We start from the raw sequence: 1,091,815 nt of genomic DNA, 5'->3' as shown, positions 1-1,091,815 counted from the left end.
GCAGAGGATTGAGCAGTGAGGCTGAAGGGGCATGTTCTATACACCAAACTGCTTCATTAAGCTAAAGTTCTTCAGGTGACTAAAGTGTCCCTTTAAATATATTAAAACACAATATAGGAAATCTTCATAATCTACTGTGTAAATAGTCAATTTAAATGGTACCTGTCATGCTGTTTATAACACATTCAAGTCTATCTAAACATTCTCCTAGAAAATGTAGATGAGGAGAACCCCCCCCCCCGCCCCAACTATTTAAATATAGATCTTCATCCCAACAGTCAATTATTTTTTCAGTGCAGACCCTATGCCAAAAAATAGACTTAAATTCACAATCCCATAAAAAGTGCTTTACTCATAAAACAAATGTACATATGCTTATACTCCCTTATGTTTTCTAAGATACTTTAAGATGAGTATTTAATTAAAAAAAAAAACATAGTACAGAATATCTCTGTTCAATGTACCCCTTAGTGAATAAACCCCTGCAGAAATCCACTCGTGTAGAGCAGAGCCACCAAGCCCTGCTCTTATATAGTTGTAGAAGGACTAGCCCCCCAACTGGAATGAACGTCTGAATGATAAGTTCAAAAATAAAATGCAGACAAGAAACCAGGAATGTAAAGAATCGTAAAGCAAATGTATATTCCCCACTAAATGTTAAAACAAGGTTCCCACAAAGGAGACACACAAATGTGCATATACACCAAGACAGAGGCTCCAGAAGAGAAGCGGCACAGCTGTAAAGGTCAAGGTCAGCTGAAATTCCGCCTCCTCCCTGCTACTTCATGACCACAGACGTCACATGACCTGTTTGATCAGGGTACTCTTAGCAGCAGTTTGCCCCCTTACCTGGCACCTCGCCGTGCTCAGACTTACTTTTGTGGTAAGCTGGAAGCAACGGGGGTCAACATTCAGCCAATGACTGTATTGACATTTTGCCAGCCTGGAACTCTATTTCCGGGCTCGCTGATGAAAACCTATGACCCTGCCAGAGGTAGAATTATACCTTCAGCAGCAGAGGGCCTAATATCTTTATGTGCAGCATTTCATAGCGATACATTGCACATACAGACTCCAGGCACCATGATCACTTCAAATCACTGAAGTGGTCGCTTGTGCTTGGAGTAACCCTTTAAGCTTTTTTCATGTGATCATGGGCGTAGGAACCGGGGGGGATGGGGGGGACGCATCCCCCCCAGCAAATCATGCGGGAGGGACAGGTAATGGGGAAATCCCCCCCAGCTCCGCCGGCCCCCCTTCTGCTGCAGCCGCCCGAGCATGGGCGTAGGAACCGGGGGGATGGGGGGGACGCATCCCCCCCAGCAAATCATGCGGGGGGGACAGGTAATGGGGAAATGCCCCCCTTCTGCTGCAGCCGCCCGAGCGCTCTGCAGAGAGCCTCAGGCGGCTGCAGCTCTGCCCGGGCTGGTGCGTCCATGAGGGCGCACCGCCCGGGCGCAGCCAGAGGAGAGGGGCTGACAGGAGGGAAGCGCTCAGCGCTCCCTCCTGTCACTCCCTCAATGTAGCGTGGCTGAGCCCTGTATAGTCCGCCGGTACAGGGAGCATCTGTCTCCTGTACCCGGCCGGACTAAAAGGAAGTGAACACTGAGTGTGCACTTCCTGTTAGTCCGCCGGATACAGGAAACAAAAGCTCCCTGTACCCGCGGACAGTACACAGCTCGGCCACGCTACAACACAGGTAGGGGAGGGGGGAAGAAAGAAACAAGGAGGGGGGGATAAAGAAACAGGGAGGGAGGGGGGATAAAGAAACAGGGAGGGAGGGGGGGATAAAGAAACAGGGAGGGAGGGGGGGGATAAAGAAACAGGGAGGGAGGGGGGATAAAGAAACAGGGAGGGAGGGGGGATAAAGAAACAGGGAGGGAGGGGGATAAAGAAACAGGGAGGGGGGGATAAAGAAACGGAGGGGGATAAAGAAACAGGCAGGGAGGGAGGGGGGGATAAAGAAACAGGGAGGGGGGATAAAGAAACAGGGAGGGAGAGGGGGGGAAGAAACAGGGAGTGGGGAGAAAGAAACAGGGAGGGAGGGGGGGAGAAAGAAACAGGGAGGGGGGGGAAAGAAACAGGGAGGGGGGGGAAAGAAACAGGGAGGGGGGGGAGAAAGAAACAGGGAGGGAGGGGGGAGAAAGAAACAGGGAGGGAGGGGGGAGAAAGAAACAGGGAGGGAGGGGAGAAAGAAACAGGGAGGGGGGGATAAAGAAACAGGCAGGGAGGGAGGGGGGGATAAAGAAACAGGGAGGGGGGATAAAGAAACAGGGAGGGAGAGGGGGAAAGAAACAGGGAGGGGGGAGAAAGAAACAGGGAGGGAGGGGGGAGAAAGAAACAGGGAGGGAGGGGGAAAGAAACAGGGAGGGGGGGAAAGAAACAGGGAGGGAGGGGGGAGAAAGAAACAGGGAGGGAGGGGGGAGAAAGAAACAGGGGGGGGGGAAAGAAACAGGGAGGGGGGAGAAAGAAACAGGGAGGGAGAGGGGGGAGAAAGAAACAGGGAGGGGGGAGAAAGAAACAGGGAGGGAGGGGGGAGAAAGAAACAGGGAGGGAGGGGGGAGAAAGAAACAGGGAGGGAGAGGGGGGAGAAAGAAACAGGGAGGGAGGGGGGGAGAAAGAAACAGGGAGGGAGGGGGGAGAAAGAAACAGGGAGGGAGGGGGGAGAAAGAAACAGGGAGGGAGGGGGGAGAAAGAAACAGGGAGGGAGAGGGGGGAGAAAGAAACAGGGAGGGGGAGAAAGAAACAGGGAGGGAGAGGGGGGAGAAAGAAACAGGGAGGGGGGAGAAAGAAACAGGGAGGGAGGGGGGAGAAAGAAACAGGGAGGGGGGGAGAAAGAAACAGGGAGGGAGAGGGGGGAGAAAGAAACAGGGAGGGAGGGGGGGAGAAAGAAACAGGGAGGGAGGGGCGGAGAAAGAAACAGGGAGGGAGTAGGGGGAGAAAGAAACAGGGAGGGAGTAGGGGGGAGAAAGAAACAGGGGGGGAGACAGAAACAGGGAGGGAGCAGGGGGAGAAAGAAACAGGGAGGGAGAGGGGGGAGAAAGAAACAGGGAGGGAGGGGGGAGACAGAAACAGGGAGGGAGCAGGGGGGAGAAAGAAACAGGGAGGGAGAGGGGGGAGAAAGAAACAGGGAGGGAGGGGGGGGAGAAAGAAACAGGGAGGGAGGGGCGGAGAAAGAAACAGGGAGGGAGTAGGGGGAGAAAGAAACAGGGAGGGAGTAGGGGGGAGAAAGAAACAGGGAGGGGGGAGACAGAAACAGGGAGGGAGCAGGGGGAGAAAGAAACAGGGAGGGAGGGGGGGAGAAAGAAAGAAACGGGGGGAGAAAGTGAGTGACAAGGGGGGGACGGAGGGAGAGAGAGGGGGAGAAAGAGTGACAAGGGAGGGGGAGAGAGTGACAAGGGAGGGGGAGAGAGAGTGACAAGGGAGGGGGAGAGAGAGTGACAAGGGAGGGGGAGAGGGAGAGAGAGTGACAAGGGAGGGGGAGAGAGAGTGACAAGGGAGGGGGAGAGAGAGTGACAAGGGAGGGAGGGGAAGAAAGAGAGTGACGAGGGAGAAAGATTGACATCCATCACACACACACACAATCATGCCACCCTTACACACACAGAAACACACAATTCATCCTTACACACACTCAATGCACCCCGTGCACACACACACAATCATGCAATCCTTACACACACAGAAACACACAATGCATTCCTTACACACACTCAATGCACCCCGTACACACACTCAATGCACCCCTTACAGACGCACACACTGCATCCCGTACATACACAGAATCACACCTTGCAGCCCTTACACATACAAACACAGATTCACACAATGCATTCCTTACACACATATCAGGACATCCCCTACACACTCCACCCCCTGTGAACAAACTCATTGGTGGAACGTGAAGGTGGACCCTGGGACCCAGACCTTGAGCTGTGTAAAGGGCCCCCAAAAAATGGAGCTGATTCCCGTTCTCACAGAACATTGATTTTTGGGACCACAGTTACAAACAGCCTCCAGAGAGCCTGTTCTACACCAGACCAGTGGAGCCAGACTGCAGCTAGAGCCCATTATCATCCTCATCTGGTTGTAAGTAGGAAATCTAGCATATTATTCGTGGCACTAATCTCTAATTTACCTCACATTAAAGAAACACTATAGTCCCCAGAAGCACTGCAGCTTAATGTAGTGGTTCTGGTGTCTATAGCCTGTCCCTGCAGACCTTTTAATGTAAACACGGCGGCACTCCAGCACTGGCGTTAGTTAACATGGCAGAAAAATAATTGGAAAGGGTTAGGGGGGCTACTAATAAGGATAGGGGGAGAGGGGTAGGTAGAAAAATAATTGGAAGGGTTTAGGGGGGGGCTACTAATATGGATGGGAGGAGGGGGGAGGTAGAAAAATTATTGGAAGGGGTTAGGGGAGTACTAATATGAATGGAAGAGGTAGGGTGGGTTATAATATGCATGGAAGGGGTTAGGGGGTACTAATATGCATGGAAGTGGTTAGGGGGGTACTAATATGCATGGAAGGGGTAGGGGGTTAAAATGCGTGAAAGGGGTAGGTGGGGTTCTTTTGTGCATGGAAGGGGTATGGGTGGTTCTAATATTCATGGGAAGGGTAGGGGTGGTTCTAATCAGGAGGATCCCGGCGCTGTATACGGGTAAGTAAAACCCCTTCCTTGTAGTGACCCTTTAATGTTATTATTTAATCATTTATATAGCGACTGCAAATTCCGTAGCGCTGTACAATGGGATAAACAACTCCTAGTTTACGGAATAAGAATATACCCGGTGAGTAAAAATGCTATCCCCCCCAGATTTTTTTGGGTTCCTACGCCCATGCATGTGATTCTCTATTTTTTTTTTTTTCCTTGTATTAAAGATTTATCTGATGACATCACAATCCAGTTAAGTCTAGGCATAGCCAGGGCACACATTGCAAATTAAGTGGAGAAATATAAACCCTATTTTATTTCTCCACTCGTTTTCCCCCCGTAGCAAGATAGTGAGGTGTTGACTTCTTTTTTTTTTTTTTTTTTATCCCACAAATACATGTTTCTTAAAAGAGATGAGTAAACTTGATGTTAAAAAACAGGGAAGTGAAATTTTCTCTTTAATGTTTGAGTTTCACTTATAGATACGTTCCTAGCATAAGAAAGAAAAGGTTTTAAACGGATCCATGGCAATATAGAAATTTTATATTTCTTCTTTTAAAATGTCTGAAATGTTGCTCTCTAACGGTAAATTAATAGCTTTTTATGTTTGGTGCGGCAGCAGTTTAAGAATGTACTAATTACATAATTGAATGACTGTTTTTAATTGCAGCTTTGTCAATAAACTTGGATGAAGCATTTCAATTGCAATGTATAATGCTGTCAACAAGATTAAGGTGACACAAATGAATAATTCCACATATGCAAGCACATAACATAATTTTAACATTGCACGTTATATTACCGTAATTGTTTTTAATTACAATAGTTTGAGAATAGCTATTATAAAAGATTAATACGTTTTTGTATATGTACTTTTAAAAAAAAGATTTTTCATAGCCATGATCAGAGGTAACAATTGAGATGGGAAAATATGTAAATATTTTATGTCAAATGCTTCTTCCCTCATAGTTTATCAATACATCTTATAGATATGTGGGTGGAAGTCCTAGTTGCAGATGCGTTTTCAAGAGGCAATTTTGCACCTCTTTATTTACATTTAATTTACTCCATCCTATGTAAGGTTGATCTAAAACCTGCGATTGTTTATCTTGGACATATGTACCAAGTGGTATTACTTTTTTGCTCCCTGTGGATCTTGGTCTTAACATGCTATATTTTGTATGCACAAATTATGCACACATTTTACTTCTGAAGTCTGTTTTACTGGGACACTGAACCATTCACCTGATAAGCACATGTCAAGTGTGGCCTTTGTCACCTCTTATGTTTAGTCTCACTATTAAAATGAATTTCATTACAAATTTTGATATAACAGACTCTTTGGCAGCTTTCAGATAGGCAGCAGAGATACTAAGAGAAAATTAAATTTTCAATGAAAATCTCGGTCCATTTATTCTCTGGGTATCCTGTACCCTCTTCCTTAAACCTTCTAAATCAATTACATTTTTTCAGAAAATGTGGGATCTATAACATTAGTCTCTTCTCCATATAAACTGTTTGAGAAGATTAGGTATAGTAGGAAGATTAAATGTGTTTAAAATGAGCATCATTATGTGTGTGTGTGCTCGTCAAACTCTATGTATATCATTAATAAATATGCCTATGAAATGTGAAAACCTGGACTCCAATACTTCAGTGTCATTTTTCAGAATTAAAAAGCCAAACTTTTTTTTAGCAGAGATCACTTTCAAATTTCCTGTTTTCTCTATTGCTGTTATTCAGACATATACACTCAAATTATCTTGCCCCAAGATTAATTATTCTGCACTATCCGACCCATTATTCTGAGCACACAGAGATTTTCCAAATACTGTGCCCACAGGAGTATCTGGTTCTGTGCCCAATATATGTATTTGATGATGATCGGAAGATTGAACCAATCTGAACGTATTTTCATTATAGAACGTCATGACGTACTTCTTCTATCTGTATTAGACTATTTTTCATGGTGTGGCCCTGGGCCTTTTTTTCTTCCTTATGGTGTTGAAACTCCCTTGGAGAAATCGGGATTACAAAAACACATTAATAAACTAACACAAACTGTTATCCTGTGGCACTGGATCCTACAGTTGTTTTACTCTATTTTGCTCTGTACTTTGGTCCCAAAATGATCATGGAGGCGAGGCAATAATGCTAAAATGTTTCTGGTCTACCATTGCTGGAACCTTCACAGTTTACCTCTCTTCCATGAGTGGGTGCACACAGTTAGGAATATTTATGTAGTGGAAGAGCTGGTGGCATATTCAACAGCATTGTACATTATGGAATAACACGGACTAAGACAATTTGTACGTAAAGTAACCAAAGGTGATTCTGCTACTCTTCTGTCTATATACTGATCATTCACAGCGTTAAAATCACTTACATGTGAAATAAATAACATTGATTACATTGTTAAAATGGCACCTGTCCAGGGGTGGGATATATCAGGCAGCAAGTGAACAGTCTGTTCTTGAATTTCATGTGTTGGAAACAGGGAAAACGGCAAGTGAAAAGTCTGTGACATTGAAAAGAGCCAAATAGTGATTGCTAGACGACTGTCTCCAAAAGTATCACGAGTATCTCCAAAACGGCAAATCTAGTGAGTTGTTTGTGGCATGCAGTGGTTAGTAATTACCAAAAATGGTGCAAGGAAGGACAACAGGTGAACTGGCATCAGAGTCATGGGCCCAAGGCTCATTGATGCACATGAGTTACTGTAGCTCAAAGTGCTGAAAAGTATAATGCTGGCCATGGTAGAGAGGAGTCAGAACACACAATCCATCACAGTTTGCTGCGTCTAGGGCTGTGTAGTTGCGGACTGCTCAGACTGCCCATGATCAGGGCCAGCGCTTGCATATAAGGCCAAATAGGCAGTGGCATAGGGCGCTCTCCAAGAGGGTGACCCACAGAGGCTGTAATACTCATCTGAACCCCCCCATGAGAATAAGCAGAGTGAGTGCCACCTCCCCCTGTGACAGGGCTGCCCTGCCCTCCTCCTGCGAGCTTGGTCTGTAACAGGCTTTAAACACAGCATTCTCTAACGAATGTAACTCCCACAAGACTTAACCCCACACCCTACTTGATCTAACCCCGCCTTCTCCTACCCAAAACCTTTTAACCTTGCCCCCTCCTCCCAAGACCCTACCTGCAGTCTTCATATCCTTTGAAGAGGAAGGCAGAGCTTCCTGATGTTGCTCCCCCTGTCCTGATCCTGCACAGCCTGTGGGAGGGAGCACACACACAGACTGGAAGCATGGCAGCACAGGAGGTACAGGAGTGACTGGGCTAATTCCAGTGCCACCAGCACCAACCAGAGTATGTGAGGGATGGAGGAGGGCAGATTGCTGTATATGTTAGATATTGTGTGTGCAATAGGCTGTGTGTGTATCTGTTAGATATTTTGTGTGCGTGTGTGTGTATCTATTAAGCAGTGTGTGTGTGTGTGTGTGTGTTTATTAGTGTGTTTCTATATGTCTGTTTCTATATGTATTTATTAGTGTGTCTGTATATGTATTTATTGCAGTTTTATAATCTATATATATATATATATATATATATATATATATATATATATATATATATATACCGTATATACTCGAGTATAAGCTGACCCGAATATAAGCCGAGGCCCCTAATTTTACCCCAAAAAACTGGGAAAACTTATTGACTCGAGTATAAGACTAGGGTGGGAAATGCAGCAGCTGCTGGTAAATTTCTAAATAAAATTAGATCCTTAAATTATATTAATTGAATATTTATTTACAGTGTGTGTATATAATGAATGCAGTGTGTGTATGAGAATGCAGTATGTGTGTATGAGAATGCAGTATGTGTGTATGAGAATGCAGTATGTGTGTATGAGAATGCAGTATGTGTGTATGAGAATGCAGTATGTGTGTATGAGAATGCAGAGTGTGTGTATGAGAGTGCAGTGTGTGTGTATGAGAATGCAGTGTGTGTATGAGTGCAGTGTGTGTATGAGTGCAGTGTGTGTATGAGTGCAGTGTGTGTATGAGTGCAGTGTGTATATGAGTGCAGTGTGTATATGAGTGCAGTGTGTATATGAATGCAGTGTGTGTGTATGAGAATGCTGTGTGTATGAGTGCAGTGTGTGTGTGTGTGTATGAATGCTGTGTGTATGAGTGCAGTGTGTGTATGAGAATGCTGTGTGTATGAATGCTGTGTGTATGAGTGCAGTGTGTGTATGAGAATGCTGTGTGTATGAATGCAGTGTGTGTGCATGAATGCAGTGTGTGTATGTGTGTGTGTGTAATGCAGAGTGTGATGCAGAGCCTTGGTGGGGGGTGGGCATTTTTATTTTTTAATTATTATTTTAATATTTTTTTTGTTTCATTAAATTTTTTTATTATTATTATTTTTTATTTTATTATTATTTTTATTTTATTATTTTATTTTAATTTTTTTATTATTATTAATATATATACATTTTTTCGTCCCCCCTCCCTGCTTGCTAGCTGGCCAGGGAGGGGGGCTCTCCTTCCCTGGTGGTCCAGTGGATGGGCACTGTGTAGGAGGGGGCTGTGGGGGCTGCAGAGAGATGTTACTTACCTTTCCTGCAGCTCCTGTCAGCTCTCTCCTCCTCCGCCGGTCCGTTCAGCACCTCGGTCAGCTCCCAGTGTAAATCTCGCGAGAGCCGCGGCTCTCGCGAGATTTACACTGTGAGCTGACAGAAGAGCTGAACGGAACAGCGGAGGAGGAGAGAGCTGACAGGAGCTGCAGGAAAGGTAAGTAACATCTCTCTGCAGCCCCCACAGCCCCCAGTCTGTATTATGGCAATGCAAATTGCCATAATACAGACAACTGACTCGAGTGTAAGCCGAGTTGGGGTTTTTCAGCACAAAAAATGTGCTGAAAAACTCGGCTTATACTCGAGTATATACGATATATATATATATATATATATATACACACACACACTGCCTGGCTGAAGAAAAAAATCGCCAACAAAAAAAAAAGTCACCCTCTAATATTTAGTTGGACCGCATTTGATTACTGCACGCATTCGCTGTGGCATTGTTTCGATAAGCTTCTGCAATGTCACAAGATTTATTTCCGTCCAGTGCTGCATTAATTTTTCACCAAGAGAGTTGGACCACTGCGCAAAGCCTTCTCCAGCACATCCCAAAGATTCTCAATGGGGTTAAGGTCTGGCCAATCCATGTGTGAAAATGATGTCTCATGCTCCCTGAACCACTCTCACAATTTGAGCCTGATGAATCCTGGCATTGCCATCTTAGAATATGACACAACGTGCCATCAGTGAAGAAAAAATCCATTGATGGAATAACCTGGTCATTCAGTATATTCAGGTAGTCAGCTGACTTAATTCTTTGGGCACGTAATGTGGCTGAACCTAGACATAAGCTACTGCAGCAACCCCAGATCATAGCAGTCCCCCACAGGCTTGTACGGTAGGCACTAGGCATGATGGATGCATCACTTAATCTGCCTCTCTTCTTACCTTCTTACCTTGATGCGCCCTTTACTCTGGAAGAGGGTAAATCTGGACTCATCAGACCACATGATCTTCTTCCATTGCTCCAGAGTCCAATCTTTATGCTTCCTAGCAAATTGAAGCCTTTTTTTCTAGATTGGCCTCACTGATTTGTGGTTTTCTTAAGGCTACACAGCTGTTCAGTCCCAATCCCTTGAGTTCCTTTCGCATTGTGCGTGTGGAAATGCTCTTGCTTTCACTATTAAACATAGCCCTGAGTTCTCCTCTTTTTCTATGACTTGATGTCACCAAACATTTAAGTGATTGCTGATCACGATCAATCAGGATTTTTTCCCGACCACATTTCTTCCTCGAAGACGATGGTTCCCCACTATCCTTTCAGTTTGTAATAATGTGTTGGACAGTTCTTAACCCAATTTTAGTAGTTTCTGCAATCTCCTTAGATGTTTTCTCTGCTTGATGCATGCCAATGATTTGACCCTTCTCAAATAGGCGAACATCTTTTCCATGACCACTGGATGTATCTTTCGACATGGTTGTTTAAGAAATGAGAAGCTACTCATTGCATCAGTTGAGGTTAAATAACTTGTTGCCAGCTGAAAGATAATTGCCCATGCAGTAACTATCCAATAGGAGGCGCTTACCTATTTGCTTTGTTAAATCCAGGTGGCAACTTTTTTGGCCAGGCAGTGTGTGTGTGTGTATATATATATAGTGTGTGTGTATATAATCAATGTATGTATTAGGCAATTTGTGAGTATCCGGGAAGGACAGGAATTTTTTTTTTTTTTTTATTCTTTTAGGTCTGACTTGGGGGGAGTTGGTGTATATCCGGGCAGGGGGTGTCTCTCCAGCAGGCATACCGAGATGATGTTAATGGACCTGGCTGCAGTTCACAGGGAGGTGTGAGGAGCGGCAGCATCCAACCACTCTTTACAATGCTCAGGACTCATAGACACCAGGATTTAGAGTGACGTCATAGTCGGTGGCCAACACACTGTAAAGAGCAGAGTGGCATGGGACAGGCTCCTGCTGGTAATCTGTGCTGTGTGTGAGTGTCAGAGAATGTGTACTTTGTGTGTGTATGAATTAGTGTGTTTGTGTATCAGTCAGTGTGCAGTGTTTTTGTATGGGTCAGTGTGTTTGTGTATGGGTCCACTTTGGACAAGTAGATAAAAAAATAAAAAAAAAATACCGATGTATGTATCTATTAAGCAGCTTGTGTGGGTGAGGCAGTGTTTGTATGTATTTGCCAGTGTGTGAGTGTATGTGTTAGGAAGTCTATGTGAGTAAAAGGCAGTTTGTATGTGTTGGTGTATGTATGTACAAGGCACTTTCTGTGTGTGTATGTGTGTTTATATGCATTAGGCGGTTTGGTAAGAGAGAGAGGAACACTCCATACATACAGTATTTCAGATTGCTGAAGTGCTTTATATGTCTGGAGTTTGTAATTTTCTTGACAGTTTATAAAAATGCCGATTTCAAAAGAAATCAAACGTTTTATAATTTGGGCAAAATCGGTTCCCTTTTTAGGAAGATTTTCTTTCACTTCCTTTAGCTCCACAGAGCTTACAGCAGAGGCAGACGTTCTGTAGTAGCGTGCGCCTACCTTCTCCCTTTCTCAATGAGCTGAACTAGAGCTCAATGAGAAACAGAGCTTTGCTATGAGAAACATAGCAAAGCTCTGACCAAGTGTGCATTGGCACAATTATGGATCCAGCACAAAGGCTCCTAAATGAGAAGCCTCTGATTGGAGGGCATGCAGGAAAAAGCATATTTTCTTTGTGGGTATGTTAACTAAAACGTGAAAAAAGTCAATGTAATGCTGCCTTTTGGCATTTAGTCAATACACTTATGACACAATGGAAATCTGAAGAGGGGGCGCAAAATGGATCTTTGCCTAGGGCGGCAGAATTCCTTGCACCGGCCCTGCCCATGATGACCCCTGTCCACTGCCAAAAGCACCTTCAATGGGGACGTAAATGTCCGATCTGGACCATGGAGCACTGAAAAATGGAAGGTTGCTGGTCTGAGGAATCATGTTTTCTTTAAGATCAGGTGATGTCTGGATGTATGTGCGTCATTTACTTGGGGAAGAGTTCAAGGTGTTGCCTTGGCCTCCAAATTCCTCAGATCCCAATGAGACTGAGCAGAGCAACTGTGGGATATGCTGGAACAACAAAGCCAATCCATGGATGCCTCACCATGCAACCTGCAGAACTTAAAGGATCTACTGCTAATGTCTTGATGCCATATACCACAGGGCACATTCAGAAGTCTTGTGGAGTCCATGCCTCGACGCATCAGAGCTGTTTTGGCAGCATGAGGGGGACCTACACCACATTAGGCAGGTGGTGTTGATCACTGTATATCTAATCAGATTATTTTCTAGATTTTGCACATTATTAGCCCAAATATTCTAAAGGTAGCTAATCCATTGACAATATACAACATGTTTTGTTTTTATTTTTTTTAAACTTCTTTTTTGACTTTGTGTTTCCTTCTCTACCTATCCGCACTTCCATCGAAAATAAAAGGCTGTTTATTTTCATTGCGTCTCTTAATGGGTCCTTCTGATACAAAATGATCCTATTGTTACCATAATGTATATTATTTACACATCGCTTATCTTCATTTTTATTTCAATGTTCTGTCCCAAAAGTCATTCCAGTTTTTCTCAGAAATTCTTCAATGTGTACTGGGGCTTTTAAACACATTTTGTCATACTAAATGACTACAAAAACAGGTGAAATGCCTTATTCTCCTTTGTATCTAGTTATTAGATATACCAGGTGCAGTTTCAATGTACACCTGGTTTTAGTAGCCCTCCCTTCTAAAAAAAAAAAATCCTGTAATCCAATTATTGAATTTACAGGATTTTAAAAACAACTTTCATACTTTTTGTTCCAAGAAAAGGCCAGCATGAGCGACTGCAACTCTGTTAATACTTTGCTGTACTTTTTGGTTTTGCGCCTAGCATTTATGTTCTTGCTTAATTGCCTTTCATAGGACAACAGGACCCACACAGTAAATATTACAACCAAACCATACTTTGACATTCTTTTCAAAGCGTGTAATCATCTGCCAACTTTAAAATCTTGTCTAGAAGCAAAATGTGTTTTATGAAGGATTTGTCCTTTCGTTTAAAAAGAAAAAGTAATTTTTGGCAAAATGTTTCTTGATAGTCACCATTGGCTCCAGTACGGAGTACACTTTTAAACCAAAAAAATAAAATAAAATGAAAAGCGTTCCTAAAGTTTAGGCTGGTTGTCCACTCAACCAACAGGTTTAAGCTGTTAAAAGGGTTAATCATTAAAAGGTTACTTTAAGTACCATGACAGCTTCAGTGACTTGAAGTGGTCATGGTGCCTTGAGTCTGTATATGCAGCGTTTCACTACGAAGCGCAGCGCATACAGAGTTTAACCCCTTTGCTGGTGGAGTTGTTAATCCACCTCCTGTAGTTCATTGTGGTGTCATTAGCCAGCACTAGAGTTCCAGACTAGATAATCTAAATTCTCTGCAACTTTCATTTCACAGAATGTCAGTCATTGGTTGCGAGTGCTTAGCCAATGAATGGCGACGGCGCCGGCTTCTACAGCTCTGCAAAAGCAGGAAGTGCATCACTAGACCATCAGAGAACTTCGAAGCCTGGTGGGGACCCTGATAAAACTGCTGCTAAACGGTTTGCCACATTACCAGGGAACTGGGCCAGTGTACGCCTGGCTTCATAACCAGTAATGCAGACTGTAATGGTTATACTGGTTGGAGTAACCCTTCAATGTGCAGATTTCAAGGTAAATTTTAGGATAAAATAGCCAAACTGAAAACATGGCTGTTTTTGAGAATTTTTCCTATTCAGCTATTCAGTTAAAGCCACTTCAGGCACCATAACAACTTCAACAAAATTGAAGCACTCCAGGCTTCTTTTTCTGAATGGGTTAAACCATTTCAGAACGGTTTAACCCAAAAGGTTTCCTCCAATGCCAAATCTCCCTTTCCCCAGCAGCATCTGCCTTCTTCAGTTGAGTTTTATGAAGCGCGGAATGCCGCCGGGCAGCGGCAACGTTGATCAGTAGCGACTCCATTAAGAAAAAAAAGTACATATTTTTATGAATGGGACGTTTTGTTGCATGCTACAAGGTATCTGCCATTAGTGGAAATTCCACAGTCGTCCTCTCTCAGAAATGGGTGTGTAAGGATAGGAATATTTATGTTGAGCTGGTGGGATCCACCAGAGATTGAGATTTACTGAAATTCAACCCTGAGGGAATAACCCTGTGGGGGACTCCTGACTTTGAAACCACAGTTTAGTCCCCGTGATTTTTTTCAGTGGTTGATTTGTGCACAATAGATGTTTTTCTCTTTCTCAAACCTCCTTATCCAGTGCACGGGAGACCCACTTAGCACAGGTATATATATATATATATATATATATATATATATATATATATATATATATATATATATATATACACACAATACAACGTTCCTTGCACTCACGCTCAATTTTCCTTGTACTTTGCCATAAGTCTTGCCGGCTGCCAGTCCTTTTAGGAATATTTGTATAGACAAATTGAAAATGTAGGCTGCACTCACGGTCTTTTGATTTCAATGGTGTTTTATTTCATCAAAAAAGCAGATCAACGTTTCGGTCCTCGCAGGGACCTTCCTCGGGATCAAGTACTAGTTGAGGAAATAGCTAAAATTACAATGAAGGGGGAAGTTATCATCATGGGTGACTTTAATCTTCCTGATGTGAATTGGAAAACAAAAATAGCTGCTTGTGCCAGGAGCACACGTATTCTAAACTCCCTACTGGGATTGTCTCTAAAACAAGTCGTTGAGGAGCCAACTGGTAAAGAGGCCATACTAGATTTAGTGTTAACAAATGGAGATTTGGTATCCGATATTACTGTAGGTGAAAGTTTAGGATCCAGTGTTCATCAGTCAGTGTGGTTTAATTTAAGAACAGTGACACCACACAAAAACAAAAGTTTTAGACTTTAGAAAAACAGACTTTTCTAAAATTAGAATATGTGTAAAGGAGTCGTTATCAGACTGGAGCAATTTAAATGGAGTCCAAGAGAAATGGGATTATTTAAAAGTTTCACTACTGAAGGCAACAGAAAATTGCATTAGGCTTGTCAGTAAAACCAAAAAATTCAAGAAACCACTGTGGTACTCTGCAGATGTGGCCAAAATAGTAAAAAACAAAAAGTTAGCATTTAGTAATTATAAAAAAACCCAGAGTGAAGAAGACAGAATGATCTATAAGATTAGGCAGAAAGAGGCTAAGCAAGTTATAAGAGCTTACAAATCACACACAGAAGAGAAAATAGCACAGTCCGTAAAAAAGGGGGACACAACTTTTTTTAGATACATAAATGAGAAAAGAAAAGTAAAACAAGGATTAGTTAGATTAAAAACAAAAGAAGGAAGGTATGTAGAAGAGGATGAAGGTCTAGCTGACTGCCTCAATTAATATTTTTGTTCGGTATTTACAGATGAAAATGAAGGAAAGGGACCTCAGTTAAGAAAAAGTATAAATGAGTCATTTATTACACGTGAGTTTACAGAGGAAGAGGTTCTATTTCAACTCTCAAAAGTAAAGACAAATAAGTCAATGGGACCTGATGGAATACACCCAAAGCTATTAAAAGAGCTTAGTGGTGTACTAGCAAAACCATTAACAGATTTATTTAACCAATCATTGATAACAGGAGTAGTCCCAGAAGATTGGAAGTTGGCAAATGTTGTGCCCATTCACAAGAAAGGTAATAGGGAGGAGTCGGGCAACTATAGGCCAGCAAGCCTTACTTCAGTAGTGGGAAAAGTGAAGGAAACCATGTTAAAGGATAGGATTGTTGAACATCTAAAAACACATGGATTTCAAGATCAGAGACAACATGGGTTTACTTCAGGGAGATCATGCCAAACTAATCTTATTGATTTTTTTTGATTGGGTAACTAAAATAATAGATCAGGGTGGTGCAGTAGACATTGCTTACCTAGATTTCAGTAAGGCTTTTGACACTGTTGCACATAGAAGGCTTATCAATAAACTGCAATATTTAAGTTTGGATTCCAATATTGTTGAATGGGTAAGGCAGTGGCTGAGTGACAGGCAACAGAGGGTTGTAGTCAATGGAGTATATTCGAAGCTTGGGCTTGTCACCAGTGGGGTACCTCAGGGATCTGTACTTGGACCCATTCTCTTTAATATTTGTATTAGTGATATTGCAGAAGGTCTTGAGGGTAAGGTATGTATTTTTGCTGATGATACTAAGATATGTAACAGGGTTGATGTTCCAGGAGAGATAAGCCAAATGGCTAATGATTTAGGTAAACTAGAACAATGGTCAGAGTTGTGGCAACTGACATTTAATGAGGATAAGTGCAAGATAATGCATCTTGGACGTAAAAGCCCAAGGGCAGAGTACAGAATATTTGATAGAGTCCTAACCTCAACATCTGAGGAAAGGGATTTAGGGGTGATTATTTCTGATGACTTAAAGGTAGGCAGACAATGTAATAGAGCAGAAGGAAATGCTTGAAGAATGCTTGGTTGTATAGGGAGAGGCATTAGCAGTAGAAAGAGAGGGAAGTGCTAATGCCATTGTACAGAACACTGGTGAGACCTCACTTGGAGTATTGTACGCAGTACTGGAGACCGTATCTTCAGAAGGATATTGATACCTTAGAGAGAGTTCAGAGAAGGGCTACTAAACTGGTTCATGGATTGCAGGATAAAACTTACCAGGAAAGGTTAAAGGATCTTAACATGTATAGCTTGGAGGAAAGACGAGACAGGGAGGATATGATAGAAACATTCAAATACATAAAGGGAATCAACACAGTAAAGGAGGAGACTATATTTAAAAGAAGAAAAACTACCACAACAAGAGGACAGTCTTAAATTAGAGGGACAAAGATTTAAAAAATAATATCCGCAAGTATTACTTTACTGAGAGGGTAGTGTATGCATGGAATAGCCTTCCAGCTGAAGTGGTAGAGGTTAACACAGTAAAGGAGTTTAAGCATACGTGGGATAGGCTTAAAGCTATCCAAACTATAAGATAAGGCCAGGGACTAATGAAAGTATTTAGAAAATTGGGCAGACTAGATGGGCCGAATGGTTCTTATCTGCCGTCACATTCTATGTTTCTATGTTTATATATATATATATATATATATATATATATATATATATATATATATATATATATATATACATTTTTTTTTTTTAAATATATATTCATTTAAGTTTAAGAATGGCTCCCTGGGCTAATATGCTATAGAAAGAATGTCTAGCCAAGCTTATGTCATGTATACATATTGTCACAAAAATATTACTCCCCTTCCCCCATTTTGTCTTTGAAATGGTTAAAATTTAAATGAATTAAACTAATCTTTATTCTCCATATGATACAGCTCCAATCTGCCTCATCATTACTCATAGTTACGTACATTCAGATGCTTCTCTTAGAGAAGCATTGAGATACATAGTGCATCCATCCCAATCACAGAGATCCGCCATCTACGCTTCACTACAGCTCACAGCGAGCGAAGCAGGAATCCCTCTCTGCTTTCTGCCTAACACCCGAGAGTGAAACCAGCACTTATTTAAAATTAGCCAGAGGGAACATGGAGTCAACCTCAAGCTGAAGTGCTTTAGGGAACTGTTGTCACAGTAAAGGGACACTCTAAGCACCATAGCCACTACAGCCTACTGTAGTGGTTATGGAACCATGATGACCTCACTACGAGCTGTAGTGCTTTGACTGCCCCTTTAAGCAGATATTCTAGACTCCATCTGATTTTGCAGGACTGTGGTCACTCACTTGCACTCTCTGAATAAGAAATAAATACTACACAAGGTGATTGGCTTCTATGTTGTATACTAAGCAATGTTTCCTGCGTGCACGTACTCCGTAAATGTTGTCATTAACGTCAATCAGCCATACACACATTTCGAAGAGTATGACACTGATTATGACCAGACACGGGATACACTTTAATAGATAATCTTTGCCTAGTTTACAGAGACTCTGAATCTACCAGAATTTCTATAACATAATGCATTCATATATTTTTCCAACTATTTTCCAACTCTCACACATCAATACAATTAAAGGGATGGGCTGATGCATTGACATGTTGCGTGACAGGTACCATAAAATAAATAAGTAAAACATTGTTTGCAACTCTCTTCCTCCTTTAAAGGCAGTCATCTAGCTCCTGAAATAATTATTAGCTAGTGGCTGGGTGATGCCGGCTTCAAATCTTCCTTGGTGGGGATGGGAAGAGACGGCACCCACAGCGTTCTAGCACCATAACCACTGACCGGTACACAAGAGTGTTCCTTCAATTCTTTATTCTATTGATTTGTGTGAACCAAACCAAAACCTGTGATCAAGATGGCAGACTGGGAAAGTTTAGGTTCCAACATAACTATAAAATGTTGCAGTCAAAATGCTGTGCGTTTCTCAAGTGAAACTGACCTTTTCCTGGTTTTATAAGAGCGAATCATCATTACTGCACTGCTCAAGACAATACTTACTGGGTAGGGTATAGAGTCTGTGATATTAAGGAGTTGTTTGCAGAATTTTTGGAAACGCTGGGCTTGCGAGACTCAATGGTATGTCATCGAGGTGCTCTAGATTGTAACCTCTATCAGATTCTTGAAGACAGGAACCCGTTAACCCTAAACGTTATAACCTTAAGTATCTCACACTGTAAACAGTTCTGCTGTAATGTTCTCTCACTGACATTTGATCTAATTTTTGAAGCCTACAATATTTTATCAAATACAGAGCTCGATTGCAATCTATCATTTCATAATTATGCTAATGACAGCCAACGAGCTGTTCACAATATTGGTGCAGAATCTACTCACACAATCCCAATACTTATTAACAACACTTTTGATGTTTTCAGTTCAGTGAAAATGGGCTCTGTACCTTACTGTATAGAGACAACTGTAAGCAATAAAGATCACATTAAAGGGATTAATCTACTAATAATAAGTGAACTATTTTAGGGACATGATTAATCAAGGAACCACCCAATACCTTGAAATTTAGGTAACCTTTTCACATGAACACTGTCACTATAAAACATAGAGAAATCAATAACCTAACAAATACGCTGTTTTATACATTCTGAAAAGAATGTGTACACATATAAATGTCATCTTGGTACACAGAGGTAAAAGCCACACGTCCTGTATTATCATTATCATCATCACCACGTCTTACTATTAATAGTGTTCACACATTTATTAATTCAATACCAAAGCTAGCTGTATTGTGATCAGGCCATTGTTTTTATTGTGAAGCTTAAAAGCAATCTGGAACATCGTATACAGGGAGTGCAGAATTATTAGGCAAATTAGTATTTTGACCACATCATCCTCTTTATGCATGTTGTCTTACTCCAAGCTGTATAGGCTCGAAAGCCTACTACCAATTAAGCATATTAGGTGATGTGCATCTCTGTAATGAGAAGGGGTGTGGTCTAATGACATCAACACCCTATATCAGGTGTGCATAATTATTAGGCAACTTCCTTTCCTTTGGCAAAATGGGTCAAAAGAAGGACTCGACAGGCTCAGAAAAGTCAAAAATAGTGAGATATCTTGCAGAGGGATGCAGCACTCTTAAAATTGCAAAGCTTCTGAAGCGTGATCATCGAACAATCAAGCGTTTCATTCAAAATAATCAACAGGGTCGCAAGAAGTGTGTGGAGAAACCAAGGCGCAAAATAACTGCCCATGAACTGAGAAAAGTCAAGCGTGCAGCTGCCAAGATGCCACTTGCCACCAGTTTGGCCAAATTTCAGAGCTGCAACATCACTGGAGTGCCCAAAAGCACAAGGTGTGCAATACTCAGAGATATGGCCAAGGTAAGAAAGGCTGAAAGACGACCACCACTGAACAAGACACACAAGCTGAAACGTCAAGACTGGGCCAAGAAATATCTCAAGACTGATTTTTCTAAGGTTTTATGGACTGATGAAATGAGAGTGAGGATGGATGGGCCCGTGGCTGGATTGGTAAAGGGCAGAGAGCTCCAGTCCGACTCAGACGCCAGCAAGGTGGAGGTGGAGTACTGGTTTGGGCTGGTATCATCAAAGATAAGCTTGTGGGGCCTTTTCGGGTTGAGGATGGAGTCAAGCTCAACTCCCAGTCCTACTGCCAGTTTCTGGAAGACACCTTCTTCAAGCAGTGGTACAGAAAGAAGTCTGCATCCATCAAGAAAAACATGATTTTCATGCAGGACAATGCTCCATCACACGCGTCCAAGTACTCCACAGCGTGGCTGGCAAGAAAGGGTATAAAAGAAGAAAATCTAATGACATGGCCTCCTTGTTCACCTGATCTGAACCCCATTGAGAACCTGTGGTCCATCATCAAATGTGAGATTTACAAGGAGGGAAAACAGTACACCTCTCTGAACAGTGTCTGGGAGGCTGTGGTTGCTTCTGCACGCAATGTTGATGGTGAACAGATCAAAACACTGACGGAATCCATGGATGGCAGGCTTTTGAGTGTCCTTGCAAAGAAAGGTGGCTATATTGGTCACTGATTTGTTTTTGTTATGTTTTTGAATGTCAGAAATGTATATTTGTGAATGTTGAGATGTTATATTGGTTTCACTGGTAAAAATAAATAATTGAAATGGGTATATATTTGGTTTTTGTTAAGTTGCCTAATAATTATGCACAGTAATAGTCACCTGCACACACAGATATCCCTCTAAAATAGCTATAACTAAAAACAAACTAAAAACTACTTCCAAAAATATTCAGCTTTGATATTAAAGGACCACTCTAGGCACCCAGACCACTTCAGCTTAATGAGGTGGTCTGGGTGCCAGGCCCTTCTAGGGTTAACCCATTTTTTCATAAACATAGCAGTTTCAGAGAAACTGCTATGTTTATGAATGGGTTAAGCCTTCCCCCTATGTCCTCTAGTGGCTGTCTCATTGACAGCCGCTAGAGGCGCTTGCGTGCTTCTCGCTGTGATTTTCACAGTGTGAGCACGCCAGCGTCCATAGGAAAGCATTATGAATGCTCTCCTATGTGACCGGATGAATGCGCGCGCAGCTCTTGCCGCGCGTGCGCATTCAGCCGACGGGGAGGAGAAGAGGAGGATCGGAGGAGGAGAGCAGGAGGAGATCTCTCCGCCCAGCATTGGAAAAAGGTAAGATTTAACCCCTTTCCCCTTTCCAGAGCCGGGCGGGAGGGGGTCCCTTAGGGTGGGGGCACCCTCAGGGCACTCTAGTGCCAGGAAAACGAGTATGCTTTCCTGGCACTAGAGTAGTCCTTTAATGAGTTTTTGGGGTTCATTGAGAACATGGTTGTTGTTCAATAATAAAATTAATCCTCAAAAATACAACTTGCCCAATAATTCTGCACTCCCTGTAAATACAGTAACAATGTTGACAATTTTTAAGTTAATCATCTCTGTTCTATTCCCTTTGACTAAACCAGAAGAATGAATAGTGCAGAATATGCAGACTTTATTCTCCGATCTTTTGACTTTCATTGTAAAAGTTTTTTGCCATCTCCATACTTGAAGAATAAAGCCCTAGTTTTCTAATGTAGAGTGAGAGCCGTGACAAGTGATAAGGTGAAAAATTGTCTTTATAAATTGACATAGCAGAATAAGGAGAACAAATCGTTTCAGCTGCATAACATAAAGGATGTAGAAATTGGCTTCGAAAGAATTGTATGAGTTTTTATATTTTGATGAAACAACGAAGTGCTGTTTTACTATTGTTTTGTTTTGTCAAACACATCTGTTAAGACTACAGCTCCCTGTAATGAACATGCTGCGTGCACCAGTTCTTTTATGTGCAGTATTGGCTTAGCATTTCTTTTCTTTGCCCAAGGTATTTCATTATTTGAAACAAAACATCTGAAATGACAATTTTCAGCATTTTGTACTATTGCTGACTCACTGAGCCTAAATAAAATAAACACATACTTATTATCAAGATTTATTCATCCAGGCAAGACCCTAGACATTTTTTGAGAGTTTTATAGATATTTAACATGGAAGTTGCCGTTTGTTGTTGGCACTGTCTGTGCTGTTGTTGTCAATGGTTTTCAATGTACATAGTCAAAGACCGAGTGATATAGAGTGAGTAAATTGCGGGTTTACTTTGGGGACCTTATGGTCAGATATCATAATGCAGATCCTCCAGCAGTTAAAGGACCACTATATGAACAGCCTTAATGAAGTGGTCTGGGTGTGTTGTGGATCCAAATAATGTTGTTTGTTATATTCAGAGGAAGCCCAAATTATTATTACAAGTGCACTTGGAGAAGCGAGAATTAGACACCAGACACCTGTTGGTATTCAAAATAAGCCTCTGCCGTTTTATTCATCAGCTGGGTTTTTATACATTAAAAAGTAAGTGCTTAAAGGACCACTATAGTGCCAGGAAAACATACTTGTTTTCCTGGCACTATAGTGCCCTGAGGGTGCCCCCACCCTCAGGGTCCCCCTCACGTCAGGCAAGGGAAAAGGGGTAAAACTTACGTTTTTCCAGCACTGGGCGGGGAGATCTCTGCCTCCGATCCTCCTCCGTTCCGCCCCGTCGGCTGAATGCGCACGCGCGGCAAGAGCTGCGCGCGCATTCAGCCGGTCGCATAGGAAAGCATTTACAATGCTTTCCTATGGACGCTTGTGTGCTCTCACTGTGTGATTTTCACAGTGAGAATCACGCAAGCGCCTCTAGCGGCTGTCAATGAGACAGCCACTAGAGGATTTGGGGGAAGGCTTAACCCATTAATAAACATAGCAGTTTCAGAGAAACTGCTATGTTTATAAAAAAAATGGGTTAACCCTAGCTGGACCTGGCACCCAGACCACTTCATGAAGCTGAAGTGGTCTGGGTGCCTAGAGCGGTCCTTTAAGTGCAAATACTCATAGAACAGTAATAGGAAGGGCGTACAGATAAGACGTAGGGATGAACGTCATGTACACATAACAAATAAGTTCCAAGGTAAGAAAGAACATCTCAGGTGGGGGCTCTCTGCTCCCAGAACTAAACACACATGTCTTAAGTGTCGTGTTAAGCATCGAGCATTTCCTTTCCTGAGTCCAAGTTAGCCAATTTTATTATAGGATATCATTATATGACACCTATAAGCTTGAGCCTTGGAATCAAGATAAATTCTATCACAGGTGCCAGGTCCATCTAGGATTAACCCTGCCTGCTGTAAACATAGCAGTTTCAGAGAAACTATGCTTACCTATGGGTTAATCCAGCCTCTATTGGCGGTCTCATTGACAGCCGCTAGAGGCGCTTCCATGCTTCTCACAGTGATTTTCACAGTGAGAAGACGCCCGCGTCCATAGGAAAGCATTGAGAATGGACTGGCTGAATGCGCGCGCGGCTCTTGCAGCGCATGCGCATTCAGCCGATGATGACCGAAGGAGGAGGAGAGTCCCCAGCAGCGAGGGAGGCCGGCGCTGGAGAAAGGTGAGTGTTCAACCCCCTTCCTCCTCCAGCCCGGCGGGAGTGGGACCCTGAGGGTGGGGGCACCCTCAGGGCACTATAGTGTCGGGAAAACGAGTTTGTTTTCCTGGCACTATAGTGGTCCTTTAAAACCAGAAAGGCCGACTGATGTAGCTACAAAAACTACAGTGTTCAAAAGTTTCAACAACAACAAAAAAATCTACTTTAAATTTAACCCTGTGGTATATGAACATTCTAAGAAAAGTCCCACTACAAGTGCTATAGAAGAGACCGGAAGAAAATATAAGCTGAGAAATTAAATTGGGGGTAACACCAGGGCCACACTGGGTTCGTAAATTGGGCAGAAGAGACAAGCATGTATGTGTGTGTCTGTATGTGTGTTAGTGTGTATATGTATGCTAGTGTGTCTGAACATGTGAAGAGTGTCTTCTTTTTTCATTTTAGAGAAGTGCAGATTTCAATTGAAATCGAAACATTTATAAATTAATCTTGTTACACCTCTCTGGCTTTCAAGCAGACAACCGCACCTGTTGCTTCTTGGTTTGGTTAGCTCAGTGGAGCTAACTCCAGAGTCAGGCAATTGCTCAGAACACCAAAGGCTTCTCATTGAGCTGCATTGGCAAGTCTGTGATTGGGCAGTTACAGAATGTCTGGGCGGGGCTAGAAGGGGAGGGCTTGCAAAGGCTGCAGACAAGAGAACTGCAGCTTTTTAAAGCTGTTTTCAGATATACCCCAATGAAAAAAATGTATAATTAAATGCATGTGTGTTTTCATTGGGTATATATCTACTGAACAAAGATTTGGGGGGGGGGGGGGGAGGGGGATTTGACCAGTACAGTGTCACTTTATCTCAGAGGTAAGTTTCCCATACGTGGTGCCCTGTTGTGCTTATATTATCATGTGGCCACTAATAAATTCACTTTCCTACAGCTGGCCAAGCCACTTTTATTGTTTCTCATTTGCATGTCCTCTGTGATTTCTCCTTGTACGGTATGCCTCATTAGTGCAACTAGTGCACGTAATTGGCAAAATATAAACTTAGAAAGCAAAATGTACAGTTTGAAGCCGAATGACTGAAAACAAAATGTGTGATTTTTTTATTTTTATTTTATTCTTCAGAGTAATATAACTCTCTGGAGTTTCCTGGTCAGAATAAGACAAACTATTTTGACTTTAAATAAAAAGCTAGATGAATGTTTCTCTATGCTTTTGTATTATAATACAGTCTTGCTTGCAGGCTCCTATTTCACTTCTGTCACAAAAGCTTGCCTATTATTTTTTTATGTATTGCCAATTTTCTACTATTTCACATTATGTTCCATCTAATAACACATGCAACTATCTCAGTGCCCTTGGCAAGTATCAATTCATTGTGTATGAAAATGTGTTTTGCTCTCCCCACACTGCTCTTGTGGATTATTTTGGCTCTTTTTCATTTTTTTTTAATATGGATATTCCGGGGGAGTGATTGCTGGTCAAAGAGTACAGATCTTTGCTTTCTTTATATAAACAGCCACAATCTAAATATAGAATGTTTAAAAATGACAATCTTTACAGTTTGCTTTTCAAATCCTGCATTAATAAACCCTGATTAGCGTTTGAAAGGGCAATGAAAGCACTCATGCGTAGGTTACTTTAATGTATATAATGTATTAAAAATAAGTGAAATCCAATCAGGAGTGTCATTTTAAAGAAAAACTATAGTACCAGGAAAACAAAGTCCCCGTCCCCCCGTGGTGCAGAAGGGGGTAAAATATCCCCCAATGCTGGTTCAGGCTCTGCCTTTCTCCTCCCCTGCCAGCATCAGCTGGCAGAGAAGACCTAATGCGCATGCGCGGCAATGGTCACGCTCCCATTAGTACAACCCCCCCACAGGAAAGCATGTATAATGCTTTTTTTGTGGGGTTTTATGTAACGCTGGATGTACTCATGCATAGCGTAAGTATGTCCAATGTCCCTCTAATAGCTGTCTACCTAATTACCACTGCATGGCTAAGGAACCTGGGACATGGCACCAAAACCACTTCAATGAGCTGAAGTGGTCTGGGTGCATATAGCATATAGCAGAGCCAATAAAGTGGATGCAGGTCCTCCGTTCTCAGTTGCGTACTCACCTGCTGCAGCGGTCTTGGAAGAGGTTGCGACACACTGGGCTGTAATTTTGCCAGCAAGCTTATCTATAGATTACATTTCAATACATTTTAGAGTTAGGTGGAATGTTTATGAATGGTGAAAATGGGCCCCATACCTTATTTTAAAGAGACAATTTTAAGCGATCAAGATCACTCTAAAGGGATTCATGCACACAATAAGTGAACTTTTTTACCCTTTAATTCCACAGCCAGGTTTCCAATATGCGCAGAATTTACGTTAGTCATCCAGAATGATGCCCCATGGATGTAACTCCACCTCCAGCAACACAAGGGTTAAACTCTGTATGTGCAGTGTTTCATAACGAAACGCTACACATACAGATTTAAGTCAGCAAATCGCCAAAGTGGTCATGGGGTTTGGAGTAAGCATTTAAAGGGCACCCATGCCACTTTACCTCACAGAAGTGGACTGGGTGCATTGACCCTGTCTGTCCCTTTAACCCTGCAATGTAAGAACTTGCACATTCTGACAAACTGCAAGGGTAACTCCACCTCTAGTGGCAGTCTTTCAGACCGCCACTAAAAGTTCTACCGGGCCCCTTACTTCTATCCGACATTGCACATCCTCACATTTTGCATGAGAACGTCTAACATCGTCTATGTTCCCCATAGGAAAGCATTGAATTAATGGTTTCCTATTGGGAAGCTGGAATGTGCATGCACGCTTGCACATTAAGTCCCACCGTCGCCATGATGTATCGGGAGGAGGAGACCTAGCCAGCACTGCGGGAGATCTGTGTTTACATAGTTTGAGATACAATAGTCTAATCTTCGTAAACCTGTAACTCTCAAAGGACTAGTCTCACTTTACTCGTCAGGAAGACTTCACATCGGGATGTATAAAAGATGGATCCCCAGATGTTGTAGAACTACGAGTCCCATGCTGCTTTGCACATCTTTAGAAGTACACAGCATCACGTAAGCTGTAGTTTTAAAACAAGTGGGGATCTACATTTTGGGCATTCCTGCTTTACATTAACGCTCAAATAACTGACTGTAAAACACACACACACCTTGGCCGTACAGTGCTACATTCACACAATTCTCTTTGAATACACACGTTTTATGCTTGATTCCAAGTTCTCTGGTTCAGATATTCATTAAATCATGGAAATGAGCTAGAGATCACACTAAACCTCCTCCCTCCATATATAACGTATGAAACAAGGCCTATTCATGGGAACTTTCTGTTCATAGCCATATCCCAGCTCTCGTCTTCCACTCTCCTCTAGGCTACTGTAGCGGCCTTGTAAACCACCTAAGTAGCTTCATTCCCCCGCTGACTTCCTTCAATCACTTTAATCAGGTATTCGGTTTTTGCTCTTTTCTGAAAACAGTATTTCCTGTAAAATTCTATCTACAGAATTGAAAACATACGTCTTCCCACTGTTTTCAGCAACATTTAGTACCCTTGATCAATAACTGCTGCACAGCATGTTCTTTCCCATAGATATTCCTTACATAGATTTCTCATGTCTCTTTCTTTCTTCTAACCTCATACCAACATTACTATTTATGGCTTTCTGGTATTTTCATCACCAGCCATTCCATGCTTTGTTCATCAGCCCTTCAGACTCCTTTTCATCTTTTTTTTTCCACTTGGCAACCTGATTACTGCATTTGGCTTAAAAGCCACCCTTATGCCGATAGCAATCAAATTTAGATCTTTCACCCTATCCAGAATGTCCTGATGTTGCTCTGCTTTCTTCCGATGAATGTCTCATGGCTACATAAAAACTTAGTATCAAACAGAATAGTTTAGCTTCCATTCACTTTTGCATCAAAAGCAACGTGATTCTATACCAGCAATAGGCAACCTTCATCACTACATCTCTTATAATGCAGGCAAAGTGTCAGGGGAGATGTAGTCCTTAACAGCTAGAGCGCTGAAAATTGCTCAATTTTCACTTGCCAAAATGGCTATATTTATATAAATATATTTTTTCACGGTTCTACCTAAAGAGAGTTGATTGGACATAATAATTAGAGGAAGGGGAATAGTGTAATGTTTTAACATATTTATCTCTCCCCTAAGCAGCTTGTATAGTCTTATTCAACTGCTTAAATGGATACTATAGGCTATAAAGCAACTTTAGCTTAATGAAGCCGTTTTGGTGCATTGATCATGCCCTTGCAGTCTCACTGCTCAATTCTCTGCCATTTATAAGTTAAGTCACTTTTGTTTCTGTTTACGCAGCCCTAGCCACAGCTCAATCAGATCACAGCTTGCTTTACACATTTTTTTTCTCTTGATCTGTAACTTGAACTTTAATTACAGATAGGAGGCTCCTACATGTTCAACAAGGCTATGAACAGTGCAAGAGATATTAAATTCTAAATTAAATAGAATGCGAAGTAAAAGGAAATAAAAAAATTAGATCTCCCTTTACAGATAGTTTTTAAGAAGGCTGTGCAAGTCACATGCAGAGAGGTGTGTCTAGGGCTGCATAAATAAAGTGATTAAACTCTTAAATGGCAGAGAATGGAGAAGTGAGATTCATGGCAGGGTCTATACAATAAAACTGCTTCACTAAGCTAAAGTTCTTTTGGTCCCTATATTGTCCCTTTAAATTCTATTGTATCCAAAATCAAATATTTTTATTCACCTCTTATTGCTTACCATTAAGGGGTAAATTACAATCCTGCATCAGTACTCCATCAATAACGATTTCTGACTTCTGATATCGAGCGAATGTTCTTTTACACTGCATTTGTTTCCCTGCTGTTAATATTGTTAAAGTTAGAAATCTGTATTGACTTCAAAACTGGGCTTAACCCCTTAAGACCGGAGGGCGTACTATTACGTCCTTTTAAAAGCGGCTCTAAATGCCGCCGGACGTAATGGTACGCCCTCCGTTTTTTTGTAACTTACCCGGCGATCCCACGCCGGTGATCGCGGTTGGGGGGACTCCCAGGGAGCCCCCCGCGGCACATCTGCTCTCTTCAGCCCCCCCGGGCCATGTGAGAGTGAGGTCCTTGCGAGGACCTCACAATCACATGGCTGGTATAGCTGGCTGCAGCAATGCCAGCAGGGGGACTAACTGTAATGACAGTTAGTCCCCCTGCTGGATGAAAATCAAATTATATGATCTAAGTATATATATATACACATATACACACACACACACACATACACTGTCTAGGTGTATTTTAATATTAATATATATATAATTATATATATATATTATCAAATTACACGTAGACTGATACTGATACTGATTATATATATATATATATAATTATTGTTATATATATATTTATAAAAAAATAAATAAATATGTAAATACGTAAAAAAATTAAATACAAAAAATAATTAAAAATAAAATATTAAAAAATATATAGATTTGTTTTATTTCGTTCTAACTGTATTGTGATATATATATATATATATTTATATCAAAATACACGTAGAACAAAATAATATAGTAGTATATCTATATGCATAAATATATACGTATATATCACTATATATATACACCTATATATAAATAAAAATATTTTTAAAAAATTATATATATTTACGTATATATATATATATATACATATATTAATTCTACACATATATTTATGTAATAATATTACATAATTAGGTATCCTAATTAATTACAATTAGCGGGACCTGCCTGACAACCCATGCCGAAAGTATAGGGAATTTAATTTGCTAGCACTATATTTAACCCTATAACTTTCCAAGACACCATAAAACCTGTACATGGGGGGTACTGTTTTACTCGGGAGACTTCACTGAACACAAATATTGGTGTTTCAAAACAGTAAAATGTATTACAACGATGATATCGCCAGTAAAAGTGAAGTTTTTTGCATTTTTCACGCACAAACAGCACTTACACGGATGATATTATTGCTGCAATACTTTTTACTGTTTTGAAACACAAATATTTGTGTTCAGCGAAGTCTCCCGAGTACAACAGTACCCCTCATGTACAGGTTTTATGGTGTTTTCAAAAATTACAGCGTCAAATATAAGGCTTGTGTTTCATTTTTTTCACATTAAAATTCGCCAGATTGCTTACGTTGCCTTTATGACCCTATGGTAGCCCAAGAATGAAAATTACTCCTATGATGGCATACTATTTGCAATAGTAGACAACCCAAGGTATTGCAAATGGGGTATGTCCAGTCTTTTTTAGTAGCCACTTAGTCACAAACACTGGCCAAAATTGGCGTTTTTTGCATTTTTCACACACAAAAAAATACTAACGCTAACTTTGGCCAGTGTTTGTGACCAAATGGCTACTAGAAAAGACTGGACATACCCCATTTGCAATACCTTGGGTCATCTACTACTGCAAATGGTATGCCATTATGGGTGTAAATTTATTTCCTGGGCTACTATACAGTCTCAAAGGCAACGTAACCAATCTGGTGAATTTCAATTTCAAATGTAACACGCTATATTTGACCCTGTAACTTCCCAAAACACCATAAAACCTGTACATAGGGGTACTTTTTTACACGTCAGACTTTGCTCAATACAAATATGTGTATTTTATTGCAGTAAAAGCAAACAGTATTATGACATTGACAGTTAAAATGTCATGTAGAACAAAAAAAATCTTATTATTTTTTTTCATATTAAATTATGTTTCATAGCTAAATATTTGATATTAAATGAAAGCCATGTTTCCCCTGAATAAAATGATATATAATTTAATATGAAAGAGGTGAATTACGGTTGGACAGACATATAGCGCAAATGCCAGGTTTTGTTTACATTTTGTTTCGTTCACAACTTGTTCATTTGGCTGCGGTGTTAAGGGGTTAAATACAGTGGTTGTCATTAAACACACCTTGGAAATCAATATTTTGAGATTGCTAGGTTAACACCAAACAGGATGTCGCCATCTTTGATCTAATCTGCATGTTTGACCTTTTCATAATGCATTCATCATGATAATTGGTGACGTTTGTCATTGACCTGTTGTTTTCCAAATGGACATATATGACACATATAGTATGCATGTGTTTCTTTAAGCATATTCATACAGTTGGTTCTTGTTTACATGTGCATTTGTTATACATTTCACTTTATAATTTTGTTGTTACTGTGTTTATTTTGTTTTTTGATTATTGAGAAATCGCAAAAAAAAAAATCATGTGTTGCTTTCACCCTTCATTAACTCAGGGAAGGTGGTTGTGGTGATTTTGTTGTATCTGAATGAGTTGGTGAAATTTCTAAAGGATTCTGACTGTGTAAGCTTTACTTTATAATTAGTCTATCGGACCTTTACACCCAACCGATAATGACAGATACTACAAGGATCAGAATGTTGACATTGGAATCACCTCAACATCATTAATGGCTCATTAGCAACCGTTCGCATGGTGATAATTATCAAACAATAAATTGTAATTTACCCCTGAGTTTTCTGCAATGAAGCTTGCATGCTGCATCTGGCTCCAGCAGAATGTCTTCTGCCTTGGATTGAATGTCCCGATCTGTTACATAGGTTATATAGTTCAGAAACTCCTGTTTGACCAGTGGTTTTTTTGTGTTTTTTTCGCTTCTTTAATTTGTTCTCTCTTTTTTTTTTAAATTCAATGTTCCAATAAACTATTGATATATGACATAAGGACTGCATACTATGCCTTTTTAAAAATGGAAAACAATTGACTCATAAAACAAGTGGGTGAGAATGTTAATGGTTTTAAGTTGAAAAACACACATAACTAATATAATCATTAAAATAACTATAAATATACAGAAATCTATTGTATTACCCATCTATTAACCTGAAAAAAGCAAGAAATGATGTATCTAATGTATGATGTAGAGTATATGTACATTCAGGGGATATCAAGATGGCCAACGGCAGGGTTGCCGTTGGCCATCTTGATATCCCCTGAATGTACATATACTCTACATCATACATTAGATACATCATTTCTTGCTCTTTTCATTTTCTATTTGGGGTTACCCCCCACTTTTGTGTGTATCTAATGTGGCTCGACTAGTTCGCTTCTTTTCAAATTTCCATCTATTAACCTGTTATAAAGTATAATATGCATCTTTGCAGGAAGGAAATTCCCAGAATTAATTGTTGTAGGTACCGTGTTTAAGACTTTAAATACAATAAAAAGTAGAGAAAAAGAAATAAAGGATAGCGCAGAGGAGAAGAAAAGAAAACAGGCTTTGTTAGAGCTAGACAAAAGAAGCTCTGAATAATCCAGGCATGGAATCCAGACAGAATGTCTTCATAGAAGAGCATTTTAGACATGTGCATTCGTTTTCGTACGAATACGATTTCGTCCGAAAATTAGGTTTTTTTTGTGTTCGTTTACTAAAATGTAAACAAAATATAAACAAAACGAAAGGGCAAATGCCGAATGCATTACCATTTTGTTTCGTTCCTTTAAGAGACTCTGTGCTGCAGGGAATTTAGCCCCCACAGCACAGAGAAAATAACACTGCACATGCGCGAAAAAAAAAGAGAGAGTCGGCGGCGCTACCAGCTTCCTCCTTGTAATAACCTCCTTGTAATAATATTCATTCCTACCTCACCCTGCCCCCATTAACAGATATGGGGGTCACTATAACACCCATATTAATAAAAGGGAGGTTAAATCCTGCGGCATGTTGCTTAAATAGCGAGCAGCCAATGGAAGCACCTCTAGTAGCCATCTGAGAAGTGGCCAATGGAGTTATCCCTAGGCTGTTATGTAAACACTGCATTTTCTATGAAAAGACAGTGTTTACAGCAAAAAAGCCTGAAGGGAATGATTATACTCACTAGAACAAATGCAATAAGCTGTAGTTGTTCTGGTGACTATACTGTCCCTTTAAATTTAAACTGGCAGTGATTTGGACTTTTTTCTAATTTTATTTGGTGTATATAGTTTAAATCAATGGATCCTTTTATATATATATTTTTTTAAGCCCTAAAAACCAACCCCCAAGTGTTATCACAAAGCAATGAGGAAATCCTCCCCTCCACACCCCCCCCCCCCAATCTCCTCCTCCTCCCAAATCACATCCAATCATTGCCATCAATGGGGTAATTATACGCAAAAACATGCTGCTTTGTTTAATTTTATTTATTATAGCAACATTTTTCAAGTAGAAAATCGTGTTTTCCTTTCCAATAATCCTTGGTAACCGTATTTAGTAACATTTAAACCATAAATTAATATTGATTGGAGAAAGGAAAAGTAATCAGTGGATTTTATATACATTGGCAATGAAGCTATTGACTACTTGCTAAATAACTTGTTGCAATTCTGAATGAAGACTCAAGGAGGCCACTTTTACCGCTTGCATTATAAAATTTTGCTTTGAGTGTCATTTTTTTCTGAGATGTTGCTTCACGCAAATTAGGTCTGTTCAAATAGCTGCAGTATCAGGGTCAATTTGATTTAAATCAAAACAATATAATAACAATTTAACTCGCTAGTAAGACTTGAATTTAAATTGTGGTTTGTTTTTTGTTTTTATTTTGTAAAAACGAATTCATGCTGGTTGTTGTAATATAATATAATTAAACCCGATGCAGGTTTCATTTTTTAAAATAAGTGTAAAGGGTTACTCAAACCACCATAACCACTTCGTAGAAATGGTTGTGTTGCAAGCGATCTGCATGTGCAGCTTTTCACCTTAAAACACTGCCTGTACAGAGATATTATGAGTTTGTGCCAGTGTGTAATTACATATTTGGCAAACGTGACTTAGACTGCCCTGAACTCTGTTCTTGACTGGTTAATTTAACCTCCTGTGAAAAAAAAAAATGTACCTCGTCTGCGCACACTGCGCATTGGCGAGACTGACTTAATCAGCTTCTCTTACAGGCAGTATGTAGAGCATAGAATAAGCACCACCGATAAAATACACACAGTCCTATCAGCTTGCCTGTTCAGACGGTGTGCGCATGTCTCGGCTCAATCTAATATTCTACCCTCCCTCCTCTATGTCAGCCCGTTCCCCTACCTTGCAGCTTTGAAATATAAATGGTATTGTAAGCGATCCACTCCCTTTAATTTGTATCTGACTGTTTTTTCTATTTTAGCAGAAACTGTACAAATACTTTAATTCTCAAATGCTTTTGAATAAGACTGCACAATACTGTGTTCTGCATTCTATTAAAGTAGAGAATGTTACAATTCCACTAGTGACTTATGTTGCTTTCCAATCATATCTCTTTGGGCATTTTGTATTCCATTTATGTAGTAGGGTTGATTCACAGCTCCAGTACAACTTCATGATCTCTAATGTAATTAGCTGTCAGAGGCTTATACATGCTAATTTATGCTCTTGAGCTAAACCTATATGAATCAATATACACTTTTTAATTATTTGAGACAAATGCAAGACCCGACATTATGTAAGGATAACTAAACTAATTACCGTGCATTTACAATTCCCATTTCTCTTGTCTATATCTGACTTTTCCCACTATGTAATATTATTCATGTTTCAATGCCGTGTTTTTTCATGAAAATAAAATTGTTTTCTAGGGGGAGAAGAGGTTATTCAGAAACCAGATCCTCCCGTTGTGGGGAAAGTGACTCATTACAGCATAGAGCTATACTGGGATATCCACCATGTTTTCGAACACAAAGGCCCTTACAATGAATGGATAAAGTTTTCAATCGAAGAAGAAGATGCCAAAATGTACTCATATGGGACAATTTACTCGTAAGTATTTTGTGTCCAAGAATTTAACAGCATTCAATTTAAATGCTTAGCTTTGGCACTTTTTAATGGCTGCTTCTTCTTCTTATTATTATTATTATTATTAAAGTGGTATTTAATAAGTGGTAACATATTCCACAGGACTGTACAATCGGGGGCAAAAAGACAGTACATTATAGACAAACCAATACAAAAGGAATAGGTATAAATATAAAAATGATTTGCTATTAAAGGGTTACTCCAACCACCATGACCACTTCTGCTTTTAGAGATAGGGAGGTATGGATGGGGGGACAAATATGTAAGGGGTAGGGAGGTATGGATAGGGGGACATAGATGTAAGGGGTAGGGAGGTATGGATGGGGGGACAAATATGTAAGGGTTATGAAGGTGTGGATATGGGGGGATGGATGTAAGGGATAGGGAGGTATGGATATGGGAGGATGGATGTAAGGGATCGGCAGGTATGGATATAAGGATATGGGGCGAGGTATGAATAGGGGGCACATAGATGTAAGGGATAGGGAGGTATGGATATGGGGGGTACAGATGTAAGGGATAAGGAGGTATGGATATGGGGGAGACAGATGTAAGGGGTAGGGAGTTGTGGATGGGGGAGACATGAATGGAAGAGGGAGGGAGATATGGATGGAAGAGGAGGGAGAGACATGGATGGAAGTGGAAAAAACATGGATGGAATGGGGAGAGAAATATGGGGGGAGAGAGATGGAAGGGAGGGAGACACTGGGGGAGAGATATGGAAGGGAGGGAGACACTGGGGGAGAGATATGGAAGGGAGGGAGACACTGGGGGAGAGATATGGAAGGGAGGGAGACACTGGGGGAGAGATATGGAAGGGAGGGAGACACTGGGGGAGAGATATGGAAGGGAGGGAGACACTGGGGAAGAGATATGGAAGGGAGGGAGACACTGGGGGAGAGATATGGAAGGGTGGGAGACACTGGGGGAGAGATATGGAAGGGTGGGAGACATTGGGGGAGAGATATGGAAGGGTGGGAGACATTGGGGGAGATATGGAAAGGTGGGAGACATTGGGGGAGAGGTATGAAAGGGTCTGAGACATTGGGGAGAGATACGGTAGGGAGGGAGACATGAGGGAGAGAGACACATGGATGTGAGAGATATGTAAGGGAGGGAAACTTGGAGGGAGGGAGGGAGACATGGAGGGGAGAGATTTGGAAGGGAGGGAGAGATATGGATGGAATGGGGAGGGAGACATGAATTTCCAACAGAGTAAAACAGAGACATTGCTAGAAGGGGAGTAGAAGCTAGCAGAGCAGAGAGTGCGGCTACCTACCTGTGATGTGCCTGTGTTATGCTTGTGATAAGGTGTGATGTGCCTGTGTTATGCTTATGATAAGGTGTGATGTGCTTGTACTATGCTTGCAATATGGTGACAAGCATTCCTCTGGCACATCACCATCATCACACAAGTATATATATGTGTGTAAATATATATTTATGATTTGAGGCTGATAACAGATTATCATTGGTTGTATATGTACACTAGCAGGTGGGAGGGTTTGCAGGAGTTCTCCTTAGGAACCTCAATTCCTTTTTATCCATTTTTTATGAGTCAGGGAGGATTAGGAAACAAAATATAACGCTAGGTCTGTTTCTTTAGCTTCCCTTTACATGGTGGAGCACATATATAGGAGTCATGTTATGTGGAACATGACTGGGGGTAGGGGCAGGGTGCTGAGACAGCTTCTCGCCAAGAGCGCTAGAGACCCTAGGTATGCCTCTGCCCGGCCGGGGAGCGCTAAGCACACAGGATTTCAAGTAAGTTATATCTTACTTTTACATTTACATTTAACATTATTGGGGAGGATGTTCATAATAATGCCTGGTTTCCATATTACAAGGATGAATAATTTGAGATTTTTGTCATTCTCACGTTTTGGCTTTGGCCTGTACCTGGTGAGTTAAATCCTGTTCCTTCTGTAAAAGTGGACACCTTCGTCTTGTTCTCTTTGTAAGCAGGCTGTTCTCCCTGATCAATGAGAGTATTCAGAAAATCAAAGTCTAGGGATACAAAATGTTTCAATATTGTTTGATGTTCTTTTTATACCACCATAATTGCCAGTCAAGGCTGTCTCTTATTATTTTGTCTATCAGATTACCAGCATCTAAGGGGTTACTTTTGTCATCCACATATTAGTTAAATACTTAGTAAAAAAAAAAAAAAAAACGTGCTTTTCTTTTTTTAATTTTTTTTTTTTTATCTGCTTTTTGCGACCACCTGTCTCTGTCTCTCTCTCACCACCAGTTGTTATTCCTTACATATATAGTATGCATGTGTTGGTTCTACACAGGTGCAGTGTGCTCTTTCACTGCTTCTTGTTATTATTGGTTTATTGGTGACATTTTGAAACTTTATTGTATTATTAATTCCCTGCATACAATTTGACAGTATATCACTATCTATCATACCCGTTTTTGGTTTTGTTTCATTCCTTAAAGGAACACTCCGGCTACCATAACAACTTCATCTGAATGAAGTTGCTATGGTGCCAGGAGGCCTCTGGGTACACTCTTACCCTAAGGGGTAAAACCATTCTCAAATGGTTATCCCCAAACTTTGCCTCCAGCACCAATCTGCAGGTCCCCCATACGGCATCTGAATCTGAGTTACAAGAAGTACAGAGTGCCGCCAGGTAGGAGTGCTGCTGACCCTACAAGCCAATCAGTAGTTCCTCATTCATAGAAAAGGTATGCTATAAAGAGAAGGGGAGAGGGTGGTAAAATTACGGATCATTCACTAGCAAATTCACTGAAGGATGGCTTGCTGCCTATCAATGTGGCCCAGCATGGTTACCCTTGGGCTGAATGCTGTGGTAGCATGTTTAAAGATGTGCTGCACATTGCCCCTATCCTCCCGGTACATGGTGACGGAGCGACTCATGTCACACAAATTCATATGACATTACAAGTCCTGCAATATATGTTGAGTTTATCCCAGTATGGAAGCTGCAGTGGGTTCTCGCACAATACTGCTGATTGCATCATTTATGCCAGTCAATTAGGAGATGTCACCATTTGTAGTTTTAAAAATTCATAGATGCTTTCATTAGCATCCAAACTTGAAGTAATAATAACATTAACTGCGTATTTCTTGGAGTTTTTTGCTAACACAATGGATAGATTAAATGCCATCGTAGCTACTCACCCATGCATTTTGCCTGACTAGTCCACTTTAAGAATGATATTTTAATCTTTTTGATGCTAATGTAGAAGTAAATGACTTCAATATTTTGCTTCTCCTGGATCAGCAGTACTTGAGAATTTTAAACATGATGAACTAATGTCTTCTATTTCCTCAATCTCATTAATTGTATTATTATGTGAACTAAAGTTACTGATTCAGTGCTGGAAAATACATTGTAAATTCCTCCACGTTCCCACTTTCTGCTGTGTAGACTAAGCTTTAGAATATTTTCACTGTATAGCGTCAACAAAAATGCATCATATAATGTATACTTCTATATTTCAACCTCTTGTAATGGATGGCAGTAAAAGGGACATCCGGGAACCGATACAACTTTAATGCATTTGACAGGTTTTGATCTCATTAATATGGGGTATTTTTTTCATGCTCAAATCTTTGTAATTTTTGCATACAAAAAAAAAAAAAAAATTAACAGGGACCTCCTGGCATCATAATAACTTTATTTTAATGAAGTTGGTATGGTGCCTAAATTGTTAATTTATGGATTTAATGGCATTCTTTGACCATAATGTGAAAAAATATAAAAAAAGAAGTAAACAGCTGTGACGGACCAACTGCACCCGACCGTGTACCTCTGTCAATCGCTGCTTCCCAGTACTGGTGAGTACCATAAGCACTGCATTGGAACACCATAACCACTGCAAACCCCACGAACCGCCACAGCTTGGTTGGGGTCTCGCTGTCTCCTGCCCACCCTGGACCTACGACAAGGCTCCAGGTTCCACTGGGTAAACCTCTCTTGCTCTACAGAGTCAAACAGGAACAGCTCTTACAAGAGCTTAGTGATTATACTCAGGGGAGTTTAGTGATTATAGCAATCACAGGAGTGTATGTAGTTCTCCAATCCCCCAAACATGAGCCGAAACTTCATGAAGGTGCAAGATGATCTCTGTTTCGTTTTCCTGAATGGTCGAGGTTGCCACAGCCAAGTTCCCTCTGTCTAGCTCCATCAGTTCACTGATTATGACCCGCCTGGCTTTGTTGCTGGCAGTACCTCCACAGACTCCTAATAATTCTTTTAATGTGCTGCGTTTAAGCTGTGTACCAGACTTCCATTCATTGTACACAAGTGCCCACCTTGCATTCTCAATTCAGGAAAAAGGGATGACATCGCCACTGCCAACCAGTTGTGACGGTCTGTGAAGGTATCACCGTCTTGCATACCCTTTTCCCATAAAATAATACGCCAATGATCCCCCAGTTCCAATATCGCTGGTGTTGCATAATATCCCACACATGAGCCAAAGCTTAATGCTGGGACAAGACTGGTTTAATGGAAACACAGGCATTCAATTTATACAGCACATAACTCCTCCTCTGAGCCAGCGAGATAATTGAGTTTAGATTACATACCAAACTCACTTATCCTCTGGTCAGAAAATTTTCACAACACCGAAATACCCCCAAAATACATGGGAACCCCACAATAATTGCCAGTCAAGGCTGTCTCTTATTATTTTGTCTATCAGATTACCAGCATCTAAGGGGTTACTTTTGTCATCCACATATTAGTTAAATACTTAGTAAAAAAAAAAAAAAAAAACGTGCTTTTCTTGTTTTAATTTTTTTTTTTTTATCTGCTTTTTGCGACCACCTGTCTCTGTCTCTCTCTCACCACCAGTTGTTATTCCTTACATATATAGTATGCATGTGTTGGTTCTACACAGGTGCAGTGTGCTCTTTCACTGCTTCTTGTTATTATTGGTGTATTGGTGACATTTTGAAACTTTATTGTATTATTAATTCCCTGCATACAATTTGACAGTATATCACTATCTATCATACCCGTTTTTGGTTTTGTTTCATTCCTTAAAGGAACACTCCGGCTACCATAACAACTTAATCTGAATGAAGTTGCTATGGTGCCAGGAGGCCTCTGGGTACACTCTTACCCTAAGGGGTAAAACCATTCTCAAATGGTTATCCCCAAACTTTGCCTCCAGCACCAAGAGAAAGAGATACAATTATTTAAGGTAAATTACATCTGTTTGAAAGTGAAACCAGTTTTTTTTTTCATGCAGGCTCTGTCAATCATAGCCAGGGGAGGTGTGGCTAGGGCTGCATAAACAGAAACAAAGTGATTTAACTCCTAAATGACAGTGAATTGAGCAGTGAAATTGCAGGAGAATGATCTATACACTAAAACTGCTTTATTTAGCTAAAGTAATTTAGGTGACTGTAGTGTTCCTTTAACTGATTGCCTGTGTTATATGACTGTTGTGCATAGGGGGCAAGTTGGTGTTTTGGTTCTCTTTGTCTTTGTTATAACTTTCAACACTTATTTTGTTTAAAATGTTGCGAGAAATGTTGTGAAAAGAAAGAGTTTTACATTTATAGTGTTTGTTTTTATAAAAACATAGTTTATGCAGTGATGTGACTGTGTACATAAGAATGCTGGTAAAGTGAGGTTTAATGGGGGATAAGGGTCAGGTTAGGGTTAAGGGGGAGTATGTATAATTTATGTAAAGAAATAAATAAATTGAGTTGAATTATAAAATAAATAATAATGGGCAATATAGGGACAAAAAAAACCCAATTAATTTGAAAATGTAACCTACAGAGTTACTGTGACGCTATAAAACGTATAGAGAGGAGATTAAGTTGTTATGGTGTCTAGAATGTCACTTTAAGCGTGAGCCACATGTAAGGTGTAATTCTAGCTAGAAATCAACCTATTGCCAGTGATTGACTAAGATGAAGACGCTTACTTTCAGGATAGAGGCAGTATGCATCGGGTATTAATTATTTTGAGTATTTTAATATATTATTTTCATGTGTGGTTAAACTACTATGAAAAGGCACAGTCTTAAATGGAGGAACCTGTGTACATTTTAAGACTGTGTATTATTTTGAGAATAATAAACGGTTTGACCAATAATCTGTACATCTGTTTATAAGCAGAGACATTCTTACCTTTCATTATGCAGTGTGACTCTTGGCCTTTTGTGCAGTAATTGTGCATTTTATACAATGTAGATTGGGTAGCAGTTGCATACAAAGCACAGCTGTGGAAGACCAATCTCTGGGTCATAACCTTTATATATTAAATAATGCATTAGACCAAGAAGCTCCTTTCCTTATTAAAGCATTTCATTGCTGCAGCCTTGCAAATTCAAGGTTGGAAAATGCACGTTTAAAAAGGGAGAATATAGAGGGAATTACACTGAAAACATTGGTTTCTGAAATCACAGTTTATAGTAGCACTGTCACAGTCTGGGGACTTTGCAGAATTCGTAAAACCCCCAACAGTAACATCGCTGCTTGGATTCTAGTGTTGGGAGAGTGGGGGAGCAGGTAAAGGTAAGTCTTAGTTACCTGGACCTGTTCCTCATGGGTGCCACCGTCTTCTTCTCCAGTGGGTCCTCTTCAGTTAGCACCAGGAGCTGACGGTACTGCTGTATTCTCGTGCATGATTGAGAGTATAGCATTGAGGTCTATGGAGGATCCTGCTTCAGCACATTCTATAATATTAAAAACCTACCAGGTATACTTTATCTTTATATTATATTATTTATATTATTTTTATAACATTGAAAAACTATGTCTGTAGAAAAGAAAAACTATTTGTATATTGGATCATTTCAAACCCTTACAAGAAACCGGTATTGTTGTATAATGCTAATAAAATCCAATGTTGTATAGACTGGGAGCATGTTAAAGAATGCTATTTGTGATTTTTGTTTTTTTGGACTTTCAGGGATAAAGTCCAAGATGATGATCTGGGCTTTGTAGGTTCACAAGGTCCCACGTTTCATGTGATTTTTGACTCCTTGCAAGCTATGGCCTACAGGACCACTAATCTGACAATGATCTTTTCATAGAATATCAAAAAAATGTAATGTCGGGCCTTATGCAGTAGTTATCCCGCTAGCAGGAAGTGATTTTTCTCTTGCTTTCACTCAAAATAAAATATTGGATCCTTCTCACTATTTTTGGACTTTTTTTTCCAGATTTGGATGGAACTAGAATTTTCCTTGAAGTTTTTTTGGGTGTGTTGAGCTGGCTGCTGCCAACCTTTGTCTGTTTGCCAGGTATTTTGGTGAACCGGGGAAAGCTATATGTGAGTTAGTGGAGTTGCCATAGTTTTGTGGTACTCTTATTAATCCAACATTCTCTTGTATAGGGATCCATTCATAACATACGAAATTGGGAAGTATGAAAGTTGGATGTTTTTGGATGGGGAATGGCCAAAGAACAGCACACAAATTAACTCAAATGCAGAACTATTGATGCGCAGTGAGAGCTGTGCCCAGGAAGGGGTAGTTGTTGGCTTGGTACATATACAAGCTGAACTAATTTTCAGCAATGCAAGCTGGTCAATGAGTGTGCTCTTCCACGCACATGTAAAGGTTCATTCACACTGTGTTTTCTAGGGACATTTTTGGTGGGACACCAGAGCAAAAACAAACAAACCAGGAAAGCCCACATGATTACACCGTGCTACCAGATCTGTGACTCTAGGAAAGTGTTTAATTTGCTGCCCTGCAGTACTCTGAAATCATAGCTATAAAGCATTTTCTCTACTTGTGCAAGATAATACAAAATTAATAAGCTTCTCCCACCCACAAAACTGTTCTTAATTTTAGTGTTGCCATGGAGACCCTCCAACTAGCTGGGCTGCATATAACCCCCTAGGGTAAAACTAAAATTTGCACATAGGATGTATTCACCACTAACTAGAAACACTCTAACCTGCAATCTCCATAACCAGAAAGGGAGCTAGCTACATTTGTTTATATAAAAATAAATACAAAAAGATAAGTCCTGCGCTCACTCCCATCACTCTTGGGTGGCAGCAACGACCACAGTACACATCAGCCCCAATACATACAGTGAATACAAAAGAAAAAGTTACCTGCGCTCTCTCCAAAATAAACATAAAATTACTCGGAAGTTAACAAAAATGAATACTGTGTTTAACCATTTTGACTTCTAAACATGACATTTTGCAATAAAGATAACGGATTAATTTAAAATGTCTTATTTTGTTTCATTAAGCTTGGGGGGGGGGGGGGGAGAGGGGGGAGGGGGAAGAGAGGGAGGGGGGGGGGGGTCTCGCCCCTCTTAGACCACTTTTTATGAGCCTATTCTCCTTTCCCCTCTTCCTAAACCCATGCATTGAAATACTTTATAGAGCACAGAGTTTAAAGTAGACATTGTAACTATTGCAATAAATTGTGTCCTCTGCTTCCATTTCACCTTGATGCATTATTCCAATGTTAGCTACTGGGGAAAAAAAATAAAAAACTATCCTTTTTTTAAACTGCAATAAACCGTTTTGCTCAGTCATCATTTTCTTCATTATTCTATAGTGTGAACTTCAAATGACCCTTCTAAAAACCACACATAATAGAGTCGGTGGTTAAAGGGCTTCACACGATTGGTTATTCTACTTTTGATATACTGCCATGTAAGATCTGTAACCAAACTGACTTTTTTTTTCAGTTTAATTTGGATATAAATTATTTTGTCGTCTGTATTCATCACTGCAGTGCTTCCATATCTAATGTAAATTTAATGTTTTATAACCTGTGTAAGTTATAAAAAGTGAGCACTGGACACTAGGTGGCAGAATTAGATAGTTGGTGTGATTTGTACACATTCTCTCAAGATGGCTTTATTTATAAATCACAGGTTTAAATACTTAAAAAAAAAACAAAAAAAACCTCAAGGGGCATTGTAGGAAAAAAATATTTTTTTGATAAAGCTGCAAACAAGATGCTGATTGGTATTTATTTATTTTTTTGTAGCATATATTGTCACAAGGCTGTTGAATAGTACTTTGAGCGTTGTAAATATTTGATCAGGTTATTCACATTACGCAAACTGCAAGCCTTTAGAATTCAGGTGCATTTTAATTAAAGAATCACTATAGTGTCAGGAAAAGAAAGCGGTTTTCCTGACACTATAGTGCCCTGAGGGTGCCCCCACCCTCAGGGTCCCCCTCCCGTGGCGCTGAAGGGGTCAAAACCCCTTCAGCAGCTTACCTTATTCCAGTGCCGGGCTCCCTCAGCGCAGGTGACCTCTCCTCCCCTGCTGACGTCTGCTCCCTCTGCTGAGTTAAAGGGAGATGCGCAGATGCGCCTCTAGTGGCTGTCCGGAAGACCGCCACTAGAGGCTGGCTTAACCCCAAATGTAAACATAGCAATTTCAAAGAAACTGCTATGTTTGCATCTAAGGGTTAATACCTGAGGGACCATTGAGCTGAAGTGGTTTGGGTGACTATAGTGTCCCTTTTAATAGATATTGTAATGCTTGCCTCTATTTTTGCTTTCCAAGATGCTTTTTATTAAATGATGTTTAACAGCTAATCAATGAACACATGATATAGTAGAAATAATATATATTTTTTCCCCTTTCTTAAGATAATTATGAGCAGGTTTCATATTACTTTTTCATCTTTCTCATCTACCATTTTGCTCTTTCCCACAGGGGATACTCCCGAAAGCATACCGTTGAAGGCCTAGAGCCCAGTTCCCAGTACCGGTTTAGGCTGAAGGTCACAGGATGTGATGGAGAATTTAAATACAGTCCAGTGGTTTCTGTGTCAACTACAAGTAAGAGCCGATAAACATATCTTAAAACTGCATGGCCTGATGAATTTTCTCAAGACTTTATTGCAGGGTGAGAACAGCAGTAAAGATTGTATATACCTTCTTAACCTGTTTAAGGACAAAAGCAATTGTCAAAGTTCTAAACCAAAAACAACACCTAGAATTGTTTTTTTTGTTCCACCATAATTTAAGGGTTTCTCTTTAAATGAACCTCCAACATATTCTATATTGTTTTCTAAAGGGCAGAAAGGATTTTAAAAAAAATAAAAAATTATATCCTATATAAATACCTTACATATTCTTAAGTATGAACATTTTTTTATTAAAAATGGGGGGGAGCAGTTATATTTTTACACACCAAGTGCAACTATAGAAAAAGAACTTAGAATAGATTCACATATCAGTCCTGATCATTAAATGCTTTGTATGTCTAGTATCTACCGTATATACTCGAGTATAAGCCGACCCGAATATAAGCCGAGGCCCCTAATTTTACCCCCAAAAACTGGGAAAACTTATTGAGTTGAGTAAAAGACTAGGGTGGGAAATGCAGCAGCTACTGGTAAATTTCTAAATAAAATTAGATCCTAAAAAAATTACATGAATTGAATATTTATTTACAGTGTGTGTGTATATAATGAGTGCAGTGTGTGTGTATGAGTGCAGTGTGTGTGTATGAGTGCAGTGTGTGTGTATGAGTGCAGTGTGTGTGTATGAGTGCAGTGTGAGTGTGTATGAGTGCAGTGTGAGTGTGTATGAGTGCAGTGTATACAACTGCAGTGTGTGTGTTGCAGAGCCTTGGTGGGGGTGGGCATTTTTATTATTTATTATTTTTAATTATTTGAATACATTTTTGTTAATTTATTATTTTGTTTTATTATTTTTATATTATTATTTTTTTCGTCCCCCCCCTCCCTGCTTGATACATGGCAGGGAGGGGGGCTCTCATTCCCTGGTGGTCGCTACCTGCCTCCACCATAGCCACAGAGCCAAAAGTCTTTTTCAATAGAAAAAATAATAATCTGTTTCATTCCAGTTATTTCTGAGTTACAGTTTCCTTGATATATGAAATCATTCTGTAAAGAGTTAACTATGCTGAAATAGGAGAATGAAATTGTGTGTGATTTTAAAGGACTTAAATAGTGGCTACCTAGTGCTCACAAGCTGATCGTTGCAAGTAAATTCAAATGTTAAATATTTCATTCTAACAAACCATGTATGACATAGAGAATCAAGAGATGGAGAAGCTCTTACCTCTCCTGTCAGCTCCCTCCTCCTCCGCGCCGGCAGGGCCGGATTAAGAGCCCAGTGGGCCTGGTGCTGATAATTATGATGGGCCTAATTACAAAATCTTATTGACCAAAAACACTAAAACAGTCCTACCTCCTAAGCGTCATGTATCTGATGGAGATGATGCTGTAGGGAAACTCATAGGATGCAACTATGAGAAAACACATACCCTTTGCTAATCTCATGCTTTTATTTTTCAAGTAAACCCATACCCCCTAACAGCAGTGTCCAGTAAAGCAGGAAGTCTATGGATGCGGTAAAAGGGTGGGATACTGACACAAATCTCATAACCAGAACGGCCGAAAGGGCAAACATACACAAAAAGGGGGAATGTCTGTGTCCCTATGTCTCCTAGTCCCTTAGTGTTTGTGTCCTCATTTCTCCCAGTGTCCCCATGTCACTAGGGGACATTGGGAGACATTGGGACATTGAGAGACATTGGGACACTGGGAGACATGGGAAAAAGATACTAGGGAACACTGGGAGACCTAGGAAATCTAAGACTCTTGGGGACACTGGGTGACAGACACAAGGGGACACAGGGAGACATGGGGCACTGAGACACTGTGATATATAGGGGACACTGGAGACTTGATAAAAACCTGGGTACAGGTCAAAATGTTGTGGTGTCCATTAAACCTGCTTAAAGCTATCACAGTGAGTGCCTGAGATTTTTTTCTTTTATACTAGGGGACACTGAGACACTACGGGCACAGAGACACTACGGGCACAGAGACACTACGGGCACAGAGACACTACGGGCACAGAGACACTACGGGCACAGAGACACTACGGGCACAGAGACACTACGGGCACAGAGACACTATGGGCAGAGAGACATGGGGCACTGAGAGACATGGGGCACTGAGACACTGATACATAGGGGACACTGATACATAGGGAACATTGGAGACTTGATAAAGACCTGGGTACAAGTCAAAACGTTGCGGTGTCCAATAAACCTGCCTAAATCTATCACAGTGAGTGCCTGAGATTTTTTCTTTTATACTAGGGGACACTGAGACACTAGGAGACACGGGGACACAGAGACATTGGGAGACTAGAGGACTTTGGGAGTCTAGGGAACACTGAGACACTAGGGACACTGGCACACTACAGACACTGAGAGACACCAGGGACACATGGGGATACTGAGATACTAGGGACACTGGCTGGGAGACATGGGGACACTGCCATGTCTCCTATGTCTCAAAGTCGCCCAGTGTCCCCATGTCTCCCTGTGTCTCCATGCCTCTCAGTGTCCCCTAGTGTTTGTATCCCCATGTCTCCCAGTGTCCCTTGGAGTCTGTGTCCTCATGTCTCCCAGTGTCCTGATGTCACTAGGACACTAGGGGACACTTAGAGACATGGGGACACTGGGAGACATGGGGCCACTGAGACACTAGGGACAGTGGCTGGGAGACATGGGGACACAGACTAGGGGCCACTGGGAGACATGGGGCCACTGTGTCCCTAGTGTCTCAGGGTCATGGGCGTCCGAATGGGGGGTAAAGGGAGGTACCCCCCCCCCCCGGATTTTTCAGCTTGTGCTGCTATTTTTCGTCTTAGTGTGAGAATACAGTGCAGTAGGTGGCGCTGTGAATGGAGAAAGGCAGGAAGCTACAGCTTATGCCTGCCTCTCTCTCATGACTGAAACTGCAGGGGAGCAGCACAGAGGCAGCCTACAGAGCAGGTAAGTGAGGGATGGGGGTAAAGTAGAAGGAGCAGGAGGGGTCAGCAAGGAGTAGAAAGGGTCTGCAAGAGGCAGGAGGGGTCAGCAAGGAATAGGAAGGGGCAGCAGGAAGGGGTATGGACGGTCTGCAAGGAGCAGGAGGGGTCACCAAGGAGTAGGAAGGGTCTGCAAGGAGCAAGAGGGGTCAGCAAGGAGTAGAAAGAGGCAGCAAGGAGTAGAAAGAGGCAGCAAGGAGTAGGAAGAGGGAGTAGTAAGGGTCTGCTAGGAGTAGGAAGGGGCAGCAAGGAGAAAGAAGGGGCAGAAAGGAGTAGGAAGGGTCTGTAAAAAGCAGGAAGGGGCAGCAATGAGCAGGAAGGGGCAGCAATGAGCAGGAAGGGGCAGCAATGAGCAGGAAGGGGCAGGAAGAATCAGAAGGGAAACTTTGGACCTTCTCATCTCCCCAGGTAAAAACAAACAATATCAGTGTTAATGTGTTCACTTTTATTTACTGAGTGTCAGGAAACACAGAGGGCCGCTGGGTAGGGGTGCCGCTGATCGGCTAGATGGGTCAGCTAGCACTCTAAGCCAATCAGTAGCTCCCCATTCATAAAAACGTAAAACATTTTTATGAATCGGGAACTAGCGATTGGCTTAGAGTGTCAGCTGACCACTCTAGCCAATCAGCGGCACCCATGCCCAACATCAATCTGCACTTCCTGACACACTGTTTCAGAAGTTGAATACAACTGAGCGACCTGGAGATCTGGAGCTGAAGGAAGCCTTTGGGGGTAAACCATTTGAGAGCGGTTTCACCCCTTCAAAGAAAGAGCACCCAGGGGCCTCCTTGCATCACAGCATTTTCATTTAGATAAAGTTGTTATGGTGACCAGAATGTTCCTGTAATTTGATGAAAGGAACACTATAGTGTCAGGAATACAAACATATATTCCTGACACCATAGTTGTGAAAACGCTATTCATCCTTGCTTTATGTGAAAATGACTATGCTCCTTCCCTTTCATGACACTGTCAAAAAGGGGCCAAGCATGGATGTCATTACAATTATGCCCCCCCTCCCCCCCCCCGGAAAATTCCTGCGGACGTCCATGCTCAGGGTCCCCATGTTCCCCAGTGTCCCAATGTATCAGCGTCCCCATGTCTCGGAGCTGCTGTCTGGACTCTCTGTGCAGAGCTGCTCCCCCGCGGATCAGTGAGTAGAGAGAGGGAGATGCCGTAACTTCTTATCACTGCCTCTCTCCACACAAACAGTGACCCCTACTGGCCGGCGCTGGTATTGCAGAATAATCTATGTTTATACTGAGACAGACATTTGTATTGCCGGTATTACTGCAATACCGGCACCGGCTAGGCAGCCTCAAATACCTGAGAAATACTTCTGAGAAATACCTGGCAACCCTAAGAAATACATGAGAAATACCTGGTAACCCTAAGAGTAGTGTGTAAAAAACCAATGGGCCTATTCCATGGGCCTGGGCCTGGAGCTGCAGCTCCATCAGCCCCTATGTTAATCCGGCCCTGCGCGCCGGTGTCCGGTCAGCTCCCCTGTCAGCTCACACTTTAAGTCTCGCGAGAGCCGCACTATGACCCCGTGGCTCTCGTGAGACTTACACTGGGAGCTGACAGAGGTGCTGAACAGACCGGCGCGGAGGAGAAGGGAGCTGACAGGAGAGGTAAGCGCTCGCTGCCAGCCCCCAGTCTGTATTATGGCAATGTAAATTGCCATAATACAGACATTGACTCGAGTATAAGCCGAGTTGGGGTTTTTCAGCACAAAAAATGTGCTGAAAAACTCGGCTTATACTCGAGTATATACGGTAAATTACTTTGTGGTAGTTAGCAGTAATCCTTTACCATCCCTCCCTAAAACCTTATGCTTGTACTAACTTTAACTGTTTAACTCTACCTCCTCTAACTGACCCTTAACCCCTAAAACAGCGTTGACGCTAACCCAGTATCAACCCTTACCTTACCCTAAACCTAAGGGATTCAATCTGCAAATGGCAGTACTGATAGCAAAATGAATTCCAAGCTAAACCAGAAGAGAGTGGTCTGTGTCCACCATCCACTAACTGTTTGTAGCATGACAGGGAGATCTCCTTCTCTTACTGAAGTGCCAGCATTCCGTCTCTGCTGATTACACTGTGATTGGTGTTGGGCAGCTAGCAAAGCCCAACACTAATCAGAAGGGACAGATGGCCTGTGCGGATCTTTTCAGATCCTGGGGGTCTCCCTTGGACGGAATGCAGACCACTGTAGCTGAGCGCAATCGCTTAGCTGCGGGGATGTGAATGGTTTTAAAGCACTATATTTTAGTGCTACATACAGCTCATTTATCAGTCTGGGGCCATTAAATTTGGCCTAAGCCAACAGAGGAGAGCCCTTTGGTACCTATGTCTACCTGGTATCAGCAATTATTTAACCCTGTTCACAGAAGGTTAGGATATGCGCCATACATCCTAATGTTGTTAAAGCAAAAGCTTTGTAGGAAATTATAGCATGTCCTAACATCAGAAGAGGATCATACCTCCTATGTTTGTCTATTTAGTTAAGACAGAGCAAGCCCAACATATAATAGATACCAGTATTAGAGAAAAGGTCCAGGCACTCCAATGTCTTCAGGCACCTTTATTGGAATGTGAAACACTGCAATGTTTCGACCCAAAATGGGGTCTTTGTCAATGAAGACTTTCAAAACAACAAAACCCTTACAATAATCTACATTTCATCCATGATAAAAGCATATAGAAAACAATTTGTGTAAATAAGTTGTCATGGACCTGTTCTAAATTAAAATTTTAGTTAAATTATCAGTAGGTCATAAAGTTACTTAAAATGCCATTACCTTCTTATCCCCTGGATATACCCCCTAATATGAAAGTGTCCCTCTGTGAACATTTGGAATGTCGGAAGGTATCTAGAACATAACTAATATGTAACCCGGTAATCGATTGAGTAATAACGTTCAAGGAAGAAGTTCAAATGGTATAGGACAGTGATGGTGAACCTTTTTGAGCCCGAGTGCCCAAACCGCAATACATGCCAAATTTTTTTTTCCTTAAAGTGCCAACATGGCAATTAAACCTGAACATTGAGGTTTAAGTTTAGAAAAAACAACTCGTACTGTTGTCCGAACTAATTAACAACTTTTGTTTTAAAAGAACACAATAACAGAGAGTTCAATGATACAAATTTTAAATGATATAAATAGATAAAATTAAGCTTATATTTATTAGTATCTCCAACAAATGCAATACATACACACACAGACTGCTGAATACATACACACAGTCTGCTGAATACACACACACACACACACACACACACACACACTGCTGAAATAGAGACTGATGAATACACATACAGACAGACTGCTCAGTACACACACAGAGACTGCTGAATACATACACACACTGCTGAATACACACACACACTGCTGAATACACACACACACACACACACTGCTGAATACACACACACACACACACACTGCTGAATACACACACACACACAGACTGCTGAATACACACACACACACACACTGCTGAATACACACACACAGACTGCTAAATACACGCACACACACAGACTGCTGAATACACGCACACACACAGACTGCTGAATACACACACATACTGCATTGAGGGGTGTAGTGTATGTGTTTGTGTGAGGGGTGCTGTGTGTGTGTGTTTGTGAGGGTTGCTGTGTGTGAAGGTTGCTGTGTGTGAGGGTTTCTGTGTGTGAGGGTTTCTGTGTGTGAGGGTTGCTGTGTGTGAGGGTTGCTGTGTGTGAGGGGTGTTGTGTGAGGGTTGCTGTGTGTGTGAGGGGTGCTGTGTGTGAGGGGTGGGGGGGTGCTGCTGTGTGGGGTGTTGTGTGTGTGTGTGTGTGTGTGAGGGGTGGTGTGTGTGTGTGTGTGTGTGAGGGGTGCTGTGAGGGGTGGTGTGTGTGTGTGTGTGTGGGGGGTGCTCTGTGAGGTGCTGTGTGTGTGTGAGGTGCTGTGTGTGTGTGAGGGGTGCTGTGAGGGGTGCTGTGGGTGGTGTGTGTGTGAGGGGTGGTGTGTGTGTGTGTGTGAGGGGTGGTGTGTGTGTGAGGGGTGGTGTGTGTGTGTGTGTGTAGGGGTGGTGTGTGTGAGGGGTGCTGTGTGTGTGTGTGAGGGGTGCTGTGTGTGTGTGTGAGGGGTGCTGTGTGTGTGTGTGAGGGGTGCTGTGTGTGTGTGTGAGGGGTGCTGTGTGTGTGTGTGAGGGGTGCTGTGTGTGTGTGTGAGGGGTGCTGTGTGTGTGTGTGAGGGGTGCTGTGTGTGTGTGTGAGGGGTGCTGTGTGTATGTGTGAGGGGTGCTGTGTGTGTGAGGGGTGCTGTGTGTGTGAAGGGTGGTGTGTGTGTGTGAGAGGGTTGCTGTGCTGTGGGGGGGGGTAGGGGTGCTGTGTGTGGGGGGGTAGGGGTGCTGTGTGTGGGGGGGGTAGAGGTGCTGTGTGGGGGGGTAGTGGTGCTGTGTGTGGGAGGGGGAGGGGAGGGATGCTGGGTGTAGGGGAGGGGTGCTGGGTGTGGGGGAGGGTAGGGGTGCTGGGGAGAGGAGGGGTGCTGTGTGGGGGGTAGGGGTACTGTGAGCATGGCGGGTAGGTGTACTGTGTGTGTGGGGGGTAGGGGTGCTGTGTGTGGGGGGTAGGGGTACTGTGTGTATGGGGTTAGGGGTACTGCTGGGGGGTAGGAGTGCTGTGTGTGGGGGGGGTAGGGGTACTGTTGGGGGGGAGGGTTGCTGTGTGTGTGGGGGGTAGGGGTGCTGTGTGTGTGGGGGATAGGGGTACTGTGTGTGTGGGGGGTAGGGGTACTGCTGGGGGAAGGGGTGCTGTGTGTGTGGGGGGTAAGGGTACTGTGTGTGTGGGGGGTAGGGGTACTGCTGGGGGGTAGGGGTGCTGTGTGTGTGAGGGGTAGGGGTACTGCTGGGGGGTAGGGGTGCTGTGTGTGTGGGGATAGGGTGTGGGGGGGGTAAACGTTTAAAAAAAAAAAAAGTATGTTAAATTATCATCTTCTCCCCCCCCCCCTTCTTACCTTTAATGAAGGAGGGGGAGGACACAGTCATCCCTGGTGGTCCTGTGGTGGCAAGTACTGCTTCCGGTTCGGGAGGCAGGGGGAGGGATCTTTGAAGCAGCTCCTCTGTCCTCCTGCGCGATGCTGTGTGTAGTGTTGCCATGGTAACACGCGGCAACACTCCACACAGCTTGCTCGTGGGAGGACAGGGGAGCTGCTTCAAAGATCCCTCCCCTGCCTCCCGAACCGGAAGCAGTGATGGCAAACCTATGGCCGCGTGCCCACAAAAAGGGCCCGGCGTGCCACCTGTGGCACGCGTGCCATAGGTTCGCCATCACTGGTATAGGACATGAGTGTATCAGATCTGATGAGGAAAACCTTTCTAATCATTTTTAATTTTATTATGCTTTATATATTCATCCATGCAACACATATTGGTGCCAGTTTTAATTAATGCTTTGAAGGAAAAAGGATGTTATGTTGTGAGTAGGTTCCACGCTGCCAACTTAGCTCAAGAGGTTAGGTTCCAGGTACCCCTGTGTAAGGCTTCCAGTCAGAGACAAACTGAAGAGCAGGCTACTGAGGTTTCGCTAAGCTTTTGCTGAGATCTCATATGCCCTGTTTTTCCTGTTTCAAACCTCAGACTGCAACAGATTTTAGTGGAAAGAGCTAGCCAGTGCAGATACAAGTATTTGGGATTAAACCACGTGAGCTAAGACGGCGACTGGGTACCTCCACAATCATCAGCTCACCCTTTTGGCCTATCAGTAGCTCCACATTCACATGTATTTATCTTACTCTGTTCTGCCAGATTCAAAACTTTGGGGTTAAACTATTCAATAACGGTAAGCCCACACCCATGGACCTCCTCGCACCATAACAACTTAATTCTGATTTAATTGGTTTGGTGCCTGGAATGTCGCTTTAAAGAAGATAATATGGGTAAAACATTTCAAAATATTTTCATTATATTGGTAGGGAGGTTAAAAAAAAGGTTGACTCCCCCCGCTGTTGCAGAACTAAACCATGTTACATTGCCTAACTCCAAATGGATGAAATTATCATGGAAATTGTAGTTCGATACCAGCTGATGGCTATAAGTTTCGGTCACATCTGTCCAGTTTATTTTCCGTTTATTTATTTTCTTATGCTGCAGTGTATTAATTAATAAAAAATGCATTCTGCATTATGTGAGCTACAAACTAGTTCATTTGTCCTTGACTGATGTAGAACCTGTGATATATGTAGTTTGAGGTTAAACTGTCGGTTTCAGTCCGAGGAACTAAGAATTGCAATTATACCCTCCAATATTTGTGGCTGGGATTTCCATTGTTTGTTTTCAAATTCCAGGTCAAATTTCAGGTCAAGTAAGATATAGAACTTGAAGACGGTAATCTTAAAACTGCCTATGACAAATATTGGCAGCTCATAAAAGAAGCAGGTGTCAGCTGTCATATCATAGAACGATCCCCAATTGTTTTATTAAGGTCCATAAATAAAATAAGAGACATATATCTTGTTGGAGATTAAAAGTCCTTTCAATGTGTAAGATCGTGTTGCTGTGCAGTTATTTTGCATGATTTTACTAGACTTTTTATTTCAGCAGCAAATGGCAACCTGTTTTTATTGCCGTGTGCAACTGGTAGATGAGTTAATTTTCTCAATCGATATAGTACTTTTATAGAGAAGGCACTTTGCTATAGTGCTGTTGAGTATACTGAATGAATGTTTATTAATTGACACCTTGATATGTCAGCTGAAAGAGTATACTGTAGAATCAGAGGTTTGATGATCCTCTACTCTTCATTGATTAATCTTAACTATTTATTTATTTATTTTTAAAATATTTTACCAGGAAGGATACATTGGGATTTTTCTTGTTTTCAAATATGTCCTGGGTCTACAAAACATTGCATTGATACAATAGGGTACAATAAAATACAAACACAATATATACAAAAGTTAACATAGAACAGGTAGGAAATCTATAATCAACCATGACAGGTGCATTATGTTTTGAGATATATAGAGAGGCATCTCTTAAAGGATTTTAGGCCCGGGGAAGATTTGAAAGTGTGCGGGAGGTCGTTTCATAATTGCAGTGCTCTGTAGGAAAAGGAGGATCGTGCCGCTTTCTTTTTGTATTGAGGTAGACTAAATAAAGTGCTGATACTGGATCGGAGGCTATAGGCGGTGGGAGCAGCTGGGGAGAGCATTTTGCTCAGGTAGGGTGGAAGCTTCCCAGAAAAGCTCTTAAACACAAGGTTGGAAAGATGAAGGGTGCGTCTGGATTCCAGCGAAAGCCAGTTGTTTGCGGGGCAGGTGCATATACTACATCTCCATAATCAATGATCGGCATCAGCATTTGCTGTACAATCTTTTCCTTTACTGTAGGGCGTATGCAGGATTTGTTTCTGTACAGGGTACCTAGTTTTGAATAAAGTTTAGATGCAAGTTTTTCCATGTGGAGGCCAAAAGATAGGTTGGGGACTTTGAAAGTATTTGAAAGAGTGTGCTATTTGATTTTGTTTTGATCCATAGATGTGAATTGTGTAATTTAGGTACTGTTCCAAAGATCATTGTGAAAGTTTTGTCAGTGTTTAGGAAGAGTTTGTTTTTTGTGATCCACTTTTCTACCTCTGTGAACTGGTCTTGGAGCACAGCCTCAAGCTGCGGTAGATCAGATTTGCTTGCATAGATTACTGTGTCGTCTGCGTACATGTGTACATTTGAGGATTTGCAGACATTAGGCAGATCATTTATAAATAATGTGCATACTAGGGGGCCGAGAATGGAACCTTGGGGAACACCACACGTGACTGGGAGAGGGAGTCGCTGTCAGAAATGAACACATATTGTGATCGATTCGATACATAAAATTGAAACCAGGTTAGCGGACGATCACCAATACCTGAGTTGTTTAGTTTATGCAGTAGAATGTCATGACATTCTACTATATCAAAGGCCTTTGCAAATTCAAGGAAAATAGCTCCAGTTAGGTCTCTTTGTTCCATGTCAGTTTGGATGTCATTGCAAACTTTTAAGAGGGCAGTTGTAGTTGAGTGATTCGGGCGAAAACCTGATTGATCAGGGGTCAGATAGTTTGATTGTTGGTAATACTCAGTTGCGTATGGACGCATTTTTCTAAGATTTTTGGCAATACTGGGATAGTGTAGCGGTACTTACCTTATCCGGGGGCCGGCCGCGGTCCTCTCTTCAAGCCGCGCGCGGTCCTGCGGCTGCACGAGCCGCGCGCGGCTCATCCGACTCTCCTAACAGGAAGACGGGCAGTGACCGCGAGATGCGGTCACGTGTCCCGCCTGCAGCTAAGAGCGCGCCGCGAGTCTCGGGCGCGCTCTTAAAGAGACAGTGGGAGCCTAAATTGCAAAAAGGCTCCCATTGGCTCCTGTCATGCCAATCACCCCATACACTTACCTGTTGGGGGTGTGGAAGTGACAGGAGCCAATTACATTAGTTTGAAGGCTACTTATACTCACCCTTTTCCCTTAGTTCCTTGCCCTATCGTGGTTTCTGCTACAGTTCCCTTTAGTGCTTGTTGTGTTCAGTTGTGTTTCTCCGTATTTGACCTTGGCTTTGTATTCTGACTTCGTTTTCGCTTTATCCTTGTCTGTACTGTTTGCCGGCTTGCTGATTCCTGTGTACCAGACCCCGGCTAGTTTTCGTTTACGCTGTCTCTTTGTGCCCTTGACCTCGGATCGTTCCTGACTCTGTCTTCTCCTATTACGTCGAGTCCGGCCACTCTAAGGTCCGGTAGACGTATCTCTCCTCTGTGCTGTCTTCTGTTTGGCTGGATCCTGCGTGTAGGGGTATATACTCGTTACATTACGATAGGGCCATGGACCCCGCAGATTTAGCTCAACAGATGGCGTCCCATGAGGCTAGATTTGTAGAGCAGGATCACCGTATGGATCAGATAGCTCAGGCTCTCCAGACGCTCTTAGCTAGAACCATTCCAGCAACCGCACCTAACCCTCCTACACCCCTGCTTCCTGAAGTATCGACTGTGCCTAATGCTACGGCCCATTTAACGCCTCCTCCTAGGTATGGAGGGGATTCTAAGACATGCAGAGGGTTCATTAACCAAATAGAGTTTCATTTTGAGATGTATCCACGTTCATTTCCCACAGAGAGGTCTAAAGTTGGGTTCTTTATGCACCAACTTACCGACAAAGCACTTGAATGGGCAAACCCTATTTGGGAGGCTAATGGACCTATGGTGCATGACTTTCACAGTTTCCTTACAGCTTTTCGCAGAACTTTTGATACTATGAAAAGGTCTAAGAATGCCGCGAGAGCATTAATGAGGGTTAAACAGGGTTCTAGGTCTGTGGCTGATTACGCTATACAGTTTCGTACCCTTGCCTCACAGGTCGATTGGACCAACAATGGGTTAACTACTGCCTTCATGGAAGGCTTATCAGACTCTATATTGGATGAGGTAGCAGCTAAGGAGCTTCCTGTTGCCTTAGAGGACCTTATTGACTACCTCATCAATATAGATAATAGGATTCGTGACAGGCTCTATACCAAGAACAGGAATAGACGTTTTGTTACACCTATTCACCCCAGAGTTAATACACCGGAGAGTGTAAAAGTATCTGAAGAGGAACCCATGCAATTAGGGGTTGCCAAACTCTCTGATAATGAAAAATTACATAGGAGAAGGGAGGGACTCTGCCTATATTGTGGTAGGAGAGACCATATGGTAAAGGAGTGTCCTTTGCTCCCGGAAAACTCTCGCACCTAAGACCTTATAGGGGACTGGCCTTGGGTGTGATTTCTAAGTCTCCTACGTTGCCTCCTAACCGACTGCTTCTCCCTGTTTCTTTACATATGGGAGAGAGTTGTATAGTTGAAAATATATACGCCCTGGTTGACTCTGGGGCAGCAGAGACTTTTATAGACTCTGGTTTTGTAAAGAAAAACAATATTCCCATCAGGGAGAAGGAAATACCCTTGGCCGTTGAGGCCATAGATGGTAGACCATTGATATCTCCAGTTGTTACTCACGAGACTGCACCGCTACACATGTACACAGGGGTTCTACACTATGAAACCATTCGGTTCCAGGTCATCACCTCTCCCTCTTCACAGTTGGTGTTAGGGTATCCATGGTTACGTGCCCACAATCCCATTTTTGACTGGGAGACAGGACAGATAAAATCATGGAGTGAAGCCTGCCACGAGTCATGTACTATTGAAGTCACGCTTGTGAATTCTATTAATGTTCCTACCATTCCTCCTTTGTCTACGGCTATACCCTCTCAGTATTTATCTTTAAAGACTGTCTTTGATAAAAGAGAGGCTGACAAATTACCGCCTCACAGACCCTACGATTGTGCTATTGACTTGTTGCCTGGCACTATACCTCCCAAGGGCAGGGTGTACCCTCTATCGGTTCAAGAAAACCGTGTCATGGAGGAGTACATTAAAGAATCATTAGACAAGGGATTTATTAGGAGATCCTCTTCTCCGGCTGGAGCGGGGTTCTTCTTTGTATCAAAGAAAGAAGGTGATTTAAGACCTTGCATTGATTATAGAGGTCTAAATAAAATCACCATCAAAAATGCTTACCCTATACCATTAATAACAGAATTGTTTGACAGGCTCAAACATGCTACGGTATTCACCAAATTAGATCTTAGAGGAGCATACAATCTGATACGTATAAAAAAGGACCACGAATGGAAGACGGCCTTTAACACTAGGTCAGGTCATTATGAGTATACCGTCATGCCATTTGGGCTTTGCAATGCCCCAGCAGTATTTCAAGAATTTATTAATGATGTCTTAAGGGACTTTATTCACTCATTTGTTATCGTGTACTTGGATGACATTTTAATATATTCTACAGACTTACACACTCATCACAGACATGTTACGACAGTTCTGAAGACCCTTCTTGCTAATGGTCTTTATTGCAAACTAGAAAAATGTCTATTCGACCAATCCGAGGTCCAGTTTTTAGGGTATTTGATTTCCGCTAAGGGTTTTCGGATGGATCCCCAGAAGCTTGCTGCGGTCATAGAATGGCCTCTGCCGCAAGGTCTGAAAGCCATCCAGCGTTTTCTGGGTTTCTCTAATTATTATAGACGTTTTATCAAAGGTTTTTCGTCTATCGTAGCACCTATTACTCGTATGACAAAAAAGGATGGCAATACACGTGCCTGGTCTACCGAGGCACTTCAGGCTTTTGACTTTCTTAAGACTACGTTCGCCTCTGCACCTATTTTACAGCATCCTGTCCCCTCATTGCCATATATACTTGAGGTTGATGCTTCCGATATAGGGGTAGGTGCTGTCTTATCCCAAAGAGAGTCTCCTGACAAGCCATTGCATCCTTGTGGCTTCTTTTCTAAACAAATGTCCAAAGCAGAAAGGAATTATGATGTGGGTAATCGCGAACTCCTTGCTATCATTTTAGCACTCAAAGAATGGAGACATTTGTTAGAGGGCACTAAGGATCCTATCCTCATATTTACGGATCATAAGAACCTATCCTACCTTAGCGAAGCTAAAAGATTGTCTTCAAGGCAGGCTAGGTGGTCACTGTTCTTGTCTCATTTTAATTATATAATCACCTATAGGCCAGGTGATCGGAACACTAAAGCGGACGCTCTGTCCAGACAATTCGAGACTATTGACAAACAGGAGATTGATGTCACTCCTGTCATTCCCCCAGACAGGATAATAGCAACTACTATATTGTCTATTTCCTCGTCCCTCTTGCAGGCCATACAAGCGAAACAAAGCATGGCACCTAGCGAGAGGCCTAATGATAAATTGTTCGTTGACGTTCCCGAGAGACGGGATATTCTGTCACTGTATCACGATACTAAGACTGCTGGACATCCTGGTATTTCCAAAACGGTGTCAGCCGTTTCTCGGTATTTCTGGTGGGATACCTTACGTAAGGATGTTACTGACTATATAAGTGCTTGTACTACTTGTGCATGTATGAAATCCTCTCGTAGAGTTCCTTGTGGGCTGTTGCATCCGTTACCCGTTCCCAAGAGACCTTGGTCTAATCTATCAATGGATTTTATTGTTGAATTAGCCCCTTTGAATGGTAACACAGTCATCCTAATGATAGTAGATCGGTTTTCCAAAATGGCTCACTTTGTGTCTCTTCGCAAGTTGCCCACTTCCAAGGAACTGGCTCTTATCTTCGCTAGAGAAGTGTTTCGATTACATGGTATTCCCTTATCTATTGTATCCGATAGGGGTAGCCAATTTATTTCCAGGTTCTGGAAAGCCTTTTGTTAGGAGATGGGTATTTCTCTCTCATTTTCTTCCGCTTACCATCCCCAGTCTAATGGAGCTGCTGAACGTGCCAACCAGTCTCTGGAGCAGTACCTCCGTTGTTTTGTGTCTCACCATCAGGACAATTGGTCTGACCTGCTTCCTTGGGCTGAATTTGCTCGGAATAACGCCACTCATGATTCTTCCAGCAAAAGCCCTTTTTACGTTGTCTATGGCCAGCATCCCGTGGTTCTTCCGGCTGCATTCTCCTCACAGGGCATGCCAGTTCTGGATGAGCATTTGGCTGGTTTGCGTAATACTTGGGAGCAGGTTCAGCGTTCTTTGGTGGACTCTGCTGCCCGCCAGAAGGCTCAGGCTGACAAGCATCGCAGAGCGGCTCCTTCCTATGTTGTGGGGGACAGGGTTTTGCTTTCCACACGGAATATTCGCCTCCGGGTGCCTTCTATGAAATTGGCTCCCCGCTTCATTGGTCCTTATCGCATTATACATAAGGTTAATCCCGTTTCTTATGCCTTGGGTCTGCCTAAGAATCTGCGTATACCTAATGTATTTCACACCTCGTTGTTGAAGCCTTGCGTACGCAACCGCTATACCCGGCATACTCCCCCTCCCCCTCCTGTCTCTGTGGAGGGTCATGAGGAGTTTGAAGTGTCTGCGGTTATTGACTCTCGTTTCCTTAGGGGTCGGCTTCAGTACTTGGTACATTGGAAGGGTTATGGGCCTGAGGAGCGCAGTTGGATTTCTGCGGATGCTGTTCATGCTCCCCGCCTTGTACGTTCTTTCCATTCGCATTTTCCTGCCAGACCTGGTCCTGCCCGCCCGGAGGGCGTGTCCTCAGGAGGGGGTACTGTAGCGGTACTTACCTTATCCGGGGGCCGGCCGCGGTCCTCTCTTCAAGCCGCGCGCGGTCCTGCGGCTGCACGAGCCGCGCGCGGCTCATCCGACTCTCCTAACAGGAAGACGGGCAGTGACCGCGAGATGCGGTCACGTGTCCCGCCTGCAGCTAAGAGTGCGCCGCGAGTCTCGGGCGCGCTCTTAAAGAGACAGTGGAAGTCTAAATTGCAAAAAGGCTCCCATTGGCTCCTGTCATGCCAATCACCCCATACACTTACCTGTTGGGGGTGTGGAAGTGACAGGAGCCAATCACATTAGTTTGAAGGCTACTTATACTCACCCTTTTCCCTTAGTTCCTTGCCCTATCGTGGTTTCTGCTACAGTTCCCTTTAGTGCTTGTTGTGTTCAGTTGTGTTTCTCCGTATTTGACCTTGGCTTTGTATTCTGACTTCGTTTTTGCTTTATCCTTGTCTGTACTGTTTGCCGGCTTGCTGATTCCTGTGTACCAGACCCCGGCTAGTTTTCGTTTACGCTGTCTCTTTGTGCCCTTGACCTCGGATCGTTCCTGACTCTGTCTTCTCCTATTACGTCGAGTCCGGCCACTCTAAGGTCCGGTAGACGTATCTCTCCTCTGTGCTGTCTTCTGTTTGGCTGGATCCTGCGTGTAGGGGTATATACTCGTTACAGATAGTTAGAAACCAAAGAAGTTTCACCACTTTTATGGATAGGCACTACTCTCGCAGTCTTCCAAAGCTTGGGTATGTATCCAGACACCAATGATTCGTTAATTATGGTTGTGACAGGTTTAGCAATTGCCGGCGCACTGAGCTTCAACAGCATTGCTGGGATTTGATCAGGTCCAGACTGTTTTTTCATTTTTAGATTATGAAGATAATGACATTAATAGGTACAGGTCTAAAATCGAACTTCCCTATATTGGGTCTTTGCAAATTGGGGGCCTATAGTGGGTCCTGACCAACATTTTGTAGTTTCAGGATGTGTCATTTATTAGCTTGGCAATCAGGGTGATGGGGCACCCGACAAAATAATTGTTAAAGGCATTTGCTACATCTAAGGGGAGTTGCAGGTTTTGGTTGTCCACTTTGACAGTGTAGGGTTGGGAGTGGATTGGGGAGTTTGTAACTTATTTATAATTTTCCAAACGTTTCGACGGTTTGAGATGTTATTGTTCAGATTTTCTCAGAAATATTGGGCCATGACCAATTTTGTTTGTTTTGTGCACATATTTTGCCATTGTCTATTTGCACAGTGATCGTTCATAGAGCCAGTACACTTGAACTTTGACCACAATGAATCCCGAAACTGCTACATTTGAGTGAGATCAGCTGTGATCCAATTCATATGTGCCCCTTTTACTCTCACCTTATGCAGCGGGGAATGCAAATTCCAAACTTGTAGGAGTTCGGACTGAAAGAATTCAACTGCACAGTCTAAATCTGAGATTAGGTTTAATCTGTGCCATGGGAGGTTCTTGATGTCATTTAGAAAGTATTCAAGATTAAATTTTTTGAGGACCTAGTGATTTTAACCTTGGGAGAGGATTTAGTAGCCTTTATTTTGTGCACGCAGTACACTAAGCAGTGGTCACTGAACTGTTAGGGAGAACACCTGCCTCCTGGATTCTATCAGGAGAACCAGAAAGAATCCAATCGAGTAGGATAGGGTTCTGGCTTTTAATGTTTGTGAGTTGTGGAGGAGATTAATTGCGTTAGCTGCAAAGTCTTAAACAACGAGCAAGAACTATTCAGCCAATTAATATGAAAATCTCCAAAGACCAACAGTTCATTTTTTGGGTTTTGAGCTATGGTTTCAGTAAGGAGATTGGCTATGTCAGAACTAGCAACAATTCTACTGGTCTTGGATGTTTCTTATAGAGCTTTAGGGATCAGCTGAGCTGGACAGTCAGTCACTGCTTCTTGGTTGACTTTGACAATGCTTCCAGAAAATGTGTCAATAAGAAAAGACACATGAAATGTAAGAATGCTTTTGATGGAGGTTCATTAACAAAATCGTCTCTCAAGGTGGGTGAATGCTTTTGTGTCAACAGCATGTGGTGAATGAAAGTTTGAAATTAATAAATGTAAAGTGTCACTCCAGGCACCCATGCATATTATCATCGGTCTGGAAAAGACTTGGAATAAAGGAATGAAGGTAGGAAGACCACCAGGGATTGTTGTAGAACCTTGGTCCCCAATGGCCAAATTGGGGTCAATCATACTGTAAATCTCCGAGCCACCCTTCCAGATTTGTAGATTTTCTTCTGTATTTAAGTCACGTTTGGTTAGTCCTGAAGGTAGTATATTTATAAATATTGATACAAAAAGACATACCTTACTAGGGCTAGTTGCTTTGTGGGCTTCACATATGTTGTAGCCTTTTCCCTTTCCCTTATATACTATTGTAGTAAGGTATATCTTTTTGTATCAATATTTATAAATAAAACATTTTTGCATCTGTTTGAGTGCGGTATATTTTGCATTATTTGATTTTATGTTTATGGGTTATTAGAGAGGGTGACCTCTACACCAGCACCATCACCCTGTACAGAGTGCCAACATCATACATACTTTCTAAAGGTTGTATACGCTACACACAGAACATTTGGTAGTACAGTTTCAAACTGTATGTATAGGCTGTCCTGGACTTTGTAAATAGCAAATTGGCTACATCTCCACAAAAGTCACTGCTGAAAGAAACCGTTTGGAGATAAGTGTAGCATCCTGGCCTTTCTCTGGGAAGTCGCCTATTCCCTAACACAAGGATCCATCCCCTTGCTAAGGGATATACATTCATTAATATAAATATATTATACAACTGTTTCTGACAGAATTACATGGCTCACTAAATTCCAAATTAACTCCTAATTAATTAAGGGAACACTATAATGTTGAGAAAACGAAGCTGGAATGTTGTGTGCCCCCCTACCCTGGGGCAATGGGAGGGTTAGAAGCAATTTAAAACTCTTACCCGATTCCAGCACTGTAGTTCCTTCCCACTGCTCTGTCTCCGCCACAATATTATTGTGAGGTGGGACTTAATGTGCATGTGCTGCAAGGGCTGTCCACGCATTATGCCTTCTCCATAGGAAAGCATTGAGTCAGTGCTTTCCTATGGGGTTTTGCCAGACGCTAAATGTCCTCAAACAGAGTTAAACTCTGTGAAACAGCCTGAAGCGCCTATAGTGGCTGTCTGGTAGAGAGCCACAAGAGGCAGTCTTAACCTTGAAATGAAAACATTGCAGTTTCTCTAAAACTGCTATGTTTTCACTTGCAGTGTTAAGGGAGAGGGGCACTGCACCCAGACTGCTTCAATGAGATTTAGTGGTCTGGGTGCCTTTAGTGTCTATTTAAATCCTAATTTGCAAAATCAAGTCTGAGCATGCTGGCGCCATTCCGTGTTCCGTGACACCCTTGTCCTCCCCGCCATCCCTTCCTCCTGTGATGCTGGGGTGTGATGTCAAGCAAGGAGAATCAAGCTGCAAAGAGAGCTCTAACTCTGCTGGAGCAGAAGTGAGTTTTAGTGTTTTTTTTTGTTTGGTTAAAAATGTTGTTTTTTTTTTTCAATTTAGGGGGTAATGAACAATCTCAAAAAGGGTTTATTTTAATCAAACCCTGTGCTTTATGAAAAAAATATATTTTTGGTTGGAGTAACCCGTTAACTTTCTATTAGAGATATTCCCTTCTTTTCAAAAGGTATTTTTTCTCTTTAGGGATAGATTTTGCAAGTCTGTTGGATATAGTAGAATAGACTCAGCTAGTGACGGATAATGTGTCTACCAGCGAGGTTACTAAAGGATACATGTGACGTAACCTATATAGATGCTGACTTTAGCAATTTATTAAATCACACGCTTGTTTCACTTGCTATTCTTAAGGGATTTTTATTTGGAAAGCTACATTACAGAACTGTGATAAAGTACATTATACAATTTTAGCCCTAAAAAGTCTATTCGTATTGAGCTTAATCTCACCAATGCAGCACGTAAGCAATCGGATGCCGTTCTTGAAAAGGTATTGTGTCTGAGCTGCTGGGTTTTAAATTCCATCATGTGCGCTATCTAAATCTGCACTAATTCCATTTCATGATTTTTTTTTTTTTCTCTTTTACACTACAAATCTATTTAAGAGCAAGATCTATTAATGCCATTTTAAAAGATGATGTTTCTGAGCTGGGGTGAATGTTTCACAGAACATTTCTATTTTGTGCTGGGAAATCCTACTGAAAATGGCCATTTTTGTCCTTTTGCAGCGATATTCTTTATTTGTATCAAATGGAAGAAAGTGCAGTTTTATGGAATTTTCGATTACTTTCATTTATTTTCACATTTTCATTTTAGTCGTCTACATTCTATGAGGTTTGTATTTGATTTTAGATGCTAAACAAGCATGTGATTGTCCCAGTTTCTTGGCATGAGATAGCAGAATAAAGTGGGTCTGATACTCGATATAGAATTTTTTTTTATTATGTTTTTAACAAGGAGGAATACAATGGGATTTCTCTGGTTACCCGTGGAGAGCACACAGAATACAGTTACAAAAGGATTCACAATATGTAAATGCTTCCAAACCTCTTATTTGGGCTGTGTTGCATATGGCGGGGATGTAGTTTAGAAGGGTTAATTAAAAAGCAACTGTCACGTTCCAGGATTTTTAATGCTATGTTTACATATCTCCTCTATTGAACAAACAAGTATATGTGAGTTGTGAAAAATAAAATTAAATAAATACATTTAAACCTCTTTGTCGTGTAACAGGGTTCCTCCATACTAGATTCCTGTCAATCATAATTATAAGCTCTGTCCTGTGCACTTGGCTGTCAGCGTAGAGAAAGTGTACATAGAAGAGGAGAAATGATGCAATGATTTTATTTCATCTCCTCATGTGATTGGTCTAGCTTTGCCTTAAAGGGGCATTACAGACTTTACAGTCACCAGAACAACTACAGCTTAATGTAGTTGTTCTGGTGAGTATAGTCAGTCCCTGCAGGCTTTTTGCTGTGAACACTGTTAAAACCTTAAAGTAAAGATCCAGGAACCAAAACCACTACAACGCACTGGAGTGGTCATATTTCTACGAATCCCTGTTACCCTCCCATTTTACAATTTTACACTAAGATTAAACTAATTAATTGTTTGACATTTTATTTATTTTTAGGAGAGCCAATGACTGTGGAACATCTTCACCGAGCGATAAATTCGAATGACGAAGCCAAGGTCATCAGTATACTACAAACCGGGTCAGATGTTATCTCTGCTGGAGATTTAAACTCAATTGTTTCTTGAGAACAAGAGACTGTTGTATACAATTATCAGTATTTACTGAATAAGGATGCTTTGCACAGTGCCTTGCCTAGGTCATCTTGTCAGATATTCTAACTTATTTAACTCTACTCGAAGCCTTGAGTGCACATGGCTTGTACATGGCTTTTACTTCCAGTTCACCACCAGATAACCATCATTAGGTCATGGTTGATTAAACATTCTCTGTATTGCTAGTCATTCACTGTAGTGCTGGAGGCTCTCTTTTGACATATGAAATGACAGGAAGTCAGAGCACCCAGTAAAGTTAGTGTTTTGGGTTTTTACCTTCCTGTGTTTCCTTCACAGATGGACAGTACCTTTTTTTAAAAATACAATGAATGTAAAATCACTTAAATGTATTAAAATTTAGGTGACATGGGTTAAAGGAACGCAGTAACGTTAAAAATACACATCTGTATTCCTAACGCTAGAGTGTTCTCTTCTTTATTTAGATTCAGGGCAAAATTGGGAAAAAGGGTTTTATTCACTTTTTAAAAAAAACATTTTTTATTGTCTAGTCATGAGACAGAGTTCCTGCAGTCTATCAATCTGCCTCCCAGAACGTCAGGCAGACGCTTCTACATGTCCAATCTATCCTCCTTGTAGAGTATCGGGAACATCGGGATGAAAAGCACATGAGTGGCAATACTGGAGGTTAGCTGAGTGAATCAAGTTTGACTCTGTTCTCACAGCGGAAGCACCTCTAGCGACTGTCAGGTAGACAGCCACTCTAGGTGTATTTAACCCTGCATTCACTCCCCTTGTGTTCCCTATTATGGGTTAATGAGTTAATGGGGCTTTGGAATTGTGCCCCTCTCTATCTCATTTGGAGAGTTTGTCTTCCGGGCTTGAGGAAGCGAGGGGAATTGTTGGTGTAGGACTCACTTGGGAAGTTTTGCCTTGACCTTTGATTGCCTTTGATTGCCATTGGCGGGCTACTGAAGGACCTCCAGTTGTTTGGAAGTGCTTTGGGATTTGGGATAATGTACTTTTTTGTTGTTGCTTTTAGTCATTGCTGCTGTCCAGGAGTTGAGCACAGGACTTAATTAAGCATAGACATATCTATTGAACAGCAATGCTCTACATCAGGGGTGCCCAACAGGTAGATCCCCAGATGTTGTAGAACTACAACTCCCACGATGCTTCACATGCCTTTTGGAATGCTTTTAGAATGACGAAGCATGATGGCCGTTGTAGTTTTAAAACATCTGGGGATGTAGCTTTTGGGCACCCATGATTTACATTGTATGGTTCAAATTAAAAGACTGCTGCATTCCGATGAAGTGGTCTGGGCGGCCTTTAGTGGCCCTTTTAATAACTTGGTCTTGTTCCCATGTTCTGCTTAGAAATGCCACCTCCGCAATGTTTTCAAAGACAGCTATGAGTTCCATGTGACACTGAGAGATCCATTAACCATGTTCAGCAGTATGTATGATTCAACTGCTGTAGGGGAAAAATTGTTAAAGGGACATTATAGGCACCCAGACCACCTAATCTCAATGAAGTGGTCCATGTGCCATGTCCCTGTCATTTTAACCCTGCAATGTGATACACTACCCCTCTGCAGAAATGGCAATGTTTACATTGCAGGGTTTAAATGCCTGTAATGGCTGTCACTGTGACAGCCACTAGAGGCGCTTTTACCAAATAGCTGAATGAAACTCTGCTGTTTGAAACAGATTATCTCATAGTGACCATATGATTGGCACAGCGTTTTGCAGGGCCGTCTTTAATATTGATTGGACCCTGGGCAAACATTTGCCTGGGCCCCTCAACTCCAACTAAGCAGCAGAACTAATGTATAGAGTGCCCAAAAATATTTTTCAGGCCTTCCCTGTATTGCAAGAGGGAAAAAAAGAGAAATCCCCATCTTTCATATAAGTCAAGCAATGCTATGACAGCTGGGGATCTACAATCCTTGCAGGGTTGTATTTGTGAGCAGTGTTTGTGCATTTGAAGGTAAGCATGTTTTTGTATAGAGTGTATGTGTGCATGTAGGGGTGTATTTGTATGTGCTGTTACCATTGGAATGCAGTGGGGTACTTGTGTGGAGTGTTTGCGTTTAAATGCAGGGGTGTGTGTTTGTCTGTAGTGTTGGCTTTTAAATGCAGGCATGCTTTTGTCTGTAGAGTTGATGTTTTAATATAATTTTAGCGTTTTTTAATACAAGGGGTGTGTTTGCATGTATTGTTTGCATTTGCATGCAGGGGGGTGTTTGGATGTAGTGTTGTCTTTCAAATGCATATGCACATTTGTGTGTAGTATTGGTGGTTCAGCAAAGGGGTTTGTTTATATGTAATGTTTGTGTTTGCATGGGTGTGTTTCCATGTTCTGTTTGATCTGGGATGTATGTACATACATATTAACACATATAAACATACACATTAATACGCAGATACACACATAAACACCTTGACACATACTGGCATATACACACATACACAGATACACACCCTTTGGCACACATATACATGCACTTCGATACACACATCAACATACACACACTGGCACAGTCATACAGAGACACACACACACATCGACACATATGTACACACACTCGGATACACACATGCACAGAGGTACACATGCAGGGGTGTATTTGTGTACAGTGCTAGTGATGGAATGTAGGAGTATTTGTGTGCAGTGTTGGCATTAAAATGCTGGGATGTATGTATTACCACACACTCAGATGGAGACTTACACACCGACACATACATGCACACAGGTAAACATACACACTGACTCACAAGTACACATACACAGGTATACATACACACTGACACACAGCCAGATACACACACACACACACACACACAACTAGATACACACACTTACTGAGACCCATGTACACACACATATATAAGTGTCAATTTACATATTTTAATGTCTGCCCTCTAGCAGCTTCTGGATAGCAACTCCCAACACCCTTGGCCAATATAATGTCTCAACTCTGTTCTTACATAGTTAAAATAAATATTTGTCAATGTTTTATTTATTTAGATTTAATAGGGCACTGTCAGGTTCTTCTAGGATTTGTAAAATGTAGTTATCCCCTGTGTGTTTCATTACAAACACATGGGTGTTAGTAATGTCTGATGAATAAAAACAAAACATATTTAGCCCCCCTCCTGTCTCCTTACCTTTTGGGTACAGTGGGGTGGCTTTCCTGGGGTCCAGTGGGAGCTTGCTGGCCCTGGCTGATGGGAGTCTGCATTCAGCTGCCCCAGTCCCTCTGCTCCACCATGCTTGCATTCTCCTCTGTGTGGTGTGTGCCCCCTCCCCAGCGGCACTGAGAAGGAAGTGATCTGTTCTGACCTCACTTCCTCCCAGCATGCCCGAGAAACAGAGACTCACAGGGCAGTGTGTGCTGGGGCTAGCTGTGAGTATGTAGTCAGCCACCCCCCATATTACAGGGCCCCGGTCCGGAGCAGTATTAAAGGGCTGGGGACCCCTGATTACCTCAGGTGCTGTAGGGGGCCCATGGGGCAGCTGCCTTAGGGACCCAGGAGTAACTGGGCCCGGGGCAGCTGCCCCTTTTGCCCCTCCTTAAAGACGGCCCTGGCGTTTTGCCACACATGCTCAATAGCATCCCAATGTTTTCCTATGGGAAAGCATTGGATTGGCTGAGATCATCAATCTTGATTAAATGAGCCATGGGGCCTGCAGCTTGGACATCTGCCCTGCAAGCTTTACTCCTTACAGGTAGGGGCCTATAACATAAACTGTGAACAGGACATTTTAGCATTGAGAATACATGTTTGTGTATTTAGTTTTCCATTAACTGATAACAGATCTGGGATATGAATGAGTAATAGATTATTTAGGTGTTAAGTGAATTCAATGGATTGGCCACAGTCCTCTCCTCTGTAATCTGGAGATGGAGGGTGGTTGGTGTGAAGGAATAAACCCATCACTTTCGGCTCCTTTCGCGGAATTGAGTCCCTGTTTAATTTTGTTTGTTTATTCGGTTCAGTTCCCGAACAAAGACCACCCCTGAGACCCATTAGAACATGGAACGTTAAGTATCTTGTATGCAAACCGCAACGGAACTAACTAATTGAATGCTCCACTGGATGGCCGCCAGTTCGTGCAAGCGAATGCACGTGGTCGGGACAATTGATGGCAGATATTTTGTCTCCTGAACGCAGGCAGCGGGACTTGGTCGTCGAGTGCCTGGAACTAATTTCGGCCAGCCTTTCCTACAAACACCGGTCACCATGGACCTGCTGCCCATTCCATTTCTACTACATCTACATGAACAGCGTTCGGGAGATATGGACTACCGAATACGGGGAGCATTCTACACTGATCTGTTTTCGTCTAACTTATGCGGCTTTTTTACACAACCCCATGAACAGAGGCCAGCTCTTACCACTATTTCTTCCCTGGAACTATTTTGGGCTTCGACCTTGTGGCAGACCGGTCAAAACATCCCCGCGATGGCGATCCAAAACTACAGATCTGGGTGATTTCTAAGGATCCCGACGCCCTACCCTTACCCGACCTGTTAGGTGACCCTAGAGTGGGGGCCATAGAGTTGGTCCAGCTGGGTGAACGACTGGGACCGCAGGAACGAGTCCAAGCGATCCAATTGCTGGAAGCCAAACTGGCCACCTTCTCCCAGGAGCCAGGATACACACAGGATACACACCTCTAGCGACCCACAAAGTTGACACCCCCCAGGGTCCGGCCCTTTGAGTCAGCCCCCATACCACATTCCGGAGGCAGTCTAGGAAAGAAGGCGGAAAGAGATAGCAGAGATGCTCCGCTTAGGGGTCATTGAGCACTCCAAGAGTCCTTGCGCCTCGCCTGTAGTACTGGTGCCAAAATGGGACGGCATAAACTGTTTTTGCGTAGATTACAGGTGACTCAATGATAAGATGGTCACTGATGCCTATCTGATGCCCCGGGTAGACAAATTGTTGGACCGTATCACTAGGGGACGTTATCTGACCACTATAGACCTTTGCAAATGCTATTGGCAGATACCCCTAGCCGAGGAGGCCATACCGAAATCTGCCTTTGTCACCCAGTTCGGCCTATACCAGTTTAGGGTTATGCCGTTTGGAATGAAAAACTCCTCAGCCACCTTCCAACGGATGATGGATTGCCTCCTAGATGGTCTCCAGGATTATGCCTGTTCATACCTGGGTGACATCGTGATTTATAGCGACACCTGGGAGGCTCACCTAGACCACATAGGGACAGTGTTAGACAGGAATAGAGGAGCTGGCTTAATTTTGAAGCCCGTCAAGTTTCACATTGGTATGGCGGAGGAGCAGTACCTGGGCCATCGTGTAGGATGTGGTAAGCAACGGCCAGAACCCGCTAAGATTGAGGCCGTTGCTAACTGGCCCACTGCCGGTACCAAGATGGCCTTCTTAGGGACAGCCGGCTATTGTAGACGCTTTGTACCAGAGTATTGCGCCATGGCCAAACCCCTGATGGACCTGACTGTGGCGAAACCGACCTCGCCACGTGTCCTTGGAGGGGGCTGCTTGCCCGCCTCTTTCCTTTGGACTATGGACCCGACTTTATGTGAATGTGTTAACCCAGATAGCTATGCCATGGAGCCCATTCGTGTAGTTAAAGATGACGGCTCCATGGCAATTGAACTGTGTGAATAGGATCTGAGCGCTATTTGGTAGTTTTGTGCGCTCAGATCCCAGCTATCTGGGGATATGTGACATGTCTGTGTTTTATGTATAAAATGTGACTTTGTGTATTTTATAGTATTTTAATGCTTTGTGCTCACGATGTGCATAATGGAGTCTTGCCTCTGTCCTGGGAGATAATTGAATTACTTCTCAATTATCTCCAGGATAGAAGACTCTGAAACTGGTCTGGGCCGGAGAGCCATGCTGGCAGGGGGTTTTAAAAGATACTTTACTAACTTTTGAACCCCTGGTCTGATTCATGCCATTTTTTAATATGTTGTTCTCCTGAATGGATTGATTGTGAATATGTAATTTTTATGTGAATGTGATGTATGGTTTTAGAGTTATGAAAGTTGGGTAAAAAGTATGTTTTAAACTGTATGTGTAATTGGATTACCTCTCAGGCTAAGGGGAGGGAATCTGTGGGATGTAACCATTGTGTGATTGGTGTATTGTAAATCCCTCCCTTGCATGGTAGAATCCTTTATAAGACAGTGTGTGAATAAATCTTGAGTTCCTGTTTAACCCTTAAAGTGAAGTGTCGTCTCATTATTGGGGGAGGATTTATTGCATGCTGTTCCAGTTTGACTGCTAGGAGTGCAAACCTATTTGTATGGTTCCTATTCAACTGTCTACAGCATTCAGAGGCTTGAGAGGATTTATATGCTTCTCAGATTCGGTGATTGTGGTGTCTGCCAGAGTGCTTGGAGTCCTCAGGAAACGCTAGGAGCATCCTTTAACAGAGGTACCCAGTCGGGGTGCCAGGCGATCCATTACACTGACTAAGAAGAATTTACGGAGACAGGTCCTGTGGTCTCCGGAAGGGGAGGCTGCTTTCCAATCATTGAAACAAGCCCATGGGAATGCACCTGTTCTGGCTGCCTCAGATCCTAACAAATGCTTTTTCGCCCATACAGACAATTCCATTTTTGGACTGGGGGCAGTTATAAGCCAGGTTGGAGATGATGGAAGGGAGCACTGGGTGGCCTGTCTGAGCCAGAAACTACTTCCCTGCGAGGTCAGCTACGCAGCCAGTGAAAAGAGTGTCTAGCCCTAGTGTGGGCACTGAAGAAACTGACCCCATATCTCTAATGCCGCGCGTTCACACTCATCACTGACCACAATCCCCCAGTTTTGCTTAATCGGGTCGCTAGAGATAATGCCCATCTTCTGAGGTGGAGTCTAGCCCTCCAACCCTTTGACTTCACCATACACTCCCGACCTGGCAAACAGAACCGGACGGACGGGCGGACTATCCCATCAGACCAAGCTGGTGACTTAACTCGTTAAATGTACTATCCGGACAGCCCGAAGTTGACCCGAAAGGGTCCAACCGTGTCTGCCAGAGCTGTGAGCAAGGGGAGAGTAGTGTGACGGAATAAACCCATCACTTTCGGCTCCTTTCGCGGAATTGAGTCCCTGTTTAATTTTGTTTGTTCGGTTCCCGAACAAAGACCACTCCTGAAACCCATTAGAACGTGGAACGTTGAGTATCTTGTACGAAAACCGCAATAGAAGTAATTAATTGAATGCTCCACTGGGTGGCCGCCAGTTCATGCAAGCGAAATCACGTGCTCGGGAAAATGGATGGCGGCCATTTTGTCTCCCAAATGCAGGCAGCAGGAATTAGTCATCGAGTGCCTGGAACTAATTTCGGCAGGCAATCCTGCGAACATCGGTCACCATGGACCTGCTGCCTGTTCCATTTCTACTACATCTACACAAACTGCGTTCGGGAGATATGGACTACCGAATACGGGGAGCATTCGCCACTGATTTCCACCATTTCTTCCCTGGAACTATTTTGGGCTTCGACCTCGTGGCAGACCGGTCAAAATGTCCCTGTGATGTCGATCCAAAACTATCTAATGGATCTGGGTGATTTTTGGATATATTGTTCGGCCAGATCCCAGCTATCCGGGGGATGTGACTTTTGTGGGGTTTTCATGTTTTTTGGGGTTACTTTGGGGTAGTTAAATTTTTTTATGATTTTCTGTCCCTGAGAGATAATGTAATTATAAATGTGTATTCAGATAATTGTCTCTCAGGCACAGAGGGATTTCCCTGTATTTCTGTGTAAGAAACCCCATGTTGGGGGCTTTTGCCTAAAAGGCCGTGTGTGGCCCTGAATAAACCAGTCTTCTCCCAGCATTAAGCCTTGACTCATGTGTGGGGGGTTATGCGACACCTGCGATATTATACCTTGTGGATTATTGCCGTTTATTTTATTGGGAAAAGGGTATCCATGGCGATGAGACTTTGGTAGACCACCACAGTCAGCATGCATCATGGCCCAATGTACAATTTAAACATGCACTCATACTTTACTTTACCCAGCTTAACCTCCAGCTTTGCAAATTGCGCATTGAGCTCTCAAGATACCTGGAAATGACCCAACAAGGGAAACATTTCAGGTTGGAAAGGGTGGGCTAATGAACCAAACAATTTATTAAGAAACAAACCCAAAAAAAAATAATCATCCAGCATAACAAACTGTAACCTAGATATGATTTATATAACAAAGTGCACACCAGAAAGTGCAAAAATAATGATGACTTGATATTACCCTTAAAGGTAATAAGATTGTAAGAAGACTCCTCAAATCTTCTGTATAAACATAGAAAAAATACAATTTAAGAAAGAAAATATATACAATAGTATAGAACTGTAGACTCTATGGTATGCTGGTATTATTGCACTCACAATATATCTTAATTGCAGGCTCATATGGGTTTATTTAGACGATGTAGCCTTTGGTTATTCTCTCTTATCTCCTATGTACATAGGAAAGAGAGGAAGAAATACAAACATAGTGTACCAGTATAAGAATAAAAACACCTTTAATTGAACTTACAGAAAGGATAAAAATGTCTTGCATATCAGAGTATTGTTCTTCCAGAGCCAGAGAGGCAAAAGAAATCCACCCGGAACAGGAACAAGGTGATAGCAGCAAACAATCAAAATAAAAACAATAAAATAGAAAAAAGTCACTATTATTAAGTCACTCTGTAGATTTCCAGGCCCTAGGCGTTTCGTCCTAAGCTAGGACTTCCTCAGGCGCATCTGATAGTGTCGCAGGCTGATCTCCGTCTTCTTTATGTTTAAATACCCATTTACCGCCGTCCCGGACTGCCTACAGCCAATCGGGAACGGCGGCATAATGATATTCACCTGTGTCCAGGTAAATAGAGCTTTGCGCTTCAAGCCTCGATTTCGTGCGCCTCAACCCTCGTTTTCGAGTGATATCTCAGTGACATATTACCAGTTTTCGCTGTGATCGCTTTTGCGATCCGTAAGTTTATGAATTTTGTCCATGAGTCCACTAACGTATTCAGAATCATTATTGATCCAAAATAGTAAAGAGCAATTACCATTCTTATAATAACCTTATTGTAAATAATAGTTATATTAAGTAATGTAATAAACAAAAGTACTGTAAAAGAGAACATAGATATAGGGTCTTAAAAACATTTGTTTAAAAATGAAGAGAGACTAAAATGAATAAGAAAAATTTGCGATAAAGGAAACCAAAAAACGGTGGGAAATTTCCTTTTTGGAAACGTATATTAAAGAGAATTTAATCCCAAGAGGTAATGGTCTAGAACATTCCAAATATGCTACAAAATGGGATTCAGCATTGGAAAAATGCTCAACAATTCTTATGGAATTTATAGAATTTGGGAAAGGTAATCTTAATTAACTAACTAAAGATATGGAGAAACTTGAAAATGGTTTCTCCATTGATACAGAAAGTACAGATTATAAAAGCGAAGAAAACTTCTCTTTGAGAAAGTGAATAAAATAGATGAAAGATTAGCAGAAAAAAAATATATATATATATATATATCCGAGCTAAAACTGATAAGGAAAATAATTTCCATTCAAAAACTAGAACCAAAAAGAAGACCATTCCAAGATTGAATAGTGGTTTTAATTTCACAAAGACAAATAACAAAAATAAGAAAAGACCTTTAAATGCTCCAACTAATAGGACCCATTCAACTCACTCACCACGATCCAATTGGTCATTCAACAAAGAAAACTTCAACGATCTTTTAATCATTTTCCCAATGGCAATCAGTTTGATATAACGAAGGCCAAAACAAGAGAATATAGTCACAAATCTAATTCCAACCAAGACAGTAGTAATGCTTTTTTTATATCAGTACCACAATTTAAAGAAAAAGAAAGAGATAACCCAGTTATTTTCTCCAAAACTACCAAAGCAAAATCTAACAAATCGTGATGAATGCACCTATAAAAAAAACTTAAAATAAATCCCAATTTAAATTTTAATAAAAAGATTTTCTATCCAGATATTTGGAACAAAATATTCTAAATTTTATCTCCAAGTTAAGGGTACTGCCATGGGTACCAAGTTTGCACCAAGTTGTACAAACATTTTTATGGATGGTTGGGAATCACAAGCTATTTGGACCAATAATCCATTTGGCGCAGACTTGGCACTATAGCGAAGGTACATAGATGACATTTTAATAATTTGGAAAGGATTTGTGGATAATTTTAATTATTTTTTCACTTGTATTAACGATAATGACTAGTCTCTGGCATTTACCACACAGATAACTAATAGGAGCATTGCTTTTTTTTTAGATCTTACTATTTTTATTGAGGACTCTGTTATAGAAACCAAGACTTATTTTAAACCCACAGATTCTAATTCATTTATCCATGTAAAAAGTGGACATCATCTAAACTGATTTTCGAAGTGTGCCAAGAAGCCAGTTTACTAGAATTAAGAGGAACTGTACAGATGACAAACATTTATTTAGAACAGACTGCATTTAAAGAAGAAATTAATTGAAAAGGGATATTCTCAGTCCTTTTTCGTTAATAAGATCAAGGTAGTAAGGAATAAGAATAGAAATTAATTTTTAATGGATAAAAAATAATTTACATCTTCTAATGAAAGCTATGATTTCTCTTTCATCACACAGTATAATGCTCAAGCATTCCAAATACAGAAGATCCTTAAAAAACACTGCCCACTTTTATTGGAGGATGAATTTTTAAAAGATAAAATACCTCCTGCACCAAAAATTATAAAAAATAAATAAAAATAAAGCAGAAATCTAAAAAATATTTTAGCTCCAAATACTTTAGTAACCGTGTTCTAAAAATACCCCACAAAAAAGTTTTTGTTTTTTTTTTTAAATAAATGCTGAGGCTGTAATGAGTAGTTTCCTTTACTCTCCATCTTTTATCTAACCAGGAAGCAATCTTCACTTGGCAACACCCTATATAAACAGAAGAAGCCCTATGAGTGGCGAAATGCGTTAAGTTTGTTTGTTCAGCAAACTAAAGTTAATTTTAATACTTAAATTTGCATCAACCTACTGTTTCCTGGTACCAACACTTTGCATCAACCTACTGTTTCCTGGTACCAACACACCAGAGGTGGGGATTATACCACCCATGCTGGTTATACTAGAGCAAGTTCTGCTTTAATAAATGTGAGTACATTACCTTACTTATTTATTTTATTTCTCTACTTGTACTTAAAGGAACACTATAGTCACCTAAATTACTTTAGCTAAATAAAGCAATTTTAGTGTATTGATCATTCCCCTGTAATTTCACTGCTCAATTCACTGTCATTTAGGAGTTAAATCACTGTTTCTGTTTATGCAGCCCTAACCACACCTTCCCTGGCTATGATTGACAGAGCCTGCATGAAAAAAAAACTGGTTTCACTTTCAAACAGATGCAATTTACCTTAAATAATTGTATCTCAATCTCTAAATTGAACTTTAATCACATACAGGAGGCACTTGCAGGGTCTAGCAAACTATTAACATAGCAGGGGATAAGAAAATCTTAATTAAACAGAACTTGCAATAAAGAAAGCCTAAATAGGGCTCTCTTTACAGGAAGTGTTTATGGAAGGATGTGCAAGTCACATGCAGGGAGGTGTGACTAGGGCTCACAAACAAAGGGATTTAACTCCTAAATGGCAGAGGATTGAGCAGTGAGGCTGCAGGGGCATGTTCTATACATCAAAACTGCTTCATTAAGCTAAAGTTGTTCAGGTGACTAAAGTGTCCCTTTAATTCACTATTGGAGTTTGTTTCTAAAATTGCCTCCACATATGCCTTGCACATTGCAGCTTATCTGGGGTAACCAAACCACCACATATACCCTTTAGACGGGAATTGTTCTGTCCATGCGAAATAACAGCAGAGCTCTAAATTAGCTCATGAGAATGTTAGTGGTAGTGACTTTTTATTATCCACTACTTATTTGTCACATTTACTGTATTACGCTATTATCTTTATCTTTATCTTTTTCTTCTGTTCATCTATGTATGTATAATCATTATATCTCCAATTTGGGGCACGGTTTACTTTATTTATTTTATTGTTTTTATTTGGATTGTTTGCTGCTATCACCTTGTTCCTGTTCCGGAGAGGGATTTATTTTGCCTCTCTGACTCTTTCAGAACAATACTCTGATATGCAAGATATTTTTATCCTTTCTGTAAATGCAATATAATAAAAGATTTATTTTTTCTTATATTGGTACACTATGTTTGTATTTCTTCCTCTCTTTCCTATGTACATATGAGATAAGAGAGAATAACCAAAAGGCTATCATGTAAGAAACCCATATGAGCCTGCATTCAAGTTATATCTTGTGAGTGCAATAATACCACCAGCGTACCATAGCGTCTACAGTTCTATTACTATTTTATATATTTTCTTTCCTAGATTGTATATTTTCTATGTTTAAATTGTAACCTAACCTGCGTGTCAGGTGTCTAAAATGTCTGTTTGTTTAATAACTGCTGGTTGGCAACTAGTTTTCACTACTTTTGGCACACGACTCTCATCTGTTGCACTGATTGATGACAATAAAAATCAAGAGCAACTTTAGTATTAGAGGGTTGAATTTTACATGTATCAAATTATGTATGTTTTATTGCAATATACTTTCTTCATTGCAGGCAAGTGAAAGCAGACACTCCAGATAAATTTGGCGTAACCCCCCTAATGGTAGCAGCACAAAAAGGATACCTAAGGTATTTTTTGTTTTTAATAACTTTTACTTCTGTTCCAGTTTAATTCAATGACTATTATGTACATCAGTTGTCATGCTTTGTTGCTTAGCATATTCCGGTCCCAAACTTCAGCACTGATTAAGACCAGGTGAAAAGGTGAAATCCACTAATACGTCTGCGAGGAAGGGATGGGGGAGAGGGAGGATTCTTTAATTGGAGCAGCTGGCTCTTATTACTTTACATTATGAAGCTTTATACAGGAAGGCAGACAGAATTTTATTACAAATGGGCAACGTTCCGACTAGCTGCGTTGCAGTATCACTGACTCAGGAATTGCTTATAGAGAGGGTTGCAGGGTGAGGGGTGAGGGGTGAGGGTCCATGGCCGTACATATGGTAAGCTGCTTCCACTTAGACAGAAATTGAGTCTCGGAGTTCACAGCTCTTCTGAATGACATCATGGAATTTCCAGAGCAGGGAACGATGTAATTGGTAACAGTTGTTAATGTAGCCTAGACCATGAATACACTACTCTTGTGTCGACCAACCGTCACTGGAATAGTTTCACTGCTCGGAGTCCTTGATCCATTTTTGGTTGTACTGAACACTTTGTAATCATTAATATATATATATATATATATATATATATATATATATATATATATATATATATATATATATAATATCCAACGAGGTAGCAGCACTCACGGAGTATAAAAAATCTAATCTTTATTATTTCATGTTAAAAAATAAGATCAACGTTTCAATCCAACAAACAGAACTTTCTTTATGATCCTGAAGAAAGTCCTGTTTGTTGGACTGAAACGTTGATCTTATTTGAGTGCTGCTACCTCGTTGGATATTTTGGATAACCAAGCCCTGGCTTAGCACCCGGCACATAAGGTGGATAATAGCGTGAGTGCAAGAACTTTCCTCTTTTTCTATATATATATATATATATATATATGTATATATAATATATAATATAAAATGTGTGTGTATATATATATATTTTTTTTTTTACATATATATATATATATATATATATATATATATATATATATATAGTTAACACAGATCTGCACACAAGTCATAAAAGCCATAAAAATACGATATTATGCGGATCTGAACATAAGTGAGACTGCGAATTGTGACTATTAAGCAAGTCTCAGTCCTTAGTCTGCAGGGCTAGCCAAAATGGCTACCGAACTGTAGTAAGTTATATAAGCAACTGATCTATTTTTTCTTGACAATAATATCTACTGGTTTTACAATTACAAGTATTTATGTAGCTCCAACATGTTCTGCAGCACTGTACAATAGGTAAACTAAACAAACACTAAACTCCAACAAACTATGATTAACATACTGGTACAGTAGGTGAACAAAGAATCTGTCAATCATTTCATTGTGCACTTTTCATTGGTTGGACATTTTATGTGCAACTAATGTTAAACACACTATTAGACACAGTGGACTAATTACAGCTGAGACAGCCAATGGACGTGCACAGTTCGGTGACTAACAGATAATAAAATGCTAAGTGCTGCAGGAATCTTTACACTTTCAAGTGCAGTGTACAAGGGAGAAAGTGTGGTTACTCCCGATTTAGGTATTTGTGACTCACAGGGTTATTTACTAAACTGTGAATTGTCAAAAATTCTTAATTCTAGAACCACATAACCCAAGGAAAAATGCAAATCGATTAACCCCTTAAGGACCAAACTTCTGGAATAAAAGGGAATCATGACATGTCACACATGTCATGTGTCCTTAAGGGGTTAATGGACTCTCTAGACAAAAAAAATCAAATAGAAAAATTGTATTTTGTAGCTACCTCGCTTTACCTACCCCTAAAAAAAATACAACAAAGAAATCAAAACAAAAACAAAGGAGAGCCCACATGCAAAAATAAATAATTATAAACTAAATTAATATAACGTATAGTAAATAACCCAGATTATAAAAAAAAAAAAAATTAGGATTAGATACCACCCATGTACAGGGTGACCAGATCCACCGTGTCTGGGACACACATCCCATATACATATTGATGGGGAGCATGTGGACAGGGTAGCCCTGTAGTATGTAGAATTTCAAAGATGTGTTAGATTAAACAATTAGGCCATGAAAAATAATGCATTTAAACAATTAGACAATAATGCAGAATATGCATTATACACACTGCAGGGCGTTTCTCATGCATTTCCATAAATATTAGAAACGTACATGTTTCCCTGTAAGCATGGTGGATCTGGTCACCCTGACCATGTAGGTATAGAAGTACTTTTTCGTCAGTTGGAACATGGGGAATAAAAGGAATAGAAATAATGAAGTGTAGTTATTATTATATTCAGATCAAAACCATATATTAGAATGAAAAAGGGAAACAAAATGTAAAAGTGTGCCAAAATGCTAGCGTCCTCACTGGGCCGATACACTTCTGGGCAGGTCCAGATCCACCACTTAAATTGATACAATGTTACTAACAGGACCTCCTCGGAAAGTTACCAAGCCTCGATTAGTCTCGAACAAATCCAAAAACAAAACTCAACGTGTTTTTTTTCCATATACCGTTAGAGTGCGTATAGTCTTAAATTCTTTCCTACTTTAAAAAGGGGGGGTCCGCCAATCCAAAGTCTTCTATGCAAGTGCAACCCATCAAAAGTAACACTTATTGTGTATCATGTAAGGATGTTACTATGTTATCATGCAAGAAAGTTCATACAAAAAGGAAATCCCATTCAGTACAGCTCGTGTGTGTGTCTGTCTGTCTGTCTGTCTGTCTGTCTGTCTGTCTGTCTGTCTGTCTGTCTGTCTTTATTTCCTAATAATTTCCTATTAGGCTTGGGATATTCATTATATTTATCCTCTTGGGGGAAAAAAAGTAGAAATACTTCCTCTGTATGGTAGAGTCTGGAGTGAATTGACGAACGTGCATGTAATGAACAACTAGAGTCATGAAAAAAATCCTTTTAGAAATCTTTCTATCCTAGAAAAAAAAATACATATAAATATACTCTGTTTTAAAGATATAATAATTCTAGTTATACAACTGAGATAGCAAGTGGGATGTAATGGAGTAATCAAAACAGTTTTTAGTTATGGCCTCCTATGTAAATTACCAACTGCGTCAGCTAACCTGTTAAAAAGCAATACATCTTTGCTCGGCCCTATGTTGTGTGAATAGAAACATAGAATGTGACGGCAGATGAGAACCATTTGGCCCATTTAATCTGACAATTTTAAAAATACTTTCATTAGTCCCTGGCCTTATATTATAGTTGGGATAGCCTTATGCCTATCCCACGCATGCTTAAACTCCCTCACTGTGTTAACCTCTACCACTTCAGCTGGAAGGCTATTCCATGTATCCACTACCCTCTCAGTAAAGTAATACTTCCTGAAATTATTTTTAAACCTTTGCCCCTCTAATAAGACTATGTCCTCTTGTTGTTGTACTTTTTCTTCTTTTAAATATAGTCTCCTCCTTTACGGTGTTGTTTCCCTTTATGTATTTCAATGTTTCTATCATATCCCACCAGTCTCATCATTCCTCCAAGCTAGACATGATAGAAATAGTTACATGTTCTTTCTAGGTTAGGATTTTAAGACCGAAAATGTAATGTAAAATCTAAAATAATGTGTTCAAATGTCTGATACAGACTCGTGGAACTGCTCATTGATCACGGTACAGAAATAAATCAGGAAGATGGAAGTGGAAAAAACAGGTATGTAAAAACACTTACTGTTTGGAGCCTAACCCACTTTAAAGGGAAATGGTCACTCCTGGGATTTCTAACATTTTGTTTAACTGTCCCCTGTGTTGAAAAAATATGTTTTTGTATGGACTGAAAAATTGAATTAAATGTAGAAATCCATACCACTGGAACTGATAGACTTCATTGGGGCTCCATGTCAATCATTGTTATAAATCCTGACCTTTTCTGTGACTGCCTTTGCTCCTGTCAATCTGTGCTGAGATCTGGAAGTGGAACGGCCCACATGAACATTCCATTGGTTTCTATGGTGACTGTTCTACCTTTAGTACATTTTCCCCAGAATTGCAAAGTTAAAGGATGACCACTTATTAGAAAACACACCTGTGTCTTGCAGATTCCCCACATTTCAGAATGAAATTATGGACATAAATAACAAAATAAACCGGTTATCTTTACTGGTATGGAAAAAGACTACTTTTTCCAGTCTGTCCATAAGCCCTGCAGTGAGCCCAGAGTCCTGCTTCGCCCTTCCTCTCCCCCACCGCAGCTGATTCGGTACACTGTTCTTTGGAGCCTTATGGACTCTTTACATTGAAAAGGAGACGTAGTGCGTTTTTTTTTTTTTTTTAATTCTTTATTTTTCACGTGCAAAGGGTTACAAACAAGCTTGAAACGCCACGATAGCTGTATCAAGCGCATACAATCGGCATAAAACAGTTACATGGCTTTATATAGATTGCACATTTTATATTTAGTTAATATGAGAATCGTAGATAGTCAAACTCAAGTTATGAAATAGAGGATAAGTTAACTTAGTCCTTGCATTTTTTTTTTTTTTTATATTAAGTCATGCTAAGGGTAGACAAACTGATGAAGCATTTTGGCAAGGTCTAGGTAAGCTCTGACAATCCAACATCATTAGAGGGACTAAAGTAGCTTAAACATGTATCAGGTTGTTGATTATATGTTGAGTAACATGCTAGACAATTTCTAATACCCAATCTGCTCTAGCTAAAGTATGCAAGGTGTGAGTACAGTGTGCTAGACTGGTGAAGTGTACATATACTGATAAGCTACTAAACATGATATGAAACAATAGTGGTAGTGTTGTAATATAGAAAACCCTGCGCTTTGCTAGTATTAGGTACTGCCAGCAAGGGGTATATGTGAAAATGCTTTTAGGTTGCTATATAAAGGTTGTATAGCAGGCTAGTACTCAGAAACTGGTAACACAGGTGGAATGCAAGAGTCCATCGCCTGAAGGTGAGTAGCTTTCTTCATGCTTGGGTTTTTTCCACCCCAGGTTAACCCCCCAGCAGCCAGGCAGAGGCCAGTGTTTTATCGCTGTGGGATCTGCCTGTGAAATATGTGGGCTGCAGAGGGACGGGAGCCAGGGTGCTGCCATGTTAGACACAGTCCAGGCAAGTGGCTTGGTGACAGTCCCCAGGTGGTGTACACCGCAGCTGATTCGGTACACTGTTCTTTGGAGCCTTATGGACTCTTTACATTGAAAAGGAGACGTAGTGCGTTTTTTGTTTTTTTTTAATTCTTTATTTTTCACGTGCAAAGGGTTACAAACAAGCTTGAAACGCCACGATAGCTGTATCAAGCGCATACAATCGGCATAAAACAGTTACATGGCTTTATATAGATTGCACATTTTATATTTAGTTAATATGAGAATCGTAGATAGTCAAACTCAAGTTATGAAATAGAGGATAAGTTAACTTAGTCCTTGCATTTTTTTTTTTTTTTTATATTAAGTCATGCTAAGGGTAGACAAACTGATGAAGCATTTTGGCAAGGTCTAGGTAAGCTCTGACAATCCAACATCATTAGAGGGACTAAAGTAGCTTAAACATGTATCAGGTTGTTGATTATATGTTGAGTAACATGCTAGACAATTTCTAATACCCAATCTGCTCTAGCTAAAGTATGCAAGGTGTGAGTACAGTGTGCTAGACTGGTGAAGTGTACATATACTGATAAGCTACTAAACATGATATGAAACAATAGTGGTAGTGTTGTAATATAGAAAACCCTGCGCTTTGCTAGTATTAGGTACTGCCAGCAAGGGGTATATGTGAAAATGCTTTTAGGTTGCTATATAAAGGTTGTATAGCAGGCTAGTACTCAGAAACTGGTAACACAGGTGGAATGCAAGAGTCCATCGCCTGAAGGTGAGTAGCTTTCTTCATGCTTGGGTTTTTTCCACCCCAGGTTAACCCCCCAGCAGCCAGGCAGAGGCCAGTGTTTTATCGCTGTGGGATCTGCCTGTGAAATATGTGGGCTGCAGAGGGACGGGAGCCAGGGTGCTGCCATGTTAGACACAGTCCAGGCAAGTGGCTTGGTGACAGTCCCCAGGTGGTGTACTTGCGGTTTTTAGTCCTGTGCTTGCCTCTTGTGGGTGCCAGGACCCTGCTGCCGTGTTGGTTGTCGGGTTGGACCTCGCGGTTACGGGCTGTCGGTCCGAGTGCGTCGGTCTCCTCTAGTTTTGTGAGGCTCAGCTTGCAAGACTTCATTGCTGGGTACAGCTCCTTCTGTGAGCTCGCTTGGGTGGTCAGGACTGTGAGGTCCTCGCCGGTCGTGTACCTTGCCGCCAGTCCTGTGTCAGCTTGGTTTCTGGCTGCTCATGCACCGCGTGGTGTGACCCAGAATGGGTCTCAGCAGGTATTTGCCGGTGTCTTCATGGCCCTTGTAGGCTGTTGTGTGGCGAGTGCTCCTTTATTCTCTTTGGCGTGGGTTACTTGCCATGCGGTCTCCGCCATTTTGGTGCGGCCTCCGAGCGTTGGATCTGCACTGTCGCCTCCTGGCACGTTGGTGTGTCCGCACATCGGTGGGCCCAGGGTGGGGACCGGGATCACCCCCGCCGGCCCAGAGGGGGGGGGGACAGGGCCGGACCCCCATAGCCTCATGCAATGTTCCGACCGCCGGTGGGCAGGATAGCGGGATGGCGGCCGTCCATTCCACTCACTGCCCGAGCGCTCCCCATTGCGGGAGACGGAGAGCGTCCCTCCGAGGGACTTGAGCTGTGCTACAAGCCTCTCCTCGGAACCGGGGTGTCTTCTCACACAGGGCTGCCGTGTTCAGTCTTTTGGTAGGTGTTGTTCCATTTTTTAAAAGCGAAAACTGAGAATATTTGCAGGAGCCGTTCAGTTGTGCGACCTGCCAGCATGGCGGTCCGGCCCCGCCCCCACGTAGTGCGTTTTTTATGGTTAATGAGGGACAACCCGCCACCTCTGAAGAAATGTATTTGTCTGTGGGGTGAAGAGTTTCTCTGAATTTTGTGTGTTTAACAAATCGCTGCAAAATATAATCTACCCAGAGGTTAAAGAACATGATCACATGATTTTATTCTGTATTACTTATTTCTAGAGCTTGCTTGTACTGACCAACTAGGTGTAGTTTATGAACTAGTACAGTGATGGCTTACCTTGACACCATAAAGTGTTTCTGGACTACATTTCCCATGATGCTCAGCTAGCTTTTAGACTCTAAAAGCTAGCTGAGCATCATGGGAAATGTAATCCAGAAACAATTTATGGTATCAAGGTTAGCCATCACTGAACTAGTACATCCAAATGTTGACCAGCACTGGCTTGAGTCCGATATTTGTTGTTAGATTGGGACGAAGCAAAAGTCAACTTTGATACTGTTCGCTGATATTACTATTATTGGGAAGACAAGTAATCTTGTTGGTACTTGTGACAAGTCTGTGTTGGAAAATAAATAGCTTTGTAAAATGAAAACTGTGAAAGAACCTTTTTGTCTAGAAAAAATGCATTCTGTTTTTGTGTGAAGCTTGTAGTTTGGAACAGACTGAGTATTTGTATCACAAATGATGTGACATGATCCCTGAGAATGGAGTAAGGGTTGTGGGTTGTCCAAAGATTCTCAAATATATTTTTCACAGGTATCTTCAAATGTCAGGATTTCCTGTATTCAAACTAATAGAGTAAGATGGCCTGACTAATGTATTTTTCATATAATTCAGATTTATTTGTGCTCTCTATTTTTTTTTTTAAATGTTTTTTGTTTTTTTGTTTTAATGATGCCTGTTCTTCTGGACCTATAGAGTTACCTTGAATGCCCACGGTTGAGGAAGACATCCAACTATTCTTTTGAAGTTGATATAGAGGGTTGGATAATTAGATATATACTTACTTTTTAAATTATGTATACAAGAATGGGGTGATTCAGAGCTCATGGACTATACATTCCCTGGACTTTTTTTTTTTATATTTGGGAAGATTTAGTTGTGCCCTGTTTGCCTGCTGAAATCGTGAACTATTGGTATTTCAACATATACCAAGCTGTGCTTTTCTCTTGAAAGGAGCACTCAAAGTGCTTTAACCATCACAGATTAATCTAGTGGTTATGGTGGTAGAAGGCTACGAGTTCCTCTATTTTTCTTATTGAACAGTTTGATTTGGAAAAAAAAAACATTATTCCCCAAATGTCACTCCCTCACTTATTGTGTCATGCATACCTCAAATCCAGAGCACTATTTGTTTTGAGGGGTTATGTATTCGTTTATACGGTTATATTGTCAAACTGTATTATCAATGTTGCTGAAAAGGGAACGGTCTCTGCGGAAAAATCCGGACTCTCGTTGGACCCAAGTAATTCTAAACTGACAGGAATGTGGGGACAGAGCAACAAGGCTATTATCAATATAACCATGACAATAGACAACCCGAATGGACATTTCTCTCTCGCTCTAGAGTTTCATTTATCCTATCTGTGACTGTGGGCAAATGTACATATCCCATAAACCCCTATTGGACAGATTTATGGGATAGGAAAAATCATATAGACCAGAATCCCACATTGATGTGCAAAAAAATTAATAAATCTAATTAAACAATGCTTGCATTCACAGTTCATGTATTTTGTTGCAAAACACCAGCATTTACAGTTTCTGCTATGACCTCTCTCTGATTTAAGGAAGTGATTCAGCCAATCCTGTTCACCTTATGGGCACAGTATTTGGTATCTAAGTGTGGTAGATAATTTGCTTCCTTTCTACTGTAGAAAACTGTTAACTGACCCAGAAAACTAAGTAATGACATCATGAAAATATAGCAGTGTTTTTGCAACATAAAAGGGGAAAACACCCCAGGTTGGGAGGATAGGGCTGGCATAATGGGTTTATGGAGCCAAACAATTGTTATTTTGTTTTTGTTTTTTTACAGTATCTTAAAGGGACACTATATTCACCAAAACAACTTTAGTTTTATGAAGCAGTTTTGGTTTATAGATCATGCCCCTGTGGTCTCACTGCTCAATTATCTACCATTTAGGAGTTAAATCACTTAATGCAGTCCTAGGCACACCTCCCTGCATGTGACTTGCACAGCCTTCCTAAACACTTCCTGTAAAGAGTCATCTAATTTGTATACTTCCTTTATTGATAATTCTGTTTAATTTAAAAAAATCTTATCTCCTACACTGTAAATAGCTTGCTAGACACCGCAGGAGCCTCCTGGATGTAATTAACCCCTTAAGGACACATGACATGTGTGACATGTCATGATTCCCTTTTATTCCAGAAGTTCGGTCCTTAAGGGGTTAAAGTTCAATTTACAGATCAGGAGACAAAAACTTTTAAAGTAAGTTACATCTGATTGATGTAAGAGAGGTGTGACTAGGGCTGCATAAACAGAAACAAAAGTGATTTAACTCCTAAATGGCAGCGAATTGAGCAGTGAAACTTCAGGGGCATGATCTCTACACAAAAACTGTTTCATTAGGCTGCAGTTGTTTGGGTGGCTATAGCTTCCCTGTAAGACTACTAAAAATAAATCACTACTAGCTGTAACCTAATTTATACATTGCACATAATATGTTTGGGTGTCCTTTGTGCCTCTTCAATTAATTGTGTATTTTCCATTGTGATATTTGTGTCTATATGTATATAACTGCATGTGGCTCTGTTTTTTTGGATTGCATTATCATTACTGGGTAAGACACATTACTCTGCACTATCTATTTAGTGCAACGATGAATGTGGTTTGTTGACATAAGCTGGTGTTGCATCAAGATCTCGTCATATTTCTTCCACATCTATTCCCTACAAGGAGCTCAGTAAACAATTGACAAAAATCCCCCTTAGACTAACATCTTTATTTTTTACTCAAGGCGTTTTTTTTCTTTTCTCATTTCCTTGCTGTGTAAAAGCCAATTCTGTTCCACTGTGGATCATCATATACTGTAAAACATTGTTAAACAAAGACCTGCACATCAGTCCAGCCATAAGACTTGCTTTTCCCACAGGAATCACAAATTTGCAGTGATGCTACAACTGCAAGGGATCGTGGGTGAGCATATGCAAATTAGCTCAACTAAGACTCACATTTTTGCCTCATTATTCAATTTTATTTGTATTGACTATCCACTGACTTCATGTGAAAGGGGTTTTCAATCACTTTTTTCCCCACCAACACTTGCTTGGTTTGTACATCTTTATATGTAGCGAAGCATTTTATTTTATTATTTATTTATAAAATATTTTACCAGGAAAGATACATTGAGATTTCTCTCGTTTTCAAGTATGTCCTGTGTCCACAAACATTGCATTGATACATTATGGTACAATAAAATACAAAAACAATATTAATACACAATGTATACAAAATTTTACATATAACAGGTAGGAAATATATAATCAACCACAACACGTGCATTCTGTTTTGAGGTATGTAGAGAGGGATCTCTTAAAGGACTTGGGGAAGATTTTTAATGTGTGCGGGAGGTCGTTCCACAATTGCGGCGCTCTGTAGGAAAAGGAGGATCGTGCTGCTTTCTTTTTGTATTGAGGTAGACTAAATAAAGTGCTGGTAATGGATCAGAGGTTATAGGAGGTGGGAACAGCCGAGGAGAGCATTTTGCTCAGGTAGGACGGGAGTTTCCCAGAAAAGCTCTTAAACACAAGGCTGGAAAGACAGTCAGTTTAGTTCTTTTAGCATGTCACAATGGTGGGTCTTGTAATTACATTGTAGCACAAATTGGCAGAACGAGTTATACGAGTTTATTGATTTGGAATTGCGGAGCAGATGCATATACTACATCCCCATAATCAATGATTGGCATCAGCATTTGCTGTACAATCTTTTCCTTTACTGTAGGGCTTAGGCAGGATTTGTTTCTGTACAGGGCACCTAGTTTTGGATAAAGTTTAGATGAAAGTTTTTCTATTTGAGGCCAAAAGATAGATTGGGGTCTAATAACATACCCAAGTATTTGAAAGAGTAAACTGTGGTCAGTGTGCTATTTGAATTTGTTTTGATGGATAGGTGGGAATTGTGTAATTTGTGTAATTTAGGTACTGTGCCAAAGATCATTGTGACAGGTTTGTCAGTGTTTAGGAAGAGTTTGTTTTTTGCAACCCACTTTTCTACATCTGTAAACTGGTCTTGGAGCACAGCCTCAAGCTGCGGTAGATTGGATTTGCTCGCATAGATTACTGTGTAGTGTGCGTATATGTGTACATTTGAGTATTTGCAGACATTAGGCTTATCATTTATAAAGAATGTAAATAGTAGGGGGCCGAGAATGGAACCTTGGGGAACACCACACGTGACTGAGAGAGGGAGTTGCTGTCAGAAATGGACACATATTGCGAGCGATCCGATACATACGATGGAAACCAGATTAGCGAACAATCACCAATACCTGAGTTTTTGAATTTGTGCAGTAGAATGTCATGGTCTACTGTGTCAAAGGCCTTTGCAAAATCAAGGAAAATAGCTCCTTGTTCCATGCCAGTTTAGATGTCATTGCAAACTTTTAAGAGGGCACTCCACTTTTAATGGAGTGATTCTGTCGAAAGCTCGATTGATCAGGGGTCAGATAGTTAGATTTTTGACAATACCGGGAGCAATGATGTTGGGCGATAGTTAGAAACCAAAGTAGTGTCATCACTTTTATGGATAGGCACTAACTCTCACAGTCTTCCAAAGTTTGGGTATGTATCCAGACACCAAGGATTCGTTAATTAGGGTTGCGACGGGTTTAGCAATTGCCGGCGCACTGAGCTTCATCAGGTCCAGACTGGGTTTTCATTTTTTTGATTATTATGGTGTTTTTTTAATGACACTAATAGGTACAGGTCTAAAAATGGACTTGTCCATTTAGTGGGGCCTGATCCACATTTGTAGTTTCAGGATGCGTGTCATTTATAAGCTTGGCAATCAGGGCAGTGGAGGATCTGACAAAACAATTGTTAAAGGCATTTGCTACATCTAAGGGAAGTTGCAGGATTTGGTTATCCACTTTGACAGGGGAGTGGATTGGGGGAGTTTGTAATTTATTTATGACTTTCCAAAAGTTTCTAGGGTTTGATAGGTTATTGTTCAGATTTTCAGAAATATTGGGCCTTGGCCAATTTTGTTTCTTTTGTGCATATATTTCGCAATTGTCTATATGCACAGTGATCATTCATATAGCCAGTACGCTTGAACTTTGACCACAAAGAATCCCGAAACTGGTACATTTGGATGAGGTCAGCTGTGATCCAGTTCATAAGTGCTCCTTTTACTCTCACCTTACGCAAGGGGCATGCAAATTCCACATTTGTAGGAGTTCAGACTGAAATAATTCAACAGCACAGTCTAGATCTGGGATAATGTTTAATCTGTGCCGTGGGAGGTTCTTGATGTCATTAAGTCCCTCTAGAATGTAAGCTCATGTAGCAGGGCCCTCCACCTTTCTGTTCCTGTACGTCCAGTTGTCTGGTTACAATTACATGTATGTTAGTCCACCCACTGTACAGCACTACGGAATCTGATGGCGCTATATAAATAATAATTAAGAAAGGATTCAAGATTACATTTTTTCAAGGACCTGGTGATTTTAACCTCAGGAGAGGATTTAGTAGACTTTATTTTGCGCACGCAGTACACTAAACAGTGATCACTGAAACTCTTTGGGAAAACACCGGCCTCCTGGATGCTATCAGAAGTGGAGAGAATCCAATCGAGCAGGGTAGGGTTATGGCTTTTAATGTTTATGCGAATTGGGGAGGAGATTAATTGCGTTGGCTGCAAAGTCATAAACAACGAGCAAGAACTATTATTTTTTAGGATTCAGCCAATCAATATTAAAATTTCCAAAGACCAACAGTTCACTTTTTGGGTTTTGAGCTATGGTTTCACTAAGGAGATTGGCTTTGTCAGATCGAGAATGCACTGGGGAGCTATGTGGGCGGAAGATTCCTGCAACAATGATTGATTTACTGCAGGGGATCTCAATTGTGCTAGAAAGGAAATCAAAGGTGGCAGAAGGGCTAAAGTTTTGTAAGGGGGTAAACTTTATGGAATTGTCAGCATAAATAACAGACTATCTATAAATGAGGAAATGAGCATGGGGTGGGTGGGAGGGCAATCAGTCTTCCAGAAGGCTACCTGTTGCAAATGGCCGTGGAACAGCTGATTGAGCTCTGAGTTCCTTGCTGAACTGGGTATGTTTAAAAATCAGACTGTAGGAGAGAGATATATGTTGGGGTCAGATGGGCTAAGAGATGGGGGGATGCATAGATGGATATTTGATTAAAGGTCATTTAAGGAAAAATAAAGGGTAAGATTGAGAATTACAGAGATAAGACAGAGGTATTTAAGTATGGAAATAAAACCATTAAACAATGAACAAGAAAGATATATGGGCCTGAGCTGGTTAAACTAACTAACATGATGGACAAAGACAAAGGTGATAAAATACTTTGCATGCTTAGCACAGGCTGTAGATTTTTTGGTGCGTGACATGTTTGGCATGCCTTCTTGCGATTGTGTGAGTATAAAAGACATGCATGCTACAGAAACTTTTATTCTGCATATTTAATCTTGAAGATCAGGGCAAAATAAAGATGTAAGGCAGTAAAATTAACATTAAACATATCGGCCTGTGATGATGTTATGAACCATTATGTATTATTCAAGACTTTGATTTTATTTGATCCGAGGCTTGGATGCAATATATTTATTTATATATATTTATGGAGGATTCCATCATAGCCAGTCCAGTCTCCTAGTTCATGCAAATGATAATTATTCCCTTTACATTGCAAAAAGAATGTACCGGGCACTAGCAGTAAGACGAGATGGATGCAAGAGCCTATATTCATCTTAACTTTTTTGATGCGTCGCTTTCCGTCTTTTGTTATTTTAGCTCAGCAGCAAAGTAAGAAATACATCATCTGCCTACATCTCCACACAAAAGAAAAACAGATAGAAATAGAACTGGGGTGATTGATTGTTACTGGGTTCTGTGCTGTCTGACAAATGTAAAAGTAGGTAATCAAAGAGAACCTTGAATAAACTCATTTCGGAAAGAGTGAGGGGGTTATCGTAGCATCAAAATATCTTGGCTGTAGACACGATGCAGGACAAACTTTTTAACATTGCCTTTGTCCTCCACAGCCTGATGTTGGCGTGTTTCTCTGGACAACTAGCTGTTGCGCAGTACCTAAGAAAGCAAGGAGCATCTTGGGAAAGTCGGGATAAATGCGGCTCTACAGCCATGCACTGGGCAGCAGACGGAGGTCATCTGGAAGTTATTCAGTGGATGATTAATGATGGCTGTGAGGTATCAAAATCATTTTTCCTTGCCTGCCCACCAAACTATGACTAAATAATTGATTTAGATTGAAATTGACCCCATGTATACATTGCATTAAATAACACATCTAGTCATCCTTGACAGTGTATCATTCTTTAATCACTTATTGTGTGTTTACCTGTTTCATCACCCTGAATTAAACTTGTAGTGATTATACCAATTAGTCTATTTTACATAAAGACTAAATAACAGAAAATAATCTTTGTACCTTTCTTTGGGATTAACATTGATGACTAAACCATTGTTTGTCTATCACAATGGGATGACTATAAGCAGCAACAAAGAGATATGTTTTTTTGTGTTTTATACCTTTTCTGTTGGTTATTCAATTCTATGTTGACTTAATATCCATTCATGTTTGTCAGCATATGCGAGAACTTTTATTCTATGTGAAATGTTCAATAGGAAACAAAATATACATTATTTTAACCTGTTAGTTTTTCTATCGTGCATATGTGAAGGTTTTCAAATGCTCTAAGCTTAATTTAATATTTAAAGGGATACTATAATCCTCTAAACAATTTTAGTTAATTGAAGCAGTTTTTGTGCATAGATCGAGTCACTGAAGTCTCATTGCTAAATGATCTGCTATTTAGGAGTTAAATCACTTTTGTTTCTGTCCATGCAGCACTAGCCACACCTCCATTGGCTATGCCTGACAAGGCAGCATGCATGTAAAAAGGTTTTATTTTGTTAATCAAATGTCAACTTAATTTTTTTTCCCCTGCAAACTTATTTTTATCTCCTGCTCTGTAAATTGAACTTTAATCACACACAGGCCACTCCTGCAAGCTATTAACAGTGCAGAAGATAAAAAAAAATGCTAAATTAAACAGAATTTGCAACAAAGGAAGTGCAAACATTAGATTAGTCTTTACAGGAAGTGTTTAGGAGATCTGAGTTAGTCACATACGGGGAGGTGTGACTAATGCTGCATAAACAAAGTGATTTAATTTTTTTATTTTATTTTTTTTAATTCTTTATTTTTGCGTGCATGTGATTAACAATGTTGTAAACTAAGCCACAACAGCTCAGGTTCTCGTTTTCCAACATACAATTAAAGCATGGCAAATATGTCAATGCACATTTTTAGAAATTATGATGAGTACTTTTCAACAGTAGAATACAGTAGGATTTTCACATGTTTGCTAATCACTAGCTGGAGATGTAAGGTTGCTTTTATACCTAGAGAGTAACAAGGTTAATTATTATGATTATCAAAAGATGTACATGAGATGAGTACAAGACCTTGCTTATGACAGGTATCTGAAGTGTGTAAAAATGATAGGTTTCGCAATTCTGTGCATTATAGTGTGCATGTAATAACAGTGTACCTGCTCTGCCCCAATAGCAGAGTATTCCTGCTTAACAGCTTGGTGATGTTGCGCCTGTGGTAAGTGCCTACAGGTTCCTCTAGAGCGTCGTGTCCGAAGGCTAGTGGGGACTGGGTGGGATTGTATTCCTTGTGCAGGTATACCTGTCTGTAGGAGTGTACATATGCCTGTGTTGTGCTCGCGTGTATTGTTCCCGGTGAGCTCGCCTGAACATAGACTATCAAAACTTAACATCTAATAGAGTAACATCGCTTTGTGTGCCAGGTAATAGAGTGAGATGCTGTGTCCAGCTAGTCAGAGAATATGTGGGTAGCCGCTGGGGTCTGGTGTGAACTGAGTCTACTCTCTCTTCGGTTTGCCCAAATTGTGCGGTTTCTTAGACTTTAGGTAAGCTAGGCTGGATATGCGTTATTCACGGGGCATTTTTGGTTTGCCTAAAATCAAGGAAAAACCTGGAGATAACCCGCTATCAATTAAAAATAAATAAAAATTAAGGTAAGCAATTAATTGCTTGTGCGATGAGCGGTAGTAGAAAAAAAGGAAATATAACATATATGGCCACGACATTATCTGCAGGTAGTTTGTAGGACATTGCAAGTCTTGGCGGTCCGCACAGCGCACATTTCCAAGCAATTGACATGAAATTAACAAGTTAACATAAACATAAAGAAAAGTTTAACAAATATATGCAGGCTACTGGGTCTAACGTGCTTGGAACATCGTTAAGTTTGCCGGCACTGAAGAGTCATAAACCTTAACGGGGCAGGTTTGGGCCAAGTGTATCATAATAGTTGGCGGGATATGGCCAATCGTGCCCTGGGGTGAGTTAGTTCGCCTAGCATCAGAGGGGAGGTGTAAGCCGGTCTCATCGACAAGCGCCGTATGGATAGTTGGTTCGTGCGAGGCCTCACCACCCGAAACTCTGAGATCATAAACATAGTGGGGAGGCGTGAACACTTAGGTTTGTCGGCTGTGTTTTAAGGTATTGTGTGACAGTCTCTGTAATTAAAGTCCCTTACGGTGGGATAAGTCCCAAAAACTCACATAGGCCTTCAGGTTGTAGCAGAGATGGTGGATCTTCCGGCTTGTCCTCTGGGTACAAATTCGACAGCACTGTCATTTTCCCAGCCTGGGGGGTTCGGGAGTTTTCCCTTGGGTGCTGGCTTGGGGTAGTGTAGTCTGAGGGAGGCCGAGCAGCCTCAGGATCGTCGGTGCCTCCTGCATACAATGTAGCTTGTGCGTGTCATCGCCCTTCATTACCAACAGAGTGTGAGCTGGGCCCCAGCGATATTGAACATGTTGCTCCCGTAGGAGTGATGTGAGCTGTCGCAGGGATCTCCTCCAGGCCAACGTTGCCCCCGAAAGGTCCGCATAAAACGTTAAGGACATGCCCTCGAAAGGGTATGTCGGCTGGGCCCTAGCCGCTGTTAGGACTGTGGTTCTGTCCCTCTGGGCTTGAAACTGCAGGATGACATCCCGGGTGGCCGATTCTGGGGCCTTAGCTGATTTTGGGATGCGGAACATGTCGTCCAGCATCACCGCTTTGGCATGCTTTGGAGTGAGCATTACCGTGAGGAGCCTTCTCACAAAATGGGGCAGTTCAGATTCTGTTATAGCGTCTGTTATGCCTCTGATCTTGAGATGCTTCTGCCGACGCTTATCCTCCATCTCAGCATACCGCAGGTCATGCTGCTTAGATAGGTTCCTCAGCTCTCTAACCTCCTGCTGTAAGTCTTTGAGTTGTGTTGCTTGGGTCTGCGTGGAGTGTTCCACAGCCCCTAGTCGTCCATTGAGGCCTGTCAGGGTGTCCCGAATCGAGGCCACCTCTGCCGATATTTTTTTATGGTGGTCCTCCATTAAGGCTCTTATGGCCTCCATGCCCACCGACGTGAGGGCTGCTGCTGGAGGTGGGGGCTGTTGTCGGGTCGGTGGCGACTTGAGGGCGGCCTGAATAAGCTCCCCTTCCGCTTCATCTGATGATTCACTATAAAAATCCGAACAACCCCCATGGAGGGACGCCATGTTAGGAGTTGAGGCTTCTCTGGCCCTCCGCCACAGCGCGCCAATATTCGTGCCCGGGTTGGTTTTTTCAGGCTTCAATTTTTTCGTTTTACGCCCCATCTCGTTGGGGTGAGCAGCTGAGGCTATTCGGGTCGAGTTTTGCCTGTTTTTAAGATTTTTTAGCGGGTTTTTCCCGTTGTCTGGCTCGGAGCTCAGCAAACCTGCGACCATCCGCTACCGTGGTTAGGCCACGCCCCCCAAAGTGATTTAATTTTTAATACTGCTTCATTCAGATAAAATAGTTTTGGTGACTACAGTGTCCCTTTGAGCTAAAGTTGTTTTGGTGACTACAGTGTCCCTTTTAAGTTATATGGATTGCAATCTTCATGCACAGTAAAGTGTCTAAATATTATTGTTTTTCATTTTACAAATCTCTTCCTGTGATTGTTGTAGTGATTATAGTACAAAGGATCTTTTGATGTTTTTTTTTAACCATTTTTATTTATCCATATTGTGGGGCATGTGGGGCATTTTTTGTAATTTTTTGTTGTTGAAATTTTTTAAACAACAGAGATCTCCAGACACCCAAAGCCTGTTGCTGCTCAGATAAAGTGATACAATTAAAAAAACAACATATGTAAAATAGATTCTTTTTAAATTTCTTCCGTAAAACCACGGGATCCTCCATAGACAGAGCCTAGTCATGACTGGGTGCTTGACAAAAGGTAACTCTGCTTTTTTTGTCAAGCGTAGGAAATATACGATGACAAAGTAAGTCCCTAGTTTCAGTATCTCTTTTGACTGGATTGTAGATTTAGTGATATTAGATTCTTAATGATATTAGAATTTAGTGATAAAGATTCTATCTTTCTGAAATATGCATTTTGGAGCGGAGGGTGACAGTGCTGCGAATACCGTATGATCGTGGTGAAAGCCACAAATTCCATATGTACTCAATGGTCCCCAAGACATCCCTAAACAACCCTTGCATAAGTGTTCAACAGAGATGGGATTTTCAAGCTTCAACACAGCTAGGAATCTTTTTGTTTAAGTTACTGTAGGTACTTAAACTTTAACACGTGTTTCTATTTCCTTAGGTTGATGTTAAAGACAATCGATCAGAGTGGACTCCATTAATGAGAGTTTCTGCAATTACTGGAAACACGGACATTGCTCAAATCTTGATTATAACTGGGGCCAATGTCAATGCAAAAGACAAGGATGGAAAGACGCCTTTGATGGTAAGGATCTCATTGTACAGCCTTATGACTCTATTATAGTAATTACCATTACGCAGAGCAATGGTGTGCTTGTTAAATGACCTGTTTAAAGAAGGAGTTTGAATTTAAAATTCATGTTTTGCCTCTACTTCAGTAATGGTTTTTTTTTTTTTTTTTTTTTGACATTCTTTATTTATAAAATTTTTTCAAAATAAGGAGGGAGACAGAAAAAAGAAAGGGGAGGGAGGGGGGGGGGGAAGCACGGTAAAGTTTACATAATACATTACATTTATGGACATCTTGATTGGCTATCTAAAGTCGAAAGCGGTTACCGCAATACCTTTACGGTTAAAACCAAGCCAGCCTGGCCTGTTTGAGTGGCTACGCCAAGTACACCTGCTAAATCTGTAACATCAGAACGATGGACATCAAGCCTGTTTGTACTTTTCCTGAGGGGGTGTAGCCCCGCCAAGTAGCAGGCAAACGGCACGGAAAGCAAGCCGATCTGGGGTAGCAGAGGAGTGTGTACCCAGTTCTGGGTCGGGAGATGGAGGTCATCTGTCCTGGGAGAATACCTGGCTCGTAGAGAGGGCTGGGTTCTATTCGCTGAAAACCGTGTCTTAGGACGGGCACAGGGAAAAGGGGGGTGGAGGGAGGGGGGGGGGGAAAGGGGGGGGGGGGCGGGGGGGGGGGGAAAGGGGGGGGGGCGGGAGGGGGGGGAAAGGAGAGGGGGGGGCAGAGCTGAGTCCGGGGCTATCACCCGGGGATGCGGAACACTACTGCAATTTCAATCGTCTATGTTATATTAATGGCAGAGTAGGCCGGTTAGGCCTGTCCATGGGCTATGTAGGACGTCCATGGAAACCACAGGAGTGCACATTTGTCTGAGCGGTCCTGCAGGGAAGCGGTCAACATTTCCATGTTGTGGATTTCTTCTACCTTGTCCACCCATTGTCTATATGTGGGCACTGCCTGGCTTTTCCAGAGCAGGGGGATGAGACTTTTCGCGGCAGAGAGCAGGTGTATCGTGAGCGTTTTCTTATACCTTTGAACCGACATGGCTGTGTGGTGCAAAAGCATTGGTAGGGGTTGCAGTGGGAGGTCTGGGTCTGCTATTTCGGTGATCTTAGAGTGTATCAGCCGCCAGAACGGGACAATGCGGGGGCAGTTCCACCAGATGTGGAGGGTAGTGCCCGGGGCAGAACCACATCTCCAGCATTCGCCAGAGGAAGTGCCAAACATACGTTGAAGCCTGTCAGGGGTTCTATACCATTGCGTGAGCAGTTTATAGCTCATTTCCTGAAACTTAGAGCTAATAGAGCACTTGTGGGTTAGGATGAAGATTTTGTCCCACTCCTGGGCCGTCAGGTGTGTCCCTGTCTCTTTTTCCCATTTTTCGGTGTATCCTAGAGGGCTTTCGTTACCCAGTGCTTGTAACATAGTGTAGAGATGCGATACGGCATGGTCTAGGTGTTTCCTGTCTGTGCATAGGCGCTCGAAGTCCGTCAATGGTCTGTGTATGTGGTCTAAACCCTGGAGGCTCATGTAATAAGTCTTCACCTGGTGATAACGGAACCTATCCAGTGTAGTCGGACTCTGTGCCGTTGTCACGTCAGTCAGCGGTTTAAGGGCTCTGTCTCCCGTCCATTGTCGTAGATAGATCCAGTCCGTCTGTGCGAAATTTCGAAAAGCCGCGGGGGGAAGGCCTCCTGCTAGTCGCGGGTTGTAAGTTAGGGGCGTGAGTGGGTTCGGGGATGTAGTGAGTCGGTGTGCGTAACGCAGTGTGCACCAAACCTTAAGGGTGGCATCGATAAGTGGGTTGTGCGTCCGGAGTTCCGCGAACGTGAGGGATCCAAGCCACAGCCTGGCTGGGATCGTCCCTCCGGCCTGGCATACCTCCATGGGTACCCAACGTTTGGCCCCAGGGCGTGCATGCCAGTCCACAACCCTTTGTAGATGTGTAGCGCGGTAGTATTGCTGCATGGAGGGCAGCCCGGCACCCCCGGCCGATTTTGGCCTCTCTAATGTGGCTCTACGGATGCGGGAAGCGGAGCGTTTCCAGATGAAATTGCGCATTTCCCTCGTAAGAGTGCGGAAAAACGCTTGGGGGATCGCGACAGGTAGGGCCGCGAATAGGTACAACAGTCTAGGGAGGACATTCATTTTAAGTGCCTGGATGCGGCCAAACCAGGTGAGGTATTGTGGTGTCCAGCGGAGAAGGTCTTTTTGAATGGACGTCAGGAGGGGTGGAAAGTTAGCTGTATACAATTGGGTCAGATCGCGTGTTAGCCAGGTGCCTAGGTATTTTAGTTTGGTAGGCTGCCAGGAAAAGGAGAACAGGCTTTTCAGGCGGTCGGCGAAACCGGTGTCATTAAGCAGTGGCATGGCTTCCGATTTATCAAGGTTGAGCTTGAGATTGGAAACTTGACGGTACTCGCGAAACGCCTGAAGAAGGTTAGGAATGGAGATCAGAGGTTGTTCAATAAAAAACAGCATATCATCCGCGTAGGCGGCCAGTTTGTGTTCCTCTGCTCCCAGCGACACCCCTGTAATGCCCCCATCCTGTCTGACCGCCTCCAGGAATGGTTCTAGAGAGAGGGCAAACAGGAGGGGGGACAGGGGGCAACCCTGGCGAGTGCCGTTACTGATGGGGAATGATTGTGTGAGGGTCCCGTTGACTCTGATTCGCGCTGTCGGTGTCGTGTACAATGCCGCCACCCAGGTGCACATTTGGGGGCCGAATCGAAAGTGTCGGAGGGTGGACGCGAGGTATGTCCAGTCTACTCGATCGAACGCCTTTTCGGCGTCCGTCGAAAGTAGGACAGCCTCTCTCCGCTCAGCTGTAACCGAGTGTATTATATTGAGTGCCCGTATCGTGTCGTCCCTGGCCTCCCTCCCTGCGATGAACCCTACCTGGTCAGGGTGGATCAGGTCCGGGAGAAGTGGGGAGATCCGTCGAGCTAGGGTCTTGGCAAAAAGTTTTAGGTCGCAATTCAACAAAGATATTGGGCGGTAACTCGAACAGTTAGTCGGGTCCTTCCCTGCTTTGGGGATTACCGTGATAGTAGCAGCTAAGGTGTCAGTGGGGAATTGCCCGCCTTCACGAATCGAGTTCAGCCCCAACAAAAGTTTTGGCAGGAGGGTGTCACTGTACGCGCGGAGGTACGCGATCGGTAGCCCGTCAGGACCGGGGGCCCTATGTGGCTTCATGAGTTTCAGTGTGCCTTTGAGTTCCTCAAGTGTTATGGGTTGCTCTAGGGCGTCTGATTGATCTAAGGTGAGTGTCTTGGAGATGTGTTTGGCGAGGTAGTCTGCGACCCTTTTCTGATGAGTTTGAGTGTCTGTCCCAGGCGTGGACTGCGATCGGTTGTACAGGTCTCTGTAGTATGTCTGAAAGGCGTCAAGTATCCCGTCCGGTCGTCTCGTGCTACGTCGGTCGTGTGTGTTCATTTTGTGAATGTGGTGTGCCCTCCTCTTTGCCTGTAACATCTTCGCCAGAAGCCTACCGCTTTTATTGGAATGTTCATAAAAATACCTGGCAGATTTCGTTATAGTGTGCAATAGACCCTGGGAAAGGTGATCTCTAAGTTCTCTCCGTGCAGCTGTCAGTCGTAGGTAGTCGTCGTCATCTAACGTTTGTTTATGCTTGGCTTCTAGGTCAGACACTTTAGTCGTGAGGTCTGTGAGGTGTCTGCGCCGGTCTTTTTTGCGCTGTGTACAGAGGGCGATGTAATGACCCCGTATAACACATTTATGTGCCTCCCAGACCGTCAGGGGGGGGGTGTCGGGTCCCTCGTTCGTGTCAAAGTACTGTGTGATCGTTTGGAGCGTGGATGCACGGACGGCTACGTCGTTCAGTAAGGATACATTGAGTTTCCATTGTCTGTCTCTAGGTTTATGGAGGGGTGAGCTCGTGCGAACCTTAACCGGTGCATGGTCAGAGTGGGTCGTGAGTCCGATATGAGCATCGTGGAGTAGTGAGAGGAATTCCTGAGGCATGAATATATAGTCGATACGACTGTAGTTGCGATGTACATGGGAGAAGTGAGTATAGTCGCGACCGTCAGGATGTGCGGTCCTCCAACAGTCCACTAGGCCTAGGCTGTTCAACGCTCTAGCTGCGGTTCTAAGGCAGTGGGGGGGGATTGTGCTAGACCCGCGAGACGTGTCTCTGAGCGGGTCAAGGGGCATATTTAGATCGCCCGCGACCACCAAAAGGCCCTCCCTGAATTTACCGAGTTTTGTCAGAGTGCGGGAAAGGAAAGTGTGTTGTCCACGGTTGGGGCTATATATGCAGGCAAACGTGTATTTGTGGTCAGCAATAGTCCCCTTAACGAAAAGGAAGCGGCCCTCGGGATCAGGGAGAGTCTCCGTGTGGCTAAAAGGCACAGAATTCGCTATGAGTATCGCTACACCTGCTCTCTTAGACGACTGGTGGTTGGCATAGTAAGCCAGATTATAACGGTTATTTTCAAGTTTGGGCGCGTCAAGGCCCCTGAAGTGCGTCTCCTGCAGGAAAGCCACAGACACTCTCTCCGACCACATACGGCGTAGCAGGTGGGAGCGCTTCTCCGGTTGGTTGAGGCCCCCGGTGTTATTGGACCAAAAAGTGAGCAAGTCTGGTGTAAATTCTGTCCGCACCCCGGGGGAAGGGGGATCCATAGTTGGGGGGGGGGGGGGGTGGGGGGGGGGGGAAGGATCAAAGAGGTAAGGGGGAAAAGGCAACTAATGAACCTAGACCGGTAGGTGGTGTTCAGGAGACTATGAGGGTCTAGAGGGTCTCGCTGAACCCCGGTCCTATGTACAGGGAGAGGTCAGTTGCGGGAGGTGTGGGGAAGTCCGCTCCCGGAGGTTGTCGCGGTGAAGTGTGGGTAGTCAGCACTCGTCATCCTCGGCACCCAACCCGCTATCTGCGGTTAGGTGTCAGGGATGTCACAGGTCGGGGGGGGGGGGGGGGGGGGGGGGACGAGTCTCGAGACATTGTGGTGGGCGGGCCAGGGGCGCCGCCGGCTGGAGGGGGCACACCTATGGCGCAGTCATGTAGGTGGGAGGTGGTGGGGGGGGGGGGGGGGGTCATCCACTTCATGATAGAGGTGAAACACAGCATATACCAAAAAAAGCAATTAAAACCTCCAACAATTACAGTCTACAATAGGATAGAGAGCTAAGCTTAACCCAAGGGGAGTCTCCGGGTTGACGTTGGGGGTGTGGAGGGGATCTGGGAGAGTGGTTTGGAAAAACATTGCAGAAACATAGTAATTTTCGAAATCTGAAACAAGGCTGCAAGCTGACATTGGTGGTTTTAGTTGTGTTCATAAAGATGCTAAGGGCAACCTGTGGGTAATTTAGTAATCACATCGCCTCTTGTAGAGCACTTGCGGGTGCGGTCCAATCCGCTCCGGTCGGACCCCAACAAGAGGCTAAACATGTGCGTGGGGAGTGTCAGGAACCCGGGTGTTACCACTTACACAAGCCATGGCATCTCAGCGTGGCACGTGGACCTGGAGTACCAATGGCTACTCGGTGGGGACATATCCAGAATACACCAATTTTAAGTGTAGAATGTCAGCGTACAGCCTCACCATATTTAACAAATAAAAGAACAAAACGTTGCAGAAACCAAATACGTCTATCAAGCGCCCTGTAGGGAGCGTTAACATGTGGACCATCTAAACCACAGCATTGTCCTAAGTAGCCTGGGCCCATGTGAGGTCCGATTCTGTCTGTGCGGGCAGCACGCAGAATGCGGGTAAGTCCGCGCGGGGCACACAACATGAACTGTATAGTCCGCACTAGGGGGGTCGAGGTCGAAACTTATTGGCCTTCACAATGGCTACGACTGTTAATGGGGGCAGGATAGTGAGTGCAGTGGTAGCGTGCGGAGGGGGGAAAAAGCAACCGCCCAGGTCTGGCTCACGGCATCACGTGGCGAGGGCCCCAAGTAGCAGGCTGTGTGTTATACAGATATTAGCTACACCTGCCCTGGAGGGGGGGGCATATGGCTTCAAGCAGGCAAGGGCGGGAGGGGGCGGTGCACTAAAGGTAGCAAGGGCATTGTAGGGGGAGCAGTGGGTGACTAGGCTGCCTGTTTCCTAATAAAAAATTTTTGTGTAGTCCTAACTAACAGAGTGGAGAGCTGGGAACATGTAAATGCAATTGTAAATACAATAGAAAGATAAAGATGTTACTGTTACCGGGAGCAGGAACCATCACCCGCAGGGGTGTTTAACTTACAGGTTGCAGATATAAGCTCATGCCCACGGAGTTCAGGAATGTACGGCCCAGTCCCCCACCCCACAATGGCAGAAGTAAAGCGGATAGCTGTGCGCGGCCTGCCAAGCATGCAGCACCCCATCCCCTGTGAGTCCCCAAGGTCCATGTTGCTAGGTGAGATTCCCGTCCTCGGTCCGGTCACTGGCGGCCTAGGACTGTGGATCTTGTCCCCCTATATGTCGCAGAGTGGAGTCGTTAGGTGCCGGCAGGAAACAAAAGTCCTCAACTGTTAAGCGGGTGACTGTTTAAAGTAGTGGGCCATGGTCTATGAGGCAGGGGTTCAGTAGGAAAGCGGTAAGGTCTCATTCTTCCGGGCCCTCCGGGCCGCCACGGCGTTGCGGGGGGGGTGCAGCATGGCCCCCTGTGAGGTTCTCTGCTGCCGGGTAAGGTCCAGTGGGGCGAGCAGGCGGGAACTCGAGAATCCAGTTCGGGATATGTACATGCGGCAGTCCAGCAGACTGTAGAAATCGGGGCACATCATTGGGCCAGCGTAGCGTGTGCCAGCGGTTCTCGGTCCTAGCTTGTAGGCTGAACGGGAAACCCCATTTGTAGGGAATCCGTTTTTCGAGCAACATGTTCGTCAGGGGTTTCAGTGCCCGTCGGGCATCCAGCGTGAGAGTCGACAGGTCCTGGAACAGCCAAACTTGGGTTCCCATGTAGGTGATCGTGCGCTGGGCCCTGGCCGCCCTCATTATGGCTTCTTTCTGCGGGAACGAGGAAAGGCAACATATAACGTCTCTGGGTAAGCCGTCTCTCCTGGGGCCCCGTAGAGCTCTGTGGGCACGTTCCAGTGGAATGTCGGCCGGTGGGTCGTCGCCTAGCAGTTGCCTGAAAAGGCCAAGCAATAGATCGTGGGGAGACTCGCCGTCCGCCTCAGGGAGGCCTCTCACCCGTATATTGTTACGGCGGCCTCTGTTGTCCAGGTCTTCGACCTGTCTACGCATTTCAAGCAGGATATTCCCTTGGCGTGTCATCGCCAGGTCCGTGGCCTGCTGGTGGTGCGTTGAGTGGAGGCGGTGTTCCTCCAGGTCGGTCACCCTCTGTTCCAGGACTGTTAAGTCCCTACGCACCCCAGCAATCTCCTCTCGGATGATGGTGCGTAGTTCAGTGATCATGGCAGCTTTATCACCTCTCGTAAGCATGTTCGCCGAGATGAGAGCTAAATCCCTGGACATCTGGGTAAAGGCATCTGCATCTGGTGTTCTCTCCGCGGAACCGGTCGTGCTGCTGGCGCTTGGGGAAGGAGGGGAGGTAGGCGCCATCTTGTCTGCGCCTCGTGTGCCTCCAAGTTGTTGTGGGGTGGACATAAACTCGTCCATAGGACCCAAACGCAGGTTCGTGTGGGGTGTGGGAGGGTGGCGAGGGGTGTTCCGTCTGGGTTTCCCCATGTGGGTCGCGGGTTTTGCTCTGTAATCGGGCTTATGCGGGTTGGGGCCTGGGAGCGAGTGCAGCGTGCGACTTACTCCATGAGCGGTCAAGCCACGCCCCCTCTCAGTAATGGTTTTAAGCTACCCGTACCTTATCTGCAGAATGTCTGCTCTAACAAACTGTTTAACTCTGCAACATTCCTATAAATGGATATCTCTTCTCTCCGTATCCTCTTTCTTTTCATCGGATCGTAACCACTGGTTTTGCAGCATTTATTGCGCTTCGGAATGCATATTATTTCTAAAGTAAAACTACAGGGTTGAATGTATCATTTTCAGAACTTAAAAATAATATGCCTGCCTGCCTTCCTGCTGCAGATAAAAATAGGCTCCTGTAATTTTTTTTTTTCCAATACCAAATATTTTTTTTTTTTTTTTTTTTAATCTTGTCCTTTAATTTTTGTGGTAGGACCATTCCGAAGTTGGAAATTTACATTTTGGGAGGATTGATGGATGTTTTGTAATTTATTATTTAGTGTTTATGTGATACCTGTAAGTTGGAAGACCACCTTTATTTTAGGAAGAGACTTTCTCTGTGGGGTGCCATCCTCTGACAAACTAATGATACATAGAAAGTAACAAAACATTTTTGTTTTTCAACTATTCACCAGCAGGAGATGAAGCATTTTTTATTTTTATTTATGATATTTCAATTATTTATGACCTGCGGATGAATGACATTCTGTTCAGCTTTAGAAATGCTGATTCTAGACATCTGAAATTTCTAGTAAAAAGATTTAAAGCATTATAAAATAAACATAATTCCGAGAAAGCAATATGAACTACAGTTTTATCCAAATAAAAAAAAGAAACATAATAACAAGATTTCAACTTCAATAAACAAATATATAATACGCATCTTATTGTGTCCAGAAATCCAGAATTTAGATGCCGTTGGTGATAAATTTGAGAAATTTTGGTTTTGTTGACTGTTGTCTGCCATTATTGCCAGAAACTACAAACTTTGGCAAAACTCAATTTGACAGAAAATCAGAGGATAACTCCGCCATATATAATGTGCTGTAGTGGTGATGGTGCCTAGTAAGCCCCTTTTGTTTATCAATGGAAATCTAAGCGAAGACATTTTTTTTTTAAATACATTGCTTCTGATTTCTTTTCTATTGATTTGTAGATTGCAGCATTAAATAACCACGAGAACCTTGTTCGTTTACTAATAGAAAACGGAGCCAAATGCGATATAAAAACCGAGGTAATATACAGTACATGGAAATAAATATTATTGTGCAAGCTACAGAACGAGGGTTAACTCTCTTTCTTTCCTTAGTACGGAATAAGCATAATGGACATGGCTAAAGCTTTTAACAGACAGGTAAGGAAAGCATTTTTATACATTTGATTTCTATAATTCTAACATGGCCCATTCCTGATTACCTTTTTTTTTTTCTTCTCCTGTTAGAGCGTGGTAGATATATTAGAGGAGCTGCAGAATGAACATCCTTAGGAACTTGCACGTATCGATCTCCATGCATTGACTAACACAGCGATCCCAGCAACCATGAATTTCTGTTTTGTTACATTATAACTATCGTTTCTTACACTCTCTATCAGGCCTGTCCAACCTGCAGCCCCCCAGATGTTGCTGAACTACAACTCCCATGATTCTTTTAATTAAACAGATAGCCAGGGAATCATGGGAGTTGTAGTTCAGCAACATCTGGGGGGGGGGGGGGGGGGGCACAGGTTGGACAGCCCTGCTCTATATTCTTAATTGACTATTGTTAAGCAGATTAGAAGACACAGGAATTTCAGTTTGTAGTCCAATACTTATTGATTTAGGGAAAACCAATGCCACAATTCCAGTAGCTCCAAATTGAACTTCATCCAAGGTAATGTCCAAACATGCAATTGGACATTACCTTGGATGAAAATCACCCCGCACTTAACTTTATTATGTGTTCTCAAGGCATACTGTGAGAAATTTGCCAATGGACTGAACATCAGTAACCCATTAAATGGACAATAATCACTATTTGTTTTATGATTCGTTTGCATGACGACAGATGTTGTGTAAAGATTTGAAAGCTGTACTAATTTTAATAAATAATAAAATGGAAAAGGCAAGAGTTTGTGCAAATGACAAATGAGTGTCATTGCTAAATCACTACAGAGAATCATGCCAATCTGTAATGGCCTTTTAAACCCTTAGATGTAACAATGGGACCTTTCAAGTGGGCAAAAATATTATGGGTTTATTTTTTTGTTTTTTAAAATTCTTTTATTTTTGCATTTTCAAGAAGTGACTGATTTACAGAAAAAGGGAAGAAGTAGGTTAGTACACTTAGTACATTCATGCACACGGTGTTCATGGTAGGTCGGAGGGTACCCCTTGTGGATCACTGGTTTCAAGCCTGCATTGTCCTAGGTTGTCTGTGGACCTTGCGGTCGGACTGTCTGGCTCCCTATTTGTTAGAGTCGAGGTTGCTGTGGCATGGGGGAAGTTGTCTATTTTGGGGAGGTCATAGTATCTGTGGTCCGGCCAGTGGTCGCTAGTTAGCATGATGGATTTATTTTAAAATGCAATTTGTATTGTTTGTTCTGCGCTCATTATTTATGTTCAAGGAACAGATCCCATAAAGGGTTTATTTATTTTTTCTATTATTTTGTTTTATAACCTAATTATTTTAGAAATGTTTAGTAAATATATTTTGGTCTGGGGCCACCAGCACATTTTCTAGTGAAGGGGTAGATCCCCAGATGTTGTAAAAGCAGATGTTGTAAAAGCATGGAAGCTGTTGTTTTTAACCCCTTAAGGACACACGACGTGTGTGACACGTCATGATTCCCTTTTATTCCAGAAGTTTGGTCCTTAAGGGGTTAAACATCTGGGGATACAGGTTACATAGTTACATAGCTGAAAAGAGACTTGCGCCCATCAAGTTCAGCCTTCCTCACATATGTTTTTTTCTGTTGATCCAAAAGAAGGCAAAAAACCTAGTCTGAAAAAAAAAACCACCCAAAAAACCCAGTCTGAAGAGCTTCCAATTTTGCAACAAACTAGGAAAAAATTCCTTGTTGACCCCAAAATAGCAGTCAGATGTCTCCTTGGATCAAGCAGCTATTACCCCACTAATGAAGGTGTCGACTTTAGATAGCCATTGAGCTTCAAATAATTAAAATGTTCTATGATTGCTGTGATAAAATGTTCTACCACAAGTGTGCAGCTCTAGAGGTTGTGTTCCAGCAAGAAATCTAGGCCTATGAACTCTTGATGCTGTTGAAGTTGCACAGATCATCAAGAAGAGGCTGTTTATCACTTAAATTCATATTTCCATTCAATGGAGAGTGGGTTTCGACATGGATCTGCTGAGCAAGATGAGTTTTGGACACAGGAAATTGGTCACAGGCAGCTTGACTATGCCAACACTTTGACAGAAGTGCCAGCTCAGGAAGCAGGATCAGCTGTCCAGCGGAGGATGGAGATCATGCTGTCCAAGGTACTAATTTACATTGTATACATGCAGTAAATGTTTTTTGTACCGGGGTAATAACTTGATATTGATGTACTAATTTCGGTGTCAACTGATATTTAAAACCATGGCATGCAGACTTCAACAGACATTTATGGTTAGTTATACAGTAACTTGACAGTAAATATTAATATGTTTTATTTTAATACCATGGTTTAATAGCTTTTATGCCTACACTGGTTCTACCAAGCAGCCTTCAAAAAAATAAAAAATAAAATAATTAAAAATCCAAGGAAATGCAATTAATTACAATTAAAAACCAAACTGAATTTTTATGGTTATAGCTCAAATTCTAAAATTCTTAGTCTGTATTTAAAAAAAAATAAAAATAATAATAATTAAAAAAAATCATAAGATAAGGTCTAGGTAGGGAAAGGCGTATAGTAATGGGTGGTGGCAGATGGGGGCAGTTCTTATGGGTGAGACTAGTAAACAAAGTAACATGTAGATTTCCATTGTAATCTACTGGGGACCATCTAGTGAAGGCATAGATCCCAGTTGTTGAGCCGATGCCCAATTTTTGTCACCCTACATCTAACCATGTACAGGGGTTGTGTAAAGCCTAGTAAAAAGGAGTGTAACTAGACCCACTGCTGTTTTGTGGATTCTTGTCAGATATTGGACTATTTCCAGGTCCTATTCAGTTATTTGGGTTCTATATAGATTGTGTTTGGTTCCTTGTCATTGCCAACACTAAGAGCCCTGAGTTTCCTCATTGATTACAGCACCATAGTGCAGCAGTCTATTCCAGGTGAGAGATGACTAAGCAGGTTATTACATGTTCTTTTTCTCTACAGGGTTGAACTATTTATTTCCCTTGTCCCCCTTATATCTTATAGGAAAGCTGTTTTTACTTATCTTTTTTACCCATGCTATGCTGGTCTTGCAATCAATCGTGATGATCTCAGCCAAACTACTGCTTTATCATAGGAAAGCATTGGGATGCTACCACATGGGTGGCAAAATGCCACACTACAGTAATCAGCATCTCCTCATAGAGATGCATTGTATCAGTGCATCTCAATCGGGAGCTTTCAGCGTCTCCATGCAGAGCGTGTATACACTGAATGTTAGTGCTGCACTAGAAGCACGTCTAGTGGCCGTCTGAGTGACTGCCACTAGAGGTGTAACTAGCCAGCAATGTAAACACTGCCTTTTCTTTGAAAATACATTGCTTACATTAACAAGCCTGCAGAGACAGGCTATAGACACCAGAACTGCTACATTAAAGGTACACTATAGTCACCAAAAACCACTTTAGCTTAACAACGTTTTCAAAGGGAGTTAGTCCCCTAGGGGTCCAATGTGGAAGTACATTCCGAGTCAAAGAGTGCTTTAGTTGTGAGCACCTCAGTGCCTCTGTGAGTGAGTGGTGTCCTCCAGGTCCCTGTAGGTTTATGACTTTGGGATGTGTGTCTATCGTCAGCATATCCCTAAATTGCGGGTCTGGTTTCCCCAATAATTTCACTAGAGTTGGTGCCCCTTTGCCACCCAGAATATCCAGGTTATGTGCCAATGGGTATAATGGTGATATGCCTGGGGATATACAATTGTTTAAGGTAAATTACATCTGATTGAAAGTTTTTTTTTTTTTATGTAGGCTGTGTCAATCAGAGCCAGGGGAAGTATGACAAGGGCTGCATCAACAGAAACAAAGTGATTTAACTCCTAAATGGCAGTGAATTGAGAAGTGAAGCCTGAGAAGAATGATCTATACACTAAAACTGCTTCATTAAACTAAAGTTGTTTAGGTGACTATAGTGTCCCTTTAAGCAGTAGTGGTTCTGGTGACTATAGTGTCCCTTTAAGATGGCCTCCATGACAGAAGAAAAAAATAATATTTACTGGCAACTTTTTAAGCTGCTTGAACACCATGTAGTTTGAGTCACTTAATCACGTGTATGCTGTTAACAATTCTATCAGCAGTTTCTGTAGTCCTGGGGAAGGACATTTTGCAGGTATGCTGCGGGGACTAAGGCCAACAATTTCTCCTCCTTAAACAGCTTGCCGTTCTTTGAATTGCGTATTTACCTGTGTGGATAGTTTAATAAATAAAACCTGTTACTATTTCCTGCATCCGTGGGAGTTGCAGCCCTGTAAATATCAGGAATCTGTAAAGATTTGAAGCAGAGTTTGTTTGTTGCTATATTAAGGTTTGTTTCTTTCTCTGGCGCTTTTTGGACATAAAGCTAGCAAGAATGCATGCTCTTCATACTGTACACAGTTGGGGAACAGAGCAGTATTTATGTGCTAAAAATGTAATGTAAGTACACAAAAAATAAGCTGCCTATTTATTTTAGGAGGAGAAAATAAATAGAATTGCTTTGTTTGTTTTTTTTCAAGCGCATATATGTGATGTCTATTGGGATTGTGTTATATCTACGATGATTATGTTTATTGGTATCTCATCCTGTTTTTGTGAATTGACGAAGGTAACATTGTTATATGCAGGCGCTGTAATTCAATTTGGAACGTCCATGCTGGTTTCAGATCATTTGCCGAAAGAAAGGTACATTCATTTAATCTCTGTGACTAAAACATAGTTTTATGCCATTGAGACTGAACTATGACTGTTTATTTAGTGTATTTATGTATAAAACAGAACAGTGAGGTACAGTCATCTAAGCATCATGGTAAACAAAAAAATCTATCATATAAATATTTGATTTGAGTCATTCTACATCAACCATCTTATTGTTAATTTGTATCAAACATTGCTTTTGTTAGATTGTATCTACAATATTTTACTGTACATTTTGTAAGTATCATGTTCATTGTTTCGGAACATAATGCGTCAATATTTATTTTATTAAGATGCCCGTTGTGCAATAAAAGGGATATTCCAAGCACCATAGCAACTAATGTTCATTTTATATGTTATGATGCAAGGATTCACTTTGAAATAACAGCAATTCTCAGGTTATGGGATAACTCTCACAGTTTCTTAGATCTGTAGTGTTATGAGGAGGGTGGGGGAGTGTGTCACTTCTAGCCTTAAAGAAACACCCATCCAATATTATTATTATTATTATTATTATGATATTTATATAGCGCCATCAAATTCTGCAGCGCTTTACAATGGGTGGACGAACAGACATGTAGTTGTAACCAGACAAGTTGGACACACAGGAACAGAGGGGTTGAGGGCCCTGCTCAATGAGCTTACATGCTAGAGGGAGTGGGGTAAAATGACACAAAAAGGTAAGGATAGTCAGGGCCGGCCTTAGGGGTGTGCGAGCTGTGCGGCCGCACAGGGCGCCATGGAGCAGGGGGCGCCGTGCGGCCGCACAGCCGGCCGGGATTTAAAAAAAAAAAAAAATATTTTTTTTTTTTTCAATTTGCAGCGGGGGCGGAGCTTAACGTGCGGCGGGGGCGGAGCTAAAAGCGCCGGAAAACTGATGCAGGGGAAGCAGGAAGGAGTCACCAGGAGCTGCACTGCCTCCACAGGTAACTGTTATTGTCAGGTGAGTGTGACTCTCTGCCTGTGTGTATTACTGTCTGTGTGTGTATGACTGTCTGCCTCTGTGTGTGTATTACTGTCTGTGTGTGTATGACTGTCTGCCTCTGTGTGTCTGTGTATGACTGTCTGCCTCTGTGTGTCTGTGTCTGTGTATGACTGTCTGCCTCTGTGTGACTGTGTATGACTGTCTGCCTCTGTGTGTCTGTGTCTGTGTATGACTGTCTGCCTGTGTGTGTCTGTGTGTATGACTGTCTGCCTGTGTGTGTCTGTGTGTATGACTGTCTGCCTCTGTGTGTGTATTACTGTCTGTGTATGACTGTCTGCCTCTGTGTGTCTGTGTGTATGACTGTCTACCTGCATAGGCGTGCGCACGGGGTGTGCCGGGTGTGCCTGGGCACACCCTAATCCCCACAGCACGCCTATGTATTGAGACCGACAGGGGAGATCTCAGGATCTCCGCTGTCGGCTCATGCAGAGCCGGCGCTATCCGAGCGCCGGCTCTGCTCTCAGCCTCCCTCCCCACCGACCCACAGGCAGGGAGGGAGGCAGGAGAGGACCGGCGGAGCTCTTGCCAGCAGCTCCGCCGGGTTCCTCTCGCGAGATTTGAGCGTTGCTGCAGCAACGCTCAAAAGTTATAGGTAACAAGGGAGGGGGGATATTAACTAAACAGCACCTCACCTCACCTCCACTGGACCACCAGGGAAGGCAGCAGGAACAAGAATCCCCCCTCCCTACATAAGGTAAGAAGGGAGGGGGTATATTGAGTCATGTACCCCCACCTCCACCCCCCACAATCACCCACACACATACAGCACACACACCCACACACACAGCACCTACACACATACAGCACCCTCACACAGCACACACACACATACAGCACCTTCACACATACAGCACCTTCACACATACAGCACCTTCACACATACAGCACTCTCACACAGCACACACACACATACAGCACCTTCACACATACAGCACACACATACAGCACACACACAGCACCTACACACACACAGCACACAAGGACCTACACACATACAGCACCCACACACAGCACCTATACACATGCAGCACCCACACACATACAGCACCCACACACATACAGCACCCACACACATACAGCACCCACACACAGCGCAAACACACACATACAGCACCCACACACACAGCACCTACACACATACAGCACCCTCACACAGCGCACACACACACATACAGCACCCACACACAGCACCTACACACACACAGCACACACACACAGCACCCACACCCACATACAGCACCCACACACATACAGCACACACACACACATACAGCACACACACACACAGCGCCCTTACACGCACACACACACACACACACACACACACAGCAGTGTGTGTGTATAAATAAATATATATATATATATATATACACACACATACATATACACGCGGCGTGTGTTTGTGCTTTAGGGTGCACACCCTAATGCAATAGGCTGCGCACGCCTATGTCTGCCTGTGTGTGTCTGTGTGTATGACTATCTGCGTGTGTGTGTGTGTATGACTGTCTGCCTCTATGTGTGTCTGTGTGTATGACTGTGTGTGTGTCTGTGTGTATTACTGTCTGCCTCTGTGTGTGTCTGTGTGTATTACTGTCTGTATGACTGACTGCCTCTGTGTGTGTCTGTGTGTATTACTGTCTGTGTCTGTGTGTATGACTGACTGTCTGCCTGTGTGTGTCTGTGTGTGTGTGAGACTGTCTGCCTTTGTGTGTCTGTGTGTGTGTGTGTATGACTGTCTGCCTGTGTGTGTGTGTGTATGGCCGTCTGACTCTGTGTGTGTCACATACAACCAATACACGCATATCACACACTTAATACACCCATTACAAATATGACACATAGCATACATATCACACACAGTCATCACACCTACTATCACATACACAGACAACACAAACATTACAGCATACATGGATGACGGGGGTGGGGGGGGGGGGGCGCTGTGAAGATTTTTCGCACAGGGCGTCTAAATGCCTAAGGCCGGCCCTGAGGATAGTATTAGACTAGTGACAGTTGCAGAAGAGGAATCAGTCAGGAGTTAACAGTTGAATTGATACGCTTTTATGAAGAAGTGGGTTTGTAATGATTTTTTGAAGGAGTGGTGACTGGGGGAGTATCTAACGGAGGAGGGAAGCGAGTTCCACAGGAACGGTGCAGCCCTCGAGAAATCTTGAAGGCGAGCATCAGAGGTGGGAGTACGGACAGAAGATAGACGCAAGTCTTCAGCAGATCGTAAGGGCCTAGATGGGACATACTTGTGTATAAGGGAGGATAGATATATGTTTTTGAGCATATTCCAAGGCTTTGTGAGACATGTAGATTTATATAAAGAAAATGCTGCTACCATGCAAGTTTTTATCACCTTGCTTACCTTAATGAATAGCTTGCTAGTGTTTTTAATTGTCCTTAAAGGAACACTATAGTGTGAATAATAAAAATGTATTCCTACTTAAGTCCCCCTTACATTCCTCTGAAAAGTTGTTTAAACTAACCTTTTCTCCGATGCTGTGGTGGTTTGCCTGGCCCGCCTCCATGCCTATAAGAAAGCATTGGGAGAATGCCCTGAATGCCAGTACTGCACACAGATCCTTTCTCTGAAAAGGCAGTATTTACAGTGCTCTGCCTGCACTGACAGGATATAGACACCAGATCAGCTAAATTAAGCTGTAATGGATCTGGTGACTATAGTGTCTCATTAATTGAAGTGTTTCTGTAACATATTCATCCTCACCTTGCGGTATCTGCGCTCAGTGTCCATGCGTCAGTGTACCTGACTCCTGCAACATGTTGATGGCTGCTGCAGATCCACGCCAAATTATAGCCCCACGTCCGCCCACAGTGATGACTACGTCAGGGTGCGTGTGACGTCACGCGGGAAACCCGCACGCACGTTCTGGGGTCAAAGTCCGATTTCGGCCAATCAGATTTGTAAAGGGCTTATTTTAGCTTGGAGGAAAGACGAGACAGGGGGATATGATAGAAACATTTAAATACATAAAGGGAATCAACACCGTAAAGGTGGAGACTATATTTAAAAGAAGAAAAACTACCACAACAAGAGGACGTAGTATTAAATTAGAGGGGCAAAGGTTTAAAAATAATATCCGGAAGTATTACTTTACTGAGAGGGTAGTGGATGCATGGAATAGCCTTCCAGCTGAAGTGGTAGAGGTTAACACAGTAAAGGAGTTTAAGCATGCGTGGGATAGGCATAAGGCTATAACTATAAGATAAGGCCAGGGACTAATGAAAGTATTTAAAAAAATTGGGCAGACTAGATGGGCCGAATGGTTCTTATCTGCCGTCACATTCTATGTTTCTAAACACATTTTTACTTCTCCTTATTGCCCTGTCTTGGTTTCCCTTAGTGGTTGATTTCCCTGTATTCTGGTATCCCTGACTTTTGGCTTTCCCTCATCGTTGTGTCCTGTTCTGACTATTCTTTGGTACGTTAAGTCCGGCCATTCTAAGGCCCGGTAAGACGTTACCTTTTAGTCCTTGGTGTGATACAGTTCTACTTGTTAGATCAATTAGTAATCCTGACAGTTTCATGGCTTTTCCATTAGAATATGAGACAGACTGCATAGGTTATGGAAACTTGTAATCCTTGTATGCATAGACAGGTACAATCCTAGATCTGAGCAGGTGGCAGGCTTATAGCAAAATCATTTTTTGGGATCTGGCAAATTGATAAAAAAAGTTAGTGGAGAGGCAGAGGCAGGAGAGCTTGGTGTAACATTACCAATGGTTACGACTTGCATTTTAATTTAATTTAAAATAAGAGCTGTTTTTACAGATTTTAGACGAGAAAGATTTGATTTTTTTAATTCCACAGTTGCGCAGTGATACCTATTACTTTTTGCAAGTTGGTAAAATAGTAAGTAAACTTCAGAAAGGTAGGTACACCTATAAATTAGCTTACTGCTCAGTTGTGCTTAGAAGAAATGTGGTTATTTACAAGGTGAGTGCTACATCTGATATTATAGTTAAATCCTCTTCATTTGGTGGATATTGTAGTTACACTGGAGAACAGGGTGGCATAATGCATTTTTAAATTGAGATAGCGGATATTATTATTTATATAGCGCCAACAGATTCCGTAGCACAGTACAAAGGGATGGATTTGTAAAGCTAACTCAGGTACTCTATCCCAAAGTTAATTACTTGCAAAGGCTTTTGCTGCACAATTCATTTATTAGAAGATTTTATGTGCAGGTGAATAGATATCACGTCATAAAAAAATGCAGTTTCATATTAACATCATACTAAAAAAAAATGATAGAAAAGCCTTGTTACAATTTATTTTATTTTGTGTGTTGTGTTTTTTTTGTATTTTTTTTTTTACCATTAATATCTACTCTTTTGCCGGCTTGGTCAAAATGGACAACAAAACCAGTGTTGTGTGTCCTCAAATTGTGAGCATCTTCTGAAAAGAGAGTCTTGGTGACTTGTATTACCCATTTCAAGCAAGTGTTCATTCATGCATCAGCTGCAGCAATTTGGAAGAGGTGCCAGGAATAGTCTGGTGAGTACATCTCCTGATCTCCATGTTTGTTGTTTCACTGACAAAATGTGTAAGAGGAAGAGGGGGGCTGTTTACAGGGGACCCATATAGTTTTCAGTTTTCCAAGATTCAATTTGTTTAAGGAAGAGTACAACTAAAAAACATGTCAGTAATATATTACCAACCACCACTGATCCAAAATAAGCAGGACTGACACAGACTGAATCTAGCTCAACTCGTATTCTTGTTGAATGATGACGAAGTGAAACATCATTATCACATACCAAGCAGGAGCTTTGGCGGAAGGGGAATCCTCTGTTTTTGTCACATGATTTAAAAAGCAATTAAGGGGACTAATGTTTTGCTTGAATGGATTTATGTTTTGGTTTTTTTCAAGAAGTATATTGTGTTACGGCAGATTCTTAAAGCAAATAGACAGTGTAAATCTGTTAAGAGTGATAAAAAAAAAAAAACACACACCCGCACATTTCTTTGAAATATAGTTTATTGCTTGCATAGTTTTTTTCATTAGATAAAAAATTTTCTAGAACTTTTTCACCAGTTTGTACGCAGGAAACAGTATGAACTGGGGTGTTCTGCACATCTGCTGGTAGTACAATGTATTTGTCAAGAAATGTCTAGTATATGCATACAAAATAAGGACATAATTCATTCATGGTACATAAAGCAGATACATTTGATTACGTATTTTAATAGCTGTTTGTACTGAGCTTCAAGACTAATGGTATTCCAGCTGTCAGAAATGCGGCATTAAATAAGCATAACAGATCTTTTTTTTTTTTAACATAATAAATATATATATATATATATATAAACCTGTGTGTATTTCCCACTAGCATTCCTGTGCTTGTTCGCAACGGCTAATTATTTCTGGATACAGTACTGATTAGATAATTATAATTTTAGTCTAATAGCTGCCATACCTGCGACTTTGCCGGATATTCCCTGGAGACTCTGGGTTTGACAGCCAATTGCCTGGCCTCTTTTCAGTGCATTGATCCCTGAAAAGAGGAAGGAGAGATCTCAAAGTCTCCAATATCGTTTGGTATGATAAACACGAACTACCACTGTGAGCTAAATAAGAGGCGTACGACTAAGGACTGGCAGTCTTGCTGTTGTGGAATGCAAACTGGGTATTCTAATAAGGTTATAGATCACATCATGCAATATATTGCTCATTGCCATATATTCACTAGCAACTGCGTGGCCTTTATTTTATAATAAATAACATATACATAAAATTCTTGGTAGGAAGGTGTATATTTCAATAATCTCTGCTGTCATAAACCCATTTAACCATTCACAGTTTGATGCCATTATGAGAAGTCATTTGGGGGGGAAAGCCAGAGATGATAATTTTTCCACTATTGACATGTTGACATATTAGATAAAGACATTTAACCGTGTATCAATTTGCAATATATTTCACACAGTATCAACAGTACGTAACGTGAAGCATCTGCTATAAGGTAGTGTATTAAAGAAAAACAAACATGTATTCCTGACACTATAGTCCTGATGTGGCATTTTAGGTGACCGGCCCTGCTCCGATCACGTTGAAAAGGTTATTTTACTCGCCTTTTCTCCTACACCGCACCGGTCTCGCCGTGGCCTGGCTCCGCCTCAATCTTTATAATCTCAGCCAATCTAATGTTTTCACACAGGAAATCATTGGAGGGCTACTGTGCATGTGCAGCATAGAGATGTATTGAATCAGTGCATCTCTATGGTGAGCTTTTACTTGAAAAGGCTTCAGGGACAAGCTATAGACACCAGAACAATTAAGTTGTAGTGGTTCTGGTGACTAAAATGTCAATTTAAGCTGCAGAAATCAATAGTAATTCTATTAAAATGCCGCAGCAAAACAAACGTAAAGGGCAAGTGTGCACTTTTAACCTCAATCTTTTATAAGACAAAATATACTTCGCTACACTGATATTCTTAAGGATGAATCTTGCATGATAGAGGCACCTGAGTAGGCTGATTCACATTGCCTTTTTAACCTGAAATATGTATGTAAAGTAGACACCATAGTTAAAACTGTGGTTCACAAAAGCATACACTGATCAGCCACACCATTTAAATATTGTGTAGGTCCCCCTCTTGCTGCAAAAACAGATCTGATGCGTCGAGTCATAGACTCCACAAGACCTCTGACCATGTCCTGTGGTATCTGTACCAATATATTCTGCAAGTTGGGGCCTTCCCTTAATCAGATTTGATATTCCAGCACATCCCAGAGATACTCAATCGGATTGAGAACTGGTGAATTCGGAGGCCAAGGCAACCCCTTGAATTCATTGTCGTTCCTCAAACCAGACATGAACAATTTGTGTATTATCCTGCTAAAAGAGGTCACTGCCTCTTTCAGCAGGATAATGCACCCTACCACACTGTGAAGGGGTGTACGTGGTGTGCAACAATCTCTAGCTAGGTGGTATGTGTCAAAGTAACATCCACATGAATGCCAGAACCCAAGGTTTCCCAGCAGCATAACACTGCCCCTGCTCGTCTGCCTTCTTCCCATAGTGCATCCAGCTGCCATCTCTTACCCAGGTAAACTATGCACACGCACGCAGCTATCCACCTGATCGAACAGAAAACGTGATTCATCAGACCAGGCAACATTCCTCCATGGTCCAGTTCTGACGTTTACGTCACCACGGTGCTTTTAGTGGTGGACAGGAGACATCCTGGGCACTCTGACCGGTCTGTAGCTTTGGTGCCCCATATGCAGCAACCTGCCATGCACTGTGCGTTCTGACACATTTCTGTCATGGCCAGCATTAAGTTTTTCAGCAATTTCAGCTACAATAGCTCTTTTGTGTGATTGGACCAGACAGGCTAGCCTTCGCTCCCCACTTACATCAATGAGCCTTGGGTGCCCATGAACCTGACGCCGGTTCAACAGTTATCTTTCCTTGCGCCGCTTTTGGTAGGTACTAAGCACTGCACACCTGGAACACCCCACAAGACTTGCTGTTTTGGAGATGCTCTGACTCCGTCATCTAGCTATCGCTATTTGGCCCTTGTCACTCAGATCTTCTCACTTGCTAATTTTTCCTGCTTCCAACACATGAAATTCAAGAACTGACTTTTCACTTGCTGCCTAATATATCACACCCCTTAACAGGTGCCATTTTAACAATAAAATCAATGTTTATCACTTCACCTGTCAGTAGCTTTAATGCTGTGACTGATGAGTGTGTGTGTCCTGAAGCTGCCCGAGATTTAAATTATTCAGTTCAACATTAGCCAAAGCACACTAGAGCGCATTTAGTGACGGGTGGGCCCCCATTTTTGTCATACCACTCAAATTGAGGGACACAAATCAAGGAAATAACACAACACTCCTTGCATCTAAACCACTACGATGAGCTGTAGTGGTTATATTGATTAAAGTGCTCCTTTAAGCCTGTCAAATTCCTTCTTCACATACAGAGGAAACTTTCATATATATATATATATTTCTTATAAACTGAATTTGAAGATAGTATTACAGTTTTGCTTGTGCAGAAAACAAAATAGCTTTTCACATATTTATACTTTTACCGTTTGAAAAGCCATTCATTTTGACTTTCTAAAACACAATGAGCCTCTATTTTGATTCTTGCTTTTCCTAGAATATAGACTAGGTCTCTTTCCTTAGCAGAAGGATGGCAAAGCTACAGTGCCTCAGAGCCAAATCTCATGTAATAACCGTCACGCAATAGGTCTTACCCCCACTTTTCCGGTCCCTCTTCGGTGAGGGAGTTGACCCAGGATAAGTGCCCATGTATGTGTGTTGCTTTCTGACATTTATGGTAAAGTTTAGTTTCTACCCTACTAGTAATGACTCAATCCTACACTTTCTACTACAGGAGCTTACCTGCATTGTACCAAATACGAACGTTTCAGTTGACACTACCCATTGGTACCGTAACGTTGGGATGATAAGTATCCATGTACATATATTATTTTCTACCACTTATAGTATAGTTTAGTCACTATCCTACCGGTAGGGACATAAACCCACGCTTTCTACCACAAGAGCGTACCCGCATTGTTTTAACCACAAATGTTCCGGGTGCTACTTCCCATTGGTATCATGACGATTAAACCCGACAAGTGAAGTGTCAGGTTGTACAGCTAAGCCGTTAATTGGATCCCCCAGGCTAACATAAGCAGAGTTGTACCCCTGACTGAAGTGATACTCCTGAATGCTTCATCACTTCTTTCGGTAATCCTCTAAAGAGATTATGCCTATATATGCCTATTCATAGCAACTATGCTTTTTCCTATTTGTTTAATCCATAATACATATCTCCCGCACGTTAGAAATTTGACTTACATATGGTTATCTGTGTTTTCCTAAGTAATATGCCTTTCTCGTAAGCAACTCTGATATTGCATGCTCACTACGTACGGATTTATATTTCAGAGTAATGCCTTCTTTAGCCTCTGCGTAGGCTCCTATACACTTTCCTTTGCTGGACATACGGAGCCTCTGCGTAGGCAACGGTGCATTAATTGTTTAAACCTGTTTTATGTCTGCTATAAATTTGCATACAAAAAAAACCAACAAAATTAACACAAATCTCGTTTAATTGTTACTTGACCTAAATTTTGCCTTTTATATATTTGAGTTGCCAGAATCACTGCTTAGCAAATAAACCCCAATAACAGAAACAGTATTATTTATTTACTTGTAGTGTGCGGTAACCTATTATGGAGAGTATTCCTCAAAATGCAACTCGGCTGATTCATCGTGCAGTAAATTATGTTAAAAGTTCCAATGACTCCCTTTCTTAAGATCATAGCAGAGTGATTTACCTTAACTTGAGATCATAGCAGAGTGATTTACCTTAAGTACAATCATAGTGCTCTTTTGATGAATATGATGGACACTTAATAATCTCCGTAGTGACCAACTACAGTGCAAATAGTCACTGGAGAGCCCACAACATTAAACTCTACATCTTTGCAATAACACTAACCCTCTTAATAAAAGTTAATAAGCGAACTCTATCAAATGTATTATCGACTAAATAATTCCAGTAATATTTGCTAAAGTGGAAGGGAAGGGTAGTTACGGATTGTATATTTAAAGCTACTAGTTGAGATTGTGCCTTTTGTTTTCTGCTTTTTGAAAAATAGTCAAGTTACAACAAATCTTAATGTAGAATCTGTTGTAATAAAAAAGGTAAAAATGTTTCAAGTGTATTAACAATTATAAAAAAAAAAAAATCCTTTTTACGAACAAAACTCCTCTGGTTAAATATTTTTAATACAATGCACTGCACTGTACTAAATATGAAACATAAATTAATAATTTACAACAACCTGAGGAAACACATTAGAGCACCACACTATCGCATAGCACCAAAGGTCATCGAGCACAGTTCTTCTTTCAAAATATTAGTTTTACATGATAGCAATCTACATTGTGTTGATGTACGTAAACAAACTCAACGTTGAGCTAAAACATAGTGCAAATTTCACCAAAGGATTTGTAACATCTCATTTCAGATGGATCGATTGAGGATGTTGAGGTGGGCACTTGGGTGCTGGTCTGAAATAAACAACAATACATTTGTGTTATTTATAAAGCGAATTCTAAGACTAAGTACCAAAACCACTTTAGCTCAATAAGATGGTTTTGGTGCATTCATCATTGCCTCTGCTGTCTCATTGATAAATAAGCTGCTGTTTACAAGTTATTTCTGCATCCCTAGCCACACCTCCCTGGCTATGACTCACACAGCCTCCCTACACATGTCCTGACAAGAAGTGTTAATTTGGAATCATAATGCAGAGTCAATAATTTCTCCTCTTCTGCCCTCTCAATGGGCTGCTAGTGCATAGCATCCTCCTGTGTGAGATTATATAAAGAAGAAAACAAAAATAATCTCAACTTCACAGGAAGAAAAAAGTTTATTAAATGAGCACTATAGTGCCAGGAAAACACTATAGGGTTATTAAATCCCCCCTCTCTCGTGGCCCCCCTCCCGCTGGGCTGAAGGGGTTAAAACCCTTTCAGCCACTTACCTTAATCCAGCACCAGGCTCCTTCTGTGCTGGTGATCTCTCCTCCCCTGCCGACGTTAGCTCTTGAGTGGAGCCGAATGCACATGTGCAGCCAGAGCCGCGCGCACATTCAAACCGCCCATAGGAAAACATTACTCAATACTTTCCTATGGTGATCTGATGCGATTTTCACACATTTAGAATTGCAGAAGCGGCCTCTAGTGGCTGTCAGGGAGACAGCCAGTAGAGGCTGGATTAACCCTGCAGTGTAAATATAGCAGTTTCTCAGAAACTGCTATGTTTTCAGCTGCAGGGTTAAAACTAGGGGGACCTGTCACCCAGACCACCTCATTGAGCTGAAGTGGTCTGGGTGCCTATAGTGGTCGTTTAACTTAATTGAATAACTTGCAGAAGAGAGAGGACGTCGGAACCTTGGAAAATAATTTAGAAAAACTAATAAGTACATAAATATGTTTTTCCCTAAAATTAGTCAAAGTCTAGGTTAGTGGTCATGCATTATGCAACTCAAAGGGTTAGCTGTAAAGTGCATTGGTATAAGCGTTTTTGAGAAAAACAAACCGTGGTATTCCTAACGTTGTTATACAATATAGTCCACATACCTCACAGGAGTGATTCGATGCTCTGTTCCTTGACGGTCGTACATGGAGCTTAAGGCACTGTCACAGCGGGCATTTTTAATCGAAGGATTCGCTGGCAGTGGTTTCTGTGGCGGGCTTGGTATGTATGATTCCTATAAGCAAAATAAAAAACATAAAAAAGTAATTGAAGCATTTTAAATAAAAATGTGAAGCTAGTGTCTTCCACCCAAATGCTTCGTAAACATTTACAGCTTGAAATGTTTGACCTGTGTCGTTTCACTGTAGCACTTTATGGACCTTGCCTTCACAGGTGAGGAAATCCGGTGATTTAAAAATGATCTGTACAGTGCTAGATAGATTTATGTCACCATAGACAAAACAGAAACAGACCGCTGCTTTCAATTTTGTCATATTTCACGGAACACTAACTTTGCAAGGAGACAGATTAACCAACAGGTAAACTAGAAATCTTCCTTGAACATTTGTTAATATGAGGAGTTTGTGACACGGATAATGGAAAGCAGTACAAAGAAGACCCCCATTGACATAAACTGGGGTTAATGTGTTAGGTCTTTTTAGGCCGATTCTGGAAAGACACTCAAGAGAATATTTAAAGCACCATAATCACTACAAAATACATTTTAGGGACTTTCATGCCAGTAGTGCCTTTGCACCCCCATTGTAAATAGGCAAACTGTTCTAAATTAGTTCTAAAAAACAAACTAACAAACAAAAATCTCAAACACTATGCACTTTCCAAGCAAGAGCTTCTGGCTCTTCTGTAGCCTTAGTGGAGACGGAGAGCAGGACTCCGCAAACCCCAAGTAAAAAGTTAAACCATTATACTCCTGGCACCATAACTATTGCAGCACACTGTAGTTGATATATTGTTTGGAGTGTTCGTTTAATCAAAACGCCTTCGGAAAAATGTTTTAAAAACTGATGTGGCTGTAAATGTTGAGCTCTAGAGCAGAGGTAGGCAACCTGCGGCAAGCAATATATTTTGGACTAAGTCTCCCATAACGCTCTTATGGCCATGATGGTGGAAAAGCATCAAAGGAGATGTTGTCCACAAAATCTGGAGTGTCAAAGGTTACCTGCCCCTGCTCTAGAGTGTCTAGTAAGTATACTCCGATAATTAGAGAATATAGCGCTGACAAGCTAGAAGTAATGGAGCAGAAAGGTAATGATTAACACAATAATATTTATATGTAAAGCTAAATGCAACCAATTTCTCTAACAGCAGTGTTGAATGAGGCCAATTAAATGTTCACTACACAAATAATGGTACTGTTTACTTACAGTGTGTGTGTACATATTCGATAGGAAAACATTTTTTTTTCAATAGAACAAACAGAAAAATGTTCTAGTTCAAGAGAGCAGACTAAACGTGGTTGGTGCACATTGGTCTTTTAAAGACCCCTTGTGTATATTCACTGGAGAAGAGCATCTCACGGGGCAGATCGTGTGCATGCCCTTGGATTTCTGCAGCCTATAGGCCCTATAATGCACTGCTTGGTTCAATTGTTATTTTCATTATATATAAAAACCTGACACATCATCTATAGCCTAAGCATTTTACTGCTTAAAGTGTTGCTCCAAGCATCGTAACCCTAACAGACCACTGTCAGCTGACAAAAGAAAGTAGAGGGGCAGAGCGATTGAATGCCATCTTCCAAAGTTTGGGGTTAAACTGTTTGTTACCTGATCTTTTGACTGTATTGGAATTGTGGGTTAAGTATTTTTTTGTCAGATGACCATCTCTCCTCTCCTGCTTCTGGGGATAATGCTTTCTCTTTTGGCAGTGACTGGTTAAGAGAATCAGCCTACCATGTCCACTCATACCTGGCATGAGTTGTTGGTATGGTTTAGGCAGATTGTAACGCATACTTTGCCACACCTTCAATTGCCCAGTAACCATCATTCAGTATTACATAATTTGAGAATGGTTTAACGCAGTACTATGAGCTGGCCCCAGTGGATTACAGGTACCATCACCACTTTAGTGAGATGAAGCGGCTATGGTATCTAAATTGCGTCTTTAAAGATTGCCTAACCCATGGAGCAAGGGCAAGTCAGGAGACATACTGAAATATAAGTTATATGTATGCATTAAAAATATGACAAAGAACATTTTTTTTTTCAACAAAACAGGACATCTTTCCTTTAATTCCCTTTTGCATGAAATGTAACAAGCATTCATTTTTGGATGAATCCTGGCATTGAAATATATATATAGACACAATAAATGTTGCTTTATGATGCACTGGGATTATAGAACATGTCCACTATTTCAGTTTAAGACCAGCATACCTTAGGATCTATTGTAAAGCAAAATGTTTTGCCTATTTTACACATCTACGAGAGCTTCAATAACATTTATGAGCTTCCTATATCTATGGTGTAGATTTCAAACCAGCTATAAAACAAAGGTTGTATTAAAGAGAACAAAGAGCGTCTGGTAATGCATTTAAACTAGAAGTATGGACTGAAAGGTAAAAATGCTTATTTAATGCCTGGTTAAAACAGTACTGGAATACATGAACAGCTAGCTGTGCTTACATTAAGAAAAAAAATCCCTCTCCATTTCCAAGAGAATTAGAGAAATGTTTGACAACAAACATATTAGGTAGAGACTTTAACCCCTTAGTGACCAGACCCTTTTCCAATTTTCTTACCGTTAAGGTCCAGGGCTATTTTTACATTTCTGCTGTGTTTGTGTTTGGCTGTAACTTTCCTCTTACTCATTTACTGTACCCACACATAGTATATACCGTCTTTCTCGCCATTAAATGCTCTTTCTAAATATACCATTATTTTCATCATATCATAAAATTTTCCAATAAAACAAATGATAAAATATGATGAAAAAATGTAAAAACACACACGTTTTCTTACTTTGACCCCCAAAATCTGTTACGCATCTACAACCGCCAAAAAACACCAGTGCTAAATATTTTCTAAATTTTGTCCTGAGTTTAGAAATACCCAAATACCCAATGTTAACATGTTCTTTGCTTTTTTTTGGAAAGTTATAGGGCTAAACGTACAAGTGGGACATTAATTCAAAATATATATTTTTAAAATGTATCAATAGTGAAATTGTAACACTGTTATCTGTCATAAATCTCTGTATCACACCTCACATGTACATATTTTATTAAAGTAGACAACCCAGGGTATTCAATATGGGGTATGTCCAGTCTTTTTTAGTAACCACTTGGCCACAAACACTGACCAAAGTTAGCATTTATATTTGTTTGTGTGTTAAAAATGCAAAAAACTATTATGAACGCTAACTTTGGCCAGTGTTTGTGACTAAGTGGCTACTAAAAAAGACTGAACATACCCCATTTGCAATACCTTGGGTTGTCTTCTTTTGAAAATTGTATGCCATCATGGGGGTACCTGTTTTTACCTGTTGATATTACGTCATAAACAGATAATTGTCTTTCATCGTGTGCTACAAAGCTAGTTATCAATAGGGAACCTGGAAGAATAAACCAATTTATTTTCTCATCAACGGGTATGGATACATTATTTGCATATAGTCTACGCCAGTTTCAGTTTTATAGAATTCATAAAAATTATCATTCATTATATTGTATAAGAAATGTAAAGAAAACAGGTCATTTAACAGGTCATTTTCTTTCGTGAAAATATTCCTAGTTCATTTTGATATCGTTCTAAATTGGTTTTAAATTATTTAGCAACAGCCACATCAAAAAGGCAATACAAGGAAAGCAGCCAAATATTTGATGATGATATCATTCATGTTTTACGCTCTTTCAACTTAGCATGCCAGTCCCAATTGGGGGTAAAGTGTGCATGTGGAAAAAGTGGAATTATCAGTAGGTTCCTTTTTCACATTTACAGCTCTGTGACCATTGAATATCACAAGATCTTTTTGTTTACGAAAAGAGAAAAAAACTATACCACAAAAATTGAATGTACTGTGCAAAGAGCTTTGAACAGTTGTTTAATATTCCTTTGCTCTCCAGGCTAGCATTCAAGAAACTGATACCACAACTGTAACTTCAAGAATAAAGCAAAGAGAAAAGCGATATTGCTAAAGGCAATGGTTCCATTGAGTATTTAAGTGTTAATTTCAATGTTTTAATTTAACTTTTGGAGTATCAGTGAACCACCTGCAGGCCAGTACAATAGGCTCCCTGAGAGGCTACTTATAGGTGAGGCGTTGCTGAAGTGCTCAAGTATGGTCTAAAATCCCCTGTGTTTTTTTCCCAAGTGTAATGAGAGTGCATTTAAATATAAGCTTGAGCTTCCCAGTCTTCCCGGACCTTGGGTTACAGAGATGCTCTGTTGGGATGATTGGGTGGACTGATGCAATTGTAACACTTGATAAGAGAGTATCGGGTAAAGCAAGGTTTTGTAAATGCAACCTTCCTGTGCAATGATCCTTCTCTTAAAGGATCACTATAGTGTCAGGAAAACAAAGCGGTTTTCCTGACACTATAGTGCCCTGGGGGTGCCCCAACCCTCAGGGTCCCCCTCACATGGTGCTGAAGGGGTTAAAACCCCTTCAGCAGCTTACCTCAATCCAGCCCTCGACCTCTCCTTACCTGCCGATACCAGTCCCCCTGTGACGTCAGCAGAGCCGAATGCACATGCGCGGCAAGTGCCACATGCGCATTCAAAGTGTCCATAGGAAAGCATTTCTCAATAGTAAGATATCCAAGAGGCTGGCTTAACCCCAAATGTAAACATAGCAGTTTCGCATCTGAAGGGTTAAAACCTGAGGGACCTGGCACCCAGACCACTTCATTGAGCTGAAGTGTAGTGATGTACCGAACTGTCCGCCGGCGAACAGTTCCCGGCGAAATTAGCGTGTTCGCGTTTGCCGCGGCGGGCGGACACATGCGCAGTTCGATCCGCCCCCTATTCGTCATCATTGGGCAAACTTTGACCCTGTGCCTCTCGGTCAGCAGACACATTCCAGCCAATCAGCAGCACTCCCTCCCTTCCACACCCTCCAACCTCCCTCCCAGCATCCATTTTCGATTCATTCGGAAGATGCATGCTTAGTGAGAGGAGGGAAAGTTTAGCTGCTGCTGATTAGATAGGGAAATTGATAGCTAGGCTAGGGTATTCAGTGTCCACTACAATCCTGAAGGACTCATCTGATCTCTGCTGTAAGGACAGCACCCCAAAAAGCCCTTTTTAGGGCTATAACATCAGGCTGCTTTTTTTTTTTTCCTGTGTAATGTAATTGCAGGTGCCTGCCTGCCAGCTTCTGTGTGAGGTTCACATTGGATACTGTGCCTACTTGCCCAGTGCCACCACTCATATCTGTTTTAACAATAGGTTAAGCTTTACATTTAAAATAAATATTTTTTTTTCACTGTAATAGAAGAGCAGTTGCCTGCCTGCCAGCTTCTGTGTGAGGTTCACATTGGATACTGTGCCCACTTGCTCAGTGCCACCACTCATATCTGTTTTAACAATTGGTTAAGCTTTAGATTTAAAATAAATAATTTGTTTTCATTGTAATAGAAGAGCAGTTGCCTGCCTGCCAGCTTCTGTGTGAGGTTCACATTGGAAACTGTGCCTACTTGCCCAGTGCCACCACTCATATCTGTTTTAACAATTGGTTAAGCTTTACATTTAAAATATTTTTTTTTTTCACTGTAATAGAAGAGCAGTTGCCTGCCTGCCAGCTTCTGTGTGAGGTTCACATTGGATACTGTGCCCGCTTGCCCAGTGCCACCACTCATATCTGTTTTAACAATTGGTTAAGCTTTAGATTTAAAATAAATAATTTGTTTTCACTGTAATAGAAGAGCAGTTGCCTGCCTGCCAGCTTCTGTGTCAGGTTGGATGCCTTGCCCATTTGCACAGTCAGTGCCACCACTCATATCTGTTTTAACAATTGGTTAAGCTTTAGATTTTAAATAAATAATTTTTTTCACTGTACTAGAAGAGCAGTTGCCTGCCTGCCAGCTTCTATGTCAGGTTGGATGCCTTGCCCATTTGCACAGTCAGTGCCACCACTCATATCTGTTTTAACAATAGCTTAAGCTTTAGATTTTAAAGAAATCATTTTTTTTTCACTGTAATAGAAGATCAGTTAGTTGTCTGCAAGCGTCTGGGTGTCAGGCCTACTTCAGCGTGTGCTCTGCAGACCTGTGCCAGCGTGCTTTGACAGTTGCCAATCATATCTGGTGTCTCTTTAGCGTGCTTTTACAAAGAAAAAAGGTTTCCAGTGTAAGCTAATAGCAGACAGTCAGTGTCCTTCAAGCGGCTCTGTCAGGCCTTCCTTCAGCGTGTGCCCTGCACAACCCTGCCAGCGTACTTTGACAGTTGCCACTCATATCTGGTGTCTCTATAGCGTGCTTTTACAACCAAAATTTTGTTTCCACTGTAATAGAAGAGCAGTTGCCTGCCTGCAAGCTTCTGTGCCGTTCACATTGGATACTGTGCCCACTTGCCCAGTGCCACCACTCATATCTGTTTTAACAATTGGTTAAGCTTTAGATTTAAAATAAATAATTTGTTTTCACTGTAATAGAAGAGCAGTTGCCTGCCTGCCAGCTTCTGTGTGAGGTTCACATTGGATACTGTGCCCACTTGCCCAGTGCCACCACTCATATCTGTTTTAACAATTAGTTAAGCTTTAGATTTTAAATAAATATTTTTTTTCACTGTAATAGAAGAGCAGTTGCCTGCCTGCCAGCTTCTGTGTGAGGTTCACATTGGATGCCCACTTGCCCAGTGCCACCACTCCTATCTGTTTTAACAATTGGTTAAGCTTTAGATTTTAAATAAATAATTTTTTTCACTGTAATAGAAGAGCAGTTGCCTGCCTGCCAGCTTCTGTGTGAGGTTCACATTGGATACTGTGCCTACTTGCCCAGTGCCACCACTCATATCTGTTTTAACAATAGCTTAAGCTTTCGATTTAAAAGAAATAATTTTTTTTCACTGTAATAGAAGAGCAGTTAGTTGTCTGCAAGCGTCTGGGTGTCAGGCCTACTTCAGCGTGTGCTCTGTAGACCTGTTCCAGCGTGCTTTGACAGTTACCAATCATATTTGATGTCTCTATAGCGTGCTTTTAAAACCAAATTTTTTTTTCACTGTTATAGATTGAATAGCAGTTACTTGTCTTCAAGCGGCTCTGTCAGTCCTTCCTTCAGCGTGTGCTCTGCAGAACTGTTCCAGTGCACATTGCCAATCATATCTGGTGTCTCTATAGCGTGCTTTTAAAACCAAAATTTATTTTTCACTGTTATAGATTGAATAGCAGTTACTTGTCTTCAAGCGGGTGTCTCAGGCCTACAGTGTGTGCTCTGCAGAACTGTTACAGTTCACATTGCCAATCATATCTGGTCTCACAGTAGCTTGCACGCATAGTACCACTAATCCCCCAAAAAATTACAGGCAGAGTCAGGCCACCCCGCAGGGGCCGTCGTGGTCGTGGTGCTGTGATTCCCTTTTGCCCTAGAATAATGCCCAGTTTTCAGAAGCCACGTACCCTGAACTTGAAAAGTTCTGAGGACATAGTTGACTGGCTAACACAGGACACCCAATCTTGTACAGCCTCCGCTCGGAACCTTGACGCACCATCCTCCTCCAGCTTAGCTTCAGGCACCTCTCAAGATGGCACTCACCTGCCTGCCGCCACCACCAAAACTAGCACCACAGCCGCTTTACTTGGTATGTCAGAGGAGTTATTCACACACCCGTTTGAAGAAATGAGTGATGCGCAACCATTATTGCTAGAGGATGTAGATAACAGGGATATGTCTCAGGCAGGCAGCATTAAACACATGGAGGTACGGTGTGATGATGATGATGTTGTACCCGCTGCTGCTTCCTTTTCTGAGTTGTCAGATACAAGCAAAGCGGTTGATGATGACGATGCGTCCATGGATGTCACGTGGGTGCCCGCTCGGCAAGAAGAAGAACAGGGCGAAAGTTCAGATGGGGAGACAGAAAGGAGGAGGAGACGAGTTGGAAGCGGGGGGGGTCGTCGCAAGGAGCTAGTGGCACAGTCAGACAGCATGCATCGGCACCCGGGGTCAGCCCGACAGCACGCCAATCAACGCATGCTGTGTCCACCACCAGAATGCCGTCATTGCAGAGCTCAGCAGTGTGGCATTTTTTTTGTGTGTCTGCCTCTGACAACAGCGATGCCATTTGCAACCTGTGCCAAAGGAAACTGAGTCGTGGGAGGTCCAACACCCACCTAGGTACAACTGCTTTGCGTAGGCACATGATCTCACATCACAAACACCTATGGGATCAACACATGAGTACAAGCAGCACGCCTACTCTAAGCCGCCATCCTCCTCCTGGTCCAGCATCTTCAGCCACGTCAACCACTGCTGTCCTTCTTGCCCCCTCTCAACCATCCGCCACTCCGTCTCCCGCCTTGAGCAGTTCCCGCTCATCTGCCCACAGTCATGTGTCTGTCAAGGACATGTTTGAGCGTAAGAAGCCAATGTCACCAAGTCACCCCCTTGCCCAGCGTCTGACAGCTGGCTTGTCCGAACTATTAGCCCGCCAGCTTTTACCATACAATCTGGTTGAGTCTGAGGCGTTCAAAAAATTTGTAGCTATTGGGACACCGCAGTGGAAGGTACCCGGCCGGAATTTCTTTTCACAAAAGGCAATCCCCAACTTGTACTCGATTGTGCAAAAGGAAGTCATGGCATGTCTGGCACACAGTGTTGGGGCAAGGGTCCATCTGACCACTGATACCTGGTCTGCAAAGCATGGTCAGGGCAGGTATATCACCTACACTGCGCATTGGGTAAACCTGCTGACGGCTGACAAGCAAGGAATGCGTGGCATTGCAGAGAAGTTGGTGACACCGCCACGAATTGCAGGCAGTCCTGCTGCCACCTCCTCTACTCCTCCTACTCCATCCTCTTCCATAAACTCCTCGGCTGAGTCCTCTTGTGCCGCTGCTTCTTGCTCCACATCAACGGCACCCCCCGAGCTCCCCAGGTACTATTCCACATCCCGGATACGGCAGTGTCACGCCGTCTTGGGTTTGACTTGCTTGAAAGCAGAGAGTCACACCGGACAAGCACTCCTGTCCGCCCTGAACGCACAGGTGGAAAAGTGGCTGACTCCGCAGCAACTGGATAACGGCAAAGTGGTGTGTGACAACGGCAAAAATTTGATAGCAGCATTGAAGTTGGGCAAGTTGACACATGTGCCGTGCATGGCACATGTGTGTAATCTGATCGTACAACGCTTTGTGCATAAGTACACAGGCTTACAGGACGTCCTGAAGCAGGCCAGGAAGGTGTGTGGCCATTTCAGGCGTTCCTACACGGCCATGGCTCACTTTGCCGATATCCAGCGGCGAAACAACATGCCAGTGAGGCGCTTGATTTGCGACAGCCCTACACGTTGGAATTCAACACTCCTAATGTTCGACCGCCTGCCCCAACAAGAAAAAGCTGTTAATGAATATTTGTATGACCGGGGTGCTAGGACAGCCTCAGGGGAGCTGGGAATTTTTTTGCCACGTTACTGGATGCTCATGCGCAATGCCTGTAGTCTCATGTGTCCTTTTGAGGAGGTGACAAACCTAGTCAGTCGCAACGAAGGCACCATCAGCGACATCATACCATTTGTTTTCTTCATGGAGCGTGCCCTGTGAAGAGTGCTGGATCAGGCTGTAGATGAGCGTGAAGAGGAAGAGGAAGAGTTGTGGTCACCATCACCACCAGAAACAGCCTTATCAGCATCGCTTGCTGGACCTGCGGCAACGCTGGAAGAGGATTGTGAGGAAGAGGAGTCAGAGGAGGATTGTAGCTTTGAGGAGGAGGAGGAGGAGCAAGACCAAACACAACAGGCATTCCAGGGTGCTCGTTGTCACCTATCTGGTACCCGTGGTGTTGTACGTGGCTGGGGGGAAGAACATACCTTCAATGACATCAGTGAGGAGGAGGAACGGGAAATGAGTAGCTCGGCATCCAACCTTGTGCAAATGGGGTCTTTCATGCTGTCCTGCCTGTTGAGGGACCCTCGTATAAAAAGGCTGAAGGAGAACGACCTGTACTGGGTGTCCACGCTACTAGACCCCCGGTATAAGCAGAAAGTGGCGGAAATGTTACCGAATTACAACAAGTCGGAAAGGATGCAGCATATGCAAAATAAATTAAAAAGTATGCTTTACACAGCGTATAAGGGTGATGTCACAGCACAACGGGAATCTAACAGGGGGAGAGGTGAAAGTCATCCTCCTCCTCCCACGACCACGCCGGCAAGGACAGGACGCTTTAAAGACGTGTTGTTGATGGAGGACATGCGGACCTTTTTAAGTCCTATGCATCGCCACAGCCCTTCGGGATCCACCCTCAGAGAGCGACTCGACCGACAGGTAGCAGACTACCTCGCCTTAACTGCAGATATCGACACTCTGAGGAGCGATGAACCCCTTGACTACTGGGTGTGCAGGCTTGACCTGTGGCCTGAGCTATCCCAATTTGCGATAGAACTTCTGGCCTGCCCCGCTTCAAGTGTCCTGTCAGAAAGGACCTTCAGTGCAGCAGGAGGTATTGTCACTGAGAAGAGAAGTCGCCTAGGTCAAAAAAGTCTAGATTACCTCACCTTTATTAAGATGAATGAGGGATGGATCCCGAAGGGACTGACACTGGGCGATACATTCGCTTAAAAAAGGCCTGATGAGATGAGCTGCCTTGGGCTAAAAATGGTCCACACGCTGCTGTATTTTAGCTCTGAATGACGTTTGATTTGCGTGACTTATCCGCCACCAACTAGGGTTCAAGCCGCCATGTTTTAGGGCACTTTCTGCCTGTGAAACAAACATAAATGTTTCTGGCCGCTGCTACAATACCAAATTTTTCAGGCATGTGTACATGCCTAATTTTTAGGCCCACTGGTGCAGCACTGTGGCTTCAAAAACCAAACCAAAAATTAAAATCCTCCAAGATGGCACCAATATACCAGTGGTCTAAGCATCTTCCCACCTTGGCCTAAAAAGGGGAGGTGATTCAACAATTAAAAATCTCTGCCATTTACACGTCCACTGATAGGAGACGCGGAAGGTATTAAACTGATATGAACAATACTCCACTCCTATCAGTAGGTCCGTCCCATTGTGATTTATGCCCCCCACCCACCACCCAGGGATGGGGGCCGGGGGGAGGAAAGTAGGCCCCCCCATTGTGATTTATGGCCCCCACCCACCGCGCAGGGGTGGGGGCCGAGGGGGGGAGGACAGTAGGTCACCCCATTGTGATTTATGGCCCCCACCCACCGCGCAGGGGTGGGGGCCGAGGGGGGGAGGAAGTAGGTCCCCCCATTGTGATTTATGGCCCCCACCCACCGCGCAGGGGTTGGGGAGGACAGTAGCTCCCCCCAGTGTGTATCATGGGCTTTGAGGACAGGTGTCAATCCATACCTGCCAAGTGACCCTATGTAGGGGTAACAGTCCCTATTTTGCTCTGTGTCAGTGTGTATCATGGTCTCTGTGGACGGGGAACAGTCTCTATTCTGCTCTGTGTCAGTGTGTATCAGGGGTTTTGAGGACAGGTGTCAATCCATATCTGCCAAGTGACCCTATGTAGGGGTAACAGTCTCTATTCTGCTCTGTGTCAGTGTGTATCATGGTCTCTGTGGACGGGGAACAGTCTCTATTCTGCTCTGTGTCAGTGTGTATCATGGTCTCTGTGGACAGGGAACAGTCTCTATTCTGCTCTGTGTCAGTGTGTATCAGGGGTTTTGAGGACAGGTGTCAATCCATATCTGCCAAGTGACCCTATGTAGGAGGAACATTCCCTATTCTACTCTGTGTCAGTGTGTATCAGGGGTTTTGAGGACAGGTGTCAATCCATATCTGCCAAGTGACCCTATGTAGGGGGAACAGTCTCTATTCTGCTCTGTGTCAGTGTGTATCAGGGGTTTTGAGGACAGGTGTCAATCCATATCTGCCAAGTGACCCTATGTAGGAGGAACATTCCCTATTCTGCTCTGTGTCAGTGTGTATCAGGGGTTTTGAGGACAGGTGTCAATCCATATCTGCCAAGTGACCCTATGTAGGGGTAACAGTCTCTATTCTGCTCTGTGTCAGTGTGTATCAGGGGTTTTGAGGACAGGTGTCAATCCATATCTGCCAAGTGACCCTATGTAGGGGTAACAGTCTCTATTCTGCTCTGTGTCAGTGTGTATCAGGGGTTTTGAGGACAGGTGTCAATCCATATCTGCCAAGTGACCCTATGTAGGGGGAACAGTCCCTATTCTGCTCTGTGTCAGTGTGTATCAGGGGTTTTGAGGACAGGTGTCAATCCATATCTGCCAAGTGACCCTATGTAGGGGGAACAGTCTCTATTCTGCTCTGTGTCAGTGTGTATCAGGGCTGGGCTTTGAGGACAGGTGTCAATGTTAGGTGATTTCTGCCCTTTATGGATTAAAAGCAGACTCTGCATCAACTGTGCAATTTTCCATGGGAGTTTTGCCATGGATCCCCCTCTGGCATGCCACAGTCCAGGTGTTAGTCCCCTTGAAACAACTTTTCCATCACTATTGTGGCCAGAAAGAGTCCCTGTTGTTTTTAAAATTCGCCTGCCCATTGAAGTCAATGGCGGTTCGCGCGGTTCGCCGGTTCGCGAACATTTGCGGAAGTTCGCTTTCGCCGTTCGCGAACCGAAAATTTCGGGTTCGCGACAACACTACTGAAGTGGTCTGGTTGACTTTAGTGTCCCTTTAAATATGGTTAATGATGCTCTAGAGCAGGGATCAAAAGATGCACTAAAGATGTTGTGCTGCTTCAAACTCTTGTCAGGTCTTATGTAGTCAGGCTGAATAGGATCCTACTATTACATGTATGATGGACCATATGCGTTCTCTTCTTTTGCTGTTGATTTCTTCTGCAACAGCAGGGTCCAAAGCAGTGGCTAAATTCTTTAACATCCCACTTGCCCTATGCTGGCTTTCAAGTTTAAGAGGTGGTTTCTCAATTCGGAGGCAATTAGGGCTAAAACTGTTCTTAATGAGGATTATGTTATCTCCTCATTAACTACGTTACCAGGAATGAAAATCACGCAAAGACCCCGTGGACAAGAAATATGAAAATCTTCATAGAAAATACTTTCAGAGATCTAGGTTTTTGTTTCTTAGTTTTGTTTGGAATGGTGGGACCACTTTTCTGTTACTGTGGAAAATGTTGGTTCTCCGGCTGACAGTCTGGATAGCATATGATTCATCAAACTATAAAATAGCTTCATCTGTGATGCTTCCTTGTATGTTATTCCTTAATGCAAAGTGATTTTCTGGCCCAGTATCCATTCTTGCAGGGGCAGGGGTGTTGTCTTTCCACGGAAGGGACTTTCTGTTCCCGTTACTGCTTCTTTTATGTTGCAATTATGTGGCTTTTCCAATTATGTGGCTTTTCCAGATCTTCATGTCCCAATTATGTGGCTTTTCCAGATCTTCATGGAAAATTGATTCCTCCTCCTGGAGTAGCAGTCCAAGAATCCTGCCCTCATTCTCAAATCTTCATTCATCTTTACATCTGATGTCAATCCCTGTTGGGATCAAGACTTTTGGAGTTTCAGGGGTGCCTTGTATCTGTTTAATTTAGGCCTCTGGATACAGTTTGAGGTTTTGTCATTTTCCATTTAGAATTCCAGGATACCTGGTTGACTTATGCATTTCTAACTTGGTGTCTGACTTGAAAACCATTGTGGTGATTGCACTGTGATGGCCAGAAATATGGTATTTTGCATTCTATCTTTTACTCCTTGTAAACTCCTAGTTAAAAACCTTGTGGTTTGCCATATTGTCTGTGCAAGGGAGCTAGTTTACAACCACTCTAGACCTGAAAGATGCCTACTTTCAAATCCCGATATATTCAAAGCGTATATTCAAATAGGTTTCACAAGTATGCCTTTGATAACCACCATTACCATTTTTGTTTACCTACCATTCGGTCTGTTCACTGCCTGTTCACCAAGGTTCTGGGTATCCAGACAGGACTGACCTGTACCTTGTGAATCTCTGTGGAATTGAAGAGCTCTTCTTACATGAAGGTACTTAAAATCTGGCTCTGATAAATGAGCAGGGTTCATTTGTAGATGTGAAGGAATAGCCCCATCAATTGTTTTGGCTTATGTCGTTGGATGTATATTCGTTTTATTTTGTTTGTTTCCACCTGGTTCTGTTCCCGAACGAGGACGACCCCAGAACCTCATTAGAACTTGGAACGTTAAGTTTCCAGTTCAAAAACCGCAGAGGAAATAATTAACAGAATGCTCTACTGGGTGGCCGCCATTTCGTGCAACAGAATGCACATGGTAGATCTCCCGAATGCCGGCAGCGGGACTTTGAGTGCCTGGAATTGATTTCGGCCAGGTACTTTTAAACTATCGGACAAGGGGAGCATTCTACAAGAAAAAGATTTCATATAACTTGGTGGTTTTCATACAAAATCCCACGGATGGAGACCCGCCACTGCCACAATTTCCCTGGAACTCTTTTGGGCTTCGACCTCGTGGCAGGCGGGTCAAAACTTCCCCGTGATGGTGATTAAAAACGACCGAACCGATCTGAGTAATCTTTTGATATGATGGTCACTCAGATCAGGACTATTGTGGGTTTTCCATGTATTTGGGGGGTACTTTTGGGGTGTTCTAAAATTGTTATACTTCTCTGTACATGGAGATAATTGAGTTTGTACAGTTCCTGACTCAATTATCTCTCAGGCACAGGGGAGGAGTTTACTGACTGTATACATTTAAAGACTGTACTCACATTAAACAGTTCTACTCCCAGCATTAAACCTTGGCTCATGTGTGGGGGGATATGTGATACTGGCGATATTTCACTCAAGATTATTGGGGCTACTTTTATTTAGGGAAAAGGGAATCCCTGACGGGCATACCTTGGCGGTCCGCCACTGTAAAGTTTTCCTAAAGTTCTCTCAAACCAAGCACCAGGGTATCTATTTTGGATTCCATCTTAGTTGCAACAAGGCTTTTCCACAGAAATTGGCACAGAAAAGCGCTGCTTCTACTATTAGGTGGAATTTCACAGTGTCGTTCTTCTCTGCAGTCCATGATCTAGGAGTTAACTATGCAGGCCTTTGAAGTCACTAAATGTTACATCATGGTAGGGTCTCCATCCAGATGTCTTTGCTCAGATAGTCCTACATTGTGGAAGATAAGAAATAGATCTGATGGATTACTGGTTGAATGCCAAGGTCTATTGAGCTAATCTAGATGTCCTAGTAAATTAGTAAATCTTGCTTGGTCTATTTTCTCTGATATTTATGCTTCCTCACATTGTGCCCAAGATTGTATAGGAATCAACTCCAATGTAGTCATCCTTATAGTCACACTAAATTTGGTGCATTGCAGGTGTAAATGTCCTCACGCAAACTATGGTAGCTCCTACAACAGCTAGACCGTCTCATAAGGCCAGGATGTCAAAAGGGACCTAAGACATTGCTTTTTAATTCCCTGGTTATTGAATGTTTGATACTGTCTAATAGAGGATTATTACATAAGATCATTGGTACTCTAGTACAGTAAAAGAGAGCTGTCAGTAACTGTATGTACCCAAAGATTAGGGCAACGCACCTTTTTAGGTGTTAAAACTGCATTTGGGGGTGCAGGGCTTAACCTCGGAATGAAGCAAACGCCATTTCCTTCACCTCCGCCAGGGCTTAGCCTAATCTGTTAAATATTCTGAGTTAACTTACCCATATGACTGCCAATACCAGAAGGATTGCTTGGTGCAGTTCCAGGCAGTGGTTCATGCCTTTCTTCCAGAAATCCAGGCCAAAAAGACAGAGGAAGGGGTCTGTAGCCTACCATCTTCCCTCATTCTGACTGTCTGAGCTGCTGGGGCCTCTCACACTCTGGAATACATCGTAGTCAGAGCCCACACACTGCTCCTCGCCAGACCAGCGCTCCATGATGGGATGGCACTCACAGAAACCCCCATCAGGTACCCACATGATGCATAGGGGCCCTACTCCAGCACCAGGCTCAACACAAAAAGCACAGAAAGCCTGAGAGGCCACGGTTGACACACAGAACACCGAGCTCATCGCAACTCCGACCACACTGCAGAGCTCCAAGGAGCAAGCCCCAAACATGCCAGACTAGTCAACATTAGCCACCAAGCAGGACATTAAAAACCTGGCTGAATTCCGGCAGATTATGACGGCGGACATAGTGGTGATCCAAGACGATACACAGGTAGTCACTGACAGGGTCAGGGCCACTGAGGAGGACATCCTCGGTGTGAAACAAGAAAGGCTGAACATGAGAGATTACAAACACAGTAGGTGGAGCAAAATATATACTTTCCTCTCTTCTCAATTGGTCCAGCAATGCTGCAAAGACAGAGAGGTATACAATAGTGCAGATAACCCACAACTATATTAAATATTGCTTGTATATGAATGCACTCACAAGAGTAGAGCCATAAAAATAACCTGGCTCTGGTGTAGATGGCTTTAGGATCTATAAGGGTGATCCAAATCCCTCTGTGGACGGTCTGGATACCTTCTCTGGATTACTGGAGTGGTATCGTCTTCTCCCAGCAATTAATAGCAGGAACTCCAATGATGTAAAAATCAAGTTATTTATTAAACTTATAAGTTATTAAACTTCAGATTTTAATGAATTTAATTTTTTTATTGATGTAAATAAATGTATTAGACAACTATCTTTAAAAAAAAAATATTTTTTAATAAGGAACTAAATGTTGCTGCTGAACCGGATTCAGATTTTATACAAACAGAATTAAAATCAAAATCCCAATTCTTTCCAAAATGTATGATTTCTGATGAAAAAATGATAATGAGGGAAATACAAAATGTAAAAAAATTGAATAAATACCAAAAAAAACTTATCACAGACAGAATATAAAGCTATAGAAAAATGTAAAAAAGAAGATAATTTTGTCATAAAGCCGGCAGATAAAGGAGGAGGTTGTTTTAAAAAAAGACAGTTATGTCCGAGAAGCAGAAAGGATTTTGTTAGAACTAATACATATAAAAAAATCTCTATAAACCCTAGTGTGGATATACAAAAAAAGTTTTACACATTTATTGAAAAAGGGTTTACTCTAGGAATATTGAAAGAAGAGGAAAACATATATTTATCTATTCCTTATCCCAAAACACCTGTCTTCTATTATTTGCCGAAGGTGCATAAGAATAGAAACAATCCCCCAGGAAGGCCCATCATCTCTGGGATTGATTCTGTCTCCTCGAGAATCTCGGAGTACATAGACAAATTATTACAACCAATAGTTATTAAAAATCCCTCATATTTAAAAGACACTATACATATGTTACAAATTTTAGAAGGAATAGACTGGCAAGACAATTACCTTTTAGTGACGTGTGATGTGAGCTCCCTATATAGTATTATACCACATCACTTGGGAGTAGAGGCAGCAAGATATTTTTTAGAAAAATCAGGTTTTAAAGATATACAAGTGGATTTTATTGTGGAAGGTATCTTACTTATTTTAACGAATAATTACTTTTGGTTTAAGGACTCCTTTTTTATGCAAATTACGGGTACGGCGATGGGCACCAAGTTCGCACCAAGTTATGCGAATCTGTTCATGGCATATTGGGAAGAAAAAGTTATTCAGCCTAGTATGTATGTTGTGTTTTTTATATGGAAAGATGGCGAAGAAAGCCTAAAATGTTTTAGAGTTTTTAAATAATAATGATTGGGGCATTATTTTAACATCAACATATAGCGCCAATCAGATCATTTTTTTAGATTTGGAAATTTTTACTTTAGGGTCAACAATACATACAAGGAACCATTTTAAGGAAGTAGACGCAAACAGCTACATTGATAAAAAAAAAAAGCTGTCCCTATGCTCCATGGCTAGCTAATGCACTAAAAAGTAAATTCTTAAGAACAAAAAGAAACTGCACACAAGATAATGATTATATAGTACGAGCAGAGAAAATAAAACAGCAGTTTATAGAAAGAGGCTATGATACAACGCAACTTTCGACATGTATGGAAGACGTAAGGAAGATTAAAAGAAAAGATCTTATCAACTATAAAGGAGGCACATCGAAGAAAAAATCTATAAGTAAGAATACCAATAAAATCCCCTTTATATGCAATTATAGTGGGAATAATAAAAAAATAAAGAAAATTATAAAAAAGTACCTGCCAATTTTACAGGATGACCCAATTTTAAAACAAATCTTACCTGAACCAAATATAGTTTACAGGGGATGTAGGAATATGAAACAGATGTTGGTTAAAAGTAGTTTTAAAACAAAGCAAGCAGATCATTTTTTAAATAGAAACAAAGGTTTTTACGGATGTGGATCTTGTTTGGCCTGTAGAGAATCTAATCAAAAAAAGAGACACATCACTTCTTTTTATTACCAAAAGGATAAAGAGTTCAATATTAGGAACCAATTAACGTGTTATTCTAAAAATGTAATTTATGTCTTAAAATGTCCTTGTGACCTCATCTATGTGGGAAGAACCACTAGGTGCTTACACATAAGGATTGCAGAGCACGTAAGAAACATTAAAAAAGGTATAGAAACCCACAGCGTCTCAAATCATTTTAAAACTCATCATAAAAATGACCCAAAAAATATGTTCTTCTGTGCCATTAAAATGGTACAGAAGGATTGGAGAGGTGGAGATTTTAAGAAAAAAATAGGAGAAGAGGAGATGAAATGTATTTATAATTTTAATACTTTGATTCCACACGGTCTTAACCAAAATTTCGAATTCTGTCATTTTTTTACGTAATTTTTTTAACATAATTGATTAACTTGTGTTCATTTTTAATTATTTATTAATATACAATTTTCAATTAATTTTTATTAATTTTAGAAAAATTGTAGATATTTAAATTTATTTTGCTCCTCTAATTTTCACATGGAGAAGTGGTTACATACTAAAATTCAAATAGAATATATACAACCATTAAGATGACACTGTCACTTTAATACTATATTTTCTTTTCTGTCTATTTCCTCACTTTAAGATTGAATCCTATGTAAGATCACATTGCCACTTTAGAGAACAGATGTTTATATACATGCACTATGATTGCACTGTCACTTTAAATATGAGTGATTTGTAAACAAGTAAAGATAAAATGGAGGAAAGTGTGATTTAATTGATATTTATACATCCATATATGTTTTTAACATAAAGACCATATATCAATATGTTTAGGGCTTTTAAAAAAGGATTGTGCTGATGCACATATATTATGGCTATATGGTCACTTTAAATATTAGCTATTTGTATATTTCTTAATCCTTATATCTGTGAGGATGAAAAAAGGGGTATTTAATTTGTTTATCCAATAGGGCACTATTTAATAGATATTCATATGTTTCCAATATAATGATTTGATATGTGTATGATTTCGGTGTAATATGAGACTATATAGAGACATAGGACTTTTGTTGTTAAAAACTATCGGCTGAATGGAACGCAAAGTGCCAAAGACGGCGAACCAAAATGTACTTAAAGAACAAAACGGACTGGAGAAAGTTAACCAAGCCAACTGAGGAAGCCATATCAGGCGAAACGCGTTTTGGCAGCAAATTGGACATTTTATAAAGTATTTATTTCTATTTTCTTTTATCCACATGTTTAATAAATAATTTGTTTTTTTACATCATTGGAGTTCCTGCTATTAATTACTGGGAGAAGACCATACCACTCCAGTAATCCAGACCAGGTACCCAGACCGTCCACAGAGGGATTTGGATCACCCTTATAGATCCTAAAGCCATTTACACCAGAGCCCTTATGGCTCTACTATTGTGAGTGCATTCATATATAAGCAATATTTAATATAGTTGTGAATTATCTGCACTATTGTATACCTCTCTGTCTTTGCAGTATTGCTGGACCAATTGAGAAGAGAGGAAACTATATATTTTGCTCCACCTACTGTGTTTGTAGTCTATGTGTATTAGTGGTGTTGGTTTAGGGGATACCACACAGGTGTTTAGAGCTTATTGCCACTATTAGATATACCATTTGTGTTTTTCTTGAACATGAGAGATTCCCTTAAATTTGTGCAAAAGGTACAACAAGCGCAATCTGTACACCTCGCCACCCTGGACAACCGCTCCCGACCAAAGAACCTGAAAATTGAGGAAGCATCAGCCCTGTTTCGGGCACTGGGACTACCTGCACTAGACAGTGTAGCAGGAGGCCAAAATGGCACTCACAGCTAGAACCCAATCACCGTGGTCCCTTTCGTCCCACCTTCACAACCGACTATGCAAATGGGGATTTGACTAGGAAGCAAGCAGATACTCCTTCGACTATGGGCTGCATAATAAGTTTATTGTTTAAATGTTGTTTTCATTGCTTTATTTTTCTGTTGGTTTGAGTTGAAATAAAAGCCTTAAAGGCCTAGTGGATGATGGCGCCACTCCATAAGAAAGAGGCTTGGCAACAAGCACCCCTCCACCCTACCAGCAAGAGCCAGCGCATTCCCGTATAGCCACAACTTGACTAAGGTCCTGGCAAGTTAACCATGCCAAGTTGGACAACACTATAAGCTAGATAACTTTCAGCAACTGCCGAGAAGTGATAGCTAATAAATCTCAATATTCCACCCTACATATATCTGGGCTCTTCCCTATCACCACGCAGAAGTCCTAAACCATAATCTAAGGGAGCATGCCCTCCATCAATACTGCAAACCGGATGGAAACGCTGATACCTAGCCATTGGCGAGTTCAATCCCGCTAGATCAAATACCCATGCGACCAACTCATCTTAAATAATATAGAACACTAATATACTATGTGATAGGATGCGACTGTATAGCTTGTTTTCCAAAAAGGCTATTAATTTCAAGAGTGCATGACTCAATACTGCAACTGTAATGTGTGCCTATCTACTATTGCACCTTCCATTTATTTTTTGTACCCTATACCCCATTGCCTCAATAAAAAAAAAAAAAAAAAAAAGAATGACAAAAAATAAAAAAAAACTACACTTGGCTAGTATGTGCCAAATCAAACCATTTTATACATCTAAGTTTCCTACACCTGACTCCACCAACTCATGCAAAAAAAACAAAAAAACAACATTCTTGTTTGCCTGATCAATTGTTTTCTGTCATGTTTGTGAATGTACAGAAAACCCTTCTGTAATTTAAGTTCTGATGCCCTAGTTATGCTTTAACTATCCTGCTTCCCGTGCTTTTATTTTGGTTACACATAGAGGAGTGTTGTAATAAAAACCAGACAGAGTGGAGCAAGGTCTTAAAGTTGATTGGATGTTGTCCTTACATCAGTTGTAATAGACAATTTTAAAGTTACACAAGTGATTCCCTTAATACAAAGAGAACTGTTAGCTCTGCAGAATCATCTAATGGAGCTGGACTTTTACACTTCAGTTGTCAGGTTTTATAAACTGTAAACAGGATTAAATTGTTTACCAAAAGGATAAATATTTAAAGTTAAACTAAGCAATTTTCTTTAAGTGCTAAACATGTTTTACAATTTTTGCTTTTTAAAGAAAAAGTTGAAAAATGTTTTTATTAGAGAATAAAAGTGTATGCACCTTGCATTCTTCAGTGAGAAAAGGGCAAGCTTCATCGGTTGCTAACAACTACTCAATGTAATCTGCAGTGAGGGTCTCACTCTTAAATGGAGTCAGTAGAAGGGACCCTAAAGAGATCACATGTACCAATCTGAAATACAAATGAAGCTCTCAAAGAGGAAAAACTGAAAGGACCACCACTCAACCACTGTTTTTTGCACTGCAGTCACTAACTGGCCAAAATACACTTTGACGCTATCAGTTCTATTCCCATCCCATAGCCAGGGTAAATGACATTTATCTGCAAAGGTACACAATGGATTTACACCAGTCAGCTGTAACGGAATTTTAACTTTTGCTTTTAGCAAAGAAACAAAAAGCTGAATTCCATCTTAAAATACCATTTCACAAGCTGATCTTCACCGATTCTCATTTTAAGGTTTTGTGAGTTTCTAACTGTCTTCTTGGCTAGATTGTCATAAAAAGGTAATGTTTAGTTTCACGGGGAAGAATGGATAAATAGATTTTGCTTATCGGTAATAGTTTGGAGAAAGAACATTAGCGATATAAAAGAAAGTATAAAGGATGTCACAGATATTCATGAAGTATCCAGGCCTGGCAAACTATGAAATTACATGTCTATTTCTTTTAAATGTTTTCCCTATCTCCTTATGTGATGAAAACTCTGCTACTTGGCAACTTGGGCAGATTTTATATGCTGCCTAGGGAAACCTATTAATATTCTGGGCACTTAGCACTAAAACAAAGTCCTGTTCTTGAATGTAGGAAATCAACCCAGGTGGGTAAATGATATGGTTAAAGTAATATGTTTCATTGTATCACACACAGGTGAATATAAATTGTAATTATAGTAATGAGAACATAGAATGCAATGATGATTGGAAAAAAAAATGAGGTAAAAGAAAACATCTACGCAAATTAAAGTGTAATTATTTTAATGGGAATAAAATGTAAGCCATTGATGACGACGACGATCTATCTATCTAAATATGATAACTACTGCAAGTACTAAAGTTATGCTGCCATCAAATTAATTTCATACTTTTGAGAATGTTGAGCCATGAATTGAGACTGAACACCAAGCAAACTAAAAGTATGTTTTTGTGTAATGAAATACAAAAAGACCTAAACTGCAGCATACACACGCTGTTGTTGTTTACTTCTCTTCCCTGGAGTACAAGATATGTGCTACCAGTTGGCTTGGTTGTTCTAGCGGTATCACAAACCCTGCTTCAATTAATCTTTGCGGTCTACTTGCTGTCAGTTTGGTTGCTGAACATTTATCTGACTTCTAGTAAGTAATCAGATGGAGGTCTGGCAAATGATTACATTGATCCGAAGTATAATGATACATTTCTACTGGTAAAAAGTTTTAGAATGTTATTTGTGCCCAGTTAGAAACCAATACATGTAAAAGGGATTTTAAGTGTCTTTGTGACTTGGTGGTAATTTTTTTTTTTTGTTAAAACAATTTATTAGGGATGTCAGATCTTTTACAAATCCCAATAAATTTAGCAGGCAGAGAACATTGTGTAGATGTATATCAGTCAGAATCATTGTGTACAACATTAGACATTTTTATTTTAAATTATTAAATTACAAAAGTAAAATTAAATTGTAATTGCTATTAATTGTAACCAATGACCCTGTGACTATTTGTAGGAGTCCGTGAGTCTCAAACTAAAATGAACTGAACTGAAACAAAAACGTAAAACCTATGTTTCCTTAAAATGTCGTCCCTTCCACTATCCCACAACCAGGAAAGGTAATAGATAAGTGACTGTTACTTAAAGGACCACTATAGTCACCCAAACCACTTCAGCTCAATGAAGTGGTCTGGGTGCCAGGTCCCCCAGGTTTTAACCCTTCAGATGTAAACATAGCAGTTTCAGAGAAACTGCTATGTTTACATAGCAGGGTTAATCCAGCCTCTAGTGGCTGTCTTCCTGACAGCCGCTAGAGGCGCTTCTGCAATGCTGAATGCAAAAATCGCATTCAGCGTGCAGAACGTTCATAGGAAAGCATTGAGAAATGCTTTCCTATGGGCGTTTTGAATGCGCGCGTGGCTCTGGTGCATTCCTCTCCACTCGGGAGCTGATGTTGGAGTGGGAGGAGAGGTCACCAGAGCCGAGGGAGCCCGGCGCTGGATTAAAGTAAGTAACTGAAGGGGTTTTAAATAAAAATTTATAGGACAAAATAATAAATGTTTCGGGTACAACCCTTTTTCAATGCACCATGTCCCTCACTTTGCGCAGCCTCTATTAGAATAAATGTATAGGTGGACTAAACGGCTGGTTACAGACCTGAAGGACAGTCTTGCGTCCCAGTGCAGTGACTAGACTTAGGAATTTTTCATGGGAAAATATGATTGCCAGTCAATCCTATCTTTTCTATACTGAGCTCTCTCCCAGGTAGGGTTGGCATTTTGCTAGTTTACAGGAACATTCTAAGTTCCCTCCAGAATGAGTGAATCAGGGGGAACTGCGATACAAGTCTGCGTTAGGGTATGGACATTTGAAGCAAGTGAGTGAATCTCTTCTTGCCATGTTGGTGTGTCTGTGAGGTGTATAATAAACCTAGTGTGTTGTTTTCAAAAACATATAGGAGATTATGGATAGTAGTTGGATTTGGTTATAATGAGGTTATAAAATATAATCATGGTTAATCTCAGGAAAATGTGTTTTCCAATTTCCCAGTCCTGTCTGGTCTGTTGTCCAGTTATGGACACAGCATATATAGAATAAGGACATGATCAGTGGAACATAGAATGCTTACTAAAGTGTTAGGTTGGCTGGAGTAACATGGCGTCTCAGGGATTGAAAGTAGTGTTGTACCTGTAAGTATGCGAACCATGGTACTGGAAATCCTTTCATTCCTGAAGGGCCACACTCAAGAGGAATTTTTGGTTGGGGAAGTCTACCAAGTGTCTTAGTGCCCATATAGGAGAGGGACATTGAGAGATTTTAGGCGACGGACCCCCAGTCTCAAACATGCCAATATCCAGCTTACTAGGTACTGTTATGACAGGATTTACAATACTGTGTTGTTAAGCAAATTATATGAACTGTGTAGGAGAGCTGGAAATGATTTCGGCAATTCTAAGAAGGCCTCTAGAACATCTGTCTTGATATTGTATCAAGTCCAATGCATACAAGAGTTGGGCTGCCAAATTATAATCTTTAGCATCAGGGAGATTGTGTTTACGTACCATGCCATAGATACCCCCTCAGCTTTGTGTTTAGAGAGAATGAGTGGAAACTGCAGGGGATATACTAGTTTTGGGAAACAGATGAATTTATACATCTCTGTCCTTTCAATGTATGATAGGGGTAGCTTGTGCCATTTTTCTAATTCAACAAAAATTGAGATAAGAACTGGTGGAATGTTACATTTGTATAACAGAGATTTTTTCAGAATGTGAATTCCAAGTTATATTAATGCCACTGGCTGCCAGGTTAAAGGGAGCAAGCCTGGCATTGAAGAGGCATCCCCTCCACAGGTGTGGAGTGTACTGTATTTTGTTTTATATATGTACAGGAAACAGAATTTTGAAGATATTCTTGCTTAATCACGAATATTGCTTTTTTTTTTCCTTTTTAACAAAATTAGCTAATTCAAAAAAAGTGCAGAAATACTTTACAGGAGTGAGAGTTAAAAATCTACCGGTAATTATTTTTTTATTACTAGTAAGCTAGAGAAAATAAACAGTATTGCTAAGACCCCTTTCTGATCTTTGCCATTGACATTATCCATCAGTCATAACCGATGATGTCACATGCATCTTCTTCGGGGTTCCAGAATGATATCTTTTAAAATGGGAACCAGATACTGAATATTTAAATATGAAAATTCTATTTAGAAATATTCCAGTAATAATAATTCCTAATAATTAAAAGCGGCATTTTAAGCTTTATTGTTAACATATTCGTAAAATGTATGGATATGATGCAACTTCATTAATTTTTTTTTTTTACAAAATAATATTTATTAACAAAAATGGTGAATAGACGAGCCAACTTGGGGAAAGAAAAAAAATCTTCGTCTCCATTTTTTTCTAGCTCACCTACTTTGTCCTACATGTTGCAATTCCCTTGCCAATTTAACGTTTAGTATATACACTTCATCAATTACACTGAATGACAAACAGAGTGTACGATCAGGAAATTCCTGGATATTAATCACACAGAGTCATAACCTTTACTAACAGGAAACTAACCTCCCATACATAGAAGACATATTCTTTGTCTACTACAACATATTTTACTAATTGAAGCCATATCATACAGAATATCTGGAGTATGTCTGTGTTTCTTAGCATCTTTTGGTACTACACTAGTTGAATATTGACGTAAAGAATACATTTACCATTAATAACATATTTACCATTAACTAAAAAAAGAACACTGCAGAAACACATTTCATTTTTCTAGAGAAATAAACTAAGCATTACAAATGTTGGAAATTTAGAAAAATCTTTAACACCATACTAAAAACAAAACCAAATTAAGTTGCTTATTAGAGTTCTGTATTTATAAAAGAGCTAAATAATGTCAGAAATGTATACCTCCCAACATTGGGAGGTATGAGATCGGGAACAGTGGGCAGGACCCGGTAGAGGTGAGTGCCACCAGTGATGCAACTAGTGTCACTGGTGACATTCATAATGGGCAGGTCCAACCCCACACCTGCATAACCTTATAGAGAGTGCTTGTCTAGGGATGCACTCACTGTGCTGCTAGAAGATATGGGAAAGACCACAGAAATTGTGGACGTCCCACTGAACTGGGACTTGAATTTAAAACGTCACCAACAACAAAGCACTTAGACTTTTGTGCATTGTTTAATTGACAATGAAATTGCACTGTATTTGTAAGATCACAGTATCATTACAAAACAAGTTTAAGCCCTTGAGGACCAATGTCATCTTCTGCTATCAGCACAATAGGATTATAATATAAGATCTTATGCTTGACTTGTCCTGCTTATTTAGCTCTATACAGCTCTATACAGATCCTAATCCAAATCCTCTAACATTGCACGACCACATAGCTATGACAACATTAATTATCATTGGCGATTCTCTTATACATAAGTAAGAACATGTATGCAAGGAGCTGTGCAATCAGGTACACACCGCTGTTCTCCCAAAGATGTGAATTCCACTGTACCAAACTGTGTCATGATTCAGAAGACACACATAGTTCTAGATGACACTAGGATGGAGGTGCAATGTTTAGAATAGAGCACATGATGCTGCTGGACCTTTTAAATTCATCATCTTTTTTTAAAAAAAATCTTTATTTTTGAATGACATTGTTTATGAACAAAGGTTTGCAACTGGGCTTGTGCACAAGCCTATATATTTGAAAAACATAAGATAGCGATGATACAAGGCGAGATTATAAATTCATAATTTTAATGTCAATATTCTTTTCAAATGAATCCCAAAATGCTGAAGATCTTTCACTATCTGTACACTATTTTATCTTTTATATATTTAGTAAAGGTGTACAGCTTGTAGTTTATATAGTCTTTTTTCTTTTTGCTTGGTCACTAGTGACGAAGTTGAGTACAAAGGAGTTTTCTGTTGTGCGATGGGATTTAAATACAAACTCTTGTTACCATCCCTTGTTCTGTTCTGGTATCTGGGTATTCATTTCTAAATTTTATGCATTGCTTTTTTTTTATGCATACTCTATTTATGACCGTAGAAAACCCTAAAAAACTATTAAGCACAGTTTTATATTAATATTTTTTAGCCTTTAATGAGACATTTTATTGATATAATATCAAATTGAATCCAGGGATTAATTTCACTATACCCTACGGTTCTGAAACACTGGTGTGAAAATAAAATCTAACCATCATGTCTGCATTTTCACTATGTTCATATCTAGTTTGCTCAATTAGTCTCAATGTTTATTTACTAAACTGGTGTATCAAGAAAATTGACAAGGAAATGCCAAAATATATGTATATATATATATATATATATATATATATATATATATATATATATATATGACATGATCTCCATGTAATTTTAGAATCCTTTATACCACGGCTGGTGATCTTATCTGTGCTATTATTTCCTGCAATGAATGGCCAATAATACACAGATCTCTCTGTGTGCTCAGGGGCAAAACGGAAACAGACATTTCTCTAAAATGGCAATGATTTACATTGCAGGACTAAGTGGGACGGGGACACTGCACTCAGACCACTTCAATGAGATGAAGTGGTCTGGGTGACTATACTGTACCTTTATAGATGGACATTTTTTGTAAATATCTCTGTTTAGTAAAAATAACTGTAGGTCTGCATGGCATGTTTTGAAACAGGAAATATTTCAATAGTTACACACGGCTCCCATTCTGTGCTTTTTACCATCAAAATGTAGAATTTGATTAAATATATGTTATGCTAGTTACACATCTATTAAGAGGTCATACCTGTCTGATGGTCGGTTTTGCAGGAAGCGGTAGAGCCGGAGCCAGTTTTTGGACGGGTGGATGGTGAGGTCGTGGTAGGGCATGCTGCAGAGGCCGTGGGGCTCGGTGTGAAGGTAAATCAAGTATGTTTATTGGATGACTAATATCAACGGGTTGGTAACGTGGCAATCTCTTCGCCCTTTCTGTCTGCTGAACAACAACATTTAGAGGTGACTTTAGGTTCCCAAATTTCATTTTATACTGGTGATACTTAATAACCTCTTTAACCCCTTAGGACCAAACTTCTGTAATAAAAGGGAATCATGGCATGTCACACGTCATGTGTCCTTAAGGGGTTAATTATAAATCCAATCTTTATTCACCAGTCTGCATATTTCCATGTATTATATATAATAACCATTTTCAGGAAAAGCAATGTAGATCAAACCAGCACTCCACAGTCAGATTCAGGACAAAAAAAAAAACACCACACACACACTCAGGGAACAAATGGCAGCTAAGTCAATAAACTTTGTGCATTTAAATATTTTTGCCTGGATATAGGACATACATCCCACAAAATCTGTGATTTTTTTTTTTCCTCTGAAGAGTGAAATTTGGGCTTTTTGTCTCTCTGAATGTCTGAGATGCAATACGTCTCATTCCACTCACAGTCCTTGAGCTAACCCTTCCCTGCAGCAATACATATGGGGGAAATCAATGCAGTTTTAAACATTACCTAGAAAGAACTGGGTAATATCGATACTGTTTGGCTGACCTTATAAAGGAAGTTCTGTTTAAAACCCCTTAATGCAAAAAGAAGAAATATATTTTGTAGATCACCTTAAAATGTCATGTGTGCAGTTTTTTTGTGTGAATTATTTTTACTTTATGAAAAGATGTCTTAACCTACAGTGACCTGAGAAGGACCAAAACTGACATTTTGATCCCTATAAATCAACACAATTGTAAACACCTTTTTATAGAGAAATTCCCTAAATCCACAGAGATTATCTTCTATCTTAGGTCACCTCATTTTCAAGGCTGTAGACTAGTTCCTGTATTCTGTAATCTCGGGTCAATAATGGTCTTTGTATCGTTCCAATATATGGTGAGTCTAATTCACATATTGGAAAGTATAGCGATTTTCTCAAGGAAGAGTACGTGTGCACAATGTGTACAATGTAGTAACTGCGTATATATTGTAGCTATATAACTACAGTTTAACCAGCAGCAATAATACATTCAGAGTTCCAGGGGAAATCCTTCAACCATTGCAGACCAGGTAAAACATAACACTTAACTTTGCTCAATAGAATATTAGATTAGAGTATTTTTTGTTAAAAACAAAAACAAACAAAGATTTGTCATACATATGCAAAAAGTTCCACCATGGAAAACCGGCGTGCACGGCATAAAGTGAACACTTTTTTGAGTGTTTCTTTTCTATATCTTGGTACTTTAGGTGGTAAAATGTAAGGTGTGCTGGTATGCTGTAGTTTTAGCAAATGAAGCTTTAAGAGGTTGCATTTTTTTCTTCTCCAGTCATCATTGTACTCCTAGTTATTTGTTTTGTATTGATGGCATAAGCTGACGATCAGCCCTATTAATTTCTGTACATTGGACAATGCGGTTAATTTAAGCTTGGCATTAACATATGGGAAGACTGTATCAGTGCTCATGGATTAACTTCATAATAATATGTGTAATTTGTACCATGTTCATTGTACTGATGTTTTGTGTTGTTTATATTGTGTTGATTTTTTTTTCTTTGTGTGTTTACCGTTTCTTTTTTTTTTCTACATGCAGGAAGCTAATTTATTTGATATGCCTTCTCTATTCTTCGTTGTGGTTTAGTATGCGATTGACCTTTTAGTCCACAGGTGTTTGTAATCTCGCATTTACCACACCATAAAAACGAGTGCAATCTTGTTAAAGTGTTTTGATACATGAAACGCGTTGATTGCTGACTGTTAGTTGATTTCAATGTTATCGCGATTTGTATTCAATGTTCATGGATGTGGCCAAATACAGAGTTTCCTGTGATTCAGAGTATATTTTTTTGTTCTAATTGAACATGGACTAACTTGGGATTTTATGGTTCTATTATGTAGACCAGAGATAGGCAACCTCCAGCACTCCAGGGAATATTAAACAGGAAAAAGGATCAGTGCTCTCTATCTACACAGTACACAACAGAAAAGATAAAACGTGGCAGCACAACTAAAAATAGGGCTCCCTCGCAAGCCCTACAACAGAAATGATACAAACAGATAAAGGAGAAGGTAGTGCCACTAAAAACCAAATAAGATAAATAAATGGCATGTTGTGTGCTATTTATTTATCTTATTTGGTTTTTAGTGGCGCCACCTTCTCCTTTATTTGTCCAGCACTCCAGATGTTGTGGACTATATCCCCCCTATAATGCTTTTATACCCATAATGCTGGCAAAGCTTCATGGGAGGTGTAGTCCAAAACATATGGAGTGCTGAAGGTAGCCTATGCCTGATGTAGACCATGTTAAACGACTTCTTATGTTGTTACTTTTTATTAGACTGCTACATTGTTTGGTGCTTACTTTTTTATGATGGTTATATTTTATACTTCTACGTGTGGTTTTATTTGCTGTTAGTATACGTTTTGAATTTTAGATTATTTTTAACAGTATGGACAGAGGTGTCATTTTTAGTGAGAACTTTTTAGCATGCAGCAGCTTTTTTTAAAAAGTTTTATTTAGGTGTTAGGCACCAATTTCACTGTGTGCATACACTAAAAATAAAACCTATCACAAAGCTGGTAAAAAAAAAAAAAAAAAAGCTTCTGCGATAATCCACACAACGAGCATAAAACCCATTCTAAATCAGTGGTGGACAAAGTTAAAAGCCAGTCACTTTTAGATGCTGAAATGATATTTTTATGAGCTAGCAAAGATACATCCTGAGAGAATGATATACAGTAAAAAGTACACATTGTTGGCGCCGGTAGTAAAATTATAAGATCCCTGGCTCAGAGTGCGGAGATATATTCCAGCTGCTGTCTAAATCATAAATAATAAGAAATTTATTTCAGTGCATGAAAAAAAATATAACCCCTCCCTGAAAACAATGCAGATACCAAGTGAGCGAGAAGATTAACATTTTGCGAGATAAATGTTTTCTTGTATTTCATCATTAATATTTGTGGTATTATTATTTTTTTTTTCATTTGTGCCTGCATTGCATTTTACTGCTAACCGTTATCATTCTCAGACCCCTGTTTGACTTTGTTTATACCAAGCCCCTGTTTGAAGGCATAGTTTGGTTACTTTATGTTGAAGATCCATAGAAAGAACGCTATTGCTATTAAACACATGCATGTTTTTTAAGCTGTTTTGGGAATGGGGAGCTGCTGATTGGCTAAGAGCATCTGCTGATGCTACAGCCATATGATGGCAAAGCATCATGGGAGATGTAGTCCAAAATCCCTGCCCTACATATTTTTGTCTGTATTCAAATCTATTTAAAATGATGAGGTTATCTGCACTGCCATAAAATTTATTGAAAATAATTGATGCGTTGAAGAATGACGCGAGTATAGGAGTAAAGTGGTTAAACTCCCAAGTTCATAGGCGTTCACAAACTTTACTGTTCCACCAGTTTTTATTTTAAATTCTAACCGTGCATTAATGAGAAGCAACACTTTAGTTAATGACATTCTGTCATTGTATGTAACCCAGTTTAAACATAATCACGGTGATAAAGACACTATATAAGGAATTATAGCTTGCTGTTTGCCAGAAACGCACAGGGGTCATACACACCTTCTCTATCTGCGAGGGTTTGCGCGGAAGATGTTTGCAGAGAGTTGTGGTATATTCTTGATTAGCCTCATTTGAACATCCAGTTCTCGATGGACGGACTGACCTGCAATATAAATAATTGAATACAACATGCGATTGGAACAGAGTAGAACTTCAATTTCGAATGACACTTTGAAGGGTCTTTTTCATTTTTATTCACCGCGGCAAACAACTAAAGTAAAAATGATCAAATACCCTTGCAGGACTGAAAATAAATATTGATTTTTTTGGAAGCCAGTAGCCTGTTAAATTAGCTTCTGCAATCTGTGGAAATGTGTCTTTTATAACACCCAGGAGACTATGGTAATGAATTGAGTGGCTGAGCAAATAATGACCTCAAATATGGAGGCTTCAACTCACTTGACTAGGTTTCGATCAAAGGTTAGCCAGATTGCTAAATTGTTTAACAGAAGCTACAATCATCCAACAGTTCACTCTGGTTTGTCATTGCTTAACCAAAACGTTAAATGTTACCAGTAATAGTCTTGCAAATTAATCAATTTAAAAGAGAGCGCACTACAAATTAAAAAAAAAATCAGACCATAAACTAGATAACATAGCGGATGCAGAGCATCCAAGAGAGTAATTTGCTGCATTTTCTGATTTACGTTTTCACTATCTAGTGAATCTAGTTAGAAGCCAAGATATTCTTGAACGACCTTTTATTTGTACTCAAGTCATCCGCAGTTGTCTTGTGATCAAGGTTAACTGATCACTGATGTTAGTATTAGCAAGTAGACTTACAATTTCCACATGCATAATAATTTATGCACGTCAAGCCACATTTATCAATAATTTATGCACGTCAAGCCACATTTATCAATGCAAAACTGGGACAATTCTGGGGCAAAGTGATATATCTGGAGCAATGAGCAGGAAAAGTGAGTTAAAGTGCACTTGTCATGTAAATGTTACACATTCCTTTATTGAGCTTTGAAACTCCATAATGTATTGTGCTAGCAAATATAGTGACCGACTTATTTTTTGTTTTACTTTAATATTAACTTCTTGACTATCAAAAAAATATATATTTTTTTAATATATAGTATATATTAATGTATATAGAAAATGCCAGATAAATACAGAATGTAAAAAAAAAAGGCAACTTTGTTTATAGATTTCATAAAAATTATATACATTTATAAATTTTTACTTTTCGTTTATATACAGATATAATGGGGATAAAAAGACACTAATGCAAAAAGATAAGTCATGCGCTCACTCCCATCACTACTGGGACGGCAGCAATTACGAATCAGCCCCAATATGTAGTAAAAACCAAAGAAAAGAATAAGTTACCTGCGCTCTCTCCTTAATCCCTATGTATATTTAGACAAATGGAGGTCATTTAGTTGCTCCAATGGCCATTGGAGGGAATGCCCGCCTACCAACGTCAAGGCAGACCCCCCTAAAGCGGGTCCTAACACTGACCCTTCAGCCTGCTTTTTGTTTTCTTTGGTTTTTACTATATATTGGGGCTGATATGTACTGTAGTCATTGCTGCCGGCCCAGTAGTGATGGGAGTGAGCGCAGGACTTCTCTTTTTGTATTTGTATTTACTTTGTATCACACAGCCTTGTTACAATGCTGCCGTCCATCCCATGTGTTCCCTATTAAGGGTTAATAAGTATATAGGGGTGTATATAAAAAATACCCCTCTCTGTCTCATTGGAGATATCTTTGCCAGAAGCTCAAGGAAGCAGGCTGAAGGGTCCGTGTTAGGACCCGCTTTAAGGGGGTCTGCCTTGACGTTGGCAGGTGGGCATTCCCTCCAATGGCCATTGGAGCAACTAAATGACCTCCATTTGTCTAAATATACATAGGGATTAAGGAGAGTGCAGGTAACTTTTTCTTTTCTTTGATGAAAAGACACTAGTTTGCAATATCCTTTAGCTTTTTTTTTCTTTTTACATTTGAATTATTAGCATAGAAGAACATGTAAAAACAAAATCAATTGACAAACTCCCTGCCTATAGGCATTTCTAAGGACCCATAATGGTAAGAACCCATAGGATTTCTAAGGATAGAGCCTTCTAAAAATTACAACTGACCATATACATTGAGCAAATATGTATTTGTAAAATACATGGATTTAAAAAAATACTATTGCAATCTGCATTCATTTCTATGAAGCGTGTGGGAGCTTCCAATTTTAGATACAAAGTGGCAGAAAGAAACCAAGGCAGAAAAATGCTTTTTTTTTCTCCAAGGTGAAAATCATATTATCACAGTAAATTTGACTAGTTACAAAGGTGCCAGGGCACTCCTAGGACCATAACTAGTACAATACACTCTAGTGGTTATGGTGCTTGGAGTGTTCCTTAGTATCCAACATTTTATTAACAAAACCAATGGCACTCCTTAATCAAGTGGTTTCCAAAAAAAAAGGCCTCAAGGCATGCCCACTAGTCCAGGATTTAGGGATTATCAAGTTGTGTTTAAGATATATTTAGAGATTATTTTAAAAATACACCTTGACACAACTGGATTATCCCGAAATCCTGAACTGGTGGGCATGCCTTGAGGACTGATTTGAAGACCACTGCCCTTATTAATTGTAATACAAAAGTAATACTTCTTAAATTCTAATGTTGAATATCATATAATAATCTGATGGTTGTTCTTCAAGAAAAAAAATGATACTTTACTTGACTTTGTTGAAAGCCCTACTGTTTCCCTACAAATGCTTTCATAATAACATTAAATGAAAAAGTTAACTTGTAAATTAAATGCGCAAATACTGCAAAGCAAAAAAAAAAACCACAACATAATTGAATTGGTGTTTACCTTAATTTTTCAATGGTACTCTTCTTATTTGTAAAAATCCAGTTGAACAGGGTTCTTCTTTTGAGGTATATGGTGAAAGCAGCGACGATTATGCAGATAATTGTCACAAGTATGCCTATGATTAAACTCCTATTGCCTATGGACAAAAACGGCAAGTGATTCATAATGCATGCTTTCAATCTGCTCTCTGTGGAATTATCATGTTTTTTTTTACAAAGTGAATGTCAAAGTAATTGCATATTAACTAACACTCTAGCTATTGGACACACAAGGGAACTGCCTGGTGGGTCACTGGGTTGGGGCACAAAAATACCCTTTGAGCTGAAAGCAGCAAGGTGAATTATAAGTGAAGGACTCACCGAGGAGATTTGGCTTCACGTTGGCAGATGAGCTTACACTTTAATAGCCATGGCAGAGGTACTAGAAACTTCTGTTATTTAAATGTGCATAAAGATTAGGGATAGTAAGTACATATAGAACTTTTGTTTTTGATGGTTGGACCATAATTTTGATGTGCAATTCTCATGTCCTGTCACTCTTTAACATTATTTATTTTCCTCTACAGCAGGATTTTCAAAGCTCTGAACCTCCAGATGTTGCTGAACTAAACCCCCCAGATTCTCTAGCTATCTATTTTATTGAAAGAATCATGGGAGTTTTAGTCCAGCAACAGATGGAGGGTCAGATATTGGAGAACAGTGCGCAACTTGAAGAGGTAAGAACTATGTATCCAGCAAAGTTGACATGCCACTTGAACAAGAAATATGTTGACTTGTCAGCACACAGTCTGCTAAAACAGGTTCTGTTGTAAAACATAAATGACTTACCAGTGAGTCTCATTGGTCCGCTGTCCACACTCCCTCCGTAGCCTGGTTTGTCACAATACGGAGGCGCCCATTCAGCTTCACAATGACAATTCTTTTTATTGTTGCAAACCTAATTAATGACAGCAATCAAGGAAATTTCTAAATTAATACAAATGCATTTCACTCTTGGACAATTTCAGATTTAGAGTCATGTCTCCAAAATGCATTAAATATTAATGGAATATGTGAATCAAATGATGTTTTGTGCACTAATATGAACAACAAATGTATGGCGGTGTATAATTTATACACAAATATGCACACACATTGTATTCATTTATCTTTCTAACCTCTTGGCAGTGACATACATACAGGGGTCACAGGGATTGCAGCTGCGACTGGGCCCGTCAATCCAGGGCCCCTGTGGACCCCTGCGACCGGGTGCCGTCTCCACATGTTGCGGCCCAGGCATGGCCGCACATGAAGGGGCCCATCGGGTCAACATTCTTGAAAGGCATGGAAAAAGACAAAACTGATTTACCTGGTGCTCAGAGTTCTTCCTCGACTGCTCATCAACAGGTCATGCAGACCCAGAACTCTCCTCCTTGCAGACTCACCCCTATTTACCCTTTCCCTTTCTAAATTCTATATGTATTTTTTTTAATTATTATTTTCAATTAATGTGGATTTTAATGATGTACAGGATCTAGATGAAGATACTGCATGACTTGGAAGAGGCCAAAGTACTGTAGAGTTTGAGATGGTTTCACATTTGGATTGATTTCAACTAACTGGTGGCATTAAATATATTGTACAATATTATATTGCACCCTATTGTAACAATGCAGTGTTTGTGCACCGAAGACATACTTGAAAACAAGCAAAATCTCAATGTATCCTTTCTGGTGAAATATTTTATAAATAAATCATTTATATTTTATTTGATCCGTTAAGATTTAGAAGATTTTACATTGAAATTAAGTTCTGACACCTGCTATGCAAGTGATTTAATGGACTCATCTGCCTAGAACACCAGTTCATATTTAATAGATAGACTAATGTGTGTCAGCCTTAGTCCATCAATTAAATGCAAAAAAGCTTTGTGACTTCAATGCCTCTCAACGTGAGTTTTGATACTCACTCAGAGAATGTTTTTACGAACATAGTGGCCGAGATACATACATCCTTGATATAACGTAACTTTTCTCACACTATACTTATTCTTTTTTTAATGCTGCAGGCTCTTGTAAATTGACCTGAATCTGTTTCATTCTATTCCACCCCTGTGCTGGGTTCTGTCCAAATCAATAATACAATTACTAATGAACTGCATTTCATAAGGTTGAGATAATCTTCTAAGAAACTTCTGCGCTTCCCAAAGTTACCGGTACTATGTTAGCATTTGTATAAAAAAGATTTTAGTGTTGAAATACTACACCCTTTATTTTGTAGTATTCTTTTTTTTCATACCATATTTTTAAATTATACACTGATTTCAAGATGCTATTACAGAATTTTACAATGTATATTATTACATCATCACAAATGACTTGCAAGGATATATAATATATTTTTTTTTACATTTTTACAGTTTCAGTTCTATTCCACTTTAGCTTCCGTTTGAGTGTATCATTGAAATGCTAATGCTAATATTTGCATATGAATATGAACCTAGATTCAAATTCATGTTGTTGAATCAGACGATGAATTAATTCTGAATCAAATGTTTGATAATATTTGCTTTTGTGATGCAAAACTCTTATCTTCTTTCTTGGAAGAATTCGAGAAAAGTGATTGTATTCTGGAACAAGGAGGAGGCATCTGCCGCGTACATAAAATCTTGAGGTATTTTATTATTTAATAGGAACAATGTGGACCATATCCTATTGAATCAATAAATAATATGCTATAAATCCAGTTTGTTCGGTTGAATCTAATAGAAAACAAACTCATACTTACGTTTTCAAAACACAAAAGTCATTCTTAAAATGACTTTGTTATAGTTTCTTTATTGGCATTATATACTTTATCAACATGTTTTTATGAGGTTTTTTTTTTTTTCTTCTTTATAATGTATTCTATTTTTAAGTTACTTTAAACAAATGAATGACTATCCCTTATGGCTTTTCTTTCTGAAGATTACCCAAGGCAGATATTTAATTGGCCTCGATAATAGGGAACTGAACGTTCTTGAAGTGAAGCCCATGTTTCTAAACACTGCCGAAAAAATACATTGATGATTTGTATTTGAGATGTCTTACCGTCTTCTACAAATCTTAGCACAAGCTTTTAAAACCATTGCTTTGTAGAATAAATTGTTATCTAAAGACACATGATAATTATGTAAATAATAAGGTAGGCATTTTTCAATGTCATTAAATATTTGGATACCCTTTGTTTACCCTATGTTGTATTTTGTAACATAGTGGTATCCTTGTTCCCAGTATTACATGAAAGCCAAGTTAAAGGAACACTTTAGTGATAGTAACACAAAGATGTATTCCTAACATCAGTGTGTTCCTCAGCCCCATGGCCACCCTCCTCACGTTGTGAAGGGTTTAAATATCCCTTTATTCACTTACTTAGTCCCTCAGCGCTGGGTCTCCGCCTAAGTCATCGGATGGAGGGACCTAATGTGCATGTGCGTAGATCGCATTAGGCCTTCCATATAGAAAAGCATTGCTTCACGGACTCTAGGAAGCGCCTCTAGTGGCTGTCTAGAGGCAATCTTAGTACTGAAATGTAAACATCGCACATTACAGGACTAAGGGGGACAGGAACACTGCACCCAGACCAATTCAGTGAGATGAAGTGGTCTGGGTGCTTTTAGTTCTGTGTCCCACCTCCCAAGCACTAAAGTGCTAGTGCAGCACTAGTGAAAATACACATAAAACAGAGCTTACCCCTAAAATGCAAAAATAGGGAAGCTAGTACTTTTATGAATAAACAAGGGGGAAAAAATACTGCAATACTGTTGTGCTTACATGAAAAGTGATTTAAACAAGATGTGTTATACTCACAATTTTTTTAGCCTTTTGTACGTTATGGCTTTGAATGTATTTACGTTCAGAGCCATAATGTATAAAAGGCTCAAAAAATTGTGAGCATTTACATTCAGAGCCATAACGTTTAAAAGGCTCAAAGAATTGTTAGCATTTACGTTCAGAGCCATAACGTATAAAAGGCTCCAAAAATTGTGAGCATAACACATCTTGTTTAAATCACTTTAAACAAGAGCCATGACGTACAAAACACTCAGAAAATTGGGAGCATAATGCATCTTATTTAAATAATCCCCCCCCCCCCCCTTTTTTTATACATGAAAGTACCAGCTTCCCCATCTTTGCACTTTTGGGGTAAGCTCTGTTTTATGTGTATTTTCGCTAGCACTGCACTTGGGAGGTGGGACACATAACCTAAACACTAAATAGTTGTTTTCTATTTTTTTGGTCTTGATTGTGAGATTAAAGGTTACTCACTAAAGGTTACTAAAACGGCATACGTTTGATTTAAAGCGCCTTAAATTGCACGTTTCTTTTTGCACTGGGTGCTTATAGTGTCCCTTTAAAATAAAAGCAAGGAACACACTCTTCATTCCTTTATTGCAGTAAAGCTACTGAAGTGATATCTGGGTGAGGGTGGCAGCATAGATCAGTAAACATACACTTAGCTCCACAGCACTTCTGTGTATACTTATGTGAAGCTCAGACATTCTCTATCAGTGATTGTACATTTCGGCATTCCTCAGTATTGTTGAATCTGTAGAAAATCCTTCATTGCTTTCATACTCACAGCACCATGGGGGTAAATAAATGATTATAGTATGGGATGATTGTGCCAGCCAGGTATACAAAGCTAATAAAAAGATACAAGCTAAATTTTAAAATGTAAAATAAAAATAAATTTGACACGAACGTGCTATAAAAAAAACAAACAAATAAAAAAACTGTAGTTATTAGACCACATGTATAATGAGAAACTGAGGAGTACCCGTTGAAACAAATTTGTTTCTGCCAAACCACACCCAAGAATATTTGTTTTTTGGGAGGGGACGGGGGAGATATCAAACAAATGTTGATTTTATTCACTGATCAAACTTTTTCTCTTTTTCTAATTTTGGTGCCTCGGGTTGGTTCCTGACTCACTAATCAAACCGGACATGCTCCGCCACTGCGCGATTCATTTGGTTCGTAATTCAGCTGCATTTTGGTTCAGAGTTCGGGAACTCATGCGATCACTCGGTAAGCAAAAGCTTGGATGCATTGTAGTTCATAAAGAAATGAATCTACAAGTCTATTGAGGAGTAAAGTTCTAAAAAAAATAGAGCCATTACCAAGGTAACCAATGGAATGTTCCGGAGGATGGCGATTGGCAAATATTCAGGCAGTCAATCTATACTGAAGGGCATCCATGAAGTGCTCTTTAAACTGGTTCAATGGAATTTAGAAATTAGCAAAATAAAAATGATATATATATATATATATATAACCTATTTCCATTCAAAAGTTTTAAATGCCTTATCGCTAACACCATTAGCTGCATATGTAAATGATCGTGTTTTAGCAGGGTACGTTCTCATATTGTCATATGTAGCTTATTATCATTTCAATAGGCTTCTGCAGATAATAATTTGGTAATAATAACTCAATGAATTTATTACAGAAATCCGGCTCTGTGGTCTGTGATTAAATGTAAAATGCAATGCTTTTATTATTCAGCAGTTTTCACTTTCCAAGAAAGCAAAGATCCTGCCAAAATTAAAAGAGAAAAGTACTTGAAACCTACTCCGTGTCGGTGGCATTTGATTGCACAGTCGTTAACGCCAAATATGCTGATGTTCTGACACTGCCGATCGAGGCATATCTAGAATATAAAAATAAAACAGTTATTTTTGTAGTATATTAAGGAATAATAATTGACAATTTAGAAGAGTATTTTTTCTTGGGCAATGGTAACATACTGTTGTTTTAGTTCCCTCCCCCCCCTTGCTAATTCACACATTTTTCAAATATTCATCTGTGGAAAAAAAATTCACGTAAATACAATATAATGTAAAAACATGCTCTGCCCAGTCTGTCCTAGATTGAAGCTGCAATGTAGTTTGTAATGTTCCTTAGTCTTGAAATCAACCCTACACCTAAGTGTTTGCATGCTTCAGGTCCCTTCCCACCTTTTTCTGGATTTTACCCCACACAGAGTCCAATCAACTGCTAATATAGGAACGCATTGGACCTGAGGCAGGTAGTCTGCTATTTTATGTTACCTAGAAAGCGGTTTTACCATGTCAGACGGACTTTATTGATAGTCTGTGGGTAAATATATGCATTCTCTGTTTGAAAACCGCTGTAGTGGTAAGGGGGCCAGCAGTGCCCTCCCACTGTAATTAGTAAAACCTCTTGCTAAAGATCTGATAACTTTCTTGGCCACCTTCTCTTTTAGAGCCAGAAGCTCTCTGCATTGAGCTAAACTTGACAGTGCGGGACTTAGCTCATTGGCTGAGGGTAATTAGCTGACACTCTAAGCCAATGAGCTGGACCTGCATGACAGGGTTAGCAGAGCAAAATGTGCAGAAACCTCCAGCTTTCAATATAGGAAGTGATCAGGACCCCAGGTAAGTTGTCACTCAATAAGCAAACAGTTTGACTACTTAGGTTGGAGGGAATATGCCATGGCACTCATGGCCCCCAAACCACTAATTTAGTTATGATGTTTGGAGTGTTCCTTTAACACACAGTGCCAAATAGTAGAATAAGGTCCAAGAAGAGAGAGGAAGGATACTTGTATCAAAAGCTTAGTAAATAATATGTACATTTCAAGCCTAAATTGCTATAAAAAAAAAGAAAACAGGATTACACTTAGATCATTTATCGGATGTTAAGACTGTACAGTCATCCACTGCGAGCTGTGCTATACTCACTGCATTTTGTCAAATCCATTAAATGGGAACTTGCCTTTAATCAACCATTGAATTAAACATTAAAAGACACCTACAATTTGTATCAACATTGTGGAATCATATAGATGCTGTTTGCTTTTAAATCTATATTAAAGATTTACCAAATGACATCTTTATGCGGAGGACAGAGCTTATAACAATGATTGAGGCGCCTAGTTGCAGGATGAAGAGGTGTGGATATTTTACATGCACCTTTTATTTTTCACACCTCACAAGTAGATATTTGTTAAAGCAACAATCCATTTCCCAAATATTTTTTTAAATCACTATTTAGTAGATATACCCAAAATGAAAACATGTATGCATTTATTTATGCCCCTTTTTTCAAGGGATATATCCAAAATCAGCTGACAAAAGCTGCACATCTCTTGTCTGCAGCCTTTCCAAGCTCTCCTCTTTTTCCCCAGAACAGGCTTTCTCGGGAAATGACCGTTCAGAGGCTTCTCATTAAGGAAGCAGAAGATGAACTCCATGGATGTCTGATAGCCAAGAGGCGTTTCTGGAGTGATTAAGAAAAGTACTGATTTGAAATAGAAATCATCAGATTAATAAACTGCAATTAAAATGAGGTGGTCCTGATCAATGCAGCACGTTAGCGAGCTGAAATGCTTTATGTGTGTAAAGTACTCCTTTAAAGAATGATTTGCTGTCAATAACTATCAGATGTGATAGCACTTTTATAAAACGTTGCAATTGTGATATCGGAATAAGTAAACATAATATAACAAATTCTATTAAGTGACAGCTTCCCTTTAACAGGGAATTATTTTAGCATGTGGTCACAAAATAAATCCCTTTAATTGTGGTCCAACTATTAAATTATTCAACCAGCCCATAAACTGTGGCTGTTGCCAATGCACTGGTTTGGAAAAAAAAAAAAAAGTGAAGAAAACATCATTAAAAATATAGCAAACCCATGCTCTCCTTGCATCAGATACATCATTGGTTATGGAAAGGCTATTCATCTTATGCGCACTAGAGAATTAAGTAATTACACCACATCATGATAAATCATCAAAACAATGGAAAAGATACAATGGTACAAAACTACATTTTTCGGGAAGATAGCCTGAAATCTAGCAGCACCGTGCAGTATTGGTTCTGTATGGGGGAATTAATAACATCTAGAGAACCTGTGTGTGTATGTACATCTCAAAATTCCACGTCCCATGCTACTAGCCAAGTGTAAAGTTACTTGCCACTACCAGCCTGACGGGTCCACTGCCCTCTAAATTAGCCAGGACTGGATTTTCACTTGCCAATTTCTAGTGTAGAGAGAATGTTTGGAGCCCTAAGGTATTCTATATTATTACAGAAGTAGCAGGAGTGACCCCTGGACAATATGGACACTACTATACCTTGGACATATCTAGATATATACCACACAAATGCAGTGACCTTTAGCTGTCCCCATGATGTGCTGGCTCTGCCTTTAGAACGGGACCATTTTCCAATCCATTCATGTCTAGGCTAGTCTTTCACATTTTACCAGCCTGCCCTACCGTAGAAAGCAAGTGGCTCCTTGGACACTGACCCACCAAACAAGGGGTAACCTAAACCTGGACATAGCCAGGTGAGTAGTTGGAGCATCCCCCCTCATATTTCCTCTGGCAAGAGGGGTTTTATCTGGGGGTCTGACAAATTTGGAGTTGAAACCAAGAGTCTTTGTGGGTATGGAATCTTGTAGAAAACAAAGATGGCAGCTGTTCCTTTTTGCTGAATGCTTGGTGAAACCTTTCATCCATACAGCTTTAACATTCCTCTTACTTAATTGATTAATACTAGCAAACACATATTCAAATATCCAAAGTAAAACTAAGCAGTACGGCTGTAAACCCTCAAGACTTGGAGATTCCAGAATGTGATAGTTTGTGTCTCAGCATCTGAGGCCTTACTGTATTCTTTAGTTTGGGGCTTTAGCTCTGCCAAACACAGTCTGCTGCACCCATATATATTTTATATCCATTTTTTGGACAGAACCAACAGTTTTTTTCTTGTTACCCTAATTTTTATTCCCATAGGAAGAGACGAGGAGTACGTTTCCCATAGTAATTGGATATTTACTTTGGAGTTAAGGTTCTCAAAATGCTTTTCCAGCATACCCTACCAAGTACTATTAACTCTCAGAAATTAGCCATTGTGTTACTTACACCAGCTCCCTGGTCACTTAAAAATTAGATATTAAAAAAATGGAAAAAAAAAACTTAATAGAGTCTCATTTTACTAAAATCATTTGTCAGTTGTTTTTTTTTTTTAATGTTAAGTTAAATTAATTCTTGATAGCACAGAAATATATAATTGAGAGAAAAAAAAAAAGCAATGTTCTTTTAACTGAATTGAAGTAATGACTTTCTGGAAAATGAGATTCCACGCGCATTTCGGAAAATAATACGTGTCTTCATTTACATGGAATAGAAATGCAGGTTTTTCATTCTCCTGACATGATACAGAGATAGTGCGAGCCTGCTGATAAAGATTAGGGTTCAAAGATGTAATTAGCATGAAGTCATATCATGGTAGTACGAACCACACAGGTTTAATCAGGGGGCACTGAAATATGCCACAATAGGGTTATTAAATCTACGATGATTAGAGCGAAATTGCTGAGAGATAATGTCATATTAAAGTGGAAGGGAAAGTGACCTAGAGGTTTGCAAACAAAATGTAAGCTGAGAAATTGTTAGATTCTTATAATACAGATGAAGGAAAGCGAGAGGTTCAGGCATATTAATTAGCAGAAGACAAAAAAAAAAAAAAAAAAACACACAAAAAACCCGATGCTCTAGTCTACAGGAATTCATCATTAGAGACGATATTCCCTTGAGCTAGAAAATAGAATAAAGAAATGACATAGAGAAAACCTACTTTAGTATGCATACGGCGAGAGAGTGGTCTGATTACAGCAGTGCTTAGAATTTGCATATTCACACTACACAGGCACACAGCATTCCGTAACCACTTCAAATAAAAGTGGCATATCTAAAATTGCCAATCTGGGAAGTAACCTACTGCAATATTTAAAAGCTTTTCTTTTTATTCTGAACTCCTAATACAGATGTTATGGGAGCAAGTACCATTTCAGGGCTTTTGGAATTTAATTTGGAATACATTTCCAGAGACGGAGACATGCCATGCCAATTGGGACACTTTCGCTATTGTCTCGTGACATCTTATCGTAGTCTTCCCTGGCATTAATAGTGCTAATATTTCTCCCCTTATGCCAGTTTCCAACATTGAATTAAAACGTCTTTGTAGCTGTACATAATCTCACCAGCAACTCAATGCAAGAAAATAGAACACGTCAAGAAAGTAGAAAGGGCAAAGAACGGCTAGTTTTTTTTTTTTTTTTTTTAATTGATTAAATTTCACGCTCTTTAAAAATAAATAAATATGTTTTTAAATCATTCCCCAAAACAGGATGGTTATAAAAATCTATCTCAGTGGCATGCACATTCAGTATGATCACAGCAGATTTGGCTACATGAGCAAGATGCACTGAATAAGGACTGTGTATGCCAATGAAGAAATAGGCGGGAATTTTGGCTGAGGATGTCTGGAGCAGTTTCCCGCATGGACATTTCTGGGTGGATCCTCTCAAAGAAAATGAGAAACTTGGCCAACGTATGCTGCCAGGAGCTTCTGTAAATAATGTTGTAATACGTATTTTAGCAAAAATTACTCCAATATATCATATTAAAGCTTGAAATGGCAAGAACTCTAGTACATCCCACCAATATTACACGGTTTGCAAACGGTCTGTATTTGTTCTAAGTTACATCTGCTTGCTGTCCATACGTCCCACCTACTGCTTAAAGGAAAGTGTGTGTGTGTATATATATAAAAAATACAGAATCCAGCGCACTCGCTTATTAACTAAACAGTGATTTAAAATCTTAGAGATAAGACTTATGCAATGTATGATCATATAATGTAACTAAACCCCCATTATTTTTTGCCTAGGTGAGGTGTTTTTATATAAAACTATTACAATCTCTAAGATTTGAAATCACTGTTTAGTTAATAAGCGAGTGCGCTGGATTCTGTATTTTGTATATTTTGGCCCCAGCAGCACCCTATAATGTATGCATGTTCAGGTGAGTGCAGCCCTCTTGGTTTCTTTTATATATTTGGGAGTCCCAAGCCAACTCCTTGGTTTTGCACCCCTCCCTGTTACAGGTGCCTCATTCCAGGATCCTATTTAGCCTTGACTTGCAGAGAGTCCCAGTAAGGAATAGTGATGTACCGAACGGTTCGCTGGCGAATAGTTCCTGGCGAACATAGCATGTTCGCGTTCGCCACGGCGGGCGAACATATGCACGGTTCGATCCGCCCCCTATTCGTCATCATTGAGTAAACTTTGACCCTGTGCCTCACAGTCAGCAGACACATTCCAGCCAATCAGCAGCAGACCCTCCCTTCCAGACCCTCCCACCTCCTGTACAGCATCCATTTTAGATTCATTCTGAAGCTGCATTCTCAGTGAGAGGAGGGAAAGTGTAGCTGCTGCTGCTTGATAGGGAAATGGATAGCTAGGCTAGTGTATTCAGTGTCCACTACAGTTCTGACGGACTAATCTGATCTCTGCTGTAAGGACAGCACCCCAAAAAGCCATTTTTAGGGCTAGAACATCAGTCTGCTTTTTTCCTGTGTAATCTAATTGCAGTTGCCTGCCTGTCAGCTTCTGTGTCAGGCTCACAGTGAATACTGTGCCCACTTGCCCAGTGCCACCACTCATAACTGGTGTCACAATGGCTTGCATTTAAAAACAAAAAAAATGTTTGTCACTGTAATAGATTGAATAGCAGTCAGTTGTCTGCAAGCGTCTGTGTGTCAGGCCTACAGCGTGTACTCTGCCAACCTCTGCCAGTGCACAGTGCCACTCATATCTGGTGTCACAATAGCGTGCATTTAAAAACAATTTTTTTTTTCACTGTTATAGATTGAATAGCAGTTAGTTTTCTTCAAGCAGGTGTGTCAGGCCTACAGCGTCTACTCTGCCAACCTCTGCCAGTGCACAGTGCCACTCATAACTGGTGTCACAATAGCTTGCATTTAAAAACAAAAAAACATTTTTGACTGTAATCTAATAGCAGTCAGTGTCCTTCAAGCGGATGTCAGGCCTACAACGTGTACTCTGCCAACCTCTGCCAGTGCACAGTGCCACTCATATCTGGTGTCACAATAGCTTGCATTTAAAAACAAAAAAAGTTCTTGACTAATATAATAGCAGTCAGTGTCCTTCATAAGTGTGTGTCAGGCCTACAGCGTGTACTCTGCCAACCTCTGCCAGTGCACAGTGCCACTCATATCTGGTGTCACAATAGCGTGCATTTAAAAACCCCAAAACATTTTTCACTGTTATAGATTGAATAGCAGTTAGTTGTCTGCAAGCGGGTGTCAGGCCTACAGTGTGTACTCTGCCAACCTCTGCCACTGCACAGTGCCACTCATATCTGGTCTCACAGTAGCTTGCACGCATAGCACCACTAATCCAAAAAAAAAAAATGACAGGCAGAGGCAGGCCACCCCGCAGGGGCCGTCGTGGTCGTGGTGCTGTGATTCCCTTTTGCCGTAGAATACTATGTGCCCTAAAGGTCTTAACATAGATTTTGAGTTAGTCCATTTTTTATAATATAATATTTTATATATTTTTTAAATATTATATTTACATTTTTATATTAATATCTTTTCTTCTAGGACGTTTCCTCTCCCTTCCACATCCCCCTGAGTTACATTTCTTCTATTTTATATATGATGTTTTATATGTACCTATATTAACAAATATTTTGTATTTTATATTTCTATTCCGATTTATTTATTCACAGCTTACTCAATTTGTTTATTTATTCTACTATATTATTGTATTATTTGTTTGGGCAAATGCCCTCTTTCAATATGAACACTTTCTGTAGTCAATTCCACCATGCCCGAGTGTGGAACGCATGGTGGAACACAAATACATCACATGACCGCATCCAACCGGAAGTCACATGTTTTTTAAATAAAAAAAAAAAAATTTTTTTTTTTTTTTTTTCCCAAAACCGGAAGTGATATGTCTGGCGGGATTTCTGAAGCACAGCTGGATGCAGTTGGACTTATCAAGGGGGCTACTTAAGCCCTGAAGGTTCTCCAGGAATTTAGCACTGAGGAAGGCCCCATCTAGGGCTGAAACGCGTTTGCACTTTACTGGACTTTTTACTGGGACTTTCATTTGGCGGTATTGTTATTTTGTGTATATGCTGTGGTGCTTTGCTGCTTTTAATTTTGGCCATTATTGCAGTACCATACCACGCTGTATTTTATACATATATCTGCCTATTTTTGTCCTATATTATTAATATTTTCATATAATATTTTATCAATTAATAAACCCTTATTTACTCTTGAATTCGTGGAGTCTGGGTCTTCAACTGAAAATTATCGAAAGCCTGAATAGGCACCCGAGAGCGAAGTACATAGAGCCTAAGAGGCTCCATCCTTGTGAGTTCAATCCTCATATGATACAATTGTTTGTTTTTACCTATATGGAAAACACTATGTATGTCTCATTTGTTTTACAGATGTAACCACCATATCTATATCTGCAATAGGTGGTATATCCTTTTTACTCTGTATATTTTTCTAAGTGGGTGTGAATTATTTTAATTGTTTCACTTTACCTTTAGGTGTTAAGGGATTACACCTTTCTGTCACACTTACTTTTATTGTCTATTTTAAGTTGGAAGCGCCTACACAACTATACACCTTGTGTATATTTTGTTTGCCGTAGAATAATGCCCAGTTTTCAGAGGCCACGTACCCTGAACTTGAAAAGTTCTGAGGACATAGTTGACTGGCTAACACAGGACACCCAATCTTCTACAGCTTCCGCTCGGAACCTTGCCGCACCATCCTCCTCCAGCTTAGCTTCGGGCACCTCTCAAGATACCACTCACCCACCTGCCGCCACCACCAACACTAGCAACACAGCCGCTTCACTTTATCTGTCAGAGGAGTTATTTACACATCCGTTTGAAGAAATGAGTGATGCACAACCATTATTGCCAGAGGATGTAGATAACAGGGATATGTCTCAGTCAGGCAGCATTACACACATGGACGTATGGTGTGATGATGATGATGTCGTACCCGCTGCTGCTTCGTTTGCTGAGTTGTCAGATACAAGTGAAGCGGTTGATGATGACTGTAACGGATCGCCTGGCACCCCGACTGGGTACCTCCGTTAAAGGATGCTCCTAGCGCTTCCTGAGGACTCCAAGCACTCTGGCAGACACCACAATCACCGAATCAGAGAAGCATATGAATCCTCTCAAGCCTCTGAATGCTGTAGACAGTTGAACAGGAACCATACGAATAGGTTTGCACTCCTAGCAGTCAAACTGGAACAGCATGCAATAAATCCTCCCCCAATAATGAGACGACACTTCACTTTGAAGGTTAAACAGGAACTCTGGACTGGCTCATCCAGCCTGGCTTTTATTTCCATCTCACACATACAGGCCACACCCAGGGGGAGGCATAAAATGACCAATAGTGTCACGGGTGCAACCCACACATCCCCTCCCCTTAGTGTGACACATAATCCCATTATGCATACAGTTTAAAATATACTTTTTACACAACTTTCATAAATCTAAAACCATACATCACATTCACATACAAATACATATCCACAATTAATCCATTCAGGGGAACAACATATTAAAAAATGGCATGGATCAGACCAGGGGTTCAAAAGTTAGTAAAGTATCTTTTAAAACCCCTAGCTTTCCAGCTCAGACCGTTTTTTACAGAGCCTTCTCTGTGCTGGAGAAGTAATCCAATTATCTCCAGCACAGAGACAGACCCCATTAACCACATGGTTACAGAAAGACATAAAACACTTTAAAATACAGAAAGTTACTTTTTATCCATAACACACAGACATTTCACATATCCCCAGATAGCTGGGATCTGAGCGCACAAAACTACCGAATAGCGCGCAGATCCTATTCACACAGTACAATTGCCATGGAGCTAAAGTCTTTCCCATAGTCTTTCATTATATGAATAGGCTCCATGGTATAGCTATCTGGGTTAACACATTCACATAAAGTCTGGTCCATAGTCCAAAGGCAAGAGGCGGGCAAGCAGCCCCCTCCATGGACACGTGGTGAGGTCGGTTTCACCACACTTCTCCCCTTTTCCAAATAGACTAACAGGGTATCTGACCTCCTGCCGGTCAGTGCCCTGGTTAGTCCAGCAACCCACCCACAAAACAGAAACAGCAGTACAGCCCACCCACAATAACTGGTTACTACACCCGGGTAGAGGAGAAATTGGTCCATGTCCAGGTGCCTCACCATGGCTGTGTGGGGGACTGGTAGGCTGCCTTGGTGGGTTGCTGAGTGGGCAGAGACCAGCGGTACTCTGCCCGGATGCCAGCACTACCACGGGAGTAGTCGGGTTGAAGCCTGGTTGCTGGAGACCGACTGTCTCCCCTTTAGATACACCGCTCTGCTGCTGGAGACCGACTGTCTCCCCTTTGGCTAAACAGCCCTGTCGTGGGGGGGCAGGACCGACCATCCCTACCCCCTGTGCTGGAAGTGCAGAGACCACGGTCCCATCTGCACAGGTGTGGGGCTTACAGTCTCCCCCTGGTACATTAAGCTGCTGCTGGGGAGAGGTGGTAACCAGCTCCTCTCCCATTAGAACACTCTGCCACTGGGGAATGGAGACTGGGCTCTCTATTCCCTGTTCATTAATAATCTGCCGCTGGGGAGAGGTGGTAACAATCTCCTCTCCCATACATACTTCCAGTTTCTGCGGAGGGAGACCGACTGTCTCTCCTCCCAACACAGAGTCCTGCTGTTGGGGAAAGGAGGCTGGGCTCTCCATTCCCTGCTGGATACTCTGCCTTTGGGGAATGGAGACCGGGCTCCCAATTCCCAACAAATCACACTGCCGCTGGGGAGGGAGGACGGCTCCTTCAGCTCCCTGTAACTTGGGCGCAGAGACCACGGTCCCATCTGCGCTGGTGTGGGGCTTACTGTCTCCCCTTGGTGTGCTAAGCTGCCGCTGGGGAGAGGGGATAACAGGCTCCTCTCCCTGAACCGTAGACTGCCGCTGGGGAGCAAGGACGGCCCCTTCAGCTCCCTGTAGCTTGGCCGCAGAGACCACGGTCCCATCTGCGCTAGTGAGGGGCTTACTATCTCCCCTTGGTGTGCTAAGCTGCCGCTGGGGAGAGGGGGTAACAAACTCCTCTCCCTTACACACTTTCAGCCGCTGGGGAGAGGGGATAACTGGCTCCTCTCCCTGAACCGTAGACTGCCACTGTGGAGGAAGGACGGCACCTTCAGCTGCCTTTTTGTCTGCTCGACCCTGCAGATACGCTGCCGCTGTTTTCCTTGTGCTCTGTATGTATTTCTCCTCCGGGGGTTCTGGTCCAAAGAAAGCCAGCAGTATTTTCATCATAGCGTCAAACTCCTGTTGACTGTAACTGGGCGCCATGCTTGCCCTGCCGACGTTGCTTCTTTTGTAGATAGGGGCGCTGTACGGGTACTAGCGTTGCCCTCCCTTTGTAATCCAAACAAACTGTGTCTCCGAGCTGCTTTACCTCACACTAGGATGCCATCCCACCGCTGCCACCAATGTAACGGATCGCCTGGCACCCCGACTGAGTACCTCCGTTAAAGGATGCTCCTAGCGCTTCCTGAGGCCTTCAAGCACTCTAGCCGACACCACAATCACCGAATCAGAGAAGCATATGAATCCTCTCAAGCCTCTGAATGCTGTAGACAGTTGAACAGGAACCATACGAATAGGTTTGCACTCCTAGCAGTCAAACTGGAACAGCATGCAATAAATCCTCCCCCAATAATGAGACAACACTTCACTTTGAGGGTTAAACAGGAACTCTGGACTGGCTCATCCAGCCTGGCTTTTATTTCCATCTCACACATACAGGCCACACCCAGGGGGAGGCATAAAATGACCAATAGTGTCACGGGTGCAACCCACACATCCCCTCCCCTTAGTGTGACACATAATCCCATTATGCATACAGTTTAAAATATACTTTTTACACAACTTTCATAAATCTAAAACCATACATCACATTCACATAAAAATACATATCCACAATTAATCCATTCAGGGGAACAACATATTAAAAAATGGCATGGATCAGACCAGGGGTTCAAAAGTTAGTAAAGTATCTTTTAAAACCCCTAGCTTTCCAGCTCAGACCGGTTTTTACAGAGCCTTCTCTGTGCTGGAGAAGTAATCCAATTATCTCCAGCACAGAGACAGTCTCCATTAACCACATGGTTACAGAAAGACAAACACTTTAAAATACAGAAAGTTACTTTTTATCCATAACACACAGACATTTCACATATCCCCAGATAGCTGGGATCTGAGCGCACAAAACTACCGAATAGCGCGCAGATCCTATTCACACAGTACAATTGCCATGGAGCTAAAGTATTTCCCATAGTCTTTCATTATATGAATAGGCTCCATGGTATAGCTATCTGGGTTAACACATTCACATAAAGTCTGGTCCATAGTCCAAAGGCAAGAGGCAGGCAAGCAGCCCCCTCCAAGGACACGTGGCGAGGTCGGTTTCGCCACAATGACGATGCGTCCATGGATGTCACGTGGGTGCCCGCTCGGCAAGAAGAAGAACAGGGCGAAAGTTCAGATGGGAAGACAGAGAGGAGGAGGAGACGAGTTGGAAGCAGGGGGAGGTCGTCGCAAGGAGCTAGTGGCACAGTCAGACAGCATGCATCGGCACCCGGGGTCAGCCCGACAGCACGCCAATCAACGCATGCTGTGTCCACCAACAGAATGCCGTCATTGCAGAGCTCAGCAGTGTGGAATTTTTTTGTGTGTCTGCCTCTGACAACAGCGATGCCATTTGCAACCTGTGCCAAAAGAAACTGAGTCGTGGGAAGTCCAACACCCACCTAGGTACAACTGCTTTGCGGTGGCACATGATCGCACATCACAAATGCCCATGGGATCAACACATGAGTACAAGCAGCACACAAACTCAAAGCCGCCATCCTCCTCCTGGTCCAGCATCTTCAGCCACATCAACCACTGCTGTCCTCCTTGCCCCCTCTCAACCATCCGCCACTCCATCTCTCGCCTTGAGCAGTTCCTGCTCATCTGCCCACAGTCAGGTGTCTGTCAAGGACATGTTTGAGCGTAAGAAGCCAATGTCAGAAAGTCACCCCCTTGCCCGGCGTCTGACAGCTGGCTTGTCTGAACTATTAGCCCGCCAGCTTTTACCATGCAGTGGAAGGTACCCGGACAAAATTTCTTTTCACAAAAGGCAATCCCCAACCTGTACGCGATTGTGCAAAAGGGAGTAATGGCATGTCTGGCACACAGTGTTGGGGCAAGGGTCCATCTGACCACTGATACCTGGTCTGCAAAGCATGGTCAGGGCAAGTATATCCCCTACACTGCGCATTGGATAAACCTGCTGACGGCTGCCAAGCATGGAATGCGTGGCTCTGCAGAGGATTTGGTGACACCGCCACTACTTGCAGGCAGGCCTGCTGCCACCTCCTCTACTCCTCTTACTCCATCCTCTTCCATATCCTCTTTTGCTGCTGCGTCTTGCTCCACATCAAGGCACCCCTCCAGCTCCCCAGGTACTATTCCACATCCCGGATACGGCAGTGTCACGCCGTCTTGGGTTTGACTTGCTTGAAAGCAGAGAGTCACACCGGACAAGCACTCCTGTCCACCCGGAACGCACAGGTGGAAAAGTGGCTGACTCCGCAGCAACTGGAGATCGGCAAAGTGGTTTGTGACATCGGAACAAATTTGTTGGCGGCATTGAAGTTGGGCAAGTTGACACATGTGCCGTGCATGGCATATGTGTGTAATCTGATCATACAACGCTTTGTGCATAAGTACACAGGCTTACAGGACGTCCTGAAGCAGGCCAGGAAGGTGCGTGGCCATTTCAGGTGTTCCTACATTGCCATGGCGCACTTTGCAGATATCCAGCGGCGAAACAACATGCCAGTGAGGTGCTTGATTTGCGACAGCCCGACACGTTGGAATTCAACACTCCTAATGTTCGACCGCCTGCTCCAACAAGAAAAAGCCGTTAATAAATATTTGTATGACCGGGGTGCTAGGACAGCCTCTGGAGAGCTGGGATTTTTTTTGCCACGTTACTGGACGCTAATGCGCAATGCCTGTAGGCTCATGCGTCTTTTTGAGGAGGTGACAAACCTAGTCAGTCGCACCGAAGGCACCATCAGCGACATCATACCATTTGTTTTCTTCCTGGAGCGTGCCCTGTGAAGAGTGCTGGATCAATCCCAATTTGCGATAGAACTTCTGGCCTGCCCCGCTTCAAGTGTCCTGTCAGAAAGGACCTCAAGTGCAGCAGGAGGTATTGTCACTGAGAAGAGAAGTTGCCTAGGTCAAAAAAGTCTAGATTACCTCACCTTTATTAAGATTAATGAGGGATGGATCCCGAAGGGACTGACAGTGGGCGATACATTCGACTAAAAAAGGCCTGATGAGATGAGCTGCCTTGGGCTAAAAATGGTCCACACGCTGCTGTATTTTAGCTCTGAATGCCGGTTGACTTGCGTGACTTATCCGCCACCAACTAGGGTTCAAGCCGCAATGTTTTAGGGCGCTTTCTGCCTGGGAAACAAACATCAATTTTTCTGTCCGCTGCTACAGCAGCGGCTGCAACAATACCTAATTTTTCAGGCATGTGTACATGCCTAATTTTTCGGGCCTCTGGTGCTGCACTGTGGCTTCAAAAACCAAACCAAAAAAAGGCACATAACAGGGATTAAACTGATAGGAATAGTACTACTTAACACACCACTCCTATCTGGTGGCACATTAGATTGCACGCACAGTGCCCCAAATTTGAAGTAGGAGGACCGACCAAGCATCTTTTTCCATCTCCCGGTTCCTAAAATCGATGCCATATACACGTCCCCCGTTAGGGCGCCAGCTCGTTATTCTCTTGGGCCCAAGCTCGTTATTCTCTTTTTCACTTCACTAGGGACACTTTACTGCACTATGGGCACTTAGACCCACTTTGTCTTGCACAATGTTATTCCTAGCCAGCATCTGTGATGGGAAATCAGGCAGTCATCTAAACATTTAGATTGAGCTTTAGCTTAGAACACCCTTGAAGGTGTTTAAGGAGATTAGGGCTAGTTTAGAGGATTCTTCTTAGACCTCTCTGAGTCTTTATAGCCCTTCTACCTATCCAGCATTTCTGGAAACTAGCTAAGAGAAAGGGTGGCTGTGTGTCTGTGATACATTTAACTTTATATCACCTTATTGACACTTTTTATGACAGCATCCCTCCTGTCTCCATACTCTCTGCCTATACCCATCTATTTAGAGGGAATTTCCTTGCCCCTGGCAATATTATATAATAGGTAATAGTATTACCATTATTACACAATTTGCCACTATAGGGGAATGAGTATAGTATCCATTTGTTATTTATAAATGATACAATAAAGAATTTTGTCCATTACTCAATTTACTTTAACAAAGGGTACTAACCACGGTATTAGGAAGCATTACTCTGCTTTCCCTTTCTCCCTCTATTATACACCTATGCTCACTAGGATTTGTAGGTATCACTTTATTATAGTTGTCTAACCTTTTCCTATGCCAGTTTTAGATCTCCTTCTTAGGAGATTTTTTCTTTTTTCAGTTTATTAGCATACCTGGGTACAAGCCCTCGATGGGGCTGGCACCACCACCTGACCACATTTCCTCGTTTCTTCCACTCATACCGCTTTTTCCATCTTTGAAGGGGTTTGGCGAAACAAGGAAATAGTCCTCTACTCGTAACAGGGATTAAACTGATAAGAATAGTACTACTTAACACACCTTAAAATAACGCAGAGAGAGGCAACGCAAAGAGAGGAGTCTGAAGAAGAGGAGTCAGAGGAGGAAGGTGGCTTTGAGGAGGTGGAAGAACAAACACAGCAGGCGTTCTAAGGGGCTTGTTGTCACCTTTCGGGGACCCTTGGTGTTGTACGTGGCTGGGTGGAGGAAGAGACCTTCAATGACATCAGTGAGGACAAGGAACGGGACATGGCTAGCTTGGTATCCAACCTTGTGCAAATGGGGAGTTTGCGGTTGTGCAAATGGACTGTTTGCGGTGCGTTAAACGGGGAGTTTGGTCTGTCACTGTGAAGCGGGCGTAAGCCTTACACTACCTGATCGATACAACATCATACAGTAGGTCCCCCTCTCATTATTTTTATGGCCCCCACCCACCGCTCATGGGTGGGGGCGGGCGGGAGGACAGTAGGTCCCCCCATTGTGATTTATGGCCCCCACCCACCACGTAGGGGTGGGGGCCGGGGGGGAGGACAGTAGGTCCCCCCCCCCTTATCCTTATTTACTGAATATTCCCCTGTATCGCAATGTTTGGCATTTAGTGAATATTCCCTATTCTGCTCTGTGTCAGTGTGTATCAGAGTCTCTGAGAACAGGTGTCAATCCATATCTGCCAAGTGACCCTATGTAGGGGGAACAGTCCCTATTCTGCTCTGTGTCAGTGTGTATCAGGGTCCCTGAGGACAGGTGTCAATCCATATCTGCCAAGTGACCCTATGTAGGGGGAACAGTCCCTATTCTGCTCTGTGTCAGTGTGTATCAGGGTCTCTGAGGACAGGTGTCAATATGTCATATGTCAGGTGTCAATCCATATCCATTGTGATTTAGGAATGTTAGGTGATTTATGCCCTTTATGGATTAAAACCAGACTCTGCATCAACTGTGTAATTTTCCATGGGAGTTTTGCCATGGATCCCCCTCCGGCATGCCACAGTCCAGGTGTTAGTCCCCTTGAAACAACTTTTCCATCACTATTGTGGCCAGAAAGAGTCCCTGTGGGTTTTAAAATTCGCCTGCCGATTGAAATCTATGGCGGTTCGCGAACATTTGCGGAAGTTCGCGTTCGCCGTTCGCGAACCGAAAATTTTATGTTCGCGACATCACTAGTAAGGAAGCATTTTCCAAGTAAGTGGATTCATCTCATAAGAGCAAGCATTAGGCTGCTACTAGGATAGGACCTGCCGAATATGGGGTACTTTGACGTAGTTGGCAGGCTTATGAAATGTATGATCATATAATGTAACTAAACCCCCATCATTTTTTGCCTAGGTGAGGTGTTTTTAAATAAAACTATTACAATCTCTAAGATTTGAAATCACTGTTTAGTTAATAAGCGAGTGCGCTGGATTCTGTATTTAGTATATTTTGGCTCCAGCAGCACCCTATAATGTACGCATGTTCAGGTGAGTGCAGCCCTCTTGGTTTATTTTATATATATAGTGTACATGTTTGTGTCTTTAACGATCTGGGCATCTGCTTGTTCTTCGTACTACTTAAGTGTTATTTAGGCTCAATTGACTTTGTGGTTGTCTGCCCATATTTAGCCCTTTTTGGGACAAAGAACTCTGCACACGATTTGTTCAGTAGGTGTACACTTTAGGCATTCTTGTCATGAAAACAAAAATACTAGTCTCTAGAAATAATGTGTGGTCCATTAATTCAGACCCCCCCACCCCCACCCCCACCAACCCCCCATGGAAGATATATTACCCAATAATTGTCATTTTTAAAGTGGCCACTCTGTGAAGACGAACATACCTTGACATACGTGTATATCTACAATTCTCCTGCTAAACTACAGCAGCACAACCTCAAATATGATTATTTATACAACATCAGTATGTTCAGGAGCCTTGTGCAATGGGGATAAAAACAAACAAATAATGACTATTTGAAGGTGAAAAAAACAAGTTATCTAGCACAAAAAGAAAAAGAGTGATATGTTTTTAAGGTCAAAGTAAACGGGAGATATTTTAGCCCCTCAAGACCTTTATCCAACCAAGTTTGATAAAGGGGCGAAACATCACCCATTTACAATATCTTAAATTCAAACTCTACCAAATGATTTTTGGACTTGAGACATTGCCAAAGCCGTGCCCCCATGCAAAAAGAAGCTGTATCATATATGGTGGGTTTATTCCAAGACATTAATGAGGAAATGTTTTACTTTGTAAGCTACTGATACTACTGAAAAATATGCCTCTTACTTTTCCTTCTTCACATTTTGTGCCGACCAGCACCAGGCCAGGATCAGGGAGGTCATCCCCCAGGTAGACATGGGTACCACGACAAAGGATTTTTCCTCCCTCTTGCTGAGGAATATTTGTTTCTATAGAAACAGCATTGGTACCAATAACAGGGCGACTTGCCCCTCCTTGACACTGAATTTTCCCACATTTTGCATCTCTGGAGAGAGTGAAAAAATAAAGAACAGAAAAAAAACAAGCTTTTATATTTTAAAAAAATTACTACACAGAAAAAAAAAAAACTTGACGCCTGAATTATAGAATATAAATAAATTACGCTACCTGCTTTCACACTTCATAAATGTGCCAGCGTTGTCTTTCCCACAGTTACCATAGGGATCTCCTGCTGAATTCACTCTTTCGAAACAGATACCGGGGGCAGGTTTAGCGCCTGAAATGTGAGCAAATAAACAACGTTATTTAATCTTGAAAAAGCTCTACTTGAAATGACGCAATAGGTTGGTAAATGAAGGCTGAAATAGTTGAACTAAATAAACTGTCCAGTACAATCCACATGGATATGATCGAGAACTCTGCTATTTTGGTATCCGTTTTGCAATTTGCTTCTCACGCCAGCAGATGGGAAAGAATACCGATGGTCATTTACAAACTGCTTTTAATAAGATTAAACCAATGTTCTAGGAATTGAAAAGAGAACAGCAAATATTTGTCCAAAAGAGCAAAATCTGAAAGATTCCCCAACTATTTTTCCACTTTTGCTGTTTGGACTAAACATTGAAAGTGTCGATTTAACGTAAAGGAAGACTCTTAGCACCAAAACCACTAAGGCCCATTTTAAGTAGTCAAACTGGTTTAGGATGGTTTGAATTCTTCCCTGCAGTCTGCTCGGTGCTGCTCACCACCTCCACTACAAACGATGGAGAGCTAGAAACTCTCTGTCTAACTTAGCTTACTGGCTGAGAGTGATCAGCTAATCCATTCAGCCAATCCGCTAGTCATGGACTACAGGGCTCAGCTTAGAAAAGTTAACAGAAGTTCCTGGCTCTGTGTCAACAGGGCAGCGTCCCAGCGAACCCCAGTTAACAAGTTAAACCAATCTAAAATGGGTTGACTACTTATGGGGAAGTGGTGACAGGGCACTCTTGACACCATAACCAATAAATACTCCTTTAAAAGTTCTACTGGTGATTCCGGTTGGGATTTAGAAAATCTTAATTTCTGGTGACTTTAACAGAGTTTATTTAGTGAACAAATCTCTTATTGCTCATGTGGTTTAAGGAATAGAAATACAATTTTAGCATAACATGTGCCATTTAGCTCTATTAAACCTGCTGAGGGAATTATCTTTTTAAGTTGTTTTCCTAATGGTTATCTAAATGCTTTCAGAGATAGAGTTATTGTGAAAGCGTCCAGAAAGACTTCAGATAAACATATAAGGAGTTTGAATTATTAATATTAAGACAAATGGGAGCTAAATCTGGGCCTAGGCAACTTCCATTTATTTTAATCTCAATTGGCCATTAGAGGCTCAGACATTAATCATTACTCTTGCAATTTTATTGTAGTTAAAAATAAGGGAGAAGTTGAGACTAATTACATGATTTTTAGTTGTAATAATCTCAGTCACAGTCCCATCCCCCCCATTATACTGTGGTTTAAGAGAGTAAAAATGCTTGTGTTTTATTTAGCATCTTTTGAGGGTTCATGTGATTAATTTTGCAGATACACAGAACCAACACAATTCTGGATTTGGTGGACAATGAAGAACCTGACCCAATGTACACATATGGTAAAAGACTCTTCACTAGGTCCCCAATATGCCTTACATTTCTATATTCATGTGAGGGGCAAAGTCATAAAATAAGAGGCAAGTTTCCTCCTAAAATACATCTCTGGACCTGCAACTGACCAAATACCACTTGTACTACAACGATCATGTACTTAATTAAAAACCAATAAAAATCCATAATTTTCGCCTAATTATAAAAATGCCCCTGTGAAATATAACATGTAAAAATATGTACTTTAAATACCTGGCGTTATCCCCAAATGAATCAGTGATGTGCTCAAAATATAACAACATATCATAGGGCAATATGATAATGCTTTGTGATGATGAATGTTTAACATGAAAAAATCCACTCACTAATTCAAGAGCTAATCAATGCTCACATGGCAGTCACACAGATGTGAAGCTTTGAATAGCTCTTTAAAGTGTGAGTGGGTTTTTGGGATAACCCCAGGTATTCTATGTATTGTTACATGTAATATTTCACAAAGGTGTTTTGTTAATTAGTCGTGGCTTATCGATATTGCGTCTTTTTAATTTTTTTTTTATCTCCGTGTTAGTCACAAGCTGTTGGGATTCCTTGTAAGATTTGCTGTTACCCCATTGAATATGATTTTTGTATTTAGGACCATTTGACGAATTACCACGTGTTTATTCCAATGGCTCATTAAATGGAGCATTTAATCCTGATGGCTATTTTAATATAAAATTACTTTACACAATTCTAATTGAAAAAAACAAACGAAAAAAAACCTAAAACAGTTTTATATTATTGTGGCTTCTTAACCCCTTAAGGACCAAACTTCTGGAATAAAAGGGAATCATGACATGTCACACATGTCATGTGTCCTTAAGGGGTTAAATGGAAGATACGGTTAAGAAATCAACATATCTATTTACAATAAGAATAAAATGGCATGTACTTTTATGATACATGCCATTTTATCCAATACAGGATACTGCTGTGCTTCATTATGGGACAAGTCACCTGCCATGGTAGTGTAAGGTTGCTCTCAAAGAGAATGGATAGAGACATTATCTAGATCATGTAAAAAAACAACTGCTACAGTCAACCCCTACTGATTTATATAGGAGATACATGCCTCAAAGTAAATATGTTTCATTCAGTCTTTCAACAATTGGACTTGGAATAAATCACTTTCAAGTTGAACCTGTACTGCAGTTTTTTTATATTTTTATTTATTCTTGCTCTGTTGTTGGCTGAGGGACTTTGGAGTAAATTCTTCAGCCGAGATATGTGTGAGAGTCTTTCTCCAATATTATTTTGAAACCTGCTTCTGATTAGGTTTGTTTTCATCACACACCTCCAGCCCAAACACCTGCGAAGTGGCAGGAAGTGTAAAAACAGTATGTGTCTTTATCTACAGCAACATCATTTTTAAGTGGTAGCTTCTACTTAGAAATGCAGATGTTTGTGGCTTTAAAAGATAGAGAATTAAAAATACTAAACACATTTAGTTTTATTTTTTGGGGATTCGAGGGAGGGGATGGTGATTTAAAACTATCCAGGTTAGTGTAGCAAGATTTGCACAGAATCCTGCATCAGATCAGTCAATTCATATTTGTGGTCTCAGCGGTAAAATGCTCGTCCTTCGGATGACCTTGTTTGGCCAGAGGCTCTTTTGAATAAGTACAAAACCAGATCTGGCTGACACAGCTACAGTACAGATAACTACTTAGGCTCTCATTTATAATTTTTTTGCATCAATTTTCTCTAAAGAGCAAGCACCTTATTATTGGGCTAACTTTAATTCACATTTACACTGTAGAGAAATACTAAGCTTGCTTCCTAAAGCATACAGCGGAGTAAAACAGGAGCAGCAACGCATCGTCGGCTATGGACAAGCTGAACAGATAAATCAATGGTATTGCAGCAAAGTTCCTATTTTATGTTACTAACAAGTAGTATGTATTTTCTGTAGACTCGCTATCGGACAGCACCAGTTCAGGGGGAGGATACCTGTTTCATAGCCGTCATAACTATAGGGCTTGTGAAAGGAAGTGAAATTTCCTGCTTGAGCAAGGGTGTGCTGGGATATAAACTCATATCCTTTGGGATTTAGCATATATTCTGTGCTTTTTGAGAAAGTGAATTCTTTCCATGTGCATCAATTATCATTCGCCCAGACCTTTAGGGTTTGGCCATATGGTACTTTAGGGTCTGGGTTCAGTGTGGGATATTGCTTATGCACATAGAATGCTAACTAATGGGGCATTTACAGCTGTTTGAAATATCACTTAACGGCTTGCTTGCTATGCTCTATAATAGGACCACAGTCACATTGGAGGCTTTCACTTACTTGCATGAGTGATTCTCATGAATTTTTATAGGAACACTCCATACACCATAACCACTACAGCACATGGTGGTTGCGGTACCAGAAATGTTCTGGTTCCCCTAATGGGCACTCTAGGCACCAAAACAACTTCACCTAAATGATGTTGTAAGGGTGCCAGGAGGCCCCTGGAGGCACTGTTACCGGAAGGGATTAAACTGTTCTCGACTCCACATTCACTAAACTGGCTTGGAAAGAAACATACTGTTTCCAAGCCGGTTTAGTGAATGGGGAGTCACTGATTGGCTGAGAGCATCAGCGGACTGCTTTCAGCCAATCAGCAGCACCCTCCCCCGCACCCACGCTTCCTGAATCTGAAATGTCCCCCGCTTGGCGGGGAGTTGGCATCAGAGCTGGAGGCAACTTTGGGGTTAAACCGTTCGAGAATATACATTACATACAATATACTATATTTATGCGTGTGTATACAAAGACAAGGAAAATGAGCATATACTGAACAAAAGTATCTTGCCCCCATTTTTCATGAGCTGAACTCAAAGATCTAAGACTTTTTCTATGTACACAAAAGGTCTATTTCTCTCAAATATTGTTCACAAATCTGTCTAAATCTGTGTTAGTGAGCACTTCTCCTTTGCCGAGATAATCCATCCACCTCAAAGGCGTGGCATATCAAAATGCTGATTAGAATGCATGATTATTGCACAGGTTTGCCTCAGGCTGGCCACAATAAAAGGCCACTCTAAAATGTGCAGTTTTACTGTATTGAGGGGGGGTGAGGGGGGGGCGGAGGGGGGGTCTGGGGTGTTTGAAAACCAGTCAGTATCTGGTGTGACCACCATTTGCCTCACGCAGTGCAACATATCTCCTTCGCATAGAGTAGATCAAGCTGTTGATTGTGGCCTGTGGAATGTTGGTCCACTCCTCTTCAATGGCTGTGCAAAGTTGCTGGATATTGGCAGGACCAGGAACACGCTGTCTTATATGCCGGTTCAGAGCATCCCAAAAATGCTCAATGGGTGTGACATGTCCGGTGAATATGCTGGCCATGCAAAAACTGGGATGTTTTCAGCTTCCAGGAATTGTGTACAGATCCTTGGAACAGGGGGCCATGCATTATCATGCTGCAACATGAGGTGATGGTTGTGGATGAATGGCACAACGATGGACCTCAGGATCTCGTCACGATATCTCTGTGCATTCAAAATGCCATCAATAAAATGCACCTGTGTTTGTTGTCCATAACATACGCCTGCACATACCATAACCCCACCGCCACCATGGGCCACTCACTTGATCCACAACGTTGACATCAGAAAAACGCTCACCCACATGACACCATACATGATGTCTCCCATCTGCCCTGTACAGTGGAAACCAGGATTCAGATGAGCTTCCTTGAGACGGTTTCTGACAGTTTGTGCAGAAATTCTTTGGTTATGCAAACCGATTGTTGCAGCAGCTGTCTGGGTGGCTGGTCTCAGACGATCTTGGAGGTGAAGATGCTGGATGTGGAGATCCTGGGCTGGTGTGGTTACACGTGGTCTGAGGTTGTGAGGCCGGTTGGATGTACTGCCAAATTCTCTGAAACACCTTTAGAGATTGCTTATGGTAGAGAAATTAACATTCAATTCACGGGCAACAGCTGTGGTGGACATTCCCACAGTCAGCATGCCAATTGCACGCTCGCTCAAAACTTGCAACATCTGTGGCATTGTGCTGTGTAATAAAATTGCACATTTTAGAGTGGACTTTTATTGTGGCCAGCCTAAGGCACACCTGCGCAATAATCATGCTATCTAATCAGCATCTTGATATGCCACATCTGTGAGGTGGATGGATTATCTCGGCAAAAGAGAAGTGCTCACTAACACAGATTTAGACAGATTTGTGAACAATATTTGAGAGAAATAGGCCTTTTGTGTACATAGAAAAAGCCTTAGATCTTTGAGTTCAGCTCATGACAAATGGGGGCAAAAACAAAAGTGTTGCGTTTATAATTTTGTTCAGTGTATATATAGTTATGTATTTTCCCGTTTCTGTGTGTTGCATATACTTTATTTCTGTGGAATGAACCGACATCAAGGACAGAGTAAAATATGAAAGATACTTTGTGTAGAAAACAGTACAAAGAATAAATAATGGGCTCTCATAAAAATAAGAAGATAAAACGGCTTTACCTTTTAGTGAAATTTATATTGTTGCACTCCAGGATGTTTTCTGAAGCATTTAGGCATACATGACCAGAAAAGGAGTTTATTAATTGCCGAGAACCCTCACTGAAACATTTTTCAATATAAGGAAAAAAATATATATAAAAAGTGCAACGGACGCACAAAACTAAAATACAAGATAATAAACTACAGGCGGTCATTAGGAAACAACCGAGACACCAAAACAGAGTGACTATCCTGAGGAAAGCTAAATAAATTTTGTGTGCAAAGTTATTTCTCATTCTGTTCTTGCTTCCTGTAGGGAGCATCTCTAGTAAACCAATAAGACCATCAATGCTTGGTAAACAAGACATATTAGTCTCGTTATAATGTGGATGTAGCAGAAGCAAGTGCACAGTCCCATACATATTAACCACACATTATTAGACTGCACACACATACACACAAATTCTGTGAATTTATTTGGTCACAATGGGGGTTATTTATCAAAGTGTTCTGAAAAAGTGACAGTTACATTCTGTCGTTTTTTTGATCGCATGTAATAAATAATAAAGTGCGCTAAAAGAGATATCAAAAGATTGTTTTTCAATTTCTACGAGTTGTCACAGAAATTTGCATTTCAGAAGACCGCCAGATTTAGAGTGCTGGTAAAAGAGAAACGGAAAAAAAGAAAAAGATAAATTAATTGTATCGCAACATATGAATAATAAATCAATTAAAATGGATAGGGGACAACTCCCCCTATCCCACTTAGAAAAAGGAAACCAATGCAAAAATCCAACAGATTTTATAAACTGCACCAAACATTTGCTGAAAATTAGGCATAAAGTGTCCGTGATACTTTGATAAGTCTGCCTCAATGCTATCCAAATATTGGGGATCTTGTGATGCGTTTATTGGCTATTGCTACACTATGGAGATTATACAGACTAAGTGGGGATAATGGATATAATTGTTGGGGGAGGGGAAGCCCAATACCTTTTTGGATATCTTTGGTCCAAATACCACTCTTAATGACCACCCCACTATTCCAAAGCTTAGGTAATTGAGCAAAGGAAATTAAACTGGGCAAGGATTTGGAACGAAGAGGCAGAAATAGGTGTCACTGGCAGGATTCTCTTTGTTTATAGTTCTAAATCTTTTCTAAAAGTTTAATGCGGCACTGTCTGGGGACTTTACCAAATTCAGAAAAAATGGTGACATCAGGGCCGGATTAACATAGGGGCTGATGGAGCTGCAGCTCCAGGCCAGGCCCATGAAATAGGCCCATTTTAAAAAAAAAATTTACTTTTTTTTTTACATACACACTACTCTTAGGTTTGCAGCCTGACTTGTATTTTATGTATTTATTTGAGGCTGGCCGTGCCGGTATTGCAGTAATACCGGCAATACAAATGCAGATATTTTTCTCAGTATAAACGGAGATTTCTCTGCAATACCTGCACCAGCCAGGAAGGGTCACTGTGTGTGGAGAGAGGCAGGGATAGGAAGTTACAGCATATCTCTCCCTGCCTCTCTCTATTCACTGATCCGCGGGGAGCAGTTACACAGCGCAGAGAGTCCAGACACCAGCTCCCAAACAGAGACACCCTACAGCTCAGGTAAGGGAAGAATGGGTGGAAAGGCAGTAGGGAGACATGGGGACACAGACACTGGGAAACATGGAGACTCTGGGAAATATGGGGACACAGACACTAGGCGACATGTTGAGACATGGGGATGCTAAGACACATGGGGTCACTGTGAGACATAGGGACATTGGGAGACACATTGGGAGACACTGTGTCCCTAGTGTCTCCGTGTCACAATGTCCTTGTGTCTCCCAGCCAGTGTCTTTAGTGTCCCCTAGTCTCCCAGTGTCTGTGTCCCTAAAGTCTCAGTGTCCCCATGTCTCCCAGCTAGTGTCCCTAGTGTCTGTGTCTCTATGTCTCCCAGCCAGTGTCAGTGTCCCCATGTCTCTAAGCGTACCTAGTGTCCCCATGTCTCCCAGTGCCCACAAATGTCTCAGTGTCCCCATGTCTCCTAGTTTCCCCATGTCTATGTCCACAAGTGCCCCATGTATCCCAGTGTCCCCATGCCTCCCAGCCAGTGTTCATAGTGTCTCAGTGTCCCCATGACTCCCAGTGTCTGTGTCTGCTTGTCTCTGTGTCTGTGTCCCCCTTTCTCCCAGTGTCTCCATGTCTGGATCCACAAGTGCCCCATGTCTCCCAGTGTCCCTGGATCTCTCAGTGTTCCCATGTCTCTCAGTGTCCCCCAGTATCCTAGTGACACGGGACACACTGAGACATGGTGACACTGGGGGAAATGGGGACACTGAGAGACTAGGGGACTGGGCGACATGGGGACACTGAGATACATAGCGACACTGATGCCAGGCTGGCCTTCCACTTCTTTGGACAGACATGCCTCCTTTTTGGGCATGTTTGCCCCTTTTGGCAGTTCTGATCACGTGATTCGCATCAGTGGCCCACCCATTTCCCCCGCCCATTGACTTCCTGCTTCACTGGACACTGCTATTAGAGGGTATGGATTTACTTGAAAGACGAAAGCATAAATTAGAGAGAGATTAGCATAGAGCATGGGTCCTCAAACTCTGGCCCCCCAGATGTTGCTGAACTACAACTCCCATGATTCTTTAAATTACATAGATAGCCAGAGAATCATGGGAGTTGTAGTTTGGAATGACGTGGGCCAATTGTAGCCTGAAGCAACTTTTGGCTCCCACTGTCCCTTTAAGAGCGAGCTTGTGACTCGAGCCATGCTCCTAGTGCCAGGCGGGCCATGTGACCGATCACTGCGGTCAGTGCACGCGGCTAAGTCAGAAGAGGAGATAAAGCCGCATGCGGCTCGTGTGGAGGCAGCCACGCATGGCTCAAGCTTAGGAGCCAGGTAGATACACTTATCCCAATCACACACCTTTCCTAATGTCCTATCCCATTAAAAGCATATTACCGCGTATTTAATAAAACAGATAGACCCCCTACTTCATCCAGGTTACCGATTGATGGTTTGATATTCTGAGCCCTCTCTGATTTACTGTACACGACTATTCGATATTCCCACAAATTTTATATAGCATTTTATGTTTGTTTGAGACCACCTTAAAAATATTGCATATCGCTAAAAATCATGATCACTTTATACTTTCTCTACAAACCTCTAAAACTAACCAAACTACTCATCCATCTGCTATACCACTTTATCCCACCTAGAACTAGTGCCCAGTTAAAATACTTGACTCTTACTTACCCACCCTCAGTCATGCCACACACATTTCACCACTACTCTCACTGAATCCCTCTGACTACGGCTAAATTCATCTTCTACATCATAACACTACTCCTAAGATTGGGTTGTATCCATGTCTCGGGTCTTTCATTTAGAATAGGGGCAGCTTTGGTCTCCTTCAACACTGACACTCCAGTGCATATTATTAAAAGATTGGGCAGATGGAAATCCTCAGTCTACAACCGATATATTCCTCATCCCGAGAAAGAAATGAGGAAAGCTTTTAAAAGTTTGGCTTTGTAAATTTGATGCAATAAGTGTGTTTTTCTTTAATATCTTTTCACCCTCTTCGCATGAACCCGATTTACATATATTACTAATATGTTTCTGAACATATATATTATATTATTCACTCACTCACTCACTCTCTGGGCTGGCCTAAGACATCATGCTGCCTAGGTCCAACGATAAATGACTATGGGGGATAATGTATAATAAACACAGGTTACTGGCTATGGGGGGGATAATGTATAATAAACACAGGTTACTGGCTATGGGAGGATAATGTATAATGAGCACAGGTTACTGGTTATGGGGGGATAATGTATAATAAACACAGGTTACTGGCTATGGGAGGATAATGTATAATAAGCACAGGTTACTGGCTATGGGGGGATAATGTATAATAAACACAGGTTACTGGCTATGGGGAGGATAATGTATAATAAACACAGGTTACTGGCCATGGGAAGACAATGTATAATAAACACAGGTTACTGGCTATGGGGGGATAATGTATAATAAACACAGGTTACTGGCTATGGGGGGGGGGTAATGTATAATAAACACAGGTTACTGGCTATGGGAGGATAATGTATAATAAACACAGGTTACTGGCTATGGGAGGATAATGTATAATAAGCACAGGTTACTGGCTATGGGGGGATAATGTATAATAAACACAGGTTACTGGCTATGGGGAGGATAATGTATAAGAAACACAGGTTACTGGCTATGGGGGGATAATATATAATAAACACAGGTTACTGGCTATGGGGGGGTAATGTATAATAAACACAGGTTACTGGCTATGGGAGGATAATGTATAATAAACACAGGTTACTGGCTATGGGGGATACTGTATAATAAACACAGGTTACTGGCTATGGGAGGATAATGTATAATAAGCACAGGTTACTGGCTATGGGGGGGATAATGTATAATAAATACAGGTTACTGGCTATGGGGAGGATAATGTATAATAAACACAGGTTACTGGCTATGGGGGGATAACGTATAATAAACACAGGTTACTGGCTATGGGGAGGATAATGTATAATAAGCACAGGTTACTGGCTATGGGGGGATAATGTAGAATAAACACAGGTTACTGGCTATGGGGGGATAATGTATAATAAACACAGGTTACTGGCTATGGGAGGATAATGTATAATAAACACAGGTTACTGGCTATGGGGGGGGATAATGTATAAGAAACACAGGTTACTGGCTATGGGGGATACTGTATAATAAACACAGGTTACTGGCTATGGGAGGATAATGTATAATAAGCACAGGTTACTGGCTATGGGGGGATAATGTATAATAAACACAGGTTACTGGCTATGGGGAGGATAATGTATAAGAAACACAGGTTACTGGCTATGGGGGGGATAATATATAATAAACACAGGTTACTGGCTATGGGGGGGTAATGTATAATAAACACAGGTTACTGGCTATGGGAGGATAATGTATAATAAACACAGGTTACTGGCTATGGGGGATACTGTATAATAAACACAGGTTACTGGCTATGGGAGGATAATGTATAATAAGCACAGGTTACTGGCTATGGGGGGGATAATGTATAATAAATACAGGTTACTGGCTATGGGGAGGATAATGTATAATAAACACAGGTTACTGGCTATGGGGGATAACTTATAATAAACACAGGTTACTGGCTATGGGGAGGATAATGTATAATAAGCACAGGTTACTGGCTATGGGGGGATAATGTAGAATAAACACAGGTTACTGGCTATGGGGAGGATAATGTATAATAAACACAGGTTACTGGCCATGGGAAGATAATGTATAATAAACACAGGTTACTGGCTATGGGGGGATAATGTATAATAAACACAGGTTACTGGCTATGGGGAGGATAATGTATAATAAACACAGGTTACTGGCCATGGGAAGATAATGTATAATAAACACAGGTTACTGGCTATGGGGGGATAACGTATAATAAACACAGGTTACTGGCTATGGGGAGGATAATGTATAATAAGCACAGGTTACTGGCTATGGGGGGATAATGTATAATAAACACAGGTTACTGGCTATGGGGAGGATAATGTATAATAAACACAGGTTACTGGCCATGGGAAGATAATGTATAATAAACACAGGTTACTGGCTATGGGAGGATAATGTATAATAAGCACAGGTTACTGGCTATGGGGGGATAATGTATAATAAACACAGGTTACTGGCTATGGGGAGGATAATGTATAATAAACACAGGTTACTGGCCATGGGAAGATAATGTATAATAAACACAGGTTACTGGCTATGGGGGGATAATATATAATAAACACAGGTTACTGGCTATGGGGGGGGGGTAATGTATAATAAACACAGGTTACTGGCTATGGGAGGATAATGTATAATAAACACAGGTTACTGGCTATGGGAGGATAATGTATAATGAGCACAGGTTACTGGTTATGGGGGGATAATGTATAATAAACACAGGTTACTGGCTATGGGAGGATAATGTATAATAAACACAGGTTACTGGCTATGGGGAGGATAATGTATAATAAACACAGGTTACTGGCTATGGGGGGATAATGTATAATAAACACAGGTTACTGGCTATGGGGAGGATAATGTATAATAAACACAGGTTACTGGCCATGGGAAGATAATGTATAATAAACACAGGTTACTGGCTATGGGGGGATAACGTATAATAAACACAGGTTACTGGCTATGGGGAGGATAATGTATAATAAGCACAGGTTACTGGCTATGGGGGGATAATGTAGAATAAACACAGGTTACTGGCTATGGGGGGATAATGTATAATAAACACAGGTTACTGGCTATGGGGAGGATAATGTATAATAAACACAGGTTACTGGCTATGGGAGGATAATGTATAATAAGCACAGGTTACTGGCTATGGGGGGGATAATGTATAATAAATACAGGTTACTGGCTATGGGGAGGATAATGTATAATAAACACAGGTTACTGGCTATGGGGGGATAACGTATAATAAACACAGGTTACTGGCTATGGGGAGGATAATGTATAATAAGCACAGGTTACTGGCTATGGGGGGATAATGTAGAATAAACACAGGTTACTGGCTATGGGGAGGATAATGTATAATAAACACAGGTTACTGGCCATGGGAAGATAATGTATAATAAACACAGGTTACTGGCTATGGGGGGATAATGTATAATAAACACAGGTTACTGGCTATGGGAGGATAATGTATAATAAACACAGGTTACTGGCTATGGGGGGGATAATGTATAAGAAACACAGGTTACTGGCTATGGGGGATACTGTATAATAAACACAGGTTACTGGCTATGGGAGGATAATGTATAATAAGCACAGGTTACTGGCTATGGGGGGATAATGTATAATAAACACAGGTTACTGGCTATGGGGAGGATAATGTATAAGAAACACAGGTTACTGGCTATGGGGGGGATAATATATAATAAACACAGGTTACTGGCTATGGGGGGGTAATGTATAATAAACACAGGTTACTGGCTATGGGAGGATAATGTATAATAAACACAGGTTACTGGCTATGGGGGATACTGTATAATAAACACAGGTTACTGGCTATGGGAGGATAATGTATAATAAGCACAGGTTACTGGCTATGGGGGGGATAATGTATAATAAATACAGGTTACTGGCTATGGGGAGGATAATGTATAATAAACACAGGTTACTGGCTATGGGGGGATAACTTATAATAAACACAGGTTACTGGCTATGGGGAGGATAATGTATAATAAGCACAGGTTACTGGCTATGGGGGGATAATGTATAATAAACACAGGTTACTGGCCATGGGAAGATAATGTATAATAAACACAGGTTACTGGCTATGGGGGGATAATGTATAATAAACACAGGTTACTGGCTATGGGGAGGATAATGTATAATAAACACAGGTTACTGGCCATGGGAAGATAATGTATAATAAACACAGGTTACTGGCTATGGGGGGGATAACGTATAATAAACACAGGTTACTGGCTATGGGGAGGATAATGTATAATAAGCACAGGTTACTGGCTATGGGGGGATAATGTATAATAAACACAGGTTACTGGCTATGGGGAGGATAATGTATAATAAACACAGGTTACTGGCCATGGGAAGATAATGTATAATAAACACAGGTTACTGGCTATGGGAGGATAATGTATAATAAGCACAGGTTACTGGCTATGGGGGGATAATGTATAATAAACACAGGTTACTGGCTATGGGGAGGATAATGTATAATAAACACAGGTTACTGGCCATGGGAAGATAATGTATAATAAACACAGGTTACTGGCTATGGGGGGATAATATATAATAAACACAGGTTACTGGCTATGGGGGGGGGGGTAATGTATAATAAACACAGGTTACTGGCTATGGGAGGATAATGTATAATAAACACAGGTTACTGGCTATGGGAGGATAATGTATAATGAGCACAGGTTACTGGTTATGGGGGGATAATGTATAATAAACACAGGTTACTGGCTATGGGAGGATAATGTATAATAAACACAGGTTACTGGCTATGGGGAGGATAATGTATAATAAACACAGGTTACTGGCTATGGGGGGATAATGTATAATAAACACAGGTTACTGGCTATGGGGAGGATAATGTATAATAAACACAGGTTACTGGCCATGGGAAGATAATGTATAATAAACACAGGTTACTGGCTATGGGGGGATAACGTATAATAAACACAGGTTACTGGCTATGGGGAGGATAATGTATAATAAGCACAGGTTACTGGCTATGGGGGGATAATGTAGAATAAACACAGGTTACTGGCTATGGGGGGATAATGTATAATAAACACAGGTTACTGGCTATGGGGAGGATAATGTATAATAAACACAGGTTACTGGCTATGGGGGGGGATAATGTATAAGAAACACAGGTTACTGGCTATGGGGGATACTGTATAATAAACAAAGGTTACTGGCTATGGGAGGATAATGTATAATAAGCACAGGTTACTGGCTATGGGGGGATAATGTATAATAAACACAGGCAGGGCCGCCATCAGGGGGTGACAACCATGACGGTTGTCACGGGCCCGGCGGTCCTGGGGGGCCCGGACTGCACAGGTAATCCTCTGCATGCCCGGGCCCCCAGCCCTTCAATCTGCATATATACATAGCGAGTACCGCTATGTATATTTGCCTCTGCGGGCCCTGCTGGCTTCCAAGCAGGGCCCAGGATATACTTACCTCCCCTCCAGCACTCTCGCAAGCCACAGCAGTAAAGCGTTGCCGCGGGTTGTCATGACAACGCTCCGCGGCGCGCAATGCATGCTGGGCTAGAGCAGTGGCTGGCAGGAGGGAGAACATGGAGGGAGTCTGCTGGGCTCCTCCTTGCTGCCCCAATAAGCGGAGCCAACGGACCACCAGGGAATCCAGTGTTCCCCCTCCCTGGCTACAGGTAAGAGGCAGGGAAGGGGGAATACATATTTTTTAATTATACAAATTCTACATAAAAAAAAAAAAATCCCAGCAGCATTTGTCACACATCCAACACACACACACACACACACACCAAACAGACAAACTGCATCCACTACACAACCATACACATCATCCCCTACATAAAACAGAAACTGCATCCACTACACAACCATACACATAATCCACTACACAACCATACACATCATCCACCACACAACCATCCACATCATCCACTACACAGCCACACACATCATCCACTACACAACCACACACATCATCCACTACACAACCACACACATCATCCACCACACAACCACACACATCATCCACCACACAACCATACACATCATCCACCACACAACCATACACATCATCCACCACACAACCATACACATCATCCACCACACAACCATCCACATCATCCACCACACAACCATCCACATCATCCACTACACAGCCACACACATCATCCACTACACAACCACACACATCATCCACTACACAACCACACACATCATCCACTACACAACCACACACACATCATCCACTACACAACAACACACACATCATCCACTACACAACCACACACATCATTCACTACACAACCACACACATCATCCACTACACAACCACACACACATCATCCACTACACAGCCACACACATCATCCACTACACAGCCACACACATCATCCACTACACAACCACACACATCATCCACTACACAACCACACACACATCATCCACTACACAACCACACACACATCATCCACTACACAACCACACACACATCATCCACTACACAACCACACACACATCATCCACTACACAACCACACACACATCATCCACTACACAACAACACACATCATCCACTACACAACCACACACATCATCCACTACACAACCACACACGTCATCCACTACGCAACCATACACATCATCCACTACACAACCACACACATCATACACTGCACAACCACACACATCATCCACTACACAACCACACACATCATCCACTACATAAACACACAAACTGCATCCACTACACAACCATACACATCATCCACTACATAAACACACAAACTGCATCCACTACATAAACGCACAAACTGCATCCACTACGCAACCATACACATCATCCACTACAGAACCATACACATCATCCACTGCACAAATACACACAATGCATCCACTACACAACCACACACATCATCCACCACATAAACACACAAACTGCATCCACTACACAACCATACAAATCATCCACCACATAAACACACACACTGCATGCACTGCACAACCACACACATCATCCACTACATAAACACACAAACTGCATCCACTACACACATCATCCACTACACACACACACACAGCATCCACTACACAAATACACACTGCATTCACTACACACATAATCCACTACACACACACACATCATCTACTACACAAACACACACTGCATTCACTATACACACACTACATCCACTACACAAACACACACTCTGAATTCACTACACAAACACACACTCTGCATTAACTATACATACACACTACATCCACTATACACACAATACCTCCACTACACAAACACACACTCTGCATTAACTATACACACACACTACATAAACACACACTCTGCATTCACTATTCACATACTACATCCAGTACACAAACACACACTCTGCATTTACTATGCATACACACTCTGTCCACTACACAAACATACAATCTGAATCCACTATAAACAGCGTATCCACTTTACTCACGCACTTTGTATCCACTACACACATTTTATAGCCACTATACACACACAAACAAATTCAGTACACAGACACCTCATCCTTGTGGGTAGACTTAAGATGGGCCCTGTGGGGGCATTTGGGGGCGGGTTATGTGGGCGGACTTGGGGCGGGTCATGTGGACTGACTTGGGGGCGGGCCCCGGGGGGCCCAGACCGTAGGCTGTGTCAGGGGCCCCAAAATTTCTGGTGGCAGCCCTGAACACAGGTTACTGGCTATGGGGAGGATAATGTATAATTAACACAGGTTACTGGCTATGGGGGGGATAATGTATAATAAACACAGGTTACTGGCTATGGGAGGATAATGTATAATAAACACAGGTTACTGGCTATGGGAGGATAATGTATAATAAACACAGGTTACTGGCTATGGGGGATAATGTATAAGAAACACAGGTTACTGGCTATGGGGGATACTGTATAATAAACACAGGTTACTGGCTATGGAGGATAATGTATAATAAACACAAACACAAAAAATAATAATAAAAAAAATGAATGCAGCTTCAGAATTAATCTAAATTGTATGCTGTCTAGGAGGTGGGAGGGTCTGGGAGGGAGGGTCTGCTGCTGATTGGCTGGAATGTGTCTGCTGACTGTGAGGTACAGGGTCAAAGTTTACTCAATGATGACGAATAGGGGGCGGACCAAACATCGCATATGTTTGCCATCCGTGGCGAACGCGAACAAGCTATGTTCGCCAGGAACTATTCGCCAGCGAACCGTTCGGGACATCACTACCTGTAAGCTTAACTTCTGTGGCTGGTAAAATATTTGAAAGGTTATTAAGGGATAATATTCAAGAATTCCTTGAGAAGAACATGGTTATCAGCAAAAATCAGCACGGTTTTATGAAGCACAGGTCATGTCAAACTAACTTAATTGCATTCTGCGAAGAAGTAAGTAGAAGTATAGATCAGGGTGTTGCAGTGGATGTGATCTGTTTGGATTTTGCCAAGGCATTTGAAACAGTTCCACACAATAGATTAGTGTTCAAACTCAAGGAAATCGGTCTAGATGAAAATGCTTGTTCTTGGGTAGAACATTGGCTTAAAAACAGTAGAGTTGTCAAAGTTGACAAAGAGTTGTCGTTAATGGTAAATTTTCAAGCTGGACAGAGGTGGCAAGTGGTGTCCCTCAGGGGTCTGTTCTGGGACCCCTTCTATTTAACATGTTTAGAAATGATCTTGAAGACAGCGTTGAAAGTCATGTTTCAGTGTTTGCAGATGACAGAAAACTCTGTAAAGTAATACAATGTGAGCAAGATATTACTTTGCTGCAGAGGGATTTAGATAGACTGGAGGACTGGGCACTCAAATGGCAGATTAAATTTAATGTTGAAAAATGCAAAGTTATGCACTTCGGCATAAAGAATACACAAGCAACGTATACCCTTGATGGAAGTGAATTAGGGATAACAACACACGAAAAGGACTTGGGAATTGTTATAGACAACAAACTATGCAACAATGTGCAATGTCAATCAGCAGTGGCCAAGGCCAGTAAGGTATTGTCATGCATGAAAAAGGGCATTCATTCTCGGGATGAAAATATCATTTTGCCTCTTTATAAATCACTGGTAAGACCACATATTGAATATGCTGTGCAATTTTGGGCACCTGTTCTAAAGAATGATATTATGGCACTAGAAAAAGTGCAGAGGCGGGCTACAAAATTAATAAAAGGAATGGAACATATCAGCTATGAAGAAAGGTTAACAAATTTAAACCTATTTAGTTTAGAAAAAACGTCGCCTGAGAGGGGATATGATAACATTATACAAATATATTCGGGGCCAATACAAACCATTGTGTAGAAATCTATTCACAAACCGGACTTTACATAGGACACGAGGCCATGCGTTTAGACTGGAAGAAAGAAGATTTAGTTTAAGGCAAAGGAACGTTTTTTTTACTGTAAGAACAATCAGGATGTGGAATTCTCTGCCTAAAGAAGTGGTTTTATCGACGCAAGTCTCTTTTCAGCTATGTAACTATGTAACTATGATTTATTGTAAGTGAATTGAGGCTTACATGTGGCATTAATGTACAAAGGTTGACACATTTGGTGACGATCATTATTAGTTGCGTATGTGTGCTTTGTCATAGCGTATGAAATGGAAAAATAAATAATCCTTTTGTTTGAGAAAACTACCATTAAACCGCAGTTATTACAATTACTTTTACAGGAAAATGTCAGGGTCAACATTAGACTAGATAGTTCCGCAGAAAGATCTCAATTATAGTGGGGGGAAAAAATAAATGTAGAAATTTCTGCAAAAATAAATTAGGTTATAACATCCTGCATTGATTGTATGTTGGCAATAATGGGATAACCCTTGTCCTTAGGTCAGAAAGTGTCCGAGTGATTACTTCTAATTATGAAGTGGGTGGTGATTACATACTGCATTAGGTTTCCAGTCTACACCCACAGACATTACTAAAACTAGAACCTGATATATATTGTTCATGTGTTTTCTCAAATTTTCTGATTGTTTCAAATAGTTACAAAAAATAAATATAATGCATGCCACATATTATATTATTTATATTAAATATAAAAGCTCAAATATTATTAGCATATTTTATTTTTGGGGAGTGTGCCTCTCTTACCCTAAAGCTGGCAAAGCATCTTGGGAGTTGTTAAACATTTGGGGGATCTATCGTTCGGCTGTAAACATTCTAAGTATTTACTTTTTGAATACTGAAAACAAAGGGGACCTTCGGTTAGCCCCTAAAGAACTTCAGCAAAGTGTCCCTTTTAATTAAACTATTTGTTTGGTATCATAGGCTTGCGCAGCCTATTGCATTAGGGTGTGCACCCTAAAGCACAAACACACACACACACACTGCGGTGTGTGTGCTGTTTGTGTGAGCTGTTAGAGTGCTGTGTAAGGGTGCTGTTAGAGTGCTGTGTAAGGGTGCTGTGTGTGTGCTGTTTGTGTGAAATGTGTGTGTGAGGGTGCTGAGTGTGGGTGTCATGTTTGTGTGCTGTGTGTGTTTGTGAGGGTGCTGTTAGTGTGCTGTGTGTTTTTAAGGGTGCTATTAGTGTACTGTGTGTGTGAGGGTGCTGTGTGTGAGTGGGTGCTGTTTGGGTGCTGTGTGTGTGAGGGTGCCGTTTGTGTGCTGTGTGTGTGTGGGTGCTGTATGTGTGTGTGTGCTGTATGTTGGGAGGGATTGTGTTGGTGGAGGTGGGGGCAGATTAGTAAATATCTCCCCTCTCTTCTTACCTTATGTAGGGAGGGGGGATCCTTGCTGCTATGTGCCACGGCAACGCTCAGATCTCGCAAGAGGAACCCGATGGAGCTGCTGGCTAGAGCTCCCCGGGTCCTCTCCTGCCTCCCTCCATGCTGCTGTGGGCCGGTGAGGGAGATCTTTGATCTCCCCACCGGCCCATGGAGGCTTAGAGCAGAGCCGGTCTCAATCCATAGGCGTGCCGCCGGGATTAGGGTGTGCCCAGGCACACGCGGCACACCCCATGCGCACGCATATGTTTGGTATAATATATTTTATATATAATGATTTACAATTTACAGTAGCACAAAAAAACAAAACGTAAAAAAAAAAAAAAAAAAAACACATTTATGGCTGCATTCCCCAAATATTTTTTTTTCCATTGTGTAAACAAACGTTAAAGGCTTGTTGCTGAATTCGTAGTCTCCCCAAAAGATAAGTGGTGATTAGGTATGCATTGCACTCAGGGTAGAACATTCTTATAATTTTTATTAGTTTAAGATCACGCAAATAAAACAAGAAAACAAATACAGTTGCCCTCAGTCCAAACTGCCATTTAGTTTTATCCATCATGGCAAAACCTGCATCTGTCTTTTTTGTGCGACGATAAAGCCTTCAAAACTATCCGCTATAAGCATAATTTTATTTTGCACCTGCAAAGCTCATGGCTCATAGCAAATATAATGAAATTCTAGAGCTTATCATCACTAACTGGTTTGAAAGCTAATTAGCATGTTTTTATGAATGTTATTTAAATGTTTCTCACTTCTTCAATCTCATTTACTTCCCCTCACTTACTAACGCAGGCCTTCTGGATCGAATTATCAGGGGTTAGTTTAGCTAGACCTCAGTAGGATTTGATGTTTCACAAATATAAATCACCTGGAGCATCAATGATACATGGTCTCAACAGATGGAAAGACGTGCGGTGTCGGAGTGCTTGTTTGAGTTTTTGAACAATGGATATTAGTTTAATTGTACATTACAACTGTTTATCATTTTCAATCAGCAAATATGACTCATTGGAGGCTAAACATATATTAAATAGGACACTCCAAACCCCTAAACTGCTTCAGTTTGCTGAAGATCTTCAAGGTCAACAGCATGTCTCCCTTGTTCTAATTCATAAAAACAGCTGTTTTTAGAGAAAATCGGCACTAGGGATGGGCCCATGGGATTTTGCATGGGCAAAAAATTTGGTTTAGTTCGGAAATTCGGGTAAGTAAAAAAGTTTGTCTGCTTCGGCATTATGGACCAATGGAATTCGGTTTGGTTCGGCACTTCGAAACTGCCGAACATCGTCACTTCGGACATTCGTAAGCTGCCGAATAGCATGAAATTCGTCCGAATATACATTCGGAACAAAACGAATTGCACATGTCTACTTTATATATCCTATATAATATTGGCTAAGGATGTTTGTCCAATGCATTCATGCGCAGTAGAGACTGCATGGGACAAACATCCGATGCCAGGCTGCGATGGAGCAAAGTACTCACTGTGCTCTTGCAGCACATCTCCCTCGCATGTCCTTCAGGGTCCGCTGGCAGCTGCGATGTGATGCGTACAGGATATGACCTCATTGCACAAAAGGAATAAGCTTATTGGTCAAGATTCCGGTCATCATTCACATAATTTTCCCTTGCCCTCTTGTTTTGCCACTTTTCAGAAATCCGAATCACTTCGGCACTTCGGAGCTTTGGCACTTCCGAACTACTGAACTTCAGAACTTCGAACGTTCATGAGCATCCAAATGGCATGATATTCGTACAAATGTACATTCAGAACAAAACAAATTGCACCAGTCTAATCAGCACTTTTATGAATTGATTTAGCAATGCACCCCTAGCCATCCAGATGATAGCAAGGAGGACTTCCTTATTCACTCTGCTTGAATGATCATTAACAAATTGTGAGCTTCCATAGGACGCATTAGTCTAATGTTCCCCTATGAGAAGTATTCAGTTGGGAGATCACTGCATTTAAATTTGCAATTCGTGGCAATAGGTGCACATACATCAATTTCAGCTGGAGCAGAAGGGAGACTGTTGCCATGAACAGTCTCTCAGAAGTAGAGCGAGCAGAACCTAAAGTGATAAGAAAAAACAGTGATCTGTCCACACTCCATTATTAAATGTACCCATGCCTACAGGGAAGGGCACTGTATCTCCCACTTATTTTACATATTTTTTGATGACTGGAAACTAATGACAGCCCAGTCGCAAGTATAAATATTTAGTATACATGGCCCCCCACAGCTGCATGGCAGGTTGGGGCATATGAAGGTTTAAAATCTCCCTTACAGTAAAATGGGATTCTTCATATTATTATTTATATAGCACTAGCAAATTCCGTAGCGCTGTACAATGGGTGGACTAGCAGACACGTAATTGTAACCAGACAAGTGGATGCACACGAACAGAGATTGAGGGCCCTGCTCAATGAGCTTGCATGCTAGAAGGAGTGGGGTATAGTGACACAAAGGGTAAAATTAGGGGTAACAAAGTAGGTTGCTAGAAAAGTATTCACTGAGGGCTTAGTAGGTTATTTTTGACAGTTACGGAAGACGAGTCAGGGTTCGGAGATGAAAACCTACTAACAGTTTTATTGATATGCTTTCCTGAAGAATTGTAGATTATGCCAACGTAGTGTACCTATAATCTTAATATTAGTAATGACAGGAGGCTTCATATTTGCATAACTCTCTTTACTGAAACTCCCAGCAACACAGTTCATAAGAGAACAACCAATCAAAAAACACTTCGATGTTATACAAAAGGACCTGTCACACACATCACTTCCTCTTTCTTTGTAGCAAACTAATAAAGGTAAGGTTCAAATGTCCAAAAGTGCAAACATAACAACGATGAAGGAATCCAAACTATAGCTGTGGAAATGTCCATAACAGCCGTAGCTTGCAGAATAGATGTAGAAAACACTGAAAAGAAACTGAAAGAAGTCAAAGGCATTTGAAGTGACATTTTGTCTAACATACCATAAGAGCCTATCTACTATTTAAGTTAGATGTAAATTAAATATAACAGTCATGCCTAGTCGGTAGAAACAACTATAACAATCTATCTAGCTACTAGAAGACGATAATATCATACAATACATATAATAACACCATATATCATTATAGAATATCCTAATACCATAGAAAAATGACAGAAATATCAAAATATAGAAATCCCAGGGTGGGAATAGACAATAGGGTGGGAAATATTTGCCTCCTGTCATTACCAAAAATAAGATTATAAGTACACTACGTTAGCATAATCTACAATTTTATCACGACAGGAGGCTTTATATTTGCAGTTAACGCTGAGAATTAGAAAAGTGAAATAAGCGAGAGAGGACTGTCTGAAACAAAACACACGAAGAGAAGATTCCCGGGACCAGTCCGCTCATCGCATGATATCGACTGACACCCCGGCTATGAACGCTTGTGACACCGCAGCTGCGCAAACCAAGTGTGCACCGAGGTTGGAATCTATACCAGCCAAAGACAAAAGCCAGCAAGTCCAGCTGGCCAGAGGCATAGTCGAAACCGACTTATGGGGTCTAACATAGGACACCAAAGAAGAAGGGGAAAAGCGTATCGACAACGTCGGGGATTGCAAGAAAAAATGTATACGAAATGGAGGAAGAATCCAATCCCTTCCGACGTGTAAAACAAAGGAAACACCATCGGGGAAAAGGAAAAACCCGTCCAGGGCAAAGATCTGAACATCCGAAATGCATCTGAAGAAGATGAGGCAGAACAGTGCTTAAGCCCAAATTATCCTCGTCAGCTTTGAAAAAAAACACAGCCCTTAATCTACATCCCAGAGACGAGGATATTTAGGTGCGGAAGGCCTAGACAACTTGAATCCTGTGTGAGAAAGTTCCAGAAATTCTGGGAACCATGCTTGACTCTGACCTAGGGGAGTCATGAGGTGGCAAGACACTCTGTGAAGGCGTATGTAGTGAACCACCCGCGTCAGAATTGAGAACAGTGGGAGGCTCCCTCGTCCGGCCAAATTTGCAGAAAAACGTCCACTTCTTTGCAATCTGGATCCGGTCACCAGCAGAAAAACCTCAGGAATTTTCGGTTCGTTCTGGATGCAAGCAGGTCCACGTGTAGTGGACCCCTGAGGTCCATCAGTGTGCGGAAAGTTGAGACATCTAAGCACCAGTCGCTGTTGTCTCACCAGTGGCGTTGAGACCAGTCCGCCGTGAGGTTGGTGATCTCCGGGAGGTATTCTGTCATTAGTGTGATATTGCGGGCGAGGCAAAATTTGTATGTCTTCTGCCGCCTCCGTCAAGGATCGAAATCTGGCTCCGCCCAGGCGGTTGAAGTATTGGACCGCCGAGTAGTTGTCCATGCGGAACAGGATGCCACAGTCGGAAAATCCCTTCCGGTGTTGGTCCAAATCTAGCCAGCCGCTCCAGGCTTGCATGTGGAGTAGCTACCAACGAAATTCTGTCCGCACCTCTCCCGATAGGGGTATCTAATGGTCGTATGAGTGACCCAGATGAGAATGTTTTGCCTTCAGTCATAGCAGAGCTCTGTAGTGCAGAGGCACGAGAAAAATTGCCTGGATTTGAGAAGGAAAAAGGCCCACTATCCAGGCAAGGAGTTGCAGAGGAGCCGTATCCGTGCGTAGAGTTGAATCTTCTTTCAGATGCATGCAATCTTTGTGGCAGGTAGTCGAGTCTATCTCGAAACCGAGGGACTGCATGACCAGTGAAGGGGAAAGAGCTGACTTTTGTCTGTTCGCCACAAAGCCCAAAGACTCCAGAAAGTGGAGCTCACGTCTGTGAGCGCAGTCTGGAATCTGCGTTGCAGAAGATCAGCAGGTCATCCAGGTAGGCAGGGGCGGACTGACCGGTCGGGCACTTCGGACATGGTCCGAGGGCCCGGCCGGGAGGGGGACCCGCCATCAGGGGGCCCGGCCGCCCCTTTAAATGCTGCAGCCGCCTGAGCGCTCTCTTAAGAGCGCTCAGGCGGCTGCAGCTTCTCACCTCCCCTCCCCTGTAGCGTGGCCGAGCTGCTGTGCGGTCCGCGATACCGGCTGGAGTGATAGGAAGGTGCACATTGAGTGTGCACCTTCCTGTCAGTCCGGCCGGGTACAGGAAACAGAAACTCCTGTTCCGCGCGGACCTTCCTAGTGCACCTTCCTATCACTCCGGCCGGGACCGCGGACCGGAAAGCAGCTCGGCCACGCTACAGGTGGGGAAGGGGCAAAAAGGGGAGGGGAGGGGGGCAAAATGGGGAGGGGGGGCAAAAAGAGAAAGGGATGGGAGGTGGGGCAAAAAGAGAAAGGGAGGGGAGGGGGACAAAAAGAGAAAGGGAGGGGAGGGGGGGCAAAAAGAGAAAGGGAGGGGAGGGGGGGCAAAAAGAGGAGGGGAGGGGAGGGGGTAAGAAGAGAGGGGGCGGGAGTAAGAAGGGGGTAAGAAGAGGGGGAGGGGGGAGTAAGAAGAGGGGGAGGGGGGTAAGAAGAGGGGTAGGGGGGAGTAAGAGGAGGGCAATTGCCCCCTCCCCTGTCCGCAGGCACCGTGCGGTCAGCCGGCAGGGGAGGGAGGAAGAGAGGACCCGGGAGTTCAGCCTGCAGCTCCTCTGGGTCCTTCTTGCACGAGCACAGATCGTTGCCGCGGTTACCACGGCAACGTTACGGCTCTGGCGAAAGTAAACTCTAGCCCTGGAGCTACGGGCTAGAGTTCACTCTCAACACTGTGACCACCAGGGATTCCTGGTGGTTGCATTGGTGAGAGTGAACTCTAGCCCCATAAACACACTACCCCCATACACCATACACATTCACACACTGCCCCCCATACACACACACTGCCCCTACACACACCATACACATTTACACACATTGCCTCACACACACACACACACTGCCCACCCATACACACACAGCCCCCCATACTAACATTGCCACACACATACACAGCCCCCTCATACACACATTGCCCCACACACCCTACACATTCACACACTACACCCCCTCACACACACTACACCCCCTCACACACACTGAACCTTTCACACACACTGCACCCCTTACACATTGCACCACTGCTCCTATACCCTACAACAGCCTCATATCCCAGCAGACCCCAGGTAAGTTGTCAAACTGTTCTTAAACGGTTTGACTACTTACTCTGGGAGGGGGGCCCGGCCCTCCTGGCACCATAACGACTACACAGAGCAGTAGTGGTTATTGTGCATGGATTATTTATTTAAATAATCTCCAAGTGCCCCAGTAGCCAGCAAGCCAGCAAGCCAGCCCACAGGCCAGCCAGCCAGCCAGCCCACAGGCTGGCCAGTAGCCAGCCAGCCAGCCAGCCCACAGGCCACCAGTTAGGCTTACAGCCAGCAAGCCCACAGCCTGCCAACCGCAGCCAGCAAACCACAGCCTGCCAGCCAGCAAGCCACAGCCAGCAAGCCAACAGCCTGCTAGCCGCAGCCAGCAAGCCCACAGCCTGCCGGCAGTAGCCAGCAAGCCCACAGCCTGCCGGCAGTAGCCAGCAAGCCCACAGCCTGCCGGCAGTAGCCAGCAAGCCCACAGCCTGCCAGCCGCAGCCAGTAAGCCCACAGCCTTCCAGCAAGCCCACAGACTGCCAGCCAACAACAGTATTTAAGGTAAGAGGAGCCAACTTGGCCTAGGTATCAGCGAGCTATGTTGTGTTGCTATATTGTGAATAGGAACCAGAGTGTTGGAGAGACCCCCCTCCAGGCCCCATTAGACTCCATTGTAGTCTCTAATGGGACCTGGAGGAAATTCTTTCTAACACACTCTCTAAATGACACTAGAATACTCCCCCCCCCCTCCATGGCCCATTAGCCCTCAATTGTAGTCTCTACTGGGGCCTGGAGGCAGGTGTTTCCAGCAGGGCCACTGAGATGGCCTCTGTTAGAAAGAACCCCTTCCAAGCCTATTAGACTCCATTGTAGTCTCTAATATGGCCTGGAGGGGATTCTTTCTAACACACTCTCTAAAGGACACTGAGATAGCCTCTGCTAGAAAGACCCCCCTCCATGGCCCATTAGCCCTCAATTGTAGTCTCTACTGGGGCCTTGAAGGGATTATTGCACTTTTGTTCCTTGTGTCTAAAGAATGTGTAGGGTGTGGCTGGAGGCGGTGCATGGAGGCGGGACATGGGTGGCGCTTGCTGCGGAGTATGGGTGGGGCCTGTAAGGGGGCCCTTGATTTATTTTGCCCGGGGGCCCTGAGGGGTCTCAGTCCGCCCCTGCAGGTAGGCAAGGCAACGGATGCCCCTCGATTGGAAATGGACCATGACTGGCTTCAGTAGCTTTGTGAGAAACCACAGAGCGAAACTGAGGCCAACTGACATGACCGACGACCCCAACTGACATGACTGATGACCCCATACGAACCTTGGAAAGCAACGACTTGTAGACGCCACGGGTACCGAACGATACGCGTCCTGGAGATCGAGATAGGTGAGCCAAGAGTCAATAATTTGCTAGAAAGAGATCCTGGAGTAGATGTATACCTTCCACTGTTGAGCTGACGGAGGTTGATGACTGGTCAAAAGTCTCCTGACTTTTTTAGGACCAGGAAGATGTTGCTGTAGAAGCCCCAATCGTCCGGGGGAGAATTGTACCACGCCTTTGGTGTATAGAGAGCGAATCTCTTCATCTATGAGGAATCGGTGTTCTCTTGAAACATGCAAAAGAGGTGGTTGGGCGGTTTGTATGGGTTGGGAGTGAAAGTCGATGGTATAGCCCTGGACCATCTGCAGGGTCAAAGTGTCTTCCGTGATCTCCAACCAATACTGTAGGAAAGAAGGAGGGCAACTGTGAATAGGATCTGGGTCCAGTGGACCAAAATCAGCTGGTGGCTTGGGCCCTCTGCTGACCAGCCCTTCCAGACAGCCCTGCCGGGTGGTGGTCTGAAGCCCTGCTTGAGTAAAGGTTGGTCTTTGGTCAGTGTCGTGAACAGGTTGACCTGTTGCTTAAACTCTGCAATAAAACGCTCACTGAATAGGAGTCCTTTTGCCAAGGGTCCCAGTAATTTGGAGCCCAATTCCAGGAGTTTTGAGTCCATCCTCTTGCGTCTCTGTTCAGAGGCTTGCAGATAGAGTGTTACCCAGCATGCAGATAAAGCACTGGGCCCATTCGCGGAAGTCACTTGGGTCCAGCTGCATGCCATGTGAGAGGGCCCGATCCACAAAGAATAGTACAAAATTAATAAAAGGAATGGAACATATCAGCTGTGAAGAAATTTGAACCTATTTAGTTTAGAAAAACGTTGCCTGAGAGGGGATATGATAACATTATACAAATATATGCGGGGCCAATACAAACCATTGTGTGGAAATCTATTCACAAACCGGACTTTACACAGGACACGAGTCATGCATTTAGACTGGAAGAAAGAAGATTTCGTCTCAGGCAAAGGAAAGGTTTTTTTTACTGTAAGAACAAAAAGGATGTGGAATTCTCTGCCTAAATAAGAGGTTTTAGCAGAGTTCATACAGATGTTCAAACAGCAACTAGATGCATACTTGCAAAAACAGAATATTTAAGGACATAATTTTTCAATGTAGGGTAATAGCTGCTTGATCAAAGGATAAATCTGACTTCCATTCTGGGGTCAAAAAGGAATTTTTCCCTAGTTTGTTGCACAATTATATATATCATTATATATATAATATAAAAAAAATATATATATATTTTTAGAACACTTCTTTAGCAGAATAGTATAGCATGCAGGTATTGTAGAATAATTTATAGTTCTTGGCTACATCAGATATTTGTTTCTCCTTTTATCCAATTTAGGAACATTACACAATTCTTCTCTAAGGTGTTTTTTTTATTGCTAAGCAGTAAGTGACTTTTTGCGACTAGAGATTCACCCATTGCAAATAAAGCTCACGTATCTTTGTAATGATCTTGTGAAAATCAATCTATATCTAACCAACAGTGAATTTGAATCACAGGTTAATAGCTTTGTTTAATGGCTTTGCCTATCAATAGAAATACACAATTATTTGTTCTGTCTCACATTGCACGAAAATGGACTTATTGTTACGGATATCTAATTAATTTCACCCACTACACCTTTCACTCTGCATCTTACTCGGTCACACTTGCGAATGAGTGCACACTCACACATTTCATGTTTTAAATTGATCAACGTAATGGAACACAAAATTCTATTTCACAATTCCGAAAGGTGTGCGAAGATTTGAGTTGATTTAATAAGATCTGGTGGTATCACATGCCTTGCATCGTTAAGGAAAATAACTAAGTAATAACAATCTTGATCTCATTATACATTTTAAAGGAATACTTCAAACACCATGTCTACTACAGCACACTTTAGTGGTATCAGGATAGTCCTGGCACCACCCGACTGTAAATAATCAAACTGTTTTAGAATGGTTTGACTTTAAATTGTGACTTAAAATTTAATTCTGAGTTGTTATTGCATAAGGGCGGGGAGCTCTCCTCCTCCTCTCCGCCTCCCTTTCGGCTGAATGCGCATGCGTGGCAAGAGCTGCGCGCGCATTTACAATGCTTTCCTATGGACGCTTGCGTGCTCTCCCTGTGATTTTCACAGTGAGAATCACGCAAGCGGCTCTAGCAGATGTCAGTGAGACAGCCACTAGAGGATTTGGAGGCTGGATTAATCCTCAGTGTAAACATAGCAGTTTCTCTGAAACTGCTATGTTTATATAAAAAAAAAGGTTAATCCTAGAGGGACCAGGCACCCAGAGCACCTCATTGAGCTGAAGTGGTCTGGGTGCCCAGAGTGGTCCTTTAACCCCTTAAGGACACATGACATGTGTGACATGTCATGATTCCCTTTTATTCCAGAAGTTTGGTCCTTAAGGGGTTAAGTTGCCTTGTGTTTTTCAGGTATTAAGTTGCACAGTTGTCTGTAGGAGTACATTCATAATCAGATTCAGTTCACTTACAAGTATTCTATAGTTCACCTATTAAATGGAATAGTAGAAATCGTACTCGGTGGAGCATTGGTGTAATGGACCTGAATGAACTCTGGAAATAATTTAAACCTGTAACAAAATCAGGAATAAAGCTTTGCTTGTAGATTAAGACCTCTATTTAATACGATCTTCAAATTATTCAATACTGTTAGCAAATCTGTCCAAATTATTTATCTACAGAAGTCACTATTAACGTCTACGGGGATTTTTGTAGATAGTTTTACTAAAAATATTGAATTATTTAGAAAGCCTATTAAATTGAGGCCTACATTTCTTCAATGTCATGATTCTGAGAGGTCCTTAATTTACTTTTCAGATACAGTACACGAGGGACTGATCAATAAGTAAATTAAGAAGTATTCTGTCTCCTGAGATAATGTAGTCCAGCAGAGTATGGTTAGAGCTTTTTACCTTGAAGTGAACCTGTTATGAAAATAATCACTCACATATACATTCAATACATGATTTATCACAAAGATATATGGTGCATTCAATGTAAAATATAAAAGGTTTACACACGTTTCCTCCATTCCAGAGCCGCTTTATAGGAAATACTCTTAGGATAGCACATCCTGGCCGTTCTCTGCTCCGTCTTTGCTCCTCCAAATCTGATCAGTGACAGCGAACCTGGAAACTCATGTCCCTCTGCTCCTAAACTCCCTAGTCAACGCAAAGTTCCATAGCAACCGCAGTGCAAGTGCTGTGGTTGCTGTGGGTGGAGAGCAGAGGGACTTCCAGTGGGTGGTCTTTTCTGCACTCCATTGTTAGTCAACGCCTCGGCGTGACAGCTGGGAGAAAAACCTATTTAAAATTTTATTAAACCTATTTTAAAGAACAATCTTGTATTTTACTGGCAATCTTTATAAACTCTGCAACAAACTCTAACTTTGGGCACAAGTTACACAAAAATGTTTTGCATGATCTTTCAATAAAAAAAATAGAATAAAAAAAAAAATTAAATAATGAAATAAAACGTTTGTCACTGTAAAGGTGAAACCGCTAAATCAGAAAAATGTATCGGCATACCAAGAGCTATATACTTTCTGAGTTCCCAATTCTAACTTATATTAACCCTTTGAGTCCAAACCTCTCAGCTGTTCAATATTTAACTGAAAAACTATGGATTCAATGTTCATATTTACTAACAATATCTCTTGTCAAATGGGTTATTGCATTTGGACAGAATTTCCAGTAATTAAACCGTGTAGGCTTAGAGCCATTTGATATGAGCAGCTCGAATTAAATGGCTTCTGCAAAGTTTAAATTAAAATACAATTTTCAAGAGTTGAACAATCAGATAAACCATTTTGTCAATAGCATATTCTTAGGAAGCTTTCTCATCAGGAAGCCCGCAATGTACATGCATTCCAGTAGTTCTGTTTTCTGACCTGATTGTCACAGTGTCAAACCAACAGGGATAATTAATGGTTGGAGTTTACTCTACAGTTCTGTCCTGTATATTCTGACTGTGATTTACTTTTGTTGCTTATGATGTTTTATCCCTGTGTAATCTTGATCGGTACCCAGGTGTATGTGATGCTCAGCTAAACCGCATATAGCTCAAGCAGAGAGAACTTGCTGGTATGTTGGTTCTGTACTGCACTTACGGGATCAATCAGTCTGATGTGTGAATATTATAATTATATTGTTGTTTATATAGCGCCAGCAAATTCCCTAGCGCTGTACAATGGGATAATGATGTAGGGTCTGTAATGTCACAGGTGAGCAAAACTGAGCGGGGATTTAGGGATTTCCCAAAGGGCAACCTATTACGTTTCTCTCCGTTTTTGTCCATTCTCTGAGTTCTCTGTTGATGTTTATCTCTATTTCTGAGCAGTGATCATGACAGATTACGTAAAAATTACAATGTGGAACTTTGTAGTGAATGCAATATAATCTCTGCATTGTGCTAGGCAAATTGCTAACAGAAACCAAATACATTTAATTTTAGAATTCAGAATTGCAGTGTATTTTTTCCAAGTCATGGACTTATAATGTATTTATTTGACTTCAACAAATTCTGTAATGTTTTATTTATTTATTAAATGGTGGGATAGCAAAATCAAAGTTATATAGGCTAGCCACAAAAACAAGCTTACAAATCATACATATACTTTTAAACTGTAAGACCTTCTGCACTGGTCCATAGAATATCATACAAATTAATTTAACCCCCTCAGTGCTCTGCTTATCTGCATGGCATTATGGAAGAAATTTCTAAATGTGCATGTATGGCATTTCGCTGCAGATACCCGAAATTGCATAAGCACACCTAGGGGATCATGGGATGATGATGTCATCCTAAACATGGGATCACTGTGGGGGTAAATGCATTTAATGCTTACATCCACTGCACAACTCCCTCCCGTAAGCATGGATGGGAATTCTAGTTTGACTGGTGTATTTTGCGAGCTTCTTTATCTCTGAATCGGGGATCTTACAGAGCTTTAAACAGAAAAATCTTAGGAGAGAGACTGATAACAATGCATTCATTTCGAACTACAGGAATAGCAAGGGAAAAGTAATTTGTGAGGTCATTGAAGAAAGAGTAGATGCACAAGTGACTGAGGAGAAAAGAGGATAGTTCTAAGAGTATTTGGAAATATAAATAGCAACGTGAAGGAGAGTAAAAGTGTTATTAAGGGTTCAGTAGTTTTAGGTCATATGGAAACACATAACTAAACACTGTCTGGCAACTTTTGTCCCATCAAAGCCCATAATCCAAACTCTCAAATGACCAATGTTGACTTATGAAGGTCCTAGTGACCCCATTCTAGACATTCTAAACTAGCAAGGGCTAGTACAGAGGGCTAGTACAGAGGGGGGAAAAATGACTCACCGGCTTTCATTTCATCAGCGTGTAGGAATATTTTCACGTGTTTAGAAAAAATCACAACACAGAAGAGTATCAGAGCAAGTCTAGTTTACTTCTTATAGCAAAGTCCATCAACTAGGTTTCCATTGCTCCATGCAGGGTCTGCCTTCAGTGGGTCAGCTTGTGGGATTGTCAGGCAGGTAGTCTGATGTGTATTTGCACCAGGCTGACTTGCCAGTTAATCAGGTGAAGTAAATCAGTTGTCCTTAGCCAAGGTTGAGTTGAGTTGATTGAGCTAATGACACGATCACGTTACTTTACCTCCCTCCAACTGACATCTGCCGGAGTTGGGAGGTATGTGTTTCCTAAATGTAGACGCACTCATGTGCACAACTGACAGAGTGACAATTCTACAAAATGATTAAGGTGGCTATATTGTGGAAGAGCCAGTGTATTGTAAATGAAGCACTGGAGAGCCAAGAGCAGTAATTATGGTTCGCAAGGGCCGGGCAAAGAGACACACAATAGACGTTTGCTAAACAGAAACAAACCAATACAGAGAGGCGTTGAGAACCCTAAAAGGTTTTATAATGTAATATATACCCCCCCCTCTCACCGACATGACCGGCTTGCAAAGGCTTCTGACAAAAGATCTACAACTTTTGCAAGCTGTTTTTAGATATACCCTCAGTGAAAAAAATGCAAAATGAAATTGCACACGTTTTCATTGGGAGTATATCCCAATAAACAGTGATTTCTATATTTTTGTTTTGGGCAGTGAAGTATGTCTCTAAGCTGGATCAAGTGACCGAACATTGCAGTCAACTACACTTTGAATTTATTGTGGAGAAGAATTATGATAGTATGCAACTGCCAATGTCTACATTGTTCCATTAAAATATTTTACGATCCGTCCTAAAAACATCTAATTTCCTATAAGATGGTACACAGAACTGAGCCCAAAGTTCAGTATTTCAGGAAACACATAGGAATATTAAAAATAAGCCACCAACACATAAAGCTACGATATCTGACCATTTCACCTACCTTGACCCCAGAGTGTGACACATTGTTGCTCATGTGTTTGACATATGCCATTGTAACAGTAGCCATCTAATTTGTGGCACGGCTGACCATCGTGTAGATAAACATTTGCTGGGCAGTGGGCACTGGCTCCCGTACAGAATTCTGGAAGATCGCAGAAGTTACTTGATTCTCTGCACGGTGTTCCTCCTGGTTTCAGCTGTGATATATTAAAGTAATACAAGGCTATGTTATTAAAAACAATATTTACCGTGCTGAAAAGAGAAAAAAAAGTAATCTAGCTGTGTTATTAGCTTGGCTACGCCAAATGCATTCTCAAATAAATCTCATCATCAACTAGAATCCTCAAACAGCAATGTTCTGTCTACAGGTAATAGCAGATTTTGTAACTACAACACATATTAAACCAAATCTGGCCTTTAATGAAGGATAAAGGCCATGAAAGCACACACATGCAAAAAATAAAATAAAAATTGTTGTTACAGTATGATTACGTGTATGTATATATATATATATATATATATTAATGCAAATAATAAATTGTTGCCAAAAAAAATTAAAAATCACAATTATTTCCTAAATCCTACAAACAGCACTTACTTTATTATTGATTCCACATATTTATACAGTAACAATCTCATACAGACACATTGCAAATACCCAGTGCAAATCTGATAGATATGGGTTGTTTTGTTGAGATTTAGGGATTTTCATAACATAATTAAATATGTTTTCCCTCCCTTCCTAAATGCAAAAACAACACAATACAACATTTAACATAATTTAGTGTTACGGTATATTAGTTCAAGCGCCATTAAAATGGTGGCTTGATAAAATGCTCATCAGGCTCAGCCAACCACTGGAGCATAAGAAGCATATTTTATTTCCTACCAGCCTCAGCCAGAACTTCACTGAATATAATAGGGGTTGTAGTCCAACAAGGACGGGCAACATTTTCCACTCAGCATGATGGGACATAAATTCCCAACAGCGTGGCTTGTGTTTTTTTTCCTCTGACCTCTGCCACGGCTGCATGAATCTGTCTGTGCTGCTGCTGTTAACATTGAGCTAATTGGCTGTGTGACAACTACAGGGAGTGACTGTGCAGGGTGTCCAATGTGTCTGGGGTTAGCATGCTGCAGATGCTGTGTATACGGACACCAGACACACAATTTTGACAACAAATATGGAAGCGAGGGGAGTTGTGATATTTATATCCAGAATTAAACTTTTTTCCAATGAAGGGTTGAAGGATGAAGGAAGGGACATGGCTTCACACCATAACCACTTTAATAAAATGAAGTGGTTAAGGTGCATAAAGTGACCCTTTAATTATGTCACCACAAAGTATTTTCTCCAAGATAGAAAAGTACCACAATAGTTTTTCCAAGGGACAGGTGTTCTACGCTTGGTTTAAGTTTATTTTTGATATAATTTCTGCCCACTCTGAGTGTTTGTCTTTCCTTTGCAATAAACGATGGCAGATTGTGTAGTTAAATGTAATAGAGCACAAACATAATTTGCACTCCTGTGTCCATCATGAATATAATTTGTCCTACGTGCCCTCTGGAAAGTATCACTTTGGTGTAAGAGAGAATGCAATTTATAGGGAACAAATCTATGCAGAAGATACAGTTATTACACAAACAGAATCAGAAAGGCAATAACAAAAATAGACAAAAACAAAAAACAAACAAAACTAACAAGGGACCAATGTAAAAGGTATGGGTCTTATTCGGAAGTTCGCCAAATTTATATTTATGACCAATTATATTTGTGGCTATTGAGACATAAACATTACATTAAATAATATATTGAGATGTCACAGAAATAAGCTTTTTCATTTATCATTTGTTTCCAATGCCTGATAATGTACTTTTCCAAATATATTTTGTAAGGATATTTATTAAATATGTGTGATAAAATAGATTGTATTTGTGTTTCTAGCATTGTGTTTGTCATTATGTTATTATATGTCATTATGGACATATAATAATGTCTCTTCTCTGACACAAGGCTCCAATCACATTTTTTTTTAATGATGTTTAAATCTTGTGCGGGCTAACTCATCTAGTGTTAAAGGGACACTATGGTCAACAAAACAACTTAATGGCTTAAAGAAGCAATTTTGGTGTATAGATCATGCCCCTGCAGATTATCTGCTTAATTCTCTGCAATTTAGGAGTTAAATCACATTTGCTTATACAGCCCTAGTCCTGCCTCTCTGCTTGTAAATTACACAGCCTTCCTAAACACTTCCTGTAAAGAGTCATCTAATGCTTACATTTCCTTTATTGCAAATTCTGTTTAATTTGGAATTTCTTATCTCCTTCTCTGTTAATAGTTTGATCCCTGCAGGAGCCTCTGTCCTATATGTGACTAAAGTTCAATTTACAGAGCAGAAGATAAAATCTTTCAAAGTAAGTAACATTTTATTGAAAATGAAACCATTTTATTTTCATGCAGGCTGTGTGAGTCACAGCCAGTGGAGGTGTGGCTAGGGCTCCATAAACAGAAACAAAGGGGATTTAACTCCAAAATGGCAGACAATTGAGCAGTTGGACTGCAGGACATGATCTATACAGAAAAAACAGCTTAATTAAGCTAAAGTAGTTTTGGGAACTATAGTGTCCCTTTTTGGTTATTATAGTGTCTTAGGACACTGTGTGGTAGGTGTTGAGTTCTGATAATTTGTTGGTGGAAAACCTCTGACAAATGTAGGGGGACATTAAATACCATAATAACCTTTGTACACAGAGATTGACATCACAGGTGACACCACCAGAAGCCAGATATAGTATTTCCATTCTACTGACATAGCTAGGTTACGGAATAGTCTATTTTATATTACATTACATATAACAGAAAACAGCATCATTCCCCTACAAAAGCATGTTCTTGGTACATATTTGTACCCAGTGTAATTAATTAAGCATCTCTATAGAAACATTTATTGCAGAAGAACTGTGTTGCCGTGTTAAATTTTGAGAACAAGTACATCAAAGTACCCCAGAGATGAAAAAAAAATGTTTTCATGCAAATACTTGTGTGCCTCTTATAGCACTATTTCAATAACAATACGAGGCACCTGTTTGTTCAGGACGATGGAGGATAATCAAGCTTCAAATGTGCAAAACAGAAAGAAGCTTAAATCAGCTGAAGAAATAACTATGTATAAACAATGAATCAATAAACCAGGAGAATTAAGATCAAGTGGTTTACAAGTATTTCTTCCAGAACCCAGAGATGGTAGTACTTTCTCCTAATACAGTCTAAATACACAGCTGTTTGCATTTTTTATATTAAATTATTTAAAAAAATGATAGTGATGGGGTTCCTTTAATTTTAAAGGTACATTATAGTCACCAGAACCACTACAGTTTAATGCAGTGTTTCTGGTTTTTAGAGCCTGTCCCTGCAGGCTTTTGAATGTAAGCGCTGCCTTTTCAAAGAAAAGGCAGTGTTTACATTACTATCTAGTGACAGTCACTTGGATGGCACTAGAGATGCTTCCTATTTTAGTGCTGCACTGTGTGCAACACCAAGGTTTATCGTCTCGTATTTTTATTGTTTATCATGAGTAAGCTACCTTTTTACTCTATTCTGAGGATACCTAAACAGGTTGTCCAGCTCTATAGTGTTTGGAATACATGTTTGTATTTCTAACACTATAATGTTATTTTAAGGCAGCACATGCCTTGGCACAAGATTGGTTGCTGTTCTTAATTTAGACCCTTTCCTTTCAGTGATATGCCAGGGGAGGATTTAGAGAGACAAAACATGCCTGTTTTTGTCTCCCCAGACCCTCTCTTGGCATATAATTAATGGGGAAGGGCGTTAATTAATGCCAACTGCAAAGAGCAGCTACTTCCCAGGAGTGAAACTCAGACCAGTCTCGGGCTGGATGAGCCATGTATGTTCTGTTTCTGCCCTCAGATTAGGACCCCTACAGTGGCAGTGAATTCAGGGCAGATTTTAATTGAAGGCAACACCAACTGCGTAGAATAAGCACTGTTTGAAAACATGATCTGTCCAATGAAAAAATGGGCAGATCATGTAATATATATATATATATACACACACAGAGTTTGGATTCACATAAATTGAGTAAGAAGCCAATATAAAGAGGGACAGAATATAAATAGTAGAGACCAATACCTTGCAATTTTCACAACATAGCCCATGGGCACACACAGCTCCTTCCACTAACAGGCATAAGCTGGCATTGCAACACATGTTTGTGCATTCCTACAAAGAATAAACAAGAGATGTTAATGTTAGGATGCATTTAATCCATCATCTAAATACATTATCATTAAGCTGGAGAAACATATTATGCATTCATCGTCTAAACTTCACATGGACACATAACACCGATCTTCACACTCATTGTATGTCCATGCTGGTAGGAACTGCTAAGTAACACTCATAACACACACGAAGGGACATTAACAGGACGTTTTTTTAAAAAATTGCAAGTTTTGGGGGAAAAACAAACAATTATCGGGATATTAGTGAATACATCTTATCGTGTTTGACACTGACACTGATCTCTTTGAGAGTAAACAAAGTGAAGAAAATTATTTCTAAATGTCAAACAGAGGAACATATCCAGATAGCAAGTTAGAGCCGACACTGTTGCAAGATATTCTAACATGTTAAAACATAGTAGGAAGAATATGAATTTCCCACACAATTTTCAAAATTACTCGGTCTCTCATTCTTCCTCCACCTTGCCTATCACGTGTCCTTCAGAAAATGACTTTCTTTCCCATAAACCTTTTTAACATATCTCTCTATATCCCTACTTTCTGCTACATTCTAATTTTGCAAGAACTGTACCTTTTTATCATTCTATAGCTATGAATGCATTGTGTTAAACTCTATCTTGTCTGTAAGCCAACATTGTACTGTGTTGCAGACTTTGCCAATGCTGTATAAAGAAAGAATAATAAGTGAGGAACCTATAATCTGGGTATTATTAAACCTTGGCCACCGACTACGAGAGGGCCAAGTTTAGACACCTCTGTCTTGACTGAATGTTTTTAGGTGTAGATACTATGCCTAACTAGAGCTTTGCAGGAGTTGGATATATATATATATATATATATATATATATATCTTAGATTTGTAACTTTTTATTAGTGTATTTTTCTGTACATGTTTTTTTCCCCCATGGTAATAAAAGTCAAAATGGTCCCTGTGTATTTGAGGATTATAATGCATTACCGTTATCTTTTTATTTAATTTAATTTTGTATTGTATTTTTGGGGGGTGTTATACAGAGTGACCTTGACTTGCATGGCGAAGGTCGTTGCTGTGAAGTACATCATTTACATCCTCTGAATTCATTGTCTTTTTTATGTTAATTCATCATGGTACGCTAAGCGACTTTGTAATTAATGGTCTCCTATTGCTTTTGACCGCTGAATAGTTTTAGAGAGCCGTTTAATTGAATTCTATCTGCTTTTCTCCCATACATCTTCAGCTGACGCAACAGATACAAATGTTTCTCTACCTTGTTAACAAGGTATCCCTAACATTAGCAAGAGTGGATGAAACGAGATAACTGGGTTTTACAGGGATATTTGCAAGTTCCTGGCACATTACCTACTCTAAAGAGCCTTTACGCCATAAGATAAGCTCGGTTCACAAACTCTGTCGAACAAGAATGAGTGCGCTGTCAAAAATCTTGTAAAACTTGTACTTCTCAGAGAGGATAATGTAGCAACTGGTGATAGAATTTTGACCTTAGCCAGTTTAAACAGAGAGAGGAAGCGTCTCCATCTTTCTGTATTCTTACTTGAAATAATTTAAGTTGTTCAATATGATCAAGATGGAACACATAACAAGAATAAATAAATAAGGCCTGCCGGAACATACATCACTTGCTAAATGGATTTCTTTCTTTTAACCCCAATCTAATTTCGCAGCAATGTTAGCCTGCATGGAAGGGAGATGCATGTGTATTCCGACATCACTTTAGTTTACAAGAGCTATAGCATTTGATTTATTTTTCTAAAGTCTTTTCTAAACAATTTACATTTTAGGACAAGCAATGGTCAGTAATTCAGACGTAATAGCATAGTTACTCCAATCTAATTAATTTACTTAATGTGCGCTTTACAAATAAATAAGTGATGGTATAAAATTTGAACTGTTCCAAATTTGCACCCAAATTGCAAAATTCTCATATAGTAACTGAAAGAAGTGAGAAGAAAATATTTATCAAAGTAATTTACTAAAAAACATTTCAATTGCACATCTGCCATTTTCCCATGGGGTTCCAAATTGAATGCAGTTTGAAAGAAAACAAATTTAAATACCAAGCACAGGAATTTACATTTTAACGCATATTACCGGAGTCAGAAAAAGGAACACAAAGCTAATAAATGCAGCCTATTTTGTGTTGAAAAATATATCCTTATTTTTAATTCATTTGCGTAATTATAATTAGGAAATATGGCTAATTATCACGGTCGTGTGATAACCCAACATGCATTATGTAAACCCACAGAAAACCCAAGCATGTATTAACGAACCTTAGAATGGTCGGGTTTAACGTAGGTAGAAAAGAGTAGTCGAAAAAGAATAGCTAGGTCAGGATACCCAGAAATCAGGAGGTCAAAATACAAGCTGAGTCAGGGAACCAGAAAACAGGAAAGTTAATAGCCAAGCCGAGTCAGTACACAGAAATAACAAGAAATACGCAAGAAGAACTAAATAGCACTAAGGGGAACACAAGGAACCACAATAGGGCAAGGAACAAAACAAATGGCGCCCTTTATATAAGGGAGCCTCTTTTGCTTTAAGGACACGCCCCCGGAACTTTCTCGGTCGGTATTGATGACGAGCCGCGTCATAAAAAGGGGCGTGACTCCAGCGTCCGGCGTGGGACATGCCAAACTCGTTGGGAGAGGAGTCTGCCCTGAATCCTGCACCATGTAGGCGCGATGGAACAAGGTAAGAGATCGTGACACTAATAAACCATCTCATTATTTAATATGAACTTAGATATGGATACAATGCTTTTACATCCGTCCATGAGTGTATTCATCTCTGTACTATATTATAACTGCCGGATCTAAGTCTTAGTCTAATGCGGAGGAACCCCTCATTTGTGAAGAGAGTGCAGACTAAAATAAAGTGTTTAACACTAAAGTGTCTCTCTGCCCCCTCTCCTCCTTTGCCAGTGTCAATCAATAAGTGGAAAAAGAAAAAATCAATAAGTGGGACCTAATGCGTGCTGAGCAGCATTTGCACATTAGGCCTTCCCCATAGGAAATCACAGAATCAATGCTTTCCTATGGGGTTTTGTTTGACACAGAATGTCCTCATGCAAAGTGTGAGGACACCCAGCATCGTTTCAAACTCTGTGAAACAGCAGGAAGCCCCTCCAATGGCTGTCTTATAGACAGCCAATTGAGGCAGGCTTAAACCTGCAATATAACCATTGCAGTTTCTCAAAAATGGGGACAGGGATATTGCACCTAGACCACTTCAATGAGATAAAGTGAGTGCCTAGAGCGTCCTTTTAAATACCTTGGCATTTTTATTATATTTAAAGTTTCAGTCTAGTCATGGGGCCAGGAGTCCCCTGATACCACCCCAAGTTTGACACTTACCTGGGTCTCCAGTCCAGCCTTCATTTCTGAGACATCTAAGAAACGTCTGCATTAGTAATATCAGGGAAGGAATCCAGATGTGGTAAGTCTTAAACTAGTCAAAAAGTGGTTTGACTACGTAACATGGCATGGCTCCAGGGGAGTCCTACAGCAGGCCGCACTGTTTATGGTCTCTAGAAGGCCCCTGTAACATGTCTCATTTGCACACTTTTTTCTTCTGTTTACATTTTACCTTTTACATTGTTTTGGGGTTAGTGTGCTAAGTGATTCTTACAGCAATTCTCACAGTTCTTCATTAATATCAGAGAAGTTCCTACTTCTGATAATTTATTTTTAGTATTCCATGATAACCAAACTGGTAGAGAATGTTCTATTTTTGTCACACACACATAGTGGAGGGTAAGAGGATTAACCCCTTAAGGACACATGACATGTCTGACACGTCATGATTCCATTTTATTCCAGAAGTTTGGTCCTTAAGGGGTTAATGTAATGGTGGGTGCTTCTGCCTGTTTCTTGGTCTATCTGTGGACTACAACCACAGTCAACCTTTTGCCAGCCAAATACTAATCAAGTTTTATCAGTAATAGTAGCTTATGCTTCCCAGCATTGGCATACGATGGGTTAAAGAAATATATATATATTTAAGGCTTGGAATTCCCTCCTTGGCCTTCCAGCTAATATTGCTTTATGTTTCCAATAATTTTGTAATAACTAAATAAAGATCATTACAGTGCTACTGTTATAAAGCATAGTCTGTATGAATCTAGAACACGTTTGCAGCATCATGCTTTAAGTGGAAAAGGTTAAATATATACCAATATAGACATACATTGCTCTTGAATATGTCATGTCCCAGTGGAATTGTATCTCTGTGTAATTTGCAACAATCAAAACTAATCATAGTAATTATTATGATAGCTTAAATACACTATAAATATTTCTCTTCTACGTAAGATACAGTTCACTCCATATCCCATTTTCTGCAATAAAAATACAAATGTTCTCTAAAATGACTATCATTTTTCAATGATACATTCGGAAAACCATCTTGAAATGTTCCACTATTAGTCTACAGACCACAGTTTGAGTGCTACTGCCATAGAACATTTCATAAATCATTCCAAGATTTTAAAAAAGTTAACACATGACCATTGTTTTTAAAAAAAAAAAATGGAATAAAAGTGACATTATAAGAGAATTACATTTTTTTAAAGTATGCATGATGTGGTCATGCTCTAGATTAGTGGTTCCCAACTCAGTCCTCAAGTACCCCTTAACAGACCAGGATTTAGACATTACCCTGTTCGGTCTAAGGTGTTTTTAGTAGAAAAAAAAGCACTTTAAACACAACCGGTTAATACCTAAATCCTGGACTGGTAGGTGGTACTTGAGGACTGGGTTGGGAACCCCTGCTCTAGATAATGGAAACAAGACATGTCCTTTTATTGTGAGCTGAGCGAGGCACATGCTGTGTGCTATCAGTGTTGAAGAAGCAGGCACGTATGTTTTATTAAATATTATGCTTTATATATATTAAGTGAGATAAGCAAACATTCCAAAGTTCTATTCCATTCTCTGGGTGTACTTCAAACATTTTTGGGAAGAGATTGTAAGCTCATGTGGGTAGGGCATCCTCCCATACTGTTCCCATAGGTCATACATGTTTAGTTAGAATTAAATTTATCATGTTTCCTATTGTCTAGTGCTGTGGAATATTGATGCACATGACCACGGTGGAATAGAAGTACATGGCATTGCAATGCCTGATGGGTAATCCGTGCGCATTGACTATGGTGGAATAGAAGTACATGGCATTGCAATGCCTGAAGGGTAATCTGTGTACGTTGACTATGGTGGAATAGAAGTAAATGGCATTGCAATGCCTGATGGGTAATCTGTGTGCATTGACTATGGTGAAATAGAAGTACATGGCATTGCAATGCCTGATGGGTAATCTGTGCATGTTGACGATGCTGGAATAGAAGTAAATGGCATTGCAATGCCTGATGGGTAATCTGTGTGCATTGACTATGGTGAAATAGAAGTACATGGCATTGCAATGCCTGATGGGTAATCTGTGCATGTTGACGATGCTGGAATAGAAGTATATGGCATTGCAATGCCTGATGGGTAATCTGTGCTCGCTGACTACGGTGGAATACAAGTACACGGCATTGCCTGATGGGTAATCTGTGCTCACTGACAAAGGTGGTGTGGTGGAATTTCAGTGAAATGTAAATTTAGTAGGGTGAGATTTCCACGTGGCATATGTGTATGTTGTGTCAGTTAGTTAGCTACACGTAGCTAGGATACTGTCATCAATGTACTGAGCATGTGCAGGAATGCAGGAACTGAAATTGCACTTATTTCTCCTTTGTCTTGGATGAGCCATGTGGTCTGACCAGATGAACAAGTCTATACTCTGCTCATTGATTGGTTAAGGGTATGTGTGGGTGTAGCTATTAATGGGAGGAGCTATATTGCTATATAAGGAATGTACTCCATGTGCTCTGGGCTCATACCTTTTGAACATAAGTTCAGTGTGAGACCCGATCGGTATGTTAATAAAGACTTCTTACTTCCTGAAGACCTGCATCCATCTCTCTGTGTTTGGCTTCTGTTAGTTTACTCGGCAACATAATTGGTGCATTGAGCCGGGAACTTCTCATCGCATGGAAGCTGGCGCAGAGATTTGAGACGGTAAAGCTTTTTACCAGCGCTCTCCACGGCAGCACCCCTGGACCTCTGCGTGGACCTCCCTTCATCTCGGCGCCACTGGGCTGCTTCGCTCAGGAGATCATCGGCTTCTGCGCAGTGAGTACTGGGGTGCCCCGTCGATGAATGTGGAACCCAGGGCCAGGAACTAACAGGTAAGACTGATACCGTTAGAGCGGTAGACCCACAAGGGGTTTTATATTTGGAACCGGTTATTGGAATTGGCCCCTTCCCTCTGGAAGGAAGAAGCCAAGGCGCAACGCTTATCTGGACATTAGACGCTCTGTAGTCAGCCCATCTAATATAGGTGGTATTGTCAGACTGAGTTCTGGTGTAAATAGCTCATGTCGGACACAGATGTCCTGCCTTGACTAGCATGCTAGGTGTAAATTTTGGTTGCTAGGTCGGGGAGATCTGCGAAACTAAGCAGACTCTGTTGTATATTATAGTTTGCTAGATTGCACCCTATCTTAACTAAGTGTGCTCTGTTGTAAATCCAGCCACTAGATTATTGATTGTGTATTAGACTAAAAGAGTATTGGTGTAAATTCTGCCCTCTAGTTCGCTATACGTGGTGTCTGGGCAGCGAAGAACTTATCGAATCTCTGGTGTACAAATGGATCGAAAGCTCTCGAAGTGCTGGCCAGTTAGAATAGTTGGGATTATAGTAAATGTTGTTAAATATATTGTAGTTGGTGAATTGGTTAAATTGTATTTCCTGCTAGAAAGCTTGAGCTCTGCCGTCTAGTGGGAGTGTAAATTGTGTGTATAACTGTAAAATAGCGCACGGTACCATAACCACTGACATGTACTATAACCACTGACGTTGTGTAAAAATTAGGAAAAACTGTTGTCTTACGTTATATGTATAATACCATAACTGTTACTAACTGATCTGTGACTTTAAAACTGTATTATAACCACTTACTAACTGTACCATAACCACTGACTGTAAAGATGAGATTACTAGAATGTGATATAGTTGGTTAGTTAAAAGTTGATTTATGGTACGTATAAGTGTAGAGACGATTTATAGTTACAGAGATAAGTAACTAGTGTTTGGTAAATCTTTGTGAGTGAGACGTCGTGATATCACTGTATGTATGAGAATTCTCTGCATCTTACTGTGTGTATGTTTGGCTTAGCAACTGTGCCACATGGTGCTGTTGCCAGGGAAACGAGTGTGACTGTTGAAGTGTGTTTGGGGTATTGTGTTTCTTTGTATTAGATGCTCCATTGCCAGTATGGGTGCGTCTGACTCAAAGATTGTTGATCCCTTGTCGTGTATGATGAAAAACTTTTTAAAGGAATATGCTGTTTGTGATTATGGTGTAACACTGTCCCCCAAAAGATTAAAATACTCTGTGTAGCAGAGGAAGGCCTGTTCTGGTAACCAGTGTTCCTGTGGATCCTTGATCCAGATTTAATACAGCGGGTTTACATTGTAATAAATAATATGCTGGGTCTACACAGTAGTTTCTGTATACAGATTGTTGAAACACTGCTAAATGGATTAAGCTGTGCTAAGAGGAACAATGGAGTCCATGGTAGCCAGAACCTGTTTGTCCATTAAGGCCTTAATTTCACCTAGTTTGGACACCTCCCCCCTTGCATCTGATTACCAACCCCCTATTCATCCTCCAGAGCCAGAGTAGCCATTCCCCCACTCTTCCTCCCAAGCTAATACTAGTGTAACTGGTTTTTGCACTCCCCCTGCTCTATTGTCCCCGCCTACCCACATACCTATCTGTTATTTTGTTTCAAACAACCCCCACTGATTCCAACCCTCCCCCCCTCCTTTTTGGTAGGAGTGTATTTTAGTATTGAATTTTATTAACAGTTAGATTGTGAGGAGAATTCTTAATAACAGTAACTGAGTCTATTGGATCAGATAATTCTCAGCAATGACATTGTACCATAATCATTGAAATAGCACTAAAACTATTGAACACAGTGTAAAATACAACTGGAAGAAATGATCAATGGTATAAGATGCTAGAGTACCCTTTTATCCTTTTTTAGTTACTGGATGGGCCCCTCCCAGCTTTGTTCAAAATATCCCCTTTACTAAAATACAAACTGAGATGTTTAATTTACCATAGAACTAAAGCTTTACTCAAGCCTAGATATCAGGGTGAACAGTGATTAAAATAAGCAATAATAAAATATGCACATCATTAAAGTCTATCTGCTTCATTAGACTTTAGGAAGCACTCTAGGGCCACCTACTGGCTATCTTCAGGAGGTACATTGATTTACATTGTTTAAAATATTAATGACGTATAATCATCTTTGACTCTATATTGACATACAATAGACAGAAGTAGGATTGATTACCCTATTTTAATATATTTATTGCTATAAGGTTTTATTTTATGTATAAATATATTAAAAGTTACGTTTTATTATTAGACCCATAAAGATTATTTTGATACAATTATTTACCCTTTGGTGACACCTACTGGTAGGTTTTTGTTTAACATTTTTTTTTTCATCCGCCAAATGCTGACTAGTAGAATTAGCTCACCCCCTTCCACCTACCTTACTACCCCTAGACCGGAACTTATTCTAAAACAGTCTCGCCGAAGTCCCATATTAACCCGACAGATGACTGGTGCCCTTCAACCCCGACGATACAAAATGCCCCTCCGACTTACACCGGGCCCAACACACGTGGATGAGAATGGCCAAATACAACGGGCAGACCCAGTGTTTGTATATGTCCCCTTCACTACAACTGATTTATTTAACTGGAAGACTCATAACTCTTCATATACTGACAAACCTCAAGTCATGACAGATTTGGTTACTTCTATTATCCAAACACATAATCCCACCTGGGCCGATTGCCAGCAATTATTATTAACTTTATTTAATTGTGAGGAAAGGACCCAGATTAATCAAGCGGCTATTAAAGCGCTTGAGGAAACGACACGTACTCAAAATCAGGCCAATCCAATTGCATGGGCTGCAGCCCATTATCCAAATGTTGATCCAAATTGGAATGTGAATGGTGCTGACATGCCCCAATTAAGGGCTTATCGGGAAGCCATAATTGCTGGCATGAAGGCAGGAGGGAAGAAGGCAATCAATATGTCAAAGACGGCTGAGGTGTTGCAAAAGGTTGATGAGTCACCTAGTACCTTTTATGAGAGATTATTGGAGTCATATAGATTGTATACTCCTCTTAATCCAGAGGCCCCTGAGAATTCTAGGATGATTAACTCAGCATTTGTCAGCCAGGCCCAAGGTGACATTAAAAGAATATTGCAAAAGTTAGAGGGATTTGTAGGGATGTCCATATCACAGCTAATGGAGATTGCAAATAAAGTATATATGAATAGGGAGATGGAGGTAAAGCGGGAGGAAGAACGTAAAATGAGGAAAAAGGCAGATATGCTAGCAGTAGCTATCACAAGTGTAGAAAGACAGGGAAGGAAAGTGAATAGAGGAGACGAGAATAGGCGGAGTAAGGGACCTTTAAGTAGTAATCAATGTGCGTATTGTAGAAAGGAGGAACATTGGAAGAGTGAGTCCACAGAGAGAGCAGTATGAAGGTGATAGACAAGGAGAGAGAAGGGTACGAGGAGGTTATAGTGGTAGTTATAGAGGAAGAGGAGGTTTTAGAGGGAATGGTGGGAATAGTAGAGGAAGTGTTCAAGGAGACAGATACTATCCACCCACGCAGAGACCTAGAGAAAGAGAGGATAGAGATTCTGTGGGTCTGGCTGACACTATCATGGAAGACTATTAATACCGACCGGGCTCCATCCCCCTTGGCCGAGCGGAGCCTATGGTCGATGTAGCAATAGGGGGAAAGAGAAGTTCTTTCATGATTGACACTGGTGCTGAACATTCCGTGGTGACTAAGTTGGTAGCTCCTCCCAGGGGCGTATTAGCCGCGAGGCAAACAAGGCATTTGCCTTGGGCGGCATTTTCTAGGGGGCGGCCAAAAAAGCTGCCCCCAAATGCCCAGACATGCTGGGCTGCTGGGTGGTCGGCGGCGCTGGTGGGTGGCTGGCGAGGGAGCACTTCCTCTGAGCTGTCTGCTCAGCTCCCTCGCGCACCGCGCGTGAGGGAGCTGAGCAGACAGCTCAGAGGAAGTGCTCCCTCGCCCGCCAGCCAGTGCCGCTCGCCCAGCAGCCACTGGACCACCAGGGAGGAAGAGACACCCCCCAGCATTCCCAAAGGTAAGGATTCTGGGGGGGGGGTGTTTAAATAAATTTAAAAAAATGTGTTAATGTGGGTGAGTGTCTGTCAGTGTGTGTTTCTGTTAGTGTGTTTCTGTTAGTGTGTTTGCCTGTGAGTGTGTGTGTGTGTCTGACTGTGTGTGTGTCTGACTGTGTGTGTGTGTCTGACTGTGTGTGTGTGTCTGACTGTGTGTGTGTGTCTGACTGTGTGTCTGTTAGTGTGTGTGTTTGCCTGTGAGTGTATGTGTATGTTAGTGAGTGTGTGTGTCTGCTAGTGAGTGAGTGTCTGTTAGTGTGTGTCTGTTAGTGAGTGTGTTGGTCTGTTATTGAGTGTGAGTGTGTGTTAGTGTGTGTGTGTTTCTGTTAGCTAGTGTATGCGTATCTGTCAGTGAATGTGTGTGTGTGTATTTAGAATGCGGGGCGGGTGGAAAGGTTGGGTGTGGGTGGCGCCTTAGTTTTGTCCTGCCATGGCAGCACAAAACCAGGATACACCACTGGCTCCTCCTTCTGAGAAAACTATAACTGCGATAGGAGCTACTGGGAGAAGCGCAGCTAGACCGGTTCTTAAGAGTCGCACTTGCATTTTGGGAGGCCATTTGGTGAAGCACCGGTTCCTATATATGCCGGAGTGTCCAGTTTAACTTCTAGGACGAGATCTATTGGCAAAGCTTCAAGTTCAGATGACATTCTGCCCAATGGATCAACGTCTCTGAAGTTTAATGGATTACCAGGCATAATGGCGGTATCGGTGCCAAGAGAAGAAGAATGGCGCTTCTACTCCATAGTGACAAGTGTTAACCCTAAGAGTGATGAATCTTTATTTGACAGTCCATGGGTATGGGCAGAGAATAATCCACCTGGACTTGCCTGTAATATCCCATCGATATATGTTGAGTTAAAGCTTGGGGTATATCCTGTTAGCCTCCCTATGGTGTTCTTTTATCTACCCCAACAGCTGTAAAGGTGGCAGAAGTTGCTCCATGGATTCATCATTCCAGGGTTAAACCAGCGTCAGATTCTTGGCAAGCTATTCCAGATCCTGAAAATCCTTGCAAGATCCGGTTAAAGTGGGCAACTCAGTCGGAGTGAGAAATAATACGAGGAGATATTGGGACATCTTAGTTGAAAGTAACAACAGATATCAGCAAGTAGGTGTTTTGACGGCCATAATAAAGCATGTCCACCTACCTACGTGTCATAGCTAGAGTGTCTCTGTGAATCTCTGGGATCTCAGGGATCTCTGTGAAGAAAAGTGAGGATCAGAAGAACGACAATCTTTGCAGCCCTCACAATCGGGAAGCTGAGGTGCCGTCGCACGGTCGAAGAATAAAATGAGGACTTCTGAAATAATATGTTATATTATGTGCTTAGGTATTTTTGTGAATTTTCAGGAAGGTAAGAGTACAGACATACCGAATTGCGATAGTTGCATTAAGACTACGAAAACAGGTAATCAAATATCCCAAAACTCTCATTTGGCACTCACAGTATGAATGTAAGGGATCTGTATCTAAATGTAGATATTTGGATATTGATTACAGTGTGTGCAAGCCAGTATCAGGAGAGTCTAAATGTTTCGATCCCCAATTCCAACCCCGTACAATTTGGTTGGTAATTCGGAACAGTAATTCCCAGGGAACTTTGATAAATAGGACTGTGATAAATACCATACATTCTACGGGCATTCTGCTATTTGATGCATGTAAGGCGATTTCTGGTAGTAGAAAGCCTTGGAATATATGTGGTAATCTTAAATGGGAACGAACTTATGGGTTTAATGATAAATAGAGATTTTAATTTTTGTCCCTATTTGTCTTGTGTAGGGTGGGCGACCTGGGGAAAAACAGTGGATCAAGATATGATTATTGAAAGGTTGCCCACTGCACTGTATTGTAAAACTATGGAGTGTAACCCTGTGCATATTACCATTTCTAATCCACAGCACTTCATTGATAAGTTTGGGAATCTCTTTGGGTTTCAAAATATATGGTACAGGAGTAGATCCAGGAACGATAATATATATAGGACTTGAAACTGAGACAGTAGCAACTCAAACTCATCAGGTTTTTCATTCCTTCTATGAGGAGATGAGTGTTGAGGATAAAATTCCCCATAATGTTAAGAACCTATCTATTGATTTAGCTGAGAGTATTGCGGGTAGTCTTAATGTAACTTATTGCTTTGTATGTGGAGGTACTAACATGGGAGACCAGTGGCCATGGGAGGCAAAGGAAATATGGTACCCTGGCTCTGAGACATATGAACAACAGATACCTTTTCAGTCTGATCATCAAGTAAGTACTAGAAGTAAATCGGAATGGCGGTTAAAAACCTTCATTATAGGTCATGTATGTTTAGCCAAGAAAGGGACAATGTATAACACGTCTGTAGGTGAGCTAACTTGTTTGGGAGAAAAATCCTATAATGTTAATACTAAAAATACTCTTGACAAAGGCGTATCGAAACGCCGAAACGCGCGTCGAGCGATTTTTGAGCCGATGCAATTTATTTTCACTCTTCTATTTTTGATTTAATCCATATTTCCTTTTTGGTTGGGTCGTTATTTTTACTTTCTGTTCGTGTTTTGAATGCTTTTATTTAGCACCTTGGTTTGACAACTCTATGGGGAGATAAAGACAGTCTGAGGCTGCCTTGAAGTAGCAGATAATTCCACTCTCACAGATGTGAGCTAGACAGCTAGTCCAGGGCATACCTAGGATTTTGGTGTGGCACTTACGTGAGGAGCGTTTACTGGTTTGCAGTATTAAGCAGGAATACCCCCCGATATTGGAGAAATACCCTCTAATCTGCACAAACTCTATGCAGGAACGCTAGAGAACACTAGGGGTCTTCCTACATATGTATATGCTCCATATCACTTCAGGACAAGTGCACCATTTTTTCTGCCATATATAGCGACGAGAGTTCTGTCTACTCCCTGTGCTACTTTTACCTCTACCAGGCATCTTCCTATATTTAGATATATACACATCCCTTTCCCTCTCCCCTCCTATTTTCTTTCCTCCCATCCACTAGCTATCCAGGCATTTGTATCCTGGACACACTTCTTACTCCACGAACAGAAATATGCTGATTATGCTCTACCTACCCACCTTTTAGGTCTTATCACTCATTGGTAAACTGTTTGCCAATTTTTATTATACCTAATTTTTGTTCTAAATAAAGGTTTAAACTATAACCCCCCCCTTCCCCCCCCTCCCCATATGTGACATTTACAATTGGAGGTATATAACTGAGAACGAGATTGGACTACACCCACTGAGTGGGATTGTTTTCTCCATTTAAGTTCTCATTTCTTCTTTTTGCAGGTGAGCTAACTTGTTTGGGAGAAAAATCCTATAATGTTAATACTAAAAATACTACTTGGTGGTCAGCTTTAAATGTCTCGGAGCCTACTAATCCGTTTGCCAATTACACTCATTTAAAGGAGGTATGGTTTGACTTATCTGCTACATCTAGTTGGAAAGCCCCAGCAAATCTATACTGGATCTGTGGTAAGAAAGCATATTCGGAGTTACCACAAGATTGGGAAGGGGCATGTGTATTAGGTATGCTCAAACCATCCTTCTTCTTGTTGCCAATTGAGACAGGAGAGACCTTGGGAGTTAAGGTTTATGATGTAAATCATAAAAAGAAGCGAGCATCCTTGAATATAGGTAGTTGGTGATGATGAGTGGCCTCCCCAACGTATCATAAATTACTATGGACCTGCTACTTGGGCAGAAGATGGCACCTATGGATATAGAACCCCAATATATATGCTCAACCGTATTATAAGATTACAGACAGTGGCTGAACTTACCAGTCACATGGTTAAACTGACGCATGTACCGACTCAGGTCTGGAATGGGTATAATCCTAGTAGTTGGTTTGTAAGTTGGTATGAGCAGCTTGGAGGGATTAAGGCGTTAGTAGGAGGAGTAGTGTTTATCATATTCTTATGTCTCTTTCTGCCCTGCCTAATTCCATTAGTGGTCAGATCTTTACGTAGTATCATAGAGAGTACTATAGAAAGAAAGACAGCTGCTCATGTAATGGCTGTCTATAGATATGAATCCCTAGCCCAAAGAGAATATATTCAGAATGAGGAATGTTGAAGGAGTCTTTGCTAAGATGCTTACAAGGTCTGCTCTGGTTCAATGGCTACTTGAGAGGTATTGGTAAACTATGATTGGTGATGCATCTGGAATAATTTGTATCAGAGGCATCAAATTTCAGTGAAATGTAAATTTAGTAGGCCGAGATTTCCACGTGGCATATGTGTATGTTGTGTCAGTTAGTTAGCTACACGTAGCTAGGATACTGTCATCAATGTACTGAGCATGTGCAGGAATGCAGGAACTGAAATTGCACTTATTTCTCCTTTGTCTTGGATGAGCCATGTGGTCTGACCAGAGGAACAAGTCTATACTCTGCTCATTGATTGGTTAAGGGTATGTGTGGGTGTAGCTATTAATGGGAGGAGCTATATTGCTATATAAGGAATGTACTCCATGTGCTCTGGGCTAATACCTTTTGAACACAAGTTCAGTGTGAGACCCGATCGGTATGCTAATAAAGACTTCTTACTTCCTGAAGACCTACATCCATCTCTCTGTGTTTGGCTTCTGTTAGTTTACTCGGCAACAGTGGAATAGAACTACATGGCATTGCAATGCCTGATGGGTAATCTGTGCACGCTGTTGGAGTGCTCATATACAGGGATTGCTCAGACAGGCAAATTATTTATAAGATTTTACACTCAACATCTAAAAATAATGGGAGATCTAAGTAAAACAAGCGAACAAACAAACACATAGGTTAGTCACCTGGTACAGATTTGCTGGATTAGATCTTATCAAGACAATACAAATGTTGTTGCTTTAAATTGTCAGTGGGTTAAATGAGTCTTTATTCTATGGCAGCATATAGACTATAAACCAGGGAAATATTGCTTCAATTGCTAAGAGCAGAATGATGTTTTCTCATTTTATGAGAATATATCACCTGGGCCATATCCTCTAACCCAGGGGGTCCTCGTTCCAGATGTTGCTGAACTACAACTCCCATGATTCTTTGAATTACATAGATAGCCAGAGAATCACGAGAGTTGTAGTTCAGCAACATCTGGGGGGCCAGAGTTTGAGGACCCCTGCTCTAACCCATACAGAGGCATGCAGCATGTTCGAGAGCAATGTCATTTTCTATATGTACACGTAACGTTTGTGAATATTTGTAATTTGCTCAACATGGTTACTGGTGACACATACAGACACATAATAAATATCACTTATTAGAATGAAACATTCTTACTTCTGGTTCTCCACAATCACACTGTTCTCCTTCTTCTACAAATCCATTCCCACATTTCTGTTCTCCAAATGATTTTGTAACTTCAGGCATGTTATAGAGACACATGCCCACTCCTTTTTCCAAGCTGCTATCCAAATCCTTTTTGCTGCAGCTGCTAAACACTGTAGGGAATGGGTATCTACAAGAAAATAGACAAGATCTGCTAAATGTGTCAGGACTTCGTTGTTCTAAAAGAAATAAGAATTTCTATAAGTTTAGCTGTTCTAAAGGAAAAGGTCAGGTTGTGTTACGGTCGACCGATGGTCACTGTGAAATATCCAAAATGCACTCTTTAAATTCTAGAATCACATACTTTATTCTGTGATAGTATGACAAAAGGGGCAACAAATATGTTTCATTTGGCCAATATGAGGACATTGTGGACTTCTTCGGTATCATATGCACCGAATGCTTTACTCCTTACACAAACACAATTTTTTTGCTAATACGGTGCCAAAGTGTGCCTTCTACGTGATATTGTTATGTCTGGATTACAACCAGCTGGTGAAGAAAATGCAAGCCTTCTTTTCTCCCTGTAGACACTAGACCATATATTCATTAGTGCTTCACAGCAAGGCAATAATTCAACATTGTGACAAGTCAAAGGCAAATCGTTAATGAGCTGCTTTTGTTCCTTAAATGCCTATTGCAGTTACCTGCAAATTAAAATGGAGCTTTCCGAGCCTGGGAAATATTCAATATATACAATTTTTGCGGCACAAAATACAATTAAATAACAATGTAATAGAGAATTAGTGTTGTTGTTGTTTTTTAGGATGTGCTATAATAATTCAGTTTAATTATATATGAATTGCAATATTGTTGAGGATGCATGTTTTGCTAATGATGTTAAACAAAATCATTTCTAATGTTGCTGTGACATCTTGCAAGAAAGAGTCTTGCATTTATTAGTAAAACCACACATTGATTGGTGAAATAATGTCTTTTGGAATTATATTGCATTCTCTGTTTACTTATATATTCATATAAGGTGTGAAATAGAAAATGCAATTTAAACCCTAAATATTTAATTTCATATCAAATGGAAACAACCAGGGAATATTGTATTATTTTTTAACATTTATATAGCGCCGATATATTCCAGTCAGGGGGTATTTATGGGACAAAAAAGAGGGCCCTGCTCAAACCTTACAATCTATGTTTATCAATAACAGATTGTCAGGATCGGGACAGGGATCCAACACGCAGAGTACAAACAGTAGCCAGATACGTATACCGGACCTTAGAATGGCCGGACTAACGTAAGTAGTACAGTATAGAATGGTCAAAGACAAGCCGAGGTCGAGGGTAACAGAAGACAGGTAAGCGAGAGACAAGCCGAATCAAGGGTAACAGAGATAAGCAGAGTAAGGTAAACAAGCCGGGTCAAAACCAAAAGGGATAATAGAATACACAAGCACTAGAGTGACTAGAACAAGCTAGAACCACGACAGGGCAATGAGCTAATGAAAGAAGCTCTGTTAAATACCCTGTTCAGAGCAGTAACCACGCCTCCAAGGCGTCCTGATTGGTCCTGCAGCCATTGACTGACAGGTTGTTCCGGGGGAGTGTCCTGATGACTACTTCCTGCCTAGATGCTGTAAAAGGCAGTCACTCCCTCGCGGCCGGCCTAGCATGACCGGATAGACCGCGGGGAAGGGAGCCATCAGACCGTCTGGATGGAGGAACAACTAAGTCTCTACCTCTTTCGGAGGTAGAGACCACAGGTACCCTGACAGTTCCCCCCCTCTCAGATACGCCCACCGGGCGGAATGAACCGGGACGAGATGGGAAGCGAGAGTGATACGCCCTGCGGAGACGGGGAGCATGAACATCCTCCTGAGGTACCCAACTCCTCTCCTCAGGACCATATCCCTTCCAATCAACCAGATATTGTACTCTCCCCCGGGAGATTCGAGAATCAATAATAGAGTTAACCTCATACTCCTCCTGACCCTCCACCTGAACGGGGCGAGGAGGGGCTATTGTGGAGGAAAATCTGTTACATATGAGTGGTTTCAGCAATGAAACGTGAAACGAGTTCGGGATGCGTAAGGTATTAGGAAGAGCTAAACGATACGCAACTGGATTGATACGGGTCAGCACCCTGTAGGGTCCAATATAACGAGGAGCGAACTTCATGGAGGGCACTTTTAAACGGATGTTCCTCGTGCTCAGCCATACCCTATCACCTGGAACAAAGACCGGAGCCGCCCTTCTACGTTTATCAGCGTGTTTCTTGACCAACATAGAGTTGTGCACAAGGATTTGTCGAGTTTGATCCCACAACTTCCTCAAATTGGCAACATGAACATCAACCGACGGCACCCCTGGGAAGGGGAATCCGAAGGAAGAATAGACGGATGAAAACCATAATTCATGAAGAAGGGGCTTGAATGAGTAGAATCGCAAACGAGATTGTTGTGTGCAAACTCCGCCCAAGGAATCAAACCGACCCAATCATCCTGGTGTTCAGAAACAAAGCATCGTAAATATTGTTCGATTTTCTGGTTGGTACGTTCAGCAGCTCCGTTAGACTGAGGATGATAGGCAGAAGAAAAGTTTAATTTAATACCAAGTTGAGAGCAGAAGGACCTCCAAAAGCGGGAAACAAATTGGGAGCCTCTGTCCGATACAATTTGAGAGGGTATCCCATGTAGGCGAAAAATCTCCTTAGCGAATATTTCTGCCAATTCGGGAGAAGACGGGAGTTTAGGCAGGGGAATGAAGTGTGCCATCTTAGTAAACCTGTCAACCACGGTGAGGATAACAGTCTGTCTTTTAGAGATAGGTAGATCGACAATAAAGTCCATGGCCAAACAGGACCATGGTTTTTCTGGAACCTCCAAGGGGTGCAGGAATTCACATGGAAGCGTATGGGGTTGTTTGGTTTTAGTACAAACTTCACATGCAGCGATGAACTCCTCAATATCCCTCCGTAAAGCAGGCCACCAGAAGTCCTTAGAGATCAACGCGTAAGTTTTGCGAATACCAGGATGTCCCGCCATCTTGCTATTATGTAAACACTGTAAAAGTTCCAGTTGAAGAGCAGGAGGAACGAAATGACGGCCCGCAGGAGTCTGTTTAGGTGCTAGATGTTGCAACTTAATGATCTCGGCCAGTAATGGAGAATGAATCCTGAGATTCGTATTAGCAATGATATTGCATTTCGGAACTATAGAAGAAAGAACTGGTTCAGGTACAGTAGAAGGTTCATATTGGCGAGATAATGCATCGGCTTTAGAGTTTTTAGAACCAGGTCTGTAAGTCAGTACATAATTGAAGTGAGTCAGGAATAAGGACCAACGAGCTTGTCTAGAGGATAAGCGCTTAGCCTCCCCAATATAGGACAAGTTTTTGTGGTCCGTCAAAATCGTAATAGGGTGTAGGGTCCCCTCCAACAAATGTCTCCACTCCTTTAAGGCTTTAATGACTGCTAACAGTTCCCTTTCCCCGATGTCATATCTGCTCTCAGGCCCAGAAAATTTCTTAGAGAAAAAACCACAAGGGTGTAACGGTTTATCCACCCCTAACCTTTGAGACAGAACAGCCCCAACTGCTGTCTCAGAGGCATCGACCTCGAGCAAGAAAGGCAGAGTCGTATCAGGATGGACTAGAATGGGAGCCGAGGCAAAAAGTTCCTTGAGAGTCTTGAAAGCACCAAGAGCTTCCTTAGACCAGAACTTAGTATCAGCCCCTTGTTTGGTCATATTGGTAATAGGCGCAATGATAGAGGAGTATCCTTTAATGAAGCGCCTATAGTAGTTGGAAAAACCAATAAACCTTTGGATAGCCTTGAGTCCTTTGGGCAAGGGCCAGTCTAAAATAGATTGGAGTTTTACAGGATCCATTTTAAAACCCTCCCCAGAAATCACGTATCCAAGAAAGTCTACCTGAGACTGATCAAAACTGCACTTTTCCAATTTGCAATATAGACCATGTTGCAGCAGCTTGTGTAATACCTTTCTGACCTGTCTATGGTGAGTCTCAATCTCCTTAGAGTGTATTAGTATGTCGTCCAGGTAAACAATAACACAATCATGCTGAAACTCCCTAAGTACCTCATTAATCAAATCTTGAAATACTGCAGGAGCATTGCATAGTCCAAATGGCATAACAGTGTATTCGTAATGACCATACCGGGTATTGAATGCCGTCATCCACTCGTGACCTTGCTGGATTCTCACCAAATTGTAAGCCCCTCTGAGATCTAACTTGGTGAAGATTTTGGAGCCCTTAAGACGATCAAATAACTCGGTAATCAGTGGGATAGGATAGGCATTTCTGACAGTTATTTTATTCAAGCCTCGGTAATCGATACAAGGTCTCAGCATGCCATCCTTCTTCTTAATGAAAAAGAACCCAGCCCCGGCCGGAGAAGAAGACCTCCTGATGAATCCCTTTTCTAAATTCTCCCGAATATACTCCTCTAGAACCGAGTTTTCCTGAACAGACAAAGGATATACATGGCCCCTCGGAGGCATAGTGCCGGGTAGCAGCTTAATCTTACAGTCAAATGACCTGTGTGGAGGCAAAGAATCGGCATTCTTCTTGTCAAACACTGCCCTTAAGTCTAGGTAAAGGTCTGGTATTTGTCTTTCTGTGGACTGAGTAGGATTCTCCGGTATGTTAATATTAGCTAATGGAGAAACCTTGCACAAACACCGATCCTGGCAGCCCTGGCCCCACGAGAGTATCTCTCCTAACTCCCAATCGATAATAGGGTTATGTTTTTTCAACCATGGGTACCCCAGAACTATGGGAACGGAAGGAGACGAAATGAGCAGAAGAGATAAATTCTCCACGTGTAGGATACCAACATTTAAATCAATGGGTACGGTCTCACGAAAGATAACAGGGTCTAGTAGTGGTCTACCATCTATGGCCTCAACGGCCAAAGGTGTCTCCCTTAGCTGGGATGGAAAATTGTTCTTAATAGCAAAGGCTTGGTCGATAAAATTCTCAGCAGCACCGGAATCTATCAATGCCATAGCCCTTACTACTTCCTTCCCCCAAGTTAAGGAAACTGGTAGCAGAAGCCTGTGATCCTTATAATTAGGAGTAGAGGACAAAATAGAAACACCCAAGGCCTGTCCTCTAGAGGGACTTAGGTGCGAGCGTTTCCCGGGCGGTTAGAACAGTTCGAGAGTAAATGACCCTTGGCTCCACAATACATACACAAACCCTCTCTTCTCCTGTGCTGTCTTTCCTCCTCAGAGAGGCGGGTATACCCTATCTGCATAGGTTCAGTAAGCAAAGATATCGTGGAGTCAGGACTTGGAAAAGCAGGAGCTAACCTAAAAGAAGGTCTCAGGTTCCTCTCTCGAGTGTTCTGTCTCTCTCTTAGACGTTCATCTATACGAGAGATGAACGAAATTAAATCCTCTAAATTCTCAGGGAGTTCTCTGGTAGCAACCTCATCAAGGATTACATCAGATAGGCCATTCAAAAATACATCCATATACGCCTGCTCATTCCACTTGATTTCTGCCGCCAGAGACCTGAACTCTAGTGCATAATCCACCAGTGTTCGGTTCTCCTGTCTCAGGCGCAACAGTAATCTGGCTGCATTAACCTTTCTACCTGGAGGGTCAAATGTTCTTCTAAAAGCAGCTACAAATGCGTTATAGTTATAAACTAATGGGTTATCGTTCTCCCATAGTGGGTTGGCCCATCTCAGAGCTTTCTCAATGAGTAGGGTGATAATAAATCCTACCGTTGCCCTATCTGTAGGATAAGAGCGAGGTTGCAATTCAAAATGGATACTAATTTGGTTTAAAAAACCACGACACTTTTCAGGAGCCCCACCATAGCGTACTGGGGGGGTAATGCGAGAAGAAGCACCCACTGTGGCTACCTCTAGACCTGAACAGACAGGAGAAACATGGGTATTACGTATCTCCTCTGGTGGGTTATTGGCACAAGCTAATAGAGCCTGTAGCGCAAGCGCCATCTGATCCATTCTGTGATCCATGGCTTCAAACCTAGGATCAGGAGCAGCCAGCTGACTGTTTGTACTTGCAGGATCCATTGGCCCTGTCGTAATGTCAGGATCGGGACAGGGATCCAACACGCAGAGTACAAACAGTAGCCAGATACGTATACCGGACCTTAGAATGGCCGGACTAACGTAAGTAGTACAGTATAGAATGGTCAAAGACAAGCCGAGGTCGAGGGTAACAGAAGACAGGTAAGCGAGAGACAAGCCGAATCAAGGGTAACAGAGATAAGCAGAGTAAGGTAAACAAGCCGGGTCAAAACCAAAAGGGATAATAGAATACACAAGCACTGAGTGACTAGAACAAGCTAGAACCACGACAGGGCAATGAGCTAATGAAAGAAGCTCTGTTAAATACCCTGTTCAGAGCAGTAACCACGCCTCCGAGGCGTCCTGATTGGTCCTGCAGCAATTGAGTGACAGGTCGTTCCGGAGGAGTGTCCTGATGACTACTTCCTGCCTAGATGCTGTAAAAGGCAGTCACTCCCTCGCGGCCGGCCTAGCATGACCGGATAGACCGCGGGGAAGGGAGCCATCAGACCGTCTGGATGGAGGAACAGCTAAGTCTCTACCTCTTTCGGAGGTAGAGACCACAGGTACCCTGACACAGATAGCTGTTCGGCATTGTAGATCGTATGTGCAGGAAGTTAAAGAAGGGAAGTCTCAGTATGTGAACAGAATACTTAAACGTTGGCACTGATATGGGGATACAAATTGTGTTCCCACAGATTGATACATTGTTTCATAAATCTCTTTTAATGAGACAATTGGCTGGAAGTAGCATCAGCGTCTATTACAATTTTTGATTCATTTGGTGGTTGATATGCTTGGGAGGTAATAAAATCCCATCTCATTGGCTCCTTTGACTATAACAGGGATAGGCAACCTTCATCATTTGAGATGTTGTGGGCTGCACCTCCCCTGATGTTTTGGGCTGCACCTCCCCTGATGTTTTGCCAACGTTATGGCTGTAAGAGCATTATGGGTGATGTAGTCCACAGCATCTGCAGGGACAAAAGTTTGCCTACCTCTGGGCTACAGAGTATAAGGTGCACATTTTGAGGTAAGCTCAAAGTTATCATCAATATAAATTACAAATACATATGTAGGGAGGAATCATTAAAAATATATATATATATTTTTTTTTTTTTTACAAAAACAAGAATCCTCACAGATTTACAACCCACAAAAAATATATTTTTTGATTTTCTAAAGGTAGGTGTTTGTGAACCTTAAAGGGACAATCGGCAATGCTGATTATGTCACCAAGGCCGCGGGGAGAGGTCAAAATAAGGTGAGTTTTAACCCATTCTGAGGGGGCTAAGGAAGGGGGGGGGATGGAGGGGGGCCGGCAAGCCACCTAAATGGTGGGTTTTGCACTATAGGGTCAGGAATACATGTTTGTGTTACTGACCCTATAGTGATCCTTTAATTATTTTCTTTCAATCTATTTTACTGGACGAGCAGACAGAAAAAATAAAAACATAGACAAAGCCGTTGTGTTAAAGTTTATTCATTTATTTTATTATTTTAAAGGGACACTATAGTCACCTGAACAACTTCAGCTTAATGAGGTTGTTCAGGTGAGTGCTACAGCTACCCGGAGCCTTTTTCTTGTAAGCACTGTATTTTCTGAGAAAATGCAGTGTTTACATTGGAAGCTTGGAACACCTCTTGTTGCAGTCAATCAGACGGCCACCAGAGGGACTTCCGAGTTCAGAGGCCCTAAAAAGGCCTCACGTCTGATGCATTCTGGGTGAATACTTCAGACGGGCTATCAGCACACAAAGCACTGTGAACGCGCTTTGTGTGCTGAGGCTGTCAGCACTGCTGTGGGCGTGGCTTCAGCTGACAGCTGAAGCCCGAACCCACAGGGACGCTATCTGGCCACAATAGTGGTTGAAGGGGTGGAGACCTACTCTCCTTCCCCCCCCCCCGGCCCCCACCCCTGTGCGGCGGGTGGGGGCCCTAAAATTAAAAATAAGGGGGGGACCTACTGCCCCCCCCGGCCCCCACCCCTGTGCGGCGGGTGGGGGCCCTAAAATTCACAATAGCGGTAAAGCGCTCAGGTTCTTCATAGGGTGGCTGTCAATGCCGCTCTATGAAGAACGCGATTGGTGCAGCGCGAAGCCGCGCATGCGCAGCACATCACGATGACGCTTCTCTCTGAGACGAAAAAGCGCGGCATGGCTGGGAGCTCGGCGCTGGAACGGAGGTAAGTTTTTAATATAAAAAAACCTCGAAAATAATTTTTAATCCATGAAAGTTCATATAAAAGCAAGAAGGAAGGCTGGGGGACCTGTCTTTCTTGCTTTTATATGTTGACTATAGAGTCCCTTTAAGAATTTTAAATATGATTTGACTTATGCTGTCAATGATAATAGAAGGTAAAACTGTTATGCCAGTATTTTCGTGTGAAATAAAATACATTCTCTATGTATCTTTTTATTTGATGATACAGCTTTGCATCTGTTATTAGAGATGTCGCGAACATAAAATTTTCCGTTCGCAAACGGCGAACGTGAATTTCCGCAAATGTTCGCGAACGCGCGAACCGCCATAGACTTCAATAGGCAGGCGAATTTTAAAACCCACAGGGACTAACGTGAATTTCCGCAAATGTTCGCGAACGCGCGAACCGCCATAGACTTCAATAGGCAGGCGAATTTTAAAACCCACAGGGACTCTTTCTGGCCACAATGGTGATGGAAAAGTTGTTTCAAGGGGACTAATACCTGGACTGTGGCATGCCGGAGGTGGATACATGGCAAAACTCCCATGGAAAATTACATAGTTGATGCAGAGTCTGGATTTAATCCATAAAGGGCATAAATCACCTAACTTTCCTAAATTGTCTGGAATAACGTGCTTTAAAACATCAGGTATGATGTTGTATCGATCAGGTAGTATAAGGGTTACGCCCGCTTCACAGTGACAGACCAAACTCCCCGTTTAACGCACCGCAAACAACCGCAAACAGATAATAGCCCCCCACTACTACCAGGGGAGGCACCCTAGAGCGCTATTTCTCGCCTTATCTTGTGAGTGCATTTCATGAACACTTACTCACTATTTGATACAGATTTACACTATGTATATTTATGGTTTTTAATTTTAGATTTCTCAGCCGTATCCCAAATACTTCTGGTTGTTCTATATTTTGCTGTGTAAAGGTCATTCATTCTGGGTAATGACCTGGGAGGCTGCTCTATTTGAATATTAAGATAAGTATATTCCTCACTTGTATACACTATTCACTAAGTGGTGATATAGGAATATATATATATTTTTCTTTGTTCTTAAGCTTATTAAATATTTTAATATTTTTGGATAAACGCTTAAAAATATTTTGTAAACATTTGAAATACTTTAAAAAAAAATCATATATTGAAAAATATATCAAAAATATAAAAATATTACAACATTTAAATATTTTTTGACAATATGAAATAATTTAAAAAACTTATTAAAAAATATTAACTCATTTGGAAAGCTTATCCAACAATATTAAATTGAGGACCAGAATAGCTGTAATGCAGAGGTTAAAGCAGCAAAACAAACAAACAAACAAATGATTCCACGGGGTTGTAAATCTACCCTGGGATTGGAGAATGTGGAAAAGAAAACAAGAGTTAAAGGGATTCTATAGTGTAAGGAATACAAAGTTGTATTCCTTACACTATAGTTCCCTCAGCCCCATCTTCCCCCCCATTACCACCCCCTCTCGCCAGCTCAGATAGACCCTTTCTGTACTCACCTGATCCCAGCGCTGATCTTCCTCTGCGCTGGGTCGGTGCTCATTCTACTTAAAAAGTCACCTAGCAAGCATGAAGTGCCTCTAGTGGCAGTCTTAGTCCTGCAATGTAATTATTGCAGTTTCGCTGGAATTGCAATGATTTACATTGCAGGACTAAAGGGGACAGGGACATTGCACCCTGACCACTTCAATGAACTGAAGTGGTTTGGATGACTATAGTGTCCCTTTAAAAGAATAAATAGCAAGTTTATAAGTAAGGACATAACTGGCAGAAACGGATACACAAGCCTGTGAGACCTCACTTGGAGTACTGTACACAGTACTGGAGACCCTATCTTCAAAAGGATATTGATACCTTAGAGAGAGTTCAAAGAAGGGCTACTAAACTGGTTCATGGATTGCAGGATAAAACTTACCAGGAAAGGTTAAAGGATCTTAACATGTATAGCTTGGAGGAAAGACGAGACAGGGGGGATATGATAGAAACATTTAAATACATAAAGGGAATTAACACAGTAAAGGAGGAGACTATATTTAAAAGAAGAAAAACTACCACAACAAGAGGACATAGTCTTAAATTAGAGGGACAAAGGTTTAAAAATAATATCAGGAAGTATTACTTTACTGAGAGGGTAGTGGATGCATGGAATAGCCTTCCTGCTGAAGTGGTAGAGGTTAACACAGTAAAGGAGTTTAAGCATGCGTGGGATAGGCATAAGGCTATCCTAACTATAAGATAAGCCCAGGGACTAATGAAAGTATTTAGAAAACTGGGCAGACTAGATGGGCCGAATGGTTCTTATCTGCCGTCACATTCTATGTTTCTATGTTTCAATATGTCATAAACATTCAAAGTCTAGCAACAGAGCTCTAAGGGTCTGGAAACCCTTACCCTGCCATGGTCTTATGCACTAACAAAGACGTTTCTGCTTTCCTTTATCTCTGTAATCAGCTGCTGGGAATGCTCAATGAAGTCACACCACTCAGATGTAGTATCAATAAGCATTCAAAGGTTTTAATATGTAGTACATCGTATATATAAAACACAGTTTGTCTTGGGGAGTATACATAAACAGAAACCTTAAAGGACCACTATAGGCAGCCAGACCACTTCAGCGTAATGAAGTGGTCTGGGTGCCTGGTCCCTCTAGGATTAACCCTTTTTTCCATAAGAAACTGCTATTTTCAGAGAAACTGCTATGTTTACATTAGGGTTAATCCAGTCTCTAGTGGCTGTCTCATTGACAGCCGCTAGAGGCGCTTGCATGCTTCTCCCTGTGAAAATCACAGTGAGAAGACGCCAGCGTCCATAGGAAAGCATTGATAATGCTTTCCTATTAGACTGGTTGAATGCGCACACAGCTCTTGCCGTGCATGCGCATTCAGCCGAAGAGGAGGAGAGGAGGCGGAGAGGAGGAGGAGAGCTCCCCACCCGGCGCTGGAAAAAGAGGTAAGTTTAACCCCTTCCTCTCCATCCAGCCCGGCGGGAGGGGGACCCTCAGGGCACTATAGTGCCAGGAAAACGAGTATGTTTTCCTGGCACTATAGTGGTCCTTTAACCAATCATGGGAGTCTCAGAACCGAAAGTATAACTTTTCATATAACATTTTGTTATGCTGTTAGTTAGTTCCTGTTAGCTGATGCAAGTCACAGTATGAGATTAGGAACCCAATAAAAAATTGCAGGTGCTAGAAAATAAATGCTATTTTTTTCACAAGTGCAGGATGTTTATAAAAGATAGCGAAAGCTGGTGTCAGGCTCAAGAACACAAGAACAGAAAAATATTGGATGTTTAAAAAATAAAATGCAAGTTTAACCCTTTCAAAGCATGTGTATCATTGTATTATAATCAAGCCTACTGGCCATTCAGTCTTTCAAGCTATGTATGTAGTAATACTTTAGCTACGTACAGGGGCGGATCCAGAGCCTGATCTCAGGAGGGGTACTTGTAGATTATTTAAAAAAAATAATCCAGGCATAATAACAACTATAGCTCAGTGTAGTGGTTATGGTGCCAGTAGTGCCAGGACCCATCCAAATGTAAGCAGTCAAACCGTTTAAGAACAGTTTGACAACTTACCTGGGCTCTGCTGGGATGTAGGGCATAGGAGCAGTGGTATGTGTGAGGCGTGCAGTGTGTGTGAAAGTTGCAGTGTGTGTGTGTATGTGGGTGTAGTGTGTGAGCGGTGAAGTGTGTGTGTGTGTGTGAAAGGTGCAATGTGTGAGCGGTGAAGTTTGTGTATGTGAGTGCGTGAGGGCAGCAGTGTATGTCAGGGGTGCAGTGTATGTCAGGGGTGCAGTGTGTGTCTCTGAGCGGTGCAGTGGGTGTGGCAATGTGTGTATGGGGGCAGTGTGTGTGGGGCAATGTGTGTATGGGGAAGTGTATGTTTGTAGGGCAATGTGTGTATGGGGGGAAGGAGGGTAGGGAGGCTTTTCAATATTTTTTTTAATTTAATAAAATAAATATACTATCTGTCCCCCCTCCCTTCTTACCTTTACTGAGGGAGAAGGACATTTCTCAATAAATTATAACCCTGCTCTAGGTGCCCTTTAATCCATCCTCTACTTCAGTGCCATGTGATTGTACGGTCAAACAATGTCAAACACTAAAAGGACAAAGCAGTGCCTAATTGCTTCTCTTATATAACATGCCCACATGATGAGGTTGTGCTTTACTCCTTCAAAAATTTTACACAACCAAATTATAAGTTTAGCAATAAAAATCTCTTAACATTGGGTACTGTAGGTCCCGTGTTATTTTGTTTTTGTTTGATACAAAAACTTTTTGTTCATTACAAGTTATATCCCACTTGAATAAAAAGATTAGGCTTCCTACACCTCTGTTCTATGCATTCTTCATGATGAGTGTTGAAACAGAAATGAAAGATGTTTATTGTTCCTAGCAATTTGTTTGCTAAAACACCCACACTACAACACATTTTGCTTCTGCCAGGAACAATGAATCATGGTGTATGTGATTTTTTTTTTTTTTTTTAGTAGCTCTATCCGCGACAAATGTATTAAGAACTTCAACAAAAACACTTTAATACTTCTCTTGCCACTTACATAAGACAAGTTCTATCACCCTGGTCAATCTGTGAAACGTGTTGCATACATTTGAATTTTTGTTTTTATTGAGTCCCATTGTTCTTTTGGGTAAACTGGGAAAACCTATTAGCAGTTACAAACATAATTACAAAAAAGTATCAGTTTTTAAAGGAACACTATAGGGTCAGGAACATAAACATGTATTCCTGAACCTGTAGTGTTAAAACCACCATCTAGCCCCCCATGGCCCCCATCTGGCCTACCTAAATATAGTAAAATCCTACTTGTCAAGGAGGCAGATCAAGGGCAGAGCCAGCACACGTCAAACACTGCCCTGGCCAATCAGCATCTCCTCATGGAGATGAATTGAATCAATGCATCTCTATGAGGAAAGTTCAGTGTCTACATGCAGAGGGAGGAGATAATGAATGGCAGTGCTGCTTTCTCTGCAGCACTGCCCAAGGAAGCATATCTAGCAGCCATATGAAGAGTTATCACTAGGCTGTAATGTAAACAATGCATTTTCTCTGAAAAGACAGTGTTTACAGCAAAATGCCTAAAGGGAATGATTCTACTCACCAGAACAAAAGCAATATGCTGTAGTTGTTTTGGTGACTATAGTGTCCCTTTAACATAGTTCTGTGAAGCTAGGGTGCTTGGAAGATATTCTCCTTTCCGATTTCCATTTGAGCTGTAGCATGAGATAAATGAAAAACATCTTCACCCCTTTTTTGTTGATAGTCATGCTGGGATATTAAACTATACCCAGTGGTGTATCTTGGTTTTGTGCTGCCCTAGGTCACACTTGCTGACACACACACTAATAGACACACACACACTAACAGACACACAGAGTCAGACACACACACAGTCAGACACACACACTAACAGACACTCACACTAACAGACACTCACACTGTCAGACACACACAGACAGTCAGACACACACTAACAGACACACAGTCACACACACACACACTCACTCACATTAATACTCACTTCTCACACATTCACTGACAGATACGCATACACTAGCTAACAGAAACACACACTTGCTGACACACACACTAACAGACACACACACACACACAGTCAGACACACACAGTCAGACACACACACTAACAGACACACACTAACAGACACACACACACACACACTAACAGACACACACAGTCAGACACACACAGTCAGACACACACAGTCAGACACACACAGTCAGACACACACAGTCAGACACACAGTCAGACACACAGTCAGACACACCCACTAACAGACACACACTAACAGACACACACAGTCAGACACACACACACACAGTCAGAAACTCACACACACACTAACAGACACACACACAGTCAGACACACACACACTAACAGACACACACACACACACACACACACACACTAACATACACACACAGTCAGACACACACACACAGTCAGAAACTCACACACACTAACAGACACACACAGTCAGACACACACACTAACAGACACACACAGACAGTCAGACACACACACTAACAGACACACAGTCACACACACACACTCACTCACATTAATACTCACTTCTCTTTTTTTTAATTTACCCTCCCCCCCAGCCTCCTTACCTTTGGGAATGCTGGGGGGGTTCCCTCTTTCTACCTGAGGTCCAGTGGCTGCTGGGCAGCGCTGGCGAGGGAGCACTTCCCCTGAGCTCTCTGCTCAGCTCCCTCGCGCGCCGCCCACAGAGTGAGGCTGGGAGACGGAATATGACGTCATATTCCGGCTCCGCCTCCCAGCCTCACTCTGCGGGCGGCGCGTGAGGGAGCTGAGCAGAGAGCTCAGGGGAAGTGCTCCCTCGCCAGCCGCCCGCCCATCAGCCCGACCGGCATGTCGGTTAGCTGCTAGGCTAACAAGGCATTTGCCCTGGGCATTTGGGGGCGGCTTTTTTTTACATCCCCTGGAAAATGCCGCCCAAGGCAAATGCCTTGTTTGCCTCACGGCTAATACGTCCCTGACTATACCATATGTGTACCTTGAGGACAGGACTGAGTACCACTTTTAAAGTTGATGTATTCCTGAATAGTACCCGAAATGGAGCACCCGCTAGCTACCACTTATTTTTAGTTAACAAGCAACTTTAATGGTACATTTCATAGTGAAACTAAAAATTCTGAGTTCAGTTAAAAGGTTAATCACACAACATAACCACGTTTCCCAGTAAACCGCACAACATAGCACTTCATTTATACCATGCTAATTGTACTACAATATGCATTTTTCATAAGTGTCCGGTTTTAAAAGAGAAATATTGTAACGCTGAACACATGCCAAATCTTCTAACGCAGTAATAAAATATTTTATCTTAAGTGCGCCCACATCTGGGTCTGGCTATGCTCTCTGTAAGCTTCTCATAAATAAAACAAAAAGGTAATTACATGTAACAACAATGTTGCAATTATATTCGGAGCACACTTGATCTGTTGTGATGCTCCTGCCTTTTATATTACCTTGAAACATAAAAACATTAAGGGTGGTACACATTCCCTTGCTGTATAGTGCCAAGGGATGTTGGATGAGATGTGAGCCATACTGAATGAGTGAACAATTACACCTACAAAACGCGATTATGGTAATTTTAAACCCATCACAGTTTACACAGTCGTTTAACAAGATAGAAAGAAAATGCTAGTTACAGAGTTTTCAGCCCATTTCATAATGGAAAATCACACAAGGTTATCCAAACCTTAAGTGGGAATACTTATAAAAATAAAAGTATACTGACGCTTGTGTTTTCCAGTTGCATTGCAATATAAAGCTTACTTACCATTACAGGTACATCATCGTTAAATGGAACGGGAAAAATTCAGCGGATGACAGCCTTGCTCGCTTGATAAAAGCTGACAGTTTAAGATGATTTACAATGTATGGGCTTAATTAGCTGTTACGTATTTGGCATTTGTTTCAAGAGACAATAATGCTTCATCTTATGTTTAATTGAAATAAAATGCCACATTTCGAAAAGCTCAGGTATATTTGAAAAAGTTGTGAAGCAGGTCTAATTTATACTTTGGTGCAGTAGTGGAACTACTGGCAGTGCAGCTGCATCGAGTCAGGCACATTTAGGGGGTCCATTGGGTGGCCCATGCAGTTAGGGCCATCTGATGGCAAATGTGTTCTTAGGGGCCCGGTCAGTGCTGTGGCCTGACCGATAGGGCCCAAATAATCTCGGAAGCGACAGCTGGTAATTTACACCCAGATAACACTGAGCCACAAAGGAAGATTGCTGAGAGGAGAGGGAGCAGAGCGGGAGATCGTCTGACTCCCAACAGCCTGAGCCAGCCTTCTGGATCCCAATGAAGCCACAGTTCTGCACTCAAAAGGTAGGAAACAGGAAGGTGTCTTAACATGTTTTAATTTTGCCTGTGTGTGCATGTTTGTCTGTATGGGTATGTATGCATAGGTGTCTTTATGTGTATTTCTGCATCTGTGTGTCAGTGTATCTATCAGCGTGTTAATGTGGACCCCTGTGTATCGGCGTGTCAGTGTGTGTGTCTGTGTATCTGCATGTGTGTATGTCTGTGTATTTGCGTGTGTGTGTGTATCTGCATGTGTATCAGTGTGTGTCTGTGTATCTATATGTGTCAGTGTATCTGCACGTGTGTGTGTATAAGAGTAATTGTATATGTGCATAAACCTTAGCATTCAAACTCCAACAATATGCATGTCAAACGTTCACACTGCATACAAACACACTCCTACATTCAAAAACAAGCACTACACACAGGTTAAACACTGCTTTCAAATGGCAACAGTACATTAAAACAGTCAACACTACAAACAAATACATCCTACATTCACGTACACACATGCTCCATACAAAAACATGCATACATGCAAAGATACAAATAGTGCTCAAAGTTAAATACAACCCTGCAAGGATGGGCACATAGGGATCCCCATGATCTACTGTTTTTCCCATCTTTGCAATAGGTGGGCCACAACAAATTCTTGCACCAAGCAGTGGCGTCTCAAAGATGCATTTTTAGGGGGGGCACATGATGGGCCAGGGACAAAAGTAGGGGGGCAGCTATAAAACATGTATGTATGTATGTGTGTGTGTGTGTATATATACACGCTCCCTTAAGCCCTCTGCAAACTGCAGTCTCAGCCAGGTAGGTAATGTGTCACACTTGTAGCCACACTGTCCGTTCAGCTCGCATCTTCCCCATGGATTGAAGAATCCAGGTCTTTTTTACCCCCCCTACCATGTCTTTTCTCCCCCCCTTCTACCATGTTGTGGATGTTATTTGTATTGTATGCAGTGTGTGTATTGAATACATTGTGTGTGTGTAGTGGATGCAGTGTCTGTGTTTGTGTAGTGTAACTAGTGTTTGTGTGGTGGAATCAGTGTGTCTAGTGGATGTAGTGTTTGTGCATGTAGTAGTGTCTATGTAGTGCATGTAGTGTTGGATAAGTGCTGGGGGTTGAGCAGATTAAATTGGGCTTAACCCCCCTCCCTGCCTCTTACCTGTGGACTGGAAGGGGAGGGACAGTTTGTAGGAAGGTGACAGTATAGGGGGGCAGTGTGTAGGAAGGTGACAGTATGGGGTGCAGTGTGTAGGAAGGTGACAGTGTGGGGGGGCAGGGTGTAGGAAGGTGAGAGTGTGGAGGGGCAGTGTGTGGGAATGACAGTGTGAATGGGCAGACTAATAGACCACATGCCCTCACTGATACACACTCACTGACCGTCATTGTCTCACACACTGTTTAACGAACACACACACTGACACAAACACACTCTCAGAGACACATGCACTCACTGACATACACACACACATTCACTGACACACTCACTGACAGATACACACCTACTGGCAGATACACTCACTGACACACACTCAATGACAAACACAGACTCTCACTGATGTGACAGACACCGACAGGCAGACACATACAAATTCACCGACAGACATACACACACACGCACACTCACACATTCACTGGCAGACACAGACACATTCTCTCACACACACACTCACAAATTACTAATATTATTTTAATTTGTCCCTACATTTGGGAGAGCTGCAGTGGATCTGTACCTCGGGTCCAGTGGGGCTGCTGTGAGGTGGGCGGATGTGAGCACGCCAGAGGCGGCAAGGGAGCTGTAATCCTCCTGCTCTGCTCCCTCGTGGGATGTACACACAATGTGTACGTTTTTTTAATAATTATTTTTTAATTATTCTCCACCAGGGATTATTTAAAAAACAAACAAAATAAACACATTGCCCTTGATACAGTGCCTGCCCTACATTTGGGGGCCGCACAAGGGGGAGCACGGCGTGATGTAGGGGGGGCCATGGCCCCCTCTGCTGCCCCCCTCCTAGCGGCACCACTGCCCTCTACTTCAATTCCGCTACTGCTTTGATAGAGCTGAGGAACCCATCACTTTATCTTCATATGTGCATCATTTGGTCTTGATATAAACACTAGCTGAATTTAGATTATTTTAGAAAACCTAGAAGCAAATCATAATACAGCTTTGGTTTCAAATGGGTCAGTCTATGGGCTAGATACCAAGAGCCAATTTACAAACTATGCATTGTTACTTGATAGCTTTAACGCCCTCTGCTGACTGAATAGAAATGTGTACATTTACATAAAGCTTTTCACCACATGTTTAAGGAAAAGTCACCAAAGGCTAGTCATTGTCCAAAAAGAAACAATTGTCTGTTAGTTCCATTGGAAACTGTGTGTCCTGTCTGGTTTGTTCAGGGATCCCTGTAGCAGAGTTTTCAGACCTGTTCATTGGCTGCACTGATCACTGATCCCTGGAACGCGTTATGAAAGCTAGGCCTGAGAGTCACAAGTGCCTTTGTAAAGGCAGTATTTGGAGACAGTGTAGGCAGAGGTATTGATACCTGCCTGGGAGAGGAGCATAAGAGGACAATACCTGCCTGGAACGCGAGAGCTGCAGCCTGGTCCAGTGAAAGAGGTCCTCAGAGAACTTGACAATGACCTTTGTGTAGGTCGAAACTCTTGATTTTTTTTGATTCCAAAAAATCTGCCTTAATGTTTTTTGTGAGTGTCGGAAGCCCTTTTTTCTATGTAAACGACATATCAGGTATTAACTATAATGTTTGCAACCATATTTTAACTTTTCTCAGTTATATTTAAGTTGTATTTTTGCAGAAATAACGGACTCGTTATGCACAAAATTTAACCATAAATTTGTTGCAAATCATTTAACTAGAAAATTCACAAAAAAACACCGTGATTATCCATCCATGGATCATAAAGAGAGTAAGACTGCATTCCTAGAGAGAAGCACTGTAGTTATATATTTTCAGGATATTCATTTATTTCCCCTAATGTTCATTTTATTTATTTACTACTGGCATTTATAAAGCGCCAACATATTCCGTAGCGATGGATATAAAAAAAACAAAAAACTAACTATTGTCAGCTAAAATAACAATTAATGTTTATATCACTGGGTATGTAAATGTAAACTTTAGCACACGGTTCATAAATTCCTTACATTTTATAATAAAAAAATAAATAAATAAAAAAAATAGTTTTGGGAGAATGTAGAGTTACATTCGTACTACCCCCAATCTTCCTATTGTATCTTCTGTTAACAGAGTTTGTAGCAGCTAAATGCTATTTTTTTAAAAAAGTTTTAATAATTTTATAAACTACCGAGAATAAATGTAATCAGTCTAAATTCCTCAAACATCACAAGGTGACCTTACGCCGCAATTCGGACTGCTTGGAAGGAAAGATAAGGCTGTTTTACGTTAAGTTCAACTATTCGACTGGATGGAAGGAAGTTATCTTGCTACTGGAAGGACCTTTCTATGATGAGTAAATACTGCAAGCTCGGGGCTGGCATTTAGACGAATTGACTACGACCAGCATTTTCCTACAATTGTAACAACCAGTAAACATTTGTCAAATTGACTGAAGAATGCAAAACTAGGCTAAATGCCTGGAATAGCAAATCTTGAGTTTGTTTTCTAGATTAACACTCCTGATTATTTCTATTGTCTTGTCTTTATTCTGTCTCGTTCAGAATGAGTTGCACAGTGTCTACACACACAGACAACAGATTCAGCAGGCAGATATTTATAACAAGTGTATTTAGATAGCAGGACTCCAAGATGCTTCCTATTTTCTTTCAGACTTTTCCTGACAGTGACAGGCCATTTCCGCAACTTCCTACATCAGGGTTTGTACAAGTATTACCAAAAAGGCCTATTTAAGTAATAAACAAACGGTAAACTTTGTGTTTCTATTTTGAGAACGTTGAAGCTAGGTTTCTAGTGCGTAATAAATATTTCACATATGATGCTGTGTGTACAATAAAAAAAAAAAAAAAAGCTCAAAGCATTTTCCTAAGATTTTTAAAGGGTTACTCCAGACACCATGACCACTTCAGTGATTTGAAGTGGTCATGGTGACCGTAGTCTGTATGTGTAGAGTTTCACTTTGAAATGCTGCACCCCTCTGCTGCTGGAGGTGTAACTCCACCTCCAGCAACATCATTGGGGTGTCATGGGTCAGTCTTCATATCAAATCTTGGTGGCAACATGCTGGCCAATGGCAGCCCTCTCCCCCCCCCCCCCCCCCACCCATTTGTGGGAGCCCTGTCTTCTCTTCAGTTCACTTTCCCTGACCTCCTGTGATAAAGTTTGAGTGATGTCAGTGGAAGAAGATCTGGTTGAGGAGAACTCAACCTTGCTGTATTGAGATATATATATATTTTTTAATGTAAAATTAATTTCTCTTGCTTCAATTTGATGCCTAGTAATTTAACCTCTCAGAGATCATAACGTGTGCATCTAGATGGTCTGAATAAGAAACCTGATGACTAAACAGAATTGCAGAATTATTGGTTAAAGCCTGACCGTTAGAATCTCTGCCTATTCACTCAGAGATGTAAAATGAAAGGAACTAAAGCAGTAACCCAATCTACTTGTCCAACATGACAACCTACTTGTCCGTACACAAAATAATTTGACTTGAAAAGATTGGGACCTCTGGCCCCTAGACACCGACCGCTAAACTCGTGGAGTTTTCACAAATCTGATTAGAAAATTAGCGGCAAAATTAGTTGATCTGGAGAAATTCTCTAACTCCACTATAGTGGCAAAACAGCTATTTCTATAATGGTTTTGCCATTTGGATTTATTTGCAAAAATTCAGAGTTTTGGGAATTACCCTTTAGTATCTAACCCTATGCCCACCCATGGTTTATGTCTTTGTCATAGGGTATGGTGTGTTCTAATTTTGTGTGTGGTGAGTGCTCACTGTGCTTAGTCTGTGCTGGCTGTATGCACTGTGTGCTGGCTGTATGTACTGTGTGCTTGCCAAATGTGATGTGTGTGTATGCATGGTGTGTGCTGGCTGAATGTGATGTGTGTGTATGCATGGTGTGTGCTGTCTGTATGTACTGTGTGCTGGCTGGATGTGATGTGTGTGTATGCATGGTGTGTGCTGGCTGTATGTACTGTGTGCTGGCTGAATATGACGTGTGTGTATGAATGGTGTGTGCTGGCTGTATGTACTGTGTGCTGGCTGAATGTGATGTGTGTGTATGCATGGTGTGTGCTGGCTGTATGTACTGTGTGCTGGCTGAATATGACGTGTGTGTATGCATGGTGTGTGCTGTCTGTATGTACTGTGTGCTGGCTGAATGTGATGTGTGTGTATGCATGGTGTGTGCTGGCTGTATGTACTGTGTGCTGGCTGGATGTGACGTGTGTGTATGCATGGTGTGTGCTGGCTGTATGTACTGTGTGCTGGCTGAATGTGATGTGTGTATGCATGGTGTGTGCTGGCTGTATGTACTGTGTGCTGGCTGTATGTGATGTGTGTGTATGAATGGTGTGTGCTGGCTGTATGTACTGTGTGCTGGCTGAATGTAATGTGTGTGTATGCATGGTTTGTGCTGGCTGTATGTACAGCGTGCTTGGTGTGTGCTGGCTGAATGTCGTGTGTGTATGCATGGTGTGTGCTGCCTGTATGTAATGTTTGTGTGGTGTATGCTACCTATATGTAATGTGTGTGTGCTGGCTGCATGTGTTGTATGTGCTGGCTGTGGTGGTGGTGTGTGTAGCCCATTCCTGCTTGCCTTTTGCAGGAAAGGGCTATGATCTCTGGTGGTCCATGGAATGGGGTCTGGTGGTCATGGAATACGGCCTGGTGGCCCAGCAGGGGTTAATTCTGGCTAATGGTCATACTCCTTGGTGATCTAGTTGTGGACTGTGAGAGACTGATGCAGACTCCAGTAAATCACTCCTTACGGCCCAGCATGAGTCAACGTAGATGTGGGAACATCTAGCGACTGCGCTCTGACTCACTAAAAAGCACTGGACTGTGAGTCAGTGCTGTATCTTTAACCAGGCTAATAAGGCATTTGCCTTGGGTGGCACTTTTAGGGGGCTGCAAATAACACCGCCTCTGTGTGGGGTCAGTGTGTGTGTGTGGGTCAGTGTGTGTGTGTGGGGTCAGTGTGTGTATGTGGGTCAGTGTGTGTGTGTGGGGTCAGTGTGTGTGTGTGGGGTCAGTGTGTGTGTGTGTGGGGTCAGTGTGTGTATGTGGGTCAGTGTGTGTGTGTGGGGTCAGTGTGTGTGTGTGGGGTCAGTGTGTATGTGTGGGGTCAGTGTGTATGTGGGGTCAGTGTGTGTATGTGGATCAGTGTGTGTGTATAGGGACAGTGTGTGTATGGGGGGAGGGAGGCTTTTAATAAATAAAAAATATATTTATGTCCCCCCTCCCTTCTTACCCTTATTGAGGAGGAGGGGGAACATTTCTGGATCCCTGGTGGTCCCAGTGGGATTCCCTGGTGGCCCAGTGGTTACAGTGAACTCTAGCCCGCGCTCCAGGGCTCTCGCGAGATTTGGAACGTTGCCGTGGTAATCGCGGCAAAACTCTAAATCTCGCTAGAGGAGGACCCGGAGGAGCTGCGGGCTGAGCTCCCGGGTCCTCTCTCCTCCCTCTCCCTCCCCTGTCAGCACAGTGCCTGCGGACCAGGGAGGGAGATCTCTGATCACCCTCCCAGGTCCGCAGGCACATTGCAGGACTGGCACTTGGGCAATGCCAGGCCTGCACTAGCCGGCAGGGGGGAATCTGGGGGAGGGGGGGGCAATTGCCCCGTTGCCCCCCCCCCCCCTGGATCCACCAATGCTCCATTGGCTGATTGACTGCCAGCTTGTGCCTGCATGCTTGCCCACCCAGCAGCAGCCAAGTCAGCCGGAGTCAGCCGAGTCACCAGCAGCCAGCTCCATTGGACCCCACGGAAAAGTCCACTACAGCTATCCCAAAGGTAGGAAAGCTGGGTGGATTTAGATTAAATAAATAAATAAATATATATATATATATATATATATATATATATATATATTATAATTTGTAAATGTGTGAGTGTGTCAGTATCAGGGTGTCTGTGAGTGTATGTGTGTGTATGTCAGTAGGTGCCTGTGAGTGAATGTGTGTGTGTCTGTCAGTATGTGTTTATGAGTGAATGTGTATGTGAGTGAATGTTTGTGCCTGTCAGTGAATGTGTGTGTATCTGTGAGTGAATGTGTATGTCTGTAAGTGTGTATCTGTTAGTGAGTGTATGTGTATGTCAGTGTATGTCTGAGAGTGTCAGTGAGTGTGTGTCTGTCAGTGAATGTATGTCACTGTATGTGTATCAGAGTGTGCGTATGGCAGCGAGTGAGTGTGTCAGTGCATGTCTGTCAGTCAAACTGCATGTTTGTCTTAAACAGGAAGAGGTGCAGCCTTGACAGGAAGGGGCAGGGTAAATTTAGATTGGGGCAGTGTCCAGGTTTCTTCATGCCCAGGGCAGCACAAATTCAAAAAACACCACTGCTGCGAGCAATCCCTCTCCCAGGCAGCCGTGCTCCTTGCCTATGACAGGGCTAAAAGAGTTAAAGAAAAAAAATTTAGTGGCACAGAGAACTGCATATCCAGGGTGTCTATCGATATCATTTCCATATCCTTTTCACTATAGTTTACTCGGTTTAAATCTCATCTTAGTAAATTGAACCCTGCTGTGTATTTAGAGTTTCAGTTTTCAGCTTAGTCCCATCGTGATCCTATCTTTAAGAGCCAGTTGTCTATGGGATTGAGGACAGCAACTCCTGGTCTGTAACTCAAAAAAATGAAAAAAATAAGGGGTTCTGTCTGATATACATGTTAAAAGAATGGAGAAGAAAGCGTTCAAACACAAACATTACTGGAGATATCTTGGAAAATAAAAAATAAAATTCCTTATTGAATAGTAATCATGGCACAGCAACAAGGAAAAACAACGAAAGGACGAGTTAACATGTTTCATGGCAGACAACGTGGCTAAATACATGACGCACAAATACAGCGGAACATCAATCTGCCATCAAACAATTAACAGTTACTCAAACAACCTCAATTTATGTTATCAAGAAGGCAAATTAAGCAATTAGACTTCAAACTATCCGACTTGAAAATGTCGGACAATTTAAGGTACCAAGAACAGAACTAAGCTTTGAATTACATTTTTAGAATAACAAACTATTTTTAGACATACCGGTAACTCATAACATTTTCTAATGAAAAAAAAGTGTGTTTTTCACCGTCCACTTTCGGAATGTTACGTGGTTTGCGGTTATATATAGTACAGTCTGTGTATTCAATACTGCATTACAAAATTATACATAGACAGCAATTATATGCCCATGTGCGATGTCCCTCGTGGTATGAAAGCAGGGCTACTGGACTTTTTATTTTTTTAAATTTATTAGCTGCATTATTAAATTATTGGTTCTTACATCTGCCTTTGAAATGCCCAATTAGATCAGTTCAAGTTCACTTGAATTATACTCAAGAATGGAGGCACAAGAGTGCATCGACTTATTTAACAATCCCCTGGAACTTAAAAGGTTAAATGTGCACACAGATGAACCAGTAATAAGTTATGCTGAAGGGTGGCTTAATGTGCTTCCGAACATTTCTTCAATTGGAAATATGTTTACATTAGACGCCAATATATTTTATTACAGAAAGATTCAGATTATCCTAGACATTACATTAAAAATGATTTTATAATCCAAACATGTAAAACACGCATCGCCCTGATTAGTAATTTAAACTACTTTATCACTAACTAGTAATGATTAGCTTAATGATGAAAGAGATAATTGAAGAATTTGAAATATTGATGTTTATTAAGATGATAAAGAACTGCACGGTACCCAGTCGATATATATTGCCGTTTACGTTGTTTTTTTATCTGAAGATCTTATTTACACTAATAAACATTTATCCAATTACCCCACCAACATCATTTAAAAATAAATAAATAAAATGATATAAACAGCCATGAGGCCACCGTTCAGGGTCACAAAACAGGTTGTGCGCATATATTTACTATAATGGCCTTTTTGTCAAAGTACGTATCCAGTAAATGGTTTACCAGTCACCTTAAACATAAACTATATTATTTAGCTCCATGGATTATGATTTATTACACAGAAGGCACACTCTAGCCAAGCATAAGATATGGAATATGGAATTCTGGTTAAGAAAGGCAGACAACCATTGCTGTGTTGTTAAAGGGACAATCCACTGCTCAAATAAATAAAACATTTTTTTTTTAAATCACTGTTTAGTAGATATACCTCCAATAAAAACGTGTGCATTTAATTATGCATTTTTTTTTCCACCAGAGTTATATGTAAAAACAGCTTGCAAAAACTGCAGATCTCTTGTATCTTGCCTTTGCAACCCCTCCTCTTCTAACCCTGCCTAGATTTTCTGTGACTGCCCAATCACAGACTTCCCAATGCAGATCAATGAAAAATATTTGCAATGCAGGTGCTTTGGGATATCGCTGCCTCTTGAGTTTAGCTCCACTGAGCTAAACAAACCAGGAAGTAACAGGACCAGCTGTCTGAGGCCAGAGGTGTTAACAAGGTTAATTTATAAAAGTGTCAATTTCTATTGAAATCTGCACTTTTTGTAAAATATAAAAAAACAGGACACACTCTTCATACATAAAGCTTTTTCAGCAAGCTAATGTGCTCTAGGTGTTTGGAGTATTTAAATCAAGCACCATATAGTGGAAAGTAGAGTTTAAAGGGTAAATGTCAGTTGCTAAATATTTTGTATAGTCATGTGTACACTTCAGTGTGACTGATTAAATGAATACTATATAGGGTCAGGAACACAAACATGTATTGCTGACCCTATAGTGTTAAAACCACCATTTAGGTGGCGTCCCCCCCCTATAAAAGGTAATAAAACTTACCTCATTTCTAGCGCCGCGTGGGTCTGCCGGTGCTGGCCCTGCCCCCAATCCACCTCCTTGATGACATCATCAGAATTTATGATTTCAGCCAATGCAATGCTTTCCTTCAGTGGCCATCTAAGGAGTGGCCACTGGAGTTGTCCCTAGAGGGCAATGTAAATACTGCTTTTTTTTCTGAAAAGAGAGTGTTTACATGAAAATGCCTGCAGGGAATGATTATGCTCACTAGAAGAACTACATTAAGTTGTAGTTGATCTATAGTTCAAAATTCTGTTACAAGAAACAAATTCCAAATGTTATTTTACATGTATTTATCAAACTTTTAGATTTATACATAATTCATTAAGAAGGGCTGTTTTTTGTTAAATGTATTCCATTAAAGGGACACTATAGTCACTAGAACAGTGACTATAGTGTCCCTTTAATGGAATACATTTAACAAAAACCAGCCCTTCTTAAAGAATTATGTTTAAATCTAAAAGTTTGATAAATACATGTAAAATAACATATGGAATTTGTATCTTGTAACAGAATTTTGGAATTACAAGCTTTCTCAAGTCGCATTTCTGAGCAAAAAACGACAGAAAATAAGAAAAAAAGAAACTGCTGTAGACTTGAGAAATGGAGGTTGTCACGAAAGCTTGTGATTAAAAAATTCTGTTAGTCCAATAAAAAAAGATATTACAAGATACGAATTCCATGTGTTATCTTACATCTGCATCACTGGACTAATACGGCTACTCTCTCTCGCTCTTTATTTTTTTTAAAGGAAACGATAGCTGTACAATTTTAGTTTAATAAAGCAAGTGGACTTGCATGACAAGTGTGTAGTGGACCCTTTCATACAACTCCACTGATCTATGGGGTTTGATCTTAAAAAACATGTTATTAATTTCTGGTCACATAGTATGGGTGACACTGCTTTGGACATGTTATGGCTGCTATCAGTTTGTATACATAACCCTGTTTAAAGATTTATGGACTAGGCTGAGTGCAGCATATGGCTTTGGCTCAGCTTAGCTTTCTCCAGAAAAGAAATTGAGATCACTGTGTGCACTGTCTGGACAGTATATAAGCAACACAAAATATATAATTCAGACTGCCTGACCCAATTTTACCGTTTACATCCTTTAAATGAAGCCTAAAACCAAACAAACCATAAATAGTCATTTATACTGGCAATAAACTAGTCTAACAAAAATTTTATTATGAATTATTTGTGTCACGGGAGATGGGAGTCCTCATACGTGTTCCCTTATTTGTACTTTGTTTCATCTGATATCCCCATGCATTTGAATGGAATCACTACCATTCCTTGTGTTCGGCTATCTGTTCCCTTCTTTTCGGTTACCAGACTATGTGTGGTCCCCCTTGTTAACACCTCGTAATCACCGACCACCCATGACTGTTAACCACGAACAAGCAATCACCTCAAGTGTTTCCCTGGGTGGCCGCCTTTCGCATATAAAAACACACGTGCTATCAGGACTGGCGACCATCTTGTTTCCAGAACGCAGGAAGAGGTACATGGTCGTCGACGGCATGGATCTCTGAGTCGGCTACGCAAGCTCGCGAACCCCGCTGAAACTTGTACCCCTGCCCATTCGACTTCCCGACTAGCTAGGAGAAAGGTGGGAAGCATTCATTTCCAGGAAGTCCCTCTAGTGGCTGCCAGAAAAGGCAACGTTTACACTGCTCAGCCTGCAGGGACAGGCTATGTGTCCTAGAACCATTACATTATTTATTACACTATTTACACTATATACACTATTTATTTTAATTTAAAAGATTCAATATAAGTACTCTAGATTACTGCAAAGGTTTGCTGCTTCAAGCTGCATCAATGACGGGATTAGGAAAATTATGTTCCATGCTTAGGGGCAGGGCCCTCCTTTTATTTTAGGCCATTAATCCAACAACTGAAGTGAGAATTGCCAAGAATTCAAAAAGGATTTAACATTTTAGGTCAATAGCCTTATTGATTACATTCTCTAAGTCAGTTATGCTTTAAGTTAAGTTATTATAACCTACAATGTAAGATTCTCTTTGAATAATTCACACTTCATGGACTAACCCTGATACCCAATTCCCAGTAGTTGGAGCGGGTAAAAATCAAAATGATTGCACAGACGTGTGGAGTAATGCAGAGCATCTGATAATTAATCACACTGGCTGTTTTATCACACTTTGCTTCCAACAACATCGACTTCAGTGTGGCAAGTTGCTTAAAGCATATTCTAGAATTGACCTTCCCATGCCAATTTTTCATCTTCTCTGCCAACCAATCTAGCAAGCCTAAATATACAGTGTTCCAAAAAATCATTGAGCGTTGACTGACCCCAATTAACTTACACAGTTTAAAAGACCTACTGATCTCTGTAATTCAGATATTATCTTATCCACTATACTGAAAGTTTCAAATATCATCTGGAATCACCTCATGAACAAAATGCAAGGGCAGGCCATTCTAGAATGAATCTTTCAATGCAACAATATTAATTCTTCAGCCTTACATGACTTGCACTGGGGGGGGAGAAGGGACATTATGCCTTTGAAATTACAAAAATGAGAAACATTTAAGATAGATTTTAATCTAATTAATGCTTGCCTAACAACTATGTTAGCAGCAATTAAATCACCAAAGGTTGAGTTTACAATAGCCAACGTGCCCAGTGTTGGGTAATTATGGGTTTTCGATGAGGTTTTGGATTTTATCACTCTTGTTCATCTTTTCATCAACCCACAAATTGTGCCTTTGTCTTCACGCTGGCAGGTTATTTCTTTGGTTAGGTCTTTCGAGAAGCATTATTTGAACCCAGTATTCTAATAAAACATGTATGTTTGTTCAAATGTACTCTTTAAAACCCATACCAAACCTACACTAACACTGAGAAGGAAAATATGCATTCTATAAAAACTACCAATGTTATAAATTGGTTGTATAAAGTGGCACCATATTTTGGGATGCTACCCAATGTGTAAACCCCAAAAAAATAAGGTTACCTATATATTTAGGAGTACTGGAAGAGATGAGAAGGGCCCCACTCAAGAAAGATTATAGTCTGAAGATGCTGGACAGATGGAATGTCCCTCAAGGTCAATATATTTATGAATATTTAAATTGGTTTTTTTTTAACACAAATTGAAAAAGCAAAATTGGACCTAGAGAAAATCTTAATGTGCTTTAGTTCTTTATTAATTTAGATCTCAAAATACTTTAGTGGTGAAAATAATAGAGCAAATTGAATTTAACTAAATTCTTAATTGGTCTTTTAATTATACACTGTTGAGTACTATGCAAGGCTGATTGTTATTGCATTTGTACACTGTAAGAGTTGAAAGAGACTTATGCATGCTATATCTGTCTAACCATTTCAAAGGCCCTTGGGTGTGTGAACGTGTTGCACAGCACATACCTATGGTACTCAAATTGTTAATAGAAAAATATATATTTTAAATTAAATAAAAATAAATGCTATAATATAAAATAACATTTATTGAATGCAATACATCAAGGACATGAATTCAGTTTCTTGAAACGGCAATATCTTTATACAGAAATAATCTAGGACAAGCTACTGGTATAATCGGCTTTGGATTTTGTAAGCACTATGTTTACATGGTATAGATACATATTTTAACTCTTTCACTGCCGCAGAGGGAAACAATGCCACCAGTCCCTCTCTCGCACTTAAAAGGGCAAATAAATTACCATCATATTGTAGATAGAGCTCTGCTGGCTCCAATCTAAACACATTAAACGATGAATTCATAATGAGATCGCGGGAATCGAAATACCACGGACAATCTTTCCACGGAATCTGCAGCTGTGACCTTTTCGTGAACGATCATAATAATTTTGACATTAACCATTTGCGTGGCATGAAGGTGCGCCATGGATTGCACCGCGCGTTTTTCCAAGGGGAACTCTGGCGGTGTAAGGGTTATTTTAAGCAGAACAAGGCAAATGCTTGAGGGTCGAGTGCATGTTGTCATTACTGTAAGCCTTTTAACATTATTGAATTTCCTGTCATTGTGACATAAAGAATTCTGACAGCTGGGCACATTTTAAAAAAGGAGAGCTGTATATTTTAAGATGGTGACACTTGAGCGTTGCTTAGAACTTGCGCTTTGATTTATAACCTTATTGACACTGCCAGGAATGATGGTCTGATCAAGAAGCACCAAATTGTATATTATTGAGTGACACGACCATAGATGTAATTTGAGGAGTACTCTGAATATTGCAGCGTAGATGTGCACAGTAAAGAGACAAGGCCTTGGATGCAGAGGCTAGAAGGAAAACAGTAAGCTAAAGGTGCATTTTTGTTTATGAACGTTAATCCAGAAATATTACCTATACAGTACTGGAAGAGATCGCATCGGCATGTACGTGTTTTAAATCATAATTTGGACCTTCCGATTGAAGAAATACCGATCAGAAAATGCATCTCTCATCGGTTGGCAACATGCATGCTCAAACATCGAATTTACAAAATCCTCACTCTAATGTTTGATATTTTAAAAGACACCATGTCTTTTGCCTGCACATAGTTAATTGTACATATCCTAAAACAGTTTGTTAACAAAAAAACAAGCATCGATTTGTATTATTGTTTTGCATAAAAGATTACATGTGTAATACACGTAGGCTCAGTGTGTTTTATTTTCTAATTAGTGCATGTAAGTAAATACCTCTTTTCAGTGTGCTTGCTAGATTGGTCTTGCTATTTGATATCAGTCTTATTTAGCCTGAAAGCACTGCAAACGCTAGTGTGGGTGTTCGTCAATGTTACCATTTTGTTGAAGAGATGAGCTTCTCATATATTCATATTGGGATGATTTTACACCTTCAAATTATGCATAGTTTTAGCAGACAATTGGTGCTTCTTATCAAAGAGGACTAAATATGGCTTCCCGATGGAGTAAAGGTAATGCAAGAGATACACTAAAGATTTATTAAAGGGAAACTATGCTGCCAGGAATACAAAGTTGTTTGGCTTTCGTATGGGATTTCTGGTGACGCTGGACATCCTTATGCATAGCATGAGGAAGTCCAGTGTCAGGTGACCAAAAGTCACCTAATGACATGAAAGCTTGTTATAAACTGCAATAATTACCTTTGCAGGTTTAGGGGACCTGGGGCACTGCACCCAGACCACTTCAATGAGATGAAGTGGTCTGGGTGCCTATGGTGACCCTTTAACTTATACAGGCCCCCCAACAGTTCTGATTTTGGGGTCCTGTCCAGCATCTGGTAGACGCCAGGAAAATGTCCTTGGGTAATACAGAGCCAGGACATAATTTGACGCTCTAGCATTCTCTGAAAGGCCCTGCAAGTTGGGGACAGGCCAGATAGGGTGGGATGACCTGGACCTTTTCCAGACAGGACCGCCCATTATGTGCACAGCCAGTGATGCAAGTTGCATCACTGCAAACACCCCCTCTCATGCACGCCCACCCATCCTTATCTGGGAGGCATACTTAAATGTATTAATTACAAAATAATACAAAGCAAGGCTATACTTCATGTAATCTGTTATTATCTGTTATGTCAAATATGACAGCGGTCCTTTACCCCCTAAGGACCAATCTTCTGGAATAAAAGGGAATCATGACATGTCACACATGTCATGTGTCCTTAATGGGTTAATCAGGAATTATATAAGTTTTGTTATTTCTCAAATAATGGTAAAATGTGCCATACCTCAAAACTGTGCAGAACATGAACCATAAAACCTGTAGAACCATAAAAGCTGTATCCAATCTGTTAAATTACAATATTTACTCTTTATGGGGACCTGTCACTTCCCAGGACTTTTTTATAGTGTGTTTACTTAATGTCCACTTTTAACAAATATGTGTTCATGCGTTCTGGAAAAAAAATTATTGAATATAAATGTCTGTGCTTTCCTTACCTCTACCGCGGGACTAAGCACCTACCGTCTTGGCTCTGTATCATTTAGTTATAAGCTCTGCCCCTATATACTTTCAGTCAGCACAGAGAGAGGAGGAGAAGCAGGAACAATTTGTGCAAATCTATAGGGTAATTGAACAGAAACGAGTGCTTCGGGAACAGGTGGGTTGATGGAGTTGAGCAGTAGATGAAAAGGCGTAGGAACTAATATCTTGAAGTTCCAAAATCCTGTGCCATGTTAATAGGAAACCCGATATCGGTGGGTGGTCAGACATTTACTTGTATGACTTAGAGCATATTAACCAGGGCAGGGAGGCAGGGGAATTGTGGCAGGTAGCTTGCTCTAGATTGAGGAGGTGGGATCACCATTCCAATATACAGACTGTATGGGAAGCCCAATGGAAGATTCGAAAATTGTGTAGAACTAGGCATTCTTTCACTTTAGGGAGGGTTAGGGTGTTAAAGGAAAGCTCGGGAGGTTTACAGCACCAAAGTCAGTCATTGCATTACTCAGGATCATAAGAAAGAAAAGAGGAAGGTGATATTTAAGCATGGAAAAGATAACTTATTCAGGGTAAAAGGTTAATTACACCTATTCACCTTAGCTACAAACATGGAGAAGTGACTAAGAGGACAGGTCACTGTATGTGGTACGAAGCAGAGGTATACACTTGAATTCATAATGGGAAGATCTGAATTTCTAGGTATTCATGCTAATAAGTGAAACAGTGGAAGAGAAATTAAACTTTAAGGATGGTAAGAGATAGGAGGGAGTATATGTATTGAGGATCTCCAATTTGTTAAGATCAATTTTAGGGTTGCTAAAAGAGCTGGTTCCTGTACCAGATATGGATGTTTGTATGAAAATATGTCAAATTTAAAAAGACTAAGCAAATATTTATGTAAACCCATATGTAAAGGGTCTAAGTAGAAATAATGATCAGAGTTTGAATCAGTAGGTCCAAGTTGGTTTGGTGTCTCACCAGCATGCCTCCTAATTGTCTCGCTTTCATATTTCCAATATCAGAATCCTGCCTCGCCATCCTGATTTTGTTCTCAGATGTCCTGCATCTGGCGACACTAGAGACTAGTCCTTAGGTAGTGCAGGGTGAGTGCATCATTATATAAACTCACCCTTTGCAGCAGGCCCTTGGACCATGCAGAGAATGCTTCAACACTCTATGTAGTGGGCTGGTCGGGAGGCTGTGTGTTCCCTACAATGGATGGACCCGCCTATTTTCCAAGCAAGCCTGCCCATTGTGAGCATAGGTAGTGACTGAGGTTCCATCACTGGCGATGCCCCCATGGAAGACCTGGCCTATCCTGACTCTGTAGCAAAGCAGCAACAGTTGTCATGTATGCACCAGCATTGGGGCCTCTGGAATGTAGACCAGGTTGTTGATAGTTTTAAGCGATAGTGGACCAAAGGTTGGATTGAAGGAGGGGAGAGGCATCAGGGCTAGTGATTTCGTGTGTATGTTAGTGAGCTTGTGTGTGTGTGTCAGTGAGCTTGTGGGTAGTGAGCTTTGTATAGTAAACTTGTGAAGGTATCAGTGATCTTGCGTGTATTTAGCTGTATGTAGTGAGCTTGTGGGTAGTGAGCTTTGTGTAGTAAACTTGTGTGTGTATCAGTGATCTTGCGTGTATTTAGCTGTATGTAGTGAGCTTGTTGTGTGTGTCTGTGAGCATTATGCAAAAAAAAAAGGGAAAATACTTCACAGTGTATTTTTTTTTTACTTTGTGCTAATGCACTATAATTAATAATGCATTAAAAAGAAACAACTTAACCTGAATAGTTCATTTAACCCCTTAAGGACCAAACTTCTGGAATAAAAGGGAATCATGACATGTCACACATGTCATGTGTCCTTAAGGGGTTAAAGGGGTCTTTTCTGAACAGAACTTGGCAAGTATGGCAAAGTTTCACTCAGGAGAGGCAATGGCTAGAGCTTCTGGCTCCCAATGCAGGAAGTGGTTTGACTGGTTACAATGCGCGGGGAGGCACACCTGGAACCATAAACTCCTCCGTGAGAGTCAGAAGCTCACTGCATTGCTATAGTGGTTATGGTGCTTGAATTGTTCCTTTAAGCATGTAGATATATAATTATCATTTAAGAGTGCTTTAAAAAAACAAACAAAAAATAAGTAATTATATCTAGTGAAGAAGTTAGCACAACTGAATGACTTTTGCCACACTAGCAACTTTTTACAGTGTAAAACTAATATATTATTAGGAAGCAAAATTTATTATTTTTCTCCTTAGTGCAAAGATCGTGTGACTACGCTGACAGTATGGGAAACATATGCAAGTGCAGACATTTAGTGCGTAAGCACACATCTGTTTGTAGGACTGATTGTACAAGGAAATTATTTCCGTGGCTTATGGGGACAAGGACAGTGAGAGCAAAGCTCAAGTGGTTTTAAATGTTACCATCGATAAAAAAAAATTAAATACATTGTTTCTAGCATTTCAGTTCAGTTTGTGATTAATTCCATGCACCAAGAACACATCCCTGTGATCGAACATGCACAGAGAATCTCTTTAGCACAGATTCATTTAGAATGAACAGTATGGTGCATAAGAAATAACAATAACATTTTTTAATACTAATCATGTTCCTGAGTAACTCTTATTTAACTCTTACATTTAAAAAAAAAAAAAATTAATGTAAAATTTGTATTTAACACTTTTAGTACCAGATGGTTGAGCAATAATTTCACTGACAAGCTGAATATTACTGTAATATTCATATAGCAGAAGTGAAATACCTCTAGAGTTTACACACGGGGTCATCAAATGTTAGATACCTAGTTATATCAGAACAATAAATCCCAGAACGCACTGTCAGCCTTAAAGTGACAATCTTTTAGAATCATAACCACTACTATGGAAATTAATAATTATCTGCTCAGACTACTGGTGCTTTCTATTGGAACTGTGTCGAGCGGGTTTCTAGTGGTTTATCACTAACCAAGGGTACTCCTACACACTTGTGGCCCAGCCCCTCTGTGCTGCTAATGCCAAACTGCATTAACAACAACAACTTTGTCCAAATGAGGACAGCATTGATTTGCTTTAGAGTGTTACTTGTTGCACTTAGTCTATCACTGTCATCAGGTGATATGTCAGTTTTGTCCACATTTCAATAGTAGTGGTAGGCTAAGCTCATGTGTTTAATAGGGCACAGTGTAATTGTCATGAAAACCAACACTCACAGACAGGCACGTGGGTGAAAGGTTTTAAAAAAATAACTATTTGTCTACACCAGACCCAGAATAATGATAAAACCAAACCCCTCATTAACACCTCTTACACTTATCTCTAGTGTTAAAAGCTGCCAATACAAAGGCAAGTTACAAATGAGGCGCCTTAGGTTACCCCACCAAATCACATTTAAAAACCTACAACACACAGTTTAGCAAAAGTATCTATGAAACCGCGATATTATGCTATAAGTCTCTCTCGGTAATGTGATTCAATTACCAGATAAAGTTAGAACTAAATAGAGGAACATTTATTATGAACAAAAATTAGTCACTGTGCATACAACTCTCAGGTTCTAGACTGGCTGTTCTTACGAGACATATAGGGCTTTAGGAATTCCAGTTTTTATGAGGAGCAATTCATGGCTGAAAATTCCCACTGATATATTTATATATATATATATATATATATATATATATGTGTGTGTGTGTGTGTGTGTGTTTATGAATTCATGAATTCATCTCTGTGAATTCAGGAAATTCATTTGAGACCAAAAACATGACATTAGTTAACAATATCTGGACAATAAAAAATTAATGCACACAACAATATTTTTACTCTGAACAATTAATCATGGAAAAAGGCAATAATGACCAAAAGTTCCTCATGCAATGCTGATGCTGAAAGTACCATATCTGTTAGAGTTCGCAAAAATGTTTTCTTGGAAGGGTGACAAACAACTCAAAAATTGTTTAGCATAGTACCAGGCGATGGCACCAAAAGTCTCCTAGCACAAAAAACACTACAACAAGTTTCAGACTGTCCAATTAGGAGTTGGAATATGTAGTTCAACAACTGATGAAGATCTACAGGTTTGGTCACCCCAGGTTTGAAACAATGTATGAAACTATTTCATTTGGAGACCTGGGATGTTCACAAGATTGATATTTCTCAGCTGAAACCTGCCTTCATGAGCATAATAACTGGACCATGGGGCAGTGAAAGAAGGTTGCCTGATCTGATAAATCATGTCTTCTTTTAGATCAGGTGGATGGCCAGCTGTGTGTACATAGTTTCCCTGGTGAAGAGATGGCAGCAAGATGCACAATGGAAGAAGGCAGGCTGGCATAGCCTGTGTTATGCTCTGGGCAAAGTTCTGCTTGGGAACCTTGGGTCCTGGCATTCATGTGGATGCCACAACCTACTTAGAGATATTTGCAGACCATGTACACCCCTTTATGGCAATTGGGTTCCCTGATGGATTGGCCTCCTTCACCCTGCCACACTTCAAACATTATTCTTGAATGGTTTGAGGAACATGACAGAGTTCAAGGTCGTGCCTTAGTCTCCAAGCTCTCCAGATCACAATCCTATTGAACATCTTTGGGGTGTGTTGGAACAAGAAATTTGATTCATGGAGGCCCCACCTCGCAACTTGCAGAACTTAAAGAATCTGCTGCTAATGTCTTTAGCTGCATTTTCTGTATGACCACATTGCATTTATTCCTTAGATATCTTTAAATATAGTCTCTTGGTTTTGTTGAAATATTTTTCAACATTTGCAAATGCTCCTATTTTAATATGTGTCCTTTAGATGTATGTCAAAAAACCATTAATGTATGAGGGCGGATATAATAAATCTAAACTTATTCTTAGACTAGCAGGTTTTATTTATGATAGGTGTATGTGTCCTAACATACCTCAGTATTAGCCTGTGTAATTTTTCAGTAGTACATAACAAAAGCTTCAAATCAATTGAACGGATTGTTCATGCTCACACATCCACATAGCAATCCCACAATGTACTTCATAAAAATGTATGCAATATATTGTGATTTTGCAAATGTTGTCACTGAAGGTGTTTGGTATGCTGGAGAAGTAGACTTAATGGAAGTAGATAACGATATGTTAAAATATCCATTCATCTTTATATTCTTCTTTAATTTAGCTAGAAAGATGTATGGGTCATTATATTTAATTCTCTAAACATTGTTGACCGTGTTGTCCTCTCTTGTCTGATGACAGGGCTGTTTTAAACTCGAATAGAACTCTCAGCTGTTAAAGCTATTTTCTAGAATCACCTTGAAGTACAATGAAGTAATCATCTTGTTTGTTCTCTAAGATATAGGAGGACCAAAAGAAATATTTTATACATTGGGTCCATGGGAATGGATAAAGCAGTAAGGTTAACTCAGAAACGCTGATCAATAAAAAAATGCAGTTTGTTCATGAAATAAATGCACCTGGTAAACGTAAAAACACATGGGAAGAATGCTTTAGAGAAAAGAAAAAAATTGCTATGACAAGGGTCATGTTTTGAAGATGAAGACATGAAACAAAAAGGACTATTTCAAACATTTCTGTTTGTATCCTTAATCGAGAGAAGAGTTAGATGCATGGAGTATTTGCAGTACAGTTGACCGCAACAAACTGTAAAAAAAAAAAAAATCTAAAGAAAGCTGGTAAACATCTGCAAGAACCTTAAAATAAAAATGATAATAAACATAAAGGTGCACCATAATTACGGCTTGAATGTCACGGCAATTCACTATTTGATCCAAGAATCTGGAAATGCTTCTGCACAGTTTTAGAAAACCTCTCACACATTTATTACACAGCATGCAAGTCTTCATACCGTTCACGTGCTGGTAGAACCTTCTTTTTTAAGGAATGACAGGTCAAAATAAACACTACTGGGGTGTCTGTGTGCCCCCCTACATATTTATGGTACCAAAAAACATGATAATTTATCCCTGTTGTGTAGAAATTCACCCCAAGCAGTGCCAATTACCCTTCTTTTGCCTGTGAAGATATCAGTATTGCTTGGACACTTATTGTAACAATGTCAGTGCTACATTTCCTGCTTAATCTTCTGCAGCCCACCAGATAGTCACTATGATGCAGCCTACTAGGAAATACTATGACAGTTAAATAGAGAAGAAAAGTATCAACAATTCAAAACATATGCAGAGAGTCTAGAAAACAGTAAAAGTTCAGGTACTGTAACATGCAAAGAGCCGGCATGACTGACCATTGGCCCTATGGACACCACTCACAGAAACCGGGTGTAACCCAGACATGCTGGCTCCACCTTATGACAAACCCCTCCAGCTCCTATCCTGGCCATCTCACATTTTGTTTATTGTCAGGTAGCTGATTATATACCAGTTTAGATACCATGTCAGTATCCTCTACTCAATTTTGTAGCCTTGACTATGTGTTGGACCCTAGTTATCATAAAGCCCTACGAGACGCACATAGCCCATAATGGCATGTTGGCCCTAACCTGTGTGCGGTATTGTTCCAATTTGATCTCATTATATGAGACATACACAAGCACCTCACACCTTTACCTGAGTACCTACATCGCCACATACTTTAACATTCTGCCTGCACGATAGATTTATATGGTAGAGAAATCAAAAGTAAGTTCCTCTCCATTGACTGCTGACCACAATAACCCATTCACAAATTATTGTTGCCTATAAACGCACAACAACATTAATATGTTAGCCAACAAACAAATAACTAGCTAGTGGATGAATACCCAACAGACCGTTGATTCCTAAAATCCCAAGCACTTCTGCAGCCTACTTTTTGCCATCAACTGTGTGCTGGATGAAAAGTGCTTCTGCACCCCCACCACCACTTCCCATTAATATGTTTAAAAGATCATCCTTCACAGAAGGATGCAAAGTAAAATTAATTCTCACCAGCAGACCAAATAAATCATTTTGGAACGAATACAAACAACAATATCCAGTCTCAACTGATCAGTCTTCGAATGCCTTGTGCAGACAGAGAATACATAAAAAGATGAGTTAAAAGTAATTAAATATATAGTCTCCTAACTTCACTGCGATTAACATCACATACCGACGCGTTGTGCTTGCCAAACGGTTTGCAAACGTATAGCTAAAATGTATTTATATTTTATTTCTGACCTACTTAGCCTTTGTCATCAGTATAGAAGTAAAAACTATAGATATGCAGTCCAATAATAAAATATCAAATACCTACTAAAGTATTGACAAATTCACATATTGCATGTATTGACACACCACATACAAACACATGTATATCCCCTTGATACTCACACTGTTGCATACTGTGTATATCACAGAGCTTCATAGTAATAAAACTCACATTAATGTACAGTCTGTGTGACCAATATATATATTAATAACAAAATACAGTTAGAATGAAATTACATATGGATATATAATTTATATACAATTTTGTTTCAATATTTTATTTATTAATTTTATTATTTTATTTATTTATTATTGTAATTATACGTATTTATATATATAATATATGTGTATATATCTATTATATATATTATATGTATATTATATATATGTAACGTGATTCTAAGTGTATTTTAATACTAATATATGTACTTATATTAGTATTAAAATACACTATGTATGACGTTAAATATATATAATATTCATATATATTATATATATAATATATATACATATATTATATATATAAAAATGTATTTAATTTATTTTATAACCTGTCTAATATTTTTTTTTACACCTCCTACCAGCAGGGGGACTGTCTAATATTTTAGACAGTCCCCCTGCTGGCAGATCCACAGCCAGCTATAGGGGGCCTGATTTGCTGTGGGAGGGCTGCCTGGGCTGTGAGGCAGTCCTCCCGAAGTGGAGCGCCGGTAAGGTGAGTATACCGGGCGCTCCAGGGGCTTCAGCCGTTACGGCGTGCTATGCCGTCACAACGGCTTTAAAGCCCACTTAATCTGTGACGGCATAGCACGTCGTAACGGCGTTAAGGGGTTAATACATTCAAATGGCAACATTTTGGCAAACATAGTTGATTTGGAGAAACCCTCCAACACAGTTTGGCTATTAATTTAAATTAACGTTACTTTTGCAATATGTAATTTGCTACAGATGTAAGATAAGTGAATACCCCTATGTGAGTGTGATTTTATGATGTGGGACGCACTAGAAAAACAAAAATAGCCACCCCACCGACTATTTAAAAATAACCTCCTAATCTATGTTTGATATCAAATGTTAAAGTGTTAGGTCTCCAACACATATGGAACTACAATGCCCACAATGCTCTGCCACTGCCTAGATCAGGTGTTCTCAACCCAGTACTCAAGTACCCCCTAACAGTTCAGGATTTATGGATTACCCAGTTGTGTCTAAGGTATTTTTTTGAAAAAAAACCCATAAAACACTTCAGACACAACAGGGTAATCCTCAATTCCTGGACTGTTAGGGGGTACCTGAGGACTGGACTGGTAGCCCCTGGTCTAGAGGACCGCTTGCTGATTATCTGTTATTTCAGGGAACACTATAGCATTAGGATTACAAACCTGTATACCTGACACAATAGTCCCGAATTTATGAGATCCCCACCCTTTTCACTTAGCACCTTGGCTGCAGTGCAAAGCATGAGGATGTCCAATGTTGTTTCATGAAAAAAAACTCTATTAGGAACCAGGAAGCACCTCTTGTGGCTGTCTGGATTAAAGCCACTAGAGGTAGACCTAACCCTGCAATGTAAATATTGCAGTTTCTAAAAAACTACAATTTTGTACATTGCAGGGTTGAACAGAGAGGGGCAATGCACCCAGACCACTACAATGAGATTAAGTGGTCTTGGTGCCTACAGTGTCCCTTTAAAATATACTAAGCATAACAACATAAAAGTTATTATGATAGAAACAAACTTTATTCTGCACATGTGTCAGGATATAGAAAGTACAACTAAATCAAAGCTCTTATGTATTTATTATATTTTGTTATAGATATTTCTCCACTTTCCTTAAAATCCCCATTTCTCATAACCCGTGTTACAATTTGCTTTGCTTATTTTTTCCAGTTCACATATCATTCTCTACTCCTTACATATCTCAACTTATTTGGAATGACAGATATGATTTGTAGGGAAATGTGTTATCGTGTATCCATCAAACGGCAAATAGATGGGTATACTTCAAAATTACAGCCTTTCTGACAGGTGGTGGTATTGCTGTGCTCTTAACCATAATACTATTGATTTCAAAGAAGCGGCTTTTTTTTTTTTTCTTCTTTAAAATGAAGAAAAATCTGAAACGAAATGTTATCTTAAATGGGTTTTGTAGATCTTCCCAGATTATTGTACTTTGTGCACTGAATGTCCTTGAAACATCTATTTTCAACAGGTAACTATGCATGTGGAATGTTATGTATATAATATCATATTCTGAATGTGACAGGTAGATTGATGGACTTAAAGGTACACTGCAGGGTGGATTTCATCATCCAATGTAATGCATTAAAGTCATATACACACCATTCAGCAGTAACTGCTGTTAGAGTAAACATGTTAAGAACCAATATTTACTAATCACAATCTGGGTTCTAAAGATGCAGTACCAGCAAAAAAATGCCCTACTTTTTTGGCTTTGCCAGTTGAATGCATAATTTATGTTACTTAATGATTGGGACATTACATCTTGATACAGAAGCACATATATTTAGATAACATTGTTACCTGAAAAACATCACGTACGGAGTTGAATTTTCATTTAGATGAAAAGATACATAGATGGCCACCGCAAATGAATATGCTGAAGTTAAACATTTTTAACAACCCCAATTTTTTTTTTTCTAGAAGATTTGTTTTCTTTTTTTTTTTCTTTTTTTTTTTTTAATATTGTATCCTTCACCACTTATACAAAAATATATTCTGTCAATTGTATATGTAATGTAAGGAGAAATTAACTAACGTAGCCAAAAAACAAACAAAAAAAAACACGAGTTTCAAATGCTGTGGAATTTTCATGTTACTACATAGGGATTTATTCGCAGAGAATTGTGGAGAAATGGAAGGGAATTGCCAGTGTTAGGTCAATTTCAAAAAAAGAAAAGATAGTGCTATTGGATAGTTTTTTTTTCACAGGGTTAGTCAGTAACGCGAGAATGCAAAATGAATTTCAAATTTAAGGCCAAAGTAGCCATATTGGAATCAGAGCTGACTTTACCTTTAACCCCTTAAGGACCAAACTTCTGGAATAAAAGGGAATCATGACATGTCACACGTCATGTGTCCTTAAGGGGTTAAGAAGATATTCACAATGTAGTGAATGACTATTAATATCCACATTTCCTAATTAAGTGAATAACCCCAGCATAAGACCTCCAGCAACCTGATGGAGACGCAGTTTTTTTTTACCTATACTCTGCATCATAAAAATAACTTACGCAGTGGATGGAGTCATGATACAGCCACCCTTATCAGCAGATTCTTTGCAGTTGCACCCTCTTTCCAGTGTGTCGTGATTCATTCCAAAATTGTGCCCTAGTTCATGTGCAAGTGTTACAGCTGCTCCAAGAGGATTATCTGAATGGTCCTTCAAAAAAAAAAAAAAAAAAAAGATAAAATGTTTCATTTGTTTTTACCTTGGATGTAGCTTTATTTAAGAAGTACGAATCTACACGTCCATTTAGCAATACAATAAAGTGCTCTGTGCAAAACAAAAAGGCACTTAAGTAAAGGGCAAAAAAAAAGTACAATTTGACAGCCGCTACAACACTGATGTAGGTATTTCTCCGAACCACCTCAAAATAGTGCAATAAGAGGTCTGGGCCTTGAAGGTTCAACCAAAGTCCACCACCAATTCTCAAAGTGGAGCGCTGAAGTAAAAATGCTTACTCCTATGTAGTTACTATAAAATAAGTTGCAAAGAAGTACAAGTATACTTATTATCTAGTGACTGCATAGGGGTAAGCCTTTTTACTTCAGCGTTCCACATTGGGAATTGGTTGACCTCCAAGCCCCAGGTCTGTTTTTGCACAAATCTATTTATGATTGGAAGGTATCAGCACACGACAACATTGGAAGGTACATTAAGAATGTTGGCTCGAGGGAGCTTTACCAACTTGGTGCAATGCAAGTATGACACAATGGCATTTCTGTTTGGTTTGTCGTTTATTGGTTGCATAAATAATACGTCAATCTAGAACACATATACAGATAAAGGGTTGTACTTATTTACACAAACACACGAGGAAAAATGTGTCAACGATCGGAGGCTCAATAAATAAATAGGAGAATAGGCCAGAGAAGGGAAGATTGTGACAAGTGTCCAAGTAGTGAGTGAGAAGATGGAGATTATTAGTAAGATAAGGGGAGAGACAACAGTCAAAGAAGAGAGTGGACATCAGCCTGTATCAATAATGTGTACCATGGAAGAGAGATTAATGGCAATTGTTTGTGCCCTTTGAACTTCTCCCAAGGACAAAGGTCAACTAGCTCTAATAATACTAATAAAACAATCTTATAGAAGGCAGTTAGAAGAGTCACGAAGTCAATATAAACCGGAGAAGGAATGTAGAGGCCATGGGAGAGGTTTATAAAATTCAAACCAAAGTTACTCTATGCACCATAACCATTTTAGCTTATTGGAGAGGTTATGGTACCAGAAAACTGCCGTGCCACCTTACGTGTGACAACTTTATCAAACTCACAAATTAGGACTTTAGCGAGTATCTTCACTTTTAAGACCTGTCTATCAAGGAGTGGGAGATACTCTACTTGGTTCTGAGCACACACAGCGTGCGGGTGTATAAGGACTTGTACATACTGCTCTCCAGTAGAGAGCCTTTCCATGCCCTAAGACTGCCCTTGTTTATGCAATGATTGATACTGGATCTAGACAGACGTGCTGAGTAAAATTGTCAGAGAGACAGGGGCAGTCCTTGGACTTGCAAGTGGTGTCCCCCTAGAGCAAGTTCCGCTACATCAGTGCTGGCATACCAACCAATTGGTACAAGACAATGTGAAATACAGGAAATTTATGTCAGTGTTTTGTATAAGAGTGCTATATAAGAAGTAAACAAAAATAAATAACTCCAGGTGTCCATTCTAGTTGGTATTAAAAAAAAAACCCAACAACCTACTGCCAGGTAGGCATTATTTAAAAGTTTGCTTTTTTTTTTTTTTTTTTTTTTTTACAGATAAGACTATCATAATGTATATTAAGAGGTACCAGGTCAGACTTCTTTCAACCCCTCCAACCTAATAGCACACAATTTCGGCAGGTTTTTGACAAATGTGACATAATGATTAAATATTTTAAATAAATCAATAAATAAAGTTTTAGCATGGTATATCCTTAACAATTCACATTCTGCTACTTCTCAACTGAATCATCATCATCAAAGCTCGATGAGAGTCGACACAAAAACAATCTTTTCTTATAAGTAGCGAAATCGATTTTTGATGACTTTCCAAGAAAATATGTGCTGTGTTTCATACACCAAGACAGCTTTGATGACACATATAGAACCTTTCTGCCCCAATAATTTGCAGGTGAAAACCAATGGTGAGTGGATAATAACGTGTAACCTTTACTCTCTCAGAAGGGGTACACTCAGTGCTAGCGTTAGGCATACTGTAATAATTTATTTCTCCATTTTTGATGCTTACCTTCATTTAACAAAAGAATGTACGCATCTGTTTTCCTCATTAGGTAAGCTAAACCACAGAGCTCAATTATTGCTTCAATTAGAAATCTAATAAAGGAAATTAGTTGAAATTTTAGTACTATATATTTCACCAAGCTATCCTATTTTAATAAGTGTATTTAATTGTTTTACATCTCTGGAGATTTGTCACGGATTATTTCAAGATACAAAGGTAGGCTAGACATTCAGAGTTGAGTAAAATGGATAGTGGATTGGCCACAAGCTCCAAAATAAATACATTTTATTTTAAGTGAATGCTACATCATCGTAAAATAAATATAACATTCAAGGTTTGGGGAAAGAAGCATTCTAAACTCAGTTCTTAAAAATAACCCTAATTCTATGGGCTGTGTGTCACACATTTCTAACAATCAGAACATGTACTTAAAAAGACATACTGTACGCACCAAAACAACTTTAGCTTGACAAAGCAGTTTTGGTGTATAGATCATACCCCTGCAGTCTCACTGCTCAATTCTACGGGATTTAGGCATTAAATCACCTTGTTTATGCATCCCTGGCCACACCTCCCCGGCTCACAGATCATCCACAAAAAATAAAGATTTAATTTTCAATCAGATCTTACAGCACAGTGGGTTTACTTTAAAAGTTTGTATCTCCTGCTCTGTAAATTGAACTGTAATTGCACAAGATGCAGCAGACTCAGGCAGGCTATCAACAAAGCAGGAGATAAGATATATAAAATTAAACATTTTTTTAGTAAGTGTGTTGGTAGATGTGTGAGTCTCAGTCAAGGCAGGTGTGGCTAGAGCTGCATAAACAAAGTGATTTAACTCCTAAATATCAATGAACTGAGCAGTGAGACTGCAGAGAAACTGATCTATGCATGAAAACCACTTCAATAAGCTAAAGTTGTTTTGATGTATATAGTATCCCTTTAAAGCAAGAAACAAAGAAAATGCCTTGGAATTACTCTGTTCCTGAGAGGGACAAACTGGCTCAGGTCAGTTTTTTTGACATAGAAATATACCTGCTCAAGTTAAAAAATTTTAAGAGGGCGGAGCCGAACTAGCTAACAGACTAGTCGCACGTTGTGTGAGCTCCTGCGGAGAGAGTCCAAAAAACGTGTATATCCCGAATCTGACTGATGGAAACTTACCGCAATTGGGCTCAATACACGGAGGAAGTTCCCATGGACCTGTCGGTACCATCCATGACGACGGACTCGACCGGGAACTGCAGCGGCAACGTGAGGCCTAGCGGAGGCACGGGGGTCGGACGGCCGCCTTCCCGCCAGATGCCAACCGCATTAAGAATGAGGAACAAACTCACCCCCCCCCCTATGGACCGATGGGGGATATCGCGGTCCCCACTGGACGGGGTGCTCTGGCCTCCGCACCGAGAGACAGGCGCACCGACCTCCCTACACAAAATGGAGGCAGGGGTCCCCAAGATGGTGGAGCATCCTGACACGCAAGTGTCGGACAAACGATGGCACCAAACTACTACAGCAACAACTAAAGATTGCACGAAAGACCCTATCGACAGAATCTTTGATAGTTTTTGGGCGAAACTAGAGGCCTACATGCAATCAGCAACCCCACGCTGCCAAAAGGCCGCAAGGATGAGAGCCGAAGACAAGCGGAGGAACCACACTCCAGCTCCACGCATCCGGAGCCCTCCCGGGCTGAGTGCAACTAAGGGTATGACCCGGAGATGCCGGCCACATTGGTGGAGGGCAGCACAGCGACCAAACCAGCGACTGAATGATACTCACCGCACTACCCCGCAAGGGGCGACCCTGGGTCTCGTGGGTCCCCAGAATGGTAGTCTACAACCACCAGCCCTCCCGCAGCACCAGGGCAGGGGAAGATTCCCACCCCCAAAACGACAAGGCCCTGCTCCAGTGCGAACGAAGACGGGCATGAGATCCAACCAGAACAAGCACTTGCCTCCCAGCCGAGCAAAAAGCGACGTCCGCCACGGAAACCGCATGACCAGCTGGGGTGGCGAAGAGTAGTCCGACACCCTGCCAGCCGCTACCGCAGAGTGATGAGTCCTATCATACAGGCGTCTGTCCTCAGCTACACGGAGAGAACTCCCCGGTCACCTCTGAGCCGACACTCAAGCTACTCATGGCCGAGTATCTCCTCACCAAACGAGCAAGTCGCTCCCTGGCAAGTCACCTCTAAGCTGGACAGTTCAGTGGACCATGTTGGCATAGGCTAGGGGAGTAAATGGACAGGCCAGTGGAGCTGGAGGCCAAACTCCTGTCTCTCCAGCTTACAATTTATGGGACAATGTTACCGTTGGCAGAGTCCTGATGCTCTGACACCCACCTTCTGCTTATGCCCAGATAAGTTGAAATGTATAACATACCCTACCCTAATGTACATACACAATGTTTTACCTGCTTTATGACATAATATAGCTAACATATACACGAAGGGAAGGAAGGAAAAAGAAGGAAAGGGAAAGGCTTAACGTAAAACCTAACATAAAGTTCCACGTATAGCGTAGGAAATGTTGTGCATTGTAATTTCAGTTAAACTCTGTTTGGGATGTTCCTTTTTTTTTTTTTTTTTTCTCTCAATTTTGTCATTTATTATGCTGAATTCTCATCTTTACATCTACAACGGCTTACAATGATCTAAAATAATTTTACTGTATTTAGTATTTTTTTTTGTTTGTTTTTGGTGTCTCACATCTCATAGAGCTGAATTGTCTAATCACTCAACCCATGTCTTAAACGGCAGTCAGACCTGATCAGATAGCATCCTCCTCTCTTATTGATATAATCTTTGTCGATCATAAGCATTATCTAGTTAAATATAGAAAAGTGCAACCTTATATGTCACGTAATATCTGATGCACGCTGTTATCCATTAAATGTTCTCACTTGTTTTATATGCTTTTACTCTAACAATATGATTGTCCAAGCTAGTTAAAATTATAAAAATGTGCGAATCCTCATGCCACTACCCAACGTATGTCAATCTTGTATCACGCTGCTGTGGCGTTTGTTCATTTCTTGTACCCACCTGCACAACACAAAATAAAGAATTTAAAAAAAATAAAAAAAATTTTAAGAATGTTTTGCACTTATTTCTAGGTATGTCTCCCATTCCCATTAAAACTCTTGCCGAGAATCTCCATGCAAAATGTATAATTTTTAAGGATTTTCCAGTTTTCTGTTGGAGGCGAGAAGTCCTTCTTTAAAATAGAATAAGACAAGCTGTTTTGTGTGCAAGTTCTGATCAGAGCTAATCTATACTCGTTTTTTTCCTCCTGCTCTAGGCATCTTATTTCACCCATCCCTGATTCCAAATTTAACACACACAAGAAAAAGTATTTCAGTTAATTTACCTTTACTGTCCCTAAAAAGGAAAAAACATGTATCCTGACAAAGACAAACAATATCTGGATTGGCCATGCAATCAAACAGGAAGTGTATTCCTGTTACTTTTTCTCAACAATCTTGTGATAATTGGCTTCACGTCAACCACAGAACATCTAAAATCTTTACAATCAGCAGTTTTGACCACAAGACTCGTGGACATTACCAGCAGGGTTGCTCAGCGTGAGTGTACTGAAAATTCCCTGATAAACCCAAGATCAACATGATAATGCTTTGATAATGTTACTAAGATGTAGAAGAAGAAAACAATAAAAAAACACTACCAAAACAAAACAATGTTGTCCCTAACCTACGAACAGATACATTCTAGCCACCCACTTAGCAACAGACGTTGAATAGAGCTGTTCAAACGGTAAATGCTCCGAGCAAGGTGCTCTACAAGCCAAGAAATGTTACAGTTAGTGGAGAAGACAAAACGTCAGCTTTAGTACAGTGTTTCAATATTTATGCTCGCTGAAACGTTAAAATAAAATTAATTTACAAAGGCGTGAAGCTACTCAAATAGGAAGTGAAACGGACAAAGTAACACAAATTGTATTAAAAAAAAAAAAGACAACTCTAATTACAGAGCACTATGAAAGTCAATTTTGCATGAAAAGCTTTAACCACAAATCCTTGTTAAGGAAGAAGAAAAATAAAGCTACATTATATGCACTTCTTCTGACTTATTATTTTTTTTTTAATATCACTGAAACCTATTCTTGGTTTCTAAAGTACTTTTGAAATATAATGCCAGCTGGCAGCCCTGATATACTTGTGACCTCATGTACAATAAGACTGGGGGAAAACAAATGCTTATATTAACATACACAATATATTTCACATCATAATGTACTGTTCTATTTTCCTTCAAACCAATTAAAAAGATTCCAATTTTAATGGATGCAGTAAGAGCCATGAAACAGGAGTCAGGAATGTGAACTAATAATTTGATTGTAGGTTGTAAGAGTAAATTACCCATGCCCCATCTTTGGGATAAATGGACTTTAAATTACAGTATTGAATTAGGATATTTTAATTTGCACGGCTGATTCTCAAAGCCAAAAATGATCTCAGTCCTGGGTTACATCACATCACTGCCAATAAGCTTTTACAACATGTACACTCAATGGCCACTTTATTAGTTTCACCTACCTACTACTACTAGGTGGGACTCCCTTCAGTTCCCAGAACAGCCTGAACTACAGGCGGACTGGATTCAACAAAGATCTGCCCATATTAATTGGGATTATTGGTCTATGCTGACTCAAAAGCATCACAGAGTCCCAGAAGACTTTTTTATTTTTTTAGCAACTCACCCATGCTGCAACTTTTCACTTTATCCTTGTTAAAATAACGTGTTCTACCAGATTTAGGTCCGAGGGCACAGACCACAAATAAAATGAAATAACCAACTATCTCATTGGTAGGATCAGCTTCAGATAATGAGTACTTTGCTCATTATCTTGCTGTATGGGTAGGTTGAGAAGATACACTGATTTGCAAACTGGTACCATGAGCAGAATTTATTTTTTTTGCAGTGCATTGATTTCCAGTTGCAGTAGAATAATATCTCCTGCAGTCTCTTAAATACACAATCCAACTCTCTCTTTTCTGTGTTGCTGTTTACCCTGATTTATGAAGGGATCAGATGGATGGATTCTAAAATCCTACTCCATGAGCCAAAGACATGCTGACAGAAGTCTTGGCACTGCAATCCCGAGAACCCAGTGCATATTATCATTGCCTAAATTAGTATATGTAGTATATAAGAAGTAACTCTCTACTAGGAAACTAATGTAACACTCAACAAGTTGCGGTGTCGATTAAACCTGCTTAACTAATCACACTGAGTGCCACATATTTTTTCTTTGATACAAAAGAAATAAGCATTTACAGCAGTTGTATCATGTGATCTATCTGCTGCCACCAAGTGTGACAAGCTTTTACCTACAACCACCTGGAAATTTGGGCAGGGGGCAGAAGCAGAAATCTGTTAAAATATGAGGATCCTTTAAATGTGAAAGAGGTTAAAGGGTAACTGGCAAACACTGAAAACATGATGGGAGTCTGAATACATGTGTAAGAAACATGGGTGGTATGCCATATGACATGTTTGGGAATCTGGATTCCTAGAAAAGGTATCTGTACTTTTATACAGGGCCGGATTAACATAGGGGCTGATGGAGCTGCAGCTCCAGGCCCAGGCCCAGGCCCATTTAAAAAAAAAAAAAAGGATTTTTTTTTTTTTTTTTTTTTACACACTTCTCTTAGGTTTGCCACCTGCCTGGCTGTGCCGGTATTGCAAATACAAATGCAGATATTTTTCTCAGTATAAATGGAGATTACTCTGGAAAACCAGCACCAGCCAGTAGGGGTCACTGTGTGTGGAGAGCAGCTACACAGCACAGAGTTCAGACTGCAGCTCCCAGCATGCAGAAACAGACTACAGCTCAGGGAAGTGAGGGATGAGGGGAAAAGGGAAAGGCAGCAGGGAGACATGGGGACACAGACACTAAGGGACACATGGGGACACAGACACTAGGGGACACTGGGAGACCGGGGGATACTGAGACACTTGGGGACACAGACACTAGGGGACACTGAGACACTGTGAGACATGGGGACGCTGAGACACATGGGGATGCTGTGAGACATAGGGACATTGGGATACACATTGGAACACGGATACACTAGGGTCACAGTGTCTACATGTCTCCCAGTGTCCCAATGTCTCTGTGTCCCCTAGTCCCCCAGTGTCACCTAGTCTCCCAGTGTCCCCTAGTCCCCCAGTGTCCCCTAGTCCCCCAGTGTCTGTGTCCCTATGTCTCTCAGTGTCCCTAGTGTCTCAGTGTCCCCACATGTCTGTGTTCCCATGTCTCCCAGTGTCCACATGTCCCCCAGCCAGTGTCCCTAGTGCCTAAGTGTCCCTATGTCTCCCAGCCAGTGTCCCTAGTGTCTGTGTCCCCATGTCTCTCAGTTTCCCTAGTGTCCCCATGTCTCCCAGTGTCCCCAAATGTCTCAGTGTCCCCATGCCTCCCAGAATGTGTCCCTAGTGTCTCAGTATTCCCATGTCTCCCAGTGTCCCCTAGTCTCCCAGTGTCTGTGTTTCCATGTCTCTCAGTGTCCCTAGTGTCTTAGTGTCTCCAAATGTCTCAGTGACCCCAAATGTCTCCTAGTGTCTGTGTCCCCATGTCTCTGTGTCCCTAGTGGCTGTGTCCCCATTTCTCCCAGTGTCCCCAAATGTCTCAGTGTCCCCATGCTTCCCAGAATGTGTCCCTAGTGTCTCAGTATTCCCATGTCTCCCAGTGTCCCCTAGTCTCCCAGTGTCTGTGTTTCCATGTCTCTCAGTGTCCCTAGTGGCTGTGTCCCCATTTCTCCCAGTGTCCCCAAATGTCTTAGTGTCGCCATGTCTCCCGGTGTCCCCATGTCTGTATCCGCAAGTCATCCCATATCTCCCGGTTTCCCCAAGTGACTCAGTGCCCCCATGTCTCCCAGTGTCCCCGGGTCTCTGTTTCCCCTAGTATCCTAGTGACACAGGACACACTGAGACATGGGGACACTGGGAGGAATAGGGACACTGAGACAATGGGACGCTAGGGGACTGGGCGACATGGGGACACTGACACTGTGATACATAGGGACACTGATGCCAGGCTGGCTTTCCAATTCTTTGGACAGGCATGCCTCTTTTTTGGGCATGTTCACCCCTTTTGGCAGTTCTGCTCACGTGATTCGCGTCAGTGGCCCACCCTTTTACCCTGCCCATTGACTTCCTGCTTCACTGGACACTGCTGTTAGGGAGTATTTGTTCACTTGAAAGATGAAAGCATAAATTAGAAAGAGATTAGCACAGAGTATGTGTTTTCTTATAGCTGCATCCTTTGAGTTTCCCCCAAATACCATCTCCATCAGATACATGACGCTTGAGAGGTGTTTGGTCGATAATATTCTGTAATTAGGCCACATCATAATTGTCAGCACCAGGCCAACTGGGCTCTTAATCTGGCCCTGCTTTTATATCTAGTGTAGAGACGGAAAAAAAAATATTTAACAACCGTTGCCCACACACTTTATTTATTTATATAAATGCAAATTCAAATAATGTACACTGACATATGTATATTAGGTTTTTGTTTTTTTAGATATCTCTTAAGATTTGTATATATGTAAAAATGTTGATTTTGTGTTTGTATATTTGTATGCATGCTATGTATCCCATGTATAAGTTAAATATTTGTTCATTCACTTTATGAAAACCAATCTGGTGTGCGTTGAAGGGGTTAATCCAAGTCTAAAAAAAAAGATTAAATAAAAAGGTCAATTTGACATTTAGGCATTGCATTTCATTAAAGGACCATGCTAGACTGCGGGCTCCCTATTTACAATGCACATATATTAATCAGACCACATTATCATTTATTCATAAATTTGTCTTCTTCTCCAGGCTTTCTTATTTAAGAATAGTGAACCAGGAGAAAATGGTCAAAAATTATTCAGGAATGGTAAGAGTATTTCTTATTGTAATTAAAAAGTTACTAAATTAAATTAAATTACATGGTAATATAGCTTTGTAGTATTCTTTAGGGAACTGAGGATATGCATTCACTGAAAACCATATAGCCTTGCACATGCTTATTAATTCTCCGATTGGTTGGGAGATCTCGAACGGTTCCCGTTCAGGAGAAAGAGGAGGTGAAAAAGTTGCTTTGGGGAAACTGTGACAGAGGGAGATTCTGTGGCAAGGAAGTTTTTGACCAGAGATTTTTGTAATATATTTCTAAATATATCAGCAAGTTTTATAAACTTACAGCATTTTTTTTTTATCAGACAGCCAGTACGGTGGTGCTTTTGAGCCCTGGTGTTAATCTATGTTTGTGATGATCTCCTAATGAGTGGATGATCTCCTAAACACAGGACTGTCTTGCTGCTGGAAAACAAACCATTAATTTATAAGAAAGTGAGGCAAATGGGGCCTGTCAGACTCGCCAACATTACTGCGTTATAAATAAATGTATTTATTTTGAATGCTGGAGCATTCCATTAAAATCAGTCATTTTTAGATGAAAATACTATATTGGATTTGCATATTTAGCAAACACCAAATTTTAATTAGATTGTGCCAGGCAAATCTGATAAATATTAAATATGGACTATTTGCCCACTGGTTAAGCTATCAGGCAGTAGGAGGATTAATGGGAGGGGAGGGGGAGTCAATAATGCCACCATATAATGATCAGGAAGATTTTTATCTAACCAACATGCATCAGATAGGGGCAAAACCGCTTAATCATGACATTGTTCAATAATGAACACCTGAAATCAAGATTAATATACAGGCCGGGATTGTGCTCTTTATTTTAAAAAATCTGAACTATTGGCCAGTAATGTGTAAATACAATACTGGGCAAGTCTTGCAAGAGACAAGGCTTGGCTGTCAGAACACTCTGATTGGTTGGCTTCCATGTCAACCAATCAGAGTGCTCTGACTGACATCCAAAGTGTAGGAAGAGCTAAAGGTCTTTCCCTCTTTGAACTGTCAGTCTTCGCAGAGCCATTTCTAGGCTCATATGGACATATGGATTTCTTTTTTGTTACTTTTTTTCATACTTTGGGTCTTTTCTTTTTGCAATAAAGAGACACTGTAGGCTCCAGACCACTTCATCTCATTGAATTTATCTGGGTGCTGTATCCCTGTCCCTCTTAGCCCTGCAATTTAAAACATTGCAGTTTTAGAGAAACTGCATGGCTGCATAGTAACATTGCAGTGCTAAGACTGCCTCTAGTAGAGTTTGAATCTGTGAAATGATGCTGGACGTTCTCACGCTTTGCATACGGATGTCCAATTAATTTAAAATCCCCACAGGACAGAGTCAGTGCTTTACTATTGTGAAGGCCCAATGTGCCAGTGCGTGTGCATTAGGTCCGTCATTGGCTAACGTTAGCAGAAGAGGAGCCCATCCCAGCGCTGAGGGACATGGAGTCCGTTTTTGAACCCTTTTGTGGGCGGGACAGGAGGTTACCGAGGGGGAGGGGAGAGGGGTTATCACGGGGGCAGAGGGACATCTTTATATTCCTAACAGTAAAGTGTTTATTTAATGTTGTTTATTATGTCATTGGCCCTAAAAAAAGGTGAGTGTAATTATAGCTCCCAAATTATTCCCAAGGGTTGGAGGTACTGGTGTGGCCAACGACATGTCCACCCTCTGACCAGTCACTCATTTTTGCAACCCCATATTGCTGGGCAGTTAGTTGATAAGGGTTATCATAATACCGAATTATAATACTCCATTCTACTGCCAGGTGATGGGGTGTTAACACTAGCTGCTTACTATCTTCATTTCTATCTTAATTTAGTAGATATCTGCCATGGGGGGAGGGGTCAATCCTCCCATTAGTTTTTAGGATATCTTTTTTTACTTTTAATTTTTACAGTGACGGCTGGCTACTACTTGTCTGTATTTTAATAATCCAAACTGTTTGAATGCTTGGGATTTAAGCTGATCTAAAAAAAATTCAAAGGTTGCATTGCAAAATCTAAAGAGTAATTATAATAATAACAAATTATTTAATGAGGAAAGGTACATTCAAATTACTCTGGTTTCCAAGTACGTCCTGTGGATGTTACTTTTTCCCAACATCAAGGGGATGTTACAATTACCCAAATGAATGGTAAATAATAATAAATAATGTGAACAATGTCAGGATTTTGCAATCCGAATCAAGATGATTTTTATAAATGTGGACTGGGGGTATTCAGACTTTAATTAATAACCCTATAGGACTTCATACACAGGGTAATAAAAAAAAGCCAGTTTGGAAAATTACTTTTTAAATATTGTCTAGGAAAATAGTCATATAAATGGCAAAACTGTGTGAATGCTGCTTTGAGTAAAGTATTACAGTCATGATTCAAGCAACTGTTGTCTGGAAAATGCAGAGCAGGCTCCTTAGGGTGACACAAGGACAGTAAGTATGTCTGGGTTTCCTGCCCCAGCTATGGAATGGGATATGAGAGAATATTCTCTAAAAATAAAACAGAAGGATGTGAGGAAACCGTTTAAAGGAACATTTAATTAAAAAAATACATACACATATCTTTCTATTGGATGTGTTCCTTTTGGAGCTTATCATAACTTATGATAACCTATGTCCAATAAATGCTCTTATATAAAAGCATTAAGGAACCATGTTAAGTGCATTTACTTTGGTCTGGCAATCCACTTCCTCTTTTAGAAAAGCTATGGATACATTGTTTCTCTATCGATAAGCATTAACCACGTTCGGGCCTCATCACGCACACGTCTTTCGGCAATGTCAGGGTGTATGGAGGGAGAGCCGCTGGTAGACAGCCACTAGAGGCAGTATTAACCTTGCTATGAAACTGCAAAATTTTAAAGGGGCAGGTACACTACACCCAGACCACTTCAATGAGATAGTGTCCCTTTAAGGTGTGATGAGTAAAAAAAATATATACCTTGCAAAAGCTTGGAGGTTTATTCACCACATTAAAGACTTGTGGTGATTTGGAAACTGAACTGCAAAAATTTAAGTAAAAAATAGCTAGCTTAAAAAATTGTCCAACTCAACAATTTTAGTGGATTCTTTATAAATAGCTTATATTTTGCAACATTATTATCAATATATTAGTTATACATTGTCTAGTAAATAACCTCTCTAACAGGTCTTTGAAACCGCAGTGAATGATCCCCCCCATCCTGTGGCATGCAGCAACAATTGACCTTACACTGGTTTCAAAACACATTTTCAAAAAAAGGATCTTCCTTGTGAACTAATCCAAACACTCACCATGACAACTCCACCAGATTTGTCTGCAGTGCACATGCTCATTATGGGAGCCATTCCAATAGTTGTGCCTTGAAAAGAAATTCCACTGGAATGAAGAAAAAAAAAAAAAAAAGAAGTAAAATACGAAATAAACGGACAAAACAGATTGATTAATTTAACACAATTTTTATTTTCCATCTTCAGATACTAACAATGCCATTTACTACCGACTGTGTTGCAGAGAAAATGGATTCATTATTCACACAGAACCTTTTCGAATGGAAAGATATCTTATTTTCCCAGTCTCCCCTTAGTATTTCACTGTCACTGAATTCATTTGAATATTTGTCATAGCAGTTATGAAACTACTGAAGCGTAGTCACTGACAGAAGGAGAACTGGCAACCGTGTATTTTTGGCATTCCACCTTAAAGCGAGACTATCCCTGAAAGAAATGAAAGCACGTTCTGTATGGTTTATGAAAAATACTTATGTAAAACAATTCTGCGCGTTGATACAATTTTTGTGATTTCAAATCACGATGCTGGGTTTTTTTTTTAGGAAAGTGAAAAGAAGCATTATTTGGGATACAGTCTTGAAAGGACCCTTGAGTCCAGACTTGAATGGACGCTCTTTCTCAAAGCATCACGGAGTTGATAGTGACACAGGAATCATCATATTGCGTTCGGAGTATAAAAAATTGCTACATTCTCTTTAATCATAGATTATTATATTAGGAGAATTTAGAGGGATTTAAAAGGAATACAAGGGCAGGTGATCAGCACCAAACAGATACTGGCAGAACAGCTCCACAGGTTATGGTGTCTAGCATAACTTCAAATCAAATCACTTAAAAGTGATGTTAGTGGTCTCTTATTTGTATATTTTTTGGGGAACTGTTAAGGTGCAGTTATGCTCTATCCATTTTTAGAGGCCATTTTCCAAGTGTACATGTTTCAAAGGAGCTGTATGGTCAGGGGCTAAGAACAGAACCCCCGCTCAAAAAATGTTTTGCACTGAGTGGTTTGGGAATAATTTAGCAAATTGCTGAAAATATAATAAAGCCAGTGAAGGCAGGACATGCAAGAAGTGTAGGCAGTTATGTTACCTGAAATGTCCCAAGTAAACCAGCAACAACATTAGAATAATGCAATAAGGAACATAATGGCACACCTTGTAGATGTCTCTATATATATATAAATAAACATAACCTACACATTTTACTAAAATACATATGTCATCAAGATATTTCAGCTTTTACACTAAATTCTTTTTTTTCCCATTTTATTTTCTTTGATCCTGGTTTCCCCTTGCATTCTAAGTGCAAACCTTGCATGTACGGAACTCCGAACGGTCAGCCCACTTTATATTATGCATATAATCAAAGCTGATAAAAAGAAAAAAAAAAAAAAAGTTGCACTCATTTCTGAAATTAGTGCAATAAACTATGGATTGGTTGGGAAATATTGACCCATTAATTCCGCATGTGTCCAACTACTGTGCAAGGCTTTTCTCACCTAGGAAGAGATGGATCCATAATGAAATTGACTCATGGTCTATGGAGAAAAGGGTTTGCAATCTGCAATGTATATATACCCTGAAGCTTCTAAGCCTCAGTTGTTGCTGACTAACCGAAAACACAAGACGTGGATAGAACATTTAAACAAAAAAAGCAATGTTCTTTGCCCTACAGTGACAGGAGCTAGTTGTGCTGTCTACTTCATATGTTATAGCTATTTAGCATTGTTCTACTATGAGATTATTGGATAGTTTAGCTGGATGTTCAGTAATCAGTTATTCACAAATAGCTAGTTTGTACATGTTTTGCAGCACAAGAGATAATCACCCAGGAGAGTCGGAAAATACCTTGTTTATTTTGTATATTTCTGTGAGATACCAGGAAGTGGGATGTGTAATTAAAGGGGAACTTCACAAAAGTTACAGTTCGTTACCGTTTAGACCCTTAAACACCATTTCAGTAAAAAAAAAAACACAATAAGTAAAAAAAAAAAACTACCTAACAAACTACTGTTTATTTGCATCCATGTTGTGGACATTAAAGGGACACTATATTCACAAAAACAACAGCTTAATGAATCAGTTTTGGTGTATAGGCCGTGCCCCTGCAGTCTCACTGCTCAATTCCCTGTCAATAGGAGTTAAATAACTTTGTTTATGCAGTCCTACTCACACCTCCCTGCATGTGACTTACACAGTCTTCCTAAACACTTCCTGTAAAGAGTCATCTAATGTTTACACTTCCTTTATTGAAAATTATGTTTAATTCAGATATCTAAATCTCCTGTTCTGTTGAAAGCTTGACAGATCCCGCAGGAGCCTCCTGTGTGTGATTAAAGTTCAATTTACAGAGCAGGAGATAAAACCCTCTAAAGAAAGTTACATCTGATTGAAAATTAAACCATTTTATTTTCATGCAGGGTGTGTCACTCACAACAAGGGGAGGTGTGGCTAGAGCTGCATAAACAGAAACAAAGGTGATTTAACATCTAGAGGGCAGTGAATTGAGCATTGAAACTTCAGGGGCATAATTTAAACACCAAAAATGCTTAATTAAGCTAAACATTTTTTGGTGACTATGGTGTTCTTTTTAGCAACCCCAGTATTCATCTTGCATCATCTAATGGGGAAATGCTGTATGGATGCATGCATATACGTTATGCATATTCTCCACAAAGGCGTACAAGAGTCAACTAATGTATATACTTAGCCAGGCATTGCCCAGTAAAGCATGCAAGTAAAAAAAAAAATGCAAAAATAAACAACAGCACAACCTATAACAGTGATCGCTAAAAGCTAGCTGAGCATCATGGGAAATGTAGTCTAGAAACTATATATGGTGTCAAGGTTAGCCATCACTAACCTATAACTAACTTGTAGTTTAGTTAATTTAGAAGGTTGTGTTAAAATTGAGGAGAACCATAATTGAGGCACCATTACGACTAGTATTATGAAGTGGTTATAGTGCAAGGCGTGGCTGACGCTAACAGCCAAAGAATCTCATCCATACATGGATGAAATTGCCGTCACTAGTGCTATCACAAAAGTAGGCCACACTGGAAGCACCCTGCCAGAGCACCCACAGACCATACCAGATGACAAATGCAATCTCCACTCTTGGCCCAGCAGCATACCAAGTCTGGCGGCCTACTGAAGGAGGAAGGGGGCCAATCCCCTGATAAGGGTCGCGCAGCTCACTACAACTTCAAGACAGCCCCGTCACCCCCTCCCCCTGCCTTTGAACCGGCGGGGGATATCCTGGTCCTAGCTGGGGAGATTCGCTACTCCAAAGCCATAATTTTACTCCCAGCCGTTTTTACACGGTGACTCCGCTACCCACATTGCACTTGCAAGATGGCCGCTGAGCCAACATACCAGCGAAGCCAAACACTCCAAGTATGGAAGGAGGCTTTCACCACCAAAATTAATGCAATTTGCCAGGAACTCTGGCATCAAATAAGCAGCAGATCTCACCTACCTGATCCACACGTTGCTGGGATATCCTGTGCTGCCTCCCCAGCTACTCAACCTCTTCCTGGGCTGGGAGCCCATTTGGAGCTAGCTCCATACCAAAGTCTACTTACCCGCGGAGTTGTCTGAAACCCAGAGATTCTGCAGGCCTGCGATCCTCCTACCAAGAGTGGAGGAATCCGTGGACATATGGCTGGGGATCCTACCATGGCCTGGGTAAGTTATGAGGAGTTAAGGCGTGTAGGCTCGGTCCCCTTGCGACAACAGAACCCATTACGAGCCTTGTGCTCTCTTGAATCGGCAAAAGGTGACAGAATTTGAAGAAGAACTGACCTTTTGGATTAGGCCATCTATGGAGCATGTCAGCCTGCCCTGCCGGCCCTCGACGATGGATGACTGCCACCCATTGCTTCCCAATTCTGCCCGTGATAACAGCCCAGTTGGCGTTGCAACGACTCCTGCTGTGACTAAAGTCACCTACCAACTCATCTATGCCAGACAAGTTTCACATATATTAATCTTCTGTCTTCTGTTTTTTTTTTTATGTTTACGTTAGTCCGCTACAATTTTCGGATTGGTTGGACTTGTTTTGCTACACCGCTACTGCCATGGACAATGGACCTTACCCCCCCTTTTATTTTTGTTTTATTTTTTCATTTATGGATTTATTTATTTTCTTTCTTATTACCTCTACACAATTTTGAAATGCATGCCTGACTGTGATTCAATGCTAGTGCTCTCTAAATTTATTCAGGCACTGCTTTTTGTAATATAGCAGGGTACTATTAATTACTAATGTCTAAATAATATGCATTTGATCTGTTTGATCCGCTTTATTTGCTCCACTATGGTTTTTCACTATTTTCACCTTCACTACTGAAGTGTTACCCGCATACTCATTAACCATAACCAGGCTTTGCCATCTCCATACAGAATTGCAAGGCGATATCACCTATGCACATGATATGCTACACATTATGCCTCACTACTATAGGGATAGAGGGATCCCCTTCCTTTTGGAGGAAGCTCCAAACACTGACACTATTAGCAATATATTCTGCATTATTCTACAATTCTAATACATATTGAACAATTCTAATCTGGATTAGACTGCTATTCTACAATTTTAATCTGGATTAGGCTGCTATTCTACAATTTTAATCTGGATTAGACTGCTATTCTACAATTCTAATCTGGATTAGACTTTTATTTTACAATACTAATCTGGATTAGACTGCTATCCTACGATTCAACATTAGAACTACATTATTCTATAATTGTAAATATGAATTGAACTGCACTGAACAATTCTACGAAAATACTTTTCACTTTAAATCACACATTCATTTCTAGACACTTTGAATGCCAAACACAAATTGACGTAACAGAACAGAACTGAATAAAACACCAATTCCCAGAAGAAGCAAGTGTAAAATTTTTGCATAAATCAATCAGTTCTCATTTCAGATGGTGACATCATTTAATTCAGTTTTATTTGCTTACCAAACAACTGTGACATCTAGTTCAGTTAGTTTTTTTTGGGTCTCTGAAGCGTTTATTTACACACACACAAACAAAAAATATGTGTGTGTGTGTATATATATATATATATTTATATATATATATATATATATATATATATACACACACACACACATATCATATACACACACACAAACTGATGAGTCACAACATTAAAACCACATGCCTAATATCGTGTAGGTCCCCCTCATGCTGCCTAAAGAGCTCTGATGTGTAGAGGCATGGACTCCACAAGACCTCTGAACGTTTCCTGTGGTATTTGGAACAAAGACATCAGTAGCAGATCCTTTAAGTACTGCAAATTGCGAGGCAGGGCCTCCATGTATCAGATTTGTTGTTACAGCACATCCCACAGATGCTCAATTAAATTTTGTATTGTTGCAGGGTGCATTCTCTTGCTGAAAGAGACCACTACCATCAGGGAACACAATTGCCATGAATGGGTGTACGTGGTCTGCAGCAATCTCTAGTTAGGTCGTATTTGTCGAAGTAACATCCACATGAATGCCAGGACCCAAGGTTTCCCAGCAGAACATTCCCCAGAAGCATAACACAGTCTCTGCTGCACTGCCCTCTTCCCATAGTGCATCCTGCCACCATCTGTTCCCCAGGTAAACCATGTACCTTTATATCACGGGCAGAATTACATTTTTCATTAATTTGGGTTACATTAGCTCTTTTGTGTGATCGAATCAGATGGGCTAGCCTTCACTCACTTGCATGAATAAGCCTTGGGTGCCCATGACCCTGATGCCCGTTCATCTGTTGTCCTTCTTTGCACCACTTTTGATAGGTACTAACTTGCGGTTTTGGAGATGCTTTGACGCAGTCATTTAGCCATCACTACTTGGCCCTTGTCAAAGTCACTCAGATCTTTTAGTTTTTCCATTTTTCCTGCTTCCAACACATGAAATTCAAGAACTGACTGTTCACTTGCTTCCTAACAAAGCCCACCCTTGACAAATACCATTTTAACAATATAATCAATGCTATTCACTTCACCTGTCAGTTGTTTGAATGGTGTAGCTGATAAGTGTATATAAACATTAAAGGGCTATGAATTGTACAGTTAAGATAGTTAAAATAGGGGCGTGGTTTGGCCGCGATCGAAGATGGCCGCTTAAGGGACAAGCTCCGACCCACACAGCAAATATAGCAGGCTTACCTACCAGCACGGCACGGAAATGGGGCGCACTAAACGCCCTGACGGCTCCCAAACCCCCAGGCATCCAGCGACTGCCGCACAAACGGGTCCCATGGACGGGTACCTGGCCCCGGCATCCGCCGAGTACCACGAGGCCGCGGGCGCAAGCATGGCCGACTCCCCGGCCCACTCGCCAATAATGGAGGCGGCTGCACCCACGCTGGCGGAGATCAGTGCGGACATCAAGGCAATAAAAGCCCTGGCAGCAGCAATGGTCACCAAAACTGATATGCAGACCCTCTCTGATAATCTACATGCGGCGATCCGCACGGAGGTAAACTCACTTAAGGCCGAAATCTCCACACAGGCCTCCAGGATACAAGCAGCTGAAGCCTCAGTGCAGGCTGTTGGAGAGAGGGTTGAGGCTTCAAATCTGGCTATACACAGGCAAGGCAATATGCTTCTACACTTAAGACGCCAAACTGAAGATCTTGATAACAGGGGCCGCAGATCAAACATTAGGGTCCGAGGCCTACCAGAACCCGAGGGGGCGGAGGTCGTGGAAGCAACACTACAGACACTGTTCCGCGACATACTAGGCACAGATGCGCCAGACTCCATAACGTTTGATAGGGCGCATAGAGCCAACAGAGCACGCACGACTGATAACACACCGAGAGACATTATATGCTGCCTACACTCCTACAAACTGAAGGAGAAAATAATGAACAAAGCCCGCGCAAGGCCCACCTGGCGTTTCAACGGCGCAGAAGTTGCCCTTTACCAAGACCTGTCTCCCCTCACACTTGAGGCCCGCAGGGCCCTGAGACCCATCACAGCGCTACTCAGAGATAGGGGGATCCCATACAAATGGGGTTTCCCCTTTATGCTATTGGCCAGACACCAGGACGACTGGCTCCCGCTACGCTGGCCGGAGGAGGTCCCCAGGTTCCTGCAGCGCCTCAACCTACCGCCTACGGAGGTCACCGACTGGATCCTGGGGCCAATGGACCAGAGACAGGGAATTCACACCCCGAACCTGCAGCGAAGGAGACGAGACGTCACACCTAGGCGACCGCAGGCCCGCAGGCAACTGATACCCACGGACCCGGAGGAATAAGGCTATGCTCCCCACCTGCACCCACCAGGCATGGAAGACCGACCATGACACACCAACACATCACGGCCTGCTGATACCCACAGATGCCAACGCCATCCCGTGTACAGCAGAAGTCAGATAAGTACTGTTCACGCATACACATATATGGGGTCTTACATATGACCGGGTGTTGCAACACCTTCCTAAAATGCCCATGGGTGAGGGAGGCTACCCCAAGTTGTATGGGGAGGGGGGCCTGAAGGGGGTGGGACGCACCGCTTGGCTTGCCCGTGGGCTGGGGCACCTGCAAGATATATCCCACATGTGTACGTAGAACATGAACTATGTCACTATACGGGACTGTTGAAATGCTGTATACATGTACACATGTGCGGAGGCTTACGCACGACCGGGTGTTGCCACACATTCCTAACATGCCCCTGGGGAAGGGAGGCTGCCCCGAGTTGCTTGGGGAGGGGGGCCTGATGGGGATGGGACGCACCGCTTGGCTTGCCCGTGGGGTGGGGCACCTGCAAGATATACCCCACATGTGTACGTAGAACAGGAACTGTGTCGCTATACGGAACTGTTGAAATGCTGTACACACGTGCACATGTGCGGAGACTTACGCACGACCGGGTGTTGCCACACATTCCTAACATGCCCCTGGGGAAGGGAGGCTGCCCCGAGCTGCTTAGGGAGGGGGGCCTGATGGGGATGGGACGCACCGCCTGACTTGCCCGCGGGCTGGGACCCCTGCAGGGAAAGCCCCACTTGTGCACACGGAACATGAACTAAGTCGCTATATACGACTGTTGGTTACTTACGGGACGCTTGAGCACCTGATGTATTGTAGGTTTTTCTGATGCTGCAAATGTGATTTGGTCAGGTCATATTGATCACGTAACAGCTGCCTATAACACTATCTGAAAGATGGAAGGGGGGAGGTGGGGAACAATTGGGGGACATATTTGGGTATGTGATCTTATTTCGTTAATACTGATGTACCGGGCTGTAATGGGTGAGATGGCTCTGGGGGTGGGAGTATGACAGGGATGCTGCTGTACCCTAGGGACACGGAGGGAGCAGGGGATATGTGGGGAGTTAAACTGGGACTGCACCTATGACTCACGGTTAGCACAAGATACCTAGGGTTGCGGGGATACGGGTGGGTCTGGCTGAGTGGGGGGGCGGCCGGTTTCTGAGTGGTACTGAGGAGTGATGTTACATGTTTAATATGTCGCATTGTCAGTTCCTAGCACCGTAAGACAGTCGCAAATTGAGACGTTCACCCGCCGCGGACAGGCTCGCACGCGCCCATACCACCTAGTGCCTCTCTTCCCTCCCCCACGGACAGCTAACTCCGCTTCCTATCCCCAGAATAGGGGACCCAAGACAGAGCCCGCTATGGGAGGTGGGGGGACCCGGACGCACTCCACACGCAGCCGGCCCGGCCCGGCACGACCCGCGACCTGAACTACCTTGATATAGCAATGGGCTACCCGCCCCGACATAGGGAAAGACCAGCAACCACTCACACCATATATCCCAACAGTTGTTTACCCATACCCCCATATTACGTGACCGTACTACTCGAAATTTTCACTGTACTAGCCATTGAATTCAGATTGGGAACAAGTGGGACACGGACACCCCTCTGAGAGTTCACACACTACTACACCACTAGTTACTGAGCCTCTGCGACCGACCGGACAGTGGCTCTGGACTTCGTAGGTCTCACCACCACCCCGACTTACACCTGTGTAGACCACACTACTGGGGGACCCAACACCGCGGCTGCCCTAGCTTGCTAGGGAACGGTACGGTCTTGTAGTCCACCCAGCTACACAGGACTCCCTCGTATTGAAGGGATAACTTTGACTCTTATTGACATCACACCTCTAAGCACTCACACCGGGGGCCTTCTGGGACGGGCTGAACTGGGCGCGGGCTGAGCCGCCCCCAACTCGTGGGAACTGTGACTCACGAAGGTTTTACCTTCTCTCTTCTCTAACTATACTTATATTCTTTTTCCCCTTCCACCCCCCCCCCCCCCCTCTCTCTCCCACCGGCAGTTGACGTGCGCGAGGGCCACTGGACCCAGACCTCCTGAACACGACTACGGAGACGCCAGCGACTTCGCCCACACTAACTCCATGGCGTACACAGCAGCACCTCTACATGTTCTCACGCAGAACTGCCGAGGCCTTAACTCGCCTGAGAAGCGCACGCACCTCCTAAGGGAACTCCAACGCAAACGGATCTCAGTAGCAATGCTACAAGAAACGCACCTCAAATCCTCGGATACCCATAGACTGAAAGACAGGGGTTACCCAATCAACTACCACAGCACTCACCCCGAAGCCCGAAAGGTTGGAGTTGCGATACTGTTGGCTGCTAATCTTGCCTTCACTTTGCTGGACCAAAAGACAGACCCTAACGGTAGGTTCCTTTTTATCAAAGGCACGATTAAGGGGAGGACATACACCTTTGCCTCTATTTATGCGCCCAACGCAAAACAGGCGATGTTCTTGTGCAAAACATTTCGCCAACTGGCAATATTCACGGAGGGTTCGCTCGTCATAGGGGGGGATTTTAACGCACCGCTTGATCCGTTGCTGGACTCCTCGACAGGACACAGCAGTATACCACAAACCGCGATCAGGGCTATAAAGAAGACCATGAGGGACTCAAGACTAGTGGATGCGTGGCGGACCATACATCCAACAACTCGAGATTATACGCACTACTCGGCCATACATAGGAGATACTCTCGCATCGATTATGTTCTTATACAACAGGAAGGCCTACGACATCTACAGTCAGCAACAATCGCACCGACACCATGGTCGGACCACAGCGCAGTGTCCGTGAAGCTGGACTCCCAGCTGTTCAGGCCCACCAAGACGGAGTGGAGACTGAATGAGTCGCTCCTGTCAGACCCAGGAGTGCAGGCTGCCCTGACGGAACACCTCACCAACTACTTCAGGGAAAATGACACGGGAGAGGTGTCAAAAGTGACGCTATGGGAAGCGCACAAGAGTGTACTTCGAGGTCATCTCATCAGGATTGCCTCTCGTAAAAAAAGGGACTCGCAGCAACGTATGTTGGAGCTAACCGATCAGATCTCCCGACTGGAAGCACAACACAAGCGATCACAGCTCGAAGAGCACTATCGCTCACTCCTGGACGCTCGCCGACAACTGGCGGACCTGGTAGCCAACAAACACCATAGGGAGACACAACGATCCAAGGCCTTCTTTTACATCCATGCCAACAAGGGTGGGAGGCTCCTGGCCCGCATGATCCGACCCCAACAAGCGAGGGCGCAAGTACATGCACTCCGGAAGACCGATGGCACACTCACACAATTCCCAGAAGCAATTGCCACTGAATTTTGTAACTACTACCGACAACTGTACAATTCCACACCGTCACTTCCCGACGCCCGCGGAGCGGACCTACAAGACGCAACATGGCGTTACCTACAAGGTTTCCAACCAGCCGCCCTAACACCAGAAGAAGCGGAACTACTGGAGGCCCCGATCACCACGGAAGAGGTGCAGGCGGCGATTAAGGCAGCGAAGAAAGGGAAGGCCCCGGGACCAGACGGACTCTCGGTGGGATATTACAAATCATTCAGAGACATTCTTACGCCACATCTAATGGCAGCCCTCAATCGACTCCAGCAGGGAGACACATTCCATCAGGAAACGTTAGCAGCTACTATCACGGTAATCCCTAAACCCGGCAAGAACCCCGAAAACTGCAGTAGCTACCGGCCGATCTCGCTTCTCAACGCGGATGTGAAGCTATTCACCAAGATCATTGCCACCAGACTACAAAAATATGTACCGCGCTTAATACATCCGGATCAAACGGGTTTTGTGCCGGGAAGGGAAGCCAGAGATTGCACACTCCGGGCGTTTTCCATACAAGCATTAGCCCTTAGGGAGAAACCAGGCCTACTAATGCTTTCAACAGATGCCGAAAAGGCCTTTGACCGGGTAAACTGGAGTTTCATGATGGCGACACTACGAAAGGTGGGACTGGGAAGAGGCATGATGACTTGGATTGAAGCGCTCTACACAGACCCCAGCGCCAGAGTAAGGGTGAATGGTGCGCTTACGGACACCTTCGCCGTCCACAATGGCACGCGACAGGGTTGTCCACTATCGCCACTCTTGTTTGCCATCTCGCTGGAACCGTTCCTGGATAGAGTGAGACATACACCAGAGATCAGAGGGTTTAGGCATGGGACCCAGGAACACAAGGTAGCTGCATACGCAGACGACATGCTCTTCTTCGTAAACGATCCAGCTGAATCCCTGCCGGTCTTGATGCGAGAATTCGATACGTATGGCCAGTTATCAGGGCTGAAGCTCAATTTGACTAAATGCGAACTATTAGACGTCTCAACCCCGACGAACATAGGAGAACGAATTCAACGTGAGTACCCCTTCCATTGGTGCCAGGATCAGATGCGATACCTAGGAATATGGATACCCAGGAACCCGACAGAACTGTATGCCAAGAATTACATCCCCCTCTTGCGCACAATACTAAACGACCTTAAGAGCTGGAATTACGACCACATATCCTGGCAGGGGCGTATATCGGTAATAAAGATGAACATTCTCCCGCGGCTACTTTACCATTTTCACACCATCCCCTGGCACATCCCGCCAGGATTTTTTACATCTCTTAAGTCGGCGGTGATACAATACGTCTGGAAGGGAGAAAGGGCACGACTCAGCTTTGACAAGCTATGCCTACCTAAGAACTGGGGGGGCCTGGCTTTACCAGATATCCGCAAATACTTCCATGCCACGGTACTGCAGCGGATCAGGGACTGGCATGTGGCATCTGATGACAAATTGTGGGTGGCGTTGAATAGAGAAGTCATAAACAAAGCCCTCCCCAGACTCACATGGCATAACTCGGCGGACGTAACTTCGAAGCTGGGCGCTGAATCACCCGTCACTCAAACGCTAAAAACATGGTCTCACCTGAGACGAAACCAACATATATCCCCACAACCGAGCCCCCTGATACCGATAACTTATAATTCGGAGATAGGCGGAGGACTACATCGTTCTTCCTGGCCAATAGAGGGAAGTGGGGACTTTGTCCCAATATTCGAGGTCCTCAGTAACGCGGGAATACGAAATCTTCGGGAATGGAGTGGAATACTACAACCGACACTACTGCACAGATTTCATTACGCGCAACTACGACATTTTTACTACAACCTCCCCAACAGGGTAGCGTTACATAGAGAACAGACGTGGTTTGAACGCTCCTGCATGACCGGCTCCGCCGCCGATGGCAGTGTCTCAGTCATCTACCAACAGCTAATAACAGGAGACCGCACACGGAACACGGCGTTCAAGCGAAGATGGGAAGAGCTGACGGATAGGACATTTACTGATGCACAATGGGAGCAGATATTGATTTTGCAGCACAAGAGCTCCATTAGTACCAACTACCAGGAGGTCAACTTCAAACTACTCTCCCACTGGTACAGGACTCCATCTCTATTAAGTAGAATATTCCCGGGGTCTACAGACACTTGTTGGAGATGTGAATCCCACACAGGCACAATAAGACACATCTGGTGGGATTGCGCAAAGATTAAGCCGTTTTGGGAAGACGTACAACGGGAAATGACAATCATCCTGGGTGACCTACCTGACTTCAATATAGAAATGGCTCTACTCCATCACACGGAAGGCTCAATAGCCCAATACAAGAGGTCGATAATCCGCCACCTACTAAATGCGGCCAAAGCATCCATACCCGCTAAATGGAAACAAACACAACCACCAACTATGACAGACTGGCTTCAGAGGATAGAGGACATACACACGGCCGAGGCGCGATACGCAGAACTGCTCGGAAGGAGCACCAAACATGTCGAAGCCTGGACTCCGTGGTATGTATACCTCTCAAGACCGGGAGCAAGAAGACCGTAAAGCACATTATTTCACACGGTTCAGGAGTGCCCGAGCGCGCGCTGACGAATGGTGCCACCTATCACCCCACCCTCCTTCCCCCCCCCCCACATCTGTGTTCCCCCCCCCCCCCTTCCTCCCCCCCCCTCCTTTTCTCATTTTCACAACGTACAAGGTCTCTACTCAAACCCACGCGACCTACTTCTGGGACACAGTGGTGGCGGCTCAGACTGGCCCGGGGAGGTCGGATCAGGGGTACCCGACTGTGAGGATGCGCGAGCTAAAGGCGAAATAGGCGGTAGATCCCAGGGAGGCGTACCAGTACTATCACCACAAGCTGACTAAAGGGACAACTAGGGAACTGACCATACTGAGAGGCGACCCCAAAGTAAAACACGCTAGACCGACAAAAGGAAGGGAATAAAACATACGCCCTACGACACTCCAAGGCACCTCAACAGACGTTTGACTGACGGACTACAGAAGTAGACAGACACACCCAAACCACCTATGTAACACGAGGGACAACTAGAATTCCCATCTTCGGGAGATCCCAGATTAGGGTGTGGATTTGGGGGTGGCGCCCTTAGTGGTGCATTGTAAGTGCTTGGAACTCACAATCTCGCCTGCAACACAACACACTTAGCTTAACATCATATGCCTACACATATCCGACACTACCCCCAACTGGGGATGCGCAGGTTCTCTCAGCCATATATGTCACATCTCACCATGTATGAGACTACAGCTCTTACCTACTCTCTTGGCTATTAGGTCTATATGCCAGGTCACTTGGAAGGACTGCAGAACAGGGGCTTCGTGATATCTTCTTGTTTAACCTTGCTTGTTTGATTATTGAAGTTACTGGAACTGTTTTAGCTCGAAAAGATGCATCTATCTATAGTCGTTCAATTGTTTAACTTGCTCAAATTACCTACGCTTTACTGACTGATTAACAGCCATATGACGCTTGCTGAATGTTAGATGAGCAGAAGCTAACGATGCTTATTTTCAATGTTGAATTACGATCTGATATACAGTATATACACTGTTGTGGTGTATGAATATTTGTGACTTTGTACTCACCTGATCGTCATAATAAAGAATTTACAAAAAAAAAAGATAGTTAAAATAGTTCCCCTAAACACATATTGCAATATACCCTTTAATATTAAATGGCTTAAATTTAATTTAACGTTTGCTTTTACAAGAGCCTGGGTATAAAAAATTGCCTACCCTAACGTTGCATTTCTTTATACCACCAGACACAAGATATCAAAGGTTAAACTAGGGGCTTAAGGGTGTTTTCCCCTTTTCCCCATTATATAACTATGTAATAAATGGCAGTCTGTCAGACATAATGTCACAATAAAAGCAGCTCCACACTGAAGCAGCAGCAATCTATATCCCAGACTTTAGAAGCAGAGGTTTCTGAGCTGTGAGCATCATTGCCGCACAATAAGCTTGGTTTCTCCTGCAGCGAAGCCTATAATAGTTTCACACAAGACTGATAGCTCCGGGGAAACCATTTTACACTCTACATTGGTCCTTGGATATAATGTAACAAACCTTTACTCACATCAGCAACAGTGGTTTCACAGCTCATTGCTGAATCTTGTGAATAGTGCAGATGGGGTTGTGATGCGTGACTTCAAGCCTTATGTACCTGTGCCCTTTTATTTTACCAGATACCCCCATGCGTCCAGTTTTGCAGTTCTGGGTAAGGGGTTTCATGGACATGGAGCCAAATATTTTTAGGGCTTCATGGGCCTGGAGCCAAATATTACAGTGGGAATAATAATGCAATTTTTATTTTCTCTTCTAGTCTCTTCTTTAGAACAGTTTGTGTCTGACCTCCGTCTGTAGATAGTCCTATATAAAACCACTGCCATTATGCCTTCATAAAATGCGTGACGCGTGAAAATATTAATTTGGACCGGTTCATCTAAATTAAATTCCTTTTAATTTACACCTGGATCAATCGATCCATCTGGGATTTACCTGTGAAGTTTTTTTCAATCAATAAGACTCGTCTTATTAGGACTCGATCTGTTTAGATTTAAAGGAATGCGATTTGGACCAACCGTTCCAAACACATTTTTGCACAAGTCTAGAAATTTTAAGCTCATATAATTGATCTTCACAAGAAGGTTGAGGCACAGAAAAAAATCTGTAGGAAAAGCAAAGAGCACAAGTGGTAAATGATAACACTACAGGTCAGAGGATACAATGAATGGATCATATATGTTGCTTAGTGCAGACCCATGTGCATTGGGGCCTGGGTCATAGAGAAACCCATATCTCCCGTCTCTGGTGGGAGGTAAAGAGGGTGGGACAATACTTTAATTATACCCAATAAAGATAGAGATTATTTCAAAATCCCTGGACCATCCTATTTTATTCCATTACCTTCTGGGCTCCATTTTACTCAGGTGGTAATGTACCCCCCCCCCCCCTCCCCCCCCCCCTGCCCCCCCCCCCCCCCCTATGCATTGAGCAAAACTCTACTTGGTTTTATATCTGTTTGCACTTATTTTCTATACAATGTGCACTGTATTTTTGTTTTACTCTCTTGTATATACACCACGGAGAAGACACTTTCCAGTTTTTATATCCGTGAGTGGGGATTACAACACTCCATGCTGTTTAAAATGGCCATCAGGAGGCTCCACTTGATGTGAGTGAAATTGTATTTACGCACTTGACTAGCCGATACTGTCCTGACATACTGCACTATACAGTTGTTTAATTTAGTTTTTAGTCCATATGTTTTGGATCACCCACTTGGTACACTACAAATCCTTAAGTGGGGATTATACCGCACTAGGGCATCAAATCAGAGCTACTGTGTAGTTCCATTTCTTGTATAAGTGTTTTTTTTTTTACAATGCTCAGTCAGGCCAGGTAAGACATCTGTGACTGTTTGGCCACAATCTGTGACAATGGAACGCAAGGCACCAGCATATAACAAAATATAATAATAATAAATGTAATAGCATGAGGCTATTAAATGTATAGGCCTGTAGCCTTAGCTCCAGTATCCCAAGAATAACATAACCCTGTCTTTTTGCCTTTCTCCTATATATCTTCATAATAAAAGAAATATTGAGGAGCTACTGGCTACTGGATACACAAATATTTCCAGTAATTGTTCTCACTATGGAAAAAACAACTCAATTAGGAGTCTATAGTTAAACTCACAAAGTATGCAAAAGTTGAGTATGCATTGTTTTGCACCATAAATAGTATTTAGAGACAACCGACTGTTCGTACCACATATTCTCTCCAAAAAGAGCAACCACATTTTTTAATGTGTAGATTGTTTAAAAACACAAGGAAGACCCTCCATGGACTTTGCCTCTTAACAAATAAAACAAAACAATATGGAAAAGTATGTCCAATACAATTTTCTACAACTCGTACTACTTCCTGTATGTCCCTGATGATATCCCTGTTGGCATAGTACCTATACAAATGCCAGTTGTTCATTCTCCTTCCTTACACTATACAGTAGCGCAGTATGTAACAATATTTTTTTCCTTGGCACAGTACAGGTGAAATAGTGGATGCGCAAACCTTATAAGCTGGGCATTGTCATGGGGCTTTTGAGGTAGCAAATGTAGTTTCCTCCAGTCCAAAAATTCATGAAGGCTGGTAAACGGATCTTGAGTTATCGTACATTTATCTGCATCGCTCCATATCTCTACTCCAACCAAAGCTACTCGGATATTCAATGGCCTGAAAAACTAAAAAGGAAACAGATTGAATTTCTAAATAATTTGCAATTTATTTACTAAATAGAGAGAAAAAAAACAAATAAAAAATATATGTGTAATGCATAATCTAAATCATCATTTTACTTATTTTGAGAAATAAGCTGCTTCACACAAACATGGGTATGCCATCTTATCACTACACTTTCACACTAAATGCAATTACTTTAAGAACTACTGCATAATGCATGCACACAAATGGTAAACAAAATGGTGGGCCCATGCTGATTAAAATACTAGAAAACAAATGCTAGGTCACTCACCCTGGAAACATTTCAGTGCACAATGGGTTACATACAGAAGTGTTTTTTCATGAGACCCAATTGTGCCGCAATTATTGCCTGCACTTAAAGGACTACTCCACACCCATTAAATCCATCAGCTTGTTGAAGAGGTTTATGTTTGAGGAGAATCCTATTTGAATTCCAGTTTCTAAAAGTGCTGTGTGTGTGAGGGTGTTCTTATCTACTGTCACAGTTTATGTTTCTAATTTTCTTTGTTAACTCACTGAGGGTTATTTTATATATTATACATATGTATGTGTGTGTGTGCTGTATATGTGTGAGAGTGTGCGGTGTGTGAGTGTGTTGTGTGTGTCTGAGGGTGCTGTGTGTGAGTGTAAATATGTTTATCTAAAAATGTATTTTTTTTGTATATTAAAAAAAAATAAAAATCTTTATATCCTCCCCTCCTTTCTCCGTGCTGCCATGAAGGGGGGCCTGTGCTGCCATCCCTGGTGGTCTTAGTGGTGAGAGTGAACTCTAGCCTGCAGGGCTACAGTTCACTCTCGCGAGATCTGATCATTGCCGTGGTAACCTCAGCAATGCTCAGACCTTGTGAGAGGAATCTGGCGGAGCTGCTGGCTAGAGTTGCCTGGGTCCTCTCCTGCCTTGCTCTCTCCCCAGCCGGCGGCCGCATATCAGTGCCTCTGGACCGACAGGGGAGATCCTGTGATCTCCCCTGCCAGCCTCGGCCCACAGCCATCGCGGCCCACCGGCATTGGCCCGGTATGCCCGATGGCTAGTCCGGGCATGACTACATGCAGCAAAAAATCCATGCATGTTTTCATTGGGGTTAAATCAACCATATAGTGATCTCTCTCCCTTTTTGGAGTGTTTCCTTAATTATAAAAACACAACTACTAGATGCAGAGCCAGTGTGTCAAAGATAAAACGGAGACCAAATTATTATCTATTAATTTTGCTCCAAACAACGTGTAGAGAACTCATAGAGAGGCACTGGGAGAAAAGGGTTCATGTACAGCAATCATTATACTGGACCTGAAATGCTTATTACTTTTGCAAATCGGAACTTTTATAAAATATAAACTAGAGGGACACCTGGTTAACCCCTACAGTAAGTTGAGGTGCTTCAGGGGTTTGGTGTGTTTCTTTAAATGACTATGGTTTTTGCGAGATTCCTTGCGTTTGTTACGGAGACCATTTTGCCACTTTTGCTATATGTTTATTATATTGTTCTTTTATGCTATCTTATTAAGTTTACCCATACATATTATATATACATTTTTTTAAATATATATTTTACATCAGGATGTATGAATAAAATACTAAACAAGTGGCAAAGCAGTTTTAAGCATCTTTGCTTATAACACTTTCAACACAGGTGAGGAGTTGAACAATAGATAGGACTTGCCACTGTCTGTAAGACTTGTATTTAAAGAAACATTTAATTGGGGAACATTTCTATAATAAACGTCTGCTGTCACATACTATATAAATGGGTTTAAACAGAAATCTATTTTCAAGTGAATCCGCAACAGACAAAACCGTTCTACCAATAATAATGTTTAACATTTATTCCGTGTGATATGATAATTAATGTCTCTATAAAAAGTAATCAACTTTCGTACGCTCAGCCGTTTGACTTTGGCACAAAAGAAAGAGCAGGAAGTTTTTTTTTTTAAAGAAATCCTATGCTATAAGTAGTGTTTCATTATTTCTTGATGGATTGAATGCATGAAATTTTTATCTACAGGGTATTGGGTTTATTGATATGACTCATTTGACAGAGATCTAAAGTATTAATCTGAGTGATACATCAAACAGTGTTTGCTGGGCCTGCTTATCATGGGAGGCATTTTAAACAACCTTGTAGCATTCCTGCTGAAATAAAATGAGTGGGAATCTGCTCATTAAAAATAAGCCCTGCAGATTTGGAAAAGAAAAAGTGGAAACAAAAATGGAACCAGAGACCAAAGCTATTATTTTATTTATTTTTTCATTTTTTTATTCATACCTTTCAAATGATCTACTCATCCTTTTTAATGAAGCCGGAAAATGAAAAATCAATTTTAACGTTCAACTGATAAAAGGTGATTAGTCACAGGTCAAGTTTAAACATTTGTTCTGCTTTTAGCTGTGTCTTTTATTTGTTAGCAAATAATACTGAGCTCTTCAGTTTAATAAGTCACTTTTCATGTGTTTGAGCAGAGGGGGTAGTTCCCTAAACACTTAACTGTAGAGAGTTTAAAGTGAATGTTTATCAACAAGAGATTATTTTTCATTTTTGTATTCAATTTGGTTTGCACTGCACTGCATTTATGTTTTTAGTGAAGAAACATTTAAAGGGATGCATTCATTAAAGGAACATTTCAAGCACCATAACCACAGCATGATGTAGTGGTTATGGTGCCAGGAGTGTCCTGGCACCCCCATTCTACGTAGTCAGACTGTCTTATTACAGTTTCCCCTCTTACATGAGGTCCATCAGGCATTGTGCCTTGTATCAACTACTCCTAACAGAGAGCTGGAAGCTTGTTTGTCCAAGTCAAGCACTGAAGTGTGGAGTTTAGCCCATAGGTTGGGAGCGACCATCTGACACTCTTAATCAATGAGCTAACCCTGCACTGCAGTGCTAAGCTTAGAAGAGTCAACAGAAGCTCCTGGCTGTCTGATGGAAGGAGTGATGTAGTGGAGGCAGAAAGTGGTGCCTGCAGACTCCAGGTTAGAAGTCAACGGTTTCTAAAATGGCAAAATGTATTTAATAAATAACCGTTCTAGAGTTGGTCTGCCTTGCGTTTATCAAATCAGGCCTTAGGCATTATAGAGACTACAAATAATTCAAGCCACAGAATGAAAGGTACATTTCGATTGGCTGAGTTGTGTTTCCAACCAATGATAATATAGTTACAATATATGAATCATGATCACAGTGAATAGAAAATGCATAGATTAGAATAAACCATTGGAAGACATACTCAGAGTAAAAACAAAATAAAACTGATGTGTCAGGTAAGAGTAGATGGAGGAAGGGAGTCAGGCTATGTGACTTGTTGGTTTGTGCCATGTCCGAGCTTAAGTAATGTAATGTAGGCTTTTGTGACTTTTGGGAAGAAAAAAAAACGATTTTCTATTGTATAAAAATAAAGTTAAATTAATGTATTTTTTTGATGTACATACACTCACAGTAGAAACATATTCTATAAGTGAATATTCAATGATGTGTAGCTTGTCAAGCTTATTTGTTTAGTGGGGAGCGATGAATAAGTAATGGAAGACTTATTTATTGGGTCTATAAATATGGCCTGTTATATAGTCCTTAACGGACTGTTCATTAATAGAGAAAATTTATGCCAAACTTACCGTAATTTTCTTTTCCTGGCTATTTCTCATGGCAGCATCACTTATGGGTAGCTCCTCCCTTAGCAGTCACAGGACAGGAATTAATTAGATTAATTAATTAGACTGATAGGTATAAAGAGTCCCTCCTCCCCTTACACCACAGTCCAATTATAAAGCTGAAAATAAAAATGGGCGGGAACCCTGATGCTGCCATGAGAAATAGCCAGGAAAAGAAAATTACGGTAAGTTTGGCATAAATTTTCTCTATTCCTGGCTAATCATGGCAGCATCACTTATGGGTAATACCCAAGCTCACAAAATTAGGGTGGGAATAAAATTATGATAAAACACACAGAACAAATTATTATGCTATGACTGAATTTAATATCAACGGGACAAAGAAACCGTAGACAGGACACTCTTCCCAAATGAGGTGGAAGGAGCATCCACATCAAGTTTGTAGTGTTTCATGAACGTCATCGGGGAAGACCAGGTGGCTGCCTTGCAAATGTCATCGTATGGAACCTCTGCCCAATTAGCCCAGGAAGTTGACAATGCTCTGGTTGAATGAGCCTTTATCTTCAGTGGAGGAGAGCGATCTTTATAGAGATAAGCCTTTCTGATTACAAGAGCAATCCAACGCTTTAATGTAGATAGAGAGGCTGCCTCACCTCTCCTGGCTCCTGAAGGCAAAACGAAAAGCTGGTGAGTTTTTCTGTAAGGAGCAGAACGTTCAAGGTACACAGACAGGCAGTCCATAACATCCAAACGATGCCACTTGATCTCCTCTGGTGAAGAAGGATTGGGATAGAAGGATGGCAGGACCACCTCTTGAGATAGATGGAAACGAGAGACCACTTTAGGCAGAAATGCTGGATTAGGTTTCAGGCACACCCTATTGTGGTAGAATTGGAGACAAGAAGGCAAGGTGGAGAAGGCCTTGATCTCTGAAATTCTCCTAGCAGAAGTAATTGCTACTAAGAACAATGTTTTGTAAGTTAGGAGGACAGCATCCAAATTCTCAAGAGGAACGAATAGATCCTCAGACAGGTAGTCGAGAACAAGCGGAAGGTCCCAAGGAGGGGTAGTGGATCTCGAAGGCGGTCTCAACTTGAAAGCCGCCTTGAAGAATCTGGAGATCAATGGGTCTGATGACCAAGAGGTGTTGCACAAAGCTGACAGGGCCGAAGACTGAACTTTAAGAGTGCTGATGCTAAGACCCTTATCCAGACCTTCTTGCAGGAACTCCAAGATGTCAGTGTTGCGAGGGCGTATGAAGTCAACTCGCTTGGCCGAAGCCCATTCCTGAAACACATCCCAGATTCTATGGTAGCATGAAGACGTAGAAGCCTTCCTTGAGTGTAAGAGAGTATTGACCACTGCTTCTGAAAGGCCTAATTGTTGAAGTCTTTCTTTTTCAAGACCCACACCCCCAATTTGAGGCGTTCCGGATGAGGATGGGATATTGGACCCTGTGTTAGCAGATCCTTCAATATAGGCAGGGGCCGAGGCTGTTCCTGGCTCAGCGTTGACAGTAGGGGAAACCACGGCCTTCGAGGCCAAATCGGGATTACGGCAATAACGGTTTTCCCTTCTGCCCAAACTTTTCTCAGGAACCTGGGTATCATGGGTAGGGGAGGGAACGCATACCCCAGATCGAACGACCAAGGAAGAGATAGAGCATCCTGGCCCAGTGCCTGACTCTCTGGGTGGAGGGAGTAGTAATTCTCCACCTGGCGATTCCTGAACGAGGCCATCAGGTCGATCTGGGGCATGCCCCACCGACGGGTGATCCAAGCAAAAACTGACTGGTGAAGTTTCCATTCTCCCGGGAGAATTTCCGATCTGCTGAGAAAATCCGCTGCTACGTTCTCCGAGCCTGGGAGATAGATAGCCTTCAGTCCCTGGAGATAGGTCATGGCCATCACCATTAGAGGAGCTAGCTCTTTTAAGAGCCGCTTGCTCCTTGTGCCTCCCTGGTTGTTTATATAAGAGGCCACCGCTCGGTTGTCCGTCTTGATCAACACCCAGGAATTCCTGATCTTTGGAAGGAACACCTGAATGGCCTTGGAAACAGCTCGCAGTTCTCTTAGGTTCGAGTGGAGCCGACTTTCTTCTCGAGTCCACCACCCCTGAGTCCATGAGGAATCGAGGTGGGCACCCCAACCAGAAGAACTGGCATCCGTCGTAATGACGGTCCACGGAGGTTCTTCCAAGGGAAAACCCTTTGCTAGGTTCTTCCCGTTCCTCCACCAGTCCAACTCTCTTCTTATTGGCAGGGGCAGAGAAATTTCCTGATCCCAATCCGTTTTTTCTCTGTCGAACTGGAGAAGAAAGCAACTCTGTACCGGTCGAAACTTCCATTGGGCCCACTTCACCAAACCTATCGTAGATATCAAAGAACCCAGGAGACTCATGACTTCCCTTGCCGAGGCCTTCTCGAGAACCTGGAGCTTCTTGACTTTGTCTTGTAACTTCAGGACCCTCTCCGGAGACAAAAACACATGAGCAGAAATGGTATTTATCACTGCTCCGAGGAACACGATGGTCTGAGACGGAATCAGGGAGCTTTTTTCTATGTTGAGAAGCCACCCGTGATCTTGCAGGATGTTCATTGCCATTAATGTATGATGCTCCACTATTCCTTGCGAAGGCCCTACGATGAGTATGTCGTCCAGGTAATGGAATATCTCGATACCTCTCATCCTTATGACGGCAATCAGAGAGACAAGGACCTTCGAGAAAGTCCTTGGCGCTAAGCTGAGACCAAACGGAAGTCCTCGGAACTGGACATGTCTTCCTAAGGCCCAGAATCGAAGGAACTGCATGTGATTGCTGTTTACAGGGATTTGGTAGTAGGCGTCTTTTAAGTCTATGGAGGTCATCCAATCTCCTGGTTTTACGCACTTTAGGATAGTCTGTAAGGATTCCATTTTGAATGTCCTTACGTCTAGAAAGGCGTTCACTCCTTTTAGGTTCAGGATGAGACGCCACTTTCCCTGGGGCTTTGGGGCCAAAAACACAGTGGAATACATCCCCTGGAATCTTTCGTGAGAAGGGACTTCCTCCAACACCTTCTGTCCCAACAGAGTGGAAATGCAAGTCCTCATGGCCCTTCGTTTGACACCTTCTGACACTTTTGATTTTCTGAAATGGGCAGCACGTGGACGAGAGGAAAATTCTATCCTGTAGCCTTCTTTTATGATAGAGGTGACCCACTCGTCTGTGACATTTGCGGCCCACACCGGGTAAAAGAACTGCAGTCTTCCACCCACCGTACCCGGATGGGCCCGAGGACCTTCAGAAGGTCTTCCTGGAGGTCCTGGCACCTCTACCTCTGGAAGCCTTATTGGAAGAGGAGTGAGAGAAGGACTTCCACGAAGAGTTCCTGGAATACTCCCTTCCGGGCTTGTAGCTTCTACTGTCCCGAAAGGACCGATCCTTAAATCGCCTGGTTTTCCAGGAGGAGGAAAAACCCTTTCTGCTGACTTGTGGCAGAAACGCTTTTTTCCCATCAGCAGCTTTCTGAATGGCATCCTCCAGGATCTTACCAAACAGGAGGTCCCCTTGGAACGGTAGACCACACAAGGACGCTTTGGAGGCATAGTCCGCCCCCCAGGAATGAAGCCATAAAGCCCTTCTGGAGGCCACCGATAGGGCCATACCTTTGGCAATCATGCGAGTGATGTCCAGGGAGGCTTCAGAGCAAAATTCAGTGGCAAGGCTCAAATCCTTGAGACTTCCCAGGAGATGTTCTCTACGGACACCTTGATCAATATCTTCCTCCAAATTAGCGAGCCAAACTCGCAAGGCCCTGGAGAGAGTGGTCAGCGCCACTGCCGGATGAAGGGCGGAGCCTAGCGCCAGATAGGCTTTAATTAGGTCACCATCCATACGCTTTTCCATAGGTTCTCTTAAGTATGCCATGGAGTCTATAGGAAGCGTGGTCTTTTTAGCCATATGGATCACTGCGGCATCAACCTTGGGAACCGAATTCCAAAGGCAGCAGTCCACGGTAGAATAAGGATAAGTCCTTGTGAATTTGTTTTTCAAGGTGGACTTCCTCTCCGGCTTATTCCACTCCTGAAGGATCATGTCCTTTATAGAGGAATGCACAGGGAACGTTGGTCTATTAGGTTTCAGATCCTCAAAAAACCTGTCAGCCTCTCTCAATTCAGACTTTTCTTCCGTGAGGCTAAGAGTGTCTCTGAGGAGGTTAATAAGCCGATCTACAGATTTAGAGTCCAGAGACCTGGAGGCATAGTCAGCCTCCTCCTCCCCCTCATCAGAGACCTCCCACAGGTCCGGATCCTCCTCAGAGCTGGAAGACTGAGGTTCCGCTCTGCGTCTCTTAGGAGGGCCACCACATCCCGTGGTAGACTTAAAGCCCTCAGCAATTGCACGGGAAATCCAGAGCTTAAGATCATCCTGCGGTGAAGTCTTACTGGGGACATTAGCCGCTTCCGACAAGCATTCCCTGCAGAGGTTCCTTCCAGGTGGAGCAGGTGATGAGCAATTAATGCACTTATTGGACTTTTCCCTTGATTTCCTCGCTGGGGAATCCAGATGCTTGCTGGGGCTGAAATAAAGCCATATATGACATATATTACAGGCTTAGTTAGGCACTCTTTTTAACAACCCCCCCCAATAGAAAAATTGAATGGCTCACCTATGTTTTCTAGAGAGGGATCTTGCAGAGGCAGAGGGGGAATCCATACTACAAGGGAGAACCAAAGGGAAATTCAACACAATACCTAACCAAAAGGTCAGAGCAGACTGACCAGCAAGAGAAAATATAACAACCTTAAACAAGAAATATCAGGAATCCTACCTTATAATGACACAAAGTCCTCCAGGCAGCCAAGAAACAGCAAAGGGCGAACTGCAGGGGAGCCAGGAACGAGATCGCTCGAACAGCTGATGCAGCGCACGATCAGACTGTCAGAAACTGTCTGTTTAAATAGAGCCGGGGAAACCATCCGGTCCGCGCATGCGCAGACCGCTGGAACGCACGCTGTGCGTTCCAAACGCTCGCGGCCAAGGAAATCACTTCCGGGTTCGCCGGATCCGGCCGCGAGCACCAGCCTGTCTGCTGGAACGCAAACTGTGTCCCAGCCTGCGACGCCCGAACCCCCAGGAAGCCCCAGGCAGTCGGGGAATAGCCCCATGGGCCAGAAGGCATAGCCACCAATCCAGGAGACCCCACAGGGAACCGGACAACACACCAAGCCACAGGTAGGACCACTCCAGGGCCCCATAGTATGGATTCAAAGAACTGCCAGAAATAGGTGCGGGGGGGGGATTTTGGACCCCAATTAAGAGGGGCAAGCTGATAACAAGGGGAATTTTTAAGGAAGACCAACCCCATCAGACAAATAGAAATCCAGTGTCTCCCTCAGAACACCTAAATCCCACGTAGCGGTTCAGTACTTACACAGAACCTGACCCAGTTAGTCCTGCTCATGCAGGCTGTTTACTGGGGCCTTCAAATGAAGAGAGGCTGAACTTCATTTGGAACGAACCCACGACAAACGCAGGAAGGTGGCCATAAAAGAAAAAGTTAAAAGTCCTGTAGAACTTGCTAAGGACAGGAAAAAAGACTGTGGTGTAAGGGGAGGAGGGACTCTTTATACCTATCAGTCTAATTAATTAATCTAATTAATTCCTGTCCTGTGACTGCTAAGGGAGGAGCTACCCATAAGTGATGCTGCCATGATTAGCCAGGAAAGGAACCATATATCTAAAGCACCTTAGCTTGCTGAAGTGCTTTACGTGTGAAGAACGTGTCCTCTTTTTTTCATTTTACAAAAAGTGCCAATCTCAATAGAAATTGGCACTTTTATAAATTAACCTTGTTTACCCATTTTCTGTCAGACAACCATTACAGTTACTTCCTGGTTAGTTAGCGCAGTGCAGCCAAACTCAAGAGGCAGCAATTGTCCAGAGCACCTGCCTTGCAAAAAAATCTCAGTGAGCTGCATTGGGAAGTCTGTGATTGGACAGTAACAGAAAGTCTGGGCGGGGTTAGAAGGGGAGGGCTTGCGGTTTTTAGATATACCTTCAAAAAAAAAAACACAATTAAGATGCATACATGTTTTCATTGGGGATATATCTACTAAACAATGATTATTTTGTTGGCATTTCGGCAGTAGAGTGCCCCTTTAATAACAAGGTGTCTCATACAAAAATGTGTTTCTGTGACTGTTTTCCCTCTAAAAAAAAAGGAAAAATATCAACCGCAGCTTGCAATTTCCATAAGGACAGAATATACTAAACAAACCTCAGTAGTGGTTGTTCTAAAGGGACAATATTTAACTCCGTAACTACTGAGTTACTCATAGCAGTTGTGTGTTTCTTTTGTGAGAAGTGCTATTGAAAATAAATGCATCAATTTCTTCCAGTGTATTTATATTATGTAGAGAAAACAAAGTAGTGGTAACAGAATAGTGCTTAGAGGTCACGAGTCCAGATATTTGAGCCGCTAACCCCGACCACTAAAGGGACCCCCTTCAGTCTGGAACAGGACTGAAATATTTGCGAATGGCGAGAATGTTTCTTACCACCACGCGCCTATGTTCACTTTGAATTACATGTTTGGTGTCGAGTGCAACCAAACATTGTGTGAACCCCTTATTAACAAATGCTTTTGGATTTTCGGATGTTTGGCTGGTAAAATTCCAAAAGTCTGATGATACGCTCAGACATTGTTTGAACACAAGGCAGAGAAAAACCATAAGCTATTTCAATAGCCGGAACTGTCCAAAAACAATAAATAGATACCACTATATAATTACCAACTCATTCAAATTTTTGGATTAATATGTACTGACCTTGTCCGCGTAATTCGCCATTTCTATGAGTCGATGTTTAACTCTATCCACATCCTTTCCTTGCCTCTGAAACTTTAAAAAAAATATTTATGTTAAAAAGAAAGAGACACATCTTAAAACCTACATTTTATAGTACAGAACTCTTAATTGGGCTAATTAGTGCTATTTATAATATTAAAGAACTAAAACGTACATCAGTAAGCTAGTTTTCCCAGTGAAAGAAGACATCTTAAATACTTGGCATGAGATTTATTTAATTATTTCTTCTTCAAGGAACACTTCAGCTGACGCTCCCCGCAAATGAGCCGGAGGAGAAAATGGAATCTACTAGCAGGAGATACAAACTCTTGCTTCTGGCTGCATTGAGAAAGGGAACAGCACCCCTTTAATAAGAAGTCACACATTCAGCAAGGCTTTTATTACTTACATCGGGGGCACCAGGGCAATACTGGCACTATAACCACTACATCATGATGTAGTGGTTATGGTGCTTTGAGAATTCCTTTAAATTATTCCACTGCTGAAAAGGGAACCGATTTGTTGTGTCCAATATTAAAAAAGAGTGATAAAACTTATTAAACACACACAGTATACTGTAAATGTTTACATTTGTTCAGACCTCACTTGGTCCTCTGCACAAAGACCACTGAGTGCCCATACTACCATACTTTATGGATCTTTTGGGATATATATATATATATATATATATATATATATATATATATATATGAATATATGAATTTGTCTATAATACTGTTTTTTGTGATTTCTTTTTTATGATATTGTTTTATCCTTTGGGCAGCTGTTTTGATACTTTATTTTATACTTTGTACCTATAGTATAGAGTCAATTGATAAATTATTTACACTTCACTTTATATTATGTATCCGCAATAGAGAGTTCATTGGTACATCATTTATTATAGTGGGTCCATGCATACATTGTGACTTTTATTCATTTAGTGTTTGTCTTGATTTATTTTAAGTATATTTACCGTATATACTCGAGTATAAGCCGACCCGAATATAAGCCGAGGCCACTAATTTTACCCAAAAAAACTGGGAAAACTTATTGACTCGAGTATAAGACTAGGGTGGGAAATGCAGCGGCTACTGGTAAATTTCTAAATAAAATTAGATCCTAAAAAAATATATTAATTTAATATTTATTTACAGTGTGTGTATATGAGTGCAGCGTGTGTGTAGTAGTGCAGTGTGTGTAGTAGTGCAGTGTGTGTATGAGTGCAGTGTGTATGAGTGCAGTGTGTATGAGTGCAGTGTGTGTATGAGTGCAGTGTGTATGAGTGCAGTGTGTATGAGTGCAGTGTGTATGAGTGCAGTGTGTGTATGAGTGCAGTGTGTGTATGAGTGCAGTGTGTGTATGAGTGCAGTGTGTATGAGTGAAGTGTGTATGAGTGCAGTGTGTGTGAGTGCAGTGTGTGTGAGTGCAGTGTGTATGAGTGCAGTGTGTGTATGAGTGCAGTGTGTATGAATGCAGTGTGTATGAATGCAGTGTGTGTATGAATGCAGTGTGTATGAGTGCAGTGTGTATGAATGCAGTGTGTGTATGAATGCAGTGTGTATGTGTGTGTGTGTGTGTGTGTGTGTTGAAGAGCCTTGGTGGGGGGTGGGCAATTTTATTATTTTTAAAAAATATATATTTTAATTTTTTTTATTTATTATTTCTTATTATTTAATTTAATTAACTTTTTTATTTTATTATTATTCATTTTTTTTTTCGTCCCCCCTCCCTGCTTGATTCATGGCAGGGAGGGGGGCTCCTTCCCTGGTGGTCCAGCATTGGCAGTTCAGTGGGGGGAGAAGGGGGCTGTCAGAGCTGTACTTACCTTTCCTGCAGCTCTTGTCAGCTCTCTTCTCCTCCTCTGCGCCATCCGTGCAGCTCTTCTGTCAGCTCCCAGTGTAAATGGGCTCTCGCGAGATTTACACTGGGAGCTGACCGAGGTGCTGAACGGACGGCGCAGAGGCAGGGCCGGATTAACATAGGGGCTGATGGAGCTGCAGCTCCAGGCCCAGGCCCATGGAATAGGCCCATTAAAAAAAAAAAATAAAAATAAAAATATATATATATATATTTTTTTTTTTTACACACTACTCTTAGGTTTGCCACCTGACTGGTATTTTACTGGCCCAGCCGGTATTTGAGGTTGCCTGGCCATGCCTGTATTGCAGTAATACCGGCAATACAAATGCAGGTATTTTTCGCAGAATAAATGGAGATTACTCTGCAATACCAGCACCGGCCAGTAGGGGTCACTGTGTGTGGAGAGAGGCAGGGATAGGAAGTTACAGCATATCCCTGCCTCTCTCTACTACTCAGTGATCTGTGGGGGAGCAGCTACACAGCACAGAGAGTCCAGACAGCAGCTCTACAGCTCAGGTAAGTGAGGGGTGGGGGGAAAGGCAGCAGGGACACATGGGGACACTGAGACACTAGGGGACACATGTGGACACTGAGACACATGGGGACACTGAGACACTAGGGGACATATGGGGACACAGACACTAGGTGACACAGACACTTGGGGACACATACGCTAGGGGACACATGGGAACACAGACACCAGGGGACACAGACACTGGGAGACCTAGAAACACAGAGACACTTGGGGACACAGGAAAACATGGGGACACTGAGACACTTGGGGACACTGGAAAACATGGGAACACTGAGACACTAGGGACACTGGGACACATGGGGATGCTGAGACACATGGGGATGCTGAGACACATGGGGATGCTGTGAGACATAGGGACATACTGAGACATTGGGACACGGAGACACTATGTCCCCATTTCTCCCAGTGTCCCCATGTCCCCCATCCAGTGTTGCTAGTGTCTCAGTGTCCCCAAGTCTCCCAGTGTCTGTGTCCCATGTCTCTCAGTGTGCCTAGTGTCCCCATGTCTATGTCCACAACTGTCCCCATGTCTACCAGTGTCCCCAAGTGTCTGTCTCCCAGCCAGTGTCCCCTAGTCTTCCAGTGTCCCCAAGTCTCCCAGTGTCCCCTAGTCTCCCAGTGTCCCCTAGTCTCCCAGTGTCTGTGCTCCCATGTCTCTGTGTCCCTAGTGTCTTAGTGTCCCCAAATGTTTCTGTGTCCCCATGTCTCCCAGTGTCTGTGTTCCTAGTGTCTCAGTGTGCCTAGTGTCCCTATATGTCCCAGTGTCCCCATGTCTATGTCCACAACTGTCCCCATGTCTCCCAGTGTGCCCAAGTGTCTGTCTCCCAGCCAGTGTCCCCTAGTCTCCCAGTGTCCCCTAGTCTCCCAGTGTCTTAGTGTCCCCAAATGTTTCAGTGTCCCCATGTCTGCTAGTTTCCTTAAATGTCTTAGTGTCTCCATGTCTCTCAGTGTCCCTGGGTCTCTCAGTGTCCCCATGTCTCACTGTGTCCCCAGTATCCTAGTGACATGGGGGACACTGAGACATTGGGACACTGGGAGAAATGGGGACACTGACACTGGGAGACTAGGGGACTGGATGACATGGGGACACTGACACTGTGATACATAGGGGCACTGAGACATTGGGTGACTTGCGAGACTGAGACACTGGGAGCAACCCATCTATACAGCAGAATCAAACTGTGAGTAGTTTGTTGGTGTTTTTACAGAATTTTCTCTGATTCACTCCTTTTGATTATACAAATGATTAAGGCTGGTATTTGTTTTCCAAGAAAGGCGGCAACCCTAACTACTTTTCATACACTCTTGCTTAAAAGAGCACTATAGGGTCAGGAACACAATCATGTATTTCTGACCCTATTATGTTAAAACCACCACCCTGGCCCCTTCGTGCCTCCCTAAGTATAGTAAAATATAACTTGTATTCAAGTCTGCAGCTGCAGGCTCTGCCTCTGAACTGACTGTCTGCTGACATAATCAGAAGTGGTGGTCTGAGCAAATTACAATACTTCCCCATAGGATTGGCTGAGACTGTCAACTAGGCTCTGCCAGCACAAGTCCAACATAGCCCTGGCCAATCAGCATCTCCTCATAAAGATAAATTGAATCAATGCATCTCTATGAGGAATGTTCAGTGTCTGCATGCAGAGGGTGGAGACACTGAATGGCAGTGCTGCACACTAGGCAGTACTGCCCCAGGAAGCACCTCTAGCAGCCATCTAAGGAGTGGCCAGTGGAGTTATTTTCTCTGAAAAGACAGTGTTTACTGCAAAAGGCCTGAATGGAATGATTCTACTTACCAGAACAAATACAACAAGTTGTAGTTGTTCTGGTGACTATAGTGTCCCTTTAAGTTTGGAAGCTTAAGAGGGATGTATGGGAACAAAACTTGTGTGGACTGGCTGACAATAAAATTAGTTTAGGTAATGCAGACATTGGTCTCTCTAACACTGTGGCATGTCCCCTTTCTTCTACACTCACTACATACACATTTTCTATGTCCCAGACTATATACCAGGAACTTCTGCCTGCTAGTAAGAAGGTAAGGAGACAAATGGACCAGCGAGTGCTAGGGGACAGTCCTTGGAAAGCATGGAGTGAGCGTGTCATTATATGCATTTATGTCAAGCTCAGGGTGCTGCCTGCATAGTATGCCCTTAGTTGGACAGCCTGCAGGATTGGCGGGCAGCCTGACATGCTTTCATGCCAGGCAGTCCTTCAAATTCTTTGGACAGACATGCCTCCTTTTTGGGCATGTTCTCCCCTTTTGTCAGGTCTGGTCACGTGATTCGCAACCAGTGGCCCACCCTTTTACCCCGCCCATTAACTTCCTGCTTCACTGGACACTGCTGTTAGGGGTTATGGATTTACTTGAAAGATGAAAGCATAAATTATAGAGAGATTAGCATAGAGTATGTGTTTTTTTTATAGCTGCATCCTATCCAGCACCGTCTCCATCAGATACATGGGAGGAATGAGTGTTTTTGGTCGATAAGATTCGTAATTAGGCCCATCATTTTCAGCACCAGGCCCAGTGTGCTCTTAATCCGGCCCTGCGCAGAGGATAAGGGAGCTGACAGGAGCTGCAGGAAAGGTAAGTACAGCTCTGCCAGCCCCAGTCTGTATTATGGCAATGCAAATTGCCATAATACAGACTATTGACTCGAGTATAAGCCGAGTTGGGGTTTTTCAGCACAAAAAATGTGCTGAAAAACTCGGCTTATACTCGAGTATATACGGTATTGTATAGGAGTTGTATCTCAATAAATATAGCAATTATAGTTTCCCAAACATCTATTTCTGAGCGCACATACTTTTCTATATCCTTTTGAGCTACCACTCAATTTTAGACGCTTGTGAATGTATGTAGCTGCCAGCCCTTAATATTTGTTATTTAGTACACCTTGTATCTATTTTTATAGTCAATCTTTCTTTATTAAGAAGTTTTCAAGGGGTACAGAATAAAAGAAAAAGGAGGAGGGGGGAATACATGAAATTTCACGTTTTAAATTATGCTTGTTCAAATTCTACATAGTGAACAGGTAATTATGCAATCTCAATATACAACATGTTACACTGTATGCAACTATGATAATAATACTTTTGTACAGCCGTCATTCGTATCCTTTTCTATCACCGCTCGACATTACTAGCTGGAGTTGTGACATCCCCACAAGAAAAGTCATACATCAATCCCCTAAGGTTCCAGTTTACCGGGCCCACTTCCCGTGTCCGTTCTCCCTCTTTGGGATAAGGTGTACATTCAGGGTATGTATCGTGATTCCCTGTCTTCGGTCAGCAGGCGTATCTACCTTTTGTGAGCTTGTTTCTATGTCTTATGTGTGTGCTGGAATGAGCCCATTACCCCTCAGTGTGGTATGGGACCTGTATACTACTGCTAGATTATGGTGTGAGCATGGGGAGTGAGCCCTTTATCGTGGTGTACTGGAACATAGCAATCATTCGGCAAACAACTCTAGTCCGTATTGGTGTTAATACCTCCACACATTTCTATATTGAAAAAGAGGATCCATTACTCATGGGTTTGGAGAGTACCTTTTCTACAAACAGTGAAGTTGTTCTGGGTAAGTCAGGTCCTGCCACCTCGCCTTCAGTCTCTGTACTCTATCCACGGGGTGGGGATTTTGTTCCCGGGGTATGGGAGTCTATTTCAGTGCGTCACAAGGGGTCTTATTAGTCAGGTGTTAGTATCTGTGGGTGTAGTCCTGCTTCTGATGGGTCACTGTCTATGTCTCGGGCGTCTAGTGCCCATTTGGTGCGGCACAAATATTGGTTTACCAAATTTCTGCGGACCTAGGGGTCTAAGAACTCGACATGCCTCTCCGTTTCAGCCTGTGCGCCCTCGTCCATCTGTGTGCGGTTTCCTGGCGCCTGAGATATTTGCGCATCCTTAGTCATATGCATTGTGGACTATGTTGTGCGTGGAACTCAGCTATGCATACAATTGTTGGTTACCATAGGTCTGGTTAACCGTGGTGTTTGTGGGTTTCTATGTACATAAGTAAGGGTGGGAAATGAAAGAAAGGGGGGGGTGGTTGGGAAAGGGGGGGGTTCTCCACTCGGGGTGATGGCGGTCGGGGCTACATCCCCGGTTCTCCCCGTCCAGTCAGCCAAGCGAGCCCGGGTTTCCCATTCCGTTCGGAGGAGCTTAATATCTCCTATTGTCGCTCAACCTATCTACACTGTTCGCCGTAGGGTGGCATTTACCTCGGCTACCTTCCAGATATGTACATTAGCCAGGGTGTCCAGGTTTGAAGATAGCGTTCTGTGGTTCCGTGTAGTGATGCTGTCAGCTGTTCCATCCCGCGGATCTCCTCCACTTTGGCCATCCATTCCTGTGCAGAAGGCACCGTCACTGTCTTCCATTTCATAGGGATGAGAGATTTGGCGGCGTTCAACAGATGTTTAGTCAGCGATTTTTTGTACTTCGATACGGATACCGGCGTGTGGTGCAGGAGTATCGGTAGTGGTTGGAACGGTAGATCCGGGTCTATGATGTCTGTGATCCGCTGGTGTATCTGTTGCCAGTACGGGGCTACGCTTCTGCAGGACCACCAGATGTGTAGGTCCGTGCCGTCTTCTCCACCGCAGCGCCAGCAGGTTGCAGGAACCGATGGTATCATCCTGTGGATCCTTGCAGGAGTTCTGTACCAGTTGGTCAGTAGTTTAAAATTGAGCTCCTGCTGTTTGGAGCAGAGGGAGCTCTGGTGCGTTAGGATGTGGATTTTAGTCCATTGGGGGTCCGACAACTGTACACCCGTGCTCTCCTCCCAGCGCGTCACATGAGTGAGGCGTATCGGCTGTTGTGGTGACAGAAGCATTGCATAGAGGATCGAGATTCCTCTACATAGATGTGCACATTTCTTACATATTTGTTCAAATTCCGTGAGGGCTCTATGGAATAGTCGCCTCCCCTGTTGGGCTAGGTAGTATGTTTTGGTTTGGAAGTACCTGAACCTGTCTAGTCCCGTAGGGGTACGTTCCGGCATCAGATCCTGGAGTTGTTTCATCCCGTCCTCTCCACACCATTGTCGCATATACGTCCACTCCGAGAGGCCGAAGGTCGCGATGTCCTGTGGTGATAGGCCGCCCGCCAGTTCCGGATTATGCGTTATCGGCGTTAGTGGGCCTGGTGTGGTGGTAAGCGTGAGGGTGATCCTGATGCGATACCAGGTTCGTAGGGTCGCCCCAATGAGCGGGTGGCCACGTAGGTGTACGCTCCTTAGGGGGTCCCCAAGCCAAACCGCAGCCGGTAGCGTTCCAGCCATCTGAGTCTTCTCCATTTGTATCCATCTCTTATCGGATTTGGGTACGTGCCAATCCACTATGCGTTGGAGGTGGGTTGCCCTGTAGTAGTCTAAGAGTGAGGGGAGCCCCACTCCCCCTTGGGCCTTGGGTAGGCGCAGGTGTTGCTTTTTCAGTCTGGGGGTCCTAGATTGCCACACAAACTTGGTAATGGCTGTGTCCATAGATTTGAAGAAAGTCTGAGGTATGCCTATGGGGATGGCCTGGAACAGGTACAATAGTCGTGGCAGGAGATTCATTTTTATTGCGTTCATCCTGCCAAACCAGGAGACACATAGACCCGACCAGTGCATCATGTCCGACCGTAGTCTGTGGATCATGGGTTCGAAGTTGTGGGCATACATCCGAGTTAGGTCGGTGGACAGCCAGATCCCCAGATACTTGATTTTAACGGGGCACCACTTGAATGCATATTGGGTCTTGAGATGAGTTGTCATCTCCTCTCCAGTTGTAACGGGTAGGGCTTCCGATTTATCAGTGTTCAACTTCATATTGGAGACCTGCCCGTATTCATCGAAGGCCCTCAGGAGGTTCGGTAGAGTGGCCAGGGGTTCGCTGACGAAGAATAACATATCATCTGCATATGCGGCCACCTTATGCTCCTGGCCTCCCAGGGTGAACCCCCTGATACCCCCATCCCGTCTGACCGCCCCCAGGAACGGCTCCAGGGAGAGGGCAAACAGGAGGGGGGACAGTGGGCATCCCTGTCTCGTACCGTTGTGGATCCGCACTGGGTCCGACAGAGCTCCATTAACTCGGATCCTAGCGGAAGGAATCGTATATAGCGACGCTATCCACGTTATGAGGTGGGGTCCAAAACCCATCGCACGGAGAGTTGCCAACATGAATCGCCAATCCACCCGATCAAAGGCCTTCTCCGCGTCTGTGGAAAGGAGGAGGACCCTCAGCCTGGAGCTCCGTGCCGCATGGATGACATTTAGGGCCCTTGTGGTGTTGTCTCTCGCCTCCCGACCTGGAATGAACCCCACCTGGTCCGGGTGGACCAAAGCAGGCACCACTCCTTTCATTCGAGTCGCCAGGATTTTCGTGAATAGTTTTAAATCAGCATTCAGGAGCGAGATTGGCCGGTAACTTGCGCAATTAGTGGGGTCCTTACCCTCCTTGTGGATTATCGCAATTGTTGCCGTAAGGGCATCTCTGGGTAGGGTTGCGCCGTCTAATATGGAATTGAGGCCAATGAGAAGCTTGGGTAAGAGCACTTCTCCAAATTCTTTGAAGTAACGGAGCGGTAGACCGTCCGGCCCAGGAGCCTTATTCAGTTTGGAGCCCTTCAATGCCGCCTGAAGTTCCTCGAGAGTGATCGGGGCTTCCAGACTGTCTGCCACCTCCTCGCTTAAGGTTTCCGTGACGTGGCGTTGTAGGTAGCTACTTATTCGTTCCTCTTGCCGATGGTGGTCTCTATCTCCGTCCTTAGGTGGTAAGTTATACAGGTCACTGTAGAAGCTATGGAATGCTTCTGTGATCCTATCTGGGAGCTGAGTTACCCCATGGGTTCTATGCTGTATTTTCGTAATTTGGTACTTACGACGTTGCTTTTGCAGCATCCTGGCCAGGAGTCGATCGCATTTATTTGAGTATTCATAAAAAAAGCGCTGCGATTTGCGTATCGTAAATTGGAGTTTCTGTTGTATGATGTCCCTCAGTGCGCCTCTGGCGTCTAGTAGTGCCTTATAGTTTTCCTCTGATTGGGTGTTTTTGTGTGCAGTTTCCAGGGCCGCGATCTGGGACGTTAGGTCCTCGATTCGCATTCGCTGTTGTTTCTGTCTATGAGTACATATTCTGATCAGCTCTCCTCGGATCACACATTTATGAGATTCCCATATTGTCAGTGCTGGGATTTCCGGGGTTTCATTCTCCTCGAAGAATCTTGTCAGTGTCGAACGGAGTTCGGCTGTAACCAGATCATCAGTAAGGATGGACTCGTTCATCCGCCACTGTCGCTCTCTGGGTCGAAATAGAGGGGACTTGATTGTCGCCGTTATTGGGGAGTGGTCCGACCATCCCATGGGCCGGATCTCAGCCGTTAGCAGCAGAGGCAGTAGTTCTCTGGCAACGCAGATGTAGTCCAGTCTGCTATACGACTTATGGGCCGTCGAGTAATAGGTGAAATCCCTCTCGTCCGGGTGTAGGACCCTCCAGCTGTCCATGAGTCCCGAGTCCTGGAGCGCTCTACGGATCTCGTGGAGGTCCCGAGACGGGAGGGAGCTCGTTCCCTTTGAGGTATCTATTCTCGGTTCCAGGGCGGCATTCAGATCACCTGCTACAATAAGGAAACCTTCCCTGAACAGTTCAAGTTTGCGCAACGTTTTGCGGAGGAAACCAGATTGTCGGGCGTTTGGTGCATAAAGGCTAGCGAAGGTGTAGGTGTTGTCCGCAATTTTGCCCTTTATGAAGAGATATCTCCCCATTTCGTCCGCTTTGGTCGCTGTGCATTCAAACGGAATCGTACTAGCAAACAGGATCGCTACCCCAGCCTTCTTGGCAGTGTGGTGATTAGCGAAGAATCCCACCGGGTATCTCGCATCCTTCAGGCTTGGTCCATCTGTGCCTCGAAAGTGGGTCTCTTGGAGGAACGCCACAGACACCCGTTCTGTCCATAGGGAGCGTAGGAGATGAGACCTCCTTTCCGGGATGTTCAGGCCCCGGGCATTGTTCGACCAGACACGGAGGGGAGCGGGAGCGAACCCCGTCCCTACCATTCCCGGGGTGGGGTTGGGGGGGGAGGGAGGTCAGGGAGGGGAAGAGAGGGAAGGAGTGTGAGCTGCTCGAAGCAGGTTCACAAAGACTTGGCACCTGTGGTGGTGGTGTCGTGCGGGGTCTCTATGTGGGTAGAGTCCGGCTTGCACCCACCAGTGGTAGGGGGTGCCCGTCAGTGGGGTACGTAGCCCTTTAGGCTCTGGTACAGTGTTCAGTATACGAGTATGGTATGTGTTTGCAGAGATCTCTTAGGTGTGGTTATGATACCTGTCTGCGGACTAAGAAATCCTACTACAGGGTATTAAGCCCTTTCTATCAGGGTGTAATTATCACTAGTGTCGTGTCCCTAGGGGAAGTGATCAATGTTCCTCCCCCCTGGCCGAGGGAGCGTAAGTGACACGGGAGGCATGTGGTCCGTATAGACATTTTATAGTCGGATTTGTCGGGTGATGGTGGGCGACTAACAGTGTCCCAGGAGTCGGGTCCATCCACCAGGTTGTCGTTTGGCTGGGGGGGGAGTGCCCTCCGCTCGGAGTCGGCGAGGGGGACGGTCAGTGTATCTATTACTTGCTTTAGCAAACCCTGTCAGCCTGCCCTCACAGTGTGGCCCGTCTCCCTTATTAGTATGACCCCTGGCGGGGGTGGGGTGCATTTCCAAGTTGTCGCCTGGGGGGGGGGTGTCAGGGGCAGCCATCGTCCGGGGGTCTCACGGGGGCAACTTCCGGGGTATCCCTAGATGACAGGGCCTGGTTCGGTAACACATTCCCTCATCCTACGTCACCTCCTCTCCATAACCGTCTATGTGTGGTAGGGGGTCCTATAGACATCCAAAGACTGCTTAAGCGGGGGACTGGGCGGTTCTGCACGTTATACCAAAAACATTCAAACTAGCAACAACATTAGTAAACTTAGCTCCCCCCGCCCCCACCCCCCAGGGCCCCGTGTCCCACACTTTGCTCCCCCAGAGCATCCGTTATAAGTAGAGGTCCTCATGCGGATAAATGACCCCGGCCAGCCCGGGAGGTGAGGGGACGCCCATCCCGTAATAAAGGTGGTCGGGGCAGCTGTCAGTTCTTCTCGTTCACACAGCCGTGTTTATCTCTGTGAAGCCTGGGGGTCTGTGCGTCTTACATGCCCCAATCCCTAGTCTCATACAACATTGATTGTCCCCCCTCCCCCCTGCAGCCCCCCACCCAAACGGCCTGCCCCGGGGATTGGAGCCACACAATACGGCTGCTGGCTTCGGCCTGGGTTGAGGGGTACAGCCTGCGGACAAGGTCGCTCCAAACTCAGACCCTTCCCCTGCCTGCTATGTCCCTGCTTTGAGTCTCTGGGTTCTGCCTCACAGGTCCCGTCCCCCTCCCCAATAAACCTGCAAAGAGTCTCCCCACCCCTCAATAATCCTCTGCAAACTCCATTCACGGTAGGACCCCTTAATCCCCCAAAACACTGTAAGCACTCACCAGTCCCCATGTCCAGGTCAGGGTCCGACTACTTTACTCTTCAGGGCCCTCAGGGCCTCCTCTCCGTTGTGGTTGCCCTATGCGGCCAGGCGCGGTGTCGGGTGGTCTGACAGGAGCCAGCGGGTCTCTCCTGGTGGCAGCGGCTTCGTCGAGGATCCAGTTTCGAACCCTTACTTGAGGGAGGCCTAGCGTCCGTTGGAGTCTCGGAACATCTTCCGGCCAGCGGGCCGTAAGCCAAGCGTTGCCATGCCTCGCCTGCAGGCTAAAGGGGAACCCCCAGCGATATTGGATTCTCTTTTCCCTTAGTGCATTCGTCACAGGGCGGAGGGCTCTCCTGGCATCGAGCGTCAGGCTGGATAGGTCTTGATATAGGGAAATTTCCGCTCCCTGGTAGTTGATGGCAGGGAGCGCTCTCGCGGCCGCCATTATGTTATCTCGGAGTCCTGGCGTGGCTATGCAGCAGACCACGTCTCGTGGGTTCCCGTCTTGCCTTGCTGGACCCAGGGCTCTATGCGCCCGCTCAAAATGTATGGTGGCTGGGGCTTGTGTTCCCAGGATCTGCCGGAAGAGATCGGTCAGCGAGGTGTGAAGCGGTACATTACCCTCCTCAGGCAGGCCGCGGACCCTGATGTTATTGCGTCTGCTTCTGTTCTCTAGGTCTTCCACCTGCCTGCGGATGGCGAGGAGCATGTTTCCTTGCCTTGTCACAGCTACTTCCGTGGCCCTGTGTTGGTCCTCACTACCTTGTACCGCCGTCTCCATTTCGTCTACGCGGTGTTCCAGCGTGGTAAGGTCCGTGCGGAGGCCAGCCAGTTCCTCTCGAAGCGCTGTGCGCAGTTCCTGAACTATGGCTCCCTTGTCAGCTTTGGAGAGCATGTTGGCAGAGATCCGGGTAAGTTCAGTTCTGATGAGGGCAAAATCACTTGCCTGGGTGTCTCCCGTCAGCATTTCTCCTGTGCTCACTGAGCTTGGCGATGTGGGCGCCATCTTGGCCGCATGCTGCGGTTCCCTGGAATCCGACGGTGTAGCTACAAAATCGTCCATCGGGCCTGTGTATCTCCTCGGGGAGTTGGTCCCCGATGTCTCCGGGGCTAGGTGCTTCTTTGTTCGGACCATTAGTACCCGTGTTAATGCTGTTTTTGAGCTTAATTTCGGCCAGGGGTGCGGAGCTGATTTACTGAGCGTCCTGCACCATGCTCGTCCAGGCCACGCCCCCCTTGTATCTATTTTTAAATATGATATGTAACAAATAAAATGATCCAACTGAGATGTTATCAACGCCTCGTCTGTCACCAATTTCCTATCTGTACAACTATATGTTAAATGTGAAAAACTAAAAAAAAAAAACAGAATTATAAAAAAAATAAAAATTCATTCAGTGAACTCTAAAGTTGTTGTTTAAGTGCACTGGACTAAATGTGCTGAATCTTGTATGTTACATACTTACACTGATCAGCCACAATACTAAAACCACCTGTTTAATATCGTGCAAGTTGGGCAAGTCCTGCAAGTTGTGAGGTGGGGCCTCCATGGATCGGATTTGTTGTTCCAATCAGATTGAGATCTAGAGAATTTGGAGGCCAAGGCAACACCTTGAGTTCTTTGTAGTGTTCCTCAAACCAGACATCAACAATTTGTGCTATGTGGCAGAGTGCATTATGCTGCTGGATGAGGCAACAGCCACCAGGAAACACAATTGCCATGAAGGGGTGTATATGGTCTGCAACAATCTCTAGGTAGGTGGTGTGTGTCGAAAACACATCCACAATAATGCCAGGATCCAAGGTTTCCCAGCAGAACAGTGCCCAGAGCGTACCACTAATACAAAACCAAAAAAAGTGAATAAGGTGCAATAAAATATTATTTTACCCTAGAATTTAAATAAATAAAGTAGCACCTTATAAGGTGAAATAGCCCAAAACATTTGCACTCTTAAAATATAACAATACAACATAGTGTATCCTGCTGCCTCTTCCCCAGGTACACGGCACACACAAACCTGGCTATCCACCTGATCTATAGAAAATGTGATTCATCAGACCAGACAGCCTGCTTCCATTGCTCCATGGTCCAGTTCTGATGGTCACGTGGTGGGCAAGGGTCATCGAGGGCACTCTGACCAGTCTGCACTACGCAGCCCCAAACACAGCAAACTGCTTTCCATTGTGTATTCAGACACATTTCTATCATGGCCAGAATTAAGTTCAGTACAGTAGCTCTTCTGTGTAATCGGACCAGACAGGCTAGCTTTCGCTCCCAACTTACATCACTGAGCTTTGGGGGTTAATGACCCTGAGGTTGGTTCACCAGTTGTCCTTCCTTGCACCACTTTTGGTGGGCGTTAATCACTTTATAGCGGGAGCACTAAACAAGACTTTGGAGATGCACTGACCCAGACGTCTAGCCATCACTATTTGGCCAACGTCAAAGTCACTCAGATATCTTTGCTTGTCCAAATGTATTGCTTATAACATATGAAATTCAACAACTGACTGTTCACTTGCTGCCTCATACACCCCACTCCTTGACAAGTGCCATTGTAACCATAGGACTAGTGTTGTCCACTTCACCGGTCAGTGGTTTTAATGTTGTGGCTGTTCAGTGTATATATTAGGATGTATGTTTATGTTTGTGTGTATTTACATCATGCATACCGAATCATAAGACAATTTTAATAAAACATAGTTAATATTCTTAAAACCTTGTACACCATAAATATTATTTGGAGACAAAGTGCACTCTTCTAATACGTATTACTTAAAAGGTTACATGCTAAAAAAAAAAAAAAAAAATCTCTAGCTCTCCTCGCTTGTAGTAATGGTACAAACAAAGATCATGAATGGAATAAAAAAGCTTATCTAAAAACTAATAAATAAAGGCCTTCAATTTAAGTGATTCAATATTTTTGGATACATTTTTTTTAAAAAAAATTCAAAATATTACATGATTTTAAAAATTTTAGAGGAAAAACTATGAAGTCATTTGAAAAGTATATCCAAAAATATTAAATGCAGGATGAATTCTATTTTGCAAAGGATAGAAAATCTACTACTCGTGTGTTTTTTATATACATTCTTTCCTTATATTTCAAAGCTCCAAAGCTCAAATGGTTAATGGATGTTAATGTTTCCTTTCATTACATTCTCACTTCACCAATATGTAATTTTACATAAGGCTATTCGCAGCATGACAATTCAAACAAAGAAATCCAATCTTATATTTGTATATATCATGTTTAAAAGGCAGTCCCAACGTTTATATATACACTTTTTTAAATCCTTCATTTTCAGCTTTTTTTTTATGAGAAATAAATGACAGTTGTACTGTGCTCCCTGTCTAAAAGGTAATTTGAGACTGATGAGGTGATGCATCTCTTCCTATTTAGGACCAACACGCACCTTGACTGACAGACACACACTGACACCGCAACTCAGTGACAGGCACACACTCTGAGATACACATACACTGACATAAACACACACTCACTGATTTGACCATAGGCGTGCCGGGTGTGCCTGGGCACACCCTAATCCCCGCGGCACGCCTATGTATTGAGACCGGCAGGGGAGATCTCAGGATCCCCCCTGTCGGTCCATGCAGAGCCGGCGCTATCCGAGCGCCGGCTCTGCTCTCAGCCTCCCCTCACCGGCTCACAGGCAGTGAGGGAGGCAGGAGAGGACCGGCGGAGCTATTGCCAGCAGCTCCGCCGGGTTCCTCTCGCGAGATCTGAGCGTTGCTGCGGCAACGCTCAGATCTCGCGTGAGTGAACTCTAGCCCTGCGGGGCTAGAGTTTACTCTCCTCTGGTCCACCAGGGATGGATGGCAGCAGCAGCAGGATCCCCCCTCCCAGGCATAAGGTGAGAAGGGAGGGGGGATAACTGATCTGCCTCCACCTCCACTGGACCACCAGGGACAAGGAACAAGAATCCCCCCTCCCCACATAAAGTAAGAAGGGAGGGGGGATATTAAGTAATGTACCCCCACCTCCACCCCCCACAATCACCCACACACATACACACATACACAGCACACACAGCACACACACACATACACAGCACCCAGACATACACAGCACCCACACACAGCACCCACATACAGCACCCACATACAGCACCCACAGACATACACAGCACCCACACACATACACAGCACCCACAGACATACACAGCACCCACACACATACACAGCAACCACACACATACACAGCACACCCACAGACATACACAGCACACCCACAGACATACACAGCACACCCACAGACATACACAGCACACCCACAGACATACACAGCACCCACAGACATACACAGCACCCACAGACATACAGCACACACAGCACCCACACACATACAGCACCCACACACACATACAGCACCCACACACACAGCACCCTCACAAACACAAACAGGACCCTAACAAACACACACACACAAAACACTACCAGTACCCTCATACACAAACAGCACCCTGACACACAGTACATTTACAGCACCCTCACAAGTGCACACACACACACACACAAACAGCACCCTGACACACAGTACATTCACAGCACCCTCACAAGCACGCACACACAAACACCCTCACCCACATAGTACACTACCAGCACACACACACATCACACTAACAGCACCCTCACACAGCACACACACAGCTTTGTGTGTGTGTGTATATATATATATATATATATATATATATATATATACACGCCGCGTGTGCTTGTGCTTGAGGGTGCACACCCTAATGCAATAGGCTGCGCACGCCTATGGATTTGACACACTGACAGACACGCACAATCACTCAAACACACACACTCACCATACATACACTGACAGACACACACTTACAGACACTCACTCACCATACATACACTGACAGACACTCTAACAGACACACTCTGACAGACACACACTTGTTCACCAGAGATACACTGACAGACACATGCATTCACTGACAGACTTGCACACTTACTCACAGACATCCACTGACAAACACATACCATCACTAACAGACACACACTCATAGATATATACTGACAGACACACACATATTCACTGACAGACACACTCACTAAGACAGAGACATACATTGGCAGACACACACATACACTGACAGATACTGACAGATTCAAAATCACAAACATTGCCTCACACACTCACAGATGGTTATTTATTGTTTGTATTAACTTAAATTCACCCAGCCTCCCTACTAGCTGCAGTGGGTTCTTTCCCTGGGGTCCAGTGGGGCTGCTGGGCTGGCTGCTACTGCCTCCTGGGCTCTCTGCTGCTGTCTCCTGTGCTGTATGTCACCTGCTGGGCTCCTGTGTTGCAGTGTGGATGGGTGGCCGGTCAATGCAAGTGGTGGGGGAGCTGTAATCTTCCTGTTCAGCTCCCTTGCGTGCCGCTGAGTGATGATGGGAGCCGGAATATGGCATCATTCCAGCTTCAGCAACACCTATGGGCGCCAGGGAGCTGAGCAGGAAGAGCTCAGAGGATGGCTCTCCCTCTCCACCTGCCCACAAAATTGGCAGACGCGCGCCTCGGGGGGAACCCAGAGGTGGCCAGCCGGCCAGCTTTCGGGTCCTCAATGAAAGAGGCTAACAAGGCATGTGCCAGGGCACTTAAGGGGGCAGCGTTTTTTACCACCCTCCTTAAAGTGTTATCCAAGGAAAATGCCTTGTTAGCCTCGCTGTAAATACAGCACTGCTCCCCTGGCTGTGACTGACACAATCTGCAATGGTTTAATCAGATGTAACTTATGTTAAACTTTTTTATCTCCTGCTCTAATCTTTAATTACATACATGAGGCTCCTGCAGGGTCTAGCAGGCTATTAACAGAGCAGGAGATAAGAAATTCTAAATTAAGCAGAATTTGCCAAAATGGAAGTGTAAACGTTAGAGGACTATTTGCAGGAAGTGTTTAGGAAGGCTGTGTAAGTCACATGTAGGGAGGTAACTCCTAAATATCGGATAATTTAGCATTGAGACTGCAGGGGCATGAGCTATACACCAAAGCTTCTTCGTTAAGCTAAAGTGCTAAGGTTGTTTTGGTGACTATAGTGTCCCATTAATTAAAGGAAATATGTCATGACAGGATAACTTTAAAAGTTTGCATTTCTTTATGCACAGAACATGCTAAATTATTATAGTGATACATTATGTATTTAATTGCTTTAGGAGATGTTAAATACGTATCACATCTCCAGCATTTGCTGCATTATCATCATGCTGGGGTGGTGGGTGCAACAGGAACTAGCCTCACTGGTTCCACCTACCCCATGCCCCCACAACCACTGGTAGTGCTTGGGAACAGTTTCATTGGCAGCAAATGAGCGTCAGAATTATTGATATCTCTAGCAAAGTGCATACACTCGCCAAAGGAATATTCACAGCAATTACAGAACAGACAGTGTAGTTGCTGTGAAGGAAAGCATGAGAACTACCTGAAGAATGGTTCTCCTGCTCTCCCCTGTAGCTCAGATCTCTGTGTTGAGGAAATGATTATCACGTGAGGAAATCAACATCTTTGTAGAAAGCATTCTATGCTTATTTGATAAATCCGAAATTTAAACAAATTTGCAGAATTTAGTTACTTCACAGTGAGCTTTGGCAAATTAAAAACTGCATTTCAAAGCTTAGTCCAAAATAGATGATCTGGAATACATCTCAAAGAAATAATAATTCATATTCTAAACTTGGCTATGTTAGCCCGAATTTTGCCATTTAGTATGCAGACCTTTTAATATTGATGAGTAACTTTGCAACCTAGTGACAAAGATGTGTCAGGTCGATGTCTCTAATTTATAAAAGTTGTATCACACCTTTCAAAATCTTTAGCAGGTTGTGTAGCACCCCGTTAAAAGAAAACAGGAGGCTAATGGATGGCCATCAGTGACACCCTGTACCATTCTCTCCCCCCCCCCCCCCCCCCTCCCCTACTGGTGCAAAAGTGAATGGAAAGAAAACCAGAAAGTTGGGGGGACTTGATTTCCAGATCCAAGATCATGGTGCTGATCGATGACCTGGTAGGACAATTACAATTGTGCTCCAATAGAAAAAGAGAGTAACGCTCAGGTGAAGCCAAACAAAAAAATGGATGCTTATTTTCTTAACAATAATATATTCTTAACAATAATATATACATTGTGTTGCATTTTCCCTTGTGTGCTGCTCACAGAAACAACATTTGTCTACTGGGTTTAGTTCAACACCTACTGCTTCTGATTTTGATAAATTAAAGGGATGCTATAGTGCCAGGAATACAGAGCTGTATTCTTGGCACCATCGTACCCTCCCCTGCCTGCCCCCTCCCTTGCACACCCCTCTTACCAGTAAATAAAGTAGTAAATACCCTTTGTTTACTTACCTGATCCCAGCTCCGATGCCCCTCGGAGCTGGGTCGAAGCTCCTCCTCAGTCCCACAACGAGTGGGCGCTAATGCGTTTGCGTGGCAAATGCCGCACCTGCATTAGACCTCCCCATAGGAAAACATTGAATCAGTGCTTTCCTAAGAGAAAAAATCTGACGCTGGAGGTCCTCATGCAGAGTGTGAGGACGTCCAGCATCAGATACCAGACCAAAGGTCAGTTTCAAACCAGGAAGCCCTCTAGTGGCTGACTTAGTGCTGACTTAGAGGCTGACTTAGTGCTGCAATATAAACACTACAGTTTCTCTGGAACTGCAATGTTTAACATTGTAACACTAGGTGCAAAAGGGACACAGCACCCAGACCACTCCAATGAGCTGAAGTGGTCTGGGAGCCTACAGTGTCCCTTGCGTTTTCTTTAATATTTGCGAATAGGTCCTTTATTGCAGATGTCATTGGTTACGTAATAAATAATAAATAGATTATGGACAGATCAAGTGTCAACCCATTTAGAACCCTGTAAATGTATAACCCGAGTAAAAAAAATAATAATTCTCTGTGCCAGGGATTTTGTTGGGAATCTCTCTCACTTACATACATAATATGCTTTTCTTACTTCGCTGTTTATCACATGCATCACACTCTCCTAGAACAGCTGGGCATAAAGTGTAAAATGTATATTTTGCTTTTTATTTTTTCCTGTGAAGCAAGCAAAAAAGAGCCTTTGAAAACAAGCGCTCCGGGTTTTCTCATATCTTACCTCTCGATTATCTGCTACAATAACAAGCTCCACGTACTTTGTTGTCCTCAAAGTGTCCCTTTTGTGCTGCCAAAACAGATTATAGACAAGTTTCATATGAGAGTTATAAGTCACAACAATTCATTCTCCATCCAGCCACTGACTTTGCACTCGGCATTCCTGACTCACAATTTAGACTTTCTAAATTTAATACATTCTCTCACTTCTCTAATTTACTAGAGAATTTTCTTTAGGCAAAAAGAAACGAAAACGAACAAGGCATATTATGTCTGCACCTGATCCTCTATCCAGCCATTTTTAAGATATTTATGCATATACTTACAAGCAATATATAGTATACACACTTATATCTACACTCTCTAGCTCTCTGTATACGTGTACACACACACACACACATATATTTATATATATATATATATATATATATATATATATATATATACACACACATATACATACATGCAATATATAAAATACACACATATCTATAATCTCTCTCTCTATATATCCATATCTCTAAATCTATATACATATATTTCTCTCCATCTATCTTACCATCTTCTAAAAATACAAAAATCAACATATTATGACTATGAATAATAATAATAATTTGAATCAATGTTATTATACTGACTGTAAATATATGGTGATACAACAATATGGAATTACAGACTTTATGAATCATTTTGAGTTACTAATCATATATCTTATCCCATTATGATTTGTTAACAATCTACATTCTTGATGTGCTGTAGAAGGGATGCATTGCTTGCTTTTTACTAAGCTTCACATTATTATCTTGCTACCTTTTATGTGATGCATGTGAACAAAAAAAAAAAAAAAAAAATATTTGCTCCAAATATAACGGTCTACATCATCTGTGCAATGTATGTGTTAGTTTAAAAAAAAAAAAAAATAACCTTTACATCCGATCCTTTTAGAAAGCAATGCATTATTATGCATACAAGCATGCAAAGCATTATCACACAGAGTTATTTACTAAAGAGATCATTTAAAGTGAATTTAAGGGCAAAATAGATTAACTGGAAAAATGATCTGTCAGCGATGCTTCAAGTTTTGTTACTTTGGCTTGAAAAGAAACTTATTTCAAATTTTAAGCCAGATTTATGAACAGGGAGTCACTTATTGGCGGAGAGTGTCAGATGACTTTGCTCTTAGCTAATGAGCAGCTCCCTGGCCCAGCGGCACTCCGCACTTCCTGAAACTGAGATTCAGCAGATGGATGTCGCCTAGGGGGGACCTGAGGAACATCACTGGAGGAAAATTTGGGATTAAACTTTTCGAGAACGGTTTAACCCCTGAAGGTAATAGTGTGTCCAGGGGGCACCTGGCACCATAAGTTCATTTAGATAAAATTGCTTTGATGCCAGGAGTGTCCCTTTAAGTAAATAACCAGATTGTTTTATTGCCTACATACCGTATCTATGTGTTCTTTATGAAAGACTTGGGACCAAAGCATGGGTTAGCTATAAAATGACCCTATCGTGCACTAATCACACTTTGACTTGTTGCTATCATAGCGTATGCAGTAACCTACAACAGTGCATATTGTTACAGGGAAATTAAAGTCTTGCTGAATATACCTGTCAAACCAGAACAGCTTCACACACCCCCAGCTTTTGTTAAAATCATTGTTTTAAAATGTGTTTTATCTGTGTATTGGTTGGTGTCCTGTGTATGCCCTTTATTTGTGTATTGGTTGGTGTCCTGTGTATGCCCTTTATTTGTGTATTGGTTGGTGTCCTGTGTATGCCCTTTATTTGTGTATTGGTTGGTGTCCTGTGTATGCCCTTTATTTGTGTATTGGTTGGTGTCCTGTGTATGCCCTTTATTTGTGTATTGGTTGGTGCCCTGTCTATGCACTTTATTTGTGTATTGCTTGGTGTTCTGTGCATGCACTTTATTTGTGTATTGGTTGGTGCCCTGTGCATGCACTTTATTGGTGAATTGGTTGGTGCCCTATGCATGCACTTTATTTGTGTATTGGTTGGTGCCCTGTGCATCCACTCTGTGTATTGGTTGGTGTCCTGTGCATGCACTTTATTTGTGCATTGGTTGGTGTCCTGTGTATGCCCTTTATTTGTGTATTGGTTGGTGTCCTGTGTATGCCCTTTATTTGTGTATTGGTTGGTGTCCTGTGTATGCCCTTTATTTGTGTATTGGTTGGTGCCCTGTGTATGCACTTTATTTGTGTATTGCTTGGTGTTCTGTGCATGCACTTTATTTGTGAATTGGTTGGTGCCCTATGCATGCACTTTATTTGTGTATTGGTTGGTGCCCTGTGCATCCACTCTGTGTATTGGTTGGTGTCCTGTGCATGCACTTTATTTGTGCATTGGTTGGTGTCCTGTGTATGCCCTTTATTTGTGTATTGATTGGTGCCCTATGCATGCACTTTATTTGTGTATTGGTTGGTGCCCTGTGCATCCACTCTGTGTATTGGTTGGTGTTCTGTGCATGCACTTTATTTGTGTATTGGTTGGTGTCCTGTGCATGCACTTTATTTGTGTATTGGTTGGTGTCCTGTGCATGCACTTTATTTGTGTATTGCTTGGTGTCCTGTGCATGCACTTTATTTGTGTATTGGTTGGTGTCCTGTGCATGCACTTTATTTGTATATTGGTTGGTGTCCTGTGCATGCACTTTATTTGTGCATTGCTTGGTGTCCTGTGCATGCACTTTATTTGTGTATTGCTTGGTGTCCTGTGCATGCACTTTATTTGTGTATTGCTTGGTGTCCTGTGCATGCACTTTATTTGTGTATTGCTTGGTGTCCTGTGCATGCACTTTATTTGTGTATTGGTTGGTGTCCTGTGCATGCACTTTATTTGTGTATTGGTTGGTGCCCTGTGCATCCACTCTGTGTATTGGTTGGTGTTCTGTGCATGCACTTTATTTGTGTATTGGTTGGTGTCCTGTGCATGCACTTTATTTGTGTATTGGTTGGTGTCCTGTGTATGCCCTTTATTTGTGTATTGGTTGGTGCCCTGTGTATGCCCTTTATTTGTGTATTGGTTGGTGTCCTGTGTATGCCCTTTATTTGTGTATTGGTTGGTGTCCTGTGTATGCCCTTTATTTGTGTATTGGTTGGTGCCCTGTCTATGCACTTTATTTGTGTATTGCTTGGTGTTCTGTGCATGCACTTTATTTGTGTATTGGTTGGTGCCCTGTGCATGCACTTTATTGGTGAATTGGTTGGTGCCCTATGCATGCACTTTATTTGTGTATTGGTTGGTGCCCTGTGCATCCACTCTGTGTATTGGTTGGTGTCCTGTGCATGCACTTTATTTGTGCATTGGTTGGTGTCCTGTGTATGCCCTTTATTTGTGTATTGGTTGGTGTCCTGTGTATGCCCTTTATTTGTGTATTGGTTGGTGTCCTGTGTATGCCCTTTATTTGTGTATTGGTTGGTGCCCTGTGTATGCACTTTATTTGTGTATTGCTTGGTGTTCTGTGCATGCACTTTATTTGTGAATTGGTTGGTGCCCTATGCATGCACTTTATTTGTGTATTGGTTGGTGCCCTGTGCATCCACTCTGTGTATTGGTTGGTGTCCTGTGCATGCACTTTATTTGTGCATTGGTTGGTGTCCTGTGTATGCCCTTTATTTGTGTATTGGTTGGTGCCCTATGCATGCACTTTATTTGTGTATTGGTTGGTGCCCTGTGCATCCACTCTGTGTATTGGTTGGTGTTCTGTGCATGCACTTTATTTGTGTATTGGTTGGTGTCCTGTGCATGCACTTTATTTGTGTATTGGTTGGTGTCCTGTGCATGCACTTTATTTGTGTATTGCTTGGTGTCCTGTGCATGCACTTTATTTGTGTATTGGTTGGTGTCCTGTGCATGCACTTTATTTGTATATTGGTTGGTGTCCTGTGCATGCACTTTATTTGTGTATTGCTTGGTGTCCTGTGCATGCACTTTATTTGTGTATTGCTTGGTGTCCTGTGCATGCACTTTATTTGTGTATTGCTTGGTGTCCTGTGCATGCACTTTATTTGTGTATTGCTTGGTGTCCTGTGCATGCACTTTATTTGTGTATTGGTTGGTGTCCTGTGCATGCACTTTATTTGTGTATTGGTTGGTGCCCTGTGCATCCACTCTGTGTATTGGTTGGTGTTCTGTGCATGCACTTTATTTGTGTATTGGTTGGTGTCCTGTGCATGCACTTTATTTGTGTATTGGTTGGTGTCCTGTGCATGCACTTTATTTGTGTATTGCTTGGTGTCCTGTGCATGCACTTTATTTGTGTATTGGTTGGTGTCCTGTGCATGCACTTTATTTGTATATTGGTTGGTGTCCTGTGCATGCACTTTATTTGTGTATTGCTTGGTGTCCTGTGCATGCACTTTATTTGTGTATTGCTTGGTGTCCTGTGCATGCACTTTATTTGTGTATTGCTTGGTGTCCTGTGCATGCACTTTATTTGTGTATTGCTTGGTGTCCTGTGCATGCACTTTATTTGTGTATTGGTTGGTGTCCTGATCATGCACTTTATTTGTGTATTGCTTGGTGTCCTGTGCATGCACTTTATTTGTGTATTGCTTGGTGTCCTGTGCATGCACTTTATTTGTGTATTGCTTGGTGTCCTGTGCATGCACTTTATTTGTGTATTGCTTGGTGTCCTGTGCATGCACTTTATTTGTGTATTGGTTGGTGTCCTGATCATGCACTTTATTTGTGTATTGCTTGGTGTCCTGTGCATGCACTTTATTTGTGTATTGCTTGGTGTCCTGTGCATGCACTTTATTTGTGTATTGCTTGGTGTCCTGTGCATGCACTTTATTTGTGTATTGCTTGATGTCCTGTGCCTGCACTGAATTTGTGTATTGCTTGGTGTCCTGTGCATGCACTTTATTTGTGTATTGCTTGGTGTCCTGTGTGTGTACACTTTGCAAGGTATTTGTGCAAGTTTCAGATGGGAGGGGGGGTAGGTAATGTCAGGCCAAATGCTTTTAACCCCTTTAAATGTGGAACTCATGCAGTGACTCTTCCTGTCTCAGGAAAGCGTGTTTTACAACTTCCTTAAGTGCACAGCCTTAAGAACTCTTGCAGGGCTTAGTACATAAATTAGTTGTCAGGAATTCTGGCATGTGAGGCTCTGTACAAGGACCCTCATCCTCAAATCAGCCAGCCATGGAACATGATCTGCCCATTACTACAATGGGCAGATGTGCTGGGATAAGCGCTGTGAGAAGGAACCATAATGCCTCCCCAGCTCATCTCCCAGCAAATGATTTGAATGATTTTAAATAGCCAATATTGAGCAAGCCTGGAGATGTATGTCGCCCACCGAGTGGTGCACATGTAGTTATTGTCTAAGTCAGTGCTCCCCAACCTTTTTATCGCCGCGTGGCCCACTTGTTTTGATTTAATAAGACAAAAAAAAAAAAACAGTCACATATATTAAAAAAACACGCAGACACATACATAGTCAGAAAATCACAAACACAGTCACATAAAGACATAGACTCAAAATTGTGTGTATGTGTGTGTGAGCGGTGCAGTGTGTATGTGAGGGTGGCAGTGTGTGTGAGAGTTGCAGTGTGTGTGTGTTTGGGGCGGTGTGTGTATGGGGGGCAGTGTTTGCGGGGCAGTGTGTGTATGGGGCAGTGTTTGGGGGCAGTGTGTGTAGTGTGTGTATGGGGCAGTGTTTGTGGGGCAGTGTGTGTAGTGTGTGTATGGGGGCAGTGTTTGCAGTGTGTGTATGGGGGCAGTGTGTGTAGTGTGTGTATGGGAGCAGTGTTTGGGGGCAGTGTGTGTAGTGTGTGTATGGTGGAGTGTTTGTGGGGCAGTGTGTGTATGGGGGCAGTGTGTGTATGGGGAGTAAGGAGGGTAGGGAGGCTTTTTATTTAATTAAATATAATATATTGATGTCCCCCCTCCCTTCTTACCTTTACTGGGAGGAGGGGGGACATTTCTTAGTCCCTGGTGGTCCGGTGGGGATTCCCTGGTGGTCCGGTGGTGGTGAGATGAACTCTAGCCCAGTTACAGGGCTAGAGTTCACTCTCGCGAGATTTGGAGCGTTGCCGTGGTTACCGCGGCAACGCTCCAAATCTCGCGAGAGGAGGACCCGGAGGAGCTGCAGGTAAGAGCTCCTGGGTCCTCTCTCCCTCCCCTGCCGGCTGCCAGCACCGTGCCTGCAGACCGGGGAGGGAGATCTCTGATCTCCCCTCCGGTCCGCAGGCACATTGCAGGGCTGGCACTTGGGCAATGCCAGCCCTGCATTAGCCGGCAGGCTCGCACACCCCTGGGCGGCCCGGTACCGTTTGATCCACGGACCGGTACCGGTCCGCGGCCCGGGGGTTGGGGAACACTGGTCTAAGTGAACTAGGAAACTGCCTAAATAATAAGACTAAAACACTCGATGCAGCCCAGAGTCTGCTCTTCTATTCTGCTCTCGGAGACCTATTGACTACGAGCAGTTTTCTTGCCTTGTTGTTAGAGAATTCTACTGAATTCCAGCCAGCTTTACAGAGTTCACTTTAGGCTAAATACAGATTGTAGGCTGGGGAGCTGAAGAGTATCTGTCTGTTTAGTTTACACTTCTTTATACCTCAATATAAAATACATACATTTAAGAGGTAGTTGGTTAGGTTTATTAAAATGGACTCATCACTTAATAATGACGTAATTGTAGTCATTAAAGCATAACAAAATATGTTTCCCTGATACGTATTCTCATAATTTTAGATGATTAAGTTTGATGCCCCGAGTTACCAAGTATGCAAATACCTCTAACCAACATGGGGGTCACACAATTCTAGGTGAGTTTTAATCCCCAAATGAGGGTAATCACTAACCCAGGTACAGAGGAAAAATGAACATAAGAGATTGCACTTTATTTTAACTCAAAACAGTCAGAACTGGAAATATACTCAACGTATGTTATTTTTATCGCTATTTATGACTCTTTACAATTTCCTGTTTAATAAAAAAAAAACAATAAAGGAAGTTTCAAATATTTAGACTGTAAAAGGTATACTACAATTAAACAGACACATATATTTACAATTTGCTTGGATTATTTTCCAATTAAATTGATACGTAATCTATATTTTGGGGTTTCTATTTGCGTTCATAAGGTTGCCTTCTTCCCAATTAGTTTATTTTTAAAAAAATGTTTACAGTTTGTAAAATAGTATTGTTTTATTGCTGCGTATCTTAACTGTATTATCTGCAATATACAATGTCTATCTTCTTCAAGAACACACTTTTATATTGCTAATTTATATACTTTATATAAGAAAAAACACAACAAAACAAGTCTTATGCTCTATGTAGATAGGGTCTTTAAACCGTACAGTTATTATTTATTGTTCTTTCAATCTTATTGTATTTCTACAATTCCTTTGCAAAACAATGATCATCGGGATTAGAAACGTAAATCCATTCAGGATCAAAACGGAGTTTATAAACTAAACTGTGTGTTATATGTTTTTAAAAGAAATTGGTCAAACATAGATTAAGAAGCCAGGGTAGAATATTTCCAAAATTTAAAAACTAATAAAAATTCGGATGGGGGGAAAAGTCAGGTCCTATACTTTAAAGAGAGGGGGAAGAATTTTACCATATTGTGCAGTCATCTATTTACCATCTTGTAACATCTGCAAGTACTGGTACAATATTATTCATAATAAAATCTTTTTTACTAATAAAGGTTTTTTCCAAGCACCATAACAACTTTGTAAGATTGCATAGATTACCACTATTTTTTTTTTTTTTAACAATTTAGGAAAGTTGCTGGTGCTAAAGGCCAGCTCCCTGTCTAACACAACAAAGAAAGTTTTCAGTTCCACGTTTGCCATGTCAATTTCTTCAAACCTGTATAAGCTTTCTGCATGTACAAGTAGGTATAAACGCCAGACGCTCCCCAGAGAGCAGAGACACTACCCACAGGGCCTGACTATCAGTGCAATAAGCTTGGTTAACAAAACTCTAAACTAGACTGTATACAAATGGATAGCATCCTTGGTATGGCGGCTATCATTTCAAAGGATATTCACTCATTGTGATGAGTGCAACAGCAGCTAGCAGATAAATTCCTGCAGGACAAGGGCTTATTGGATAAAATCAGAACCAAAAGAGGAGAAGTAGAGGCTCCTGATTGGTGGATCCTCTTCCTGGTGAGGGAGGAGTTTAATCTGTTAAATCATGCTTAGCTTTAAGGCAAATATGTCTTTTTTCTTTATATTATCATTTGTTTTGTTTGGTTTGTTTTTTGTGTTTTTTTTTTGTTGTTGCATTTTTTTTATTTTTTTTTTATTTTTTATTTTTGCAGTGCACAAGAAAACAGTACCACTTGCGTGGGGTACCCCGACGGCAATCCTCACGCTTATATTCATTGCTTACATCAAAAGGGTATGAAAGATTATATGCACATTTGTTAAATGAGATGATATTAACCATGTTTAAACATATCGATAGCTGTCTGACATTGCAATTCAGGATTGACATGTATAGAGTGGTGCGATTAAAGCTTAATCCAGTGGGTTACAGGATGACAGGACTGCGCCTGGCAAGGCGGCCATTGTAAGAACTAGTTGCACATCTTTAACAGGGTGGTGTGGTGTATGTGTGACTCAGGGGCAAGCTAAACCTCGTGGTCAGGGAGGCAGAGGTGTATGTGCCTTTAAGAAGGTCTCCCTATCATATATTGCACGTAAACTGTGAGCTAAGCTAAGCAAAGACATGGTACAAAATACAGCTATATTCCAGGTTACTCTGGTGTATCAAATAGCGTCCGTGTCAATGGTCTGCTTGTTACTGCAATAGCCATGTTGAAGCAGGTAAGGGAGTGTATTATCCCGTGGTGTCCAGCTTCATGGAGCTCTATACTAGCTGTTATCCCACACCACGCTTTGACTTAATAGCATTGTCCATCGCTTCCATGTGTACCGCTGGTGAGGTGACGGTAGGGTAGTGTAGCCGGACTGATGCTTGTTTCTCCGCTGTGCTGACGCCCTCTAAAGGTGTTGTGAGGTCCTGCTGTAAACCGGCTGTCTCTGTGCTTTGTGGCTTTTTCTGTGCTGGTGAGAGAGTGGTGTTCGGCTCTTTGTATGGGAGACCGGCTTCCCTGCACGTCTGGAGTGTAGGTGTTTGCCTATGTGTCTGCGGTGTGTTCCAGTTCAGTGCAGGTGCTGGTTTGCTGTGCACCCGCCTCACCCTCCCGTTTCGGGCCTGCCTTGGGGCTAGAGTAGGAGTCCAAGATTGCTTCCCGGGTGGTGTCAGGTCAGGGCGCCTTGCTGGGGGTTTATCCTTGGCTGATGTGGGTGGCAGGCTGGTTTGTACCTGTAAGCTGTTCGCGTTGTGAGCGCTGGGCTGTTGTGATAGGGCCCCTCATTGCCTTCGTCATGCATGGCGTCCGGCATCTTTGGTCAGATGTTTAGGCCGTTGGTCGTGGTAGCGACGTCGCTGGGTCTTGGTAGGCCTGTAGTTGTTGTGGCCACTGGATGACCCCCCCGGTCCAGAGGGGGGGGTAAGCGAGACACCGGTCGGAGACCCGGGAGAGCGGCCGTCCCTACCCGGCTCAAGCTCCGGAGCGCTTCGGACCTTGTCGGGTTGCTGTGGAGTGCCAGGCAGGGTCTAGAGTGGTATTCCCGTGTACCCTAGCTGCTGGTAATTGCTGTGGGCACCAGTATGGGCCAGTGGTTGTGTTTGGCACCAATTCTCAGGCCTAGAAGCAGGAGCTCAGACGGAGCACGTCTGATCCTGTTGGCGGTCAGGCCCCGCCCCGTTGTTGCATTTTTTGAATGCATTATCTCTTTAATGCATTATAAAATATGGGGTAAATGTGTTCTTGATGTGTCCCGTTAATTGTTTTGGGCTCTTTTTTAAAAAAGATGACTTAAATGGAAGGGGGATGTGGGGGTGGGTGGGGAGGTGGGGAGGGAGGGAGGGAGGGAAGGGGGGAAGGGGGGCGTCAAACTGTCTATTTTAAGTGATGCATCTGCTTCTCCCTTATTTGCGTGAATACAATTCCTGAGCTAGGGATCTGTGCTGAGGCAAGGTTCTGATACAGTAATCCAATCACTAATTTACCTTTACAAAGGTAGATTGATGAATCTTTTACAGGCTGTATTTATCACCGAGTAGCTGAGTTATGAATGCATATTATTTCATTCAAAGGGCAAAGCACATTTTTCTTTCTGATACAGTTGCAAGCTTGCATACGATGATGCTCTGAATCAGTTTCTCAATTTCACAGCTTTTTATCGGTGCTGGATACAATCTATTCTTACTAGCAGGTACGCAGCCTAGCAAAATACATATAAATAATACTGACACTTACTTTACTGTAACGGTCGATTATACAACTCTATAGCACACCTAAAAGGTACACAACTGATAAAATTAGTAAATTGGTTTCTGTAGATTTCTGAAATAAGTCATTTTTAATTTAATTTAACGTAAAGTGTGGGCTTGCTTTAGGCAGAACTTACATATAAGTGACTATACGCTTTGAAGTATTATATTTTAAGGTCCTGTACTGCCATCCCAACTTTGATCCTGGTGTCCTGCTTTTAGGTGCGCTAGGTAACTGTCCCCAGAAAGTAAAGCTCAAAGTCATTATTAGACACGCAAGCGCTACACTCAGGGAGTTTTTGTGGTCCAGCCTGGGTGATTGGCAGGTGATAGTGTATGCCAGACTGACCTGCCTACTCTTCAGTTGGACCCCTGAAGGGCACGTTTCCTCCTGCCCACCGGCGGTCCGTTTCATGGGATGCCAATGCTGGCAGGTATGTGATTATTGATGAACTAGATTGTTTGATTTAACCATATGATATGTTTTACTCTTTTTCAATTCTTTCTACATTTTACAGATACTACTACTACTTTTCCAGTTATTCCAATTTCGTTTTTCTTGTGCATATTTTGCATTTAGCATGCATCGTTCTACCATTCTGATATTTATATGCAGAGTAAGCATATCAACTTGTATTTACATTGTCACAGCTACACTTGCTAGAGAATCAGTGGAAATATAAATAACCCCTTTTATAGCAAACAACGTTACTCTTAAAGGGAATCTCCAGTGCCAGGAAAACAATCCATTTTCCTGGCACTGCAGCTTCCCTCTCCCTCCCACCCCCCAATCCCCGTTTACTGAAGGGGTGAAAACCCCTTCAGTAACTTACCTGAGGCAGCGACGATGTCCCTCGTCGCTGTCTCCTCCTCCGCGCCGCTCCTCCTACTGACTCCGTCGGCCGGTGGGTGAGACTGATCCTGCCCACCAGCCGAGGAGACCTAATGCGCATGCACGACAATGCCGCGCATGCGCATTAGCGCTCCCCATAGGAAAGCGACGCTCTAGCACAGATAGCTTATTTTTTAACCTATAATTTGGAATTCTAAGGCCAATTTTCAATGATTGCAAGAATTCTAAGCACTATAACTACTGCATCTTAGCTCCAAATGATCAAATTACCATTATCTTAAATTAATTGCTCTTAATTTTCTATGGCATTCATATTGATAATGCAGAAGTGTAAATTCCGCATTACGAAGTCGGATGGGGAAAACGTTTCTGGGTGTTGGGGAGAGCCCAGATTCTTGTTAAAAAACAAAACAAAAAAAAACCCCTCAGTTTGACATAAAAAAGCCCCTCGGCATCATAAACATTACACTTAGCAAAAGTGGATAATACTGCTTAGACTGCCCCCCCCCAAATGTGTTTTATTTATATTATTATTATTTATATAACTTTGTTATATTTTCATCTCTTTCAGCAGAATGTTTCCTTATTTACAGACCCAGTGCAACAAGTTTTTGGCTACACAGGCAAAGATGCATTTTGCCACCCCTTTGGCATTTCATTTGTGTGTCTTTTAAATTTCTTACCATCTTTAGCCCTTAATCTGTTTCTTTTTTTGTCAATCTTTATTTTATTTGTGCTTAGAGAGAACAGAGATGCCTACATCGCCACAACAGCAGGTGTAGGTAGGCATATAAACACATCGTAACATAGGCATAACAATAAAAGACTTTGCATACTTTGCAGTAAATATATCATATTGTAGGACAAGTCGTTAGGTATAGCGAAAGTAACTATGCACAACATTTTTTTATAGTGGGCTAGAACGTTATAAGGAGTTGTCACCTCTATGACTGTAAACGTATGTTCTTAGCAGTAACAGGCGAGCGATTGTCATAATATAGCATAGATTAAAACTCGCTAAGAATTTACAACAGGCTTACTAGCAAGAATATCTCAGGGTTGTTTGGTCTATTATATAGCATGTTAGGTTAACAGTGCGTAAACGGTTCTAAATATTCCAACATTATATGTACAAGTGAGTTAAACCGTGTGTCAACTGGTGTGACATTGCCAGTCATTAAAGAAGGGCATAACAAGCTATTATGTTATGATAGTGAAATTGCTGCTTAAGGTGGTGGAGCACAAACATTCATTAGATCGAGTTGCGACAATGCGTGACAAGGAGAGTAACACAGGAGTGTGATACTATGTGTGAGCATGCTGAGGTTTTACCGCTATTCATGTGAGTGAAATTACACCATCTGAGTTTGCTGAGCAGGGCATTCTCGGGTTCAAGCTGGTGCGTTATCTGTATGTGTGATGCCTGTGAATTGCTGATTGTGACAGGTGAGTATATTCCCTTGGTAGGGATGTGGCATGTGATACGTGCGGTTTGGTCTGATTACCACTAAAAGAGGCATGCAATAAGTTCTATAGTTCAGTTCGGTATAAGGTTAGTCTCTGCGCTTTGGGCTGAGTTGTTAGTTGCAGGCCGGGGCCTGTATAAGTCCAGCTTGCCTCACCCTATGCCCGTTCTGATGGCTCTTTTAGTGCGATCGGGCGCGTGTCGGCCGTTCGGGATCTCTCTGGTCCTGGATTCCGGCATATATTTCAGGTGGGTCAGCGGGGAGTGGAGGTGATTGCGGCAGGGGGCTTCTCCCTCTTTCCTGGCAGCAAGTGGGGTACGCACCATGTGGCCACGGACTCGGTTGCCACTCGGGGCCGGGTCTTTCCCATGACGGGCGCTGCGGAGGGCCAGGTGGTAGACCGCCGCCAGCGGCGGGCGGCTCTCCTGCGGTGTGGCCGGTGTATAGGAGGGGGTCTCCTTCTGTTCCCCTGCCTGGATGGGTGGGTCGTCTGTCGGTGCACAGCGGCTTTTCTCGGGGTCAGCCCGCCCTGCCTCTCTATCTGAGACCGCCTCACCTCCTCTCCGTGTTGCGGGGTAAGGCGTGCCGTCCGGCTGTTCAGCTTCTCCCAGAATCGGCGGAACAGTGCGTCCAGTCGCTCATGTAGAGGCTGAGTGGGAGCGTGCTCTGCAGCATGGCCAGTGGTCGCCATTTTATGTGCGTCTGCTTGTCTTTGTGTCTCGTGCGTTTGGCAGCTTACTTCTGTTGCACCTAAGTTTGGCTTGAGATATTTGCTGGAATGGACCAGGATAACCCACACTGGTCCCGGGGGGGGGGGGGGGGGGGTAGAGGGGCCCGATGCTGCGGGTGCCGCTTGGTTTGGTAGGTTGGGAGAGCGGCCGTCTCTCCTCACCACCATGCGTTGTAGGCCCCAAGGTCCCAGTCCGTATTCCCAGCGGGTTAGTGAGTCTGTAAAGTGCCCCTCTGTACCCCTGTTGTCTCAGTGCCAGTTTGTGTGCCACACAGTTTGGTGTGCTGAGGGTCCAGATTGGGTGGGTTTCCCCTCGTTTTCCGCCGAAAATCGGGCCCAGTCTCGGGAGCTCACGAAAAGCGTGTCTGCTCGGCTCCCCGGTCAGGCCCCGCCCCCCTAATCTGTTTCTTATCCCTTCTTTTGAATGGCTTACCCCCTTTTGTGTTTCTTATCCCTTCTTTTGAATGGCTTACCCCCTTTAGCCCATTTATGTGTGTTACATCCAATTTAGTGTATCTTAACCCCCCTTGTGAAGCTCTTACTTCCCTCAGACCTTTTTTGTTTCTCTTACTACCCCATCAGCCCCTTTGTGAGTCGCACACTCCCACCAGCCCCGTTATGTCTCTCTTACTCCGCCCATCCCTGTTGTATGTATTTCTCTCCCAGTCCCATTTCGGTTTCCCTTTCCACCCCCAGTCGCATTTCTGATCCATTTCTCCCACTCTGTCTCATTTCTGTGTCCCTTTATCCTTTCCAGCCAATTTATGTTGCTCTTTCTTCTGCTCTGTCCCATTTCTGTGTCTCTTTCTCCCTTCCAGACAATTTGTGTGGCTCTTCCTCCTACAGCCTATTTATGTGGCTCTTTTTTGTTTCCCTTTTTTGTTTCTCTTCCTATCCCATCACCTTTATGTGTCCCTTCCACCCCAGTCGCTTTGTGCTACTCTTTCCTCCCTGTGTATAGATATGCATGCAAAAAGACACAAACACACAGACAGTTATCCAGGCACACAGTACAAAGAAATATACACACTCATAAACGGCACACAATCAAACACAGTCATATAATCTACACATACTGGTACGCTGTCATACAGAGAAATACACACACAGGCAGACAATAACATACAGAAACATACATGCAGTCATACAGTCATACAGTGACGTACAGATATAAACATACAGACACAGGAATACAGAGACACAGGCATACAAAGACATACAGATCCAGTCATCGAGACACACACACAGACAGATACCAACAGATACAGTAATACAGTGACATTCAGACACAAACATACAGTCATACAGACAAACACATACAGAGACATAGAGAAACCGCCATAGTCATACATGCAATCACAATTGCAAACGTATTTCTCAACCCTGTACAATCAGGGTCCGAGATCATCCGTAAAGGTGATCGCCACACAACAAAAGCAGTGGCTCCAGTGCAGAAATTGGGATAGTACTGGATAAAACAAGTATTTACTGGTATTTTGTTTTACCCTTTTACAGGGGGACCCAAGAATATAAAAAAACATGTCAATATTATAAATAAATATATTCAGTGTTGTTTTAAAGTCTCAAAATACAAAACATATGTATATGGAATTTTACTAGTGATACACAAAATGCTACATTTATGCCAAAGTGGGAAAGTTAGAAAATCAAACTATTATTTTCTGTTTTTGCAATATGGTTGTCAAGTCACCATTTCAATGAGGAATTTAAAAAAAAATTAAATAAAAATCCCAATCCATCAAAAAACAAACAAAAAAAGAAATAACCACTAAAAAAAATATAAAAATCAATTAATAGAATATACTTAAACAAACTTCTGATTTGGGCTTCAATGCATATTGTTAGTAAGAGTTGACCAACTGCACCTCCCAAAATTATTGGAACTAAACTTCCCAAAATATTTTGCAATACCCAGCTCGCTGTTTGATTCTTATGTTCCTCCAGCACTGCATATACAGCCATAGACTACAGAGGGATTTATAGACAGACACCAAAAAAAAGATGTTTCTAATCAGTTCAACCTTGGAGATCATAAACCAGGTTCTTGCCAAGATTCAGAGCAAAGCAAGCGTTTAAATAAGGGTTCTAGGCACTGGGATTCAGAATTCATAGAAAAACACAAATGTTTTGTCTCTAATCCCACTCATTTACAACTGCTACGTGAGTATCTAACATATTCATCCTGACTGCTGCATAAACACGTGCCAAATAACATTACATGGAGAGTGCCAAATGTTGGTTTAATGAAGGGAGATCCCAGGTTTTAACGTACATGTTGTGTCCTAAAGATTCTTCCCAAAGTATGTTTAAGGATTTTACTTGCATTATTCTAAACAGTGAAAGCTGGGCAGATGGGTATTAGAATTTCGTGGAGTTCCATGATTAGTTTTATCGATAGGACTGGTGGTTTGCAAAATGTAGCAGATTCTCCGTTGTGAGTTAAACATAATAGCTCTCCTTATGCCTTAATTATTCCTGCTACTAAACTTTTAAAGTGATACACAATCTGAACATAATATAAATGCAGTTCCTAAATTTGAAGAGATAGTCCTGTCTGTAAATGACCCTTATTCTTATTGCATGCACTAATTAGAACATACATGAAAACATATGCAAATAATAAGGAACACTATAGGCACCCAGACTACTTCAGCTCATTCAAGTGGTCTGGGTGCAGTGGCCCTGTCCCCTTAACCCTGCAATGTTAATCACACAGCCTCTAGAGGCACTTCCTGCTTGTTAGGCGACTATTGGTCGCCAGAGGATGGCAATAACAGAGGTCAGATGTTTCTTGTAGTTGGCCACCAAGTTTGCACACAGGAGGTATTTTGTCCCACTCCTCTTTGCAGATCCTCTCCAAGTCATTAAGGTTTCGAGGCTGACATTTGGCAACTCGAACCTTCAGCTCCCTCCAGAGACTTTCTTTGGGATTATGGTCTTAAGGTGCTTCTTCTTGAGCCACTCCTTTGTTGCCTTGGCTGTGTTTTTTAGGTCATTGTCATGCTGGAATACCCATCCACAACCCATTTTGGCTGAGGGAAGGAGGTTCTCACCCAAGATTTGACGGTTTGACGGTCCATTGTCCCTTTGATGCAGTGCAGTTGTCCTGCCCCCTTAGCAGATAAACACCCCCAAAGCATAATGTTTCCACCTCCATGTTTGATGGTGGGGATGGTGTTCTTGGGGTCATAGGTAGCATTCCTCCTCCTCCAAACCACAACACTTTCAACCCAATTCTCCTCTGAATCATTCAGATGTTCATTGGCAAACTTCAGATGGGCCTGTACATGTGCTTTCTTGAGGGGGACCAAGCGGGTCCTTCATGGCATAGTGTATTACCAATTGATTTCTTGGTGACTATAGTCCCAGCTGCCTTGAGATCATTATCAAGATCCTTCCATGTAGTTCTGGGATGATTCCTCACCGTTCTCATGATCATTGAAACCCCACGAGATGAGATCTTGCATGGAGCACAAGACCAACGGAGACTGACAGTTATTTTGTGTTTCTTCCATTTGCAAATAATCTCACCAACTGTTGTCACCTTCTCACCAAGCTGCTTGGCGATGGTCTTGTAGCCCATTCCAGCCCTGTGTAGGTTTACAATCTTGTCCCTGACATCCTTTGACAGCTCTTTGGCCTAGCCATGGTGGAGAGTTTGGAATCTAATTGATTGCTTCTGTGGACAGGTGTCTTTTATACAGGTAACGAGCCGAGATTAGGAGCGCTCCCTTTAAGAGAGTGCTTCTAATCTCAGTTCGTTACCTGCGAGACAGAAATCTTGCTGATTGATAGGGGATCAAATACTTATTTCACTCATTGACATGCAAATCAATTTAAGACTTTTTTGCCATGCGTTTTTCTAGATTTTTTTTGTTATTCTGTATATCACTGTTGTCTCTCACTGTTAAAATACACCTACCATTAAAATTATAGACTGATCATTTGTCAGTGGGCAAACATTCAAAATCAGCTGTCGTGGCAGCGCAAGCATGTGTGTTATCGTGTGCACATCAAAAATAAAGAATAAAAAAAAAAAAACAACAACCTGTATTTCGAAATACTATAGTGTCTTTGTCCCTACATAGATTCAATCCCCAACATAAAAAATCATTTTTAAAAAAGGAGGCGGCTTACTTACATTTATTAAGCACCGACTCCCTCTGCACTGCTTGTCTCCTAAGCTCACTTAATGTCACCGATGGTGAAATGCTGATTCAGTGGCGGATCCAGAGCCTGATCTCGGGAGGGGCACTCATAGATTATTGCCCCGTTGCCCCCCCTGGATCTGCCACTGCACTGGTCCAACCCAATGTTTCTCATACAGGAGCATTGGGGACTTGATGCACATAAGTGGCAAGCCCAACGCACTTTCAACGCTTCATATAGTTAAACATGGCTTTGTAGCGGATGCACCTCTAGTGGCTATCAGTGTGACAGCTACTAGAGGCTTGTTTAACCCTTCAAGGAAAGGTAATGTTTTATCTTGTGGGGTTAAACATATGGGACCACGGTGGAGCGAATGTGGCAGCAATATTGTTTTGCCTAGGGCGGCAAAAATCCTTGCACCGGCCCTGCCATCCTATTATATATACATATACACACACATATACATATACACATACACACACAGACACAATATATATATATGTATACACACACACACATATACATATATATATATATATATATATATATATATACACACACATACATATATATGCACACACACACACACACAGATGCGGTCAGTAGCATGAACACAAGGGAGTATGGCGGTAACGAATTTAGGAGACACAAGGTGGTAAGAGGAATTAAAAGGCACAACATGCTGTAAATAAGCAGGGTTAAGCGAGACACACAATGGGTAAGGAAAGGTTAAGCAGCACAAAGGTTAAGAGGCAATGAAGGGATAGGTACATGGTTAGGAGATACACACCAAGGGGTAAGTTGTTAGAAAGTAAAACAAAGAGGGGTAAAGTGACACAATGAAAAAAAAAAAAAAAAATACCACTCAAGCGGTTCAACAACTCTATTCCACCACTGGTGCCACATAACCTGTAGATGGGCCTTGTATAGATTGAAAGGTATGTGCCAATACGGTAGTTGCAAATGCTTGTACGAAAATAAAAAAAAATACACAGAGCCGGTATTGAATATTGAATATTGATGTGGACATTTTTTAACAAAAAAATATCTGATGTATGCCTCATAATGTAAATATAATCGTGCTTGTTTTGCATCAAATAAGACAGGGTTTAAGTTGGTTGACAAGAGAGGAGATTAAAAAAACATGTGATTCCATATTTACCCGTTTTAAATATTCTTGAGAGTACTTTAAAGTGTCGATGATAGAAATGCCTGAAAGGTTAAAATGCTGGCTGCAGGACCCAGAATTCAGTTTTAGATGTTCCGCTTTGTAAAAGAGGTGACGGCTTGTGGAATCAGCCCGTGGCTCCAAAACATATGCTCTGTTTTCAAGTGTAATTAATCCCCTGAAAATAAACAAAGTGGTTACTGGTGTAATTATTTCTAGCAATCCTATATTCATTATTTATATGCAGAAATATCTTTTTTTATTTTCCTAACAAAAAGACAGCTGTAGGAATCTGTTGTAAGACAAACCTGGGCCTCAGTTGCGTATAATTTACACAAGAGAACCATCCCCAGTTCAAAAGCGTACTGTGGTATAACATCACATGTAGATGCCTTTTAACAAAGAGCAATTTTACATACACATTCTGCATAGGATTTCTACGAGAAGCACAGTAAAATTTGAATATTTTTAAACTTGCTGGTTTTAACCAATTTATCCTTGAACACATTGTGTGGGTGAATTTAGAGGGAGGTTTAATGGAGTTCTGAACTGGAATTTTCAAATAAAGTGTGAAATAGTTTAGTACTCATTAGCCTCATTATACAAGGTTGGGGGTTAAGAAAAAAAATTATTTTATGCCTCTCTATTCAGATGTACTGAATACTTATCTCCACGCATGAAGTGAGGAGATATCAAGACCATATGTCAGTAGACAGACATTGTTAGGGGGTTGAGGAAATACACATTTTTTTCTTATTTAAAGTAAGCATTCCATAGTTCGAAATGCAAAAGACACAATGGGACAAGATGGAAGTCTCACTCCCAGTTACACTATATGATTAACCTCTCAACCCTCCATGTGGAAAGAAGGGATTGGGGGACGACGACAATTTTTAAAATTTTCACTGCACCCTGACTTTGAACAAGGCAGGGTGGTAGGAGGGAACAGTATTTTCAGTGATGTGGATAATATGAGAGTCTTCTCTCCATTTAATAAACCCTCACGCCCCAAACCGTAGATGAGGGAAGCAAAGGAGCTTTTCCCAATTCCTTCCTCTTTATCAGAAACTGTCGAGCCAAAAAACCCAAGTTGAGCAATACAAATGAACTAATTTATGTATTTAGTTCTCATTGAGTATACTCTTTTGCTCCCTGTTTTTTTTTGCTCTCCATAAGTTTCAAGGGTAATCCAGACGTGGACCCCTTGCTCACGGTGCCTTGAGAGATTTCAGCTATGCCTCACTGATGATGCCTAACAAGGCTGAAACGATCGTCTGGGGTTGCTGTGTCTCTTGTGCAGAGGGAACTTGCTGGCATTTCGGATCTGGACTGCCCGTATGGGTGGGACCAGTCTGATATGTTTCAGAGATGTTCTCTCTGTAATGGCACAAGATGAGTTAAAACCAGCTTGAGATCTGAGCGGGGACCCACCGAAGGGCAGGCTATTTCAGCTGCTGCCCGTTCTCAGTATACTCTTGCACCCTGTTGTCTTGCTCTCTGAAACATAAATTAATCAGTTTTGCTCAAGTTGGGTTTTTTGGCTTAACGGTTTCAGTTCCAGATAAGCAAGAAATACTTTTCATTAGTTTCTTAGTATAATATGAAATCAAAAGGTTTAAAGAAATAATAACATAATCTAGTAGGTGACTAAAAGGTAGCCAAAATGCTTAATGGAGACTCTAGTCTAGAACTTAATTAAATCAACAGTTGTGAGACCGTATGATTTTAGCCAATATAATATTATATAATGGGGAATAATGGGGAATATTGCTTTCGATTTAAAATATACTTTACACTTCATTCTAAAATGCAAATTAAGTGTCCCATTCTAAAAATATATTCTGACATTTTTAAATTAACTTAAAGAGGTAATTGGGCCATAACCTGAGAATCTATGACGAATAATGCAAAATGGTACAGTTTTCGTCCCTTTTTTTATTAAATAAAATGACTTACAGTCAAAATTAAAAAAAGACAACTGACCTGCCCATTATCTCCAAAGAATTTTAAACCCAACAATAAATACATATTATTTGCATGGAGAGTCAAAACGAAGGAACCAATCAAATAACTGTACGATGCGTAATGTTAGAAAAATAGAAGCCTAATCTCACAGATATTTGGGCAATAAAATGCTGACTTGATTAATTAATGAGACGATGATAACATATTTGCATTGCATCTTACATTTATTTGGCTGGGTCCTAACATTTATTCCAACCTGTACTGTTGGCAATCAGTAAGTAACAGATATTTGTCCTAGTTTTCTAAACATTAAAATAAAAAATAAAAATAAAAAAACGTCTAATTTATTTTAAAAAGTCCTTTGGTAAGATAATTTTTTCATATTAGGCAATTTTACGATATCATATTTACAGTTTTGAGCTCCCCTTGAGCCCAGTAATTGATATTGAAAAAATATATTATATATATTTATAAAAAATTCCATGTGCAAAAGTCACAAGTGAGGGTAATACGCTCATCCATCTTTATTTGCGTTTCTTTTTTAGCAGAGTAAATTGTAATAATATTAGATTAATGCGGAGAATTACATTTGAGGTCTGTATTCTGCCAGATGTTCATACTGGAGGAAAATGTAAGGAAAAAAAAAAAATATCAGTTAAAAGCCATTTTCAATAGGTAGAGGACTAATGCCAATTTCTGATAATTACAGTGATTAAAGCATCACTGTGAGAAAACACGGTGTTAATTAGAGCATATTGTGAAGGTCATTGTTTGCTGAATAGTTTTATAATGAAGTTAAAAAATAAATAAATCACAAAATCAACACATTTACCAACTCTGAAACATAAATTAGTTAATTGGCTTTGCTCAACTTGGGTTTTTTGGCTTAACGGTTTGAGTTCCAGAGAAGCGAGCAATACTTTGCATTCGTTTCTTAGTATAATATGAAAATCAAAAGGTTTAAATAAATAATAACATATAATCTAGCTATGTAGGTGACTAAAAGGGAGCCAAAAATGCTTAATGGAGACTCTAGTCTAGTTCAGTTTTAGATGGCAGCAATGGCTATAATTGGATCAACAGTTGTGAAACCGTATGATTCTAGCCTTTTTAAACCTTCCTTTCTTGAAAAGAACTCCAAGCATGTAATGTATCTTGAATGAAACACAGTGGCAGAGATTAATAGTCTGGTACTGATGTAATGGCTATCCAACTCAATCGTAATGTCTTTAGCTAAGATGGGTATGGCGCTGTATCATTTCTGCTTGAAGAAACGACTAGCTGAGACTTTAATACATTTTACAGTTGGTGCTTCAACCAACTGAGTTATCTCACATGTAAAGCAGGCCTTGAACAAGGAAAAGTAACCGCGGGTAGGTGAGATGGTTTGGACTAAGATGGTTAGATTAGTCTTTTTAACTGAGGGTGTTTCTAAACATTGCATCATGTTGGGCATCAATTATTTGAAAACCGTGCCGTGCTGTATATTTTTTTTCAGAACAGAATCAGGTTAGAAAGGAAGCACAAGCTTTAATGTAGTTCTGCCTTAGAAGTACTTGCAAACATACCAAATACATGAAGAATATAAATGGATTGACTTAAAGAGATCACTTTGGCATTTACAACCCGGGTGAAAAAAACAAAAACAAACACAAAAAACAAAAACAAACAAACAAACAAAAAACACTTGCAGGGTGTTTTTACTAAAGAGAGAATGTAAAGTCAATTCAAAGTGAATTTCAAATTTAAGGCCAGAGTAGCCAAACTGAAAGCTTAGCCGACTTAGAGAATGTTTCTAGTTCGGCTATTTTGACCTTGCATTTGAAATTCACTTTGAATTGCCCTGAATTCTCATTTTATGGAATTACCCTGGGATAAAACGAAGTAAATAATGATAAAACCAGAAGACGTTACCAAGACTCCTACAAAACAATCCAAGTATACTTGGATTCATCAAACAAGCAATCATGTATCTAGGCTAGGCTTTGTGTGGTTTAAAAGGTTTCAATGAATGTGAAATATGCAGTGAAGTTATGTAGCCTTTAATGTGATATGGAGGGGCTGTACATTTAAATGCTTAGAGCTACTTACCTGAGGCCAGCACAAGAGCTAAGACTGACGTCAGAATCATGGTATCCCTCCACCTTCCCATGGTAGTAGCAGCTTTCCTAAATTAACAAAGAAGACAACATTAGGTTTTATAGAATAGGTGTTAGAGATACTTTGAGTGTGTTCTGTCTGCAAACTGTAACAGAAATGGTTACATTCATTTTGTGGGGAATATGCTATGAATAGTGTATAATATAAATTCACTGAACAGCTCTTTCCACTTTAAAGAGAAAAGGCTAAAAAGAATAGGATATTCTATCCAATGAATCCCTCGCCATCTTGAATTCATCTCTGACAAGTCGTATAATATATTGTTATTATTTTTAAGTATTTTTACATTCCAGTTTTCTTGTTTTACTGTGAGAAAGTATCATGACACCAAGAGTATAGTCATAGGAAAAAACAAAAAACAAAAAAAACAAAACAAAAGAGTAAATAAAAAAATAAAAAAGGTTTGGCCATCTAGTTTCAATCTTCTGCCGCAAATACCCATCTGTCCATCTGTGCTTTTCATATGCTATACTTATTGAAACTATTAATCCTGTGTCTACAAATAATTCCACTTTGAATTGGTCATACCTACCAGTGGGACTATTCCGCACCCTTTACTCTACCAGTGTGGATTTAATACAAATCTAGGGATTGAATAACTGCCCAGAAATACAGTGGTATTCTCAATACTATGTCTCATTCCAGTTTATGACCTCAGTGCGTTCTCCAATGGTTGGATAATGAAGTTAGATATTAAGCAGTCCAGTCACACGTTCTGGCTGAGCACATAATTCCTTTGAATTTGGAGAACCCCGCTACACAGCCTCTATAAGTCTGTTCATCTGCAAACACTTTATGTAAAATCCAACACTAAGCAAGTTAAACAAGCACATAGAAACTCTACACCATTGAAACTCTACATCCTATGTGTAACACATGATAACTATTTTAAAGAAAAAAAATTACAAACGAACCTACGGCTAGAACTTGCACGGGGCTGGGGGATACACTTTAATGTGCATGGGCATGGAAAATTGGTTGCTGGAAAAAGAGAACTGTGCTCACCAGGTAACATTCTATGATGTGATTATTAGACAGTAATTCAATTTATTTATTTTTTTCATTTTAAAGACGGCACATTATGGTGTTCATGAAGTGTAACTTACTTGGGGTAGATCTAAATGGTGTTATTAACTAAAAGCCAATTATTTAGGACATTTCACACTGATTTTGTTTATGCACACAAGTAAAGGAATGCAATATAATACATCTTTATGGTTATATAGGGATAGCCACAAACCAGGAACCACCCAAATACCTACAAAATGATGTAAGAGGCCTAATGCATCTTAATGCATTCAATATTGCAGTTTAGGAGTAAGCTAACATACATTATAGGTGCACCCACGTGACTATTATACAGGGAGTGCAGAATTATTAGGCAAGTTGTATTTTTGAGGATTCATTTTATTATTGAACAACAACCATGTTCTCAATGAACCCAAAAAACTCATTAATATCAAAGCTGAATATTTTTGGAAGTAGTTTTTAGTTTTAGCTATTTTAGGGGGATATCTGTGTGTGCAGGTGACTATTACTGTGCATAATTATTAGGCAACTTAACAAAAAAAATATATATACCCATTTCAATTATTTATTTTTACCAGTGAAACCAATATAACATCTCAACATTCACAAATATACATTTCTGACATTCAAAAACAAAACAAAAACAAATCAGTGACCAAATCAGTGACCACCTTTCTTTGCAAGGACACTCAAAAGCCTGCCATCCATGGATTCTGTCAGTGTTTTGATCTGTTCACCATCAACATTGCGTGCAGAAGCAACCACAGCCTCCCAGACACTGTTCAGAGAGGTGTACTGTTTTCCCTCCATGTAAATCTCACATTTGATGATGGACCACAGGTTCTCAATGGGGTTCAGATCAGGTGAACAAGGAGGCCATGTCATTAGATTTTCTTCTTTTACACCCTTTCTTGCCAGCCACGCTGTGGAGTACTTGGACGCGTGTGATGGAGCATTGTCCTGCATGAAAATCATGTTTTTCTTGAAGGATGCAGACTTCTTCCTGTACCACTGCTTGAAGAAGGTGTCTTCCAGAAACTGGCAGTAGGACTGGGAGTTGAGCTTGACTCCATCCTCAACCCGAAAAGGCCCCACAAGCTCATCTTTGATGATACCAGCCCAAACCAGTACTCCACCTCCACCTTGCTGGCGTCTGAGTCGGACTGGAGCTCTCTGCCCTTTACCAATCCAGCCACGGGCCCATCCATCTGGCCCATCAAGACTCACTCTCATTTCATCAGTCCATAAAACCTTAGAAAAATCAGTCTTGAGATATTTCTTGGCCCAGTCTTGACGTTTCAGCTTGTGTGTCTTGTTCAGTGGTGGTCGTCTTTCAGCCTTTCTTACCTTGGCCATGTCTCTGAGTATTGCACACCTTGTGCTTTTGGGCACTCCAGTGATGTTGCAGCTCTGAAATATGGCCAAACTGGTGGCAAGTGGCATCTTGGCAGCTGCACGCTTGACTTTTCTCAGTTCATGGGCAGTTATTTTGCTCCTTGGTTTTTCCACACGCTTCTTGCGACCCTGTTGACTATTTTGAATGAAACGCTTGATTGTTCGATGATCACGCTTCAGAAGCTTTTCAATTTTAAGAGTGCTGCATCCCTCTGCAAGATATCTCACTATTTTTGACTTTTCTGAGCCTGTCAAATCCTTCGTTTGACCCATTTTGCCAAAGGAAAGGAAGTTGCCTAATAATTATGCACACCTGATATAGGGTGTTGATGTCATTAGACCACACCCCTTCTCATTACAGAGATGCACATCACCTAATATGCTTAATTGGTAGTAGGCTTTCGAGCCTATACAGCTTGGAGTAAGACAACATGCATAAAGAGGATGATGTGGTCAAAATACTAATTTGCCTAATAATTCTGCACTCCCTGTATACTGGTTACAATGAGGATAATAAACCTTTTTTTTATTTCAGGTTTTTAGGTTATTCCTGACTTGAAACTCACCCTGTAGAACATGGTAAAGGTGTCATCAGCCAGCTCGGAACTAGAGTTCAGATTTTTGTCCTGGCTAATGTCAATTCTGTGCAACTTTCTGTGCACCACTCTCAGCCAATGAATGTTGACTCAACCCTCGCAGATTCTAACTTCTGCTGCTCGGCATAAGTAAAACAACATCACTGGACAAGCAGGGAGCATCGGAGCACAGTGAGGACCTAGATAAGGAGGAAAAACCATTGCTCAACTGCTTGCCCCATTACAAGGGAATCGGGCAAGGTCACTCTTCATCATAACTAGTACAGCGGAATGTAGTGGTAGTGATGATTGGAGAAACCCTTTAAATAACAGGGCATGGGCTAGGATCTTGCATAATCTTCCATCTAAGGTGCCTCTCTCTAGTTTATTATGCTCATTATGGAATGTCCTTTAAGATACTTCCGGTTGCCTAGTGGTATGCCTGAGCCAGTATGCATTTAGTAGCTGAACTGAAAAAGGAATTCTGTGTCAACGTCAATATTGTAATTTATAACGTATTCTGCAGTGCTGCACAACAGAGAAAAAACAAACAACATGAACAAGAGGTGAAAAAAGGTCTTGGTCAAAATAAGTTTTTAAGCTAGAGGAATTGATGTATAAAGCCACAACCCACAAGCAATGTATCCAAAAGGGCATGAGATTTCCTGGTTTAAATAAAGCTCTACGGACTCTTCTGTTTCTGTAGGGCTACATTTGGGAATGTTTAGATATCACTCAAATTAAATAGATGGACATTCTTTATTGTTATACATAGATAAAAGGAATACAAGAAAACTCAGGATGCCCCCTCCATTTGGAATTTCAGTAATAAAAAAGTTGTGAGCCAATATAGTCCAATGATCCAGAATTAAAAGCCATGATTAATATTAGGTCAAGATGTGTCTGTAGGGGAGTACCTGAATTCATATTAAAGATAAAGGCAACAAGCATTTTCTAAATGGTTCCAAATATTTGACTGATTTATACTTGGCTCAATAAACTGTGAGTCTGACATAAGATATTCTGTTACTCATAGGAGTTCTATATTTTACACTATGATTGTTCATGTGTGTTTCATTAACAATATTGTCACTTGAGAACATTTGCAAACATACAAAATTAAGCCCTGTGCTCAAACTCTCACTACTCCTGGATGGCAGCAATGGCTATAGTACACATAAGCCCTAATACATATAATACAAAACAAAGAAGAAAGTCACTTGTGTAGTATCCCAAATCCCTATGCACATTCCAATAACTGCAGTTTTTTTAGTATCACTCCAATGACCATTAAAGAGTGAGCTTACCTGCCACATCATGGCAAAACCTCTTAGTTGAGCACAGAATTTGCAATAAAGGAAGTGTAAACATTAGATCTCACTTTACAGGAAGTGTTTAAGAAGGTTGTGCAAGTCACATGCAGTGAGGTGTGACTAGGGCAGCATAAACAAAGTGATTTAAATCCTAAATGACTGAGAATTGCGAAGTGAGACTGCAGGGGCATGACCTATACACCAAACCTGCTTCACTAAGCGAATGTTGTTTTGGTGGCTATAGCGTTCCTTTCAATAGTGATTGTATAAAAAGAAGACCAGCGAATTGTGCAATGCCAGCTTGAGGGGGACTGATGATCAGTGGGATGTAGTAAACCAGATGAAAAATAATGAATCTTGCCTAGGAAAGGGGCACATAAAATCAATATTTTCAGACTATTACATATGTATTGCAAAAGTTTTGAGCTTACCCTTGTGAGGTGAAATATACAGTATTCAGGGGAACTGCTATTAAGAGGAACATTGAGTTTTTAGGTAAAAAGTGATAGTTTAGACTGTGTGCATGTGAGACTTGGTGATTTTCAGGAATTTGCACAGGAGATAAGTAAAATGATAGTGGCAAGGCCCGACTGTATCAGTGATTTTTTTTTAAGGTCATTATATCTACGGGATATTGAAGAGAGTCTTAAAAGTATATAAAGCTTCCCATTACTACCATGCCTGTTGTGTTGTTGCATAGGATCTTTATGATTAGATACTAAATCTTTACTATTTAAAGTTTCATTGCCAAAAAATGTCACATGTTCTCACATGTTCCTACAAGTATCTTCGTATTTTGTGATGCACCTTAAGACATCCCAAAATGTTTATTCTGACAACTAACGGTGTATTCTTTACCTACACCTAGATTGCAAAATCCGAAGAATACAATAAAAAGCCAAATCCATTTATAGAGTAGCATCGTTTTACCTTGGATGATATAATCCAAACTTGTACAGGTCTTGGAATAAGATCAAACATAACGTCAGTGAAAGAAGACAGCTTAACATATTTCTTGCAATCAGCTACAGCAAGTTCAGCATTAAATAAAGTTTGACAGATTAGATTTTTTTGAGAGTACTGTACTCTATTGCAGACTAATATAAAGTATAAACCTGTGTTAGACAGTGTGTTGAGCGATCATTACATTTGGTAACTTCATCTAAGACATTTGCAGCAAACAGCATGAATTTAGCGGTTAAACAAAGAAAAGGAAAGAGAGTCAGAGTGCAGAATTTAGTTCAGTTAGAGTTTTCTAATCTTTCCTCTTTTTTCTATTCAGAAAATGTAGCGGATTGCTGTCCACAATTAGAGCATCCACTTAGAGGGTGACATTTTACATGTAGGTAGGGATGTGACGGTTATCGGATTACTTTGATTGTAATTCTTGTGAGAAGTTTTGTTTAATAATGGGATAGTAGAAGACAGTATTAATTTTATGTATGAGATCTATGCAGCGCTCACTAACCTGTGGTTACTTTGTCTAATACCTAGAATCATTTAAAGGGAAACTATTGTGACAGGAGAACAAAGTTGTTTCCAGGCACTATAGCTCACTATAGTGCCCCCCTCTCTCGTTAAAAACTCCTTCTGTCATTTACCTTATTCCAGCGCTGTTGTACCTCGGCGCTGGTTTAGGCTCCGCCTTCACTCCTCCCCTGCCGGCATCAGCCTGTGGAGGTAGCTAATGCACATGTGCGGCGATGGCTGCAATCGCGTTAGGACTTCCCCAATAGAGAATTTATTTCCTATGGAGTTTGGGGTGATGCTGGTTGTTTCATGCATAGCGTCAGGACATTCAGCGTCAGTTAGGCGACCAAGTTGCCTAACCATCTAGAACTCCCTCTGGTGGCTGTCTGGTAGACCACCACTAGAGGTGGAGTTAATTCTGGCAGGCAATAATTGAAGTTTATTAAAACTACAATAATTACTACTGCAGGGTTAAAGGACCTCGGACACTGCACCCAGACCACTACAATGAGCTGAAGTGGTCTCGGTGTGTATAGTGTCCCTTTAAGTTATCATTTACCTCTCACAAGTTTTCTTCTGTGTATCCCATTTTTAGTATCCTGTGCGCACTGACCCATAGAATTGCAACTTCCAATCTCAAACTGCTACATATTCAGGCTTTAACATCGACAAGAAAAGTATTAACTCTGTCTTCATCTCTAAAATCATCGTTTGACGTTTCTAGCAACTTTGCAATGTTGGTACTAAAACAAATAGTTTGGGATTCCAAGATGAGAAGGAGCAAGATCTTCAAATGATAGGATCATTGTCACTTTTATTAATAATTAAACACTTGGTATGTACATATGATGGGTGTAGCGGTAATAAAATCCATACATATAGTGGGAATTCTGGTCGGCCTGACAGAAGATAAGCAGTAACAGAAACATAAATGTGTAAGTGAACAAGTACATCAATTTATTTGCTAGATTAGACATGTAATGAGTGGGAAAAAAAACTGCTTTATGTGGACAGCTTCTACCGAAGTCCTATCTTTTCAATGCATGGACTAGAATTTAATCACCTGTTTCTTGCCAGAATCCATATTTGCGATCATTGGAGGTCATTGGCATTTTATTACATAAAAAGATATTGTGGCAGCGGGCAGTTACCACATTTCTGTTGGAAGAAAAAAAGGGAAGACAAGGGCAGCAACAGTGCAGTACTCATCATCATAATTGCTTATGAAGCCTCTAGTTCCTCTGCCTGCAGTACTGAGCCAGCAATCTAGCTCAAAATAAACACAAAAAAAACCCCCATAAGATGCCCAGTTCCCTGGTTTAAAGAACCTACTCCAAAGTATATACGTAGACTGTGCCATTATCAGTAAATATTCCCTATGGAGTTTGTACGACACAATACAACAAAGCAATTTCTTTGGTATTGTTGTTTACAGTAGAAATTAAGTACACAAAATTAATTAAGTGAGAGATCACTATTTACTGATAATTTACTATGGTGCCTCTAAAAGATTGTAAGCTCCGTTGAGCGGCCCCTTTCTTCACCTCAAATATCCCCTTTCTAGAATTGCAAAGCGCAGCGAAATAAGTTGGTGCTATATAAATGCTAATTATAATGATGATAAAAATTATTAAAATAGTTAATATGCACAGCGAGGTATAACGAAGACAGAAAAACAAAAAGGTGGAACTCCCTTGACTTCGGGATGTTTCTTCTTAGTCTTGCAAACTAGGTACTTTTTGTTTTTAATAGCTAGGTTAGCTCTGCAACATTTATTAAAACAGTAGAGAAATTTTGCATGTTTTAGGCAAAAAACAAAGACTCTTATTTTTAGGTATTTTTATAAAAAAAAAAATGTATTATTATTATTTTTGATGTTATAAAAGAAAAAAAAGGAAATTTTCATCGCTAAAACAGACATACGGGTACAGATGTCTGCCAAGCAAGTTTTTTCTATTTCTGTGTATAATTTAGACAACATTTCCAAATATAAACTCCCCTAGTATGCAATCTGTAATGGCAAAAGGGAGCGACTATAAATGACTAGGACTTAAACTTTACAACAAAGAGACACTATGAAAGAAACAGACGTACACCAAGCGTCATCCATGACTGATACTTTCCCATCTGTTTTGGCAAACTCCGACCACAAGAAGCAGGACAGTCTCACCACATGCAAATCATGACAATGAAAAAAAAAAATGCTTCCACATGTTACAACTTCTCTCTAAGCTAAATAAAATGTGTTCGTCTAAAACCAAGTCTACAAATATGCGGCTGCCAGGCACGTGCATCACAAAGCTTCTTATTTATATTTTCATTTCGGGAACATGACTACATGCACATCGGCCACCCTTGAGTAAGAGGAGTAAATTACTTCTAAATGACTAAAACATCTCACTGGTTATTAGTCACAATGCATATTGGGTGATCATCATCATAAAACATGAGGGATAGTGGATCGAGATTTTGCATCCTTTCAGATTTATCTCATCTGGGTAAGCTCAAAATCTATTTGGCTTATTTTTTCTCACATTGCATTTCCACTTGTAACAATAGCTAAAGATATTCATACATAATAGATGGGATACAGATTTGCCCGACGAATGGCTCTGATTATTACACATACAGAATGTAATCCCCAACTAGCTTACTGCACAATTTCTAAATAATTCCAGCAAGTACACCAGAGACTTTTCCTGACATTTCATCTTCTTTTCAGGACCTTCCATTAACCCATTTGTAAGACGGTTTACATATTTGTGCCAAAAGCACGCTATATGGTTGGAGGCACCATCTCCCACCTGAAGTTTTCATTTGTCTTCAGCAATTGTAAATTTAAATATTTTATTTTACTTTTTTTTTGCTTTTTCTTTTCCATGTGTCTGTATAAAGACACGTGCCTATCCATTTTGCTTTTCAGGGAAGGTTGCTGTGTGTGTCATGTCTATAATACTATAATACATTTGAGGATTTATTTAAAGATAAAATCATCATGAAATATTCATATTGGCTATGCTGGGATTTCATTGACATCACAAAGTAATCTAAAGATTTCATAAGACAAAACTGGGGCTACTTTGTCTTACGGGCAGAGCTTCCACCATGAAGTTCCATCAATTCCCAGTGCTCTGTTTTATCTTCAAGGTGTCCCTGACTAACCCTTCATCCCGAGGTGGCCATGTAAGGTCACCTTATGGTTAATCCGACCATGCTTAACTTGGGTTTATGTCCATATACAGTGACACAAACTTGTTTGACAGAGTTATACACACATAATTAGTTTAGTTAGCCATTATTAATTTTAATATGCTCAGGGACTCATTCATTATAATATAATATAGATAACACATGATTACATTTTGCATAACTCCTTAATTAGAGCCTTCCTAGTGCATTTTGTTCAGCTACCTAGGGAAATGATGAATGGGATATACCTGCTCCAACAAAGGAGGACTTGCTGAAATGTCCCAATGCCTACTTTTCAATCCTGATCCAGGGATTAAGAAACCATTTTATAATTTGTAGTGCTACTTTAAAAGTTAACATGGTCATGACTCTCTGAATTATTATTTTCACTTATAGACATTTATCATGTTCTGCAACATTGTCTAGTCAAACCAATAATTTATATTTTGTCCAAAGTTGGAGTGATGGATTTTACTGCTTGTTCATCATGCACATTTTCCAAAAGAGGACATCAGCATCAACAGTTTATCGTTATTTTTACTAATCATTGTAGTTAAAAAAGGTTTTTAGAATAAATTACAAAAAATAAATAAATAAAAATACATGTACTGATTAGATTAGTTGGAGTTATATTCCTGAGGGGCACTTGCAGGGCCGCCACCAGAAATTTTGGGGCCCCTGACAAAGCACAAGGTCTGGGCCCCACGCACCCCCTCCCCCCCCCCCCTGCCCGGCCCGCCCACGAGTCCGCCCACAGGACTCCTACCTAGTCCGCTGCAAATCATGCAGGACTGAATGTGGTGTGTATAGTGGAAGTGAAATAGAATGTGTGTAATGGATGTAGTGTTTGTGTGTATTAGATACTGCAGTGAATGCAGAGTGTGTGTTTGTGAAGCGGATGCAGTGTGTATAGTGAACACAGAGTGTGTTTGAGTAGTGGATGTAGTGTGTGTTTGAGTAGTGGATGTAGTGTGTGTTTGAGTAGTGGATGTAGTTTTGTGTGTACTAGATGCAATGTGTTTAGTGGATGCAGTGTCTGTAGTGAATGTAGTGTGTGTATTAGACGCAGTGTCTCTGTATAGTGAATGCAGAGTGTTTGAATGTGTGGTGGATGTAGTGTGTGTACTGTGAATACAGGATGTTTGTGTAGTGGATGCTGTGTGTACAGTTGATGCAGAGTGTGTGTCAGTGTAGTGGATGCAGAGTGTGTGTCAGTGTAGTGAATGCAGAGTGTGTGTCAGAGTAGTGAATGCAGAGTGTGTGTGTTAGTGCAGTGTATGCAGAGTGTGTGTGTTAGTGTAGTGTATGCAGAGTGTTTGTTAGTGTAGTGAATGCAGTGTGTGTGTGTTAGTGTAATGTGTGTATGCAGTGTGTGTGTGTGCAGTGTGTGTGTTAGTTGATTGTGTGTATGCAGTGTGTGTGTTTTAGTGCAATGTGTGTATGCAGCGTGTGTGTTAGTGTAGTGAATGCAGTGTGTGTTAGTGTAATGTGTGTATGCAGTGTGTGTGTTAGTGTAGTGAATGTACTGTGTGTGTGTGTTAGTGTAGTGAATGTAGTGTGTGTGTGTGTGTTAGTGTATTGTGTGTATGCAGTGTGTGTGTTCGTGTAGTGAATGCAGTGTGTGTCTTAGTGTAATGTGTGTATGCAGAGTGTGTTAGTGTAGTGAATGCAGAGTGTGTGTTCGTGTAGTGAATGCAGAGTGTGTGTTCGTGTAGTGAATGCATTGTGTATGTTAGTGTAGTGAATGCAATGTGTGTGTTAGTGTAGTGAATGCAGTGTGTGTGTTAGTGTAATGCATGTGTTAGTGTAATGTGTGTGTGTGTGTTAGTGTAATGTGTGTATGCAGTGTGTGTGTTAGTGTAGTGAATGCAGTGTGTGTGTTAGTGTAATGTGTGTATGCAGTGTGTTATGTTAGTGTAATGTGTGTGTGTGTTAGTGTAATGTGTGTATGCAGTGTGTGTGTTCGTGTAGTGTAAATGGAGCATTCCAAAAAAGTTATTCCCCCCTCCCTGGTTCTTACCTGGTCCAGGGAGGGGGGAGATTCCAAGACCCCTGGTGGTTCAGTGGCATTGTGGGCCCCCCTGCTCCCTACACTTGCAGAGGGGGCCCAGCGGACTGCAAGTGTACTTACAAGCTCTTCCCTCTCTGTAACTCCCGCGAGCGCGGCGCGTTACCATGGTAACCCATGGCAACACTCTAACTGCCGCACTTCTCGCAGGAGTTAGAGAGAGGGAAGAGCTTGTAAGTACACTTGCAGTCCGCTGGGCCCCCTCTGCAATTGTAGGGAGCCGGGGGGGGCCCACGGCTGCACATATATATAGCGATCATCACTATATATATATGTGCAGAGAGTAATTGTGGGGCCCTGGACTGCCAAAGCAGTCCGGGCCCCCCAGATCCGTGACAACCGTTATGGTTGTCACCCCCTGATGGCGGCCCTGGGCACTTGCAATCAGATCTTCTGATCCTGGGTTTCTTAACCTGGTGCCATGGCTCTTAGCCTCACCCTACAATATAAGTCATGAAGAATTGACGGAGACACACTTGCAGTAAATGGTATACAGGGAGTGCAGAATTATTAGGCAAGTTGTATTTTTGAGGATTAATTTTATTATTGAACAACAACCATGTCCTCAATGAACCCAAAAAACTCATTAATATCAAAGCTGAATATTTTTGGAAGTAGTTTTTAATTTGTCTTTAGTTATAGCTATTTTAGGGGGATATCTGTGTGTGCAGGTGACTATTACTGTGCATAATTATTAGGCAACTTACAAAAAACAAATATATACTCATTTCAATTATTTATTTTTACCAGTGAAACCAATATAACATCTCAACATTCACAAATATAAATTTCTGACATTTAAAAACATAACAAAAACAATCAGTGACCAATATAGCCACCTTTCTTTGCAAGGACACTCAAAAGCCTGCCATCCATGGATTCTGTCAGTGTTTTGATCTGTTCACCCTCAACATTGCGTGCAGCAGCAACCACAGCCTCCCAGACACTGTTCAGAGAGGTGTACTGTTTTCCCTCCTTGTAAATCTCACATTTGATGATGGACCACAGGTTCTCAATGGGGTTCAGATCAGTTGAACAAGGAGGCCATGTCATTAGATTTTCTTCTTTTATACCCTTTCTTGCCAGCTACGCTGTGGAGTACTTGGACGCGTGTGATGGAGCATTGTCCTGCATGAAAATCACGTTTTTCTTGAAGGATGCAGACGTCTTCCTGTACCACTGCTTCAAGAAGGTGTCTTCCAGAAACTGGCTGTAGGACTGGGAGTTGAGCTTGACTCCATCCTCAACCCGAAAAGGCCACACAAGCTCATCTTTGATGATACCAGCCCAAACCAGTACTCCACCTCCACCTTGCTGGCGTCTGAGTCGGACTGGAGCTCTCTGCCCTTTACCAATCCAGCCACGGGCCCATCCATCTGGCCCATCAAGACTCACTCTCATTTCATCAGTCCATAAAACCTTAGAAAAATCAGTCTTGAGATATTTCTTGGCCCAGTCTTGACGTTTCAGCTTGTGTGTCTTGTTCAGTGGTGGTCGTCTTTCAGCCTTTCTTACCTTGGCCATGTCTCTGAGTATTGCACACCTTGTGCTTTTTGGCACTCCAGTGATGTTGCAGCTCTGAAATATGGCCAAACTGGTGGCAAGTGGCATCTTGGCAGCTGCACGCTTGACTTTTCTCAGTTCATGGGCAGTTATTTTGCGCCTTGGTTTCTCCACACGCTTCTTGCGACCCTGTTGACTATTTTGAATGAAACGCTTGATTGTTCGATGATCACGCTTCAGAAGCTTTGCAATTTTAAGAGTGCTGCACCCCTCTGCAAGATATCTCACTATTTTTGACTTTTCTGAGCCCGTCAAGTCCTTCTTTTGACCCATTTTGCCAAAGGAAAGGAAGTTGCCTAATAATTATGCACACCTGATATAGGGTGTTTATGTCATTAGACCACACCCCTTCTCATTACAGAGATGCACATCACCTAATATGCTTAATTGGTAGTAGGCTTTCGAGCCTATACAGCTTGGAGTAAGACAACATGCATAAAGAGGATGATGTGGTCAAAATACTCATTTGCCTAATAATTCTGTACTCCCTGTAGCTTTATAACCCAAGAAGAAAGCAATATGTATGGATGTAATGATGTACCCAGAGAGATAAATTAAACTATTCTACATGAGGCATAGATAACCAGGAACAAGCCGAGATCAGATTACCAGAGAAGAGCCATATAAAAGTCCAATAGCTAGCATGGACAATAAGAAGACAATCGTCAGATAAATTGAAAGTCAGGACATCAAGAGTAAGGAACGTCCAACTAGTCAATGAATCAGGAAATGTTTGATACATTTATGTGATTTTCCTTTAGTACATTCTCAATTTGCAGAATCCGGAGGATGCTGACATTTAAAGACAATGATCAGCGGGAATCTATTTGGGCAGACTTTCTGACCTCAACCATTTTTGTTTCTAAATGTTCTTGGTTGGATATAGGACACTGGAGTCCCCACCACTCCTTGCACTGTACTGGAATTTTTGTTAGCAAGTCTGTATCGTTTTTGAGAACTTAAAGAATGTTATAATTAAAGGACATTAGATGTGCCCATTAAAAAACACGTTTTCCAGCTTTAAAAACTAAGTGGTATGTATGGTTTCACCAGCAATAAATTATATTTTGTGACTTCAAAGACAGAATGATATATATCTTCACATACTAAAGAAGCAAATAAGAATTAAATGTAGTATATTTTACGAGAATTTTCAGTAAGTTGCTAGCTTTAATTTCTTGTTAGACAGCTTCCTATCCAGGCCAAGTTCTGACATTGATTTGTCCTCCCAAGGTGGAAGACAATTAAGTAGCAACATTCTATGTCCCCAGGAAGCACAATGATTTATGGTGTTATTTAATGTAATTGTTCTTTGGTTCAAATCCTACAGGGTAGAAAAGAGTGCTCTCTTCATTGAAGGGTATGGGTCAGGACACAACTTCTGAGTCTGCTGAAGGAAAGTGCTCAATTTTAGATTTCCACAAGAGTGAAAAAGAATACAAGGCAATTTAGGTCCTGATTTCAGATCTGTGTTCTAGCTCAGTGCACTATAAAAGCTATTGATTGTCTAGTTATCACGTCAGAAAGAAATGTAAGAAACATAACTTTTGAAAAGAGCAATTTCTTGACAGATAATAAAGAGCTAATAATTGGTCAGGTCCTTTTAGCTTAAGGCTGGTCATATCTATGGCTCAAATGTTGTTGCTTTGGTTTAACACTTATCAGCCAAGTCTGACTGATGAGCATTGTAGTTGTAGTCCATTAAACAATCAAATTCTTATCACCTATATATGCCGCAGCAGTAATTAAAGTAGAGAACACACCAATTAAAATACCTGCTTTGGAGTATGGGAGGGGGGGAGTTACGATATTTACCTTAAAATTTTCCTGCAATCTTAACCAGCAAGTCTACCAATCAGGCAGGAATGCCTTCATCTAATAAACCTCCGTCTAGACATTTACACACATACATTCTGCCCAGGGGAGGGCTGGCAGCCTTAGGCCTGGGGGGCAAAACCAGTCAAGTGGCCCATTGCGCCACCAAATCAGTTCACCATCCATGCCCACCTTTTTCTGGTTTTATAACGGATATTGATGTAATGCTAATCAGTAGCTCTTTGCCATACCCGCTCCTTCACGGCTCTGACTTTCAATGTTGTCAGAGCACAGGCTGAGAATCTCTGAGCCTGTGCTCTGACTCAGTAACTGAGCGCCGGAACCACGAGGGAGAGGATATGATCTGACTGCACCTACTGCTGGTGCGCACCAGTGGACCACCAGCGAATCGTTTAAATTAAATATGCTGGTGTACCCAACTTGTGAGCTGTGTTGGCCGCCGGGCGCCTCTGTGGTCATGGCACCCTGCGTGACCGCACAGCTTGCCCACCCCAACGGCTGGCCCTGCTGACACACACTGATGTTACTACTTAGACATCCCTCAATATTAATACAGAGATGAGAGTAAACACAAATAAACTGTGGAAACTAGAGCTGATCCCCCCCAAATTTATAAAGGTTTGCTTAGAGGATTTATTCAAGATTAAATCATGCCTCCTCCTCTCTCCCCCATGCGCTGATCTGTAGGCTGGGAGGAAATGAAGAGTAATCACAGTCTCCCAGCACAATGCCACCTGTGGCTGCATGGGGAACAGCTGTTTAATGTAATGCTTGCAGGACGGCCAGCTGCCGCAGAACCTCTTTGTTTCCGTCTCTGCAAAGGGCTCCAGGCACTGCTTGTTGTGAGTGTGAGCCACTGTAAATTAGGGGCAGAGGGCACTTGCACTGCGGTCAAGACGGGTCTGGGCAGGAGGAGACTGCAGTGCAATCAGTGCACTCCCCTCCTGTGGGTCACCAGTAGACTGGTGCACCTGCCCAGGATCAGAGCCGGTGCAAGGATTTTTGCCGCCCTAGACAAAATATAAATTTGCCGCCCCCCCCCATGTGACATCACAATGCCCCACCCGTATGATCTGCCATATGAACTAACGCCAGTGCTGCACACAGTGTGTGTTTACATTAAAAAGCCTGCAGGGACCAGCTATAGACACCAGAACCACTTCATTAAGCTATAGTGTCCCTTTAATGTGAGGTAAATTATAGATTAGTGTCACTAATAATATACTAGATTGCCTACTTACAATTAGATGAGGATGATGATGGGCTGCAGTTTGGCTCCACTGGTCTGGTGTAGAACAGGACCTCTGGAGGCTGTTTGCAACTGTGGTCACAAAATTCAACGTTCTGGGAGAATTGGAAGCAGCTCCATTTTTTGGGGGCCTCTTACACATCTCAAGGTCTGGGCTCCAGTGCCTGACGGTGAGTATGCCCATAAGGCCCACTCATAAGTCCACTTGTATGTTCCACCCACCCATGAGCTCGCTCACAGGGAGTGGAGTGTGTAGGGGATGTGTTATGTGTTATCTAATATGTGTGCTTATGGTATGTAGTGTATAGGGATACCAGTTTGTGCAGGTGATGCAGTGTGTTTGTGTGTAGTGGAAGCAGTGTGTATTTGTGTATAAGGGATGTATTATGTGTTTCTGGTTGTGTGTGAGGGATGCATTGTGTGAATCTGTGTTTGTATGCATAAGGGATGCAAGGTGTGTGTCTGTATGTGTGTGCATTGAGTGTAAGAGATGCATTGTGTTTCTGTGTGTATGTAAGAAAAACAGTGTGTGTGTTTGCATGTGTGTGTAAGGGTTTGCATTGTATGTTTCTGTGTATGTGTGCAAATGATGCATTGTCTTTGTGTGTAAGGGTTGCATTGTGTGTGTGTGTAATGGATGCATTGTGTGTTTCTCTGTGTGTAAGGGAAGCATGTTCTGTTTCTGTGTATGTATAGGGATGCATTGTGTGTTTCTGTGTATGTATAGGGATGCATTGTGTTTCTGTGTATGTATAGGGATGCATTGTGTGTGTGTGTGTGTGTGCGCGTAGTGTTAAAGAGCTCCCTGTCTTGCCCCCTGTCCTATAGAGCTGTCCCTTCTGTCCCTTAGAGCTCTCCTCTGCCCCTTAGTGGTCTCTCCTCTCCCCCACCCTCCCCTAGCGGTCTCTTCTCACACTCACCCACCCTCCCTGTGCTCTTCTCATCCCCCCTCCACCCTCCCTGTGTTCTTCTCACTCCTCCCTCTGTGTGTTCTCACCCCCCGTGTTCTTCTAACCCCCCTCCTCCCTGTGTTCTTCTTACTCCCCCCCTTGTTCCTCTTACCCCTTCTTCTTACCCTCCTCCCTCTTCTTACCCCTTCCTTCTTCTTCTTACCCCTTCCTTCTTCTTCTTACCCCTTCCTTCTTCTTCTTACCCCTTCCTTCTTCTTCTTACCCCCCTTCTTCTTCTTACCCCCTTCTTCTTCTTACCCCCCTTCTTCTTCTTACCCCCTTCTTCTTTTTACTCCCCCCTCTTCTTCTTACTCCCCCCTCTTCTTCTTACCCTTCTTCTTCTTACTCCCCCCTCTTCTTCTTACCCCCTTCTTCTTTTTACTCCCCCCTCTTCTTCTTACTCCCCCTTCTTCTTCTTACCCCCTCTTCTTCTTACCCCCTTCTTCTAATTACTCCCCACTCTTGTTCTTACTCCCCCCTTCTTCTTCTTACCCCCCTCTTTTTCTTATCTCCCCTTCTTCTTACTCCCCCCTGTTATTATCCCCCTCCCCTCTTCTTACTCCCTCTCTTCCCTCTTCTTACTCCCCCCGCCCCTCTTACTCCCCCTCCCCTCTTCTTACTCCCCCCTCTTCTTACTCTCCCCCCTCCCCTTTTCTTACTCTCCCCCTCCCCTTTTCTTACTCTCCCCCTCCCCTTTTCTTACTCTCCCCCCCTCCCCTCTTTTTACTCTTCCCCCCTCCCCTCTTTTTACTCTTCCCCCCTCCCCTCTTTTTACTCTTCCCCCCTCCCCTCTTCTTACTCTTCCCCCCTCCCCTCTTCTTACTCTCCCCCCCCCCTCCCCTCTTCTTACTCTCCCCCCCCTCCCCTCTTCTTACTCTCCCCCCCTCCCCTCTTCTTACTCTCCCCCCCTCCCCTCTTCTTACTCTCCCCCCCTCCCCTCTTCTTACTCTCCCCCCCTTCCCTCTTCTTACTCTCCCCCCCTTCCCTCTTCTTACTCTCCCCCCCTTCTTCTTACCCCCTCCCCTGTAGGTGGCCGAGCTGGTCTCCGGTCCGCGGTCCCGGCCGGAGTGACAGGAAGGTGCTCAGTGTGCACCTTCCTGTCAGTCCGGCCGGGTACAGGAAACAGAAACTCCTGTTCCGCGCGGAACAGGGGTTTCTGTTTCCTGTACCCGGCCGGACTGACAGGAAGTGCACACTCAGTGCACTTTCCTATCACTCCGGCCGGGACCGCGGACCGGAGACCAGCTCGGCCACCTACAGGGGAGGGGAGGGAGGGGAGAATCTGTTCTGCAGCCGCCTGAGCGCTCTTTACAGAGCGCTCGGCGGCTGCAGCATTTAAAGGGCCGGCCCGCCGCGGCCGGTCCTAAAAGAATTTCGGGCGGCCTGGGGGGCAATTGCCTCCCTGCCCCCCGGCCCAGCCCGCCCCTGATTCTGCCCAATACACGCACATACATTAAAACACTACAATTATTTGTATTCTACCCTCTCGCTTTCTTTTTCACCCAGGAGAGTGACTTCCCAGGGATCGAGCTAGTTGCTGGTTATATTTGCACTCGTGTGCAATATGTTTGTGCGTCACTAGAAACTGATATTGTTTTACATTCCCCCAACATTGCCTACTACCTGCCTGCTGTCAAGTAACAGGCCTGCTATGAGATGATTATTTTTATCTCCCCACATGGACCAGACGGCATTAACCCCTTAAGGACCAAACTTCTGGAATAAAAGGGAATCATGACATGTCACACACGTCATGTGTCCTTAAGGGGTTAAAGGGACACCATAGTCACCAAAATATTTTTCACTTAATTAAGCAGTTTTGGTGTATAGATCATGCCCCTGCAGTTTCAATGATGAATCCTCTGCCATTTAGGAGTTAAATCACTTTGTTTCTGTTTATACAGCCTTATTCACAACTCCCCTGACTGTTTTCATTTTCAATCAGATGTAACTTATTTTTGAATTTATCTCCTGCTATTGAACTTCAGTCACACACAGGAGGCTCCTGCAGGGTCTAGCAAACTATTAACAGAGCTGGAGATAAGAAAATCTAAATTAAACTGAATTTGCAATAATGGAAGTGTAAACAGATGACTTTACAGGAAGTGTTTAGGAAAGGGGTGTAAGTCACATGCATGGAGGTGGGACTAGGCTGCATAAAAAAAGTGATTTATCTCCTAAATGGCAGAGAATTGAGCAGTGAGACTGCAGGGGCATAATCCATATGCCAAAACAGCTTCATTAAGCTAACACATTTTTTGGTGACTATAATGTCCCTTTAAACTGTGTTTGCAGGGCCCCTGTTTGAATACGCCCCTAATTGCAGCTCTGTCTGTACCCCTCTGATGGAGGGCCTGTTGCTAAACAAATGTATTTACACTGTTGACTTATTCTGTAAAAACAAAAAGTGCAATTTAAAAAAATATATATATATATATTTTTTTTATTTATCCCACGACACATCTTTGAATTCATGTAGCATATAAATAAAACAAAATATCAGTTAAACAGCTGTTGGTAGCCTTGTTCTATATTAAATAAAAATTAGCATGTAAATTCAATAATATACATGACAGCTTTTTCTATATATATGGTAATTGATTAGAACTGTGTTTTTGAGACATGAGTCAGGGCCCCTGCTCAATTAGTGCATATTTTGCTTTGACAGAAGTTCCTGCTCAAGTCTGTTTTCACGTATTTATGTAAAAAAAATATTGATGCACATCTTTCATATGTGTAACGGATATCTCATTCGGCAAAACAGAATAAGGACCATGTTTACATGTAATACAAGTCTTTATTCTGATTCTGCTGGGTAAGTCAAACGCCGCTATCTCCAACACAAACAAATTATTGGCAAATCCGTTCATGGACTGATTTATATTAATAACTATGAGAAATAATGCATTTATATGTGAAACGTTTACCAATGCATGACAGAGTTTCATTTTCCACAAGGTTTACTGGCCAAATAAACAATGCAAGAAGCTACGTGCTAAAGAACTATTGGCTTTATCCGCTAATCCCCAATAGAAATCTTTTCGCGTTCGGTTTCATTTACAGTTTGGAACAGACTTAATCCACTTTCTGCAATCCATTTAATATAATAATATGTATTGGATAAATTACACTTTCAATACATTGTGATAATTTCCGATACTAATGGATATCTCAGCCTATAGCGCCAAATCATTTTTTGGATACATTTTTCAAATGATTTCATATATATATATTTTTTTTTTTTTATAATTTAATATTTTGAAAAATATTTTGAAAAGAAAATTGTCTCCCTAGCTAGTCATGGCTATTGGTGGCTATTGGTTTTTCACTTAACTGACTTGTGGTGAACTGACAAGGAATTTCAAATCTCTAGGTCAATAACTAGCAGAGTAGTAATTTATTTTTCACTATAGCTATATTTTGACCTAAAATTATGCCAAAAGTGGGATTTAGGGAAAAGAGTCGAGATAGGACTCTAAATTCGGGACTGTCCTGCCAAAATCGGGATGGTTGGGAGCTCTATAACTGCAGTGATTTTTTTTAAAGAATGCTACAACCATACATCTGCCCTGGTTCAGATAAAGCAAATGATGAGTTTTAAATTCCCCCATGGATGTGTTAATTTTACCCAAGTTCTGTATGGGGCAACCGGTCTAAACTGAGCAGTTTTAGGAGTCTTTGATCGCAAATATCTTTTTATCCTCTCAAATGCATTTTTATAGCACTTTAACCCCTTAAGGACACATGACATGTGTGACATGTCATGATTCCCTTTTATTCCAGAAGTTTGGTCCTTAAGGGGTTAAATAAAAATAATGATACATATTTTTAACCATGGTTTCTCTTTAGGATTCTTTACCAGTAAACCGCATTCAAAGAAATTCAATATATCGATCACTAATTTCCATAATTTTATACAGTTATTTTACTTTCGTTGTTGTCCCAAGACTCCTGCCTTTAAAGCTTGACCTGGTGTGTGCATCTCTAGTTTTTATATCCTCATATTTTTACAACCATAAAATAATAATGCAATCAGCAAAAAAAAAAGAAAAAAAAAAAAAAAAAAAAAGGGGTCAATGTTTATAGAAAATCCTAAACAAGACAGTTAGTCACACACCCCTGTGGCTTCAGGAGAGCAAAGTATGCTTAATAAAACAATACAAATATCTGCTTGCAATTCCCACAAATGTCTGACGCTCATCACAATCAGATGTTACCGAAGAGATTAAATATCCACTGTTTGGATAACGGAGTCATGAAAGCAAATGAAAAATAAAATAAAAAAAAATTTGGGGAAGGGGAATTGTAACGGTTGGAAATATGGTCCTTTTTTCTGTTTGGAATTGCGATAAAAAAAATAAAATACAAATACTTACATTTAAGTACAAGAGAAGCATAGTTTCTCTGCTGAGCAAATATTAAGAGTCATAACATATGCTGTTCACATCGTCTGACCTTAGAAGTCCTTTTCGTTTTTGTAAGAACATATATTTGCCGCATTTGCTCCATGTTTTGGTCTCTTCCAGCTGTTCTTTGCCTGAAGGATTTGGCTAGACTGCTCTGTCCCAGGACGTTAGAAACATAAAACATAAAAATAATCCGTAGGGTATAGCTGATGATGTAATTCACGCTTTAGAATGCATGATTCTTGCAGACAAGCATTTTATGCTGAATTAATTTGCATGCTACACATCAACATGAAGCAACGCTTCCAAAGACATGGTGCATTTAGCTGTGAGGCTCTATTTTAAAAAAAAAAACCAAATCCTGACTGACTGATCTTAAAAATACTGTGTTTCTGTTTTGGCTTTGAGGAGGTCGTTCAAGATAAATCCACTTGTCCGATCCATTATAAACAGGTGTGAGTGGCTACCACTGGCTTTAAGGATGATGTTTATTTGCAACATCTAGCATCCTTGACTTTTATTGAACCACAATCAACTTTTTGGCCAAGGGGCTACAAATGTAGCTTACATTTTTGTTAGAAGCGCCACATTAGCTTTAACGAGTTATTCTTTCATGCACCGAGCATTGAGCTATGGACTGTTTTTAACCAATTTGTTATATTAATAAGTGCAGGACATTTGACCAGACACCCTGAATTTACAAGGCTGTTCCTCAATAGAGCAACACTTAAACTCGTAGAAATGGCTTTATGCCAGACAACAATATAAATATATATATATATATTTATTTAAAGGGACACTGCAACTGCTTTAACGCATTGAAGTGGTTATAGTGTCTAAAGTCTGCTGATGCTCCTGCTATTCTGTGTTAAAAGCATATTTAAGATTTTAATGCTAAACATGGGTCCCCTGCAGTCCTTACTCACTTTGCTGCTTGGATTAATATTGAAGCATTAGCATGTGCAAAATGTATTATTAATATTGGCATTTATACAGCACCAACTTATTCTGCAGATCTTTACATTATTATAGGGGAATATTTTGCAATAAATAAGACAATTACAAAATGTTACAGGAAAATAGTTTGACGAGGACCCTACTCAAAATAGCGTACAATCTAGAGGAGGTGGGGTATAAAACCTCAATAGTAAGGGCAGCATGGGGGATAGTAACCAAGCGACAGGGTGGTTAAGCGATGGGTGATCGTGATTGGCAGAGAGTGTCATCAGACCACTTGCAGCCTATCGCAGCACAGGCTGCTGGTATGAAATAGTATGGCTACAAGGAAGTGTTTCACCTCTGCCTTAGCCATACCTCCAGTGGGGGCCAGGCTCTCGTTGAAAAAAAAATAATTTACCATGTGGGCAAAGAGTGCTCCTTTAACAGACATGGGACCACACATAGGTTATCGGCGTAGGATACAGACCTTCTGTTGCATAAGTAGTTCCTCCATTAACAAAATGATACATACAGTGGAGACCTTGGTATATAGAAGATCATTTTAACCCTTTTGCTGTTGTGGCTTACATAATGTCGGCACTGCCTTTTTTATGTTGCAAGCCTTACCGTATAATTATGCGTAGTGATCACGGCAGAGCCATCTTCCTTATAATGCGTTGAAGTGAAGCTGCTTGCAAGAAGTCCCCTGAAGGAAAGAAAGCATTTGACTTATTAAAATTAGGAAACAAAAACATACAGTTTGTCATCTCATTTCCAGCAGAACAAATGAAAGAGCTCATTGAAAATATTAAAATAGAAGATAGAGAATCGCCATCTGTGTTTCCAACAATCTTTCAGTTTGAGATACAAATGAGACTAGGAGAGAAAAAAAAAGCCTCTATTGAAAATTGGAAAGATTTTTTTCTGAGTTGAAAATGGTTTTGATTAATTGTGGGATATATTTTCGTTCAGCTACAGGCATCCAGATGGTCTCATATTTTTTTTTTCTTGGGAAAAAAAACAAAAGAGGCAAAAAAAAACCTGAAGTAGACATAATTATTTATACTTAATGGCAAAAAATGGGAACTATTTTTTTTTTTTCTTAACAGTGTTAATTTAAAAGGAAATCCCACTGCCAAATACACTTAAAAATGCGGTTTAATCATTGCTTAAGCATTTTTTTGTAATCCCTAACATTTATTTCTTTATTTTTAGTGCACAGCGTTCTGTTTGCACCGTATGTCTGACTTTTATTTAATTATAACAAATACAAGTCAGTGGGACCTCTCCACATGCTCTCGGAGAATAGTTTATTAATTCTGCATAGGCCATGTTTCAGTAAATTATGTACAGGCATGGCTTATACTGGCTTATGAAAAAAAAGTGACAGAGTAGGGAGAGAGATGCATACCCCCCGAAAAATGGAGCGTCAGTGGTAGTGGGGGGTAAAGAGGGATGGCCTGTGATTCAGTCACATAACTGGCTATGCGCCAAGGGACAGACCCATCTGGAAAGGCAGCAGATCCGCCTATATTAATGGGAGCGTTTCGACCCCAAAAGGTATTTGTCAAGCTTGACAAAGACCTTTTGAGGTCGAAACGTCGCTGTTGTGGTTCTTAATAAAGTACCTGTCTTGAACCAAGGAGTGCCTGGACCATTATTTGATACATTTTGGGAGATCTGGTGTTTGATTCCGGTTCAGCAAGCACCCTGGCTCAGATTTATGGGAGTGAGAGCAGTTCCACACACACTACTAAAAATATATTAATGGGAGGTCAGTCTGGCATGAATGCGCACCAGGCCGCCTGCCAAACCACTGAGGGTGGACCATGGCAAAGAATATCGTTTCAGTGCAGGGCAACTGCTTCTAATGATGAGCCTATAGTAGCCTTTTTGTGGACAATCCCTGGTGTCCCAAATTTAGAGAACAAAGTCAGGACAGTGGGACAGGATTAAAAAAAATCAGAACTGTCTTCCCAAAATCGGAATGGTTGGGAGGCATGGAGATGGCATGTACCAGCCTTGTATCTATATAGGGTATATGTATATGTACATAGTGTAGTTGGCCATCCTGACCAGGATAAATCTGCCATATGTCTAAGAGACTTTAAGACCAATGAGAGTTGGCTAGAGTACAGTGACCCTTCCTATACCATGTAGCTACTTCAATATATAACTGTATAGCAGAAAACTGAGCCACCAAGCCAACAGTTCAAAGCCTGGTAGGATTTGACAATTACAATTACAGGGCACACAATCTCAGTTATTTAATATTTCTTATATAGCATTCTTATCTGATATGCTTTAACCATAGTAATGATGCAGCCTCCATGAGCACATGGGATGTGCAAGATAAATGACCCAACACGCAGAATACAAACCCACCAGAATAGAGACAGAGAAAATACCTATACTGGTCCTCAGAATGGCCGGATAAAACAGAATATAATAAAGTAACGTCAGAAGAAGCCAAGGTCAAAGGGAGCCAGAAAAACATAATAACAATAGCCAAAGCCTGGTCAAGGGAGACAGAAAACAGAAATAATAGGAAATAATAATAAAATAAATAATAAAATTAAAATAATAAATAATAGGAAAATAGTCAGGAATAAGCGGAGTCAATACAAATTACATAATTATAACGCACTCTTGGGACACTAGAAACCTAGGAACCACAACACGGTTCTGTGTTTTGGGCCAAGTGAGCTCTTATATGATTGGGATCGTTGGTGTTTGGCCCCACTGACATCATGATGCCGGCTTGGATTAGTAGGGGCGTGTGCACAACGGCTCGCGTCAAGGAGGCTGTTGGAGTGCAAAGGAGGCAGAGAGGCGGCAGTCCGCTGGATCAGGGAAACAGCTGATCGGCAGACCGCCAAGGTAAGTATATGAATTCTCACAGAATGCACCAGAATCCAAAGTTATATTACTACTGGACAACTGAATAATCTGAATTTTGATGTTATAATTGGGTAAGGACAAGTAGACACCAAATTGGTGGATGCACTGTAGGCGCTAGGTAAAAATGGTAGTGGAAGGAGGGTCTGATAAATTAGACTGGAAAGGAGGTTGGCTTAGAATGGGAAAGGGGATGATTAATAGATGGTCAAAGAAGTATTTTGCAAATGGTTGGGTTTTTGAAAAGCGGTAAACAAGGTGGCTAATGGGTTTTAGGTTATGATAGTGAAGGAATGGAGAGGTAAGGGGTATAGCAAGAGATAAGTGGGTATGAGGTATGGAGGTACAAGTTCATAGATGGACATGCATAGAGCATTTAAAAATTGCACATTAAATAGCTAGAAATTGAAAGAAGTGAATAGAAGGAGAAATAACAAGATGCTAGGTTTTCTATGCTATAGTGAGTCACCGTATATATATATATATATATATATATATATATACATACATACACACACACACACACACAAACACACACACACATAATATATGTTATTCTCCATATCAGGAGTGCTTATTTTATTAATTACTCTTTTGCTGAAAGGTACACTTAACCCTGTTTAGAATCAAGTCATGGCGCCTAAGAATTGACTTATACTGGGGATACTGTTGGCGCACTAATCACTGAAGAACCTCACCAGCTATACCAAAGTTATAACATAGAAAACTAATGCATCGTTTGTAGTTTAACAACTAAAATGGATTGCCCTAATAAAATCAAAGTAACATTATCAGGATTATTCAGTAAAGTGAGCATTCAAAGTAAATTTCCATTTTTAGGTAGAATAAGCCGAACCAGTAGCACAGTGGACTTGAAGAATGTTTTAATCTGAATTTGAAATTCACTATAAGTTCTCACTTTCGTGAATAACTCTGTATATGAATATCAATGTGTATATCAATAATACGCTCTGAAAGCACACCGGAATGTTTCGGATTGCATTGCACAGCCAAGCAGGCAAAGGGTTTTCATTTTCCGCCTGGTTCTTATGTGGAATCTAATTCCACTCGCCCAATATATTGTGATGCAGAAAATAATTTATCAGTAATAGCACCAGCTAGGTCATTGACCTTGCAGACCTACTTCTCCTTGATTAAATTCTATTCTGTGCAAGGTCAGTACGAGAATGACAAAATGACACTCATCTGAGATAATAACACAATCTCTCAACTATGGGAGTTTATTTCCCAGCTGTTTTGATTTCCAGCGAGCTACTGAGCAGAAAATATTAGAATTCAAAGCAAGGGTACCCACTTCATCTGATAAACGGCAAATATGTTCCCGGAAAAAAAAAAAAAAGGCAAATATCACTTATGATCTTACTGTTTATACACACACACGCACATACATTATTTATACAGAATATCTCTCTCTCTCTCTATATATATATATATACACACACACACACACACACACACACAGAGATGCACAGATTCTAAAAGGATGCTAAGTAACATTACCACTGCATCAATTCTTAATTATAAAGACCATCTATAAATTGCTTAAACAAATTAAACGATTTGTACATGTTTGGATTGTCTCAGAATTTCGCTTTATTGGCCAGCAGAATCGGTGATAGTTGAATAGCATGTTTTTATTATTGTATTTTTATTGAGAAGTTTTTCCAAGATATTTTTTTTTCTTGATTTATTAAAAGACATGATTATGATTAAAATGGCCATTAACTCTTTTCATGACAGGCACTGTGCTTGTCAACGGTCATCATAGAATTTTCAAATCTACCAAATTCTGGAATAAGAACCAGAGAGCACTATAACTCTGAAAACAAGGATGTGAACAGTTTTTTTTTATTTTACTACAATGCTATTTTTTATTTATTTATTTTTTATGAAAACAAATGCATTACGCTAATCTACCTAGCAATTTAATCACATGGGTTATCATAATTTGGAAGCTGGAAAAAGCATACTAATTTAGGAGTTGATTCTCCTTTTTGGCTTCCTTCCAAACGTAAGAAAAGATTAATACCAATTCAGATTGCCAGCTACTTAAACTAATTGGATCAATGAGATTAAGAAACCGAATGGATCCAAATAAAATTGATTTATTGCATTCTTCACATTTCCTGCACAATTCCGCTTGACTTCTAAAGTGCCTGTGAAGTGTGAACGCCCAATTATCGATACAGAGAAACATCCAGCAGTGTTTGAATTTACAAATAATACACAGGAGGGCAACAGATCGCAGGTAGGTGCAAATGCGAAGCGACTGAATTCACCAATATAAGAGTCTCTGTATGCCCCAGCTGACAAAAGCGAAAATGACAAATAAGGTATATATGGTCAAATTAATTATCTTTCTTCATAAAATATTTTACTAGGAGGAATTAATTGAGATTTCTAATTTTCTTTTATGTCCTGGATAGCATATACAAATGCATTGTTACACATACAATAGGAGACATGTACAGTACAATTAGAATTCATTATAACAAAGTGGAGACAAAGAGTTATAGCCTGCTCTGTTGAATAATTAACAATGTCACCATAAAGATCCACAACATTATGCAGTGCTAGATTAAGTAAAGAGCAGAATAATAATTTTATTTAAAACATAAAACCAAAACACACTGTGTTCTGAAATTCCTTCTTGAAAGCTTAACATTTCATGGAAATTGGGTTATCTATAAATTACAGGTAAATAATATTAAAGGGGGTGTAGCCGGGCAAATATAGTTCCATATATGTATTCTATCTGGCTTGAAGCCACTTATCTTGCAAACCACTTCACTAATTCTTTGCTCAACAGCTCCACAATTGTACTCAATATTCCATTTACAACATGGCAGGTTGTCCAGCTTTTTGGTAGGAGATCAGCAAATGGGAAAAGCCAACCAGAAAACATCACTGTAACGGAACCGCTGGCACCCTGACCGGGTACCTTCCGCTGACTGATGCTACTAGTGCTTTCCGAGGACTCCAAGCACTCCACCTGACACCATAATCACTGTAGACCCCACGAACCGCTGCAGCTTGGTTGGGGTCTCGCCGTCTCCACCCACTATGGACCCAAGACCAGGGTCCAGCTTCCAGTAGGTCGACCTCTCTGAATTCCAGAGAGCAGGAACAGGAACAAGCTCTTAGCAGAGCTTAGTGATTATACCCTTGGGAGTATAGTGATAAGAGCAATCCCCAGAGTGTAGTTCTCCAATCCACCAAACATGAGCCGAACCTTCATGTAGGTACAAGATGATCTGTTTAATCAGCACCAAAGGGCTTTCTTTTATGCAAGTTTTTACACACAGTTACCACCCACATGGTTTTGTAGAACAGCCAATCAAACACATAATAATACAGTCAGACACTCCCAGTTAGGACACACAAACCCTCCCCTCTGTCTGTGATATAATTACTGTACACAATGGGTTAACTTAATTATCCCAGGCAGTAAAATACACAGTTTCATACAATATTCATGACTTCCAAACCATACATGCAATTTCCATAAAAGTTACATATTCTGAACCAGCATAATCAGTATACAAACATATTCAAAAATCATACAATTTGGTCCAGTGGTTCAAAAGATAGATGGAAGTCCTATTTGACCGACTGCAAGCATTGCTTTCATGCCCAAAACAGTTCCACAGATTTAGGCTGTGCAGCCGGTCAATTTTCTCCTCTGTCCTGGAGATAATTGGCTTAAGTAACTGTAGTAAACTCAATTATCTCCAGGTACAGAAAATATCACAATCATAAGTCACAACTGCAACAAAACACATTAACATACATAACTAATATTCTATAGAACTGAACCCCCACATTTGGAGCACTCACTATAGCTGAACAGCGCTCAGATACCACGAACACAGTCAAATCGCCATGGGGTTAAAGTTTAGCAAGGGCTGATGAGAGACCGAGGAGGGACAAAGCAGCCAGTTCCAACTGGTCTGGCAGTGTCCTTGGGACAACGCTTTGCTGGAGAACAATGGGACAGGAAACAGGGGAGGGGAAGAGGCACACCTTGCCAAGGATTCAAAGGGGCAGAAAAAGTGTCCCAAAATCCAATAAGCCCAAACAGACTTTTTAAATGGCAATACTTCCCAGGGGCCATAGTCACAAGGCAAGAGGCTGGCAAGCAGGCCTCTCCAAAAGCCAGGGGCAAAGGGCAGTTGGTCACATAAAAACCCAGTGACAAAAGGCCGTTTATCACAATCACATCTTCCTAAAACCTGCAACAACTGCCAATTGTTATTGGTTTTGTGTATTTTGAAATGTGTAACCTTCTAAAAAGACAAGTTTGTTAGCTAGGTAAGAAACACGTAAACAAGAGAAATATCAATGTATTCTTTTTTCTATAGCTATTTCTAAGTTCTAAGTTTAGTGCAGTTATTTCAAAGATTCTAAATAGATGAGTATTGAGGAAATGTTTGGAAATTATGTGGGGAGGAGAGCCAACGTTGATGTGAACTCCAAAGAAATGGGGTATATCGGGAAAAATGATATCACCCAACAGAAAGAAAGCATTTGATATGAAAGAAGCCCAAGAATGCAACATCAATATAGTACAAAGCAGGTACCTCACTCCTCACAATGAACAATAGATATGTGTCTGCACAAGCCATTTACATTAAGACAGGCAAATATGTAAAAAAGTCCTAGTCAGTGTATGAAGAGGACTTTCTACTATGCATTGTGAGATCATGCCCACTTCAGAGCATCTTGCACACTGATTTGTACCACCATAAAGATGGCAGGATGGATATAAAAGCGTAATAAATATTGAAATGATTTAAATAAGATGTGAAGGCCGCTTTCAATAAAGTGATAAAACCATGATGAATTACGACAATCACATGTTGAGAAGTAATTGTGAAGGCGATCAATATGTTATGTGCAATATTCCTTGCTCAAAAAATCCACCCAAGTCCATTGGAAATATAAAGAAGATTGCCTTACGGAAGTGGAATGAATCTGTATATGGGCAACAACAAGTACTATAAAACATGCTAGGTTAAACCTTGAATGTTACTCCACCGGCATTTTACTCCATGTGGACAATTTAGATAGCAGATAGAAATGCTACCGGAAATTATGGGTTTTTCCAAATAACAATTAAGAATAAACCATTAAAAATGTAATTTGAGAAGGAAATTGCTTCATAATCATCCTGCAGATTTAACATATATTATTGCTTTAATAAATTAACTTTTAATTTAACACAATGGTATTTAATATGTCGTTAAAAGTGAGTGAACAAAGTACATGGTGTTGCAAGACCTGATTTCAGTATTTAATTCCCTACAGTAAAAGGGACACTTTATTTAAATACCAGTATTTTCAGAACATACCTCCTCTCTTCCACCATATGAATTTATATATGCCACTGTTTAAATGGATACTATAAATGGTCTGGATGCAGTGTCCAAGGTCCCTTAACTCTGCAGTGGTAATTATTGCAGTTTATTAAAAACTGCCAAGGTTAACTCCACTACTACTAGACAGACACTAGAGTGACTTCCAGGTCGCTTGGTGACTTTTGGTCAACTGACGTTGGACGTCCTCACGCTCTGCATGGATTCTACTTTGGTGAATTTTCATAGCAGCTTGAAGCTTCAGAGAAAGTCTGTCGAAACAAACCTGTAGTGGGGTCTGGTTATATGGAACCTTGGTGAAATAGTAGAATGGTAAATGTCAGTGACGTATTTAATTTACTGGCCATCTTCATTCATAGCCCTTTGGACTGATTGGGCTGTGACTTGTCACTCACCACGAAAGCAAATAATGAATACTTATAAACATGAATTATTATTTTAATGTTTCATTGTTCGGACAAAACTTATTAAGGATATACATTTTTTATGTATATACTCATTTGAAATGGTGATCTTTTTTAACAGGCATGTTAAAGCTTAAGAATGACTGACAGGACAAATGTGTCTTGTTATGGAACTTTGGTAAACGGGTAGTTTGGAGAGTGTCCATGGAAGATTCAATTTGACAGCCAGCTTCACCTGTAATCTCTCAGACTAACTGGGCCAAGACTTGGCACTCACAGCGGAAGGTAAAGATGATTAGAACAAGCAGGATCACCACCTGGAGTGTCAGTCAGGGAACAGTCAAATAGACATACGAGTACGGTTAGTAATCGAATATGCTTAATTTTGAGGGGTGCAGAAATCACGCATAATTCATTCATCACTGGTGTTAATGACAGAAGGTCCTGTATTGGGACATTTTTTACTACTTGATGGCAAGTCTAGGATTGAGTCCAATTCTTAAATGCAGATAGAGGCGGGACAGAAACATTTATTACCACACCTTAGTGTGGGCTGGACTTAATGAAGACAAAGACATCTTATAAAAATATGTTATTTCATATATTTACTACAGACTAAAGAATTTGTATGAATTTTGGTCGATCCATGGGTCTTGTGAATTCTTTAACTCTGAAATGCCACATTGATGAATTTTGGACCACCTGAACAAATTTATTTTAATTTTTTTTTTACGATTCAATTTCACAGAACCAAATTTATTTTCACTGTGCAAAAGCCTAATTTACTATATTAACATGGCTGTTTAAAGGAATTGTTGAGATGAGAGAAAATAATGACTTTCAGCATTGTTTTATATCTTAAGAGGGCACAGTAAATAATCAGATATTTTTATAAAACATTTGAGCTCCCAGTTGCCTGAAAAAGAGAGAAACAACATTGAAAAGAACAAGTGTCAAACTCTGCATTTCACTGGGAAGCTGACAAAAAAACAACAAATTACATTTACAATTTACAGAAACAAAAAGTAAACAATGGCTTTTTAAAGTCTTTGTCCCAGACGTCTGCATTTAGATTTTAATGAGGGTGTGAGGCAGAAAACATCTAAATCTTGCTATTTTGGCTCTCACTCACCCTCCAATCACTAAACATCTTGACATTTGTGTATGGATGCCTACATTTCATAAACATTTTTTCCCAATTAACACAGGCTCATCTGCTAATTCCTTTCTGAACACGTCTAATCAATCCCTGACTTTGGTGTTAATTAGATCATGTCTGCTATTTCTAACCTTTTCTCTCTTGTCGTACCTCGTTTCTGGATTTTGTGATTTTAAACATTTGTGAAAAATCTGTTATTTTAAGAATATAAATATTCTTGTCTGATTAAAAAAACGTACATGCAGAAAATTAATGTCTGATCTGCATTTGTGTGTATAATGTCAAGGTTAAAGATTAAATATGCATTTACATTATATGCCACATAGTATCTACATACATGAGCTTCTGGTCAGGGAGCCAAGAGTGACCTAGTAAAGAGGTGATTGGGAAGATGAAACCTAGATTTATAAATATAAATACTTCACCTACGTATCGAAAAGATACTTGTCAATAAATACTCCTCAGATACATTGAATGTGAATATTGGACAAGCATGATAGGTTTGAAGATACCCTACTTTTAAGCAATAAGGCCCTCCCAGATTGGTATGACACTTCGGTTCATACATCTGTCATAAACCAGAGTAGATAAATATTATACCCAACCATTACAAGGTTTTATACAACTTTAAGGCCCAATTCTCAAACCATCTGTGCAAAAAGCCTCTTCAATTCAACACTACAACTTTAAGGTATAGTTGAAATTCAGGAGATGCTGCACCGGATTTCTTTCACCTTTGCCACTAGATTATTACTTTATTATAATAATGTTATCATTGTGATCTGTAGTGTAGTAATGTAATATTTTGTACTTGCAGTTACATGTAGTAATTCATAATCTGGCTGTTAGGTTTTGATTTGCAAAATTCTAAACTGTATATCACAAATGTTTCTTGTGCCCTCCCACTCCTCCCCCATGCTTGCCACTCTTAGCTGTTAATTCCTTGAAATAACCGTTTATCTCTACTCCTCCTTAGGCCTAATTCCCAGACCATCTCTGCAACAAGCCTCTTAAATTCTACTTCTACTCCTATGCTGGATTGATTGCCATCTTCAACGCTGTAGATGGGGTGTAAATGACACAAGCATTGTCACCTTGGTGAAGAAAAATGCCTAAAAAATGATGCAGATTTGGCAGGTAATCCAACAGTAAATCTTTGGCGGTTTCAAATTTTGACTGGCATAGCTCCCCTTGAATTTGTTTGTTGATACTTCCCTACAGTAAGCAGATAACATCTAAGCAGTATTACTCATCTTTTTACGTTTACTGTGCATCATTTAGACTTATTTTTTAGAACTAAAACTACACAATTAAAGGGACACTATAGTCACCTGAACAACTTTACCTTAATGAAGCAGTTTTGGTGTATAGAACATGCCCCTGCAGCCTCACTGCTCAATCCTCTGCCATTTAGGAGTTAAATCCCTTTGTTTATGAACCCTAGTGTTGCAAAAAGGTGCTTTGGAAAACGACGACTTTTCGTGAAAAATATCACCCGGTTTATTGATGTTCTTTTCCAAATGATCGGTATTAAAATGTTTTTTAATCTCAAATAACAAAACTAAAATAGGTAAATAACGTTCTGCATCCGTGCACAACACTAGCCATTTAGCTTTCGTTATTTACTATAATATATATATGTATATATATATATATATAAAAAAAACTCTACCGTATAATAGACATAGAAAGAGCAAATACCGTGTATTCTTTAAAAAAAACCAAAAAAAAAAACACTAACACCATCAGGAATTTGATCTGTTCATGTAAAGATCCAGAGCTTTTCACAGAAATGCTAATTATTGTTGTACCGAGTCTAATTAAAGATTGGAGTTAGCCCTCACAAAAGCCAATATGCAAAGTCGCAAAGGGCTTGCCATGAGTATGGACAAATGTCTAAGAATACCTAAAATCAAGAACCGTAATTAAGTCCAACTTATCAATATTTGTTAAACAGGCAAACAACTTATCAATATTTGTTAAATGGACAAACCCCAAGGATACAAACGCCATGAAAACTATTTTGCCATGTGCCAATGTATGCTACTTTTTCTTACGGATGAAAAGGATTTGTCAATCGGTATACAATATGTGCAAAAGGTGAAATTAAATGCTCAGAATCACCAGTATAAAAAGGGGATTAGTAAAATGAACTCACAGTAATCTAGTAAAGGTAACTTGTTTGCATATTTGTTGTGTTTTTGTTCTCTTAAATTAGAAATGAACTGGATTTAATTGTTGAATTCAGACACAAAGTAGTTTTTATTCAAAGGGGCTCTTCAGCTGAAGTCGATGTATAAAATATGTAAAAGATAATTAGAGGGACACTACAGTCACCCAGACCAATTCATCTCAATGAAGTGGTCTGGGTGCAGTGGTCCTGTTTTTTTTCAAGAAACTGAAATATTTATATTGCATGGTTAAATCCAACTCTAGTGGGCGCTTCTGCTGCACTGACCGAGTAAAACTCGGTTACATGACATGGAAACCCTTAGAAAAGCATGCAGAAGCTTGTATGTGTATGATCCTCCATGGGGAGCATTGGATTGGATCATATTGGAGGAGGTGATGCCTCCTCAATGATATTGTGGGAGGCAGAATAGTTGAGAAGCTGGAACAGAGTTAAGTTTTAGCTTTATTTTAAATTTGTATTTTTTTTACATTTGGACTGGGCAGGGCAAAAAAAGGGTAACTAAAAAAAAAAGTGTTTTATAGAAACATTGTTTTAAGGTGGTAGTAAAACATTAAATTGTTATGTTGTAATTGGAAACAAGGCACTATTTTTCCTGAACTCCACCCAAATACTGGACCATACCATTATGCAAAAAAACAACATTTTGGAACTGGATTGTATCAAGCTGACAAGAGCTTGGATGATCACATTTTACAATACAATAAAAGAACATTGTTTTTAGGTTGTAGTAAACCATTAAATTGTTATCATATTGTAATTGGAAACAATGCACTTTTTTCCTGAACTCCTCCAAATACTGGACCATACCGTTATGCAAAAAAAAAAAAAACGTCATTTTGGAACTGAATTGTATCAAGCTAACAGCTTGGATGATCACCTTTTACAATACAATAAAATAACATTGTTGAGAAGATTTTTTTTTCTTATATGTGAAGGGCATTCATGTGAAATCAAAATATTAACATGAAGCCCCACATTTGGATGAACAGAGATATAAACGATTAAAATTATTCACATCCTGGATTTATGAATTTTACTTACTATTTATAAAAGTAAAATCTGATTTGGCATTTAAAACGTAATCTTTCAAGCGCCAGATCTGCATCGTCAGTACTTAAATAGTGAAAAAAATATTATTCCTATGCAGTATAAATGCAAAGAAAAACTTATCTGAAAGTTAGTGCTGATAAATGTCACCTAACTTGTTACCTACTGATACCATTGTAAGCCATTGTTGATCAAAATTCACAGAGAAGGTCGTTCTGACCTTTATAAAATACAGAGGTATTTCTGCAAAAGGCAAGATGGAATATTTTAATTTCAAAGTAGCACATTCTCAAGACTGCATATATGGTAGAAAAGTAATGTCCAATTGTATTAGTCGAAATTGGATGGTTTTTAAAAGTAGAGCAGCCGAAGTGTACCCTTCTGCTGACAATCTCCAAATTTAAACCGCAATCCCTCGATACCACTTGTCATCAGGAGTGTTCCCTGAGCTCTTCTGCCCCAGTAAAAAAACAAAAAAAAAAAACACAAAAAAAAAAACAAAACCAAAACAACACTTGCTTGTTTTAAAAGCTTGTACTGATACTTTATGTTCAACACCAATTTAAAGGGATATTTAATGTGGTTAGGAAACTAAGAATCTGAGAACACTTAATAGAGCTGCAGGTAAATCACCCACTAAATGGTTACAATGCCGTGCTGTGCTTGGAATACATGTTCTAGAATCAGGTGCTTTGTGCAGTCACAATGCAATCCAAGGACAAAAACACTAATTACGAGCCAGGTATTGTTAAAGGGACAATATAGTGTCAGGAATACAAACCTCTATTCCTAATGATATAGTGCCTTTGCCCCTGGTTATATATAGGTTTTACTCCCCTTCTTCCATTAAAAATGATTAAATAAAACATGGACTCCTCCTGGAATAATTAATTTTAATGTCCTTTATAGAGGAGCATTGGGCAACTGATAAGGTTGTGCGGCAAGATGATATATAATGCTTTCCTATGAGCTTTTGCGTCATGTGACGGATTTTTACTCAGTCACTGCAGAGAAAGTGCCTCTGGTGGCTGTCAGGTAGACAGCCCGTAGAGGTGAATTTGTCCGTGCAATGGAAACATTGCAATGTCTACAATTTGCAAGATTTTACACTGCGGGGTTGAAACTGAAGTACCATTGCACCCAGACCACTTTATTGAGATGAAGTGGTCTGGGTGACTTTACTGGTCCTTTAATTAAAGGAAGACATTTGAAATAAAGAGACTCTGATAATAGTAACAGTTAATCCTCCAGTTGGTACTACGAACTACAACTTGAGAAGAATCAGGAAATAACATCATAGACATATCAGCATTAAATAAACACTAATCTGCATCATGTAGACATATGTTTCAGGAAACCGGTACACACAAGAATCCTCATTAGTTAGCAATTACCTACACTAGCACCCCAACGTGTTTAAATGTTGGCTGAGTATTTGGGAAATTCCCACAAATGTATAACACATCTAGGATAATCTGTACTGATCAAAATAATCCTTGATAAAGGCATAGGTGATTTAAAAGAAAAAAAAAAATGTGGTAAGAGGAACTAGAACTAGGCAAATGGAATGGAATCACTATGACCCCATATTGACAAAAGGGAGGTTAAATCCTTCCGCATGCCCCTACTCGCGGCATGCCTCGACTAGGGGCATGTTGCATAAACAAATTTAAAACTACTAGTGACTGGTCAGCTATTGCTATTGCTGCCCAGTCACTAGTGCAATAAGGGGGGAACTGGCACAGGTTAAATCATGCCGCATGCTCTACCTGTGCCAGGTTCCCCATGCAGTCGGGGCATGTCGCCTAAACAACAAGCTGTCATTTAAAACTGAATCTAAAAATCAGTATCTTATATAGAAACGATAGAGAGCTACGGTAAGAGTATGTGTAACCAAAAGTTATAGCAAAAACTATAATAATGTTGCAATATGAAAAAGTAGCTATTTAGATCAGTAACACAATAAGGCTGTGCTACTGATCTAAATAGATACTTTTTACACATACTCTTTACACTTCTATACAAGACAGATTTTTATCCAGCTTTAGATGACAGCGAGCAGCCTGCTCACTGTCATTTAAAAATACTAGTGACTGGGCAGCTATTGTAATAAGGGGGGGTGAGGGCTGGCACAGGTTGACCTATTCCCCCATGGTGGGGAACACAAATAACTAAAATGGGTGGAGGTGCCCCCCCGCACCTCCACCCGTTACCCGCGGGTCGGGGCTAATAATATAAATGGGGAAAGATAATGTTCTCCCGGTCCCCACCCATGAGCGGTGGGTGGGATCCCTAAATAAATAATGGGGGGGGGGACCTAATGTCCCCCGCAGGTCCCCTCCATGACCGGCGGGTGGGGGCATAATAAATAATAAAGTAACTAGGGGCCCCAAGCCCCTAGTCACTCCTCCCCAATAAAAATACACTACCTACCCCCCTCACCCTAATAATAATAAGGGGAGGGGGCAATAAACTAACCCTGTGAAATAAAATGTCATACTTACCATTTGATTTCTTCTTTTCTTTCTTCAGCCCCCAAAAAACTAAAAATACATAATACACGTCGCAACTGTTTAAATTAAAAAAGACGGTAAAAAATAATCCTTCACCCATGAAGGACTAGGTGCAGAATGAGCTCCACAGGGCAGGGAAAGGCTTATAAAGCCTTCCCAAGCCTTGCAATTAGGCTCAGAGTGCTCTGATTGGTTGGTTTAAGCCAACCAATCAGAGTGTTCTGACAGGTTAATGAAGAGACTGACAGGTAAGTCTCTACATTTACCTGTCACAGCACTCTGATTGGTTAGCTTGAAATCAGAGTGCTCTGTGTCATTTTACACAGCGTGGGAAAGTTCTTTGGAATTTTCCCATGCTGTGTAATTTGACTCATAACACTGATTGGTTTCTTTTCAAATTGAAAGCAACCAGAGTGTTGTTATGAGTCAAATTCTTATGTTGGTCACATGTGTCTGTGCCTGCCAAGAGCTATAATGTAACACATTCTAATCATACCAAATTACACATACCATGGTATGTGTGACCTCACACTGGGCTTGATTCTGATCTGATTCTGAGATAAACATAGAAAAATTACATCAGTTAGAGGTTAGTGACTGCTCATGTGCCTCAGTTTTACTTAAAAGGCAAACAGGAGAGCAGTAAGAAAGCAAACCAAGTAAGTTGTGCAAGATCTTCTTTCTAACATTGTCAAAGCAAGTCTACCTTGCTCTGTCCTGATCTAGAAGAGAGAGACACATTTTGCAAATATCTCCTGATCATTTCTTCTCCTCAGGAAGTTAAATGTGAAATGCATTGCAAGCCATGTGAAGCACTGCCTAGGACAGATCGGCAGTGCGTGGACGACAAGTTCTCGTAAATCTAAGGTTATTTGTTTCCATACTGTGGTTCTTCGGCTTAGTCGCACAGTCATACTGCCCAATGACAATATAATTTCTTATCATGACCCACACAGGAAGTTTATACACAGGGATAGTGGTGAAGAAAATTGCACAGACACACCAGGAAAATTCTCCAACTGCACTGCAATTAATTTATGTACAAATTATAAGGCAGCATTTTTAATATAAAGGCCATATGTATGATCAAATTAAACTATACCATACTTTAAAATTGCCTTAATAAGTAAAGATATGGTTTAGTTTAATCTGAGCATTAAACTGTCAGTCTAAGCACCATCACTACTACAGCTGGTTCTAGAATTTATGGTGCTAGGAATGCCTTGGGCTGTCCAACAGTAAGTGCTTAAGCTACGTCCAAATCCTTTGCTGAGAGGAACTTTTTTGGTGTAAAATGTAGGGTTAAAAAAAAGACAATTCAATGAACAGCACTAAATGTATGGATTACGTACGTAAAAGGAATAAATTACACATTTTACACTTAACATGTCCAAATATTCCTCTATTATTGTATCAGCTTCACCTTCCTAAACTCCGTAATCAACCCCTCTCTGCCTTATACACCAGTCTCGGAGGAGATACTTTACACCGTGAAAGAAAATACAGCGCCTCAGAAAAGTGGAATGCATTCTTGTGAGCTAGTCTCCCCTACAATCCTCACTGCCTTATCACAAAACACAATATATATATATTTACAAAGCGCTACGGAATCTGTTGGCGCCATATAAATGGCAATAATAATAATAATAATAATAATAATAATATATACAAACCCTAGAAACCTCTATACGACACATCACTCCGTAACCATCCTATCACCGTCTATGTATATAACAATATACACAATTAGAATATTTTCTAGAAAAAATCCCATTTCTAACTCTTATCAGTAGCTCTGAATAACTTCACTGAACACAGACCTGCCACATTCTCCACTGAATGCAGGCATGTCACTCCCCCCCTAAACCTGTACATCACAGAAAGCAAGAGAGGGAGGGGGGAGAGAAATTGAGACAGAGTGCAAAAAAGGGAGAGAGAGAAACGAGAGAAACTGCAGGCATGAAGGTTAACCATGTGAGCGCCGTAAAGCAACAAGACAGAAGGACAGAGACTTATACGTTACAATTATTGCAAGCAAAGAGGCACATAAACAGATGAAGACACAATATACAGACTGCACTACACACGCACAGATGTAAATACACCACACACAATATAACTACAATTAAGCAATCATCACAATACAATATGAATAAGGTCACTGGGTGACATTTGAAAACCAGAAATCTTTGCCAACTTCTTCATTTTCAGCATAGCTTCTTCTCCTGCCCTCTCTTTAACAATATCACAAGCCAAATAACCTTTGAAGGTCTAGCATGTTCTTGTCCTATTTTAACCAAACAAAGAGCTCCACGTGATAGGGACAGAGGGAGAGAGAAGAAGAAGAGTCTACAGTGCTTGACTGCCACGAGGACCTGAGTCCCGTGCGTCTTCCCTAAACGTAGACTAGTTACGGGGGTCAGCCCACCCGAGGTGGTGGTCACGGACTGGAGCGGCTGAGCGTGGGTGACTAACACAGCTCTGGGCAGCAAGTACAGGAGAGGTAGAGAACAAGTGAAAAGATGAACGTGGAGAGGCTAATCAAAAAAACATTTACAGAAATCACAGATATAGAGATGTGCACAGATTCCGGAATCAACGACGAGCCACACAACGCACACACACACCTGGGGTACCCACACTATAGCAACAATTGAACAGGATCCACAAAATAGCAGAAAGTAATGTGGCCACATATTAGAGCAATGTGCATAAAACAGTGAAACACAGCAAATAACCCCTGATCCAGTCAGGACAGTACACGAACAATCCCAGCTTTCTCTAGGCTTCACCGGGTCGTCAATAATAACACAGTAATAATACAATAACCCCACCCTTTACCAGGTGGTCCCCAGCCTTCACCGGCTGTCACAAATGCCCCAACCCTCTTACTAGGGTGGTCCCCAGCCTTTACCGGCTGTCACAAATACCCCAACCCTCTCACTAGGGTGGTCCCCAGCCTTTACCGGCTGTCACAAATACCCCAACCCTCTCACTAGGGTGGTCCCCAGCCTTTACCGGCTGTCACAAATACCCCAACCCTCTCACTAGGGTGGTGCCCAGCCTTTACCGGCTGTCGCGTTCCCTGCCCGCTAGGCAGTTAAGCTAAAATTATTAAAAAAGCAAAACACATACACCGGCCGTCACACACATGCATACAAGCACTCAAAAGGCAGATAGACAATCGACAGGTTTGTTTAAAGAGGCACCGGGTAAGAGTTTACCTGTCTTGTAGCTTTCTGGAAGCCGGAAATGGACACGGAGACAGACCGACACAAAACAGGAGAATACAGACAACGGCTGTATTTTGGATGTGATCAGGCTTCGGTTGTCCCACTTTCTGGGGGTCCGCTCCGGTCCTTGGTTTCCGGCCGTCCAAACCGGCAAAGCCGGTGCCCCACGTTGAGGCGCCAAATGAAGTGGAAATCAATCAATAAATTGATTATTTTGTGTATCTGCCCTTGGCCAAATTAAAGAAACAGTGCGTGCACGCTCCCTGAAGTAATTCACACCAGACACAAGTTTCAGGTTAATGAAGAACTTAAAGAATGTTTATTAGAGGGGGACATAAAACTAATCTGCAGATTCCGAACGTAATAGTATTCCTTTGAGTGCTAGCAGAAAAATTCAACAAGGTTTGTTTTAGACTAATATACAGTAACGGGAATAACTAATAAGTGAGAGTTAATGAGTATTCCATGCTCATGCATTTAATACCATTGTGGCATTTATATATCTATATTGCACAATATACTATTTTTTTTTACCTTTCTTTCCCCTCCTTTCAAGCTGTTTAATTATCTTAAACAGCCAGAAAAAAAAGCATCAAAACATTTTTCTGAACATTTGGATTCTCTCAAGATTCATCGTATATCAATTACGTTATTGCATGTTGTCAAGAAACAACATTCGTCATTAAAACAACAATGTGACTGAAATTTATGAACCGTAATTAGCACAATCAGCAGAGGTAAAAACTCATAGATTAAAGAAAACAATACCGTGCAATTGTAAAAGTGTTATGGGGCTTCATAATTTATTTAACACTATTCCCGCTTAAAAAAATGTAATCAACAACTTTACAGCTTTGGTAAACAGCCTGAACTGTGGCAGGAACATACCGTTTTTAACTCTTTTAACCAGACAACAGTGATTATAGCTTGCTAGTCCATATTTCACTTTAACAGAGCAGTCCACTGCCCAAATAAATAAATACATAAATACATACATACATAAAATCACTGTTAATTAGATATACCCCCAATTAAAACATACATTTATTTAATTATGCATTTTTTCATTTGTGGCAAATGTAAAAACAGCTTGAAACCCTTCCCCTTCTTCCCCAGTCCAGACTTTCTGTGACTGTCCAATCACAGACTTCTCAATGAGCAGGTCAATGAGAAGTCTTTGCAAGGCAGGTGCTCTGGGCAATTTTATAACATGACAGGAGGCTTCATATTGTGCATAATCTTTCTTTACTCCCTCCATAGCAACAAAGAAAAAACATAAGAAACTGAGAACCAATCAAACATAAGCAGTAAGGCGTGACCAACAGCATCCCTTCCCTTTTCTTTGCTGCTCCATCACAATATAAGTACTGAGTGTGGTTTCCTCTTTGTACTTTTACTAGCTTTGCTATTTTCTAGTATTATTGTTTTTTTTATGTATTCAGTTTTTTTTTACCTTGAACTACTTTCCTATATTTTCTATAGTTATTTGATTTGATTTGGGGCTTGAGGGTTTCCCTTCCTCATCCCACAGCCAGCCTTTTGTTCATTTGGGTCTCGGGACATATCCCTTAGGCTTCCCATTTGCGGCCAGTCTGGAGACTGGCACGCTCGCACGATCTCTCAGGTGTGTTCTCTGTTTTCTACTTAACTTTTGTCCTGCAAACGCCTGCCTAGTGCGAACATTCAGGACTTATTTCGGCTTTCGGACTAACTAGTGTGCGTTTGCGCATAAAATTCCCAAACACTTACTCGTTCAGTCCTCTTTCCCTCTGGGTTGTTCCTGCGTTCAACAGGCAAACGCTCGTTCGTCTCCCGAACGTATGAGAAGTTTCAGATTCCCGCGATTTCATGGCCGGTCCCAATGACTCCCATTTTGGCTCTAAAATCTTGCGAGAACCGCGTGGCCTTCTTAGGTACTCCTAAGTCCCCTCCTACGGAGTTTTTTTTCTCTCTCAGCAATATATTTCTACAGATTTCACCTTGCTCCTCAAACTTCATACGGGGACCAGGCTGTAGGTCGGTACCCTGCTTGGGGTGTGTTCAGGACCGGTGCTAGGATTTTTAGTTACACAGGCGAAGATGCATTTTGGTGCCCCCCACCCTCGTTTAAAATAAGGTTCATACAAATACAGAAATAATCATACAGAGACATACAGACACAGACAGAGACATACATGCAGGCATATAGACATACATACAGAGGCATACCGTCATACAGACACATACATACATACATACATACATAGACAGACATACAGAAACATACATACAGAGACATCCAGGCATACAGACACATACACGCATACAGAGACATACCGTCATACAGACACATACATATATACAGGTATACAGAGACATACAGGCATACAGACACATACGTACAAAGACATACAGGCATACAGACACATACATTTGTACATACAGAGACATACAGGCATACAGACACATACATTTGTACATACAGAGACATACAGGCATACGGACACATACATTTGTACATACAGAGACATACAGGTATACAGAAACATACAGACACATACATGCATACAGAAACATACATACAAAGACATACAGGCATACAGAGACCTACATACATACATACATACAGAGACATACACAATTACATACTTACATCAGTTCAATCTTGTCCCCTGGATGCATGCTGTCTGGCTCCTTGGAGTCCTGTCCTGCAGCCCAGCCCCATCACAGGGCGCCAGCCGCGCTGTGTGGTACACAGGGAGCAGGGATATGATGTCATTCATATCCTCGCCCCCTCCAACACATGGCGGCGGGCACCTGGTCGCAGGGGTTGCAGGGCTGTGACCCCTGCGACCGCGGTATGTACGCCAGTGCATGCAGATGCACACACAATTAAAGGACCACTACAGACACCCAGATCACATCAGCTCAATGAAGTGGTCTGGGTGTCAGGTCCCTCTAGTTTTAACCAATGCAGCTGAAAACATACCAGTTTCAGAGAAACTGCTATGTTTCACCGAGGGTTAATCCAGCCTCTAGTGGATGTCTCACTGACAGCCGCTAGAGGAGCTTCCGCTATTCTAAAACACTGAACGTCCATAGGAAAGCATTGAGTAATGCTTTCCTATGGGCGGTTTGAATGCGTGCGCGGCAAGAGCATTTGGAGCTGAGAGGCGGAGGGATCCCCAGCGCCAAGGGAGTCCGGCGCTAGAGAAAGGTAAGTGCTGAAGACACACACACACTCTCACGAACAGATGCATACACACCAGCTAACAGACACACACATTTACTGACAGACACACTCAGCGACAGACATACATACACACTCACTTACAAAACATACACCCTCACTGACAAACACACACTCACTAACAGACATCAAACAGACTCACTAATACACACACAAACACACTCAGTAAGAGACACACAGTAACACACTCACTGACACTCACTAGCAGACACACTCACTGACACTCACTAGCAGACACACTCACCGACACTCACTAGCAGACACACTCACCGACACTCACTAGCAGACACACTCACCGACACTCACTAGCAGACACACTCACCGACACTCACTAGCAGACACACTCACTGACACACTAGCAGACACACACTGACACTCACTAGCAGACACACTCACTGACACACTAGCAGACACACTCACTGACACACTAGCAGACACACTCACTGACACACTAGCAGACACACTCACTGACACACTAGCAGACACACTCACTGACACTCACTAGCAGACACACACTGACACTCACTAGCAGACACACACTGACACTCACTAGCAGACACACTCACTGACACTCACTAGCAAACACACACACTGACACTCACTAGCAGACACACACACACACTAACACTCACACTAACACATGTTTTTTTTTTTTAATTTAATCCCTCAGCCTCCTTACCTTTTTGGAGTGCTGAAGGGATTCCCTGGGGTCCAGTGGTGCTGCTGGGCTCCTGGGCTGGCTGGCTCCCTCCCTGGCTGGCTAGCTAGCTAGCTGGCTGGCTGGCTGACTTGCTGACTGGCTCCCGGGCGGGCGCGAGGGAGCACTCTCCCATGTGTGCTTCCTCTTCAGCTCCCCGCGCACCGCGTAGGGATGCCGGCGCCGGAAGATGACGTCATCTTCCGGCTCCGGTATCAGTATGCGGCGCGCGAGGGAGCTGAAGAGGAAGCACACATGGGAGAGTGCTCCCTCGCGCGCCCGCAGAACCGGGCGCTCGGCCACGCTACAACAGGTCGTCGGTTGGAGGGGAGCGCAGTGCGCTTCCCTCCTTCCGGTCAGCCTGATTTTGCGCCCCCAGGGCCGGTGCGCCCTAAGGCGGCCGCCTGGGCCGCCTTATGGTAGCGCCGGCCCTGGGTGTGTTGATATCAGTTGGGATATTCCTTATTCTGGTTTGGGGTGAGCCTCCTTATTGTGCTGCTGAGCAGACCTGCCCATGCAGGTTCTGATACTCCTGGGTGAGCCCAAGTGATTTATAGCCTTCTCATCATATTGGCCTACTGGTTGGCATCTATTTGATACAGGCATTCATAACACTTGTGACATACCTCCCCCCTGGTCCCTAGGCCTCTTATGCCCTAGTGCCTCACCATAACCACTTCACGGTCTCTGAGAGCACAGTTATTGCCGTGCCCACTGAAGACGGTCCTAGGGTGAGCTCCATTTACGCTATTGTTTTGGCCATGGCAGAGTCGCAAGCCCCAGTCAATCTTCAGGCTGTGACTGCCGCGGCAGTGGCTGCCTCGATGGAGAAGGCGCTCTCCAAGGCGCTCCCCGCAGGCCAGGACCCCGCTAAGATGGCCTCCAAGCGGGCCCATCATGGGGTGGATTCGGAGGACTCAAATTCATACCCAACTAAATGCCACTGGAAGGGGACAAGTTCTAATGTCAAGAAGGGCAAAAGCAAAGTGCCTCTCAAGTGCGGAAGAGCCATGGTGCAACTGGTTTAGGGACCTGTGCAATTTCCCTTCTCTGATGAGGAGCTGGAGCCCCCAAATACGCTCTTGATTCTGGACTAGTGGCTGGCGGAAGCTTCCGACTCAGATGAGGGTCCGTTGGGCTCTACAACCAACTCTGACTCAGTTTACATTATGGAAACATTTCTGGGTGAGCCCCAAAAGGATGACATGGTGGCCGGCGGTGATCCTGGCTACCAAGATGACACCAAAGTTTTCATGGACGCCTGCGGTCAACATATATTCGACCCACGAAACATCCGCCATCCCCGCTGCAGAGACTGGTCACCCCCTGTACACCTAGCTAGTTTCATGCATTTTTGGCTCCGTAAACACCTTAACAAGGAGATCAGGTCAGAATGCCCTCACCCTACGCTGGCCGACAAAGTGGCCTATACTCCGGAATTTGATCAGCTCATGTTGACATTTATGGCCAGTGGTGGCAGGGACCCTCGCAAATGGGTTGAACATGGCTTCCAGCCATTCTACCTGGAGGCCAACACTTACATTATTCCAGAGGCTCAGACTGAGGAAGAGGTCATTCCCGTGCAAGATTCATCTCTGGTAAGTCACAACTTTACTTTTGCTTTGCATACTGCCCAGATAGCAGGCCGTGTTTCTAATTTTTTCCAGAACTGTGCAGACCTTTCATCAGACAATTGGATCCTGCAAACCGTGCTGGGCTACCGGATAGAGTTCGAGGATGTTCCGGTTCAGCTTCAACCCCCTCGTTCATTCAGATTCACCTCTGCAGACAAGCAACTTATAGACTGGGAACTACAAGACCTGTGTTCAAAGGGCACGATTCTACCAGCCACAGGTCCAGGTGGATTCCTCAGCAACATCTTCTTGGTCAAGAAGAAATCTTGAGAATTTCACTCTGTTATCAACCCACGAGAACTAAACAACCACGTAGTATACTATCCCTTCAAAATGGAGGGTATACACCTCCTTCAGGACGGCAATTGGTTCATGTGCCTGGATCAGAAGGACGCATACCTTACGATCCTCATACATGAACTGAGTCGTCCCTTCCTACGTTTCCTCTGGCAGGCTTGGAAGGGTCGAGACATATTTGGCACTCAACCAGATTTTATCTTGGAATCAGATGGCATGACCGCCACGGGAGGCGTGTGGACTTCTCAAGAGCTTTCCATGCACATCAACTGCCTGTAACTTCTGTCATGCTCATTCGCAGTACGCAGCCTTTCGAAAGGAAAATCTGATTGCTGCATCCTGCTCAGGATGGACAATATCTCAGCGGTACGTTACATCAACTGCCTTGGAGGCACCCTCTCACAGGCACTGGTGGATCTCACAAACTATTGACTATTGTCTACCACGCCCTATACCAGATCCACCGACAGGAAGTGTCACTGACTCTACTCATACCCCTATGGCAGAGTCAACTGGAATTATTCTATGAGGATCCCCTCCTCTTGCCAAACGACCAGTCAGTCCTCAGGAACCCGATAGGGCAAATGCATCCGATGATCCTGGACGGCCACCTCCTCTTGGTGTCTTGGACGCTTTCTGGGGTGCATGGCACATCGGAGACTTATCGCAGGACGCTAAGGACCTCCTCTGGGATTCCAGGGCGCTGAGGACAAGAAGATTCTACCTCTCAACCTGGCAGTCCTCATCCAATTGGTGTCTGGGACGGAACCTCAATCCCTTTACTGCCCCTGTCTCCTCGATACTGAATTTTCTCTCATCGCTATTTACCTCTGGGAAATCTGATCATTCCATTAACGTGGTTCGGTCTCATCGGCATTCGATTGCATCATCCTCAGGTCCCAAATATACATGGCTGTTGGACTTCAGTGTTGTCCTTCAATTTTTGCGCAACTGGTCGTCTAATGACAGACTCACTCTATGTCAACTTACGCCCAAGTTTAAATTGCTCATCTGCTTGGTCTCTTTCTGATGGGTATCGGACATTCGTGCTTTTGATGCATATGCCTTCACCTTGTTCCCTGAAGGGGATACCTTTCCCATCTCCCGTCGCACCAAATCAGACTCTACTTCGGTTTTCTATCCATTCTTCCCTTCAGACCCTCAACTCTGCGTTGTGTCAACCCCCTACGCTACTATATGGAAGCTACTGTGATGCTGCGATCTCCCTCCTCCAGTCAACTTTTGATATCTTATGTTCAACCTTACGGTCCGGTTTCAGTTACTACCTTAGCCAGAAGGATCCGTTGGCTCATATCTTCGGCAGGGATAGACCAGTCTTTTGGGACACATTCGGTGCGAGGAGCTGCTGCCTCCTCCACTCTATCAACGGACGCCTCGCTCTATGATATCCTACGTGTGGTGGATTGGACACGCAAATTAACGTTTTGGACCTTCTACTTTTGTCCCTCGTTGAACCCCGTTTTTTCTCTGCGATATAAGCATTGAAATTGCAAAATATGAAGCATTCTGTCATGTTATAAAAATGAAATATTATGATAGCTTTAGTGTACTAATAATATAAATTTTAATAAGGACAGCAGGCAAATATTTTCCCACCCTTGTTATCATTTATTTCTACCCACCCTTTAAGTTACATTATTTCGTTAATCTTATTTCTGTTTTCTCTGATGCTATTCACATTTCACTGTTTTGTTTAAATTGTAGGTATGTTTACCTGTTAGGGGATTTAGTTCTTGGTGTTATTTTTCCAGATCTGTTTAGTTATTTAGTTCCAAGGGAAATGGTTTATATTATAATTTTACAATACGTATGTCTAGTACAGCACAGTCAGGTTAATCACTACATACAGTTTATTTCATTCCATTAACACTTGTTACTCTCTCAGCTTAATTCAAATTTACTGTGGACTTTTGTCTCTACCTGGTTGTCGACCTTGGGATTACTGGTTCCTGTATTAGTTACCTCCTACTACGTTACTTCTTTTGTTTAGATGAACTTATGGACTTGTGATATTTCAGTTTTTCAGAGAAAGTGATGCTGTTGGCCACACCTCTTATAGTGACTGCTTATGTTTGATTGGTTCTCAGTTTCGTATGCTTTTATTTTCTGCCATGGAGTGAGTAAAGAAAGATTATGCAAAATATTCGTCTCCTGTCTTTATTAAAATTAAGATTATGAGTACACTAAAGCTAGCAATCGTCAATTGCTGCCTCTTGAGTTTTCACTGAGTTTAACAAACAGGAAATTACATGATTGGTTGCCTGATTGACAGTCGAGGGGGTGTAACAAGGTTGATTTATAAGAGTGTCAATTTCTATTGAAATATGATATGTTGGAAAGTGAAAAAAAGGGGACACATTCTTACATAAAAGAACTTCAGCAAGCTAAAGGGCTTTAGGGGTCTGGAGAGTCCCTTTAATTCCCTTACCTCAAGGTGAACTTACATTTTAGTACTTTACTCAAAAATAATATTCAAGAAGAAAAGAAAAACTGTACAAAGGATTGTTCCTCAGTTCCATTGACAACTTTGAATGCCCATTATCACTGTGTCAACTCATCTTATAAAGAAATCTTTATTGCAACAAGGCTTCCAACAACATGTGGCCTTGACAAAGTTACTGTATCACTTTGTGCCTTGGTCTTTATGATGTTTGGGAGCTTTGAGTGATTGTTTTACTTACTGTAGCACTCCATCTAAATCATAACTAAGCAGACTTGTATCAAGACAAACTATGAATACAATTATAATCACAATGAAGTGCAATTGAATGCATGGCACATGTAACGGCTTGCTTCCCTGAATGACTGTCTGTCGTTGCCATGGTATTCCTACCTCTACTGTCTCTCTGAAGGTCAAATCTGCTTCTGATAGCAATCTCTTTTGGATTGCTTGGCCAAAATCACAATATTTCTGCCAACTTCTTCAAAGTGTTAACAAATTGAGCTACTGACATCCTTTCATCCGGATTTCGCTGATGAAAAAAAAAAATTGTTCGGCTATGATTAATGGCTTTGGTGAGTAAACCTGTGACATGGCACTCACTATTGTATCTTAAGTAGCGATGGGCAGATTCGCTGCGACTTTGGATAGAATTGACTGAAAGGGTAAAAAAAAAATTTCATGTGCATAATCTACATAACATTATTTAAATGAGAAAACATCATCTTTTCAGTTTTTCAAATGTTCCTGGAAAATATAAACACACACACACACACATATATATATATATATATATATATATACACACAAATCTATACATACATATTATCTATGTATATACAGTTGGCATTCAGAAATGTTTAAACCCCTTTGTTTTTTCACATTTTCTATCTAGCAGTCTTGCGCTATAATAGTGTGAATACATTTTTTTTTCACATCAATCTGCTGTGCTCAATATCCCAGGAGAGAAAAACAAGTAGCAAGAGAGGTGAGAATGGACAACAGCTCAATTAGCCTGCCCTTCGGTGGGTACCCGCTCAGATCCCAAGCTGGTTTTAGCTCACCTTGTGCCATTACAGAGAGAACATATGTGAAGCATATCAGACTGGTCCCACCCGTACGGGTAGTCCAGATCCGTCTGCACGAGAGATACGGCAACCCCAAATGATCTTTCAACGTTGTAAGGTATCATCAGTGAGGTATAGCCAATATCCCTCTAGGCAACGTGAGCAATATCCCACAGTGACAAAGCAAAATACACATTGACATATAGTATTCAGACCCTTTGCTGTGAAATGTATCATCCCGCGATGCATCCCATTTCTCTGGATCATCTTGGAGATGTTTCTACACTTTGAGTGAAGTCCAAAGGCCTGCAGAGCTCAGAAACTGTTTTTGGTTACAGTAACCCTTGCTGGGCTGGTCCCATTTCACCCCCAGATATTAAAAAAAATAGCTAAAACTTACGTACCGAAGCCAGGCCATCCTATTAGCCTCAGCATGCAGAGCTGGCTGGAGGACATAAGCAGCATGCAGGCGGGGTGGTACAACCATTAGCTGCCTGTCGCTGGAGTGCTGTATGTGCTAAGAGATGCCAAATTTGCACAGAATGCACGTTAGCTACCCGGAACTCTTGTGCTGGCTAATGATGCTGCTGGAAGTGGAGCAGAGGGGTTAATCTGGCAGCAGAGGGGTCTGTGCATGCTTAGCATTTAATAGTGAAGCGCTGCACATACAGATTCCAGGCACCATGGCCACTTTAAATCAGTGTAGTGGGCAATGTGCTTGGGGTATCCCTTTAAATTTACAATATGCGGTTTTACGGACACTGAAAAATACAAAGTACAGGACATATCCCTTGATTTGCCAGGAGAGGTGCTGAAAAGGAACATCTCAGAGTCTCTGTCTTCCCAGCCCCTCTCTTGGCAAATCATTAATGAGAAAGCAGAACTGAATTAAGGTTAATAGCTGCTAACACAATTTCCACTAAGCTTGGCTGCAGACTGGAATATGTATGTCCAATGCAGCCCCTATATGAAAATGTTTACATGGGTGAAGGTTTAGTGAAGCAGAAAGGTGCCGGAATAGAACCACACATTTTTATCTTTTATATCACGAAACACTTGCTCAGTTTTAAAATAATATGGATGAGTGAAATAAAAGGCAAGGGCTTGGTCTAAAAAGTATTGTAATGATGAGGTATAAAAAAATGATAATCAGGTGGAAATTTTGTAAGATCCTTACTCATACGGTAAGCCATGCAGTGGGAGTGCACCAAAGCTTGCGCAGAGATCACGAGTGTGATTAGTAGTAAAGCTCTGTGGGTCTCTCATATGTGACCAAGTGGAGGTAGTAAGCGAGGTGTCATAAGTGCTGGAGCTCAGCAAGTGTTTAAACTATGGGTAGTGTGCCCAGAAGAGGGAGGGTGGCTAACAGTGTACCCAGACGGAGTGACTTGCAGAGGTCTATTATTGAAAAAGAAAAAAAAAAAAAGTAAAATAACTAGTGATGTCGCGGACATAAAAATTTCGGTTCGCGAATGGCGAACGTGAACTTCCGCAAATGTCCGAGAACGGGCGAACCGAGCGAACCGCCATAGACATCAATGGGCAGGCGAATTTTAAAACCCACAGGGACTCTTTCTGGCCACAATAGTGATTAAAAAGTTGTTTCAATGGCACTAACACCTGGACTGTGGCATGCCGGAGGGGGATCCATGGCAAAACTCCCATGGAAAATTACATAGTTGATGCAGAGTCTGGTTTTAATCCATAAAGGCATAAATCACCTACCATTCCTAAATTGTTTGAAATAACGTGCTTTAAAACATCAGGTATGATGTTGTATCGATCAGGTAGTGTAAGGGTTACGCCCGCTTCACAGTGACAGACCAAACTCCCCGTTTAACAGTCCATTTGCACAACTGCAAACTCCCCATTTGCACAAGGTTGGATACCAAGCTAGGCATGTCCCATTACTTGTCCTCACTGATGTCATTGAAGGTCTCTCTTCCTCCAGGAAGCGGGAGATGGAAAAAGATGCTTGGTCGGTCCTCCTACTTCAAATTTGGGGCACTGCGCGTGCAATCTAATGTGCCACCAGATAAGAATAGTACTACTTAACACACTACTCCTATCAGTTTAATCCCTGTTACGTCCCCTATCAGGGGACGTGTATATAAGGCATCGATTTTAGGAAGTGGGAGATGGAGAAAGATGCTTGGTCGGTCCTCCTACTTCAAATTTGGGGCACTGCGCGTGTAATCTAATGTGACACCAGAGAGGAGTGGTGTGTTAAGTAGTCCCCCTCATCATCAGTCGAATGTATCGCCCACTGTCAGTCCCTTCGGGATTCATCCCTCCTTCATCTTAATAAAGGTGAGGTAATCTAGACTTTTTTGACCTAGGCAACTTCTCTTCTCAGTGACAATACCTCCTGCTGCACTGAAGGTCCTTTCTGACAGGACACTTGAAGCGGGGCAGGCCAGAAGTTCTATCGCAAATTGGGATAGCTCAGGCCACAGGTAAAGCCTGCACACCAAGTAGTACTAAAGGTTTCATCCTCAGAGTGTCGATATCTGCAGTTAAGGCGAGGTAGTCTGCTACCTGTCGGTCGAGTCGTTCTCTGAGGGTGGACCCCGAAGGGCTGTGGCGATGCGTAGGACTTAAAAAGCTCTGCATGTCCTCCATCAACAACACGTCTGTAAAGCGTCCTGTCCTTGCCGGCGTGGTCGTGGGAGGAGGAGGATTACTTTCACCTTTTCCCCTGTTAGATTCCCGTTGTGCTGTGACATCACCCTTATACGCTGTGTAAAGCATACTTTTTAATTGATTTTGGAACTGCTGAATACTTTCCGACTTGCCGTAATTCGGTAACATTTCAGGCACTTTCTGCTTATACCGGGGGTCTAGTAGCGTGGACACCCAGTACAGGTCGTTCTCCTTCAGCCTTTTTATACGAGGGTCCCTGAACAGGCACGACAGCATGAAAGACCAAATTTGCACAAGGTTGGATGCCGAGCTACTCATGTCCTGTTCCTCGTCCTCAGTGATCTCTCTGAAGGTATGCTCTTCCCCCCAGCCACGTACAACACCACGGGTACCAGACAGGTGACAATGAGCACCCTGGGATGCCTGTTGTGGTTGGTCTTCCTCCTCCTCCTCAAAGCCACATTCCTCCTCTGACTCCTCTTCCTCACAATCCTCTTCCAGCGTTGCCGCAGGTCCAGCAAGCGATTCTGATAAGGCTGTTTCTGGTGGTGATGGTGACCACAACTCTTCCTCTTCACGCTCATCTACGGCCTGATCCAGCACTCTTCGCAGGGCACGCTCCAGGAAGAAAACAAATAGTATGATGTCGCTGATGGTGCCTTCGGTGCGACTGACTAGGTTTGTCACCTCCTCAAAAGGACGCATGAGCCTACAGGCATTGCGCATGAGCGTCCAGTAACGTGGCAAAAAAATTCCCAGCTCCGCAGAGGCTGTCCTAGCACCCCGGTCATACAAATACTCGTTAACGGCTTTTTCTTGTTGGAGCAGGAGGTCGAACATTAGGAGTGTTGAATTCCAATGTGTCGGGCTGTCGCAAATCAAGCGCCTCACTGGCATGTTGTTTCGCCGCTGGATATCGGAAAAGTGCGCCATGGCCGTGTAGGAACGCCTGAAATGGCCACACACCATCCTGGCCTGCTTCAGGACGTCCTGTAAGCCTGGGTACTTATGCACAAAGTGTTGTACGATCAGATTACACACATGTGCCATGCACGGCACATGTGTCAACTTGCCCAAATGCAATGTGGACAAAAATAGATACTTTCCAAGAAAATATCTGTGGGTGGATTGGCGCTATTAATACTGTTATAAAGGTGAAACCACAGCAACTACCCCCAAGTGCCTAAAAATCACCCAAAGGCACTATACAAATGGATACAAAAAACAAAACATAGAAAGGGGGGTGCTATATATACATAAAATATTTCAAATACTTATGTCTGTACAAGGAAGGTCTTACTGCTGATAGTCAAATCAAGTCAATCTAGAAAAACAAAAACAGATTGCACATAGCATAATACTGTATGAGGAAAAATAAAATCAATAATGGTGGTTTGGGTCACTCACGATAAACAGAGCCTATTGTAGCAGGCTCTGACTGTATGGGCTCATCAAAATCTCTGTATGCTGTATGTTCCAACAGGATCAGCTCCAGGATCAGCTCCCTCCTCCTCTTAGTACTCTTCCGATCACACCAAAGAAACCAAATGGTAAGGTGTAAAAAGGATTTATTCAGAATACTATTTAAACAAATAAAATGACAAAGCACTACGCGTTTCGACTTTTCAGTCTTCTTCAAAGGTGCATAACATACAAGTCCCTCTGATTTCTTTAAATACATCCGGAGTTGTTGATTTTCGCGGGTAAAAGTTCGTGTTACTTCCGGGTTGTGATGTCACTTCCGGGTCCGCCGGCTCAATTTGCGTCATATGACGTCATCACGCTTCCGCCCGTCTGGCATCCTTCAACCTGGATGTTTATGCTTACGGACGCCATTTTGGTACCTGGCATTGTACTAGCGAACTATACTTAGATGAGGGAGAATAGATCAGGCAAAACTATAACATACATATTGTAGAAATCCGCTTACAAAGCTGGTAACATATATATTATACTCTACAATATTAGGAGAAAATACTAGAAAAAGGAAAATAAGAAACATTAAAATTATCCTTATTGGAACCGAAAAGATTAAGCTTATCGGTAATAAGAAAGGGAGGGGTTAAAACAATATAACCCTTTCTCGAAAAAAGCAAAAATATACTTTTTTTTTTTTTTTTTTTTTTTTTTTAAAGAAGGAAATCCTTCCATATAACAAAAAGATGGATATGAGAAATATTTAAAAATATAAAAAATATATATAACCCCTATAATCTGGGCTGAACTTATTAGATAAGGGCTGCCATCTCAAAGTCCACATTGAGCCCGCCCGGGGTCAGTGTTCCTAGATCAAAGATCCACCTCATCTCACAGCGGCTCAATGCGGACTCGAGATGACCTCCCCTCCAATGGGGTTTAATGGCTTGGATCCCAAAAAAACTGAGCCCCGCAGGGTTTCCACCATGTACATTTAAAAAATGTGCAGAAACACTATGTTTTAAAAAGCCTCTCCTTATATTGTAGATGTGCTCACGTATCCTTGTCTTTAAGTTTCTTGAAGTTTTCCCCACATATTGGAGTCCACAAGGACACGTGAGCAAGTACACCACATTCTTAGTGTGACAGGTCATAAATGAATTAATTTTAAAATTAACAGAGCCAATCTTAGAGTGAAAAGCCTCTACTTTCTTCGGTTTACTCTGGTGGTTCCTACAGCCCATACACTCCCCACAATAGTGAAAACCTTTCTGTAGGGATTTATTGATAGTTAGAAAATTTTCTTTCAATTTGGGAGCTTCTAAATAACTCGAGGTTAATTTCTGTCTTAGATTTTGCGCCCCTCTAAAAATCAATTTGGGTTTATCATCAAGGTATGGTAGGATTTCTTCATCCTGTTGGAGGATATACCAATGTTTATTAAAGATTTTTTTAAGCTCTCTGTGATCTTGACTATAATTGCAGATGATAGGTATTTTATCTTGTTTTTCCTCTGATATGGTTTTAGATTTATATTCTAGTAGAGTGTTCCTTTCCATATTTCTAACCAATTCTATCTCCTGATCTAAAAGTTCGTTACAATATCCTTTCATTAGAAATTGTTCTTTTAGAATTCGGGATTGGAGATCAAAGGTTTCTATTTTTGTACAGTTCCGTCTCATGCGTAAGAATTGACCCTTCGGTATGCTCTCTAACCATGGACGGAAATGACAACTTTTTTTGTGGATATATCCGTTCACATCAACCGGCTTAAAGAAGGTGCATGTGTCAATACTATTCCCTGTAGCTGAGATCTCTAAATCCAAAAAATGGATTTTCTGCTGGCTATATTCCTGAGTGAGCTTAACATTCCACTCATTAGAATTCAAGAAGTCGAAATAATCCAAAAAGGTGGAATGATCCCCCCTCCAAATAATGAAAATGTCGTCTATATACCTCCTATAGAGGACCAGATTCGCACTCCAGTCGTGCTGGGAATAAACAAAAGAATTTTCCCAAAAAGCCATAAATAAATTAGCATAACTGGGTGCGAATCTGGTCCCCATAGCGGTCCCCCGACGTTGCAGATAGTACTCCCCCTCGAACCAAAAGAAATTGTTCCGAAGGATTAACGAAATTCCTTCCATCACAAAGTCTATTTGTTCCTTGGGGTACAACCCGGATGTTTCCAGAAAGGAGTAATTGGCTCGACATCCAATGTCGTGATCTATACAGGTATATAGGCTAGTGACGTCGCACGTAATGAATGCGAAGTCACTTTCCCACCTAAAGTTCTTAAGTATTTGTAATAGGCTCATAGAGTCTTTCAGGTATGAGGGGTTTTCCTTCACTAAGGGTTGGAGAATCGTATCTATATATTTAGACAGATTCGAAAGAAGTGAACCCACTCCAGAGACAATGGGTCTCCCTGGGGGGTTATTCACATCTTTATGGAGTTTTGGTAATATGTAAATTACAGGGATTTTTGGAGATTTTATGTTTAAATAGTCATACTCTTTCTTAGTTAAAATTTCTTTTAGAAAGCCTTTATCTAGATATTCCAAAAAAATCTTTTGGATATCTTGTTGGGGATTTTTATTTAATTTGACATAGGTGTCTTTATCTTCCAACTGCCGATTAATTTCCGTAATGTATTTGGCCCTGTCCATAACTACCACCCCCCCCCCCTTATCCGCTGGCTTGATTACAATCTCTGAATCTTTTCTTAAATCTTGTAGTGCCACTACTTCTGATTTCGTGAGATTATTCCTTTTGTTTATTTTTATCTTTCTAATGTCTTTGGTGCATGCTTTTTCAAAGACCTTCATGGCATTAGATTTTAGATGGATGGGGTAAAAGGTGGAAGGGGCTTTTAATTCGGTATGTACAATGTTTCCTGTTACTCCACTAGTCACATTTTCCACCTGTGGTTTTCTATCAAAGAATTTTTTTATACACAATTTTCGCATAAAGCGATTTATGTCTGTGTAAGCTTCGAATTGGTCAATATTACAGCTAGGAACGAACTTAAAACCTTTTCCTAGGATTTTTATTTGGTCACAATTTAAAACTTTTTCGGAAAGATTGAAGATTTTTACCTCCTCATCACTTTTCCTCTTGGGTCTCTCCAGTCTTTTTCCTCCTCTATTTCCCCTTCTTCTACTTCTCGATATCTCCTTTTTGTAGGGAGTGGGGTTTTGTCTAGGGGTTCGTCCCAACGCTCCTCTAAAAAAGGAGCATTTCTTTGTTTTTCTATTTGATTCAGGGGTTCAAATCGGTTAGATGTTGGGATTCTCCTACTTTCTCTACTAGAAAAACGATAACCTTGATCAGAATTATGTTTGTATTGGTTCCTTCTTTTGTAATCATACTCCTGGGGGATCACACGAGTATCAGATTTTAAAGGGTAGTCATAATGATTTGTTCTTTCGCTACGTCTCGTTCTTTTTACCTCCCTCCATTCTGACCTGGAGTTTTGTCTTATTGGGGATTTAGTTCTTGTTCGTTTGGGAACATAGTTGTTGGAAAAAGGTTCCCTCTCCTTTTGTCTACTTCTTTCTCCTGATCTGGACTCTCTTTGGTTAGGATCATTTTTTGGTTTTTTTCTAACATTGTTGGTGGCATAATCATTAATATCTCGTTGGTATTTTTTCTTTTTATTGGTGATAATGATAGTCTCTAATTTATCCAATTTCTCAATAATAGGATCAGAAATTAATTCAAAGTCCCTGGTTCCAATATAGGGTTCTAATTTGACTTTAATTTCTTTAATAATTTTATCCAGGACCTCTAAATTTATTTTTCTTTGATCTACTATGATTTGCATCATGGTTATTGAGAAAGACTCTAAGGCCCTTTCCCATATATCCATGAACCTTTTGTCATCCTGATCAAATGTGGGGTATTTTGTAAATCGGAGTCCCCTAGGGGTTATTTGATCACTTAAATATTTTTCATGGTGAAAACCTCCCATTTGATTTTTAACTCCTTGGTTAACAGTTTTTCTAGCAGTAAACCCATATCTTTTAAATTGTCAGTAATTTTATATTTTTCCGGGGTCTCAATTTCTGTTTCCTGGAAAATCTCTTCTGACCATTTCTGCAACTTAGTTCTTTTCTCAAAAATGGCCATTGTGACTTAAGCTGCCCACACCCTGGTGATTGAACTGCTAGTGGACAAAAATAGATACTTTCCAAGAAAATATCTGTGGGTGGATTGGCGCTATTAATACTGTTATAAAGGTGAAACCACAGCAACTACCCCCAAGTGCCTAAAAATCACCCAAAGGCACTATACAAATGGATACAAAAAACAAAACATAGAAAGGGGGGTGCTATATATACATAAAATATTTCAAATACTTATGTCTGTACAAGGAAGGTCTTACTGCTGATAGTCAAATCAAGTCAATCTAGAAAAACAAAAACAGATTGCACATAGCATAATACTGTATGAGGAAAAATAAAATCAATAATGGTGGTTTGGGTCACTCACGATAAACAGAGCCTATTGTAGCAGGCTCTGACTGTATGGGCTCATCAAAATCTCTGTATGCTGTATGTTCCAACAGGATCAGCTCCAGGATCAGCTCCCTCCTCCTCTTAGTACTCTTCCAATCACACCAAAGAAACCAAATGGTAAGGTGTAAAAAGGATTTATTCAGAATACTATTTAAACAAATAAAATGACAAAGCACTACGCGTTTCGACTTTTCAGTCTTCTTCAAAGGTGCATAACATACAAGTCCCTCTGATTTCTTTAAATACATCCGGAGTTGTTGATTTTCGCGGGTAAAAGTTCGTGTTACTTCCGGGTTGTGATGTCACTTCCGGGTCCGCCGGCTCAATTTGCGTCATATGACGTCATCACGCTTCCGCCCGTCTGGCATCCTTCAACCTGGATGTTTATGCTTACGGACGCCATTTTGGTACCTGGCATTGTACTAGCGAACTATACTTAGATGAGGGAGAATAGATCAGGCAAAACTATAACATACATATTGTAGAAATCCGCTTACAAAGCTGGTAACATATATATTATACTCTACAATATTAGGAGAAAATACTAGAAAAAGGAAAATAAGAAACATTAAAATTATCCTTATTGGAACCGAAAAAATTAAGCTTATCGGTAATAAGAAAGGGAGGGGTTAAAACAATATAACCCTTTCTCGAAAAAAGCAAAAATATACTTTTTTTTTTTTTTTTTTTTTTTTTTAAAAGAAGGAAATCCTTCCATATAACAAAAAGATGGATATGAGAAATATTTAAAAATATAAAAAATATATATAACCCCTATAATCTGGGCTGAACTTATTAGATAAGGGCTGCCATCTCAAAGTCCACATTGAGCCCGCCCGGGGTCAGTGTTCCTAGATCAAAGATCCACCTCATCTCACAGCGGCTCAATGCGGACTCGAGATGACCTCCCCTCCAATGGGGTTTAATGGCTTGGATCCCAAAAAAACTGAGCCCCGCAGGGTTTCCACCATGTACATTTAAAAAATGTGCAGAAACACTATGTTTTAAAAAGCCTCTCCTTATATTGTAGATGTGCTCACGTATCCTTGTCTTTAAGTTTCTTGAAGTTTTCCCCACATATTGGAGTCCACAAGGACACGTGAGCAAGTACACCACATTCTTAGTGTGACAGGTCATAAATGAATTAATTTTAAAATTATCAGAGCCAATTAGAGTGAAAAGCCTCTACTTTCTTCGGTTTACTCTGGTGGTTCCTACAGCCCATACACTCCCCACAATAGTGAAAACCTTTCTGTAGGGATTTATTGATAGTTAGAAAATTTTCTTTCAATTTGGGAGCTTCTAAATAACTCGAGGTTAATTTCTGTCTTAGATTTTGCGCCCCTCTAAAAATCAATTTGGGTTTATCATCAAGGTATGGTAGGATTTCTTCATCCTGTTGGAGGATATACCAATGTTTATTAAAGATTTTTTTAAGCTCTCTGTGATCTTGACTATAATTGCAGATGATAGGTATTTTATCTTGTTTTTCCTCTGATATGGTTTTAGATTTATATTCTAGTAGAGTGTTCCTTTCCATATTTCTAACCAATTCTATCTCCTGATCTAAAAGTTCGTTACAATATCCTTTCATTAGAAATTGTTCTTTTAGAATTCGGGATTGGAGATCAAAGGTTTCTATTTTTGTACAGTTCCGTCTCATGCGTAAGAATTGACCCTTCGGTATGCTCTCTAACCATGGACGGAAATGACAACTTTTTTTGTGGATATATCTGTTCACATCAACCGGCTTAAAGAAGGTGCATGTGTCAATACTATTCCCTGTAGCTGAGATCTCTAAATCCAAAAAATGGATTTTCTGCTGGCTATATTCCTGAGTGAGCTTAACATTCCACTCATTAGAATTCAAGAAGTCGAAATAATCCAAAAAGGTGGAATGATCCCCCCTCCAAATAATGAAAATGTCGTCTATATACCTCCTATAGAGGACCAGATTCGCACTCCAGTCGTGCTGGGAATAAACAAAAGAATTTTCCCAAAAAGCCATAAATAAATTAGCATAACTGGGTGCGAATCTGGTCCCCATAGCGGTCCCCCGACGTTGCAGATAGTACTCCCCCTCGAACCAAAAGAAATTGTTCCGAAGGATTAACGAAATTCCTTCCATCACAAAGTCTATTTGTTCCTTGGGGTACAACCCGGATGTTTCCAGAAAGGAGTAATTGGCTCGACATCCAATGTCGTGATCTATACAGGTATATAGGCTAGTGACGTCGCACGTAATGAATGCGAAGTCACTTTCCCACCTAAAGTTCTTAAGTATTTGTAATAGGCTCATAGAGTCTTTCAGGTATGAGGGGTTTTCCTTCACTAAGGGTTGGAGAATCGTATCTATATATTTAGACAGATTCGAAAGAAGTGAACCCACTCCAGAGACAATGGGTCTCCCTGGGGGGTTATTCACATCTTTATGGAGTTTTGGTAATATGTAAATTACAGGGATTTTTGGAGATTTTATGTTTAAATAGTCATACTCTTTCTTAGTTAAAATTTCTTTTAGAAAGCCTTTATCTAGATATTCCAAAAAAATCTTTTGGATATCTTGTTGGGGATTTTTATTTAATTTGACATAGGTGTCTTTATCTTCCAACTGCCGATTAATTTCCGTAATGTATTTGGCCCTGTCCATAACTACCACCCCCCCCCCCCTTATCCGCTGGCTTGATTACAATCTCTGAATCTTTTCTTAAATCTTGTAGTGCCACTACTTCTGATTTCGTGAGATTATTCCTTTTGTTTATTTTTATCTTTCTAATGTCTTTGGTGCATGCTTTTTCAAAGACCTTCATGGCATTAGATTTTAGATGGATGGGGTAAAAGGTGGAAGGGGCTTTTAATTCGGTATGTACAATGTTTCCTGTTACTCCACTAGTCACATTTTCCACCTGTGGTTTTCTATCAAAGAATTTTTTTATACACAATTTTCGCATAAAGCGATTTATGTCTGTGTAAGCTTCGAATTGGTCAATATTACAGCTAGGAACGAACTTAAAACCTTTTCCTAGGATTTTTATTTGGTCACAATTTAAAACTTTTTCGGAAAGATTGAAGATTTTTACCTCCTCATCACTTTTCCTCTTGGGTCTCTCCAGTCTTTTTCCTCCTCTATTTCCCCTTCTTCTACTTCTCGATATCTCCTTTTTGTAGGGAGTGGGGTTTTGTCTAGGGGTTCGTCCCAACGCTCCTCTAAAAAAGGAGCATTTCTTTGTTTTTCTATTTGATTCAGGGGTTCAAATCGGTTAGATGTTGGGATTCTCCTACTTTCTCTACTAGAAAAACGATAACCTTGATCAGAATTATGTTTGTATTGGTTCCTTCTTTTGTAATCATACTCCTGGGGGATCACACGAGTATCAGATTTTAAAGGGTAGTCATAATGATTTGTTCTTTCGCTACGTCTCGTTCTTTTTACCTCCCTCCATTCTGACCTGGAGTTTTGTCTTATTGGGGATTTAGTTCTTGTTCGTTTGGGAACATAGTTGTTGGAAAAAGGTTCCCTCTCCTTTTGTCTACTTCTTTCTCCTGATCTGGACTCTCTTTGGTTAGGATCATTTTTTGGTTTTTTCCTAACATTGTTGGTGGCATAATCATTAATATCTCGTTGGTATTTTTTCTTTTTATTGGTGATAATGATAGTCTCTAATTTATCCAATTTCTCAATAATAGGATCAGAAATTAATTCAAAGTCCCTGGTTCCAATATAGGGTTCTAATTTGACTTTAATTTCTTTAATAATTTTATCCAGGACCTCTAAATTTATTTTTCTTTGATCTACTATGATTTGCATCATGGTTATTGAGAAAGACTCTAAGGCCCTTTCCCATATATCCATGAACCTTTTGTCATCCTGATCAAATGTGGGGTATTTTGTAAATCGGAGTCCCCTAGGGGTTATTTGATCACTTAAATATTTTTCATGGTGAAAACCTCCCATTTGATTTTTAACTCCTTGGTTAACAGTTTTTCTAGCAGTAAACCCATATCTTTTAAATTGTCAGTAATTTTATATTTTTCCGGGGTCTCAATTTCTGTTTCCTGGAAAATCTCTTCTGACCATTTCTGCAACTTAGTTCTTTTCTCAAAAATGGCCATTGTGACTTAAGCTGCCCACACCCTGGTGATTGAACTGCTAGTGGACAAAAATAGATACTTTCCAAGAAAATATCTGTGGGTGGATTGGCGCTATTAATACTGTTATAAAGGTGAAACCACAGCAACTACCCCCAAGTGCCTAAAAATCACCCAAAGGCACTATACAAATGGATACAAAAAACAAAACATAGAAAGGGGGGTGCTATATATACATAAAATATTTCAAATACTTATGTCTGTACAAGGAAGGTCTTACTGCTGATAGTCAAATCAAGTCAATCTAGAAAAACAAAAACAGATTGCACATAGCATAATACTGTATGAGGAAAAATAAAATCAATAATGGTGGTTTGGGTCACTCACGATAAACAGAGCCTATTGTAGCAGGCTCTGACTGTATGGGCTCATCAAAATCTCTGTATGCTGTATGTTCCAACAGGATCAGCTCCAGGATCAGCTCCCTCCTCCTCTTAGTACTCTTCCAATCACACCAAAGAAACCAAATGGTAAGGTGTAAAAAGGATTTATTCAGAATACTATTTAAACAAATAAAATGACAAAGCACTACGCGTTTCGACTTTTCAGTCTTCTTCAAAGGTGCATAACATACAAGTCCCTCTGATTTCTTTAAATACATCCGGAGTTGTTGATTTTCGCGGGTAAAAGTTCGTGTTACTTCCGGGTTGTGATGTCACTTCCGGGTCCGCCGGCTCAATTTGCGTCATATGACGTCATCACGCTTCCGCCCGTCTGGCATCCTTCAACCTGGATGTTTATGCTTACGGACGCCATTTTGGTACCTGGCATTGTACTAGCGAACTATACTTAGATGAGGGAGAATAGATCAGGCAAAACTATAACATACATATTGTAGAAATCCGCTTACAAAGCTGGTAACATATATATTATACTCTACAATATTAGGAGAAAATACTAGAAAAAGGAAAATAAGAAACATTAAAATTATCCTTATTGGAACCGAAAAGATTAAGCTTATCGGTAATAAGAAAGGGAGGGGTTAAAACAATATAACCCTTTCTCGAAAAAAGCAAAAATATACTTTTTTTTTTTTTTTTTTTTTTTTTTTTAAAAGAAGGAAATCCTTCCATATAACAAAAAGATGGATATGAGAAATATTTAAAAATATAAAAAATATATATAACCCCTATAATCTGGGCTGAACTTATTAGATAAGGGCTGCCATCTCAAAGTCCACATTGAGCCCGCCCGGGGTCAGTGTTCCTAGATCAAAGATCCACCTCATCTCACAGCGGCTCAATGCGGACTCGAGATGACCTCCCCTCCAATGGGGTTTAATGGCTTGGATCCCAAAAAAACTGAGCCCCGCAGGGTTTCCACCATGTACATTTAAAAAATGTGCAGAAACACTATGTTTTAAAAAGCCTCTCCTTATATTGTAGATGTGCTCACGTATCCTTGTCTTTAAGTTTCTTGAAGTTTTCCCCACATATTGGAGTCCACAAGGACACGTGAGCAAGTACACCACATTCTTAGTGTGACAGGTCATAAATGAATTAATTTTAAAATTAACAGAGCCAATTAGAGTGAAAAGCCTCTACTTTCTTCGGTTTACTCTGGTGGTTCCTACAGCCCATACACTCCCCACAATAGTGAAAACCTTTCTGTAGGGATTTATTGATAGTTAGAAAATTTTCTTTCAATTTGGGAGCTTCTAAATAACTCGAGGTTAATTTCTGTCTTAGATTTTGCGCCCCTCTAAAAATCAATTTGGGTTTATCATCAAGGTATGGTAGGATTTCTTCATCCTGTTGGAGGATATACCAATGTTTATTAAAGATTTTTTTAAGCTCTCTGTGATCTTGACTATAATTGCAGATGATAGGTATTTTATCTTGTTTTTCCTCTGATATGGTTTTAGATTTATATTCTAGTAGAGTGTTCCTTTCCATATTTCTAACCAATTCTATCTCCTGATCTAAAAGTTCGTTACAATATCCTTTCATTAGAAATTGTTCTTTTAGAATTCGGGATTGGAGATCAAAGGTTTCTATTTTTGTACAGTTCCGTCTCATGCGTAAGAATTGACCCTTCGGTATGCTCTCTAACCATGGACGGAAATGACAACTTTTTTTGTGGATATATCCGTTCACATCAACCGGCTTAAAGAAGGTGCATGTGTCAATACTATTCCCTGTAGCTGAGATCTCTAAATCCAAAAAATGGATTTTCTGCTGGCTATATTCCTGAGTGAGCTTAACATTCCACTCATTAGAATTCAAGAAGTCGAAATAATCCAAAAAGGTGGAATGATCCCCCCTCCAAATAATGAAAATGTCGTCTATATACCTCCTATAGAGGACCAGATTCGCACTCCAGTCGTGCTGGGAATAAACAAAAGAATTTTCCCAAAAAGCCATAAATAAATTAGCATAACTGGGTGCGAATCTGGTCCCCATAGCGGTCCCCCGACGTTGCAGATAGTACTCCCCCTCGAACCAAAAGAAATTGTTCCGAAGGATTAACGAAATTCCTTCCATCACAAAGTCTATTTGTTCCTTGGGGTACAACCCGGATGTTTCCAGAAAGGAGTAATTGGCTCGACATCCAATGTCGTGATCTATACAGGTATATAGGCTAGTGACGTCGCACGTAATGAATGCGAAGTCACTTTCCCACCTAAAGTTCTTAAGTATTTGTAATAGGCTCATAGAGTCTTTCAGGTATGAGGGGTTTTCCTTCACTTCACCCGGGCGGGCTCAATGTGGACTTTGAGATGGCAGCCCTTATCTAATAAGTTCAGCCCAGATTATAGGGGTTATATATATTTTTTATATTTTTAAATATTTCTCATATCCATCTTTTTGTTATATGGAAGGATTTCCTTCTTTTAAAAAAAAAAAAAAAAAAAAAAAAAAAAGTATATTTTTGCTTTTTTCGAGAAAGGGTTATATTGTTTTAACCCCTCCCTTTCTTATTACCGATAAGCTTAATCTTTTCGGTTCCAATAAGGATAATTTTAATGTTTCTTATTTTCCTTTTTCTAGTATTTTCTCCTAATATTGTAGAGTATAATATATATGTTACCAGCTTTGTAAGCGGATTTCTACAATATGTATGTTATAGTTTTGCCTGATCTATTCTCCCTCATCTAAGTATAGTTCGCTAGTACAATGCCAGGTACCAAAATGGCGTCCGTAAGCATAAACATCCAGGTTGAAGGATGCCAGACGGGCGGAAGCGTGATGACGTCATATGACGCAAATTGAGCCGGCGGACCCGGAAGTGACATCACAACCCGGAAGTAACACGAACTTTTACCCGCGAAAATCAACAACTCCGGATGTATTTAAAGAAATCAGAGGGACTTGTATGTTATGCACCTTTGAAGAAGACTGAAAAGTCGAAACGCGTAGTGCTTTGTCATTTTATTTGTTTAAATAGTATTCTGAATAAATCCTTTTTACACCTTACCATTTGGTTTCTTTGGTGTGATTGGAAGAGTACTAAGAGGAGGAGGGAGCTGATCCTGGAGCTGATCCTGTTGGAACATACAGCATACAGAGATTTTGATGAGCCCATACAGTCAGAGCCTGCTACAATAGGCTCTGTTTATCGTGAGTGACCCAAACCACCATTATTGATTTTATTTTTCCTCATACAGTATTATGCTATGTGCAATCTGTTTTTGTTTTTCTAGATTGACTTGATTTGACTATCAGCAGTAAGACCTTCCTTGTACAGACATAAGTATTTGAAATATTTTATGTATATATAGCACCCCCCTTTCTATGTTTTGTTTTTTGTATCCATTTGTATAGTGCCTTTGGGTGATTTTTAGGCACTTGGGGGTAGTTGCTGTGGTTTCACCTTTATAACAGTATTAATAGCGCCAATCCACCCACAGATATTTTCTTGGAAAGTATCTATTTTTGTCCACTAGCAGTTCAATCACCAGGGTGTGGGCAGCTTAAGTCACAATGGCCATTTTTGAGAAAAGAACTAAGTTGCAGAAATGGTCAGAAGAGATTTTCCAGGAAACAGAAATTGAGACCCCGGAAAAATATAAAATTACTGACAATTTAAAAGATATGGGTTTACTGCTAGAAAAACTGTTAACCAAGGAGTTAAAAATCAAATGGGAGGTTTTCACCATGAAAAATATTTAAGTGATCAAATAACCCCTAGGGGACTCCGATTTACAAAATACCCCACATTTGATCAGGATGACAAAAGGTTCATGGATATATGGGAAAGGGCCTTAGAGTCTTTCTCAATAACCATGATGCAAATCATAGTAGATCAAAGAAAAATAAATTTAGAGGTCCTGGATAAAATTATTAAAGAAATTAAAGTCAAATTAGAACCCTATATTGGAACCAGGGACTTTGAATTAATTTCTGATCCTATTATTGAGAAATTGGATAAATTAGAGACTATCATTATCACCAATAAAAAGAAAAAATACCAACGAGATATTAATGATTATGCCACCAACAATGTTAGGAAAAAACCAAAAAATGATCCTAACCAAAGAGAGTCCAGATCAGGAGAAAGAAGTAGACAAAAGGAGAGGGAACCTTTTTCCAACAACTATGTTCCCAAACGAACAAGAACTAAATCCCCAATAAGACAAAACTCCAGGTCAGAATGGAGGGAGGTAAAAAGAACGAGACGTAGCGAAAGAACAAATCATTATGACTACCCTTTAAAATCTGATACTCGTGTGATCCCCCAGGAGTATGATTACAAAAGAAGGAACCAATACAAACATAATTCTGATCAAGGTTATCGTTTTTCTAGTAGAGAAAGTAGGAGAATCCCAACATCTAACCGATTTGAACCCCTGAATCAAATAGAAAAACAAAGAAATGCTCCTTTTTTAGAGGAGCGTTGGGACGAACCCCTAGACAAAACCCCACTCCCTACAAAAAGGAGATATCGAGAAGTAGAAGAAGGGGAAATAGAGGAGGAAAAAGACTGGAGAGACCCAAGAGGAAAAGTGATGAGGAGGTAAAAATCTTCAATCTTTCCGAAAAAGTTTTAAATTGTGACCAAATAAAAATCCTAGGAAAAGGTTTTAAGTTCGTTCCTAGCTGTAATATTGACCAATTCGAAGCTTACACAGACATAAATCGCTTTATGCGAAAATTGTGTATAAAAAAATTCTTTGATAGAAAACCACAGGTGGAAAATGTGACTAGTGGAGTAACAGGAAACATTGTACATACCGAATTAAAAGCCCCTTCCACCTTTTACCCCATCCATCTAAAATCTAATGCCATGAAGGTCTTTGAAAAAGCATGCACCAAAGACATTAGAAAGATAAAAATAAACAAAAGGAATAATCTCACGAAATCAGAAGTAGTGGCACTACAAGATTTAAGAAAAGATTCAGAGATTGTAATCAAGCCAGCGGATAAGGGGGGGGGGGGTGGTAGTTATGGACAGGGCCAAATACATTACGGAAATTAATCGGCAGTTGGAAGATAAAGACACCTATGTCAAATTAAATAAAAATCCCCAACAAGATATCCAAAAGATTTTTTTGGAATATCTAGATAAAGGCTTTCTAAAAGAAATTTTAACTAAGAAAGAGTATGACTATTTAAACATAAAATCTCCAAAAATCCCTGTAATTTACATATTACCAAAACTCCATAAAGATGTGAATAACCCCCCAGGGAGACCCATTGTCTCTGGAGTGGGTTCACTTCTTTCGAATCTGTCTAAATATATAGATACGATTCTCCAACCCTTAGTGAAGGAAAACCCCTCATACCTGAAAGACTCTATGAGCCTATTACAAATACTTAAGAACTTTAGGTGGGAAAGTGACTTCGCATTCATTACGTGCGACGTCACTAGCCTATATACCTGTATAGATCACGACATTGGATGTCGAGCCAATTACTCCTTTCTGGAAACATCCGGGTTGTACCCCAAGGAACAAATAGACTTTGTGATGGAAGGAATTTCGTTAATCCTTCGGAACAATTTCTTTTGGTTCGAGGGGGAGTACTATCTGCAACGTCGGGGGACCGCTATGGGGACCAGATTCGCACCCAGTTATGCTAATTTATTTATGGCTTTTTGGGAAAATTCTTTTGTTTATTCCCAGCACGACTGGAGTGCGAATCTGGTCCTCTATAGGAGGTATATAGACGACATTTTCATTATTTGGAGGGGGGATCATTCCACCTTTTTGGATTATTTCGACTTCTTGAATTCTAATGAGTGGAATGTTAAGCTCACTCAGGAATATAGCCAGCAGAAAATCCATTTTTTGGATTTAGAGATCTCAGCTACAGGGAATAGTATTGACACATGCACCTTCTTTAAGCCGGTTGATGTGAACAGATATATCCACAAAAAAAGTTGTCATTTCCGTCCATGGTTAGAGAGCATACCGAAGGGTCAATTCTTACGCATGAGACGGAACTGTACAAAAATAGAAACCTTTGATCTCCAATCCCGAATTCTAAAAGAACAATTTCTAATGAAAGGATATTGTAACGAACTTTTAGATCAGGAGATAGAATTGGTTAGAAATATGGAAAGGAACACTCTACTAGAATATAAATCTAAAACCATATCAGAGGAAAAACAAGATAAAATACCTATCATCTGCAATTATAGTCAAGATCACAGAGAGCTTAAAAAAATCTTTAATAAACATTGGTATATCCTCCAACAGGATGAAGAAATCCTACCATACCTTGATGATAAACCCAAATTGATTTTTAGAGGGGCGCAAAATCTAAGACAGAAATTAACCTCGAGTTATTTAGAAGCTCCCAAATTGAAAGAAAATTTTCTAACTATCAATAAATCCCTACAGAAAGGTTTTCACTATTGTGGGGAGTGTATGGGCTGTAGGAACCACCAGAGTAAACCGAAGAAAGTAGAGGCTTTTCACTCTAATTGGCTCTGATAATTTTAAAATTAATTCATTTATGACCTGTCACACTAAGAATGTGGTGTACTTGCTCACGTGTCCTTGTGGACTCCAATATGTGGGGAAAACTTCAAGAAACTTAAAGACAAGGATACGTGAGCACATCTACAATATAAGGAGAGGCTTTTTAAAACATAGTGTTTCTGCACATTTTTTAAATGTACATGGTGGAAACCCTGCGGGGCTCAGTTTTTTTGGGATCCAAGCCATTAAACCCCATTGGAGGGGAGGTCATCTCGAGTCCGCATTGAGCCGCTGTGAGATGAGGTGGATCTTTGATCTAGGAACACTGACCCCGGGCGGGCTCAATGTGGACTTTGAGATGGCAGCCCTTATCTAATAAGTTCAGCCCAGATTATAGGGGTTATATATATTTTTTATATTTTTAAATATTTCTCATATCCATCTTTTTGTTATATGGAAGGATTTCCTTCTTTTAAAAAAAAAAAAAAAAAAAAAAAAAAGTATATTTTTGCTTTTTTCGAGAAAGGGTTATATTGTTTTAACCCCTCCCTTTCTTATTACCGATAAGCTTAATTTTTTCGGTTCCAATAAGGATAATTTTAATGTTTCTTATTTTCCTTTTTCTAGTATTTTCTCCTAATATTGTAGAGTATAATATATATGTTACCAGCTTTGTAAGCGGATTTCTACAATATGTATGTTATAGTTTTGCCTGATCTATTCTCCCTCATCTAAGTATAGTTCGCTAGTACAATGCCAGGTACCAAAATGGCGTCCGTAAGCATAAACATCCAGGTTGAAGGATGCCAGACGGGCGGAAGCGTGATGACGTCATATGACGCAAATTGAGCCGGCGGACCCGGAAGTGACATCACAACCCGGAAGTAACACGAACTTTTACCCGCGAAAATCAACAACTCCGGATGTATTTAAAGAAATCAGAGGGACTTGTATGTTATGCACCTTTGAAGAAGACTGAAAAGTCGAAACGCGTAGTGCTTTGTCATTTTATTTGTTTAAATAGTATTCTGAATAAATCCTTTTTACACCTTACCATTTGGTTTCTTTGGTGTGATTGGAAGAGTACTAAGAGGAGGAGGGAGCTGATCCTGGAGCTGATCCTGTTGGAACATACAGCATACAGAGATTTTGATGAGCCCATACAGTCAGAGCCTGCTACAATAGGCTCTGTTTATCGTGAGTGACCCAAACCACCATTATTGATTTTATTTTTCCTCATACAGTATTATGCTATGTGCAATCTGTTTTTGTTTTTCTAGATTGACTTGATTTGACTATCAGCAGTAAGACCTTCCTTGTACAGACATAAGTATTTGAAATATTTTATGTATATATAGCACCCCCCTTTCTATGTTTTGTTTTTTGTATCCATTTGTATAGTGCCTTTGGGTGATTTTTAGGCACTTGGGGGTAGTTGCTGTGGTTTCACCTTTATAACAGTATTAATAGCGCCAATCCACCCACAGATATTTTCTTGGAAAGTATCTATTTTTGTCCACTAGCAGTTCAATCACCAGGGTGTGGGCAGCTTAAGTCACAATGGCCATTTTTGAGAAAAGAACTAAGTTGCAGAAATGGTCAGAAGAGATTTTCCAGGAAACAGAAATTGAGACCCCGGAAAAATATAAAATTACTGACAATTTAAAAGATATGGGTTTACTGCTAGAAAAACTGTTAACCAAGGAGTTAAAAATCAAATGGGAGGTTTTCACCATGAAAAATATTTAAGTGATCAAATAACCCCTAGGGGACTCCGATTTACAAAATACCCCACATTTGATCAGGATGACAAAAGGTTCATGGATATATGGGAAAGGGCCTTAGAGTCTTTCTCAATAACCATGATGCAAATCATAGTAGATCAAAGAAAAATAAATTTAGAGGTCCTGGATAAAATTATTAAAGAAATTAAAGTCAAATTAGAACCCTATATTGGAACCAGGGACTTTGAATTAATTTCTGATCCTATTATTGAGAAATTGGATAAATTAGAGACTATCATTATCACCAATAAAAAGAAAAAATACCAACGAGATATTAATGATTATGCCACCAACAATGTTAGGAAAAAACCAAAAAATGATCCTAACCAAAGAGAGTCCAGATCAGGAGAAAGAAGTAGACAAAAGGAGAGGGAACCTTTTTCCAACAACTATGTTCCCAAACGAACAAGAACTAAATCCCCAATAAGACAAAACTCCAGGTCAGAATGGAGGGAGGTAAAAAGAACGAGACGTAGCGAAAGAACAAATCATTATGACTACCCTTTAAAATCTGATACTCGTGTGATCCCCCAGGAGTATGATTACAAAAGAAGGAACCAATACAAACATAATTCTGATCAAGGTTATCGTTTTTCTAGTAGAGAAAGTAGGAGAATCCCAACATCTAACCGATTTGAACCCCTGAATCAAATAGAAAAACAAAGAAATGCTCCTTTTTTAGAGGAGCGTTGGGACGAACCCCTAGACAAAACCCCACTCCCTACAAAAAGGAGATATCGAGAAGTAGAAGAAGGGGAAATAGAGGAGGAAAAAGACTGGAGAGACCCAAGAGGAAAAGTGATGAGGAGGTAAAAATCTTCAATCTTTCCGAAAAAGTTTTAAATTGTGACCAAATAAAAATCCTAGGAAAAGGTTTTAAGTTCGTTCCTAGCTGTAATATTGACCAATTCGAAGCTTACACAGACATAAATCGCTTTATGCGAAAATTGTGTATAAAAAAATTCTTTGATAGAAAACCACAGGTGGAAAATGTGACTAGTGGAGTAACAGGAAACATTGTACATACCGAATTAAAAGCCCCTTCCACCTTTTACCCCATCCATCTAAAATCTAATGCCATGAAGGTCTTTGAAAAAGCATGCACCAAAGACATTAGAAAGATAAAAATAAACAAAAGGAATAATCTCACGAAATCAGAAGTAGTGGCACTACAAGATTTAAGAAAAGATTCAGAGATTGTAATCAAGCCAGCGGATAAGGGGGGGGGGGTGGTAGTTATGGACAGGGCCAAATACATTACGGAAATTAATCGGCAGTTGGAAGATAAAGACACCTATGTCAAATTAAATAAAAATCCCCAACAAGATATCCAAAAGATTTTTTTGGAATATCTAGATAAAGGCTTTCTAAAAGAAATTTTAACTAAGAAAGAGTATGACTATTTAAACATAAAATCTCCAAAAATCCCTGTAATTTACATATTACCAAAACTCCATAAAGATGTGAATAACCCCCCAGGGAGACCCATTGTCTCTGGAGTGGGTTCACTTCTTTCGAATCTGTCTAAATATATAGATACGATTCTCCAACCCTTAGTGAAGGAAAACCCCTCATACCTGAAAGACTCTATGAGCCTATTACAAATACTTAAGAACTTTAGGTGGGAAAGTGACTTCGCATTCATTACGTGCGACGTCACTAGCCTATATACCTGTATAGATCACGACATTGGATGTCGAGCCAATTACTCCTTTCTGGAAACATCCGGGTTGTACCCCAAGGAACAAATAGACTTTGTGATGGAAGGAATTTCGTTAATCCTTCGGAACAATTTCTTTTGGTTCGAGGGGGAGTACTATCTGCAACGTCGGGGGACCGCTATGGGGACCAGATTCGCACCCAGTTATGCTAATTTATTTATGGCTTTTTGGGAAAATTCTTTTGTTTATTCCCAGCACGACTGGAGTGCGAATCTGGTCCTCTATAGGAGGTATATAGACGACATTTTCATTATTTGGAGGGGGGATCATTCCACCTTTTTGGATTATTTCGACTTCTTGAATTCTAATGAGTGGAATGTTAAGCTCACTCAGGAATATAGCCAGCAGAAAATCCATTTTTTGGATTTAGAGATCTCAGCTACAGGGAATAGTATTGACACATGCACCTTCTTTAAGCCGGTTGATGTGAACGGATATATCCACAAAAAAAGTTGTCATTTCCGTCCATGGTTAGAGAGCATACCGAAGGGTCAATTCTTACGCATGAGACGGAACTGTACAAAAATAGAAACCTTTGATCTCCAATCCCGAATTCTAAAAGAACAATTTCTAATGAAAGGATATTGTAACGAACTTTTAGATCAGGAGATAGAATTGGTTAGAAATATGGAAAGGAACACTCTACTAGAATATAAATCTAAAACCATATCAGAGGAAAAACAAGATAAAATACCTATCATCTGCAATTATAGTCAAGATCACAGAGAGCTTAAAAAAATCTTTAATAAACATTGGTATATCCTCCAACAGGATGAAGAAATCCTACCATACCTTGATGATAAACCCAAATTGATTTTTAGAGGGGCGCAAAATCTAAGACAGAAATTAACCTCGAGTTATTTAGAAGCTCCCAAATTGAAAGAAAATTTTCTAACTATCAATAAATCCCTACAGAAAGGTTTTCACTATTGTGGGGAGTGTATGGGCTGTAGGAACCACCAGAGTAAACCGAAGAAAGTAGAGGCTTTTCACTCTAAGATTGGCTCTGTTAATTTTAAAATTAATTCATTTATGACCTGTCACACTAAGAATGTGGTGTACTTGCTCACGTGTCCTTGTGGACTCCAATATGTGGGGAAAACTTCAAGAAACTTAAAGACAAGGATACGTGAGCACATCTACAATATAAGGAGAGGCTTTTTAAAACATAGTGTTTCTGCACATTTTTTAAATGTACATGGTGGAAACCCTGCGGGGCTCAGTTTTTTTGGGATCCAAGCCATTAAACCCCATTGGAGGGGAGGTCATCTCGAGTCCGCATTGAGCCGCTGTGAGATGAGGTGGATCTTTGATCTAGGAACACTGACCCCGGGCGGGCTCAATGTGGACTTTGAGATGGCAGCCCTTATCTAATAAGTTCAGCCCAGATTATAGGGGTTATATATATTTTTTATATTTTTAAATATTTCTCATATCCATCTTTTTGTTATATGGAAGGATTTCCTTCTTTTAAAAAAAAAAAAAAAAAAAAAAAAAGTATATTTTTGCTTTTTTCGAGAAAGGGTTATATTGTTTTAACCCCTCCCTTTCTTATTACCGATAAGCTTAATCTTTTCGGTTCCAATAAGGATAATTTTAATGTTTCTTATTTTCCTTTTTCTAGTATTTTCTCCTAATATTGTAGAGTATAATATATATGTTACCAGCTTTGTAAGCGGATTTCTACAATATGTATGTTATAGTTTTTGCCTGATCTATTCTCCCTCATCTAAGTATAGTTCGCTAGTACAATGCCAGGTACCAAAATGGCGTCCGTAAGCATAAACATCCAGGTTGAAGGATGCCAGACGGGCGGAAGCGTGATGACGTCATATGACGCAAATTGAGCCGGCGGACCCGGAAGTGACATCACAACCCGGAAGTAACACGAACTTTTACCCGCGAAAATCAACAACTCCGGATGTATTTAAAGAAATCAGAGGGACTTGTATGTTATGCACCTTTGAAGAAGACTGAAAAGTCGAAACGCGTAGTGCTTTGTCATTTTATTTGTTTAAATAGTATTCTGAATAAATCCTTTTTACACCTTACCATTTGGTTTCTTTGGTGTGATTGGAAGAGTACTAAGAGGAGGAGGGAGCTGATCCTGGAGCTGATCCTGTTGGAACATACAGCATACAGAGATTTTGATGAGCCCATACAGTCAGAGCCTGCTACAATAGGCTCTGTTTATCGTGAGTGACCCAAACCACCATTATTGATTTTATTTTTCCTCATACAGTATTATGCTATGTGCAATCTGTTTTTGTTTTTCTAGATTGACTTGATTTGACTATCAGCAGTAAGACCTTCCTTGTACAGACATAAGTATTTGAAATATTTTATGTATATATAGCACCCCCCTTTCTATGTTTTGTTTTTTGTGCCCAAATGCAATGCCGCCAACAAAGTTGGTGCGGAGTCAGCCACTGATCCACCTGTGCGTTCAGGTCGGACAGGAGTGCTGGTCCGTTGTGACTCTCTGCTTTCAGGCAAGTCAACCCCAAAACGGCGTGACACTGCCGTATCCGGGATGTGGAACAGTACCTGGGGAGCTGGGGGGGGTCCCGTTGATGTGGAGCAAGACGCAGCAGCATAAAAGAGGACTCAGCCAAGGAGGTTATGGAAGAGGATGGAGTAGGAGGAGTAGAGGATGTGGCAGCAGGCCTGCCTGCAAGTCGTGGCGGTGTCACCAACTCCTCTGCAGAGCCACACATTCCATGCTTGGCAGCCGTCAGCAGGTTTACCCAATGCTCAGTGTAGGTGATATACCTGCCCTGACCATGCTTTGCAGACCAGGTATCAGTGGTCAGATGGACCCTTGCCCCAACACTGTGTGCCAGACATGCCATTACTTCCTTTGGCACAATCGAATACAGGTTGGGGATTGCCTTTTGTGCAAAGAACTTTCGGCCTGGTACCTTCCACTGCGGTGTCCCAATAGCTAAAAATTTTTTGAACGCCTCAGACTCCACCAGCTTGTATGGTAAAAGCTGGTTGGCTAAGAGTTCAGTCAAGCCAGCTGTCAGACGCCGGGCAAGGGGGTGACTTTGTGACATTGGCTTCTTGCGCTCAAACATGTCTTTGACAGACACCTGACTGTGGGCAGATGAGCAGGAACAAAAAAAATGCCACACTGCTGAGCTCTGCAATGACTGCATTCTGGTGGTGGCAACAGCATGCGTTGATTGGCGTGCTGTCTGGCTGACCCCGGGTGCCGATGCATGCTGTCTGACTGTGCCACTAGCTCCTTGCGACAACCTCCCCCTGCTTCCAACTCGTCTCCTCCTCCTCCTCCGTCTCCCCATCTGAACTTTCCCCCTGTTCTTCTTCTGTTCTAGCGGGCACCCACGTGACATCCACGGACGCATCGTCATCATCAACCGCTTCACTTGTATCTGACAACTCAGCAAAGGAAGCAGCAGTGAGTACAACATCATCATCATCACACCGTACGTGTGTAATGCTGCCTGACTGAGACATATCCCTGTTATCTACATCCTCTGGCAATAATGGTTGCGCATCACTCATTTCTTCCAACTAATGTGTAAATAACTCCTCTGACATACCAAGTGAAGTGGCTGTGGTGCTAGTGTTGGTGGTGGCGGCAGGCGGGCGAGTAGTAACTTGAGAGGTGCCTGAAGCTAAGCTGGAGGAGGATGGTGCATCGAGGTTCTGAGCGGAAGCTGTAGAAGATTGGGTGTCCTGTGTTAGCCAGTCAACTATGTCCTCAGAACCTTTCAAGTTCAGGGTACGTGGCCTCTGAACACTGGGCATTATTCGAGGGCCAAAGGGAATCACAGCACCACGACCACGACAGCCCCTGCGGGGTGTCCTGCCTCTGCCTGTCATTTTTTTTTTCGATTAGTGGTACTATACGTGCAAGCTACTGTGACAACAGATATGAGTGGCACTGGTGTGACACTGTGCCCTTGCAGGCCCTGAAATGCACACTCATGAAGGAAACTGACTGCTATTATATTACAGTACAAAAAGTTTCGTTTTTTTTTAAATGCAAGCTATTGTGACACCAGATATGAGTGGTGGCACTGGGCAGGCCCTGAAACGCACACTAGTGAAGGAAACTGACTGCTATTATATTACAGTCAAAAAAGATTTTTGTTTTTTTAAATGCAAGCTATTGTGACACCAGTGAGTGACTGGTGGCACTGGGCAGGCCCTGAAACGCACACTAGTGAATGAAACTGACTGCTATTATATTACAGTACAAAAAGTATTTTTTTGTTAAATGCAAGCTATTGTGACACCAGATATGAGTGGTGGCACTGGGCAAGTGGGCACAGTATACGCTGTGAGCCTGACACACACGCTGGCAGACAACTAACTGCTATTCAATCTATTACAGTCAAAATTGTATTTTTTTAAAAAAAAATTACACTATTGTTACACCAGATATGAGTTGCACTGGTGTGACACTGTGCCCTGGCAGGCCCTGAAATGCACACGCGTGAAGGAAACTGACTGCTATTATATTACAGTCAAAAAAGTTTAGTTTTTTTTAAATGCAAGCTATTGTGACACCAGTGAGTGAGTGGTGGCACTGGGCAAGTGGGCACAGTGTATGCTGTGAGCCTGACACACAGGCTGGCAGGCAGGCAACTGCAATTACATTACACAGAAAAAAAAAAGCAGCCTGATGTTCTAGCCCTAAAAAGGGCTTTTTGGGGTGCTGTCCTTACAGCAGAGATCAGATGAGTCCTTCAGGACTGTAGTGGACACTGAATACACTAGCCTAGCTATCAATTTCCCTATCAAATCAGCAGCAGCTACACTGTCCCTACTCTCACTAAGAATGCAGCTTCACAATGAATGTAAAATGGATGCTGTCCAGGAGGTGGGAGGGTCTGGGAGGGAGGGTCTGCTGCTGATTGGCTGGAATGTGTCTGCTGACTGTGAGGTACAGGCAGGGTCAAAGTTTACTCAATGATGACGAATAGGGGGCGGACCGAACAGCGAACAGTTCGGGACATCACTAAAAATAACGGGAGATATACATAATCAACAGGAGAACATTATAACAAGGTATGAGTGGAATATGTCCCTTGTTAGATCCATCTCCTCATGAGGAGCTGTTGTGTCATGCTCTCTTCAGCCAGTGTCCACTGCTGCACGAGGGGTAAAAGGGACAACTTGAGACATCCCAGAAGTGACTCGCCCCTGCCAGGGTAACGTTAAATTTGAGTGAGGCACAGGGCCTGTAGGAAGGTGGTGGATTCAGCCGCAGATATAATATGGTGAGACTGTCCGTCTTTGTTAGCCGTTAATGTACGGAAGGAACCCCATCTGTAGGGGACATTGGCTGATCGTAGGACCGTCATTGTCAGGGTTCTTACCAGAGATGGGAGTCTGTTACGCAGATATGTTTGCTCACCCTTGCAGATAGACACAGTCCAAGGTGACCAGATAAGAAGCCACCTGGAATGTGAATCTGTGCACGGGTCTGTGCAGGAAAGGTGATTCCAATGCAGTACTGACAAGGACAAAAACAGCAGGATCGTCAAGGGATAGCCAAAGTAAAATGATGTCAGAGGTCAGGATTAACAAAGTCAGAAGCTGGAGTCAATATGGAGTTGAAGATCAAGAGACTGGAACACAGGAACTAAACACACACAACAGGATCAAAGACTTGATCAAAGTTCCCAGGGCGAGGCTGTACTTATATACCCTGCTGATGACTGATCAGAGTCAGGTGAAGCAGAGCAATAGACGAATTCCAGCCCCCAGTACTGAAGTCAAGCCAGGATGAACAGGACTAGAATAATTCCAAGGACTAGGAACTTCTGTGACTCAAAAATAGATAGCAGGCCCAGGACCGCAAATCCCCTGTTGGGCACTTCTGGGGCAACCACATATGGATGTCATGGTGAGAACTGTGGGAAGGATCTCCTTCAGCCCAAAACGGATCAGCAGAGGTCCTGTAAGAAGAGAAGTCCTTCAAATTGACACAGTGTTTTGCCTTGTAGAGCCTCCAGAACCGCTGTTTTATCCCTGAATATAGAAAACCAGACCAGGACGTTTTGTGGGGCATTGGCTGGAGCCCTTGCCGATTTAGGCAGCCGGAAGCAGTGGTCAAGTTGTATGCCTTTGGCTTGGCGTTGGGGTAGGAGAGTGGCCACTAGGTGCCTTATAAAGTGTGGTAGTTGTTGCCCATTGGTTGTGTCGGCTATGCTCATGATTTTCATGTTGGCCTGATGGGAGACGTGTAGTTGGTTCATCTTCTCTGAGGCATCTGTTTGCCCATGAGATATAAAAGAGGTCATCCTCCGTCAACTGGACTCTGGCCGTCAACGCCATGATTTCTTCTCTAATGACTGACAGGTCTGCATTGAAAAGTGCTCTGATATTTTGCAATAGCGCCTTCAAGTCACCCTTGTTAACTGGAGCTGTAAGGTCTTCCTCTGGTAGCGAGTGCCTAGGCCTTCCGTGTTGGGGATGTGATCAGGACCATCCAGAAGTTTGTCATCGGAGGACGGAAGGCTAGGTTCTGGCTGAGACGCCATTTTAGGCTTAGGCTGTGATTGTAGGAGGTCGTCAATATCATGGGAAGCCTCCACCACTGGGGCTTTAAGTTTTTTAGCCCTTTTCCCCATGTCTCCCCCGGACTCCGGTATCAGATTCCAGACGAAAGAAGCATGTGGGTATATTCCAGTAGAGCCGCAGGAGCTCGGCTGACATGCGTCTGCTCTCCCTGAGCGCCTGGCTCCCCCCAATTGCTATATTTTCACCATAAACCCTGACTGCACAAAAACTCATAATTCTCAGACAGCCAGTGGGCAAGCTTCATTGAACCTCTGCTGTGAATAGAATTTTAAAGTGAGTCAGTTAATGATCACGGCAGGATTTTAATGGTGTTGTGTAACAATTCCAATTTCCTATAAAACTATACTTTATAAATGTCACTGATTCCTTTAATAAACAAATGAAACATTTATTGAATTTTCAGCATTCATGAATCAAATAAACAGCCACTAAAAACTGCAACATTTTAATTGCTTATATGGAAGTCAACTATTTCACCTGAACAAGCAACCGACATGCAGTTCAAAGGGATCTTTTTAAATTAGTTTTATTGAACGGACTTTGAAAAACATATATCAAACAATATCAAGTGTTAGAACCATGATTTAAACTCATTTCTATTAAAGGGACACTATAGGCACCCAGATCACTTAATCTTTTGAAGTTGTCTGGATGCCGTGTCCATGGCGCGAGGGTGGGGAGGCCAGAGGGCAGTATAGTGTCAGGAGTACAGATTTGTATTCCTAACACTACAGAATAACACTACAGTATCCCTTTAATTAAGGATACATTCTTTATATAAGGATATAGTACAAAGAACAGATATTCATAGAGAGTTGAAAATCAATTTGTCAGTCAGTTGCCAACTCACCATAACTCACTCTTTAGTGAAAAAAACCCATGGCATTTATTTGATCCTTTATTTCTGATTTTATTTTTGTACATTTTTGTTTGTATGTATGCAGTTGTAGTGTGTGTATAAAACACATGCACAAATGTATGTGTAACCACACATTAACACAAACACAGTTATTTCATTTATTTGAAAGTGTTTTTTTTTTTTTTTTTAATAGGTTTTATTTTTATAACAGATTAAACGAGAAAACCAGAAATGGAAAAGACTTGAAGAACAAAATTATGTTTTAAAGACACACAATGTCCATTTGATAGGGGGTGGAGCGATGACGTAGCACGCCGCATGCAGCTACGCTCGCGGGTTTAGGAGCCGGTTGAAGACCGATGGAGGGAGAACATCATGGCTAACTGAAGCTGGCTCTAGGTTGGATGATAATGGGATAAAAACATTTCTAAAGAAGACTTCTCTTGTATTGCAAGAGTAGGCTCGAGGGCTGGAAGACCTGGAAGCCTTGAACAAAGAAACAGGAAAACGTGACAGATGCCGACAGGATAAGATGGAGGGCTATCTGTTGATGCCGGCAATAAGGAACAAGTCTTGTGGAGAACGCTGGACCCTGCGTGGCGGAAATAACTTTAGACAGCCAGCAGACTTGATATCGAGAAAGGGGTCCCTTGCCTTACATTAAGGACATGTGAGTGAGCTGTATGCTCCCCGAAATGAAAAAAAAAAGTGTATTGTATCTCCCGTTTAGTCTGTCATACTCCCTTGTATGTCTCATACAACCCTCTTCTTCCCACAGCCCTTTTCTGTGTGTCTCTTCCATCAGTCCATTTTGTCGAAGGGGCAGCATAATGGAGGCAGGGTCTGTAGAGGGGGGGCAGGGGCTGTAGAGGGGGCAAGGGCAGTATTTTGGATGCAGGGGCTGTAGAGGGGGGACAGGAGCTGTAGAGTGGGGCAGTATTATGGAGTCAGGGGCTGTAGAGGGGGGACAGGGGCTGCAGAGGGGGGCAGTATTATGGAGTCCGGGGATGTAGAGGGGGGACAGGGGCTGCAGAGTTGGGACAGGATCTGCATGGGGGGCAGGGGCTGTAGTATGGAGGCAGGGGACAGGGGGGACAAGGGAAGTATATGGAGGAAGAGGCTGTAGGGGGAAGGGCAGCATTATGGAAGCAGGGGCTGTAGAGGGGAGGACAGGGGCAGTATAATGGAGGCAGATCGCTGCAGAGGGGAGGACAGGGGCAATATAATGGAGGCCGGGTCTGTAGAGGGGGCAGGGGTAGTATTATGGAGGCAGGGGCTGTATTATGGAGGCAGGGTTAGTATTATGGATGCAGGGCATGTAGTGGGGGAGGTGTATTATGGAGCCAGGGAACAGGGGCTGTAGAGGGGGGGCAGGGGCAGTATAATGGATGCAGGGCATGTAAAGGGGGGCAGGGACTCTAGAGGGGGGACACGGACTGTAGAGGGGGGCAGGGGGTATTCGGATGTTTGCACCCCCCTGCTCTGGCGCCCTAAGGCAGCGGCCTCTGCTACCTTATGGACGCGCCGGCCCTGCCTCCCCTCTTTAACCTCGGTCCCCTTTGTTCCCTTGATTGGTAGTTGGCTATATAAAACCTTAATTTTTTTTTGTAAGGTGAGAAAAGCAATGAGAGTGAAGGGAAAACATATATTTATATTAAAAAAAGAAAGGAAAGAAAAGAAAAGAGGAAAAGGGAAGAGAAAGGGAGAGGAAAGGGGGCAAAAAAAGAGAAGAATACCAATAGGAAATTAAAAAATTAACTAAAGAGTATATACTCGAGTATAAGTCGACCCGAATATAAGTCGAGACCCCTAATTTTACCCCCCAAAACTGGGAAAACTTATTGACTCGAGTATAAGACTATGGTGGGAAATGCAGCAGCTACTGGTAAATTTCTAAATAAAATTATATCCCCCAAAAATTATATTAATTGAATATTTATTTACAGTGTGTGTATATAATGAATGCAGTGTGTGTGTGTATATATAATGCAGTGTGTTTGTATGAATGCGGTGTGTGTGTTTGTATGAATGCAGTGTGTGTGTTTGTATGAATGCAGTGTGTGTGTGTATGAATGCAGTGTGTGTGTATGAATGCAGTGTGTGCGTATGAATGCAGTGTGTGCGTATGAGTGCAGTGTGTGTATGAATGCAGTGTGTGTGTATGAATGCAGTGTGTGTGTGTATGAGTGCAGTGTGTGTGTGTGTGTATGAATGCAGTGTGTGTGTATGAGTGCAGTGTGTGTGTATGAATGTAGTGTGTGTGTGTATGAGTGCAGTGTGTGTGTGTATGAGTGCAGTGTGTGTGTGTATGAGTGCAGTGTGTGTGTGTATGAGTGCAGTGTGTGTGTATGAATGCAGTGTGTGTGTATGAACGCAGTGTGTGTGTATGAATGCAGAGTGTGTGTGTATGAATGCGGAGTGTGTGTGTATGAATGCAGAGCGTGTGTGTATGAATGCAGAGCGTGTGCGTGATGCAGAGCCTTGGTGGGGGGGTGGGCATTTTTATTTTTATTTTGTAATTATTATTATTTTAATATTATTTTATTTTTATATTATTATTATTTAAATTTGTATTTATTTATATTTTTATTCGTCCCCCCTCCCTGCTTGATACATGGCAGGGAGGGGGGCTCTCACTCCCTGGTGGTCCAGTGGATGGGCTGTGTAGGAGGGGGCTGGCAGGAAGCTGTTACTTACCTTTACAGCAGCTCCTGTCAGCTCCCTTCTCTCTCCTCTGGTCAGCTCCGCTGCAAGTCTAGCGCTCTGACCCCGCGGCTCTCGCGAGACTTGCAGAGGGAGCTGACCGGAGGAGAGAGAAGGGAGCTGACAGGAGCTGCTGTGAAGGTAAGTAACAGCTTCCTGCCAGCCCCCAACAGGACCGGCGGGCTTGTAATGAGCCCTGCGGTCATGGTCTGTATTATGGCAATGTTAGTTGCCATAATACAGACACTCACTCAAGTATAAGACGAGTGGGGTTTTTTCAGCACAAAAAATGTGCTGAAAAACTTGTCTTATACTCGAGTATATACGTTATGTCTTTAGACTGCTTTAGGCTTGGTAATTTGCAGGAGACAAAGCAAACAGACTGTACATACTTTGGTTGCTGTTTTTCTTCTTTTTTCTCCTTATCTCAAATTCAACGCAACAAAATGGCGACTCAAAAAACTAGAGAAAATAAAAACACTAAAAAGAAAATGGAGAACAAAAATGAACCATTGAAGAAACGTTTTATCTTTTTTTCACTTCAACCCCAGAAAACAGCTCAACTCTTTGGATGAAACAAAGAAGAGTGGGGAACAAGAGAGAGCAGAAAAAGTTGAGACAGCAACTGAGCTCCAAAGAGTAAAGATAGATCTGCTTAACAGTGCTCTGGAAATACAATTTATAAAGATCAAAATCGAAATTCAACGTTTTTCAGAAGGGTTTAAAAAGGATTTATTTATCATCAACGGCAAAATAAATAAAAATTCTGAAAAAAATTAACAAATGGAACAAGGTTCAATACAGAACCAGAATGATATTGATCAATTAAAAAGCTAAATCGCTCAAATGGAACAAAAACATGCAGACTTAGAAGACAGGTCATGCCCCAACAACTTAAAAGTGAGGAACATTCCAGAAGAAGTTACCACAGAAAAACTTGAAGAATTTTTAATCAATTTTTTTGCCAGTTTAAATATGAAAAATATGCACACGGACCTTTAATAGAACGATGGCATAGGATACCCAAACCTAAACACCCTTCTTCAAATATCTCCAGAGACGTCACAATCTGTTGTTTGTCCTTCCGAATTAAACTAGCCATAACAAATTCATTCAGAGAAGGAAAAATTCATGCTCCTTGAAAATCCTACGCAAAATATACAGAAATTTTAAGAGCCAACAAAATTCAATGCAGATGGGGATTCCCTGTAAAACTCTGGCTTTATAAAGATTCAAGAACATATGCAATTGACTTCCTAGAAAAGCTGAAAGATTGGCTACAAGAGAGACATCTGATCTCAGAAGCCGATGGCCAATAACCAAGTAAATGGAATTTAGAGGAAGGAGGATATGAATGGATATTAAGAAACATGGAATATTAATTTATATCTGTATACTAAGAAGAAGAAGACGACAGAGGAGGGGGATGAGAAGAAAGAAGAGATAGAGAACTTTTTTTTTTCAGTTTAAATGATATTCTGTTTGGCACATAAAAGAGGCAGGGAAGGGGGATGGGGAGGGGGAGGGATAGAAGGTTAAAGAGATTTATATACACAATCTGAAAACTGATGGCTGATTGAGATAGCAATTTGTTTTTTGGAGGGCACGGCATATTCATAGATACACACGGAACACTAGAGGAGAGCTGAAAGGAGTAAGAGAAAGAAAAAAAGGTAGAGACAAGAAATGGAAGAAAGAGACCATAGATAGGAAGATTATGGTAATTTAAAAGGGGAACAGAGATTTTTTTTTAGATTTTATAAAATTTATATATCTCATATAAAGACACTAACACACAAAACACTACAAGTAATACAAAACAATGTAAATATATAAAGGAATATTATTTAAGAACACTATGAAGCAAAAGGGAATCAATACACAAATATTAAGATAAAAATACACACTGTGACCAAGAATTGTATATAGAGAAAAAAATTCTGGATAAGAATTAGAATAACGACACATCAATTTGGTGTACCTGTAATAAGGAATAATTAATGCTTCTAATTTTTTTTAAAAATGTTTGGAAATTGTATTATAAAATTACTGTTGTCATTCTCTCTCTCTCTGTCTTTCCTTTTCATCTATTCTCTCCTCCTCCCTTCCATAACATATGTTTCCAAAATTAATTCCTTCCATTGGATCCTCTTTTCTTTGGCTCCATAGTCCAATTTTCAGAATTACCTCTGTAGTGATAAGTTTGACTTTTTTGTGAGTCCTCCCATTGGGTACACATGATAGGGATGATGGTACTTTTTAAGTACCACATGCTAGAGTTTATCTCTGAGATAGGTTTTAGAAAATATGAATGTATGGTTTTAATATTTTATGTTTTTTATGTTCTTTATGCTCTTGAAGCTGGGTATTTGAGAGGAGAGGAGAGGTGTGTGCAGGTTACAAATCATGGTTAAGTTTGCTTCTTTGAATGTGACGGGATTACATTCCCCCCCACAAACTATCTATTCTCATCCAACTATTAAAAAAACCCACAAAATAGATATTTGTGCTATACAAGACACACATTGGAAGAGTCTAGACAATTGTTTCCAAAATTCTAAATACTTCCTTAGGATTATCACATCCTCACTACAAGATAATAGGAAATGTGGAGTTGCATTCCTCTTTTCACAGCATATAGAGTTGTGTATAAAACATTCCGAACAGCTACCATCACGCTACACGCCTGGAGGATTTCCTGGGGCACATCTCCCTCCAGCACAACTGGAGCACAGACATCCACTTGCCTGCAGATCAACCCTCAACCATGGGAAGACGCTCACAGAAACCTCTCTCAGGTACCTCAAGCGAATCCCAAGACATATGGGCCCTATTATAGCGCCAAACCCTGCCCAAAATGGCGGCCCTAGCCAACCAGCAGGCCCTAGCAGACCCTCAGACCCAAACACCTGACTACCCTCAAGCACAAACCCTGCCACAAACACCAGCACACACAGCTGCAGCCTTACCTGATATATCAGCTCTGGCCACCAAGCATGATATTAAAAATCTCTTCACCGAATTCCGCCAGAAGCTAGCAACTGACATAGCAGTCATCCAGGCTGACTTACAGGTGGTTACAGACAGGGTGAGAGCCACAGAAGAGGACATTATAGACATGAGGCGGGAAATGATAACGGTACAAGACTCCCTGCAAAACGTCCACAAAACCCAGCAAGCATTTTCCACGCAACTTGCTACACTGGAGAACCGTTCCAGGCGTAATAACCTGAAGATAAGAGGGGTACCCGAGTCCGTCACCATGGATGAAATGCCCCACTACTTGTGACGACTAACAGCCTCCCTATTACCGCCAACACACGCCAAAAAGCTCGCTTTTGATGGCATGTTTCGCCTGCCAAAATCACCTAGGGCCCCAGCAAGTGCCGTGAGTGATATCATAGTTCGCTGTGCTCTGGCTCAAGACAAAAAAGCACTCCTCTCAGCTATACAAAACCAAACACCATACACATTTGAGGGTGCGGACCTGTCCTTCTACCAAGACCTGTCGAGGTCCACCCTGCAATGGCGCAAAATGCTCCACCCAACCACGAGCCAACTGAGAACCGCAGGAGTTACATACCACTGGACCACTCCATGAGCCCTCACAGTGACCCACAATGGATCTAGCCAAGTGATCACCGCGGCCGAAGATGCACCTACACTGCTGCGGGCACTGGGACTGTCTGCCCTTGGCGAGGCGTCAAAAGATCAGAGAGGAACATCCACTTGGGACCCGACCACAGTAGTCCCCTTCATCCCACGAAACTGCCCGACCACGAGCACCGGGACATGCTCGGAGCTCGGACCCCAACGAGCAGCAGGCAACAAGGGACTGTACTCATAACACACAGTTTTACCTAAGTTTAAACCGTTTTCTTTGGTTTCTGTTCTCCAGCTGGCTGGATAAGGCTACCGCAACCTACATACCCCCCATGTGCAGAGCTAGGGATATACTGACCCTCCCTACGAGGCTCTGAACGGAGGGGCAACGCTCCGTGAGATAGGGATGCAGGGGTAGGGCTCTACACCTGCCGCAACTCCCCGCCCCCCCCCCCCCCCCCGCAGCCCCCTTGGTTAGGGGCACTAACAGCTGCAACCGGCCCAAGCTCCCCTCGAAGCAACAACACGATCATCTTTAGCCCAGGCCCGACAAGCGAGGCTGATTAAAAGACGGAGGCACACACTACCACGCACACCCATATACTTAAACCCACATCCAGCTACATGACCACACTTAGCAGTCACCAAACTGCCTACACCCAATCGGATTCAGCTCAGACAACCTCAGCTACAGTTCACTTCCACCCGGCTACATTGCAGGCTCGGCAACAAGAGAAGCACAGATCGAAGGGTGCCGTCCCTAACATGCACAAGGGTACCCGAAGATCACTCCCTAGACACACGTAACTCAGTCAATAATAATAATAATAATAACAACATTAGCCTCAGCACAAACAGTAGTTATGCCTGATTTTGCGCATGCTAGCACACTATATCATCACAACAAGCACCCCGCCAGACATGCAAACCAAACGTTTAATATTGTTGTTTTAATGCAAGGTCTGACTCAGGTCAGAACTTTTTACCTATTGCCTGTACCACTTTTTTTTTTTTCCAGACATTACCAGCCGAGAGACTTTTCGAATACATCATTGTATAAGGCTTTGGTAAAGAGTCATCATCAATATAGTATTTCCTCTCCCTATCTCGTTTGACTACTTTCCGTACTCCCTATCTCTCTTCCTCTCTCTCCCCTCCCCATCATCCCTTCTCCTCCACTCTCTTCTCCCCTTCCCTCTCCCTACTCTCCTCGCTTGCTCCCTCTTCTCTTCTCCAAATTCCCGACCACTTTTATTTTGGGGTTCTACATTTTTGATCCTATGCGAGTCTGTTTCCATATCCATGGACCAGATACCATTGAATATTCGATGTCTCTATTTATGGGAGACAGGGGGCGGGGGGTAGTGGTGGGTAGAGACAGGGGGAAAAAAATCTCTTCTACATTCATTCATCAATCACTCATACATTGTCTTGGTACAGTGGTGAATTTCATTGTCTCATCTCTATCTTATGGAAGTATATGTTGTGTTTTTAACTATTTCTATGAAAATAAAATTTATTTTTTTTCCTCTTGTTCCAACAATTCTAACCAGTTAAGCCAAAAATTATTCTCTTTACTGTTACTTCGACTTTTGTTTACTCCCATTTCCATTCTTATCTGAAATTTTATTTGTTGTATAAGCTTTGCTTTAGAGAATTCTTGTGTCTTTTTCCAGCTTCTAGCTATAATTATTTTTGACGCTATCAAACAATGAGTTGTCAATATCTGTTTTCTTTTGATTAAAGCAGGCCACCTAAAGTGAAGCAACATCATATCTGGGCTAGTCTCTATTTTAATATTATCCAGTTTAAGTAACAGAATTCTCACCCAGCTCCACAAGGGGGTTACTTTTTTACATTTCCACCATATGTGAAGATAATCTCCTCTTGATTCTCCACATCTCCAACATAGGTGATCATTTTCTGTTGAAATTCTTAACATTCTTGTAGGTACCCAGTACCATTTATTTATTACCTTGTAATGGGTTTCCAGTAAATGTATGCTATGCACATATTTGTTTACCTTAGCTAACACCCCGTACCATATTTCTATGTCTATATTTATATGTAAAAGTTTCTCCCAGCTTTTTATTGCTGTTGGGTAATGTTCTGTTACCTTAGTGTCTAATATTCTAATACTTTTTGAGAATAGTTTTCTAGTTTCGTCATTATCAAATATAGTTTTAATTGCGTTGTACCTATTCCCTTGGTTCATAAATTTGTATTTTTTTAGGTAGCTATTTATTCTTATATATGAAAAGACTTCATGTGGCGAAAGAGACGCTTCATTTTTTAATACTTTAAAAGCTTTCACCTTATCATCTATGTATATATTTTCTACTGTAGTGATATTCCCTTCTTTCCATTTTTTTTAGAGAAATATTAGGTATTTCTCTTTCGAGATGTTCAATATTTTGGAAACCAAAGATTTTGTTTTTAATATCTAGTTTCTTTTTTAACTTTTACCACATAGGTAGTAAATGTCTCAGCACATAAGAAGTAGAATAGTCACATATTTTGTCATTCCATATTATGTTAGCTAACTTCTTGGATTGGCACATTTCAGACTCTAACCAGAACCAACCCTCCTTAAATATAGATTATTTCTGTAATAGTGTTATATGATAAATTATCCCCGCCTCATAATATTTTTCTATGTTTGGATAACTTAGTCCACCTTTACTTGTGTGATTGCTTAATGTATCTATTTATATTCTAGGTTTTTTGCCTCTCCATACAAAATTAGAGAAAGTTGATTTTATCATTTTTATCCATGGGGGAGGGATTGTTAGTGGCAACATTCTAAACATATATATCCATTTAGGGAGGACATAGGACCTTAAGGTGTTAATTCTACCCCACCATGATAGTTCTAGTTGGCGCCATTCCTTTAAATCTTTATTAGTACATTTTAGTAGGTGCAAGAAATGTATTTCCATTAGTCTGTCTATATGCTTAATTATTCTAATCCCCAAATATACAAATTCTTCTGGTTGTGAGAAGCCATATTTAATTTGAATTTCCTTTATTTTACTTACTCCTACGTTTTTTATACAGAGCAATCGATTTAGTCATATTTATTTTATAATTTGAAATGGAACTATACAGTTCAATTTCTGTCATTATTTGGGGTAAAGAATTTTATAAGTTTTTAATATATAAGAGAGTATCGTCTGCGTATAATGATATTTTTAAATCTCCCTTAGTTGTATTGAGGCCTTTTATTAATTGATTTTGTCTTATTTTTAAGGCCAAAATCTCCATGGTGATGATATATAGGATTGGAGACAGGGGACATCCCTGCCTCGTTCCATTTTCTAATCCAAACCAGGAAGAACATATGTTTTGACCTACTGATCTTGCTAATGGGTTAGCATATAAAGCTCTAATCGCATCCAGCATCCACCCAGAGATATTAAATGCTTCCAAGGCCTTAAACATGAATCCCCAACTGACCCTGTCAAACGCTTTCTCTGCGTCCAAAGACAGGATCAGTAGGGGATCCCCGCTTTTGTCCGCCATATCCATTACATCTATTAGCCTCCTCACATTATTACCTGAGTTTCTCCCAGGAATAAATCCACTTTGATCTGGATTAATTATATCCTCCAATATTGTTTTTAATCTCTTGGCTAAAATTGATGCAAACAACTTAACATCAACATTTATTAAGGAGATCGGTCTATAATTTTTGACTTCTGTTGGGATTTTGTCTGGTTTTAGTATTGGCAGAACATTTGCCTTCAGCATTTCTTGTGGAAACGCTCCCCTTTTTATGGCATCATTAAAAGTCTCAGTTAGGGGATCTGCTATTATATCCTTCATCTCTTTATAGAACCTATTACTAAAGCCATCTGGGCCTGGAGTTTTATATTGTACCAGTTTATTTATTTGTTCTAATACCTCTTCTCTTGTGATATCTTTATTAAGATTTTCTCTTTGTTCTGTGGATATTTTTGGAATTTTCACCTCCTTAAGATAGTTATCTATTTTCTCGTTTGAGTTATTTTTAGGTAAATTATACAAGGATTTATAGAATTGATTAAAAGCTTCTCCTATTTCTTTAGGTGCTATGCAAGTCTTTCAGTCATATATAATTTTGTCTATTCTGTTGTCAGCTCTTTATTTTTTTAGTTTGTTTGTTAAGATTTTATCCGCCCTGTTTTGACGATAATAATATTTAATTTTTAATCTAGACATTTTTTTTTCTATATTTTCTAATATTTTGTTTTTTATGGTCTGTTTGATTTTCTCTATTTTTATTTGACCTTCTCTATTTGGATTATTCTTATATTCTTTAATAATTTGGTTTAATTGAATATACAACATAGCCAACCCCAATCCTTCTGTTCTTTGAATATGTTTTTTAATCTTTATACAGTGCCCTCTAATCGTTGCCTTATATGCGCACCATATTGTTACATCTGATAACTCTAACGATCTATTTTCTATAAAAAAATATTTTGAGACCTCTCTCAGGAGTTCTTGATTTTCTTTATTGTACAAGATTGACTCGTCTAATTTCCAGGTTGACCTTGGATGGTTTGTCTTCCCTTCTTTTAATGTCATTATAATACTGTTGTGATCGGACCATATCATGGATTTTATCTCTATCTGTTCCACTTTTTCTATTATTCTTGGGTCACCTATGAAAAAATCAATCCTTGAGTGTGAATTGTGGGGCCATGAGTAAAAGGAGTATTCTTTCATTATTGGGTTTCTTATTCTCCAAATATCATACAAATTGTTCTTTTTAATAATATTAGAAAAGGTTTTAATGTTCCTAAGTTTAGTTTTATCTATGTTTATACTATTTTCTCTATGTATGTCCATTTCTGTATCCAGAAGTTGAAATCTCCCCCAAATAATATACAACCCATAGCAATTTTATCTACACGCTCTAGGATTTGAGAGAGTCATTTCATCGGGTTGATATTAGGTAACTATACATTTACTAATGTGTATAGGTCACCATTAATTGTACAAACTAAAATTAGGAACCTTCCTTCTATATCCCTATCCTGATATTGTATTTCTACTTGTGTGTATTTTGAAAACATAATTGCCACCCCTGCCCTTTTTTCTTCTTTTTTAGAAGAAGTGAATACCAATGGAAAAAAAATTCTTGCACCAACTACTTTTCTCTTTAAGGGTCCAATATGTCTCCTGTCTCCTGTCTCAGTGCCACTTGGATTTTTTCGGATACCAAATAGTCATTAAAAGCCCATTTTTTGGGGGGTGTATTTAAGCCCTGGATATTGATTGAGATTAATTTCAACATTTAATAACTGATTAACCATCCTCTCTTACTTTCTCTGCGATTATCTCTAATCGCAATGTCATTCACCACTGTACCTAATTCATTGATACTGCTCATACACTCTTCCATTTGACGTCTTCTGCTAAACTCTCTATATTGTTTAGAGATCTATACTTTCATTGGCTTAAATTGCCTTCTGTAGGCAATCTCTAAGTCCTATTAGAACTCATGGGCGGAGTACTTTGGGCGTTATGGCGGTGCTGATTTATTTACCGAATCTATGATTATTATTTATTTCACCTATACTCGGATTATTTGTGTACCTCCCTCACCTCCTCCCTCCCTCTCTCCCCCCCCCCCAAAAAAACATTCCGAACAGGATACGGAAGGGAGATACACAATAACGATATGCACAATAAATAATATTCTTTATACACTAGTTAATACTTATTCACCAAATGCTGCACCATGGAAATTCATATCAAGATTTTGGGAAAGATTGAATAAGATAAAACAGGGTCATATCATCTGGATGGCGGATTTCAATTGCGTGATGGATCCCAAGATGGATAAACAGACAATGAAAGACAAAGACAATGTCTCCGATTTTTCTAAACATTTTTTTTAAAATGTTTCTGTTTAGAAAAATCGGAGACATTGTCTAATGAACATGTTGTTTTTATTATAGATAGCATCAAGTGGATTTTAGAAAATAATTATTTTTTATTCAATTCTAAATTTTACCTACAACTACAGGGTACGGCTATGGGGACCAGGTTCGCCCCTAGCTACGCTAATTTATTCATGTCAGGGTGGGAAGAAGAAGCCATCTACTGTCATAGATCCTGGGGGACGAACCTGGTCTCCTACAAGAGATATATTGACGACCTGTTTTTTATATGGAGAGGTTCCCAAAATGATTTGGAATTTTTTTAAAAAGAAATTAATCAGAACTCCTGGGGCATACAACTAACTAGTAATTTTAGCACACGGAACATACATTTTTTTAGACTTGGAGATTTATGTTGAGGAAGGGGTTTTAAAAACAAAGAATTTTTTAAAAAAAAGTAGATGCAAATAGCTACGTACTGTATAACAGTGGACACTACACCCCGTGGCTTAACAATATTCCTAAAGGACAATTGCAACGTATACGAAGAAATTGTACAGATAAAGATATTTTTGAAGAACAAGCAAAAACTGTAATGAAGACATTTTCCCAAAAAGAATACCCGAATGAACTATTACTCAAAGCCTATGAGGAGGTAAATAAATTAGATCAGGATGTCTTAATTCATAAAAATAGTAATAAAATGAGTGGAAACAATACTCTTCAACCTCTGGTTTTAGATTTTAACAAAGATTCACAAAAACTCAAATCCATTGTAAATAAACACTGGCATCTACTAAGGAAGGATAAAGAATAAATAATATTATTCCACAAAAAACGTTTATCACTTTTAGAGGGGCTACTAATTTAAAACAAATACTCACGTTTAACCACCCCAAAAGAGAAGTGCCAGAAACTTTTTTAAGTAATAATAAAAAAGGCTTTTACTCATGCGGGACATGTGTAGGTTGTAAATGTAGTGTAAATAGGACCCTTAAAGGAATCAATAAATGTAAAAGTAAACATTCAAAGTACGAGTTTAATATTAGGGATTTTATTACCTGTTTTAGCAAAAATATTATATATCTGCTGATTTGCCCCTGTGGACTGCAGTATGTAGGGAGAACGATCCGTCCGCTACATAGAAGGATTTATGAACACGTTAATAATATACGCAAGGGATTTGAGTTACATAGTGTGTCTGCTCATTTCAAAAAATACCACAACAAAGATCCGAGCGGACTAACCTTTGTAGGGATACAGGAAGTCAAAAAATCCTGGCGAGGAGGTGACCATATACAGCACATAGGTAGAGAGGAAATGAAATGGGTCCATAAATTGGGAACCCTAGAACCAATGGGTCTTAACATCGAATTTGATCTTTTTAACTTTTTATGATGTTTTTTAACTTTCCCATTATCTGTACTTCTTCTGTTTACAATGTGCTTTTTAACTTATTTTACTCTATTAGTAGGACGTGGGACATTCCAATATAGCTGCCATTACATCTGGTATAATGTTATCTATTAAATTGCATTATAAAATAATAATATATGTACTTATTCTATATTTATTTGTGTTTAGCTTGTATCTATAATATGATTGCATATTAACATGTTTTAAATGTCCTGTACAGACAAGTATGAAAATGCTAGTATTATTAGCTTTTATATTTCTTCATTTTAACATATGTGTGCCTTTTAGGCGATATGCCTAAAACAATAGAGACTGGACGTTTTAATTATGGAGTCATCAGGTGACTCAGAACCAATAGACTTTCTTCTCAAGAAGTCCACGCCCAGTAAGATCATCATAAAACTAACAGGACAGCAGGATCCAACATGTGATCTGAGGAAGCCAATCTGGCGAAACGCGTCATCACGCACGACGTCACCACGTGATCGCTCCGAAACCCGGAAGTATTGACTTGAGGTGGTAATACTTATCAACCGGCGGATACTAACAGCACATATTGTGACCGCTGGACGAGGAGAATCATTTGGACGGGTGACTTAGAAGCTATTTTTAAACATTTTATCACTCTGTGTGAATTACCTTTTAAATTCTTCATTCAAATAAAGTGCTTCAGAAGGATTTGTCTGCTGTCCTGAATACTAAAGGTCTCTGAGTCCTGAGATAAGAGGACTTCTGCCATCATAGTTAGAGCAGACTTTTACTGCTCTACTTTTGTAAGTGTGAATCTTTCCCCTTACATATACTTATAGTTTTAAAGGCATATTACCCTACGATCTTTGTTTCTTGTGTTTGTTTTACATATTTTCATAGCCCTGAGGGGTGATCCACGCCAGTGGCGTTAAAATTGTGAGTGTGGATTTGTTTCCCCATTTTTTTCACGTGTTGCACATTGCACATGCACTTTAAAAACAATATTAAGAATTACAATTGTATTGGACACTATTAAGTTATTTAAAGGCATAGCGCACCTTATTTTTTCTGTAATGTATGTATAGTGGTGTTTTTTGAGCTATTTTACACTTTAAGGTGCAGCATTTAATACTGCTTCACTTGTAATAGCAAAATATTTGTGTTCACTATACTAAATATATAGCGCCTACTGTTTGCCTGTAGATATTTTTTATACTGTGTTCTTTAGATAGATAATAATGTCCATATACAAGCAACAAAATTTTGATCCTTCACCCAGGGAATTCCCTCTATGATACCTGGCATAGACTTTATACTAATTAACAAGATTATACGTGTTTTTCCAAAACGTACCTTGCTTATTCGAGAATTGACTACATTTTGATAGATTTGAACTCCATTCAAAGTAGAAAAATTGATATCGACGAGATTACATGGTCAGATCACAACATAGTAATTTTGGAATTAAAAGATACATTTATTAAAAAATGACCAGAATGGAAACTTTTATTAGAATCTCCACAAAATAGTATATAAAAAAATATTAATCTTTACTTTCAAGAAAACTTTTCTAATGATCTATCTCCAATCACAATATGGGTTGCTTTTAAATGTGTGATATGGGGTCATTTTGTAAAACTAGCCTCTCAAAATAAAGAGCATAGAGAAAAAAATCTTTCCGAACTTTATATTAACTTCTCAAATTGAACTCTAAGTAACAAAATCAATCCTTCAAAAAACATCTCAAACCAGATTGATGACCTTAAAAATACTATTAATGAAAAAATAATTATGGAAACATCTGAGAAGTTAGAAAGATTGAAAACTTTCCAATATTATAAGAGCAACAACGCGGATAAGATGTTAACTAACAAATTGAAAAACATCCAAAAAGCTAAATCTACATCTAAAATAATTTATAATAATGAGACTCTCCTATTCCCTGACAAAATAGCTAAAGCTTTTGAAAAATATTACAGTAGTTTATATAGTTTCAATCCTAAGGATCCCTTAAAAAAAATGCTGAATTGTATTTTCAAGAGAAGGAATTTAAAAAACTAACTGCTTCACAATTAGAAAAACTTAATGAACTCTTCATATTGAAAGAGATTATAGATACTATCGATTATTCAAAATCTAATAAAGTACCAGGACCTGATGGTCTGACAGCCATGTTTTATAAATGATTTAAAAAAGAAATGGCACCTTACCTTCAGATCACCTTTAATGAGTTTGCAGAAAAAATAAGTCTTCCGGAAGATCTCTTAAGAGGGAATATAGTTACAATCTTAAAGCAAGAGAAAAATCCTTATGATGTTAAGAGCTACATACCCATTTCTCTTTTAAATGAAGATTTAAATTGTATGCCGGTATTGTGGCACATAGACTTAAATCTGTTATTACTAAATTGATACATATAGACCAGGTGGGATTTATCCCAGGACGATCATCAACAAGCCACATAAAAAACTTTGTCAAATATCTTTGAGATCGCTAAGCATAGAAGGGTCCCAATGCTGGCCCTGTCATTAATGCTGAAAAGGAATTTGACAGGGTCAGCTGGGATTTCCTTTCAAATAAATTAAAAGCTTTTGGCTTTATGGGTAGGTTTCACCAAGCCATAATGGCTCTATATTCAAACCCTACAGGAAAAGTTATAGGCCAGGGTATTTTCTCCAACTCATTTAAATTGAATAAGGGTACTAGGCAAGGCTGTCCGCTTTCTCCTCTTCTTTATGTCATGACCATTGAGGTATTGGCATCTGAGATAGGAAATAACAAAATAAAAGGTTTTAAAGATCAAGTGAAAATTAAGATAAAGTTGTATGCTGATGATGTATTCATCATGTTGGAAGATCCAGTAAATTCAACCAATGAACTAATGGAGGTGGTACAAAGATATAGTCTATTTTCGAATTGCAAACGAAACACTTCTAAAACAACTGCGCTCTCGTTCTTTTTAACACCTCAGATGCAAGCAGGGATTATGGATAAGTTTGATTTCCTCTGGGAAAGGGATCATTATTCTTATTTAGGGTTAAAAAATTTCAGAAAACCTGCAAAAATGGATGGAGATTAATATTGAGTTAAATACCTGGGCAAAAAAATAAATATCATGGTGGGGCAAGATTAATACTATAAAATCACACGTCTTACCTAAATTAATATATATCTTGAACTTAATCCCAAGCAATATTCCTTTAAGCTAGATCAACTTATTATAGTCTTCTTTCACTAAATTTATATGGTAAAAAATACCTAGAATTAGCGCCAAATTATTGTCAAAGAAATTAGAAGATGGAGGATTAGGGATTCCATCCCTGACCAGGCTGGTTCAGGCTACTCTTTTAACCCATGCTATACAAAACTTTCAGGAGCCATCTCAAGAGGAAAGCTGGTAAAAACTTGAAGCTAAGAGAATTGGACCTTTTCTTTCTATTTTCTGGTTATCTAAACAAGAAATTAGAAAATGTAACCCTTTGGGGGAAGTTTTGCTTTAAATCATATATTGAAAAATTGGTTTGAAATAAAACAGAAATTAGACATGGGAGAGAAAATTGTTTAATCTTTTAAAATTGAACTATTAAATGATTTATTACCTGATATTAATCTACTCTCCTGGTCGGAAAAAGGTATTAAAACCATTGAAAATTTAACTATATCAGGAAAATTTAGAACTTTCAGTGACCTTAAAATGACTTCAGGTTTTATGAACAAAGATTTTTTTGATTACATAAAAGCAAGCTCATATATAATGAAAAGACTAAAACTACCTTACGAAGAAACTTCAAATTATTTTGAGCAAATTATCAATTCAACAGACACTAAAAACTAATTTCTAAAATGAATCTTTTGCTATATAAAATGGAAAATACATACTTTCCTACCGCAATATCGAAATGGAGTAAAGATCTGGGTTTGCAAATCTCCCATAAAAAGTGATGTAGCTCAATTCAGTTTTTAAATAAAAATCTTCATTGTTTGAATCTGAATGAGTTACACTTTGAGATCTTAAACAGATGGCATTTAGTTCTTAAAAAGATCAATACAATATGTCCTCATTAATCTTCTGAATGTTGGAGATGTAGGGTAAAGGAGGCAGATTTTTTACATATGTGGTGGGAGTTTCTGACTATTAAAGAACTATGGCAGGATGTCGTAAGAAAGATAAATAAAATATTAAATAGTACGATTACCCCAAGACCAGATCTGATGCTTCTACATATTAATATACCCAGTATGAAAAAAAATAAAATAAAGAATTGATCTTATTAATCCATATGTTGACAGCAGCTAAATTAACTGTAGCTAGAAATTTGAAAAGTCCATTAAAACCTGACTGGTGTCTAATTAAATATTAGTTATATCATCAATTACACATGGAAAAATTTATATTTGACCCCAAATAATAAAATATCTAGATATACTGGTTTTTGGGTTAAATCAATAAGAAAAATGAATATGCTATAATGATGCACCTTATAAATCTTAGGGAAGTCTTAAAAAAAAAAGAAAGAAAGGAAGGAAGAAAGAAAGAAACAAATGCACAAAGAACCCTCCCCTTCGATCGAGAGACATCTTATTAATTATTTTTTTCTAGTTTTTTTTTGTGATGTTTTGTGTATGGTATCATCTCTAGGAAGTACAGAGTTACTGAAGTGTAAATGAGCATGGAATTGCATTGCAGATATGTCTAATGCTATGTTTTAGTTTATGTATGTTTGATAATGGATATTTCAAGAATATGTTAAATATAATGAATCTGTATTTATATTTGTAAAAAAATAAATAAAAAATTAACGACATAAGTATATGTTATGGTCACAATAATATTATCCGAGTTCGACAGCATTATAGTACGTCACTTCAATAAATTACTATATCATGTGCCATGTTAGCAATTTACACAACATCGCAGTTGCATGTCATGGTGGGAGAAGAATGCGCTTAGTAAGGGAACTTCAGCATCACTTGGACACAATCTGTTCTTTTGAGGGTATTTAAGAGAAATAGATCCGTACGCTAGTCTCAACATTTAGTCCAAAATTGCGGATTTCAAAAAACGTTCTTGAAACTTAGCTGTAATCAAAGTTTGGCTATTTTTGCAGAAATTTTGCAGTTCTATCTTTACTTCAATTTGCAGTTCACTGTTTAGTAAATACATCTTTATAATACATAGTGTTAGAAAGGCAGCATAAGCAATACGCAAAACTCACAAATTTGCACACTAACCATTTGGTCCAGGGTTCATAATATCTACTCTATACTCTCTATACTAGTCTTTGAATTGCCAGTCTTGGTAAGCAGAGATTCACCCCTGCTTAGTGCACCATTAGCCCTCAAGACTTGCAGTGGTGAGTAGCTTTTAAGACTTAGCTAGTACGGCTTGATCTAGGCTTAAAAGTTTCAAGTCCTGATTATTTCCACACTTCTTGTGCTTCTTGTTCATGTCATTCATGCATTACTTTGTTTGGATTCGGTTCCTCTCTCCTATTACTTTAATGTGGTGTTACGTTTGCATTTTGTAAGGATTTGAAAGAAGGTGCTTAAGGTACTGGTTGCATATGCCAATATGGGTAGCCTTTGTCAGTGGAATGACTTTTTGTTTTTAACAAGGGTTCTGGTTCTGGACCCACAGTCATACACAAACAAAACAAACAAACATAAAAACAAACAAAAAAAACAAACCTGAATGTCTGGCTCACAAATGACATTCAGTTGCTTTGCGGTCATGTGCCAAGAGAAATCATGGTTCAGTGATTAAACTGGCCTTGTGATGGATTCCTTTTGATATCTGCTTTAAAGTGAGTCTATGCACCATATCCACTTCAGCATGAGTGTCCCTGGTGCTGTTTTGGAATGGTTTGATAAGATCCTGGGAATCTCATACACTACAGTCATTTAAGTCTCCTTTAGATGGTTAAAACAGAAATTTGTATTCCGCTTCAGCAATAATAATGATGTACCTATTTTGGCATCAAGGCATGAACTGAGTGTCAGCTGCCACTGAGGCTGAAATGTCTCTAAATGTGCCGTTTTATATTTATGCAAGTAAATTGAAACATTACTTACTCATTTAGAATATAACATGTGTTTCCCCCTTAAACACTATTCACACTGATCAGCAACAACATTAAAACAACTTGCCTCATAAAAGCAAGTCAGGATTCCTCAACTTTCCCTGCCGACTGGTAAGTCCCCACCCCCATTCTTTTCTTTAAGAAGTCTCCATTAGATTGCAACTATGTATCCTTAATTCCAACCCAATAGTCATGGGCAGCAGTCATGCTCCTCTACCCAAAGTATCCAGGGGGAAACTTGATGCATTGACGCATGGACTCCACAAGACCTCTGAACATGTACTGTGCTATCTGGCACCAATACATTATCAGCAGATACTTTAAGTCCTGCATGTTGCAAGGGGAGTCCTCCATGGATCAGATTTGCTGTTCCAGCACATCCCCCAGATGTTAAATCGGATTGAGATCTGAGGAATGTGAAGGCCAAGACAACACCTTGAGCACTTGTTCCTCAAACCATTCCTGAACAATTTTTGTTGTGTGGCACAGTGCATTATCCTGCTGAAGGAGGCCTCAGCAATCAAGTAACACCACTGCCATGAAGAAGTGTAAGTAGGGGTCTAGAAAGATGGTATGTGTCAAAGTAACATCCAAGTTGAGCTAAAACCAGCTTGAGATCTGAGCGGGGACCCACCGAAAGGCAGGCTAATTTAGCTGTTGTCCGTTCCCACCTCTCTTGCTACTTGGTTTTCCCTCCTTAAGTTAAAAGGGCAATCCATACATGGACCCTTTGCTCACGGTATCTAGAGGGATATTGGCTATACCTCACTGATGTTACCTTACAAGGTTGAAACGATCGTCTGGGGATGCCATATCTCTCGTGCAGTGGGAACTTGCTGGCATTTCGGATCTGGACTGCCCGTATGAGTGGGACCAGTCTGATATGCTTCAGATATGGTCTCTCTGTAATGGCACAAGTTGAGCTAAAACCAGCTTGAGATCTGAGCGGGGACCCACCGAAGTGCAGGTTAAGTGAGCTGATGTCCGTCTGGCGGCAAAAAAGCTGTCCCCCAAACACCCCGGCTGATGCCATGTCAGCCTCTTGTCCTGGGGGGCCCATGACCTGGTCGACTGGCCACCTTTGGGCCCCCCGAGGCAGGCATCCTCTGATGTGGGAGGCAGGCAGTGAGGGAGCACTCTTCTCTGAGCACTTCCCGGCATCACTAAGAGGCACGCGAGTGGCTGTTAGTTTGACAGCTACTAAAGGCATGTTTAACCCTTCAAGGTAAGGCAATGTTTATTTTGTGGGGTTAAACCTACAGGAGCACTGTGGAGTGAATGGGGCGGCAATTTTTATTTTGCCTAGGGCGGCAAAAATCCTTGTACCGGCTCCAAGTAAATGTGAGTGTATGTGTGTGTCTGTCAGTGAGTGTGTATGTTATAGTGAATGCGTGTGTTGATTAAACAGTGTGTGAGACAATGACTGTATCTGTCAGTGAGTGTATGTCAGAGTATGCATCAGTAAAGAAGTGTGTCTGTCAGGTAAAGAGTGTGTTGGTTTTTAACATTAAGTGACATTTAGAAGGAGGGGTGCCCAAGTTTGGTCATGCCTAGGGCAGCACAAAACCAGGAAATACACCACTGCCTTGGAGTAACTGCAATGCTTACATTGCAGGGTTAAACACATCTCCAGGGGCACTTATACTGACAGCCACTAGAGGTGTTTCCTGCAACAGTAACCAAGTAAAACTCAGTCATGTGACTGCAGCCCCCTTAGGAAAGCCCAGACTCAATGTTTTCATATGGGGTAGCTGGATGCATGTGCGGAACTCACCACGCATGTGCATCAGGTCCCCAAAGCTTCTCTAAGAAGAGCATCAGATTGGACAGACTCCACAGGTGGCCATGCAGTGGGAGGAGGACAGGTCAAACTCGGGACCTGTAACGGGTAAATAAAAGTATTTTTTAAAATTATTTTATGTTGAAAGGGGGGTGGGTGGGGGACCTGTCTGGATAGGGACAGTAAACTAAAGGTTTGTAGTACATCCATACAAATTATGTTGTAACGTCAAAAGCATAATGTTTCTAATAGTAATGTTGTAGTCAAAGAAACATTTTTTTTTTTTAAATCACAAGCAGATTGATTTGTCAAACAGACACACAACAAAATAAACAAAGGCTTCAAATCAGTTTGTTCTGCCACAGTTTGTTCCGAACATCTATTTCTGCAGCAAAAGCAGTTAGCGTTCAGAAAATCAATTTCAAGAGTTAAAATGAATCTCAGTTTTCTGCATCAGAGTAAGGTGGTTCATAGTGTGAAAAAGATGGATATCAATTTAGTTCACTACAAAAATAAAATAAAACAAACCAAAAAAATAATATATATATATATATATATATATATATATATATATATCACTAGATCTGAACAGCTAAGCGGTTTGCAAACAAAAGCATCACAACCCATCTCCTTGTGAATTTATATGGAAAGGGAGAAATTAACATAATCTTATTCACCTGGATTTTATTATAGCGTATTCAAGCAGTAAATAAAGGGGTCACACCAGTGGGAAGGGAAACAAATAAAACAATATATTATTGAAGACATACATTCATTCCTTATCTTCATCCCATGCTTTTACAAAATCATCATTTTTTTTTTTGACAACTAATCACAATTTACAAAAAACAAAAACCAAAAACACCTACTCATTGTCAGCAAAAAAATTATTTTGTTCTTTCACAAAAAAATTGGACTACCCACGTGGACATCATCATAAGAATATTGGACATACACAGCATTGGGGAACAAATGCTTCTGTCCTTTGATTCATCTTAAATATTCACGTCTACTTAGCAATCAATTCCCAGAAAATAGGTCTGATGTATTTGTCATCTGAAATATCTTTGCAGTTTTTCATTCTGAGGTTGGGTGCCTCACTTCAGTGGTCAATTTGTTCACTTACATTTATCATACTTACTCGTTTTTTTATTATTTTTCTGTGCTTTCCGCCCTTTACCTCTCCAATCTACGGAAAACCTCTGATTTATTATGATTATTTTATTCCACTATAAATATGGTATTGAAATGTTTTCATTTTATTTTTTACACTAGGTCTGTCTTTTTTTATCTTAAGTAAAGTGCAATATAATATGAACTGTATAATGCTAATGTTTTTCTGGCGTACATTCATCGTAGCAGACTGGAAAAAAAATGTATAGAAGTTTCTAAAACATATATAAAATGATCATGTGCTAATTTGTGTATGATTAAGGCTCACATCACTTACTTTCTGTAATGGAAAAGAGACTGGACTGTATCCTGTGACCCATTTATTTCTGAGGATTTATGCTGTTCATGAATGTTGTATGCTGCCCTGAATTTGGGAAGGGGATGAAAGACTGTTATGTTCTGTCAGAATGAGATGTAAAAATGGAAACTCTCTCCCAGACTGTGTTTGTACAGCTGATGGCAAAAAGCACCATGGAGCACTGCTTTACTTCTCTGAAGTCACACTTTCGATCAACCCATCAATCATGCCAATGAAAAGCTGTTACAATATAGATTAAGTTATAGGTCTTTGGTGGGGCACAGTGTTCTAAGACAGAGACATTCCAAAGGAACTGGTGGAAGTTCAAAAGTCCAAGTCTGATCGTTATAAATGTCAAGTTCCTTTTTTTTTATTCAAGTTAATTTTTCATTTTTCCCATTTTTGTTCATGTAACATATCACACTCCCCCCTCTTATATAATCAGAACAAACAATCCATGTTTGGTGTTAAATTTTCCTTCATTGCTTTTTTTTTGGCTGCCCTCAATGCCCATGAGTCAAGATAAAAGTATATTTGGCTTTTATTGAACGTTTTTAAGTAAAGAAGGGATTATAAAGGAAAACCAAAAGGTCTCTGGAGAAACCATTCCTAAGAAAGAAAAATGTAAATTATTATTATTTTTTTTTTTAAATCATAAAACGAATTGTTTTTGTTGCAGATTTGTGTCAAAAAGCTTTTGTCAATCCAGAGTTTTCAGGATAACAGTAACAGTGAAATACAGAGTCGATTACTGCAAGAGATGTTACATTGTTGGAAGCTAGAAGCAAAAGGAGAAATGGAACCTTAACGTATGCCATAAGTGGTCCAACTAAGTTTGAAAGACTTCTTTCTTATTCTTTAGCCAAATGGTTTTATTCTGTTTACTAAACTAAAGTGGGAAATTAGAGTAAATTGTTTTTTTTTTAAATTAAATAAGAAAAAGTGTGGCAGCCCGCTCTAGTGTTTATGATGTCAAGAGTACCTTGGCCCAGTTCTGCGGTAGTGGGGTAAACTGTTTAGAAACTGTTTGCCTCTTACCTGGGCTCCCACGGGTCTACTTCACTCGCGCTTCTGGCCTCTGCAGAGCTCCCAAAGCTGGGAGTCAAACCACTACCCTTTCATTGGCAGGGAATGTCAGCTGACTGCTCTCAGTCAATAAACAACACACTGTGCACAAAATTAACATTAGTCAATCTCAATAGAGTCAAAGTGAATACTAAATAGACGTGTTGGAATAATTGTCCAAGTCAGCAATATTTTAATTTCATCATTTTCAATTTTAGTTTGAAGTTTAAATACACTTTATAGAATAACCCTGGGAATTACTCCTCTATACTGCTCTGAAACATCAAAACAATAAAATAATAATAAGTTAATAGAAGCTATATTGTGAATGTTCTATTAATGTATGGGCAGACGTAGATGTGTGGACAAAATTATCGATTTTAAAAAAGAAGTTAAAAAGAACACGTCAAGCACCATAATGTTAAGCATTGTAGTGGTTATAGTGTCAGGAGAGCCCTTGTGTCCTGCTAGGGTAAGTAGTCAAACTGTTTTCTAATAGTGTGACAACTACCCAGGGTTCTGCCAGGTACTGCTACCCTCCTCTAAGAGAGCTGGAAACTCACTTCTCTGAGCTAGCTCGGCAGTGCAGGCCATAAATCATTGGTTGAGAGTGATCCGCTGACAATCTCAGCAAATGAGTCAAGGCTTAGCTCATGGGAGCCGATGAAAGCTCAATGTAGCATTTGGCAGACTCCAGGTAAGTTGTCAAGTTTGAAGGACTTATTTTATGCTATTTTGATTCAGTGGAATCTTTTATGTTATTTTCATAATTATTTTTATTTTATTTAATAAATTACTTCCTGATTATTTGGATATCTCCCTGTCTGCATCTCTACCTAACCATTGGGAGTGGAGGAAATCAGGAGGAGATAAAGAAAGGGTAGTGGATCCCCTCTTAAAGATCCCAAGGCGTTTACCACTAGAGCCAAGTGACCTCTTGGCTCTATATTTGTGAGTTTAAATTTATAGTGCTTTTTGCTCTATTTTATATTCTATTACATATGTCTGCACTATGATTTGGTTGTTTATCATTTACAGGACATTGTAATTACGGTTCCATCTACATATATCGTATATACATTTGTACAGGTATTTCAGTGCTCCACTTATATTTTATTACTCTGTAAGTTGTCAAATTGTTAGCAAATGGTTTGACTACTTATCCTGGGAGGGTACCAGGGCAATACTGGTACCATAATGACTACAACATACAGTAGCCAGTGTTCCTTTAATTATAACTCCTATAATACAACTGCAGTTCTTAAGGAAGGCTTTTTAAATCTACATTTATAAAAAAAAAAATGATGGAAAATTTTATTTAATACATGTCGTTTTAGCATTGCTTAGAAGGACTGAGTAATCTCGCTCTCATTGCCACAGCTAACAATACTAATTATATTCCTTTTTCAAACACATTGTCATCAGTCATTTATGCCTATGCTTCTAGCCCATTATTAAATTATGGTGCAAAACACTAGGTAACCTAACATTGCAGAATTTAATTGGACTCTCGTGATTGATTTATGCACATTGCATCAGTGCTTCTCGACCCAGTCCTGAAGGCACACAAACAGTACAGGATTAGAGTGTTTACCAGTTCTGTTCCAAGAAGGATACTGACCAAATCTGGTCTGCTGGCATAGGTGTTGCCGTGGGGGGCTGAAGCCACATATTTGGTATTATTTAGCCTGAAATCCCTAGAGTCGGTGGAGGGGGCACAAGGCTATTAGTGTTTTGTTTTTTTTATTTTAGTTTTACAGCAGTGGTTGATGGCAAACGGAACATTGCTGTACACCTCTCCATTAGTTAGGTAGTGAGGTGGGATTGCATTGTATTCCTGGATGTGCAGCATATGCTCGTTATGGATTATGCATTCATTAAGATCATCAAGATCAGGATCAACAGTCACTGTTCAAGTGGAGAGAGGAAGGGATACGTCAAGACATAGCCTCATCTTTCTGATGAGTAGGAGCCATCAAGATTTCACTTTGACGAAAGCCCCAGGTGATTCTGGAACCTACCCCTGCAGTTGGGGAAAGAGTTTATTCAACAAATATTCTTCCACATGACTATTTTTCAACTCTGCTAAATTTACCTAAAAAGTATACATTATGGTAATATGCATGTCCTAAAAATATAGTACAATCTTCAAAATTGCCAACATTGAGTAATAATGCAACAAAAGTAAGCAAACGAAACAGACAAAAAACCCATTGCAATTATAAAGAAGAAATAGATTTTGTATGTCTTACAGACATTTGCACAAGCACTTGCTGGTATAATCTAAAACATTTCTAAGGAGACGGTTTAAGTTTTGCTTGCTCTGATCAGTTTTTAGCTATTCGCGCCAACACACATACCACGGTAATTTTAACAAAATGTAAGGGGAAAAAAAAATCTAATTCAGCTGGTTTAAATTACAATAGGAAGAAAAAAAATTGTTTTTTTTTTTTTTTAAGGTGTCTAGGATATTTTGAAAGTTTGGTTAGTAGAGACCTTTTTCTCTCTGATTTTCCAAAAATAACCAGCCGCAGCAATTTACGGCTGGCCTGAAAAATGTTCAAAGAGAGTCAGGTAGCCCACAAACAAAATTCACAGTAATGGCAGAGCTGCTTGTTACTTGTTAGCCCACTCTGGCAAATATAGGGGCCAGGAAGGGGGAGTGACCAGTGATAGAATAATGATTTTTTTTTTTTTTTATGATTTGCCTCCTGAGTTATTTTTGTACTCTTTATTGCTTCCATCTTTTATTGCTTAAATTCTTTTTTTCCCCGTTTCATACTCTCAAGGCATTTTCCAAAGAGTCCTTACTACTCATTATTATCCCCCACTTAAACCCGTTTTCAAAGTCTCCTACTGCTCCTCATAACATTCTATCAACTGAGTACTTCAAAACTTTATGTAAATCACTGAAAACTATTTACTAAGCTTTCAATTACCTTCACAGAGTTACAGTATCCAATTCAACTTAATTTCGACTTAATTCCTTCCTTCTTTTTTTGTCTTCTTCGCTCTCCGATACCCATTGTCCTGACATTATCTTTGCACCAGTTGTTAACCAGTTGGACTCTTTATTTTTTTTTTTTTTTATATTTTATGGGATATTGGATATTGGGCACATAACTGTGGAAACCTGATGTCTCAGAATTTATCCCAGGATTCCCAGCTCAACATGCAAATGAGCAGGCAGGCAGACACATAGATGCAGTGTTTACTGTATTACAGTGGTCCCTAATGGTTGTGTCAGGGACCCAATTACACACGATACAATACCTTGGCAATCCATTACCCGGCTGTAAAATTAGCTCAGATTCCCATAACACCTTTCACAATATTTAAAGGGATCTTACATTCACTGGTACTCCAAGCCATTTCCTGAGACCTGATGACTGTACTATGCCTGTTTACAAATTGTAATCTCTATTACACAACACAACTCATATAGTCCGAATCATTTGTACTCATATATGCACAACAATTACATGCAAATATAATATATCAGGGTTCCTAAAATGGTGACTGTTTTGGTTAAAGGGACCCTCCATATACATAAAGCACTTTAGCTTACCGTGTCCCATTTTTTCAATTTGCAAAACATGCAGATTAAATCCTAATTGTTACTTCTATAAATGAATCTTAGTACACCCTTCTGTCTGTTAAACAGACAACCGGTCCTGTTGCTTCCTATTAGTTTTTATCAGTGGAGCTTAACTCAAGAGGCAGCAATTGCCCAGATCATCTGCCTTGCAAAGACTTCTCATTGAGCTGTATTGAAAAGTCTGTGATTGGACAGCCACTGAAATTGTGGGCGGAGTTAGAAAGGAAGAAATTGCGAAGGCTGCAGACAAGAGATATGCCGCTTTTGTGAGCTGGTTTTTGAAATACCCTCAATAAAAAATAAAATAAATAATAAAATTATATAATAATAAAAAATAATAATAATAAAATTGTAAATTAAAATTGTAAAAAAAAAAAAAAAAGAAAAAGAAAAAAAAAAATCAACTAAAGTGCTCTTTTAACATCCAAGTTTTATTCTGGGGTTTACTGTGCATCTACTGTGGGTTTTATAACAGAAAAGAAAAGCATAAATTGCATTTTACATGTTTAGATTTTGGTGTGATATGGAATTCAGACTGTGTTTCTGTTAGTAATGTCAGCACTCCAAAAAACTTTGCTGCCTCTTCTTGTTAGAGGGGGGGGAGACCGATCATCAACTGCCTTCTAAAGGTCGTGATTACTTTTTTTAATGAATGGCTAATAATGAATGCTAATGTAAGATGCAGCATCAGATCACAGCACTCTGTGATTGAGAAAACAGATCTGAATTTTAAAGTACTCAGAAAAGAAACATATTGCCATATAATTGGGATTGATGTTGTTGTGATGGCAAATATGGTTGGCACATCTGTTGCAAAAAACTGAAAAGTTCCAAAAGTACCAAGTGAGGAAAGGATAGAAATGCATGATTTTTTTGCTGGCTTGACAGCTGGTGTCAAGCATGTTATTAGTGCTCTCATGTAGTTGTCTGATAAACTTGTGTTATACACACTAGTGACATATTGGTATACACAGCACATCGATGCATATTTAATTTCACTTTTCTTTGTCTTTTCCAGATGGATATATCAATTAAATTAATGTTGAAAGCAAGTGAATTAGCGCAGCATCCAATTTGGAAATGACTGTAGGGTATGTGTTTTTATGTGGCTTGTGTTCATATATTGAGGCTGAACAGATATTTTTTTTTTATCATATATTAATGTAACCCCCTAAAGTACGAGAGTATGGCTAATACATGTCTCATTAGATTTGTTGCTTTGTTAATGTAGCACTCACTTATGTGGTTTTCCTTGATATTGGCTGTGGCACATTAACGCATACATCATTACCATGCAGATGTACTAAAAATAAGCACAATGGATGGAGCAATACTAGTCCTCTCTTCTCAATTGGAATTCTGTGGAGACAGAGGGGTACACACAATAGTGCAGACGGCTATTAACAGATATAATATAGGCAGTAGATGGAAGACAGAAGACAGAAGCAGACGCAATAATCTGAGGTTTAGAAATTTTCCAGAAGCAGGTCCACAGGAAAATTTAAAACAGACCTTATATCAATATTTCCAAGCTTTGAATTTACCCGTTGCTATACCGGATAATGTTATTCAACGATGTCATAGGATGTTCAAGCCCCAAGCTCTTCAAGCAGACATTCCCAGAGACATTATCGTTTCCTTCACTTCTTCCGAATTTAAAGATACAGTTCTTCGGCTTGCAAGATTAAACACGACAACTACTGGACAATTTGAGAAGATCCAGGTTTATCAAGACCTATCATTCGCTACCAGAACGAGAAGAAAATCATTCCACCCTTCAACACAAATTCTTAGAAAACTAGACATTAGATATAAATGGCTATTTCCAGTAAAAATAGCCCTCACTTTTGAAGGCATCAGGGAGACATTTGATTCGAACACAAAATTGATACAATGGATAAAACTAAAGAATTTGATAACAGAATAGGAATAATGAGTGTCTCGTTGGGGTGCTAGGGCGCTAGGGAGGGAGAAAGGGAAGGGAAGGAATTTAGTGTTATTTATTTATTCAAATTTATTGATAATCTGTTATTTTTTGTTTTTGTTAAAATACATCATAGATATTATTATCTTATATTCCTTTTACAAAGTAGGATAAAGCTTAATACTTCAATGTCGTTTGATGTAGACACAATATTAACATATTTTAACTCCACATTTATGCTGATAACAATTACTTTTGTTCTATTAATCACGTTATGAGATATATACAATATCCACCCATAGACACTGTCACTCTATATTCAACTGGATTACACAGGGGATACACAATACTAATCCCGAGGGTACCCTTAGTGGTATATTTACATGGTTATACAACATACTTCAGGCATATTTATTCACTTATCTATTTTTTTTTTTTTCTAACTTCTTCTGATAATGTTGATAATACGACTTACAATCTATATTTCACACACGGGATACACAATATTAACCCCGAGGGTAACCCCTTCTGGTCTACTTACATCGTATGATAGTACACTTCAGGTTTATTTTTTCATTCTTTTTATCTCTTAATCTTTTTGAAAATGCTGATAACACTACGTATAATTCATAATCTAAATTATGGAGGATGGATACGATGAAAACCCCTAAAAATAATTCCTTAATCTATAATTTACTCATTATGTGTTTGCTTTCCTTTTGGATAAATTTTGAAGGATTTTTTTTTGTTTGTTTGTTTCTTTCCCTTTTCTTTTCTCTTTTCCCTCCCGGAGTCCTCCCCCCTCTATATGTAGTTTTGCTACATTTACTCCGGAGACCTTATGGCCTCCACAGGATGCGGTAGAAATCTCTACCGATGGTATGCTATATTCTCGGGTCGGGTCAGCCCTATACCGGTCTGTCCTTCCCGAAAATTAGGAATGAATGGATGTATGAATGTTAGTCAGACTGAGACGATGGAACCCTTAAACCTTGAAATCTGCTATCTTTGAGAGTACTGAGTTCTAATGTGCAAGGTTTAAATACGAATAAAAAGAGGAACAGGCTATATTACTCTTTAATTCAAGAAAAAATTCAAATAGCTTTTATTCAAGAGTCCCACTGGCTTATAAATTCTAGACAAACCTGGGGTGGAAATTTATACTCAAAAATCATCCATGCGTCTTTAACTGATAGGAAAAAAAGGGGTGTTGCAATCATTTTTAGGAATGACCTCAAATTGGAAGTTATTCACTGTGATCTAGACAAAGAGGCTAGATACATTATCTTAGTGTGTAATATCGACAATAAGCCATATACGCTCGTGAATTTATATCTACCTAATCTAGACCCAATGACTACTTTCTCCCACTTAATGACCAAGATAGATAAAATATCTAAGGGTACTTTGGTTATCGCCGGAGACTTCAATTGTGTATTAAATCCTATTTTAGATAAACAATCTCGGGTGCAGATTAATACAGATAAAAAAATATACAAACAAGCAAAAAGATTTAGTAATATATGTAAATTATACAACCTCTGTGACCCATGGCGTATATACAATCCCTATGAGAGAGATTATACTCATTTTTCTCACGTTCATGGATCATTCTCTAGGATAGATCTATGCTTAACTAACCCTATTTCTTTAAAACTTATCCACAAAGTTAGAATTAAGCAAAATATCTGGGCAGATCATAGCTTCATTATTATGGACATAGGTACGGCTCCCTATCCTGGTATCACCACTTGGAGACTCAATAACTCACTAATTGAAAACGAGAAGAATAGAAATGATTTACTTTCCTTAATAACTCACTTCTTTGAGGAGAACTGCCCTCAGGATACTTCTTGTTCCACTAATTGGTGTACACAAAAAGCAGTAACAAGAGGTTACCTGATTAAAATGGGACATATCTTTAAAAAAAATAATGGACAATCCCTGGCAAATCTATATATTGAATTTTATAGGCTCTCTAATTTAGATAAACAACAATCCTCAGATGGAATAAGAACTTCATTAAAACAAATACAACATTTAATTAATTCTAAAGAAGAACAAAGAATTCAAATCAATATAAAAAAACTAAAAGTGAATTACTATCACACGGGAAACAGAGCATCTAAAAATCTCACAAAACGATTACAAATTCACCAAGCGAGAAATAGAGTAGAAAAATTAATAGAAGGAAATAATACCTATACCACTCCAACTCAAATAGGAGAAAAATTTAACCAGTATTACACACAGTTGTACAACCTTAAGGATACCCCTCAACGCAGTGACGTTTTAAAATATCTGGGAAATATCCAGATTCCGACAGTTTCCCCGTCAGATCTAGCGTTACTTAACCTACCATTTACACAAGCAGAAGTCCAGCAACAAATTGAAAAGCTAGCATGGAATAAAACGCCCGGCCCTGATGGCTTTACGAACGCTTTTTATAAGCATATGATGCCAGTAGTGGTTAGTCCACTAACTGACTTGTTTAATGAGATTATCGAAAGAAAAATGGCTCCAAATGAACTTCTCCAATCTAATATAATCCCTATTTTAAAGCCTAAAAAAGACCCCAATGATCCAAAAAATTACAGACCCATTGCTCTAATAAATGTTGACATGAAGATCTACTCTGCAATTATTGCAGCTAGAATAAACACTGTTATCGATAAACTGATCCATCGAGACCAAATTGGGTTTGTATCTGGACGTATGTCCTCTAACAATACTAGAAGAATAATTGACATATTGGACATGGCAAATAGATCTGATACTCCCCTCCTGACCCTGTCTCTAGATGCTGAGAAAGCGTTTGACAGGGTCGGGTGGGGATACCTTAGGGAGACACTGGCGTCATTTGGTTTCCAGGGTAGAATCTGTAATGCAATAATGGCATTGTACACTAACCCCTCTGCTAGGACAGTTGGTCCCAACATATTAGCAGGATGGTTCCCACTCCGAAATGGTACCAGACAGGGATGTCCATTATCCCCACTTTTATATATCTTAACTCTGGAACCTTTGGCTATCGCTATAAGAAAAAACTATAACATCAAAGGATTCCCCATTGCACATACTGAACTAAAAATACCCCTATATGCGGATGATGCTCTGATATCGTTGACCGCCCCAGAATTTTCTTTGCCTTTTCTAATGCAAGAAATAGAATCTTATAGTATTGTCTCTAATTTTAAGCTTAATATCTCCAAATCTATCGCCATGTATACTAACCTATCACAGAAAGTGGTTAACATTATCTGATCAATATAATTTTATTTGGTCTAATAAGGAAATAGAATATCTTGGGATCATTATCCCAGTAAAAACTGAGGATATAATGGAGATCAATATCCTCAGACTGATCAAAGAAATGAATTACAAATTACAAAAATGGAAAATCCTGGAGACTACCTGGATCGGCAGAATTAATATCATAAACTCATACATACTGCCAAAATGGTCCTATTTATTCTCCATGGTACCCATGAAAATTCCTAAGGCTTGGTTAAATCTGATCCAATCGTATATTTCCAACTTCATATGGAAAAATAAAAAACCGAGAATCAGTTCTAAATTTCTGTCCAATAGAATAACGAAGGGGGGCTTAAATTTTCCTAATATTATCACAAGTTATTATGCAAACATGATAAGACATATATTTTGTCTTCAAGACCCACAATCCATAGATGAACCTTGGCACATTTTGGAGTCACTGGTAGTCAAGCCCAATAAAGCAGAAATGTTGATGTGGAAAGAACTACCGGATAAATCTCAATTTTTTACGCAGATTAAATCTCATATACTTAGCCAATCATTAAACATATGGCAAGAAATTAAAATATTGTTGGGATATGTAAACAAGATACCGAAGACTTGCTCTTTGGCGGTAATTGAGCAGAACGTAACTGACTTATCTCTCAAAACCTGGTTTGAACATGGTATAAATATTGTTTCGGATATCATGACAGACAATAGATTAACATCATTCCAACAGATTGTAGATACTTACAAATTACCATCTAGAGAAATCTTTACGTATTTAAGGATTAAACACTATTTACACTCTTCTCTTATTTGTGATAAATCTACAATTTCTAATTTAATTGAAATCATATTTTGTAATAGTACTAAGAAAAAAGTAGTATCATTAGCGAACGTCTTGCTAAAAGAAATAGGTCAAAAACCTATAAAGATCATAGATTACTGGCAAAAAGAACTGGACATATCAATTTCAAACAATCAATGGTGTTCTTCTATTTCTTACCTAACAAAATTTATACACGGAATAAATCTGGTAGAATGCCATTTTAAATTAATATACAAATGGTATTATACCCCATCTAGATTATCTAAAATGTATCCTCATTTACAGAATTTATGTTGGAGATGTGGGTCGTCTGTTGGGACATATATACACACGTGGTGGGAATGCCCGTTAGTAAAAACATTATGGACATGGACTTTTGATATTCTGTATGAGTTGTCTCATAAACGATTGGAACAAAAGCCAGCTGTAGCGATTTTACATTATAATTGGAATTTGGACACACAAAAAACTAAATGCATAGCATCTCACTGCTTTGTGGCTGCCAAAATAATAATTGCCAGAAACTGGAAAACATCTACTCCCTTCCAAAAAAGACATCTTATAAGTCAAATTAAATTACAACTCTTGATGGAAAATAACCTTATTAATAACACATTGAGCTCAACCCTTAAAAAAGGTATATACAAATTATGGTTGGACAAACTAATATCAATTTATGAATGAAAAAGGTCAGCTTCCTACTATTGCTTATCCATAATTCCAATGGAGAAATTATGAGTATTTGTATTGAATCCCTCTGATCTAATCCTAGGTAAGACTTTTGATGTTCACCCTATGTAATATAGCCTCACCGTTAAATAAATCCCTGCCCATTTTGTAATAACAATAAGGTCAAATTATATGTTTTCTTTTCTCTCTCTCCCATAATTGACGATAACCAATCAGGTTGGATCTACCCCTCAGTCTGACAGTATGAATGAATGTGTGTGCAAGATGTATTTATTTTTTAGTAATATAGTTACACGATGATCTTAGACCCCCATCTACTGATATTTATATTACAATAAGACAACTCATTTGAGATTTGAACACGATGTAAACTAAAAACATAATATACAAATGGTGTTGACATGGTTAAAGATCCCTATGTAATGTATTGTTTGACTGTATAAAAATAAAATTCTTAAATAAAGATGATTATAAAAAAAAAATATAGGCAGTAGATGGAAACACTCACAGACTTTAGAGCCAATTGGGCCTGGCTCTGGTATCAAAGGCTTCAGGATCTATTAGGGGTGATCCAAATCCCTCTGTGGGTGTTCTGGATTCTCAAGGATGTTTTCGTATTCCACCATAAGCAGCAAGGGATTCAGTTTGGTTAAAAGTAAAATATCATTTATTAGTACATTATAAATAAAATATAAATAGGAAAGATAAGTATAAAATAATAGCCAAAACGCGTTTCGCCTCTGTGGCTTCTTCAGTTGGCTGTATGTTAGTCTCTGTGTCCCTGTGTGCCTTTAAACGCCAGTTTCGCTGTATTTTCAAAGCGTGGAACGCACCATGCGTTCCACCTTCCGATCGTTAGTTACTTCCTGGTTCCGGGCATGTGATCGATCACTTGGTGCGGTCTTTTAGTGTGTGGAACGCACCATGCGTTCCATTGCTCGATCGATGTTCGCTTCCTGGTTCCGATCGTGTGTAGCATCACGTGTTCCGTCGTGAATGGAACGCAATATGCGTTTCACATAGGAGGACAGCTTTCTTCTTTGATGATAATGTCCTCTCAAGTTTGTTCTTAAATAATTATGTTACTGGCACATTTCTGTATTTGTGACCACTATTTGTTACTGGCACATTTCTGTATTTGTGACCACTATTTAAGATAATAAAAGATCTATATTAAACTTATATATTGTTCACAGGGGGGACTACAAAAAGTGACATAGTTCAAAATCTTGATTAAGACCGTGTGGGATAAGTGTCCTAACATTATAAATATATTGCATCTCTTCTTCTCCTATTTTTCTATTAAAATCTCCTCCCCTCCAGTCTTTTTGTACTAGTTTAAAAGCGCAAAAGAACATATTTTTTGGATCGCTATTATGGTGTATTTTAAAATGATTCGATACACTATGTGTCTCCAAACCCTTTTTGATGTTTCTTACGTGCTCTGCAATTCTGACGTATAGGCATCTAATTGTTCTGCCTACATACATCAGGCCACACGGGCATCTGAGAATATAAATTACATTTTTCGAAAAACATGTTAATAAGTATTTGATCATAAATTTTTTATCTTTTTGATAGTGGAAGAACGTGATATGTCTTTTACTTTGATTAGTCCCTCTACAGGCTAGACAGGATCCACAACCATAGAAACCTTTGTTTTTATTTAAAAAATGTTCTGTATTTTTATCTTTAAAACTACTTTTCACCACCATTTGTTTAAGATTCTTGCATCCCCTATATACTATCTTTGGCTTGGGAGGTAAAATTTGTTTTAAAATAGGGTCTTCTTGTAGGATTGGCCAGTATTTTTTAACAATTTTTCTTATTTTGGCATTGTTTCCACTGTGATTGCATATAAAGGGGATCTTTATATTGCTTTTATTCTCTGCATAATTTTTCTTTTTTGTGTTTCCTTTTGGTTTAATAAGTTCCTGTCTACAAATTTTTCTACCTTCTTCCATGCATGTTATTAATTCAGTTTCGCTGTAACCTTTTTCTGCAAATTGCTTTTTAATTGTTTCCGCTTGTAGTATATAATCTTTCTCTTGTGTGCAATTTCTCTTCTCAATTCTTAGAAATTGACTTTTTGGGGCGTTGGATAGCCACGGTGTGTAGTGACAGCTCTTTTTTTCGATGTAGCTATTAGCGTCTACATCTTTGAAATAATTCCTTGTATTTATTGTTGAATCTGAGATGAAAATCTCCATATCTAAGAAATTAATCTGGCTCTTGCTGTACGTTGACGTTAAAACAATCCCCCATTCATTGTTGTTTAAAACTTTTAAAAAATCATTTAGTTGTATTTCTCCTTCTGTCCATATAAAGAAAATATCATCAATGTAACGGCGATAGGACACCAAGTTCGCAACTTGGGTATTTTGTGTGACAACCTTCTCTTCCCAATACGCCATGAACAAGTTGGCGTAGCTTGGAGCGAACTTGGTGCCCATCGCCGTGCCCGTGATTTGTAAAAAAAATTGAATCCTTGAACCAAAAGTAATTGTTAGTTAAAATCAATAAGATGCCTTCTATAATAAAATCTATCTGTATATCCTTAAAATCTGCTTTTTTAAAAAAATATTGCACTGCCTCTATTCCCAGCTGGTGGGGTATGATGCTGTATAGGGAACTTACATCGCTTTTGACTAAAAGATAGTTGTCATTCCATTGGGTGTCGTTTAAAATTTGTAACATATGTATAGTGTCTTTGAGATATGACGGATTCTTTGTGACTATTGGTTGTAATAATTTATCAATATATTCTGAGACTCTTGAGGATACGGAATCTATACCCGAAATAATTGGTCTTCCTGGGGGATTCGTTTTATTTTTATGGACTTTTGGTAGATAGTAAAAAAACTGGGGTTTTCGGATGTGGAATAAATAAATATTTATTTTCATCTTCTGTTAAAATTCCTAGTGTAACACCTTTTTCAATATATCTTTCAAATTTCTCTTGTATGTCTATACTTGGATTAGTAGTTACCTTTTTATATGTCTTTATATCCAATAAAATCCTTTCTGCTTCTTGCACGTAGTCGTCAGTTTTCAATACTACAACCCCCCCCCCCCCCCCCCCTTTATCGGCCGGTTTAATAATTCCTTTTTTATCTTTTTTCGGGGATAGATTTTTTTGGAATTTATTTAATTTTTTTATCTTTTGTCCTTCTCTTATAAGCATTTTTTCGAAAGTTTTCATTTCATCTGAAATCATAAACCTTGGGAAAAATTGGGATTTTAGTTTTAATTCTGTTTGTACGAATTCTGATTCTTTTTCTATGATACTATTAGGTTGTTTATTAGAAAATATTTTTTTAAGGCTTAAGGGTCTAATAAATTTATTGACATCTATAAAAAAATTAAAATCGTTAAAATCTGATGTGGGGGCAAATTTCAAACCCTTATTTAATATATTTATTTGTTCTTTTGTTAGATTAAAAATTCCATCCATATTTAGTTCCTCCCCCTTTTTTCTCTGCTCCGTAGTTCTTCCTCTTCTTCCTCCTCTATTTCTCCATCCGATAGTCTTGACCTTTTCCCTGGTGATTCGCCTATCTGTTGGAACCGTTTCCGATGGTGTTGAATTGGGTCCTGCCGAAAAAATGTACCCTGACTTTGGGTTTCTAGGACTTGGAATCTGTTTGCCAATGGAATTTCGTTAGGGTTGGTGGAGTAGGAGTGTTTCTTTCCTGTTTTTAATACCTGTTTATACTCTATTTGTTGGTAATTTTTCCTTGGATTTCTTACAACTTCACTATATGTTCTATGGTCATATTGATTGTTTCTTGTTGGTCTCTCTGACCTAGGATCTCTAGGTCTCTCTTCTCTATAATCCCTATTTTTGTTACTTGTTATTTGTCTATTAAAATCTTTATTCCTAAAATTGTGTCGTGGTTCATAAAAATTCTGTCTGTCTTTCTTTGTCATAGTTAGTATGTTTAAAAGGTGGTTTCTGGGTTCTGTTGTCTTTATGATTATTTCTTACGTTCCCTGTTTTATAGTCATTTACGTCTCTTAGATATTTCTTTTTCTTGGTCTCTATGACATCTTTCTCTACTTTTTCAACTTTCTTAGTTATTTCCTTAACTGTAGCGTTAAAGATTTCTGGATTTGTGGTATTACTCAACTTATCTTTCCACTTTTCAATATCATTATCGATATTTTGCAGATGTTCTTCTCGTCTAGATACTATGTATCCCATAGCACTAAACGAGAATCCATCCAACATTTTGTTCCATCCTTCCATGAAATAGGGGTCTTCTCTATCGAAGGCTGGATCTTTATAAAATCTTAACCCTCTAGGGGTTATTTTTTCCCTTACGTATTTATTTAAGGTGGCGATTTCCCATTTTGCCTTCATTTCTTTAATTAATGCTCTTTCTAAGTTTTTGCTACACATATTGTTATCTTCATACGTTTCTTTTAATGGAGTACTTTCCTTGCTGCCAAAGACTGAGTCTATGTTGGCGGTCAAGTAATTTCTATTTTCTGTCAAAGCCATACATGGTCACTCTAGTACAATATCAGGGGATAAGGGGTGATCTAATACAAAGAAACACTCCTAACAAATGTACAAAACAAATATAAATGATGTGACTAGATGGTGACACAAGTGGATTGCTCTAAAACACCCGTGTAGGATCCCCTATACCAACACAGTAAAATACATACAAAATAAGCACAATGGATGGAGCAATACTTGTCCTCTCTTCTCAATTGGAATTCTGTGGAGACAGAGGGGTACACACAATAGTGCAGACGGCTATTAACAGATATAATATAGGCAGTAGATGGAAACACTCACAGATTTTACAGCCAATTGGGCCTGGCTCTGGTATCAAAGGCTTCAGGATCTAAAACAAATGGTTGTGAAAAGTAGTTTTAAAGATAAAAATACAGAACATTTTTTAAATAAAAGCAAAGGTTTTTATGGTTGTGGATCCTGCCTAGCCTGTAGAGGGACTAATCAAAGTAAAAGACATATCACGTTCTTCCACTATCAAAAAGATAAAAAATTTATGATCAAAAACTTATTAACATGTTTTTCGAAAAATGTAATTTATATTCTCAGATGCCCGTGTGGCCTGATGTATGTAGGCAGAACAATTAGATGCCTATACGTCAGAATTGCAGAGCACGTAAGAAACATCAAAAAGGGTTTGGAGACACATAGTGTATCGAATCATTTTAAAATACACCATAATAGCGATCCAAAAAATATGTTCTTTTGCGCTTTTAAACTAGTACAAAAAGACTGGAGGGGAGGAGATTTTAATAGAAAAATAGGAGAAGAAGCGATGCAATATATTTATAATTTTAGGACACTTATCCCACACGGTCTTAATCAAGATTTCGAACTATGTCACTTTTTGTAGTCCCCCCTGTGAACAATATATACGTTTAATATAGATCTTTTATTATCTTTATTAGAGAAACACGAGAGCACTGTCACTTTAAAGCACAAAATTATTAAGGTTCATATTGGTAAAGTTTCCTCCGAGAGTAATTGCACCTGCCACTTTAAATAGCCATGAAAAAACAGGGTTGAGAAATACATTTCCTATGTTAACAAATTGTTAAGTAACACACCTTTCTTCTCTTTTTCCCCCTGTTCGTTATTAGTTTTTTGAGCTATAAAATTCCATATTTAAAAAGTATATATCTGAATATATCGAGTTATGTTTAGAACTATACACTGTCACTTTAAATACTGTCACTTTAAATACTTGGTCATTTTAAAATATTTGCATAAGCTAATTTTTTAGTCATATAAATTGTGTCATTTTTATAGCTTTTTAGCAATATATTTGCTCTACTTTGCTTTTAGTCTTATTGCCATCTGTGTTTGAGTATAGCAGCTAGTGGTCACAAATACAGAAATGTGCCAGTAACATAATTATTTAAGAACAAACTTGAGAGGACATTATCATCAAAGAAGAAAGCTGTCCTCCTATGTGAAATGCATATTGCGTTCCATTCACGACAGAACACGTGATGCTACACACGATCGGAACCAGGAAGCGAACATCGATCGAGCAATGGAACGCATGGTGCGTTCCACACACTAAAAGACCACACCACGTGATCGATCACATGCCCGGAACCAGGAAGTAACTAACGATCGGAAGGTGGAACGCATGGTGCATTCCACGCTTTGAAAAGACTGCGAAACTGGCGTTTAAAGGCACAAAGGAACACAGAGACTAACATACAACTGAAGAAGCCACAGAGGCGAAACGCGTTTTGGCTATTATTTTATACTTATCTTTCCTATTTATATTTTATTTATAATGTACTAATAAATGATATTTTACTTTTAACCAAACTGAATCCCTTGCTGCTTATGGTGGAATACGAAAGCATCCTTGAGAATCCAGAACACCCCCAGAGGGATTTGGATCACCCCTAATAGATCCTGAAGCCTTTGATACCAGAGTCAGGCCCAATTGGCTCTAAAATCTGTGAGTGTTTCCATCTACTGCCTATATTATATCTGTTAATAGCCGTCTGCACTATTGTGTGTACCCCTCTGTCTCCACAGAATTCCAATTGAGAAGAGAGTACTAGTATTGCTCCATCCATTGTGCTTATTTTGTATGTATTTTACTGTGTTGGTATAGGGGATCCTACACGGGTGTTTTAGAGCAATCCACTTGTGTCACCATCTAGTCATATCATTTATATTTGTAGATGTACTAAAAAATCTCTGTTATTTAATTGTGTAGATTGGGGTTTGGGATAGAGTGCAGGTAACGTTTTGGGGTTTTGCTTTGTATATATTGGGCTGAATACTCCAAGTCTCCCTGTCCTGTATACAGCAATGTTGAGTGAGAAGGCAGGCTTGGAGTATAGTAAAGAGCCTGCCACGTGTCCCTGCATGTGTTAATCATGCAGGGAGTTAAGGGGCAAATGCAATTTTTCATAAAAATGTCAGGCTGTGCCTGAATGATCATGTGCAATCATTGCAACCAAACAAAAATGATACAAACAAACAAAAAAAAAAACCTGAATGCAAAAAATTATTATCCAACACTTTTAGCTGCTAAAACCTAAAAGTTCAAGCAAAAACCATATTTTTAGTGATAATAAGAAACCACCTATAACGCATTATTCACAAAACTCCAAGTTTTAGCAAAATAAAGTTGAGGCAAACTGAATAACCCTGACAGAGATTATAAAACATAACCATATGATTAAAACATATTTTTTTGGCTTCCATTCCAGGTCTAGAGTATAAAGTATAAAGTATAAATTCTAGTTTCAGATAGTTATAAAATATTTATTCTACAGCATTCCAAAAAATGCCAATCTAATTAGGTCATGAATAGTTTATTTTAATATAGATATTATCGCCTAAAATGTCCCTGAAGAAAGGAATTCTTTTCTCCTTATTTAACCAATAACATATCAGCTTGAAAACTTGAGTCTGTCCTTAAGTAAAATCATTATTACAATACCAAAGAGACGCCGGCAGAATAAAAATGTTGAGATCCTGCCCTTAACACTTTATTAATTCTCATTAATTTCAGATAATAAAACAATAGCTGCAGACATGATTGCCCATGCACAAGTGTGCTGTAACCTTTCAAAGTTCTTAATTTATTACAACCAAAGTATGCTCATCTAGAATTTACATTTTAAGGTAAAAAAATCCAAAATAAAATATGAATCATGAATACTCTTACAAATGAAAATCTGATGCAAAATAGTGAGGTTAGTCCACCTAACCAGCAAAAATAAAAGAAAATACATTTAAAAAATGAATAAAATACAAACATAAATAAATAAATACAAGGAAGGACGGAATGCTTGAAAATTGTATGAATTTACAAACAAGCTGATAATGTAACAATGAAACAAAAGATTAATTCAGGTCTAGGAGTAATCCAAAATACAAAACGGAGATCCATTTTGAATGCTATACTGAATAACCTTCTGCTCTTTGGATGAATATCAATTCGTTCATATCTTCCTAAACAATTTATTTGTTAGTTCATAGATCTAAAAGGTACTCTTTGACACAGTAACTTGGAAATTCAGAAATATAGATACTCCAAACATAAGTAAATAGATTAGTCTAGACTCCGTAGCAAGCACCAGAATTGGTTACTGGAGTTACTTGGTGACCTTGTCCTGTGCCATTATAAATGTATATTCTACTGGATTGTCCGATAGTTTCCAAATTTAGAATAGCACAAGACAAGGTTGCCCAGTGACTCCAAAACCCTTTATGCTGACTGTAGCCTAAGCCAGTGTGATTGCAGATAAGATACTTAAAATAAATTAAGAAAACAGTACTAGCTGTGAAGGGGAAAAAACTAACAAAATAAATAAATACATTTTAAAAAAAAATTGCTGGAGTACAGATTGGTTCTGCATATATCCAAAGCAATAGAAACACTATATACAAACAATCAACCAACAGTAAAATAACATGTGAAAAGTACCATGCCTAATTATTAAGAAAATTAGAAGATTCAGGATACAACAACAATCTGGAGTATAATGCCAGGAGGCAAATATCCCCCAAACCTCAGATTTACATTAGAGATTTACCGTATTTTTCGCTCCATAAGACGCACCTCACCATAAGACGCACCTAGTTTTTAGAGGAAGAAACCCAGAAAACAATATATTCTGAACAAACTGTCCCATAGTGTTTCTTACTATGGGACAGTTTGTTCAGAATATTTTTTTTCTCCCCTGTCCCATAGTGTCCCCCCCTCCCATAGTCTTCTCCCCCCTCCCATAGTCTTCATCCACCCCCTCCCCATAGTCTTCATCCACCCCCTCTCCATAGTCTTCATCCACCCCCTCCCCATAGTCTTCATCCCCCCTCCCCTCCCCATAGTCTTCACCCCCCCTCCCCTCCCCATAGTCTTCATCCCCCCTCCCCATAGTCTTCATCCCCCCTCCCCATAGTCTTCATCCCCCCTCCCCATAGCCTTCATCCCCCCTCCCCTCCCCATAGTCTTCATCCCCCCTCCCCTCCCCATAGTCTTCATCCCCCCTCCCCATAGTCTTCATCCCCCCTCCCCATAGTCTTCATCCCCCCTCCCCATAGTCTTCATCCCCCCTCCCCATAGTCTTCATCCCCCCTCCCCATAGTCTTCATCCCCCCTCCCCATAGTCTTCATCTCCCCTCCCCATAGTCTTCATCTCCCCTCCCCATAGTCTTCATCTCCCCTCCCCATAGTCTTCATGCCCCCTCCCCATAGTCTTCATGCCCCCTCCCCTCCCCTCCCCTCCCCATAGTCTTCTCTTCTCTCCCATATTCTCCTCTCCCATACTGTCCCCCTCCCCTTGTCCCATAATTACTAACCTGTCTTGTAGCGTTTCTCGGCAGCACAGGGCGCACCGCGGTACTGGAACTTGAATTTCATGTTCCGGTTTCCGGCGGGACTGAAAGGAAGTGCGCACACTGAGCTGAGTGCGCACTTCCTTTCAGTCCTGCCGGAAACCGGAACATGAAATTCAAGTTCCAGTACCGCGGTGCGCCCTGTGCTGCCGAGAAACGCTACAAGACAGGTAAGTAAAGCTTCATATTCGCTCCATAAGACGCACAGACATTGCCCCTCACTTTTGAGGGGAAAAAAGTGCGTCTTATGGAGCGAAAAATACGGTAAACAAGAAATACTGTTCCCTTATAGTGTCACATAAAAAAAATAAAATAAAATAAAAAGTTTGCTGCGAACAAACGACAGACATTATGAGGTAGGAGTTTTGTCTATTCCTTTTTTTCTCTCCTGAATTTTGTACCAAGGCAACATGGTTCAAGAGATCCCATTTCAATTAATAGGAACACCTTTCTTCAACTATCTATCGACTCTATATTGACACAGCTTTGACACAGTAAATGAGAAGTCCAAGAGCATAATGACAAGTTGGAGAATAGAAGTTGGAGTAATGTGGTGATATGATGTAATGTGGTGAGAAAATGCTACTTTAAAAGGACACTATAGTCTCCAAAACAACTTTAGCTTAATGCTGCAGCTTTAGTGTATAGATCGTGCCCCTGCAGTCTTGCTGCTCAATTCCCTGTAATTTAGGAGATAAATCAATTTGCTTCTGCAGCCCTAGTCACACCTCCCTGCAAGTGACTTGTTCAAACTTCCTAAACACTTCCTGTAAAGAGTCATCTAATGTTTTAGACTTCCTTAAGTGCAAGTTCTGTTTAATTTAGAATATTATCTCCTGCTCTGTTATTAGCTTGCTAGACCCTATAGGAACCTAATATGTGTGTTAAAAATGCAATTTACAGAGCAGGAGATAAAAAAAAATTCAAAGTAAGTTACATTATATTGAACTTCTAAATGGCAGAGACTGCAATCGCATGATCTATACAATAAAACCCCTTCGTTAAGCTACACTTGTTTTGGTGACTATAGTGTCCCTTCAAAGAAGTTTAGTAGAGACCTGGGACAGCCTCTCAACTGCAATAGAAATAGCAACGGTAACCGGGCATCTAATGTTTAGCATTTGCAAAGGGTCCACTTTCAATTAATATGAAAAATGAAAAGTAAGAATTCATTATGGGCAGGCTAGCTTTGGAAATGAGCTTATATCTGCCATCATGATCCACAAATCCGTGTATTGCAGAATTTCAGAATAGGCACCCAGTGGTTTGTTATTCTGCTCAGATATTTCTTATGAAAAGAAAATCACCATTTACATTGTTGCTTAGCATATTAATCCTATTTGCCTAGGTTGTGATGATGCAAGAACATTGTTTTGTTAGTTGTACAGGGCTTGCAATTTGCCAGTTTAGTACTTACTGGATAATGGAATGGTTGGCTAATTTTAAAATTATTAATGCAGTGCGAATGATGGTTAAAAGAAATTATAGATTAGTGTTGTGCAGCGTTTCTTTCAGTCTGGTTTTTACATTTTAGGATGGCGCTATAATGAGAGTGACTGCCTGCCATCTGCAGATCACATATTGCTATCCAGAAAGTAATTCAGCTGCAGCAATTAATGTTCTCTTATTTGCTAAATGACTTATATGCAAACAAATAAATGCTTCATCAGTGACACCACCACATTATGGTGTTTATGGGAGATGTAACTATTTTCTTTAATCTGTCTTTATTTAACCGCCATGGAAAGACTGTTTCAATTACAGGAAAGGATGCAAATAATAGTAATGAAGAGAAGCACATTAAGTGTGTATTTAAAGAGATGCAACTTTCTTTTTTTGTTTTGTTTTCATTTTGCCTCGAGGATAGGAAATGTTGAAGGTCACATTGCAGCCTGACTACCTGCACGATGTAAGAACAGGGTGCGCATCATCGCAGATAAACCCTGCATGACATCCTCACGCGTCTGATTATTGATCAGCCTGCGATCTGTCGAATGACGGCTGATCGTGCCGCAGGTGTATGCACACTACTCCACATACAGCTGCGGCAAATCCTTGGAGGCTGTCATGCAAACGATGGGCTGAAAAAGCTGTAATGGTATTAAAAGTATATGGTGAAAGCTTTGTTTTCGTACAAAATTGGTCCTGGACACATGGTTTATTTATTTATTACATTCTTTATTTTTGTTGTGCATTGTGTAACTTAAAAAAAAAAAAATGTTGAGGAAACCACTATTTGTAGTAATTAAGAATACGATTAAGAATAACCAGGATCGTAGCGAATTACAAAGTATTGCAAAAAAAAAAAAAAAGCTAAATACAGCTAAATCTCGATGTGGCTAAAGAGTATAAGAACCATAACCCCCTCAGTCAGATGTGACATGCCCGCTGGTCATTTAAAAGAAGGTTAAGGCTTAACAACATAACATGAGAAACTCTGCAAAAGGAGTATGCACAGTAGTAGATAAGCACATGGTTCATAATACCTAATTTCTATACTCCTTTTTATATTTGTTGCAATCATGTAGTGTTGAGAGGCTAATTGCTTGGATGACTGTCTAACGCTAACGCTAGGAATTACTGAAGGTTTCCATACTACAGGATGGAATGTTTAACAACTGGTAGGTAGCAGCTGCATAAAGTTCTACCGTCTCTCACAAAGATTAATAGGAAATTATAAATACTAACACTTGCTTACACAGCTAGACAGATTTTTTTTTTTAAATAATAATAATAATAATAATAATAATAATCCTGTGACTATGTATTACATCTGCCAGATCTAGGTTTTCTGAGAAAAAAAACAAAACAATTTAATGACTGCAAACGTCCAATACATTCTATGAAAAGAAAACACAATCATAATTTTTTTTTAAAATATATTTAACAAATAGGGCATATCTATACTTATAGTGCATCTAGATTTCCATAAATATCGGTGCAATTAGTAAACTTTCTCACGTGATAATAAACAGAAGGTTCCATCAGGGAGTAAACCTTTTATAGAATCCTGGTAGAATTGCTTTGGCTTTCTTAAAAAAAAAAAAAGCTAAAAACACATCTATTAGCTATTCATATTAACAAAACTTAATATCTGTTGTTTTTTTTTTTTTTTAATGGCAAGCATAGAAACTAGACTATGCTAAACTAGACCAACTAGTGTGGAACAGAGGATACTAGTGTATGTATCTTTAACAGTACAATTCATATTATTAGCACACATTTTATTTTTTGATATTTGCATGTATTAAAAATGTCTGACAATGAATTATGAGCTCTCTCTAGTGCAGGGATTAGAAAACAGATTTCATTAAATTTTCACATGTGCATTTGGTTAAAGTGCAGTTAAGAATAACAATGATAATGCATTCCAATGCCAGAAACAGTGGCTGAAGGACACCAATACACAATGTGACACTACCTATTTCGAATTACTTGTCATCAAATAAACTTAAACTTATTCTATTCATTACTCAATGAAAAAAAAAGTAGAAACAATTTACACACAAAATTGTCTTCTAAATAGTATTAGAGAGATATTTTGATCAATCAAGACACATTGTGTAGACAGGATAATGATGTTATTTTGTTCCTGTCTTGTTTTGTCATTAATTATTACGATTGCACGTATTACTATCAATATGATCATCTACCATCTCGGGTTTAATATCGGATTAGAATACAGAAAGAAGAAAACACCAACAAAGGATCAGCTCGTGCTAACCAAACAAAAGATAATTTAAAAAAGGGCTGCATGCCTTAACATAAGAGGATCCCTCAAAAAAAACCTTAAAAATACTGGATAATAAAAACTGAGAAAATATTATAACCGGTTGCGATAAAAAATAAAATAATAACACAAATGAAGATAGCGAAAATGGAAACATATAAATATATACAAAACAATAACATGTAAAAGACAAAATATGTCAAAAGTCCAAAGTCCATATGTAAGGTTAAAAATAAAAAAAATACCACTTATATGAGGGCAAAAAACAACAGAGATTTCCAGGTGAACAGTCTTTTTCTTATTTGGAAAAACACTGTAGAGATTCTTGTTTCGTGATGAAATCCATATGAATATATAATAAAGAAAGCAAGACAAGAGGGCTCCAATGGTGCTGTATATCAAGACAAATATAACTTAGGTAGCATATAGTAATGACCTACTCGCATGTGTTAGAGCTATAACCAGCTCTAGCATAGACAGTATTCAGTGGTGTAGCTCCACCCTTGTACGATATGATGTAGATGTCAACAGAAGGAAAATAACCATGGAACCCAAAAAATAAAAGGCAAAACAATAGTGCTACAAATATAATGCAAGAAAATACACTATATAACATGGTGACCACCACAAAAGTGGGTAAAAAGATAACCAAAATAATCTACCCTTTGAAATTTAGCAGTAGAGTGTAAAAAGATTCTTCATATCTTCTATAAAAACCATAAAAATATACAATCTTAAGGAACAAAAAGAACGCAAATAGCATAATACTGTATATCACCAGAAAAGAAAAGGGATAATTATTGTACTCACAAAGGTACAATTGATTGTAGGCATGTAGAAAGGCTTTAGTGGCTTTTTCTTTTACCAAACCAGGACCAGGATAAGGTTCTTCAGGAATAGTTGTGTAGCAGCAATTAGAAATATCATGTTTAGTTTGGTAAATTTCTGCTGGGTTAGGGGGTAACACTTTACTAGAAAAAGGATTAGGAAATAGAGACAAAATACTTTTGGTTAAGAAACCAAAGTGGTTTGGCTTAGGATATAAGAAGGGTTAGCTGTTGTACCACTAAACTAAGGGTCCAGCTTCCAAAATAATACACCAATAGGGTGCTCTGGTGGGTGGCTCTAATATATCCCTGTTCCTCCACTATACCAGAGACTGCCATTTTATCATCTTCTAATAAAACAAGATCAATTTGTTAAGAAAACTGCGTCATTCTGGCACAGGGGTTCCCAACCAAGTCCTCAATTACCCCCTAGCAGTCCAGGATTTAGGGATTGCCCAGTTGTGTCTAAGGAATTTGTAGAAGTTTTTAGAAAAAAACAAAAAAACACGTTAGACACAACAGGGTAATCCCTAAATCCTGGACAGGTAGGGGGTACTTGAGGACCAAGTTGAGAACCCCTGCTCTGGCATAACATTTCTTAACTATCTATCATATATCTTGTGAAACTGCTATACAGAATATGCTATTTTTGTATCAACTCTTCTACTATCTTCTCTGATCAAGAAATTATAGAATTATTTACAAAATAAAGTAATGAAAGTAGATTTAGATTTTCTCAATTATTTTAGTTCGGTATTACTGGATATCCCTAATATAGCGAATATTTAAACTGCATGTAGGTATATTCCTTGATTTTGCCATGTTGCCCACATCACTTCACCGTTAAAGACACATCAATCTCTCAGGGAACTTTTATGTTCATGTTCTGTAAAATCAAAGTATCCGAGGGTTTTGTATATGAAATATCACCCAGAATATAAGAGGAAGAAGTGTCAGAGTAAGAGGTGATGTGAAGAGTGAGTGTGTGCATATGTGAGAGCAAGAAAAGAACAAACCAAGTAAAAACAACAAAAGAAGAAACAAGAGAAAAATTTAAAACGGAAGAGCATAAAAGAAAGATAACAAAAAAAGAAAAAAAAAATTCTAGAGAAAGCTAGAAACAAAGGATGGGTGACAGGGACTGAAAGCAGAATAATACAGGAAATTAATTAAAGAAAACAACTTTGGTAGCTTGTAGTCCTACAGAAAGTGAAATGATAACATCGACTGATGTGAAGCAAGTTCTTTAAGGAGGTACACTCTTCAGATGACAAATACCATTTAGGTTTTCAGTGTACTTAAAGCAGAACCAATTTGTCCTCTGTCATTGCCAGAAGTGATTGGGTACCTTTCTAGGTCTCAGTATTTAGAAGGGAAAAAAAACAAAAGCTCAGGAAAAAAAGCTATTTTTCTACTTGACAATATATCTCCCAAAGGAGATTTCTCGCTAGCCAGGGTGGCCTGCTTTCCAAATCATTCAGTCTTTTTAGGAAACTTCTTTTGAAGTTGTGCCATTTCCTTTTACTGGTCTCCATGGCACACTTAATCAGAGATACAATATTCACTCTTGTCACAGCACTGGGGAGTCTTTCAGTTTAGATGAGGAGAGAGGAACAACGATCAGCCAAGGAGTAGAACACGGGTTGTGAATGTGATGCTGAAGACAGGATCAGTATTATGATGTTAAGTCTCAAAATACCTGTTAAGCAATTCAGATTTGTATTCTGTATGCAGGGCTCACGGTGGTGATTCAAACTACACATGTATTTCATTCCTAAAATAGCATGCAAAGCCTCTTCTAAGACATTTATATAGTGTACACAGGGCTTGGCGATCATTTGAGAAGGTTAAGGTACATCAGACCAAAGAGTATATGCTGTTTTAATGACTAAATAGGGAAACTTTAATAGCCAAAACTTGATGGTTTACACTCTGTCCGATTAATTGTATCAACTTGCTGCCAATATAGAGTTCCATTTATGGACCAATATACAACAGTATCAAACAAGTTGTAAAACCACCAGTGAGAGTACAATAGAGAAAATAACTATTATCCTTTAATACGCATTAGTCTGTAGATCCTATCAGAGTCCTCCCAATCTTCTACACTCAATGTAAAAAACAAAGTCTAGAGACAACAAAAATAAAGAACACAGAACAGCACTGCTAAGGACACATTTTGTATTAATTCCAAGTGCATTAATGAAAGTCATTTCAAATTTAAAGGCGCACACTATTGTGAAGAAATTACTATTTGTTCGGTATTTTTTTTGCATATTTCTTGCTTTCCTGTGTATTTTCATTCGGCAGATGGGACTGCCGAACAAAGACCACCCCTGGCTCACTTAACTTCAAAGCCGGCATCACTTTCACCCTCTATGTGTGCGGTCAGCGTTCGTACTACCGAACGCCACGTGGCAGAGAAAACCGCGGCCATCTTTTTTTTGTCAAACAAAGGCAGCGGGACTTGGTCGTCGAGTGTCTGGAACTAAAATCGGACACTCGACTTCCCAAACACCGGTCTCAATCATACGAACGCTGGAACTATTGATACCGATTAGCTAGAAGAGCGCTATTCGGTACAAATATGCACACGAATGAGGGGAACAATCGCTGCTAGGAGCCATGGGAATTCATTCGGTACTTTTATTCGTTTTTTCCCTTTTTCTAAAGTGACCGGCAAAACCCCACGAACCTCTGGAACTATTTTGGGCAGCCCACCCACAGTGAACCGGTCACAAAGGACTTCCATACTTTTTGCGAACCCCTGAACCGATCTGGGTGAAATTTGGATATGTTGGTCACCCAGATCGGGGCTATCAGGGGACATAGGATTTGTGGGGATACCCCAGGTATAAAGGGGTGTTCCAGAAATTGGGGAAAACAGTGAATTTTCAGCCTGGAGATAATTAAGTTGTTACTATATCAGACCTGATTATCTCCAGGACTAGGGGAGGGAACTGCCTGTTTGTATTGGGTGTGTTTTATATTTTTACTGTTCAGGATTGGATAAATGTTACTCCTCCCTGTGGGATGTCCCCTTGCATGGGGACCTGCATAAAAAGCCATGTATGTGAATAAACGTTAGTTCTACTTGTATCCTGATCCTGGACTCTGACTGTTATTTGGAATTCGTATGCTTTACCAAGGGAATTATCTTGTGAAGCGGTTATATTTCGTATGGACTTCGTTTCCTGTAACTGCCGAACAGAACTCTCACTTTCTTAGACTCTGACATTTCGGGAGGAAACTACCGAAACGGTTTGGCTAGACTTGGTTTCCTTACAACTATGTTTTGGTTTCTAATTATTATTCTCATGGAATCTCATCCTAACTTGTCAAAACTATGATATTCTTAAAGGAACCACATTATGCTTTAATGTATAGAATCAGTCATTGAGCTAATTCTAGTTTTGAAGACCGGGTCACCAAGCAAATGCCAGGTAATTTGCAACCCTGTCCGAAAACAAAAGAAATAGCAAACTTTAGAACTACTGCAGAAGAGGTTTGGTGAGAATTCACAGAAATAGTCTGATCACACCTTCAGAATGTTGTATAAAATACATCGTTTCCTTGTACAGAATGAAAATCCACTTTTTTTCTCTCTCTCAGGCTTCACAACTAAGGAACAACATGGACCTACACCTTTAACCCCTTAAGGACCAATCTTCTGGAATAAAAGGGAATCATGACGTGTCAGACATGTCATGTGTCCTTAAGGGGTTAAAGCACATGCCAAAAAGTATTGTATTTTATAATAATATATAGCTGCTCTAAATGATAAATATATATTCAATTAGACACTTATGCCATATATTTAAGCTGCTTAGCTGCTGGATATTAAATGCAGAACTGGATTCCTGCCAATTGTCATCTTTGTGACGATAGAATCTATGAAGCATGTTTCCATTTAATATGTATTAACTAGATCCACAGACCTTCAGCATTATGCAGTTTGTTACTGTCAAATAACTGTCTTATGCGTTACGAATAAACATTTAGTGTTTAAGCTGAATTTATCTGAAAGAAAAGGAAAAAAAAAGTTTGTGTCATCAAAATCTGATATACAAAAAAGAATGGTTGCGGATGAAGAGTCTACTTGAAACAATAATTGTGAGATATGATCCTTAATTAATAAATCTAACATCCAGCTGGAGGGAGTAGACTCCAATAGCCGATACTTGACATGGTCTATTTAGTACAATGGAATGTACTAACATTTCTTCAGGATTCACAGAACGTTCGGTCCTGATGCCCAAGGTAAGTAAATAAAGTTACTTTTAGAATGATCGCATCATTGTGCACTTTATACCAAAGGTTGTCAACTTGTTACCTTCCAGTCATTTGAAGTCATATTAAGCCATATGCAGTCATTCCCTTGTTTCAAAACTACAGTTTGGCATGTGTCCCTACATTGCAAGTTTTGAGATTAGAGTTGTAAGATATGCAATTGTTACAAGCATTGATCGGCCTTTGGTTCATGTCAGTGGCACCACTCGTGTCACTGAAGATGCCCAATATGGGGTTCATCGTAAAACAATAAGAACTGCACTCAACACACATAAGCCAAATGGGTGCTTAACTAGGCAAATGGCCAGCACCAGCCCAGAAGAATATAGATACCAATAGGAGAAAGAAGATCCACACACTCCAGTGCTTTATAGGCACATTTATTTGAACCTGAAGAACACCAGCATTTTGACCAACAAAAGGGTCTTTGTCGAGCTTGACAAAGATCCGTTTATGGGTCGAAACGTTGTGGTGTTCCTCGGGTTCCTTAATCACCTAGCTCTCTTTTTTTTTTTTTTAATTCTTTATTTTGTTTGTGCAAAGGTGAAACAAGTGGCTAGGCACTGCCACACCTAGCTCTCTTTTTGAGCTAATAGTTGTAAAAACGTTCCATACGCATGCGTTTCTGACTCTGCACAATTTGCATTCTATAATGGTATGCTTAGCACGCATGATTGCGAAGATGCTAGGATAGACATTTAGACACATTAAGATTCCATTACATTGAGTTTTGATCTGAGAACAGAAAAGTCATGATACATATAAATATTTCTAAATATCGACTATTTCACACTTTTGCTTATTAGTCATTTTGCTAGCATATTAGATAAATGAAATAATTTGAGGATTCAAAGTGAACTCTGACAAATAATGCTTAATAAATCTCGTTCTGAGTTGTTAGTGCCTACTTATCACTTTTTACGCTCAGACCAAGTTGGTGATAACAGCACTGATCCCCTCCTATGATCAGTTGTTACTTAACAATGTGTTACATATGATAAACCATGGTACTGCAACATGTGGTTTAACAGACACCGAAATCAAATACAAAATATATATACATACATATATATATAAGATACAAAAATACCGGCACTCTAATTACTAATGTGTCCTGATGAAAGCCCTGAACTAGGGCTGAAACGTTGACCTGTTGGATTGACTGAAAATAAACTACACTGTTTGGAAGACCTAGAGTGCCGGTATTTTTCTATCTTATATTTCATTGCTGCTGGGCACCAGGCTATAAATTTATAAGTTGGAGTGCAGGAATTTCTGTTTTTTCTATATATATATATATATATATATATATATATATATATATATATATATATATATTTATATATAACATGAATTAGGTATGCTCTTGACTGTTCACACTTTCACCTATTAGTTTCTTATTATAAAATAAATACTTTTGTTCTAATTAACAATCTTGGAAGTAGAGATAATGGATAAATCATCACAGACCAATATGAACCTCTGAGATTGTACTTTCGACAATTTATTCCTTATCAAGTTAACTCAGAGTTATATTAAATACACAGCACCACGTCCCCCCTATCTGATTGCAGTGGAATGAAGTGACTACTTCCATCTATGAGCCACACATTTCAATCCACGGTGAATTCTATCCACAGGCAGTCGTTACAGTTAATGTTTTCGTTTTTGCTAAATGACTTCCTAAAGGGTGATGTTGGGTAAGCCTTTGATAGAATACTAAAGCCCGGAGGGATCTGTCTGCAGTTACTGTAGCATGCACTTTTGACAAGGAAACACTGAACACTCCATTAGTCCCCGGACAAAAGTCATGGAAGGTTATATAGTTAAGTGAAACTAACCAGCTCCGAACCACAAACCCAAAATACTTGTCAGTACAAATTAATATACATAAGTATAAGTTTTTATGTTTATTTTATTTATTTTTTTGCAAATATTTTAGTGATAGTTATACTTTACTTAGAGTCATATCATCATAATTAATTTGTTTTCTTAATATACGGGAAAGGAATGAGAAATCAGACATGGAACACAGAAAGAGAAACAGACATAATTTACGGGACTGAATAAAACAGCCGACGAGGGAAAGAAGATCAAGCATGAGAAGGCGGAAAGCATACACGAGGAAAACAAGAGACAGCTGTAATGGGAGAGAGATATGAGAGGTAGAGGAGCCAGTGGCAGACATGAAATATGGGTCTCCCTTTAATATTTTTGGATAAGCTCTTCAAATGATTTAATATTTTTTTGGATACACTTTTAAAATAGTTATTTTCCAAAATATTAAAATATATATAAACATATTTCAATATTTAAAAAAAATATTGTATCATTTTAAAAGTTTATTAAAAAATATTAGAGTGACACAGTAGACATGAGTGAGAAGGACAGCAGACACGGAAGTGAGTGATAGAGATGGCAGGCAATGGAAGGAAGGAAAATGTAGGCATAAATGGAAGAAAAGGAGAGAGGCGGTAGACATGGGGCTGCAGAAGAGAGGAAAGAAAGACATGGGCAGAAGAAGAGCAGGGCCTGAGATGAACAGGATGGAAGGATAAGGATGAAATACAATGGAGGAAATGAAACATATCGCGGACGTGGACATGAAGGAGGGTGATGGCAGATATCAGGTAAGAAACAACATTTGTTTAGATATGGAAGTGGGAGATAAATTAGGTGAGAGCAGACCATGGGGTGTTTGAAAATGTCATGGGAGAGTGTTTGAAAACGTCATGGGAGGGAGACAGAGAGAAAAGTAGATATAAAGATATGGGAAGGAGACTGCTGACAAGAGAAGGAGAGAAAACAGACATGTGAGCAAGAAACAGAAAGCAGACATGAGAGGGAGAGAGGTAAAATAGACACACGAAGGAGTGAGAACAGACATCTCAGAAAAGAGCAATAGCAGATATAGGAGAGAGAGAGAGGGAGAGCACACATATGGCTGGATGGAGAGAGACAGATGGAGAACAGACAGGGAAGGGACAAAGATAGCAAAATTGCAAAGAAAAACATCAGAAAATGGAGGGATAGCATGCCTAGGATGAGGGAGAGATCTAGCAGGAATTAAAGGAGGATACCTATAAGGGAGGAAGTTTGAAAGATAGTATGAGCAGATGCAGACGTGTTGAATAGGATGCCAGCAGGGGAGGCAAAGAATGAGCAAATATTGGAATTAAAGTTAGCAAATGAATGGGAATGATAGCATGGGCAGCAGTCAAGGACAGATAGACCAACACTACATGGTAGAGGAAAAAGTCTCTAGTCATCTGCTGGATGATGAAACATCTAAAAGTGCACCATCTTGTTCTGGACTTTGCATATATAGTGATGGGCAGGACCTTTTGTTTCAGTACATGTTAATTATTTGTCTATTAATTTTCCCTTTATTTTACAGCGCCGTGGAACTGGCACTATATAAATACCAAGTAGTATAATTTTTTTTGTCCACCTCTGAGATAAAGAAGCTTACTCCACAATGATGTGGTCATAGTGCTAGGAATCTCTATCAGCAACACTTCAGTTTGTAATGGTGCTTATACAAAGATATAGCAGCTTGCGGAGATAGGTATAGCTCCACATTTGGCCAAGTCATTAGTCAGTCAAAAATAAGAGTTCCATTGTCTGACTATTGGGCATCTATTGTTAGCATACTAGTGACAGAGGACTAATGGAAGCATGGCTACCTTCTCCTCAGCCTGTCCTCCAGGATATTCAACCCCTTCAGGTGAGGGTAAAGTGAAATCACCAGAGGAGCGTTGGGCTGCAGGGAGAACTCGGCCTTTTACAGGATGATGAGTGGAACCTGACAAATAAAAGGTTATATTAAATACAGTATTTTAATAAAAACACAGCGTTTGGTTAGAGTAACCTTTTAAGTAAATGCGTATGACTGTAAACATATCATACCCCTACTATACAGCCATGCAGATAACAAAATACAAGGGTGCAAAGAAACTCATTGGGTAATCGGACTCAGACTCCATCAAAATTCTGTCTGGTTCTTACCAGGTTGCTAGGAAACGCATCATACTGCCTCTTGCTATAAAGTTCTCTCTGTCTTTTTTTAACCAATGATGCTGTAGATTATTTTCAACCATATTTGACCTAGTGAGTGGGTTACACACTTGGCTGTTACAGTCACAGTGTTGTGTCCTGGCATCGAATTTGCTATCTAATTTGTTCTGAACACAAACTCTAGAGTCACTTTCTCTTTATTTATGAATATTTCATCCCTCTCCCACTATACAACTTTTTCTAAAACCTTTCTCAGAGTACACCAAGATCCTCAACGCAAGCAATTTTAAAACAATATTTATGATAAAAACCACTATGTCTTAACAAAATATTTGCATTTGAGAAAATGTAACACGGAAAACCAATGACCGTAATACACTTGCCAGACTGCGCTCAGCTCCGAGGCGTATTAGCGTGGATGCTTCACATTGAAGAAACTGAACTTATTGGAGGTAATAAGCGTTATTACATTACAGAGTTGTAAATTACAGTAGTGTCTCAATTTAAGCAGCAGTTACACACAGAGCCCAGAGACACAAATCCCAAGCTGTTTCTGACTCCTGCTGGTACTGTGTATAACTAATTGTGCATTAATACTTCTTAAAATTAATCAAATGCAATCATATCCTGTGAACATTAGATTGGCACTTGTGAAAACACTTGTTTGTCTTGCAATCACATATATTAAATAGTTTCATGTACACCACTGATTTCATTAGGCCTGATTGACATTACATCAATACTGCATTTTAATTAAGCAGAAACGCTGAATATGAAAGCCGCAGTAGCTGCTATATTAAAATCAGATGTCAATCGTTTTATGGGTGAACTTCACCCTTCTGACTTTTGCATAAAGTAAAAAATGTAATTGTTTATTTGGGGGGGTACACAACATTTACCCATAGTTTGGGATAAAGAACATCTAAACATGTGATGTGCCAAGTGTAAAAGCTCATTTTTGACTCGCATCAAAATGTTGTGCTGATACTATGAATTTCTAATAACATGTATGCGATATATCTCCTGCACACATGAGATATTATCTTGAGATATGCGATAGGCATCTTATTAAATGGGTGCTACATCCTCGATATCTATCACAGCTTTTTGTAGGGTGTACGATGGTAGGAAGCCGTCCCTGAAAAATGAACTTAGAAATCCATGACATTTTCTTTTTATTGGTTTTACCACCAGGGCTTCAAAGCCTTTTGGTGCTTCCTAAGTGATTCTTCCATGTTGTGAGTAAAGTGTGCATGCAAAACCTATTCACACCTCTCAAGCAAGTCTTCTTCACTTGACGATGTTATGAGTGAATACACATAAAACACAGCTCTCTCCTCTCTGCCTGTTTAGAGCATTGTGTGTGTAGTGAGTCAGGCAGGGAACTGGGTGATGTTTACATGCACTCACAGCATAGGTTGTTCAATTTAAATTAGATGGACTAGAATGGTGTGTGCCATCTAAGTGTTTGGATGGTTCAAATGACCAGCTAGACCTTCATATGACATCAGATTGTGTTGGTGGAGTCAGAGTCAAAGACAGGAATATGAATAGCACAATGCAATTTGTGAAGAACCAGCATTATGTTCACCTAAAAAGACCTGTAGTCACTTAAAATGGCTTCATTAGAACTTTGGCAGGCACCCCCCAGTGAGAGAGCTCCGACTGTAACTCACCCGGCAGTTTCGGCATGCTGATCAAGACTAGAGGGGATCCAGCGCTATTTACAGGGCAGCTGCATGTAACGGTTTTTGGCTTGGATCTTAGCCACGGTCGGTCAAAAGTTGAACTGTGTGGCTTTTCCACTACAGATCTCAAATCAGAGGGATGTTTTGCCAGTCCAGGCACTCGGGGACGAGTTACCTGGGAATGCCACAGGTTATCCATGTGTTTAATGTTTTTTGAGGTTTTTCATGTGTTCAGGTGATAATTGTTCTAGGTAGAAAGAAAAGGAGTAGAGAGATCTTGGAGGGATAATTCTCCAATATGGAAGAGCCTAAGCTAACCCTGGTAATATACAAAATAAAGCCTCTCTAAAAAAGACTTAAAGTAGGATAATCCTTAATAGAACTTTATCAATTAGAAACATAATAAATCTGTGCTTTAAGGGATAGATATAATCAAAATACAAACAAAAGAAGCCCTATCTATAATACATCATAGTCATAAAATGATTAAAGGTATGAGAAGGTACAAAAATTGATGCCATTTATACATTTACCAATGCTAATTTTATTTGGATAATGTATTTTATTTGGATTTTGTATTTATTTTGTAGATAATTGTATTAGCCTGGAGTTAATTGATTTACGCGGTGTGTTGCAATTCTATCCCAGAAACAGAGGTTTCCCAGCCTGTGTTTTGTTTAATAAAGTGTGCACTATTTTCACCCTTCATCAAGTACCATAGTACCACTAAACAATTGTAAATATTACTCAGTGACAGCTTTCAAGAACCTAAAACATTAGATTATTGTGTAGTAATGATCATTATTGGAATGTCCCTTTAAGTACAGGAGTGTGTGCATTTTTTGGTCAGAGTTGAATGCAGACAAGTTAGACTGCTTGTGAAGCAGACAAGGGGACAGCTGCACTTCAACTGAGCACTTTATGCCAAAGGGAAAGGGGAAAAAATGGTCTACCAAATTTTCACTTTTCTAGCAATTAGGTATGCCATTGTGATGAGATGCACAGACGGTGCCAGGATCCTATTTCACATAAAGGATTGTGTTACTGAATACTTCACCTTTGTCAAAGACACGATAAGTGACGAGTGGTGCGGAATAAGTCTTCCTGGACTACAATCTTTTTGCTAAAAGGATCTCGCATGAAATTTTTAAACTATTAAGATAACTGAGACGGGAGCCAAAATGTGCTTTTGCACCAGCAGACATTTCGATCACAGGTTCTCTATAGCGCGCCGTGTCTGATTAAGGGACTGCATGCCATACTATGACACCAGAGCAAGTTTTGAAACTGCTTTTTGAGAAATCCACCTCCAAACCTTTTTGAGAAATATTTCCTGTAAAATTCCTTGCAGATCATGCCAATGTTTTTAGCTTTGCTGTAGAACACAAAGGGGTTATAAATGTGCCATCACAGACAATGAGCTTTTATTCTCCAACAGAGATTTGAGTTTGGGTTTCAAATCCAGTATTCCCAATATAAACATCACTCCAGCCTTGAATATTTTGTTTTAAAATGAGTTTCTAAAAGCTGCAAGTTTTAGAATGATGCTAAAGGAAAACCAAAATTGTTTTGTTCTATTTTCCTATAATCTAATACCCTTAATCACGAAAGCAGTAACCTTGAAACTTTGTCGCCACATTTCAGCCCAATTATGCTATCAAAACCTACAATTTACCAGCAACAAAAATGATCTATTTATGAATTTCGATAAACACAGGGGATGATGTTGAAATAACCACACAAAAGTTAATTACAATGCAGACATCCAGGATTGCTTTAGCATTTGAAGTCTGGAATGGTTTGTACTTTGCGCTAGACTTATGGTTCTGATATCCTGTGATTTATTTTCCAGTTTACATTTTATTACTCCAAATATACCACTTTGTAAATGCTAAAATTGCATGCCCTATCAAATCCACATAACGTTCTAAATAGTTCCTGTGTTTGTGCTCTAAGAACCAAAAAACCCAAACCATTAGCCAAACCTTTTTATTAAAGTGTACCACTAGGCAATTTCAACCCTCAGGTTTCCTTGTATGTGTGTACTTTACAAAATCCTTAATCTTTACATATATTTCAAAGCTTAATGGAAGAGCGTTTTCCCATCAAAGAGTTCATGTGGGGGTTAGGCTATTTTCTTATAGTCAGCACCATTATTGACTACATCATTTTGGATCCATAATATCTAGCAAATTCTTGAGAACTCTAGATAATTTGGGTGATATTTTAATAAAGTGGCTAACAAAGGTTAGCTAAGGCCCCAACGTCCGTTTGCAAAAAAAAGGGTAAACATATGCCGACATATAAAAAAGACAAGACTTACCATAAAAAGTGAACAAAATGTATTGAGAAATACAGAGTAAAAAACAGTTGTGCTAGTGATTATAACCTAGATGTTAAAATACAAAAAAAAATATACATAGGGGCAGAACAGAAAGCCTGAAAGCAGGTTAAGGTATATGGAAGTGTAGAGTTAGAAGAGGACGGTTAATGCATGAACACAGAATACAACAAAAGGAAGAGTGGAAGGCAGAAACAAAAACAGACAGAAGATCAATCAGCCAAGCTCTATCAAAGTTAATGTAGAGTAGTGCTTTTGTTCTGCACATTGTTTAAGCAAAGCAAGCAGATGCACCCCTTGAAGATGCACACTTTCAGGAAACACTTCAAGGTCAGTGAGCTACATTCAGGTAGGATGTTCAAAAGAATAAGTACTTATAAATGTGGTTACTAAGCAGGAGTGGGTGGAAAACAATATAGAAGGGGGTGCACAAATCAAGAGCCCAGTGAAATTTGCAATTTAGCCAAAACTCCTTTCATATAGTATAGTATGATTTATATGTTTTACTGAATACAACCAGAATTCTAAATGAAGCCCCCAACAGCACAGCAGGATTAACTTAAAGGTGATCTTCGGTGGTCACCTAGGGCAGAAAGGTTAGGAAGGATCCCAGTACCATGAGCTTGTTTTGTTCCTTTATTTATTTTCTGTGAAGAATGTATGGGGGGCCCCAAACTGGTAACCCGCATAGAGCCCTGTGGGACCTTATTCCTTTTCTGACAATCAGGTTTCTTCGGTCCACATGCCCATGTCTTCACTGATGTAGATGGAGGTGAAAACTTTGGTGCCCTCACTAATAAAATCAAAGCGATGACAGTTACTTTAGGAGAGATCAGGAAATAGTTAGAGCCATGGAACCTAATGGGATTATTGGTCGCTGTTCAGCAGAGGTGACTGGTTGAGGATGATATATTCTTCTAATATAAGAGGGTTTTACTCATTCTTGTAGATGAAGGAGAATTGAAACAAAGAAAAACGCATAATTTTAATTCGTATCATCTTTGTAATCATCTACTGTGGTGGTTCCCAACACTATTTCAGGGGCCACCAACATTCCAGGATTTATGCATTTGCCAATTCTGTTCCATTGGGGATACCGGTAAAATCTGGACCTTTGCTGTGCCTTTAAGAATGGTTTGGGAATGACTGCTGAAATATTAATGTTTTGCTCTGCTGAGTATTTAGCCATATTGACCTATTAAGCACTTTGTGTACCCGTTTGTACACTAACCCTAAATATGAATCTATTCTTGACCACAATCATTTTGGATGCACAGTCTATATTCATAAGTGAAGTATAACGTGTTAACGTTCTACCAGTAATACTCAAAGCCAGAAACGGTTTCTAATAATGGGACTAAAAGTTGCAAAGTTTTCAACATTTAAAAATATTTATTATGTGAAGGTGTTTGAAGACACCTTTAAATAGCGTACTTCTACTTCATGCAAGGAATTATTTACCATTTTGTTTAAAACACCATTATCAAGGGACAGTAATATTCAATTAGGTGTGAGTACCAATATATAATTAGGCTCACAGTAAAAAAAAAAAACAGAACACAGGCTTAATAAAAGAATATAAGAAAGGAATTTGCTCAAAAAGTTAACTTCAAATCTTTAAAGTTTGGCCACCATTTTCACCATATGCTATGATATATTGACAGCTATAGCCATGGTCTGCTTAATTAACAATTCTCTACGAGAAAGCTTGAATCTAGAGAGCCACTGAACACACATAGTGTCTGACATTCGCATACTTTACGTGCTAATGGCTGATATCAAATAGGTTCAATAAGTGTATCTGACAAGCCCTAGTAGGCTTTGAAATTGCAAAATGTAAACATTGCCACTTTCTCAGAAACAGCACGGACTGTATAGAACAGCAAGGCTGCAAGGGCAGCATGTATACTTCACAATCATTTCAGTCACATAAAGTGATATTGGTGCTTAGAAATCCCATTTAAATTCAGTTTTTTTTTTACTAACAGGTTTGGGATAAAAAATAAAAGCATAACCAAAGACAACTGGGCATAAATTCTTGCTGGTGCCGATGTTTAATAGTCTGTTAAGTAGTTAATTTGATGTTGCTTAAAATGACACTCCAGGCACCAAAACAACTCCTGAGTGCCCCGGGAGGCACTCTAACCTTCTCGAATGGTTTAGCCCCAAGTTTCCTCCATTGGCGATGGATACTCCTCCCCTGGCCAGGAGGATTGGACATTCACTAAACTGGCTTTGAAAATATAGGTACCTTTCTCAAGCCAGTTTAATGAATGCGGATCACTGATGGGCTGACGGTGTCAGCTGACTGCCCTCTGCCAATCAGCTGCGTCCCTGCCTGGCAGTACTCCCTGCTTCCTGAATCTCAACATTCCAAAGCCGGATGCCTCATGGGGGGGAGTGGACATTACCGCTGGAGGCAACTTTGGGGTTAAGCCGTTTGAGTAAGAGTGCCTCCTGGTACCAGAGAAAATTTATTTAGATGAAGTTGTGTTGATGCCTGTAGACAGTGTCCCTTTACTGTGCTGTTAGGGAATAGAGATATATCAACCAATGTCTGATGCCATTAACCCTTCTATGCCTACATGCTCACCCCTGCTGCAACTTTGCAGTAATCCAGTGTGTCATAAGTAAGACAAATCATAAACATGGCTGTGGATTTTCACATCCACAACACTGACTGCCCCCAGATATATATTCCTTGTGTAAATAACAAGGCTCCTGATCTGATCTTCCACTTCACAAATCACTTTTTCTACTTTTTTTTTTATTGCTACTCAATAAATTTCCCTTGAATAGTGTTAAATCTTGAAATGCCGTGCATTACTACTGCTGCGAGGAGATTAATATGACCTGTAGTGTTGGTCAATAACCTCTCTGTAGAAATGAAGAGATTCATATGGAGCATCTGGAAAGTGTATAATATAAATCGAGGAAAACAGCGTCCTCGTATCTCATCATGTACAGCTCCTGTAAACGGAAAGACAAGGGTCATTTACTTGTGAATGGGAACCGTTCTCATCATGTAGAATGACTCCCTTGAATTTATGTTTCCAAACTGCACAGGCAATTTCTATCGAAGTTGCAAAACATTTTTTTTTTTTTTTTTTAAATAGATATTACAAAGGCAGCAAATTTTCGAGTTCATAGCACTCTGAGGAATTCTCTTTCTCTTACTTAAATGTTCTGATAACAGCTCCCATTTGGAAACAGATCTGTGTAATTATTCTAAATGTTGGAATGAGAAAGTTTCAGAACATCAAGAGAAGAAAAATGTTTTGTTTTAATTTACAATACAACAAATAGACCATAGCATCTATAAGACATATGTCTGGCAAGATTCATAGTTTTATACTTTTATTTCAAGACAAAACAGGCCTGTTGGACAACAGCTAAACATCCTTTTCTTGTCTGTCATGCATGTATTTTGTTTATAGGTAGGGTTAATAAAGGGTATTACAACCAAACGCATATATATGCATTAACAGCTAGGCATTATGGGATATGGGTATATCACCATTTTGTTTTCAATGCATGGCTGTATGAGAACTTCACATTACCTGGATTGAAGAATGATATATACATGTGTGTCGTTTTAGTCATTATTTGCAAACCTGCAAAATATGGGACAGCCATGTTTTAATTTAGGAAGCATATCAACTGTACATATTGGTTGTGAAAACAGCCAAAACATGTGCAGATTAGGATATATTTTAAAAACTATATATATTTTTTTCTGCTGTTCTACTTCTGGCACAAAGGTTGCAAAGTCCGGAGGTCAAATGTACAGAAAAAGCAGTCATACATCCAATTTAAAGTTCATGAATCAAGGATTACAACATTGGGATAAAATATAGGTTTTTATTTGGTGGCCATTTCAGAAAGTTGAAATTATTAACCAATCAAAATGGGCCAGTTTATGAGATAATACCTTAAAGAGCTATGTAATTTCATGCCGACCACTAAGTACGTATACAGTCGGCAGAGCTGAGGAGTGTAAGTCATCAACAGGAAGTCTGGCTCTTATCCCTACCATTGACTTATCTAATGCCATACTCTCCTCATTTTTAAATAAAAAAATTAAAAAGTGTAAATTTAAAAAAAAAATATATATATATTTTATTTTTATGGAGGAAAACCAGCACGTCCATGTGGATTTCCATAAATACAATATAACACAAGCTCACGTTCAACAGAATTAAGAGAGTTATATTTGAGCAGCACAACTAAACTTATGGTTTCATATTAAAAAATAATACTATGGTAATGGTTTCATAAAAATAAACATTTCTGTTTCACAATCATCTCAGGTAACCTACTGTAGCAATTATCCTGTAAAATCATTGGAACGAAAAGTCTATATATTTCATAAATACTATGTTAAAATTAGATTTTCTCTGCAAGCCCCAGGAGATCAAACACATTGTCACCAGGTGCATTAAGTGTCATTTACAGAGCATTTTATCATATCTATTTGCAGCACAATATTTAATGTGTCATTTACAATATTCCCTTTTAAAAACACACTTACAGCTTGCTACACGTCAGTTTTCCATAATCCTATTACTACACCAGGGAATACTGTTGCTTCGATGACCTTCTGTCACGGCCCCTATGCCCATTGGACAGAGCCATAACCTTACTGAGGTTATGCGTCATTCTGGAGTCCTTTTCAACGCAGACTACTCCACCATGGCTCCTTCTCATAAACTTTGTGGCTCATTTTTTTTTTTTTTATGTCAATCTTATCTGCGTCTACCCAGCGGCACTGGTTACGCACATTATGTTGTCATATTTGATGCAACCAATTTTAACGGTACAGGGCTTTTTTTAAGGTTACACCATCCACTCTTCTCTGCCCTGTCATAGTCTGTTACTCGTGAGTGCTTTCTGAATTGTGGTGTTTGTATTCTGGTTTTGACTCAGCCTTTATTTTGACTATTCTGACCTATTAAAGCAGGGGTTCTCAACCCAGTCCTCAGGACCCCCTACCAGTCCAGGATTTGGTGATTACCTTGGTGTGTCTAAAGTGTTTTTTAAAGTGTTTTTTTTCCCTTTTTCTAAACACCTTAGACTCTATTTTGGCTCTGTCTAATTGCTGTGCCCCTTGTAAAACAGAAACAGTATTCCATATCACCATGCGTTAAGGACTGGTGATCCATCTTACTTTGTTGTATAGGATACACTTAGCTCAAGGCTTGTGCGTCTGTGTTATTTGCACCTTCACATCTATAGATTTTTCTCTTCCAGTGAACACAGGAAGAATAAGATCTGTAGTAAAGAAGGAAATAAGTTGGCCTCAGAATTGGACAGGATAAACATTGTAGTGATGTGACCATCAGTAGGTGCAGCAGGGTCAATCTTGGTTTGCTGTAAGGTATATATACGTTATGGTAGTTTATATGTATATATGTAATGACAGTATGCTTGGAGTTGTGTGAGGGGCTTATGCGGCCTATGTCAGACCACCCCCAAGCTTCCTCTGGGTGTTCTGCGGGCACTTGGAACCTCACCCATCACTCCCAACAATAATTCTTTCAGCGTTTCGGAGATACACAGTATATACATACACACATATTACATTTGTTATCTTGAACAGGGGAACCATGTGTAGTTGTAAAATATCGTAAAATATACTAACATCCACTTCTACACCCCCAAGACTCCCAAAAAAGATTGGTTTTATGGAAAGGACAGACAGCACAAGATCAGACAATCATGGATTTAAAGAAGACTGCATGGGCAAACCGTGGTCTTTCAATCATAAATTCCAAAACATTTCAACATTTGTGTTACATGCAGCTAGAGAAGAGGAAATAAATAAATAATTAGATCGGTGCATTTAGACATCCGACCAAAAGCTCTGTTCCTATATTTGCTGTAGAAGAAAACAAGGATTCTTAATGTCAGCAGCAAATAATTTCCCTGGGTAGTAATATGCATGATTGAAACAGGCAGAGATTGAAGTGAGACACACAGGAAAAGAAATAACAAGAAAACACAGACAATAAAATATATTGCATAAACCTAAAAGTACCTTATAAATATATTAAAAGCCAAACGTAACGCTTTCCTGGACTTAAAATAAAAAGATAAACAACACGGTATGTCCTTTACCCAACCATCATTATAGTTAAACGTAACATATACTAGAACAGTAGTTACTTCTATGATGAAAGAGAACTATAAAGATCCTGATTTTCCTTTTGCGCAAATCATTGCATGTTGTGAAAGCCTGCTACTGTTCCTTAGCACACAATTAAGGGAGATGTAGTGGTCTATTGTGAATTTCTAAAGAATGAATGATGTCGTGTTTACGCCCGAGTCCAGTCTAACATCTTTGGCCGTTAGGCCAGGGAAGACAGCCAGCTGGCTTTAGAAATTTTGAGTCTCTGTTAAATCACATGCATTTCTACTTGCAAATGGACACTTTCCCTATCAGTGTGACTTTATACTACTTTTATAAGTGCATTTTGTACCCATCCCTTTTCTTTCGGATGAATTAGCTTTTTTTGTTTTTTTTTTGTATTTTCTTTTTAGTTTTATGTTTTTCCTTCTCCTTTTTACCTGGACTCTGGATTCCTTGTAAATTTGGACTTCGGTAATTTTCAAAAATCTAACGCTAGATTCTTAACAATATGTACGTGTGTGTACGTATATAATACTATTTTCATAAATATTTCTATTAATAAAACTAGACTCTGACATCACAACAACAAACATATTTGTAATTTTCTTTGTTGGTCCTTTTTGAAATCATAGATGCTGTTGCTTGTCTACGACTTTACGCATCAATATATTATATACATTTTAGACACATACACACAGGCACGTTTTTTGTTTTTATTTGCATTATTAAAATACCTCATCACTGTCACGATTACTGTGTGACCCTACACGCAAAATTATATTAACACAAACAACATATACCGGACCTTAGAATGGCTGGATTTAACGTAAAAGAATGGTCAAAGAAGAAGCCAAGCTCGAGGATACAGAATGAGACAATACAAATAGACTAACCAAGGATCAGGATACCAGAAGTAGGGAAAGTCAAAAACAATAGCCAAAGTCAATAACCAGAAAATGTACTAAGAACACGCTTTCTGACAACCAACAAGTGGAAACCACGACAGGGCACTGAGAAAAGGCATTACAGGGTTTAAACTTGCCTCTCAGTGCTGTGATTGGTTAGTAATGGTCTTTGACCCCAAAACAGGCACCATCTTTAATGTAGGCAGTGCACCCTTTAACCGTAAGAATGGGACTGCAGCGTCCGGCGTCCCTTAGAACACCGCACCAACCAGGACCCATCTTCTGGGAGGATCAGGCGGCACTCCGCCATGATCCAGGTTAGTTAAGTTTTCCCTTTTTGGCACGACCGCCCTGCTCATGTGCGGCTGTGCCGTTCAGGGACTTACTTTTATCTGAAGTATCGCCGCAACTGCACTGATCAGGTGCGATCGTGTCAGTGTGAGTGAACACTGCTATATTAGCCCCAGAATGGCACTTTCAGTGTTCCCTGACTAGAGGGGGTTAAAAATCAGGTTGCTCTAGTCCATCGATTAGGGAGCTACAGAAACCCTATGCAGAGGGAAATCAGTCTCTCCTGTGAAGAGCTGGGGTGTAGACAGAGACTGCGAGTCAAAAAGACTGCTGAAACTGTGTGGGAACAAAAAGGTATTTTACAAGCTTTTATTTTTATTTTGTTAAACTACTGGGGTCAGCTTAGCTGCCCAGTAGCATAGAAAGGGTACTCTATGTTAGTTAGTCTCCAGTGTGGAGTAGGTGTTTATTTTGGGTTTTATGTTTTGCTGTGGCTCAATTGGGGTTTACTTGCTAAATAAATCCTCCCTCATATTGGAAGAAAATAACTGTTTCTGTTGTTTATGACCCAAGACCTGGCCAGCCTGCTACATTAGATATAACCTATTTTGGATCTATCAGAAGAGAATGATCCAGGAGACACCTCAAAGTGATATTCTATTTGATTAAGAAATCCACGACACTCCTGAGCATCGCCTCCAAAATGAGGAGGCGGTGATAAGGATATCGAAGGAGCCTTATACACAATATGAATACTCACAACAACAAGGGTAAGAACTGACGGTGGATGATCGGGCTGAAGATGAGCCGTATGGGCTAAGAGTGTTTGGAAGGCTTGGGCAAATGAATCCATGCGGTAATCATTTTCCTCCAGTCTCCTTTCGCAAACCATGTGTTGAGACAATTCACTTTTGTTGCCAACGGTTTAGACATTAATGGCGGTGTGTGGAGTTATTTTAAGGGACAGCAAATTTACACTGTTTTCAGGCTGTACACTCACTACTTTACATTGTAGCAGAGTACCATGTATTCAGTGTTGTCACATGAAAAGATAGAATAAAATATTTACAAAAATGTGAGGGGTGTACTCACTTTTGTCAGATACTGTATATAAAGGGTGTCTTCCCTTGCCACGTGCTAGTAAACAGAGTAGATTTGTTTAGAAAGAACACCGTCAATCCCTCAATTTTTTACAAATATCCTGTATCCTAGCTTGTCGTTCAGCCTGTGTGGAGTTTTCCAATAAAGAGGTATCAGTGTTTTAGCAGCTAGTAGTAGGCATGACTTGCGGATTTTGTTGAGTGATAAGAAAGCGTGAAAAAGTAAAACTTCTTCAGGGTTCAATAGGTAAGCCAAGAATGGTACGAAGCAAAGGGAGTATTTTGCTCCAGAAGCTTTTAATTGGTAGACAACCCCACCATATGTAGAGGAGAGACCATCTGCCTGCCCCACATTACCACTAATCAGGAATGCTGGGGTCCCATTTATGTCATGTTTGCGGGTGAGCGATACCAAGTGGTAAGAAGTTTATACCCTGTTTTCTGAAGTTTTGAGCACATCAACTAGGAATGTGTGATTTTAAAATGTTCTGCTATTGTATGAGGTGTTGTTACAAATCTGCCTCCCATCTCTTCATGTATGTCAGTAAACTAAACCGTTTATAGCTACCCAGTCTCTTATACAGTAAGGGAAGATTACCAAGAGGAGCAGGAAGTTTCAAAGTCAGTTAGAGGCCAAAGTCCTTCTAATGGTCCTGATAAAGATTGTGGGTAGTGTGTCAGTCTGTGATGCTGATATTTATCAGAGAAAGTCAGGGTCCGTGTAATCAGGTAGTCTCCGATGGAGAGTGCCTTTTTATGTTGAAGGGCAACTCGATCTTTGTGTAAACAGCTAGAGAGCATCCACAGCAATATGTCTTTAGAAATCAACGGGTTATTTGCAATTTGTAGAGGAGAGCACACTAACAGGTACCTGTCATTGTTTTGCGCCAGATCATCAGCATTGGGAATATGGTGGGGTGCCACTGTGGGCAGAGCGTTGGCATTTCCGACGCTTGCCAAGGTAGCGTGTCTATATGGACATTTATGAAGTTATCTTCTATTGACTTCCAAGGTTTAAAAGTATCAGTTGCAGTTGATTCTCTAATTCTGACAAGGACAATGGCTATATAGTACTGTTGTGCGCTATACAGTCCTAGGCCCCCTTTATCTTTGCGTTTTGACAGGTCAGACATGCTAAGACCTGGTCTTTTGTGCATTGAGACAAATTTAGTGCAAGATTAAACACTCAAAAGAGGTCTGTAGGGATATTAATAGATAATGCTGTTATTAAATACAAAAGTCTGGACAATAAGCTAATTTTTAAAACGTTTATTCTTTCGGTCTAGGAAATAGTGGGTCTATACCATTTTTTAAAGAATAAAGGGGGTGTTTATAATACAGTTCTCCACATAGGTAGAGGCCAAATGAACATTATTTATCACTCCCTTGTTGAGTACATTTAGTTCAGTTTATATGTAAATTACTTTGATTATTTTCTGCTTAGCTTTGCTGGTTCTTATTTACCCTGCAAAGCGACTGACAGCATACAGAGAACACACTGAATGTGTGTCCTTTTGGGTCTATTATCCTAAGCAGTTTGAACCTCAAAGGCAATGTACACAGCTCCATTGCAGCCTCCCACAGAGCCGACAGTAATGAACTCAACAATGTTGATCAATCTCTCTCGTGTCATAAGTCTTGTTTTCTCAATGTTAAGATATTTCAAAGATTGATCAACAGTTGTAAGCTTTCTAGCTCCAGCACAAAAAAAAAAAAATATTATGCCAAAAATACATTAATAAGCATGTCTGTTACGAAAGCATAGATTTCAAGAAATACAACAGAATGCAGTAAAATTAAGTCTTTGCAATTATGATAGAATGACTAAATAGCACAAAGTGTATGCTACTTGCTCATTATATGAATGCTTTAGTTGCTAAAAAAAAAAAACTCAAGCAAAAAAAAAAAGTTTAGAAGCAATATTTTAGCTTACAAAAAAAATGGGTTATGGAATTATACAACTATATAAATATTGTAGATTATATATATGTAAACCTAATTTTACCATAGACCTACACCCTGTTCCAAATTATTATGCAAATTATATTTTTCTCATTTATCTAAATAATTGATGTAAATAACAGTCAGCATAATTCTCATGTTATCAACTATTAAGAGTACAATTAAAATGTTATTGAACAAACCTCCTAATGATAACAGTATTTTTTTTTTACAAAAAAAAATTACAATGCACTGTTCCAAATTATTACGCACAGTAAGTTTCAAAACACTTTATAGGTTGTAAAGAACTGAAAATTGTCATTTGTTGTGTTTGCAGCATATTTACTAAAATCAAAAGCTATTTCAATCAAACTTATAACAACATTTTCACTTTTTAAACATTTTAACATGTCACATTACATTTTAACATAGGACCCCTTATTTGATAGCAGCTTCACAAGTCTTGCATCCATTGAACTTGTGAGTTTTTGGACAGTTTCTGCTTGAATTTGTTTGCAAGATGTCAGAATAGCCTCCCAGAGCTGCTGTATGGATGTAAACTGCCTTCCACCCTCATAGATCCTTTGCTTAAGGATGCTGCAAAGGTTCTCATTAGGATTGAGGTCAGGAGAGGATGGAGGCCACACCATGACTTTCTCTCCTTTTATCCCCATAGCAGCCATTGATGCAGAGGTATTCTTTGCAGCATGAGATGGTGCATTGTCATGCATAAAGATGATTTTATTACGGAAAGCATAGTTCTTCCTTCTGTAGCAGGGAAGAAAGTGGTCAGTCAGAAACTCCACATACTTTGCAGAGGTCATCTTTAAACCTTCAGGGACCCTAAAGGGGCCGACCAGCTCTCTTCCCATGATTCCAGCCCAAAACATGACCCACCTCTGCCTTGCTGATGTCGCAGCCTTGTTGGAACAGGGTGGCCATCCACCAACCATCCAACTTCTGGAATAAAAGGGAATCATGACATGTCACACATGTCATGTGTCCTTAAGGGGTTAAATACCCTGTCAGGTATCTCCATCTTTTTAATTCTACAATTTTAGTAGTGGACACTCGGTGCCCTTTCTTGGTCTATAGCTCATTAATATGAAATGGCACATCTTGCATTATACAGTAATAATACGTTAGCCAGAGATAAGGAGTAAGCATAGGACTCCACGAAGCAGAGAGAAACATTGTTGCTGAACTTGAGCTGTCAACCAAATTCCCTTCTCCTGCGTCCTCCCACCCCTTTCTAATACTAATTTAGATATTGCTTTGAACCATTGATTTGAATTATCAGACAGTAGCACAAGGTATTTCCTTTAACACAGAACAGCATGTCTCTGAGATTCTTAGTATTCAGGTTCACATGGGCTCATATTTAAGCAATGTCAACCAAAGACTTTAATCTTCCAGACATTTTTTTTTCTCTAAGAAAAGAAAAAAAATCTAGTAATTGCTACTTATGTAGCTTACATTTTTATAGAGGTGGAATCGGAGAAAAAAAGGGAATCTGGATATGTATTTGATGTAAAGTGCCTGGAGTAATGTAATATATCTCGACTTACTTAAAAGACTTTAAATTAAGCGGGGGAGGCTAACGCTTGTTTAGTATAAAACTGGCACATTGAACAAAGTTAATAAACATGAAAAAAAAAAATTCTAGCTAAATATCCACAAGGTTTTGTAGCTTTTGTCTACTTAGTACTCATGTCAACAAGATATATCTTTTTTTCTAAATGAGGTTTGTTTATTTTTCCAGTCACGATAATTCATATGGTAAATAAAAAGGGTTCACATATTTAAGTGGGATATTAATGGTGACATGTATATTTGTGTCACTGTACTTTGTAAAAAATGCTTCTAATAATGTCTCTTCATTAAAGTGGCACTGCCATGCCGAACTTCCGTTTCTTTAATCAATTCCTATTCTCTCCCTCTCTCAGGATCTGTTCTTCATTTCTTCCTGGCTCTAGTTTTCTTTAAATCATAAGACAAAGTAGGAGCTATTTAAATTATGGAGGTTTCCTACGCCTGACCAGTGGAGGAGCAAAGTGTGCTTCATTTCCGGTGGTCAGAGCAAGTTTTCCACAATTCTCACCTTTCCTCCATGTTCCCATGAAGCCTCCTTTCACTTTTTCCAAACGTCCTGTCATTTAGACAGAACGCCAGCGAAACTACCGAATTTCGTTCTAACAGAATGAGAACAGAGAAGAGAGAACAAACGGAGAGGGTTTGGAAGAGGCCACAAAGGAAGGGGGTGGAAGAGACACACAGAGGGGCTTGGGGGGAGGGAACACACAGAATGCCTGGGTGGGGAGAAAGACACTCAGTAGGGCTGGGGAAGGGGAGAAAGATAAACACAAAAAAGGCATAGGGGAAAAGACACACACTGAGGGTGAAAATATACACAAAAGGGTTAGATAATAACAAGAGGGGATAAGAAACACAAAGGGCCCCCCTTATGGGGGGGAGGGGTAGGAGTTTAGAGAGAAACAGGTGATGATGTATTATTTTTTGTTGGTAGAGGTGGAGCAGCAAAATGCATGTTCAAGTGTGAATCCAAAATCCATGCCAGCCCTGATTGTAGTGTGCTTCTAATTATGCTAGCAACTGGAGACTGTCATACAAATGTTTGCAGTACCACTCAGTAGTATTAGGTGTTTAATACGCTGCCTTATGTAACCCAGCCCTAAAATAAAAACCAAGTTATGACACCGCCATATAATAAAATATCTTTGCCAGAATTCCTATTATGTCTAGTCTGCAGCTACAGATTAACATTTGCTGAGAATCTGTTGTTTGCAAGACCTACTCTACATCTCACCCACTTATCTGTGCTGCGAAATCTAGATCATGTACTCCAATCAAATATGCTTCAGTTCCTATGGCAGTTTTCTTATTCAGTTTCCTGCATTAAAGATGGCTCATGGCATTTATATTCGCTTGAAAACACATTGGAAAAAATAAACGGAAGCCTTGCTCTTGAAGCCTAAATACTAATGACAAGGACTTCCACTTAATCAGCTAGTTAATAAGCTGCGTGATTATTATTTTTTTTCTCTTTGTAAAGAAAAATTAAAGGTCATACCAACCGAGGCTCCTATTTGACTTCGCAAAGTATATTTAATCCCATGGGCTATAAAATGCAAATAACCCGGGAACCCATAAAACTCATGATTTAGACAAAAGTCTTTAGCAAGGCATTATTTAGCAATCTACATAGCTATGTCATATCAATTAAGGGAAGGATAACAGATACACAGATTTAATGAACTATTTCAGCTGAGGCAATGAAAACATAATAAATATTGCCTTCTAAACAAAGCAGACGAAACCATTCTTGCCATAAATTAATGTTAACAATGAATTTCCTTTGCAAAGGCTTACTGATACAGCTTAACTCAAAGTTTTGCTCCTTGCCCTCGCCTGACATTGCCGAGAGTTTATTGACTGCGAGAGATTGCAGGGGACGATGCCTCACACACGGAACGCATTGTATCACAAGTGACTTCTGATTTACGTTGTAGAGTAGTTGATTGGTTAAGGAGATATGTAGTCTAAAGTGTAAACAGTTGCAGTTGTGATTTTTCAGTATCCAAAAACTGGTCGAACAAATCGTTGAAAGATACCAAAGTGTGTATATATCTGCCAATTTTTTCCACAAAATGTAAAGTATAGATTTAAAGGAGAACTTTCATAATGCAATTAATTTTGATAAAATCTTTAATGTGTTACTTTGCAGAGATGTGAGGACCATAGTCATTGAGATTCATACATTTGGTCCTACAGACAGCAGTTGGTCGATCTGTTAGGAATGCTGGCAGAAGCCTAATAAGCACTACATAGAGGTTCCTTAGCGTTTTCGGCTTCAGGCAGGGGCATTGCCAGGTTCCTGAAACAACTGGGCTTTAAGCTCAAAGGAAAGCTACTTCATGGTGTATGTTGTGACATTTCTTTGTGTTCTGTGCCTTTCTAGGTTATGTTTATTCTCTCTACCCATTAACGGTATGCTGCTAGTGCTCTCTCGGATTATAGTGATAGCATAGCCATCTTCATTTTTCACATAGAGATCGTAAAATGGGGCCTAGCAAATTCATGGTTCCATGGCTCTATATGACTGCTTAGGGTTGCCTTATGGTTAGCTCTGACTAATAGAGGGGTGTGCTGCAAAGTTATGTTCCCCAGAACCCAGCATGACCTAGGATTTACCAGAGACACACCAAATCTTCACACTTTGTATTTTCTTTCCTTGTATATAGAATTGACTAATATGAAGAAAAAAAAAAAAAAAAAAAGAAGAAGACACTGAAGTCCTCTTGCCCTCCCAATATCTCTGGAACTTTAGCCCCCAAAGTAACCCTAGTGACAGCTCCAAAGCTGGTCCCTACAGTGCAAATGGGCTTTCCTGGCTAGCCTTCCCTGTTTTGTAGCCCTGTGTGGCAGAATTGTCTGCCAGGTCCTCTGTCTCTGTCAGGGGACTTTGCCAAATTTTTAAAGTCCCTGACAGTGTCACTACCACAAGGTGTCCGGTGGCCGGAGGCATTTAAAGGTGACATTTACGGACCTTTAGCTTACTGAAGTTGTTAATTAAGAATCCAGATGCCATCTTACTTTAAATGGTTAAGCAGTATTACAGGTATTACAGGGTGGGGTTCCGGCACCCGACAATGAAGCCCCTGTATTCAAAAGGTTTAACCATGTAGGTGGTGATGGAGAAATAATGTGACTATTGCAAAACTGTGTAACCTCTGAAGGCTGGACAATGCCGGCACATTACTGCCACCATTACGAATTCCATGAGCTGTTTGTTATGTGGTTGGGACTGTTCCTTTAAAATTCAAAAATGTTACGTTACCAGTATGACAATGCTAGAGTGTCAGATCAAGGACAAATGTACAATGTTCATTTGAAAAATTGAAGTAGCCTAGATTTTTGATGCAATTCCACATGCATTCAAGCAGGAGCATTGCAAACACTTGTCATGATTTGATGCATTACATTCTCCTGCGGCTTCACATAATTTTAAAATGGTAACATGGACAGGGAAATAAGAATGTAACACTTTTTCTTTTTTTTTTTTTTTTTAGAAATGATTCCAAAGACTGCTAAATGGGGAGAAATATTGTACAAGAATTAACTTTGTAATACATTATGCACCTTTAAATTGCCCCAAAACATTGTATCTATATTACACATGCATAATTTGCATATTTTACATAGTATTGGACTTTCCTCCTGTGAATTACCCCCCCCCCTCCCCCATCACACCTACCTCCCCCCCCCAAAACACACACAAAAAATAAATAAAACTTCTAGCTTTGTAGTGCTCCAGTTACTACCTGGGTCCCGTTTCCCCCCCTCCGGGCCGGTGGGGGTGATCCTGGCCTACACCGAACAACACCAGCTACCCACAGGACTTGTCACAGTGTGATCACCTCTCATAACGCTATCCTACAACTAGTGGCCACAAGGTGGCAGTTGTGCCTGTCCAAGCAGTATGCAACCCACTAGAGGAATTTGGAAAAAACAAAATAATAGGTCGCGCTGTACAAAAATAATACAATTTAAAGGTAAAATGAGAAATATAAAATAGATAGAAATTTTTACTCACATATAGATATACACTAAAATAAATATAAGAAAAAACGTAATAGTCCCAATATGTGGTGGATTCCAATAGGCTGATGGAAACTTGATACTGTAGTCAAAATAGAACGCTGGGTCTTCTATGGTATAGGCAATCTTGGTTCAATGATGGGCATGCAAAATAGAAAGACAGGGAGACTCCAATAGTGCAGACTGTATTGGCATAAGTAAAATAAACTGAAATAGGTGTAGGGGAGGTATTTCACTCACCTATGCAAGAGCATGTACTTGCTCAAGTGTAATCAGCATTCAGTGGCGTTTATCCCCCACTGGCGGGACATAGATGCGGGTAATTCCTCGAAGTAAAAAAAATAAAATATAGTGCTCACTGTATATAAATATAAAAGTAAGACTTAAAAAATAGAGAACGTACTCACATTTGAATGAGCAGGATATACTGCTCAATATGATGGCGTGGGTGGTATAATCCCCACCTAGGATTCTTTAGACAATAGTCAGCTCCAAAATGACGTGTAACCAGGTAAAAGAGGATATAATATAAAATATACGGATAAAATAAAATAAAATAAAATAAAGGGTATATGGCAAATGTATGGTGAAAAAAGCCAATATTCCTTTATACTGGTATATTATTGCCAGTTGATAAAGCCCTGTGTGGCGAAACGCGTTTTGGCTAATTTTATATATATATTTTATACTTGTACTAATAAAGGAATATTGGCTTTTTTTCACCATACATTTGCCATATACCCTTTATTTTATTTTATTTTATCCGTATATTTTATATTATATCCTCTTTTACCTGGTTACACGTCATTTTGGAGCTGACTATTGTCTAAAGAATCCTAGGTGGGGATTATACCACCCACGCCATCATATTGAGCAGTATATCCTGCTCATTCAAATGTGAGTACGTTCTCTATTTTTTAAGTCTTACTTTTATATTTATATACAGTGAGCACTATATTTTATTTTTTTTACTTCGAGGAATTACCCGCATCTATGTCCCGCCAGTGGGGGATAAACGCCACTGAATGCTGATTACACTTGAGCAAGTACATGCTCTTGCATAGGTGAGTGAAATACCTCCCCTACACCTATTTCAGTTTATTTTACTTATGCCAATACAGTCTGCACTATTGGAGTCTCCCTGTCTTTCTATTTTGCATGCCCATCATTGAACCAAGATTGCCTATACCATAGAAGACCCAGCGTTCTATTTTGACTACAGTATCAAGTTTCCATCAGCCTATTGGAATCCACCACATATTGGGACTATTACGTTTTTTCTTATATTTATTTTAGTGTATATCTATATGTGAGTAAAAATTTCTATCTATTTTATATTTCTCATTTTACCTTTAAATTGTATTATTTCTGTACAGCGCGACCTATTATTTTGTTTTTTCCACATTCTTAATTGAGGACTTTAGAGGGAACCTCATACCCATAGGTTGCAGCTTCTCTCTTTTCTCTTCTCCTTTAGACCACCTAGCGCTGAGCCTATACCCCCTTTTTCCCACTAGAGGAATTTGACTGACAATCTTTCTAGGAGAGGCTGGTCACTAAAGCAGAGTTTTCTAACCCCACAAATCTTGCTTCACAAACGTGCATACCACATCTATTTAACTAATGAAGTCTGAGGATGGGGTGGTGCTAGGGCCCCCATTGCTGGCTGGCACTGGGCGCAAAGGACCTGAAGGAGAGCTGACTTTCTGCAGGTCACAACACCTAGAGTCATCCAACCCCTACACATCTCCTAACTCGGAAAACCCAGAAAGAACCGTCAGGAATAGTGCACAGCTTCTAAAAGTAGACACAGCTCTGGATCTGGGACGATAATGGGTCTTTACTCCCCAAAATGGGGTTGAATAGCAATGTTAGAGCACTACTTCGACACAACGTTCATTTTGGTGAGGAAAATTTTCTTTTTGTCTGATTATTACGCTTTCTTTTATCATACATCATGTCTACTAGGCCATGAAATATTTGAATCTTTGATTGTTTCTTTGGTGTAACGCTACTCTATTAGCCGAAATATGTGAGCTATGTTTAATCTTATGCATTTCTTGCCAATACTAGTTCAGCAAATAGTCAGTCAGCTACTCTTTAAATTATTGCATAAAAAATTGGTGTAGCATTTCAGATGTGAACGTATACTCTTATTGTCATTTATATGCTTGCTACAACAGCTGTTTTGTTGTCACTGCACTGCAAAAAATAAAGAATGTCAAAAAAAAGAAAACCAAAATGAGATTATAGATTATCCACTCTAAATCCATTTTTATCAATGTATGATGAAAGAACAATACAAATAAAAAAAAATAAATAAATTATATATATATATATATATTAATTCTTTATTTGTCTGTGCTCGAAGTGGTACAGAAGTTTGTGTTGCCACGACAACATAAGCAAAGAATACGAACAAAAAATGGCATATACATGGCATACAACAGAGGCACAGTTTTTATATTACTTTGACATTCAAATAATGATGCTTCATAATAAGGGTTCAGCATTGGTCTTATGGTCAGGCATAGGTTTTTGAGACTGACAACATGAGATGGTGTAGGGCTAATTAAATTGTAGGTCAGAACCGCGTGCCAGTTAGCCCAATATGCTCGTCACTTAGGAAGGGCTAATAATTCAGGTCAGTTTCATGTTTGTGCTGTGGATTTCAAAGATTAGCTGTTGTCCTGGTCACAGGTGGTGGGGCCGGCCAGTGGCGCCGGTTCACTAACGGGGGTAACGCGCTCTATGATTTCAACAGTGTTTGTGTTATTCCCTCTTCTTATTATCTATTTTCTTCCGGCTCTCGCATCCACCCCAACACCCACCCTCTACTAATATGTCCTTCATAGCAGGGTGATAAAGCTACTGTTAGCGTCCTAACGCAATCTACGCTTATGGGTGCTATCTGTGTGTGATAGAAGGCCCCCTGAAGAGTCAAAAAATATTTTTTAAGAAATGTCATATTGTATATATATTATTATTGGCATTTATTGGGCACCTTTACAATATTATAAAGGGGTAAATTTACCAATAAATGAGACAAATACAAAATGTTACAGAAACAATAGGTTGATGCGGAACCTGCTCAAAGGAGCTTACAATCTAAAGTGGATGGGGTAAAATAAAAACCACAGTAGGAAGGGGGGCAGTAGCAACCAAGCAACAAGGTGGGAAAGTAGCGGAACTGGTATGTGAGAGTGGAGTGTGGCCCTTTAAGAGAGAGAGGATTGTGAAATCGAAGAAAATTTACTCAGAGAGGCCATAAATTTATGATATATACACACACACACACACATATATATATATATATATATATATACATATATTCACACATAGACACACACTTAATATGCGTTCTTGTAGGATTCTATAAACCTGACTATTTGCAAGTTCTGGATCTGTAATTGGTATCAAACCAGATTTTTGAGAATATACAGTAAATTGCAGTTAAAACTAATTTTATGACCTGAGCTTTCCCTGGAGAATGATGTGTAATGTGCTTTTCTGGAAAATGATGATGTAATGCACAGTAAGTACCCTCCTTCATTACTGACATTCGGCAGATACATAAAAGTACATTCTTTTTTTTTTTTTTTTTTATCCATAATGCAAAAAAGCATTGTTTAAAAAAGTATACGTTTGAAATCTCATGCACAAGGGGCCAGCAATGTGGGCTACCAGAAGAAGGCCGGTTGGTGTAAGGATATTTAACTGCATATTGCCACCCACCCTCAAAAAAAAAAAAAAAAAATCTTAAAATGTTGTCCTTATCCACTCACCCCATCTTTTGTGTGGTTCTTTCTCCCCCAGACTCTTTTCTGTGTCTTTCACTCCCACCTCTTTTGAGTCTCTTTCAATCCCAAGCCCTTTTGAGTCTCTTTCAACCAACCAGCCTCTTTTCTGTGTCTCTTTCAACCAACCAGCCTATTTTATGTGTCTCTTTCACCCCAAGACCCTTTTCTGTGTCTCTTTCTCCCACCCCAAGTCCTTGTATGTGTCTTTCACTCCAGCCCCTTTTCTCATTCACTTCCACAACCCCTATTCTGTGTTTCTCTCAACATCCCCAGCCATACAGACGTTGATATACAGCCAAAAAGGCATACATGCACAAAGACACAAACATACAGAAACAATAATGCAGGCACAGAGTAACAAAGATATACAGACACACAGTAATATACATCAAATCAAACAGTCATACAATCTACGCATACAGGTACACTGTCATAAAGACATACATACACAGGAATACAGTGACAAATACATACAATTAAATTTCATGAGCCAGAGGCAGTGCCGGACAGAGGTGCTGCAGTTTGGCCATGCTACATAGAATGATCAGTCAGTCACCCAGCCTTTGTTCCCTTGGGGCCTGTGCTGCCTTATGGTACTGCCAGCCCTGGGTCAGAATAGGTTATACTATAGCCACTACACTTTCATTTGGAAAAATAATTTGACAGTAGAGCACATTAAAGGGACTCTGCATACATAAAGCATGTGCGTCACAAAGTCCCTTATGTCGATATACGCATAATCAATACATTGCGAAGGTAAAACTACCAGTAAATACATAAATTAAGTAAGATATACTTACATGAAGATGAAACATGTCTATTCCTAGGTTTATCGTAATAACAAATGGCTTTAACCAAAGCTGCCCATCTCCAGATCATACAGGGCAATGACATTAATAAAATAATGTAAGAGTCCAATATATATATATATTCTGTTTACTCCAAATTCTGTTTTGAACAACTCACCAAAGATCACGGTTAGGTAAATAAACCCCTGAAACTCTGAGAAAGTTTCAGAAAACCAGACACATCAAATTCCAACATGTTAAGAGAACTTTGGCATTCCAGTTTACAAGCCAATCTGTTTAAAATAAGGCGATTTTTATGTTAAGCATACCTGGACAGTCCAAGCAATTTAGTACTTAATAAAAGACTGTTTTACAAAGTTTTCTCTGTGTCCTTGTAGGTGGTTGTTTTATTTCTCTTAACCCCCTGCAGTTCACATGTTAATAAAGTTAAGAGGAGATGGCTGAAAGGACACTTAACTTTGGGGGGGAGGGGGGGCGAGGAAATCGGCAAATGTATCAAATTTCTGCTGAGCCTAACTGACATTAGGCCAACATTTAACATCCCGAAACATTTTCTGTTTTGGGGAAAAATGGTTCAGCCACAAGTGCACAAGTCTAATAAAGAAGATTCCATGCAATCACAACAATCTGTCAGCCAGCACTGTAATGTCTACTCTGTGAATATGATAAATAATTTTTGATGGATTTTGTTTTTGCATAAGCTGCTGAAGTATGAAAGTAAATTAAGAGGGCCGCTTCCATTATCTAGACATCATTTATGTGCATCGTGTAGTAAAACAAAACCGCTCTTACCGGGTATATTGGTACTTATGCATATGTCATCCAGAAAGAAAATAGCAATACCTTCTCTTAAGGAAGGCAAGATGAAGAAATGTAAGATTAAACCAGTTCCCTCTGTCTGACATCAGCAGGGCTGGCCTTAGGCCATTAGACACCCTGTGCAAAAAGTCTTCACGGCGCCCCCCCAGATCCCCACCCCCCAGTTTCCTATATACAGTCACACACAAACAGTTACAGGCAGACACACTCAGTTACAGGCAGACAGTCCCACATGCTCAGTTACAGGCAGACCGTCACAGAGACAAACACACAGTCACACAGGCACACAGTCACACATACTCCGTTACAAGCAGTCAGTCACACACATTCACTTACAGGCAGGCAGACACTCACACAGTTGCAGTCCCGCATACAGGCACACACAGTTAAAGTCACACACAGGCAGACAGTCACACACACATACAGTCTCACACGTACACACAGAGGCAGGCAGTCACACACACACACACACAGGTAGGCAGTCACACCCACAGTCACACACAGGCAGGCAGTCACACACACAGACATGCACAGGCAGGCAGTCACACACACACACACATGCACAGGCAGGCAGTCACACACACACACAGACATGCACAGGCAGGCAGTCACACACACACACAGACATGCACAGGCAGGCAGTCACACACACAGACACGCACAGGCAGGCAGTCACACACACAGACAGACAATCACATACACACACTTACGTCTTTCCATTATGACTGGAAGGGGGAGTGGAGGCAGTTGGTTGTTGGGAGAGCAGGGACTCCTTCCTGCTTCCCCCTTTCTGTGCAGCAGTTATCAGGGAATTCTGGTACGTATTAGCCCCGCCTCCGCTGTCATTTAAGCCCCTCCCCCGCCGGGTGATAAGCTCCACCCCACCACTTGGTAAACCCCGCCCCTGCTGCCTCGATATTTTTTTTCATAGACCCAGGTGGAAAATAATGAAATCCTCCACCTGGTAACTGCTCTAGCTACCTTGCACTGCTGTCAACCGGCCGTGTGTGAGCTGTGTCGGCCACATGGTGCCCCCTGCTCCATGGCACCCTGTGCGGCCGCACAGCTCGCACACTGCTAAAGCCGGCCCTGGACATCAGCATATAATCGCGTGTATATGGAACTATGCAAAAAGAATTAGGGCCTAAGTAAGGGTTTGTGTGAAAAAAATAGAATACAGATGCAATAATTAATACAATACAAAGTAAAAGCAATTTTAGGGTAACCTGGTATTTGTGTGGCCCCCATTAGAATGCAAAAACAATTTAAAGAATCAGGACAGGTTAAAGTAGCCGTACTCATCAGCCAAGTTGGTAAAACTGCTGATATTTTCCTGTTTGCCACAATGCACAGTTACTTTATTTTTTTTTTCTCATTGTAATTATTATTATTATTATCGCCATTTATATAGCGCCAACAGATTCCGTAGCGCTTTACTACATTATGAGAGGGCGGATTTAGCTATAAATAGGACAATTACAAGACAACTTACAGGAACAATAGGTTGAAGAGGACCCTGCTCAAACGAGCTTAACGTCTATTGTAAAGCAAGTATTTAAGTAAATCTGCTATATCATCTTCATGATCATTTTGATGGAAACATATTTTATAAGGGCTCACCAATAGTGTAGGTAAAAAGTGAACAAAATTATTCTGTCTCTTTCTACATTCAAAGTGTAAGAATTATGGATGTCATAATATCTAGGTCAGTGAGATACAGTGTAGGTTGCAGCTTTCGATGAGAGTTTTTATAATCCTCTATTTAAAATGGTTTGGCTCTTGCATTCTCTTTTATACTCATTAGGGACTTACATCATTCACTCAATGTCTTTACCACATGCCTTAACAGGCAGATATTGTGTCTTCTAGAACGTTATTACCCAAAGCCTTAAACGTTCCCCACAAATCCTGCTCAACATGTCATTTGAATTGAAATTCTCAATTGTACATTAAATAAAAGTGAAGTTTTTTGGAATATTTTTTTATTGCTCTTGAAATGGAATGTTGGTATCTGGTAACGTTTTTTTTTTTTTTAATGTACCAGCAGTTGAAATTATGTGGTTGATGCAGCTGGGATACACCTGCTCCTAGACCTGAAACGTGTCATGAACCATATGTGAACGTTTTGGAGGAGGCCGTATTGTGGAGGTAAAGGAGTACTGGTCTGAATAGAACAAAGTAATTTTATGAGCAGACCGCAACATTATCACAAATATGATATGGCTTGTTTACATGCTCGACAGGTAATGCCTAGATTAAGCAGGAAGAGTTCTAGCAGTGAGTCAGATATGCATATTAACCCCTTAACGCCGTTACGACGTACCATGCCGTCCCGCATTAAAAGGGCTTTAAAGCCGTTGCGGCGGCATGGTACGTCGTAACGGCTTAAGCCCCCAGGAGGAGAGGTGTACTCACCTCCGCCGCGATCCTCTTCTGGGCGGCTGCCTGAGAGCCCAGGCAGCCCCCCTCTGGCAAATGAGGCCCCCGGGGGCCATGTGATCGCTCTCAAAGAGTGATCACATGGCCCCCTATAGCTGGCTATGGATCTGCCAGCAGGGGGACTGTCTAAAATATCAGACAGTCCCCCTGCTGGTAGGAAAGTAAAAAGAAATAAATAAAACGTGTAAAAATAAATTAAATATATTTTTATATATATATATATATATATATATATATATATATATAATATGTATATATATTATATATATAATATATATACATATTATATATATGGAACATCATACAAAGTGTATTTTAATAAATATAAGTATACATATTAATATTAAAATACACTTAGAATGATGTTACATATATATATGTATATATATTATATATAATAGATGTACATATATATTATATATAAATATGTATAATTAAAATAATAAAATAAATAAATAAAATATTGAAACAAAATGTAATATAAATTATATATGCATATGTCATTTCATTCTAACTGTATTTTGTTATTAATATATAATATAATAATATATATATATATATATATATATATATCGGTAACAAAATACACTTAGAATGACATTCTATATATATCTATCTATATATAAAATACAAATAACTTCAAATATATATATATATATATATATATATAAATACATATAATTACATAAAAGATTACATTAGTATACACGTAGAATTTAAATACCTATAAATGCATAAATATTAAAATTCTACGTGTATATTTAAATAATCTTTTAACGTAATTATGTGATTTGATTAATTAAAATTTGATTGACATGCCTGACAACAAAGGGAGAAAGTGCAGAGAATTTAATTCGCAAGCACTATATTTGACCCTGTAACTCTCCAAGACACCATAAAACCTGTACATAGGGGGTACTGTTTTACTCGGGAGACTTCGATGAACTCAAATATTAGTGTTTCAAACGATGATATTTTAAGTAAAAGTGACGTTTTTTGCCTTTTTTACAAGTGAACGGCACTTTTATGGTCTATATTATTGTTGTAATATGTTTTACTGTTTTAAAACACTAATATTTGTGTTTAGTGAAGTCTCCCGAGAATAACAGTACCCCCCATGTACAGGTTTTATGGTGTTTTCGAAAGTTAGAGAGTCACATATAAGGCTTGCATTTCATTTTTTTCCCATTGAAATTTGCCAGATTGGTTATGTTGCCTTTGAGAGCGTATGGTAACCCAGGAATGAGAATTACCCCCATGATGGCATACCATTTGCAAAATTAGACAACCCAAGTTATTGCAAGTGGGGTATGTCCAGTCTTTCTTAGTAGCCACTTAGTCACAAACACTGGCCACATATTTGTTTTCTGCTTTTTTAACACAAAAACAAATATGAACGCTAACTTTGGCCAGTGTTTGTGACTAAGTGGCTACTAAAAAAGACTAAACATACCCCACTTTCAATACCTTGGCTTGTCTACTTTTTCAAATGCTATGCCATTATGGGGGTAATTCTCATTCCTGGCTACCACACCGTCTCAAAGGTAACATTACTAATCTGGAAAATTTCAATTTGAAAATGGAATGTTCTATATTTGACCCTGTAACTTTCTAAAACAACATAAAACCTGTTAATGGGGGGTACTTTTGTACTCGTGACACATCGCTGATTACAAATATGTGCATTTTTTACAATACAACAGTATTATGACATTCACAGTTAAAATGTCAGACGGAAATGCAAATTTAAAAAAAAAATCTTATTTTCTCACATTCTTTTTAAATTTTATTCATAATAAATTATGTTCCATATATGAATAGTTAATGATAAATTAAAGCCCTGTTTCTTCTGAACAAAATGATATATAATAAGTGTGGGTGCATATAATTTGAAAGAGGGGAACTACGGGTGAACAGACATTTAGCGCAAATTCTAGTTTTTGTTTTGACCAGAACGTGCACTATTGACTCCGTCCTGAAGGGGTTAAAGAAAAAGTCAAGATTTTTTGTATTATTTTAAAATAAAAAAATGGAATTTACTATAAACACATCCATTATATGGTCATGCATACATATAGGTGTATAACTAATTCCAGTAAATCTCCTGGCTGAATGTTGCCGATAAGTTCTTGGATTCTGGTTATCCCAAAAGGGACTCTGAACTTAAAATAGTAAATGGCTTTAGCAGAAGTAGTACTTCCAATCAAAAATGGGAGACCCACTACAGTTTGATGTAGTAGTTCTTGTGCAAATAGCCTATCTTACACTGCTGCCTAATGCCACCTCTTTTTGACTGTAATATAATAGCAGTCAGTTTCCTTCACTAGTGTGGGTTTCAGGGCCTGCCCAGTTCCACCACTCACTCATTGGTGTCCCAATAGCTTGCATTTAACAAAAAAAAAAACCTTTTTGGACTGTAATATAATAGCAGTCAGTTTCCTTCACGAGTGTGCGTTTCAGGGCCTGCTAGGGCACAGTGTCACACCAGTGCAACTCATATCTGGTGTAACAGTAGTGTACATTTTTAAAACAAAATACAATTTTGACTGTAATAGATTGAATAGCAGTTAGTTATCTGCCAGTGTGTGTGTCAGGCTCACAGCGTATACTGTACCCACTTGCCCAGTGCCACCACTCATATCTGGTGTCACAATAGCTTGTGTTTAACACAAAAAAAAAACTTTTTGGACTGTAATATAATAGCAGTCAGTTTCCTTCACGAGTGTGCGTTTCAGGGCCTGCCAGGGCACAGTGTCACACCAGTGCCACTCATATCTGTTGTCACAGTAGCTTGCACGCATAGTACCACTAATCGAAAAAAAAAATGACAGGCAGAGGCAAGCCACCCCACAGGGGCCGTCGTGGTCGTGGTGCTGTGATTCCCTTTGGCCCTAGAATAATGCCCAGTGTTCAGAGGCCACGTACCCTGAACTTGAAAAGTTCTGAGGACATAGTTGACTGGCTAACACAGGACACCCAATCTTCTACAGCTTCCGCTCGGAACCTCGACGCACCATCCTCCTCCAGCTTAGCTTCGGGCACCTCTCAAGTTACCACTCACCCGCCTGCCGCCACCACCAACACTAGCACCACAGCCGCTTCACTTGGTATGTCAGAGCAGTTATTTACACATCAGTTGGAAGAAATGAGTGATGCGCAACCATTATTGCCAGAGGATGTAGATAACAGGGATATGTCTCAGTCAGGCAGCATTACACACGTACGGTGTGATGATGATGATGATGTTGTACCCTCTGCTGCTTCCTTTGCGTAGTTGTCAGATACAAGTGAAGCGGTTGATGATGATGATGTGTCTGTGGATGTCATGTGGGTGCCCGCTAGAAGAGAAGAAGAACAGGGGGAAAGTTCAGATGGGGAGACAGAGAGGAGGAGGAGGAGACGAGTTGGAAGCAGGGGGAGGTCGTTGCAAGGAGCTAGTGGCACAGTCCAACAGCATGCATCGGCACCCGGGGTCAGCCAGACAGCACGCCAATCAACGCATGCTGTGTCCACTACCAGAATGCCGTCATTGCAGAGCTCAGCAGTGTGGCATTTTTTTTGTGTGTCTGCCTCTGACAACAGCGATGCCATTTGCAACCTGTACCAAAAGAAACTGAGTCGTGGGAAGTCCAACACCCACCTAGGTACAACTGCTTTGCGAAGGCACATGATCGCACATCACGAACGCCTATGGGATCAACACATGAGTACAAGCAGCACACAAACTCAAAGCCGCCATCCTCCTCCTGGTCCAGCATCTTCAGCCACGTTAACCACTGCTGTCCTCCTTGCCCCCTCTCATCCATCCGCCCCTCCGTCTCTCGCCTTGAGCAGTTCCTGCTCATCTGCCCACAGTCAGGTGTCTGTCAAGGACATGTTTCAGCGTAAGAAGCCAATGTCACAAAGTCACCCCCTTGCCCGGCGTCTGACAGCTGGCTTGACTGAACTATTAGCCCACCAGCTTTTACCATACAAGCTGGTGGAGTCTGAGGCGTTCAAAAAATTTGTAGCTATTGGGACACCGCAGTGGAAGGTACCCGGCCGAAATTTCTTTGCACAAAAAGGCAATCCCCAATCTGTACTCGATTGTGCATAAGGAAGTAATGGCATGTCTGGCACACAGTGTTGGGGCAAGGGTCCATCTGACCACTGATACCTGGTCTGCAAAGCATGGTCAGGGCAGGTATATCACCTACACTGCGCATTGGGTAAACCTGCTGACGGCTGCCAAGCATGGTTCCTAAAATCGATGCCTTATATACACGTCCCCTGATAGGGGACGTAACAGGGATTAAACTGATAAGAATAGTACTACTTAACACACTACTCCTATCTGGTGGCACATTAGATTGCATGTGCAGTGCCCCAAATTTGAAGTAGGAGGACCGACCAAGCATCTTTTTCCATCTCCCGCTTCCTGGGTGGAGGAAGAGAGACCTTCAATGACATCAGTGAGGACAAGGAACGGGACATGGCTAGCTTGGTATCCAACCTTGTGCAAATGGGGAGTTTGCGGTTGTGCAAAAGGACTGTCACTGTGAAGCGGGCGTAACCCTTACACTACCTGATCGATACAACATCATACCTGATGTTTTAAAGCACGTTATTCCAAACAATTTAGGAATGTTAGGTGATTTATGCCCTTTATGGATTAAAACCAGACTCTGCATCAACTATGTCATTTTCCATGGAAGTTTTGCCATGGATCCCCCTCCGGCATGCCACAGTCCAGGTGTTAGTCCCCTTGAAACAACTTTTCCATCACTATTGTGGCCAGAAAGAGTCCCTGTGGGTTGTAAAATTCGCCTGCCCATTGAAGTCTATGGCGGTTCGCCCGGTTCGCGAACATTTGCGAAAGTTCACGTTCGCCAACCGAAAATTTTATGTTCGCGACATCACTAGATGCAGTGAGTTAGATAAACCACAGTGACGAATTTGATCTACTAATTGATAACGCTACTCTGACCTACTAAAAAGCAAACCACCCAATCCCTAGTTTTTGTCCTTACCATTTTTATACTTCTGTTTACAAATTTTAGTTCACCACATTTTGAAACATTTTTACATTCATATGTGCTGCCTAATCAAGGACCATCACCCATATCGCGGGGCTTCTAAAGTATCCAAACATGGTACCCATGTTCCGTGCACAGCCCGACTGGAATCTCAGTAGACAGGAGCAGTGCCAAAACTCAGAGCTATATCCAAGTTCTGAACAGCGTTACGGTTTGTGTCGACACATGAATTCCACTCTGATACATAAATGTGTTGTTACGGACGCAACACAGTCATATTTTGCATGCATGTAATGATGTATTGTATGATCTGCAGAGTATTGTGTTACCACATGGCAACCGTGTACTTAGACACGATTTCTACAAATGTGTTTTAACTATATGGAAAACTTAAAGAAGAATATATATATATATATATATATATATATATATATATATACACACACAGACACACAGACATATATCCATATATTGGCAATTAATAAGACTGGGTGATAGTGTTGTTGAATTATACAATTTAATAGAAAGTGTAGGCCAAAAAATTAGGCTGAAAGGCGATATTGCATATTTTCATTAAACACCTCAGAAATATATATATAAAAATTGAAAATGAGAACGATCATTGTTTTTTAATGTGGTGAGGTCGTAGTAGGGTAGCAGCGCCTTAATGCTGTTCTCAGGTCCAGATAACAGTCAATTAATATGAAAGAGAATAAGACAAGAAACACAATGTAGTGTAGTACTTCCTATATTGTGTTTGTCTTCTTATCTTTCATAGTCATAGACTGTTACCCAGACCTGAGAAAGACATTAAGGTGCTGCTACCCTACTATTACCTCACCCTGTTTTCATTACCAGAAAGAAGAGACTCTGGCTTGGGTAGTTTTAGCTGCCTACTTGTATTTATATTAGTGCTAGAAATCCTATTTATTTATTGCATTTTATTTTATGTATTTCACTTTAGAAGGATTTTTACAAAACTATTTTCCATCTAAACCATATTCCATACTTGGCTATCTGGGGTATTTTTTGTAAATTAACCATAACTTAATGTTTACTTAATGAAACTCTCTTGGATTCTAGAGGGACAATTATAGGAATATGAAGCAATGCATAGTACTCTTATCTGCTGCTTAAAAAGGTTAATTGTTTTAATCTTCAATAAATTCTAATAACATTTCATATACAACAGAAGGCAGTCACATTCATGCATGCGAAAATAAATAGAATGTATTCATCAATGATATTTCCATAGTAACCTTTGTAACTTTTGTCCTTTATTAAATAATGATATTTATTGGTCTGGAGATTGTTCTTGACTATAGTAAAATGATAGCCGATAAGAAAACTTAAAACGTAAAATAAGAGGTTTCATGTACATCGCTGTTGCTTGTAGTGGGGCTGAAATGATAATCTATGGTGGCATGAAATTATTCTGAATGCAGATGAGGCATATTATGTAGACATGTGCAATTTGTTTCGGTCCAAATTTAAATTCAGACGGATTTCGGCAATTCAGAAATTTGGATGCTTCTGAATGTCCGAATTGCCGAAGTGGTGAATTTTGGAAGTACCGCACTGAATTGCCGAAGTGCTGAATTGCCGAAGTCCCGAATTGCCAAAGTGCCGAATTCAGAAGTGCTTCGGATTTCTGAAAAGTGGAAAATCAGGCCGAAGTCCCGAATTGCTGAAGTGCCGAATTTCGAATGTGCCGAACCGGACCTAATTGCCAAAGTGCCGAATTTCGGAAGTGCTTCGGATTTCTGAAAAGTGGTAAAACAGGAGAGGGATGGAAAATTAAGGGACTGATGACAGAAATCTCAACTTTGGCCAGTGTTTGTGACCACATGGCTACTAAAAAAGACTGGACATACCCCATATTGAATACCCTGGGTTGTCTACTTTTCAAAAATATATAGTTTGATGGAGTAAATTACATTGGCCAGCTTCAAAAAATGTCCCAAATTGGATATGGGTGCATGATGACAAGCTGTGAAAATTCTAAGTTGGAAAACTGGAATGCGCACCCTCCAAATAAGGTATTTTAGCTCCCAGAGAACCCGACACACCTATACATGGGGGAGATCACTGTATTCAGGAGACGTTGCTGAACACATATTGGGGTGTTCTTTGGAAGTAACCCTCAAAGTTCTCAGTACATGTATTCTTAAATTGCTATGTGTGTCAAAAAAAATCACCAATTATTATTTTGTTTTTTAAATTTGGCATATATTGGTGGTAAAATGGTTGCATGAAAAGAGTCAAAATACCCCAAGTTTAATACCCATGTTGTCTTCTTTTAAAAAATATATACACGTGAGGGATATTTAGGGATTCCTGACAGATATCAGAATTACAATGTAACTTTTTAAAAAAAAGATGGTTTGGAAATAGCAAAGTGCTACTTGTACTTATAGCCCTATAACTTTCCAAAAAAAGCTAATAACATGTTAACATTGGGTATTTCTAAACTCAGGACAAAATTTAGAAACTATTTAGCATGGGTGTTTTTTTGGTGGTTGTAGACGTGCAACCGATTTTGGAGGTCAAAGTTCGAAAGAGTGTGTTTTTTCCATCATATTTTATAAAAACATTTTAAAGTAAATTATATGATATGATGAAAATAATGGTATCTTTAGAAAGACCATTTAATGGTGAGAAAAGCGGTAAAAGCGGTATAGAATGTGTGGGTACCGTAAATGAGTAAGAGGAAAGTTACAGCTAAACACAAGCACTGCAGAAATCTAAAAACATCCCTGGTCTCAAACAGTAAGAAAATTGAAAAGCGGTCTGGTCACTAAGGGGTTAAATTAATAAACACTTAATTGTATAACATGTCAAAGCAAATCGTTTGAAAACTGCAAACCTATATCTGTCTAGAGAGGCTCCCTTTAAGAAGGGCGGGTTCTTCATGTCCAGGATGGTGATATTCAGAGGAGTCTTGCTTAGTTGGAGACATTAAAATGATTTACAGAATGCAAACAATTTAGTCATTTACTAATACAATCTTGACTACTAGAAAACACATAAGTTAGAATGTCCCACTTCACCCAAAAAAAGTTGTCTTGAAAGATTAAAGGTCACAGTTTAGCTGTAAGGTGGAAGCAATAGTAGCCCACAGTTTAGCATCAGTTAAGTAAGTAGTTGAGAAGTCCAAAAAAAAAAGACTAACTTTGTGACATAGTTATACTTTATTTACAATAATAAAACCACTGTTTGAGGGATGCAAGGCTTAACATATGAAGGAATTGCTCAATACAAATTGGAAATTACTTAAAAGGAGAGAACAATGTAGTGCTTAACTGTGCAAGAAATGTACCGTATATACTCGAGTATAAGCCGACCCGAATATAAGCCGAGGCCCCTAATTTTACCCCAAAAAACTGGGAAAACTCATTGACTCGAGTATAAGACTAGGGTGGAAAATGCAGCATCTACTGGTAAATTTCTAAATAAAATTAGATCCTAAAAAAGTTATATTAACTGAATATTTATTTACAGTGTGTGTATATAATGAATGCAGTGTGTGTGTGTATGAATGCAGTGTGTATATGAATACTGTGTGTGTATGCAGTGTGTGTATGAATGCAGTGTGTATATAATGAATGGAGTGCAGTGCGTGTATATGAGTGCAGTGCGTGTATATGAGTGCAGTGTGTGTATAATGAATGCAGTGCAGTGTGTATGAGTGCAGTGTGTATGCAGTGTGTATATAATGAATGCAGTGCAGTGTGTGTATATGAGTGCAGTGTGTGAGTGCAGTGTGTATATAATGAATGCAGTGTGTATGTATGAGTGCAGTGTGTATGTATGAATGCAGTGCAGTGTGTGTGTATGAGTGCAGTGTGTATGCAGTGTGTATATAATGAATGCAGTGCAGTGTGTGTATATGAGTGCAGTGTGTGAGTGCAGTGTGTATATAATGAATGCAGTGCAGTGTGTGTATGAGTGCAGTGTGAATGCAGTGTGTGTATGTGTGTATGTATGAATGCAGTGTGTATGCAGTGTGTATGAATGCAGTGTGTATGCAGTGTGTGTATGAATGCAGTGTGTGTATATGAGTGCAGTGTGTGAGTGCAGTGTGTATATAATTGAGTGCAGTGTGTGTATGAGTGCAGTGTGAATGCAGTGTGTGTATGTGTGTATGTATGAATGCAGTGTGTATGCAGTGTGTATGAATGCAGTGTGTATGCAGTGTGTGTATGAATGCAGTGTGTGTATATAATGAATGCAGTGCAGTGTGTGTATGAGTGTGTGTATGAATGCAGTGTGTGTGTGTGTGTGAGTGCAGAGCATTGGTGGGGGTGGGCATTTTATTAATTATTATTATTTAATTATTATTGTAATATATATTTTTTTAATGTTGTTATTATTTTTTTTATTATTTTTTTATTTTTATTATTATTATTTTTTTTTTTTTTCGTCCCCCCTCCCTGCTTGTTAGCTGGCCAGGGAGGGGGGCTCTCACTCCCTGGTGGTCCAGTGGATGGGCTGTAGAAGGGGGGCTGTCAGGAAGCTGTAACTTACCTTCACCGCAGCCCCTGTCAGCTCCCTTCTCTCTCCTCCGTCCGTGCAGCTCCCAGGTCAGCTTCCTCTGCAACTCTCGCGGCCGCGCGGAGCGTTGCCACGGTAACCCGTGGCAACGCTCTGACCCCGCGGCTCTCGCGAGAGTTGCAGAGGAAGCTGACCTGGGAGCTGCACGGACGGAGGAGAGAGAAGGGAGCTGACAGGGGCTGCGGTGAAGGTAAGTTACAGCTTCCTGACAGCCCCCGGTCCTTGTCTGTATTATGGCAATGTAAATTGCCATAATACAGACAACTGACTCGAGTATAAGACGAGTGAGTGTTTTTCAGCACAAAAAATGTGCTGAAAAACTCGTCTTATACTCGAGTATATACGGTATATAAAAACCAACCGAAAAACAAAAAACAACAAAAAAAAAAACAAGATTAAGTCTCAAGCAAAACACAACAAAGTACATAAACATGTTTTGTAGCAAGAGGCTTAACACTGTGGGCATACCATAGGATTGCTGTTTTTCTTATTTAAACAATCAATTCACATTGAGTTAAACGGTCAGTGTATTGGATGACATGTTTAAAAATCCCTCTATGGACAATACTTTTGGTTTCCTAGAAAACCATAAATTAATCCAGAAATGTTTATGTTAAAATAATAAATAGGCATTGCATGTAAATTCTAAAGAGTGATTATATTTTGCTAAATCCCACCATTGCTTTATACAATTAACCTCAAAATACAGGATATCATGATATATATATATATATATATTTTTTTTTTTTTTCTGAATAGTTTAAGAAAAGGAAATGGGGAAGTTTTTCAGATTACCTTTGATGCTTTAACAAGTTAAGTGCTCTTGATGATCATTTGAACTATGTATAGCTTCCACCTATTCACCCGTGGAAAAATATCAGTAAAAACTTAGCTTTTTTCAGATACTTGCTTCCCTCTAGTCACCTCCCAACTTGGTGACCATATACAACTATTGCAAACAAATCGACCAGGGATTCAGCTTGTATCACTAGAACATAAGCATACAACGCAACATAGTGTAATACAGTTAGATTAAAATATTCATTTTATCTTTCAAGGTTGCACTCACAAGATGATGGATTTTTTCAAGCCCTCAGGTTGCCTCCCCTGTAGTTTGGGGGGTTCCTTCTTTTGTCTGGTTGCCACGCCAACTCCAAATTTAGGAAGTCCACACACTCCCAATGGTTGGTAAAAAAAAGGAAATTTATTGGCTTTAAAAGTATAAAAATCAAATCATAAAATGATACTACTGGTCCTACGCGTTTCGTCTCCCTTGGGAAACTTCCTCAGGGACCCAGTATCAAATTTCAGTTAAAACATACAATTTACATACACTGTCAAAACATCAAGTGTACAAATAAGCCTATTTTCCCCCCTCCCCTCTCAAACCCTTAAATATGTTCAAGCTGGGAGTTCATTGGTGGTGTGGTGGGCGTTGGTGCAGAATCCTCTTCCTATTGGGCTTCCTATTTGTAGTATGGAGGGTGTCTCAGCTGTTTCCATGTACATGGAAACAGCTGAGACACCCTCCATACTACAAATAGGAAGCCCAATAGGAAGAGGATTCTGCACCAACGCCCACCACACCACCAATGAACTCCCAGCTTGAACATATTTAAGGGTTTGAGAGGGGAGGGGGGAAAATAGGCTTATTTGTACACTTGATGTTTTGACAGTGTATGTAAATTGTATGTTTTAACTGAAATTTGATACTGGGTCCCTGAGGAAGTTTCCCAAGGGAGACGAAACGCGTAGGACCAGTAGTATCATTTTATGATTTGATTTTTATACTTTTAAAGCCAATAAATTTCCTTTTTTTTACCAACCATTGGGAGTGTGTGGACTTCCTAAATTTGGAGTTGGCGTGGCAACCAGACAAAAGAAGGAACCCCCCAAACTACAGGGGAGGCAACCTGAGGGCTTGAAAAAATCCATCATCTTGTGAGTGCAACCTTGAAAGATAAAATGAATATTTTAATCTAACTGTATTACACTATGTTGCGTTGTATGCTTATGTTCTAGTGATACAAGCTGAATCCCTGGTCGATTTGTTTGCGATCATTTGAACTAGTCTGTAATTTATGCAGTGTTTTTCTGCCCTTCTTATAAAAATAACTTTTCCCTGCTTAGATCCCAGAGAGAGCTGCACAAGTTTCTTGCAGATATTAATGTATATTCATGATTACGTTATGACATGCACGATGATAAATTACTCTCTAAGGTTCTTTTCTAAAAGAAGGAACTCCCTTCACACATGTACACAAGCCATCCTGAAATTCAGTTTCATTATGAACAGAACACACTCGCTCGTCACACAAGCTCATTTAACACTCATAGTATTTAGTTAGTTAACCACTTCCTACCTCCAGTGACCAGATTTCGAAGAAAATTTGAAATTCTGGAACACATCAGTGAACACACTCAGAAGATAATTACTATTTATGTTAAAGTCAATTAATAAAGAGTATCAAAATTACTGGTATAGTCAAGTGTTCATGGCGGGGGGGGGGGGGGGATAAGAATGTAATATAAAATAACTCAGCGGTCTCTTTTCATGGTGGTCATCATCATATCTCTGATATGACACTAAGTATTGTATGTTGGTAGCAGGGAAAATATGCCAGATTTGGGGTATTTGGGGTTTCCCTACTTGGCAACATGCTTGAGATAAGTGTATACTTCACCAAGGTAATCATATACTAAACTGAGTTGACATTGCGGTTGACTGTGGGTTTGAGGACAGAGAAATTTAAAATTTGTATGTATCCATACCTTCTCAGTGTCCCTGCTTCATAGAGGGACAGTCCCTATTTTTGGCACAAAGCGCTCTATCCTCTCCTAATGACCCTCTTTTCTTTTTTTTTTTTTTCTTTTTTTTTCAATTTGACAATTTTTATTTTGTCATAAAACGTGTTTGGGGTACAGAAAGGAAAAAAAGGGGAGGGTAAACAGTTGAGGTACAGTGATCTTAGACATATCATATGCATATCTTATACAGTGAGGAGCAAAGCTAATTGTTCATACTTGTGGAAGTTCCTTCCCTAACCTTTAGACCTTGGTCGTGCTCCCTGTCAGGTTTGTCTTTCCCTCACAACCGTGGGTTTAGTGCTGGGTGGGGGAGTGGGAAAACATGGGATAGGGCAACTAGGGAAGAAAGGGGGAAGTACAGGGGGAAATAGACCACGGAAGCCCCATGTCTCTCTGTTTCTCCATCTTGGTGTTGCTTGGCTTTCGCATCTAGTCCCCTAGGCAACTATTTACAATGTGGGTGGTTGTTCCGCTAATGCCCCGTAATTCATTTAACCTCAGCTGGTTTTACCCCTGTGTCTGCTTTCGTACCTTGGTAGTGTGAGTTATGGTCACTCTGCGCCCGAGCAGTGGTACTATTCCTTCTCGTGTTCATGGATATTCCTCCGTTTATTTTTTTATTTTCCTCTCCTCTACCGTTATTTTTCTGACTCTGATTGTTCCCCCTCCTCCTCCCTTCTCAGGTATGCCTCCCATATGTTTCTGGCTTCCCTTATGTGGTTTGTTGGGTGCATCAGTTGGCAAGTCTTCGTTTCGTATATTAGGTTTAGGGAGATCTGTTGGAGAAGGCTAGATCTCACCGGTGGTTGTGGCTGTTTCCATCCCCTGGCTATCAGTAGGTTGGCAGCTATCAATATGTGGTATGTTAGGCCGGCATATGTTTTTGGGAATGGTTCGATAGATTTAAAGAGCAGGGCAGTTTCTGGCCTCAGATTGGTTTCTGTGTCAAGTGCTCCTCTTATCACCCCTTCAACTTCTTTCCAGTATCCCCTGATAGACTCACAGGTCCACCATATGTGGAACAGTGTGCCCTCCTCTTTCAAACATCTCCAGCATAGCCGCGAGGTGTTGGGATATATGGTTGCCAGTCTGGTTGGCACCAAGTACCACCTATATTGAATCTTGCGCATTAGCTCTAGGTGGGATGTGCATCTGGATCTACCTTTATGGGCTCTAAAGGCCTGTTCCCATTGCTCGTCTGAGAATGTTGTGCTCAAATCCCTTTGCCACGCCTCTCTGAATTTGTCTAGCTTCGTTGGTATCTGTTTAGTTGGGTTATTGAGTATTGCGTACATAAGTGAGAGCGGTCTCTTGGGCATTATCTTGGATTCACATGCCTTCACTATGCATTGCGTATGGGTCAGGGTAGTCAAGTCAGTGGAGTCTGTCAGTATTCCTTTTAGTTGTAGGTAGGAAAATCTAGCTTTGTTCGGTAAATCGTAACTTTGTTGCAAGTCTGGGAATTGTCTCAGTTTCCCTTGATTATAGAGGTGTCTAACTAACGTGCATCCACGCTCCTAATGACCCTCTTTTCAAAGAAGTTCCCTATTGTTGGTGTATAACAAAGATCCACAGCAATGAAACCAACAGTAATGTGTCTTTAAAATATAATAACTATGTTAAGAAGTTTGTATAAATAAGATGCATTGTAACATTTTAGTTGCATGAATTGTTATAAGTAAGTCACTTATCAATTGTTATAAGTAAGTTACTTGTCAATTTTAAATAATGGGATATATGTGTTTCACAAACGTGATAAGAGAACTGAAAATGGTAGGCATAAAAGTGGCTAAGCATTTGCACAAATAATACCATGACGTTATTTCTCAACTTAGATGTAAAAAATGTATCTAAAAGTTTGAGAGCATCAAATAATGGTGTGCGCAGCTCATTTTAGATGAAGAACATTGTGAAACGGTCCTTGGACATTTTAAGAGTTACTCAAAAGAATGGATAATAGATGAATGCCTGAAGAAAATATATTTTACATTTGGCAGCATGTAACTATTCTGCTTCACAAGCAGCTTCCAAATCAGGTTTTATTCATGAAAATTACTCCTAGGGTTTAGTAGTTTGAAACCTCTTCAGAACTGTCATAAGTCTAGAAGGTTGAATTCTGATGGCAGATGTCTATGTGCTGTGCATAAGTTCCATTCCATCTGTGTATAATGTACCAAATATAACACTGTGTCTTAAAGCGACCTGATATTGCAGTAAGACAAGGCTGCTGCTGAGGGAGTAGAGTGACGTATTGGCTTATAATCAAGAGACACTATGACAAAGCACAAGCAAATGGACTTAAATTTTGTTTAGAGAAACTCCAGACATTTAGGAAAAAGAAAAAAAAAACTAACATAAATGTTGAGACTTCCTCTCTTACCCTTCGACAGTGAACATCCCATGTTGATAAGATAATATGCAAAAATGTGCTTCTTATTTATATAGTTGATCAGATAGACACACAAATATTAGGAGGCCTTTTCTAAACTATATGCGAAAATCCAGTTTCCTTTTCCCTTTTCTTTTTTTTCTCCATCCCATGACCATTACTTTACTCTGAAAGCCGTAAAGCAGGGTCCTACTGTTAAAAGTTATCAGTGACTATATTTTGTGAAGATTGAAGATTCTGAACGAACATTCCAGAATCAGTCTCATATATACTTAAAAAATAAGTCAAAATAAAGTTCAGATGACCGTGTGTTAAATAAACAATTTTGGATGAAAACATGAAAATGACATTTGCCCAAGAGAGAGACATTTGAATTGGATTTATGAGTAATTGTAAATAATTTATCAAACATTAAGTTATACTTTTACAACTGGTTTTTATCTAAATATTTTTTGTCTCTTTTCCAAGTCATCTTTCCTAATGAGGCCTAATGTACCCAATTTACTGCTTTCACTGTCTCAACACTCCTTCGGTCTCATGGGGGAATGATAAGTATTTTACGCAGAAGAAAAATGTCCATTACCTAATCTTTCTTTGTCATATAAGATTCAGTTATTCAGGCTTTTTTAATAAATAGGTGAAGTTATTAAAGAAAAAGAAGCCATTAGAATACTAGAGGCTGTGCCGGCCAAAATGACTGTACTATAAATGACTGTGCTATAGTAAAAAATAAAATTTGAAAACTCTTACAATTTTGACAAAAAATGAATAAATGAATGATTGTAAAACTATGGATGCTATAGAATCCCACACCACAACCCAATGTCTCTTGAACCTCTTTTGTATTTAACCCTCCCATCTGACCATATATCAGAAACATGGATCCCCACTTTAAATGGATTAGACATTTGATGGAAAGCTTGACTGCATTTGCATTCGAAATGTGAAGCACTGCGGTATTTGAAAAGGCTTTTCTAATTGATGAAATTCCGTATTGAAATGACAAGGCAAATGACATTCAAAGTAGTGCTCCTATTGTTTTCGGAGCACAGCAACATTTCACGTAATCGGTAAAGAAAGCCGAGCGGTCAGGGCAGCAGATGCACACAAATGGTAACTTTTAAAGGCTGATAACTAGCACGATTACATGATTGCAGATGGTACTATAACTTTCTCAGACGATGATTAAAAATGTTGGAACAATACTCATATAAATGTCAAAGAAACAGTTCATGTCAGCAAACAAAAAGCAAAAGCAAATATTTTGGTATTTAGGAGTTGTGTTGTAAAGGCGAATTCAGGCAACATCACTTATCACAGGGAGCACGGCTACCTTTAGAGTTTGCGGAGGTCAGGTTAAAGGTACACCATAGGCAGGGCTGGATTAACATAGGGGCTGATGGAGCTGCAGCTCCAGGCCCAGGCCCAGGCCCAGGCCCATGGAATAGGCCCATTAAAAAAAGTAATACCGGCAGTAATACCGGCAATACAAATGCAGGTATTTTTCTCAGTATAAATGGAGATTACTCTGCAATACCAGAACCGGCCAGTAGGGGTCACTGTGTGTGGAGAAAGGCAGGGATAGGAAGTTACAGCATCTCCCTGCCTCTCTCTACTACTCACTGATCCGTGGGGGAGCAGCTACACAGCACAGAGTGTTCAGACAGCAGCTTCCAGCCTGCAGAGAGCCTACAGCTCAGATAAGTGAGGGATGGGGGGAAAGGCAGCAGGGAGACATAGGGACACAGACACTAGGGGACACAGACACTAGGGGACACTGGGAGACCTGGGGACACTCTAAATCATTGGGGCACTGAGACATGGGGACGCAGAGACACACGGGGACGCTGTGAGACATAGGGACATTGGGAGACACTAGGGACATGTCAACCAGTGTCCCCCAACCAGTGTACCTAGTGGCTCAGTGTCCACATGGCTCCCAGTTTCCCCTAGTCTCCCAGTGTCTGTGTCCCCATGTCTCTCAGTGTCCCTAGTGACTCAGAGTCCCCATGTCCGCCAGTGTCCCCATGTCTCCCAGCCAGTGTCCTCAGTGTCCCCATGTCTCTCAGTGTCTCCCAGTGTCCCCAAGTCTCCCAGTGTGTGTCCCCATGTCTCCCAGTGTCCCCAAATGTCTGTGTCCCCATGTCTCCCAGTGTCCCCATGTCTATGTCCACAAGTGCCCCTAGTGTCTCAGTGTCCCCTAGTCTCCCAGTGTCCCCTAGTCTCCCAGTGTCCCCTAGTCTCCCAGTGTCCCCTAGTCTCCCAGTGTCCCCTAGTCTCCCAGTGTCCCCTAGTCTCCCAGTGTTTGTGTTCCCATGTCTCTCAATGTCCCTAGTGTCTTAGTGTCCCCAAATGTTTCAGTGTCCCCATGTTTCCCAGTGTCTGTGTCCCCATTTCTCCCAGTGTCCCCAAATGTCAGTGTCCCCATGTCTCCCAGTGTCCCCATGTCTGTATTCACAAGTGCCCCCATGTCTCCCAGTGTCCACAAGTGTCCCAGTGTCCCCAAGTCTCCCCATAGCCCTTGCCAATCAGCATCTCCTCATAAAGATAAATTGAATCAATGCATCTCTATGAGGAAAGTTCAGTGTCTGCATGCAGAGGGTGGAGACACTGAATGGCAGTGCTGCAAACTAGGCAGTACTGCCCCAGGAAGCACCTCTAGCAGCCATCTAAGGAATGTCTAGTGGAGTAATTTTCTCTGAAAAAACAGTGTATAATGCAAAAAGCCTGACGGGAATGATTCTACTTACCAGAACAAATACAATAAGCTGTAGTTGTTCTGGTGACTATAGTGTCCCTTTAAGTTTGGAAGCTTAAGAGGGATGTATGGCAACAAAACTTGTGTGGACTGGCTGACAAAAATAGTTTAGGTAATGCAGACTGGTTTCTCTAACACTGTGGCATGTCCCCTTTCTTCTACACTCACTACACACAACTTTACTCTGTCCCAGACTATATACCAGAACATCTGCCTGCTAGTAAGATGATAAGGAGACAAGTGGACATGTGAGTGCTAGGGGACAGTCCTTAGAAAGCGTGGAGTAGGCGCATCATTTGATGCATTTACGTCAAGCTCAGGGTGCTGCCTGCATAGTATGCCCTTAGTTGGACAGCCTGCATGATTGGCAGGCAGTCTGGCATGCATTCATGCCAGGCTGGCCTTCCAATTCTTTGGACACACATGCCCCTTTTTTGGGCATGTTCACCCCTTTTGGCAGGTCTGGGTCGTGATTAGCGTCAGTGGCACACCCTTTTACCCTGCTCATTGACTTTGTGCTTCACTGGACACTGCTGTTAGGGGGTATGGATTTACTTGAAAGATGAAAGCATAAATTAGAGAGAGATTAGCATAGAGTATGTGTTTTCATATAGCTGCATCCTTTCCCTCCAACACCATCTCCATCAGATACACGACGCTTGGGAGGTATGGTTGTTTTTGTGTTTTTGGTCGATAAGATTCTGTAATTAGGCCCCATCATAATTGTCAGCACCAGGCCCACTGGGCTCTTAATCTGGCCCTGACCATAGGCACCCAGACTACTCCAGCTCATTGAAGTGGTCTGGGCGCAGTGTCCCTGTCAGTTTAGCACTGCAGTAGTCATTATTGCAGTTATTGATAAACTGCAATAATGACATTGCAGGGTTAACTCTAGCACTGGTGGCTGACAACCACTGGAGGCACTTCCGGATCAATAGGCAACTTTTTGACGCCCAACTGACTCTGGACGTCCTCACTTTTTGCATGAGGACATCCAACGTCAGCTCAAACCCCGTAGGAATGCATTGATGCAATGCTTTTCTTTAGGGTTGTCCTAATGCAATTGAAAATTGAAGAAATAAAACAATGTCTTCTTTTGTCATTAAAGTGTCTGGGATTCTGCATCAAATAAACTTTAACACAGACTAAAATGGAAAATATTTAAATAGAGGAGTTGGCCACTGCCACCTATAGTTTTCAGTTTCCTGGTTAATTCTCACAATTCTGGGTTCAGTAGATAATATTAGCTCTCAAAATTGAACTCTCCAATTTTCCGACTTCAAACAGATACTGGAACCCCGGAACTCGTTGACGGACATACTCACACACACACACTGCACACAAAACACATGCCATATACACTGTCTGGTAAAAAAAAAAAGTCGCCACCAAAAATAATAAAAAGGTAAAAAGGTCACACACTGTAATATTTTGTTGGACCGCCTCTAGCTTTGATTACCGCACGCATTCGCCGTGGCATTGTTTCAATAAGCTTCTGCAATGTCACAAGATTTATTTCCATCCAGTGTTGCATTAATTATTCACCAAGATCTTGTATTGATGATGGGAGAGTCGGACCACTGCACAAAACCTTCTCCAGCACATCCCAAATATTCTCAATGGAGTTAAGGTCTGGACTCTGTGGTGGCCAATCCATATGTGGAAATGAGGTCTCATGTTCCCTGAACCACTCTTTCACAATTTGAGACCGATGAATCCTGGCATTGTCATCTTAGCATATGCCCGTTCACATAATGTTGTTGAACCTAGACCTGACCAACAGCAGCAACCCAAAATCATAGCACTGCCCCCCACAGGCTTGAACAGTAGGCACTAGGCATGATGGGTGCATCACTTCATCTGCCTCTCTTCTTCCTTAAAGACGATGGTTCCCCACTATCCTTCCAGTTTGTAATAATGTGTTGGACAGTTCTTAACCCAATTTGAGTAATTTCTGCAATCTCCTTAGTTGTTTTCTCTGCTTGATGCATGCCAATGATTTGAACCTTCTCAAACAGACTAACATCTTTTCCACGACCACGGGATGTGTCTTTCGACATGGTTGTTTAAGAAATGAGAAGCTACTCATTGCATCAGTTTGGGTTAAATAACTTGTTGCCAGCTGAAAGATATTCGCCCATGCAGTAACTATCCAATAGGAGGTTCTTACCTATTTGCTTAGTTAAATTCAGGTGGCGACTTTTTTTGGGGCCAGGCAGTGTATAATAAACAAAAACAAAACTGCAGCTCCACTATTTTGCCTCTAGGTTACAGTTGGCATGGAATCTGACATTTCCTTTTCTATTCTTTTCCTGGTCTGGAAAATAACCCCCCAATGTCACTGTGATTTGAGGTATGAATAACATTTTGTCATCAACTTTGTCTTTGAAATATGCATGGTTTATTATCCATGCAACCGAAATATGTATACCTTTTCGTGGCTATTAATTAATAGAATATTAATTAATGGATATTTAGTCATGCAAAGCCAAAATGTTGTTGCCCAAAAGATTTTAACTCAAACCATCTGTCCGCTATATAATTTTAATTTGCAAGATTTCACAGGATAGATAGGATATTGTCTTCACCTTTCAGATCACCCAAGTCTGCACCTTAAACATTGCTTACCTACCTGATAAACCGAGCGGGAGTAAAATTGGCATTTATTTTGGTTTTATCCGCTCTCATCTAACCATATTTCCATGTCCCAATAAGGGCATGTGGTCACAAAAAGGCTTATTAAGCTGAACAAACGCTCCAATAATTTCTACCATAAATGATTATTCCAGGCCACAAGTAATTCAATGTTTAAAACTAATGAAACTTCGGAAGACTGACCATCAGAGATCGCTATTGGAAAAGCATGTCCCTGTAAATGCAATAGAATAATTAACTATTTAACAATTTTTTCATGAAATAGTTCAAGGATGGAATAGTAATCAAACTTCAGCTTGAGTAATGCCAAAAAAAAACAACGTAATGTAATTAAAGTTAATGATTATAAACAAGATATATCAGTAACTCTTTCTGTTTAGGGTTAATGAGGTTAGATATGACTGTCTGTGGGTTGAGAATTGTATAGTATACCACTTTGCCAGCCTATATCCTTCCAGGTAATGGAGACTAGTAAGGATGGACTAGTAAGGATCATCTGTGTTAAGGTGGTTCTTTAAAGAGACACTCCAGGCACCCAGGCCACTTCTGCCCATTGGAGTGGTCTGGATACCAACTCCCACTACCCTTAACCCTGCAAGTGTAATTATTGCAGTTTTCATAAACTGCAATATTTACCTTGCAGGGTTAAGTCCTCCCCTAGTGGCTGTCTACTAGACAGCCACTAGAGGACACTTCCGTGTTCATAGAACACGAAAAGTGTGTTATAACGACGCTGGATGTCCTCACGCTATGTGAGGACCTCCAGCGTCGCCGAAATCCCCATAACAAAGCATTGAAAGCATTATTCAATGCTTTCCTATGGGGAGGTCTAATGCCGTGCACGCGCATTATGTCTCCCCCAAAGCCGCCGGCCGCGCATGCGCAATAGGTCTCGTCGGCGGGGGAGGAGCGTGGGCGGACCGTGAACCCAACACCGAGGGAGATCGGCGCTGCATACAGGTAAGTCACTGAAGGGGTTTTAAACCCTTCAGCAACTTGGGATGGGGGGTGGGAGGGAAAGGGGACCTGCAGTGCCAGGAAAACGGTTTGTTTTCCTGGCACTGGAGAGTCCCTTTAAAGAAGAGAGGCTGATGGTATTTCTTTACAGACACCTGTATGGTAGGGACATATATTTAAATAAGGAGATTCACATTTGTTTTGTTTTGTTTTGTTATTAAAAAAAAAAAGAAAAGAAAAAAAGCATGTATTACCTTAAATATTGGCAGAATTTCAAAACTTTCCCCTAGTTGCTCCATTTCGGAAGATGATCCATGCCTTCTAAACCCGACACATTGATACTTTACCATTCCCACCTGAGGTGATGCTAGTGCACCAGACACTGCTACCAATGAATTACTCTAAATCCTCTCTCCTGGTCAGATCGCAGATTAGAACAAAAACCAAAACGCTAATTCCAACCAAATAGAAAAGCACAACACAGTTCTCCTATAGACAATGGCTTTACTCAGTTAAACAAATATGTTCCTATAGGAAATGATTGATATGTACAAATACTCACTTGACACTAAGTGGCAACTCTGGTGAGAAGACACACAAACCATTGTAAAATCTGAACAATATACCTGAAGACAAACTCTGAGTTCTCCTATGCCAAAACATTTGCTACACATGTGATTTCTGCCATATATGAAACTATTTGGACATTCGGTCTGGTTTACACACCTATTGTCACAATCTTTCTGTATATTTTACACCACCATATGTGTTGATATACACAGTGTATCCCTACCCTACTTCCTCCATTGACCCAAACCTCCCAAAGAGCTACTTACCTTTCTCATACCGTTCCCCTAACCTTGAGAGCCCTCCGCTTTTTCTAGTCCAGTTCTGTATAGTTTGCTTCCGATGATTACTAATCTATCTTGTTGCGACATTTTCACTTAACTATTCATGTGTTGCCCTTTCCCTAAACCACAATGAAATTTCAATATGTTAAACAAAATGTCTACTACAGTCACATAATGCAACTATGTCCATTATTTGTGCTAGTAAATTCTTTAGTACATTTTGTTTTAATTTCTACTAATCTAAAGTCATTCTTTCTAGCCTGTGCACACACTTGTGTTCCCACCACACCCTCAGCTGTGTGGCTACACCAACAGGTTCACTTACCAATGCGAGAGCTGCCGGGAATTCAAAGTGATTTTGAAATTTAAGGCATAAATAGTTAAACAGGAAAAAAAAAATCTCCAAGTCAGCTATCCTTCCATTTGAACATGAATTCACTTTGACTCTTGACCATGTATCAATGTAAACCTCAATTCACAGGTGCCATTTCTCTCTAAGGCAAATATATAAAATGTTTATATATTTAAAAGCAAAATGTCTACATGAAATGGTCCTCTTTACTGTGCTACTACGGGGTGCCTTCAGAGATCATTGTAGATATCAGTAAGGTAGCATTCTCTTTTTAATGAAGAGACTAAATATGTCTAATAAGCAAAAGACAGTAAGGCCTACGTGTATTAGAAAAATCCCCACAAAACTGCCAACTAAGCGAAACATTGAATGAAAAAAAATTACGCAATGTCATCGAACTCTGAACAAGATAATGCTGGAAAGTGTTAGTTTCGATAACATATGGAGCAATACATCAGGCTAGATGCGAGCCAAAAGAGATAGAATACTTTGCAAGCACTCCAGGGCAATGATTTGTGTTTTTGGAAAGTAAGCCGCAAGTGGGATTTAAGGTTGAGGTCACAGATGTTTATGCTAAACATGAAATTAAAGGCCTCTATTTTCGAATAATCTAATGCAGAAATTATGAGGATTGGTTATGCATGTTTTGTTGTTTAAAGAATTCAATAATGGGTGTAAACCATTTCTTGTATATCAAAAGTCTATTATAACAAAGCTTGGACGTTTAAAGTATTTAAAGAGACAGTAACCAGAAGATACGCAATGTGAATATGTTTTGTACAGAGCGGCTGCAAAATATTCAGTTACCTAGGTATACAGTGTATCAACTGACATTAAATGTTGTCAATTTGCAATTTGCTGTTGAATATATTTTTTATAGTAGTGACGTAGACAAACAGGGTACAGGGAGGTTCTCTCAAAAGCAAATGTAAAAATAATAAATACCGTATATACTCGAGTATAAGCCGAGTTTTTCAGCACATTTTTTGTGCTGAAAAACCCCAGCTCGGCTTATACTCGAGTTAATGTCTGTATTATGGCAATTTACATTGCCATAATACAGACTGGGGGCTGGCAGCGAGCGCTTACCTCTCCTTCAGCTCCTGTCAGCTCCCTTCTCCTCCGCGCCGGTCCGTTCAGCACCTCTGTCAGCTCCCAGTGTAAGTCTCGCGAAAGCCGCAGGGTCATAGTGCGGCTCTCGCGAGACTTACACTGGGAGCTGACAGAGGAGCTGCACGGACCGGCGCGGAGGAGAAGGGAGCTGACAGGAGCTGCAGGAGAGGTAAGTGCTCTCTGCCAGCCCCCCTCCCCCCACTGAACTGCCAATGCCACTGAACCACCAGGGAAGGAGAGCCCCCCCTCCCTGCCATGTATCAAGCAGGGAGGGGGGACGAAAAAAAATAAAAAATTATAATAATAAAATAATATATATTCAAAAAATAATAATAATAATAATATATATTTTTTTAAATAATAAAAAAAAAAAGCCCAACATACACAAACACACACACTGCATCACACACACTTACACTGCACTCATACGCACACACACATGCTGCACTCATATACACACACACACACGCTGCATTCATACACACACACACTGCATTCATACACACACACTGCATTCATACACACACACTGCATTCATACACACACCCACTGCACTCATACACACACCCACTGCACTCATACACACACCCACTGCACTCATACACACACCCACTGCACTCATACACACACCCACTGCACTCATACACACACCCACTGCACTCATACACACACCCGCTGCACTCATACACACACCCGCTGCACTCATACACACACACACGCTGCACTCATATACACACACACACACGCTGCATTCATACACACACGCTGCATTCATACACACACGCTGCATTCATACACACGCTGCATTCATACACACGCTGCATTCATACACACACACACACTGCACTCATACACACACCCACTGCACTCATACACACACACACTGCACTCATACACACACACACTGCACTCATACACACACACACTGCACTCATACACACACGCACTGCACTCATTATATACACACAGTGAAAATAAATATTCAATTAGTATAATTTTTTTAGGATCTAATTTTATTTAGAAATGTACCAGTAGCTGCTGCATTTCCCACCCTAGTCTTATACTCGAGTCAATAAGTTTTCCCAGTTTTTTTGGGTAAAATTAGGGGCCTCGGCTTATATTCGGGTCGGCTTATACTCGAGTATATATACGGTAAAACATAGAAACTTACTTTTCACAGATTTAAATATGGAATAATGCACAACAGAAAATCTGCCTTCTGCATGTTTGCACCTTTATTGCAATAAGGTGCCTCTCCCCCTCCCCCGCCCAACAAAATGTTGGTGAGTGGATTTCCATTCAATTAATTGTTTATGCAGGAAAAGACATGCCGTTAGAATGCAAAAGGTGGTTACATTCACATTTTGCAAGAAAAATACAGAAAATGTTTAGCCTCTTAAGAACAGTTTGGGTAAGCAGACACTCATCAAAAAGTGAATTGACACTGGTACAGCGAATATACATATAATATGTTCCTGATGTCTGTCTTCTAGCTTAACTTGATCCTGATAACTAAGATAGAGCAATAGTACATTAACCATAGCAACATGTAGCGGTTAGGGACTGAACTGTGTAAATACACTGATAAGGAAGTATTTCGGAGCAAGAGAGGGCGTGACATAGGGGGTGTAGCTATTAAAATAAATCTCTACGGAGAGCTTTTGGCATTTCAATGGCTGTAGAGGCACAGATCATCGGCCCTGCAATCAGGAAGCACGCCAGTGACTGTCTGACTGACAGCCACTAGAGGTGACCTTTGGCAGCAATGTAAACACTACCTTTTCTAAGAAAAGGCAATGGAAACACTGCTGAGACTGTTTGGACAGTCTCTTTGCCCCGGAGCCACTACATTAAGTTGCAATGGTTCTGGTGCCTAGAGTGCCCCTTTTAGTAATGTTAAAATGCTGCAGAGATAAGAATGGTATGCATGTCATAAGTCCAGTACGACATAAACAAGATCATTAAGAATGATACGCAATTCATCCAAACTTATTGGTTGGGAAAGCATAAAGCTCTCGCAATGTGTGTTGTAATTCATTAGGGAATTTATGAAAAGCTATAAACCATTTATCTTTCCATTTTCTGAATGTTTTAGAGATGACAGGAGAGTAATGACTTATCATAAAATTGTGACATCTAATTCTGGGCTGAGCAAATATAAAATGGATTAATTATAATTGTTCATCTATTGGCACTAAACTTCTAAATCAGGCAAAATTAAGTCTCGGAATTAAGCACACTGAGAAATTATATGTTTATCACAGCACTAAGGTTTCCTTTGCAAATGTATACATTACTTAAAATGTTGACTTTTATAAATCAGTGTTAATCATCATGATAGATTACAATTAACACAGTTGTTACATAAATCCTCTAGACTTGTCTGCGAACAAATAAGAGTTTATTTCCCAAAATGAAAAAAAATATTCACAGATATGTAAAAGTTATCTACTTGGCTTAAAATTTCAAGTCCTAAGCCACTAGCCAACCAGGTTTAAAAGGTTACTCGCCACTGCAAGCCTGAAGGGTCCATGATACACTCACCAGTTGTTCATTTTAATGGTTCATTTCTAGTCGCTAAGACTCAATTTGCACTCTTAAAAAGAGAGAATATTTTAAATATAAATATATATATATTATGTACTTGGCTTTCAAGGGTTTGTCATTCCAAGATTTTGTGCAAATACACACACACACACACATTTTTGACTACAAACATTAAAAGCCCCTGCATGCTATGTTAATCTTGCACGGGATACCTTGAGCCAGAAGAATATTGTTGAGTTGGAACAACATTGGGACATATGTTATCAGGTTAGTTGGCCTTCACTTGGCCTTCAAGGGGGCATCACCAGTGACGCAATGTGTGTTGTTATTGGTCACACCAATAATGGGGCACGTCGGTCACAAAGGCACACGTCAGTCTGGCATCAAGCACGTGAGGCTGACCTACAGCCTCTGGGTCTCCCATCCTACAGGACTATACAGAGAGTACTTCTGCCAGGGACAGATCCCGATTTCCTTGGATCAGGATGGGCAAGAGGTGGGTCTTTAAGAAGTGGTCATCAAATTATTTTTGGGCTCAAGCCTTGGGTGTATTTTTACCATAGCATGCCCCAGGTTTAGAGCCCTGACACCAGATGAGCATGCAGATAGGATAAATCAGATGGTGAGTACACCTACTTCAGTATATCCAGTGCTTGTTCAAATGTCAGAGCTGCAGGTCTCATTCAAACAATGTCAAAGCAGTACACCGCACACTCATATCCTAAAGGTAGGATAGTTGGGAATTCAAAGTGATTTTCATATTTAAGGCCAATGAAGCCAAACAGGAAGCATAGGTGAATTGAAGAGTTTTTCAAGCACAGCTATTTTGACTATCATTTTGAAATTCGCTTCAAACTCACTTTGAATTCCCACTTTAGTGAATAAATCTGACAAATTCCCAGAAAAGTCAAGATCTGCTATTCCGTTGCCAAAAAAATAAATACATTGAAATTGTGCATTTTGCTCTAACTTACTTTACCAGTTTTTGCTTAAACATATTTCCTATTCAACAAATAATATTTTTTATATTAAAGTGTCACTCGCAAAGTTCATTATGCAGAGAATACAATGTACTCTGCACGTTGGTTTCCCAGTGCAGGTTACAATTGCGTGATTTACAAAAATAAAAATCCATGAATATGTGAAAAAGTAGTTGTTTACATGAGCCAAGACATTTACCATAAAAGGACATTCATTCACTAAAATTTTGCAGAGAAGGCAGAAATGTTTTTATTTTTTTTGACAAGGTTAAACCAGGTGAATGGAAGTCTATGCAAGCAACTGCATATGTGTAATTATAAACCTTCAATGTTATCTCTTTAAAGCAATTATATGGCATATCTTAAAGACAAGCCATCAACACAGAAATCGATTTGGCCCCTTAATCACTTTATAGGTATAAATCGGCTGCATTCTGGAAGACGTATGATTTTAGATGGAAAAGATGGCACCAACATAATGATTAATACTAGTTTTCTCTGTGTCCAGTTTTCATGTCCAGCAAGGACACAGCATACTGGAGATGCTTATTGTGATCTTCTGTGCGATGTCCTGGTATAGAACGCAATGACACCAATTTATAAAAAAAAAAAAAAAATACAAATAGAATGGATTTACTGTACTTACTCATTTCTCCGCAGATTGATCAGCAGTTGTCTATCTTTAGCTCTTAATAGGAGTTTCAGCGCTGAAGGATAACCCTGGAAAGAAAAGACACACGGTAATTAAAATACGTGTGATAAGTTAAACACGTAGAATGTTACCGTTAAAATGGTACAAACTGCACTTCCGACAGTAGATAATCAATTGGTTGGATAGAATCAGCTTCGCTATCTACAAGTTGCTGATATTTGCAAACTTACACACATACATACATACTCAAACACACACACACACACACACCTTTTTTGCAATTGTCTTACTGCTGGGAAATATTTGACTTAATATGTGATTCCGCATAAGAACATCAGATATAGCAAATTTCAAAAGGTCAATATCTAATATAAAGAGGCTTCTTACAGAGGTGTGAGTACCCTAATTTAACACAAATAGGCAGGTTAAGAAGAACTAGATTATAATAATGCATTTTTAATGGGCAGGGTGACCTTAGGCACACACCAGTCATATGAATAACTTCTCTATATAAGCAATATTATAATGAAAGCATTGCATGCATAGTAAATGTGTTATTTAACATGTTATTCTTCACCAGATGTAGGATTCATACATTCCAATCTCTAATTTGGGGGATTAGTATATGGCGTTTAGTTTAGACTTAACATTAGCTAAAGCAGGTACCCATGACTAACTCATCGCCTCAGAAACAGATGCCCAATATACCAGTCATTTTTAACAACGAATAAAGGAAACAATTACAAATGCATGAAGTCTCAAAAAATAAATAACAAATAAAAGGATTTGTGATATTGGCCATGATGACCGGTTTGGGAATCACTGTTTGAGGGTGTAATTTTTTTTCTTCTTTTCCCAACTTGGTGGATTAATTATATTTAAGTAGAAACAACAATGCAACACCCCCGATTCAGGGCCTTTATATGTTGGAATTGACCATTGATGAGTTTGCAATGGGCACTTCATGCTTGCAGTGGCAAGTAAGTTTTAAAGGAACACTATAGGATCAGGAACACAAACATGTGTTCCTGACCCTATTGTGTTAAAACCACCATCTAGTCCCCCTTGGCTCCCTAAAAAAATCTTACTTGCATTCAAGTCTGCAGCTGCTGCCTCTGCCTCTGAACTGCATGCTGACATCATTAGAAGTGGTGGCCTGAGACAATCACAATGTTTCCCCATAAGATTGGCTGAGACTGTCAAAGAGGCAGATCAGTGACAGAGCCAGCACAAGTCAAACACAGCCCTGGTCAGCATCACCCCATAGAGAATAATTGAATCAATGCAACTCTGAGTAAAGTTCAGTGTCTGCATGCAGAGGGTGAATACACTGAATGGCAGTGCTACACACTAGGCAGCACTGCCTCAGGAAGCACCTCTAGTAGCCATCTTAGAAGCGGCCAGTGCAGGTATCCGTAGGCTGTAGTGTGAACACTGCATTTTCTATGAAAAGGGAATGATTCTACTTACCAGAACAAATACAATAAGCTGTAGTTCTGTTGACTATATAGTGTCCCTTTAAGGCTGGCTAGAAGGATAGGGCATGCAAATGTTAAGCCCTTTTTCCCATGCATCATTTATTCTTGTAAAAAAGGGATTTCGGCATACCAGGGATCATTGCTCTTGAGCGGTCACTCAATATACCGTTCTAATATTGAAATGGGAGGACTATGAAAAAAGGACAGTGGTAGCAAAAAAACAAACAAAACAAAACATACACATAGGTAGGGGTAAAGGACATTGTAAGGCATGGTAACTTTAAAAGTGAAAAGATGAACAGATACAAGGCAGGCTGCTATTTATGATAGAGCGTAACTTTATCACCGTGTTGCCACCTTTGTCTCCTATACTAGTGTAAAAGATAGTGTACATTTTTTTTTGTGACTCACAATATGCTCCAAAAAGATTTGCAATTTCATCAGAAACATACTGGAACCAAAGTTAAACCCAGTACAATAAGCACTTTTAAAATTTGACCCAGTTTGTAAAGTTACCCCCCAGGACTTCCTTGTCCTAATTGACTTCCTGAGAACATATGACATTATTGATCTTTCTGATCCAGCTCTACAAATGAATTCCCTCGGGCACAAGCAACGCAACAGCCGACAATACAAAAACACACTGTGGTATCCATGACATCCACATTTTGTATGAATGTGCTCAGATTTCTTCATCTCTCAGCGCTACCATTAGCAGTACATCTCTAGTCATTGTCAGACTATATATATATATGACTATAAGGGCATTTGGTTCATTCACTACTTCAAAATGGTTGAAGATGACTTGGCATAATGAAAACCTATCTGAATCCTAATAAATACCAAGTATAAGAGACTTCAGAAGCAATTTTATCCAGTATGAATTTAATAGATTATCATTGTAAAAAATTGTCATCCTGAGAAATTCATAACTGTTGCAATCAGATTGTAGTTTACGAGGAAGACTACATCTTATTTAGAGGATACATGATAATTAACAGCAATTAAGTAAAAATAAGCTACACTTATTTTTAGGGAACTGTAAAAAGACCTTCTGGTGCGTGCATATTGCTAGAATGCATTCATCAACGGTTAGTGCAATGCATGGTCCTATGATTTTCTACTGCAATCACAAGAACTTAAGCAGTCAGAGAACAACTCTATGACTTTGACTAAAATGTTGGACACGATAATTAATGCATGAACACTTCAATACATTGTACATGCTTTTCCCCCACGGACGACGTGCCATGTTTCAAAACGGACATCTGACAACATGAGCAATACCCAAGAGCTCGAGGTGGAATGCGTGATTATGACTATCGTAAATCAACGAACCAATAAAACGGTGACGTGGAGTTCTTGGATAATTAAAGTAAAATTAGTTTAAGCACAGCAGCTATGACACAGACATTCTGCAGGGAATTTCTTACAATAAATAAAAAAAAAATGATAATCTCTTCCTAAATTCACTGTTCCTGGAATCTTGCAAAAAACTAATTCAAAAGGAAACAATTACAAATACATGAAGTCTCAAAAAATAAATAAAATAAATAAAAGGATTTGTGATATTGGCCATGATGACTGGTTTGGGAATCACTGTTCGAGGGTGTAATATTTTTCTTCTTTTCCCAACTTGGTGGATTAATTATATTTAAGTAGAAACAACAATGCTAGATTGCATTCATCAAAGGTTGGTGCAATGCATGGTCCTGTGATTGTCTATTGCAATCACAAGAACTTAAGCAGTCAGAGAACAACTATGACTTTGACTAAAATTTTGGACACGATAATTAATGCATGAAAATTTCAATACATTGTACATGCTTTTCCCCCACGGACGACGTGCCATGTTTCAAAACGGACATCTGACAACATGAGCAATACCCAAGAGCTCGAGGTGGAATGCGTGATTATGACTATCGTACATCAACGAACCAATAAAACAGTGACGTGGAGTTCTTGGATAATTAAAGTAAAATTACTTTAAACACAGCAGCTATGACACAGACATTCTGCAGGGAATTTCTTACAATAAATAAAAAAAAAAAAATATGATAATCTCTTCCTGAATTCACTGTGCCTGGAATCTTGCAAAAAACTAATTCAAAAGGAAACAATTACAAATACATGAAGTCTCAAAAAAATAAATAAAATAAATAAAAGGATTTGTGATATTGGCCATGATGACTGGTTTGGGAATCACTGTTCGAGGTTGTAATATTTTTCTTCTTTTCCCAACTTGGTGGATTAATTGCAGATTATGTTAACGTAGTGTACGTATAATCTTAATTTTAATAATGACAGGAGGCGAGTATTTTGCATAAACTTTCTTTACTTATGCCTCCAGCAGCACAAGTCAATCAATCAAAAACTTTTAACCAATCCTAGGCCAACATAGCCTGTATATAAGTCTTTGGTGGGCGTGTCTATTCCTCTTTCTTTGATGTGTGAAATCCTGTAATGTCAGGTTGTGATGTATCTTTTAAACTGGAACTCTAACTTTGAACGAACGTAACTTGGATTGAAGCTTGAGGGGTCTTGTTGCCCGGCTCCCGAGTCATCTTATGCTGGAAAAAAACAGAAATAGGTGAAAGATGTGGAAATGAACTATTGTCCGCATGCAACCTAGACCTGATTCAGTTACTTAACATGTCTAAAGTATTAGGTTATAGCATTGACAGTTCTATTGAGTTGTTAGCTAGTTAATTCTATGCGGTTTACGTGAGGTTTATGTAGTATGAAGGTAACAGTCTATAAGGACGTCACAACTGCCTGTAAAATGCTAGAATCGGCGAGTATCAAGGGGGGGACAATCCCAAGATCTAAGGGGGGGGGGGAAATACTCGCCTCCTGTCATTATTAAAATTAAGATTATACGTACACATAATCTGCAATTTTATTACATGACAGGAGGCTTCCTATTTTGCATTTTTAACGCTGTGGTAACAACGAAAAAGATGCGTGAGAGGTCTGTCGAAAGTAGAAAACTCGGAAGGTGTTTTCTCTAGTCCAGTCTGCCGAGCGCAAGATGTCCGTTAGTGATGCTCCCGCCGAGTATGCACGCGAAGCCGCCGCCCCGCGTACCGAGTGGGCCCCGAAATTCGGTTCTACCCCTGCCAGGGATAAGAGCCATCGTACCCATCTGGCCAACGTAGTGGTAGTTACGGGTTTGTATGGTTTGGTGTAAGATACCAGAAGTTGACCCGATCGGTAAAAACGGAGTGGTTCGGTAACTTCTACGTACCGAAGCAAGGTGGTCACGACGCATAGCCGCGGAACCGTTGGAAAAAATGGATAAGACACGGATGTGGAGTCCGTCTTAGTCCTGCGAGACACCATGAAGGTAACCCCTACTGGTGTAACAGTGAAACCGTTTACGTCAAAAGCCCCAACATCCGCGACCCTACGAAACAAAACTAAACATAGAAGGAGAGTCAGTTTGGCTGATAGTTGTCTCAATGACAAGGACTCGTTGTCCGGCCAGTTCCTAAGGAACTACATCAACGTCCCAAAGAGTGTTATACTTCGGGACCGGAGGTCTGGCTAGATTGATGCCCCGAAGTAGACGGCATATCAGGGTGTTTTGACCCACTGGTGTACCGTCTATCGGGGTGTGGGCCGCCGAGATGGCGGATCTGGTGATATTAATTGAGTGGTATGCTCTTCCTTCCGAAAACAGGTTTGACAGGAAATTTAGAATGCAGGGAATAGATGCTGTAAAGGGATCGAGGTACCTTTCCATGCACCAGCGGTTCCATGTGTTCCATGCGGATAGGTAGCTGCGCCTAGTGCCAGGTGCCCAGGAGTCCCATAACAGGTCTCTAGTCGTCTGCGATAGGCCTGAGACGTTCCAGGATCCCTGGAAAGACTCCAGGCCACCAGTTCCAGATGATCTTGTGTAATCAACGGATGAGGTTCCCCGTCCGGGTTCACTAGGAGGAATGGGAACACTGGTAAGAGTAGTGGATGGTCCTGTGATAGAGCTAGTAGGTCCGGTAACCATGCTTGGCTCTTCCATAAAGGTGTGATCAGAATCAGAGAAGTCCCCGCTCTGCGTAGGTGGTGGAGGACTCTCGCCAGCATCGAGAAAGGTGGGAACGCGTAAGCTCCTGTTTGTGGCCATTGTTGCAGGAACGCATCCACTGCTTCACTTTGAGGGTCCGGGAGCCAACTGTAATATCTCGGTAGTTGAGTGTTCGTCCGTGATGCGAAGAGGTCTATGTGTAGCAGACCTCTTACCTGCCTTATCCTGCGAAAGATGGTGGTGTCCAGGTGCCAATCGCTGCTGTCTCTCCAGTGTCGAGAGAACCAGTCTGCTGTGAGGTTGTTGACACCCGGTAGATATTCTGCCTTGATCGTGATGTTGCGGGGTAGGCAGAATCGATAGATGTCCCTCGTCGCTTCTGTCAAGGCCCGTGATCTGGCTCCGCCCAGGTGGTTTATGTACTGGACTGCCGAAATGTTGTCCATGGGCAAGAGTATGCAGCAATTGGACATGTTCTTGGCCAAACTCCGGATCGCGAAGGAGCCCGCTATCAACTCCAGGCAGTTGATGTGTAGGAGCTTTTCTTCCTCCGACCATGGTCCTCCGGTGGACGCCTGTGCGCAGTGGGCTCCCCAGCCCCATAGGCTGGCGTCCGACTCCAAGACAAAGTCCGGGTTCGGACCGAATATGGCTCTGCCGTTCCAGGCCTCAATGTGCAGGAGCCACCATCGGAGTTCCGTCCGTATTTCTGTTGACACTGGAATCCAGTGGTCGTATGTCTGTCCTTGTCTCAAGTGATAGGATTTCGCCCGTTGCATGGCCCGGTAGTGTAGCGGTCCCGGGAAGATCGCTTGTATGGAGGACGATAAAAGGCCTACCATTCGGGCTAGAAGGCGAAGCGGTATTGAGTCTTTTTGAAGTACCCAGCGTATCTCTTTCCGTATTGCCGCAATCTTCGCAGTGGGTAAACGGAGGGTACATGTTCCCGAGTTTATTTCGAATCCCAGGAACTGAACCACCTTGGCTGGTTGTAGTGAAGATTTTTCTCTGTTTATGATGAAGCCCAAAGATTCTAGCAAGAGCACTATGGATCTCGTTTGAGAGTGAAGCCTGGGTGCTGATTCGCAGAATATCAAAATATCGTCCAGGTATATTAGGCAGCGGATGCCTTTCTCCCTTAGGTAAGCCATTACCGGCTTCATGAGTTTCGTAAAGCACCATGGTGCTGAGCAGAGGCCGAATGGGAGACAGGTGAATTGGTAGGTGAGATGGTTCCATGTGAAGCGGAGGAAAGGACGGCTGACGTGGGCTATCGGTACCGATAGGTAGGCGTCCTTTAAGTCTAGTCGAGTGAACCAGTCGTGTTGTAATAGTAGGTCTCTTAGAAGGTGGATTCCTTCCATTTTGAAATGTCTGTATGTGACGAAAACGTTCAGTTGCCGTAGGTTGATGACTGGTCTGTAGTCTCCTGTTTTCTTTTGGACTACGAAGATGTTGCTGAAGAAACCCGTATCGTCCGGGGCGGCTTCCACCGCCCCTTTGTCGAAGAGGGTTTGAATCTCCTTGTCTATGATTCCGGTGTGTATTGCCGACGCTCTTATTGGAGGTGGGCATCGGTCTTGTACCGGGGTGTCTGAGAACTCGATCTCGTAGCCGGTTACTGTATTGAGGATCCATTTGTCCGAAGATATCTTCTCCCATTCCTGTGAAAAAAGAGACAGTCTGCCTGCAGTCATGTACGAAAAAAGACAGGGTGTGTTGGGAATGCTCACCTGTATTGAACCGTCCGCGTCCGCGGGTGCGGGTGCCTCTGGAACGGAAAGATCCTCTCTGGAAGTTGGTTCTTGAGGTTGGGAAGAAGGCTTGAGATGACTGGGGCCTGTAGGCCAGAATCGGCTGGTGGCTCGGCCCCTTTGGCGACCAGCCCTGTCAAAAACTCCCCGGCGTGGTGTGGTGTTACGAAAAACTTGCCTGATGGAGGCCTGAGCCTTATTCAGAGTGGTGAAGATGCTTACATGTTTTTTGAGTTCAGTTATGAAAGAGTCACCGAAAAGTTGACCGTTCGCCAGCGGTCCTATTTCTTTTCTACCCAGCTCCATCAATTTTGGGTCCATCTTTAGTAATGCAGTTCTGCGGCGTTCTGCGCACATTGCCGCGTTGGTGTTACCCAGCATACAGATGGCCCGTTGCGCCCATTCACGTATAGTGTGGGCGTCCAGTGCGGTGCCCTGGGAGAGGGCTAGGTCGGCCAAGTATAGCATTTTTGCTAGAGGGCCCAGGATGTCTAGGAGCTTGTCTTGGGATTCCCTAAGGCCCTTCTCTATCCCTTTTCACGGGTCCCGACCTGCGCGGGACATGAACAGGGATACGGTAGTATCAAATTCCGGGGTCAGTGCGATTTTATCTGGTAGTGTGGGTCTTGGGCATTCTGCCCATAGTCTCGCCCTCACTTCTTTGTCCATTGGCTTTCTCAGCCAGAAGTGGATGAACTGAGCCAGGTGTTCTGGTAATCCCCATTCTGTTGATCTTGGATGTCGGATCGTGCGGGGGTCGAACATGGTCGTTCCTTGGGGGTCTATGAAGGTGCCCTCTTCCTGCTTATCCCGTGAGTGGTGAGGGAACTCCTGCTCAAGGTATGTGTCTTGATCGTAGTCCCTGTCGTCTCCCTGGACGTCTAGCCATTCTTCGTCTTCCGAGTGTGAATCCCCCGCCTTCCATTCATCCATGATGTCAAGCGATGGTGGGGGGTTGCGATCGTCGTCCTCCGAGGACGGAGAATATGGAGGGGAAGGTCCTCTCTTCGTTGCCTGGCGGCTCTTCTTCAACGGTGTTTTGCCTCTTTTTCTCTGGGTGTCCGATACGGTGCCCTTCCGTTGCCGTTTGGTAGCGTGGAAGTCTCCGGGAAGGGCATCGTCAGTCAATTCCGTGGGTTGTTCAGTAGCCGTGTCCAGTTTTGGGTTCTGCATAAGCAGTCTGCCGATAGCTTTCTCCACGGAGGCGGCTACCGCCGAGTTAATGAGTGTCTGCCAATCTGATGGTGGTAACTGTGGTGAATCACTCATCTTGTGTTGTGTGTTGGGTCTGTCTGTTGAAGACAGGAGAGTGTTAGGATCTGAAATGCGTGAAGTGCCGTATGATACAGCTTCCACTTACTATAGTGGATATCATGTATAGAGTCACATATATATGATAGTATGGCAGGGGACGAGCCTGCTAGTATTGAGTCACTAGATTTAATAGCAGGGGTACGTCTGCTTGTATTGGGACAGTTGTACTGTGCCTTTAAAAGTATAGCAGGGGATGAGCCTGCTTGAACTGTGCGTTAAGATGTGCAGCAGGGGATGAGCCTGCATGCACTGTGCCTTTAAGATGTGCAGCAGAGGGGAAGTCTGAGGATACTGACACCAAATAAATATACACAGTGTAGGTAGAGAAAACAAGTTGACATATACATATGAGAGAAAGAAAAGGACGGGTCGTTTGAATCACGACCGTTAGGAGCGCTAATGGCCGTCGTGGGTCTCGCGGGAGCGAGATCCAAGATGGCCGCCGTTCGCGCCAAAATGACAGTGCGGTCCGCGATCGTGATCGCGGTCCGCCGTCAAGCCTCTAAACGCCGCACAAATAAAGCGGAATGTCCCTCCAACCCCACACCCACCTCCCAAAGGGTCCCTAAGCGAGCTCCATACCCCAGAAAAGTGCGGTCGTGGTAAAAACGCCGCGGGTAGGAGACAGTACAGGGTGAGAGGAGAGGTAGGGCAGAGAGGGAGAAAACAAATATGGAGAAAGGAAAAAAACTAAATAAACATATAAATAAAGGAAAACAATGAATATTATCCTAGCAATATTAAATAAATATAGAATAAACTCTGAAGGTAGTACTCTGACCTGTGCCTTCTGGAAGCAGCAAAGAAAGAGGGATAGACACGCCCACCAAAGACTTATATACAGGCTATGTTGGCCTAGGATTGGTTAAAAGTTTTTGATTGATTGACTTGTGCTGCTGGAGGCATAAGTAAAGAAAATTATGCAAAATACTCGCCTCTTGTCATGTAATAAAATTATATTTAAGTAGAAACAACAATGCTAGAATGCATTCATCAAAGGTTGGTGCAATGCATGGTCCTGTGATTGTCTATTGCAATCACAAGAACTTAAGCAGTCAGAGAACAACTATGACTTTGACTAAAATTTTGGACACGATAATTAATGCATGAAAACTTCAATACATTGTACATGCTTTTCCCCCACGGGCGACGTGCCATGTTTCAAAACGGACATCTGACAACACGAGCAATACCCAAGAGCTCGAGGTGGAATGCGTGATTATGACTGTATCGTAAATCAACGAACCAATAAAACGGTGACGTGGAGTTCTTGGATAATTAAAGTAAAATTAGTTTAAACACAGCAGCTTTGACACATACATCCTGCAGGGAATTTCTTACAATAAATTTTAAAAAATGATAATCTCTTCCTGAATTCACTGTTCCTGGAATCTTGCAAAGAACCAATTCATACTCTTCTTCTGAACCCCCTCCCAGATAGCAGCCATCTAGGGCAGTGAAGAAAATAGACTATTCATTTTTACTGCATACAAATGGACAGGAAGCTGGTAAGGTGGTCACTTCCCATTTAAAAACGTTTGCACTTCTCTTAAAGAATAAGAAATATAACACCTGCTTATTGCAGAGCAAATTATCTACAATTTAATTAAGCAGCACATTGTCATGCTTGGTTACATTCAGCTTTCATTTTGTATTAATTAAATTAATTGTGCCGGTGTTCATGTAGAAAATAAAATCATGCTCAAAATAAAACTGACATATTACAATTGTAATATACCGTAGTTATCTTAAATACAAATTCTCTGTGTCTAGTGAAAATAAGTATATATTTCCCTAAAGTACATTGTAGACATAAGACAGAGGAAACATTTGTGTTCGTGTGAATTCCAAAGGTAAAGTATGGGGTTCTAATTCCAGAATATTTTCAGACTACTTTCAGTTTGAAGCCATTTTAGTGGAATAGCTAGATGCCAGAGGGGATCTTGGCAGATCCAAAGTAAGGCTCAGACATCTGGGATTGTTAGTTTGATAGAACACTTACATTTCAACATATCTGAGAAACGGTGATTCTCTTTTCTGCTCTCGTATCAGTCTTGGCACAGCTGACCCCGCCTCCATGGCGAAGATGATCAAATTTGATGATCTCAGCCAATTCAATGCTTTCCTATAGGAAAAATGCAGTGTTGCACCAATCAGCATCGCCTCATAAAGATGCATTAAATCAATGCAGCTCTATGGGGAATGTTCAGCACCTACATGAGTGGAGAAAGTGAACGCCATTGCTGTACAGTGACACAGGAAGAACCTCTAGTGCTTGACTGAATGAAAAGGCAGCGATTGAAACATTGAAAAGCTATAGACACCAGAGACACTACATTAAGTTGACTAGAGTGTCTGGGGCCTTCATTTCATTAAATGTATATTTAGGACCAGGGATCAAAGACTGGTCCAAGGATAAAGTCAGTAATCAGGCTTTATAAACAAGTTAAAGCGATACTATATAGTGCCAGGAATACAAAGCTGTATTCCTGGCACTATCGCTCTCCCTTCCTTCCACCTCCCTTGCGCACTCCCCTATTTGGTGCTGGGTCGAAGCTCCTCCTCCTCCTCCTCCGTCCTGCGATGAGCAGACTCTAATGCGCATGCGCGGCAAACACCACATGCGCATTAGACCTCCCCATATGAAAGCATTGAATCAATACTTTCCTAAAGGGAAAAATCTGACGCTGGAGATCCTCATGTAGAGTGTGAGGATGTCCAGCATTCGACACCGGACCAAAGGTCTGTTTCAAACCAGGAAGCCCTCTAGTGGCTGTCTCGTCGACAGCCTCTAGAGGCAGACTTAGTGCTGCAATGTAAACATTTCAGTTTCTAAGTGCACTAAGTGCAATAGGCACACTGCGCCTAGACCACTTCAATGAGCTAAAGTGGTCTGGATGCCTACAGTGTTCCTTTAATGCATGTAGATTAAAGGACAGCAGTTTCTTACATTTGTATGACATTTATTTGACATATTGTATCATAATGTTTTGTGTGTGGTTTAGACCAGGGGTGAGTGTATAAAGTGCTCACCAAGACACACACTTAAGGTCATCTACAACCAGGATCACAAATTCTGAAAATTGAATAAAGATAGCAATATTGATCATTAATGGCCTTGACTTTTGTAGCTTACCTTCATCTCTGAATACGGCAACTTTCAGCATTTTCTACATAAGATGTGAGCGTGCATGGATACTGAGGGTTATACACTTCAGATAGTAATGTATGATAGCTGAGCTGCAGTATGACACCTTGTGCATACATCCCAATTAATCAGCAGATACATATTCAAGAAAGAGTTTAGGCAATGCATTTTTACTGGTCCCCTCGCCAATGCATAAGAAACCTAGTTCCAAATAAGGCCTCTCCCATCGTGATATAGGCAGTTAGCTATTGTGCGAATCTTAGGAGATCCTAAATATGCACGTAAGGTGCCTCAAGGACCAGCTTGGTACGCATAACTACAAATTACTTGTTAGCAGTTGCTTGGGTGTCTTGCTGTGCACTTAATGTAGTGGCAGTAGATGCACCCTGGAAGTCTCTCTGCACGAAATCTAAATATACATGAGTTTGTTGGAGAACTATAATTTAATATCAAACAATAGGAAAAACAGATGGGATGGCTACACTGTATTAATATGTAAGCAGGAACATATTGAAGCAAATACAGTATGTTCTAAAATAATTATAGGATGAAAAATCGCCTTCCCTGTCGGCAAGCTGGACAGATCCGTAGTGAAGCTTCTATCGTCGTTCTAGACTTGTTCACTGCCAGTAGGCACAGTTTCGAATCAAGGAGTTTTTACTGCCTTCATAGAAGGAATATTTGTTGAAGTTCATTGTCTGGAAATATTCATGCTTTTTTTTCTCTTCCACTGCTTCTCGAACTGACAGGCAGCCAAAGCAAGGTCTTCGTTTAAGAATATTTTTTTTTCTTCCTCTCTGTAAAAGGTCTGTTCCTAAAGGAAATCCCAATGCAGCAGTTTACAATTTTAGAACGATAACATAATTTAATAACACAAATATGGCATTAGTGGAGAATAATAAAGTTAATTAAAATAATACACGGGACGTCTGCTGTATGTATTTATTTATTTTTGTTTATTTAGTTTTATCTCTGCAACAATATAGAAATCCAGATTGCAAAAAGGTTAACTTCAGTGATCCATGATAATCAGTGCTTTTGTTTAGGTGCATAAAGGTTTTCCACTGTGAAATAAGCAGAAACACTGGCATCTTTCATTTCCCATGGGAGAAAACATAAACACAGTTGCTGAAAGTAAAAGTAAATCCCAGCTTCTTTAGCAGTCAATCAAGTAAATATATTTTTGCTTATATTATATATCGAATTTCTCACCCCTCCAGGTAGTAATTTTGTGTATCCCTCATTCTCTGGTCCTCCACAGGCCTTGGAGTCTGAGGATTCAGTCCATTATCTTAGCTGCTCCAAGACCTGCACTCTTCTGGACAGCAATCTTAGATGTCCCACCTGGAATCTGCTGATGCCACTTCCCCAACTTGGTGGTCACAGCCTCAAGTGCCCCGATCATAATTGTGGCTACTACTGCCTTCAATTTCCATATCCTTAGCTCCTCTTTCAGTCCTTGGTATTTGTTTGTCCACCTTTGTTCCCTCTTCCTGATGTTATGGTCATAAGGAAATTGGGTTTTCTGCCAGACTTGAAGTTTCTCAAAAACTGCAATGATTTACATTGCAGGACTAAGGGGGACTGGGACAACACACCCAGACCACTTCAATGAGCTTCAATAAAACAATTATTGAAGTGACTATCACTGTTTTATACCTGGGTCCCAATCAGGAGGTCACCAGGAGAACAATGACTGTTGGATCTGAATCAGGAGTTTTGACTGGGCTGCGAGCATCTTCCAATTCTTGGAAGAGCTCTATAGTGCTGGGTAGAAAGTCACGGTCACTTTCGCTGCACTCTCAGTCAGGGCCGGCGCTTCCTATAAGGCAATCTAGTCAGCCGCCTAGGGCGCCATATAGGAGGGGGCGCCCTGCGCCCCCATCGCCGGCCCTTTAAATGCCACAGCCGCCTGAGCGCTCTGTAGAGAGCGCTCAGACGGCTGCCGCACTGCCTCACCTCCCCTTCCCTGTAGCGTGGCCGAGCTCCTCTGCGGTCCGCGACCCAGCCGGACTAACAGGAACTGCACACTCTCAGTGTGCACTTCCTGTTAGTCCGGCTGGGTTCGCAGACCGCAGAGGAGCTCGGCCACGCTACAGGGGAGGTGAGGAGAAGATTGGAGGGGGGGGGGGGGGGGGAAGAATGTGGCGAAACCAACTTCGCCACTGTGAACTGGAGAAGCCTGGTTGCTAGCCTCCTGCCCTGCGACTACGGCCCCTGGACATATTGGGACTTTTGGGACTAATGTCCCTTTAAGACTTTGTAACATATCACAGTAATACTGTCTTAAATATTATGTAGGTATTTATGTGTTCAGTTAAACTGGGGATATGTAGAAATGTGTGTTTTATGTGTTAAATGTATCAGTATGTAATTTTATGTCTTTTACTGTCTTTTTGTAACCATGTGGTTAATGGAGTCTGACTCTAGTCCTAGATAATTGGATTACTTCTCCAATTATCTCCAGGGCAGAAGGGAGGAAGCCGGGATGCATTGTGGGGGATGTTTTACTTCTGTTTGAGCCAGATTGTGCCATGCTGCAAGCTAGGGGTTTTAAAAGATACTTTACTAACTTTTGAACCCCTGGTCTGATCCATGCCATTTTTTAATATGTTGTTCCCCTGAATGGATTGATTGTGAATATGTATTTTTATGCGAATAGGATGTATGGTTTTGAAGTTACAGATATTGTGTAAAAGTTATGTTTTAAACTGTATAATAAGTGGATTATCTCTCAGGCTAAGGGGAGGGGATGTGTGGGTTGTACCATATCTCGGATTGGTTATTTTATGCCTCCCCTTGGGTGTGGCCTGTATGTGGATTATTGTAATAAAAGCCAGACTGGGTGTCCCAGTCCAGAGTTGCTGTTTAACCCTGAAGCTGGAGTGTGTCTCTTTCTTGGGGGGAAGGGGACTGTATGCCGACTGCCAGGAGTGTAAGCTGTCCATATTGCTTTTCCTGTTCGGCTGCTTCCAGGGTTCGTGTGTCTGCTGTTCGAGAGTTGGTGAATTCGTGCAGTTTGGGAGTTCGGGAAGTTGGTGCTCATGGTAGCTGCTGGTCTATGGAAAAGGGGATTATCGCCTAAACGCATTTTTCCCCTTTTATGCTGAAACGGTCCGTTACAATTGGTGGCAAGCGGCGGGATCGTTCCTACAACCAGAGGGACAGCTACAGACAACACCATTCCTGGATTACAAAGTGAGGGCAACGCCAGTACCCGTACAGCGCCCCTATCTACAAGGAACCAACTGCAGCAGAGCAAGCATGGCACCCAGCTACACTCAAGAGGCGTATGACAGAGAGGTCACCAAGATACTGGCTTTATGCGGACCCAACCTCTCAGAGGATATAGTACAGCGTGTGAAGAAAGCAGTGCGAGAGTACTTGCCGTGGGAATCAGAGCGGGCCAGGGGGTTTGCAGTCCTTCCTCCCCAGCGGCAGTGTGTACCCCAGGGAGCTGATGGTGTCGTCCATCCTCCCCAGCGGCCGTGTGTGTCCCAGGGAGCCGAAGGTGCAGTCCTTCCTCCCCAGCGGCAGGCTGAGTTACAGGGGGCAGAGGTAGTTGTTCCTGCCCCCCAGCAGCAAAGTGATATGCCAAGAAGGCAGTGTGAAGTGAAGGGAGAGGAGAGCAGCGTCCTCCCTCCCCAGCGGCAGTGTGTACCCCAGGGAGCTGATGGTGTCGTCCATCCTCCCCAGTGGCAGTGTATGTCCCAGGGAGCAGAAGGTGCAGTCCTTCCTCCCCAGCGGCAGTGTGTACCCCAGGGAGCTGATGGTGTCGTCCATCCTCCCCAGCGGCGGTGTGTAACCCAGGGAGCCGAAGGTGCCGTCCTTCCTCCCCAGCGGCAGGCTGAGTTACAGGGGGCAGAGGTAGTTGTTCCTGCCCCCCAGCAGCAAAGTGATATGCCAAGAAGGCAGTGTGAAGTGAAGGGAGAGGAGAGCAGCGTCCTCCCTCCCCAGCGGCAGTGTGTACCCCAGGGAGCTGATGGTGTCGTCCATCCTCCCCAGCGGCAGTGTGTAACCCAGGGAGCAGAAGGTATCGTCCTTCCTCCCCAGCGGCAGTGTGTACCCCAGGGAGCTGATGGTGTCGTCCATCCTCCCCAGCGGCAGTGTGTCCTGCAGGGAGCAGAGACAGTCAGTCTCGCACCCCAGCAGCCGGACAAGAGAATGAAAGGGGAGACAGCTGGTCCCCCTTTCCACCAGCAGAGAGAGTGGCAGGGAGAGGAGCCTGCTAACCCCTCTCCCCAGCGGCAGTTTACCATCCAGAGAGAGGAGCTTGTGACACCCTCTCTCCAGCGGCAGCCTAACCCACAAAGGGGAGATGTTAAGCCCCACATCTGTGCAGATGGGACCGTAGTCTCTGCACTTGCAGCACCAGGGGTAGGGACGGTCGGTCCTGTTCCCCAGCCACAGAGCCATATATCCAAAGGGGAGACAATCGGTCTCCAGCAACCAGGCTCCAACCAGACTAACACTGTGGTAGTGCTGGCAACAGGACAGAGTACCGCTGGTCTCTGCCCCCTCAGCAACCCACCAAGGCAGCCTATCAGTCCCCCACACAGCCGTGGTGAGGCACCTGAACCTGGACAAAATTCTCCCTCACCCAGGTGTAGTAACTGTTTATTGTGGGTGGGCTGCCCTGCTGTTTCTGTTTTGTGGGTGGGTTGCTGGACTAACCAGGGCACTGACCGGCAGGAGGTCAGATACCCTGTTAGTCTAATTGGTAAAGGGGAGAATTGTGGCGAAACCAACTTCGCCACTGTGAACTGGAGAAGCCTGGTTGCTAGCCTCCTGCCCTGCGACTACGGCCCCTGGACATATTGGGACTTTTGGGACTAATGTCCCTTTAAGACTTTGTAACATATCACAGTAATACTGTCTTAAATATTATGTAGGTATTTATGTGTTCAGTTAAACTGGGGATATGTAGAAATGTGTGTTTTATGTGTTAAATGTATCAGTATGTAATTTTATGTCTTTTACTGTCTTTTTGTAACCATGTGGTTAATGGAGTCTGACTCTAGTCCTAGATAATTGGATTACTTCTCCAATTATCTCCAGGGCAGAAGGGAGGAAGCCGGGATGCATTGTGGGGGATGTTTTACTTCTGTTTGAGCCAGATTGTGCCATGCTGCAAGCTAGGGGTTTTAAAAGATACTTTACTAACTTTTGAACCCCTGGTCTGATCCATGCCATTTTTTAATATGTTGTTCCCCTGAATGGATTGATTGTGAATATGTATTTTTATGCGAATAGGATGTATGGTTTTGAAGTTACAGATATTGTGTAAAAGTTATGTTTTAAACTGTATAATAAGTGGATTATCTCTCAGGCTAAGGGGAGGGGATGTGTGGGTTGTACCATATCTCGGATTGGTTATTTTATGCCTCCCCTTGGGTGTGGCCTGTATGTGGATTATTGTAATAAAAGCCAGACTGGGTGTCCCAGTCCAGAGTTGCTGTTTAACCCTGAAGCTGGAGTGTGTCTCTTTCTTGGGGGGAAGGGGACTGTATGCCGACTGCCAGGAGTGTAAGCTGTCCATATTGCTTTTCCTGTTCGGCTGCTTCCAGGGTTCGTGTGTCTGCTGTTCGAGAGTTGGTGAATTCGTGCAGTTTGGGAGTTCGGGAAGTTGGTGCTCATGGTAGCTGCTGGTCTATGGAAAAGGGGATTATCGCCTAAACGCATTTTTCCCCTTTTATGCTGAAACGGTCCGTTACAAAGAGTATGGGAGGGAGGGGGGGGAGAGGGGAGAGTATTACAGGGAGGGAGGGGGGAGAATATTACAGGGAGGGGGGAGAGTATTGGAGGGAGGGGGGGAGAGAGTATTACAGGGAGGGAGGGAGGGGGGAGAATATTACAGGAAGGGGGAGAATATTACAGGGAAGGAGGGAGGGAGGGGGAGAATATTACAGGGAGGGAGGGAGGGGGGAGAGTATTACAGGGAGGGAGGGAGGGGGAGAATATTACAGGGAGGGAGGGAGGGGGGATAATATTGGAGGGAGGGGGGAATATTACAGGGAGGGTGGGAGGGAGGAGAGTATTACAGGGAGGGATGGGGGAGAGTATTACAGTGAGGGAGGGGGGGTTAGAATATTAGAGGGAGGGGGGCAGAGTATTACAGGGAGGGAGGGTTGGAGTATTACAGGGAGGGAGGGGGAGAGTATTAGAGGGAGGGGGAGAGTATTACAGGGAGGGGGAGAGTATTACAGGGAGGGAGGGGGAGAGTATTACAGGGAGGGAGGGGGAGAGTATTACAGGGAGGGAGGGGGAGAGTATTACAGGGAGGGAGGGGGGAGAATATTAGAGGGGGAGAGTATTACAGGGAGGGAGGGGAGAAAGTATTACAGGGAGGGAGGGGGGAGTATTACAGGGAGGGAGGGGGAGTATTACAGGGAGGGAGGGGGAAGTATTACAGGGAGGGAGGGGGAAGTATTACAGGGAGGGAGGGGGGAGTATTACAGGGAGGGAGGGGGGAGTATTACAGGGAGGGAGGGGGGAGTATTACAGGGAGGGAGGGGGGAGAGAGTATTACAGGAAGGGCGGGGAGAGAGTATTACAGGGAGGGGGGAGTATTACAGGGAGAGAGGGAGGGGGAGAATATCAGAGGGAGAATATTACAGGGAGAGAGGGAATGGGGGAGAATATTAGAGGGAGGGGGGAGTATTACAGTGAGGGAGGGAGGGGAGAATATTACAGGGATGGGGGAGTATTACAGGGAGGGAGGGGGGAGAATATTACAGGGAGGGGGGAGAATATTACAGGGAAGGAGGGAGGGAGGGGGGATATTACAGGGAGGGAGGGGGGAGAATATTATAGGGAGGGAGGGGGGGAGAGTATTACAGGGAGAGAGGGAGGGGGAGAATATTGGAGGGAGGGTAGAATATTACAGGGAGGAAGGGGGGGTTAGAATATTAGAGGGAGGGGGGCAGAGTATTACAGGGAGGGAGGGGGGAGAGTATTAAAGGGAGGGAGGGGGGAGAGTATTACAGGGAGGGGGAGAATATTACGGGGGAGTATTACAGGGAGGGAGGGGGGAGAATATTAGAGGGAGGGGGAGAGTATTAGAGGGAGGGAGGGGGGAGTATTACAGGGAGGGAGGGGGGAGAGTATTACAGGGAGGGAGGGGGGAGAGTATTACAGGGAGGGAGGGGGGAGAGTATTACAGGGAGGGAGGGGGAGAGTATTACAGGGAGGGGGAGAGTATTACAGGGAGGGAGGGGGGAGTATTACAGGGAGGGAGGGGGGAGAATTACAGGGAGGGAGGGGGGAGAGAGTATTACAGGGAGGGGGAGTATTACAGGGAGGAGAGAGGGAGGGGGAGAATATCAGAGGGAGAATATTACAGGGAGAGAGGGAGGGGGAGAATATTAGAGGGAGGGGGGAGTATTACAGGGAGGGAGGGGGAGAATATAACAGGGTTGGGGGAGTATTACAGGGAGGGAGGTAGGGGGAGAATATTACGGGGGGGAGAGTATTACAGGGAGGGAGGGAGGGGGGAGAGTATTACAGGGAGGGGGAGAATATTACAGGGAGGGAGGGAGAGTATTACAGGGAGGGAGGGGGGGAGAATATTACAGGGAGGGAGGGGGAAGAATATTACAGGGAGGGAGGAAGGGGGAGAATATTACGGGGAGAATATTACAGGGAGGGAGGAAGGGGGAGAATATTACAGGGAGGGAGGAAGGGGGGAGAATATTGCAGGGAGGGAGGGGGAAGAGTATTACAGGGAGGGAGGGGGAAGAGTATTACAGGGAGGGAGGGGGAAGAGTATTACAGGGAGGGAGGGGGAAGAGCATTACAGGGAGGCAGGGGGAAGAGCATTACAGGGAGGGAGGGGGGGGAGAGTATTACAGGGAGGGAGGGGGGGGAGAGTATTACAGGGAGGGAGGGGGAGTATTACAGGGAGGGAGGGGGGAGAATTACAGGGAGGGAGGGGGGAGAGAGTATTACAGGGAGGGGGGAGTATTACAGGGAGGAGAGAGGGAGGGGGAGAATATCAGAGGGAGAATATTACAGGGAGAGAGCGAGGGGGGAGAATATTAGAGGGAGGGGGGAGTATTACAGGGAGGGAGGGAGGGGGAGAATATAACAGGGTTGGGGGAGTATTACAGGGAGGGAGGGAGGGGGAGAATATTACAGGGGGGAGAGTATTACAGGGAGGGAGGGAGGGGGGAGAGTATTACAGGGAGGGGGAGAATATTACAGGGAGGGAGGGAGAGTATTACAGGGAGGGAGGGGGGAGAATATTACAGGGAGGGAGGAAGGGGGAGAATATTACGGGGAGAATATTACAGGGAGGGAGGAAGGGGGAGAATATTACAGGGAGGGAGGAAGGGGGGAGAATATTGCAGGGAGGGAGGGGGAAGAGTATTACAGGGAGGGAGGGGGAAGAGTATTACAGGGAGGGAGGGGGAAGAGTATTACAGGGAGGGAGGGGGAAGAGTATTACAGGGAGGGAGGGGGAAGAGTATTACAGGGAGGGAGGGGGAAGAGTATTACAGGGAGGGAGGGGGAAGAGCATTACAGGGAGGGAGGGGGAAGAGCATTACAGGGAGGGAGGGGGAAGAGCATTACAGGGAGGGAGGGGGGGAGAGTATTACAGGGAGGGAGGGGGGGAAGAGTATTACAGGGAGGGGGAAGAATATTACAGGGAGGGAGGGGGAAGAATATTACAGGGAGGCAGGGGGAAGAATATTACAGGGAGGCAGGGGGAAGAATATTACAGGGAGGGAGGGGGAGTGAAGAAAATTACAGGGAGGGAGGGGGGAGAAGATTACAGGGAGGGAGGGGGAGTGGATAAGATTGGAGGGAGAAGAAGAGAAGATTACAGGGATGGAGGGGAGAGTGGAGAAGATTGGAGGGAGGGTGGGAGAAGAAGAGAAGATTAGGAGGGAGGAGAAGAGATTACAGGGAGGGAAGGGGGGAGAAGAAAATAAAATTCCAGGGGGGAGGGAGAAGATTACAGGGAGGGGGGGGAGAAGAAGAGAAGATTACAGGGGGGAGAAGAAGAGAAGATTACAGGGGGGAGAAGAAGAGGAGAACACAGGGAGGGGGGAAGAAGTGGAGAACACAGGGAGGGGGAATAAGAGGAGAACATGGGGGAGAAGAAGAGGAGAACACGGGGGGAGATGAGAACACAGGGGGGGGGTTGAGGAGAACGTGGGGGAGGGAGAGACCACTAAAGGAGGGAGGGGGTGGTGGAGAGACCACTAGGGGAGGGGGGTGAGGAGAGACCGCTAAGGGGGGGGGGGCGGCAAATCTTTATTTTGCCTAGGGCGGCAAAAATCCTTGCACCGGCCCTGCTCTCAGTCAGTACAGTGCCCTCCCTCAAGTGCTTGGTGTTGTTTGATGCCTCACCCCTGGGAACCTAGAGTGCCCACGAGGAAATTTGCCCGATCGCGGCTCTACGTAATCCGATCTGGAGTTCTAGGAAGTTTGTGGGTTGCTTGTAGTCAGATAGGCTGTGCCTTTGCGTGTTCCCCACTCTGTCTCTGAGGTCCTCTGAGCCACTGGATATGAGCGCTGAGTAGGGAATCAGGGCTTGGAGGGGGAATAAGTGTGTGATAGTCTTTTTCAGAGAAGGAGGCTGCTAGCAGCTGTACACGCTCGCGGCTCAATAAGAAACTTCTTAATTTAAAAAAAAGTTATCAAAACATATACACACTTTTCATGAGCAATTTTTTCCCAATCTTTTTTTTAATTTTGCCAAAGATTGTAATAGAATATGGCTTTTCTGTTGCTTAATTCTCCACAACAAAAATATGAAATTGCATTCATTTTGTTGAATTTCATATAACATTCACTACTGCACAAAGAAAAACAACTTTAAAGTACACTGTAGTAGTTATGGTATATTCTTCCCCAGACACTTGCCCTATGCAGATTCTTCTCAGTTTCCTGCTGTACATTATAGGGACTATTGTATCACATAATCTAGCTTTATATTCAAATTAAATAACTAGTAGCCACATTACCCACATTCCTTATACTCAGATCCTATATTATGCTCCAGTTTTTGATTACAGCTCACTAATTGCGATCTAAATAAAGAGATCCAGCCATCACTTCTTTCTTTAAACACATTAACCCTATCAGCTATTCCCAACACTACTACTTCAAAACATTAGTCAAACTCTTGCCCATTCAAATCCTACTTAACCCATCTCTCCCTTTCCAAGCTGCTGCCTTTAGTAAACTCAAATTACAGCTCTTCACTTGTTTTTTTTAAATACATTTTTAATGTATTAAAACAGCATTAAATAGGAGTAACCTCTTTAGCTTAAAATGTCCCTTTATAAGTGACCCTTAAAGGGGCAATATAGTCACCAGAACAACTACTGTTTAATGTAGTTGTTCTGATGAGTATAATCAGTCTTGCAGGCTCATTGCTGTAAACACTGACCCATGGGAAAGCATTGTGATTGGCTGAGATCACCAATTCTGATGATGTCAACCAATCAGGCAGATCAAAGCCAAGATAAGCAGCCTGGAATAAAGGTACAATTGTACGATATTTAGGAGGGCAAAGTGGATTCAGGGGGTCTAGATAGTATGCTAAACATTATTGGGTCAGGAATACATGTTTGTTTATTATGCTAGTTCACAGTGTCTCAAAATCTTCTAATATTGGACTAGATTATAATGAATTTCCATCAGCCTCCTTGGTGGCCATCTTTCTCTTCCTTTAACCTTTATACTGCCATGTTTCTTTAGGTCCTTGTAGTCCCATTTCAATTTGCCTTAGATTAACTAATATTTGCATTGGATCACCTGCTGTTGTTGTGTTGTGCTTATGATGAACATATGACGGAATGCCCTCAATGGTAATATCTCATTTACATATTCAGCAGTATACACTAAATTAACCAAAAGATCAAAGCCTTAGTTGAACTTATTGTAGTGGTTATGATGCCAAGATAATATGGGCGAAGACAACTCCATGTTTTTGTCATAGCATTTTTAAGTAGTTTCACAAATTCTGGAAGATAACCCAGTACTCTAAGCCCATCCTGTCCGATAGAAATGTCAGATAAGGAGTTTACTTTCTCATGCAAAGTACCTGCATGATGCGTGTTGCGTCACTCACATTATAAAATGTCAAGCTTTCTAGGCTGGAGAAAAGGCCACATTTGCCTTGTTGAATCTATACTCCCTTTGAGTGCAGGTCAGGTCTCAGAGACCTATAGTTACTGGGACAGTACCCCAAAATGCGGGATTGTTCTGGCAAATTCAGGTCAGTTGGAACCTATGTAATACCACTACATGCACAGCCTGTATTTGTGGAGTGTGAGTACGCAATCAATATATTTTGGAAAGATAACGAGAAAGTAAAGTAAACTTTGACAATATGATGTGTCCAGCAAACTCGTTGGGAATCAGTTTTTTTGTCAACTTTTTGACTTTTCACCAAAACACTGCACTAAGCTATAATTGTTCTGGTATATGGAGTGTTCCTTTAAGATGTTACATTCACATTAAAAATTATATTGTGCCTCTCCTTTTTTATTCTCTTTTAAGATTCCCCCAGTTAGTAGCAGAAGTGACCATTAGAGTGATGTGTTCATGCTTCTGTACATTATTTCACAATATTATTATCCAATCGTAAGGCAATCAACTTATTTTCCAACAAAGAAAAATGCCAATTATCCACACAACATACATCAATATATCTGCATCAATATAACGTAGTATGATGAAGAATTTAAAATGATAGTAGAAAACATAAGCGGATGATGGATTGGGATCTCACCATTTCTAAAGGAGGCCTGATACGAAGTTTTACTTTTAAACATTGTTTCTCTTTAATAATTTAAAGAGAAATGATAGAATTAAAATGCTTATGCAAACATTACACCTGAAGAAGGTATATTTTACTAGAAACTACTACACATAATTACTTTTTTAAAAAATTTATTTTAATTTCCCAAAAGTTCAAATGACCGGTGCACTGTTTGCTTCGGTGTTTGCTATTGTTTGTGCATGATTTACGTTCGTAATTGTCACTTTCCGACTGAGGAGGGCTGCTGAATCTTTATAAATAAATGATCGTAATAATAAAGAGTGTGAATGGAATTGTTTGTGGAATGCCACAAAACAAGAAATCGCTGGATAATTACACGGCCTTATGCTACTTAATCTAGCACAGTTACTGAAGCTGAAGTTATTACCATGTACATTTCATATACAACAACGTTTTATGTTTGTGTTTTCAGTCTCATGAATAGACTGCAGGATACACCATTAGTCATGTTTTATATTATAGATATTAGGTTAATAATGGTTTAGTCATACATACAATAACGTAATTATATATATATATATATATATATATATATATATATATATATATATATATATATATATATATATATATATATATACACACACACACACACACACACACACAGATATATATACACTCACACACAGAGATATATATACACGCACACACAGAGATATATATACACGCACACCTTTTCTTTGTAAGTATTAAGCCAGTTTAAATGTAGCGGGCTGAAATTAAAATGATAAATGAGCTGCGTCTTCAATCCCAGTACAGTGATGAATCAGATCAATGGTGAAAAACTATTAGAACGATCTTAGATCATTTATCAAATGCTCCTGGGTATAGGGGTAAAATGTGGTTGAAAAAACAGTGGAGTAGATATATCAATCACAAAAAGCCTAATTGGTGTCACGAATGGGGGTGAGAACTGTTATTATCAATATATCTACTGCAGATAATTTGACCTAGTTTGCTCAGTGATGCTGCCCAGAAATAGATATATAACCAATTTATATCTTATTTCCTGCAACAATAAGGCCATCTGGGTCGTTCGTTAACCCCTAGCATGCCTGACGTTTGAACAAAGCAGCTCTAAAATAAATGTGAAAAAATACTTACTTGGTAAGAACACTTGTACCTTTTTTGATGCCAAAATTGATTGTATAAATGTTTAATAAAAAAAAAAAAAATAAATAACCCCCCCCCCCCCAAAAAAAAAAAACAAACAAAAAAAAACACACACACAAAAAAAAAGGGGGACAATGTCTACAAAGGGAAATTTCAGGGCTCGTATCAGGGCTCCGGAGAATTTTTTAAATTGATTTTTACTTGGAAATGCATGTATTAATATTACAAGTAGTGTTGCATTCCAAGATTTATAGCATTCTGTAACATTGGACCTGGTTTCCAAGTCTCTGCCCTTTTGCAGAGGGATGGTTGCAGTGGAAGCTAGTAGGTCCCAAGTGTAAGAGCTAAACACAAGTCAAAAGAGCACCTTGTGGACTTGGACATTAATGGATCCCCTTGAAGACCAGGAAATTACATCTGAACTAGTGCTTCATTATGGTGAAAGGATAGCCACTGCTCATTCTGAACTTCCCTAGACACCATTGATTGCAGAAAAGCTCAAAATAGGACCGGAACTCAATTGGAACTACTAACAATGTGACATTGATTGTATCAAGTATATTATTATATATAATATACTGTATTGTGTACTATTGAATATGACATACTCTGATGTATTAATTAATCTGTAACACATTGCCCTTACCAAAAGCACGTCTCCTTTGCTCTCAAAAATAAAGAAGAGCTCAAATTAGGAAGTTTGTTCTATTAAACACAGAGAAGAGAAAGAATGTAAACTCACCTAGCTCATGTTTTAACCTTTATCCAAATAAATGAATAAATAAAACCCAAACGTGTTTGCTATGTAATTATTTTTCTGGCCCTGTTTTTTTTTTTTTTTTTTTTTATTGAATTCAGAAACTGATTTGGGTTACCCAGCCAATAGTTCAGTAGTTAGAAAACCATTTTGGAAGGCCACACGGAATTTGCGGATATACACTTTTGGTGGCATTCCAAAAACACAATCTTGGATTATATGTTTTGCAAATATGTCCAGCTCTATTGCATATGAGTTGACAATGAACCAATCAAATCAGCATCACCATTTATGCCGTGACAGCGTTTCATTAATATGGCTCTATTTAAGGGTTTGAAAAGTCTGTCAAATACTTAACAATTTTTCAGTAAATTAGAATCAACGAATTAAAGCTAATTTGTACTTCCATAGGATACAATAGGAATAATTAAGTCAATTCTCACTTACCTGCATAGTGGAATGCTGGGAATTATTTCAACTGCTGAAACTCATATATATAGAAACATAGAATGTGACGGCAGATAAGAACCATTCGGCCGATCTAGTCTGTACAATTTTCTAAATACTCTCAGTAGGTCCCTGGCCTTATCTTATAGAGGATAGCCTTATGCCTATCCCATGCATGCTTAAACTCCTTCCCTGTGTTAACCTCTACCACTTCAACTGGAAGCTTATTCGATGCATCCACTACCCTCTCAGTAAAGTAATACTTCCTGATATTATTTTTAAACCTTTGCCCCTCTAATTTAAGACTATGTCCTCTTGTTGTGGTAGTTTTTCTTCTTTTAAATATGGTCTCCTCCTTTACTGTGTTGATTCCCTTTATGTATTGAAATGTTTCTATCAAATCCCCCCTGTCTCGTCTTTCCTCCAAGCTATACATGTTAAGATCCTATAACCTTTCCTGGTAAGTTTTATCCTGCAATCCATGAACCAGTTTAGTAGCCCTTCCCTAACTCTCTCCAAAGTATCAATATCCTTCTGGAGATATGGTCTCCAGTACTGCTATAACCACATACTGTCAGCAGATTATTCTTAGTTAAAATAATTTTTAAAGAGTACTTTAAAAATATAAAGACTTCAGGTGACAATGCTGCTTTATAAAAAAAAAAAAAAAAAAAAAAAAAAACCTACAAGAAAACACGCTAAATAGCTATTGCCAGTTCATAACAAAAATAAACTAATATGAAATATATTTTTTCTACTTGTAAGTGACTTTGTGTGTTCTAAAATGATATACTGCTTTTCTCAAAGTGCTCTACAATTTACTTTAGGATTGCAGCAAAGTAAATCATAATATAGAGGAAAATATAAACCAAAAACATAAATCTAAAATTACAGAGCATAACAGACCAAATGTTGATTGTTCTGGTTTATCAACTGTCTGTGTAAAGAGAGATTTAAAAAAAAAAAAAAATAATCTAAAATAACATTTAAAAAATTACAAATTCAAACATGAAACACCTTTGATTGCTACTGCATACAATAAAGTTTGAGTAATAGATATATATGGAAAGTCTCCGGGTAATGTAGTCAAGTTATCAACTGCATCTTACGTAAGTTAGTTGCTATGCATGGGAAAGATTTGCTTGCGGCTTGTATCTTAAAATGCAAAGCATGGTCTTGCGGGAAGACAATGTTAAAGGGTACCTGTCGTGGCTAGATTTACCTGAATTTAAAACTTCTGATTTCAGCTTTACATTGTGTTAGCCAAATCATTAGCAAATATATAGATTTGTGTAAAATTGGTGCTAAAGTCGTGCTCCCAATCCCTCTGGCAGACAGACTCTATACCGATGTCTGTCTACCAGGCACTGGTCACTTCCGCTAGCTTGGCTGAGCTAAACCCTGTCATGCAGGGCTCTTTTATTGACTGAGAATGCAAGCTGAGTGCTCTCAGCCAATGAGCTAATCCCTGCACTGCTGGGCATAGATCAAAGCAGAGAGCTTCTGGCTCTCATTGATGTGGACAAGATAGTCCACTACCTCCCACCAGGTCTATACTAGAATAGCTAGGTCTAGATATAAAAGATAAGTAATGGGATTAATGTTGGCCAATACCCGACCCCTCAAAGAAAAAAAGAGAAATATTTTTAAATGTTAAAACCAAAAATAACAACTAGGATGTATGACGGAGTGTATGGTGAATGTCTCTAAGGTGGTCCTGTGCTTCAGCATTGTCCCATATAATTTAGAACACCAATACACATGAAGCGTCCCGATGCGCATTTCGCCACTAACTTCCAGGGGGAACGAGGTATTGCAAGACCAGAGGTTTATATTGTAAACCTCTTTCATTGATAGGATAAAGCGCTCCACCAATCCAGAATTGTGTAAGCTGGAGGGGGAGGGAGGAGAGGCGTGATGCTTTCATATTCAAAAGAGAAGTAGATATCTGGGCGGGGATTCGTTTGAGTCCATGTGTTACCTCATATTTATACCCCTGTCATTGTCCTGCTTCTAGTCCCCTAAAAAAACTCATAAAATGCCAATGGGAAAATATGAATTGATAGGGCTGCCAATAACGCTTTGCAAGGCAGGTGTTCTTAGCAATTGCTACCTCTTGGGTTTAACTCCACTGAGCTTACAAAACCAGTAAGTAACGTGACTGCTTGAAAGTCTAGGGGATGTAGCCAGGTAAATTTATATTTCTGCACACAGAAAGCTTTTCAGCAAGCTAAAGTTATTTAGGGGTCTTGAGTGTCCATTTAACAAATATATATATATATATATATATATATATATATGTTTTTTTTTTATAAACCAGTATTGTGTTTGCAATTGTTTGATATCCACGAGAGCAGAATATTTGCTTATTTTTTAACATAAGACCAAAAAGTTAAACAACAAAGACAATGTTTCACGGCCTTCTTTGCTCATATTTACCAAAGATGCCAATATTAGTAGAGGGCACTGTATTCTACAATAACGGTCAGATTTCCCGTGTCCACTGAAGCTCTTGTCCTTGAAGAGGCATGCTCAGAAGGTCCCCGGGAGGATTCAAGAGCGCAAGTTCTATGGAAACATCTGTGTGGCTGCTGTGTACAGAACTTGGAGTAACTAAGACTAAGTGGACCGTATTGTGTCACTCAAAAGCAACAATTTCTCAGAGACAAATTATGCATTCACAGATATATCTAACGTTTGGCTCGATTCACTTGTTGCTAAATCATAATTTTATTCAAACACTGATTTTAACAACAACCACAACAAAACACCCATTGCTTCGCATACACAAACTGGTGACGAGTTTTTGACCATCTGTATGTAATCTTCTGATATGCCATATAAAACGGATAAATTTTGCCTTTTTTTGCGTCATTTCATACAGAAGTAATTTTCTCACTCAACAGTTCCAACAATAGTTATCCACCTCTATCATAATATATATATATATATATATATATATGTTTTTTTTTTTAATTATTATTCTTTATTTATTTCTCCACTCACATGTGGATAAGCAACAATTTTACAAGTGTTCACAATATAACGAGATATCAGGTCGTATAGAAGAAAATACACCACACGTGAAAGGAGGCATTTTTAGAAAAATAAAGAAAAAATTATAACTTTGCATTGTGTTCAGTCATATACATGTTGTGGGAACATTAATGTGCAAATATAAGTGGTCGGCAGGTTCACAACTTAGTCATAACATGAAATCTGTTCAGTCATGGGGCATATTAGTGCCAGAAAGATGGTGGGCAGGTACGTTGCAGGCCTACTAAGTGTGAAGTACAGGGAACACAATTACATGGCTGTACTTGAAGCGTGGCTCCTCAACTATGAGGATATAGAACTGGAATGATTTGGGCTTTATCGGGGTACTAAGTCTTTATGAAGAGAAACAGGCACTGTATACCTATATTGGGTGTTGTGCCACTGAAATACTTTCTATCGATCCCTAAAACTATAGTAGCATCATCAGAAAATCAGGAAGGGAAGAACAACGTAAAGAACAAATAAAAAACCTAAAATAGAAACTTGCACTAGGCAAGGCTTAGAGGAGACATTACAGGTGCTAGTGTATAGCGTCTCATGTGTTGGCCAGCGTAACATAGTTCTTGCTCATAGTGTCCGGATTCGCAGGCTTAAACGGGGTGATGTTATCAATGTCCCAGATCGGAGATGGAGTAGTGTGCTGCTCTATCACCGGGTTCTCTGTAGGAAGCGGGGGAAGCCACAAGGTCGCGAGGAAAGCCACTGACTCTGCGGAAGCAGTGAGACGAAGCTGCCTTCCGTTGTGCTGTATGTGGAGTTGGTGTCCCGGTCCTCATCTGTAGGGTATGGCTCCTTCTCGCAGCTGCTTGGTAAGTGGCCATAGTGAATGTTGCCATTGGACAGTAGGGCGAGAAAAGCCCCCGTAAAACGAGATGGTATAGATTTCAAAAGCGTAGTGTGGGGTCTTCCGTGTCTCAGTCATAATCGCAGCACTGTCAGCTTCCGATCTAAACCTCACCATCAGGACTCGAGGGACAGTAGCGGGGGCCTTGGGAGATTTGGTCACTCTAAAATGCATGTCAGTCACTAGTATCTTTGCTTTAGCTGGTGGTAGCATGGAGGCCTCATATATACATCATATTCGAAGTGTGAGGTCTCTTGCAGGGGAACGGATACCTCGGATCCACAGATTTGGCCGCCGTTGAAAATCCTCCAGCAGTGCCAATTTCGATTCAAACCGGTGCTGGTTTTGTCGCATACAAGCCATCTCTTCAGCTGGGCCTTGATATTGGCTCTTGTTTGCGTTAAAGTCCTTTTCCATTACTCATATTCGTCCCTCTATTGCATGGAACCTCTTCACGGACAATGGAGAGATCAGTGTCGAACGTGGCCTTCATCCCAACCAGCAGGGCCTTGATATCTGCTTTGCTCGCTGGTGTATGGTGGTCATCCGCATGTGGGGTTAATCGATGCGGGTCCCGCAGGGGCGTGCTCAGCTGGGGTCTGCTTGGACAAGGCCCTCTGCGCCGTCAGCGTAACCCACGCAGGTGCCTCCTGCTCCAATCTCTTCAGCGAAATCAAGGACTATCATGCCTCGAAACAGGTCAGCCAGACCCAGCTCCAAACAGGTCATCCCTGAACTCATCCAAGGTATGCGCTTCATCAGACAGCTACTTCCCGCGTATTCAGGGGAAGGCTCCTGAGGTGGCGCCATTTTGGAGGCGCGAGGCCTAGGCGGTTGTCAGAGTAAGTCATCTATGTAAGGGCTTTTAAGGTGTGCATCAGCTCTCAACTGCTTCGATTTCCACCCCATTCTTCACAGTCTGCTTGGGTAGTGTGTGGAACCCCAAAATTGCAGGTATTTCCGAGGTTTGTGCACAATATCCTAAGTTCTGCTACGGCGCTCTTGTGAAACACGTCCGCTTTGGTCAATTGCAAGCTCCGTCCCAGTCAATCGCTAGCTCTGCCCCATCATAATATATTTTAAACACATACATTGTATCATACAAAAAAGTACATATGCGACAATCCATGTTTCGCTGCTGCCTTTTATTTTTGTATAATGCCTTAAAATGTACTCATATAAACCCTTAACCTTCATTGTTCAGCCAACTGACTTAACCTTTATTCGGCTGATTGCTTCCTTGTGCAGTATACAAAATCCTAGCCAATTTTTTTTTTCATGTGATCAGCACATTTGAGCCGTGTGCCAGCTATTTCTGCTTGAAAGATCATTTCTGTAATTCTCATAAAGCTTAATAGCTCTTAGACTTTAATAAATCATGGGCAAATGCTTGTTTTTTCATACTTTACAGGATACTATTATGTCAGAGAAACAGCAATGTCCTCTGTCCCGTATTTTGGATTTCTTATTAGACAATCATCCTCGGGGTCATTATGCTCCGATAAATGCGCTGCTGCTACCGTTCACTATTTTATGCATCTGTTTGAAGTTTCTGAAATATCCAAAAAATGAAATCCCTCTGGGTCAATCTCTCCGCAACATTCGTATCACACGGTTTGATACTTTTAAAGAGTCTCTTTGTAAATAAAGGGCAAAAGGGTGAAAATATCAGTGTCAATCAGCTTGTGGCATTACGGAAACACTCTCACATTGCAGTCTGTGGATGTCTGAGCAAGAATAACAATGTATGACATGTTTATTAGGCTTGTCATTTATTATAATAAGCACTTGGAATTTTCTTTTAAACGCCACTTTCTCCAATAATGATTTGGAAACAAAAATGAAAGCAGGATTTCTTAAAATCGGATGTACAAAGAGAACCTGGAGTAAGATATTTAAAGTGTATACAGTTCCAATTAAAATTATTGACAAAGTGCCAATATAATTTTTTTTTGTCGGTCTTGATTTTTAGAGACAGTGTGCAGTTCAGATATCCAAGATATATGTGCATATCAAACCCTGAATTACCTGTCTAATTTTTTTTGTTGAAATAAACAGGCTAAATAGGTATGTTATGTTAAAAGACATGCTGAGAGCATCTGTCTAGGTTCAAATCCGGAGCACAAGATTAAACCTCGCTAGGCAGGCGATTATTAATGAAGTGCAAACTCAACAAGTGCTGGCTAAACTAGACTGCCTAGGCAGAAATTAACATCATAGTTAAGCATTAGATGGGCCTGTCTAGGCATGACTAATGACTGCTGTAGTGTTAAGATATCCTGCAAGTTGGGAACCACAGGACTCTAGGAGTTTTACTACTGTACCATAGTGAATTTCACATAAAAGAAATAAGGCAGAAACAGGGAGCTTAATACAACAAATAATAAGACAGCTGTTACTGATAGTATGTGAGCACGCAACATCAGCTGAGCGACATCAGAAGTATATAGGGAAGTCCACCATTAACTGATCCCTGCCGTCAGGGAAATGCTTGGCACCATCAGAGAGATCAAAGGTGATTGCATTGTGGGGGTAGGGTGAGTCGGGTCCTCAGCCCCAGGCTTGTAGCCAGGCCGGCATCCTCAAGCCACGTACTTGGAGTCTCCAAAGGGAAGCAGAGGTGGGGGACAATCCACTCCAAGCAGGAAACTTTGGAGTGGATTGTCCCCCACCTCTGTAGATGATGCTTTGGGGTGTAACTCCTGGTGGCCAGCAGCCTAGGTGGGTGCACAAAAGTAGTATCTGACGCTTGTGGGTTTGCGGTGCCCAAATGGAACCTCACCTCTTAACTCTTCTCACCTCTTAGATCTTCATCTTGAGGCTGGCAAGGAGGTGCTGCTATTCTTGCTTCCAACGTTGCTCAGAAGTGTGCAATTATCGCCTCCAGCTTTAGCAGCATGCGTTCAACAGAGCTATGCTGGGTGTGCATCAGGCTTTGCCCATGATAAGTAAAGGTAACCGCTATCTTGGCTAGACCAACCACACAAGAGAGGTAGTCAGTAGAGGTAGATACTCAACGGAGGAGGTAAGTATTGTGGTCCAGTGGGGACCGGGATTAACCCCGCCAGTTCAAAGGGGGAGAAGAACAGGGCAACAAGAAGGTTCTGCGCCGAGACTGTTGTGTGGAGCAGGAGAGCAGCTGCCTCTCCTGTCTGATGCCTTCACAAGGCCTTGCCTTGATTGCGGCAATAAAATGGTCGACTTAGGGACTCGGCTCAAGGTAAGTCCCAGTAGGTGCTGGATGAGTGTGCCGTGAGTTATGATTGTGCTGCATGGTTAGAGATATTGGAGGAGAACTCACACAATACATCCGATCGCCATGCTGGCTAGGTCCCGCCCCCATACTGACAATATTATCTATTCTGGAGCACTGTATAATTGATAAAACAGGTAGATTCTAACAAAACATGTTTGATATATAGGAATGGTAGGTAATGCCCAAATGAGCGTATGATCTAAAATAATAAAAAAGACAAATACCCAGAGGGAAATGAGGGAATCAAATGTTCTGGATAGAACTGAAAGGATGAGAGGGGAACACAGTAGACACGAGACAGCAGTGGAAGGTTACAAGGGATGCGGAGTTAAGGGGCAAGCTGATCGACTTCTCTAAACAAGTGTATTTTTAAGGATTCTTTAATGGACTGCAGAGATGGAGAGAGTCAAAGGTGGAGTGGGAAGGCATTCCATAATAAAGGGATATGCCTGGAGAATTCCTGCAAGAGAAGGTCTAGGGTGCGAGTACGAAAATAGGATAGTTACAGGTCGTTCGATATTAACCTTTGCAATAATGGCAAATTTTACATCTCAGCATGTTTATTTATTGGGCTTCAATATGTTTCAGTTATTCTGAGTGCAAGTGATCTCTGTCACATATAACTCAATATGCACAGGAATACGATAACCCAACATTATGTACCAACAACATTCAGTGGTGGGCTAGCTAGTAACTGTATACCACTGTGGAGAGCAAGATTCAACAACAACTTAATGTAGCTTTTCTCCGAACTGGTAGTGTTTACATTAAAATGCCTGCCAGGACATAATATACACACCAGAACAACTACATTAAGCGGTCGATGTTTTGGGACTACAGTGTCCCTTTAAATCCAATGGTAGCATATCAACAAATACGCCAATTTTGTTAGTTCTTCAGACTGTGTTTTTGCCTTATTTTGGATCATCAGCAAAAACAGATGCATGCAAGGTTAAACGTAATGGAGAATTATTTTGTCATCTAAGCTGTTTATCCAACAGAGAAAAAAACTTAACTCAGTATTCCAGTATTCCTTTAAAACCCTTGTGACAAAAAGAATGTCAGAAGGGTTTATGCTTTAAATGCATTTTGTTAATTGAATACGAGATATCAAAAGTTTCAAACCCAAGAGTCAGGTTGAGAATATTTCCAGTTTGGATCCCTTTCCATACCACTTTGGACTGTGTGGTCTACGATTCATCAAAGTGTAAGGTTTCACAAATACACGTCATAGATTTAAAAAAATTAAGTTAGTTAGAAACGGTTACATATTGTCTATGATAATAAACCAGTCTTCTAAATGTTCATAATAAAATAAAAAAAACTAGAAACATTTCTGACTACAAACTCTTCTGCAAGAATGTTGTTGATATTGTCTAAAGTTGAATTCGGTTTTATCTTTTACCAGAAGGAAATCTGAAAAACTAGTTATTGTTTTAAATATTACTGATCAAGAAAAGTTGTGGCTAAGCCACTCCAGGATCTTAGTGTGTTTCTTATTGAGCCACTCCTTTGTTGCCTTGGGTCATTGTCATGCTGGAATACCATCCATGACCCCTTTCAATGCCCTGGCTGAGGGAAGGACATTCTCACCCAAGATTAGACGGTACATGGCCCCATCCATTGTCACTTTGATGCAGTGCAGTTGCTCTGTCCCCTTAGCAGAAAAACACCCCCAAAGCATACAATTTCCACCTCCATGTTTGACGGTGGGGATGGTGTTCTTGGGGTCATAGGCAGCATTCCTCCTCCTCCAAACACGGCGAGTTGAGTTGATGCCAAAGAGGTTGATTTTGGTCTCATCTGACCACAACACTTTCACTCAGTTCTCCTCTAAATCATCCAGATGTTCATTGGCAAACTTCAGACAGGCCTGAACATGTGGCTTTCTAGAGCAGGGGGACCTTGCGGGCGCTGCAGGATTTCAGTCCTTCACGGCATAGTGTGTTACCAATTGTTTTCTTGGTGACTATAGTCCCAGCTGCCTTGCGATCATTAACAAGATCCTCCTGTGTAGTTCTGGGCTGATTCCTCACTGTTCTTATGATCATTGAAACTCCACAAGGTAAGATCTTGCATGGAGATCCAGACCGAGGGAGACTGACAGTTATTTTGTGTTTCTTCCATTTGCGAATAATCGCACTAACTGCTGTCACCTTCTCACCAAGCTCCTTGGCTATGGTCTTGTAGCCCATTCCAGCCTTGTGTAGGTCTACAATCTTGTCCCTGACATCCTTGGACAGCTCTTTGGTCTTGGCCATGGTGGAGAGTTTGGAATCTGATTGATTGATTGCTTCTGTGGACAGGTGTCCTTTATACACATAACAAGTTGAGATTAGGAGCACTCCCTTTAAGAGAGTGCTCCTAATCTCAGCTTGTTACCTGTATAAAAGACACCTGGGAGCCAGAAATCTTGATGATTGATAGGGGATCAAATACTTATTTCACTCATTGACATGCCAATCAATTTATAACTTTTTTGACGTGCGTTTTTCTGGAGTTTTGTTGTTGTTATTCTGTCTCTCACTGTTAAAATACACCGATCATTAAAATTATAGACTGATCATTTCTTTGTCAGTGGGCAAACATTCAATATCAGCAGGGGATGAAATACTTTTTCCCCTCACTGTACATGAAAAGTTGTTTGCCATTAACTCAAACCAATCTAAAAATAAAATATACAGAAAATATTTATTATTAAATGCCAACTTAAATACCTAAACACTATAGTGTCAGGAACGCAAACATGTATTCCTGACCTAATAGTGTTAAACCACTATTTAGGTGGTACTCCCCCCTCCCTAAAAGGTAGGAAAATGTACCTTATTTCTAGTGCCACGATCCGCCTCCTTGCTCACATCATCAGAATTGATCATTTTCAGCCAATCCAATGCTTACCCATAGGGAAATCGACATGGAGGTGGGATGGGGATGGGGACGGGGCCAAATGCTGACTTGGCCAATCAGCAGCTCTTCATGCATCTCTATTCTATTAAGAAAATTCAGTGTCTCCATGCCGAGCTTGGAAATGCTGAAAGGCAGTGGTGCACACTGTGTAGCATTGCCCCAGGAAGCACTGCCAGTGGCCATCTGAGGAGTGGCCACTGGAGGTATCCCTAGGGTGCAATGTAAAGACTGTCTTTTCATGAAAATGTATGGAGGGAAAGATTATACTCACCAGAACAACTACATTAAGCTGTAGTTATTCTGGTGACTTTATAGTGTCCCTGTAAGAAAAAGTACTCATCATTGGTTTTCCTGCCAGCTTTTACGCAGGTGTTCAAATCAATAATATTTGTTTTTGCAGTTTTAGATATCTGGAAAATGAATCTAGGTTTTGAGATCTGAAATAATGGTGCAACTTTATAATAGTGGAGCAATCAAGAATTCCATTTGTTTCCATGGCGATTATCCCATATCTCTACCCCATACCAAGATACTTGTCCAGTTCCACAGATTGTTGGGTAGCTCCTAAAGGTCCAAAAGGATCAGCTGTCACGTGAGAAACTGCAGATTTCATGGGAGATCAGTGAAAAGGTCAGAAGGTTTAGGATTTGTTTCGACAGTGGTTCTTGACCCAAGTTATAGGAGATGGTCCGTTCACAATTATTAAAATAGAAAGATATTACTGACCGGACAATGGTCTCTATATAGCTTACAACAGCATCACTGCTTAATGAATATGAACAGTTCTGCTGGTGAAATAGACAACAATCCCAGTTTTGGGGTATGATCAATAGTACATAGAATATAAAAACCCAGGTCCTGAAAAAGAAGGTTGCTAAAATGTAGTCATTCTTGGCCAAGAAGCTACTGTTAAAAGCTTCTAATCCATTAGGTTTATTGTTTGTTTGTTTTTCTTGCAAACAAAAGCTCCCCTCTGCTTTTACATCCAGCTTCTGAGTTCTGCTGTTTCTTTTCATTGTCTTCTGTGATTTACTGCCAATCTCAGACTCAAGCCTTAATACACAATGTGGTGTTTACATGAATAAAAGCACCTTTATGGCTTCTACATTTTGATCTGGTTCTTCCTACAGACTACAGCCAGCGGATCATGATCACCCTGATGGATGTTTAGCAAAACAAAGCCTCATCATCTGTCCGCTCTCCAGTTCAGCTGTCTTGTTTTGCTTCGCCTGGACCATCAGCATACCTTTTAGCTCTTAAAAGGAGTTGTCAAATTCTTTACTATAACAGGCTCCTGTAATGCTCAGAGGCCCTGGATAAGACTCTACAACCTATGTTTCTCCAAATGCTGACTTAGAAGTGTGTTAATTGATGCAATGTCACATTGTTTGTATTTTTTTTCCTTTGTAGTTGTATTTCTATGCATTCATCATTCATTGTAAAATATTTTACAAAAAGTATAGAAAGGCCCATCAGTGACATCATATAATGGTATGCATTTTAATTCCTCCATTTTATAGTAAAATATTTTACAATTTTTCACATCACATCTATGTTTTTTTTACTGCGTTTTAATATTGCACTTTATTAATCTTGTAAAGCACAGAAACCTTTGTCTAAGCACCCTTTGCTTATTTTTTTTTCCTTTTATCACAATGACATGCGGAGAGACCTCAAAAATAGCAGCGTTAAACTTTGTTAGTGTATGGTCAGCTAGTGGAGACTTTTATATATTATATGTTGGGATGAGTCCAATTATTCAGGAAGAGGCAGATGTCAGGACTCCAATGAGACCCAACACGCAGGATGAAATAGAAAAAAAAAAAAGAAAAAAAAAGTATACCTGACCTTAGAGTGGCTGGACTCTATGTTAGACAGCTAGAGAATAGTCAAGAACAAGCCAGGATCGAGGGAGCCAGAAATCACGAAAACAAGGTATACAAGCAGAGTCAGGAAACCAGATATTGGGATAGTCGAGGTAAGCGAGCAGAGTCAAAATAGGAGAATGGAGAGTAGTCAGGATAGCCGAAGTCAAAATACCTAAATAGAACAGCCAGATGTAAAGCACTATTGGGCACGAACAAAAGAACCACAACAAGGCACTGACCTATGTGTGAAGCAGCCTTTTATAAGTTGGCTCTTTAAATTGTAAGCCACGCCGCCAAAACTGTCAAATCTGGATGTTTTGGTGGGCTGTGCCATCATTGGCATCATGTCAGCGGCACGCATGCAACGGGATGACGTCATTAGCATCATGACGTCGGTGCCCGCATGCCGCGTCATAAGAGGGTGGAGCTACAGCGGCCGGCGTTGGAACCGCTGGAGTGGAGACTGGAAGCAGGAACAAGGCCAGAAATGTGAGTGAGCATGACAGCAGAACTCCCCATGCACAAGTTCACTTGCTCTGACTTAAGAAGTATGAAAAGGAACGCATTCTTAACAGGTGCTTGAAACAAATATCTGAGCTGTGATCTCTCACCTCCCTTTGACTTGGTCTTCTATCGGGAAACCGCTCGCTGTAGTGTTTATGGTGTCAGGAGTGCCCTGATGCCAACCCCCTTCATTGTAATGAGTCAAAACCAATTTAGAACAGTTTGATTTTTTTTTAACTGGAGTCAGGTGAATGACTTTCCCTGCATCCACTACTAATGCAGGAGAACCAGATGTTCACAATCAAGCACTTCCGTTTGCTCTCCTGATGGAAGCCCTGCAGTACAGATTGGCTTAAAATGTAACCTGATCACAGAAATAGTGCAGGTAGGGGAGTGGTGCCCGGTGGACTCTACATGGTTTTACTATTTACAATCGTAAGCGGTGATGGTTATGGTACATTAAGAGTTCCTTTAATGCTAATGTTGTGTATTTATTAAAAAGTGGTGGTCAATGTAATTCATTACATTTAGTTCAGGCTAATTGAGCAGGGCTAGGGTTGGTAAACATGAACACATTATCTGTTATAGTCCAAGACTTTGTTTGGCTTTTATATAATTTATAATAACGTTTAAAGGGTTACTCCAGCCTCCATCACTTCTTATGGGTTTAGAAGTGGCCATGGAGCAAGAAATCTCTATGGGCAGTGCTTCTGTTTGAAATGCTGTGCATACAGAGAGAGCTGTACTTTTCTGTCAGGGGCTAGTTTTTCCTTCCCCAATGGGAGAATGTTAACAATGCAACTTTTGATCACCAGGCTTCCTTATCTTTGGAGACTGCTTCCAGGTATCACTGCTTAAGAAACAATACCAAATGTATAATTTATTCCAACTTCTGTGTTTGTGGGTACAACAATCCTTTAAGTACTCCAGATTACCTTTTGCCTTCTACCGGCACATTCCCAGTCAATTATTTTTAGTTGTAATTACAGTTTGTCTGCTATAGGATTAGGGGTGATATTTCCTCTCTGAGGCCTGACTGGTTATAGACTGTACATGTTTAACACCGCACACCGGTGTGGTAGAATTTGAAGCCTAGTGCATATTTCACCACACTTTTACCATACTCCCCGCAATAATACCTTTCCAATGGGATGTGAATTGGCTGTTCTAAATAATGCATGCAGTGGCTAGTACAAATTATTTTCTTTTCATTTGTGATTGTTTTTTTTTTCTTCTTACCTTTCCTACTTACAATAAGTTAATTACCGGTAAGTCAACAGAAATGTTCATTTGTTTTCTATTCATCGCTTATGTATTTGGCTACTGCAAAATGTTTAGTTCTCACAATTCTGCTTGCAACAAATATTCAAAGAGTGTTAATGGTTACATTAATTCATTAGGCTCAAAAGAAGCTTTTAAGCACGTATTCGTGTTTGCATGGTGTGAACGTTCCATTAAAAGGTAGATCCAAAGTTAATTTTGATTGCATTCTCCAGAGCAGTATACATATTTGGGAAAATAATCAAAGTTTGCTAGACACTGCATAGGCTAAACAAACGCAAGTTCAAAAACCGACAACCGACAACGGCCTGAAAAATGGGTTGTATTTCCCCAAAAAATAAATTAGAAAAAAATAATAATTTATATGGAGCTAAAGGCTGCTTCCTCATATGAAATTGAAAAAGGACCTTCATCACAGTATCACATCTTAAAGCTTTCACACAATGTTCTAGAATTGCTCTTAATGTACAATACTCTGTGGATCTAAGAGGATCAGTCACCACGGAACCAACAGACTTGTTCTCAAATCAGGTCTATCAGAGTAACGTGTGAGCATGAATAATAGTATGTCATTCAACGCCCACCAAGAACTGTGTGCTTTGTGCTTTGCATCATTATTAGTAACAGCAGTCTGCAGAGAAAAGTCCAGAAGTCGGTCCAATGTTGATGCAGCACTATCAGTAATGCACAACTGTATGCCATTAGCAGCTGATGGTTCACATTTATCATTTATATTACCAAAATAAATAAATAAATAAATAAATAAAAACAATATCGATAGCAGAAAAACTGAATATCTTTTCTTTCCACTAAAATTCTGCTATGAGTTTCTAGCATAGGAAAGGTAACAAGCTGAGTTGATGTACAGAAACAAACAAAACAAAAAAATTACCCCCCCCCCCCTTTAAAAAAAAAAAACAAAACACATTTTAATAAGAGTCTCATTAGCTCACGCAAAAACATAGGATTACCGCAAATTATTTAAAATCCACATCGGCAACTACATTATTTGTTTACTTATTAACTTCTTATATTTATGTGAACGGCTAAACATTTGTTGTTAAGTAATTTTACTCTGTGTTGTTATTTATCTTTGTAAAAGCTCACTGTGATTAATGAGTACATTGACTATACAATTAAAGTGTACATAAGACATTATGTGAATATCAAAGCACATACATCCTTAGAGTCATGAGGATAGTATGGTGATAATATACTAAGCCAATAATTAATGAGCAGATTATATAATCATTAAACAGCACATATCGAATGACACCGGCATATTTAGGACAAATAGAGGTTGGGTTGATGAATACGCTAGTCGGGAGTAGAAAATAATTGGATGTATTAATCAGGCCATGCAAGTTAGACTGAGAGACTGGTAAGGTGGAGCCAATAACTTTGACAAAGTGGAGATATTTTTCCCCCAGAGATTTTAGACAAGGATATAAAAGTTGAAGGAAAAAGGGAGGTGGATACAGATTGCATATGATCTGAGAGGACAGATTAAGTTTCAAAATGTTGTGAATAGGTGTGTATCCAGAGTAAATGCAGGAGTATTAACTACATTTTGAATGTCATGAATTCAAAGTAAATTTCAGATTTTGGGCTTAAATAGTCCTACAGAAAACACAGGGAGTTCAACACCATCAGATATTCAAACAAATATAACCCATAAAAAAGTAAATCTCTCTCTAATAGCTACGAACATATGCAGTTTGGGTTTTAGAACAAATTGGATTCAATTTCATATAGTTGGTTAAAGGACCACTATAGTGCCAGGAAAACATACTCGATTTTCTGGCACTATAATGCCCTGAGGGTGCCCCCACCCTCAGGGTCCCCCTCCCGCCAGGCTCTAGGAGGAGGAAGGGGTTAAACTTACCTCTTTCTCCAGTGCCGGGCGGGGGACTCTCCTCCTCCTCTCCTCCCTCTTCTTCTGTCACCCGCTGAATGCGCATGCGCGGTCAAGAGCCGCGCGTGCATTCAGCCAGGCTATAGGAAAGCATTTTCAATGCTTAATGACAAAGCAAATAAATAAATAAAATTATTTTTGAAAACCTAGAACATTTATTAAAAAGAAAAAAACTGAAATATTACATTGACATAATTATTTAGACCCCGTGCTATAACAACTTAGCTCTGATACATCCCATTTCTCTGGCTCATCTCAATGTTTCTACACTTTGAATTTGCCACAGGTGGACTATAATCAATGAATTGCACACACCTGTCGTCTGCCTATATAAAAGTCTCACAGCTTTAAATACATAGAGCATAAAGCAAGCCAGGAAGTCGAAATTAATGGTCTGCAGAGCTCAGAGACAGGACTATGTCAAGAAACAGATCTGAGGAAGGTTACAATTACATTTTGGATGCATTGCCAAAGGTTCCTAAGAGCACTGTGACCTCCATAATTATTAAATGGTAATATATTGGAACAATCAAAACTTTTCCTAGAGCTGGCTGCCTGGCCAAACTAAGCAATTGGGGGAAGAAGGGCCTTAACAAGGGAAGTGAGCAAGAACTCAATGGTTACTCCAGAGAAACTTGCAAAAGGACAACCATTACCACAACACTCCATCTGTCTGGCCTATATGGCCGACTGGCCAGACAGAAGGCTTTCCTCACTGCAAGACACATGAAAGCCCACATGGAATTTGCAAAAAAAAGGTCTCAAAAACAAGCTTCTATGCTCTGATAAAATGAAGATTGAACAGTTTGGACTCAATTCAAAGGGTCATGTCAGGAGGAAACCAGGCACTGCTCATCTCATGAGCAATACTATCCCAACGGTGAAGTATTGCAATGCAAGCATCATGCTTTGGTGGTGTTTATCAGTGGCATGGACTGGGTGACTGATCAGGATTGAGGGAAAGCTGAACTCCGCAAAATACAGAGATATCCTTAAAGGAACACCAACGCTATAGAGTCCTAGTCACCGGTTAGGTGAGTAGGGTCCCGTTACGCGGCGAATAAATGGTTAACCATTTATTTGCTTACCTTAATCCAGCACCGGGCTCCCGCGGCACTGGTGACATCTCCTCCTCCATCGATGTCAGCTTCTGAGTGGAGCCGAATGTGCATGCGTGGCCAGAGGCACGCGCGCATTCAAGACCTCCTATATGAAAGCATTACTCAAATAAGTGTGATTTACTCTATGTAAATCGCAGAAGCAGCCTCTAGTGGCTGTCAAGGAGACAGCCACTAGAGGCTGGATTAACCCTGCAGTGTAAACATATCTATTTCTCTGAAACTGCTATGTTTTCTGCTGCAGGGTTAAAACTAGGGGAACCTGACATACAGACCACTTCATGGAGATAAAGTGGTCTGTGTGCCTATAGTGGCCCTTTAACAAAAAATGTTCCAGGACGTTTAAGATCTCGACTTGGCAGACGTTTTACCTTCCAACCAGACAATGACCCTAATCACACAGCCAAGACAACGCAAGAGTGACTCCTGGAAAACTCTGAATGTGTGAGTGGCTCAGCCAGAGCCCGGACTTAAGCCCAACATGCAAAATACAAAGAAAAGTAGACTAAATGGACATTCATACTTCCTGATGCATGCTGCATAACCAGTTAGTCCCTGCTCTTGTTTATTATAATTAGGAAAGATTTTTATTTATACATAAAAGGGGTTTGAGAGTAAAACTCACATGTACAAATGCAATAATATACAGACTATTTGCACATACACACAAAAAGGCACACCTTGGTGTTCAGGGTATGTGAACCATGAATGACTTCAGACTATTTTGTGTTTGTTTAATTCACAGACCCTCCAATTGCCACAAATACATTTTCTTAGAAAAAAAAACAACAGGCAATATAGTTCTGTAAATGGTTTTTAACCTTGCTTTAGCAAATAACCATTTTTCTTTCAACCAAACCTTTATATTTGTCAATCCCATTTTTTTGTTTGTTTTTACTACACAAAATATTTGACATGCGTGAATTTTCCAAAGTTACGCTGCTTGGAAAATGTTCTGCCAAATCCATAGATATATTTGTCCCTAGACTTTTAAAAATACAAAAATTTAATTATTTTCTGTATCACCAATCAGAGATGATCCTGTCCGCTTTCCTGAACGGGAATCCAATTGCTTATAAAATAGAGTTTCTCTTGCTCTTGGATGGATAGATAGAGACATAGACATATCACACACATATGAGTGTTAAATAAGAAGATAATTTTGTTTTTACTTCTTGCTCTGAAGCCCTAGGAAGTTTTAATTACAGAGCAGCCTGATCTCTATAAGAGAATAATAGCTACTGGGTTCCATCTAATGAACTCCCTGTCACATCTGGTGTTCCTTTATCTATCCTCTCCTCCCACTCTCCTGGCCTGTTCTTGTTTCACAGACACTCACAGCATAGTTAAAATTGTCAGGTGTTAAAAATACTTCACCATCTATTACGGAACTTTCAATGTATTCATGCGTTTTCTGGTTTTACTTAAAATGTCTTTTAAAAATTACATCTTTATTAGCTGCATCAACGTGGATGTCAAAACCCTCTAAAAGCAAGAGACACAGGTTATTTCAAAGCATTTAACCATGACGGCTAATTATATGAGTGGCCCTACTGAATTTCTGTATTATTTCCAATAATTCTAAACTTTTTAAAACCAAGATTATGCAACCTTTGGTTAAAAAGTAAAGTTACAGTTTAAAAATGCAAGACATCAATGGTTATCATAGCTCTACGTCTATAATACCTCCACAATAACTACCTCACACTATGGGAGGTATCTCTACCACTACACTGAGACTACGAATATCAACAGGTTGCTACCAATGTTGAGGAGCCTTCTAACTCCTCCGACAGAACAAGTTTATGTATGTAAGAATGCTATTTGATGTATCTTGTTATCACTTGTCTATATTGATATGTTCTTTACCTTTAATATCTATTCTTTATTCTGTAATATCTTGTCTTGACAAACACAAATTAAAAAGCCTACATAAATAAAGAATGTATAAAAAGGTATTTTTTTTTTTTTTAAATTCTTTATTTTTGGAAGTGCATGTATAAATACAAGTTTCAGTATTGCAAGATAGGGTGCACTTTGTTTTTTGTTGATTAAAGATTCAAAGGTAAACATGGATTAACAGAATAAGACATAAGGAACAATCAGGTTTTATGCATTAACTTGAACAGTGAGACTTGAGGTCTTAGCATTATATTTGATCGTGTATTGCTAGCTATCTGGGTAGTTACAAAAGGCAAGATCTTCATGGATTTACTCTGAGGGAGCCGTAGGTGGCAGAGACCTAACAGTGGGTCCGGTTAAAACTTATGGGTCTGTGTGCCTTGCATGCGTTACGCGCCTCGGCCTCTACATGGTGGTCCCCCTCTCTGAGTACCAGGGCAACATCATAATATAATAGATATTCAGATATAAACATATACTGGCATAAAAGAGTGTTAGGAGTAATCAGGTTAGACCTGTTAACTGGGCAGTGTTGCTGATTGGCGCTGTTGTGTGGGTTCGGTGTGCTAGACCAAGGGGGGACTCTCAGTGAGTCTATAGATAAGGTTGATGTGATATAGCGTGGTCAGCGCCAGGTAAGTGACATGATACTTGCTGCTAGTATTCTGCTGTGTAAGTGATGGGCTGGTACCGTTCTCAACTGGGATAACGCGTCCGTCTGAGCCACGGTGTGATTGTCGGCTTGAGCCCAGCTATGGGCAGCGGGCGCGAAATAGTGTGCCTTGGTATGGTATTGTATTTGGGGGGGTACGGGGCAACTCGAAGTGTGTTGCTATGTGTTCTTACCCCCCCCCCTCGCACCTGCATGACCAACTTCATATAAAATGCTTGGTATACATATATGATTAACTAAACAATAAAAAATAAATATATATAATAAAAAAAAAATACAAGTAAAAAAAAATAAAAGGAAAAAAAAGGGAATGAAAAGGAAAGAACAGCAATCGTCAGTACGATCAGTCTTAAAGTATGCTAAAACGGCATGGGGGCAGCGATGGGTTGCCTTTATAGCTAATCTGTCTCTTTGCAAAGTTTACGTTGCTCTCGTTTAACAGCTTGGCGGGTGAGTCTTCAGGAGTAAGGGCATATGACAAAAAGAGTCAGGTCTCAGTGGGCCACAAGGTAGGAACTGGAGTTCTCATGCTGTCCGTGCGGTACCTGGGCGAAATGCAGAGCCCCTCTCTTAATCATGGGGGTTGATCTTCTTCTGTCGGACCATTCTGTGGCGAGTGGTGAGCTCTGTTCCGGGTCACCCCTCTCGGTGTCAGGGTCATAGCGTTGGCATCTTCGGCTGTTCCCTGTGTTAGCCGCGTTACAGGAGGTAGCTGCAGCGTGTTGAGGAGCTTCGCAGGGTCTTCCCCTGCAGACAGGATCAGCACTGTGTCTCCGTGGGGAACTACTAAGGTTCCAGACGCTCCCCACCTGTATCTGATATTATGGTCTCTCAGTGTTCTGGTGACCGGTTGGAACCGGCGACGTTCTGCCAGTATTGCGAATGGTAGGTCTTCAAATATTTTAATCTGGCAGTTGTCCACGGTCACTGAGGCTTGGCTTCTGGATCGGGTGAGAATGGCCGTTTTGACCGCGATGTCTCTTGTCACCACTATTGTATCTCGTGGTGCGTCAGCTGGGGCGGTGGGTGCTTTCCGAACTCTAAATGCTGTGATCAGTGGGGGTGCTTTGTTGTCCCCCCGCACGCCCAAAGCCTTGGCAACCTTATCAGTGAAGTCCATTAGGGCCTCTGGGTTCACAGTCTCCGGTATCCCTCGCATCCGCACATTTCTCCTGCGGTGCCGGGCCTCAAGAGCGGTGACTGTCCTGGTCAGGCTCCGGACCTGTTGGGCCATAGTTTCCAGCTGTGCTTGCGTCCCTAGTTGCTGGCTGTCCCTGTCACCTTCTCTGGCTTCCACTTCGTCTACACGGCGACTTAATGCGCTGACCTCTGCCTGCACTCCAGTTAGATCTGTTTTCCACACCGCTCGGAGGTCCAGTAACAGCCTCTTAATGTCCCCTTTAGTGGCTGGGGACGTGTCGGCATCCGAGTCCGCCGTGCGGTGCACTCCGCTATGCGCCTGTGAGGACGCGGATCCATCTTCCCCATCAGAGCCCTCCGAAGTGCTGGAGACTCGTGGTCTGCTGGGGGCCATCTTGGATTGGGCCTGTGGCCTCGGTCCGTCAAAGGATCTTCGGATGTCAGGTTGGTAAAGGCTTTCCGAGTGGACTGATTTTCGTTTTTTGCGCCCCATCTTAATTGTGGAGGTATTGGGCACAATTTGGCTCCTGTTTTTGGCCGTTTTCGTGGCTTTTTGTCAATAAATATAGTCTATGGAGCAGGAGCTCTGCATACACGCGTCTGGTCGGTTGCTCCGCTGGCCACGCCCCCCATAAAAAGGTATTTTTATATGTATTAAGGCCTTTTGGCCTGTAATTGTGGGAGGGGCGTATGACACACCTCTTCCCTACTTAAGGGACACCCCTTACCTGGCTCCATATCGTTCGAGGTCAGCGCTGCATCATTTCCACTTCCGGGTCATCCAGACGCCATTTTACCTGATTACTCCATGAGGTTTTTTAAGCAGAGCTGTGTCAGGAATCCAGCCACAGGCTTTTCTGGCCTACCACCTTCTTTCTTCAATCCATCGCCGTGGATGGTGTCCAAGTGACTCACAAACTGTAAGTCAACCTACCCGTTATGCCAGGCATCAGTCCCACGGCACCATGCACGGGTCAGGTCCTCACTTTACGGCTGCATTTTGTCTAAGTCTGTTCTAAAACCATTGCATGTTCATGCATATCATTCGTTTAAACCCCCTACCGGTCTTTGGGTGTACTACAGGCTTCTTAGACATTATCGCATTTCATGTACAAACCAACGAACCACTGCATTTTCGCCTACACACTGACCCCTACCGGTCATTCAGTCTACTACAGGCTTCTCAGACATTATTGCATTTCATGTACAAACCATCGAAACCACTGCATTTTCGCCTACACACTGACCCCTACCGGTCATTCGGTGTACTACAGGCTTCTCAGACATTATTGCATTTCATGTACAAACCAACGAACCACTGCATTTTCGCCTACACACTGACCCCTACCGGTCATTCAGTGTACTACAGGCTTCTCAGACATTATTGCATTTCATGTACAAACCAACGAACCACTGCATTTTCGCCAACACACTGACCCCTAACGGTCATTCGGTGTACTACAGGCTTCTCAGACATTATTGCATTTCATGTACAAACCATCGAACCACTGCATTTTCGCCTACACACTGACCCCTACCGGTCATTCAGTGTACTACAGGCTTCTCAGACATTATTGCATTTCATGTAAAAACCAACCTTGCTTCACAACGATTGTCATTTCGGTTTGTGTTTTCTGGTCGGCACTTATTCATAGTATATTCTATGCACGATTGCTGTTCGCATTAAAATGCATACGGTTAAGCTATTCATGCTAACTTCTGTTTCCCTTCATACTAAGATTCGGTTATTCTGCTATGTATTCACATAGATCTTTTTCGTGAGTTACATTTGGTTAAAAAGTTGCTTGGTTAAATAGACAGACCATTTTCATGCTATTTTTAAGGTATCACTTATTACATCAAGGGTATGAAACCAGCTAACATTTCTGTATAGACATTGGACTCCCACGCTTACTGGAGTTTTTTGTATAATTATCCATTTCATTACAATTAAATCAGCCTACGTTACAGGCCTAATTTCTTTGTTGTTAACCATGACACAAGGATTTAATTCCTTTTCATGCATACTCGGGTTGAATCACACGTACTGATCCAACCAATCATACGTTTCCTGCACAGTTATCGGTTAAACTTTCAAATACTTATTTTACACGATCTTAGGTTGTCTATTTTGTTTCAGTTTGCTTATTATATATATATGGTTTTAATAATAATAGTTATTTTATTTTACAATGCAGATATTACATGTATATTACTGTTATGGTTAGCCTACATTACGGCTCCTTTTTCTGTCATGCTCGTACGACATACCACGAGTTCAAGGACACGGTCCTATTTTCAAAGAGTATAATGGAGATATGATGTTATTACAACCATGTACATTACGATTACATGGCACTAACTATTCAGGCCATTTCTTATCATACTCATACGATATACCACGAGTATATAAGAACACGGTCCTACCTTCCACAGAGGGTTTCGGGTTGAATCACACGCATTGGTTCAACCACTCATACGTCACGTTACAACATTTTCTGCATAGATTGTCATTTCACATGGCATTTACAAACTCAGGCCTTTTCTTGACACACTCAGGCGACGTAACACGAGTATTCAAGAACACGGCATATACGTCTCACAAGACTTTCGGTTTTTGAATCACACGTTCTGGTTCATACATTCATACATCACTTTACAGCAACATTTATGATTCTGCATATTGTCACTTCACATTAAAAAGTCCCTTGCATTCCCAGATCAGTTTAGTGACATGCATATCATCTGATCACCTTCCATATATACACATTACACGGCCAATCCCCTGCTGCCAGGTATCGGACTCAGCGTAACGCTTGTCACCAAGCATGGGCAGTCATGTCACTATCATACTCATAGATTTTACACCTCCCACACATACTGCTAGAAGCCTAATCCCAGCCTATACAGATTACACAGGTCTCACAGGATCCATTCTCACTCGATCCTTTTTAGGTTTATCCAGGTTTTCATACCTGTCGAATCTCAAAACTTCATACATACTACCAGGTACGTAAGCCTGCTCACGTTGTAGTTCACATACGTTTCATTCTTCTAGGCCATAGAGTACTGGCAAGTTAGGGGTATAGGCCCAAATAGGTACCTCCGTTCTTGGCATTTCTGCCTATCGTTTAGTGGTCCGCGAGGCCAACACCCCGCCTCAACGTTTCGGAGGCAAACGCCATCGGGCCACACGTGAGTTAGCCGCCTCGCAATATTATAGAGAGGGCCTCACCTGTCACTCCCTCCCCCTGTTTTCTTTTACTATCACCGAGAGGCCTACGATTCCTGCCACTACGACGGGTGGCCTCAATAACCCCTCGCGCCAACTCATAGACAGAGCCTCTCATAGCCACTTGGCAACTAGCAGGGCCTCACCTGTCACAAACAAGATTAATTTTTCGCCTTTCAGGCCTAGTTAGCCTGCCAGTATCACCCCTGGGGAATCGGTCACTACACCCCTTACCATGGCTGGGTCGGCCGCTGCGACCCCTCCAGCACTGGTTGAGTTGCAATCACTTTCTCCAGCCATCTGTTTCAGGGCACATGCTAAATCTGTGTCCAAATAAAATGTATCCCAAAACTATACTTAACATCAATAAACATTTCTGTACTTACGACATTACTGCCACATCATCCATCTAGACATTTGGTGGAATTCATTATCTCGGGTCTATCAGAAGGATTCACACAGGCCTCATACACTTGCCTTCCGGAATCCTGGAATGTCCTAATTTACAATCCGCACAACAAACCCTACAGCGGTGGAGGCACTCATAGCCAGGAAGTGGCAGAGGACTTCCTATGGGGGCCCTTCCAGTCCCCTCCGTTCACCACATGGCGGACAAACCCCATCGGTATTGTCACGGGGAAATCTTCTCACAAACAGAGACTTATCATTGATCTATCAACACCTCACACCTCTGCCACTCCTAGTCTGAACTCCCTCATACCCTCTGAGGAATTTTCACTGCAATATTCCACCATAGATCACGCCATTACGGCTATCATGCAGGCAGGGGCCTGAGCATGGCTCAGTAAGACTGATATCACAATGCTTTCAAGTTACTGCCTATCCACCCTACACTGTGTCACCTGCATGGTATCAAGTGGGCAGGGAACTACTATTTTGCTCACGTTTAACATTTAGGTTCCAAAGTAGTCCGGCCATTTTCGACGTATTCGCCGAAACCCTATGCTGGTTTTATTAAATATAGCCAGATTCCCTACAGTTATACATTATCTGGATGATTTCTTACTGGTCGAGGAGAATATTTCCCCTCCCAGTAGCCTAAAAGAAACCATCAGTCTATTCGAACAGGTGGGTGTCCCAGTCTCCTCCACCAAGACTGAAGGACCAGATACCTTCATCACATTCCTGGGTATCATACTAGACTCAGCCACCATGCAAGCTAGCCTGCCACGCCCAAGGCAGAAAACATTCCGATCAACATAATATCTACATACAACTCGGTACTTGCAACCGCAAGAATTACAGTCTCTGCTTGGGTCACTGAATTTTGCCATTCGCATCATACCTCAAGGCCGGGCTTTCATCTCACAACTCCTTTACATGTTTCCCACTTTTAGACATGATGGACACAGGTCACCCCTGGATACCCAAGCCGCGGCAGGTGTAATTATGTGGAGAAAATTTTTAACCACCTTGAATGGTAAAAGCATGTTCCTTCCAAAATTGTCTGACTCCTCACCTACCATTTGGTCAGACGCGGCGTCTACCACAGGTTTTACAGCAATTTTTCAGGAACGAATGGCTTTGGGGCAGCTGGCCTTCAGAAGTTCAGGACCTGGAGGGTTTTTCCACTACCTCAGCTCTGTTTGAGATATATCCCATCATGACGGTTGCCGTGGCATGGGTGCATTTATGGGCAGGTTCGTCTGTACGTTGCTACTCAGACAACCAAGTAACTTGTCACATTATAAACAAGGCCGATCCAAATCACTGACTATTATGAGATTCTTGAGGAAACTCACTTGGCTGGCTGCATGTCATAATTTTCTCTTGTTTTGTATTCATGTTCCAGGTGTATGTAACACTGCTGCTGACAATTTGTCTCGCTTTAATTTACAGGCTTTTCGTCAAATACTCCCGTCAGCCGCACTCACAGCCATGAACACCCCACTATTCCACCATCTAGTAATGGACTAGATGCTATTATGCAACATAGCAGAACATTGTCCCAATTAGCACTGTCTACTAATACCCGGGAAACTTACGATAGAGCTTTCATTTGATTTAAAGATTCCTTTCTGAACACAACATCTTACAACCTTTCATCGTGACATCCTGGTTGGGCTTTGCTTCTTTTTGCCACCTCAAACTCAAACTATCAAACAACACAATCAAACCATATCTGACAGGCATCCAACATCACATGCTAACTTTACAACCAGACAAATCAAGTGTCCTCCTACCAATTAAGAACATCCTTAGGGGTATTCAGAGATCCGAACCCCCACGTACGGCCCAGAGGCTACCCATAGATTTCCATATTTTTAAAGACTTATACAATTCACTAGATTTAAACCCTTTGCCAACAACACAAACCTCATCGTTAAAACCGCCATATACGTAGCCTTGTTTATGGTTTCTTGAGACCAAGAGAATTTACCGCCATCAGCACAACACAATCCACTCAGATCCTACTTCAATCACACTTAACAAAACACATGGACTATTATATCTTGACTCTGCCTCACTCCAAAACCAGTCAACATGCACTTTCAGTAGAGGTTAAGTACTATCCTACTCACAACAGGTGGAGCCCCGTCAAACTACTGGACTCATATACCCAGCATAACAACGAACCACCATCTCAACCACTTTCAGTCTACAAGGTTCGGTACTCACTACCACCACCTTTATGACACACGTCAGGTCTTTACTTGCACAGCTGGGCCTCAAATCAGCTAACTATTCGGGCCACTCCTTCCGCATAGGAGCAGCCTCCACAGCATCCAGTGCAAACATTCCAGTTCATGTTATCAAGTCACTAGGGCGCTGGAAATCATCGGCTTACTCTAGATACATACCTAACCCGGTACAAGAAGTAAGAAATGCCTTTCAAGACATGTCTGGTTAAAGTATGTATATTGCTGGTATGTAATAAATTTGATTTTCTACTTTTGCCCTCTTTATTTACAGGCCTACCTCATCGTCGGTTCCGGCACACCACAACCGACTTGCTCTTTTAATACCATCCTACACTTATCAGTGTTTGTATCTTCTGTACTATCATGAGCCCTTAACACAAGTATTAAGGCCTTTTGGCCTGTAATTGTGGGAGGGGCGTATGACACACCTCTTCCCTACTTAAGGGACACCCCTTACCTGGCTCCATATCGTTCGAGGTCAGCGCTGCATCACCCTCCCACCCACTCCTCATTATTAACTCCTTTTCTCTTTACATTTCTTCTTGGTGGGCCCTCTTTATTTACAGGCCTACCTCATCGTCGGTTCCGGCACACCACAACCGACTTGCTCTTTTAATACCATCCTACACTTATCAGTGTTTGTATCTTCTGTACTATCATGAGCCCTTAACACAAATATATATATATATATATATATATATATATATATATATATATATATATATATATATATATATATATATATATAGTATAACTTTGTAAACTGGACAAGACTGCAGTTTACAGGCTGGGTAGAGATATGAAAATTAGGTTCTCAAAAGTCAGGTTCTTCAAAGTATGCAGGCTTGTATACAGAATTATTGGGGGCCTCTCATATACACACACATGCTGGTTTTAATAACCGTCTAGTTTGTCTTTTGGCCATGGGAGAGTGGTTTCTGTGGGGTCTAGTGGAAAGCGTTAAATATCAGTGTAAGTGTCTCATTCAATCCAGTGTGGCTTGTAGACTTCTGGTGCAAAAATTATTTTGAGATGGTTTGTATGAAGCAAATTCCTTTTAATCCACACCTGAACAAATCGAATTACCTGGGATTAACCCAGTGAATAAGACTCCACAGGTAAATCCCAGGCAGATCAATTTGTTATGGTATGGATTAAAAGGAATTTAATTCAGATGAACCGGCTCAAAAAGCTTTGTGCACAAGTCTAGCGATTCTGGAAAAAGTGATGACAATGTATCATCCCAAATTGGAGTAAAAAGGAAGTTTTCAGTGCAGTTAAGTAATTGGCCAGCTCCAATACAGATTTGCAAACAAGTCTACTTAGGGGAGATAGGTATGCCTCTACAACGAGACTGCATTGCACTTGAGTGTCACAAAGACATATCCAGTACCTTTAACAGAGTACAACCTATACCTTCTGATGGTGGCCCTGAAGATATGCACTCAATTCAAAAGAGATCTAGCAATTGAACCTAAGGTTAGAGGCTGCAGTACCAGAAAACCTACTCATGATGTTTTTATCCTTAATGGGCATGGAATCAGCAGGAGTATGAACATTTATCAAACTCCATTTTGAAGCTAGTATGGTATATTTTGCACACCAATAGTAATGGTAAGAATGGTAACGCAGCACCCACTAAAATTAAAGCAAGGATGGTTGAGAATTGATAAGAAACACTACACACTCAAGACAAGTCAGCTGACCTGTCAAAAAGACTTCTAGAGCATGTAGTGATTACACTATAGTGTGAAGGGATTAGCAAGTTACTCACATCTCAAATTTTTTTTAAAGTTTCAATTGTGGGCTTGTGGAGTTTGTTTGGGCAGGGCCCTTTTTGTCTAATGTTCCCGAATGTCGTATGTTAGAATTAAAGGTTTGTCTTGTTTCCTATTGTGCAGTGCTGTGGCATATGTTGGGGCTATCCAAAAAAATTTGTAATTGTAAAACACTTTGATAAATCTTTCCCTGTATATTTATCTATATCCATTGTGACACAGACCTACAAGGGCCAATGAAAGCAGAGGACAGTTCAGTTTCAGTTCATACAAGAAAAAGAAAAAAAAAAAGACATAATTGAGAAAAAGTCCCTGTTCTCTTGAGCATTAATCCAACACCTGCAATTCCTCTCTGCAGGAAATGTGTCTCTCTTAACCAGGAAAACAGGTGCGGCAATTAAATTTATAACACAGCTTGTCTTGTAGCAATTCAGTCCTCGAGACTGAATGAATCTGCCTGTCTACAGACGGTCTTGCCATTTAAACCCTCTGGGATGCAATTAAAAGGTATACTTGCGGTTCAACTAGCTCCTACTCTAAAACCTGGATTGGATTCTGAACCATTTATATGGATGTTGGAGTAGCGGACTCTCTAAATACTCTACAACAGAAACCCAGAACACAATTTGGGGTTCACTCAAACAAACAAAAACAAAAAAGGTGATGGATTTTACATTAGTAAGGGAAGAACGGGAGTGTATTTACTAAACATGAAAATGTATTGAATCTAAATCCAGATTGTAAACAAGTAACGATTTGGCCTAAATTTTGCTGTTTGGTTGTAAATTCCCTAAAGTACAGTAAGTCCCACAGGGAATCAAAATTGCAAGCTCAGTCAAAATCAGTTTTATTCGAATTTTAATCTAAAAGCCCCCCCCCCACTTATCTGGCAACAGCATTCGTAGAATTGTAAAACCTAGCTTTGTCCGTTAGTACTACAATAAACTACAGTGGTTGATTTGCTTTTTGTGTCCCATTGGAGCAACACTGAAGACAAGAAGAAATTGCTTAACTTAGTTTTTACTTTATCTTTTTATTCAATAAAGTATGCAGCAAGGTGTGTAGGTTAGCCTTCCTCATGGTTATCTGAAATATCTCTTAGGAATTGTCTTCTGCATTTTATTCACTGTTACATTGCTATTACAGACTAGGGACTCGTCTAGCTTTTTGTGACAGAAAAAAATAAAAACTCACCTTTAGAAAGGATTTAGCTATTGGCGTCCACTCTTCACCACTCAGAATGTAAGGAACTATTATCTCCCAGTGTCCATGGTGTTCTTTTCTTGTCTGTTGCCTAGACAATCCCAATTTACTGTCCACGTTCTCTCCTACAAAAAAAACATAGACGTATTCATTTTAGGCGGATGGGCCTGGAAACCCAGACATTACAAATTAGAGATTTTTTTTTTCGTTATCATCTGAATAGTAACAGTATGAACAGACATAAAAATAATTTTATACCTAAATCAAAGACCCAATTTACGAAAGAGAAATTAGTAAATAAAGCACCACTCTATTAAACATATAAATTGTTTGCATTTTTTTTGTGTAGACAGTAGAAGCTGTGTTTATGCATCCTATTATAATACTTTTGCAAACAAGCCCTTGCTCCTGTATTAAAAACCATTAGCTAAATAAAAATTATTAAATTAATACTTGCCAAAATGCCCCCCCCCCCATCTGTTATAATGAAGCTTCATCTGTTTTTTTTTAGTTTGTTTTTTCTAGTTTTTTTTTTTTTTTTTTTTAAGCATACTCACCTCTTTTTCAACCGTTCCAGCACTGCCATGATCCTACCTTCGTGGGAGTGTATTCTTCTTGGAGTACTGCCTCTCTTTGGGAAGCCCCAAACAGCGATCCCAAGTTCTTCAAACAGAATGAAGGAGTTGACATGAGTGGGGGAATATGCACAAAAAGCATGCACAGTCCCAAGGCTGAAGTTAGGACATCAGAGATGCAGTAGGGGAGCTAACATGCAGACAGACATCGGCAGTGCCTAAATGCCAAAAGTCTTTCTGCCAGGAAGCAATATTATAGATTAAATATTGGGAAATCCATATATTTGCTAGTGCATTGTATAGTTTAAATTGCCAATGGAATCTAAGGGTACACATCATACATTAAAGTACACGTATTCTTTACTCTGGTAAGTCCTAAATTATTTAGTCTTCAATATTCTTTGGGCTTGTTTACTCGGTATGTGAATTTTACAACCCTTGACTTCTTTCCCCTCTACTTCTACTTGTGCTGTTTTACCTGTCTGTAGGTCATTTTGATGGCAGACATATATCCAGAGTTTCTCTTTTTATATAATTGTGCTTAGTCTTGACCTAACCTCAATAACCATGGAAGATGTACTTTAACAAAACCTGGCGAGCAAGTAATTTTTGTCCAAACCTGATCTCTGATCTCTGTGTGTGTGTGTGTGTCTTTTAAGATGCACAATTGTAGATCCAGGAAGAATCGGAGATATATAAAAAAAAAAAAAAAAAAAAAAAAAAAAAAAAGATTATTCAACTGGATTTTAGGTTCTTGTAGTAAACAGAATAAGATAGAAAGTGTCAGACATTTGAATTCTACACCTTTTTGCCTCTATCTGCATCTGAGTGATATAAAGATTATGGCATTCACCGTGGTCCATGCCATTATTGGTGCCACCTCCTGGAGTTCTACCACTTTAATATCCATTTTTGAAGCAGCAATATCCATTTTTGAAGCCTCGTTCCTGTAAAATCAGTGCACCTGCTGTTTTTGCTTATTAGTTGCCCAGTAAAGCAAGACTGCAGAAAATCTTAATGAGAAGATCAGAATTGCAAACTCAGACCCACTGCAAAATTGATTGGAATAATCTAGCAGCATTTTTTTTTTTTATTATTATTTCACAACACATTTACCCTTCAAAACGAACAAAAAAAACTCTGCACTTACAATATGTGATTATACAAGCAGATTTCCGTAAAGATTTAAGATTTTGAAATATGGCTGACAACAGAGACGTACATAAAATGCATTAAAAAAAAAAAAATACATCTTACCTAGAGATATAAAGTACTTTCATCTTTTGGCTTCCGGTGACATTTTATAGCTTTGTTGACTAATGATTTCACCAAAATCTAGCATGAAATATTTCTCAGTATTTCACTGTATTTTCTACTGTAGTTTGTTAAATAGATATGTATTGTATTTTATCTTTGACAGCTTTAGAGATTGAACAAATTTATATTATGCTTCCATTCCCATCTCTACCCAGAGTTCCAACATCCCCATATGCTAACAGATCATTGTACATTTCAAGCATGGCGAGGCCAGCGCATATACGTTAAATTAAAAATCCGTAAAAAGTTATCCAGTTCCTTATTTGATTCAGTTCATGTACAACCTTTGCAGGAGTCTAGCTTAGTTTTAATTGACTAAGATAAAGTGGTCATGTCTCTTTCAGGGAGTCTAATACGAGAAAGACAAGCCAAGAAACATATAAGAATGAGTCTTATCAGTGGTAAAGGGAACACAAGCACAGGTGCACACTGACCTGCAGACTGCATCTCATTTACGGCAAAAAATAAAAACCATTTGTGGACCTCTTTCAATGTATCCCTGTTTTTTTTTGTTTTGTTGTTTTTTTAAACTGCAAGAAAAGTTTTATAGTAGCAAAAATCTTTGAAAACTGATGTACCTGTGTTTAGAAAGTGGAGGTACAGAGAATTACTTTCTCTTAAAATACAGAAGAGAAGTGGAGATAGTATATATTATATATAAATAAATTATAATAAAAAATAAATCAATTTTAGAGATATATATATATATATATATATATATATATAAAATTATTTTTATATTATTAATTTATTTTGCTTATCTCTGCTGCTTTATTCACTTGAGTAAACAATGCCATAGGATTTACTAGGGGGAGGGAACAAGGACAGAACACCATTTTTTTTTCTTTATTCTCTTCATTTAAACGGTTTAACTTGTGCCCTATACTTGGGCTTCCTGAAGCATTGACTAAAAACCAGAGTGGCTCTTATGGGAGCTCTGAGTTAAACGGGACTCTAGTGGTCGTCGTACTTGAGTTGACAACCGAGCTTGACCCTGTCACATGACATTCGAGGAGGACATTGAACATTGTCAGATATAGCTCTTGGGTAAGCAAGAATTCAGTGCTTTCCTATGAGATTATCAAAACACAGCTTGAATAGTAAATTTGGTCTTGCAAGTAAGATATCCTATGGGGCTTCTTTACTTGCCTGGAAATTATGGAGAATTGACAAGGGAATTGTCTATTTGAGAATGAAATAGCTAAACAGTAATAATTAAAATAAAAAATAAGATCAGATGTTTTATTCAAGAATTGGCAATTCCCTCCTTAATTCTCCAAAATTCCCAGTTTAATGAATTCTCCATTTGAAAGCAATTTCCACCATGAATTCCGTAAAGTGCACAGAGTCAAAGATTATTTCGCACTACGGTTTTCGCAAAGCCTCGATTTACACGCTGCTTGGAGACAAACTTTACTGCATATGTCATGCAAGACCTGCAAGTGTTATTTTTGACGACTGCTTTCCATTAAATTTCACAACAAATTAACGGGTTGCATAATAATTAAGGGCCCATCTATTAATAGGAAAGCAAACATCTGGTACTTTTAATACTCTTTAATATGGATTATGTAGTATTAACATACTGCCCCTAAACATCTGCGCACAACATCTTCTCCGGTTGATTCTGCAATGCAGATTTTATTTTCATTTTTTCTTAATGACAAAACGGACAAGAGGGCCAAAATGCCATAAAGAAAAAAAATAAATAAATTCCAAATCACCTTCAAAACTCACACTCTATGCATGCAAATTTAGGAAACAGAACATGACTGCATGATGTAAAACCCAAAGCATGCCCTCTAGCACTGTCAAAGGATAGTACGCTATAACATTTTACAGAACATGCAGCGCAGATATTCCCCCCCCCCCCCACAATTTTTTTTTTAATCTATGATGCAAGCATTAAATGTATTAATGCTATGAATGCATAATGTATTAAAATAAGCTTTTTATTTAAAAAGTTAAAGGTGAACAATGCATTAGCACATTAGAAATAATATAATAAACACACTGCAGTCAGTACATGGGCATGTATATTATATATACTCTATGACAGGGGTGCCCAAAGGTAGATCCCTAGATGCTCTAAAAGGCATGCAAAGACACACAAAGCATTGTGGTAGTTGTAGTTCTACAACATCTGGGGATCTAGCATTCGGGCACCCCTGCTCTATGGTATAAGTAGACCTCTTCCATTTCCTTAAAATATAAACAATGTTTCTAGTATGTATTATTTGGGTAGTAGTGATATGCAGGTGTACATGGGTACCGTTACTTTGATGTAGTGGGTTTGCACATAGCAGTTCCTGCTCAGCAAGGCATGAATCCAGAATAGACAAGTTCCATCTATTGGGAAGTAGCTATCAGTTTATTAAAGAGATGGCATAGCCAGAAGTATTTGCTAGGCATTGTTCTGATGTTCTAACCCCTCACCCCTTTTTTCACCACGCTGGAGGGCACAGTCATGCTTGGAATCTGGAAACCTAGTACGGTTGTCTCAGAAAGGACAGAAGAAAGAAGAATATTCAAAGGATGACTGGAGCATCCTGATGGACATATGTACGGGCTGCAATACTGTACTATAGGGTCTTGCATAATACAAATGCCTGGTTTTAGCCAGGTAATAGTATTTACTGTATGGGAGCACCATTTTTACATACAGACAACTCAAATGTTGTGGCAATTTTCAGAATGTTTCTTTTAAATGCCCACAAACACATTAGCTTTTTTAATGATAATTTTTTGCATCTATTCTATGAAAAAAAAAAAAATATCATAAAACAAGATTTGTTTTTCTGAGCCAAAATTTCAGAACATTACAAGATGTTGCATAAATCCTAACTTTTATCATCCATTATCAAAAGTTGGCATAGACAAAGACGAAATTGACTGAATTAAACAACGTTCGCTATTCTTCACAAATGAACACAATTTAAAACCAAAATGAGTAATTATCATTTTTTTTTAATTAAATGTAGATTTTGAATTATTGTATATTTATTTTATATACCCTATTTTTGATACTAGGAGGAATATTTTTCACCAGTACCGAATTATTTAATAGTTGAGACCTTGTACACTATTTTTGGTTTTCTGTAGAAACATTGATTTACTTCTATTTTACTGTATCATCTGTTATTACTACCTAAAGTACAGACTCGTAGCTACAGGGACCTATCCACCCATTCCCTGCTAAGACCACCATCTGTAATGATAACAGGATGAGTCTGCTTTATCTGTGCAGTTTTGACAGACGAGTTATTAAAAGATAACAAACCAGGGAAAATACATTATACACATTCCACAACAATAAGCACATCTTGTCTCACTCCCTTGGCTCAACACCTTCGTTGACCTGGGATTGTCCACAATTTCGCCTCTTCAGAGATGTTGTTATGTTGTCAAACCTTGCTTGGGAAAACATAATTGCACCCTTTGGAGTTATCTTTTTTCCTTTTGAGTACGGGAGTCACTCAGTCACTCACAGTTTAGCATTCACAGTAAAAACATTAAAAATTGAAAGTGCCAAGAAGAAAGCAATTGAACTGTATGTAAATGCTTTGTGATGAGGCACAGAGTGCGGAAAGAGATTTTAAAACTCCTTATTGAATAAACACAATTTGGCATCATCTTGGTGATAGGTTTCTCTTATATTTATAAAACTGTGTTGCTTTTTTTTTTTTTAACATTTCACCAATTACTCATTTGAGTAAAATGTACTGATTTCTTGCCATTTTTTAAATTTAATGATTCACCCTTATTTCTGGGCCCAGAATGATACGATCGAGCTCCCTTGGGAAATGGTTTTACTAATCAAGCTAGAAGTGGGTTTTATGCAACAGAAACTTTAAAAAATATTGTATTAAAAGGGTCAAGCTAAGTACCATCTCATCTATGTATAATTGCAAAGTTGACGGTGCACAGAGTACCCCACACCCAGTCATACTGATAAGAGTTGCTTAGAACTGCAGTGAAATAAATAAAACTGATTCATCTTTAAGACAGCCCATAAGAGCCTTCAATCAGGCAGCTAGAATGGTCAACTATGGCTGCCCAATATCAAATATGTACAACTGGCTTGTGGATGCACAACTTGGGCTGAGCACACTCATGTCTCAGGAGAGAGAGCCAAAGCACAGAGTGCTCGGACACTCCGTACACAACCTAAAATACTTAACAGTGAACAGAAATATGTACGGCTGATACCAATTTACAGAGCACCGCTTTGCTGGATACTGCGATGAGTGGAACTGCTTTTGGTGATAAAATACCTATTCTATGAACCTCTGCTGAACAGGGTTTTATGGGATAGTCCACACTCAAAAATGAAATGCTCCTGGTTAGAGAGAGCCTGGCCTGTAGCTTCAGACAGACTCACTAAACAGTGCATATGTAAAGACTTTAAAAAAATGTATATTACAATTAAAAAAAAAATGTTCTTTTTTTTTTTTACATAACACATTTAAAATGGGGTCAAATATATCCTCTATTGCTTCCATTCAAGAATAAATGCAATTTAATATTACTATTACTAATATAACTACTGCAATTGAAAGAGATACTATAGTGCCAGAAATACAAAGCTGTATTCCTGGCACTATTGCTTTCCCTGCCTTCCCAGCCGGGTTAATAAATGGTTAAAAACCCTTAATTTACTCACTTCATCCCAGCGCCGATGTCCCTCGGCGCTGGGCTGATGCTCAGCCGCCCGCTGCGTCCTGCGACAAGCAGGCTCTAATGCACACGTGCGGCAAATTAATCAATGCTTTCCTCTGGGGAAAAATCTGACGCTGGATGTCCTCATGCAGAGCGCGAGGACGTCCAGTGTCAGATACCGGACCAAAGGTCCATTTCAAACCCAGAAACCCTCTAGTGGCTGTCTGGTAGACAGACACTTGAGGCTGACTTAGTACTGCAATGTAAACACTATTGCACGAAGGGCAATAGGGACACTGTACCCAGACCACTTCAATGAGCTGAAGTGGTCTGGGTTCCTATATTGTCTCTTTGGCAATGGCAAGCGAAGTGATGTGAATATTGCCCACAAAGTAAAACCAGAAGATCTAAAATTAAAACAAATTTGTAATTAAACTAGTTATTTGAAGATATCATAATTCTTTAATTCTACTGACAATAAGTACATTTCATAATGCATATTCCCAAAATAATTATAAATTAACACAAAAGTGTTGCATACTTTATAAATGAACATGCAGTGTTTACTTTATCATGAACACCTCTACACCTACTTGCTAATGGAAATATCCAGTTAGTCAATATGTAGCAGCAACTCAATGCACAAAAGCATGCAGACATGGTGAAGAGGTTTAGATGTTGCTCAAACCCCACAGTGACTGCAGAGTACCCATATTATATTGGCTACGTCCAGAAAGATTGCATGACATAAAGCACTAAGCATCTCAGTTTAGGAAACTTGACGATGAGTTTAGTGTACTCACAGACCCTTTGACTTGGGAGAATTTAAATATAAACGTCTAGAATGTGATGTTATGCAAGTATCGACAAACTTCAAGGATGGTCTCCAGCTCTTTGCTGAATCCATACCTTGAAGTGTACAGGTTTTTAAGAAGCCAAAAGGATCATAACCAGCATTAGAAAGTTATACCTACATAAGTGGACTCAGAAAACGTTCCTACATTAACTTCAGTCAAAAACGCAGTAACACAAGGGCATTCTTTTATTCGGCATTATTTCAACTTTTTGGCTTGTGGATCCTTTTTCTACTAAGAAACAAATTACGCTGTTTCCTGATCTACTTAGTTTATTGACCTAAAAGGAAATGTCACCATAATATCATTAGTGAGTGCAAGTTCCCTTCTCTGGAAGTATTCACTACCTTGGCAGAGCATAGCATTGACTGGAGCATTTTTTACAAATGCATTCAAAAGGAGTATTATTAAAGCAATAGAGTCTTAGTCCATGTTTAGGTTTAGGGCCCTCACTTTTGATAAGAAAAAAAAAAAAAAAGAAAAAAAGGCTTAAACTTAATTTTTTTCGCTTCTCACTTATGAAGTGGTCACTTCTTTGAAGACTGCCCAATCCAATGCTTTTAATAGAGATGTGTATATGCACAGTGAGCACCGTTAGTATCCAATCAAATGCTTCCCTTTCAGATGCATTTGATTACATTCAACATCCTCATGCAAAGCGTGAGGACGTCAAACTTCACATGACAGTCATAGTAGATGTTGATTGGCCAGGGTGTAGTTCGGTTAGGCCTTCCCTATAGGAAAGCAATGAATTAATCAAGCGTCATTTCATGGAGTCAAACTGCAGGAAGTGCCTCAAGTGGCTGTCTGGTAGACAACCAGTAGAGGTAGTCTTAATCCTGCAAGGTAAACATTGCTGTTTCTTTGAAATGAAGGAAACAGTGTAAATGAAGTGAAGTGGTCTAAGTGTCTATATTACCCATTTAAGCAGCAGAAACAGGTCCAGCAAGTACAAATCAAGTATCATTCTTCCTTGCCTTCTCTGTGACAGTGCAGGAGGGATCAGTCTAATTTCAGGCTTTCTTAAGGTAGTGTTTTCAGATCTAGCAGGGCTCACACTGATTCAGCTATTATACGTAATTTACAGTGATTCTGTAAGATCCTATATAAATGAACACAGATTAACAAAACTCAGTTGTGTTAAGGGTATTCTCTGTAAAACCCAATACAAAAATATAACTGCATATTTAAATGAAATATGCATATAGCCAACAGCACAATACATCTGAAAGCAAAAATTTCCTTCGCACAGTCATGAGCAAGGAACAAACACTGAAAAAGAAAAGCTTTTGACAATGTGAACAATGTATGTGGTTTTACCACATCTGGTACATTCAGTCAAAGTTAGCAAAGTTAAATGTTTCTTTAGTGGTTCCCTATCCTGTAGATGAAGGAACACTCAACAAATCCCATCCCATGCCGAGACGCATCAATCAACGCTCTCACCACACAAGATCAAAGATTCATCTTCTATTAGAATTATCTGGCATACACACACACTTACACTTATGTTTCCTAAAGCGATAATATTTTTCTATTTTAATTTTATGTATATAAAAGATAAAAAAAATAAAATAAAATAAAAAAATAGAATAAACATAGCAGAATCTATGAAGGTAAGATTTTTTTCTTCATTTCTTTTTTTTTGGAGGGTGGGGGGAAGGGGAGAGGCAGTCCAGCATGAATTAGTCATAACAAAAAATTAAAGTGTTTTAATAATACACTATTTTTGTTAGAGCAGCGGTTCCCAAACTGTGTGCCGTGACATTAATGGCTGTGTGTTGAGTTATTTTGAGGGGCATCAAATTTGCACTGTTATACAGGCTGTTATACAGGCTGTACACTTACTACTTTACTTTACTTTGTAGCAGAGAGTAATTTCTTTATTGTCATCACATAAAAAGATATAATAATAAAATATTTACAAAAATGTGAGGGGTGTACTCACTTTTGTGAGATACTGTATAGAATTTTAAAATGATATTATATAACAAAAAACAGATTAACCTCTTAGTGACCATGGACGTGCAGGGTACGTCCGACAAAAAAATGGTCCATCTCCTTAAGCGATCATGATCACTTCAGCCCCCAGAGAAGCAGACACACCTGTACATGGGTGATATCACTGTACTCAGGAGATGTTGCTGATCACATACTGGGGTGTTCTTTGGCAGTAATCCTTAAAGTTCTCCATACATGTATTCTTAAATTGCTATGTGTGTAAAAAAACAAACAAACAATTTTTTTATTTGGCATACATTGGTGGTAAAATGGTTGCTTGAAAAGAGTAAAAATACCCAAAGTTTAATACCTTAGGTTGTCTTTTAAAAAATATATACATGTGAAGGGTTATTCAGAGATTCCTGACAGATATTCGTGTTACAATGTAACTTGCATTAGTTTTGAAAAAAAAATGGTTTGGAAATAGCAAAGTGCTACTTGTACTTATAGCCCTATTATTTTTTTTTTTTTAAAAAGCGAAGAACATGTTAACATTGGGCATTTCTAAACTCAGGACAACATTTTGAAACTATTTAGCACAGGTGTTCTTTGGCAGTTGTAGATGTGTAACATATTTTGGGGGTCAAATTTAGAAAAAGTGTGGTTTTTTTAACATCTTTTCATCATATTTGATAATGTTTTAAATAGTAAATTATAGGATATGATGAAAATAATGGTATCTTTAGAAAGACCATTTAATGGTGAGAGAAACTGTATATAAGGTGTGGGTACAGTAAATGAGTAAGAGGAAAATTACAGCTAAACACAAACACCGCAGAAATGTAAAGAAGATGCCTGGTCCCTAACGGTAAGAAAATTGAAAAATGGTCTGGTCACTAAGGGGTTTATGTTACCATCCCATATGTATGGTATCATACATCAATGTATTGCTATAAAATAATAAAGCCCATTTATCACATGATGCAGTGTTAGTACCTACCAGACGTTCTGCATTGAAGGACAACCAGTGAACCGGTGTCAGGGTCTTGGGTGAACAAGGCTCATTGATGCATGTGGGGAGCAAATCAATCTTGTCCAAGAGCTGCTGTAGCTCAAATTGCTGAAAAATGTAATGCTGGCACAGTGCGCTGTATATGGGGCTCCATAGCCACAGACCGGTTAGAGTGCCCATGATGACCCCTGTCCACAGCCAAAACATCCTTCAATGAGGGGGTGAGAGTGAGAACTATACTATGGAGCAAGATAAGAAGGTTGCCTGGTCTCATGAATCCCATTTTCTTTAAGATCAGGTGGATGGCCAGGTGCGTATGTGCCATTTAAGTATGGAAGAGATGGCAACAGGATGCACCACATCCAGAGTTATGGTCTGGGCAATGTCACGCTGGAAAAGCTTGGGTCCTGGCATTCATGTGGATGTTACTTTTTTTGTAAATATAATTTGTTATTTTTCGGTTCTTGACATTGAACTGAGGTATCAAGCATGTATCAAAAACAAGGAGGCACGCAGGCCCCAAATAGGAATAGCAGAAGAAAGGTGGTGTTTAAGTACCATGTGGGCTCGCAGGCCCCATTTTCAGCCTTTTTGCGTATTGGCTCGCAGGCCTCAATCGTATGGCATTGGCTCAATAACATCAATACATCACTGTGTCCCACTAGTCACCTAAGGTATTTGATGCGGTTTGTCGCTCATCTCGTCAATCTGTCTCCCGGTACTAACGACTGTGAGGGTGTGTAGACCAGTCTGTAGGTCTCGTGTCTTTTTTTGCAAATATCTTTTTGTTGAAGAATTTTTTTTTTTTAGAATTTCAGAGAAATCGTAATGCGGGGAAACTCGCTGGTTTTAAACATAGAGCAGAACAATCAACATGTCGAGATACGCAGATCTCCAGAACAGTAGAATGGAATGAGAGACATAGGTCCCGAGGCATATTAAACGCCCAGCAAATATATACAACTGTGAGTGGCCCTATTTCCTGTTAGCCGGTGATAGGCCCATTCTGTATGTCCTATCTGTCCGTGGGTGTTACAAAGCTTCCTCTCTGCGGTCAGTCTTGAGTAACGGTGCAGATAATAATAATTTGGCCTTTGTATCTGGGTGCCGAATTTTACGACCCGTGCAGGTCAGCTGTGGGCTGTCTGTTTGCGAGACTTGTGCCTAATGGCGTCTTAGGGCCTAGGTATCGTTTGATATCAATGGGTGTTCATTTATTTGTTTTTGTGTCAAACCTATGGTGTTGGGATGACGGGAGTGTTTGCGCTTTAATAATCGTAAGGCTCGCTCTGGGGGTTGCCATACAGGTTGAGGAATCAACTAGGTATGTGTTCGTTGGTCCATAATGTGGTGTGGTGCATCCGTGGTTCTCGGACCTCAGTCACGTGGTCTGGGCCCTGTAGTCATGCTTCCAGTGTCTCTTTGTGTATGTTTGTCTCAGGAGTTGTCTTGCCCTTTCCCCCTGTATCTAGAGTGAGGTGGAGTCGGTTCACTGTCATGTGTCTCATCGGTCGCGGATCAATGCGGGAGTCCTCATCTGCCCACGGCCCGTCAGTGTCCTTGTGCGTGTCGGGGATGTTCATCATGTGTGTGCGGTTCATGTGTGTGGCTTAAGGATCTGCCTAGCTTGGGTATGATTGTCTTTGGTCTCCTACCAGTCGCGAGATGCGGTCCCGCTATTGTCAGGCGTGGGTTATAGGTCTGCATCGTGTGTGTCTGGTGGTGTCTCGGGACCCGTGTGTCTGTGAGTGTGCGTGAGCCTGCGGGGCCTAGGGGGTTTTGGTACCCAGTCTCCCTTTCTCTCAGTCCCATCTTGTTGGCGTGTGTTGTAGTCCTAGATGGGTCTGGTGTGAACCTGGGGGAGCTTGTTCGTCTTTATTGACATGTCCGGGGGAAGCCCCGTCTGTCAGGGCTGTGGGGTAGTTGCACATTATGTGGTGGTGAGGTTCTTTGTGCTGTGTCGCAAGGAGCTTAGTGGTCTTCGCGTGTCCTCTTTTGGTGTCTGTGCCCCACCGTCGCTCTGTGTGTCCGTGGTGGATGTTACTTTGACACATACCACCAACCTAGAGATTGTTGAAGATTATGTACACACTTCATGGTAATGGTGTTCCCTGATGGCAATGGCCTCTTTTAGAAGGACACTACACCCTAAGAAACTGAAAAATGTCCCAGATCTCAATGTGACTGAGCATCTGTGGGATGTGCCAGAACAACAAATGTGACCCATGGAGGCCCTACCTCGCATCTTAAAAGGATCTGCTGCTAATGCATTGGTTCCAGATACCACAGATACAATCAGAGGGCTTGTGGAGTCTGTGCCTAGATGTATCAGAGCTGTTTTGGCAGCACGAAGGTGACATACACAATATTAGGCATTTGGTTTTAAGGTTGTGGCCAATCAGTGTATCGTCTTACTTTCTTTCCCCGAAGATTTGAATTATTTGTACTTTCACGTCCGGTTTTTAGGGCTTTTTATTTTATTAGATTACTATTTCCATTGTCAGACAGAATCCATCATTTGATTACTTTGATGTAATAAGGTTAACTCAACTCTGTTTTATTGCAAGATTCAAATGGACATTTCCCACTTTTCCTTTATGTCAGAGCTCATGTGAAATGAGCTGATACACTTAGCTAAGCAATCAAACTTCTCTTATATCACTTTCCTCCAACTCTAAATTACCCTTCTCTACTTTTAACACTCTCATCTACCCACCTGCACCCCCCCATGTCTGACTTTAGTGCACAAAACCTTGCCGACACCTACCTAAAAAAAAAATTATCTGAAGCAACATCATGACACAATTTTCCACCCCCAATCATCCCTACTGAGACTCTATTTTGTCCCACAATTATCCCTACAGCCTCTTACCCTAGCCACCAAGAAACAAGTTTGTTCTATATATGGTCTTCTTCACGCCTCACTACCTTCCTGCTTAACCCTATCCATTCCCAACAAATACATGCTGATTTCCACCCTCACCCATGCCCCTAATCACATCCTTTTCTACAGGTGTATTCCCATCCTCTTTCAAATATGCAAGGTCAGTACTATATTCAAAAAACAAACAAAAAAACAACATGCCTTTGATCCAGTTCTTCTAAAAGTTACTGCCCCATAGCACTGCTTTTACCAACATCAAAACTCCTGTAAAAAACGTTATCCTCTGAAATCTGACTTCTACTCTGTACACTCTAATGAAACTGCCCTCATCAAGATTACCAACAACCTGATTTTTGCCAAAAGCACCAGCTTTACCCTATACTCTTACTTAACCTCTCTCACAGTTGATCAGCCCCTCTTTCTGCAGACTCTCAACTCTCTTGGTCTGACACTGTTCTCTCAGATCCACTCTTATCTCTGTGTCACTTTCTGGTGACTCCAATTTACCGAGGCACTGAAGTACGTCAGTCTTGGGTCCTACACAATTTCCATTTATACTTCTTCAAGACTACTAGAATAACATACTAACTGGCCTTCCTTTCTCCTGACTCTTCCCCCTTTAGTCCATCCTAAATGTCTCTACAAGGCTCATCCACCTTACCTGTCTAATAGCGGTATTGTACATCATTTTTTTTTTTTTTTTACTTGTACCAATTACACTGGTAGATGGCGCAGCATAATGTATTGGTGTTTTAGAAATAAAGACCAGACGGTTCCTTCCCAGACCATATAAAGGCTCCACCAATAAGAGCCTTTTCATGACCTGATCTCATTCCATAAATCTCTGCTAAGCTGTAGTTTATGTTGAATATAGCTTACCCCAGCTGCAATTACACCCTTCAAATAGGATGAGTGGACCTACTGAATAAAATTATATATGCCATAGTATGATTGTCAACGGTTTATACAGACCATTTCCAGTTTCACAAATAATCAGTCGTGTTGAATCAAAAACAAAACATAGGCATAGCATAACAAACATCACTACACACATAAGCCCACAATGCTTGCAACCAAATCCTTTATGTGCTCTATACGGTATAGGGCTAGGTAACACGTAGCTAACAAAAAATGACAAAATATACAATAATTACTTTCAGTATACGTGCCACCATATTTAACTTTTTCATGAACTCTTACATAGCTCTTATTGCCCCCTTATTCTTAATGTTTCTCCCCTTGCCTTCTCTATGCCAAAGTGGCTTTTCCAAGTATTAATATATACCTGTCTCATTCTCTTATCTAGTATTTTTTTTGGTTCCTGGACCTTTTGTGCCCATGCATTTTTTTTGTACACCAAGGTTTCCCAACAGCCATATTTACTGAATGCACCAAAGCCCCATGCTCTGTTACTTCCTTCAAAGCTATATTCCTCATGGCTATATTTTTTCCTCCCATAAGCCTATTTTGCCAGTCTTGCCCCACACCATTCTCCCTCATTGGTGTATTAACTTCTTCTCCTCTCCTATTGACATAGTATATGATTTCCAACTTTTCAGTGTTACTCTATGGTCATAGGCAGTGTTCTCTATTCTTTTAGAACTGTATTTCTCATGTCCAAGCTTAAGTAGCTCACTACAATTCCATAAAAATGACTCTCTGTGATGCAACCAGTATTCAAATAACAAAATTAATATGCATTTTGCATTGTACTTATGGTTACCAGGAGATAACTAGCAGTTTTGTTGCCAGAAGAAACACGCTTTCTTCTCCTACATGCTGAAGAACATTGCATGCTAAAATTGTGAAATCAGTTAAATAATTAAGTCGATACCATTTGAATTCACCCTTATTTAGTGAACCGATTGCCTTATTACTGCTACATACTACAGGGCAAGACATCTTTGAAGTTCCTCATCAAGATGTAGCTCTATGAGATGTCCTAGAAAACTTGCTGGAGATGTCTTCTGTATGGCTAGAGGGACAGTGATTGTGACACCGTGTTTTAGTCACCTATAATGGACCAATCCAACCTTTATGCTAACAATATTAATGAACGTGGCTACTTGGTGCTTCATATTGAAATGTTTTCCTATGATTTGGCCACAGAAATGAAATGTACAAAAAGAAAAATCATTGATGGAAGTTTTGTGCAAAGGTCACAAAGAAGATTAAATGTCAAGAACAGACATAAATCAGTGGAGAACAATCTATTTGGTTTTCTTCACATACTCACTTATTTCATCACAACAGGTGTCTCTTGTAGAGCTTTTAGATAATGAACACTTCAGCTGGATCACACAACTGTTAAATGTGTACTTAGAATCCAACTGTCAAAACACCTAATTACAATGTTCCATTTATCAACAATGTAATAGAAAATCTCACTCTGGATTTCAATCAAAGATGGCTTCTGCGTTTTTTTGTAACATTTACAAAGAATATTAATATAGGCACATTGATGCTTAACAAAATCCCAGTTAACTTAAATGTACAATTTCAGCTCTTTAAGTGGATCTGAGTGAAAAATGTTTTCAGGGTTTGCAATAAGCAAATGTAGTTAATTAAAAGGACTGCTAAAGGCACTAAGACCCTCTCACTTCAATGATCTGTTCTGGGTGCAGTAGCCCTTTAATTTTAACCCTGCAATATAAAACATTGTCATTTAGTAGATAAATCAATATTATTTGTGATTGCAGGATTAACATCTCTACTGGCTGTCTTCCTGACAGCCACCAGATGCACTTGCTCTGCAAGAACGGAGTGAAAAGTGGTCATGACTTATTGGCTCAGCACTGTTTTGCTGCGCATGTGGGCTAGCCTCCCAATGTTTCCCTATGGAAACCTCGATGATCTCATCAAGGGAGGCTGAGCGGCTGTTGCGAGACGAGTGTGGCAAATCCTGAAAGATAATTAAATCTCACCTTCCAACTCATCACATTGCAGGAGGGCACAAAATAGGTATACTAAGACTTAAGCCTTAATAATATGTTTGTCTTTTTTTTTTTTTTTAATTACGTGTTAAAACATAGGTACAGACCCCCTATGTCTGCACTAGAAATTGGATTTACATTTCCAACATAACTATTGTATAGATCTAAAAAAAAAAAAAATTAAACTTTTTTTTTTTTTTTTTTTAAATCTATACACTTCCCATATTATATGAATGGTGTAATAATTTTTACCTCATCTAAGCTTTGTATTCTTATATAACTAGCACTTTGATTTTCAACTATCCATAATATGGATCTTCATACGGTCATCATGTTAATCAATGCAGGATATATTCATACAAAATTATAGCCCACCCCCTAATTTTTTTTATTAAATTTGTTCAATGTATATTTCTACAAACATCATAATCCCTGTAAGAGAAACTTAAATCCCATAAAATATGACATTTATCTGTGAACTGAAAATATATTGAAGATAAAATCCTGTTTGGATAAATCCATACTTTTTAATATTCACTCTACTATTAGAATAATTCCTTCACATGAATAACATTTCTATTAGTTAGCATGCCTTAGATTAATTTGGCAACATTTATACTGAACAATAAAAAAAGGACTTTATTTACAGTACAGTATTTACACAGGATGTGGGGATCGCAACGCGGTACGGAGTAAGAAATAAAGAAAGAGCAGGTATAATTAGTTTTTCCGTTAATTGCCAAGCTGCACAGTAATTTTATATCTAACCAAAATAAAAGGCATTTATTTAAATCCCACTTACTTGTAAATAAAACCGTTTAAAAATCGGCTTATATAAAAATTTCTTCCACTCATTTAGCAAAATATCCCAGGGTGGATTATAGAGAATGCCATGCAATGAATAGGTGTGACAATAGCTTCTGTAATTGGATATGTAAATAGAAACAACTTTAGCTTTGGTGTGGAGATAATGCCCTTGCACTCTCACTGCTCAATTCTCTGCCATTTAGCAGTTAGATCACTTTGTTTACACAGCCCTAGTCACACCTCCCTGCATGTGACTTACACAGCCTTCTAAACACTTTCTGTAAAGAGTCATCTAATGTTTATACTTCCTTTATTGCAAATTCTGTTTAATTAAGAATTTCGCAACGTCTGCTCTGTTAATAGCTTGATAGACCCTGCAGGAACCTTCTGTATGTAACTAGAGTTCAATTTACAAAGCAGTAGATATGTATTAAAAAAACAAAAAACAAAACACACACAACTTTTAAAGTAAGTTACTTTAAATGACAATGAAACCATTTGTTTCCTGGTGAAGACTATGTGAGTCACAGCCAGGAAAGGTGTGGCTAGGGCTGCATAAACAGAAACAAAAGTGTTTTAACTACTAAATGGCAGAGATCTATACACTAAAACTGCTTCATTAAGCTAAAGTTGTTTTGGGGACTATAGTGTCCCTTTAAATTTGCCAATACGTTACTTCTGCCATATTGCGTCCTTAAATTCACCCACCACTTTTTTTGCTGATGTAAAAAAACAAAATTAAAAAAATATGTTACTTCTCTTATTTAGGATCCACAGTAAAACTATAGTTTATCATAATTGGGAGATGGACTACTGACAAGCATAAGAAATTCACTTTGTACCGTACACCAATTTTGAGAACTAATTTACAATCTAAGAGTAACAGAATCTTTGCTTTTTGCTTGGACTTTACTCGCATTTTTGTCAGTAAATACATAATTAAAAAAAAAAAAAAAAACATTTTTACAAGCGCGTGGCGGGAGCAGTCGGCTATAACGTTGACATTAGCTTTTCTCTTGACTTATAGACCTATATTCTTTCCTTGGGTTGTGTGACACTTCCTGTTAGAATTCATAATTACTTTCCCAAATGAGAACAGCATACATCTCTTATGCCATTAAAAAAAAGTTCCCAGGAGGTTTTCATATAGTTCAGATTCCTAAAACCCAAGGTCAATATATACTTTATAACAGAATAATTTAAAAATATCAATGGCATATCATTTAAAACTATATCATTTTTGCACAATGCACTGAAGTTATACTTGCAGCAGTCAGCCGTCCATGAATAGATAAAAAGCAATGAACGCTGGGCTTTTACTCACCGGTATATACATGTTTTTGCTCTGTAAAATAATCATCATTCCACAAAACAAACAAGAGCTGAAGCTTTCAAAGATGAACGGTCGACTGTTTGGGGCAAATTAAGGGTCAGTCTTTCACTCTAAATGCAGAGTTTGAACAATGATATTAACATGCTGCAATGTTATTTTATGATAAAAGATGTCCAGCAGAATAGATGAGATGTCCATGTGCTTATTGTCTTGTCCAAGTAATAAAAACAAAGAAAAACTTGCAAGACTTTTTTTTTCCCCCCCAGTATATAAAACTGTAGAAGTACTGTAAACCCACCCACTGGTCTGTACAAGACTCAGTAATGTTAGGAACAGATGCTAAGGCGACCCATGTGTCAGGCTTTCTGCCTACTTACCAGCCAGCTCGGTTCCGGGTGCCATGGTCCCCTCCGGCATTCCGCCTGACGCTGCACACTTGACCACAAATAGTGGTCCTTTATCAAATCTTAAACAGGTCGGACATAAGCTCTCTTTGTTTGTGGCATTTGAATGCTTTTTACATATGCCACTGCTTTCTCACGGTCAAATCAGACTATGGATGTGCAGCTTCCACTAAGCACACTCTTGAAAATCAAGTCAAAGGCAGGTAATGTCACTGACTCTCTAGCTTACTAAACTGGTGTTAATTTCTAAGAAAACTTGCAGCTTTAGACAAAATGCATGCACACAATAAAAAGTAAATAAATAAAGGGTCAGCTTCAGAAAGTACCTTTAACCCCTTAAGGACCGGACTTTTTTTGCGATGTTGTACATTTGCGACCAGGCATCTTTTTGACACTTTTGTGGTGTTTGTGTTTAGCTGTAATTTTCCGCTCTCTCATTTACTGTTCCCATACAAATTATATATTGTTTTTTTCAGGACAAAAGGGGCTTTCTTTACATACCATTATTTATATAATCTCATGTAATTTAATTTTTAAAAAATGAAAAAATATGATGAAAAATTGAAAAAAATACATGTTTTTTGACTTTTATGTGAAAAATCTTTTACTCATCTACAAAAGCGAATGAAAAAAACTGCTAAATAGATTCAAAATTTTGTCCTGAGTTTAAAAATACCCAGTGTTTACATGCTTTTTGCTACTTTTTTGCATGTTATAGGGCTATAAGTACAAGTAGGATATTGCGGTTTCAAAACATACATTTTTAAAATGTAGCAATAGTGACATTGTAACACTATTATCTGTCATAAATCGCTGAATAACACCCCACATGTACATATTTTTTTTAAAGTAGACAACCCAGGGTATTCAATATGGGGTATGTCCAGACTTTTTTAGTAGCCACTTAGTCGCAAACACTGGCCAAAGTTAGCGTGCATATTTGTTTGTGTGTGAAAAAAGTAAAAAACTAAATTGAACGCTAATTTTGGCCAGTGTTTGACTAAGTGGTTACTAAAAAAGACTGGACATACCCCATTTGCAATACCTTGGGTTGTCTTCTTTTGCAAATGGTATGCCATCATGGGGGTAATTCACATTCCTGGGCTACCATACGCTCTCAAAGGCAACGTAACCAACCTGGCCATTTTCAATGTAAAAATATTTGACCCATATATTTGACCCTGTAACTTTCAAAAACGCTATAAAACCTGTACATGGGGGTACTTTTATACTCAGGAGACTTTGCTGAACACAAATATTAGTGTTTCAAAACTGGAAAATGTATCACAAAAATTATATCATCAGTAAAAGTGCTGTTTGTGTGTGAAAAATGCAAAAAAAGTCACTTTCACTGACAATATCATCGCTGTGATATGTTTTACTGTTTTGAATCACTAATATTTGTGTTCAGCAAAGTCTCCCGAGTAAAACAGTACCCCCCATGTACAGGTTTTAGGGTGACGTAGAACGTTACAGGGTAAAATACAGTGACAGCAAATTAAATTCTCTGGACTTTCGGCCTGGGTTGGCAGGCAGGTCCCTTAAATTGCAACCAATAAAATAACTTAATTATGTAAAAATATTACATAAATACACACGTAGAATTTAAATATATATGCATATTTATATATTTGAAGTCTACGTGTATATTTATATAATTATTTATGTAATTTTGTAAATGGACATATGAATAGTTCGTATTCTTTTTATTTATTTATATATACATAGATATATATATACAATTTCATTCTAAGTGTATTTTGATATAAATATATATATATTAATATCAAAATACAGTTAGAATAAAATTTCGTATAGATATATAATTTTTTGTTAAATTTGTATTATTATTTTTACATGTCTAGTTTAATTTAAATTACTTTTTATTTGTATTTTATAATAATATATATATATATATATATACTATATATAGTTATTATATATATACACATGTGTAATTTAATTATAAGTGTATTTTTATATTAATATATGTACATATTAATATAAAAATACACTTAGTATGACATTATATATATATATATATATATATATATATATATGATATATATATATATATATATATATATATATATATATATATGATATATAGACATATATTATATAGGTATAATATATGTCTATATATCATATATATATATATACACATATATAATAATAATTTTTTTTTATCAACTATAACTTTAATTTTTTTTTATGATTTTACAGTTGCAGGGAGACTGCCTGTCAGCACAGACAGTCCCCCTGCAGGCAGACACATGGACACCTATTGTGACCATGTGGTCGCCCTGTTGGGCGATCACATGGCCACAGGGGTCCTAATCCGCCATGGGGAGACTGTCTGGGCTGCAGGCAGTCTCCCCACACCGGGAGCAGCGCCGATCGCCGCCGGGGGAACGATGGCGATCGGGTAAGTACCTCTTAAATTTAGGACGGTTCAGGACCGTCGTCGGTCGGCAAGGGAAAAATGCCGATGACGGTCCTGAACCGTCCTGCGTCGTTAAGGGGTTAAAAGGGACACTACAGGCACCCATTCCACTTTAGCTGAAGTGGTCTGAGTGCATAGTCCCAGGTCTCTTAACGATGCAAAGGTAATTATTGCATTTTTGTGAGTTAACTCTACCTCTAGTGAAGGACTTCCGAATGGTTAGGCAACATTTGGTCGCCTGGCACTGGACGTCCTAACCTAATGCATGAGGACATCCAGCGTCACCTGAAACCCTGTAGAAAATCATTGTATAATTATTTTCTATGTGGGGGGCGGGGTACTAATTCGAGCGCAGTTACTGCTGCGCCTGAGTATTAGGTCCCCCTACCGGCAGACGTTGATAGGGTGAGGAGCGGAGGGGGGTACCTTCTGCATCACGGGGGTACCTTGACATAAGGGGCACTATAGGGGAAAACAACTTAAACTAATTTTTCTTGGATAAAACAGCAATTCCACTACTTCTACAAATTTGTATACAGCTATTCAGATTAACTGTATTATTGTGTCAGGAAAACTCATGCTTGACAAACTAATATTAACAATCTGACTGCAAATATTAGAAATGTGTTTTTGTTAAATACTGTACCCCTATTTTATAGAGTTAATAAGATACAATTAAAATATAAGTGTTTCATAGTGTTCTATGTTAGACTACACAGGGTTATTTATCAAAGTAAGAATTGTCTAAGGTAAATTCAAAGTCAATTTCCATTTTAAGACCAAATCATCCAAACTGGAACCATAGCCCTCTAGAGTGATTGTCTATTCGGTCTTAAATTTTGAATTCAACTTCTATTCCTGACAATTCTCATTTCAGTAAATAACCCTGTGCAGTGTCCTGGTAACATTATATACAATATGTAAAAAAATAAAAAAAAATGTGTGGATGTCCTGTGTAAGGACCACTGATGAACAGTATATTACATCCACACTGGTTTATTTGCCTTATTACTGTGCATTAATGTAGTCAATCATAAAACCTGCATATGCAAGTGTGAGCAACATCCTCTTGCCTGGAAAATGTGCCAAAAAAGTATGTCCACAGTCAATGAATTCCACCCAAATGGGGATGAAATCTAATGTAGAACTTTAGTTCAATTTGAGGAGGTGGCTAAACTATGAGCCTCTTCAGCAGCCTAGAAAGTGTCAAACCATTTGAAAACTGTGACTATTTATCATGGGATGGTGCCCTGGAATTGTATTGAAAATAAATGCAAAAACAAAATCCGTTACATTAGCTGCATATCTCCAGGCTATGCCGAATCTGAAGCGGGTTAGGAGAGTCAGGGAGATTTTCAGCTAATCCTGATGCATACTTACCTGAAGTTATCCAATGCTTTAGGAGTACAGTAATATTATTATGTGGGAGATGCATGTTTGAACACCGCTTTGATAAAAAAAAAAATATATATATATATATTTTTTTTTTGTAGTCGGGGACGTAAAGTAGGAGAAGTACATAAGAATATAACAGTTGGTTGTGGTGTGCCGGAACCGACGTATGGGGTAGTAGGCCTTTGATAAAAGAGGGCCTACCCATGAATGGTAATAGAGGGTTGTGGTGGGAGATGAACCCAGAGATTCCAGTACTGATTAGGAGGGGGCCTGAGCTTTTATAGCCGGGTAACCCCTCCCACAATTACAGTCTACGCTTTTCTATTTGTAGTCGGGGACATAAGCCGTAAAGTAGGATAAGTACATAAGAATATAACAGTCGGTTGTGGTGTGCCGGATGGGATTTTTCCCAAAAACATGTGGTAGACATGTAGCCTTCTGGTGTGATGAGACCAAAATTTTACTTTTTTACTTTAGCTCAAAACATTATGTATGATGTAAACTAAACATTGCTCAATGCTCGGAGATCACTTTTTCAACAGTCAAGTTTGTTAGTGTTTGCATCATGATAATTTTCAGTTGTAGGGATTGAGCGCAAGATAGAAGGAGATAAATACAGGGCAATTCTAGAGGAAAATTTGTTTCAAACTGGAAGATGCACAAGACCCGACTGGAGAAGGATAATGACCCTAAACAAACATCTAAAGCTGCACTGAAATGGTTTAAAACCAATAATCTGAATGTCCTAGTATGGTTCGGTAGAAGCCCTGGCCTGAATTTGATTCAGAAATGGTTGTCCAACATGGCCTTTATTCACCCTAACAGGACACAACCAGTTTAACCAACTTCCAACTAAACTGGAAAAACCTTCCCCAAAAAGAGGTGGATCAACCAAGTATTGATGTAGAAGGTAAAACACAGAAGGACACATCATAGTGCAATATTGTCTGAATGTTCTATAAATATCAGGGAAATGTGTGAAAATAAACTCACAAAGTAAGAGCCTATGGAATAAGGCTCAATCTTCCAGCGTTGTGGGATTAAGGTTCCCACTCCCTTCTTTATGCTGCCAGAAGGTGATGAATAATATGATGTCCTCTCACAGGTTAGTACAGGAGGTGATAAATAGAATGATGTCCTCTCACTGGTTGGTGCAAGTAGTATAAAGTGCTTTATTAATAAAGTGCACAAGTAAAATATAAAAAATAAGACCTTACAGTTGTAGGCAGTCTTATAGAGATAGTCTCTAGTAGCAAAACGCGTTTCTCCTCTTGATGAGGCTTCCTCAGTTGCTGTAGATTCTTGCTATGGGTGTTTTTCATTTGTAGTACAAATTCCGCGCCGTTTTCCCGGCTTAATTGTTCAATCGTGGCGTTTTTACTTCCGCGTTCCACAGATATAGAAGGTATCATTCAGAAACCATATATTGTCAAAGACCACCTCACGTGTCACTCCAAAGGTATTATATATATTTTAAAATGCCCTTGTAATCTGCTGTATGTGGGGAGAACCATTCGACCTTTAAAAACTAGAATTGCCGAACACATTCGCAACATTAAAAATGGCTTGGAAACCCATAGCGTATCGCAACATTTTAAGGATATTCATAACCAAAATCCGGAGAACTTGTTCTTCTGTGCAATTAAAGAAGTGAAAAGGGATTGGAGAGGGGGTAATTACATTAAAATATTAGGGAAAGAGGAAATTAAATTTATATATACCTTTAAAACCCTCATCCCCCATGGTCTTAATTCAGATTTTGAGGTTTGCCATTTTTAAATATTCAGTAATTTTAACACGATTAACACCTTCTCCATAAAAAGTCTCCCATGTTTAGTCAACCCATTTTTAAATATACAGAGTATTTTTAAATATACAGAGTGTTATTAATATGTTTAAACCTTCTATTTCTAATAGTTTTAAAAAACGTTTTACCTATTTAGGGGCTATTTTATTTTTATCTTTATATCCTTTGTTCTTTTACTACAAAAAAACAAGATTCACATAGAAACCCTCAGATGTCTTGCATTTCCACATGAGAAATGCTTCTCTCTATTGTACTTGATTGTATTTTAATAGGCATCTGTTTTTGTTCTTAATTATGCTTTCCTTTTTAATATTCACTTTATTGTTTAACAATAACTATTCTTTATGGACTGATATCGGAGAATTAGACCGAACAGGACGCAGAGCCATGCCTGTATACACGGAAACCGGAACGCATGCGTTCCACTGTTGGAACGCATATGCCGAAACCGGAAATGACTGTATCTATGCGTTCCACTTGTGGAACGCGGAAGTAAAAACGCCACGATTGAACAATTAAGCCGGGAAAACGGTGCGAAATTTGTACTACAAATGAAGAACACCCATAGCAAGAATCTACAGCAACTGAGGAAGCCTCATCAAGAGGAGAAACGCGTTTTGCTACTAGAGACTCTCTCTATAAGACTGCCTACAACTGTAAGGTCTTATTTTTTATATTTTACTTGTGCACTTTATTAATAAAGCACTTTATACTACTTGTACCAACCAGTGAGAGGACATCATTCTATTTATCACCTCCTGTACTAACCTGTGAGAGGACATCATATTATTCATCACCTTCTGGCAGCATAAAGAAGGGAGTGGGAACCTTAATCCCACAACGCTGGAAGATTGAGCCTTATTCCATAGGCTCTTACTTTGTGAGTTTATTTTCACACATTTCCCTGATATTTATAGAACATTCAGACAATATTGCACTATGATGTGTCCTTCTGTGTTTTATCTTTAGGGTACCTATTTTTAATAAGAAGAAATCCCATTTTAATTGTTATCTATTGTAAACAAGAAGAAACTCCACCTTATATTGTATGTATATTTCGTTTATTGTGAGGGCGAAGGGTACTCACTAAGGTGTATGAGGAGCTCTTGGTTTATTTCTATATATGTGTGTTCCACTGGTTTTACTGTATTTCTTTATATTGATGTAGAAGAGTGAAAATAAAAAATATGAAAAAAATCACTGGATCAGAGTAGAACGTATTATTATGGAGGAGCTACTAACATCTGTTTACACCAACCCACAAGAAAGCTGAGAAACCTGGCATTCATGGATTACATATTTGCAAAATCAGGTTAATATATAGAGAGAGCCACTACCCCATCATCTCTGGATACCTGCATATTTTTGTCTATGTATTCTTTGACTGGCATGGTATAGAGTGAAAACCAGTCATCTATAATAGTATCCTTTGTGTCTTCTTGCATGGGTGTTGGTAGACACAGGAGTGTGACCAAACTGTTCTCTGGTTTTCTTGTGTCTGCTTTTTGTGATTGCATGTGATCCACTCTCTGGTAATGTATGCCACAGAAAACCTTCTCTGCCTGGACATTAACTACATATATGGAAGCAGGTGATAATCCTTTCATGCCACAATTAATGAAAAGAACTGTAGAATGTTGAGTCACAATTGTAATACTTGAATACCAGTTCTAAAGCAGTGATGCCCATTAATGGAGATCTACAGATGTGAGCTTACACTGGCAATATTTCTCATTAAAACTATGAAATGGGTTTCTCCATCTATCAATGGTTTATAATTTAACCCAGAAGGGCAATTATCAGTTCTACCACTTGATAAAACACAAAAAAAAAACCCGTCCCCTCGACCTCTGTAACTAATCTGTCACTTTTCCTGTTAATCTTCTAAAACCACCTTGTATTATTTAAAAACAAATTTAGGTCTATTTTGCTTACTTTGCACACTGTGCAAGTGCTCTTGCTGTCTCTGTCTCTCTAAGAATGTGTCATGTCCCCTTTCTGCTACACTCACTTCATCCACCTCTTTCTCTGTCCCAGGCTGCATACCAAGAGTTTCTGCCTGCTATTAAGATGAGAAAGAGAGGAATGGGCAAGTGATTGTGGAGGAAAGAGAGGATTCAGAATTTGTGATTAATGAGAGCGAGAGGAGTTGAGAGCTGTGGGCTTGTACAATGGACAGATAGACTGGGTTGAGAGATACAAGCCTGAGATTAGCATAGGGTGTGTGTATTCTTATAAATGCATCCTGCTTGTTTGCCTCTGGTACCACCCCCACCAGATGCAGGACACTTGTAAGGAATTACTGTTTTAGGACTTTTTGTCCAAAAGATTGAGAAATTAAGTTCATCATATACATCTGTGACCCAATAGTCTATTAAAAGAAAGAAAAAAAAAAATCAGACAGTCCTGATTGGAGTCCCCAGTCCTGCTAAACTTAGACTTTCTCCAATGTCCTCTTTTTTAGGAACATAAGAGAACTCTCCAAAAACCACAACCCAAGTGATCAGTAAAAACCCAGCAAGGCCAATGCATGGTACGTATGAACATGAAAAACTACTTTAGAACACATTAAGAGCACCAACTCCCATTGGGTTAGCACTCTACGTTTATGGGAGAATTTGATACACATTGATACACTGGCATACCTCCCAATATTTCAAAAATTAGGAACGTGTCTGGGGATGTGGCCAGAGAAGAGGGGGGAGGGGCGGGGTGTTCTGAGATATTTTAGGTGACTTACTAATAATTTATGCAAATAAAGTGTAATGTAGAACAAAAACAATGTATCTTATTTACACAGATGGGTTGCTAAACACATGTATTGTAGTTTAAAGATAGATAACTGTTAGTATTATTGCTGTGAAGCTTGGTTATACACTGACACACCAACAATATGGATCTCCTAGAAAAGAGGGATAGATAGATTTAGGCCATCATACAAGCCCTTTATAGTATTATTACGACTACTTTTAAAGCACCAAAAACATGCTGCAGTGCTGTACAATAGGTGGACTAACACATAAGTATTTGCAACAAGACGAGTTGGCCGCACAGAACCAGAGGGTGTTGAGGGTCCTGCTCAAACAAGCTTACATTCGAGAGAGAGAGTGGGCTGAAGTATTCTGTCTTTGCAGTCAAAACTCAAATTTTGCCCATTTCAAGACCAACAGACATTTTTATTTTGACAATAAACTTCCAGATTTTTCTTTGGCTTTCGCGACGACTCCCTCCTCTGCCAGCTGTACTGCTTTCTCACAAGGAGAGGGTGTTCATGGTTTTCGTTTTAACAGCTGCTGAAATACTAAAGCATTAACATTTGTACAAGCAGACTAGCTAATGCACCTGTTCCAAGGACATGAAGGGCAATTTACAGACTTTAAGACCATACGATTAACTGGCCATCCTTTTGTGTTTGAATACAAAAATTTAATATTTTGAAAAAGATATGAAAAACACTGCACAAAAATAAAAATAAAATATAATTTTAAGTATAGATCACAACCTACCCATTGTACAATGCTGCTGAATATGTTGGTGCCCAATAGATGATAATCCACCCTTTTCATATTTAGTTATCATACTTAATCATAAAGTATTAATTTATGTCGCGAACATAACATTTTCGGTTCGCGAACGGCCGACTGGGCGAGCCGCCATAGACTTCAATGGGCAGGCAAATTTTAAAACCCACAGGGACTCTTTCTGGCCACAATAGTGATGGAAAAGTTGTTTCAAGAGGACTAACACCTGGACTGTGGCATGCCGGAGGGGGACCCATGGCAAAACTCCCATGGAAAATTACATAGTTGATGCAGAGTCTGGTTTTAATCCATAAAGGGCATAAATCACCTAACATTCCTAAATAGTTTGGAATAACGTGCTTTAAAACATCAGGTATGATGTTGTATCGATCAGGTAGTGTAAGGGTTACGCCCGCTTCACAGTGACAGACCAAACTCCCCGTTTAATGCACGCAAACAACCGCAAACAGTCTATTTGCACAACCGCAAACTCCCCATTTGCACAAGGTTGGATACCAAGCTAGCCATGTCCCGTTCCTTGTCCTCACTGATGTCATTGAAGGTCTCTCTTCCTCCACCCAGGAAGCGGGAGATGGGAAAAGATGCTTGGTCGGTCCTCCTACTTCCAATTTGGGGCACTGAGCGTGTAACCTAATGTGCCACCAGATAGGAGTGGTGTGTTAAGTAGTCCCCCTCATCAGGCCTTTTTTAGTCGAATGTATCGCCCACTGTCAGTCCCTTCGGGATCCATCCCTCATTCATCTTAATAAAGGTGAGGTAATCTAGACTTTTTTGACCTAGGCGACTTCTCTTCTCAGTGACAATACCTCCTGCTGCACTGAAGGTCCTTTCTGACAGGACACTTGAAGCGGGGCAGGCCAGAAGTTCTATCGCAAATTGGGATAGCTCAGGCCACAGGTCAAGCCTGCACACCCAGTAGTCAACGGGTTCATCGCTCCTCAGAGTGTCGATATCTGCAGTTAAGGCGAGGTAGTCTGCTACCTGACGGTCGAGTCGTTCTCTGAGGGTGGACCCCAAAGGGCTGTGGCGATGCGTAGGACTTAAAAAGCTCTGCATGTTCGCCATCAACAACACGTCTGTAAAGCGTCCTGTCCTTGCCGGCGTGGTCGTGGGAGGTGGAGGATTACTTTCACCTCTTCCCCTGTTAGATTCCCGTTGTGCTGTGACATCACCCTTATACGCTGTGTAAAGCATACTTTTTAATTGATTTTGGAACTGCTGCATCCTTTCCGACTTGCCGTAATTCGGTAACATTTCAGGCACTTTCTGCCTATACCGGGGGTCTAGTAGCATGGACACCCAGTACAGGTCATTCTCCTTCAGCCTTTTTATACGAGGGTCCCTCAACAGGCACGACAGCATGAAAGACCCCATTTGCACAAGGTTGGATGCCGAGCTACTCATGTCCTGTTCCTCATCCTCAGTGATCTCTCTGAAGGTATGTTCTTCCCCCCAGCCACGTACAACACCACAGGTACCAGATAGGTGACAACAAGCACCCTGGGATGCCTGTTGTGGTTGGTCTTCCTCCTCTTCCTCAAAGCCACATTCCTCCTCTGACTCCTCTTCCTCACAATCCTCTTCCAGCGTTGCCGCAAGTCCAGCAAGCGATGCTGATAAGGCTGTTTCTGGTGGTGATGGTGACCACAACTCTTCCTCTTCACGCTCATCTCCGGCCTGATCCAGCACTCTTCGCAGGGTACGCTCCAGGAAAAAAACAAATAGTATGATGTCGCTGATGGTGCCTTCGGTGCGACTGACTAGGTTTGTCACCTCCTCAAAAGGACGCATGAGCCTACAGGCATTGCACAGGAGCGTCCAGTAACGTGGCAAAAAAATTCCCAGCTCCGCAGAGGCTGTCCTAGCACCCCGGTCATACAAATACTCGTTAACAGCTTTTTCTTGTTGGAGCAGGCGGTCGAACATTAGGAGTGTTGAATTCCAACGTGTCGGGCTGTCGCAAATCAAGCGCCTCACTGGCATGTTGTTTCGCCGCTGGATATCGGAAAAGTGCGCCATGGCCATGTAGAAACGCCTGAAATGGCCACACACCTTCCTGGCCTGCTTAAGGACGTCCTGTAAGCCTGTGTACTTATGCACAAAGCGTTGTACGATCAGATTACACACGTGCCATGCACGGCACATGTGTCAACTTGCCCAAATGCAATGCCGCTAACAAATTTCTTCCATTGTCACAAACCACTTTGCCGATCTCCAGTTGATGCGGAGTCAGCCACTGATCCACCTGTGCGTTCAGGGCGGACAGGAGTGCTGGTCCGGTGTGACTTTCTGCTTTCAGGCAAGTCAACCCCAAGACGGCATGACACTGCTGTATCTGGGATGTGGAACAGTACCTGGGGAGCTGGGGGGTGCTGTTGATGTGGAGCAAGACGCAGCAGCAGAAGAGGACTCAGCCAAGGAGGTTATGGAAGAGGATGGAGAAGGAGGAGTAGAGGAGGTGGCAGCAAGCCTGCCTGCAAGTCGTGGCGGTGTCACCAACTCCTCTGCAGAGCCACGCATTCCATGCTTGGCAGCCGTCAGCAGGTTTACCCAATGCGCAGTGTAGGTGATATACCTGCCCTGACCATGCTTTGCAAACCAGGTATCAGTGGTCAGATGGACCCTTGCCCCAACTTGCTTCCAACTCGTCTCCTCCTCTCAGTCTTCCCATCTGAACTTTCCCACTGTTCTTCTTCTCTTCTAGCGGGCACCCACGTGACATCCACGGACGCATTGTCATCATCAACTGCTTCACTTGTATCTGAGAACTCAGCAAAGGAAGCAGCAGTGGGTACAACATCATCATCATCATCATCACACCGTATGTGTGTAATGCTGCCTGACTGAGACATAACCCTGTTATCTACATCCTTTGGCAATAATGGTTGCGCATCACTCATTTCTTCCAACTGATGTGTAAATAACTCCTCTGACATACCAAGTGAAGCGGCTGTGGTGCTAGTGTTGGTGGTGGCGCCAGGCAGGCGAGTGGTAACTTGAGAGGTGCCCGAAGCTAAGCTGGAGGAGGATGGTGCGTCGAGGTTCCGAGCGGAAGCTGTAGAAGATTGGGTGTCCTGTGTTAGCCAGTCAACTATGTCCTCAGAACTTTTCAAGTTCAGGGTATGTGGCCTCTGAACACTGGGCATTATTCTAGGGCCAAAGGGAATCACAGCACCATCACCACGACGGTCCATGCGGGGTGGCCTGCCTCTGCCTGTCATTTTTTTCTTCGATTAGTGGTACTATGCGTGCAAGCTACTGTGACAACAGATATGAGTGGCACTGGTGTGACACTGTGCCCTGGCAGGCCCTGAAATGCACACTCATGAAGGAAACTGACTGCTATTATATTACAGTCCAAAAAGTTTCGTTTTTTTTTTTAAATGCAAGCTATTGTGACACCAGTGAGTGAGTGGTGGCACTGGGCAAGTGGGCACAGTATACGCTGTGAGCCTGACACACACGCTGGCAGACAACTAACTGCTATTCAATCTATTACAGTCAAAATTGTATTTTTTTTTTATAAATGTACACTACTGTTACACCAGATAGGAGTTGCACTGGTGTGACACTGTGCCCTGGCAAGCCCTGAAACGCACACTCGTGAAGGAAACTGACTGCTATTATATTACAGTCCAAAAAGTTTTTTTTTGTTAAATGCAAGCTATTGTGACACCAGTGAGTGAGTGGTGGCACTGTGCAAGTGGGCACAGTATACGCTGTGAGCCTGACACACAGGCTGGCAGGCAACTGCAATTACATTACACAGAAAAAAAAAAAAGCAGACTGATGTTCTAACCCTAAAAAGGGCTTATTGGGGTGCTGTCCTTACAGCAGAGATCAGATGAGTCCTTCAGGACTGTAGTGGACACTGAATACACTAGCTACACTGTCCCTACTCTCACTAAGAATGCAGCTTCACAATGAATGTAAAATGGATGCTGTCCAGGAGGTTGGAGGGAGGGTCTGCTGCTGATTGGTTGGAATGTGTCTGCTGACTGTGAGGTACAGGGTCAAAGTTTACTCAATGATGACGAATAGGGGGCGGACTGAACAGCGCATGTGTTTGCCATCCGTGGCGAACGCGAACAAGCGATGTTCGCCAGGAACTATTCGCCAGCGAACAGTTTGGGACATCACTATAAAGCATTGTTAGCAAGCCTAATGCCAGGTGTAAGCAGCGTATACAAACAGTTTCTGTATGAAATGCTGCACATATAGAAATATCTGATAAAGTGGTCTAATGTGCAAGTCCAGCTCTAGCAGCAACAAGAGTTCTGGGCTGGCTATGTTAAAGCTGTGGTCTTAATAAAGAACGCAGATCACACAAAACAAGTAGTTTTTTTCATAACTATATTAATTGTGCTAATATATATGATTGCGATTTTAAGTACTGAAGGTGATCTTAATTTTTCAGGTTGGAGCTGAAACTTTTTTTGCTTCATTAAAAGGGTTCATAAAATACGTCCATTATCAGAGTTCAACACATGCTCCTGGAGAGAGCCCCTTCCCCCAAGCCCTCCTTCAGCGCTGCTTTAGTTACATCCTTCCCCCTGCAAGGAGGATCAGATTTGCCTCGCCACTTCATTTAAACAGAGTGTGTGTTTTTTGTTGTTGTTATTTTTGAGGGTAAGCGGTATGCTTCCAGGGGTTAATCCAAGTAAAAACAGTGTTTTATAAATCCACTTTGGTTGGCGGGACTCTTTAGATCTGGGATAGTCACGTTTTGAAACTTTCGCATGGAGTCATGAAATATATTCTATGGTCATTCAGCCAAACCAATGGGTGGGCATTATGGGAAACTGGCTGGCCATCACGGGAGTCAATTTTCAGATCCAATCGCTCTTCGTGCATGAAAAGCAAATAGTCAAACAATGAGCATAACAGTATAACGCAATATATAATAATATAAAACATAAAATATTCTAAGTAGGTGTCTCACCTATTTGTCATGGTAGACTTTACATCATTATACATAAAAATCTGAAAGCTTTTTTCTTTCCAGCATAAAATCTATGAAATTTACTGTCTCAACATCATTTTTGCCAGCTCTGCATCCAGCATTTTATACTTCAATCCAACAGGTTTAACAGGCTATGAAATATTCACTTGTTATTTTATTAGATCATAGTTTCAGTAAAGAGACAGGGTGTAAGTTCTACATTAGAGATCCAACGCTGGCCAAAAACCAGCCACATTGTTCAAACATCTAATGAAGGTGAATACACAAATAGGCTTAAAGATGGATTTTACGGATCTTTACATCAGGAAAATGATTATCAAACGGGATATAGAAGACGTTTATTGCCACAAGATGTGCTCTGCTGACATGTGTAAGCCTCAAGCAAAGAAAAAAAAAAAAGTGGTCGCACAGCATGTGTGTGCAATACAGTGTATTCATTCACTACTTCTGCAAGATATTAAGGCTACTTGTGAACTTTGTATTAATAAAGGAAAGATTTGCTGGTGCAATGATTTAAGGAGAAATGGCCAGAGGTGGAGTTGCAGTTATAGTACTACAACTTCCATAATGCCTTGCCATATGGTGTCCTCCTTTTGACCACCCTGGCTTTTATTGTTCCCAATACCAATATTGTGTTGCGAGATACCTAAGCATTACACATTTCTTGTCTTTATTCAATAATTATTGTAAATGCATGTCATACCACACATGTACAGCAATACCCTGCAGTGTACAAAGACTCCAGTATTTTTGCACACACACACATCTAAGGGACACTATAGTCACCAAAACAACTTTAGCTTAATGAAGCAGTTTGGGTGTATAGATCATGCCCATGCAGTCTCACTGCTCAATTAACTGCCATTTAGGAGTTAAACCACATTTGTTTCCGTTTATGCAGCCTTAGTAACACACAGGAGGCTTAGTAACACGCAGGGTCTAGCAAGCTATTAATATAGCAATAAAGGAAGTGTAAACATCATATGACTCTTTACAGGAAGTGTTTAGGATGGTTGTATAAGTCACATGTAGAGAGGTGTGACTATGGCTGCAAACACAAAAGTGATTTAACTCCCTCCTAAATTGCAGAGAATTTTCCAATAGATACAAAGTGACTAATTCTCATCTTAAAAGGCGGTCTCGAATGGAACCGAATGGAACATTAGAGAAGGGACTTGTGGAAATGGAATACCTGACTACATTTTGAGCAGAGTATTGTTTAAGCCAGGGTAAGATCCAATAAAGGTTTATTAAATTGGATCTGATAATGTAGATTAGTCACATTAATCTCAGGTCAATTATTCACCCTGAGCTAAAACATGACCATGCTGTTTCCTGATTTCAACATTACTTCTTGGTATGTCTGTCTCAAAGTCTCAAGTCTCAATAACTTTTAAGCATACTTGTAGTTTATATTTCGAAGGGCCTCACACAATATATATTTGTTAACCTGTAAATCATAATCCTGTTATTCCAGAATGACATTCTAGCTTCAGGTACCTTGTTTCCAATGAGCTAGAACTTGAAAGAGCAAACTGATACAAATGACCAATCCAGGTTGAAAAATGCTTGAAAGAACTGGAATATAGATCTAAATAATCAACTGAGGATAGAGGGACAATAAAAACAAAAATAAAAGACAAACATAATCCAAAATGGAAGTATCAGGGTTTTTTGTGGTCATTAAAATGACACTATAGTATAGTCACCAAAACAACTGCAACTTAATGTGATTGTTCTGGTGTCTATAGCCTGTCACTGCAGGCATTTTAATGTAAACACTGCCTTTTCAGAGAAAAGGAAGTGTTTACATTGCTCCCTTGTAACACCTCAGACGCCCACTAGAGGTGCTAAGACTAAAATAGTCAAACTAGAAGCATAACTGACTTTTGCCTATTGTGGTATTAAAAGGAACACTATGGTGTTAGAAATAAAAAAATTAGTATTCTTAACACTATAAAGTCTATCTGCCCCACTGGCAGTTAAAGTTTAGACAGTCAAATTTTTACATCTTCAAAGTCCATCGGCAATGTCTCCACCTCCAACGTCAGCGCTGAGGGTAACCTAATGCATGTGCGGATTAGGATTTTTCCATTAGAAAGCATTGAATCAATGCTTTCCTATAGGGGATTTGAAGATGCTGAATGCCCTCATGTGTCCAGCGTCATTTAATGGAGGTAAAGGGACACTATAGTCACCAGAACAACTATAGTTTAACCCCTTAAGGACCAAACTTCTGGAATAAAAGGGAATCATGACGTGTCACACATGTCATGTGTCTTTAAGGGGTTAATGTAAAATGCGGCCTTTTTAGAAGAAAAAAAAAAGATAGTACTTAGTCAGCTGCCTAGGAACACGTTCAGTGGCCATCACTCAGACAGCCACTAAAGGTGCTTCCTGGGTCAGTGATGCACTCTGTATGGAGGTGCTGAACTTTTCTCATAGAGATGAACGCATCTCTAGGAGTAGATGCTGATTGGCCAGCGCTGTGTTTCGCTCCGCCCCGCCTCCTTGGCTGAGATTATCAATTCTGATAATGTTAGCCAAGAAGGTGGATCTGGGCTGCACTGGAATAAAGGTCAGTTTTTATCCTATTTAAGGGTGGGGCCTGGGACATAGTGTTTTGGACACTATAAGGTCAAGAATACACTTTATATTTCTGACCCTATAGTGTTCCTTTAATATCTAGAAAACTGCACCTCTAGAGGCAGTCACTAGAGACAGTCACTAGAGACAATCTGAACCCTGCAAAATAAACATTGCAGTTTCTTTAAAACTGAATTTTCTTTTTTACATTACAGGTTTAAGGAAGCAGACACTATACTCAGGACTATTTCAATAACAAGAAGTGGTCTGGGTGCCTATAAGTGTCCCTTTAAATCTGTAATTCACTTTGAATGTCGGTACTAAAATCATCTCAACGTTTAGTGAACAATCCCCAATGTGCTACCAATCCTTTAACACAGATTATGGATTTACGCTGAACAAAAAGTTCTTTCAGAGTACGTTGGGCAGCCGTATGCTACTACATCATTAGGTGTGACTTTTGGGAATTATGTAAGAATCGGGCAGAAAGAAAAGGAGGAAATGAATGTTTGCAAAACACAACAGGCAGACCATATGGAGCTGATGTAAACTGTATAATCAATGCAAAACAAGAGCACAGATTATTTGTAGAAGTAAGCCGCGCCACAAGATGTATGTTTTAGACTAATGTTACGATTGACATCACGCATGATATATATTAACCAAACGAAACAAACATTTTTGACAGTTGAATTGGCATGATTAATTGCATGTGTACCAAGGTCTGCTGACATATTTAAATACTGTTTGCAATTTCATCTACGGGTTAAATACTTTACTCTAGAACAAATATGCAAACATTTTGATCAATTAAAGATTGTGTATATCTGTCAGTTTGCAGAAAATGAAACAATTCATGCAAAATGCACAAGTTTGGGTGGTATATACAATGTAGGAATACATTTGTGACAAATAACGAGCCCCTGACTCAGCCAAACAGCTTAACCCTTTGATTTAAAAATATTAATTTTGGTAATACTTAAATCAGATAGAAGAGTATTTTTCTCTAAAGGAATAGCTGTTCAACTCAACACATTGAATTTTAACAAATCTGAATGGCACAAATTAGGCTAAAAAACAAAACAAAAAAATTTCAAATATACAACTCATCTGTAGTTAAAGTTTGGTTAGTTTAACTTCATTTTTGCCATGTAGAAAAAAAAAAAAAATATATATATATATATATATATATATATATAACAAGGAGGAAAACCTTGTTAAGGGACAAGTTCAAAGGACATTGAGAAGTGTATTATCCAAAAGCGGAGTTTGAGTTCTGCCTTTTTGGCCTACATTTTAAAGCGCACAACACATTCACATTTAGAGACCAAACGTCTATATTACAGCAAAATTGCTTACCTATTTTTACTTTTAAAGGTCCCTGAAGGTCACAATATACAGACGTTTGTAGCTGGTATTAGTTTTGATTTGCTATCTGCTCACAAACCATAATCTCTCAGGTGTTTTCTAATTGACTGCTAACATCAAAATAGCCAATCACGATTTACTTTTGACTATAAATTGATCATTTTTTTACCTTTGCAAATAAAACTTAACCCATTATTTCACAGGAAAAAAAGGAAATTAACACCATCCTTTAGTTTCCTAGAAGACCAGACTTGGTAAGTAAGTCGCATTCTAGGTTTCTATGTAAGGGTCCATATTTGTGTAATAATTTGCCTAATAGATCAGCATTATTTAAAATCAGATGATCTGCTGTAGGGAAGATCCGTATTGTCATATGATTATGAAAATAATGCACCGCTCAGTTACAATGCATTGTTCTATCATCTGTAACATTATGCCAGGTGAATCAATCAGTGTCTCTCAGGCTCAGCTGCTGGTCCAAATGTACTGATTAAATGGACACCTGTGAGGAGATGCTGAATGCCAGTAGCTTCAATTTACAGTGCGCTAACTCAAACTGTTCATTACACAAGAACGCAGCTTCGCAATAGGAGGAGACTGTGACGTTAAAAGACCACTATAGGCACCCAGACCGCTTCAGCTTAATGAAGTGGTCTGGGTGCCAGGTCCAGCTAGGTTTAACCCTTTTTGCTGTAAACATAGCAGTTTCAAAGAAACTGCTATGTTTACCTATGGGTTAATCCAGCCTCTAGTGGCTGTCTCCGCGCTTCTCACTGTGATTTTCACAGTGAGAAGACACCAGCGTCCATAGGAAAGCATTGAGAATGCTTTCCTATGAGACTGGCTGAATGCGCATGTGGCTCTTGCGCATTCAGCCAGGGACATCAGAAGAGGGAGGAGAATCCCAGCGCTGGAAAAAAGGTAAGGGATTAACCCCTTCCTCCCCCTTCAGCGCCATGGGAGTGGGACCCTGAGTGTGGGGGCACCCTCAGGGCACTTTAGTTCCAGGAAAACGAGTGTTTTCCTGGCACTATAGTGGTCCTTTAACCGGTTGTTTCATGGTCATTTTAGAAACAAACCCATGCAGATAAGAATTATTTAAACCTATATCTACCAATGTTCAAATAATGCTGCTACGTCATATACTCCTAAAAAATGTGCATACATAACCTACATCCTATTGCTGGAATATATGTGTGAAATGTTACCTTTCTAGTTACTCAGCCAGAGCATGGCTTTCTATGTCCTCTCCTGGAGCAGCAGCCTAATAGCAGAGACAGCACACACCTTTTTAGAAAGAGAAAATTGGTGCAGGTGGAGAGACAGGGATTGGGGGACTCCTATCCCCCTGCACCAACCACAGCCGCATATACACCCATGAACCCACTACAACATCCATCCCTTTACTTTATCAAGTACAACCCCAATGCTACCCCTGCACCCACTACAGCCCTTATACCCCCAACAGCATGCAGTCTCTTCCCTGTACCCACTACAGCACCCATCCCTTTCCTGCACCAAATACAACCACTATGCTACCCCTGCACCCACTATAGCCCCTATTCTCCCATGCACACACTACACACTGATGAGACAGAGTGGTCAATCCTCCCCTGAACAAATGTAACGGAGGCATTGTTTCAAAAAACTGTAACAAAAACTGTTCTTGCTATTTAGGAGGTATGCCCTATTCATGGCATGATGGTTGGAGTTTAAAGGAGGAATTATGCTCTCAGTAGTTTTGTAGGGGTCACTTGAACCCCATAATCTTTTTCTTTATGTTTTGGTGGGTAGGAGGGAGCTGGCTGACAAGAGTTGGTGAAATTCCACAGCCCACTGGCTGCTAGCATTGCTAGTGAGTGAGGAAAATAGTGCATCGTTTTTAATCGTCATGGATTTTTGTCATTTTGTTCTGGATTTCAGCTGTTCAGTTGCATCTGGACCAACTGGAATCCAGTGGACAATCAAGTCCATGAAAGATTGTATTGCAAAATTCAGACCCTGATCAATCTTGCGAACCAAGTTTGGGTTTTACTGTCCGATTGCACCCAGAGATCAGACTTAGTATTTGTGATTTGGTCTGGGTGTATTCTTATACAGAGTGTGTTATATTTAAAGGAAGTTTCCTAATAAAACATGTTTCTGGGGCAAAGTTCTAAAGTGGAATCATTATTGAAGCCAGTGGAATGTTCCTGCTGATTGCTCCACATTCAGGACAGGACACTGCTTAGAGTTGCTATTTCAGCAATGCTTTCCCAGACATCTATAAGTTCCACATGCTGTCAGGAACTAAATGCAAACTGATGCTTGGCAGTATGTAGAATTTACATACAGCCAGAGGAAATCAATTAATTAATCACAGCAGGATATCGCTGCCTCAGATTTAAATGGGAAGCACCATAGCTGAGCAAATAAAAAACAGTTTTAACCCCTGAAGAACCACTGAAAACCAAGATATACTGCATTGGAATTTACCCAGGCCACTGTGTTTACTGGGTTAACTATTGCATTCTAAATCTCATTTAACAAAGAAGATGTGTCTCCATTTTTAGCAGTTATCCCTTTTATTTGGTGATTCAGAATTACTTTGGATGTATCTCTCAATTTCATTTTGCGTTTACAAACCATTCTTTCTGTTGATTTGGGGATAAATATCATACTAATAATAAAAATAGTTTGTTCAGACCTTTCATTGTAGATCTTTATTAGTTAATAAAAAAGGAATGTGTTTGTATTCAGTAAACAGTTAGTTATGTGCAAAATGTAGAATTTGCAGGATGCTAATATGGTTGATTATTCACTAAGGTGAGAATTCTAAATTAAATGTCAAAGTTAAGGCCAGAATAGAAGAAACTAAAAAGTCCTTGAATTCAGCTATGGTTCCAGATCGGCTACTTTAAACTTAAATTTGAAATTGACTTATAATTCACTTTGACTTCTCACTTTAGTGCATAACTCTAAGATAGGTTAGGTCCAAAATCTACAGGGTTAGTCACTAAATTGAGAATTCAAAGGGAATTTCCAATTCAGGATCAAAATAGCCGAGCTGGAAAAAGTCAGTTTGGCAACTTTGGCCTTAAATATGAAAATCACTTTGAATGCTCACTTTAGTAAATAACCCTGCTAGTTACTCAGCTATTGCAGAACTAAAACTCCCATGATGCCATTCAGGAACTTGGGTAGCTACGTTTTGGAACAATGCTAACTAAATTCTTTTAAAGGGTCACTATATTCACCAGAACAGCTACAGCTTAATGTATTTGTTCAGGTGAGTATAATCAGTCCCTGCAGGCATTTTCATGTAAACATTGCCTTTTCAGGGAAACAACAATGTTTACATTACCCCCCAGGGATACCTCCACTGGCCACTTCTCAGATGGGCACTGGAGGTGCCTCCTGGGGCAGTGCTGCACAGTGTCTTCATGGAGACACTGAACTTTCCTCATAGAGTGCATTGATTCACTGCATCTCTATGAACAGGTGCTAATTGGCTAAATCGGAATACATTTTTGTATAGTGTATTTTTGTATAGTGTTCCTTTTAGTTCAAATTTGTAACACTTTTAATGTTGCAAAAACAAGACTCTCGGGATGATTCATGGCATATCATATTACAGTTGAAACATACTACCTTCTCTTCTCTCTGTGAGCAAATGAAAGCTGCATGTATTCTGACAAATGTAATCACTACCTTACTGTGTGCCAGTTTGAAGGGAGTTTCAGGATGCTCAGACTGAGGAGGAGTCCTACCAGGTAAGACCCTAAATGGTATATGATGGCGGATTACAGTCAGCTACAGCCAGTTCTATAGATTTATTCATTGAACACTGCAGAGAATCCAAACCCAAATGGCAACATCTGGCTAAAAGAAGTGATGACTATATATGAGATGGACTTTTTCCCAAATTAGCTATTTTTTTTTGCTGAAATTTTGCCCACCCTTGACTGTCAAAGCCCCTCTTGAGATGGCTATGTGGATTTTGTACCAACGATCAACCATTTTGTTCTGGTGGAGAAGGTGAGTCTCCCCAGAAGATTTACCTGGTAAAGTTCTCCAGTTATGTGTGTATAGTTAGTCATTTTTTTTTTTTAAATCACGTATAATAAGCTAGACTAGAAATAATTAAAACATAGAACTTCAGATATTATAGAACGTCAAGTCCAAAGGTTCTCAGACAAACTATAGTCTGGCAACGTACCATGTACACTGCTGTAAGCAATGCCTAGAGAGTAAGCTACCCTCAGACGGATCCGTACACTAACCTAGAAATGATATCTGTTTCCAAAGAGTATTTAGCTGTCTGGTAAATATTATGCAAACACTGCACATTGGTACAAATGATGTAATTGCTTTGTTCATAGTAGGAACATATTCACTGTAACCAAAAAAAAAAAATTAAATATATTTGGTTTGAATGATGTCATGCAATACCTGCTGGGAAACATCACTTCTTACTGACTGCATGGAATGTGGCAAAGGTGCAACTACAGGTATGGTCCAGATAAATATCTATACACGTACTAAATTGTACTTATTATATTACAGATCTCACATAGACCTTCCTCATCTGGTTTCAATTCCATTTGCCTGATTTCTATACATTAAATGATACAATGCTACTAGTTGCACAATTATGATCAGTTTGACTAAGCAACATTTGTATTAGATTTCTTATCATTAGACATTAAAGGGACTCACTAGGCATCCAGACCACTTCACCCTAGGAACCCACCCTGCAGCTGAAAATATTGCCATTCTGCAGGAATTACAATGTTCTCATTGGAAGGTTAACCTGCCTCCAGTGGCGCTTTCACAAAACAGGCAAGTAAAACTCTACTATTTTAATCAGATGGTCTCAAAGACACTATCTGATTGGTGCAGCGTGGCGTTCCGTTGTGCATGCGGACTTGCCTCCTAATGCTTTCCTGTGGAAAAGCATTGGATTGCTTTAGATGATCTCACCTCTTTGGCTGAGATCATCTCAGATTTCGATGATCTCAGCCAAAGAGGTGGAGATGCACACCGAAGACCAGCTGCAAAGGACAAAAGGTAGGGGCCCGGTCACCTAAACAGTGACTATAGCACTACAGTGTTAGTAATACACATTTGTATTCCTAACAATGTAGTGTTCCTTCAAAACTGTCATCACCACCTGTTGGCTATTTGTACACACATAGGCAGAGTTTTTCTATCCTAGAATCTTCCAGACCTCAACTTCTGACAATTCACAGTTCATTGAATAACCATGAGGGTTATCCATTAAGACTGGAATTGCTGTGACTTGAACAGGGACTGTCAAATACTATGTCAAAATAGCCAAACTGGAAAAAAAAAATCTCATACTCCGATATTATTCCACCTCAGCTATATGGGCCTAAAATATGCAAGTCCCTTGTCAACTTGTTTAGTGAGTAATCCAGCATTATGTGTTTAGCAGATCAACAGCCGAACACGTCGGTCAGGAATGTAAAATGTTTAGTTCCCTGAACATCTTTGAGGGATAAAAGTACAGTTCTTCACTAGATGTCTTTGCAGACTCCCTGTGTTTATTGCAATATTTCTTTTTTTGTGTTGCTGTATGCAATATTCTCAAACGTATTCATTAAAGTGAGAATTCAAAGTGAATTTCACATTTCAGCCCAAAATAGCCGAACCAGAAAAATCCAGCTAAAAGTCAGTTATGGTTTAAGGTAGGCTAATCTAGCCTCAAATTTAAAATTCACTTTGAATTGATTTTGGATTTTTATTTTAATAAATAAACCTGATTGTGTGTACAGAATCCTCAGTATCTTGTGTTTCTAACTTCCTTCCAGGCTACTGACCTCCCGGAAGCAAGTGACACATTTAACATATTATTAACTATCGAGTAGAAATGTAATTTTTTTTAATTTATTTTTTTATAGACATGGTCAAAAATGCATGTTTCCCTATAGCAGGAAGTTATTTTGCCAAAGTAAGCAATTTTTTAACTCCCTGCTGCCCATAATTAGTTTTATCAGACACTATTTAAATAACTCCCACTCACAGGGCTATTCACTTAACTTAAAATTATAGGGAATTGAAATATGACTACCAAAACTGAGGATGGATTTTGTTTTTGAATAATACCACCCCATATATCCATGGAACTGTTTTTATAAAAAAAATCTATTTTTATAGAATTCTATCAACAGTTTCATTATATTCTTTAAAGCAGAACTGTCACATGGGAGATTTTTGTACAAGATACTAGCTAACAAAAAAGTTTGCTATCAGTTGTGCTATTCAATTTTTTTTAATGTCTAACGTGCCTTTTTTTTAATCTCTTACATGCTGCGACAGGCTTTTTAGGCACAGTATGTAAATTAGATTAACCCCTGCAATGCTGTACATACTGCACATGCGCATGCACAGCATTGATGAAGAAATGCCAAAGAACACATGCGCTTTTATAGCATGTAGATGCCCAAGCGCACATGATCACATCCAGGGCTTGATGAAGCGGTAAAGTCGCCTACAGTGCAGGTTGTTATAGTTGTTTACTAGTTACTGTTTACTAGAGCTGGGTCATTTCCATAGAATAAATTCACATGTTATTGTAAACTAGTCAACCAATTCAAAACATGCTTAAATACAAAATGTTTGCTCTTTGTGACCACTTGTGCACTTTTAGGGACTTGTTGCATTGATGTATGTAGTATTTCATTTAATATAAAATGAATTAATCTACGCTGCCATGGACATTCACTTATTCTTCAGAGTACACATCAGAACAATGTTCGTCTAAGAACTTTTTGTGAGTAGCCCAGCAGAGACTCAGTAAGGAGTCTTTATACCAGCTGAGTGCCTGCTGCTCTTGGATCAGCAATACAATACAGTGCTCCTGTTTGCAGCTGCTGCAGAACCTCTTTTGTAGCAGCTGAATTCTAATAAAAGGAAGAGTCTGAGTTAAATATACCAAAAGAAAATGAAGCGAATGCTGTGACTGATGTCCATTTCCTTATGATTTTACACATTTAAATGTATTTTTATTTATGTTTTTGCACTATGAAAGAGTATCAGCTTGATGTATTGATGTATTGATGTATAGTAAAAACCAGTCACCTCAAACAAGTCTGTACACATTAACCCATTGTTAACCTGCAGTAATACCATAATAGTTCAACAGAGTGGCTTGCTTAGCATCGTGGGACAGCAAGGCAAATTGCTACTGTTGCTTCAGTCAACATCACTGTATTCCAATTCATTAATACTGGATCACTGGCCACTACAGTCCAGATCATCCTTACAAGGAGAGAATTGGTTTTCTCTGCACAGACAGACTGGCTTATTGTCCTTGACTTGTCATGATCCAAGGGATCACACGGCTTCTCCCCAGTAAATAAAACTGAATGTTTAGCAACAGGAAAAAAAAAAGTTAGAGCACAAAACAAGCCCCTGTAAGAACAAAGGGAACTTCTCACTAACATTGGAACAAGAGAGGCTGCTCTTTCTCAGACACTTGGGAAGAATGGGGGAAAAGTTGCAAAATACAGCTGTGTGAGTTCATCATCAGACAAACCCATTGCAAGCTTACCTTGTGTTCTGAAAGAGGACACACAGCTCACACACATCAGCAGTATACAGATCTGGAATGGGGGAGAAAATCTTGGGTCTGTTGTGGGGATTTCTGACATCTTATCCTGAACTGAAACGAAGCTTTCATCAGCTGGCTGGGAAGTACAGCACCATAATATACAGTTACAGAGGACGGGGATGCAGGATGTGAGAAATTTCCTGCATGCAATTTTAGTTAACCCCTCCTGCCTGTGCTAGACGATCATCTAGTCTTTCCCCCTTCTCAAAAAAAAAACCCCCTTTTTTTTTTTTGGCAATGGCAAATCAGTTGACCGTTGCACTAAATGAGCAAACAGTCTGTCCTGGCTAAAGAAAGGCATTAAGATCCTCAGTGAAGTTAGGGCAGGCCCTTCAATGTGTGCATGCCAACATTATACAGTTTTTCATTACAATGGAACAAATTATTGTCCTCTCAGCAGTGAGCTGCAGGATCCTAAAAACCCAGCAGCAATCCCATCTGCAATTACTTCTGCTAAATGGTTTGTACAGTTAGAAGTACAGGACTGGTATTGTTGGCAAAACTAGAATGTGATAGAATTTACAGGATTTTGCACAAGGAACTCATTGTTCAGAAGGGTGAATTAACAAACTCTGGTTTGCAGTGATTCACAGTGGTGCATGCTGGGATTTGCAGTCCACTGCAGTTTGCAGAATTGTCAGATCCTAGAAGTGACTCAGTTTAAACATTGCCTTCATCATCAGTCACCACCACAGGAATAACAAGTCAACTGAGCATACTGGGAGTTGTAATCCACACCAACTGTACCCAGGGCCGGTGCAAGAGTTTCTGCCGCCGTAGGCAAAGATCTATTTACCGTCCCCCCTCATGTCACTCACTCACTGACCGACACACACTGGCAGACACACATTCACACACTCACTCACTGACACACACACACACACAGAAACTCACTGACAGACATACGCTCACTGACAGACAGACACACACAATTAAAGACAGACACTCGCTCACTGACAGACAGAAATTCACTCACTGACAGACAGACACACACACACACAGACACTCACTGACATACATAAACTTATTTTCTGACAGACACACACACACAGACACTCACTCACTGACAGACAGACACACACTTATTGACATACATACACTAACTCACTGACAGACACACACACACACTCACTGACATACATACACTCACTGACACACACACACACACACACTCATTGACACACTCACTGACAGACACACACACACACACACAGACACTCACTGACATATACACTAGCACTGTTTAATGTGTCTCCCTTGTTTGAATTAGTGTAGGACCCACCGATATTGAAGTACTGTGAAGTAGTGGCGGGCTTAGCACAATATGGTCATTTGGTGAAACTGAATCCCCGTGCTTATTTGCTGAGATAGGTGATTTTAAGGAGAGGGGAACAGAGCAGTGGAGCTGCCAGGCAGACACTCACTGACAGGCACACACTCTCACTGACATGCAGACATTCACTGACATACATACACTCAGTCACTGACAGACAGACACTCACACACACTCTCACTGACAGTCAAACACTCACCTCCCTGGGGTCCAGTGTGGGGCAGCTCCTCACTCCTCCAGCGCACAGTTTAGTATGCCTGGGTCGGAATTATGTCATATTCCAGCTCCCAGCATCACAGAGGACTTGCGAGGGAGGAGTGAAAGACTGCAAGAACTGCCTCCCTCGCCGCCTTCCTTCTCCGCCCCCCTCTCTTCCGGACACTGGGATTTGTTGGCAGAGCAGGCAACTGCCATTAACAGCGGCGTACATATTGTGGTCGCAGGGCCTGCTACCACATTTTGCGGCCCCAGCCTGCGCGGCAAACCATCGGGGCCGCATATGGAGGGGTCCATCGGGTGGCCCATGCTGTCAGGGCCACTCGATGAATATGGATTGTGAGGGGGCCCGGTCCGCGCTGGGCTCTTTAAGAGCGCGACCAGGCCCCCTGTGATGACATCAGAGCTGGGAGGAAGTGATTCCCCGGTCACTCCTCCCAGCATACTGAGAGCCCGCGCGGGAGGAAAGAGGAGGAGGGAGTCAGAGTGGGAACTCTAACTCCCATCAGGCTGAGCCCCCACTGGACCCCAGGGAAAGTAACAAGGTAGGAAACATTTTGTGTATGTGTGTGTGTTTCTCTGTGTGTCTGTGTCTCTGTATGTGTCTGTGTCTCTGTATGTGTGTCTCTGTATGTGTCTGTGTCTCTGTGTGTGTCTCTGTGTGTGTGTCTGTGTCTCACTGTATGTGTGTGTTTGTCTATGTATGCAGTGGCGTACACACAATCCATGGGGGCCCGTGTGTGTCAACGTGTGTGTGTGTGTGCCTGTGTCTATGTGTGTGTGTGTGTGTGTGTGTGTGTGTGTGCCTGTGTCTCTGTATGTATGTGTCTGTGTGTATATATGTGTGTCTGTCGAGGGATGTTTGTGTGTGTATGTATGTATGTATGTATGTATGTATGTGTCAGGGGAAGGGGGGGAGCACGGATCGGGGGAGAGAGGGGAGGGGAGGGGGCCCATGGATCATTTTCGCACCAGGGCCCCATAGATTGTGTGTACGCCACTGGCTATTAAGGTACCTAGCGCACAGCTTTGGGGGCGACCTGAGGTGGCTAGATAGCCACCTACTGGCCCCCTGTGACAGGGATCCTCTCTGCGCCCCCACCTTGAGGCGCCTTGAGGATCGGTCCGGCAGTGGGGGAGGGTGGCTTGAGGACCCAGCGCTGTGGACCCCTCGCTGCCTCTTCCCAAGTAAAGCCATACTGGACCTCAGGGGACATCTTCAACTATAGCACCTCACCGAGATGCACTGGAAGGGCTCCCCAACAGCCCAACTGAAACCTGCTAGCACTTCTGTTCTCCATCCCTGGAGCAACCGCTTCTCACAGGAGAGGGAAATAGTAAAGACAAAAAGGAATTGGGGGGCCCGCCCGAAACATGCATTTCTCTGAAATGGGCCTGCCGTAGTGACCAAAATTCATGCATAATACAGATTAAGAAACAGTGCACACATAAAAATAATTTTTTTAAATTTTATAAGGCTACTTAAAATTGCCTTTCTCAGCAAACAAATACGGGGATTCAGTTCCACCATATGGCCATATTGTGTTAAGCCCACCCCTTCACACCATTATCACATTTATTAAATTATATATATTCACAATGCTTTTGCAACCGTTTATATACACTAGCACTGTTTAATGTTTCTCCCTCATTTGAATTAATGTAGGACCCACCGATATTGAAGTACTGTGAAGTAGTGGCGGGCTTAGCACAATATGGTCATTTGGTGAAACTGAATCACCGCGCTTGTTTGCTGAGATATTGTTTGCTGATTTTAAGGAGAGGGAAGGGGAACAGAGCAGTGGAGCTGCCAGGCGGAAGTGATCGACCGCCACCGCAGAAGAGCTCGACTAAGCAGGCCTCACACCAGAAAACTAACCACCCCAACTAAGGAGACCAGGTTATGGCAGATTGGAAAGGCCTCCATTAGGTTATGAGGATGACTCTTTCCTACCACACAAAGTAACCATTTAGTAACCATTTAGTTGCACTCTACCTCCAAGGAGCAAAACTCCTTAATTTTTTTACATGCCTACTTTCGGGCCCTCCACTTCCATTATGTTTAAAGATAATATTTGGGCATGTTGCATGCATTTCTGATATTCTAGAATGGCAGGTGCCTGACTAAATATTTTTATAAGATAATATAAATGAATTTATATTATTTAAGTATTTCTAAGCTGGCCTGTGGTTTATTCCCAAATGTAGAACAAGAGTCACTTTGTTTTTTTTTCACAAAGCTAAGTATAAAATGTAATACCTTAAGGCTGAAATAGCCAAGCATGTAACTAAATAACAGAGACATTATCCCGTTTTGACCTACATTTTGCAATTCCACAGTCAATTCCATTACAATTCCCTATTTTGTGAATCAATCATTCACTGTGTGCTTTTATTATTACTACATTACTGTGTGTCAAATACTTTAATATATACGTATACATAAACTAATGGCTACTGGAAGCTGGTGATTGGCGATATATATCCATAGTGCTGAAAAGAAACCTTTCAGTTGTACATTCATTCACTTAAAGATGTGAAAGTTTGTCTAAAGCAGTGATTCCAAACCCAGTACTCAAGATATACCAACAGAGATGGACTTGGACATTTCCCAGTTCTGTTCTTATGAAGATACTACCAAAATGTGGACCATTCGTAAGTCTTAAAGGGACACTATAGTCACCCAGACCACTTCAGCTCAATGAAGTGGTCTGGGTGCCAGGTCCCTCTAGGGTTAAGCCTGCCTGCTGTAAACATAGCAGTTTCAGAGAAACTGCTATGTTTACATTTGGGGTTAAGCCAGCCTAGTGGCTGTCTTCCGGACAGCCACTAGAAGCGCATCTGTGACACTGGAGGCATATTATGCCTCCATCATGCAGAGCGTCCATAGGAAAGCACTGCCGCGCATGTGCATTGTGCTCCGCTGACGTCAGACGGGGGAGCTGACGTCGGCGGGGGAGGAGAGGTAAGGGAGCCCGGCGGTGGAATAAGGTGAGTAACTGAAGGCCACCACGGGAGGGGGACCCTGAGGGTGGGGGCACCCTCGGGGAACTATAGTGTCAGGAAAACCGATTTGTTTTCCTGACATTATAGTGATCCTTTAACACTACAGGTTGAACCACTGGTCTAGAAGGTGAGTCAAGCTGAGAGGATGAATTTGATGGATAATAGTGAGAGGGATTTAAGGGTAGACAGAAAATCAAGAGGCATTATGAACAGAATCATGTTCCTTCATTTCTTACTTTTTATTGTTTCCTGTTGTTTCTTTTCAATTAACACTAGTAGACCCATGAGCATTCCTTAATATTGGCATCCGCTTTACAGCTGTTTATAATATTCTTCCTATAGCTGTCAAGGTAGCACTTGACAAGTTCCTGTGCCAGCACTGCAAATTACTTGCAAGCCATTGAAAACCGTGTTTGTACAGTGTCACAGTAAAGTTAGACTGTTAGCCAATGTGTCCATATTTAAAAAATCCATGATTTACAGAGATTTCTGGTGGGCATGTTTAATGGATGGTTCGACACTAGATAGGCTAACTATATTAAAAGTGTTTAAGAAGAATTGTAATAAATAACAACAGCTGTAGGAGACCTCATCCTGATATTACAACCCATTTTCTTGCACTGTTTCTATATTAATATTGGAGCTATGAATACAAGTGACATATTTCATAATGCATCTATATTGCCATGTTTTGTGCCCATGTATCAATATATTGTCTCCAAATAATACATTTTTATGCCTGTACCATTGTATTTTTTTTCTTGACAGGCTGTTAGCAGTGGGTTAGGTTCATAATGTTGGTGCCGGCAATATACAAGAAACAAAGACACACTGCCTTATATTACTAATGAAATGTACTTCCAATGTGACAGGCAGTATTTTCTTGAATGAATGATTAAAGTACAGTCATTATGTTATATTGTATATTTTGTATATATCTTGTATATTTTGCAAATACCCCCAAAGATTACATTTCTGGTTAGGGTCCGATGGCCATGGGGTGCAGTGGAAGGCAGGTTTACTTCCATGAAGCTGTCCTTCATATTCCCGGAGTTGTTCTTTGACTCCTGGTGCTTCATTTTTCAGGATCCTTGTCAATACTGTACTCTCGTGCATGTGTGAGACTTCAACACTGAGGTCTATGGAGGAGCCTCCATAGAATACCTCTCACAATGGGCAAGACCATGCCTAAATCCTACAGCCATCACTTGTTACAGGCTGCTGGGATTGGCCAAAAGTTAACAGCGGAGTTCTGCTTTTTATTAACTTTGGTCAACCTCAGCCTTTACCATACGACAGAGTAGTACACATCAATATTTCAGAAAGACGATATCTTTATGAAATATTGAGAAGTGACAGAATTGGTTTAGTGCACAATCTTTATTGAATAAAATTTGGGGGTTAGGACCGTTATGGGGGTAAAGAATTCACATTTGGCCATTATTCTAAAATTGGCTTTTGAAAGGTAAGATGGTTTGGGAGAAATTAATGTTTCTTAACATTTGCACAACACGTGCACCTGTATGCCACATTTGTTGTAATGAATGCTATTTCCTTTAGAAGAAGAATCAGACAAATTGAATTATAAACCGTTAAATAAAATGACTACACAGAGCAGAGAACTGAATCCATTAACGATGAGAGATGTACATTTCCTCCATGTAATATTGATGCTAACCTCCTCCATTAACAGAAATGTATATCCTGCTGTTTTTGAGCCATCATAGTCCCTGCTGTGGATTTAAGAGATCAGGATATCCATTGAAAGCTGAGTCTCCTTTCTCCCAATAAAGGCACATTTAGTGACCACAAGCAGCTAAGCAAATGTTAATGTAGTAAAATGGAAGGTAGGTCATTCACTAAAAGATCACATCGGGATTTCCTTTACACACCAGAGACCCAAGATGTCATAAAGATCTAAGTTGGGTTTTCCTGCACACCGTTCATGCTGTCAGTGTAAACAAGCAGCAAGCATACATATGCCTCGTTTCCACTGAGCGGATCGGTTCGGGTCGGTACAGTTTGGAAGGTTTAGAATGGACCAACCCATTCTGGTGAGCGTTTCCACTGCAAGTCAGACCTTCAGGGCCATGCAGGGTTTAGAAAAAATGCTCTTCCTGTCCACCAATCAATGGATTGTATAGTAGCTCCGCCCTAACCGAACCGTTCCATTTTCTATGGCCCTACATCTGAAGCAGGACCCTGAATGGATCGGTACGGTTCGCTTATATGGACCACTTTCATAATGGAAACACCCAAAATAGCGAACCGTACCGTACCGAACCGAACCGATCCGCTCAGTGGAAACGAGGCATTATTTAGACCTGCTCCCAGTTTGCTTCCTGATCAGAATACGAGAGAATTGTAGTAACTCCGTAACAGTTTGGCAAAGGTGAAATGGAACGGGTTTGAACATCATTACGATGTATAGCTAGTATTACAGTTAAAGGGGAAATATAATTTGTTGGTAATTGCATCATTGAATAAAACTTTTCTTTGTATGTGATGATCCATTTTCTTTTAAATTTATATTAAAGATTTATCAAATTACATCACAATCTGCTCCACACTAGGCATGGCCAGTACACTCATTGCAAAAATGTTGGAGTAACGGAAACATTGTTTGAATAATTTTATTTTTGTATGCGTTCTCTACAAAGGGCTGCACAAGGCCCCATTTATTGAAATGTAGAACTTCCTGTGAGATAAGAAAAAAAGGACGGGAATTGACATTGGGAAGAGAGAAAGGCAGAATGAGGTGACAGGAGTTAGTAGGAAGGTTTGAGAGTCAAACATGGTAAAAGATAAATTTAAGGAACAGCGGTTGAGAAGGTATAGAGCGTGAAAAGGACAAAACTGGATGGCTGAGAAGACAAGGAGACCTAGAGTGGAGATATGGAACTGAGTTCCATATGGGGGAAATGCACAAATATTTAATAAGGAATTGAAAGATATAAATGGGGCTGACTGTGATTGATTTTGATGGTGTTGACATTGAAAAAATATGGTGGAGGATGCACTAGTTGTTGCTTCTCAACTTGCATCCGAAGACTCATAGCAGATGATTCTGTACCACCTGCCTCTGGAACACTCATAATCTACACCCCTCAGGAGATTCTACTCCTTAACGATCAAGTGCACAAAGACTACCCTCGCTTTTTACATCACACGTTTAGAAATCATAACATGTCTCACCAGCAATATTACTTTCAAATCATCAGACTCCACCTCTGAAGAAATATTGTCTGAAAAGGCTGCAGTGATACCTTCAGGGGGTGGAGGATGGCAAATATTTGAGCATGTTTACTAAACAGTGAGTTAGAAACTAGCGACTGTGTTGCTATTGTTGTCCTTTCACTACCATGGAGATGGGGCCTGTATATTATTTGAGAAAGGTGGCACTGGTCTCCCCTCATACCCCCACATGAGAACATTTGGTGAGGGCTTAAAACTCATTAAAGGGACACTGATCAGCTCATTGAAGTGGTCTGGTTGCAAACTCCCATCACCATTAACCTTGAGCATTTAATTATTGCAGTTTTTATAAACTGCAATAATTACCTGCTAGGGTTAAGTTCTAAGATAACTTTTAGTCGTCTAAACGACGCTGGATGTCCTCACGCTATGCATGAGGACTTCCAGCGTCACCAGAATCCCCATTATTCAATGCTTTCCTATGGGGAGATCCTAATGTGAACACGGCTATGAGGATTTTACTGACATTGGATGTCCTCATGCCGAGCGTGAGGATATCCAGCGTCAGTTAGGTGACATAAAGTCCTTTAGCCATCAGGAAGTGCCTCTAGTGACTGTCTGATTGACAGGCACTAGAGGCAGTCTAAGTCCTGCAATGTAATCATTGCAGTTTCCCAAAACCGGCAATGATTTGCATTGAAGGACTAAGTGGGACTGGGACACTACACCCAGACCACTTCAATGAGGTGCAGTAGTCTGGATGCCTATAGTGTCCTTTAATCACATCTAAATTAAACCACAGATCATTACACATTCGCCATAGTAATTCACAAATACATTATTTATGGACTTCCAGTGTACTGTTTTTTTTTTTTGTAGAGCAAACATGTACAATACAAAAGCAGATCCAAACATCAAATAGTTTGTTGTTTAAAAAATATATTTTCATACATAGGTACACAAAAGAACAAGTTCAGTTATCTCTGACTGTCATGTATCTTTTTCTGTTTAATGAAGAGATAATGCTGAATTATGATTTGCAATAACTCTTACAAGTAACAACCTTTACAAAAAGGATTCGGGGACTGGAAAATCCTGTCCCAGAGTGGTTTTGTTGTGTGTCTTCAACAAAGGAGGCCTGTCTGACATGATTTTTGATTTCACTTCTGGTTGAGTCGATCTGATGTGCTTATTGATGGGGAAGTGCGATAAAGACTGTTTAAAGATGCCCCCCCTAAGGATTGAGCACCATCACTTAGGTTTAGGACATGTTATAAATCAGTTTATCCCTTCAATGTATGCCAGTTTCTTATATTGCATTAAAAAGTGGGAATAAAAAAAATCAATTAAAAAAAACTAAAAAAAAAACTAAAATATTCAATGCCAGAAATACTGTATCCGATTTGTGGTCTTCCTACAGATGGGCTATAAATATATTTGGACACGTATAGTGTTCTTTACACACTCATGCCTTACATTGTTAAAAGATTACTCTTAATCTGAAAATTGGAAAATTGGGCAGACTAGATGGGCCAAATGGTTCTTATCTGCCGTCACATTCTATGTTTCTATGTTTCTAAATAAATATAACATTCTGAACATGTTGAGATAGACCTTTCTCTTGTCTTTAACGACTGTAGAATGTATATTTATTGCCAGTACATTGCTTGTGGCATTGGCAGATATCTGATATTACCATGCATGGGATGTTATGGGTGTTCTGCAGCCAAAAGGTACCTTGCAGCAAAAATCTCTTTTACAAATACAGCCCAGCAGTATACTTTGACTGTTAAATGATGTGTGGCAGACCATTTATACAATAGTATATTTATAATCACAGATAAATCATTGTGATGATATTCTCTGTAAGATTTCTGCAGGTTCTGTCCTTCGTATGACTGTGCAAAGAAAATAGCATTATATAAAAAAGTTATGTGATGCTGTAAATATTAAAATAAAAATTATTTAAAAATATTCTAAAATAATAATAATTAATTTAATATTTTTAATCAGTCCATTACATTCGGAAATCTTCTGTAACCATGATTAATCAAGTCCTTTCAAGGTTTTTAAGTGTTTCTATGTTTTCTGAGTATAAAATGGGACAATTTATTGTTCATTATTATAAAGCTAATTAGGAATACAACAAGATATAGGAATAAGCAGTATCCTATATAGATATATATCTATATAGGATACTGCTACTCCACTCAAATATCGCAGTATATTAAGTACTAGAATTTACTTTGGCATTTTAAATACGTTCTTTTATAAATACTTTTTGGATTTTCAGAAACAATTTTGGTTGTATAGATTTCCCGCCCCCACCCCCCCAAAAATGGAAACTTTTTAAAAATAATCTTTAAAATGTATGGTTGCCATCTAGTGGCTGTTTTGATATAAAATCGATTACATTTTGTTTCATTGTCAGGAAAGCTGACCCAAGTGTATTGTGAATTTTCAAATGATTGCTAACAATGGTTTATTTACCAAGGTCACTGGTATCTTTATTTTCCTTTGAGCGAACTAGCCCAGTTTATAATGTAATGCCTGGCATAGCTGTCACATGAATAGGTATGATTCATGGAATGGCTGATGCAAAACACAAGAACCAGTGAATCTAGGACACAAGCAATGTAATGCAAACAAGTCCTTATATGTGTGTATATAAATCCAAGATTATTCTCATCACCCATTACAACAAGCAATTGTTACTACCTAAAAGCAATGCATAAATTCTCTAGTGTGGCAAAAGTTGCTAATTGTTCCAAATATCCAAACACAAGCACATCTAATCTGAGCACTTCTTGTTTGGAAATATTTTTTGTAGCTGGTGTTCCATAGTGTCTACATTGCGGCAAATCCATTGAAGGACATTCACTTACTCTTTTTAAAATGTTTAAACATTTTAGCTGCTCCCTCCTCTCCAAAACTGATCTAACGTTGCTGCAACTTCAGATGCTAAAATGGACACTGCAGTCACCAAAACCACTAGACCAGGCTTCCCCAAACTTCCGGCCCTCCAGATGTTGCTGAACTACTACTCCCATGATTTTATGGATGAAATAGGCTGAGAATCATGGGAGTTGTAGTTCAGCAACATCAGGAGGTCTGGAGTTTGGGGAAGCCTGCACTAGGGCTTAATGCAGTGGTCCTGGTTTCTATAGCCGGTTCTTGCAATGTTAGCACTGTAAACACTGCCATTTCTGAAAAAAGGCAGTGTTTACATTCTTACCTAAAAACACTGCTAGATGCAGTCACTCAGACGACCACTAGAGGTGCTTCCTGTGTCAGTGCTGTATAGTATGCAGCACCAATGTTCAGTACCTCAATGGAGGCGCTGAACGTTCCCTATAGAGATGCATTGATTCCGTGCATCTCTATAAAAATATGCTTATTGGGGCACTGCAGCGTTTTTGCAATGCATGCACAATAGCCTCCCAATGCTTTCTTATGGGAAACCATTGGATTGGCTGAGATAATCAAGATTGATGATCTCAGCCATGGAGGAGCGGCCAGTGTGACTAGTGTGGGAGAAAAGGTGAGTAAAATAACCTCAGGTCATGGACCTAATGCTGCATTCCAGGACTATAGTGTCACTTTAAACGTTATATACAATGAACTTCTACACTTTTAGAGTTATTTATAAAAGTGAGAATTGTTGGGAATGCAAAGTGAATCCAAAGTGAATTTTTAAATTTAAAATCAAAGTAGTTGAACTTAAAGCATAGCTGACTTGGATAATTGTTCAGTTTAGCTATTTGGTCTTACATTTAAATTCACTTTGAATTCCTAAAATAATGTCACTTTTAGTAACTGCTGATCCTGGACTTGTCCACCAATACAAGCGTTGGATAAATTTTTAAATTGGGGGAGCCCTTGATGTTCATTCAAACCCATCGTATTTAACTCCAAGTGGGCAAAGTCACTAGAAGTCCACTAATGTGCTGTCACTTACTTGATAATTTTAAAGATTTTGGAAAAATGTCGAAAACACAATTCTTATTTATTTACTTATTTTAAATGCCAAGGCTAAAGGGATAAATATTTCCACTAAAAAAACAATATGTACTTGAATTGATGCAGTTATACAGTTAGAGTTCCTGGAAGAAAGTTATTATATTTTATTTCTAGAAAACCCATTTATTGTGATGGTTGAAGTATCAACCTAAGGAATATGTGCCTATAAATTCCAAGAAATTACACTGGAAGTATAAAAACTACTAAGTATTCTCTTTTAACATTAAATCATTTTGCATTTACAAGTTTTACATTTATGCCTAGTTAAATATTGCACATTTTTCAAAAACGTTTGTTTGCAAGTCAATGCATTATTTTCACGTCAATTATTTTGGCAGATTTTAGAGTCCTTTCAGTATTCAAAGAGAAGTGTGGATGCAGAATTATAACAACCACATTTCAGCACAAATAACATTGCCTTTGTAGCAAATACAGGACTTCTTTTTTAATCTTTCAGAAAACATGAAAGTTAGCAGTGTTTACACTGTATGTTTTACAAACTTTTAGCCAAATATTAGTATGAAGTGAGATATATTAAAGGGACACTATAGTCATCAAAAGAACTTTAGCCTAATGAAGTAGCTTTGGTGTATATATCATGCCTCTGAAGTCTGACTGCGCAATTCGTTGCTGTTTAGGAGTTAAATCACTTTTGTTTCTGTTTATGCAGGCCTAGTCACACCTCCTCTGGCTATGACAGACATGGGTGGATGAGAATCAAAATGGTTTTATTTCAATCCGATGTTAATCTAATTTAATTTAAACGTTTTTATCTCTTGCTCTGTAAATTGAACTTTAATCACACACAGGATGCTCTTACAGGGTCTAGCAAACTATTAATAGAGCAGGAGATAAGAAATTCTAAATTAAACATAATTTGCAATAAAGGAAGTATGAAGATCAGATCTCACTTTACAGTGTGTAGGAAGGCTGTGCATGTTACATGTAGGCAGGTGTGACTAAGGCTGCATAAACAAATTGATTTAACTCCTAAATGGCAGATAATTTAGCAGAGAGACTGCAGGGGCATGAACTACACACCAAAACTTCTTCATTATGCTAAAGTTGTTATGGTGACTCTAGTGTCCCTATAAGGTTTGAGATTGAAAACATTATGATAATATTATTGTTTTGAGATTGTACATTTGTTCAAATGTACATTTTTTTCATCTGTTTCTTCTTTTGCACCCTAAATGTCATTTTTTTTTTCTCTTTTTTATTTCAGACAGTACCTGCCGATAATTTTCTGCTGCCGTTCATGTAGTTCGGAGCATGGTACTTAAGTCATCATTAATATTTTCCGTTGACAAAAACAAAAACATAAAGACACTACAATACAAACACATAGATGGTGACAAAGGTCCTCAGTAATGTTCCTATAGTAATAATTAGAGTAACTAGCTGATTATCTTAACATTTATTCTTACTTTTCTTTTTTTTTTTTTCCAATTTCTTTATCAGATTAGAATACGCACAACTTATTTAGCCATTTATCTATATCCCTCTTTTTTTTTTTTCAGGCTTATATTTAAGCCTCCTTCCATTTTTAGCTGAAAGGTTAACTGATTTTTTATGGTTTCCCAATTTGATATACTATTAGTTCTCCATCTTCTAGCTATAGAAATCTTTGCCGCTATTAGCGCATGAGTAAAAAAGTATTGGAAATCCGTATTATATTGGCTAAGATTTAAGTGTAGTATGAATAATTCTGGAGACAAGGGTATTTTAGTACCAATTATTTCTTGGATTTTACCTATAAACATTTTCCAAAATTCTATTATCAGGGGACAGCTCCACCAGATATGTAACATGTCTCCCGTCGCTCTATCACACCTCCAGCAGGTAGCTGATATGTTATGATCCATTTTATTCATGCGACTAGGGACCAGGTAAAGTCTATTTATAATCTTGAAATGTAACTCAACTAAATTTAAGCATTTAATATGTTTAGCCACAGACACCCAAGCTTTTTTCCAATCGCTTTTTTTCCAAATTTTTCTTTATTTTCAAATCTTTCTCCCATTTCTCAATGGCCGGAAAAATAAGATCTTCTTCCCCGAGTCTTAGTATCGAATTGCACTTTTTTAATAGATTTTTCGTGTCATTCGTCTTCAACAAATGACATAATTTACATTTAACTTCTGAATGTTCTTTATCCAGTGTTTTGTTTAAGTAGCTATTAATCCTTATGAAGTTATATTTTTCTTTTTCTGGAAGAGCGAATTCTATACTTAATTGTTCAAATGATTTAAGATTTGATCCTATCATTAGGTCTTCTATATTTTGAATGCCTGCTTTGGCCCAATTTTTTAAATTTAGATCTTCTATATTGTTTTCCAGAATTAGGATTGGTAAAATGTTAATGATACGATTATTAAGACCCATATTTTTTCTTATTTTGTTCCATGCTTCTCCAATATTTTGTAACACTATACTTTCAGAACATGGTTGGCAGTTATCTTTCTTTTTTTGCGTCAACCAAAAAAGGGTAGACAGATCTGTATTATTTGACATTTTTTTTTCTATTGCATACCATCTCTCAAGTTTAGCCTCTGTATGTTGTGAAATAATACAATGAGAGAGAGTACTCGCTTGATAATATTGTTGGATCAGCGCAAGTCCTACGCCTCCATTTGCTTGTTTAATCGCCAAGAATTTTCTTGCCAGCCTAGGTTTCTTTGATTGCCATATAAATTTAGAGAAGGATTGTTGGATAAGTGCTAGCCAACTATCGGGTACCTTCAAAGGAAGCATTCTAAATAGATATAACCACTTTGGTAGTATATAGGATTTAATTATATTTATGCGGCCCCACCAGGAGAATTCCAAATTTCTCCAATCTTTTAATAGCTTGTTCATTTTTAGAAGTAATGGGAGGAAATTGATCTCAACAATTTTCCTTGGATCTGTACAGATGTTAATTCCCAAATAATTAAATGATTTTTCAATCCAAATAAAATCAAACCTCTTTTTTATCTCTTTTTTTTCTTCCATATTTACATTACCCGCCAGAATAGTTGATTTATCTGTATTCAATCTGTAACCAGAAACCTGTGAAAACTTTTCTATAAGTGTCATGAGCTGTGTTATTGATTGTAACGGATTTTCTAAAGTTATAATCACATCATCTGCGTAGAGGTTTATTTTTATGTTTTCTTTCTTGTGGTCAAACCCAAAGATGTTTTCTTCTTGTCTAATGGCAGATGCCAGAGGTTCTAATGAAATTATATAGAGTAAGGGGGATAACGGACACCCCTGTCGTGTTCCGTTAGATAATGGGAACCACTCTGAGCTAAAGCCATTCCCCATTATTCTTGCTGTTGGGCCAGTGTATAGGGCAAAAATATTCTCAAGAAGTCTTCCCTCCAATCCAAATCGCTGCAGTGTTTGTCTCATGAACTCCCAGTTGACCCAGTCGAATGCTTTCTCAGCATCCAAGGACAGGGTCAACATGGGAGTTCCAGTGGTCCAAGCGAAATCCAATATGTCAATCAATCTTCTGATGTTATGGGTTGAAGACCTCCCCGGAACAAACCCGACTTGGTCTCTGTTTATCATTTCTGATATAATTTTTTTAAAGCGTTCTGCTATCATAGCAGAGTATATTTTAATGTCGGTATTCAACAGTGAGATTGGACGATAATTCTTTATCTTCTCTGCATCCTTTTCTTGTTTAAGGATAGGTACTATATTTGTTTGTAACAGTTCTGCCGGTATGCTATTAGGTGTAACAAAGGAATTAAAAACTTCAATTAGGTCCGTTTTAATATTATTTCCTAATAATTTGTAAAAAAAGGTTATCAAATCCATCTGGACCAGAGGATTTATTCTTTTTTAGTTTGTTGATACAGAAAATCAGTTCTTCTTCTTGAAAAGTTTTATTAAGCTCCTGCAGTTGCATTTGTGAAATTTTTGGACTCTTTATATTCTCGAGAAATGCACTAATGTTCGCCGTTTCGGTAGGATCTTTAATATTATATAGATCTTGATAGTAATTTTTGAAGGCTTCTGCTATTTTTTCAGGTCTCAAGAGAGTCTCTCCATTATGGATAATTTTGGTAATGATTCTTTTCGATTTTTCTTTTTTATTCTGTTCGTCATTAGTTTTTCTGCTCTATTTCCAGTGTAGTACCATTTCTGTTTTAAGTAAAGCAACGCATTATTAGCCTTTGTCATAAGATGTTCATTAATTAATTTTTCAGTGTCTATAATTTCGTTAGTAATACTCCGAGATGGTTTATTTTTATTTTGTTCAAGTAAGTTGTCTAGTTTTATGTACAATTCAGCTAAGTTTGCCTTTTTTTTATTTAGTTTATTATCTTTTGCTGCTAAACTTATGAAAAGGACCCTTATTACTGATTTATAAGCGCACCAAGTCATTGCTGGAGAGACATCTTTATTTCTGTTTTCTTTGAAAAAATGGTCTGTTGTGTCTTTAATTTGTTTGAGATTATCTTCATTTTTAAGTAACCAGTCTTTCATTTTCCAGTCAGCTCTTGTTCTTAGATGTTGTTCTTTTATATCTAGGATGACCGGATTATGATCTGACCATGTGGTGGCTATTATGAAAACCTTTTTAATTTGGCTCGCTAAATTTCTATCCCCCAAGAAGAGATCAATTCTAGAATATGAACAGAAAGCTTTTGAGAAACAGGAAAAATCCTTTTCCTTCGTATGAAATATCCTCCAATAATCTAAAAGTTGAGCTTGTTTCATTAATTCTGAGAATTTTTTAGCAGTCACCTTCAGGTTTCCATAGTTACTAGTTTTTGTTGTTGAACTTCGGTCTATCTCAATATCGGGTACGCAGTTAAAATCTCCCATAACAATAACTCGGCCCATTTTCACACGTTCAGTTTTATTAAGCACTTTTTTAATAAATGCAATTTGTGATTGATTTGGTGCGTATATATTAACTAACGTATATTTTTGATTATTAATTTCTGCTACTTGAGACATTTAAACATTGCCTAATTGGCTGAAAATATGATCTTGTTGTCTACTATCACAGCAAACTGTGCAGCATGGTGTTAATAGTTATTATAAGCTCCTTTTGTTTCTGTGCGGAGGGAAAGGATCAATGTTAAGCCTTATCATTGATAGGTCTCCTAATACATGTGACTGATTCTAACTTTATGACCTGTCGATGGACGGCACGGTTTTTATTTTAGATGTGTACTCATGTGACACATTTAGCTACGGTCCCATGGGGTTATGTGAGGGCCGGTGGTTGTCTCATGTGGTGGGATACCCTTTTGGGTGGATGCGCTCTGGGGGTGCGCCTTGGGCCTATGGCGTTAGCCTGTGGGTGAGGGAATAGGGGTAAAGCATAACTGAGAGAGGAACATAAATTAACACATTACCACAAAGGGAACGAAGCAAGGAAAACAAAAAAAAAAAAAAAAAACATATTAGTGACTTTAATAGTCCTCTGTGGTTGTGGTCGCCCGGTGGATCAACCGGTTTCTGCAGATATTCCGCGGCCATTCAGGTAGTGACCTTCACGTAGGCATCTGGCTTTGTCCCCCTGGGTACAAAAGGGCGCACTGTGTCCGGGTTCCATGTGTGGGTTGCTGGTATCGTGGCGTGTGGTTGAACTGGTTTCAGAGCATCCTTAGGTAGTCCCAATCGAGGCAGTAGGTCGTTCGCTTCCTGTGAGTCCCGTACAGGGTATGTTACGGTGCCATGTTGGATCTCCATATGTTGTGATTTCCATCTGTATGATATGCCTTTGGCTCTGAGCAGGGATGTGAAAGCTTGTAGTGACCTTCTCCATGTCATGGTATATGCCGAGAAGTCCCTATAAAACGAAAGCTGCATTCCCTCAAAGGCGTAAGGAGAATGGTTCCGGATCGCTCCCATGACCGCTGATCTATCCTTGCTGCTCTGGAACCTCACGAGTAAGTCCCTTGGCGCCGGGCTCGGTGCTTTTGCCGATTTTGGCAGGCGGAACATCCCCTCTATTCCCACCTGTTTTGCCTGCTTGGGTGGCAGCAGCGCTGCGAGGAGTCGCCGCAGCAGGTGTGGCGTCTCAGTATCCGAGGTCTCCTCCGATATGCCTCTTATTTTAAGGTTGAGACTGCGCCTCTGATCTTCCGCAGCCGCTAGCTTCTGATCAGTTCTAGCTTGATGAGCCTGTAGTTCCTGCACAACCCGTTGAAGTTGGGCTGTTTGCTGGATATTTTCTCGGGCCTCATTCTCTGTGGTCCCCATGCGGTTTGTTAGGCCTCGTACCTCTTGTCGCAGTTGGGCCATGTCGGCCTGGAGGTTCTGCCTAAGTTCCGCGAGGAGCTCCCTCATAATTGCAGTCGTGACTGGTGCAAAGTCTGGTGGAGAGGTGGAGGGTTTGGTGGCCTGCCGCTCCACTGTGCCCCTCTCTGTCATTCCCAGGGAAAAATCATCGGAGATGTCTGTTTCTGCATCTGAGCCGTCGGCCATCTTGGGCTCCCCTCCACTCCAGGCCTGATGCCACATGTCGCCGATATTCATGCCCATATGCGGTTTTTCGGCTCGTAGCTTTTTGGTTTTCTTCCCCATGGTCGGTGAGTCAAGTCTTGGGGTACTTTTCCAGTAGTTTGGGGTGGTAGAAACCCAATTTTGCGGCAATACGGGCGTTCGTCGGCTCGGAGCCTTAGTGACATGCGGCTGCTCGGGTCCGTGGCTTGGCTCCGCCCCTAATTTCTGCTACTAATATAATGTATCTGCCTTCCAAATCAATTTCTTGGTGTATAATTTTTAGTGAAATATTCCTAGAAAATAAAAAGGCTACTCCTCTTTTCTTTTTTTGGCTCATAGAGGCACTGATTATAGTAGGAAAAAATTTAGATTTAAGATTGTTTTTATCTTGCGTTCTCCAGTGGGTTTCCTGTAGGGCTGCAATCTGGATTTGTTCTTTTTTGAGAAACTCAAGGATTGTATATCTTTTGAATTGTGAGTTTATCCCCTGTGCGTTAATCGTCGCTAGTCTCATATTATTTTATGTATCCTATTTCTTTTCCTTCGAGGACTGATAGGTTCACCATCTATACTAACAAACATATAAAACATAACATAAAGCGTACAATGTCTGCCTTTTACTAGGCGAAGAACTATGTATCTATTCCCTCCCTTGTATTCCTCCCTACCTGGGCCACCCATAGCCTTCGGGGGGAAGCCCTGCCAAAAACACAGGGAGAGAAAACAACAACCCAAAAACGACACCGACTCTCTAATCAGTGACGTCGAGAATGTCCCCATACTCTAAGCTCGCAGGGAGATAAAGTGTCGAGATCTGCGAGCTAGAGTTTCTCCTTGGCCGGACGGGTATAATAGTTATTATTATACCAGAAGGGAAGAAAAAAAAAAAAAAAAAAAAAATAAAAAAAAAAATAAATAAATCAAAAAAAATTATTCCCATTTCATATTTTTTTTATTTTATTTTACCAAAATAACCCTTTCATTAAATTAAAGTTTTAGTGTATCTATAAAGTTACTTCTAATATTTATTCCCATTTCATTAGTTTTTTTGTTTAGTCTAAATAGCCATTTAATTTAACCAAAAATGTTTTTTTGTGTATTTAGTGTATTTTTTTGTGTATCTTTAAGTCCGGGGTATTACATTTATTTTGTGTCATAATCTTTCTATCAAATTACCTCTAATTTATAGTGTATTTACTTATTATTATTGTGGTTAGTATAAACACTCCTGTTCTTTTGTCTATTCTAGTCTTTTTTTTTTCTTTTTTCTTTCCTTCCCCTTCTTTCCCCCTTTTTGTAGCTTTAAACCTAATTTATTTATTTTATGTTGTGTTTTATATGTGAAGAAAAAAAAAAAATTACCTCGTGCTATAACTTATTTTAAATTCCCTTCTAGTAGCCATTGTTCTAATTTCTGCGGTTTATCAAAGGTCAGTCTTTGGTTATTATGTGTTAGGTTTATGCGTGTCGGAAATCCCCAAGCATATTTAATTGCATTTTTTCTAAGGACCTCTGTCTGATTGGTAAATGCTTTCCTTTGAAGTCTGGTCTGGCATGAGAGATCTTGAAAAATCTTAATTTGATGGAAGATTGACCCCTTCAGGTCTTTTGTTGTCATTGCCTTCATAATTTGCGTCTTAAAACGGAATGTTTGTAGGCAAATGATTGTGTCTCTCGGGGCTTGTTCTGGTACGTTACTAGGTTTATAAATTCTATGACATCTCTCGATGCCGCTTGTACCGTTACCTGAATTAACCCCCAGAAACACAAAAAAACTCTACACAATAGTCTTCTAGATTTGCATTTGCAACAGTCTCCGGGATCCCCCTAATTCGGAGGTTTTGTCTTCTAGATCTATCTTCTAAATCCGTAATCTTCTTTTTCAGAGTCTCTAGGGTTTCATCCAATTTATTTATATTATCCGTATTGTTTTTTTGTTGTATATTTATTTGATCCGTCTTCTCTTCTAACAATACCACTCTTCTTCCTATATTTAGAATCTCATTTTTTATTTCTCTAGACTGCAGGTTTATTTCTTCTTTTATTTTTTCTAATTGGATCTCCAGGCATTTGGATAGATAACCGGCTGTGATAGATACATTTTCTTCCCATGAGCTATCTGACAAAGATTTGTCTATCTCAGTCTCTTTGGGGTCCAATATAGGAATTGATTCTTCTTGTATAGATTTAGTACTACTCCCCTTGTTTAATTGGGGAGAGAAAAAACCTGAGGTCCTCCTTTCTATGGCTGGCTCTTGTTTTTTAGCAGCTCTTTTTAAATTCTGTTTACCCTCTGAGTTTTTTTTTGAGGCCATTTAGTATTTTCACTACTTCGGTCAGGATGACGTAGGACGTGGGACGGCGCACGGAGGCACGCCGCGTCTCGCGTTTTTTTTTTCTTGGCCGGAAGATGGGAGATACTGAGCAGAGCGGGGCGTTGTGAGGGAAGACTCCCGATCTGCTTTCTGCTGCGGTTGGCGGTACTGGTCGATGCGGTGTTGCTGAGCGGTCGTGAGAGAAGACAGGTCTCAAACGCTTATTTGCTAAGTGGAAAACAAATCCCGTCCAGTGACTGCTGGAAAAGAGTGATGGGAGTGACCCCCCAGGACGCTTAAACGGAGAAGTGGATAAGTATACCGGCTGGTTTGCTACTATTTTATGCTACATTTACGCTATATCCATGCATTAGCTAACAGAGCTTATATATCATCCAGTTACTCAGTCATTAAGCCTACATTAAGGTCCATATTCAGGTTTAATACCTTACTACGTATTACTACTTATTATTATCGCATTACTACCGCAGTAATTGATATCCTTATCATCCTTTAATCATTTACCAAGATTTACCAAGATTTAAAGGAAACCTTACTGAGAAAAAATATAGGAACATAAAAAAAAAAAAAAAACAGAGAAGGAAATAGAACGCGAATAGAAAGAGAAAGTGAAAGAGAGGGGAAGAGAGGAGGAGTAAATGTCATTTTTGAATGTACAATGTTATTTCAGAAATGCAATCGATGTATCAATCTTTTCTAACATGTTTTCCAAAAAAAAATTCTGTTTAACTTCTCTTTTTTTCTGCTCTTTTCAATTTGTCAGTCTTCAAAATTTGACAATTCTGCAAAAATTTGCTGAATTTACTAATATGAAACTGAAAGTTTTTAGAACACTTTAATATATATGATCATATCAGTGAGCGAATTTAACCATTAGTTATTAAAATACTGAGAAATCACACGTATCTAATTAAATTTTATAGAAATTCAACACTATACATGTTTCATAATTGACAAACTCCAATATAAACTAGACCAGCTCTTGAGGAGAATTGAGAAGGTCTGTGACTTCACATTATTTTAAAGGAGCAATATAGGGTCAGGAACACAAATATGTATAACTGACCCTAAAGTGTTACAACCATCATCTAGCCCCCCTGGGTCCCCCTTACCCTCTTAAATATAGTTCAATCTTATTTGTATTCAAGTCTGGAGATGCTGACTCTTCCACTGGACTGCCTGCTGTCTGCTGACATCCTCAGAAGTGATTCTGTGAGCCAATTACAATGCTTTACCATATGATTGGCTGAGACTGTCAAGGAGGCAGATAAAGGGCAGAGCCACTACAAGCCAAACACAGTTCTGGCAAATCAGCATCTCCGCATAGAGATCTATTGAACCAATGCATCTCTATGGGAAATGTTAAGTGTCTGCATGCAAAGGGTGGAGTCACTGAATGGCAGTATTGCTACCCCAAAATAGCAGTCAGATGTCTCCTTGGATCAAGCAGCTATTACCCACTAATTAGAAATTATATTCCTGTATTTTAAGTTTTTGCAAGTATTTATCCAATTGCATTTTAGACATCTGTATGAACTCTGAAAAAACAACCTCTTCAGGCAGAGAATTCCATATCCTTATTGCTCTCACTGAAAAAACCTTTTCTTTGCCTTAGATGAAATCTCCTTTCTTCCAGGCCAAATGTGTGACCTCGTGTCCTATGCATAGCCCTGTTTATGAATAGATTTCCAGATAATGGTTTGTACTGGCCCTGAATATATTTGTATAATGTTATCAAATCCCCTTTGAGGCGCCGTTTTTCCAAACTCCTTTTGCTATATAATACATGTGGTGTCACTGTCCAAAAGAGTGGTGGGATGGTATTTATCAGACAGTTGAAATTCTTGTGGAATCTTCAGCAAGAGCAGGAACTACAAAGGCAAGTACAATTTTTATTCTTTTTAATATTTGTTTGTATAATGTTTTATCTATTTAATACTGTAAAACTCAGGTAAGTGTAGACATTAGCTTAGAATGTCTCTGTAAGGAACTGTCCATTCAATATACCTATCTATTACTTAGTGCACCAAATAATGCTAAAACGATACATTTATCTTGTGGGCTATTACGTGATCCCTTTTCACTCACACAAATACATTGGCAAGATTTTGGGGAAAATGACATGCTCTGCATAGTCTGATTAGTAAGGTAAATAATGCATTTAAACATCTGTCTCTAAGCAACCAAGAAATACTTTAATATGTTGTTTTAGCATTTCTAAATTAACATCCATGAAATTATAAAGCAAGAGTGCCTATGTATTAATTTTATATTTTAATTTTACCACTTAGTGACACAAAATGTTGTCCATCCTAATGTAATTTGGAAGCTTTTTCTTAATGGCAGAAATACAAATAAATTATTATTTATCCATTATCTAGTCAAATAATCATAGATGTAGAAATGGCTTTTGAGTTGTCATTATAATGTTCTTAGCATGCCTCAAAACTTTGTGAATGTTTTGGTGTTTTAACAACAACATACAGCACATGACGTATGTCTAAAAAAATTATTGAATGGACAAAAACTATCTGTTTTAACCACTAGTGTCTTTGTCAAGTCTAGGTCTCAATTATGATACACAACCCAGTAGTTCAATAAAAGATAGCTATGGACTGTGTACTATGTTTTTGTTAGTTTGTTTTGTTTTGTCATTTACATTGTACGTTAGAGCCATGGTGCCATGCACATGGCAGCAATGAATGCTTATGTAAGGACGAAGGGAAAGAACAAGAAGCTCATTCGGCACTTTTCAAGCAGATGTTGAGTATTTATGAGTGTGGCCAGAGCATCACAGGTGATGATTGTCGTCTACACCCAGAAGTGCTCCAGAATATCGTTTTTTAAAAATGTACCTTCACAAACTAATACATGTTTTAATGGTTTACTTGGGAGAGCGATTGAGGAACTGTCACTGTCAATAAATATTATAATGGCTCATCAAGATCAGATGACTCATCATTATATAACAAATAAAATTCTTAGTGAATGCTTTGAAAGTAATAATTTCTAAAGTGATACATAATATTTTGTCACGCTCTAGTTGTTTTATCTCTAACTTTAGCAGAGTTAAAATATTGTACAGGTTAAAGGGATAACAAAATTAATATTTTGCGATACTGTTGCATATTGCTGATTTTAAAGTGATCTAGCTGTAATACATTTAAACCGTCTCAAGAGAAAGAACCGTTTTCTAATTAAGTGTAAAGAATTCTGGCTTTTTTGTTGTTAATTCTGTCAGGTGAAATATATGTATCAGATATGCTTGTGATTATTAACATTAGTATGTCACCCCTCAGTTAAAGATTCTGAATAAACCATTTGCCCTTTGTATTTCTTCACCTGTGTTGGGTATGATTGAGAAAGCCATGTGTTTTCTGTAATATAAACCCATTAGGGAAGATATATTTTTCTTTGGATGAAATAGTCCATGTGTGGTGACATCATCTCACACAAAGTATGTGTCCTCTTGTTTTAAACTACTTGGCTTTAGATACTTTACTGAACTAAGATAACTCGACATTGGTGATGTCTCTATATTGCTACATGTCATCATGGGTGAATAATGGAGTCTTGTGGAGATTGAAGGGGTTTTGTGTGCCTAAATGTTAGAAGTGGTTGGTTTGTCTGTTATTTTCTTATATGTTGCTGCAATATTAGTTACGATGGACTAGAGCTTATGTTCTTAGTGGTATTTAGAATACCATGTCCTGAAGCAACATTGTTTCTTAAAGGGACACTAAAGTTACCAGAACAACTACAGCTTGCTGTATTTGTTCCTGCAAGTATAGTCATTCCCTTCCCATGCTTTTTGCAGTAAACAGAGTATTTTTAGAGAAAATGCAATGTTTATATTACAGCCTAGGAATACCTCAATTGACCACTCCTCATATAGCTACTAGAAGTGCTTCCTGTGGAAGTGTTGCACAGTGGGCTGGCTCTGCACCTGATCTGCCTATGTGAAAGCTTTGTGATTAGCTTTTGATCAACACTTCTGATGATGTCAGCCAAGCAGGCAGATCAGGGGCAGAGCCTGCAGCAGCAGACTGGAATAAAGATAATATTTTACTATATCAGTGATTCTACAACAGTGTCCATATGGGGATTCTACAACAGTGTCAATAGGGGAACGAACGTGTCTAGTTTTTTTATTCAACTTCTTCTAAGCAACTATATTCCTGTGTGTGTGAATGGTCAAGTAGCTTTTCAAGTACTTTTAAAGGTTTGTCTTTTGCTGGCTTCCAAGTCTTTTCACAGTGCCACTATCATTCTGCTAAAAGGTAGTGAGTTCCTCTGCTGGTACTATGTGTAGGCACTCCAAAAAAGTCCATTTTTAATCAAGCAAATTTGTTTCAGTAAGTGATATACAAAAACAAGCTTTCTTCCAAACATCCTCAAGCTTTGACTTGTAATATTGATTTTATTAAGACACGGAGGCTCCCATTATGCTGCTCTCTTTCTTTATTTCCCTTAGCAGCAAAGAAAAATAACATTAAATCAGTATAAAAAGAAACCGGTAAATGACATGAGAGGTATATCTTCCTAGCAACAGGAACAGCCAATCAGCATCCTCTCCATAGCATAATAGGCGGTGTCCAATATACTACTTCCTCTTTCTTTGCTGCTCCCTCAGTTAAGTGACACTGGGTCCCACGATTCTTAACTGTGGGGTCTTTTACTTGTATTCATATCATTACTGTAGTTAATATAGTTATTATTATAGTTATTACATTTTAATTATAATATTTTCATATTTATAAATATATTTAGTTACTTAATTTTAACTTGATTGATGTATTTACTTAATTTGCTTCAGTTATATGCTTTATTGTATATCCATACAGTCTTATAAGAGAGTCTTGAAGGGGTTAATCTTGTATTGTAGTAGGAGATACACTGTAGCTTTTTTCGTAGATAAATACCTTCAAAAGATACAAAAGAGAGCTTGCATAGTGTAAAACCGTTTTAATAAATCACAAGATACCCTTCCCCCTAAATAGGAACCCTTATGTTAGCAAGTGGTGATACTTGTTTCCAAGATATCACGAAATACACATTTGTATAGTCAGAGGCTGTGCAGCCGTTTACCGTCCGCTGCTCTCAGCAGTTTCAAAGTTCCCGCCCGATCTCAGCTGAGATCGGGCGGGAACTTTGAAACTGCTGAGAGCAGCGGACGGTAAACGGCTGCACAGCCTCTGACTATACAAATGTGTATTTCGTGATATCTTGGAAACAAGTATCACCACTTGCTAACGTAAGGGTTCCTATTTGGGGGGAAGGGTATCTTGTGATTTATTAAAACGGTTGTCACAGAATGCCGCAAATCGATCTTGCTCAAGATTGAACCCAAGTGTGTAACTATGGCTCTGAACTAGCCGGTCACACAGGCAAAAGGTTTTCTCTTTGGGGACAACTTTCTAAAAGAATTGGGCTCCTTTGTGCACACATTGACTGCTCTAGATAAAGCATAATCCAAGATGTGCAAGCTTTTTAACCCTAGAGTTTTTGCTGGGGCCATAAAATCCAGGAGCCGTCTATCCAGCTGAATAAACAGAAGTACTTTTAGACAGAACCAAGGCTCTTGTACTGTCCGAGTCGATTTCTTTGAACAATGCACTATACCAACCTTCTTCCCGCAACGTGGTCGACCCTGGGTTGTTATGGCCCAAGAGGTGCTCCTTCAGGATGAAGACCTTACGGTAAGTTTTTACAATCTCCATTCTTCCCTACTGATAGTGGGGGGGCAGGCTTACACATTTTTTCCATGTATGGTCCCTCATTTTATCAGATGCTTAGCCGGCCCATACCTTGGGTTCCCAAAAAAGGCGAAGGTGTCCGTCCAGTGACTTAATGGTTATGAGGCATATAAGCACTTCCAAGATGGAGGGAGGGCATTGCTCAAGGGATCTTCTCCAACCAGCAGATTGGAAGACCAAATTGGATCTGAAGGGTGCATATCTCACAGTGCCTATCGCAGTCCAACATCAAGATTCCATCAACATCATGAACTTTCTGCAGTTCACATGGTAGGGCAGGAAATGGAGGTTCAGGTGCCTTCCATTCGGGTATCTTCAGGTCCATGGTGCTTCACCAAGCTCATGAAACCTATGGTCCCCCTGCTACGGAGTCGGGGATTACGCCTTATAATATATTTAGACAGATTTTTCATTCTGGCTCAGTCTATTCAATTAATCTGAACATATCTTGCATGGACTTTGACTGTGTTAGATAACATAGGCTTCCTGATCAATTGGGAGAAATGCATTATCATTCACATGCAACAAATCAAATTTATGGGGTATATTGGATTATTGTAGATTCTACCCTTCAAACTCTACACCTTCTGGTGGCAAAATTAGCCAACATCAAGAAGGAGATAGGCGAACACCAGCAACCTCTCAACTCTCTCTCCATCAACTGTCCAGAATGATAGGCCTTCTAGCGGCATCTATACAGGCCATTGTTCTAGGTCTTCTTGGCTATTAAGCCCTACAACGATTACAAACTTCATCTCAAGGGCAGCACATCATACACAGATATGGTAACTCTGGACTCAGAAGCAAAGGAGGAACTCAAATGGTGAGTTCTTCACATGGAAGCTTGGAATGAATGCACCATATCCTGTACAGCTCCAGATTTGATATTCAAATCCGATGCATGTTTGCACGGTTAAGGGCGCTCAATGCGGAAATATTTCCACCATGGGCAGATGGTCAGATCTGAAATCGATCAATTGTTTGGAACTTCTGGCTGGTTCCTTTGCAGTCCACAGTTTCTCCCCAACGCAAGCCTAATGCCTACTTGAGTGCCTTCTTCAGGATAGGTATGGTCTGCCTCATCCCCTTGTCCTCCAAGGTCTCTTGCATCTCATGGTGTGATTGATTTCAGGGCACCTAGGTCGGTTGAGAGAGTTTTGCAATCAACTCTCCGACTTATCAAGGGCAGATGGGCACCCGAAACGAGACAAGCTTATAAATCTGGTGCATTAAAAAAAAGATGGATCCCATATCGGCTCCTTGTATGTCTGTCCTCCTTTTTGACTTTTCTGTATGATTAAAGTAAAGCCTATCACACTGTGAACCTTACTGACCTTACCGATCGCCCGTTTCTGCTGGTCATCAAAGTTTCAATGGGATGCCTGTCGGTTTACACCCTGTCATATGTCGACTTCTCTGAGGAATTTGTTTTGCTCATCCACCTTTACCACGATACTCTGTCTTGTGGAACGTCTCTATCGTCTTAAATTGTTTTCTTGCAAGAGGGTTTCTGACATACAAGCACTTGATGTGGTTGCTCGTTCTTTTACTCCAGAAGGTGTCCTCTTTGACAATTCTCGGAGGACAAAAACCTCCTCTAAAATTGTTTTATACCCAGCTTTCCCCGACAGATTTCTCCTTTGCCCTGTTGCATAGTTATGGGAATATTCCAGTCGGGTCTTCCAGTGTCTACCCTAGCCTGGTGGGTCAAATATGTTATGTCTCTAGCAGGTATGGATACCTATTAGTTTGCACCTCATTCGGTTCGTGGGGCAATGGCTTCTAAGGCTTCCTCGATTGGTTGTCGCTTGGAGGATATTATCAGAGCGGCTGGTCTTCGGAGCCTACATTCCATGATTTCTACTTTAGACCTATTCAACACTTCATAGGAGACGTAACTTCACAGCTTTAAACTAGCATAATAGGAGCCTCAGTGTCTTAATTTACAGATTTTAAGTTGACTTCACGGTAAGTCTTTTTTGGTTACTGGGTTTTATCCTTGTTTATGACTGTCAAGAGTCAAGCGCTAAAGGTTTAAATAAACTGAATTTCATATTATGTATCTATATCTGATATTCCAATATTCCATGTAATGCAATTTTATGTATAAATCCAGTTTTATACTTGGATATTACATATTATTCTTTCTCTTCAAGCTTGACTCCGAGGTCCAAGTTCGCATACCCTCTTATTGGAGCCCCACTTTTAATTTGGATTTGTTGTCCTTGTTCAGGATCGCAAGAAAGAGGAAGTAGTATACTGGACACTGCATATTATGCTATGAAGAGGATGCTGATTGGCTGTTCCTGTTGCTAGGAACATATACCTTTCATGTTATTTACTGGTTTCTTTTTTAATTTTTTTTTTTTTTTATATTCTTTATTTTTGTTGTGCAGATATTGACAAAGAAGCTTATATAGACATATCCATAGGTTAAGGTAAAACATAACAGGGTGCATGAGCATTACAGGATATGACAAGAGTGTTGCACATTTTTTTTTTTTTTGTATAACAAGCAGGCTTAGTATGATATGCTGTGGTAAAATGTTCATGCTAAACAGAACTTTGCATGAGAAGACAACAAATGCAGATAGTAGCATAAAACGTATTATTTGACTGTTGTCTGGAGAGGGGTTCCACCCCGCAGGACTCCGTGTGATAGGCGTGAGAGTCCAATTAGTGTTGCTTAGGAGTATGGGGAAGCAGGGTACTGCAGCATGGTAGCGAGCATGGAGCAGCACACTTGGGCATCCCGGGTGTCCTTCAGCCTATGCCTTTGAAGGGCAATTATGTCCCAGATAGTGGTGCTAATTAGCAAGCTCTGTGGGGTAAGTGCCAGTGAGAGGGTACCTTGATGGTATATCAGATGTTGGGGGCAGTCAGCATTCCGTGGTGTGTTGCCGTCTGGCTGGTAGCTCTCCTGTCTGTCTAAAATAGGAAGCCACAGGTGCAGGCGACTGGGCTTAATTCTCCGGTGAATTGGCACTGATGGACAGGATCTTGTTCGCCCTTGTGCAGCTTTGTCCAGAGTTGTGTGCACACATTTGCATGATCTCGAACAAGCGGGTTCGCCGCGTGGGTAGGCTGTAAGCAGGCCTTCATAGGAGCGGGCCTAGGTCTGGCGGCCATCTTGTTTTGGGCCTTGAGCTCACGTGGTGGTACAGTATTGCCTCCGAGAGCCATTATGGGGCGAGGACCGGGATAACCCCCCCGGTCCAAAGAGGGGGGGATCGGGACCGGGCCCGCAGTGATTCAGCTTCTCCGTTGGGCCCCGTAGGGCAGGATAGTGGAGCGGCGGCCGTCCACTCCACTCACCGCCGGGCAAGTCTTGCTTGGTACGGCAGAGATCTCTCCCCTGAGGGACTTAAACTCCAGGAGTAAGCCTCTCCTCGGCTCCGGTGGCCCTTATACATCGAGGGTCGCAGTTGTGGGTCAGGTAAGTTGCCAAAAGTCCCGGTTTTCAGGCTTAATAGTATGTGATTTGCAGGAGCTGGTCTGTCCTGCGACCGTTCAGTTCGGCGGCCTGGCCCCGCCCCCCCTCTTTTTTTAATTTAATGCTATTTTTCTTTGCTGCTGAGGGAAATAAAGAGAGCAGCATAATACTCGCCTCCATGTCATTAATAAAATCATGACTTTATGTCATGTTAATAGTAAAATCAGTAAATTAAAGTAGAAGAATGTTGGTTTTCACCATAATTAGACCTCTCTTAGGATACATTTTGCTCCTTAATATTCGGGAAGGGGAATGAGGGTAGAAGATGCTAAATACTTTATTGTTTTCTCTCGATGTTTACTGTTACTTATATATTTTTTTTCAATACACACTGTTCAACAACAAGAAGAGTGTTAGAAATAGCCTAACCAGAAGGAAAATAGCAAACATCTACAAGGCTGTCCACTAAATCTCGAGTTATTCTGACTTATCCAGGATGTTTAACATTTTAGGCAAAACAGCCATATTTATATATAGGCAAACCCAGAAATGTTCCCAATTCAGCTATTTTGTCCAGCATGTGAATTTCTGTTTATTAATTCACTTTTTATAGTTCAATATAATAAACTTGTTGTCTTATAGTTAAACATGGATGCACACCCCCCGCCTCCGGTGTGCACGGCACCAGGTGTCTCCCACCCTAGCTTACAGCCGTACTGTATGAGGAATAAGTGGCTCTGTCATCTCTGCAGATTATGCCCAATAGCCACATCTATGGAGAAAGACCATCTCTCCTACACCCATAGTGCGGTGGCACCACACAATATCTCAATTAGAGATACCCTGTACATACTTTTGTTTATCCCCTGTTTTAACCCCTCTTCCTATTCCCCTGTCTCCTTTTTTGTCCCTGCAGGTCCAATGTACCACGCTGAGTGGACAGATCAGGTTGAACCTAACCGTGACACAGTACGACAGATAATTAACCCCAATGGGGATGTCTCAGCTCTTGTACTATTATTATAATATCATTTGGATACCTACCGACAATATAAAACTGCAACACACTTATTCACCTCGCCTTGTCTAACCAATTCTATTATGACCACCAGTAATGAGTACACTGTCATATATACCCAGAATCAAGTGTGAAAATACAAACTTACAATATACGTGGCCTTAATACGCCAGATAAAAGATGTATTTTATTAGAGGAGGCCAAACGAACTCTAATAGAAATACTGTGTCTACAGGTGACACATTTTGTGCACAATAAAATACCCAACTTTTCCAGTCGTGACTACCCAACACAATATCATGCCACCCTCATCTAAATCGAGAGGGTTGTCCATTTTCATACATCGCTCTCTAACGTTCAAACTCTTGCTATTCAAAAAGGATACTCAGGGTAGATATGGAACACTTCACTGCAAGGTTAACGATAGGTTGTACATTATAGCGAGAATATACGCACCCAACGAAAACCAAAAAAATTTCCTGCACAAAGTGCTAGCAAAATTTCCCACCTCTCAGGCAGCATCAATTGTAATTTGCAGGGATCTCAATCATGTCCTGCATCCCTAATTGGATAGAACACTGACAGATACCTCACAGGGACATAAAAATCTTACGAACACAATGCAAAGCACTCTTAAAACTTATATCAGAATATGGCCTGTACGATGCCTGGAGGACATTCCACCTAAATGTTCAGGAGTACTCTTTCTACTCATCGGTACACAAGACATATTCAAGAATAGATTTCATTTTCGTGTCAGGGGATTTACTCGCACTTATAACACACTGTACGGTTGGAGATACGGTGTAGTCTGACCACGCACCTGTAGCAATCACCCTAACAGACAAATTTCGATTTAGAGGCAAAGCCACTTGGCGCCTCAACGATAATATTCTCCAAAATGTTGAATTTAAAAATAAGCTGTATGAAGACATAGCCACATACTTTACATTAAAAAATACATTACATTTACATTACAGCAAAAACATCAAAACTCCAAAATACCATTTTTAGTCAATGACTTAGGACAACAAATCTACAATCCACAAGACATAAATAACAATATGGCAGACTACTACAGTACCCTATATAATCTCAAGGAGGATAGGCACACACACCAACCGCCTCAATCAGAAATAGACAAGTTTCTGGCAAAAATTAAACTTCCCACACTCTCACAAACTCACAAAAATATGTTAGAGACACTGATTACGCAACAAGAAATAACACACGCAATCCACTCATTACCCTCAGGAAAATCCCCTGGGGCCGGACGGGTTTACAAACCTGTATTATAAACTTTTATCGCACCTTTTAATTGCCAAATTGGAACAAATGTATAGCCACACCCTCAAAACCGGCATTGTGCCACAAGAAATGATAATGGAACACATAGCAACATTACCCAAGCCTAGTAAATCTCCGAACAAATGCCCAAACCAGCGCCCAATATCCCTACCGAACACAGACATAAAAATCATGGCAAAAATATTTGCTAAGAGGCTTGGTGATATTATACCCACTGTGATACACGAAGACCAGGTGGAATTTTTGAGTGGCAGACAAGGGGTAGACGTTACGAGAAAGCTGGTGGACATTATGCATGGTCTGCAAAGGTTGGGGGAACCCAGTGTAACCCTCTAATTGGATGCTAAAAAAGCTTTTGATAGGCTGCACTGGGGCTTCAATGCAACAGTTCTATCGACATTTGAGTTCCTGGAGTGGTTCCTTACATTAATCTATGCTCTTTATTTGAATCCAACAGCAAAAGTTGTAAATGGGGGATTTACCTTGCATACACTGTCGATAACGAACAGGTCTAGGCAGGGGTGCCCTTTTTCCCCACTTTTGTACATATTGGCACTGGAACCTCTTGCCCAACTTATAAGAGAATCTACCAGTGTCCACAGTGTGAGAGTGGGGGAAAGAGAATATAAGGTCACACTATTTGCGCATGATGTAATGATAACAACTACAAAACCTGAGACCTACCTACCGGCACTCCAGAGCATATTAGATAGCTATAGTCTGTGCTCATACTACAAACTCAATGTAAATAAAATGCAGGCTATGAGTTTCAACACACTTAAACATAGACTTGCAAACTTGACTGGAGACAAGACCACCTAACATTCTTAGGTATAGCAGTCACAACAACCACACGCAATCTGTACTCTGCAAATTATTTAAAACGACTTAAATCTATGAAAACTCAACTACAGGGCTGGAGGGGTAAGTATGTCAGCTGGCTGGGCAGTGAAAATGCTCATCCTACCGAAACTACAGTACCTATTTAGGACGTTACAAATAAAAATCCAGAGACGCTTCCTCTCAGAGGCTCAAACCATTATCAATACTTATGTATGGAATGGGAAGAAACCCAGAGTAGCAGCTATGATTTTATATAAACTTTTTCATAAACATACTGCACTACTATAACAGCACTTGCAGGTACACTAATATTGACCTTCCACCACACAACACCTCCTGCATAGAGTAGTATAATGCAATAGTAATCCAGGTTGGTACGGTGCAGGGTTCTATGAATCAGGTAGGCAGGTTAAAGCAGAGATGAATGTTATCCAGGTAGGTATAATGCAGGGTTGTATAAATCAGGTAGGCAGGTTAAGGCCTATCTTTGTATGAACACCAACTTAACTAAACTTAAGTAAAGGCCCCTTCCTTTGTTGGGTGTGGCCACTTATAGCAGAACTTATTACATAGGATACAGGTGAGATTGATGTGACTAGTGGAAAGGGACAGTTTTAATCTTGCTTGTCAGAATGGGAATCTGACACTCTAGCATGCAAGCTCATTGATCAGGGCCCTCAACCCCTCTGTTCCTGCGCGTCCATTTATCTGGTTACAATTACGTGTCTGTTAGTACACTCATTGTACAGCGCTACGGAATTTGCTGGTGCTATATAAATAATAAAATAATAATTATAATAATGACAAAGCTCCTGTACTACGACCGAGTACCTCCACCCAATCCACTTCCTAGCCATTGGGAAGGGAGCCTGGAGTGCTTTAACCCCAGTCACCGAGGCTTGACTGGGGTCTCTCTGGAGCTTTTCCACCCGACCAGGGCGAGTATCATCCCCTCTGCCTATTCCGCTGCAGCCCTTCTTCTAGGCAGGTAACGTCCCCTCTGCCTATTCCTCTGCAGCGCTTTTTCCAGGCAGGTATTGTCCCCTCTGCCTATTATGCAGCAGCCATTTTTCCAGGCAGGTATCTACCTCTGCCTTCAATGTGATTTCTATTGCCTATACAAAGGCACTTGCTTTCCTATAGGCCTAGCTCTCTTGATTCATCCCATGGCTACAGGGGTCATTCAGCCAGCCAACAGATCCAAAGAATCTGTTACTGGGATCCCTAAAAATCCACACAGGACACACGTTCCAAAAGGAAGTAACATGCAATATTTCATTTCACTTGGGACTAGTCCATATGTATGTTACATCAACCTTGAAATACAGATTAGAAATTAAAAATGAATGGTACTTTTCAGTACACTTTGATAAATCTTACCCATGTTTTTCATATTGACTCCTATAAGGAATCAATAGCAGTAGTCAAACACAAGACACACAACGTACCTTGAACTCTTCTATTTAATATATATATATATATATATATATATATATATATATATATGGACACAATGCTTTCTAATGAAATCTCTGATGTGGGACAGCAAGTTCATTTGTAAAAGGTTCAAATACAAAAACATTATACATACATTATTTTACATAACATTATTCTACTGTTATTCACATATCAGCTCAAAGAATGTATGAAATATATATATAATACAGCTAGAAGATCGTTGACCTCTGATCAACCCGCAGTAAAATTATTACCGTATGTCCTTCAATGATGTATATATTTTTCTGTGAGTGCGATGAATGCCCACAACTTTATAAAAAATGGAAATATATTCAGATGAATGTTTTCCATCAGTATTTCTATAATATTTCTTTGTAGAATAACAGATAAAGTTAAAAGCCAGAAAAAACATCTGTATGTGGATGTTAGATTAACACCTGCTAAAATGGCTCTGTTAAGGATTTTATACACATATATGTTTACATCGTCTGTGATTGAGAAATATGATCAATGTGATTAAAATTACTGAAATATTCAAATTTAGATAATTGGCAGTTTTCTCATGCTGTTTACAGATGTATACATCAGAATGAACAATGCCACTCTTAACTTGACTAATATGGCTTAAATTCTGAATGCATATCTAAGCTTATAAAGATATAATTATACACTTAAGCTTATATTGTCTTTCAAAGTGACAGAGTGTGCTTTAGTAGTTATGGTGCCAGGAATTCCCACTGAAATAGTTAATGGGGAGGGTGGCACTCTCAGCCAAAGAGCTAGCCATGTATTAATTATTATTATTATTATTATCATTATTATTATTTTTACTAGCATTTATAAAGCGCTAACATATTCTGCAGCGCCGTACAATTGAAAAAAGATAATACAATAAGAACAGACCAATACAACAGGTAGATGCCCCTGCCCGTGAGCTTACAATCTAAATGTTAAATTGGGGAGATGCGACAAGAGGTAGCAGAGGGATTTTTATGTGATGGCAGAGAGAAGTAATAGTATAACTGCAGCAGCTGGTAGCATGTGACGGGAAAAAGGGGGTGATTGGCTGTGGTTCCAAATAGCTGGAAGAGCTAATGGAAGCTCCTGGCTGAGGTAGTGGAGATGGGAGTCATCCCCAGGTAAGAAGTTAAAAAATTCTAAAATGGTTTAAATGACCACTATAGTGTCTGGTAAACAAACCTGCTTTCCTGACACTATATAATCCTTAGGGTTCCCCCACCCTCAGGGCCCCCCTCCCGCTGGGCTGAAGGGGTTAAAACCCATTCACCACTTACCTTTATCCAGTGCCGGGCTCCCTCAGTGCTGGTGACCTCTCCTCCCCCTCCGTCGCCAGCTCCCGAGTGGAGCCGAGCCGCGCACGCATTAGAAACGTCCTATAGACGTTCTGCGTGCTCACTGCAATTTTCGCATTGAGCGCCGGGGAAGCGCCTCTAGCAACTGTCAGGATGCGCTAGAGAGCAGGTGTATGTTTGGGGGTATTCCCCCAAATATCAACCATCTCACTAGAGCAGGGAATCCCTTGAATCTATTTCCAAGGGGAAATTTCATGAACAAAGACCAGCTTTCAACGCGCGGAATCCCTGGAATATATGTTCGGGGGAATTCCTGAGACTCAGATTCGGGGGATTCCCTGTGCTATAGAACTGGTCGTATATCCGAGCAGTCGGTAAACAGGTAAATCACTAAGTGAGGATTACACACTTGTTCCATTATGTAGTGTGTTTAACTTAGTTATCCAACTTAGGTTTAGAAATCTAAAGGAGTCAGTGTGATCGTACGTAGGGAGGTGGATGCACAAGGGTCCAAATTTGGCACAGATGGATGAAATCGCATGTAGGGATAACAACAGAACAGAACCCCTTCTTGGGTTGTGATGTCAGATGAAGATTACTCCTCCTAGCAACTGGATCAGCGTGCCATTTTACCAGAGTCATATGGTAGTTAGCGGAGCTATAAGCTCACTAACGGAACATGTATAGATGACATTACAAATTCAGCACCTGTATGAATATTTATTTTCCATTTTTTTTTTAATATACAAAAAAAAATCTCCCTGGTTTTCGAATGCACAGCTACACAAAACGACTGATTATTAAGATGTGAAAGTGGGTTACAGTGATGCTGCATGGAAGCACTTTAAAAGCTGGACATTTTCCCAGCTATAAACCCCCTTTTCACAATCAATCCAAATAGCACCATTCTAAGAATACAAGAATGTGTGCTATGTTACAGTTACACAATAACACAGAGACGCAGGTTTAATAATAGCAATTAATGATTCTGGAAACTGTCAGCCAGAATTTTATTTGAAAAGACTGTGCGATCTTGCATGTTTATAATTATATGAAGGGAACGGTCATCATTTCTAAAATGATGTAGTAAGAAGAAAATAAAAGTTTCTCTTTTGTTAACCGTGATTTCAGTCTTTATTTTAAACATAGCATCTTCTTTGTTGCCCTGAAATCTGTCAGTTGCATGTAATAAAAAAAACAAAAAACAGCAGAGCCTTATAGCTGCTAATTTCCCCCTTTGCTGTAAAGAATAATTAATCTGTTGTGTTAGATAAATTACAGTGGGATTAAAATAAGCACCCGCGCCAAACTGAAACAGGCTGTTTAGGCAGTTAAGAATGACCCAACTTTAATTTGTCTATTTTAGATTAACTTTAGATGTTTTGCATTTATAGACCGAATGCCACTAAATTCTGAACGTCAATTACCTGGAGACTAGAACACAGGAAGTGAATTGGCAGTGATGTTATCAAATATCGTTGACTATCATGACTAATTGTTGTCTCTTTGTATATCCTCCTGAGACCCAGCCCATTAAGTTGTTTCCTCTGTACTGAACGTTTCGTTCACTTGCATCTCCTTTTATTCTTTTGAGCTACTCTATTAATCCCTGCTGTATTGTAAATAGGACATCCTGGGCTTTCTAGTGATATATTGTGTGATACATACAATTGGTGGAACACTTTAGGCGGATCTGTAGGAGAAATATCACATAGAGTAATATTGTAAAGGAAAAATAAAAATAGTTAAGAATCAAGAGTAAATACTCACAAACATGGAGCCAAATATAATCATAAGGCTCTCATGAATAGCGCAGGAGGACTCTTTCAGGACGTCCCCAATCCTCTTTCCTGATGTATATGGTGCAGGTGATAGATGAGAACAGACGTCTTTGTAAACGAACAATTCTTTATTTGTAAAAGCATGCACCTACATATAAGTGCTGATGCTAGTAAAATGTCTGTGGGATATCTCTATATGGGTACTGACTGGGAACCAGATCAGACCCAATGGTGAAAGTCCCAAACAAAAAAAACAGTTTTTTTAAAAAGTCCAATGGGTCATATAGAAGTCCAAATGGTACCTTTGGTAACTTCTGTACCAGTGCCGATACGCGTTTCGCCCCTATGGGGGCTTCCTCAGTCGGTGGTGTGGTGTTCTGATGAATCCTCTTCACTTTATAGGTCTTTTTGCCGGCGTTCATTTCCGGGTTTTCCTCTCCTTACTTCCGGGTTCCACAGTTCCACAGTTGATACGTCGTGCGTTCCAGGGACGCAAGGGTCGCGAAAATTAAGACGTCACTTTGTGCGACCCGGAAGTGGAGCGCACGACGTACAAGTTGGAACGCATGTTGCGTTCCACGTGCGCACAACGCCGGAACCCGGAAGTAAGGAGAGGAAAACCCGGAAATGAACGCCGGCAAAAAGACCTATAAAGTGAAGAGGATTCATCAGAACACCACACCACCGACTGAGGAAGCCCCCATAGGGGCGAAACGCGTATCGGCACTGGTACAGAAGTTACCAAAGGTACCATTTGGACTTCTATATGACCCATTGGACTTTTTAAAAAAACTGTTTTTTTTGTTTGGGACTTTCACCATTGGGTCTGATCTGGTTCCCAGTCAGTACCCATATAGAGATATCCCACAGACATTTTACTAGCATCAGCACTTATATGTAGGTGCATGCTTTTACAAATAAAGAATTGTTCGTTTACAAAGACGTCTGTTCTCATCTATCACCTGCACCATATACATCAGGAAAGAGGATTGGGGACGTCCTGAAAGAGTCCTCCTGCGCTATTCATGAGAGCCTTATGATTATATTTGGCTCCATGTTTGTGAGTATTTACTCTTGATTCTTAACTATTTTTATTTTTCCTTTACAATATTACTCTATGTGATATTTCTCCTACAGATCCGCCTAAAGTGTTCCACCAATTGTATGTATTGTATTTTGATGTTTAGAGTGGTATAAGGGGTTCCCACTCAGGTGGTTTATAGCACTGGTTGCTAACACTTTTTTTTCCCACATATTGTGTATTGTTTCCTTTCGTCATATATTGTGTGATATTCTGGGATGCTGGGAACTTCCTCTTCCTTTTCATAAAAAAATGGATGGCATATTGGAAGACAATGTTTTCCTCGATTCCCAGGAGGATATACATTTTTGTAACTTTTAGATGAAAATCATACTTTTCAATTGATATATAATCTACTTGAGTCCAGTACCATGCTTGCCTATTAATGGAATCAAAGTGAGATAAATGGGTTCCTTCATTTTTTTTTAACAGTAGCTGAACTTGACCGAAAGGTATTGTCATCTTTTTCATTATGTTTATTGAGTCAGCATAAGAACGAAGTGAATTCTGTCTATCTAAATTGTGGTGGATATATGAGGCCCTTTGCCGTTACTTTCATTCTTATACTCCCTTCTTTGTAAGTTCTTCATATAAAAAAATAAAGGCACCATGAGAAAATAGTTGTAGACTTCAGCAACCTTCATATTTTAATATTTTAATATTTTAATATTGCTGGATAAGCTTTCCAAATTATTTAATATGTTTGGAAAAACTTTTAAAATGATCTTTTTAACATATTAAAATATAACAATATATATCATATAAAAAACAGATATAAACAAATATCAAAACATTACAACATTTTAATTAAATAATATTAAATGTTTATCTTTGTTTATCCCGCATATTAAATCTCGTCCTTAGCCTTCTACCTATAAACCAATATGTCCTTAAGAGTTATCTCCATTTACTTCCCATGCTAGATAAAGATTACTTAAATCTGCTCTGTCTGCTAGGGGTTTGAATGTCTACAATACACCACACCCTCTCTTGACAGCTTTTGCTCATTTACTAACAATTCCCATGTAGGAGTCTACCTGATTAGTCTTCTGGCCTTTCTAGAGCATCTAACGAGTTTTATGGCTACGTCATACTTCAAACAAGTAGTATAAGTTCACACTTACCCAGAACGGAATATGCAACTTTGCGGTATAGGTGAGCCTTCCTGCAGTTTATTTAAAAAGCACACTATAATAACCTATGTGATCATTTAGTAGTGATTCAATACTTCATCTTATAATTGCAAAAGTAATTTTTTTTGAATTGCAGTTACTCCAGGTTTTTATAAATTTGTCAACATTGTTGGTGGCTGAGTATGCAGCATATTCAGATTGCTTATTTTGACATAACTTTGTCCAAGAATTTTTCCTTTCTTTTTTTCCAGTACCCTGCAAGCATGAATTTAGTTACCAAGAATATATGCTTCCGAACATACTCTGTGACATGGAAACAGAGGATGGACAAAACCCAATATTGTAGCTTCATGAGAGAGAAATACCCGTAATTATTTACTCAAGCATTCTAAACAAGGGATGGGGAATTCCTATCACCCAACGCCTGGGAAAGGAAGTGCTGTGTACACGGCATGAAGATTATTTTCACAATTACCTCTGCTGTAGGTAAGCAGCAGGGCTGATTCATGGCCGGGCCAGGGAGTGTTTGGTTAGCACTAAAGAGCACTACAATGTAAGGGAGTGATTACTGTGGATTGCACGCGATGGAGATTCAAACCACATGCTGGACTACTGGGGATTTTTAACCTCTGCTGGACCACCAGGGATCATAGCCTCCCTATCTCTGCAAGAAAGGGGACAGGGGATAGAGAACCCTTACACAACCACATTACAAATAGCCTATAACCCCCACATTACACAAAGCCAACAAATGCCCCACATATTCCACACACACACACAACATACTCCCACCCATTTAACATAGCCAAAGCACACCACACACACAGGCACACGCACACTGCACACTGTAAGTACACTATGAGTAAGGGCAGAGGGAGAGATGATTTAGCTAGGAGCCCCAGTATTTCTAATTAAAATGATGTTGTGGACCAGGACAAGTAGCTTGTAATGAGGGGCAAGTGGATTGGCTTACCACTTTAGTCCCGCGCAAGTGTGTGTGTATATATATATATATATATATATATATATATATATGTACACACACATTTTTTAAATTTTTTTATTTCCAAACTCCTGTAAGGTAATTTAACATGCATCTAATGTCTCCTCTTGGAACCTTTACAACCTGTAAGCTGTCAATGAACATCAAATATTGACTAAGGAATAGGCTACAATGGATACCCCAATAAAGTAACATTAGTATTATTTTATTAGGGTTTTAACATATTGGGCACCACTGTAATGCGGCTAAAAGTATATGATCAGATATACTGTAAATTAAGGCAAGGAAGAACAAGGGTGACAAGATCGAACTGCATTAGTTTTCCAGTCTAACTACTTGCAGTCTGTGACCAGCTGTGAATAAAAGCATTGGGGGTGGGGGTCCGCACACCTGGTCTAAAGTAATGCTTAACAGAGTTAGGTACCTTTAAATACTATATGCAGAATATCTATCTATCTATCTGTCTGTCTATCAGTCTCTATCACATTACTTATATTATTACTTTGAAAAGATGATGATACAATTTACTTTAGGTTTTACAAGGTTATAGGAGTACAGTGCACACATTTTTCACATGTGATCATGTTTGCAAGTTCTGGCAGATCCTGTTAATGTGAAATCTTCCCACACATTTTCCTGAGATGGAAACAGACCATAAATGATTTGTTTCATTGAGGAGGATTCCCACTTCTTGCACAGTCTGTTGGATAAAAACATATAATGTTCCTACAGACACTTTCTTGTTTCAAAAATGTCTCAGGCAAAATGCCTGTTCCTGCTCATGGGAGCTAAAATCATTCCCCCCCCCCCCCCCCTCCGCTATCAATTCATGTACCTTTGATTTTAAATTCATACGAAACAGATTTGAAAAACAGTAGAAAGAAGGATTTTTTATAGTGGTCAGAAAACCTGTATTCTTTGGTTGATTTTTTATTTCTTTTCTTTTTTTAGATCCACCTTTTTTATAGTCAGATAATTTTAGATTTAGAGGACACCAGCACCTTGTAATTTGTATGGGTAGTGATTGTGAATCGCCCACTGATCAAGTAACTCATTAGATCTTCTTCTGTCTGCACTGTTTAGAATCACTGGCATTCTGACTATCCGTAATCATCTGCTATCACTCAGCCTTAATCAGCCATTTACTCAGCTGCCATGTAAATCTATTGGCAACTGCAATCAGCATCCAGCTCCACATGAGCCTCGATGGGCACGCTTGAGTACTGGCACATGTATCTATTATCTTCTTTACAGACTGCTACCACCTGTTTAGAAACCCGTCGTTTCCTGCCTGTCATATTGCTACCAATATTTTCTCACTTGTCCTCCTTAAAAGGACTGAAAACATAGACGCCACAATAATAATAATGTGAATAGATTCGTCATTCCTTATTAAGAAAACCTTTTGAGAGAGCATACAATTTGATTCAAACATTCCCCACCAAGGAATACTAGATCCGTCGTGATTACTGGGAAATAAATCTTCATTTCTAAATTTGGACAGGCAGCACTCATCTGCTACCAGGACGTTTGCAGATTTCATATGCTACAGATACGTAATTAACTGCTGATTCAAAGAGGAATACCAAAGGAATGTTTTAACTAGTCTAACGATTTCCCCTATGCTGTATACAAATGCACCATACTATTGCACAGAGCTTTTCATGTGCTGCTCATCAGCATAAGCATGTGGTATGCATTTGGAAAAATACAGTGTATCTGATAACGCTATCCCCAACCTCCTCCATCTATAAGCAATGCTCCTTAACTCCAATGCCAGCGGTTGCCAGCGGTTGGTGGCCCTTTTCTCTCCTGTTGGAATGGCCAGTATTTTCTTGGTCACTGCCTTCATGGTTCATTGTACTGTGTCCTGGAACTTCTTTTTTCTGAGTTTCGTTGGATATCACCTGCAAATCATCCCCTATGATATTTTGAAGATTATCTCTACCTTGAGCCTCGGGAGCAGGTATATTGCAGACCTCAGAACATCATCATGCCAAACTTCATGCCAGATATCAATGATCTACTGCATGGGTGGCCTTGCCGGCTTTGATAGGTTGTCTGTTATTCGTGGTGGTCGAAACTGTGATGTTCATTGAAAAGCTTTGATGTTCCTGATGTCTTGCACAAACCAGTAAATTATTTCTGTATAACCAAGTACTCACTTTATTAATACATATACAACATGTTCCTCATATTGCTGCCTTGTTACACAGGGTTTCTGCAGCCGCCATTTCAAATCCCTCGAACATTCCACCAACTACCAACAGGAACAGGAAGTGGGGAACCAACAGAAAGGAAAAGCATAATCGACAGCCAACAACAGCCTAACCACCCTTACATCTTAATACGCAAACTCATACACTCATACACAAACACACACACACACATAGCCCAAGAATCTATATATGACAGTACTTAAATGTGTGTTTATGTTTGTATGACAGTGCATATGTGTGTGTCTGTCTGGGATGCAACTAGGAAGGTATATTGGTATATGGGTGTGTGGAAATGTGTATCTTCCTGAGTATTTGTGTAAATGATTGTGTGTACATGTATTTAGGATAATATGATTCGGTGGCCCAGCCAGTGGTTTTGTTAATAGCTTCACCATTTCTGATGGCAGGCATGCTCAGTTCTAATGGCCAGGTATTAACCCCTACATCACCCAGATAGCCTCATACTTAGTGATATATGATCACAAGAGCACACAGCATTGTTGTCTCATGGCTCCCATTAATAATGTGTGGTCTGATAACTGAAGGCTCATGTCAAACCCTGAAAAAGGTTCTCTCAAGACCAGGGCTGCCAAGACCTTGCACAAGCAGGCAGTCGTGCTCCTAAGACTGGCCTAGCTGCTATTTATAAGGTTCCCAGTCCCTGCCGTCACTGCATCAGAAAGTCACTTTTTGATCTGCAGCTAAAATCAATGTATCTTACTGTCTCTCAGTATTGTCAAAGCCCCTTAATGCATCTCACTGGCACTCAAAACAACCTCATCCACTTCCACACCAACTATATGTCTCAGTGTGAATCTCTGAGTCAATCCCTTTATCTCAGTGTCAGTCTCTCTTTTTCCATGTCAGTCGGTACTCACTCTCCATCACATTCTGTTTATGACCCTTATATTTTCATTAGTCTCTGTTTCACCGCGATGTCCCATTTATCTCACTATCTATATCTCTCATTATCACATACATCTTCACACAGTCACTTTCTCCCTCTGTGAGCACCTTATGGAGTTAATGCATGGAGCTGATGTATAGTGATAGCAAGTGGAGTAAAATTTTGCTCTAGATAAAATCCACTGCAAAACCAAATTTGCAAGATGTATAACTCAAGCACATTCAGTCTTTAGGCAATGGCAGTAGAGGAGAGGAGTGTGGCTCAGGGCAATGGGACTTTACGACAATGTCCATTATGATCCTTGATATATAATAATCACCATAGATGATTGCTGTGCAGCCACACTAGTTGACACAATTTAAGAAGCAAAAAAACTATTGTCTGCTCTTGAAGATGGCTTAAGTATGGCTTAATGATGGCTGGTTATCGGGATATCATATATCATATGCTTTGGACTTTTTTTCTCGTGATGTCTTGCCCATCAGATGGACACATATAGTCAACAGACGCTGATGTGCTAAGGATATTCATCATAAAACTAAAACAGAACTGTTCTGGGTAAGTCAGAAGTACAATATTTCTATTGACATACTTTTAAGCCAAAACTGTTGCATGAAACGTATCATTCATTTACGGTTCAAAAATGTTAGCATAGCACAAGAGCAGGGTTTTGCTGAGATATTTATACAAATGTCTCCCTGTTTTTCTCTGGGGTGTTTTGATCTTCTTTAGTTTTCCACTTCTGACTATCATGTTGTAAAATCCATCCATAAATTTCTAAAACCTATCTCTATAAATCTCCCCTTCTCCCAAAGTCCCTAAACTGTCTGTGCAACCAAAAATGTCCTTCTTTAACCTCTCAGAGTGTTCTATGTTGCCAGTTTTTTTACCTTTGAAAGAAATTAACTTATGTCCTCGTTTTGAAGCAAAGTAAAACGCATATTGCACTAGAGAGTGCAGTCTTTTAAAATTGTACTGAAATATGTTTTACAGAAATGCAGAGGGACTGAATGGAGCCGGGGCAAATATTTTTTCTCCTTTGGTGAATTCCAGGGAATTTAAAAAGAAATCAAAATTGAGACTTTATGGAATAAAGGGAATGTTGGCTTAATTTGACCAACAATGAGAACATGGCCTAGTGAAGTGGTAGGCAACCATCGGCATTCCAAATGTTGTGGACTACTTCTCCCATAATGCTCCTACAGCCATAATGCTGAAAAAGCAACAAGGGAGATGTAGTTCACATCATCTGGAGTGCCGATGGTCACCTACATCTGTCCTAGTGCTCTCACAAGAAACTTTCCACTGGGGTTTCTTCTAACAAAAACCTATATTGCTATTCATTTTATAACAGCTGTGGTGTAAAACATTGCTATGGTTGTGTGACGTATTCATCCGCTTATAGAAATGTGGTTAATGACATTTACTGTCCACACAGGAAAAGTTGTGCCGAGCAGCAACCTAATCCACAGAAGGGTTAATGCTGAGCAGCAATTATACAAATGAAACCTGGTGTCACGTATTCATCCGCTTATAGAAATATGGTTAATGACATTTACTGTCCACACAGGAAAAGGTGTGCCGAGCAGCAACCTAATCCACAGAAGGGTTAATGCTGAGCAGCAATTATGCAAATGAAACCTGGTAACTGACTTTGGGATCAAAGGAGGGGTATTTAGGCCCAGTTCTCATCCTGCTCAGTGCCCTGTCGTGGTTTCCTTTGTGGTTGTCCGAGAGCGCGTTCCTGTTATTAGTTTTCTACCTGTTTTTTTACTTTGGCTTTGTTTATTTGACTTCTCTATATTCTGGTATCCTGACTCCTGGCTTTCTTCATTGCTGCGTCCCTTTCTGTGTTCCCTGACCTCGGCTAGTATTTTTGACTATTCTATGTACGTTAAATCCGGCCATTCTAAGGAACGGTAATACGTTACTTATTTGTCATCCGTGCTATACAGTTCTACGTGCTGGATCAAACAGTAATCCTGACATTACGACATGGCCATAGATCCTGTAGAACTGTGTCAACACACAGCTGCTTGCGAGAGGAAATTAGAGGAGAATGATCACCGCATGGATCAATTCGCTCAGGCTTTCAGTGCGCTTCTCGCTAGAACGGCGCATCTGCAGCCTGCAGCGTCTCCTCCTATAGCACCTCTACCCTGTGTACCTCCACCCACTGTTAATAGGACTCCTAGCAGTGGCGTACGTACCGCGGTCGCAGGGGTCGCAGCTGCGACCGGGCCCGGCACTCCAGGGGGCCCGGCCGCCCTGCGGCCCCCCCGCGACCGGGTAGCAGCTGCCACACTTTGCGGCCCCGGCCCGTGTGGCAAACCGCCGGGGCCGCATGTCAAGGGGTCCATCGGGTGGCCCATGCTGTCAGGGCCACCCGATGGACATGGATTGTAAGGGGGCCCGGTCTGCGCTGGGCGCTTTAAGAGCGCGACCGGGCCCCCTGTGATGACATCACACGCTGGGAGGAAGTGACTGCACGTCACTCCTCCCAGCATACTGACAGCCCGCGCGGGAGGAAACTGAAAGGAGGAGGGAGTCAGAGTGGGAACTCTGACTCCCATCAGGCTGAGCCATCACTGGACCCACACATGGTAGGAAACATTTTGTGTATATGTGTCTGTGTGTATTTATGTCTGTGTCTCTGTGTGTGTATCCATATGTGTGTCTGTGTCTCTGTGTGTATGTCTGTCTGTGTGTGTGTGTTTGTGTATCTGTATGCATGTCTGTGTATGTATGATTGTGTGTCTGTGTCTCTGTGTGTGTGTGTTTCTGTATGTCTGTGTATGTGTGTGTGTCTATGTATGTGTCTGCGTGTGTGTCTCTGTATGTATGTGTCTGCATGTGTGTATGTATGTATGTGTCTCCGAGTGTGTGTATCCATGTGTGTCTGTGTCTCTGTGTGTATGTCTGTCTGTCTCTGTGTGTGTGTGTGTATCTGTATGTATGTCTGTGTATGTATGATTGTGTGTCTGTCTCTGTGTGTGTGTGTCTGTCTCTGTGTGTGTGTGTCTGTTTCTGTATGTCTGTGTATGTGTGTGTGTCTATGTATGTGTCTGCGTGTGTGTCTCTGTATGTATGTGTCTGCATGTGTGTATGTATGTATGTGTCTGTCGGGGGTATGTGTTTGTGTCTGTATGTATGTTTCGGGGGGGAGGGGCCCACAGTCAGGGGGGAGAGGTTCACGGTAGGGGGGGGCCCACGGATCAGTTTCGCACCGGGGCCCCATAGAGTGTGTGTACGCCACTGACTCCTAGCATCTCCTTATCGCCATCCCTACAGTTTGATGGCAATATCCAGGAATGCAGGGGTTTTCTTAATCAGGTGGAGTACCATTTTGAGGCCTCACCAGGGTCGTTCCCCACAGACAGAGCAAAAATTGGTTATCAAATGAATCAATTAAAGGGCAAGGCCCTTGCCTGGGCTAATCCGTTGTGGGAGAGTAATCAGAGCATAGCTCATAATTACCAGGAATTCCTTGCCGAATTCAAGCTCACGTTTGAGCCATTGGGTAGAGAGGATGACGCCTCCACTGCCCTAATGCACATCAGACAAGGTAACTGGTCTATCTCGGATTATGCTATTGAATTCCGTACCTTAGCTTCCGAGGTAGACTGGACTAACAATGGATTAATCTCAGCATTCAAAAAGGGTCTCTCAGAGACTATACTAGATGAGATAGCCGCTAAAGAATTACCTAAGAGTCTTAACAAATGTATTATGTTTGTCATGCATATTGATAATAGGTTAAGACTCAGAGAAGTCACCAGAAGCAAGACCAGACGTATGTCCCTAGCACCTCAATTCTCTAAACTTGTTTTGTCTAACCTCCCTGTACAGTCCGAACCCGAACCTATGCAGTTGGGGGTCACTAGACTGTCAGAGGCTGAAAAACAGTATAGGAGAAGGGAGGGGTTATGCCTATATTGCGGTAGAAAGGGACATATGATAACTAATTGCCCAGTGCGTCCAGAAAACTTCCGCACCTAAGAACCTTAAGGGGACAGATCTTTGGTGTGATGGAGTTGTCCTCTAACAAAAACAAAAGTAGATTCCTCCTTGAGGTATCTATTTCCCTTGAAAACAAGAAGTTTTCTTGCAGTGCCCTAATTTTATTGATGTCTAGTTTATTAGAGGTAATGAGATACCGGTCAGGGAGAGACCTACGCCGCTAGCTGTAGAGGCTATTGATGGTAGACCACTCACACAACCACTTATAACCCACAAAACTGTCCCAATTACGATCTCTATTAGGGCCTCCCATAGGGAGGAGATGACGTTTCAGGTTATTACTTCTCCATCATGTCCTATCATATTAAGGTTTCCGTGGCTGAGTAAGCATATTGACTGCGCTAATGGGGAGATATTAGAATGGGGTAAAGAGTGTATGGGGAGATGTATAAAACCAGTACTAAAGAGATTGGATACTATTGACCTTCCCACTACCACTCCCCAAACTCCTGGAGTTCCCATACAATACCGAGAACTTCAGGAGGTGTTTAACAAGGCTCAATCTGATGTATTGCCTCCCCACAGAGCATATGACTGTGCCATTAACTTGTTTCCAGGCGCTATGCCACCTAAGGGGGCAGTTTATGCCTTATCTCCCAAGGATAATAAAATAATGGAGGAATACATCAAAGAATCCTTGAGCAAAGGGCACATAAGAAAGTCATCCTCACCAGCTGGTGCAGGATTCTTTATTTGTTGAGAAAAAGGGTGGTGAGTTACGCCCTTGCATAGACTACAGGGCACTTAATAAAAGCACTGTAAAAAATGCATACCCTATCCCACTCATTTCCGAATTGTTCGATAGACTTCAGGGAGCTAAAGTATTTACTAAGCTTGACCTTAGGAGCGCTTACAATTTGGTTAGAATTAAAGAGAATCATGAGTGAAAGAGGGCATTTAATACCCGTAGTGGACACTATGAATATCTGGTAATGCCATTTGGGTTATGCAACACCCCGGCCGTATTCCAAGACTTTATAAATGATGTACTCAGGGAATTCATTTACTCATTTGTCTTGGTTTATTTGGACGATATTTTGGTGTATTCCCCTGATCTTCAAACTCACCACTACCATGTGAAACAGGTTCTGCAGACGTTGTTGAAAAATAAACTTTATTGTAAATTAGAAAAGTGCATATTTGACCAGCCTGAAGTCCACTTTTTGGGTTACAACATCTCTGCATCGGGATTTCAAATGGATCCTAAAAAAAAGAGGCTGTGAATGCTTTTGAGACTCTTAAACAAAGATTTGCCTCTGTGGACATACTAAAACATCCCGACACCAGTAAACCTTTTATATTGGAGGTTGATGCATCCGAGACAGGGGTAGGGGCTGTTCTCTCTCAGAGAGAAAGCCAGGGAACACCATTGCATCCTTGTGGCTACTTCTCCAGAAAGATGTCTCCTGCTGAGCGCAACTACGATATTGGCAATAGAGAACTGTTGGCCATTATTCTTGCCCTCAAGGAGTGGCGACATCTTTTGGAGGGTTCCAAGGACCCCCTGTTGATCATAACCGACCACAAAAACCTGGCATATATAGGTGATGCCAAACGTTTGTCTTCCAGACAGGCTAGATGGTCACTGTTCCTTTCACGTTTTAACTTCCTCATTACTTATAGACCTGGTTCTAAAAATACCAAGGCTGATGCCTTGTCCAGGCAATTTGATAATGAGTCAGCTCCGGAACTCTATTATTCCACCAGAGTGTTTTATTGCTACTACTGTCCTCTCACTGTCTTCTCCACTGCTTGGCACCATACTGGAGGCCCAGCCTCAGGCGCCCAGTGGTAAACCATGTGATAAACTGTTCGTTCCCCTATGTGAAAGGGTTAATATAATGAAAGTGTCCCATGACAATATAACTGCTGGACACCCGGGCATCAAGAAGTCCACTGCCGCGATCACTAGATCATTTTGGTGGGATTCACTCAGGAAAGATGTAAAGGATTATGTGCAGGCATGTTCTGTGTGTGCAGTTTCTAAGGTGACTCATGCACTTCCTTGTGGCCTGTTGCAGCTTCTTCCTGTTCCTGAGATTCCATGGTGCCACTTATCCATGGACTTTATTGTTGAGCTTCCTAGCTCTGCTGGGTTCACTTCTATTCTCATGGTTGTAGACCGATTTTCTAAGATGGCTCACTTCATTCCTCTCAAGAAGTTGCCATCTTCGCAAGAATTGGTCCTAATTTTCATACGTGAAATTGTCCGTTTGCATGGCATCCCTCACAATATTGTGTCTGATAGGGGCTCTCAGTTTGCGTCCAGGTTCTGGAGGGCGTTCAGTAAACAATTGGGGATTGATCTCTCCTTCTCCTCCTCCTACCATCCACAGACCAATGGTACAGCTGAGAGGGCTAACCAGTCATTAGAAGTGTATTTGCGTTGTTTTATTAATAGCACACAGGACAATTGGTCCGAACTACTCCCGTAGGCCGAGTTCGATAGAAACAATGCTGTTCATGACTCCTCCAAATTTGAAGTAGGAGGACCGACCAAGCATCTTTTTCCATCTGCCGCTTCCTAAAATCGATGCCTTATATACACACCCCCAGATAGGGGAAGTAACAGGGATTACACTGATAAGCATAGTACTACTTAACACACCACTCCTATCTGGTGGCACATTAGATTGCATGCACAGTGCCCCAAATTTGAAGTAGGAGGACCGACCAAGCATGTTTTTCCATCTCCCGCTTCCTAAAATCGATGCCTTATATACACGTCCCCTGATAGGGGACGTAACAGGGATTAAACTGATAGGAATAGTACTACTTAACACACTTTATAATAATGCAGAGAGAGGAGTCTGAAGAAGAGTAGTCAGAGGAGAAAGGTGGCTTTGAGGAGGTGGAAGACCAAACACAGCAGGCGTCCCAGGGGGATTGTTGTCATCTTTCGGGGACCCTTGGTGTTGTATGTGGCTGGGTGGAGGAAGAGAACTTCAATGACATCAGTGAGGACAAGGAACGGGACATGGCTAGCTTGGTATCCAACCTTGTGCAAATGGGGAGTTTGTGGTTGTGCAAATGGACTGTTTGCTGTTGTTTGCGGCGCGTTAAACAGGGAGTTTGGTCTGTCACTGTGAAGCGGGCGTAACCCTTACACTACCTGATCAATACAACATCATACCTGATGTTTTAAAGCAGGTCATTCCAAACAATTTAGGAATGTTAGGTGATTTATGCCCTTTATGGATTAAAACCAAACTCTGCATCAACTATGTAATTCTCCATGGGAGTTTTGCCATGGATCCCCCTCTGGCATGCCACAGTCCAGGTGTTAGTCCCCTTGAAACAACTTTTCCATGACTATTGTGGCCAGAAAGAGTCCCTGTGGGTTTTAAAATTCGCCTGCCCATTGAAGTCTATGGCGGTTCGCCCGGTTCACCCGTTCGCGAACATTTGCGGAAGTTCGCGTTCGCCGAAATTTTGATGTTCGGGACATCACTAACTGTCACTGCTTTAGCTTAATCAAGTGGTTATGATGCAAAGATCATTGCCAGTTCTTAAATATTTTACTTTTCTTTGCCAGTGTGTCACCTCCACCACCTCTCAGACAGCCATTCTAAAATGTGGTTTCTGATCTGGCTATGCTAATTTAATCCAAGTCGTGTGATGTCTGCAAGTGGCATGCACAACTTTGACTGAGCTTTCTTAACTTCCAGGAGAGAGAGCCAAGATGCGGACTGAATGTATGCAGACCTCAACAGTGCCAAAAAAACAGAACCTAGCCTGGTTCACTAAACAGTACGATGAGTAAACTGATAGCACCCGTGGTATGGCTCCTACCAGTTCACAGAGCAGTTTCACTCTTCCTAATTGATTAGTGAACCTGCTCTGGGGAAAAGGCTAAGTAAACCAATATCTGTGTTATTAGAGGTTTATTGGGTACAAGTTTCTTACTTCTTTCTTGTGTGCTACGAGCCTGTCTGACTCACTAAACAGTGCTCTGGGCGATACCTTACAGGTATGCGTATTATTATTTATTACATTTAGTTATTTTTGCATTATATTTATAAATAATTAAAAAGTTATTTTTTTTTACCATGTAGTTTCCCTTTAAATATCTGATTGAGCACACTAGCTCCTCAACTCAAAGTGAGTGCCAACATATAGCTGTCACGGTAGTGTACCCCAACACGCAAGAATTAGTCCAACAATAGACAAGATAAAGCAGACACGTCTTACCGGACCTTAGAAAGGCCGGACTCGACGTAGAACAGAGAAGAGACAGAGTCAGGAACGAGCCGAGGTCAAGGGAACAGAGAGACAGCGAAAACAAGAACTAGCCAAGGTCTGGTACACAGGAATCAGGAAACCGGCAAACAAGACAAAGCAGGGATAAAGAGAAAAACTGAGTCAAATACAAAGCCAAGGTCAAGCACGAAAAATTCACAACTGAACAATACAAGCGCTATAGGGAACTGAATCAGAAACCACGATAGGGCAGGGAGTTAAGGGAGAGGTAAGTATAAATACCCTAGTAATCAATTTGATTGGCCCCTGTCATATCCACGCCCCCAAAACGTGAGTGTATGGGGAATGTGGAATGACAGGGGCCAATGGGAGACCATTTCACATATCGGCTCCCACTGTCCCTTTAAGAGCGCGCCCGAGACGTGCGGCACGCTCTTAGAGCAAGGCAGGACACGTGACCGCGTCTCGCAGTCAGTGCCCGTCTTCATCAGAACGTCGAGCTAGCCGCGCGCGGCTCGTGCAGGACCGTGCGCGGCTCGTGCAGGACCGCGCGCGGCGGGAACAGAGTACCTCGGCCGGCCCTGGGTAAGGTAAGTACAGCTACAATAGCCTTTTCCACTGCATCAAGAATTCACTTCTTCAAAGGGGATAATGTATGTGAATTGTTAGATCCCAAGAAATCCCTGGTCTCGTATCTTTCTTACACATATTGCTTTTACCACCATATCTTCCAGGAAGAGTTTATTCAATAAACAACAAATTGTAGAGACATCAAAACCAAATTGCAGAATTTGGGCAAAATACCAAAACTGTGATTATGGATAAATTGGTGAAAGTCAGATGCTTTAGCCCAAATTTTGCAATTCAGTTTTCAATGCACTACATGTTGGAGGTAAGTGAATAAATTCCATTGATTCTTGCCAAATTGAGAAGAAAAAATCATGAAGTGAGTCAAAACAAATGAAAGTGTATGACTAGAAGAAGGGAAAAGCACACAGAGTTAAAGAAAAAAAATAAAAGCTGACAGAGAAGGAAGAAGAAAATTATAACGTACAATGTACAAGGTACAAGATAGAGCAAACATTTATAAGAGCAATGAGAAGATGAATATGAACTATATTTCTGTTACCCCTTCAATTTTTGCTTAATTTTCACAATTTATTTACTTTGTAATGCTTGTATTTTGTTTTATTTTATTTTCATATTTTGGATTTAACTATTTGGATTGCCACTAAATAACGTTCCGTGGTCTTGTCATGGATGCCATCAGATGTTGCTAAAAGAGATTGCCTTAAGAGAGAATGAAAAAAAGAATAAATGGAATGAAAGGAGAATGACAAGAGGGAACGAAAAAAACACAAGTAAAAGAAATGGAAAAGCAGTGCTGAAAATGTTAAATTAGCATAGAAACGGTTCAAGTAAGCAACCAAAAATTATAACGATAAAGGGTCGGGGTAGGGGTAGGAAACATCTAAAAAACAAGACCTGAGCAGAAAACAATGAAATATAATAAAGAGACAGATGAGTATAACATTATAGAGGTGATGGTTATGTTAGCAGAGAGTTAGCATTAGTCTGGTTCAATTATTAGCTCAGTTTCTTCTTTACGGTTCTGCGAACCTGTTATTGTGCCACTAAATTAAAGTTATCACTCTATTCATGTAATACGAGAGTCCAGGAGTAGAAAAGTACCCTACAAATAGTCTTCAAGTTCCGTCCTTCTTTCTGGTAGAATGTTATGTCTTTCAAGAATATGTTTGCAACTGGCTGTTACATATATGTCACGTAAAAACTATGAGTCTGAAAACCAAATAACTGTTAACTGAAACTTCGAGCAAGTAGATTAAAAAAAGTATCGCAAACAATAGAGGTGTTGATGAGTTGTATTATTTTTATTCAACGGCAATAACACAGCTTTCGTTACACTAACTAAAATAAACAATATGTGTTGATGAAAAAAGACACTGCATTTGATAGTATTTCTTATTTAACAAAAGACTTGCATTCAGTCTTGCCGCCTTACACTCTGTGATGGCATGTTCTTGTAATATTTCTAGTTATAACAGCCTATCACTAATTTTCTGTTCAATTTACAATGAATGGTAGAGCAGAGCTGGCATCTGGAATTTGCACATTATCATGTACAATACATTCTAAGTCAGAGAGAGCAGGTTTTCATTCTTTTGTAAGTTGAACGTACTCTGACAGTAGGCTATAGAATCACTTTGTGGACAGAGAGTAAGAAGTAACGTTCAAAAGGGTAATTTGTGAAAGTGTAAATTGTTGGTGATTCAAAGTGGATTTCACATTTTAGGCCAAATTGGCAGACATGAAAAAGCTCTGCAAGTCCAGCTCTGCTGCTCTTAGTTCAATTACTTTGGCCTTAAGGTTGAAATTCACTTTGAATTTCTGACAATTCACACATTAGTGAACAACTCTTAAAATCTTAAAAAAAAAATATTTTCTTGCACGTAGAAATTAGTTAAAACTCTTGTTTTTACCAAGACTGGGGTGGGAATAGAATTCAGCACTGGAAATGTTTCTATACTGCATTGCATCAGCATATTGATGCAAATACACCGATCAGCCACAACATTAAATCACCTGCCTAATACGGTGTAGGTCCTCCTTGTGCTGGCAAGACAGCTTTGATACACTATGAATGTATTCTGGCACCAAGGTATTAGCAGCAGATCCTTTACGTCCTGCAGTTTGCGAGGTGAGGCCTCCATGGATTGGATATAATGTATCAGCACATCACACAGATGCTAAATTGGATTGAGTACTGGGGAATTTGGAGGCCAAGGTAACACCATGAACTGTTTGTCGTGTTCCTTAAAAACATTCCTGAGCAATGGTTGCAGTGTGGCAGAGTCCATTATGCTGGTGAAAGAGGCCACTGCCATCAGGGATAACCCATGTACGTGGTCTGCAATGGGGTCCATAATACTGTTAAGATGGCACTGACCCCAACACAGAGTTTGTCTGCTATTTGTGACACTCCCCTGCAGATTATAGAGAGGGCATTTTTGTCAGGATATGGCTGTGTATACATACACAGAACAAGCTGAAAAGGAACAGAGTGTGAGGCTGGACATTAAATAGCAGGCTCTTCTGCCATCACAGTCTGTTCTCTGCTAATTTGGTGAGGAGCAGGTGTTATACTGCAGTGATAGGTGCAATGAAAATGGGTTTAAAAATTTACTGGAAAGTCAAACCAGCTCTGGTGCCTATTGCCGAATATAACCTATAAGGAGTCGTATCAAACCAGTGCCCAGACATGAAGAGTTTCTTTACTAAATAGTGCAATATGGTGAACTTAAAAATAAATTTCAATATTCAAGTTAACCAAGAAGTTTACTAATCCGTGAACTTTTAGGAATTCATGATGGGATTGTAAATTTTTGGCCACAATAGTTGAACTGTAAAAATTCTCAAACACAAATTACATTTCACTGTTAAAGCGGCACAGTCACCCATTTCATAACATCTTTAACCCCTTAAGGACACATGACATGTGTGACATGTCATGATTCCCTTTAATTCCAGAAGTTTGGTCCTTAAGGGGTTAAATACTCTGAAATTCCACCACAGTCAAAAGATACAATTCCATAAATTTTCCATGAAGAGACTTCAAAATGCAAAAATCTAAAGGGACACTGGACACGTTTCGCGTCTAGCTTTTGGGTGATCATCTTTGCTAGATGCGAAACGTGTCAATTGTCCCTTTAGATTTTTTGTTTTTTGATGTCTTCATGGAAAATAAACATAGAAATTGGCACTTTTATAAACTGGGGTTAAAATAAAATACCCCTTAAACCTGAAATGCTATATGGGTCCTTTAAGGTTTTGAAGTTATAAATCCATCTCCTTTTTGTCATAGTTTGGTCCAATTAAAACACATTGCAGTTTTAGTCCAAGAGGGAAACATTATGGGTCAGGCACAACAGAAAAGCAATCTGAAAGATTTCTTGTCATAATGCTGGTTTAAGACATTTTACATTGAATGCCTCATTGCTTAAACATTTAAAATTCAGATTTCTGCAGCTGTTTGATATTCAGAAAGAGCTGGTGATACATTCCAAAATCCCTCTGATTTGTGAGACACTCACAGATCTTGAACTGGAATGAATGCATAGAATTTTAAGGATGGCTATAAACTAACCCATCCAGTGATACTTTTTTGCTTCGAAACATAAATGTTCTTTTTTATATCTGCTCATATAAAAAAAAAAGTGTAAGCATATTTAAAAATGTAATCAAAAAATGTAATCATAAAAGGAAAAATTCAACACAAAGCTTTATTTGTGCATTTTAACCCAGATTTTTTTTTTAAATAATACATTGATTATCAATAAGAAGCATAAATCAGCTTAAATACATGTAAATGTGTGCAGGTAAAAAAACAAAAGTAAAACGAAGAGAAATCATATATTAGAGACAAATATTTGCATCTTGACTTGTTGTGCCAGTTAGAGATGGGAAAAACATTTGAACATCAGAGCATTGGTAAAAACATGTTGGAAATGTACAATACCTCATGTGTTTAACATTTGAACCTTTCTAATAACAGATAAGCAAAAGACTGGACTCTGCAGGCGACATCTGTCGAATTATCTGTTGAATTTCTAACAACATATATTTGACAGGTTGCTGTCCCGCATTGAATTTGCAGCAGTAGAAACACCCACCAGTATTTGGTAGTCAGATGGATATCACTGAGTTTGGTGGAGGCCGATGGGTAGCTGTGTGTCTGATAGAATAGCACAGAGTGCAAAGTGCAAAGTTTAATAAAGGTGGAATCATGGATTGGGGACTAGATTGGGCTTTTTATTTGCAGTGGAGGAACATTTTACTGCTATAATTAGAATTTAGGCATTTCACAAGTCGGCTCCAGTTGCGATAAAGACAAAACAGATTGAACAGGGCCCTCTTGTTCCCCACAACATTGCCCAGATGTAAACGGTGTAGTCCATAAAAATGGTTTGTTGAGACGTAAAGAACAGTTTTTGTGTTTGTTTTGTTGGTTTTTTTTGTTTTGTTTTTACTATTTTTTATAAACTAATGTGTCTCTTTAAAAGCCCTTTAGGTTAAACTACAATAAAGAATGCATATATCATCCAAAATCAATGCTTGAACACGAAAGCTCTCATGGACTAATGGAAGCTATAGCATCATCAAAAAACATGTGCTCTCTTAAGCCCAATTTGTTTCGGTATGTACTTTACAACTGTGGATTTGAAGAAGGCATACAACTTTCATGATATTTTACATCTTAAAAGCTCAAGTACATAAATGTAAGTGACACGGACACACAGATATGTGGTTTCAGATGGTAGAATGGTCTTTCAGTAGAGAATGATCATGTTAAGTGACTGAGCATCATGAAGCTTATTTTTCAGAGGCTGACTAGCCCACGACTAGCACTAATATTAAAGAAATGTTGACCCAGCTTCGGATGAAAAGTCTTAAATTCAAAGGGACACTGTAGGCACCCAGACCACTTCAGCTCATTAAAGTGGTGTGGGTGCTGTGACCCTTTTGCACTTAGTGATGCAATGTAAAACATTGCAGTTCCAGAAAACTGCAATGTTTACATTGCAGCTCTAAGTCTGCCCTCTGTGGCTGTCTAACAGACAGCCACTAGAGGGCTTCCGGAATCCAAATGGACTTTTGGTCCTTTATCTGATGCTGGACGTCCTCATGGACCTCCGGTGTCAGTTTTTAACCATAGGAAAGCATTGAATAATTGCCACGCATGCGCATTAGGTGTCCCCCGTCGGCTGCTGTCGGCGGAGGAGGAACATGGGCAGAGCCTGACCCAGCGCCGAGGGATATCAGGTAAGTGACTGAAGAATTTTTAACCCCTTCAGCCCCGCGGGAGGGGGGACACAAGGGGGAGGGGGGACCTATATACCCTATAGTGCCAGGAAAAAAGAGTTTGTTTTCCTTGCACTATATGATCCCTTTAACTTCAACACTAATACACAATGAATGAAAAAAAATATAGAACACTTTAATGTGCAATAAATGTATTTAAGAGAAGTCAGACATTTTCTGCTAAACCTAGAAATTGGTGGATACATAGTTTAATCAATGGGTAAAATCTTTCATTGTGATTTATTCCTTTCTATTCAAGACAAGCTGCAATTATACGGAAAAAAAAAATTCTAAATGCACAACAGCTCCATATAGCCAGCTGATTATTGCTACAATTGTGCTGCTTTGAACAGCTTTTGGGAAACAATTTCCAAGGATATTAACGAAAATGAAGATCTAAATATAAATGTAGAATACACTGCAGCCAATTTGGGTCTGGGCATGGTTTTACAAAGAATGTGGTAAGTAACACTTAATACAGCTGAAACTCATCTAGGGAAACTCATTTAGGGCTCAAATGATTTCCTTCTTAAGATACATTTCCTGTTATTAAGTAAACAAACACAATTGTTAAACCTTAAATAGCCAGATGACCTGTGAAGCCAAACATACCTTTTTTCTTTGTTTTTAAAATTTAAAATGGCAATTTTTGGGGGGCAGTTTCTGGATTCAAGTTTTTACTTTTATTGACTGTGAGACCATTCAACATCCTAAATTCTAACGGAAATTCTCCCATGCCAGCCCTAACCATAGTTTAAAAACGTCAAAATACAATATGAGCTATATTTCTATTTACCATTTTCTATATCATTAGATCATTCGGATCCAATTTAATATTAGAATCCTATTCCAACTGTATAAAGTTGGGACGTGAAAAGCACTTTTTTTAAACTGAACATCGAAAGCATCAGGGCGATTGTTGCAGATTTGCTTTGAACAAACACATTCTAATGGTATTTGGCTTTAGTAAATATGAGAATTGCCACTGCTGTTGGAAATCGGTAATATTCACTGGAAATTAGAGAACCTGGTACACTAGGGAACCAAAGGTAAGTAAATCTACTTTCTTTTACCATTTACGATTGAGGTGGGTGTGTAGTGGAATAAATCTAAATAGTGGAAAAAAAACTTTAATCTTAGAAGTACATGTTTCTGTTCTTAATCTTAGTGTCTTCTTTTAAGTACATTTTATAGGTTTATTAAAATGTCATCTTCATGTTAAAATCTTTTTAGTTTTTAGTCTTGAATTTAAACACCCATTGTAAGTTCCCCATAATTTACACTTCCTCCCTTTTACCATCACATTCAAAGGCTGCAAAACAATTACAGCCAGTCCAATGGCTTATCTCACAGTGTGGCTGAACCTTAACAAGTCACACAGTTAAGAAATCAGAGCATATAATACATTAAAGGATCACTATAGGGTCAGGAACACAAACATGTATTCCTGACCTTATATTCTATAGTATATAGCATGGAATCAGGAAAATCTGTGGGAAAAGATACCAAAAATGCAGTTTATATAACCAGATCCACTAATGCTGTTCCTCAGCCACGCTCCCAACACCCTTAGATGAGCATTCCACCCATCCACTATGGGGGCTGCTTTGGAGGTTAACCCAGGAAAGCAGCTGAAAGAGCAGTTGAAGCTGTAAGTATTGCAAGTTAGCATGTAAATCTCCCATGTTGAAATTAGTATAGGACCCACCAATATTGGGGTATGTGACGTAGTGGTTGGCGTAGCACAATATGGCCATATGGTGTAATTGAAACCCCATATTTGTTTGCAAAGATAGGTGATTTTAGTAGCCTTGTAAAAGTTAAAACTGTATTTGTTTTTTTTTAATTTATAGATTTTGGTCTTTACGACAGCACCACTTCTTAGAAATGCATGTTCTGGGTGTGCCCCCAATATCCATTCTGCTTCGGTGGAGGTGGCCCCCGGGGAGAGGCGTGAGCCCCACCGGGGACCCTGGGGCTGTGAGTCGGCTTCACAGCCACAGGGTCTCCACTGGCCGACTGGAAGTCCATGCCGACCAATGGGAGAAGGTGCTCTCCTTCAAACTGGGTTTGCACCATTCTCCTGATTGGTCGACACAAGGCAGCGCTGATTGGTCGCTGTGGGGTGCAGGCGACCAATCAGAGAAGGAGCGCCTTCCAAATGGGGTTTCGCTCGCTTTCGTCTGATCGGGTGGCGAAACCCCCCTCCTCCCAGAGTGCAGATTGGTGCAACCAAGTTTTGCTCCCTTTCTTTGAATTGGGCGGCAAAACTCCTCTCCTCCCCAAGCATTGAATGGCGAGATTTGGTTTGCGCCCTTTCAGCTGAGTGGTTGTTGCTTGGTTTAGGCGCGAAGTTTGAATTTATCGGACTAAACCAAGCAACTCCCTTGAAATTATTTAGAGCCCCAGACTTTAGACAATGATTTCTCGGGCTCCGTACATTCCATAGCCTCGCTATTTGCAATGATCCCAGAGGGGATTCGGGGCTATCCAGTGATATGTGTCTGATATGTGTCTGATATGTGTGACGCCTTCCCTTCCTGGGGAGTGGAGCCCCTATGTGTCCCCCCTGTATGTACTATGTTTTAATGTGTGTAACTATTGTCCAGTTGGTATCTCCCAGAGTGGGAGATGGTTATCTGCTGTAAGCCATCCCCCACCAGCCTGGGACTGAGGAATTTGTTCTGAATGAATGTAGACCCCCTGTGGGGGTCTGTTCATAAAAGAAGCCTGTTTTCAATAAAGATTGTCAGAATTGTACCTCCAGGACTGTGTCTCGTCCAGTTACTGGGGGGAAATTGGTCTCTTTGTATTTTAAATGGTTCTGATCGGCTGAAGGAAGGGAATTGGCGGAGGTAATCGGTTGGGTTACTAAGTGGTCCGCTACAGAGAAATTCCCTACTCATCAGATAGCACTGTTGTGAGCCAGGCTGCCATCACAAGTTCAAAGGGAGAAAATTGTCAACAAGGCGTCTTGCTCAAGCATAATAATGTAACTTGAGTTGACAGTGGATTCAATATCTTATTCACTCCACAGGACATGCATGGTACTCAGGGGCGGACTGAGAACCCTCAGGGCCCCCGGGCAAAATAAATCAAGGGCCCCCTTACAGGCCCCACCCATACTCCGCAGCAAGCGCCACCCATGTCCTGCCTCCATGCACCGCCTCCAGCCACACCCTACACAATCTTTAGACACAAGGAACAAAAGTGCAATAATCCCTTCAAGGCCCCAGTAGAGACTACAATTGAGGGCTAATGGGCCATGGAGGGGGGTCTTTCTAGCAGAGGCTATCTCAGTGTTCTTTAGAGAGTGTGTTAGAAAGAATCCCCTCCAGGCCCCATTAGAGACTACAATGGAGTCTAATAGGCTTGGAAAGGGGTCTTTCTAACAGAGGCCATCTCAGTGTCCCTGCTGGAAACAGTCGCCTCCAGGCCCCAGTAGAGACTACAATTGAGGGCTAATGGGCCATGGAGGGGGGGAGCATTCTAGCAGACGCTATCTCAGTGTCCTTTAGAGAGTGTGTTAGAAAGAATTTCCTCCAGGTCCCATTAGAGACTACAATGGAGTCTAATGGGGCCTGGAGGGGGGTCTTTTCAACACTCTGGTTCCTATTCACAATATAGCAACACAACATAGCTCGCTGATACCTAGGCCAAGTTGGCTCCTCTTACCTTAATTACTGTTGCTGGCTGGCAGTCTGTAGGCTTGCTGGAAGGCTGTGGGCTTACTGGCTGCGGCTGGCAGGCTGTGGGCTTGCTGGCAGGCTGTGGGCTCGCGCGGAACAGGAGTTTCTGTTTCCTGTACCCGGCCGGACTGACAGGAAGGTGCACACTCAGTTATCAGTGAAATTCCAAGACAGTCTTTATTAAAATGTAGCAAAATTCAAATCTCTAGGAAATGCTATTTTTTAAAACTTATTTGTATTTATTTCTTTTTAGAGGGAGGGGTGACAAAACTGCTTTAATAGAGAGCAGGATAATTTCCTGGAGGAATTGATGTCCCTATTGCAAAATACACGACAGCTCACAGGAAGAAGGTATGATGGAGTTATGAGATGCAATACTGAGTGCAACTCTAAGTGGTCAAGCAACAAAGTTTGTTTTTGTTCACATTATAATTATTCTACCATGTTTTTCAAAAGCCTATAAAAACTGGCTTACAAAAAACTTTTGAAACACAAGGAAATTGTGAGGACAATTAAGACAGTGCCCATAAGAGTAAGGGAAACTGACATTGAATGGACAGTGGCATTTTAATAAAAGCGACAATCAGATATCAAACACCCCTTTCCCCTCTTCATATACATACTGGCATTAACATTAGCACTCCGTGCTGTGAAAAAAAAATAATGAAAATCTTTGATGTGTTCATATTTGTGGCAAGAAAAGAACCATAGCTAGCTTTGATCAGCTGTAAAACAAATTCTTTGCGAAGATGTAAAGAGCATTCTTTTCATGGTGAATAAAGGTAGCTTACTTACCATCAATTGGAGTGCTATAACATTCAAAACAAATGAATTAAAAAAGGTAAAATTATTTTTTTTCATTAACCATATATTTTCAAATGTACTGGAGTAATTGAAGAATACAGGTATATAGGGAATAACATGAAAGAAGATAAAAAGCCTTTATTCCTAACGAGTAGTAGAACAGGCAGGATTAAATGCCTTCATGGTTTATTAAAGAGACACTATAGTCACCAGAACAACTACAGCTTAATTTAGTGGTTCCGGTTTCTATAGCCTGTCCTTGAGTGTTTTTTTTTTATTTATTTTATGTTGTGCATGAAAAATCCAATCCAGGCATTAACGCCACAACAGCGATACAATGACGTCAAAGAGCATGTAGCAAAAACAGTTGGATGGCATTCCTAGAAACTGGACAATTTTAAATATTAAGAAAAACAAGCTAAATTCACGACTAAAGCTGCATCAGGTAGTATAGTCGCTTATAGCAATTGCATTAAAAGTAGGAATACCAGGAACAAAAAACTAAACCAGAGTGAGCCACTGACCAGCCCTCAACACTAGAACTATACTGTAACGGATCACCTGGCACCCCAACTGGGTACCTTCGTTGAAGGATGCTCCTATCGCTTCCTGAGGGCTCCAAGCACTCTAGCAGACACCACAACCACCATCAGAGCGAAGCAGGAACAAGCTCTTACAAGAGCTTAGGAGTGATTATAGCAAGGGAATATGCAGAGAATAGCAATCCCTTGTAGCAGATCCCCCCAATAAGAGACGGCACTCCAAATTGAGGGTGAAGTATAACTGAAGCTTTTAATCAAACATTCTGCTTTTATGCCCATTCTACAAACATAGTACCGTCCACAGGGTTTTGAAGTACAACCAATCAATACGTACAATACACTCAGACACCCCCACACAAAATCCTCCCCTCTGCCTGTGATATAATTACTGAACACAATGGTCTAATGTAATTATCACAGGCAGGAAAATACACAGTTTTACACAATATTCATAACTCTAAAAGTATACATCACATTCACATAAAAAAAAATGTCACTTACATTTTCAGAATCAGCACACTCCAAATACAAAATTCGTCAAAATCATACAAATTGGTCCAGTGGGTCAAAAGTTAGTTGGAAATCCTGTTGTGACCGCCTGCAAGCATGGCTTGGGTGTGGTAAGCCAATTACCTCCAGCATACAGAAAATAGCTCTATTCACAACAACAGTAAAAACACATAAAAATACATAATTCCTATTATACTTAACAGAACCCCCAGATAGCTTGGATCTGAGCGCTCACTATATCTGAACAGCGCTCAGATACCACAAACACAGTCAAATCGCCATGGGGTTAAACCATAGCAACAAGTTCCAACTGGTCTGGCAGTGTCCCTGGGACAACGCACTGCTGGAGAACAATAGACAGGAAACGGGGGAGAGCACACCTTCTCATGTATTCAAAGGGGCAGAAAAAGTGTTTCAAAATCCAATAAGCCCAAATAATGTCTTTAAAGGGCAATACATCCCAGGGGCTATAGTCATATGGCAGGAGGCTGGCAGTCAGTCTTCTCCAATGCCCAGTGGCGAGGTCGGTTTCGCCACATATACCATTAAATAAAGAGGTTATAAGACGTATCTTCCAGACATAGAGAAGGGCATATAAAACAAATATATTCATAAAGAGAAGAGTAATGAACACAGCCCAGGGGAGGGAAAAATTATCATCTAATGGATGAGGGTAGCTGTTACACGAAGGTGAGTCCCACAGTATGGCCGTAGTAGCGCCTTGGGTGGCAAGCAGTAGATCAACCAATTCCCAAGATTAGTAGGCATAGGAAATGGGGGTTCCAGGTGCGTGGTTTTGTACAATCTCAATGAGTTCAAGGCATTGCTCTCACAGGTGAAACAGAAGGCCTGAGTGGTACGTAGCTGCCCATGGCAGTTGGTCTTCCGTCTGTGTGGACGATGCAGGTTTCTTGTGTCCCTGATGGCCTCTGGCCTGAGTTGGCTAGTAGAGTAGGGTAAACATGATTTCATTAAGTGAGTGCCCAAGAAGGCCCACTCACCGCCTGTCTGCCACTCTCCAGATCTCCCTCTTGAGATCTATTCGCAGATGAAACCAAAATAGAGCTCTTTGTCAAGAAACACCAGAGGCGTGGTTTGGCGCAGACAGAAAGGTAGCCATATGGATATATACTTCATGCCCACGGATAAATGTGGCAGTAGCTTTAATAGTTTAGAACTGTTTTTCTGACAGAGGACCTGGACATTTTGCTAGGATACTTGGCATCATGGACTCTATCAAATATCAACACGTATTTTTGTTGTTGTTGACAATCTTTATTTTTGATAGTGAGCAGATTTACCCAAATGCTTAAAATGGCAAGGTCACAAAGTGGTAGAAGACATACAAAATTGTAGTGACATTGCTTGACATATCTTGAGTATCGCACTTTTCATAAAGCAAAGCAAATATAAGTAACAAGAGAATCGGGAATGCATCATGTATGTATTTGCCCAAGGGTAAACCAAAATCAATTTGCTCATATGAAACGCTGCTTCTAAGGTAAACTGTTATGAAGATGTATAAGTAAACCTGGGGTGAACAGGTCTGTTGTTGTAGAACCTGGGAATATTTGGACTTATATAGGGCTATACTCATGGTCTAGAGGACTCCTTAACCCTGGAGTGTTGTGGGGGTGATGGGCCTGAGGATCCATTGCATAAGTACAGAACAAGATGGGCATCCAAGGTATAAGAAAAAAATAAAAAAGCAATGCAATCATTAAACAGAAACGGGTAGGTAACCAGTAAACAAAATAATATAGATTTTGTTTTCTCTCCAAATGTTCCATGAGGAATTATTCGCTGTACAACCGTACATGACGTATAAGAAATTCGAGAATGTAAATGGATAGAAAGGATAAAGAGATTTCCTTTCTTTCATTCTAAATTCATGGACTCGTGTCCTATGTATAGTCCTGTTTATGAACAGATTTTCAGACAATGTTGACCTGGGTTAAATTAGTAGGTTGAACTTTCACAAACACACATGTGGAAAATTGCCATCCTATGACAGTTCTTCATAAAAAGCCCTGTACTGCCAAGATGTAATGGCTTTGTGCTTTTTGATTTTGTGATTTTATGCACCTGTTAGCAATGGGAAAGGCTTAGACACTTGTACTCAATAATTCGTAGGGTGTCCACATACTTTTGGCCATGAAGTGTATTCTGCATGTTTTTTATATATACTGGTATATTGGTTTAAATTGTATTAAATTATTATGACATTATTTGTTTTTATTTTGTATTGCACATATTAAATTATTATGTTAGAGGTCTGAAAAATATAAAAATGTACTGATTTAAAGTTTTATATCTCCTTAATTCCAATTAGTCATTAAGTGTATCAACGTTTTATCTATTGTCTGGTGGCTTAATTAGACTATGTTTCTTCCAACCGGGAAAGTAACCAGATACGTTTAATGTAAAGCACACAAATCAAAAAGTGATCCAACACTATATAACAATTGCTTTCTCTGATATGAAATATTGCTCAAAGAACTATATGTTAATTATATCCGAGATGTATAATTCTCTGGAAATTATGCACTTACTGGAAGCTCCTTAGATATGTCTAATATTCTTGGCTGTCAAAGTGGGACAAGCTGTGAAATGTTCCTCGCTAAAATTGAAATACATTTGCATTAACATTTGTCATGTGTAGGTGACATAGTGAGTTAAGAGGATACAACATAAGTTAATTGTCAGCCATTTTAACTTTCTCTATGAGTTCACGAGTTTGTGTAAAGTTGTTGCATTGACAATGTAATTTCACAGCTTTATTGAGGCATGTCTCTTATTTTTTTTTTATTTTTTTTGCATCAGGTGTATTGGTCATTTATTTGATAAATAGAAGGTGACAAGTTACATTTTCATGTTAAACAAGTTTGTCAGTGACAAAAAAACCTTTAAAAAAACTTGTTTTCAATGTAAATCGTGTGAAGAACAAGAGTCATAAAAAAACATTACTTAAAGTAAATGTACGTACTTGCCAATTTTATACTACAATCTTTTTTTTATTTTCAAATTTTTATTGTACGTCTGCTTAAAATACAGATATTTACAACGTACAGGAATTATCGATTTACATGAACAAAATTCGGAAAGTTTCAGTTTGCTAGTAAGGTATACGTTTACATGAACATAAGGGTCCTAATTTAAACAGTATCAAGTGACAAAGAATCTGGTTAATGAAAAATAGATAATAGTTCTGCATTATATAACAGTAGCAAAATATAACAGTATTGTTAATCTTAAGTAGAACAGTGGTGGTGGCGAAAGTATGTGTAGGGCTCATATTGTGTGATTTTGTTTTAGATATTTATACCATGAGTTCCATATGGAGGTGTAGAGAAGGTAACTATTGGATAGAGAGTAGCAGATTTCCTCTAGACCCCTGGTAGTTTCAACCTTTTGTATCCAGTCATGTAGGGACGGGGGTTCGGTTGTTTCCAAAACACAGGGATGAGCTGATTTGCAGCTGTAATGAAGTGTAATAAAGGAGATACTTTAGTTCTAGGTATGGTGCGTGGGGGTAGAAGGAATATGTGAGAGGAATGGGTTCCTCCAGAATAGTTTGGACCATTCCGAAGATACATTTCCAGTATCGTTGTATGTCCGGACATGTCCACCAGATGTGTGTCGAGGTACTGTTAGGTTGTCAGCATCTCCAGCAGTGATTGGACATGTTGGGGAAGAGAGACTGGAGTTTTACCAGTGTGTAGTGCCATCTAACCATGCGTTTATAGTTACTCTCTTGAGCCACTATGTTCCGGGATGATTTGTGGATGTGTTTGAATATTGTGCACCATTTTTCAGGTGGTATAGCAATGTTGAGTCTCTTTCCCATGTCATGTTAAAGACTGGGAGATGTTTGGGTTGTGTGGAGGAGTGGCCACTGGAGGTGTTCTTAGGCTGTAATGAAAACACTGCCTTTTCTCTGAAAAGACAGTGTTTACTACAAAAAGTCTGCAGGGACTGACTATACTCACCAGGACAGCTACACAAAGCTGTAGTTGCTTTGTGACTATAGTGTCCTTTAACTTATGGACAGTCCTGCGGCTAGAGGTTCTGCTTGCTGCAGCTCTACTTCACCTCGGGGAGATCATTAATACTGATGATCCTTCAGTCAATCTAGTATATTGGGATGCAGGGTGCATGCTCATAGAGAAGCAATACATCCAAGACATCTTCATGAGAAGCATTTCTTTTTCACTTTGTCCTATGGCTCAAATCAATCAGGACAAGTACCCTCCCCGCATGTTTGGAATATTCCCTTCAACAAATGTTTATCTAAACAATTTTTGCACTAGAATGCCTATTTTCCATTTCAAATTATTGTCTATGTATCAGGGCTCAAAATTTCCACCCACCCACCCACTAGACATTGGCGAGTAAAAAAAAACAAAAAAAAACATTATTCACTAATGTGAGAAGGGTTGGGATTTCAAATTGAATTTCAAATTGAAAAACAAAATTGACATGGACAATGTTTCAAGTTCAGCTTTTTTGGTCTAAATTTAGAAATTCACTTTGAATTCTCAGCAATTCCTACTTTATTGAAAAACTCTGTAAGCTTTGGCTGGGCTATATTTGCAATAATTCTCAGTATAAATCATACATATTAAAACCACCATCAGGTGAATGGACACTGTTGATTAAGTGTAATTTGACATCATTCCTTTTACTTTAACAAAAGTCAGCCATATGACTCCAACATGTCAATGTTCTTTTTAATGAAGGTATTTGACACTGATGAGTAGGAGTAGGCAGCAAAGACTTCAAATGAATGTTAAATATCATAGCTAAGAGGACCATCTATGGTGAACACATGCAAACAGTTGATTCCAAAGTAATCTGGGCTAGATTGAAGCACTTGTTGAAGATTGCTTATCTACCCTACCAGCTACATTCTCCAAGAGCCTCGCTAGAAGAAACAGAATGAGCAAAACAAGAAATTAAAAGGCTGTGAATGACATTGCAGCGTAGAAGTGAAACAGTCAAAAAAATAACTTTATTTGCAAAATCATAAATATAGCAATCTTACGAAAGAGATATTGGATACAGAGAAAAAACGTTTTTTTTGTTTGTTTTTTGTTAAAACCATATTTAGTCACTGCCTTTCTTGTATGAAACATATCAGATAGTTTTCTTCCACGTGCATTTCATAATAGAATTGGTATTTATTCGTATAATAATTCTAGTGAAAAGTATTGATAATTCTAGTGAATGTAAATGAACAGTATTTGTATATTTTTAAAACCTTTCACTCAATAAAAGAACTAGACACTTATGAATATATATATATGTTTTCTTTTTAAATATGTTGGTTTACAATAGCAGTCAAAGGCAAATATACTGTTACCTCAGTTACTCTCAATGTTACTGCAGTGAGACACTATTGCATTCACTACATTAATGTAAACGATTTTAGTAAAGATTAATTATGAGAGTTTTAACTTCATATTTCCTGACTGTGTTTCATTTTAAACAGGTACCACTTACGCGGGGGAGACCTGGTAGACGAGTTCAAATAAATGGGCTTTGTTGCACACAAAGATAACAGATCTCAGTGTGGATGCTGTTACTCACGCGGAGCATGTGTAATATGGGGTTGACAAACAGTGGCTGCTGAAGATGCGAGGTGTGTGTTGTCCATCTTTATGAGATTTGCAGCAATGACAGAGCTTTCACAAATATCGGTGCATCCCTAAAAGACACAGACTTTGTTTACTGTGATTCCATTGCTACTAATAAAATCTGATGTGGTTTATGAATGTGATAAGCCCTGTCGTATCTTAGCCTATAGTCACTGATAAACACCTCCAGGGACAACATACATTCTCTGCCCCAGATACTCCTAGTAATATCCTAGTGGACCAGTCCAAGCCTGGAAAACAGACTCCAAGCCATGTATAAAATTATTTTAGTGCCAGGCTAATAAACAACCTTACAAATCATGCCTACTGTCTCACACCTGCACAGACATCCTACACAACTTGCAGGATATGAATCTGTAGCGGAATTGTGCTATGAGGTTGCAGCCCACAACCACTATCAGCTGGTGGCCCAGGGGGCAATCGGCCCCGTCCCCCTTGCCAGACCCCCCTCAGCTTATGAATGAAGAAAAGAAAACACTCTAGATGAAGAGTATAGATTCCAGGAGCTAGCTTAGTGACTAATGGCTAAAGCACTGTATATAGATAATATTGATAAAGTATGTAAATTAAAATAGCTGATTGGAAAATGCTGTACCTTTAAATACTCAATAAGTGTTGTGTCCCTTTAAATGAGGGATCATAGATAACTAAAAGATAAATAAAGAGAAGAAATAAATATAAAGAGAAAAAAATGTATATGTATATATATATATAAAAATAAAACATGAAACAGAATAGAAAAAAATAATAAAATAAAAATAAAAATAAAAATGTAAATATCAAGGAATAAATACGATACTGCTTTTGATCCCAACAGATATAAACTGAAGACCCAAACATTCGGTCCAAACCTCTGCATACAGTATAGAATCATTGCTATTTAATGAGAAGATAATATCCAAGGTAAAAGAACAAAGATCTCTTAAAGGCCTTTGTTCCTTATTAGTCATTGTTTCTCTGTAGAATTTGATCCAAAAGTTTCTGAAAAGAAAAATAAAATAAAGTAATCTCTATTAAAATGTAATATTATCAGACAACATTTAAATGTAAAAAATAGTTTTTTTTATACCTTTATCATAGTAAAATGTGTGTTTATGTAGAGATTATATTAATAAAATGGTGGGGCTTTCATCTTCAGTAATTACATTGTGAACTATTGACGATTTTCATTTTTTTTTCATTTTTTTTTTTACAAACCTAATGGTACAAATCAAAACAACTGGAACACTAGGATCCAATGGGTCTTGGTGAATGGAATTAAGTAGTGTCAGAAAGAAACCTTAGATTTTGAAGCCCTAAAAAGGACTTTGGTTAAACATATACCTGGGATTGCAATGCAACTCTACATCACAAAGAAATATAAATCGCATTCCCTTAAATCAGAGGTGCCCCTAAATGCTTTAAAACTACAGCTTCCATGATGCTTTGCCATTCCAAAGGCATTCCAAAGGCATTCACTGCATCATGGGAGTTGTAGTTCTAAAACATCCGGGGATCAACCTTTTGGGCACCGCTGCCTTAAATAAATTGAGGACAGGTTTTTTTTTTTTTTAATAGCACTAACAGGGTTATTCTTTTAAAAAAAAAAAAAGGTTAATAAAAGTGCTTTCGATTTACAATTATCATCAGTTTTATTTTGGTCAGCTGACACATTTATCAAGTTTGGCTTCTTGAATATCAGCTGGTATATACAGACGAAATCCTATACAAAAACTGGCTAAAAAAAAGTTGATCATTATTAAGTGCTGGCAGGTAGAATTAAATCAAAATTAAATCAAAGTTTAGTTCTAATAGTTTATGCCAACTAACTGCATCTTAGTTATATAGAAAAGAAGCTGCTCTGATCATGCTGAATATGTGTATTGGTTTATAGCAGCTAAAATATATATATAACACTAGCTGTATTTCTCCAAAAACACGCACTGGACATTTATTATGAGTTTGCAGCAGCTCATTCCAACACTGATTTATGCACGACAACATATAATAAAACATTGTTATGTAAAGAATCAGTAAGTAAGACTTTCTTTCTTTTTACATATGTTGCTTTATGTTAGTCCATAAAGTCCGCTACAAAGCACGAATTGTCATAACGCACGGTGAATATACTAATACTCAAATAACTTGGTTTACAGTCAGCAACCCACACTAAGCCTATGCAGTAGACACAAAGAAACTGTCTGTTTCAGCTATTTATACCACATGGCCGTTGAATGCTTTAATCTGATTGCTTGACGAACGTTCTAAGGTGTGCATTATTTTCAAGGAGACGTATGGCTAAAGTAGTTCCAGACAGGTCTTGACCGCATTACAGTTGCGTAAGAAATTAGTCCTACATACAAGAGCGTTTTAACGACAAAAACGTGACAAACGTCTTGAAATACATCATCTGAACAATGTTTCGATGTTTGTTAACTGTAGTATAAGCAGAATAATTGACTCCAGGCAGTTGAATTATTAGAAAAAAATAATGCAGACCCGAGGTGTAACGGCCACACCACTTCGCGTCGTGACCACATTACCACCTCGGGTGTGCATTATTTTTTTAATAATTCAACGGCCTGTTGTCAATTATTCCTTACATATTAGAAACTTCCCATCACATAAGAGTGTGTTTCACAATAAATTATCTATGATAATATCCAGGCAGAGGATTATGATATAAGATTTGGCCACGCTGCTTCACTGGACACATATGGACTTAAAGTGAAAAGGGAAAACATCAATTTGACAAAGGAACAAGAAACTAATTTTTTATATTTAGTACCTTCTTGAAGAGTTCAACTCTCATTCTATTACTCTGTGTTAGCATTCTTTTTTCTTCTTCCTCTCTTTTTCTTTTAACTTCAGGCAAACTGTTATAAATCCTGCAACATTTAAAAAGAAAAATTCTGTTATGAGAGTTGGTGGTCGGACAAAATAAAATGATAAAGAGACTTGAGAGACAAAGAAAAGAAATAGCTACGTTTGTCTGGTGGATTAAAAAAGGCCAAATGTGCTACGGAATTAAAGATTAATTGTTCACATTTTTTTTTACAAATAAAACCTTTGTACTAAGAAATTTCTATCCAGTGCCTGCACTTTTTTTTTTTTATATAGTATTGTTGTAACTAGTGCAGCATATATTTTTATAAAATTATCAACAATGCTGATAAATTCCCGAAATAATGCTATTACCGGTAAAATCCTTTCCTTGGATTTCATCAAAGGTCATAGAGGTGAGGCAGAACTTCAATTTAAATAATGTGACTGGCAAAGGTCAGGTCTAAATGACCAAAAGCAGTAAGTCAGGGCAAGCAAAAGGCAATATAAGTGAAGGTCATATTGATCCAAAGGTCGATCCACAAATTACAACTATTGGAATATTCCCATGATGCAGGAACTGTTCATGGTCAGACAGACTAGAGGCACAGGATTAAACAAGTTCAGGACAATTTCCTATTTTTTTTTAAATTAACATCTACCTTGAAGGTTTCTTTCAGTAGGTGTAGTGTTTTCTCTGTGTGTGTGTGTGTGTCAGGGTACCTGTAGTCTCTACCCCTGAGACGGGTAGAGACTTAGACGTTTTTCCATCCAGACGGCATGATTCTCCCGTTCCTCGCGGTCCCCTCGCGCATGTAAACGCCGGCCGCTAGAGAACTATGCCTTTTTGTAACGTGACGCTCAATAGTCGACGTCATGACGCTATTCTAGCCCGACCTGTCAGTCAAATCCCGGACACGAATCAGGTCTCGGCGGAGGCGTGATTAGTCTCTAGAACCAGGGTATTTAGGGGAGCTCTCAGCATTTGCTCATTGCCCTGTCGTGGTTCTAGCCAGCCTAGTCACACAGTGCTCTTGTATTCTCTTGTCTTTTGGTTCTGACCCGGCTTTGTTATTACTTACCTGTCTTCTCTGTTATCCTTGACCCGGCTTGTCTCTCGCTTACCTGTCTTCTCGTTCCCTCGACCTCGGCTTGTCCCTGACCATTCTATACGTAGTATTACGTTAAGTCCGGCCATTCTAAGGTCCGGTATACGTATCTGCTACTCTTTGTACTCTGCGTGTTGGATCCCTGTCCCGATCCTGACATTACGACAGGGCCAATGGATCCTGCAGGTACAAACTGTCAGCTTGGTTCTCCTGATCCTAGGTTTGACGCCATGGATCATAGAATGGATCAGATGGCACTAGCACTACAGGCGTTACTATCACGTCCTAATAATCCACCTGAGGAGATGCGTAATACTTCTATTCCTCCTGTGAGTTCAGGGCTAGAGGTAGCCACTGTAGGTGCTTCTTCCCGAGTTACCCCACCTGTACGTTATGCTGGTTCTCCTGAAAGGTGTCGTGGCTTTTTGAACCAGATCAGTATCCATTTCGAGCTACAACCCTGTTCCTACCCTACTGATAGGGCAAAGGTGGGATTTATTATCACCTTACTCATTGAGAAGGCTCTGAGATGGGCTAATCCGTTGTGGGAGAATGATAATCCATTAGTCTATAACTATAATGCCTTTGTAGCTGCTTTTAGAAGAACTTTTGACCCCCCTGGCAGAAAGGTCAATGCAGCTAGATTACTGTTGCGCCTTAGACAAGAGAACCGAACACTTGTGGATTACGCACTAGAGTTCAGGTCTTTGGCGGCAGAGGTTAAGTGGAATGAACAGGCTTATATAGACGTATTTTTAAACGGATTATCCGATGTAATACTTGACGAGGTAGCGACGAGAGAGCTTCCCGAGAATTTGGAGGACTTAATTTCCTTTATCTCTCGCATTGACGAACGTCTAAGAGAGAGGCAGAACACTCGAGATAGAACCGGTAGACCTTCCTTTAGACTAGCTCCTTCATTTCAAAGTCCTGAAACCAAAACTCCACAGTTTCCAGAGCCTATGCAGATAGGCCTTACTCGCCTCTCAGAAGAGGAGAGACAGTACAGGAGAAGGGAGGGACTGTGTATGTATTGTGGAGTCAGAGGTCACTTACGTTTGAATTGTCCCAATCGCCCGGGAAACGCTCGCACCTAAGTTTCTCTAGAGGACAGGCCTTGGGTGTTTCTATTTTGTCCTCTACTCATAACTACAAAGAACACAGGCTTCTATTGAAGGGAACTTTAGAGACTGTGGCATTGATAGACTCCGGAGCTGCTGAGAGCTTTATCGACCAAGTTTTTCTCACCAAACACGCTATCCCATCCCAGTTAAGGAGGACACCTTTGGCTGTTGAGGCCATAGATGGTAGACTTTTCGTTGAGCCTGTTATTTTCCGGGAGACCACACCTCTTAACTTAACTACTGGTATTCTACACAAGGAGGAGATATCTCTACTACTCATTTCATCTCCTTCTGTTCCCATAGTCCTGGGATACTCCTGGCTGAAGAGACATAACCCCATTATAGATTTGAAATCAGGGGAAATAGTCTCGTGGGGTCAGGGTTGTCAAGAGAGATGTTTAAAGAGAGTGTCACCCCTTTGTATTGTTAACACACTTAATAACTCTACCGACTCTACTAAAGTACAGATACCGTCCTTGTATCTAGATTTAAAGGCGGTATTTGACAAAGGAAAGACTGATACCTTACCACCACACAGGCCTTTTGATTGCAAAATTAATTTACTTCCTGGTACTATGCCTCCCAGGGGCCATGTATACCCTTTGTCTACGAATGAGAACTTAGTCTTAGAGGAGTATATTTGTGAAAACCTAGACAAAGGGTTCATTAGGAGATCCTCCTCCCCTGCTGGGGCTGGATTTTTTTTTGTTAAAAAGAAGGATGGTTCTTTAAGACCTTGCATTGACTACCGAGGTTTGAACAAGATAACCATTAGAAATGCCTATCCGATCCCCTTGATCACCGAGCTTTTTGATCGATTAAAGGGTTCCAAGATTTTCACTAAGTTAGACCTCAGAGGTGCTTATAACTTGGTGAGAATTCAGCAGGGACACGAGTGGAAGACTGCGTTCAATACTCGTTATGGGCACTATGAGTATACTGTAATGCCTTTTGGTCTCTGTAATGCCCCGGCGGTATTTCAGGATCTAATTAATGAAGTTCTTAGGGAGTTTCAACATGACTGTGTTATTGTATACCTCGATGATATACTTATACATTCCAGGGATGTTGAGACTCACCACGGACAGGTCAGAAGGGTTTTGCACAAACTTCTTCAACATGGCTTGTACGGCAAATTAGAGAAATGTAGCTTTGACCAATCCCAGACTACCTTTCTTGGTTACGTGATTTCTGGAGAGGGGTTTGAAATGGATCCGGAGAAACTCCAATTCATTTTAGATTGGCCTTTACCTAAGGGTCTCAAGGCCATTCAGAGATTTATTGGTTTCTCTAATTATTACAGACGTTTCATTAAGGGTTACTCCTCTATTATTGCTCCTATCACCAATATGACCAGACAAGGGGCTGACACTAAGAATTGGTCTACTGAAGCACTTCTGGCTTTTAAGACTCTCAAGGAGCTGTTTGCTTCCGCACCAATTTTAGTTCACCCTGATACTACTCTGCCTTTCCTACTCGAAGTTGACGCTTCTGAGACGGGTATAGGTGCCATCCTGTCCCAAAGGTTGGGTGTGGATAAACCATTACATCCATGTGGGTATTTTTCCAAAAAATTATCGGGTACTGAGAGCAGATATGACATTGGTGACAGGGAACTCCTAGCGGTTATCATGGCTTTAAAGGAGTGGAGACATCTATTGGAGGGGACTTTGCATCCTGTTACCATTTTGACGGATCATAAAAACTTATCCTATATTGGGGAGGCTAAACGATTATCATCGAGACAGGCCCGTTGGTCTATATTCCTCACTCACTTCAATTACATACTCACATATAGGCCTGGTTCTAAGAATTCTAAAGCTGATGCCTTGTCTCGCCAACATGAACCTTCTGCCATATCTGAGCCGGTTTTATCCTCTATAGTACCTAAGTGTAATATCATCGCTAACACAACTCTCAAAATCCATTCTCCGCTTCTTGATCAGATCAGGAGCTTGCAGCATCTGGCACCTAGACTGACTCCTGCGTCTAGACACTTCGTTCCTCCTGAACTCCAACTGGAGCTCTTACAGTGTCTTCACGAGAGTAAGGTGGCTGGTCATCCGGGCGTTCGCAAAACATATTCCTTGATCTCTAAGGATTTCTGGTGGCCTTCTTTACGGAGGGATATTAAGGATTTTATCGGAGCCTGTGAGGTCTGTACTAAGACTAAACTACCTCATTCGCTTCCTTGTGGTCTCTTACATCCCCTGGAAGTTCCAGAAAAACCTTGGTCCTGTTTGACGATGGATTTTATTGTGGATTTGCCTGTTTCGAAAAAGCACACTGTTATTCTCACAGTGGTGGATAGGTTTACCAAGATGGCTCATTTCGTGCCTTTACCTAAACTTCCGACTTCACCTGAATTAGCAGAGATTTTTGCTAAAGAGATCTTTCGCTTACATGGGATACCTTCCGAGATTACTTCTGATAGAGGTTCCCAGTTTGTTTCCCGTTTCTGGAGATCATTCTGTTCTCAACTAGGCATTAAATTGAATTTTTCTTCTGCTTATCACCCTCAGTCTAACGGAGCCGCTGAACGTACCAATCAAAAGATTGAACAATATCTGCGTTGTTTTGTTTCTGAACACCAGGACGATTGGGTCGGTCTGATTCCTTGGGCAGAGTTCGCACACAATAATCTTGTTTGCGATTCAACTCGCTCTAGCCCCTTTTTCATGAATTATGGTTTTCATCCTTCCATTCTTCCCTCGGTTCCTTCTTCCCAGGGGGTACCGTCGGTTGATACTCATGTTGCCAATCTGAAGAAGTTGTGGGATCAGACTCGACAAATTCTCCTACATAATTCTATACTGTATAAAAAACACGCTGACAAACGCAGAAGGCCGGCTCCTAGTTTTGTCCCTGTTGATAGGGTATGGTTGAGTACTAGAAACATTCGTTTGAAAGTACCGTCTATGAAATTCGCTCCTCGCTACATTGGACCCTATAGGATCCTGAATCGAATTAATCCTGTTGCGTATCGCCTACCGCTCCCCTCTGCCTTACGTATTCCTAATTCCTTTCATGTTTCCTTGCTAAAACCCCTGATCTGTAACAGATTCTCCTCCAGGGTCTCCTCTCCTCACTCTGTTCAGGTTGAGGGTCAGGAGGAGTACGAAATCAACTCCATCATCGATTCTCGAATCTCCCGGGGGAAAATCCAATACCTGGTTGACTGGAAGGGATATGGTCCAGAAGAGAGGACCTGGGTACCACAGGAGGATGTCCATGCTCCTCGTCTTCGCAGGGCTTTTCATTCCCGCTTTCCATCTCGTCCCGGTTCCTTCCGCCCGGTGGGCGTTTCTGAGAGGGGGGGTACTGTCAGGGTACCTGTAGTCTCTACCCCTGAGACGGGTAGAGACTTAGACGTTTTTCCATCCAGACGGCATGATTCTCCCGTTCCTCGCGGTCCCCTCGCGCATGTAAACGCCGGCCGCGAGAGAACTATGCCCTTTTGTAACGTGACGCTCAATAGTCGACGTCATGACGCTATTCTAGCCCGACCTGTCAGTCAAATCCCGGACACGAATCAGGTCTCGGCGGAGGCGTGATTAGTCTCTAGAACCAGGGTATTTAGGGGAGCTCTCAGCATTTGCTCATTGCCCTGTCGTGGTTCTAGCCAGCCTAGTCACACAGTGCTCTTGTATTCTCTTGTCTTTTGGTTCTGACCCGGCTTTGTTATTACTTACCTGTCTTCTCTGTTATCCTTGACCCGGCTTGTCTCTCGCTTACCTGTCTTCTCGTTCCCTCGACCTCGGCTTGTCCCTGACCATTCTATACGTAGTATTACGTTAAGTCCGGCCATTCTAAGGTCCGGTATACGTATCTGCTACTCTTTGTACTCTGCGTGTTGGATCCCTGTCCCGATCCTGACAGTGTGTCTGTTTGTGTGCGAGCATGTGTAAAATTGTAACAGGGAGAGAGATGTTGCAAAAAGATACATCACAGTGATGACAGTCACTGTGAAATATTTCCCGTAACTCACATAGATTAATTATACTCTTTGAATTATGGAATTTCCATGACTTATTCTGGTTCAATAGATACCACTTGATAGATCATGCTGCTCACACTCATTTACTGTAACAAAAATATACCCCAACACGCAGGATTCAACTCAACAAAAGACAACACAGAGGAGAGATACGTCTACCGGACCTTAGAATGTCCAGACTCGACGTATATGAGAGGAGTACAGAGTCAGGAGCGATCTGAGGTCTAGGGAACAAAGAGACAGCGTAAACTAGGACTAGACGAGGTCTGGTACACAGTAAACAGCAAGCCGACAAACAGAACAGGTAAGGATAAAGAGATAACGTAGTCAGAAACAAAGCCAAGGTCAATATGAAGGAACACAACTGAACACAACAAGCGCTAAAGGGAACTGAAACAGAAACCACGATAGGGCAAGGAACTAAGGGGAAAAGGTGAGTATAAATACCTAAACGTCTATTTTGATTGGTCCCTGTCACATCCACGCCCCCAAAAGGTAAGTGTCTGGAGAGTGTGGCATGACAGGGACCAATGGGAGGCCTTTTCCAATTTAGGCTCCCACTGTCCCTTTAAGAGCGCGCCCGAGACCCGCGGTGCGCTCTTAGAGTCAGGCGGGACACGTGACCGCTTCTCGCGGTCACTGCCCTCCTTCCTGTTCCAGCCGTCAGATGAGCCGCACGTGGCTCTAACAGAGGACCCCGGCCGGCCCCTGGAAAGGGTAAGTACCGCTACATTAACTCTCTGGAATTATGTAAACATCAGTCTTTGTGTTTGTCAACCTATCGGTCTACTTGTGTGTCACACTTTATTTGTTTGGTCTGTTTGTATAGCAGTGTTTGAGTATATGGTGGGAGTTTGGTTCCCCTGCAGCTTGAGTGGCCATAGAGCACGCAATTCGTGGTACCCTGACTGCTATGGCCTGAAAATTCAATGAACTGAAATCTTATCAAAGCATAAAGCATTATATAGATTAAAATACATGGATTTATGTATTGTGTTATTTGGGATAATGCCGACCTTAAGATATTGTAGACTTTCATAGACCAAACATATATACAGACGAAACGAAAGAGAGATATGTCTAAAAATCTAAGCTGCAGGTGGAATAATGTGAATGTTTCAATAAATATAGTTTTTAAATATAAATATACATGATGTAATGTGCGGTCATTCATACCTTTTAGATCTTTGATGCATCTCCTTCTCAGAAATATCCCTTTCCTTAGGTTTGAATAAGTTATCTGTAAAATAGAAGAAACATGTCCTCCAAAAAATGAGTTACTGTTTTCATCAATTTCATGTAGACATTGTTTCATTTATTACACATAGGAAGATTGAGTTCTGTTAATGGCTAGCAGCAATAGCATGCCATGGTTCTCTAATATTGGAGTATATAAGCATAGTTATTCACAGTTGATTGGTATTTGCGATTCAGGTAGGTTGATAAGTAAAACAAAAATATAGAAAGTGAAATGGTTTTGTATATCTGTGTACGAAGGCAAAGATAGGATGTAAAGAGCCACTTTCATTAGATAGAGCCTCAGATCAGCTCTAGGATATTGGGCTTGGGCAAGGCAACCCTTGCCTTAAGATTTCTATATTTCTTATTGTGGTAAGAATAAATCCTTGAGTGGGGATTACAGCACTTCATACTGGTTTATTGGAGCCAAGCAAGTCTCTACATCATGTGAATGCATACTTATATCACTATCTAAAGTTGAACTACACACTATATCAGTTGTTCCCAAACCAGTCCTCATCCTATCCTTGAGTGGGGAATACACCACTTCACACTGGTTATTGGAGTCATACAAGTCTCTACCTCATTTGAATGCATACACTATATACTTATATCATTATCCAAAGTTGTGCTACACACTATATCAGTTGTTCCCAAACCAGTTCTCATGGCCAACAAACAGTCCAGGTTTTGTCAGTATCTCCATTCGGGTAAAAAAGGGAAAAACATACATTCTGGACTGTTGGTGGGCCATGAGGACTGGTTTGGGAACCACTGTACTACACTATATATCGCTCCTGTGTTTTGTTCTGTATTGCATTTTCTGTTGAGGATTTACACTTACCACAAGAAGACAATCATATATCCTATGGGGGGATTGTTCGGCCCAAGCCAAATACTATTGAGCTGGTCTGAAGCTCTATTTAATGTAAGTGACTATTCACATCTTGTTTTTGCCTGTATATCTAGATAAACTACACAACTGGACTCTATATTTTTGTTTCATGTATCCACATACCTGATGCGCAACTACCAATCAACTGTAAATACCTACTGTATAATTTAACTTGGACTAAGGATCGATTTATGCTCAGCTCTATATTTCTAAGCAAGGGATAAGAATATGTTATATTCTTTATTGATTCCTTTATCATGGCTAGCTTTGTTTTTTTACTCAAAATCTTCAAAACATCAAATTGTAATTATTATATTTTGTTTTCTTTAATGGATCCGTCTATTCCGCTCTGAATCTCTATTTAATGTAGGTGGCTCTTCACGTCCTATGTATGTATTTATAAATAACAGTGTTTTGCATTAGTTTTGGTGTTTATGAAAGCACAAATAACTTCTGCATAACATTTAATAGTAAGTGCTTTTACCTTAATAAAACATCAAATTGTGCTCCTTTTCATTCTAGCTAAAAGCATATAGATTAGGCTACTTTACCTTGGCAGTTTTGCTAGAGAAGTATAGAATAAAAAAAATATTGTTGGACGTATGCAAATTTGCCATTGATTTAGCTGTAGAGAGTAATGTGTCTACATTAATAATCATAGATTTTAAAATGAGCAAGAATATTTTATCATATAAAACATTTGGTAATTGAACTTCAAGTTAGACATAGGTAATGAGTAAAAATCAATCAGAGCGGAGTCTTACTTAACGAATGTATGCTTGTTTGAAAATAAATGCTGCTGGTTTTATTAACCCCTTAAGGACAGAGCTTCAGAAGCTTGTCTTTCACTTAATGATAACGGCATTTTTTGCATTTTTTGCTATTTGCGTTCAACTGCAATTTGCATTTTACTAATTTATTGCACCGACACATATTATATACCGTTTTTTAAAGGACAGAAAGGGCTTTAATTTGATGTAACACATATATATATAAATGCTTATTTATTATAAAAAAAACACAGAAATATGCAAAAAAATGAATTTTTGTGTTTTTTTACAGTTTTTGCAATAATAATGTGTACATAATTAGTGCAGGTTAAGGAAAGTAATTAAAAATACATTCATTTAGTTGTTCTGAATTACAGAATATATAATGTGTCTGGGATTTTACGTTTTTTTTTGGTAGTTACAGGTCACAAAGCACAAGGAGTAAAATAAACTTTTTATGTGGAGCGATTTTAGAATTTGGTATGTTTGTCTTGTAAGCCTAATAGCCATAAAAGAAAACAAAATTGCCACACAAAAGTATATATTTATATAAAGTAAACACCACAGGCTATTTACCTAAGGTTGTTTTGACACTTTCTACGTAGCCATTTTACCGCCAACCTCTGCTAAATATTGGAGTAAAATTGTGTTTTTTGGGGGGTTTTCGCACACAAACTTATAACAAAGAACTTCTCATGTGTATTTTGTAAAGTTGGTGTGTGCTATTCCTGTACAAAGTTTTATTATGTGTTCAGTTACTTCTGCTGAGTACAACGGTACCCCCATTGTATGTCTTTGGCACTATTTCGTGAAGCTACAGTTCCATATAGGAGACCTGTCCTTTTCAGTATTCACAGTAGAAATTTGAGAGCCTATGATTCCATTTGGGGTATTATAACAGTTTGACTGTTAAAAAAAAAAACCACAAAGGCCTACCATTTGTAAAAGTAGACACTCCAGGGTATCTCATAAGGTGCATATTGTGCCTTAACATGCCCCCATTTTTTTACCATTACATGCCAAAGTATGTGGTAAAAAATAATTTTGTGCATTTTTTACATACGGATTGCATTTTTGCTGGGCATTTTGTATATTTCATATGTGCCACTAAGTTCAAACCCCCCAAATTATGCTCAGCTAAGTCTTCTGAGTAAAAGGACACCCCCATTGTATGTCTATGGCACTATTTCGTGAAGCTACAGTGCCATACAGGAGACCTGTCCTTTTCAGTATTCACAGTAGAATTTTGAGAGACGGATTTAATGAGCCTATGCTTCCATTTGGGGTATTATAACAGTTTGACTGTTCAAAAACACCCCACAAAGGCCTACCATTTGTAAAAGTAGACACTCCAGGGTATCTCATAAGGTGCATATTGTGCCTTAACATGCCCCCATTTTTTTACCATTACATGCCAAAGTATGTGGTAAAAAATAATTTTGTGCATTTTTTACATACGGATTGCATTTTTGCTGGGCATTTTGTATATTTCATGTGTGCCACTAAGTTCAAACCCCCCAAATTATGCTCAGCTAAGTCTTATGAGTAAAAGGACACCCCCATTGTATGTCTATGGCACTATTTTGTGAAGCTACAGTGCCATATAGGAGACCAAGCCCTATCAGTTTTGACCGAACTTTGAATTTTGACGCCGGGCCTATGTGCAATTTCCAAGCATCTTTGCAGGTTTTAAATTCAAACTACCCCACAAAGGCCTACCATTTCTTAAAGTAGACACCCCAGGGTATTTCAAAAGGCATATTTTGAACCTTAGCATGGGATCATTTTTCCGCTAGCGTGTACCAGGTGTAGTGGTAATAAGCGTTTTTTTCTGCCTTTTTGACACACAAAGTGAGTTTGCACAGTATATTTTGCAAACCATATGTGTACTACCACTGTATAATACTTCATATTTTGCTCAGCTATGTCTGCTGAGTACAAAAATACCCCCGTATGTACCTTTGCCAGGTATATGTGGACATCGGAGGGGCACTTTTGGGACACAGCCATTCCATTTTTTTTCAAACTTTAAATTTTTACGCTGTGCCCATGTCCCATTTTAGAGTATTTTACCAGGCTATATAATCCAAATACCCCATAAAGCCATACCATTTCTTAAAGAAGACATCCCAGGGTATTTAAAAAGGCATATTTTGAACCTTAGCGTGGGATCATTTTTCCGCTAGCTTGTACCAGGTGTAGTGGTAATAAGCGTTTTTTTCTGCCTTTTTGACACACAAAGTGAGTTTGCACAGTATATTTTGCAAACCTTATGTGTACTACCACTGTATAATACTTCATATGTTGCTCAGCTATGTCTGCTGAGTACAAAAATACCCCCGTATGTACCTTTGCCAGGTATGTGTGGACATCGGAGGGGCACATTTGGGACACAGCCATTCCATTTTTTTTTCAAACTTTAAATTTTTACGCTGTGCCCATGTCCCATTTTAGAGTATTTCACCAGGCTATATAAACCAAATACCCCATAAAGCCATACCATTTCTTAAAGAAGACATCCCAGGGTATTTCAAAAGGCATATTTTGAACCTTAGCGTGGGATCATTTTTCCGCTAGCTTGTACCAGGTGTAGTGGTAATGAGCGTTATTAAATGTATTTTTTTTACTTTTTAAAACTTTTTTTACTTTTTAAAACTAGTTTTTAAACTTTTGTTTTGCTTATTAAATTTTTAAAAGTTTCCTAAACTTTCGTAAAACTTTTTTTTACAGATTTAAAATTTTTCTAAGCTTTTTTTTACGTTAACCCCTAACTAGCAGTAAGCAGCACTAACAGTAAATTCCCCATTTTCCCATAACTCCCACCCACCCCAGCTAGCAAAATATTTAATTATACAATATTTAAATTAGTTAATCAAATTAATTTAACCCCTGAGGTTTAAAAAATAAATAAAAGTTCTACGTAAAGGTTAAAAAAAAATTAGATCACAGTATAATACTGTGATCTGTATTTTGATCACTGTAGGCAGTGATCGACTGGCAGAGAAGGGGTTAATTTTTATTTGGACTGGGTAAAGGGTTTATTTTTTTTTAATTTTTTACTTAAACGTTATTAAAACTTTTTTTAACTTAATTTTTTAACTTTTTAAAGCTTATTTTTAAACTTTTTTTAACGTTAACCCCTAGTTAGCCTAATACTAAATCCCCCAATTCCCCACTAACTTCCACCCTCCCCAGCTAGCTAAATTTATAATTTTAAAATATTTAAATTAATTAATAAAATAAATTGAACCCCTGAGGGTTAAAAAAAAAAAAAGAATTAACCCTCAGGGGTTAAAAAAAAAATCAGATCATAGTAAAATGTAATCCCTGCCAATTGATCACTGTAGTCAGTGATCAATTGGCAGGGAAGAGGTTAATTTTTTATTAAAATGGGTAAAGGGGGGGGGGGGTAAAGGGGGGTGGGATTTTAATTTGACTATGTTTTCTTTCCACCAGGGGGCAGGATCACTGAAGATCCGTCTCCCTGCACTTCACAGTGAACCCGGAAGTGCAGGGAGGCGGAGGTGAGTATACTAAGCACATGTGCCCGCTCTGGCATGCTGTCAGAGCGGGCACATGTACTGGGGCAGCCGGATCCGGTGCTCCCGGTCTGCCTCTAATGCAGAGGCAGACCGGAGCACCATTAACCCCACGATCGCCGCGATTGCGGCGATCTGGGGTTAATTTTAACGGGTGACGGACGAGGTCCGTCACTCGTCATTAACGCATTCCCCTGAGTGACGGACCTCGTCCGTCACTCGTCGTTAAGGGGTTAAAACATCAAAGGTCACTTTTTAAATCATCCTATATGGACAAATGTTAATATCTGCACTGTTAGCCACCTCTATCTACGTAGGCATCTATATTTTTGAATCCTGGCTGCATACATTTGTTGATTTCAATATAAATAAAGTGGTTAGGTGCTAAATATTGCTACATATTTAACCCCTTAAGGACACATGACATGTGTGACACGTCATGATTCCCTTTTATTCCAGAAGTTTGGTCCTTAAGGGGTTAAAGAGATGCTGTGGGGTGGTTTTATACCCTACATTTTGTTGTAATTATTTTATTTAGAAAAATAAATAGGTACAAACAATTCCAATAAAGAAAAAAAAAAAAGCTCTATATACATTGGCAATCAAGAAACGAAAATTCCAGAAATTACGAGCAATATAACTACTTCATTGAAATGAAGTGGTTATGGTACCAGAAGGTCACTTGCAACAACTTACCTATATAGGTTAAACCATTCTTGAACAGTTTAACTCCAAAGTCTGTGATCCAGCGCCTGATCTCTCTGCCCCTTTATCCTCCCGCTTGCCCAAATTCTGGAAACCAGAAAGGCTGAGGCAGCATAAGGCAGGGGTACAGCTGGTTGGCTGAGAGTGATCAGCTGATGCTTTCAGCCAATCAGTGGCTCTTCATGCATAAAAAAAGCTTAAAAAGAAATATACCTTTTTATAACCAGTTTAATGCCTGATGCTGCCCAAGCCTTCTGGTTTCCAGAATTTGAGCAAGAGGAAGAACAGAGGGGCAGACAGATCTGGTGCTTGAACACAGACTTTGGGGTTAAACTGTTTGAGAATGGTTTAGCCCCTAAAGGTGACCCAGCACCAGGGACCTTAATTTCAATGAAGTTGTTATGGTGCCAAAACTGGTCCTCTAAAAGAACACTGTAGCATTAGGACTGCATATTTGTATACCTAACTCTACAGTATTAATGTCCCTAGATAATTTTACCCACCCCCCCTCACCTGCAATTTCATAAAAAAGGGGGTAAAAAAAAGGAAACAAAAATAATTAAAATGCCATGCAAAACATGAAAAAAACAAAACACCATTTCTTAGTTTCTCAAACTTTTCTAGATTTCATTCATTTTAATTGTTTCATATATAAATATTTGAACAAAATGATATATAATAAGTGTGGGTGCACACTTGTGAGGTAAATTATTAAACAGACATACAGCACAAATTCTAGAATTTTTGTTTTGGTTCAGAACTTGGACAATTGCCTCTGTCCTTTAGGCGTTAAAGAGTTTTAACGCCTGAAAATAATTCCCAGTTGTCCTCAGTGTGAATAGTAACTCATCTCATACCTGAAGTTAAACTAATGACCAGGTGGTTGGGCAGCATAGACGTAAACAGGTGGTTTAGAAGTAAACAGGTGGTAGAAGCACTTAATCAACCATGCTGATGCCAGAAGGGAGGTGCATGCATGATTGGCACTTAATATTGTTGCCATGAGCTCATTCTAATCTATAACCCTTATTAGAACAATCTATTTTCTCCTCTAAACAAGTGTCTAGATGATAGTAGTTATTTAATTGCTCCATTTATTCATGGATAGGAAGGCAGTAAGCATGGTCAATGCTGTGAATGTATAATTGGGTTGGCAGGTACGATCCATGGTAGCATGAGTTACACAAGTATCTTGCGTCGGAGTTGTTTCTGTCTGCTATAATTTTCCAAAAAAATGTTAATACATCAGTGTTCATTTTTTAAAGAAATTGGAAGAGTGATGTAAAGTTAGTCTCTTTATTGGAACAAAAGGCGGACGATAAATGGTAGCATGCAGAATATTAAGGGATTTTAACTATATATCATGCTATATCTGCTAGCCATTGCAGATAGTATTTTAGTATATATTAGTAATTGGACCTCTTAATTCACTTTAAAGGCACACTATAGTCACCTGAACAACTACAGCTTAATGTAGTTGTTCAGGTGAGATCTATAGCTCCCTGCAGGCAATCTAATGTAAACACTGTATTTTCAGAGAAAATACAGTGTTTACATTGATTGATAGGAATACCTCCAATGGCCGTCACTAAGACGGCCACCAGAGGGACTTCCTATCATGCAGGGCCCTAAAAAGGCCCTGTATACGTCAGACGTATTAAAATACGTCTGACGTGTGCAGGAGAGAGAAGGCACTGTGTGCGCGCCTTCTCTCTCCAGCCTGTCAGCAGAGGAGGGGGGCGGGCAAAGACCGCGAGCTGAGCTGTCAGTCAGCTCAGCTCGCGGACGCGCACACCGCGCGCATGCGTGGTAGTGCGCTCAGGACTTCAAAGGGCGGCATGAATGCTGCCCTATGAAGTATGTGCGCATGTGCGGCGAAGCCGCGCATGCGCACAAGGGAGAAATGACGCTTCCAAATGGAAGCGTCTGATTGCTCCCTGCTCGCGCCCGCCTATTTCGTCATTTTGACGAAATAGGGGGCGCGGCTTCCCGAGGCTCCCGGCGCTGGAATGAGGTGAGTAAAAGACTCTGGAGAGTCCCTTTAAGCGTGATTTTCCACAGGTGTATGTTTGCCTTTTTTTTTTATAGTTTACACAGTAAAAAACATTATGTGCAGTGATCAAGATAACATGTTGGCTTTCATGTGGTAGGTCTACTAAAATGCTCATAATACTGTCCCTACAATTAACGTTTAGAGCTAAGAGATCAATCACATGACATAGTTACATAGTTACACGGTTGAAAAGAGACATCCATCCATTAAGTTCAGCCTTTCTACCATATGTTTTTGCGGTTGATCCAAACAAAGGCAAAAAAACCTGACGCACTACCAATTTTGCAACAAACTAATTTTGCAAAAAAAATAAATCCTGTAGAATATACAACATTTACCAAAAAAAAGTAGAGGCCATGGAGGAGACAATATTAAGGGGATACCAAGGGTAGCTTTTAAGGGATAGGGGTGATTTAGGTTTGGGGTACCATTAGTGGAACTTAAGGTTAAAGTAAAATGGAAATTGACTGTTTCCCAAGCAGGTGTAAATAAGTAGCTCCTACTGTCTAATTTAGAAATTTCTCTGAGGAGGCCACACACCCACTGGAAGGATGAGATGTGCAATCAAAAGACACAGGAATTCTGCCAGAGATTGCTGTCTTGTCAAGTAACATGACAGAAATCAAGGCAAGGTATGACTTTATAATCTAGCTGCAGTTGAAAGACTCACTTTAAAAATCTTGCCTTTGAAACATGATTTTTTTTTAAAATTGGAGAGGTCTTCTATGATTTCGCTCGGGTGGTGTCATACATTGTGAAAAGGAGCACTATATATATATATATATATATATATATATATATATATATATATATATATATATATATATATATATATATTGTATTCCTTACATCTTTAATAATGTAATGCTTGACCAAGATTATGACATTATTAAACAGGTAGTCTTGGCACCATAACCACAACAACAAATTATAGTACTTATTGTGCCAAGAGATCCCTTAAGACATCCCATGGTAAGTTGTCCACCTGTCCACTGGTGTCTCAGGTTCAGCCTGTGATTCTTACAGGTGGATGGTAGAACCAAGATTAAAGTGTCCCATGCAAGTGTCATACTATTTGAAAATGGCTTACCCACTTAAACTAGGATTGTGACAATGGGGCTCCTGGCACTATAACCACTACTGAACGCTGTTATGGCACTAGATCACTGCTATAAGTTTGACTTTTGCTGACGACTTGCTTAATGACAGAGCGCGCTTGATTGCTATCTAATTATTTACTGCAGGGTTTTGTTTACTACGCAGTATTATGGATAAACGAAAACCAACAATGCTGTAATATGACCAAAAAGCATAGTTGTAAAAATTCTTTATTTTAGCTATATTGATAACTTTTTTGCAATTCAGACTTCAAATAATTACAATTATCTGTTTAGTTAATTAACCGTCTGCGTGTTTACTGATTTTTTTCCAGCCTATCCAACAGTTCCAAGCTTCTTTTCTCCAATCTCTGCCCATCTTTTGCCTTTTCTTTGCATTTATTACCAAAAACTCTCAGGTGTATTCATTGCTTTATATAGTTTTCAACAATTTTTTTTTGAATGGTAATAATGCATTTTCTTACAGTTTCTCCTGTATTCTGAGAAAAAAAATGTAAATAAAGAATAAGAGACATCAGTTGGCAGTTGTTTTCTATATTGTCTTTTATGACAGAGGATTCGGCGCTCAAAGACGTGTCATACCCTAAGGTAGGGATAAAGCAGTCTTCAATTTTTATTCTGGAATCACAGCTTCGCAGCTTCTATTTTTCATGAATTCTTGATGCTCTCTTTATTTGCTTTCAATGTATATATGAAATTACTTTGTATTCCACTGTGTGCATAACATTCTATTAAAATCTTTTTATATAAACCCACACACATGAACATTCCGGTGAGGCTTACACTGAGGCAAATTACGCAGAGTCGGTGTTGATGGTAGCATAGCCCAGGCACACACTACCAGACATGCAGAGTTATATACTAAAGTAAGAATTCAAGTGAATTTCTAAATGAAGGTCAGTGCAGCTAGACTAGAACAATTCTCTAATTCAGCTGTACTTCATTTGAAATTCACTTTGAATCAACTTTGAATTCTCTCTTTAGTGATTAGCCCTAATGACCCCTCAATGGTCAAAACATTCTCCACTATCAAAGGTTAGTGGTACCTTGGAGATAAAAGTGACACCAAAAAACATCTAACAATGATCTAGAACTATCCCACCCCCTCCATAAAATGAGTATTTCATAAAGATAGAATCTTTATTAAATACTCATTTTGACACACCAGGCATGGCTGCAGGGAATCAGCTCTGTCTATGGAAGATCAGTCTTGCTTGATGCTCCGTAGACCTCAATACTGTAATCTTGCATATATTCCACACGTTGAACCACCAAGAGCGAAAGAGGACTGGCAGGACGAAGATAGCCAGCCTGCGACAGACAGGTTCAGGTAAGTAAATCTGACCCAAATCTTCCCCCTCCCCACGGCCAATAGACCATAAGCCCCCGTATCGCCGTCAGGGATCTTTGCGAATTCTGCAAAACCTCCAGACGGTGACAGTGCTGATTTGTTAAACAAGAACAAAACAATACATATATTGTTTACCTTACAGCTAAAAGAGTAGAATAAAAAAATAAATAATTGACAAGGGGAGTAACAGTATATGTTGCGGGATAAATTGGTGAGATGAGGGGAAAGATATATAATTATGAAAAGGATGAAAGGAGATAATATACTTTATATTCTATTCAATGATATATGAGCAAAAACCAGTGCAGGCTCATTGCAATTTAGAGACATTGTGGCCAGATATCAGCCGTTTTGAAAAGTACTCTTGCAAGAGCAATATTATATTTTCTTAATTAAGAATCTTGTATGTTGCCTGTGTATAGAGTTTATTGTTCTCCAGCCAAAAGGAAACAGTGTACATTGGTTGTCAACATCAGTGCTAGTCTAATTGACATGTTTATGTTTCATTTTACATGATGTACCTTGTTTTTTTGTTTTTTTTGTTAAAATGATAAAAAATAAAAGCAGCCTTATTTCAATTTATATTCTAGATCAGTGGTTCCCAAACTTCTTAGGTTCAAGGCGTATATATACAGCACAGCTGCATATGCTGGGCCCCTGTTTGGGAGAAATGCTTGCCAATCAAGTGCAGATCCAGAACCTAATCTTGGGAGGGGCACTGGTAGATTATTTAAAGAAAGAATACAGGCAAAATAACCGCTACAGCACTTTGTAGTGGTTACGGTGCCACTAGTCAGTGTATCCTGGTTTTGTTCTGCCCTAGGCAGGACAAAACATAAACGCCCCTCCCCCCGCGCCACCCCCACCTTCTAAATACACACACACACATTCACTGACAAATACGCATACACTAGCTAACAGAAACACACACTCGAACAGACACACTCACACACACTAACAGACACACACACTCACTCACTAACAGACACTCACTCACTAACAGACACACACAGACACACACTAACAGACACACACTCACACACACTAACAGGCAAACACACTTACTAACAGACACACACACACACACTAACAGACACACACAGTCAGACACACACTAACAGACAAACACACACTCCCTAACAGACACACCCACTCACACACAGTAGCAGGCACACACACTGTCAGACACACACTAACAGACACACACACTCACTCACTCACTCACTAACAGACACGCACACACACACACTAACAGACACACACTAACAGACACACTGTCAGACACACTGTCAGACACACACTAACAGACACACACACACTCACTAACAGACACACACATACTCACTTTTTTTTTTTAACCCCCCCAGCCTCCTAACCTTTAGGAATGCTGGGGAGGGGGGGATTGTCTTTCTCCCTGGGGTCTAGTGGGGCTGCTTAATCATATTCCGGCTCCCGGCATCACTCTCCAGCGCGCGAGGGAGCTGAGCAGACAGCTCAGGGGAAAGTGCTCCCTCGACAGCGCCGCCCGTGACAGGGTTGCAGTTTGTGTGTATCATCATAGCACCGGGAAAAAATGTCACAGGTAATTTAAAACTAAAATGGCCCCTGATCCCCTGCCGACCAAAACCTATAACCTACTGATTCCCCCCCACCCCCTCCATTTTATGACTGACAACTTACAGCCTAGCTCTACTCAGTCCCTTGACAATGCTCTCTCTGGTCTATTGTGACCAACATGAGCTACATTATAGTGCCAAAAATGTCCTAGATTAAGTAGTCAAGCCATCTAAGAATGCCACCACCTGCTCTGCTCTTGCAAGAAGCTTTTAGTTAGCTCCCAAGAGTGAAACCTGGCCTTGCAGCACTATCCTCATTGATTAAGATCAAGATCGAACCAAGATTGTCAACGGAGCATTCTCTGAATGCCTGGGCTTAGCTCAGTGGCAGTAGCCTCTTGCAGCAAGAGAGGTGGCGGAGGGGTCCCGGTGGTCATATGTAAAGATAGCAAACCATTCTTAAATGGTTGGACCATATAATCTGGATGGGTGCCAGGCCACTCTTGTCACCAGAACCACTACAATGCTCAAGGGCTGAAGTTGTTATTTTCTCCAAATAAAAACATTACTTAGCTCTAATCCAGTGAATAGATGGTCTCCTCGCTACAGCTCCACTCGGCTGTTTTGGAGGTCATCACAAGTGTCATACAGGATCACTGGGACACATGGCGCATCTGTAGACCACAATCTACAAGCAATGCTTCTCAAAGAGAAGCACTAAAAGCAATATTCCTCTATGAGGAAATGGTGCCTTTACAACATAAAATAAATGAGACACGCTCCCAACCCCTAAAACAGTTCAACATGTTTTCGATGTTTGAAGTGCTCCTTTAAGTTAAGGCATGGGCTTTGTCTTTTTAGCATAATCACATTGCTTTATGAAATCATAATTCTTTTCTTGCTTTGTAAGGATCGTATTTTTTTTTAACACTGGTTTTAAAACCAAACCTATCACCATCAATATTCATATTTAAAAGCTGATCTGGTAAAACAATAGTGTTGTTGGCAGTGTAATTGCTGAACAAACACAACACTAAATATCAGGGAATAATCAAGAGTTACAAATGTTACTGCCAAGAGGTCTAACAAAGGAAAAGAAAAAAAAACTGCTTCAGCCCAACAGAGACAGCTCTGTCATACACAGAATAGCATGAGATAGGAAAGAAATTTAGCCAAGTACGAGTTTGCACAGCTGCTAAATACTATGTTTGTGTTTCAATTAGAAAGCAGAACAACAATAATTTATAGCATTTTAATACAGGAACACACTGGACTAACTTTAATAAAGGACTTATGGATGATTTATTATGCACTCAGAAACTACATACAGGGAAAAATGATACTTATTAAAGGATTTATTCCCTAAAATATTCTGTCAAAAACGTTTACGACTTGTGCATTTTCCTATAGGAAGTCTTTAGAAAATGTTTATCTAATAAGATTTGAGTTGGCCAAAACAGGTTCAGTAACATCAACCTAAATACACATTAAAGCTACATCAGTTTTTTAAAATAACACTCCAAGCGCCATAACCACTTCAGGATGCTGTAGTGGTTATGGTGCCAGGAGAGGCCTTGTGCACCTTCTTCCCCCCGCATTTACTAAGCACCTTTTTAGACTAGTTTGACTTCTTATCTGAATTTTGCTGACACTCCTAGCCAATGAGCTTAGCTCAGAAGAGTTAATTAACTTCCAGCTCTCTTTAGGGATAAATGGAGGTGGGGAGCAGGGCCTGGTGGACCAAACCATTCTAAAACTGTTTAACTACTGACTACTGACAATGGCAGGCAACAAGGTGCTACTGGCACCATAACCACTACAGTGCTATGTAGTGCTTATGGTACTTGGCATGTTCATTTAAGTATACTGGTATAGTTAGATAAGTAGTCCATCATGAGATTTACATTACTGAGCAGTATCTGTAGTATTGTTGTAATATGTATTACTATTAGTGTGCATGTGTATATGTGGGGATTATCTAAAAAAATGCCACTGATTATCTAAAAAAAATAGGAAAACATTATTGCCATTTATCTTCTACTCAAACTATGGCCTCAATTAAATAAGCTTTTCAAATTATTCAATACTGTTAGAAAAAAAAACTTTCCAAATGATTTATCACCATTAAAATCTATAGGAGTTTTAGTCGATAAATCATTTGAATGTTTTTGTTTTTTTTCTAACAGTATTGAATAATTTAGAAAGCTTATTCAAACAGAGGCCATTGTCCACAAGTAATTAAACTCAGTCCTATTTCTAGTCAGATTTCAGTTACTCTGAATATAGGAAGGACGTTTTTCCATGGTTTAGCCCCTTTCAGCCACAAACGTGGACTTATTCAGAACAACGGGTAGAGATATTAAACATGCTTTCTTATAGGAAGTACAATTAATTCCACAGCAGATTCACCTCATGCTCCACGTGGATAGGTGGGATCCCAGATGTATACCACTATGTGAATATACAGGATGAGTGTGTGCTTTGAGTTTTGTTTGTTGGTGCAATTGGCAGTGTACAAACTCCAGCTTCCTTTGTTTGCATTAATTGTCAACTGACCAAAGGGACTTGTGACAAAAGGCCTTTTCGTAATGCCTTTGCCTCCTGCCATCTTGATTTTGTATGAAGGATTCATTTTAGAACATTGTTTGGTGTTTTAGAGGGGGCTAGATTTATTGAATTTTAACAGGGCATGAACCCTGAACATTTTGATTTCTGGTTGTGCACTTCCCCTAAGTGCATAAATCTTTTATCGGAAAATAAACGATTTTATATAGCAGAGACCTTGTAAATAGATTATTAAATACAAAAAAAAAAAAAAAAAAACTTTTTAATCCAGTGTAGTGAAATGCACATCATGTTTTCAGTTCAGTGCATGTTTCAGCTCTACTTGTGTTGAAAGATTTACTTTAAATGGAGATTTGTTTCCCGTCATTCTAAGAACATTCCATGCTTATGATACATGCAGACATGATAACAAATGAGGGAGAAACGAGATATACTTTCAGAGACTAAATAGGAACTAATGCCCAGTCACATCACTGGCCTCGTCTTATTCCTCCACCCTACAAATCATCCAAACATTAGACAAAAGTCCAAACGATGACAACACTGGATCCCTGGCTGGTTGCCCCACATCACATTACACTACTATCCATGCTAACTAGGTTTTATTTTATTCAACAAAACTCACTGCCCCTACACTTCTTTTCTTATTTTTTTGTGTTTCCTTTTTCTTGTATAATATATCTTAATTTTCCATTTTGTTTTCTATAATTCAGAGAATTAGATCCATTCCATCTTTAGCTATAAAACTTACAGACACACGAAGCAGAGTTAATAGATTCTATTTTTACCAGAACAAGGTCTGCGAACGGCACTTCCACATTATTAACTCTTTCACCACCAAGTTCTTTTCAGTAAAAATTAAAAGCAGCATAACATTTATGGAAATAAGGGACGTATAGGTAGATTTTAACTGTAGGATAAATAACAATTTGGGACATATCACTGTTAAGAAATAATTAACAGATTTAACTGTTTAAAACTATTAATACAAAACACCGGGCACCATAACAACAATGTCTCAATTGCGTTGCTATAGTTCCAGGATATCCTCTTACCTTCCCGCCCTCTCTGCCCCCTGGTTTCTGTTGATGGTCAGAGGTTTCAATGACGAAACCTCAGACTGGGTGCTCCAGGTCAGCTTAGAGCATCAGCTTATGGTTTAAGCCTAACAATATCTTCAAAGTTTTGGGGATTATAATGTGTAAATGTAATAAGGTTTGAGGTTGTTGGAGGGTATTTAATTAACCCCTTAAGGACCAAACTTCTGGAATAAAAGGGAATCATGACATGTAACATATGCCATGTGTCCTTAAGGGGTTAAACCTGCTAGAAGGTAAAGCATGGTTTTACATTCTACATCCAATAACAGTTTTATCCACCAAAAAACATTATACGATTAAAGATGTAGTATTATTACTAAAAGTGTCTGCCTGATCAGACTAAATAAAAAATGAAATAGAATACGTATTTTTATTTTTGTACAAGACCCCTTTCCTGTACTGTGTTAAAAAAAAATAAAAAAAAAATAATGTATTTAAAAAATAATAATTCTCATTGCTTTTAGAAAATAAGGGAATTAGTTTCCTTTTGAGAGCATTCTAGTATATGTCTTCTTTATATTCTTCTTGCTTCTTCTAGGTTAGGATACCTATGAGATGATATAGCCTCTTTCCCGTGTGACGAGAAAAGGTTTTTGACTGCAAGAAAGGTGTTGCACAAGTACTTCTTTGACTGGTTGATTGGTCATAGCACATAGGAATCATGACAAATGTGTCCATATTGAATCTATAGCCTGACAGATACTATGGTATATACATGTTTTGGATGTTCTGAAAATAAAAAAGTTATTTAAAGGTTATCAGGATTTGATTTCCAATGTGGTTTTAGGTCCATCAGCCCAAGCCATGATCACTTTGATGCATATTGAGGCAGTTTTATTGCAAAATTTAAAGGACCACTATAGGCACCCAAACCACCTCAGCTCAATGAAGTGGTTTCGGTGCCGGGTCCCTCTAGTTTTAACCCTGCAGCTGAAAACAAGGCAGTTTCACAGAAACTGCTATGTTTACACTGCAGGGTTAATCCAGCCTCTAGTGGCTGTCTCACTGACAGCCGCTAGAAGCCTCTTCCGCGATTCTCAGTGTGAAAATCGCATTGAACTCATGCAGCGTGAGTTCAGATCCCTATAGGAAAGCATTAAGTATGGGCGGTTTGAATGTGGGTGCGGCTCTGGCCGCGCATGCGCATTCGGCTCCACTCGAGAGCTGACGTCGGCAGGAGAGGAGAGGTCACCAGCGGCGATGGAGCCTGGCGCTGCATTAAGGTAAGTAAAAATCAAAAAAGTCGGAGAGGGGCCATGGGGGGGGGGGGGGGGGGCACACCTAATAACCCTATGGTGCCGGGAAAACGGGTTTGTTTTCCTGGCACTATAGTGCTCCTTTAACATATCCTAATTTATGAAATGTTTAACCTAATTCTTTAGATATACAGTATATTCTTGGGTTTAGATATATTATTACCATCGTTTTGCTTTTAGTAAACACCTGTTAATTCTTGAACTAACAAAATGGAAACTATGTTTGTCAATAAAAAAAACTTTTTAGTGAGTCAATGGTAAGTTTATTTGGATGTTGTTAAAAAGTCTAACCCAAATAGTTTCCAAGTTGTATTTATAAACAAATTGGATGAAATGGCTGGTATACTCGCGCATGCAGCTCTTGCAAAATAAGACTCCTTATCTATTACCATTAAAGAAAATCAACAAATTCAAAGCACCACATATATCTCTGCGGGTATGATAACAGAATTACAGTAACTATAAAATCCGTTGTAGTATTTTATTTCCATGAAAACCAGATTCCAGGAATACTCCATTGTTCTATTAACTGTGCATAGCTAATAGATGGCTGTAAATAGTTTATGGCGTTGCTGACGTGTAAACAGAAAACAGATGCTTTGGAGGAATGGCTATGTATGCGTCAGTCACTTATCTTGTAGCTGATCACTAGTGACTTTTGTTTAGGAATTACTTACTAAATAACAAATTCTATCAAACTGAAATCCTAAAAGGGCTGACCTTGGAAAAACAAACAAACATGTTTTAGCCCACATTTTGACATTCATATTTCAATTAACAAAAAAATGGGAGTTCTTGCAATCTAGTTAAATTTTCCAGTCCCACCTCTTACTTTTTTTTTCTTGGCATTCCTGGTATTTTTTTTTTTGTGAATGAAAATCGTATGAATATTGCTGCCACATAGTATGTATGCCTAAGCACGGGCGTAGGAACCGGGGGGGATGGGGGGGGGGACGCATCCCCCCCAGGAAATCATCGGGGGGGACAGATAATGCAGAAATCCCCCCCAGGTCCGCCGGCTGAAGGGGAGCGCAAAAATCACTTGTCAGACTGACAAGTGATGTTTGCCGTCCCCCTGACAGGCTGCGTGCGGCTCCATAATGGAACCGCACGCAGTGTACACTGGGAGGGGGAGAGCCTCCCCCTCCCACTCTGCATAGGAGCGCCGGGTGTCACGTGACTACCACCGTGCGCCACTTGAAGAGGTCCCCCTCCCCTGCTCTGTGCGGTAAAACGTGGACAACAGTGTGCAAGGAGGAGCCGGCGTCATTATAAGCTCAGACGCCGGATCTGAAAAAAAAAGCAGCCGGCGCACAGTCATTGAAATGAAAGCCCTTAGATTCTACATGAAGATGAATTATAACTGTTTGTATTTTTACTGCAGGTTATTTCCTTTTGGTGGGAGGAACTCTATATAACAGCGCAATGACTGGCAGGTTTGAATCCTAAGAGAATTTACAGCAGCAATTGGTTTGGGTATCCTGGCAGCTGGACTATGAAGAAGCTCCAATAATTAAAATGACACCAGCCCAGGGAATAAAAAAACAACACAAATCTGTCACTCAGCACACTCCGCTCACATTTGATGGCTTACTTGTGTCTGTCATCTTATTGTCATTGAACTTAATCCCACCGAGAAATAGGCTGTTTTGCAAGGGCCCGTGTTGTATTATCTACTTAACGTTGTTGTTCGTGGATTGCATTTATTTTGGTGTGTGAGATCTGTAATTGCCTTTACCGTTAAGGAAAAAGTGTGCATATATTTTGAAATCTATCTCCAATGAATAGCTCATTAGCGGGGATTTGAACTTGTGTGGAAATGCTTGTGAGTTAATTAGTTTATAAATCTTAGTTCAATTGTTATGTTAGTTAACCTTCTGTGCTAGACTTTATATCACAACATATGCATTTCTGTAAGCTTTTAGGATGTAAGGTAAGCAACCCTTTTCTGTTTGGAATCATCTTTGCAATTAGTAGCCAATTAAAAATAGATATATGTGTATTTAATGGCATTTGGACACTGTTTTGGACGATCTACACCAGGCATCTCAATCTCTGAGGTTAACCCAGTGGTTCCCAAACTTTTTTAGGTTCAAGGCGTTTAGGTTCAGTTTGTGTGTATGAAGGGGCATGTGTGTGTATGGAGGGGCAGTGTGTGTGTATGGAGGGGCAGTGTGTGTGTATGGAGGGGCAGTGTGTGTGTGTGGTGGGCAGTGTGTGTGTGTATGGGGGGCAGTGTGTGTGTATGGAGGGTGAATTGTGTGTATGTGGGGTAATTGTGTGTATGGGGGTAATTGTGTGTATGGGAGTAGTGTGTGTGTTTGGGGGGTAATTGTGTGTATGCGGAGCAGTATGTGTGTATGGGGTGGAATTATTGTGTCACTGTGGGGGTAGGAGGGCAAATTCATAAATATATATATTGTTAAAAATAATTATTTTTATATCCTCCATCCCTGCTTACCTTTGCCTGGGAGTGGGGACATTTTCTGCATTCCCTGGTGGTCCGGTGGAGAAGCCCTGGTGGTTCCAGTGGTGAGAGTGAACTCTAGCAGCCTCAGGAGCTGCTAGAGTTCACTCTCGTGGATTCGGAGCATTGCCGTGGTAACCGCTTCAACACTCCGAGCTCGCAAGAGCAGAACCAGGCGGAGCTGACGGTTAGAGCTCCTCCGAGTCCTCTTTCCCTCCCTCTCATGCTGGCTGTCGCATTACACTGCTAGCGGGCCGGAGAGGAAGATCTCTGATCTCCTCTCTGGTCCTCCAGAGCCGGCAGGGCAGAGGAAGGCACAGTTATATATAAAATATCTTGCGACGCCCCAGGGCGCAGAGGCACACAGTTTGGAAACCGCTATCAAATTACATGCTATAGCACGATACCAAGAGGGTTGTACAACTATGGGTGGAGGGGAGGGGGAGGAGTATGCCACATTTTGGATTTCAGAAAGGAAATATTCTGGATCTTCACTTTAAAGACCTGTGGAATTCACATTTAGCTTCTATAATAAAGTTTTAGCTTTTTAGATTGTTCTGCTTTCTTGTCTCAGATTTTACATGATTGTACATTGAGTATTGATAGTGAGGCTTTATGATCCATCAGGTAGCATTTGTGAAACTATTATTCTTCTCTGCAATTTTTTTTGAACATTTTCTCTTTTAGATTTTAATTATATAAATAAAAAGGGGTAGGATAAGAATATGAGGATTACATATGATGTTGCGTGAGGCTGGAAACACAGTACCTCTGTACCTTTCATTTTTCAGAATGCACTTGTTTAATGCAACACATAAAGTATAAGCACAGTGATGGCTTACTTCATGTTCTAGTATTACTTACTAGTATTACTGTATTTATAAAGCCCTGTTGTGCAGTGCTGTACAATGGAGGCATAGCAGAAAAAAAGAACAAAGGACCATGTGGACTTATAGCACTTTTTTTGAAAATTATTTTTGAGATATCTTGTGAGATTACACTCTACCAAGAAGTTGAGAGAAGAGGGAAATATTAAAGATTGACATACCTTGCCTCCATGGGAGGCAAAAGATCAGGATGGGTGGGTAACCAGTGGTGCAACTTGTATTAGTGGTGATGTCCACAATATGTGTCTATTCTGGGAAGCATCATGATACTAGTTAGAAAACCAAACTGATAAATTGTTTTTACATTTGTTTGATGACATGAAGTGCGATAACCTCTATATGCATTGTTTTTTTTTACACAGAAATCATATTGCTCTTTGGTATGTATATTTTTGTAAATAAATTAAGTCAGGGGTACCAAAAAGGTAGATCCCCAGATGGTTTTAAACTACAGTTTCCATGATTCTTTGTAAATCTAAAGCATTCTAAATGCATGCAAAGTCTCATTGGAGTTGTAGTTCTACAAGAAGCATGTCAAACTCGCGGCCCGTGCGCCACATGCGGCCCACAAAGAATGTTAAGGCAGAGCAGGCACCTGCTCTCCCCATATTGCATGTGCCTACTCTGCTAAAGTGTACTGGCTGGAAGGAGAGATCGCTGGCGGCAGTGAGGGAGCTCTGTCTGTTCTTCCTGCTCCCTCGCGCGCGCGCCCTTTGTAGTGATGCTGGGTGACGGAATATGGCATCATTCCGGCTGGGCAACACTAAACTGCGTGCATGAGGGAGCAGTGAGGAGTAGGAAGGGAGACCTCAGGGAGAGGCCCCACAACAGCTCCCAATGGTAGAGAGCAATAAATAAAATTATTTGTGAGTATGTTCAAGAATGTGTAAATGTGTGTGTCTGTTAGTGTGTGTGTCTGTTAGTGTGTGTGTCTGTCAGTGAGTGTATGTGTGTCTGTAAGTCAGTGAGTGTGTCTGTGAGTGAGCGAGTGAGTGAGTGTATGTGTTTGTCTGTCAGTGTTGTCAGTGTGTGTGTGTGCATGTGTGTCTGTCAGTGCATGTGTCTGTCAGTGAGTGTGTGTTAGTCAGTATTGCGATGGCCGCGGCTAGACAGTGGAGGACCTGGAGGTGCACAGAGGCACGCAATGCCACGTCACATTCAGACATGACGTCAACATGCTCCACCTTCACAGGGTTTCAAGGAGTAGCCGGAGAATCTGCTTTTGCACAGGGTGCAGACGGCGCTATTGGGAGTATACCAGAGGCTGGACTCCAGAGTCGCATTCTGGCAGGGGCAATGTCAGTGGAGTTTTCTTGTTGACTAATATTGTTTGTTTTTTTTGTTTTTTAAACAGGGGCCAGGGTTTAGTAGAGGAGGGTGCTGGGATTTAGTAGAGGGGGGACTGGGATTTAGTATAGAGGGGGGGGGGGGCTGGGATTTGTTATACGGGGGGCTGGGATTTAGTATAGAGGGGGGGACTGGGATTTGTTATAGAGGGGGGGACTGAGGTTTAGTAGAGGGGGGCTGGGGCTTAATAGAGGAGGGTGCTGGGGTTTAGAAGAGGGAGATGCTGTTTTTTTATATTGTACTTTTCAAAATAAGCCTACGTTTCTATGAAAAATAGTTTTTTGTTTTTGTTTTGCGGCCCACATAAACGTAAACCTTGTTTATTTGGCCGTGATAGCCTTTGAGTTTGACATGTTTTATCTACAACCTTTTTGGCACCCCTGATCTTGGTTATGTGTGTGTCCTCTTCTGAATTTGACTGTAAAGTGCTGTCATTTTGTTTATACTTTATTTACACTGCTGGTTTAAAAAGTAACTTCTGTACAACTTTCCAACTGTTTTCTACTGTTCATCTAAGTGAAATTTTTAATGTTTGCTTTGGGACAAAATACTTTGGCGTAATAGAATTTTGTTGAATGTGCATTTTTTGTTGCGGCCTAAAGTCATTGGTTAAATGTCTGCTTCACTATCACTGCATTGCTCTTCATAAAATGTTTTAAATGTTAATTTTTATTTTTTTTCTGTTTTGTATTGACCTTAACTGTACATGTCAATTAAAAAATGAGCTGTGCATATAGTAATTCTAAGTGAAACTTTGCAGTATGATTAATTTAAGTGACAATGTAGAATCTAAATTATTCATTTTTCACATTACAGTTAAAAAAAAAAGGAAATGTATGTACTTATGCCTTGATTCTCATTCTAAGCAGGATAACTGTGCAGGATTATTTTAACTAATTATTTTTAATGATTATTTTATAATACTATGTGAATAGTGTGTAGTAGTGGAATCTTTACATAATTTTGTATAGATGCTTTACAAATTAAGTTTAAATCATACCACATAGTCTCACTGTGCTGACAAAAGACAAAATCATAATTCAGTAATTCCATGTGTGGAAATAAAATTAGAGAATCATTTTTAAAAAATGGCCACAACGCAAACTTTTTACTTTCTATCACGTTATTTGCTATCATTAAACAGTTTGACTTGTGCATAAAGAATAAGGTTTTTAAAAGTTGCTGTGAATGTGTGTCATCTTGACTCAGTGTATTAAAGACCTCTCCTATAGCAGTTTTAAGCAGTACCTCCTATAAGTACATAAAGTTATTAACAGTGAAGTTGCTCATGGGAACAAACCTCAGAAGACAATTTAGACTCGGGGTAGGCAACCATCGGTACTCCCGATGTTGTGGAATGTGGACTACATCTCCCATAAGGCTCTTACAGACATAGCACTGGCAAATCATCATGGGAGATGTAGTCCACAACATCTAGAATGCCAAAGATATCCTGTTGGTGTATATATATGTTGCAAGCAAAAAACTTTACAATGGTTCTGTAATCATAAAAAAATTTAAATGTTCTTAAAAAAAAATATTAAAAACTATGTTTGAAAATGTATCAGTTGTATGACAGTTTCTTGTTTGCCAGTAAACAATATTTCTTTTAGCGTTTCGTAACTCAGGGAAAATAATGCATGCAGAAGAGAAGGTAGAAAACCCATTACGTTGCAGTTATATCAAATTATATAATACCTAGCACCTACATTGCACAGCTTTGTCCCTGAGCTCGTAATGCTTACATTTCCTGAAACAAAGGCTATTTGAAAAAAATAAATAAATAGGACAGTTTGCTGACTCAGCACGTGGAGAACACATCTGCATTTCAGTTGTAGTGTCAGCAAAATATCACAGAGAAAATGAGGGACTTGCTTAATGAAGCTTTAAGCTTATTTTTTATTTTTTTTTTGTTTTTGCATAAACTAAGTTGGCACTGCTTTTCAATATAATACAATTTTAATTAAAATAAAAAAATATATACTTAAATAAGTGTATGTGTGTCCGTGTATATAAAGGAGAACATTGCCATTGTCACCCTGTAATTATTGCTTAAAGGTAACCTGCCATAACAGATTCACTTTAATTTTTATCATTTAAGTTTGATCAATTTCGCTCAAGAGATGCCAGTGTCATCATGATCCGCAATCTGTAAGTGTTACAGTAATGCAATACTCATGAGTACCTCCTTCTTGTCTCCTGCTCCTGCTTCGGAACATGTTGATCCTCTGCAATGGTGGAACCTCTGCAATGATGTAAACTTGTTCTCTTGATTGCCAGTGAATTGGCATCTTAACATAGTAATATCTGTTTCTCCACTCCTAATAAGGAATATCACAGTAACTACATAGCATGCACTGTAGTTGCTGTGACAGAAAGGAAAATAACCGGCTGTGATAGGACTTTCCTGTTATTCCCTTTTATTCAATCCTCCGCATAGGCTATCTCTGTAGCCATATATGCAGAGAATTGATTGACATGTGGGTTAAGGGAACATATTTTTAAATAAGCGTTTCTTAATTTCCATACATGTGCAGGCAATTCTGCTAGCACAATATATACATATGAAATTGAATTTACTTTGATTTTTTTTTACATAGTTGAGTACGCTGATGATTGGTACACTTTACATAGTATGAGAACATATTTTTGGTTTGTGATTTTAAATTGTAATTATTCTAAATTGAGAACAACGATTTTGTGCTGATAATATCTCAGCTTGCCTTTATTTACTCAAAAGAAAACTACCCAGAGGTTGAATAAGCACCATTTTTATATTTCTTCTTTTCAGATCACACTATAAAGCCTGCATTTTTTCATAATATGACCCTGCATGTAAATAAAGTAATTTGCTTTGTAAAGTAACTGCTTTTTTAATTAACAATGCAACGGGCATACAATTGTTATTTAGATTGGTAATTAGATTGATAGCATTTAGCAAAAAATTATAATAATTACATTTACTGAACTTTCTTTTTATTTATAGATTGTTTTTATCTTTTATAGAAATGGTGGTGTTTATTAAAATATTTCAATTAATTATCTAGATTGCAAGCTTGTTTGGGCAGGGCCATCAATACCCTCAGATCTGGTGCGTCCAGCTCGTCTTGTTGCAAATACTTGTCTGTTAGGCCACCTGATGTACAGTACTACGGAATTTGTTGGGGCTTTACAAATAATAATAATAATAATAATAATAATACTATAGTGTGTCAGGTTCCTTGCCCCCATGCCGCTCGTGGTGACCTTGTTTACCTCGTCACCGCGAAGGGCGTCATCTGGTCCCTGTCTCCAGACTGGCAGTGTGTTTGACGCTGCACACTCCAGAGCTGCATCCTTATATGTGTGCTGCACCCTGTCATGTGACCCGGCACACAGTGATGACCTCAGAGACCACAAGGGAGGTAAGAAACGTGTTGTGGTTAACACTAATTGGAGGTTAGCCAATCAGACACACCCTGTGTGTATATGAGCTAACCTCTCTCTTGCCTCAGTGCCCTGTTGTGGTCTTTGGTTTACCATTGAGCATTGCACTTGTTATTTGGATTTCCTGGTTACTGATATTTGGCTTTGACTCTCGTTATTCCGTCTCTCTGTTTCCCTTGACCTCGGCTCGAAACGTGTCTCGAACTTCGAATCGCATCATCAGAGAGAGGCAGAGTGAACACTAATTAGCCACAAATCTGGACTTTGCATTAAAGGACCACTCTAGGCACCCAGACCACTTCAGCTTAAGGAAGTGGTCTGGGTGCCAGGTCCAGCTAGGGCTAACCCATTTTTTGATAAACATAGCAGTTTCAGAGAAACTGCTATGTTTATAAATTGGTTAAGCCTTCCCCCTAATCCTCATTGACAGCTGCTAGAGGCACTTGCGTGATTCTCACTGTGAAAATCACAGTGAGAGCACGCAATCGGCCATAGGAAAGCATTGTAAATGCTTTCCTATGAGACCGGCTGAATGCGCGCGCAGCTCTTGCCGCGCATGCGCATTCAGCCGACGGGGCGGAGAGGAGGCGGAGAGGAGGAGGAGAGCTCCCCACCCAGCGCTGGAAAAAGGTAAGTTTTAACCCTTTTCCCCTTTCCAGAGCCGGGCGGGAGGGGGACCCTGAGGGTGGGGGCACCCTCAGGGCACTCTAGTGCCAGGAAAACGAGTATGTTTTCCTGGCACTAGAGTGGTCCTTTAACATACTTTGTAGAGTATTTGTCTCTGCTCATAACTTGTTTGTTTTTATTTGATTTTAATGTTTTTTTATACACTGAGCCAGCGCAATAAGGTGCATTATCCTATCCAGTTCTATATTTTCATACTTTGCCATATGACTTCATATTGCCAGAATGGTGTTCAAACAGACTGGGTCTGAAAGAGCGCATCCTTTCCATTAAAGGATGGATTCACCGTATGGACTCTTTTTCATCCAAGGTTGTCCTCTATTTCAGATGGCAGCTCTGTTCAGAAGCACTTCCATTCGAGCCATATTAGGACTCTCAGTCTGATCAGTAGTTGGCACTTCTATCAGTTAAAGAAGAGCCTATACAATTTCTGGATACATAATTTTTGGCACTGAGATTACTATTATTGTTTTGATAGTTATTCTATATGCAGGGCCATTTGAAGGAATTTGGGGGCCCCAAGCAAAACGGACATGGAGGCCCCCACATGCACGCTCAAGGTCTGGGCCCCCCGGCGCCTGCACCCGGGTCCCCCCCCCCCCCCCCCCGAGTCCGCCCACAGGGATGCAGTGTCTGCAGGGCCGGTGCAAGGATTTTTGCCGCCCTAGGCAAAAGTAAAGTTTGCCGCCCCCCATGTGACAACAGTGCCCCACCCATATGATCTGCCATGTTAACTAACACAGTGCTGCAGTGCTGCCGTGTTTACAATAAAAGGCCTGCAGGGACAGGCTATAGACACCAGAACCACTACATTAAGCTGCAGTGGTTTTGGGGACTATTGTGTCCCTTTAATGTGAGGTAAATTAGAGATTAGTGCCACGAATAATATACTAGATTGCCTACTTACAACCAGATGAGGATGATGATGGGCTTCAGCTGCCGTCTGGCTCCACTGGTCTGGTGTAGAACAGGCTTTCTGGAGGCAGTTTGTAACTGTGGTCACAAAAATCAATGTTCTGGGAGAACGGGAAGCAGCTCCATTTTTTGAGGGCCATTTACACAGTTCAAGGTCTGGGTCCCAGGGTCCACCTTCATGTTCCACCAATGAGTTTGTTCACAGGGGTGTGGGTGTGTGTGTGTGGTGGGGGGGGGGGGGGATGTCCTGATGTGTGTAAGGAATGCATTGTGTGAATCTGTGTTTGTATGTGTAAGGGCTGCAAGGTGAGTTTGTGTATGTATGGGATGCAGTGTGTGTGTCTGTAAGGCAGTGTTTCCCAACCCAGTCCTCAAGGCACACCTACCAGTCCAGGATTTAAGGATTACCCAGTTTTGTCTAAGGTGTTTTTAGAAAAAAAAGAAAAAACACCTTTGACACAACTGGGTCACCCCTAAATCCTGGACTGGTAGGTGTGCCTTGAGGACTGGGTTGGGAAACAATGCTGTAAGGGATGCACTGAGTGTGTGGAAGGGGTGCATTGTGTGTTGCTGTGTGTAAGGGATGCATTGCTTGTGTATGTGTGTAATGCATTGTGTGTTTTTCTGTGTGCAAGGGGTGCATTGTGTGTGTGTGTGATGGATGTCAATCTCTCCCCCTACCCCCGTCAATTTCCTTCTTCTCCCCCCCTCTCCAATTTCCTTCTTCTCCCCCTCCCTCTCATTTCCTTCCTTCTCCCCCCTCCAATTTCCTTCTTCTCCCCCTCCCTCTCATTTCCTTCCTTCTCCCCCCTCCAATTTCCTTCCTCCCCCCTCCAATTTCCTTCCCCCCCCTCCAATTTCCTTCCTATCCCCCCTCCAATTTCCTTCCTCCCTCCCCCCCTCAAGTTTCCTTCCTCCCTCCCCCCTCAAATTTCCTTCCTCTCCCCCTCCCTCAAATTTCCTTCCTCTCCCCCTCCCTCAAATTTCCTTCCCTTCCCCCTCCCTCTCCCTCAAATGTCCTCCCTTCCTCTCCCCCCTCCCTCAAATGTCCTCCCTTCCTCTCCCCCCTCAAATTCCTACCTCTCCCTCCCCTCCCTCAAATTTCCTTCCTCTCCCCCCAAAAAAATTTCCTCCCTCCCTCTCCCCCTCCACCCACTCAAATTTCCTCCCTCTCCCCCCCACCCACTCAAATGTCCTCCCTCTCCCCCCCACCCACTCAAATGTCCTCCCTCGCCCCCCCACCCACTCAAATGTCCTACCTTCGCCCCCCACCCACTCAAATGTCCTCCCTCTCCCCCCCCACCCACTCAAATTTCCTCCCTCTCCCCCCACCCACTCAAATGTTCTCCCTCTCCCCCCCACCCACTCAAATTTTCTCCCTCTCCCCCCCACCCACTCAAATTTCCTCCCTCCCCCACTCAAATTTTCTCCCTCGCCCCCCCACCCACTCAAATTTTCTCCCTCCCCCCCCACCCACTCAAATTTTCTCCCTCCCCCCCCACCCACCCACCCACTCAAATTTTCTCCCTCCCCCCCACTCAAATTTTCTCCCTCCCCCCCACTCAAATTTTCTCCCGCTCCCCCCTCCCCCCCCTCCAATTTCCTCCCTCCCTCTCCCCCACTCACTGAAATGTCCTCCCCCAACTGGCTGTCCCTGACACCCGGCGGGCGCGCAAGGGAGCACTCTCCCTGGCTGAGTGCTTCCTCTTCAGCTCCCTCGCACGCCGCGTACTGATGCCGGAGCCGGAAGATGACGTCATCTTCCGGCTCCGGCATCAGTACGCGGCGCGCGAGGGAGCTGAAGAGGAAGCACTCAGAGGAGAGTGCTCCCTCGCGCGCCTGCCGGGTGTCAGCAGGGCCAGCCTCTGGGGGGCCCTGAGGTGACCGGCTGCTGGGCCCCCAAGGAGAAGAGGCTGGCCCAGTGCCAGTGGGTACATACCGGGCCCCCTGCGACCCGGTATGTACCCACTGAATGTGGGGCCCGGACGACCTGAGCAGTCCGGGCCCCCCAGGACCGCATGCCCCTGCCGGCTCTGCTTGGGGCCCCGGGCCAGCTCGGGGCCCCAAGCAGTTGCTTGTTTTGCCTGTCCGGTAGCGACGAGCCTGTCTATATGGCTATATATTCCCAAAGTTCTTTATTAGTAATATATTTCCTTTACATTATTATATGTTACATTTAAAATTGTATGTATTTTATTTATATAATTGTTACTCAACTGATCTGCACTATTATTGGTATCTCTTTTTATTTATATAATTATATTCCAAGATTTGGATACATTGGAAGAGTATTATAAAGCTGTGCACCTCATTTTTGTTTGTCGTTGGTATATGTTGGATATTTTTTATTGGTTTGAGAGGGTACAGTCATATGGTTTTGGTTGCAGCTCATATTATTTTATTTTTATCACATATTGTTTTTAGAGCACCTACACATATCACTACTGTTTGTGTTTCTTAGGCTCCAGTATAAAATGGGATGAGAAAGGGGACTTAGAGAGTGTGATTTAGTCCACTGGTTTAAGATTGATACAAGATTGTAGTTTTTTCATTTTTAATAACACAAAATCAAAAACTCTTATAAAAAAGGTGGTGGAGTGAAATGGGTGAAATAAATTACTTTGGTATGAGACCTAAATTTACAATACAATAAGAAATAATATACACTGTTCTTTTGTGTCAATATATTACAAAAAAAAAATAACAATAACTAATTAAATAGTGTCCTTCCCTTTAAGGAGTTTGTCTGATTTAACCAAATAGGCAGCAGATTAAACACTTCTCTACAACATAACTATCTATTGCTCAAAGACAAGCCTTTTTTTCTCCTGAAATGTTTATTTTAAAGTAAAAATGCCAGTGATTTCATTGAGTAATGTGATTTGACTTAAAGGGCATCATGTTGCAATTTCAATGTTTATTGTACCAGTAGTTTGTACACACGTGGTACATAGCTTGAAAACTGTGAAGCTAAAATAGCTGGAAGCCAATAATGCAAAATGTAATAAAAAATATTCCTCTAAAATGTAAACAGAATTTGTATCTTCCATCAGGATACCAATATATATATATATACACTGCTCAAAAAAATAAAGGGAACACAAAAATAACACATCCTAGATCTGAATTAATTAAATATTCTTCTGAAATATTTTGTTCTTTACATAGTTGAATGTGCTGACAACAAAATCACACAAAAATTAAAAAATGGAAATCAAATTTTTAAACCCATAGAAGACTGGATTTTGAGTCACACTCAAAATTAATGTGGAAAAACACATTACAGGCTGATCCAACTTTGATGTAATGTGTGGCCTCCTCGTGCCTGTATGACCTCCCTACAACGCCTGTGCATGCTCCTGATGAGGTGGTGAATTGTCTCCTGAGGGATCTCCTCCCAGAACTGGACTAAAGCATCTGCCAACTCCTGGACAGTCTGTGGTGCAACGTGACGTTGGTGGATGGAGCGAGACATGATGTCCCAGATGTGCTCAATTGGATTCAGTTCTGGGGAACAGGCGGGCCAGTCCATAGCATCAATGCCTTCGTCTTGCAGGAACTGCTGACACACTCCAGCCACATGAGGTCTAGCATTGTCTTGCATTAGGAGGAACCCAGGGCCAACCGCACAAACATATGGTCTCACAAGGGGTCGGAGGATCTCATCTCGGTACCTAATGGCAGTCAGGCTACCTCTGGCGATCACATGGAGGGCTGTACGGCCCCCCAAAGAAATGCCACCCCACACCATTACTGACCCACTGCCAAACCGGTCATGCTGGAGGATGTTGCAGGCAGCAGAACGTTCTCCACAGTGTCTCCAGACTCTGTCACGTCTGTCACATGTGCTCAGTGTGAACCTGCTTTCATCTGTGAAGAGCACAGGGTGCCAGTGGCAAATTTGCCAATCTTGGTGTCCTGCACGGTGTTGGGCTGTAAGCACAACCCCCACCAGTGGACGTCGGGCCCTCATACCACCCTCATGGAATCTGTTTCTGACCCTTTGAGCAGACACATGCACATTTGGGAGGGAAAATAGCTAATTGGCCTCAATTTGGACATTTCCACTTAGGGGTGTACTCACTTTTGTTGTCCCCGGTTTAGACATTAATGATGGTGTGTTGAGTTATTTTGAGGGGACAGCAAATTTACACCTTTATACAGGCTGTACACTTACTACTTTATATTGTAGCAGAGTGTCATTTCTTCGGTGTTGTCACATGAAAAGATATAATAAAATATTTACAAAAATGGGAGGGGTGTACTCACTTTTGTGAGGTACTGTATATAGCTCATTGATATTAACGTCTTGAATATTTTGCTAAAATAAGCTACAGTATCTGTAGTAATATATGCTATATCTATCAGCTATAAATACATTGATACAAATATTAGGTGCGGTCTTATCATGATCCAATGGTCTTCCATCCATATGTTTGTAGACTGTAAGCAAATGTTTCATTGAAGTGTTAGAATGCTGCCAAAGGGGGTCTATTCTTTAAATGCCAAGCTTCTAATTGCAAATTTCATGACTGGCTTTTGGCTGAATTCTCTGTAAAAAATATTTTAAGGTTCATTTTATTCACTATAAACTGAATTACAACTGAATGGAGACAAATGAGTCAATGCTATTTTCATATGGATCTTTTTTCTATAGAGAAATGTGTTTGAAATTAGCTCAACTAAATTGCAACAAAATGAATACCAAATTGCCCTGCAATAAGAAAAAAGATGTGGTTAATATAAGAGTAAGGTTTGAGATTATTAATGGATGTGGTATAGCTGTAGGGTTAAGGGCAGTTGGTGGTCGTTTTAGGGTGACGTTAAGTTAGGGGGGACTTAGAGTTATAAGTGCTGTATCAGGGGCACTGCAGCAAACAAATGAAAGGGATTTGTTTGTGTTTTGTATAAACAGTAAGTTATCAAACATATATAGTGATTGGGCAGATTTTCACATGCAGCTGTTTAATGGTTGTTAAAACTCAGCTATAACTGAATGTGGCATTTGTAATGAGAAAAATACAATATATTTGGTTAAAACATCAGAATTGTAACAACCTGACCAATATTTGGCTACTGTTGATTTCAAGTGAACAGACGTCAGCTGTGACTCATATCTTGCATGGAAGGACAGTAATGTAATGCACAGTGAGCTTGATATATCATCATGCTCATGCACAATAATTACACTGACTGAATCGTTGCCACAAATCAGATGTGTTGCATTTAACTATTATTTTAGAAATGCATGTATATAAAACCACTTTTTCAGTTTGCCGGGTTTTCCTGGATGTTAAAGTCCTGTGTTTGTTATTGTTCATACAATTCTTCTTTCCAGTTTCCTATCTTCGGTGGTGTTTGACCTCTGGTATGTTAGGCAGACTGCAAATATCTAATGGTGTAATGGTGAGCTATGTTTGTCCCTGTTTATGCACTTTCTCAACCTTTAACCCCTTAAGGACCAAACTTCTGGAATAAAAGGGAATCATGACATGTCACACATGTCATGTGTCCTTAAGGGGTTAAAGGATAAGTCATGCCCCAAACTACTTAAGCATTAAATTGAACCTACAACCTGGCTAGCAGATTTGCTAAGAAATGTATAGATTGGGGGGAAAACCTATGTTAAATATGTCCTTCTCCCACTTCTCAGTCAAATCTTTGGCTTAGTCTATGCTGAAAAATTGACTGACAAGGGAAAACAAAAAAGACCTACCAAAGGTGCTCCTTCTGCTCTGCCAAATGTACCCCTTATCACCCCTCCCCCCCCCCCCCCCCAGCAAAACCTATGGTAGAAAGTGAATTATAGTCAACTTGAATGAACCTGTATTTCAAAATTCAAGCTAAAGTAGGCTTATAGTGAGTATAGCTGAGTTGAAAAGTTTTTTCAGTTGCTTTAATTTGTTTAATTTAATCTTCAGTACACTACAATTTATTGTTTTGAGTTAGGTATACTACTCCACTGCCACCACTGTTAATAACAGAGCACGTTGTGGATATTGTGGAACAGTCAACTTGTAGATAAATCTGTAGCAACTATGTGATGCTATCACGTCAACAGTGAAAATAAATGTTCCAGCACCTCGTAGAATATTGTAGAATGCATAAAACTGTATTTATAATCTACTGTATCCACAGGAGAGTCCTGTCAATGATTGGAATGATGTACCTAATAAAATACCGACAGTGTGTGAATATAAATATGGATGATTTTTCTCTCTGAAATTTCATTTGCACACTTTAAAAATAAAATTGGTGTAGATGTAGACTCACCACTTAAAGGATGAGGAACCGTAAACATCTTCCTCCTTACATATGCTGGTCTTTGCAGAAAATATTGTATTTTGGACTTTGGAAATTCCTGGTTTTGGTGGATTTTTCTTCGATTTACCATAAGTTCCAATTTATGAAGACGTTCTTGAGAATTAAAAATGAAATCTGGCCTGTGATGTTCTAAGGCTTCCTAATAAAAACAATATTCGAATGAAGCAAACAAATTAAAATTTAATGAAACTTTTTTTTTTTTTTTTTAACATTGGCACGCGTGTTTGCACATTTTTAAATATAAACAAGTTGATAGAAACAGGCTTAACATAACTGATGGGTTACTGCTATGTAGTTAGTATGCATGTGGAGTAAGAGCCCATTGCCACAAATTAATGCAGTGTTGTACATCCTAGAGCATACATGTCTGTGGGGGAAACAAGGTAGGGGATTTGAAAACAAGAGGCATCAGACATGAAGATTAGTAAATAAAGTAGTTTGGATGACATAAACAAGCTCATATATGTACTATGCATCTAGGCATGTTATAGCTGTACACTATTTTTGATTAGGCTAGGTAAAGCAAGATTTAGGTAACATAATTGGTGTGATTACTCAAGGTTAAGGTTAGTAACATTCAAGCTGATCATGCATGTCTAAACGCTATACTGTGTATAGCTTGTCAATGAAGAAAAATATAGAGATATGCAGGTAGACGTATTCATTCTATAAATTAAAATTTTTCATGGTGTGATAACTGATAAGGTAGACTCTTGTCCCAAGCAAACATTCATAGAAGATCATAACTGATTAAAAAAAAAAAAATAGACATAACTGAGATAACATTATAACATGTATTTTACCACAATAACCTTTTGTTCTGAAAGATAGAAGTTAAGTATGGAGGCACTGTGAAGTAGGCTGCATGTGTGGGTAGCAGCCAGAGTTATGGAGAGTGAGTCCACAGTCACCCGATGCCAGCAGTTGGTAGATCAGAGGGCAGGGGTATACAGGAAGACTTCAGGCTCCGGGACCCAGGTGAGAGCCAGCAGGTCTGGTCAGAGACCGGCAGCAGGGCTCTCCACGATGTCTCTGGCTCCAGCAACGTCTGAGTCCTCTGTGCTGCTGTCACTGCAGGTGAGTTCTGCCTCTTACGTATCCGCCATTGTGGGACCCTCACTACCGGTGCTACCGTGGATACCCAGTGGAGCTTTCTGGCGCACTAGCCCAGTCGGAACTTGATATAGTTGTTGGTTGGGAGGTCCAGGTGCTCCACGCAGAAGTCTCAGTCGTTCACGCTGGAAGTCAGGAACGGACCTCTGCAAATGTTGCCTTGAAGGTAGGTGATGTCTGACTCTCTCTTTCCCGGCTGGACGCCGATGCTTTTTTCTGACCGGCCGGGTAGCTGTGGCCCAGACCCCATGCTTAAATTCGGGCTTTGGGACCTGAGGTGTATGGGTAGGTAGTGTGGGAGGCCCAGCGGCGTGCATGCGAGCAGCCAGCCTCTCCCAAAACAGTTGGAAAGTCTTATTTAGTTTGCCCAGCACATCCAGCTCCTCACAACATGGATCCGAGAAACACACAGCCGCCGCCATTTTGTATGCCGTTTAGTGCTTGGGCTTGTGTACCAGTGTTGTGCCTCTGCAACAGGGCTTCAGCTCCACTAGTGACAGACAGGTAAAGCTCAAGTGCTGGCGCCGGGATAACCCCCACCGGCAGGGGGGGGGACGGGAACCCTTACTGCGTTCACTGTTTCCAGTAGAGTGATCAGCGGGTAGATCGGCCGCCTCTCCCACATCCGCACCCACAGGTAGACCGCAACACCACTTTGGGTTCAGGCTGCTTGCCACGCTGCAAAAACACTTCAAAGAAAGGCAGAGTCGTTTGTAGGGTGTCCCCAGCTTGTAGGTTGTCAGGTTTTCTGTGGCAAAACCTTGCTTTATACGTGTTAAGCAGGTTTCTTAGACAGAGCTCTCTCTGCATGCGACCAGTCTGCTTGGCAGCCAGGCCCCGCCCCCCAATGAAACATTTTTTTTTATTTTTTTTGTGGTATAAATACATTCTTTTTATTACAGTGAACCTTTGGGGATTTTTTTTTTTTTTTATATTCTTTATTTTTGCGAGTATTCGCCAAAAAATAACAAGACATATGAAACGTATAGGTACACATCCATACATATATATATCAAGAACTGGGGGTTTCATAGCAGTATGCAACTCTTTTTTTAATTTATGATGCCAGGGGTTCCCTCTGTTTGGACAGAGTATGGTAGGTCAGTGTGGTTTCATGAGGGTAGCTATCTTGGGATCTTGTAGCGCCTTATCGCTTGTCGATCTCTCTGTGTGCTTTGTGCTCTGCTAAGGCGGTTGGTGGGCAGGGGTGGTTAGCTGGGTAGCCTCTGCTGGCAACTTTACTCGCTTATATAATATAACCTAGGGTGAGGCTTAGGGTGTGGGCCGTATGTGCATAGGGCTTGTAGGTGGGTTAGTGACGGCTGCCGTTCGTTGCACACAATGTGTAGGGGGGGTAATAAAACATAACAGTGGGCTACTCTTATAGCTCGCGGAGCCAGTGAAGTCCTGTATTAGAGAAAGGTTCTCTCTGCGGTGGGTCTTTGTGACCAACAGTCATGTGGGCCACGCTAGGTGCGGGCCAGTTGTAGATGTGTCAGCAGGTGCGTATTTCAAGTGGGTTGCTCACGTCCCCCTTTCCTGGGTACGAAGGGAGTGATGCCCTCAACTGTCCATTTCGGGTGGTCCATCCTTGGCACCTTCTCTGCTGGTATTCCCAGGAGCCGAAGGAATGCTGGTGCTTCCAGGAGGGATGTCAGCTTATGCAGTGTGCCGGCCTTGTCGACCAGGATCCGGCGTGTGCCCCACCGGTAGGGGATCACATGCTCTTGTAGTAGCTGGGTGACTGGCTTGAGGTTTCTTCGCCAGAGGAGCGTATGTCTGGATAAATCCCGGTAGAATATCAGCTGTGCCCCCTCAAAGGACACAGTTGCGGAGTCCCTCACCGCTGCCATGATTGCTCTGCGGTCAGAGTCTCTAGACATTTTCAGCAGGACGTCTTTAGGTGCTTCGTGGACTGCATTGGGGGCCCTAGGAAGGCGAAAGCAGGATTCCACCGCAACCTGCTTAGCCTGTTTGGGCAGCAGCAGCGTGGCGATGAGCCTCCGGCAGTAGTGTGGGAGCTCCGCTCCAGCAACTGTTTCCGGTATCCCCCGGATTCTGAGGTTGCGGGCTCTAGCTCTGTCCTCCATTGAAGCGATTTGCCCCTGCTGGTCTGCGCATTGCTTTTGTAGGGCGCTGATGGCGGCGTCAGTGGCTGATTGAGCCAATTTGGTGCCTTCTAAGTCCTCTTCCACTGCCTTCACTTTGTCAGTGAGTTTGGCCACCGCCTCTCCGATCGGGGCCATGTCTGCCTGGAACATGGCTTTGATTTCGACCATTAAGGCCTTGATGTCAGACTTGGTCGCTGGTGCAGAGTCTGCCAGATCGGCAGTTGGTGACCCTGTGTGTGGCCCTATGTGTGGCCGGGATGGCGGATAAAAATCAGCGAGGGCGTCGTCATCATCCGATGAGGTTGGTGTGCAGGCCTCAGCCGCCGCCATTTTGGCTGTGCCGAGCCGCGGTGCCATGTGGAGGAAGTCTCCGATATTGCGGGAGCCCGATCCCGGGTCCGCCCGGAGTTTCTTCGTTTTCTTCCCCATATCTGGGGCTACGTGCTGGTACTTTTGGGTCTCAGTGGCAGGTTCGGAATCTGCTAACTTTCGGTTTTGCAGATTTAGTGCACGGAGCTGTTCCGATATGCGTCCAGCTCGTGCAGGCGCTGGCTCCGCCCCCCAATGAAACATTTTTTTAATGATTTAACTGGCATATTTTAGATATGTTGCATGGGATTCCTATTAACTTTTTTTGTATTCCCCATAAATCTACAGGATATTCTACAAAACTCCCCCAAAAATATATTTTTAAAGCAACTCTGAAATTGATTCTTGAACAACATGTGAATTGTATTAAGCTGTCTCTTGTCCTCGGAACATAATATTTACCAGCATGCACCTGACCTCTTTCACGTTATTGGCTTCTTAGGAAGTTAATCACTGTAGGGTAAACTGACTCACGAAAAAATATTTAAGAATAATAATATTGATTGATCACACAATTTAAGTCAGGTCCCAATAAAAAAGTGTATTGGTATTTTTAATTTGATTATTGACATATATACATATATTCTGTTGAAATAGATAAATTGGAGACATTTATTTCACATTTTGTAGTGTTACAACCTTGGATTAAACTTAAAGAGAAACTATAGTGCTAAAAAAACAAAGTTGTTTTCCTAGCACTACAGTGACCTACAATGCCCCTCTCCCTCACACCCCTTCTTCCCAGTGCTGGAAGGGTTAAACGCCCTTCAAGTAATTTGCCTAATTCCAGCACCGATGTCTCTAGGTGCTAGGTCATGCTCTGCCCCCGCTCCTCCTCCGCCTCCGCTCACATTAGGACTACCCCATAAGAAAGCATTGCTCAATACTTTTCTATGGGGTTTTAGATGACGCTGCATGTCCTCATGCAGAGCATAATGACGTTGCCTAACCACCAGAAAGTGCCTCTAGTGGCTGTCTGGTAAACAGCGACTAGAGGTTGAGTTAACCCACAAAGGTAATTATTGCTGTTAATCAAGAACTGCAATAATCTCAGTTGCAGGGTTAAGGAGATTGGGACAGTGTACCCAGATCACGTCAATGAGCTGAAGTGGTCTGGGTGCCTATAGTGTCCCTTTAATTTTATTGTGCCCTATACTATTTTCTATAAACATCATACACTGATATGTTATTGTAACTCATAAACTGATGATTTTTTTTTGTGAGAACACAACAAAACTACATTTACCTTTAAACTCATACTTTCTGGTAACATGTCACTGGTTTTGTTCAGCCGTCCCAGTTGATATAAAATTATGTTTTTTCCAAACTCTGTTGAAAATGGCATGTTCCCTTTGAGATGAATTTCAGCTCTTATGTTTGAATTAGATAGTTTATAACCTAAGGGAGACAAACAAGGGAGACAAACAAGGACATATATTTAATATAGAATATATTATTTTATTATAGCCTCAGCAGACACTACTGGAAGAAATATTCTACGTTGTACATATTTTATAAATAAACATTTTTTTTTAAATATTAGCAGAATTGCAATAATCTGAAAAACAATTAAAGGTAGAAGCCTTCTGCAAACAGATTGGCTCTTTCAACCAGCCGCCCCCTTTCCCAATGTATTTTTTTTAAGTATTTAAAAATGGTATTTAAATGGTATTTAAAAATGGTTAACCATTTTAAAGATATTCAAGAAATTCCAGCCTACCTGCTTCAGATCTCATTATTTAATGGACATTGGCAATGAGACATATCTAAACTGCTTCCTATTTCTTTTTTGTATGTTATAATAAAATGATATACCAAATTGTTAATGGATGAAAACAAAGTACACAGGTGCACGAAGGGAAATAGGTTTAGGCACTGCAGAAAATGTTGATTTGACCTACTCAATTTGGCCCAAAAAAGTTTTCATTTTGTCGACCAAATTTCGTTGACATGACCATTCGAATAACCTGAATATTAATCTTGCAAACAATTAAAGAAAATCTAAATCGGACAAACCAAACGGGCACAAAATCTGTGCCTATCAATGTACTGCAATATATATATATATATATATATATATAATTTTTTTTTTGCAGTACATTGATAGGCTCCTATTCGCACACATTGAATGACGCTAATTCTGGTATTTTATCATTCAAATTCAGCCTACATTTGGTTAATAATCGCAATTTTGAGCGTTCGGCTAATTATGAACAATCATTTGTGTGTATTTTAAGCATTCAGTACATCTAATCTGTGGTTTATTTCTTTTTCATCTATTTATTTATTTTGTTTATATATTTCCTTATTTATTTAATTTAGTGTCTGTCCCCTAATCAACAAGCATCATTTATATGGTGCCAGAGACAGAACACTGAATCATGGGGCAAGCAAGCATATATCCATTGTCTGTGTAGTAGTTCTCGTGCTAGATCATATGATACCTTCAGAGGGTTAATCTGTAAATGAAGGTGGTTGTTGAGGCAACGACCCCACGCATGTTCCACTAATAGCCCTACTGAAGCCCTGTTGTGTTTTATTTTTTATTATTCTTTATTTTTGACATGTGATCTACATAACAGTATTTGAGCATTTGGCATTAAGCATGAGTCGGATACAATATAGTGGATGAGCAGAGACCAAACAAGATATCTCCTGTTTTTTTTGTTGTTGTTTTTTTTAAATGACAGTATTATAAACTTTGTCAGTTGCCTTAAAGATTTATCAGAGTTAAATGATGGTAGATAGAGCAAACATTAAATGGATAAACTGTGGTAGATACCCCTAACCTGTATTGTGTTGTGGACTTACTTAGTGACCAAATATTTTCAGAAATTAGTCCAATGTATTGTGGTATGTGTAAATCGACTGAACTGAGATGCCAGTTGAGTCTCTAGAACTTCACGACAACACTGAATTAAATTTATTTTAGATTTGTTTTTTGGCTGTACACTAAATCACATATAGTTTGTTATGTAAGATATTAAAAAATAATGTTAGGAATAATATAACCTAAGGGTCCTCTGTTATAGCTCAACGTCTAAAGAGCAGATGTTCCAAAATGGTTTTAAAATGGACTGAACCATTCACTGGTTTCGTATTCCACCAAGTCAATTAGAATTATTCACTAAAGTGAGAATTTTAGGGAATTCATAGTGAATTTTGAATTTGAGGTTTCAGCAGATGTTTAGAAGATCATACCTCACACACATATTGGTTCCATGCTACTTGAGGCTTAATTACAGATGGAAAGTGAATTTAAAATACGTCAAGGATTCTTTGATACTTAATATATAGTAGTTATGTTTTATTATTGGTCTTATTACATCGGTAATTACTAAACTAGGAACTGCCTGCAGTTGATCAAGGGTTTTAAAAATCGTATACCAAAATCGTTGAAAATGTCCAAATTCACAGCTGATTTGATTTATTAGATTATTAAACAATAATGCTATTTTTAAGATATTGTATTCTATTTAACAGGCTAACAGAAAAAGAACGAAAACAGCTCATTCGAGAGAGAATTATTTACTCTTTAAGTATATGGCACATTTGTTCAGTAATTGTTACTTTTTTTTAAGTAGCAGCTGCTCAATTAAAGATTTAAAACTTAATCTCCAATAATGATTAGGCTTTTAACAACTGCTCAATCACCTGCCCTTTAAAAAGGCAGCTGTATAATTGTTATATGTAAATGTAATGGGGATTAAAAGGTTAATTCCTATGTAAGTTGTTAATAATACTTAACCCATCTTAGAAAAAGCCCACTTAATGTTTAAAAATAGACCATGCACGTTATTAGCTATTTTTTTTTATTCAGTCATGTACTTAAGAATTTTATTAATATTTTCATTTTAATAGATGTTTATAAAAAATAATATTGAAAAAAGAGGATTTGATATTTTTTTTTATTATTACTTTTCATTTAAAGTTTAGTGGAGATGATTTTTAACCTACATAACTGCATATTATTCAAAACTTGTATTCATATTAAAACATTGAATTGACATGTTTTGCTAATTTAAATTCAAATCAATTTGTAGCCTGAAGTCAACAAACCATGCTATATATGGATGCGTAAAATCACAGGCATATTCCTTAAACCATGTATTGCGAAGAACTAACTTAAGAATTTTAAAATTAGGACAAAATAACCAAAATAAAAAAACATGGCGATTATTTACCAAAACTCAAATTGTATCAAGCTGAACTATTAACCCCTTAGGGACTGAGCCAAATGTACACGTTTTGATCAAAAACAAAATTTGGAATTTGACTATATGTCTGTTCAACCGTAATTCACCTCTTTCATATTAATTGCACCCACACTTATTATATATCATTTTATTCAGGAGAAACAGGGCTTTAATTTAACAACAAATGTTTAGCTATGACACATAATTTGATATGAATAAAATATAGAAAAATGTGAGAAGTTAAGAAATGTTGTTATTTCTTTAGTTCTGCATGACATTTTAACTGTGAATGTCATAATACTGTTTGCTTTTACTGCAATAAAATACACATATTTGTATTAAGCGATGTGTCACGTGTAAAACAGTACCCCCTATGTACAGGTTTTATGGTGTTTTGGGAAGTTACAGGGTCAAATATAGCATGTTACATATTTCTGTTTTTTCACATTGAAATTTGCCAGATTGGTTACGTTGCCTTTGAGACCATATGGTAGCCCAGGAATGAGAATTAGTAGATTAGAATTAGCAATAGTAGACAACCCAAGGTATTGCAAATGGGGTATGTCCATTTTTTTAGTAGCCATTTAGTCACAAACACTGGCCAAAGTTAGCGTTAATATTTGTGTGTGAAGAATGCAAACTATTAATTTGAACGCCAATTTTGGACAGTGTTTGTGACTAAGTGGCTACTAAAAAAGACTGGAGATAATAATGATCCCAAGGCACACCAAAGTTTGCACATAAAAAAGTGTTTATTCATGCATTGAAAAAATATATCAATAGGTTTTTGTCAAAAGTTCATCCTCACCTTGTGGTGGCCGTAATGAAAAATGCCTTTCTGACATTAACGGAGGTGCTACTCAGCAGTCATGTGCCTGTGTACCTGACTCCTGCAACATGTTGAAGGACGCCGGCCGCTGCGGATCCATTCCAATTTATAACCCCACATCCGCCCACGATATTAACGACGTTGGCGTGCGTGTGACATCATGCAAAGGACACACACGTTCTGGGGTCAAAGGTGGACTACGGCCAATCAGACTTAAGGGAGGCTTATTTAAACTCCTTTTTCTCTTTGCCCTGTTGTGGTTTCCCTTAGTGGTTGACGGAGAGTGTGTTCCTGAGCGTTTTATTCTGGTTATTGACTTTTGCTTCGTTTGACTTCCCTGTATTCTGGTAACCTTGACTTTTGGCTTTCCCTCATCGTTCTGTCTCATTCTGTGTCCCCGACCTCTGCAAGTATTCTGACTATTCTCTGGTACATTAAGTCCGGCCATTCTAAGGCCCGGTAAGACGTTAACTTTTAGTCCTAGGTGTGATACAATTCTGCGTGCTGGATCAAGTAGTAATCCTGACAGTTTTGACAGAAAGAAAGTGCATAAAGTAGTGCATATCTAATCTATAATACCAATACCACAATAATAATAAAGTGCTGAATGCAAACACCCATTAAAAAGGTATACTGACCAAGAGCAGAAGAAATGAAAACCCAGACGTTTTGGCTCTGAAGCCTTCCTCTGGGGGACCAATTTGGCACACAATTGACATTAGCCAGCCTGGTCATTTTTTATGGGCTGGATAATGACACTGTTCAAGTTGGAGTCTAAACATCTGGCAGCTAAGAGATTAATATCTGTATGTGCTGTGTTTCAAGTGGAGATGCTGCATGTACAGATTCCAGGTACCATGACCACTTCAAACCAAGGAAGTTGTCATAGTACTTAGAGTAAACCTTTAAGGGCAACATTTAGGCAAAAATGCAGATATAGAAAATTAATCCAAGTCTGCTATAGTCACAAATAGGTTATTTCAGCCTGAATTTTGATATTGGTACTTGAGTTTGCTATAATTCAACCTTTAATGAATAATTTATTTTTACTGCTGGTTTTTGTTTTTATTTTTGTCTCATATCCCTTGAATGCTGTACTGGGTTACTGAGCTTTGCTATTTTTATGTATTATATCAATAAACACTTTAACAGCTGTTGCCTGATTTATATTGTATGGACCTTTCTAAGGGAATTGCAAACTATATACTAAAATAGCTAAAGCAGCTCACATATCTCGAGAATATTTCCAATTTGGCTGTTTTATCCTAGAGCTTGTAATTCCCTTGGAATATTCCACAAATGTCTGCTTTAATGAATCACCTTGTAAGTTAGGGAATTTTACAATTTGAGGACCAAAATATGCAATCATCTCGAATTTGTGCTGCCAGTCTATGCAGCTAAAATAAATGCCGGTGATTTAGTTTTAATCTTTTATATTACAATTCTTATCAATTTCATAATGTGTCAGGGCTGTTCACTAAACCATGAATTTAGTGCAAAAATAAATGGCATTGCTGAAAATTAACATATGGTTAAAATAATGTACTGCTAAAGAGCCTTTTCACAAGTTCGTAAAGTTTTCTAAGATAGAGAAGAATAGAGCATATTTTTATTGAAGTTTTTTTTTAAAGTAATAAAACATACAGTAAAAGCATACAGGTGGGAGTCAGTGACAGAATTACGTCAATCCTTCTCACAGCGAGCCTTACAACTCCCCTGTGGTTCCCGATTTAGGTTTGCAATAAGAAGTACAGGTCTACAGGCCTGAACTGTAGAGGTTCAATATAGCTGCTTCCACTTGGTGCATTACTTAGGCGTGTAACTCTACCCTTGCGCACAGAACCACCATGCATAGTATACATTCTAAAACCTATGTCTAGGGTATGGAATTGCCCACCCTGTTCATGGTGGCTATACGCAGTGGGTGGGGCATCTCCACCACCTGTCTGTCATGGGTAGTCAATTGTCTGGGGAGTGACCACGACCATAGCTGGATCATTGGTGGTACAAGGTATATTTTTTATTTATTTATTTTTAGCATGATTTAAATGCATTATCTCTACAATCCATTACAAAATATGGAGTAAATAATATATACTATAGTTCCCCTTTAATCAGTTTTACTCTATACTTTCACAATCTGACACTGATCATCACAAGATAATGTTAAGACGATGGGATAAACAGAGCACTTTATATTTTTATGTATCTGTCAAATATTTTCGCCTTATATTGAAGGACTTGTAATGCTCAGAAAATAATGTTGAGTCAACAGCTGTTAGGTAATGCGATGGTCTACTTGCCATTCTGCTCACAAACTTCGTTCAGATGCCATCAAATAGAACACAGAGCTATAAATTAATTCTCAAGTAGAGGGAATGGACCTTCAAAAATCACATTAAGGGAATATGAAGCTTTCGGTTTCAGGAAGAAATGTTCATTATAGTTTTGCTTAAAATGCGCATAAGATATGATATGCAATGTTTAATAAGTGCAATGTAGTATTTTACTATTTTCATATTAATTCAATCTATACATATAATATTATTAATATAATAATTGACTTCTTAGTACAACAATATAAACATTATGTATGTAATCTACAGTTAAAAGGGGCAGTGAATACAGATTTACTCCATATTAATATATTATAAAAAATTTTTTATAGTTTTAAAATGTTATTATTTTTCTTTTGTACTTTACTCTTAATCCTAACCTACTACTCGTTTTTAAATGTAGTGTGCTAACTATAATTTATGTAGATCACCCGCTGTTGGCTGGTGTAATGTACGCACGAGGTTTACACCTATTTTATTTTATGGAAGTAAGTTAGGAGTATAATCACATCAGCTCTCCATGCAGAGTTTGCGTGTATATGAAACGTATAAATTGCACATTCAAATCACCCATATGCATGCTGCCTTATTCATGTCAAATAGAGCTGGAGAACAGATGTACATTGGAAGTTTTTTTTTTTTTTTTTTTTTTTAAACAAAAAAACCCCAAACACTTTAAGGACATATTTAGTACAGGAACAGATTTAGGTAACTGTATTTTACTACTGCATTTTTATGCTCTCTTTTAATTAATTTTCAATTTAATTTATATTTATTATGTATTTTATGAAATTATTTTGAAATCATTTTTTCCATGCTGTAGTGGACTCACACGCAGCTATCGTCACACAGGAATGCCCAAACACACACACAACTCTCGCCAAATACAGGCATTCCCACACTCACATACAATGCTCATCACACACATGTACTCACATGCACACTTCCCGTCACATACATACCATTCTCAAATGCTCACATCCAACTCCTTGTAAGGATACATACCCTTGCACTATAGCACTCACTCAATGTCCTTACCTTCTCAAGTAGGCACCACATCAGTTTCACACCGTCATGGCCCCTTTTCCAACATTTCTGGCGCCAGACAATGTAGCCCAACACCTTTTATGACATAATATTTTGGAGGAGTGGCTATCAAGGAACCTCCCCAGGTCTATAAATATTTGTTCAGCATTCTAGCGTGGTTTTCAGTTAGACTATCCGAGAGTGCATTTTTTTTCTATACCCCAATTCATAGTTATTGATCTTGACTTGTCTCAGCTACTCTGTTCTCTATATCCCTGACATTGGCTAGTTTATTGATTTAGTGTATCTCCATTGCCTTTGATCTCGGTCTGTTATTTAGCATTTCGATCTTTCGTATTTAGCATGTTACATCCAGCTACAATAATGTGCGGCAATTCATACTGTTATGTACTGCTTTTCCTGAACTTGTGTGACCTTATTCTGAGTATTGGGTTACCTACTCTGACACTCCTATAACAGATTAAGTTGCACACACAAAACACCAATCACACTCATGCAGTTCCCAACACAACAGGCAGTTACATGCACATATACACATCTCCCACACACTCACACAGCTCCTATCACATACAGCATCCGGCACACAACTCCCATCACACACAGTAGAGGCAGATAAAAAGATCAACAGAGAAACAGTGAAAGGCACTTAGAAAAGGGACTGGGGCAAAAAGAAAGAAGTTATCCATTAAAGAAAGAACTCAAAGTGACTTCAAGGTGAATTTAAAATTCAAGGGAAAAAGATCTTAACTGAATAAATTCTCCAAGTCATTATGTTTCCAATTTGGCTACTCTTGTCTTAAATTAGAAATCCACTTTGAATTCAGATTTAATTCTCAACAAAAAAGGTAAATTGGCTAACGAGGAATGCGGAATACACAAAGGGTCAGCAAGCTGAAAGTTTACTCAAAGTATCAGATCAGCTGTGATGCTAGAATCTTAATAACCCTGTAATTGTTTGTTTCTTTTCAATTCTTTATTTATGTCGTGACACACAGGAAAAGAAGAGCAGTTATACAATATCGTGGCTTGCGCAGAAGCCAGTATAATCAATATGCTCAAGCACACTTCGTGTGCGTGACTAGTATGTGCTTAATCGGTCACAATTTTAAATTTTTATATATTAAAAATAAAGAAAAATAGAACCTTATAAAAACTTTGTAAGAAACTTTAGAGAACATAGGTACTATTAAGGGAAGCCTCAGTAGTCTTGTCCTCCGACAGCCATGTGGGCCCTTGCGTGTTGTGTATTTGGCAATCTTTCGAAACCTTCTATGCATATTATCACAATTCATCTACATGCCACATATGGATAGTTTACTTTTCTGTTTCCTGCAGGTGATAATATTGTCTGTTATCGGTTATGTATTCTTTAAGAATCGCTATGTAATGTTTGTGTAGCGGAAGGATATTTATTCTCATTGTGTGTATTTAGAGAGGTACCCATTGAAGGATATGCTTTCATAGAGACTGTTACCTTCTGCTGTCAAGGTATTTTCCAGAATCCAATGATTCCTTGTCTAGTTTGTTTGTGTATTATTATTATTTATTTCTTATCTATTCTTTCCCCTCTTCCCTATGTTCTGTATTTGTAATCTTTCAGTATTTGGTATAACGAGCAATATGGACTATGGAATGCAAAAGAAAGGGAGAGGGGGGGTCACACATCAGGGAGCTTAGACTCTCAGCTGTGTTATAGATGCTCTGCATGTCTCTTACCTGCATTAGCAGTCTAGCGAGTAATTTGGTCTTATGCAAGGGGTAGTACCTATACGCATGGGTATGAGTGCCCATAATCAGCTCCCGGTGGCCACCCAGGTTGTAGGGCCGTTGTTCCTTTGTGTGTTACTTTGGATAGGGCTGTCGGTGTCGTTATCAACTGCAGCCAGAATGGAAAACCCTTCAAGAGCGGGTATCGTGTCCACTGCGCACTGAGGAATATTGGGCGCTATGACCGTCCCTAAGGGATGATCGCTAGTAGATCTCCACTCTACTCCGTTATACTTGTATCCTGTAATTGTTTTTAATTCAACTTTGAAACGTCATGAAAACCGGTGAAAACCATTGCTTTGCAAAGAATTATGGGAAATGTGGCTTACCAAAAGCTAGATAGTCAAGTTTGGACACCCCTATGGTACATATCATAACATAACTAACTGGATGAAAGTACAACTATATAAGTATCTGTTTCTTTATATTTAGATTGCTATATATTTAAGTGTGAACAAATATTACAATTACGCACTTTATTGTTTATTGGCATATTTTACCCCAAAGTACATCTCTATGTTAATTTGTCTAATTAGTCTTAGAATAGAATACCTCAGATTGCTGAGCACATTTGATTAAATTATGCTATGTAACCAATCTTTTATGTGTTCATTGTTGTTTAATCATATCCATAAATTACTGTTTGCTCAGACTGAAATTAGATTTTACTTTAGGTTGTGTAAGTATCTAAATCTAAATTATGTATGTTATTATTGCCATAGTAACCAATTAATATTTATGATAATTGATTCAAATTGTTTCATATTAAGAATGTTTTTCCAGTATTGCTCTGTATCTGATATGTAGGGATAGATAGATAGAGAATTAGAGAAATAGATATGTAGAAAGAGATATATATATATATAGATACATAGAGAGATAGAGTGATAGAGAGATAGAGGATTAGAGAAATAGATAGATAGATGGACGGACGGACAGAGAGATGGACGGACGGACGGACAGACAGATAGATAGATAGATAGATAGATAGACGGACGGACAGATAGGTACCATGCAATAAATAGTGACATAATACCAGTATATGCACCACTGAAAAGTATTTTGGACAAATTAAAATACTACTTTTCTTTACTCCTATTATATATACACTGAACAAAATTATAAATGCAAGACTTTTGTTTTTGCCCCATTTTTCATGGGCTGAACTCAAAGATCTAAGACTTTTTCTATGTACACAAAAGGCCTATTTCTCTCAAATATTGTCTAAATCTGTGTTAGTGAGCACTTCTCCTTTGCCGAGATAATCCATCCACCTCAAAGGTGTGGCATATCAAGATGCTGATTAGACAGCATGATTATTGCAAAGGTGTGCCTTAGGCGGGCCACAATAAAAGGCCACTCTAAAATGTGCAGTTTTACTGTATTGAGGGTGCCCAGAGAGGGGTCTGAAAACCAGTCAGTATCTGACCACTATTTGCCTCACGCAGTGCAACACATCTCCTTCGCATAGAGTTGATCAGGTTGTTGATTGTGGCCTGTGGAATGTTGATCCATTCCTCTTCAATGGCTGTGCTTAGTTGCTGGATATTGGCAGGACCTAGAACACGCTGTCGTATATGCCGATCCAGAGCATCCCAAACATGCTCAATGGGTGACATGTCTGGTGAGTATGCTGGCCATGCAAGTACTGGGCTGTTTTCAGCTTCCAGGAATTACGTACAGATCCTTGCAACATGGGGCCTTGCAATATCATACTGCAACATGAGGTATTTGTCGTGGATGAATGGCACAACAATGGGCCTCAGGATCTTGTCACGGTATCTCTGTGCATTCAAAATACCATCAATAAAATGCACCTGTGTTCGTTGTCCATAACATACACCTGCCCATACCATAACCCCACCTGCACCATGGGCTACTCGATCCACAACGTTGACATCAGCAAACCGCTCACCCACACGATGCCATACATGCTGTCTGCCATCTGCCCTGTACAGTGAAAACCGTGATTTATCCTTGAAGAGAACACCTCTCCAAAGTGTCAGACGGCATCGAATGTGAGCATTTGCCCACTCATGTCAGTTACGATGACGAACTACAGCCAATGAGGACGACGATCATGCAGATGAGCTTCCCTGAGACGGTTTCTGAAATGCCTTTGGAGACGGCTTATGGTAGAGAAATGAACATTCAATTCACTAGCAACACCTCTTGTGGACATTCCTGCAATCAGCATGCCAATTACATGGTCCCTCAAAACTTGCGACATCTGTGGCATTGTTCTGTGTGATAAAACTGCACATTTTGGAGTGGCCTTTTATTGTGGCCAGCCTAAAGCACACCTGTGCAATAATCCCGTTGTCTAATCAGCATCTTGATATGCCACACCTGTGAGGTGGATGGATCATCTCATCAAAGGAGAAGTGCTCACTAACACAGATTTAGACAGATTTGTGAACAATATTTGAGAGAAATTGGCCTTTTGTGTACATAGAAAAAGTCTTAGATCTTTGAGTTCAGCTCATGAAAAATGGGGGCAAAAATAAAAGTGTTGCATTTATAATTTTGTTCAGTGTAATTTTATCCTGGCACCATACAGCGATAAATATTAACTTACCTAACGTTTTTTTCCCCATCTCTCCGTTTGGAGGAATATTTTCCTTCTGTTTCTCCTTGTCAAGCTTTGAAATTTGTTTTCCGAATATAAAATTAAACTTTGTAATATTTGTTCTTTCTGATCCAAGGTTACTAATGTTTTGTGAGGGCAAATCTTTTTGAGAACAAATGTCATGAAGATTAATGCGGTCCTGTTTTAAGACTCCTTCTAGACTGGAACCTGAAAGTAATAAAAATATATTGTTTTTATTATGAATATTACTAAACTTAATGTGTGTTTTAGATGGACTCCAAACAAAGATCTATTTAAATTGAACTTCTATGTTAAAATGTTGGAGCTTAATGTTGGGTGGTTTATTTGGAAACTATTGGGATGGGCACTTTTTTTGGCTCCTTGATAAAATTGTCTGACTTGTAGAAATAAAATATATTCCTCTGAGTGAGCCATGGGCATAGAATAAATCATTTGTAACTTTTTGGTGTTTCAAATTTGTTTCACAGTTACAGTATTTCATTGCTTCATTCTAATTTTGAAAAAGAGTGTGATTTTTCTTCACTTAACCCCTTAAGGACCAAACTTCTGGAATAAAAGGGAATCATGACATGTCACACATGTCATGTGTCCTTAAGGGGTTAAAGCAGACTTGTCACTTTAAAATAGTTTACATCATTCATGAAGCAGAAAAAAGATGCCTTGATTTTTATCATTTTATTAAAATAGTTGTGCAGATTTTAGAATATTCTTAATAATACATTTTTTCGTGCCATCATAAGTGCTTTACCCCATAGGAAATGTCAGAGGTACTTTGAGCCCCAAACTTGGAAAATCCACCCCAGAACCCCAGCATACCAGCACCCCATCACCATCTCTGCTGGCGTGGCTGCACTCAAACTAAGCATCCACGCCGTTAGAGATGTTTCTGTCTCGGCCCTGGCGAGCGACACCACATGGCCGCACCCGATTGGTGCGGCCACTTAAACAAAAGACAACACTTACCTAAGTTGCGGCGGATCACGGCCAGATCCGCCGGCGCCTCCATCCCCAGCGAACACGGCGTTCCTATGAACGCTGGCCACTGTAAAAGCATAAAAAGATATAGCCCTGCCTCCAGCAGGGTTAGAGGTCATGCAGACGTGCGTGTGCAGCCAGTTAAAGAGTGCACACGCACGTTCTGGAGTCAGGTGACCCCTGTCTACCAATGAATGATAGGGAAGGGCTATAAAAGTCAATTTTTTTCTTTCTTCTTTGCCCTGTTGTGGTTTCCACTAGCTGGTTATCTGAGAGTATGTTCCTGATTGTGTTTTTCTGGTATTTGACTTTGGCTTCGTTTTGACTGCCCTGATTTCTGGTATTCTTGACGTCTGGCTTTCCTCACCGTCGTGTCTCATTCTGTGTCCCTGACCTCGGCAAGTATTTGAACTATTCGGCAGTATGTTAAGTCCGGCAATTCTAAAGTCCGGTTAGACGTTATCCTTAGTCCTAGGTGTGATACTATTCTGCGTGCTGGATCAACTATAATCCTCACACTAAGCACCCCAGCCCACGATTCCTATCCAGAGACTTTGTTTCAGCTCTAGAGTGAGGATAGATGTCTGTTAATAAAATTAGTTCACACCCGTATTATGTTGAAGGGAAGGATTTAGATAGAGTAATAATAATTATATTATAATATTCCTTTAATGTTGGATTTAATGGTATAGGTGGGTTTTAATTTTTGTAACTCATACTTTAGCAGCATAAGACATAACCCCACCCTCAGTAAAACACACACATAGATCCACTCTGACACAGATTCAAGTTCCACGCAGATCCACTCACAGACAGTGAACAAAGCGCAATCTCACAGCCAGCAAGTGACATAAATGTTTATTGATGGCCACACTCTAACTCACAAAGACACACCCAGACAGTAAAACATAAAGGGACTTACAGCCAATAAAAAAATATACGCACAGTAGAACTTTTTTCAGCCAAAAATTAAAACACACAGAGCCACTGTGATACAGAGACTCATATTAAAACAAACAGGCACACACTCAGCCTGTAAACTACACATGCTCACTTACAGTATTATTATTATTATTGCCATTTATATAGCACCAACAGATTCCGTAGCGCTTTACAATATTATGAGAGGGGGGATTTAACTATAAATAGAACAATTACAAAAAACTTACAGTAAGCTAATAACACTTACAGTACCACTTGCTGCCAACAAGTAAAACTATTCAAACACACAGAGTTAAACAGAGAACAGAGAACCACCGCAAGCAAACCGACAAAAACCATTGGGTAAAACCTGAAAAGACACAATCACATTCAAACACAGGGTTTGTGCAGTGTGAGAATGCTTTATGCAATGTGTGAAGGTGGTCTGCTATGTTAATTGTGTGAAGGCTGTATGTAATGTGTGAAGGTGGTGTGTATGCTATGTGCAATGTGTGAAGGTGTTGTTTATGCTATGTGCAGTGTGAGAGGCTGTATGTAATGTGTGAAGGTGGTGTGTATGCTATGTGCAATGTGTGAAGGTGTTGTTTATGCTATGTGCAGTGTGAGAGGCTGTATAGAATGTGTGAAGGTGGTGTGTATGCTATGTGCTATGTGTGAACGTGTTGTGTATGCTATGTGCAGTGTGAGAAGGCTGTATGTAATGTGTGAAGGTGGTGTGTATGTTATGTGCAATGGGTAAAAGTGGTGTGTATGCTATGTGCAGTGTGTGAAAGTTGTTTGCAATGTTTGAAGGTGGTGGGTATGCTATGTGCAGTGTGTGAAGGTTGTATGCAATGTTTGAAGGTGGTGGGTATGCTATGTGCAGTGTGAGAAGTCTGTATGCAATGTGTGAAGGTTTTGTGTATGGTATGTGCAGTGTGTGAAGTCTGTATGCAATGTGTGAAGGTGGTGTGTATGGTATGTGTGGAGGCTGTGGTCATGTCTCTGTTATCGTAGCAACTTGAGCTGCATGTACAAGCTGCACCATGATTTCAAAGTGCATGCGTGGCGATTCAGATGTCACATCACGCGGTATCTAATGTAAGCATTAGTATTTTAGCTAGACTAATGTAGTTTAGTAACAGCTGGGATGCCAAGGGTGGCCATCAATCAATTTAAAATACACAGGAATTGCATAATTCTGTTTAATCTGCTTGGGAAACAATAACGATTATGGTATTTTTAAGATGCACTTTATCCTATTTAAGAAATGGAAATATTATACTGCACTGAATAGGGTGATGTCCCTCCGTTGCCCTGTTCTGTATGTCTTAATTCTAATCTCCACCCAATATTAATCTAAATTATATTGTAAATGTTCGAAGTTAGACATGGAGTATTCTATAAACCTCACCTTTAATATTTAGAGAACTCCGAACATCTTGGTATGGTCCATGACAGCATCCATCTGGGACATCTGTTGGGCATCTACGTTCCTTTTTACCATGTTTAAATTGATGACATGGATTGATTACAAATGTAGATTTAGACAGCAACCCAGAAAGTATTGTGCTTTCAGTCGGCATACAGATGTTCAATGGCGGTCGGATTTTTTGTTGTGTTTGCCCTATAGATTCTTTTATAATGGAAGACGAATCACTCTGAAACAAATTAGGTCTATTCAACATTGTCGTTTTCTTCTTACTGATCTTGCTTAGGCCCAACAAACGGTGGTTTATTTTAAAGGACATTCTTGAACTGTAAATTACTTTATCCGGTATGTGATATTTACCAATAGAGTAAGAAAGATATCTGTCCACATAGTAAATCACAGCTGGGTGGACTTGAGTCACTCTGAAATAGACATATGAAATGCAAAATTGTAGATTTCTACTCCCTAAGTTGTTGCTGAATGGTTGACAATCGTGTTTTGCATTGGAAATAAATAATGTGTGTCTTGTCCTGGGAAATTTATTAAAATTAAATAGTCCGCATCTTGTGCAACGCTGTGCATTGTCTTTTTGGTTATCACAATGATGATCATGTTCAAAGGGCGAAATAGGAAGCTTAATTAATAAGTCATTATTTCTGCAGTTAGGAGAAGCTGGGTCATCGGCAATTTCTTTTCGAGCTTGCTCTAAGGATGCAGTTTTCCTTCTTGCTGTAATTGTTATAGAAGAAAATCCTCGCTTCTTATGCATGGCTTGTTTTTTCTCTGTAGGGTACAGGTTTGCTCCATGGATAATTTTATCTAAGGGTGTCTGGATCTCTAATTTGTTCGGAAGCGCAGTGAATTCATTGCTGATGCCAAATGAAGTGTGATTAGCCTCAGATTGCTGTATATAAGGCAAATTAGGCTCTGTGCCAAAGTGCATAGTAGAATGGAGCCTATTGTCTTTCAATTTATTCGTATCAATCATCTGTGAAATGGGTAAGGTTGGAATCAGATCAGTGCTACATGAACCAAGAATTTTCTGTAAGAAAACAAAAAAAAAGAAAGAAAAATAACCCAACAAATTATCCAAATAATATTCTGTATTTGTTGATTAAATAGCAACTAAAATAGGGCCATTTCAATGCTTTGTCAAAGCCAAATATTTTTTTTCAAATATTTATTATGTATCATCTTACCATAGAGTCTGTAAGGGCAAAGTTTGGTTATCATGCACAGATGAAGGATTACAGAAAATTAACATTTATATCTAGATATATTGATGCTTAAAAAACAGAGAAGGCTGATTGTGGACTTGTATCTGACATCCATGGCACTTCTACGCTGAGCACTTGGTAAGACATTGGAGGTAGAGTAACAGGAATTTGATTTGTTCGACAATGCTGAAATGGATTTTTGTACAAGTCTGTGAAAAAAAAGCACCTAACACACAAGACAGGTAATTGCTCCGAGTTGATTGGTGTGGAAATCTACATTTTTGCATGATTGTCTATGAAAACAAGCACAAACATGAATTAGATGTCACCACTTATAGGTACTTTCATGGGAGGTGCAAGTGCAAAATTATATATTTAGTGCCTTGGGTTCTTTTATTTTACATGAACCTGGATTCTCACTTTAAATGGACACTATAGGCACCGAGAACAATTCTACTCAATGAAGCATGTCTGGGTGCCATGTACCCTGTTTTTACTTTGCAGCTGTAAACATTGCCATTTTGCAGAACAGCAATGTTTTCATTGCAGGATTTCTAGTGACTGTCACTCATACGGCCACTAGAGGTGCTTCCTCTGAAAAAGCAGAGTAGAACTCTGCCATTTCTATCAGGTGGTCTCAGAGAGTCCATTTGATTAGCACAGCAATGTTTTGCCATGCATTCACACTAGTCTCCCTTGGAAAAACATTGGATTGACTGAGATCATTAAGTTTTTGATCTTAGTCAAGGAGTTGCAAAACAAATATTTTATTCTGAGTTCAACAATTGCGGATTCATCTCTAGATAACTTTAAAAAAAAGATTAAATAAACTTAAAGGGGGCCTGACCGCTGAGCTGAGCGGACGATGGCAGCAACAGCTCCTGTGATAAACGACAATTCAAACTGCATTTACCTGCATAGATGCCGAAACCAGGCTGGCATTTGGCAGGGGACCCTGAGACCTCCACAATGATGCCACATAAGTAGATGCCCCAATCAGATCCGCTCTGCACCAACATGCGGCCTACACACACGGGCGGCTTGGGGGAGACGGACGCTCTCTCTCCGCCTCCATACTCGGCTGATCTTTCTAAGAGCCAACGTCCCCCCCCCTATGGACTGGCGGGGGTTATCCCGGTCCACACCGAACTGGCTCACAAGCTGCTACAAGCTTCTGCGGCCTCCCGCAGCCCACACCTCACTTGCAAGATGGCGGCTGACGACCATGCTTTCAGGTCTACGCCTTCTCCGCCTTTACATGAGCGGCTGGATGCCATACTACAATGCTTCTGGGAGAAGCTGGAGCTGCGTGCTTCCCAACTACCCCCTACTCATGGAAGAGATGCAGAGAAGAGTAGGGCCACGGGGCGCAACGGGCCCATTCCAGGCGAAGCGATACGCCAAGTACCCATTACCTGCGCCATGAGGCGGAAGGCCGCACGCTGTTGCATGATTGTTGATGGTTTGCCAAATTACCGGGCCTAGAACCAGTACAGTCTGCAATGTTCTTGTCCCTTATTCTAGTGCAGGGGTTCTCAACCCAGCCTTCAAGGACCCCCTACCAGTCCAGGATTTAGGGATTACCTGGGTGTGTCTAAGGTGTTTAGAAAAAGAAAAAAAAACACCTTAGACACACCCAGGTAATCCCTAAATCCTGGACTGGTAGGGGGTCATTGAGGACGGGTTTGAGAACCCCTGTTCTAGTGTATCCTGTCAAGTCGTTACCTTATGTTATTCTGCAATGGACTGGGGTGTTAGTAATCATACCAGCCTGTATAGTTAGCTCCTTTTAATGCCAGTTCCGTTATGCACACTTAGCCTAGTATCTGACCTACATGCAGCATGTTAATTTACACACCTTATATGACGTAAAGTTCACAAAGCACAGTTCAGCACTAGGCTATAGTTATATGACTGCATTTTATACTACTATCCTTACCCTGACAATAATCATGCTAGCTACCATTTTCCCCAAAATAAGACATCCCACAAAAATAAGCCCTAGTGCGTTTTTCGGGAGTAAAATTAATATAAGACCCAGTCTTATTTTCGTGGAAACAAGGTATTACTGCTTTGCAAAGTATATTAATATTTGTTACAACGTGTTTCATGATAGTTACCCTAGAAACACATTACAAACTGTTGCCAACACATCCCCAGAATGTCGCTGCTCTTTTCTTCTATTTTCAAAAATAGCCTCTTGGGATTAAAATATATACTTACTAAGATATGAGAAAGAATATCACAAAACAAATTCATAGTTCTAATTAGGAAATCCCCTCTAGGCCATTATACATAATGCTTACACAAGGATTTAAAAGCATTCTTATATGTCAGTGAGATATGAGTTTAGTTTTGTATTTATAATCATTGTAGTAATAACCTGAATTAATCTATGTGGAAAAATAAAGCAAATATACATATTACTCCAGTTTCTATTTTTGGAACAGTGAATTATGAATAATTCTGTCCAATTCCCTGACCCAGTGTGCTAATTGTACATTTCTAGAACCATTGCCCATAGTGACTAGCTATTCAATGAACTGATAGCATTATGATGGGGTCTAGGTGACTAATATGTTTCTCAATAAAAGACTTTAAATTAGCAGTGCATGTATAATTAATATAAACCAAAGGCAGCCCTTTAATATTATAATTAGGCTGCCCATGCTCCATCAATGAACATGAGGTCCCTCCCCCTTATATTATAATAGTCCCGACTTGCTGACCACGTGTGTGGTCAGGGGTGTAGACAATGATCTGTCCACCACCATTATCGATCCAGATTTCAACTGTCTAATGGCAATTGGTCCTGCTAAAATTAGGACCAAATGCAGGCCTCTTTGGGGTCTGAATTGCAAAATCTAGACATTGTTGAAAAGTGTGAACAATGTCCAGATTTTTCAGTCAAAAGTGTCCTGTACGCAGTCGGATTACGTTGTCCCATTTGGTATGGGGTAGTTCAGACTTTAATTGAATAATCCTTTGAATAACAGGCCTTTTTTACTCCTCTACTGCCTCTTTAACATTACTTTCTTTTTACTATTGATGGGTGCAGTGCAACTACTCCAACTGAAAAACAAGTCTAATGGACTCTTTAAGTACCATAACCATTACGGGTCTTGACGCTGTCCCCCAGTTTAATTTCAGAACATTAAGGAACACGTTAACACATTATTAATGCAGCTGAGGAGGGGAAGTTATCTTGCATTGGGGTAAGCTCCAGTTGTGGACTGGGGTGGCTATGTTGATTAAAGTTTCCCTTTATATTTATTTCATTATTTTTTTCCTGTTATCTAGAGATGATCCATCCATTGTTGAACTGTAACGTACAATCTGTGCGTCCTAGGCAGGCTGTAAGATTTGTAAGAGAAAGAGATAACAAGTAAGTTCCTATCTTCTCTTCATCATATATGTAGATGTGCAGGGAAGCTTCAAAAAAAAATCTGAATTAATCATCTGTGCCTGTTGTTAATGGAAAATGATATAATCTCCACACCAATCAGCTGGGAGCAGTTATCGGACTCTTTTAGGTGTATTTTTGATACACAAATTTCACCTGGTAGGAACCAATCAAATGTATTTTACCTTGTTCCCAAAATAATGAATTGATCCAGAATTTACATGTAGAGTCTTATTCATTGAATTAGACTCCACAGGTAAATCCTTGCGAGTTCGATTTGATTGGGTGCAAATTAAAAGGCATTTCATTAGTTCGTACCAGCTGAAATATATTAATGCACATGTCTATTATTTATAACAAAGTTAATGATGCACTTAATGCCTCCTAATTTCACTGCAGGTACCTTTAAAAATGTGTAATACGTGATTACAAATTAACGTCAACATTGTGCTAGCCATTGCTAAATTATTTGCAAATGTGTAGATAAAATTCTATTCCCACGTTACCATATCTTTCTTACTTCATTAACAGACTGTGAATATGAAATCCATAAGAAGGTATCATTCAGACAGATACCAATCTTACACATCTATCTGGTCCTGGTGGTGCACGTATCTTCAGCATTCCCCATGAGGGGGGATTCCACACGCACCCTTGGGCAAGACGCAATAGCATGGGCAAGCTAACCGAAGGGGAAAACTTCCAACATACACTCCATACCATTCTACCAGGGTTATCTTTGTTATTTGTTTTTGTATTTACTTAAACACATCTTGATTCACAAACCATACAGACAATTGTTATCAACAAATTCTTGTTTTCTATGTATTTGACGCATACAGATAATTGTTACTTCTCAATACTCTATGTATACAAAACAGTGATATCTGTACCATGACTTTATGCAAAAAAAAAAAAGAAGGTATCATTCAACTCCTTATGTGCACTTACATGCTGGAATTTGTTGGATGGTGTAAAGGAGAAAGCTTGCAATGAAGAGCATTTTTTTTTAATACCTGCTAGTAGCATAGAACTTGACATTCTTACTTCTTTAAGGGGACACTATAGGCAACCAGACCACTTCAGCTCATTGAAGTGGTCTGGGTGCACTGCACTGTCCATGTCCATTTAACTCTGCAATGGTAATTATTGCAGTTATTGATAAACTGCAATAATTGCCTTGGAGGGTTACCTCTACCAGACAGCCACTAGAGGCACTTCCAGGTTGTTATGTCGACTTTGATTGCCTAACTGATGCTGGACGTCTTCATGCTTTGCATGAGGATATCCACCATCAGCTAAAACCCCATAGGAAAGCATTGATTCAATACTTTCCTATGAATTGGTCAAAAAGCGATCGCGGAGCTAGAAGTGCATTTGCACTTGGTCCCCAAAGTCAGCTGATCTTGGGGGTAGAGGAGCGACAGTGGAGACTGACCCATTGCAGTGGAACATAGGCGCTGGATTCAGATAAGCGACAGAAGGGTTTTTACCATTTCCGTGCTGCGGGGATAGGGAGGTGCGAGCGAGGGGGTACTATAGGGTACAATTTTGTATTCCTAGCAATATAGTTTCCCTTCAATGTATAATAGAAATGGGCAGTAGAATACACCTTGAAGGGTTCTTTTAGTCTCTTAAAATCCAGGTGAGAGAGTCACAGAGTACTGTAAGGTGTTAAACCAGTTCATACATCTGTATTGGCACATAGGGGGTTTAAAGAATATTTTTCAAACATATTTTTCCCAGAAGGAAGCTAAAGGAAGGTGCTCACTGCAGCTCCCACAGGAGCCAAAGTGGACGACTGCCAATTTTCTTAGTAATTACCTGCAAAGTGTTTCTTCTCTGGCAATAGAATAGCAACTTAATGCAAAGTTCTTCAAGTTCTATGGATTCAAAATATCATTATCAAAGCTGTAAAAATCCTTATATTTCAAAACCAATAAAACAGCAGATCTAGCAACTTTAAAAGGAATTTTGCAAAAAACTCAAACTAAAGTACAGAAGAATCAGCATAGCTTACATTTTCTAAACTCCCAAATAGTGTTATACATTGAAAGCAAATAATCATAAATTCACCAAACACATTGTCTTTTCTGCTATACTGCCAATGTTACTTAAGTGGGAGCTAGCTTATAGATGTGATAGATGCTTGACTGTCAATCATGAACTCAGCAGCAGTCGATGCTCAGATACAGAGTTGCTAAAGGATGCCTGACAGTGGGATTTATAAACATTTCCGGATCGAAATGTAATATAAAGAATGTGTACTCTTGGCCATGATCATCAGTGATTTCTTTATATACATATAAATTAGAGAGGTGCAGTAAAGTAAAAATAGTTATCGTTCTTTACCCACTAATAATAATTTTTCTTGTCCCACTAATAATTATCTTTCTTTTCCGAATAACACTTTTTAAGCAACTGGACAGAAATATAATAGCTGTAGGTCCTTTCATGTCAATTAAATAACACATGGTCTTCATCCGCTGTGGAAACGTTGTCATGAAATACAATTTTTTTTTTTTACCTTGACTGATAGTCAACTTGATAACCAACATACAATTAAATTAACTTTGCTGAAGTGATTTAGGGGTTATCAGAATGTCCTCTATTTGTCAGTTGGTAAAATAAATCATCACTTTTATAAACTGACAATTAGACAGCCAGTAGGGTGCTCTTTTACATTGCTTTGTACCCCAAACACAAAGTGGAAGCTTCTGCTTCTCAAAGAGAAGAATATGATTGAATGCTTCTCTCTTAGCAGCATTGGAGGGCAGTGTGATAGCTGCTTCCTCTGACAAGCACTGGATTACCTGGGAGATCGTCAGTACGGATGACCTTGCGGGAAGTGTAATGGAGCTGTGGTGAGAGACCATCTCATGGCTAGATATATATATACAAACATGGCATATAAACTATAATGTGCTTCCTCAAACTACTGAATTAACTCAGCGTGATTTGTAGGTAACGTAAACCCAAAGCAGCAGAGTGACTTTTTAGGATATTGTCAGATTTAGACACAGAGAAAGAACTAATCAGTAGTGGTTTTGTTTTGTTTGTGAGTTATTTTGTACAGCACCCTGAGGTACACAGTAATGGGTAATATAAACATGAATTAATAAAACATCAACTGATATTTAACTTTTAGCAATGGTGAAGTAACGAAAGATATTCACAAACGTGATTAATGCTTGCATTTTGTTTCTTTCAAATATATTACCTCCAACCCCATTACACTCACTTACTGAGTTCATTTATTTTTAATGTGCAAACAATATAGCTATTAATTTTGACAAGGCTTTTAAAACTATATTAATGAAATCCCATTTTCAAACTGGTTTAACTGCATTAATTATTTGGCAAGATATTAGTGTAAAATGTAGGTTGCGCATTAGTGATCTTAACGCTTGTCAAGAATATTATCATTCTGGGAATATTGACCCAAGTATCGCCTTAGCAAATTTCCTGTGGAAGCCATCTTTATTCTACAATGGCAGAGGGAGAGCAAAGCTTTTTAGAATAGCCGTATGTATATATACATACTCTTAGAACTGATTATAAATGCTCTGGCAATATAATCCACATAATTTGTGGTTAAAAACTAGTGGTCAGTAAATTATAATGATATCAGATAAGTTACTAATAAAATACTGATGATTCTAAATATTGACCCTTTTTTAACAATTGCAAATATTCTAATTAATATCACATCTATCTGTGGCAGTCAAACGGTTATACCTTTAGAGACTAGCAATTATCAGTAAAAAAAACAAAAAAAACCTTAATGTGTTTTCTAGAAAAAAATGGTATGGTTTATATGAATAAAATGTATCTACCAAAGTATTATATATAATAAGAAATGTTCAGATATAATGTATGCCTAAATTGAATTTCCTTGATGGCTTACCTTGGTACTGTAGATGTGGGAGAAATGCATTTCCCATGATGCTCTGCCATCTAAACAATGAATCTATAATTATAATGTTTGTGTTTTAGCAGATGCAGTCTGTGATGACATGTAAATGCATTGAAATGACATTTTACCGTGTTGGAATCAGATTTCTGTTCCTCTTCACATTCAAGATGTTTAGTTGCATAAATGTTCTTATTTTCTTCTAAAGCTGTTGAAACATAATAACACAACAAGTAAAATGAATAAACCTTGGTTAACAGTAGTTTGCAGTCTTGATTTTTTTAGCTGTTACTGGGCTACAATATTGTTTGACCCATGTAGAGCAATTACAACTAGAATGCAAACACTTTGCACTCACATTCTACAATAGAAACTATTATTTATTGTTTGTTGAAGGCAGGGCCAGATTTAGAGCCCATTGGGCCTGGTGCAAACAATTACGATGGGCTAGTTACAGAATCTTATCTACAGAAAACACAGGATGCATTAATAAGAATACATATACCCTATGCCGATCTCTCGCTTTCATCTCCCAACAAATCCATACCCTCCAACATCGTTGTCCTGTGAAGCAGGATGTCAGTTGGCCGAGTAAAAGGAGGTGGGTCAGTGACATGAGTCATGACACTGGCACTGCCCAAAGATGTGGACCTGCCTAGAGAGGGCTGCAGGACTGCTAGAAGAATTTGAAGGTCAGTCTGATATGAATGCATGCCAGGCTACCTGCCAATCATGGAGTCCGACTATCTAATTGTGGAGTATGCAGACAGCTGTGTTTCATGCACCCTGAGCTTGGCGTGAACGTGTCTAATGATGTGCTCGCTCTACGCTGTTGAGAACAATTCCCTGGTGTCTCCGAGCACTCACTTGTCCTCTCCTTCTCTTCTTACTATCTGGTGGAAGGTCATGGTATACAGTCTGGGACAGTGAAAATTGTGAATGTATTGAGTATAGAAGAAATGGACATGCCACACTGTTCAAGAGACTAAGGTAGCAAGAGCACTTACACAGTTCGCAAAGTCATCTTTATCTTAACTAATGTATAGTCAGCCAGTCCACACAAGTTTTGCTCTTCTACATCCCTTCTAAGTCTTTATACTTAATTCTCTCTGCACAAAGGAAGAGCATGTGAAGAGTAGTAATAAAAAAAAAAACGAATTGTAATCAATGGGCTTATTCTTTAGACATGGGTCTGGAGCTTCAGTTCCAGTAGCCCCATAAGTTAATCCAGCCTAGTTTAAGGTTTATACACTAAAAAGAGAGAAGTTGTGACTTGAACGATCTTGTAAATCACCAAAGAAAATAGCCAAAATTCATAAAATGTCCAATTTGAGCGACTGCTGGTGTTAACACCTAAAATTTGCACGTTCAAGTCACTTGAACCTTCTGCATAATATATAGATCCCCTTTCTATCAGGTCTATTTTTGACTGTAATTTGTTCACTTATTTGTAAATTGTACATCTCATCATGTTCAGCCAGCTTCATTATGGCAGACCATATTATGAAATAGTACACAGACATCCAGGCATATCCAATGGTTTCTTTAACATACAGATCACTTCACGATTGTGGAAGTAGATACTATATATATACATATAATTATGTCCTAAGCACGGAATCTTAATTTTAGTAATGACAGGAGGCGAATATTTTGCATTGACTTTCCTTACTTTTAAACACCAGCAGCAAACAGGTCAATCAAAAAACTTTAGCCAATCAAAACAACCAGTAAGTAAGGACAGCCCCCAACTCTTCCTCTTTCTTTGATGTGAGCATAGATAATCCATTCAACAGGAACAGAAACAGTAAAACTTCAATAACCCCATAGTGGTAGAGTAAAAATATCCCAACTGTGTTTGGTAATGATATTAATGCGGAAATAAACAAGAAACAAGTGAAAGGTACTTGTAGTGACCGTTATTCCACGTCTTATTACTTTAAATATCGAATATATACCAGTCATAATGTTCTAATAAAACTGTCTATACAAACACTAATATATAACAGAGAAATCCAAGCACTAACTACATAACATTTAGTAGAAAAAATATAAAAATCCCTGTTTTACTTCTAGAAAAAGAAATTGTATAAAACAAGTAGAACAAGATATGAAAAAGATAAAGGGGGGAGGGATGAGGGGGAACAGAGAAGGAAAACACTCGCCTCCTGTCATTACTAAAATTAAGATTATAAGTACACTACGTTAGCATAATCTACAATTTTACCACATGACTGGAGGCTTCATATTTTGCATTTTTAAAAAGAAGAGTGAGAATGTCTAAAATAAAAAATCCAAAATGTGTCCTCTTGTGACCAATCCGCTGAGTGCATAATATTCGTGAGGGATGCACCTGTCAAAAATATCATGCGTTGCCGCTGCGCCCCGTACGGAGTGTGAAATTTGACGTAGGGACAGTGAAATGTTGTCCGGCCAATCCGAAAAATCATAACACCACTTTGACATCCCAAAGCCTCGAATATTTCAGAGCTGGAGGACGTGACAGTCGAATACCTTTCAGGAGTCTGCCAATCAGAGGATTTTGACCCACTCGGAGACCCTGTACCAGAACACAAACCGCCAAACTCGCCGATCGTGGGACACTAATGGACCGATAGGAACGTCCCAACTCAATAATAGAGAACATTTAGAATCATGGGAATAGGTGCTGTAAAGGGATCGAAGCCCCACTCCAAACACGAGCAAGACCATTTGTTCCAGGAGGCAAGTTAACTCTGATGGAGTTGTGGTCCAGTTGCGTGCCCTGGGAGAGGGTCAGGTCTGCAAACTATAGGATCTTGGTGATGGGGCCCAGTAGATCTAGCAGCTTGTCTTGGGATGCTTTGAGTCCCTTCTCGGCCCTTTTCCGTGTGTCGCATCCCATCTGGGACATGAAGACTACCACTGTCTCATCAAATTCAGGAGTAAAGGAAATTTTGTCTGGTAGTGTGGGTCTCGGCCATTCGGCCCTAAGGCGTGTGCGTACCCCCTATCTAGTGTTTTGCGTAACCAGAAATTGATTAATTGTTTCCAGGTGAGGTGGTAGATTCCACTCTGAGGGGTGGTGGATGGACCTCTGGTCCAAAAGGGGGGGCAACGTTGGGTGTCCAGGCACAGCCCTTTGTCCTCTGTTAGGAAGGAGCCTTGCGTATCCTGAGTGACCAAGTCCTCGGCATAAGATTCCTTTACATATTTAGAATCCTCGTGTAGGTCTTGATATTTTTAAATGTATTTATTAGTAGTCTCTCCAGGGATTTTATTTATGTTACAGTGTGGTTATTGTTCAAATATTTTAATACGATCTGGATTTCCCCGTCGTCACTATTATTAACCTAATCTCTTCAGTTTGGACGTCAAAAAGTTGCAAGGGGTTAAGCAATAGTCATTTTGCAATCTTTCAGGTAGTGTAAAACCATTCTGTGATTATATGATTGTAACAATGTAAGACGACTATATTCAGAAAATTGTAACGAAGTATAAAAATAGTGGAGAATTGCTTTTTACATCTGTAAAAATAATATCTGTCTTATGTAATATTCCAACAATGTTGCTGATTGTCTAATATTGGCTAAGTTATCAAAATTGGAACTAAGTGATAAAGCAGCGGAGAGATAATTCTTTTATCTTTAAAAATAGTTTTTTGTTGGCACTAAAATATGGCAGGGTTGTTCTATAATAAATTATTTGTATAAAGAAAAGGATGCTTTCAGAAGACTAATGTAATAGATAGTTTAAAATAGGTAATAATTGCAATAATTGCAATAAGCATGCTTACTTGCAGACAGGGTTTTTTTTTTTTTTTACGTACAGGTGAGTACATAACATCATCAAATGCCACAACAGCGTAAACGTATATATACAGGCTAAACAGTGGCATGAAAAAGCGCCGATTTTTTGTTTTATGAACAGGATTAACATATCAGGCATGGCTCAGAGGTAAGTAGATAGGGAATCAAGATTAGGGAGACATATTTACGATGTAATAGTAGATTGGTTTAAGGAAATCATGCATATAGGTCGTGAGAAGTGAGTATTGCTTTAGAGTTGTGTAGTGTAGAACAGACTGGATACAGGATGATAGGGACTAACATGCTTGGTTATCGTTTAGCTTAAGTAGCAACAGAACATAGTAAGTATAATAACCTGCTGGAGTTTAAACACGGGGTGTGTATATAAGATATTTGTTGTGCAGGAAGCTGGTTAGGTGTGCCTGTGTACTGTTACTCATGGGATTAATCCCTGGGCTGGTCCAACATAGTGTAGAGTGTGAGCACATAGAAGCATGCATTCAGAAAAACAATAGAGGCATAACATTGCTGGCAGCATGGTGGTATAAGGGCATATCAGATCACTGTGGTGGCAGCTGTGGCCCATAAAAAAGAGTCTGTGTGAAATGGGGGTAATGTTCTCTGGGTGGCATGTCCATGTCAGCCAATGCCTTGGCTCGGTATAGTGGGAGATACTCCCGGCATTTTGACATGAGTAAGGTGTGCCAAGGTATCACCTCCACCTCCCCAAGCCTGAGAGGGGGCCCGCATCCTGATGTCGTGGGAACCAAGTACCTCCCTACCAGGAGAATACGGGGGCTTAGGGTGGTCCGCCGACTGCATGCGGGTGGCGGGTCTCCGCCATCGTGGTCGATGCTTTATGGCTGTACCCGGAGTGGCCCTCAGCCCTGAGAGGCCAGAGGTGGGTTTTGCACATGCTTTAGAGGTTGCTTTGCCCAGAGGAGGTCCAGGCTCCCTGCGGCTCCCGCCACTTCGCACTCTCCCCTGGGGCTGAGACTGTGAGGTCGACATCCGAGCCTCTAACCTTTGTCAGAATCTCTGGAACACTTTGTCTAGGCATCGCAGCATGCGGTCCACCAAGCCGGTAGGACCGTCTCCGGCCTGTGCAGCTCATGCCCTTGTATAGAGAGCTTGTCCGCCATCTTGTGTGTATCAGCCAGGTGCTTCACGCAGCAGGTGTCAGTCGTCCCATAGCAACGTAAGTACATGGGGCAATCCAGGGGGGACCGGGATAACCCCCACTGGTCCATTGATTGGGGGGCAGCCCTAGTTGGATTTCTCACCGCCAGGCAAAGCAGTAGGAGAGCGTCCACCTCTCCTCTGCCCGGTCACTGGTAGGCCGCAAAGCCTTGAGATTTTCTAGTGGCGGAGAAGCCCACAAGAGGTATCCTTAGAACCATCAGCATTTCAGGAACAAGCTTAAGATTGCTTTGCATCCAGGTAAGTATTTGGCTTGGTAGTATCGTCGATTGTAAGGTGTCAGATGCAGGAGCTCGTGCAGCACGCATCTGGACTGCTTGGTAGCCAGGCTCCGCCTCTGGATTTTATTTAAAAAAAGAAAAAATGTAATTTACATTTTTTTTTAATTGTAAAAGTAATTGGCTATAATCTCTGTTTCTTTCCTCATTAATGTTCGCTCTCTCTTTACTCCAGTATCCTATGATTACTTGTTCCCCATGGAATGCAAACACTTTCATGTTGAAAAGTGACACAATTCAAAGTCAGAATTCAAGCCAAGGGTGTCTGGTAAACACACCTCATTTATTTCTTGCCTAGATTTTTTTATGTAATCTCCTCCCCTCCAATGCTTTGGGACCTGACAGATTGCTTCAAATTCAAGTAGACTAGTGTCTGCATTACATACTTCTGCAAAAGTGTGTGACTGTATGTCGTAAAGATCTCTTAGATATGTTTCTCATGTTCTCCCTTATCCAAATTGATAGTTTTCTTGTTGTTCTTCCTACATATTGGAGCCTACAAGCGCACCATAGCACACATATTACATTGGTACTATTATAAGTAAGGAAAATTGTCACACTAATTTTTTTTTTTAATGAAATAGTGTAATTTCTTGTTTTCCTTTATACGTTTTCTTTTAGATGTTTCTGCATGCTAAACAAGCATCTAAATCTTAAAAAAAAAACAACAACAATTTTTTGGTTGTCAGAAATACTTCTAGGAGGATGTCTGTGGTTTCTAAACAGTTTCTGTTTATTATATTGTGCGCTTCTGAAGACATTTATTGGTTAGTCCGGTAAAAACAAACTTACTGTATAAATTATTAGATGCCAAAACTCTGCTGACTCTCTGCTATGCTTTGTCATGAGATGTATCCCTCAGGTATTTGAATTGAGTTGACTGAGGAATTCTTCCAAGGCATTTTCAGCTCCTTCCCAAACTAAGATGTCATCAATGTATCTCTTATATAGGCTAATATTAGCATTCCATCTGTGCTTGTTCCAAATGTGGTGGTTCTCCAAATCGCCCATGAATAAGTTGGCAAAGCTGGAGGTGAATTTGACCCCCATAGCTGTGCCTTTATTTTGTAGGTAGTATTCAAACAAAAAAAAAAGAAAAATAGTTGTTGGTAAGAATGAATAGAATTCTCTTCACTATAAACCGTATTTGGTGGCCTTAAGTGCATTGAAAACAGTGTTGCATCCTTGTTCATGCTCTATTATTGTATATCTGCTGCTACCAGACCGTATTCCTCTGACTACGTGAAACTAGCTAGATCTTAGAAACATAAGGTTGATGCATATGGTCAATATTTTCTGATAGATTGGCTGTGAGTGAATCAATGCTGGATATAATGGGTCTTCCTATTTTTTTTTTCAAGATGTTTGTGGATCTTAGGGAAGAAATAAAAGAATGTGGTCTTAGGATGTTTTATATAGAGGAGGTTAAATTCCGTATCGGTCAAATTGCCTTCCTCTCTTTTTTTCCTCTTAGGAGCTGCATTTGTCATGTCATTAAGGGGATTCTCAGATTAATGGTATACATTTCTTTTTCTCCCAGTACCTTGTATGCCTCTTTCAGAGAATCAGATCTTGAAAGTACCACAATCTCGTCCCCTTTGTTTGCTGGCTTTATCACAATGTTAGTGTTCTGTTCTAGATCTTCTAAAGCTTAAACTTCTCTTTTATTAAAATTATTTTTGGAGTATTTTTCTATCTTGGCTTTTTTAATTTCTTCCACTACCATCTCTTTGAAAAGTTCCATACCTGCCAAAACCTGATTTCTAGGGGGGAAAAAAACATTGATTTTTACTTGAAATCACTGTGTTTAAATGTATAAATATGCTGAGTTTGGATGGTAAGTTGTGTGGCTTGTATGAAATACTTCTTGATGTTTAATTTTTTTTATGAACCTCTTCATATCAATAGTACTCTTAAACCTATCCAGATGAATTGTAGGAGCATATTTCAAGCCTTTATTCAGAGCTGAAATAGGATAAGAGGATAGAGGAATTTCAGCTTGGATGAAAATACCTACCGGTTTGTCTTTTTACTTCTTTACCATCTTTGATCTTCCTCCTCTATATGCACTGTACTGTGGGTACTCTCTTCTTTTCTGTGTTTTTTTGGTGTCAGTGTATAAAACCAGGTTGTGATTTGTCTAGAATGTCTCCGTAAACCTCCCTTAAAACTCTTTTCTAGGCATTTGGTGGACTTCAGCCGTGACCACTAAATTTCTGTTATAGGTGGTCTGGTTGTTAACTTCTCAACTGAGGTGTCATTCTTGAGTTTCTATGTGGTTGTTTTGGGTGTTAATTGTAGACATCCCCATCTATTTCCTTTGTTGTAGGCTTATCTTTCGTTGTGCTGTGGCCCAATGGTGACATCTTGGGAATAGTACTGTGATTGGGACCCTGTGATGATGTCTAACTGTAGTAATTAAAGCCCCGTTTCTGTCCTTTAGTGATAATTTCATTCTGATGTTTTCCAGAGTGACTCCTTCTTCCCACTCCCCCTGTTCATGAAAAACCTTGATTATTTCTCACAGGGGTCATATTGGGGTTTCTAGAATAATTGTTCAGCCTCTATATTTAGTGAGTCAAACCATCTTTCCCCGTTTAAGGTATTACTTTCTGTTTGTTAAAGATCCTCACCCTATTGTTTCTATACAAATAGAAAAAATCCCAGGCACTCACTGTGATTGTCTCCAGGCAGATTTATTGCAACGTTTCGACCTACTCAGGTCTTTATCAAGCTAACACCACAGTGACAAAATTGCACACAAGTTATAAACAGACAATCAATTAATTAAGTAAACAATTAAAAATTTCATTAAACAAACATATGTTAGAAATAATCCAATCAATATATCAAATTAATACATAAGAGTAAAAAAATACATGATAAGGAATAAATAAATAAATGGCTGAAGTAGATGGTCAAAGAGAATATAAGCAGTCCAGGTTTTACAAACAACCACATAAACAATTATCTATGCACAGATCTTTCAAATAAAATATATTACTAAACTCAAGTTATACAAGTAATCATATTAGATCATACATGGGAATCAATTAAGAATGCCACACATCTCGAAAAGACCGGACCGCCTCTCACACGTGACTAGACGCAATAGCGTCATAAGCCACGTTAGAAGGTACGGTGGCCACAGAGGGTATACAGCGTCTGAGATTCGAGGCGCATGCGCGTAGAGAGACCCAGTCGTGCATGCGCGAAAAGAGACTCAGTCGTGCACGCGCACGGAAAACAGAGCGTACATCCAAGACAACAGGCGATGCACTTAAACGATCATATATATATCCCCAGGCTTAACGAGCAGTTTAGTGTCATACATGGAAAGTGTCACCAGGACAACAAGAAAAAAGAGAAAACGAAAATGATAAAGAATAAAGAATATATAAACAAAATATATAAATAAAAAAATGTAAATAAAAATAAAATGGAAAGTAAATAAAAAATAAAAAGTAAAAAATAAAAATAAATATAAAATTAAAAATAAAAATAAAATTAAATATAAAAATAAAAATAAATATAAACACATAAAAATAAAAAAATAAAAATAAATAAAAATAATAATACAAAAATCAGCCAAGTACTACAATATATACCACAAGAAACAAATTTACTAAATCTCAATCTTAAATGTATATACTCGCAAAAACATATATGTGTATATGTCCACAGAAACATACACATATGTTTTTAAACATGTAGCATTGAAAGGAAAAAATGAATATAGGACATATGTCAAATGAAAAAAGGAAAAACACAGTGTATATCGAAAAGTATAAAGTGAATAAGAAAAATAACCTAAGACCTAAGATACATTGATTATATCTGATAGAACTGTAGCAAGGGATCCACAGAGAAATCTTTATTACAAAATCCAATGTTATTTCCATATATCCAAAAGAAGATGAAAGTAATAATACTACTAAATAATAAGAAAAGGTTATACATATGTATACATATATACACACATGCATACACATGTACAACAAGCAAAGTGCATAATTGGTATATGTGCTAAAAAAACGTACATAGAATTAATAGAAAGTGCAAAGCATTAAATAAAGTGCGTCAGTAATGAATAAAATACATTAAAGACAAAGTGCTGATGTGAGTAATAAAGTGCATACTATAGCAAAATGCTATAATTCAATAACGTGCAAATAGGTCGAAACGTTGCAATAAATCTGCCTGGAGACAATCACAGTGAGTGCCTGGGATTTTTTCTATTTGTATATATTCCTTGGGGTTCTTTGCTGACCTATTCAGTAGCACCCTGTGTTTAATTGTTGTGACTGAGTGCGACCCTATACTTTTTTCTATTACCTATTGTTTCTATAGTCACCCGGGTCTCTTAGAAATGTTATTTTCTTATTTCTTTTCATGTTGATTTGCAATTTGTTCACATTGTCTAATATTTTGTTAATGTTGTCTTGGTGATCCTGATCATCTAATTGGGCTTCTAACACACCATGCAGTTCATATCTCTCTCTTAGTCCACATATTTATTATTTAGAGATCACAGCAGTGCTTAGTTGAATCACTATAGAACTTGCTATGCTCTAGTCTCTAGTCTTTGTTTGGATATAATTTGATGCTAATTGTAATATGTCCAGCAGGGATAAATCATATACTGTTTTATGTAGTGCTACATTATATAGTATCTGTTTTATGGTCTTGTTTTTTTTTTTTCTACAACTTATGTTGTCCCACATAAACATTTTTTCTGCCTTCTAATTGTACCATATACTTATAGAGAAGAATTATTTTACCTTGTGAAAAAAAATAATGGAGGAAAACTTACTGTGATTAAATAATATTTCACTATGTATTGGGTAAGACATTTTAAAAAGGACAACATTATTTATACTTAGTTTTAAATGTGTATTATTAATTATTTTCATAACTTAAATAGTTTCTAATTTTCACAGAATAATCAACTTAGTCCTCAATTTAATGAGAGTAGATTGTGTTTATCTGCAGTTTATCTGCTCTCGATGAGCCATTTAACAGTTTGGATCGATTCAATTACTGCTGTTAAAAGCGTATCGGGAGCTGATAAATATCAATTAGAATTTAAAAACTTAAATACTTTACATTACTTTACATTCGAGCCACTGATATTTTGGGGCACATGATCTGTAATAAATGGCCTCATTGAATTCGAAAGCAAGTAGATGATAAATGCTATTGTGACTATTTGCCCCTTGGCAGAGATAACAGCCTAAAAATGCCTTTAGGGGACAATATCAACCCCATATTAGCATAATGGAGGTTTTAAACCATGTCTACTAAACAGTGAGCAGTCACTGGCTGCTAACTGTAAAAAAAAAATAAAAAAAACAAGAAATAAGAAAAAACTTGAGAATAAAGTTAAAAAAGATCTGTCTATCCCCTCACAGTAATAATAAGGGGACTCAAATGTTTTTAAATCCTGTAAAATAAATGTTATACTTACCATCAGACATCTTCTTTCTTCTTCCATCTTTTTTTAGACTCAATAAAAGCAAAAAACAAAACAAAACATTAATTTACAACACTACTATAAAAAAAGTTTAAAAGTCGCTATTCACAAAAAAACGTGATGAAAAAATAAATATATTAACAGTTGATCCATTTAGGCCCATGGGGGCAATATTCCAGCGCAAGTCTTGAGCGTTTACAAGCCAACCAATCAGAACTCTCTGACTGAGCTTGCATAGAGTGGGAAATCTCCAGTTATTTAATTTACAGCCCACGGGTGGAGCACAGGAGAACCCGTGACAAGTCACCCTGTATTTTTTTGTAACTGGACAGCACAAGCTAGTTTTTAATTGCACTGAGCAGCCTCTGGCTGACCACTGTTCAGTAGACATGCACTCATCCACAGTGAATAGGAGCATATCTACTAAATATGGGGTTCATATTGGCTCCCCCATAATCTTTAAAATAGTTTGTGGTTTCTGCCATTAGAATTGAATCACAAGCTTTGTTCTGAAAAATTGAAGTATGATGTGTAGAATATTCGATTTCTAGACCGCGCCAACTTCCTTAAAAGCCTTTATCATCAGTTTAAAAGTCATTAACAATGCACATATGCATGTTATTTTGATATCACCCACATCAGTGGTCCATGAAATATTAAATATAAAATACACATATTCCTGTGTTTTGCATTACGTGGCTTTATGACTAATTTATCATATCATGATAAACTGTAATCAATTTACCATCACTATAAATATTGTTTTGAATACTCCGTTATATTGGTGAAATTAAATATACTCCTGCACAAACGAAATGAACCTCATCTATCTGTGTATGTCTACCTATCTATGATTTATACAGTTTGCATATAACCTGCCATATAGTCTTCAGCATGATTTACTATGACCAAAGTAACAGCTTCAATTGAAACACTAATAGGAGAATATATCAAGTTAGGCATGATTAAAAATCAGAATGTTGTAAATATTAATACAGCTCATCCATAGCATAGAAAAAAATAGATTTTTTTTTTTTTTTAAAAGTGTTTTAAAATACAGATATAAATGTAAACACTAGGGGGCAGCAGTTAAACTATAGGAAAACAAACAATGTAAGATACAAACTGTAGAAACTGTGTTGTCTAGTATTACTTATAAGGCAAATAATGAATGTCACATTTAAATATCCTCTCCAGGGTAATAGGTTTCCCCGTTTTCCAGTGTTCCTTGTGGTATTGGTCAGAATATTGACATGTGGAAAGAGAGGGGAGGGGAACCACATAAAAAAATCTTTCATAGAGTAGTATGTTTTAAAACCAATTTTTTTTTTTTTAATTAACATCTAATAAAAGCAAATAAAAAATATTAATATAAAATATAGATAAATTGGCGCAAAAATTTATAAATGCAAACAAATTAAATTCTGGTATGCAGCACCCGCTATACACCCTGGTAATAAGGTACAAAATAGTAAAAACAGAAAGTACCGGTGCGCAAACATTTAACAGAGACACCTCAAGTGTTCATATATTATAAAGTGGATTATATAGCTGGACTCTCACATTATATGTAAGTTGTATCAGCATATAGTAACCTGTGGAGGCTGTTTTTAGAGCTCCTGCATGTATTAGCATTTTTACCGTTCTTTGTACTCGCTGTTTGCCAAGTGTTACTTTCCAAGATCCTCTAGGTATCAGGTTGTAACAAAGCCCATTGATAAAGATAGAATTTCGGCAAAACACAGTTGGTCACCAGTATATCCATAGGCAAGAATCACATTGCCTGCATTAATTTCGAGCTAATTATCACCTCCATATATTTGGTCGATACCTACCTGGATACCTACCTGGATTTGTGGACACTTTGAGGCGCTGCTCCTCTCTTCCCATACATTACCTACTACTGACCAGAAAAGAGAAACTCTGGTTCAGGTTGTGCAAGCTGCCTATCTAAGTACTTAACAAGCGCTAGAAAGCTTGCACCTTGTGCTACTTCTGAACATATATGACACTATCTGTGCATTATTTCAGCGATTTGATCATGTTCTCAAATCTTACGCTGCATATTGCACCATCAATGCGTTTTTCTTTATAATGCCAGTTAGACATACATACATATATTGGCTTGCCTGACATTAGTGGGAGTTACATTACTGGGCAGAACATGCTATTAACGATTTAAAGGGACAATAACATAATTTTTATATTTACTAAAAACTAAAGATTACATATATATATAATTTTTCAATGGGTGTATACAGGTTTTTATAAATTAATAACCTTTTAATGCATTGTGGAGGGTCAGCTGGGGAGCCGGATTCCTGGTGGCCTGATGGGGGAGCTTTGTGGTCTGTACCAATATTGGGAAATGTTAAGTAGAATCAGATGGAAGGAAGCATGTGATTTAAACCGTTTTCTCTCCTTTAAAAATGGTTACATTAATAGCTTGTAAAGTTTGCAATACTGTGAAGCACAATACTATCTAAATATGAAAAAGTAAATAAGCGGAATTTGATATTATCTACCATTTGCACAACAGATAAACAATAATTGCTTTTTTATCGCAATCATTACTTTTAGAAGCATTGTGCCCAGAAAGCTTTGGAGCTAAACTACTGACATTACAACCATTCATGAAATATGCCAACATTTTGAATGTAATTTCAGCCCAGTCTCATCTGTATGCAGAAGGTCTGTATACTGGAATGATACATAGTATAGGAAGGAAGACGCTATTTTAATAATTATTTGAGTACAATTGCAAAGCAACATTTCAGTAATATCTACTTTATGACATATGTTTTGCGTTTTGATCTATGCCTGATTTCAGAAATATTTGATAACATCACACATGTCTCAATGAACAACAAAAGAAAAAAGAGACTTGCACTCAATCATAAAAATCACAGGGTGCTGATTGAGCATGGGTCAGCATACCCCATCAATAAGATATCAAAATAAAAAAATCTAGGCACTCACTGTGATAACTTCAAGCATCATTTAATGTATCCGGCAACATTTCGACCTGTACTCAGGACTTTCTTAAGCTTGATAAAGCCCTGGGTACAGGTCGAAACTTTGCCGTGTCCATTAAATCTGCTGGAAGTTATCACAATGAGCTCCTGAGAATTTTTTCTTTTGATATCTCAATGAACAACAAAAACACAAATGGCTTTGTAAATATACGTCCGTTGCTAGGTTTCAGAAAAACCCAGGGGCTTCTACAAATGGTAGTAAGGAAAACGGATTTGAAAGAGATGGAACGCATCAATTCCGTAAGTGGAACGCACATGAACCCGGAAGTACCAGCGGTGGAATGCATAAACGTGGAAGTGATTGTAACAGCGTCAGAGCCCGGAGTGGCAGATGAAACGGACTGACGCGATTGGTTTATGGGCAAAGGGGGCGGGTTTCACATACCCGTTTTCCGCGCCAAATTTCCTTTTTAAATGTGTATGGAGCTTGTATACAATATTGCACCTGAGGAAGACATATCTTGACGTCGAAACGCGTTGTGCTCGTTGTTGGCATTACAGAATTTTGAATGTAAGATTTTATATGCTTTTTAAATAAATTATACTCTTGTTATATTTCTAAATTGGTGTTTTGCCTATCCTATCCCTCTCATATTTTGAGGATCAAGCTCCAGCCTTTTGGACTTCATTGGAAATTTTTCCCTAAGTGATTCTACCTAAGCCAGTTTACCCATTAACAGGCTCCAACTCATGTGAGTGGGACCATATAGACTGCTATATTAAATCCACTTACTATTGCAGTATTACGCTATGATTTTTTCTGTTTCTTATGTATAGGATTCATTCCCATTGATACATATTTTACTGAGGTATTTATCCTTATTCTATACATTAATTTAAAGGACCACTCTAGTGCCAGGAAAACATACTCGTTTTCCTGGCACTAGAGTACCCTGAGGGTGCCCCCACCCTCAGGGACCCCCTCCCGCCGGGCTCTGGAGAGAGGAAGGGGTTAAACTTACCTCTTTTTCCAGCGCCGGGCGGGGAGCTTTCCTCCTCCTCTCCATCTTGATCGCGACGTCATCGGCTGAATGCGCATGCGCGGCAGGAGCCGCGCTCGCATTCAGCCGGTCGCATAGGAAAGCATTTACAATGCTTTCCTATGGACGCTTGCGTGCTCTCACTGTGATTTTCACAGTGAGAATCACGCAAGCGCCTCTAGCGGCTGTCAGTGAGACAGCCACTAGAGGATTTGGAGGCTGGATTAACCCTCATTATAAACATAGCAGTTTCTCTGAAACTGCTATGTTTATAAAAAAAAGGGTTAATCCTAGAGGTACCTGGCACCCAGACCACTTCATTAAGCTGAAGTCGTCTGGGTGCCTAGAGTGGTCCTTTAAGGTGGATACACCACTAATACATATTTCTGTGTACTTATCACAAGCGCTGCACACTTTCCTGTATTGTTTTGGCTTCTGCCATGATGAGCCCTACACTAACAGAGACCTCACTTTTTCATATTATGTCTCCTCCTCTTTACTCATGAATAGCATACTTCTTATGCTCTCTGGAATCTCAGTAAAAGCAAAAGCATAGCTGGGAACAAGCACTGGTTGCAAAGCCACTGTTCCCAAGCACCACCTCTCAACAGTCATCTGGTGGCACCATACATTCCCTATGTAGTCTTACAGAGCACTAACTACTGATCTTTGCATAATGTAAAATGATAAAGAACTAACAATACAATAAAGACAACAATGTGGGCTAAAGAGTCCAACATCATGCTGCAAAACCACCTCCCAGAAACACATATGGATGTGAGGGGTTTGAAAATATATGAGCTTTTTGTAGCACTTTGCCAAAAATACTGCAGAATCCAGGCACCAGAACCACTAACACCAATCAGTTAATGTGCTTATGGTGCTTACAGCCTCTCTTTAAAGCTAAATAGTATATGATACTGGATATAATGTATGTAACAACAAATACATGAATGTAAAAAAAAACAATGTGACAAACCTAAATTAGTTTGTTTCTATTAAATATATACATGTACCCAAAAAATAAAAAAATGACCATATTTTCCCCCTCTCTAATTCTTTATTTAACCTCTTTATTTCAACCACTTATGATCACAAAGGATGGAAACAAGTCCCTCTCTGAGTTTAATACAATGAACTTTGTTAAAATAAATACTTTCACGGCTATGTTATTATTCTTTTATTTTTATTTTTTTATACATCTATCACCATTTCATCCACAGCATCGCACAGATGAAACAAGGTCAACCTTGAAACATGAGATTCCATATTAGGAAACAAAATGTATGCTTTCCAAGGAAAACACTTAACAATCCACCATTTAAAGAGGTTGTGATATCAGATAGAATAGATTTTGTATCTTTTCAAAAGGGTTATAAAATTGTTTATTAAGGCACAGTCAATCACAATGCACCACTCATAAAACCTTAAGAAAACGCATTGACATCTATGTGCAATAAACAATTTGGGCGCTTTTGCATGACATTATTGCTGCCCTCTGGCTGGTAGTGCATTCAGTTGGTCACATTGAAGTTAGGAGCCTAATAATGTAAAGGTGTTACTAGGTGGGCCTTAATTCCTCCTGCCATCAAACTGTAGAAAAGTGCACTATTATTATTTTTTACAGCTGTTTTTTGTTGCTTTTAGTTTGCACTGAGCATCAGGTGTTTTTTTTAGTCAATGCATATGATCATCATATAGAATCATGGGTAGAATTTATCTTTTATGATTATTATAAGGGTATTACTTGCTTTGGGACCAGGCATTATGGGCCCTCTGGCCCAAATGAGTTATTTCCACATATTAAAAGTTAAAGAGGCAGTAGCTTTGCAAGCCCCCCATTTTGACTATAAACTCTCCAGCCCTGAAATGTGGGGTCAAGTTGGGGTGGGTATCAGACACTCTTAGTTAGCATGAGTCCTGTGACCAATCTTCTCTTTTTTGACTCTTCTGTCATTCTTAGGTGACTTTGCCTGAATACGGTCCTAGAGAAACATACTTGTTTCTTTCACACTCTAAATACATATTGTGGGATGGTGGTTGAGGAAGGACCACCCTTGGCCAATTCTGCCTTTTTTGATGCTAACGATCACCAATAATTGAAGATTATATTAGCTTTAGTGTACTAATAATCTTAATTTTAGTAATGACAGGAGGCGAATATTTGCATATCTTTCTTTACTGAAAACTCCAGCAGCATAGAAACAGTAACAACCAATCAGAGAAAAGATATGCTGCCCATAAAAGGGTCTGTCTATGACATCATTTCCTCTTTCTTTGAGGCGAAAAAAAGGTAACAGTCAATACATAAAATATCAACACAGATTAACAATTCAACAATATATAACGATAAAGAACTTAGGTAGATCCATGATGTGACGGAGTGGAAGACGATTCTTCGTCCCATAAAATGGATATTCACGCTGAAAGAAAAAGAAAAAGGTGAAAGGTTTCTGGCGTGGAAACGTGTCCGCATATCATAACCATTGTATAACTGAGCAATAATATATATTAAGATGCGAAATTTAAACCTAGGGCATCAAAGTATTATACTTAAACTTAGGTTATCAAGAACGGAACGTGAGAAACATGACCACAAAATCAAAGGAAAAAACTGATGATATATATAATCCATGCATAGCAAAGAACAATGCAAAAAACATATGCTAACATATACAGTAATAACCTGCATGCTTACCTGAGCACTAGGACTTAAACCTGAAGAAAAACAAAGTAATCTGGGGGGGGAAAGAAAAAACCCTAGGGCGGGAAATATTCGCCTCCTGTCATTACTAAAATTAAGATTATTAGTACACTAAAGCTAATATAATCTTCAATTTTACCACATGACAGGAGGCTTCATATTTGCATTTTTAAAGCTTAGGCCTAACCAGTGTGAAGGAAGCATGCGAAACCTGGCGGAAATAGAATGTCCGAAAAGTACTTTCCCTAGACCAGTCCGCGCAACGCATAATGTCGGTTAGGGAGGCGCCTGCCAAGAACGCTTGGGATGCCGCCGCCCCCCTAACTGAATGTGCTCCAAAGCTAGATTCGATTCCCACCAGTTGCAGTAACCAGCGAACCCATCTGGCCAGGGTGGTCGTAGACACTGGGCCGTGAGGTTTCACGTAGGAAATCAACAGTTGACCCGTCGGAAAGTGCCGGAGAGTGGCTGTGCTTTCTACGTATCTCCTAAGTGTCTTGACAACACACAGCTTGGGATCCGATTCAAAGTATGGATAGGATACAGAGGGCGTATCTGATTTAGTCCATCTCGTAATGGAAAAAGTGACTCCCTCTGGAGTGAGAGAGAAACCGTCCACGTCAAAGGCTCTAATGTCAGACACCCGTCGGAAAGATACAAGGCATAACAAAAGAGCCAATTTTGCTGAGAGTTGTTTCAGAGATAGAAACGGGTTGTCCGGCCAACCTCTCAGAAAGTCCAGCACTCTACTCACCTGCCAGAGGTTGGAATATTTGGGCGCTGGGGGTCTCGTCATTATAGCGCCTCGCAGCAGGCGACATACCAGTGGGTCTTGACCCACCGGTCTGCCTTGTACTGGGATGTGTGCCGCTGAAATGGCCGATCTGATCACGTTAAGGGATCTGAATGATCTACCAGTCGAGAAGAGATGGGCAAGATAGTTGAGTATCAGCGGGATAGGGGCAGTAAAGGGATCAGAATCCCTTTCCACGCACCAATCACTCCAGGCTGACCAAGCGGAAATGTAACATCTCCTGGTGCCCGGGGCCCACGAATGCCAAAGGAGGTCTTTAGTAGACTGCGATAGGCCGTGGACTGACCAGGATCCCCTGAAATCGTCCAAGCCACTAGTTCCAATTGGCCTTCCAGGACGAGGGGGTGAGGTTCCCCTCGAGGTCCCGACAGAAGGAGTGGGAAAGTCGGGAGCAGCACGGGAGTGTCGTGGGACATCTCCAGGAGGTCCGGAAACCACGGTTGACTCTGCCAGAGGGGCGTTATGAGTAGGGTCGAAGTCCTGTGGGTGCGTAAGTACCGTAGCACTCGTGGGATCATCGAGAATGGAGGGAAAGCATAGGCTCCGTGTGAGGGCCAGTCCTGCAGGAAAGCGTCCGCTGCTTCGCTCATCGGATCCGGAAGCCAGCTGTAGTATCTCCGTAGTTGGTGGTTGGTCCTTGAGGCGAACAGATCTATTGATAGCGGACCCATCCGTTGTCGCAGTGTCTGAAATATCTCTCTGTTGAGCGTCCAATCGCTGGTGTCTCTCCAGTGCCGGGAGAACCAGTCCGCCGTCAGGTTGGAAACCCCTGGGAGGTATTCCGCCTGTAACGTGATGTTCCTCTGCATGCAGAAGCTGTAGATGTCCTTCGTAGCTTCGGTCAGATCTTTGGACCTCGCTCCGCCCAGGCGGTTGATGTATTGTACCGCCGAAATGTTGTCCATGCAGAGCAGGATACAGCAGTTCGACTTGTCCTTGGCCAGGCTGCGTATGGCGGAGGAACCCGCGATCAACTCCAGGCAGTTGATGTGGAGACCGGTTTCCTCCCCTTGCCAGGGTCCCCCCGTGGAGGCCTCTGAGCAGTTGGCGCCCCATCCCCATAAACTGGCGTCCGATTCCACAATGAAGTCCGGGGAGGAGCAGAAGATCACCTTGCCGTTCCAGGCTTGTATGTGTAGCAACCACCATCGCAGTTCTGATCTCACCTCCCGAGTGAGTGGGATCCAGTGGTCGTAGGAATGTCCGGTGCGCAGGTATCCCGCTTTCAGCCGTTGCATGGCCCTGTAGTGTAGAGGGCCCGGGAATATCGCTTGAATGGATGAGGACAGGAGTCCTACAATCCGGGCGAGCATCCTGAGCGGTATTGAGTCCATCTTCAAGACTCGCCTGATTTCCTTCCTTATTGAGGCAATCTTTTTCGAGGGGAGGCGTAGTACGCATTCCCTCGAATCGATGTCGAAACCCAGGAACTGCACTGACTGGGATGGAGTGAGAGACGATTTTTGCATGTTCACCACGAATCCCAGGGACTCTAGTAAGTGAACTACAAAGTTCGTCTGCGATCGTAGCCTGGACGCGGATTCGCAAAAAATCAGCAAATCGTCCAAGTATACGAGACAGCGTATGCCTCTTGTACGGATGTGAGCCATCACCGGCCTCAATAGCTTCGTGAAGCACCACGGAGCCGAGCTGAGGCCGAATGGCAGGCAAGTAAATTGGCATACCCGTCCTCTCCATCTGAAGCGGAGAAACTGACGGTAACTTCTGTCTACGGGGACCGTGAGATACGCGTCTTTGAGGTCCAGGCGCGTAAACCAGTCGTTCTTGACGAGAAGGTCTTGTAGAAGATGGATGCCTTCCATCTTGAAGTGTCTGTAGGCCACAAAGGCGTTTAGTTGTCGGAGGTTGATAACCGGCCGATACTCACCTGTTTTCTTCTTTACCAAGAAGATATTGCTTATAAAGCCTCCCCCGTCTGGCGCGTATTGAACCGCGCCCTTCTCGAAGAGCGAGTGGATCTCCTCGTCCACCAGTCGGTTTTGTTCTGCCGACATGCGTATCGGGAGGGGGAGAGCGGTTTGGACAGGTTGCGCGGTAAAGTCTATCACGAAACCGCGCACCGTCTGGAGGACCCAGGCGTCTCTGGTGATCCGTGTCCAGTTCTGGAAAAAAGAAGACAGGTTGCCTGCAATAAACTTTGGGACAAATGTTCGTATGGAGGGACTCACCATTATTGAAGCGGCCGCGTCCGCGGCTCCTGAAACCTCTGGACCTTCCTGCGCCTCGAAACGTAGAAGGCTTTTGCGAGGAGGACGGGAAGAAGGTTGGCGTCTGTTGGAACGCCCTGGAACCTGAGGTCCAAAATCGGCTGGCGGCACGGTTCCGCTGTCGGCCAGCCCTTCCAAAAACACCTCTTGCGGGATGAGTGTGGAACACTTGTCTGAGTGAGGTCTGGGCCTTGTTTAAGGTCGTGAATAAATTCACATGTCGCTTCAGCTCAGTAATGAAGGCATCGCCTTCCTTGGCTCCCAGTTCCAGGAGCTTGCTGTCTATTCTGATCAGAGCCGATCTGCGTCTCGCGACGCAAAGCGCTGCGTTGGCGTTGCCCAGCAGACATATTGCGCGTTGGGCCCATTCGCGTATGATATGGGGGTCCAGCAGCGATCCTTGGCTGAGGGCCATGTCAGCGTGATACAGCATCTTAGCTATGGGACCCAGCAGGTCCAGCACTTTGTCTTGTGCCGCCTTGATGCCCTTTTCAACCCCTTTGCGCGGGTCTCTGCCCGAGCGTGACATAAAGGCTACCATAGTATCATCAAATTCTGGCGTTAGCGCCACCTTGTCGGGGATCAGGGGCCTGGGGCATTCGGCCCGGAGGCGCGTCCGTACCTCCTTCTCCAATGGCTTGCGCAGCCAGTAATGAATACATTTTGCCAGATGTTCTGGCAGTGTCCACTCTGAGGAGCGAGGGTGTCGGATGGTGCGTGGGTCAAACAACGGCAACCCCTGTTCGTCCATAAAGACGCCATCCCCGGACGGACCGGCGGAGTGGCTGTCATCGGCCTCTTTGTCCAAGAAGGTCTCCTTGACATAAGTCGAAGAAGTGGGTGGCAGGTCCTGCCATTCCTCGTCGTCTGAGGGTGAACCCTCCCATTGCCATTCATCCACCACATTCAGGCGATGTGGATCGTAGGCGTCGTCCTCGTCCGAGGACAGGGGTGTGCAGGGTGCGGGTTGTTGGTCCGCGCCCTTGACCCGTTTGGCGGGCATCTTGCCCTTCGCCTTGGCGGAGGGGGGGCTCAAAGGCTTCCTGAGTCGCTTGGCCTTGGACGTCTCGGAGCCCGACGCTTCCATGCGTCCCGGAGGGCTAGTATCACCACGGCTGTGGGGGAGGGCTCGCAGGAGAGCCTTTTCCACAGAAGCCGCCACGGCGGCATTGATCATGGCTTGAAAGTCTGTGTTTTGCGTATCTTCCATGACCAAATGTAGCGTCAAACCTGTGGGGCGAGAACAAGGTTCAGTGGGGAGAACCGTGTGGTTTATTGTTTGCAAACATAGACAATATTGTCGTGTATAGAAGGCTTTTATGCACGTATTTTATCCAAAGGGCTAAGCATAAGAATTAGGTACGCCCTAGTGCATATTCTCGGGGTTCACCCCGGGTGGCGTGCCGTGGTAACCAGAGGACACCCACATCAACCAAAAAGGGGGGGGGCTGTATCGCCCTGCATGCGTGTCTGGGGGGTCACCCCAGGTGGTGTGCCATGAAAAAATACCCAGAGGACACCCACATAAATTTCACCCTTGGGTGCAGTAACGTAACAGTGTTGTGAAGTATTTTCTCCCTCAGGGAGAAAAGAAGGCACCAAACAGTAATATGTAAATATAACTATCCCTGCACGGCAGTGCAGGGGTTGGGGAGAAAGGAGACCGGGGAGTCACCCTGAGGGTGGTCCCCGGTGTCGTTACGGCGGTCGGTGAATACCGAACCGCAGAGAGAGGCCGCCGCGGATCTCGCGATAACCGCGAGATCCAAGATGGCCGCCGGCCGCGTGGGGAAGAGGATCCCGCTCGCGGCCGCGAGCGGTAAGGAAAACGCGGCGGAATAGAAAAAACAAGAATAAACACACGTATACAAATTAAATCAGTACACAAATAAAAACAGGTACACAGTAAAAAATCTTTGCACAAGGCAAAATACTCTGACCTGTTGATGGCTGGAGCAGCAAAGAAAGAGGGAATGATGTCATAGACAGACCCTTTTATGGGCAGCATATCTTTTCTCTGATTGGTTGTTACTGTTTCTATGCTGCTGGAGTTTTCAGTAAAGAAAGATATGCAAATATGAAGCCTCCTGTCATGTGGTAAAATTTTGTTCTGCTACTTTATTAATTTTTTTAAAAACGTGTTTATTTATCTTTGGAAAAATTAAAGAGTGATGAAGTTGCCTTTGTTATGTACAATCAGACTCCCTTTGATTTGAAAGGACCATGCAGCAGTTTTGAGGCTTATACCCGTCCTTTAAGGAATTATAGTTGCCAACCTCTTTTCACACTCACAAGCTGAATTCCCATGGAATGCAGTCCACTAATGAAAGGATAATGAAAGCTCTGATGAAGTGATCTGTGATCACGAAACGCGTAAGGCGGCATCTCCACACATCGGTTCCTGTGAGAAAGCATCTTTGAAACGCATCCCAAGCCGCAGTGGAACGCACAGGGCTAGAATCCAGTGTAACTCAGCACGAGCAAGTCCGTTTTCACTTCAGTCCGGCCGGCAAGAAAGTGATTTAAACATCTTCGGACCCAAGTCTGTTCTACCTGGTATTGATGCAATTTCTTTTTTTTGCTATTCTCTTTTATGGAACTTTTATATTTCGTTTATTATTAGGACTACAATATTTGTAGTCTTTTTTTATAGTATTTCTTGTGCTTTTTGTGACTGTTTTATGTACTAATAAATTTTAAATGGCACTCTGTCTGTAGCACTATATTTTTATCATACATTCATGTTTTAACCCTTTGTGGGATACCCTTTCGTTTGGGTTATATTTACAGTGGTATATCTACCTATCTTAGATTGTAATTACAGCCACTTGTGGATTTTACCTACCTGATACCATAGAAGGTCTTAACCTAATTAGCTGTCACCACTATACTCACATCACTAGTGAGTTTTATGGACTATTTAATTTGTATTTTTTATTTATATTTCTGATTTAAACTTTTTATTTCTATTTTATTTCTTATTGCAACTCAATTGGCAATTAACATATTGTGAACCTTTCCACTGAGTCCTGTATCTATTATTGATTAACTTCAATAATCTTTTCCTTGTTTTTATATTGTTTAACCCCTGGTGGTGGTTATTTTTTACAAGCGATACAGTGGTTATGGTAGTCATATCCAGTCCTGACATCTAACTTTAGAGAATTATTCTACCAATATTTGGAGTTTATCCACCATCTAGTTTTTGTTTTCACTAATGAAAGGATAACTACACCTAGAAAGGAAGATTCAATTGTAAAAACTAATTGGGACATGCAATTGATAAAATAAAACCATACTTGAGAAAGGCTCATTAGAACCAAAACAGTGTTCCCTTTATTAGCTAAATCTTCCTTGTACCCTTTTTAATTTGTGCCCAGTACTTTTTATTGCTGAAGTTGAGAGTGGTACCTGCTCTGGGTTGGAGCACTCATGCGGTCATTTAGCATGTGGCTTCTCGTGTTCCGAACACATCTTGATAATTGTTAAAATAATCATAACAACAAATCCTAGTCACAACAACACATGTTCTGTTGGATTTTCCTTATTTGAATGTTAGCCTCCAAAAACCTAGATGCTGCTACAAAAACAATTGCTGCTGTAATACATAGTGCTTAAAATGTGAACAGTGAATACCAATTGCACAAAAAAAGCACATTACAAATAAACATTATATCTAATTTGGGAATCCATTTGTGCAGTTATGAAATTTGCCAGCAGCTTGCAAATTGTTTAGTAAATTACTACCTGTGTCCAATGTAGAAAGTAGTATTTTTTTGTTAATGTCTCATTTATTTGACTTCATGAGTGGATGACTCTCTAAATGTGTAGTTTTGTTTTTGTTGTTGTTTTGTTTCTTTGGTCTTTTTTTTACCAGCTTCAATTTCATAAGGTCGTTCGATCATGCCACAGATTATCCCGACACTGAATTAGCATTGAATTTAGCTGTTGAAAATATGTCAATATGGGTTATTGAGCCACAACACAAAAAAAAAAATCTTTATATCTGGCGTAATATTTACCGATATAATTAAAAGCATCAATCATAGGCCAATAAACTATAACATCAAAAACACATGGAAAAATACTTGGATACTGCAGACTTGTTTAGCTATGATATGGATGTGCATTGTTTAGTTCATTTTTGTTTCTTTTGTCAAAATGTTAAAAAAAAATGCTTTTCTTTTGCAGCTTGGAACTTCATCTGTTCTAAATAGAATGTAATTATATTTTCAAATCAATTTTTATATGAAGATATCAACATTCTCCATTTAAAAAAAAATGAAATGTAAAAATGATCTTTATGAAGAAATATGATATGATTTATATGGATATATACTATTACTTTAAAGAGGGCCCAACACCTCTGCCACAAGTAACGCCTGCAAAACAGACTCTATGCTTCGGTTTGGTGACCTCTCTGTCTCTGCCGTATATCTGATGATTCACATAACAGTGTCTATGTAAATTTGTTCTAAGTACCCTACCACTGTATTCAACTATCACTGCCTGCATTTTCAATGTAAACATGTACTTGTTGAATAAAAACATCTTTCGGATTGGTCGCTGGGTTCAAAAGCAGTCCCACAGCAACAAAGATCAAGGTGATCTGCAGTGCTGTATCACAGAGCTCCAAACAATGCAAAGTGTGTGAGTATCACAGAGCTCCACACTGCTGGGTTTAAATATAACGTAGGAAATCTAACTGCCCCTTATTAGTGCTGGTGCTGACTGTGCTGGTTTAATATCTAATTTAAGCGATCTGGATACACATTATCAGGACAGGCTCAGTCAGTGCTGAGCTTAAATGTAGTGTTGGGGCTTATGACAGCACAATATTAGGACAGGCTTAAGCAATGCTCACCCTATTCTCCCACCCCTACCATAACGGGCTTTCACCTTGCCCCCTTAGTCTACACCACATAAATATATTTTCTACACAGAGATTTCAAGTGTGTCAAACTTGTATTGCATTGCAGACTATTTTCCTTTTTTATTCCAATAAAATGATGAACAAAATAGTTGCATTTCGTAAACTAAAATTAAGAGTTTTGTATCATGTATAGTATATTGATCTTTATAACCTTGTCTTCTCTCGTCAAATACTTCACATACATAATGTATGCCATGACATAGATTATCTCATTCAGGATTAATTGGTACAGACATCACATCTCTTTAGTATCAGCAAAGGATAATGCCTTTCTTTAGCCAGTGATTAATCATGAAGAAAAAAACATGTTTGACACATGTATGTACACATGTACTGGGCAAGAAGAATGGTTTCCATTTATCAAACCTGTTGAAGGTGAACATTTGAAGAAGGGAAACAAGTGTCTTGTTAACTAGATGCTCATACAATTGTTTCAGAAACAATGTAACCAGTTCGACCTTGGAGAACAATGTTTTATAGCAATTGATGCAGTAAGCTGCTACCCCGATGGAAAATAAGATCTCGTATTGCTAATATAGAAACAGACAAATGTGCACATGGTGTTTTGAGAACATTATCTGATAAAGGTAGATGGACAAATTAGTTTCTGCACAGTTTATTTTCAATAAGTGGGCTAATATTCCATGAACATTGAGCTCCAGAGCAATTTCTGCTCAATGGAACTTTAGATCGATTTTAAAGGGACACTGCACTCACCAGAACCCCTGCAGCTTAATGTAGTGAGTCTGATGTCTATAGCTTGTCCCTGCAGGCTTTTCATTTTTCTCTAAGAAAAGCAGCTTTTACATTACTGCCTATTAACACTCAGGCGGCCACTAGAGTTTCTTCCTAGTCCAATGCTGCCCATTGTTCAACACTGCCATTCAGCATGGAGATGCTGAATGTTCCACTTAGAGATGCATTGATTCAGTGTATGTCAATGAGGAAATTGGCACAGTGCAGTGTTTTGCATTGGATTGGCTGAGATTGTATGGGCTGGGATCATTAAGACTAATGATCTCAGCCATGGAGGCTTAGCTAGGCAGGCAAAGCCAGCCAGGAATTGGATTGACTGAGATCATTAAGACTGATGATCTCAGTCATGGAGGCATAGCCAGGCAGGCAAAGCCAGCCAGGAATTGGATTGACTGAAATCATGGAGGTGAAACCAGACAGGGCCAGCTGTGGCAAGATTGTTGTGGTGTGGTCAAAAAGGTGAGTAAAATCAAATTTTTACTGAGATTGGAGGGGCGGCCCAGACAACCAAACAGCCACTTCAGGACTTTAGTGTCAGAAATACATGTTTGCATTCCTGAAATTATAGTGCTCCTTTAATGTTCACTAGTTGGACAAAAGCTGCAGCAGGTACATATCTACAAAATGTCTCTGTCTTTCAAAAATGAGTCATCATCGAGATCACTATTTATTTATTATAGATTCATGTTGCTTTCGTACAGCGCAGCCCTTGCCCTCGCCAAACAGTCCTACTTTTCCTCTCTCATTAGTTCATGCTCCCGCAATCCCAGACGTCTCTTTGACACTTTTAATTCCCTTCTCCGCCCTGCTGTGGTCACCCCCCAAACTAACCTTACAGCTGATGGCTTTGCATATTACTTTACTGACAAGATTGAACAGCTAAGGAAAGAATTCTCCCCTCCTTGCCGTTCTCTTTCTCAACCACACATAAATCATGCTTTCCCTACCCTTCAGACTTTCTCCCCAGCTACTGAACAAGAGGTGGCTGCACTTCTCCATTCCTCTCGCCCCACCACTTGCCCACTTGATCCTGTCCCATCTCACCTCATCAGATCTCTCTCCCCTTGTCTTGTGCCTATCCTAACACACATCTTTCACTGCTCTCTCTCTTCTGGCACTGTTCCTGCTGACCTTAAACATGCCACTGTAATACCTATCCTGAAAAAAACATCTCTTGACCCGTCCTCCCCCTCGAACTATCGTCCCATATCCCTGCTCCCTTACTCATCAAAGCTTTTGGAAAGACTTGTCTTTACCCGTGTGTCTCACTTCCTTAATTCCAACTCTCTCCTTGACCCTCTTCAGTCTGGCTTCCGCCCTCTCCACTCTACTGAGACCGCTCTTATCAAAGTGACTAATGACCTAATCTCCGCTAAATCCAAAGGTCCCTACTCCATATTAATTCTCCTTGACCTCTCTGCTGCCTTTGACACAGTTGATCATTCTCTCCTCCTTCAAACTCTTCAATCACTCGGTCTCTGTGACTCTGTCCTCTCTTGGTTTTCCTCCTATCTCTCCCAACGCTCATTTAGTGTCTCCTTTTCCAAGGATACCTCCTCCCCTCGCCCTGTCTCGGTTGGAGTTCCCCAAGGCTCTGTCCTTGGTCCCCTTCTATTTTCTCTTTATACTGCCTCTCTTGGAAAACTTATTGCCTCTTTTGGATTCAACTACCACCTGTACGCTGATGACACTCAGATATACCTCTCCTCACCTGACCTCTCCCCGGCCGTCCTGCAACGTGTCACTGCTTGCCTCTCTTCCATCTCTGACTGGATGTCGTCACGCTTTCTCAAACTTAACCTCTCTAAAACTGAACTCCTTGTCTTTCCTCCTCCTAATACTGATCCTCCTCTCTCACTCTCCCTTCAAGTCAGTGATATCCACATAAGTCCATCCCTACAAGCGCGCTGTCTTGGCGTCATACTTGACTCTGGTCTCACCTTTGAGTCTCACATCCAGTTTGTTGCCAAGTCCTGTAGGTTCCAACTCAAAAACATAGCCCGCATCCGCCCCTTTCTTACGCAAGATGCTACCAAGGAGCTTGTCCATGCTCTAGTAATTTCCCGCATGGATTACTGTAACCCTCTCCTGATTGGTCTTCCCAAAAGCCGTACTGCCCCGCTACAGTCTGTAATGAATGCTGCAGCTAGACTGATTTTCCTATCCAGTCGGTCCTCTCACACCTCGCCCCTCTGCCAGTCCTTACATTGGCTCCCTGTATCCTATAGGAGTCAATTCAAAGTGCTAACCCATACATTTAAAGCACTGAACAATTCCAGCCCCTCTTATATCTCTTCACTGATCCAGAGGTATGCCCCTCCTCGTACCCTCCGCTCTGCCCGCGACCACCTCCTGACCGCTGCTCGCACCCGTACGGCCAACTCACGCTTGCAGGACTTCTCACGGGCGGCTCCTCTCCTATGGAATAACTTGCCTACTGCCATCAGACTCTCCCCTAGTCTTCAATCATTTAAGAAGGGCCTTAAATCCCATCTCTTCAGGAAAGCGTATGGCCTCCCAGAGTAATCTCTCCCTTACATACCTGTCTCTTGCTCTCCTATGGGATAGTGCTTTGCTTCACTCCTACTTGATATTTCCTATCCTAATGTTTCTAATACCCCACCTCCTATAGACTGTAAGCTCATTTGAGCAGGGTCCTCTTCAACCTATTATTCCTGTAAGTTTTCTTGTAATTGTCTTATTTATTGTTACATCCCCCCCTCTCAAAATATTGTAAAGCGCTACGGAATCTGTTGGCGCTATATAAATGGCAATAATAATAATAATAATAATAATTTCATCTATAGATTTTGCATTGTGCTTTCCAGAAATACATAGTTCACTATTATTTTTTAAGGAAATCCTGGAGTCATCCTGTATTGTTCTCCTGATGCTTCTGTTCCTTCCAAGTTATAGTATACCTTTAGAACAGTTTTAAAGGGGAACACTGTAAATATGATTCAGGTATCCAGACTACATTTTACTCAGGAAATAAAGAAACTTGATACATTTTGTGAAAGCAAGATGAGTACTTTGCTTGCTTACGATGGTGCCTTATATATTGAGCTGTCCCTCAGACTTGTAATGTCATGTTTTCTTTAGTTAATAATCTTCATTCATTTTCTGTCTACCTTAACACTAATCTATGACTTCAAGAGTGGAAGAGAACTCATATTTGCTTTTTGCATTTATTTTTGCAAATGGAAAGTACTGTGGAGGCTGACGGCACTTAAAGGAACCAACATTGAGCAAACAGAGGGAACTTGATCCATTGTATTGGCAAGTAAAAAAATAAATCAGTGAGCAGCTGATAGAGGTTTCTACGAGGCAAGCACTGAGGCAGAGACTGAAAGTAGAGAAGTCACTCGGACAATGTAAAATTCAATCCCAAAACAACTATCACAACTTCTGCTGAACCATCTATGGATCCTACCTTGAAGATACATTGTTGGACAATGCTTATAATTGCCGCTAGGGATGTAGACTATACCATATGACTCTCTTGTTCTCTAGTCTCTACATGTCTTCTTGATGAGGACAGGATGGATCAATGAGATGGTAATGGGCACAGTTTAATCTAGACACATAATCTTGGCTAAATCATAGACACTAGTCCATGTGACACAAATATCAATCAAACAAAACTAGAAGTGAGGAAACTGAAGAAAGAAATAGACGGTAGTTACAATCATATTTGTTGATACTTTTGGTATTGTGTAATGAAAATAAGACACCTGACACTGGTTGAGCTGCATTATTTGAGACTACATTTATACAGATATGGAATAACAATTTCTATAATGATGTATGGTTGATGCAGAGCTGCATCACTTGAACGTATAATATTCATACAGAGTACATTGCATGACATTCAATTGTCTTGACTGCAGTCTTTTCTTCTGTTTTTCCACTAAGATAAAACCACTGGCTCGATATTTATTCAAACAGTATTCTCTTTAAAAACGTGATTTAGAATGTTAATGCCTTTACCATGTTCATAATTTTAGATCTAAGAAAGATGAACCGTGAAAGATACATAGTTTGCAAAGCAAGCATTAAAGGTCAACCATGTAACTTTGAGATGATCATTATTTTAAGGCACTCCTGCACTTGCTAATCTCACATGTGCCCTGAAATTAGTGAACGGGTTCTTTTAAATGCAGGGCAGTCTATTCCCAGCCCCCTGTCATGTAACTGCTCTGATTGGCTGTGGGGCAATAATGTAGGCAGGAAGTCATTTTTTTTTTCAAGTAACTACTTAGAGCAGATTATGGACACCAATACCATGAACCTCTCAACTAAGCAACTCTGGTAGAGCTATTCAAATGCTCCAATTAACAGAAGACCTCCTAGGATCTCTTGTTTGCAACTCTCACTGAAAGGAGCTAAGTTGTGCCCTCTGCTGCTTGTGGCATTATGGAGACACATACATTTCAAGTCTGTGAAACGCAAGATGGAACGCACACGCTGAACGTGATGACGTCACCAGGAAAAACACCGCGGCACACGCGATGACGTCACCAGGTTCCATGCCGCGAAAATTGAAAACCAGCTGACGAACATTTCGGACTAAATGGGGATGTATATAAGGACTGGGAGGGGGGATATGTTTTATGCTGCTATTACGTTTTTGCACTTTACTGCACCAAGTCCCTGAGGAAGTCCATATTCAGGACGAAACGCGTAGGACGTGCATGGTGACAAGCCGTTTGTTTTATACTGATATGTAAGTCATTAAATACTGTTTTATCCAACTCTGGAAGTGTACTACATTTGTGTATATATCTTTTTCTTTTGAGATACATACATTCTGCTCTGTGAGGAACCTGTGAGGAGGGACAACATATTGGACACTGAAAGATACCACTCAAGGCTTTTTTAATTCTGCAAATCTGTGAGTGACCAATTGTAACTATAAATCAGTGCCAGTCCCCACACAGTTAAACGCTATGTTTCTTTATTGTATTTATATTTAGCAGATTTTCCCCTATCTATGTGCATATATCTATTGAAGACAAGAGGAAGTCTTCGGGGAGTTATCGGGATACTTCACCTGAAACATTAAGGGAAGTCCTGGTTTGCTTTGAATCACATTATATTATTTTTTTATTCACTGGGTTGTGTTCACATATATTGTTGTTTTTGGTATACATTTCAAGTGATGGTTCCGAAGCCGACATGGTAATGTCCAGGTATTGTAACTGATTTTAACTAGGTATGTTCCTTTAATTGGCCCACCCACTCCACCTAAACCTTTTAGTTGTTTAAATCAAAGACATTACTATACTGGGGAATGTTATCGAACACTACTTTTCATAAGTAAGGGACATAAGTAAGGAACATCCGGCTATCTTTATAAATTCAAAGATAAAGTGCACAGCACATGGGAAAAACTGCAGATAAATACATCCTACCTGTCCATTAAAAACAATAAATGTTTCTTTAGGTAAAATGTAAGTTATTGTAGGAATATGACTTTTTTAAAAAAAAATTGACAAGTCTCCACTAGGAGAAAAGCAAATTCAGAACAATTCAGGTCTTGAAAGGGTTAAGTCTGTGATACAACTCAGTGAATTGACTTCCTGTCAACACTCAAATAGCAATATACTTAAAGGTTAGACAAAATTATAAGACATTTTTCATTATATATTGCCTTTAAAGAAAAAAAAAAAAGATTATAAAATAATATAATCAAGTATCCACTTTATAAAGCCTGGTATATAAAGCATCGTATCACATTTATAAAATGACCTTTTCTTCAATGTCATTTATGTATGTTTTTCACAATATTGTATCGCCTTTGCAACAATATATTTTGTTATGAAATATACTGACATTGTCTCTGATAGCGTTACTTAAGTTTAAATAATACGCGCACGTCCCAGCTGTTCTTGATCCTTTAAAGTCTATCCATTGAAGCAATATTATATTGTACAGTGGAATAGTTTGTAACATTTCCAAGAAATGAGAAATCTGTTGCCAAGCAACAAACCAAAATTCATGATCCTATTTTATCCCAGATGAAAACCTTAAACCTTTGAAATAGTATAATATGCAATTCAAAGAGAAATTAAATATACTCTGTATGACAAGAATTATCTTAATCCTCTTAGATTCAAATTGATAATTTTGTTCCTTTCATTTTGACCAATAAAATGTATCTGTATGTTATGATTGTTGTCTATTTTTTCACTCCACAGATCTTGTGAGTTTTTCTTAAATTACAGTGTATAGGAATGTTGTCATTGTTATCGTAGCTTCCTTGTAATGTTTGATAACTCCTGGCCTTTTTGTGACATTTACTTTATAATATGTGATTTACTCACAGCAATAAGCGTTAAGGTGATTTATCATCCAAGAAACAAAATGTAAGCCAAAATATTTTTGTTGGGAACAATCGCTAAATTAGTCGATTCAGCTATTTTGGTCAAAATGTTGAAGCAAGTCTGACAACTCACTACAAATCACTGTTTAATAAAGAAAATGCTATTGGATAAAATACAATCCTACATTAGTAAACAATCAAAAAAAAAATTCTGATTTCATCAACAATTGTGGGACAATTTTCTAAATGATCCCAATTTTACAGCCAGTAATTTTTCCAAAGTCAGAACATGTAAATAACTGACTTAGAGGGATACCCTAAGCATCAAAGCAACTTTAGTTTAATGAAGCAGTTTTAGTGTATATACAATTCTCTGCCAATTATTATTATTATTATTATTACTGGTATTTAAATAGCGCCAGCTTATTCCGCAGCGCTTTACAATAAGATTAGATAAATCACATTTGTTTCTGCTGCCCTAGTCACCCCACCTCCCCCCCCCCCCCCCCCCCCCCGGCGTGATTAAAACAAAAATGGTTTCATTTTCAATCCCTACAGTGTGTTTATTTTAGAAGTTTTTATCTCCTGCTCTGATTATTATTATTTTTAATATTATTATTATTTATATAGCGCCAACAAATTCCGCAGTGCTTTACAGTGGGTGGACTAACAAACATGTAATTGCAACCAGACAAGTTGGACGCACAAAGGCAGGGAGGTGAGGGCCCTGCTCAATGAGCTTACATGCTGGAGGGAGTGGGGTATTGTGACACAAAAGGTAAGGATAGTATTAGAGAAGTAATGACAGTTGCAGGAGATTAATCAGTTGGGAGCTATTTACAGTTTTATTGATAAGCCTTTGTGAATAAGTGAGGTTTTAATGATTTTTTTTAAGTCTTCAGCAGAGCATATGGGCCTAGTTTGGACATACTTGTGTATTAGGGGGGGTAGATAGGTGGGAACAGCATTATGTAGAGATTTGAAAGCAAGAACCAGAATTTTAAATTGAGCCCATATCTTATGGGAAGCCAATGTAGGGACTAGACATGTGCAACTCGTTTCGTTCCGAATGTCAATTAAGACAAATTTCGGGCAATTCGATCATTCGGATACTTCCGAATGTCCGAATAGCTGAATTGTCGAAGTACCGAATTGCTGAAGTCCCAAAGTTCCGAAATTGACGAATATCCTAAGTGCAGAAGTTCCAAAGTTCAGAAGCACAGTATTGACGAAGTACTAATATACCTACCCAGTGGAAGAATGAAGAATGTTACACTGTATACAAGTTTAAATAAAAAGTATACAAACATAGCCAGGATTCAGCTGTAAGCATTTGCAACACTTACTACAATCAAGTAACACACATTCATATAAAATGTAAGATACTTACCCAGTCAATGGAATGACAGGAATGGATAAGTAGATAACTCCCTAAATCCCACGGTATTAGGGAGCTATCTACTAAAAGGCTGAAAGACCTAAATTGGTCTTTCAGCCAAATTTACTAATACTAATTACTTAGTATTAGTAAATTATGCAAATAGGGGCATGTCTAGTAAACAGTGAGCAGCCTGTGGTAAAACAAAAGGGGGGGACCTGTTGTCCTCCCCCTGGCCCCCACCCCTGAGCAATGGATGGGGGCCCTAAAGTAAAATAAGGGGGGGACCTATTGTCCTCCCCCGGGCCCCCACCCCTAAGCGGCAGGTGGGGGCCCTAAAGTATAATAAGGGGGGACCTATTGCCCACCCCACAGCCCCCACGCCTAAGCGGTGGGTGGGGGCCCTAAAGTAAAATAAGGGGGGGCCTATTGTCCTCCCCCTGAGCGATGGGTGGGGGGCCCTAAATACCAATAAGGGGGGGACCTATTGTCCTCCCCCAGGCCCCCACCCCTGAGCGGCGGGTGGGGGCCCTAAAGTAAAATAATGGGAGGGACATCTATTGTCCTCCCCCTGGGCCCTCACCCCTGAGCGGCGGGTGGGGGCACTAAATAAAAATGTAACCCCCCAGGTGACTAGGGGTCCCCAAACCCCTAGTCATCCCGCCTCCTAAAAAAATAACCCCTACCTACCCCCCTCACCCTAAAAATAGTGAGGGGGGACCAATAACTAGATACCTGTAAAAAAAAAAAAAAAACTTACCATTTGATGTCTTCTTTCTTCTAAAATCTTCTTTTTTTAGCCCTAAAAAAGGCCAAATAGAAATCCATAATAACCGTCGCACTTTGAAGAAAAAAAAAAAACAGAGCGCAAAAAAAATTATCCATCTTCACCCATGGAAGGCTCTGCGCAGACTGAGCTTTGCAGGACGCGGGAAGGCTTATAAAACCTTGATCTGCCCTGCAATTAGGCTCAGAGCACTCTGGTTGGTTGGTTTAAGCCATCCAATCAGAGTGATCTGACAGGTAAATTAAGAGACTGACAGGTAAGTCTCTACATTTACCTTTCACATCACTCTGATTGGTTAGCTTGAAATCCAGCCAATCAGAGAGTTCTGTGTCATTTTATACAGCGTGGGACAGTTCTTTGGAATTTTCCCACGATGTGTAATTTAAGGGGACTAGAAGTTCAGTTTTGGACAAGTTGAGTTTAAGGAAGTGGGCAGCCATCCAGTTAGAAATAGTAGAGAGGCAGTCAGAGACACTATTTAAGAGGGGCGGGGAGAGATCAGGAGAGGAAAGATGGATTTGCGTGTCATCTTCAAAGAAATGATATTGGAAGCCAAAGGAGTTCATGCATTTAAGGGAGGCAATATAGATCGAGAACAGTAGCAGACCAAGGGCTAAACCTTGGAGGACACAACAGAGAGAAGTTGGGGAGAATAGGAAGAGCCAGAGAAAGAAACACTGAAAGAGGGCTGGGAGAGGTAGGAGGAGCACGAGGAGAGAGTAATATCTTGTATACTGAGATTACATAGGATGAAAAGAAGCTGTTGATGAAGTGTCAAAAGCAGTGGAAAGGTCAAAGAGAATTAGGATAGAATAGTGATCCCAAGATTTTGCAGTGAGAAGATCATTAGATACTTTGGTCAGAGCCGTTTCCACAGAGTGCTGAGGGAGGAAACCAGATTGAAGTGGGTAGACTCAAACAAAGTCTGTCAAGCTCACAAACACAACTCTTTCAAGGATCTTGGACGCAAAAGGCAGTAGCGGGATAGGGCAGTAGTTGGACGGGTAGTTAGGGTCAAGGTTGGCCTTTTTTAGAATGGATGTAACAGTTGCATGTTTGAAGGGTGATGAAAATATGCCAGAAGAGAGGACCAGATTGAGAATTTTAGTAAAAGGCAGAAGAAGAGAACGACAAAGAGACAGAGTACGGATGAGATGCAAGGGAATAGGATCCAGGGAGCAGGGGGTGGGGTGGGAGGACCTGAGCAGAGTAGAAACCTCTTCCACTCTAGTGGGTGCAAATTAACATAGAACAGCAGAGGGAGGGAGTAATTTAACTTTACTTACACACAGGAGCCTTCTGCATTCTCTAGCAGGCTATTAACAGAGAGGGAGATAAGAAATTCTAAATTAAACAGACTGCGCAACAAAGCAAGTTTAAACATTAGATCTCTTAAACATTAGAAATATGTAGGGGGATGGTGTAGGTTTCATGCAGATTACGGGTGGCTAGTGCAACATAAACAGAAACTCCTAAAAGGTCGAGAATTGAGCAGTTTGACTGCACAAGCATAATCTATATACCAAAACTGCTTTAGTAAGGCAAAGTTGTTTTGGTGCTTATAGTATCCCTTTAAAACCATGCCTAGTTTGTGATTTATTTGTTAGTCTTGCGATTGAGAGCTCAATGGACCAATATTGTGAGGTTAACGCATGTTGCATATACGCTAGTAAAAGTGGTGTGGAAGGACAGACAGTGATCTGGGCTATGGAGGTGAGAGAACGTGCAATGAAAGGAGCATCACACAGAAAAGTTGTGGGATTTCTTAAAGAGGCATGTTAAAAATACCATGGAGATAAATAACAGAAATTAGATCCCAATTTATCCAAATATGACAATCTTACAATCTTACTTAATTAGTGTTTCTTAAAGCTATGTAAAGCTTATATAAGACAATTGCGTGTGAAGCTGATACAACACATCTTATTATCTCTCAATTTACTATATCATAAAATGAGTAAAAAACAATGGAGTGCTTCCTATTTACAGAAAAAAAGTAAAGAATGTCCACAAAAACAGACAGATAGGTAAATGTTCTGATCCTCTTAGTTGTCTCCTGTTAGGGTATATGATCATATGAAATATATACAGAAAATCACAATACAGTGTATTATGTTTTAACAATTTGATACACATGCGAATATACCATCTTCAGGGATAGTACCTTCCAAAAGGTTAATAAAAGCAATCATTCAATGTGCCAGGATATGATGCTGACAAGCACAAGACAGGCATTGTTAAAGGCAAAGTCAATTACCAAGGCCACTTAAACTCAATGACTCAATATCATTCAGTGAGGACATGAGCATCAGAACTGAAAGCAATGAAATCTTTTAGGTCTGGTGAATGGCCTGGTGTGTGTGCATTGTTTACCTGGGGAAGAGATGGCAGCATGATGCATGATGGGAAGAAGGTAGGTGGCAAAGGCAGGTTTATACTCTGGGCAATAGTCTGCTGGGAAACCTTGGGTCCTGGCATTCATGTGGATATTACTGTGACACGTACAACCAACCTAGAGATTGCTGCAGACCACGTACACCCTTTCATGGCAGTGGTGTTCCCTGATGGCAGTGGCCTCTTTCAACAGGGTGCCTCCTGCCACACTGCAAAAATGGTTGAGGAATGACTTGAGGATCATGACAAAAAGTTCAATGTGTTGCTAAGGCCTACAAATTCCACAGTTTTCAATGTGATTGAACATCTGTGGGATGTGCTGGCATAACAAATCCGTTACATAGAGGCCCCACCTTACAACTTTCAGGACTTGAAGGATCTGCTGCCTATGTCTTTGTCCCAAATACCACAAGATACGTTCAGAGGTCTTGTGGAATCCATGTCTTGACCAATCAGACATGTTTTGGTAACGCAAAAGGGACCTACGTGATATTAGGCAGGTGGTTTTAATGTTGTAAAAAAAAAAGGGGGGGTAGGTGCAACGCTACAGTAATCCTTGATTATTATTATTATTTGGAGTTTCAACCCCGAGTATTTTTGAACCTAACAATGCTCCTGTTTTGGTTTATAATAAAGTACTGCTAATTTTATAAATCTAATCCTTGTAAGAAGAAGTAACTATGATGCCTTAATACATTTACAAGATATTCACTCACACCCACCTGTGTTCCCACAGACTTACCAACTCGTATTTTCATTACTAACATGATTGAGTTATACACTTTCTCATGCATACGCCTACTGAGCTCCCACTACCTTCAGGGACAACTGTAATACCATTGAGTCTGTGCTTTTTCTCTATTGTTTCACATTAAATTATTTTAGGATTCCCTAGAGCTTACAATGACTCAAGCAAGTCAAAGGAATAAGTCTGTCCAATTTTTAACCCACGTTAAAGATTTTAATGGTCTTAGCAAAATGAAGGATCTGAGCAGTTCAAATGCAGATATCTGATCTACAGTTTCACAATGCTCAGCCATTCTTTAGGCTGCCTGAGCTTCATGGGGAATGTAATGTATAAACATTTGTAGTTCCAGAGACAGCAATCTCTACCTTTGCTGTTTCTACATTAAAATCATATAAAAAATGTTTGAGGGAACGTCAAAATTTATAACTGCAGGTCTGGAATATATTAATGAGCACTGGGCACTTGCTTGTCTCTCATTCAAAAATATTGAGTATTATAAGTGTATTTAAAATCACAGCTGTTTCTCCAAAGCACGATGTTTAAAATGCTAGTTGAGGGCATTCAAGCAAAGCATTATAGAAGATGCATAACCTCAGCGTGATTCTACTTCATTTGATCGCCGTACGTTGCTTACCCATTCATAAACTCAACAGTGAATTTGGCTATAGGTCAGAGAGTAATGTTTTGCATTATCAGTGAGTGGTGGAGTGAGATGCTGTGTGCATCCCGCTGTTCTATCAGCTGCAGTAGTTAGTTTTGATGATTGCTGTGGTTTTTTTTTTTCTCTTCCAGGAAATGGTGCAGGTGTGCTAAACAGCAAGACGTGTTATTAAGACACAGATTGAAATCATTTACTAAATCTGTAACATGATAATTGGGACTCTCTCTAAGGCTTACAATGTGAACAGCATTATATATCTATATTTATATATATATATATATTTTTTTTTTATTGAGCTAACTGTTTTTTTTTTTGTTTTTTTTAGATGCATATGACCCCAAGCAGATGTTTATTTAGGTGTTGTGAAAGCAGTGGGCGGAATCTCATTCTGATCATGAAGAACTGGATCTAGAGGTCAGCCGTTTATTAGTGATATCACATTGTATTGGCATTTTTGCCTCGTTTATTTAAAATTAATGCTCAGCTGCTCAGAAAAAAGACTACCTGTGGGAAAAAAAAACTATTGCATATTAATTAAGGTTAGTCTGAAACTAGTTTCTTACAACCAAACCCCCCAAGAGTACCAAATCTCTGGGACAGTCCTGATTTAGTATTCAATTCTAAATCATTATTAGAAAATAAATAAACCCAGAAAAAACAAAGTTTAATTTTTTTCCAATAGGTCTTAATTTTCTTAATGACCAAAACCATGATGATGCCAAGCCCACCCACTGCTCTTCTTATTCATATTCAGTGATCTATAGGTCCACAATGCTTCCATGCATTGGACTGGATTCAAGAACATCAATGTTTTTCTACCGTTTTCTTTTTTTGAAATGTTTAATGAAAAGGCGAATTAATCTAAAAATGGCAAGGGACACGTCTAATTTAATAATATATATATATTTTTTAAATAAGAGTGTTGCTTTAAAGACGATGATGATGAATGCATTGTAACTAATGTATTCATCAGCCCTTGAATAGTTGTCAAACAATTCTTGATTCTGTCTTCTAACTTGAGTTAAGGAACAAACTTGGTTATTTCCGGTCAGAATCTTAAAGGTAACAAAATGAAATACATTATAGTAATAATACTAATAATTAGCAGGGGCAATTAAACCATGAAAGAGATAATATCTGGGCTTTTCCCTTTTTCTCCTGACAACCCAGAGCATCTGTGATTGTTTGAACCCCCCCACCCCCCAAAAAAAAAAGTTGTGCACCCAAAAACCCCATGAACCAGAGAGGACTCGGCATTTGACTTGCGATTTTGATCATCTCATAAGAGGTGGGGGGCATGCAGTAAAAAGAGAACACATGATTTTCAGTCCCCTGGTTCAATGTTTAACTCTGTAGAATTTCACTTAGTATGACAATAAACCAATGCCATTGACAATCTCTGTAGCACTAGGTGTGGCTAATTCACCACCCCTACGATGAGGGCATCCCCAATACCTGCAGGAATGTTCTAATTCAAGTACTAAGTGCCTCACTGCTCACCAAAGTAGGGTACCAAAGTAGATTACCTGGTAATGAAATGTACTAAGAGATAAAAAAAAAAAAATATTTGCCATTTATACTCCTAAACAGAAGGTCATGTGGATGTCTTCCTTTTCCTTACCTAAACATTTTAAATGTGTGTAAAGTAAAATAATTGTATTTTTTAATGTAGCAACCATAATTAGATAATATCTAGGCACTACCCGAGCACCTAATTTAGAGGCAATATATAAAAGAAAAAAGTATCTGTTACCGGACCTTAGAGTGACCAGGCTTAGCGTAAGGAGAAAAGAATATAGTCCTAATATAGAATAGGGAAAACCTGAGACAGGTCAAGGATAGGAGAAGATAGAATAATCACGTACACAAAATAAAGACTAGGGATTCCAGAGGTAAGAATAGTCAAAATAACAGAGCCAAGTCAAACCAGAAAGACACACTGAATACTGTAACACTCTCGTGCTACTAAGATCACGACAGGGCAAGGAAGTGATGTCAGAGAAGGACTTAAATAGGCATAGCTATGTGGCGATTGGTTGAGGAACGATTAGGACAATTACATTTATTGTAAAAAGATGTGCTTAGTCCACAAGTTATTTGGGCTACTATTAGTTTAAAATTAGAATGTGCAGGCAGGCATTGCATAGTGATGTAATTGCACACACCATAGGGTGCATGTGTTTGGCATTAGCCAAATGCCAAGATTAGGCATCGAACAGAGGAGGTTTGTCAACTGAGAGGAGAGGAGTAACAAAGGCTGAGATGAGGTATACAGAAAATGCCTAGGGGTTCTACTCTTCTGTTAGGCATCCTTTGGAAAAGTATACAATGCAAACTTTAAAAGCATTAAACAACTAGACATGTATCTCTGCTGGCTGTTTAGTAAATACATTGTTTAGTATTGACTGTGTCCCTCTGAAATAGCATAGCCCAATATGCCTGCACTTAATAAAGAAAAATATAATTCTAACAACAGATAATTTTATTTAAAATATCTGCTGATGCCAATTAGTTCATTATCAAATAAAATGTTCTCAGGTCTGCTAAACTAAATAACGAAAAGATGTGACATTAATAGCCATTAACATCTTGAATTCTCAGCAGTCAAAGAGCAGGATATTAATTAATGCCTTGAAATCTTGACGATTAAGTGTACTATGAAATATGGTTTAATTTAACAAACTGAGGTTCTCAAATTAATTCTGCCAGTAATGTATCTTTTCTTCCACTTAACATGAAATCATAAAATAGTTTATTCTAACAATATGTTTTAGAACAGGAATAGCAAAAAAGTAATTCTCAATTTATTTGTAGTTTTACATTAATTCCCATCATTCATAGTCATAATTTTTTGGGGGTGCAGATTAACTTTGGTTTCGAATACTATTTTAATAACATTTAGTGAGCAACTTGTTGATTAATCCCTATTTGAAAGTAAAGCCAATTTCTTTTTTTTTTAATATAAAGTTGACTCCTTCCATCTGTCATGGTAGCCAAGGACACTAAACATAAACCCCAACGTAATAGAAGCAGATAGCAAGGATAGTCCTTATAATTGGTCCTTATAATGACTGGGTTGAACTAATAGGATAGCCAGAGAACAAGCCAAGGTCAAGGGCAGTAGAAAATAGGATAAACAGTAAGACAAGCCAAAAGGTCAGGAGCACAGAGATCAGGATAAACAAATTACAAGCCATGGTTGGTATCAACTAAACCGCAAGGAACGTGCTATTAGATAAGCAAAAACCACAACAGGACAGCTGGGCAGATGCAGATAGAGTCATGCCATCTCTGTGCACCAGAAGGCACTTTAACATCTGGAGGCTGGTTTCACGTCACTCATGATATCAGAGGAACAAGACTGACAATCTGGTTGAGATGCTTTAAAATTGATGCAGGAACAACGCAACTCCCTAGGTAGATAATGAGTTGTCTCAAAAATGACACAGGAATGACGCTATTCTGAACAAACACTTGGGGTCACGTTAGCAATGGCGACCCAATGTTCTTGTCAATATAGAATGCCACATCAGAAATGATGCAAGATGAGCATAACACTGCTATATTATGTGTGACCGTTTCCCAATGGCAAAAATAGATAAGTTAGCTTTTATTTACATTGCAAATCAAGCTGAATCAAAGGTAAGCCTATAAAGCCCCACATAACATCCTTGTTGGTCTATAACTACACTTCACCTGTAGAATCATAACTAACTGCCCGGTTTCAATTCAGTCCCTCTGCTTGAATATAGGAAGTCCAAGAGTGCCCTCTTCCCTCCTTACACAAAACGTGCAACTTTTCAAGGAGAAACCTCATAGTTGCATTCTAACATTGAGTGAAGAAAAACATTACAGTTCATTACAAAACCCGATAAGAAATGGTGCAGAACTAAAATGTAATATTGCAATATTTGGAAACATACTTAATACTCAATTACCAAAATAAAACCAAACAAAAGTAAGAGAGAAAATATTGAGCACATATGTGAAAAGCAAACTTAAGGCACATTTATATAATGGATCCTTTACAATAAAAACCAAATAAATGTTTCTGATTCATATACTTTTATAATTCCCCCTAAACCTGCATAGCCACAAAGTATTTGCTCATCCCTGTACCTATTTCACCCTCAAAAGAATATCCCAAAAACTATTGTCATATCTATACACAAAACACTGAATTGTAGATAACTGAAAAGCAAATTGCAGTATTTACCCTATAATCATATTGGGTTTAGAGATTATTTTGAAAAAAAGCTACTGCTACCTTAATTTGGGCATTTGCTTTTTAATTCACTAAAAGTAAATGTTTACGGATTGAACTTATAAGTAGTCTGTGCTCAGTGTATTTTTTAAGAGGTAACAGGTCTATGTTCACTATCTAAAACCAGTGAAAGATCAGCAATTACTACACTTGTGAATCAATAGACGATAAGTGTGTTTTAAATTAAACATATCTAGATACTTTATCCATTAGAAAGTGGAAGAAAATTCTAATTAAAAACAGAATAATTGAAAAAAACATTGACGCGCTTAATAGCTAACTGGAATGAAAGGACGGCAAAAACAAGATCTCTTGTTAACTTGTTTTGTACGTGTAGATTTATACCTTGTTTTTCATATTATGGACATTCTAAAAAATGTCATGTTTCACTAAGTTTGCAAATTAGTTTTAGAACTGAGGTTTAAACAACCACTTCAGAGAACAAGTTGTGTTTTTTTTTTTTTTTTACTACAGGTAAGTTGATGGCAAATATTAAATTAACTCGTTGTGCCCAGTTTACAACTCTCTCCTGAACAGAATAGTTTGATATTCCGTAAAAGACAAAAAGGATAACTGTCACCTCAAACTATTTTTAATGCAATATTCCTTTCATTAAGTTTTGAAGGAACTAGATTGTTTTTAAATAAAGTATGTTTTTAAAATAAAGTAAGAAAGATTAGAAAAACTCACCCTTAAATTTAGTAAATGAATACCCAGGGTTGTCTACTTTTGCAAATGGTATACCGTTACAAGGGTAATTCTCATCTCTGGGCTGCCATATGGTCTCAAAGTCAACACAGCATGACTATGTCCTCTGTCGTTTCAGAGTCAAACTCTGTGAAACTTCAGGAAACTGGTAGACAGCCACTAGAGGCAGTCTTAACACTGCAATGTAAACAATGCAGTTTCTCTAAAACTGCAATGTTTGCAGCTGCAGAGCTAAGAGGGGCAGAGGCAATGCACCCAGACAACCTGAATGAGATGAAGTGGTCTGGGTGCCTGTAGGGTCCCTTTAACCCCTTAAGGACCAAACTTCTGGAATAAAAGGGAATCATGACATGTCACACATGTCATGTGTCCTTAAGGGGTTAAACATCCAAAATGGAAATGCCATTAAGCAAGAGACATTTCCAGTTTAGAATTTATTTTTTCTAAATTCTGCAAATCCCTTGTCAATTGTCCATATGCCTTCCCCTCTCACCCCCCTCACCCCCCCCTAAATAAAACTTATAAGTATGTTCTAAAACATATCTATAAATATATAATGGATGACTTTCCATACAACATTATTGATTGGTTAAGGCACTGCTAATATTGATTTAGGGGATACTAAATGCTATTGGATAATTGGAAAACATCTACTCATTAAAGTAGCAATAAAAATATAATAATTTGCAGTTATATAATGGATGAAGTGAGAATCCGCAAATCATTACTAATGTTAAAATCAATGTGATCCAAGTTAACCTTGCTTGGCTCTTGGAATTTTTCTCTTTTTTTTTTTACTTGATTACTTCTGTGTCGGAAACAAAGACATAGGTTTATAAAAAATAAAAAAAATGCTGAAACTGCAGTTGCTTTTATATAAGGAATATCACGCCTCAATAATTCTTTAGATCTGCAGTACTAAAGAAAGGGAAAGCTAAATAGATAACATTTATTTAGAATACAAGTTTAGAATAAATGTTGCTTTGCTCTCATTTACATCTAAAAGTCCATCAGATAATATAATTGAAGCATTTTCCCAAACTGACAGAACCCTCCTGCCCCCCACCCCCTGTTCCCCCCCCCCCCCCAAAAAAAAAAGAAAAAAAAGAATCAATGCATAAGAAAAAAGAAAAATGTATGTAGTATTTTATTTCCCATAAGAAGGTGATGGAAATATCAAGTGTTACATGCAATGGGTCTTATCAAATCAAAACCTTTATGAATGATACATTGTAAGGGAAATCACTGGGTTATTTACAGATTATATTTTGCTCACTTTCCCTCCTCCACTTAAATTCACAGCTTTCACATTACCTGAATGTTCCATTATGTGAGTTAGTTTGGAATCTACTTAGTATTTTAAATGAAACGTTCCAAGTGCAACACATTTAACTTAACCTTTGCATGATCTCTAAAACAACACTTGTAGACAAAAATACAATTTAAATAGGAACAATAACACATTACATCTATCCAGGGCCAGTGCAAGGATTTTTGCCATCCTAGGCAAAAGTAAAGTTTGCCGCCCCCCCATGTGACATCACAATGCCCCACCCATATGATCTGCAGTGCCGCCGTGCCACCGTGTTTATATTAAAAAGCCTGCAGGGACAGGCTATGGACACCAGAACCACTACATTAAGCTGCAGTGGTTCTGAGGACTTTAGTGTTTCTTTAATGTGAGGTAAATTATAGATTAGTGCCATGAATAATATACTAGATTGCCTACTTACAACCAGATGAGGATGATGATGGGCTCTGGCTGCAGTTTGGCTCCACTGGTCTGGTGTAGAAAAGGCTCTCTGGAGGCTGTTTGTAACTGTGGTCACAAAAATCTGGGAGAACGGGAAGCAGCTCCATTTTTGGGGGCCCTTTACACAGCTCAAGGTCTGGGTCCCAGGGTCCACCTTCATGTTCCACCAATGAGTTCGTTCACCGGGGCTGAAGTGTGTAGGGGATGTCCTGATATGTGTGTAAGGAATGCATTGTGTGAATCTGTGTTTGTATGTGTAAGGGCTGCAAGGTGTGTTTCTGTGTCTGTAAGGGGTGCATTGAGTATGTGTAAGGAATGCATTGTGTGTTTCTGTGTGTGTAAGGGTTGCATTGCTTGTGTGTGTGTGTCTGTGTGTGTAATGCATTGTGTATTTTTCTGTGTGCAAGGGGTGCATTGTCTTTGTGTGCAAGGGGTGCATTGTGTGTGATTGTGTGTGTGTGTGTGATGGATGTCAATCTCCCCCTCCCTGTCAATTTCTTTCTCCCCCCTGTCAATGTCTTTCTCCCCACTCTGTCAATTTCTTTCTCCCCCCCTTCCTGTCAATTTATTTCTCCCCCCTGTCAATTTCTTTCTCCCCCCCTTCCTGTCAATTTATTTCTCCCCCCTGTCAATTTCTTTCTCCCCCCTCCCCTACCTCTGTTGTAGCGTTGCCTAGCCCTGTATGGTCTGCGGGTACAGGGAAGCACCAGGCAAAGCTGCAGCCGCCTGAGGCTCTCTACAGAGTGCTCGGGCAGCTGCAGCATGAGGGGGGCCGGCGCTCCTAGCGGCGCCGCTTCCCAAGGGGCGCCCTAGGCGGCTGCCTAGTCCGCCTAACAGGTAGCGCCGGCCCTGCAGCTATCAAAGTTCAAATAACTCCCCTTTGGTCAGCAAATTTTTCACATAATTTCTGTGCCCATAAAGCTTTACAATTAAAGGGACACTGTAGGCACTTTAGGAACTTCATCCTATTAAAGATGTTATAGTGCCTGCAGTCCTCCTCCCCGTTCTATCCCCAAAACTCGATATTACACTAAGTAGAAGGCTTGGAACTTGGCCACATCTCAAAGCCCTCTGGGTATCAGAGCCTTGAATCTTACTTCCCACCCTTCATACCATAATGCACCATGATGTCACACGTGCATGAGGAGCATTGGATTCGCCCATCAACTAAGAGTCACTTTCAAAGATGATACAGCACAAGTAGCAAATTGTGCTGACAGCACCAAGCGAGACTCGGCGGGGTTGGAGAAAAGGGGAGCAATTCAAATCTTTGTTTCTGTATTTTGTTTTTTGTACAGATGGGGGGCAAAAACTATATAGGGACATCAGGACTTTAGCATTAGGAATATAAATATACATATGTGTTCATAATGCTACAGTTTTACTTTAACATCTTTACAGCCTGACATTTATGTTTTAATTTGGGTGGAGAAACAAACTAGATCACCCAAATCATTGCTGCACAAACGGAAATAAGTAGGAGGCCTATCTATGATTTTTTTTTTTTTTATTAAAATGTTTGCTGATGTTTTTAAACAAAATAACAACATAGAAGAATAGTTTTCTACAGCAAACCTTTATGTGTTAGAAAACATAAAGGAGAGAATACAAGGACAAGTCTTCCTGACCCATCTACGTCCAACAATTTGAAAAATGTATATTTAGAAAAAAATATGTAGCCAAGCCTCTGTCTGCATGCTTCCTACACTTGACACACAAGATGGCTTTTACTAAATTGTCCTATATGCTCCATTAGGAAAAATAACTAAATCATCAATTCTCTTTGGAGGTATGGAGATGAGCTCTGTGTCAAATGTACAAAGTCTTGCACTGCCTAGACCAGGGATACCAGATGGTAGATCCCCAGATATTTTAAAACTACAGCTTCCATGATGCTTTGCCATTCTAAAAGCATTCCAAAGGTATGCAAAGCACCAAGGAAGTTGTACAACATCTGGGGATCTACCTTTTGGGCACCCTTGGACTAGACCACTGGGAGACTAATTGAAAGATGAGATGGAACTTGGTCCCCTAGAGATTGGCATCCATTTTCCCAACAGCATTGGCTGTGTGCTGTTCCCTCTTAGAGGGAATACACAAATGTACCCTGTATTACAATATGTATAGGTATATAGAGAAATAAGGTGTGGTTAGAATTATTGGGTTCAGGGTCTGAGTGGGGTTAAGCATCTGGGTAGATGGTGCGTTTAGTTTTGTAGGACGAATAAAAATTAGGTTTAAGATAAAGTTTTTTTGTCCAGGTCTAGGCTTTAAGTGTTCAAATTTTGACTAAGGAAAGAGTTTGTTTAGGTTTTGGGAGGGATTAAATGAAGAATGTGTTTAGAGTACAGGCATGTGGAGTTTGAAGGGATATTTGCAAAATACACCACCCTCCTATGATTAATTGAAGAAGTTTGGGAACTATTATACAGGTTTAATTATTATTATTATTATTATTGTATTATATATACAGCGCCAGCAAATTCAGTAGCGCTGTACAATGGGTGGACTAACAGACACGTAACTATAACCAGACAAATGGACGCACAGGAACAGAGGGGTTGAGGGCTCTGCTCAATGAGCTTACATGCTAGAGGGAGTGGGGTAAAGTGACAAAGTATAAGTATGGGTAATGAAATAGGTTGCTAGAAAAGTAATCACTGAGAACTTCAAAATCTCGTGGTCACTACTCTATCCTAATTCTCCTTGACCTGTCTGCGGCTTTTGACACTGTTGATCATCAACAGCTTCTTCTCGTCCTTAGCAATATCGGTCTACAAGATACTGCTCTCTCCTGGTGCTCCTCCGACCTCTCCCAGCGCTCTTTCAGTGTTTCTTTCTCTGGCTCTGCTTCTTCTCCCTAACTCCTCTCTGTTGGTGTCCCTCAAGGTTCAGTCCTTGGTCCCCTACTGTTCTCCATCTATACTGCCTCCCTTGGTAAATTCATTAGCTCCTTTGGCTTCCAATATCATTTCTATGCAGATGACACGCAAATCTACCTGTCCTCTCCTGATCTCTCCCCGTCCCTCTTGACTAGTGTCTCTGACTGCCTCTCTGCTGTTTCTAACTGGATGGCTACCCACTTCCTTAAACTAAACTTGACCAAAACTGAAATTCTGGTCTTTCCTCCCTCAAGTGTTGTTACTCCTGTGTCTGTCTCCCTCCAAGTCAATGGTGCTACCATCAGCTCCACCACGCAGGCTCGTTGCCTAGGTGTTCTCTTTGACTCCGACCTATCCTTCAAGCCTCATGTTCACTCCATCGCCAAATCCTGTCATTTCCATCTCAAAAACCCTACTTAACGCCAGATGCGACTATGGTGTTGGTCCATTCCACTGTACTTTCTCGCCTTGACTACTGTAATCCGCTTCTCAGTGGTCTTACGTGCTCCCAACTTGCGCCGTTACAGTCCATAATAAATGCGGCGGCGAGGCTCATCTTCCTGTCCGCCCGCACCTCCCATGCCTCACCCTTCTGTCAGTCCCTACATTGGCTTCCTATAAAATATAGAGCTCAATTTAAAATTCTGGTTCTTGCTTTCAAATGTCTACATAATGCTACTCCCACCTATCTATCCTCCCTTATACACAAGTATGTCCCGTCTAGGCCCTTACGATCTGCTGAAGACTTACGTCTATCTTCTGTCCGTACTCCCACCTCTGATGCTCGCCTTCAGGACTTCTCGAGGGCTGCACTGTTCCTGTGGAACTCGCTTCCCTCCTCCGTTAGATGCTCACCCAGTCTCCACTCCTTCAAAAAATCATTAAAAACCCACTTCTTCATAAAAGCGTATCAATTAAACTCTTAATAGCTCCCAACTGATTCCTCTTCTGCAACTGTCACTAGTCTAATACTATCCTTACCTTTTGTGTCATTTTACCCCACTCCCTCTAGCATGTAAGCTCATTGAGCAGGGCCCTCAACCCCTCTGTTCCTGTGTGTCCAACTTGTCTGGTTACAACTACATGTCTGTTCGTCCACCCATTGTAAAGCGCTGCGGAATTTGACGGCACTCTATAAATAACATAATAATAATAACTTGGTTATTTGTTACAGTTGCAGGAGAGGAGTCATGAGAGGGGGATGAAAACCGGCTAACAGTTTAAATGATATGCTTCCCTGAAGAAGTGTGTTTTCAAAGATTTTTTTGAAGGAGTGGAGACTGGGTGAAAGTCTAAAGGAGAAGGGAAGGGAGTTCCACAAAACAGGTGCAGCCCTGGAGAAGTCTTGAAGGTGAGCATCATTTGTGGGAGTACGGACAGAGGATAGGCGTAGGTCTTCAGCAGAGTCCAGGGGATTTGATGGGACATGTTTGTGTGTTAGGGAGGATAGGTAGGTTGGAGCAGCATTATGTAGGGACTTGTAAGCAAGCACCAGAATCTTAAATTGAGCCCTATATCTAACTGGAAGCCAATGTAGGGACTTACAGAGGTTGGAGGCCTGGGAGGTACGGGCGGACAGGAAAATGAGCCTCATCGCCGCATTCATTATAGATTGCAGCGGTGCAATCTGGGAACCCTAGAGACCACTGAGAAGGGGATTGCAGTAGTCAAGATGAGAAAGAACAACAGCATGGACCAGCCGCTTAGCTGCGTCTCATGTTAAATAAGGGCGGAAGCAAGCTATGTTTTTGAGATGGAAGCGGCAGGATTTGGCGATCGACTGGACATTAGGGGTAAAGGAGAGGTCGAAGTAAAAGAGAACACTTAGGCAGCCAGCCTGCGAGATAGAGGTGATGGTGGTCCCATTGACTTGGAGGGAGACAGACACGGGAGTAGCAACACTTGAGGCAGGAAAGACCAATCACTCATGCTGCCCCTGCTCATCCTGCAGGCATTTTATGTGTGAGAAGATGTTAGTGGGAAGAAGGAAAGAGATCCCTTCCACTTCCTGTCCAGCCTCACACACAGACACTGGAGTAATTGGAACATCACTGAGTTTTACACCCTATAACTGCCCTGCAGCTCTGCTGTCAAGTATAGTAGGCTGATTAGAATGCAGAGGACATTAACCAAGGCTCCTGTTACTTATCTACCCTCACCAGACCGCCTAGGTTCCAAAAAGACACATTATAAGTGCTGAAAATAGGCTCCCTCTACAGTACAGTTGCCTGTAGGCAGGTGCTTACTCTGCCTAATAGGATATACAACCCTGCTTATAATAGTCACTGTGCAGATATGTTTGGATGCCATTTAGTATTTTATATATTTGTGTGAGTCATATTTCAGTTTTTAATTATACAGCTAAAAAGAAAAAAAATGGTTAAAACATTTTAAACGCATCCCACATCCGATGAAATAGTTTTCTACACTGACCTCAACACGGGTTTATAGCCACAGATCAATACAGCCACAGCTTTTCTGCATGTGCTCTCAATGATAAATAAAAAACTACGCTGCAGTGGATTTTAGATGCAATGGGTATAGTTTGACATCTGTGAAGGTGAACATTGACTAAATGACTCCAACAGAGTCTACTAGGAAATCTGCAAAGAATAATGCTATAATATAAAGAAGGTGAAACCAATATGCAATGTAGCTATGAATAATCCCTGTATTATCAATTACTGCGTTATTTAATATTACTTGCCTTTGTAAGGAAAGTCGCTCTTGCAAGCACTTGCTTTGAAATCAAACTTCTTATTTCACTGCAAAAATGAATTAGAAGATACTAAACAGCTCCTCTTTCCTTGATATTACAAGTAAAGCAATACAGATAAATTGAGCTGGGACATAGAGCATTGAGCAAGCAGCCGCATTGAGGCTTTTTTTCAATGTAAGCAAGAAGAGAGGCTTTTTGCAGTAAAGCTTCACTATGAACCTTACACCCACAAGAGGTTTGGAGTTTACTTCATATTGCTACTGATGAATTGTTGCGTGAAATTATTCTGAAATATATAGAATACTTCCTGTCTCGTTCTGTGTTATTGACCTCTGACTTACTAAGGTAGTAGAAAATTCACTGTATTATTATTATTATTATTATTGCAATTTATATAGCGCCAACAGATTCCGTAGCGCTTTACAATATTATGAGAAGGGATTTAACTATAGATAGGACAATTACAAATAAACTTACAGGAACAATAGGTTGAAGTAATTAACTATAGGTTTATAAATATATTATTTGTTAGATATAACATGTTCATTATTATTTTATTGCAACGTGGTATGCAAATTTGATCAGAAATCATTCTAACTTTTTTTTCACTATATCTGGATATATTTTAGGGAGAGTATTGTGTTCTTGATCTAACTCCATCTGGTCTGTGGGAGTTGTGCATATATCTCTGTAACGAACGCTGGTATGAAAGGTACCCGTTCATCTGTTTTCTCCTGAACTGCTAGAGCCCGAGTGATTATAGCTCACAAGTATATTCTCCCAGACAAGTAGACAGGTACCCAAACACCAGTCGAAACTAGATGAAGGGTGTAACAGGAATGCTCTATTCAGGCTAACCGCCTGGCTTTTTTGCAGTGAACAACGCACAGGGTTTCAGTTGACATATTCCAGGGGCATTCCCAACTGGACCTGAGAGGGGACAGGGACAACATTTATTCTGTAAGTCTATTGGCTCTCAGGTCCAGGACACTCCTACATACAATAATAGAATTACTGGGGAGATAATTGAGTCAAGCAATTTACTGAATTCAATTATCCCCCAACACCAAAAAATATACATTTTGGTAAAATTCAAAAATACCCCAAAATCCACTGGAACCCCCACAAAAGACACATTTCCTGATAGCCCCCATCCGGGGGACAAACATATGCAAACATCACCCAGATCGGTTCAGGGGTTCAAAAGTTGACCGACTGCACACGAGGTTCATGCCCAGAAATAGTTCCATGAAATTAGGCTGTGCGGTCAGTCTATTTCGAAAAGTCTAAAAAATGAACAAATCCACGAATGGTTCCCCTGGCTCATAGGTAGCATTTGTTCCCTAGTTTGTGGGAACAAATCTACTGAGTAGCGCTCTCCTGGCTAATAGGTGAAATGAAGCAGGCGTTCGTGAAGTTGACCGGCGTTCGGAAAGTCAAGTGTCCGATTTTAGTTCTTGATGACCAAGTCCCGCTGCCTCCTTTTGTGCAAACAAGATGGCCGCCATTTTTTCCTGCACATGGCGTTTGGCTATACGAACAGCGGACACCTAACGGTTTGCTTTGCAATGAGCCATGGGGGTGGTCGGTGTTCGGTAGTTTTATCTACTGAACAGGAGAAAAAAAAGTAACAAAAAAACAAGGGGTAGGTTCTTCACAATCTAATTCTCTAATTTTTCTCTAATATTTGCAGAGGTATGATGCCAAAATCCTGTGACTTTAGTCACAGAAATGTTGGAGATAAAAGAGGAATTATAGGAAGACAGAATCGGTGCCAGCAAAGAACTGAATCTCATGCCAAACCATTCTGTTATACAATGAGAGGAAGATACCCACAAACGTCACACATATGTGGGATCACATAGTTTTATTACTGGAGATTAGTTTACATACTGTATATATGTATGAGACATACTTGGTCCTAGTCATGTGGTTTGTCTTAGATCACGTTGCAATTGTTATATTTTGCTAGTGTTCCCAATTAGACTCCCTTTATTTTAACAGAAATGTAATAAATAATTTTTCGCTAAAATATTGTAAGTCACTACATTAATTCAGCCACCGCAATGTTTTGACACTCTTGGATCTTTGTCAACTCAGTCAGGTTGAGTTGATAGAGAGGCAGTTCTTATCTCTCGGTGAAAGATAGGCTTCATTTTAAAAACCAGTTATGAAGTTGGCATGTTTGAGATATTCTTTGTGTTCATTTACTATGCTGGTATATAAAGTTTTTACCAGCCAGTATATTTAATAACACATCAAACATGTGGTGTCTATACAAATAATCATGATCCAATGCTTCCACATAGAGTAATTGCTCCTACCAATCCTTCAATTCCTAAATGTCTTATAGAACACCAAGGCAAAATATTACCAGCTAAAACTTATTAGTCCTGATTCCTGAATTAGTTCCACATAAGAATATATGAAAAGGCAAACAAGCAAACAAAGAAACAAACAAAAAAATACATATGCAAGTGGGGCCTGATGCTAGATTTGCATATGATGTTTCTGTAGGCACAAAATCCCCTGTTGTTCCCATTAAACACATTATATAAGGTGGCACCCTGACTCTATAGACCTAGACAGGTCAGACATGACAAATATTCTAAATACCTGTACCATGGTAACAACGTATGCAAATAAAATTAATCACAATGTCAATTAGCCATGCTACAGTCATGTATATATAATATGTGTGTGCACTTGTGGTATGTATATGCATGTACCTATTTCAACATATGCATGTTTTAGTAATGCATCAATATCTGTGCGTATGTAATGAGATATGTGTGTTTCTATTCATAGCTTTGTCTATTCTGCATGTTGTGTAATGTCTATTTGTAGTAAGAGAATACATATGTGATGATGAATATGTGTATTTCTATTTTTATGTGACATCGGAAGGCTTTGTATAGTTAATATTTGGATATGATAATCATTGTGTATCATATGAATGTATGTGTGAATAAGTCTTTAAATGCTCAAATTCAGTCTGTTACAGCCTGAATGCAATGTGTCAGTGTATTCGTACAGTGTGTCGAAGTATGTGTTTGATGTGCAAATCCATGTGAGTGTTTTGTATATTTTGCTCCTGTTAGAAGCTCTTGGTTCCTTTGCACCTCCTTACATTGGAGTCTCTTATATCCTCAACTACTTTTATTAACCTTCATTCTAAGATGATAGTTATCCACCTACAGTGGACACTATTATACCTACAAAATCCCGTTACAAGACATTATGTCGCTCATTCAGACTAATGGGTTTACCGTTCATGCGGCAATCAGGGACTGTAACGGATCGCCTGGCACCCCGACTGGGTACCTCCGTTGAAGGATGCTCCTAGCGCTCCTGAGGACTTAAAGCACTTCACCAGACACCATAACCACTGTAGACTCCCACGAACCGCCGCAGCTTGGTTGGGGTCTCGCCACGCTACCCACTCTGGACCCAAGACCAGGGTCTAGCTTCCAGTAGATGGACCTCTCCGAATTCCAGAGAGCAGGAACAGGAACAAGCTCTTAGCAGAGCTCAGCGATTATACCCTGGGGAGTATAGTGATTATAGCAATCCCCAGAGTGTAGTTCTCCAATCCCCCAAACATGAGACGACACTTCATGAAGGTACAAGATGATCTGAGGTGCTAGCACACCCAGTCTGCTTTTATTTCCATCTTACACATATAAGACCGCCCACAGGGGCGGGGTAAAACAGCCAATAGCATAACGGTTACAACCCACAAGTTCCCTCCCCTCAGATAACCAGTTAACATAATTATACAGCCAGGAAAACTACAGTTTTTATACATGTGCTATAACTTTAAATCCATACATCCAATCTTCCTAAAAACTGCATATTTAGAATCAGCACACTTTAAACATAAACCCTTCCAAAAATCACACCGATCCCTCCAGTGAATCAAAAGTTAGGTGGAAGTCCTTTATGACCGACCGCAAGCACAATTTCCTGCCCAAAACAGTTCCATAGATTTGGGCTGTGCGGTCGGTCAATTCCATGCAGAAAAACGGCTAAGTCCCATTTCGAACAGGACTTAGTCTCTGGAGCTGCAAGTTCAGTATGGGAGAAGGTAAGGGTCAGCGGTGTTCGGCAAAATGTGTAGCCGATTTCAGTTCCACAGAATCTTTAGCATACACCGCTGACCGCATCTGAATGAACAAAGATGGCCGCCGCCACGTGTTCGTTTGCACGAACTGAGGCCACCCAGCGCTCGGCAATTAACCTGCAGTAACCTCACAGCCTGGGAGGTAAATTGCCTGCACACTTTAGCTTCTGGGTGGTCCGCCTGTGTGGTACTTGGTTCAGTAAGCCCTATTTACTGAACCAAGTGGGGGAAAGCCAGGAACAAGTTATTTTACAGGTCTGGGGACATAGTCTTAAAGGGACATTGTTCAGCAAAGTTACAAGATGTCCCCAGATGGTTCTTAAAGGGCCATACACACCCAATACAAGTCCATACGTTTTCAGGGGCCATAGTCTTAAAGGGTATTGTTACCCAAAGTCTCAATATGTCCCCAGACAGTTCTTAAAGGGCCAGCAGCAGTACAATAAAATACCATTCACTGTGCTTAAAGGGCCAGCAGTCGCACAACAAAATACAACATGCCCCAAATAACCCAGGGGCCATAGTCAGCAGGCAGGAGGCGGGCAAACAGGCTTCTCCAGGGCCCAGTGGCGAGGTTGGTTTCGTCACATTTCTCCCCTTTTCCAAACAGACTAACAGGGTACCTGACCTCTGGCCGGTCAGTGCCCTTGTTAGTCCAGCAGCCCACCCACAAAACAGGAACAGTAGTACAGCCCACCCACAATAAATGGTTATTACACCTGAGTAAGGGAAAAACTGGTCCAGGTCCAGGCGCCTCATCACGGCTGTGTGGGGGACTGGTAGGCTGCCTTGGTGGGTTGCTGAGTGGGCAGAGACCAGCGGTACTCTGCCCTGGTGCCAGCACTACCACGGGAGTAGTCTGGTTGGAGCCTGGTTGCTGGAGACCGACTGTCTCCCCTTTAGCTGCGCAGCTCTGCTGTTGGAGACCGATTGTCTCCCCTTTGGATACATAGTTCCGCTGTTGGAGGGGGAGACCGACTGTCTCCCCTTTGGCTAAGCAGCCTTGTTGCAGGGGGACAGGACTGACCGTCCTTACACCCTGTGCTGTAGGTGCAGAGACCACGGTCCCATCTGCACAGTTGTGGGGCTTACAGTCTCCCCCTGGTACATTAAGCTGCCGCTGGGGAGAGGTGGTAACCAGCTCCTCTCCCATTAGAACACTCTGCCGCTGGGGAATGGAGACTGGGCTCTCTATTCCCTGTACATTAATGATCCGCCGCTGGGGAGAGGTGGTAACAATCTTCTCTCCTATACATACTTCCAGTCTCTGCGGAGGGAGACCGACTTTCTCTCCTCCCAACACAGAGTCCTGCTGTTGGGGAAAGGAAGCTGGGCTCTCTATTCCCTGCTGGATACTCTGCCGCTGGGGAGTGGAGACTGGGCTCCCAATTCCCAACAAATCACACTGCCGCTGGGGAGGGAGGACGGCCCCTTCAGCTCCCTGTAACTTGGGCGCAGAGACCACGGTCCCATCTGTGCTGGTGTGGGGCTTACTGTCTCCCCTTGGTGTGCTAAGCTGCCGCTGGGGAGAGGGGGTAACCAACTCCTCTCCCTTACACACTTTCAGCCGCTGGGGAGCAGGGCTGACCCTATGTACTCCCTGTAGGCAGGGCGCAGAGACCACGGTCCCATCAGCGCTGGTGAGGGGCTTACTGTCTCCCTGCACCGTAGACTGCCGCTGGGGAGCAAGAACGGCACCTTCAGCTCCCTGTAACGCACACTGCCGCTGGAGAGGGAGACCGCCTGTCTCCACTCCCGTAACATTGTCCTGTTGCTGAAGCGAGGGACCAACTGTCTCTGCTCTCTGTAGGACACACTGCTGCTGGGGGGGAAAGTCGACACCTTCCGCCCCCTGACACTCACTCTGGGGTTGGGGATCTTCCCAGTAAACCTCTACGATATCCTTCCAGCTGAAGGGCTCTAGACCTGGTTCTGCTTGCAGTGTAGCCTGTGGCTGAATGGCGCAGAGCAGGTGTTGGTAGGCCTGCTCCAGTTCCCACTCCCTTGTTACCAGGTGGGTCATGTCTTTGCTCACCTCGTGTTCGTCAGCCCAGACATACCTGTCCATCCGGTAGTCGTAGATGTCCCAAAACCTAGACCCCTCCGTGCTGCCAAGATCAATATCGTCCTCCAAGGCATCCCATAATAAACCCGGGCCATCATAATCATTCCCCTCCGGTAAGTCGTGCTCGGCCGTCCAGGGGAAACGTTGAATGGTATGCCACCAGAGGGCCTGGTATGCATTGCCTAGCCAGATCTCTCACCATACCAGGGTCTCTAGTCTTGTCACCCACTCCTCCGGGGGCTGCTCTCCCAATAGATACATCCGCATCGCCACACGCTTCTGTAGCCGCTGCTCATTACTGGGGAGACTCTCACCTCGCCGCCACTGGGCGTCTTCCAGGGCATCATACCAGAGTTCCATTCTGTCTGCCTCCCTGTAGTCCGCGGCTGCCTCCTCCTCCTCATCATGGAACGCTGTCCGAAAACTAGCTGATTCCATCCTGCTGTAGCCAGGGGCACTGTACGGATACTAGCGTTGCTCTCAATTTGTAATTCCAAACGTTACCAGTGTCTCCGAGCTGCTTCTCCTCGCACTAGGACGCCATCCCACCGCTTGCCACCAATGTAACGGATCGCCTGGCACCCCGACTGGGTACCTCCGTTGAAGGATGCTCCTAGCGCTCCTGAGGACTTAAAGCACTTCACCAGACACCATAACCACTGTAGACTCCCACGAACCGCCGCAGCTTGGTTGGGGTCTCGCCACGCTACCCACTCTGGACCCAAGACCAGGGTCTAGCTTCCAGTAGATGGACCTCTCCGAATTCCAGAGAGCAGGAACAGGAACAAGCTCTTAGCAGAGCTCAGAGATTATACCCTGGGGAGTATAGTGATTATAGCAATCCCCAGAGTGTAGTTCTCCAATCCCCCAAACATGAGACGACACTTCATGAAGGTACAAGATGATCTGAGGTGCTAGCACACCCAGTCTGCTTTTATTTCCATCTTACACATATAAGACCGCCCACAGGGGCGGGGTAAAACAGCCAATAGCATAACGGTTACAACCCACAAGTTCCCTCCCCTCAGATAACCAGTTAACATAATTATACAGCCAGGAAAACTACAGTTTTTATACATGTGCTATAACTTTAAATCCATACATCCACACTTTAAACATAAACCCTTCCAAAAATCACACCGATCCCTCCAGTGAATCAAAAGTTAGGTGGAAGTCCTTTATGACCGACCGCAAGCACAATTTCCTGCCCAAAACAGTTCCATAGATTTGGGCTGTGCGGTCGGTCAATTCCATGCAGAAAAACGGCTAAGTCCCATTTCGAACGGGACTTAGTCTCTGGAGCTGCAAGTTCAGTATGGGAGAAGGTAAGGGTCAGCGGTGTTCGGCAAAATGTGTAGCCGATTTCAGTTCCACAGAATCTTTAGCATACACCGCTGACCGCATCTGAATGAACAAAGATGGCCGCCGCCACGTGTTCGTTTGCACGAACTGAGACCACCCAGCGCTCGGCAATTAACCTGCAGTAACCTCACAGCCTGGGAGGTAAATTGCCTGCACACTTTAGCTTCTGGGTGGTCCGCCTGTGTGGTACTTGGTTCAGTAAGCCCTATTTACTGAACCAAGTGGGGGAAAGCCAGGAACAAGTTATTTTACAGGTCTGGGCCATACATTTTACAGGTCTTAAAGGGCCATACACACCCAATACAAGTCCATACGTTTTCAGGGGCCATAGTCTTAAAGGGTATTGTTACCCAAAGTCTCAATATGTCCCCAGACAGTTCTTAAAGGGCCAGCAGCAGTACAATAAAATACCATTCACTGTGCTTAAAGGGCCAGCAGTCGCACAACAAAATACAACATGCCCCAAATAACCCAGGGGCCATAGTCAGCAGGCAGGAGGCGGGCAAACAGGCTTCTCCAGGGCCCAGTGGCGAGGTTGGTTTCGTCACAGGGACAAACTGGCAAAGGGTGGCTATTCAAGCACTCCGTTATGATTTAACAGAGGTTAAACAAAAGCCTGTGATATCTTGTAAATGTAACTTTTGTAGATTTGATAGAGGTTATCACTCGTCTGATAACTAGTGATGTCGCGAACATGAAATTTTTGGTTCGCGAATGGGAACTTCCGCAAACGTTCGCGAACCGGCGAACCGGGCGAACCGCCATTGACTTCAATGGGCAGGCGAATTTTTTTTTTTTTTTTAAATTCTTTCTTTTTGAGTGCTTGATTGAACATAAGTATCTCACAATGCCACAATAGCATAAGCAAGATTGGTATTATTACAGCATTTTACAGTTATGACATTTAGGTTTAGCACATTTTTTTTTTTTTTTAGTATAGAGTTAGTCGAGTAATACATACATGTTTTATGGTTGTACACAGAAATGAAAGTAAAGCGTATAAACTAGACGTTGCGAGTAACAGGTAAAAAATAAAGAATCTTAACCTATGAGTATGCCTAATAAAGTGAAGATTACACGTTAGGTAAAGTAGAATATCAAGGAGTTATGTGAGTTAAGCCTTGCTGGATAGAAACAATTAATGAGTAATACATAGGGTTAACTTTGTCATGCGTATTATGTAGAGTGTTAATTATTATCTAGGCATATAACAAGATTACACCCTGCTACCTCCGTATAACCGGTTTCTGACTGATCTATATGTCAGCATAGGATTGTTGAGTAACAGTGAAACTTTCATGCAATTTGCACATAACGTTTTACATAACGCTTTACCACCGCATGGTCCCCCGCCATCAAACCGACAGTCAGTGACCCTATGTCATTAGACCTGCTTATTTGGAGGATCGGAGCAGGACAGGCGCTTGAGAGCTGCTAAGTGCGGTGTGAGACAGTGGTGGAGTGCCAGGCAGGTGTCAAAGTGGCAGTGTTCAACTTGCGGTTTAGCCGATGCCCCCCGCAGACAGGTCGCATCTCTGAGTGTTCTTGAAGTTCCGCCGGGTCTGTCTCTTCTCTGCAGGCTGCCGGTGAAAGCGTTGTGGTCTCCTCGCTAACAGGGAGGTATTGCAGGCAAAGCTGGGATGTTGGTGCTGTGTCTCATGTTGGGAGCCGGGATCTCGGGCAGGCATGGTGATCCTGTTGGTGCCGCAAGTGTCGGCTTGGTTTGTCCCCGGCATCTCTGTCTCAATCATGTTTGTCCTGTGGCTGGAACTCAGATTGAAGTTGAGTGCGTGAGGTATAGGGCTGGGTGTTTCTGGGCAGACATCCACATGTTTCTTGTCAGCCCGAGTCGGCAGGTAGTTAGAGTTGAGGCAGTTCTCCCCCTGGCACATGTAGCACGTCATCTCCGCCATTTTTTGTGCGGCCTCTGGGCTTTGGGATGATACCGCTGCAGCCTGGGTCTCTGGTGTCTGCACGACCACAGGGGCCATGGGGTGGGGACCGGGATCACCCCCACCGGTCCAGAGGGGGGGGAACAGGGCCAGTTCCACTTAGCCTCGCGTGGCTGGCTAGGTCCTGGTAGGCAGAATCGCGGGGCAGCGGCCGTCTACCCCACTCACCGCCCGGGTAGCCCTCATCTTGGGCGACAAGGGTCTCCCCTCCAAGGGACTAAAACACCTTGGCAAGCCTCACCTCGGTACCAGGGTGCCTTCCTGCGATGGGCCACAGCTGCCAGTCGTCAGATGGGTGTTTAATCAGGGTTTTTTGGCTGATCGTATAAAAGATTGCAGGAGCTGCCCTTTTGTGCGGCCGTTCCGCATGGCGGCCCGGCCCCGCCCCCGGGCAGGCGAATTTTAAAACCCACAGGGACTCTTTCTGGCCACAAAAGTGATGGAAAAGTTTTTTCAAGGGGACTAACACCTTGACTGTGGCATGCCGGAGGGGGATCCGTGTCAAAACTTCCATGGAAAATTACACAGTTGATGCAGAGTCTGGTTTTAATCCATAAAGGGCATAAATCACCTAACATCCCTAAATCACAATGGATATGGATTGACACCTGACATATGACATATTGACACCTTGACGTATGGATTGACACCTGTCCTCAGAGCCCATGATACACACTGACACAGAGCAGAATAGAGACTGTTCCCCCTACATAGGGTCACTTGGCAGATATGGATTGACACCTGTCCTCAGAGCCCCTGATACACACTGACACAGAGCAGAATATGGACTGTTCCCCCTACATAGGATCACTTGGCAGATATGGATTGACACCTGTCCTCAGAGATCATGATACACACTGACACAGAGCAGAATAGAGACTGTTCCACCTACATAGGGTCACTTGGCAGATATGGATTGACACCTGTCCTCAGAGCCCCTGAAACACACTGACACAGAGCAGAATATGGACTGTTCCCCCTACATAGGGTCACTTGGAAGATATGGATTGACACCTGTCCTCAGATACCTAATTGTGTACTAATGGTAATACTATTACCTATTATATAATATTGGCAGGGGCAAGGAAATTCCCTCTAAATAGATGGGTATAGGCAGAGAGTATGGAGACCTGAGTGATAAAGTGTCAATAAGGTGATATAAAGTTAAATGTATCACAGACACACAGCCACCCTTTCTCTTAGCTTAGAAATGCTGGATAGGTAGAAGGGCTATAAAGACTCAGAGAGGTCTAAGAAAAATCCTCTAAACTAGCCCTAATCTCCTTAAACACCTTCAAGGGTGTTCTAAGCTAACACTCAATCTAAACGTTTAGATGACTGCCTTATTTCCCATCACAGATGCTGGCTAGGAATAACACTGTGCAAGACAAAGAGTGTGTCTAAGTGCCCATAGTGCAGTAAAGTGTCCCTAGGGAAGTGAAAAAGAGAATAACGAGCTGGCGCCCAAGAGAATAACGAGCTGGCGCCCTATCAGGGGACGTGTATATGGCATCGATTTTAGGAACCGGGAGATGGAAAAAGATGCTTGGTCGGTCCTCCTACTTCAAATTTGGGGCTCTGCGCGCGCAATCTAATGTGCCACCAGATAGGAGTGGTGTATTAAGTAGTACTATTCCTATCAGTTTAATCCCTGTTATGTGCCTTTTTGTTGGTTTGGGTTTTGAAGCCACAGTGCAGCACCAGAGGCCCGAAAAATTAGGCATGTACACATGCCTGAAAAATTAGGTATTGTTGCAGCCACTGCTGTAGCAGCGGCCAGAAAAATTGATGTTTGTTTCCCAGGCAGAAAGTGCCCTAAAACATTGTGGCTTGAACCCTAGTTGGTGGCGGATAAGTCACACAAGTCAACCGGCATTCAGAGCTAAAATACAGCAGCGTGTGGACCATTTTTAGCCCAAGGCAGCTCATCTCATCAGGCCTTTTTTAGTTTAATGTATCACCCACTGTCAGTCCCTTCGGGATCCATCCCTCATTCATCTTAATAAAGGTGAGGTAATCTATACTTTTTTGACCTAGGCGACTTCTCTTCTCAGTGACAATACCTCCTGCTGCACTGAAGGTCCTTTCTGAAAGGACACTTGAAGCGGGGCAGGCCAGAAGTTCTATCGCAAATTGGGATAGCTCAGGCCACGGGTCAAGCCTGCACACCCAGTAGTCAAGGGGTTCATCGCTCCTCAGAGTGTCGATATCTGCAGTTAAGGCGAGGTAGTCTGCTACCTGACGGTTGAGTCGTTCTCTGAGGGTGGACCCCGAAGGGCTGTGGTGATGCGTAGGACTTAAAAAGCTCCGCATGTCCTCCATCAACAACACGTCTGTAAAGCGTCCTGTCCTTGCCGGCGTGGTCGTGGGAGGAGGAGGATTACTTTCACCTCTTCCTCTGTTAGATTGCCGTTGTGCTGTGACATCACCCTTATACGCTGTGTAAAGCATTCTTTTTAATTGATTTTGGAACTGCTGCATCCTTTCCGACTTGCGGTAATTCGGTAACATTTCAGGCACTTTCTGCTTATACCGGGGGTCTAGTAGCCTGGACACCCAGTACAGGTCATTCTCCTTCAGCTTTTTTATACGAGGGTCCATCAACAGGCACGAGAGCATGAAAGACCCCATTTGCACAAGGTTGGATGCCGAGCTACTCATGTCCCGTTCCTCGTCCTCAGTGATCTCCCTGAAGGTATGTTCTTCCCCCCCAGCCACGTACAACACCACGGGTACCAGATAGGTGACAACGAGCACCATGGGATGCCTGTTGTGGTTGGTCTTCCTCCTCCTCCTCAAAGCCACATTCCTCCTCTGACTCCTCTTCCTCACAATCCTCTTCCAGCGTTGCCGCAGGTCCAGCAATTGATGCTGATAAGGCTGTTTCTGGTGGTCATGGTGACCACAACTTTTCCTCTTCACGCTCATCTCCGGCCTGATCCAGCACTCTTCGCAGGGCACGCTCCAGGAAGAAAACAAATGGTATGATGTCGCTGATGGTGCCTTTGGTGCGACTGACTAGGTTTGTCACCTCCTCAAAAGGACGCATGAGCCTACAGGCATTGCGCATGAGTGTCCAGTAACGTGGCAAAAAAATTCCCAGCTCCGCAGAGGCTGTCCTAGCACCCCGGTCATACAAATAGTCGTTAAAGGCTTTTTCTTGTTGGAGCAGGCGGTCGAACATTAGGAGTGTTGAATTCCAACGTGTCGGGCTGTCGCAAATCAAGCGCCTCACTGGCATGTTGTTTTGCCTCTGGATATCTGAAAAGTGCGCCATGGCCGTGTAGGAACGCCTGAAATGGTCACACACCTTCCTGGTCTGCTTCAGGATGTCCTGTAAGCCTGGGTACTTATGCACAAAGCGTTGTACGATCAGATTACACACATGTGCCATGCACGGCACATATGTCAACTTGCCCAAATTCAATGCCGCCAACAAATTTCTTCCGTTGTCACAAACCACTTTGCCGATCTCCAGTTGTGCGCAGTCAGCCACTGATCCACCTGTGCGTTCAGGGCAGACAGGAGTGCTTGTCCGGTGTGACTCTCTGCTTTCAGGCAAGTCAACCCCAAGACGGCATGACACTGCCGTATCCGGGATGTGGAATAGTACCTGAGGAGCTGGGGGGGTGCCGTTGATGTGGAGCAAGATGCAGCAGCAGAAGAGGACTCAGCCGAGGAGGTTATGGAAGAGGATGGAGTAGGAGGAGTAGAGGAGGTGGCAGCAGGCCTGCCTGCAAGTCGTGGCGGTGTCACCAACTCCTCTGCAGAGCCACACATTCCATGCTTGCCAGCCGTCAGCAGATTTTCCCAATGCGCAGTGTAGGTGATATACCTGCCCTGACCATGCTTTGCAGACCAGGTATCAGTGGTCAGATGGACCCTTGCCCCAACACTGTGTGCCAGACATGCCATTACTTCCATTTGCACAATCGAATAGAGATTGGGGATTGCCTTTTGTGCAAAGAAATTTTGGCCGGGTACCTTCCACTGCGGTGTCCCAATAGCTACAAATTTTTGGAACGCCTCAGACTCCACCAGCTTGTATGGTAAAAGCTGGCGGGCTAAGAGTTCAGTCAAGCCAGCTGTCAGACGCCGGACAAGGGGGTGACTTTGTGACATTGGCTTCTTACGCTCAGACATGTCCTTGACAAACACCTGACTGCTCAAGGCGAGAGACGGAGTGGCGGATGGTTGAGAGGGGGCAAGGAGGACAGCAGTGGTTGACGTGGCTGAAGATGCTGGACCAGGAAGAGTATGGCGGCTTTGAGTTTGTGTGCTGCTTGTACTCATGTGTTGATCCCATAGGTGTTTGTGATGTGCGATCATGTGCCTTTGCAAAGCAGTTGCACCTAGGTGGGTGTTGGACTTCCCACGACTCAGTTTCTTTTGGCACAGGTTGCAAATGGCATCGCTGTTGTCAGAGGCAGACACACAAAAAAAATGCCACACTGCTGAGCTCTGCAATGGCGGTATTCTGGTGGTGGCAACAGCATGCGTTGATTGGTGTGCTGTCTGGCTGACACCGGGTGCCGATGCATGCTGTCTGACTGTGCCACTAGCTCCTTGCAACGACGTCCACCTGCTTCCAACTCGTCTCCTTCTCCTCTCTGTCTCCCCATCTGAACTTTCCCCCTGTTCTTCTTCTCTTCTAGCGGGCACCCACGTGACATCCACGGACGCATCGTCATCATCAACCGCTTCACTTGTATCTGACAACTCAGCAAAGGAAGCAGCAGCGGGTACAACATCATCATCATCACACCGTACGTCCATGTGTGTAATGCTGCCTGACTGAGACATATCCCTGTTATCTACATCCTCTGGCAATAATGGTTGCGCATCACTCATTTCTTCAAACTGATGTGTAAATACCGGCTGTGGTGCTAGTGTTGGTGGTGGCGGCAGGAGGGCGAGTGGTAACTTGAGAGGTGCCCGAAGCTAAGCTGGAGGAGTATGGTGCGTCAAGGTTCCGAGCGGAAGCTGTAGAAGATTGGGTGTCCTGTGTTAGCCAGTCAACTATGTCCTCAGAACTTTTCGAGTTCAGGGTACGTGGCCTCTGAACACTGGGCATTATTCTAGGGCCAAAGGGAATCACAGCACCACGACCACGACGGCCCCTGTGGTGTGGCCTGCCTCTGCCTGTCATTTTTTTTTCGATTAGTGGTACTATGCTTACAAGCTACTGTGACAACAGATATGAGTGGCACTGTGCACTGGCAGAAGTTGGCAGAGTAGACGCTGTAGGCCTGACACACACACTTGCAGACAACTAACTGCTATTCAATCTATTACAGTCAAAATTGTATTTTCTTTTTTAAATGTACACTACTGTTACACCAGATATGAGTTGCACTGGTGTGACACTGTGCCCTGACAGGCCCTGAAACGCACACGTGTGAAGGAAACTGACTGCTATTATTTCACAGTCAAATTTCTAGTTTTTTTTTTTAATGTACACTACTGTTACACCAGATATGAGTTGCACTGGTGTGACACTGTGCCCTGGCAGGCCCTGAAACGCACACGTGTGAAGGAAACTGACTGCTATTATATTACAGTCAAAAAAGTTTTTCTTTTAAATGCAAGCTATTGTGACACCAGGTATGAGTGGTGGCACTGGGCAAGTGGGCACAGTATACGCTGTGAGCCTGACACACATGCTGGCAGGCAGGCAACTGCAATTAGATTACACAGGAAAAAAAAAAGCAGTCTGTGTTCTAGCCCTAAAAAAAGCTTTTTGGGGTGCTGTCCTTACAGCAGAGATCAGATGAATCCTTCAGGACTGTAGTGGACACGGAATACACTAGCCTAGCAATCGATTTCCCTATTAAATCAGCAGCAGCTACACTGTCCCTCCTCTCACTAAGAATGCAGCTTCCGGGGGGCGGAGCCTAGCTGTCATGGAGAAAAGACGCACTTCGTGTGAGCACCCTCAATATCTCACTTTAAGCAGCTATCAACAAGCGAATTTCACCCCAGAAGGGGATGACCCAGCAATGTTGCTCCTACCTGACCGACCCGACATGCTTAATAGCGGTCTGCAACTCGACAGAGTCTTACTTACCTCCGCGTGGCAAGTGTGGCCTGGTGCTCACCGGGCGGGAGAGGCGGACGATCTCCCGATCCTGGGATGCCCGGGAGCAGCTACTTCCTGGCAGGAGCTCCGTTACCCCCCTCAGACCGGTGGGGGTTATCCCGGTCCACCCCATAGAGGCTGAGAGCACAGCCGCCCAGGCTGACATACTCATCTGCGACTCTCCCAATATGGCGGCAGCCGCGTGTCCTCCTGGTACCAGCAAAGCATGGCAGGATATTGAGTCTAATCTGGACAGACTCTTTAATCAATTTTGGAAGCAAAAAACAAGCAGGAAGCCCCAACAAGCTCCACCATAGCCCCAACAAGCTCCACCACAGCTAAGTGAAGCAGTCCCCATTAAAATCCACCAACGCAAAAGGCATCGAAGACGGGACCAGAGGCACAAAAAGAAATTCAGAGCCTGCCCCACGTCAAGCACTCGCCTCCACCTTAAGCCACCACAATCCCGCACCGGACGTGAAGCACCACCGGGATAGATCCGACCACCCGACAAAACAAGCTTCCACCACCTCAAGCCGTGAACCCGGCACTCAGCCAGAGACTTGCCTTTGTTGTTCCAGGTATCAGGCACTCCCAGGGTCTGCACCTGGTGCCCAGAAGGGATCGGATGAGCACAAGCAGTAAATAACAGCCTGCCAAGCATGTCCCACTATAGCCGATCCTCCACACCATGCCTTTGATCACATGAACTGCTCTCTGCACATTTACTAATCTTAACATAGCAAGCGTTTAAACATGTCATTATTTCACCTCCTAAAGAGTTTATTGTCGTAGTTCCTTACATGCCTTTACCTTAACCGTTCATGTATTATGTTATTCACTAGTCTCATCTCATGGGGCGACTCACACTTGATTTATAACTAGTGGTGGAGCTGCTGATATAAATACACAGTTGATAACGTGTAAGCTACACCCTAAACATGACAGCCATCTTTCACAACAATGTACTGCTATATACTCATACCTTCAGTGCAACTAGCCATGATATACGCACGTTGAGCCTAGCATGCTCAAATATAAACACACTTCTGTCTAAAAAAAAAGAAAAAAAGAATGCAGCTTCCGAATGAATCTAAAATGTATGCTGTCCAGGAGGTGGGAGGGTCTGGGAGGGAGGGTCTGCTGCTGATTGGTTGGAATCAGTCTGCTGACTGTGAGGTACAGGGTTAAAGTTTACTCAATGATGACGAATAGGGGGCGGACCGAACATCGCATATGGCGAACGTGAACAAGCTATGTTCGCCAGGAACTATTCGCCAGCGAACTATTCGGGACATCTCTATTTGAGATTTACAAGTTTCTAGAAGAAGAAAAAAACTATGCTGGGCTAGACAAACTTCGTAATCAGTAGTTAAATCTAGTTAAATAAAATCACCTTTCTCATTCAACACCTCCTAAATTATATCAAAGCATTAATACCAAAGCTGAAATCTTTAAGTTACCTTTTCTTATAGTCAAATACCTTTACATTTTAATTCACTCCATCTGCAAGTTATAGCTTTTGTCTTACTATAACAATAACACAAGAAGAACATTGATAAGCTTAAACCTAAACAGAAAGCAATATCCCGCTACTTTGTTCTACTTTCAATCACATAACATTTTTAAACGTTATTTGTTTTATATTGATTATACTTACAAAGTAGGCAAAAATTCTTCTGCTAGGATAAAAACAATACTTCTTTTGTGGACTCTGTCTACTTCTTTTCAATTTAACATTCCTTGTAAAATCAATATTTTCAAAGGGAGCTAAAGTATAATATGCCAAAATTAAATTACTATGGATATGTGCAATAAAGCTTGTGCAGCTGGAGTTTTGTTAAGGAGTTTATATTTTCTGAGATTATTAAAGATTGCACAGGTAGCATGTTTTATTTAAAAACTCATTTTAGATTTTTCAACGGATCTAGATAATTAAATTAACGGAAAATGAATTCATCCATTAGCTTTATTTAATGTTTCATATATATATATATATATATATATATATATATATATATATATATATATATATATATATATATATAATACAAAATACCCCTGCACTCCAACTATATGCATTTGCATTTCTACAACAAACAGGAAAGACGTTATAAATGTATGAAATTAATGAATGAACATTTTGTGAATTCTACAGTATTTCTGTATTGTTTTACAGGGTAAAGAAAAAAGATATTTGTAAATGTACCACAATTATTTTTGGGACTCTGTATGCATGAAATTTTTGTTTATTGTTAATTGTATGTATGGTCTATTGCTTTTAAAATAAAATGCACACATCACTTTCATCAATACCATAAAAACTTGATTTGGGGGGTGGGGGGTACTTGGTAGTGAATGTGTTAATTACTTTGTATTATGATAAAGTATTTTAATTGCACTATAGGGCAATGGCTTTATATAAAAAAAATTATAAATAAAATTGGGTTGTATTATTATATTCTGTTATTATATGTAATTTATTATAGTTTTGTAAATCTATTTCCACTTTTCTGATCACAGTGAAAACTATTCTATCTAAACTCACTGCCTTCTGTTTAATGCTCATGTAAAAGTTAATTGTCCTTGGTTTGCTTTTCTGAATTGGCTTGCTCAGGGTCAGTTTCCATGGTTGCAGGAAAAAACAGACGCTTATCTTGTAACGTCAGAAGGCCCTGTGGTTCTAGAAGTTTGGTGCCTTTGTGTCTCCAAATAAATTATGCATGCAGAGAAACGATGGTGAGGGAGCAAAGTAATAATAATAATAATATTTAACGAGTATGGTGAAACCATTTATTGGATTAGATATATAGAAAACAATTAGATTTTTTTTAAAAACAATTATAGTTAAATACAATGTAAGTGAAAATTATTATTATTCTATTCTAATAAAAAAAAGCCTATTTTATATATCTTATTTGTTATATCAGGCATTAATCTAAAAATTACTTCATTGACTTACTTTATATTAATAAAAAAGTATATTTCTATGACAACTGTAAACACAGCAATGTGTTCTATATTCATTCCATCCTATTGTAACACAGAAGCAACTATGTAATGGAGTGATCACAAAGATCTTTTGAGATAAACAGAGGCTCTAAAGTAGACAGAGTTATGAGGAGTGAGTACATAAATCCAAGAAGGCAAGATGTTTTAATTAAGGTTTCTTAATATGACTAAAGAAAGCAAGTGGATCTAGAGGTGCTACCATTTGCAGTGATCTAGTTTGGGCAGAGGTGGGCCGAGAGGTCTGAAGTGGGCAATCATTAAGAAAATAGTGTGGCAGTTTAGGCTAGGTTTGGGTGGCCCTGTGGATCAAGGCCCACTAACTGTGTTGAATCGTCCCTTTAGTGTCTATGATCTAAAGATAAACAAAGTCGTTTGAAATGTATTTATTATTGGAGTAAAAGTTGTTCAATCCAGTCCGAAGACTTCAGTACAGGGATGTCAAAGGCCATAACTACTCCAAACGTTTGTTTGTTTTTGGTGAACATGTCATCAAGAAATGAACAATGTGAAGCAATCAATATGCTCATTATTATCCTGAAATCAGAATGTGGTTAAAACACTTGAGAAGGGGAGTTCAACCTCTGCTTTACTACTGAATGGAGAAATAGTTCTTTATGTAACATACAAGAAAATATTTTCATTATTTGACATGTGTGGTTGCATTTTTATCTGCTCTTCTCTTTCATATTATATATTTTAAACTTTAATGTCTGGACCACATCTGTTTTCTTTAGTCACAATTGGTATCCGAGTACAAATGTATTCAATTCACCTTCACATTCTTCAATGACAGTACAGAAGTGAAGAAACTTTATCTGCGTCTGATAAACTATTCTGGAAATGTCCCCTTTGTCTCAAGCTCTCTGTGACTTTATTTCTATTGTCATTTTTTGCATAATGTAGCTTCTTATAAAAATGTATGGGGTATTTCGAGAATGTTGTAATATAAAAAATATATTGAAAAAAAAGGAATATGTTAGAATTCCAACTTAAATTATTCTCCCGATGACTGTAAAATTTCATATGTTCTGAACGGTCATTAAATCATGTCTCTGTAAATGGCATTTTTATTATTTTAAAAGCATGTTGACTGTGTTTATTTCAACTCTAATTTATACTTCCCAAAACACACTTCCTTGTCTGGTAAATAATATTTTGCAGATTTAAGTGCAAATATGGATCATCTTTTAATGACAATGATTAAAAAGTCTACAGAAAATACATTTGGTGATGGACTAAAATAAAGAGTGCCCATACAGATTTTTAATGCATAATATATTTTAACAATCTAATGTTAGAACTAGAATTTAAAAAAAATAAGTGAGACTCAAGGTGATCTTGTATACTTTTCAAGAAGAAGCAGAAAAAAAAACTACTTTTCTAAAACAGTTTCCCTTTTAGATGGGTGATGTAAACAATTTGTATCATTAACATAATTTCAAGTGTCTCATTACTTACCAAAATAGCACACTTTATTCTTTAACGAATATTGCAGAGTTAAATGAACCTGAGAAACAAAATTCTTGGCCTTCTCCATTCTTTGTTCGACAGGTGCTGCTTTTAAATCCATATGACTGTGCTTTAGGCAGCTAAGGGACAAGGGATTCCTTCCTTGGAAAGGCATTCGATTTTCTTGCACTGTTTACGATTCCCGTGTGACTGGGCCAGTCACTTGTTGCAGTGGTAACAGGAAATACCAGGATCTGCCTTTTAAAGGAGTCTGTGTGAGCTGCAGCTATGAATAATAAATGAAATGCACCTTCTATTATTAACGTTGCACTGAGAATAAAAATAACAATACAAAAACAATACAAATTAAAATAGACGAAACTATGTTATAGTGATGTCTTATTTAGGAGAAACTTAAAAAAATGTAAACATACGCTGCAGTAAAGAATTAATTAACTCTTTTTGAAACAAATATTTTTTCTTGATATGTATTGATACAGTAAAGCAAACCATATGCTTCAACATGAACAAATAAAAAAAAAACACACAATTTTAATGTGATACTAAATATAAGTGTAAAAATGTGTATAAACTTGTAAAGGACCCTTGTGCAATAAGGAAGTAAGGAGTATGAAACAGATCAGTCTCATTTAGCTTTTTAAGTCACTGTCATCTGTGACATAATCATTGCATAATGGGCAAAGGGGCAAAGAGAAATACTATAGTTTGCCAATTATCATAAAACAGATGCATCCAGTATATGGACAAATATAAATACAGTTTATTGGTATATATACTACACCAGTCGTAGCAAGTCAGTTGTGGTTTGCAGAAACGGACAAACGAGAAGGACTGATAAAAAGGGCCAACCTAATGAAAAAGTATAATCAGGGAGATACGTGTGGGTACCAAAACTTTGGTAGAATGTCAGGATGAAGCAGGAAGGGGGTAGATATATGTCAGCAAAACCCCTTCCACAACTACAGACATATTGCCTCCACATTTGTGGTCGGGGTCAAAGGTTGAGGGCATACAACAAAGATTGAGCTATACCAGTAGTAGGAAGTCTGTTGTGGTGTGTAGAAACCGACAAATGAGTACGCCTAATAAAAAAGAGCACTCAACCTATTAAAAGAGTATAATCTGGGAGAGATTGGTGGGTATCAAAACATTGTAAGAATGTCAAGAGAAAGATGGAAGGGGGTATATATAGGCCAGCAAATCCACTCCCACAATTACTGCCGTCACATTTAGTCAGGGTCAAAGGCCAAGGGCATACAATAAAGTTTGAGCTATACCAGTAGTAGCAAGTCTGTTGTGAAATGCTGAATGTGATGAGCTGGTTGGCCTTAAAAAGTGTGAAAAAATATTAAAACTACCTAAGCTCATAACTACATCATTGACAAAGCCTCCTTACGATTATGCTTACTTGTTTATTGACTGATACAGCAACTGTTACATAGTACATAAAATTCCCAGGTTGTTAGTGTCACGGGTGGCGGTCCGGTGCCCGGGACCCAGACACTGTCCGGGTGGCGGTGCAAGGACCCTAGTATGCCTGATGTTCAGAGTAGGAGTCACAGTGTGGAGGTGGATTAGCAGGGTCTGGTGCAGGGTAACCGCACACCCCCTGGTGTGGAGCACCAGCGTTTGTGCAGACACATACCAAGACCCTGAATCAGCTTCAGCGGATACCAGGAACTAGGAGCTTGGAAATTAAGCAGACCTCCCAAGAGCTGAATAGGGAGGCTCTGCAGCAGGAAAGTATCCAGTACTTGAAACATGGCAAGACTAGAGATAGGCACTATACATGAAAACAAGACAAAACTAGGAGAACCCAGAACCAGAGCAGGACAGAAAGCAGAACCCAGAACATGTACACAAGACATGAGGAAAACAAGAAGAGGGCAGGACAGGACTGTACATGAACTGGGAATACAAGACAAAATAAAACAAGACAAGAGATACAAGGTAAAACAAGAGGAGATATAACTAAGTACTATATATGAAAATCATGGGGATTTAGTCACATTATATGATCATACATTGCATAAGCCTGCCAACAACGCCAATGTACCCCATATCTGGCAGGTCCTACACTGCCTAATGTATGCTAAAACAACCAAAGAAGACATATATAGCACCTACCTGCAAGAAAGGGCAGTATCCTTGAGCAGCTGCCTGCAGGACACTGAAACAAAAAGGAATGATGGAAAACAAACGGGTGTGGCAAATAAAACAAACATTTAAATGAATCCAAGAGACTGGGAAATCGGGGGACGGAATAAAAGGAATGAACCCAGAAACCCAGCATAAAGAAAACCAGACATAGAATAGAAAACCAAAAACTAAACAAGAATTGTAAAAAGAGTACTGGATACCAGAAGCCAAGGCCTGACATCTCCATAGAACAGAGCAGGATGTGACAGTTAGGAAGATATACATCAAGGAGGTACAATTAAAAGGTAAAATTGGTCAAAATTATACCATAGCCTAATGCGTATGGTATAAAACATAAACTAAGACAATGTAATGGATGTGAGTGGTGCTCCATACTAGTTCCTATAACGACATACCAACTCTACCCAAGGTGCCTTGGTGCATCTTCCAAAACTGGATCTGAAACTAATTATCTCAAATGCGTTTTGACTCTTCATCCCATGTATATTCAAGAGTGTAGCTACCATCCGCCACCTAATCTAAATGGAGGACATCAAGCTGTATGGCAAGAGACTGCAGAACATTTACTCACTGATCCACCAAACTAGGATATACATCAAGGACATTGAAATGTTGTTCAGAGTAAGTAAGTGTGGGTGGATGATAGCAAAAAGAGGGAAGATGTTCAGGATAGAACGAGTTCAAGTACCAGAAGGTCACATAGGAGTGTAGAGAACAGCTACAAGTACCTGGGCATATCACAAACACATGGCAAACATGAGGAAGAGGCAAGGAGGATAGCAACATCCAAGTTCCTTCAGAGAGTAAGACAGGTCCAACAGTCCCAGCTCAATGGTGAGAACATGCAAGTACAAGATTCAAGCTATGTCAGTCATTAGATCCTATGGGACTTTCAGATTCAGACCGACAAGCAAGTAGTGGCCAACTAACCTGACACTTAGAATGCAGTGGTGGTGGATTTGGCAAAATCAGCAAAATCTATGTAAAACAAATATATATATATATGTATATATATATTTGTTTTAAATAGATTTTGCTGATACATATATATGTCTCTCCTGGCTCTATCATTGGATGCCGAAAAGGCTTTTGACAGAGTCAGGTGGGACTTTCTTGATGCAGCATTATTTTAATTTGGCCTTACGGGGGTTATTAGACGCTCTATTATGGCTTTATATTCTTTCCCCAAAGCTAGGGTGGTAGGAGGTGGGTTTTCATGAGAGTGGTTCTAATTAAAAAATGGCACCAGACAGGGCTGCCCATTATCTCCCTAATTGTACCTTATCGCCATAGAACCACTCGCAATCACAATTAGAGCTACTGAACAAATTAAAGGCCTGCATATTTTGGAGGATAGCATTAAGCTAACAATGTATGCAGATGATATAGTCCTTACTCTTAGCGACCAAGTTAACTCTCTAAGACAACTTATTCCCCTTTGAAGGAACTTTCAGAAATCTCAGGTTATAAACTGAATTTGGGAAAAAAAACAGTAGTGGTGCTATTTAACTTAACTCAGCAGGCGGTGGTGGGGCTAAAATAGGACTTTGGGTTCGTTATTTCTAATCATTTAACTGTCTGGGTATCGAAAAGACCCCTTTAAAATAATGGAACTTAACTTTTTATCATTAGTTAAAGAAACAGGCAAAAACTTAAGGAAATGGAGAAACCTAGAGATTTCTTGGTGGGGGAGGATAAATATGGTAAAATCTTATATCCTTCCTAATTGGATCTATTTGTTCCGTATGGTTCCTTTAGCATGCCCAGACAGCTGGCTTCATATTAATACCAGATCAGGAAACCTTTGACATTAGATACCATAGTACAAAGACATTAGATACCATAGGACAAAGACCGTGTAGGTCGAAACGTTGCGATGGAGTGGGTTCAATAAAATTGCCTGATTTGTACCTTGGAGTGCCTCGACTTTTCTATTTTGTTATTCAGCATTTTGGTCTCTGGTACTGAGACTGTCTGAGTTGCACCCAGCTACATACTGCTTAAAGGGATAGAGTGCAGTTCCACACCCTACCATAACTATTAGATACCATAGTGGCATATACCTCTTTTTGCTGAAATCTAAACCTAAATCTAAAACTTGCTCATAATTAGTGATGTCCGAACTGTTCGCTGGCGAATAGTTCCTGGCGAACATCGCTTGTTCGCGTTTGCCACGGATGCTGTTCGTTCCGCCCCCTATTCGTCATCAGTGAGTAAACTTTGACCCTGTACCTCACAGTCAGCAGACACATTCCAGCAAATTAGCAGCAGACCCTCCCTTCCAGACCCTCCCACCTCCTGTACAGCATCGATTTTAGATTCATTCTGAAGCTGCATTCTTAGATAGGGGAGTGAAAGTGTAGCTGCTGCTCATTTGATAGGGACATTGATAGCTAGGCTAGGGTATTCAGTGTCCACTACAGTCCTGAAGGACTCATCTGATCTCTTCTGTAAGGACAGCACCCCAAAAAGCCCTTTTTAGGGCTAGAACATCAGTCTGCTTTTTTTTTCTGTGTAATGTAATTGCAGTTGCCTGTCTGCCAGCTTCTGTGTCAGGCTCACAGTGGATACTGTGCCCACTTGCCCAGTGCCACCACTTATATCTGGTGTCACAATAGCTTAAGCTTGCATTTAAAAAAAAAATATTTCACTGTAATAGATTGAATAGCAGTTAGTTGTCTGCAAGCGTCTGGGTGTCAGACCTTCAGCATGTACTCTGCCAACCTCTGCAAGTGCACTTTGCCACTCATATCTGGTGTCACAATAGCGTACCTTTAAAAAGAAAAACCTTTTTCCACTGTTATAGATTGAATAGCAGTTAGTTGTCTTCAAGTGGGTGTCAGGCCTACAGCGTGTACTCTGCCAACATCTGCCAGTGCACATTGCCACTCATATCTGGTCTCACAGTAGCTTGCAGGCATAGTACCACTAATCCAAAAAAAAAATGACAGGCAGAGGCAGGCCACCCCGCAGGGGCCATCGTGGTCGTGGTGCTGTGATTCCCTTTTGTCCTAGAATATTGCCCAGTTTTCAGAGGCCACGTACCCTGAACTTGAAAAGTTCTGAGGACATAGTTGACTGGCTAACACAGGACACCCAATCTTCTACAGCTTCCGCTCGGAACCCTGATGCACCATCATCCTCCAGCTTAGCTTCGGGCACCTCTCAAGATACCACTCACCCGCCTGGCGCCACCACCGACACTAGCACCAAAGCTGCTACACTTTGTAGGTCAGAGGAGTTATTTACACATCCGTTTGAAGAAATGAGTGATGCGCAACCATTATTGCCAGAGGATGTAGATAACAGGGATATGTCTCAGGCAGGCAGAATTACACACATGGACGTACGGTGTGATGATGATGATTTTGTACCCGCTGCTGCTTCCTTTGCTGAGTTGTCAGATACAAGTGAAGCGGTTGATGATGACGATGTGTCCATGGATGTCATGTGGGTGCCCGCTCGTCAAGAAGAAGAACAAGGTGAAAGTTCAGATGGGGAGACAGAGAGGAGGAGGAGGAGACGAGTTGGAAGCAGGGGGAGGTCTTAGCAAGGAGCTAGTGGCACAGTCAGACAGCATGCATCGGCACCCGGGGTCAGCCCGACAGCACGCCAATCAACGCATGCTGTGTCCACCACCAGAATGCCGTCATTGCAGAGCTCAGCAGTGTGGCATTTTTTTTGTGTGTCTGCCTCTGACAACAGCGATGCCATTTGCAACCTGTGCCAAAAGAAACTGAGTCGTGGGAAGTCCAACACCCACCTAGGTACAACTGCTTTGCGTAGGCACACGATCGCACATCACAAACGCCTATGGGATCAACACATGAGTACAAGAAGCACACAAACTCAAAGCCGCCATCCTCCTCCTGGTCCAGCATCTTCAGCCACGTCAACCACTGCTGTCCTCCTTGCCCCCTCTCAACCATCCACCACTCCGTCTCTCGCCTTGAGCAGTTCCCGCTCATCTGCCCACAGTCAGGTGTCTGTCAAGGACATGTTTGAGCGTAAGAAGCCAATGTCAGAAAGTCACCCCCTTGCCCAGCGTCTGACAGCTGGCTTGTCTGAACTATTAGCCTGCCAGCTTTTACCATACAAGCTGGTGGAGCCTGAGGCGTTAAAAACATTTGTGGCTATTGGGATACCGCAGTGGAAGGTACCCAGCCAAAATTTCTTTGCACAAAAGGCAATCCCCAACCTGTACTCGATTGTTCAAAAGGAAGTAATGGCATGTCTGGCACACAGTGTTGGGGCAAGGGTCCATCTGACCACTGATTCCTGGTCTGCAAAGCATGGTCAGGGCAGGTATATCACCTACACTGCGCATTGGGTAAACCTGCTGATGGCTGGCAAGCATGGAATGCGTGGCTCTGCAGAGGAGTTGGTGACACTGCCACGACTTGGCCTGCTGCCACCTGTCAGGGTACCTGAGGTCTCTACCTCCGAGAGAGGTAGAGACTTAGTCGTTCATCCTTTCGGACGGCCTGATTTCCCTCTTCCTCGCGGTCCATCCGGTCATGCAAAGCCGGCCGCGAGGGAGTGACTCCCTTTTATAGCATGACGTCCGGAGGTCGACGTCAGGACGTCAACCCGGAATGACCTGTCACTCAATTGGTTCAGGACCAATCAGGACTCGACGGAGGTGTGTCTACTTATCTGATCATTTAACTTATCATTTAACAGTGCTTCTTTCATTAGCTCATTGCCCTGTCGTGGTTCTAGCTTGTTCTAGTCACTCAGTGCTCGTATTTTCTAGTTATCCCTTTTGGTTTTGACCCGGCTTGTTTGCTCTATTCTGCTTATCTCTGTTACCCTTGATTCGGCTTGTCTATCGCTTACCTGTCTTCTGTTACCCTCGACCTCGGCTTGTCTTTGACTATTCTCTACTGTACTACTTACGTTAGTCCGGCCATTCTAAGGTCCGGTATACGTATCTGGCTACTGTTTGTACTCTGCGTGTTGGATCCCTGTCCCGATCCTGACATTACGACAGGGCCAATGGATCCTGCAAGTACAAACGGTCAGCTTGGTTCTCCTGATCCTAGGTTTGAAGCCATGGATCACAGAATGGATCAGATGGCGCTAGCACTACAGGCGTTATTATCTCGTGCCAATAATCCACCAGAAGAGTTACGTACGACTCCTATCTCTCCTGTAGGTTCAGGCCTAGAGGTAGCCACTGTAGGTGCTTCTTCTCGCATTACCCCACCAGTACGTTATGGTGGTGCTCCTGAGAAGTGTCGTGGTTTTTTAAACCAAATTAGTATCCACTTTGAATTGCAACCTCGCTCCTATCCTATGGATAGGGCAAAGGTGGGATTTATTATCACCTTACTCATTGAGAAGGCTCTGAGATGGGCCAATCCACTGTGGGAGAACGATAACCCGTTAGTATATAACTATAACGCATTTGTAGCTGCTTTTAGAAGAACTTTTGACCCTCCAGGTAGAAAGGTTAATGCAGCCAGATTACTGTTACGCCTGAGACAGGAGAACCGAACACTTGTGGATTATGCACTAGAGTTCAGGTCTCTGGCGTCAGAGGTCAAGTGGAATGAGCAGGCGTATATGGACGTATTTTTGAATGGGCTATCAGATGTAATCCTTGACGAGGTTGCTACTAGAGAACTTCCTGAGAATTTAGAGGATTTAATTTCGTTCATTTCTCGTATAGATGAACGTTTAAGAGAGAGACAGAACACTCGAGAGAGGAACCGGAGACCTTCCTTTAGGTTAGCTCCCGCATTTCCAAGTCCTGACTTCACGGTCTCATTGCTCCCTGAACCTATGCAGGTAGGCTATACCCGCCTCTCTGAGGAGGAGAGACAGTACAGGAGGAAGGAGGGGTTATGTATGTACTGTGGAGCCAGAAGTCATTTACTCTCAAACTGTCCTAACCGGCCGGGAAACGCTCGCACCTAAGTTTCTCTAGAGGACAGGCCTTGGGTGTTTCTATTTTGTCCTCTACTCCTAATTATAAAGATCACAGGCTTCTGCTACCAGTTTCCTTAACCTGGGAGAAAGAAGTGGTAAGGGCTATGGCCTTGATAGATTCCGGAGCTGCTGATAATTTTATCGACCAAGCCTTTGCTACTAGACACAATATCCCATCCCAGTTAAGGGAGACACCCTTGGCCGTTGAGGCCATAGATGGTAGACCATTACTGGACCCCGTTATCTTTCGTGAGACCATACCCATTAACTTAAATGTTGGTATCCTACACGTGGAGAATTTATCTCTCATGCTCATTTCGTCCCCTTCTGTTCCCATAGTTCTGGGGTATCCATGGTTGAAGAGACATAACCCTATTATCGATTGGGAATTAGGGGAGATACTCTCGTGGGGCCTGAGCTGCCAGGAGAAGTGTTTACGCAGGGTTTCTCCATTGGCCAATATTAATACACCAGGTAGTTCTACTCAGTCCACTGAGAGACAGATACCGCCCCTGTACCAAGACTTAAAGGCAGTATTCGACAAGAAGAATGCCGATTCATTACCTCCACACAGGCCATTTGATTGTAAAATTAAGCTTCTACCTGGTACTATGCCTCCGAGGGGTAATGTATATGCTTTATCTGTTCAGGAGAACTCTGTTCTAGAGGAATATATCCGTGAGAATTTAGAGAAAGGATTCATTAGGAGGTCTTCTTCCCCTGCCGGGGCTGGGTTTTTCTTCGTTAAAAAGAAGGATGGCACGCTGAGGCCTTGTATTGATTACCGAGGTTTGAATAAAATAACTATCAGAAATGCCTATCCTATCCCATTGATTACCGAGTTGTTTGATTTTCTTAAGGGCTCCAAAATCTTCACCAAATTAGATCTCAGAGGGGCATATAATTTGGTGAGAATCCAGCATGGACACGAGTGGATGACGGCGTTCAATACTCGGTATGGCCATTATGAATACACAGTTATGCCATTTGGACTTTGCAATGCTCCTGCAGTATTTCAGGATTTGATTAATGAGGTACTTAGGGAGTTTCAACATGATTGTGTTATTGTCTACCTGGACGACATACTGATACACTCTAGGGAGATTGAGACTCACCATAGACAAGTCAGAAAGGTACTACACAAACTTCTGCAACATGGTCTATACTGTAAATTGGAGAAATGCAGCTTTGACCAGTCGCAGATAGACTTTCTTGGTTACGTGATTTCTGGGGAAGGCTTTAAAATGGACCCTGACAAACTCCAGTCTATTTTGGATTGGCCGTTGCCTAAAGGACTCAAGGCTATTCAGAGGTTTATTGGTTTTTCCAACTATTATAGGCGCTTCATTAAGGGATATTCTTCTATCATCTCGCCTATTACCAATATGACCAAACAAGGGGCTGATACTAAGACTTGGTCTACGGAGGCTCTTGTTGCGTTCAAGACTCTCAAAGAACTTTTTGCCTCTGCTCCCATTCTAGTCCACCCTGATACCACTCTGCCGTTCTTACTCGAGGTCGATGCCTCTGAGACGGGAGTTGGTGCTGTTCTGTCTCAAAGGTTAGGGGTGGACAAACCGTTACACCCTTGTGGGTTCTTCTCTAAGAAATTATCTGGGCCTGAAAGCAGATATGACATCGGTGATAGGGAACTGTTAGCGGTCATTAAGGCTTTAAAGGAGTGGAGACATTTACTAGAAGGGACATTACACCCTGTTACTATTTTAACGGATCATAAGAACTTGTCTTATATTGGGGAGGCTAAGCGCCTGTCCGCCAGACAAGCTCGTTGGTCCTTGTTCCTTACTCACTTTAATTACCGGTATGTACTTACTTACAGACCTGGTTCTAAGAACTCTAAAGCCGATGCTTTGTCTCGTCAATATGAACCATTCACTATAACTGAGCCAGTCCTTTCCTCGATAGTTCCTAAGGGTAACATCATCGCTAACACGAATCTCAGGATTCACTCTCCGTTGCTTACTGAGATCATGAAATTACAGCATCTTGCGCCCAAACAGACTCCTGGGGATCGACACTTCGTTCCCGCCACTCTCCAACTAGAAGTGTTACGCTGTTTCCATAACAGCAAGGTGGCTGGGCATCCTGGCATTCGCAAGACGTATGCTTTGATCTCTAAAGATTTCTGGTGGCCTGATTTACGTAAAGATATTAAAGAATTCATCGGGGCGTGTGAAGTTTGTACCAAGACTAAGCTACCTCATTCGCTCCCATGCGGATTTCTGCACCCTCTAGAGGTTCCTGAAAAGCCATGGTCCTGTTTGGCTATGGACTTCATTGTTGATTTGCCTATCTCTAAAAAGCAGACTGTTATCCTCACTGTGGTGGACAGATTTACTAGGATGGCTCACTTCATTCCCTTACCTAAACTCCCATCTTCGCCCGAATTAGCAGAGATATTCGCTAAGGAGGTCTTCCGTTTACATGGGATACCTTCCCAAATTGTATCGGACAGAGGTTCCCAATTTGTTTCCCGTTTTTGGAAATCCTTCTGCTCTCAACTGGGCATCAAATTGAATTTTTCTTCTGCCTACCATCCTCAGTCCAATGGAGCTGCTGAACGCACCAACCAAAAAGTTGAACAATATCTACGTTGTTTCGTTTCTGAACACCAGGACGATTGGGTCGGTTTGATTCCTTGGGCGGAGTTTGCACACAACAATCTCGTTTGTGATTCTACGCATTCTAGCCCCTTCTTCATGAATTATGGCTTTCATCCTTCCATTCTTCCTTCGGACTCTTCTTCCCAAGGGGTACCGTCGGTTGATGTCCATGTTGCCAATTTGAAGAAGTTGTGGGACCAGACTCGACAAATTCTTCTGCACAATTCTATGCTGGTGAAAAAACACGCTGACAAACGTAGAAGGGCAGCACCGGTGTTTGTTCCAGGCGATAGAGTATGGCTGAGTACTACAAACATTCTGTTAAAAGTGCCTTCCATGAAGTTCGCTCCCCGGTATATTGGACCTTACAGGGAGTTGGCTCAAATTAACCCAGTTGCGTATCGTCTAGCTTTGCCTACTACCTTACGCATTCCTAACTCGTTCCATGTTTCGTTGCTGAAACCACTAGTTTGTAACAGATTCTCCTCCACGATCGCCCCTCCTCGCTCTGTTCAGGTGGAGGGTCAGGAGGAGTATGAGGTCAATTCCATCGTCGATTCTCGAATCTCCCGGGGGAAAGTACAATATCTGGTCGATTGGAGAGGATATGGTCCTGAGGAGAGAAGTTGGGTACCTCAGGAGGATGTTCATGCTCCCCGTCTCCGCAGGGCATTTCACTCTCGCTTCCATTCTCGTCCTGGTTACTTCCGCCCGGTGGGCGTATCTGAGAGGGGGGGTACTGTCAGGGTACCTGAGGTCTCTACCTCCGAGAGAGGTAGAGACTTAGTCGTTCATCCATCCGGACGGCCTGATTTCCCTCTTCCTCGCGGTCCATCCGGTCATGCAAAGCCGGCCGCGAGGGAGTGACTCCCTTTTATATCATGACGTCCGGAGGTCGACGTCAGGACGTCAACCCGGAACGACCTGTCACTCAATTGGTTCAGGACCAATCAGGACTCGACGGAGGTGTGTCTACTTATCTGAACAGGGCATTTAACAGTGCTTCTTTCATTAGCTCATTGCCCTGTCGTGGTTATGTATGTACTGTGGAGCCAGAAGTCATTTACTCTCAAACTGTCCTAACCGGCCGGGAAACGCTCGCACCTAAGTTTCTCTAGAGGACAGGCCTTGGGTGTTTCTATTTTGTCCTCTACTCCTAATTATAAAGATCACAGGCTTCTGCTACCAGTTTCCTTAACCTGGGAGAAAGAAGTGGTAAGGGCTATGGCCTTGATAGATTCCGGAGCTGCTGATAATTTTATCGACCAAGCCTTTGCTACTAGACACAATATCCCATCCCAGTTAAGGGAGACACCCTTGGCCGTTGAGGCCATAGATGGTAGACCATTACTGGACCCCGTTATCTTTCGTGAGACCATACCCATTAACTTAAATGTTGGTATCCTACACGTGGAGAATTTATCTCTCATGCTCATTTCGTCCCCTTCTGTTCCCATAGTTCTGGGGTATCCATGGTTGAAGAGACATAACCCTATTATCGATTGGGAATTAGGGGAGATACTCTCGTGGGGCCTGAGCTGCCAGGAGAAGTGTTTACGCAGGGTTTCTCCATTGGCCAATATTAATACACCAGGTAGTTCTACTCAGTCCACTGAGAGACAGATACCGCCCCTGTACCAAGACTTAAAGGCAGTATTCGACAAGAAGAATGCCGATTCATTACCTCCACACAGGCCATTTGATTGTAAAATTAAGCTTCTACCTGGTACTATGCCTCCGAGGGGTAATGTATATGCTTTATCTGTTCAGGAGAACTCTGTTCTAGAGGAATATATCCGTGAGAATTTAGAGAAAGGATTCATTAGGAGGTCTTCTTCCCCTGCCGGGGCTGGGTTTTTCTTCGTTAAAAAGAAGGATGGCACGCTGAGGCCTTGTATTGATTACCGAGGTTTGAATAAAATAACTATCAGAAATGCCTATCCTATCCCATTGATTACCGAGTTGTTTGATTTTCTTAAGGGCTCCAAAATCTTCACCAAATTAGATCTCAGAGGGGCATATAATTTGGTGAGAATCCAGCATGGACACGAGTGGATGACGGCGTTCAATACTCGGTATGGCCATTATGAATACACAGTTATGCCATTTGGACTTTGCAATGCTCCTGCAGTATTTCAGGATTTGATTAATGAGGTACTTAGGGAGTTTCAACATGATTGTGTTATTGTCTACCTGGACGACATACTGATACACTCTAGGGAGATTGAGACTCACCATAGACAAGTCAGAAAGGTACTACACAAACTTCTGCAACATGGTCTATACTGTAAATTGGAGAAATGCAGCTTTGACCAGTCGCAGATAGACTTTCTTGGTTACGTGATTTCTGGGGAAGGCTTTAAAATGGACCCTGACAAACTCCAGTCTATTTTGGATTGGCCGTTGCCTAAAGGACTCAAGGCTATTCAGAGGTTTATTGGTTTTTCCAACTATTATAGGCGCTTCATTAAGGGATATTCTTCTATCATCTCGCCTATTACCAATTTCCCTCTTCCTCGCGGTCCATCCGGTCATGCAAAGCCGGCCGCGAGGGAGTGACTCCCTTTTATATCATGACGTCCGGAGGTCGACGTCAGGACGTCAACCCGGAACGACCTGTCACTCAATTGGTTCAGGACCAATCAGGACTCGACGGAGGTGTGTCTACTTATCTGAACAGGGCATTTAACAGTGCTTCTTTCATTAGCTCATTGCCCTGTCGTGGTTCTAGCTTGTTCTAGTCACTCAGTGCTCGTATTTTCTAGTTATCCCTTTTGGTTTTGACCCGGCTTGTTTGCTCTATTCTGCTTATCTCTGTTACCCTTGATTCGGCTTGACTATCGCTTACCTGTCTTCTGTTACCCTCGACCTCGGCTTGTCTTTGACTATTCTCTACTGTACTACTTACGTTAGTCCGGCCATTCTAAGGTCCGGTATACGTATCTGGCTACTGTTTGTACTCTGCGTGTTGGATCCCTGTCCCGATCCTGACACCACCTCCTCTACTCCTCCTACTCCATCCTCTTCCATAACCTCCTCGGCTGAGTCCTCTTCTGCTGCTGCGTCTTGCTCCACATCAACGGCACCCCCCCAGCTCCCCAGGTACTATTCCACATCCTTGATACGGCAGTGTCACGCCGTCTTGGGTTTGACTTGCTTGAAAGCAGAGAGTCACACCGGACAAGCACTCCTGTCTGCCCTCAACACACAGGTGGAAAAGTGTCTGACTCCGCAGCAACTGGATATCGGCAAAGTGGTTTGTGACAACGGAACAAATTTGTTGGCGGCATTGAAGTTGGGCAAGTTGACACATGTGCCGTGTATGGCACATGTGTGTAATCTGATCGTACAACGCTTTGTGCATAAGTACACAGGCTTGATCAGGCCATAGATGAGCGTGAAGAGGAAGAGTTGTGGTCACCATCACCACCAGAAATAGCCTTATCAGCATTGCTTGCTGGACCTGCGGAAACGCTGGAAGAGGATTGTGAGGAAGAGGATTCAGAGGAGGAATGTGGCTTTGAGGAGGAGGAGGAAGACCAATCACAACAGGCATCCCAGGGTGCTCGTTGTCACCTATCTGGTACCCGTGGTGTTGTACCTTGCTGTGGGGAAGAACATACCTTCAGTGAGATCACTGAGGACAAGGAACGGGACATGATTAGCTCGGCATCCAACCTTGTGCAAATGGGGTCTTTCATGCTGTCGTGCCTGTTGAGGGAACCTCGTATAAAAAGGCTGAAGGAGAACGACCTGTACCGGGTGTCCACGCTACTAGACCCCCGGTATAAGCAGAAAGTGGCGGAAATGTTACCGAATTACAACAAGTTGGAAAGGATGCAGCATTTGCAAAATAAATTAAAAAGTATGCTTTACACAGCATATAAGGGTGATGTCACAGCACAACGGGAATCTAACAGGGGAAGAGGTGAAAGTCATCCTCCTCCTCCCACGACCACGCTGGCAAGGACAGGACGCTTTAAAGACGTGTTGTTGATGGAGGACATGCGGAGCTCTTTAAATCCTACGCATCGCCACAGCCCTTCGGGATCCACCCTCAGAGAACGACTCGACCGACAGGTAGCAGACTACCTCGCCTTAACTGCAGATATCGACACTCTGAGGAGCGATGAACCCCTTGACTACTGGGTGTGCAGGCTTGACCGGTGGCCTGAGCTTTGCGATAGAACTTCTGGCCTGCACTGCTTCAAGTGTCCTGTCAGAAAGGACCTTCAGTGCAGCAGGAGGTATTGTCACTGAGAAGAGAAGTCGTCAAGGTCAAAAAAGTCTAGATTACCTCACTAGTCATGTACCGAACTGTCCGCCGGCGAACAGTTCCCGGCGAACTTAGCGTGTTCACGTTCGCCGCGGCGGGCGTACACATGCGCAGTTCGATCCGCCCCCTATTCATCATCATTGGGCAAACTTTGACCCTGTGCCTCTCGGTCAGCAGACACATTCAAGCCAATCAGCAGCACTCCCTCCCTTCCACACCCTCCAACCTCCCTCCCAGCATCCATTTTCGATTCATTCTGAAGCTGCATGCTTAGTGAGAGGAGGGAAAGTTTAGCTGCTGCTGATTAGATAGGGAAATTGATAGCTAGGCTAGGGTATTCAGTGTCCACTACAATCCTGAAGGACTCATCTGATCTCTGCTGTAAGGACAGCACCCCAAAAAGCCCTTTTTAGGGCTATAACATCAGGCTGCTTTTTTTTTTTTTCCTGTGTAATGTAATTGCAGGTGCCTGCCTGCCAGCTTCTGTGTGAGGTTCACATTGGATACTGTGCCTACTTGCCCAGTGCCACCACTCATATCTGTTTTAACAATTGTGCTCTGCAGAACTGTTCCAGGGCACATTGCCAATCATATCTGGTGTCTCTACAGCGTGCTTTTAAAACCAAAATTTTTTTTTCACTGTTATAGATTGAATAGCAGTTACTTGTCTTCAAGCGGGTCTGTCAGGCCTACAGTGTGTGCTCTCCAGAACTGTTCCAATGCACATTGCCAATCATATCTGGTGTCTCTATATCGTGCTTTTGAAACCAAAATTTGTTTTTCACTGTTATAGATTGAATAGCAGTTACTTGTCTTCAAGCGGGTGTCTCAGGCCTACAGTGTGTTCTCTGCAGAACTGTTCAAGTGCACATTGCCAATCATATCTGGTGTCTCTATAGCGTGCTTTTACAAAGAAAAGAGGTTTCTAGTGTAAGCTAATAGCAGCCAGTCAGTGTCCTTCAAGCGGCTCTGTCAGTCCTTCCTTCAGCGTGTGCTCTCCAGAACTGTTCCAGTGCACATTGCCAATCATATCTGGTGTCTCTATAGCGTGCTTTTAAAACCAAAATTTGTTTTTCACTGTTATAGATTGAATAGCAGTTACTTGTCTTCAAGCGGGTGTCTCAGGCCTACAGTGTATGCTCTGCAGAACTGTTCCAGTGCACATTGCCAATCATATCTGGTGTCTCTATAGCGTGCTTTTAAAACCAAAATTTGTTTTTCACTGTTATAGATTGAATAGCAGTTACTTGTCTTCAAGCGGGTGTGTCAGGCCTACAGTGTGTGCTCTGCAGAACTGTTACAGTTCACATTGCCAATCATATCTGGTGTCTCTATAGCGTGCTTTTACAAAGAAAAGAGGTTTCTAGTGTAAGCTAATAGCAGCCAGTCTGTGTCCTTCAAGCGGCTCTGTCAGTCCTTCCTTCAGCGTGTGCTCTGCAGAACTGTTCCAGGGCACATTGCCAATCATATCTGGTGTCTCTACAGCGTGCTTTTAAAACCAAAATTTTTTTTTCACTGTTATAGATTGAATAGCAGTTACTTGTCTTCAAGCGGGTCTGTCAGGCCTACAGTGTGTGCTCTCCAGAACTGTTCCAGTGCACATTGCCAATCATATCTGGTGTCTCTATATCGTGCTTTTGAAACCAAAATTTGTTTTTCACTGTTATAGATTGAATAGCAGTTACTTGTCTTCAAGCGGGTGTCTCAGGCCTACAGTGTGTTCTCTGCAGAACTGTTCAAGTGCACATTGCCAATCATATCTGGTGTCTCTATAGCGAGCTTTTACAAAGAAAAGAGGTTTCTAGTGTAAGCTAATAGCAGCCAGTCAGTGTCCTTCAAGCGGCTCTGTCAGTCCTTCCTTCAGCGTGTGCTCTCCAGAACTGTTCCAGTGCACATTGCCAATCATATCTGGTGTCTCTATAGCGTGCTTTTAAAACCAAAATTTGTTTTTCACTGTTATAGATTGAATAGCAGTTACTTGTCTTCAAGCGGGTGTCTCAGGCCTACAGTGTGTGCTCTGCAGAACTGTTCCAGTGCACATTGCCAATCATATCTGGTGTCTCTATAGCGTGCTTTTAAAACCAAAATTAATTTTTCACTGTTATAGATTGAATAGCAGTTACTTGTCTTCAAGCGGGTGTGTCAGGCCTACAGTGTGTGCTCTGCAGAACTGTTACAGTTCACATTGCCAATCATATCTGGTGTCTCTATAGCGTGCTTTTACAAAGAAAAGAGGTTTCTAGTGTAAGCTAATAGCAGCCAGTCAGTGTCCTTCAAGCGGCTCTGTCAGTCCTTTCTTCAGCGTGTGCTCTCCAGAACTGTTCCAGTGCACATTGCCAATCATATCTGGTGTCTCTATAGCGTGCTTTTAAAACCAAAATTTGTTTTTCACTGTTATAGATTGAATAGCAGTTACTTGTCTTCAAGCGGGTGTCTCAGGCCTACAGTGTGTGCTCTGCAGAACTGTTCCAGGGCACATTGCCAATCATATCTGGTGTCTCTACAGCGTGCTTTTAAAACCAAATTTTTTTTTTCACTGTTATAGATTGAATAGCAGTTACTTGTCTTCAAGCGGGTCTGTCAGGCCTACAGTGTGTGCTCTCCAGAACTGTTCCAGTGCACATTGCCAATCATATCTGGTGTCTCTATATCGTGCTTTTGAAACCAAAATTTGTTTTTCACTGTTATAGATTGAATAGCAGTTACTTGTCTTCAAGCGGGTGTCTCAGGCCTACAGTGTGTTCTCTGCAGAACTGTTCAAGTGCACATTGCCAATCATATCTGGTGTCTCTATAGCGTGCTTTTACAAAGAAAAGAGGTTTCTAGTGTAAGCTAATAGCAGCCAGTCAGTGTCCTTCAAGCGGCTCTGTCAGTCCTTCCTTCAGCGTGTGCTCTCCAGAACTGTTCCAGTGCACATTGCCAATCATATCTGGTGTCTCTATAGCGTGCTTTTAAAACCAAAATTTGTTTTTCACTGTTATAGATTGAATAGCAGTTACTTGTCTTCAAGCGGGTGTCTCAGGCCTACAGTGTGTGCTCTGCAGAACTGTTCCAGTGCACATTGCCAATCATATCTGGTGTCTCTATAGCGTGCTTTTAAAACCAAAATTTGTTTTTCACTGTTATAGATTGAATAGCAGTTACTTGTCTTCAAGCGGGTGTGTCAGGCCTACAGTGTGTGCTCTGCAGAACTGTTACAGTTCACATTGCCAATCATATCTGGTGTCTCTATAGCGTGCTTTTACAAAGAAAAGAGGTTTCTAGTGTAAGCTAATAGCAGCCAGTCAGTGTCCTTCAAGCGGCTCTGTCAGTCCTTCCTTCAGCGTGTGCTCTCCAAAACTGTTCCAGTGCACATTGCCAATCATATCTGGTGTCTCTATAGCGTGCTTTTAAAACCAAAATTTGTTTTTCACTGTTATAGATTGAATAGCAGTTACTTGTCTTCAAGCGGGTGTCTCAGGCCTACAGTGTGTGCTCTGCAGAACTGTTCCAGTGCACATTGCCAATCATATCTGGTGTCTCTATAGCGTGCTTTTAAAACCAAAATTTTTTTTCACTGTTATAGATTGAATAGCAGTTACTTGTCTTCAAGCGGGTGTGTCAGGCCTACAGTGTGTGCTCTGCAGAACTGTTACAGTTCACATTGCCAATCATATCTGGTCTCACAGTAGCTTGCACGCATAGTACCACTAATCCCCAAAAAAATTACAGGCAGAGGCAGGCCACCCCGCAGGGGCCGTCGTGGTCGTGGTGCTGTGATTCCCTTTGCCCTAGAATAATGCCCAGTTTTCAGAAGCCACGTACCCTGAACTTGAAAAGTTCTGAGGACATAGTTGACTGGCTAACACAGGACACCCAATCTTGTACAGCCTCCGCTCGGAACCTTGACGCACCATCCTCCTCCAGCTTAGCTTCAGGCACCTCTCAAGATACCACTCACCCGCCTGCCGCCACCACCAAAACTAGCACCACAGCCGCTTTACTTGGTATGTCAGAGGAGTTATTCACACACCCGTTTGAAGAAATGAGTGATGCGCAACCATTATTGCTAGAGGATGTAGATAACAGGGATATGTCTCAGGCAGGCAGTATTAAACACATGGAGGTACGGTGTGATGATGATGATGTTGTACCCGCTGCTGCTTCCTTTTCTGAGTTGTCAGATACAAGCGAAGCGGTTGATGATGACGATGCGTCCATGGATGTAACGTGGGTGCCCGCTTGGCAAGAAGAAGAACAGGGCGAAAGTTCAGATGGGGAGACAGAGAGGAGGAGGAGACGAGTTGGAAGCAGGGGGGGGTCGTCACAAGGAGCTAGTGGCGCAGTCAGGCAGCATGCATTGGCACCCGGGGTCAGCCCGACAGCACGCCAATCAACGCATGCTGTGTCCACCACCAGAATGCCGTCATTGCAGAGCTCAGCAGTGTGGCATTTTTTTTGTGTGTCTGCCTCGGACAACAGCGATGCCATTTGCAACCTGTGCCAAAGGAAACTGAGTCGTGGGAGGTCCAACACCCACCTAGGTACAACTGCTTTGCGTAGGCACATGATCTCACATCACAAACGCCTATGGGATCAACACATGAGTACAAGCAGCACGCCTACTCTAAGCCGCCATCCTCCTCCTGGTCCAGCATCTTCAGCCACGTCAACCACTGCTGTCCTTCTTGCCCCCTCTCAACCATCCGCCACTCCGTCTCCCGCCTTGAGCAGTTCCCGCTCATCTGCCCACAGTCATGTGTCTGTCAAGGACATGTTTGAGCGTAAGAAGCCAATGTCACCAAGTCACCCCCTTGCCCAGCGTCTGACAGCTGGCTTGTACGAACTATTAGCCCGCCAGCTTTTACCATACAATCTGGTTGAGTCTGAGGCGTTCAAAAAATTTGTAGCTATTGGGACACCGCAGTGGAAGGTACCCGGCCGGAATTTCTTTTCACAAAAGGCAATCCCCAACTTGTACTCGATTGTGCAAAAGGAAGTCATGGCATGTCTGGCACACAGTGTTGGGGCAAGGGTCCATCTGACCACTGATACCTGGTCTGCAAAGCATGGTCAGGGCAGGTATGTCACCTACACTGCGCATTGGGTAAACCTGCTGACGGCTGACAAGCAAGGAATGCGTGGCATTGCAGAGGAGTTGGTGACACCGCCACGAATTGCAGGCAGTCCTGCTGCCACCTCCTCTACTCCTCCTACTCCATCCTCTTCCATAACCTCCTCGGCTGAGTCCTCTTGTGCTGCTGCGTCTTGCTCCACATCAACGGCACCCCCCCAGCTCCCCAGGTACTATTCCACATCCCGGATACGGCAGTGTCACGCCGTCTTGGGTTTGACTTGCTTGAAAGCAGAGAGTCACACCGGACAAGCACTCCTGTCCGCCCTGAACGCACAGGTGGAAAAGTGGCTGACTCCGCAGCAACTGGATATCGGATAGTTTTACAGGGCCAAATCATGTCGCCTGTTGAAAGAGGTGACCTTGCTCGGGTCCCAGGTGTGCGGTTCCTAAAATGGCTGCCATATACATGTCCTCTGATAGGAGACGCGGAAGGTATTAAACTGATATGAACAATACTAAACTCACCACTCCTATCTGGTGGCACATTAGCTTGCCCGCGCAGTGCCCCAAATTTCAAGTAAGAGGACCGACCAAGCATCTTCTTCCATCTCCCTGTTACATAAATCAATGCCAAATCCATAGAACTTGTAGAGAATATCCAGGATAGTTTTACAGGGCCAAATCATGTCGCCTGTTGAAAGAGGTGACCTTGCTCGGGTCCCAGGTGTGCGGTTCCTAAAATGGCTGCCATATACATGTCCTCTGATAGGAGACGCGGAAGGTATTAAACTGATATGAACAATACTAAACTCACCACTCCTATCTGGTGGCACATTAGCTTGCCCGCGCAGTGCCCCAAATTTCAAGTAAGAGTACCGACCAAGCATCTTCTTCCATCTCCCTGTTACATAAATCAATGCCATATCCATAGAAATTGTAGAGAATATCCAGGATAGTTTTACAGGGCCAAATCATGTCGCCTGTTGAAAGAGGTGACCTTGCTCGGGTCCCAGGTGTGCGGTTCCTAAAATGGCTGCCATATACATGTCCTCTGATAGGAGACACGGAAGGTATTAAACTGATATGAACATTTACTAAGCTCACCACTCCGAGTGCTGTTATTTATTAAAATTTTTTGTGGTGAGGCTTTACAGGACAGAGTGCTTCTCCACGGGACATGTTAACTCATGGGCAGCTGGCTCATCAAGGAACCAGAGCAGCTTGAACGAGGTGACCTTGCTCGGGTCCCAGGTGTGCGGTTCCTAAAATGGCTGCCATATACACGTCCACTGATAGGAGACGCGGAAGGTATTAAACTGATATGAACAATACTCCACTCCTATCTGTAGGTCCGTCCCATTGTGATTTATGCCCCCCACCCACCGCACAGGGATGGGGGCCGGGGGGGAGGAAAGTAGGCCCCCCCCATTGTGATTTATGGCCCCCACCCACCGCGCAGGTGTGGGGGCCGAGGGGGGGAGGACAGTAGGTCCCCCCATTGTGATTTATGGCCCCCACCCACTGCGCAGTGTTTGGGGAGATCAGTAGCTCCCCCCAGTGTGTATCATGGGCTTTGAGGACAGGTGTCAATCCATACCTGCCAAGTGACCCTATGTAGGGGGAACAGTCCCTATTCTGCTCTGTGTCAGTGTGTATCAGGGCTTTGAGGACAGGTGTCAATCCATACCTGCCAAGTGACCCTATGTAGGGGGGACAGTCTCTATTCTGCTCTGTGTCAGTGTGTATCATGGTCTCTGTGGACGGGGAACAGTCTCTATTCTGCTCTCTGTCAGTGTGTATCATGGTCTCTGAGGACAGGTGTCAATCCATATCTGCCAAGTGACTCTATGTAGGGGGAACAGTCTCTATTCTGCTCTGTGTCAGTGTGTATCTGGGGTTTTGAGGACAGGTGTCAATCCATATCTGCCAAGTGACCCTATGTAGGGGGAACAGTCTCTATTCCGCTCTGTGTCAGTGTGTATCAGGGATTTGACTATCTTTATTCAGATTCAAAAATTACAATTCCAGGAAAAATTTAACAAACATTTACAAGAACATGTTATGCACATCATAGAAACAACGTGAACCTCTTTAAAGCCACAAACTTAAGACAAAAAGTACGTACACGTAAGGGTTTGAAAGAATATTCTGAATCCTTACATGTTTACTTTATCGTTTGTTTGATTTTTGTGAACCATATATAAACTACAAGCAGCGTGAAAACTCAAGTGGCCATGCTGATAAAATTAAATAGTATGCTTTACACAGCGTATAAGGGTGATGTCACAGCACAACGGGAATCTAACAGGGGAAGAGGTGAAAGTCATCATCCCCCTCCGACAACCCCGCCATATCTGCCAAGTGACCCTATGTAGGGGTAACAGTCTCTATTCTGCTCTGTGTCAGTGTGTATCATGGTCTCTGAGGACGGGGAACAGTCAATATTCTGCTCTGTGTCAGTGTGTATCAGGGGCTTTGAGGACAGGTGTCAATGTTAGGTGATTTCTGCCCTTTATGGATTAAAAGCAGACTCTGCATCAACTGTGTAATTTTCCATGGGAGTTTTGCCATGGATCCCCCTCCGGCATGCCACAGTCCAGGTGTTAGTCCCCTTGAAACAACTTTTCCATCACTTTTGTGGCCAGAAAGAGTCCCTGTTGGTTTTAAAATTCGCCTGCCCATTGAAGTCAATGGCGGTTTGCGCGGTTCGCCGGTTCGCGATCATTTGAGGAAGTTCGCGTTCGCCGTTCGCGAACCGAAAATTTCGGGTTCGCGACAACACTATACCTCACCTTTATTAAGATGAATGAGGGATGGATCCCGAAGGGACTGACAGTGGGCGATACATTTGACTAAAAAAGGCCTGATGAGATGAGCTGCTTTGGGCTAAAAATGGTGACCCTATGTAGGAGGAACAGTCCCTATTCTGCTCTGTGTCAGTGTGTATCAGGGTCCCTGAGGACTGGTGTCAATCCATATCTGCTAAGTGACCCTATGTAGGGGGAACAGTCCCTATTCTGCTCTGTGTCAGTGTGTATCAGGGATCATTAGGATAGGTGTCAATCCATATCTGCCAAGTGACCCTATGTAGGGGTAACAGTCCCTGTTCTGCTCTGTGTCAGTGTGTATCAGGGATCATTAGGATAGGTGTCAATCCATATCTGCCAAGTGACCCTATGTAGGGGGAACAGTCCCTATTATGCTCTGTGTCAGTGTGTATCAGGGATCATTAGGATAGGTGTCAATCCATATCTGCCAAGTGACCTTATGTAGGGGGAACAGTCCCTATTCTGCTATGTGTCAGTGTGTATCAGGGATCATTAGGATAGGTGTCAATCCATATCTGCCAAGTGACCCTATGTAGGGGGAACAGTCCCTATTCTGCTCTGTGTCAGTGTGTATCAGGTTCTCTGAGGACAGGTGTCAATCCATATCTGCTAAGTGACCCTATGTAGGGGGAACAGTCCCTATTCTGCTCTGTGTCAGTGTGTATCAGGGATCATTAGGATAGGTGTCAATCCATATCTGCCAAGTGACCCTATGTAGGGGTAACAGTCCCTGTTCTGCTCTGTGTCAGTGTGTATCAGGGATCATTAGGATAGGTGTCAATCCATATCTGCCAAGTGACCCTATGTAGGGGGAACAGTCCCTATTATGCTCTGTGTCAGTGTGTATCAGGGATCATTAGGATAGGTGTCAATCCATATCTGCCAAGTGACCTTATGTAGGGGGAACAGTCCCTATTCTGCTATGTGTCAGTGTGTATCAGGGATCATTAGGATAGGTGTCAATCCATATCTGCCAAGTGACCCTATGTAGGGGGAACAGTCCCTATTCTGCTCTGTGTCAGTGTGTATCAGGTTCTCTGAGGACAGGTGTCAATCCATATCTGCCAAGTGACCCTATGTAGGGGAAACAGTCTCTATTCTGCTCTGTGTCAGTGTGTATCAGGGATCATTAGGATAGGTGTCAATCCATATCTGCCAAGTGACCCTATGTAGGGGGAACAGTCCCTATTCTGCTCTGTGTCAGTGTGTATCAGGGATCATTAGGATAGGTGCCAATCCATACCTGCCAAGTGACCCTATGTAGGGGGAACAGTCCCTATTCTGCTCTGTGTCAGTGTGTATCAGGGATCATTAGGATAGGTGCCAATCCATACCTGCCAAGTGACCTTATGTAGGGGGAACAGTCCCTGTTCTGCTCTGTGTCAGTGTGTATCAGGGATCATTAGGATAGGTGTCAATCCATATCTGCCAAGTGACCCTATGTAGGGGGAACAGTCCCTATTATGCTCTGTGTCAGTGTGTATCAGGGATCATTAGGATAGGTGTCAATCCATATCTGCCAAGTGACCTTATGTAGGGGGAACAGTCCCTATTCTGCTATGTGTCAGTGTGTATCAGGGATCATTAGGATAGGTGTCAATCCATATCTGCCAAGTGACCCTATGTAGGGGGAACAGTCCCTATTCTGCTCTGTGTCAGTGTGTATCAGGTTCTCTGAGGACAGGTGTCAATCCATATCTGCCAAGTGACCCTATGTAGGGGAAACAGTCTCTATTCTGCTCTGTGTCAGTGTGTATCAGGGATCATTAGGATAGGTGTCAATCCATATTTGCCAAGTGACCCTATGTAGGGGGAACAGTCCCTATTCTGCTCTGTGTCAGTGTGTATCAGGGATCATTAGGATAGGTGCCAATCCATACCTGCCAAGTGACCCTATGTAGGGGGAACAGTCCCTATTCTGCTATGTGTCAGTGTGTATCAGGGATCATTAGGATAGGTGTCAATCCATATCTGCCAAGTGACCCTATGTAGGGGGAACAGTCCCTATTCTGCTCTGTGTCAGTGTGTATCAGGTTCTCTGAGGACAGGTGTCAATCCATATCTGCCAAGTGACCCTATGTAGGGGAAACAGTCTCTATTCTGCTCTGTGTCAGTGTGTATCAGGGATCATTAGGATAGGTGTCAATCCATATCTGCCAAGTGACCCTATGTAGGGGGAACAGTCCCTATTCTGCTCTGTGTCAGTGTGTATCAGGGATCATTAGGATAGGTGCCAATCCATACCTGCCAAGTGACCCTATGCAGGGGGAACAGTCCCTATTCTGCTCTGTGTCAGTGTGTATCAGTGATCATTAGGATAGGTGTCAATCCATATCTGCCAAGTGACCCTATGTAGGGGGAACAGTCCCTATTCTACTCTGTGTCAGTGTGTATCAGGGTCTCTGAGGACAGGTGTCAATCCATATCTGCCAAGTGACCCTATGTAGGGGGAACAGTCCCTATTCTGCTCTGTGTCAGTGTGTATCAGGGTCTCTGAGGACAGGTGTCAATCCATATCTGCCAAGTGACCCTATGTAGGGGGAACAGTCCCTATTCTACTCTGTGTCAGTGTGTATCAGGGTCTCTGAGGACAGGTGTCAATCCATATCTGCCAACTGACCCTATGTAGGGGGAACAGTCCCTATTCTGCTCTGTGTCAGTGTGTATCAGGGATCATTAGGATAGGTGTCAATCCATATCTGCCAAGTGACCCTATGTAGAGGGAACAGTCCCTATTCTGCTCTGTGTCAGTGTGTATCAGGGATCATTAGAATAGGTGTCAATCCATATCTGCCAAATGACCCTATGTAGGGGGAACAGTCCCTATTCTGCTCTGTGTCAGTGTGTATCAGGGTCCCTGAGGACAGGTGTCAATCCATATCTGCCAAGTGACCCTATGTAGGGGGAACAGTCCCTATTCTGATCTGTGTCAGTGTGTATCAGGGATCATTAGGATAGGTGTCAATCCATATCTGCCAAGTGACTCTAGGTAGGGGGAACAATCCCTATTCTGCTCTGTGTCAGTGTGTATCAGGGATCATTAGGATATGTGCCAATCCATATCTGCCAAGTGACCCTATGTAGGGGTAACAGTCCCTATTCTGCTCTGTGTCAGTGTGTATCAGGTTCTCTGAGGACAGGTGTCAATCCATATCTGCCAAGTGACCCTATGTAGGAGGAACATTCCCTATTCTGCTCTGTGTCAGTGTGTATCAGGGTCTCTGAGGACAGGTGTCAATCCATATCTGCCAAGTTACCCTATGTAGGGGGAACAGTCCCTATTCTGCTCTGTGTCAGTGTGTATCAGGGTCTCTGAGGACAGGTGTCAATCCATATGTCAAGGTGTCAATATGTCATATGTCAGGTGTCAATCCATATCCATTGTGATTTAGGAATGTTAGGTGATTTATGCTCTTTATGGATTAAAACCAGACTCTGCATCAACTGTGTAATTTTCCATGGGAGTTTTGCCATGGATCCCCCTCCGGCATGCCACAGTCCACGTGTTAGTCCCATTGAAACAACTTTTCCATCACTATTGTGGCCAGAAAGAGTCCCTGTGGGTTTTAAAATTTGCCTGCCCATTGGCGGTTCACCTGGTTCGCCAGTTCGCGAACGTTTGCGGAAGTTTGCGTCCGCCGTTCGTGAACCGAAAATGTTGTGTTCGCGACATCACTACCTATAACCTCCAATCCATTACCAGCACGAGATTTAGCATACCGCAATTTAAAAATAAAGTGGCTCGATCCTCATTTTCCTACAGAGCACCGCAATTATGGAATGACCTCCCGCACACTTTCAAATCTTCCCCAAGCCTAAAGTCCATTAAGAGATCCCTCTGTACATATCTCAAAACAGAATGCGCCTGTCATGGTTAATTATATATTTCCTACCTGTTCTAAGTTAATTTTTTTATATATTGTGTATTAATATAGGTTTTGTATTTTATTGTACCCTATTGTATCAATGCAATGTTTTGTGGACCCAGGATATACTTGAAAACAAGAGAAATCTCAATGTATCCTTCCTGGTTTAAATATTTTTATAAATAAAATAAATAATAACTAAATGAATAAATATAATATTTGTATTGTGCAGAGTTAATTAATCTATATTCACCTTCCCATGGGTGTATCAAATATTAATGGGGTATTAAAATAGGAATATACAAACTAACACAGTTAATATGATAAATTCAAAATGTATTGTGCATAGAATATTCATAACCCTTATTAAAAAAAACTCTTAACACAGTAAAAACAAATGATTATAGATAAAAAAATATCAATTTATTAACACAACAAAGTCAGTGATAATGTAAAAGCAGAAAGTTTCCATGGGATATATTACCACTCCTTCAAATGCAGCAAGACCCATATGACAATTGGAGACTTGACCTCCGTTCATATTTCTTAGGAGAAGTGATGATAGTGATGCTTGTTCCGGTATCCGGGTTAATACTTATTATTAGCAGATGGATCCGTTAAATGCAGGAATCCCAGCAGCAGTAAAAGTTTCTTTGACCAAACAAGCCCTTTGTGTATACATTGCTGCGAGAATATCACTGATGTTGCAATCAGTTAGTGTCTGTTCTCCACTCTACGTGTTTCGCCTGATCTCTGCGGGCTTTTTCAAGATGAGGAGATAACGGCACTCAGGGCCGGCCTTAGGGGTGTGTGAGCTGTGCGGCTGCACAGGGCGCCATGGAGCAGGGGGCGCCGTGCGGGCGCACAGCCGATTAAAAAAAAAAAAAAAAATAATTTTTTTTTTTTTACATTTGCAGCGGGGGCGGAGCTTACCGTGCGGCGGGGGCGTAGCTAAAAGCGCCGGAAAACGGCTGCAGGGGAAGCAGGAAGGAGTCCCTGCTTCCCCACCAAACAGTCACCAGGAGCTGCACTGCCTCAACAATGAACTCCACAGGTAACTGTGTGATTGTCAGGTGAGTGTAACTCTCTGCCTGTGTGTATGACTGTCTGCCTATGTGTGTGTGTGTGTATGACTGTCTGCCTCTGTATGTCTGTGTGTATGACTGTCTGCCTGTGTGTGTCTCTGTGTGTGTGTGTATGTATCACTGTCTGCCTGTGTGTGTCTCTGTGTGTGTGTGTGTGTGTGTGTATGTATGACTGTCTGCCTGTGTGTGTGTGTATTACTGTCTGCCTCTGTGTGTGTGTCTGTGTGTATGACTGTCTGCCTCTGTGTGTCTGTGTGTGTGTGTGTGTGTGTGTGTATATGACTGTCTGCCACTGTGTGTCTGTGTGTATTACTGTCTGCCTCTGTGTGTTTGTCTGTGTGTATTACTGTCTGCCCTCTGTGTGTGTGACTGTGCATGACTGCCTCTGTGTGTATGACTGTCTGCCTCTGTGTGTATGACTGTCTGCCTCTGTGTGTCTGTGTGTATTACTGTCTGCCCTCTGTGTGTGTGACTGTGCATGACTGCCTCTGTGTGTATGACTGTCTGCCTCTGTGTGTATGACTGTCTGCCTCTGTGTGTCTGTGTGTATGACTGTCTGCCTCTGTGTGTCTGTGTGTATGACTGTCTGCGTGTATGTGTGTGTGTGTGTGTATATGACTGTCTGCCACTGTGTGTCTGTGTGTGTTACTGTCTGCATCTGTGTGTTTGTCTGTGTGTATTACTGTCTGCCTCTGTGTGTGTGACTGTGTATGACTGCCTCTGTGTGTATGACTGTCTGCCTCTGTGTGTATGACTGTCTGCCTGTGTGTGTCTGTGTGTATGACTGTCTGCCTGTGTGTGTCTGTGTGTATGACTGTCTGCGTGTGTGTGTGTGTGTATGACTGTTTGCGTGTGTGTGTGTGTATGACTGTCTGCCTCTGTGTGTGTCTGTGTGTATTACTGTCTGTGTGTGTCTGTGTGTATGACTGACTGTCTGTCTGTGTGTGTGACTGCCTGCCTGTGTGTGTCTGTGTGTGTGTGTGTGTGTGTATGACTGTCTGCTTGTGTGTGTGTGGATGTCTTCCTGTGTGTGTATGGCCGTCTGACTCTGTGTGTGTGTCTGTGTGTGTGTGTGTCACATACAACCAATACACGCATATCACACACTGTTAATATACCCATTACAATTATCACACATAGCATACATATCACACACAGTCATCACACGTACTATTACATACACAGACAACACAAACATAACAGCATACATGGATGACGGGGGGGCGCTGTGAAGATTTTTCGCACAGGGCGTCTAAATGCCTAAGGCCGGCCCTGACGGCACTTCAAGTCTTTTATATCCATTATGTTCCGTTTGAAGATTATTGAATTCATACAGGTATATTATGTTATATGTTCGTGTTTGGTATGTATAATTACATACATATTAAAGTTTGCATTTGTTAAGAAAAATCTCTTTTTGCCCTCTTTATTTACAGGCCTGCAAGAACATCGGTTTCGGCACACCACAACCGACTTTGGTGCATATAATGGTAAACACTTACTCGGCTTTTTTCCTCACCAATAATGGGAAGGCAGAGCCTGGAGTTTTTGGAGGGGTTGAACCCGGCCTATATAAACCCAAACCTACCTCCATACCGGGTTGATGTCGATTGGTCACCCAACCCACCACTCCCTATTTACAAATTCCATCTTGGTGGGCTCTCCTCTTTATTTACAGGCCTGCCCGAACGTTAATTTTGGCACACCACAGCCGACTATAGTGCATATAATGGTTAACACTTATTCTGCTTTTTTTCCCTGACCACAAATATATAATATTTTATGCTCATTTATATAGATTATTAGACATGTGAGCTTACAATCTAGGAATAAAATGCATTAAGCCAAAAGGTAAGAAGAAGAAAATATAATGTAAATCAAAGGAACAGTACATAGAGGCATTTTAGTCTGAAACATATGTCAATAATCATATAATCTTAAAAGGAAACAACAAGTTAAATCAAATGCAAAAACCATAAGGCTAGCTTGATTTATGACAGCTGGTTTAATAAGAGAAAATTAAAAAAGAATTGGAAATACTCTTCCAAAACAGCTGTGCTGGTAAAAGTGTTGTGCTAAAGGACTTTTCTATTTTTGTTATTTTATTCTAAACTGTGTTAGTCCCTTGTCAATCTTACATAATTCCTGGTTTAGTGAAATCATTTTTTTGTCTCTGTACTTCGGAAAAATGCAAGTGTGTGAATTCAAAAAGACTCATCTTATTGTAAACTTGGTCGACAGATACCGATTTAAGTATTGCCAATCGATGGTGATATTTTGGAAAACCAGTTTTCCTGTAATTAATTCTCAGGCAAAAGTATACAAAGTAACAATATTCTAAAATATACAGTATATGCACGAAATATCAATCCATAGAAATCTTGATAAATATAGTGGTGTGATCAATCATTCATTTAGAAAGGAAGTCAACAGATCCAAAAGATATTATATAGCTTTCATCTTAATGGAAAAACTCTCAACATAGACACAAACCGTGAGAGAGAGAGCGAGAGAGATGTGCCATCAGTCATTCATTTACAAAGGACTCCATTAGATTCTACAGATATTATATAGCATTCTCCCCATGGTAAATCTATCAATGCATATAAAAAAGGAAACAGAAAAAAGGGAGAAGAAAATACAATCATTAGTGTCATGAAATCTGTTACACAAAAGCTGTGCAATAGACACCCACATTCATCCTGTAAATACAATTCTTCAATTTACTGAATCCAATACGTAGTTACATAGTAACATGGGCTGAAAGTAGACTCAAGTTCATCAAGTTCAGCCTTTTATGTATCTGTATTTCTGCTGTTGATCTCAAACAAGACCAATAAAAAAAAACACCCACTGAATTTACTATTTAAACTTCTCCAGCCAAATTCTTCTTTATTGCATACAGTAACATAGTTCCAATCATTTTCAGTTCTCTAGCATTCTCTGTCTGAGAGGGCATATACCCTACCTATATATCGTAAACCACACTTGCATTAGAGAAGATATATTGTTTTATTTATAATGAATACAATGTTGGATCTGAAATATTTCCTTATTGTCAGTTCTTGTAAATCTCTGATTTCAGGTGCTACTTTTATAAAAACATTGCCCCCAATATATTATATATATATATATATATATATATATATATTTCTTCTTATTAAATGTAAACGATTCTAAGGGTCATTTTTTTTTTATTTTTTTATTCATGATGGCTTTCATTCTGGGCTATTCTTTGGGCTATTAACCAAACGAACACTGCGACAGCTAGCATTATATATGTAGCTACTTGACACTTTAAGATTTGTCAACATATTAATTGCTTGGATAATATCCCAAATCAATATAACTGAAAGGGGGGGCAGGCAACATTTCCAAATCTTTGGCAATGATTCAGAAAGAAGGAGAGCACAAGTCAATGTTCCAATCCTTACACGACCATTAAACGCACTCCATTTGATTATCATTTGACTGTGGATGCCAATGCTTCGTATCATAATTATACCTTAAATATAGCTGGGGATCCTACAAGATAACTGTTGTAGTTTTAGTGTCCTGTTCACTTACTCACAGGAATATTATATACAATTCCTTTGTTCTATATCCACAATGCTGAAGTCTCATACTTTCAGTCATTTATATCACAAAGTATCTTATTTATAGTCCTCAGATCTTTTTTTTATTTTTTCTTATTAAAGGCACCCAGACCACTTCTGCCCATTGGAGTGGTCTGGGTGCCAACTCCCACTACCCTTAACCCTGCAAGTGTAATTATTGCAGTTTTTCATAAACTGCAATCATTACATTGCAGGGTTAAGTCCACCTCTAGTGGCTGTCTATTAGACAGCCACTAGAGGTCACTTCCTAGTTTCTAGCACAGGTTTCCTGTGCTAGAGCATCGCTGGACGTCCTCACGCTGTGTGAGGACCTCCAGCGTCGCTCAAAACCCCAAAGGAAAGCATTGAAATGATTTTTCAATGCTTTCCTATGGGGAGACGTAATGCGCATGCACGGCATTTCCGCGCATGCGCATTAGGTCTCCTCGGCCGGTGGGCGAGATTAGTCTCGCCCACCGGCCGACGTAATCACAAGGAGGAGCGTCGCGGAGGTGGAGACAGCGGCGAGGGACATCGCCGCTGTCCCAGGTAAGTCACTGAAGGGGTTTTCACCCCTTCAGTAACCGCGGATTGGGGGTGGGAGGGAGAGGGACCCTCCAGTGCCAGAAAAACTGATTGTTTTTCTGGCACTGGAGTTTCCCTTTAACAATAAACATACATTATAAAACAGTCATATTCACAAAACAAAAAGAAAACCCCTCACCCTATGAGAGTTCTCAAAAACTGACCATCCCCTTGTTACGTTCTTATTTGGTATTCAATTTACATATCCCATAGTTTTTTATCCCAGCTATCCCCACAGACTGGAGTTGTTATTCAGGCATTTACAGTGATCCTTCTCCATTTTGAGTTGGTAAGCCAGTTGTAAAGATATTTGTTTATTGGTGAAGGCATTGTCTCCCTTCCAATTTCTTGCTATTACTATCTTGCAAGCCATTAAGCAATGAATAGTCAAAATTTGATCTATTTTCTTTAGTTTTGGCCAGTGACAATGTAATAGCATTACTTCAGGTTTTACAAATATTCTAACATTACACAAATTATGTATGATATGTTGGGCCCATTGCCACACCACAAACACTTTTTTACATGACCACCACATATGCAAGTAATTCCCTATCTCTTCTCTGCAATTCCAGCATTGAGCATCCGTACCCATAGCGAATTTAGTTATTTTAACTGGCGTCATATACCATAAATTTACCAACTTAAAGTATGTTTCTATTAATACAAATGAGTGAACGTATTTATTAATTTTATAGGAAGAGGATATCCATTCCTTTAAATTTATACTTTTCTTTAAATTAATGTTCTATTTTTTAATGGCGGTAGGGGTTTTCGGAGTTATATACACCCTCTAGCATTTTAACACATCTAGAAAACAGCTGCTTTATTTTACTCTGATCTAGAATTGTTTTTAGTATATCATACAAATTACCATCTGCGACTAATATAGCCTTCTCTAAATAGTGTTTTACCCTAAATAAGGAGAAAATATCTTTGACAGAAACTTGGAACTCTTCTACCAGCATTCTAAAAGGTTTAATTTTCTTATCTTTAACCATGTCCTTAAGTATGTTAATCTGTTATTTTGTTGTCCATATTAATTTTTTTTCTTGATTTTTTTTTGCCAAATTGGAATAATTTGCCCAAGAATATATGATCTGGATAAATTGAGTTTTTTTTATATTCCAAATTAACTCTAAAGGGTCTCTTGCTTGATTCGCTTCCAATTCCGTTCTCAGCCATACTTCTTTATTTTGTTCTAACTGACTTGCCATGACGTGCATGATAATTCCTGCTTCATAATATTTTATTATATTTGGATAACCTAAGCCTCCATTTTTTATTCCTCTTGATAATACTGCATTTTTTTAATTCTGTTTTTTTTCCCTCGCCATACGAAGTTAGAAAAGGCCGTATTAATCATTACCAGCCATGGCTTCGGTATTTCTAGTGGTACCATCCTGAACAGATAAATCCATTTTGGCAAAACATATGATTTTAAAATATTTATTCTGCTCCCCAGGATACTTCTAATTTTCTCCATTCTTTTACATTTTTATTTGTTTCCTTTAAGAGATCCATAAAATTTATACGCATGATATTTTTAATGTTCTTACAAATTTTAATTCCTAAATATAGTAATGTTTTGGTGTTAATGAAACTATATGTTTCTTGATAGACATCTATCTCTTGCTTTGGGGTATTAATATATATTGCTGTTGATTTTGTCTTGTTTAACTTATAATTTGAAGCTGCACTGTATGATTCTATTTCTGTCATCACATTCGGTAACAAGATTGACGGATTACTTAAATATAAAGTAGTGTCATCAGCATAGAGAGATAGCTTTAATTCCTTTTTTTGTTGTTATAAATCCTTTGATCTTTACATTTTGTCTGATTCTGCTCGCCAGTACTTCTAAAGGTAGTATGTATAGTATAGAGGATAAGGGACATCCTTGTCTGGTCCTGTTTTTTTAATTTGAACCAATCTGAGCATATACCTGGGCCGATTGTTCTAGCCATTGGATCTTTGCATAAAGCCAAGATTGCAGTTAACAGCCATCCTTGTATACCAGCTTCTTCTAAAGTGTACTTCATAAAGTCCCAGTTGACCCTGGGTTGACAGGGTCAACATGGGACTTTTGTTTAATTGTGCTGTATCCAATACATCTATCAATTGTCTGATATTATTATTTGCCATTCTTTCTGGGACAAAATCTATTTGGTCAGAATGGACTAATTGTTTCCAAACTTCTTTCAATCTGCCGGCTATGATGGAAGAAAATAACTTGATATCTACGCTTATTAACGATATTGGAAGGTAACTTTAAAACGTAAGTTGGATCTTTCCCTAGTTTCAATATTTGTAGAATGTTTGCTTTTAGCATTTCATTTGGAAATCTGCCTTTTTTAAATGCAGTATTGAAAGTACTTTTTAGATGTCCTACTAATTGAATTTTCATTGCCTGGAGTTTTATAGTTTTCGAGTCTATCCAGTCCTCAGATCTTTATCCCCTATTTCACAGATCTCTTATGCCCAGTTACCTTGTGACCTTTCATCAATGCCAAAATATTAAGTAGTCATATCTATTCTAGGTTTTTAGCTCTTTTGATCACAAGTTCCTCAGTTTACAAGTCCACCCACTCGTGCATCCATAAATCCATCCATCCATTTATCCATCCATCTATGTATCACATTTCATGCACATATGTGTTAACCGTTAGAGATAAGTAAGCATAATCTTAAAGGAACACTGTAGTCAGGAACACAAACATGTATTAATGATCTATAGTGTTAAAATCACCATCTAGCCCCCAAGGCCCTCTCTTGCCTCCTTAAATATTGTAAAGTAAATCTTACTTGTATTCAAGTCTGCAGCTGCGGCCTCTGCCCCTGACCTGCCTGCTTACCTGACATCATCAGAAGTGATTCTCTGAGTCAATCACAATGCTTTTCTATAGGATTGGCTGATATTGTCAAGGAGGCAGATCAGGGGCAGAGCCAGCACAAGTCAAACACAGCCCTGGGAAATCAGCATCTTCTCATAGAGATAAACTGAATGCATGCATTTCAATGAGGAAAGTTCAGGGTCTCCATGCAGAGGGTGCAGACACTGAATGGCGGTGCTGCACAATGTGCAGCACTGTCCATGGAAGCACCTCTAGTAGCCATCTGAGGAGGGGCCAGTGGAGGTATTCCTAGGCAGTAATGTAAACATTGCATTTTCTCTGAAAAGACAGTGTTTACTGCAAAAAGCCTAAAGGGAATGATTCTACTCACCAGAACAACTGCAGCTTATTGTATATGTTCTGGTGAGTAGAGTGTCCATCTAAGAATCTTTTAAGGTTCTCCATCAAAAATGGAAAACATCACATTGAGTTAAACAAAATATGTTTAATGTTCCAGAGCAATCTCTTAAAGAAAGAACATTAACTCAACAACCTAAATTTTTATCTTGCTAAAGGATAATCACACAGATTGCCCTAATCTTCATCAAAGAACATGTTAACCATTCTGCTTTGTGTTTTTTTGAGATTTAAAAAAAAAATCATAAAATTTTCCACCAGCAAAAAAATAAAAAATTCAGATCGGGACGCTGCAATGCATATGTACTTCATTTTTGACAGGTTAGATGAGTGGAAGGATACAGCTGTACATGATGTCTTGATTACAGTGGACAGTTGAACTCTTTATGGGATACATTTGGTCAGTCTGACCGGTGAGAGCTCACTGCCCAAGCTGCACAGCCTGTGACTTTAGAGAGGATGGAGGAACTTCAAATGTCAAAACCCCTTTTTATTGTTTTGTTAATATTTTTAATTCATTGGTTTTCCATATATTTTTAATGCAATTATGTGTGTTTGTGTCTGTTTGTGCTCCTGTATGTGTAATTGTTATTCTCAATATTTGTTCTGTAGTGCAATCTTTCATGATTTTTTTTACTGAGGGCAGCAAGTAATGTGTGAGAAGGCATTGTGAATAAATGTTTAATTTATCTGACTTTAATATTTAAGTCAGTGTTCTTTGTTTTAGAGTGTTTCCCTTAGCACTGCTAAGAGCAAATCTTGAAGTGTAATGCCTACGCATGCAGAATCTCTGTAATATCCTCATGATCGTGTTAGACAGACTCTAAAATAAGGGATTCTAAAGTTTTGTAAATTCGTTTTCATTTTTTTATTCTTACATGAGAGTTCTACAATTCACCACTTTGACTCAATCTAAAACTAACGCAAAAATGTGAGGGGTTTACTCACTTTTGTGAGATACTGTATGTATGTGTGTCTTTGTTTCTATGAATGATCATGTTGCTGGATGAATGGCTTGTTGTATATGTATGAGGATGGTAAAGTATATGGGCATGGGACACATGACATGCCACTGAGATCCAAAAACATAAATACATTGCTACTCTTGTGATTACTAATATTCACAAACTATTTGAGAGAACAGACATATATCACCACATTTAAATCCTTTACCTGCATGTTTTAATTCTGGACTAACGTCAACTTTTAAGTGGTTTAAGACCCCAAGGTCTGACAGAGACAGAGAGTTGGCATATACAGGTACAAAATAAATAAATAAAATGCGTCAATCCTAAGCTGACCTAAATTAATGGAGTTTGATGGTTGCCCAACCAAACAATTTTTATAGCACAGTGTGATGTCAGACTGTGCACTATGGGATTTGAAAGCAAGATCTGCTCATTAGAATTAAAGGAAGATCATGTAACACAAAATCTCAAAATGAAGCCTTACTCTTAAAAGTCTACTACTCCTGGAGACAGCAATGGTTATAAGGCATCAGCCAAAATACATTGAACAAAAGCAATGAAAGGTTACCTGTGCGCTATCCCAAATCCCTATGCAAATATAAATAACAGAGGTTTTTAGTATCACTCCAAATGCTAATAAAAAGCAAGCTCACCTGCCTACTCAAGGCAAACCCCTTAGATGAGTCAAACACTGGCAATTCTACTTGCTACATTCAGCTAAATGGGGAAAATCTCTAATGAGACAGAAAGGGGTGTTTTTAAACCCCTAAACACTTAATAACCCTTAATAAAATACACATACAGGGTAACACATTTTTTTTAGGAGTAATAATCCACAGGCTTCACAGCTTCATGCAACACAGATTAGATTTTATTGGATCATATGGATAAAACTTGGAAACGTTATCATTATTGTCAATTTAAATGCAGCATTGCCCTTCACTCTGATGTGTTATAAAAGATGCTCATAATCATACTATATAACCAGTGAGTATTTGCACATGTTTTTCCATGGAGAGTTAATGAATGTGATCTCTCCGATTAGACATTTTGGCCTTGATCCCTGCTTTCATTGATAGAAGGGGGGGAACGCAACACAGCACTTGAAATAAGTATAGAGAAAAGATACCAACCAGTCATATTTAGTTAAATGGTAGATCGTGGTAAGTAAAAATGTAGAAAAAAAACAAAACTTCCCTTGAAAATGTATCCTAAGAGGTAAGAATCTGAAAAAAACATGGACAGTGCTATATAGATATTAATCTGTAATGTGCTTAATGCAAACTACGTTCTTCTAAGAGAGAGGAGGTCACTTCAGCTCTAGTGTGAAAGTGACTTTGACGCTATATCTATCTATTGCAACATATAGTCTCAAGCAATGAAATGATTTGCCTGTTAACTTGAAATTAAATTTACCATATGGAATTCTAAAGCGCTCCACTTGCCATTGTTTGATTTATTCTATCGGTTTATGCAATCAGAAAACTCCTCGTGAGTTGGGCTGTAGAAATAAATGGTGGATTATTTTATCAATCGTAAGGTCTAAAAAGTTAAATAAATTACTTATTAACCCTTTCAGTGCCTGTAGGGGTAAATAATGCACTTAAGGATATTCACCAAATTCCCTTTTCTGTCTCCGAATTACAGAATGCAGAAACGGGATGCCATGATACGACAATTTTGAGTTAAAACTAGCATTTAGTTGTCACGGCTTATTGCGTGTTAATTTTTTCCCCCCATTATTAACAAAGCATTTAAATTGTACACTTGGCTAACAGTGTTTGAATTCATGGTAAAGACAAACATACCTACCTTTGTCTGCTGATGTTGGATCTCCAGGGTCCTATGCTAGAACTAATACGAAAGCAAAGGGATTTGCAATTAGCCAACTTAACCCCTAGTGTGCTAAAACTAAGAACAGCAAAGTGTAGCTTTCAACTGCAGAACTCAACCCAAACATGTACAGGCACATTAAAACACATTCAATACTTAAAGATATAAATCGTTATTTGGGATCTGTAACATTTTGTTTATGGCCAACTCCCAAATGACCGCCATGGCTGTCTCAAAACCTTGATTTTGCATATATCAAATCCTATTCTTATGACGGTGTCACTGAATGGGTTAAAATTGCCTTGAAGGAAGCATAGCAAACAAAAATGGGCAAAGAATATAACACATATCTTCTGCCTTGAATATCAGACAGATATCCACAAGCAGATGTATAGACCAATTAATAGACACTGCCAGGCTCTCTTTGTGAACGGACATTGATAAATGTGCCCCTCCGTAGCTGAATAAATGCTCAGCATGCTTTATGAAACTCTGTTTACCAACATGAGCAGCCAAGGTAATACGTGATTAAATAATAGGTAAGTAACCTATAATCTAAATTCTGATATGTATGCAAGACATGCAGGATGTCATAGGTTTATTTTGGTTGCAAGTACCGTAATCAGTATTATGATATTTTTACTCATTACTCCTGAAAGTTCTACACTAAAGTAATATGCTAGGAATTACAGCCCTGCAGTTTTATTTCACAAAATCTTAACGGTTGTTTGTAAGGAATATCATGTGAGGTTAAAGAATATAGACTGCTGAAATTTGTAGACAGACTTAAACTTGTTCTACTGGTGGAAAATACCCTCTTACTCACAACAGCAAGAACAAATCTGGAACTGTACATAATAATATTTCCTTGGTATCCTCAGAGACTTTCATCTTCTTTTAAAGGACAACTATAGGCACCCAGACCACTTCAGCTTAATTAAGTGGTCTGGGTGCCAGGTCCACCTAGGATTAACCCTTTCTGCTGTAAACATAGCAGTTTCAGAGAAACTGCTATGTTTACATTAGGGTTAATCCAGCCTCTAGTGGCTGTCTCATTGACCGCCGCTAGAGGCGCTTCCGCGCTTCTCACTGTGATTTTCTATGGACTGGATGAATGCGCGCACTGCTCATGCCCGCATGCGCATTCAGTCGATGACGGGAAAGGAGGAGGAGAGTCCCCAGCGCCGAGGGAGCCCAGTGCTGGAAAAAAAGGTAAGGGATTAACCCCTTCCTCCCCCAAGAGCCCGGCGAGAGGGGGCTCCTGAGGGTGAGGGAGACCCAAGGAGAACAAGTATGTTTTCCTGGCACTATAGTGGTCCTTTAACCAAAAAAGTGCCATGCTAAAAGGATTCCAAACGCTGAATCCAAGTCTCAAAATGTGGGGATTAGACTTATGCATGGCAAAAAAATAATTGGTTTGTCTAAATTGAATAGTCCAAATTTTTTTTTTAGAAATTTGTTCCGGGGGTCTGAAATTTGTCCATACAGCATTTCAGTTTGGATGAATTTTAAACATATGATTGTTATGGAAAAACCAATTCAAACTAACAAAGAGGGTGTGAAATGGGTCAATAAGTGTAGTGCAAAATATCTATACATTTTGCACTGCACTGTTAGATGCATTATTCCTGCAGTTTGGTTCATAGAGCAAGTGAGAAGAAGTAACCAATAGAGGAAAAGGGGGGTCAGTAAAAAATCTATATTCACATATGACATGTTTGTTAAATACATAATCTAGAAATATAGTTTCTTTTTTTTTTACTGCTCCTTCTTTATTTCCTTCTTTTGGTCACTTCTCACTTGATCTGTAAATAAAATCAACATTTTAGTTGGCTGTCCCCAGCCATCCATCATCCTTTTTTACGCATCAATACATTTTTTGGGTGCCATGGGCAAAACTCTGAATCATGAATCAAACAGAACGGTTTGTCCATTTCAGTTGTTTTGTGATATGTCCGTATGGCACTGTAGAGTTATGGATATCAGATGACCAGTTAATCACCCAATATTCTGATAAATCGCAAATTGTTTGAAATCAAATATAAAAGTCTAGTAGTGATGCATTTAGAATGTTGACAATCTTTACATCGTTGAAAATGTAGTTTACCAACATTCTGTTGACAGGCCCATAAAAGTCGAAATTTGAAACCAAATGCTTGATCAGTGGATAATCTACACCAAAACCCATATGATCGCCAGTGTAACCTTGTGTCTGTAAATATGCATGCTGAAATCAAAGATACTTTCTCACTTGAGGAAGAAATGTAAAAAGTGTCAGGAGTCCTTCATGGTCTTCTGGTGGATCATAAATTACAGAAAATATGGGTTGCATTAGATTAGTGTATCTAAAAACAACTTAACAACGTAACTATATGACCTTAACCAATCACAGACACACCGCCAAATGTTTATTTTTACTGAAATAAACTACAGAGTGAATATATCTCTGCAATCTCCAGAGAATGGGTCTAGTCAACCTTATATCAATGTCATCAATGTCATTATACGAGGTCCCAGATGAATGGAACACTGTTTTTCTAACTTAAACATCAGTTTTTATTGAGCATGTAAGTATGCGATTGTTGCACTGGGAAAATCTTTGTTTGGTCCTCTGAATGAATGTTGCTAAGCATCCTAAAATGCCATGAGTCAATGCAGATACTTTTATGCAAGAAGATCTGGACTTTTGTTACAGTGGCAATAACATTCTTCAAATACCATAAAGTTTAATGTTGATGCATTTTTAAATGAAATGATGCTAGCGTTTCCCTTTTCAAACTGGCTGTGCACATATCTTACATAACAAAATGTCCTTTACATTTTCTAGTATTAAGCAATACAAAAAAAGACTCAAAATGCTTCACTTTGACAGAATATCTCTATTTTTCAGGAAACATTTAAATTCTGCTCGAGGCTGGTACATACTATTCCACAGCACCAAACGGCATTCTTATGTTTTCACAATAAAATCATTGCTTTAATAATATAAACAAAATTAAAGAATATAAAATGATGTTAATATTCCCACAGAAAAAAACAAACAAATAACCCAACTAACACAATTTCTCCAATTTTCTACCATAAATAAATAATTAAAAAGATCAACTTAACCCCTAATGATGGATGGCGGACCCAGTCCATCATGCTGGGGAAGCACTTAACGACGGATGACGGACTCAGTCCATCATGAGCCAAAATTAACCCCAGTTAGCCGCCATTGCGGGGTTAACACTCCTCTGGTCTGGTATTCAAGGCTGTCAGAGCGAGCACATGTGCTGCAGGGACTCCTGGTCTGCCTCCCTGTGCTTGTGTAAAGTGCAGGGAGACGGATCAGTGCTGCTCTTCTCCCTGCAAAAAAAAACAAACAAAAGTTAAATCCCATCCCCTTACCCCTGCTTTAATAAAATGAACCCATTCACTGCTATTTGATCCCTGACTACAGTGATTAAAATACAGATCATGGTATTTTATTATGATCTGATTATTTTTTTTAACCCCATGAGGGTTATTTTTAAATTTTTTTCTAACCCTTTATTTTATTAATTCATTAATTTAAATATTTCAAAATTATATATTTAGCTAGCTGGGGTGGGTAGAAGTTAGTGGGGAATATGGGAATTTGGTGTTAGGCTAGCTAGGGGTTAACATTAAAATAGTAAAAAAATAAAATAAAAGTCTTTAAAAGATTTTTTTTAATTTTTTTTAATAACGTTTAAAATTATATATTTTGCTAGCTGGGGTGGGTGGGAGTTATGGAAAATTTGGGAATTTACTGTCCATGCTGCTTACTGCTAGTAAGGGAGTAAATGTAAAAAAAAGTTTAAAGAAAGTTTAAAACAGTACAAAAAATTAATAAGCAAACAAAAAAGTTTAAAAACAAGTTTTCAAAAGTAAAGAAAGTTTAAAAAAATAAAAAAATACATAAAAAAATGCTCATTACCACTAAACCTGTAACAAACTAGCGGAAAAAAATTATCCCATGCTAAGGTTCAAAATATGCCTTTTGAATTACCCCGGGGTATATTCTTTAATAAATAGTATGTGTTTGTGGGGAAGTTTGAATAACCAACCAGCTAAACTACTCCGAAATGAAACATGGATACAGCGTAAAACTTCAAAGTTAGAAAAAAACTGAATGACTGCATCTCAAATATGCCTCTTCAGCATCTACATATAGTTGGCAAAGGTACATATAGGGTTATTGCTGTACTCAGACGACGTAGCTGAGCAATATATGAAGTATTATACAGTCATAGCACACATAAGGTTTGCAAAATATACTGTGCAAACTCACTTTGTGTGTAAAAAGGCAGAAAAAATGCTTATTGCCACTACACTTGGTACAAGCTAGCGGAAAAATTGCCCCACATTAACGTTTAAAATATGCCTTTTGAAAAACCTTGGGATGTATTCTTTAAGAAATGGTATGCCTTTATGGGATAGTTGGAATATATAGCCTGTTAAAATACTCCAAAATGGGACCTTGACACAGCGTAAAAATTCAAAGTTTGAAAAAAATGGAATGGCTGTGTCTCAAATGTGCCCCTTCAATATCCACATATACCTGGCAAGGGTACATATGGGGGTATTGCTGTACTCAGATGACATAGCTGAGCAACATATGACGTATTATACAGTCGTAGCATACATAAGGTTTGCAAAATATACTGTGAAAACTCACTCTGTGTGTCAAAAAGGCAGAAAAAAATGCTTATTACCACTACACTTGGAACAAGCTAGTGGAAAAATGGTCCCATGCATGCCTTTATGGTGTAGTTGGAATATGTCGCTTGCTGAAGTGCTCCAGAATGGAACACAGAGCCATCAAAACCATCTATGAAAATTCACACTTTAAAACCTGAACTTGTCACGTCTCTTTTACAGCACTGTAAGTTCACAAAATAGTGCCTAGGTCATTGGGCATATTGTTTTACTCAGAAGACGTAACTGAGCATTATTTGGGGGATTTTGTGACAGTGGCACATATCAAGTGTAAGAAATACTCAGCAAAATTGCAACATGTATGTAAAAAATGCAAAAAATTTTCTCACTGCAAACATTGACATAAATTGGTGAAAAAGTGGTGACAAGTTAAGGCACAATATACACCATATAAGATACTCTGGGGTGTCTGCTTTCTCAAATGGAAGCCCTTTGTGGGTTTATTATAACATTTAAACTGCTATAATGCCCCAAAAAGAGACATAGGCCCATCAAATCAATCTATGAAAATTCTGACTATTGAAACTAAAATAGCCTTTTCTCTTTTATTGTAGCATCACAGAATAGTGCCAAAGGCATACAATGGGGGTATTGATGTACTCAGCAGATATAGGTGAACACAATATGGGGTTCTGTACAGGAATAGCAAACACCAGCTTTGCTAAATACACATTAAAAAACTTGTTATATGTGTATATGCCAAAATAGAGAAAAAACTAAATTTTACTCCAATATTTAGCAGAGATAAGCGATGAAATAGCTAAGTAAAAAGTGTCAAACTAACCTTAGGTAAATAGCCTGTGATGTCTACTTTATATAAATATAAACTTTTGGCAATTTTGTTTTTTGTGATGGCTACTAAACTTACAACAAAACAAACATACCAAGGGGGAGGAGAGGTCACCAGCGCAGAGGGAGCGCTGGATTAAGGTAAGTGTCTGAAAGGGTTTTAATCCTTTCAGCCCAGCGGGAGGGCAGTCCTAAGGGAGGGAGGGGGGGGGGAAGGGGGGGGGGGACCTAGTAACCCTAGAGTGCCAGGAAAACGAGTTTGTTTTCCTGGCACTATAGTGCTCCTTTAAGTCATAAAAATAGAAAACAAATTGAAAAAAATCAAGGAATCTAAATATGAAAAAAAATAAGGGGGCTGAATAATTTCTGAATGACTGTATAAAACACTATCTTAAGGATAGAGTTGGTCTAGATTATCCCACAGAGGATGTTCATCTGGACTGCAGGTTATCTCACAAGCTCAGAATAATTGTACCTAATGTACACATTGCATACAAAGTGTGTAGGTGCCTCGACTGTCCTTTCAACAAATCAGCACTGATTGGCTTTAACTTGGTGCAAAGCTCTTTATATTTTTAAATTATTGGTTTTCAGCCTTTGCTCATTGGCTATTGACTGACTTCATTGTCCACAATGTCCACAATTTTCAGAATAATAGCCCAAGAACAGGTTGGAAGCTAAGGATGAACTCCTGATATAGACAATTCCAATCTAATACCAGTAGGAAATTAAAAATAAAAAAGAGTTGTTCTTATTGAAATTAATTTATATATTTCTTGTCTATTTGAAAAGCGCCAGATGCAATACAAGGAAAATAACAGCTAAAATTCAGCCCTGTGAAATAAATCAGAATGTTATGCATCCTTATTTTGTTCAGTGATACAAATAACATCAGACATTGAACTTGACATAAGAATACTTTGCTAGTTACTTGTAAAATTGTTTCTCCCTGCATTCAAAAGGTAACAACAGAAAATCGTGTCCGGAATATATAAAATAATATGTCACCTTTTAAGTCATGGTTAATTAAACTATCGGGGCTTCTCTCACATAGAGCTGGAAGAATATGATAGCTATGTCAAAGAAGATGCAACAATTTATCTGCGTAATCAGAAATGTTTGTGCACTGTGACTCTATAGTTCAGGAAGACATTATACTCGGAAAATAATGTTTGCTTTTTACATTAATACGCAAATGAAAGTGTTGCTGTGTGACACAAGGTCTGCAAAGAGACTGAACAGGTTAGAGAATTTATTCTATTTCATTTTATTATTTTCAACCTAAATTAGGATTCTTGTTGTTTTATTGTTTTATTCAAAATATTTCCTGTAATAATCACATTTCTCAGTAAACATATTCATATGCATTGGTTATAAAATACATCCTTTTTAGCTTTTTGAATATTTCTGCTTGTCAACTTAAATTTACAAAAATGTAAAACTACAAAGTAGAGTTAGAGCTTTAATGATATATATATATATATATATATATATATATGTATTTTACAAAAAATTATAAAATGTTTTTTTTTATTATTATTTTAGTTCCCATATTCCTCCTGGTAATCTACCCCACATTGTTGCATATAAATATAATATCTGTAAACCTAAAGTGCTTATGCACTTTCATTATCATTTAGTAGACTCCATACTACAAAAACTGGACTGAATGGTATTCAACCATGTGAAAATTAGTTTACCCAGTCAAGGTTGGAACCTTCTTCCTTGAGGTTTAAATTCATGTATTTTCATAAATGAAACAACTTCTTATTTCTGAACTCCATAGCCTTTAAACTCATGTACTGCACTTCCACAGAAAACATTGAAAGGCCCAAGATTGGCCTACAAATTAATTTACTAAACTCCAAATTGTAGGAAATTCAAATAAATTGCATTATTAAGGCTCAAATGGCCAAGCTGTAATTAAAGTTGAGATGTTTGGGCTGTCAAGCAGTCCCCCCAGAACCAGAGCAACGCCGATTGCCGGCGGGTCAATGGCGGCGATCGGGTAATTAATTTTGACGGTTCAGGACCGTCATCAGTTCTCAAGGGTATGTTTCTGATGACTGTCCTGAACCATCATGGGTCTTTAAGGAGTTAACTTAGGTGCAACCAGGCATTCATAACATCATACATAACATTAGTGCACACCCCCCCCTAGTACATGTGTGCGCATTCGGCATCATCTGAATGCCAGAATTTGCCAAAACCAGAGGGAAGAGTATGTTGCAGCAATGGCCCGGAGCAGGCTTGACAGGTACTCACCAAGAAAAGTGAGTACTTTCATAGACTGTAAGATTGTTTGAGCTGGGTCCTCTTCAACCTATTGTTTCTGTACGTTTTTGTGATTGTATTGTAAAGCACTACGGAATATGTTGGTGATAGATAAATCCAGATGATAATAATAACAATAATATTTATTTTGAATTACTATTTTTATGTCGTATAATTGTTAATGCACTGCCAATCCCCTAAATAATACAATAAACAGATTGCCAATTTTACCAACATGATTACAACACCACATCCCAACTTCTCAAGTTGCAAAAATGTTTAGTTTTTTTTTGTGTGTGGAACAAAGGTTATCCCCATTCTCCATATACATAGCTGTGCATTTTGCTGTGTTGCACCCTGTAAAGTACTTAAATTAATCTAAAAATTATCTAGTTTCTTTATATATCACTTGAAATAATTTTCAACCATCAGCATTAACTGAGATATCCAGTTTAGAGTGATGATGTATATATAAAGTACATTAGAGTTGTGCAATGCCAAAACAAAATACATTTCAGAATTTCAGAAATTTTGTCCATGTGGTGTTTCGAGCCATGCAAATAATTTAGGGAAAAAGGATTTGGACAAATCAAAATTGAGCAAAAATATAATATATATTTATCGGTACACTAATAGGAGCATTTTCACACCATTTGGTTCACAGATGAAATGAGAAAAAATAACTTTTAGAAGGAAAAAGAAAGAACAGTGAAAAAAAAAATCTATATTAAAGGGACACTATAGTCACCAGAGCAAATACAGCTTATTGAATATGTTCTGGTGAGTAGAATCATTACCTTCAGGCTTTTTGCTGTAAACACTGTCTTTTCGGAGAAAATACAGTGTTTACATTACAGCCTAGTGATAACTTCACTGGCCACACCTCAGATGGCTGTTAGAGATCCTTCCTGGGTCATGGCGGCCTAAAATGCATCCAAACATTCAGTATCTCCTCCCTCTACATGCAGGCACTGAACTTTCCTCATAGAGATTCATTGATTCAATTCATCTCTATGAGGAGATGCTGATTGGCCAGGGCTGTGTTTGAATTGTGCTGGCTCTGCCCCTGATCTTCCTCTTTGTCAGTCTCAGCCAATCCTATGGGGAAGCATTGTGATTGGATCATGCTACTATTTCTGCTGATGTCAGCAGGCAGTGGGCAGGTCTACAGGAAACAGGGACACAAGCCTGCTGCTCCAGACTTGAATACAAGTAAGATTTTACTATTTTTAGGGAGGCAAGAGGGGACCAGGGTGGCTAGATGGTGGTACCCTATAGAGTCAGGAATACATGTTTGTGTTCCTGACCCTATAGTGCTCCTTTAATATATTATATATTTATTAAATATCAAATGTAAAGAATAAATATAGATATATTTTTTTCTGCTCCTCCTTGGTGTCCATCTATCAATAACTTGTCACCTAATCTGTGAAAAAAAATCAACATTTAGTGGCTGTCCCTAGCATCAATCATCTGTTTTTCTTCATCAATCATCTTTTCTTGGTTCCATGGAGGAAACACCAAATCACAAACAAACATTTTTCCTTAATTTGTAAGGAGATATAAAGTTCTCTCCTTTCCAACAACATCTAATACAACTTGTTTTTTATTTTTGGATTCAAATATTCACTTGTTTCCGACGCATTTTTCTTATAACAATTGCAGTTATTTCACAAATTTAATAAATTTGTAATGCTTGCACCAGAGTACACCCTGTGGTAGTGTCAATTCTGTCCTTTCTGGGGGGTATTTACACAAATCAAATCCCAAAACTGCTACACCATGCTCTTTCCATCTTCAGGGTACACACTAGCTGCATATATTATCAGTTCTATAGCTATGAGCTTAAAACTCCATTCTGGAGTTTATCCATACTTGGCGATGATTCCATGACTACTTCATTCATATTTTTTTCGAAACAGAATGTGTACTGTCTACTCTTGGGGGATCTGAAAACACAATGAGAGACAATACAAATGCTATTCTCAACACCAGTCTTTAATTGCTTAAAGGGATTTTTCATTAGACAGTTGAGCATTTCCTGTCCGGGCACTTTTCAACACAATTTCTACAATTAATCTACTAGACTACAACAACAGCATGCAGCTGTTGTAAGGGCCTATTCACTAAACAATCAAAATTGAAAATGCACGTTTCAGTAAATAATTCCTCCTGGAATTTTGTACTTTACTCACATAGCATAACTAGTTACTAGGTAAATCCTGCCGACTACGCTAATTTTACTCAATTATAGTAAAACATGAAAACTTAATTTTTAAATATTTATTATTTTTATATGAAAAAAAATCTAGAAAAAATCTTCAACCAAAGTATAATAATTGTGTTAGATTATATAAATATACTTTTATTTGTAGTGAAGGTACACAATAATTCCCATTTTTTTCTGTGTAGATTTGAAATCCACACCAGATTCCTACTGGGCTTAGCAGCCCACCCATGCATCATAGCAGCCTCTTTGTTTTTGACCACAGGAAAACATAGATTAAGGGGAGTCTATTGAAGCAGTTTAAGCAGTAAGTATTGCAGTATTGCAGTAAGTATTGCATGTTAATCTCCCATGTTAAAATTTGTGATATTGGGGTACTGTGAAATAGTGGTGGACTTAACACAATGTGGCCATAGTGGTGGGCTTAACACAATGTGGCCATAGTGGTGGGCTTAATACAATATGGCCATAGTGGTGGGCTTAACACAATGTGGCCATAGTGGTGGGCTTAATACAATATGGCCATATGGTCTAACTGAATTCTCATATTTGTTTGCTCAGATAGGTTATTTTTAGTAGCTTTGTCATTTTTTTTTTTTTTTTGTGTGTGTGTGTGTGTGTGGTCTGTTCCTTAGTGTATATTTTTAATAAAATATGACATGGTAAAGAATAACAAGATTAGCAAATTTAACTTCTAACAAACAATCAATACATTAAGACCAAAATGAAGACAACAGTTACATCTAATTAGGATGAACATATATTGTCCACAAGTGGCATGCACACAAGGGTTCTAAAACATTGTTTTAACTGGTGCTTGTAGTCAGGAGATATTATACAAAACAATGTAAAAGAGCAAACATTTGAATGCATATGGAGGAGTTTTCTAAAAGTCTTAATAAACAGCATGGTGCATATATAGCTGAATAGAGACTCCCTGATATTTGGTGTCTTCTTATAAAATAAGGATAGGGTTAGTCTTTAATCTTGCATATGCACCTGAAAGAGGTACCAATTAAAGATCCAAAAGGCTTTGATGAAAGTGACCATGCTGAAAGGTGGCCAATGCTTCCTACCTGTAAAGAACCTGCAAAGAACACATGGGATTTTCTTGACATCACCATTTTTAAAATCTCAATTAGAAGTACTCCCTGAAGTACTGGTAGTGGAATTAAAATTAAATATTCCCTCTGTGTGTATTAAAGGGACACTATAGTCACCTGAACAACTTTAGCTTAATGAAGCAGTTTTGGTGTATAGAACATGCCCCTGCAGCCTCACTGCTCAATCCTCTGCCATTTAGGAGTTAAATCCCTTTGTTTATGAACCCTAGTCACACCTCCCTGCATGTGACGTGCACAGCCTTCCATAAACACTTCCTGTAAAGAGAGCCCTATTTAGGCTTTCTTTATTGCAAGTTCTGTTTAATTAAGATTTTCGTATCCCCTGCTATGTTAATAGCTTGCTAAACTACCCTGCAAGAGCCTCCTGTATGTGATTAAAGTTCAATTTAGAGATTGAGATACAATTATTTAAGGTAAGTTACATCTGTTTGAAAGTGAAACCAGTTTTTTTTTTTCATGCAGGCTCTGTCAATCATAGCCAGGGGAGGTGTGGCTAGGGCTGCATAAACAGAAACAAAGTGATTTAACTCCTAAATGACAGAGGATTGAGCAGTTAGGCTGCAGGGGCGTGTTCTATACACCAAAACTGCTTTATTTAGCTAAAGTAATTTAGGTGACTATAATGTTCCTTTAATTCTTGTCCAAATTGGATTCATTATATTGATCAATAATTCAACAAATTTCACATGTTCTATGATATAGTGATTATAGTTTTGTTTATAAAATAGAATTACATTTCTTGACATATGTATATATACATATGTCATTTTCAGTAGGAAATAACCAGACTCAAATAAGTACTACATGTTAATCCCTATAATTGAATAATATCTCTCCCAATCATGGTTTATTCAATCAATAAAAATGAATATTTAAAAAAAAAAAAAAATCACATATAACAACATCTAATGGCTGTTCTAAATCTTATAAAAAGCAAGCTTCTAAAAATTGGGTATGCACAGCTATTTTTATTTCCTGCTTCTGACCTTTTCATATATAAAACTAAAACTAAAATTGTAGCCTTAAGAGACATTATGCAAAATTAATCAAGGAAAGTTTTTTTTTTTTTTTTTATCTTCCATTCTATTCTTCAAATACATTAGACCTCATTAGGAAAATGAGTACATAAAAAATATACAATAAATAAGGCAATAAAATGTAGAGTTAAAATACGTTTCCAATAGCTTGGTAGAAACACATTATTTTAAATGGCAAAGACAGAGAGAGCCTGTAAGATTAACAACTACATTCTAGGAATTTTGTACTTGCAGTCTACATTCAATTAAACTGCTCGTGCGGAGCCAAAGGTGCTTTCTATGGTTGCTGAACCCATCTGTAAATTCCATCTTCGTAAACCACCTTTTATACCTCTTTTTAAGGAACATTAGGGAATATTTTTTTGTTCTCTAGCAAGCTATGTCTGTTTAAAATAACATTTTGTCAGAGATGGACAGAAAAATCAAAAATGAAAAGAAATCTGGTTTAAGGACACATGGCATGTGTGACATGTCATGATTCCCTTTTATTCCAGAAGTTTGGTCCTTAAGGGGTTAAAGTAGGTTATGTGTAAGACATCTGTAAATTTGATGTAAAAAAGATGTATCTGTGCCATTTCTCCTGTCATTAGTTGCAGAAAAATAAAACCTTAAGAAATCCATATAAATATACCAGATTATTCATTTATTTGAAATGCAACTGGAATGTACTGTATCACTGTCACATCATTGTGTGCACACAGTATGTTCTATTTTTTAATAAGGGAGGGACATTCTATGAATAATTTTTAAACACTGAGATTGAAATAATGATCTAGCATTGAACTGAACTGAAGTGACACTATTTTTTAGTGCATTATGTAGATAATTTATTACAAGACATGCAAAAAAAATAATGAAAAAAACATACCTTTAAAATTACTACTGCTTCTGCTGATACACTGCTAGCAGAAGCAGCAGGCATATGTTTCCTTTGCCAGCATGAGGCTCCACCAATCAGTAGAGTGTCATTCTGAGGATTTATTTAATACCTCATAAGATGCTGGTACTGCTCAATCAATTGATATGAGCCATACTGCATCTACTGTCATTGGGTCTGGACTGGCCATCGGAGAACTGGGCAAATTCCCAATGGCCTGCGATGGCCATGGAGATTAGAGGATCTTCCCTGCTGGTTCGAGCCTCCCATTTCCAAATATGGTCTGGGCCAGATGTGGTCTGCCAACCCCAATATGGTGGCACATCCGGTTATAGAAGGAGTGCAATAATATCCCCCATAGTCCTATGCAATCATAATAGGTCCGCCGATCTTCCAAATTTTCATCCGGGACTTGTTAACATGAACAGTCAATGTGTCATGTCCTGTAGCGTGGTTCATGCTGTCACGTGGTCAAGTTGTTGATGGTTTAGCCGGCGCGTCACTACCTGTGACGTGTTTCCTGTCTAGAGGGTGGTTACATGATGGCCCTGGGAAGAATAGTTGGTCTCAGGGAAACTACGGCTCCATTTCAATATCATTAAAATATATGGATGTATAAAAACATTTATAAAACCATATCGATTAGTCAAATCAGAACACTCAATTCCTTATTAATATTACGACCTTTAGGGCACAGTGTGTCCAAGTCAAATATCCAATTCATCTTGCTTTTGCTAAGGTTGGAGGGCACACTGCCCCTCTCCCCCACCCCCACCCCCCACCCCTTTCCCCAGCCAATGTGCTTTAACCTGTTGGATGCCGAAAAAAGTTAATAAACTGGCATCTTTGTTATGATGGTCAGAGAAATGTTGGGAGACGCTATGGTTACAATATCCTCTATTTATGTTATATATATGTATTTAAACTCTCACCTTCAGCTTTCTTGATGTTTTTCCGACATACTGACGGCCACAAAGACATGCGAGAACATATATGACATTCTTAGTGTTACAAGTCAAGAAAGAATTGATAGTATATTTTTTATTAGTTGTATAAGCAAAAAAAAAAGTTTTTGTTTCTAGCTTTATTGGTTTTAATTTTGCAACCTCTGCAGTCTCCACAATAATAAAAACCTTTCTTGGACTGAGTTATTTGATTAATAAAATTGGTGTTTTCTTTTTCTATATAATTAGTAGTTAAGATTTGTTTAATATTCCACGATCCCCTTTAAACAAACTTAGGTTTAGGACCTGTGACAGATTCCCTGTCCCTGGATTATTGTTTTTCTTTGATTGGTTCGGTATACAAACACCACGGAACAGATTGAAAAATTTGGTTCGTATACCGAACTATATAACGAATGGATTGGCCACCCAGAACATTTGTGAGCCACTCATTAACCTGCCTGACATATTTTCACACTTTTGAAAACCACAATTACCAACATTCTAAGTGGTCGGCTGGGTGGCCATCGTTTGTTTGGACAAATACGAGGCGGCGGCCATCTTAACCTGGTGAACACATTCAGCTCTGTTTGGTCGTCGAGTGTATGGAACTAAAATCGACCACTCGATGGCGCGAACACCGTTGGGACTTCCATCCCCAAGTATGTTCGGTTTCATTTGACTCACTGGAGCGGGGTTCGGTAGTAACAAACTCCCGAACGAAGGGCACACGACCAACTCTCATACAAACAGATACTTTCAGTATTTTATTATGTTTTTGTACTCCCAAAAGAGACCGACCACACAGCCTGAATCTATGGAAATCTTTTGGGCAGGCACCTCGTGTGCGGTCACACCGACTATACCCCGGTGGCATTTCGGTTACATCCGTGGGATATGAGCGCTTTTCAGATATGTTGTGCGCTCAGATCCAAGCTATCCGGGGATATAGAACTTAAAGGGGGTACCTAACTGTTAAATGTCTATTATGATGTGTATTTAATCTGTATGTCCTGGACCTGAGAGATAATGTAATTATGTTATGTACTTTGTAGCAGTCTACTCTCAGTTCCAGTAAGGAATGCCCCTGAAATACGTAAAAGGAAACCCCTTGCATTGGGATTCACATAAAAGGCCGTGTGTGTTCCTATTAAAATCAGTTTAGCTTCAGCCTCAACACAGAGCCTCGTCGCCTGATTGTAGGGAACCGCTATACCTGCTTCATTACCGCTTGGATTACTGCTTGGTAATACTTTAGCATTACTCACACTAGGGGGAAAGGACATCTCTGGTGGCGGAGACCTCTCTTCTCTCGATCTAATTCATGGTCCTGTTGTAAAATGTGCCAATTTTTCATAAAAATCTTTTTGACAGTATTAAAATCTTTATTATAATTGAGAATAATAGGAATTTGGTCTGTTCTATTGCTTTCTTGTTTGGGTTTATATTTGAGTATCATATCCTATCATAATCTCTGACTTGCATTATATTGTTTTGTAATGAGTCATTAGAATATCCTTTTTGTATGAACTGTTCCTTAAGGATGGAAGCTTGGTTGTCATATTGGTTTATATCTGAACAATTCCTACGTAGTCTTAAAAATTGACCGCGATAAATATTTGACAGCCAAGGTTTAAAATGGCAACTATTACAATTAATAAAACTGTTGACATCAACTTGTTTAAAACATATGCAAGATTTAATTTGATCATTTTCAATATAAATATCTAGATCTAAATTTTTTTAAAATATTTATTGTCATTAAATGCATGGGTTAATTTGATATTCCATGAATTGTGGTTTAAAAAGTTAATAAAATCAAGTGCAGAGGTACTATCTCCTTTCCATATAATAAAAATATCATCGATGTATCTCTTGTACAGGACCAGGTTCTCTACCCAGCTATGTTGGGAATATACAAAAAATTCTTCCCAATATGACATAAATAAATTATCATTAGAGATGTCCCGAATAGTTTGCTGGCGAATAGTTCCTGGCGAACATAGCTTGTTCGCGTTCGCCACGGCTGGCGAACTTATGCGATGTTCGGTCCGCCCCTATTTGTCATCATTGAGTAAACTTTGACCCTGTACCTCACAGTCAGCTGACACATTCCAGCCAATCAGCAGCAGGCCCTCCCACCCAGACCCTCCCACCTCCTGGACAGCATCCATTTTAGATTCATTCGGAAGCTGCATTCTTAGTGAGATGAGGAACAGTGTAGCTGCTGCTGTTTTAATAGGGAAATCGATAGCTAGGCTAGTGTATTCAGTGTGCATTTCAGGGCCTGCCAGGGCACAGTGTCACACCAGTGCAACTCATATCAGGTGTAACAGTAGTGTACATTAAAAAAAAAACTAGAAATTTGACTGTGAAATAATAGCAGTCAGTTTCCTTCACACGTGTGCGTTTCAGGGCCTGCCAGGGCACAGTGTCACACCAGTGCAACTCATATCTGGTGTAACAGTAGTGTACATTTAAAAAAAAAAAAATACCATATTGACTGTAATAGATTGAATAGCAGTTAGTTGTCTGCAAGCAGGTGTGTCAGGCCTACAGCGTCTACTCTGCCAACTTCTGCCAGTGCACAGTGCCACTCATATATGTTGTCACAGTAGCTTGCAAGCATAGTACCACTAATCGAAAAAAAAAATGACAGGCAGAGGCAGGCCACCCCGTAGGGGCCGTCGTGGTGCTGTGATTCCCTTTGGCCCTAGAATAATACCCAGTGTTCAGAGGCCACGTACCCTGAACTCGAAAAGTTCTGAGGACATTGTTGACTGGCTAACACAGGACACCCAATCTACTACAGCTTCCGCTCGGAACCTTGACGCACGATCCTCCTCCAGCTTAGCTTCGGGCACCTCTCAAGTTACCACTCGCCCGCCTGCTGCCACCACCAACACTAGCACCACAGCCGCTTCACTTGATCTGTCAGAGGAGTTATTTTCACATCAGTTGGAAGAAATGAGTGATGCGCAACCATTATTGCCAGAGGATGTAGATAACAGGGATATGTCTCAGTCAGGCAGCATTACACACATGGACGTACCGTGTGATGATAATGATGTTGTACCCGCTGCTGCTTCCTTTGCTGAGTTGTCAGATACAAGTGAAGCGGTTGATGATGATGATGCGTCCGTGGATGTCACATGGGTGCCCACTAGAAGAGAAGAAGAACAGGGGGAAAGTTCAGATGGGGAGACAGAGAGGAGGACGAGTTGGAAGCAGGGGGAGGTCATCGCAAGGAGTTAGTGGCACAGTCAGACAGCATGCATCGGCACCCGGGGTCAGCCAGACAGCACGCCAATCAACGCATGCTGTTGCCACCACCAGAATGCCGTCATTGCAGAGCTCAGCAGTGTGGCATTTGTTTTGTGTGTCTGCCTCTGACAACAGCGATGCCATTTGCAACCTGTGCCAAAAGAAACTGAGCCGTGGGAAGTTTAACACCCACCTAGGTACAACTGCTTTGCGAAGGCACATGATCGCACATCACAAACACCTATGGGATCAACACATGAGTACAAGCAGCACACAAACTCAAAGCCGCCATCCTCCTCCTCGTCCAGCATCTTCAGCCACGTCAACCACTGCTGTCCTCCTTGCCCCCTCTCAACCATCCGCCACTCCGTCTCTCACCTTGAGCAGTTCCTGCTCATCTGCCCACAGTCAGGTGTCTGTCAAGGACATGTTTGAGCGTAAGAAGCCAATGTCACAAAGTCACCCCCTTGCCTGGCATCTGACAGCTGGCTTGTCTGAACTCTTAGCCCGCCAGCTTTTACCATACAAGCTGGTGGAGTCTGAGGCGTTCCAAAAATTTGTAGCTATTAGGACATCGCAGTGGAAGGTACCCAGCCAAAATTTCTTTGCACAATAGGCAATCTCCAACCTGTACTCAATTGTGCAAAAGGAAGTAATGGCATGTCTGGCACACAGTGTTGGTGCAACGGTTCATCTGATTACTGATACCTGGTCTGCAAAGCATGGTCAGGGCAGGTATATCACCTACACTGCGCATTGGGTAAACCTGCTGACGGCTGACAAGCATGGAATGCGTGGCTCTGCAGAGTAGTTGGTGACACCGCCATAACTTGCAGGCAGGCCTGCTGCCACCTCCTCTACTCCTCCTACTCCATCCTCTTCCATAACCTCCTCGGCTGAGTCCTCTTCTGCTGCTGCGTCTTGCTCCACATCAACGGCACCCCCCCAGCTCACCAGGTACTATTCCACATCCCGGATACGGCAGTGTCACGCCGTCTTGGGGTTGACTTGCCTGAAAGCAGAGAGTCACACCAGACCAGCACTCCTGTCCACCCTGAACGCACAGGTGGATCAGTGGCTGACTCCACACCAACTGGAGATCGGCAAAGTGGTTTGTAACAACGGAAGAAATTTGTTGGCGGCATTGAATTTGGGCAAGTTGACACGTGCTGTGCATGGCACATGTGTGTAATCTGATCGTACAACGCTTTGTGCATAAGTACCCAGGCTTACAGGATGTCCTGAAGCAGGCCAGGAAGGTGTGTGGCCATTTCAGGTGTTCCTACACGGCCATGGCGCACTTTTCAGATATCCAGCGGCGAAACAACATGCCAGTGAGGCGCTTGATTTGCGACAGCCCGACACGTTGGAATGCAACACTCCTAATGTTCGACCGCCTGCTCCAACAAGAAAAAGCTGTTTGTATGACCGGGGTGCTAGGGCAGCCTCTGCGGAGCTGGGAATTTTTTTGCCACATTACTGGACGCTCATGCGCAATGCCTGTAGGCTCATGCGTCCTTTTGAGGAGGTGACAAACCTAGTCAGTCGCACTGAAGGCACCATCAGTGACATCATACATTTGTTTTCTTCCTGGAGCGTGCCCTGCGAAGAGTGCTGGATCAGGCCGTAGATGAGCGTGAAGAGGAAGAGTCGTGGTCACCATCACCACCAGAAACAGCCTTATCAGCATCGCTTGCTGGACCTGCGGCAATGCTGGAAGAGGATTGTGAGGAAGAGGAGTCAGAGGAGGTACGTGGCTTTGAGGAGGGGGAGGAAGACCAACCACAACAGGCATCCCAGGGTGCTCGTTGTCACCTATCTGGTACCCGTGGTGTTGTACGTGGCTGGGGGGAAGAACATACGTTCAGTGAGATCACTGAGGACGAGGAACGGGACATGAGTAGCTCGGCATCCAACCTTGTGCAAATGGGGTCTTTCATGCTGTCGTGCCTGTTGAAGGACCCTCGTATAAAAAGGCTGAAGGAGAACGAACGGTACTGGGTGTCCACGCTACTAGACCCCCCGTATTAGCAGAAAGTGCCTGAAATGTTACCGAATTACGGCAAGTCGGAAAGGATGCAGCAGTTCCAAAATCAATTAAAAAGTATGCTTTACACAGCGTATAAGAGTGATGTCACAGCACAACGGGAATCTAACAGGGGAAGAGGTGAAAGTAATCCTCCACGTCCCACGACCACGCCGGTAAGGACAGGACGCTTTACAGACGTGTTGTTGATGGAGGACATGCAGAGCTTTTTAAGTCCTACGCATTGCCACAGCCCTTCGGGGTCCACCCTCAGAGAACGACTCAACCAACAGGTAGCAGACTACCTCGCCTTAACTGCAGACAACCTTGTGGTTGTCCGAGAGCGCGTTCCTGTTATTAGTTTTCTACCTGTTTTTTGACTTTGGCTTTGTTTATTGACTTCTCTATATTCTGGTATCCTGACTCCTGGCTCTCCTCATCGCTGCGTCCCTTTCTGTGTTCCCTGACCTCGGCTACAGGGCCGGACTGGGGATACAAAGCAGCCCTGGAAAAAAAAAATCTATGCCAGCCCCATAAGTCATTGCCCCATATATTGCCGTATGTAATATGTAAGGCAATGTCTTGCCACCCCAGATGGTTGAGTAATATATATATATATATATATATATATATATATATATTTCTTTTTCTAATATATAATATTGGTCCTTTTAATTTAATAATACATTACGCATACTCACATGCAGTGTTTACATTGCTTCCTAGTGACACCTCTAGTGACAGTCACTCAGACAGTCACTAGAGGTGCTTCCTGTGTCAGTGCTGCACAGCGTGATTGCACAGTGTGCAGCACCTTTGCAGCCAATCCTATGGCAGAGCATTGGATTGGCTCAGATCATCATGCTTGATGATCTCAGCCATAGAGGCAGGGCCAGTCGAGGGGAGACCAGCACGGCGTGGGGAGAAAAAAAAAGGTGAGTAAAAACACTTTTTAAATACACACAGACACACAGATACACCATGACACAGACACACAATGACACAGACACACACAATGACACAGACACACAATGACACAGACACACACAATGACACAGACACACACAATGACACAGACACACACACACGATACAGACACACACACACGATACAGACACACACACACGATACAGACACACACACACACACAATGACACAGACACACACACCATGACACAAACACACATACACACACACCATGACACAGACACACAATGACACAGACACACACACACACCATGACACAGACACACACACATTGACACAGACACACACACACACCATGACACAGACACACACATAATGACACACACACACACCATGACACAGAAACACACACCATGACACAGACACACACACACACACACCATGACACAGACACACACACACATACACTCACACTGACACTGACAGAATTACATATTTTACCTGTTGGTGACCGGCTGGGTGGGCTAGTGGACGCAGGGGGAGGTCTTCTGCTGGCCGCTGGCTGGGGGAGGACTGTTGGCCGGCGGCCGCTGGCTGGGGAGGTCTGCTGGCCGGCGAGGTCTGCTGGCCGGCGGCCGCTGGCTGGGGAGGTCTGCTGGCCGGCGGCCGCTGGCTGGGGGAGGTCTGCTGGCCGGCGGCCGCTGGCTGGGGAGGTCTGCTGGCGGCCACAGGGGGAGCAGGCTCTTCTGTCTCTGCTCCCCCGCCCTCGCGCGCTAGCAAGAGACCGGCGCCGGTATATGACGTCATATTCCGGCCCCGGTCTCATTAAGCTGCGCGCGAGGGCGGGGGAGCAGAGACAGACGAGCCTGCTCCCCCTGCGGCCGCCAGCAGACCTCCCCAGCCAGCGGCCGCCGGCCAGCAGACCCAGCTGTCTGCCCGGCCCCAGGTGCCGGCGGCCCACCGGGAAATTTCCCGGTATCCCGGTGGGCCAGTCCGGCCCTGCTCGGCTAGTATTTTTCACTATTCTATGTATGTTAAATCCGGCCATTCTAAGGACCGGTGATACGTTACTTATTTGTCATCTGTGCTATATAGTTCTACGTGCTGGATCAAACAGTAATCCTGACATTTATCTCCTCTGTACATACTTTTTCAAATACTCTCATACTATCTGTTTTCAGATGTATGGGAAAACATTTTTTTATTTTTTTTAGAAGGGTGTGTTTAAAATTATCATCCTTTTTGGGATTAGAATTACTGTAGCAATCTTTATTCATAAAAAAAAATTTAAAACATAATTTACGTATATATCTGTTGACATCAAAATATGTTTCAAATCTATTTACAGGGCAGCTTGGAGCATATTTAAAACCTTTACTTAAAACTTTTTTATGATTGGAATCTAAAACGTTATCTGAAATTAAAAATGTGTCTATTTTGGGCTAGCGCCTCGTGTCCTCAATGGCATTCCCGTCTCACCAAACCGATCGGAGTGATACTTGGATATGTTATACACTCAGATCGGGGATATCCAGGGATATAACTTTTGTTTGGTTCCTAGTTATAGTGGGGGCACTTTTGGGGTAGTGTATATTTTGTGTAGATTTTGTGTACCTGAGGGATAATTAAATTATTAGACATGTGCAATTAATTTTGTTCCGAATGTACATTCAATTAATTTCGTGTAATCCGGACATGTGGATGCTTACGAATGTCCAAAGTGCTGTCGTGCCGAAGTTCCGAAGTGCTTTGAATTTCTAAAAGGTGGCAAAACAAGAGAGAGGGAGGGAAAATTACGTGAATGATGACAGAAATCTTGACCAATAAGCTAATTTCTGGCACTTGGAGCCCTATAGATGTGTAAGTTGTTGTGGTGGCCATCCAGGCACTGGGAGCCCTGTAAATGTGTAAGTGGTTGTGGTGGCAATCCTGGCACTGGAAGTCCTATAGATGTGTAAGTGGTTGTGGTGGCAGTCTGGGCACTGGGAGCCCTAGATGTGTAAGTGGTTGTGGTGGCTGTCCGGGCACTGGGAGCCCTATAGATGTGTAAGTGATTGTGTAGGGCTCCCAGTGCCCAGACAGCCACCACAACCTCTTACACATCTTTAGCGCTCCCAGTGCCGTGACTGCCACTACAACCACTTACTAGAAATGTGCAAATCGTTTCATTCAATTTGGACATTCGGATACTTACGAAGTTCCCAAGTGCGAAGTTCGGAATTACCGAAGTTCCGAATCGCTGAATTTCTGAATTTCCGAATTGCCGAAGTTGCGAATTGCTGAAATTCAGTAGTTAAGAAGTGCTGAACTGAACCGAATGCCATTGGTCCGAATTGCCGAAGCAGACACATTTTTTTACTTCGTCTGGTTACTGGGGGAATGGATGTCTGCTTGGTTTAATGGTTCCAGTCTGGCTGAGAGAAGGAATTAGCGGAGGTAACAGTTGGGTTACTCAGGGTCCGCTATATCTAAAGTATATATTTCTATTAATTAAAAAAATAAAATGAATATCTGCTTTAATCTGCCCCACCACATATAATACCTCCCAACACATTCACACACTGCACCACTCACACACACTGCATCCTTCATGCACAGTACCCCCCTCACATACATTGTATCCCTCACACACACTACACCCCTCACACATACCCTGCACCCTTGATACATACAGTGCATTCCACACATACTATGCCCCTGACACATACTACTCCCTTTACACAAGCACTGTGCCCTTCACACATACTGTGCACCACTGGCACACACAGTGCATCACACTAGAACCCCTATACTCACCTTGAATTCTCTAAACACACACACGCTAGATAAACTACACACAATAGATCCCCTATAGGCACACACCACACCACCTGCCCACACTACATTCCTGACATACACATTCTATGCAAACACTAGCAAACACACCCTACTGTAAGCAAACACACCCTACTCTTTACAATACCTACACACACTACATTACCTATACATACATACCCAATAGTTCTTACGCACACACTTCCCCTACATCCCCTAATCACACAATGCTCCCTGTACACACACACACACTCTCACTCTCTACAGCCTTAGCCGCACAAATTACACCACAAACACAACACAACTGAAACCAACCTATTTAGACAAAACACCACAACACAATAAGCTTACTTTACACATATGCAATCCCACAAGCAGGCTTCTAACACATGCACAATACGTTTTCCTGGCTCTTTTGTCCTCTGGTATCCTACTTATAGAGACACCAGAGACAATAAATACATTTGCTTGCGTTTCGCAGAACAAATACAGGACCTTTTTCTCAGCTCTTCAGCAGGGCTTTACCCATTGAACCAACATGCTCACTTTGAGAGGGGGCATGCTTGTCATTGGTGATTACAATGCAACCCTTCTCTTGCCCTCTCCACTTCTCAGTGGGCCGTGGTGATACAAAAATACCTCAGGCCAAATTTTTTCCAAGGCCGGCCCTGACTGTCAGTGTATTCAGAGTTTTGTAAATGGGGCTGTGTGCTGCATTTTCCTAAGCTGCTGAATGCACTTGTGGACTGACATAGAAGAGGTGGAGAATTGTACAATGTGTGTCCGCCTAGCAATGTGTGTCTGCCTACACTGCATAAGCAGATGGATGGATATTGTACAGCAAAGGAGGAAGTATAATTTCTCCTTTGATATCAATGATCTGGAGATAAAGTCTCTGGTGTCCACACTGACAGAGAGCTGTCTCGGAAGCCTGGTGCGACTGAAGGGGTAGGGAGGCGGCCGATCCCAGACCCTGTCCCACGCTGCTGTTTGGAGCCCCGTTCACCCCACTCTGAACTGAAGGGGTTATCCTGGTCTACCCAGAGGGCTACCTTCCATGGCTGAGGGTGCGCGGCACTACCACATCTCAAGCAACAAGCACCCTGTCGCACTCAAAATAGCAAACGCCGTGTGCTACTCCAACTTGTGCAGAAGATATTCTGATGCCCTGTCCCTCTGAAGGCTGGTTGAGTCCTTATGGGCAGTGGATAAAATGCAGGTGGGAATCATATTGCCGAGAGCCAAGTCTAGCAACATGAGGCACGGCTGTGTGAAGGGAGGGAAACCCATGTTCCACGAGGCACGGCTGTGTGAAGGGCGGGAAATCCATTCTTGCCTGGGCCCACACGACAAGACTACGCTGAGTGAAACACAGCAACTTAACTGGGACACTCTCTCTCTGGCATCGAGCACTGGAGCTGCATATGTTCTTTCCCAATGAGCAGTTGGCTTGTTTCTCCTCATCTTCTTCTCCTTATCTCCTTGCAGGACCTGTTCTTACTTAAATGGGGGGGCCATCTGGGGATCTCACTCTCTGACTGTTAGTGGGTTTTCATTCCCCCACCACCCCATGACTCCTTTCCTGTAAGTGTCAAAAATAACCTAAGTTCTCAGTAAATACTTTTCTTGCAACCTACTTCATTACCTCTACTTATACCCTTTGTGTCACTGCACCCCACGTGCTCTAGCATGTAAGCATTTTGAGCAGGGCCCTCAATCCCTCTGTTCCTGTGCGTCCATTTGTCTGGTTACAATTACGTGTCTGTTAGTCCATCCATTGTACAGCGCTACGGAATTTGCTGGTGCTATATAAATAAAATAATAATGATAATAATAATAATGACAAAGCCATTTGATGAAATTCATAGTTACTCTCTATCTCTTACTTAGTATCTCCTCTCAGTGCATATGCTCTGCTCACCTATTTATTTCCTGCTTTCAACTCTAGTACTAATTTGATCTTGAATTAAAAAAAAAAAAATGTGCTGTTTCCTCTATTTACCTTGATTGCAGGATAAGAATCGTGGACGCTAACACCGCCTTCCGGAAGTGTTCGTGTAAAGTGTTGGAGAGCCCGAAGTTCCACAGCCTGCAGCGGACTGGATGATCTAAGGACTCAGTGCACAACATATTCAGAAGAAGAAGGTGCTGTGGGAACTTCTTTTAAAGGTTTTATGTTAATAAAGAATTGAGATTGTATCCCTTGCTGGCATCTTCTCCTACATCATTGACCCACTAAATGATTTACACATTCTGAGAAGTTAGAGCAGGCTCATATGCTCTCCACTTGTAAGTGTTTCTTCATATTATAATACAAATACTATTTATATATAGGATTACACTATGTTTTTTTCTGTTTTTTTATCTTTGAGTGCAATTGGATGATACAAAGCTGCCTGCAATTTTAAGATATCATTGTAAGTGCTTTATTTTCACTATATGCCCTTTGGCAAAGGTTTTGCACAGTATTGAGGATTTATGCACACAGACACTTTGTATATTTATGTGCACTTTATATATTATATATTTTTACACCATTTTAAAAACTTATTGTAGTCTTTTTTTATTATTTTTAAATTATTTATTTTGGTGGTGCATAGCGAAGACATTTTTAGTACATTACAGTTTAGCTTTACATTGGCAGTAGAAGTATACATTAAGAATGATATAGCAGATCACCTTTTTTATATATAACATAACAGGATATAACAGTTTGGACGCACTGAGAGAAACTGTAAGGTGTAAAGTGTAGTAGGCGAGCTTAGTCTCTTGGGTACTCCAGTGTGGTGGGTACGAGATATGTTCGAGGGTCTGTGTCGAAAGGATAGTAGCTGCTCAGCATATGTATGATTGTGGAGATAAGCGTGAGTTCTCCCGGTGTGTGGGATGAAGATTGCCTAGAGGTTTGACCTCATAAAGCCAGGTGTGTGAGAAGCTATGACTCTGTAGTATTATATAATACCCCTAACCTAGGTTGCAGTGGGGGAACGGGGGAGGGGGGAGGGAGTAGAAGACATGGAATGTTATGTCAAGGTAGAAGCCAGCTCACTTGCGTTTTTTCGCGTGCGAAAAAAACAAAAAATAACAGTTTGCTCATTTTGCCCAATGACTTTTCTAAGTTTCCATGGCCTTGTGTATAGACATAGTCCCCAAGTGTTGTCAGGTGTTAGCAGCCTGTGAGCCGCTGGCTCTCGGGATAAAGGTGGTGACGCGGGCAGGATCGCAATTGTCCATGAGGGTGGTCGACTGTGGGCCCTATTACGATCTGCCAGTCCCAGAGCTTTCAAGAAGGCTGGTGCCCCTTCGATCGATGTGAGTGTATGGTTAGTTCCATTGTGGGTCACCACAAGAGTTCCTGGGGCTCCCCAGCCGTAGGTTATGGTTCAGCTCTTAGTTGTGATATGACTGGCCCCAGTGATTTCTGCCAGACAAGTGTGCTTTTAGTGAGGTCTTGAAAAAAGGTTTATGGAAGAGCCTTCGAAAACCAGAGGTGACTTATTCCTCAGTGCCATTATGATTAGGGTTTTGTCCTGCGAGCTTAAGCAGCAGAGGATGACACCTCGGGCTATCCCAGTTGGTATTTTATTTGCACCAGTGATGCAATAAGCTCCATCTATCACCACTTTTTTGGCGGCTTTGTGGGGTAAAATGGATGCAAGTAGTCTGCAGGTATAAATTCGGGAGCTTCTCGGTAGCTTGGTTTGTTAGGATTTGCTGCACTGTCTCTTTATGGGCTGTGATGTCGGATCTAGCATTGAGTATGTCCTCCTCAGAGGCTTGTACCCAGTCAGTGATGGCCTGTATGTACGTTCTCAGCAGCATCAGATCGGCTGGCCACAGTTTGTGGATGTCAGTAAGCAGGATTTTCAGGTCCTGTTTGGTTGTGGGAGCTGACCTGTCAGAGGTTTCCAGCATTTGTAGCAGATCTGTCTGGGTGAGTGGTAAGGCCTACTGCACTGCTTGTGCTTAAGCCTCAATGTTTTGGTCATCTTCAGGAGTCAGCTTGGGCTGCGCAGGCTGTCTGAGCATGGCACCCATGTCTCTGCCGTTGGCCGCGGAAGTTGGCTTTTGAGAGCTGCGTCCTGTAGTGGGCCGGAGGTCTGGAGGTGTCAGGGAATCTTTAGACTCCAATCCCGTGTGTAGTAGGCCGCAAAATTGTGCCGTGGTTTGGAGTGTTTTGGCGTGTGAAAGAAAGGCATCTATCGATGCGTTGTGGCTTGAGGAGACCAGCTGGAGGGTTTATAAAGTCGGATGGGTCTTGGTTTTCGTGATATTCGGTTAGATGTATTGGATTTTCTAGGTGCTGTTAGATATGGCATCTGTTCTATTAGGCTTGCTAGCTCTGCCCCCTTCTTGTAGTCTTAAAGACACAGTGCACCATTACACCCTGTTCCAAATTATTATGCAAATGATATTTCTCTCATTTACCTAAATAATTTATGTAAATAACTGTCAGCATAATTCATGTTATCAACTATTAAGAGTACAATTCAAATTTTATTGAACAAACCTCCTAATGATAACAGTATTTGTTTTAAACATAAAAAACTTACAATGCACTGTTCCAAATTACAATGCACAGTGAGTTTCAAAACACTTTATAGGTTGTAAAGAACTGAAAATTGTCATTTGTTGTGTTTGCAGCATATTTACTAAAATCAAAAGCTATTTCAATCAAACTTATAACAACATTTTCACTTTTTAAACATTTTAACAGGTCACGTTACATTTTAACATAGGGCCCCTTTTTTGATAGCAGCTTCACAAGTCTTGCATCCATTGAACTTGTGAGTTTTTGGACAGTTTCTGCTTGAATTTGTTTGCAAGATGTCAGAATAGCCTCCCAGAGCTGCTGTTTGGATGTGAACTGCCTCCCACCCTCATAGATCTTTTGCTTGAGGATGCTCCAAAGGTTCTCAATAGGATTGAGGTCAGGGGAGGATGGAGGCCACACCATGACTTTCTCTCCTTTTATTCCCATAGCAGCCATTGATGCAGAGGTATTCTTTGCAGCATGAGATGATTTTATTACGGAAAGCATAGTTCTTCCTTCTGTACCAGGGAAGAAAGTGGTCAGTCAGAAACTTCACAAACTTTGCAGAGGTCATCTTTACACCTTCGGGGACCCTAAAGGGGCCGACCAGCTCTTTTCCCATGATTTCGGCCCAAAACATGACTCCACCACCGCCTTGCTGACGGTGCAGCCTTGTTGGAACAGGGTGGCCGTCCACCAACCATCCACTACTCCATCCATCTGGACCATCCAGGGTTGCACGGCACTCATCAGTGAACAGGACTGTTTGAAAATTAGTAATGCATTTTTCTGCCCAATGCAGCCGTTTCTGCTTGTGAGCATTGGTTAGTGGTGGCCGAATAGAAGGTTTATGCACAGTTACAAGACTCTGAAGGACTCCCCACCTTGATGTCCGTGGGACTCCAGAGGCACCAGCAGCTTCAAATATTGATTTGCTGCTATGTAATGGTATTTTAGCAGCTGCTCTCTTGATCCGATGCATGGATCTGGCAGAAATCTTCCTCAATGTGCCTTTATCTGCACAAACAAGTCTGTGCTCTGAATCAGCAACAAATCTCTTAATAGTGTGATGACCACGCTTACGTTTTTGTGAAATATCTAATGTTTTCATACCTCTTCCAAGGCATTGAACTATTTCACTCTTTTTGGCTATACTTTTTCTTCCCCATATTGCATGAGAATGGTGCTCTGCTTAATAACGTGGAACACCCTCCTTTAGTAGTTTTTCCTTAAATTGGGCTCACCTGGCAATCTAATTATCACAGGTGTCTGAGATTGTTTTCAGTGATCAAAAAAGCCGTGAGACAAAATGCCATTCCTAATTTAAACTGAAAAACAAAATATTTAATCTTTGTGACACTTAAAAATAATTTGCATAATAATTTGGAACAGGGTGTATTTGTTATTTGGTATTTAGAGTGTATGTATATGGGCTATTGCACTTTAGGTGCTGCTTTTTTGTTTGCACAATATTTTATTACATCTATTGAAGTTTTCTTGTACATTATTGTAGCACCTTTACTTGTTTTTATTTTTAAGATTTTTTTTGTCGTCTTTACAATGTCTGAAATATTATGATTTTTCTGCTCAGCACATCAAAAATAAATAATGAAAAATAAATACAAAATAGACCTGTCACAGCCGGGAACAAGCACATTCACCACTTAGAGCTAATTTGCATCAATATTACACCTGAAATGTATAACGCTAGAGCAACTACCCTAGTAAATGTCAGGTTCTGAATGACACTGCCCAGTCATTTGACAGTTAATATTATATATGGAATTAGTACAGATTCAATGTAAGGACGGGGTAAAAGATTTGTAAAAAAAAAAATTCAAAATCAAGAATGGATGTGCTGATTAATGACTGCATTGAGAAACTGGCAGGCAGCCATGACTATTTACAAAAGCTATTTGTAAATCTAGAAAAGAACATGATTAAAGAACTTTATATTGGGATATGTTGAGCCTTGAGAACTGGATAATACATCAAAGAGTTGCCAAATATCGCCAATAAAATATCTTTCTCATTTGACATCCTTATGGTGGATAAGAATATATTTTTTTAAAAATAAAATGCGATTTAATAGGGATTTTCTTTTAAGAGTATCTAGCAAACGCTTGCATCCACATAAATGTGAATATATGTGAGCTGAACTAGTCACATAAGAAACACAAAACATAAAAGTAAAATACTTTGGGGTTAGTATGACATAAATGAAGATAACATTTATATTTACATATTTCATAAAATTCCTCTGCAAACATTAATCGAGAGCTGATCGTTCTGAAGGTCTTAGCTTAAAGCAGATCATTTTCATCTCACATAGAGGAAGCACCAGTGTCCAACGAACTTCAGGCTAGAACTCGGAGAGTTACCAAACTATTTGTTTAATTATATTGCGAAGGCCACAGGACACTCCTTCCACCATATCAACTACTGCATGCAGAGAATGTACTATAAGACAAGAAAATGTAGATTTTATAACTCAACCTCAAGAAATGTTTAGCTTGTAATATTAAAAAAAAAAAAAAAAAATATGGACTTCAGCCTTAATTTTTGTTCCAAATTCTAAAACATACATAATTATATTACATAATTTTCTCTTGGTTGTATCCTAGGTTAATCAAAAGCTGTTTTTTTTTTTTCCTGGTTTCCCTGTTAATTCTGTATTTCTATTATGTATTTTACATTGGTGTATTACCATGCTTGCTATTTGAAAAAAAATCTTCCACCATTACTATTACATTCTGTAACTTCCATGTTTGAACATACACTGTATGGATTTCATTCTACTCGACTTCAGTATACTGAATGATGGAACATAATTAAAAGTAAAGAGATCAAAAGTTTCTTTTTTACAAAAAAAAATACATTAATTAAAATCAAGGTTTAAGATCTTGCTATTTTACTTAAAATTTTACCAGTAGCACTATAAATTAACTTCCTTTGGCCATAACTTCCAAATCCCCCTGCCACCCCTTGTCTCAAATCCCCATTATATCCTTTAGATCAGCGTTCTGCAACCTTTTAGCACCCGGGGACCGTCAAAAACGGGAGAAATATTTTACGGACCAGCGTCATCCAGAAATAAAACCCAATGGTACATGTGAGGGCTGCATTGTGTGTGTGTGAGTGGTGCTGTGTGTGTGAGGGGTGCAGTGTGTGTGTGTGAGTGGTGCTGTGTGTGTGAGGGGTGCAGTTTGTGTGTGTGTGGGAGGGGGAGGGGGCCGTTTGTGTGTGTGTGTGTGGCAGTTTGTGTGTATGGGGGCAATTTGTGTGTGTATGGTGGACAGTGTGCGTATGTATGGGGGGCAGTGTGTGTGTATATGGGTGGCAGTGTGTGTTTATGGGGGCAGTGTGTGTGTGTGTGTGTGTGTGTATGTGGGCAGTTTGTGTGTGTATGGTGGACAGTGTATGTGTATGGGGGCAGTGTGTGTGTATAGGGGAGAATCATTGTGGGTCTGTGGGATTGGAGGGTAGATTAATAAATATATATATATATATATATTTTTTTTTTTAATTAAAAGAAAAATTGTAATTTAGATATCCACCCTCCCTGCTTACCTTTGCCTGGGACGGGGGGCATTTCCTGCAATCCCTGGTGGTCCGGTGGGGGAAGCCTTGGTGGTCCCAGTGGTTAGAGTGAATTCTAGAAGCCTCAGGAGCAGCTAGAATTTACTCTTGCGAGATTCGAAGAGTTTCCATGGTAACCGCAGCAAAGCTCCGAGCTCGGGAGAGATGAACCCGGCGGAGCTGCAGGTTAGAGCTCCCCTGGGTCCTCTCTCCCACTGCACCAGGGAAATATCCATAGCACAAGCTCCTCAAAAGCTTTCACCTGATGGTAAAGGCGGGTGAAAGCTTTCGCAGATCGGCAGCAAATTCTTGTGGACCGCTACCGGTAAAAGATTGTAAACTCACGAGCAATCTAACTAAGCACTTTGTAAAAAAGAGCTTCAATGGCTAGACCACAGCTCACGGATAGGGCCCTCTTTACCTTTTGCATTGGTCTTTGTATATTGTATGTTCTCCCCTAATTGTACAGTGCAATTTAATATGTAGGTGCTTTATGACTGCCAGTATTAAGTAAATAAATTAATTAATGTGATCCCCTTCCTTTTAAATTAGATTGATTATTGTTGTGGTATTCAGAATCACAGTCCACTTCTGACCCACATTGTACCTTGTTAAGACTTCTAATGCAGGGGCCACAAAATGTCCAATCTTTAATAATATCTCTACTTAAACAAAATTGGCGGTTCTAGTAGATTGGTTTGATAATGTTTGCTCTAAAGCATGTGTGAGTTTGTGAGTAGAAACTAGATGGTTTAAGAGTCCGTCAGTTACATATATCCTTATTAAATACTAAAGCTTCTCTTGTACTTGGTAATGTGTATTAATAAATAATGGAAACAAAATTATGAAGTACACAAATAATACAAAGTGTTTTCATTAACTGAATTCAATAAATGTGTTATGAAAACATGTTATAAATGTGCAAGGGAAATAACTCAATCACATTCTAAACCACCAATAGTGTTTTTTTTTGTTTGTTTTTTAAAGAACAAAGAATCTATACAGAAATAAAAAAAAAATAGATTTTAATAAAGGAGTCTTGGATTTGTGCATTATGCTGCATATCCCAAAGGTATAAACTTGGATTTTTAGATACTTTGTTATACTGCTGCTCAATGATTAAACTGCAAAATATATATTTGAAGTAGTTATGCACATGATATATGACCATATTGTGAACCGGATAAAATAATGCTGTTATTCTGTTACATTGTACAAGAGCAAATGTTTATTGCAAATAATTTGACTGTTAAGACCTACCAAGGGATGTGATTACTTTACATAAATAAAAGGAAATATGATTGGTGTATTAAAACTTATAGTTCCTGCAATGTAACAAAAAAGTACACATCAATGGTAGATAGGAGACCTAAAAGAGCCTCTAAACCCCTTCATAACAGACATGATCATATGATATGTGCCCAACTTCTTTTCTGGAAGGGATTAAATAAGTAATACGAACATAAAACTTGCTATCTTACCAATACGAGACACCTTTTTGGGGCTAAAATGTGCAGAGAAGGTAAACATGTCCTTGATTAATCAACAAACAACAAAATATACAAATTCGCCTGTGTGCAGATAGAAAACACACTTAGTGGGTATTTAGTGCAAAGACACAAAAAATGTACCTTTAATTAACTGTATTGTAGATAAAAGGATTCCTCTTATATCCTTAAGGCAATAATAACAAGGTACCACAAAATGGCAATCTACAATACAACAATAATAGAGACAGACATAGCGCAATAATGTTGCAGAATGTGAGTTATAGATATAAATGATTGCACTTACAAAACCTGTTTGATTGAAGGCATATCAAGAATAATGGTGTATTGACTTCAGGACTTGTGGAACATCGATATCATGCATAGGAGGAAAAAGATAAATAATAGTGCAGAGTATCTAAGTAAAAAATGACACTTAATTAACAAATACACTTACAAGATAGAAGTGTCAAATAGGCACATCAAGCTCAGATGAAAATGAATCCCAATATCAGAGTCCAAAGGAGCAGGAAAGCCAGATAAGAAATAAAATAAATAAATGAATAAAAAATACTCTAAACACTAAAAACAAGCCCTACGCGTTTCGTTCACTGATGAACTTCTTCAGGGGCATCTGACAAGATACTGTCCATATGCAAGCATAAAGTAGAATAACCAAACTTCTTCCTTTTAAATCCGTCCGGTTTTGGCGCGAAAAAGTCGGCTAGATAACATACTTCCGGGTTCGGACTCCAAAGTACTTCCGGTTGCGTCATGCGTTCCGGAATTGGTAGCCAAGCCTCACTTTGGTTTTCATTCATATAGGCGGCGATCAAAGGGAGAGTGCGTTCCACTTGCGTTCCAATGTTCATGATTGAACATATCAGTCCATAATGTATGATACACAAAACGAATATTGTACAAAGATTAGTTATCAACATATCCCACATGGATTAAAGAGCAATAACATTAGAAAGACCTCTATCTAATAGAAAAACACTGAAGTGGATGAAATGAAATAAAATAAAAATAAGAATAAAAATAAAAATAAATACAAAATAAAATTAAAATAAATAAATATTGATAAATACTAATAAATACAAATAAAAATAAATAGAAATAAATATATTAAATAAATAGATAAGAAAAAAAAATACACAGATATTACAAAAATTACAAAAAGCAAATCAAATTAAAGTCCACATTCAGACCCCTTGGTTTCATGGTTTTTAATGTATGGATCCAGCAACCCTCTCTTTTCCTTAGAGCCATCATGAGGTCTCCACCTCTTTCATTTAGGCTTACTTGTTCTATACCTATACATTTTAGCGTATTAAAATTGAAAAAGGGACAATTATTACAGTGCACTGGCACTGAATGAGTTAACATACCCTTTTTGATGTTATTTCTATGTTCTTGAAATCTAATTTTTAATTTTCTACCAGTTCTCCCCACATACTGCATCCCACACCCACAGGTGAGAAGATATCTTACATGGGTAGAGGAGCAGGATACCTAATTTTTAATTTTAAATTTCACTTGTGTTTGTGTACTAACGAAATCATACACAGTATTAAATAGATGGCCACAACTTTTACAATTACCACATGTATAGAAACCTCCTATATGTTTGGTTTGGTCTTTCTCAGATCGAAAGGTACTAGGTGCAAGGATCTGTTTTAAATTGGTGCCCTTTCTAAAGATGACTTTCGGAGCCTGAGGAATTTGTTTACTTAAGAATTCGTCTTCAACTAACAATCCCCAATGTTTTCTAATTATTCTCTGTACATCAAAAGCTCTCCCATTGTATTGAGTGTTAAACGAGAAATCAAAAATAGGGTTTCTAGTCATATCCTTTTTCTTATTTAAAAGTAAATTGTTACGACTGATCTTCCCAACTCTATCAATCTCTGAATCTATAAATCCATATTGAGGATCGGAAAATTAAGACCAATACTTTCTTTAAGGATATTGATTCCAATAGCTTTATTGATACTAAAAGTGGACACCACCCAAATTGGCTTAGAGGATTCCCTAAAGGCCAATTTGTTAGGTTGCGTAGGAATTGTAGCGACTTAGATTCCTTCTTTTCACAAGCAGATGTTCTCAAAAAACGTTTTTTGGAGAAGGGCTATTCCTCTGGATTTATAGATTCAGAGATTGATAGAGTTGGGAAGATCAGTCGTAACAATTTACTTTTAAATAAGAAAAAGGATATAGGCTTTGTTGGATTAGGCGCTCACTATATGATCTAGGATTATATGGCAGCAGTAACCAATACAAGGAACCCCAACCTTGTAGTGAATAGATGAGAAAAAAGGGAAGGAAACCGCGCCCTCAATATAAAAATATGTAAAAATATAAGTAAATATACGTACACAAAGGTAGTAGTAAATAGTCTTCTTATACAATTGACCTAAAAAAAAAACATAAAACATAAAGCAATAATGGTGTAGTATGTCAAGTATGGTGGGTGGATAAGTAATGGTAAGTAATCCACACTCACATGGCCCAGAGCTAACTCAGAGCTCAGCTGTTAATACGCCTGGACAGAACAATCCCCGTCTAAGGATATATAGGTGTCTTCACAATCTCAGATGGGCGATATATGAAAAGATAAAAGAACTCCAGATAGTGCAGTGCGTATGAAAAAAAATATGTGAATAAATAATAAGATATCGTACTCACATTTGCTAGAGCAGAACTTGCTCTAGTCTTAATGGCGTAGGTGGTATGGTCCCCACCAAGGAACAAGTTGATAACCAATTGACCTCAAAGAAAGCATAAAACATAAAAACAATCATGGTGTAGTATGTCGAGTATAGCGGGTGGATAAGTAGTGGTAAGTAATCCACACTCACATGGCCCAGAGCTAACTTAGAGCTCAGCTGTTAGCACGCCTGGACGGAACAATCCCCATCTAAGGATATGTGGGTGTCTTCACAATCTCAGATGGGCGATATATAAAAAGATAAGAGGACTCCAAATAGTGCAATATGTATGGATAAAATATATGAACAAACAATAAAATAAAATACTCACATTTGCTAGAGCAGAACTTGCTCTAGTCTTAATGGCATAGGTGGTATGGTCCCCACCAAGGAACAAGTTGGTAACCAGGAGTGAAAAAATAATAAAATCCAAATATAATAAATAAGGATAATTTATTTAACAAAAATATATTAAAAAGAGATAAAAATTATAAGTATGTAGTCTCTAGCAATCCACTTGAGGCGTTTCACCTGTAGAAGACACTTCTGAGGAAGTACTTTGGAGTTCGAACCCGGAAGTATGTTATCTAGCCAACTTTTTCATGCCAAAACCAGACGGATTTAAAAGGGAGAAGTTTGGTTATTCTACTTTATGCTTGCATATGGACAGTATCTTGTCAGATGCCCCTGAAGAAGTTCATCAGTGAACGAAACGTGTATGGCTTGTTTTTAGTGTTTAGAGTATTTTTTATTCATTTATTTATTTTATTTCTTATCTGGCTTTCCTGCTCCTTTGGACCCTGATATTGGGATTCATTTTCATCTGAGCTTGATGTGCCTATTTGACACTTCTATCTTGTAAGTGTATTTGTTAATAAAGTGTGTCATTTTTTACTTAGATACTCTGCACTATTATTTATCTTTTTCCTCCTATGCATGATATCGATGTTCCACAAGTCATGAAGTCAATACACCATTATTCTTGATATGCCTTCAATCAAACTGGTTTTGTGAGTGCAATCATTTATATCTATAACTCACATTCTGCAACATTATTGCGCTATGTCTGTCTCTATTATTTTTGTATTGTAGATTGCCATTTTGTGGTACTTTGTTATTATGTCCTTGATTGCCTTGAAGAAGACTCCCAAGAGTGTGTGTCTCATCTCATTAATTTATTTTGCCACTAAGAGTAAAATTGAGCCCTTTCTCAATTATGTATTATCTGCTGATTCTGCCTGGCTACATTCCCCGGGGTCATAATTACTGGGTACATGGTGATAATGATTATATAAACCTGTTAATCCATACATTTACTTTCAGTCATTCTGTGTGTCCTGTATTGGGCAAAACATATGCATATTTTTTTATGTGGCAGGCAGCTGATGATTGATCACTGGATAAATAGCCATTCGTACACCAGTATGTACGGTGTTTGCGTTTGTGCAATTCATTTGGGGTCGGTTAGAAAACTTACTTACTGTGTGTAGTACAAATGACTGTCTCTACAAGGATGTACACTACAAGTAGGAGGGTGCACAGAAATAGAGGCTGTTACTTATAGAATGAGTTGGTTTAAGAGGCAAGACATTTGACCATGCAATATCACTGTTATGTGAACCCACCTGGCCACATGCTTAGGCCAAAATGGAGGAATTAAAGCAACTAATATTGGCCATTAGTTGCAGAGATAAATTTATAATCTGCTGACTGCATATTATTACATTATTTCCAAATGAGGTTTATGATGATTAGGCTTTTTCATCAAGCTAATATAGCATCTATTTCATACTTAATAGGATATATGCTCAGAAATACTTGTCTCCCTTAAGGTAATACATTTACAAATTTAATGGACAGTGTCTGAATGAGTATTTAAAAAAAAAATAATATTAAAAAAAGCAAATGTGCTGTAATCAGAAAATAAATTTAATGTAATAAATATTTGGTTATAGTAATGTTTTATGACAAGTAGATACATTTGTACCAGCAGCAGCTTTAGATTTAATGTAACCAGAGCAGTCAACAAAATGTTTGGTTGATAATTAACTCTAAAACCCACCTGCTACCAAACTCTATAACTTAAACCAAAATACCTTCCAACTCGCCTCTGATCAGTCTGGCATTTGTGAGCTTAAAGACATTAGAGAAGACATTGGAGACATTTATAAATCACTCATCCTTTTGGTAATAGGCTAATAGTACTTGCAGGAAATATAGTCTTTCAGTACTGTAGGTTCCACTCTCCATCTTAGGAACTTATATGCTACTACTAGTTTTACTTGGTCACTGTGGTCAAGCACTCTTGGTTAAATCATTATTGAGCTACCTCTATTACAGAGGTCACACATTCTGCTAGTTAAAATTGTTTACATGTTGCTATGTTTCATATACTACAGAGGTCACTTGACCTTAGTAAAATTTACTGATTAGTTATTGAGCTTCTTTTACTTCCAGGGCCACACAGTCCAGTTTGGTCATAGTTTTCCAATCATCCTTCTAACATAGAGACCATTCGGAATATTATTAAAATTTGGCCATTTGTTACAAAGCTATCTCTATCATACAAGTCATGCATTCTGTTTACTCCATGGGCTCCCAACCAATGGCCCTGGGGGTAAGCAAAAAAACAATCAGTAATGGTAACGGTGCAAGCCGCTGCACAGGTTGGGAACCACAAAGGTGAAGTTTCATGCTCGTAGTGTACCCAATGGAGATGTGCCACAAGAGTGCTAGGAGCAAGTGAATAAGCCAGGCACTTACTCCCAGCTCAAAGAGAACCTGCCACATGGGATTTGTGAGCCACCAGAGGGTTCAGCCTCAGCCATGGAAGCCACATTCCAGCACCTACAAGGTAAGAAACTGGAGTGACTTGTATGTGTGTGTCTGTATGTGTGTCAGTGTGTGTGTGTCAGTGTTTCAGTGTGTGTGTGTGTGTATCTGTATATGTGTATCTGTGTCAGTTTGTGTGTGTGTGTGTATGTATTTGTATGTGTGTCATTGTGTGTGCCTGTATGTGTGTCAGTGTGTGTGTGTGTATATCTGTATGTGTGTCAGTGTGTGTGTGTGTCAGTGTGAGTGTGTGTGTCAGTGTGTGTGTGTGTATATGTATCTGTATGTGTGTCAGTGTGTGTGCCTGCATGTGTGTGTGTGTGTGTGTGTGTGTGTTTGTATCTATGTCTGTGTGTGTGTGTGTGTGTGTGTGTGAGAGAGAGTCAGTGTGTGTGTGTGTATGTGTCAGTGTGTATATCTGTATGTGTGTCAATGTGTGTATCTGTATATGCATCAGTGTGTATCTGTGTTACTGTATGTTGTCAGTTTGTGTGTGTGTGCGTATATGTATTTGTATGTGTGTCAGTGTGTGTGTCTGTATGTGTGTCAGTGTGTGTGTGTGTGTGTGTCAGTGTGTGTGTGTGTGTATATAACTGTATGTGTGTCAGTGTGTGTGTGTGTGTGTGTGTCAATGTGTGTGTGTATATGTATCTGTATGTGTGTCAGTGTGTGTGCCTGTATGTGTGTGTGTGTGTGTGTGTGTCAGTGTGTGTGTGCGTATGTGTCAGTGTGTATATCTGTACGTGTGTCAGTGTGTGTATCTGTATATGCATCAGTGTGTATCTGTGTTACTGTATGTTGTCATTGTGTGTAGGTACATCTGTATATGTGTCAGTGTGTGTATCAGTATGTATGTGCAACTGTATGTGTGTCAGTGTTTGCATCAGTGTTTGTGCAGCTGTATGTGTGTCAGTGTTTGCATCTGTGTCTGTGTATTTGCATGTATGGAAGTTTGTATGTGTCTGTATGTCAATTTGTATCTGTATGTGTTAGTCTGTGTATCTATATGTGTCAGTGTGTATCTGTATGTACCAATGTGTGTGTGTATAGGTATGTATGACAATTTGTATCTGTATGTATGTGTGTCAGTGTGTGTGTATCTGTATGTGTATATTTTTGTATCTGTGCATGTACATCTGTATGTGTGTCTGTGCATTTATCAGTGTGCCTTTGCAACTGTATGTGTGTCAGTGTTTGCATCTGTGTCTGTGTATCTGCATGTATGGAAGTGTGTTTTTGCAACTGTATGTGTGTCTGTATATCTGTATGTGTGAGTATGTGTATCTGTGTGTGTGTCTGTATCTGTATGTATGTCTGTGTGTATCTTTATGTGTCAGTGTGTGTATCTATGTGTCAGTGTTTGTGTCTTTATGTGTCAGTGTGGATCTGTATGTGCATAAGTGTGTATCTGTGTTTCTGTATGTGTATCTGTGTCGGTGTTGTATCTGTATCTGCATGGATGTCAGTGTGTGTATCAGTGTTTGTATCTGTGTATCTGCATGAGTGTCAGTATGTGCATCAGTGTGCCTCTGCAACGGCATGTGTGTCTGTGCACGTGCATGTGTGTCAGTGTTCTGTGTGTCTGTATATCTACATGTATCATTATGCGAGTCTGTGCATCTGCATGTGTGTCAGTATTTGTTACTGTGTCTGAATCTGTATGTGTGCGTCTGTATCTGTGCAAGTGTGTAAATTTTTGGATATGTGTGTCTGTACATCCTTATGTGTGTCAGTGTTTCCATCTGTGTCTGTGTATCTACATATATGGAAGTGTGTGTGTTTGTCTGTATGTGTCAGTATGTGTATCTGTGTGTCTGTATCTGTATGTATGTATGTGTGTGAGTATCTTTTTGAGCCAGTGTGTGTATCTATGGGTCAGTGTGTGTGTGTTTATGTGTCAGTGTGTATTTGTATCTGTGTAAGTGTGTATCTGTGTTTCTGTATGTGTTTCATTGTTTGTATCTGTGTGTCTGTACATATGTGTGTGTGTGTGTGTCATAATTTGCATATGTTTTTGTGTATCTGCATGTATGGAAGTGTGTGTCTGTACATCTGTATGTCTGTATCTGTATGTGTGTCACTGTCTGTATCTGCATGTGTGTCAGTGTTTGTATCTGTGTATCTGCATGTGTTTCAATATGTGTATTAGTGTGTCTGTGCAACTGTCTGTGTGTCTGTGCATCTGCATGTGTGTCAGTGGTTGCATCTGTGTGTCTGTGCACCTGCATGTGTATCAGTGTTTGCATCTGTGTGAGTGTGTCTTTGTTTGGATCTGTGTGTCTGTACATCTGTATGTGTAAGTTAGTTAAGAGTGGAGCAGTATATTAAAATATGGTGACTATTTAGGTGATAACCCCCAAATATATATACACAATGTGTAGTAGTTGAGAGTAATACTTAATGCAATACTTAGCATTTAAGAGATGATCTCCATATGATGTTCCTCAGTACATACAAAAGAGAGACATAAAACAACACATTATAGTGTAGATTGTACATAAATCTCAGATCTGAACAGTGTTCCCAAACAACATACACTATTAAATGGGCTAAGGGAATACACTGGCAGAATGAAATAGATTCAATGGGGTAGAGAAAAAACTATAATATACATTTATTAACAGAACATATAAAAAATTTCAAACACATTAAACAAACTGCCTCTTACTAGAGAGAATGGTGAGTTTGGCACGGCATATGCCGCTACTCACTGCCCATCGTGTATATATATTTGGGATTTATCACCTAAATAGTCACCATCTTTTAATATACTGCTCTACCCCTAACTATCTTGATTTCTATGTATACTGTGTATGTTTGAGGGTATCATACTCAGAGTGTGTCCAGCAGAAATTTGTAAATAATACCAACTATAAAACAGATTTTAAAAATTCCTTTTTTAGAGCGCTCCAGGAATGTGATACCTATCACATCTGTATGTGTGCCAGTGTGTGTATCAGTGTGTTTGTGCAACTGTGTGTGTCAGTGTTTGTATCTGTGCCTGCATATCTGCATGTATGGAAATGTGTGTCTGTACATATGTATGTGTATCTGTATGTGTTTTGCTGTTTGTAGCTGTATCTTGGATTGGTTTAAGAGTGGAGCTGAAGATCCCGGCTTCTGTACCTGAAGTTCAGAGCTGTTTCACAGGATTGTGTTCAGCGTAGTGATGCGAGCCGTTTGTTAGTCTCCGCCCCCTCTGATGACATCTACGCGTTTCACCGTTAACCCGGCTTTCTCAGGACATTGATGCTGAGTATCAACGTGTGTCTGTGTATCTGTGTTTTTCAGTGTTTGTATCTGTGCATCTGCATGTGTCAGTATGTGTACCAGTTTGTCTGGGCAACTGTATACATGTCTGTGCACCTGTATGTGTGCCAGTATTTCTATCTGTGTGTCTGTGTGTCATTGTGTGTGTCTGTGTATCTGAATGTGTGTCAGTGTTTGTAACTGTGTCTTTATGGGTCACTGTTTGTATCTGTGTGTCTATGTATCTGCATGTGTGTCAGTTTGTGTATCGGTATCTGTGTAACTGTATCATTATTTGGATCTGTGTGTCTGTACATCTGTATGTGTGTTGGTTTGTGTATCAGTGTGTCTGTGCAACTGTATGTGTGTCAGTGTTTGGATCTGTTTATCTGCATGTGTATCTGTGCATCTGTACATCTGTATGCGCGGCAATGTTTGTGTCTGTGTCTGTACATCTGTATTTATGTCAGTGTTTGTATCTGTATCTGTGTATCTGCATGTGTGTCTGTACACCTGCATGTGTGGCAGTGTGTATCTGTGTGTCTGTAAATCTGCATGTGTCAGTATGTGTATATGTGTGTCTGTACATCTGCATGTGTCAGTATGTGTATCTGTGTCAGTGTTGTATCTGTATCTGCATGGCTGTAGGTGTGTGGATCAGTGTTTGTATCTGTGTATCTGCATGAGTGTCAGTACGTGCATCAGTGTGCCTCTGCAACTGCATGTGTGTCTGTGCTTGTGCATGTGTGTCAGTGTTCTGTGTGTCTGTATATCTACATGTGTCATTACGTGAGTCTGTGTATCTGCATGTATGTCAGTGTTTGTTACTGTGTCTGAATCTGCATGTGTGTGTCTGTATCTGTGCAAGTGTGTCATTGTTTGGATCTGTGTGTCTGTACATCTGTATATGTGTCAGGGTGTATATCAGTGTCTCTGCAACTGTATGTGTGTCTGTGCATCTGCACGTGTTTCAGTGGTTGTATCTGTGTTTCTGTGTACCTGTCAGGGTACCTGAAGCCTCTACCTCTGAGAGAGGTAGAGACTTAGAAGTTTATCCGTCCGGACGGCATGTCTCCTCGGCCCCTCGCGGTTCACTCGGTCTTGCTAACGCCGGCCGCGAGGGAGTCACTTCCTTTTATAGCAGGAGGACCGGAGGTCGACGTCATGACGCCAACCCGGAACGTCCTGTCACTCAAATCTCGGGAGACGAATCAGGACTCGCCGGAGGCGTGTCTTCTCTCCCTAACCAGGATACTTAACAGTGGCTCTCTCATTTACTCATTGCCCTGTCGTGGTTCTAGTCTGCCTAGTCACACAGTGCTTTGTTATTCTCTTGCCTTTTGGTTCTGACCCGGCTTTGGTATTTACTCTCCTGTCTTTCTGTTATCCTTGACCCGGCTTGTCTCTCGCTTACCTGTCTTCTCGTTCCCTCGACCTCGGCTTGTCTCTGACCATTCTATCGTAGTTTTACGTTAAGTCCGGCCATTCTAAGGACCGGTATACGTATCTGCTACTCTTTGTACTCTGCGTGTTGGATCCCTGACCCGATCCTGACAGTACCTACATGTATGTTTGTATCTGCATGTATGTCTGTGTGTGTATCTGTATCTCTGTATCTGTGTGAGTGTGTCATTGCTTGGCTATGTATGTGTGTATATCTGTATGTGGCTATGTATGTGTGTATATCTGTATGTGTCTGTGCAGCTGTATGTGTGTAAGTGTTTGTATCTATGTATCTGTGCATCAGTTTCATTGTTTGTTTTTGTGTCAGTGTTTGTATCTGTGTCTTTGTGTGATTGTGTGTATGTATGTCAGTGTTTGCATCTATGCATGTGTATCTGTGTTTGTTTTTATGTCTGTGTTTGCGTCTTTGTGTTGTTTTGTGTGTCTGTATCTGTATCAGTGTTTGTATCTGTGTATCTGCACATGTGCCAGTTTTTGTATCTGTGTATCTGCATGTGTATAAGTGTGTGTGTCTGTGTATCTGCATTTGTGTCAGTTTTCCTATCTGCACAGTTAGTAGCAGGGGGAGCCTGGAGAAGGAGGGAGAGCCTGGGGCAGAGGAAGAGCTGGGAGAACCTGGGGCAGAGGAGGAGCAGGGAGATCATTGGGCAGAAGAGAAGAGAGGGAGTCTGGAGCCGAAAAACAGGGGAGTCTGAGGCAGAGAAAAGCATATACATTTGAAATAACAGCAACTATATCAATAACAAACATATCTCTAATATGATGGATACAATTTATGGAAATTGGCAGCCAAGGGATACTCAAGTGGAAAAAAGGTTGGGGACCACTGCTTTATTCAAATAATGCAATTACTACCACAAACAAACCCATTTCTGTCATCCAAAGACAAGGCATCCTACAACCCAATGGAATGCATAATTTATTATCTTAAAACCACAATCCATAGACTTTTTTTTTAGACTAGGGCTCACATTTAATGATTTTGGATAAGCCTGTCAAAGTGTTCCGATCTATTTGGAAAAAATTCCAAATGATTTAGCTACAAATATTCCCATAAACTTTAATGGCGACTTCTGCAGATACATAATTTATAAAGTTTTTCTAACCGATTTGAATAATTTGAAAAGCTGATATAAATATGTTAAATCCGGTCCTAAGGCAGGTACTTACAGAGAGACACAATTGTCACCAGCGCTTCTGTTTTCAGGGCAAGCCAGAATGAAATCTTATTACTGCCTAATGCGCAGTGGCATACAAAGGTGGGTTGGGGGTGGTCCGCCCGGGTGCCACCAGGTAGTGGGGGTGTCATGACCAGGGCCAGGCATGTGTGAACTGTGTGGCCTTACAGGTTGCCATGGCAACAGCCGACATAGCTTACACAAGCAGAGACCAGTAATGCAGCAACTTCAAAACCAGCCACACTAAATTAAAGTGGGAGCAAAGGCAATCAGGTGGCAGGGCGGAGCCAAACTGGCGCAGGGGCGGAGCTTAACTTGACCCTTACCCGCTGCTGCACATGGAGGGGAAGCAAGGAGTCTATGCTTCCCCAACTAACAGACACCGGGGAGGGACTTCAGATAATCCATTACTCCTCCAGCCCATACTGTCTGTAAGTAAGTGAGAGAGAGACTGTGTGTGTGTGTGTGTGTGTGTGTGTGTGTGTGTGTGTGTGTGTGTGTGACTGCCTGTAACTATGTGTGACTGCCTGTAACTGTGTGTGACAGTCTGTCTGTAACTGTGTGTGATTGTATGCCTATAACTGTATGTGACTACCTGTAACTGTGTGTTACTGTCTGTCTGTAACTGTGTGTGATTGTATGCCTGTAACTGTGTGTGACTGTATGCCTGTAAGTGTGTGTGTGTGTGTGTGTGTGACTGTCTGCCTGTAACTGTGTGTGACTGTATGCCTGTAACTGTGTGTGTGACTGTCTGCCTGTAACTGTGTTTGTGGGTACAGGGATTTTGTAGAAGGTCGCAGGGGTCTTGTATAAGGGGGGCTGAGCAAGGGATTTGTGGAAGGGGTGCAGGGGTTTTGTAGAAGGGGGCAGTACAGGGGTTTGTAGAAGGGGGGCATGGCAGGGATTTTGTAGGAGGGGCAGGGCAGGAAAGGGGTTTTGTAGAAGGGGCAGACAGGGGTTTTACAACGTTTACAAATTTGTGCAATACATTATAAAAAAGAAAACATTTTTAAAAATTTGCGGGTGTATTTTACATTTGGAAAGGGGGTGGAGGGGTGCCACACACAAGATCCGCCCCGTGTTTCAAATGCTCTAGGTACGCCCCTGCTTACTGGGTACCATTTACAATCATCTGATCAGTTCCCCTGATTTCAGTTCCATATTTTATTCAGCTGATCAGTCAGACATACTTTCATGTACGTCTACATTTGCTCTCTTCTTCCAGGCATTCGCTAATTGATTACACATACGTATTAACAAGTAGGATGCAAACGTGTCCACTTGATTAAAAGAATGTATACAATGCAATAGAATTCTATAATTTGCTTGGTTGGTTCAGGCAGGTACAGCATGACCTGTCTATTCCTTTTTCCCTTTTACCACTCAAGAAATGTCCTTATTGTTGAGACCACAGATATGTATACTAATTAGCTTGTGGTAAATACCTTCCCCGTTCTGCAAACTACTGGAATTGATCAGACCTTTAAAATAACCCTCCCCCCCTTCCCCCCAGAGAAAAAATAAAAATCACTGTTTAATAAATAAACCCCAAATAAAAACATGCATGCATTTCATTATGCTTTTGGGGTTTATAAAAAAAAATCTTACAAAAGCTGCAGATCTCTTGTCTGAGTCCTTTGCCAGCCATCCCTCTATTCCATTGGCAAGACTTTCTGTGGCTGTCCAATCACAGAGTTCCCAATGTAGCTCAATGAGAAGTCTTTGCAAGGCAGGTGCTCTGGTAATTGCTGCCTCTTGAGTTTAGCTCTACTGAGTTAACCAAACCAGGATGTAATAGAATGTCTGACTGACAGCCAGGGGGGTGTAACAAGGTTAATTTATAAAAGTGTCGGTTTCCATAGAAATCCGCACTTTTTGTGAAGTAAAGCAAAAATAACACATTCGTCACACATAAAGCACTTCAGAAAGCTGAAGTGCTTTATGGTTCTGGAATGTCCCTTTAAGGCACATCATACCCTACCTGTTCCTCCTTATCTTTCATCACTCACCTTACTGGTTCATTATCATGATTGCATTTGTATCACTGCAAGTGTACAATATTGGATGGACTAGTAACTTTTTCAGCAGAGTATTTAGCTGATATAATATATTCTCAGCAGTGACTATGCATGCTGTTTTATAGTTTAACCCCTTAAGGACCAAACTTCTGGAATAAAAGGGAATCATGACATGTCACACATGTCATATGTCCTTAAGGGGTTAAAGGAGCACTATAGTGCCAGGAAAACAAACTTGTTTTCCTGGCACTATAGGGTTATTAGGTCCCACCCTTCCTCAGTGCCCCCCTCCCGCTGGGCTGAAGGAATTAAAACCCCTTCAGCCACTTACCTTAAATCTGCGTCAGGCTCCCTTGGCGCTGGTGACCTCTCCTCCCCTTGCAGATGTCAGCTCCGAATGCACATGCACAGCCAGAGCCACGTGCCGATTCAAACCGCCCATAGGAAAGCATTACTCAATGCTTTCCTGTGGAAGTCATTGTGTCCTCAATGCGATTTTCTCATTGAGGATCGCGGAAACAGCCACTAGAGGCTGGATTAACCCTCAATGTAAACTTATCAGTTTCTCTGAAACTGCTATGTTTACAGCTGCAGGGTAAAACTAGAGGGACCTGGCACCTAGACCACTTCATTGAGCTTAAATGGTCTGTGTACCTATAGTGGACCTTTAATAATCAAAGTAGATTCTGTAACTCTGAAAATAATATCAATAGACAATTATCAAAAAATGTGGTAAAAACGTTAAAATAGAAAAAATTGCCACTGAAATTTAAAGGCAGTGATGAATAAATAAAACAAGGTCAAATTGCAAATTAATGCTGCTAAAGTTATATATTGGTATAAAACCAAGTCCATTATCCAAAGCTTGTGATTAAACATCTGTTAGAGTCTTGGCTTTGATGCTTATTAATTATGAGGCCTTTGGATTTATTTGCCTCATTAACATGAAATGCATCTTTCCTTGCTCAAATGCTTATTGTCCAATTTTTTTCTACTATTTGGGAAATATGTTGCCTGGTATTCAGTTTTTTTTTTTCTTATATAATCATATTCATTATATTCAGAATTTATTGATGCAAGAGTTTCGGATGTGCACAAGCTGGGGTATTGTTAGAAATTGCTGGGTCCACAATACAATTGGAAACGTCTTCTATCTCCCACGGCTACGGGCATTGTCTCCCAGATGTCTGCTATGTGATTTCGCACTTAATATTTGCTTCTGGTAAAACATAAGTACTAATAACTGTGAGCAGTTAGTGTGAGAATGCATTGGATACAGAGTGAATAAATGCCTTCGTAACAATGTAGAGGTTACAGAGCGAATGAATGCCTTCTTAATAATCTACTAGGAATTATTTTGTTTTTTTTTTAAGTTTGTTGTATTTTTCATGCCGAAGGACAGAATATAATATAATCATATATAATTATGAGGATATTAAATGGACATTCCACAGCTAAATTTAAAAAAAAAAAACAATCAGCACTTTACAGCATTTATGAAAATATGTATTCATTTATTTATGCATTTTACTCTTTGGAGGTAAATCTAAAAACAGCTTGTAAAAGTTGCAGACATCTTGCCTTTGTAAACCCTCCCCTTATAACCCAACCACAGACTTCCCAATGCAGCTCAATGAGAAGTCTTTGCAAATCAGGTGCTCTGAGCAATTGTCTTCCTCTTAAGTTTAGCTACACTGAGCTAACCAAACCAGGAAGTAAGAGGACCTGTTGTCAGCCAAGAGGGTGTAACCAGGGTTAGCTTATAAAAGTTCCAATTTCTATTAAAAATCGGCACTTTTTGTAAAATGAAAATAAAGATGACATAATCCTTACACATAAAGCACTTAAGCAAGATAACGTGCTTTAGGGATCTGGAGTATCCCTTTTATATTTTATAGAATATATTGATTGGTGTTGTCTTTTGACTCTTGTACATCATTTATTTATTTAATTTCTTTTCCTTTTGAATTATTTGTAATTTCTAATTCCATGTTTTTATTTATTTATTTATTTATTTTAATGAAGGTCTGTTCATTTTCCTGTAAATAAAGCATAATTGTTACATGGTTTATCATATTTTACCTGGATGAATATTTCCCCCAAGCTCCTTTAGTGAACTGGACCATGATCAACATGGGAGACATTTAGTAATAGGAATACCTAGCATCTCAAAGGATTACATATTTTAGCACTTTAAAGTCAACTTAACAAAGTGAGTATATTGAAATAATTGGCAAATGGTGGTCTTCTTAAAGGCTTACTCTCACACATGAGTAATGACACCTCTACCAAACAAGGCACAGAATATGTTAAGTAACAGACTCACAAGTCACTCCACAGAATATTGGAACACTCCTGTCAAAACGTAAGCATCTTGGCAATTACTATAAGAAAATATGTCAGACATGAACAGAAGTGTATATGTTTCTCAGAAATACTGACTTTATAAAAGTTGCTTTGTCTAAAAGCCTCTTTCAAAATATTGTTAGTTCAATAAAAAGTCTTGCTAGAGGATACAGAAATGTTCCATTATATTTCATCGTAATGGACTAATATGGCTACTAAAACAAAATATAAAAAAGACACATATCTGTAGACCAATTTGGAAGTGAGACTGAACATAAAAGTATATTTTTATAATAGAAGAAAAATTAAAGATGCTTACAAATATACAAAAATATTAAGCTACACATGACCTTGAGAATTATGTCACGTTTTAACCAGCAGGACAATCAAAAATTAGATGACCGAAAATCTTGATTGCAAGTTGGAATAATACAAATCTAAATGTATTTAACCACACTGCATATTCAATGAGTGAATTGATGAATAGAATAGAATTAATGAATGTAACAGAATGAGTCAAATAATAACTTGCAAAACACAAGATCAACTTAAACACAGAGTATGCTTGTATACAAATGTACTGTTTTTTTCTTTTAAAGATTATGTACCGTATGAACTCTTGCACCCAAGTCTGTGCTGTGTAGTATCACATATAAAGTCAGCAAGGTTGTATAATTATCGTTGATCAGTAATTGAAGATCATAGCCTGAGTAATCAGTCTTCACAGTAGCCTTGATAATAAGGCAATCAACAGGTTATACTTAAAAACTGCTTACTATAAGTTAGTAATAGGCAATTCCTGGTAATATACATAGTTAAGCATCATATTTTCACAGGTCTCAGCCCTGAGTCATTTGAATGCAGCAAACATTAATTTTATTTTATCTTGTTCCACTCACCCTGTTTAGTTTTCACTCATAGCTTATGACATTCTATGCCATTTGAGACAAATCCTTCTCTTCATTTTAATTAAGTGGCTTATAGTGCAGTTGCTTTTGGCATGTGAACTGGGCCTAACGATGGAAGCAATCATAAACTCTAAGATGGGTTCATTCAAGTGTGGCATTTCTAAGCTGATTTAAGCAGTCTGTCAAAACTGAGTGAAATGAATTAGTATACTATATGGCATAAATATCACTGCATTGACAAAACCCCAATGCAAACTAGGCAGATATCTTTCATGCATACTTAGGAGTACATTTTTCCTAGCTTCTAATTTTGGCTTGGGTGTGCTGTGCATTTCAAAGTTTGAAACCAATGTGATTGGACTAAACAGTAACATATTCTCATCTAGTCGGCAATTCCTTGGACATATCTTTTGTCTGTAGAAGTTGGGTAACCCTCTAAAATGGGGATTGCAAATCGGCAGACAGACAGCTGTTGTAGAACTACAACTATCAAGAGAGTTTGCAGGCCTTAAGACCCATTCCATATTCAAGCATTAATTATCTAAATAAAAACTTTATATCAAGTTTATCACCACATTCCATCAAACCATGCCATCCCACTCCTATATCGTTTCCTATCTCCTATCTTTTTATCCTCATGTCTTTCTCCACCTACCATTGTCTACTCTCTTCCAATGCCTTCTTTTACGAGAGTGTTCGTATGGCCTTCCTACTATATTGTGTCTCCCTACAGCATCCTCACGTTTCTTATTGCCATGTCCCTCAACATTCTATGTCTTAGTAGCAAAAAGGCAAAAAAGTGAAGAAAATCCCTCACTTACAAAATACACGTGGCCACAACTCTAATATTAAATAAGTATGGATATACTGGTTTTCATCATACTTATAGCAGTTCAATAGGTGCAATAACAGGGTTACCTTCTCGATGCTGAAATCGTCCCAGTAACCAAATAATATTTCAAACTGGACAGGTTTGTTGATTGGCACTTAAAAGGAATCCCCCAAAAATATATCAGGAAGAAATCTTAGAAAAAATGCACACTTATTGAAGTAAAAAATGAAAATACATATGGCAAGGTACTAGAACAGCAGTCCTCATGTATGCTGTATTGGTCCAAGCATGTGAAAATTAAAAAAAAGTTTATGAGTAGAGTTGAGCAAACCCGAACTTTAAAGTTCGGGTTTGTACCGAACATTACGATTTTTGGACCCCAGACCCGAACATGGACATTTCAATGTATGTTCGGGTTCGAGTTCAGTGTTCGGCGATTTAATGACGCGTTTTGAAAAGCTGCAGGGCAGCCAATCAACAAGCGTTTGACTCGTGTGCCCTTAGAAGCCATCACAGCCATACCTACTATAGCATGGCTGTGATTGGCCAGTGCAGCATGTGACCCAGCCTCTATATAAGTTGGTTACTTAGAATTGCTATACCGCAAGTAGGGGCATGTCTATTAAACAGTGAGCAGTCCTTCCCCTTATTCACAATAGGTCCCACTTTTTCTAAATTTAGGGCCCCCACCCGCCGCACAGGGGTGGGGGCTGGGGGGGAGGACAGTAGGTTCCCCCTCATTGTTATGTAGGGCCCCACCCACCGCGCAGGAGGGGATGGAGGGGAGGACAGTAGGCCCCATTGTTATTTAGGACCCCACTTGCCGCTCAGGGGTGGGGGCCGGGGGGAGGACAATAGGTCATCATCCCCCCTCATTGTTATGTAGGGCCCCCACCCAACACTCAGGTAAGGACAGCAGGTCCCCCCTCATTGTTATGTAGGGCCCCCACCCACCGCGCAAGGGTGGGGGCCAAGGGTGAGGACAGTAGGTCCCCCCTCATTGTTATGTAGGCCCCCCACCTGCCGCTCAGGGGTGGGGGCTACTCATGGTATAGAGAGTAGGGGCTGAGTTTACTAATACTAAGTAATCTTAGTAGATAGCTCTCTAATACAGTGGGAATTAGGGAGTTATCTACTAAGAGGCTGCTTATTTTATGTTATTTTAAGTTATTTCCCTATCCACATTTGTTTGCAGGGCACTTGTCCTACTCTTACCCCCATTTTACTTCCTTTTGCAGCCCTCTAGCCCTTTCCATGACTTTTTTAGAGCAATTTTTGTGCCCAAAAGTTCGGGACCCCATTGACTTCAATGGGGTTCACTTTCGGGGTCAAGTTCGATCCCGAACCCGGACCTTTTTCCGAAGTTCGGCCGAACCCGCCGGACCTGAACATCCAGGTGTCCGCTCAACTCTAGTTATGAGTGAACAAAGTATAAAAAGTCCAAAACCTGAGCATAGGACCACCTGCAGCTGCTGTACAGGGGGGAGACCACCAAAGAAGCAGACACTAAAGGAAGATTAGAGAAGCCTTGGACGTGTTTCGCACCACTCCTGTTGCTTTCTCAACAATGTTTTGTTCTATGATTTCTTCCTGATGTATTTTTGGGGATTCCCTATGAGTGTGGATCAACAAACTTGTGCTGTGTTAATTATTAATCTGTGTCTCCCTCCGTTCATCAACCTATGTCTCTGTCCATAGACTCTACACATCTGTGACTCTACCTTTGCCACTTACATCTCGTTGCCCTACATGCCTTCCACGGTCTTGTGTCTCTCCCCATATACTCCTTATCCTTGTGTCTCACTCCCACCCCTTGTGTTTCATTCTATATCCACGCTATGTGACCAACTTATGCCCGTTTATCTTTGTGTCACTCCACATTATTTTAATGTCTTCCCCAACCCAGCTGACTTAGCAGGCTTCATGGATTCCACACAGTGTGTGCTGGAAGGAGAGGCTGGGTTATAATGTCATATTTGGACCATTCAATAACAAATATTGAACATTGCTTAAAGAAGCACAGCTAAACTCCTGCCAAATTGAAACCTCAAGGAAATGTATATATTAGAACGAAAATCTCATATTGGGAGAGTGCGTGTTACAAAAAACAAATGTGTGGTGAAGTCTGTGTATAGCAGCTCTAAACACTAATGTGGATTACCCTTTAGTCCACATGCAATTAATACAGAATGTGAGTTTGGTATATAGTTAACATATACCTTAAGTGGAGCACTATGGGTGTTGAGGGGTTGTCTTATAAAAACTTGCTTGAATCGTATACATCAAGTACAGATATAAAAGATATAAAAAAATATACAATATAGTACAGATTGTAAAACACTGTGTGGATTAAGTGAGGTAAGGAATGGATTACATTTTAAAGAGCCTATATTTTTGGCTCTGTAAATACGACTGGTATGCTTTTAGGGCAGCATCCCACCACTGCTTCTTGCTGAAATTTTTCATCCAGAAAGATAAAACCAATCAAGACATCCAATGTGTAGTATAGTTGTAGAGGTTTTATAGATAGGTATGAATAGGTATTGAGCTCTTTTAAGAGCCTTAAGGTCTTGGCTCTGAGGGTGGTATGCTTTGTGCCACTCTAGGAGGGATGGCACTTCCCCCAGTGAAGGTACCTGAGGCTACAATGGACTTAGTGTAAAATCTAATTTATTAATACATACAATATTTAAAACAAATAAAATAAACTTAGAATTTAAATTCTGAAGTCCTGATAGCCAATACGCATTTCACTTCTCCTGGAGTCCTGGAGCTTCCTCGGTCAGCTGTAGCCTGATCCTCTGTACCCTTTGCCTTTTAAATGACTCTTGGGTCCTACTTGAGTTCACATTTGGAGTTCAATTTTCTAATTAACTAGTCCTTTGTGTCTTTAGTTCTAAGTCCCACCTATAATTGTAATCACTTGTATTTCCCTTATTTTGATTGGTGGATGGGGGGTTCATCATATGATTTAAAATTCCATTGGTGGTTTAATGGTTAGCGGAAACGTCCGCCGGGTGTCTTATGGTTGGCTGAAGTGACGTCACTACTTATGGCGTCTGCATCGGCTTTTGTATATACCTTAATTTCATTATAACCCACCTCCCTCTAGGACGCATTTGTGTCCATTTCTGTGTAGGGGGAGGTCCATGATTGCTGCAATTGCATCCGACGTGGGGACGTGAGTTGCCATGTCCCAGCTTCTGTTCGGATCCATTGCACATGCGCGGACATTACCCAGAGTTATGTGAATCCATTTTGAAACAGCAGGTTTTATAGAAATGTCAAGAAAAATAAGTGAGGTTAACTATGAAAATTTGATGTTTGTTTATATTATATATTGTGTCTTGTATGCTAATATCTCTCTAGTTATATTTAAAAATCCTCTATATTTTGGTGTGCTTTTCTATTTATATATAATATGCTTTATCTGTATATAATATCAATTACTCCTATTGTTTATTTTGTTTAAAGTTTATTAGAAATTATTTTATTAAAGACTTACTTAAAAATGAAGGGTAAAAATATTAAGGATAAAAAGTTTTTTTTCTTGTTTTAAAATGGCATTATTGGGGGATTAGATAAAGTGGCAAAGTTCAAAATCCACATTGAGACCTTGTGGTCAACAGCAAGTTCCGATCTGCATTCCATGGAGGAACGGAAACATCTTGCACTACCAATACCGGAACAGGAAGTCCCGGCTCATGGAGGAAACAGGAAACACATACACACCAGGTCCGGATACTGCGTGCCATGGTGGAACGCATATGATTAATTAAAGACATCTGCAAGCCCCACACGGACTGCTATGATTAATTGAAGACATCTGCAAGCCCCACACGGACTGAAGTTTATATCCCTGAGGAAGTCAGTTTATGCCGAAACGCGTTGGATACTTGTTGGACTTTCACACATTTTGTTTCTATGTCCATTTTATTTTATTTATTTGTTTCTTATTTTAATTGTATTTTTTACCACCATCAGCAAACTACTGTATTTCCCGGGACTGGAGGATTCTCTATTTTGATCCCCTTGCCAGTGGAGATTAGCCTGCTGTTTTCTTTCTTGATGTAAGTGCAACCTTTAAATAAATTGTCATAATTTTATACAATATCACACTATTTTCACTTGTTGGTTCTTTGAGGAACCACCTTGCTGGGAAGATTCCCCACCACCTACAGATACCCCTGAGGGGAGACATATTGCTTCTCCAGCAGCTATACAACTTATTAGGGTACAGCCTGCACCTCTCCCCAATGTGTCTGTAAAATCTAGAATGAGAATTTTAACTTGAAAATAACTTTATGGATCCATTTGGCATTTAGAATGAGCTCAGTGCGCTGAATCTATATAAGGTACAATGTCAATTAAAGGATGTCTGTAATTAGGATCAAAAGTAAAAGAAAAAAAAAAGTATCTTTTCTTGGAGTAGGTCCACATCCATTACTCTGGTATTCAGTGTCAGACAATTACCTTCTGTCGTTAACTAAAGCTTTTCAGAGTGTAAGTGGTTCAGTGATAGCCTGCTACATAATTATTGGTGGATTAAAGAAAGTGCTAATAAAGGATTTTGTTTAATCTTCTTTAAGTTGTTAATATTAATTGGGGACTCATTTATTAATAATGAACTTGAAAATGTACTGTCAGTACATGAAAGAACGTGTGTTAGTTAATCTTATCACTAGTGGATTGTTTTTTTTTTTTTTTCAACTCCAAATAGAAGGAGCTGCTGTATATCTCGGGTTTAAGTAAAACCTGACAGGTATAATGGCCAAAGTGAAAATTGTCACCTCCGGAACTTTATGGTCCAGGAGAGTAAATTTACTGTTAATGTATTATGCTTAGCCATTAACTTAAAAAATATACATTTTCTCTGAACAAAACAGTTACCAGAGAGGAGAAAACTATAGGATTTCAAGGACACATGCTTACTTAGAGTACATTAAAAAGCAAACACTTTTTTATTTTCTGTTTTGTTTTTTAAATTATTGTATGTCTCAAACTGATTATAATTTTACAGAGGAAACTACTATTTAGTATTTAAAAGAAGTCACATATATACGAGTTAGTAAAATGTTCCAGCTTTAAAATGTAAACAATTACAAGGTCATTTTACGGAAGGAAAAAAAAAATGTATATACCAGCAGTTCAGGTATGTTCCACAAAGTTTTTCAGAAGATTCAGAAGGCTTTCGGTGACAATGCAATGAATGCAGCGCAAATAAAAGTGTGGCACAAACGCTTCAAAGATGGTGGAGAATCTGTTGAAATATATGGTGCCCTGTGACTTCTGGCTTCCCAAATCTAAAATCATATTAAAACGGAAGAGCTTTCAGACGGTCGATAATATTCAGGTAAATACGACGAGGCAGCTGATGTAAATTCCAACAAAGGATTTTGCAGAGTATTTGGAACAGTGGAAGAGACACTGGAAGAACTGTGTGAGGTCCCAAGGTGCCTTCTTTGAAGGGGACTGAGGCATCATTGTCCTATGTACAATGTTTCTTGTATGTTGTATCTTCTTCAATAAATGTCTCTATGTTTTCATATTACATGATACTTTATAGACAGACCTCATATTCACAATGCTCATATAACGGAGTAATTAAATACTCTTTAGTTCATATAAAACTAGCACTATTTAATTGTTTCCCAAGTTAAAATGAGTGTAGGACCCACCAATATTGGGATACAGCTGGTGAGCTTAACATGATATGGCAATAAGATGGAACTGAATCCCCTCATTTGTTTGGTGAAATAAGTCTTGCAAATTTTAAATGGTGTGTTTTTTTTTCTTTACAAAATGTTTAGATTGACAATTAAAAGACCCCTAACTTCAGAATTATCCTTAGCCTGAACTCAAACTGTATTTTTAAGAAATTGCGTTACTTAAACGATACATAGCAGTAAGGCATTAAGCGAGAAAAATAATATATGATATAAATATATCTGCAGTGTTAATGTGTGAAAGATGGTAAATGCGTTTGAGCAGGGCCTTCTTCACCTCTTCTCTCTGTTAATTTATGTATATCAATTACTTTTTGTCAGTTATCTCCATTCTATAATTATATAGCATTTCAGAATATGTTAGCACTATGTAAATACTAGTAATAATAATAAAAAATAATAAAGTGAAATTATATGTGAAATATCTGAAAGGTCTGTAAAATATACATTGGAAATAAAATTTTTTCTATATATATACACACTTTCTATAATTTATCCTTCAGCTTGTATGACCAGTATTATGTCTCTTTCCATTGTTACTTTGTTTCTGGGTAGATTCACCTCGAGTCCTAAGCGCCACCAAAAACTAGATGTTCAATCTCTAGAGGAACAGTGTTTGTTAAGGCGAAAAATATCTGCCTCTTCAAATTCCGATTTCTCTACAAAAAAACAAGTAAGTCTGTTGCCTTTCTTATAGTTACATTCTGGTCCCAATTGACCACATGTCACATTCGATTGGCCAACATGCCATGCTTCCTGAGTCATTAACTAATATCTCACACAATGCATACTTAGCTTGTGGCTGTAAATAAAAACAGGCATTTTTGCACAATAGATTTCAATGTTGGTCCTGATGCGAACTAAGACTAGCCGTAGGGCAAGCTACTGTTTTTTTTTAACATAAAAGCAAGGGAAAGTAGATTGATTAAACAATTTATAGGTATGCATGACTTTTAAGGGAACGTATTAAATAAGCCTTTTTTATATGCTGTAGCATTATGTAGCGTTGCACAATTGCAATGCCTTTTGACCCTTAATTTAAAAGATACTCGGTTCTTAATGCTGGCTAAAGGTCTTCTCTTCAATGTGAGCTGATGTGTTTCTCAGGTATTCTACACACATTGTTTGTTCTGTCTAACTGTACAGAACGTTGGTAGCAGCTGAGATATACTATTTAGAGGAGGGACGCTGAAATTATTTTTTAGACATATAATCAATAGATTCTTAGGGAGGGAACAAAACCGCTAAAAAATTTTACATTTAAGGCTTATAAGTATTCCAAAAGGCTAGTTTAGAAGCTGTAGCAAACTGTCAGATTGTTGGAAAAGTGTGCAAAAGCTGATCTATTCCCTGCCCTTTTAAAGATTTTTTCAAACAAAAGATGTGAATTCTCAGAAAAATATGGATCCACTATAGGAAGTTTCCAATAGCAAAAAACATGCAAAAGCTCAGTAAAGCCAAACGTAATCTTCTACAGCTCAGAGAGCTTGGAAAATGTGAACATTGTTTTCCAGATAACATGCTTTTTTTTTTCTTTACTTCTTTATTTTTGCAATGACAAACGATACAGCATGTGGTAAGTTTCATTAGATATATGCATCCAGTCAATCCAATTAGTACAAAGCTTATCGAAGTTAAAGAACAGTAAAATATTACACGTATGACAAGAGAAATTGTACTTGTAGCATTGACTCTAATTACACGCTCGTATTCATATCACCATTTCTCTTTAAAGAAAGAAAGAAAGAAAGTAGAGCTACATCAGTCTGCCAACGATAGCACACCACAGATATCAAAAACATATCTTTATTACTGCAAAATATCCATATAAAATTATCTTTGAAAAAATAGAAAATAATAGACACAGTTTAGCATATCAATGTCAATAATACTGCGAGAAAACAAGCAAAATAGCAATTAAACCTACATAGATCCTTGAAATGTGCAGAGCATGGAGACCACACCACCAAAATTCCAGCACTATGCCTTTCTCAAGAGAATCAAGGGGTTTATTGCAGTAGAGATTATTGCCATTAAGATGTTTTACTGTTTCTTTTTTTCTGTATTTTCCAGAAGATAATTTTGTGTATGGTATATAGATATTTTGTACTAACAATAATGTTTTATATAGCTAAGGTGTGCTATAATGTTTGTAAAGATACTGCTAATATGGGCCCAGATAAGATAATAGGAATGTACCATTTAGCATGATTCACAATAGTGAGCGTTCTTGTTATTATCTTTAATTTAACTCTACCAGCTTAAGTCAGGAGTGGGTGATGAGCAAAGGGTTTCAGCTGCACCTGTCTGGGAATTACATTGTCTGGCTAGACAGGATTACATGGAATGCCTGTCTTCCATGTTCTTGTTTATGGCTATTTTTGGCAAACCATCTCAAATAACACTGATCCTCCTCCTTCACTCTCCCAGCAGGTTGATGGTTAATGCCTCACCCCATCCTTTCAAGCTCACTATATGGTGTCATTTTTGATCCTGGCCTTTCCTTTGCACCTCATGTCCAGTCTGTTGCTAAAACCTGTCGATTCCAGCTTAAAAACATTGCCCGCATACGCCCCTTTCATACGCAAGATGATGCCAAGGAGCTTGTTCACGCTCTAGTAATCTCCCCTAATTGGTCTCCCCAGAAGCCAGAAGCCGTACTGCCCCCTACAATTCATGATGAATGCTGCTGCCGGGCTGATCTTTCTCTCCTGTCGATCCTCTCACACCTCACCCCTCTGTCGATCCTTACACTTGCTTCCAGTACCCTATAGGTGTCAATTTAAAATACTAGCCCTTACATATAAAGCTCTAACCAACTTCATAGGCATGCCCCCTCTCGGTCTCTCTGCTCTACTGGTGACCTTCTCCTGTCTGCTGCTCACTTCTCCTTTAGAACAGCCTGCCTACCCCTGTGTCAGAACTTAACTGTCGGCTTCTCCGATATTCCGACACTTCCAGGTTGACGGACCAATGATACGCCCCCATCTCTGATGCGGCTTCCTCACGCTACATAGAGGAACAGCACCAGTTTCAAAGTCCTTGGTTATTTTGAAGCTTCCTGAACTTCTGACCGGCTACAAACAATCTCTAGCTAAACTATTGAACGTGTACCGAACCTGGACTGTTTATACAGTGGATCTCCATTCTCTTTCTATTTGACCTTGGATTACCTTTGGAATACTTCCTACTTCTTAAATCCTTCCAAGTAACGGCAAATTATGTATTTGGATTGTTCCTTTCTACTGGCACCTCAATTACTTATTACTAATTTCTTTCCATGCCTCCTGAGTGGAAAAGCTATTATTGTATTTCTTATACATGAGCAGATTACTCTGCTGCATACGCTCTGTATAAGTATTCAAGCCTTTATATTAAACTCATATTCCTTAAAGCTACAGGAACTCTTCTCATCAAACTATCTTCATATTGTATTCCTTAAGCTACAGGAACTCTTCTCATCAAACTATCTGCATGTCGTGTTCCTTATAGCTACAGGAACTCTTCTCATCACACTATCTGCATGTCATGTTCCTTAAAGCTACAGGAACTCTTCTCATCAAACTATCTCCTTATTGTATTCCTTAAAGCTACAGGAACTCTTCTCATCAAAATACCTGCATATTGTTTCCTTAAAGCTACAGGAACTCTTCTCATCAAACTATCTGCATGTCATGTTCCGTAAGGCTACAGGAATCCTTCTCATCAAACTATCTACATATTGTATTCCTTAAAGCTACAAGAACTCTTCTCATCACGCTATCTTCATATTGTATTCCTTAAGGTTACATGAACTGTTATCTTCAAACTAGCTTCATATTGTGTTCCTTAAATATACAAGAACTGTTATCATCAAATTGTCTTCATATTGTATTCTTTCAAACTACAGGAACTGTTCTCAGCAATCCGCCTCCAAGTAAAACTCCTTAATGAGGAATTGTTATATTTAATCCTAATTATTGTTCTAAATCTCCTAAGGTTTCTCCTAACTATATTTTCTGCAGCTGAGTTCCACTCCAAATCCATAGGAGGCATAACACCCTGTCAGATTCTCCCCTAGTCCTCAATCCTTTATGAAGTCCCTCAAAACCCATCTTTTCAGGAATGCTTATTGCCTCCAAGAGTAACTTCTATCTCTCAAACCTTCCTCTTGCTCTCTCCTAAAGGGCCACACTCCACTCTCACCTCCTGTTCTGCTACTTACCCACCATGTTTATTTGCTGTCTCCCTCACTACCCTTCCTATTGTGTTTTTATACCCCACCTCCTCTAGACTGTAAGCTCGTTTGAGCAGGGTCCTCAACTACCTATTGTTCCTGTTACATTTTGTTATTGTCTCATTTGGTAAATTCCCCTCTTATTGTAAAGCGCTGAGGAAGAAGCTGATGCTATATAATTACTAATACTACTACTAATAATAATAATTATAATAATAATAACAACAAAGCTATATCTGTATCATGTTTTGAGAATGTATTTGGAGTGATCCTTTAATGTAATAGTGATATTTGAGACACATACACTTTTTGAAAAATTAAATAATGAGTTAACTGAATTCTGTGTTATAAAGTTCTATATTCGTATACATTTTGCTTTGGGTTTATTTAATTTCCAAGCTTGTATGAAGAGCAAGGATTATGTTGTTTTGGTTCGACGGGTTTTGCTCAAAAATATTTTCACTTCTGGTAAATACTGCTGCTGCAAAAATCTGAAATATTTAAATCAACACTATACTAATCACAGCGACAAATTGCAAGCTTTAATCCTGACCTTTTTGCAAAAGGATCATCAGAAGTTGTTATACATATTAGTCTTTAAAATCAAATTCAATGTATAAATAAGGCATTATTTCAGAACTGCAATGCGTAACTTATCTATAGATTGAAGCTAATAATTAACATTCCTCCTGGAGACCGAGATTTGATCATTTTTAAATGAATTCTAAAAATGCTATTAAAATTGCAAACTTCCACGATGAAATGTCTAGTCCCACTTCAGCCTTCATAAATCAGCATGGATGCTAGAAGTAATATATTTTATAGTAAAGATCACATTTCTCTGATTGAATTGTGTGGAAAAGTCAAGAAAAAATAGATGTTTTGACAAATATAAATTTTATTGACCAAATTAAAATATGTTCTCTGGTAGCAATGCCATGTAAAAAATATACAAATATTTAACATATAAATGTTAGAGTGAGGATCTGGTAGCTAGAATAAGAAAAAAATATTTGTCCTTTTAATTGTAATTGAAACTATATAACCTCATTTTATATCATTCTGTAATTCATATATTATATATATACATAGAGTATATATATATATATATATACACACACACACACTGTATCTCCTAACTTACCCTTTCTGTAGTGGTTATGGTGCCAGAAGTGCCTTGCTCTCCCCAATATAAGTTGTCAAACTGTTGCAAACTCAGGTCCTGCGGGTGCCGCTCTCTTCTTTTCCTAGTCCATTATTGAGCGCCAGAAACTCCTGCTAGGAGCTTCTGTTAGCTCTCCTGAGCTAAGCCCTGCAGAGCAAGTTCATTGATTGAGAGCATAAACTGATCATTCTGTGCCAGTTAGCGCTGCTGAGTGCTGAGTGCTTCTGCCTTTCATAGAGGCAGAGAGCTTTGCCCAAGGTAAGAAGTCAAACAAATAGCAAATGGTTTGGTTTCTTATATTTGAGGGACACCAGGGAAGCCCTGGTACCACAACCACTATAGCATGCTGTAGTAGCTATGGTGCTTGTAGTGTTTCTTTAATTGCAATTAAAGCTCACACTGGTTCTCTCAGCTCTACAATGTTATTAACTTATATAATATCTGGAATAAATCATCTCAAACACATTTTTGCACAACTCTAAATGCAGTAAGAAATATGAAGAGTCTCTATTCAATTAAATACTATGTAGTATTAATTTTTTTAAAAAAAGGTCTAAAGAGTGTTATATTTTTAACTATGGGTCAATTAGTAGATTCATAGTGTAAGGACCCACTATGTCTTTCTGTATACTTGCTGAATGTTTTTTCATCCTCACAAATACAATGATCTAAAATAGTTTTCCAAGTGCTACGATATTAGAAATGAATTGGACCAGGAAATAGAAATAAATGATTGATCCATGAACTGTTCTGCTGATCTCTTGATGTGCTGCATCTAAGAACAAAAACAGTGAGTAGCAACAATCAATATACAGAGTTTAATAATGGAAAGCATTTTGGGCTTTAATTACAGATATTTAAACGTTTAAAGGAAAACCTGCAAGTGTCCCTTATCAATGCCTTTTATCATGGTATATAATATGTCTTTGATGACTTCTCCCATATTATAATGAATGTAGGAGATTACTGGGGCCCAGTGTGAGATGCTTGTATTTACCATGAACATCTCAACCTCACTCTTTGATATGTGCATTGCTTTATAGTTTGTTTGAATAGATTTATATGCACTTGCACCATAATTGTATGAGAGCCTTTACTACTATGCAGTTTCCTTGACGTACTTGACATAGTATGGCTGACTTCCTGTAATATAGATTTATGTTGTGTTCCTACACTTGTGCCCTCGCTCTCATCAAACAAACATACTTCACCTTCCTTGTCTCCACCTACTCAGGTGACAATAAATGCCTCTTTCAAAATTTGTGTAACGGATCACCTGGCACCCCGACTTGGTACCTCCGTTAATGGATGCTCCTAGTGCTTCCTGAGGACTCCAAGCACTCTGGCAGACACCACAATCACCGAATCCGAGAACCTTTAAATTCTCCCAAGCGTATGAATGCTGTAGACCATTGAATAGGAACCATACGAATAGGCTTGTACTCCTAGCAGTCAACTGGAACAGCATGCCATAAATCCTTCCCCCCAATAATGAGACGACACATCACTTTGAGGGTAAAACAGGAACTCTGGACTGGCTCATCCAGCCTGGCTTTTATTTCCAACTCACACATACAGGCCACACCCAGGGGGAGGCATAAAAGAACCAATGACATAGATGTTACCTCCCACACATCCCCTCCCCTTAGTGTGACACATAATCCCATTATGCATACAGTGTAAAATATACTTTTACACAACTTTCATAACTTTAAAACCATACATCACATTCACATAAAAATACATATCCACAATCAATCCATTCAGGGGAACAACATATTAAAAAATGGCATGAATCAGACCAGGGGTTCAACAGTTAGTAAAACTATCTTTTATTCCCCCTGGCTCAAACAGTAAAAGTAAAACATCCCCACAATGCATCCTGGCTTCCTCCCTTCTGCCCTGGAGATAATTGGAGAAGAAATCTAATTATCCAGGACTAGAGGCAGACTCCATTAACCACATGGTTGCAAAACAACATAAAACTCTTTAAAATACATAAAGTCACATTTTATACATTAAACACAGACATTTAACATATCCCCAGATAGCTCAGGTCTGTGTGCACATTATTAGGTGAATGGCACGCAGACCACACAAATACAGTTTAATTGCCATGGAGCCAAAGTCTTTCCCATAGTCTTTCATTATATGAATAGGCTCCATGGCATAGCTATCTGGGGGGTATCACATTCCCATAAAGTCTGGTCCATAGTCCAAAGGCAAGAGGCGGGCAATCATCCCCCTCCAAGGACACGTGGCGAGGTCGGTTTCGCCACAATTTGTATTCACTAATGCACCTCACATGACCTCCACCATCTACTAATCTCACTGCTGTCAATTTTGGATCCTACTTCACAAAAAAATCATTCAACATCCAAAAAGAAAATGCCTTGCTCACTTCTCCCATCAAATGTTTGCCCAGCCTTCTCCTATACACCTAGTATCTTCCCTCCTGTTTCTGATGATGTCAGGATTTTCACTATCTTCTCTGTCTGATCGGCGTTTACCCGTAATGACTAACGGGTTTTCGCCTATCCAACTCCACCCATGCGTCTGACGTCACCTGCTTCCATAGTAAAAGGAAGCATCTGCCACTGTAAGAGCGCTCAATCATTTGGTTACCAGATTGTTGTCAAGTGCCAATGGAACTCCTTCTCTCCATAAGCTGTGTACCGAACCTCTGATACCTGATACCGACTTTGCTGATTTCTCTTCTCCAAGACTTGGAACAGACTTCAACTACTTTTACCTATAATCCCCAAAGTTCTCCAGATTACTTAGATTATTATTTGATTAATTCTCTCAGATATTTGGAAGGATAAAAGGGAATACTTAATTCTGCCCTCTGGGATCATATACTACTCGTTATACAATATTACTTTTTGGAAGTAACCAGTTCAGCTGATGAATGTTATTACTTTATTTTCATTATTACTACTGAAGTCTAATGGACTAAATTGTTATACAATCCTAATCAGGATGTACTTTATGTCATTGTTACTACTGAAGTCTAGTGATGCCGCGAACATAAAATTTTCCGTTCGCGAACGGCGAACGCGAACTTCCGCAAACGTTCGCGAACCGGCGAACCCGGCGAACCACCATAGACTTCAATAGGCAAGCGAATTTTAAAACCCACAGGGACTCTTTCTGGCCACAATAGAGATGGAAAAGTTGTTTCAAGGGGACTAACACCTGGACTGTGGCATGCTGGAGGGGGATCCATGGCAAAACTCCCATGGAAAATTACATAGTGGATGCAGAGTCTGGTTTTACTCCATAAAGGGTATAAATCACCTAATATTCCTAAATTGTTTGGAATAACGTGCTTTAAAACATCAGGTATGATGTTGTATCGATTAGGTAGTGTAAGGGTTACGCCCGCTTCACAGTGACAGACCAAACTCCCCATTTAACGCACCGCAAACAACCGCAAACAGTCCATTTGCACAACGACAAACTCCCCATTTGCACAAGGTTGGATACCAAGCTAGCCATGTCCCGTTCCTTGTCCTCACTGATGTCATTGAAGGTCTCTTCCTCCACCCAGCCACGTACAACACCAAGGGTCCCCGAAAGGTGACAACAAGCCCCCTATATTTTTTTTTTTAAATGTACACTACTGTTACACCAGATATGAGTTGCACTGGTGTGACACAGTGCCCTGGCAGGCCCTGAAACGCACACGTGTGAAGGAAACTGACTGCTATTATTTCACAGTCAAATTTCTAGTTTGTTTTTTTTTTATGTACACTACTGTTACACCAGATATGAGTTGCACTGGTGTGACACTGTGCCCTGGCAGGCCCTGAAATGCACACGTGTGAAGGAAACTGACTGCTATTATATTACAGTCAAAAAAGTTTTTGTTTTTTTTTTAAATGCAAGCTATTGTGACACCAGATATGAGTGGTGGCACTGGGACCACCTTAAAAATATTGGATATCGCTAAAAATCATGATCACTATATACTTTCTCTACAAACCTCTAAAACGAACCAAACTACTCATCCATCCGCTATACCACTTTATCCCACCTAGAACTAGTGCCCAGTTATAATACTTGACTCTTACTTACCCACACTCAGTCATGCCACACACATTTCACCACTACTCTCACTGAATCCCTCTGACTACGGCTAATTTCATCTTCTACATCAGAACACTACTCCTAAGATTCGGTTGTATCCATGTCTCAGGTCTTTCATTTAGAATAGGGGCAGCTTCGGTTTCCTTCAACACTGACACTCCAGTGCATATTATCAAAAGATTGGGCAGATGAAAATCCTCAGTCTACAACCGATATATTCCTCATCCCGAGAAAGAAATGAGGAAAGCTTTTAAAAGTTTGGCTTTGTAAATTTGATGCAATAAGTGTATTTTTCTTTAATACATTTTCACCCTCTTTGCATGAACTCAATTTACATATATTACTAAAATGTTTCTGAACATATATATTATATTATTCACTCACTCACTCACTCACTCTCTGGGCCGGCCTAAGACATCATGCTGCCTAGGTCCAACGATAAATGACTATGGGGGATAATGTATAATAAACACAGGTTACTGGTTGTGGGGGGATAATGTATAATAAACACAGGTTACTGGTTGTGGGGGGATAATGTATAATAAACACAGGTTACTGGTTGTGGGGGGATAATGTATAATAAACACAGGTTACTGGCTATGGGGGAGATAATGTATAATAAACACAGGTTACTGGCTATGAGAGGATAATGTATAATACACACAGGTTACTGGCTATGGGGGGATAATGTATAATAAACACAGGTTACTGGCTATGGGGGGATAATGTATAATAAACACAGGTTACTGGCTATGGGGGATAATGTATAATAAACACAAACACACAAAAAAATAATACAAAAACAAAATGAATGCAGCTTCAGAATTAATCTAAATTGTATGTTGTCTAGGAGGTGGGAGGGTCTGGGAGGGAGGGTCTGCTGCTGATTGGCTGGAATGTGTCTGCTGACTGTGAGGTACAGGGTCAAAGTTTACTCAGTGATGATGAATAGGGGGCGGACCGAACATCGCATATGTTCGCCATCCGTGGCGAACGCGAACACGCTATGTTCGCCATGAACTATTCGCCAGCGAACCATTCGGGACATCACTACTGAAGTCTAATGGACTATGTTATACAATCCTAATCAGGATCTACTTATATTCACTATTTCCACTGACATCTAATTATCTCTGTTAAGCAATTCCAAGAAGGATCTAACTTGGCTTATGGAATATTATTTAAAATTTATATTGCTCAAGTCAATCGTTTAACTGAATATTTCTAAATTCAATAAATTGAAAATTCTTAAAGTGACAGTATTAAACGCATTCCTTCATCTGCAGTTGAGTTCCAAATGAACTTTTATTTATAAGTATTACAGATGAAGAGGAGGTTTTTGTGCTTCTCCTTACTTCCTGCCCTGTTACATGTCCCCTTGATACCACCTTACTTAATCTCCCTTATCTGCTATAGTCCCATCTTTCACTAAATTCTTCAATCTCTCTCTTTCCTCTGGCATTTCCCCCCCATCATCCAAACAAGTGGAATCACAGCCATACTAAAAAGAGCCTTCTCTTAACCCTGAAGCTTTGTCTAATTATCATCCTATTTATCACCATCCCTTTGCCTCCTAGCTCCTTGAAAGACTTGTTCATACTCAACATACAGACTATCTGAACTCCAATTCCTTATTCGACCTGCTACAGTCTGGCTTCAACTCCCAACATTACATTAAGGCTGCCCTGACCAAGATGGCCAATGACTTGGAGACAGCCAAATCCAAATATTTGTATTCACTGCTTATTCTTCTTGATCTGTCTGCCGCTTTTGACTCTGTTGCCCATTTGTTTCTCCTTCTCACTGTTCCCAACCTTAAGTTTAAAGTTATTGTGCCCATGTTTACATTTCCTCGCTCATTAGCAAATATGCTTCAACCCGACCTCTTCATTCTGACAACAACCTGTTACTGTCCTGTTCTCACACCCGCACCCCAGACTCTTACCTGCAGGTTTCATCCAGAATTGCCCTTTGTTACGGAACGCCCTCCCACAGGACATCCAACTCTACCTGTCTTTGTAATCCTTCAAAACATTTCTAAATACATGCTTCTTTAGAGAATTGTAGCAGCTCTCCCCGTAACACTTCATCCCTTACAGCCTTCCTCTGCCATCTGTAATAAAATATGTACACTTCTATCTTTTTATATTATTTTTAAAGCTCTCAGTACACCATAAACCCCAACACACTGCACTTGGAGATTCATTTCATGCCAAACTGCAAACTGGGTGAATTTATCATGCACGGATGATCAGCTGAATTCCAAAATTCTGAGACAAAATGTATCCGAATCACGGACCAATAGTTTGCTTCAGGGTCATGTTTCTGAATTCCGGCACCAATAAAAGAGATGATTGATGGAAATAAAAGATGATAGATGGCTAGGGGTCTGCTACTAAATGTTGATTTTATTCAAAGATAAAATGAGAAGTGGGTAATAGAAGGGAAAAAGGAGGAGCTGTAAAAACTGTATTTATAAATGTATATATTCATGGTATTTTTCAGCTTTTCCTGTTTTCGTCAGTATTGGTTATTTTTTTGTCACTTGATCTGTGAATCAAATGGCAGCAAAATGCTCCTACCATGGTGCTGCACAATACATACAAACTATATCAATTTATATATCATTTGCAGCACAGTGATTGACCCATTTCCACACCTTCTTTTGCGCTACTAGTCTGGTTTTCTTAATCAAAATCTCAGTACAGAAATTCGGCTGATTCAAACCGACATTCAGCTGAAATTCAGGAGTATCGAAAAAATTTCTAATTTCAGAAAACAATGGTTCGACTGAGCCAAATTTTCTCTCTCTGGTTTGTACATTTTCTCTCCATACAACACACCAAATACACCAGTTTATATATGGGACATGAATGGGTTTTAGATTAATACAATCCACATCAAACAAACAAAAGTCACATGTAAACATACAATCTATCTTTAGGTAGGATCATAGAGATAAAGGTGAAATATGTATTTGCTGTTACCTTTCTAAATCTGGGTCTAAGTTTTGATTTTTTTTTTTGAAACCTCTATAACCTCACCAAATATGTTAGACTTAAGACATAAACCTCACCATCAATGTTAGACTTAAGACATAAACCTCACCATCAATGTTAGACTTAAGACATAAACCTTACTATAAATGTTAGACTTAAGACATAAACCTCACTATAAATGTTAGACTTAAGACATAAACCTCACTATAAATGTTAGACTTAAGTCTGCTAGCAGGACTGTCTTCTCCGTTTGTGTTGATATATCTAATATGAATACCTATGATCAATTGTTAAAATGTGTAAAGCACTCTGAATAAGAACACTATATAAACACATATATATATATTAAATGAAAGATATACTTATCTGAATATTGCTACTTCATTCAAGGTGTCTTAAATATTTATATATAAAAAAATAAATAAAGACATCGTACATGAAGTAGCAATATTCAGATAAGTATATATTTAATCTAAATGTAAGAAAGGTATTAAAAGCAACAAGTGCCAAATACACACAACACTCCCTGTGTATAAAAAAAAATTAAAAATAATACTTATACATGTACAGATATATGTAGGAGATGTTCCATGTAGTCAATTCCTACAATAATAAAAAAAAGTACATAGTATAGACTGTACATACAAAAAAGAAATATGGAGGTGATTGAATGCACTCACGGATTGCAGAGCCGTACCAGGCTCTGTATATAGTGCCCAAGGGTGCCTCAAAAAGGCTCTGTTGGAGAATCCTGGATGATATCCCCCAGAAGTAGGAAAACAGCAGCAGAATGATGATAAAAATAGTAGATTTATTATAAATGAAAATTAAAATAATAATAACTGTGCAGGTCCCATATGGTGACACACAAAGTCATAGTCATGCAGACGCGTTTCAACTCAGTCCGAGTTTTCATCAGTGCATAAAAACATCCAGCTGCTGTTCCGTTTTAAATTCTCCGCTTTTCTGATTGCCGGTCACGTGGGCGGAAGTTCAGGTGGCCGGCGTCTGACATCACTATTTCGGCGCTCATTTTCCAGCTTAGTTGTGTTCAGTGCATTTGCCCATTTGAGGCTAGAAACTCCATATTGTGAATGGGCATCTTGCATAGTTCTTAACATGCACACATGGAAAAAGATTTATGCTATAAAAAGTGACATAATTATATATACAAATAGCGGTAGTAGTGCAATAGTATGCATAAAGGGAAAGGTTAGGGAATTGACATTATAAACACATAATATACAATATCAGTTTAAAATTAATTTGTTAGTACATTTGCCCAAATGAGGCAAAGGAGTTCCATATTGAGGATGGGCATCTTTCATATCTTAAACAGTACATACATATAGACAATAATTGATAAAAATAACAATAAAGAAAGAGACAGTATTATTTATGCAAATAGCAGCAATAATGTAATAATGTATACAAAAGAGAGAGAAAATGTATGTATATATTAAACAGCATATAAGTGCATACTACAAAATGATCCCATCTAGATGGTATAAATGTAGCCCATATGGAGTAAGATTGGTGGGTGGAAAAGAACTGACAAAATAAAAATATAAAAAAAATATATAAAAATCTATACAGAAGAAGTATATAGAGAGTATATAAAATCATGTTATAAAAAATGAGCCAACTCAAAATCTAAATTTAAACCATAGGGGGATAGGGTATTTAATTCAAATATCCACCTACTTTCAATTTTACAAAGTTCTTTGAAATTGTCTTCACCCCTCCAATCTTTTTTCTTTTGGGCAATAGCAATAAAATTGACATATGAAGGGTCACTATTATGGCATTGTGAAAAATGTGCAGAGACACTGTGTTTAGCATACCCCCTCTGTATATTGCCCAAGTGTTCCAGTATGCGGGTTTTTAAAGTCCTCATAGTCATTCCCACATACTGGAGTCCACAAGGGCACCAGAGGAGGTATATCACATCACTAGAGTGGCAAGTAAGGATAGAATTAATCTTATACTCCTTTTTAGATATATTGGAGATAAATTTAGTTTGTGTGTCTTTCTTGAATTTTGTTCTTTTACAGGCTGTGCACATTTTGCATGGGTAAAAGCAATGTTTTTGATTAAAGACATTGGTATTAGTGGTATGTGTTTTTGTGTTTTTTGACCAGTAACGTTTGTAGATTTTTTGTACCCCTGTATACAATTTTTGGTTTTTCACCAATGATGTTATTAAGACCCTCATCGGTTCTCAGGATGTGCCAGTACTTCTGGACAATAGATTTTATATGTTTAGCATCACCACTATAATCCAAAATTAGAAGAGGTTCCTCTGTTTGTTTAGTTACTTGTCTATTCTTATATTCTAATAAGGACTCTCTGTTTAGTTGTTTAGTTTCCTGAATTTGATGATCTAAAATGCTTGGATCGTATTTCTTTTCAACAAAAAAGTTTTTTAAATGTCCCGCCTGTTCCTCATATTCTTTGATGTCACTGCAATTTTTAAAAGTCCGGTTAAAATGGCTCTTGGGCACATTGCGCAACCATGGATCATAATGACAACTCGTGGTGTCAATGTACCCATTAACATCCACTGGTTTGAAATAGGTTCTAGTGAAGATATGGTTATGTGAGATATAGATATCCAAATCCAAAAACTGGGCCTATGTTTGACTGATTTGGCTAGTCAAAATAATGTTACTGCGATTGTCATTAAGACCCTCCAAGAAGAGATCCAAGGAAGTTCTGGACCCCTTCCATGTAAATAAAATGTTGTCGATATATCTGCGGTAGAGGACCAGACCCGCTCCCATGTTATCCCGAGCTGGGAGGAAGGTACCCTCCCAGTGAGACATAAACAGATTAGCATAACTGGGAGCGAATCTGGTCCCCATCGCATTACCGACTAACTGTAAAAAAAAGGAACCATCAAACCAAAAAAAAATTGTTGGTAAGGATTAAATGGATACTATCTATAATGAAATTAATCTGGCTCTCAACAAACGTATTACTATGTGTCAAAAAATATTTGATAGCCGTACAGCCCAGCTCATGGGAAATGATAGTAAATAAGCTGGTCACATCACATGTGACCAGATAATAATCTTCTTCCCATTGAATATTCTGTAAGGTCTTTATTAACTGTGTGGAGTCCCTAAGATAGGATGGTTGTGATATCACCAAAGGTTGAAGTTGTTTATCTACATATTCAGATAACCTGCTTAGTAGGGAGCCTATCCCGGATACTATGGGCCTTCCGGGAGGTTTCTTTGTGTCCTTATGAACTTTTGGGAGGATATAAAGAACTGGTATACGGCATACCGATACATTTAAATATTTATATTCATGTTTGTTGAGAATCCCATCTTCCATACCCTTACTTAGTAATGATGTGTATTTCTTTCTTATTTCTGGAGTGGGGTCAGCTTTAAGTTTGGTATAGGTGGAGGCATCGCCGAGCTGCCTGTATACTTCCTCCATATAGTCCGCAACATTCAGCACAACGATGCCCCCACCCTTGTCTGCTGGCTTAATAACAATATTATGATCTTGTTGAAGATCTCTCAGGGCTTTAGATAGAGAATCATTTAGATTGTTTCTTTTCTTTTTAGATATTTGTCTTACATCATTAGTAACCAATTTCTCAAAAACTTTCATTTCCCCACTAATGTGATTTTTTGGAAAAAACTGAGATTTATCTTGTATCTAATTTGTATGTATAAAGTTGTCACTGTTGATACCTCTTAATTCGTTGGTAGGGAATTTCTTAAAATGTTTCTTTAGGCAAAGTTTTCAAATGAATTTATTATTATTATTATTATTATTATTATTGCAATTTATATAGCGCCAACAGATTCCGTAGCGCTTTACAATATTATGAGAGGGGATTTAACTATAAATAGGACAATTACAAATAAACTTACAGGAACAATAGGTTGAAGAGGACCCTGCTCGATCGAGCTTACATTCTATAGGAGGTGGGGTGTAAAACACATTAGGACAGGAATTTGCAATCAAATAAGGTGGACTGCCCTTTAGGAGAGGGCAGGAGACAGGTATGTGAGGTATTGGTTAGTCTTGGAGACCATAAGCTTTCCTAAAGAGATGGGTTTTAAGGCACTTCTTAAAAGATGCAAGACTAGGGGAGAGTCTGATGGCGGTAGGCAGGCTATTCCATAGGAAGGGAGCCGCCCGCGAGAAGTCCAGCAAGCGCGAGTTGGCCGTACGAGTGTGGACAACGGACAGGAGGTGGTCACGGGCAGAGCGGAGAGACCGAGAAGGGACATACCTATGGATCTGTGAGGAGATATAAGAATGGCTAGAGTTGTTCAGTGCTTTATAGGTGTGAGTTAGTACCTTGAATTGACTCCTATAGCACACAGGAAGCCAATGTAAGGACTGGCAGAGGGGTGAGGTGTGAGAGAAACGACTAGAGAGGAAAATCAGTCTAGCAGCAGCGTTCATTACGGACTGTAGGGGTGCAGTACGGCTTTTGGGAAGACCAATCAGGAGAGGGTTACAGTAATCCATGCGGGAAATTACTAGAGCATGGACAAGCTCCTTGGTAGTATCTGGTGCAAGAAAGGGGCGGATGCGGGCTATGTTTTTAAGATGAATCTACAGGATTTGGCAACATGCTGGATGTGAGGCTCAAAGGTGAGACCAGAGTCAAGTATGACGCCAAGACAGCGCGCTTGCAAGGATGGACTGATGTTGGTACCACAAACTTGAAGGGAGAGCGAAAGATGAGGATCAGTATTAGGAGGAGGAAAGACAAGGAGCTCAGTTTTTGAGAGATTGAGTTTCAGAAAGCGGGAGGACATCCAGTCAGAGATGGAAGAAAGGCAAGCAGTGACACGTTGCAGGACGGCAGGGGAGAGGTCCGGGGAGGAGAGATATAGCTGGGTGTCATCAGCGTACAGGTGGTAGTGGAATCCAAAAGAGGTAATGAGTTTACCAAGAGAGGCAGTATAAAGAGAAAATAGAAGGGGACCAAGGACAGAGCCTTGGGGGACTCCAACCGAGACAGGGCGAGGGGAGGAGGTATCATTAGAAAAGGAAACACTGAATGAGCGTTGGGAGAGATAAGAGGAAAACCACGAGAGGACAGAGTCACAGAGACCAAGCGATTGAAGAGTTTGAAGGAGAGCATGATCAACGGTGTCAAAGGCCGCTGAGAGGTCAAGAAGAATTAGTATGGAGTAGTGGCCTTTGGATTTAGCTGCGATTAGGTCGTTAGTGACTTTGATAAGGGCAGTCTCTGTAGAGTGGAGAGGGCGGAAGCCAGATTGAAGGGGGTCAAGGAGAGAGTTGGAATTGAGGAAATGAGACACACGGGTAAAGACAAGTCTTTCCAGAAGCTTTGAGGAAAAAGGGAGCAGGGATATGGGACGGTAGTTAGAGAGGGTGGATGGGTCGAGGGATGGTTTTTTTAGTATAGGTACTACAGTGGCATGTTTAAGGTCAGCAGGGACGATGCCAGAAGAGAGCGAGCAGTTGAAGATGTGTGTTAGAGAAGGCACGAGACAAGTGGAGAGAGATCTGATAAGGTGAGATGGGACCGGATCGAGCGGGCAAGTGGTGGGGCGAGAGGAGCAAAGAAGAGCAGCCACCTCTTGGTCAGTAGCTGGGGAGAATGTCTGAAGGGTAGGAAAGTCATGATCTATGTGTGATTGAGAAACAGAAAGGCAAGGAGGGGAGAATTCTTTCCTTAGCTGTTCAATCTTGTCAGTGAAGTAACATGCAAAGTTATCAGAAGTAAGGTTAGTTTTGGGGGTGGCCACAGCAGGGCGAAGAAGAGAATTAAAGGTGTCAAAGAGATGCCTGGGGTTGCGGGAGCATGAACTAATGAGAGAGGAAAAATAGGACTGTTTGGCAAGGGCAAGGGCTGCACTGTATGAACACAATATGAATCTATAATGGAGAAAGTCTGATTGGGTACGAGACTTCCTCCAGGAGCGTTCAGCACAACGGGAGCATCTTTGCAGGTAGCGCGTTGATTTAGTATGCCATGGTTGGGGGCGGGTCCTCCTCGAGGTGCTTGTTTGGAGTGGCGCTGCAGTGTTCAAGGCAGATGTAAGAGTAGAGTTATATATGGAGATGGCCAGTGAAGGACAGGAGAGGGAAGGGATGGACAGCAGTTGTGAATCAATGTCAGCTGACAACTGTTGGAGATCAAGAGAATTAAGGTCCCTCCTGAGTTGAGGGGGGTTAGGCTGAGGTTGTTGCGTGAGGGGGTACGCAAGAGCAAATGATAAGAGGTGGTGATCAGAGAGTGGATATGGAGTGTTGCAGATATTAGTTACTGTACATGCATAAGTGAAGATTAGGTCAAGGGTATTGCCAGCTACATGGGTGGGAGAATTTGCCCACTGCGATAGCCCGAGGGAGGAAGTCATTGAAAGTAGTTTAGTGGCTGCAGAGGTCAAAGGTGGGTTTATGGGAATATTGAAGTCCCCGAGAATTAGGGATGGAATGTTAGAAGAGAGGAAATAGGGTAGCCAGGCAGCAAAGTGGTCAAGGAAGAGAAGAGGGGAACCAGGGGGACGGTAAATAACAGCAATGTTAGCAGAGAAGGGTTTGAAAAGGCGAATTGAGTGTATTTAAAATGATGGGAAAGAGAGGGAAGGGGGGGTGGGAAGAGGTTTAAAAGAGCAGTGAGGGGAGAGGAGAAACCCAACACCACCACCTTTACATTCAGAGTTTCTTGGGTTGTGGGTAAGTTGGAGACCACCGAAGGACAAAGATGCAGGGGTGGCAGTGTCAGAGGGGGAGAGCCAGGTTTCTGTTAAGGCTAGTAAATCTATTGAACGAGAGATAAAGAAGTCATGGACAGCAGTGGATTTAGTTATATTGCAAACAGAGCGTGTGTTCCAGAGGGCAGTATTGAAGGAGGATCTAGAGGAACATGAGATGGGTATGAGATTAGTGTGGGTCCTTGGGTTAGTATGTGCTGTGTTTGTTGAGAGGGGACCGGGGTTTGGAGAGACATCACCAGCTGCTAGGAGCAGAAGGATAGAAAGGAAATGAAGGTGGGAGTAGGATTTGAAAGTTTTGTAGGAGGGTATGTATGTAGAGGATTTGGGAGGAGTGGGTGGAGATAGGCTGGAAAGGTATGTGTAGAGTGCATGGGATGAATAGAGAGGGGAGGGGAGTAAGGTGGAAGTAATGATGATTGTGTTGCCAGGGACAGGTGAGTGAAAGGATAGGGATATTTTAGTGATCAGAGAAGTTAGTGTTAAAGTGAAAAACAGAAGGGAGAACATTAGAGAAAATGTGTATTATATAGATATGTAGATCATATATACAAACACACACAAATATCAATGAGTGTTTAAACCAATGTAAGGATGCAGTGTGTTAAATGAATTCAGGTGAGGAGAGGTTTAGTGACTTGATTGGTGTGTTAAGGAAACCAGCTGATGTGCACTATCTATAAGTAAGTTGTTGACCATGGTGTGGGGAGGGTACGGTGGGCAATCTTCCAGAGATGATACCTCTGCTCAGAAGATTCTGCAGGACTTGGTTGCTTGGGAGTGCTGGGTGTTAATGCTGTTTTAAGGGGCCCAGTCTGAAATATAAGGTCTTAGGTTAGAAAAAAAGAAACAAAACACACTATTATGGGTGGGGAGACATGGGGCTATTGAGGTAATTAATTAGAGATGAAAAACTAAAAGGAGAGAACATTTGGGATGAAAAGATAGGAAGGATCAGATAGGTGAAAGTCATAAACCATGAACATAAATTTACTAGATTATCAGTGAGAGTAGTAACACTAGCTAAACAAACAATTAACAACGAGTCTTAGGGAATGAACATAAAATGACATGATCATACCAGCTTTAAGAAAAACAAAAACAGAAGATCAGGATGGGAGATATAGTTATCAATTAAGTAGTGATAGTATAGGGAGGGAGATGGAATAGAACACAGTCTTAAAATAAGAGTTTAAAGGAAACAGTAATACAGGTATTCTTGAGTAGATCTTCCAGAGATGATACCTCTGCTCAGAAGATTCTGCAGGACTTGGTTGCTTGGGAGTGCTGGGTGTTAATGCTGTTTTAAGGAGCCCAGTCTCTGCTCAGAAGATTCTGCAGGACTTGGTTGCTTGGGAGTGCTGGGTGTTAATGCTGTTTTAAGGGGCCCAGTCTCTGCTCTGAAGATTCTGCAGGACTTGGTTGCTTGGGAGTGCTGGGTGTTAATGCTGTTTTAAGGGGCCCAGTCTCTGCTCAGAAGATTCTGCAGATTTATGAATGTCTATGAAAATATTAAAGGGTTTGTTAGTGCTAGTCGGTGCAAATTTTAGGCCCTTATTAAGGACTTCTAATTCTTTATTCGTTAATACTTTATTTGAGAGGTTAAAAATACCTAATGATGGTTTTTCCCTCTTTTTTTCAAAGTCCAATCGTCTTCCTGCTCGACATCCCCTTCTCCCTGATCCCACGGCCTTTTGGACCTTTGTGGGCAGGGGGGTTGATCCTGTACTAAAAAAGAATGGGATGAATGTTGAGCATGGGGTTTAGTTTTACTTTTAGTAGTATAATCATTTGTTGTGTCATCTGTTAAAGATCTATATCTACTTCCATAGTTAGGGGTATGTTGCTTTAATCTACACATTTGTTGCCAACCATCAAAAGGTATAAAAAAAGAATACAACATTATGCAATCTGATGATGACCCTGTTAAGCATGGTATGGATAACAGTCAATTTAAGTTTAAAGCTGAAGAAAAAACAAAAACTATAACTGAATATTCAAAAACATTTTTTGTTATCTCTACCAGTCGAATAAATCTTGTGTTAAAAACCCATTCTAGAACACAAGAGTTCAGGGGTAAGTTTCTTTCCCATAATTGTTTATTCAGGCTTATCTATTATATTACTATATCTCCAAAATATATTTGACATCATAGATGTGAAGAGAAAATAAATTTTCCCTGGGTTACAGTTAATAGAATAAATACTTAGCATGATGCAGTTGCCAAATAATAAGTGATTTGCTTGAGATGAATAGCAACACCTACGTAATGGCATTATTGAATAACCTGCTAAAGAAAACATACAACATTCAATTGGCTAATTTCCATTGTATTTCACTATCAGCACTAAAACACCTTGCAGTTATGCTTTAACAGTTCTCTTGATATACTGGTGTTTGACATGGGGGTAATAAAGGCAAACTTATTTATTAAGATGTAGGAAAAATCTGAATTTACATTTTAAAAACAAAATGTTCCCTAACAATAACACATCAATGTCAGAAATAATTTGACCATATAGAACAATCAATTAAATTAATTTACGTGCTTGGAATATTTTTTTTTTTTAAAGACTCCTCTTAATGAAATAATATTAAGTAGATGTCACCAGTGGCTAAACTTGCTTTATTTAAAATAATAAGTTAATTTTTATCTTTTTTGCCACATTTTCTAGATAATTGTTCTAAGTTGCATAAAGAACAAATATTGCATTACTGTTTAATGTTATTGCATGTAAAAGGCTTTTTATGCCTCGAAAAGTTCTGAGTTAAAAAAATACTGCACTGGTCATATTTGAAAAAAATGAAATAACATATAAATCAATGTTTAGTAGAAACATCTCAATGAATATTCATGCATGTATTCATGCAGTTTCTTATGAACTGCAACATTTGCAAGTCCTCCCTTTTTTACCTGGAAGAGAATTTCAGTCTCTTCACAGGGAAATAGCCAATCAAAATCTTCTCATTGAGAGACCTCTGAATGGCTTCCTTCATGCATGCGCACATGCCTGCTCTTGAGGACATGTCTGCTGTTTGTGTGCGCTGGCTGAACTATGCAGGGAAGAACTCAAGTAGAGCGCACCTACTGGTTTGATTGACAGCCTTGGGGTATTTTGTAAAAGTGCTGATTTCTGCACTTTTATAAACTGTCGTTATTATGGCAAGCTGAAATGCTGTATCGGTGTGTAGTGGTCCTTTAATGCAAACCTATTTTGATATTAATCATTATGTTTCACGAGTTATGTGTATAAAAATATTTACAAACAGTGAGTTTTCCTATTCAGGCATAACTTGGAAATGTGAACAGAAATTGCAGTGATTCATATTTGAATGGTGTAAATAGATCATTTAAATTGGAGATTTAAAGGCCCCCTCAAATATTGTTGCTAACTTTTTCCCATTACCTATCAATCAGCTATTTTCCTTTTAATTACTGAGGGCTCATATCCAATGTTGTTGTTAGGGTTTTTCAACAAGCTGCTAATCATACAGGAAAATCTTACCACTTGCGACTTGCAATTCTCGGGCTGCCAAGGGTTTTAATGTCTCCCATAGAGAATAATAGGAAACTTGGAAACCAAAAATTTTATTGCCTGATACGTTTTAAGCAAACTTACAACATGCTCTATATTTGAACTATAATGTATAACACAGAGGAGGACTGACAACTCAGAGGGCCCTCGGCAATGGGAGACCAAGGGCCCCTTTCTCTGATCAGCCAGAGAGAGAGTATGGCAGTTCAGCCGGCCGGGCCCCTGACTGCCTCGGGCCCACGGTCATTGACCGATCTGCCCGAGTGGTCAGTCCGCCCCTGGCAGGGGAGGGCTGGCAGCCTTAGGCCTGGGGGGCAAAACCAGTCAAGTGGCCCATTGCGCCACCAAATCAGTTCACCATCCATGCCCACCTTTTTCTGGTTTTATAACGGATATTGATGTTATGCTAATCAGTAGCTCTTTGCCATACCCGCTCCTTCACGGCTCTGACTTTCAATGTTGTCAGAGCAGAGAATCTCTGAGCCTGTGCTCTGACTCACTAACTGAGCGCCGGAACCACGAGGGAGAGGATATGATCTGACTGCACCTACTGCTGGTGCGCACCAGTGGACCACCAGCGAATCGTTTAAATTAAATATGCTGGTGTACCCAACTTGTGAGCTGTGTTGGCCGCCGGGCGCCTCTGTTGTCATGGCACCCTGCGTGACCGCACAGCTTGCCCACCCCAACGGCTGGCCCTGCTGACACACACTGATGTTACTACTTAGACATCCCTCAATATTAATACAGAGATGAGCGTAAACACTAATAAACTGTGGAAACAGAGCTGATCCCCCCAAATTTATAAAGGTTTGCTTAGAGGATTTATTCAAGATTAAATCATGCCTCCTCCTCTCTCTCCCCCATGCGCTGCTCTGTAGGCTGGGAGGAAGTGAAGAGTAATCACAGTCTCCCAGCACAACGCCACCTGTGGCTGCATGGGGAACAGCTGTTTAATGTAAGGCTTGCAGGACGGCCATCTGCCGCAGAACCTCTTTGTTTCCGTCTCTGCAAAGGGCTCCAGGCACTGCTTGTTGTGAGTGTGAGCCACTGTAAATTAGGGGCAGAGGGCAGAGGGCACTTGCACTGCGGTCAAGACGGGTCTGGGCAGGAGGAGAGTGCAGTGCAATCAGTGAACTCCCCTCCTGTGGGTCAACAGTAGACTGGTGCACCAGCCCAGGATCAGAGCCGGTGCAAGGATTTTTGCCGCCCTAGACAAAATATAAATTTGCCGCCCCCCCCCCATGTGACATCACAATGCCCCACCCATATGATCTGCCATATGAACTAACGCCAGTGCTGCACACAGTGTGTGTTTACATTAAAAAGCCTGCAGGGACCAGCTATAGACACCAGAACCACTTCATTAAGCTATAGTGTCCCTTTAATGTGAGGTAAATTATAGATTAGTGTCACTAATAATATACTAGATTGCCTACTTACAATTAGATGAGGATGATGATGGGCTGCAGTTAGGCTCCACTGGTCTGGTGTAGAACAGGACCTCTGGAGGCTGTTTGCAACTGTGGTCACAAAATTCAACGTTCTGGGAGAATTGGAAGCAGCTCCATTTTTTGGGGGCCTCTTACACAGCTCAAGGTCTGGGCCCCAGTGCCTGACGGTGAGTATGCCCATAAGGCCCACTCATAAGTCCACTTATATGTTCCACCCACCCATGAGCTCGCTCACAGGGAGTGGAGTGTGTAGGGGATGTGTTATGTGTTATCTAATATGTGTGCTTATGGTATGTAGTGTATAGGGATACCAGTTTGTGCAGGTGATGCAGTGTGTTTGTGTGTAGTGGAAGCAGTGTGTATTTGTGTATAAGGGATGTATTATGTGTTTCTGTTTGTGTGTGAGGGATGCATTGTGTGAATCTGTGTTTGTATGCATAAGGGATGCAAGGTGTGTGTCTGTATGTGTGTGCATTGAGTGCAAGAGATGCATTGTGTTTCTGTGTGTATGTAAGAAAAACAGTGTGTGTGTTTGCATGTGTGTGTAAGGGTTTGCATTGTATGTTTCTGTGTATGTGTGCAAATGATGCATTGTCTTTGTGTGTAAGGGTTGCATTGTGTGTGTGTGTAATGGATGCATTGTGTGTTTCTCTGTGTGTAAGGGAAGCATGTTCAGTTTCTGTGTATGTATAGGGATGCATTGTGTGTTTCTGTGTATGTATAGGGATGCATTGTGTGTTTCTGTGTATGTATAGGGGTGCTTGTGTGTTTCTGTGTATGTATAGGGATGCATTGTGTGTGTGTGTGTGTGTGTGCGTAGTGTTAAAGAGCTCCCTGTCTTGCCCCCTGTCCTATAGAGCTGTCCCTTCTGTCCCTTAGAGCTCTCCCCTGCCCCTTAGTGGTCTCTCCTCTCCCCCACCCTCCCCTAGCGGTCTCTTCTCACACTCACCCACCCTCCCTGTGCTCTTCTCATCCCCCCTCCACCCTCCCTGTGTTCTTCTCACTCCTCCCTCTGTGTGTTCTCACCCCCCCATGTGTTCTTCTTACCCCCCCTCCTCCCTGTGTTCTTCTTACTCCCCCTTTGTTCTTCTTACCCCCTTCTTCTTATTACTCCCCCCTTCTTCTTACCCCCCTTCTTCTTCTTAACCCTCCTACTTCTTCTTAACCCTCCTACTTCTTCTTACCCCCTCTTCTTCTTCTTACCCCCTTCTTCTTACCCCCTTCTTCTTCTTACTCCCCCTCTTCTTCTTACTCCCCCTTCTTCTTCTTACCCCCCTCTTCTAATTACTCCCCACTCTTGTTCTTACTCCCCCCTCCCTTCTTCTTTCTCCCCCCTTCTTCTTACTCTCCCCCTCCCCTCTTCTTACTCTCCCCCCTCCCCTCTTCTTACTCTCCCCCCTCCCCTCTTCTTACTCTCCCCCTCCCCTCTTCTTACTCTCCCCCTCCCCTCTTCTTACTCTCCCCCTCCCCTCTTTTTACTCACCCCCCTTCCCCTCTTTTTACTCTCCCCCCTCCCCTCTTTTTACTCTCCCCCCTCCCCTCGTTTTACTCTCCCCCTCCCCTCTTTTTACTCTCCCCCCTTCCCCTATTTTTACTCTCCCCCCCTTCCCCTATTTTTACTCTCCCCCCCTTCCCCTATTTTTACTCTCCACCCCCTTCCCCTCTTCTTACTCTCCCCCCCTTCCCCTCTTCTTACTCTCCCCCCTTCCCCTCTTCTTACTCTCCCCCCTCCCCTCTTTTTACTCTCCCCCTTCCCCTCTTTTTACTCTCCCCCCTCCCCTCTTTTTACTCTCCCCCCCTTCCCCTATTTTTACTCTCCCCCCCTTCCCCTATTTTTACTCTCCCCCCCTTCCCCTATTTTTACTCTCCCCCCCTTCCCCTATTTTTACTCTCCCCCCTTCCCCTATTTTTACTCTCCACCCCCTTCCCCTCTTTTTACTCTCCACCCCCTTCCCCTCTTCTTACTCTCCACCCCCTTCCCCACTTCTTACTCTCTCCCCCCCCTTCTTCTTACCCCCTCCCCTGTAGGTGGCAGAGCTGCACTCCAGTCCACGGTCCCGGCCGGAGTGATAGGAAAGTGCTCAGTGTGCACCTTCCTGTCAGTCCGGCCGGGTACAGGAAACAGAAACTCCTGTTCCGCGCGGAAGAGGAGTTTCTGTTTCCTGTACCCGGCCGGACTGACAGGAAGTGCACACTCAGTGTGCACCTTCCCATCACTCCGGCCGGGACCGCGGACCGGAGTGCAGCTCGGCCACCTACAGGGGAGGGGAGGGAGGGAAAAGCAGCTGCAGCCGTCTGAGCGCTCTTTACAGAGCGCTCGGCGGCTGCAGCATTTAAAGGGCCGGCCCGCCGCGGCCGGTCCTAAAATATTTTCGGGCGGCCTGGGGGGCAATTGCCTCCCTGCCCCCCGGCCCAGCCCGCCCCTGGCCCCTGGTATAACCCCTTCTATTAATTGATTGAAATTGTTGATTGAAATTCCCCATAAATTAAATTGGGCTTCCTATAGGACTGGGTTAAGCAATCTTCGGTACTCCAGATGCTGTGGATTACGGGACTCCCATAATGCTTTGCCAGCATTATGACTGTAAGAACACTTCCAGTTGCCCACCACTGCTGTAGAGTATAGCATCTAAGGTTTCTAACAATCAATCCAGTCCATACTATTTTTCCATAGATATCTATTCTGGAGATGACTGCCCATTGAAAGTCATAGTTATTTGAACTAAAATGTCAGCCTTTTAATAGTTTGCTATGTGTGAGATTCCAAACCTTCCAATCTTTGAAAAAAGATTTGCAAAGGGGCTATTACAGTCATATATCAATATTATATTGTAGTATTATATAGTCCTATATAAATATGTTAATATTGGTAAAATAATTTTGTACTGTTCTTATCTTACCCATTTTTGACCACTGTACTAACAAGACTTGGATTGATGTAGATGTTTTAAGATGATTAGAGACCCAAGCAAATGGGTCACATGAGAATATGTAATTTCCTGTGAATGCCAGTCATTTGGAAACTTTGCCTGTATAATACTTTGTTTGTTGCAGCTTGCCCTATATCTTTTGTCGTTAATTTAGCTTAAATAAGACATTTTCTCATATTCTTTTATGACAGCCAGACTTGAATTGGCTCATACTACTACTACTACTACTACACCAGCAGCAGGTGGCACTAGAGAAATCCAGAATATTTTATGCAATAAACAGATTGCTTATGGTATACTTTTATTGATGTGACACCCTTTTTGTCCTTGGGATATGTACCATTGCAGAAGGATGATTAATCTTTTTCTCCATTGAGGGAAATGAGAATGGATTAGTAATGAGGGTGCCATTATTAGGTAATCTGTTGTCATACTACTGCACAAAAACGGGGCAATAAATGCATTCTACTGCAGGGTTGCCTAAAAGGCAGATTCCTTGTTGTTTTGGAACTACAACTACCATGATGCTTTGCATTTATTTAGAATGCCAAAGCATTATGGGAGCTGTAGTTTTAAAACATCTGGGGATCTACCTTTAGGGCACTACTGTTCTACTGATTGCTTTTTACAGGCAGCATACTGACACCTTAAAATATTATTAGTTTGATGCACTGATTATACCAACTAAGTATAAACTAAATTATAGAAAAATTATAAGGGAATGCAATAAAAACAAGAGGGTGATATTTTCATTATTTATAAGTGTAAACAAGGGCTTTAGTAGGTCCTGATGTTAATAGAATGAAGAATTGAAGTTTAACAATTGGAAATCTGCTTCTAATGGGTGTCATGGATGCATGTAATTGTTTTCCAGTAGAGAGGAGAGGGCTGAGGAGTTTAAGAATAAACGGAGGGGATGTACGAGCAGCAAACCAAACAAAAATGGAAATAAATGCGTCATAGTCTAGACTAGACATCCGTTTTCTTGGCAACTGCCGAGCTTATTGACTAAGACCAAATTTTTTTTTTTTTTTTAATCTAGCATTTTTGGCCAAGAATGTCTAATTTGCTTGTATATTCTTCACAATTCCCTTGTTTATTTAGTGAATAAACCCCAGTGATTGCCCCCTAGAGGCGATCTACTCAACCAACACTATCATTTGATGGCAACACTCAGCATTCCGAGTTTAACTTAAGCTATATGGTATATGAGAAGCAGCAGCAAGTCTCTAAATGGGTTGCATGCATGCACAAAATGTATGTAATGCAGTGCTATACTAAAGCAAAAGATATCATATATCTATAATTTTGCATCACATGAAACATATACACTTAATCATGCAGCTCTCTGCCTGTGAATACTTGTACAAAATGCAACTCAATGAGAAATGTCTGTCTGGGTCTAAATTGTGGAATTGATCTGCTAATTAGGTCTGCATGTGATGCATGCTTTAAAAAAAAAAAAAAAGAACAGCTAGTTGCATTATCCTCCATGTTACATTCTCACTGCCTACCAGGCCTTTTACACTAGATCTGTTTTCAAACACTGTGCACAGCTATTCCAATAAAACATACATTTCACATTATGAATGCCTACGGGGATGCACAGAGAAAACATGAACAAGGAGAAAGCCATAATCTGTGTAGGCATACGCAGGATTTAAATCAAAAGAATGCTAATTTATGCTTGGCGTGCTTGCGCGCCGTTGCTCGATGCTGCCTACACAATATGTATTCCTACCAAAAATGCCCACTGGTCATTGGATTTTTATGTCTGATCCGCAGTTATTAAACAAGTATCAATTTTCCGTTAAGACTAACAATGTCAACGTGGTTACCAATTTGCTAATGTATTGTCAGCCAAGTAGTGAAACTGCGTACTAACGTTACAGGCAGCATTCAGAATACAGAAAATTAGTTATAAGTTTATATATATAAATATATAAATATATATATATATATATATATATATATATATATATATATATATATATATATATATAGTAGAATATCTATCATATATATATATATAAATATATATATATATATATATATATATATATATATATATATATATATATATCTACAGCTAACCTTTGAAAGAGAGTTGTAGACTAAAGGGTGCTCACTGGTAAAAATTCCTGTCCTACTGGTAAAATTCACCTGGACCGATTATCCAACCTTAAAGGGACACTCCATTGCCCAAATACAAAATAAATAAAAATCACTGTAGATAAACCCCAAAGAAAAACATGCCTGCATTTAATTGTGCATTTCTTTATTGGAGGTATATCTACAAACAGTTTGCAAAACCTGCAGATCTCTTGTCTGCTGCCTTTGCAACCCCTCCCCTTCCAATCCTGCCCAGACTTTCTGTGGCTGTCCAATCAAAGACTTCCCAATGCAGCTTAATGAGAAGTCTTTGGAAGATGGGTGCTCTGAGCAATTGCTGCCTCTTGAGTTTACCTCCACCAGGCTAAACAGCCAGGATGTAACAGGCCATGTTGTCTGATTGTCTGATACACCAAAGGGGTGTAACCAGTATAAATTATAAAAGTACCAGCTTCTACTGAAATCTGCACGTTTTGCAAAATTTAAAAAGTGGATATACTCTTCACACATAAAGCTTTTCAGCAAGCTAAAGTGCTTTAGGGGTCTGGACTGGAGTGTCCCTTTAATAAAGATGTGAAACATGTATAAGATGAGTAGGCAATTTAACCAAAGCTTTATACAATTTATAATATGGTTGTTAACGAAAACTATAACCGTAGAACTGCTAGAATATAATAAGCCGACAACTGCAGGACATATGTCATCAAGACAGGTGTTTCCAAAAAGCCCACCGAGCTGCTAAAGGGAACACTTTCTTTTAATGTTTCCTGTGAGTTGTTTAACCCCTTAAAGGGACACTCCAGGCACCCAGACCACTTCTTCCCATTGTTTTTTCTATAAACTGCAATAATTACCTTGCATTGTTAACTCCACCTCTAGTGGCTGTCTACTAGACAGCCACTAGAGGTCACTTCCTCCTTCATAGCACAGGAAACCTGTGCTAGAGCGTGGCTGGACGTCCTCACGCTGTGTGAGAACCTCCAGCGTCGCTCATTTCCCCATAGGAAAGCATTAAAATTATTTTTCAATGCTTTCCTATGGGGAGACATAATGCGCATGCACATTAGGTCTCCTCGGCCGGTGGACGGGATCAGACTCGCCCACCGGCCACGCAATAAAGCGGAGGAGCGGTGCGGAGGAGGAGACAGTGGCGAGGGACATCGCTGCTGCCTCAGGTAAGTGACTGAAGGGGTTTTCACCCCTTCAGTAACTGGGGATTGGGGGGTGGGAGGGAGAAGGACCCTCCAGTGCCAGGAAAACAGATCGTTTTCCTGGCACTGGAATTTCCCTTTAAGGACACAACTTCTAAAATAAAAGGGAATCATGACGGAATATTTCCATCATGTGTCCTTAAGGGGTTAAATACCAGAAGGTATTCACATATTTAGCAATAAAGATATACATATAGTTTAAGCTTAGTGTAGGGTTTTCCAGTTTTCTCTTTAACCAGAAAGGTTTATTAACCCCTTAAGGACCAAACTTCTGGAATAAAAGGGAATCATGACATGTCACACATGTCACACATGTCATGTGTCCTTAGGGGTTAAACAGACCGCATGATGCACAGCAGCAATACTTTTTGTCATTATTTACAAAGGTCCCTGTCAAATTCCATAAGGCATGTAATTGATCTTGATGGGGGTTAAACAGGAGTGTGGTTAAACATATAAACATATAATGGTTTAACCCCTTAATATCCAGTGATAGTCTATCTCATCATAACAAACCTTTCATTATAGATCTTATACTAAAATAGAATTGTTCCATTCAACAGTCAACAACAGTAGAACTGAATTAAACTGCTAATGCAAACCAAGCAGGGCTTTTATGGCATGGTATTTAGGGGTCAATTTCGAATGCCATCAACATTTTACATCAGGTCCTTAAAGGGACACTATAGTCACCTGAACAACTTCAGCTTAATGAGGTTGTTCAGGTGAGAACTATAGCTCCCTGCAGCCTTTCTCATGTAAACACTGTATTTTCTGAGAAAAGGCAGTGTTTACATTGAAAGCTAGGAACACCTCCAGTTGCTGTCACTCAGAGTGAACCAGAGGGACTTCTGAGTCGATGGAGGTATAAAATGCCTCCATCCACTCAGATCCGCTGTGCACGAGCATCCTGTGATTCAGTATCTCATCCCACTGCATTCAGACACTGAACTTTCCTCATAGAGATTCATTGATTCAATTAATCTCTATGAGGAAACATAGAAACATAGAAACATAGAATGTGACGGCAGATAAGAACTATTCGGCCCATCTAGTCTGCCCAATTTTCTAAATAATTTCATTAGTCCCTGGCCTTATCTTATAGTTAGGATAGCCTTATGCCTATCCCACACATGCTTAAACTCCTTTACTGTGTTAACCTCTACCACTTCAGCTGGAAGGCTATTCCATGCATCCACTACCCTCTCAGTAAAGTAATACTTCCGGATATTATTTTTAAACCTTTGTCCCTCTAATTTAAGACTATGTCCTCTTGTTGTGGTAGTTTTTCTTCTTTTAAATATGGTCTCCTCCTTTACTGTGTTGATTCCCTTTATGTAATTCAATGTTTCTATCAAATCCCCCCAGTCTTGTCTTTCCTCCAAGCTATACATGTTAAGATCCTATAACCTTTCCTCGTAAATTTTATCCTGCAATCCATGAACCAGTTTAGTAGCCCTTCTCTGAACTCTCTCTAAGGTATGGAGATGCTGATTGGCCAGGGTTGTTTTTGAATTATGCTGGCTCTGCCCCTGATCTGCCTCCTTGTCAGTCTCAGCCAATTTTATGGGGAAGCACTGTGATTGGATCAGACTATCACATGTCAGCAGACTGCTTGTTTTTCCTGAGTGTCAGCATGCAGATTTACAGATTCTGGCTTGAATACAGTAAGATTTGTACTATATTTATGGAGGCATGAGGGGCCCAGAGGGGCTAGATGGTCGTGTTAACACTATAGGGTTAGGAATACATGTAGTTGCACTGGTGACTATAGTGTCCCTTTAAAGGGTTAAGGATTTTACCTAGTCAATTCTATTTTTTTTTTCAACTCTTTTAGGTAGAGCTTTAATGTTCTGCATGGTAGTATGAAGAATGTATATGTTCCCAAGGTGGGACCAAATAATTTATGATTGAGATCCCCCTTGTGAGGGTTCACACCAGGAGCATATTATATTACACCTACAGCTAGATAGCACTTCCAAGCGCTGAAGTCAGAAATCATAAATTTACCAAAACGATAAAATTGTATCCCTACCCGAGCATATTTTTTAGTAAATGTCAGAAATATCAAACATGCATTATGGTGTTCTCTACTGAAGAAAATTGAGAACTACGGAATCTAGTCTCATTTTATTTGTTGTGTATAAATGTCTCTATATGAAAAAGTTTAATGGTCACCCTAACTAATACTCGAAGGGTGAGCAATAAATTGTGCAGTACAGAAATGCTTATCCATCGGCACCATGATATTTGGAGAACAGTCCGAAGTCTGCATGTTTATGGCCAAGGGTCAATTATGCTCCATTGACAAACAAGACAAATTATTTAAACACAGTTGGCAACAAAAAAACATTTATTTTTGAGTGCAACATAGACATTTCTGTACTCTATCTTGTCCTTTAACTATTATGGAGACAATAAATCGGTAATGCATGACTATTTCTTCCAGTCATTTAACAGTTAATATTATTTCTTTTTTCTCACAATCATTAGTGCAGCATACATAAAACCATTAGATCATCGTGATTCGGGATATGTCATTATCGACTAGTTAAAGCGGCACTGTCATGCCGAACTTACCTTTCCTCAATCTCTTCCTCTTCTACCCCTCTCTCAGGATCTGTTCTTCTTTTCTTCCTGTCTCCTTTAGTTTTCTTTAAAACCATAAGACAAAGTAGGGACTCTTTGTCTTATGGGATTCCTCCGCTTGACCAGCTCTGACCAGCGGAGGAGCAAAGTGTGCTTCATTTCCGCTGGTCAGAGCAATTTTCCCATGATCCCTAGCTTTCCTCCCTGTTCCCACAATGCTTCCTGTCAGTATTGCCGAACGTCCTGTCACTAAGACAGAACGCCGGCAAAACTGCCGAATTGCATCCTAACAGAATGAGAACAGTTTCTCCATTGGTGTTAGGATGCAATTCGGTACTTTGTTCGGATCGGAATTTCATTCTAATGAATGAAACTCCGATCCTATTCATTGCCGCGGCTGCATCTTGCAGCCGCTTAGTAGATAACTCCCTAATTCCCACGGTATCAGGGAGCTATCTACTAAAAGGCTGAAAGACCTGAATTGGTCTTTCAGCCAACTTTACTAATACTAAGTAAAGATTACTTAGTATTAGTAAATAATATGCCCCTACTCGCTATACCGCGAGTAGGGGCATGTCTAGTAAGCAGTGAGCAGCCTGTGGCTGCTCACTGTAAAAAACAAAAAACAAAAAAAACAATAAACACCCCCCCTCCCCTGCGCGGGGGTTAAAGATTGGGGGGGGGGACCTACTGCCCCCCCCCCCGGCCCCCACCCCTGCGCGGTGGGTGGGGGCCCTAATAAAACAATAAGGGGGGGGGACCTACTGTCCTCCCCCCCGGCCCCCACCCCTGAGCGGTGGGTGGGGGCCCTAATAAAACAATAAGGGGGGGGGACCTATTGTCCTCCCCCCCGGCCCCCACCCCTGAGCGGTGGGTGGGGGCCCTAATAAAACAATAAGGGGGGGGGACCTACTGTCCTCCCCCCCGGCCCCCACCCCTGCGCGGTGGGTGGGGGCCCTAATAAAACAATAAGGGGGGGGACCTACTGTCCTCCCCCCCGGCCCCCACCCCTGAGCGGTGGGTGGGGGCCCTAATAAAACAATAAGGGGGGGGACCTACTGTCCTCCCCCCCGGCCCCCACCCCTGCGCGGTGGGTGGGGGCCCTAATAAAACAATAAGGGGGGGGGGACCTACTGTCCTCCCCCCCGGCCCCCACCCCTGCGCGGTGGGTGGGGGCCCTAATAAAAACAATAAGGGGGGGGGGACCTACTGTCCTCCCCCCCCGGCCCCCACCCCTGAGCGGTGGGTGGGGGCCCTAATAAAACAATAAGGGGGGGGGACCTATTGTCCTCCCCCCCTGGCCCCCACCCCTGCGCGGTGGGTGGGGGCCCTAATAAAAACAATAAGGGGGGGGGCCTACTGTCCTCCCCCCCTGGCCCCCACCCCTGCGCGGTGGGTGGGGGCCCTAATAAAACAATAAGGGGGGGGACCTACTGTCCTCCCCCCCTGGCCCCCACCCTTGCGCGGTGGGTGGGGGCCCTAAATGACCCCCCCCCCCCATCAAGGTGACTAGGGGTCCCAAGCCCCTAGTCACCCCCCACCCAAAACATTCTATCCCCTACCTACCCCCCTCACCCTAAAAATAGTGAGGGGGGAATAAAATAACTAACCTGTAAAAAAAAAAAATTAAACTTGCCATTTGACGTCTTCTCTTTTCTAAATTCTTCTTACTTCAGCCCCCCAAAAGGCCAAATAAAAATCCATAAACCCGTCGCACTTTAAAAAAAAAAAAAAAAAAACCGAGCGCAAACAAAAATTAATCCATCTTCACCCATGGAGGGCACGCCGCGTACTGAGCTCCGCAGGGCGGGTCAAGGCTTATAAAGCCTTGCCCCGCCCTGCAATTAGGCTTAGAACACAATGATTGGTTGGTTTAAGCCAATCAGAGTGCTCTGTGTCATTTTACACAGCGTGGGAAAATTCAAAATAACTTTCCCACGCTGTGTAAAATGACAGATCACTGTGATTGGATGGTTTTCAAGCCATCCAATCACAGTGCTCTGTGTCATTTTACAAGCGTGGGAAAATTCCAAAGAACTTTCCCACGCTTGTAAAATGACACAGAGCACTGTGATTGGATGGATTTCAAACCATCCAATCACAGTGCTCTGTGTCATTTTACACAGCGTGGGAAAGTTCAATTTTCCCACGCTGTGTAAAATGACACAGAGCACTGTGATTGGATGGCTTGAAATCCATCCAATCACACTGCTCTGTGTCATTTTACAAGCGTGGGAAAGTTCTTTGGAATTTTCCCACGCTTGTAAAATGACACAGAGCACTGTGATTGGATGGCTTGAAAACCATCCAATCACAGTGATCTGTCATTTTACACAGCGTGGGAAAGTTCTTTTGAATTTTCCCACGCTGTGTAAAATGACACAGAGCACTCTGATTGGTTTAAACCAACCAATCATTGTGTTCTAAGCCTAATTGCAGGGCGGGGCAAGGCTTTATAAGCCTTGACCCGCCCTGCGGAGCTCAGTACGCGGCGTGCCCTCCATGGGTGAAGATGGATTAATTTTTGTTTGCGCTCGGTTTTTTTTTTTTTTTTTTTTTTAAAGTGCGACGGGTTTATGGATTTTTATTTGGCCTTTTGGGGGGCTGAAGTAAGAAGAATTTAGAAAAAAGAAGACGTCAAATGGTAAGTTTAATTTTTTTTTTTTTTACAGGTTAGTTATTTTATTCCCCCCTCACTATTTTTAGGGTGAGGGGGGTAGGTAGGGGATAGAATGTTTTGGGTGGGGGGTGACTAGGGGCTTGGGACCCCTAGTCACCTTGATGGGGGGGGGGGGTCATTTAGGGCCCCCACCCACCGCGCAAGGGTGGGGGCCAGGGGGGGAGGACAGTAGGTCCCCCCCCCTTATTGTTTTATTAGGGCCCCCACCCACCGCGCAGGGGTGGGGGCCAGGGGGGGAGGACAGTAGGCCCCCCCCCCTTATTGTTTTATTAGGGCCCCCACCCACCGCTCAGGGGTGGGGGCCGGGGGGGAGGACAGTAGGTCCCCCCCCCTTATTGTTTTATTAGGGCCCCCACCCACCGCGCAGGGGTGGGGGCCAGGGGGGGAGGACAATAGGTCCCCCCCCCTTATTGTTTTATTAGGGCCCCCACCCACCGCGCAGGGGTGGGGGCCAGGGGGGGAGGACAATAGGTCCCCCCCCCTTATTGTTTTATTAGGGCCCCCACCCACCGCGCAGGGGTGGGGGCCAGGGGGGGGAGGACAATAGGTCCCCCCCTTATTGTTTTTATTAGGGCCCCCACCCACCGCTCAGGGGTGGGGGCCGGGGGGGAGGACAGAAGGTCCCCCCCCTTATTGTTTTATTAGGGCCCCCACCCACCGCGCAGGGGTGGGGGCCGGGGGGGGGACAGTAGGTCCCCCCCTTATTACCATTTTTTTTTTTTTTTACAGTGAGCAGCCACAGGCTGCTCACTGTTTAGTGGACATGCCCCTACTCGCGGTATAGCGAGTAGGGGCATTGGGGAGATTTTAATCTCCCTTGTCCTATTATGGGGGTCATATTGACCCCCATAGAGTGAGGGGGGACATGGGGGGCTTAGGAAGTGGCGAGGAGCACTGCTCCCTGCCGCTTCTATAGTTACATATTACAAGGAGGGAGCTGCACGCCGGTAGCTCCCTCCTTGTAATAAACTGAACGAACAAACTAACACTGATACACAGTGTTAGTTTGTTCGTCTGATTTTTTCTATTCATTCATTCGTCTGTCTGATGAATGAATGAATAGGTGAAATTCCCGTTCGCATGTCCAGGTGTTTCACTGGGCATGTGCGGGAATCTCACAGTCTGTGTAGTGTGGGTAAATGACGTGTCCCACAGGGACTTCACCTACCCACACAAAGATGGCGGCGCCCTGAATAAAGATCGGGGCAGAAGATAAAGAATTAAAAAGAGGTAATGTGGGGGGCTTAGGGGCATTTGGGGGTGACTAGGGGGTCGATTGGATGTAGTGGAGGCGGGAGGGGGGTTAAAAAAAAAACGGGATTCGGCATGACAGTGCCGCTTTAACAGTTAAATGTCAGTGAGGTGACAATTCTGACAGTAGGTTTTTTAAGAAAGTGCTGATAATAAGTGTTAGCAAAGAGTAATTGATGTATCAGTGGGATAAAGATACCACAACGTTGTCATTAAGGGCTGTATACTTGTGATATTTTCATTAGCAACAAAAAAATATGATGCATAAAAATACAATAAACCCCTCTCTTAAAATGACTTGGAACTGACCTTTTATACACTCAAATAGAGTAAAAAATACATTTATTGAAAAATACAGACAAATATATCACAGAAAAGAAAATAACTTTTGCGGATGAAAAATATGTCTATGAAAAAAAAATATAGCTAAAAAAAACAGCCACATAAAAAATTATAAAATTAAAGTCCAGACCTTATTTGAATGCTCGGCGTCCCGAGTTAGCAAAGATGAATACTGCTGAAAAAAATATCAAATAACGGTCCTCTTTATAATCCAGATGCTGGCTGATATCCGACCTCTCCAAACGCGTTTCTCCGCTTCGGCGGCTTTTTCAATGGATGAGGTCTGTGTCTCTGTGTTCTCTTTATATAGCAGTTTTTGCCGACAATCATTTGCACACGGCAAATCCAAAACTCCGATGTGTAATGCAAAGTTGACTTCTATGTAACTAGTTAGTTACTAAGTGTTCATGCCTAATTGCTCAAAAAATAGATACTTATTATAGGCAGCATATAACCATTTCTATTTTCTATTTACTTCTGTTGCCATAGTAACCCCGCCTGATCGGGTTTAAATGCAACTGCCGTTTCTAATATTAACAAGCATGAAAAAGAAAGTAGAATAACGTAAGATTTTCTGAATTAAACAGAAAGTCAATGATTATAAATATAACTCCTCCATAATCTGGTGGTTACAGTGTATCCCAATTTCATAACTGGAGATTTCGGCACATAAGATTACTTAACTTTATTTACTCATGTTACCAAGGTAACACTTGACTCGGTAAGCGAAAAGAACCTTTCCATTAACACCTTAAGGTTTTTTTATTGTTATGTATCAGAAAAGTGAGTATCATTGGTCCCCCATAATCTATTCTCTAAATATACAGAGACATGATGTCTTGGAACTTATACTATTAATTTTAAACGGTATAATGGATGCTTTTGTGAATAAAAGCATAACTCCCCTTATCAACTTATAAAAATATATAAAAGAAAAATTAAAAAAGGTGCCCTATAAAAGTAGAAATCTCTATTTATATGTATAAAAATAAGGATGATTCTATATAGCAGACTAATGTAGAAAATAAAACTAAAGATAAATAAAAACAAAAATAAAAATAAAATAAAAATTATCTAAATAGACGCAAAAAATCCTATATTTGCGCTTCTGCTACCACTTCTAGATATAAATACATGTGGGATTAAAGATGTTATATGCCATTAATATTAATAAAAAATGGAGATTTAAAGGACGATTCATCCCAAAAAATGACATCTATGGATGTAACTTCACTATATACGATCATTGATCACAAACAAGGCTGCGATTCCGTGAGTAATTCACTAAGAAAATATGGAGAACTGGAGGATAATCAAATCTCATTTATAATAGAGGGCATCACTTTTATTTTGAAGAACAATTATTTTCTGTTTGAAGATCAGTTTTACCTCCAAAAGAAGGGCACAGCCATGGGGACGAAATTTGCCCCCAGTTTCGCTAACTTATTTATGGGAAACTGGGAAGACAATTACATCTGGAATGAACATCCCTGGAATAACAATGTACACAAGTATAAAAGATACATCGATGATGTTTTCTTTATATGGGAAGGAGAAATGGAAGACCTGCAAAAGTTTTTAGAATATATTAATAAGAACACATGGGGAGTTAAACTAAACACCACTTACAGTAAGACAGAGGTAGTATTCCTTGATCTTGTTATCTATGTTGATTCTGGTACACTTAAAACGAAAACGCACTTCAAAGAAGTTGACGTGAACAGCTTCATTCTGAAAGAGAGTTGTCATCTACCGTTATGGCTTAAGAATGTACCTTACAATGAATTTAGACGCTTAAGACGGAACTGTACAGACTCTGAAGTCTACATGGAACAAGCGGAAGCAGTAAAGAAAAAGTTTATGTCGAAAAAGTACCAAGAGATTGAAATAGATGAGGCATTAAGTAGAGTGGATCATTTAGACCGAACTAACCTATTGAAAATTAAGGATAAATCAAACGCAACAGAATCAGGAGAAGTATTTCCAGCAATAATTCTGAACTACAACAAAGAAAATTTACAACTAAAAAAGATACTCACAAGACACTGGCATCTATTGAAAAAAGATAAAATTCTGGCTAGTATGTTACCGGAAAGACCAAGGATCATCTTTAGGGGTGCACCGAACTTACGAAGGAAAATGACTAATATACATGTAAAAAGAAAGAATACCATAACTACAACAAAGAAAAATGGATTCTTCTATTGTTTGGACTGTATAGCGTGTAAAGAAAGAAAGCACAAACACACAAAAGGAGTATTTGAAGTCACTAGCAAAACGGAATCCTTTAAAATAAAAGAACATATTACCTGTCAAAGCACTAACGTGATATATGTACTGGAGTGCCCATGTGGGCTCCAGTACGTAGGAAGAACAAAGAGGCAACTGTACATTAGAATTAGGGAACATATGCTGAATATAAAGAAGGGATATATGCAACATTCAGTATCGGCCCACTTTAAACAAACACACAATTCGGATATGAGCCTTTTGAATTTTAAGGGGATATGTAGAGTAAATAAAAACTGGAGAGGAGGAGACCATACCAAACAACTGGGCATCACTGAGATGAAATGGATATATCAACTTGATACGCTGCAGCCTAAGGGTCTGAATGCCGAATTTGAGCTGTGTCATTTTTTGGGATGAATCGTCCTTTAAATCTCCATTTTTTATTAATATTAATGGCATATAACATCTTTAATCCCACATGTATTTATATCTAGAAGTGGTAGCAGAAGCGCAAATATAGGATTTTTTGCGTCTATTTAGATAATTTTTATTTTATTTTTATTTTTGTTTTTATTTATCTTTAGTTTTATTTTCTACATTAGTCTGCTATATAGAATCATCCTTATTTTTATACATATAAATAGAGATTTCTACTTTTATAGGGCACCTTTTTTAATTTTTCTTTTATATATTTTTATAAGTTGATAAGGGGAGTTATGCTTTTATTCACAAAAGCATCCATTATACCGTTTAAAATTAATAGTATAAGTTCCAAGACATCATGTCTCTGTATATTTAGAGAATAGATTATGGGGGACCAATGATACTCACTTTTCTGATACATAACAATAAAAAAACCTTAAGGTGTTAATGGAAAGGTTCTTTTCGCTTACCGAGTCAAGTGTTACCTTGGTAACATGAGTAAATAAAGTTAAGTAATCTTATGTGCCGAAATCTCCAGTTATGAAATTGGGATACACTGTAACCACCAGATTATGGAGGAGTTATATTTATAATCATTGACTTTCTGTTTAATTCAGAAAATCTTACGTTATTCTACTTTCTTTTTCATGCTTGTTAATATTAGAAACGGCAGTTGCATTTAAACCCGATCAGGCGGGGTTACTATGGCAACAGAAGTAAATAGAAAATAGAAATGGTTATATGCTGCCTATAATAAGTATCTATTTTTTGAGCAATTAGGCATGAACACTTAGTAACTAACTAGTTACATAGAAGTCAACTTTGCATTACACATCGGAGTTTTGGATTTGCCGTGTGCAAATGATTGTCGGCAAAAACTGCTATATAAAGAGAACACAGAGACACAGACCTCATCCATTGAAAAAGCCGCCGAAGCGGAGAAACGCGTTTGGAGAGGTCGGATATCAGCCAGCATCTGGATTATAAAGAGGACCGTTATTTGATATTTTTTTCAGCAGTATTCATCTTTGCTAACTCGGGACGCCGAGCATTCAAATAAGGTCTGGACTTTAATTTTATAATTTTTTATGTGGCTGTTTTTTTTAGCTATATTTTTTTTTCATAGACATATTTTTCATCCGCAAAAGTTATTTTCTTTTCTGTGATATATTTGTCTGTATTTTTCAATAAATGTATTTTTTACTCTATTTGAGTGTATAAAAGGTCAGTTCCAAGTCATTTTAAGAGAGGGGTTTATTGTATTTTTATGCATCTGCCGTTTATTATATAGGTTGTTAGGTCTCCTATCTATTTACCCCAATCTCTTTTATCTACATTGAATCAGCGCTCCACTAAAATTATTTTTAACAAAAAAATATGAATTAACTTATTCAAAAATACAATATATTGTCATGGCTTATATTGAATACATAAAAGGAGAAAGGTAAACCTACAATGCATCTGCGGTTGAAAATCAAATGTCCATAAAACTCTTAGCAAGATAATCTCATTAAGCTGTCACTTCATCTAAGAGTTAGTTGTAGCAAATCAATTCCTATGCATTTCAGATGCTCAGGGTTTGACGAATCGAACTTCAATAAATATCCCTCTAATGATTAAAATTAGCATTCTGGATATGTATACAGGGTACATTTATTTGAAACACAGGGACAATTGTTTTGTCTCTGTTTGTTCATGTGCTTGTTTAAATGTGTGTGTATAAAAATCTACTGTATCGAATTTAGAAACTGTGTTGTTTCATTAAAATATATATATATATATTTTCATTAAAAATATATATATATATATTTATATATAATAATGGAAAAGTAGAGGCTGCACTCACGGTCTTCGATGCAATGTAGAAAAATGTGTTTTATTCCATATGTCACAAACAACGTTTCAGTCCGCACCGGGACCTTCCTCAGGATAAAGTAAGGAAGGTCCCTGTGCGGACCGAAACGTCGTTTGTGACATATGGAATAAAACACATTTTTCTACTTTGCATCTAAGACCGTGAGTGCAGCCTCTACTTGTCCATTATTGAATACACTTCCTAATCTCTAAAGGGACTGGCACCCTGCATTTATACTTACTGAATATCAGTGAAGGAGTTTACAAGCGTGAGTGCAAGGACATTGTTCATGTGTATTGTGACGAAACCAATCTCGCCACATTGTATTGGAGGAGCCTGGTTGCCGCCTGCTGCCTCTGGACTATGGACCGGCAGCTAAAGGGTTAATTTTACTGTGCAGAAGGATTTATTTCTCCCTTTCTGCACAGCAGTTCGGGATTTCATCTACCGAACAAACAGCCGTTCACCAACCTCCCCAGAGCCGTGGGAAGCCGGCCGGCGTTGTTAATTGGCCACCCAGAAGCTGGAGTGTGCTGCCAATTTACCTCCCTGAAGCTGTGGTTAATTGCCTGTTAACTGTGTGGCCGCTGTTACACTTAGCAGCCACTAGGTGGCGCTGTTCTGGAGCTCCCCGGGCAGCCCGCACTTTTCTGCCCGGCTTTCATGCACCAAAATCGGACACTTTTCCGTGCAGGCACCGCTGAACCTCCAGCCCCTGGTTCTCATTCGTATGAATTTGGTGAATGCAGGGAAATTCGGTATTTTATGTTTTATGTGAACTGTAGTAACCCAGATAGCCATACCATGGAGCCTGTTCGTATAATTAAAGACTTTGGCTCCATGGCACTTAAACTGTATTCGGGTGGTCTGGGTGCCATTCACCTAATAATGTGCACCCAGACCTGAGCTATCTGGGGATATGTTACATGTCTGTGTTTTATGTATAAAATGTGTCTGTATGTATTTTAAAGGGATAGTCTGTTTCTGTGTCACCATGTGCATAATGGAGTCTGGCCTTTGTCCTAGGAGATAATTGAATTACTTCATTAATTATCTCCAGGGCAGGGAGGAGGAAACCAAGATGCATTGTGGGAAAGTATTGTGGCTGTGTGTACGAAAGTGATACATGTCTGTCTGCTGTTTCAGTCTTCCATCTGGTCCCCTAGGGGAGTGTCCACCAGACCTGCATAAATACAGGGGCAGGTAGCCCTGAATAAACAGACCACTGCTCGACCTTCAACACGGAGCCTTGTCTCGTTCTTGGGGGGATTCACTGTATGCTGATAAGGACTGACTGCCAGGAGTGTAAGCCGCTTGGGAGCTTTTCCTGTTCGTCTGCTAGCAGCAATTCGTGAGGTTCCAGTTCGGGAGTTTGGAGTGCTACCTTATTCCCTTGTATGCAGTTCGGGAGTTTGGTGCATTCACCTATATCCAATTTGTGAGTTTTGGTGCTTTTACAGTAGCTGTGCCTTTTTGTGAAAAGGGGATTATCGCCTAAACGGATTTTTCCCCTTTTATGCTGAAACGGTCTGTTACAATTGGTGGCAAGCGGCGGGATCGTTCCTACAGCCAGAAGGACAGCTACAGGAGACACCATTGCTTTGGATGTTACAATTTGAGGGCAACGCATGTCTCAGTACAGCGACCCTGACAGCACCAGGATGGAACCAGCAGTGGAGTACAGATATTCTGTAGACGAATTTGACCGTATGATGTGGTTGCGGCTGGACTTCTTTGGACCTAATCCAGCTGAGAAATCCGTGAAGTTCGTGAGGGGTCTAGTGTTCAAGACTCTGCTATACCGGGCAGAGGGTGATGGTCAGCTGCCACGTTGGGTGGACCTCCACCGGAAATTACAGTTACGGGACAGAGAGAGCTCAATCTCCAGTCCCCAGCGGCAGCGTGAATTGCAGGGAATTGAGAGCCCAGTCTCCATTCCCCAGCGGCAGGCTGAGTTACAGGGGGCAGAGGTAGTTGTTCCTGCCCCCCAGCAGCAGAGTGATATGCCAGGAAGGCAGTGTGAAGTGCAGGGAGAGGAGAGCAGCGTCCTCCCTCCCCAGCGGCAGGCTGAGTTACAGGGGGCAGAGGTTCTTGTTCCTGCCCCCCAGCAGCAGAGTGATATGCCAGGAAGGCAGTGTGAAGTACAGGGAGAGGAGAGCAGTGTCCTCCCTCCCCAGCGGCAGGCTGAATTACAGGGGGCAGAGGTAGTTGTTCCTGCCCCCCAGCAGCAGAGTGATTTGCCAGGAAGGCAGTGTGAAGAGCAGGGAGAGGAGAGCAGTGTCCTCCCTCCCCAGCGGCAGCGTGACTTTTCGGGAATTGGGAGCCCAGTCTCCATTCCCCAGCGGCAGTGTGATGTGCCGGGAATTGGGAGCCCAGTCTCCAGTCCCCAGCGGCAGAGTATCCAGCAGGGAATAGAGAGCCCTGTCTCCTTTCCCCAGCAGCAGGACTCTGTATTGGGAGGAGAGACAGTCGGTCTCCCTAAGCAAAAACTAAAAGTATGTATGGGAGAGGAGCTTGTTACCACCTCTCCCCAGCGGCGGATCATTAATGGGCAGAGTGTTCTATCGGGAGAGGAGCTTGTTACCCCCTCTCCCCATCGGCAGCTTAATGTACCAGGGGGAGACTGTAAACCCCCCACCAGTGCAGATGGGACCGTGGTCTCTGCACTTACCACACAGGGGGTAGGGATGGTCAGTCCTACCCCCCCACGACAGAGCTGTGTATCCAAGGGGGAGACAGTCCGTCTCCAGCAACCAGGCTCCAACCAGACTACTCCGGTGGTAGTGCTGACACCAGGACAGAGTACCGCTGGTCTCTGCCCACTCAACAACCCACCAAGGCAGCCTACCAGTCCCCTACACAGCCGTGGTGAGGCACCTGGACATGGACAAACTTCTCCTCTACCCAGGTGTAGTAACTATTTATTGTGGGTGGGCTGTACTGTTTTTTTTGCTTTGTGGGTGGGTTGCTGGACTAACAAGGGCACTGACCGGCAGGAGGTCAGGTACCCTGTTAGTCTTTTTGGAAAGGGGGAGAGATGTGACGAAACCAATCTCGCCACATTGTATTGGAGGAGCCTGGTTGCCCGCCTGCTGCCTCTGGACTATGGACCGGCAGCTAAAGGGTTAATTTTACTGTGCAGAAGGATTTATTTCTCCCTTTCTGCACAGCAGTTCGGGATTTCATCTACCGAACAAACAGCCGTTCACCAACCTCCCCAGAGCCGTGGGGAAGCCGGCCCGCGTTGTTAATTGGCCACACAGAAGCTGGAGTGTGCTGCCAATTTACCTCCCTGAAGCTGTGGTTAATTGCCTGTTAACTGTGTGGCCGCTGTTACACTTAGCGGCCGCTAGGTGGCGCTGTTCTGGAGCTCCCCGGGCAGCCCGCACTTTTCTGCCCGGCTTTCATGCACCAAAATCGGACACTTTTCCGTGCAGGCACCGCTAAACCTCCAGCCCCTGGTTCTCATTCGTATGAATTTGGTGAATGCAGGGAAATTCGGTATTTTATGTTTTATGTTAACTGTAGTAACCCAGATAGCCATGCCATGGAGCCTGTTCGTATAATTAAAGACTTTGGCTCCATGGCACTTAAACTGTATTCGGGTGGTCTGGTGTCATGCCTTAACTATGGTATCCTCTTACTTCCTGGTTCCACGGAGCTTAGCCACACCCCTTTATGACACGGTCTCCCTACTTAATCCGACCGCACCAGCTGATCGACGCTGGATTATTGAACTACGTTCCGTACTCACAAACCGGCGACAACATCGTTGTGAAAGCCCTCTGTTACCGGACCGGACTAGAAGACTTCAAGTTCCCTTCACCTCTCCTCTTCCACGACTAAAGCTGAACTCTCTCCTTCCAGGATAACTGCCTCTGAGGAGATCTCGGGAACCAGTGTTCTATGTGCCGGAAGCTAAGTAAAACCTCTGTGATAAGCGTTGCCTTTCAAAGCTGTTATTTCCTGTCTTCAAAGTCCTTCGATAAAACAAAACCGTTACAGCTAACTTCAACTCATACTTTATCTCAGTTAGCTGCATCTGTATCGCTTCAGTTAAAGTCTATAGAACAGCTATTGTAACTTCTTATCACCTAATTCATTAATACTACTAAGAGACTCTTTCTGATTCAGTGTCTGCTAATTACTACCGTTTACTACTTAAAGCTACAGTGCCTGTAATTGTGGACTTCAGTTATCGTTTACTACTTAAAGCTACAGTGCCTGTAAATTGTGGACTTCAGTTATCATTTACTACTTAAAGCTACAGTGCCTATAATTGTGGACTTCAGTTATTCAGTTATCGTTTATTAATTAAAGCTACAGTACCTGTAATTGGACTTAAAGTCAATACCTTTTACTTTTGATAATAAATATTCAAACTATAAGAAATCTGCAGTTGTGTTCCTTCATAACAAATGTTTAGACGTGACATCTGGGTGCCATTCACCTAATAATGTGCACCCAGACCTGAGCTATCTGGGGATATGTTACATGTCTGTGTTTTATGTATAAAATGTGTCTGTATGTATTTTAAAGTGATAGTCTGTTTCTGTGTCACCATGTGTATAATGGAGTCTGGCCTTTGTCCTAGGAGATAATTGAATTACTTCATTAATTATCTCCAGGGCAGGGAGGAGGAAACCAAGATGCATTGTGGGAAAGTATTGTGGCTGTGTGTACGAAAGTGATACATGTCTGTCTGCTGTTTCAGTCTTCCATCTGGTCCCCTAGGGGAGTGTCCACCAGGTGGGAGACCTGCATAAATACAGGGGCAGATAGCCCTGAATAAACAGACCACTGCTCGACCTTCAACATGGAGCCTTGTCTCGTTCTTGGGGGGATTCACTGTATGCTGATAGGGACTGACTGCCAGGAGTGTAAGCCGCTTGGGAGCTTTTCCTGTTCGTCTGCTAGCAGCAATTCGTGAGGTTCCAGTTCGGGAGTTTGGAGTGCTACCTTATTCCCTTGTATGCAGTTCGGGAGTTTGGTGCATTCACCTATATCCAATTCGGGAGTTTTGGTGCTTTTACAGTAGCTGTGCCTTTTTGTGAAAAGGCGATTATCGCCTAAACGGATTTTTCCCCTTTTATGCTGAAACGGTCTGTTACATATATTTATATATATATATATATATATATATATATATATATATATGCAGTGAAAACTAAATTTGTTTTCTGAGCCATGACTGCAGGACTCAAAATGTACACTCATTTAATAGAGACGGGTAAGTGGAAATTCAACTCAAGAGAGTTCGTAAAAAGACACCTTACTGCATATAGGAATCTTCTGTATTGTTCAAAAGCAGCAGCTTATTAGCTTTGGCTTCTCAGCTGATATTTGTGGCCACCATAAGCAGCATTAAACAACAGAAAAAGGTATAAAAATTTTATAAATTGCCTATGAAAATCCACTCATTATCCAACAGCTCATACAGAACTCAGATATTGTGTAGGGGTTAATTAAAATATGTCAGCAAAGAGCTTAAATACCAAGCAGACAATCTTACAGATTTGTAAGGAAAAGAGATCCTCTCCACTCAATACATGTAAACGTGCAGGCATACTTAAAGGACCACTCTAGGCACCCAGACCACTTCAGCTTAATGAAGTGGTCTGGGTGCCAGGTCCAGCTAGGGTTAACCCATTTTTTTTATAAACATAGCAGTTTCAGAGAAACTGCTATGTTTATAAATTGGTTAAGCCTTCCCCCTAATCCTCTAGTGGCTGTCTAACTGACAGCCGCTAGAGGCGCTTGCGTGATTCTCACTGTGAAAATCACAGTGAGAGCACGCAAGCATCCATAGGAAAGCATTATGAATGCTTTCCTATGTGACCGGCTGAATGCGCGCGCAGCTCTTGCCGAGCGTGCACATTCAGCCGATGGGGCGGAGAGGAGGAGGAGAGCTCCCCGCCCAGCGCTGGAAAAATGTAAGTTTTACCCCTTTTCCCCTTTCCAGAGCCGGGCGGGAGGGGGACCCTGAGGGTGGGGGCACCCTCAGGGCACTCTAGTGCCAGGAAAACAAGTATGTTTTCCTGGCACTAGAGTGGTCCTTTAAGAAAGATAAGTGTTAACTACTGCAAAGATAATATATCGGGGGTCCCCTAAATTCCCTGTTTTAAACTTGTATAACAGAAAGCACATTACAAAAGGTCTGCTGTACGTGCTACCACCAGGTTTCAAAAGGTAACTACATAGCAGTAGAAAGTTTATAGTGGCAAGTAAGTAAAAGGAATGGCTCATAGAATAGAACTTAACAGATTCAGATTAGTATGTAGAAAACTAAATATAAAAATGTATACAGTTGCATCACTATGTTTCAAGTGATCTGGATGTGCCTTTCTATCTTCCATCAGTCCGTTATCTCATCCATCCATCTGTCCATCCATCCATCCATCCATCCATCTATAAATATCTTTCGACTCAATCCTATATTACTTGAGCAGATGAATGCCAAGATTGCAGCCGGAATCAAACTACTCTTTTTACTTTTCAGAAAAGGTAGGTATTGAATTACATATATATACAGAATATATGAGAATTTCTGCAGATATTCCAAGGTTTCGTGTGACTTGATATACATGTTACACCTCTTTGGTTAAGTAATCCTGCCTTCCCAAAGTCTGTCTTTATGACTGACATCACTTTATCTCTCCATGATGATGATTATGATCACCAGCAGTAACCCCTCCAAGTTAACAAACGCACATTATACTTTCATTCTATGTTTTCTATCACCTTTAGCTACTTGTAAATCAGAGCTCTCTATTTACAATGTTCTCCTTTCTATTATCCTTTCTCACTTTCTATTTGCCTCCTTTATTGTATTTTGTTCTTATACAAAAAACTCTCTCACTGTTTTCCATATCAGCTCACTCTATCTACATTACTTCCACGTCTTCTCTCAACCTAAGTGCTTTTTATGCCTTTTTTTCTCTGCTCTTCTTCGCCAAAGCCATTACCTTGCTCTTGTTTTCCACTCTCACCTTCACTATCTAGCCTTTCAGAGTTAGTAGCTCTGGATTTCTAATAGAGATTCCAGAAACCCAAACAATCTATTAAAACTAGTGCGCCTTTTCACTTCACCTTTTCACAGTGCTCTCTGATATGTCCATTCTGTAGATATGTTTAATGTTATGCTTGGCATTATTTTTCCATTTCACGACAACTTGTCCCTTTTCTCTTGTGGATGTACAACCCGATTCCTCTATTGTAATTGTTTTATATATGTCCTTAATGTAAAGAACAGATGAATATGTTGATGCTATATAGGTCATCTAAAATGATGAAATGATTACAGAGGATTAAAAGGTACTTGCGGGGGGGGGGGGGGGGGGGAGCTGACTGAGCTAGCAGAAGGACACATGGTGCTTGAGCTCCTGACGACAGCCAACAATATTATAATAATTTTATGTCGTTTTTGCACCCAAACAATTTAATTTGGCTCACACCTACTCCCAAGATGACTACGGGTCAGAGCCACAAGAAAATTGCTCCCAATAAGCCCACTAAACATGCTGCTATGAAGTCCTTCCTGATACGAAGGCCCTTACAGGCCTTACCTAAAATGGTGTTGTGCCGAATCATGAAGCGCCAATATAAAAAAAAGCAATTTTCAATTACCCTAAGGTTTTTATTGGTGGGCACCAAAACCCTATTCTGGATGAGTGAATTGAGTATTTGAGCAAGGGAAAGACACTGACATCAAGTACTTGTAAATAATCAATACAAACTTTATTGACTAACAGAGACTTAATTAGTAAGTAATAACATTTAATCTATAGTGTACATTCAGCTTAAAGGAACAGCTCAATTATCTAGATATCAACTTAAGTCTACATCACCATAAGAGAAGCTTGCTGCACTCGACTAAGAGAACTTCTGGCAGTCAGGCTTGAAGGGGAACCTCTCTTACTGGGAACCAGCAGAACCAGCAATATGTGTCCGTATTACAGGTGGGTAGTACTCCAATGAGTGCCAAGTTTGATCGTCTTTTATAAGTTTACCAATGGGATAGAAAGTCTGTACTTTTCCATCAAATCTCCTTATCAGTGTGGCCCAACAAAGACTTTGCAAGAGCATTGGATGGGACTGGCAGCTGGCCAGGCTTGTCAGGACCATCAACACTGCAATGCCAGGTATGTGCGGTTAATTATCTACTATCTAAATAATAATAATTCTCATAATATTCTCGTGATGGTATGCATGAATCATTCTGGTGCTGTGTTTTGTGGTTATTAACATTTTCAGTACTGTGTACCAGCACCATCTTAACTATCTATAAAAGTTTAATTTGCTCAATAGTGATCAATCAATCATTCTTAATTAATATGGAATATTATTATCACAAATGGCGGCCGAGGAACTCTCTAAATCGGAATAATCAGATGACTAAGAGGAGGGACAGCCTCCTCTTATGGGACCGAAGGTTGACGATGCTACCCCATTTACAAAGGAGGACATCAAGTCCTTGTTCCGGGACTTTAAGCAAATGTTCCAAGCTGAGTTGGGAGGCCTCCGACAAGAGGTGGGAGATTTATCCAAATGAATAATTACCCTGGAGTCTGTCCCACACCAGCACCATCCAACTTCAAGATTTTCACCCGACCAGTAGAGTAAGGTCCTGGATAGGATTGCGGGCCTGGAGCTGTCGATGGAGTCGCTTCTCCTCCAGCAGAGAAATAGAAATGTGAGGGTCAGGGGAATACCAGAGAGTATTGCACCATATGACTTGCTGCAGTTTGCGTGGGGTCTTTTGGACTCTTATGCGGGGTCTTATGCCCCAGATGACAGGAGCTACAGCGGTGGATCGGGTATAAAGAATACGCAGGGCCATAGCAGCCCCGGTCGACTCTCCCCGGGATGTGGTGATACAATTCACCCACACGGGATACAAAATGGCAATACTGCAAAAGGCCCGGACAAGGGGGCATATCGAATATAACAACCTCAAGCTCATGATCTACAGGGACTTACCCTTTCAAAGACTGCAATGGCACAAAGGCTACTCTGTGGTTACGACATTACTCAGAGACAGAGAGTGCCCTACAAATGGGGGCCCCGCAGAGGCCTTACAGCCACCAATGCTGGTGACCAATGTTACCTCTCCTCGCCTGACGACCCGGAGGAATTTTTCAGCCGGTTGGGTTTAGGGCCTACTGACTCAGCCAAAGGACATAACAACCCCCTGGAGTGATTCAAGATGTCAACACTTTTATTGAACCACCAGACCCAATTCTGAAGCGACGCTATACGGAGATCCTGTCAGCATCTACACCGGGAAGAAGCCTGGCTCCTGGTCCTAGCATGGAGGGCTGAAAATGCGGGACACTGTTTCTTCCTTACCTACATTCCACATCTCCTTCGCCCAGGCGGGGATGCTTTGCTTGTTTTTCTTGTTATTATTTTTTCATTATCCTTAATTATTGTTATTTTTTTTCTTTTCTAACTGTTAGCCATACTTCATATGCACTGTCTGGCATGGCTCAGAGATAATTTTTCCCTCCTCTTTGGGGGCAGCATGCTTTTTTACTTGAGGTTTCTTGACCTCTAGAAGGCTTAGATATGGAGGTTAGTGCTTAGTAGTTAATTGCTTTAGAGGTCTTATAACTGCATACGTAATTCTACTAATATCGAATGCAGTATAATCTAACCCAGACAGAATAGGCTATTTACAACGTAATTTTTTTGTAAATGTTTGCTGGGTACGCATTTACATTGCTTTCATTTTAGCATACCATGCATCTTAAATCTCTTTTACAAAAAACATGCAGTCCATACACTATGATCTGTGAATGCTTACTCAATATCACTATGATTATTATGTGGTGCAACACAAAGAGCTGGCTTGGCACTATTAATGCTGATTCCATAGCATATGCCCCATATCTGAACCTACAATTGCCATGTTAGAATCAATCAACAGACCATTAGGCCAGCTATTGTGGTATTTTCACATCTCCTTTACCTAACTGACACAATACAGTTACCCACTTTCATGCTTTAGTTTATTGTTTAACTGTATGACAGCCAGTGACACCTCTGCAAAGGTTACCTAACATGGTGCTTGATGTGACACCAACTCATATCGATGTTATTCTTATGCTGCATGTCAAAAATAAAGATTTTTTTTTTAAAAAAGGTACTTGCAACCTAGGTCACTATTCTTTACTTTTCTTATTCACATAGATATTCGTGTTCTATCATGTCCTGTATGATTATATTCAACTTTGCTCAGTTGATAAATGATCCACGTTTACCTCCCTGTCACCCCTGTTTTGATGTACTTTATTGATGTTTTCTTATTTGGGCCTTTGTTACTTAATTTTTGGATGACTGTATAAGTAAATAATGTTTTTTTTTGTTTTTGTTTTTAAAGAAAAACTTTCAGCTAACTGACTTTTCTTGAGCAAATTCTTTTACATTCAACTGTGTGGAAATAACATGTAAAATCAATGACCACTCGAGCATTTGTGCAGGTGAGTGTCAAAAGTTCACTTTGTCATCCGATTCACTTTATGTCAATATCCTGATAAAAATTACTTTCTAAAATGTGCTGTGAAAATGTGTGAATTAAGTATTTAAAAATTACCGTGCTAATCTACTTATTTGGTTTAAAATTGTAAGATGAATTATGAATGGTTTTATTATGTTTTGTAAGATGTAAAGAATCATTAAGGCAACTTTTCTCATGCATAAATCAAAAAATAAGTTTCTTTTTTATTATTATTATTTATATAGAGTCAATATATTGTACAATCATAGAATGGCGATAACTGACAATAATTAGTTGACATACAAAATATGAACATAGACTAGAAGTGAAGAAGGTACTGCTCAAGTGAGCTTACGATCAGTTTTCAGCAAACTAGAGGTGAGTGGCAGCCCACCAAACAACTAGGGAAATGGCTGGACCATGAAGGACTGAATATCAAAGCTCCTCTCAGTGCAGAAAGGATAATCAGGTAGCAGAGTTCAACTAAATAAAAAAAAATTAAAAAAATTAAAACGTTCACTGCCACATTCACTCTGTCACAGCCACCCTCATAAATACACAGTCACCCTCATACACAAGAAACCCCCTACAGATAGTAACCCTCATGCTCACACAATCATCCCTCACACACACAACAAGGCCTCGCCATAAGTCCAATATAAACATCAAGACCACTAGCAACCCCCCATACACATAACACACTGTAAGCAGCTCCCTCATACACATACACTTCCAAACACAGAGATATACACATGCATTCTAGATACACATACACACAGATTTACACTCAGAAACACACAAGGATACTCAATGACAGACACACACTCTCAGGCACATACACAGTTACACAATGACAGACACTCAGCTACCAAAACACAGTGCCAGACACACATTGCAATTGTGCATCTGTATCTGTCAATGTGTGTGTCATTGTTTACCTCTTTGCATCAGTAATTGTTTGTGTGTATGAGTATTACAGTATCAGTATGTAAATGTGTGTGCATGTATCAGTGTATATATGTGTGGCAACATATACAATATACGTGGGGATATATATATATATATATATATATATATATATATATACTGATCAGCCACAACAATATCACTAACAAGTGAACAAGTGAAGTTAATAATATTGATATGGCAGCTGTTGAGGGCTTAGATATATTAGGAAGCAAGTGAACAGCAGGTTCTTGAATTTCATGTGTTGGAAACAAGAAATATGGACAAGAGAATGTAGGAACAAGTAGTGAATCCAAGAAGGTAACCAGCACAATCAGCAACAAAATCCAATAGTATCCCATCACCTTTCCCAATCACTGGACGACACACAGTATCAGGAGTAGAACTGAAGTTTAATGACACAATTCCTTCTTTTATGGGATTCTCCCATGCAAGGGAGGGACTCGCCATAATTACTACAGTAGCCAATCACATATACGTTACCTCCCACACATCTCCTCCCCTTAGCTTAACAGTTAACATAATTATAAAGTACCTACTTTTCCCCAAATTCTGGATGTACCCCAAATATGGTAGGTACACCAAATATGTGGTACCCCCTGGTAGCCCTGATCTGGGTGAGAAACATATTCAGAAATCACCCAGATCAGACCAGGGGATCGGAAGTTATGAGGAAGCAAAGATTCGACCGACCGCATGGGTAAAGTAACCGAAAATAGTTCCATGAGATCTGGCCCTGCGGTCGGTCTCTGTTCGTGCATCAAAAGTCCTGAAAGTCTATGCCATCCATGGTTAAGTTTGCATTCGGATGAATCCCCTAGTTCGTGGGATTCATCCTACCGAACGATGGGCCATTCGTGTGTTTCAACCGGCACTTTCTGAAGTCCTGGAGGTCTTAGCGGTGTTCGGTTAGTCGAGTGTCCGATTTGAGTTCCAGACACTCGACGACCAAACACCGCTGTTCGCGAGTTTAAGATGGCCGCCGCCACGTGTTCGGCTGCCGAAATGGCGGCCACCCAGGAAATACAGCAGAGCGTTCGTATGTTTAAACAAAGGGAATGGAACGAGCATACAGGGAGGTAAATTACAGCCACACTTCACACCAGGGTGGTCCAGTTGTTCGGTACTTTAGTTCGGATGGTGAATATAGCCGTTCACATGCAGACTTGTACATCTTTTTACCAAACAAAATATGGCCACATATGGTGGTATGCAATTCTGTATAATCCAGGCACAGGAAAAACTCTTAGGTTCCAACAATAAAAGGAAATATATTGGACAGCCAAAAGTGTTCTGCTACAGTGAAAATATCTGAGTAAATTTGAAAAGGGACAAATGGCGATGTCTAGATGACTGGATCAGAGCACCTCCAAACTGGCAAGTCTTGTGGTGTTCCAGGTATGCAGTGGTTATTACCCACCAAAAGTGGTGCAAGAAAGGATAATTGGTAAACCAGTGCCAGGATCATGGGTGCCCATGGCTCATTGAAGAACATGGGGAGCAGGCTAACCCATCTTGTCTGATCACACAGAAGAGCTGCTGAAAACTTAATTCCGGTCATGATAGAAAGGTGTCAGAACACACAGTGCATTGCGGTTAACTGCATATGAGGCTATATAGCTGCAGACTAGTCAGTGTGCCCATGTTGACCCCATCCACCACCCAAAGCACCGTCAATGTGGACATGAGCTTTAGAACTGAACCATAGAGCAATATAAGATGATGGTAAGACAATGCAAGGTCTGATGAATAATGTTTTCTTTTAGATCAGGTGTGAGATGCCAGATACCACAGGACACATTTAGAGGTCTTGTGGAGTCCATGACTTGAAGCATCAAAGCTGTTTTGGAGGCACGAGGGGGACCTACACGATATTAGGCAGGTGATTTTTAATGTTATGACTGATCAGTGTATACACAACTGAGGGCATATTGGATATTGCATATGTGAGAAGATATATTATTTGGGGGGAAATGTGTATGCTACATCTATAGAAATTTTATTTATTTTGTTTTAAGAATTATTTGGTAATTTTTTTTTAAAAGTTTTTCTGTTCAACATAAATTTTCATATCTGTTTCCATTAAATGCATACTGAAATTAAAAATACATTGAAACATTACTTTCCAGGATAGCTAAAATATTCAGATTCCCTTGGGTGTTTTTTGTTTGCAAACCACTCGGCAGTGTAGTGTTAAATGTGCTCTGGGTCCTTTAAATTTAAAAATTCAAGTCTTGATTAGTTACATACTTTAACTTTTTATATTGCCTGTTTTAATGTTATTTGTTCTAATATTATTTGTAAAATTTTATTGTTTTCCTCTATTTTCTGTGATTCAAATGTTTTGTAAAATCTGTTTTATCTTTGCTTTTTACATCCAGTAAAGCAGTTGTCTTGCCAATATGCTCAGTAAACATGTTAAATACAAATAAAAACTAGACATATTTGACCACACTGACTTCTAAGCCTGGTTTCAGAATTAAATTGCATATGTTTTGATTTAAAAAATGTAAGCAGGCTATTTGTTCTAATCATTCTACTAATGATGCAGTGCTTTGAGAGTTGGAATTATGAAAAATTTCAAATGCTAATATGTCTGTTTATCATTAGCTAATCAGTTATCCAGGATCTCGGCAAGGTAAGAATATTGTAATATCACTATTTTTGACATCATGACTGCAGGGCGAATTTTGGCAGCTGTGTCTGAGTTTTCCTGACAACCTAAATGATATCCACATGGTTTGGCAGGTCACAATCCAAAACACAAATGATTCCAAGGGCAAACAGAGTGATTTACATGATGAACACATGCCCGATTTCTGCAAACATTATCTCGACATTATTTCTTCTCTGCTGCACTAACACAACTCAAAACTGGCCCGCATGGTTAAAATCAGAAATCACACGGTTGATTATTCAGCATGCCAAACTTTTATCTATAGATTTTATTTTTTTAAGCTATACAAGCTAAACCAATTTAGAATCATTTAGACATGATGTGGTACATACTACGGACAACATAGTTGAGAATAGCCATTAAAAAAAAAAAAATGATTCCATTCAATACATGTGTTAACACAAGAGACAAAAAACAATCTAAATATGGAAGAATATTGTCCATTATCTACGTTAGATCATCAAGGTGTAACCATCCAAAGGAAGTTCAAGCAAGCAGGGTGTGATAAATATATAGTCTAGCACAGTAGACTGTTCCTTAGAGAAGTGCATTTTGTATTACAACGGCACAAAGTTCATCAAGATCAGATGAAGGTCATACGACCAAGATGTGCCAGGCATTGGACCAGTAAACACTTCACTTCCTTAAGTTGTAGATGGTAGTGCTGTAGTATTTGCTGTCTTTACTGGGTCACTAAGGGGGCGGCTGTGAATTTCTTACAGAGGAGTTTATTTATACTCAGCTGTACATGTTGCATACATATAGAGGCAAATTAGGCATTGGTTTGACTGCGTTATAAAGTAATCATGATCTAATTAAAACATTACGTGGATTACTTTCTCTCATATTTCAGGCCACTAGGAGTCCTCATTAATTTGAGCCAATAAACACATATGTTTTATGAGTTGTTTGGGGCATGATTTTGCTTGAGGTTTTAGTGTGTCTTATTTTATAATGAATCAATAAGCTTCCATAATATTGACTTTCATGTTGATATTGATAGGTATAATTTTCCTCAATTTCTTTGATAATATTTTCATATTTAACCCTATAGTGCCCTTCAGCAGTTACCTTATTCCAGCGCCGGGCTCCCTCGGCGCTGGTGACCTCTCCGGAAGACAGCCACTAGAGGCTGGCTTAACCCCAAATGTAAACATAGCAGTTTCTCTAAAACTGCTATGTTTGCATCTGAAGGGTTAAAACCTGAGGAACCTGGCTCCCAGACCACTTCATTGAGCTGAAGTGGTCTGGGTGACTACAGTGTCCCTTTAAAAAAAAAAAAAAACATAATAATTTTGAAAGTAATTCCGAAAATCGTAAATCATTTGAAAAGCTTAATAAAAAATATTAAATTGATGTCATAGTTAGCACGGTAGTAGCTTAGCAACACCAAAGAAAATGTATCTTGACAGTTTTATAACTCCATCCACAGCAGATTGGGCAATGGTTTAATATCAAGAGGAAGTGCCAGTCTTTGCTGGAACTCCAGTGAGTCTCTCTGCATAATGCAGAGGGATAGTAACTGCACTTCCACCTTCCACTCACATGGTATAGGAGCTATAATGTTTCACAGTACAGATTCAGAGCTGCCTTCATTCTAAAACCCAGTGAGTAGGATTGACTATAGGCATACTACAGTCAGCCAGAAGTGCTCTGTATAGTTCAGATACCTAGAGACAAAAAAGTGGCACATCACAGTCTTAATCATATTTAAATACATATATATATATATATAAAACGAAGAGGGCTGCACTCACCTGAACATGCATACATTATAGGGTGCTGCTGGGGCCAATTCGTACAACATAGAAGATCCAGCGCACTTACTTATGCATTAGTCAGTTTAAAACTCACAGAATGTAACAGTTTTTCTTAAAAATACCTAACCTAGGCAAAAATAAAAGGGATTAAGTTACAGTATATGATCATACGTTGCATAAGCCTGCCACAGCGCCAATGTACCCCATTTCGGGCAAGTCCAACTCTAAAAATCTAATGCCTGCTAGATGAATACATTCACTTGCAAAATGCTTCCTCCAAGATGCGTTCTGCAGTCCAAGGTTAAATCGTGCAATGGGATGAGCTATACACATAATATCTCCACCTACACTATACTGTAATGTCTTCCTTGAAACACCAGTTGCCACTATACAAATAAAATATTCATGTATAAGAATGTTACAGAATGCTCTTTTACAGAAATGAAACGTGTAATTTAATGTTTTCAATAACATCATTCATTTCCTGGTCTTTTTTTTTTTTACGCAAAATGAAGCACAAATATAATTGCAAAATTATTCTCTGGGATGTAAGTGTTCATTTGTCTGTTTTTGCCACTCCAAATTAGCAAGAACTACATGCGATGAAATATGGCAGGCACTTTAGAAACAAAATGATTTTTCCAGTCCTGCGAGAGACATCTATATTGCAAGATCAACATTCAGCAGCGTAAACAGTTTTTGATAATGTGTTTTAGCGCTCAGACCTGCCAACGATCCTCAGAAAATGCAAAATAGTAACATTTAGAATTAGATTCTGTTAATTATATAAAATGATACCTTCATCTCTCTGACTCTTCCTCTGTTCTAATTGCTGTGGCTCTGTGAAATGCACATAATTTTAAATAAGTATGCTAGAATTATTGATGCAATTAGATCTGTATTTTTTCAGAATTTTTATTTCTAATGTAAAAAAAAAAAACCATAACACGAAAATGTTATATGTCAAGCGTTCTAGCTCTAAAGAATGCATCAAACAGCAAATCCTGATTAAAAATATTCTTACTTCCTGAAAAATTGCACAGCACACTGACAGAAGACTTTAGTTAGAAACAGGAGATCCGTACAGGCATATAACCTTGTGATTGAAATAGACGCCAGATTTGAAACATAAGTACTTTGTATAAAATATTGAAATCAGAAATATGTTTAATGATTTGAAGTTGATTTGCTGGGCTCTTTTGATAAATTATTCTGTGTTACAGAGTGGTTGATTAAATAACTGTACCAAATATGTCTCTAACTTACCAATAACATAAAACTAATGTAGATGTTGCTTTGAAGAAGTTTTCAACTGAATGAAAACATGAAGAGAGATTAAAAAAAAAAAACACGAAATCTATAATAAACAATGTAGTACATTTGTTGTACTGTTTGCTAAAATGTAATTAAGATAAACTGACGGAGAGTTGACAGCTGAGTTAAAAAAAATTCAGTGATACCATGTTTTATTTTTTTTCTTTGTGAGACAGAACAAACCTGAATTACAAGACGTTACAGAATGCTGGTAGACATAACATAAAATATTGTGTTATATTTGTGAACCTTTTTGATTTTGCTACAAGTCTTGATTTCCTAGTTGCTTCATGAATTGTGTAATTATATACACAACCAAATACTCAGGTTACCTTGTGCATAACCTTTTCTAGAGATCACAGAAAATAAAATCAGATTAAGAAGATATTTACGTTTATGTCTATATTCTATGCTAGAACTCTTAAAACTTTAAATTTAGGACTGAATATCAGGGCACACTATTACATTTTTGCTGTTTCTCAGTGTTACCATGTGTTTTGTTTGTTTTTGCTCCAATGTGTTTGCTTAGTGTCTCCCTAAGTTAAGTTACGAATGTTCAATGCTGTCCTTCATGGAGTGGGTTTTAACAACATTAGGATGGCATGGAATTTCCTAACAATTGGTGTGAGCAGGGATCAGCTGGAAGGATTCAATGGCTGCCTAGAGAAAAAGAGAACCCAGGGTCTCTCTATATGCCCACTGCTGACTATGACTGGGCTGTGTTAGCTGCCCCGCACTGATCATATTGCACCTATTCTGTGGAACTCCCTTCCCTCCTCAATCAGACTTTCACCCAGCCTCCACTCCTTCAAAAAATCTTTGAAAACTCACTTCTTCATTAAAGCGTATCAATTAAACTGTCAGCAGGTTTCTCATTCCCCACCCCATGACTCCTTTCCTGCAACTGTCAAAAATAACCTACCAAGCACTCAATAAACCCTTCTCTAACAAACTATTTAATTCCCCTACTTTAACCCTTTGTGTCACTATACCCCACTCCCTTTAGCATGTAAGCTCATCGAGCAGGGCCCTCAACCCCCTCTGTTCCTGTACGTCCAGTGGTCTGATCTCAATTATGTGTCTGTTAGTCCACACATTGTACAGCGCTACGGAATTTGTTGGCACTATATAAATAATAAAATAATAATAATAATAATAATAATATTGTAATCGGCAGGGACTGCATGCCAGAGTTGCAGCATGTGAGGAAGATTTCCCTTTCATGCTACAATAATCTAGTAGATGTCACTCAGAGACCATTCTCTGCTTTTTTCGCTGGGAAATCCCTCTGAAAATTTCAGTTAGCAGATGGATATAAGCAGATGGATTTCCTCTGAGTTAGGCCGGAAGCGATCCCTTTGCCTGCTCCTGGTACTGTCTTTATAAAGATGCTTTTTGGCTCTGAGTCCTAGCTCTTGTGCTCACAAGTCTTACAATTTTGAAGCTGATTCCAAACACCAAAGTACAGTGCAGCCAGAACAAAGGCCCTAGACTCTCTTACTGGGCTTATGGAAAGGACCACATTTAGACACAATTCCAAAAGGAACTGGATATTTAAAAAAAAAAAAAAAAAATTTAAATTGGGACCAAACTTCAACAGTGCACCATTTAAACTATGATGACGAATTCATATAGTACATAAAACATAAACATATATTAAAATATAAACACAATAAAATACATAACTGTCACACAAGGGCGCTCCAGGGAAACTTATAAAATCGAAATCCCAAAAGCCTATTGCGTTCATTTCACATATATGCAAATATATGCAAATCAAAAACAATGTACATAACCACTCTGCACCAAAGTCTTTATATGATTACAGTAGAGTTACGGTTAGGATAGGTGTATGGTTAGAATCAGTGTAAGCATAGTGTTGGTGGGGTTGGCATAGGGTTAGCATTAACTAACAAGTAAATCAGATCCTAGACATATAAAGCATTAACAATCAGGGCTGATATGTCAATCTATTTTGAGTTATTTTTGATTTGATGTTGAACAATTATTATAAGTTAACATGTGGAAAAAAGTGTTTTTCCCATTTTTTTCCTATTTTTAACATTTTATCGATGTAAAGTATACAGGATATTTAAAAAAAAAATCAAGGTTTTGTTGTTGTACAATTGTCTCCATCCTTAAGGGGTTATAATAGTAATCCAAGCATTAACCCCCTGTCCCTGTGCCTAAAGGGGTTTCATTGAAGGCTAAAATGATTATCAGGGGTTGCTGTATCGCTCATGCAAAGTGAGCTGGCTGGCGTTTCATATCTGGTCCCAAGATTTAAAAATGATCCTTCTATAAGCAGTTTCATGTGCCTCTTTTAGCATCCCTGTTACAGCTTCCTGTCTTTCCTCCTTGTTTATATCCATTTTTAGCTGTTGAGTTTGTTCCTGTACTTCTGACCATCTTCAGGAAGGTTGACTCACTCCAGATCTTCTCTAGTGGAGGTGCATGTCAAAATAAGCACCACCCAATTCTAATATTCCAGGGCAACCAACAACAGAGTCCCAATTCCTGACACATGGTGGATCTTGACTGTTTCTCATATGTCCACAGATTATCAGATAGTTTGGGGGGGAAAAGCAGGTTGCATGTCAGTAGACCTTTTAAAAAATATACAGCAGCTGTGCTTTTAAATATACATATGAAATAGTATTAATAATTGTGTTAGTGTAATGAAAATAAATCCAAAATATATCAAAGTAGGGACTATTGCCTTATGGTCAATTCCAAAGTTGGCATAATTTGGAAAAAAACCAGCAGATATCTTCATGCACATTGTGAAGGTTGGCCTATGAAGGATCATGCAAAGGCTGCTGGAAGCACTCTCTATACGCACCTTTGTAAGTATTATTAGTAATAAGCTAAATAAATAGTTAATTTAATAAGGTTAATTGTGATATAATGAATCCAATCCCTGTACTGTGCCTGCTCTCTGTATTACACTATGTATTCTAGTTTGGGTCCAAGGGGGATGCAGTGCTTGTATTATGATCATAATGTCCAATTTTTGGTATAAACTTGAAACCAGTTAACTCTGGCATTTAGGCTCTATATGTAATTCTTTGCATGCCTTCTTACAACTATTGTACCATTTGCAACATGGCAGTACTGAAATATACTACAGAAATATTATGACAAATGCATCTCTAGCAAGAGGAAGAAAATGTGATGTTTTGTTTGATATTGGTATAAAGATTGCTTTTATGAAGAAGCAAAATGTGACTATTGATCTCTGAGAAGGATTCAGTTTGCAGAAGCTGTTTGTGTGCATGGGATTTGTGTCTTTCATTAGGACAGATCTTTATTATAGTGCTGAAATAATCATTCTCACAGATAAATATTACTTCAGTCTAATTGGCTCCAAAACAGAAGTTGATTGGAAATGACAGATTAGCAGCCTAGGAGTCTCTAGTCTGCAAAAACACAGAGAGAAAAAAAAAACATGTTTAGAATTTCACAAAAATATATTTATACAAGTGCAAAGTTATTGACAAACAAGTAGCATAAAATATAATGGGGGTCATGTTTAGCACATTGAGTCACTTTAACCCCTTAAGGACCAAACTTCTGGAATAAAAGGGAATCATGACATGTCACACATGTCATGTGTCCTTAAGGGGTTAAACAAAATGGACAGGTACTGGACTGTGAAGATTAAGGGGGGACAGAGAAGGGATTCACATGGGTATTCAATTTATGAGTGAGTTGTCATAAATCCAAAGTGAATTTAAACTGAATGTTAAATTTTAGAACACAGTGGAAATGGATACATCCTACAAGTCACTTACAGTTTCAGATTGGCTATTTTTGCTTAAAATGTGTTATTCAATTTGTAGACATAAGTAAATAACACTGAAATGGAGAATGCATTTGTATTATGAGTTACCAAGGATCAATGTACCTATTTATCTATCCATTTAACTCTGTATCTATCTGCCTGCCTGTCTCTTTGCCTGTCTGACTGCCTGCCTGCCTGTCTGTCTGTCTTTCCAGAAATTGTGTGTATTGCATTGTTAAAATAATTCTCTTTCGTGTTTTCTGCATCCATCTCTGCTATGAGACAGATAGAATGGTGTATTGGTCACTGATGCATTACTAGACACCACATAGGAAAAAAAATAAAAAAAGAATTTGTCATTGTGCACGCTGCAGTAACCTGTTATTGGTTCCTTGAGATGCTCTAAAATGGATAACCAACACAGCACAGAGTACAAATGCAATCAAGCAGAACCATTACTGTCTGTTTAAAGTGATGCTTTTATAGCCTTACTGTGCAGTAGGGGATCCATTAGGACGCGTATATGAACTTTTAAAAAAGGAAATTGCAGTAACTCCTGGTAACCTACTAACTAGGATTTTTTCAATCAGAGCTAAATTAAATTTTATAAAGGCTGATAAGAGCCCGTGGTTTAATTCCCAAAGGTCAAATCAAGCCCTAATATAATTTTTATAAAAAATCAACAAAACAAGATGTTGGCATTCCTTGATAATTGTTAAGTCCTCTTGTTTATAACAAAACAATAATACATGTTGGCACTCAAACTGTATTAGGGTGGTCACGCCTCCCAAAAGCATTTTAAAAAGACCTAATGTGTTACCCACCACCAGGGCCATTGAAGGGATGGTGATCCCCGAGCGCAGCCCCCGATGACCTGATATAAATTCCTGCAATTTACCTGCATCAGCTCACAGCAACAGGACAACTTGTCCTTTTGGGACTGTGCAAGGAGTACAAAGATATTTATACTCCAGCTTCTTCAAACACACCCCAAATTGTGAGATCCAACCATTATAGATATTTATTTTATTTTTTGTTTTGAATATTTTTATTGATGACGCAGAAAAGCATGAGCAGACATCATACCGGTTGATAGATGTAGTATATGGTTGCCTGCGCAGAGGCATATATGTCAGAATATACAAGCATTTAATGAACTACAATACAGTGTGCGGCACGGTAATCGTACATGATAACAGTATATGAGACAGGCGTCACGGTGCAATGAGCATGGTTATTGCAATGTTTAGAGTGAATCGTATTGGTGTATGTCTGGTAATGCAATCGCCTGGTTATTGTAGTAAACAACCATGTATTGCATATGCATTCTGAAGCTGATGCGAAGGGTGAATATGTAACAATTAAGCCGTGACTTAGCAATTAACAGTAAACTTGGCCCCTGTAGGAGCATTTTTGCAGTTTTAAGCAAAGCAAATTGTACAATTGCCACTGGCAACTAGGCAACTTAAACAATTTCTACAGGACAGAGTAAGGAAGTTTTCGCAGCAATCAAGAATTTTAAAAATACGTAGAGACAGAACATCCTAGTTTGCATCAAGAAACTCTCCTTTGGCGAGCTGCCATTTTAAGATCGCATAGTCCGTCATTTATCTGATTCAGGATCTGTTATGGGGCAGTATACATGCGCGTATGAGCCATCCAACAGATCCTGAATTTTTCAAAGACATACATGTTTGTGTTAACGGTCTAAATAGTAAATGCCTGGAGACCATGCGGGCAGTGTGTTATTGGTACTAGATTATATATACGAATATAATATATATCATGCTGTTTTTGGTACAGTGCAGTTAATGTAAAAATTTAGTATTAACAACTTTTACTCTCGTAGCCACAACAGAGCTGGACTGTTCTCAATGTCCGTTCGCTGGGGGCTGTTCATTGCACAACTGCCCTGCAGTCCTTAGGCCGCTGGGTCTCCGTCTGTCCACCCTGCAACAACCCCAGTCTGTCTCCGGGGCCCTCCGTAGCTTTGTGGGCACTCGGGAGCAGGGGCAGTCCATTCGACTCCCACACCTAGAGTCCACGGGCCCCTCTCTTCCTGCACCTCCCCATCGCCACCCAGTGCCTTAGACTCAGAGGCGTGCGCTGCCCTCAGTCTCACCCGGTGCCGGCCGTTTGCTTGGAGCTGGCGCGCACCCCCCCCCGGCCACCGGTCCGCTGGAGGGGGTCGCGCAGGCCCGCCCCACCGGGCTCACAGCATCAGGGACATGGCCCTCTGGGGACCCTACATACCCATGGGCCAGGGCACCCACACCTCCAGCGGGCCGGCAGTCCCTACAGGGGATCCATCAAGTGCTCAGCTGTGCCCAAGTCCATTAGGGCGGTATCGAACGGTCTCCCATGTTTTGCGTTCTCCACCTTCCTTCCTCCGACCCAGCAGTAGTGCCTTTGTAAAGTATTTACCATTGTTGAGGTAATCGCTGTGTGCGCCCTAGTCTCTTTGCGCCTGATCGGGGTGCTTCTGATGTTTCAGCCCCTCCGCGGCGACTTCTTATGTTGCTGGCTGGCTGATTTTCATGTAGCCTGTGCCAGTGCAAGCGGTCGGTATCCCGGCCGTGCGGGGACTCCCGTTGCGGCCAGCACTTCCGCCTGGAGGCCGGGATATCCCCCACCGGCCGAGGGGGGGGGGGCAGGGCCATGCCCCGGGCCGAGGTTCTCCCCTCGTCTAGATGTCCACAGCGGGACCGCTTGGTTGTGCTGCACCCAGTGGGCGCTGGGTTTCTGGCTCTCTGTGTATTATTATTATAATATTATTGTAACAATAAATAAGACAATTACAAGAAAACTTACAGGAATGATAGGTTGAAGAGGACCCTGCTCAAATGAGCTTACAGTCTATAGGAGGTGGGGTATTAGAAACATTAGGATAGGAAATATCAAGTAGGAGTGAAGCAGAGCTGGAGGAGAGAGCAAAGCACTATCCCATAGGAGAGCAAGCGACAGGTATGTAAGGGAGAGATTACTCTGGGAGGCCATACGCTTTCCTGAAGAGATGGGTTTTAAGGCCCTTCTTAAATGATTGAAGACTAGGGGAGAGTCTGATGGCAGTAGGCAAGTTATTCCATAGGAGAGGAGCCGCCCGTGAGAGGTCCTGCAAGCGTGAGTTGGCCGTACGGGTGAGAGCAGCGGTCAGGAGGTGGTCGCGGGCAGAGCGGAGGGTACGAGGAGGGGCATACCTCTGGATCAGTGAAGAGATATAAGAGGGGCTGGAATTGTTCAGTGCTTTAAATGTATGGGTTAGCACTTTGAATTGACTCCTATAGGATACAGGGAGCCAATGTAAGGACTGGCAGAGGGGCGAGGTGTGAGAGGACCGACTGGATAGGAAAATCAGTCTAGCTGCAGCATTCATTACAGACTGTAGCGGGGCAGTACGGCTTTTGGGGAGACCAATCAGGAGAGGGTTACAGTAATCCATGCGGGAAATTACTAGAGCATGGACAAGCTCCTTGGTAGCATCTTGCGTACGAAAGGGGTGGATGTGGGCTATGTTTTTGAGTTGGAACCTACAGGACTTGGCAACAAACTGGATGTGAGACTCAAAGGTGAGACCAGAGTCAAGTATGACGCCAAGACAGCGCGCTTGTAGGGATGGACTTATGTGGATATCACTGACTTGAAGGGAGAGTGAGAGAGGAGGATCAGTATTAGGAGGAGGAAAGACAAGGAGTTCAGTTTTTGAGAGGTTAAGTTTGAGAAAGCGTGACGACATCCAGTCAGAGATGGAAGAGAGGCAAGCAGTGACACGTTGCAGGACGGCCGTGCTCGGCCTTCTCTGCTTGCCTGGTTTGCGGTGAGTGTCGGGTATCGGGGGTAAGCTGGTGCCTTCCTCGGTACATTTCTGATGGGGCTTTGTGTTTTTAGACAGTTTGCGGCGATATTGGTTGCCTTTTTGTCAGCTCATGATAATGGCGTCTGGTCGGCCCGGCGGCCCGGCCCCGCCCCCCTATTTTATTTTTTGAGTACTCAAAGTTGTGTTTGCATTTTTTCTTTTGCCAAAAAGTTTGATTACCAAAAACTTTTTTGTTTATTTCTTCCCTTTTTTGTCAACAGAGCATGGATACTATGATATTTTTTTGAGCTGTGATTTGTTCTATCTACTATAAAGGGTTATGGATACTATACAGCACTCAGAAATGCTAAAGGAACTTTTGGGTAAATCTACCTGACCAAGACCTTGTAGAGGATATGTTCTTTTCGTGTTTACATGTATTTGGCAGTTAATTAGGAATCAGGATAGGATTGTTTGTATGTTTTTTTATTTTTTATTTATTTGCATTTCCCTGTATAGGGTGGAGAGATGTGGTAGAGACCACTTATATGATTCCCTTTTTCTGGTGAACGATATAAATTAAAAATCTCCTTGAGCATCTACTTATACCTGACAATCGCTGGCCATGATCCTTGTGAATGTTTTAATCAATTATCCATCAAAAGCTGAATACGAGGACTAGCAAGAGAGAACTGGAAATATCAATCAATTTTCCATTGTGTCATAGTTACATTAAATTTATTATCTGTTCTTTTATTTCATAAAACGTCTATCATCTTTATTTCATACTTTGAGAAATGTATTAATCCATTAAGAAAGGAAAATTCTTCACTGTTGCGGTAAATTGTTAAAATGCTTCCTAGGTTTAACTGTTGGACATGCATTCACTAGAGACTAAGTTCAGGCCATCAAACCAAAACATACTTCACTTGATGTTCAACTTATCAATGTTTTCAAAGGGGAAAAAAGCTTGAATGGCGGTATGTGCAATGCATAAATAAGTCGTATGTTATGGTGGAATGGGATCACTGCAGACATCAAAACCTGTCTTTTTAGCATAACAAGAAAAAAGGAATTTGTTTTTCATCTAACTTCTTTTTTTTTTTTAGAATTATGACTTAAGCATATAGTGAAGATTGCATTATGAAATAATGGCTAAAATTAAGCCAGATTGGATTAATGTATTAACTTTTTTTTGGCTTTAACTGTATAATTCTATCTTCAACGCTATCAAAACACACGTGGGCTCTATTTTTAACAAATATTGCATAATCACAGAGGTTCTCGGTAACTGGCAAAGATCAGGGCAGGGAGTACAACATCTAAATGTTAAGAAATTATTACATTAAGATCAAATTCAAGGTTGAAAGTCACAAGTCCCAAAAAATAGAGAACGGTGTAGCAAAATGACATGTGACATAATGAATATGTGACAAAATTAATATTTTTATGCAGTGCCAATGTCAAACACTGTCAGAAATATTGCAAGACAAGGAATATCATATAAATGGGTGTTCTATTAATGTTCCTGAAAAAGATGGAATATATACACCGTACTGCTGTTCAATTCTTACTTTACAGTTAAGCTTATCTTATGTTTCATATAAACAGTACACTATTTTTATGCATGTATATAACTTGTCAGTCGAAGCGACTAATGTTCCATAACTAACCCCATTCATGAAACCTCAATTGGTGTAATTACAGATTTTATTATAAAATATGATGATGATGATGATGATGTTGATGGCATGAAAAGCAAATGTTATATACATAATTTATATCTGAATTTGGAAAATGTGTGAATTTAGCATAGTGAACTAGAATTTAGGTCAAATTATCCAACCTGTAAATTGATTGCACAGGCGAAGATGCATTTTGCCACCTCCCCCCAAAATATGTGTCATCACTGAATCTCATAACCCCCCTTTGAATTCCTTCTCCCTTTAGCCCCTTTGGTATTTCCTACCCCTTATTTTAAATGTCTTACCCACTTTAGAGTGTCTTATCCCCACATTTGCCCCTTTGTGTGTCTTGTACATTTTTAGTGTATCTTATCCCCATTTTGTGTGTCTTAGTCCCCCTTGTGTCTCGTACGTTCCACCAGCCTCTTTGTGTGTCTCTAACTTGCCTACAAGCCCATTTGGGTACATCTCTCCCCCAGTTACTTTGTGTGCCCCATTCTTCCTCCAACCTCTTTGTGCGTCTTTCTCCTACCTTTGTGTGCCAATTTCTCCCCCAGCACCTTTTGGTGTCTAATTCTCCCCCCAGTCCCTTTGTGTGTCACTTTCTCCCAAAGACCCTTGGTGTGTTTCTTACCTACCCCTGGCTTATTTGTGTGTCTCTTTCTCCTCTTCAGCACCTTTTTCTGGTCTCTTTCTCCTCCTAAGGACCTTTGTGCGTGACACAAACATACAGACACACAATCATATTTATTCAGTTACACAGGCATAAAGACACACAATCAAACAAACACAGTCCTACAGGCACAGACATACAGGCACACAGTCGTCCAATCTACACATACAGGCACACTGCCATACAGACACAATCATAAAAAGATATAGGCATATAGTCATACATGCAGTCACAATTACATACTTATTAAGACCTGTGCAACCCACTGGGAAGTCTGCTGCATGAGTCCTAATCCTGCAGCCCTTAGTAACATGCCAGCCACTTGATGTGGTACAGAGGGAGAAGGCATATGATGTGATTCTGCCTACAGCATGAACCAGAGCTGGAGGTTGGGCTGACTGGAAAATTAGGAGAGGTCTGTGCTCCCCTCCTGCATGTCACCAAGATATTTTGCCCCCCTCCGGCCAGCTTATCATAAGGCGTCAGCCTGTAGTGCCTTATGGTAGTGCTGGCCCTGTCTTATGCTATTATTGCTTAATATATATAATCAAGGCTTGGGGGCTGCTAGTTATGGCTAAAATTATTGTTTCAACATTTTTGAATATTTCGTGATGGTGAGTCAGGCTTGGAACTACTACGCCCGAGATTGGCCAGTGTTCAAAGTTGTGTGTTACTTGTATGTATGAACCCATTGCACAGTGTTGCAAATGTAACAAAAAATAACAATTTACATATAATATGCCGTTTTCCATATTCGCTTATAATAGATGTTTAAGTATTTTTTCCAGTTAAATGAATATCCTCTCATCACTTCAGTTTCTTTAAATAAATAGTTTTTAAAAATGGCAAACGGTGACCAATATAATTCTAATGTAATCACACATATAGGTCACCCTGCATTCAGATTTGCATATATTGATTAATGAGTATTACTGGGTAATCTAAACGCTTTCCGTAAACTGGAATCCATCTCTGCAATAAACACTTTGCTTCAAGGTCAAATTTTAATGTGGATTTCACACAGTACTAATGTTGAAATCAAACTGACCATGAAAAGATGTTAGCTTCCTTTACAGGTGGTATTTATCAAAGCTGTTTTAGACAGTGGGCAGAAGAAATATTTCAGTTGTTTCTTGCGACATGAAAAATCCCTCAATTTGTTAAACATTTACAGAGCTGAAAAGCATAACGTAATAAATAAATTATTATATTACCTGAAGGTATATGATCCATATATTTTTTCGATCCCTTTCTAGGGTTTGTGAACTTGGGAAATGGCCTGAGGTGGTGAGAATATTAACCCTTGACGAACGACTCACGAAGATTCTATTAAACAAGCAAGTTTTCATTCTCAGAGATTTTTAGAAAAAAGTCCAAATGTATTATGACAGCATCATATCCTTGCTTAACCACTTTTCATCAGACTCTTTATGCATGCAAATGTTTTGTGTTGCTTACCCTCTCCTTGGTCCAACACTGCTAGTCACCTTACACAGAATTTAATTTCTCAGCTAGACTCAGATTACCTCTGGAAAATTGATAACTTGTGTTAATTGTATTATATTTCATTTTGCATGGAGGTACATATTAATACATTATAAAATTATTGTTAGGGAAAGAGTTAAACGGATGAAATGGAAGGGGGTGAGGGGGGCAGGGAGAAGGTGAATCATTCCCTATTCCCATACTTTGTAATGCATTTTCACAGAAAATACTATTTGAGATGGATTTGAAATCAAAATATTAATCTTTGTATCTCTCTATTCATACCCTTAAAATTCTCTTGAGGATTTTTTTTTTTTTTTGGGGGGGGGGGCATGGCTAACCACTGAGCGGATAAGTCTCATGCAGTGATCGCTCCGCATTCCACCAGGCCCAAAGCGACGACTATTCTGCTAAACGGAAAACACAAACACAAATTGGTGAAGTGCCAACCTCTAAGAACCAGATGGCACCATCAAAGCAATTAAAAATCACCGACCCAATGCGTCAGGGTAAAAGAGACCACCTGAAACAGATCCAGGATAGCGACGACTACATGGCGCACTCACCATCCTCGGAGGGCCCTGCAGAGTCAGACCACGAGACACTGTCGCCTGACGACATCCCGATCACCAACAAAAGCCTGCACTCCATGCTTCAAGATTTAAAAGCTTCTCTCCGGGCTGATTTCCGCCACATAATCAGATAGCAGATATTGGGGGACGTACTAGCCACTTATAAACGAAAGCTGAGGAGTTATGTACAGCTTACAATTAAGTGGTTACATTGACGTTGTGGCAGGCTTATGCAATATATGATCATATAATGTAACTAAACCCCCATTATTTTTTGCCTAGGTGAGGTGTTTTTAAATAAAACTATTACAATCTAACAAAAAGTAAAATGAAAAATAAATTAATAATAACAACCATATTAATATATGTGTGTATAGACAAAAAAAGGATGACAAAACAATCTCCACATGACCATACAGAATGTCCTGACATAAAAAGTAGTGACTCCGAAAAGTTATACACTCCCTCTGCAAGCCTATGGCAGATGCAAGATTATTGCTCTTACTGATGGCTACACTCAAATTCAAGATTTATTCCTTATTATTCCTTAAATGTTAAAGGTTTAAACAGCCCGCACAACCGTCGACTAGCAGTTCAGTACTTGGACAGACCCCAGGCTGCTGTCGTTTGTTTTCAGAAAACTCATCTATGTCCTCATAAACCCCCACAAATTCATACAAAAAAATATCCCCAAGCATACCACGCTTACTCTTCACACAAATCGAAAGGTGTCTCTATATTTCAGATTGGGTATTGCAACAAAGTTCATAATATGCAGATGTGCTGGGACGAATCCTGATCCTAGTGGGGACTCTGAATGGCATTCAGGTCACTATAGCGATATTATATGCCCCTAATAAAGCTCAGATATCCTTTTTTTGCGAACAGCACAAAAAAAAAATGATTTACTGAAACAGGGCCACACAGTCATCTGTGGGGACTTTAATTGCACTTTAGACCCTGAATTGGTTATTAAACGGGAACACAACAAACGCCCTACATCCATAGCTAGCACAAACAGCACACTGCTGTCCAAATTATTGTTTGAGCACAATCTGTACAATACATGGCACAATAAGTACCCCTCAGAGGCACACTACACATATTTTTCCCCGGTTCACCTGACTTACTCACGCATAGATCTATGTGTGGTGGACAAAAATACTCTCCCAAACATAGTGGATGACACTATAGGATTATAAACATGGTCAGACCATAAAGCCGGTAAACTATTGGCCAATAGGCTCAAAACTAAAAGTCTAAAATTCCTTTCATCCACTCGCATCATAACATTAAACTACATAACCCATCTTATATAGTTAAAAAACTCACAAACTACTATACTAAACTATACAATTTGAAAGACGACCCCTCTGTGCCCCAGCCACCCCCTGACTCCATTCAAAACTTTCTTGACCACATAGTTCTACCATAAATAACACAACAACAAAGTGACGTGCTTGACAACCCATTTACGGACGATGAAGTCTGCCAAGTCTTGCTCTCCATACCAAAACATAAAACCCCAGGACCAGACGGATTTTCTAATTACTAATACATAAAACTTGAACAGATTTTAACCCCTTTCCTCACTACTTTTTAATGGCATTAAGTCCTCAGGATCAATGCCTAGAGAAATGTTGGAGGCACATGTGGCAACGCTATCTAAGGCAGGTAAACTTATACAGCATGTGAAAATCTACGGCCCATTTCACTATTAAATTCGGAGGGCAAGATATATGCAATCCTTTTAGGATCTTGGATAAAACCCCTTTTGACAGACCTGGTATCTGTAGAACAAGCAGGATTTTTCCCTAGGAGGCAATCTGGCGACAACACCAGGCACTTAATAAATGTAATAAATTGGGCAACCTCCAGTAAACAAGGGAGGGTAGTTCTGGCGCTCAATGCCAAAAAGGTGTTCAACTGCCTGAACTGGGAATACATGCAGGCCACCCTGCTCAAAATGGGATTTTCAACCACTTTTTTGAATGGAATCATGGCTGTATACCAATTAACAAACAACACGGACACCCGTGAAAAAGTGATGAAACACAAAAAACTTAGGAAAAAAAACTATAACTTAGCTGATAGGTACACGGCCTCCCAAGGTTATCTCCCAGCTGATAACCAGGTAACAGGATTGTATAGTTGATGGGATATTTTGGGATATTGCTAGTGTACCTATGATAGAGGACAAAACATATTGCTAATAAACTGTAGTGAAAATTGCCAGTGATCAGAATGCACTCACATATTTCAGAAAAATAAAGCGTATTATGGGTGCCTCCCCTGGATGGAAATGGGGGGCATGTTCCTTTAAAATTCCCTCCTCAAGTGATAGCCGATAGGGTATCCAGGTCAGCACGAAATCTCTGTATACCAATTACCCTCAGCCAAAGTCTTTAACACAGGTTTTTTATCCAACACCTTTTTCATTAGTAATGGCACCCGGCAGGGCTGCCCACTCTCCCCACTCATTTTCATTTTATGTTTGGATCCTCTAGTCCATTGTATCAAAACCCACAAAGGGATCGTGGACCTCACCACCCTGGTGGTATCACAAAAGTTAGCATTATTCGAGGACGATTTTCTGCTATTCCTAACTCAATCAGAAAAATTTATCCCAGAACTGATGGAACTGCTAAATTACTGCAGAACAATATCCTACTACAAAAACAAGATAAAAAAAACTAATGTGCTTCCAATTTGCCTTCCCATGAGCATTACACAAACATTGCAAACTCTACACCCTTTCGACTGGAGAAAATCATCTTTCACCAAACTTCCTAGTACCACTCGCTTGCTTTCATGCTGGAAAAGGGTTCAGTGAACCCCCTTTACTATGCCCCCCTGTCAAAACTGAATGTTCTATCCAGGGACATTCCATTAGGGCCTTGGATCCATGGAGGGATAAAGGTTATCAGTTCCTTATTTACAGGAAATGGCCTTAAACAATTCCCAGATTTACAGACAGAATTCTCACTCTCCCCTAGGCAAATCTTTACATACATTCAAATCAAACATATCACAAGCTCGGTAAAAATACAACACTGTGAGGAAACACAACTGACGACCTTTGGCCAAAACTGCATAAGATTTTAATATGACATTTCCCCTCCCCTTATGGCTTCAAACTATTCAAACTACACATACTTCCTCTAATAACCTTTCCCACTGAGAATCATACTGCAAAATACTGATGAGATGGTATGTGGTCCCAGCCAAGTTTGCCAAGATTTACCAAACAGCCTCGTCGGCATGTTGGAGATGTGGAGATCAGGAGGGCACATTAAAATACATTTTTTGGGACTGCCTCAAGCTGTCACAGTTCTGGTATCAATTAGTATCATGACATACTTTGAATGTCATGATGAAACTCTCAATAAAAATTAGATATTAGGAAAAAGAAATTCTCATGAGGATGGTGTGGCCCAAAGGTCCACACACTTTCCTTGTGATGCAGTCATGTGAAAAGATATCCTTAAAATAACCTCAGTGACAATCCCTCTCCATCCGGAATGCTTCCTCTTACATATATCCACAGCAATTCTAACCTCACCATACAAATATGTTATATGCCACCTCCTGTTGGCTGCCAAATCATCATAGCAAGCCACTGGAAAAAAAACAATTCCCCCTCCATACAAGAGGTACGGAACAGAGATCAAGCTACGCATGACTTTGAGTGCATGGCTTACAGGCTGAATGGACAAGAACACAAACACACCAAAATGTGGAGCTGTTGGGCAAACACGACTATCCCTTAAGACACAGAGATATTGACAGATGCACGAACACAAACATACATATCGATACATACCTATACTGCTGTAAAATTTAACAACTCTACTTAAAGGAAGTGTGAGTATGGATAGGGCCATGATATGCATAAGAGTCATTTCTGCTCTGTTCTGGATCTCTATATTTGCTCCTATATAGGTTTTCTATGCTCACAAGCTATTATTTCTTTACCCCTGTTTGGTTCGTTTTGTCCTATCCCATTCCCTTTTTTTCATGTTCCTGTTCTAATATTTCCTTAATTATGAAACTGTACCTGCATACTCTAACATTATTCAATAAGTGCACAAAAGGAATGAGACAATGAGAGGATTTCCATCCTGATTACATACATTGGGGGGAGACAACACGCCTATATGCTACCAATGTCATGTGGCTGATACGGATGTAATATTCTCTTTTTGTTACACCTTAACGCTGTGATGTTGCATTGACCTTTTATTGTTCTGTATTTGTATATACTCAATTTACCCGTTCACACCTATGTATTGGTGCTCAATATTTGTAATGTACAAGCTGATGTAATGTATACTTTGAATGTCATGATGAAACTCTCAATAAAAATTAGATATTGGGGGAAAAAAATGTTTTCTTGAAGGTGGTGTGGCCCAAAGGTCCACACATTTTCCTCATGATGCAGTCATATGAAAAGATTGGGAACGGATACTGCTCTTACTCAAATTTATTACCCCAATCCTCCTGCACATATGGGTTGGTTAACAATGCTGAGTGCTTCCCCAATCATTTTGTAATGGCTGTGTGGGGGCCTCTGGGCCACCCCATTTGAACCAGAACGGATTTGTTCGTGAGTATGGACTGGCAACAATACCTGACACCATCTTTTGTGTTATGATATGAGGGAGGGAATGTTAAGTTATGGGTCATGAGCAATACTCTTGCCGATTAAATGTGCTACCTATTGCAGGAGAATGTCCCTCTGGAAATTCTAGTGACCAGAACCCTCTAAATCAGTTTTAAAAGTCCTCCTAGCAATACCTGCGAAAATAAAAATAATAATCACTTTTACATATTAAGTAATGTTCCTAGTTGACTCTTCTTTGAAATTCTAATGTTAAATTAACAAATTTCAGGACATAGATGGTAGCTGGTGATTATTATAGATTATTGGTGACTTGTCATAGATGTTTCTATTCACAAATATCAGTGCTTCCAAAGAGAATAAGATTGCACGCAATGCTCTACACTCTCCACGAAAACCGAAAAGAAAGTTGTAATTTGAAAATTAATTGGCAGGAATATTCACAGTAGCTGAACTAGAAGCATAGCTGAATTAGATATTTTCTTTCAAATTCAGCTATTTTGGCCTTAAATTTAAAATACACATTAAATTTACTTTGAATTCTCACTTTCGTGAATTACCCTGTCTGTTTTTCCTTGTTCTATGGTGGAAGGATACGTCGAGTTTCTTTTGTGTGTGTGTGTGTGTGTGTTTCTCATAATATAGCGCTGTGGATTAACTAAATACAGATATATGTGTTGGACAATCAAAACGTGCTTGCTTCTCTACCTTGCAATGTTTTTTTAATTGCTACTTAGAAGGTTTCTATGTTGTTATAGTATCTTGAAACGGGTTATGCTAATTATATTAAGTTATGTGATGTACCTCAATTATACCTCCACTGAATGTCAGCTCTTAAGGATTACATTTATTGGATTGAGTTCCTGGTGAGATAATTATATCTGCATTCGTAAACTATTCTAACTGTTGATTTTACAGGACATAAAAAGTAAATCACAATAAGTTATTTCTTTGATTCCTTGCTGTTTTGTAAGTGCCTATCTGAATAGTCAAACTGAATGGATAAGGAGAAGCTCTGACCTTCTGTTAGTGTTTCATTTATAGTGTGCAGTGAGAAGTTAATCCTCCTGATTTAATTACAGGGCTACTGTCAGTTCTAAATTTTAATGAGGATATTTTGTTTTTAGGGTAAGAGTTTTATAACATTCAGTGACCCATTTGAATTTAGAGAGTATTCTTCTTGCAGTCAGTTACTAGCACATATTAAGATGCCTGTAAAATACAAATGTCTAAAGGAACACCATAGGATCAGGAATACAAACATGTATTCCTGACCCTATAGTGTTTAAAAAAAACTACCTAGCCCCCTCCTCACCTCCACCCCTTGCATTCCCCCTCCCTTGCCTCGCTAAATATAGTAAAATCTTACCTTTATCCTAGTCTGCTAGTGCTGGCTTCTGACATCATCAGAAGTGATGACCTCAGCAAATCATAATGCTTTCCCAAAGACTCCAGGAGACTCCAGGGTTCAAACCCATGCTTTTAACCTAGAAAACTTTCCTCACTAACATGGCCAGATCACAGAAAGTGTTTGAGGCTTGTTTGAAGACACATTTGAACTGGGAGTGTGATATCACAAGCTCAAGTTAGTCCATGGCCCCATAATTATTAAATGGACACTATAGTAAAAAAAAAACTAAACTGAACAACCGCATAACAAAGATGTTTTTGTATATAGATTATGCCCCTGAAGTCTCACTGCTTAATAATTCTCTGAGTAACTAAAAGAGATGCCTTTTGCTTTCTATTTTGAAGGCACGCATCTAGTCTTAATCTCTCCTCTAATCAAAATTACACATATCTGAGCACTACATGAGAAATGTTCCTTTGAGGGTTACCTAATAATGATGCTCTCAACCGAATATGGTCTAGCATTAGTTTTTTTGTCATTTCACTCTCACGTGGAAATTATCTGTTCCTTTGTCCTCCTGAATCTGTGTAAATATCTTAAATGAGTATGTGAGTTTATTCCATGTGATATACACACCGGTAAATACATCTTAATAAACACTACTCATACTCATATACAGACCTCAAAATTTTCACGATATTTTGTGATATATTAAAGTCTTTTACAACTGTCTGTACACCTGGTATTGAGAGGGTTGGATTTGAAACTATAGACACATCTGCCGGGCAGGTCTTTGATGACTTATGTCATCTATATTCACCACACCCATCTTCGGACGTTCTAGCCATGTGATAGGCTATACAATTAACCCACCACGTGGGTGTTGTCTCAGTTTTCCCTGATGAAGGTGCATCTTATAGTGCACCGAAACGCGAGTTGGGCGTTTAGTGGGGAGTGGGTATTGGGCACTCATCACTAAAGCACTTAGGATGTCTATGTTTATGTAGACATGTAGCTTTTTCACTTTTAAAAAAAAAAAAAATTCACTTTCTTGATTTTGTCTCCACTATCTAGTTAGTTTACCAAGGAGAGAGGCTTTTTTACTTTACTGTCCTAAATATATATACCTTTTTTATCTTAGATGTAAGGACATGACTTGCCCCTCTCTTTATAGTGATTGTGTTTTTGAGAGTACCTAATCCACAATTAAGTTACTCTTATATACCCTGGTTAACTCTTTATAACCTTTATTATTATTTTTTTTATTTTTTATATTTAATTGGGAACTGGGTAAGATCCTGTGCTAAAATTAGCAGATTAATAAAGCAAGTACCAATTTAATCACTTTATCGGACAACCCCACACTCCCAATATGAGATAGTGGAGAAGCCTTATAAGGCTAGTTTATTTAATTTTTTGTAAATACGATTTTTATTTGTGGTAACAAGGTTGAGCAACGACTATGGGACTCGCAGGTCCCCATCAGCGTAACATGTATCATATAATATGCCCAACCTGTGTGGAGACAAGGTTAAGCAACATTGAGTAGTTGTCAGAACTTGCCGGACCTCAGGTTAATCTGATTCACAAAGTTCATGTAACATTTATAATTGCTACATATGCATTTAGCGTGTGCGCCCTTTGTCAGGGATGAGCAGCTTCAAGGCTCTCACTTCTATTAAAGCTTAATTTCTCCCATACCTCTTGTATCACTTGTGCAGGAGTAGATTTTAGTTAATGCAAGCATTCATACGGGCTCGCAGGCCCACAAAAGTGACGGACACGCAGGTCCCGAATATTGTAAGTTAACTTTTGTGAAGATATTTCTCCTGGGTGATGAGTTTCGCTATTTATTTATGTAACTAACCGTTCCCCGTTATGATAGTATTGTTTGTCCTAGTGTTTCTGGTGCTTGTGAGCGTGGAACGCCTTAGTACCTTGTGTCGTGTGTATGCTTGAGGTTGGTGTCTCAGTATTCGTACTCTGCCCTGCAGTCTATCCTTTGTCCCTGCCCGGGGAAGTAACTTGACTCGTCTATGGTGGCGTGCATGGGTTTGTGTTATGTGGAGCCAGCTGACTTCTTCGGTCCGTTGGGTTCTGTCTGCTTTTGGGTCACTGGGATGTGTCTCATGTCGAGCTTGTCCCCGTTCCCTTTCCCTATGTTTGGTGTGTTTCCGATTGCTGCGCCTAAGCGTACGTTGTGTCTCCGGTTGTAACTATTTTCGGTTGGGCATACATTGCTGTCCAATGTGTGAAGTAAGCTTCCTTCTAGGGTTGAATCAGATCAGATTTACTCAGCCAATTTTGTTTTGGTTTTGCTTGTCTAGTTTATTTAATTAGCTAGCACCAGAGATATATGTGTTTTTGTATATACATATTTGGTGCTTGACTATCCATATATGATCCTTTCCAACTCAACATACTCATTCACTATCCAGCACATACTCACCCAGTATATTGTGGTTTGAGTGTTTTGTTTTTTTCTTGTGTTCCTTATCGGTTTAAGGGTTAGGCCCTAAGACATAGCTGGAGTGTCCCTACTGGTGTATAGATCCTAAGTAGTGTGTTCTTAGGTATCTGTCTGGTTTAACTATAGTGTCTCTTTAAAGACAACCCTTGTACAATATTTCCTTTTGCACAGTATTGATTATTTTCCATACATATTTAATATTTGACAATGCTGCACTTAAAATGAAATTTTCAAATTAAAAATATTTTATTTGTTATTAAACTATATATTTGCATAGTTACATAGTAATCTAGGTTGAAAAAAAGACTAAATCCCATCAAATTCAACCTTTAAAACCCATGTCTGTATGCTGTTGCTCCAAAAGAAGGCAAAAAAAACAACAATTGTGCAATTCACCATTATTTAACAAAAAAAGTAAGTTTTAACTCCATAATGGCAATTGTATTTCTCCTTAAAAAACAGCAACGTGTTCACACACATATTTATTATATCCTTGAATATTCTGTTTTTTTGCAGACATCCAGACCCTTTTAAAAATATCTACATAATCTGAAAAGACATATTTTTTGTTCTTACTATGAAGAACCCTTTCCTCTTTTGTAAGTGTAAACACCTTTCTTCCAGTCTCAATGGGTAGCCTAGAGGTAATAAGACCTTTTTTTTTTATTTATTTTTTTACAGATTTTATAAGAATAAATTTAAATATATCATTAGTTACATTTGCAATGACTTCTGTAGTGCAATACAATTCTTTCCATGTTTAATTCATCTTTCAGTTAAAGTTCAAATAAATGTCTTTTGGTTATCCTGCCACTTGCCAAGACATCTCCAGGTGATAATTTGATCAAACTACTCACTGGAGAACAGGAAGTCCGCAGCATGCCAGGAAATTGGAATCGCCACTGTGAGAAAAAAAAAATATTATAATTATTACTTTATTGATATGTGCATAGTATTTAATCATCCTTTCAGGAAAATAAGACGCATATAAATAATGAATTTATAAAAAAAAAACGTAAAAATCATTTTATTTTATTTTTTATTTTGCATTTCCTTACTTAGCTGGCCTTCTCAAATCATTAATGAAATCATTTTCTAAATGCAATAGAACTGAACACAGCTTGCCTTCTGTGTGCAATCTCCGCAGCACAATACTTGTCTTGTAAAACCTTGTTGGCAGAAAATTATGTCTCAGACATAAATCTTCCCTTTTTATGAAGGGACAAAAATTAAAGGGACAAACTTTAGGAATACTATAGGCACCAAAACAAAAAAATAGCTGTTTTTGTGTATGGCCCCTACAGTCTCACTTACTTGTCTGCCATTTAGGAGTCAAATCAGTTTGTTTATACAGCTCTAGTCACACCTTCCTGCATGTGACTTGCACAACCTTCCTAAACACTTCCTGTAAAGAGTTATCTATTGTTTAAACTTACTTTATTGCACATTATTTTTACTTTAGAATTGTGTATCTCTTGCTCTGTTAAATGCCTTCTAGACCATTCTATGTTTGATTAAGCTCAATTTACAGAGCAACAATTTGAAATTTGAAAAGTGAAAATTTTAAACAAATGGTTCTATCGATAAATACATAATAATATTGACATAAATGTAAAAACTTTAATTATAATAAGTTATAAATATCAATCTATGGTTCATATGGTTCATCTGTAGGCTGAAGACATTAGCGACAAAGATATCTCTTAGATATTGCTTGTATAGATTGACTTTATGTTTGAAAAGCTTTATTTGTTTAGAATGTACCAAATATATACAGGAAACTGGGACACATGAACTCTTCTCTTTGTGCCATCGTAAATGGTAAACAATTTATTTACCAAGCACTTTTTGATTATAAAAAAAAAGAACTATTGGCATACATTTATTTGAAGCAAGGGATACATAGCTAGCATATAAACATATCACAACACAGCACTTGTTTGTATCGATTGTTTTGCAGACAAACGTATAAATTAAAATTATGTAGATTTACACAATTGTAATGTTTCCCTTGTTTGTCCATGCTTTATAAAAAAAATATTTGGGAACTGAAAAGCTTTTGACAGTGTACAGTGTATTTTATCTTGCAATATTTCATACAGTCTTGAAATGTCTCTGGTGGCATGAAGATCTTTATTGGGGAGAAGACAAGCGAGGCATCCAAGAAGGGGCGAATCAGAAGGCGTAGTCAGACAATTCGGAGTCAGGTCAGGCAGCAGGCAAGAGTAGTTGATCAGGAGTCCAAGGATCAGGAACAAGGAAGGCAAATCAGGTCACAAGGCTAGGATACAGGAGCAAGGAAAATAACCAAGCACTGAGTGAAAGGTGTGCTTGGTTTAAATAGGGAGCCAGGATCACATGACCGGCCACCTCCCCCCAGTAGGCGGAGCAAACAGGATCTATAAAAAAAAGGTCAGGGACTCAGCGCCATCTTGGCTTTCATCACAGTCCCTCACCTGCCTCCCCCCATCAGTTCCGCAGCTCTACTCCCCCATCCTGTCCAGAACGCCGGGTCCACATGACGGCCACCATCTTGCCGCGACGGCGTGCTCGCCGTGGACCTCGGCAGCAAGAGGAAGAGAGGGAACCACCGCAGACCCGGGAGAGGAGACTTGGAGAGCAGCGAGTGCCGCGGCTCAACCACAAGGATGCCACATGCGCCCAGGAGCTGGTGAATACACGGAAGTGCTGTGACAGATTAAGGCAAGCTGCACTATCTTGACAAAGTGAAGTTTGCCTTAATCTACACCCTTTGTCAAGATTGGCAAAGGTAGAAAAATGCCTATATTTTAAAGAGCAATTGATCAGAAATAAAGAAAAAAAGAATAGAGTTTTAAAGAAGTAGAGAGAAGGAAATAATGGGAGAAAGGTAAGGATGAGGTGACAGAGCAACTTTAATTTCAGTACTGCTAATGTAATGCTGACAGTGAAATTGTAGAATCCATTCATATCTCCACCCTCCCTGACTGTAGGAAGGAAATTACCCATTGAAACTTCCTGTACTGTTTTAAAACAGGGTGTGAGCTTATATTTTCAGCTACTTTATAGGCATTATATCAGTGCCTAGTGGATTATGGAAGAAAAATGTGTTCCTCTACGGCAAGCATGTCAAACTCGCAGCCCGCGATTAATATTTTTGCGGCCCGGTGAGCCGCGAGTTTGCTATGCTTACTAAGGCAGAGTAGGTACCTGCTCCCACATTGCAGGTGCCTACTCTGCCAAAATTACCTGACCAGGGAGGAGAGGTGCCTGATGCCAGTGAGGTAGCTCAGTCTTCCTGTTCCTCATTGCTCCCTTACGAGCACCCTCTGTAGTGATGCCGGGTGCCAAAATATGACGTCATTCCAACACCCGGCATCACTAAACTGCGAGCCTGAGGGAGCAGGAAGACTGAGCTCCCGAGAGAAGATCAGGGAGAGGCCCCACATCAGCTCCCAAAGGTAGGGAACAATAAATAAAATGATGTGAGTGTGTGCAAGAATGTGTAAATATGTGTGTCTGTCTGTCAGTGTGTGTGTCTGTCAGAGTGTGTGTGTCTGTCAGTCAGTGTGTGTGCCTGTCAGTGTGTGTGTGTGTCTGTCTGTCAGTGAGTGCGTGTATGTCAGTGAGTGCGTGTATGTCAGTGAGTGCGTGTATGTCAGTGAGTGCGTGTATGTCAGTGAGTGCGTGTTTGTCAGTGTGTGTGTGTTTGTCAGTGTGTGTGTGTCAGTGTGTGTGTGTGTTTTTTCAGTCAGTGTGTGTGTGTCTGTCAGTGTGTGTGTGTGCCTGTCAGTGTGTGTGTGCCTGTCAGTGTGTGTGTGCCTGTCAGTGTGTGTGTGCCTGTCAGTGTGTGTGTGCCTGTCAGTGTGTGTGTCTGTCAGAGAGTGTGAATGTGTGCCTGTCAGTGTGTGTGTATGTCAGTGTGTGTGTCTGTCTGTCAGAGAGTGTATGTGTGTGTCAGTCAGTGTGTGTGTCAGTCAGTGTGTGTGTCTGTCAGAGAGTGTGTGTGTGTGTGTGTGTGTGTCTGTCTGTCAGTGAGTGTGTGTCCATCAGTGTGTGTCTGTCAGTGTTGCGATGGCCATGGCTGGATAGTGGAGGACCTGGAAGTGCACAGAGGCACACAACGCCATGTCACATTCTCCACCTTCACAGGTTTTCAAGGAGTAGCAGGAGGATCCGTTTGGCACAGGATGCGGACGGCACCATTGGGGCTATATCAGAGGCTGGACTCCGGAGTTGCATACTGGCAGCGGCAATGTGAGTAGTCTGCTTGTTGGGTAATATTGTTTTTTTTGTTTTTTTTAACCCCTTAAGGACGGAGGACGGTTCAGGACCGTCATCGGCATTTTTGCATTGCCGACCGGTGACGGTCCTGAACCGTCCTAACCGTCCAATGTACTTACCCGATCGCCGTCGTTCCCCCGGCGGCGATCGGCGGTGCTCCCGGTGTGGGGAGACTGCCTGCAGCCCAGACAGTCTCCCCATGGCGGTTTAGGACCCCTGTGGCCATGTGATCGCCCAACAGGGCGATCACATGGTCACAATAGGTGTCCATGTGTCTGCCTGCAGGGGGACTGTCTGTGCTGACAGGCAGTCTCCCTGCAACTGTAAAATCAGAAAAAATAAATAAAGTTAATAAAAAAAATAATTATATATGTGTATATATATATATATAAATGATATATAGACATATATTATACCTATATAATATATGTCTTGTCTATATATCATATATATAATGTCATGCTAAGTGTATTTTTATATTAATATGTACATATATTAATATAAAAATACACTTATAATTAATTTACACACGTGTATATATATAATATATATAATAACTATATATATTGTATATATATATATTATTATAAAATACGAATAAATAATTTAAATAAAAAAAAGTAAAAATAATAATAAAAAAAAAAAAAAGAAATTTTATTCTAACTGTATTTTGATATTAATATATATATGTTTATATCAAAATACACTTAGAATGAAATTGTATATATATCTATGTATATATAAATAAATAAAAAGAATGCGAACTATTCATATGTCCATATACAAAATTACATAAATAATTATATAAATATACACGTAGACTTCAAATATATAAATATGCATATATATTTAAATTCTACGTGCGTATTTATGTAATATTTTTACATAATTAAGTTATTTTATGGATTGCAATTTAAGGGACCTGCCTGCCAACCCAGGCCGAAAGTCCAGAGAATTTAATTTGCTATCACTGTATTTTACCCTGTAACGTTCTACGACACCCTAAAACCTGTACATGGGGGGTACTGTTTTACTCGGGAGACTTCGCTGAACACAAATATTAGTGATTCAAAACAGTAAAAGATATCACAGCTATGATATTGTCAGTGAAAGTGACTTTTTTTGCATTTTTCACACACAAACAGCACTTTTACTGATGATATAATTGTTGTGATACATTTTCCAGTTTTGAAACACTAATATTTGTGTTCAGCAAAGTCTCCTGAGTAGAACAGGACCCCCCATGTACAGGTTTTATAGCGTTTTTGAAAGTTACAGGGTCAAATATATGGGTCAAATATTTTTACATTGAAAATGGCCAGGTTGGTTACGTTGCCTTTGAGAGCGTATGGTAGCCCAGGAATGAGAATTACCCCCATGATGGCATAACATTTGCAAAAGAAGACAACCCAAGGTATTGCAAATGGGGTATGTCCAGTCTTTTTTAGTAACCACTTGGTCACAAACACTGGCCAAAATTAGCGTTCAATTTAGTTTTTTACTTTTTTCACACACAAACAAATATGAACGCTAACTTTGGCCAGTGTTTGCGACTAAGTGGCTACTAAAAAAGTCTGGACATACCCCATATTGAATACCCTGGGTTGTCTACTTTTAAAAAAATAAGTACATGTGGGGTGTTATTTAGCAATTTATGACAGATAATAGTGTTACAATGTCACTATTGATACATTTTAAAAATGTCTGTTTTGAAACCGCAATATCCAACTTGTACTTATAGCCCTATAACATGCAAAAAAATAGCAAAAAGCATGTAAACACTGGATATTTTTGAACTCAGGACAACATTTTGAACTATTTAGCAGTTTTTTTCATTCACTTTTGTAGATGAGTAAAAGATTTTTCACATAAAATTCAAAAAACTTGTATTTTTTTCAATTTTTCATCATATTTTTTCATTTTTTTTTAATTAAATTACATGAGATTATATAAATAATGGTATGTAAAGAAAGCCCCTTTTTTCCTGAAAAAAAACAATATATAATTTGTATGGGAACAGTAAATGAGAGAGCGGAAAATTACAGCTAAACACAAACACCACAAAAGTGTCAAAAAGATGCCTGGTCGCAAATGTACAACATCACAAAAAAAGTCCGGTCCTTAAGGGGTTAAGCAAGGGCTGGGGATTAGTAGAGGGGGGACGACTGGAATTTAGTATAAAGGGGGGGGACTGGGATTTAGTACAGAGGGGGGGACTTTGAATTAGTACAGAGGGAGGGCTGTGAATTAGTACAGAGGGGGGGACTGGTATTTAGTACAGATGGGGGACTGGGATTTAGTAGAGGGGGAAGCTGTTTTTTTTTTTAATACTGTACTTTTCAAAACAAACCTATGTTTCTTTCAAAATTTTATGTTTTGTTTATTTTGTGGCCCACATAAACTTAAACCTTGTTTATGTGATCCATGCTAGCCTTTGAGTTTGACATGCTTGCTGTACGGGCTAGTAATTATCACTGGAGTATAATTGATGGAGAGTGAGGCTTAATGAACCACATTTCATACTGCAAAATGCATGACAATAAAATGTTTATATTTGATTTTGGTATTGAGGGAGTTAAACTATAAATATGTTTTTATCCAGTCTGAGTTATTGAAGAAAGAGCTTATCTTGTCATGAACTGAAGCAGAACACAATTGAATCAAAACAGTGATAGTTACATAACAACCTTAATATCTTGATTTTATAGCGCTTATATATTTACATTGCCGTGGGATGCTCTTTAATGGAAAAATAAACATTTTGATCTTAACTGAATGTAGATCCAATGGGAAACAAGCAATGCTTAACACTAGAAGAGCTTAAACCAAAATCCTTTGTCAGATATCTTGTAACATAGAAGCGAATGAGTTATTATCACAACTAAACAGCCCTCTGCTAGGTCAACATGTTTAAGCAATCATAATAGTATGCCATGAAGAATAGTATCAAACTTGCAATTTATTAGCTATATCTTTGCAAAGGGTGATAATGGTCCCAAAGAACAACAATTGATTCATTTGTATGTGTTTTTCAGATTATTAAAGTTTATTAAATGCTTCCTGCAAACACAACATAGAACCTATTGCTCTGCCTTGGTTGCACAATCTTTGTTCGTGGATTTGACCTATTTCAATTACAATGTCTCCCAATGTATTTTGAAAAACAGAACCTGGGCTCGTCTTTTGGATATTGCAGATCTAACTCTTTTCTTGGCTGGACTACTTCTTTATTACCTGCTTATAGTTTTTCCAAATAACTCTACCAGTCTGAAATAATTCTCTTCAGATTGACCTAACCCATGATTCTGACATTTTAATTGATCTAACCCATAATTCTGACATTTTAATCTTCACACCTCTTCATTCTCTGAATAACCTTCTAGTCAGTTTTAGTCTTCTCGTTGACCCCTAACAGACACTAAGAATGGACATTGTAATATTTACTTGTTTATTTTAATGGTATCTCCCTCACTCAGCCGTGTTCCCTTACATTTTTTGTGTTTTTATGGTTTGTGATTGCCCATGTCTCCATATTGGTTTCCTGCCTCCATTTTGGAGTTATTCTATGTGTATGAGAGACTTTTCTGCCAGCTCTGGAATAGCATGTTATATTTGCCTAACTCACCAAGTTCAGCACCCTGATATCTATTAATTTACCCTGTTAATAAAGGACATGAAAAGATTCACCATATCTGGCCCTTGGAATTGTTTGAGTGAAACTATCTGAACAAATTATTTTGTGGGTAATTTTCTCTATTTCTCCAGAAAGTTGCTTGTCACTGAAACTTAGAATAGACATGTTCATTTGAACTGTAAGCAAAGGTTCACTTGCTGAGCGGAGTAGGTTCTCTGGCAAATGAAGCAGTCAAGAGTAAGGCTGCATATTGTAAGGGGTAGAAAGAATGAACAACAGGCTATGCATTGTAAGCCAGTGGTATAAAAAAATGGTTCTAAATTAAGCTTCTAATTTTCCCATCACACTCAGCTGCAGATCATTGCATGCTGGATTACTACTAGTTATGCTAATTTTTCAGCATTGGCACTATGCTGAACGTGAAGTTACATAGTTACATAGTTACATAGCTGAAAAGAGACTTGCATCCATCAAGTTCAGCCTTCCTCACATATGTTGTTGCTGTTGATCCAAAAGAAGGCAAAAAACCTAGTCTGAAGAACTTCCAATTTTGCCACAAACTAGGAAAAAATTCCTTCTTGACCCCAAAATAGCAGTCAGATGTCTCCTTGGATCAAGCAGCTATTACCCCACTTATTAGAAATTATATCCCTGTATATTATGTTTTGTAAGTATTTATCCAATTTCAGTTAAACCATCTGTAGTGACTCTGACAAAACCACCTCTTCGGGCAGAGAATTCCATATCCTTATTGCTCTTACTGTATAAAAACCTTTTCTTTGCCTTAAATTAAATCTCCCTTCTTCCAGCCTAAATGTGTGACCTCGTGTCCTATGTTTAGCCCTGTTTATGAATAGATTTCCAGATAAAGGTTTGTACTGGCCCCTAATATATTTGTATAAAGATATCATATCCCCTCTCAGGCGCCGTTTCTCCAAACTAAACAGATTTTATTTTTTTAACCTTTCTTCATAACTAAAATGCTCCATTCCTTTTATCAATTTTGTAGCTCGTCTCTGGACTTTTTCTAGTGCCATGATATCTTTCTTTAGAACAGGCACCCAAAATTGCACAGCATATTCAAGGTGTGGTCTTACCAGTGATTTATAAAGAGGCAAAATTATATTTTCATCCCGAGAATTTATGCCCCTATTTATACATGACAAAACCTTACTGGTTTTAGCAACTGCAGATTGACATTGCATATTGCTGCCTAATTTGTTGTCTATAACAATTCCCAAATCCTTCTCGTGTGTGGTTATCCCTAATTCACTACCATTTTGTGTGTAAGTTGCTTGTGTATTCTTAACCCCGAAGTGCATAACTTTGCATTTCTCTACGTTAAATTGCATCTGCCATTTTAGTGCCCAGTCCCCCAATCTATCCAAATCCCTCTGCAGCAAAGCAATATGCTGCTCACATTTTATTACTTTACAAAGTTTTGTGTCATCAGCAAACACTGATACATGGCTTTCAATGCCTATTTCAAGATCATTTATAAATATGTTAAATAGAAGTGTCCCAAAACAGAACCCTGAGGGACACCACTTACCACTTTTGTCCAGCCTGAAAAGTTACCATTAATTACAACTCGTTGTTCTCTTTCCTTAAGCCAATGTTCTACCCAAGAACAAGAATATTCATCTAGACCAATTTCTTTTAGTTTGAAGACTAACCTATTGTGAGGAACCGTATCAAATGCCTTGGCAAAATCCAAGTAGATCACATCCACTGCAACACCCTGATCTATACTTCTACTTACTTCTTCGTAGAATGCAATTAGGTTAGTTTAACATGACCTATGTTTCATAAAACCATGCTGATTATTGCTAATAACAAAGTTCATCCCAATTAATTCCAGAATATTATCCCTTAATAGCCCTTCAAATATTTTCCCAGTTACAGAAGTTAAGCTCACAGTTCTATAATTTCCAGGCAAGGATTTTGAACCCTTTTTAAATATAGGAACAACATCTGCCTTCCTCCAATCCTCCCGTACAACACCTGAAACAAAAGAATCTTGAAAAATTAAATACATAGGTTATTTCCCCACTTAGCTCCTTAACCCCTTAACGACGAGTGACGGACGAGGTCCGTCACTCAGGGGAATGCGTTAATGACGAGTGACGGACCTCGTCCGTCACCCGTTAAAATTAACCCCAGATCGCCGCAATCGCGGCGGTCGCGGGGTTAATGGTGCTCCGGTCTGCCTCTGCATTAGAGGCAAACCGGGAGCACCGGATCGGGCTGTCAGAGTACATGTGCCCGCTCTGACAGCATGCCAGAGCGGGCACATGTGCTCTCTATACTCACCTCCGCCTCCCTGCACTTCCTGGTTCTGTGTGAAGTGCAGGGAGACGGATCTTCAGTGATCCTGCCCCCTGGTGGAAAGAAAACATTGTAAAATTAAAATCCCACCCCCCTTTACCCCCCCTTTACCCATTTTAATAAAAAATTAACCCCTTCCCTGCCAATTGATCACTGACTACAGTGATCAATTGGCAGGGATTACATTTTACTAAGATCTGATTTTTTTTTAACCCCTGAGGGTTAATTCTTTTTTTTTTAACCCTCAGGGGTTCAATTTATTTTATTAATTAATTTAAATATTTTTAAATTATAAATTTAGCTAGCTGGGGAGGGTGGAAGTTAGTGGGGAATTGGGGGATTTAGTATTACGCTAACTAGGGGTTAACGTTAAAAAAAGTTTAAAAATAAGCTTTAAAAAGTTAAAAAATTAAGTTAAAAAAAAAGTTTTAATAACATTTAAGTAAAAAATTTAAAAAAATAAACCCTTTACCCAGTCCAAATAAAAATTAACCCCTTCCCTGCCAGTCGATCACTGCCTACAGTGATCAAAATACAGATCACAGTATTATACTGTTCTAATTTTTTTTTTAACCCCTGACGATTAACTTTTATTTATTTTTTAACCCTCAGGGGCTAAATTTATTTCATTAACTAATTTAAATATTGTATAATTAAATATTTTGCTAGCTGGGGTGGGTGGGATTTATGGGAAAATGGGGAATTTACTGTTAGTGCTGCTTACTGCTAGTTAGGGGTTAACGTAAAAAAAAAGCTTAGAAAAATGTTAAATCTGTAAAAAAAAGTTTTACGAAAGTTTAGGAAACTTTCAAAAAATGAATAATCAAAACAAAAGTTTAAAAAATAGTTTTAAAAAGTAAAAAAAGTTTTAAAAAGTAAAAAAATACATTTAATAACGCTCATTACCACTACACCTGGTACAAGCTAGCGGAAAAATGATCCCACGCTAAGGTTCAAAATATGCCTTTTGAAATACCCTGGGATGTCTTCTTTAAGAAATGGTGTGGCTTTATGGGGTATTTGGTTTATATAGCCTGGTAAAATACTCTAAAATGGGACATGGGCACAGCGTAAAAATTTTAAGTTTGAAAAAAAATGGAATGGCTGTGTCCCAAATGTGCCCCTCCGATGTCCACATATACCTGGCAAAGGTACATACGGGGGTATTTTTGTACTCAGCAGACATAGCTGAGCAACATATGAAGTATTATACAGTGGTAGTACACATAAGGTTTGCAAAATATACTGTGCAAACTCACTTTGTGTGTCAAAAAGGCAGAAAAAACGCTTATTACCACTACACCTGGTACAAGCTAGCGGAAAAATTATCCCACGCTAAGGTTCAAAATATGCCTTTTGAAATACCCTGGGATGTCTTCTTTAAGAAATGGTATGGCTTTATGGGGTATTTGGATTATATAGCCTGGTAAAATACTCTAAAATGGGACATGGGCACAGCGTAAAAATTCAAAATTTGAAAAAAAATGGAATGGCTGTGTCCCAAATGTGCCCCTCCGATGTCCACATATACCTGGCAAAGGTACATACGGGGGTATTTTTGTACTCAGCAGACATAGCTGAGCAAAATATGAAGTATTATACAGTGGTAGTACACATATGGTTTGCAAAATATACTGTGCAAACTCACTTTGTGTGTCAAAAAGGCAGAAAAAAACGCTTATAACCACTACACCTGGTACACGCTAGCGGAAAAATGATCCCACGCTAAGGTTCAAAATATGCCTTTTGAAATAACCTGGAGTGTCTACTTTAAGAAATGGTAGGCCTTTGTGGGGTAGTTTGAATTTAAAACCTGCAAAGATGCTTGGAAATTGCACATAGGCCCGGCGTCAAAATTCAAAGTTCGGTCAAAACTGATATGGCTTGGTCTCCTATATGGCACTGTAGCTTCACAAAATAGTGCCATAGACATACAATGGGGGTGTCCTTTTACTCAGAAGACTTAGCTGAGCATAATTTGGGGGGTTTGAACTTAGTGGCACACATGAAATATACAAAATGCCCAGCAAAAATGCAATCCGTATGTAAAAAATGCACAAAATTATTTTTTACCACATACTTTGGCATGTAATGGTAAAAAAATGGGGGCATGTTAAGGCACAATATGCACCTTATGAGATACCCTGGAGTGTCTTCTTTTACAAATGGTAGGCCTTTGTGGGGTGTTTTGAACAGTCAAACTGTTATAATACCCCAAATGGAAGCATAGGCTCATTAAATCCGTCTCTCAAAATTCTACTGTGAATACTGAAAAGGACAGGTCTCCTGTATGGCACTGTAGCTTCACGAAATAGTGCCATAGACATACAATGGGGGTGCCCTTTTACTCAGAAGACTTAGCTGAGCATAATTTGGGGGGTTTGAACTTAGTGGCACACATGAAATATACAAAATGCCCAGCAAAAATGCAATCCGTATGTAAAATATGCACAAAATTATTTTTTACCACATACTTTGGCATGTAATGGTAAAAAAATGGGGGCATGTTAAGGCACAATATGCACCTTATGAGATACCCTGGAGTGTCTACTTTTACAAATGGTAGGCCTTTGTGGGTTTTTTTTGAACAGTCAAACTACTATAATACCCCAAATGGAAGCATAGGCTCATTAAATCCGTCTCTCAAAATTCTACTGTGAATACTGAAAAGGACAGGTCTCCTATATGGCACTGTAGCTTCACGAAATAGTGACAAAGACATACAATGGGGGTACCGTTGTACTCAGCAGAAGTAACTGAACACATTATAAAACTTTGTACAGGAATAGCACACACCAACTTTACAAAATACACATGAGAAGTTCTTTGTTATAAGTTTGTGTGCGAAAACCCCCAAAAAACACAATTTTACACCAATATTTAGCAGAGGTTGGCGGTAAAATGGCTACGTAGAAAGTGTCAAAACAACCTTAGGTAAATAGCCTGTGGTGTCTACTTTATATAAATATATACTTTTGTGTGGCAATTTTGTTTTCTTTTATGGCTATTAGGCTTACAAGACAAACATACCAAATTCTAAAATCGCTCCACATAAAAAGTTTATTTTACTCCTTGTGCTTTGTGACCTGTAACTACCAAAAAAAACTTAAAATCCCAGACACATTATATATTCTGTAATTCAGAACAACTAAATGAATTTATTTTTAATTACTTTCCTTAACCTGCACTAATTATGTACACATTATTATTGCAAAAACTGTAAAAAAAACACACAAAAATTCATTTTTTTGCATGTTTCTGTATTTGTTTATAATAAATAAGCATGTATATATATATGTGTTACATCAAATTAAAGCCCTTTCTGTCCTTTAAAAAATGGTATATAATATGTGTCGGTGCAATAAATTAGTAAAATGCAAATTGCAGTTGAACGCAAATAGCAAAAAATGCAAAAAATGCCGTTGTCATTAAGTGAAAGACAAGCTTCTGAAGCTCTGTCCTTAAGGGGTTAAGTACTCGTGGGTGAATACCGTCAGGCCCCGGAGCTTTATTTACATTAATTTTCTTTAATAGCTGTAGCACCTTGTCTCGAGTTATCCAATCACAAGTTATTTCCAAGTTTTTTGCAGCAATCATTTGCATATCTCTTGCCATAGGATCCTCATTAATATATACTGAAGAAAAAAAAAGTTATTTAGAATTTCTGCTTTGTCCTGGTCTTCATTAGCTAATAAACCCAACTCTGTTTCCAGTGTACCTACGCTTTCATTTTTTGATTTTTTTAGAATTGATGTACTTGAAAAAATTTTTGGAGTTGGTTTTGCATTCTTTAGCTATCAATTTCTCATTTTCTAGTTTAGCCACTTTAATTGCCTTTTTGCAAGCGTTATTGGCTTCCTTATATCTTAAATAGGATGCCTCTGATTTGTCTGATTTAAATGCTTTAAATGCCCTTTTCTTATTTTTAATCTCTTCTTTTACTTCTCTACTAAGCCACATTGGTTTTAATTTGTTTCTTTTATATTTATTACCCAATGGCACATACTGAGAAATGTACCTTTCTAATATTTGTTTGAATAGTTTCCATTTATCCTCAGTGTTTTTATCACTAAGGAGTTTATGCCAGTCGATATGTTGTAGAGCTGCCCTAATCTTATTGAAATTGGCTTTTTGAAAATGATATGTTTTAGTATATCCCACTTGCTTTTGCTTTTTTGAGTTTATTTCAAAATTTACCATATTGTGATCACTATTTCCCAAATGTTCCCCTACTTGAATACTGGTTAAAAGATCAACATTGTTTGTTATGAAGAGATCCAGACAAGCATCCTTTCTAGTTGGTGCTTGTACCAGTTGTGACATAAAGGTGTCATTTAACACATTCAAAAACCTGATTCCCCTTGCTGAAGTACTAGTCCCTCTATCCCAATTTATGTCCGGGTAATTAAAATCTCCAATAATTAACATGTTACCTCGATTGGCAGCTTTCTCAATTTGCTCTAACAGCTGTTCTTCCTCAATAATATTTACATTAGGTGGTTTATAACATATCCCAACCAATAATTGATTTCCCTTTGTTTGCCCCAAGCAGATATCGACCCATAAAGCCTCCACATTTTCCTTGTCACACTCCACATGCCTAAGATTTGACTTTAACTCATGGTTGACATATAAACATACCCCACCACCCTTCTTGTTTTTCCTATCCTTCCTAAATAACGTGTACCCATTTAAAATAACTGCCCAGTCATGTGTCTCATCCCACCATGTTTCTGTTATGCCTGTTATATCATATTGTTTAGTGTATGCTATTGCCTCTAGTTCCCCCATTTTGTTATATAGGCTCCTTGCATTAGTAAGCATACATTTAATATTATCATGAGTCTTTTGTACTTTTTGTGAATTATCAATATAACATACCTCCTCTTTTCTGAGCGTTCCCCTCCCCCCATCTCCACCCCTTTGTTCTTAGCTAAATCCCATCTCCTTTCCATCCTATCTCCATTTTCTAGATTGCTTTGACCCTCCCCCCCTACCACTAGTATCTGCCCCTCCAACCTTCTAGCCATCCTATCCCCCAACACAGCAGACCCTCTTCCGTTTAGGTGCAATCCATCATGACTATACAGGTTGTACCCAAGCGCAAAATCGGGCCAGTGCTCTAAAAACCCAAAACCCTCTTTCCTGCACCAAGACTTTAGCCACGCATTGACCTCTCTAATCTCCCACTGCCTTTCTGCTGTAGCCACGGCACAGGTAATATTTCTGAAAAAATTACCTTGGAGGTCCTTTTCTTTAGCTTACTTCCTAGTTCCCTGAACTCATTCTTTAGGACCTTCCATTTTCCTCTGACTTTGTCATTGTTACCAATATGGACCATGACAGCTGGGTGATCTCCAGCCCCTCCCAATAATCCCTCCACTCTGTCGGCAACATGCCGACCCAAGCACACGGGAGACAGCAAACTGTCCGGTTGAGTCGATCAGAGTGGCAGATTACCCTATCTACTCTCTTAATAATAGAGTCCCCTACCACCACAACCTGTCTAGACTTCCTCACCCTCTCAACCCCACCCGTACTAGAGGGGCTGTTCCCACGGCTGTTAGCAGGAACAGCTTCCTGCAGTACAGCTACTCCTGAGCTGATGCTCCCAACATCTTGACTCAAACGGGTAAATCTGTTAGGCTGCATGAGATCAGGACTAGCTAAACCTTTTCTCTTCCCTCCCCCCTGCTTCCTCGCCCCACTGTCACACAGCTACGTGCCTGTTCCCCATCTGTCTTATCTCCTCCCTCTCCACTACCTGTCCCCACTAAACTCTGCTCAGTGAGCAGCAGACTCCTCTAAAGATTGTCAATCTCCCTCAGTGTTACAATTTGCCTCTCCAGATCTCTAATCTGAGCTTCCAGAATTGCCACTCGCTCACACCCACCACAGAGGTATGAACCCTGGACAGAATCATCCAGGCATGAATACATGCGGCATGATGTGCACTGAGTTAAACTCGCAATCTTGCTAGCACTCATCCCCAGTTACAAAAAGCACAAGTGCGCAAAAACAATATTTACCCTCTTGATTTCAACTCCTGTTGTTTTAACTCCTACTTAAAAGAGACTACTTTTAATAGCCTACTTTCAAGCAAGCTCTGTGAGCCAGTAGTGGGTTTATATTGGCAATACAAATCCCACACAGGTGGAAATTAAAGGGAAACTCCAGTGCCAGAAAAACGATCCGTTTTTCTGGCACTGGAGGGTCCCTCTCCCTCCCACCCACCAATCCCCGGTTACTGAAGGGGTGAAAACCCCTTCAGTCACTTACCAGGGGCAGCGACAGGTCCCACGTCGCTGCTTCCTCCTCCCCCGCCGCTCCTCCTTCTGGTTACGTCGGCCGGTGGGCGAGACTGATCTCGCCCGCCGGCCGAGGAGACCTAATGCGCATGCGCGGCAATGCCGCGCATGCGCATTAGCGCATCCCATAGGAAAGCATTGAAAATGAATTTCAATGCTTCCCTATGGGGAATAGAGCGACGCTGGAGGTCCTCACACAGCGTGAGGACGTCCAGCGACGCTCTAGCACAGAAAACCTGTGCTATGAAGCAGGAAGTGTCCTCTAGTGGCTGTCTAATAGACAGCCACTAGGGGAGGACTTAACCCTGCAAGGTAAATATTGCAGTTTTAAAAAAACTGCAATAATTACACTTGCAGGGTTAAGGGTAGTGGGAGTTGGCACCCAGACCACTCCAATGAGCTGAAGTGGTCTGGGTGCCTGGAGTGTCCCTTTAAGGAGCACTCCCCCTAATTAGCTCAGCAGCAGCAGCAGCACCCACAAAGAGGGGAATAGAAACAAGAGAGGAAAAAAAAAGAAAAAGGAGGGAAAACTTTTAAATAACACCAGCAAAGAGAAAATATAGAAGAAGAAATAAAAGGGACAGAGTTGAAATATATCCAGCAAAGAGAAAAAACTATACATATATATATATATATATATATATATACATATATACATATATGAAAAGGGGAAAAAAGTTAACATTTTTTTTAAAATAAATCAAAACTGCAAGGAGAAAATTAAAAAAGGTAAAAGTAAAAAATAAATAAATAAAACAGAATACAAAAATTTAAACCTGCTTTTTTTCCACTTGGTATTAACTAATACCAACCACAGTCCACCAGTTCACCAACAAACTCCTTTTGTTTTAACTTCTACTTACATGTCATGTTACAGTCTTTGCAGGACCTCATCCAGGAAGCCCCCATATTGACTGTCAAAGTGACAACCACTAGATGTGGTGTTAGGAAGCAATGTAAACACTGCATTTTTCATGCAGTGTTTCTCAGGGACAGGATATATCCCCTGAAACCACTACAGTAAAAACACTACATACAAACATACGTACAGTATGTTTCTCAAGCCACTGGAGAGGAGACTGAGGATAAACTGTTTGTGAATGGTTTGGTTTAACTACTAATAGTAAGCCAGGGCAAGGGCTGGCACAATAACAACTTCATTTAATTGGTTATTGTTCCTGCCGTGCAGTGGCAGAACTAATGAGGACCCTGGTGCAAGAAAGTTTTTTTGCCACCCCCTCATCCCCCCTCTAGTGCAAGAGTGGTCAAAAGGTAGATTGACATCTGTCATACAACTCAAACAATACTATACCAAGTGGGGTTGCAGGGTTATATTTGTGTGCATTTGAATGTAAGCAAATTTTATATATGGGTGCATGCAGTGATGTATTTGTATGCACTGTTGCCATTGTAGTGTTTGCTTTTGAATGCAGCGGTGTATTTGTGTGTAATGTTTTTGTTTGATTGAAGGTGGTGCGTGTATATAATTTAGTGTTTTAATACAGGGGTGTGTATGTATGTCTGATTGCAGGTATGCTTTTGGATGTAATGTTGGCTTTTAAATGTTGATGTACGTTTGTCTGTAGTATTTTGGTATGTTAGTATGTTTGGGGAAGGTGTGTGTTTGTATATAATTTTGGAGTTTGAATGCCTTTTAATTTGCCTTTATGTTTCATGTGAGATGAGCCTCATTAGAATCTCGGTTACACAGTGCCATTTTTTTGTTAGAACATTTTCTATAACGCTCTCAATTAATATAAATTAATAATTTCCTTGCTACTCATGGCATCATATACTATATGGGTTAGCTCTGCCTCTTACAGCTGAAAGGACAGGAAAACACCAAAGACTTTAAAAGGAAGCATCCAGTCCTAAGGGCTCCAGTCTTTTTTCTGTCCTACAGCCTTTTGGACAGGGAGCTTTAAACTCCCTATTAGTATATTACTAATACATTTTTTGGGGGGATATGAACCTTTAATATGAAGAAACTGGACTATGAAGGTATTTCCCTTGGTTCCTGGAGTTTTTACAGGGTCCCTGTGGTGTTTCTGGTCCTTCTAGCTTCAGATCCCAAGCTTGCTCCCAGTTCTCATTTTAACGTGCAAATGCCAACTAATGCAATGCACAATTTTATATAGCCAAACTGAATGACATGAACGATGAGATTCACGAGTCAACAATGGCCATTTTAAGTGAGGGCAAGGCCAAAAAGTTTCCAAAAATCAAAGGAAACCTATCCTTCAGGTATTTAAAAGGTCCAGAACGCATGGTTTAATGCTTCTAGTGCCAAATGTAAACTGCTTGATCTACTTTAAACCTGTGTTGCTGAAGAACACTGACACTTTAATATTTTTTACCTTTTGCAACAGGAAGGATTTTTATGATTTATTAACTTTATTAATTGCCATTACTTTATTTATGTTAGGCATATTTAGTTATATTTATCAATATATTACTTCTATAGTTAGCCCATTATGGCTTCCCCTGCTACGCCCCATTTGCCTCTGTCTGCAGATAAGTAAGGGGTCATCTATTTTTATGATTATTTAAGGATCACTTTCAGAGACTATTCTACAAATTACTTACAAATTACTAGTAATGAAGAATGGATGGTTCCTTCTCCTCCAAGAAGGAGAAGGGAAAAAGCTAACACCTGTTTAGGCTGCGATGTTAAGACAGTTGAAGGGAAACAGCTGTGTATGGACTGTCTACAGAAGGTAACAGCTTCTTCATCAGCGGCTCCTGCCCAGTCTTCAAACATATTGGCCTGGATCAGGACGGAGGTCATCTAGGGTATTTCAGAAGCCATGGAGGTAAGAAAGCAATCAAAAATGAAACCCTGACAGAGACAAGAGTCCTCTACTGACTCTGACATCATTGATCCCATTCGTGATTTTGAAGTAATGGAACAGGTGAAATCCACCAAAGCTATTAATAAATGAATCCTGATGGGGACAACATCTTTGGAAATACTTGAAGATGTGGTTATGGCAGAAATACAAACATTTAGCAACAGCTCCTTGATAAGCACACAATGCAATCCCAATAGCAATAGACATACACTCACAATGCAGCTACTAGATGCACACGCACACACTTTACAGGCCCTTTTAGCACACACACACACACACACACACACATATTTTCTCACACACTCACAAATTGCTATTTTTATTTTTATTTAAATCCACCCAGCCATTGGGAGATCTGAGTGGTTCTTTCCCTGAAATCCAGTGTGTCTCCTCTCAGTCTTCCTGCATTTTCTCTCTGCTCCTCTGGGTGGTCTCTGTAGTGATGCCGGGGCCGGAGTGATGTCATGTCACTAAACAGCGCTCAAGGGAGCAGAGAGGAACTGCAGGAAGGTTACTGCTCCCTCCATGCTCCCCGCGGCGGCCGGCTTTAATGTTTCCTGCACGACTTAGCAAAGGGCTGACAAATGTCAGGCGCCAGGATAAAATGTTTAGTTGCCATGGTGACCTGGCACCTGGAATTTGTTGAGCCCTGTGTATGTAAATATGTATATTATATATATATATATATATATATATATATAGATAGATATAAAGTTATAAAACGTGTGTGTGTATATGTATATACACATACACACATTTTATAACTGCCAACCTACTTTTGTCCCTTGCCCCTTATGTGCCTCCCCCCCCCCCCCCCCCCCCCACCCACCCAACTATGAATCCTGGAGACACCACTGGAAGAAAGGCATTGTGGGATTTTGTAGAGAATCTCATAAAAGGGTGGGTCATTAATAGGGGTTAAGTCCTGGTGAAAAAAGTATGGGATCCCCCACCCCAAAAAAAAAGATCCACACCCCCCCCCCAAAAAAAAATAATGATACGCTCATGCATATATATTTCTCAGAAAATACAGTGCAACATTTATTGTAAAGTGCCAGTTTACAAAGAATTATTAGCACAATAATGAGCACATTTTTTGACATGCAGCTAAAAGTATAAATGCTATGCTCTGGTTACCACAACAGACTCTATTTACACAACTAAATTATAGTCAATCATAATTAAACTTATTTTTTTTTTAAAAGAACACCTATTACACCAACTTTAAAACAATTATTAGCACTCTGACATTTTTCTATTTTTTTTCCAGAAAAAATACATGAACACGTGAAGGATACATACACACACACATTTTTTTTTAAATCACATTAATTCATTTAAAGTATGGATAAGACTTAAAGCCACAAAATGCAGTTTGGTGAATAAGCAGGAGGTACAAAGGTTCATTGCAGCTATGCACCATTCAAACAGCATGCTATTTAACAATGATGTAAAAAAGTCATATGGGCACATGATGCAGTGCCCTCTCTAATACAATACAACAAGACGGGGTCAAGAAGGAATTGTTTCCTAGTTTGTTGCAAAATTGGAAGCGCTTCAGACAGTTTTTTTTGCCTTCTTTTGGATCAACAGCAAAAACATATGTGAGGAAGGCTGAACTTGATGGACGCAAGTCTCTTTTCAGCTATGTAACTATGTAACTATGTATGTAACTAGATGGGTTGTGTGTTGGGTTCCATTCCAAACAACCATTTTGGCAGATGAAGAATCCCAAACAATACATGGATACTCCAGGAAGGCCGTGTGACATAACCAAAGAAAACTGCTGACTCGTGTCAGAGGGGGAAATAAAGCAAAACAAAAAGTTCAGATTTGCTGTATTTTACAGAACTTCTCAATACAATGACTTTGTTATGGCACTGGGCACTCAGGAGGGCACAGTAGAACAACATACACGTATAGGTGTGGGGGGAAAGAGAGAAAGGGGGGTATGCAGAGCCAGTGGCGGATCCAGAGCCTGATCTCGGGAGGGGCACTTGTAGATTATTTAAAAAAAATAATCCTAGCACAATAACCACTACAGCTCAGTGTAGTAGTTATGGTGCCAGTAGTGCCAGGATCCCACCCCGGAGTAAGTAGTCATACCGTTTAAGAACAGTTTGACAACTTACCTGGGGTCTGCTGGGATATAGGGCATAGGAGAAGTGGTGTGTGTTAGGGGTGAAGTGTGTGTGAAAGGTGCAGTGTGTGTGTGAGCGGTGAAGTGAGTGTGAGTGCGTAAGGGTGGCAGTGTGTGTGTTAGGGGGCAGTGTGTGTATGGGGGCACTGTATGTCTGTGTGGGGCAGTGTGTGTATGGGGGGGCACTGTATGTCTGTGTGGGGCAGTGTGTGTATGGGGGGCACTGTGTGTATGGGGGGGTCGTGTGTGTGTGTTTGGGGCAATGTGTGTATGGGGGGGCAGCAGGGTGTGTAGGGCACTGTGTGTGTATAGGTGTGCAGTGTGTGCGGGGCAGTATGTGTATGGGGCAGTGTGTATGGGGACAGTGTTTGTGGGACAGTGTTGTATGGGGACAGTGTTTGTGGGGCAGTGTGTGTATGGAGGCAGTGTTTGTGGGGGCAGTGTGTGTATGGGGTCAGTGTGTGTAGTGTTTGTATGTGGGGCAGTGTTTTTGGGTCAGTGTGTGTATGGGGTCAGTGTGTGTAAGGGGGAAGTGTGTGTATGGGGCAGTGTTTGTGGGGCAGTGTGTGTATGGGGCAGTGTTTGTGGGGCAGTGTGTGTGTGGGGCAGTGTGTGTATGGGGACAGTGTGTATATGGGGACAGTGTGTGTATGGGGACAGTGTGTGTATGGGGACAGTGTGTGTATGGGGGCAGTGTTTGTGTGTATGGGGGCAGTGTTTGTGTGTATGGGGGCAGTGTTTGTGTGTATGGGGGCAGTGTTTGTGTGTATGGGGGCAGTGTGTGTATGTATGGGGGCAGTGTGTGTGGGGTCAGTGTGTGTAGTGTGTGTATGGGGTCAGTGTGTGTATGGGGTCAATGTGTGTAGTGTGTGTATGGGGTCAGTGTGTGTAGTGTGTATGGGGACAGTGTGTGTATGGGGACAGTGTGTGTATGGGGACAGTGTGTGTATGGGGACAGTGTGTGTATGGGGACAGTGTGTGTATGGGGGCAGTGTTTGTGTGTATGGGGCAGTGTTTGTGTGTATGGGGCAGTGTTTGTGTGTATGGGGGCAGTGTTTGTGTGTATGGGGGCAGTGTGTGTATGTATGGGGTCAGTGTGTGTAGTGTGTGTATGGGGTTAGTGTGTGTATGGGGTTAGTGTGTGTATGGGGTCAGTGTGTGTATGGGGTCAGTGTGTGTATGGGGTCGGTGTGTGTATGGGGTCAGTGTGTGTATGGGGTCAGTGTGTGTATGGGGTCGGTGTGTGTATGGGGTCAGTGTGTGTATGGGGTCAGTGTGTGTATGGGGTCGGTGTGTGTATGGGGTCAGTGTGTGTATGGGGTCAGTGTTTATGGGGTCAGTGTGTGTAGTGTGTGTATGGGGTCAGTGTGTATGGGGTCAGTGTGTGTAGTGTGTGTATGGGGTCAGTGTTTATATGGGGACAGTGTGTATATGGGGACAGTGTGTGTATGGGGACAGTGTGTGTATGGGGTCAGTGTGTGCATGGGGTCAGTGTGTGTATGGGGTCAGTGTGTGTAGTGTGTGTATGGGGTCAGTGTGTGTATGGGGTCAGTGTGTATGGGGGCAGTGTATGTTGGGCAGTGTGTATGGGGGCAGTGTGTATGGGGGCAGTGTGTATGGGGGCAGTGTGTATGGGGGCAGTGTGTATGGGGTCAGTGTGTGTATGGGGTCAGTGTGTGTATGGGGTCAGTGTGTGCATGGGGTCAGTGTGTGCATGGGGTCAGTGTGTGCATGGGGTCAGTGTGTGCATGGGGTCAGTGTGTGTATGGGGTCAGTGTGTGTAGTGTGTGTATGGGGTCAGTGTGTGTATGGGGTCAGTGTGTGTATGGGGGCAGTGTATGTTGGGCAGTGTGTATGGGGGCAGTGTGTATGGGGTCAGTGTGTGTATGGGGTCAGTGTGTGTATGGGGGCAGTGTATGTTGGGCAGTGTGTATGGGGGCAGTGTGTATGGGGTCAGTGTGTGTATGGGGTCAGTGTGTGTATGGGGGCAGTGTGTGTATGGGGGCAGTGTGTGTATGGGGGCAGTGTATGTTGGGCAGTGTGTATGGGGGCAGTGTGTATGGGGTCAGTGTGTGTATGGGGTCAGTGTGTGTATGGGGGCAGTGTATGTTGGGCAGTGTGTATGGGGGCAGTGTGTATGGGGTCAGTGTGTATGGGGTCAGTGTGTATGGGGGCAGTGTGTGTATGGGGGCAGTGTGTGTATGGGGGCAGTGTGTATGGGGGCAGTGTGTATGGGGGCAGTGTGTATGGGGGCAGTGTGTATGGGGGCAGTGTGTATGGGGGAGGGGAGGAGGGAAGGGAGGCTTTTTAATAAAAAAAAAAAAAAAAAATGTATTTAATAAAATATATTATGTCCCCCCTCCCTTCTTACCTTTACTGGGAGGAGGGGGGACATCTTTCGTTCCCTGGTGGTCCCAGTGGGGATTCCCTGGTGGTCCCAGTGGTAGGAGTGAACTCTAGCCCGCGCTCCAGGGCTAGAGTTCACTCTCGCGAGATTTGGAGCGTTGCCGTGGTAACCGCGGCAACGCTCCAAATCTCGCGAGAGGAGGACCCGGAGGAGCTGCTGGTAACAGCTCCCGTGTCCTCTCTCCCTCCCCTGCCGGTCGGCTGTCAGTAATGTGCCTGCGGACCGGGGAGGGAGATCACTGATCTCCCTCCCGGTCTGCAGGCACAATGCAGGGCTGGCACTTGGGCAATGTCAGCCCTGCACTAGCCGGCAGGGGAGAATCTCGGGGGGGGCAATTGCCCCGTTGCCCCCCCCCTGGATCCGCCAATGTGCAGAGCATCGTTACAGAGCATGCAGAACATTGGGCATCAAGAACATACAAAGCAGACCATGGAACAGCAGACTGACTGCACAGCAATCACAGTCCTGGTTGTAACTCACAGGGTAAAAGCTCACTAAGGGTTAAAGAAGTAGGAAATGATTTGTACTGAAACTCCGATCACTCTCAGCCAGCCTCTGATGGGAGTTGCAGTTGAACATGTGACTCAGTATAAGCAGCATTAAGTAATATTTACACTGTTTCCCATGGATCAGCCATAGGATGGTGCCGCCTCTACGCACTGTCCTCCTCTCAGCAAATAGGACTCTATTGTGTTCCAAAGGTTTAATCAGGGCAAGCTCAGTTAACCCTTGCAGTGCTGCGTGGAACTCCAGAACAAGAATGCAGTAATCAAAGGGAGATATATTCAAAGGGCAGGTCCTGCAGGAGTCAGACTACTAATGGGAATGACATTCCTGTTGTGGAAAAGGTGCAGGAACGCCGTTCCCATGCGCTCCTGCAGGACTCGAGCCCTGGCATTATCCCAGACCCACAGGATGAAGGATAATCCAGGCGTATTATCCACCCATCTTTTTAGCACAAAAGAGCAAAGTTAAATGGAGACCAATCCTATACCTAAGAAGAATCAACAGAAAACTAAACTTTTGAGCTTTCATAATGGAATCCATCAGATCCATCACTCCAGCTATCCTGAAGAATGACTTCTTGGTCTCTATAGACCTCAGAGACACATATTACCACATCCCAATAGCTCAGGATCAGCATCACTTCCTCAGGTTTGTAACATGAGAACACCATTTCCAGTTTCAAGCCCTATCATTCAGCCTCATCACAGTGCCCAGGACCTTTTCAAAAGTACTTGCAGTCCTCATAGCAAGGTTGAGAACTCAAAATATCACCTTGTTCCACTACCTGGATGATCTTATATTCGTGGCTTCAGATCCCAGGAAGCATTGATTCAGAAAGATGTGGTACTAGCAGAACTCCAACAAATTGGCTAGTTAATTAACCTCAAGAAGAGCAATCTCGTACCAGACGAAAAGGTGATGTTTTTGGGTGATGGATACAATTTATCTATCTCAGGAAAGACCTGCAGTTTATTCAAGAAAAAAAAATGGCACACAAATGCACTCACAGCCACCTACAGATAAAGAAATTGCGACCCATGAAGATATGGGCATAAAAATATGTTCAGGGACTCTCTGCAGTTCCCATTTGAGGAGTCCAGAATACCATTGGACAAGTACAAGTGGCAGTTATGCCTGAAAGTTCTCCTGGAACTGATCCAGACCTGGGGAAACATCAGATAGATTTGATGGCTACTTCCAAAACCAACCAGGTCCAAACATAACTTGCAGGACAGTGCGATCTGAAAGCTAAGGGTCAGTATGCCCTGACCCTGGAGTAGAAGTTCACACTGGCATATGTATTCTCTCCTATATCACTGATTTACTCAGTATTAAAGGTTTGGAGGGAGAAAATGGAAGTTATAACAATCATTTCCTTTTGACCATGACATTCTCGTTTCCCTGTGGCGAGACGGATGAGTCTGAAACCTCCAAAGGAATCTCCAGTACTACCAGACCCTCTGATTCAAAATTTCCTGTTACACCCAGATCGTCAGTCGCTGGGTATGATGGCTTGTGAATTGAACATGAATCTCTTGTATAAAAGGCAATACCAACACTGTTATCAAGCCCCTCTTACAATACCAAAAGTACTCTACGTCATCTTCTTAATATAAAAGGTATGGCATGCCTTTGTCTGCCAGTCCCTGGAACAGAATCTTGAGATTACTCCACCTGCTTTGTTGGCTATTCTAAGCTTTCTCCAAGTGGGACTAGAAAAGGGTCTTTGTTACAATACCCTGAAGATTTCTGCATTATCTGCATTAGCTAGAACCCGTTGGGCATTAGAGCCTCTAGTGATAAGATTCATGAAGGCAGTAATGAAGTTCCTACTCCCAATGAAACTGTTTATGCTGGCATGGGACGTACCCTTGGTATTAGAAACCTTGACTAAGTCTGCTTTGAAAACACTAGAGCAAACTTCATTGACACTTTTAACGCTATAGGTGCTCTTGTTGGTGGCTCCTCAGCAAAGATAATGCATGAGCTCTAGGCTTTATCCTGTGAAACTCCTTTTACTATTTTGCAACAAGTTCTTAACAAAGGTTGCATCCAAATTTTACTTGAACCTTTATTTTACCCTTCTATGTCTTCTCCAGAGGAGGAAATGTGGCATACCTTCAATGTGGTTAGAGCTCTCTCTTTCTACATTGAAAAGACAAGCTCTTTCCAGAAGTCCTCTAGACTCTTTGTATTACCATGGAGGCTCAGTTCAGACATCAGGTCCTTCAAACAGTTCAGTATTCATGTTGAAATTTCTTTGATTAACATTAAACATATTTTTTAAACTATTTTGCCTACATGTCCTTCCCTTTTATGACATATTCCCATATAGTATAGGCTGCTATGATTATCCAAAAAAGTGGAAAATGTATTCATACTTACCATAATTTTCTTTTCCTGGCTATTATGTATGGCAGCATATATTACCCACCCATTACTGTGTTTCTTCCTTTCTTCCTTTTAAAGTCTTTTATTGTTTTTCCTGTCCTATCGGCTGTAAGGAGCTAACCCATATAGTATATTCTGCCATGAATAATAGGCAGAAAAACCAAATTACCGTGAGAATACATTTTCCACTACAATGCGAAACTCTCGAAAACACATCACACTCAGTAACCACATACACGGTCAAGAGGCCATAAAGTGTTAAACTATATCTACTGTTATTTTAAAAAAATATACATTTCGGCACTTTAATGGGAGTCTTGAGACTAAGGCAATTTAAATGAAATGTAAAGTGCTCCATTTCTTTAGTGCTGTGAATATTCAGAGGTTCACAGAAAGAGTGAGTGCACAGCTGAGAATTGGATGGTTTCCATGGCGATGACATGTATATTTGACAGGACGTAATATTAATTTGAAAGCAAAAGGATAACGATGTGAGTGATAAAAATATCAGACCCATTATAAGAAATGTATGTTACTTCATTAGGGTACATACCAGCAAACGGATTATATAATGAACCTCTTCAAGAGGTAATATTGCCATACTTTCACCTTCCTGATAGTCTGTTATGCATGTAGTTACAAAATAATGCATTAATTGTATCCCTTCAAAGGTTAAGTACAGTATATGTTTACGCGTGTGTGTGTGTGTGTGTGTGTGTTTGTGTGCATGTGTGTGTGTGTGTACGTATATATATATATATATATATATATGCTTTTTGAATTCATCGTTTCATCTTTGTTGGAACAGATTTATGGGTATTACAGTCATGGTCTCTTGGGTTCTGATGTGACAGCGCCAAATAGCCCAAGGGATTCACCTGTCCTCATTTTACATTTTGCTAGATAAGTCTACATCTTTTACTGTCTGTTTAAAGAATTACATTGATGGTGTACACCATGTGTTGTTCATTCCATCTGCAGTATTGTCCCCTATAAAATACACAGTAGGACTTATAAATTATTCATAGTGTGGTGTTGCTTGGAGGACTTACTGCTCAAATGCAAATTAGAAAGGGTGCTTTTCTAATGAGTATTTTTTTAAAGTCCACCTAACATGCACATATGACATACTGGCACTATAATGCAGTAACAGTTAATCTATACATTGTGCAAACGACATGTTTTTGGATGACAGATTTAGTATATTTTGCGTGCTGTATTGATCAGCTGACCTTCAAAAGGCTCACTACCCTTTTTAATAAGCAAACTGAATAATCTTTCTTATGCAACCTCCTCATTCTTTTTGTATAGGGTAGGGAAAGGGTGCAATCCTAGTGAAAAATGGGCACAGTGTTGACAGAGCAAGGGAATGAATTCAAGAAAGGACTATAGTCAAGGTGCGCCCAGGCATGCACTTATCCTAATCCACAGCCAAAAATGCATTTCTCTCCTCTACTTAGAACCCTACCTACACTCTGCATTAGTTTGATTATTCTTATTATCTGTTGAAAATCAAAAAACATGAAAATTGCTAAATCATCTGATGCACTGACTGCCTTAGTGCAAACTTTGATGGAAACTCACACACGCTTGTGGTACCCTTTGTTGCATTACTTATCCAGATGCCAAGATGTAGACACCACAAGTGGATCCACACCATCATTATAGTTGATTCTACCTCAATTTGGCATACCAATTATATAAGCTTGCAGTATGTAATAAATATTAAGGTCTTCGGACAGGCTTATAGACCCCAGCACCAATGACAGGGGCTGTTCGCTTGGGACACTGGTGCTACACCTTCCCCACCTTTGTTATCCTTTTCTCTTTTACACTCCAGGTTATATTTTCATTTCTGTTTACTTTTACTCATTCTATAGTTATAGTTCTCTACTCTTATTCACATTTAAAATTTCTGTAGCGGAGTGCTAGTTTAACATAGACTTTCGCCGCTGGTATTCCAAGAGTTCCTCAGGATCAAGTAGGTTATCACAGGAAGAACATCATAAGCAGTAAATAAATATCCCATTCCTACGAATATCCCATCGCCTTTCCCAATAACTGGACGATACACAGTATCAGGAGCAGAACTGATGTTTAAGGACACATATCCTGTTTTATGCGGTTCTTCCATGCAAGGGAGACACCCACAGAAAATCATACATATCCAATCAGCTGCTGGTTACAGCCCACATATCCCCTCTCCTTAGCCTAGGCGATAACGTAATTAACTGTACATTGGAAACACATTTTTACCCTATTTCTGGATGCACCCCAAAACTGTATCTTACACCCATACATTATATATCCCCTGATAGCCCTGATCTGGGTGAGCAACATACTCAAAAATCACCCAGATCGGTTCAGGGGTTCGGGAATTGCTTGGAGGTCTTCGTTTTACCAACCGCACACGAGGTATTAGCCGAAATGAGCTCCATGTGTTTTGGCCTTGCGGTCGGTATCTGTTTGTGAGGTGAAAAGCATGAAATACTCCAATATAATGGGCTCTGCCTGGGTTCGTATGATTCTCCTCGTTCGTGAGCATCTTCTCATCGAACGCCGTGTCGTTCGCATGTTTTCCCACTAACAGGTGGAAATATCGAGGTCTCTGCGGTGTTCGCGTAGTCGAGTGTCCGATTTGGGTTCCAGACACTCGACGACCAAACACAGCTGGTGCGTTCATATGGAAAGATGGCCGCCGCCACGTGTTCATCTGTCGAACGTCAGCCACCCAGGGAATATCCATTGCGTTTGTGTAATTGTCAATTGAGGTAAAGGGAATTAAAAATAGGGGAGGTCAATTAGTGCCACACTCCTCTCCGGGGTGGTCTGGTTGTTCAGTATTTTGTTTGTTTGTCGAATGATATAACTCCAGATGGTTCACAGTAAATTATTACCGAACAACCAGACGCATAACACAACATATAGAGTGTAACTGGACTCTTTTCTAGGGTACTTAACCGGCGAGAAGGTAATTAAATATTTCACCAATTAGGGGTAGGGTGTAGCGGTACTTATCCTTTCCAGGGGCCGGCCGGGGTCCTTTGTTCAAGCCGCATTTGTAATTGTGTACTTGGACGACATATTAATATACTCTACAGATTTACACACTCATCACAGACATGTTACAACAGTTCTGAAGACCCTTCTTGCTAATGGTCTTTATTGTAAACTGGAAAAATGTCTATTCGACCAATCCGAAGTCCAGTTTTTGGGATATTTGATTTCCGCTAAAGGTTTTCGTATGGATCCCCAGAAGCTTTCTGCTGTCATAGAATGGCCTCTACCACAAGGTTTGAAAGCCAATCAGCGTTTTCTTGGTTTCTCTTACTATTATAGACGCTTTATTAAAGGTTTTTCCTCTATTGTAGCGCTTATCACCCGCATGACAAAAAAGGATGGCAATACTCGTGTCTGGTCTCCCGAGGCACTTCAGGCTTTTGACTTTCTTAAGACTACGTTCGCCTCTGCACCTATTTTACAGCATCCTGTCCCCTCATTGCCATATATACTTGAGGTTGATGCTTCCGATATCGGGGTAGGTGCTGTCTTATCCCAAAGAGAGTCACCTGAATAGCCATTGCATCCTTGTGGCTTCTTTTAAAAAACAAATGTCCAAGGCAGAAAATAATTATGATGTGGGTAATCGCGAACTCCTTGCTATTATTTTAGCACTTAAAGAATGGAGACATTTGTTAGAAGGAACTAAGGATCCCATCCTCATATTTACGGATCACAAGAACCTATCCTACCTTAGTGATGCTAAAAGATTGTCTTCTAGGCAGGCTAGGTGGTCACTGTTTTTGTCCCATTTCAATTATATTATCACCTATAGGCCAGGTGATCGCAACACTAAAGCAGACGCTCTGTCCAGACCGTTCGAAACTGCTGACAAACAGGAGATTGATGTAACTCCTGTCATTCCCCCAGACAGGATAATAGCTACTACTATTTTGTCTATTTCCTCGTCCCTCTTGCAGACCATACAAGAGAAACAAAGCATGGCACCTAGCGAGCGGCCTACTGATAAACTATTTGTTGATGTTCCCGAGAGACGGGATATTCTGTCGTTGTATCATGACACTAAGACTGCTGGACATCCTGGTATTTCCAAAATGGTGTCAGCTGTTTCTCGGTATTTTTGGTGGGATTCCTTGCGCAAGGATGTCACCGACTATATAGGTGCTTGTACTACTTGTGCCTGTATGAAATCTTCTCGTAGAGTTCCTTGTGGGCTGTTGCATCCGTTACCTGTTCCCGAGAGACCTTGGTCTAACCTGTCCATGGATTTTATTGTTGAATTACCCCCTTCGAATGGTAACACAGTTATCCTAATGATAGTAGATCGGTTTTCCAAGATGGCTCACTTTGTCTCTTCGCAAGCTGCCCACGTCTAAGGAACTGGCACTTATCTTCGCTAGAGAGGTGTTTCGGTTGCATGGCATTCCAGTATCTATTGTGTCCGATAGGGGTAGCAAATTTATTTCCAGGTTCTGGAAAGCCTTTTGTTCGGAAATGGGTATTACTCTCTAATTTTCTTCCGCTTACCACCCCCAGTCTAATGGAGCTGCTGAACATGTCAATCAATCTCTGGAGCAGTACCTTCATTGTTTCGTATCCCACCATCAGAACAATTGGGCTGACCTTCTTCCTTGGGCTGAGTTTGCTCGGAATAATGCTACTCATGATTCTTCCGGGAAAAGTCCTTTTTACGTAGTCTATGGCCAGCATCCCGTTGTTCTTCCGGCTGCTTTCTCCTCACAGGGCATGCCAGTTCTGGATGAGCAGTTGGCTGGTTTGCGTAACACTTGGGAACAGATTAAGCGTTCTTTGGTGGATTCCGCAGGGTTTTGCTTTCCACGCAAAATATTCGCCTCCGGGTGCCTTCTATGAAATTGGCTCCCCACTTTATTGGTCCTTATCGTGTTTTGCATAAGGTTAATCCTGTTTCGTATGCCTTGGGTCTTCCTAAGAATCTGCGTATTCCTAATGTCTTTCACACTTCATTGTTTAAGCCTTACGTACGCAACCGCTATACCCGGCATACTCCTGTCTCTGTGGAGGGTCATGAGGAGTTTGAAGTTTCTGCCGTTCTTGACTCTCGTTTCCTTAGAGGTCGACTTCAATACCTGGTGCATTGGAAGGGCTATGGGCCTGAGGAGCACAGTTGGATTTCCGCTGACGCTGTTCACGCTCCTCGCCTTGTGCGTTCCTTCCATTCTCGTTTTCCTACCAGGCCTGGCCCTCCCCGCCCGGAGGGCGTGTCCTCAGGGGGGGGGGTACTTTAGCGGTACTTACCCTTTCCAGGGGCCGGCCGGGGTCCTCTGTTCAAGCCGCGTGCGGCCCTGCTGCTGCACGAGCCGTGCGCGGCTCATCAGACGGCTGCAACAGGAAGGCGGGCAGTGACCGCAAGAAGCGGTCACGTGTCCCGCCTGACTCTAAGAGCGCGCCGCGGGTCTCGGGCGCGCTCTTAAAGGGACAGTGGGAGCCTAAATTGGCAAAGGCCTCCCATTGGTTCCTGTCATGCCACACTCCCCATACACTTACCTTTTGGGGGCGTGGATGTGACAGGGACCAATCAAAATAGATGTTAAGATATATATACTCACCTCTTTCCCTTAGTTCCTTGCCCTATCGTGGTTTCTGTTTCAGTTCCCTTTAGCGCTTGTTGTATTCAGTTGTGTTCCTTCATACTTGACCTTGGCTTTGTTTTCTGACTACGTTATCTCTTTATCATTATCTGTTCTTTTTGCCGGCTTGCTGTTTACTGTGTACCAGACCCCGGCTAGTCCTAGTTTACACTGTCTCTTTGTGCCCTTGACCTCGGATCGCTCCTGACTCTGTACTTCTCCTGTATACGTCAAGTCCGGCCACTCTAAGGTCCAGTAGATGTATCTCCCCTCTGTGTTGTCTTCTGTTTAGTTGAATCCTGCGTGTTGGGGTATATTTTCATTACAAAGGGAGAGCCAACAAGAATATAGTGAGTAGCAAGTACAGTCCTTTTAAAATACAGAATGCACCTTCCCTAGACAATGGGACGCTTGGGATGCATTTTATGACAAGATGGAAATAACCATTTGGTATTGTTACCCTGCACTTGAACTGTTAGTATATACCTAAATAGGCTTTTTGGGCAACCACTGCTAAACTGTGCAGGTGCCGATTCTGTAGCTCAGGTCTCATTTCATTTATTGTATCTCTTTTCATAATACTTGTCTGTGGACAATGTCAGGATACCTGACTTGTTATGCTCCCTTGATAAAGGCTTTCCACAGAAACATTGGGGGTTATTTGCTTTTGATGTTCTCCTCTTCTCACCACTACAAGTTCTTCTTGTTCATTTATTTTTGTGTGTGTTTATTTTGTCATTTTGTGGTATTTCATGTGATACATTCATTGTCAGGATTACCGGTTAGTTAATTTTTAATTGTTTTCCCTAGGTATATATTTTTTTTTTTATTTATTCTGTGTATGTCCTTGTACATCTTTTGTGGAATATATGTGACCCATAATATACATAGACGGACTGCTTCTGGATATATAGTCTGTGAATTATATATATTATATCTCTCTGATTTATTCATGGGTATTTTATACATGTTTATGTTTATTTAATAATGTTGATTAATATTTTTATTGATTGTGCTCCTTATTCATTTATTATTGGTTGTATTTTCAGACTCTGTGGGGAGTAGAGTTACTGAGTGAGCTCATTTTGGTTCTATTTTTACTGTTGTACCCTGTAGTTTTTTGTTGTTTTTTTTGTGTGCCCTCGCTTGTAATTATTTTATTACAATGTCATAACAAAATAGTTCTGCCGCTACGTGTGTGCTTTTTTCATTAACACATTTTGATTACAAATAACACGCTACTTATATTTCATACTATATGTGTAACGGATCGCCTGGCACCCCGACTGGGTACCTCTGTTAATGGATGCTCCTAGTGCTTCCTGAGGACTCCAAGCACTCTGGCAGACACCACAATCACCGAATCCGAGAAACCTTTTAAATTCTCCCAAGCATATGAATGCTGTAGACCATTGAATAGGAACCATACGAATAGGCTTGTACTCCTAGCAGTCAACTGGAACAGCATGCAATAAATCCTTCCCCCCAATAATGAGACGACACATCACTTTGAGGGTAAAACAGGAACTCAGGACTGGCTCATCCAGTCTGGCTTTTATTACAATAATCCACATACAGTCCACACCCAGGGGGAGGCATAAAATAACCAATCACATACATGGTTCAGCCCACACATCCCCTCCCCTCAGATAACATTAAACCCAATTATCCGGTACACTTTTCCAGCCAAGTTCTGGATGTACCCCAAAAACAGGGGGTACACCTTTAAATCCAGCATCGCTGGATAGCCCTTATTCAGGGGGGAAACATATCCAAAATTCAAGTCATTCGGATGAACAGTTCGGCAGATATGGGTTTCCAAAGATTTGACCGACCGCATGGGTAAAGTATCCGAAAACAGTTCCATGCATTTTGGCCCTGCGGTCGGTCACAAACAAGGGAATGAAAACAGACGAATTGCCTGTGCTATAGAGCCTGGAGAGGGTTTGAATGAATTCCCTTGTTTGTGGGGTTCTTTCTACCGAACGGCAGGTCATTCGGTAGTTTCTATACGAATTTCTGGAAGTATGGAGGTCTCAGCGGTGTTTGCCTAGTCAAGTGTCCGATTTTAGTTCCAGACACTTGACGGCAAAACACCGCTGCTCGGTAGTTTAAGATGGCCGCCGCCACGTGTTTGTTTCCCGAATGGCGACCACCCAGAGGACAAAGCATACATTACACTGATTGCCAATTACCTGTTTGCAACATTGTTGCAAACTGTAATTGGAGGCACACTTATTCCTGGGTGGTCTGGTTGTTCGGTAGTTTCACTCAATATAATGAATGGAGTGATTCTACCGAACAATCAGATGAATGCTGCATACATATCCCAGGTTAAACTCAACACATAAATACATATGTAATATTAAAGGCAGTATACTGGAATATGCTCCACAGTCTTAAAGGGACAGTAGTCCCAAAAGTCGCAATATGTCCATCGCTGATTTTAAAAGGGCCAGCAGCAATATAAAGTACAATATGCCCCAAATAACCCAGGGGCCATAGTCAGCAGGTAGGAGGCTAGCAAACAGGCCTCTCCAGGGCCCAGTGGCGAGGTTGGTTTCGCCACATTTCTCCCCTTTTCCAAACATACTAACAGGGTACCTGACCTCTTGCCGGTCAGTGCCCTTGTTAGTCCAGCAGCCCACCCACAAAACAGAAACAGCAGTACAGTCCACCCACAATGAATGGTTACTACACCTGAGTAATGGAAAAACTTGTCCAGGTCCAGGTGCCTCACCCCGGCTGTGTGGGGGACTGGTAGGCTGTTTTGGTGGGTTGCTGAGTGGGCAGAGACCAGCGGTACTCTGCCCTGGTGCCAGCACTACTACGGGAGTAGTCTGGTTGGAGCCGGGTTGCTGGAGACCGACTGTCTCCCCTTTAGCTGCGCAGCTCTGCTGCTGGAGACCGACTGTCTCCCCTTGAGTTACACCGCTCTGCTGCTGGAGACCAACTGTCTCCCCTTGAGTTACACAGCTCTGCTGCTGGAGACCGACTGTCTCCCCTTTAGTTACACAGCTCTGCTGCTGGAGACAGACTGTCTCCCCTTTGGCTAAACAGCCCTGTTGTGGGGGGGCAGGACCGACCGTCCCTACCCCCTGTGCTGGAAGTGCAGAGACCACGGTCCCATCTGCACAGGTGTGGGGCTTACAGTCTCCCCCTGGTACATTAAGCTGCTGCTGGGGAGAGGTGGTAACCAGCTCCTCTCCCATTAGAACACTCTGCCCATTGATGATCCGCCGCTGGGGAGAGGTGGTAACAATCTCCTCTCCCATTAGAACACTCTGCCCATTGATGGTCTGCCGCTGGGGAGAGGAGGTAACAATCTCCTCTCCCATGCCTACTTTCAGTCTTTGTGGAGGGAGACCGACTGTCTCTCCTCCCAATTCAGTGTCCTGCTGCTGGGGAATAGAGACTGGGCTCTCTATTCCCAAAAAAATCACGCTGCTGCTGGGGGGTAGGACCAACTACCTCTGCCCCCTGTAACTCAGCCTTCCGCTGGGGAGGGAGGACGCTGCTCTCCTCTCCCTGCATTTCACACTGCCTTCCCGGCATATCACTCTGCTGCTGGGGGGTAGGACCAACTACCTCTGCCCCCTGTAACTCAGCCTGCCGCTGGGGAATGGAGACTGGGCTCCCAATTCCCTGCAATTCACACTGCCGCTGGGGAATGGAGACTGGGCTCCCAATTCCCAACAAATCACACTGCCGCTGGGGAGTGGGGACTGGGCTCCCAATTCCCAATAAATCACGCTGCTGCTGGGGGGTAGGACCCACTACCTCTGCCCCCTGTAACTCGGGCGCAGAGACCACGGTCCCATCTGCACTGGTGTGGGGCTTACTGTCTCCCCTTGGTGTGCTAAGCTGCCGCTGGGGAGAGGGGGTAACAAACTCCTCTCCCTTACACACTTTCAGCAGCTGGGGAGCAGGGCTGACCCTCTGTACTCCCTGTAGGCAGGGCGCAGAGACCACGGTCCCATCTGCGCTGGTGAGGGGTTTACTGTCTCCCCTTGGTGGGTTAGGTTGTCGGTGGGGAGAGAAGGGAACAAACTCCTCTCCCTTACACACCTTCAGCCGCTGGGGAGAGGGGATAACAGGTTCCTCTCCCTGAACCGTAGACTGCCGCTGGGGATGAAGGACGACCCCTTCAGCTCCCTGTAACGCACACTGCTGCTGGGGATCTGGGCCGACTGCCCAGCATCCCTGTAGGGCCGGTAGAGAGACGGCAGTCCCATCTCCACCTGCCATCTGTGGGTCTTCCCAGGACCAATCCGTGAGGCCCCTCAACATTTGTGAGTAAGGGCCACCTGCTTCCCCACCTGGCAACTCTGGCTGTTGCTGGGGATCTGGGCTGGCTGCCCAGCATCCCGGTGGGCCCGGTGGAGAGGCCTTGGTCCCATCTCTACCTGCCTGTTGTGGTTCCTCACAGGACCAGTCTATGAGGACCCCCACTTCGGGTTCCTCCCGCCGCCTCAGGGAAAGACGGCTAACCTCCTCGGATGCAGCCTCTACTCGGCTGCTGTAATGCTCCTGCTGCTGAGCATACTTCCTCTCTTTCGCCAGCCGGAATTCTCGGTCCAGCCTTGTGTTTCGCTCGGCCATGACCTGGTTCCAGATCACCCGGCGTGTCTCCATGGGTATATCATCCCCATACTCGGCCACTCGCTGCCTCACCTCGGCCAGCCAATCATCTCCAGAGCCAGAACCTTCCATACTTGTCTGCTCCCAGGGGCGCTGCACGACTGCTAGCGTTGCCCTCAATTTGTAAATCCAAACAGTGTCTCTGAGCTGCTTTACCTCGCACTAGGACGCCATCCCACCGCTGCCACCAATGTAACGGATCGCCTGGCACCCCGAATGGGTACCTCCGTTAATGGATGCTCCTAGTGCTTCCTGAGGACTCCAAGCACTCTGGCAGACACCACAATCACCGAATCCGAGAAACCTTTTAAATTCTCCCAAGCATATGAATGCTGTAGACCATTGAATAGGAACCATACGAATAGGCTTGTACTCCTAGCAGTCAACTGGAACAGCATGCAATAAATCCTTCCCCCCAATAATGAGACGACACATCACTTTGAGGGTAAAACAGGAACTCAGGACTGGCTCATCCAGTCTGGCTTTTATTACAATAATCCACATACAGTCCACACCCAGGGGGAGGCATAAAATAACCAATCACATACATGGTTCAGCCCACACATCCCCTCCCCTCAGATAACATTAAACCCAATTATCCGGTACACTTTTCCAGCCAAGTTCTGGATGTACCCCAAAAACAGGGGGTACACCTTTAAATCCAGCATCGCTGGATAGCCCTTATTCAGGGGGGAAACATATCCAAAATTCAAGTCATTCGGATGAACAGTTCGGCAGATATGGGTTTCCAAAGATTTGACCGACCGCATGGGTAAAGTATCCGAAAACAGTTCCATGCATTTTGGCCCTGCGGTCGGTCACAAACAAGGGAATGAAAACAGACGAATTGCCTGTGCTATAGAGCCTGGAGAGGGTTTGAATGAATTCCCTTGTTTGTGGGGTTCTTTCTACCGAACGGCAGGTCATTCGGTAGTTTCTATACGAATTTCTGGAAGTATGGAGGTCTCAGCGGTGTTTGCCTAGTCAAGTGTCCGATTTTAGTTCCAGACACTTGACGGCAAAACACCGCTGCTCGGTAGTTTAAGATGGCCGCCGCCACGTGTTTGTTTCCCGAATGGCGACCACCCAGAGGACAAAGCATACATTACACTGATTGCCAATTACCTGTTTGCAACATTGTTGCAAACTGTAATTGGAGGCACACTTATTCCTGGGTGGTCTGGTTGTTCGGTAGTTTCACTCAATATAATGAATGGAGTGATTCTACCGAACAATCAGATGAATGCTGCATACATATCCCAGGTTAAACTCAACACATAAATACATATGTAATATTAAAGGCAGTATACTGGAATATGCTCCACAGTCTTAAAGGGACAGTAGTCCCAAAAGTCGCAATATGTCCATCGCTGATTTTAAAAGGGCCAGCAGCAGCAATATAAAGTACAATATGCCCCAAATAACCCAGGGGCCATAGTCAGCAGGTAGGAGGCTAGCAAACAGGCCTCTCCAGGGCCCAGTGGCGAGGTTGGTTTCGCCACAATATGTAATTCATGTTATATTTGAATAACATAGTAAATAAAGATTGACCAAAAAACTGCTTAATTTGGTTACGAATACTGCAGAATAATTAAATGGGGTAATGTTATTAAAATTTTATACGTTTTATACGATTAAAAAATTCAATAAATTTTGCTGTCTATAAAGTAATCCAAGGTGCATACCTTGATGAGATGTGCTGTGCATGCCAATGGTTAAAAGCTTAAGGAAGTTATAATAATGCTTCCTTGGGGTCCTTGTAATTGCTCTTTATAACAGAGATATGTTACAAAGAATCAAAGTACCGTATATACTCGAGTATAAGCCGACCCGAATATAAGCCGAGGCCCCTAATTTTACCCCAAAAAACTGGGAAAACTTATTGACTCGAGTATAAGACTAGGGTGGGAAATGCAGCAGCTACTGGTAAATTTCTAAATAAAATTAGATCCTAAAAAAATTATATTAATTGAATATTTATTTACAGTGTGTGTATATAATGAATGCAGTGTGTGCGTATGAGTGCAGTGCGTGTATGAGTGCAGTGTGTGTGTATGAGTGCAGTGTGAGTGCAGTGTGTGTGTGTATGAGTGCAGTGTGTGCGCGTATGAGTGCAGTGTGTGAGCGTATATATTAATTGAATATTTATTTCCAGTGTGTGTATATAATGAATGCAGTGTGTGTGTGTGTATGAGTGCAGTGCGTATGAGTGCAGTGCGTGTATGTATGAGTGCAGTGTGTGTGTGTATGAGTGCAGTGTGTGTGTATGAGTGCAGTGTGTGTGTATGAGTGCAGTGTGTGTGTATGAGTGCAGTGTGTGTGTATGAATGCAGTGTGTGTGTATATGAATGAAGTGTGAGTGTGTGTGATGCAGTGAGTGTTTGTGTATGTGTTGGTGGGGTGGGCATTTTGATATATTATTAATTTTTTATTAATTATTATTTTCTTTTTTCTTTTTTAATATTATTATATTTTTTATTATTATTATTTATTATTTAACTGAATTATTATTTTTTTTTTTTATTATATTTTTTTTTCGTCCCCCCTCCCTGCTTGATACATAGCAGGGAGGGGGGCTCCTTCCCTGGTGGTCCAGTGTCATTGGTAGTTCAGTGGGGGGAGAGGGGGGCTGGCAGAGCTGTACTTACCTGTCCTGCAGCTCCTGTCAGCTCTCTCCTCCTCCGCGCGGTCTGTGCAGCTCCCTCTGTCAGCTCCCAGTGTAAGTCTCGCGAGAGCCGCGGCTCTCGCGAGACTTACACTGGGAGCTGACCAAGGTGCTGAACGGACGGCGCGGAGGAGGAGAGAGCTGACAGGAGCTGCAGGACAGGTAAGTACAGCTCTGCCAGCCCCCCTCTCCCCCGGTCTGTATTATGGCAATGCAAATTGCCATAATACAGACTCTGACTCGAGTATAAGCCGAGTTGGGTTTTTTCAGCACAAAAAATGTGCTGAAAAACTCGGCTTATACTCGAGTATATACGGTATTTTCACAGTAGTAACAAAGGCTATTGGTTTCCAGATCATTTATCATTTTATTATGAGTTAAATGAAACGGGAAAAATGCATTTTTCTCCCCCTAATTAATCTGATATTTACATCTGATTTTTTTTCATTTATTATTAATTTTACCCTAACATCAGAAAATAACTTGTTTGTGGTACAGAGATTGCTTATGTCTCTATATTTTCTTGTTTTCGAACATGTACTGACTTGCTCATATGACAAGTTCCCCTACAAAATATTGGGTTTCTCATAAACTTGCACAAAAAAATGGAAGTCTTTGGTGCAATTCATTGGTTCAGGTCATAGTGTGATTAATGGGCAATGACCATGAGTCTGATCTGCATCCAGAATGCAAATCAGGAATCCAGAATAAACATAATTTTCTTCTATGTGCTTTAATTCTGTGAAACAAACTCCTTTTCAAGTCATAAAAGTTTGCTGCTCTCTCCTGGTTTCTATAAGAATTTCTGCATTACCAAAATCCAATGGAATCTCTAACTAGGGGATTTTATGAACATTAGTTAAAAAAAACTAATTTGTTCAATTATTCTTTTGAAATAATGTGAGCAGTCATTAGAACAGACCTAAATGGGCAGCGTTTGTGATCCCTGTCCAATAGCCCAATGCTAAAACTGCACCCAAGGTTAAAAATCAGCCTTCTTTAAAGCTCGGGCTGCCCTTATCCTTTGTACCATCATTGTTCTAGAGAAGGTTGTTGTGAAAAAGAAACTATAATTTAGAAATACCGTATTTTTCGCTCCATAAGACGCACCTCACCATAAGACGCACCTAGTTTTTAGAGGAAGAAACCCAGAAAAAAAAATATTCTGAACAAACTGTCCCATAGTGTTTCTTACTATGGGACAGTTTGTTCAGAATATTTTTTTTCTCCCCTGTCCCATAGTGTCCCCCCTCCCATAGTCTTCATCCCCCCTCCCCATAGTCTTCACCCCCCCTCCCATAGTCTTCATCCCCCCTCCCCATAGTCTTCATCCCCCTCCCCATAGTCTTCATCCCCCCTCCCCATAGTCTTCATCCCCCCTCCCCATAGTCTTCATCCCCCCTCCCCCTCGACTTCATCTCCCCCCTCCCCATAGACTTCATCTCCCCCCATAGACTTCATCTCCCCCCTCCCCATAGACTTCATCTCCCCCCCCCTCCCCATAGACTTCATCTCCCCCCCCTCCCCATAGACTTCATCTCCCCCCCCTCCCCATAGACTTCATCTCCCCCCCCTCCCCATAGACTTCATCTCCCCCCCCTCCCCATAGACTTCATCTCCCCCCTCCCCATAGACTTCATCTCCCCCCTCCCCATAGACTTCATCTCCCCCCTCCCCATAGACTTCATCTCCCCCCTCCCCATAGACTTCATCTCTCCCCCCTCCCCCCTCCCCATAGACTTCATCTCTCCCCCCTCCCCATAGTCTTCATCTCTCCCCCCTCCCCATAGACTTCATCTCTCCCCCCTCCCCATAGACTTCATCTCTCCCCCCTCCCCATAGACTTCATCTCTCCCCCCTCCCCATAGACTTCATCTCTCCCCCCCTCCCCATAGACTTCATCTCTCCCCCCCTCCCCATAGACTTCATCTCTCCCCCCCTCCCCATAGACTTCATCTCTCCCCCCCTCCCCATAGACTTCATCTCTCCCCCCCTCCCAATAGACTTCATCTCTCCCCCCCTCCCCATAGACTTCATCTCTCCCCCCCTCCCCATAGACTTCATCTCTCCCCCCCTCCCCATAGACTTCATCTCCCCCCTCCCCATAGACTTCATCTCCCCCCCTCCCCATAGACTTCATCTCCCCCCCCTCCCCATAGACTTCATCTCCCCCCCCTCCCCATAGACTTCATCTCCCCCCCCTCCCCATAGACTTCATCTCCCCCCCCTCCCCATAGACTTCATCTCCCCCCTCCCCATAGACTTCATCTCCCCCCTCCCCATAGACTTCATCTCCCCCCTCCCCATAGACTTCATCTCCCCCCTCCCCATAGACTTCATCTCCCCCCTCCCCATAGACTTCATCTCTCCCCCCTCCCCCCTCCCCATAGACTTCATCTCTCCCCCCTCCCCATAGTCTTCATCTCTCCCCCCTCCCCATAGACTTCATCTCTCCCCCCTCCCCATAGACTTCATCTCTCCCCCCTCCCCATAGACTTCATCTCTCCCCCCTCCCCATAGACTTCATCTCTCCCCCCTCCCCATAGACTTCATCTCTCCCCCCCTCCCCATAGACTTCATCTCTCCCCCCCTCCCCATAGACTTCATCTCTCCCCCCCTCCCCATAGACTTCATCTCTCCCCCCCTCCCCATAGACTTCATCTCTCCCCCCCTCCCCATAGACTTCATCTCTCCCCCCCTCCCCATAGACTTCATCTCTCCCCCCCTCCCCATAGACTTCATCTCTCCCCCCCTCCCCATAGACTTCATCTCTCCCCCCCTCCCCATAGACTTCATCTCTCCCCCCCTCCCCATAGACTTCATCTCTCCCCCCCTCCCCATAGACTTCATCTCTCCCCCCCTCCCCATAGACTTCATCTCTCCCACCCTCCCCATAGACTTCATCTCTCCCACCCTCCCCATAGACTTCATCTCTCCCCCCCTCCCCATAGACTTCATCCCACCCATAGACTTCATCCCACCCATAGACTTCATCCCCCCCCATAGACTTCATCCTCCTCCCCATATTCTCCTCTCCCATACTGTCCCCCTCCCCTTGTCCCATAATTACTTACCTGTCTTGTAGCGTTGGCCGGCAGCACAGGGCGCACCGCAGTACTGGAACTTGAATTTCAAGTTCCAGTACCGCGGTGCGCCCTGTGCTGCCAGCCAACGCTACAAGACAGGTAAGTAAAGCTTTATATTCGCTCCATAAGACGCATAGACATTTCCCCTCACTTTTGAGGGGAAAAAAAGTGCGTCTTATAGAGCGAAAAATACGGTACTTATAAATTTAGAGGATATTAGATTTGTTACCAGTTGTTTTCAGTCCAGAACCAAACAAAATAACATACCGAACTCAAGAGTGTATGACATATAAAAGCCTGTTTCAAGTACATACTTTGGCCTCAATGTAATATTTTTGGTTGAGCTTTTCAAATGATTTAACATTTTTGGATAAATTTTGAAAATATTTTGTTTTAAATATCAAAAAAAATACCAAATATAAAAATATAAAGATATTAAAAACATTTTTTTCAAAATATTAAATCATTTTGCAAGTTAATCCAAAAATATCAAATCCTTTGAGAAGCTTATCCAAAATGGCGTCCTTTGTTTTACCTTAAAAGTTCATATTGAAAGCTTTATCAAACATACAGTGGTAGGCAGGCAAATTAAGAATCGTTAGAATTTAAATCACGAATAATTTAGATTTGCTTTACAATAAAATAAACTATGTTAGTTTAGCAGTAGATTTTTTTTATTATTAATATTATTTATTTTTAACACGGTGACAAAGAGAACTCATTTAAATATTTTAGTTAGCATCATTAGACATCCACAGGATTCAATCAGCAGACTCCTACAATTACAACAGTGCTAAATCAATCCCCACTAATGTGATTTATAAAGTCTTATTAACTGGTTTGAGAGGGTTGTTTTTTGTTAGAAATTCAACAATATCAGTAGATATTAGTACGCATTCGTGTTGATTATAAATGTATTTTATGAAGTATAAATTACCATTTACTATAAATAGAATACTAATGCTGGTTTGGTAAGTATTTCAAGACACATATTTAATCATCGCTGGGTTGAGGAACAGTAATTATTTTTACTAATATTCCATGAAAAGACAAAGGTCTAATATTGATACAATAAATAATAAGGGGATGTACTTTGAAACCAGAGAATATCTGAAGGTACCTTTCCTGGTTAAACTTGTTCTTATTATTGTAGTCCAGGAAAACATTAGTGATGTACCGAACTGTCCGCCGGCGAACAGTTCCCGGCGAAATTAGCGTGTTCGCGTTCGCCACGGCGGGCGGACACATGCGCAGTTCGATCCGCCCCCTATTCGTCATCATTGGGCAAACTTTGACCCTGTGCCTCTCGGTCAGCAGACACATTACAGCCAATCAGCAGCACTCCCTCCCTTCCACACCCTCCAACCTCCCTCCCAGCATCCATTTTCGATTCATTCGGAAGATGCATGCTTAGTGAGAGGAGGGAAAGTTTAGCTGCTGCTGATTACATAGGGAAATTGATAGCTAGGCTAGGGTATTCAGTGTCCACTACAATCCTGAAGGACTCATCTGATCTCTGCTGTAAGGACAGCACCCCCAAAAAGCCCTTTTTAGGGCTATAACATCAGGCTGCTTTTTTTTTTTTCCTGTGTAATGTAATTGCAGGTGCCTGCCTGCCAGCTTCTGTGTGAGGTTCACATTGGATACTGTGCCTATTTGCCCAGTGCCACCACTCATATCTGTTTTAACAATAGGTTAAGCTTTACATTTAAAATAAATATTTTTTTTTCACTGTAATAGAAGAGCAGTTGCCTGCCTGCCAGCTTCTGTGTGAGGTTCACATTGGATACTGTGCCTATTTGCCCAGTGCCACCACTCATATCTGTTTTAACAATAGGTTAAGCTTTACATTTAAAATAAATATTTTTTTTTCACTGTAATAGAAGAGCAGTTGCCTGCCTGCCAGCTTCTGTGTGAGGGTCACATCGGATACTGTGCCTATTTGCCCAGTGCCACCACTCATATCTGTTTTAACAATAGGTTAAGCTTTACATTTAAAATAAATATTTTTTTTTCACTGTAATAGAAGAGCAGTTAGTTGTCTGCAAGCGTCTGTGTTTCAGGCCTACTTCAGCGTGTGCTCTGCAGACCTGTGCCAGCGTGCTTTGACAGTTGCCAATCATATCTGGTGTCTCTATAGCGTGCTTTTACAACCAAAATGTTGTTTCCACTGTAATAGAAGAGCAGTTGCCTGCCTGCCAGCTTCTGTGTGAGGTTCACATTGGATACTGTGCCTATTTGCCCAGTGCCACCACTCATATCTGTTTTAACAATTGGTTAAGCTTTAGATTTAAAAGAAATAATTTTTTTTCACTGTAATAGAAGATCAGTTAGTTGTCTGCAAGCATCTTGGTGTCAGGCCTACTTCAGCATGTGCTCTGCAGATCTGTGCCAGCGTGCTTTGACAGTTGCCACTCATATCTTGTGTCTCTATAGCGTGCTTTTACAACCAAAATTTGTTTTTCACTGTTATAGATTGAATAGCAGTTACTTGTCTTCAAGCGGGTGTCTCAGGCCTACAGTGTGTGCTCTGCAGAACTGTTCCAGTGCACATTGCCAATCATATCTGGTCTCACAGTAGCTTGCACGCATAGTACCACAAATCCCCAAAAAAATGACAGGCAGAGGCAGGCCACCCCGCAGGGGCCGTCGTGGTCGTGGTGCTGTGATTCCCTTTTGCCCTAGAATAATGCCCAGTTTTCAGAAGCCACGTACCCTGAACTTGAAAAGTTCTGAGGACTTAGTTGACTGGCTAACACAGGACACCCAATCTTGTACAGCCTCCGCTCGGAACCTTGACGCACCATCCTCCTCCAGCTTAGCTTCAGGCACCTCTCAAGATAGCACTCACCCGCCACCACCAAAACTAGCACCACAGCCGCTTTACTTGGTATGTCAGAGGAGTTATTCACACACCCGTTTGAAGAAATGAGTGATGCGTAACCATTATTGCTAGAGGATGTAGATAACATGGATATGTCTCAGGCAGGCAGCATTAAACACATGGAGGTACGGTGTGATGATGATGATGTTGTACCCGCTGCTGCTTCCTTTTCTGAGTTGTCAGATACAAGCGAAGCGGTTGATGATGACGATGCGTCCATGGATGTCACGTGGGTGCCCACTAGAAGAGAAGAAGAACAGGGAAAAAGTTCAGATGGGGAGACAGAGAGGAGGAGGAGGAGACCAGTTGGAAGCAGGGGGGGTCGTCGCAAGGAGCTAGTGGCACAGTCAGACAGCATGCATCGGCACCCGGGGTCAGCCCGACAGCACGCCAATCAACGCATGCTGTGTCCACCACCAGAATGCCGTCATTGCAGAGCTCAGCAGTGTGGCATTTTTTTTTTGTGTGTCTGCCTCTGACAACAGCGATGCCATTTGCAACCTGTGCCAAAGGAAACTGAGTCGTGGGAGGTCCAACACCCACCTAGGTACAACTGCTTTGCGTAGGCACATGATCTCACATCACAAACGCCTATGGGATCAACACATGAGTACAAGCAGCACGCCTACTCTAAGCCGCCATCCTCCTCCTGGTCCAGCATCTTCAGCCACGTCAACCACTGCTGTCCTTCTTGCCCCCTCTCAACCATCCGCCACTCCGTCTCCCGCCTTGAGCAGTTCCCGCTCATCTGCCCACAGTCATGTGTTTCTGTCAAGGACATGTTTGAGTGTAAGAAGCCAATGTCACCAAGTCACCCCCTTGCCCAGCGTCTGACAGCTGGCTTGTCCGAACTATTAGCCCGCCAGCTTTTACCATACAATCTGGTTGAGTCTGAGGCGTTCAAAAAATTTGTAGCTATTGGGACACCGCAGTGGAAGGTACCCGGCCGGAATTTCTTTTCACAAAAGGCAATCCCCAACTTGTACTCGATTGTGCAAAAGGAAGTCATGGCATGTCTGGCACACAGTGTTGGGGCAAGGGTCCATCTGACCACTGATACCTGGTCTGCAAAGCATGGTCAGGGCAGGTATATCACCTACACTGCGCATTGGGTAAACCTGCTGACGGCTGACAAGCAAGGAATGCGTGGCATTGCAGAGGAGTTGGTGACACCGCCACGAATTGCAGGCAGTCCTGCTGCCACCTCCTCTACTCCTCCTACTCCATCCTCTTCCATAACCTCCTCGGCTGAGTCCTCTTGTGCCGCTGCTTCTTGCTCCACATCAACGGCACCCCCCCAGCTCCCCAGGTACTATTCCACATCCCGGATACGGCAGTGTTACGCCATCTTGGGTTTGACTTGCTTTAAAGCAGAGAGTCACACCGGACAAGCACTCCTGTCCGCCCTGAACGCACAGGTGGAAAAGTGGCTGACTCCGCAGCAACTGGATATCGGCAAAGTGGTGTGTGACAACGGAAAAAAATTGATAGCGGCATTGAAGTTGGGCAAGTTGACACATGTGCCGTGCATGGCACATGTGTGTAATCTGATCATACAACGCTTTGTGCATAAGTACACAGGCTTACAGGACGTCCTGAAGCAGGCCAGGAAGGTGTGTGGCCATTTCAGGCGTTCCTACACGGCCATGGCTCACTTTGCCGATATCCAGCGGCGAAACAACATGCCAGTGAGGCGCTTGATTTGCGACAGCCCTACACGTTGGAATTCAACACTTCTAATGTTCGACCGCCTGCTCCAACAAGAAAAAGCTGTTAATGACAATGAATATTTGTATGACCGGGGTGCTAGGACAGCCTCTGGGGAGCTGGGAATTTTTTTGCCACGTTACTGGACGCTCATGCGCAATGCCTGTAGGCTCATGCGTCCTTTTGAGGAGGTGACAAACCTAGTCAGTCGCAGTTGTGTGTGTGCGTGTGTATGGCTGTCTGCCTGTGTGTGTGTGTGACAGGGTGAAGATTTCTTGCACATGGGTGTGACAGGGTGAAGATTTCTTGCACAGGGCGCCCAAAGGCCTAAGGCTGGCCCTGCGCATGGGTCAGTGGCTCTGCACCAGACTTCCCTCCAATTGATCAAAGTTAAAGGATTTCAAGTGGACTGATTACAATTACAGGGCCTCTAAAGAGTCCTGTATTGTTATTTGTCGTCACTACCTTCCCGCGTCGGGAGTGGGTCATTTGCGCCCCTGCTGCCTTCCTTGCATGTGGTAGCTGTTTGTCAGGGATTTGTCAATCCATATCTGCCAAGTGACCCTATGTAGGGGGAACAGTCTCTATTCTGCTCTGTGTCAGTGTGTATCAGGGATCATTAGGATAGGTGTCAATCCCTATCTGCCAAGTGATCCTATGTAGGAGGAACAGTCCCTATTCTGCTCTGTGTCACTGTGTATCAGGGATCATTAGGATAGGTGTCAATCCATATCTGCCAAGTGACCCTATGTAGGAGGAACAGTCCCTATTCTGCTCTGTGTCACTGTGTATCAGGGATCATTAGGATAGGTGTCAATCCATATCTGCCAAGTGACCCTATGTAGGGGGAACAGTCTCTTCTGCTCTGTGTCAGTGTGTATCAGGGATCATTAGGATAGGTGTCAATCCATATCTGCCAAGTGACCCTATGTAGGAGGAACAGTCCCTATTCTGCTCTGTGTCAGTGTGTATCAGGGATCATTAGGATAGGTGTCAATCCATATCTGCCAAGTGACCCTATGTAGGAGGAACAGTCCCTATTCTGCTCTGTGTCACTGTGTATCAGGGATCATTAGGATAGGTGTCTATCCATATCTGCCAAGTGACCCTATGTAGGGGGAACAGTCCCTATTCTGCTCTGTGTCGATGTGTATCAGGGGTTTTGAGGACAGGTGTCAATCCATATCTGCCAAGTGACCCTATGTAGGGGGAACAGTCTCTATTCTGCTCTGTGTCAGTGTGTATCAGGGCTGGGCTTTGAGGACAGGTGTCAATGTTAGGTGATTTCTGCCCTTTATGGATTAAAAGCAGACTCTGCATCAACTGTGCAATTTTCCATGGGAGTTTTGCCATGGATCCCCCTCTGGCATGCCACAGTCCAGGTGTTAGTCCCCTTGAAACAACTTTTCCATCACTATTGTGGCCAGAAAGAGTCCCTGTTGTTTTTAAAATTCGCCTGCCCATTGAAGTCAATGGCGGTTCGCGCACATTTGCGGAAGTTCGCGTTCGCCGTTCGCGAACCGAAAATTCCGGGTTCGCGACAACACTAGAAAACATATATTGTAGTGTGAAATGAGTTTCTATTCAAGCAAGAGGAATCCATCCATTCTCTACCTATTGGAACATTTTGGGCTCAGAAGAGGATTACAGGCACTTCACAATATTATGGTTGTGCATTGGATTCTGGAGGACCTAATGTACCATCCCCTGACAGTTTGATACAGAGACTTATGAGTAGTGCAGATCAGTTTAGATGTTGCACACGTCTCTACAGGTTGATCTACAAAAGAGTCGAACGGAGAAGAGCTTAACTGGGTGTCTTCTCTGTGTGAAGCCCTAACTATTTCAAAGAACTTGTGGAGTCACCACTTGTGAGTTTTTTTCTACAGATATATCTCTGCAATACTGCCCTATGACATTCTATTTTATACATTTTTAAGGATCTATGACAAACACATTTTGTTGATACATTTTTTACAGGAAAGTATCACTTTTCACAGTTTTTTTTATTTTTAACTTGTGCGGAGTCTATGCGTACTTCTACTTGACCCTTAACTGCATGTGTATTTTAACATTAGTTTAAGTTTATTAATACTTATTTAGCGTCCACCCACAAGTTTTGTTGTACAATTTTCACATCTATACCTGTTTCTTTCCAACCCCTCTCCAGACACTGGTATCCATTCTAATTATCCACATTTTTTATTAAATAGATTTGAGGAAATAAGTTAAGATATTAATTTCTACCCATTCAGACCATTTCCGCTTTATGCCCCTCCTCAACCCTTCATTTTCATTTCTATCTGTGCCTTTTATTCCATCTCTTCTCTTTACATATGATTCCTTTTTCATTCCATTAAACCTTTATTTCAATTTTTTATTTATTGCATTGTATTTTTGTATTCATTATTCAAACTCTCCACAAGTTATGTTCCCTAATAATTCTCTTTTCAAGAATGAAAAGAACATTATCATAATTGTAAGCTCTGCACCCAGTAGTCAGCATACAGAAAAGAGGGGATAAATGGAATAATGTTTGTATTTCTCCTCCTCATTTGTCTGGGTGTGCCTTGTCTGAACTGGGTTTTGATGTAATTTGCAAAATGTTAAATATAAATGTAAAAAAAAGGAGTGTGTCATTGAAAAAGTTAACACAAGTTAGTTATATGTGATTTTCAATGGTATAAATGAAGTTATTGAAAAGTGATTCCAGTTTGAAATTCCAGTTTGCCTATAATTAAAAATCATAAAATCCAATTTAGTCAACATTGTCCAGTAAAGGGTGGTCACAACTTGGCATTCTATATTTTGGTTGGCAGTATTTGTAGAGACAAGGAAAATTAGCATATTTATGCCAAGGTAGGAGTGGGAGGCGTGGTATTTGTCCTCCGGGAGGCATAACCACCTAGCAAAGCTAGTGGGTATGCAGCAGCCTCCCGGAGTCAAATGCCAGAGCTGAAAAGGCTTGCGCTGTGCATCTGCACAGCAACAGCCTTTCAGCCATTCAGGTAATCAGGAGAGCCGTGCTGAGCGTGGGAATCCTGATTACCTCAGATTTTTAAAATGGCATTATTGATGGAGGACTCTATTTCTGTGTCTGCCACAGATTTAGTGGATGCCTCTCTTAAAGGCAGCCCCATCAATGTTAGAAAGCTCCATTAGAGAGCTTTCCTTGCCAGGGATCTATCCTCTTCATCTTCTGAGGAGGATTTGGTCCCAGTTTTAAATAAAAAGCATAAAGGAAGGCAGCTGGTCTCTTCCGCCAGTTCCTCGTCTGAGGAAGATTTCTCCGCTCCTCCTTCCCCTCATACTCATTTGAGTAAGCGTAAAATTAAGGGGACAGGACCGCAAAAAAGGAATAGCGTGTTTCCCTCGTTTGAGCACCGGAAACACCTTCCAGAGAAAAAGGACAAATCTCGTTGGAGGTTAGATAGTCCCTCTCCTTCCTCTTCTAGAGCGTTCGCTCACTCTTCCTCCCAAAGCCGTCCCAGTTCCAGATACGGCTCTCCAGAAATAGACTGGGAATCCGAGGAAGTAGTTCGCTCAGCAGCTTCCACTTAGCAAGGGAAGCTAAGCAATGTTCAGATGGTCAGAGTAAGTCTCCTAGGAAAGACTCTCCCATCAAAATTATTTCACTCCAGATGGGCTATGGAGCACGATTCTGAGGTTAGAGATTTTGCTAAACTAGCCTTCAGATCCCCCTTAAGGAGGATGACCTTCTCCTCAGGAACCACATCGGTATCCCGGACATTCAGGCTTTAATGGCCCCAGAGGTAGACCCTGCGCTGTTATCCATCACAGGGGGCAGCGTATCCTCTGATCCCACAGACCAGACTTTTCGCAATATACAGTTCAAAATTGCTGTTGCTGTGGGCCCACTATTACTGATGCTGGATAATGCAGAAAAAGAAGGCAATGCTCAGAAACCTTCCGCTTCATCTCTGTTGGCATCTAAGATGGCCCTTTTAAAAGCGTCTGACAGGGCAGTGCTAATTATTGGCCAATCCTTTAATTATATCTCAAACATCCGCAGATCCCGCTGGCTCCATGCAGCAGGTCTGTCCGACCTAGCCCCCAAATCGCATGAGTTCCCAAATTTGGAGGATTCTTACCTATTCGGTCCCTTGTTCATTCAGGAGGTTAAAGGCCGTTACAAGGCAAGGAGATCCTTTTCAGAACACAAGAAGACCGTCCCTGGCTACAAAAAGCCCTTTCGGACACAGGGTCGCCCCTATAGGGCTGCAGGAGCGTCCCGAGAAGCCTCTCACCAGGCCCAGTACCGCCACTACAGTGGAAGACACAAGCTCCCAGGTGATGGCAGAGGAGCGCATTCCAGGCGGTTCAGCTTCCAAAAGAAAACCCATGCATTCAAGTAAGTGTGCCTCCTCATATGCCACTAAATTGGAAGGATATTTCCTCAGACAAATGGGTTCTAAAGATTTTTCAAAGGGGTTTACAACTCCCCCTTTTAAGGTTCCCAGTCCAGAAATTTGTACCCCACAGAGAGGTGAACCCGGTGCTAGATGCCTCCCTTTCCTTAGCTTTATGTCGAGGGAAAATTGAGTTGGCAGACATGTCTATTACAGGATGGGTCAGCCCATTGTTCCCAATCCCAAAGTCAGATGGTTCCTGGAGACCGGAGGCCTCTGAACGCTTTCATCAAAAGGAAAAGGTTCAGGATGGAGGGTTTATCAGATCTTCTAGGCTTAGTACAGAAAGCCTTTTTCTGCATAAAGTTAGACCTAAAAGATGCCTTCCATTCAGTCCCCATAGCCAAGAAACACAGGCGTTTTCTCAGGTTTCAGTGGAAAAGAAAAGTGTTTGGCCTATCCAACGCACCATACACATTCTCCAGAATTATGAAATCAGTGATAGCTCATGTCAGACTAAAAGGTTTCATGTGTCTATACTATCTAGACGACATCCTGCTCATGCACCCAGATGGGGAAGCCCTTGCTTCTCAAAGGGATTACCTTGCTTCCCTTTTACAAGACCTAGGATTTGTAGTAAATTTACAGAATCAGTCCTAATTCCTACTTGTAACGGACCGTTTCAGCAGACAAGGGGTTAAAATCCGTTTAGGCGATAATCCCCTTTCTGAGACAGGCACAGCTACTGCAGAACACCAAACTCCCGAACTGGATACAAAATAGCACTCCAACTCCCGAACTGGAACCTCACGAATAGCTGCCAGCAGACAAACAGGAAAAGCATACAGTGAATCCCCCCAAGAACGAGACAAGGCTCCGTGTTGAGGGTCAAGCAGTGGTCTGAGGTGCTGGCACACCCAGCCTGGTTTTTATTACAGTTGTTGCAAATACAGGACTGCCCACAGGGAGGGATAAAACAACCAATCACATCAGTTACATCCCACAGATTCCCTCCCCTTATCCTGAGAGGAAACTCAATTACACATACAGTTAAAACATACTTTCTACAAAACTTTCATAACTAAAACCATACATCACATTCACATAAAAATTACATATTCACAATCAATCCATTCAGGGGAACAACATATTAAAATGGCATGGCATGAATCAGACCAGGGGTTCAAAAGTTAGTAAAAGTATCTTTTGGGCCCTGGCTGGCACATGGCTATCTGGCTCAAACCGGTTTTACAGAGCCCTCTCTCCTGGAGACAATGGGAAAATAATCCAATTATATCCAGGGATAGAGGCAGACTCCATTGAGCACATGGTTGCAAAAAGACATAAAATACAATAAAATACACAAGGTTACATTTACTACATAAAATAAAGACATGCAACATATCCCCAGATAGCTTAGGTCTGAGCGCATATTATTGAATGGCGCTCAGACCACACACATACAGTTCAATTGCCATGGAGCTAAAGTCTTTCCCATAGTCTTTCATTATATGAATGGGCTCCATGGCATAGCTATCTGGGGTATCACCGCTCACACAGGGCAAGTACCGAATGACCCCACTGTATTTAAAGGGCCAGAATGAGTGACATGCACTCTGTTAGGGTCGAATACGGTTTTTAAAGGGCCCAATCTCCCAGGGCCATAATCCAAAGGCAGCAGGTGGGCAACCAGGCTTCTCCAATGCAATGTGGCGAGATTGCTCTCGTCACACCACTCAAAGCATCCTCTTTCTGGGTTTCATACTGAACACCAGGACTATGTCTCTAGGAATCCCTCAAGACAAATGGGACAAATTACTGGTACATCTGAACTCATCTCTCAAGCACCAGAGTTGGTCCTTGAGAGACCTAGCAAAGATTATTGGGAAATTAATAGCTTTAACACCAGCATACAACAATTCCCCCTTACTTGGCAGAAGAAGTCAGCTGTTTTTAGGGAACCGACTAAGACAGGGCGGCCATTGGTCATCAAAATTTGTTCTCCCCAAGAAGGTCAGAGAAGAATTGAAGTCCATTCTGGAGTTAGAAATTCCACTTCCTCGTCCCCTGTTAGAGCAGCCTGCGGCAGTCAC

The 1,091,815-nt window shown here is 40.8% G+C and overlaps 2 protein-coding genes across 3 annotated transcripts in view; one reads left to right on the top strand and one right to left on the bottom strand.

The window, feature by feature from the left end:
• Positions 1-106,499, top strand: part of FANK1 (fibronectin type III and ankyrin repeat domains 1) — a 125,676-nt gene extending 19,177 nt beyond the window's left edge. The window contains exons 2-11 of the mRNA XM_063433621.1: positions 34,250-34,430; positions 44,110-44,234; positions 65,529-65,610; positions 78,296-78,370; positions 82,014-82,079; positions 92,486-92,651; positions 97,117-97,260; positions 106,072-106,149; positions 106,225-106,269; positions 106,357-106,499. Coding sequence (XP_063289691.1) covers positions 34,250-34,430; positions 44,110-44,234; positions 65,529-65,610; positions 78,296-78,370; positions 82,014-82,079; positions 92,486-92,651; positions 97,117-97,260; positions 106,072-106,149; positions 106,225-106,269; positions 106,357-106,401 — 1,007 coding nt within the window. The 3' untranslated portion in view covers positions 106,402-106,499. The remainder of the gene's footprint in view (positions 1-34,249; positions 34,431-44,109; positions 44,235-65,528; positions 65,611-78,295; positions 78,371-82,013; positions 82,080-92,485; positions 92,652-97,116; positions 97,261-106,071; positions 106,150-106,224; positions 106,270-106,356) is intronic.
• A 14,607-nt stretch (positions 106,500-121,106) lies between these two features.
• ADAM12 (ADAM metallopeptidase domain 12) lies at positions 121,107-653,175 on the bottom strand. Of its 2 annotated transcripts, none has more exons than XM_063434720.1 (24): positions 652,981-653,175; positions 608,591-608,724; positions 553,418-553,491; positions 383,306-383,384; positions 360,628-360,704; positions 356,566-356,749; positions 337,857-337,922; positions 317,811-317,882; positions 307,203-307,372; positions 290,421-290,505; positions 276,989-277,137; positions 234,519-234,696; positions 218,831-218,920; positions 214,676-214,871; positions 180,850-180,958; positions 180,529-180,727; positions 163,255-163,332; positions 158,491-158,599; positions 157,664-157,799; positions 154,838-154,940; positions 151,060-151,248; positions 123,084-123,214; positions 121,302-122,009; positions 121,107-121,270 (listed from the first exon to the last, which is right to left on the bottom strand). In XM_063434720.1, the coding sequence occupies exons 1-23, from the start codon at positions 653,078-653,080 to the stop codon at positions 121,958-121,960; spliced, it is 2,760 nt and encodes a 919-aa protein (XP_063290790.1). In that variant the 5' UTR covers positions 653,081-653,175; the 3' UTR covers positions 121,107-121,270; positions 121,302-121,957. The 2 variants fall into 2 exon arrangements, with proteins under 2 accessions (XP_063290790.1, XP_063290791.1); XM_063434721.1 differs by having other exon boundaries at positions 151,060-151,245.
• Between the last annotated feature and the right edge of the window lie 438,640 nt (positions 653,176-1,091,815).

This window comes from Pelobates fuscus, chromosome 10 (genome assembly GCF_036172605.1).
Source record: "Pelobates fuscus isolate aPelFus1 chromosome 10, aPelFus1.pri, whole genome shotgun sequence".
Classification (NCBI taxonomy): domain Eukaryota; kingdom Metazoa; phylum Chordata; class Amphibia; order Anura; family Pelobatidae; genus Pelobates; species Pelobates fuscus.
This window is presented reverse-complemented; position numbering and strand designations above follow the sequence as displayed.

What these genes read in the sequence shown, in the direction of transcription:
- ADAM12 (XM_063434720.1), bottom strand. Translation starts at nt 653,080, where the DNA reads ATGTCAGAAATCCCCACAACAGACCCAAGATTTTCTCCCCCATTCCAG. An exon ending in AGCTCTTGTGCTGGCCTCAG is followed by an intron (nt 356,750 to 360,627) that starts GTAAGTAGCTCT and finishes GTTTATTTTCAG; the next exon opens with GGGATTAATTACACTTGAAA. An exon ending in CGGACCAATGAGACTCACTG is followed by an intron (nt 157,800 to 158,490) that starts GTAAGTCATTTA and finishes TTTTGTCCATAG; the next exon opens with GCAATAGGAGTTTAATCATA.